Source organism: Lissotriton helveticus, chromosome 3_1, assembly GCF_964261635.1.
Source record: "Lissotriton helveticus chromosome 3_1, aLisHel1.1, whole genome shotgun sequence".
NCBI classification, from domain to species: Eukaryota; Metazoa; Chordata; class Amphibia; order Caudata; family Salamandridae; genus Lissotriton; species Lissotriton helveticus.
The window spans coordinates 2,031,975,163-2,032,986,316 of record NC_136061.1 but is presented as its reverse complement, the minus strand read 5'-3'; the positions used below and the strand labels follow the sequence as shown (position 1 = coordinate 2,032,986,316).

The 1,011,154-nt window shown below is 44.2% G+C and overlaps 1 protein-coding gene across 1 annotated transcript; it reads left to right on the top strand.

The window, feature by feature from the left end:
* Window positions 1–237,618: 237,618 nt before the first annotated feature.
* Window positions 237,619–861,898, top strand: SV2B (synaptic vesicle glycoprotein 2B). Its single transcript, XM_078684094.1, has 13 exons — window positions 237,619–237,721; window positions 490,362–491,275; window positions 614,322–614,502; window positions 617,432–617,583; window positions 664,377–664,510; window positions 682,751–682,840; window positions 704,808–704,918; window positions 705,791–705,879; window positions 729,896–730,060; window positions 822,360–822,493; window positions 850,193–850,393; window positions 852,071–852,230; window positions 859,716–861,898. The coding sequence occupies exons 2-13, from the start codon at window positions 490,732–490,734 to the stop codon at window positions 859,897–859,899; spliced, it is 2,145 nt and encodes a 714-aa protein (XP_078540220.1). The 5' UTR covers window positions 237,619–237,721; window positions 490,362–490,731; the 3' UTR covers window positions 859,900–861,898.
* Window positions 861,899–1,011,154: the final 149,256 nt, after the last annotated feature.

Below are 1,011,154 nucleotides of genomic sequence, written 5' to 3'. Positions count from 1 at the left end.
GCCCCAAAGCCTCTGGGGTACTTGTGGAATGACCCCCACGGCCGTCAGCAAGGCACAACACTCCCCAAATGAGAAGGGAGGATGCAGCTTCCTTTGTCGGGACCTGCACGGCTGATCATACTCCGACTGGCTTTGTGGCTCCCACCTCCGTGCGGGCATCAGCGAGTCCCAGGCTCTCAAAAAGATGGGCCGGTGGTGCTCTTCTCACAGGAATCAGAGCAGGCATCATTTCCTTCAGTTGGCACTATGGCTGAGGATTGGCAACTGGCACTAAATACTCCAGCAGTGTGCAACAGATGTGGTCATGTCGGGGGTAGGAGGTATACTGCTGCCCACAATGCCCCAAAACAGATGAGCACACAATAGACTGGTTAGAAATACAGTGATCAGCACATGCTTGCCCTAAGAAAAAAAGATTAGTTCACATCACTCCCCATGCGCTGAGTTAAAGGACACAGGGACAGGCCCAGAGCAAAGACCAGTTGCAAAAATAGGATCTCTCAGGACCCTAGGCTTCCAAACGAACAGGGGTAGGTGGAAGCAGCTAACCAAACCATGTACAATACTGAGGAGCACTCAGGGAGCAGTAGACAGGCCAGCACACAGAGTCACTTTGCAGAGTGGCAGTCCCTCTAGAATCCCAGCAGGAAGCAGGTGAGCACAACAAAATAAGTAGTCCGAATGGCAGTTCCTCCTGACAGCACAGCAATCCACTGGTGCAGTATGTAGAGCCAACAGCGTCTGGTTATAAGTCCCGCGCAGAGTCTGAAAACATGGGGTCAGAGCCCCTGTGCTTATACTCCAAAACGTCTTTGTTCAAGTGGTGACTTCAAAAGAAACCTTATGAGTGCACAACAATCCCTTTCAACTCAGCCCTGGCTCCAGACATCAGTAGGAGGTAAATCATGTATTTGTGTGATGACAGGACACAGCCTATACAAATGTAAGTGCACCCCGCCTCCCTTTCTCCTAGCCCAGGAAGACCATCAGTATGCAGATGTGACCCAACTCTTCCTTTGAAAGAAGCTTGAGTTGGATGACCTATGGAATACCAGAATAGCCGACCAGGCTTTAAAAGAGCAGTTAATAAATCTGTTCAACTGCAACAATGAATGTATGATGAAGAAAAGGCATCCAAGTGGTCACACGGATGGCAGGTCTTGAAATCTTATGCTGTGCCAAGTAAGTCACCCCTTCTGGAAGCCACCTCCCACTGAAAGATAAAGCAGAGTTTGCTAGCATTAAGACTCTGTGATATTCTAACATTCGACTTTCTCCCAAAGTGGAGGGAAGGTGGCAAACGAGAAGATAAGAAATGCCGTCTATATCATCAGGCAGATGAAACCTTGCAGCAAGTTTTATAAATCTGCCCCTCCTGTGCCGTACAGCAAAGAGGTTTGCTGAGAAACTAATTTAACAGCCTAGGGATCAGATCTTGTAGGTCACCACATATAGAGTCACTACACCCAAGGACCACAATGCTAAACATTAAACTGGTACAATTCATTAATATTTTTCAAAACCTGGCCAAGGCAGATACTCAAATAGAGGTGGGGCAAGAAGAATGCACCCGGTAAGATCCCATGTAGGTGCTTATGTTCATGGCATGCAGACTCACTTCTATTGCTGTTTCCTGGCCCATCAGGTTAAGTTTAAAGTTTTGATTTTAGCGTGATGGTTCCAGGGCGAAACACCAGGTTCTCTGGAAAATTTGCACTTTGCTAACCCTTTCCGGTTTTAGATATTAATGTTTGGCACCTTTGGTATTTTTATGTTAAAACTACTCACCGTACCCTTGTATCGCGGTATCGACGCCTGCAGTCCAAATGTTACCACTGCACCCCTAGTACTTCTTTGATACTTCTGTATCAAAGACTGCTGCCCAAATGTTATCCCAGTTAAATATCACGGCCTTCACCACAATTTGCACATTGTTTAGGTCCTTCCGATCTTAGGCCTAGATGTATCAAGATTCCATTTTGCGAATCTTAAATAGCGATTTTTAGCGAATCGCTATTTAGAATTCGCTAAATGGAATGTATGTAAAAAATCCAATTTTTTAGCGATTCCTTATTATTCTTTATTTGCGAATTCGCATTTTGCGAATTCGCAAATAAGGAATAATTTCCCATGCATTCCTATGGGCCAGGAGGCCCATATGAATGATTGTGAAGTAATTCTCAAATTGCGAATTCGCAATTTGCTAATCGCAATTTGAGAATTATTTCAAGGGTGCAGAGGTGTCTCATGGACACCCTGCTGCACCCCTGAAACTTACATGTGTGTGCATATGGCGCACATACATGCCCTATGGGCATGTATGTGTGTCACATGCCACCCTCAAAATTGCCAAATTTTGGGTTTTGAAAGGATTTCGCAAATTAACACGAACCTCAAATTGGTGTTAATTTGCGATTCCTTAACCTGAATTCGCAATTTCAAAAAGCTTCATACGTGGCATTTAAGGAATCGCAAAACTGCGATTCCTTAAATGCTTAAGCAAAATAAGGAATCGCAAATTTTTGCGATTCCTTATTTTGCTAATTTCACATACATCCCAAAAGATGCAAAATGTCCGTTTGCGATTCGTTAAGGCCGAAATTCTGCGAATTTTAGCCTTAACAAATCGCAAAAGGCTTGATACATCTAGGCCTTATATACCAATGTTTGGCACTTTAGGTCAGTTTTGTCTATTGTTGCTAATGCAATTTCACATCAAAAATCGATGTCCAAATACTACCCTGGTAAAATGTCAACATTTCCTCTGCAATGTTGCACATTATTTCGGGACTTTAGGTTTTAGATATCAATGTTTGGCACTTTCACACTTTAGGTCAGATTTGCTTATTGAAGCTCTGGCAATCTTGCATTAAAAACAGCGCCCAGTGTTACTCTGGTTAAAGGTCAGCATTTTCCCTGCAACTTTGCACATGATAGGCCCTTCCAGTTTGAGACATCAATGTTTGTCACTTTTGCACTTTCAGGTTGGATTTGTTTATTGCATCCCTAGTGCTTTTGCACAGAAAACGCGATGTTTAAATGCTATTCTGGTTAAATGTCAGCACTTTATCTGTAAAATTGTACATTGCTTAGGCCTTCCTAGTTTTAGGCACTCCAGGCATTTTTGCACTTTAAGCCAGATTTGCACATTGCTAAGACCTTCCTAGTTTTAGACACTCCAGGCATTTGTTCAGTTTAGGCTAGAATTGCATGTTGCTGAGGCCTTCCTAGTTTTAGGCAGGCCAGGTATTTCTTGACTTCAGGCTAGATTTGCATAATTGTTAGCCTAACAGGTCCTATATCAATGACACCTGTTTATGTGATAAAGAGTGTTTTATTAAGATCGACAACCTCACTTAAGATGTTATTGATGTATATGACATGTGTTGTATGTTTGTAACAATGTTTATGGTTTTAATTCACTAATAAACAAATGTACCTACCTACATGCCTGTGTGATGGCTGACTGGAAAGTAGGCACAAAGTGTAGCTGTCAACCAGACCTAGACATGGATTATAGACAGGCTGCAAAGCACAAAGGGGCATAGGTACAAGAACTTCAGTTAAATACCGCTAACGCTAGTTAGCAGCAGTTTTCTTATTGCCTCACAGCTGTCCAGCTCCCTTGCAGCACTACTTAATGGCGGACACTTGGCAGCCATGCGCAGCGGGCGTGCCACTGGTGCGCCGAAGGGAAGCCAAAGGCAGGCCCGTCTGTGTCCGTCCCGTCCTGTACCTTGCCCAGCACCAGAGACCCTGCCTCTCAGACACTCCACCGCTACAATGCCAGCGCCCTTCCCGCGCTGAACCATGGACATCACACCAACTGCCATCTTGTATCACCGAAGAATACACTGGCACCCTGCACCTGTCGAAACTGCAAACGCACCTTCTGCCACATCAGCACATTAGCGCCTTTTGCCGCCCAGCTGACCAACAGCGCACCCGACCAGCTGAACTCCATCCTCCTCAACGTGCTGTCCCTCCACAAATACGCAACAGACATCTGGGATCTCCTTAATGCCACTTCTTCAGACATTGCCTTCTTCAAGGAAACCTGGACCAACCTCTGCTCCAGACCAGACATAGCCATCCCTGATGGCTACGAAATCACTCGCAAAGACCAACCCAACCATCCCGGAGGAGGCATTGCCATTGTCTACAAAAGCACACTCTGACTGACCACGCACTCTAAGGACCCAACGGTGACCAAGGTATTCCTCCACTTCCAGATTCAGACCAACCCCAACACCATCCTCTACAGAGCCCTCATCTACAGGCCCCCTGGGCTATGGACCACCATTTACCAATGCCAATACAGGCCTCATTGTACCCCAGTATCTCCCATCCACCGACTACATCCTACTCGGAGACCTCAAGTTCCACCTGGACAACCCCAGTGACCAGAACACCACCCTCCTCCTAGTCACCGCACTAACCCAAATAGCTGGACACACGCTCGCGCCCGTCTTCTCTGCCAAGGGGAAACTTCAACTACAGCCACATCACCGGACTCTCCTGGACTGACCTTCATTGTATACATCACGTGTTCACCATGCCCAACATACACCACTGCCATCATCACTCCCCCTCGCAGCTGGATCGAGGCCACAAATAACTTTTTGTCAACTCCCTAAGCACTACCACTCCGCCAACACTTACCGACGATAAGACTGCAGCGCACAACCTCTACCGATGGTTCTCCAACTGCGCCAGCACCCTAGCATCCCTCAAGAAAAGACCAGGCAGACACACTCCTACCCTCCACTAGTCCATATGACCCTGCAGACGTCTCTAGAAGTGATGGAGCCACAACATCAATCAGCTCCGCAACACAGTCACCCTTGCACCATGGCGCAAGGGTACCTGTGTTGGCACATGGCAGCCATTGTGCACCAGCATAGGGTAAAAAGACAGGGTGGGCTTATTCACTGACAGTTTCACAACACCAGTGCGTCATTTCCTTGATGTACTTGCAGCGTGATTCTTGCACCACAGTGCGCCGTATTTGCAAAGTGACGCATCTAGGCATATGCGTGACCTTGTGAAGCCCTGTGTGTTAGACTTGACATCTTTTGATGTGTTTCCCCTGAGTTTTTGCTTTCTGACCTCCCGTTTTTGCTGGCATCGTGTTTCTGCACACTTTTCTCACTGCTAAAGTGCAAGTGCTCCTGTGGTAAATTGTGTTATAGGTTTGTGTTTCCATGATTGGATATTTGATTTACTTGTTAGTCCCTAGTAAAGTGCACTGGGTGTGCCAAGGCCTGTGAATCATATGTTTCTAGTGGGCCTGCAGCACTGATTGTGACAACCACGTGGGTAGCCCTAAAAAGGTAACTCACACGCGCCATTGGGGAGTCTGTGCGCAGTTTGTAACTGCCATGTCGACTTGGCCAGTGCGCACACTTGCCAGTCCCTCACCTTCCCTTTTCTTACATGTCAGCCACCCCTAAGGTAGGCCTGAGATACCCCTGTGGGGCGGGTGCAGTGTATGTGAAAGTTAGGACATTCCCTGGTGTGTGTGGCATGTCCTGATAGCAAATTACAGCCAATTTAATTTTTTGCTATTGCAAGGCTACATGTTCCCCATAGGAAAGAATGGGGAGTTTGTTTATAACTTCTTATAAACATAATTGGCCCGGGGAATTAGGTAGGAAAATAAAGTTTAGTATGCCTGAACTCAGAATCTAAAGATGCATCTTTTAGTGAAGGTGATTTTTACATTCTGTGTTTGAAAATACCACTTTTATAAAGTAGGTATTTTCTTGCTCTGTCATCCTGTGTGCCTCTGCTGGAATGTGGATTGCCTGTCTGGGTTTTGGATGACAGAAGGCTGGGGGGCAGGAGTGGCTCCAGATAGTCTAGGTGGGTCAGGAAAGGGCTGTGTAAGGCTGAATAGACCTGGGTTGCAATTGGGGAAGGGGGAGGAGATTTCCTTGCACCTCAAAGGGCCTGGTCTGCCTCTGACCATGCCGTCTCCACCTCCTGCCAGGAAGTCACATTAGAGAAGGCAGAACTGGTCTGGCTGGGCAAAGACACTCTCTGGCTAAGAGATCAAACGATTTTTGGATATAAATATTGGGGCCCAGACCCCTGAACTTGAGAACTCTTTTGGAACAAGAAGACTGGCAAGAAGAAGAGCTGGAAAAGCTGTGAGGAGAAACTACCACCTTGCTGTGTGTTTTGTTGTGTTGCTTCTGTCTTGGGCAGTGAAAGGACTGGACTGAACTTTCTCCAATCTACTTGTGTGAGTTTCTCCAAGGGCTTGAAGTAGAGCTTGTCCCCTGTTCAAGAAGTCCTAGGAACAGCAAAGACTACAAGTTCTTCTGCCCTCAGCACTGGGGACTGTGTGTTCTGTGCTGCAACAGAAGAAAAAGCAACCCAACGCCGTATACTACTCCGCTGCCAACTGCGTGTCCTGACGACACCGCCACAATGCCACACCGTGACCCTGGTCTCACCGACGATGTCTGCTGATGCCGCCATCGAGCTGCTGCTCGCACCGCGACCTGTGGGCACCGCACTCTGCACCACCTCGCTTCATGACAATGACTTGGTATCCCCAACGACGACGCTCCACGCTGAAATCTACACCGCTGCTTGCACCATGGTTTGAGGGCACCGCTCATAAAGTTACATGACGCATCACCCTCATCCCACACCGCAGCCTTAGCCTACGGATGCCGGTGCCATCGACTCGAGTTCATCAAATGACAACACCGCAACCTGCAAGCACCGCAAGGAGCACCACATTCACTTTGCACCGTGACCCTGGTCTCATGGACGACATCATCTGACGCGGCAATGAGCTGCTGCTCGCACTGCTTGCCGCACCACTGCGCTTCCCACTGCAGCACCCAAAGCCTGCCGACGCCAGCACTCCTGACTCCAACAGAGAGGAGTTCGATCTGCAACACATGTGATTTTGAGGGCCCCGACGACTCCTGCACCGACCTCCAGAACTGACGCCTGCGGATGCTGTGCTTTTGAAAGCTTAACGAGAGGTCGCTGATGCCGTGCATTTCTAAAAGGTACTGTTTGCGGGTCTTCCCGTTGTTATATCGGATGATTTGTTAGAGGTAGTCATGCAAAGATGGAGGTGAAAAGTACAGGGGACAACAAGGTGGCCCCTGAGCCCATGGAATTGGGTGGCGTACGGGGTCCTTTGGCACCAGAGGAGAAGAAGAGACGGAGAGAGAATAATCTGTGCTTATATTGTGGACAAGGGGGGCATTTCGCCAGGGAATGTCCGGTGAAACCTTCTGGTGTGGGATTTGGCAAGAAGGTGGCTTGTGTTCAGATAGACCATAGGACAGGTGAATGTGGTGGTCAACAGTATGAGGTGGTCGGATCCGTAGACCAAGCACCTAGACATTTTGTCATTAATGCTCAGTTACTGTTACGGACTCAGGAATGTGTTTCTGTGTCGGTGCTGTTGGATTCAGGTGCCACTGGCAATTTTATGGACATCACTATGGCAGAGAAACTGGGGGTTCCTTGGCAGTTGAAAGAACGACCTGAGCCTGTAAGGGCTATTGACGGTACCGAGCTGACATCGGGGTGTATCACCCGTCGGACTGCACCTTTGGGTTTATCATGTGAGAACGGGCATTCGGAGATGGTGGTTTTCGACTTAATCGATGCCCCTTCTTTTGGTTTAGTGTTGGGGGTACCATGGCTGCAGAAGCATAATCCCAGGATTGATTGGGTGCGGAGGTTGGTAACGCTAGATTCAGCACACTGTTTGAAGCATTGTTATACCGTGGCAGGGGCACAGATTGACCCCTTGGTTTGCGCTGTGATGGATGTGGGATCTGTCCCTCCACAGTATTTGGAGTTCAAGGACGTTTTTGATAAAACAAATGCTCAGGATCTTCCCCCGAACAGGGCTTATGATTGTAAGATCGATCTGGTACCGGGGGTTTCATTGCCTTGTAGCCGGGTGTATGCGTTGTCAGAACCTGAGGAAGTTCACTTGAAGGAGTACATCGATGAGATGTTGAGACTTGGGTTTATTCGTCCATCCTCCTCCCCTGTGTCATCGGCTATATTTTTCATCCCTAAGAAGGAGGGGACCCTCAGGGCGTGTGTGGATTACAGGATTTTGAATGCTGCCACAGTGAAGAATAGGTACCCTCTTCCGCTCATCTCCGTGTTATTAGATCAGCTCCGCAAGGCTACCGTGTTCACAAAGTTGGACTTGCGGGGAGCCTACCATTTAATAAGAATGAGACCCGGAGATGAGTGGAAGACGGCTTTTAGGACCAAGTATGGTCTTTATGAATACACTGTAATGCCGTTCGGCCTGTGTAATGCGCCGGCGGCATTCCAGTTTTTCATTAACGAGGTGCTCAGTGAATACCTGGATCGCACGGTTATTGTCTATTTGGATGATATACTGGTGTTCTCAGAGATAAGGGCAGAGCATTCAGAACATGTTCTTCAGGTGTTACGGACCCTTCGGGAGCACCGCCTATATGCCAAACTAGAGAAGTGCCAGTTTGACACTCAAGAGGTAGAGTTTCTTGGGTTCATCATTTCAGCTCAGGGAATACGAATGGATCCAGGGAAGATAAAGGCCATTGTGACCTGGCCTGTGCCTACCTCCGTGAAACAAATCCAGGTACTCCTGGGTTTCGCCAACTTCTATCGGCGTTTCATTTCGCATTTCTCTGAGGTGGTGTCACCGATGACTCGCCTGTTACGAAAGGGTGTTCCTTTTGAGTGGACCAATGAGACGCAGACTGCTTTTCGCTCATTATTGGAGCATTTTACATCAGCCCCCGTGTTAGTACATCCTGATCCTGCCCTGCCGTTCTTCGTAGAGACCGATGCATCTATGTGTGCAGTGGGTGGGGTGTTATCCCAGCGCGATGACTCTACCGGTCATATGCACCCAATAGCGTTCTTTTCAAAAACCTTGTTGCCGGCTGAAAGGAATTATACAGTGGCCGAACGCGAATTGCTAGCCGTCAAATTGGCTTTCGAGGAATGGCGACACTATTTGTGGGGCGCCAGACACGTAATCACCATCTATACGGATCATAAAAACCTCGAATTCTTTCGTTCCGCTAGGGCATTGACACCTCGCCAGATGCGGTGGGTACTATTCTTTAATGAATATGATTTCGTCATCACCTATAGGCCAGCGGCCCAGCAGGTGAAGTCCGATGCTCTTTCTCGGATACATAACGAACCTAAAGGGGAAGAACCTGTGCCAGAGAATAGAGCCATGATAGAGGGTACACGGATCGTAGGGGCAACAGAGATGGATGTATTTCCTAGTCTGGTAAGGGAGCGATTGAAGCTTCTTGATCTAAGCTCTTTGCTGTCTGTGCCCGAGGTAAGAGAGAAGGAGGGGCTGTTATATCATGGGGACAGACTGGTAATCCCTCCTTCCCTTAAGGACGAGGTTTTGGAGTGGTGCCATTCGTCTGCACTGGTGGCTCATCCTGGAATGAGAAAGACGAGAGAGCTATGTGAGCGGTGGTTTTGGTGGGACTCCATGATCAAAGACATCCAGGGATATGTGAAATCTTGCCCTGTATGTGCCATTAATAAGCCATCGCACTGTAAGCCCTTTGGGCTTTTGTGCCCTTTGGAAGTACCGCCATCCCCTTGGCATACCATAAGTATGGATTTCGTAACGGAATTACCATTGGTCTCGGGATATACAGCCATATTGGTGGTGGTGGATTTATTCACCAAAATGGCACATTTCATACCACTTAGCAAAATCCCAACGGCGAAAGAAATGTCAATGGTTTTTATGACATCTGTAGTACGTTTACATGGGTTGCCAGAGGTGATTATATCAGACCGGGGGGCACAATTCATATCTCATTTCTGGTCCGAACTATGTCTGGTTCTGAAGACAGAAATACGTTTGTCATCGGCATACCATCCTCAGTCTGATGGACAGACCGAGCGAACTAACCAGACAATGGAACAGTATCTGAGATGTTTAATCACCTCTTTATCATGTGATTGGGTGACAGCTCTGCCCATCGCTGAGTTTGCATACAATAACAGCTTGCACTCGGCTTTGGGCATGACCCCGTTCTATTGTTCACTTGGGTACCACCCTCGGGCCGTGGCCATTCAACCCACGGGACGCATGCCAGCTATAGACGGGATTTGTAAGCAATTGAGTGATATCTGGGGTTTGGCCCGGGAAAGTCTGGTGGAGGCCAAGGCTGCTATGAAGGCACAAGCGGATAAACATAGGGTCCCAGCGCCCCCATATCAGGTGGGCGAATTGGTGTGGTTGGCATCTCGTAATCTGAGGTTACAAGGGTCCCGTAAATTGCAGCCTAGGTACGTAGGCCCCTTTCCAATAATCCAGGTCATTAACCCGGTTGCAATGAAGCTGGAGTTACCACAGGACTATGGGGTCCATCCAGTGTTCCATGCCTCACTATTGAAACCATATACGCCTTCTGCACAGGAGCTGCCCCCACCGCCTCCTTTAACTATCAATGGTCAGGAGGAATTTGAGGTGAATGCTATCTGTAACTCCAAGCGGGTTAAGGGCCGTATTTTTTATTTGATTGACTGGAAGGGATATAAACAGGAAGATAGGACATGGGAGCCAGCTGGAGGTGTTCATGCCCCTCGATTGGTCCGAATGTTCCATAGACAGCACCCCTTGAAGCCCCGTCCCGTGGGGAGGGTTGTAGGGGGGGGGTACTGTTAGGGAATCGCAGTCAGTCCTGTTTCTGTGACCATGGGCCATCATCACATGACCAGGGGCTGAGGTATATATTCTTGTCCTTCCTCCTTGTTCGTTGCTTGATATCGCCAACGTTGTGGCCTTGGTATCTAGCTTTTTGGTCCCTGCATTGTATAGGAGTTCTGTTGCTTTTTTGCTCCTTTTTTGTCTCCCACGGGCTCGTGGGGGATTTCAGTCCGTTTTTTATCCTTGTTTATCCCCGTTATCCCTTGTTCCTGATTTCTACCTCCCTTCTTCTTAGTTAGCGAGTTAGTCCCCTCCTCCCTGCTCCTCTCCCCGTTTTTTCTTCCCTGCTCCTATTTTTCGAGCCTTGCCCTTGTCAGCCTTGCCCTTCCATCCCTTTTTGTTCCGGCATACATTATTTGTGTGCGCTAAGGAGAGCGGGGGCCCCCGTTCTCATTCTGGTCTTACCGGCGGTGTTGACGCGCTGCTCTTTCATCACCAGACGCGCAGACAGACGCTTAGGCTTAGGCGTCTGTCCACATCGTTGTGTACACGGAAGTGACGTTTTGGGTCATTCCGCTGTTTCTCGAGTACACAAGACGCCAGAGCTTAAGAAGGAAGAGTTGTTTATACCATTTCTTATTTTTATCCCTTCCAAGATATATATTTTGTCACAAGGGGTTTTTTGTAGCTGGTATCACGTGGACTATCCCCAGCTTTCTTTTTCCCCTTTTTTGCACGGTGCTAGTTTATGCACCATTAGTGCTTGCAGGACACCTTGTGTTTTGTTGCCCCTGACTGGGTTTACTACTCCTTGAAGCACTATTTTTGTGAGAACCCAGTCCCTACACGAAGCTAAGCCTGCACTCGCCACTGGTAAGGAGAAGGAGGGGGCATGTGTTGTTTGGTGTTTTGGTGGATCATGGTCATGCATGAATAGGCTGTATTGCGGATTGTATATTGAGAGGCATTCACTCCCTTTTACCACAGGTGCGGAGGCGTGAAGGAGGGAGCCGTGTCCTGCTATACTACAGGGTGGGAGACTTGGTGTCTCGTATCAAACCACCCTCTTTTCGTGTTCACTGGAGGGCTCACTGTGTACTGTAATCAGTGGGTTTTTGGTGGATACGGGAAGGGGACTGGTGCATGCTTCGCTCCTGCAGTGCTTGGGCGGGCTGAGCAGGGCTCAACAGTCCCCTGTTCAAGAAGTCCTAGGAACAGCAAAGACTACAAGTTCTTCTGCCCTCAGCACTGGGGACTGTGTGTTCTGTGCTGCAACAGAAGAAAAAGCAACCCAACGCCGTATACTACTCCGCTGCCAACTGCGTGTCCTGACGACACCGCCACAATGCCACACCGTGACCCTGGTCTCACCGACGATGTCTGCTGATGCCGCCATCGAGCTGCTGCTCGCACCGCGACCTGTGGGCACCGCACTCTGCACCACCTCGCTTCATGACAATGACTTGGTATCCCCAACGACGACGCTCCACGCTGAAATCTACACCGCTGCTTGCACCATGGTTTGAGGGCACCGCTCATAAAGTTACATGACGCATCACCCTCATCCCACACCGCAGCCTTAGCCTACGGATGCCGGTGCCATCGACTCGAGTTCATCAAATGACAACACCGCAACCTGCAAGCACCGCAAGGAGCACCACATTCACTTTGCACCGTGACCCTGGTCTCATGGACGACATCATCTGACGCGGCAATGAGCTGCTGCTCGCACTGCTTGCCGCACCACTGCGCTTCCCACTGCAGCACCCAAAGCCTGCCGACGCCAGCACTCCTGACTCCAACAGAGAGGAGTTCGATCTGCAACACATGTGATTTTGAGGGCCCCGACGACTCCTGCACCGACCTCCAGAACTGACGCCTGCGGATGCTGTGCTTTTGAAAGCTTAACGAGAGGTCGCTGATGCCGTGCATTTCTAAAAGGTACTGTTTGCGGGTCTTCCCGTTGTTATATCGGATGATTTGTTCAGCCATGAGAGACTAACCAATGCAAGTGAGATATTGGGTTTATTTAGCATTTCAGCTTCCCATCAGGTGCCATCGAGCCGCAGCTCAAGGCTTTCAGTTATATGATCTCTAAAGAACCTCTTGATTATTGTTCCTTTGCCCTCGTCCTGGGAAGGGCCGATAAGATTTCAGAGGCTGAAACGAATCCACGTCGACGATACTACTGTGGAGGAGTCCTTATTGAATCTAAAATGAGTATTCTATCAAATACGTTCTGTGATACAAGAGAGTTACAAGAAAATGGTTGTTTTGCCTCTTTGCACACACCATTTGGCTACCTCCAAGTGGACTGCCTTAAATAAATGGGCAGACACTAACGTTAGAAATATACTTTAGGGTGTTGGTAACATTACGTTATTTATATTAGTGTTTATGTTGTGTATATATTTTCTTCTATGTATATTTGTACGTCTTTATATAATTTAATGTTATCTCTATTTGAAGATTGGTCCCATCATGTGCCCTATATCAATTTAGATAATACATGATTGAAGGACTAGAGGGAGGGTAATTGATTGTTCTCTACACTTTAATAAAAGTAACATATCAATTCCTCCGTATCATTGTTCTCTTATATATGATCGCGACGCCGCGGTCAGCCAGAACTGTTTGGATTTGCTTGCTCACGACACCGTGATAGCCCCGGACGGAGCTATCGACACCAAGGAACTGTTTTTCAAGCATATTTTGATAACTGAAGATTTTTGAGTACTGTAGTGTGGATTTTTATTGTTTTTGGTCTTGACTTAAGTATATAAAAATGTTGGTTATTTTTCTAAACTGGTGCGGTGTCCTTTTGTATTGCTCACACTGTGTCACTGTTGGTTATTTGCAAATGCTTTGCAAATGCTTTACACGCTGCCTCTAAGATAAGCCTGACTACTCGTGCCAAGCTACCAAGGGGGTGAGCAGGAGTTATTTTAGGAGTGTAGCTCCCTTATCCTGACTAGAGTGGTGGTTCCTGCCCGGCTTTGGCACATGCCCTAGCCTACCAAAAATCCAATTTCTAACACTGTGCCACATTATACCTGCATCAGGTATGCTATTTGCAGGGTGGCCATTCCCATGCAACAAAGCCTAATAAGAGTGGCGCAGTGAAATCCATTGGAGTTCACTGCTACAATTGTAGGGTGCCACTGGGTCAGGCTGGCCCCATGCATTGCTGGAGTTGTGTTATGTAACTGCAGCAATGTGTGACTTTAGTGCTGACAGATACGGCAGGATTCCAGACATATCTGTCCTTAATTGTGACATGGAGCTTCGTACAATGAATGTAGCGCATCCATGGTGTTGCAAGAAGAACGTAGATAAAAAATGGTGCAATGCTGTTTTGTCACAGCGATTCAGCAGTTTTCATGAATGAGGCCCAGGAATGCGCCCTATCGCAGGTCAGCGCAGCAACATTCCTTGCAGTGTTGTCCAGTACCAAAACCTTCTGAAATGAGTGCCCAAGTGTTTGCACCATTTTTAAGACCTATTATTTTCTGGTCTTTAAAAAACACTCTAACTGCAGTTAGAGCCAGTTTTTTTGGTTTTGCACTATACAAGTAATTCCTTGTAAAGATCGCAAAATGGGGTTAGCGGCAGTATTTCCACGGTAACACCTATCTTGCATCTAATTTTCGTTAACTCCCGCTAACAGAAGTGCCGATCTTAAAAATTCACATTTTTGCCAGAAAATTGCCACTAACTGAGGTTAGCGGCAACTTGTAAATAAGGCGATAAAAAAAGCTGACGTAACATCAGAAAATGTATGCTACAGCTGTGTTTACTCCTTGTACATATGCCCCAAAGAGTCATAAGCACAGAGAAATGTCCACTTTATAAAAGTGAAATTTCTAAAAATGTTATATAAAATCCGCCTACATCAGTAAGCAGGATTTATCCTTACCATTCTAAACATACCAAACATGATGTGAGAGGCTGGCCTGGTATATGATGTACACTTATGTAAGTGGAAAACCTGGACCAGTCCAGACAATCCTTATGGTGATTTAAGAGGTTTTAAACAACCTTAGAAAGCTCCCTAAGTGGTAGCTGTGGGGAGCAGCCTTCAGGCTTAGTCAAGAAGGAGTGTAAAGCAGCTTGTTTTTACCAGAATGCAATCTTATAAGTATAGATTAAGTGAAAAATAACCACACAATGTATTTATAAGAATATGTATTTATTATATAATACTCACTAACACATACAGATATGTCCTACCCAGAGATATGCACAATACACACATTACTTTGCATAGAAATCATGTAAATAGCACAAAATACACAGTGGACAACGGGGGGGGGTAAGCCATATACTAAGAAAGTGGTCTAAGAACCGCAACTCATGTCAAGACAATGTCCTGAGGACCCAAGGAACCTCCCAAGGTGATTGACTAGGAGCCCCATGGAGATCGTGTGCAGTGTGGGAACACAGCTGCCTTCTCTGTACAAATCAACGTGTAAGTCGCGGTTGCATTTTTTAAGATAAAGGACCCTTCCAAGTGGACCCTGGAGAAACCCCATGGAAGACAGAAGGTTGGACAGCCTCCCCACCCGTGGAGACCCAAGTACCCACGTTACCTTCACCAGGGAAGCCGGTTGCATAGGTGTGAAGCGGAGTCGGAAACCGCTGTCGAACCCAATGGAGGACCTCAGGAAAATGCCTCTGCTGGGGAAGGAGAAAGAGCCGGTGGAATACGAAGGTGGATTCAGGATGAGAAGTACCTGCAAGCAGAGGGGACAGAGTCTATGTCACTAGGAAGTGACCTGGAGACCTAGAAGACTAATGCTCACCGATGTAGGGAGTTGCAGGAGAGTTGACAGTGACCTTTACTCTGCAGCTGTGAGGACCAGGCGATGCTGAGGAAGACCAGAAGTTGTGCACAAGCTGTCCCACATCAGATGTCGAGAACTGAGGGATCAGTGTTTTTCGGAAGCACCAGTAAGCCTTGACACCTGCAAACAACATAAAAGTCGAAGAAGGGTGCAATGTCGGGTCCAGCAAGGTGCAGGGGACTCATCACAAGCAGTGAAGTCAGGGCAGGCCCGAGCAATCAGGGGTGCCAAAAAGAAACAAAGATGACCCTGAGTTGGACCCACAGGCTGGAGGCACTGGAGTTGCAAGAGGACCTCGAGCAGCTCACCAAAAGATGCAGGTCATGGTGCAAACAAAGTGGTGTGGATGAAGATGTTGGTCTCTGGAGATGCTTGAGGTTGGGACTACTTGGGGCCCGAAGGTCTTGGAGAAAGGAAGCCAACAAGCCTTTGCAAAGGCAAGTCAATGCTGTGCACAGGGGTTTGGTTCCTGCGGCTCCCACGAGGGATAGTGGCCTCAAACTTGGTGAGAAATCAGGGCAGGCCTCAAGAGCTATGGGGAACTACCACATGTGTTGTTGAACCTTTCTGAGTCTGTAGGAGCTCAGGATGAGCAGACCAGTCAGCTTAGTTGTGGTGCCTGCAGATGCAGGGAAGTGGCTCCTTCACTTCAAGGAAGATTCATTCAAGTGTCTTGGATGCCCACAGTGGTGCACAGGCACAGACGATGCAGCAGACTGAAAGGGGGACAAAGTTGAGCCCAAACGAAGTCCAGCAAAATCCAGAGTGCTGAGACGGTAGAAGTTGAAGTGGTGTCTGAATTGTATCATGTCCCACGATGAATCTAGGGATCTACACCCAGGTAAGCCCTTAAGTACCATAAAGAAAGGGTTGGGACGATTTAGGGGACCCTCCCAGGGGAGCATTTGGATAGGGAGAGGATTCTCACATGTCCTTTGTCCAGTTTCACGCCAGAGCTGGAGCCAATGGCTCCCAGAGCTGGTTTGAACTGGACTATGCAAGGAGGCACCAAATGTGCCCCTCATGCAGACTGAGTGGCGCTGGCATGTGCACCCACCCAGCCCCACACCTCCCTGTGAAAGGATACCTATTGGTCTGCCTTCTCCTGCTCGAGCTTGGCTCAGCAGCAGGAGGGCAGAATCATGTCTCTGGTCGGCAGCTGCCATGTTGTGCTGTCCGGGTCTAGAACACTGGTACTAGGAGCACTGAGAGCCTAACTGAGGTCCGCTCCAGTGCATGGAATCATAGCTCCCTCACGGTTTACGGTGTGGGGGTATGTTTCCAACATGGTTGATACCAAACATGATAGGATTTGTTGCAGCCAATTTCGAGATGGTCATCGTGTAATTATGTGGTGTCTCTCTATATGGTATTTGGCTGCTTCACTTAAAACCCAGGAGAATGGACTTCGTAGGCAGTGGGAGCGTCCTGCTCTTGCAGGGTCACCCTCACACTTAGAACCAAGCACCCTGCCTTCAGGATTGATAAGGCGGTAGGGGTGACTTATAGGTTTTAAGTGCAGTGACCCTATATATAGGAAACCTATATCTTTCGTACGTGCTGCTAGCATCAGCTTACATAGGTTGCAATGGCATGCCTGCAGTTGCATTTTGACGGGTCTCCCATAGGTAACATAATGCTTGCTTCAGCCCATTGGGGACCTCTGGGGTACCGACGCCCTGGGCACCTTAGCACCATATCCTAGGGACTGGTAAGGGTACCCCAGTATCCAATCTGGGATGTACCTAAGTACTAACCACAACAATTTAAGGGAGAAAGCAGAGAGACTGGGGTTCTGATTAGCAGGATCCTAGTCAGACTAGTCAAAAATAGCTTAGCACCAGGCAAAAAGTGGGGGTAACCATAAAAGCAGATTATACTTTCCTACACATGGCAACACTACTCGTTTTGGATCAGGAATACCATAAGGTAATTCCCAATGCTAACCTATGAGACTAGTAGGCCTCACAGTAATTGGAAACAAAATAGGCTGTTTGTCACTACCAGCACATGCCACACAATAAAGGCACATGTCATACCTTTTACTTACACAGCATCCTGCCCATAGGGTTACCTAAGGCCTACCTTAGTGGTAACCTATTTCTAATAAAAGGGAAGTTTAAGGCCTGTAAAATAGTATTAAAAGCCAAGTCAATGTGGAAATTAACTGCGCACGCAGGACCTGCAGTGGCAGGCCTGATGCTGGTCTGAAAGGCTAAGTAGATTCCTGAGATAAAAGCATCAAGTAAGAAATAATCAGGGGTGCCATGGGCAAAAGTGTATTGTGACAAAATGATGAGCTAAAGTCTGTGTCCTCTTATGAGATGTAGTATGAGATTTTCTTTGGTATCGTATAGGATTGGTGAATAAAGGAAACACAAGGAGAAAATGGACGGAGTGCTGAAACTTTTCAGACACTCACCCCCAGTCACAGATCTGGGTTTAATCCATCATCATTCTTTAGCTTACTTCGCCATCCCAGTTCAGGCCCAGTCATATGCAAATCAGTCTTGACCATGTTCTTCATCGGAACAGTCCAGCCCTAACTGCCAAGCCAGGTGTTCCCTGGATCAGAAACAAGCATTCTGGGACAGGATTCAGGGTTTCATCCCTCACCAGCCAGGTTAGCTTGAATCCAGTGACAAAGTGAGTAGGGGACCCATGTCTGGGCATACCCTGACAACTTAGGGTGAAGAAAGCGAACACAAGGAGATGATAGACGTAGCACTGAAACTTTTCAGACACTCTGTCACAGATCTGGGTTTAATCCATCATCTTTCTTTAGCTCTCTTTGCCACCTTAGTTCAGACCCAGCCATATGCAACTCAGTACTGACCCTATTCCTCATGGGAACGGTCCAGACCGAACTGCCAAGCCAGGTCTTCACTGGACTGGAAACAAGCATCATGTGACTGGTTTCGGTGTTCCAGTTAGAAATGAAACGTTTTGTGTAATGTAATGAGAACTTAATAATGGTTTGTTTTTTAAATCAACACCTTTTGTAATTTTAGTTTTGTAAAGTAAATATGTGAGATATATTTTGTGATATGATTTTTTAATGTTGTGAAAAAGGACTAATATCTGTTTACTTCACTTGGGAATATTTAGATTTTTTTTTCTTTTATATTTTTCTCTTCCTTTAAACTTCAAATTTGGATAGTTTTGAATCTTTTCTTACAGCCCTGAAGAAGCAAAGTCATATAACTCAGCAAAACACATGTTGAATGTCAGTTATTTTTTAAAAAAAGATCTGTTTTTAGTCATGATCTTATCAGTTGAGATTCAATCATGTTTTTTGTTGTTGTTCAAGTGTTTTGTCTCAATTAGGACAGCTAAAATAGATTGTGTAAAAAGTTTTGTAATAATAATTTCTTTACATTTTTGGGAATAGTTTGATGTTTAAATATGTTCCTTTGATTCCCCTTTCACCACAGAATAATCCCCTTTTGGGGTTGTTACATTGGAAATACTGTTTATAATTTGATTGCAGTTGTTGTTTTTTACAAAACCCAGTCAGGAAGATTGAGTGTTAGCAGGGCCACAGGTTGGCCACCTTGTAGTTTTACGCCAGAATCCCCATTGTAGAAATTCATAAAATGTACTGACCAAATAGATACCAAGACAACAAACAGCTAATGTAGGCAACCAGAGATATGAATTTTCAAAGTTTTTAATGTTTCTAGCATCACAAAAACGAGCGACATCTGGTCGCTCTAGACCTGGCCAAACTCAAAAGTTAAGGCTGAACGCGATGGGTCTGGCTCGGGTACAAGGATCAGGCTTGTCCTCGTGGAAAGTTTACCTTCTAGAGGAAAGTCCTTATAAGGTTGTCTGTGGAATCAGAGTGCAGGCTGGATCCGAAGAGGTTCTTGTCAATCGTGTTTGGCTGAGGTGATGGAGTGGATGGGAGTCTTGGCTCCAGTGGAAAGTTCAAGGCTCCTGACAACAGGACAACTATGAATGGGCAAAGTCTGAAGTCCAGGCCCAGGAGGATACCATTGTCATCAGGGTGCTGCTCGCTGTTGGTTCTGGTTAAGTCCTCTACGTTCAGACTTTTCCAGAATTCAAGAGCCTTTTGGTGGTTAAAAGCCGGCATGTTCCGTCAGACTGGTAGTTCAAAGCTGGCGGCTGGGTTCTATGGTGGTATGGTGGTAGCCTCTGCAAAAAGTTTAGAAAAAGTTTCCAACTGTCTAAATTACACTCTAACACCAATCACAAGTGCAGAGCTTTTTGGGCAGCACTTGGGGTATAGGACTCAGGGCCTGACTTTGATCTTGGCAGAGGTGCCTACTCTGTCACAAACATGACAGATATCCAGAGTGCTGTATTACGATCCTATTATATCCCATAGAGATCGTAATACAATGGATGGGATATCTGTCATGTTTGTGATGGAGTATCCGCCTAGATCTAAATAAGGCCCTCAGTCGCAGTGGCATAACATAAGCCCCCACAGCCCCCACGGTGCAGGGGGATCTCTGAGCTGAAAGGGCACACATCAGCAAAAGTGCCAGATGGTGGGCCTAGGAGAGTGGTCCCCTCTGTGCACTTTTCAGGGGGGCCCCCTCAAGTTTCGTTGCGCCACTGCCCAGTCTCCCATCTGCCACCAGTAGCGTCCAAAGAAAATCCTGTTGCAACTAGTCAGCTAGGCTCAGCAGAGATTTGGGCTTCTTGCAGCTTTTGTGTTCCTGTACTGAACAAAAAGCTAGCCAACTAGCCCTTGGAGTCGACTCTTCTGTCCTAGATACAAGTGACGAGCTCGTCCAACCCATGGAGTTTCTCTCCACAGGTTACCTAGCAGGTGTAGTCATTCTGTCTTCCACAGGTGTACTGAAGAAGAAACCCAGTGGTGTCACTTTTATGCCTGTATGTAGCTTGTGGGTGGAGGTGACTCCGTGACTAATAGGGAAGAAGCTCCATGGGCAACTCTATCACCTTTGGCATCACCTTCTGGAGGGTTGGCCCTAAACATTCCCACAATGCACTGTTCTGCCAAAATCCAACATGGCAAAATCTTTCTTACCCAAGGCACATTTCTGGGAACACTGCTAATTTGTGTAAGGAAATGAGAAATGCCCCCCCTGCACACTCAAACCAGATCTGAAACAGGATTTTACCCCAACGGGGATTGGTGCCACTCTGGCTACCTGGACAATGGGGGGGGGGTGCAGGCCTAGGTGTGAGTTACATCTGCCTTTGACAGGAGATGCTCCTTTGAAGCTTGTGCAGTTGATGGGCTCATTCCCAAGGCCAACCTTTTAGGAGGAGAAACTCCTGTTAGGAGGAGGTCACACCTCCTCCCAATCAAGTCCCTTTGACTACCTTTCCAGGGAGCCATTTACACTTTCTTGCAGGGGGCAGCAGGCTGCTAAGAGACTGTTGTGGGATTAACTCTGAACACGTTAGTAGGGGCTCTAAGCAGAAAAAGGCCAACTTACTAAATATGGCATTTTCAAAATAGTATCATATGTCAGGATTAACCTACAGGCAATGTGTAAAGTATTTATGCAACATACCAACAGTAATAAAGTGAAACACAAAACTCAAGAAAAATCCTACATCAATTTAGAAAAATAGAATAAAATGTTACTTCAAAATGGCACAAATCCAATCAGTAGAACTAGAGAAATGCAGTTTTGCAAATTTAAGAGATATTAGTTCCTAAAAGCACAAAGCGCAAAGTTTGGCTATCTGGTCATACCAGACCGGGGCAAAGTTACAATGGACCATAGGCTGCATACAGAACGAGGTTTGGCAGGCTCCAAACAGTACCTTAAATCATAGTTGTTGGGTATTGTGAGAGCCCAGGTTGATAATGCATGCGCAGCGGCAGGTCTGATGCAGGCCTGGGAAGAAATGGGTCGGTTCTACCCAGGAAACCACAACTGGGCTGGCAGAGCACCTTCAGGCCCACGTCCAAGAGTCCAAGTCTGGGGTGGCACCAGTTGATGGGTAAGGGAGATTAGGACTTTCAGCAGGTTCTGGGTTCAAGGTAGTTGGAGATGTTCTGTCTTTTCTTTTTACTGGGTACGAGTGGGAGTATGTTCAGCCTTTAAGGTCTCTTCACAGATCACAAAAGAAGGTGCAGCCCCTGTTGGTCTTCCACAGGTCTAGCTATGCTCTTTAGAGGGAGCCCAGGGGTGTCACATTTCTGCCTGGTGATAGAGTCTGGGGGGTGGTTACACCTGGCCCCTCTGTAACCTATATGGAAAGTGGTCCCAGGGGTAACCCTACCTACATTTTAAGCAGCTTCTTTGTGCCCTCCTGCAAACAATACAAACCCACAGTACCCCGCACCACCTGAACCCAACGGGGCAAAACCCTTTGTCCCCTGTGCAGAGTTCCTGTGTCCACCTTGGAGGTGTGGCCAGGGAAATGATCAGTTCCCTCCTCTGTGATCACTCAAAAACCAGCTCTGGAGGCAGCTCCTCTCCCACGGTGATTGGTGCCTGATTGACTAAAGGGACAGGCCCATGTGTTATTTACACCTACCTATGACAGGGAAATTAAGTTACTGGTCACAGGCCAGATTGTTATCCTGCAAGAGAAACAGAACACCTCCCCACACCTAGGTCTGGGAGCAAGTTTATTTCTCAACAAGATGCTCTTCAGCTCCTGGTGATAGTTGGAAGCTCTTGTAAATGGGCGTCTAGTGGCTTTAGGCTGGTTAAGAGTAAATGTATAAAAGTTCACTGTCTAAAATATTTGTTCCAAATCTGACATTAACAGGGAGTTGGGCTTGTAATACATATTTTAAAAAGTCCAAGAACTAACTTTTTTGGTGTTTCCTCCTAGCTGTAGATAACATTTTTAAATCTAATATTGTATTCCAGTGCTTTCCTATGGAAGAACTAACCTTGCTACAGTGAAAATAGCTTTTGGAGCCTTGTCCTACTTTTTAATATCATTCACCCTGTCTTGTGGGCTTTAAGGTTTTCGTAGGGGTGATTTTTTAATATATAAAATGAGATTTTATACCTGTGAAAAGAGGTTATTTTGACAGGTTGAATTTGCAGTTTTAAGACTAGAGATTGGTAGGCCTGCAGACTTGTTTGCCCAGTCACTGTAGTGAATGGCACAAAGGGTGCTGCAGCTCTCTAGTGGAGTCCTGGGTTCACTTGATACCATATACTAGGTACCAATAGGCAAGTTTAATATGCCAGTTAGGAGTATAGCAAATTTTGGCTTGTTTTAGGGGTCAAAGCACATGTACTGGGGGGTAAATAGTCAAAATATCGACTACAAAATATCGAATGGACATAATATCGAGTTTAAAATATAGAATGGACAAAATATCGACTAGACAGAATATAGACATCAAAAATATCGTTTTTAAGGTAAGTAATGTAATATCGAATGTTAAAAATATAGACAGTTAAAATATCGAAGTATATAATATAGGTTATAAAAATTATCGAATTTTTAATAATAACAAATTTTTTATAGTGTTTTTTATGTTATTATATGTGTGAAAAGTGTGTATTTATGTTATAATTTATTTTAATTGATGAAATTTGTTTTTTAAATTTTTGCGTAATTTAATTCTGTAGCGGGTTGTGGATTTATAGGAGAATAGGGTGGGAAGCAATTTAATTATAATTAATTAAATATGTAAATTTATTTATTGGTATTCATTTTAAAATAATTGTTAATTAATTTATATTTAGTAAATAATTAAATTTTAATTGGCAATTAATTTTAATTAATTGATTAATTGTTAATTATGTTAATTTTACTAATTTATTTTCTGTCGCGGGTTGTGGGTGTATAGGGGAATAGGGTGGGAAGTAATTTATTTATAATTAATTAAATATGTTAAAATATTAATTGTTTATTGTTTTAGAATTAATTGTTAAATATTTTTTAAGGGTAATTAATGAAATTTGAATTGCCAATTAATTTTATTTCATTGATTAATTGCTAATTATGTTAATTTTACTAATTTATTTTCTGTAGTGGGTTGTGGGTTTATAGGGGAATAGGGTGGGAAGTAATTTATTTCTAATTAATTAAATAAATACATGTATTTAATTGTATTTAATTTGAATTAATTGTTAATTAATTTTTAAATGTGTTAATTTGTGTTAATAGGTAAATATTTGTAATAATTTATTTTAATTTGTAATTTTCATTGATTAATTAATATATTATATTAAATTTGTAATTACTTTTAATTAATTTTTATAGATATTAATTTATATTTATTGAAATAAAATATGAAGTATTTAATTTCCCTACTATTGCACTCTCAGGAGTGGGAATAGTAATTTTTACCACTATGCTATACAACACTTTCCCTACTGTTGCACTCACTGGAGTGGGAATAGTAATTTTAACCCCTACGCTATCCAACGCTTTCCGTACTGTTGCACTCACTGGAGTGGGAATAGTAATTTTAACCCCTACGCTATCCAACACTTTCCCTACTGTTGCACTCACTGGAGTGGGAATAGTAATTTTAACCCCTACGCTATCCAACGCTTTCCCTACTGTTGCACATTTTGGAGTGGGAATAGTAATTTTTACCCCTACGCTATCCAACGCTTTCCCTACTGTTGCACTCTTTGGAGTTGGAATAGTAATTTTTACCCCTACGCTATCCAACGCTTTCCCTACTGTTGCACCCGCTGGAGTGGGAATAGTAATTTGTACCCCTACGCTATCCAACGCTTTCCCTACTGTTGCACTCACTGGAGTGGGAATAGTAATTTTTACCCCTATGCTATCCAACGCTTTCCCTACTGTTGAACTCTTTGGAGTTGGAATAGTAATTTTTACCCCTACGCTATCCAACGCTTTCCCTACTGTTGCACCCACTGGAGTAGGAATAGTAATTTTAACCCCTACGCTATCCAACGCTTTCCCTACTGTTGCACATTTTGGAGTGGGAATAGTCATTTTTACCCCTACGCTATCCAACGCTTTCCCTACTGTTGCACTCTTTGGAGTTGGAATAGTAATTTTTACCCCTACGCTATCCAACGCTTTCCCTACTGTTGCACCCGCTGGAGTGGGAATAGTAATTTGTACCCCTACGCTATCCAACGCTTTCCCTACTGTTGCACTCACTGGAGTGGGAATAGTAGTTTTTACCCCTACGCTATCCAACGCTTTCCCTACTGTTGAACTCTTTGGAGTTGGAATAGTAATTTTTACCCCTACGCTATCCAACGCTTTCCCTACTGTTGCACCCACTGGAGTAGGAATAGTAATTTTAACCCCTACGCTATCCAACGCTTTCCCTACTGTTGCACCCACTGGAGTGGGAATAGTAATTTTAACCCCTACACTATCCAACGCTTTCCCTACTGTTGCACCCACTGGAGTAGGAATAGTAATTTTCACCCCTACGCTATCCAACGCTTTCCCTACTGTTGCACCCACTGGAGTGGGAATAGTAATTTTAACCCCTACACTATCCAACGCTTTCCCTACTGTTGCACCCACTGGAGTAGGAATAGTAATTTTAACCCCTACGCTATCCAACGCTTTCCCTACTGTTGCACCCACTGGAGTGGGAATAGTAATTTTAACCCCTACACTATCCAACGCTTTCCCTACTGTTGCACCCACTGGAGTAGGAATAGTAATGTTCACCCCTACGCTATCCAACGCTTTCCCTACTGTTGCACCCACTGGAGTGGGAATAGTAATTTTAACCCCTACACTATCCAACGCTTTCCCTACTGTTGCACCCACTGGAGTGGGAATAGTAATTTTTACCCCTACGCTATCCAACGCTTTCCCTACTGTTGAACTCTTTGGAGTTGGAATAGTCATTTTTACCCCAACGCTATCCAACGCTTTCCCTACTGTTGCACCCACTGGAATGGGAATAGTAATTTTTACCCCTACGCTATCCAACGCTTTCCCTACTGTTGCACTCACTGGAGTGGGAATAGTAATTTTTACCGCTACACTATCCAATACTTTCCCTACTGTTGCACTCTTTGGAGTGGGAATAGTAATTTTTACCCCTACGCTGTCCAATGCTTTCCCTACTGTTGCACCCACTGGAGTGGGAATAGTAATTTTAACCCCTACGCTATCCAACGCTTTCCCTACTGTTGCACCCACTGGAGTGGGAATAGTAATTTTAACCCCTATGCTATCCAACGCTTTCCCTACTGTTGCACCCACTGGAGTGGGAATAGTAATTTTAACCCCTACGCTATCCAACGCTTTCCCCACTGTTGCACTCACTGGAGTGGGAATAATAATTTTTACCCCTACGTTATCCAACGCTTTCCTACTGTTGCACTCTTCGGAGTGGGAATAGTAATTTTAACCCCTACGCTATCCAACGCTTTCCCTACTGTTGCACTCTCTGGAGTGGGAATAATATTTTTTACACTTCTGCTATCGTACGGTAATAATATTGGATATTATTTAATTATATTATGTTACTATATAAATATATGTTTTAACAAATATGATTGTAAAAAATGTTTTTTATAACTTTCATTAATTATTTAATTATAATAAGTTAATTTAAGTATTTTTAAGTATATTTTAGTAATTAATTTTTACTATTAATTTAATTTAACACTTTTTAATAAAGTCGATATTTGTATAAACTATATTTTTGTCAACGATATTTTGTACTCGATATTTTTGTACTTACCTGTTTGTAGATACAAACTCGATATTCTGTCTGTCAATATTTTGTCATCGATATTTTTGCTAGTAGATATTCTGTCCGTCGATATTATGTCAGTGATCCTTACTGGGGCTTGGTTGGCAGTGTCCCAGTGCAGTGTCCAAAAAACAGCTGCATTAGTCCAAACAATGGGGGTAATGATGCAAAAATAGACATTTCCATACATTAAGAACATTATAATCTTCTCTTAGGGAACGTTTTGCTTCCTGGATCACTTGCCACATAGGTCATCTTCAATGGCTGATTTAACCAAAAGACAGCAGACTGCTTGGCCATTTATAGCTGTAAACAATATTTATTTTATTGTATTTAGATAAAGTTGGAAGTTCACATTTATTATTACTGCATTTAAAGGTTTACTATACCTAGTAACGCTGCATATCACACAAGTACCACATTTAAAGTATCCAACAATGTCAGGAAGTCCCAAGATTAGCATGATGTATTGTATGGTATCCTGCTGACCTCGTCTGGAGTGAGCTGGTGATCCCCTGGTCATGGACGCTTGGCTGGCATCAATCGAGCTCCTCCTGTGAAGAAGTGTGAAATCTTGAAGTTTTGTTTTTCACAACTACAAATGGGTATGTTCACGCTGAGACTCTGCCACCCACAGCAACCACAAATGCAAAGCTCTGGTGAACCTGCTATAGATACTGACAGTGATGACCAGCAATGCAAGATCTGCACTTTAAGTAATGACAGTCTGCGATGACTGTCAAAGTGAAGCTCCAGCAATGACGGTTTGTAACATCTGACTGGATCTTCATGGTGCAAGCTACAGCAACGACCGTCCGTGATGCCAGGCCTGCTCTTCGTGGTACAGCAATGACCACCTGTGATGCTCTTCGAGTCCTTCTCCACTGCAACCAGAACACTTTGCACCAGACTTTGAAAAGGTGACTTCTTCAGCAGGACTAACCTGTCCCGCGTATCTGGCCTGCACTCCATTGCAGTCAGCCTAAACTTGTGACTCCCAGTCTAGCGTGATCAGATGACCATAAGTGAAGCTTAGTGCTTTTCAGTAGTAAATCTACCTTCAACTTTAAAATTGCATATCTTAGGTTCTCTGATTATTTTATTTTCATTCTGATATCATTTTGTTTGCTAAAATGTACTCTATTTTTCTAAATTGGTTTGGGATTTATCTTGTGTTGTGTTTTTACTTTATTACTGTTTGTGTGCTGCAGAAATACTTTACACTTTGCCTCAAGTTATGCCTGACTGCTTTGGGCCATGCTACCAGAGAGTGAAGTACAGGTTAATTTAGCATCTTTATTGATTCATCCTCACAAGGAATGCATTTGATGATTGAGTAGGGATTCCATCCTGCCGAATCAGTGACCCTATTCCTTTCAAGCTTCTTGAGGAATTCAAGAAGAGATGAGGAGGCTCTAATGCGGTGTTGGAGGTCGGACCACACTTTAGGAGGGATGTGTGAGTAGTTGCAGCCTACTGTTCTGCTTTTGCATATGCTTGGTACGTGTGCTAGTGAAAGTCCAGCCAAGTGTAGGTGCCTGGAAGGTTTTTGGAACTACAAGCAGCTCTATTGGCAGTCTGGGCCTCTGTTGTGTAGTGCTCTGCAATTGTGGGTTGAAGCTTGAACTGTATGCGCTTATCTATTGGGAGCCAGTGGAGATCCCTGATGAGCCCCGGCTGTGGGAGGTTGAGTTCCACTCTTGCTACTGTGTTTTGAGAGGGCTGGATTTTTTTTGTGTGAGTTCATTGGTGATTCCAGCATAATCTGCTTGTGTTGAGGGATCGGATAGTGAAATTCCTGCATCTGGTGCGTAGCCACTTGAAGATCTTTGTAGCATCTTTAGGGTGTGAAAAAAGGCCATTGCAACTGAGCTAACCTGGGTGGATGTGTCCAGCTAATAGATAATCTCTAATCAGATAAACATGCGCATTCCAATTTCTCCTTCATGCAAATGATGTTTGTTGGAAATTACCTTCTTTTGTGTGGTATTCCACCAGATCCAGATTCTTGCCTTATTTAGCTGAACCCATTTTTGATGGCCATAGGACTGTGCAATTCACTCCAGCAAATGAGTGGTAAAGCTCTTATGCTCTACCTTTCAAATATGCTAAAATTGGAATATTCCGAATGGTTACATTCAATTTTCTTATACGTTCCTGTTATATTCTACTCTGTGTACCAAGGGGCTGCAAATTAAATGCTACATGTAGGCTGCAGCGCTCATTGTGCCATTAAATAAAGTAAAACTGTAAAACATGTCTCTAGGCTTACCATTGCTGCCTGTGTGTACAGTTTCCAAAGAGCGATTTCAACCTAACAAAATAAACATTTTGCCACGCCTACGCCTTTCTTTATCATACCTACAAGACCCCTAAAGTGACCCACAAATGCCCATAGGGGAGGGCGCCAGGTTGTTAAAAAGCAGGACATGTATAAATAAAGTTTTAAATGTTCTGGCAGTGATAATCCCCCAAAGTTGTTTTTCATTGTGGCAAGTCTAGGTCTCATATAGAAAATTACTGGGTTACATTATCACATCTATAACACAGAAATTCAGTTTTGGAATAGTTAAAACTATGGTTCAATGACTCCAAATTAATAGGAATTTAAAATCCAATGTGATGGTAAAGTCAGTTTTTAAATTAATATTATATACCCTTTGTAAGACGTTGGCATTTTCCTCCCTAAAGCATCTTGTAACCATTTCAAAGTTAATCCTCACTGCCACCTGATAGCCTGCTGGCAGGTGTGAATGGCTCAAAAGAAAGGGAACCAAAGTGCTTTGGCTCAGAGGTGGTGTGGCTTCCTCCTGACAGGATGGTGGGGGATGTGCCCACCTAGCTTTAAAAAGTCATCCCGTGTCACAGGCAGATGTACCTCTTGCCTAGGTCTGCCCCTGCCTTTGTCCAAGTTGAGCTTTAGCTAACATGGTTGGACCTCGCCTGTTGCTGAAGGGTACTTTATTTGCTTGCTCAGCAGCTCACATACACTCATTTTAAAGGCATTAAACCTTTACTTATTTTATTCAAGGTTATGGGTTGAGGAGATACAGAATTGACCTTATTAGTGACCTGCTGCCAAAAGTCCCGCATTTGCTTTGGGAGCTGTTTCTACTATTAGATGAACTATTAGTTAGGGCTCTTCTTCATGACTCCTTCAGCCAAGACAGATTTCTCCTTCTGCACACGTGCTCAGCAGCCATGGCAGTAGAATGAAGGTGGTGATTTCAATGGGTGACTGTCTTGAAAGAGGATGTCAGTGAATTCAGTTTGCCAAAAGGTCTGGATGCAACCAAAATGCCTGCTTGCTCTGTTTTCACGAGGTTTGTAATAGTGCTTCTCTGAATCTATTGGCGCATGTTGGAATAGGCAAAGGAAGTGGTTGTATGATTGCATTTCCACTTATGTTTTCTGTTTACTTTTTTTAAAATCCCATGTGTTTCTATACATAGGGTATTACCAGGAATGGTAACTCTGCTCCCGAATTTATTTGTCACAAAAACTTTGCACCTGGGATTACTGGGTGTGATATTTGCAACCATTGCATCCAAACTATGCCCAAATTCGCTGGGGTCCAAATGGTCAAAAGACCTCAAGAATAGACGTGAATAGAGGCGTGCGGCAAGGGTGCGTACTTGCCCCAACACTCTTTTCGCTCTATGTTAATGGGGTGGTGGACCACTTGACCAGAATACCAGCAGATGCACCCCGCTTGGCAGGTCGCTTAATTCCCACTCTGCTTTTTGCGGACGATACTTTGCTTCTGTCAAAATCCCCAATGGGCCTCCAGCTGCTTCTCTCTGGTTTTGATGACTTTTGTAAGCAAAGAGGACTCTGCATTAACACAGATAAAACAAAGTATCTTATCTTGAATCCTCCGCAAAAACTTGGCCCTCCTCCAACACTGGGGTCCACTGCACTGGAAAGGACCAAGACATTCGATTATCTGGGTATCCGGCTGGTGGATTCCATGAAATGGGACTATCATTTGACCAAAATGTTGCTAAATTTGAAAAGAGTAACTGGGGCCCTGCTAAAAGAGCAGAGAGCTGCCTCTACTAAACCTATAGCAGCAGTAATGGACATTTACTCGGCCAGAGGAGTAAGCGCAGCTCTGTATGGGGCGGAACTCTGGGGAATGTCAAATATGAAAGAGCTTACTCGAGCTGAGAATACCTTCTTGAGAAGCTTGATGTCCCTCGGTCCATCTGTTCCCATTCTGCCACTGCAATTGGACATGGGTTGTCGGGCGATCGAAGATCAAGCAAAGTTACGCCCTTTGCTTCTGTGGGCCCGCATCTGGAGAGTTCCTGAGCTCTCAAGTTATGCGGATGGCCTGCGGGAGATAATCAGATCTACAGGTTGGGCAAAAATAAAGTGGTTAACGAATATCAAAGCACTACTTATCAATCTGGGGCTGGAAGAAGCATGGTACCAACAGACAGCCCCGCCCAAATCAGTACTAAAACAACTTTACTGGAATTGGGTGGCAAACAGAAGAAACTCTTCTGCCTCGATTTGTAAATCAACTAGAAACTTTATGGAGTCCAAAGATGTCCCTATTAGAGAACTGTATTTGGACATTATCTCAGCCCCTTGGGAAAGATCCCTGTATTTTAAATTTAGAATAGGTCTTCTCCCTGTAATGGAATTCACAAGCCATTGGAAAATTCCTTACCAGACTGCTCCGTGGTGCCCCTTTTGCCCACAGCGCCATGAATCTGTCCCTCACTTTTTATTCGAGTGTCCTGCCTATAAAGTCCCACGGATGAAATGGCTAAGACCCATGTGTCTTACACTGGGAACAAGACATTGTATTGTGGCACTAAGGATACTGCTTTCAGACACTCGCACATTTTACGCATGCGCCACCTCGAAGTACCTTGGGTGGGCATGGCGGATTCGGTCAAAAAGACTTAGACAAATTGTTTAATCATGCTTTTATCTCTGTGGTCTGTTTTATAAACATACCTTTTTTAGGTAATTTATTCATTCTTCCCCTAAAAAATTATAGTACAAATTGCAGATTTACATCATGCAAGGGGTTTTTTTTATATACATTTTTATACACGTTTTATCCTCAATGCTTTGAAGTGAATTTTACATGTATGTATGCTTTTTAAGATATTTTTTTGTCGAAATAAAGCTTTTTTGACTTGACTTGACTTGACTACTATTAGATGAACTATTAGTTAGGGCTCTTCTTCATGACTCCTTCAGCCAAGACAGATTTCTCCTTCTGCACACGTGCTCAGCAGCCATGGCAGTAGAATGAAGGTGGTGATTTCAATGGGTGACTGTCTTGAAAGAGGATGTCAGTGAATTCAGTTTGCCAAAAGGTCTGGATGCAACCAAAATGCCTGCTTGCTCTGTTTTCACGAGGTTTGTAATAGTGCTTCTCTGAATCTATTGGCGCATGTTGGAATAGGCAAAGGAAGTGGTTGTATGATTGCATTTCCACTTATGTTTTCTGTTTACTTTTTTTAAAATCCCATGTGTTTCTATACATAGGGTATTACCAGGAATGGTAACTCTGCTCCCGAATTTATTTGTCACAAAAACTTTGCACCTGGGATTACTGGGTGTGATATTTGCAACCATTGCATCCAGTTTCACTGGACCCTGAAAAAAACATGTAATCGTGTCTCTCGGTTCAGGATTAATAAGAAGGGATTGGATTTAGTGGGTGTGAATTTATTGCACCCGATTATTAAATTTCACAGAATCCGGGCCTATGCCACTTATCAATAGAGATCCAATGGGCACTCACTGGTACACTCCACCCAACAGGCTCCTCTTGCTTCAAATCTTACCATCCACAGTGGTCCTTCAGTTGGTTGATTCCCCACACTTGAGGCACTGGAAGTCTAGGACTTTAGCAGAAGCTCCCTTCTTCGAGTATGACTCCTCCTCCTCCAAGTTTCCCTCCTTCAGGGATCAGAGAATGCCCCTCCTCTTTGGTCGCCCACCAAACCAGGCCTTTCACTCATATGCAGGCAAATGCCTCTAATTTCCAAGCCTAGGGGCAGAGATCGGTTCTCCTGGTTGCTTTGGAATGCGACAACGCTCCACGTGGCCTTCTGCTGCATCGCACAGTCACCACCCATTATGCCTGCCTCTTTAGGGACCTGGAGAGAGAAACACAGGCAGAAAGCCCCTCAGAAAGTTCCGCCAGTGCCCCCTGCCTGTCCCGCCTCAGATCACTGGTTCTTTATTAATGCTTTTTAGTGTTTTGGGAATGATACTTTGATATCAGTTTCAGGCCATGTGTGAACGTCACTCAGTTGAGTTCATTGCATGCTTGTCTGTGCTCTGTGGAGATATCTCTCTACTAGAGCCCGGAAACCTAGGGGAGGGCAAATTTAATTTTTGGCATGCTCCTCGGCTTCAATCTTTAGGGGTACAATTCACAAAGCATTTTCTGTGAGTAGTTCTGTGTTAGTCCTGGTTTAAGTGTGCCCAGGACTAACACAGGATCGCCAGGTGTATAATGGAATCCCTGAAAAAGTGACATGAAGTTAATCTTTAGTATTCAGGTTATCACTTTCTCTTCCTTTTCTTTCCCTACCCCTGCTCTCACGATCCTTATATTTACTGTGGGTGTTTGGGTTCGAGTATTGTTTCTTTGAGTGATCATATCTTGGTTTGCTGAATACCCTATCTTATTTTGTTAGTCCAGAACCTAAATATGAAATGGCTAATTACAAATTGATATCTCCATTTTGAAACTCCACTCCACCCAATTATAAGTGGCCAGTGCTCCCATCCCTAGACAGGTGTACAATGTTCTTCCCCATTCAACTCGTGAGAGGTACAGCCAGGTGGAGACAGTGGCCAAAATTGTTAAATCCGACCAACTGGTATCACCACGCCCTATAACACCAAAAATGTACGCCTTGATTGTATTGTCTTGCTATTCTGTTAGTTCCCTTCTTTATACCCCATACTCTCCTTTGCTTCTCTTTTACTCTGCTCTTCTTACTCTTCTTACTCTTCATCCTTTCTCTATTTAGTTTATCTTCACATTTCAGTGAGGAGCCTGCTGTTTGTTGCACGCATACAGCCTGCTCTGTCGTACCTTACTGCATCTCTTCCTCCGCTGATGTGTTTGTGTATGCTGCTGATTTTTTTCCAAAATAGTTTTAGAATAGAATCACTCTCTGAAGCTGTGAGTCATCTTGGCACCTCATTCTACCAGTTTCTATTTGTGTGTGCTGCTAAAGTGGCAACAATGAGCTGCAGCCCTATAAATAACTATAAAGTTATCAAAAATACACTGAAATCATTTGCCAGTTAACTAGCTATGGTGAAAATAGGATGTTCAAGCAAAAAGTTTCTGATGTATATTTTATATATGATTGTCTTATTACAAATACAGCTTGCAATGGATGCAACTGTTTAAAGTACTCTAAATGGTAATGTATAGGGGGAAATTAAAACGCTTCAAATTAAATACCAAAATAGAAAAACATATTGCAGTTTATGGGAAGATAGCGTATCCTAGTATACTTATGAGATGCTCGTCCATACAGAGTCCATACAGATGAATACACAATATCCGTGGGTTCGCTTCTACTGTCTAGATGAGGAAATTCATTTCTATTTCTGCGCCCTACTCTGCCTTGCGAGTCAATCACAACTTACTGGCCTAGGGCATTCCCCCGTTTCATTAACCAGGATGGCAATAACGAAGCACATTGGCACCTATTTTAACATCAATCAACAGACGCTCTTTTTGTCTTCATAAACCAGATCTTGTGATCCTGGTATAACGCAGCAACATTGATGGACCGTGCAGAGGTTCTGAGACCTTGCATCTACACCAGTTCCTTGGCTAGCTGCGCCATGTTGGCCACGGCTGTGCAGTTCCCTAGCCCGGCTGCAGGCCATTTCTCCTTTATATACTCAATGTGCAAGCTGACATGATGGAAGAGATAGATGATAGATTCTGGATGGAGTGCGATCCCGCCTTGATCTTGGAGCATTGCACAGCCCACGTTCTCTTCCCTTGGAAGGAGAGAGCTAGAAGTCACCCAATCTCTAACATTTGTCATCTCCCTTCCGGGGTCATTTGTGTCCTTCGCATCTCTCTTAGGGCTTGTGGTTTTCACATCTAAACACAGCGCACGACAACAAAAAACGCAGAAAGAACGTATTGTAATTTATCATCTCTGTGTTTATTGTCCCATTTTTGTAAGCCATGAGCAGTCATGCACTTTTTTTGGGAACATTAGGCGTTATTAATGTGATTACTGCCAGTGTTTAGTTTTGATAAATACATTTGAGTGCTCTGAATGTGCATATATATGTTTAGACTTTAATTTGGGATTTATTGTTAAATGGCTTATTACCACTAAGCCAGGCCTTTGCATTCACATTCGACAATCAGTTACCTGAATGAATTCAAATAAAAGGAAGAACAATTAGAGCAACACACCTCAAGAAATATTAGAGGAAGTGAAAAAGAGGAGACCGTGTAATGTGACAGAAAACGAATTGGTGTAATGAAGGAAAAGGAAATAAGTGAGTTTATGGAACAGACCGAGAAGGTTAAGTCTGGAAGCGAAGGGGAAATTCTGAAAATGTCAGCAATATTATGAGGCTGTATATAAAACGTTAATGCCGTTTGGGCTCGTTTTGCTCCTGTACATACATTAAACTGACTGAGCAGATAATGGAGTTTATCTGCTCGGGCAGACTGGCCTTGTTTAGGGAAGAGGCGATATCCATGGGCAAGGAGAATCAGGTACTTGTATACAGGGGTGGCCGAGACAAGTGATAGAGGCAACTTTGTCACCTTAGAAGTGCCCCACTTGAATAATACCGGTATTATAATACATTCTTCCCTGGAAATTGAAAAGTTATTCACAACATAGCCATTTTATTGCTGAGCTACTTGAGTAGATGGTTACATGGCATATAACTCCTGCATTTGTTTCTGGAGCAACTTTTTGTTCACTGTATCACAGATTGCAGTGTATGAACACAATATAATAATGTCCTCCAGGCACAATCTAAAATATTTATTGGTGGTGATGCTGCTTTTAGTAGTTTTACCATATGAAAATGTGGATCCCCGACAGATTTACAGGCATTATCTTTGAGTTTAAGCCGGCTTTTTCTCATTTATTGAGAAGAAGTGAGGCTATTGATTCAAAAATGCTAAACGGATGGTTTATTTTCTGTAAATTCACAAATTCCTTCCTTTGAAAAATTGTCAGATCCCAAGACATGAGTAGACTAACCTCTTATATACCGGATACAGCAGGAGCGATGCCAGACGCCTAATTCCGACCTCCCCTATATGCAATACCTCCCCTGAGTAGTGGTATATAACTCCGACAAGGGTATTACAACAGGGGAAGGGGAAAAGTGGATAAATAAACCATAAAGATGCAGCAGTGTAAATCAGCCGGTCCGGGACGATATAGGATAATAGAATCACTTCTTCCTAGCCAAGGACCCTGCAGAGAAAGAAAGAACACGTCACCTCATACATACACCTGCTGCGGAATAGATATCAACTATGTGTGGGTGCTAACTTACATTAAACACTGCCGCAGGTTGTATCAATCAAAAAGGCACAAAAGAAAAAATAAAGTAAAGTCATAAAGAAAGGAAAGGTAACAGAGGTAATTACTAGTCTCTTATAGGCAGAGAGTAATTACTTAAGTGGGATTGCAATCTCCACAGACTCAATAATTCAGTACTTATCTGCACCAGATGAGTGTCCAGCCAAAAGCGTGTGTCCAATAATGCAGTAGACTTTCCCACTGCTAATCTACCCGTTAAAGTCACGAGTATGAGCCTCTCTAATCCAGCGCGGCATGCGCTACACTAACTATGAGTGTTCCAAAGGTCAGCTCGACCCGCCTTCAAAAGTTCAGCGTGACCAGCGCTCCTCATTAAAGAGCGATTCCTCATGCTTCCGAGTTCCAGCAGTACCAGTGTGTCAGCTCAGCGCAGCAAACACGGATGCAATCTTCAATCTTCGCGGTATCAATCCAGCGCATCATGCGCTACCGCATCAAGGGTGAGAACGGATTTCTCACTATTAGGCTCCAGAAACGAGTGAATACACAAGGACTCAGACACTCACTCACAAATCAGGTGACAAGCACCCGAAAACAGGAAAGGGAATGCCTAAGTAGGCAAGAGAAAGAGAGAAAGGCCAGCTCACTCGGCCCTAAGCATTCTGGGACTTGTAGTCCAGCAGTCACACCACATCATTCTACAAGAGTGCAATCACCAGAGCTGAATCGTGACAAAAATACGTATAACCTGTTGATTGAGACTGTTTTCTAATGTATCTGGACCTCAGAGTTCTAATGAACAGCTAGAGATCTAGCAAACTGTAAGGAGACACTAGATTTCATTTTGTTGAAATATGCGTTTAGAATTTAACAACAGTTCCCCTGTCAGTAAATCAGCAAAGTTTTTATTAATTCAGAATTCACTTCAGCTGTTTCAAGTATGAGCATGGGAAGTTTATCTTTTGGCCACATATGATATGGTCTACTTGCAAATGTCGAAGTATAACTAATGACAATTTCCTCATCGACACACCAAGGGGCATATTATCAAGAACGGCGTTAAAAATTATTGCCGCTTTAACGGCAGAAAACTGCAGCTAAAGCGGCAATAATAGGCTTGATAATATGCCCTTGAGAATTTCAATAGAAGTCCATGTTCTGGTGTGAACATGGGCTTCTATTGGAATTCTCCAGGGCATATTATCAAGCCCATTATTGCTGGTTTAGCGGCAGTTCTCTGCCGCTAAAGCGGCGATAATTTTTAACGCTGTTCTTGATAATATGCCACTAAATTCTTTTAAAAATCCGCTTCCTAATGCTATCATTCCTCTTTATCACATCATGGCTGGTGGATTTTTTGGCATGTAAATAGAAACCCATCGAAAGACAAAGTAGTGTTTCCATTGCGATGCATTGTAGTATATTTCTTTAGAGAAACAGTGTCCTGCACTGTTAATGATTGATAGGTTATTTAAAATTAGTGATTTGTTGCGCAGATATGAGGATAGACACTACACAAGGGTAATTGTTTGGAGCTATTTCATTTTCGCTTTGCATTTCTTATGACTTTTTTCATGGTTTAGATCACAGAAAAGGGGATAAAATATTGAGCTATTAAAACTGACCACATCAAAACACTATCACACATTTCTAAGTCGCTGACAGAGGGACCACCATTTTTTCTTTTAATATTTCTGTGGTATGATGTACCTTTTGTAATATGCTTTACTTTTTACTTTACAGCAGTGTTGAGTACAAGTACAACTATATACATACAAACAACTACAAATTAAATATAGTTTTCTATAGCTTGGGCGGACGTGTGAAGTTGTGCTTGGTGGAATTCTGTGGAGTTACTGAAAAACTCCACGTGATACCGTAAAATTCTGCCAATGAGGTGAAAATGTGCAGCACATGCAACTCGCACATAATTTAGTGCGGCCCTGCCCCCGCTCTCCTATTCGCCCGCTCCCACATCCCAGCTGCTCCTCCCTCCCACCTCCCCTTCTTATGTCGGCTGCGGTGTGCATCGGGCTCGCCGCTGGCACGCTGCTGGTGAACACCCGTCTGCGCCTGGACCGCGCCCAGCGCCAGAACCCCTAGCACCCGTGAGTCCCAACACCGCTACGGCGCCAACACCCTCCACGCACTCAACACCAGACGAGAACTCGCATGCTGCCTGACCACCCCAAAGTGCATCCAAGGACCCTTCTCCTGCCGGAACTGCAGCTTCACCAGCTCACGACCCGCCAACCCACCGACCAGGAAAGAACCCAACTACCTCAGATGCATTCTGCTCAACACCCGCTCCGGCCCGCAAACGCGCCGTTGAACTCTAGGACCTTCTCGACTCAACCTCCCCAGATGTCGCCTTCCTGTTGGAGATCTGGCTGAACCCCTCCTCAGCACCCAACATCGCCATAGCCATCCCGGAAGGCTACAAGATCTCCCGCAGGGACCGCACTAATGGAGTAGGAGGAGGAATCGCCATCGTCCACAGGAACACCCTCAGAGTCTCGACCACCACCGACGACACCCTCAACACCGCAGCACACCTACACTTCCAGATACACACCGACCCCAACACCACCCTCAGAGGAACCCTCGTCTACAGACCCCCTGCAACCCGACCACAGTTCAGCGACTCCATCGCCGACTTCGTCAGCTCACACGCCCTCGCTTCCATGGACTACATCCTCCTCGGGAACCTGAATTTCTACCTCAAGAACAATAATGACAACAACTCCACCACCCTGATAGACAACCTAGCCAACCTCGGACTCAGACAACTCCCACTCACTCCACCGGCCACACGTTTGACCCCATCTTCTCCGCAAACACCCACGTCTCCTTCAACCACACCACCGAACTCCACTGGACTGACCATCGCTGCATCCACTTCACCTTCCAGAAACCCACCACGCACCACCGCACCCAACAGATGCCTCGCCGCTGCTGGAACAAAGTCATCAATGACCAGCTAACAACCATCCTCGCCCAAAGCCCACCCGCCGACCCCACCGACGCCAACACCGCAGCCCACAATCTCAGACAGTGGATCAAGGACTGTGCTGACAGTCTAGCCCCAGTCAAGGAATCCTCCAACAGTCACACCAGCAAGAAAGCCAGCTGGTTCACTGAAGACCTCCAGGCCTCCAAGCAAACCTGCCGAAAGCTGGAGAAAAAGTGGCTCCGTGAACGAACACCGGACAGCTACGCAGCCCACAAGAACGCCACCCACAGACACCATCACCTCATCAGATCAGCCAAAAGGGCCTCCTTCAAAGATCGCCTAAACAACAACGCACACAACAGCAAAGAGCTCTTCAACATTGTGAAGGAACTCTCCAACCCCAGCTCCAACACCAACGACATCCCACCTTCGCAAGACCTGTGCGACTCCCTCGCCACCTTATTCCATCGCAAGATCGCAGACATCCACGACAGCTTCAACGCCATGTCCGCCCCGACAACCACTCAGACAGCCGCTCCCACGACCACAATTTGCACCAACCGCCTGCTCTCCTGGACCAACATCAACGACGACCACACCATCCACTCCGGATCTCCGTCAGACCCATGCCCACACCACATCTTCAACAAAGGCAGCACCGCCATCGCACCCCACCTCCGGAAAGTCATCAACATTTCCTTTGAGACAGCAACCATCCCGGAGAGCTGGAAGCACTCCAAGATCAACGCCTTACTCAAGAACCCGAAGGCAGACCTCAAGAACTTCCGCCCCATCTCCCAGCTCCCGTTCCCGGCGTAGGTCATCGAAAAAAACGTCAACATAAAGCTGACCTACTACCTTGAGGAGAACAGCATCCTGGACCCGTCCCAGTCCGGGTTCCACAGCAACCACAGTACAGAGACTGCCCTCATCGCTGCCACTGATGACATCAGGACCCTACTAGACAACGGAGAAACTGCGGCCCTCATCCTCCTGGAGCTGTCAGCCGCCTTCGACGCGGTCTGCCACCACACGCTACGAACACGCCTCCACGACGCCGGGGTCCAAGAGAAGGCCCTGGACTGGACCACCTCCCTCCTCTCCGGTAGAACACAGAGCGTCCGCCTCACCCCTTCCGGTTCGAAGCCACCGAGATCATCTGCGGCATACCCCAGGGTTCATCCCTCAGCCCTACGCTGTTCAACATATATATGGCACCGCTCACCCACATTGTCCGACTGCACGACCTCAACATCATCTCCTACGCCGACGACATCCAGCAGATCCTCTCCCTCACCAAGGACCTACACACTGCCAAAACCAACCTCCACGAAGGAATGAAGGTCGTCGCCGAATGGATGAGGAACCGCTGACTGAAGCTGAACTCGGACAAGATGAAGGTCCTCATCCTCGGATCCACCCCTTCAGCCTGGAATGACACCTGTTGTCCGACCACATTGGGAACAGGTCCAACACCCACCGACCACACACGCAACCTTGGGGTCATCTTCGACCCCACCCTCTCCATGACCAAGCAGGTCAACGCCGTCTCTTTCTCTTGCTTTAACACCCTCTGCATGCTCCGCAAGATCTAAAAGTGGATCCCCACTGAGAAGAGAAGAACGGTCACCCTGGCCCTCGTCAGCAGCAGGTTGGACTACGGAAACGCCCTCTACGCAGGAGCTTTGGCCAAACTCCTGATACAGCTCCAACGCATCCAGAACACCTCTGCACGCCTGGTCCTCGACATCCCTCGCCGGAGCCACATCACATCCCACCTGAGAGACCTGCACTGGCTTACCGCCAACAAGAGGATAACCTTCAAGCTCCTCACCCACGCACACAAGGCACTCCACAACACCGGACCAGCATACCTCAACAGCCGACTCAGCTTCTACACCCCCACCCGCCAGCTCCGCTCTGCTGACCTCACCCTCACCACAGTCCCCACATCTGAAGAGTGACCTGAGGGGGCAAGTCATTCTCCCACCTTGCGGCCAAGACCTGGAACACCCTCCCCACCTACCTACGGCAGACTCAAGACCTGCTGACCTCCAGAAGACTCCTCAAGACCTGGCTTTGCGAGCGATAGCAGCATTCCCCACCCCCCAGCACCATGAGACCCTCACGGGTAAGTAGTGCGCTTTACAAATGCCATGATGGATTGATTTATTGATTGAACAGCACCATGCATTTCGCAAGAACGTGCAGTAACTCAATTGGTGCAAGTCTACTCGAACCTCTGCCCACAACCGTTCGTGAACTCCCGGACCACCCACATTAGAAAATCATGCTAGGGGATGCAAAATCTTGTTTACCTGCTCGCATATTCTGGAGCCTTGCGGGAGAAAAATTTCACAACACAGCAGTTGGTGGAATTTGGCCAGAACTCCACATTAAAGAGTAACATGGAATGGAAAGAATTCCACCAATTCTGCGGGCAGAATGGAACGTTCCACCCACCCCTAGTTTTCTATTTCTATTATTTAATAAGAATGATTCTCGTTTTGCAAGATAGAAAGCATATATGTGGTTTTCCACTTAGGAATCGATTGCTATGTCGGTCCGAGTTGCCTCCGACCGGCATCGTCATGTTCTTGGGTCCGACCGACCTCCCTTCGGTGATCCGACACCGCAATCAAAATGCGACCGCACATGGTGCAGTCACATACTCCCATTTTTCTGTGGGAGCTTGTGCTGCTGCCGTAAACCAGCCATTGCACAAGCTCCCATAGAGCAATGGGAGCTTATGTAAATGAGGTGCCTGCCACATGGTGCAGGGATTTTCAGGGGGCACCATAGGCACCCCCTTGGCCTCCAAACTGGAAGCCGCAGGGAGAAGGTGGCCGTTCTAGGTGCACCCAAAGTCGTTTTCCAATAGGCTTTCTATGTGGGAAAGCCCAGCATGGAAAGCCTGTCAGAAACAGACATCATAAACCAGATGGCGGAAACGCCGTCGTATGGGATTACTTTGCTGTCGCCAACTGGCTGACATGTCGTCAGAATCAGCCAGAATGACCAGCCGGTTTCACTTTCGACCGCCTAGATTGTAGTTAGACGATTGGATGTGAAACTGAGATGTGAGTCGGAAAGCCTCCGTTCTGACACTGCTCGCATGGTAGCATCAGTCCTCCCATATGCATTATTGTATATGTAGGTCATTGTAGTATTGTACCAATGGTTGAATATATTCGCCATCCAATCCAGCTGCCGTCAATGCAAGGCACTCTAGACTGTGTTTCAAGCTACTTGTGTCAGGTGCTTGACACCTTAATGTACATGAGTAGAACGACGACAGTTCCCAATACCGCTATCCAATTTCCACAGTCATCCAATTATATCTAGAGTGACGGAGGAACTTATAGGGGGGGAAAGGCATGGGATAGAGAAGAGACAGCCAAGCCTTTCTTCTGGTTCTTCTCCCTTTTTTCTTGTACTTCACCACAACCTCTGCAGGAGTTTAGGCGGTTGGGCCTAGGGGAGGAACCTACACCACTGGGGCTGACTGGGCCTAGCACTGCTGTTCTAAGTTAGGTGAGGGACTCTGCCAGCCTGCTGATCTGGCCTAGCGTTGGGGAACCCAGTGAACCACCTGCAGTGTGCTGCTGGGAACCATTCTGCCTCTGAAGCCACCAACTCAACCCTCCTTTTTTCCCCCCAAGAAACTACACAAGAAGGGTGCTGTGACCATCAAGCGCCGTAGGGAAGCACCTATCTGCTGTGAGGACCACTGGGGATCAACCAGGTAACCAGCACTGACTGCCTGAACTGTGCCCCTGTGCTGCCTTGCTGAACTGTGACTGATCCTCAGCGCTATTCTGCCCGAACTATGCTTCAAGCACTATAACCCCCGGTCACCGCTGCTGCCCAGGACTTGGCTGTATGGCTACCCGGCTGTCTGCCACCTAGGCGCTAGAAACTCTAGGCGCTAAGCTACCCATGTAATGTGCCCCCAAGCACTGTGCCCCAGGAAGCGCTAGATTGCCCTCACCGCCGCCGCCCAGAACCTGGAAAGCGCTGTGCCCTTGAAGCGCTACTTGTGGAACTCACCGCCGCAGCCCGGCACCTTCTGGAGGTGCGGTCGCTATTGTGGGGGCCAAAATCACCGCCGCGGCCCCGGCACCAGCCTCCACACCTCCCTTCCTGCTGCGAGCTTACCGCTGCGACCCCCGAAGCCAGGGGAAGGCCGCTGCGGTATTCCTACAGGCTGAGTTGGGCCTCAGAAGCCGTCACCATGGTCACGTGACCTGCAGGAGACTGAAGTTGAGCTCTGGTGGCCCTAGATGATACCGCAAGGGCCTGTTATAAGGAGAAAAGTGACTGAGGCCCCCTAAACTGAGGTTAGCCTGAATTGTTGACTGTTTTTGTGCCTAAAGTTAACCCCTGCCTAGGGGGTTGTTCCTTTCAGCATGCCCTGGAGCAGGAAACCGTGGTTATGTTTCTGAAGTGCCATTTAAGCAGATGTTTACTCATTCCAATGATCCCCAGACATGAGAAATGTTTTATAATGAAACTAGTCCTGTGAAATGTTGTTTGTCATGAACCTGCTTTTGAGAAAGGTTATTACTTTATCTGCCCCTGGATAATCGTAAGGTATTCATAGAACTATCTGCCTGATGTTTGAGAAATGTTCATTACCTGAAGTGATGCCTAGTAAGTAGGAGAAGTTACTCACCTGCAATGAAGAAAGTCTAGATAAAGAATCTTTTTTTAAACCACTATCTGGTGTGGAGTCATTTTATTGCGTGTGCCGCCCTGTCTCAGTGAGAGTGTGTACTGCACTTCTGATTTACACATTGCCTTTGGTTGCCTTTCTGCCTCGCGCAAAGCTACCGTGGTGGAATTGGTGACCCCAGTTCTAACAGCGGCCATCTTGGAATTCCTCCTGTACCTATTCAAGCACCGTAGAGAATTTTTCCTTGTTTTCAAATATGTCTTCAGAGAGATTACATTCACAAACCTTTTACCTTTATTAGGAAGCTGAGAGGTTCTGATAACTTGACATTCATCAGCTGAGATCAGTCCTCAATTTTATGGATGTTTAGCATGCTGCTTTCAGTTCCTCAAGCGAATTACCTTTGCAAGCTCAGGTACACATCAAATGACTTGTCAGCCACAACTACTTCCTCTTGAAGGAGCCCCAATTTTAAAGGGGATGGGAGCACACTGCTGTAAGTTTAGCATCAATCCTCCTAAGTACATTACGATATATACAGGTCACTCTAGTATTTGTACTCTCAATTGAAGTAGTGGGACTTCACCTGATACACCATGAGTGGCACTTCAAGCCTCCCCAATAGGACTGCTGCTTTCAGCTGAAGATGGGCAAACATGCAGAAACACATCTAGAAAGGCAGCAAGCATGGCCGTGCCAACACTGGTGGCAAAAAACTCATCTACTTGTGAGAATTTTACTATTACTGCTTCAAACATACTGCTTTGGGAGCTCTAGTGCTGATTTGCCAGCATTCTGCTTTGCCTAAACTATAAACACTGTTTCTATCAGAAGCATACCAGAGCCAATCCAAACAATGTGATAACTGGTATATTACTCAATGTAAGCTCAAATGGACTTCACTGTTTAGACTCTAGGTTTAACAAAGCAGTTTATAACCAATACCCCATGGATGATATGAAACTTGATGGAACCTTTCCTGCTTCTATCATTTGGAGGAACTTAGATAAGCTCTTCCAATTTATGTGTATGCTCTGTGTAGTATAGGAACTTCAAAACTGTATTGTACAATAAAAGCATGGGCCCCAGTGCTGTATGCAGCCGTAGCATCTCTGCCGCCGTAAATGCCCAAGAACCATAGCTCACATACCTCAGAAGGTGCCACATGCAGTCCACAGCTGCAGGCTGTGAGGTTACTCATGTGGGGCTGCCTTCACTCGTGCTCCTGGGTTCCTAGCTGCTGCTCCTTGCTCCTCCAGATCCAAAATAGCAATCACCTGTCTGAGGTTTTTTTATCTGGCTTTTAGAGCTGCCCCACTCTCTCCCTTTGCTGATTCTGACTCTTCACTGAAGAACTCTGCTATTGTATTCTGGATTCCTGGTTTTCGTCTATTCTTTGAGAATTCGTCTAGCAAAGAGATTAATTAAGCCTTTAGCTTTTTCCTCCTGAGAAGGTGGCAGCTTCTTGAGGGCACTTGCCTACCACATATTCCAGTGTGTAGCAGCATCATGATTTTCAGAAACAGTTGCCCGCACATCTGAAGACAGCAGATTACAGGTAAGCATTCAAACCTGAACATGCTGTTACATTCTGTGAGATGGATTTGTGATCTACTTAATTATTATAATTGTGATCTTCACATGCATGTTTTAGGCAAACATTGAATTTTGATACATGGCTTGTGTTTGTAATGAAGCTTGTCGGAACTTACTAGCTAGACTTTAAGCAAATGCAGGATTTTGGTAGACTACAATTGTAGGTTAATTAATGTTTGCCTGATTTGTAAACCATATCTTAGGTGAAAATATCAAGAATCCAAGCTCTTCGGTCTCCAACCAGTAGCTCATGAGCAACTGTAGCTTTCCAGCTACCTCTGAGTAGCTCACCTGTGCACAGCCCAGCTTATTAAATTAGAAAGCTTTTGCTTGGTTGAATTAGAAGATTGTACAACAGTAATAATATTAGTAGCTCCCAATACGTTTAATTGAACATCAGTATCTCTCACTACAGAAAAGGTTGGAGACCCTCATGTAACAAAACCCCAGCTATTAGAAGGAGCTAAGTACTTTATAGAGAAAATCTTTATTGGAGCAAGAGCAAGTCATATACTGTACACAGAAGAATGATTTATATTTTATGTGGGGTCAGTTAAGGCTCACTATCAGAAAGCTGAAAGTGACTGGGAATCGGTTGTGGAGAACAAAACTAGTCTGCAACTAACATTGTAACATTGCATATACAATTACATTGCACATATTTACTATTTGATGCACTATAATATTAAGTGATTTGCCCAGGATCACATGCATATTTGGTCGCTTGCTGAAGGTGGTATTGAGACCCAGATCATCAGGTTGTTTTCATGGTCCTTAAATGAATCTATCTTGTTTCTGATCAGAGAAGACAGTCACTGCTTATGAAATAAATACCCATGACGTTGTATTTGTTGAGCTTCCCTGCATTGGGATTTCATATTGCTAATCTTATCAAATGATGTGCTCTTTCATTTCATCTGATGACCTTCGTATCTATCTTATCTAAACTGAGATTTAATTAATTTTATGCAATCCATGCATCTATTCATTTACAGATTTTTAAAGGTCAGACCAGTCTTATTTGTCTGATTTGTGGACTGTTACATCCTACTAGATACCATTAGCATACTTAATTTAACAATATGATTGCTTGACTGGACAGGCTGTCATAGATAGAATGATAATAGAAATAGCATAGTACGCTGTAGAACATAATAAAACATAATAAAAATGCAGATAGCCATGATCCAGAGAAAGGTTGCTTTTCACAGAATTTTTTTTTTTTTGTAATTATTTTTATTGATTATAACACAAGAGTAAAAATGTACATACCGGGTGTCATTTGGTGGTACATAGTACAGCGGTGAACGGGCGAATTAATTGAGGATATACAGTACAATTATAGGCATCCGAAAAATATCAATACCAGCTTAGAGCTGAGGCAAAAGAATACGATACAGATAACCATAAGCAAACCTCATCAGAACCCGCCCACCAGGGATACAGGATATGCAGATTGGAAATTCGACACCCGGATATGAGAGACAAAAAGATCAGGAGAAGATGCCGCATCTCTTGTGAAGAAGGGAAAAGGGAAATAGAAAGGTCATAGAACACAATAAAGGAAAAAAAAAAAAAAAACCTCCAACCCCCCCACCCTGCACCCCTGCGGATGGCTACGACCTAACCCCACTAGCAGCGTGCCTGTCGCCCCCTAAACTACACCCCAGGGAAGGGAAAAGATGGAGGAGGAGATGTATCACAAAACGATTCGGGCTCCCGGACTCCCCTCCCCCCCGCCAAAGGCAAGACATCCCCTACCGCGGTATTAAGCAAGTTATAACATTCTAATAAGCAAACCAATAGGGGAGCCACCGACAGAGAAAAGACCGTCCCGCCCAGCCCCCGACACCACAGAGACAGCAAATCCCTTTTCGATCATAGAAGTCACACCAAACCCAGAAAATAAGAATTCCATCTGGCCCTCACTCCCACAGAAACAACCCAGCTGTGCCAAAAGAAAGTCACCGTACCGAATCCAAGTCAAATTCAGCCCTGGCCCTTACGATCCATTGCACAAACCCCATCCAGTAGAACCAATATAGTAGCAAAAGAGTCAAAGTGTTGTTGAAAAAGAAGATCAATATAGCCAAAAAGAGTCAAAAAGGTTAAGTCTCGAAGTCCATCAGATACACGAAAGTCAATCCAAAAAATAGTAGTGGTGGTCTGCAGAAGAGAAGGAAGAAGTGAGTCCTGTGCGGGCGACGGCTTTGCCGATCTTGCTAGGTGTTCAGGGGCTCCAGTAACGTAGCGCTGTAATCGTGCGGGCACAATCGGCACCAGGTTCAGATCATAGTCGGGGTTCTCCTCTCGAGGGAGATCAAGCGTCGCGGGGGTAAGCGTATGTTTCAGGTCTAACACAAGGCTGGAGTCCGGTCTCAAACAAACAGTCTCGAGGCGTGCAGTCAAATTGTGGAGAGCAGCCTCCATTTGCAAGCGAAGAGCCCCGATGGCGGCCATTACGGTCCCCAGGGACGGTCCACACATCGTCCGATCCATCCCTGCTTGGGCGATAGAAAAGCAGATCTTCAGCCCTGGAGGCCGGCTACTCCGGGGAAACCAACAGGTGCGGAGTGGACGGAAGCGACTGGCGACTCACAGGCTTGGCGACCGTTACACCACTGCCGAGAGCGGGGGCCCCACCCGCGGACCCCGAGGGCTGCAGCAGGGTCCCGGGACCTGGCCCCCACCCACCGCGGCAACCACGTCTCGTCGCTGTTCATCCAGTATTCGCAGGGACCGAAAACCACCACCGGGATAGAGAATATGTTCCACTCCGATGAGACCGGACTCTGCCGGGCACCCGCGGCCGATGTTGTTCAACTGAAACCCGGCTGGGTCAGTACTCGAGGTCCCGGCTTACACACTGGAGAAGGCCCAAAAATGAAAGACGGTGTAACTTCGTCAATAAAGGCGATAAAAACTCCGGGATTGCCCCTCTGGGCTCAGCAACCATGCAGACACACGGGAGTCTGGCGGGAGGTCAGGATGAAGTTCAGGATAAGTCCGCCAGCGAGGGAGGTCGACGGAGCCGGGAGCTTATGCGGCCATCTTGGATGCTTGCGTCTATTTTCCAGAATTTTAAACTAATGGCAAATAGTCCATAGGCACTCTAAAGGGATATTGTTTCATGTCTCCTATTTCATTGCAGATATTAAAAGATATTGGACGAAGACACCTCACCCACTAACATTCATGGCATGCAAATCTATACACCAGGTTGGTGAATGCAGCGCAGATGGATTCGACCACATTCAGAAGTTTATGGATATAGTGACCTGGAAAATTACAGGGATCCATATTAGTTAGAAATGCCTAGACATATACGTACATTATTTGTCTTTTTTAGGTTGGTGCCTCTGACATACACAAATGATACTTAATATTGGTGTCAGACCTGGCATCTTTGGCATGTTTTTCCCCTGTCTTGTTTGCTTCTGACCTCCTGTTTTTGACTGTGTGCTGCATTTAGTTTCTACTCATTTTAGAACTCTGGGCACTTTAGCACTGTTGTTCAGTTCTAAAGTGCAAGTGCTCCCTGTGTACATTGTGATTGCAATTGGTTATCCATGATTGGCATATTTGATTTACTGGTAGGACACTAGTAAAGTACACTGTGTGTGCTCAGGGCCTGTAATTCAAATGCTACTAGTTGGCATGCAGCACTGATTGTGCCGCCCATATGAGTAGCCCTCCAATATGTCTCAGGCCTGCCACTCCAGTGTTTGTGAGTGCAGTTTTAAACTGCTATGTCGACCTGGCAAGTGCACCGACTTACAAGGCATAAACCGTCCCTTTACCACACATAATGCACCCCTAAGAGAGGCCCAAGACAGCCCCATGGTCAGGGTGCAGTGTATAGGAAAGGTTAGACGTCCTGGTGTTTTTTTTACATGTGCTGATAATGAAATACTGACAATTTCATTTTTCACAATTGCAAGGAATAGGTTATCATTGGAGTTGCCTTGTAGCATCTTACAAGTGTAACTTCCATTTGGGAAGAGATGGCGATTTGGAGTTTGGGGTCCCTGAACTCACAATTTAAAAATACATCTTTTAGCAAAGTTGTTTATGAAATTGTGGGTTTGAAAATGCCACTTTTAGAAAGTGGAGCATATGAGAGACCTAGCTACAATAATTATGCTGCTCACTACTTTAGACAGACACAGAGAGCCAAGGCTAGAATCCCATTGAATCTGGTTATTCATTTGCTCTTATTGATACTAAATTTGATATCTTCACGTCTGGTGTTCAGTCATCCATGGAACCTTTCTGGATCTTTTTCGGTGCCTTTCCAAATTCCCCAGATATTATCTATGTATCGATACCACTGTAAAATGTTTCTTCAAAAAGGATTATTGTGGAAGATGAACCTATTTTCAAATTGTGCCATAAAGAGTACTGCCATTTCTGGAGCAAAGGGACACCCCATGTCCTACTACATCGAGCCTTGATAAGAGCCCCATGAGTTTCACTGGGTCTTGAAACGTGTCGGCATCTTTGTTTTAACGTTGAGGAACAGCCAGTTGATGGTTGTAACCAGGATTGAGGGATATGTACAAAAGAGTATGCCCCAACTGTTTGTATAAGTTGTTCCCAATGTTCAGCATTCCCTCCCTGAAATGAAATTGAAGGAGTTTGAAATGGGTTACTATAAATGTTCATCAAATGTGCTAAGTGAATGGTGCATTACTGTTTGTATTTTTTATGTTGTAAATATTCATGTTCCACTAATGTATATGTTATTTGTACACTTTGTCTGTTTGGTTTGGAATGATTAGTGTATTCTCTATTTCAGACGATTATGAAATAACTTAAGAAGTTCTCTGAGATACATAAAGAAACAGTTAAATAAATAACCTGATCCAAGGGGATTCTAACATTGGCTCTTTGTGTCTCTCTAAGATAGCTAGCAGCAGAATTATACAGTAGCTAGGCCTCTCATATATTCTACTTAAGTAAGGCCCTACCTGGCTACGGTCTTTGGGCCTAACCTCTTTATGTAAAACACTTTTAGAAAGTAGGCATTTTCTTGCTTTACCATTCAGTGCCTCTGCCTGCCTGTGGAATCCACGTCTGGTTTAGACTGACAGTTGGGCTGTTTGTGCATTCACTCTATACAGTCACACAAAGGGAGCTGATGTATGCCCTGCTTATCCTAATGGCCCATCACCATGCTGATGGGTCTTCCTGAGCTAGAGTGGTGGGAGGAGTTGTCACTGTCCCCTGAAAAGGGCTATGTCTGTCCTCACACAAAGCTGTCTCCACCCTCCTGTAGGATGCCTGGACCAGGTCAAGGAAAGGCAGGGACCTGTGCACTACAAAGACTTTTCTTTGAGGTTTGCTTACTTCAAATGCAGAAACTGAAATAAGTACTGGAGCTGTGACCCCGTAACTTCAGAACAATAATGGATTAAGAGCAATGGTGGCTGGTGGATTTTAAAGTGCTGCAGCTGTACATTTTGCACCCTAGTATAATGAGCAAGCGAGTCAACCTGAAATGCAAAAGGAGCCCTAGTAAGAAGATTTTGAAAACAAATTGATTCAAATGGTGCCTGTTACACTACATATTTCCTGCAAATTGTAAGCCACTGTAATTAAGGGTGTGGCTCAAATATTTAAGTTAAAAATCTGATCTTAGCATAGAGTGCTACCCAACTATTTTCCTGTCTCTTTCTGCTATTGCATCCAGATATATAATTTGACAACTGGCATTTCACCTAAAACAAGCCAGGGACTACCTTCGCCACTTGCACTTTGTCACAAGCCCTACTTCTACCTTATGGTGCATGTCTCCTAAGTCTTACTGCTGATGGCCATGAGACACTCTTTCATCATAAGTCATCCTGGTGCTACAATGGACTGTGGACAAAACGTCAAAAGGCACCACAGTACCGACTATATTTGTGAGCACTCACATGGTGGAATATATTGATCAAAAACTGAACCGAGTAATGGTATGTGTTTATGCAGGGACAGATTTCGTTATAAATCACCATGATATGCACTTTGTTTACTTAAGCCCACCCAATATTTTTTATGTTCCATGCACATTATCCCCCACAACATCAAGCCCTGAGAAAGACCTTCATTAAAGGGACAGGCCCATCCATTAGGTTGAAACTTGTCGGCATAATTTAAGGATTTGAGGGTACCCAGTATACGTTGTAATACAAAGAAACACCACGTAAAATAATAGGAAGATTCAGATCTCTTTATTCTATGGTTATTTAAACAACTGGCTGTAAATATCAGGGCTGGTTCAAGGGCGGTGTGAATGGTGCCACTGCACCGGGCACTGACTTCGGGTCGGTGCACCGTATGCACAGCCAGACTGTGATAGTTACAATACTGCGCTCGCCTCAGTTAGGAAACTTTCCATTTGCTTGGCCAGATTCATTCCTGTGTGCAACACTCCTCGATGGATACTTTTTTTTGGTGATCCATTGACAACTGTGCTTTTAATATCCATAATCCAGATGATGACCTTTTAAGTGGTCCTTAATGTTGACACAGTGTTAATACATATAGAAACATATTGGGAAAGCCAAAATTATATTAAATACATGATTGTGCATCAAGGTTCATGTTTGCCTGATATTTTTATTACTCCTTGCTCCATACACTATTTCCCTGTTTTGCTTTTTCATTGTTTTCTTACCTATGAACACCATACATAATGATGATGTAAATAGCTTTATTTGGAATACAAATACCATAAACATAATAACATAATATAAATGAATAATGTATTATTCTTATTACTATTCTTGTAAATACATTTTCTTTTTCTTCACATTGAGAATTACTGTGCTATATTGCATTACTTGATAAACAAGGCAATTTCCTCTGTCCTTCTAATGCATTATTTTTTATAAATGAATCTGATGGGTACCACTGTAACTTCATATGATGGTTGTCTTGGCACCCTATTCCCTTCCTCCAAGTGCACTCCATGAGCTATATGTTAAACCTAAAGTTTCATAGCACAAAGCAGGGTAATTCAGCAAACAGACAGTGGATACATCATTTAAATATACCATTTAGGAGTTTACCAATTCGACCATGTTTAAAAGGGGGCACATGCAGTTCACTACTGGTTAGTAGTGCTGTTACATCGTCCTTTAATTATAGTGTGTATTAATTTAAGTATCAAACCTGTCCGCATGCCCATGCATGAGCTTCTGCGTGAGCCATGGCATGAGAAATGTTGTTTCTTAAATAAGTTCCACATTCCCGTGGAGTTAGTTAGGATTAGCATTGTTTTAAAGTGGACAGTTGAATACTTGCCACTGCACTGTTTGGACCTGTATGCCCGTGCTGCAATAAACTCTACTTTTACATTTCATACTTTACTGTGTGATTTCAACAAAATTTGGCGACGAGGGTAACCACTCTGCAGCACGAAGTAAGAGTGGTAATTGAACCAATAAAATCTACATTTTCAAGAAATTTTCGAAATTTTCTGGTAGGTGAAATTTAAAATTTTTAATATACCTTTGATTGTACCAGCGGTTGTTAGTTTACTTGTGCCCTGATTGCACCCGCGGCAGTGTTTTTGAGAAATATTTGGTTAATTTTCGTTAATTTTTTTCGATCTCGCAAATTTGGAATTTTTTTTCAGTATCTTCGATGGGAAAACATTAATAAGGAAAGCACATCTGTGTATTACGCTTTTTCAATAGTTTATCATATCAGTTTCACAACTTATATTCTTTTAAAAAGGAACATCATACCGAAGCGCTGCAACGTTCTTCGTTCCGATTTTGCTGATGCGCTGTGTTTCCATTACGAAGTCAGTGATATAAGCACGCAACGTCCTACGTCACACGCTCACGCCGACATTGTCAGCTATTTTGTTTTTTTTCTCGTTTCCATAACGACGGTTGCTACGATCGTCGATCCGAGAGATCGTCTATGAATTCTCAAAGTCAGTTAGTGATAAACTGCTTATTTTTCACACGTTTCATTACGAGCGGCATGAATACTATTACAGCTAATATTTTTTTTTATTTTATTGTATTATCTACGTTTTGGGGCACAACCTTCATTCAAAGTGTCCAACTCAACTCTTTTACATTTCAAATTGCAAAGTGACTTTCCTCAGTATTATTTTCACCATATTTACAAGAACATTTAAACTACAACGCAAAAAAAAATAAAAAAAAATTCTTCTCATCACAAGTGTATAAGTTTCATAAAGTAAAATGCAATTTGACCCACCAGCTAAGTTTCTTCAACTAAAGGGTGATCCTCCCATGCCTTGGTCAAGATGGAAGGAGGAATTCCTTACTTACATGAAAGCAATTGATGGAGAGAGAATGGGCTCTGAGTGGAAGAAAAGCATTCTTCTCCATTGCTTGGCCAAGTCATTTTCAGATCATTACCACAAATAGTGACACCAGTTGATGGTAATGGTGATTCTTTGAATGTTTACACGGAAGCATTAGCAAGACTAGAAAAAAGATTCAGACCTAATGTTAGTATTGCTTTAAATCGCTTCAAGTTTTATACAAGAAAACAAAAGGAAGATGAATCTTTTGATGATTTTTTAACTTCTCTTAGATCCCTTAGTATCCACTGCAACTTTGGGGGTATGTCTGATGAAATGATACGAGATCAGATCATTGTCCATGTAAAGTGCAAAAAAATTCAAGATAAATTATGGGTCATGGGAAACCCAAACCTTAGTGAGACTATTGCTACCACTAAAGCTCAAGAACAATTAGACTTATGGATGGATACAGTCAGAAAAGATGCAGTTAAAAAACCTCAGGAAGAGGAGATTTGTGTTATAAAGAACAAGTTTGATGCAAAAAAAAATTCAACAAGTTACATGTCAAGACCTAACTTTAATGGACCAAGATACTTTCAACAACAAGGGTCTAATTCCCAATCTTGGTGTTTCAGATGTGGTAACAAGTCACATTATGCTTCTTTTCTTGGTTGTCCTGCACTTAAAAAAGAGTGCAAAAATTGCAATAGAATTGGACATTTTAGCAACATGTGGAGGGATAGACGTTCATTTTCACAAATAGAGGTGCGGTTTCATTCATGTCTGAAGAAAATGTAAATACTATCTCTAATGTTGTCAATTTTGAGGGTGAAAAAGGTTTTGTGGTATCAATTATAGATGATCATTCTAATCTTATTCTAAAATCCCCAAAATGCATTTTTAAAGTTCTAGAAATTGATTTATGCTTGATGGTGGATTCAGGTTCACCATGGACCATCATTTCCCTCGAATATTTTAATGTAACATTATCTAATAGTCTGTCTATGGTTGATCTCAAACAACCTGATATTGATGCTAAAAGTTTTAGTGGTAACAAGATTAACTTTATTGGTTTTTTTCACATAATTTTGCATTTCAAACACAGAAAAGCGAACATCAAATTATACATTTCGCAGAAAGGAGTGAATGTGTTAGGATGGTTAGACCAATGGAAATTGGGCATCATGCTGAATCCTCGTTCCAAAGAACAAGTTTCTTTATGCGATGACAATTTAATGGAGTCTATTCCATTGGTTGGAAACATTGCTGAATGTAACTCAACCAATTCTGAAAAAGCATGTAATCTTACTACTCATTTTAGAGGAGTGTTTAGTGAAAAATTAGGCAAACTCAAAAATTTCTCACACAAAATTGTCTTGAGAAGTAATCACACACCTGTAGTACAAAAACTTAGAGGTGTTCCCATCAATGTTAGGGAGGAATTTAAAAGCATGCTAGATGAACTTTTAAAAGATGATATCATAGAGCCAAACGAGTCTTCAGAATGGGTTTCTCCAATAGTTTTGGTAAGAAAACCTGATCAAAAATTGAGAGTATGTGTTGATTTAAGAGCTTTGAATTCGAATATTATCATTGATTGTCATCCTTTACCAAATATTAACGAGTTAATTTCTTTGTTCGATGGTGCACACATTTTCTCAACTCTGGATCTTCGGTCTGCATATCACCAGATCATGTTGACAGAAGATTCCAAGAAACTCACGGCATTCATAACACCACAGGGCTTATGCCAATATAAACGAATGCCATTTGTGCTTGCATCCGCCGCTTCTGTGTTTCAGAGAATTATGTTCCAGATTTTCAGAGATGTCGATAGTTTTGTAAAATGTTTCCAGGATGACATTCTAGTATTTTCAAAAAATAGTGTGGAACATGAGAAACATTTACACATTGTTTGTGCGAGATTAGAACAAAGTGGGTTAACTCTGAAAGCACACAAGTGTAATCTTTTTTAAAAATCTGTAGAGTATCTGGGGCATACCCTTTCTGGTGATGGGGTTATTCCTAAAAAATCTAATGTTGAGGCAATTATCAAAGCTCCTGCACCTGAAAACAAAGACCAGTTACTATCGTTTGCAGGCTTATGTGAATACTACAGCAAATTTGTGATTAATTTTGCCACTAAAATGGAACCCTTGAGAAAATTGCTTAGGCAAGGTGAAAAGTATGAATGGTCAGAGGAGCAACAACGTTCCTTTGAAGAAATCAAAAATGATATCATAAATGCTCCTACGCTTAAACCATTTCGCATGAACAGGGAATGTATAATAACAGTTGATGCTAGTCTTTATGGTTTGGGGAGTGTTCTTTCTCAAAGGGAAGGGGATGATGAGTGGAACGTCGCTTTTGCTTCGAGGACTCTCAGTGAATGTGAGCGTAGATACGCTGTCATCGAAAGAGAACTACTCGCCTGTGTTTGGGCGATAGAACATTTTAGGTTGTATGTGTGGGGTTCCAAGATTACACTTAGGACCGACCGTAAACCTTTGGTAAACATTTTGTCTGTAGGTGGGGGATGAAATTCTACAGCTAGGATTGCCAGGTTGACATCAAAATTACAGGAGTATAATTTTGCTACAATATATGTACCTGGAAAAAAAATGTTACAGCGGATTGTTTATCGCGGTTACCTTGTAAACAGGACGAAATCAGCGCAGTAAGTGGATTGGAATTTGTTGTAACTGTTCGAGATGTAGTTGATGAAAAATTTCAAGAGATTTCGGAATTGTTTTGGGAAGAATGTGTGCAGAAGGATGAATGTTGGGCGAGGATTAAGGGAATTTGTTGGAAAAGGTTGGCCTAAGAAAGATAGTTTAAAGCCTGAAATGTTATCATTTTACAATGTGCAGGAGGATTTACAGTTGGATAGTGGTTTTATTTTCAAGTCTGGAAAATACATTCCTCCGGAGGGCATGTATGAGGTTATCTTGAATATTGCACACAAGACACATCCCGGAATTTCTTCTATGAAAAGATTGGTGAGAGATTATTTTTGGTGGCCAGGTATTGATAGATTCATTGATAGGATTGTTAGGGAATGCACAGAGTGTTGTTCGAGTGAGAGAATGCTTAAAGTAGTAAAGTGGCCAACTGGGAGAAGATAACGTTTGACATATCTAAGGTTTTACCATGGTGGTTAAGAGAAAAATCTGGTCATTTCACAGATAATAGAGTATGTGTTGATGATGTTGCTAGACGAGTGGAGAACAAACAACTCAAAACAAAGAGGTGGTATGATAATAAATGGAAGGTCAAGACACAAATATTCCATATTGGAGAATGGGTAAGAGTTCTAAAACCAGGTCTAATGAGAAAATGTTCTGATAAATACAGTGAGCCTATACAATTAAAAAAGTGTTTTCTAACAGTGCTATGACACAAGATGGTACAGTATGGAATGTTTGTAGATTAGCAAAATGTCATCCACCCAATGATTCTGATAGAAAGGTGGTAGAAAGAGATGTACAAAATGGGATAAATGATTCCATTGCACACAGAGTTAAGGATTCCAGACGGGTCATTAAAGCTCCTATAAGGTTTACAGATGATATCTAATTCACAACTGTTATTATGTGTATGTTGTAGCATCATACTTTTTGGTTATCTGTACATATTGTTATATCTTGTATTTTGTTTTACTTTGTTTTGTTAATAGGGAGATGTGTTACATCTTCCTTTAATTATAGTGTGTATTCCTTTAAGTAGCAAACCTGTCCACATGCCCATGCATGAGCTCCTGCATGAGCCATGGCATGAGACATGTTGTTTCTTAAATAAGTTGCACATTCCAGTGGAGTTAGTTAGGATTAGCATTGTTTTAAAGTGGACAGTTGAAGACTTGCCACTGCACTGTTTGGACCTGTATGCCTGTGCTGCAATAAACTCTACTTTTACATTTCATACTTTACTGTGTGATTTCAACAAGTGCACAGAGGTCTAAAGTCAGCAACGACGTAGGGTTCAGCAAAAGATTAAATATTTTGTGTTACCATGCAGAAAAGGCAGGTTTCCTACAGGGTCTGCTTTAGAGCTTGTCAGCCATCCTGTCTACTGCATGGTATGCGCACTATGGGGCATATTAGCAAGACGGGCTATATGAAATTATCACTGCTTTTGTGGCCAATTTTTGCCGAGAAGCGGCGATAATTTCAGCGCCCTATTAGGAAGCTGTTGCTAACAGCACTTAGCGACAGTTTGTAGGTGATGGCGAGCGGTTTGGGGCCCGCTTTGCATGTCAGCGATATTTATCACTAATGACATGCAAAGTGGGCGTACCCAACCTGTTAGCGACTGAAAGCAGTCACTAAAATCGCTATCGCCTATTAACGCAGGCGTAGCGATAAAAAAATTGCGCTAAGCGCGAATATCGCTGAAAACTAACGCCTGCTCAGGCCACTTCCTAGCCTGTATATCCAATGGGAGTTGGATATTCAGGTTAAGACCCTATTGGCGTTAATGCCTGAATATCGCTGGATTTCCAGCGATATTCACGCATTAAGCCGCTATCGCCGGATATTTTATCGCATTTGAGATAAACATTGCTAATAGCATGTTATCTCTGCGATAAAATCCGGCGATAGGAAAAATGTCGCTAAGCTTATTTAGCGTTAAATATCGCTAGTTGTTGATAATATGCCCCTTTATCCCGTGGCTTGTATACTAAGGTAGACAGGATATCCATAACTTTCGTGATGGAGTAACTCACTGCCAACTCTAAATCAGGCCCTAAGTCTCAAAGTATAACCATTTTCTGACGTGAAAATTAGCAGGCAGACTTCTGCTCCATTGCGATGAAATCATGCTTAGATCCAGGTCCTTTACCAACGTATACTTTACATTAAGCGCATAGAGGAAGGACGCGCGGCGGACAGAGTAAGTCCTGCAGGCGTTCAGAGGGTTGGTCCTCTTTTACTGTTTTTATTCGTTTACATGTTATCTTAAGTGCTGCTGCCTATTGTTTTTGCGTTGTTGCACATTGGGACGGGGCTATTATTCTATTACTATATTTGCCTCATCTTAAAAACTACTCACCTTGATTGTTGCGATCTCGCCCTGGTCCACCAGAGGGCACTTTGACCGCGTAGTCAGTTCCGGCAGCCAGAGCCGGGTTAGGATCCCCTACTTCCGGTGGTGGTCGGTCTAGTTCTCCCCCAAACACCATACTTAAAACGCACATGGAAAGGACGCACAGCGGGCGCGCCGGTGGCGCGCCGAAGGCCTGCCAAAGGCAAGCCCATCTGCGACTACCCTGCACAAATTATATCAGAAGCCTGTTTTAATAGAGATCAGGGAAAAACTTTCAAAGCATGGAATAAAATCGATATTAATATGCTTGAACTCCAACTAAATCAGACATGCCCGAGTATGAGTCAACAGGTAGATCAAGCAGTTGAGAATTACAACGACTGGCTGAATAATGCCTTTGCGGCGACAGTGTCAAATGGTAAAAGCACTAGGAATCGTGGCCAACCCTCGGCTCCCTGGTTCACGGAAGCTCTGCGTCTAGAGAAACAAAGATGTCGTAGACTGGAAAGGCGCTGGAGAGTGAACTATGAAGACAAGGAAAAAGAGAGTTATAAACATGCCTTAGCTAATTACAAAAATCTTTTAGCTATGGAGATAAAGACTTAGTTCACTAAACAGATAGAGTCATCTAAAAACTCAGCAAAACAACTGTTTCAGGTTGTGAAGAAGCTTACAACCCCTCTCAATAGCCCACTATCAGAGAGCAGCCAATCTTTATGTGATAGTATAGCTAGCGCATTCAGGATTAAAGTCAATGATATATATAGTATCTTCACCACTACTTCCAATAAGGCAACTGAGCTGCATCCCACTGTTGTGTCCCACAGAAAAAATGAGCTGTTGACTTTCACACAGGTATCCAAAGAGCTTGTGGAAAAACTCATTCAGGATACCAAATCTGGATCCCCTTCGGATCCATGCCCCCCGGCATTTCTTAAAAAGCATTGCAGGGGAGGTTAGTCCAATCTTAACCAACATCTTTAACAATATGTTTTTATCAGGAATTTTTCCTGCAGTCTCGAAAGACGCAATCATTCTTCCTCTGCTAAAAAAAGCTCATCTATATCCGTCCACAACTAGCAATTATCGCCCGATTGCAAGGCTTCCTTTCCACGCCAAGATGGTTGAGAAAATTATGAACAGCCAACTCATGCAATTCATCCAGGAGAATGAATTACTCGACCCATCCCAGTTCGGTTTCCATTCTGAGTATAGCACGGAGACAGCTCTCATCAAGGCCACTGAGGAGATCAGAGCAGTGATGGATAAGGGTGGTGCCGCTGTTCTGATTCTCCTTGATTTATCAGCGGCCCTTGGTACCGTTCACCACGGCACCCTACTCGCACGCCTTGAACATCTAGGGATTAGGGACCTTGCCCTTACATTACTATCATCCTTTCTGAAGAATAGAAGGCAGAGAGTTTCCCTTGGACATTATCAGGCAACCCCCTATGTACTTCCTTGCGGGGTCCCTCAGGGCTCGTCGTTGAGCCCTACATTGTTCAATGTTTATGTCTCCAAACTTGCACCTTTAATACAGCAGTTTGGATTCAAATTGACATCTTATGTCAACGATACACATATCGTCGTTGCGGCCTATAAAAACACTTTATCCCCGGCAGTACAGTTTCAATGCTGCATGAGGGAAATCAGCCTCTGGATGGGAAGACACTGTTTAAAAAGCAATTTGGATAAAACCGAAGTGGTTACCTTCGGTAATCTACAGCCAAAATGGGATGGGCTATGGTGGCCGGCTGAACTGGGACAGACTCCTGAACCAGTGATGAAGGCAAAACACCTCGGAGTTCTGATAGATAACGGTCTCACTTATGCACATCAAATTAACACTATAGTTTCAGCCTCCTTCTATCTGCTGAAGAAACTTAAAAAGGTCTTACCATTTACTCCTCAGGATCTTAGAAAAACAGTGGTGACCACCTTGGTTTTGCCTAAGTTGGACTACTGTAACGGCTTATACCTTGGGTTACAGAAACAACATTTAAAGAAGCTCCAGATGGTGCAGAACGCTGCAGCCAGGCTTCTACTGAAAATCCCTAAGTACCAATCAATTAAAGAAGAGATACGGAATCTCCACTGGTTGCCTGTGGTGCAACGTTCTAAGTTTAAGGCACTCTGCCTTGCCCATAAATCATTGAATGGGGCAGGACAGGTTCCTTTGAAACATCTCTTCTCATGGTACCACCCAGGCAGGCAGTTAAGATCGACAAACGCCAGATTAATGCTGGTTCCTAAGATCCGAACTGCTAGCTGGGGAGGTCATAGCACGGCCTATTGTGTAGCAAAACTATGGAATGCTCTCCCTGTATCTTTGAGAGGGCTGAACTCCCTCTCCTCCTTCAGAAAACAATTAAAAACCTGGCTATTCTCAAACTAGTTATTATCTTGGAAAATATTGTAATAGAATTTTTCTATATATATGTTTCAGATATCACAGTGTGTCTCCTGAAGAAGGCGTTGTCCACGCCGAAACGCGCATTGAGTTTCATTCACCACAGTGTTGTTTCCTCTTTGATACTATTGATATTATATTGTAGAAATGCTCTATACATGATGACATAATAATTGTATGAATTGTATGTTTTTTAATTGTTTTTTATTGTCATACAGTAATGGTTTCACCAGTTATTTGTATGATTTTTAATTATGTTCATTAAAATCATGATTATTTGTATTTTAACTTTTTATGTATGATTTTGTCGCTGTCACTTTACATTACTTGTTTGCTGTTTTTGTTAACTGCCTGGGGGTTTTTTTCACACACATATTCTCAAACTAGTCGCATTGTTTCTTTCGTCGTCTGCAGGTACTACTCTGGTCCAGTGCCAACATTTCCTGGACAGAGGCAGTTTTTGCCTTAAAATCTTAAAAAATAATATCTCTAGTACCCCTTATAAGATTTTGATTGTTTGGGAGCCTCTCTGCAAATACATATTTTTCAGAATTGGCGTGGAAATTGTATTTTGTTCTCTTGACCTGAAATTCGTTGGTACAGCTTGAACTTAATATACATTTCACTGCAAATTTCATGCTGCTTGAGCCACATCTACTAGGGTTTGAGAAAACTTTCTCTTAGAAATGTAATTTGATCTAACCAGGGTGTATTTATTAGGTTGATTAGGGTATAACTTTCCAGATTAGTAACTCACTTCTTACAACCGCTTACGAAACATGTGGCCACTGTGTGGATGTCACCCAATGGGCATTATAGTCCCCTTGGATCCGGCCCATGTTAAAAAGAAAGGCTCCTCTCACAAACATGTGCACAATTATGAGTTAGTGTGTTCATCCAAAGCCAGATATAATTTAAAGGGGCATTGAAAAAGAAAAAGAATGAGTGTGTTGGAAAGGGTGGAGGAGAGAAACTTTCAGAGAGTGAGAGATGGAGAAGGAAGGTGAATGTAAAGTGATTGGCTATTTCTTAAAAGGACATTAGGGACTTTTGATCATGGATAAGACTAAGCAGCAGGATAAGACATAGATGGAGAGCACAATTAACAGAAACATGCCTTCCTTCAAGGGGGAGAGTGTCTGAGGCACAGAGCAGTTATATTCCTGTCGGGTAAAAGTATGATAGAGTAATTTTTTCCTCCTGCATCCATCCACATTGAAGAAACTATTCTACTGAAAGCCCTTCTTAGAACATTAAATAAAGTGCATCTCTACAGAGTACAGACATAAAAGCAAATGAAAAGTGAACAAAATAGGGGTAGTTTTTCAAGCACGATGTGATGCACCTTATTGCCTTTACATGGATTTACATATAGTTTAGTTTTCAATGCCACAGTAAATGGGGTACACCAATTCTGTATGCAACTCTGGAGAAAATGTCAGGTTTACTACGCTAAAAGGAATGAAACATAAATGTTATTTAAATCTCATCTGCCACAGACAGATAAGAATAAAAACTTGAAACGTCTAGTTGGAAAACAAATTCCAGAAAAAAAGAGCAGAAAATGAGAAATAGTACATAGTTCTGAAAAAGAAAAAGTCTCTCCTTTATCTGTTATGTGTATTCTGGAGAAGATTGGACTGTTCTTTGCCTGGCAAGTCATAAGGGCCACTGAAGTTTGCTTGGCACTTTATTTAATGTGGCATTTTGTAGTCTTCTCTCCTTGTAGAAAGGCACTTTATTTAATGTGGCATTTTTTTGTAGTCTTCTCTTCTTTTAGAAATGTATTTGATGGCAGTCTGACATCCCTTGTAGTGTCTTGTGAGTTGGAGATGACGGGACCATTTTGGTTCCTGACAGACTCCGTAGAACAGGGACGTAAGTGTGTGGCTGTGGGTATTAGGATTCATTATGTAGAATGTTTAGTAAACGGTTACACACTGAGGAATAAAAGCGTGTAATACCAAGCTCCATGTGTGGCGTGATCATTTGCATGTACCCAGGTGACAAGGATGCGATCATGTTAATGTTGCTATCTGAAAAACTGAGATTGCTCTCCTAGAGTTGTCTGTGGTCCAGCACACTGCATGCGCATAGCACGTGTGCCTCAGTCAAAGTGAGAATTGACGGTTGGCATATATGGAGTCCAAGCGGCACTTTAGCCAGTCCAAGGCAGTGAAGAAAGTGTAGGCTTTGGAGAAAGTTTGTTTGTTATCAGCTAGAAATTTGCTGATAAAGTCGAGACAAGAGGTACTGCATCACAATGAAACGCAGAGCACTCAATCCTACAGTACGACACCGCTAAAGGCAGTGACAACCAGGTACAGAGAAGCGCTAAAGGCTGTGCTTGTCGAGTGCAAGGAAGAGCTAAAAGCAGAAACATTTCTAACAGTAAGAAATGCTAAAGGCAGTGAAAACCAGGTACGAAAAGTTCAATGAGTGCAAGAGAAAGCTGTGAGCAGAAGCAGGTAAATGCAAATAAACTCACAACAATGTAGAGAGGTGAGAAGGGTGAAGAGCCCATGCAAGAAACAAATCCGCTACTCACTGCCAAAGAAGACAGCGCCTTACAACCGGAAAGCAGGCGCGGTGACCCAAATGTCAGCACATGGCTAGTGCATGACGAAGGTGCTGGTACAAACAAGCAGCAGCCGCCGCCAGAGAAAGCTCCATTCCCAGTAATAGAAAGTTCCACAGGTTATGAAGCTGCCACCTTCCTAAAACCACTGCTTCCCTTCGATACCGCTAAAAAGAGGAATATTGGCGATTGATTGGCTGCCCCGGTGGAAAATTCAATGATTTCATTGATGCTCTAGAAGAAGCCAATGACAAAAAGATCATTAAATATCTGCAGAAAGTAGCTGGTGAAGGAGTAAAAGAAGCGATAAAGAAAATACCAAAAGGAGATGAAGTGACGTACCGGTAAGTCAAAGAAGCTTTAAACGCCAAGTTCAATCCAATGCCGAATGTCGACTATGAAAGGTATATTTTCAGTCAGGAAAGGGAGAGAGCTGGTGAAATGAAGGATGAGTTTGTACAAAGAGTTGATTCACTCATAAAGCATTGCAAGTTCAATGAGTTCAACAATGAAGAAGCTATGCATCTCAGAGTCATCAATGTTTGCCTCTCTGATTCCTTCAGGCGACGAATGCTGAAAGAGACACTCAGTTTGGAGCAAATGCTCATGGCTGCCAGAGCAGAGGAAGGAACGGAGAGACAGGCCACTAACATGAAGGCCGGAACAGCCCAAAATTAATCAGCGCTGAGTGTGAAAAGTAAGTCAAAACACAAAGAGATGGCCATAAAGTAATGTCTTTGAAACAAAAGGAGGAGTATCCCCTGCAGAATATAAGACGAATAGTCTGGAGGGTAGACTAAATGGCAAAAAAGGAAAAAATGTATCCTTTTATTTAAAACCCCTCACTCACCAGCCTAGCGGTGACATGCTTCATCATCGGGGTCCACCCTGGTGGCCTAGCGTCACCAGGGTGTGCTTCGACACCTGAACTACAGTGGAGCGGGTTGTGACTGTAAGTGCAAAAAGAAAATATGTTAAAAATTGTCCTGGTTTAACTCAAAAATATAACTTTATTATAGAGCAACTGAACAATGTTAAAAATAGTAGCGAGATGTTGGTAGGCAAGTTACGACCGACTCATCTCTATATGTGTTGGTGTGTATTGGTCGACATGTTTCTACCAATGGGCGAGTGCCCGGTTTCTTCAGGACCAAAAAACAGGTAGACGGAAGGTGTGGGAACTGCAGTAAAATATCTGATTACAAAGAACAGGCGCAAGACCTTACAATAAAACTCACTAATCGAGGCTACCCCCAGACAATCATCAACAGATGCCAGAAACGGGCAAGGAACCAACCGCGAGAAGCCCTACTTGAGGACACACCCAAAAACAAGGAAGACATCCCACTCACATGTGTCACAACATACAATGCAGTATCAAACCAGGTGAGCAAGAGCATACGTAAACACTGGTCTATACTCTGCACTGGCAAATACAAATGGGAAAAACCTCTTTTCTCGTACAAAAAGGCGCGCAGCCTGAAAGACAGCTTGGTCAACACTCGGCCAAAGACAAATTATTCGTCTTATATTCTGCAGGGGATACTCCTCCTTTTGTTTCAAAAACATTCGTCCTAGGGGAATAGGAGTAATCCTGGTCCCATTTGTTTGTGGACAATCCCTTACTCTCTCCTTTGATTATTACATAAAGTAATGTCTCCAAAGAAAAAGTTGTGTGTTTGATGTGTATTTTCTTTTCCACATGAGGGTAGATGTCCCTCCCTTCGACAGATATGCAAAGGCTGTGAGAAGGAGAACCATTTTGTGATGGTTTGCAAAGCGATGGAAAGATCAAATGCATCATTGTAAGAAAACAAAATGGAGGCAAGATCAAGCGGGTCACGTCAAGATAACGGAATGGATGCCAGAAAGTTCCAGACGCACCATTCTACGCACGCCCTGAAGGCCAAGCGGCAACATCTGTTGAGTAATAACCAAATTAATTAGATTGCCGTCAAATTCTTAGTCTAACAGTTTTTTATTGTCATTGTCAAGCAACAGTGAGGAAAATGGGTGTGCAATGTCAATGTTGATTGCTGGACCTTGTACACATGTAGGATTAGCTTTGTGCAAGGAAGAATGACAGTCGAAGCTAGACCGACAAGTGAAACGTGTGAAATTCATTTGGATACAGTCCCAGGATGATATTGAAAGTGAATGGGTGTTACATACCTTTTATCATAGACAGTGGTGCTTTGATAAACATGTCAGTGGAAAAGTACAATGGACTGTTGAAAAAACAATGGCTACTTTTACACCACTTTCGGTAATAGCAACTGTGAAGCAAATAAATAGGAAGGTACAAGCACCAATTCATGTCTTGCCAGGCACTTCACTGTGCGCATGTTTTCTCAGTTTCAGTACTGCTGCTGAAATCTGGCTGATTTTTGTAAACTAGAATGTAAATGCCTATCATGAGATAGTGAATCAGTTTCCATCTTTGTTTCATGGACTAGGAAGACTTAATACCATTAAGGTCCAACTTCAGATAAAGGAGGACCTCCATCCTGTTGCTCAAAGACATGGTCAAATTGCATTCCATTTACAAGAGGCTTTTGAAAATTAACTTGAGGCCCTATTAAAGTACAACATCATTGAGAGATCCATCGGCCCGGCGCCATGGGTATCGTCGATAGTAGTAGTGCCCAAAAAGGATAGTGGAGGAGCTGTGCGCATCTGCCTTGATATGCGCAGGTAAACAAGGCGATTAAAAGAGAACGAAATCCAGGTCCGCACATCGCTGACATGATTATGCAACTGAATGGAGCCAAAGTCTTTCCCCACCTTGATTTGAACAAAGAATATCACCAGCTTGAACTGGAAGAGAATTGCAGGTACATTACTACCTTTTTGACTCATGTTGGTTTATTTAGATACAAAAGTCTAGGTTTCGGAGTGTCGTCAGCTGCAGAACTTTTTCAGGATGTAATTTGTCACGTAATACAGCCAGCCTCAAATGTTTTCAATTACAGTGGTGACATTCTAGTTTTTGGGGCCACACTAAATGATCATGATAAGCTCTTATACAAGTGTTTCCTATGCTTTCTGATGCAGGTCTTGCTTATATGCAGCAACATGTGAGTTTCATCAAACCAAACTCAAGTTCTTTGGTCATATTGTTTCTGAGGGGGTAATGACTTTGTATCCAAATAAAGTACATGCCTTGTCATCTACTCCTCTCACTACAAGGTGTAACTATGCTGAGATCTTTATTTGGTATGGTCAGTTCCTGTTAAAGGTATATACATGACTTTCACTGTGAGTGCCCCATTCACAGACCTAACCAAATTAATCACCCCATTTCACTGGTCAAGTGAATGTGAACGAAGCTTCAAGAAAATCAAGCAAGCAATTCAGAATGCAACTGAAACAGCATACTTTGATCCAAACGTGCAGACGGAGGTTGTTGTTGATGCAATCCCAGTAGGGTTGGATGCCATCTTTGCCCAGCACACTTGACGTCCCTATGCCTCAAGGTACATTGTGGGTTATGCTTGACAAAGTTTGTAAATGACCGAATGTGCCTATGCACAACCTGAAAAGGAAAGCCTCCCTGTGGTGTGGGCTTGTGAGCACTCTCATGTGGTTCTATATGGAAAGCATTTCACAGTTGTCAACGATCACCAAGCATGCTCACCATTTTAGGCAATCCTAAAGCCAAGTTACCCCCTCACATTGAGAGGTGGGGTTGAGATTGCAGGAGGGTGATTACACGATTGTGCATCATCCAGGAAAAGTTCAAAATCCTACTGACTACTTCTAATGTATGCCAATATGGTGTCATGGCACTACTTCTAAAGTGGCTGATGCCTATATTAACTTCATTGTGAAATCTAGTACCACTGCTGCCATAATAGAACAAATCATTGCTGCCATGAGTACTGACAGGGATAGCTGATGCACAAACAGAAACATAATCTACCTCTTCATGATGACCTTGAATACCAGAAATTCAAAAACTCTACAAGAAGAACTTTGTTACCCCGAAAAGGCATCCTCTTATTAATCAATCATTCAGGATTTATAAACCGCTTCTATCACCCAAAAAGTTATCCAGGCGGTCAGGCCCAAGAGGCTTATTCGAACAGCCAGGTCTTGAGGACCCTCTTACGAAGGTCAAGAATTGTTCTACCTGAGAGTCTGAGACAGCACTTTATTGAATTGGCTGATCAGGGACACCGTGGAGTTGTTGCTACAAAACAAGCTCTACTGGAACGAATGTGGTTCTGTCGTCTTGATGAAAGATTTGAAAAAGAGTTAAAGGCATGTCATTTGTGCAGCTGTTTGTTTTCCAAACAACCCCACATCCGTTAAACATGTCTGATCTTCAAAAGCATGCATGGGAGAAGATTGGCATTGATTTCTTTGGACCCCTTGACAGTGACCATCATCTACTAGTATTTTTTCATGTAAATTCCTATTTTCCCCTTTTGGAAGATCTGTCATCAACTACTCATGACAGTCATTGAGAGATAAGAAAGGTTCTTTGCAGCATTGGGTGTTCCTTTGATTTTTAAATCTGACGCCTTTCATTAGTTGAGAATTAAAAGATGTTCTCACTCATCTAAATCTCAATCATCAGTAAAACACACCTTCATGGCGACAGGCGAATGGTGTGGTCGAGAGATTTATGACTACCGTCAAGAATACTGTTCAACACTGGAAAAACTTGAACTCAAATCAGTTGTTTAGTCCGTGCTTCGTGTATACCAGTCATCTCCGCAATCAAACCAAAGTGCCACAATGGACCATTGAGAGGTCAATTGATATTGATAAACTTTGCAGGACTGACTCATTTCACAAATGTCACATGAACATCTATGCGGATAGACGCTGCTGTGTGCGGAACACTGTCTTCAACAGAGGAGACCAAAGGATCGTAAGTCAGAAACTGAAATGCAAGTCTGATGCTCCTTTTGATGCTGACCCACTGAGGATTGTGACCAGTAAGAGACACATGGTGACTGCTACTGTCCTGGGAAGTCCATTACGCCAGATTCTTTGCATTTCAAGCACACCTGCCTCAACCTTCGCCATCTCCAGATGTCCGGAGTGAGACTTGTTCACCAGAGAATCCAGAGAGCCCAATGACTACCAATATTTCTGTCCCCAATGCCATTCATGGATATTACTACTGTATCTCCACAGAATCACAGGACCAGATCTGGGTGATTGATTTGAGTGCCAAGACAACCTATTGACAAGTTGGAATGTATATACGTATTATTGGCACTTTTTATTTACCAAAGAAGGAGATGTAGTGTTTTGTGAGTTCGAGATGATGGGCCCTTTTGGTTTCTGACAGACTCTGTAGAACAATCATGTAAGAACAATCACGTAAGTGCATGGGTAATAGGATTCATGATGTAGAATGTTCAGTCAGGCTGAGGAATAAAGATGTGCAATAGCAAGCTCTGTGGGTGGCATGATCATTTGCATGGGTGGGGTAGGATGCTGTATTCTTGTGGTGCTGTAGATGGCTAAACAGCACTGATTTGCCCATGAGCCAGGTCTCTAGCTTTTATATATCCTAAAACTGTGTCTGCATGTCAAATTATAAGACTGGAATAAAGCACAGAGACAATAGTAATCATGAAAATACAGCACTCAGTGTCTTAATGACATCTGCATTGCCCCGCACTTTAGTTTGAAAAATATATATGTGATATCAGAATGAAGGCATACAAATAATGATTAACTACAAACCAGGTCAGATTACTATACACTATAGGGATGTGCCTGTGAGTGGCCACACCCAAAGGTCTGACTCACGTTTGATTTAATTGAAAATACTGAAGCCAATTATCAAAGGTTTTTATGGTTCTATGACATAATACTACTGCATTAATACTTTCATATTCTTTAATCTCTTCGAACCTGATTTATGAAACAGAAAGTATTTCTACACCAAAAGAATAACATCTACATGTGGATGTATATTTACTACTTTTTGATTGTCAGAACCCCTTTTAGAGGCCCACAGGGCCCGCAGAGTTTATTGGGCTCAACCGTGGGGTTTGAGACCTTTTACTCCTGATGTCCTTGGGAATGACTTACTATGGATTCTGAGTAACAGTGCTGTTCCGCATCTGCACATGACTTTTAGGGTTGTGTGGTCTGAGCATTCCTGAGCACCCTCGAGAGGGATGTAATTATACAGGGTAGTGAACATAGGCTCACAACTCGAAATGCATGCATCAGCAGCATTTATATATGATTGTCCAGCCAAATACTCACTTTTATGAAAAAAGAGAAGTATTTTATTTCTACCGCTACCCACATAAAGGAAAAATATGACATTCACAGACAACTACACAATTCCCCTTGAGATCAGGTGTCTAGAGTTTCTATGACGAATCCCTGTCCCACTGCTGCCTTACGCTAGGGATAGTGGTTTTTCCCCATTCACTATTGCTAACATCCACAGTATGCCCTACTAGCAGTCAGAGCCTCAAGAGTACACTTTGAGTCACAGATAAAGGCAACAGTATTCTAGTACTGCAGCGCAACTAGCAACAAGTTCCCCTGGAGCCGCCACGTGTGAAGCATTAAGAGTTCCTTAGGTCACTCGCAGTGGCTGGAGTCAAGTTCACATAAGTCGGCTGCATGTGACCCAGGCAGCTGCACTCACCAGATGCAGTCTCTCTCAATTGTGTGCGTTCTCTTGAAGCAATCAGAGGCTGTCTGTGGCTCGTCCTGTGGGGTAAGTGTTTGGCTATGATGATCCGGTCCTGGGTCCCTCAACTGGCTGTCGATGCGCCTGTGCTCCCACAGTGTCCTCACTTCTCCAGTGAGGCAGAAAAAGTCACAGTACTTGGTGCTCCCAGTGACACCTTCTGTTTTATGGGGTCACCACAATTCACAGTCCATGGGCTCCTGCCTGATCAGCACAGTGACTGTCTACATGGTGGCCCCCCTGGCATAAGAGGTCGCGACTTCACTACCTCACAAGGCTACGGCCCCATTTCCTCACATCACTCTTTCTCTGATGGCCCCTCCTGGCATACAAGTTCACCACTTTACTACCTTGCACATGCTCTGGCCCGATCAGCGCAGCATGACACACGGCTAAATACACAGCAACTTGATCAGTGCAGCAGCCATTTCCTCACACTTTGCACTGGAAGTCAACTCAACAGGACTCTCCACTGGACCTCGTGCTCTCCAAAGCTCTTCTACTTCTCACAGGGCACACTGTTCTTGGCAAACGCTGGTGCTTGAGGATCAAGGTCAGGTGGTCTTTGTTTCCCTGCAGGTAGACTAGCAGGCCTTTACCCCCAGTACTAGTCACAGTCAGAAGGTTTGCAGAGTTTCCCCTCCTCACACAGCTTGTCTGGCTGCATGGCAGAGGACAATTTTTGTGGTCATCTCCCCTTTCTCATAGTCAATTTCCAGACACCAAATGTGATTTAGAGTCTGAGTCTTTGAAGTTTTATGGTGGAGTTCTACTTCTTTTGATCGACCTCCTTCTCTGCTCTCTCTTCCTCTTGAAAAGCAGTCCCGCAGCACAAGCCATGGGAGTGACTAGAGTTCTCACCTGGATGTCACCCACACTGATATGCACATCGAAAAGTTAGCCCAAGGCTCCCACCCCTACTCTTTATGATTCTCTTATCTGCCCATCTCCTTCGTGAGATATGCCCAGACCCCTTCCTTGTCACCTCTCACTAAAACAAAGAGGACACTTTGAAGTGTAAGGGGAGGCCTGGTCCTTACCTGCCCAGTGTGTGTCTCACCCAGCAGCAACACAAAAATCTGTGTAAGGGAATTGCTTTACCTCCTCTCCATGTTTCACCATGCAGGCCTGGGTCTCCCAAAATGGAACCCAGGACCCTCCATGTATTGTACCATCCACTGACACATATACACACAGTGCAAATATACAGAATACACTCACTGCACAATACTGTATCCTCCATGTACTGGACCACTCACAGGCACACATACATCCAGAAAATGCACTACACATGCTGCCCTGCAGTGTATCCTTTATGTATTGTATCACTCATAGGCAGACATACATCCAGCATATGCATTTAACATGCATTCACCTTGTCCTTCATGTATTGTGACACTCCCAGGTACACGTACATCTGGCATATGCATTTAACATGCAAACACTGCATCTTCTCTGTATTCCCAGCACAAGCATTTATCCTGAATGCAGTGCACAGCACTACATCCTTTAAGTACTGTACCACTCCTCCAATTATGGAAGGAGAGTTACTCCAGTCTTTATATGAATCAAATATCCAACCATTTCCAGAACAGGAAGCGACCAGTTTGGTAATGTCCACTCATGTCGATATTAATGGACAGTCCTAGATGTCCAAGTAAAACTGTGCCTTGGGAGGCCTTTTTCTCTGCCCTTCAGTGGGATGTGCGTATGTAGATGTCTCTGCATGCCTGGCAGAGATGTTTGCACTAGTAAAACCATTAATATCTGCCAGGAATCCCTCAGCAGATTCCTAGCAGGGAGAAAAAGGGTTAATTCAGCTATAAATCAGGGCCTTTTGAGAATTGGTCTCAGTGAGAACTTAGGTTCTTGGTTAAGGGGATTAAACTCTTCTCCAGCAACACTCAAAATTCTCATCTGGGGAACCACAAAACATCAGCACTCATAAAGTAATAAAGTGAAAACACAACTCAAGAAAAGTCCCACACAATCTAGAACAATAGAGTAATTTTTAAGAAATAAAATTATACCAGAATAGCAAAAATCCAATCAACAAAACTGGAGATATGCAATTTAAAAGTATTAAGTAAAAATTGCACCAAAAAGCGCAAAGCGCCAACTGGGGTTATATTGTTGCACCCGACTGTGAGGATTTGCCTGTGGGGTACAGTGCTGAGTTCGGTCAGCTAGACAGTGTATCTTGTTGTACTTGAACTGAGATGCGAGTTCCTGTATCGCATTACGTTGAGTCGCATTGGTTTCGATGGGGCTGCCGGACAGGACCTGCAAGATGTCATATCAAATTACATCATGCTGCGCTGGTTCTGGTGATGCGGCTGATCAGGAGCTGCAACGTGATGTGCTGCAGGGTCCTGTTTTGAGATGTTTCGCTCTTCATCAGTTCTGGGGTAACCCACAGTTGGGCCAGGAGAAGTGCACTCTGATGTCAGCCAAGGGCCCAGGACTTAGGGAGCCCTTATTGGTAGTCAGGATTCAAGGATTCACTCCAGCAGAGGCCAGCAGGAAGGCACAGGCACGCCTACTCGAATATGGGCAGCTGGGAAGATGACGAACAGGTCTCTGAAGCTTGTTATGCCCCTGTAGCTCAGAACAGAAGGGCAGTCAGCTAGCCTCTAGAGTCCATCTGGTGGTTCTGGGTTCAAGGACCAGGTCCAGCCTCTTCAATCAGTATGACAATCTTTGTTTGTAGCAGGGCAGTCCTTCCAGTAGCAGGGCAGCAGAGAGGCCCTTCATCTGAGTCTTCCACAGGTCCAGAAGTGATCTGAAGTGTGGGTCTGAGGGCCCTATTGTTATACCTGTTGCCACCTTTGAAGTGGAAAAAAACTTCTAGAGTTTTCCCCACAGATTGTCTTGGCATTTCCTGCAAACCTGCCCAGGCTCTGCTGGGTCTGGCATCACAAAAGACTAGTGTGAAGTTATTTGTGTGCATGCAGAGCCAGCTCCTTTGAAATGTAAGTGGGGCTGTACACAGCTCTACCCCTCCTAGCTTGCAAACACCTAGTCCCCCTTTGTGTGACATTCTGAGAGGAACACACAAAGGCCAACTGCAAACTACACCTAGGCAGGGGACCCAGAATACAGGCTACAGGCACTAAATAGATAGGACAAGAAAAGGCCAACTTTCTAAACGTAACATTTTCAGAATTGTGACTTAAAACCAAACATTACCATTAAAGAGAATGTTATGTTGCAATTTTTTAGACACTAAACATGACATTCCTACCTGCTCCCAAAACAAAACCTATCACTTATTCAGTGTAATGATCAAACCCAAAATTATCCCATGAGAGAGATAAGGTTCACAATAGTGAAAAACAAATTTGTGTGTTTATCACTACCAGGATCCATAAAACTTAAAACTACATGTCCAACACTTTTTATATAATGCACTCTGCCCTATGGGCTGTTTAGGGCCTACCTTAGTTTGACTTCTCTGTCTTAAAAGGGAGTTTATTTTTTCAAGTCACATTGGCAGTTTAAAACTGCCCACAGGCTGCAATGGCAGACCTGAGACATGTTTTAAGGGCCTACTGAAGCGAGCGACACAATAAGGGCTGCAGGCTCACCAATAGCATTTAAATTACAGACCGTGGGTATATGGTATACCCTTTAATAGGGACTTATAAATAAATTAAATATGCAGATCAAGCGTAATCTTACTGTGTTTTAGGGAGTGAGCACAAGCCCTTTAGCACTGGTTAGCAATAGTAAAGTGCACAGCTTCATAAGGCCAAAAAGATGAATTCAGCAGAACAGGAGGGGAGAAGGCAAACAGTTTGAGGGAAGTCCACCCTAAGGCTGACAGGTCTAATAGCCCCTAAACATCTAAAATGGGACAATTCATGGAATCACCATATATAATTAGAGCCAATAGAAAGGACTGCACTCACAACACTTCTACTAATAACAAGGAGGTCCTTTTGGGGCCAGTTCACAAAGACATTTATGCATCTGTGAAGCAGTGCTCATGTAGTACTACTTCAATCAATCAATCAATCAATTAATCAGTCATTTATATAGCGCGCTGCTCACCCAGGAGGGTCTCAAGGCGCTGGGGGGGAGGGATCCGCTACTGCTCGAAAAGCCAGGTCTTGAGTTGCTTCCTGAAGGAGAGATGGTCCTGGGTCAGCCGTAGGTGGGTGGGGAGAGAGTTCCATGTCTTGGCTGCCAGGTAGGAGAAGGATCTTCCTCCGGCTGTGGCTCTGCGGATGCATGGTACGGCGGCGAGGGCGAGGCTGGTCAATCGTAGCTGGCGGGTGGGCGTGTAGAACGTGAGGCGGTTGTTGAGGTACTTGGGGCCCAGGTCGTGGAGAGCCTTGTGTGCGTGGTGAGGAGTCTGAACGTGATCCTCTTGCTGACGGCGAGCCAGTGTAGGTCTCTCAGGTGGGCGGAGATGTGGTTGTGGCGGGGGATGTCCTGGATGAGTCGTGCGGAGGCGTTCTGTAAGCGTTGGAGTCTTTTCTGTAGTTTGGCTGTGGTTCCAGCGTAGAGGGTGTTCCCGTAGTCCAGTCGGCTGGTGACGAGAGCCTGGGTGACCGTTTTCCTGGTTTTGGTGGGGATCCATCGGTAGATCTTGCGGAGCATGCGCAGGGTGTTGAAGCACGATGATGAGACGGCGTTGACTTGTCTGGTCATCGAGAGGGAGGAGTCCAGGATGAAGCCCAGATTTCGTGCGTGGTCCGTTGGCTTGGGAGCCGGTCCCAGGGCGGGGGGCCACCAGGAGTCCTCCCAGGCGGAGGGGGATAATCCCAGGATGAGGACTTCCGTCTGGTCTGAGTTCAGTTTCAGGTGGCTGTTCTTCATCCACTCGGCGACGTCTTTCATCCCTTCGTGTAGGCTGGCTCTGGTGGTGTCGGGGTCGTTGGTGAGGGAGAGGATCAGCTGGGTGTCGTCGGCGTAGGAGATGATGTTAAGGTTGTGTTGGCGTGCGATGGCTGCGAGGGGGCTCATGTAGACGTTGAAGAGGGTGGGGCTGAGTGAGGATCCTTGTGGTACGTCGCAGGTGACTTCGGTGGCCTCGGATCTGAACGGGGGGAGGCGGACTCTCTGTATGAGTACTTCACAAAGTGATAAATGCCTTCGTGAATTGGCCCCACTGTGTCAGCCATCTAATCAATCAAGATGATACCTCTAATATGTGAATTTGAACATGGCTGTTTCTGGCAGAATATGATCTTTTTGCTCTGTGATAAAGTTGTGTGGTATCTAAGGCTTGAGACAATAAGGGGCCAGGCCAAGGCGTAAGTCCTAAAGTGGGAGGCCAAGGGCAGCTTGAACGGTTATCGCTAGACCTGCTGCTAACTGTGCACATGCAAAAACCATGTGATAAAAAATTGTGTTTCCATACCCCCGAACCCCCGGTACCTCTGGCAGCTTCATTATTTGTGCACGTTTTTGCAGATTTCATGGTATTCCCTAAAATATCACAACTTATGGGTATTATAGAGAATATTTTTGTTAGGTAAAGCAACTTTCAAATACTTTTTACACGAAAATATTTTTAGCCTAGGTTTGTAACTACATGAAAACCATTATTTACGTGTGTGTATACAGTACAATGAAAAGAGTGATGAAAATTAAGTATTCTAAAATGTATTTCTTTTATGAAAGAAAACGTTGCTATGCTTTTGAAATAGTTTTCTACTGCATCCTAAATACACTGAGAAATGTCCTTAGAAAACCACTTTGAAAATTCACTGATACCCTAGTGCAGCTAACTCACGTTTTCTGCATGATGTCCATAGATATTTCAGCTTTTAATGGACTGATTTCTGCGAGTATTAGGACTCTGAGCAAGTATGGTGAAATTGCTATGTGTTACACTCAATTGACTTTCCGCATAGCCATGGTAGGTTGCTGGACGAAATGTAGGCTTCAGGTTGTTTATGCTGCTCACACGTATGACTAAAATGTGTGGCAAAGGTGCTTTGTCATATAGATTTTGTTTTTCTACATTAGGTAAGTCATTCTGCATAATGCAAAAAACGAATACGTAGAACATATTAAAGAAAGTATGCCCCTTTGGTCAAAGGATGTCAAAAGCAGACTTGGGACTTAGCAGTCAAAATTACATTTCCCTTGAGTAGCCCTAATTTGAACCAACTTCATTTTCACCATTCTGAATGAGACAGAGATAAAAATTAGTTTGAAAGTTGTTTTCCATATTTATCATAAATCAAATTCACCGGTGAAGGGAGATTTTTGATATATTACGGCGGAAAAGTAACTTTTAAACAGCGTACTTTGCGTTACTTAAAATCCAAACAGAACTAAGGGGCATATTATCAAGGATGACGTTAAAATTATTGCTAGTTTCGCGGCAGAAAACTGCCACTAAAGCGGCGATAATGGGCTTGATAATATGCCCTGGAGATTTCCCATAGAAGCCCATGTTCACACCAGAACATGGACTTCTATTGGAATTCTCCAGGGCATATTATCAATCTCATTATCGCCGGTTTAGCGGTCGTTTTCTGCCGCTAAACCGGAGATAATTTTTTATGTCGTTCTTGATAATATGCCCCCTAAGTCCTCCAGTAGCTCTACTTAGCACTTCTATATTCATAAAGAAATGGGCAGCTTGAGAGCAATCGAGCCACTTCAAAAGCCAGGAAGTCTTGTAGTGCATGCACCGACCGCCATTTGGGAGGAGCAGAAAGATATCACAAAAAAGTCAAGAAACGGCCTTCCTTTTCACATAAACACCTCAAATTGAAATTCAAGTGAAAGACCCCTTTTAGGTTTCGCCTGCACATGTTTGCCCATCGCTTGAGAAATCTATTGTTTTTAATATGAACTAAAAAGGTACTTACATCCTCTCTTTCCTGGCTTCCTGTTGGTTCCTGTGCGTGCCACATACCTTTCCTCCATTTCTATTGCTGTAGCCAATTTTTCTGCATTTACCAATGCTTGTTCCTTGTCTGCTTCTCTTATCAGTTTCCCACTGCTGAAATACCATTAAGATCTGCTTTGGTGGAACTATATTTTCATAAAGTTTTGCTTTTTAATATTGCACCACATTTATATAACAAGTTATCACCTGAAGTGATTAAGTGATTTGCATGGAATCACAGGATGTTGCACTTCACTGCTGAGACTTGAACCGGGATCCCCAGCTCTCCAGTCAACAGCTCTGGATGCTGAGCCACATCCTCTCCACTCGCGTTTTATTTGTCAGGGAGGTCTTTCCTTATCCCAGATGATAATTAATTAAAACTGTTTTTAATTTATCACATAGGCAAAACCAATGCATTACCAATGCTTGCTATGCAAAGAGGTGACTCAGACATTCATCTCTACCCTCGGCAGGAGGAGAACGTGTTCAGCTCGAGAAGAATAGGTATTCCCTGATTTCCATAGAGGTGGATCTGGGAAAGAATTTTGAGTCTGGATGGTAGCCTACGTGTGCAGGGCCGGACTGGGAACCAAAACCAGCCCTGGCAAAGTGCTCGGCCGCCCCTCCTCCCCCAGGGGGTTGTGGGTGCCGCCGAGCTCAGGGCCTGTTTTCGGCCGATTTTGTTACAGGGACGATTTTGCAGCTATGCTGCAAAAACGGCCCTGTAACAAAAACGCCCCCCGGGGCCCAAAACCGGCCCCCACCCTGCTGCATAAAAGGGGATTGCCCGGTGCCCTCTACAGCCAGTCCGGCCCTGTACGTGTTCCATGTTGCATGAGGGACTCGAGGATGCTTTGCAGTCTGGTGAAATAGAACAGCAAGAGGGATTTAATTTTGGTGAGAATTCAGCCAGTATTAGGCTTAGTGAAATCATCAATCACTCGATAAAATGATACTAAACTATCAACTCTTCAAACCATTCCTCGGTCTGGAAGAAAAAGCTGCAAGGAAGAAGATTCCTAACTGACCTGCTGGGAAAGAAGCCTGAAAGGCTCCTGCTCTCTAAGTACTGGATTTTTCCTCTATGGGTCAGCTGCTGGCCTCTTGTTCATTCCCTCAAAGACACCCAAGGTTGAAGAAAGGCTCCTTCCTGTGAGGCAGATCCAGCTGTCCAGTGTACTGTATTGAGCCCTATATAAATCCAGTCTGGAAAGATGCCAGTATCCTAGGAGTTTTTGCATGTAACCTGGAGATTCTGAGAGAGACTAGAGGCGATTTTTCCAGTATCTTCAAGAAATTGTGACTCTTGGTTGTAGCATGAAGCAGATGCACAGTGAAGGAGCTCACATTCTGAACTGTGAATAGAGTTGCCCAGAAGAGCACCAGGAAGATTCAAAACATTTATATACACCGGCGTGGACGATTACGGTCTTTGCCACAGATCTCTTGACCCCTGTGAGGCAGAGTAGTTTGCTGGTACCCTTTCCATGTTTCCATTTCAGGTGCAAAAGTGTCATCTGGTCATCCATTGTGCCAAATAACATTGTCTGACATTTTTCCTTTAAGATTTTAAAAAGCTTTATCTCCAATTCCCTAAAACAAAATTTACTGATTTATCTAAATAGATTTTGGGATCTTATTGTGTTGTGCTATCAACTTTAATTTTGTACTGTAATCTGTAAAGTTAGCGTACATTTCTTTGGGGATTTGCCTACAGTTTATAACATAGTTACCAGGGATTGTTCAGAAAACTGTGGTGAGAGGTATCCCGATTGTGTTGAAATGTTTGGTAGGCTAAACCTCCAATTAATAACTTAGGGACCCATTAGGATGGCGGGCAGAGTACAGACCGCCCGCCATCCATAGCTTTATCCATAACATGCCATGGAGATCCGGGCCTCCATGAACCCTATACCCAATTCCAGATGTGCAATAAGGCTTGAGGAGGATTTAGGAATGGCCAGATGCCTGCACAGAAACCTATTTTCGTCTACTTGAGATTTTGTGTAGGCAGTACAGCCCCTTACTCTGGCTCCATCCATAAGTGCCCATCGATAGGCACTTGCTTTTATAAAGTTGGACCATTTCATATACTGGATTGTGGCTTAACCTTTTTTCAAATCTAAATATTGCATCTTCAGCTACACGTATCTTTTGGGCCCTTGGGTAAGTAACCTGTCTCACGATCCATTTGCCTTTAATAAAATACCAAGGTAGTTAAAAAAGGAACTTTTTCACTTTGTGTCGCCCCAATAAATAAGCAAGACCACTGACTCATTGTCAGTGAAATTTCTCCCCCTACCTCGCAGTTCCACCATTAAGTGAGGCCTTCCGCCGAGCCTCTGCACTCTTGAGTGCGGGTGTACCAGACCTTCCTCTACCCGCAGGTTTTACCTGCACCTCATCCCTTGTGGTCCAGTGGACCTCTGCCTCCTTTCTCTCGCTCCACTTTTTCTCTCCGTTTTCACTTGTTTCTCCCTCACTTCAATCTCCTCCTTTCACTCTCTTTTTGTGTCTTTCTTCTGTTTTCTCTAGTTTTCCCCTCATTTCAATCTCCCCCTTTCACTCCTTCTGTGTCTTTCCTCCACTTTTCTTGCACTTTTTCTGCCCTATTCCACTCTTTCCTCTTTTTTTTGGCCCTTTTCCACCTGTTCTTTACCTGCCGCTGCTGTTCCTGCAGCCCCTCCCCCCTGCATGACTGACACATTCCAGCTCCCCTACCCGCTCCCTCCCCCCAGCTGTTCAGCCTTCCCCGACTCCTACTTAATGGCAGCCGCTGTGAGCCGCGCCGCTGGCGCACCAAAGGCGCTCCAAAGGCAAGCCCGTCTGTGCTCGTCTGCGACCTGACCGTGACCAGTGCCAGGAACCCTGGACCTCCGTACCACCAATGCTACGACCCAGCGGCAATCCACAAACTCAACCCAGGCCGCAACAACAACTGCAAGATAGCGTCACCAGCCAACACCCCCTGACCCTTCTGCTGTCACCACTGCCGGCACACCTACTGCACCGCCAAGAACACGGACCCAGCACAACCCGCCCACAAGAACACAACCGAACCAAAGACCCTGCAATGCATCCTCCTCAACGTCCGATCCCTCCACAAACACACCACCAAAATCAGGGACGTCCTCGACAGCACCACCCCGGACGTAGCACTCTTCACCGAAACCTGGAACAACACCACCTCTGGACCGGATATCGCCATCACCATTCACCAAAGATACAAGATCTCCAGGAAGGACCGCCCCACCCGCCCAGGAGGAGGAATCGTCATCGTCCACAGATCCACCCTCCGCCTGAGTACACTCCCCGACGAGCCCTCATACCTGATGGAACACCTTCACTTCAAGATACTAGCCAGCCCTACCACCACCTTCCGAGGAACCCTTATCTACCAACCCCCTGAACCCCACGGACCTTTCGCCAACTCCATCACGGACATCACCTTCCCACATGCCATTGCATCCACCAACTACACCCTGCTGGGAGACCTCAACTTCCAACTCGACAACCGACTGGACCCCAATACCACATCCCTCATGGACAACCTCAACAGCATTGGACTCCGCCAGATCGTGACCGAACCCACGCACTCAGCAGGACACACCCTCAACCCCCTCTGCACAACAGGAAACTCCATCACCTTCAGCCACACCACCGAACTCCCATGGATTGACCATCGATGAGTCCACTTCACCTTCAGAACACCCATCATCCACAGACATCAGCACCTGCTCCCACAAAGAAACTGGACCAAAATCACCAATGACCAGCTCACCTCCTCACTCAGCAACTCCACCCCAACCATCATGGGAAATGACGACCCCAAAACCGCAGCCCGAACCCTGAACAGATGGATATCCGACAGCGCCAACACCAAAACCCCCCTCAAGAAAAACAACAACACCCACGCCAAGAAAGCCAGATGGTTTACCACTGAACTCCGAGAGTTCAGACGCACTTGCCGCCACCTCGAAAAGGCCTGGCGGAACACCAAATCCACTTCATTGAGGGATGTCCAGGATAAGTCTGGTGGTGGCGTTCTGGATGCGCTGCAGTTTCTTTTGGTGTTTTTGGGGTGGCGCCAGTGTAGAGTGTGTTGCCGTAGTTGAGCTTGTGCTGACACGCACATAGGTGACCATTCTCCTAGATTCAGTGGAGATCCATTTGATGATCTTCCGAAGCATGCGGAGCATGTGGAAGCAGTGTATGGGTATATGGGTTTTAGAGTTGTAGGAATTTTTAGGGTTTAGGGTAGCTTTGGGGTTTTGGGTGGTAAGGACATTTTTTGGGTTTAGGAGGGCTCTGGGTTTTTGGGCGATAAGGGAATTTTTCGGGTTTATGTTGGTTTGGGATGTTTGAGTTTTACGGGAATTTTTAGGGTTTAAGGATAGGATTGGGGATTTGGGTGGGAAGGGACATTTTTAGGTTGTAGGGTGGGTTTGGGATTTGGGTGGCAAGGGAATGTTTAGGGTTTAGGGTGGGTTTGGGTTTTTGGATAGTAAGGGAATTTTTAGGGTTTAGTCTGGGTCTGGGTTTTTGGGTGGCAAAGGAATTTTTCGGGTTTAGGGTGGGTTTAGTGTTTTGTGTGTGTGTTAAAACACATATATTTATACATATATCTATCTATATACATATGTATATATATCTATAGATATATATGCAAATATATATATATATATATATATATATATATATATATACACTTCAAAGAACACACACACATATTTATATATATTTTGGGGGGGTTACACTTACCTGGTAAGTTTTTACCACGCATTTGTCTTTGCCATACATGCCTTAACAATGCATAGTTCGCTGTAAAGGCATGTGTTATAAAGGCATATGCTTAGTTAAGACTTGCGCGGCTAGGACTGCATTGAACCGGCATGAGTAAAGACTTGCACGCTCCGTCAGCAGATATTGGAAGACTATCTAGCTCACTTACGAAAGTATTCCACGCAAGTCTTCTCTTGCTAGTAGGTAATATGTCATGAGAACATACAATTTGTTTTTGACAAAGTCATTTTTTCTGCCAACCATTATTGAACTGTATTATTATATGTGATGATAATGCATTAATTGTTTATTGAAAACTGTATTGTGTGAAAAAACTGAGATTGTGCAGATACTATTCTAACATATTGCATTTTCGCTCTATAGTGTAATACTACATATTCATTTTTATCTTGTTTTTATTGAAATGCCCATTCTAACTGTTTGATGCAAATATTGTAAGCGCTGAGCTCCAAGTACGTAATTTGTAAGAGTTCATCACATACGATTTCCCCCACGATTAGACAAAACGTCATTTGAATTTGAATTTTCCAAATTACTAAAATTGTCATGGATTCCGCATTGAAGCATAAGGAAACTAGGGGCCATATTTTCTAGAAAGGGCGATACATTATTGTCGCTTTTATTGGTAGGAAACTGCAGGTTCTGGTGTTAACCTGGGCTTCTATGGGAATTCACAAGGGCATAATATCAAGCCCATTATCGCTGCTTTAGCGGCAGTTTCCTGCTGATAAAAGCGGTGATAATCTATCGCCCTTTCTTGATAATATGTCCCCAGGTTCCCCAAACAGATAAAGAAAATTAATAGGTTTTGCCAAGAGTGGCATTTACACACAAATGCACATACATTTCCCCGACCTAAGGAGGGAACATTTGGCACAAACATAATTGAACACACTAAAGCACATATATAGACTAAGTATGCAGGACAAAAGTGACACAAATGAGAATCAGTGTTAGATGATGGGCCATCTTTGAAGAAGTTCAAACCTATAACCACACATGCCCATAGCAAGCAAGGAGTTTGCACCTCCCCTACCATATGCAAGGATGGATGTACTCAAACCAACTCCCCCTGCATTGCTATATTTTTTTAACAGAATAATATTTGGAGCCGATGAGCCCCCACTGGAAAAGGATAAGTTAGGTCTAAGCCTAAGAAATCCAAAAGCAAGCAAGCCCAGATGTCACCAGTACAGCTCAAGCCCTAGGAAAGGTCCCCAAAAGCTTAACTCCCAGTCATCACGCTCAACACTTGACTCCTCAAAAGAAGGCAAAATACACATTCCTACTGGTTCAGGCAAACGTAAACTAGTGTCAAGAATGTTTGTGGCGGTTCTCAATTGTGACTCAGTGAGCTCACGAGATGAAGGGAGGCTCAATCCCCTTGGAACCAACAGGGTTTGTGCAGGTAGCTGAGGAGGAAACTAAGAGTGAATTTGAGGGTGAAGCCAGGCTAACTAAATCAGTGTGTAGCACTGAGCAAAAGAGACAGGCCAGACAGTGCGGGGAACAGAGCCGTGGGCTGATGCTCAAGAGAGAAAGGGAGTGCAACCAGGAGTTAGAGCGAGAGTACAGGGCAGCACACACTTTTTATGAGGAACGTGGGGCCTTTATAAGGCGCAGAACTGGGAAGAGTCTGCTGTAGATGAAAGGCTACTAGCACAGCTCAGAGCCATACTGCCCAGTCGACAACGGAGAGGGGATGACCAAGAGATAAAGGAACAAGGCAGCCTGGTACTTACCCACCCACAACACGGAAAAAACTAAATGGTACCTGTGCGTGCACATGAAGGAAGCAGCGACGAGGATATGGGTTGCTCCTCATGGAGCACGACAAAGATAAACAAACCCAAATGGAGATAATAGCTAAAAATGAAGGCCAGACTTTTGCGTACTCATTTTGCAACGTATTAGCAGATTTGACTGAGGAAAGGGACAAATATGATAGGTCTTGGATAAGGGAAGGATCGTTTTAGTCAGATGACATGGCAGTAGAGGAGGATTGCATTAGGCATGTAGGAAGAAACCCTAGTTGAGACTCCCTCTACATGTAGCAATGCCTCACAAGATGGGAACGCTATGTTGAGGAAAACCCTGTGGAGTCGCCTAGAATGAGAGTGTGCCTATTACTGCAGAAGGGTGCAGCACAGATTGTATGTGTGCCATGGGCCCAGATGGATAAAGAGGGGTTCAGAACAAAGTTACTGTAATGTCTGTACAGGGCAGGGAAATGGATTACATGCTTATAGAAAATCACTGCAGATATCATCCTAGCAATAGGAGACATTAAGAATCTGCTAAGCAGCCTAATTGGGGAACAGACTAACATATTGTTCACCCAACCTCACATACCAGCAATCGATCTAACAAATACCCAGCATGTCGGGCTGTGTTTAGTATGAACAGGCACTGGCTCTGGAACCCGTGAGAGAAATATTCCCTGACCGCCGAGATGTGGGACGGCTAATGACAGAGACCATGAAGCCAGATGAAAGCATACATGATTTCCTAAATAGAATGAGAGAAAAATAGGAACAGGAAATCGGACTGCCATGGACCAACACAGGCCCATAAGTCACATTTTTCTATAATATTTTGAAGAAAGGGATACCCACCAAGATAAAGAGCGGGCTGGACAGTGTAGTTGGTTTAGAGACCAAACCCTGGTAGGAGGTACAAGCTCATAAACTCCACTACCGTAGGAAAAAGCAAGAAAAGTAGAGATAGAAGCAGTAGCAGACCCAAAGAGACACAGCAAAATTACTGCAACATAGGTTGAATAAGACAGCCCTCGAGGGGGCAGCGGTGGCTGCAATGATGCAGACAGCACCAGTCAGAATGGGAGCTCCACAGCAAAACTTTAGAGGGTTCCAAACAGGTAATCCATGAGAACAAACAGGTTATGGTAATGGAGGCCAGAGAGGCTGGCAGCAACCAGAAATTAGAGAATGCTACTATTGCCATAGGCTGGGTCACTTGGTAGAGGCATGCCAGACAAAGCAGCAAAAGCAGCAGACGTTAGAGAGCCAGCAGCCACACAAAGCCCCATGCAACACGATATGATCAAGCTCCCTTCTGAGTACCAAGCACAGGGTAATCAGAACGTACTATACACTCAGTCGCAGGGAGGTCCACTGTGTGGCCATACAACTGCAGCAGGGATCAAGTAATTGAGCGAGCATGTGGCAGCTGCCACCCCAGATAGGGAACGCAGCACAACAGGGACCGGGGCCACAAACCTGGCAAGGAGGGGTGAATGTGTGAAGAGGTAGCGCCTTCATGCAGCCACAGAGTCAAAATTCACATTAGGATAGGCCCCTCCCAGCAAATGAAGACAGGAAATAATCCCAGTTACTTAACCCCCAGTAGTTCACCTCCGATAATAAAGACAACCAACATTCCCCTCATCCTAAAAATTGTAACAGAACATAAATCACTACAGCCAGCATTGGGGGTCCAAAATGTTTTTTACTTGCTTCCAGGAATTCCGGGTTGCTGTGGGCTGTGTCGATCAGGTGCCCACACTAAATTCGGCATTGAAGGTGATTCCATGGCAGCACAGACTAATCAGGTTGTTAAGCGCACTTTGGATAGAACTAAAATTATAAGTACTGCTGGAATCGAAAAGCCTAAACCAGCACAACTTGCTCATGTACCCTTCATTACTCAATATAATTCCTACAGTAACCATGTGTTTAACATTCTACGCAAAAACTGGCATCTTCTCAAATCAGAAAGTATTCCCAATGATGTAGTATCTGATAAGCCCAAGGTAGTATACAGAAGAGGACCAACTCTTAAGGATAAGTTGTGTCCTAGTTACGTCAGATCTACCACCAGGAAGAAATCGTGGTGGCCTGAGAAACCCAAGGGTTTTTTTGTTTGTGGAGGATGTTGCATTTGTCAATTTGGTTTGAATAAGATCACCCAGTTTACATACAATGGCTCCAAAAATTATGAAATTAGAGAATTTATCAATTGCAACACCACCTTTACTGTATATCTAATTCAATGCTCATGTGAAAAGATCTATGTGGGGAGTAGTATTCGGTGTCTAAAAACACGTGTACAGGAACATCTTAGGACTATCAAAAATGGAGATTTGAAGTACCCCATGGCTAACCACATCTGTACAGAACATCCAAATGAGAGAACAGTTAAATTTCATGCCATTGAACAGTTAAAGATGAATCTTAGAGGTGGGAATCGAGAACGTGATCTGAGACAACTTGAATCCAGATGGATTTGTCGTTTGAGGAGTGTACAGTATGGGATAAATCAGAACAATGAATTTCATCATTTTCTTTGAGATTGTTCACTTTCAATTTCTGTTATTTTTTAGATGTATATAATTGTATATTGTGTTTATAATTTTGGAATGGAATTTATTGTGTTAGATTCTCAAAATTCCCCATAAAAATGGCATAACCAACAAAAATAATTTTTTACAGCAGTATGACCATTAGTAAAACACAAGTTTCTGGGCGAGTAATGTAATCTTTTCCGTCCTCTGATCTTACAATTATAATAACAAAATAGATGAGTGAGTATATTTTCTATTATGTATCACTTATGGAATATATGAGGTCAAAAACTCTTTGGAAATAGTTTTTATGGAGTTAGGGAAAGGACTTCTTTTTCTCTCGATACACATAGGATTTCTGTTAAGAGATGCAAATATACTAATGATTATGGTTACAATCTGGGAAACAGGCTACATTACCTTTGTGTAACCGAGAAAAAAATCCTACTAACATATTTGTTATGTAGAACATGATATACTTTTAGAGTGATTTTTTCTCAAGTATATTGTTCGTTTCTTCATTTTTTTGTGTTATCTTTGGCTTTGTGATTGGTAAATGTATCCTTTCACAAGCTCTACTAGCCAGCTTAAGATGGCCGCCCGATTAGGCTAACAATTGCTATAGGATCCTCCAATGTCCTTTTCCTCAGAACATTACATCGCTACAACTCCGCCGAATATTTTAACACATACAGCCCCCGATTGCGTAATTTCGAGGGGCACTAGATAGATTAAATGGATAGCGATTCCGTAATCCAATTATGTATTTTTCATTTCTTATTGTCTTTCACGTTTTTGGGATTTTCATTAGTTTATATATTTCCATTAAATTATCCCGTTTTGTGTGTCAATCGGTTTTAATTTTAAAGGACACACACTCTATGTATCTTCGCTAGACATAAACCCAATGTAGGGGGGCGCTAGAGGGCGCCGGACAAGATGGCCGCACTTGCGTGAGGCTCTGTCAGGACCACACAATATCCGTTCATTTATCCTGCTTACTTCGCAACCTGCACCCTGTAATAGAGCTGGGGGGGCCCCGCTGACATCGGGGGCCTGCTGCATACCCTTTGGCCGGAATCTGAGGCTGTCCTGAGTGCGATTGGAGAGGAGCGCAGCGAGCCGGGAACCTGCCGCCTGCAACGCTCGCACCTCGTGGACCCGGATTGCCGCTGCTGGCTGACTTGGGCACCCGCTGGATCCTGACGCTGCCGGCCGGCGGAGACGGGGACTGGCACCGGCGGATGCGGGGCGGAGCGGAGCCGACCCTAGGTGTGTCACCGGAGAAGCGCCGGAGCAGAGAGCGGCCCGGACCCGGCTCCGCCGGAGGTGGTGAGTGGGGCGGGGCGCTACGCAAGCCCGGGGCTGCGGAGGTGGCACTGGGCCTGCCGAGGCCGCGCCGCGCGAGCCGCTTTCGGTGGGGGCAGGGGAAGGGGGCAGGCGGAGCAGTAAAGCGGAGAGGGGCCACCACTGAATACAGCGCCTGCACCCTGGACAACAAATGGGCGCTAGTTTGGCCGCCTCTACACGGATACCTTCCATGGCCATGTTGGATGCTTGAGAGATCTATGGGGAGCCCGCCAATTCACTTTACCATGCAGCAGGCTTCGGCCTATCGGTCCCTGAGTGGGGTGCAGTGACCCGCTGCTTTGGAGGGGAGCGTTGAGAGTATCTAGACTCGATTGGGGTGCTGGTTCCTGTTGGGAGTGGTGTCCTTGCCCGACCTTCGGACAGGTACATTACAGTGGGCTGAGGCTGCGGAGCCTGCCTGATAGTTGCAACGGACCCACTCGGCTGGCACGTGTGATCTGCTAACTTGTGTACTTGGTAGTGCTGAGTGCTCTGCGACCATGGGCCGAACAGACAGAAGCCAGCCGAAAATCACATTCGAGGCAAAAAAAACTGCACTCTCGTCCTCCCAGGCTCCGGTGGACGCTGACCAGGGGGGGGCCGAGGGGGGCGCCCCGAATCTGGAATCCACGTTAGTAGCCATGCAGAAAACCCTACAATCCATCGAGGGCACCATGGAGTCAGTCAATCACCGTCTCGATCAAATGGCGACGCAATTTGACCGCCAAAATGAGCGCATGGGGGAGGTGGAGCAGAGAGTCTCTGCCACGGAGGACGGCCTGGCCACTGTCTCATCTAAAGTATTCAGCATGGAGAGGGTGCTGGCGGTCATACAGGCGAAGAACGAGGAGTTGGAAGGGAGGTCCAGGAGGAATAACGTGAGGGTCACGGGCCTGCCGGAATCCACGAATGTAGGACGCATGGAGGACTATATGGAAAGGATGCTCATTGACATATTTGGAGCGGATCAGTTGTCTAGGGTCTTTATAGTGGAGCGCGCCCATCGTTCGCTGGCCAAACGTCCGCCACCTGGGGCTCCACCGCGGCCGATAGTAGCCAGAATTCTGAACTATAGGGACAGGGACACTATACTTCGGCTCGCCAGGGAGAAAGGGGCCATTGAATATCAGGGCAACAAGCTAGAGTTCTACCCCGACTTCACCATGGCGGTGCAAACAGCCCGTAAAGAATTCGCCCCGGTGAAACAACTGCTGAGGACCAATGACGTTGTGTACGCCATGTTGTATCCTGCGCGCCTGAGGATAGGGCCACCGTCGGACAACAAGATCTTCTCCTCCCCCAAAGCAGCAATGGACTACGCCAAAAAATTGAAAAAGCGCGCCAAGGAACCGGACGGGAGACAGGCGGCTGAGGACGAGGGGCTGGAAGAGGCCGCGTGAGCTGTGTCTGGACTGAATGACTGCGACAGGGGCGCTGCTGCGGGGCGCTGTGCTGAGATCTCCCCTGCGGTCTGTCATCTGCTTATTTTCTAACAATGTTGAGCGACCCACTGAGGCCTGGAGAATCTCAGAGCGAGAACATGTACATTGCGGAATGAGGGAGGAGCTGGCGGGTGGCATTTTTACATCTGCTGTGGACATACGGTTTGCTGGCTCGGTCCCCACTGCACAAGACTGAAAGCTTGCTCGGGCGGTGGGCACGGGGGGGGACTGATAATGGGGCTGCCTGCGCTCTTGGTTTTGTTTATAGCGCTGCTGGTTGTGGCCGAGTCCGGGGTTTTTCTGGCAATATACTGCAAATGTTTGCCTTACCGCTGGGTGTTTTGCTTACGATATCAGGGTTGCAAGGTTGGAGGTGTTCTTATTTAGAATGGTCCACGCTCCCGTCACTTCTTGGCGGGGGAAGTGTGCCTCTACGCCCCCCGATATGGGAGATCCCCACACACTGTTGGTTGACTCGTTGAGGGTTGGGCGGTGTTGGGTTTTGGGATGGCTTTGGCAAATTGGGTGCGCTGAAGTGGGTGGTGGGATGGGGGACGGGGATTTGAGGGATGTTGGGGGATTGTTTTCTTTTCTGGTCTGGGATGTGGGATCTGTGATGCTGGTAATGTATGTTCGAATCCATTGTATGGGGGTCGGCCTTCTCAATGAAGATATTCCTGTTGCTCGTGGTTTGCGGGGTGCAGAGGTGAGGCCCTCGGGGTGGACAGGGGGGCTGCTCTACTGGCTTTTGGGCGGCTTACAGAACGGGAGATATGGATAGGGGAGGCAAGATCACATGCGTAACTTGGAATGTACGGGGTCTTAATAGGCCGCAAAAGACAAGACAAATGCTTGCATTTTTGAATCGACATGGCGCACAAGTGGTGTTCCTGCAGGAAACACACCTTCAGGGCAGGGCGGCTGAAATGGTGGGCAGACAATGGGCGGGGGTGCGCTTGGCCACTAAGTACTCTTCCTATGCTCGGGGGGTGATGATTTTGATCAAGAGAAATATACCCTTTGAAGTGGTACATGAGGAAATAGACCAGGAAGGAAGGTTTATTATTGTGCAGGGCAAATTGTGTGGTACGCTGATTACTTTGCTTAATGTATATGGTCCAAATGTTGACGATCCTGATTTCTATGTTATGCTCTGGAACAAACTTTATATGCTTGCTCCGTCAGCTATCGTATGCGGGGGGGATTGGAATGTCACGCTGGATTCGGAGCTGGACAAGAAACATGATAGACCTGTTGTGCACAAGAGGGCGGCGGAAGCGGTGTGCGAAGGTATGGCTGGGCTGCAATTGCTGGATGTATGGAGACTGCGAAATCCGACTGAGAGAGTGGGTACTTGTTACACATCGGCGCACGACACGTGGTCGAGACTGGACTTCTGGCTGGTGACTAGGGATGTGAGTGGATGGGTGGTGGAAGCTGCTCATTTGCCTCGCACTATATCAGATCATGCACCTACTACACTGGTATTGCGGATCCCATCGCATGCTCCGCCCCCTTTCACTTGGAGACTCTCTCCCGGGATCTTGACCGATCAGGTGCTTTCCGAACGCCTGGGGCAGATAGTGGAGGATTTCTTTGTTAATAACGTTGGGTCTGTTGAAGATATAGGTACGGTGTGGGAGGCCTTTAAGGTGACGGTGAGAGGTGCATGTATAGGTTTACGATCAGGGGTACTCACGTCCATCAGGGACTCCATGTCCAGGCTAGAGAGGGAGTTATTATCACTTGAGCGACGGTTGGAAGAGGGTGCGGAGGGCACGATACTTGCAGATATAAGGCTGAAGGTCACTGAGTACAATGAGTTGGCGGAGCAAGAGGTGAAATTCATGGCTAAACATGCTACTGCTAGATACTATGGAGAAGGGGGCAGGCCGGGAAAGGGACTGGCGGATCGCATCAGAGAGCCGTGGGCGCGTCACTGCACGGTACAAGAGATCGAGGACCAAGGGGAAGTAGTGACTAATACTGAAGGCATCTTGGCCTGCTTCTCGAAGCATTATGCGCAACTCTATGAGCGAGGGGACACGGCTGATGAGGAGGAGGTGAACCGTTACCTAGAGGATGTTGCCTTGGTGTGGCTCTCCAGAGGTCAGCAAGAATTCCTAATGCAACATATTACGGAGGCTGAGTTTAGGGATGCTATTGCGGCGCTTCCGAATGGGAAGGCAGCCGGCACGGATGGCCTGCCATCCGAATTTTATAAAAAATATGCTGATATCCTGATTCCGCAGCTGGCACAGGTCTTGGAGGAGGCGATTGAGCGCGGGCGACTCCCAGCGACCATGAGAGAGGCGCTCTTGGTGGCACTGCCCAAACCCGGGAAACCACCAGATAAATGCGATTCATATCGTCCCCTATCGCTTATGAATACGGATGTCAAAATCATTGCCAAAGTCTTGGCTACAAGACTGCGTCTCCTCCTGCCGGTCATGGTACTACCGGACCAATCAGGATTCATCCCTCTCAGGTCCACGTCGCATAATCTGCGGACCCTTTTCGCCGTATTACACCTGCTTAAGCCGGACCTCCCTGCAGCTGCAGTCCTGTTGGATGCGGCTAAGGCCTTCGATTCGGTGGCATGGAAATATATGATAACTGTCCTTCACCGGATGGGGGTGCCTTTTTTCTTCACTTCCCTCATTGCTCTGTTGTACACTGCGCCGACTGCGAGAGTCAGGGTCAACGGGCATGTCTCCTCGTCGTTCCCGATCCAGAGGGGGACAAGGCAGGGGTGTCCTCTATCGCCGCTACTATTTGCAATCATGATGGAACCTTTGGCCTGTATTCTGCGGCAAAGATACGCGGAAGCAACGTTAAAATTCCCCCTCAGAACTCTGGCAGTGTCGATGTATGCGGACGACATGGTCCTATATGTGAGGGACCCGGGGCTTCATCTCGAAAATCTGCTCCGAGAATTCATTAAGTTTGGTCGGCACTCCGGGTTGACTATCAATTGGGACAAATCGGTGATACTCCCACTCACGGATGCGACTAGCCAGATACCGCTGGAATTCCCTCTGGAGTGGGCAACGGAGTCAGTTCGCTATCTGGGTGTCTGGGTACATAGGGATTCCCAGGAGGTCATAAGGGCTAACTACGGGGTCGCCATATCTAAGTTGGAGGATCAGGTGGCGAGATGGACTCGGCTCCCTCTAACGCTTGCCGATCGCACCTCTTTAATTAAAATGGTGGTTCTGCCGAAGTTTCTTTATCTATTCGTAAATATCCCTGTACAGATGAAGTCGCATTTTTTCGCGAGACTGAAGTCTCTTCTGATCTCGCTCACCTGGGCCGGCAAGAAACCACGTGTGACCTGGGACGTCATGATCAAGCCGCATGCACTGGGTGGGTTCGCCTTACCGGACATGAAGCTGTACTATCTATGCGCGCAAGCGCAATTTGCTAGTTATTGGATACAGGCTCCGCCGTATACACCACATGTGGCGCTTGAAGCTAGTGCAGTCTTGCCGTATCCGCTTAGGGCGATGATAACTAACAAACATTCGATATTTGAGAAAGGGGAGATCGATACTGTGCGGCGCACGGCAACCGCCTGGGAGGAACTTGGTAGACGAGCTGCCAGATTGCCACTATATGCTCCGGCTATGCCTCTGTTGTACCACTCCGATATTTCAGTGACCAGTGAACCCGGGGGATTACAGGTTTTGAGGGAAGTTGGAGTTCAGACCATGGGGGATCTCTTCCCAGGGGCGTCCTTTCTTTCTTTACGAGACATGACAGCAGGCCCCACCAACGCCACTATGGCTACCTTTGTTTATGCACGATTGAGGGCAGCAGTACGAGATTTATTTCCATCATATCCGGCGGAACCGGCGACGCTTGGGGCATTACAGCTGCTCTACACAGCCAAAGATAGAACTAAATTACTCTCTAGACTTTATAAGGCTGCGCAGGAGGATGAGGGAGGAGGGGCGGTCTTGGCCAGGGCGCGCTGGGATAGGAGCCTTCCAGACCCTCTGAGCGATGATGAATGGGAAGAATGCTGTAGCATGACTGGGGGGTGCGTGATTAATGGCAACTTTCGCCTTCTGCACTTTAAATTTCTGCACCAATGGTATTACACACCGGTCCAGCTGGTCAGATATGGGCTCCGGGCTGGTGCCCAATGTGTTCGATGTGGAGCTGACGACGCCGATTTTATACACCTGGCATGGGGTTGTCCGCGTGTGTATGATTTTTGGAAGGAGGTAACCGAAAGACTGACTGTTATGATCTCTAGCGAGGTACAATTGGATGTGCGTCTCTGCCTCTTGGGCATCGCTTCTGGGGTACCAGCCCAATCGAGACGGCTTGTGGTCCTGGCTTTGCAGTTGGCTAAAAGAAGAGTTGCGGTTGGTTGGGGGGGGAGACGGGCGCCTGATGTACAGCTGTGGCTGAAAGACATGGCCTACTGTAGAGACCAATTGCACTGCTATTATGAGGGGCTGCCAGAGAGATCACGTCCGAAGGATGTGTGGGGGCCGTTTACGCTCTACGTGCTGTCATTGGATGACTCGGATAGCGAAAGGAATGAGACAGTTGAGATGCCGAGGGGGGTCCAGGAGTCTGATTGAATGCGGCCACACTCTGTGTGAGACGTCCCTACTATGTGGGATGCATGACTGGAGATGCCACCTGGGACTCTCGCCTTTGCCCTGAGTGAAGTCGAAAAATTGCTGGCCCTTGTTGCTCCGTACTAATGTGAGTGCCGAAACAGAAACTGTGAGATATTGCCCAACTCGTTCATATACTTTCTGTACCCTGTTGAACCGGTTGACATATGTTCCACACACTGACTTGATTTGGTATCTTCGTTAGGACCAGGATGGAGAAGGGAGGGTGGGTGTTGGGGTTGGATGTTGGTTACCTTTAGTTCTACAAAAATGGGAAAAGACCGAGATCACATAAGGGCTATACGGCCGGAATTGATAGTGCACCTTGGACAACGTTTCTGGAACATTTGTGGTGCCTTCACGGGCTTAGCATTCATTGCATATGCGTTTAAACTGAATTGACACGATGTATTGCTCGCCCTGTCTACTCTGTGGTGCTCTGATTGCGGCCGGCCCTATCAGTGGGTTGTAGGCACACCGCTGTGTAACTGTATAATGTACAATAAAGGTCTACCAAAAAAAAAAAAAAAAAAAAAAAAAAAAAAAAACCCAATGTAGGGCTTCATTTGTTTGAAATATATTGGAAATTTGTATCCAAACGGACATTTTAAGATGGCCGCCCTTTTTCGCCTCTTCGACGTGCAAGCAAAACCAGTTCCGGTTTGCTGTAAAATGGAATTAGTGCCTAACAGGTATCTTTAATCTAGTCATTTGCTTGCCTATATAAACTGAAGACACGTTAGTCAGTTGTTCGCCATACAGAATCTCCACTGGTCGTTTCTCTTTGCTGGCTACCATGCCGTCTCTTTAGGTAAGTGGCAACACGGACTTGTAATTTTTCGTTGCTTGTAAAGAATTGTTTACTTAACTGGAGCTCTCACTAGAGTTAAGTTTAAACTTAACTATCACTGTGGTATCTTGCCACTTGTGTTTTTAAAACACAAAATAGATCGAATTTTATAGTTATTTAATCATTCCAAGATGTCCGACGTTCTATAGGGCTCTTGGTTCTCTGTTTAACAGTTAGAATACTCGTCATGCAACACTATGACGCTAGTATCAAATTATGTTTTAAACGTTTGCATGACATATTAGATCTAGTTTTTACTCAATAGAGAAATGGGCGGAATAAATAATTTTCTGGAATGTGACCCCATTTTAACTAAGAAATGTTTGACGAATTTTGGGCAGTCACATAAGATAGGCTCTTTTAATTACATTTCATTCCTCCTTTTCACTGGAGACGTCTAAAATTAGATTACATGGGTATTGAATGTTGTGTCATTTCTGCTATGTGCTTTCAAAAGAATAAAACCAATTATGAGTAATTTGAATATCAATTCAGAGGTCATATTTTAAAATATAGCCCACAGCATTAATTTTGGATAGTTACTGTCACTATATAAGATTTATTCTCAAGATCACTCGTTAATAGATATGTATATACCCTTTTTGTTTTTTCAACAGTTCTTTTTGGATACTCATTAAAGACAACAGGTATCTGTGGTTTTATATTGTTTAGAGAGGACAATTAGATTATTTTGACCATTAGACAAAAATGTTGTGTTAATACTTTTTGCAATCCACGGATATATGATGTTAAAAAATGACAATTCTTAACCATAATTTTCCTCAAGATGTTTATATGTAGTTATCTTCCATAAACTATTTTAAACAACACAGATTTTTGAGATATATACAAAATATCTCTACTTTTCTGATCATTGTATGAATACTATTTGTCATCAGTACAAACTCAAATGCTTAAATATTGAAGATGAGGCTCAGTTTCTCTCTCTTTATTAGTATTGAAGCACGAATTTGAATGAACATGTGATAGAAGTGTTATCCTAAACATGATTTATGTATATTTTCAGACCTTTCTAACTGATACATGATCTAAGAAATATTTTGCAACTCACGTCATACTCCTTAAAAACAGGTTCTTGAGGTATGGTTTTTATATATGATTGATTTTTTGATTTTTTGTTTGTACATAAATGATGGTTTTCCTTACAACCAATGTTTACTCCAATGTTAATATGGATCTGACATGTAAGGTTATGTGCAGTAGGCCTTCCATGGATAAAATATAAACAATAATTTTTTTTTAAACAAATGTCGGCGTTTCAAAAGTGATTCTATTGTATATACTACTCGGACTAATATAGTGTTTTCTTTTGTAATTTTGGTTTAGAGTCATGTTAATATTTCTTTGTGTAAGTCTCACTTTGTAATTTCTTTTGTCTATAGATGTGTATTAATAGGAATTTCTGTATATTTTAATTTTAGCCCTGAAGAAGTCTCATTTTTGAGACGAAACGCGTTGGCTAAAGGCTAAAAAAAGAAAAAGGAATAAACCTGCTGTGATTTGGAACATTTTTCTATTGTGTGAAAACTACATTAAAGAATTGAAAAATTACCGTGATCAAGTTCGGACCTGTTCATTTGAAGTGGATTAACTTTTGATTAAAGGACATTTATCATTATGAATGATACTTCCTGATGAGTGCCGATTCCATAGTTTGTGCTTTGTATTAGGACTTTGTCCTTAAAGGAACAGATAGGGTTGTGTTCCTTGGTTTCGCGAGCACCATCTAAATATTGACAAGTCACAACTCAGAACAGGTGCGGGTCTTTTGCCTCAACCCTTTTTTCTGTTTGAAGTTCTTAGGTTGTTAAGTGCCTATGGAAACTAGGCTCCACTCTGCTGCTGGTGTCCCAGGGCTGGGCTCACTAGCCACACAGCAGGGGCAGGAGAGTCTGATAAGGGGGTGGGAAAGAAAACTGTTTAAAAAGAAGACACCCAGGTCCTGCACTCAAAGTCTAATGTGACGCATTCCAATCACAAAGCCAAAAGGTCCCCATTCTTTTGGGAATCATGCACGAGCTTGATGTTTCCTTGATGGCCTAGAGTCTTGACTGTGCTCCCAAAATGCGCTCGAAGCCTCCAAATCAATGGAGGTGTCCCTTGCAGTTATGAATGAAGCTATCCTTTGTGACGGGAACAATGTTTTTCTTGCGCCTGGGATTGTAAGACCCCAAAACTCTACAGCCCCCACACGTGAGAGTCAGTAAGCGAAGAGGGCTCAGTGTAGGGTGACTAAATGTCTCAGATTTGCCCAGACAGTCCCGTTAGAAAGCACAGTGTGGTCTGAGGGAGAAGTAGGTGCCAGTGACAGAGGATTCTGGGCCTCTACCCCTGCTCCAGATGGAACGAATAGCACTGGGTGCTCCTCTTCCAGGTTCACCTCCATTCCAAGCACTATCCACTGACGATGCCCAATATGGTAGGCACCATCCACAAAACTGTAGGCCCAGATTGATGACCACACAGGTGGTATTGGAGAGGGGGGAAGAACCCCAGTGCAGCCTCTGACCCCATCCCCATGGGGCAAGGGAAACAATGAATGATGTGACTCAAAGAAATGCCCAAAACTAAAAGAACAAGCATTTGCAATGCAACAGGTCTCGCATTTACGAGACTTTGAACTATTAGCACTGTAAATGTTAATAGCATAAATTCTCGCGAATGCAAGCCATTTTGAATTGCAAATATTGTTTGTTTACAAGCGCTACATGCCGCACTTGCACGTAATAGAGGTCACGCCCCTTGTTTAGACAAGACAGAGCTAAAGAAAGGTGCGTGGCCTCTATTAAGTGCAAGTGAGGCATGAGGTGCGTCGAAACAACCCACAAAAAAATATTTGTAAAGCAGCAGGTGTCACATTTGTGAGAGTTTAACCTATTGTCATTTACAATGCCAATAGCTCAAACTCCCCTAAATGAGAGACCTATGGCATTCCAAAGAAGCGGCCGCCATTGTCCCGGATGCTTGGAAAGCGAAAGTGCACTTGGCGCGCTGAGTGTTGCTGCAAAGCGCATTGTGTCTCCAGTAAGACAAAACTCACTAAAGAAATAGTGCTTGCAGACTAAATAACACAGACGGTGTAACTACAGAAGTAACAAGCCATGAACATCAAAACTAATGAAGGTCTTTAAAACGAACACAGACAAAACTGGCAAAGCTGTTTACACAATCTAAAAGGCTCCATCAGCAGAGCATGTGAAATCACACGGAGAGTAAACATTGTACACTAAGACCTTGAAACCCTGCACCTTCGTTTCACAAAACTTAAACTGTACCGGAAACTTAACAATAATCAACGTAACAGAGAGATTTACCTGGTTCTGACTTCAGTGTTACTTGTGATTGACACATCTTTGACTGGTGAGGAGGAGATAAGACACCTGTTTCTGTGGTGCATACATGCAGAACGTTAGTAGGACTACACGAGCACAGGACACATATATATAGGGGAACTACATTTGTCAATTGGGGTTGTACTAACCCATACCCTAATCTGTCACTTCACTGTAGAATTTAAATGTCCCTATTAGTTATGTGAATATACACTGGCACTCTTTACGGCACTTCCGCAGAGCTCATCCTGGTATATCTACACATACCCATACCCAGTACAAATGCCAACATGTACAGCAAACAGCAGCCTCTTAGAGTGTGTGTTACACTGTGCCACATTCACAAACTTGTAATCTTAATTTCTTGATAGAAATCAACTGGCCTACAAATACCAGAATGCATATGTACATTCTGAACTAAATGCGTCACGCACACATGAATATGGGACTCTTAAGAGCTCTATATTACTGGCAACCAAGTGACCAACCCCTAAGCCATATGGCGATGTGAGCTACTCTGAGCTGTTTGATTACCAATGTAAAATAATCTACTAACCTCCTGGCATTGGCTCTCTGCATGGCTTGTAATGTCTGTATGTCAATCAGGACCTGTTTTCACACACTTTGCTGCTGCTCAAACAGTGCTGGAATCTCTGGACTGTGGGATATTCAGATTTGTGAGGCACACTGGAAACGTATTGCCAACCATGGTCTCCTCTGCTCCCACTCCATGCAAACCTCGAGGATGGCGGGTCACAGCAGGTCATCCAGGCACTGGTGAAGTCATTAATCAGTCCAGGCCTGGTATCCTGATGCCCAATGTTGGTTCCCCTTGCCCAGCTCAGCAACTGAAGTGTGCGGCAGCGGCTTAACGCTAAATTGATGGTGCCCGACTGCAGAATATGCGAAGAGACTCACCAGTTCTTCCATATGTTACAGATTGTTTAGGCCTAGATAAATGGGACGCCATACAAGGTGTGAGGCCAGCAGGCACTGCCCTAAGCAGAATGCTAATAGGAGGAGTTGGAGTGTTGTGAACCATGAACACCACATGTCGCTGGCAGTTGTAGACAGCAAAGCGAAAGAAAAGTTTGCGTTTTTACTTTTTCCTCACATGCCTTTACGTTACATTTGCCTGTGGTCTCACAGCCTACCTTGCCTACGTTTAGCAATGATCCAGCCCTCATCTGGAATCATCCAATAAGAGGGCAAAGACAGGCTGCATCAAGCAAGGGCATGGATGATTGGATGCACAAACCCTGCTCTGTTTATTCACTAATTGACGAGGGCCGAGACAATCACAGAATACAAATACACACTCATAATGCCGGAACAGTAACGCGGTGGTGGGCCAGTCAGTGAAAGCGGTGAGCCAGTCTGTGGAGACATATTAGGAATTCCCTCAGGCAGTTATATTCGCAGGTATGTTTATTTTATTTTAAACACTTATCCGAACTTTTGACCGCAAAAGAAGGAATTTATACTCCCGGCCCTCTGAATTAACTGCCAGCACCGGCACAAATTAAGCACTGAAAATGTGTTTCAAACTGGGCATTTCTTACGTAGTCATTGCTCCTTATTTTTTTTAATAGGCTACTAACATCACACCAGTCCATGCACACTCCTGCCCGGTACCGTATCCCAACCACACATACAGCGCACTCCACTCCTGCACCCCAGAAATCCTCAGCCAGGCCAGGACTGCAGGTGTAGTCTTAATATCAGCACTACATCAACTGTGCAAGGGCAACCAGTCAACATGTCACATGCACAACCAGCATACCACCAGCACAGCCGCCAGCTTCTCACAAGGACAGTCAACATGTCACACACACAGCTAGCATGTTACGGGTGCAGAGAAGGCAAGTCACAGGTGTAGACACAGCATGTCACGGGTGCAGACACAACCCTCTTCTCACAAGTCAATTGAAAGCCGAGATTCAGGGGTGCAAGGACAACCAGCATCTCGCAGGTGCAGACCTAGAGAGCGCCTCACAAGTGCTGCAAAGCCTAGATCTCACAACTGTAGGCACAGGCAACATCTCAATTTCCAGCAAACCTTCACAAATGCAGAAGCAGAGAGCATCTCAAAGTGCAGAGACAGCTAGCACCTGACAGGCGCAGAGACAGCTAGCACCTGGCAGAGACAGCTAGCATCTACTAGCATACTGCACATTGATTTATATACTTGCATAATAACGCCCAAAACCTTAAGAGAACATCAGGCCAACGAATGTTGTTCGCAACAGCACATGAACCCATCCGCCCAACACCGGACATTTTGCATCTTGCTTTTCTATGGTGTATGCATAATTATACATTTGCCACACTTGCCCCATACCATCATCTCCTGAATATTTTTCCTTTTCTCGCAAAATTTAGCCAACCCTGCCACTTAGACTATAATAAAGTAAACAAACTAAACCGTTCACAGAAATTACCCCAGTAAAACAAGCGTCTTCAAATAGGTCGTGCCTCCAATTCTCGCAAAATTTAGCCAACCCTGCCACTTAGACTATAATAAAGAAAAACAAACTAAACAGTTCACAGAACTCACCCCAGTAAAACAAGCGTCTTCAAATAGGTCGTGCCTCCAATTCTCGCAAAATTTAGCCAACCCTGCCACTTAGACTATAATAAAGAAAAACAAACTAAACAGTTCACAGAACTTACCCCAGTAAAACAAGCGTCTTCAAATAGGTCGTGCCTCCAATGAATGTAGCTGATTCGCCTTCTAAAATGTTCAGTGCTGCACGTTTAAATAGAGCATGCCGCCCTAATTATGCAGCCTTTATGTGAATGAAGGGTGGTGGTGGCGCCAGTAATATGCCTGCTCAATTATCACAGCATGCCGAGAGGCGCCCCACGCTGCTGGAGCACTCAACTGTGCATTAATTATAGTTGAGTGCTCCAGCAGCCTGAGGTGCCTGTTGACATGCTGTGATAAGTGGGTCTCATGCTGTGATAATTGTTGCAGCGCCTGAGGAAGTGAAGACTCCTGCTGGGATAATTGGTCTTGCTGATGGAGACTCCTGCTGGGATAATTGGTCTTGCTGGCGGAGGTGGAGACTCCTGCTGGGATAATTGGTCTTGCGGGGCCTGAGGAAGTAGAGTTTCATGCTGGGATAATTGGTCTGGCTGCGCTTGCGGCCCTGACGTCCAACAAACGTGCACAAGCTGCTCAACCTTGAAGCACGTTCACAGACCTGGGTCGGCTCGTGCCCAGGTCTGTATCGGGCTCGTTCACAGCTGTGACTCCCTTGTTAGGGCTCAAGGCGGCTATAAGTCTCGTTGGCGGCAGGGCTTTGCCCTGCAACGCCAGCGAGACCTAAAAATTAACCAAAAACGAGCCCAAAGAGAAGATGCCAGATAAAAAGGCGGGGTTGAGATCAGCCAAGGCCAGGTATCTGAGGCCACAAAGGAGTGTTATGTTGCACACCACATGCTGGGGACAGGGAAATGCACAAGCATAAACACGTGTTCATAGGGCATGTGACAAGCACCAGCAACAACAAATGGCAACACGCTCCCTCTTCCCACATTTCCATGCACATATAGTGATCACGTAAGGGCTGGAATACACAATTCATTGCAAGAGCAGCTGGGGGGAATTAGGAAGGGAATTGCAATCAAAAACAGGTAGCCCCCCCAGCAGGAATATAGCCTCGGGAAGGGAGCGCACAGCAATCAAGCTCTTTTGCATGCATCGGGCCAGGCGCCTTTGGGAAAACTAGTGACACCCTTGGAACTCAGGCTAAAGCCACATCTCTCTCCCTCCCTGTACTCTTAAGACCACTTCACAAACATACCTAAACCTGATCTGACTACCCAGAACCAAAATGTCGGAGAAAGTCCTAAAACACCCTAGTAGGATTTGGGGGACTCAACAACTTATATAAATCAGATCTGTCTTATAAATATTGTTATAGTAATCGGCCTTACTCCCCTAATCAATGAAAGACTTATCCAACAGGAGTCACCTTCCGATGCCTCACCAGATCGTGACTGGTAAGTTTATGGGATCACACCCCTGGGGTAAAATACAGTTTCTCTAAAACCATTGAGAGTGGGGTGTATGTAAGTAGCCAAATTAACATTCAACAAAGTTCTTTTTAAAATGGGTAACTGCAAGGACAACAAAGTGCACCAATGCTGCCCCCCACAACCCAAAGGAAAAAGGTACATTGCCATACTTGCGCAAATGGAAGGAGGAAAAAACCACGGGCCCTCCGCGACGGGCCTGCTTAACACCCGCAGCCCTCAATGAGGAGGAAAAAAGTGCGTTGGTGCATCATTCCAATATGCAGTGACGATGACACCCTTGAACTTAAAACTGCAAACTTTTTTAAACTGGTCAGAAGGAACACAGCCACCGGAGAAGCACAGACAACTCCCAGGAGACCTACACCTACAACTGCAGTGCTGCAACAAAATGTATGCATATTTATATGGTTATGTACTATCTGCCTACTATGGGTAGCCCATACTTGAATACTACTGAGGAACTGCTGAGTCAAATGAGATTCACTAAAGCGGAACTACAGCACATGTATAGAGACCTCTCATATGCTACCTACAATTTCACCAAACAGAACACCAGCAACCCACATGCTCTGTACAGTGCCCTTTTGCATAACACATATCAGCACATGACCATAATCGTCTCACAAGCATCAACCAAGTCATGTAATATCTGCTCATTGATCCCACATGCCATAGTTGCAGAGAGTCTTTACTTTCCCCAAGAAGTAGCCTGTGAGAAAGCAAAATGCCGTATACACCTCTTCCTATGTAGGATAAGGGCCAAGATCCAATCTAACAAGATAGAACCACACAGGGTAGTTGTGAACATAACCGGATATGACACCAACCCAACAGTACTATACATCCTCACTGAACCCGCTTATAACCAATCTGAACTGGACAGGATGCGTGGGAAGGGTACCATAGGGAAAGATATTACTTGGCCCAGAGATTTCTCGGAGTAGAGACTTTTGGAGATAGCAAAACCCCCAAACCCACACAGTCTGCTCCAGTATTCATCTGTGGACCGAGAGTGTCTCTATGTGTATCCAAGGAGGTCTTCTTAAACAACAAGTGGTCTCCCAACATGGAATTCCTACGTAGGGTCGTCCAAGTCGGGGATAAAAAGGAGAATGGGATGCATGGGGGAGGGTTGAATGAAAGTATGACTACCCCATGTCAGGAAATTTTGAACACCGAGGTCGGTGGATACACTTGGTTACAAGGGAAGGACAAGCTCTGAGTGTATGGTAAACTGAACTGCATTCTTTTAGTTTCTGAGGAAAAGGAATGCTGCTGGTGGGCATGAATGCTAACTGTGGGGTGATATTATATATTCCGTATATCCAATGGGGGACCTCCATTCTGATGGATTACTACTGGCAATGTGGCAAGTATGCCTACACTCAGCTTGTTCCCAGATGGAAGGGACTGTGTCCCCTAGTCACCTTGTCACCACGCACACTCCGACCCTGGTCATTCCTGGAGAAGAGCTATCAGACTGGTACCAGCACCTGTTAAGGAAAAAGACAACCATGCTCCACCTAGCCAGCGAAAGGAGAGCTGCGGACTCATTTGGCTGGGCACAGTTCAAAGACATTCCAGAAGAATTTATACTGTTCACAGAAGCACAGCTGGGGGGTCAATACCCTTCTTCACCCTGTATACAAAAGCTAATGTCCATGGTCTACAAATCACACAGCGGAAGATGCTCAAAATGATGAACCTCACTGAGCTCGGCCTCAATTCTATCAAGGAAGAAATGTGAGCTATCTGCCTCATGGTAACGCAGCACCGTTATGTACTGGATTTAATGAACGCATTGGAGGGAAGGGTCTGTGCCAAGATCTAAGCAGCCTGCTGTATGTACATCCCAGGGAAAGACGTGGACAATGGAACACTGATACTTGCCATTCAAGCACTGCACAAACTACAAAGAAACATGCATGAAGAGGAAGTTGCTCCTGTTTTTTTAATTTGTTGTGCTGGCTCCCACGATGGATATCCGGTTTATGTAAATCACTGTTGCCAATTATCATTTTGTTGCTATTGGTATGCGGAGTTATACAATTGGGGATCACCTGCTGTGAAAACGCAGTGCTCAGACTCGGAAGAATGCAAGTAATTAGGAAGTTAGTGGTAGTCAAAAACGAGCCTAAGAAACTACAGGCCCCAAATAAAGTAATGATAGAAATGGATGAGTTAGACAGTTTAATTGCAAAATGGACTATAGGGGGAATTTTAATATAAAATCGATGCACTCGTTGATAAAAATGAAATCTCATCCTTATTAATAGAATTACCCATTCCGAACTCAACATCAACCTCCACTCGTAAATATGTGGTTAAACAGGCTCTGAGACCTAGACCTGGGATCACTGATTTATAGGTCACAGGTTGAAGGGTGAGCAGCTGGCAGGCAAACACTCGGGCAAGAAACTCTTGTCAATCCCACAGATACGTGCAGTGACATTACAATGGTCAGGGGAGAATGCCCCAATAAAACACATATGGCTGTAGGGGGTATGCACGCTCTTAAAACACCATAAAAAGTCATATGCCACATGAGTTAGGAACACATAGCCAATCAGGGCCTAGCACACGTGGTGATCAATCAATCCCCATGCCGGAATCTGGACACATTATCCACTAGCCACACTGTGTTCATGCGAGGTCGAGACTCACCTGTAGTAACCATTTGACCATTAATTTATGACTCCAAAGGCAGCAACCAACATTCCTCAAATTATATGGGATGCCAGAAACTTTCATAACCTATCATGTTTCTATAAAAAGAAGGACACATGCCCATTGTAAATTGAGACAGTCCTGCCTGTAACTGTTCTCCCAGCTGCAAAAATTAAACAACCTGTTCCTGTTTTGCCAAACGTCTCTTGTCTTCTGTTTTTCTAAAGATTCCGAACTCAAGCAACACATTGTTCAAATTGCTGAAGTGCGGCAGAGCAAGGACCAGAGCGAAGAGGTGAAGCGAGGCTGGACATTCCAATGCAGTAATGTGATTGGTGAAGGACATGTTGATGTAGGATGAAACCTGGTACAGCATTTGCAGAGCGTGACATGTGCAGTGATGTGCTAAATGTAGGACATGCTGTTGATAGGATATGGCAACACGGGGCACCATCAGCAACGCTCTTCAAGAAATGTGACACCATCTTGGGTGCCATTTTGGTTTGGGCGTATTTTTTGTTTAAGCTGCAGTTCGCATTGCAAATTCTGAAATACGCCGTTGCACTTGGATGTGTATGTTTTAAAGGTTTCCTAACAGCAATCAGCTGAGTATTAGTTCACATTGGAGACTTGGTAACGCTGATAAGCACAGCGACGATGTATGTTTTACACATATAAATGTTCATTCTGGTACGACACCAACACGCATGGCTGCGCTGTGTACTTAGCGTTTTCACAGGCCAGTTGGTGCCAAGAACTACAACCATTTTAACGTTCATTGAGTACTGTGTAATAATCCTGAAAATTGGAATTCAGGAAGAACACTTATTGTGGTAAAGGTGACTTTATTATTATTATACCATACCTGTTATCATGCAGCTTGATCCAACTGCTAAATTTCTACAAATTAAGGGCTATCTCCCATTCCATGGACCCAATGAAAGGAGGAATTTTTTTACTTATATGAAGGCAGTTGATGCGGACTGGATTGGGGCTGAACGGAAGAAAACTATTTTACCTCATTGTTTAAGCAGGGTAGGACAAGTAACTTTTAGGACTTTGCCGCAGCTTGCTAGCAAAGAAGGGCAATTAGATCTTGATGCATTTGAGAAAGCCATGTTACACATGGAGTACAGGTATAAGCCTATCTCCAGCATAGCCCTTAGCAGTTTTCAGTTCTATAACGGGGCTCAATGAGAAAAAGAATTATTGGATGATTTTATTACAACTATAAGGGCACTATCTATGAACTGTAATTTTAGAAATATGACAGATGAAATGATCAGGCACCAAATTATTGTTAATGTAAAAAGTAAAAAAATACAAGAGCAATTGTGGGTCATATGTGATCCAAAATTGCAAGATGCCATCTCTACATCTCAAGCTTTTGAACAATCTGAGAAATGGATGAAATCTGTACAGGATGATAGTGTGAAGAATGTGAGTGTGACAAAAGAAGTGCGTGCTATTGGTGATACCTCTGCTTGCAAGAATATAAAAGAAGGGACGAAGTATGACAAAATTGTAAGTTGTCATAGGTCTGGAGTTTTAACCATTTGGTGCCATCTTCTAAGTGTCCTGCCATTGGCAAAGAGTGCAACAAATGTGGATTGGTGGGGCATATGGCACGTATTTGTAAAGATAGTAAAAGGTTTGTCAATTGGTGCAAGGGAAGGACTGCCCGAAGGAGAGAAGTGGCATGTGTGAGATGTGCATGTGGTGGAGAAGCGAACAGTGAGAAGGAAAAGGGAATAATGTTATACTTCAATGCCCATAAATGAATGAGGAGGAAGGGGAGCTTAAAAGTCCTCCTCATCAAGGTCCATATACTTGGCAAGATCCATTTACTTGACAAGGAGTTGGAGCTTATGGTAGATTCGGGATACCCATGTACGAAAATTGCTAAACAGCCTTTTGAAGAAAAGTTTAGTGAGGTTTTGACTTAAACTGACTTGAGAAAATCTGACAATGCAGCTCAGAGCTTCGATGGACCCACCATTGATGTAGTGGGTTACACCAAAGTAGTTATATAATTGAAGGAAAGGGAAGCCCAGATCAAACTGTATGTAGCGGTGAGAGGAGTAAATATTTTAAGACGGAGAGATCATTGGAAATTAGGCATCTTCTTGAACCTGTGAAGCAAAGAACCAGAGTTGTGAGTGAGCGTGACAAGTCTGAGTAGTTGATCTCTTGGTTTCCTGATGTGTCCACTGGGAAGTTAAGGAAATTATATGGCTACTCTCACCATATCAAGCAGGGAGCGCAACCAGTGGAGCAGACATTAAGGATGGCACCCATAAATGTTAGGGATGAGCTGGAGGGCATACTGGATGAGATGTTAAGTGGGGGTATCATCGAAGAAGTTAAATTCTCTGAATGGGTGTCACCCATAGTTTTATCATGTAAGGTTGATAAGACCTTGACGGTGTACATAGATCTTAGAGCACTAAATGCTAGTATCATGGTTGACTGTCATTCATTACCTAATATCAATGAGGTGGTGATCATGTTGGAGGGTGTGAGAGCGGTATCCACACTCAATCTATGGTCAACCTATGATCAAATCTAATTGACCGAAGATTCCAGGTCTTTGACTGCATTTATCACCCCGTGAGGCCTGTTTCAGTTCAAGAGGATGCCCTTTGGCCTTTCATCAGCGGCGTCCATTTGCCAGAGGACAATGTTCCACATTTTTAGAGTTATAGAGGGTTTCGTCATGTGTTTCCAGGATGATATCCTTATCTTTTCCAAGGATGTGCAGCAACACTTGGAACTTTTGAAAGATGTTTGTAGGGTGTTGGGAAAACACAGCCTGATATTGAAAGAGAAGAAATGTAAACTTTTCAGGGATTCAGTAGAGTATTTGGGACACACCTTATCAAGCTAAAGTGTGGTTCGTGAGAAGTCGTTGGTGGATGCTATTGTTAAGGTACCTGTGCTAGATGACTAGGAGAAGTTACTTTAATTTGCAGGGCTTCATGAGTATTACAATAAATTCATCAAAGATTTCAGCACAAAAATTGAACCATTAAGAGAATTAACAAGGAAAAATGCTGAATTTAAATGGTCAGAAAGACAGTAACAAGACTTTATTTTGATAAAATCTGAAATTGTAGGGGCACGACCTTGAAACCCTTTCATGGGAACGGGAAATGCGTAATTACAGTCGTGGCAATTTGTATGGGGTGTGAAGTGTGCTATCACAGAGAAGTGGTAAAGAGGAGTGGACTGTGGCATTTGCTTCGCTCACACTGAATGATAGTGAAAGAAGGTATGCAGTAACAGAGAAAGAGCTGTTCGCTTGTGTGTGGGCTGTCAAACATTTTCTCAAATATGTTTGGAGCTCTTGTTTCTTGTTGATAACAGACCAAATGCCACTTGTAGGTGTTTTGTCTCCTGAAGGGGGTTGCAATGCTGCAGCATGCATTGTAAGGTTAATGTCTAGACTCCAGGAATACAATATGAAAATGGAAAATGTACCTGGTAAAAGTAATGTCACAGCGTACTGTTTGTCCCGATTGACATGTGCCCAGAAGAAGAATACAAATGAGACAGATGATGCTGAAATGGTAGTCGGAATTAGTTGCGGCCCGTGGATGGAGTTCCGTGGGGGCGGTGATGCGGGGCGGGGGATGGGCAGGGTGGGGGGTAGTAAACACTGGAATATGGATGAACGGAGGTAAGTAAACATTTAAATAAATAAAATGAATTTCTTTGCGCATGCTGCATCGCAAAATGCAATGCAGTGCGCGCAACGTAATTCGTTTTATTCATTTAAATGTTTACTTACCTACGTTCATTCATATTCCGGTGTTTACTACCCCCCTCACCCTGACCCTCTCCCACCCCGCCTCACTGCCCCACGGAACACCCGCCTCGGGCGCTACTGGTCAGAATAGCTGATGTTGTATCTGACATTTTTTAAAGTATGAGTGAAGAGATATAGGGGCATATTAGCAAGAACCTCGTTAAAATTATCACCGTTTTAGCGGCAGGAAACTGCAGCTAAAACGGCGATAATGGACTTGCTAATATGCGTTATAGAATTCTAATAGAAACCCAGGTTAGATGTGCAGGACATCTAACCTGGGCTTCTATTGGAATTCTATAATGCATATTAGCAAGTCCATTATCGCGGTTTTAGCGGTAGTTTACTGCCGCTAAAACTGCGATAATTTTAACGAGGTTCATGCTAATTTGCCACATAGAGTACGATTGCTTGTTAAAAAGTGTTGTGGAAAATGTGAGAGATGGGTGGACCAAGAGGAAAGACATTTCTGCTGAGTTGTTCCCTTATTGGAAGGTTTCAGGGGATTTGGAGGTGGAAGGAGGCACGTTCTTTAAGGAAGGAAAAGGAATACCCCCTTGTGGTTTGGGGGATCATATATTGTCCTTAGCTCATGAGGGGCATTTGGGAATGCCATCTGAGAAAAGATTGGAAAGAACGAATTTTGGTGGCCATATCTTGATAGAGTAGTGGACAGGGTTGTATTGGATTGTGAGGTTTCGGCCAGTAACGAAAAGATGCAAAGGGTGATACCAGCACCTTTGTGTCTGGTTGAATGACAAAAGGTAGGGTAAGATATCTCGGGGTCTTTTCATTCTTTGCCGCAGGAATGCAAGTATGCCATGGTTTTAGTGGACTATCACACCAAGTGGCCAGAGGTGAACCTTGTTTCCCAAGTTACCACTGTGGCTGTTATTGAATTCTTCAAGGAGCTGTTTGCCAGGAAAGGTTACCCTGAAGATCCAATCACAGACAAGGGTGTGAAATTGAGGTCACATGATGTGGAAAGTTTTCTTAGGTGGTGTAATATTCGGCATGTTACCACTGCATTGTACGAGCCTCAAGGAAATGGACAGGTGGAAAGGTTTAACTGTGTTTTGAAGAGGAGCATTTTGTAGGTGGGTGGTTTTGGAGGGGAGTGGAAAAATAAATTGAGGGAGAACTTGTGGACATATCTCATTACCCTACATACCACCACAGGGGTCAGGCCGTTTAAGCTACTTAGAAGGAGGGGTCCTGTGTATAAGTTGTGTCTGAGTTGGTTTAAGAAGCTATTGAAGAAGTGCCAATAAGAGCAGACGGGAAAGGGAAAAAGGTCTAGTGGGCGTATGATGCCAAGTGGAAAATCAAAGAGCCTGGATTTGAAGTAGGTGAATGGGTCAGGAATCGCCACACTGTAGTGTTGGCCAAAAGCCATTATAGGTTTGGCAAGGCTGTGAGGGTGGGCAAACTCAACAAAAACAGTGTGGTCACTCAAAATAGCAAGCTGTGGAATGTCAGAAGAGTGGCAAAGAGTGAATATAGCAAGGAGGGGATGTTGCGTGCTCATTCAGAGGATGAGGACCAAGGTAAGTGTGCTGCATCAAGGGTCAAGCAAACTGTTCATGACAGAAGGTCTCTGTGTAAGTTTGTAGATGTTGTTGCCTTGCATATCTGCAGACTTTTCATAATGTTGTTGTGTTGTTTTGGCCTATCTTTTTGTTTAGTGGGTGTAGGTTGCTCTGTCCTTGCTCTTGTTGCATGGTATTGGATTCTTTGTAGTTTTATGTTTTGGTTAAAGGGGATAGATGTGGGTATTGGATTCTTTATAGTTTTATGTTTTGGTTAATGGGGATAGATGTGTTATATATTGTGTAGGTTACTTACATGCATTGTTTTTACTTTTAACCCTGCTCTCCTGCCAGTTCTTTGGCTTTAAGGTTCTGGATATAAGTTTTGTTGGGAGTTGTGCTTCCTGGACTGCAAAAACAACAGTTGATGGACAGAATGCAGAACAATGTCATACATTCACCCCAGTACAGAGATCTGTGCCTAAATCCATCGTGTTTTTGCTCACCATGCAATTCCAGTTTGAACCCAGCCATATGCAAATCAGTCTTGACCCTGTGCCCCAAGGGAACAGTCCAGCCCGAATTGCCAAGCCAGATCCTCCCTGGACTGTTGGGCTTTCAGCCCTCATCAGCCAGGATATCTTGATTCCAGTGGCATGGAGAGCATGGGACTCACGTCTGAGCATACCCTTCCCACTCGGGGTGGCAAATGCAAAAACAACAGTTGATGGACAGAATGCAGAACAATGTCATACATTCACCCCAGTACAGAGATCTGGGCCTTAAATCATCGTTTTTTTGCTCGCCATGCTATTCCAGTTTGAACCCAGCCATATGCAAATCAGTCTTGACCCTGTGCCCCATGGGAACAGTCCAGCCTGAACTGCCAAGCTAGGTCCTCCCTGGTCTGGAAACAAGCGTCCTAGTACCGGTTTCTGGCTTTCAGCCCTCATCAGACAGGCTAGGTTGATTCCAGTGGCATGGAGAGCACGGGACTCAGACCCACATGAGCATACCTGTCCCACTCAGGGCTGGTTTGACAGTTCGGGCTGGACTGTTCCCATGAGGCACAGACTGATTTGCATATGGCCAGGCCTAAACTGGGGTGGCATGATCAACAAAAGAATGATGGATTTAAGCCAGATCTCTTGACTAGGGGTGAATGTTTCGATTTGTTCTGCATTCCATCCAGCAATTGTATGTCTTTTGCTTTCTCGTCCTAAGTGTGCCAGGTATGCCCAGACGTGGGTCCTGGGCTCACTGAGCCACTGGAATCAAGCTATCCTGGCTGAAGAGGGGTGAAACCCCGAAACCGGTCCTAGGATGCTTGTTTCCAGTCCAGGGAGGACCTGGCTTGGCAGTTCGGGCTGGACTGTTCCCATGAGGCACAGGGTCAAGACTGATTTGCATATGGCTGGTCTAAACTGGGGTGGCATGGTGAGCAAAAGAATGATGGATTTAACCCAGATCTCTTGACTGGGGTGAATGTTTTGATTTGTTCTGTATTCCGTCCATCAATTGTGTGTCTTTTTCTTTCTTGCCCTAAGTGCGCCAGGTATGACCAGACGTGGGTACTGGGCTCATAGTGCCACTGAAATCAAGCTATCTTGGCTGAAGAGGGGTGAAACCCCGAAACCGGTCCTAGGATGCCTGTTTCCATTCCAGGGAGGACCTGGCTTGGCAGTTTGGGTTGGACTGTTCCCATGAGGCACAGGGTCAAGACTGATTTGCATATGGCCAGGTCTAAACGGGGGTGGCATGGTGAGCAAAAGAATGATGGATTTAACCCAGATCTCTTGACTGGGGGTGAATGTTTTGATTTGTTCTGCATTCCGTCCATCAATTGTGTGTATTTTGCTTTCTCGCCCTGGACTGCAGGTAGGTACTGTTCTGTTCTCCAATACACCTTTAAAAACTCATTCTGAACTCCTAGATTGGGATTTTAACACACTGCGTCCACAGCCCGACTTCTGCTTTGTGCTGGTTTCTTTGTGCTATTTGTATAATTACTATGTTGCTCAAGTAGAGCAGTCTGGGGTGGTTGGATGGGGGTTGTACTTGTGTTTCTACTTGCAACTGATAAAGTGATGTGATAACCTTGTAATTTTTAAATGGCAGATCCAGCCCTTCCCACCTAGGCAAGAGGGCAGCAGGCAGCAGGTCAGCACAGCACGGCAGCAGTTCATTCAGAGCAGCACTTTCAGAAGAGTGGCAGCCCTTGTTGGAGCATAGCAGGTCTTCTTCCTGGCAGAGTATCCACAGATCCAGAAGTGTACTGAAGTGGTTGTGTCTGAGGACCTTCTTTTATACACAGTTGTGCCTTGAAGTGGGGAGAAACTACTAGAGGCATGGCTTTGACATGCACAGATGCCCTGCCTTCCTGATCTTGTCTCCAGACTAATTACAGGGGGTATGCAGCCCTCTGTGTGAAGACAGGACACAGCCTATTCAGGTGTAAGTGATGTTGGGTCCAGCATCTTTCTCCCATCCTGTCAGTGATGGTCCATCCAATCACACCTAAGCTCCTATTGTGTGTGGCGGTCTAGAAGGAATAAACAAAGGCCAACTGACAACTACATCCACTTTACCCCACCATGTGACCAACTACAGGCTGCAGGCATCAAATGACTAAGGCAAGAAATGGCAACTTTCTAAAAGTGGTATTTTCAGAGTTGTAATTTAAAATCTGGCACCACAATAAACTAGGAATTTTAAATTAGGATTCCAGAGACACCAAGCATGAACTGGTAATTTCTTCCCATTTGGAAATTACACTAATAAAATGCACTAAGGTCATTACAATGTTATCCTATGGGAGAGGTAGGCCTTGCAGCAGTGAGCAACAAATTTGAGTTTTTCACTACCAGTACGCGTTAAATTTTAAGGTACATTTTAAGGTACATGTCCAACTTTTTAAATACACAGCACCCAGCCCATGGGTCTGTCCAGGGCCTTCCATAGGGGTGACTTATATGTACTAAATTGGAAGGTTTGGGCCTGGCAAAAGTTTTCTTGTGCCAGGTCGAAATGGCAGTTTGAAACTCCATACCCAGGATCTGCAATGGCAGGACTGAGACATGTTTAAAGGGCTACTTAAGTGGGTGGCACAATCAGTGTTGCAGGCCCACTAGTAGCATTTAACGCAATACTAACCTTATGTACACTTTTTACTATCATGTTGATCCTTCTAAAACATTCTTAATTTAAAATGGTACCAATAATTGTAATTTGAATATCCCACTTTTCGATCCTGAAGGAGTTCATTTCCTTCACACCATCATATTTGCAACCCCCTGCTAACACTTTTATAACCCCCCTTTCCCTCAAACCATTCCATAACAATATTATTATTATTATTCTTATTAATAAATGACATTTATAGAGCGCACTGACACCATGAGTTTCCTGGCGCTGGAGGACAGAGGTGAGATGCAGGCTGGGAGATTACAAGATTAGCAGGGTAGAGGGAAGAGGAAGGTTTTGAGCTGCTTCCTAAAGTGAAGGAGGGAGCTGCTAGATTTAATGGTCAGAGGGAGGGGATTCCAGAACTTTGGGGCCAGAAGGGCAAACCTTCATCCACCGAATTTATTGGTTCTGGTTTTGGGCATGACAAGCTTATGAAGAGCGTAGGTCGCGAGTAGGGCGATAAGGATGAATGAGTGAGGTTATGAAGGCGGGGCTGGTGCCATGAAGTGCTCTGAACGTGAGGCAGCCCACCTTGAAGGCCACTCTCTGCTCCACAGGCAGCCAGTGTAGTTTGTGCAGCAGTGGTTTGGCCGATTGCCATTTGGGGGATTTGTAAATGAGGCGGGCTGCTTGGTTCTGGACTACCTATAGGCGGTAGAGAAGTGATTTGGGAAGGCCGTGGTAGAGGGAGTTGGGGAAGTCCAAGCGGGAAAGCACTAGGGAGACGATCACTTGGATTAGAGCAGCAGGGGGGAGTAAATGGCTGATTTTGCGGATCTTGCGGAGTTGGAAGGAACAGGATGAAACCACAGAACCGACTTGAGATCGGAGGGAGAGTTCGGCGTCGATGGTCACACCGAGGCTCTTTACAATGTTCGCGGGAGTTGGTGGGGTGCCCAGTTCCGTGGGCCAGAAGTGCGCCCCCCAGACAGAAGGGCTGGAGCCCGGAAGGAGGAGCTCTGTTTTCCCAGGGTTCAATTTCAAATGGTTGACGTTCATCCATTCCTGTATGTGAACCATGGCGGCGTGGAAGTTGGCTACCGCGTTCTGGGAGTTAAGGGGGAAGATGATCTGCAAATCGTCGGCATAGTTATATACTGTGATATCCCAGTTAACGAGGGAGTGGAATAGGGGCCGGAGGTAAAGGTTAAACAATAAGGGTGACAGGGAAGAACCTTGGGGGACACCGCATGTCGTGGGGGTTTTGGGCGCTGTGTAGGGGCCCTGCCGGACGGCCTGTGATCTTCCGGACAAGAATGATTGTATCCAGCTCAGGGCGAGGCCTTGGATGCCGGCCTGTTCGACACGGTGGAGCAAGATGTTGTGGTCCACCGTGTCGAACGCAGCTGATAGGTCCAGGAGTATGAGGGCCTGGGGGGTCCCTGCGTCGGCGTTCCTCCTCAGCGTGTCAAGAACAGCCAAGATGACAGCCTCCGTTGAAAAGGTAGGCCGGAAGCCTGCCTGGTTGGATTCCAGGTAGCTAGATGACTCGATAAATTTGGAGAGGCATTGGGTGACATGTGCCTCGATTATTTTGGAGAGGAAGGGTAGGAGCGAGATGGGATGGAAATTAGACAAATATGCTGGGTCCGCGCCAGGTTTTTTCAGTAGCGGGACTAAGATGGCCTCTTTGAAAGAGCTGGGGACAGTGCCTGTGCTGAGCGAGCCGTTCAACAGAGGTAAAATACATTCGGGTAGGGAGTGGCAGATGCTCCGCAGGGTCGGGGGAGGGCAGACGTCGTTCGGGGAACCAGATTTTACCCGAGACGCAAGCTGGGCCAGGGAAGCAGAGTTAAGGGCCGGGAAATCAGAACATACAGATGAATTGTTGCGGGGGGTATCAGAGAAGGGAGTCCGGGGAGAGGTGGTGATTGAAGCCTTGATTTTATTAATTTTCTCGACGAAGAAGAGATTGAGGGTGTTGCAGGTTCCTTGGGTTGGGGTTTGACCTGGAAGAGTTCTATCATCAAAGGTGAGTTCGTTCATGATGCGGAACACTTCTTTAGATTAGTTGTCTGAAGAGGAAATTCGGTTGGAGAAGTGAGATGATTTGGCTGAAGAGATTGCGATTTTGTAGTCTCTCCGGGCTAGGGTGTATTGCAGTCTGTCAGCTTCAGAGTAATTACGTCTCCATGTCCTTTCCAGCTGGCGCACTTTCAGATTTTTTTTTTTTAGGTCATCCGTAAACCATCTGTGGGAGTTGTGGTGTCTGGTCGGGGGGAATTTGGTAAGGGGGTCAAATATGTCACTGGCTGACTTCAGCCAAGTGTCGATCTCACAGTCTAGCTCGTCAATATTGGTGTTGGTGGGCAGGTTGAAGGTGGGCCGGGTATCGGAGAGGGTCGCGAGCAGGCCTTTGGGGTCGTGGGAGCTCCATTTGCGAGAAAGGCCACCTGCCATTAGTGGAATGGACATTTTGCCGCTGACAGTGAGGGTAGTATCCACTAAGTAGTGGTCTGACCAGGTGCAGGGGAGATGAATGGGGAGAGAAGGTCAAGTTTTGGGACCATATCTGGTCCAGGATGTGGCCCTTAATATGGGTAGCCAAGGTGATCTGTTGAGTTAGGTTGAGGCTGGTAAGGGCCTCAAAGATCTCCAGAGCATGGGGCCCGGCGTTGGCATCGTCGAACCAGTAGTTGAGGTCGCCAAAGAGGGCGAATCTGGGGTTGGAAGTGAGTAGGTTGATCAGCTGGTCGGTCAGGGTAGCAGCGAGGGAGGGCATGAGTTGGGGGGGTCGGTAGAGGAGGAGGAGTGTTAAGGCACCTAGATCAGTTTTTAGACTGAGGATAAGGTTGTCGACACCCAGGAGGGAGAGGGAGGAAGTGGGGATGAAATTGAGATGTTTAGATATTATGGCTGCCACTCCGCCTCCCGGGCGGTTGTCTTGACGGTCAGCGCGGAGGATGTAGTAATCAGGGGGGAATGCCGCCAGAATGTCAGGGAGGGAGTCCGGGGTCAGCCAGGTCTCCGTGAGTAGGAGCACGTCCGGCTTCTCGGTGGAGAGGAGAATAAAAATATCGGCGTGGTGCTTTACCATGGAGCGGGTGTTCAAGTACAGCACCCGAATGGTGGTATCGTTCGCGCCAGGTTTGGCGGGGGGCATGCTCCGACTGGTAGTCCGCCGGTCAGACGAGGTAATGCCGGCGGTAATGATGCGTCTGATGGTGGTGGGGGAGGGGGTGAGATGGGTGAGTTGTAGGTCCCTGAGGGAGTTGGCCGAGTATGAAATAGAATGGCCGGTGAGGCTGGCCCCTGGGCCCGGTCTGGCGCGGACGGGCGCAGACGGGCTTTCCTTTGGCGCGCCTTTGGCGCGCCCGTTGCGCGTCCAAGGGGACACATAGTTATATTGGGAGGGAAGGGGCGTGGCCTAGGGCTGATGGAGGAGACTGGCGGCGGAAAAGTTAGTGCCGTGGCAGCGTTGAGATCGGCTGCGCGGCTAATAAGGGGTGAGATTAGGGAAAGGGAGTGCCCAGGAAGTGGTGAAAAGCAGGAAAAAACGATATTTTTTTAATCAAACAACGTTTTAAAAACAGCGATCTCCCGGCTGTGCCTCAGGAGTCTGTGACCTCTTACTGCGAGCGAGTGCAGAGCGAGCCTTTTAATAGCAGGTTTCCGGCAGGGGGCGTGGCCTCAGGGCCGGGGCGTGGCCTAGGGCTGATGGAGGAGAATGGTGGCGGAAAAGTTAGTGCCGTGGCAGCGTTGAGATCGGCTGCGCGGCGAATAAGGGGTGAGATTAGGGCAAGGGAGTGCCCAGGAAGTGGTGAAAAGCAGGTAAAAACGATATTTTTTAATCAAAGAAAATTTTAAAAACAGCGATCTCCCGGCTGTGGCTCACGAGTCTGTGACCTCTTACTGCGAGCGAGTGCAGAGCGCGCCTTTTAATAGCAGGTTTCCGGCAGGGGGCGTGGCCTAGGGCTGATGGAAGAGAATGGCGGCGGAAAAGTTAGTGCCGTGGCAGCGTTGAGATCGGCTGCGCGGCGAATAAGGGGTGAGATTAGGGCAAGGGAGTGCCCAGGAAGTGGTGACAGCAGGTAAAAAACGCTATTTTTTAATCAAACAAAGTTTTAAAAACAGCGATCTCCCGGCTGTGCCTCAGGAGTCTGTGACCTCTTACTGCGAGCGAGTGCAGAGCGCGCCTTTTAATAGCAGGTTTCCGGCAGGGGCGTGGCCTCAGGGCCGGGGGCGTGGCCTAGGGCTGATGGAAGAGAATGGCGGCGGAAAAGTTAGTGCCGTGGCAGCGTTGAGATCAGCTGCGCGGCGAATAAGGGGTGAGATTAGGGCAAGAGAGTGCCCAGGAAGTAGTGAAAAGCAGGTAAAAAACGATATTTTTTAATCAAACAAAGTTTTAAAAACAGCGATCTCCCGGCTGTGCCTCAGGAGTCTGTGACCTCTTACTGCGAGCGAGTGCAGAGCGCGCCTTTTAATAGCAGATTTCCGGCAGGGGGCGTGGCCTCAGGGCCGGGGGCGTGGTCTAGGGCTGATGGAGGAGAATGGCGGCGGAAAAGTTAGTGCCGTGGCAGCGTTGAGATCAGCTGCGCGGCGAATAAGGGGTGAGATTAGGGCAAGGGAGTGCCCAGGAAGTGGTGAAAAGCAGGTAAAAACGATATTTTTTAATCAAACAAAGTTTTAAAAACAGCGATTTCCCGGCTGTGCCTCAGGAGTCTGTGACCTCTTACTGCGAGCGAGTGCAGAGCGCGCCTTTTAATAGCAGGTTTCCGGCAGGGGGTGTGGCCTCAGGGCCAGGGGCGTGGCCTAGGGCTGATGGAAGAAAATGGCAGCGGAAAAGTTAGTGCCGTGGCAGCGTTGGAGATCGGCTGCGCGGCGAATAAGGGGTGAGATTAGGGCAAGGGAGTGCCCAGGAAGTGGTGAAAAGCAGGTAAAAAACGATATTTTTTAATCAAACAAAGTTTTAAAAACAGCGATCTCCCGGCTGTGCCTCAGGAGTCTGTGACAATAGCTTTGCCTTTTTGATATACCCGATGGCCGCACACGTCTCAAGACCAGTAATTGATACTAGGCTAACCAGCATGGGGAGCCAGCACCCTTTGGATTGGATAGGATCTAATCATTACAAATACTCGACTGAAGAGTCCGTTTCTCTTTCTCTCACGGACATGCCCAACCAGGACCTCGGGATGACACTTATTTTTGAAAGTATTAAACCCCAAAATTGGCATTTTATACTTTAGTATATCTTTAATTGAACCTAATACGCAGCCCTTCCACACCATTTAAAGATGGCGCCCTAATTCACAAACCTTCCCCTTCCGGTTTAACACACTGGAAGCAATCGTTCATTATCTCTTCTTAAAGGCCACCCCTTTTTTCCTTGCATGTCCCACCAACGCTACCGGAATACAGATACTAGACCTGGCATTAAGCCCGAATTTGAGGTAAGCCTACTCGAGACAATTCAATACCTGCCCCAATTACTTAGAATTCTTCGCCCATGATTAAGTCCCTCTTTGCCCGTCTTTTCTCCCCACCAGAATCCCTAAGAACTTCATTATATCGACGATGCTGATAGAACATATCAGAATCTACACGGTAAGCCACCGTATACAACCAGCATGACTGCCACACGTTGATGACTGTTCGAGTTTGAAGCTGCCCACTCAGCTTAGTATAGCATGGAATTCGTTCCACGTTATGTGGCGGGAAGCAAGTTAGATTTTGCCTCATTTTGCCCGTTACCAAACTTCCTTTGCGATATATTCACGAAAGTGTACCACCTCGGATATATTCACTACTGGACAGGATAATTTCCATATGACCATCCTACGGTACAATCTTACTATTTTTTTTTTAAAACTACACGTCTGTATATATTCGCCTTTCACAGTGACCACTCTCACAACACCGACATGGTTTAATTTCGCGAGCAAAGTACACAACCTTTATTGCCGCAAGTGCACAAATTTAATACATTCCTAACTTTATCATACATGGCAAAAATCACACGCCTGCCCACTTTTTCCACTTTTATCAATATACTGCTGCTGTACCTGCGACTTTCACTTACCACTGTCACCACAACCGCATGGACGACACCCCTAGATGAGCATTTTTAGATGCCGATTTTTACTGTCGGTTTCTTTTTCCCTTTTTCCCTCCCAAACCACCCGGGACCTTGCTGAACCGGATGCCCACCGACTGTAAATATACAATTCCCCTCTTTATTGTTATTTATTTCTGAAATGTTTTCTGTTTGTACTACCACATTGAAAATGTCCTTTCCCGATTGTTATACCATACTTCTCATACATGCTCTTACAACATTGCGTACCATTATATGTTTTCAAACCGGTTTTCGTGTGATACGCCTTACGCGCATTTTGCTTAATTCACAGATTGTTTCATTAACCTAAATTGCATTTGGTTCCGTTGTCATAATTTTCTCTCTTACGCAAATATGGCCTTAATCCCACCGTAACGATCAGATGTTTACCACTTATTGTTTCGCATTCCCAAAACGGGTGACTTGTACCACATTTGATCTCTTTAATGCGTGCCACCTGTTCTCGATTAACAATTCACACTTTGACTATAATGCCATGCTTCCCCACTTCTAAAACGAATGTATGCCCTTTTCTCCAAATGTACTACCTCTGTACTTCCAAGTATCTGTTTTTTTAATATTTTTTTTAATATGTTTGCTGATTTGTAACTGAATTTACTACGTATATATTACCCATCGCCCGCTTGCCGATAATACCAATCTCGCACTTCTACACAAAACTGTTTTTTTATCATATGCTTTATATTGTAAAATGCTTTCTTATTAACATAATTGAAATATGTATATATAACTAACTCATGACTACAGCCCCATCTATGCCCAACTCTCCTCCTTCTGATCTCCTACTCCCCCCCTAGACCTCTAAACCGTGGCACTGCCACTTCTCGCTCATTTTCCTCTTCTTCATAGCTCTGCCTACTCTTACCCATCTCACCTAACTTGCTTTTACCATACATTAACAATTCCTACACTAACACACCCCTGTCGTTGTACTCTCCCCACTCCCAACCTTTTTACCTTGTTTCCTTTTCTTTGTATCTTTCTCTCTCTCCCCTTCCTAAATCATTCTTCACCCCAAACCTTTCTTCTCCGCTTACTTCTATTGCATGTCTACAACACTAACCTTAATTACTACAGATTGCAAAACTATGTACATACAGCCCTGAGGAAGCCCCAGGCCGGATGGCCAAGTAAGGGGGCGAAAGACGTGTTGGCTGTTTCTTTCTTTCACCCACTCTGATAAATAGAGTGCGAATAAACTTATAAACATTTCATGTCAAACAAGTGCATAATTGGAATCTCTTCCAGGAAAAATCTCAGATGAAAAGCATCTTGCCCAGACAAAGAAATGAGCTCAATATGCAACTGGATACTATGGTTGCCTAAACAGCTCCCCAGCTTCTGCAGGTTGTGTTCACCTAGAGGGGTGCTCAGAGACCTGGGAGGAGCATCAGACGAGAGGGACAACAGTGGGACTGCACACTTCTACATCAGATATAAGGTGTTAAGTTTGAGCTTTTTCTGTGTTTACTTGGTCAACGCTATATGTTAGAAGTGAGGGGCATGGCCATAGCTCATGAATAACCTTTTCAAGATGGCGATCAGGTCAGATATTTCTTTATGTTTTGAGCATGAAGTTGAGCATTTTTCGGCGACGTCTGTTGTTGTGTGAATGATATACAAGAGAGGCATTAACAAGTGAAGGATGCATTGAAACACAATTATTTCCTTATTATTTGTCATGTTATTGTGTAAAGTATTTATGCAGCGCACAGACAGTAATAAAGTGAAAACACACCACATGGGAAAATCCCACACCAATTTTGAAAAATAGAGTAAAATGTGATACATTATTTAAGTCCAAAACAACACCTATCCAATTAGTAAAGCTGAAGGTATTCAATGTAAAAGATTCAAGTGAAAATAGTGCCAGAAAGCAGAAAGTGACAACTATGGTTATCTAGCCATGCTAGACTTGGACAGAGTCACAAGTTCAGACTGTTAGAGCACGATTATGCTCTTCCTTTGGTAGGGGTGCATTATAATCAGGGGTAGTTTGCGCCCGCATATAATCCTTTATTGTAACATCTGTGCTATTAGACCGTGAACTGTAATAACATGAAGAGTGAAGTACTAGAGGTCTTTTAGTGTAAACGTGAAGAAATCAATGTTGCAATGACGGGTGGCTAGATGCAAATCTTCATTTGTAGAATTGTATATGTGGCTAAAGAAAATTTTCATACTAATGTACTTATGTAACGCATTGATTCAAGTATCCTCAGTAATGATGTTTGCCTATATGTGTGCTTTATGAAATTAAGTGCAATTTCTTATGTTGCCCTATTTCTGTAGGTCAGAATTGTATTTCTCCCTGGAAGCTCTCTCTTGAAATTGCTAGGGAATTTCATGTGTATGTGGAATTTGTTCTTTCTCACGTTTCTGTTGCAGGTGGAGAAATTCATCCTTGTTATTTACAATAATGTCTTTGTTTTAGGAGTTAAGCTTAGGGAGGGGAAGATACATGGAACGGTGATGCTGATAATGAGGGACTGTGTTCTTTCTCATTGGAGAGAGCCTGGGAATTAAGATCATCGAGCCCAGGTTTGGAAGCATCACTGCCTCATGGAAAGTTACCTACAGGGTGGTGCCTTGTTCGCATAGGGTGATTCCAAAATGAACTCTGGGTAGCCTCCTGATGTTCTGGAGTTGAAGTTAAGGACAGAGCCAGTGGACTCCTGCCTTTTCTTGAGAGAAGAAAGCATCTTAGAATGAGCTCTGTAGCTTTATGCTACCTGACCGATTCAACGTGTACGTACTTCTTAGGAAGTCTTCACGTGCTGACACCTTTACGGAACTTGCCTGGGAAATGTTAAGTAGGGATGTCACGTTAGCAGTAGTGTAGAGACAGGCTAATGCTTTTCACCTATGAGCCCGAATGAAAGGTAATCTGGACGTGGGGGCCATCATATTCTGTATCCTGATTCTTGAGTTGGTTATTCTGTGTATGCTGTACCAACTCAATTTGAAATGTAGTTTTGGCTTTGTATTAGTTTTCTGATGTACTTCTACACCCTCGTCTTTATGGGTGAAATTAGCAAATTTGCGGTCCGCGAATTCGCGCAAAATCGAATTTGCGATCTGCAGAATCCGCCAATTCGTGCGAATTGGCGGAATGTTTTTTTTTGCGTGTTTGCGGGGTCTTTTGCGTATTCGGTAGCCACTTGCAGCGCACCGACTGCAAAGTTAACCATGCGGTCGTACATGGGCGTGGCCATCTTGTGCGCGTTGCGTATTTCCGTTTCCGGGCGCAATTGGCAATCTTGCGTTGTGTGCGGCGCGCTATTACGAGTTTGCGTGTGTTTTTGCATGCTCGAGGGGGAAATATCACGCAAACTTACCCACGCGGTCCTCAATGGGTGCGGCCATCTTGTTTTTCATTCATTGATATGGTTCTGGGCCTGGCTTTTCTATCCTCTTTTAATCTTTGCAATCCTTTATTTCTTTTAACTTTTTTTTGCTCTTTTTTGCTCATTATCTATCTCTCTATTTGTCTAGATCTATATTTTGTGTTTTTTTCAACTTTTTGTTACTTTAATAACTACTTTTTTTGTTTAGCTCTCTCTTTTTTTTTTTTTTTCCCCTATTCTTTTCTGCTTTCGCCCAGGACCATGGCAAAGGGAGCCGGGAAAAGCAAGGGGAAGGGTCCCGCACCCGTACCCGGCTCCCATGCGGGCGATTGAAGGGAGTGGATGTAGTGGCCAGGGAGGTTTTTACCGCGGTGGAGGTGGCCGCTCTTATATTTTTGTTCTGCGCCACCTCCCTAACACTGTGGCAGCAGGGGGCAGGCCCGGTCAAGGGTATGGCCTCCAGGAGCGTCGCCAGCGGTGGGATAAGGTGTGCCGGGCCATCCGGAGGGAGTCGGTGGTCCGGCGCACATATGACCAAGCGACGCACCGGTGGGCCGACGTCCTCGACCGGGAGCAGGACCTGCTCCACCTGCTAGGTGTGGAGATCCCTGGCCTTGGTGAGTAGCTATTTAATAACTACTTTGTATTCTTCTGCTCTGTGTTATATAGCTAATATATGTTTTTCCCGAAGAGCAATAATGCTGCCTATTCGATTATATTGCAGGTAAAATAGTGTTTAAATAGCTTCTGTGATTGCAGGTGCTCGCCTCCTCAGTGGCGTTGCTATTATGCTTACTTGTTTGCAACTTTGTGCTCATTTGGCCTGAATATGTATGAGTGTAGTACTTTACAGAACTGCGTAATGCTTGAGAGACTAGAGACTCAAGGCTAGTCCTTCCTTTGTACTCCTGCTGCCACTAAGAAGAAGAGATAGTGATGGATCTATAGGTTGAGTATATTATGACTTTGTTATTAGTAGTAGGACATTTTTTAGTGCTCTGCAATCATGATGATGGACTGTGTCTGTCACGTCGCGTGCTGCTGAGTGCTGTCAGTCGTAGTAGAACCTTTTTGTTGTTGGTTTAGTTAGTGATTTACATAACTTTCCAAGTAGACGGTCTGCGAATCCAGCAATACTGTACTAGTATCTTCCTAGTTGACCAGATCAGATAGGTCAATACATGTAGTGCAATTGTTGCTAATTTGTTTCCCCGAGATAATTTTAGATTGTGGTCAAAGAAATCAAATATTTACAAAAAACAATCATCCATGTTTGGGTTTATTTCATGATCATCAGCACCTCCCAGGGGCAAGGCAGCAACATCCCAGACTCCGGCGGAACAGAGTGGGCAGGAAAGGTCCTCTGCAGGCTCTTCTGCTGGCCCCAGTAAGTTGTTCTGTTGTTAATATAATTATACTTCCCTAACTTTTACAGCTCCTAACCATTCCAAACTGTTTCCTAATTCTATTGTTTACAAAATAGTCTTTGATCTTCTTGTAGACTGTTTCTACTTTCTTATCCTGCCTCTCTACCATCACTCTCTGTGCTACTACTATTTACTATTATTTCTGAGTCGGTCTGTGTAGGTAGCTAAGCTTGCCCAGTCGGCAAACGGTGTTAAACAAAACTCTGATCCAGCAATAGCTCTAGAGGCATTCAGTGGAGTCCTCTGGGTTGCCCTTGCTGTCTATTCCAGTCTTCTTAATGTTAGTGCTTTGACAATTTCCAACAGCAAAATGTCAATGTCCACTAAGAATAAGCTTGTAGTTGGCTTTTTGATTTGATAGTAGCACATACCATACCGCTAGTGTTTCAGGGACTATTCTGCACGTACAGAAGTATGGACAAGAGAAATAGTACATTGTTGATGATAGGTGCAGTTCGACTTTCCACATACCTCAGTCAGAAGTAACTGTGCGGGACTCAGGAGCCCTCACCTTGTTGGAACTTCAAGTCCTCCTGGTGGTGATGAGGAGTAGTTGATTCTGTCTGTAATTATAAAAATGTTGCACGTTAAAGAGCAAGCATTCATCAGTTGTGCCAAAAAGAGTTGCATGTTATGGCTAAGCATATAAGTTAACACCCTCCCCAAAACCGTGACTTTTTTTCAGTCCCAATAATTAAAAATTGTTTAACATTTTCTCTTCCATTACGAGACGAAGTAGGGGGTGGAGTATGGCATCTAAAAATATGACATGTTTTTTCTAGGCGTCACAATATCGGATGTAGCACTTGCCACCCCCAGTGCCGGTGCCAGCAGCGCGGAGGGGTCCACTCAAGCGGCGGATGCGGCGGCGCCACCAGGAGGAGCTGAGGGGGATGACTCAGCAGCGGCGGACGGTGGTAAGTTATTATTATACTCCTTACTTATTGACATTTTAGAGTAGGCTCGCAAAGGAGTATATGATGTACTGTACAGTAGACAGTACACTACTACAAGTACACTGTACTGTTAAGAACAGTTACTGATTTAGAAATACATTTTTTTTGCCAATCACGGAGAAGACAGTCACCCTTGACTTAGCAATAGCATTAGCGGCGGTAGTTCTCGAGTAAGCAATGACCCCCTCTATTTGACTTCAAATCCGTTGGGAAACTTTTATCGTGAAGCCACGTCATATCAGATGAACTTGAGGGATGTGATGATCAAAAAGGGAAAGAACTTAGGGTCAATGGAAGGATGAGCGAGTCGTAACATTTATGACTAAAGAATGATACGTGTTTCTGAATGCAGGCAGAGGTGGCTGATAGGAAGGAATCAGATGCATGGCTGCTTGAAGCAAGGATGGTTGGAGGAGAAAGAAAAAATGACTGCCTGTGTGGGTCAATCAGAAAATTCATGTGTGGTGTGCATTGCAACATATCATTTTGGTGAAACTCAAATGCAAGTCAAGACGGTGGTTTACCAAATAAAATGAAAAGGGTGTCATTTGGTTGTTGAGAAAACGTAATGTTGTTACAGTTGAGACATTAAGAAGAATGATAGACGTTTACTTTGGAAGCCTGGATGGTATCTTCTTCCTCATACATAGCAGAGGTGTATGTATAGAGCAGATGCTCAGTGCATGAAGAGTGTTACTTTGTTCGAACAGCATGTCCGTGCCAGAGTAGCAAAGCAGAGGAAATCCAAATACTACAAGTTGTGATTGTTCAGAAACTCTCCCTTGCCTAAAGTAACAGTACAGTAGTTTACTTTGCAAGCACAGCATATATTGTGTATGTATTGTATAGTTGACAATTATATCAAGTCAAGTCCCTTCCTCCGGCAATTATGGTTACCACACTCACTCCCTATGTTCATAATTTTCTTTCTGCTGTGTCAATCATGGGTGGACTATCGCTGTTGTTCACTCAATCTATTACAACAAGGCACCTAAAGTCATCCATCATATAAGCAAAGAGTTCATGTGATCGGCTGGATACATGATCAGAAATGAATAATCTTCATTTTCTTTTTGTAGTACTGAAGGCCCAGGGGGGGCAGTGCGAAATATAAATTACATTGAGCAGTAGCCCTTGATGTAACCGAGTATGGCCAGTGCCACCCCTATAGAAAAGTAAAAGCTTCCCTACCCCCACCTGCATGTACTGCTTAAAGTAATGCAAGCAAGTCATGGCTTGTGTCTCTTTTTCTTGGGTGTAAGCTGACTGAGCTGGCATTATGCCGGCTACCACAAGTTCACGTACAAGTAATTTCTTTCACAAAACTAGAGAAAAAAAGAAGAATACTGATGTACTCTCTGACTCTCTGACTATGTATTGAGTCCATAGTGCTGCCTGGTAGTAGAATTCCTGAAACTCCCACTGTTACAGGCCTACAAAGACGGCAGAAAGATACATGCCAAAATGTTATACTGTGCTTGCAAATTGCTAGTGTTACTATGAGACAACTTTCTGTTGAATGATTTTGTGTTATTGTTAAAGAGTATTGGTTACATTATTTTTCTTTCTTTCTTCATATAGATGCCCCCAAAAAGCTCACCAGAAGGAAGATGGCTGTCCGGGCCAGGGCCCGGAAGCTGGAGGCCATTCGGGGGGAATATCGCCGGCTGTGGGATCGGCAACAGGAGGAGGGGCGTCAACAACCTCCTCCAGCACTGCCCCTGTGTCCAGCAGCCAGCAGCCTCCAGCACGGCACCGTGCTCGGACAGCCCCCTGCTGCCGCTCAGCTGCAAGAACATCAGCAGCTGGTCCCCCCAGAGCCTGGAAGGCACGCATGCGCCGCCTAAGCCTAAGAGTGGACTACCTGGAGCGAAAGGTGGACGACCTTGAAAAACAGCTCTTGGACCTCCGCGAGGAGCGGCGGGACCGCCTGTCCAAACACTGCCAGAAGTGACTGTGTCCCTTGCCCCTTTTTTAAAGACTGTTGGGGGGTGAGGGGGGTGGGAATCGGGAGTTAGGGATTATTTGGGACTAGTGGACTATTTGAAATGGACAATTGTTTGAGTTAGGGAGGGTGGGACTAGTTTATTTTTGTTGGGGGAAATATATCATTATTCTTTTTACATACTTCAACATAGTGTATGCGTTGATCTTATTTTGTGGGGTGGTGGGCGGGGGTTACGGCACGTTTGGTTTCATCAAACTTACCAGCATGAATTATCTAAAATGTCAAAAAATGTTCAAAAGTGCCACTAAGAGAGTTAGTGAATTCATTTGTCAGTCTCTACCAGAGTCTTAGCCCATTATTCTACCTCCCCAAAATGCTTATCTTACCTGTGATTCGTGTTTGAGAATAGAGCTAGGCACAGCGCTGGCTGCATGGCAAATGGCGATTACGCCATTCCGGACCGAAATTTCGTTGTTGTGGTGTTAGTAGGAGTGGTGAGAATGTCAAATGTTTCCACTTGGCCTAAACGCACAGTTGCCTAGCCGACTCTGGCTAAATCATAACCTTTAAAAAATTACTGGTTCTATACACTGTAATTCATTATAGATACTAACTTAAAGAACAAACAATCTGTTACACATGTTTCTTTGAACCAAAATCAGATGTATTATGAATTATACAAACAAGAAGTAAATGAATTCTCAAAAACATTCAATGAACTTTTACATTCTTAAAGACTGCCCGAGGCATTTCGGGTCATAGACCTTTCTTCCGGGGCTTGATCTGGAAAAAGAATTCATACATTCATTATAGTTACATTTGAGTCTTGAACGTTTCAAGGAAAACAACCTTATAATAATCATGACATGCTCGAAACAAACTTCTATAAACATATAATGTCCTACGTTTTTATGGAGAGCAAGAAAGAGTTGAAGAAAGTAAAGAAAGTGCTCTGTGTGGAACAAGAACAAGATAAAGAACCACATTTGCCCCTCAGTGTTGAATAAAGAACAACTTTAAAAAAAACGTGGCGCACAACTGTAGTATCGTGAAAGAAAACCATCCTGTTCTGCAAAGCCTCGTACCTGTTCTCATTTTTAGTGTGACGCAATGAAGTTATGATGCTGCAACCAAATATACATGAAAACATTAATAAGAGAATACCACGCTAGAAAGACAAGTAGCTACTCAATCCATCAAAGAACAAGATGCGTTCACTAACCTGAACGAAACCAGTACTGGTTCCAACTCTTATTCCCCTTTTGTGCAATCCCCAATAGTTGTCACCAGTTCAATCCAGTCTGCAGAGACACAAAAAATACATGCTCTTATCTTTAGTTCCTCCGCACAACAAAACACCCGATATTATGTTCATCAAAAATTACTGACCTTAAGAAGCTTGACACTCCTCGAACTAGCGTTGTTCTACCACTTTCGTGAACATTTCCAAACCGGACTATCAAAGCCACTTCCTCCATCTTCGTTGATAAACCCCTCCTTTGACTCGGCTAAAAAACGGACTACACACTGCGATGATGACCAACACATTAAAAAAGGACTTCCCGCATTCTACTTCAGCGCCATATTGAAATAACTCAATACACGAAAAAAGCTTTTCAAACAAAATGCTAAAACGATAACCTATTTCAAAAAGCGTAAAGATGAAAAAGAAACAAAAACGACGGATCTCCCAACTACAGAATAAAAATGTTTGATGTCAAAAAAAGCCATAATCTGAGACTCCTGAGCTTACCAGAGAACCTTGAGGGGACAGACCTTAAGGGATTCATAATTTCGCTGCTACAAGGGACAGTCCTTCAAGGTTTCCCGGATGCCAACCTGACTTTTCAGACCCAAAGGGTTCACAGGGACCCTTTCAGGAAAAAACCTGGCCAACATAAGCCTAGCTAGATCTTGGTCAACTTCCTCTCTTAGACGGTTAAAGAACAGATTCTGACAGCAGGTCCTAAGGGAGGGTCAATTTCCTTTTCACTTACAGGCCATGAGCCATTTGCCTTCCAGATAAGGTCCTGCCAGGGACAGACTAATTTGCATATAGCCAGGTTCTGAACTGGGATGGTGCAGTGAGCTAAAAACGGTGATGGATCAAGCCCTGATCTGTTGACTAGGTAGGAGTGTTCTGATTAACTCAGATACTCTGTCCATCACCACCCCCTTTTTGAAATTATTTTGGCCACCATGAGTGTGGAAGGGTATGCTCAGACGTGAGTCCCTTGCTCATTGCACCATCAGGATTCAAGCAAGCCGGGCCGAAGACGGCTGTAATGCCAGAAACCGGTCCCCGGAAGCTTGTTTCCTTTCCAGTGAAGAATTGGCTTGGTAGTTTGGTCTGCCCTGTTCCCATGATGCACTGGGCCAGGGACAGACTAATTTGCATATAGCCAGGTTCTGAACTGGGGTGGTGCAGTGAGCTAAAAAACGGTGATGGATCAAGCCCTGATCTGTTGACTGGGTAGGAGTGTTCTGATTAACTCAGATACTCTGTCCATCACCACCCCCTTTTTGAAATTATTTTGGCCACCATGAGTGTGGAAGGGTATGCTCAGACGTGAGTCCCTTGCTCATTGCACCATCAGGATTCAAGCAAGCCGGGCCGAAGACGGCTGTAATGCCAGAAACCGGTCCCCGGAAGCTTGTTTCCTTTCCAGTGAAGAATTGGCTTGGTAGTTTGGTCTGCCCTGTTCCCATGATGCACTGGGCCAGGGACAGACTAATTTGCATATAGCCAGGTTATGAACTGGGATGGTGCAGTGAGCTAAAAAACGGTGATGGATCAAGCCCTGATCTGTTGACTGGGTAGGAGTGTTCTGATTAACTCAGATACTCTGTCCATCACCACCCCCTTTTTGAAATTATTTTGGCCACCATGAGTGTGGAAGGGTATGCTCAGACGTGAGTCCCTTGCTCATTGCACCATCAGGATTCAAGCAAGCCGGGCCGAAGACGGCTGTAATGCCAGAAACCGGTCCCCGGAAGCTTGTTTCCTTTCCAGTGAAGAATTGGCTTGGTAGTTTGGTCTGCCCTGTTCCCATGATGCACTGGGCCAGGGACAGACTAATTTGCATATAGCCAGGTTCTGAACTGGGATGGTGCAGTGAGCTAAAAAACTGTGATGGATCAAGGCCTGATCTGTTGACTGGGTAGGAGTGTTCTGATTAACTCAGATACTCTGTCCATCACCACCCCCTTTTTGAAATTATTTTGGCCACCATGAGTGTGGAAGGGTATGCTCAGACGTGAGTCCCTTGCTCATTGCACCATCAGGATTCAAGCAAGCCGGGCCGAAGACGGCTGTAATGCCAGAAACCGGTCCCCGGAAGCTTGTTTCCTTTCCAGTGAAGAATTGGCTTGGTAGTTTGGTCTGCCCTGTTCCCATGATGCACTGGGCCAGGGACAGACTAATTTGCATATAGCCAGGTTCTGAACTGGGATGGTGCAGTGAGCTAAAAAACTGTGATGGATCAAGCCCTGATCTGTTGACTGGGTAGGAGTGTTCTGATTAACTCAGATACTCTGTCCATCACCACCCCCTTTTTGAAATTATTTTGGCCACCATGAGTGTGGAAGGGTATGCTCAGACGTGAGTCCCTTGCTCATTGCACCATCAGGATTCAAGCAAGCCGGGCCGAAGACGGCTGTAATGCCAGAAACCGGTCCCCGGAAGCTTGTTTCCTTTCCAGTGAAGAATTGGCTTGGTAGTTTGGTCTGCCCTGTTCCCATGATGCACTGGGCCAGGGACAGACTAATTTGCATATAGCCAGGTTCTGAACTGGGATGGTGCAGTGAGCTAAAAAACGGTGATGGATCAAGCCCTGATCTGTTGACTGGGTAGGAGTGTTCTGATTAACTCAGATACTCTGTCCATCACCACCCCCTTTTTGAAGTCAAAAAAAGCCATAACATAATCAGCTCGTGAATGTGACCAAGGTGGTGAAAGTAATATAAAAGTAATAAGCACTCCATAATCCATACATATGATGTATATTTACATGTAACATTAGTGTACCACAATGTAATATTCACAGAAATTATTACTTATTTCCCTTTCCAGTTAACCTGAATGTGTAAGTAGTTAACAGTAGCCTCTCTGTGCCTCTTGTGGTGACAGTATCACAAAAAACACCCTAAATCAATTTTGTCATTGATCCCTTTGGGATCTTGGGTGTATAACCTCCTTATCCAGAAGACCTCCCTTCTTAGCAGGGTTTTAGTAAGATCTTTGCCAGGAGCGGATTTGACTATCTCGACCACTTGGAATTTTAGCTGTGCAATCGTGTGGCGATGCTTATGCCAATGTACCGCCAAGCTGATGTGGATGTTATTATTCCGAATCGTGCTCTTGTGCTCTGAAAAACGAATTTTTATATTACGTTCATTCTTGCCTATATATAGTAGGCCACAGGGACATTTGATGGCGTATATCAAATTTGAGGAATTACAATCCGCATTGACTTTTGTTTTTATGGTTTCCCCTGTTTGAGGGTGCTGTATATCACTACTGCATATAACGTTATTGCAATGAATGCAATTTGAACATCTGCGTGTGCCTTTGTAGCTCTCTAGGGGTTCCAATATCTTTGAATTTGATAAAATCTTTCAAATTGTGCGAACGTTTATAAGCAAACAGAGGTCTATCTTTGAATAAACTTCCAAAATCACTTTCATTAGCCAGTAGTTCCCATTGATGATTAATAATTTTCTTAACCTCTCTGGAACTTGTAGAATAGGTGGACACGAACACTTGTCTGGTGCCTGGTTGTTTGGTTTTAGTTTCCCAAAAACTTATTCTAGTTTTTTTGTTGACTTTTTCAATGGTTTGATCCAAAATTGTTTCCGGATATCCTTTCATTAGATATCTTTGTTTGATAATCATGAAATTCTTTTGTAATTATGTCTCCTCTGAACAGATCCTTTTAGCATGGAGCATTTGTGAATAAGGCAAGTTATTGATCAAATTGTGAGAGTGAAAACTAGAATACAATAATGCGGTGTTCTTGTCTGTAGTTTTATGAAAAACTTCTGTTTTGATTAGTCCTTTATCCAAACTGACCTGGACGTCCAAAAAAGATATTCTTTGTTTGTCAATGGTTCTAGAAAATTTAAGGTTTTCGTCACTTAGATTCAACTGATCTATTTTCGTTTCCAGTAACTCTATGGCGTTGTCCCACATCAAAAAAATATCGTCAATGTATCGACAGTATAGTGACGTGTTCTCAATCCATTCAGCATCCTTAAACACAAACTGGTCCTCGAATCTTGCCATGTATGTATTTGCATATGCCGGAGCCCCGGAAAAGCCCATTGATGTACCTTTCAATTGTAGGAAAAAATTCTCCTCCCACTCAAAATAACTATGATGCACGCAGAAGTGTAAAATCTCCAAAAGAAAAACCTTATCTGCTCCAATGGAATCCTGCTTCAATAAGGCCCATTCCACAGCTTCCATGCCCCCTTGATGGGGGATCGAGGTATAAAGCGCCTTCACATCTAAAGTACACAGGATAGTATCCGTCTTTGGTGTTACTGCATCTAGTTTTTGTAAAAAATGAGTAGTGTCCCTCACATATGATGTCCAGGCCTAGACAAAAGATTGCAAAAAATGATCAATGTATTGACCAGTTGGTTCGAAGATAGTGCCGCATCCTGTCACGATTGGTCGAAAGTTGGGTCATTTAAATCTTTATGGATTTTTGGTAGCATATACAGTCCAGGTCGTTTTTGGATTAGTGACTGTAAGATATAGTTTAGTATTGGTGGAAATCCATTCCATCTCCAAAGCTTTTGTCAAAATCTGTTCTAAGGTAACGTTGATGTCATTTGTGGGATCTTGATCCAATCTAAGGTACGTCTCAGTATCTGTGATGTGTTCAATAACCTTTCTCCTGTAGAAATCTCTATCCATAATGACTATCGCGCCACCTTTGTCTGGTCTCTGTATAGTGATACGACTATCATTGGATAATGATAACAAGGATTGTTTTTCATATCGCGATAAGCTGGATCTTCTTGATTTGTTGGTATTAATTTTACCTAAATCATTTTTAACCATATCCTCAAATGTATTCAGGACCTTATGCCATATAGGTGCTTGAAAGGTAGATTTACGTTTAAACTCCACGAATTCAGGTTCTGCTTGTTCCCTGCTAGTTGTCTCCATGGTAGAAAAAAAGTACCGCAGTCTTAATACCCTCATAAACTTGAATAGAGCAATCTCATTCTCTAGAGGGTTAGTGTGGAGCGTTGGTACAAATCCTAACCCTTTGTATAGAACCTGTATCTGATGAGAAGTTAATGATGCTGATGAAATATTCACTACTGTTGTTTCTGACTCCTTAAATTTGTTTTTTGTTTTTGTTTGACTTCTCCTGGTTTTCCAGTGTTTTTGCCCGGTGGTTGGCTGGTGTCGGTGTCCTGGGCTAAAAAAGACTTAGAAGATGATGCTCGCTCTGTAGTGGTCTCACTGGTCCTTTCACTCGATGTTTCACCTGTTGACTCTACTCTTGGAGGAGCTCGGTTCACGGTGGTGTCCCCTTCTGTGGCCACACTCTCTTGTGACGAGGTGTTAGTACTTTTCTTGAAGTAAACTCTTCTTTGGGCATATACTTCTGCCCACGTGTAGACTTCATTTAGCTTGTAATCAAGAATATCTCTCTTGTATTTTCTTAATTTCCCTTCTTGTAAATCCTTTGATTATGCATCCAATCTTGTATTCATATCCTCCATTACTTTATTACATTCCGTTGACTCCATCCGTGTTTCCAAATCCGAATGTATGATGGCGATTTCTTCTGTGATTTCCTTGATGACAACTGCCAATTCTTCTATCAAAAGTAAAATGAGGTCTAGTGAACATTTATTAAGTACTGCATACCAGCGATCCATAAAGTCTTTTTTTAAATGAAACCTGAATAGCATAGGTTTAATCGACATCCTTAATCCTCTGGGGATCCTTTTGGCACGGTGGTACTGCACCAACGTGGAGGCGTGGAGGCACTGATTTAGTTGTCTTCTAGTCACACTAAAAATGAGAACAGGTACGAGGTTTTGCAGAACAGGATGGTTTTCTTTCACGATAGTACGGTTGTGCGCCACAGGTTTTTTTAAGTTGTTCTTTGTTCAACACAGATGGGCGAACGTGGTTCTTTTTCTTGTTCTTGTTCCACACAGAGCACTTTATTTAATTTCTTCAACTCTTTCTTGCTCTCCATAAAAACGTAGGACATTATATGTTGGGAAATTTGGGAATCTTACTTTGATTAGAGTATTATGTGATTATTTTCAAACTCAATGTCTGATGCCAGAACTGTTTGTCTATATGTTCTCCTGGAAATTTACTTTGTTTCTGTTTAAATTTAGTTTATTATCTATTTTGTATTAATTGTAATAAAGGAAAATGTCAAGTACTTCAATAAAAATACTTGAAAAAAAAACTCATTCTTGCTCTCCATAAAAACGTAGGACATTATATGTTGATAGAAGTTTTTTTCGAGCATGTCATGATTATTATAAGGTTGTTTTCCTTGAAACGTTCAGGGCTCAAATGTAACTATAATGAATGTATGAATTATTTTTCCAGATCAAGCCCCGGAAGAAGGGTCTATGACTCGAAATGCATCGGGAAGTCTTTAAGAATGTAAAAGTTCATTGAACACAGATTATGTGAATGTTTTTGAGATTTCATTTACTTCTTGTTTGTATAATTCATAATACATCTGATTTTGGTTCAAAGAAACATGTGTAACAGATTGTTTTATCTTTAAGTTAGAATCTATAATGAATTACAGTGTATAGAACCGGTAATTTTTTAAGGTTATGTTGTAGCCAGGGTCGGCTAGGCAACTGTGCGTTTAGGCCAAGTGGAAACACTTGACATTCTCACTATTTAGATTCAGAGTACACCAGGACAGTGTACTAGCCTCTACAGCACGCCAGATTATTAGCTATAAGATTTAAAAAAATGTTTTTCGAAATTAGGAGTGCTCTTCTTCAATCTACTATAATTTCGTTAGTAGGAGTGGTACCACACTAGCAGTAGCAGCATATGAAAAACAAAGTAAAAAAATGAGACATTGAGTGGCCTGAGAGGAGTATTAGAAGGAACAGTGGCCTAAGCAATGCTGAAGATAAGTATGGGGAAAAAAAGAATTGCACGGATGATTATGGCTACAACAAGAACAGTGACACAGCAGCGTAACAGCAAGTCTTCTTGACATGTAGGAGGATGATGTTGCCGATGGATCCAATCGATGGTGGGCATGAAATTCAGAATTTATTTTTAAATTCTCATTGTTGTTTTTTTAACCAGAATTACATTATCCTAGGATTCATCTAACTGCTTTAAAATTGATTTGAGGAGGGTGCTTGCATCTTATCCTCCCCAGCAAGTGTGTGGAATTATTGTTGTAATTTACTCACACCTCAATGAAGACCATACAGCCCGGGGGAAGAGGTTTAGGGTTTGAAACTTGGATGGGAATGGGGTTTGTGGGGAAAGTTTTGTGGAGAGAGGAAAAAAAACACAGCATGGACAAACAACAAATGAAGATAAACAAATCTTTGGAAACGACGCTATCCATAAATCTTTTTAGGAACATAAAGGAAGTGCATGCACTACTGGATGCATGAAGTTGTTTGCTAAATGGATAGGTTACTGAAAAGTAAGTAGTACTTTCTACAGTGTACTAACTATGAAGAAACGATGTGACAGTACAGGGCTGCAGTAATTACGCAATTTCACTTGCCTATCTGCCCTCAGAAAGAAGAACCACTTAGTACATTAAATTAGTTTAAAAAATAGCAAAGAAAAAAGTATACGATGGCTGGAGGGATGAATTGAAGCAGAGAGCAAACAAATGCACACATGGAAGTTCACAGCAATAACATTACTTAAAAGATAAGTAGAAATGAAGATGGATACTGTAACTGTATGTTGTTGTAGTTGTCCTGTGGATTTGGGAAGTTGCATGCATCCAGCCATTCCTCTTTTTCGCGTTACTCCTCCATTCCATCTGACGCTCCGTCGATCAATGTTGGGGACCAGAAGACACCAGCCTGTAATTGTTGATGGAAAAACCGGAAGTGATATTAAAACACCACGGAGAAAAGAATATAAGGTACGCTGTGTAGTGCAAAAATAACACTTTCAGTTTCAGAGTCGACAGTATTACAATACATACAAGCATCATTTCGAAAGTGCGTACTCTGAGTCTCCTTTTCAAGGATAAATAACTTGTGTGGGCGAAATTTGCGGATCTTTCCCCTCAAGCTAGGTGTAAAGTGTAAACTGCGATTTTAGAACAAAGTTAGACCTTCCCAGCAGTGCTCCACTTTTCCACCAAGGATTTTCTCCAAACCACTTGCATCCGATATTAGACCTTCCCAGCATTGCCCCCAGACCCCTCAACCCACCTGCAAAAAAGTAGAACACCCCCAAACAGGCCAAAAGCAAAAATGGAAAATCTCACACTTTTGAGGCCTACCAGTCAAAATCACTCCAAACGCGCTCTGCAGCTAGGCCCAAACTCCCCTTTTCCACCATGGATTTTCTTCAAACTACTTGCAATCAAAATTAGACCTTACCAGCAGTGCTCCCAGACCCCCCAGCAGACCCCCAAAAACCTAGAACTCCCCCAAACAGCCCCCCAAAAACATGCAATACTGCTAGGCCTCAGTTTAAATTGTGCCAAAACGCTGTCTGCAACTAGGCCCAAAGCCACCTTTTCCACCATGGATTTTCTTCAAACCACTTGCAATCAAAATTAAACCTTCCCAGCAGTGCTCCAAGACCCCCTGACCCACCCCCACAAATCTAGAACACCCCCACACAGCCCCCCAAAAACATGCAATACTGGTAAGATTCAAAACATGGCAAATTGCGCTGTTCACAAAAAATTGCTGTTTTCAACACTGCCACTACTTCGATCCTCTTGAAATGTACCTGGACGCTCGTTCCAGCGATTCCCAAGAATCTCAGAAAGGCAGAACAAAAACGAACCACTGCGCCCTTTAAAGAAGAAGAAGAAGAAGAAGGTCTACGACTAGTTTTCACTTTTCACCCAACACACGCGCCCGCAAAACACCAAAAGAGTCCAAAATTCTGCCAATTTTTGGACCAAAGAACGCCAAACCCCCCTAAAACCTTGCGAACATCATTATGAACCAGCCTGCATCGGGTCCTGAGCCATAGACTCGGCAGGAACCCTACCAACTTAAACCCAAAAACCCTAGTAAATCGCACTGAACCCTAAACCCTAGATATGCTATGTCTGTCTGTGTCAAAGAGCCTAGGTATGCTACATCAGGATGCTTCACTCAGCGGTGCCTGCCTTCACCGTCTGCATGGCCCTGCCGCAAGCATAGACCAAAAATCCGTTCCGCTCAAGAATTTTTGAATTTTCTGTAATTTCGCGAGATTCGCGAAAAACTAAAAAACAGCAAATTTCGCAAACATAATGGATGTTTGACCCAAGCTTGAGGCAGGGCCATGCAGACGGTCAAGGCAGGCACCACTGAGTGAAGCAACCTGATGTAGCATACTTAGGCTCTTTGTCAGACAGACAAAGCATATCTAATTGTATGCAGCAAGCCACTTAGCCCCAAATTTTACATGAACCGCTGTCTGGAGTGGAGTGGACTCTGCCTAGCATAACAACAACAGTACACTGCCTCGCCCTCGACCACTACATACCACGAATAGACAGATATGTAGTTCTGCTGTAGTAGTTGTTGTAGACTGGTTTACCTGTTTGCCTTTCACGAATTGGCCATAGTTCTTCCGTAAACCGACGCTGATGATCCATCCATCCCAATGAGTGACTGTAAAGAAAAAAGATATATTATTTAATCAATCATCATGGTATATTGGCAAGTGAGTCCTTTCCAAGGACATTTTGCATATTGGAAAATGCAACATAGTGGCCCCTGAAGTTGAAGTACAATTTGAATTAAACAAGGTAAAAAAAACAGAGTAGTAGACATGAGTTACAATTACTGTGTAAAAGATTAAATAATAACTAAGACAAGACATATAATTCATTTCATGCACAAAAAAAAAACAGCAATTGGTTTCATCTGAGACAGACAGCCATTGCTGTCCACTGCATGCCATCTTCTCATTATTCATTACCTGTTCTACTTTTTGTCTGCATCTTCTTACGAAAGTGAGGGCCCACTGGGCAGCCTCTCCTGTCAATTTCAGAAGTAACTCTGTCAGCAATCAGCAAACTATAGTCAGTCAGTAATTTCGGTCCCACTTGAGGGGACTGGTCTACGAAGACAAAGTTTCTTTATTGTTCGTAATCCATCCATCTGCCTTGAGGGAAATGGATAGGGGGAGTCTGGAGGAGGAGGATAGAGGAGCATGATTGAGTTGTGAACTTGTAAACCTCAGGAATGCAGACTGCGGCACCTTCAAATCAATAAGGAAAATAAGATGAAGACAGTGCTGCTGATGGACTTGTGATTAGGTGATTAGAGTTTTGTTGTGGTAAAAGTTGCAAAACAAAGAAAGACACACAGGAATAAAAGTGAATAAGGATGAAAAAAAAGGAAGTCATTTTCATGCCTCGTTGTCAGGGAAGTAGAGCTCGTCCTCAAACTCTATGAATTGAGATGGGAGTAGGTCAGCTAACAGAGAAGAACTTCCGTCACCTAAGTCGGTGTCCTCTTCTTCCTGCGTGCATTCACGTATTTTGTAATCTGGTGGTATGAAGTGCTGATTCATCTTGATCAGTGTTAACCTCTCCACATTTTTGGGCGAGAGGCGGGCCCTTTTTGAAATTACAATGGCACCAGCACCATTGAAAACACTTTCAGAAGACACGCTTGCGAGTGGGCAAGACAAATCATTTAGAGCCATGTTGGTGATCAGTGGCCATAGAGGCCTTTTCCTATACAAATACAGCAATGGGTTCTGATTAACAAAGACCTCTTTTGGGTCATCCAGATAGGCCTGCACCTTCGACTCGAGGTTCTCCAGGGTTGCTCCACTTTGTGTAGCATCTGTGGCCTTTGCAGCACTGGAACGAGCAAACCCTTGATGAGTTAGCCAATCCGCTTCCGACAATATTATGGCTGGGCCTGGTGCAGGTGAGGATGATGATACGGTTGCTTGTGTCGTTAACGGTTGTGAGAGAAAGTGACTCCCTTCGGCCACAGATTCAGAAGTGGAACTTGACGCCGGATGGCCTGCTGACTCAGTTGTACTTCTGCCGGCTCCTTGAATTTTCTGCCGCTCTTTTTCTTTTTCGAACCGAGTGGCTGGCACAGCTAGCCAATGTCTGTACTTTGAAACATCTGCTTCATCAAAAGTAATGAATGCTTTGCTGGCCACTGCCTTTTTGTACCGTGGATCCAGAATAGTAGCACACATGTAATGTTGTTCTGTATGTATGTTTTTAAGCCTTTCATTGTCAACTAGGCGGCATAATATCCTCTCCGCCAACTGATATGCGTCTTGCTTTTCAGCATCATCTCGGAACGTTGAAGACACCGCCTCAAAAGGACGAAGCATGTCTGTCAGGCTTGCAACTAGCTTCCATTCCTCCAACTCTAGCCTCATTTCTTTCATAGTAGAACCCAGTTTATAGACATAATCATTTATTACCCCCCACTGCTCAGACAGATGCTCAAGCATGTAAAAGGTTGAGTTCCAACGTGTTGCCACCTCCTGGATGAGTCGTTTGACTGGCAGTCTATGTTCATGTTGAATGCTCCTCAGCTGCTTCCGGGCCTTAAAAGAATGGTTGAAATGTGTGCAGATTCTTCAGCAGGTGGTCAGTAACTTGCTGACTGTGTTTTCTTTTTTCAAGAAATCTTGCACCATGATGTTAATACTGTGCGCCAAACACGGCACTTTGAAATAGCCACCTTGCTGCATGGCCTTAACTATATTACTGCCATTATCCGTGGAAACATAACCAAATATGCAATTTCTTGGATGCAGCCATTCATAGACCTTCCTATCAAACTCCTCCAAAAGGTTAGGTGCAGTAAGAGTTTTCTCCATGGCAAACATGGCTACTGTTGCATGTTTCCGAGTAGCTTTAAAAACTGTGTCCGTGTCAACACCTGCTTTTAACTGGTATTTTACCCCTGCAAAAGAGACCCAGTGTGCATTGATGCACATGTAATCAAGGGCTTGGCAACTGGTCCACATGTCTGTTGTCAGGTGGATAGTGTGGACAGCACTCTTCTGCAAAGCTGCCCCAATCACCTCCAGCACTTCTTGATGTAGTGCTGGAACCGCAACTCTGGCAAAATAGGACCGGCTAGGAACCTTCCATTTAGGGCAGACTGTTGCCACAAATTCTAGAAAACCCTACCCCTTCCACGAAAAAAAAAGGGAGAAGGTCTAGCGCTAGCATTTTAGCCAGCTTTGCATTATACAGACGTGCCGTTGGGTGGTTGCGTTGAAATGGCGCATCCGATCAAAACATGCTTCTAATGGTGGGCTGGACCGTTTTACGTGATGATGATGATGCACACTTCTTCAAACCAGTTAGGCTCATTGATGTACTTTTTCGCATTGGTGTCTCTCCCAGACTCTTAGTGTGCCTCATACATGTTGCAGGGGTAGAGGGTGTGGGCACTACCACTGCAGTGCTGCTGCCAGGGGTACTGGGTGTACCAGAAAAAATGTCGGTCGGTTCTTGACTTCCCCCCTGCACGATCAGCCCCTCGTCATCATCAGATGCAATATCAATAGATACATTTGGATTTGTTTTTCTTTTGGCTTCCTGGATCTTCCTTAGGTGCGCCTCCCACTCGATAGTGTGGTGTTTTTTTTAGATGAACTCTCTGGCCTCCGGTGCCATAGTTGGTACCAAGCTTACCCCGACTAACTGCTTTTCTACAAATCGAACAAATGACCATGTTTTCCGCCTTTTGGCGGCCAGTAAAGAAGTCCCAAACTGGGGACTGGAGAAGTCTGCTGGTGGTGGAGGTGCTACTTTGAGTTTCAATGCCAGATGAAGTGGCATTGAAACTTACAGCACCACTACTTGAGGTAATGGAGGTCGAGCTGGATGGAGGTCCCTGCCAGCCCTTCTGACTAAAAAATATGGAAGCTGTAAGTCGTGTTGGTGTTGTAGTTAACTGTGTTGCCATTCGGGATAGGGTGAAAATGTCTGTCTGCTGCATGCCCGCTGGGGCTGGAGTGACGTCTGTGATGACTGGGTCGTCATCACACTGTTCATGAGCAGCAGAAGACACCACTTCTTGTTCGTCGTCATCACCCATAAGTGGAAGCCTTGCGGGAACCTTCCTTTTAAGCTTAGCTACCTTTGTCGGCTCATGGCGTGCCTCACTCTCAGACTGCGTTGGTGGGTTCCAATCAAGATCAAGGTCATCAGAATGAAGGGGGCTTGAAGAAGAACTTGTAGTAGTAGCAGCCCTCCTTGACCTTTTTCTAGCTGGGGATCTGGAAGACAATGTATCATCATCAAGAGGAGTGGCTTCCTCGGATGATACATCTGCTTGAATATCAATTTCCTGATGTGCCCCTACTTCTGGAGGAACAATCGTTGTAGGCAGTTGTGCCGCTCCATTCACCTCTAGTTGCACCTCTCCATGCACCTCTCCATGCGCCTCTCCTTGTGCCTCCACTTGCGCCTCTACTTGCGCCTCTCCTTGCGCCTCTCCTTGCGCCTCTCCTTGCGCATGTACTTGCGCTTGTACAAGTTGCACCTGTGGTTGTCGTTGCACCTGTGGTTGTTGAACACTCGTCAGCTGAGTTACACCCGGCGTTGATTGGATGGTACTTTCTTGTGATGAGACAACATCACTGGTTGATGGTGAATGAGAAAGTAAAGTGGCTGCCTCGTCAGCACTCTTTGTCTTGGACCTACCTTGGTGTGGTGGCACTGAGCCCAATGAAGCGGAGGTGCTGCTTTCAGCTTGGTCCCCGCGGACACTGCTGCTGCTGCAGGCGTAGTTTTTTTTTCCCCCAAAAAAAGGTGTCGGTGGGCTCACCAGTCTCCTTGGTAGGTGGTTCCACTTGCTTCTTCTGCTTCTTCGTACTGGCAGTGGCACTGGCAAATTTTTTCGCTGAGGCGCTACGGCCTCCTTTCTTTGGGCCCATCTTCTTCAGATGTCAGAACAGCAGGCCGCAGTTGCACGAGTTGCAGAGTTGTCTTGTCTGTGGCCACACGTGACGTCAAGTGACGATGTGCTGCACTCACCACTGCAGGACTTCTTCCTGGCACTGGTGGTTCTCTTGTGCACCCAAAAGCAATGGAAGCCAGAGGAATATCAGTTAAACACTAAGCATGGGCGGATTTAGCGAATCTGGTGTACGCGAACTTGCGTATTTACGGATTCGCAATCCGCAAAAACCGCGAACTCTCGCGAATTTGCGGATTTTTGTGTTTTTTTGTGTTCGCAAGGGTTTCTGCCAGTTCATGAGGTTTGTTTACCAGTTCGCAATTGCGAACTTACTTTTCGGCTCGCAACGGCCGCGACTATGTTGTTTCTACGTCTGGTTCATCATCACAGGTTCACAGCACCCTCTGTTTCACCACTGCCACCCTCTGGTACACCCATGCCACCCTCTGGTACATCCTCACTGCCACCCTCTGGTTGGTTTATCACTGTAGATTATGGGGGTGAAAAAAAGCAAGCACACCTGCCCTGCTTCAACTGCCATGAATTAATTTGGGGTTGATTAATGTGTCACTGATTTTTAAACTTCCAGTCTGGCTGGCACCTGCTTCCTTCCTTATCTGTAATTTGCTTTCTGTTGCAGTGCATTTTTTTTTCACAGGACCTTTATGGCCTACTTGTAGCTATTCTATGAGCCTGCTGTGAGGGTCAGAGCAGGGTCATAGAATAGTTGCAAATAGGCAACTGAACTCTGGAGGGGCCCCTCAGGAAGCACTAGAGTGAATGGTTACTAATGTTAAGATTGAACTTTTGCACCTGCTGATTGCTTTCAGTTTTGCAAAAATCTTTTTCTGCAATTTCGCGCAATTTGCGGGGCGCGAATCCGTGCGAGATCATTTTCGGAAGCCGCGAATTCGTGCGAATACACGATTTGTGTTTTGTTGCGTGTTTGTTCGCGTGATTTTTTGCATGTTCGCAAGCCGCTTGTAGCGCAACGTTTGCGAAGTTACTCTAGCGGTCGTACATGGGCGCTGCCATCTTGTTTGCGTGACGTAATTCCGTTTCCGGGCGCTATGTGTAATCTCGCAAAGTGTGCGGCTCGCTCGTACATATTCGCGTGTGATCGCGAGGAAAATGCCGGGCCATGTTTGAACACTCTGGGGTCCGGCGCACCTATAACCAGGCCACCCACCGCTGGACGGATCTCATGGACCGGGAACGCGACTTGCTGGACGTGCTCGGCGTAGAGATCCCCGGGCTTGGTGAGTAGTAGTAGCTATTTCTATCTATTTCATCACTACTCTGTTTTATCCCGCTCTGTGTGTTAATATATTGCACATTTTTGTTTTTTACCAAGAGCAATAATGCTGCCGATTACATTGTAGGTAAATTATATTTCAAAATCTTCTATGCATTTCAGGTGCACTGCTCTCCTTTTCAGTAGCCTTGCTACTATGCTTATTTGTTTTCTATTTTGTGTTCATTTCATTGGCCTGAGAAATTATGTATGAGTGTAGTGTAAAGAACTGCGTAATGCTAGACACTAAGGGTCAGATTTTCAATTACCGCGCATCCCTGCAAAGTAGCAGGGATGCGCCAGTAATTGTGCGCCATGCCACCACCACCCATGGTGCGCCGTATTTACAATGTGGCGCACCATGGGCCCAAAACGTCACAGAAGCCTTACGCATCTGTGCCGTAAAGGCGGCGCATTGCTGGAGTTGCGTGCCAACGATGGCGCAGCTCCAGCAATGCTCTGGGGTGCCCTATCTCCCCAATGCTGCATTAAGCCGTACGTCGGCTTCAAGCAGGCGCAGGGTTTGACTCATGCATCATTGTCCTAAAAGTGACAGATTGACATCTTGTAGATTTCCCTCAGCCACTTTTAGGATTCGTTCCTGCGCAGGAACGCCCTCCCTTGCGCCGGAACGCCCCCTGATGGCGCAGGGCTTTACAACGTGATGCATCTCCTTTATGCATCACTTTGTTAATATACGCCGCACCATGGCGCCTCTTTTGTTCTGCCGCTGCTTCGCAAAAGTCACGCAACAATGGAGCAAAAGAGCCGCATGGGGCTTCAAAATCAGCCCCTACAGACTCAAGTCCAGTCCTTCCTTTAGACACATGGCTATAAGAAGAAATAGTGGTGGTGGTCGGTGTATTGATAGTTTGAGTATTTACTGATCTGCAAGCACGATGGACTTTGTCTGTCACTTCGCGTGCTGCGGACTGCTGCCTGCCAGGCCTAGGCAAACCTTTTAGTAGTTTGTTTAGTGAGTTACATAGGAACTTTCCAAGTCAACGGTCCGCAAATCAATAACGTAGTAGACCACATGAGATCGGTCAACATATCCCGTGGAATAGTTGTCTATTTGCTATTTCGCCAAAATATTTTGTTATTGTTCTTTTGAAATGTTTGATTTGGTTGACAAATATCATCCATGTTTTCTGGTCTTTCTTTCTTTCATGTTGTACATCAGCTCCCCCCAGGGGCAAGAGGACACAGGAGGAGGAGGAGGGTGCTGTTCAGGATGCAGGCCAGGAGCGATCAGGCGAGGGCTCCTTTGCTGGCCCCAGTAAGTTTTAATTTTAATATAGAGTACCTATTTTTTCCTAGCGTTCCTCATTCTATTTTTTCTAAATCGTCTTTGATCTTCTTGTAGACTTTTGGTTTGGCTAGTAGGACAATCCATTCTACTACTGATGCAGGGACAAATCTGCACAAACAGAACTATGGACACTAAATAATGCATTGCTTAGCTTATCAATTATAATAGGTGCTGTTAGACTTTCCACATACCTCAGTGATAACAGACTTTGCAGTTGAACCCCCAATCTTCTTACTGACTAGATAGTGTGGCAGAGTCATTTAGCTCCCAAAGTCACCGATGATTGATCCCCAATGATGATTAGATTATCCAACGCAGGACAAGAGTACGGAGTCAGAGTCAAGAAGTGTCAGATCACGGACTCATGCTTGCAAAAATTCCACAACCTTTAGCTCATCCACTCTAGTCTGGAGGACCAAAAACCACAGAGTCTATTTAAGTTTAAAAGCTTTATTAAAACTAAACACATTTCTAAAAATCAACTTTGTCATAAAACTAAACGTTTAACTGAAAATGGAAAAGTGCTTAGTGCTGACGATTAATTAGACACATTTCTTGTGGTCGAGCCGAGCTCTCACCTGGTTTGAACTTGATCCTGCTCGTGTTCTTAGAAGTCAAGCTTCAGTCTGTTTGGAGAAAAAGTGGTGCGTGTTAAAAATAAAAAGCAAGCATTCATCAGTTGTGCCAAAAAGTGCAGCAAGACAACAGCCTTCCCTGGAAAAAGGGACATTTTTACTTTAGAGTAGACAGACACAAATTATTACATTGTATTCTGTTTTTTTCACATTTCTTTATTCCTCCTAGACCAAATATTATATAGTAGTGAGTGGTGTATTCTAACATTCTTAAATGTACTTTGTAGGTGGAACATCTGGTGGAGGGGCCAGCGCGGAGGTGGTGGTATTGGACGAGGGGGACAGCTCTGGGGAGGAGGCGGTGCAAGTGCCGGACGTGCCTGTGAGGGTTCACACGGTGGTGGCGGACAGAGGTAAGCTATATATTCCTTACTTATTGAGATTGAAGACTGCATAGTGTGCTTTCTGCATGGGTGTATTATAAATCAACCAGGTAGTAGCCTCCTCTAAATGTACTTCGACTTAGCTGTGAAGTTTTTGGCGAGAAGAATCCCAATAAGATCTGAGATGAACTTGATGGATAGGATGAACGAAAAGCGAAAGAAGGGTGTAAGTAAGTGTGGAAGGACGAGAAATTTAATGATGACTGGCAAAGGAGAATGATATGTGTTTGCTTGGTCCCCGAGGTGGCTGGGAAGGAAAGAATATGGTATGGTGCATGGCTAGGTGAATGATGAAGCAAGGATGGGTGGAAGGAGAACAGCCTGGGTGGGTGAAACAGAAACTGTATGTGTGCATATACTTTGAATGGATGGATGCCTGGATCATGGTATTATCGGACTCTTAGATAGCATATGTGTATCTAGAGAGAGTAGACGGTCACTGGATGAACTAAGTGTTACTTTGAAGAGCATGTAACACCGCACCCGCACGTCCGTTCCAGTGTAGGAAAGGCAAGGAAAAGAAGTTGTCATTTTCTCCAAATACTACCATGAATAGTAGCAGTAGTTTGTATTGCAACTGCAAGCACAGCATATATCCGGTTATTACGGTGGACACTCCCTACCTCTCTTAATAACTTTAGTTTAGTAGTAGTACGTCATTCATGTGTGGGCACACTGTTCACTCAATAATAAGCAAAGCACCTAAAGTCATCCCATATGTCATCAAATACATCCCATGTGAAGTGATAGATAATCAGATTATTTAGCTTCTTCATTTTCCTTTTCTAGTACTCATTTGCACTGTAGGGTGAAAGCTAAATTAATTAAGCAGTAGCCCTTTTACCAGAATATTCTCAGTGCCACCTATAATAGAAAAGTAAGAGCTTCACCACCTGCATGTACTGGACCGGTACAGTAACGCAAGTCTGTCTCACTGATCATGTTGTGCATCTGTTTTTCTCGGGTGCAAGTTCACTGCGCTGGCATTATGCCGGCTTGCATAAGATAACGTACCAATTTTCCTAAACAAGAGAGAAGAAGAAGAATAACTGGTGTACTGTCATAGTCGACTGTAATGTGCTCGTAGAATTTGTTCCTTAAACTCCCACTAATGTTAGAGCAAGGATGAAGAAGTGGGAGGTTAGATAGATACTGTCCTCAATAGTTACGTACTGTGCTTTCAATTTGCTACTTGTACTGTGACACAACTTTCTGCTCAATCATTTTGTGTTAATCTTAAGGAGCATTGGTTACAGAGTGACTATGTCTTTCTTTCTTCATATAGTTGCTCCTTCCAAATCAACCAGAAGACCATCAAGGAGGGAGCTGGCTCAAATGGCCCGGCAACGGAGGCTGGATGCCACTGTCGCCGAATATCGGCGGCTGGTGGCCCTGGAGGAGGAGGAGACGCAGTCTACCGGTACAACATCCACTGGTACAGCTGCATCCTCCTCCGTGCACCCACGGGCTGCCAGCCAGCGCAGTGCTCCAGCGGTACGGAGCCGGGCTACCAAAGCCAACCGCCACCGCCGAGCAGCAAAGACATCAGCTGCCCCCCACAGGAGTTGCAAGGCACGCCAGCGCCGCTTATCCCTAAGAGTGTCCTACCTGGAGCAGGAGGTCCATACCTACAAGAACTTGGTGGAGGGCCTCCGCTTCGACCATGCCACCCTCCGCAAGGAGTATGATGCCCTGGCCGCTAAAGTCAACAGCACCCTCCCGTAGTGTAGTGTCCCTTGCCCCTTTTTTAGAGACTTTTGGGGGGTGGGAATTGGGAGTTGGGTTGTGGGACTTTTGAAGGACAATCGTTGGGGTTAGGGAGTGTCTTGCGGGAGATTATTTTGTTAGGGCTACAAAAATATACTTTTTGAAACTTTATCTGACCATACCTGTTTTTTACTGCTTTTGAGTCTGGTGGGTGGGGGTTTAACAGTAAGTTTGTTTTCCTGAAGAGTCCTAGGACTTTAGTAGTACTACCGTCAATCTCTCGTCTATTCCTAATACTCCATTATACTACCTCCCACCAAACGCTTATCTTACCTGTAATTTGTGTTTGAAAGTAGGGCTAGGCCCAGGGCTGTCTCCACGGGAAATGGCGATTAAGGTTGGCAATCCTGGGCGGATGAAATGTCCTCATTGCGGTGGTACTAGTGGTGTGACACAGTGGCAGTTGCATGCCTATGGAAAAAAAGAAAATGAAACCTGGTTTGTCCTTACTGTAGCATTACAACGGTACAATAGAGAATATAGCAGGTGACAGTGCACTAGAACAGTGCCACACAGAGCCTAACAAATGGTAAAGTATTGGAAGTATAACTAGTACTTGCGTTGAATTTCTTTGACATTGGCTACTACTACAAGAAATAGTACTGAAGCTGAGTAAGTCTAGAATATATCCTCGGATTCCTTCACCAGCCTGTTGCTATGACCTTATCCTCCCCCAGCAAGTGTGTGGAATTATTGATGTCATTTAGTCACACATCAAGCAAAACCACACAGCCCGGGGGAAGAGGGTTAGGGTTTGGAAAATGGATGGGAATGGGGTTTTTTTTTTGGGTAGGTTTTGTTGAGAGAAAAAAAAAGCACAGCATGGACAAACAATAATTCAAGATAAAGAACTCTTTGGGTACAAAGCTAACCATAAATCTTTTTAAGTGACATAAAGGAAGTGCATGCCCTACTGCATGCATTGTTACTGAAAAGTAAGTAGTACTAGAATGCGACAGTACAGGGCTGCAGCGTTTTCACTTGCCTATCTCTGCACTCAGAGAAACACTTCTTATTCTTACATTAAATTAGGTTTAAAAAGTAGCCGAAGTAAAACCTATAGAATGGCTGTAGGGATCAATTTAGAAGCAGAGAGAGATCCAAGAAATGGAGTCACACTCATAGAAGAAAACAATGGATACTGTATCTGTATGTTGTTGTAGTTGTCCTGTTGAATTTGGTAAGTAAGTTGCATGGAGCAAACAATTCCTCTTATTAGCGGCACTCCTCCATTCCAGCTGACGCTTCGTCCATCAATGTTGGTGACCAGAAGACACCCTGTCCACTGCTTGCCTGGCGGATGGTGAATTGCGGCTCACTAATGTGAAGCCTGACTCACTCCATCCTTTTTTCCCCATTGCACAGACTGAAACCCGGCCTGTAATTATTGAACGAAAAATAGGAAGTGCTATTACAACACCACTGATAAATAAATACAAGGTGTGTACGCTGTGTAGTGCAAAAAGTCACACTTTGATTTTCCAAATAGACAGTACAATATTTTTGAAAGTGCGTACTCTGTCTGAGTCACCTTTTGAAGGATAAATAAGTATGGGCAAATTAATTTAGCGGATCTTTCCCCTCAAGCTAGGTGTATTGTAAACTGTGTTTTAGAACAAAATTAGACCTTCCCAGCAGTGATCCCGCCTCCCACCCAGACCCTCACTAAAGCCAGTCGCAAAAATGTAGAAGACCCCCAATCAGATCTAAAAAAAAGAGGCCTAGCAGAAAATTGGTGACAAAACGTACTTTGAAAGTAAAAGTAGGCTCAAATACCCCCTTACCCATGGTGGATTGTATTTCCAAACGACTAGCAAGCAAGCAAAAGTATCCATAGCCAGCATCGCTCCAAGACTCGAAGGCCCCTCCACCCAAACACATGCAATAGAAATACTGCTAACCCTAACGAGCCCTAAGTTAAGAATAGTGGCAAACTGGCAAAGGCTTTCTTTAACTATGCCAAATCCCCCCTTTCCCACCATACTACTGGTTTAGAGTCTGGTGGGTGGTGGTTTAACAGTAAGTTAGTTTTCCTGAAACTTAAGTCTGTCATTTTCTTCCTTTAAGTGTAAATGGCTAAATGTTTTCAACAGTAAGTGCCTCTCACCGAGTAAGTGATCCCCCCTTTCCCACCATGGATTTTCTTCAAATCGCTTGCAACAAAAATTACACATTCCCACGAGTGCTCTAAAACCCCAGAACTCAGTTGCAAAAATCAAGAACACCCAAACACAGGTAATCCTGCTGCTAGGGCTAACCCTAACGAACCCTAAGTTACAAAAAGTGCCAAAACCTTTTTCCTCATGGATGTTGTTTAAACCAGTTTTATCCGGAATTAGACCTTCCCAGCAATGGCCCCAGAGCCGTAAACCCAGGCGAAAACAAGTAGAAGACCCCCAAACAGCCAAAAAGCAAAAGTACAAAAATGTGGACTTTAACACTTTTGTGAAAATTTCCAAAACCACTCAGCGCGCGTTCTGCAGCTAGGCCCTAAATCCCCTCTGCCTCCATGGATTTCCTTCAAACCTCTTGCCATCTAAACTATCCATACCCAGTAGTGCTCCCAGACCCCGAAACCCACCCACAAACACTAGGAAGCCCCCCAAACAGGCCCCTGAAAACGCTACATTGAGCGAAAAGTCAGAAAAGGCAAAACCTTTTTTCCTCATGGATGTTGTTTAAACCAGTTTTATCCGGTATTAGACCTTCCCAGCAATGGCCCCAGAGCCGTCAACCCAGGCGAAAACAAGTAGAAGACCCCCAAACAGCCAAAAAGCAAAAGTACAAAAATGTGGACTTTGTCACCTTTGTGAAAATTTCCAAAATCACTCAGCGCGCGCTCTGCAGCTAGGCCCTAACTCCCCTCTGCCTCCATGGATTTCCTTCAAACCTCTTGCCATCTAAACTATCCATACCCAGTAGTGCTCCCAGACCCCGAAACCCACCCACAAACACCAGGAAGCCCCCCAAACAGGCACCTGAAAACGCTACATTGAGCGAAAAGTCAGAAAAGGCAAAACCTTTTTTCCTCATGGATGTTGTTTAAACCAGTTTTATCCGGTATTAGACCTTCCCAGCAATGGCCCCAGAGCCGTCAACCCAGGCGAAAACAAGTAGAAGACCCCCAAACAGCCAAAAAGCAAAAGTACAGGTGATTAAAGTTTTAATTATATTAACTTGTGCAAAACAAAGAAAGACAGAAACACAGGAATAAAAGTCAATAAGTACGAAAAAGAAAATGTCTGAATTCATTGGCTCATTTTCAGGCCTCGGTGTCAGGGAAGAAGAGTTCATCCTCATACTCTGCGAAATCATCAGGCAGGAGTAGGTCAGTGTCACCTAACACAGAAGAAATTCCCTCATCTAAGTTGCTGTCCTTCTCGTCTTCTTCCAACGTGCGATCTGGTACTTTGAAATCTGGTGGTATGAGGTGCTCATTCATCTTGATCATTGTCAATATCTCCACATTTTTGGATGAGAGGCGGGTCCGTTTGCAAGTTACAAGGCCACCAGCAGCACTGAAAACACGTTCAGAAGACACACTTGCGAGTGGGCAAGACAAGTAATGTATAGCCAGGCGGGAGATCTCTGGCCACAATTCTTTTTTCCCATGCCAATACGCCAATGGGTCAGCATTAACATAGACCTCTGTTGAGTCATTCAGATAGTCCTGCACCATCGACTCAAAGTTCTCCACGTTTCCTCCACTTTGCTGAATTTTTGCTCGGACCTTTTCAGAACCATAACCAATCTCAGCTAGCCAATCCTCTTCATCACCCGATATTTCTGTTGTGTCTGATACAGATGATGCGGTTGCCGGTGTCTTTAACGGCTGAGAGGTCACTTCTGCCACAGCCACAGGTGCAGAAGTGGAGTCTTCTGACTGGGGATGGCCTGCTGATGCTGATGTACTGCCTTTTCCTTCAATTTGCTTCCGTTCTCTTTCAAACCTGATGGCTGACCAGGCTACCCAACGTTTGTACTTTGTAGCATCTTCATCACTAAAAGGAAATAATGCAGAGCCTGCCAGCGCCTTTTTGTAGCGTGGATGCAGAATAGTAGCACAAATGTAATGCTGTTCTGAGTGGATCTTTTGAAGACGTTCATCGCCACGTAGACGCTCTAATAATTTCTCCGCCAAAAGAAAAGCTTGTTGCTTTTCTTCATCGTTTTGAAACTTTGAAGACACCGCCTTCAGTTTGTGCTCCAGCATGCGCAACAATGGGATAGCTTTTCCCAAATTACAGTCCTCCCTGCTGACTGCACGCGTGAAGAACTCAAAAGGACGAAGCATGTCTGTCAGGCTTTTAACTAGCTCCCATTGCGCCGCATTTAACCTCAGGTCCTCCTTCACAGCTGTACCCATTGTTAAGGAATACTGATCGAGAACCGTAAACTGCTCATACAGACGCTCAAGCATGTAGAACGTTGAGTTCAAACGTGTTGGCACCTCCTGGATGAGTGCTTTCACTGGCATTCGACGTTCATGTAGCAGGCTCCTCAGATGCTTCCGGGCCTTAAAAGAATGGCTGAAATGGTTGCACATTTTTCGGCAGGTGACCACTAACTGGCATGCTGGACTTTCTTTCTCCAAGAATTTTTTAACAACCAGGTTTATACAGTGCGCCAAACACGGCACTCTGAAATAGTCACCCAGTTCCATGGCCTTAACTACATTGGCGCCATTATCCGTGGAAACATAACCAATGCCGCGTTTTTTGGGAGGCAGCCAGTGAAAGACCTTTGTGTTGAACTCATTAAAAATGTTTTCTGCTGTATGACGTTTCTCCAAGCCAAACATGGCTAGTGTTGCATGTTTCCGAGCAGCTTTAAAAACTTGGTCCAGGTCAGCACCTGCGTTTAGCTTTGCTTTAACCCCTGAAAAAGAGACCCAGTGTGCAGTGATGCACATGTAATCAGTGCCTGCGCCACTGGTCCACATGTCTGTTGTGAGATGTATAGTGTGAACAGCACTCTTCTGCAAAGCTGCCCCAATCACCTCCAGCACATCTTCATGTAGTGCTGGAACCGCAACTCGGGCAAAATAGTACCGGCTAGGAACCTTCCATTTAGGGCAGAGCGCTGCCACTAATTCGAGAAAACCAACCCCTTCTACAAAAGAAAAAGGTAGAAGATCCAGCGCTAGCATTTTACCCAGCTTGGTGTTATACAGACTCACCATTGGGTGGTTGCGGTCATATGGCGCGTCTGAAAACAACATTGTTTTAATGTTGCCCTGGACCATTTTACGGGATGATGATAATGACTTCTTCGACCCAGTTACGCTCGCTGATGAACTTTTTCGCATTGGTGTCTCACTCTGTCCCACACTCTTAGTGTGGCTCCCAGGGGCACTGGGTGTAAGTGAAGTGTGTGACACTTCTCCGTCCTCGACATCATCAGATGGAACATCAACGTTTTCTGGACTTGCAATTCGGGCTTCCTTGATCTGCTTTAGGTGCTCCAACCATTGGACAGTGTGCTGTCTCTTAAGATGACCTCTCTGGCCTCCAGTCCCATAGTTGGTACCAAGCTTACCACGACTACCTGCAAGCTTACAAATGCTACAAATGGCTATGTTTTCCCTTTTTGTGGAAACACTAAAGAAGTCCCAAACTGCGGACTTGAAATGTCTGTGGGGGCCGGAGGAGGCGATACTGGTGGCGGCTGTGCTGCTAATGCCAGATGAAGTGGAGGATGTGTATTGCTGAACTTTACTATGTTGTGCACTTTCACCACCACTAATTGAGGTCGAGGTGGATGGAGGTCCCTTCTGGCGAGTAAGAAATATGGAAGCGGCACGTTGTGGTGTACTAGTTAACATCAATGATTCTAGTGTTCCCATTGCCTCCTCGTCGACTTCATCATCACGCTCAGCAGCTTGTCGGGCTAGGGTCAAAATGTCTGTTTGCTGCATGCCCGCTGGGGCTTCAGTGACGTTAGTGATGATGACTGCGTCGTCGTCGTGAGAGTCTTCAGCAGCAGGAGTATACACCACTTCTTGTTGAGCGTCATCACACTCCATAACTTTGAGAGTTTCGACGACCTTCCTTTTACGCTTTGCTACCTTTGTCAGATCATGGTGTGCCTCCTCAACCTCACTCTCAGACGGCAGTGGTGCTGGTTCCCAAGTAAGATCCATATCATCAGAAGGAGGTGGGCTTGAAGAAGATGTAGACACCAACACCCTTGATCTTTTCCTTGCTCGGGATGTGGACGACAATGAATGATCATCAGGAGGAGTGGCTTCCTCGAATGATACCTCGGCTTGATTGTCGATTTCCAGATGTGCCCCTACTTCTGGAGGAACAACTATTGTGGCCACTTGTTGTGCCCCTCCATGCACCTCTGCTTGCTCCTCTCCTTGCGCCGCCTCCTCTCCTTCCACATGTACTTGGGCTTGTACTACTTGCACATGTGATTGTTGTTGCGGCTGTGGTTGTTCAACACTCGTCAGATTCTTGAGGGACATTGCTGCTACTTTCTTGCGATGAGCCAACATCACTGGTCGATGGTGATTGAACAATTATACTGGCTGCCTCTGCAGCACTCAAGGGCTTGGACCTAAGTTGGCGTGGTGGTGGTGGCACTGAGCCCAATGGAGCGGAGGTGCTGCTCCCAGCTTGGTCCCCAGCAGACGTACTTTTTTTTTCCCCAAAAAATGTGGCGGTCGTCATCACACCAGTCTCCTTGGAAAGTGGCGCCACTTGCTTCTTCTGCTCCTTACTGGCAACTTTCTTGCTAGAGGAGCTACGGGCAACTTTTTTTGGGGCCATCTTCTTCAGATGTCACTCTGAACAGCAGGCCGCAGTTGCACAAGTTGCAGAGTTGTCTGTGGCCACACGTGACGTTGTGCTGCACACACCGCAGCAGGACTTCTTCCTGGCACTGGTGGTTCTCTTGTGCACCTACAAGCAATGGAAGACAGAGGAACATCAGTTATACATCCCAAAAAGTCGACTAAACACAAAAAAATCAGCACAATCCCAGCCCATCCATGGCCTCAATGGCGTTTAAATTCAAGAAGACAACCCACAGAAAGACTAGGCCCATGCGCCACTCACTACCCCTGGCCAAAAGGCCCCACCAGCAGCCCCAAAAAACCGACAAAAAACACAAAATTCAGCACAATCCCAGCCCATCCATGGCCTCAATGGTGTTTAAATCCAAGAAGACACCCCACAGAAAGACTAGGCCCATGCACCACTCACTACTCCTGGGCATAATGGATGAAAGCTAGGCAAAATAAGTGCAGGCCTCAGACACTGCCTCTCTTCAAAATGGCCCCTTGCACCCCAAGCACATGTTGCCTGTACCAGCACTCAAGATGGCCACCACCACCACCCACATGGCCAGTCCAAATCAACAGTAGCACCCCAAAAAAAACGAAAAACACACAAAAATCACCACAATCCAATGCCATCCAGGATGTTTACATTAAAGAGAGTGAGACCACCACACAGGCAGACCCAGTCCATGCACCAGTCCATGCACCACCCACTACCCCTGGGCAAAAGGCCCCACCAGCAGCCCCAAAAAAACGACAAAACACACAAAATCCAGCACAATCCCAGCCCATCCATGGCCTCAATGGTGTTTAAATCCAAGAAGACACCCCACAGAAAGACTAGGCCCATGCACCACTCACTACCCCTGGGCATAATGGATGAAAGCTAGGCAAAATAAGTGCAGGCCTCAGACACTGCCTCTCTTCAAAATGGCCCCTTGCACCCCAAGCACATGTTGCCTGTACCAGCACTCAAGATGGCCACCACCACCACCCACATGGCCAATCCAAATCAACAGTAGCACCCCAAAAAAAACGAAAAACACACAAAAATCACCACAATCCAACGCCATCCAGGATGTTTACATTAAAGAGAGTGAGACCACCACACAGGCAGACTCAGTCCATGCACCACCCACTACCCCTGGGCAAAAGGCCCCACCAGCAGCCCCAAAAAAACGACAAAAAACACAAAATTCAGCACAATCCCAGCCCATGCATGGCCTCAATGGTGTTTAAATCCAAGAAGACACCCCACAGAAAGACTAGGCCCATGCACCACTCACTACCCCTGGGCATAATGGATGAAAGCTAGGCAAAATAAGTGCAGGCCTCAGACACTGCCTCTCTTCAAAATGGCCCCTTGCACCCCAAGCACATGTTGCCTGTACCAGCACTCAAGATGGCCACCACCACCACCCACATGGCCAATCCAAATCAACAGTAGCACCCCAAAAAAAATGAAAAACACACAAAAATCACCACAATCCAACGCCATCCAGGATGTTTACATTAAAGAGAGTGAGACCACCACACAGGCAGACTCAGTCCATGCACCACCCACTACCCCTGGGCAAAAGGCCCCACCAGCAGCCCCCAAAAAATGAAAAAAAACACAAAATTCAGCACAATCCCAGCCCATCCATGGCCTCAATGGTGTTTAAATCCAAGAAGACACCCCACAGAAAGACTAGGCCCATGCACCACTCACTACCCCTGGGCATAATGGATGAAAGCTAGGCAAAATAAGTGCAGGCCTCAGACACTGCCTCTCTTCAAAATGGCCCCTTGCACCCCAAGCACATGTTGCCTGTACCAGCACTCAAGATGGCCACCACCACCACCCACATGGCCAGTCCAAATCAACAGTAGCACCCCAAAAAAAACGAAAAAAACACACAAAAATCACCACAATCCAATGCCATCCAGGATGTTTACATTAAAGAGAGTGAGACCACCACACAGGCAGACTCAGTCCATGCACAACCCACTACCCCTGGGCAAAAGGCCCCACCAGCAGCCCCAAAAAAACGACAAAAACACAAAATTCAGCACAATCCCAGCCCATCCATGCCTCAATGGTGTTTAAATCCAAGAAGACACCCCACAGAAAGACTAGGCCCATGCACCACTCACTACCCCTGGGCATAATGGATGAAAGCTAGGCAAAATAAGTGCAGGCCTCAGACACTGCCTCTCTTCAAAATGGCCCCTTGCACCCCAAGCACATGTTGCCTGTACCAGCACTCAAGATGGCCACCACCACCACCCACATGGCCAATCCAAATCAACAGTAGCACCCCAAAAAAAACGAAAAACACACAAAAATCACCACAATCCAACGCCATCCAGGATGTTTACATTAAAGAGAGTGAGACCACCACACAGGCAGACTCAGTCCATGCACCACCCACTACCCCTGGGCAAAAGGCCCCACCAGCAGCCCCAAAAAAACGACAAAAAACACAAAATTCAGCACAATCCCAGCCCATCCATGGCCTCAATGGTGTTTAAATCCAAGAAGACACCCCACAGAAAGACTAGGCCCATGCACCACTCACTACCCCTGGGCATAATGGATGAAAGCTAGGCAAAATAAGTGCAGGCCTCAGACACTGCCTCTCTTCAAAATGGCCCCTTGCACCCCAAGCACATGTTGGCTGTACCAGCACTCAAGATGGCCACCACCACCACCCACATGGCCAGTCCAAATCAACAGTAGCACCCCAAAAAAAACGAAAAACACACAAAAATCACCACAATCCAACGCCATCCAGGATGTTTACATTAAAGAGAGTGAGACCACCACACAGGCAGACTCAGTCCATGCACCACCCACTACCCCTGGGCAAAAGGCCCCACCAGCAGCCCCAAAAAAACGACAAAAAACACAAAATCCAGCACAATCCCAGCCCATCCATGGCCTCAATGGTGTTTAAATCCAAGAAGACACCCCACAGAAAGACTAGGCCCATGCACCACTCACTACCCCTGGGCATAATGGATGAAAGCTAGGCAAAATAAGTGCAGGCCTCAGACACTGCCTCTCTTCAAAATGGCCCCTTGCACCCCAAGCACATGTTGCCTGTACCAGCACTCAAGATGGCCACCACCACCACCCACATGGCCAATCCAAATCAACAGTAGCACCACAAAAAAAACGAAAAACACACAAAAACCACCACAATCCAACGCCATCCAGGATGTTTACATTAAAGAGAGTGAGACCACCACACAGGCAGACTCAGTCCATGCACCACCCACTACCCCTGGGCAAAAGGCCCCACCAGCAGCCCCAAAAAAACGACAAAAAACACAAAATTCAGCACAATCCCAGCCCATGCATGGCCTCAATGGTGTTTAAATCCAAGAAGACACCCCACAGAAAGACTAGGCCCATGCACCACTCACTACCCCTGGGCATAATGGATGAAAGCTAGGCAAAATAAGTGCAGGCCTCAGACACTGCCTCTCTTCAAAATGGCCCCTTGCACCCCAAGCACATGTTGCCTGTACCAGCACTCAAGATGGCCACCACCACCACCCACATGGCCAATCCAAATCAACAGTAGCACCCCAAAAAAAATGAAAAACACACAAAAATCACCACAATCCAACGCCATCCAGGATGTTTACATTAAAGAGAGTGAGACCACCACACAGGCAGACTCAGTCCATGCACCACCCACTACCCCTGGGCAAAAGGCCCCACCAGCAGCCCCAAAAAAATGACAAAAAACACAAAATTCAGCACAATCCCAGCCCATCCATGGCCTCAATGGTGTTTAAATCCAAGAAGACACCCCACAGAAAGACTAGGCCCATGCACCACTCACTACCCCTGGGCATAATGGATGAAAGCTAGGCAAAATAAGTGCAGGCCTCAGACACTGCCTCTCTTCAAAATGGCCCCTTGCACCCCAAGCACATGTTGCCTGTACCAGCACTCAAGATGGCCACCACAACCACCCACATGGCCAGTCCAAATCAACAGTAGCACCCCAAAAAAAACAAAAAAAACACACAAAAATCACCACAATCCAATGCCATCCAGGATGTTTACATTAAAGAGAGTGAGACCACCACACAGGCAGACTCAGTCCATGCACAACCCACTACCCCTGGGCAAAAGGCCCCACCAGCAGCCCCAAAAAAACGACAAAAACACAAAATTCAGCACAATCCCAGCCCATCCATGCCTCAATGGTGTTTAAATCCAAGAAGACACCCCACAGAAAGACTAGGCCCATGCACCACTCACTACCCCTGGGCATAATGGATGAAAGCTAGGCAAAATAAGTGCAGGCCTCAGACACTGCCTCTCTTCAAAATGGCCCCTTGCACCCCAAGCACATGTTGCCTGTACCAGCACTCAAGATGGCCACCACCACCACCCACATGGCCAATCCAAATCAACAGTAGCACCCCAAAAAAAACGAAAAACACACAAAAATCACCACAATCCAACGCCATCCAGGATGTTTACATTAAAGAGAGTGAGACCACCACACAGGCAGACTCAGTCCATGCACCACCCACTACCCCTGGGCAAAAGGCCCCACCAGCAGCCCCAAAAAAACGACAAAAAACACAAAATTCAGCACAATCCCAGCCCATCCATGGCCTCAATGGTGTTTAAATCCAAGAAGACACCCCACAGAAAGACTAGGCCCATGCACCACTCACTACCCCTGGGCATAATGGATGAAAGCTAGGCAAAATAGGTGCAGGCCTCAGACACTGCCTCTCTTCAAAATGGCCCCTTGCACCCCAAGCACATGTTGCCTGTACCAGCACTCAAGATGGCCACCACCACCACCCACATGGCCAGTCCAAATCAACAATAGCACCCCAAAAAAAACGAAAAAAACACACAAAAATCACCACAATCCAATGCCATCCAGGATGTTTACATTAAAGAGAGTGAGACCACCACACAGGCAGACTCAGTCCATGCACCACCCACTACCCCTGGGCAAAAGGCCCCACCAGCAGCCCCAAAAAAACGACAAAAACACAAAATTCAGCACAATCCCAGCCCATCCATGCCTCAATGGTGTTTAAATCCAAGAAGACACCCCACAGAAAGACTAGGCCCATGCACCACTCACTACCCCTGGGCATAATGGATGAAAGCTAGGCAAAATAAGTGCAGGCCTCAGACACTGCCTCTCTTCAAAATGGCCCCTTGCACCCCAAGCACATGTTGTCTGTACCAGCACTCAAGATGGCCACCACCACCACCCACATGGCCAGTCCAAATCAACAGTAGCACCCCAAACAAAACGAAAAACACACAAAAATCCCCACAATCCAATGCCATCCAGGATGTTTACATTAAAGACAGTGAGACCACCACACAGGCAGACTCAGTCCATGCACCACCCACTACCCCTGGGCAGAAGGCCCCACCAGCAGCCCCAAAAAAACGACAAAAAACACAAAATCCAGCACAATCCCAGCCCATCCATGGCCTCAATGGTGTTTAAATCCAAGAAGACACCCCACAGAAAGACTAGGCCCATGCACCACTCACTACCCCTGGGCATAATGGATGAAAGCTAGGCAAAATAGGCGCAGGCCTCAGACACTGCCTCTCTTCAAAATGGCCCCTTGCACCCCAAGCACATGTTGCCTGTACCAGCACTCAAGATGGCCACCACCACCACCCAAATGGCCAGTCCAAATCAACAGTAGCACCCCCAAAAAAACGAAAAACACACAAAAATCACCACAATCCAATGCCATCCAGGATGTTTACATTAAAGAGAGTGAGACCCCACAGGCAGACTCAGTCCATGCACCACTCACTACCCCTGGGCAAAAGGCCCCAACAGCAGCCCCAAAAAAACGACAAAAAACACAAAATTCAGCACAATCCCAGCCCATCCATGGCCTCAATGGTGTTTAAATACAAGAAGAAACCCCACAGAAAGACTAGGCCCATGCACCACTCACTACCCCTGGCCAAAAGGCCCCACCAGCAGCCCCAAAAAAACGACAAAAAACACAAAATTCAGCACAATCCCAGCCCATCCATTACCTCAATGGTGTTTAAATTCAACAAAACAGTTGTATAATGCATGCACCCATAACCAACCCTGGTCCTACTGGATACTGTGGCTACCCACAATATATTTTATTTAATGTTCTGAAAAAGTTCCAAAATTGTAGTTGCAGCAACTGTAATGCCCCAACAAACTTACTTGTGAAAGTTGATTTCTAATCCAAAAGTGATCCAAAGTAAGTCAAAAAGGCCTCAAATCCAAATATCCAGCAGCACCCACAAAAAGTAATCCTTCCAGGTCAAGGTCCAAATGAAAGTGACCAGCACATGAAGAAAGCACTGGGAGGAGCCTGCTGGACAGGAACAGGAAGTTGGAGACTGTGGGGCACTTCCTTCCTCTCCCCCCCCCAAAAAAAAATGGACTCCTTGCAACAAAAAAGTGCAGGCAAATGTGAACCTGAGGAGTGATTCTGATAAAAATCATCATTTTCTGAAGGTTTATGCTGTTTGCTGGTGGATTTCTTGTGCAGAATTGCAAAATCTCTATTTCGCGAGTGCGAGATTGTTCCTGCCCGCCGCACCTACGTGTTCGCAATTGCGAACTCTCGCGATGCGTGCTGTGCAAGGTAAGGTGGCAAGCCGCGATGACGTATTCGCGGGCGCCAACTCCCGCGGGATCCCGCAGCAAGATCCAATATGGCGTAGCACTCGCAAAATATCGAGAAAAACAACTCGGCAAACGCTGAATGACGGAAAGTGAACGCCGTGCGCCACGCCGCGCGCCGCAATATTGTATCACCAAGCAAAAAAATTCGCCGCGTGCGAATCGACGGATTTTCGGCAAATTCGCTAGAATTCGCGGATTGCGAATTTACCGAAAATCCGCAAATTCCGCGAGCAGAACGGACTTTACGCCCATGCTTATTAAACACCCCAAAAAGTCGAAAAACACACAAAAATCACCACAATCCAACGCCATCAATGCCCTCGATGTTTAAATTCAAGACATCCCACAGAAAGACTTGGTCCATGCACCACTCACTACCCCTGGGCCTAATGGAAGAAAGCAAGGCAAACTGGGTGCAGGCCTGAGCACACTGCCTGGCTTCAAAATGGGCCCTTGACCCCCAGCTACATGGCCAGGCCCTGCCTGGACCAGGCCTCAAAATGGCCCCCACTCACATGGCCAGGGCCCAACAACATCCCAACAAGTAAAAAAACACACATAAATCACCACAATGCAATGCCATCCATGCCCTCAATGATGTTTAAATTCAAGACACCCCAGAGAAAGACTTGGTCCATGCACCAATGAGTACCCCTGGGCATAATGGATGAAAGCAAGGCAAACTGGGTGCAGGCCTGAGCACACTGCCTGGCTTCAAAATGGGCCCTTGACCCCCAGCCACATGGCCAGGCCCTGCCTGGACTAGGCCTCAAAATGGCCCCCACCCACATGGCCAGGCCCCAACAACACCCCAAAAAGTCAAAAAACACACAAAAATCACCACAATCCAATGCCATCCATGCCCTCAATGATGTTTAAATTCAAGACACCCCACAGAAACACTTGGTCCATGCACCACTGAGTACCCTGGGCCTATAGGAAGAAAGCAAGGCAAACTGGGTGCAGGCCTGGGCACACTGCCTGGCTTCAAAATGGGCCCTTGACCCACAGCTACATGGCCAGGCCCTGCCTGGACCAGGCTTCAAAATGGCCCCCACCCACATGGCCAGGCCCCAACAGCACCCCAAAAAGTCGAAAAACACACAAAAATCACCACAATCCAATGCCATCCATGCCCTCAATGATCTTTAAATTCAAGACACCACACAGAAAACTTGGTCCATGCACCACCGAGTACCCCTGGGCCTAATGGAAGAAAGCAAGGCAAACCGGGTGCAGGCCTGAGCACACTGCCTGGCTTCAAAATGGGCCCTTGACCCCCAGCCACATGGCCAGGCCGTGCCTGGACCAGGCCTCAAAATTGCCCCCACCCACATGGCCAGGCCCCAACAACACCCCACAAAGTTAAAAAAACACACAAAAATCACCATAATCCAATGCCATCCATGCTCTTAATGATGTTTAAATTCAAGACACCCCACAGAAAGACTTGGTCCATGCACCACTGAGTACCCCTGGGCCTAATGGAAGAAAGCAAGGCAAACTGGGTGCAGGCCTGAGCACACTGTTTGGCTTTAAAATGGGCCCTTGATCCCCAGCTACATGGCCAGGCCCTGCCTGGACCAGGTCTAAAAATGGCCCCCACCCACATGGCCAGGCCCCAACAACACCCCAAAAAGTCAAAAAAGACACAAAAATCTCCACAATCCAATGCCATCCATGCCCTCAATGATGTTTAAATTCAAGACACCCCACAGAAAGACTTGGTCTGTGTACCACTGAGTACCCCTGGGCCTAATGGAAGAAAGCAAGGCAAACCGGGTGCAGGCCTGGGCACACTGTCTGGCTTCAAAATGTCCCCTTGACCACCAGTCACATGGCCAGGCCCTGCCTGGACCAGGCCTCAAAATGGCCCCCACCCACATGGCCAGGCCCCAACAACTCCCCCAAAAAGTCGAAAAACACACAAAAATCACCACAATCCAATGCCATCCATGCCCTCAATGATGTCTAAATTAAAGACACCCCACAGAAAAACTTGGTCCATGCACCACTCACTACCCCTGGGCCTACTGGCTAGTGAGGCTATACAGGCACCCCAACATTTAAAAAAAAAAATCAATATATAACAGTGAGCTAAAATTCCATGACATAAATGAGAATTAAGTAAAAAAAAATCACAGAAACAGTTGTATCATGCACCCATGACTAACCCTGGGCCTACTAGATACTGTGGCTACCCACAATACATATTTTTTTAAGTTGTGAAAAAAGTTTTAAAACTGCAATGCCCCAAACAAATAACACCAACTTACTTGTAAAATCTCAAGTCCAAAAGTGATCCAAACTCCAAAGTCCAAAAAGTCCTCAAATACAAATATCCAGCAGCAGCCACAAAAAGTAATCCTTCCAGTTCCAGATCCAAATCAAAAGTGACCTGGACAGGAACAGGAAGGTCGAGACTCCGGGGCACTTCCTTCCTCTCACCACTCCCCCCAAAAAATGGACTCTTGCACCAAAAAGTGCAGCCAAATGTCAATGTGAGGAGTTATTCTGATCACAATCATAATTTTCAGAAGGTTTATGCTGCCTGCGGTGGATTTCTTGAGCAGAATTGCAATTTTTGCAATTTCGGGAAAGCGAGCTGTTCAAATCTCCCGCCGGAAGTCAGCTGCGCGCCGCATCTACGTGTTCGGCATTGTTTACTCCCGCAATGCGTGATCGCGGACCCTTATGATGTACTCGCGTTGTCAAACTCTCGCTGTGCAAGATGGCGGGCCGCAATGACGTAATCGCGGTCGAAAACCTCTTGCGCGATCACGCAGCAAGATCCAAAATGGCGCAGCACACGCAAACCGGGAGAAAAACAACTCGGCGAACACAGAATCACGGTAAGTCAACGCAGCACGCGCAATATTATATTTTTCAAGCGCGACCAAGCAAAAAAATCTGCAACTTGCGAATTTGGGGAAATTCGCGCGATTTGTGCCAAAAATCCGCAAATTCCGTTGTATATCCAATTGTTTTTGGCTTTGTAATAAACTTGCTAAGCTTTAGTCAGGAGTCAGTGATAATTCTGAGTCCCAGTTCATTGGAATAGTAATGTTTAATTGGCTAATGATTTTCCTCCCCTCCACACTTTCATGCAGAAAAAAATCAATCAATCAATCAATCATGCCATTTGTATAGCGCACTACTCACCCGGGAGGGTCTCAAGGCGCTTGGGGGGAGGGGTATGCTACTGCTCGAACAGCCAGGTCTTGAGTTGTTTCCTGAAGGCGAGATGGTCCTGGGTCAGCCGAAGGTGGATGGGGAGGGAGTTCCAAGTCTTGGCAGCCAGGTAAGAGAAGGATCTTCCTCCGGCGGTGGCTCTTCGGATGCGTGGTACGGCTGCGAGGGCGAGGCTGGTGGACCGTAGCTGGCGGGTGGGCGTGTAGAAGGTCAGGCGGTCGTTGAGGTACTTGGGGCCCAGGTCGTGGAGAGACTTGTGTGCGTGGGTGAGGAGTCGGAACGTGATCCTCTTGTCGACGGGGAGCCAGTGCAGGTTCCTCAGGTGGCTGGAGATGTGGCTGCGTCGGGGGACATCCAGGATGAGTCGGGCGGAGGCGTTCTGGATGCGCTGGAGTCTTTTCTGTAGCTTGGCTGTGGTTCCGGCGTAGAGGGCGTTTCCGTAGTCCAGTCGGCTGGTGACGAGTGCCTGGGTGACAGTCTTCCTGATCTCGGTCGGGATCCAGCGGAAGATCTTGCGAAGCATACGCAGGGTGTTGAAGCACGATGAGTAGACGGCGTTGACTTGTCTGGTCATCGAGAGGGAGGGGTCCAGGATGAAGCCCGGGTTGCGTGCGTGGTCGGTTGGCTTGGGTGCGGTGCCCAGGGCTGGGGGCCACCAGGAGTCGTCCCAGGCAGAGGGCGAAGATCCCAGGATGAGGACTTCCGTCTTGTCCGAGTTCAGTTTCAGGCAGCTGTCCTTCATCCACTCGGCGACGTCTTTCATCCCTTCGTGTAGGCAGGTTCTGGCGGTGTCGGGGTCTCTGGTGAGGGAGAGGATCAGCTGGGTGTCGTCGGCGTAAGAGATGATGTTGAGGTTGTGCTGGCGTGCAATGGCTGCGAGAGGTTTCATGTAGATGTTGAAGAGGGTGGGGCTGAGTGAAGATCCTTGCGGGACGCCGCAGATGACTTCGGTTGCCTCGGAGCGAAACGGGGGGAGGCGGACTCTTTGTGTTCTTCCGGCGAGGAACAAGATGATCCACTCCAGTGCCTTCTCTTGGATATCGATATTGCTGAGGCGCTGGACTAGGGTGCGGTGGCAGACCGTGTCGAACGCAGCGGAGAGGTCCAGGAGGATGAGGGCCACTGTTTCCCCCTTGTCGAGCAGGGTCCGGATGTCGTCGGTGGCTGCAATGAGGGCGGTCTCGGTCCTGTGGCTGGCTCTGAAGCCGGACTGCGAGGGGTCGAGGGATCCGTTCGTCTCGAGGAAGGCGGTCAGCTGTCTGTTGACGATCTTCTCGATGACTTTAGCAGGAAAAGGGAGGAACGAGATGGGGCGGAATTTTTTGAGATCGGTGGGGTCCGCTGTAGGTTTCTTCAGGAGGGCGCTGATCTCGGCGTGCTTCCAGCTCTCCGGGAAGGTGGCGGTGTTGAAGGAGGCGTTGATGATGTTCCGGAGTTGGGGTGTGATGGTGGAGTCGGCCTTGTTGAAGACGTGGTGTGGGCAGGGGTCGGTCGGTGATCCGGAGTGGATGGTGTTTATCGTGCAGGCTGTGTCTTTGGTGGTCACCGTGGTCCGGGTGCGAAGGGTGGCGGTGGGGGGCGTTGGTTCGACGGTTGGGTGCGTGGGTGGGGCGCCGAAGCTGTTGTGGATGTCGGCGATCTTGCGGTGGAAGAACGAGGCGAGGGAGTCGCAGAGGTCTTGTGACGGAGTGATGTCGTTGGTGCCGGTGCTGGGGTTGGAGAACTCCTTGACGATAGTGAAGAGCTCTTTGCTGTCGTGGGCGTTGTTGTCCAGTCGTTCCTTCAGGGATTTCTTCTTGGTGGTGCGGATGAGAAGAGACATCAGGCAAGCGTTCCAGAGTAAATCTTGAACGTGGAACCTGGCTCCTTCAGTACTGACCGTGATGGAGTGCGGTCTTGCTACAGAGGCCAAGTTAGGCCCGCTGAACAGGAGTACCTCAATTTATGGTAGCAGAGCTTTGTCATTTCGAGGAGATGCAGGCCTGGGCACACTGCCTGGCTTCAAAATGGGCCCTTGACCCACAGCTACATGGCCAGGCCCTGCCTGGACCAGGCTTCAAAATGGCCCCCACCCACATGGCCAGGCCCCAACAGCACCCCAAAAAGTCGAAAAACACACAAAAATCACCACAATCCAATGCCATCCATGCCCTCAATGATCTTTAAATTCAAGACACCACACAGAAAAGTTGGTCCATGCACCACCGAGTACCCCTGGGCCTAATGGAAGAAAGCAAGGCAAACCGGGTGCAGGCCTGAGCACACTGCCTGGCTTCAAAATGGGCCATTGACCCCAAGCCACATGGCCAGGCCCTGCCTGGACCAGGCCTCAAAATTGCCCCCACCCACATGGCCAGGCCCCAACAACACCCCACAAAGTAAAAAAACACACAAAAATCACCATAATCCAATGCCATCCATGCCCTTAATGATGTTTAAATTCAAGACACCCCACAGAAAGACTTGGTCCATGCACCACTGAGTACCCCTGGGCCTAATGGAAGAAAGCAAGGCAAACTGGGTGCAGGCCTGAGCACACTGTCTGGCTTTAAAATGGGCCCTTGATCCCCAGCTACATGGCCAGGCCCTGCCTGGACCAGGTCTCAAAATGGCCCCCACCCACATGGCCAGGCCCCAACAACACCCCAAAAAGTCAAAAAACCCACAAAAATCTCCACAATCCAATGCCATCCATGCCCTCAATGATGTTTAAATTCAAGACACCCCACAGAAAGACTTGGTCTGTGTACCACTGAGTACCTCTGGGCCTAATGGAAGAAAGCAAGGCAAACCGGGTGCAGGCCTGGGCACACTGTCTGGCTTCAAAATGTCCCCTTGACCACCAGTCACATGGCCAGGCCCTGCCTGGACCAAGCCTCAAAATGGCCCCCACCCACATGGCCAGGCCCCAACAACTCCCCCAAAAAGTCGAAAAACACACAAAAATCACCACAATCCAATGCCATCCATGCCCTCAATGATGTCTAAATTAAAGACACCCCATATAAAGACTTGGTCCATGCACCACTCACTACCCCTGGGCCTACTGGCTAGTGAGGCTTTACAGGCACCCCAACATTTAAAAAAAAATCAATATATAACAGTGAGCTAAAATTCCATGACATAAATGAGAATTAAGTAAAAAAAAATCACAGAAACAGTTGTATCATGCACCCATGACTAACCCTGGGCCTACTAGATACTGTGGCTACCCACAATACATATTTTTTTAAGTTGTGAAAAAAGTTTTAAAACTGCAATGCCCCAAACAAATAACACCAACTTACTTGTAAAATCTCAAGTCCAAAAGTGATCCAAACTCCAAAGTCCAAAAAGTCCTCAAATACAAATATCCAGCAGCAGCCACAAAAAGTAATCCTTCCAGTTCCAGATCCAAATCAAAAGTGACCTGGACAGGAACAGGAAGGTCGAGACTCCGGGGCACTTCCTTCCTCCCACCACTCCCCCCCAAAAATGGACTCTTGCACCAAAAAGTGCAGCCAAATGTCAATCTGAGGAGTTATTCTGATCACAATCATAATTTTCAGAAGATTTATGCTGCCTGCGGTGGATTTCTTGAGCAGAATTGCAATTTTTGCAATTTCGGGAAAGCGAGCTGTTCAAATCTCCCGCCGGAAGTCAGCTGCGCGCCGCATCTACGTGTTCGGCATTGTTTACTCCCCAATGCGTGATCGCGGGCCCTTATGATGTACTCGCGTTGTCAAACTCTCGCTGTGCAAGATGGCGGGCCGCAATGACGTAATCGCGGTCAAAAACCTCTCGCGCGATCACGCAGCAAGATCCAAAATGGCGCAGCACACGCAAACCGGGAGAAAAACAACTCGGCGAACACAGAATCACGGTAAGTCAACGCAGCACGCGCAATATTATATTTTTCAAGCGCGACCAAGCAAAAAAATCTGCAGCTTGCGAATTTGGGGAAATTTGGGCGATTTTTGCCAAAAATCCGCAAATTCCGTTGTATATCCAATTGTTTTTGGCTTTGTAATACACTTGCTAAGCTTTAGTCAGGAGTCAGTGATAATTCTGAGTCCCAGTTCATTGGAATAGTAATGTTTAATTGGCTAATGATTTTCCTCCCCTCCACACTTTCATGCAGAAAAAAATCAATCAATCAATCAATCATGCCATTTGTATAGCGCACTACTCACCCGGGAGGGTCTCAAGGCGCTTGGGGGGAGGGGTATGCTACTGCTCGAACAGCCAGGTCTTGAGTTGTTTCCTGAAGGCGAGATGGTCCTGGGTCAGCCGAAGGTGGATGGGGAGGGAGTTCCAAGTCTTGGCAGCCAGGTAAGAGAAGGATCTTCCTCCGGCGGTGGCTCTTCGGATGCGTGGTACGGCTGCGAGGGCGAGGCTGGTGGACCGTAGCTGGCGGGTGGGCGTGTAGGAGGTCAGGCGGTCGTTGAGGTACTTGGGGCCCAGGTCGTGGAGAGACTTGTGTGCGTGGGTGAGGAGTCGGAACGTGATCCTCTTGTCGACGGGGAGCCAGTGCAGGTTCCTCAGGTGGCTGGAGATGTGGCTGCGTCGGGGGACATCCAGGATGAGTCGGGCGGAGGCGTTCTGGATGCGCTGGAGTCTTTTCTGTAGCTTGGCTGTGGTTCCGGCGTAGAGGGCGTTTCCGTAGTCCAGTCGGCTGGTGACGAGTGCCTGGGTGACAGTCTTCCTGGTCTCGGTCGGGATCCAGCGGAAGATCTTGCGAAGCATACGCAGGGTGTTGAAGCACGATGAGGAGACGGCGTTGACTTGTCTGGTCATCGAGAGGGAGGGGTCCAGGATGAAGCCCGGGTTGCGTGCGTGGTCGGTTGGCTTGGGTGCGGTGTCCAGGGGTGGGGGCCACCAGGAGTCGTCCCAGGCAGAGGGCGAAGATCCCAGGATGAGGACTTCCGTCTTGTCCGAGTTCAGTTTCAGGCAGCTGTCCTTCATCCACTCGGCGACGTCTTTCATCCCTTCGTGTAGGCAGGTTCTGGCGGTGTCGGGGTCTCTGGTGAGGGAGAGGATCAGCTGGGTGTCATCGGCGTAAGAGATGATGTTGAGGTTGTGCTGGCGTGCAATGGCTGCGAGAGGTTTCATGTAGATGTTGAAGAGGGTGGGGCTGAGTGAAGATCCTTGCGGGACGCCGCAGATGACTTCGGTTGCCTCGGAGCGAAACGGGGGGAGGCGGACTCTTTGTGTTCTTCCGGCGAGAAACGAGATGATCCACTCCAGTGCCTTCTCTTGGATATTGATGTTGCTGAGGCGCTGGACTAGGGTGCGGTGGCAGACCGTGTCGAACGCAGCGGAGAGGTCCAGGAGGATGAGGGCCACTGTTTCCCCCTTGTCGAGCAGGGTCCGGATGTCGTCCGTGGCTGCAATGAGGGCGGTCTCGGTGCTGTGGTTGGCTCTGAAGCCGGACTGCGAGGGGTCGAGGGATCCGTTCGTCTCGAGGAAGGTGGTCAGCTGTCTGTTGACGATCTTCTTGATGACTTTAGCAGGAAAAGGGAGGAGCGAGATGGGGTGGAATTTTTTGAGATCGGTGGGGTCCGCTGTAGGTTTCTTCAGGAGGGCGCTGATCTCGGCGTGCTTCCAGCTCTCCGGGAAGGTGGCGGTGTTGAAGGAGGCGTTGATGGTGTTCCGGAGTTGGGGTGCGATGGTGGAGTCGGCCTTGTTGAGGACGTGGTGTGGGCAGGGGTCGGTCGGTGATCCGGAGTGGATGGTGTTTATCATGCGGGCTGTGTCTTCGGTGGTCACCGTGGTCCGGGTGCGAAGGGTGGCGGTGGGGGGCGTTGGTTCGACGGTTGGGTGCGTGGGTGGGGCGCCGAAGCTGTTGTGGATGTCGGCGATCTTGCGGTGGAAGAACGAGGCGAGGGAGTCGCAGAGGTCTTGTGATGGAGTGATGTCGTTGGTGCCGGTGCTGGGGTTGGAGAACTCCTTGACGATAGTGAAGAGCTCTTTGCTGTCGTGGGCGTTGTTTTCCAGTCGTTCCTTCAGGGATTTCTTCTTGGTGGTGCGGATGAGAAGAGACATCAGGCAAGCGTTCCAGAGTAAATCTTGAACGTGGAACCTGGCTCCTTCAGTACTGACCGTGATGGAGTGCGGTCTTGCTACAGAGGCCAAGTTAGGCCCGCTGAACAGGAGTACCTCAATTTCTGGAAGCAGAGCTTTGTCATTTCGAGGAGATGCACCGGTGATGTGAAGTCCTGCGTGGAGATGTGTCAAGCAGCGGATCCTATGCTGTGTCTTGGGAGGCAATGCATTGTGCTGTGGGTCATGTGAGGAGTTTTTGGAGGTGATGCATCACACTGCATAGTTTCTGCTAGGACCATAACTGGGCTGGTAAGGCACCTCAAGGCCCAATTCCAAGGGTCCAGGACTAAGGCGGCACCACTTGGGATGGCGTGACCCGCAGCTGGCATAGTCCAGGTGCAGGTTTCAAGGATGTCAGAGCCTTCTGTCCCTGAGGTTCTGGTCAGGACCCAGCCAACAAGCCCTTGGAGTCACTCTAGTGGTATTATTACATAATTTTTAAGTTTTTTATTTCGTAAAGTTATTTTTATTGTCAATCAAAACATTGTCACAATATACACATCGATAGAAAACATGAGGCATTAAGTCCTCCAGGGGCAGCTGTGTCGGTAACACAGGTGGCTCACATATGGTACCCCTATAGTTGTTCCATTTCCCCCATATTTGTATATATTTCCTAGGGCATCCTCTTGTGACATACACCGTTATTTCTCAGAACATGGACCAATCCATGTCCCCTTCCCATTCCCCCAGCGTCGGGGCCATGTTGACTGCCCACTTCTTAGCAATGTTCCTTTTAGCGACTATTAAGCCTAACGTTACCCAAGTTTGTTCTTTACAGTTTAAGTCAGTCGGTTCCCATATATTGAGGAGACACCACTTGGCATCCATTGTCATTGTTTGCCCCAAAACTTCCCCCATACATGAGGTGACCACCCTCCAACATCTCGCTATGCAGGGGCATTCTCACAGTACATGAAAAAAGAAGTGCCCTTCCGGCCACTTCACCGTCTGCAATTAGGGTCAGTTCCATACCCCATCCTGACCAAAGCCGGGCCGGTAACATATATCCTGTGTAATATTTTCAGCTGCACCAGTTTTAGCTGCAAGGATATTGCCCCTCCCTCGGGGATGCCAGCGCTTCCATCCACTCCTCCTCCTCAAGCTCTGTTAAGTCACTTACCTACATTGCACTGAGCCGAAGGAGGGGAACAGGTGAGTGATTTATAAGTTTTAGGTAAGTCAGGGAGATTGCCTTCCTGGATATATAGCGGTCCAGAAGCCTATCCTTGAGAGGAGAGGCATCAGAAGGGGTCTCCCCCTTCGGGATAACAGTGTATAGTGCGTGCTGCCCTGCGAGTATCTGAATTGCTCAATGTCCGCGAGCTCAAACTTCTGTTGGAGGGCAGTGAATGGCATTACCTCTTTTTTCTCCCAGAGATCGCCCACTCAAGAGATTCCTATCATATCCTATCTATCAAACCCCCTCGTTTTCCAGAGATCCCCCAATCGTTCAGAGTCTCATAGTGGGGTAAATCGTGTTATGGTTTTCGCCCATCCAATCTCTTTCTGAACCTGGTGCCAAACCTGCACAGAGTACTTGTGGGGCCCGTAAGGGGAAATTTGGCCAGCTTAGAATACAGTGCTCATATGTAATTCCCCCCGGGGAGGAGCAACCTTACCATGGCGTAGCCAGGATCCGTAGTGGGCCAGTACATGCAATGGTTAATAGCAGCTAGGCGTGCCGCCCTGTAGTACTTTTTAATGTTAGGCAAACCAATCCCCCATCATACCAGCTCCGCACTAACCGCGAGAACGTGATACGTGGCCGACATTCCCCTAGAGCAGTGCCCGCTGCGCACTTTCCACCTTTCTGAAACATGATGCGGGAATCAAGGTAGGCGAGTTCTATAGGATGTACTACAACCGGGGTAGAGACATCATTTTAAACAATGCGGCTCTCCCCAATAGGGACAACGGAAGAGATTGCCAATGTGCTTCCTCCGATTTCAGTCACTGCAACGACGATGAGAGGTTAGTACTATACAATAATTTGGGATCCTTGGTGACAAAAATCCCCACATACTTAAACCCTTCTGTCACTATCTTGAGTTGATATTCTCTCTGTAGGGCTGGTGGCTTACCCTGAATCACATAAATTAACGACTTTGACCAGTTAATGGTGTATCTGGAGTACGTACCGAAATTGGTGTAGATGTTAAGGACTCTGCGCAGGGATCTGTTGGGAGAAGCCAAGTATAACAAAATGTCATCCGCGTATAGCGATATCCGGTCCTCCCAGTTATTAGCCCAGCGCAGTCCTCTTATGATGGGGTCGCGCCTGATCCAGCAGGCCAAGGGTTCCAGTATAAGAAGAAACAGCAGGGGGGACAGGGGTCACCCCAGTCTAGTTCCCCTGTTGAGGTGGAATATAGCAGATTTTTTATTATTAACCACTACCTGCGCCAGTGGGTCAGTGTAAAAAAGTCGGACCTAGCTAATAAATTTAGGTCCGCATACCAACCTTTCCAGGATGGCGAACAGGTAAGGCCACTCTATGGTGCGAAAGGCAATAGCATCATCCAGAGACACCACCACTGCATCTTCCATGATTGTGTCAGCCATTCCCAGAACGCATGCACCCTCCTTAAATTCAGTGATGTGTTACGCAATGGCATAAAGCCAGATTGGTCGGGATGGAGCAACTCCGGTCCAACTCCGGAAGGACGCGAGCCAGGCGGGTAGCAAGTAATTTGGCCAGAGTAGTCAATCTTTGGTCCTGGGGAAGGGATCCCTCCTCTAGACGTTCCACGAACATTGCTTTAAGGTAGGGGGCTATCTTATCAGGCCTCAATTTGTACAGTTCGATCAAGAGGCCATTAGGGCCCATTGCCTTTCCGGTCTGAAGGGAACGAATAGCCTGCGCTCTCTCGTCTGAGGCGGCGTCTTACTCCAGTGAAGCTCTATCTGCATCTGCCAACACCGGCAGATGAATTTCAGCCAGTAGTTCCATAGTTTCTACCTCCTGTCAGAGGGGCCTAGAAGTGTAGACCGAGTCATAGTGTCGACCGAACTCGTCGGCGATATCCTGCGGGTCAATCAGCTTTTCCTCACCCGCTGCCCTAAGTTCTGTGACCAATCGGCTCGGTGCTTCCCTCTGTCTAACCAGGCTAATAATTTCCCGGCCTTGTTGTCTAGCTCGTATACACTCCCAAGTTTATGACTGAGCATGGTTTTATCAGTTTCTCTTGCCTCAGACCTATATTTCTTTTGCTTCAAGTGAAGAATGTGTGCTGCGTCTTGGTCTACAGATGTTGGGAGGCCTCTTCCAGTCTAAGAATTTCATCCTCCAGTTGGAGAAGTGTGGCATGTTTATTTTTTTTCGCCCAGAGATCTGAGACTGGGCGTTTCCTCATATCACTGTTTTAAAGGCCTCCCTAAGGACCCGCGTCGAGGCAACCATGCCGTCGTTTCCAGCAAAGTAGTGTTCAATCTCTTGTTCCAGCTTTAATTTAACTGCGGGGTTCCGAAGATACCAGAGGCTAATCGTTGCAACCCGAGTACAGTCTGCCCTCCCATATACCATATGTAACCAAACTGGGGAGTGGTCAGATATTCCCCTAGCTAGGTGTTGTTCTTCCCTGACGTAGCCTACCTGTGCCGCCGGAGCGAGGATATAATCCGGGCGGGATTAGCTTTTGTGGACCCCAGAGTGGAACGTGAATTGTGTCTCTGCAGGGTGATATACCCTCCACATGTCCACCAGCCCCATAGCTTCTAGGAAGCGTGGGAGGTGCATTTGTGAGGGAGGCATCTCTCTAGGAGGGTAGCGATCCAGTTTCCCCGAAACTACGGAGTTTAGGTCGCCTCCTATTATCATTCTACCAGTGAGGAACATCAGTAGTGCCCTCCCCAGCTCTCTGAGTGTAGTGTCTTGCAATTCTGGTGGCAGGTACAATGACAGTAGCGTCAGCACTTTGCCCTCCCACTTCCCAGATACAGCAGCATATCTCCCCAAATTGTCAGTATAAACCTATTCTATTGCCATTGGGAAATCACATCTCTTCAATATACCGACTCCTCTGGAGCCCATTGTTAACCCAGAGTGAGCCACCAATTAATAGCCCCCTCTAGGGCGTTGCACATGTTTCCTATGAGGTGCGTCTCTTGAAGCAATACCACTTCCGGTGCATGGCGCCTAAGAAACTGTAAAACAATTCCTCTTTTAACTTTGTCTCGCAGGCCATTCACATTCCAGGATAACAATTTAATTTGCTTTTCACTGGCAGTGCCCATAGCTCCTGCTAAACTTCAGCATTGAGGGGCGGGCATCCAGCTGTGTCCCTGGAGCACCCACCCGCAGACAATAGATCCCTGTGTGAACTGCTGTGTTTTAAACATCAAGTTCCTGGTCACTGCACTTCCCATGCTTAAGCTCGCTAATTACAATTCTGTGACTAACGAAAAATAGACACACAAGAACAAAACTCCCAACACCCCCTGCCCTGTTACCCATCCTGCTCTTCCGCACTCTGGGCTTGGAACTGCTTATTACCCCAATAGTGCAGAGTGCCTGTCGCCCAAACTAATAAACTAACTAGTAATTGAAGGTTGGGGGAGAGGCAGTAGATTCCCGCCCAGTGGACCCTCCACCGCTATTGTACGCTCCCCAATGACTATATATGGACATGCATCATATACAAATATAGGCCAATAATGCAGAAATTTTCTATTGGCCTACTCAGCTCAGCATCTCAAACCATCTCGTGTCATTAGAGGTGAGGGCAACGTAGATGTCTCTATACCAACAGTGTCTGGCGTGGCAAAACAGTCACATACCAATTCCAATGTCTAAAGTTCATCTGCCGTTGTCAGTCTTCACTGGTCTCAAGCCCTCCAACCATTCCTGAGCTGCTTCCGATGTGTCAAAAAACCAGGTCTTGCCACCTGCTTCTACGCGTAGCTTGGCCGGGAATAACATGGTATAATGAATACTTTTATCTCTCAGCAGTTTCTTGACATCGAGGAAGGTGTGATGCTGGCGCTGAACCGCTGTGGTGAAATCCAGGAAAAAGGACAGTTCACTGTTGTCAATCTTTAGAGGGGGTTAGCCCGTGCCGTCTGGAGAACACTGTCCCGGTGTCTGAAGTTAAGGAGCCATGCCAGGATAGGCCTTGGATGGGCACCGGGCTTAGGTCTTCCCCCTGGCACCCTGTGTGCCCTTTCCACTGTAAAGAATTTGGACAGCGACTTGGGATGCAGGTGATTCATGATTAAGTCCTCCACAAACAGGTTTGCGTCCAGCCCCTCCGCTCGTACAAGGACCCCATTAATTCTGACGTTATTACGTCTTGCACGACCTTCGCAGTCCTCCAATTCGGCATACATTCTTTTCTGCGCCATTTGGAGATCTTTGATTTCCCTGCCCATTCATTGGGTGTCACTACTCAGGTCCTTAGTTACCTCTTCTATGTTCTTCACTGTTTCACTTGTGTTTTTCAAATCAGTCCGTATCAATGCCATGTCGATTGAAATGGTGTCCGTTCGGTGCTCCAACAAGTTACGCACACCCGCTATGGAGGCCATTATATCCGCCAGCGTTGGCTCTCCTTCGGATGGTGTTGACCATTTCTCCGTCTCTCCTTTTGTGGCCCCCTCCTGTTTGCCTCCTTTGTGAGGTGTGTATTTATCCAACTTCTTTTGAAGTGTAGACCTCTGCCCCTTTGGTCCTGACATGGCCCAACAGCGCAAGCAGAGTAACGCCCACCAGCACTGTGCACCCGCGGTTCACTTGCTACCCACAGCACACAAAGTCAAACACTCAGGGGGCTGCCAGGGTGTCCTCTCACCAGGGTCGTCAAATGTACCACACACTGACCCCAGTGCTCCAGAAAAGGTCACCTTGTCCACTATTACTGATGTCCCAGTCGAGGCACCACTGGCAGAACACACCTGGTCCACAGTCTTATAATACATTTTTGCACATGTGCAACCGTGTAGCACTCTGCCAACCCCACCGCAGCGTCCATTTCTTACTTGTTGGGAGGCAGGGTCTCAGCAATGGTGAGGACATTTGTCTTCCTTGCGCACAAGGCCAGAGCGGCCTCTAATGAGGCGGCGGGAGTGGAGAGGGTCCGACGTGCACCACACACAGCTGAATAAGAATGGAGTCAGGGTTCACTGCTCCCAAAGCAAACTATGCCTGATTGTCGCAGCGTGGCTCCCAGCCGTCGGCCTTGTTAGTTGTCGTCGGGCGATCGCACTTTCAGCTTCCAGTCTTCCCTTTGGAAGGGCTCCATCTGCAGCAAACAGCGCACCAATCTGCAGCCCTGCCCGTAAACCTTCCACAGGGACGCTGGGTGGCAGATTGGTCAGAGAACACGGAGCAGCACCACGGACCGCCGATATGCCTCTGGTCCTCACAGCTATCGCACCCGTAGGCTTCAGCTGGTGGGAGAGGGGGTGGGAGGCCGACCAGCAAGGTGTTAACGAGGCCCCCTGTGCTTATTGGAAGTTGGGTGCAAGATGTTGAACACTGACTTCTGGGGTGCCGCCACTACTCAGCATTTACGGCACCCCTCACGGAGATCCCAGCCAACCACTGATACTTGAGCCCGGGGATTTAAGGCCCGATCATCGCTCCGTCCCACCTCTGCCCAGTAGTTCTGGCGCAGGCACTTTCCGGCATTCTACATAACAGCGGAGGTATCACACACACCCCTCCAACAGTTTGCGGGGGAGAAAACAGATATGACGGATATGCAGGCGGTTTTAGGCCATCGGCGTCCGGCGCTCTACCATCTCGCAGCCATCGCGCTTGGCGGTCAAGCCACGTCCCCTATTATTACATTATTAGTATGATTTATTTTAGTATTTTTTTTTTTTGCAACAGTGTGACAAGTTCCTGAGGGAATAAAGTTTACAAAAACATAGGGGCATATTACGATGCCAGTGCAACCGCCACCGACAGGCCATTGGTATGGTTCCACTGAAAGACAGGCCTTTGGGCTGACTGCCGCATTAGGACTCTTATCTGTCGGAGGATGGACCGCCGCCTCTGCCAGGATCTACTGATCCTGACAGGGTGGCAGTCAGAATCGTGATCCTAAATGGAAGTGGAGCCTGCTCAGGCACTGCCTTCAGGATCATAATGTCCATTTCCCACAGCTTTTTCATGGCGGTCCCACCGTCATAAGAAGGCTGTCGGAAAGGGACTTTGGGGGCCCCAAGCAGAGCCCGGTCCCCTGTGGGCCACTGCTAACTGGCCAGGGTGCATATGTGGTGCCCCCACAAACATAGATTCACTGTGTGCAAAGCACCACATGGTGCATGGATGTTTGAAAAATGCTTTTTTTTACTGTGGCTTGTACTACAGGACTTTTCCTGGCTGCAGCACAAGCTGCAGTAGAAAAGGCAGTTTCTGACCACCTACACAGCGGTCTGAACAAAATATGGTGGTTGGGATCGCTGAATCCTTGTAAGGCGGTCTCAATCCCACGTCAATGGCAATCGGACGCTCATCCAACCACCATCGTAATGAGTCCCATAGTGATCATGTGCTTGCTTAAACAGTAGACAGAACTTTGGTCACAAAATTCAAGGTATGAGCAAAGAAGAGATAAGTAATCAGAGACAAGGATGGATGTATATATAAAAAATGGAAGCCTACAATCCCAGTGTTAAAGCTGATCTCTAATTTGCTTATTACAGACGAGTAGTGCTGTCTCTTTAGTCACCTGTTGCAAAGGAATGATGTCACTGCTTTAGTATAATACATTTTTGCATTTGAGTTCTGACATCACAATGCCTGCTGTAGGCCCAGTCCTTCTCACTCAGGCAGGAGGGCAGCAGGTCAGCACAGCAGGGCAGCATAGTAGCAGTCCTTCTTGCAGCAAAATAGTACAGCACTGCCTTCTTCTAAATCTTCCACAGGCACGGATGTGTACTGAAGAGTTGGGTCAGGGGTGCCATTATTTATTTTAAGTTTCAAAAGGTAAGTTTATTAAAAGTATGTCAAATGAGAAAAGACCAGATATTCAAATAACAAAGCATCATAAATAAGAATTACAGAGCATAATATTAACGGTACATAGGCAAATAATCGTATTAGAAGAGAAGGACCATGACAAAAATCTAAAAAGCGTATAAGGAGAGGAAAAACGAATATGGAACATAATAACTATGCAAATAGACCAAAATTACAATATATCAAGTAAAAGTTAGAAAAATAGCTAAAATAAATAAATTAAGGAGGATGAGCAACTTCCTGAACATATGGTACTAGAGCAAAGGATCTCTTAGCATTACCGTCTAAAAACGCTGTAACTGGAGACCACAGAAGTAGTCTTTTGTGTTTAAAGACATAGGAAAAACAAAAGTTGTGTCAAGTCTGTGGTTATGGCAGACAGAATACATCCAAGCTAAATATGAGAGTTTAGAGGCATCCTTCCAGTTTTTTGTGATCTGCTGAAAAGCAGCAGCAACTAACAAATCAATAATTTGTGTTTGAACTTTTGGTTTGTTCCTGCTAGGAGAGAGACTACCTAAAAAACATTAACAAATGTAAGGGGGACGCTTGTTTTAAAAATAGCGTTGATTTGAGTCCAGACTGAATCCCAAAAATGCATAACATGAGAACATGAAAAAAGTAAGTGATGAAGATCTGCCTGTGAAGATGAGCAAGACCAACAAGTGTTTAGAATGTCCGTATTCATTTTATGTAGGAAAGCTGGTGTTAGCAGTAACCTATTATAGATAAAAAACAAGAGTTTGTGTGGTACTAGCTGCTCTGGACGACTTTCTAATCTTTAACCAGATTTTATCCCAAAGAGATATTTGACAGTGTGTATCAAGATCAATCTCCCAGGAAGTTTCAATCTTTGTTTTAGTTCTTGGTAAGGAAGGGGATAATAGATATGTGTAAAGAGTGGAAGCCTTAGGTAATCTGGACAGAATATTTGACCAAGCATGATCAATTGTTAGGGAAGAATGAGTTAAGGATTTAAAATATAAGTAGGAATCTAATATGGCAGAGCGTAGAATTGAGAATTTAAGTGAAAATAGCGCAGGTAAGTGAAAAATAGAACAAGCTTTGGAAAAAGTCAGAAAGACGTTGTTATCAAATGATTGATGCACCCATAAAATGCCTTCATTTCTCCAAGATTTCCAATAGATCGGTTTGGTTTCTTCTTAATGCAAATAAAATTGTTAATCCAGATAGTGGAATTGAGAAAAGTATTAAAATCATGTGGTTTAATATGAAGGAGTTTATTTAGATTATTACATGAGCATTTAATAATTGGAGTATGGAGACTTTGCAGTTTCCTCGTAAAAGCTAAATATTCTTGAAAAGAAAACGGGGAAAGAAAGGAGTTTTCTAAATCAATCCATAAATGTAAATCTGAAGAGGGGGTAAATAACCATTTGTACACATGTTTCAAAAGAAAGGCTTTATGATATTTTGGAAAATCATGGAAACAAACACCTCCTTCAGATTTCGGGTGCTATAACTTTGGTAGGGACATTCTAGGTTTTTTGTTCAGCAAGAGAAAGGAGATAAGAATGGAGTTAATTTTGTGGAACCACTTCATAGGTATAGAAATTGGAAAGCTAGAAAGAAGATAGTGGATGATAGGTGTCAACATCATTTAATTGGTGTCAAGCCTTTATTGAAATTTAGTGAGACTGATGAATTAATGGAGGGGGTGAACCAAACACCAAGATATTTTATGTGAAGGGGATTCCAAGTAAAATTGGATAGGGAGAAGTCTTCTTTGAAAGTATATTTAGTTAAAGGCAAAATTTCACACTTGTCGTTATTTAACTTGTAACCGGAGTCTGAGGAATTTGATTTAACCTCCTTCAAGAAGGCCGGCAAGGAATTTTGAGGTTGTGAAAGGAATAAAAGAACATTGTCAGCATAAGCAGCTAATTTAATTCGTAAAGAGTTAGAGGAGTAACCTGTAATGGAGGGGTTCTGTCTGATTTTAGACAAGAAGGGTTCTAAGGCGAAATTAAAGTGGAAAGGAGATAAGGGACAACCTTGTCTTACTCCCCTATGAAGAGAAAAGTAGGAAGAAGTAAGACTGTTGGCAAAAATGGCAGCTTTAGGACTCGAGTAAAGAAGTGAGATCAAAGAAATGATTTTTGGGCCAAAACCGAACCATCTTAGAGTCTGAAAATTAAAAGCCAAGTGTACTCTATCAAAAGCCTTCTCTGTATCTAGGGCAATGGCAGCAAAGGGTTCTGATAGTTTTGGTGATTTGGAAATGATATAAAAAAATAAACGGGTTTTGTCATTAATAGATGGACCTTTGACGAAGCCCGATTGTTTCCTATCTAAGAGATGGGGCAGAAAGGATTCTAAACGGAAAGCTAATGACTTTGAAACATTTTTATAATCTATTTTGACTATGGAAATGGGTCGATCATTTTTACAATAGCGAAGATCTTTCCCCTGCTTTGGAATAAGACAAATTAAAGCGTCCATAAAAGTTCCAGAAGTACCAGAAGAAAGAAAAGAGGAAATTAAAGAATGTAGCATGGGTATTATAATTTGGGTGAAGTGTAAAAAAAATTCTACAGTGAAACCGTCAGGTCCTTGGGCCTTGTCTTTTTTAGTATTAACTCTGTTTTATTGAGCAGCAAAGCAAAACATCGCGATGAGTACAGCCACTTGCACCCGCGTGTGCACATTGCGGGCAAGGGCGATTCAGCAGCGTGAACACTGCCAAAAAGCGCCTCCATCGAGCACGTTAACACTGCAAGCCGCCTACAACCCAATCGGGCCAGCCGTGTCTTAAATGCTAAAAGGCAGGTGCAGGTGGTATCAATTGTGAAGCATGAGTAACAAAGGAAGGAAGAAAGAAGAAAAAACAAAATGCCATTAAGGTCAAACATATGTCCCACATTCCTGCATGGTGTAGTTCTCCATATCGCGAAGGCCCGGGGGTCCAGGCCGGGAGAGAAGTCAGGGTTGTCAAAGAGCGGCGTCATCGGGGATGGGAAGGAGGTAAGCTCCCGCTTAACAACCACTCTATCCCACACATCCAGGACGGTGCTCGTAATGAGCGACGCGTAGAGATTGGGGGGTCTATGGCAGCGTGGCAAGATTGGGACTCCCTGGAGCGTACGTCCTGCCACCGCTTGGTCCTGAAAGAGCCAGTGCTTGCTTGATTCCAGTTGGTACCATTCCACCAACGTGTGCAGCTGGGTCGCCTGAAAGTATAAGGTGAGGTCGGGCACTCCCACCCCCCGTGTGCGGGGGGAATATAGCGATCGCGTGCTTAAACCGCGGGCGACGGCCATTCCAGATAAAGCGTGCCAGATCTGCCTGTGTCTTCTGAAGCCATCCCTTTGGCGGACGCAGAGGGAGGGTCTGAAACACATAGAGGATCTGCGGGAGTATCGTCATTTTGGTGGCCGCGACACTACCCAGCCAGGACAACATAAGATGTTTCCATCGTCTGAGATTGTCGCGGAGGCAAGCGCTGAGTCTATTGTAGTTGGCCTCTACGGTGGCCTGCACCGTCGGGCCCAGCAAGACTCCTAGGTAGGGAATGGTGAACGTCGACCATTGCAGGTCAAATTCAGCTTTGGCGTCTGCCAGCACTCCAGGGGACAGCGACACGCTCAGGGCCTCCGATTTCGTGACGTTGATTTTAAAGCCCGACGCCAGCGCAAAGGTGTGGAGATCAACAAATAGCGCTCGGAGAGATTGCATCAGATTTGTGAGGGAGAGTAAGATGTCATTGGCGTAGAGACTGATCGTTGGGTATCCCCACCGAACGGGATGCCTGTGACGAGGCTATTGTGCCTAACGCGTTGGGCCAACGGCTCCATATAGAGTGCGAACAGGAGGGGGGAGAGCGGGCACCCCTGTCTGGTTCCCCTGCCTATCTGAAAACGTGGGGAAGTGTGGCCATTAACTCGGACCGCGGCGTTCGGGTGGCGGTAACAGTTAAAAATGCGATTACGGAGGGTTTCTCCTACCCCGAACCGCTGCAACACCAGGTCCAGATAGGGCCAGTGCACCCTATCGAATGCCTTCTCCGCATCGATAGTGAGCAACATGCAGTCCGGCCTCGTCCGCGACCCTGCCTCAATAAGGTGAAGGACCCGTCTGGTGTTGTCGCTGGTCTGCCGTTGTGGAATGAAGCCGGCTTGGTCGGGCTCCACCAGTTGCTGCATGTACGGCGCCAGGCGACCTGCAATGATGCCGGTGTACAGCTTCAGGTCGATGTTGAGCAGGGAGATCGGCCGATAGGAGCTACAACGGGTAGGATCTCGCCCGGGTTTGGGAATCACCGATATCGCCGCTTCCAGAAGATCCGAGGGTATGGCGCCCGGTTGATAGAAGGTGTTAAAGAGATCTCTCAGTAGTGGGGCAACTTGTGGGCAGAAGGTCTTATAAAAGGCCGCTGTGTAGCCATCCGGGCCTGGCGATTTCCCAATCTTGAGGCGCGAGATCGCCGAGATCACCTCCTCTAGGCCGATGGGCCGGTCTAGGAACGTTGCCTGTGCTGCATTCAGGGACGGGAGGGCGGCCCCATGATGGTAGTCCCGACCAGACTGCAAATCGAGGCGGTCTGCCGAATAAAATTCAGCATAGTAGTCACCATAGGCTGCGGCGATGGCCTCGTCCTCCGTGATGGGGGTGCCGTGGCTGGACTGGAGAGTTCGAATATGTTGCTTTTGACGCTGCTCCCGCAGTCTACACGCCAGCAGTTTCCCGCAGCGATCCCCGCCTGTGTAGTATGCGTGTCTGAGGCGTATCGCGGCAAACTCGGCCACATCTTGGTCCAGTGCCGCTAACATCTTCCGTTCCGTACATAGCTGTCACCACGCCCGGGCTGCCCCAGTGCGCTGGTGCATCTGCCCCAGCTCCGCCACACGCTGCGTGAGTTTGGCCCTTTTCTGCGCGCGCTCTCTATTATTAGCCGTGGCTATAGAGATAAATTCTCCACGAAGGACCGCCTTGAGAGCTGCCCATTGTGTGGCTTTGGAGGTGTCATCGTTAGCATTGTGAGTGAGGAACTGAGCGAGTGCCACCTTAATACGTTCTAACGTGGTTGGGTTCTGCAGGAGGCCATCGCGCAGCCGCCGTTGCGGCCTGGGCGTGGTTGGAATAAGAAAGGACGCCACCACCGGGGAGTGATCAGAGAGGGAGGCAGGGAGGATCTCTACCTCTCGTGTCTGATGCACCAACTGGGAGGAGCACAAGAGATAGTCGAGTCTCGCGTATGTTTTGTGTGCCGCGAAATAGTAGGTGTACGCCGTGGCCCGTGGGTGGACGTGTCTCCACAGGTCGGTGAGATCCAGCTCTGAAAGGTGTGTGTGTCCTGCCACCGACAGAGCCCCCACCTGTCCAGACCTGTGGGCGGAGCGGTCTGCAGTGTTGTGAAAAAACAGGTTAAGGTCGCCCCCGAGCAGTAAGTGTGGGTGTGTGGTGGTAGTGGCAGCTTCCAGGGCTGCATGTGAAAAATGCTCTTGGCCCTCATTGGGGGCATATATGGTACCCACTAACAATGTCTGACCCTCAACTTGGAAGCGGTGGACCAGCAACCTACCCTTGACCTCAGCCTCTTTCTGCAGGACCCGCCCCTGGAAGGATTTGGCCACTAAGATTGCCACCTTCCTAGACGTAGATGTGAAGAACTGCCAGGGAAATGCTCGGGACTTGAGTCTGTGCTGGTCTTTGGGCATCAAGTGTGTTTTCTGGAGGAGGCATATGTCCGCCTTTGAGCGTTCTAGGAGGGATAGGACCGCTTTGCGCTTGATGGGGTTATTGAGCCCTCGCACATTAAGCGTAAGAACCGTTAAAGGGTGCGATATTCTAAGAGATTAATAGGGTCGGCTGCGCGGTGTACTGGATCCACCATAGGGGAGTATGCCGCAGCGACCCCAGCTTACTGCCGTATGCTCGAATTAACTGAGGACCCAAAAAAGGAAACTTAAAATTCCGTGGACAAGGAAAACCCCCCCTCCCCTTTTAACTATCTCCCCCCTCCCAAACTTCCCTCAATCCCAAGCCCAACCCCACCAAACAACCCAAAGAACAACCCCCCCAAAAAAAAATAGTCCTGGACCAGTCACAAGGTCGTGGAGGCCCATCGGTCAGATCAGTAGTGGGTAACGTGGCCTTGGCAACCAATAACGTCCAGTGCCAGGAAGGGAATATGGCGGTGTCAGCCCCGCAGCTCCCCGGCCTATCCCCCCCTCCCGTGTGGAGGCAGTGCAGTATGTCCGCCCCCAACCTCAGCAGTTCATTCAGCACTCGACGTGTCCTTCACCACCTCCTGGATGGCTGCTGCTCGCTCATGGGCCACTGTCGCAGGGTCGGGTTTGAGGCCTTTTTTAGGGGGGCGACATCGTCTCACTCGCTGCCATCCATCGGCCTGCGAGAGTGTGGGTCCCTCTCGCAGGCGTTGGGACGATTGTTCCCCAGGCACGGCCTCCTCCTCTAGCTCAATATCTAGCAGGGCGCAGGAATCCCGCAGTGAGCGCATCTGGTGCAGGGTTCCCTGCCACTTGAAGATACGCCGGAATGGGTGTCCCCAGGAGTACGGTATCTCCTTGGTCTGGAGGAAGGACGTGACAGGGCGGAAGGACCTCCGTTTTTGGAGCGTGATGGCAGAGAGGTCTTGAAACAATGCGACGGCGTGGCCCCGGAATTGCAGCGGCTGCTTCAGGCGCGCCTCACGTAGGCTGCGTTCCTTCAAGAGAAAGTCCGGGAGAAACGCCAGATTGTCTGGTGGGGGTGCTGCGGTTCGCCACGCTGGTCCCACTCTGTGGGCGCGGTCAATACGGACCTCGAAGTCGGCTGGTTCTCCAAGAATCTCCCGGAAGAGGTCTTGTAAATAGCAGGCTACACTGTTCCCCTCGGCATTTAATGGAACGCCCCGCACGCGGACGTTGTTCCTCCGTGAACGGTTCTCCAGGTCCTCCGCGTGCGCCTGGAGGTCCACTTGCTGTTCCCGGAGTTGGAGCACCTCCTGTCGCAGGAATTCAACCTCTTCGCTGCGTGCCAGGTCTGTAGATTCCACCGTCGCCACCCTCTCTCCCAGGCCATCCACATCTCTGCGTAGTTCGCGTTGCTCCCCGGCTAGTTCTTGCTTCAGGGTCATAAAATCGTCGCGTAGAGTGTTGAATAGGGACTCCAGGAATGCTCTCGTGATAGGAGCACCCCCGTCATCTTGCCCCGGTGCATCCGACGGGGCAGTGGGCGAGGGAGGCGTGCGTGTCTTGTCCCCCTTCATAGCGGTCTTAGCCAGCATGTCAGGGATCGTGCGGCCAGCTCTGCGATTGGTATTTGCCATAGTCTCAAACCTTCCGATGGCGCAGGGTGCGCGGAAGGACCCCTGTCAGGGCATGTCAAACAGTCTGGAGGCCAATCAGGGTGGGGGGGCGACTAAATGCGTGGGCTCCCCCGCACAATCCGCCTCCCTGAGGCGGGAAGCAGGCACAGCAAGCAGTAGGTGGTCCCGGCAAGGCGGCTGAGCGGCCAGGCGAGGGGGCGCCCCTGTAGGTTCAATACCCGCGGGGCCCGCTGGATGAGGTGGTGGGAAGGGCCCGGCAGCTGATCCGGTCAGCGAGTCAGTGCAGGCCCCCTAGGGTGTCGTGGAGGCCCAACCGGGCTGTTCCTCACAGGTGGGGGGCAGCGCCAGCAGAGGCGCGCTCAGTCTGTGTGCCAGGGAAGGTGGGTACACTGGCTCCCCCCCTCGTGGGCCCCCCCCGAAGACGCGACCGCTCACCGTGTGTTCCGGGGGTCACAGCCGATCCCTGAGGCTGCCACAGATCTCCTCGTCGGCCGCCAGCCCCTCAGCAGCCCAGGTAGGTGCGGTGTGCGGCACCACAGGGTGTCTGCCAGGTCCCGCTCCGCCGGTAGCTCCTCAGCCGAGCCACGGCCGCACAGCCGGGGTCTCGGTTCTGGCGAAGGGCCTTACACAACCGGGGGGCCACTCCACCCAGTCCGTGGGTTGATTCAGGCTCCCAGCTGCAGCACACCCGAGGTTGGGGTGAAACGAGTCACCGGACCCCCTCGTGCAGGGCCTCAGTCTCTCCTAGGGCGCCAGGGACTCCCTCTGGCCGCTCCGGCTAGGCCCGAGACCGGGGCCTCGATTTCCGCGACCAGCCGTGTCGCGAGTGCTCGTCTCCGCCGTTGTTTCCAGTGGCAGCAACCGCCGGTCAGCAGGGCTCCGCATGCGCCCCGGGGCAGGGCGGTCTCCGGTCGCCGCCACTCGTCCACACTTCTGCAGTCGGCGTTTACCAGGGCCTCACCGGCTGATCACCGCTGGCGCCCTCTCACCGAACGGCGGGAAGGCAGCGCAGCTCTGGCAGGGCTCGGCGTCGTCACCGGCAGGGCAGCCCAGCCGATCGGAGCTCGTCGAGTGTGCCGGTGGTGCTCCACTCCGGATTGTAGGAGGGTGTAGGTGCTCAGAGGGGTAGGGGGCGATTTTAAGGGGCTAATAAGAGCCTCTTGATCTAACGTCTGGTTAGGTCGTCATCTTGGCCACGCCCCGCCTTGTCTTTTTTAAGGGATTTAAGGGCATTAAGTAAGTCCATCTGAATCAAGTCAATTTCGAGGAGGTCAAAGTGTATAAGTAAAGAAGAGAGTTTGCGAATTGAGGAGAGATGGAGGGAAATATCGTCCTCAGGATGATAGGCCTCAGGGGTGTACAGTTGTTCATAGAATTGACCAAATTCTTGAAGGATATCAGAGGTTTTGTGTTTAGAAATATTAGTATCTGACAGTATGGATTCAATATGGCGAGATGGGGAGAGGTGTGGCGCCGCGGCCAGGGCGACTGACGCTGGAATCTGGGGATCACGGTTCGATCCCTGGTTCCGGCGGCAGGTTAGCCCAGCACCATGTGACTCTGGGCAATAGCTCGCTTAATCTTCCCGACGGCTCCCAGCGCCTAGAGACCCTAACGGGTGATTGTGCGCTTTACAAATGTGGATTATTATTATTAATATGAAGCTTATTCTGTTTGGTTTTCAAATAATTGGCTAACAATTTGCCGGATTTATTCGGGCCACCATAGAATTTGGCGCTAGTTTTTAAGAGAAACAAAGAGGCAGCATCAGTTGTGTCTTTATTATATTTAATCTTGGCATTAATGAGGTCCGTTAGACAATTTTTCAACTTGGAGGTGTAGTAAGTATGTTCCAAAGTCTTAATTTTTGTAAGAAGTTCCTTAAGTAAACTACCGGCGGCCTTCCGTTTAGTAGAAGTATACGAATAATAAAGTCACAAGCAGAAGCTTTAAAGGCTTCCGATGTTATACAAAAGGGAAAATTATCGGTATTATTTAGAAGAAAGTATTCATTGAAAAAAGAAATAAAGGAAGTATTTAATTGAGGGTCTAGAAGCAGGGAATTGTTAAAGCGCCATCTCCTGGGAAAATCAGAGTAGGGTAATAGGTCTAGCAAAATGGAAACAGGGGCATGGTCGGAAATAAGTATAGGGCCTATATCTGCAGAGATAAGAGACTGGGATATATTGTGTGATGTGAAAAAATAATCAATTCTGGATTGGGTCTGATGAGGTGAAGACTAAAAGGTATATTCCAGTGGGACGGGTTACATAATCTCCATGCATCAGATAAATGCAATTGTTTAATAGTTTGCGTGAAAGTTTTATGTGCTTTAGAGGGGATAAAAGGGGTTGTAGATTTCCGATCTAAAAAAGGATCAAAAACTTGGTTGCTGTCTCCAGCCAAAATCACATTATTATCAAAATGCTGAGATATCAATTGATGTAAATAGGACCAAAAAGAAGTGTCCCCAGAGGTAGGGGCATACACATTAAAAAGAGACAGAGAGACACCATCAGTCTCCAACTTGGTATATAGCCATCTACCTTCTTCATCACTCTCTTGCGAAATGAGGGACGTTTTCAATGGTTTGTGAATAAGAGTGATGACACCATTACGTTTGCCGTCTCCGGGTTAGTAGAAGAGTTTACCAACCCAGTTTTTCTTAAGTTCTAAAGATTCAGACTCAGTGAGGTGGGTTTCTTGTAGCAAAACAGTTTTGGCATCCAATTTAGCTAAATAAGATAATACCCTTTGTGTTTTAATAGGGGAATTTAAACCTTTAACATTCCATGTAAATACCTTTAAAACCATAAAACAAGGAAAATGAATAAATAATACATTGAATCAACCTTAATGCAAGTGCCATTTAGATGTAAATGAAATGCAAATTGATTGCAAGTAAAATTTGAAACTTAAAAAGTGAAAAAAGAGGAAAGAGTGAGGGAAGAGAAATCAAGTATGCAATGAAGATTAAGAAGACAATAGAAGAATTATCGTAAATATAAGAAAAAGCTAAGAAGAAAAGGAGTGTGGGAAAAAGGAGAGAAAGGAAAAGAAAAACTACTAAAATGACAAATATGACAGTAGAAATGACAAAGCATGGAGAAAGAGAAAGAAATGGAAGTAGAAAGATGAAAATAGAAAGACAAAATACATGCCAGTGAGAAGAACATAAATTGCATACTTACAAATAATCCAAGACACATGTAAGGTGGGGAGAGATGAGGCCACATGTGAAGATTACGTATTCCGACACCAACCCGGGAGGCGGAAAGGAATGACAATCGAAGGACGATACAACATGAGGGAAATTACAATGGAAGAACAAGGCCTGCAAGGAAAAACGAACAGGTTAACGAACACTCAAAACTAAACAACCAGGCTCGAAGGGGGGTGCCATCATTTATACCAGGTCCCCATTGAAGTAGGAGAAGGTTCTGGAGGTCCCCCCCATAAGATGTCAGGCATCCCCTTCCTCCCTGCGCTGGCCCCAGCTTGCCTTAGGGCACACAAGACTAGTGACAAACCATTTGTGAGTGTGTTCAGGCAGGGCCTTTGTGATGTGAAAGTGTGGCAGGTGACAACTCCTCCCCTTGTTAAGTCAGAGTGGCCTATCCTGTCAACACCTATCTTCCTTTTGTCGTACTGACTGGGAACAATCCACAAAGACCAACTGCCAGCTAAATCTAGTCATGTGATCCAAGGACAGGTTGCAGGCATTAAATGGCTAGGACAAGAAAATGCCAGCTTTCTAAAAGTGTCATTTTCAGGATCGTGACTACACATCTGACTTAACCAGTAAGGAGGGCTTTTGCTCACAATTCTTTAGACACCAGGCTTTCTACTTCTCCCAATGGAAAGTTATCACTTTTTAAGTGTAATAAGGAAACCTAGTATTTTCCTGTGAGAGAGGTAGACCTTGCAGTAGTGAAAAACGAGTTTAGGAGTTTCTCCACTACCAGGACATGTAAAACTTAATAGAAGTTGTCCACCTTTTTAAATACACAGGATCATGACCTATTTCAGTTTAGGGTATACCTTAGGGTTGACTTATAAGTACCAAAAAGGAAGGTTTAGGCCTGGCAAAAGGTTTATTTTGCTAGATCGAAATGGCAGTTTAAAATTGTGCTACAGGCTGCAGTGGTAGGCCTGGGAAATGTTTAAAAGTCTACTTAAGTTAGAGGAACAATCATTGCTGCAGGCCCACTAGTAGTATTTAATTTACAGGCCCTGGGTACATGTAGTACCACTTTACTAGGGACTTACATGTAAATTAAAAATCCCAATTGGGTGCAATTCAAAGTTACCATGTTTAAAGGAGAGAGCACAAGCACTTTAGCCCTGGTTAGCAGGGGTAAAATGTAAAATCCTAAGTCCAGAAAAAACGTATTCAGCAAAAACAAGAGTCTGGAAGGCAAAAGGTTGTGGGGAAACCAAGCCGAGGATGTCAGGTGCAACAATACCCATTCTATCTTATGTCTATGCTTGGCTCACAACTCTTCCCTGATGTCAGGGAGAATTTGGGGGCATATTATCAAGCATGGCGTTAACAGTGGCGGTTCTTCCATGGGGGCGTTTGGGCGCCGCCCCCCTGCTTTCTCGCCGTGCGAGAAGAAGGCAGAAACAAATGGTAGTTATTTATTTATAACTACCATTTGTTTCTGCCTGCCCTTCTCGCACGGCGAGAAAGCAGTCAGCTTCCTGGTTACTCGAGCCTCAGGGCAGGGGGGAGTGGCTTGGGGGAGTGGCTTGCCCACTGTTGTTAATACTGACTGTTTGGACAGCCTGAGAGGTGTCCAAACAGACAGTATTAGCAACAGTGGGCAAGCCGCTCCCCCAAGCCACCTCCCACTCTCTGTTCTGCAGGATGCAGACTAGGAGAAATGACGCGGTTAGGGCAGCCGGCCGAACCAATCAGCGCCGGCTGCCATGGAGGGGAGTGGCTTGCCCACTGTTGTTAATACTGACTGTTTGGACAGCCTGAGAGGTGTCCAAACAGACAGTATTAGCAACAGTGGGCAAGCCGCTCCCCCAAGCCACCTCCCACTCTCTGTTCTGCAGGATGCACACTAGGAAAAATGACGCGGTTAGGGCAGCCGGCTGAACCAATCAGCGCCGGCTGCCATGGAGGGGAGGGAGGCTGCCTGCAACCTTCAGTGATGAGAACCCACACCACGTCAGACGCAGCGGCGGCATTCAAAATCCAGGACGGCGGGAGCAGTCTCGGGACTCGAGTCGGGAGTCAGCGCGGGAAGCCAAGGTAAGTTTTTTATATTTATTTTATTATTCTGAGTCTAAGCTTGTACCCCGGCCTGCTTTATGTTGTGACCTTGCCTCACACCTACCTTCCCACATTCTCTTCTTCCTCTGGCAGTCCGAAGATTACAACTCCCCCTCCCTCCCTCCCGTCCAGCAGCAGATCTCTAGAACCGGCTCCGGCCCGAGGAAAACCCAAGTAGCGTATGTAACTGCAAAAGGTTTGGATTTTGCGGCAGAGCTGAATCTCTCCTATTACATTGAATATATAGTCAAACAAAAAGAGGCCATGAATGACCACATTCCGCAGTAAAATGCCCTCCTCATTGTGAGAATGTTCTGTAAAGAATTATGCACGTTTCTGCAAACCTTTCCAAAATCAGCTGCACACACTGGCGCCACGCCACGTACATATAGGTTGAAGGCGGCCTGAGCACCACATACTCCCTGATAGGTGCACTTGTTGCTGGGGTGCCAAGGCTCCATATACTTGCGTAGTGGCTGCTTTGTTGCAGGGGAGTTGGATCGACAGCTCGTCAGGCGCCACTGCCACATGTTGGTTAATAGTTAGTCTGTTTGCGGCAGCCCGGGAACTCACTGTATCGTACTCGTACAATGCAATATTCTAGTAATGGCATGCGGTAAACTGACTGTATCAGCATGCCTGCAGGTGTGTTTGTTCACACTTTGATTGTGTGTTAATTCGTGACAGTTTAGTGTAGTTTGGTAACACTGACTGCTTGCAGCGCCATTAGGATCTTGAAGCAGAGCATGAAATAATTTCACTTTTTTATTCACAAGCAGAGGGACCCCCTTTCTCGAATTTCATGGCTGCATCATGACAGAAATTGAGTCGACAAAACATTGTTGATCTTAGCGCACGCCCAATCCATAAATCATGCACTCTCTGTGTCTGAATGAGTGACACTTTCCATCTCTTTAACTCCATTTTCAAAGAATTAAGTAAAGTCTGAAATAGGCTGCCCGTGGTATGCCCGCTTTGTTTGACATTAGAATACTGGTGGGATTTGCTTCAGGTGATTATCTGTGTGTAAATAGGGGTGGGCAGGAGCAATTTTCAAGGCCTTTATACGAGCTTGGTGAATCCCCCCTGATTGAACCCTCTTTATTACGGTTGGTTCGCTTGCTCGCCAGAAGGCACTCAGCCCAAACCTTTACGCCCTACCACTTTCAAATGTCACCAGCCGCCACTGGGCGTTAACATTATCGCCGCTTTAGCGGCAGAAAACTGCCGCTAAAACGCCGACAATGGGCTTGATATTACGCCGTAGAGAATTCCCATAGAACCCCATGTTCAGACCAGAACATGGGCTTCTATGGGAATTCACAAGGGCATATTATCAAGCCCATTATCGCCGCTTTAGCGGTGATAATGTTAACGCCGTTTCTTGATAATATGGCCCTTGGTGTCTTGCGTACCTACTTGTGCAAAATGTTCATTCTCATTTTCCTTTGCAGCCTTTTTTTTCCATCCTATCAGGCACCCTCTCAGGAAGACATTTGACACCTTTTCCGTGTACTGCTAGATGGTGGCACACTTTCCTGGAGCAATCAAGAAGGAAACTTAATGGGACCTGTCAGAAAGCAGTCCTTGACTGAATGTAAGGAACACACTTCGAATTTATTTTTGTTGTCACACACTCCACAAATTAATTTTGATCCTGTATATACCCACCTGCTCTGCCGTTAAGGAAATAATTGGCTGAATCGAAAACTTGAGTGCACTTACATTAAAATGTTGCCCTTTAAAATAGGTTACAGTCGTTATAAGCCACTGATGTTTCTCCTATGTCTGCAGACACACAGTATTGCAAAACGTGTGATTTGTATATTCCTTCTCTTTCTGGTACCGTCTGTCCCTTCCTTTGAATAGATGTAGTAGTGTTAGAGCACATTAAAAGATCCTGGCATTACTATGAATCCTGCGGCCCCCCTTGGAGGCGGGATGCACAATCCGCAGCCTCCTCAGCGCAAATAGCACACCTGGCAAATACTCACTGAGTGCGATTCGAATTTTGAGTTGCATGCTGCTTTTGCGTGCCTGAAGGGGGAATAATGATCATGTTTTTTTCCCCAATTATAAGGTTCTCAAATAGCTCATATGCCCTATTTGCTTGCTTGACGGATTTGCACCAGGTTTGAAAAGATAAAACAGAGGCTGGGCAAAAAGTCCGGGATTCACACTCTCCCTCCCGGATGTAATGTCGAGAACGACAAACACACTAGTCTGCACCTAATTTGGATTCTGCACACTAATCGTAATCGGGGCCAAAGATTAGTATTTTAGAAACAAGTAGTAGTTTTGCATAGCTGTGAAACTTCTCTTTCTAAGTCAACGTGTTCACAGTTAAGGGTTCTATGGACTTCGCTCTTACTGGCCCTCCTGGCTCTTACAAAATGTTCACCCCTGAATACTCCGCGAATCCCATTCTAAGTATTATTTCTCTTCATACCAAACGAACGCTTGCTCACAGGAGGTCAATTGTCTGTGGTGGGTCAAGGGAAGGAGCGATCTATTTTTAGGTGAGGGATCTGTTCCTACCAGTTAATCCTCTTTCACAAAATCCAGGCTGGGGATTTGACATCTTTAATTCCTTTCCTCGCCCTGCCTCCCTCTCCACAGAGCAGCCATGGATGTCTCATCTAGCTGTGTAAATGAAACGAGAAGAGGAGGAGCCCTTGATTGAGGCAGATAAACACCGACCCCTCCACTGCAAGTTGAAAAGACTAATGCACGCATATCTGGTGGCAACACGGAGGCAGCAAACTGTGTACTGTAAATATTCCCTTATAATGAACTTTATAATGTGCCACTTAATTTCCTCTGTCACCCCACCAGCTTTTTAATGGTATTTAAACAACTGCATGCCATGGTGTACATTTCGAGTGCATCGCACACCACTCAGGCCTTGTAGCGATGCTCAAGCCGGGCAGCCAATTCCACACGAACGTCACAGTTTTGTATTAGAAGAGGCCTGGCCTCTCCCCTCAGAAACTATGACCGAACTGTAAAAGGTGGCCACTACTGCTCGCTCCCTGGCAAGTGGAAGGACACACACAGGCCAGGCCAGCATGGGGGGTAGGGGGAAAAACACACCGTTGGGGAGAGAAAGAAGGGGTAAATAGTAGGCGACGCCCAAGTCCTCAGTTCTCAGAGGGGGTGGATTGGAAGGAAACGGAAACAAAAGGGTTTGGACTGACATAGCAGCAGCCAAGACAGGACTGAGTGTTGATAATGCCTTGGTTATGTTATTTAAAATGTAATTTGTAAAATCAAATGAAATATAACTTGTGATGACGTCCGCAATGCATTACATTGTAGGGTTCTTGTTAGTATCTGCACGTCTTACACCTGTACAGTACCTAGTCTTATTACATCACTAGTATGATTCAATTTAGTATTTCATTTTTCTATAACAGTATGACAAGCTCCTGAGGCAAAAACGTTCACAAAAACATAGTGATCATGTGCATGTGTAAACAGTACACAGTACTTTGGACACAAAATCCAAGGTATGAGCAAAGAAGAAATATGCATTCAGAGACATGGATGGATATATATTTCATACAAGGAAGCCTGCAATCCCAGTGCACGAGCCCATCTATAATATCCTTATTACAGACGATTCGTGTTGTCTCCAGCCATCCGTAGTAAAATAATTGTATGCAAGTGTCCTTTTTGTATGGTCACCCTCCACGTTTTGCACCAATGCTGATGGTTATGAATCTGATAATGCACCAGAGCCTGCTGCAGTGATGCCGGTGCCAGTGCTATCTCCCTAAAACTGTTATGTGTGAATTGCCAATCCCAGTTGACTAGAACTTTACCCCCTTTCAAAGTCCCTCGTATATGGTACCAGGGGTACCCAAGGCATGCATGTTAAAGGGGTCCCCAGGACTTCCAGCACTATTTGAACTATCCTGAGTGACCCAAATAAACTACTGACAGCAAGTACGTCATTGCAGACTGCAAGAGCAGTGCAAACTGCTTGAACTCGAATTTACCCTCACAATTCTTTACAAAGTCAATTAACTATCTTTGCTATATGAGGGTCCTCTCTAAGGACGGCCTCCTTAAGTGCAGGATGGAGGGTGCATTATAGCAATAGTGTGGACATGTAATTGCAAGCTTATACAACCCTAAAGTGCCCTTAACCACTAAAGAACACTCTAAGTGATAGATGGTCTATAGGATAAAATGGGCTGGCTTCTGGGCAAACCTGAGTTTGTCAGCTCCTTATGGTACCACCTACATATGTTCTTTTTGGTATCAAACAACATGCCTTCTCATCCCTGACCTGACATGGATCTTGTGTCAAGGGTGATGGGGCATGCACCCAGGTGGCTACCTTGGAGGTTGCCCACCTTGGTCCCTCAGCCTCTCTGTGCTCTGGCTGGCAAGCCCATGTTTCTGTGCTTGATGCGGCCAAGACAGGATTCTGACCTCCTGCCTGGCAGGCTGATCACTTCCACGAGTCAGGAACAAAGGCCTGGGCAGGAAGGAGGTCATTCCTTCTCCCTCCCAGGCAGGCTGGTGAAGTGGCACATCCAGGTGGTGAGCTTTGAAGGATGCACCACTTCTGATATGCATCAGGGCTGAGTACCAGAAGAGGATACAGCCCTACCCATGCACATTTGCACCCAAGCAGGTAGGAAATTAGATAGTCAAGGAGGTGTACACCCCCAGAAGGCTAGCCACACTTCCAGGGTGGGCAGCCTAGTCTGTACACTGGAAGAAGGATTTTGACATTTTTAGAAGTGGCAGATTAGAAAGTTCTGAGTAGAAAAGGTGACCCAGACCTCCGGATGTAGTCACCTCAGAGGTGGACTAGCTGTAGGGACTAGCAGCCCATTGACTACTTGCCCTCACACCTCTAAATTTTCTAAATCTAAGATTTAAGGGCCACTCTTGACACTAGAACCTCAATTCTGAACAACATGCATTAAAGATGAGAGAAGAAGAGTCCCGGGTCTGCGTCAACAGGACTTGCACAAAGCAGAAGAGGTATGTTTTGCACCTGTGGCAACACTCCTGGAACTGCCTGATTGAGACTCGTCCTAGGCTATCTCTCAGTTCCCCAGACAGAGGGACCCCTGTGGAAGCCTGAAGCACACCGAGACTCTCCTTGAGTAGTAGCATAAGATTGTACAAACTGCAGGTAAAAGAACACTCTGGATCTGAAGAATCGCTGGCCATTGGGCCATTCGTGGGATCACCCATGTACAGAAGGTCTAGTGCATTGAGGGAACTGTAGTCTTGCCTTCCATGATGTTACATAACAAACAGAAGAAACTGATGGATGGAGTGCTGAAGCATTTCAAATACTCATCACCCTCCTCCCCCATTCAAGAGATCTGGGTTAAATCCATTGTTCTTTTGCTCACCATGCCACCCCAGTTGGGACCCAGTCTTATGCAAATAAGTCTTAACTCTGCTCCCCAGGGAAACAGTCCAGCTCGAACTGCCAGGCCAGGTCCTCCTTGGACCGGAAACAAGCATCCTGGGACCGGTTTTGGGATATTCCCCCTCATCAGCCAGGCTAGCTTCAATCCAATGACATAGCGAGCAAGGGACCCACGTCTGGGCATACCCTTGACTAATGAGGTCAAACATTGCAAATACAGCGAACAAAACAAGACGAGGAATGGAGTGCTGAAGCTTTTCAAAACCTCAGCCCCAGTCAATAGATCTAGGTTAAATCCACTGTTATTTTACTCACCGTGCCACCCCAGTTTGGACCCAGCTATGTGCAAATCAATCTTGACCCTCCTCCCTATTGGAACAGCCCAGCCCAAATTGCCAGGCCAGGCCTCCCTGGACTGGAAACAAGAATCCTGGGACCGGTTTCGGGGTTTCAACCTCATCAGCCAGGCTAGCTTGAAGTCAGTGACACACCGAGCAAGGGACCCACGTCTGGGCATACCCTTGGCCACTTAGGATGAAGTTAGCAAACACTACAAGATGATGGATGGAGTGCTGCTCCCATGGATGTAATTTGGTGGTAGTCATAGGTCGCAGCTTTGACCTCTAGCTTGCTCGCTGCTACTCCTGACACTTCCTTTGGGACCCCTGGCCTCAGAGGAGGCAAAAGATTTGCTGAGGTCAGGGGTCGCAAAGAAAGTGACTTGAGTTACAGGGAGCAAGCTAGAGGTCATAGCTGAGAACCCTGACTAACCTCAAATGACATCCATGGCAAAACATTTCAAATACTCACCCCCAGTCCAGAAAGCTGGGTTAAATTCATTGTTCTTTTACTCACCATGCCACCACAGTTCCTTCTTTATTTTATTATACTCTTTCTTTTTTCTTTTTTTCTTTCATTCCTTCTTTATCTTTGGCCTCCTTTAATGTTTTCCTTCCTTTCATTTTTGCCTTCTTTCCTTCTTTCTTTTTACCTTCTTTTCTTTTTTCTACTTGCTTTGCCTTCTTTACTTTTTTGTTCCCTTTTCTGCCTTCTTTCCTTTCTTGCATGCGTTCCTCCTTTCTTACTTTCCTTGTTTCTTTTGCCTTCCTTCTCTCAAAGGATATGCAAATCAGTCTTAATCCTGCTCCCCATGGGAACAGTCCAGCCCGAACTGTCAGGCCAGGTCCTAGACCAGAAACAAGCATCCTGGGACTGGTTTTGGGGTATCCCCCCTCACCAGCCAGGCTCGCTTGAATCTAGTGGCACAGCGAGCAAGGGACCCACGTCTGGTCATACCCTTGGCCACTCAGGGCGAACATAGCAAACACAACAGAATGATGGGCAGAGTGCTGAATGCAAATATCTTGACTGGGGGGGTGAGTGTTTGAACAGTTTCAGCACTCAGTCCATCATCCTATAGTAAAGACCGAGAATTCTTTGCCACACTGCCAGGACTGGGCTAAGAATTTATTGTGTAAACCCAAGGACCATCTTAGGGGGTTGTGACAGTATTGCATGGTGAAACCTAACGAGCATCACCACATAATACTCCACCCTCCTACAGAAATGAGCTGCTTTACTGTAATAAGTTATTGCATTTGAGTTCTGACATCACAATGCCTGCTGCTAGAGCCAGCAGCCATGGCAAAATGTAGATCACAGAGCATTTTTACATGTACTGGTAGTAAAAACTCTCACATTTGTGTTTCACTACTGCAAGGCCTACTACTCCCATGTGATAACATTGGATTACCTCAGTACATTAAATAAGAGATACCTTTTGATTGGGAACTTCTCCTCAAATTAAAATTTTAAAAACCCTCTTTACTGGTAAATTCTGATTTTAAGTTACAATTCTGAAAATGCCACTTTTAGAACGTTGTATAAACAAAACAACATGAGGTGCTTGTGAGATTTTAACACATCTTTACTTATGCATGAAGTACATTTTACTCACTAATCATGAGCTCAATTTGTTTTGGTAATGATTGAACAGAAACGTTTTTTAAACTTTCAAAGTTTAAAAAACATTTGTGTTAGATCATTACTAAAATAAATTTACTTCATGCATAAGTAAAGTTATGTTTAAATTTCACAACCACCTGATGTTGTTTTGTGTGTACAATTACCTAAGGCCCAAGGTGGTGCCAAAGCCCCCAATTCACACAGACTTTTAGACAGTTGGCAATTTCTTTACCTAACCATTTGCTGCCTGTGCCTGGGTCACATGACTAAGTGTAGCTGACAGTTGGTCTTTGTGTATTCCTCCTACACAGCCAGCCAGGTTGGGTCATCCTGCCTTGATGAGTGAACAGAGTTGTCCCCTGCCACACTTCAAAGCCACTGCCTCAGGCTCCCACACACAAGACTTCTGTTAGATCTGGGGGTCTCTAGTTGGCAGAGGTAGGTACTTTTGACCGCATAGGGAGCCATGCTTCTAGTCAGGGTAAGGGGGAAATGGGAAACACACTGTTGATAACCCCTGCTCACCCCCTTGGTAGCTAGGCACGAGCAGACAGGATTATCCCCAAGGCAATGTGTAAATTATTTGCACCAACACCCACAGTAACACAGTGCAACACCACAGATGGACACCACACAGGTATTATAAAAAAAATGAATTCTTTATATAACTTTAGGCAAGACCCAAAAACGACATAAAGCCAACATACATAATGATTCCTTCCTTTAGGAATGTTTTTGTAAAAATAAACGGACTTGTAGAGTCAGTATGGATGTAACCTCTGTTTTCAATGTGTGGAAAGTCACTTCAAAAATGTGCTCCTATCAACATTGGGCACTTGTCCCTTGTGCGCGCGCCTCTCTCACCCTTTGATCGGATTTAGGCCAATTACAGCGTTCACAGCAAAAATGCCGCCTCACAGGTTGCATTTCTAGCACCAATATGCCCCTGCTGTACGTGTAGCCAAAATGCTGCCTCCAAGATTAGTTCTAACAATAATATGCCCCCGCTGTACGTATAGCCAAAATGCTGCCTACAAGGCGGCGGAGAAGCATCCAGATCCTTAGAGCGGTCCCCGGTACCGCAGGACATCAGCTGTGCTGGGATGGGCTGTCCGGAGGGACCGGGCGTAAAGGCTCCACTGACCGGGATACTGCCTCTCTCCCACCCCGCCCAGGTAATGGCACACAGTAGCGCTGGATCGGAGTCTGAGCAGTTACCTGAGGGGGGGGGGGGGTGCTTCGTATTCTCTGCTCCTCCCGCTGGACGTCTCCCAGTCCAGCTTCGTCACCAACAGCTGTTCTCTCATGGCGGAGTACAGTAACGCTGCCTCGTGAATGCTTCTTGGCTGCCAGGCAATGTCCTGTAACCAACAATTACAGCACGGCTCTCCTCCTGCTGATCACGTTCTCGTGGATGACTTGGGCCAGCGGCGGTGACAGCCTCGTAGGTGTGGACAAGCAGTTCCCCCGGCACGAGTACACACATACCATGGCGTGGGGGGTTCTGTTAGAAGGCAAAAGGGATTCTTCAGCATGGCGAGCCTTAGGCAGGGTGCCCAGCCACATGCAGCAATCTTTTAGGAAGTAGTATAAAACAAAGCACTTTTCAGCAAGTGCGAGTCCCATAAACTTCGGGAACTTTCATAGCCCTGTGTTCTAGTAACAGGAGGCCAGCCCCCCTCAAGCCCTTGGAGACTCTTGTCTTCAGAAGAACAAAGCACACAGCACAGTTCCTCTTCAGTAGGGGGACACATGACACAGCCTTACTTAGCAGAAACAGTAACTGCAGGTCAGCCCCCAGACACATAGCAATGGAAGCACTTTTTCTCAGTCTTCTTCAGCTGTTCTCTTGGGCAGGGATTCCTTCTTGATCACGAAGTTTCTTAGTCTAAAGTTTAGGGGTTTTAGCTCTGATATTTAAACCCCAAACGTCTTTGTCTTTGTTCTTCCTGGACCCAGTCCAACCAGTTCTGGGTGCACTCTGCTAGTGCACATCTTCTTCCTTTGTGAGTGTGGGCCAGGGCCATCAGACGTGCTACAGGAGGTGGAGCCAGCATTGTGGAAGGCAGTCACAACCCTATTCAGACCCAGGTACTACTCCTCCCACCACTCCAAATGCAGTTAGGTCTATTCAGCCTAGGGCTGACTCACCCAGCCTCCTGGAGCCACACCAGCCCCTGTCACTCACCAACCAGACAGACAATTCACAAACAGGCAGAGCGACACAGAAAGGTTAAACAATAAAAAAGCCACTTTCTAAAAGTGTTATTTCCAAACACTGAATTTAAAAACCATCTTCCCTAAAAGACGTGTTATTAAATTCTGAGTTCAGGGATACCAGATTCCAAATTGCTATCTTGCTGCTATGGGAAGATATGCAGGTAAACATGTTACAGCATTCCCCATTCTGTCCTATGGGCAAAATAGACTTTCAATAGTGAAAAACTAAATTGTCAGTATTTCACTATCAGGACATGTTACCCACACTAGTACATGTCCTACCTTTCACATACAGTGCACCTTGCCCAGGGGGTAACTTGGGCCTACCATAGGGGTGTCCTATGTGTAAGAGAAAGGGAAGGATCATGCCTGGCAAGTGTGTACACTGGCCAGGTCAACGTGGCATTTAACAAACTGTGCACATGCACTGCAGTGGCAGGCCTGAGACACCATTTTAGGGCTACTCCTGTGGGTGGCACAATCCGTGCTGCAGGCCCACTAGTAGCATTTGAATCACCAGCCCTGGCACACTCAGTGCACTTTACTAGGAATCTACTGGTAAAACAAATATGCCAATCATGGATAACCAATCACAATACCAATTCAACCAGTAAGCACTTGCACTTTGGCACTGATCAGCAGTGGCAAAGTGCCCAAAGCATCTAAACCAGCAATAAAGAAATCCAGCACAGTGTCAAAAATAAGCATGGGCGTAAAATCCGCTCCGCTCGCGGATTTTTCGGATTTTCGGCAAATCCGCAATCCGCGAACGCTCGCGAATTTGTCGAAAATCCGTGAATCCGCTCGCGGCGGATTTTTTGCTTGGTTGCGGCGCGCGGCGTGGTGCACGGCGTTCACTTTCCGTCATTTTTGCGTTTGCCGAGTTGTTTTTCTTTGCGAGTGACGCGCCATTTTAGATCTTGCTGCGTGTTCCCGCGGGAGTTTGTCGCCCGCGAATACGTACTCGCGGCTTGCCACCTTGCACAGCACACCTCGCGAGAGTTCGCAATTGCGAACATGTAGTTGCGGCGGAAAGGAACAATCTCGCACTTGCGAAATAGAGATTTTGCAATTTCGCACAAGAAAATCACCAGCAAACAGGATAAACCTTCAGAAAATTATGATTTTTATCAGAATCACTCCTCAGGTTGACATTTGCATGGCCTTTTTTTTTGCAAGGAGTCCATTTTGGGGGGGGGGGGAGGAAGGAAGTGCCCCACAGTCTCCAACTTCCTGTTCCTGTCCAGCAGGCTCCTCCCAGTGCTTTGTCCATCTCCTGGTCACTTTCATTTGGATCTGGAGCTGGAAGGATTACTTTTTGTGGGTGCTGCTGGATATTTGGATTTGAGGCCTTTTTGACTGTCTTTGGATCACTTTTGGATTAGAAATCAACTTTCACAAGTAAGTTTGTTTGGGGCATTACAGTTGCTGCAAGTACAATTTTGGAACTTTTTCAGAAAATTAAATAAATTATATTGTGGGTAGCCACAGTATCCAGTAGGACCAGGGTTGGTTATGGGTGCATGATACAACTGTTTTGTTGAATTTAAACACCATTGAGGCCATGGATGGGCTGGGATTGTGCAGATTTTATTGTTTTTTGTCGTTTTTTTGGGCCTGCTGGTGTGGCCCTTTGCCCAGGGGTGGTGAGTGTTGCATGGGCCTAGTCTTTCTGTGGGGTGTCTTCTTGAATTTAAACATAATTGAGGCCATGGATGGGCTGGGATTGTGCTTATTTTATTGTTTTTTGTCGTTTTTGGGGGGCTGCTGGTGTGGCCTTTTGCTTGCCCAGGGGTGGTGGTGGTGCATGGACTGAGTGTGCCTGTGGTGTTGTCTCACTCTCTTTGATGTAAACATCATGGATGGCATTGGATTGTGGTGATTTCTGGCTGTTTTTCTGTTTTTTGGGGGTGTACTGTTGATGTGGTCTGGCCATGTGGGTGGTGGTGGTGGCCATCTTGAGTGCTGGCTGGTACAGGCAACATGTGCTTGGGGTGTAAGGGGGCCATTTTGAGGAGAGGCAGTGTCTGAGGCCTGCACTTATTTTGCCTACTTTTCATCCCTTATGCCCAGGGGTAGTGAGTGTTGCATGGGCCTAGTGTTTCTGAGGGGTGTCTTCTTGAATTTAAACACCATTGAGGCCATGGATGGGCTGGGATTGTGCAGATTTTATTGTTTTTTGTCGTTTTTTTGGGCCTGCTGGTGTGGCCCTTTGCCCAGGGGTGGTGAGTGTTGCATGGGCCTAGTCTTTCTGTGGGGTGTCTTCTTGAATTTAAACACCATTGAGGCCATGGATGGGCTGGGATTGTGCAGATTTTATTGTTTTTTGTCGTTTTTTTGGGCCTGCTGGTGTGGCCCTTTGCCCAGGGGTGGTGAGTGTTGCATGGGCCTAGTCTTTCTGTGGGGTGTCTTCTTGAATTTAAACATAATTGAGGCCATGGATGGGCTGGGATTGTGCTTATTTTATTGTTTTTTGTCGTTTTTGGGGGGCTGCTGGTGTGGCCTTTTGCTTGTCCAGGGGTGGTGGTGGTGCATGGACTGAGTGTGCCTGTGGTGTTGTCTCACTCTCTTTGATGTAAACATCATGGATGGCATTGGATTGTGGTGATTTCTGGCTGTTTTTCTGTTTTTTGGGGGTGTACTGTTGATGTGGACTGGCCATGTGGGTGGTGGTGGTGGCCATCTTGAGTGCTGGCTGGTACAGGCAACATGTGCTTGGGGTGTAAGGGGGCCATTTTGAGGAGAGGCAGTGTCTGAGGCCTGCACTTATTTTGCCTACTTTTCATCCCTTATGCCCAGGGGTAGTGAGTGTTGCATGGGCCTAGTGTTTCTGAGGGGTGTCTTCTTGAATTTAAACACCATTGAGGCCATGGATGGGCTGGGATTGTGCAGATTTTATTGTTTTTTGTCGTTTTTTTGGGCCTGCTGGTGTGGCCCTTTGCCCAGGGGTGGTGAGTGTTGCATGGGCCTAGTCTTTCTGTGGGGTGTCTTCTTGAATTTAAACACCATTGAGGCCATGGATGGGCTGGGATTGTGCAGATTTTATTGTTTTTTGTCGTTTTTTTGGGCCTGCTGGTGTGGCCCTTTGCCCAGGGGTGGTGAGTGTTGCATGGGCCTAGTCTTTCTGTGGGGTGTCTTCTTGAATTTAAACACCATTGAGGCCATGGATGGGCTGGGATTGTGCAGATTTTATTGTTTTTGTCGTTTTTTTGGGCCTGCTGGTGTGGCCCTTTGCCCAGGGGTGGTGAGTGTTGCATGGGCCTAGTCTTTCTGTGGGGTGTCTTCTTGAATTTAAACACCATTGAGGCCATGGATGGGCTGGGATTGTGCAGATTTTATTGTTTTTTGTCGTTTTTTTGGGCCTGCTGGTGTGGCCCTTTGCCCAGGGGTGGTGAGTGTTGCATGGGCCTAGTCTTTCTGTGGGGTGTCTTCTTGAATTTAAACATAATTGAGGCCATGGATGGGCTGGGATTGTGCTTATTTTATTGTTTTTTGTCGTTTTTGGGGGGCTGCTGGTGTGGCCTTTTGCTTGCCCAGGGGTGGTGGTGGTGCATGGACTGAGTGTGCCTGTGGTGTTGTCTCACTCTTTTTGATGTAAACATCATGGATGGCATTGGATTGTGGTGATTTCTGGCAGTTTTTCTGTTTTTTGGGGGTGTACTGTTGATGTGGACTGGCCATGTGGGTGGTGGTGGTGGCCATCTTGAGTGCTGGCTGGTACAGGCAACATGTGCTTGGGGTGTAAGGGGGCCATTTTGAGGAGAGGCAGTGTCTGAGGCCTGCACTTATTTTGCCTACTTTTCATCCCTTATGCCCAGGGGTAGTGAGTGTTGCATGGGCCTAGTGTTTCTGAGGGGTGTCTTCTTGAATTTAAACACCATTGAGGTCATGGATGGACTGGGAATGTGCAGATTTTATTGTTTTTTGTCGTTTTTTTGGGCCTGCTGGTGTGGCCCTTTGCCCAGGGGTGGTGAGTGTTGCATGGGCCTAGTCTTTCTGTGGGGTGTCTTCTTGAATTTAAACACCATTGAGGCCATGGATGGGCTGGGATTGTGCAGATTTTATTGTTTTTTGTCGTTTTTTTGGGCCTGCTGGTGTGGCCCTTTGCCCAGGGGTGGTGAGTGTTGCATGGGCCTAGTCTTTCTGTGGGGTGTCTTCTTGAATTTAAACACCATTGAGGCCATGGATGGGCTGGGATTGTGCAGATTTTATTGTTTTTTGTCGTTTTTTTGGGCCTGCTGGTGTGGCCCTTTGCCCAGGGGTGGTGAGTGTTGCATGGGCCTAGTCTTTCTGTGGGGTGTCTTCTTGAATTTAAACACCATTGAGGCCATGGATGGGCTGGGATTGTGCAGATTTTATTGTTTTTTGTCGTTTTTTTGGGCCTGCTGGTGTGGCCCTTTGCCCAGGGGTGGTGAGTGTTGCATGGGCCTAGTCTTTCTGTGGGGTGTCTTCTTGAATTTAAACATAATTGAGGCCATGGATGGGCTGGGATTGTGCTTATTTTATTGTTTTTTGTCGTTTTTGGGGGGCTGCTGGTGTGGCCTTTTGCTTGCCCAGGGGTGGTGGTGGTGCATGGACTGAGTGTGCCTGTGGTGTTGTCTCACTCTCTTTGATGTAAACATCATGGATGGCATTGGATTGTGGTGATTTCTGGCTGTTTTTCTGTTTTTTGGGGGTGTACTGTTGATGTGGACTGGCCATGTGGGTGGTGGTGGTGGCCATCTTGAGTGCTGGCTGGTACAGGCAGCAACATGTGCTTGGGGTGTAAGGGGGCCATTTTGAGGAGAGGCAGTGTCTGAGGCCTGTACTTATTTTGCCTACTTTTCATCCCTTATGCCCAGGGGTAGTGAGTGTTGCATACTTGCATGTCCCTAGTCTTTCTGTGGGGTGTCTTCAATGTAAACATCATGGATGGCATGGGATTGTGCTCATTTTTCTGTGTTTTGTCGATTTTTTGGGGTGTATAACTGAACTGATGTTCCTCTGTCTTCCATTGCTTTTAGGTGCACAAGAAGACTCAATAGAACCACCAGTGCCAGGAAGAAGTCCTGCAGCGGTGTGTGCAGCATAACGTCACGCGACGTCACGTCTGGACACAGAACCCTCTGCAACTCGTGCAACTGCTGCCTGCTGACCTGCTCTGAAGAAGATGGCCCCAAAAAAAGTAACCCGTAGCTCCTCTAGCAAGAAAGGTGCCAGTAAGGAGCAGAAGAAGCAAGTTACCAAGGACACTGGTGTGCCGCCCGCCCCTTTTTTTGTGAGTAAAAAAAAAAGTATGCCTGCAGCAGCTGCAGCGGGATCTGCTGGGGACCAAGCTGGCAGCAGCACCCCCGCTCCATTGGGCTCAGTGCCACCACCACCACCACGCCAACTTAAGTCCAAGCCCTTGAGTGCTGCAGAGGCAGCCAGTATACTTCTTCAATCACCATCGACCAGTGATGTTGGCTCATCGCAAGAAAGCAGCAGCAATGTCCCTCAATCAACACAGGTTGTTGTAGCTCATCTGACGAGTGTTGAACAACCACAGCGGCAACAACAATCACATGTGCAAGTACAAGCCCAAGTACATGTGGAAGGAGAGGCAGCGCAAGGAGATGCGCATGCAGAGGTGCATGGAGGGTCACAACAAGTGCCCACAATAGTTGTTCCTCCCGAAGTAGGGGCACATCAGGAAATCGACAATCAAGGCGAGGTATCATTTGAGGAAGCCACTCCTCCTGATGATCCTTCATTGTCTTCCACAACCCTAGCAAGGAAGAGATCAAGGGTGGTGTCTACATCCTCTTCAAGCACACCTCCTTCTGATGATACGGATCAAACTTGGGAACCAGCACCACAGCCGTCTGAGAGTGAGGCACACCATGATCCAACAAAGGTACTTAAGCGTAAAAGGAAGCTCGTCCAAAGTCTCAGACTTATGGAGTGTGATGAGGCTCAACAAGAAGTGGCGGATACTGCTGCTGATGAAGACTCTGCCAACGACGACCCAGTCATCATAAAGGTCACTGCAGCCCCAGCGGGCATGCAGCAAACAGACATTTTGACCCTAGCCCGAAGAGCTGCTGCGCGTGATGATGATGATGATGATGATGTTGTCGATGAGGAGGCAGTGGAAACACCACAATCATTGGAGTTAAGTAGTACACCAACTCGTCCCGCTTCCATATTTCTTTCTGGCAAGAAGAGACCTGCGTCAACCTCGACCTTAATTAGTGGCGGTGAAAGTGGAAAACGTACAAAAGTTGGCCAATCCAGATCCTCCACTTCATCTGGCATTAGCTTCATGACCACCACCACCACCAGTATCGCCGCCTCCTCCAGGTCCCACAGACACTTCAAGTCCCCAGTTTGGGACTTCTTTACTGTTTGTCCCAAAAATCCAAGGTTTGCCATTTGTACCCTTTGTAAGCTTGCAGTTAGTCGTGGTAAGCCAGGTAGCAACTATGGTACCGGCGGCCAGAGTGGTCATCTTGACAGAAAGCACGGTGTCCAATGGTTTGCGCACCTAGCTGCGATCAAGAAAGGCCAAAATCAAGGAAACGTTGATGTTTCATCTGATGTTGACGAGCAGGAAGAAGACGTGTCAAACACTTCCCTTACACCCAGTACCCCTCTCAGCAGCACACCCAATGTGAGGCACACTAAGAGTGTTGGAGCGAGTGAGACACCAACGCACAAAAGTTCACCAGCGAGCAAAATTGGGTCAACGAAGTCATTATCAGCCCGTAAATGCTTGGTCCAGGCCAACATTAGAACAATGCTTACTTCAGACGTGCCATATGAACGCAACCACCCACTGACGCGTCTGTATAACACTAAGCTGGCTAAAATGCTAGCTGTGGACCTTCTACCTTTTTCTTTTGTAGAAACGGTAGGTTTTCTTGAATTAGTTGCAACGCTCTGCCCTAAATGGAAGGTTCCGAGCCGGTTCTATTTTGCCAGAGTTGCGGTTCCAGCACTACATGAAGATGTGCTGCAGGCGATTGGGGCAGCTTTGCAGAAGAGTGCTGTTCACACAATACATCTGACAACAGACATGTGGACCAGTGGCCCAGGCGATGATTACATGTGCATCACTGCACACTGGGTCTCTTTTTCAGGTGTTATAGCAAAGCTAAACGCAGGTGTTGACCCGGACCAAGTTTTCAAAGCTGCTCGGAAACATGCAACACTAGCCATGTTTGCCTTGGAGAAAAGTCACACAGCAGAAAACCTTTTGGAAGAGTTTGACAAAAAGGTGTTGTCAATGCTATCCCCCCTAAAACGCAAGATTGGTTATGTTTCCACGGATAATGGCGCCAATGTAGTTAAGGCCATGTCACAGGGTCACCATGTTAGAGTGCCGTGTTTGGCGCACTGTATCAACCTGGTAGTTCAAAAATTCTTGAGTGATAAAGAGAGTCCAGCGTTCGAGGTAATGGCCACCTGCCGCAAAATGTGCAACCATTTCAGCCATTCTTTTAAGGCCCGGAAGCATCTGCGGAGACTGCTACTTCAACGTGGAATGCCAGTGAAAGCACTCATCCAGGAGGTGGCAACACGTTGGAACTCAACCTTCTACATGCTTGAGCGTCTGCATGAGCAGTATACGGTACTCGATCACTATTTCTTGACAGAGGCTACATCTCAGAAGGAGGACCTGCGGATGAGTAAGGCGCAATGGGCCATAGTTAAAAGCCTGACAGACATGCTTCGTCCTTTTGAGTTCTTCACGCGTGCAGTCAGCCAGGAGGACTGTAATTTGGGAAAAGCTATCCCATTGTTGTGCATACTGGAGCACCAACTGATGGCGGTTTCTTCTGAGTTTGAAAAAGATGAAAAAAAAAAAAACCATTTCATTTTGTCTGAGAAATTATTACATCGCCTACGTGGTGATGAACGTCTTAAAAACATCAACTCAGATCAGCATTACATTTGTGCTACTATTCTGGATCCACGCTACAAAAAGGCGCTGGCAGACAACGCATTCTTTCCTTTCGCTGATGCAGATGTTCAAAAGTACAAACATTGGTTAGCCTGGTCAGCCAAGAGGTTTGAAAAAGAACGGCAGGTTATTGAAGGAGAAGCCAGTACATCAGCATCAGCATCAGCAGGCCATCCGCAGTCACAAGAATCCACTTCTGCACCTGTGGCTGGGGCACAAGTGACCTCTCAGCCGTTAAAGACACCGGCAACTGGATCATCTGCACCACACACAATGACAACACTAACAGTGGCTGGGGAGGAGGATTGGCTAAGTTTGATGGGGTATGGTTCTCTAAAAAATGTCACAGGCACAGCAAAAAGTAAGCAAAGTGGAGGAACAGTTGATGACCTTGAGTCGATGGTGCAGGACTATCTGAATGACTCAACAGTGGTCTTTCTTAATGAGGAGCCATTGCAGTATTGGCATGGCAAAAAACAATTGTGGCCACAGCTCTACAACCTGGCTATAAACTATTTGTCTTGCCCACTCGCAAGTGTGTCTTCTGAACGTGTTTTCAGTGCTGCTGGTGGCATTGTAACTGCCAAACGGAGCCGCCTATTGCCCAAAAATGTGGAGCGGCTGACAATGATCAAGATGAATCAGCACCTCATACCACCAGATTACAAAGTGCGAGAAAGCACGCCACATGAAGACGATGAGGACAGCAACGTAGATGAGGGGATTTTTTCTCTGTTCGGTGCCACTGACCTCATCCAGCCTGAATTCGCAGAGTATGATGACGAAATCTTGTTCTTATTCCCTGACACCGAGCCCTGAAAATGAGACAATCAATCAAGAACTTTCTTTTTCGTCCTTATTCACTTTTATTCCTGTGTGCTTTGTGTCTCTCTTTCTTTGTTTTGCACAGTTAATTTAATTCAAACTTTAATCACCTAATCCCAAAAAGAAGACCATCATCAGAACTGTCTTCACTTGTTTGCTTATTGATTTGAAGGTGCCGCAGTCTACATTCCTCAGGTTCACAAGTTCTGAAGAACATGCTCCTCTATCCTCCTCCTCCAGACTGCGATTTCCCTCCAAGCAGAGTGCTGGATTACGCACAATGAAGAAAGACTCAGCACTTGTGGGGGTGTTGTACTTCTTTGCGGGTGAGTTGACGGTTTTGGGCCCATTGCTGTGAAGCTCTAATAATGGACAAAAGTGTTTTGGACCAAATATGAGGTGGAAATTTCTTGCCGTTTTTGCTGACTTGCTTGCCTTTGAGGTGCTCTTTGGCGGGGTTCCGGGGGTTTGTGTGTAATTTTTGGTGTCTGTCGAAGCACTGCTGCGACAGTCTAATCTTGATTGCATTTGCTTTTCAGGAAATCCGTGGTGGAAAACAGGAGTTATGATGATTGATGATGACCTAGCTGCACAGCGTGTTACTTTGGACCGAAGGCCGAGAGATATTGTAAGTATGAGATTTAGCTTTTTCGCTGTTTGGGGGTGTTGTCGGGTGTTTTTTTGCGGGTGGGTTGGCGCCGGCGGGTCTTGCCTGGGGCATTCCTGGGAAGGTCTAATACCGGATACAAGTGTTTTGGACAAAATCCATAAGGAACAGCCTTTTTTTTGCCATTTCTTCAGACATCTTGCTCAATGTAGCGTTTTGGGGGGCTTCCTGCTGTTCGTGGGTGGGTTGCGGCCGGGGTCTCTGTCGAAGCACTGCTGCGACAGTCTAATCTTGATTGCATTTGCTTTTCAGGAAATCCGTGGTGGAAAACAGGAGTTATGATGATTGATGATGATGACGACCTAGCTGCACAGCGCCGCGTTTGGACCGAAGGCCGAGAGACATTGTAAGTATGAGATTTAGCTTTTTCGCTGTTTGGTGGTGTTGTGTCGCGTGTTTTTTTGCGGGTGGGTTGGCGCCGGCGGGTCTTGCCTGGGGCATTCCTGGGAAGGTCTAATACCGGATACAAGTGTTTTGGACAAAATCCATAAGGAACAGCCTTTTTTTGGCCATTTCTTCAGACATCTTGCTCAATGTAGCATTTTGGGGGGCTTCCTGCTGTTCGTGGGTGGGTTGCGGCCGGGGTCTCTGTCGAAGCACTGCTGCGACAGTCTAATCTTGATTGCATTTGCTTTTCAGGAAATCCGTGGTGGAAAACAGGAGTTATGATGATTGATGATGATGATGACGACCTAGCTGCACAGCGCCGCGTTTGGACCGAAGGCCGAGAGACATTGTAAGTATGAGATTTAGCTTTTTCGCTGTTTGGTGGTGTTGTGTCGGGTGTTTTTTTGCGGGTGGGTTGGCGGGTCTTGCCTGGGGCATTCCTGGGAAGGTCTAATACCGGCTAGAAGTTAGTTGGACAAAATCCATAAGGAAACACCAGTTTTGGCACTTTGTAAGTTAGGGTTCGTTAGGGTTAGCCCTAGCAGCAGGATTGCATGTGTTTAGGGGGGTTCTATTGCAACGCGGTTCTGTTGTTGTAGAGCACTGTTGGAGCGATGCTGGCTATGGATACTTTTGCTTGCAGGCAAGTGGTTTGAATACAATCCACGGTCTGTATTTGGGTCTACTGTTACTTTCAAAGTACGTTTTGTAACCATTTTTCTGCTAGGCATCATCAAAGTGTGACTTTTTGAACCACACAGCGTACATACCTTTTATTTATTTATCAGTGGTATTGTAATAGCACTTCCTGTTTTCCGTTCAATAATTACAGGCCGGGTTTCAGTCAACATCCGCCAGGCAGGCAGTGGACAGGGTGTCTCTTCTGTCAGTGGTCACCACCACATTGATGGACGAAGCGTCAGCTGGAATGGAGGAGTGCCGCCAATAAGAGGAATTGTTTGCTGCATGCAACTTACTTACCAATTTCAACAGGACAACTCCAACAACATACGCAATACAGATACAGTATCCATTGTTGTCTTTTATTCTATGAGTGTGACTGCATGTGCTTACCTTTACTTTGTAACCAAAGATTGTCTGTAAACTCTGTATCTTCAATTATTGTTTGTCCATGCTCTGCTTTTTTTTTCTTCTCTCAACAAAACCTACCCAAAAAGAAACCCCCATTCCCATCCATTTTACAAACCCTAACCCTCTTCCCCCGGGCTGTGTTGTTTTGCTTGATGTCTGACTAAAATGACATCAATAATTCCACACACTTGCTGGGGAGGATAAGGTGATAGCAGCAACAGGCTGGTGAAGGAATACGAGGATATCTTCTAGACTTACTCAGCTTCAGTACTATATCTTCTAGTAGTAGTAGCCAATGTCAAATAAATTCAACGCAAGTACTAGTTATACTTGCAATACTTTACCATTTGTTAGGCTACATTATGGCACTGTTCTAGTGTACTGTCACCTGCTATTTTCTCGATCGTACCGTAACCGTTGTAATGCTACAGTAAGGAGTACAAACAAGGTTTCGTTTTCTTTTTTTCCATAGGCATGCAACTGCCACTGTGTCACACCACTAGTAACACCGCAATGAGGAAATGTCACCCGCCCAGGAATGACAACGTTAATCCCCATTTCACCTGGAGCCAGCCCTGGGCCTAGCCCTAATTTCTAACACAAATTACAGGTAAGATAAGCGTTTGGTGGGAGGTAGTATAATGGAGTATTATTTCGGAGTAGACAAGAGTTTGACGGTTGTACTACTAAAGTCCTACGACTGTTCAGGAAAACAAAGTTACTGTTACACCCCCGCCCCCCACCCACCAGACTGAAAAGCAGTAAAAAACAGGTATGGTCAGATAAAGTAGTTGAAAAATATATTTATTTATCCCTAACAAAATAATCTCCCTCACCCACCCTAACCCCAACGATTGTCTCTGAAACGTCCCAAAACGATCCCAACTCCCAAATCCCACCCCCCAAAAGTCTATAAAAAAAGGGCAAGGGACACTCCACTACTGGAGGGTGCTGGTGCTGGTGCATGATGCGGCATGGGCATCATACTCCTTGCGGAGGGTGGCAAGCTCGGAGCGGAGGCCCTTAACCAAGGTCTTATACCTCAGGACCTCCTGCTCCAGGTTGGACATGCGGACTCGTAGGCGGTGTTGGCGTTCCTTGCAGCTCCTGTGGGGGGCAGCTGGTGTTTCGGGTGCTTGGCGGTGGCGGTCGGCTTTCTTAGCCCGGCTCGGTCCCGCTGGTTTAGTCACGGAGGAGGATGCAGTCGAAGATGTTGCCCCGCTCGACTGCGTGTCCTCCTCCTCCTCCAGGGCCACCAGCCGCCGATACTCGGCGACTGTGGCCTCCAGCCTCCGTTGCCGGGCCAATCTAGCCTGCTCCCTCCTTGTTGTTGATTTGGAAGAAGGAGCAACTATATGAAGAAAGAAAGACATAGTCTGTAACCAATGCTCCTTATTAATAACACAAAGTGATTGAGCCGAAAGTTGGGTCACAGAGTACAAGTAGCAAATTGAAAGCACAGTACATAACTATTGAGGACAGTATCTATGTAACCCTCCCACTTCTGCATCCTTGCTCTAACAGTAGTGGTAGTTTAATGAACTAATTCTACGACCACTATGGACTTCCATTACAGTCGACTATGACAGTACACCAGTCTTATTCTTCTTCTTCTCTCTTGTTTAGGGAAATGGGTACGTTATCTTATGCAAGCCGGCAGAATGACATGGACACAGCACAGTGAAGTTGCACCCGAGAAAAAAAGTTGCACACCATGATGATGGAGACAGACTTGCGTTACTGTACCGGTCCAGTACATGCAGGTGGTGAAGCTATTACTTTTCTATTACGGGTGGCACTGAGAATACTCTGTTACAAGGGCTACTGCTTAATTAATTTACCTTTCACCCTACAGTGCAAATGAGTACTAGAAAAGGAAACTGAAGAAGCTAACTAATTTGATTATCTATCACTTCACATGGGACGTATTTAATGACAGATGAGATGACTTTAGGTGCTTTGCTTAATATTGAGTGAACACAGTGATACACCCACACATGAATGACGTACTACAAGTAAACTAAAGTTATTAAGAGAGGTACGGAGTGTCCACCGTAATAACCAGATATATGCTGTGAATGCAAACGCAATACAAAGTACTGCTACTATTCATGGTAGTATTGGACACATTTACAATTTCTTTTCCTTGCCTTCCCTGCACTGGGACGGACGTGCGGGTGCGGTGGTACATGCTCTTCAAGGTAACACTTACTTCACCTGGCGACCATCTACTCTCTCTAGATACACATTTGCTATGTAAGAGTCAGAGAATACCATGCTCCAGGCATCCATTCATTCAAAGTATACGCACACATACAGTTTCTGTTTCACCCACCCAGGCTGCTGTCCTTCCACCCATCCTTGCTTCATCATTGACCCAGCCATGCACCATACCATATTCTTTCCTTCCCAGCCACCTCTGGGTCCAAGCAAACACATATCGTTCTTCTTTGCCAGCCATCATACAAGTTCGCGTCCCACTTACTTACACCCTTCTTTCGCTTTTCGTTCATCCCATCCATCACGTTCGTCTAAGAACTTATTGGGATTCTTCTCACCAAAAACTTCACAGCTAAGTCGAAGTACATTTCGAGGAGGCTACTACCTGGTTGATTTGTAATTGTAATACACCCGTGCAGAAAGCACACTATGCAGTCTTCAATCTCAATAAGTAAGGAATATATAGCTTACCTGTTTCCGCCACCACCGTTTGATCCCCCACAGGAACGGCCACCAGCTCTTCTACCGCCGCATCCTCCCCAGAGGCCTCCGAGTCCAAGTCCAACACATCAGCCACCTCCGCGCTGGCCCCGTCACCAGATGTTACACCTACAAAGTACATTTAAGAAAGTTAGAATACACCACTCACTACTATATAATATTTGGTCTAGGAGAAATGTTAAAAACACAGAATACAATGTATTAATTTGTGACTGTCTACTCCATAGTAAAAATGTCCCATTTTCCAGGGAAGGCTGTTGTCTTGCTGCACTTTTATGCACAACTGATGAATGCTTGCTTTTGATTTTTAACACGCACCACTTTTTCTCCTAACAGACAGAAGCTTGACTCCTGAGTCCTAAGAACACGACCAGGATCAAGTTCAAAGTAGGTGAGAGTTCGGCTCGACCACAAGAAATGTGTCCAATTAATCGTCAGCACTAACCACTTTTCCGTTTACAGTTAAATAGTTTTATGACAAAGTAGATTTCAATAAATGTGTTTACTTTTAATAAAGCTTTTACACTTAAATAGACTCTGTGGTTTTTGTTCCTCTAGACTAGAGTGGATGAGCTAAAGGTTTTGGAATTTTTGCAAGCATGAGTGCCTCTGACACTTCTTGACTGTGCTGTGACTCCGTACTACTCTCTTGTCCTGCGTACGATAATCTAGAGATCATTGGGGATCTATAATCGGTGACTTCGGGAGCTGAATGACTCTGCCACACTATCTAGTCAGTAAGGAGACAGTGCATAGAGGTATTGCTGAATATAATGGGAGTCCAATGGAATTGCCAAATGTCCAATCTTAGTTAGCTACACAGACAGACTAATAAGAATAGTCTAGTAATACCACAGGGAGTCATCATATTCGAGGCAGGATAAGAATTTATATCCAGTCTACAAGAAGATCAAAGACGATTTAGAAAAAATCGAATGAGGAACGCTAGGAAAAAATAGGTACTGTTTAGTAAAATGTAAACTTACTGGGGCCAGCAAAGGAGCCCTCGCCTGCCCGATCCTGGCCTGCATCCTCAGCACCCTCCTCCTGTGTCCTCTTGCCCTTGGGGGGAGCTGATGTACAACATGAAAGAAAGAAAAACCATAAAACATGGATGAGATTTTTCAACCAAATCAAACATTTCAAAAGAACAATAACAACATATTTTGGAAAAATAGCAAATAGATAGACAACTATTCCACGGGATCTATCTCATGTGGTATACTACGTTATTCGTATTGCCTGATTTGCGGAACGTTGACTTAGAAAGTTCCTATGTAACTCAATAAACAGACTACTAAAGAGGTTTGCCTAGGCCTGGCACTGCAGGCAGTAGTGCACAACACGTGACAGACAAAGTCCATCCTGCTTGCAGATCAGTGAATACTCAAACTATCAATCCACCCGCCACCACCGCCACTATTTCTTCTGATAGCCATGTGACTGTCTAAAGGAAGGACACTGGACTTCAGTCTGTTGGGGCTGATTTATAAGTCCCTTGCGGAAGTTGCGGCTGATTTTCCTCCATTGTTGCGTGCCTTTTCTGACGCAGCGGCAGAACAAAAGACTCGCCATGGTGTTGGTGCGGCGTATATATTAAAAAAAAAACCACATATGGGCATATGGGCGATGCATCACGTTGTAAAGCCCTGCGCCATCAGGGGGCGTTCCGGCGCAAGGGAGGGCGTACCTGCGCAGGAACGAATCCTAAAAGTGGCTGAGGGAAATCTACAAGATGTCAATCAGTCATTTTTATGACAATGATGCATGACTCAAACCCTGCGCGCTTGAAGCCGACGTACGGCTTGATGCAGCATTGGGGAGATAGGGTACCCCAGAGCATTGCTGGAGCTGCGCCATCGTTGGCACGCAACTCCAGCAATGCGCTGCCTTTACGGCACAGATGCGTAAGGCTTCTGTGACGTTTTGGGCCAATGGGTGGTGGTGGCATGGCACACAATTACTGCCGCATCCCTGCTACTTTGCAGGGATGCGCCGGTAATTGAAAATATGACCCTTACTGTCTAGCATTACGCAGTTCTTTTCTTTACAGTACACTGATACATAATTTCTCAGGCCAATGAAATGCTTCTGAACACAACATACAAAACAAAGAAGCATAGTAGCAAGCAAGGCTACTGAGAAGGAGAGCAGTGCACCTGAAAATGAAATGCATAGAAGATTTTGAAATATAATTTACCTCAATGTAATCGGCAGCATTATTGCTCTTGGTAAAGAACAAAGATTTGCAAATAACAGAGCAGGATAAAACAGAGTAGTAAATGTACTACTACTACTACTCACCAAGCCCGGGGACCTCTACGCCGAGCGCGTCCAGCAAGTCCCGCTCCCGGTCCATGACATCGGTCCAGCGGTGGGTGGCCTGGTTATATGTGCGCCGGACCCCAGAGATCTTGTACATGGCCCGGCACACCTTCTCCCACCGCTGGCGGCGCTCCCGGATGCCATAGCCGGTCGCGATCTTGCCGCCTCCCAGGATCGTCTTGGGGAGGCGGCGCTGGACATGGAAGATCAGTGCCGCCACTTCCTCCGCGCTAAAGATCTCCCTCGGGACCACTTGCTCCCCCCTTAAACGCCCGCACGGGAGCCGGGCACGGGGTGCGGGACCCTTCCCCTTCTCAGGGTGCTTCCCGGCTCCCTTTACCATGGTCTGGGCAGAAATAAACTTAAATGATAAAGAAGAAATAGAATAGTGAAGAAGAAAATAAAAGAGTTTAAAAAAGTAGTTTAAAAGTAACTAAAAGCTGCAGAAAACACAAAAATATAGAGCTAGAAAAATAGAGGGTTAGATAATAAGTAAAATTAGATCAAAAAAACTTCAAACAAGCAAAGGATGGCAGAGATTGAGAGAGGATAGAGAAAGCATGCCCAGAACCATAGCAATGAATGAGAAACAAGATGGCCGCGCCCGTTCACGACCGCGTGGGTAAGTTCGCGCGAGATTTTCCTTGCGAGTACGCGCGAACTTGTACTCGCGAGCAGCACACTTTGCGAGATTACACATAGCGGGCGGAAACGGAATTACGTCACGCCAACAAGATGGCCGCGCCCGTGTACGACCGATAGGGTAACTTGGCAAACGAATAGCTAGAAGCGCCTCGCGAACACGCGCAAGATCACGCGAACATACACGTCGCAACAAAAACAATTTTGTATTCGCACGTATTCGCGGCTTCCGAAATCGATCTCGCACGGATTCGCGCCCCAAATAACGCGCGAAATTGCAAAAAAAACGATTTTAGCTAAAATGAAAGCAATGAGCAGGTGCAAAAGTTCAAACTTAACATTAGTAACATTCAAGGTAGTGCTTCCTGATGGGCCCCTCCAGAGTTTGCAACAATTCTATGACCCTGCTATGACCCAAACAGCAGGCTCATAGAATAGCACCATAAAGGTCCTGTAAAAAAAAATTTCACTGCAACAAAAAGCAAATTACAGATAAGGAAGGAAGCAGGTGCCAGCCAGACTGGAACTTTCAAAATTACTGACACATTAATGAAACACAAATTAATTGATGGCAGTTGAAGAAGGGCAGGTGTGCTAGCTGTTTTCAACCACCATAATCTACAGTAATAAATAAACCTAATAGGTGCCTGTGAGGATGTACTAGAGGGTGGCATGGGTGTCCCAGAGGGTGGCAGTGGTGAAACAGAGGGTGCTGTGAACCTGTGATGATAAACCAGACGTAGAAACAACATAGTCGCGGCCGTTGCAAGCCGAAAAGTAAGTTCGCAATTGCGAACTTGTCCCAAAATCGGCGCGAACACGCGCCAACACAAAAAACGGAAAAATCCGCAAGTCCGCTAGAGTTCGCGGATCTTCGCGGATTGCGAATCCGTAAATACGCAAGTTCGCGGATTGCCAATCCGCAAAATCCGCCCATGCTTAGTCAAAAATACAGGAGGTAGAGGCAAAAAGTCAGGGGAAACCACGCCAAGGATGCCAGGTCTAACACGTGTCCCCTCCAGCTTGAAAGTGGGGAGAACTACCCACCCTCTTGGGAGTTCTCATCACTAAGGCGGAAAAACCTGGACAGACCATCAGCATTGGTGTGTTCTGTACCAGGGCGGTGTTCCACCGTAAAGTCCATTCCCTGTAGGGAGATAGACCACCTCAACAGTTTTGAGTTCTCCACCCCCACATCTGCATTAACCATCTGAGGGGCCTGTAGTCTCTCTGAACCCGGAAGTGAGTCCCAAACAAGTGGGGCCTTAGCTTCTTCAGTGCCCAGACCACAGCAAATGCTTCCCTTTCAATTGCACTCCACCTCTGTTCCCTGGGAATTAGCCTCCTACTAATGAAAGCTACGGGTTGGTCCAAGCCCTTGTTGTTCAATTGTGGGACTACTGCTCCCAATACATGCTCTGAAGCATCTGTCTGCACCACAAACTCACTGGAGAAATCAGGCGCCTTGAACACGGGTGCCATGCACATGGCAGCTTTCAGGGCATCAAACGCGGTCTGGCATGCATTGGTCCAGATCACCTTCCTGGGCTGCTTCCTTGAAGTCAGCTCTGTCAAGGGGGCAACAATGGTGCCATAACCCTTGACAAATCGGTTATAATACCCGGTGAGTCCTAAAAAGGCTCTCACCTCTGTCTGTGTCTTGGGGGGCTCCGAAGCCCAAATGATATCAATCTTTGCTTAGAGGGGCGCCACCTGGCTGCTCCCTATCTGATGTCCCAAGTACACCACAGATCCCTGCCCTATCTGGCACTTACTGGCCTTGATAGTGAGGCCTGCTCTTTGCAGAGCCTTCAAGAATTCGCAGAGGTGTTGCAAATGTTCTTCCCAACTGGAGCTGAACACAGCAATTTCATCCAGGTATGCGGTGCTGAATTCCTCCAGCCCGGACAATACCCAGTTGACCATTCTCTGGAAGGTGGCAGGGGCATTCTTCAACCCAAAGGGCATGACACGGAACTGGAAGTGCCCCTCAAGTGTTGGAAACGCTGAGCACTCCTTGGCCCCTTCAGTTAAGGCAATCTGCCAGCACCCAGATGTTAAATCAAACGGACTGAGGTACTGGGCAGCACCCAACCGATCCACAAGCTCATCAGCTCTGGGAATGGGGTGTGCGTACATTTTGGTGACCGCATTGAGCCCACGGTAGTCCACACAAAACCTGAGTTCTGGAGTGGCACCGGGTGCATCAGCTTTTGGTACTAAGACCGCTGTGCTAGCCCACGGGCTGCCTGAGGGCTCAATTACCCCTAATGCCAGCATCTTAGAAACTTCTTCCTTGATGCTGGTCCTGACCTTGTCAGCTACCCTGTAAAATGTATGTTTCACAGGTAGACTGTCCCCAGTGTCCACATCATGGATGCACCAATTGGTGACTCCTGGTGTCAGGGAGAACAGGGAGGCAAACTGACCCAACTCATGGCGACAGTCCCTCTGCTGTTCTGGGGTCAGTGTGGAAGAGAGGTATACCCCATCCACTGACCCATCCTGCTCCTCTGCTGACAGGAGGTCAGGAAGAGGGTCACTTTCCTCCTCCATCCCATCATCTGTAGCAGAGAGCATTGTCACATCAGACCTCTCAAAGTGTGGTCTGAGGCGGTTCACATGTAGGACCTTCAAAGGGTTCCTGGGAGACTGCAAGTCAACCAGATGGTTACATCGCTCTTGCACTCCACCACCTCAATGGTACGACCAGAGTGGCATTCTGGTCGTACCATCTTTACATTTCTTCCTGGCTAGCTTCTAGGTTCGCCTGAGGGAGTTTCCTGAAGCGTTGAGTCTGATCGCGGAAGGCCAGCACATAGCTGAACACATCCTGGGGGGTCTTACCAGGGGATTTCTCCCAACCCTCCTTCACCAGACTGAGAGGTCCTCTAACAGGGTTACCATACAGGAGTTCAAAGGGACTGAACCCTAAGGACTTCCGAGGTATCTCCCTGTAGGCAAACAACAGGCATGGTAAAAAGACGTCCCACTTTTGTCTCATGGGCTCCGCAAGGCCCATTATCATGCCTTTAATGGTTTGGTTGAATCTCTCAACCAACCCATTTCCTTGAGGATGGTATGGAGTGGTAAACTTGTAAGTTACCCCACACTCCTCCACAAAGACTTCATGTACTTCGAGATGAAGTCGTTACCCCGGTCGGAAACCAGCTTTCTGGGGAACCCCACACGGGATAAGATCCCCATCAATGCACGGCCCACCACAGGGACAGTGATTGTCCAGAGACGGACAGCTTCCGGGTACCTGGTGGCATGGTCCACCAAGACCAAGATAAACTTGTTGCATTAGGTTGTCTTGGGTTCCTGAGACCCCACAATGTTGATGTCCATCCGCTCGAAAAGGTGCTCACCACGGGAAAGGGTTGGAGGGGAGCCTTACACTTCCCTCCACTCTTGCCACTTGCCTGGCAAGTCTGGCAAGTCCTACAATGTGTACCGATGTGCGTTTTCATTTGAGGCCAGTAAAAGTTGGTGACAAGCATTTGGTAGGTCTTGTCATGCCCCAAATGTCCTGTGAGAGGCACGTCATGAGTCAGACCCAGTAGGAAGGTCCTGAAGTACTCGGGTATCACCAGCACACGGGCTGCACCAGGCTCAGCGACCTTAGGCTCACTATAGAGTAACCTGTCCTCCAAGTAAATGAGATGATTCTTGGACTCGCCATCTGCTGCCTGGTCTGTGGTCAGTTTCCACATACCAAGAGACAAGGGCATGCTCTCTGCACCTTGCAGAACTCCTCCCTGGAGGGACCACCTTCTTGATGCCAATGGGTCAGCTCACGCAGGTCTCCCAGTTCGGCTACTTGTTCCCCTGTTGGTTCCAGGGCCCCCCTCAGGTTTTGCCTCCTCCTGGACCATTGGAATTGTGGCGGCTGGTTTCCCACACCCCCTGCCCTTCCTCTTCCTGGCAGGTACCTGGGTAACCGCTTGGTTACCACTATTGGTTGCCATTAACCGAGTGGTCACACAAACCCACTCAGGCAGACCCAACATCTCCAAATGAGCCTGACGTTCTACCTCCCGACATGGGGAACTCTCCAGGACAGTCTACAGCCATGGATGGACTAACAACGTCCTTCAAGGAACCTGAGACCCCCCACGCACTCAAAGGGAACTTGCCCCACTTTGCAGAGGTGCACAGAGTTGTCTGCTGCAACCACAGGGTGAAGTGCATTGGAAATGACCTGCTCCTCAGACACCCACTGACACCTAACAGATGTCACACTGGCTCCTGTGTCTCTCAGAGCCTCCACCCTCCTCCAATTGATGGTCACCCACTGCCTGTATTTTTTGTGTTCTCAGGCAGGTAGGACCCCTGGACCATCTCTCTGTCTCCTAAAGAGACAAGGGTCATCACTGCTTGCTCCCCCCTCACTGGAAACTAATTCCTCTCCCAAAGCTACACTCACTAAACCCGGTGTATGAGCACCAGTGGGTTCTTGGGATTTCTTGGGGCACCCAGGGGCAATGTGACCCTTCTCACCACAGTGGTAACACTTGGAGGGACCCTGAAAGGTATGCCTGCCCTTAAGGGCCTTCGGCGTCTTAGGCTGGGGGTGCTGGGATTCCTTTCCCTCTGACTTGTTTTGGGGCCCTTTAGAGAACTCCTTTTGATTACCTTTGCCCCCCCCCCATTCTTCTGCTGGTGACCCTGCCCACCTATGCTGTGCTACCAAAAATCCCCTTGTGGACCCTGGTGCTGGTCCAGCGGTCTGCCTCCTTAGCAAGCTCACTGGGATTAGTTAACCTACTATCCAAAAAATTATGGTGCAGATCTGGAACACATAAACTGCTCAAGTGCTCCTAACTAATTAGATGGCACAACCCCTCATAATCAGCTTCTTTGCTGCCTTTATTCCAACTTTCCAGTGCGCTGGTGTACACTCTCACACATTCAACCCAAGTGTCTGAATCATACTTCTTTGAGTTCCTGAACTCCACTCTATACTGTTCTGGGGTGAGCCCATACTTGAGGCATAAAGCATCCTTCATCTTGGCATAAGTCAGGGCACCCTCCTTCTCTAACGGTGTTAAAGCCGCTGTCCCTGACACCTCAAAATGTTACCACAGGCCCGCCCCCCAGCTCTTTTCAGGCACCTCATGCATTCTCAAAGCAAGCTCATATGATTCAAATCATGCATTAATATCTTGTCCCTTTTGGAAATTCTGCACTACATCCTTGGGTATGTACACCTTACCCCCTTGCACTGGCTGTGCGCTGCCACTATTTGAACCTGACTCCAGCTGCTTGGCCTTAATATCCAGCTCCCTCATGCTCAACTCATGAGCCAAAACCAATTTCTTTTATTCCAGGGCTAGACGGTTATTGCTCTGCTCTGCCCTCTGTTCACTCTCTAAAGGCAATTGCTTTCCCTCCATGGCTGCCTTTTTGGTTCTGTAGCTTCAAAACTTATAGCTCATGTTCTCTGATCTTCTGTTTTTCTTCCTGTTCTTCCCGGGAGAGACTCCCTGCGGAATGGACGTTGACAGCCCTGGAGGCTGCTCTTGGCACAGGCAAATCCTGTGGCCCAAACCCATTCCCCTGGTAATCCTCCTCCACATGTGTATCATCTACTCCTGCAGCTCTGTTGGCCTCCCACCAGGCTTTTAAGGCCTTCTACAGCTCATCTTTCTTAGCGCTTCTCCTTGTGGGACATCCCAAATCCTTGCAAAATTGTTTGAGTTGATCTACCTTGTAGGAATACAAATCCTCAATGTGAAACTCCAATTCTGCCTTCTCACTTGCTGCTTTACCATTCTGAGACATGATGCGTGGATGACTTTAAGAAAAGATCAAAAATAGAACCAAAAAGAAAATACAGTATGTGGCTGCGCAGTGGTCTGCACTAATCTAGTGATGTACACCAATCACTGTGGGTCAAGTACAAATACAAGCTCAAATTCTCACCGCTGACCACCAATGTTAGATCTGGGGATCTCTAGTTGGTAGAAGGAGGTACCTTTGTCCAAATAGGGACCCTTGCTTCTAGTCAGAGTAAGGGGGACACACACTGTTGATAACCCCTTCTCACCCCCTTGGTAGCTTGGCACGAGCAGACAGGCTTATCCCCAAGGCAAGGTGTAAAGTATTTGTACCAACAACCCACAGTAACACAGTGCAACATCACAAATGGACACCACACAGATATTATACAAAAATAGAATTCTTTATATAACTTTAGGCAAGACCCACAAACAACATAAAGACAACATATATAATTAATCCTTCCTTTAGGAATGTTCTTTGGAATGTTTTTGTAAAAATAAATGAACTAGTAGAGTCAGTATGGATGTAAACTCTGTTTCCAACGTGTGGAAAGTCACTTTAAAAATGTGCTCCTATCAACATTGGGCACTTGTCCCTTGTGCGGGGGGCCTCTCTCACCCTTCGATCGGGTTTAGGCCAATTACGGCGTAAACAGCAAAAATGCCACCTCGCAGATTGCGTTTCTAGCAACAATATGCCCCCCTGTACGTGTAGCCAAAATGGTGCCTCCAAGATGGGTTTTAACAACAAGATGCTCCGCTGTACCTGTAGCCAAAATGCTCGCTCCAAGACGGTGGAGAAGCGTCCAGCTCCTTAGAGCGGGCCCGGTACTGCAGCACGTCAGCTGTGCTGGTATCGGCTGTCGGGAAGTACCGGGCGTGGAGGCTCCACTGACTGGGACACTGCCTCTCTCCCACCCTGCCCACGTAATGGCCCACAGCAGCGCTGGACCGGAGTTCGAGCAGTTACCTGGGGGGGCTTGCCTCATCGTCTCTGCTCCTCCCGCTGGACATCTCCCGAGCCGGCTTTGTCACCAACAGCTGTTCTCTCATGGCGGAGTCGGGTTGCTCGGTGACGCCTCGCACTTCCTGTTCTCAGCGCGGTGATGACGCCCTGCTGGGTGGCTCCCTCTACAGTAACGCTGCCTCATGAATGGTTCTTGGTTGCCAGGCAATGTCCTCCAACCAACGATTTCAGCATGCCTTCCTCCTGCTGATCACGATCTCGTGGATGACAACGGCCAGCGGCGGTGATGGCCTCGTAGTTGTGGATGAGCAGTTCCCCAGGCATGAGTACATGCACACCACAGCGTGGGGGGGTTCTGTTATAAGGTAAAGGGATTCTTCAGCACGGTGAGCCTTAGGTAGCCACACACAGCGATCTTTTAGGAAATAGTAAAAAACAAAGCACTATTCAGCAAGTGCGCGTCCCATACACTTCGGGAACTTTCATAGCCCTGTGTTCTAGTAACAGGAGGCCAGCTCTCCTCAGGCCCTTGGAGACTCTTGTCTTCAGAAGAACAAAGCACACAGCATAGTTGCTCTTCAAGTAGGGTGACACAGCACACAGCAGAAAGTCCCTTAGTCCTCTTCCTTAGAAGAAACAGCAACTGCAGGGCAGCCCTCAGACACACAGCAATGGCAGCACGTTTTCTCTGTCTTCTTCAGCTGTTCTCTTGGGCAACTTTTTGAATAATAAACATGAATTTCCAACAAATTAATATCGATGGGTTTGTACATATTTGTATAGATATTTGGTCCACGTTTAAAGATGTTTCCTATAGAGTTATTTACATATATTCTGTTAACCCTGATATAGAAAACGTTATTAGGGGTAACCTTTTTGTTACAAATTGCACTCTGCCAGTGCACATCTTCTTCCTTTGTGAGTGTGTTCCAGGGCGATCAGACGTGCTGCAGGAGGTGGAGCCAGCATTGTGGAAGGCAGGCACAGCCCTATTCAGACCTAGGTGCTACTCCTCCCACCCCTCCAAATGCAGATAGGTCTATTCAGCCTAGTGTTGACTCACCCAGCCTCCTGGAGCCACCCCAGCCCCTGTCATTCACCAACCAGACAATCAATTCACAAACAGTCAGAGCCACACAGAAAGGTTGAACAAGAAAATAGCCACTTTCCAAAAGTGTTATTTCCAAACACTGAATTTAAAAACCATCCTCCCTAAAAGACGTGTTATTAAATTTTGAGTGCAGGGATACCAGATTCCAAATTGCTATCTTGCTGCTATGGGAAAATATGCAGGTAAACAGGTTACACAGCATTCCCCATTCTGTTCCATGGGCAAGATAGCCTTTCAATAGTGAAACACAAAATTGGCAGTATTTCACTATCAAGACATGTGCCCACACTAGTGCATGTCCTACCTTTCACATACAGTGCACCCTGCCCAGGGGGGTACCTTGGGCCTACCATAGGGGTGTCCTATGTGTAAGAGAAAGGGAAGGTTCATGCCTGGCAAGTGTGGATACTGGCCAGGTCAATATGACAATTAACAAACTGCGCACAGGAACTGCAGTGGCAGGCCTGAGACACCATCCTAAGGCTACTCCTTTGGGTGGCACAATCTGTGCTGCAGGCCCACTAGTAGCATTTGCATTACCAGCCCTGGCACACTCAGTGCACTTTACTAGGGACCTACTGGTAAAATAATATGCCAATCATGCATAACCAATCACAATAACAATTTAACCGGGGAGCACTTGCACTTTGGCATTGATCAGCAGAGGCAAAGTGCCCATAGCATCTAAACCAGCAAAAACTAAATTGAGCACAGTGTCAAACATACAGGAGGTAGAGGCAAAACTTCATGGGAAACCAAGCCAAGGATGCCAGGTCTAACAACTTCACATTAGCCCATTGTGCCTGCAGACAGACTGGGACTAGGACAGGGAGGCAGGAAATTCCAAACACTTCTGTAGAGGAAAACTCCAGACGTTTCTTCCACTTGAAAGTGGGCACCAGATATAACAAGCATTGGCCAAAGCCAAAATGTCTGGTGTTGGACCCCATGCCTTTTGGCAATTCTTATTTTGTTTGGTCATGGTCAAAACCAGGTTTTCTGTGGAGCTGCTGGGATCTCGTTAAAATATATATATATTTTTTAAACAATGGCCTAAGTTTTTTTCTGCAAAAACAACAACTGATGGACAGAATGCAGAACAATGTAATACATTCACCCCGGTACAGAGATCTGGGACTCAGTCCATCGTTTTTTTGCTCACCATGCCATTTCAGTTTGGACCCAGCCATATGCAAATCAGTCTTGACCCTCCACCCAATGGGAACAGTCCAGCACGAACTGCCAGGCCAGGTCCTCCCTGGACTGAAAACAAGCATTCTAGGACTAGTTTTCGGCTTTCAGCCCTCATCAGCCAGGATAGCTTGACTCCAGTGGCATGGAGAGCACGGGACCCACGTCTGGGCATACCCGTCCCACTCGGGGTGACAAATGCAAAAAAAACAATTGATGGACAAAATGCAGAACAATGCCATACATTCACCCCAGTACAGAGATCTGGGCCTCAATCCATCATTTCTTTGCTCACCATGCCATTGCAGTTTGAACCCAGCCATATGCAAATCAGTCTTAACCCTAGGCCCAATGTGAACAGTCCAGCCCGTACTGTCAGGCCAGGTCCTCCCTCCTATATGTAAACTACTGGTAAGTTGTTACAACAGTGTGCCAGCCTGGCTTTCCCATCTTTGGTGGGGGTATACTGCGTGACGACAATCAACGTGTACATCTGCAACCCTCAAACATGCAACCACGAGCCCAAGTCCACACTGTAGAGTACTTACTCTTTGTGCCTCCACCCCGCACACCTTTCGGCCCTTCATTCTCCCTTCTGGATGAATTCTCAGAGCCTGACTATCCGTGGGCCGAGCGCTGAGGCAGCGTTGCAGTGACCACTGCTAGTCAAGAATGCCCCTAGACCCTGGGGGTGAGAGGAATTGCACACAGACACAAAGCCACGTCTCAGTAGAGTCCTGGGGGAGACTTCCCGGGATCTAAGGGGCGAGTATTACTAGGGCTGAAACAAAGATTCTTCTCCATCCACACAACCCCAGCCATCCAAAACCCTATACTCTGCACATGCTCGGAAGCAGAGACACTTCCATCATTGATTTCTGAGTTGGTCAGAGGGTGCTTCATTTCAAAAGAGCTAATACACAGGGATAGAAAGAGGACTAGGCACTCGAAGCGGATGACGAAGAACCCTCTTTCTTATAAAAATAAATTATTAAACAATAACTGTGCTATGGCCAAGACCATTCTATGATGGTTGTCTGGTTTGAAGGCCATGACCGGGAGGGATGTTGTGTACCGGAAACAAAATGAGCAGCAAGCAATTAGCCCATTAGCACTGTCTGAGGAACGGTATTGTGCTATAATAAGTGACAGGCGGCTTGTAAAATGAAAGCACAAATTAGGTGCTGAATGTTGCAGGAAAGCATGCCATGCCTGCAGTAGTAAATACACATTAAAGAAAGTGGTGTTTTCAAAAGACGTACCGTGTAACAACCGAAGTAAAGGGGCCAGTATCCATTGGAGGTTACAAATGAAGACAAGACTGTCCTAAGGAGGGACTAACAAGCCAATTACTAAATCAGAAGGCAGCATTTAAGAAAGACAAAGACGCAAACCAATGAAAAATATGGATGGGGAGTGGGCGGGGCTTCTCTTACGTACCCCACTACAGCAAGTCTCGCAGAGCAGCACTTGCGCGCTGGCTCAGGCTCGACCTAAAAAGAGGGAACACATAAAGAAGTAAAGAATGAAAGAAGGAATGTTAAACCAAGAAGGCAAGAATGCAAAAAGGGAAAGAAGTCAGAAAAAAAGAACAAAAAAGTAAAGAAGAAAAAAGTAAAGAAGGTAAAAAGAACAAAGGAAAGAAGGAAAGAAGGCAGAAAAGAAAGGAAGGAAAAAAACTTCAAGGAGGCAAAAGAGAGAAGAAAGGAAAGAAAGAAGCAAGAGAATAATAAATAAAGAAGGAAAGAAAAGGGAAAGAAGGCAAGAAATAAATAAAAAGAAAGAGAAGAAAGGAAAGGAAAGAAGGGAAAAAGAAAGAGGGGAAAAAGGGAAGAAGGTAAAAAAAGACAAAAGAATGGAAGAAAGGAAAGAAAGTGGAACAAAAGAGAGAAGATAAAAAAGGCTTGAAGGACAAAAGGAGAGAAAGAAGAAAAGAAAAAAGGAAAGAAAGAAGGAAAGCAAGAAGATGGAAGAATGGTTCACAGTATAAAATATTGGATACTAAAACTCAAATTGCACCCCAGCTATGTTTAAATATAAAATATTATCAACGAACAGTGTGTGGATGCGGACCTTTGAAAGAGCAAATACAGTCCCTCAAAGTGACGTTAACCAGAGGCTTAAATAGGCTGATCTATTGCCCTATGCTGTATGTTGTGGTGGGCTGACACAAAATGGGAATGACACAACTAATGGGTGAAAAACGTTTGCTGAAAGCCCCTCTAAGTAAGTAAATATACATATTTTTGGGGTAAAATCAAAAGGTCTTGGTTAACGCCAGACCTAACCAGCACTGGCAAACTAGCAATGCCAATAGATCTGGCTTATGAATGTACTGTCCAGCCAGATCTAAAAAAAAAATCCATGTTTGCTAATGACTGCCATCTTCCCATCTTTGTTGCTGACAGAGAGAAACATCATAAATTATCTAGTTACCTAAGACACTTTAATTGCATTGCAGTGGCATCTGTGTGCCCTTAAAAGATCAAGCTCTGGCAGCTGATTGAATAAACAAAATGCGCACAGCTGTTTGAAGGGCAAGCACCTTTTTGTGAAAGCACACAATTTTCCCTCAGTCAAAACATGAACTGCTGGCTTCCAACATGTGGGCGTAGCCAGACCCCCATTCCTGTTGATACTCACATAATTGTCTAGCAATGGCTGCTCTCTCATGCCAGAGCATAAAAAGGTGACCCTCAGACCCACTCTTTGGTACACTCCTGGACCTGGGGATACTACAGAGAAGCCTGGACCTTCACCCCTCATCACACTGTGAAGTGACACTGAGGGTAAGGTGACTGGCATTCCTGTTCTGAGCTACAGGGACACAACAAGCTCCAGAGGACTCCCTGCATCTGCCCAACTGACCTGCTGTACTGGATCTGCCGGGACCTGCAACTGGACCTACCTGAGCCCTGCTGGCCTCTGCTGGAGTGAGGGTCTGATCCCCAACAGATGCCCCTCACATCCTGGATCCTTGGTGTGGCATCAGTTGAGCTTCTCCTAAAAGAAAAGGAGAAATCCTGAACTTTGGGCTCCTCGCAAGTGTGAACAGGCCTGTTTGTGCTAAGAACCTGCTGCTCTTGCTGACTACTAACACGAAGCTCTGGTGCCCTGACTTTTTGCGCTACAGCAACCACCAGTGATGACAGGCAATGCAAGATCTACACTATGTGCTACAGCATCGACAGCATGAGGTGACTGTTATGAGGTGACTGTTAATGTGAAGCTCCAGCAGGATCTTCGCGCTGCAGCGTTGACTGTCTGTGATGCCTTCGAGCTACAGTGACGACCATCCATGACTCTCTGCCTGCCTCTCGTGACCTCTTCCACACCGCGAATGGAACTCTTCGAGCAGGACTTTAGAAGGTAACATTTTCAGTGGCATTAACCTGGTCCCTGTATTTGACCTGCACTCCATCACTGTCTGCCGGAACTTGTGACTTTCACTCGGTCTTGCACGGCCAGATAAACGTCAGTGACGATTTTCCTTCTAGGTACTATACTACCCTTAATTATTTAAAATTGCAATCTACTGATTGGATTTTTGTTGTTTTAGTGTCAAATGATTTATTAAATATTACTCTATTTTTGAAAATTGTTGTGGGATTTTTCTTGTGTTGTGTTTTCACTTTATTACTGTTTGTCTGCTGCATAAATACTTTACACGTTTCCTCTAAGTTAAACCTGATTGCTTTTTTGCCAAGCTACCACAAGTTTTAAGCATAGGTTGATTTAGTGACTGCTTGTGGGTCACCCTGACAACAATTGCGGCTGTTGATTGACAAGAGTTTCACCCCCCCAAAAACAACAACCCAATTGCTCACAGACTTACATTAAACTCATTGTTATGTCTTTTTGCAAAAATTACTGCCAGCTTTTTGGTGTATTTAATTCACATTACAGAGTCTGCTTTCACTCATCTGCTACGAACAGTGTTTTAAATGGAAAGAAATAAGTGCAGGTACTCATTAAAATTAGCTAGAGGTGTAATGAGGGGGCGGGGCTATGGGTGGGGCTAAGGGCAAGACATGATGAAACGTAACAACTTCTATATTATTTGCAGCACATACCAAAACACATGAGAAATGTGTTTATATAAACAAAGCAGTTTAACTCATTACACAAAATGAAAAAGAAATGAGATAATATGTTAACATTTCCTTATTTTGCAATAGTTGCACCTTCTTAATGTCCTACTGTTAATTGCTGTTTGGCACAATACTATACATTTTTGAGCATGCGAGTAGGAAGAGACTGAAAATACCCACACGTCGCACCAAATCTCTTATGGCACCAAGCAAGTGAAGCAACTGATCATGACCCTCCCCAGAAGATATCTCTTGTCTCTTCCATCAATCTATCCATTCATCCTTTCATCCTACCAGTTACCTGCGGATGTCCACCAGTTAACCTTTACATTCTATTGTCTATTCAGTCTTTGATCAATCATTCAGTTTTTCTCCATTCCGTCTGTCCACCATTCATATTCAAACCTATCCATCCATCCACCCACCTCCAAACCTATCCATTCATCCTTTCACTCATCCATCTCTTTATCCACCCTTTCACTCATCCAGCAATCAACCCTTTCACTCCTTTGTTCCATCCACCCTTTCACTCAATCCCTCCTTTCACTCATCCTCCCTACCTTTCATTCATCCTCCCTACCTTTCATTCATCCATACAATCTTTCACTTATCCACTCGTTTATCCAATCATCAACCCTCCTTTACCCATGCATGCTTTCACTCATGTATCCATCTATTCATCTATCCATCCATCTATACATCCACCCTTGCTCACTTATCCATCCATTCACTCATCCACTCATCCACCAACCCACCAACCCTCCCTTTTACTTTATTTATGAATCTTTGTTAGCAATCAGACATGTACAAAGTGCCACACATTTTCTTTAAAATACGTCCTGAGAGTGTCTTGATTATCTCTCTCTTTCACTTTTCTCTTACAAAAAACAGGCAAAAATATGCAGGCAAACATAAGCAGACACACAAAAGACCCAGGCATGATAAAAGCCATCTTATACTCTCCACCTAACATGGCTTTTTGAATTACCACCAGGCCGGACTGGCTGTAGCCTGATTGCCACTGCCAGGGGACTGCCATGATTCCTGTGTTTGCACAAATGCACAGGATAGTGTGAATGTGATTGACAGCGTAAAGAGGACGTTCTCTCACGAGGAAAATCGCACCCTCATGGCACTCCGCTGTTGCTTTTTTAATAATAATTCGTTTGATCACAGTTTTGGCCAATTTGTATTTATTTCTATTACAAATTTCATTGAAATCTACTTGTGGTTATGCAGAACTAATGCTGACTTCACAGTGTACTTAGCATACATCTTCACATTGCTTTAGCTGTATAAACTCATTAAAAAAACAAAGTACAACGATGTACTGCCCCAGTAACACCTAGTTACCCTGAAACAATGGTGCCTTAATGTCACAATCATGCGTTCAAGTTCCTGATCACGTAAAATGACATTCATAATCCGTGTGGCTCAGCCGCCCCAAGGGTGACTGTAGAAAAATAACGGGTGTCTGGCACAAGAATGTGCCCGTAAGAAAAAAGGCGTGCCTGCTTAATTGTGAAACCGAAGTTAATGTGCTCGTGACATAGATCAGAATCCAAGTGAATGAGAACCCGGTGCAACCTGGAAGTGAAGAAAGTGAACTCCGCTTCATCTAAAATAGAAGACGTTGCAATGCCGGGACGTGGTGTCAATTACGTGTAATAAAGAACATGTAACATGACGAAGAATTGAAAGGAAACAAACACTTTTAAATGTAAATGTAAGTCACTGTCTCCAATGTACAATAACTGTGAATGGAAACCATGTCAGTAAGATGTGTACTGTGGGTCGAATTCAGGCAAGTAATACCCACTGGCACCCTAAACATAAGGACAGGAACAACTTCATGCATTACGCTTATTTATACTTAAAGGAGCGCAATCACAACCTTTGTTTTTGCAATGTGATTGACAGCACAGGGCCTGAACGGACCCTGCTCCATCAAGCACATCACAGCGTGATATCGAGCACCCGAACAATATTCAAAGAAACCCTGGTGAATAGCTCAGCAAGGGCTCAGATCGGCGAGACAGAAGCGGCGCCTTGGCTGTGAGAGACACGTTCCACTCCTGCTCCCCAGCACAGCCAGTGAGCCTACCTTTTCATGAGTACCGGTACTCTCAAGGGCAGCTCGAGAAGTGCCGGTACTCAGAGTGATAATTCTAAGAAGTGCCGGTATTCAGTACCGGTGAGTACCGGCCCATTTAAAGCACTGGCTACGAACATGAAAGAGCAAGATGGCCAGTATTTTAACAGTTTATAAGAGGGGTGATGGAGTGACCATGTGTTATAAGGAATAAAATAACTAGTTACTGCCATACATTAAATGGGTATTGCAAGTCACCTCAGAGTATGATGACGTTATAAAGGAAGTAGGCCTTCGACCTTGTTCCTCTATATAATCACTGGATTTCTTGTTGCTTGCAATTTCCTTATAATGTACAGTAGGGGGGATTCTATGCCATATATACATTGTTGAGTAGCCAGAAAGAAATGTGCATGCATTATCACATAGATTATACAAAGACAACAACGGTCCCAAGCAAGGAGACAAAAATGAGTAGGAAATAAATATAGACCCAGTCAGTTCTATATTGGTGATGACATGTCCAGCCGGACAGAGGTCTTCTAAATTTTTACTTAATTAGGAGTTTTAGGACAACGTAATAACCTTCAACATTTCACTGGTGTGGGGCACAAGCCAGTACCCAACCACACAGATACATAGACACAGACACAACAGGACAGGGCTTACAAGGCAAGAGCAGCAGTTTCTGTAGAAATCCAATCATACAGAAAAATTCAATAGGTACCATTACATAGCATTGCATAGAAATTCATTACACGAGTATATGGTACTTAGGTCGACGGCGTTTCGGTCCCACTACTAAATAACGGGGACCATCATCAGGACAAATCAATAATTGCCTTTCAATATAAGCCTCTTTTGCCACAGAACGTGGAGGTGATAAGCTCACAGTGGAGCATGAACCAATTTGGGGCCAGTAGGGCCAAGGTCTGGAAAGGATTGGCAGGGACTTGGTCAATAGTAACGATTGAGAAATTAATTTCGTATGGACTCGGGACCATAGGGCGGGAGCAAGCGTAGTGCTTCAGTTCAAAATGAGACCGCACTCCGGATGATGCCGGTAAGCGCCGAGTCGCGCTGAGGTCATGGAGCCAGGGGGGGCCGGGTCAGTCGGCTGTATTCGAGTTCCTGGCTCATTATGGCCTGCATTATCACATAGAGCACAAACAAAATTTCCAGCTAATTCTCGCTTATTTTAGTGAGGCTTCTGCTTTAAACCCGTGAGGGAACAGGATACAATGCTTACACAGGTGATGAGTGACCTTTTTGATTTACTCTATCTTGCTGTTTTACTATTTTGTGTAATGCATTTTACTGTGAGTAGCAGCTTTATCACATTTTCTCTAGACCTCACAACTTTGCTTTGCTCAACACCTTAGCAAACAATATTATATTCAATGTAATACATGTCCAAAGTTGGCAAGGCCAACGATGTTGCATTTCACTCCTTTCTATTAAAAATGCCCAAAGTACTGTGCCTACCATTGTCACAGTAGCTCTCACTTCTAAGTCATGTCTGAATGTTGTTGCACATGATAAGCACAAGAGGCATAGCATTACCTTTAGAGGGCTCCGTGGATCTACCTACGAAGCAAAGCCTTGCAGCATTTATTTATTTAGCCTGCCTGTCTTTATTTAATCTAAAAGCGATATGTACTACCTTTATCTAACTTTTTATCCAACAGCAATTTAGTTGGAGGATCATTAAAGTTCAGTCTTACAAGCAGTGCTTTCAATTGCAATATAGAAGTGAAGGTATTCAGTTTTTAGAGCATCAGTTTGCTCCTCCTGAGACATGTTGGTACTCTCCTATTAAATGTATTGGAACAGTGCTGAGAACTGCAGGTAATCTTCCTTTCAAATTAAATAGGTGCAGGTTAAGAACTTGACATTACCTCCTAATTAAAGCATTGCTTACAGGTAGAAAGCAAACTATGATTCACAGAATGCAATGCCCTGCTGTTAGACTTGGCATCTTTGGCGTGGTTTCCCTGGACTTTTTGCCTTCAGACCTCCTGTTTTTGCTGGCTTCAGGACCATGCACTTTACCACTGCTAACCAGTGCAAAAGTGTATATGCTCTCTGCTTTAAACATGTTAACATTGTCTTATCGACAATTGCCATATTTAATTTACTTATAAGTCCCAAGAAAGTGGGGCACAAAGTGCTGCTTCAGTGAAAATCCAGGCATTGCTGTCATTGCCCGGCATGGAACCAGATAATTTCCCACGAAGTGGCCGCATCACCGCCGTTGTAAGGACTGAAGACATTGCTTTGCTGACTTCGCAGCGGTACAAAAGGGGGTGGTGATGGACGGAGCATCTGAACTAATCAAACACTCACACCCAGTCAACAGATATGCGTTTAATCCATCACTGTTCTTTAGCCCACTCTGCCACCCCAGTTCAGACATGGCCATATGCAAATCAGTCTGACCCTGTGCCTCATGGGAACAGTCCAGCCCGAACTGCCAAGCCATGCCTTCCCTGGACCGGAATCAAGCTTCCTAGGACCGGTTTCTGGCATTACAGCCGTCTTCAGCCAGGCTTGCTTGAATCCAGTGGCAAAGTGAGCAAGGGACTCATGTCTGAGCATACCCTGCCAACTTATGGTGAACAAAGCGGTACAAAAGGGGGTGGTGACGGACGGGGCATCTGAACCAATCAAACACTCACAGCCAGTCAACAGACATGGGTTTAATCCATCACCGTTCTTTAGCCCACTCTGCCACCCCAGTTCAGACATGGCCATATGCAAATCAGTCTGACCCTGTGCCTCATGGGAACAGTCCAGCCCGAACTGCCAAGCCAAGCCTTCCCTGGACCGGAATCAAGCTTCCTAGGACCGGTTTCTGGCATTACAGCCGTCTTCAGCCAGGCTTGCTTGAATCCAGTGGCAAAGTGAGCAAGGGACTCACGTCTGAGCATACCCTGCCAACTTATGGCGAACAAAGCGGTACAAAAGGGGGTGATGATGGACGGAGCATATGAACCAATCAAACACTCACACCCAGTCAACAGATCTGCGTTTAATCCTTCACCGTTCTTTAGCCCACGCTGCCACCCCAGTTCAGACATGGCCATATGCAAATCAGTCTGACCCTGTGCCTCATGGGAACAGTCCAGCCCGAACTGCCAAGCCATGCCTTCCCTGGACCGGAATCAAGCTTCCTAAGACCAGTTTCTGGCATTACAGCCATCTTCAGCCAGGCTTGCTTGAATCCAGTGGCAAAGTGAGCAAGGGACTCATGTCTGAGCATATCCTGCCAACTTATGGCAAACAAAGCGGTACAAAAGGGGGTGGTGATGGACGGAGCATTTGAACCAATCAAACACTCACACCCAGTCATCAGATCTGGGTTTAATCCATCACCGTTCTTTAGCCCACTCTGCCACCCAAGTTCAGACATGGCCATATGCAAATCAGTCTGACCCTGTGCCTCATGGGAACAGTCCAGCCCAAACTGCCAAGCCATGCCTTCCCTGGAACGGAATCAAGCTTCCTAGGACCGGTTTCTGGCATTACAGCCGTCTTCAGCCAGGCTTGCTTGAATCCAGTGGCAAAGTGAGCAAGGGACTCACGTCTGAGCATACCCTGCCAACTTATGGCAAACAAAGAGGTACAAAAGGGGCTGGTGATGAACGGAGCATCTGAACCAATCAAACACTCACACCCAGTCAACAGATCTGGGTTTAATACATCACCGTTCTTTAGCCCACTCTGCCACCCCAGTACAGACATGGCCATATGCAAATCAATCTGACCCTGTGCCTCATGGGAACAGTCCAGCCCGAACTGCCAAACCATGCCTTCCCTGGAGCGGAATCAAGCTTCCTAGGACCGGTTTCTGGCATTACAGCCGTCTTCAGCCATGCTTGCTTGATTCCAGTGGCAAAGTGAGCAAGGGACTCACGTCTGAGCATACCCTGCCAACTTATGGCGATCAAAGCGGTACAAAAGGGGGTGGTGATGGACGGAGCATCTGAACCAATCAAACACTCACACCCAGTCAACAGATCTGGGTTTAATCCATCACCGTTCTTTAGCCCACTCTTCCACCCAAGTTCAGACATGGCCATATGCAAATCAGTCTGACCCTGTGCCTCATGGGAACAGTTCAGCCCGAACTGCCAAGCCATGCCTTCCCTGGACCGGAATCAAGCTTCCTAGGACTGGTTTCTGGCATTACAGCCGTGTTCAGCCAGGCCTGTTGAATCCAGTGGCAAAGTGAGCAAGGGACTCACATCTGAGCATACCCTGCCAACTTATAGCGAACAAAGCCAAAGCGGACTTTGCAGAGCCTCACACCCAGTTCCCCATGCATCCTCAACTGCGATGGCTTGAAGACAAAGCATTGCCTTCATCTCATGTTTATAACGACACATCTCCGACTTGGGTGGCTCATAACCAATGCATTGCCTACACCCGAAGGGATTGACAGGGGCGACCTTAGGCATGTGCAAGCTGTGCACCTGCACAGGGCCACCAAACCCCAGGGGCCACCACGCCAATATATATCCTTAATATAATAATCCTCTGAGGATGGATACATATTAGCGTGGCGGCCCCTGGCAGGGATTTCCACTTCCAATCACCCTGACCCCCCCCCTCTTCACTGGCTTCCGCGCACTGCCCCGCCCAGACCCCCTCTTCCGGGGCCCCCTACCTGCTCCCTGCCCAGGGCCGCCATGAGCCTAGAGCCGCCCCTGGGATTGACGACGAAGCATCACCACCTCTGCTCCATGCATCGAGACTTCGCAGACGACGCAAAAAGGTACTTTGCAAGGGGACAAGGTGGGTCGCTGTATCCAACCTGAGCTCCATCGCAGTTGGCCTGAACTTTTAGATTTGACACGGTCTAGCGCGACCAGATGACCCTAGTTGGTACTTTATGCTTTTAAGCACCACATTTCAGTTTAATCTTTAAAGATGTATAACTCTGGTTATAGTGATTGGATTTTTGTTGTTTTGGTCTTCTTTTGATCAATAAATTAAGCACTATTTTTCTAGGTAAGTGTGGTATCTTTTTGTTTGGTGTTTTCAGTAATTTACTGTTTGAAGTGTTGCACACATACTTTACACATCGCCTCTTTAGTTAAGCCTGACTGCTCTGTGCCAAGCTACCAGGGGGTGAGTACAGATTAATTTAGGGTGTGTCTGTGACTTACCCTGGCTAGTGGTTCCTGCTTGGACAGGGCACATACCTCTGCCAACCAGAGCCCCAATTTCTGACACCTGCTATCTGAAAAGGTAAGACTGGACGAGGGATTCCCGCACAGCATGGGTTCACTTAGCAGCATTGTATATGTTATGATACACGCATTGATCTTACAGAGTACAATGAACCTAACTCTACGAACGCAGGCAGGGATGCAGCATGAAGAGATGGAACAATGTGTGTGGGAGGAATGTGTATATCAGCACTGCTTAAACCGTTCGTGATCCACCCGACCAATCCGTGCTCTCAAATTTCTACCCATCAGACCTAATTCGAGCTCTTGGGGGGGGGGGGGGGGTGTGCGCGCGCCTCTACAAGTTAAATCTGACTGCACACCTACAAACCGGGCAACCCCTCCCTCGCTGGAGGCAGCTCTGGAGTACCAGACTGGCAGTGCAGCAGAGAGCTGGGCGGCAGCTCGGATAATGAACGCTCTCTGCCCTGCCCTTTTCGCGCTGAGCATCCTCGGCTTCCTCTTTAACTTGAAGTCAACACATCTGTCATGTTAGCCCGCATCCTCCCCCTCCACCCATCTGCTCTCCTCTCTGCCTCCCCAGGCGCGCGCCGCTTATTTTCCGTTTCCTCCTGCTGCTATCCTGCCTGATGGACTCTTCCATTCGCCCTGCCGGCCTGGGTGTGCTGCTTGCCGTGGGATGATCTGTCGGGATCCGCGAGCACTTCATTCTTAATCCGTTGCTAGTGACGGCTGCAGTCCCGGAAGCCTTACCCCCGCAGCTCTGCGGCCCCCGAGTACGAATGGATGGTGGGGGGAGAAGATGAAAGGCTGAGGAGCTGGTCTTGCCGCTTTTCCCACTTCAGGTACGCTACCCGCTGCGGTGCTTTGTCACCGGATTCTGTTGCAGGCGCAGTCATAGCGCCAGTTTTTTTTTTTTTAGTGCACAATATTGGACTATTTGAAAACAATGCGCCAAGGTGTTACTGCACAGCTCGTTAAGTCACACAGACTTTCTCCTCGGGTGACATCTAGAGACGTGCATAGGGCAGGCACCGCTCGGCCGTGGGTGCAGAGGTGAACTGAGCCCAGGGAACTCTGCCCAGGGCTGCCTGTCGTCACTCAGAGGGTGCTGTATCACTCACATCCGCCTCTTTCTTGTTATCGGGATTGCCACCAAAGCGTTCTTTTCTGTTTCCCTTCCCACACGCTGTGTAGTTCTCTGCACGCTTCTGGTCACGTCAACATTCTTTAAACAAAAGGCTGTCACCTTGAGGGCACTCGTGTGTGTATGTGTGCGTCTGTGTGTAAATAATGGAACATCCCCGCTTCTGAACCCCCACAATGACTGTTGTATGTCTAGCCCAATCCTTTGTTGTCGTACCAGGCAACATGCACAGAGCTGTTAAACTTTTGTTGTAGAATAACTTTTCAGAGATAAGTGACACCCCGTGTGTGTTGTGAAATGGCTTGCACGCAATGAGAACTCCCGATTTGTTAAAAATACACGTATTCTTGTAAATCAGCGCAGAACGAAGTGACGTTTGAAAATGAACTCGCATTTGAGTTGCTGCATCCGAGCGTTGCGCGGTACAAGGAGCCGCCCCTGCTTGCTCAGCATAAATAGAGCAGGGTGTACTGGGACCTGGGTGTGGTGACTGTCAGCGGCAGGTGTGCTCGCGCTGCAGTGCGCGCTGTATGAACCCCGATGCTCGGTCTCCTCTATATTACTGTCTAGTAGGCTAGAATTGATTCGGGGGCACACAGAGTGACTTACACCCTGTGCAGCAAGCGAGCCTCCGCTTTCAGCACTGACGCTGTGGACAGCACCAGGTCAGTGAAAACATCACCAGTGCAGCAGATTCGCTGACACAGGGGTTGCAATTCAAGTGATAGCGCTCCTCACTGTTCTGATGCCTCGGCCTTCCCTATGTACCATCCTTTTCAAGAGCCCAAACTGTAACGTCCAGAGGGTCTTATCAACAGCACCTTTACAGACATTCATATTTTTTTTGTTTTGTTATCTGCTTTGCACGTGATTATTTTTCCTGTCATTATTTGCTTGTTGTGCATACATTTTAAATTCTGATGAGGCCGAACATACGAGATTTGTTGGATTTTATCTAATGAATTATGTGTATTGCGTCCGTTTTTCAGGTTGCACCCGTTTTTTTACAGTAAGGTTGATCTTTCTTTTACAGACTTAACATAGCATTAATTGCAGTGAAATTATTATTATTATTTTTTTTGCAAAATGTGTATTTGTTTGTCAGCAGAATATTATCGGTGGTCCACTGCTACCACTGTGGAAATGTAAGTCTTTTCTGGACGGCCCTCAGTCCCGGCTCCACTGTGGACTCTCTCCTTGGATGCTTCTGGCCGACTCACTCTGGATGTTGACTGAACTGCACTGACAGCCCAGGGGCTACCTGGAAGAGGAAGAGCAAGCAAAGGAAATAAAAAATATTTAAAAAATTACCTCGACAGGAAACGGCTGCCGATCCTTCATACACCTCCATTGGGTGTAGCAAATGGCTGCGACTGCTGCTGTCGACATGCCCTGTGGTTGGTGCCCTTGCCCTTGTCACCCTGGTTTCAAGAACTGCAGACACAGCACAAATGAAACAGTGTGGTGCAGCCCTGTTTACTTTCGGTAGCTTCCATTACATCCCATTGTCGAAGCACCTCAATAGCAAAGGGCCAAGGGAGGGACAAGGGAGTCAACCCTGTAATGTCATAATGGGTGGGGTAGACATAGTATATAAGGTCACTCCGCCACCCGTGATATTTTGGTGAATTGATGACCGCGCGAGTCTTGTGTGTTAAAATCATCCAAACAAGAAAAGAGAACTCCACGTAAACAAAAGCTATAAACATATTTAGAAAAAGCACAGACAATGCCCATAAGTCGGGCTTTAAAGGAAGGTTGTATGGTATTGTGAAGCATTACAAGTAGATAGCATGGGTATGGATATGTATTCTTGGGGCACCAAAGAGCTATAGTATAATATTGGTGTAGGTTAAAAAGTAAAGTGACAATTGCACCCAAAGTTTCCTATATGTTAATGACTGCCCTGCTCCCGTCTGTGCTGCTACCAGAGAAAACTATGTGAAATTATCCAGTAATCTATGAGACTTTAATAGCTTCACAATGTCATTTGTGTGCTCTTGAAAGTTCAAGCTCAGTCAGCTGGATAAACAAATGATCACAGCTGGGAGGTGGGCCAGCACTTTTTGTGAAAGAACACAACTTCTGCCCAATCGCTACTTCCTGCAATTTTGCACGGGTTAATAACATACAGCCGCGTGGGGCATACATTTTAGAGAGGCCTAATGATAACCTCAAAAAACGCAATGATTTAACAATATCCTTTGGTTTAACCTGCTGCCCTGGATTTTGCCACCGCTGCCAGGTGCAATTTCTAGAATCCTCTTGCATTGCATGGAAATTGGTCTCCTACTATAGTTTGTTTAAATCAGTCAATTCAGGTTTCTATTATACATACATTTCCCTGTTTGTTGGGCATTACTACGCGATATTAAAAGGCAGTTTGAGTCCTCCGGGCGCTGTTGGACGCTCACGGCCTTGTGGTACTTACTTCACCAGCCTGCTCCCAGGGGTAGAATTATTCATTGGGTGCATGCGTAATCCTGGCACATTTGTGTCGGTCCGTGGGCGGGAAGGCAGCGCCGAGTCACGTGGGTGAGTGCGCAGACAAGACAGATTCCCTCTGCTCATTACTGCGCGCGGAGGCCTCACCACTGCGCCACTCGACGCCGGCAGGTCACGCCGTGTTCTATTTTAGCGCAGAGCTTTGATTTCCTATCTTCGCGGCGGAGTGAGGTGCAGACACCCAGTCACGTTCCTTTCCCATTAAAATGGAATAAATGTTCCACAGCTCCCAGATATTCGCCAGTAGTATTGGTATTATTTTTACCACAACACATTTGCCATGTGTTCTTTTTTATCCTGTTTAGTGCAAAAGAAACAATCCAATTTTCATCTGCTCACCGCTCATGACTAGACACTTTTGGTCCTGCTTGGGGAACCTACAAGATTTTGTCAAAGAGAATTATAAAAATGTGTTTAATATTTCACCCGTGTTAATGGTAAACATTTTATATTTCGTGTCAGTGATTTGAATATTTTTTGTTTGCGTTTTGGGATCAGTGCCGTGTTTAGCATACAGATAGGGACACGGTATGCTTCAGCGGTGTGAACAGGGTTTGCTCGCCTTTGATTTACAGGCTAACGTTTCAGACCCAGAATTGGGAGACAATTCCCAAAGATTTCCAGAAGATGCAGCTGTTCACTGGTGTACTGCAAGAACCGGGAACAAGTTCGCTTAGTAAAGGGAGGCTACTCAAGCATTTTGCAGGGTCAACCAACTCCTTAATGCACGTGCAAGAGCTAGCCCATGTCAGCTTCAGCCATAGCCAACCACATGAAAGGAGGACTGCAAGGTAGCAGCACAGTCGTTTAAGGGCAGATTCATCTGGTGACCTCGCCGCTTTATGTTGATTGTCTTGTGTCCACACAAGATCCTTTCAAAATCGGTGACTCAAGATGAGGGTTGAATTGTGACCTTCGCTTATGTCACATTGAGGCTGATGCAAGTTATCACACACAGGGATACTGGAAGAATCATGAGCACCTTGTTTTTTTTTTTTTTTTTTAAAACCTTTATTGTACAAAGAAAGCTCACAAATACGGGCCTACAACCCCACGGGCTGGCCACCACACGGTAAAGAAGCATATCAAAGGAGAATAAGTTCTTCACAGGAGTTGACACCAGGAGCACAGGAGAAACAACAAAGGCTATCGAGCAGTCAGCAAGAACAGGATAATAAAAGGTTAATTTTCTAATGCGGGGAGGGGGAACAGAAGACTAACGGGCCGTGAAGAAACAACAAGGGAGGGGCCGCGGCAAGCCGCCATTTTATGAACACAGAATGACACAAGAAGCCATACAAACATAGCAACCAAAGAATATACACATAATCGGATTACAAAAAGCAACAATGGCATCTGTCAAACCGCGCTCACCCAGCACCGCCCTCACCCAAATTGAGGAGACATAGTCAAAAAGGCCCCCATTGCAAAGACAATACGATACGCACCCCAACGGAAATAAAGAAACCCCCATAAAGGAGGAAGGGGAGAAGGGAAAAAGGAGACGAAAGAAGGGACTCCCACCAAACCTCGCACCCCCAGGAGACAAGACAGGACAACATAATCCGGCAATCGATATACCAAAAAGTCGATACCAAAATAACCAGTGGGCCACAATCAGACACACACCGGAATACGAACGCCACAGAAACTCCCCAGGGGGACACATGAGGAGACAGAGTCCCGAAAAAGTAAATACACAAGAGCCATAGAACAAAAAAGGAGGAAATAAGGGGGGAAAAAGACCCCCAAATACAGACAGACTCCCCCACCCACCCCTAAAGCCCACCCTGCACCCCTGCAGAAGGCTACGGCCTACCCCCCCGCAGCGTGCCTGTCGCCCTAATTAGAACCCGAAATATAGCGGAACAAAGTTGAGTCGGAATCAGAAGACAAAAATGGGAAGGGAAGGGGAAGGGAACACGGGATGGGAAACACACACACACACACACGGGGGAGGGCCGGGAGACAGGAGGAAACGCACCCAGCCACCCGCCTGAGTCGAAGGTCCGAGTCCCCGGGAAGCCAAAGATTATCAGGTTACAGTCCAGGAGCACCCACCAGTCACATATAACCATACCAAAACACGTTGACCATCCAAACCAGCACAGGACTACCGCACGCAGAAGCCAATGCACATCATCCCTGTCCTTGTTTGTCCAAAGTGGGAACGGTCCGATCCATCGAGGACCAGGCCACGAAGAACTGAAGGCAGACAGCAGGAAAATCCAACGGCAGTCCAAAAACTACACGTGAAGCAAAACACGGAAGATCCAGGAAAGTCACGAAGAGTAGGAAACGATGCAGGCACAGTTCCAAGGATATGTTCAGAGAAACCGACCCATCTGGGCCAGCACAGGAGAGATCGCCGGGCAGCGGCGGCCGAAAGGAACCGGGAGAGTCATGAAGGTCAGGCCAAGCAAAATCCAGCTCCCGGGCCAGAGGCAAAGGAGGTAGCGCAGGAGGAGGAGGTGCCATCAAGTTACGCACACCCGCAGACGCGGTCGTAGCCGGGGCCAATTCCGCCAGGATAATTCCAGCCGCACCCCGCGACGGCAAAGCCACATCCGGCCGTGGGGGCCCGGGAGGCCCGCAGCGAGGAACCACCTCCGAAGCTATGACAGGCGCGGCCACCAAGAGTCGCCAGGAGAGCAGGGCGTCCAGGACCTCCTTAAGTGTAGGTAAACCTTTACAGTATCCGGCATCCGGGCCATGCGGCGGGCCTCCAGCGCTCGTCCAGGCCCGGCCAAGACAATTGGGGTCGGCCGCCATTTGAGAGCCCGACCAGGCCGCGCGGCCAACAACCTCCGCCGGGGCGACGTCAAGGCAAATGTAGTCCCGCCGACCGGAGGCAGAGCACACCGGGCAGGAAGGAGGGCCACCAGAAGAAAGGGACCTCGCCGGCTCCCCTATTCCGCCGGTCCCGTTCTCCGAGTCCGGGCGGCAAAATCAAAATGGCCGGACCGGAGAACAAAGGGGGAGCAAGCCAGATACACGAGGAGCTCCGACAATGGAAGGCAGCGCCTCCACCAAAGGCCTCCTCCCCACGGGAATCGGCCAGGAAGAACCTCCGGCCCACACGAACAACGGCCTTCCGACCACCTCCACCGCGCCCCGAAGGGCAGACCCGCGGGCTCCGTCCGGCCCAGGAGCCGGCAAGAAGATCCAGGCCAGTCCGCCTCCGACTCCCCGAAACGATCGGGGGCACCGCACCGGAGACACAGCAGCCAGGATAACCGGAACAAGAGGTAAGTGCCTGCAGGGCGTCGTAGCACTACCACACAGCAAAGAGGGCTTCCCGGGGCAGGATAACAGCAGGATAAATGTGGAAACACAGGCGGGCGAACGGAGCCGAGCTAAAGCGCGGCCATCTCGGTCGCGAGCTAGGCTCCTCCCCCATGAGCACCTTGTTATGAATAAAGGATTCCCATCTTTTGGAGCAGACCACGTTGGCACGTTCTTGGTTCTGATTCACGCCTTCTCAGGGTAGACCTTGTGCATATATATCTCAGGTCCTGCTTTGAGAATCCCTGGATCCTTGCAGCAGATTCATTGAAACATTTGAACACTTACAGCTATCTGTTTGTAGTTACACCAATGCTTTCTAAATCTGCTTTCATGTTGTTAGTGGTAAAAAGCCGTTATCATCTGGGTGTTTTTGACGTCCTACAGTGGGAGTACACCCTGAGTCATTTGTACTGCAGGGTCGTTCTCATATGACACAACTTTAAAGGGTTAATCACTTGTCTTTCAACATTGTATTCTGTTTAAATGATCATTCCAGACACGCTGAGTTCCTACATGAAGAGTGCAGCCCGATTGAAGCTTGGTGATGTATGTCATTTTAGGAGATTGAGGCTTCCTACTGAAGATTATGATTCAGTTGAGGTGTAAAGAATCTCACTAAATGAGCTAAGGGTTTGTGGCAGAAGTGTCGTATGTCAGAGCGATGGGTGGTCTGATGGATTCAATGTAACTGAAGCTATCTGCTGTCTTGGCGCTCTTGTGATGCTCTAGCTGGGTGTATCAGTGACTTTATATTCATATCACACGACACACAATCTTCAATGCGTGGAAATAGTGAACTCGGAGTAGGGTTGAGGCGCATTGACATGGTGCGCTGAAGCTTTCATTGCTTGTGTTTGTGCCAGACCAAGTTGTTCAGGTTTAGCAATGGAAAAGCAAGAGTACATCACATGTGCTTCTCTACACCCCAGGCTCAACTCACTATTTAGGGGAGTCCTTTCCATTACGTTTCAATTGATTTTGTGCAACAGTGAATTGATTCTCCATTGCAAATACAAGCACGTGCATTTGTGACTGTGAATTGCAGGTAGGATTCACTGCACATACTAAGCACACAGTTCCGGAGCTGCATATGGGGTACCAACATATTCTCTGGGTTGAAATGCAGAATTCGTTTTATAGGGAACTGTGTAGATATCTTGGCCGGGGACAGTTGCAAAAATAATATGCCCTGAGCTACATGTTTCAATAATCTGTGGACACAACAAAGGACTTCTCTTTTCACTTCTATAGGTAAAAATATCCTTTCCCTAAGGATAACATGCTCATAAATTCATTTTACAGTAAAGTAACAAGAAAGGCAACATTGACAATGAAATGGGTTTTCAAGTAATCGCTTTTAAGCCATTTGGCTTGGACCAGAAAGTCGGTATGAACAAAGCTATCCGTTAAAAAACGAAAATGCAGTCATGTTCTTTAACCAGCTATTCTTTTTATGATCACTTTAGAAGGCAAATGCAAAAACAACAGTTAATGGACAGAATGCTGAACAATGTCATACATTCACCTCAGTACAGAGATCTGGGCCTAAATCCATCGTTTTTTTACACTCCACACCACCCCAGTTCAGACATGGCCACACGCAAATCAGCCTTGACCCTGTGCCTCATGGGAACAGTCCAGCCTGAACTGCCAAGCCATGTATTCCCTGGACCGGAATCAAGCATCCTAGGACCGGTCTCCGGCCATCAGCCAGGATAGCTTGATTCCAGTGGTGTGGAGAGCACGGGACTCACGTCTGAGCATACCCGTCCCACTCGGGGTGACAAATACAAAAACAACAGTTGATGGACAGAATGCAGAACAATGTCATACATTCACCCCAGTTCAGAGATCTGGGCCTAAATCCATCGTTTTTTTGCACTCCACACCACCCCAGTTAAGACATGGCCACACGCAAATCAGCCTTGACCCTGTGCCTCATGGGAACAGTCCAGCCGAACTGCCAAGCCATGTCATCCCTGGACCGGAATCAAGCATCCTAGGACCGGTCTCCAGCCATCAGCCGTCATCAGCCAGGGTAGTTTGAATCCAGTGGTGTGGAGAGCCCGGGACTCACGTCTGAGCATACCCGTCCCACTCGGGGTGACAAATGCAAAAACAACAGTTGATGGACAGAATGCAGAACAATGTCATACATCCACCCCAGTACAGAGATCCAGGCCTAAATCCATCCAAAGACTGATTTGCATTTGGCCATGTCTGAACTGGGGTGGCTTGGTGAGCAAAATAACGATGGATTAAACCCAGATCTGTGACTGGGGGTGAATGTTTTGCCATTTTGCAACATTCCGTCCATCATCTTGTGTGTATCAATTTAGAATGCAGCCATGTTTGAGAAAATGACACCAGGGAGAAACTTGTAGATTCGAGCCACTGCAGCCAGAGCGTCACTTTTTTGACGTTTTGGTGCCTCAAGGTGCACGGGCATATTTACAAGGCACGTAAAGCCACTTTACTTGGCTTTTCGTGGCTTTGTAAGTATGTGCCCCTTTTACGCAGAACACTGCATAAAAGGGGCGTTCCATGGGTGATGCTGTGGGTGTTCCCACACAGCACCCATGGAATTTGAAGCTTTCCCAGAGTTACGAGAAACCATAAACCTGGGAATGCGAATCTGGGGAGGCGCAACGAGGAAAAATGTTTTCATTTCTCCTTGTTTTCCCCTTTTTCTATGTGTGCTACACTTAGCAGCAACCATACAAAGAGGAAATCACCTGAATTTAATGATTTTGTGCAGGAAGGTGTCCTTTCCTGCACAAAATTGATCAGTCCTGCAACACAGGCACCCTTACACCATGGTGTAAGGATGCCATGCCTGAGTTGGCGCATGGCAGCCCATTGTGCGCCAGTGCAGGGGAAAAGGACAGGAATGCACCGAGGCCCTGAGAGTCTTAACACATAACTGAAGACTGAAAAGTAGTCAGCTCAGATTCGATGTTTGGATACAATTTAGAAATATTTCACTGCATCTTTTATAAGTTTAGAGTTTTTTTTATTGAAGAGAGGATCAGGGAAACTGAGAGAACAAGAGGAAGAGCTTCTCGGGCTCACATGGGTCAGACCTCTGGAAATAAAAAGTTGATGCTCATTTTTAAATTGGTGCGTAATTTTGTCTTCCAGTGAGCTGGATCGTTTATAAATGCTTTAGCAACTCCTTTGATTACCTAAGCTGTTCTCTAGAATGGGCTGTGTAAGTGTACAACATTCAGAGACTGTAGTATAGCTTGTGCTCAGAGTCTCCCATTACCCTATCGATTCCTTGATTTCCATTAGCTGCAGTACAAGCACAGACAGTACCATTCAATGCTCCTGTTATGAAAAATGATAGCGTTACTCAACAATATCGCTGACTTCCTGCTGGGGAATTGAGTGACTCAGGAGTATCTATGGAATAAATATCAATTCAGTATTTTTTTCGTGCAAAATGTAAATGTAAATTTAACGATCTAGCAACGAATGAATGTCAAATGAAGTAGCACTTGATTTCTATTTCTCTACCCATTCCCCAGCTGTTAGGTATATTTGATGTAGTCTTTAAACGTTTTGGACAGAGAGATACTTATTTATTTTGAATATTTGCATGGTTTTTGATTGCATAATAGTTTATGCTATGTTATGTTAAAAAATTTGTAAAGCGCAAGGTGTACCCTAGAGTGTCTTGCCGATGACTTAGCAGAGAGCATAAGATGAAGTTGTTAGCTTATTTGACAATGGTCCATAAAATTCTTACAGAAATCAAGTCAAATGCCTTTTTCACGTTCATCATGATGGTAAATATTATAATATAATTCAGTCGCAACTGCCTTTTCTGGAGTGCGCCTATGATGTGTAATGGCTTTCTTTGCAGTCTTAGAATGCTGTATTGGTAATGACTTTAAAGCAGTGGCAGCTCCTCCGCTCCGGCTTCTCCCACGTTTATTCCCTCCCGCTCCTGGCACCCCACCCACCATCTGTGCCAGCCACCACTCCTCTAAAGTAGTGCATAAGAGAGGTGAGCTCCCATCCATTCCATTGAAAATCCATGAGGAAGTATGCACATTGTGAAAGTCTTTCTCTCCTAGAGAGCAATCCCTGGAGGAAAAAGAGGCAGAGCTGGTGCTAGAGTTAGGGGGGCAGTCGGAGGTACGTTTCAAACCATGGGACATAGAGGTGGCAGCAGAATAATTAGATTTCTGATTCATGACTATATCAATGGTGGTTGATGGACTTTATATAAAATGGCAAGTGTGGCAGTTGGCTTCTGAACAGCACATGGTTTGCATAGTCAGCATTCACAAGGGCATGTTCACAGACACCTTCCTGCTTCTATACTACTCAGTAGTCATTATACAAGTAGTCACTGTTAGACCTGGCATCCTTGGCATGGTTTCCCCTGTCTTTATGCCTCTTCCTCCTGTATTTTTGATGCAATGCTGGAAGTGCTCCTTCTGTAAATTGTGATTCTGATTGGGTATCCATGATTGGCATATTTGATTTACTAGTAAGTCCCTAGTAAAGTGCACTATGTGTCCCCTGGGCCTGTAAATCAAATGCTACTAGTGGGCCTGCAGCACTGGTTGTGACACCACACAAGTAGCCCTGTAAACATGTCTCAGGCCTGCCATTGCAGGAACAAACCTTACCTTTTACTACATGTAAGGCACCCCCTAAGGTAGGGCCAAGGTACCCCCATGGGCAGGGTGCAGTGCATGTGAAAGGTAGGACATGTACCACTTTTACATGTCTTGATAGTGAAATACTGCCAATTTTGTTTTTCATTGTTGCAAGCACTAGCTCTCCTATAGGCTATCAATGGAGAGACCCTGGAACCTCTTTCATGTGTAACTTTCAGTCAGAAAAAGCTAGAGATTTGGAGTTTGGGCTCGCTGAGCTCAGAATTTAAAAACACATCTTTTAGTGAACGAGGTTTTTAAATTGTGAATTTGAAAATGACACTTTTAGAAATGTGCATTATCTTGTTTTACCATTCTGTGCCTCTGCCTGCCAGTGGAATCAATGTTTGGTTTAGACTAACAGTGGCCTGTTTGTGCACTCGCTCTAGACAGTCACAGAAAGGGAGTTGAGGTGTGCACTGAATATCCTGATTGCCCATCACCAGGCTGATTGGGCCTTCGTAAGCTAGAGTGGTGGGAGGAGTTGCCACATACACCTGAGCAGGCTGTGCCTGGCCTCTCACAATACTGTCTCCGCTCCACTGGAGAGCGTCTGGAGCCAAGAATGGCCAAGGAAGGCTCTATGCACTACAAAGACTCTCCTTTGCAGTATGCCTACTTCCAAGGCAGAAAGCGGCGTAAGTATTGGGCCTAAAACCCCAAACTTTTAGAACACTTCTCGATCTTCAAGAGACTCTGCTAAGAAGAGCGGAAGAGCTATGAGAAGGAATGCCACCCCTCTGCTGTGTGTTGCTTTGCTGGGTTGGCCTGCAGTTGCTGCTTCTTTCTTGGAGAGGAAAAGGACTGGACATTGCTGTGTATCCTGTAAAGTTTCTCCAAGAGCTTGTGTGTGCTTGCCTCCTGTTTAGAAGTCTATGGGCAATCAAATACTTCACCTGCAGCATCCCTGAACTCCACTGCTGGTATTTCTGCCCTGCCACGTGGTGCCAATTCTAGTTCTGGGCCCTTGGAGGTTGTTCCTGCTGCAAAAGGCAGCAAAATTGATGCATCCCCCTTCTAGTGCCTGTTTTTCCGATGCAGCACTGCTGTGCGGACAAAGAAATCAATGCAGCGCCTGCCCGTAGCAAAAGAAACAGCTGCAGCTCAAGTTCAATGCACCGTGTCTCTGAAGTCCAAGACCACCACACTGACTCTGATGCAGGCCCTGCTGTGCAGCTGAAAGAATCAACGTATCATTGGACTGCGGCTGAAAGAATTGATGCAGTGACTGTTTGCCGCCACGATTGAGCTCCAGCATGATTGGAGTTCCACGGATTGCAGCTGTGTGGTAAGTTTGCCACTGCATCACCTGCAGACCAGAACTGCCTTGGATTTTGACGCATTGCTTTCCCTTACAGTCCGGAACCAAAGCAACACTTCTCATGCGTGCAGCAGAATTAACTCATCGTTTCCCCAGGGACTCAGGAACTGACGCATCTCTCTGTTTTCCCATGCTTCCTTCCTCTGTGGCTGTTTTTCACTTGTGGATTTTGATGTATCTAAGGTATTTTGTGTAAAAACACGGTATCGATAACATAATAATGGACAGCATTGCTTAAAACCTTTAAAAAGTGGTATCTTAAGTTCGGTGTGTTGGATTATTGTTATATTGGTCTTGTTTGGTTCAGGTAAAGATTGTTTATTTTTCTAAACTGGTGTGGTGTCCTTTCATAGTGTTTTTTCTGTTACTGTGTGTGTTGTGTACACATGCTTTACACATTGCCTCTGAGATAGGCCTGACTGCTGGTGCCAAGCTACCAAGGGGATGAGCAGGTGTTATCCTATGTGTGTAACTCTCTTACTCTGACAAGAAGGAAGGGTCCCGTCTTGGACAGGGTGCATACCACTGCCAACTAAAGACCCTCATTTCCAAAAATCACATTTAAATACCCTTTCTTCAAAGTTATGCTGAAAATTCTTCTTTGCTTTTGCCCAACTGGAAGTTGATTATTCCTCACCTCATATGCCAATATGCTCTCAACTGGACTATTCCACAAAACTAAACCTTAATCCTGCTAGTTTTTAAAATGTGGATAGATCATTCAGCTTTACAGCCTTGTTATATTTTCCTAGTGCGCATGCCCTATGCTTCCTCTATTCCACATGTTTCTTTGCAAAATACACATGCTTGCATCAAGGCATCAAGACAGACATCCCAATTGTGTTGACTGTAAAGAGTACTGGTGCTTGTTTCAGGAGATCTCCCCATAAAAATTGCAATGCACAATAAATAGGCGCAACTAGTAATCCCTAAGAGAACAGGATCTTGTAAAATTAAAAAAAAGATATTAAAACTTCAATATCAGAATACTGTGCTTCCAGCATACAGTTGCATTACTCAGGCCAGAAGACGCTTACTCAGGCACCAAGCCAAATACAAAATCTAATTAGTCTAAAGACAATATAGCCTTGGGTGTCTGCCTTAAAAATCTTCATTGCTGCTTTATAGTGCCTTGCACCCAGACTCAGACTTATTGGTCAAATCCATATTCTTATAGCCTAAAAATAAAAGGGCAAGAGGAACAAAATATGCTCCTCTGTTTCGGACAAATTTATGCAAAATGGGCAGCAGGTGGAATCATTGGTGCCAATGCTCCATTTCTGCGTAAAGTTGTTGGTTGGTAAAATCCCCAGCCTAAACCTAATATATTGAGTTTTAGAATATTGTGGGACTATATCATCCATAAAAGTTGCAAATGTGTGAATGCCTTAAAATGTAAGAATTGTTCAGGTCATGCATCTCCCGTGGAACTTGCAAATCATTTCTCTTCTATAAACAGCCAATATTTATTTTTCAGGAGGTTGTATGAACTACCTTTAATACTTATTGGATCGTCCCAAAAGGAGCATTAGTCTAAGACATCAAGCCAATTTTTGACTCAGTTCAGCCAAGTTATTTCTTTGATGTTGTCCAGTTTCAAAATTTCCTTTAACCTATTTCAGTATGATTGTAGAACTTCATTGTGCCATATTCCTAACCAATATACTCGTGGTCCCAAATTTGCTGTATTGAGTATTCTCTTTAAATCCCAATCAAGATAAAGGGGGAGTAGAGGAGTACTGGCGGGCATTTGAAGAATACTTGTTGCAACATTATTCTCCTTGATTTTTGGTTGCCTCAAGTCTCAGCTTCATAAACTGCAACAGCTTGAGTCTATATAATTGTAAAACCGGAATCACTGATCTTAATGTGGTCCCTTGTGCATTTTAATACAGCAGCCACATTGCACTTGAATTACCAAGCTGCTTTTAATGATTTGCTGGGGCCATAAAATATTTGCTGAAATTCTGACACCCAAATATTCAAAGTTATCCACTCTTTCTAGAACAGTATTTTCTAGTTTCTGTTTCCCTTTGTATAATTTGTGCGGGTTAAATATAATGAATTTGGTTTTACTAATGTTAATTTCCAATACCCTATGCTTGACAAAATCAGTAAACTTGTCTGTCAAGATTTGCAATCCCATTGGAGTTTGGGAGATCAGAAGCGCATCATAAGTGAACATTAGGGAAGGGAGTTTGTGGCCATCTAATTTAGGGGAGTCATTCTCACAATCATTTAAGCATTTGGTCACATATATAGGGTGTCTAAAATGCAATAAAGTGTACAACCCAACCTAACCCCTCTTCTATAGCAATATGATCTGTTAATTCACCATACTTCCCCCATCAACCCTGGGCGTAATTGTTAGTGTGAAATGTTATTGTGATTGTTAACAGCATTGTTGTACATCTGTAGCCCTGTAGACTGTAAAGACCCTGCACAGAGAGAACTACTACCTCATCCTATTTTCTTTGCTAATCTTGCCCTCTATGCAAATATGGCCAAAGAGGTGGTAGGACATCTGTTAACAAACTTTTTACTTGAGAACTTCAAAATCATGCTGCTTGTGTGGGAATACATTCTCTTACCGCCTCTTAAACCTCTTCTGTCATAACCTACATTTCGAATGATGATACTTAGTCACAATTCTCTGCACCACCAGCTGAATAATCTCCAACTTCACCACGTTCCATCTGAGCTAACTAAACTAAAGAATCCACAAAACAATTTGAGGTGGCCTGTATTAAATTCCAATTCATGCCATATGCTATAATTCAATTATAGTAAGGGAGTGTTGAACTTTTTTGCGCTTCTCCTCTTAACTATGTTCTACTCCTTTCTACTTATAGGAACTGCCTCTACTGCCTCTCGTGCCTTCGAATAGTCTACCATCCTTTCTCTGCTTGGAACATCCCTGAACAGGAGAATCTTCAGTAAATATTAACTGTTTGCAGGCTTCCAAAAGTGCTTCAATACGCTTGGAAATATGACATTAAAGTTCACAGAAAGTCACCCCAAACATGACAAGAAGCTCTCCTGACTAGGTCTTAAATGAACGTGTGTAACTCACATCTACTGCAAATATCATATATATTTCCAGACCTACCAATCCTCTTTTTCTTAGCTGACCACCAGATTCCCATCAACAGGATTCACAATGGCATTCTTTCTCGGGTACTGTACCCAACTTGTTCTGATCCTTCCTACCTGTTTTACCGGTACAAGTCACATGAAGCCACTTCCACTCCGAATTCCTCCTGTTGTCCGCAGTTCCCCAAACATTCTCTTTCTGCTCCTTCCTCTTCACCATGTACATCCTTTGTCACAAGCTGACTTGTTGACCTTTATGTACCGGGGCCTCACATACAAACCTTAGAAATACAACATGTGATTCTGGAACTAATCACCCCAAAAGTGTTCTTCATTGTCTCAGATGTCCTTGCAGACCATTGAAAATTTGGTAAACAAACTGCTCCAAGTCTGAGTTCATCCAACCAGATACATGCCAGGCTGTATTTTATTCCATAGAACAATGATTTAATGAAATACTATTACTGACAAAAGTTTTCAGGATGAATGGCATTTATCATTTCTTAGAAACCTATTCATAGAATGTCTTTGATTTTCAAAATTGGCTTCTGCACATTGATTTTTTAAGGTTTAAATGAAATAGTTGCATGTGTTATCTTCAGAAATATTTTTGTCAGATTTATCTATTTCAATCCTATGTCAGGGGTTATTATTTTAGATTTACATTGGCAAAAAATTACTTTTAATGCTTTTAATTAGCTGAATCCAAACCAAGATTTCAGTTTCTCCACTCCCCATACATAAATCGACCTGTAAACTCAATCAATCCGTAAAACCGTATGGCCCTTTCTACTCCTAAACTTTACCCATCTCTTAATCTAAAATCCTCTCAGTACCACTGAACTCCACCAATCCCTGAACCCTAAAAAGTCTTTCTATGCCTAAACGACATCCATTCCTTAAAGTCCTGTAACAGTCCTAAACTCCACTCATCTCTGATGAACCCTAAAAAAAACTCACCACTCCTAAGCTCTACCCATGCTTGAGCCCTAAAAAACCCTCACCTCAACTAATCTCTGCCCATCCCTGAGCCCTAAAACCCGTAAAGAAAAACCTTATTGCTCCTAATATCACCAAGCCATCAACCCCAAAAATACTCACTACCCCTAACCTTCACCCAATGGTAGGCTTGCACATGCTTCCTTAATATAATCTTTTCTTTAAAATCTTCCTTTTAATTTTTGATTTATTTGTTTTTCCTCAAAATCGCTTTTTCATTAATTCACATACATCAAATAAGCTCCTTGCTCACCGACATAGTCCTCATTATTTAACCATAACATGATCCCATCCTTCCAAATTAGCACAGTATTGATCGGGAATTTCTACACTCTCTAAACCCTCAATGAGACATGGTTCTCTAATTCTTCCAATAAATAGTTCTAAACTCTTATACTGATGGACTACAAAATCCATACATAAAACCCAGATACTGGCAGGGGCTGTGCCGGATTTTCTTCGGTGGCCATCAGCTACAAGGAGATTCCAGTCCTAGCTAAGATTCCTTCAATCAGTTATTAGTGGAGTGCAACATTGCTCATGTACGTGCCTTCATCATCAGTCTTGACTGTCAACTACCAATCACTGGATTGCATACCCATCAATCATAAGGATATGGACCAACTTGAGCCTGCGTTGTAGGTTATCTCAAATTCTAACTAGACATTCCATGCCTATGCTGAGTGGGAAATAGCAACATGACAAATTGGGGAGAACATCAATCCGACTGGAACTGGGTATCTTGTCCAGTGAAGCCACAGCCTATTCCTAGCAGTGAGAAGTGCACATCAGAGCCGCAACAACTCATAACCCTTCTGTCATGGAATGTAGCTGGGCTTTCAAGACTTTTAAGCTCAAACACAGCAAAATCACTGCTAATGGCATCCAACGTTCTCTGCCTCCAAGAAACATGGTCATTAACTCCATTAACAATCACCGGCTTCCAAGGGGTCCATCAAGCAGCAAAGAAAAAAAACATCTTTTGGAGGCCCTCTGGAGGCTTGTCACTATACCTTAATCTGAACATGAAAATAATAATTAATTTAATTCCAACTCAAGATGAGATGCTCCAAGCACTCATATTGGAGAGCCCCAAGACATCTGCGTCCCGAATTAAGATCCTCCTGATTAACGTCTACTTTAACATCTTTGACTCAGCACGAGCTACAAGACTGAGCCAGCTGAGAGATAATTTGGATCAAGTCCTTTGCAATCACGTTAATCATGAAATAATAATCTGTGGCAATTTTCATCTGAGACACCTAGCATCATTCAACACACTGTGTTCAACTTTAAATTCCTTAAGGTTTCAATTAAATAAAACTCTAAGCAAACATGGACTAAAGTCCGCACAGATCATAGCAAACAACTTTGAGCTATCAACACAGCTCTTGAAAACTTTCAGGGGGATAAGCTATGTTGCTTCTGAAAAACTCATGAACCACCTTGAGAGCTTCAAAGTGTATCCCTCAAATGATAGCGACCACCTTCCTCTTTGTACAATCTTAAATCTTCACCTAATTAAACGCAAGGGCCATAAGGTTCTGGGCACCTCCTGCAACGACGAATCAGCACATCTAATTTGGAGAATAAAATGGGGCCACGTCAATCCACGGAAACAAGCATCATGGAAAGTCATTACTGGACAGGCTCTGCATGGCCAAAGTGGCCAATACCTATTAACTCACTGGGCTTCCATAACCAGAGGCATCCACGAAACATTGAATTCCCACCCGGGCCATGGGTGACATCAGTCAAAATCCTCTAACAAAAGTCAGTCTATACTGACTAACTCACGGCTCATTCGAAAGTTGACGAAGGCAGGCAAAAACACACGTAACCAACAAGCCAACACTGCGCTGTTATTGGAACTTCAAGGTGCAAGAAAACAACATAAGCAACTGATATGGCAGGAAAAAAACAGCAGAGTGGAAAGGATTGGCAATATGTTTACTCCATAATGAGCAAGCATAACCAGGCTGATTTATGGAGGCATATCAAAAAACAAAACATGCCTGGAAGTTATAAGTAGTAATGTCATAAATGAAGCCATGTAGTCCTCTCATGTAAAAAACCTATACGTAGTCGATCAACCGAGAGTTTTCCCACTCAAACATTCAGACCCCGCTGATGACCCAAAGGGCTGTGTCTCCATATATACGATCAACAGCATTTAAAAAGCACTACGTAAAACAAGAGCTTCAGGTGCACCTGGTCCAAATGGTCTCCCAGCCGAACGGTTTAAAGATGATTAAGCACTATGGCCTGCAATACTATCCCCATTGTTTACCATCTGCGCCAAGCTCCATCAAGTGCCCGACATTTGGAGAGGTACAATACTGTATCCAATCTTTAAAAAGAGCATTAGACAGAATCCCATCAACTACCGTCTGATAGCCAGTCTTGGGCAACAACAAACGCAATAATTGCTTTCTGTCAAACAGGCTTTAGACCGAACTCCTCCACACTGGATTATATAATTACTCTATCTTATCTTGCCAACCAGGCAAACAGCCGGAAATCCTCAGGTCTCTACGCATGATTTGTGGACTATTCGTCTGCATTCGACCTGGTGGACAGAGGTATTTTATGGAGAAAACACCAGATGTGGGGTATTCCAAGTGGTCTGCTAATGCCATTATATCATTAATTCATCAACTTGGGTGAGGGTCAAGTTGTCAGACACTACATTAACCAGGAAGATCAACACCAACCAAGGGCTAAAGCAAGTGTGTGTCCTCGCTCCAATGTTGTTTACTTTATACACGGGGGACATGTCCCGGGCACTTCACAACGCTAATATAATCCCTTAAAAAATAGGCAAAACTAAGATCACAATTCTACAGTACGCTGATGATATTGTTCTACTCGACAACTCAAAACTCGACTTCAACTTTTATCTCGAAGATAAAGATGACAGGGAGACAGGCACTCAACTAGACACACTGGGGCCGTAGGCTTAGCTCAGCTAGTACAGACTCCCATACATGAGGCTGGGAATACGTTAGACGGCATCTTTACCTCGGTGCAAGGACTTACACTAAAAGAAAGCCTCCCACTGACATGGACAGATCATTCGTTACTCAAGTTCATCCTCCCAATCTCCACAGTAGGGCACGTGGGGACTACAAAGCCCCCTCCCTCTACATATATAGAGTGGAATAAAGTGGATAAAACGACCCTTCATGACTCACAACCCCTAATTAATGTTCAACCAGAGGTAGCTGTCATCGAATACACCGACTGGCTTAACGACGCAGATAAGGCCTCGGTGACTACAAAAAAAACTCAGTGAATAGGAGTATCCCTTCAGCCCCCTGGTTCTCTGACTCACTACGGAAGGAAAAGCAAAGGTGCAGTCGACTAGAAAGGTGTTGGAGAACGAACTACCACACAGCAGAAAGAGAGGCATATAGAACCGCCCTAATACAATATAAAAACCTACTAATATCAGAGAAAAGGTAATTTTTCACTAAACAGATTGAGAAAGCAAAAACTCCTCTAAAGAACTATTTGTGGTAGTAAATAAACTAGCTGTACCCAAGAACACAGGGATTAAGGGTAACCAAACGTTTTGTGAAGATATTGCAGCAGCGTTTAAAGCCAAAGTCCTGGACATTTTTAAGGTCTTTGAGGACACATCAGCCTACCTTCCCATTACTCGAACAGTAAGCCCTAAGACTAAAAATAACACACTCCTCTATTTCTCCCCTACATCCTCAGAGGTAGTGGAAAAATTTATAAGAGAAGCAAAGTCGGGGTCTCTTTCTGTCCCATGCCCACCGGCCGTTTTGAAAGAAATAGCGGAAGTGGTGAGCCCTGGACTCACAGAAATCTTCAATTCTATGTTTAACTCTGGTAATTTTCCATCCAGATGTAAAGATTCCTCCATCCTTCCACTGCTAAAAAAACCCAATCTGGATGGATCCAACCCGAACAACTATCTTCCTATAGCCCGGCTGCCGCTGCCAGCCAAATAATCAAAAAAATCATGAATACTCAGCTATCTCAATTTATTCTTGCAAACAATCTGCTCGATCACTCCCAGTTCCCCTTCCATCACAAGCATAGTATGTAAACGGCACTCATCAAAGTCAAAGAGGAGATCAAAGTGGTGATGGATAGAGGAGGTACAGCCGCCCTGGTACTCCTCGATCTATCAGCCGCTTCCGATACCATGGTTCACTCTCTCCTGCAGCAGCGGCTGGAGAGCTTGGGGGTCAGGGGAATGGCATTAGCCTTGCTGTCCTCCTTTCTCAAGGAAAGGAGACTAACAGTATCAGTAGATGGGTATTATTTAAAGCTGTATGCCCTCCCACGCGGAGTGCCACAGGGCTCCTCCTTAAGCCCTTCTCTCTTCAATGTCTATATCTTTGAATTTGCGTCTCTGATCTGGGACTTTGGGTTTAGTCTGACATCCTACGCAGATGACACCCAGATTGTGGTGGCTGCCTATATGAATCAAGACTCTCCTGCTCAACAATTTCAGAATTACATGAGTGCAATAAATAGATGGATGAGTACACATCGTCTGAAACTCAATTCTGAAAAAAACGAGGTCCTAATGTTTGGCAACATGCAACCCAACTGGGGCAACCTATGGTGGCTGGAATAGATGGGCGAATCACCTAAACCAGCGCACAAGACAAAAAAATTGGGAGTATGGTTCGACAATAAACTAGCACTCTCACATCAGACAAACGCCATTGTCTCCGCCTCCCATTTTCTTATTAAGAAAATAAGGAAGATCTTTCCCTACATCCCCACGGACAAGAGGAAGACAGTGGTAACATCGCCAATCCAGTCAAAATTGGACTATTGTAATGGGCTTTATTTGAACATACCGAAGCAATGTTTAAAAAAACTTAAGACTGTTCAAAACACAGCGGCTCGGCTGCTGGTTAACATTCCTAGGGAAAAATCTGTATCCAAAAATATTCGTGGACTGTCCTAGCTCCCTGTATCACAACGCATCAAATTCAAGGCCCTGTGTCTAGCATACAAAGCACGGACGCACAAAGGATCCTTCTTTCTTAAAAATCCATTTGTCTGGTATGAACCAATCAGACAACTTCGTTCCACAGGGGACAAACTCCTGACAGTACCTAGAATGTGATCATCTCACTGGGCCGGTCGCAGTGTTCTCTACGGCACCTCTAAACTCTGGAATACGCTCCCAATTGAACTCAAAAGTGCTAGCTCCCTCACCATCTTTAGGAAAGGGCTAAAAATGTAGTTATTCCAGAATTCGACACCCATTCTCAGCGCCAAGACACCCCCAGATATTTGTGTGCTTTATAAATCCCATTAACATTAACAAAAATAGGACTCCAGAGCGCATTAAACTCTCTTCACTTATGTAACATAGTAAACAAGATGACAGTAAACGCCTCCAAAACAAAGGTGTTATCCATCGGAAGGACATTAAAACAAACAAGAAGCAACTCGTCTCTGGGTCCCTTAAAAATCTCAGGAGCCACATCCTATAACTATCTGAGCATATGGTTCTCTGCAAATGGCGAACCTACAACACACATGCACCACTTAAAGGATAAGGCAGCATTAATAACAACTAGACTCTGCCAATTACACACAGCCTTTGAAAGCCCCACCTCAGCCTCCAATCAGAAAAGTGCTCAGGGTCGTATTACCATCTGCAATCACTTATGTCAGCGAGGCCTTCCCGGGTCTACTCATCAAAATTATCAAAAAATTACATCTAAAAGTCTATAAAAGAGTGTTTAAACTGCCTTATGACACCAGGGGGCCTCTGGTGAGACTCGAATTTGGCCTGGAGGGCATTGCATTGTCTAGCATGGGGTCCTTTCTAAAGTACTATTATAGATGCACAACGGTGATACCAGGCACCCTGAAATTGATCCTGCAAAATATATTCAAATATAAAAACAACCCATGGTCCACCTATCTAACGATGTAGCAGCTACTCTTCAAATTGACTTGACCGTTCTAAACACCTCATCACTTACGCACATTGCAGTAAAAGGCATATTGGAAAAAACAGATTCAATTCCTCTCGATGACTGCGGACATGGAAAATATTAAGTCCACACTGCTGCTAAGGCCCTGGCACTATCATACAACAACGACAGCCACGTTGGCCTTCAGGCCCAAACTTTTCTTAATTGCACAATCAGGAAAGCTTGCCTAACCCAAATTTTGGCAGCAAGGATGCTGGCATTACATATTAAAGACTTCAACCCGAATTGGCCACTGCTCTCCAAGATTGTCAAGTGCAGACTTTATGGCTACAAATCTGAAACTTTTCTACACTTACTTTGTAGCTGTCCGATGTTGCTCGATTTCCGGCAAACTCTATTAAAGCCACTTTTTTTAATTCATGGCATAAGAACATGCAACAATGCAATGAACTGGATTTTTAGTACCATGATTCCCCTTGAATTGGTAAGAATAGGCAAATTCTTTAAAGCAGTGCAGGACCTTCTTAAAAATACACAACAAAGCATAGAGACGACTGCAGATTGATAATTCTTAGTTCCTGCACCACGGACATTAGGCATTGTAAACTCTGACCTCTTTGTAATTGAGTTTTAACATTTGTTATGTATTTATTCCATTTTGTAGTTGATTTTAAACCATTTTTACTTTTTTCACATAAAATTCAAACCAGTTCACCTATAATAGATTTCAAATAGCCAAATTACTAAATTTAACTAAAACCACCTGTATATCTTGAGTTTTATCCCTGGACACTATGTGCCAGTAACACTAGAGGGTATTGCACTGACCCACCGTTCCCTTTTGTCCTTAGTATAACATGCTTTTTAAATGTTTTATATTGTCATGGATTAAGTAATCTACACAATAAACTTTGTATTGACTGACCCCTGAGAGGGAAGCCAAAAGATGAGTTAACAATTATTTAGCCTGCCTTGGGATCAGCGGTCGTTATACAAAATAAACTAATACAATACTGAGTGGGGTATTGCTGACATGAGCTACCTCTGTTTCCTATTAATTCATGGAGAACCCTACAAACAAAGTGGGGACACACAATTGATTTATTGTTCTCAGTAAATATCAATATAGGCATCAGTGACAACATGCCTCTATCTTGATACAGTCACTGTCTAATACATTTTAATTTTAATCTGCTTGCTGAACTTTGATATTTAATAACCTTTAATGGCACAGTTAAAGACAACTCCTGGTACAGAAATCTGAGTAATAAGGATTCCATTACTTTCAGCCACTTGTTCTCAACCATGAAACTCATACTGTGCTAGTTATCAATTATAAGTCTGAACGCACTGGAAAAAGTGTTGTTCCTGGTCCTACACAACTGCATCCAGGACTGGGACCGACATTGGTCCTGGCTGTAGGTGGCCCCAAAAAAGATACAAACTCGAGTGTGGCAAAGTAGTTGCTACACATAGTCTGACAGACATGCACACATTAGGGCCCTTTAAAGAAGGTGAAGGAAATCAGACACACTACACTATACACCTCACCCACTTCGCAACCTATAGGTCCATTTCATTTATACCTAGCACTATAGCTTCTAGTCAAAGAAATAATTTATATCTTTTGATGGTTAGCATCCTCTTAGGAAACGTACACCATGGACCATGTCAGCAGATCTTCAGTGATTGGAATCAAATCTTTCAAAATATGATTGACTTCCACTGATCAAACATTTTATCACTAATCCCTGTTCCTCGTCAAAAAACTTCCCGTGGTGTGCATGCCACAGGAAAACCTACATAGTTATTCATGATGCAGATTTTCTACTGTATTCAAAGCCACAAATGTTGAAAATATTGACTCCTGTAACAGACACCCACTACTCTCCTGGTCAAGATTTGTCTTTCACATTCCTCATGTCCATCTTGATTACTCCTGTTGCTTTTAGGCTGGATTCTGCCCAAAACCTTATAGAAACAAACACGCCTAAAGATTCATGCTCCACACTTCATCCTTGCTTGAAGAATGTCAGAATATCTCTATCCCTTCAAACAATTTGCCATCAGTTTATTAATTTGAAGATTCTTTTCTTGATCCATAAAGCGTGTGCACAACTTCCTCACTAGGGGCCAGATGTAGGTAATTCCATTTTACCGACTCTAAAATACCGAATCATACCGATTCTGTATTTTAAATTCGGAAAATGGTATGTAGGTTAAAAATTACCGAATCGTTAAGATTCGGTTATTACCTGAAGGCCCATAGGAATGAATGGCAATTACCGAATCGGTAAATACCGATTCGGTAAAAGGGGGAAAACATTGAAGGGTGGCAGGGTGTCACTTTGACACCCTGTTGCACCCCTCAATTGTGTATGGGTTCACATGTTGCAGACATACATGACCTAAGGGCATGTATGTCTGCAACATGGCACTGTTGGAAAAGCAAAAAAAATGCTTTTTCAAAGGTTTTCATTATTTACCACCAACTTGTAGTTGGTGGTAAATAACGAATCCTAAAATGAGAAAATCACTCATTTGAGTGCTCCCTACATATCAGGATTCGGTAATTTACCGAATCGGTATTTAAGAATTCAGTAATTTACCGATTCCTTAAATTACCGATTCGGTAAATTACCGAATCCTTCTTTTTTGGCCTCCTACATCTGGAAAGCCTAATACTGGTCGGTAACGGCCGAAATTTGGTAATTTCGGCTGTTACTGACCGGTATTAGGCTACCTACATCTGGCACTAGATGTTATCCAACCAGCCCACCCAACAAGATGCCTGTATTTGGCTCCCAAAAGCTGCCGGGCACTCACCGCTAAATGTACACACATTTTGGTGCTAGATCCTTTTATCACAGTCACCATTCTCTTGAACCTCACCCATTTATTCTTTGCTTTCAGGTTGATCAATCGAAGTTTACAGTACAATTGAAACTTTACCTGCTGCTGCTCCACCTAGTGCTTCTAAGCAGCTGGAGTTTCCTGTTGATTTTAATTCCTTCTCCAACGATGTGTTCTACTTTAGCGCTGGGAGATTGCTATCTGACATCAGAAGAGGTTTACAACACAACTCACGAAATAAAGACAGTCACTGACAACTTAATATATACCCCAAGAATCATCTGATACCTGTGGAGGACAGTGCAGTCAGTTCCAAACTCAAATAGGCAAATTTCCCTCAACATTGAGCTACATGAATACCAGCAGAAGACAATGCATAATGCACCCTTACAGGCTCACCTAGTTTCAATAGTACTAAAAATCACTGCATGGTTCAATGCAAATCACTAACTAAGCACTATTGGGTTTATTGCACCCATTCCCTTGATCTCTCCTCCTTGTAACTGGAGAATGAATATGAATTCCCAATCTCCTGAAGCCAATAGAAATCACATGATTTCTTGTTCTTATCACCTCCAGACTTGTTTATGACACCGAGACACACACTAGAGAGTCGCCGCTAGTTGACGCATTGTCCATCTAACCTGTCACAGTTGTCCTCACATAGCAACCTGTCACAAAAATCTAATTGGTTCTGGACACCTACAGAATCGCGTTAAGTCTCCTGAAGTCCTAATGATGCAGGGAAGTAGCTCTGGGGCATAGTTACAATGGGAGCGGGAAATGTAATCAGAGCTGTGGAGATGAAGAAATACCACTTTTGAAAATAATTATGTTTAGCAAACAACACACCCGTCCCAGATATTTAAAGGGATAATGACAGTGCCAAGTAATGACTAAAGGCAACGTCAAATGAAGGCTAAACATGTTAACAAAATCACCTATTTCAGCTTTCCTTTGCTTGTCTCCGTGACTCTCGAACGTCTTCTTAAAGCAGAACTGCTGATTGGAAAGATGCAGAAAATCACTTATTTTTGGATCCTTTCAAACCTTTTCATCTTGACCAGATTCCCTATTATGTTGTGCAAAATTCTAAGCTATTATCTGAATAAAGCATTGTTTTGAGGACTAGGGGCCATTTGTACAAAGCAATTTCCCAGTCGCATCGGCCGACTTGCAGAATTGGCCTGTGTGCGACCGGAAAAACACTGTTGGGAAAGTACAGAACCCAAAGTGAGATTCAGGGCCACATGTATCAAAATAGCGTTTAGTGATTACCAAATAGCGATTTTTACCAAATCTCTATTTGGTAATCACAAAATGCTATGTATGTAAGAAATCACCAAAGATTTTTCGATTCCTTAATACTACCTAATAGCGATTCGGTAAATAGCGAATCGCTATTATGTAATATTATTCCATTTATTCCTATGGGCCAAAAGGCTCATAGGTGCGAATGGTTTTACATTAGCTTATTCGTGATTACCTAATATGCAAAATTGTTTCATACATGTGGCCCTCAGTAGCTTGCTACTGAATCCCAATTTGGGTTTTGCGATTCGGTATTTATAAGAGTAGTGTTTAGGGCATCTCTTCCAAATACCGAATCGCATTAGCATGTATGAATTTTTTGTGACCGAAATGCAGTCACAAAACATTTGCACTTCACCACCAACCCAAAGTTGGTGGTAATGCATTCGCAAATTGGAAGGGGTTCCCATGGGAACCTTTCCCTTTTGTAAGTGTTGGGAAAACATTTAAGAGCAGGCAGTGGTCCCTTTCGGGAAAACGGGTTGCATTTCAACAAAAAAAGAAAAACTTTTATTAAAATGCAATCACAGACTTGGTCTGCTGACCTCGGAAGGCCACCGTCCCTGTGATGGATGCGACTCCAAATGGGTCGTAAACTGCAACCATCTTCATTGGTATTCATGAGGTAGGTCAATTTGTGACTCACTAGGAATTGCAAGTATGAATGAAAACGTTTCATACAAAAGGAAAAGTCATGTGAAAGTAGCGATTCGAATGGAATCTCTGTTTGGAAATCGCTATTCCTAGTCTATGTTCATCCTGCCCGAAGAGTCCAGAAAAATCCTTATGAAAAGCTCACCATCTCAAATCAATCATTTTGAGGTTTTTCAGGTGATCGGTTGAGGCTTTCCTTATTGCTTTTCGAACACTAAAAGTGGACCTACTGTGGTTTAGTGCAGAGTTGCACTAGGAGTTAAAGGGCAAATGAGGTAGCAGAGTAATAAAATAAAACAAACACACAAAAGCACCACAAAAAAACAAGAGAGTGGGCAAATATTCCAGATTCTCTTGGAAAAATGCATTACAAAATGAGAGGGCTGTTACAGTAGAAATGGCAGGTTTGGTAACAATAATGGGACAATGCAGATGAAAAGGAAAACACAAGATAATATATGCACAATGAGCCGTGGTCGGCAGTAGGAGTTCCTGCAGGGCGCTGACGTGGGGAGGCGAGGGGCAGGGTGGGGGGTAGTAATGTATGGATTACGGAGTTTAACAGGTAAGTAAGCATATAAATAAATAAAATGAATTTCATTGCGCGCACTGCATCGCATTTGGTGATGCAGGAACTCCTACTGCCGACCGCGGCTGTGCACAATACAGGCAGCACCACATTGCAATTGACAAGCTAAAAGACTCTTGGTGTTACATCTGATTTCCATGTCCAGAAACTGAAAAAAACATGCAACCGTTTATAATGCTGAATAACAGTGGGTCGTAATCTGACCTACCTCATGCATATCAATGAGGTAGGTTGCATATTGCAACCCAGTATGGCATCACAGGGGATGGTGGCTTCCTGGGGGCAGCTGGCCATCATGCCTGTGATTGCTTTTTAAAAAAGTACTTTTGTTTTCATAAATGCAGCTTGCTTTCCTTAAAGTAAAACGTGCTGAGTAAAAAAAAAATAATTGAAAACGTTTTTTTGAAGTAGGGAGGGGTCCATTCCTAAAAATGTTTTTTGACCTTTCACAAAAGGGAAGGTGTACCCCGGTTGCCCCTTCCTGTTTGCAAATGGGTTACCTCTACCTTTCACTAGTAGTTAGAATATTAATGTTTTGCTTCTGGATTTCCGTCTCAAAATATTAATACATACCATTAGAAACAAAGAAATCACATCAGTGCACATCATCAATAGTTTCTTTCATCCATGTGCTATTTGCACGTCAAAATGCAATTTCTTAATCCAAAGGAACCTGGTCACGCGTACTTATCAGTTAAATACACACTTACGGCTTGATGCTGGAACTTATCATGGCTCCATAATCTCAACATAGAAGGACGACTATTCTCCTATACTACAGTAAAATAAGACTTGGATCTTTATTGCACAGTTTACTTGCAAAGGAATTGTGAATGAAAATAGTGTTGGTAGACGGAGTGCGGTAGATATTATTTTTTCGGCCTTGAAAAAGCCCCTGGTGCGAAACGCGCGTCGGCTGTGAAGAACCTGGTTTTAAAAAAAGAAATAAAAATTGATTTGTGTCTACACTACGTGATTCCTTTGGATTAAGAAATTGCATTTTGACGTGCAAATAGCACATGCATGAAAGAAACTATTGATGATGTGCACTGATGTGATTTCTTTGTTTTATGGATGTGACATTCTATAACACTTCTGGTGGGCGGATTGTCCATGGTTAATGCTGTAGGAGGATAAGCATTTTCACATCATAGTTGCACTTTAAAGAAATTGGAGTAGCTGCATAAATATTGTTCTTGAATAATAAGGAGACAAATGCTGATGTGCAGATCGATTATAGCAAATCCTTCCTTCCTTTTTTGTAAACATACCATTAGAAATCAGTATTTGGACGGCCTAAACCTGCCCTTTCCAAATACCAAATTGGTATGGTTTCCTAAACGCATTTAGCGAATCAGTATAACCTGTCACAGACTCACCAAATAGGTTTAGTATAATCCAAAAACATGGCTGCAACCGCTACCCTTTACTGTTCGTACATCTGCCCTTATAACAGGTCACATAGGGAAGGGGTTCCTTTGGAAGAAACGTTAAGAACATATTTACTCCAGTTAGCAATGCTCAGGATTCTATGGAGGAATATATTGTGTTTTGTGTTTTCCTTCTACGTGCTAGTAGGAAAAAAATGTGAAACCAAGCAGTTTTTTACATCAGTCTTTAAAATAGAAAGAGGCTGATGGATGAAGTTTTCCTGCATTGCATTTAATAGCGCTGGATACAATTTCACACTGCCACATTGACAAGAAGGTTGAAATCTGTCAGTTTATGGATTAATTACCTGTTCGGATATGGACGTAATGCGGGCGCGCAACGGCCGCTCCTGCGATTCCAAATAACACACCGAAGTTGTAAATGGGCACTACAAGTAGATCAGAAATAGATTTTTTTCAGCGAGACTAATTATATTTGAAATACGTCCTCCGGCAAGTCCCTTAATGCGGGAATATACATATTTTATGCTTTGTTAATGCCTATCCCCTACAAATGGATTAGTAATTTAGGCATTGGATTTTCTCACTGGAGACTTTATTGCTGCTCTTCATATATCATGATGCGTGGATTAGTTGTGATAACAGAGACAAGCCTGTGCTTGTTGGACTGTGCTCGCCACACTGTAGCAGGCATCCTGCTAACCTTGCAGACTCTACACCCAGCCAGGGTCGGATTGGGATTGAAAATCGGCCGGCACACAAAAACAAATCGGCCCCCATTTGCATAATGCCTTTCCTCAAATCACTGCTTCAGTGTAATTGTATTAAGTAATTGTATTAAAAAGAAGGAGGGGGGCTTAAAAAAAACACTAGTGAAACACACCTGAACACAAGTGAGGCCACTTCTACTGAGGCCCCCTGCCCCGCTCAGTATGTGCATACATTAATGGGCCGGCCAGCAAGACAAAGGGAGTGATACCTCTGCCTGTTGCTAAACCGGGGGTGGGGGACCGGCGGTGTTGGTGGCGGGGAGTGGTAATGAGCGCCCATCTGCCTGCAGAAAGGCCACTCAGCCACCCACTGGGCCGCTGGCTGTATTCCAAAAATAGAGACACCGCCCAAATCGGCCCCAGACTGCTCAAAAAAGCAGCCCACAGCAGAACTCAGACACCGGCCCCTCGGGCATTGCCCGAATGCCCGCGTTACCAATCCGAGGCTGCACCCAGCCGCAGTCCGCCCGCTTCGTCTCAAGTCAGCCCCAGTTACTGGTTTGGGAGGGAAGACGCGGCCCCAGAAAGGATGGAGTCTCTCGTGTCCCTCTCCGCGACAGGTGGTCACACCAGCTTTAATGCTCTGATCATGTGCATGCTTACAGCCTGACCTGCTGATCCCACACACACAGCTGTGCGAGGACGAAGCACATTCACCCTGCCCCCACTGGGCACACCTGCGTTACCCCCTCCCCCCTTCAATAATCCTGTCTCCCTCCTAGCCGCAGAATGCTGTTAGTGCCATATGTGGTCTGGATCCAGAAACGCCAAGTGTGTCCTCATGTGTCCCCGTAGCTAATCTTGGCTTGTTGTGTCAGTCAGAGACCCCAACTGTGCAACACGAGTCACATGTTTACTTCTTGGGGGGATTGGAAACCTTGGATTCCAGCGCGAGAAGCATTGCTGGGCCAGAACGTGTTTCTGTTTCAGTTTTGGCAAAGAAGGAGCAAGTGTGTGCACATGTTCTGTCTGTTAAAATGCGGCTGTTACAAGCAAGCACCTATCCTATCTTGTAGTGGTGCATTATGACGCCCTTGCCCATGACATCATCATGGGTACTCCCCTTTCATGCTGACGTCACCGAGGAGGAGCCCTTCATTGTAAAACATGGCCACATTGAGGCCAACTTTAGGGCCAACATAACTGGCCCTTTCTAGGTTGTGAAGGATAAGAAGGCGTGTGCTTGTATGTGCTTCTTCAGGGATTTCCTTTTATGATTAGGGATACCACGTATTTAGAGAGTCTATTAACTTATTTTCTGTATAATGCAACATGCTTGTCAATGGAGTAGAAAACCCCATTAACATTGTCCCAATCGTCTCCTAATTTAAGCTCCTTGGATTGGATACATTGCTTCTCACAGACCTCTGCCTGTGTGTGAGGGATGCTGAGGGGTGGAAGATGAACAATTCCACATCCTGTGTTCTAGCTCAGATGTCACAGCACGTATAACATTTCTGGATCAGTCAGAGGGCCATGATGAGATCTGTCTGAAATATGGTTAGAACAGGCAGAGGGTTCTCAAAACTGAGGTTTTTCTTCACAGAATCTGGGTATGAAGACATTTACAGACGAGTCAATTCTGGATTGGCGAGCATGTCGTCAGCTAGTGAGAGTGCCCAGGAGTTTTGTCATTTGTTTTATGGGCCAAGGAATCCTTGCTTTTATGCACAGCATATTTCCTTGTATATGTGTCGATGAAATCTGTTCCCTCTGCTTGACTTCAGTGATGAGTTGAGGTATTGGGTGTGCTATATGTCTGCCTCATTGAGCCCCACATACAGAGGGTACAGTTTCATTGTCGTGTTGGCAAGTAAACTTGGCCGTACCAGGTAGATTTCCTTTGGCACCCAGTCAGTAAACTATCCAAACTTACCTTTTGGAGTGGATTCAACTGACACTCGTCCTGTTAACCTCTCCCTTAAATTATGTAGAAAAAGTTCCATATTTATTTATTTATTTATTTTTGACACTTGTAAAGCGCACTGTTACCTTACGGTGTCCTGGCGCTATTTTGATAGCTCCTAAAACTAAATCCCCAGGTTAATTTACAAAAAGCCATGTTTTTAACTTTCGCCGAAAGGTCATAAGCTCAGGGGACAATCGGAGTGCCGCTGGAAGGGCATTTCAGGCCACCGCCGCCCCTCGGCTAAAACTCCTGCCTCCCCAACACACTTTTCTGATGCGTGGTGTCTTAATCAATCCCAGAGTAGCTGACCTCAGTAGTCTTCCGGGTTTGTGCCAGTGAAAATATTGCCCCAGAAATGCTGGACCTATGCCATGGATCGCCTTAAAGACAATGCACAGGCTTTTAAATAGAATCCGCTTCCTTACTGGCAACCAGTATAATTTCACTAGTTCATGGGAGATGGGCGCAAATTTGGGCAAGCCTGTAAGCAGGCGCGCTGCTGCATTCTGCAGTATCTGTAACTTGCTGAGTACTCCTTGCTGGGCTTCAAGGAGAAAGCTGTTACAGTAATCCAGTCGTGAAAGCACCAAAGCCGTCACCACTGTTTTTTTACATCCCCCTGGAAGAAACGGAAGAACCTTCCGAAGAATTTTTCAATGTCCAGTGGATGAATGAGGCCAAGCCGTTTACCTGAGGTATATAAGAGAGTCTGTCATCTATGATGACCCCCAGGTTCTTAACCTGTTAACAGGAGTGGGAAGAGTCCCCATCTCTTCTGGCCACCAGCTCGGGCCCCAAAAATTGGCTGTAGAGCCAAACAGTATTAGTTCGGTTTTGGCCGAATTGAGTTTTAGACAATTTCCTGCCATCCATTTGCTCACAGCTTTCATACATTCCTGGAACTTGCTGGCCACGTCATTCTCCCTCCCTGGTAGCAGTGACACCACAATCTGTGTGTCATCTGCGTAAGATGTAAGTTCAAACCCATGGGAGGGATGACTGGGGCCAGGGAAGAGACGTAGACATTAAACAAGGTAGGGCTAAGTGAGGAACCCTGAGGGACCCCACAAGGTGGTTGAAAGGGTTTCGACTCAAAGTCCCCCAGCGCAACTACCTGGACCCTGTTGGTCAGAAAAGATCTCAAAATGTCTAAAGCCTTCCCCTGGACCCCACATTCCTCCAGCTGGTCCACCAAGATGGTATGGTGGACCGTGTCGAAGGCCGACGACAAATCCAGCATGACCAAGGCCGCCCGACCTCCGGAGTCCATCACCTTCCTTATCTCTTCTGTTGACTTGATCAGGGCGGACTCGGTACTGTGGCCTGGTCTGAACCCATGCTGTGAGATGTCTAGCCCCTGAGTAGTTCCTAGGTATGCACTAAGCTGGATGTTCATTAGCCTGTCTACGATCTTGGCCGGCATAGGAAGTCTGGAAATTGGCCGATAATTATTGGGGTCCGAGATGTCCAGATTGGGCTTTTTTAATAGCGGCTTGATGGTCGCCCGCTTCCAGCTCGATGGGAAATCCCCCATCTCAAATAACTGCTTAGCTAATCCTGCTAAAGCTTTGGCTACGGGGGTTACTGCCAGCTTTGCAACTGTTACTGGGCAGGGATCATAGGGTGAGCCAGATTTTATGCTCAGCAAATGTCTTTTAATCTCGTCCCCTTCCACTGGGACGAAGCCCAGCAATTTGGTGTCCTGGGTGGCTGCCTTCGGGCTCCTGGATCTAGATGCCCGCAGGCTCTGTGCCACAGGGGCTTCCAAGGATGCATAAATATTTTCCACCTTGCTTGAAAAAAAATTCGCTAACTTCTCGCAGAGTTCCTGAGTTGGAGGCGTAACTGATGGTTTAGGTGTGGCCAGGCTGGCTACTGTGTGAAAGAGTTCCTTGGACGAGTTTTTTGCCCAAGGATACGATCTGTAAAGTAGGTTTCCTTAAGTTGGCTAATTCTTTCTTTATATTTTCCCTGGCTGGCTCTGTATATCTTCTTCTCGGCTTCGTTATAGTTTTTATGCCAGACTCGTTCTAGCTTTTTACACTCGCCCTTTAGCTCCCTGAGTTCGTCTGTAAACCAGGGGGCTGATGGAGTCGTGCGGGTTGGAAGCCAGCTTTTAGGTGGGGCCAGTAAAGTACAAGCTTGGTCAATCCAGTTGTCAAAAGTGGTGGCGACTTCCTCTATTCCTACCGGCAGAGGCACCTTGGAGGATGCCAGCAATTCCTCCAAGGCCGTCCCATCTATTTTAGTCCAGGCTCTACTAACCTTGACTTACTTCTTAATCCGTCTTGATCTCTGTAATCCCCCGCCTTTAATTATGGTCTGACCAGGCTACAAGCTCTGTCCCGGAGAATTGCAAGTCTGGGTGACTCGTAAAAATCCCATCCAAGGTATGGCCTGCTTTGTGAGTAGGCCCGATGACCACCTGTATTAGCCCCAGCCCTTCCATTAGGTCTTTTAGTGCAACTGTATCACTGTCCTGACTGGAATCCAGATGGAAATTAAGATCCCCAAGGACAGTGTAGGCCTTTGTGCACAGTGCTTCCTCTAAAAAGTTGCCCACTTCCCCCAGAAACCCAGCTTTGGTGCCAGGTGGTCTATATATGAGACAGCCCTTAAAAGTTTGATGGTCCGATAAAGTTAGATTGAATGCTAGGGCCTCACAAGAGTCGTACACTATAGGGAGGAAGCTACCTTTAATGGATGGGTGATATATGACCGCAAGGCCTCTTCGGCCTATCCAGTGTATAACTAAGGTAGTCTGCTGGGACCGCCTTTACTAGCTCTGGGCCGGACGCTGCATCCGTCCAGGTTTCAGAAACAAATGCTATTTTAGTGTTGTGATCTTTAATTAATTCGGCTACCTCTAGACTATGCTTGACCAACGATCTGGCGTTGATCAACAGGCAGTCAAAATCTCTCCTCTTTCTTACCTCCCTGTTCCTCCCTGTCGGGGTTAATGCCTTGATTTCACTCATCAGGATGTCCGGGGTATGTACTTGGCAGACATGGCAAACGTAAGGACCCCCTTGCAGGCTCTCATCCATCCTCAGAGATTTGCAGCCTGTCAATCTTTCCACCGCATTAAAGCTCAGTAGAGTATTACGGTCATACACCTTCCGTGGCGCACTGCCTGGGGCCTCACGACCAGGGGTCATGGCGCTAGGCGCGGTACCGGCGCAGACGGGCTCGCCTGCTGCGCGGTCGTGCCAGCCCTGTTTTTAAGGGTGGTGTTCAAATTGCCTAGAGCGCTGACCTTGGCCCAACCTAAGATGGCGGCTGTCCGGGCAAGCGCTATTCCTCAATCCCCCCTTACTATGTCTTCAAAAGGGCTGGAACGTGGCCCTTGGGCAAGCGCATATGTTGTTCAAGTGTCGGTGAGTCCTACTCAATTTAATAAGCAATTCGGTACAATTATTTAAACAAGTTAAAATTTTACCAATTCAATTCCCCGCCTCCCGGATCCCTGTAAAAGTGGTTTCAGATGCTATTAGCAGCAATTTAATGAGATCGGCACGCAAAACAACCTGCTCCCGGTTCACGCCTCAGGAGCTATCAGGGTCATATCAGTAAACAAAATGTCACAGGCTAACAGGTTAAACTTTTTGGGATCCCTCACCCTTTGCCCTGAAACAGTACCACACAGGACGTCTGGACTAGTGTCATGAAAGGTTTTAGAAGCTGGTCTAGGAGAGAATATATGAAAAGCAATGCTGGCGAGTGTCACGCGTTGTGGCATACGTCAGAGATCAGATAATAGCTAAGGAATATTGTGTACATACACACGAAACCATGGGGATGATGGCCGGGGTGGCAGTGGTTAATTTATCTTTCAAGTTAATAATAATAATATTATTTTATTAAGAGCTTCATAACATATATTTGCAAATTCTTGGTGCTGTTCCTTTTTCCAATTTAGTGGTACTCAAGAAGCGGTTTTATTGTGTAATAATGGTCACACGGGCTTGTTTGCGTGTATGTAAGGTCTGAATTAAAGATATAGGTCAAATCATGAATTAAGGAAGGACTTGAAGAGCAGAGCCATGCAAACTCCGTTTGATTGACGTGTGCGCACACATCTGCATAGCATGCATGCAAAGAAGCCTAGGATGAAGGGAGGGATGGAAGTGCATATGGAATCCGGTGCCCTCTTGTTGACTCTGCGATTGTTCTCGGGTTTTGAATCAATCACAAGCAGTGAGGCCGGTCTAAAGTCATTTGATGTTAATCATGCCAAGAAGAACTGGGTGCTATCCAGTGAAGAGAAGAGGCACACTTCTTCTATCCCTGCAGCATCACTAACCGTAGTAGAATGCTGATTGTGTAATGACGTCACTTTGCTGATAATGAAAGTCTGGGACGAGTGCGGTTCCATGGACCAACGATTGAAATCAATGAGATTGTGGAATGAAGATAGGGTGTTCTTACTGTCTGCAGTACAGTACATTTATAGTGTTTGGATATTGGCAATTCATTTAGTAGGCGCTCACACATAAATGCCTTTATGTTCTCTAACAACACGTCTTTTTATGTTTCGTACATAAACCCTGTCGCTTTCAATAGAACAGGTCTGTATAACATGAGGCAAAGTGAAAGGAAGTAGAATTTTTTTGGAGCAGATAACAAGAACTTTATAAAAATGGAGTGAGACAGCTTTCATAAAATGAAGCAATAAGCAAACGTGTACCTCATACAGAAGAGCCATTATTACCGCATACAGTAACCAACATACTTTTCTTGATAACATATACCGTTTTCAAGATTGAATTTGCATCACCTGCTTAAAAGTCTCTTTACATTTCTTATACCACCTTCATTGAAGTATTTTGTCAGATAAATGAATGGGTGCAGCAGAAACCAGCTTCTCTGCTTCGTGAACACCATATAGGAGCACAGTGAATTATGAATTATGGGTGAGGAATGAAATTTCGCCTTTATTAAGGGCAAACAAATTCGTTTTGTCCTCGCCAGGCGGCAGAAATAAGTTTATGGTGCTCGCATTTATTTTCTAAAGCCATTGGGAATATTCAAAGTACTTTTTTATGTGTTACTATGTAAAGGGGCTGTCCACACAAGCATTGTGGAGGATTTACAAAAACACTTCACACGAACAAAGAATCTTACAAAAACAATCCTTTCGATAAGTATTGTTCAGGAGCATAGTGGGCAACTTTAACAAGAAAAACATGAGTAGAATTTCTACTCAAGCACTATGTACATATGACAAATGGCCTAGTACTTCCAGTATAACTGGTTAAGGTTACCAACCAGCCACATCAAGATTACGAGTATTGTGGAAATACTGTGGGAATTCTGCAGCTCACACATTTTCACACGGACATTTCACCTTCTTAAGCAGGTGAAGTGTTCAGCTAAGAAAATGCAGTGAATGGGGAATAACCTGTGCCAATCATTACAGAAACTGATTCCTGCATGTTTTTCCTATTACAGCTGCCAAACTGAGTATAGCCTGGCAAAGATGTGGTAATACCTTTGGCTTTGCTCTCAATTTTTAAAAGTGCCTAGGCCAAACTTCTGCCGGGTCACTGTTTCCAAGCCAATTATATATTTTTATTTTCTCAGTGTTGTGAGTGTTTTGAGATTTTCGAGCTCTAAGTAGACATGAGGGCTTGTGATTCAGTTAGGAGATTACTAAATTAATGTTTGGTCCAATAACGGTAAAATGTGAGGATTTGCCTATCACAGTGAAATCCTCTCCATATCTCGCAGTTGGCAGACCAACTTCTGACGGGCTCCTTTGACTGTTTCATGAGAACCAAATTGAACTAAACAGTAAAGTTGTAATGTTGACTCTTTTTAAACTTTACAAAAATGTCACTCACAATGCAATATGACCTCTGCATATTTGATGAGGAAATCGCCCAGGTCCACACTTTTCATGACATTCGGCCTCACAACAAGCTGCAAGCCTTCATGAATGAGTGGCTAAATCAGCGCAACACGATCAGATAAATAATATTTCAGTTACACGAGTATAAGACATGACGAAAAGGACACAGCTGACATGGGACCAATAGATCTCTGCCAATAGTAAATTGTGGCACCTCCCTACAATGGCTATTTGTCGTCTGCACTGTGCAACAGAGGTCTTGGGTGAAATGAAAAGAAATAAGACATTTGTAAAGCTCTTTTCACCACCCTCCAGAAGAGATTTCTAAACATGCCACAGCCGCCTGCTCCTTGGCATTCCAAAGCACAAATCTGTATCACAAGCCTTAGTACAACTTCATTGACTTCCTGTTAGGAGGTGCATCGACTTCAAGGCACTTTGCATTGCCTTCAAGTGCTTGCACAACTTAGGTCCCGAATATCTCAAGCAAATGTTCCAGCATTACACCCTAGTGAGACCTCTTCCTACAACCTAGTGATTCCTAAATTTAAGAGATCAACTTGGGGTGGTGGGAGTTTTGTGACATGCACAGCTAGATTGTGGAACTCCATATCCCTCAATCTTAAACTGACTAGACTGATCTTGCCTTCAGAAAGGCATTAAAAACATGGCTCTTTAATCAATCGACTCAGATCCTGGCTACATCCCTCCTTCCACCAGTTAGGATTTCTCGTTTCCTTTAGTGGATTAGTGCCTAGACACTTCCCGATATTAGAGCGCTTTATAATTTCTTTTTTCATTTCACGCATTATTGCTGCCTGGACTGAGCCTACATTGTGTGGGAGTGAAACTAATACTGCTGCTGCCTGTACCGTATCTGCTATGTTGCTGAGTTGCGCTTGCATTGCTGCTGTATGGACTCACCCTGCTCTTTGTGGACCAGAAAAGTTTAAAAACAGCTACCTGGATGTGATGAAAGCTTGCTTCCAGACTGCCTTGCACACAGCATAGAAGTATCCATTTCAACTGTTAAGGAGTGGAAAAGAGTTGTCCGCAATCCAGGCCCTTTAATCACTGGCCTCTTTGCTGAGAATATCAGTATTGAACTAGTAAAAGCAGAGCAACCCAGCTAAAAGGTCATGATTTGTGGTCATGCTATATAAAGTTCTGGTTCAGTCCAGTTAAAAGTGTTGCATTTCTTTTCAGAACCTCTGTTACTGTTCCATTAATATATGATGGTGTTGCTGAGCATTTTTCCACTGTCATTATCACTTTTAAAACAAAATGTAGCAGCCATGGTTTGACCTGGCATCCTTGGTGTGGTTTACCACCTAATTTTTTGCCTTCAAGCCTCCTGTTTGCTGACTTCGGTATTTGCTGGTTTTAGCACTGTCCCCGCTTTACCACTGTTAACCAGTGCTGAAGTGTTTGGGCTCTCTGCTTAAAACATGGTAAGATTGGCTTATACCCAACTGGCATATTCATTTTACTGCAAGCCTCTAGTATAGTGCTACTACCTGCCCCCAGGGACTGTAAATTAAATGCTGCTAGTGGACCTGCAGCACTGATTGTGCCACCCACTTAAGTAGTACTTTAAACATGTCTCAGATCAGCCATTGCAGCCTGTTTGTGCAGTTTTAAAATGCCATTTCGACCTGGCAAAATAAACTTTTTGCCATGCCCAAACCTTCCTTTTAAATTTGGATAAGTCACCCTTAGGGTAGCCCCTAGGCAGCCCAGAGGGCATGGTGCAATGCAGTAGGAAATATACTTTAAGTATTAAACATCCTGGTAATGAAAAACTCTTACATTGGTTTGTCACTACTGCAAGGCCTACCTCTCCCATAGGATAACATTGGCATTACCTTATTACATTTAATAAGCTGTAATTTATAAATAGAAACAGACAACTTAATCATGCATGGTGTCTTTGGAATTATTATAAAAAATCCAAACTTATGGTAAAGTCGTATTTTAAATTATAATTTTGAAAATGCCATTTTTAGATGGTTTGCATTTTCATGCCTTAGCAATTTGGTCATTATACAGATTGGATTTTTGTTGTTTCGGTCTTGTTTTATTGATTAAAGAAAGCTCTATTTCTCTAATTAGGCGTGGCTCCCTTTCTGTGAGATGGTTTGTATTACTGTTTGAAGTGTTGTACAAATATTTTACACATTACCTCTAAGTTAAGCCTGACTACTCTGTGCAAAGCTACCAGAGGCTTTAGCACAGGTTAATTTAGGGTTGGCTCGTGCCTTAGCCTTATAAGGAATGTGGATGCAGCTTGATTTGAGCTCACACCTCAGTCAACTAATAACCCAATTTCTTACAGCAATGACGAGAAGTTCTAGTTCTAGTTCTGCTTAAGTAGTGCTTTGAACATGTCTCGGGCCAGCCATTGCAGCCTGTGTGTGCAGTTTTAAAAAGCAATTTCGACCTGGCATAATAAACCCTTTGCCAGGGCCAACGCTTCCTTTTTAATGCATATAAGTCACTTCTAGGGTAAGCACTAGACAGCCCAGAAGGCATAGTGCAATGTACTTAAAAAGCAGGAAATATACTTCAAGTTTTAAATGTCCTGGTAGTGAAAAACTCTTAGATTGGTTTATCACTACTGCAAGGCCAACCTCTCCCATAGGCTAATATTGGAGTTTCCCAATTATATTTAATAATCTGTAATTTCCAAATGGAAACAGGTATTTTAAATTACAATTTTGAAAATGCCACTTTTAGATGGTATTTTCCTGCCCTAGCCATTTGGGGCCTGTAGCCTGTCTCTGGGTTACATGACTGCTGAGGAGATCCGGCACTGTTCCACTAAGATATATCATCTCTACTAAGAAGCTCTGGCACTGGAAGTTTTAATATATTTTAAACATGCCAAAAAGTCCTTCTTCTGTTTTCATAGGCATAGTAGTACTTTTGGAAAGTGACAGTGCTCTACTAATTAAAGCAGGTAAAGTCCTACTAATTGTACAACAATAATTCTGGTTGGAAGTTTGTAAACTGTCCAACTTCAACATGAAAAGAATGCTTGAAGGAGCTGAAAATGATTCATTAAATGTATTGCAACCTGCTACGAAGTGCAGGGACTGCCCCATTAAAGGCATTGTAAGGTGGCTGTTCATTTGAAATCAAAATACAACAGCACTGCCTGGAGAAGTGCATTTAGTGTCCCTTTAAAGTACAATTAGTGCCTTGCTCAGAATTACAGGCTCTGTTCCATTCAAAGTTTGGGAAGCTTTCAAAGCACTATGTAACTGTCCTATTAAAAGGACAGGAGACACTTCTTACCTTTACTGGCATTCAATGTGTGAAAGTGCCCTTGTCACATAAAGTGTTAGTATACTTGTGGAAAACATCTATATACTCAGCCCATATAAGCTTTTCACTGTAAAAATTGCTGTTACTGACTAGTTAAGTATATTGATTACAAAACAACCCAGTGAAATCGTAATGACCCAGGCAAAAATATGAGTGACTTGCACAATCACGGCAGGATTATTAACACAATATTTTGCTGGTTTTCTGTGACATTAAGAGCCATTTGAAAGAGAAGTAGCTTCAAAGACGAGGAACTTTCATGGATGGGCTTGGGCTCCCAAGAGACTAACGTGGATCACAAAAGGAGAAGGGAACACATTTCCTGGCATACTAGCACAACATTAGCCCAGATGCATTGTGGTAAATGCAGTGCATGATATTACTCACTTCAGTTGAAATCTTTAGTATTCACCATTGTTTGGTGTAGCCAGTGCTGTGTATCTCTGGACTTTTTCTTCAGGATTGTTGTCCTTCTACAGTAGGGAGTTATACGTGATGTTCAGGGGTGCTGGCAATCTGCTCATAGTCTTCTCAGCTTTCATACCTCTCCCAGAGCACATGTGCATCCAAGAGCTCATCAACCCAATAACTCAGCGAATAGCCAATCACAAAAGGAGGAAGGAGCATACTGCCTAGAATACCAGCATACAATTTTCCCAGAAGCATTGCAGTAAATGCAGTGATAACACTCACTTCAGTTGAAAGTCTTTAGTATTCACCATAATACACAGCACTGGCTGCACCAACAAGGGTGAAAAACTAAAGAATGTCACTGAAGTAAGTTTAATCAAACACTTCATTTACCACAATGCATTGGGGTGAACTGAGTGCTGGGATGTTAGGCAGTGTGCTACCACCCTCTTTTTATTAGTGCATGGATGCTCCTGCCTTTGTGTCTGGGAGATAGGAGCATCATTGTCACAGTTTCCAAGACATTTAAATGTTGAATCGGGGATGTAGTGTTTCATATTACACAAAATTATAGTGCCGCTCAAGATGGACTGCCTGGCAGGCATGCTCTATATTTCTTTTTCGAATCATTGGAGTATTCAAACTCAACAGGCATGTGCTGATTCTAGGAGCGTGTCCAATGATCACATCATACTCTTGTTTGTTGGCCTGAATTTGAAACAGCCCGGCCCTTCTCCAGTTTCTTCATCACAACATTTTGACTGGCCAAAGATTGAGATGTCATTGGCAGCAGATTGCTGACATTTAAAGCAGCTCTAATCAACAAATCGGACAAAATGCTTGCAATTATTCATGTCAAAAAGAAACATTAATGGATGTTCCGGAGAAGTAGCAGAACATGTATAATTTATTGGAAATTCATGCAGGCGTAAGAGCTGTTCACAGGCGACTAGTAGCCATTTGTCCTTGTTCCCTTTACTGAAGATTTTTCATGGACATGGTGGGTGATTTCTTAGCCAGTGCAATTTACAATAATAATGAGAGCATGGATATGTAATGCTGCAGTACATTTCTACATGTTATCAATAAAACTCTCTATGCCATATTAAAAGTACATTCTCCATGAGTACAGATTGTGTTGACGTTTTATATAACAAAAAATGCTGGTTCACCTAACATTTATTGACTTTTGAAAGTGGGGAGGAGGCATGATCAATATTTTGTAGCCAGGCAATGAGTGTTAGGTCCATTCTCCTCTTCCAACATACAGTGCGAACTGCGAACCAGTCGTGTCTCTGTTGCCTTTTGTTGCACTTGCCCTTTTCTGCAGAGCCATCTCCAAACCTTTTACCTTAACCCCCCTGTTTTCTGAACCTTGTTGTTTTTTTTTTAACTCTCCACCCTTTACCGATTCTAACCAATGCTAAAGTGTTGTACTCTCTCCTTTAAACATGCTAAAATTGGCTAACACCCAATTAACATATTTAATTTACCTGTCAGTACCTTGGAAAGTGGTACTACAAGTGCTCATGGCCTGTAAAGTAAATGCTACTAGTGGAGCTGTGTAACTGCAACAAATGATGGACGGAATGCTGAATGATTCAAACATTCTTCCCCAGTCAAGATATCTGGGTTAAATCCATTGTTCTTTTGCCCACTATGCCACCCCAGTTTGGACCCAGCCATATGCAAATCAGTCTTGATCCTGTGCCTCATGGGAACAGTCCAGACCGAACTGCCAAGCCACGTCTTTCCTGGACCAGAAACAAGCATCCGGGGACTGGTTTCGGAGTATGTCACCCATCATCCGCCAGGCTAGCTTGAATCCAGTGGCACAGTGAGCAAGGGACCCACGTCTGGGCATACCCATACCCCTTAGGGCAAAAAGTGTAACTGCAACAAATGATGGACGGAATGCTGAATGATTCAAACATTCTCCCCCAATCAAGAGATCTGGATTAAATCCATTGTTCTTTTGCCCACTACACCATCCTAGTTTGGACCCAGCCACTAGTGGAGCTGCAGCACGGATTTAAGTATCCCCTTTAAACCTGTATCAGGCCTGCCAATTCTCCCTGTGTTTGCAGTTTTTAAACTGCCTGAAGCAAAGTGCGCTTGATGCAGATAACGAGGTAAGTAACAAGATCAGAGTGTTTATTACTACCCCATCGACAGCTTTGAGTTAACTGTCTGCTGTCACTCAGACTTCTCTCTGTGTTTCAGCATGCAGGACTTTGCCATGCTAACAATGTAGATGCCACACATCTTTCCTTTTTAAATGAAGAACAAGAATAAATAAACAGCAAACTGTACCAAATTTACAGACTGGTTGACTTGCCCTTATAAAAAGAAAAGCATAACTACTAGAACACAACATTAAATATTACACACAAACAATATAAATTATACTAACAACATCTTGTTGTTCTTACATAGTCACATTTCTTGACATCACAGTTTCTCCACATAAAGAACGATTATTTGATGAGCCACAAAAGGGCATATTTACAAGCCCCTATCGCCACAGGGACGTCCCCTCTTATGACGTTCCCCTGGCAATAGGGGTTACACCTTATTTACAAGGCAGCATTAAGCCTCTTAACACTGCCTTGTAAATAATGCACCCTTTTGTGCTACACTTAGTGTGTAAGGGGTCGGCAATGGGTGGTATGATGGGCGTTCCACCGCAACACTCATTGATGTTGACACTGCACCATATTTACAAGGGTGGTGTAAATATGGGACAGCGCTAAAATTAAGACTACGGAAAACCTGGTCTTAACATAGTGAAACGAGGAGAAATGCTTAATTTCACCATGTTTTTGCTGTTTTTACGTGTGCTACATTGTGCAGCACACATAGAAACAGAAAACACCATGAATTTAAAAAATGACGATTTGCAAAGTCTATGTGTACTACACAATGCAGCACACAAAGGAGTAACAAATCACCATTTGCTATTGGTTATGTGCAGGAAGAGACACCTTCCTGCTCATAAACAATCATTACCCCCAATGTAGGCACCGTTGCACTATCGTGCAAGGGTGCCTGCGGTGGTGCTAAGCAGCTTAATTTAGCACCAGCACTAGGGGAAAGACTGGGGTGCACCGTATCTTTGCAAATATAGTGCATCCCAGTGTTTTCAGAATGGCAGAGCATGGCATTAGCAAGTTTTGCCTAATGCCACTCTCTGTCATTCTGATGTACATATGCTCCTAAATCTCGATGTGATCCCCTTTAACCTTTAGATTTATTGCCCAAACCCACATGCTCACCTTTATGATCTTTTAAACCTACCACTCAACTAAGGTTCCAAATTGAGTTATGATGGCATTCCTGAAAAGTTTAACAACTTTCCTTGGTGCACAAAACTTTGTTCCAGGTTGGGCTCCCATTAGAGCTTTTATTTTTCACAACATGTCTAGCATCGGAGTCTATCTTACATTTAACCATCATCTCACATTCTTTGCTTCTCCAACGGCCATTCACAGAGACATTCACCCAACCTTTATTCCAAATCATACATCCCGTCACCAACCTAGAATTGGGGTTTCTCCCTCTAAAAATTCAACCATGGAGTTTCCAGTTGCCATATGAGGGGAGAAACAATATGGAACCAAACAATTCTGTAGTACTTTTTTCCAGTCCAGCCCACTGTTTGTAGCCATCTCATATCCCTCTTTAAGTGTCCTATTGAATCTTTCTACCACCCCATTGGATTTAGCATGGTGTAAGGCTGACTTCTATTTTGTAAAACAACCAGTAGTGAGCTTAGTTAATAAGCCAAAAAACCCAAGGAAATCATACAATTACTTAATAAGGTGTTGTGACATGTAAAAAACTTAACATATTGTTTGTGAAATAAAATTTTTTTAATTTTTTTTTAATTTTATTTCAGATATTTTCTTCATTTTTGATAGACATTTCTTCATCAGGAGTCCGTCATTTGCAAACTAATAATTCTACAATAATTGCAGTATAAACTAGACCTAGACCCAAGGCTGTTATACTGCAATTATTGTAGTTTTTTTTGGCTTATTAACTAAGCTCACTACTGGTTGTTTTACAAAATAGTGTTCATATTATTCCCTACAAGTAGTGAATGCATTAGTAGTAGGGGTCCTTCTTTTTTCTAAATTGTAAGGCTGACTTCTTGCATTTTACCCCACATGACACCAAGAAATCATCTAGTTCCCTGGATCAAAAGTCTACCCCATTGTCTGTCAGTAGTCTGCTAGGTAAACCTTCTCTTCTGAATAGTCCTTCCAAAAAATGAATAACAGCTCCTGGGGTTACATCAGACATGCACAGTTCTTCAGACCATCTTGAGAACATATCAATGACAACAAACAAATAGGGTGTAGCCCTTTTACTCTTCAACAGACCCACCAAATCAAGAGATATTTCTTGCCACTGGCCCCTAGGCAATTCTCTACAAACCATGGGCACACATCTAGCATTATGGATCATGTCACTTTCTCTACATTCATGACATTCACAAATCTTCCCCTCAGTCTCAATAGCTAAATCCAGCCACAAGAAATCTGATATAATCCTATTTTTATTTTGCTCACCCCCAGATGCTCTTAATGAGCCTGATCAATAATCTTACTTTTCATGCTTGAGGGAAATACCAGGCGATCGCTTCTGAACACCAACCCATCAAGAACTGAAAATTCATCCCTGATCATCCAAAACAGGCAAGTTTCCCTATTGAGTTTGTTTTTTAAAGGCTACCCATTCGTGGTATTTGGAATAATGGACACCAAAGTCTCATAATTTTTTACCTTAGATCCCCAGTCTTCCTCACTGAGGGTCCGATCTGTTACAACTCAAACACTTTCATCGGCCCATATGACATCATTGAAATGATCACAATCTGCATCTTGACCATCTGAAACTAATCTGGATAAGCAGTCTGCAGTACAGTTCTGTACTTACTTCCCTATCCACAGCTTCCAGTCATCTCCCTGCTCCCACTCAAACTCCTCTCAATGTTCCAGCATGCAGAATTTAGAACACTGCCATGCTAACAATGGAATTACACATTATGCAAATTCCACACAACCATTTCAACCTAGCAATAAAATCATTTTGCTAGGCCCAAACTTTTTTTTAATACATATAAGTCACCCCTAGAATAGGCCATGAACAGCTCAGACGGCAGGGTTCAATGTATTCAAAAAGTTGGACATGTGCCTTTAAGTTTTACATGTCCTGGTAGTGAACAACCCCTAGATTCATTTTCAACCAATGCATGCTTACCTCTCCCACTGGATAACATTGGAGTTACCTAATTACAACTAATAAGCTGTAACTTCCAATTGGGAACAGGTAGACAGATTGAGTTTGGTGTCTAAAGAATTATAATTAAACGCCCTCTGTATATGTAAAATCTGATTCGTACTCATAATTACGAAAAGGCCACTTTTTGAAAGTTGGCATTTTCTTGTTCTAACCATTTTTGCCTGTTAGAAATGGGGGTCTTTAGTTTACCATTGTCCAAATAGGGACCCTTGCTTCTAGTCAGGGTGAGGGGGATACACACTTCAGATAACCCCTGCTCACCCCCTGGGTAGCTTGGCATCAGCAGACTTACCCCAAAGGCAATGTATAAAATACTTGTACTAAAAACACACAGTAATACAGTGAGAATACCACAACTAGTCACCACAACTGTTTAGAAAAATAAAGTATCTTTATCTAAACTCAACAAGACCAAAATGACCGAAATCCAACACACATGTAATAAGAATATGACTTTTCAAAGGTTTCAAGTAACTGGGTCAGTAGAAAACTATGGATGCGTGATTTCTTACAAAATACCTGTAGATGTGTCAAAATTCACAAGGCCAAAAAACCGCAGAGATGGGAAGCATTGAGAAGCAAAGAGATGCATCAGTTTCTGAAACCATGGAGAGTTCTGCTGCATGCAGGAGAAGTGATGCGTCAAATCCGGTTTGTAGGGGGAAGTGATATGTCGACTCCAAGACGATTCTGGTCCACGTGTGATGCGTTTGGAAAACTTGCCTCACAGGTACGATGCGTGGAAACCCGGGATGTGTCCGCGATCGATGTGGCTTCGTTGAGCGGCGCTGCATCGGTTTCTTCAGCCGCGAACCCATGATGCGTCGGTTCTTGCAGCAGCCACGGGCGCTGCGTTGGCTTCGGCAGCACGCAGCGATACATGGAGATTCTTCTCGCACAGCAGTGCTGCATCGGAAAAACAGCCGCAAGAAGATCGATGCGTCGATTTCTTCAGAACTGGAACAGGCACCTCCTGGCAGGTCAGAACTCTCAGAAGCAGAGTTCAGGGGAGCTGGGGGTGAGGTCTTTGTGTCCCTGAGATTTCAGAACAGGAGGCCAGCACACACAGGCCCTTGGAGATCTTCAATAAACAGGTTCAAAGCAAAGTTCCAGTATTTGCCCTTTCCTTGGCAGAAACAGCAACTGCAGGCCAACCCCCACACAGCACACAGCAAAGAGGCAGTACTCCTCCTCACAGATCTTCTCCTTGTCACAGGTTCCTTTTGAGTCCAGAAGTGATCTAAAGCTCTGGGGTTTTAGGTCTACTACTTATACCCCAAAATGTATTTATTCTCTTTGTGTAAGGGTCTCTGAGCCCAGTCTTAACCAGATCTGTCCTCACTGGTGCAGTATGACCACAGAGGGTAGAGATATCATTGTGTAAGAGAGACAGGCCCTATTCAGGTGCAAGGAAATCATAGTCATGCACAGATATTACTAGCTTGTTCTGCAAATACAGTAGTGCTTTACTGAGAAATGGCTGCCAAAATTAATCATGAGAACTTCACAGTGGCAGTCTTACCTCTAAGTGCACTTTTCTGAGCCCCTGATCTGCCTTCTGAAAGAACCGAAGCACAGAGCTTGGTCTTCAGTTGTCCCGAAAGCACAGCACAAGCACCTATACTACTATTGCAACACAATAGTAGTATAGGTGACTGTTTGTGTTGGCCTGTTAGCATTGCTATATGTGTGTTGCCAAATAAGTGTATTTAGGTGTGCTATATACATGTGTGCATGTGAGTTGTGTGTCTCTGTGTGATTTTTTTCAGTGGAAAGTCACTTCAAAGTAATTTGTGATTTGAAAAGTTCATTTTAAAAGCATAAAGCATATCAAAATAAAACAGTAGTACGTTTTAAATGTTTGGCCAATTTAAATATGTAGGTAAGTAGTGGGTTAATTTATTTAATACTGGTAGCACTTTAGGGTCAGGAAGACCCATGACTCAGACTGTAGCTTGTTACAACATCCATCCACATTGGGTGTGTCTGGTGCAGACCAGGGCCTGACACCTTCTTTTTAGGTTCTTCCCTAGCATACATTTGAAAGGGGTTGTGATATGCGTCCCAAGAGACTGAGCTGACTTTGACTACATCCCAGCATTTGAGGTTCCTTGTGACTATACGCGCTCCTGCCAAAGGTTGCCCTAAGTGGCAGTAGGTGCTCACCACCACCTGAGTTACTTACACACACACACACACACACAAACACACACATGCACACAAACACATGCACACACAAACGCACACACATGCACACAAACATATGGCACGATCTAGGCGTGGTGGACCGAATACTACATCATAAACAAGCCAAGATGGAGTACCCTGCCTGCCAAACACTTAGTTGACTGTTCCATTTAGAGATGGGTGGATCTTAAGTATTCTGTCAATAGCACTCCTGTTAGCTCTCTCGAAGGAACATTTCTTCTGACGGCCCAACAGAGTAAGGGTTCATTGGAAGAAGGACATTACACTGTCTGTCGTATTTAGGCTGGGCAGTATAATGTATTTTTTTCCTGTCTGTCACCGCCATGAAAAACCTGGTGTTGAGAGACAGGAAAAACAGTATTATTACCTCACACCATGGTTAAAAACGCATACGGTGTGGTGGTAATTAGATTTTATTTTAATTTTTCAAAAACACATTCCTGTTTGGGAGTTTGTTTTTGAAAAACAAAAAAAGAAATAAAAGTTTGGTGAATGACTGTCAAATCTGATGGCGGCCCTCTCCCAAACTTTCAGTTCATTGTACGATGCAGTGTTGGCAGTTCCTTTCAGTGTTCAGAGATGACCACAGGGGACGCAGTCATCCACAAATTTGGCAAAGCCAGTTAGTCAGGGTGGTGGGGGTAATCCTTCGCTACCCTGGTGTGCGGTTTTTCTTATGCCAAACATTAAAGGAGGCCTTTAGCATGTCCCCATGCTACTTTTTACAATACACCTTCATCTGTTTTATAGGGAAGGTTCATGGGAAAAAGCTCTCTCCCATTTGCATTAGTCAACACCATCTTGCACATTAGGGAATGGTGGACCTAGCGTCTCTTCAGCCCCTGGTGTACTGCAGATGAGACTCAACAAACATCTGCAACCTCTTCTGTATTTCCAATTTGCCAAATATCCCTTTGTGTTCCTGGATTTATTCTGTTATGCAGCTCCAGAAGCTGCACTTGCTTTGTCTGGTAGCCACCTAGATTAAATGATCATGTAAGTATTGATCTAAGTCTGGGTATACCTTTGCTAACTTGTAAGTTTCAAAATGTTTGTAGTCGTTGACTACTATTCACCCACTCAGAAATAGCCATAAAAGGCTTGAATGTTTAAGTATTAATGTAACAAATCCAGCTGTGACCTTTCCACTTCGCATCTGATCACATTTAAAGGGAGCAAGTCATGCAGCTAGACTGGAGAGGGACACGAATGTGAAAGACATTGTCATAACAAAGTGGCTCGGTTGTGCAGAAAATACCTGATTCTGAAGGAGAGAGGGAGAAAGAGAGTGAGAGTGTGAGAGAATTAGAGAGAAAAAGAGAGAAAGCGCACATTGACTGGGTATCAGATATGGAAGTTCTTGGGTAAGCATCTGCCCTGTTTTATACAGGAAACACTTTGTCTGGAGTCCCGCCTTTGAATCATAGTCTTGTCATTTGACTAAAAATCGGGGGGCCTAATTTATGAGCCCTTGCGTCACTTTTACGCCGCCGGTGCGTCACTTTTTGTGACGCACCAGTGGCGTACACAATGCGCCTTGTTGCACCATATTTACAAAGTGACGCATCTAGGTAGATGCGTCACTTTGTAAACCCCTGCGCCACATTATACCTGCGCCAGGTATAATGTATGCAAAGGGGGCGTATTGACGCAAGAAAGGGTCGTAAAAGTGACGCAGTGAAATCTATGAGATTTCACTGCGTCACTTCTAGGACACCGTTGCGTCAAAATCTTGCGCCTGCCTCACAGCAGGCATAAGACTGACGCAGGCCCTTCACATGGGGCTTGCCCCATGTGAAAGGAAGCATTGCTGGAGTTGCGTCACTTTTGTGACACACTCCAGCAATGCGTCACTTTTGCGCTTACAGATACGTCAGAAATACTGACGTATCTGTAACTCCTTGCGACATGATGCGTCATACATTAAATATGACGCATCAGGTATGTCGTAAGGGGTGCGCACTGAGAAGTGACGCATCGCTGCTTTCACGCACCGATGCGTCATTTCTCATAAATGATGCCCGTGGGATTCACGCACATCAAATAATCTATCTGTGCTTAAAAATGTAAAGATGTAAAACTCAATTATAAATACGCGAAATGATATGCAATTACGAACCTCAAAAATGTAAATGCCCTCTTTAACTGCACAGTCTTGCAGTCTTTGATCATCTCCCAAAACCTCCACATTGTACGGTTCGTCGCTCTGAAGCTAGATTTCAGTTGGTGTACATGCATACTCACATACCTCAACTTAACATGTTATGGATTATACTAGTGCCTGTGGATTTGTGTGCACTGTACAGCACACTTGGTATACTCACACCGAATAAAGTCATTGTATACATTTAAAGGGTTTTGCAATACTACACATTGTTCTGTGTTATACCAATATGTCGAGCATTCTCCTGCTGATGCAGTCAAGAGGGTCCGAGACTTGGGTGGAAGTGTTGCTTTATTTAGAAAGGCGTGTGCTCATGAGAAGGGCAGTTGCCTGGCCAGTAATGCACGTCGGACACCCAAACTTGCAGCCATCTTCCACCAGCGTGTTCTACCGTCGATGAATTTTTAGTAACATAAGAAGAGGGCAAATTCTCATGGAGTTTTCCTCAAGCTGATACTAACGGGGAAGGCGTCTGAGGATGAAAGGAATAGGGGTCAAGGTTCGCAAGGCTCTACCTTGTTTAGAAGCCCCAAAGTGGCTCTTCGACTTTTCAACCTGTCTCCAAACCTCCTACAAAACTACCTCTGTTTGATGTTCTGTCTCTTACTGCAGATCGAATCAGCCTCTCCCCGGAGATGGTTCCCAGGACAACAGTTCCCTAGACATGAAATTCTGAGGTTAGGGCCGGTTTACAAATGAAACTCAAAACCCGCACAAGGTTGCCCTGAGAGAAAAGCATTGACGAGGCAGAAGGCATTCTCTGCCCAAGTGCGTCGGCTGACGTCTCCCTCTCAGACCAGAGCAGCCAATGCAATGGCCTTCTTTCGTGTCTGCCGCAGCACCGACTGTACAAACGAAAGAAAGAACTGCTCCTCATGGGAAAAAGATTCCCCATAAACGTGGAAAGAGGTCCCTTTATGTGCCACCGCAAGACATCTGGCAGCGGCTTTATGCACTGTTGATTAATATTTAAACAGATGAATCTGTCTCTATTGAAGCCTAATCCGTGATGTGCTGAAAACATAATCACATTGTTTTTCTTCTATTCGTGATGCTTATATGTGCGAGGGAGTATTTTTCCCTCAAGTTAAAATATTATTTGTGCTCATGTTGTGTTTATTTATGATATGACTGGTACCATAGGGTTGCTGGTACAATGTACTTATGTAATATTAGAATGTTAAGATGTCATATGGAACGCTACATGCAGCAGTTAGAGTTACCTGTCAGCTGTATCATATGTGTTGGATCATACTTAAGGATTTACTTAATAAAGAAGCGTTTGTACTCCTACTTGTTTTGGTCCTAACAACAATTTTGGCAACGAGTTGAAGAGGATTGTGTACCAGCAGTGCGGTGTTATCCTGCGGCCAGTGGCAGTAATCGCCACTGGACGAATACCCCTGTGGAATTAACATTGACAGACATTTTCTGCCTCTTTGCGGTTTCTTAAGGCAGAGTGCCGTGGGTAAGACCATTGGAGGAGTCAACACAGTTTACTTTGCGCTTTACTATTGTGTACTTGCTCTGGCCATCAACAGGCAGGAGTGCAGTGCATGTGAGCGTTCGTTACTGGTAAGTTGCTTAACGCATGTGCTTACTGGCACATTGAATAAGCTGAAGAAATGCTTGTGAGCTGTGAGTGTGCCTACCAGCGGTGAACAGCTGAACAGCTCATGCATTGCACAAATTCTGTGGTGCGTGTCCTTCGGCGGAGCAGCTGCTCGTGAGTGAAGAACCCTCAGCGTGTTGCTGGTACTGTGGTGCAAGCTGGAAATGCAGGTCACAATCAAAGTGCATGTCGGAGAGTTAATGCTATGGAGGGGGCCATCTTAGTTTAGGCAATTGTGCTACATGGCGCTGTTGCAAAGTCATCTGTGCCCTGGGCACCCCTCATTTTTTGCTAACAGGTACTGGTTGTAAATGACTCTGACGGTCTCTGGGTTCTGCCTAACCCGGCCCAGGGTCAGTGCTAAGCTGAAAAGACACTTAGAATACAGTGAAAACACCTACATGCACTAGGGTTCACTGTGGGCTAAGATACCACTATGATTGGCATGACCTCACCAGTAAGGCCCTGGTACATCATAGGGCAGGGGATCAAAACAACCTTTAAGTCCCTAGTATTTAATAGGGCATGGCAGTTTAGAGGATAGCAGCCCTTTCTGCACTTGCATGTATGCACTGCTGAGGTCTGAGGCCAGTTTAATAACAGCTCTGTGTTGCAGGACGGCTTTTAAAATGCAAATTGTGCCCAAACTCGACTTTGGGGCACTTAAAATATAATAAACTACAATATTTTGGCACATTAGATACCCACATGGTCTCCCATGGGTGTCCCTGTGGTGGAGGGGGGTGGGAGGGGCGGCGGGGTGGTCAGGTATTTATAAGGAGGCCCCTTATAAAATAAGCTTTATATGTCTTGGGTTTAGTGAAATTGCACATTTCACTCTCCACACTGTAGTAAAGTGCTTCCCAAAATCAACGTTTGTATTAGGAGCACTGTAGAGTGAGGATATGCAATATTTGTACATATTTAGAACCCCTAAAGTCTCCCCTAGGTATCCCAGGGGTGTGTGTTCCTGTAGATATAGGCAGGGTCCTTATAAAATATGTTTTACAAGCCCTGATGATGGAAATATTGCCCAAGTCATTTTCCCCATTGCAAATCTCCAGCCACATAGGTTAACATGGCAAGAAGTTATTAAATAATAACTAATGCCAAGGGTGTCCTAAAGATATAATTCAAGGACTTGGTATTGATAAATCCAACCATATTCTATTGTTGTATGTATCCTAAAATGTACAAGTAAGAGGTTATAAGACTTTCTTGTCTATAAGCCAAAATCCAGCCTTCCAGAGGTCTGTCCTGATTGGTCAGAGATAAGTGGATTAGCAAAGCTACGTTGATGATGTGATAAGTATCCCATGAGGTTAGAGATCTATTCTGGGAGGAATGCCAGAGCAGGGGGAGGGGCATGAACAATAATCTTCAAAAGAAGGAGGAGACAGGCAGGAGAAGCCAGGCTCATTTATACCCCTACTCTTTGAACACAGCCAAATAGCAGGATTAAGAAAGGAATGAGCCGATGCAAGTGGGAGGAACAATATGGAGATGAACCATCCTTAAGGTTTGCTTAGCTAGCTCTTGTTTCTCTGCTGGAAAATCAGCCATGTTGATTTTTGGAGAACCGGTGCTCTCTGGGAGTCTACTGTTGCCACACTTTGGAGGATATGGTCATACTCTGGGGTGTTGCCCTGCACCTCATTGGACAGGAGTGCCCTCCTCCTTGACCCAGAGTACTTGGAAAAAGTATCTGAGAGGGGCAGAGTCTCTCATATCTGCTGCTTGAAACATAAGGAAGAAAAAGCATCCATGCTCAAAGTTTGATTTGCACCAACCAGGTGACTCTGACTGACTGCACCTGCTGTACAATCTGGAACTACAGCCCTGTGGCTCAAACCACCTTCAAAAGGACTGAAGAGTGGGCTCACTGCAAGCTACAGGTTAATAGAGCTCACCTGCATCAACTCCACCAAGAGTCCCCTCCCTGGAGTGTATCCAGTGGACTTCTAAGGGTGTCCAACTGCATTGTGGGAATTGTGGTCCCAACCTTTCAAGGACCATCTTGGAGATTCCAGACCCAGCCATGATGATTTTTGGAGAAATGGTGCTCTCTGGGAGACTACTGTTGCCACACTTTGGAGGATATGGTCATACTCTGGGATGTTGCCCTGCACCTCATTGGACAGGAGTGCCCTCCTCCTTGACCCAGAGAACTTGGAATAAGTATCTGAGAGGGGCAGAGCCTCTCAGATCTGCTGCTTGAAACATAAGGAAGAAAAAGCATCCATGCTCAAAGTTTGATTTGCACCAACCAGGTGACTCTGACTGGCTGCACCTGCTGTACAAGCTGGAACTACAGCCCTGTGGCTCAACCCACCTTCAAAAGGACTGAATAGTGGGCTCACTGCAAGCTACAGGTTAACAGAGCTCACCTGCATCAACTCCACCAAGAGTCCCCTGCCTGGAGTGTATCCAGTGGACTTTTTAGGGTGTCCAAGTGCATTGTGGGAATTGTGGTCCCAACCTTTCAAGGACCATCTTGGAGATTCCAGACACATGGATTGTGTTTTGGACACTTTGGACCCTCAAGAGGAACTTCAGGAAAAAGTTCCAGAGGTTTGGAAAAGATTGGTGAACTTTTGTGAAAAAGCTCTAGAGAGTGACCGGACTCTCACAGAAAGACAATCTGGCAAACCCTCTCTGAATCCGGCCTGCTGGAGTAGGCTTCACGACATCTGGTGAGAAATCCTCCAGAAAGGTTTCTAAGTATGAAGGTAAAATCCTAACCGGGGCCTCCAGCTTACTATCTGACCAAGGCTCCATCGCGGTAAGCCTCAAACTTTGATTTTGTCCGGGTCAGAGGCGACCAAATGTCCAGAAGTGGTACTATTGGATTCTAAGCAATGGAAAGTGTTTAATATTTAAACATTCATATCTCTGGGTACCTACATTGGATGTTTTTGTTTTGGTGTTATTTTAAAGATAAAAATATCTCCTATTTTTAGAAATTGGTGTTGGAATTTTATTATGTGTTATGTCTTAATTATTTACGGAATTGGTGTTTCTAAATGCTGTACATACCTGTCCTTGACGGTAAGCCTGTCTGCTCTCAGCCAAGCTACCAAGGGTTGAGCATGGGAATCATTTTCTAAGACCTATTCTGAGCCCTTTATTGTGTTAGTGGCCTTATTGCCAGTGGTAGATAAATATTTACCACTACTAATAATCCACTTTCCAACAGGCGCTATTGAAACTTTATAAACCATGCTGCAATTTTCTTTAAATACTTGTGTGGGCAAGTGATTTGTGGGTGGCAATATTCACAGAATTGGAAGGTTAGGTTTGTTTTACCTTGAGATCTAACTTTTGCTTAATTACGTGTGCATCTCAGACATTTGTGCAAGTCTTCGTAGCGACAGTAGGTGATCAACCTATCAAATGGCATGAGTGGAAGGAGTACTTTTTGAATTATATTGACACCTCTGAAGATGCAGAAGAGAAATTGTCTTAACTCGGATGTATGACATTACAACGCATGCTTTTACCACGCATGCCTTTACAACGTGGTATTTACAATGAATACCTTTACAACGCATAGTGCTTTGGGGCGCTGGATAGTGAATAGTTTAATTTACTATTCCAACTCCAGTCCCCGTGGATAGTAGGGAAGGTGTTGGATAGTAAATTAAATCTATTCCCTGTCCGAGAGCGCCCCCCAGCGCAATGCGTTGTAATGGTTTGTGTTGTAAAAGTTGCATCGTAAAGACACTGCGTGGTAAAAGTTGCGTTGTAAAGGATCTTTCCCCTTAACTCAGTAGAAGAAAATTCTTCTACATTCACAAAGTCTGCAAGGTCTAATAGAGTACAATTCTATGGAACAAAAGATTTTCTCTTCGAGTGTGAATCAAGTTTTTCAGAATGTGTTGGGAGACCAGGACAAATACTATTCAAATCGGTCTGAACTGTAATAGATAGGCATCATTTTCTAGTAGGAAACTAAGTAAAACTGAAGCTATTGAGGAATATGTTGCAGATCTAAAAGAACTAGTGTTAACTTGCAGACTTGGTTTCTAACATGATGAACTGATTAGGGATCAAATAATGATGCATGTAAATAATGAACATGTGCAAGAGACACTGTGTGTGTATGGGGTGTCACAGTGGACGTAGTGGCGTTAGTAAAAAAAAAGCAGAAATAGCTAACAAATGTACAAAACCCATTTCCAGAGATGGCAAAGATAATCAGAAATAAATAGTTATAAAGTTAAACATAGAGCAAAGAAGGATTCACAAGATCAGACCAACTAGAAGAAAGGGGATTCCATACAACTAGAGAAAAGATGCTATAGGTGTGGAAGTAAGGATCACCTTGCGTAAAGTAAAAAATGACCCGAGAGGAATAAAAAATGTGAGGAGTGTGGCATCAAAGGTCACTTCACAAAAGTATATAGGAGAGGGAAGAGTAATAAGAAGTTGGCTGTTCAAGATGATTCAGAAATAGGTTCGGGGTCTGAGGTGTCAACGGATGAACACACTTCCAAAGATTTTGATTGAGTTCTGGGTATTAAAGATACCATGGTATCTGGAAATGAGGTTTTAAATCAACTTAGTAAACAATCCAGGAATAAACATGTGTGCAGTATAAGGGTGGGAGGTGTTGAAATACTCATAGTTGCAGACTCGTGCGCACAATATACCATAATTGACAAATTATTAGGGGTGGAACACTTCACAGCAGTTCTTGGTACATTCCTAAATCCATCAGATGTAGCCCCATACAGCTTTACTGGGGAATCAATAGCCATGCTAGGTTACAGGAAGGTTACCTTTGAATTTAAAAGAAAAAAAGCAATGGGAAAACTGTACATCGCAGAGGAAGGTCCCTCCATGTTGGGGTGGAGAGATCAGAGGATATTATTCTAGATATCAAGAGTGTTGAGCAAGTTTTAGTCCTGGGTGAGAGTGAACACAATTAAATCCAGTTTAAGAATGAATTCCCTGAGGTATTTTCGTGGGAAAATTGGTACACTTGTAGGATATTCCCATAAAATTGAGTTAAAAAAGGATGCTATTCCTAAAGTGCACAAGTCCAGGGACGTTTCATGGGGGTTGAGAGAGGAAATGAATAAAGAATTGCATGCTTTACTAAAAGGGGGGCTTGTCGAAGAGGTAAATGCTTCAGAGTGGATCACTCTCCTAGTTGTAATGCCAATTGCAATATCTGATTTTGTGTGGATTTGATGGAACTTAATAGGAACATAGTAGTGGATAAAGTTCCCTCTACCCAAAAATATTGAGTTGTTGGCACTTACTAAAGGTATGTAATAGTTCTCATAGACTGATTTATCATCCGTGTACCATCAGGTAAATCTGCATGATGCGAGTAAAAGTTTAACAACATTTATGACCCCACAGGGATGTTATAGGTATATTCGCATACCGTTTGGCCTAGCGTTGACTGTTGCTATCTTCGAAAAGTTGATGCATAAGTTGCTAAACGACATGCCTGGTATAATAATCTTCCAAGGTGACATACTGGTGATGGGGGAATCAAAAGTACAACATGATGTAAGAGTGAAGGGTGTGCTAGAGAATATGCGAACAAGTAGATTAACGGCTGAAATTTCCAAGTGCATGTTTGGGGTAAAATCTTTGGACTATCTGGGCCACAAAATTACTGCTGAGAGCAGGCTGGGCTTTGAGGATGATAGTTGTTGTAGTGCGAAGATCCTGTCAGATCGCACAGATAGTCGTTACTGGAGCATTGTGTTAGTGGTCACCGCCAGGTTTCTATGCTATAGGGAGAAGTGCAGATCTCACATTGCTCGTCAGTGCTGACGGGACTGTGGCGCAAAGAGTCGTGCCCACTAGAGCTTAGCATTGGCGCTCATTATTGGTGGCAAAATCTCGGCACGAACAGGCCCCTTCGTGGTCACAAAGAGCCCAAAACATCAGGATTTCTCCTTTATCGTCAGAGACGTGCACTCTAATGCCAACAAAGGGCCTAAGACTAGCTGAGGCAAGTCTTTGGGATCAGGGATTCACTCTTGCAGAGGCCTCTAGGTCTCAGTCAGGTCCAGTTGGAGCAGGTCAGTTGGACAGTTGCAGGGAGGACTCTGGAGCTTGTTATGTCTCTATAGCTGTGAACAGGACATTAGTCAGCTGACCCTTGAAGTCATTTCAAGTGGCCTGGGATGAAAGAGCAGGTCCAGTCTTCCTTTTCACACAGCAGGGAAGGCCTCAGACAGCAGGGAAGTCCTTATTCTCTAGCATCCACAGGTCCAGGAGTGTACTGAACAGTTGGTCTCGGAGTCCAATATTTACTCTCAGGGACCAATATTTACATCCGATGCCAGCTTTCAGGTGGGAGAAACTTCTAGATTTCCCCCCACATCTGGTTCCGGGATGTCCTTCCTTCCCTTGTCCTGGCTCAGAGTTGTCTGGAGTGACAATAGACTAGTGTAAAGTACTTTGTTAGTGTGCTGAGGTAGCCCCTTTGAATTTCAAGTGTGTTAAATGACATCTCTGCCTTCCCATCCTGATCAGATAGCCATCCTGACAACACTACGTCCCCTTTTGTATCAGTGTTGTGAGGAATACACAAAGGCCAACTGCTAACTACACTTAGTCATGTGACCCAGGATATAGGCAACACATTGTTAGGACAAGAAAATTTCAATTTTCTAAAAGTGGCATTTCCTGAATTTTGACCTAAAATTTGACTTTACCATTAAAGAGGGCTTAAAACTGCAATTCATTGGAGCCTAAGCATGACATTTCTACCTGATTCCAAACAAAAGTTATCATATGAAATGTAATAGGGTACCCCAATATTATCCTATGGGAGAGGTAGACCTTGTAATAGTAAAAAACGATTGTAAGAGTTTTTCGCTTCCAAGATGTCTAAAACTTAAAAGTGCATGTACCACTTTTTAAATACAAAGCAGCCTGCCTTTTGGGCTGTTTAGGTCCTACCCTATAAATAACCGATATTCATTAAAAAGGGAAGTTTAGGCTTGGCAAAAGGTTTATCGTACCAGGTTGAAATGGCAGTTTAAAACTACACACAGGCTGCAATGCCAGACATGAGATACATTGAAAAAGGCTACTTATGTGGGTGGCACAATAATTGCTGCAGGCCTACTACTGGCATTTAATTTACAGGCCCTGGGTATATGTAGTACCACTTTCTCAGGAACGTTTGTGCCAATTGGGTGTAAGCCAATGTTATCATGTAAAGAGAGCCCTTTAGAACCGGTCAGCAGAGTTAAAGTGCACATAGTCCTAAGACCAACAACATGTTTCAGAAAACAGGAGGGATGAAGGTAAAAGGTTCTGGGGTGACCCTACAGAGTGGGCAAAGTCCAACACGAATATATAGAGCTACTAATTTTTACAATTTGTGTAAGAGGAAAAGCGTGTAAAGAACAGATCTTAATAACTGCATTGTTATGTTTTACACTGTCTGCTATGTGCTCTACCAACATTTTAGCAATCCAGTTTTGATTTACTTTTAACACCTTCTTTGAGATAGACAAAACATACTCTTATGCAATTTGAAGGTCGTGTAGGAATATAGTATATCTGACATCACCTAGAAAGTGATTCATAAAACATGTTTGATTTATTCCTAGTAACTCGTTCTAGAAACTCTTCTAGAATGCAATGTGAGGGATCCTAGCATCCATCTTGGGATTCTGACTCCTTCTGCCAATTCCTACCGGGGTCAATAAGACAGAATTATTTTCTCATAGAACAACTTGCCTCCTATGCTATCCCAGTGCCAATCTTAGAAAAATCTTAAAATCCAGTTCTTTTACAAGTACCTCAAGTAGCTGTACCGCCTCTTCTCCTGGACAAATTAGACCTATAAGATGCTGTGACTGCACTGCCTACTGTACTTTTTAAGTGCAGTATTCATGTCCATAAGTCATTCTTGATGTCAATCTGGCACATTAGATTCTCCCCAAAGCAAATCGTATAGCAATATCACAGATTTTATTGCATTTGTTAAATGTCATTTGCATGCCTGCTAGTACCTTTTTTTACTTACTTTTTGTTGATAGGTTAACAAACAAACAAGCTGACTCTACATAGCAGTATCATGAATGTTGCATCATAGCATGTCACATACATTACAGCAGTCCGACATGATAGAGTAGATCACCACATCCAAACATCAGTATCCCTCTTTTGTATGTCAGTCTAGTACAGCATTCAATGCGTCTCGACTCAGCATGTTGTGCTAGGTAGTGACAACAGATACGTTTCTAGCGGGCTCCATATGTCTTTTGGTTGTGAGGGCACAGGCAGCTCCTCTGCACTCTGTTGTGCCCTGTGACACAAGTAGACGCTGGTAGCCAAGTAGAGTTCATAAGTACCTTTATTCAGTAGCTGGTTCAAGTACATCCAGATGGTATACAAGTACAACAGATAGGTAGTCCAGGTAAAAAGTTAATGTAGATGTAGGTTAGCCAGTAGTATGCCCTTAGTTCCAAGTAACAGCAAACCCCACCAGGAGCAGCCTGCCTGCTGCTCAGCCTATCTCTGACTGTCATTCCTCACTCACACAGACACCCTCATTCCGTGCATCACTGAATTTCCAACATTCTACAGTAAACATGCACACTGGCTGAGCAGCAGGAATATTGATAAACTACAAGATATACGTAAACTATGCAGGACACAACAAATTCACATCCAATTTCTCTTTACAATATACCATGTCATCTATCCAATGTTGCAGTGTAAGAGCCACATGCAAAAAGTCCGCCTGCATTTCCCCACAACGTGTTCATTTTTCAGTTGTGCGTAGTCCATACCTGTACTATTTGCAGGGAGTATAGTAAAATTGCTGTGAAAACGTACATTTAATTATGCGCAAATTGCAGTTTGGAGTCAGCATACCTGTGAGTGTGCAACAGAAAGTCCATTCTTCGTCAGACAAGGGTGCATCAAGTGTGGCATTCCATTTGTCTATGGAATAGTTTGGATCTGTACGTTTCTCTCTCTGTGCTGCATTATATAGCTTGATAATCAGGCGCCCACGAATTGGGCTAGTAAGCATAATCTGCAGGGACTTGAGGACATATGGCGTTGAGGGAAAGGACAGATAGAACTCGTTTATAGTCATCCATTGACGCAATTAAATGAAGGTCAAAAGAAGGAGTTTGTACTTTGTCAGAGGAGAGTTCCTAAATGACCCATCTGGGATTATGTCACCCAGAGTTCGGAGGCCAGCACTCACCAGTATGGTCAAGGCCTTCAGTTCCAGTGTGAATGATATTTCTGGGTGGTGTATAAGAGGTAGAGCCGACCGATGCACCTAAAGTTTAGCAGACAGGCACCCAAACTCAGGGGTATATTACCAACAACTAGCGATAATTTTTGTCTCTAACTTGTTTAGAGACAAAAATTATCGCCGCACATCGCCGATTTTTATCGCAGATAAACCTTGCTATTAGCAAGGTTTATCGCAAATGCGATAAAAAACGGCCGCAATGCATGAATATCGCTGAAAAGTCAGCGATATTCATGCATTATCGAGCAAATGCTCTTAGCCATGTTATCCACCTCCCATTGGATAACATGGTGAAGAACTGCTCAGGGCAGGTGTTAGCTTTTGGAGATATTCGCGCTTAGCGCGAATATCTCCAAAAGTTGGTAATAGGAGATAGCGATGTTAGCGACTGTTTCCAGTCGCTAACATCTTGGCACGCCCACTTTGCATGTCATTAGTGATAAATATCACTGACATGCAAAGCGGGGCCCAAGATGGTCGCTATCTCCTATTAGCTGTCACTAACTGGTGTTAGCGACAGCTTGGTAATAGGGAGATAATTTTATCTCCGCTTTCTTGGCTTTTAAAGCCAAAAAAGCGGAGATAAACCCCTTGATAATATACCCCTCAGTTCCTGCATTATTGGCTCCACCCCACCCCGTTTCAACCACATCTAGCGGTTGAACAAGATCGAATTTCCCCATGGCCTCTTGCAACTGCACTGTTGCAGCCATACAAGGCACCTAAAGCCAGAATCAGGACTGCGTAATGCGTGCGTTGGGCATGGGATGGCCTCCGCAGATGGGCTGTACTTCCAACACTGTATGCAGCTTCCGCATTTTTGACAGATAACCCCATTACAGATAAAGGCGACACTAGACGTGCGGGTGCATGAGGCATAAACATTTTTGTGGCTCTCTACCGAGACGGCAAGTTTCTTCCCTGCCTTGCAGAAACTGACACAACCACGCCTACACTATCAAATACATTACTATACTATCAAATTTGAACTACCTGCCACACACTGGATGACACATTTCCTGCTCCCCCTCCTATCTCCACATCTACACACGCACACTGGCTGCCTCCTGGTGGACACTGCGGGGGCTCGTGTGGCCTGGGAGGGGGATCTGAGTTTAGACATTTCCGAAGCGCAATGGAGCTACTGCTGTGGCCAGTCTGAGAGGCTGTCTCCTAATTATAGAACGCAATGAATACATTTTAATTATTTACATAGAACATATTGCCTGCCATCCCAGCTCCACAGAATTGGACTGGTTGCTGACTCGCACTGCCTAAGCTGTTGAGAGCCAGGGGCTACTTTCTTGCATTTGGCATGGACCTGCCCTGGGGTGGCAAGCTTGTGGACTATGGTTTCTGGCATGGTGAGCACCATCATTGAGGACCCATTCTCACCGGACCCAATTGTATGTCTCCTTGGGTATGTACAAGACGCTCAAGATGGATACCGATGTCTCATTGCGATGCTGCTTCTGTTGGCCAAGCGCAGAGTGGCAATACACTGGGAGAGGAGGCCGGTTCCGACCAACAGGCCTTTTTGGTGGACGTTTCCTACTGCCAGGAGCAACTGCCAGCTTAATGGGACTTTGCAGCTCTAACAACCCATCCCAGGGACATTTCGGAACCCTTTGTCACTTACCTTCGAATGGCGATCACTGACTGGACGGGCACCATGACTTCTAACACACCTAGTACATAGTTGCCTTTCTATGTTAACTTCCTGCTTGGTTGGGACACCTCTGCCACAGCTATTGGAATGTGCTTTGCGGTCAGGTGGGGTGGTAGACTGATAAAATGATGGATTGCCACTGTTGCTGCCTGTGCTTTATGTATGAACTTTACACACAAGGGGGGTCTTGTCCATATGGGACCAGGAAGGACAAGGAACTTCATCAAAAATAAAGACCTGGTCTCAAATTCAAATGGCTGCTGTTATTTATTTCAAAGCAGACTTGTAACCTCGATTAATTAATTCAGAGGCTCAGAAGAACTTGATCATATCATTGCATTACATTTCATTTGTTCAAAATTACAGTTTTACAATGCGTCAGGTATTTGAAAAAACACTAACAACACAAATTATAAGCAAAATTAAAATATACACTGTGAATTTTAGACATTCAATTACTGTGACAAGAATCAACAACAGATTCTTGTCACAGTAATTGAATGTCTAAAATTCAGCTTATAATTTGTGTTGTTAGTGTTTTTTCAAATACCTGACGCATTGTAAAACTGTAATTTTGAACAAATGAAATGTAATGCAATGATATGATCAAGTTCTTATGAGCCTCTGAATTAATTAATCGAGGTTACAAGTCTGCTTTGAAATAAATAGCAGCCACTTGAATTTGAGACCAGGTCTTTATTTTTGATAATGTGCTTTATGTATGACACATATGCTACACACAGTACTCTGTATCATAGTGAATTGGGATACGGTGGAAAAGCACTATAAATGACACTGTTGGGGTCTTTTTCTTGCTTTGTGATTTATCTTTGAAAACTAAAATAAAATAATAAAAAAAAAATCCCCAGGCATTTGTCATGGTCTTGACAGAGTTGATCCCAGTGCGGGGGATGACAATTGTTGGCCCCAGTGCGGGGGATGACTATTGTTGGCTGTGATAAGAGATCCTGTAGTGGGAGGGAGTGTGCGTTATCAGATTCTATCGTAACATGAGGTATAAATTCATGATGATGATGCCAATAGTGTGCAAAGTGGACTTGACCACAAACGTAATACAAATATCGATCAGTGGCTCCAAACCCGCCCTGGGCATAAGTTAATGTAAACACTTCCCACCTAATTCTGGGTTGTTCACCAGCCCATAACAATGTTATCACACAGGAGCGTAACGTTTTGACAACATTGAGAGGTAGAGTGGTTGAGATGTTGACTAAAAGGTATAAAAAACATGGCAGAACAATCATTTTAAGGGTCGCTATTGTGCCTGCTAGAGACAGTGGCAGTCTAATCGATTGGGCTACCTGATCTCCCGAATATATGATCAAATCCCACATTCTTTTTCTCCGCGGAGAATCACAACGCGGTCCTTATTACGACCGCATTGTGATTCCGCATACCATTACTCTGCAAGTCGTAACAATGACTTGCGCAGGGGGGGTGCTGGAAGTTGGAATAGTATAATTTACTATTCCAACTCTAGTCTGTGCGGACACTAGGGAAGGTGTTGGATTTTAAATCCAACACCCCCCCCCTCCGCAAGTCGTTGTTCCGACTTGCGGAGTAATGGTATGCGGAATCACAATGCGGTCGTGATAACGACCGTGTTGTGATTCCCCGCGGAGATAAAGTTTCGTTGTAAACGTCCATCACCCTGATCTCCCACCTTGGAGACTGCCCTCCTGTAGTTTTCCCTAACCACTAACTCTGGATGTCCGTGCACCCAAATTTGTTACCATTTACATGTATTCTCACAGCTGGCTGGGTATAGAAGAGACGGATCCATCGAATAAATGCTTGCGCCATTCCCATCCTCCATTAAAAAGTAAACATAATACCCATTCTACCGAGATGAAAGCTTTAGCAACAACTAATAGTGCCGCCTCCACATGAGGGTCCAGCTGATATGAAAAGGGCTAAAATAGTACACAGACTGTGTGTTGTAAAGCATGCAGGAATAAAGCCAGATTGGTCTGGCAACACTAGATTTTGTAGCAGTGGTTCAATTTGAGAGGCAATTGTCTTTGCCAGAATGTTGGCATCTGTGTTGATGAGGGAAAGCGGTCTTTACAACTCGCAATACTTTGGTGGCTTGTCTGGCTATAGTAACGTGATCAATATGGCTTTCCGCAAAGAGGGGGGAAGTATGCCAGTTTCGAAAGCCTCCTTATACACTTCGAGCAGATGCCCAGCTAGTAAGTCCCAACATTCTTTGTAGAATTTGCCTGTTAGGCCATCTGCTCCGGGAGCTTTCCCATTGGGGAGCGTGCGGAACACATCCCGGATTTCCTCTTCCATAATAGGATGCATCAGGTATTCCCATTGCCCTAGTGATAGCCAAGCCAAAGCTATATCCATCAATCAATCAGGGTTTGTAAAGCACGGCTACTCACCGCCAAGGCTCTCAAGGCGCTGGGAGGGAGTGGGGCTGCAGATCTGTCTGCGCTTTGGTGTTCAGTCAAAGAGTCACGTCTTGAGGTGCTTCCTGAATTAGGTCAGTGACAGGGCTTGTCTGCGGTTGGTCAGCAGGGTGTTCCAGGTCTTGGCAGGCAGATAGGAGATTGATATTACTCAGGTTCTTGTCTTGTGGATCTGAGGGATGGTGGCCAGAGCCAGCTGGGCAGAGCAGAGGGGTCTGGTTGGATGTGGAAGGAGAGGCAGTGATTCACGTATGCAGGTCCTGCATCCTGGAGGGTTTTGTAGGCATGCTTGAGGAGCTCGAAGATAATCCTTTTGTTGACTGGAAGCCATTGGAGTTCTCTGAGGTGTTCGGAGATGTGGCTGCAGGGAGGGATGTTGAGGACCAGTCTGGCTGCAGCATTTTGAATATTCTGAAGTCTGCTGAGGAGTTTCTGGGTGACGCTGGCGTAGAGAGTGTTGCCGTAGTCAAATCTGCTGCTGATTAGTGCGTGGGTGACTGTTATTCTGGATACAGTGGGGAAATGGCTTTTGAAGCAGTCCGAGCATGTGGAAGCATGATGAGGCGACGGCGTTGGTCTGATGGTTCATTGTGAGAGAGGAGTACAGTATGATGTAGAGGTTTTGTGCGTGGTGTGTTGGGGTGAGCGGGGTTGTGGAGGCTCCTCATGAATTATTCCAAGCTGAGGGTCAGGGTACTAGGATGAGGACTTTGGTCTTGTCTGAATTCAGTTTTAGGCAGTTGCTCTTAATCCAGGTCGCAACTGCATTGATTCCTCTGTGGGAGTTGTTTCTGGCTGTTGTTGGTTTGTTGGTGAGGGAAAGGATCAGTTGGGTATCGTCAGCGTATGAGACGATTTTGAGTCTGTAGTTTCTGACCATGGTCGAGAGGGGACCATTTAGATGTTAAAGAGGGTGGGGCTCAGGGAGGATCCTTGGGGGACTCAGCAGCTGATTTCTGTGGGTTCCGAGAGGAATGGAGGTAGTCTGTTTAGCTGTGTTTGTCTGGTGAGGAAGGAGTGGATCTAGTCCAGGGCCTTGTCACGGATGCCAGCGTCGTGATGTCTCTTGATTAGGGGGCGGTGAAGATGCTGTTGAAGGTGGCTGAGAGGTCCAGGAGGATGAGAGCTGCAGTTTCACCTCGGCCGAGGAGGGAGTGGATGTCACTGGTGGTAGCGAGGAGTGGAGTCTCGGTGCTCTGGTTGCTCCTGAAGTCCAGGACGTGGTTTGCTTCAATGAACTTGGAGAGTTGGGTATTGAAGGCCTTCTCGATGAACTTGGCTGGGAAGGGTAACAGAGAGATGGGTCTGAAGTTCTTGAGGTCTGTTGGTTCAGCGGATGGTTTCTTTAGCAGAGGGTTGATCTCGGCACGATTCCAGTCATCGGGGAAAGTGGCGGTCTCAATGGAGCAGTTGATAGTGCAGCAGGAGAAAGGAGAAATCAGGAGCAGCAACCGTGCACTAGGTCTCTTGTGCAGTGTGCCAGCAGGGCTATGACCATCCAAGTGATTTAGGCCCACCGACCCACAAAGCCTCCCACTCACATAGTGCGCAGGCCACTCTTTATTTTACTAGCCTTATTTCTGGACAGGGCTTGCAGGCGCGAGTTAATCCAGAGTTACTCACAGTTCCTTCACTCTATTTCTTTTTTCAGTAGCGGCCTGAGATATCCCACCATCGCACTGCAACTTGGCCGATCTCCACCTCATCCACTCATTTCAATGATCTCTGGCGGGAACCGCCATCTTGATGCCAACTGCCGCCATCAATCTCTGCATCTTGTCTGTCGGTCTGGGGCCCAATTTATCACGTATAACCGCACAGGACCGCTTCCACATGCCCGACTTCAAACAAATCCAGGAAGTTCCTCAATATCGGCACAGACTTGGCTCTGCCTACGGTGCGGTCTCAGGCAAACATTCCTGGGGCAGCGCACAGCTTCTCCTCCCAGGCTCTGACCTGTTTTTTCAGATCCTGTCTCTACTGCAGGGTATTTCTTCGCTATTGTGGCAGCTTTGGAAGGTGTAAATGCATGATTACGGTAGGATTATTTGCCAGGCCCACTGAGCTGCACTATCTTGCAGATCTTACGCCGGGACCTCTAGCCCCCCCCCCCCACCCCCCATGCCTGCTAGTACCTTGGTTGGATAATTTATCATGGGATCATTGTGTGTGTTATTTGGGTATGCTATTTCCTCATACAAGTTGTAGCGTTTCCCAGTGTTAAAATATAATTCTACAGATTCCGCCTATCTAGAGTTCACGGTCAGACCATGGAGAACTGCATGTCTTTTTGAGCGTGTGACTTTCACATTTATGTTATGTGTTTTGCATTTGTAAAGTGCTGTATCACCCAACATTGTTATCCTGGCATCTTAATCTGAAGTTCTTGGTTGTGCTTGAATCACTTAACTTTTTCTGTAATATAAACCAATTACACCTTTAGTGAAAATGGTATGAAGCTGAAATTGGATTAATAGATGGCATATCATACGTGTTCTGTTTGCCCTGATTTGCACGGAAAACAACACTACTATGCCTGTTTTCCATTGATGCCCCCCCTGACTTCTCCAATCATGTAATCATCCCATTAAAAACTGGTTATTCTTGTGCAACTTCTCAATTCTCCATATAAGCACAATTTGCTTATTTCCATTGCATCCGTTATCTTTATTGCGGCACTAGCAGCCCGTCCCGACATTGTCCGGGAGCAACAGGCTTCCCCGACCCCTGCCCGCCCGACATTGTCCAGCAGCCCGGCCCCCGCCCGGCCCTTTCCCCGCCTGCCCCGACCCCCGCCTGCCCCGACCCCCGCCTGCCCCGACATGGGTCCCCTTACCTCAGCCGCAGCTCCTCCCGCCTGTCCGCTGCTGATATACTGCTTTAAATATGTCTGTTCTTCTTTGCAGAGGTGTACAGCTGACCAATCCGTTCTACAGAGTGTACATTGGCTGGGAAAGCTTACATCATAGCTAATCTTTTTGGCCTAGAGGTGTGTTAATGATTGCTGTTTCACCATAAAAACATGGGATCATTCTCTTTTCTCCTGCAGCCCGGGCCCCCGCCTAGCCCGTCCCCCGCCCAACCCGTCCCCCGCCTGCCCCGACATGGGTCCCCTTACCTCAGCTGCCGCTCCTCCCTCCTGTCCGCTGCTCGCACCGCCGCTGGCCTGTCCGCTGCTCCTCACTTCAGCGCTCCTCCCCCGCGCCATGTCCGCCGCTCCCTTACCTCAGCCGCCGCTCCTCCAGCCTGTCCGCTGCTCGCACCGCCGCTGGCCTGTCCGCTGCTCCTCAAGTCACCGCTCCTCCCCTGCGCCATGTCCGCCGCTCCTCGTCGCGCTCCTGGACACCGCTCCTCCCCGCGCTCCTGACGTGAGCACGCACGTCGCGGCCGGCGCTACTTCGGAGGGACTACTTTTTTTTTTACTGTACATTTTTTAAATAACGTTTTTTATTTTTTTATTTATATAGCCTATAACCATCTACACACCCTGACGATTCCAACGGTGTATCGGGTGTGTGGATTGGCGCTGTGGTTCCCGAGTTTACCCGCCTCAAAGGCTGAAAGTTCTTCCTTTATTATAGTAGTATAGATATCACTAGTGAAATTCACTGCCGATAAGCAAAAACGGACCTTTTGCTGCCAATTAATGCAAATAGAAGTAGTAGATTTGAGCCACTTCGAGTGGCTTATAACATTTTATGACAATGTCTCTTATGACTCAAATATTGTGGTTGCCCACCAAAGACAGGACTGCTCATATTTTGTACCAATCCGTGAAAAAAATACTGTGAGAATGATTTGTGAGTTGGGATTCTTCAGATTAAATTCTTCAGAGTAGTCAACAAGACTAACGCTCAGGTTCATTTCTCACTATTGATACATAAAAAGCAAACATTGCGAGCTCGCCAAAATGTTTAGACCGCCCTGGGGAATTTATCAAGTAATGTTCAGTGGTACTTAGTATTTGCTCACAATAAATGTGTGACGAATGTAACTTTTCAGGCATTGTAATAATGTGTGTTTTAAAAAAGAATTTGACATGTACAGTGCAACCAATCATCTCTTTTAGCTTTTCAAGACACTTGAGAAGCGGCTGAGGCAGCCTAAATCATAATGCAATCAATGTCTTCTGCTCCTATACACATCACTCCACTCACAAGCCTCTAAGGTTTGTGAGTCCTTCCACTACCCACTTTAGAGAGTACTTGCCATCAATTACAGTGTGCGAAAAGATTGTCTGTGGGACAATAGTGTGTCAGAAAAGAACCGCCATTTTGGAAGAAGCAGTGCAGTGACCCAGCTCAAGCAGTCACTCGGTGAAAAGAAACGGAAATAATGGAGAAGGTGAAGAGCCCTTTAGTGACCCCTTGATAAGCTGCCCAGGCCTAGAGTGTGGCCATGCGGTAGGAGCTGGCAGTGAAGCAGGTGTTAGGCTATTTGAAAGGAGTTATGTTAATGGAACTACTGCAGTTGATTTTTCGTGTAAGAAAAAAGCTGTTCTGTTACAGTTGAGTCCCAATATACATTTAGATGGCAGTGCCATTGTAAGGGATTTATGGAGATATTCAAATTATTTAACACATATGCCTATCTGTCTAATATCTATTGAGCATTTGAGGGACTTACAACCACACAGCAGAGTCGTATTTTTGTTTATACAGGGATAGCCTTGGTCTATGTCTTAATGTTGAAGGTAACATGCTCCCAATTGTTCTCTACTTTCTCTCTATCTTGGTGATATGTGGCTAGCTTCTTTGTTTAGACTTGCCTCTGGCCTTTTCTCTCTTCAATCTCCTATCACTAGCGAAATAGGTAAAGTACCTCTAGCTTTCGTACCTGGCCTCAAAGTGCAAAGATAAGATGTGTGCTGTCCATAAAGGTAGCATCTTCTGAGATGTGCATTTGCGTTCCAGGAATGTGCAAAACGTGGGTCAAGGCGGGCACAGGTGAGCACACCTGCAGAAATGGACTTCAACTTCACTGTGTATCAGTCTCTGCTAGACTGGTACCTCAAGTGGTGGTACCGTTCCAGTTCTAAGGTTGAAAAAACACAGGTCAAGCCTTTGCTGGCCCTGCTGACCAAAGTGGCCAAAGACCTCTCCTTGGACTCGCTCAGGTAGATTAAGGCACTCCATGATTTAGATTTCAAATGTATGGGTGATAGATTGTTCTGCTGTTGTAGCATGTTGTTAAAGATAAGCAAATATGTCGTTTCCTTGAATGGGTGCAGGCACATCCCCACGACCCTTTATCTGGAAACTAAGGATTTGCTGTTTTTTTTATGATGAAGTAAAAATACTCTGGCAGGCAGCCTCCTTTGTGGCTTATTCTATGCAGTTCATAAGTGATGAATACGGTGCCCTGGAATGATGAAGGAGCATTGTTGAGATGCCAGTGCATATGTGAATGTGATTAATCTTTGGGAAGACACCAAGGCTGTGGTGTGTGCTTCATTAAGCTCTATAGATAGAGGTTTTCAGGATATTCAAACAATGTCTTTGGCTTGTGTGTCAGTAAGACAACGGAGAACGGCACTTCCCTTTCTAATATAAAGATGGCTTGATTTTCTCAGAGACACTGGTGTATGTGTGTGCATGTGTGTATGCGTACTTATGTCGTCATTACTTTTTGGAATCAGAAGAATCCCGCCCCATATAACATTGATATCTGACGGAATAAGCACACCCTTTTATAACACAAAGGGTTACTCTCTGATGTAGGCGCCATAACAATGTTTTACAGCTGAACATGTGGACTATAGTAGTCCTTAATACATGTATTGATGACTTTATTGTTACAAGTGGGGAGATAGGGGTTGGAATAAAAGAAACACGCACTTATGAAACTGTAAAGCAACGGTGCTTATAAGCCCTTGTAGGACAAAATAATTAGAGGTGTGCTTCAGGATAACACGGAACTTGCTTGAACACGAAAGCATGCAATGTTGATGACCGCACAATCAGCCTGATTCATCAAGGTACCGTTTTGCGAGTCTCTAATAGCGATTCATAGCGAATCGCTATTGAGGACTCGCAAAACGGTATTCATGTAGGAATTGCTAAATAAATAGCGATTCCTACATATTCTCTATTTGCGAGTAGCAAATTGCTACTCGCAAATAAGGAATAACTCCCCATTCATTCCTATGGGCCAAAAGGCCCATAGGAATGAATGGGGAGTATCCCTTATTTGCGAGTAGCAATTTGCTACTCGCAAATAAGATAGCGATTTTAAGGGTGCCAGGGGTGTCCAAAGGACACCCTGTAGCACCCCTGAAATGCTAATTGAAACAGGTGTTGCGCACACACATGTCCAAGGGACATGTGTGTGTGCAACATGCAACTTAGAAAAATGCTTTTAAAAGCATTTTTCTAAGTTTTTGCTATTTACCGAGAGGTCTGACCTCTCGGTAAATAGCGGCCCAAAATTGCTAATTCGCAATTTTTAAATGTGTCATGAATAGCATTTAAGGAATCTCTAATAGAGATTCCTTAAATGCTAATCCTCGCATATTTGCTAATTCTTTATTAGCGATTTTTGCATTTGGGATGATGAATCCCAAATGCAAAAATTGCACTCGCAAAGGGCCAGATTCTGAGAATCTGGCCCTTTTGCGAGCGCATTTACCTTCATGAATCAGGCTGAATAATTTTACTAGTGCTGGAAATTAAAGGGCTCTCCTTGAAGGTATGTTGAAAACATGGTTCTCACCCTCTGCTATATCGTAGACCAATGATGCAACGGCAGTATACAAGCATAAATAGTTTAGCATAAGACAAGATGAAAACCAATAAGAAATATGAAATTAGTTGTTGCACAGTGAAATTATATATTGTTTGAGTGGTTGCTGAAGGCCACATTACAAGACATATAACTCAGCAGGTAGAAGGAGTGTAATGGTGAATGTTCTTGTTCTCTTGACAATGTATATGTGTGATGGGCTTTGACTGGGGAAATTAATCATTGCACAAAGAAATGTTACAGGTGTTTTGAGAGGGTACTGGAGGCCACTTCATAATGTATAAAATGGAGTGGGTGGAAAGGTTTTTAATGGGGAATGATTTTCTGTTTTTCTCAGTGTAAATGTTTGATGGGCTTTGATTAGTCTGTAGGAAATTTTAAAGTGTACACATTCTATGTGTGTATTTGTAGCCCTGAAGAAGTCCGTAAGGACAAAACGTGTTGGCTACAGGTTGCAAGATGTTTTTAAAGAACTGTCAATTAAGCATTTAATGATGAAGAAGGAGTCTGGGCATTCATGCTACATTTTGTTGATAGTTAAATAAGGAATCTCTTAACTTATTTCTGTTGAGAAATGTGTAAGATTGTGCTGAGTAATCAATGTATATAAACTATGGTGCAAGGGTGTCTACGTTGGCACTAGGCTGCAGAAATGGCACCAGTACATGGAGAAAGGGCAGGAATGCACCGTATTGAATAAATACAGTGCATTCTTGCCCTTTTACTTTGGTGTTGGGCAGTGCAGAAAGCTGCCTTGCTGCACTGCCCTATGCCAAAATTACTGTTCATGAGCTATGCTATCTGCAGCTCATGATTTAACAAAGATAATTTACCAATTTAGTGAATGCACTTTAGACAGTGCAACGTCAGGAAATCAGGTGCACAGCTCTGCTATCTCCAGTGCACGTTCATGATCTGGCCACTGATAACCTGCCAGCTTCCTGCAAGTCAATCAATCAATCAATCAATCAATCAATCAATCAATCAGCATATGTACAGCTCAGCACTATCACCCATAGGTGTATATGGGCACTGAGGGTGCAGTATCTCTAGCGAAGAGCCAGGTTTTGAGTTTCTTTCTGAAGGCTGATAGGAAGGGTGCTGTACAGAGGTGGAGTGGCAGGTCATTCAAGGTCTTGGTGGTGATGTAGGAGATGGAGCGACCCTGCTGCAACAGATGCGGAGGGTGTGTACGAGGGCCAGAGAGGAGGAGTGCAGTAGTCTTGTGTGTAGATGGAAGCTCAGTCAATAGTTGATAAAGGATGGTTCTTAATCATGTACAGCTTTGTAGGCGTGCATGAGGATCTTGAACTGGAATCTCTAATTTATGGGGTGCCACTGGAGGTTTTGGGGTAGGGAGGTGATGTGGGTCTGTTTGGGGAGGTCCAGGATGAATCTGGTTGCAGGGTTCTGTATAGTCTGGAGTCGTCTGAGGAACTGGGTGGAGATGCCTGCATAGAGAGGATTGCTGTAGTTGTGGTGGCTGTTGTCGAGGGCCTGTATGATTGTCTTTCTGGTGTTGATAGGGATCCAGCTGAAGATTCTGTGGAGCATGCGGAAAGTGTGGTAGCAGGAAGAGATCACTGAACTGACTTGCCATTTCATGGTTAGTTTGCTGTTGAGGATAATGCCTAGGTTGCATGCATGGTGTTTGTCGGTGTAAGCGTTAGTCTGAGTTCTGCTGGCCACAAGCTGTGGTCCCAAATGGAGGTGTTCTTTCCAAAGATCAGTACTTCCATCTTGTCAGAGTTGAGTTTGAGGTAGTTGCCTCTCATCCAGTTGGCTACGTTGATCATGGCATCGCAGAAGATGGTTTTGGCATTGCTGGAGTCGTCGTGAGAGAGAGGATTAGTTGAGTGCTGTCTGCATAGGAGATTATGTTGGTGCTGTGGGCTCAGATGACGTCTGCACGGGGGGTCATGTATGTGTTGAACAGGGTGGGGCTGAGGGATGATCCTTGGGATATACCACATATGATGTCCTTGGGCTCAGAGGTGAAGGGAGGCTGCTGGATGCTCTGTGTGCATCCTGTGAGGAAGGAAGTGATCCACTTGAGGACATTTTGCTGTATGCCGATTTTGCAGAGTCTATCGATGAGGGTGTGGTGGGAGACGGTGTTGAATGCAATGGATAGGTTGAGGAAGATCAGGGGCCCTGTTTCTCTGCAATTGAGGAGAGCTCTGATGATGTCTGTGGAAATGATCACATGGTCTCAGGGGTGTGGTTGGCATGGAATCCTGATTGAGAGGTGACAAGAAGGTGGTTTTGATCCAGGTAGTTGATAAGCTGTGGGTTGATGGCTTTTTCAACTGCTTTTGGTCGGATAGGGGAGTAGGAAGATTGGTCGATAATTTTTTAGATCGCTGTGGTCGGCAGAGCGTTTCTTTTGGAGTTGTCTGACCTCTGCGCGTTTCCATTCGACTGGGAAGGCTGCTGTGGAGATGGGGGTGCTGATGATGCTGGTGAGTTCTGTGCTGATAGGGTTGGTTCAGAGTTTGAATAAACAGTGGTGGCAGAGGTCAGTGAGTGCCCCAGAGTGTACTGAAGAAATGATGGTTGTGGTGGTGTGAATGGTGAGCGGAGACCAGGTGGTGATCATTCAGCTATTGTGCGCTGGGGGGTTGAGAGTGGTCAGTTGGAGGGTCTACGTTGTCGTAGATGGTGGCAATATTGCTGTGGAAGTAGTCCGAGAGGGTGTTGCAGTGTTCTTGGGAGGGGTGGATGGTGTTCTCTGTGGCTCCCAGGTTGGAGAATTCCTGGACTATTTTGAAGAGTTCCCACATGTGGTTGGTTGCAGTGTCGTTGCAGGCTGTGATGGCTGCTTTTTTGGCTTCTTCGATGTGCAGGTGGTAGTTGTTGAGGGCCACTTTGTGAGCTGCTCTGTAGGAGAGGTTCCTTGTGGTGCGCCATCGTTTCTCGACTCAGTAGCAGTTGTGCTTGGTGGTACTGAGCTCTGGGTTACCAGCTGGCTTGTTTTGAGGATTTGTTGGTTTTTGCTGGTTTCAGCTAAGTGATTCAGTTCTGGGTGGCCTGGTCAAGGTCTGATGAGGCTTCCGGTTGAATGGTTCTGAGGACCTGTGTCCACTGTGTCTTGTTTACCTTGCCCAAGCTGTGGTGAGAGGAGCTGTGCTGCTTGTCGGCAGTGTGTTGGGTGACGGAGATTGTGAAGTGAATGATGGCGTGGCCATTCCAGGTGAGATCTGTGACGTGGCGCACTTTGATTCTGTCGCTGGGGGTAAAGATGGAGTTGAGTGTGTGTCTAGCTTTGGGCGTCGGTTAGTGACAAGTTGAATGAGGTCAATTTTGTTTAGGTTTTCCTGGTGGGAGGTGGAGTTGGCATCATTGGGGTAGTTGACATAGAAATTGTGGTTGATAAGTAGGACATAGTGGTAGGAGTCGATGGCAAGGGGGGCTTGAGTTTAAAGAAAGTGTTGCAGAATGCTGGTCGGGGTCCTGGGGGGTCTGTAGACGAGGGTGCCTCCTGTCATGGTTTTGGTGGTGGCCTGTAGTTGTAAGTTGAGGTGTTCAATGAGCGGTGTGGAGTTGTCATTAGTGATGGTGCATCAGATGGTTTCCTTGAATATGATGGCAATACCTCCGCCGTGCTTGTTGGTGTGGTCTTGGTGTAGCATCTTGTGACCGTTGGGTACGGCAGTTGTGATGTCGGGGTTCGAGAAGGAGTTGAGCCATGTTTCAATGATGAAGTCAATGTTGAGGGATAGGGACATTTCTTTTGCGTGTTTGCAGCGGGAACATATGTTGAGCAGGATGAATTGAAGTGGTTCCAGTTAAATTGCGGTCTTCTGTGCATAAGCAGCGCGGTGTCCATTGCGGGCTGGCAGTCCTCTGTTGAAGGAGAAGTGCCAGTGATGGCCGGCCAAGGGTTCTTCGGTTAATTGAGGGTAGGAAGTACAGCAGGAGATGTTATGTTGTCTGGGGCCCAGGGTCAGGAGCTCATTGGCGGTGTAGTGGGGAGTTGCATAAGGGCCAGAGGTCCTGGTGCTGAGCGCAGTCCAGGTACAGATGGGTTCTGACAGGCACAGACGGGTGCAGACAGGTGTGTGGCCACTCAGCTGCCATACAGTGACCTCTATAAGTGGTCCTGGGAGCTGTACAGGGCTGTGGGGGAGGCAGGGAGCGGAAACCAGCAGGCGGGTGAAAATGGCAGGAGTGGGCAGGGATTACAATACAGACTACAGCAATAAAATTACCAAGCAGAAGATAAAAGCAGGAAAATAACTACCAGTCAAAACTACCAAGCAGGAAATAAAATAAAATACACAGCAGGAATTTAATATTAAAATCATTACCAAGTACCAAATGTAATACCGAATGGCAAATGCCAAATTAGATAATATGCAGGAAAATAAGTAGTCAGCTACCCTGAGGTGGATTGGGTTTTCGAACCTTGCAGGTCTCGAGTCACAAGGTGGGAAGTGAGGCAATAGACTCTTACCCTAGGCAGAGGCATCGGGGAGTGGCACACAATCCAGGAAGGTCAGGCCAACTCACTGGGGCCATGCAGCGGCCTCCATAAGTAGTCTCAGGAGGTGGTAGGGGCTGTGAGGGAGGCGGGAAGCAGGAAGCGGGAAACCAGCAGGCAGGAAAAAAAGGAGGCCATGAATCGCAAAATAGACTACAGCAGTGACATTAGCAAGCAGGAGATAAAAAAGCAGGAAAATAAATACCAGTCGAAACTATAAGCAAAGCAGTTAAAGACTAGGTGCAGTCAGGGCGGTGGACGCCGGGTGAACCGAATAAAATATATCGGAGTGTTGCATGCTCGCTAGATATAAACACGGTATCCGCCACTTGCCGGTTAAATTGATAACTTGCTTTAGTGCGCATTCTTACTTGGGAAACGTTAACTGTGTCAGGTCCCATTCACCGCTAAAAAACCTAAATATAGCAACGTTACTCAAAAAGAAATTGGCATTCTAGAAAGAATAGCCAACAACCCTAAAATCACATGCCAAAAGGCAGACAAAGGGGGAGCTGACTGCACCTAGTCTTTAACTGCTTAAACAGACCGGAGCACTTAATCGGATCCCCGTCCTAGTTCACTATATCGAGCCAGTAACCGTTTGAGTTATCGTGAATGCAACACCCCGGAGCACCATGCACGATACCAGTGTGTTTTACATTTTTTTATCACCTTCGTTCACAGCCACTTTTGTTTTAAATTCACTCCGCCCATAACTCATTGATAACAGTCACGAACCACGTCATTTACCCAAATTGTCTGTGATACACCTTTTGTAACAAACACACTGAACAAACTAATTGATTAGAAGAAAAGGTAACACTGAGCACTTTCCAACACTGCTTCACCTTGATATCTTTTATGTTTACCAATTAGTATTCAAGCATCCTCGTGTATTGAAACTATACATCCACATATTTATTTCTAGACACATGTTCCCTGATGAAGGCTTGAAATAGCCGAAATGCATTGGACCAAGTAATAACACGTATTTGGATAATTAATCAACATAATATTGAAGTGAATTTCAACTCGAATTATGAAAATCAACAAATAAAACAATTTGATCAAAAACAAGTAGAAGATTATTTTTAACCTTTCCAGTAAATAATAAGGATTGAACTATTGAACCCCAATAGGGGACACTGTAGTGACCTGGGGACGTTCCCCAATTTGAGGGGCACGCTTTTTCATTCGTAGGCTCAGATAGTTCCCATGCAGGATAGTGGAATAAAAGGAGGGCTGATGCCCCTTATGGGTCCAGCTGGAGTCTAAAATATGAAACGAAAGCAGAGAACGTGCAGGCGCTGCTGATTGTGTCCCTGTGTCTGAAAATTACACTCGGACAAGTTCACCATAATTCAGTGGCGTCCTCCCTGAAAAAAATAGTGAATGGGCTCTGTGTACCTACGCGTACCTCTGACTTGTGCCGTCCATGATCATTGGCAAGTGTTGATAGGGGCAGGAAAGATGGAGAGATCTAAAGACAAGATGAACATGGGTGGCAGCGAGGCCTACAGAAACAATTACCATATGCACTTTTCTGTGTAGTCTGTCTGCCAGGTTGGAGGGAACCTGCTGCATGACTTGTATTCAGACCGCGCCCACTCTGAAAGTTGGCAGCCCCAACAGTGAGCCCAAGTCACCCATGCCCAGGCACGGCCTGTGTTCTGCACCCACTCTCTATCCATTGAAAAGCATTTAGCAGACACATGATATCAAAACTGCCGCAGACTACTGAGTAGGAAAAAGATTTTCTGTACTCTCCAAGACAGTTGGTGAGCCTGTCATGTTACGTCTTTTCTCTCCTCTGCGGAGATCCAGAGGTTTTGGCAGTGGTGGCTCGCATAGGGCGTGCTGCGGGGCAATGGGGCGGAGGAGGGATAGGCAGGGGGGTATTCAACTCAGACATACGACGGAACGGAAAGTGTCCAAGTTTACTACTCTCCACCCTGCCCCTCCCCCGCTTCACGCCTTATGCGAGCCGCCACTGAGATTTGGAGCAATATACTCCAACTCAGCATCAGCTATTCCGAAAACCACCTCTGCGGATGAGGAGAAATGGCATTTGTTAGATTTGGGGGTCTCTGGTTAGCACAGTTAAGTACTTGTGACAAGCAGTGACCCTCTCCTCTAGTCAGGATAAGGGGATCACCCTCTAAAATAACCCCTGCTCATCCTCTAGGTAGTGTGGCGCAAGCAGACAAAGCTTATCTCAGAAGCGTGCTACAGGTTAAGCATTTGTGAACACATACAGTAACTCAATGACAACACCACAAAAGGGATACCACACTAGGATTTGATTAAAAATAAGTGTTCTTTATATAAAGGCTTAGCACAAGACCCAATAACGTGAAAATAGGCCACAATACTGTTTAGGATTCTAAGAGTTCTTTAAAATGCGTAATTCTCTTGTTCTGTGCGCTTCGCGCACTCTTGTCTGTCTCTCACAGTGTGGAAAACAATGTCTAAAGGGACTGCACAGGCGTTGCGGACTCCCCGGTCCGAAGCATACGCACAGGGGTGCGAGTCGAATTACTGTACCTTTAGTTGTGAGAAGTCCGGCTCGAATGAGGCGTACGGGAAGTGAAGGCGTACTCGGGGCGTTGAAGACCCCTCTGCGCTGTAATCCCGGCTCGTTGCAGCATCTCTGTGCGAGGGGTAGAGCGGGGGCCATGGGGAGGCGAGGCGGACAGTCCGGGTCTTCGAAGTGTTCACGGTGCGATGCGGCATTCGAGCCGTACCTTCACGCGCGGGGAGGCCTCTTTGTACAGCGTGGTGCAAGGCGGCTGGTACGCCGCAGCGTACGGGCCGTACTCAACCTTACGGTGAGATTCAATCCATAGCGGCAGGAGGCAGCGAGCGGTGCGGCTCATAGGGGGAGGGCGAAGCAGGGTGAGGTGCGGCGCGGCTTGGTTGTAGTACGGTGTGAGCTACGGCTCTTAGGAGAGCGGAGACACACGGTGCAGTGCGGCAACGACACGGGCTTCAAGGTGGACAGGGTTTTAGGAGGCGCACTCTGCTTACGGCTTCAGCGGCACAAGGCACTGCAGGCCAATCCCCCAGGTTAGGAACAGTACTCTTCCTTGCAGCTTTCCCAGTTCCTTCTCGTCGGGCAGAGGTTCTTCTTGTTTCAAGCAGGATCTAATTTCTTAGGAGCAGGGCTCCTATATTTATACTACAAATCTTTTGTTCTTTCAGGCCAGGGGGCCTTTGCCCAGTTCAGCCCAGTTTTGGAGCACTTTGTTTACAGGACTCTGGTTTGTCTTTTCAGTGTGCAGGGCAGAGACATCAGACGCTCCACAGGAGGTGGAGCCAGCATTGTGGTGGCAGAGCACAGCCCTATTCAGAGTCAAGGGGCACTCCTCCCACCCATCCTGGTGTAATCTTCTTATTCACCACCTGGCTGCCCAGCCTGTCTCCTGGAATTCTCCAGCCCTGTCACACACAGAAACCAGACAGCAGATACACATCCTAGCAGAGGCGGGCTGAAAAGGTTAGGCAAGCAAATACCAACTTTCTAAAAGTGGTATTTGCAAACACAGAACATTAAAATAAACTTTACTAAAAGATGTATTTTATCATTCTGAGTTCAGGCATACTAAACTCGAATTTCTACCATGGTCCCTGAGTCTGTTAGGATCATAGGATGTAACAATTCTAACAGCCCATTCTGGCCTATGAGAACAGGTAGCCTTACAATAGTGAAAAACGAAAATGGCTGTAATTCACAATTAGGACATGCCACACACATCAGGGCTTGTCCTACCTTATACTTACAATGCACCCTGCCCTTGGGCCTACCATAGGGGTGACTAATATGAAGTTAAGGGAAGGTTAGGGACTGGCAAGTGGGTGCACTAGCCCAGTCAGCATGACAGTACCAGACTGCATGCAGGTTCTGCAATGGCAGACCTTGGACACATTTTACCAGGCTGCTCCTGTGGGTGGCACAACTAGCAGCATTTGGATTTACAAGCCCTGGGCACTCCTGGTGCACTTTACTGGGGTCTGACAGTAAACCAAATAAGCCAATCATGGAATTCAATCAATGTATACACTTTATACAGGGAGCACTTGCACTGTGGCACTGATTGGCAGTGGCACAGTGCTCTGAGCAGCTAACACCAGCAAAACACATGAGGCAACTGCAACAAAAATGGAAGGGAGACCCATGCCAATGGTGCCAGGTCTAACAGCATTCATCAGCCTGAATGTGAATGGCACCCCAACCCTTTCCTGGCAAAGCTTTGAATCAAGTGTGAAATTTTATCAGCCCCATATAAAATAATCTAAAATTAATGCATTCATAAATAAATATAATTATTATCCTTTTGTAGGTGATGGGCTAAAAATTGTGGTTTGATTTTGATCAATAATTAATTAAACCATTAGGTCGACCACAAGTAAAACATGTATCATACTTGGACAACAGTAGATCATATAATGAGCTGTAACTTAGTATGCCTCTTTTTGGTCCATGTGCCGACTTCTATTTCATGCCATGTAAGAAGGATAAGGGGAAAAGATCAGGTAAAGGTGTTTTTCTTTTGATTACATCTCAGTAAAAGAGTCTCACTTCCTAATGCTAGTAAATTGTATGTGAAATCTCACAATATTTTCCGTTCTTGGCTGATAAAACCCCATCTCATTGTCGGAGGCGTAGCTAGAGCTTGTGGCGCCCGGGGCTATCCCTCAGATTGCCGTCCCTGGGGGGGGGGAGGGTGCTGGGGAAAAAGGACGGCGAGCACTTGAAGAGGTCCGAGAGACACGTATTATCACCGCCAATAGTTACCTCGAACATGCAAGTTACATGCAAGATACATGCACATACATGAAATTTTTAAGACAATAACCACCACCTAAAGAGCTACTGACATCGCTTTCTCTGTTGCCCTTCTAGCTTTGGGAAAGGGGAAGGACTTTGCTTGTGACAACTTTAAAATGTAGATGCGGAAAATTCAGGCTGAAGCTATTATTCAAAGTAAGCAGCAGTGTTGACTAAATTGTGCAACAAGAAAAAGCAAACTATGCAGCATAATGCGGCACATTTTGTGATAGTATTAGTTCATTATTTTTATATTTTTACGCTTGCTAACACTAGACATAGATTGCACTTCATTGGGACCAGTTTAACATCTGGATATAGCAATAAACAATCTGAAGGTGACCAGTCAACCTTAGGAAAGAACCTTCCACTCAGCACCATCACACCAATGCAATTTTATAACTTTTGAACCATTTGAGCTAAAAACAACCTTTTTAAAAATCTGCAGATTTTGCAGAAGATAATGGATTATGTGGCAAATGCGGCAAATCCATAGCTACGCGAAAAATGCCAGGCCTGCGCAATCACATAATTCCAGTGGCCCTGCCCATAGGTCCCTACTCAATGAATCATTCTATCACTTGTAACATTCGACATACAAATTATTGTGGTGTGAATTAATGATGAGTAGAATGTTTTTTTCATGTAGCCAAACGAAAGATAAAACATATTTTTGTTTTACTTTTGCCATTAATTTATTTTTATGTAATACTGCAAGTTAGTAATGGCCTCAGAGTAGGAAGACATTTTTTAAAAAACCTGAGTAAATCTATATGCTAATTATAAACACATTTTCAGTAACTTTATTGGGAAAAGGAAATACTTTGCAAAGCGTTTCTGTCATATCACTTTTTGCAGCTTCTAGGTACCTTGTGATTGAAGCCTGCAGCCTCTTTAGTGTGAGTGAGTGAAAGTGTTCAGGATGGCTGTGCGGTTCATTTGCACATCATAGCAGCTACTATCCCTACTGATTTCACACCTGTCCCCAGGCCTGAAACTAGAGCATATCAATAGTTAATGATTAAATAAAACATTGCTGCAGGGCACAATGGAGATTCAAGCCCCTGTGAGACATTAGGATGAAAAACACTAATTTTCCAGTTCAATGGCCTAGGGTGGGCCAGGGCAATCCTTGGGTGGGCCTGGGCCTGGGCGTAGGTATGATGTTACTTGTATCACAAATCTGGATGCAATGACAGACACAGCAAAATACAAGTCAGGCGGCACACAATGCTAAACACAGATTTTTTGCGTGTTTTAAATCCACGCCCTTAACTAAATCGGTAACCCCCCTTTGAGAGACCCCCCAGTTTCTTCATCCAACTTAAAGCCCTGTTGGCAGCTATGCTGTCACTCACTAAATAGCCCCACCTGACTCGTGACTCGCTCCAGGGTCTCTATGCCAGGCAGTGGTGGTTGGTTCGAACTTAAATCAAAAGCCAGACCAGTCTCCAGAGGCAGCAAATCGCCCAGAGAGCAGCACTGCACCGACTGCTCCAAGCCAGAATGAGCGCGAGAGCGCATAGCGGTGAAGTGCGTGACGCATCATTGCTACGTCGTTCTCATCGCGAGGGCAGGGCTGGCCAAAATATTTAAATCATTTAATATCGCCCAGGGCCGTCATTGGTAGCGCTCGCGCGTTACAACATTGATTGACAGCCCTGGAGTCTGGGACGGTTCTGTGGGCCAGCAGTCAAGAGCTGAGCTCAGCAAATTCAAATGCGGGACGTCGTGGCCGTAATTTTGGAAGCACTGTGTCACTGCCACTGGCGCACTAGCAGTAAACAACAGTCAGCAGGTCAGGTGCACGTAGCACGCACTTTCAAACTGGGCCGCGCACGGCACTGGTGGCCCGTTGCGGCCACAGCGGCCTTTATAATTTATTCTTGGACAGTACTGCCCTCAGCTTAAATCACACTACACTTCCCTTTTGCAGCAATATAAGAAATCCATACTGTCCACCAAAAAAGAGTACTTCTCCTCCAAAATCCTAGTTGCGGAGAACAAATCCAGAGAAATTTTTGCCATCATTAAGAAACTCGCATACTCTGATCGAACCACCCTCACACCCTCCCCCTCTCAACCTCTTTGTGATACCCTGAACTCCTACTTTTTGGACAAAATTGCGACAATCAGGGCCAATATTCCTCCCCCTTCCCCCTCTTTCCGAGTCCCTCCTTGTCCCCCGACAGACGCCCGCCTTCACTCATTCCCTCCTTTAACAGAAGATTCTTTCCTTTCCCTCCTCCCTCTGGTCAAATCTGGCTCCCCTCACGACCCTTGTCCTGCTCATATTCTTGCTCATGTCTTCACCAACTGTCCGCTACCCCCCCTCACCTTTCTTAACAGTTCCTTGGCCCAAGGCGTGGTCACCCCCGCTCTCAAATCTGCCATAATCCTGCCCATTCTAAAAAAACCTGGATCAGATCTTTCCGTCCCTGCTAATTACCGCCCCATCTCCCTCCTCCCCTTCCTAGGGAAAGTCCTGGAGCGGCATGTCATCAAAGCACTATCTTCCTACGTGGAAGCAAATCGAATCCTGGCGCCCCGTCAGGCCGGCTTTCGACCGGCTCACTCCACCGAGTCGGTCGTGCTTTCTGTACTGGACAACCTTAGAGAGGGAATGGACACTGGCATCCCCCAGGCCCTGGTGCTACTCGATCTCTCGGCCGCATTCGACACGGTAGATCACTCCATCTTACTCTCCCGTGTCGGAGCGGCGGGGATCGGAGGCACCGCCTTGGTCTGGCTGTCCTCCTTTCTAAGCGGACGCACCCAGGCAGTTCGCCTGGGGGACTTCTGGGCTGAACCACGGAAGGTAGTGTGCGGGGTCCCCCAGGGCTCCTCCCTTTCCCCCCTACTGTTTAATTTGTATATAGCCCCCCTCATTTTTGCTCTTCAACAGATGGAGGTCTCCGTATACAATTATGCGGATGACCTCCAGCTCATTTTTTCTCTGTCTCACTCCCCTGACTCCAAATCCAAATTTCAATCCACCATGCTTTTCATCCGGGACTGGATGAATCACAACCACCTGAAACTAAATCCAGATAAGACAGAGCTTGTTCTGACAGGTGGTTGCTCCAGTCCCTGGTCCCCCCTCTTCTGGCCCTCCTCACTTGGTCCTCCCCCACCCCCTACCTCCTCCGTCAAAACCCTGGGCATAAAAATCAATGATCAACTCACTATGCACTCCCAGGTGAGCTCGGTGGTTTCCTCCTCTTTTCTATCCCTCCGCACTATCCGTAAAGTCTCCCGCTTCTTCTCCTTCACAGCCCTGAAACTTATTGTACTGGCCATGGTCATTTCCCGCTTGGATTATGCCAACGCTCTTTACCATGGCATGCCAGCCTATAGCGTACGTCGTCTCCAGCTGGTCCAAAACCAAGCGGCGCGCTTGGTATACAACCTGACGAAATCCCATCACGCCACTCCCCTTTTGAAATCCCTGCACTGGCTCCCTGTGCGCGAACGCTCCCTTTTTAAGGTGGGCTGTCTCGCCTTTCAGGCCCAGCTAGGCAGGTCCCCTGCTTTTATTTCCTCGGAGATCATACCTTATGTCCCCCCCAGGGAACTTCGCTCCTCTTCTCACCACCTACTCACAGTTCCTCGCTTCCGTCGTAAGAAATGGGGAGGGTCTAAATTCTCCACCCTCGCCCCTGTGTTCTGGAACTCCCTTCCGATGCAACTCAGAACTTCCAATCAATACCAGCCCTTTCGAAAGGCCTTAAAAACCTTTCTTTTTTCCAAAGCATTCCCCTCATAAATTCTCCTCATTTTCTCTCCCCGCTCCATGACCTTAGAGACTCTGCCTACTGTAGCGCCATGAAACCTTTGGGTGTACGCGCGCTGTATAAATATTTTAAAATTCAAAAATTCAAATTGGACACAGTGTCCCCAATGAAATTATAAAGGCCGCCGCGGTCGAAACGGCCACCAGTGCCGTGCGGCTGCCGCCAAACTTGTGCCGCCTGGGTCGCCCCCCACCCCCTTCCCCCACTCCTACGCCACTGCTCATTGTGCTACAGATTAAACAAAATGAAAAAGTCACGACAAAAGGCAACCTTCACCAAGGCAGTTTTATTCATGTTTTGTCAGCTTTCCTCTAGAAGCCACTTACAGACTCCATTATCAAGCCTGTAGCCCAGAGCTGCTGCACAACTGGTGCAGTGTGGTAGTTTTTGGTATTACAAATGTGAAGGCAATGTCCCTTCTGAATTACTGAACGTGATGCTGCTTTTCCAGAGGCTGGGCATTTTTACAGAGGCGTTTGCATTGGCAAGTTTGCATTGCATTGGCTTCATAAGAATAATAGAATCTTTTTTGCCCAAATCCTGGCTCCTGTTAACTTTCCAATCCAGCAAACATTAATTAAGGTCAGTTTAAAGGAAAGGGGGAATCCTGCACTTAAATAGCCAGCCAAGACCATTATTGAAAAATATGTACAACTAGAAAGAGCACTGTCCCCAAATTGCACATCTTTTTATAATGTTATAAAGACAGCACACAATTTCATGGCATGTTTTTCGGAGAAAGAAGCACTTAAATGTTACTTGCACATTAACCTAATAAGGCTGCTAATTTCCAAAACGATATTCACTGGACATTAATAATAAACCGGTACCAGGATGCTTGTTTCTTGGCACTTCAGGCTGGACAGTTCCAATGAGGAACAGGGTCAAGACTGATTGGCATATGACTCGGTCTGAACTGGGGTGGCGAAGTGAGCTAAACAACGAAGGGGCATATTAACAAGGGCATTATCTCTGCTTTTTTTGGCTTTAAAAGCCAAAAAAGTGGAGATAATCTTTTCGCCCTATTTACAAGTGGGTGCTAACATGCATTAGCGCATGTTAGCACCCTTTTACCCGAAGCCTCCCTTTGCATCTCTAATGAGATGCAAAGTGGGTGTCACTGGGCAGTACAACCTTGCAAATATCGCTGATGTGCACATGATTCGGAGCTCCGTGGCCCCACAGTCATATTTGCATAGAGGCCACACCTCGTACATAAAAATATAAGCCCTCCAATGGGCGACTCAAATGAGTCCGCTTTGGTTTGTGGGTCTTGTAGTGTGTGCTTCAGTTATGTGCTGCTGTCTGAGATGTTTCAAGTCCCACAAATGGGCCTCCACTCGCACATCCGGCTTGTCAATCCTCCATGGATGCCTCCACATTGAGACTCCATGATTCGGAGCTCTGTGGCCCCAAATTTCCGGGTGGTGCATCTCCCGTGGCTGGGAGGCCGCATATAAATCAAAGCTCCAAGGTTCCCACCTGTTGGAGACACACTCTGACATCCACCCCTATGCTCCCCTTATCAGCACACAGGAGCAGCTTCAGCTCCTCTGAGAGTCCAATAATAAAGAATGGATTTTTGATCAATGCTAGGTCCATCATTAAGAACAATATTGCCTTCCATGAGTTTGTGACAGATAGGAAGCCGGAGTGGATGTTTGTTACTGAAACTTGGGCTTCTGAGTCCTCTGGTCACGATCTTTTAATGGCCATTCCTGAAGGGTACAATCTGTTTCGATATGACAGACTCAGACGAAGAGGAGGTGGATTGGCCATTCTTTGCAGTATTGCTTTGCAATGTACGATTAAACCTCTGACTTCAGTCTCGGACTCTTTTGAGGCCCTACATTTTTCAATATTATGTGCCCCTTCGGTCTCCTTCTCTGGAATCCTTTTATATAGACCCCCTGGTTCCAGAGCATCATTTACCGAGGATCTTCTTAGAATCCTTGAACCATATTTCGGTAACCCTTGCCTGGCCATCCTTGGAGACTTTAATTTCCATTTGGATAATTTGGAGGACCATGATTCCACCAGGTTGGTGGATGCGCTGGCGGCCTGTGATTGTATCCAACTTGTAAAGACTCCTACACATCGGGCGGGCCATATTTTGGACGGAGTCTTTACCAATGATGATAGACTATCTGTAGACACTCCGGTATCCTTAGTATGGTCTGATCATCTCGCCATTCCTCTTCAGATGACTTATTCTCTGGAAGGAAAGATTGATCCTTGCAATTTTAATAGAGGACCAAAGAGGAGCTTTAAAAACTTTACGAATGATGCTGTTGCACCATTTATAAACAATGACAGCTACTCTGTTTCAGGGGATGTGGATGAAGGAGCCGAACTATTCTCTGATTCGATCTCCAGGGCGGTGGACGAACTAGCTCCATTGTCTTATAGATACTCTGCGCGCCGTAAACCCACTGCTCCCTGGTATACGGAATCTCTTAGACTTCTACGACAGGGATGCAGAAGACAAGAGAGGAAATGGAGGAAAAACTGGGATCCACAGGATAGGGAATTACATAAGAAATTGCTAGTTGACTATAAGTCCTCGGTCATTAAAGAAAAACAGCTATATTTTACCAATCTCACTACTTCCCTTACCTCTTCTAGTGAGATATTTAAGATCGTGGACTCACTTTGTACTCTTCAGGTGCCGGATCCAGTAGTGGGCTCACAGGAGCTTTGCGATAACATATCAGAGTTCTTCTATAAGAAGATTGATGATATCTATACGGCTCTGGAAACGCAAAGAACTAATATGGATGATTCCTCTTTTCAAATCCTGAAGAGCTTGGAAGCCTGGTCTAGTGACCATGCTAACACCCTAACGGACTTTCCGCCCCTTACTTTGGATAAACTTGACAATCTTCTCGATAGGATCAAATCCTCATCCCCTCTGGACCCATGTCCTCTGAAAATCCTGAAGGATTGCAGAGCCACTTTGTTGCCACCTTTGCTAGAGGTGATGAATGGATCTATCACCCAAGGCATCTTCCCTTTATCGTGGAAGAGGGCGATAGTTAAGCCATTACTCAAGAAGCCCACGCTGGACCCGGAACAGCTGAAAAACTTTAGACCTATTTCGCTGTTACCCGCTCCCGCAAAAATACTTGAGTCTCACCTCAATTGTCATCTTTCTACTTTTCTTGACTCATCTGGGTATCTTGATGTATCCCAACATGGCTTTCGCAAAGTCCATAGTACGGAGTCTGCGTTGACCATGGTGGTAAACAACATCCGTATGAAGGTAGATGCCGGACACACTACGGTATTGGTCCTTTTGGACCTTACCGCAGCATTTGATACCCTGTCTCCTTCCATTTTAACATCCCGGTTGAGGGAGGCAGGGATCTCAGGTGTGGCTCTTAACCTTCTGCACTCTTTTTTACAACATAGAGAGCAGAGAGTCAAGCTCGGCGAATTTCTATCCCCCGTCAAATCCTTGCAATGTGGGGTGCCCCAAGGGTCGGCCCTGAGTCCGACCCTATTTAACATTTATGTTGCACCCCTTGCGAGGCTAGTAAAATCTCAGGGGATGGAAGTGGTGTCATACGCCGATGACACTCAAATTATGGTGTCATTAGCCCACTCAGTATCTACATCCGCCGCCAACTTCAGAATCTGTATGCAGACAGTATCTGACTGGATGCTTCAGAATTCTCTGAAGTTGAACGGCGATAAAACTGAGATCCTGGTCTTTGGCAAGGACCAGGATATCTGGTCTACTGAGTGGTGGCCGTCTGCGCTGGGAACTTGTCCTTCTCCCTCCCAGTCAGCCAGAAATCTCGGCGTTATCTTTGACACCTCGCTGTCTATGACCCTACAGGTTAATCGCACGGTCGCTACCTGCTGGGAAGTCATAAAAATACTCAGGAGAATTCTTCATTATCTTTCTCTCCCAGCACGGAAGCAGATAGTAGTGGCATTGGTGGGCTCCAGGTTGGATTACTGCAATGCACTCTATGCAGATGCCAACAAGGGGCTCACCCAGCGGCTACAAATTGTACAAAATGCTGCGGCCCGTTTTGTCCTAGCACTTCCCAATACTTCTTCTGCCACTATGGCCAGAAAGACTCTTCACTGGCTTCCTATTCAACTGAGGATCTCGTTTAAGATTCTTTGCTTAGCTTATAGAGCTCTGTCAGAAAGATCTACGCACCCTTTAAGCGCCTTGCTTACTCCCTACCAGCCGGGGAGAGCGCTTAGATCTGCTGAGTTGAACCTGTTGGTCGTCCCTCGAGCCAAAAGAGCACGATGGGGAGATAGGGCATTCTCAATTGTTGCACCAAAGCTGTGGAACTCTCTCCCCCAAGATATTAAGACACAGTCCTCTCTCTCCTCTTTTAAAAAGGCGCTTAAAACCTGGTATTTCGTCAAGGCCTACCCGCAATAGTTGTATAGCTGTATAGTGGTATTTTTAACAGCTGTTACTATTTGGTTATGCGCCTTGACGCCCATTGGGCTTAGTTGCGCCATAGAAATTGCCTTTAATAATAATAATAACTGCAGCAACCTTCATGAGGTAAAAGCCGGATCGGCGGGCGGATCCAGTTTAGAGCATGAAAACCAGTGATGTTCCCTTCAAAACGACGATTTCTCCACTATCGCTGGAATTTTTATCGCCCTGGAGAAACGCGTTGTTAATAACGCGCTACCAGGGCGATAAATTCCAGAGATAGATGGCGATAAATAAAAAAGCGCTAAGCGTTATTTATCACCGTCTCTTGATGATATGCCCCGATGTTTTGATGGATTCAACCCAGATCTGTGACTGAGGGAGAGTGTCTGAAAAGTTTCAGCGCTCTGTCCAGCGTCTCCTTGTGTTTGCATTAATCATTATGAGCAGAGGAAATAAACAAGAAATTAAACTTTACACGGTGGACTTTTTCTGTGCATCCATAGGAATATAGCAACAGAGATCTTGATACATAACCTTGCAATAATTCTAAAGAACAGTCGTTTGGCCCAAAAAATAAGTACAAGGCTACTTTAAATGTACAGAGACAGACCATAGCTGGAGATGAATTTCAATGATTTTCTGAAAAGAAATGAAAACAAATGGACGTGCACAGCATTTAAACATGCACTTTTCATAAGTTGGCCTAGTGTGGCCTGGTTACGCTGACTGGACCAAATCGATGTTAAGCATTATTTTTCTAAAGAAAATTAATTTCTCACACTGCTATTCCAGAAGCATGCAGATGGGAATGCATGCCCCGAATACATATTTATTGCCAATCCTTTGGGGTAGTTGGGCCTTCAGAAAAGGGCATGCGTGGTTCAATACAATATTTTACTCCCCTTCCAAATATTGCATATGTGTTCATGTGAAAAATGTTGCAGACGAGGTCAGTAAAGAGATACCGTGATTTGCAAATGAGCAACTAACATGCTGACTTTACCAGAGGATCCCGCTGAAGAGCCCTCGGGTCCCCATCTAGGTTTGGGAACGCCTACATCACACACTTATCGAGCAGTGGAATTACCTGTTGCCCTGTGAATGTGGTGCACTATGTGACCCTGCACATGAGATCTATCCCAAATGAGTGCAAGGTGCCTGTTTGCACATGGCACTGCTGGTGCATGCCTGACTATGCTCACTTGTGCTCTGAGCTCACCAAACTGTAACAAGGCCCTGGGGCCTTGTCAAGCAGGAAGCCTTTGTGTTTCCTTATATACCAAAATCGTAAAATACCCTTGACGTTGACCCTCTGTGTACTACCCCCAGGTGGTAATAGTGATCTATTGCAATGAACATGAATGAACCACCCATTGTCATCTCCTTAGAATCTCTATGAACTCCATTATGTCCCAGAGGGATGCAGAATTGCCTTTCTGCTGAACATTAAATGCCCATTGATAATTTAAACATTCATAACTATCTGGGCTGATAAGCGTAATTGTGCTACCATTGAAAATAGATCAAGTAGCTTTGAGGCGCACCCTCAGTGTCAAAAACACAAAAATCATATTTTTACTTCCGGCCTGAAATCTGTTTTTATTCTATTGTATCTAATATTAAAAACCATTACTTATACAAGCTTAATGAATCATTGTGTGGTAATATTCTAATACCTTCAGCTCTCATTAGTGTAATAGTTTGCGTGCACTTTCTAGCTGGATGATGGTCACAAATGTTGTGAACTTGTGAAAAAGAATCATGCGGCATGAGGCTGATATCTGTAGCTGATCTTATATAAAAAGGAAAACTGTTGTGGAATGTACCTTAACAGTGTTGCAGGGATTTAGTGCGAACAGGACTATTCTGGGATCACAGAACATCAGTATGTAGAGGCTGAGTCACCTTACCACATCAGGAACTCTGAATCCCAATCCAGACTAGCTCATAGTGCTTAACCCGCCCCATAATCTTCCCAGAGTGACAGGTAAGTTAGCACCCTAGATCACAACACTCTAGTCCCCTCAGTGAACTATGTAAACAGATTGTCACTGTTAGAAATGGGGGTCTCTAGTTGGCCAGGTTTGCACCTTTGTCAAGTAGGGACCCTTCTTCCTAGTCAGGGTAAGGGGGATACACTTCTAAAATGACCCCTGCTCACCCGCTTGGTAGCTTAGCAACAGCAGACAGGCTTATCTTAGAGGCAGTGTGTAAAGCATTTGTGAACACATACGGTAATACAGTGGAAACACTACAAATGGACTCCAAACCACTTTAGAAAAATAAGTAATATTTATCAAAACTAAAACAAAACAAAAATTTAAAAAAGCCACAATACTGTATCAAAATTTGACTTTTAACAAGTAAAAATAGTGTTGCAGGGATTTTGCACATACTCACTCGCTCTGCTACTTACAAAGGGAGAAACAAATGATTAGATACCCTAGAGCACAAAAATCCCGGATCTCTCAGGAATTGCTATAACAAGACACACCTTTTCGCTCATACACTCTCGTACTTGTCCACAATAAGATCTGACAGAGACACGAAGGCCTGGCTAAACAGCCTTATTTATGGTAGCACAAATTGTGACCTGTTTGCAACTACCCTACCAGTGACATCCAGACCCAAGGATATATGGAGTCTTTTGAAGAATTACCTGCTAGAGGTCTAATCAACTACACCTTCACAACGGCCTGCAGGGATAGACCCCACCGGAGTGAGTTGACCCCTCCAAGCCCAGACTGATTAATGGTATTTGTTATAAGGTTTTGAAATATGCGGTAATTCAAATGCTAAGACGACGTGTGTTAAATGTGAATTTCTAAGTCAAGAATTATTCATTGAATTGTGCCTACTATAATTCTACATTGAGGACATGTATCATATTATTGTGATTGTACATGAAAATGGTAAATAAAGTTTCAAATAAAGAAAAAAAATATTTATTTTATATGCAGTATACGTGCCACAACAAGCATTAAGGTGCATAACACCAATATCGTTAGCATTGCAGTAAGGCCATATATCATAAAGGGAGACGTCATTATACAAAGACTATGGAGAAAGGACTACAGTGCCAATGCGCCCTCCCCTTGGTAAGAAGAAGTATTATTATATAATAGAAGATCTCTGGGCTTTGACAGCAGATCCCATACCTCAGGCCATAGATCGTACTTCTACATCACAGGTGCATGTTGCTCTTCTCCCTGGAAAGGTCCCTCTCCAAGTGTGTGCTACCTAAGCATGCATCCCCTTAATATCAAAGTACGAGTCTCCAGCAAAAGCAGCTGCATTGGTGTGTTTGTCTAGGCACTAGGGCCTGGCCCAAACACAACAACAAGGGCCAGTGTTTATCGACCTTGCTCACAATGCTCAGACTAAATTCCAGGAATAGGCAGAGCACAGCAGAGAGTTCTCATGTGAAAGGCATAAACAGAGTCTTGCAAAAAATAAAGACATGTAGTAACAAGTGCAAAAGCAGCATCATGGCTACCGGGCTCATGCTAACTTAAAGATGTCGACAATGTTCCTACTGACCACGTGACAATAGTTGTGATCAAAGCAAATTGCAGATGTGACACTTTTCACACAAAGTACCTTGGATGCGTTGCACACATAAACAAAAACTATCTCAGGGAAGGTGATGCGTAGGTTCCTTACTGTACGGGGAGGTGATGCGTCAGTTTCTTACTGTGCGGCATGGTGATGCGTTCGTTTCTTACTGCGACTCCCATTTTCTGCGATGTGTAAGGATCAGGGATGCATCGGTTCTCAATGTGGTGGCGGCGATGACACTGTGTTGTTCTCTCCAGCCAGGGTCCCATGATGCGTTGGTTCTTGCAGCCGCACAACAGGGCCTTTGTTGTAATCGGTGCAGTGATCTCGGACTTCAGAGATTAGGGCACAGGATTCGGCGTGCGGTGATATCTTGAGCCGCGGCAGGCACTGCGTAGTTTTTTTTGGCAATGCATCGGAAACAGGTTCAGATGTGCAGCACTTCTCAAAGTTGCATTACTTTTCCAGCTTCCAGCGGCAAACAGCCTCCAGAGGTCCAAAATAGCAGCAGGCACCTCTTAGCACGTCAGAACTCCCAGCAAGGAAGTTCAGGGGAGCTGGTGGTGAAGTCTTTGTGTCCCTGAGACTTCAGAATAGGAGGCAAGCTGTAGTTCATGCCCTTGGAGATCTTCCTCAAGCAGGGGATACAGCACACAGCAAAGTCCTTGTCTTTCCTTGGCAGAAACATCCACCGCAGGCTAAGGCCAGGCAGCAAACAGCAAAGGGGCATTACTCCTCCTCAGTTTCTCCAGCTCTTCTAGGCAAAGGTTCCTCTTGATTCCCAGAAGTGATCTCTTGGCGAAATCTCTAACAGCAGGAAGATGAAAGCACAGTCCAGTCCTTTCCCTGCCTAAGACAGAAGCAACCACTGCAGGCCAACCCCAACAGCACACAGCGTAGGGGCAGTACTCCTCCTCCAGCTTTCCCGGGTTCTTCTTCCTGGCAAGTTCCTTGGTTCAGCAGTAATCTAAAGTTCAGGGGGTCTGGGCCCCACTTTTTAAAGCAGAAATTCCTTTTTTGTCTGGTGGCAGAGATGCTCTTTGCCCAGCCAAAACCAGTTCTGCCCTCTCTGGTGCCGCTGCCCAGCAGCAGGTGGAGACAGTATTGTCCAAGGCAGACCAGGCCCATTCACAGGTGAAAGAAATCTCCTCCGCCCACTCTAAATGCAGCCCAGGTCTATTCAGCAAGGCCCGACTCATTCAGGAAAGACAGGACAAACATCAATCCCTCCGTTGGCCATCATATAGAGAATGCACATCTCTAGCCCCAGTCACTCCAAAACCAGACAGTCAATCCACAAACCAGCAGAGGCACACAGGATGACTAAGCAAGAAAATACCCACTTTCTAAAAGTGGTATTTTCAAACACACAATATAAACATTATCTTTACTAAAAGATGCATTTTTATTTTCTATGTTCAGGCATACTAAACTCCAACTTTCTATCTTGTCCTAATGGAAAGTTATAATGATAAGATGTAATAAATAAATTCCCATGCTATCCTATTGGACAGATAGCCTTTCAATAGTTACAAACAAAATCACTGTATTTCACTATCAGGACAATTCACACACCTCAGTACATGTCCTACATTTCACATACACTGAATCCTGCCCACAGGGGTACCTTGAGCATACCTTAGGGGTGACTAACTTGTTAGAAAAAGGAAGGATAGGGCCTGGCAAGTGGGTGCACTTGCCAGGTCGACATTGAGGTACTAGACTGCACACAGATGCGGCAGTGGCAGGTCTGAGTTACATTTACAGGCTGCTCGTGTGGGTGGCACAATCAGTGCTGTAGGCCCACTAGCAGCATATGATATAGAGGACCTGGGCACACACAGTGCACTGTACTAGTGACTTACCAGTAATTCAAAAATGTTAATCAAGGAATCACCAATCCAGCAAAACAATTTACAGGGAGAGCATATGCACTTTAGCACTGCTCCGCAGTGGTAAAGTGCCCAGAGTCATAAAACCAACAAAAACAGGGTCCAAAACAGGAGGCTAAAAAGCTAAAAGTCTGGGGATAAACCTGCTGCTCTATTATAAAACATGTGCGCTGCAACTGGAAAATATATGTATCCCAAGAGAGTGAGAAGCATTACAAGTAAACTACACACTACAATAAGAAGCCTTACCGTGGTGAATTATATCTCAGCCTATCCTCACTATGGAAACACAGTGTTATATTATAGATCTCTGGGATTAGTGCTGAACCCCATTCCTGGAAATGCATAGATATCTGACACAGCTCTCTACTCTTAGGACCTTTGGTCTTCGAGAATGTCTTTTCTCTGTTTTCAAATGACACTTCTGGGTATATATGTTATGAGGAGTCTTTTTTGAAAACTGCAGAAGTGAATGTATATTGTGCCTAAATGCTAAGATACGTTTACTAACCGATCACAGAAAGACTGGGCATGAGAGGTGTTTTTCTGAAATAATGTTGTCACACAAAAACAAACATTCTGAGTTTAACATGTGCAAAGCAAAGTAGCCTAAATGTGCAGGCAAGCTAAAATAAGACCAAACTCTGTGGGCCCCAAAGGAAACACACAACAACAATATCAAACTCCCTATGTTACGATTCCACATTGTACATACAATGTAACTGTTTATATTGCCTTTCTCTGTAGTATCCTGGCAAAATTGGTTTGAAATTGGTAACAGGTGTTAGTATGAGCTTGACAAAAAGATAAATCAATTGCTACAGTTAATCTGCCTTTACCTCATATTATTTAGCTTAGGTATTATGGGACACACTTTTGTAAATAGTGGTATAATACTGATTTTGTTTGTTTTGGTTATAGTAAAGCATGGGAAAATTCTTTAAAACCTGACATTCTCCATTTTTATATTATTTCAACGCAGCGTTATATTGCCCAAAAAATCTAACTTTTAAGACATGATGGCCTTCACCTCACAAGAAAAAATAAGGTAGAATTGTAGACAATGTTTTTGTAGCAGTTATATTTATCACTACTAAGTATGCATAGCAAATGGGGCACAAATGTCCAGGGCAAAGGTCCTCAACTGTGCTCAACTGATTGAGAATAGGTTCTCCCAGACCAGGGTCCTCTATGTAAACCATGGGTGGCCACCTAGGATGATGGTGTTAAGATGCCCTTCAGATTAATTACATTACACCTGGAAACCCATATTTCTGCATGTCCCCCTGGATTATTTTGATAATCAGCTCTATTCGATTGGCAGTTTGAGTTCTGGACAGTGGTAAATATGTTAAATAATTCCCTAATGCATGTACCCTTCCCTAACACATAGAAACTCTTGTGACAAGTACACTGACATTTTAATCTTTTTTGTATGTCAGCTGTAGAGTTGAACATACAGCGCATGTTGCCTAATCATCAAACTCCACATATAAGCATGCAAAGAAAGTTTTCTTTTATCACACTTGTGGCAAATCCTACATTAAAGTGTTATAAACAGCTTGGTAGTACTCCATAAAGGTCTAAATGTCAAAAGTAAAACCCAAATCATATTTACATTTCAAAATGCCATATGTAACACAGTGCAAGTAGGATGTAACTGTCCCTTCAAAAATCAAGGCCACTAGCGCTTAAATTCGAAGTGTAAACTGTGCCTGGACTTACCAGGTGCCAGGGCCTCTCAGACTCGTATAGAGTGTTGGGGTGTCTCCAATGATAGTGCCCTAGGATGTGGTCAGATAAAACCTGGCACTCTGTCCCCAGAAGAAGCACTTCTAGAAGAAGGCCAAGGAGAATCTAGAAGCTAGCCAGGAGGTTATGAAACTGTGGTATGACCAGAAAGCCACTCTGGGATAGTTACCACCTGGGGACAAAGTCTGGGTGATAAAGACTGTGGAGCCCAGGGCCCTGCAAGACTGCTGGTCTGGGCCCTTTTGGGAGAACAACGCAAGAGTGAGTTTACCTACCTTTTGGACCTCAAGACCCCCAGGAACCCTTAAAGGCTGCTACATGTCAATCACCTCAAACCCCACTTCGAGAGGTCTAAGTTAACCTTGTTCCAGATCACGGATGATGAAGTAGAGGAGGCAAGTAAACTTCTCCCTGACCTCCTTTCTTCCAAGGAACAGGGTGGGTCAGTGGAGGGTGTCAGCCTATCCCCTACATTGACACTGCCACTTTATTTTCCCTTAATCCAGGCCTCACTACATCGTATAACCATGATATTGACAATAGGGACAGCATACTTGTGAAGAGTAAAATCTACAGGCTATCTGATAAGGTGAGAGCCAGCATAAAGGAGGAAGTCTCCTAAATGCTAGAACTATAGGCCATTGAGCCCTCAAATAGTCCTTGGTCCAGCCCATTGGCGCTGGTCCCCAAGGCTCCCCCTCCAGGTACCACACCTGAACTCCAGTTCTACATGGATTATCGAGGACTCAATGCAGTCACCATGACTGAGGCATATCCCATCCCCAACCTGATGAGCTTATAGATTGTTTTAGAGCTGCCAAGTTCCTCGTCAGGTTCGATTTAATGTATGGATACTGATAGATTTCCTTAATTGAGGGGTCAAAAAGAGGTCTGCATTCACTACCCCAGAAGGCTTCTTCAGTGCTGCCTACATAGATGACATTGTGGTCTTCAGTTCTAGCCTGGGCCACCTCTGGTAAGTGCTTCAGGCACTGCAGAGAACTGGCTTAACTATCAAGGCCAGTAAGAACCAAATAGGGCAGAGTTCTGTGGTCTATGTGGGATACCGGATTAGAGGAGGCAAGGTGCAGCCCCTCCAGGCCAAAATCCAAACTGTTCTGTCTTGGGAACCCCCCCCAAGACCCTGTCACAGGTGAGAACCTTCCTACTCCTCACTGTGAACTACAGGAGATTTGTCAAGGGGTATGGCATGATTGTTGCTCCCTTGATAGAGCTGACGTCTAAGAAACAGCCCAGGCAGGTGATCTGGACGGAGGTGTGCCAGAATGCTTTTGAACCATGCACAAGGCCCCTGCTTTCTCCAGTGAATTCATCGTGAAGACAGATGCCTCAGAGCATGGCATAGGGGCCATGCTCTCACAGTTAAAGAAAGCTTGGATCGATTTGTAGTTTTCATTAGCAGGAGGCTACTTCTCAGGGAACAGATGTGGAGCGCAATCGAAAACAAAGCCTTTCAAGTGGTCTGGGTACTGAAGACGTTGAGGCCACAACTGGTTTGTGCTCACTTCCAGTTTCAGACAATCAGATGGTTAATGCAGATGGGGGAAGGTTGGGGTGAGAATTCCAAACTGTTGAAGTAGTCCAACTCCCTGGAGGGAAAGGACTTTACAGTGGTACACTGTCCTGGAACAGATCACACCAATGATGATAGTTTCTCCAAGTTTTCCCACCTTACTGATGAGGACTCTCAGGAAGTTGTGTAGTTGTTAGACCTGGCGTCCTTGGTATGGTTTTCCCTTAACCTTTTGCCTTCAACCCTCCTGTTTTGCTGACTTTGTTTGTTCTGGCATTAGGACTATGCACACTTTACCTCTGCTAACTAGTGCTAATGTGCTTGGGCTCTCTCCTTAAATCATGTTGGAATTGGCTTATACCTTATTGGTATGTTAAATGGACTTGTAAGTCCCTAGTAAAGTGGTAATACCTGTGCCCACAACCTGTAGAATAAATGCTACTAGTGGGTCTGCAGCACTGATTATGCCACCGACTTAAGTAGCACTTTGAGCATGTCTCAAGTCTGCCATTGTAGCCTGTGTGTGAAGTTTGTAAACTGCCATGTCAACCTGGCAAAATAAACCTTTTGTCAGGCCCAAACCTTCCTTTTTAATGCATGTAAATTACCCCTAGAGTAGACCCTGGACAGCCCAGAGGGCAGGGTGCAGTGTATTATAAAAGTGGGAACTTTACTTTTCACCTTTACATGTCCTGGTAGTGAAAAACTCATAAAACTCATTTGTCACTACTGCACGGTCTACCTCTCCCATAGGCTTACATTGGAGGCACCCAGTGATAATTTCCAAATGGGAGCAGGTAAGCTGTTCAACAAAAAGAAATATGCTGTTCCTCTGAGAAGAGTCAATAAACAGGGAATACAGACCAACCTGACCATGAGGGTTCAAAGTTGGGAATCCAATATATTGTATTATAATGCCCTCAAACACCCTATCAGATGTCATTGGGCTGCTCCTCGTCAGGTCGGCGGTGCAATACCGACGGGTTCCCTATAGTAGGGGCACTTTATTGGAGATCTTTTTCCAACAGCCATATGGTGATGTGCGGGTGAGGGGCCTGTTGTGTGTAGATGAGTGTGTAATGGTGTGTTAAACGTGAATGTAAAATAGGGTTGGGAGTACCTATGAAAACAACATTAATCAAGGGGTCTCCTGCCCTAAGTAAAAAAAAAAGAAGTATGAGGCGTTGAGCTAAGGTTATGTCTCAGGTTGTAGGGCTCTCATACTTGGCCGGTCAACATGTTTCTCGCCAAGTGAATAGTCTGCGGGCGATTCGTCAGGACCAAAGCAAGGGGTATTCTATCCACAACTAAATCTAAGATGGTGTTGTGGCTACACACTCACATCAACCATAAGACTAACTCGTCGTATACCTGGTAGTACTGGAACTACCCAGAATTATGGACTAACCAGGCTTCACAGTCCCCGGTAGGTAAAAGATACAAGGGGTTCCTCATGTATTGGTGCAAGTTGCACGTAGACTGTCGACCTACCCACTCCTACTGGGCCTGACAGGTAAGCTGCTCATGTTTGGCGTCTTTGAAATTGTAATGAAAACTCCTCTCTCATGGCGAAGTCAGATTTTAAATGCCAATTTTAAATGCCACGTTAGAAGTTGCCATTTTCCTGCCTCTAGCCTGTCTTTGGGTCACATGACTGTGTAGTTGACAGTTGGACTTTGTGTATTCCTGCTAGACAGCCACAAATCAATAGTGAGCTTAGATGTGCCTATATGGGCAGTCGGTGGGAGGATGGGAGGACAGAGTTGGACACAGCCCAAAAAGCTGTGTCCTGCCTCCACAAAAAGGGCTGCATGACCCTGTAATTATTATGGAGCCAGGACAGGTAAAGCAGGATGCCTGGCGACTTCAAAGGGAACACTCTAGAAACTTCTTCCACTTCAAAGTGGGCACTAGGTATAAAGATTGTCACCTTAGCCCCAACACTTCAGTACAGTTCTGAACCTGTGGATACTCTGCCAGGAATAAGGACTGCTGTGCTGCTGAAAGGATTGCCACTCTGCTGGACTGCTGCTCTGAACAACTGCTGACCAGGTTGTTGTGCTGACCTGCTGATCTGCTGCCCTCTTGCCTGGGTGAGAAGGACTGGACCTGCATCTCTGAACCCAGGGCCCCAGAGTGACTCCAATTGCTGGTTGGCTGGCCTCCTGTTTCGAAGCCTCATGGACCAAAAGACTTCCAACAACCTTGAACCCAGCACCTGCACTCTGCCATCTGTGAGTCCTTCCCCCTTACATGGCGCCATCCCAGTCCTGAACCCTTGAAGTGGGCCTGATGGTGCAGTGCCAGCCCAATTGTGGATCCTGCAGAACTGACACATCCCCTCCACAGCAGGGCACTTTGCCCTTGGAACTGGTGCATTGTATCTGCTGCATGGAGTTCCTTAATTCAAGGACTTGTCATTGCCTACAGCAGTCCATCAGAACCGCCACTGCATGATGCATCTCCAAGCAAGGACATCGCCTTGTACTTCGGAGCTGCCTGTAACTGCTGCGGTGTGACCCATCACCTCACTCGTACCTTGCATCGCCTCTGCAGCACAATGCATCCTTAATAAGGGAAGCTGCACCTCTTTGCAACCAGGATTTACGGTACTGTGTTCAGCAGGCCTAAATTGGCCCCTGTAGCTGGCCTGTCCTCCATCACGGTCTGCCTAAACTTGTGACTTTGTCCCAGTTCGGCGTGACCAGATAACCACAGTTCGCACCTCGTGCTTTTTGGCACTATTTTCACTTAAAAATTTGAAATTGTATATCTCCCTTTCTATTGATTGGACTTTTGTTGTTTTGGTCCTGATATATTTATTAAAATGTAGGATATTTTTCTAATGCGGTGTGGAATTTTTCTTGTGTTATTTTTTCACTTTTGTACTGTTTGGAGCGCTGCAGAAATACTTTACACATTGCCTCTGAGTTAAGCCTGACTGCTCTGTGCCAAGCTACCAGGGGGTTAAGGACAGGTTATTTTGGGTTTTGCTTATGATTTCACCCTGACAAGGATTGTGGTTCCTGTTTGAGTAGGGTTTCAACCCCCTCAACCAGTAATCCCATTCTTTGCACAAATGTTCTATATTGTAAGTAATTGCATGCAACAAGGCCCTTGCAAAGGGTTTGGGGCCTTATGTACCAAAGGTGGTATCGGACAAATGGGCCAACTTGTAATGTAATGTAATGTCAAGTCGGTTTGTAAAATAAAGATTCGGAGAGGGTTGCAGAATGACCTGCCTAATTAATATTGATTAAGGCAGGTTGCAAATTATGATTACATTGATAGGCTGCAAAGACAATAGTGGTGGCTTGCCAGAGACATCCAACCACTATTAATTTCTTTGTTGCACTTCAAAACCGCAAAGTTTTTATTAAACAACCAAATTTCCTTCAAGGAAATGGGGCTGCAATTAAAAGATAAAATCAGTTTTGAAAAACAATACCAGTTGGCAAATGCCCTCTACACCACTGCTTACTCCCCATGTAGCTACCACCTCAATGTGCAATCAAAACAGGGAATTGGTTAGCGCTCAAAATTGAGAGTCAGTAATGGTCAGTTTATTAATCAGTTTAATTGTTTACTATTTATGGTTATAAACCATTGATACCTAGGGTTTTGATTAGGTTTTGGGAAGGGATTCCCAAACAAGCCCTCTACAAATATCATATCTGTACCCATTTCTTAAATTTTTTTTGCAATTTAAAAAACGTTTCCCAAATCAAAAAATCTGTTTAGTACATTTAAGAAAGCCTCCAAACTAGTACCACATCTACTGAATTTATATACTGAACGTTACGATAATGCCCTCCTCCCTAATGATATCCATGAGGCTACCATAGTAGTCATCTACAAACCTGGTAAGCCGATAGATGAATGTGCCTCATATAGGCCTATTTCCCTGATTACAGCAGATGCCAAGATCTTGGCCAAGCTTTTGGCGAATCGCCTACTCCCCTATCTCACGGACTTGATCCATCCAGATCAGTCGGGATTTATGCCAGGACGGAATACTGCACGCAATCTACGTCATGTGCATGGTTCACTAGGCCGGGTACACACGCTGGAAGGGGAAGCGATTCTATTGGCCCTCTACGCCAAAATGGCGTTTGATACGGTAGCGCGGGAATACCTGTTCGCAGCACTTGGCTGCTTCGGGTTCGGTCCCAAATTCATGGGATGGGTTAAATTGCTCTAAGCACAGCCCTTGGCCCACGTTTCGGTAAACAATCACCGGGCCGCTCCGTTTCACCTCGGTCGGGGCACAAGGCAAGGCTGTCCGTTGTCGCCACTCCTGGTTGCCCTGGTCCTAGAATCACTGGCGGTTCGGATAAGGGGTGACCCGGGTAATCCGAGGCATTCGATGGACGAACGACCACGAAGACCGCATATCACTGTACGCAGATGATATTTTGCTCTATCTCGCTTCGCCATCGCGCTCCTTGCACCATGTGCTCCACATTTTTCACATATTTGGTGCGCACTCCGGGTACCAGATAAACTGGTCTAAGTCCCAGATGTATTACCTGTGGGGAGAGCCACCGCCGAGTCCCCGAGGGTACAACATTCTGGTGGCCTCACTGGGTTTCCGTTACTTAGGAATTTTCATCACCACCAACCCCACACTTTTCTTTGAAAGAAACCTGCTTGAACCGTTGCAGAGATTTCCCTCAGACGTCACACATTGTAAAACGCTCCCCCTTACCTTGCTAGGGCGTGCATCCTTATTTAAAAGGCTTGCTCTACCACAGTTTCTGTAGGCGTTACAGAACACGCCCATCCAGGTACCAGATTCCTACTTTTCACAGATTGAAGCTACAGTGCGGGATTTATTGTGGGAAACAGACCTCCTCGAATTGCCATGTGCAAGCCTAATATGGGATGGTATGATGGAGGGATAGGTCTGCCGGATGTGCACCTCTACTATCAGGCCTCACAACTAACGGCCATCAACCTGTGGGTCTTTGGGCGCCATGACGACCCCAGCTTTCGCATGGACCACTGGATACTGGGGAAAGGGGGCTACAACAGAGCACTGTATACGAACCATAAGAAATTGCGTTTGACTGGTCCTACGGAGCGCACTGTAGAAGTGTGGCATGGAGCGCAGAGGCGTATGGGATGGCAGGGCCGCCTAACAAAAGCTACCCCCCTATAGGAATCAGACATTCTGGAACGACTTAGCACCTGTGCTGGTTTTGATACGGGGGATACGATAGGGATCTCCACGGTGGGTGATTTGTGGGTTAAGGGAAGGAAGGCATCTTTCTCCGATCTCCAAACTAAGTACCAGTTAGCGCAGACAGACAGATTTCGCTATCTTCAGATCAGCCATGCCATTGACTCCGCCCTGCCTAAAGACACACCCCTCCCAGACTATTCTCCCCTGGAGGACAGGCTTTTGCTGGACCCTATGCTTCGTAAGGCCATATCTCTCACATACAAGAAGCTGGTTAATAACCACGCGGATCCAATGTTGAGACTGAGGGCATCCTGGGAGGCGGAGCTGGGGGGAGCTTCTCGATGAGGACTGGCTGGAGTCACTGTCTTCACCCCGGGATGTGGCCATCCCGATGCGGCTTCGCCTGGTGTAGCTCACAATTCTCCACCGAGTATACTTTGACGCCACACTGCTACACAAACTAGGCAGACGAACTGACGATCACTGCCTCCGGCACGGTAAATAAACAGGAACGTTCTTTTATATCATATGGCACTGCCCGCACATAAACAATACTGGACTGATGTCACCAGACAGTTGACTAGAACTTGTGATAAAACTATCCTCCCAACCCCTACACTATGTCTCCTCAATATCTGGGAAGCAACGGACCTCACACAAGCTGAACAGTCCTCACAATGGCATGGAGTATAGTGAAGCGCAATATTGCTCAGAAATGGGGTGTGGATACTGTACCACTGCTAAGAGATTGGGATAAAGATATGGACCATGCCGTGGTTGCTAAAAAAACAGTATATAAAGGACGGGGATGCCCACTCAAATGGGACCACAAGTGGGGGCGATGGAACAAATATAGAGGGGAGATATGTGTTTCGCCAACGGTAGAACTGAGGAGGAAAAGACTCCTGAGACTAGGAGGAGACGATGATGAGTTATTAGCGCAAGCGGAAGATATCTAGAGATATGTATATATAACTGAAGTTTCTTGACCCGAGAGCGTCTGAGCGACCCACCGGCAGTTTATTCTTTTATTATTGAAATGTACTGTCCTGGGCCTCTGCTGAATTGATAATGGGAACATGAAACTGTACTATTTTGCGCACCCGTACAAGATTTGTCACTGCAATGTCCTTACTGCTGCTTTGTTTCTAATAAAAATTGCCTAAAAAAAATGATCACAAAAGCACAAACAAATACATCATAACATTTTTACAAGATTCAATTTTTAAAATTACAAATATTTCAGCAGCAATTCTAGAATAAAGACAAAAGTGCATTAAAATGTTAAAATAAAAAAAAAGAAAGCATTTTAAACTCCCAAACATTTTGACTACCTAATTAGAGGGTTTACGACCTGTTAGAAGCTTAGAACATCTGTCCAATAGTTTGACAGTTTTCCACTAACTGGTAGGAACACGGGAGCCGATTACGATGGCGGACAGACTGGAGTCCATCCGTCATTGTGGTGGGAACCGGGACCATCCGCAATACATGCTGCGGTCCCGCACACCAAATTAGGATGTGACCACCACCATGGCAGTTGCATTTTGCATTTTAACATTGCGGCAGCAGCACCCGCCGCGAAGGATCCAGTGCGGGACCCAGCCAACTTCCCTAACCAACCCTGGCCCTGCTCTCACTAGCACCAGGATTTGAGGGAGCGGCCTCACTCAGCTCTCTCAAGAAGACTGGAGGTCTGTGGTTTCTCTAAACCAGATGTGAAAGCCAGCTAAGTTAGAGAAGTTTAAAATGCGCATGTCTTGCTGGCAGGCTGTCACAAGATGGGCAGCAAAAAACACATATGCATTAAAGTGCACGGCTCCCTGCTGATACTCGTCAGCAATGGCCCAATGGTACAATATCACAACCTGTAGTGTGTTTTATCTAGGTACCTGAATCAATATTCCTATTCTTTGCCCTTGTCCGGTTATAAATCAATAATGTCCCTACAACGGCATAGAAACCCTTTTTCATAATTCAGTCATAGCGCATGCTGTCACATTAAGCAAGCCTATTCCTCCAGCCCCCTAGAAAGCACACCGAGTTCTTAAACAAATCCAAGCCTCCATGAACCTGGGAAATCCCCGCTGCTTTTGTTTTGATTTCATCCGAGAACTCCTGTAAAGCACTGTAAGAACGACCAGTTCTTAGTGACATCTTTATTGACGTCTAATGTCCAGCCTTACGTCAAACCCGGCACCTTTCAGGTATAAATATACCAACGTTGCCTTAAGCAAACACACGGTAGTAATCCTGGAGCAGAGCAGCTATCTACTTCAGAAGAGCCCAGCTGATGCGAGAGCCCACGGACGCTGCCCCTCCCTTTTGACGCGCTGAGAAAGACGCTGTCTTTTCTCTTGCCGAGAAATCCAGCCCCCGGCGTTTCCAGCCTACCGTTGCGGGTGACTGGGATACCGAGTCCTGAGAGAGAGATACCAGCCCTCCTGCCTTCTAATACCCAGGTACTGAACTGACTAAACCCTTACAGAGAATTCTTGAGTCAGATTCTTGGCAAAACAAACTTACCTTAAACTGCTACTTACTTACTCCTTCCCACGTATTAGGCTTAGGTCAGGTACACCGGGGTAGGCGTAGTTAGAAGCACCAGTTGAGTACGATTAGTCAATGTATATATGTTTGTGTATCTATTTTATCCATTTTAAAGTATCATATGGCTAAGAAACCATATCAATGCTTTTACAGTATTATTTCATAATCCTGCTTTTACTGTATGCACTTTACTTAACTACAAGTATTGCAATTGTAGCAATTCATTTCTCTTGTATGAGGAAAGAGACTGCTCAATAAATAACACCTTTTATTGAAAACGCCCGTCTCTCTCTTTCTCTGCAATCTGGTGAAACTAAGGGGGTCATTATGATGGCGGATTTTCCGCATACTCCGGGCCGGCGGAAGCCACCGCCGGCCCGGAGTATGCGGGAAATCCGCCGAGGAGGCCTGAAAGACCCACCGCCAAATCAGGATGGCTGGTGGGTCTCGCAATCTGTCCGCCGCTTTTCCGCCGCGGTCGTAAGGCGACCACGGCGGAAAAGCACTAACATGGCTGGCGGTGTCTATCAGACACCGCCAGGCATATTAGGATGTCTGCAATTCTATGCTTTTCCACGGCGGAAAAGCCGCCGTGAAAAATCATACGGACCTTCACTTCGGGGGCCCGTTGCGGGCCCCCTGGGTGAAGGGGTGGTGGGGGGTGCACATGGGGGGTACCTATGGTACCCCCCTGCATTTGCGTGCACAATGCAGCAGGCACCGCACGGTGCCTGCCGCTTTGTGCACGCAAATGCTGTGCATGCATTTTTTACATTGGGGCGGGTGCAGCTTGAAGCTGCACCCGCCGCAATGTTAGAGATAGAGGATGTGACCGCCACCCTGGCGGTCACATCCTAATCAGATCGGAGGGAACGCCGCAGCCCATGCGGACGTTCCCTCCTCCTCAGGGGTCGCGGACGGACTCAAGTCCGTCCGCGATCCTAATCGACCCCTAAGTACGCGCCTTTGACTGAGTGAAATAGCTGTCTTTTGTTTTCACACGACTCTAGAGATATACTCTTATTCAGGTAGAGCAAAGTTGTCATGTTTTATGGTTGTCAGAAACTAAATCCATTCTTGTCTATCCAGGGAGGTTAAACTCCTCCTCGCTTATTCGAGAAAGTTTCTAGTGAACTCTGAGCTAGCTGGCAAAAAACTCAAGTCTAATATAGTCAGTAGAGACCTAGTTAACCTCAGTCCTACGTCTACACTACTGAAGATATTATTCCAATGCGCAGAGCCTATTGGGACTATAGGAACTACACTACAAACCTTTGTTGTTGTCCTCCTTTTTTTCTCAGCTGAACCAAGTTGCATGTGTCCAAAACGGAATCCCCTTCAAGACCTAAAGGAATGAATCTGAGAGTTTCATGGAAAAATACATAGGTACAGTTGAAGTGTAATAGTGACAATTGAGTAATGATTTTTGGACAGATTACATGGTGGCCTTTGAGAAGAGTTTTAAGGGAGAATTATCAGACAGCTATAAAATGGAATTTCTGGTGGAAACCATTCCAGATAACAAATAATACATTGCGTCATTGTTGACAGTATTGAGAGGTCGGGTTTGAAAAATAGTGTTGATGGCACAGGTTCTTTCGTGTCTCAGTTCAGCTTCTCACGTCGCAATCTTGTTTGGTGTTAGCTGTTCACGCTATTGAGGGATTTGTGCAGTAGCGGCTGCAACGAAACGGGCGTGGAGCAGTAGGGTGCGGCTGAGGGGGGAGAGGAGGGAGAGAATTAAAAATAAATAAAAAAAAACACTTACCTGGATGTGGCCGGCCGTGCCTTTACTCCGTCCTCAACATCCTCTTCCTGGTTTCTGTGGAAGCAGAAAGCACCCAAGCTCCCCTGAGCAAATCACAACACTGCAATGCAGGGTTGTGATTGATTGGTCTGAGTGCTGTAGTTCGGAGAGAATGGGACCCTGGGCATGTTGGCCACGCAGGCTGTAATGCAGCCTGAGTGGAGAACATGCAAAGTGCACATGACATTTTGGCTGGCCCGAGACAGCCAGCCAAAATGTCATGCGCACTAAGAAGTGCCTACCACTCCTCCCCCAGCCTCTAAACAGCCCAGCCTCACCCACCCCACCACGCCCCCAAACAACTGAGCCAGTACTTTTGAATAAAATGATAATAAAATGAAGTTATTATCATTTTATTTTTCGTTTTTTAATTGCTCACTCAGTGAGCAATGCCAGTGAGGCGACGCTCCTTCCACCTTAGCGGAGGAGCCGGTTGAAGATGGTAATGCCATTGGCATACTGTTCCTCTTCCTGAAAAGGAACCTTGCATATGAAGACTGTTATATTCTATTTTCCTTACTTAGATTTGTTAAAGTGGGACTCCTTGGGAAACATGACTGCTGCAAGCATGACCCAACCATGTTCGTTCCTTAACGAATTTGGGGAACCCAACCACCCTTGGAAAGAATGGATCAAAATCTTTGAGTCCTACCTTATAACCATTGGCTGGGAGAAATTCAGCGCCTTAAGCAAACAACATATTCTACTTCGACACCCTACCAGAGCCAGACCTATAGAAAGAGGGGGATGCTTAAGAAACCTCACTGATCAAACTAGAAATACACTTCGGAGACAAGGTGTCATTGTCTTGGAACGCCACAAGTTTTTCTGTGGATTCCAAGGAAAACAAGAAATAATTTTGAGCTATGTGGCTGTTCTCAGAGGTTTAAGTGAACTTTGCGAATTTGGTGAACTAAACGATTATCTAATAAGGGATCAACTAGTGCAATGTACCAACAATGGGAAAATTCAAGAAAAATTACTACAAAAACAACCAAATCTTCATGAGGCTATTGAATTGGCCAAATCTATTGAACACACCGCCCTCTGCATGAAGGAAATCAGGCCGAGTACTGTCCATATTGACCCTGGTCAAGTATCAGAGATTGCTGACCTTACCACAGAAAATATAATATGCTAAATTAAAAATGAGAAAACATTCAACCCTTCTTGTGACTACAATTCTAACAAACTTAAATGTTACCAATGCGGTAGCAGTAATCACTTGGCCAACAACCAAAATTGACAAGAAATATCAGCAATGTACAAATAGTGCAAAAAGAGAGGTCACTTAGCAAGGGTTTGTCGAAGCCTACTTAAAAAACAAAATACTGCTGACGAAATACCGGACACTAATCTCCAGTCAGTAAAGAAAATTGTCTTTCAAGTTCGGGACTCTAATACTATCAACCAAATAAACTACCCACAATGTGAAATCGGTTTGAATGGCAAGAAAATCAATATGTATGCCGATTCATGTTCCCCCTTTGCATTTGTGAACATTTCTGCTTTAAAAAACATGAACATTTGCGAAGAAAGTAAACTAATGAAAGCTGACATCTCCCCTAGCAGCTACACCACCAAATCTATTCCTTTGAAGGGCATGAATAAAACTCACAATACTTTCAAAGACCGAGTTACCCTAGGGAAAGTCTACATAGTGGAAGAAGGGTCCAATCTCCTTGGTTGGCACCACCAAAAAGAATTAGGTATAAAATTCGACCCTAACAACCCAGAACAAGTGTGTACTATTGACTTATCCATTCCTGGTAAAACCTTCCTCAAACAATTGCCTGAGGTGTTCACTACCGAGTTAGGACTTCCTAGAAACTTTCAACACAAGATTAAATTTAAACCCAATCCTAAACCGGTTACACACAAAACCAGGCCTATGCCTCACCTCATGTGGGAACCCCTCAATCGTGAATTAACCAGGTTACAGACCCTAGGTATTATCCAACTAGTTGATTGCACCACAAGGGTCGCCCTGTTGGTCATCGCTAAGAAGGCCCAAGGGGATGACATTAGATTATGCAATAACCTCAGGGACCTTAACGATAATATCATCATAGAAAACCACTTATTCATGAGGTTTTAAGCACCATGGGGGAAGCCACGTGCTTTAGTGTTCTGGATCTTTCTAGTGTATACCATCAGGTAGAATTACACCCTGACTCCAGATAATTAACAGCCTTCACCACTCCTCCGGGGTCATTCATGTTCCTCAGGATGTCATTTGGGCATGCCTCAGTGGCAGTTGTATTCCCAAAAATAATGCAGCACATTTTGGACGGGGTTCCCAAAACCGTGTGCTTCCAAGACGATGTCTTAATATACGGTGCCGCACCTGAAGAACACGACTCGTCTCTCAGAACTGTTCTCGAGAGATTCAAAGAGGCCGGTCTTACCCTAAAACAAGAGAAATGCCAAATCAGGGTGGGAGCAGTAGATTACCTTGGGCACACCATATCAAGGGATGGATTTAAACCCAAATTGAGCCTCCTTGATTCTGTTCAAAAAGCTCATGCTCCCACCACTAAACAGGAACTGTTATCCTTCCTAGGTCTTGCACAATACATTGCTAAATATGTCAAGACCTTTGCTGACCTTACTAACGACCTCAGGGAACTCACAAAAAACCATACGCCTTACAAATGGCTAGATAGGCACCAAGTAGCCTTTGATAACATTAAAAAAGCTATCTTCAGTGCTCCCCACTTATGGTAGGGACATTTTTGAAACCCCTGAATATCCCATCTTACAGATTCACTCTTCTACCATAAACAAAAATGAATGGGTTGAGAACCAAACCCAAGATGCTACATTAATCCTTTTTAAAGAATACACCCTACAAAGGTGGACAACTACACACAACAATGTAAGTCATGAACTAAACAAATGTTGGGAAATCAGACACAAAATCAACTTAAACAAGGATTGCGTATGGAGAAACAACAAAATCATACCTCCCGAAGGGTTGAGAGATAAAATAATAGACCTGGTGCATGAAGGTAACCTAGGGAGAAGTCTAACAAAAACAAGACTTAGGGAACATTATTGGTTTCCTAACATGGACTCGATGGTCGAAGCCAAAGTCAACAACTGCATCATTTGTGCCAATAGTGACAAAACCAAACACACCCAAAAGGCACCTTTATCCCTGGTTTCCATCCCTGATAAACCGTGGGAAAAACTGGCACTTGACATCATAGGTCCTATCAATAAAAGAGGTGTCATTAAAAGATGTGCATTTGTACTAACTGATTACCACCCACACTGAGTCGTCATCAGAATGGTGAACCAAATCACAACAGAATCCCTCATTATTTTTCTGCAAGATACTTTTGCAGCAGAAGGCATCCCGTCCACTCTGGTCACAGACAATGGAGTTCAGTTCATCTCGTCGGCTATGACCAGCTTCCTAACCAGCTTAGCCATTACCCACCGTAAAACCGCTCTGTACTGCCCTCGGGCCAATGGCCTTGTTGAAAGAGTAAACAGGATGGTGAAAGAGAACATGCAACTAGCTTGTATCATCCATCTACCTGTAGAACGGGCCCTACAAGACATGCTCTGGACGTATCACACGACTCCCAACCTTGTGACTGGTATTTCTCCTTTCTCATCCCTCAGAAGAAGGAAACCCAGTACTAAACTCTTCCCCAACTTGATTGGGGGAGGAGAAGTGACAGTGCACTCATCTGACAATAATAAATCCATAATTGCCTCCCATCAGGCCAAGTACAAAGCTCAGTACGATTACAAGCACGGAGTCAAACCCCAGAGGTGGGCCGTAGGAGACTGAGTGTCCATGAAAAAACCCACACTCACGGGGGATAACGAATCCAAGTTCTATGATCCCAAAAGAATCATTGAAATCAAAAACAACACTGTAATCTTTGAGAATGGTCAGGACTGGAGCATGGACCGTCTAGCGAGGAGCCCATGCCCGGAGGTCACACCTCGCGCTAGCTCCTCGACTTCTGATGACCCCGGAGACTTGGCGACTCACCAAAGAAGCTGCAGCAAAAGATCCATAATTTCACCTAAATGGCATAAAGACTTTGTGATGCAATACCTTTAACCTTGACTTTTCGACCTTGCTTTTTAGGGGGGAAGATGTATTATATTCTATTTTCCTTACTTAGGTTTATTATAGTGGGACTCCTTGGGAAGCTTGTTGTTGGTCTTTCCCTTGCCCTCCGCCCCCCACCCTACATTCCCCATTCGGTACATTGCTTCTGTTTAGCCAGAGGCTACCTTGGAATGTTGACAAGAGCAGCCTGACTGGGTGAGTACCAAGTGCGATGTGCCCTATGCTCGGTGTATTTGTGGTGACAGAGTGGAGGCCGTAAAGAAGAAGTTGTTTTACTTACCTTGCGCCAGCCTTTATTTTAACAAAGACCATAAGAGTAAGGAAGCCGATTCTGTACCTTTCTTATCAAAGGCATACACTGTGTAAGCCAATTTACTTTTTGCTCTTAGGCTCTGATTATGAGTGACCCTAAAACAGTGAGGCACTTTTCTGACTTGACAAATAACATTACCACAAAGTGATGTATTAATCGGATGTGCTAAACACCTCCCATTCCAAATTTTCATTTGAAATGAGGCCTAAATGCATAATTGCTATTTACAACAACGATTTCCACATGTTTAGCTTTTTTCCTAGCCCTTCCCCCTGACCAGTTTGACCTACGCTCACCGGTCAGGGGTAAACTGCGGTGTGCGCTAATCACACAGACAGGAATATCGACCCCTGTGCAAACTCCATGTTTGCACAGCTGTTGGAATCTAACTCCAGCTCATAAGCAAGTGCCAAATGTTAAACATTTTGCGCGCCACTGGATGTTGCTCAGACTATAGTAAACTCCATAAATAAATAAAAACATGAAAATAAGTCTAACGACCAGGTTTATTGATTGCCACTTAAAAGAGCTGGTATAACAGATGAGTTCTTATGACAGCAAAGAAGTGAACTTAGCTTCCCTGTTCAAACTGGCTCACATCAAGTTGGGGTTTTAGCAGAGGGTGTCTGATTATGCAGGTGCTTGAAAGCCAGCGTCTGCTAATTGCCACGTGTTTGTCAAGTTCTAGAGAGCTTCTGTATATTTTATGAGCTCCAGTGTCCCCTGCGGTCTGCCGTGCTCTCATACCGCGCTCCAGTACAGCTCTTTTAAGTTCAAGAGTAAATATTTCATATTCCTTTTTGTTAGGAAAATTGCGCTTGAACATGCAATGTAAGGCAAAACGTGAAATTCAATTAGTTTTCCGCACCCTCATCTTTTCTCAATTCTTGAATGAGCCCAGGGTCATTATTTTAACACTGATCCCCTGCTTGCAGTCACGAGTTAATGAGCACTAGTAAGACTAGAGGTGACAGCAATGGGTGAAGGATGAAATGAGGGGGAGCTTCAGCTATCTATGGCTGAAAGTGAAACTGTGATCAAAATACATTCACTGGCATTTCTAAAGGAAATGTCACCCTATCTATCCTCTATCATTTTCATACCACTATGTGACAACTCAGCCCTCAGCCATTTCTTGCATTATATGATAGGGTGGAGGGACCAGGGAAGCTGTATCATTAATAAAAGATGGGTGTGGGAAAGAGTGGTAAAACCGTTTCAATAAAACACCTTATTAGTCCTTGGGGTTTGAGAACAGTTATCTCCCTGTCAGGAACTGGGTTATTAATTTGGGAGAAGGATACCCACACTGCTTTGTCCCGACCAGCAGGATAAGGCTCTAAGCTGTATCCGGGCAGGACTCCTCAAGGCAGGATACCTGTGCCATGAGGTCCAGCTGAACCAATTTTCAGCATGGTACAAACGTTCTAAGTGGGACAGACCTGATTTTCTTGCCATTCTCGGGTGCATTCTCCCTGGGCAAGCCTTTGCACCCTATCCTGACCCTCCAGAGATGCAAAAAATTACACAGCACAATTTTTCTTCCAATGCTGTCAAAGTTTCTTCTGGTCAGTCCTGCAGCCCCTAGCTCCTCCGGGCAGGTTTCTAGACACCTCATCTCTACAGGACTGCTGCAGGATTCAGTCCTCTGTGGTCTGATGGGACCTCTTGGAGTCAAGAGTCCTTCTGATTTTTGTATCCCTCAAGCGGGTAGGCGGGAGGTAGGCTTCAGTTTTCTTCTGGAGTTTTCTTCCACCAGGGCCTTCTTCTTCTGGTGGAGTTTTACAAGCCCAATAACAGTGAAGGTGGAGGTTAAGGTCCCAGATTTATCCTTTAAACTAACCAGTGGCAGGAGAGGTTCTATCATCCAATCCTAACTGGTTTCTCAAAGTCTCCCTCCTCCTTTTACAGAACATCCTCTTTGTCTTACTCCAAAATTACTCAGGAGGCCCTGTTTTAATATGACAGAACACTTTTGCCATCAGTCAAGCCCGTTTTCCGCTTCTTAGCGGCTGCTTTATTTAGATGAGCACTTCTCCCACCAAACTGGGTCCAAACTGGTTCTCTACCCCACTCTGACAAACGCCTGGTGCCTGGGAGGGTCATGGCAATGAATAGGAGAAGCCCTCCATGACATCTCCAAATCACAAGAGGTCGTTCTAAGACTCTCGATTGGTATGCCAATTGATCATGCATAAACAAACATAGCCAATATCGGATAAGTGGTTAACGCCCATCTACTCTTCCTTAACTTAAAGACAAGACAGGCTACTTGCCTCTGATCCTCAGTTCATAAATATCCGAGCCAAGGATGTGTGTTCCAGATCTGGAAGCACTGAGTGGCAAAACTGTTTTTGTTTTGGGCAAGTTGTAACTCAGGCACCATAAAAGTACATGTTTATAGAGTTTCTTTTCACATAAGTTATCGAAGATCTGATTTTACCAGTAAATCAGATCTCGAAAATGAAGTAAGAAATAACTTTGAAGCTTTTTTATAGCCTTTTGTGAGGTGGGGCTAGGAAATAGAGAAGTAAATACCATCTAAGCTTGTTCAGGTAAATGTCTATATAGTGAAATAAGTGTTAGGTTTTATTTTACTCTAAGAGGACACTAACCCCAATTTGTAGTATGCTCTCTTTTTATATATTAGTACTGTGCTGTGTAGGCTTAAAAGGCACACTTTGGGGTGACTTATGAATATTTAAATATAGGATATTCCTAAATGCCAAAAGCACTTTTACCTGTCATAAGTTACTGGAGTGCATGTATACTTCATCCCAGCAAGAACACAGTGTTGCTCCTTATAGACATATATTTTTGTCATATATGTGAGTGGTTAAATGCACACTGCAGCCCTCATCTGATATTCGATTTCCATGCTAAGGGTGCATTTTATGCATCAACTACAAGGGTCCTACATGACAGTTAAATAACCATGTGGGTAAACCCAATGTTATTCATACATCAGTGTCATAGTGAACAGAGTCCTAATATCGGCAACAATACGATCCAGAAAATGTGAAAGACCTGCAGTGACTATGCTGGAAAGGCAAATTTGCTACGCCTCCAAAGATGATTGTGCAATTTTAAGAACAAAAACAAATTTCCAATCTTTTGCAACAAATATCAGTGATGAAGTATGAATTGGTCTCTTTGTTTCAGGAGTTACAGCTGTTGCACACAAATAGAAATAGAGACCTGCTATTCATGAAACTGAATATGAGGTTTCTTAATTTTAAGCATATCAAAGAAAATGAAGTATAAGCAATTGGGTTACTGGTTGAGCGGGGTGAAATCCTTCTGCAGCAGCAACCACAGTATTTCGCTGGGTGAAATCACGAGCAAATCCAAAATGAACCTGTGCTCAACCGTCGGGAAGTTTGGCACAGAGCAGTCAGGCCAAACTCAGCGCCAATATGTAAAGTATTTGCATAACACTTCAAACAGTAACACAGTGACAACACAACACTATGTTATGTTATGTTATGTTAAAAAACTTAATACCGCGCACATACACCAATTGGTTTCTTGGCGCTCATAGAACCCACACTAGGCTAGAAATATATAGTAATTTTTAATAAATAAATCAAGACCAAAATGGCAAAAATCCAATCATTAGAACTGGTATTATGCGGGTATTGATTTCAGTAAAAATAGTGCCTAAAAGGACCAAGTGTGGATATCTAGTCACACTGGACCAGGACAAAGTCACAAGTTTAGGCAGACTAGAGTGGAGTGTAGGCCGGCTCCAGTGACTTATTTAAAACCACTGAACAAAGTACCTTAGGTCCTGACTGTGGGGCGTTTTGGGGTGCTCTGCCTAGACTGTGTTGCTCAGCTGAGGTGATGTTTTAGTTCTTATGTGCTGCAGAGCTGAGATGCGAGGTCCTGCGTCATTGTCAAGGATCCTGTTAATGAGGGCTTGCAATGCCAAGTCTGGTGTCACTGATGCGCTACACAGTCCAGATGATACAGCGGTTCCAAGAAGCTATGAGTCTGCGATATGAGTGTGTTTTTTTGAGGCTGCTGTCGAAAAGAGATGCGAGGGCCTGTGTTCAGGAAGCTTTGCACAGGCGGCGGTTCCAATGCTGCTGTGGGGTGGATATGGAGTCCTTTGCGTCAGAAGAACCCTTGTTGCACAGGCAATGCAACGAGTCTGCTAAGGGGAGATGCGTTGGTTCTGCTGGATCCAGACATGTGCTGGCAGAGCAATGTAGGTCCACTTCCAAGAGCCCAAGACTTATGTGGCACCACTTAGCAGGGTAGACTCACAGATGGCAGAGTCCAGGTGCTGGGTTCAAGGTTGTTGGAGCCTTCTGTCCCTAAGCCTTGAGTTAGGAGGCCAGCCAACCTGACCTTTGAGTCACTCTGGGGTCCTAGGTTCAACAGATGTAACCCAATATTCCCTTGAGGACTTGGGTCATATTGATATAACAGGTAAGGATGTCAAACAAGAGAATTATTCCAACACTAATATGTACGTTTCTGAACTTTTCAATATGTCAAAGATTGACATTACAACTTAACCGAAGGTTATTTTCAAATGACAAAAAATTAAACCCAAGTTTAAAAAGCAGGTGTGTATATTCAAAATATCTTTGAATTGAAAAAGATAAATCTTTATATATACAATAACAGGGGTTTACATAAATACATTTTATGACACATTGACATTGGTTATTACTTAATCGTATCTAACTTCATATGCACTTTGGCAATGTTTAAAACAACCACTTCCTATATACATGGATTAAGCCTGTCAGAAAATATACTAGGCTTTAAATAGCATATTTAACAATGATTACAAAGGAAGTTGGAATGTACGTCAACGTTTCTGGGATGGGTCATTAAAAAATCAGTGAGACCATCTTCAGGTTAGTAGATATTTCAATATGCTTTGACAAATTGTAACTTAAAATCCGGCTTTACCATGAAAGATTATTATTCATTACAATTCCAAAGACACCATACAGGAACTGTTCACCCGCTCCTATTTGGAAATTACAGTTTATTGGATTGAAAAAGGTAACAGCAATGTTATCCTATGGAAGAGACAGGCCTTGCAATAGCACAAAACTAATTATAGAGTTTTTCTCTATGAGGATGTGTACAACTTTGTAAATGCAATGATCCCTCCCCTATGGACTGTATAGGGCCTACCTCAATTGTGACCCTGCCTGTATCAAAATGGGAGTTTTAAGCAAAAAAATGCGGGGGTCGCCCTCCACTTTTTTATTATGCTGGCCCCGGAGAGCTATTGAGGCTCGGGGGGGGGGGGGGGGCTGCATGCCCCCGTCCCCTTAGAAATTAGCCCCGGAGGATAGGGCCCAAGATGTTATTTAAGATTTCGATGTAAATGTTCTACTCAAGTGGCAGGAAAATCAACTTGAATGGCCACGTGCTCGTTCGCACCACATGGTGCTGTTAGTGCTGATTTTTCAGTGCTGCTCATGCTACTAGAACTAAATTCTAGCATGCATATTTTAAATAGATTAGCTTAAATTTCCCGAATGACTTATTGGATGCACCTAGGGGAAAATGAGCACAGTGAGCCATGTACCTAGAAGACTGGGCTCATAATTATGTCATCCTACCATTATACCCTCCTCTTGACATATTTTAGCCACTGCCCACAAGTGTTTGCAAATCACCCTAAAATCAGTAACTCTACTCTCAACAAGAGATGCTCTTCAAATGAGCAATACATAGATACACCGTCTGCCATTACGCTAAATTAGCCACATTAATCCCCAATGCAGAACCTTCACATTCTTTGGAATAATTTTGGAGATGATTGTTTGACTTTTAGTAATCACAATTTACTTAGAAAGACGATCTGCAGGGAAATTGCATGAAAAATAATTAGTATTACTCTGTTTGACTTGTATAAAACAGAATGTAACTGCGGGAAAATGATTTATTCATTTCACTCGAGCTAAAGTTCTCCTATTACGAGGAAGGCAATTGATTTTAGATGTGGTTACTTTCTTAATGTTTCTGTAAAGCACTCCATTTTGAAGGTTTCATGCCTTCGGTTTCCAGAAATGTAAAGGTCATGCAAGGTGAGTTGTGATGCAATGGCTCCATTAAATGCTGCTGAGACTGAGCATCAATGGGCTCCATGGCCGCCCCCTTAAACTGCACAGATGCGTTGATTGGGCTGCTTCCTCTCACTGATATCACTCATGAGTCAATCACTGCCTCAAAAAGAAATATACAAAATATGAAATACATGTATGTATCATGGTCCCGTCTGAGACAATAAATTCGGTATTTTCTATTAATTTTCATTTAATCAGTTGCTTGTGGCTATTGATTGGAGAATAAAAAAAAATACAGAAAGGGGAAGCTAGCTGTTGTGTCCTGCAGAGTGGTTGGACCCACCTAGCTGATCGGCACTAGGCCTGACACGTGGCCCTAGAAATAAAGGAATCAGACACTGGAAATAACTCGGTGGCTCTCCGTGCGCCCGTCTCGGAATAGCGTACGTGCGTGCGTAGCCTTTCTTTATTATAGGCGGTCACATGACTTCAACACTGCACGCCCCTTACGCCAGGGGCGGATCATGGGCCCAGAACATAACATTCCTCCTAAAACAAGAAAAACTCAAAACTAAATTCAAAAACAGCTGCAACCCTGCAGTCTCGATGGATAGTCTATTGTACTAATCTTCATAGACTTCAAGTTCACTTTCCAAAACCACTACCAACCAGTAGAACACATTACTGGACATTGTATTCAATACTGATACATAGAACAGTCTTACGTGAGGTAATCGCGTAGTCGACAGGAAGGCGTCGGGTTTCGTCTCAGCCTTTGATCCACGCCCCTCTGGCTTGAACAGTCTGTCTCTGGGGCGGGGCTAGTCTCAGGCGCCTCCATGTCGGGCTCCTCCGGATCTGACACCCCATCCTGGGCCTCCGCGCCGCCTTCCGTCTCCTTGATCACCGCCCTCGGAGTGTTACTCTGGGTGACCTCGAGACTAGGCATCGGTTCCCTTCCTGGCAAGTCCTGTGCAGTTTCGGTTTCTGTTGCCAGAGTTGGTGAATCCGATGCTCTCAAACCCCCATGTAAATGTTTAAAGTGCGACACATTCCTGGTTACAGTCTCTCTTCCTCGTACCACAGTGATGCGGGTTCCTTTCACCCCAACCACTCGCCACGGTCTTCTTTCATAGTTCAAACGGAATTTTCCACTGGTCACCCTGTTACGGAGAAGTACCACATCTCCTCTGCTGAATTGTGTCACCATGGCTCTTCTCTTTTGGCTAATTTTAGCAAAGGCAGTCTTTCGTTTGCGGGCAATTATTTCTTCATTCGCGGGTGCTGGGGCCCATTGGGGATGGTGAGGAATGGAATCGGGTATAATCCGTCCCATCAAGAGATGCGCCGGAGCTATCCCTGTAGTTGAATGTGGGGTTTGTCGGTAGCTGCGGAGAAAAGTGAAAATGGCCATTTCCACGGACTGTCCTTTGTCATGAGCAATGCGAATCACTTTATTGAGGGTCCTCATGAAGCGTTCCGCTTCCCCATTCGCTTGTGGCCATCGGGGAGTGATGCGTCGATGCCGAATGCCCAGAGATGATAGATAGGTGGCCAATTCCTGTCCTTGAAATGGGGGTCCATTGTCTGTGCGGATTTCACACATGGCCCCATGGGTGGCAATAATCTTCTCTACCTTCGGGATGACACACTCGGCACTGGTGCTGGCTATTATTTCTACTTCCGGATACTTGGAATGGTCATCAATCATGACCAGCGTGTACTTTCCATCCGGAAGACTGCCAAAGTCCATGCTGACCTTCTCCCATGGCTGTTGTGGGCGAGGTTCCACGGCAATCGGGGCTTCACGAGGAGCTTCCCCGGTCACCTGACACGCAGCGCATGTCCTTACCACCTGCTCCACCATGTCATCCATCAGGGGAAACCACACCTTTGTCCGTAAGCGTGCCTTGGTTTTGACTATTCCTTGGTGACCTACATGCGCTAACTGTATTACTTGATCAGTGAGGGCTGAAGGTATCACCAAGCGATGCCCTCGCAGAAGGCATCCGGCCTCATCCTCATTGAGCTCCTCCCGGACATGATATAGGCTTTCCATTATTTTTTGAGCTTCGGACGTAAGCAACTTCCACCCCTCTTTGGCCCGATGCCAGTTAGTCGTGCGAACCAGTTCTTTGGCCCTCTGGAGGCATGCGTCCTGTGCAGTGGCACTCACAATGTCACTGAGAGAGATGGGACGAGGGCAAGATCGCGCCACCACCCACCTGACATAGGCCTCCGTTTCTTCAGCTTCCTCCATCTCCTCGGCCGTGGCTGGTCTGGGATGTCGTGACAGATAGTCTGCCGGGTTCTTAGCTCCGGGCTGATACTCGATTGTACAGTTGTACTCCTGCAGTTGAAGCAGCCACTTTTCTATGCGAGGCGGGGGTTTAGATGAGGTTCCCGCAAACAGAGACAGCAAGGGTTTGTGATCAGTCACCACAGTGAATGGTTTGCCATAGATGTAGAGGTGAAAATGTCGGCACCCCCAATGAATGGCAATTGCTTCTTTCTCAATCTGCGAGTACCGTTGTTCCGTGTCCATGAGAGATCTGCTCGCAAAAGCAACAGGCGTCCAGTCGATGTCGTCTCTCTTCCTTTGCATGAGAACCGCTCCCAGTCCAGCAGGCCCCGCATCCACAGCAATGAGCGTGAAGTGGCGTGGGTCAAAGAAGGCGAGAGTGGTGTTGTGGGACAGAGAATCTTTGATGTCTCGGAAAGCTTTTTCTTGCTCAGGTCCCCAGTGCCAGGGAGTGGAGTCTTTGGTGAGGTCCCGCAGGGGGAGCGTGAGATTAGCCAAGTCTCTGATGAACCGGCCACAATAGTTGACCATGCCCAGGAAGCTCCGGACTTCAGTAACGGTCTGCGGGGGTGGCGCATCTTTAATGTCTTTCACTTTATCCGGATCCGGGTTGACACCCTCGGCTGAGAAGACGTATCCAAAAAACCCTATCCGGTCCCGCAGGAATTCGCACTTTTCTCGGTGGAGCGTTAGCCCTGCGTCTCTGAGTCTTCGAAATACTTGGGCCAGCCTTTGATTGTGCTCCGGGATGGTGCGGGCATGTATCATTATGTCATCACTGACATTTATCACTCCAGGTATTCCAGCGATTAGCTCCTGAATGACATTCTGGAATACCTCCGCTGCGCTGGAAATTCCGAAACTGAGGCGAGTGTATCGTCGAAGGCCGATGTGGGTGGAGAAAGTAGTGATGTTGCGCGACTCCATGTCCAACACCAACTGGTGATACCCTGATCGCAAGTCCAGCTTAGAAAACCAACGGGCACCTGCCATTTCTCCGATGAGGTCATCTATAGTGGGCGTGATGTGACGCTCCCGTTTTATGGCGGCATTCGGGAGGCGCATGTCCACGCAGATCCTGACCGCTCCGGGTTGCTTCGGTTTCCGGGTGACCAGGATGGGCGAGACCCATGGGGTGGGACCCGAAACCTTTTCGATTATGCCCGCCGCTTCCAGTTTGTGGAGTTCCTCTTCCACCAGCGGCCGTAGATGGAACGCAATGCGGCGGTGTCGCAGAGCCACCGGCTGTACCGTTGGATCGATGTGCAGATGAATTTCTCGGCCTTTGAACTTGCCAATGCCCTCAAAAAGGTCCCGGTATTCCATGAGGAGATGTTGAACGGATTCCTCATGGACCCCAAAGGCAAATGTCACCACACCCAGGTCTTCAGCCGCTCTGCAACTCAGCAGCATACCTTGGCCTTCTTCTGACACGAAGACGTTGGTTTTGATTGTCTTGTTCCCATGGCGGATTACCGCTTTGAATTTCCCTCGAATCTTGAGAGGGGTGTCTTGTCCATACGCGAAGACGGTGATGGGGGTGGGACGCAGCGCCGGAGGCGTGGTCATGGTCCTGTAGAGGGAAACACTCATAAGGTTTATGGATGCGCCCGTATCCACCACTGCTATTAGATCTTGGTCCGCTACCTGTATGGCGCATTGAGGCAGTGGCCTGGTACGGCGGGCAGCGGTGCCGATCATGTGCACCTTGTGCACCGACCGTTCTTCTTCTTCATCGTCATCCATATCGCTGTGACTCTGTTCCCCCTCCATTATGGCCTGCACAGCGGGGCGTGGTTTACGGAAGTTCTTCGACCGGCACACCCTTTCAAAGTGATTCTGCCTGCCACATCCCGAACACCGCTTGCCCCGTGCTGGGCATTCTGCCATCTGGTGTCGCGGACCGCCACAATAACCACATGACTGTCCCGACGCTCCACCCTGAGTGGGCGGTCTCTTGGGCCACTTGGTGGGCGTGTGTGTCTGTATCTTGTTAACCGGTTCCACTTTGACTGATGCCTGCAAAGCAGCTTCCATGTGCGCAGCCCTAGCTTTGGAGAGTTCTTTCGTGCGGCCAAGAGTTAGGATGTCCGTCAGCGGCTTGCCAGACTCCTCTAGAATCCGTTCCCTCAGTTTGGCCGACGCACATCCCTGTATGATTTGTCCCCGAATTTCCTCAGTGGTATCTTGAAACCCACACGTGAGCGCCAACCTTTTGAGCCTGGTGTGATATGTGTCCAGCGATTCCTCGGGCAGCTGGCGCGCTTGTCTGAACACAAATCGTTCATAATCTTGATTGGCCATGGGCTCAAAATGGGCATTGAGGGCATTAATCAGCGTGTGATGAGTTCTGGGGGTCGCCTCCGGGAGGGTCCGAGCAATGGAATGGATGTCCTTGCCGCCGAGATGTAACACCATGGCCCGTTTCTGTTCCTTGTGCGTCTTCGTAGCTTCGAAGAATACTAGGAGTCTATCCACCCACTCCTTCCATTTGGGAGCGAGCGCTGAGGGCACACTCTCCACCACAAAGGGTTCAATGGGCGGAATCGTCGCCATCCTCCCAGTCGCGCCGGATCAGGCACTTCGCACGACCACCTGATGCGTGGGCTGAAGCGGGGCACCGCCCGGAACACCGTGCAGATATGAGCTGTGCGGCAGTAGGATCGGAGTCACCTACTCGATGTCCATGCACCAGGCCGCTCTTCCCGGCGGTCTGCGCGGGGGTGGGGTACACCGCACGGCACGAGCACCACGAGCCGAGGGACAGGCTCTCGGCCGCCACACGGGGCAGGAGGCAGGTACCCTCACCCAGCGAGGATCCGGCAGCCACCCTCGTCGCCAATTGTTGTGTCCTGCAGAGTGGTTGGACCCACCTAGCTGATCGGCACTAGGCCTGACACGTGGCCCTAGAAATAAAGGAATCAGACACTGGAAATAACTCGCTGGCTCTCCGTGCGCCCGTCTCGGAATAGCGTACGTGCGTGCGTAGCCTTTCTTTATTATAGGCGGTCACATGACTTCAACACTGCACGCCCCTTACGCCAGGGGCGGATCATGGGCCCAGAACATAACACTAGCTTATGTTGTAGAAATGTGTCTGTTTTTTAAGAAAGTTACAAAAATACGTAGAAAGAGGAATTCGTTGGATGAGAATTCTATCTTTGTACAAAAAAAATTCCGCATGTGTGCATCGTACATTACAAAGGGTGAGTTTGGCCTTCTTTTCCACAGGCTTTTCCCAGGAGAGCTGGAGGCCTGTGTTTTAAGGTCGGCGTCCGCTGCCTTTGTCTCCAGGTCCCCAGGGTTTATGCCAGCAGGCAACAAAAAAGAGTGATTGGAGGGGAGAGCGAGAGAGGCAACGAGCGAGAGAGAGAGAGAGAGAGAGATGGAGAGGGAGGCAGGGGCGTTTTGACATTTTTTGCAAGGGCTGCTTTTAGTTCTAAGCTTAGCCCCGACTTTGTATTCAACGAAAAAGCACATGGCCAACATTTAGACGAGGATACGGGCAGGTGAGGGCTCATTGCTGAAGAATTGTTGCAGTTGAATGCACAATACCCAACAAACATGTCCTCATACTACACCTTGCACCCTTGTATCAGATCGTAGGCAGTGCATGGGCGTTGGTGTGCATTGTTTGGTTTCTACCCATCAATTATGGTAGAAATGACGAAGATACAGAGCCCTGAAGGGGCCATTTCAGTCCCACTCAAATGCATAAAGGTCCGGATGTCCTCTGGGGTTAACCTGATTTTTCCCTCCCTCTTCCTGGATTATTCCTGGATTTTTGGAACTAACTCAAGGCGAAGTAGTTGGCTCACGCTTGCTACTTTACTATTTAAGAGTGGCTGGATGTTACTGCCCGCACATGGCCAGCCTGGCTTTCCACCAACACGCCGTTCAACTCAAGAATTAGGAACTCCATATCGGGAAAGTTCACTTAATAAATCTAGCAGAATCACTTATTAGAAGTAAATGAACATTTGCTTTTTATATATCTTTTTACCAGCGTCTTTGACGTTTTCAAGTTCTGTGATTATCTGGTGCATGTGATTATCACCCATCTTTAGTATTGACTTTGAAAGGGTGAGAATCTCGGAGCTGCACATAATTAAAAGTTATCACTTTTCCTACATAAAATCTTATTACTTAGCTTGATTTAATTTGCTGAGCTGATCTTGTTTTATTACCTTAATGAATGTATGCTTCTTTTGATGTATCAAAAATCCTTTTCAACAGAAACTTTGAGAAGATATGTAACACATAATTTTGCTGAGTGCTCCATTCCCAAAACCTATTTGATCACTGCTTGAGAATTTCACTCATATCATCTTTCAGTATACAGAAGATGATGGAGTGCTTTGTACACATCTTGCATACTCGTTTTATCATACTCATATCATTATATATGACTAAAGGCCAAAGGGATGTTATAGGTAGATGACAATGTTGGTTAAAACATACAATTTAAAACAAACAAAACCACTTAAATTCACCAGTTATAGTTATGTCTTGCAGCTATAACTCATGCCCTAAAATCTCGTGCGCCCGCCATGCACAGTCTTGTCATCAAATATGATATTTAAGATGTGGCATTCATATTAGCAATGTAGTCATAGAATATGTCGTAAGTAATGTAATATGCGAGGTATTTATCAGTGCATGGCATGGGCGAAACTGTAATTTTAACCTAACTATAATGTCAATATAACCTTTGTTTTTTCAGTGAGTTTCTATATCTTTTATTTTAATGTAAAGTAAGTTGTCCATCACCATGCACAATGCTGGGTTAGACGCAGAGCTTGGCCAGCTCCCCCGCAGGCACGAGCCCTCCCCTGCCATGGTGCATGGCTGACTATGTCAAGTGACAATGCAAACGTGTGATTTTAAAGTAAGGCAGACCTACTGGCTTTGTCAAGGACTCAAAATACCAAAATATGAAAGTGACTGGGCCTATTGACTTCATCAAGGGGTCTGCATATCAACATATATGAATGAGACCTATTGGCTTTGTCAACAATTTACCAATGACTATAATCAAATGCATATTTCATATCTTCACACATTGTAATGTTTAATAATAGTTATTGTCTCAATTTTTTTAAATAAAGCCCTTAACCTGTTCAGCTCGACATGAGGCACAGTGGAGCAGTGCTCATGACGAGCTGAGCTCTTCATAACGGCCGTGGAACAGCTAATTCCCCTCCTGTGCGGGGTGTTCCATTGAGTGGGCGGAGTCATGACGAGCTGAGCTCGTCACGAGCACGTGGTGCCACGCGCGGCTGCCCTTCCCCCCCGCATCGCGTGGGAATTAGCCACACGTGGAAGGGGTTAAAAACATTAAACATGGTTTTCAGCCTTTTTTAACAGTTTTCAGGTGACAAAGTGCAGCTATAGTACCAACCGCACTCCTGCTGAAGAGCATACAGCTCCAGTGGAGAGTGCTTTAAAAAAATATAGTAAGTTTTCAGGGGTACCCACAAAATGGCATCTACTCAGGGGGGCACAGAGGCCCCCGTGGCTCCTTCCATGTCACCAACCAGCACCCATTAGGTGCCGGTGAAAACTGGCCATTGCATTTTTTTCGTGGGTGCCTTGGTTGTCACCTTCGGCACCTACAAATTTTATTTTTAGTTGGAGGTCGCGGAGGAACATTAAGGCCCCGCAGCTCCTGCCAAAATCCCAGCTAGCACTCATAGTTTTTGCCTGCAGGAGCCAGCTCCAGTCCTTTTTTCTCACCCGGCCGGGAGCAACTTTTTTCTCTTCTCCCTTCCGGACTGGAGCAAAATTGTGTTCCCTGCCCTGGAGAGTGCAGGCAGGGAATAAGGTTCATAATCGCTGTCAGTGCTTTACCAGACAATAAACATGGCAGTGTACTGGGTGATGTGGGCCCTGGGATACTGCACTTATTGGGCCCCGGGGGATGGGGTTCCCTGGGATGGTGTGCAACTCAGGGAGGAGGGCTGAACACCCGCCCACATTTAAAACCCGGCCCCAGGTGATGGGGTTCCCATGGCCTCTAAGAGGTTCGGGGACGGGGGCCACATGCCCACCTTTCCCTAAAGAACACAATCGGCATGCCTGTTAGTGTTTTGGTGCCTGAGATCAAGGGAATTGCCATTTATCTTAATAATGCTGGCCATGGCAACGCCAATGATGACCATGACATTTTAGTAAACTGTCTACAGAGAATGCACTCGACAGGGATGGCAATGATCTTACTGAAATCATTCCTCCCGGCCCAGTTAAATGTGGGTTAGCTCTCTTCCTACCCTTTCCAATCTCACCCATGTGCATTTCCAGAACTTGTAGCTCTCACTCTTTTTTTTTATATCTAGAGAAGGAACGCAAAACGCTGCTGAATATTATAGAGTTTTTTTTATTGAGACAACTTCTGACATTATTCATAGAGAGCTTGTGGTTTCCTAATCGGTTTGATACGGTGCATGAAAAGTTGTCGAAAACGTGAGTGTCTACATGCTGAGAGTACCATCAACTTTACCCTTTCTATTTCTGAGATTGGCTCACTGTTGTTAATCCTGTTCTGCAATTCTTTGCCACCCACTTTAGATGAAAGGCACACATTTTGAATCAAGGAACACATTTTGAATCAGAGAGCCCTACCCAGCTACTGCTGACTTCTGGTGCTGGCCTAGCCATGGCTTAGCTAATGGTCTGAGAACACATCTTAGCTTCCTCATCTGTCCCACTCTTTTCTAATCCGGAGGTAGAACCAAGAGTGCCAAATGCCAGGCAGCCTGGCACAAGTGACTAATGCGCACAGCTCTGTGAGTCCGCGTTCAGTATTGCTTGGCAGGGCTCAGGGAGTGTTCCTGATGCGAATTGTTGAAGCTCTTCTGACTTCTTGTTCCTGCTCCGTTTCCTCGCAGGTTCTGAGTCACAGCGTCTGTGTCGCGCAGATTGCCTGAAATGAAGTGGGAAGTGAGGCTGACATTTTACAGATACCCACTGAAAGAATAAATTGCCAGTAATGTGATTTCTCAATTTCCTAATGCCATCTGTCATGACTTTACTGGTGCTCAGTAGAGTGCGGACTCATCTTCCGAGATGTTTGCTATTCCGAGGCTATTATGTACGTAAAGGGCCATTTGTTGTTGCAGAGCACTTAATGGTGATGGGATGGCTCCGCAAGAACAGCTATTAGTGTAACATTAGCATGCTTACAACGTAGAAGACGATGACAAAGTGCTAAGACTGTAAGAAACAATGACTTTAAATACAATTCTAAGAATAATAATTGGAATTGTCAATTGTATGGCTCTTGACTTGCAATATCCTGCTTTGTGAAGTAATATTTGCTATTAAATGTCCGTATTTGTTTACTAAATATATCACAAGTGTGTCATGCACACCATAATCACTCTATTTTCAAAGAACAGAATGTATTTTACCGAAAAGAGTGATTTGAGCATCTGCAATCTGATGGCTGTGAGAAATTGCTTTGGTGGATGAGGCGGTGTGAGTCCTTCTTAAGCAGCAGCCCCAAACCCTGTCTGGCTGAACCACAGAAAGTCACTAAATGAACATGTGCTTAACCCTCTGGTAGCTTGGCACATAAGCAGTCAGGTTTAACTTAGAGGTAATGTGTAAAGTATGTATTTAGTACACAAGCAGTAATAAAGTGAAAACACAACACAAGAAAAATCCCACAACAATTTAGAAAAATAGAGTAAAATGTAATAAACCCAAACAACAAAAATTAAAACGGTAGAACTGGATATATGTAATTTTAAGAGATTCAAGGTAAGTCAAGCGCCTAAAAGCACATAGCTCTACTCAAATTTGTCTGGTCGTGCGGGGTCTGGTCATAATTCAGGCTGACCGTAATGGAGTGCAGACCAGATAAAGCGACCAGTATAATGCTGCTGAAAAAATTACCTTTTAAAGTTCAGCATGAACAGTCCAGTTAGTGGTGGAGGAAGACGTGATTAGCAGGAAGAGCTGCTGAATGGTCATCGTTGTAGAGCAGGTCGGGCATGGCAGACGGTTGTCGCTGTCACGCAAAGATCTTGTCGGACATCATAGATGGTCGTGCAGGAGCTTTGCATTGGGTATCACTGTGGGCTGTCGATGCTGTAGCTTGCAGTGTAGATCTTGTGTTGCTGGTTTTCACTGGCAATCACAGTAGCGTGAACAGGGGCATCCGGGGACACGAAAAGTCCAAAACTTCAGGATTTCTCCTTGTAGGAGGAGCTCAACTGATGCCACCCGAATGGCCAAGGACCTGGGAGACCCTTTTTGAGGATCAGGAACTCACTCCAGCAGAGGCCAGCAGGGATCAAGCAGGTCCAGTTGCAGATCCATCCCGGTCCAGTGCAGCAGGTCAGCTGGGCAGTTTCAGAGAGACCTCTGGAGCTTGTGGTGTCCTTGTAGCTCAGAACAGGGGCCAGTCAGCTGACCTTTGGAGTCACTTAAGCCTGGGATGAAGGGTGAAGGTCTAGCCTTCCTTCTCTGACAAAGAGGCATGCCTCAAGCAGCAGTGTAGCCTTCTGGCAGCAGAGCAAGCCTTCTGAAATATCCACAGGTCCAGGAGAGTACTGAAGAGTTGGTCTGAGGGTCCCTTTTTTTTATACCTGGTGCCCACTTTGAAGTGTAAGAAACTTCTGGAGTTGTCCCCTTACAGAAGTGTCTGGAATTTCTTGCCTTCCTGCCCTGGTCCAAGTTTTTTTGCATGCCCAAAAGGCCAATTTTATGTCCTTTCTTTGTGAACTGAGGCAGTCTCTTTGAAGTGCAAGTTTGACAGGTGACAGCTCTGTCTCTCTCAAGTCAGGATGCCCCATCCAGCCAACAACCAGACCCACTCTATTGTCTGTGTCTGGGAGGAATACACAAAGGTGTACTGCCACTCACAACTAGTCATGTTACTCAGATGCAGGCTGTGAGCACCAACTGGCTAGGACAAGAACATTCCAGCTTTCCAAAAGTGGCATTTTCAGATTGTGACTTAAAATCTGACTTTACCATTAACAAGATTATTCAATCACAGTTCTTTAGAGGCCAAACTCAACATTCCTACCTACTCCCAATCAAAAATTATCATTTTATTAAATTTAATAAGGGTACCCAATGTTATCCTATGGAAGATGTATGCCTTGAAGTAGTGAAAACAAATTTGAGTGTTTCACTACCAGAAAATGTAAAACTTAAAAGTACATGTCCATTTTCTTTAGAAACACTGCGCCCTGACCTGTGTGCTGTTTAGGGCCTACCCTAGGGGGGACTTCTATGTATTAAAATGGAAGGTTAGGCCTGATATATGGTATATCACTTTACTATGGATTTACAAGTAAATTAAATAGCAAATTGGGTTTATGTCAGTTCTACTATGTTTAGAGGCGTAGCACAAGCATGTTAGCATTGGTTAACAGAGGTAAAGTGCACAGGGTCCTAAAAAGCCAACATAAACGGTTTCAGAAAACAGGAGGGTTAAGGCAAAAGTTGGGGTATGACCCTGCAGAGAGCACCAAGTCCAACAACAGACTTAGTTACTAAAGATTGTGGTGTTACTATTTTAAATCTGCCCATGTAGTGCAATACTGTAATATGCAGTAAATCAGGAATTGCTATATTTTTGATAGAAAAACAATAATCCAATTGCAATAGCATCATCCAGGTTTAACCACTACCTTAAAGAGTGTCCCTACAACCCATTCTATTTCTTCTTTGGTTTTCAGCTTTTACCACTTTAGATCCCAGGGTACTATACAGAAATGTATTTTCAGCTCTAATCATGGGTTTATGTCTGACAGGAATTCATGTAAATGCATATACTACTACCGATTTCTCTGCCATGAGTTCCAGGAAATCCATAATAGGAAGTGGCCATTACAAGATGTAGTTTTGCCTTATAAGTTTATGAACAGCCACTAACATGAAGCATGTGAGAATTCACAATTTCAAAACCGACCCCTTCCCACCCCCGGAATTTTCAGATAATAGCCCTAGTAAAAAATTACGGTAAATCCCCTTTCAGGAGGGAAATGGAATTGATCACCTCAGATTTGCCGTGGGTGTTTGGGAAGAGATTTCTTCATAGGAAAAAATGTTTTGCTAGCAGAGGGGTCAAAAAATGTGCATGCGCACAGCAGCATTAACCCCACCACCCACTGTGCAGAACTTTTACACTAAATAGACTGCTGCCTAAGAGGAGTAGGAGCCCAGCAAGAATATCCTGTTGCAGCTTTCCGGGCCTACTTCTGGGAATGTTTCTTGTTGCACTCAGCCCTTTTTGAAGGTTTATCCCAAACCTTTGGCCTTCTCTCTCCTGTTTTCGGAACCCGTTTTAGTTGGTTTTTGGAACTCTGTGCAATTTACCACTACTAGCCAGCATTAAATTGCTTGTGTTTCCTAATTGTAAGCATGATAGAATTGGCGTACACCCAACTGGCATATTTAGGCTACTTGCAAGTCCTTAATAAAGTGGTATTATACGTATGCAGGGCCTGTAAATCAAATGCTACTAGTGGGCTTGCAGCACTTATTGTGCCACCAATTTAAGTGGCCCTTTTAAACATTTCTCAGACCTACCATCAAAGCCTGTGTGTGCAGTTTTTAAAATGCAATTTTGAACTAACCTTTTGCCAGGCCGAAACCTGCCTTTACACACATAAGTCACCCCTAGCACCTTAAACAGACCATTGGGCAGGCTGCAGTGTATTTAAAAAGTAGAGCATACACTTTTAAGTTTTACAAGTCCTTGTAGTGAAAAACTTTAAAATTCATTTTTCAGTAGTGCAAGGCCTACCTCTCCCATTGGATAACATTGGACTACCCTATTACATTTAAAAAGTGATAACTTTCAATTGGGAGCAGGTAGAAATCTCGAGTTTGGCATCAACAGTACTGCAATTAAAATCTCTCTTTATTGGTAAAATAGAATTTTTGTCACAATTCTGAAAACACCACTTTTAGAAACTTGGCATTTTCTTGTACTAAGTATTTGGTGCCTGCAACCTGTTCCTGGGTCCATGACCAGGTGTAGCTGGGAGTTAGTCTTTGTGTATTGCTCCCAGACAGTGAGATAAAGGGAAGATAGGTGTTGGTATGATGCGCAAACATATTACATATTGTCTCTAAGTTAAGCCTGACTGCTCTGTGCCAAGCTACAGGAGGGTTAAGCATTGGTTAATTAGGGGTTTGCTTGTGACTTCACCCTGAAAAGGATTGTGGTTGCTGCTTGAGTAGGGTTTCACCCTCCTTGATCCGTAACCCAATCACTTACAACTGAAAAAAATTAAAAAGTAAATTCAGGCTGAGATGTCTAGCTTCACCCCAACATTTACTTTTCTTCCATGAATAGCACCTTCACTCTCTACACTTTTAGCTTAGTTCTAATGTATGCCCTCAGACACACACTAAACTGTAAACCTCTTTTGTTTTCACCAATATTTGCATTGCCTCTCATTAAAATTTTAATTCTCTTGGCATACTGATCTCTCCCCCTTCTCTGCACTCTCGTGATTGTGTAGGACGGACTGCATCATATAGTTTCAGTGGGAATAGGACTGCAGATTACCTGAAGATTTCCCAGCGAAGGAGCGAGTGGAGAGTGAACGTAAGAACTGGGTAACAGTGGGAGCTGTTGGGCAAAGTGTTCCAGCGAGAAGTGGTAAAGATCTTCTGCTTTCTGCTGCCATCTGAGGTCCCGTTTTATTTTAGACAGCAGAGACATCTCTGGAGGACCTCTGAATCTGCTATTAATTATAGATAAACTGTTTCTTAGGTGTGTTCTGAGATGCTGTACAGATTTATAATACAGGATTTGTTTGCATACAAACATGGTCTTGGTAGATGACATAGGAAAATGTAGATCTCATCTTTAGCTCCCTAACAAAGACTTGAATGCGTAAATAGTTTATATAAAATCTTTCCCTTGGGTATCTGATTATGTTGTGTTAGTTGGACCAGGACTACAAGCATTTGAGAAAAAAAGTGATTAGGGCCTCAGAGTAGACTTCATAATTAACATCATGTCTATTTCCTTCACACGTTTCTTAGTCTGCTCCCTTTAATTACATTGTATCTTCTTCAAAAAATTCTGGGACACGCCTTTCCGCATCAGGCAAATATATCTATTAATGTTTGTGTGTGTCAAAAATGATCTAATATTAATGCAGCAGAACTCAGATTTTCATTGTGTTTTTATAGTTTGTTTCTAGCACTAGCGTCTTGTTGAAGAGTTGGCACCTTGCAATGGAAGCCTGTGCAGAGGCATGCATAAATTGATGGTAAGAGTGTTGGTTTTGTTGGACCATTAATTAGATAACATGCAAAGCGATGAGTCTGATCCCCAATGTGCTAATGGGAAGCTATAAAGGCCATGGTGCCAAATAAGGCAGCTAGAGTGATTGAGTAGAGGAAATGGTGTTTGGCAGAGTCCTACACACACCAGCCTTCGTGTCTTCAGACCCCCGTAGAAGGAAGGTACAACAGAAATTGAGATACGTTGGAAGGATGAAGCTGGGGGACATTTTGTGATCAGATGCTAGGACGTGGAATGCCTTCCCAACAAGGTAGAGTCTTATGCCTAGGACTGATGAGAAGGCTACTCCTTGTAACAGTGTCAGAAACCAGTTCATTCGCTGAATGCAATTCAGGGAAGAGTTTGTTTCTTTTGGACCAGAAGTCTAGAAATTATTTTCCACTGACAGGTTTGCTAGTGATGTTAATTAAGATTAGAAAGCAGCTGCAACCCTTAATAAACATAGCCTTCTCCAGATTGAATGCCTGGTTTGTATCAGAAAGCAGCTACAGGAACATATGTGTAGCCAAAGGCAGTACAAAGGTGTACATTGTTCGTGCAGAAACATATTTAATTTGTTTCCACTTCGGTAGCTGCCAGATGCAAGCCCTAGTCACGTCTTCAGTTTGCTTTTCTTGTTTGATCAGACCTTTCATACCCTCCTCATTAAAATCTTCTTTTGTCGTCGCACATCAGACTCCAGGTATCCTTAGCAGTATATGTTATGGGTGGCCTACTTTTACCTGGAAGGTGCGAAATACACAGGAGTGCAACACTATTGAATAACCATTGCATACAATTCACGTCTGACAGTGACGTGTTTGTTCACTATCCTTTGCTGTAAGTTTTTCAAAAGAAACAATCTTTTCATTTGGTAACCGTACCTTTGTTTTTGGGTTGGTACTTGAATCTTAATGGTAAAATACTACTTTAAAGAAATCATGAATGAAACTCATTATTTTAAACGTCACCTTACAATGTATCTATAAGATTTAAACATATTTTCTCGCTCGCTTGCATATAAACATGACGTGTATTTCTTTGCTTTAATGAGAAACATACGATTGTAAAAATCATTTCATTCAATACATAATTCACTCTTGCTTCAAGATCTTAAACATTTTGAGCTGAATTACCCCAAGGGAAGGGGGATGAGTAATCATAACCTTGCCTTGTGTTCACCTTCCAGGTCACTGTTTTGTATGAAGAATAAACGCTGTCCAGACAATATCATACCTGGGATTGCTTAGTGCTAGGTACCGTTTACAATAAACATTAATAATAGAAATGCTTCCTTGACCCCACTGCATCTCTTTAAAATGCCCCAGCCACATTAATAGAGTGCAGTTGGCTAAAAATGTTTCACGGATAAACTCGGGATTAAATGTGGTCTTCGTGGTGAACAAAAGCGAGCATTTGATTATGTGTCGCATTGTTCGTCCGGGTATAAGACTCACTCGATAATATTTTGAATCAAACTGTACAGTGGAGATTGTGGACGACTCTAGAACACCGCGATTATGCTTGAACCACCAAACATTTCTCAAGGCCCTTATTTCTTATACATTCATCCCTTACACAGCTGGGCTATCCCGTAGAGTACCAAGATCTTATTTAACCAAGCTGCAGAGAGCACCGATGTGCTTTAGGCATTCTCTAAACACCTTCAAGATGCTCTCAAGACACCCAGGGAAGCATGGTTCACTGCAGGGTGAGAGAAGAAATAAAATAATGAATCAGGGTGGATTATGTACTGCACCTCTTTACGAGCGAATTAAAGGCAAGGAGACCTGTGCTGGAAGGTATAAAGCGGCTGATATGTAGGAGGAGGATCAGAGAACCTTTTGCTATCCTTCTCCTGGCCTGTGCCTCATTGGGAGTGGAGGTGATTGTACAAGGCTGTCACTGGCACAACTGTACATTGATGACCTCTCATTTCATTTCAAATATTTACTATTCGGTTTTTAGCTTAATTAATGTTGGGCAACACAGTCATTCAATACAATAAGTATCACTTCACAGTGTACATTTGGAGAGTTCTTTTGTATTTCCAGATATATACAATGCAATGTAAATAAACACAGGTTAAAATGTTTATAAACAGGCTTCACAGTGCACGTTTGGGGAGTTCTTTTATGTTCCAGATAAATAAAATGCAATGTAAATAAACACAGGTTAAGAGGTTTTTAAATATAATTTCAATCTCTCGTTAGCGCTTGTACTATATCTCTCTAATAGTGAGCCTCTATTGTCCTAAAGCTTTTAGTCATATATTTTGCTGGGCCAGATTCCCAACACATCAATTATCTAAATATAATTAGACACGAGGGTTGCAAAGTTAGGGAATTTCAACTTAGAGGGAGAAACAGTGGAGTGCATTAGCATTTGACATAAATAGGCAGTTGAATAAATGGGAGTGCTGTGCTGGACAGGGGGTGCCAGTATCTTATCACCCACTGGAAAGAGTAGTTCTAGGATGTATTATGAGCAGGGAGTTTTTCAGCTGTGAGTTCTTTAGATTGTATTAGCATAGTTTCCCAAGCTGCTGCAATGGGGCATTTCTGGATTCTACGGGCCTTTTCCCAGTGTGGCTCAGAACTCCCCACATCACCCCAATGGTGCAAATCCCTACACCACGGGTGGAAGGATGGGGACTGATGTGCCCGCCAATGCATGGTCCAGGTGACCAGTTTCAGACTGAAGGTGTTCTGCTTTAATTATGTCTGATCTTATGACAGATAAACAGTGGCGCCTATACCTAATCCAATGGACTACTTTATTCTTTAAAGAATCTTCGTCTTCTCTGTTGCCCTGTTTTAATTTAGGAACATTTATCATGAGTACCTTCTAGACTCCATTGCCATTCTTGCTGTACTGCATCGCTTAGTGGTGTGCGAGAAGGGGTCTGTTAATTCTGTCTACCTGTTGTTTTATCAGGTCCTCTTGAGTTATGACCTGGATTCAACATCTATGATGGATTGAGGTGGAGTTATGATCATTTAGGGTTTGAGTGGTGTGAGTGGTTTGATATACCCTATGCGTTGCTTCCTCCCTAGTTGCGTTAAAAGTTCCACTCCCCAATGCCTACCAGGTATATCTGGTCGACGGACACAGATATCAGGTCCTGATGCTACTGGGGGGTGGTTAGGGTTGATTGGATGGTCAACACTTCCTATACATGTTCTCTGGTAGCATGGGTGAGGCAATCTGGGTGATACCCCTGTAAATATATGTTTCCTCAGGTGAATAATCTTTTTGCATTCTTGTATTTACATTATTGCTTCCACTGTTAAGAGGGTTGATGCCCCAATTATGTATTTTAAGTCAAGTAGCTCTTCTGTCAGTTTGTTTAGTTTTTGGTGTACCTCGATGAAGGGTTTGTAGGTTCCTAAACTCTGAGTTTGTGTCGCCTTATCTTCAACACCACATGAATTGGATGTGTGCTTCTGGGTCAATTTCCCTCATCCTGGGCTACTTTGGTCTTCCATTGTGGTTAAGGGTACATATATGTTAGTGCATTTGATTGTAATAGCCTTACTGTCACTGTCCGCGAACCCATTTATGATTGCATTTGGAATACCAGGCTTAGCTGCGATAGTTTCAGCCACACTCCCCCCTCAATAATACAGGGAGGATGTGGGAGGAATAGGAGCAGAGGCCGGTGGCTGAGTCTCATCAAGGGTGTGGTGGACAATGATATTCCGTGCAGGAATTTCCCCACTACTAGCATTGACCTGTTTCATATAGAAGGTAGATATCTTTTTTGTGCCTTCACTGGTTAGTTATTTCCCATTGGATAAGATTGTTTCCACCTCCTCAATTAGGTAATCGATTGCTGCTAAAGTGCAATTGTCTGCTACTGTTTTCTTATGTTTAGCAATTTTGGAAGCTTTGATCTTCACAGTGGCAGCGTCTGTGGCCTTTCTTTTGCCCATTTCTATAGCACAAGAACCCAAGTATCTAGCCCACTGAAGTAAAGTTGTTATTAATGTGTCTCCTAACCCACTCCTGCCCTTCAACTTGTCTATATTAGTAGAAGGTATACCGGGATCATTACCGTGTGTGCTCTAGGGTCCAGCCAATAGCAGGCGAGCACACGAGATGCTGTTCTTGACCATTCGTGTTCTGTGGGGGGATGTTATGAGTACTTCCACTGGTTATTGTTTATCAATTGCCCGCCCTACACAATAAACATAGGAACTGTGACAGGCCAAATGGTCTTCCCACCTTGGCTGTAAACAGACTGGTGCTGGTGGCAACAACAGAAACCCCTTCTAGCCCCTCACGGACTCAAAAGACTCCACAGTCCCGTAGACCTCATTTCAAGGCAAAAGAGGGATGGCCCAGCCTGGCCTCATCCGGTCTATGACGTGCTAAGATGGGCCTGCGGGACACCTCTACATAGTACGTGGCTCTCCGGCGCCACATCAGTGCCCTGACACGCCAGGGGGCAGGCAGGAAGATCGCCAGGCTCGTTGAAGGCTCCTTGTTGGCAGTTTCTCTATCAATGCTGCGTAAAGCACTTTAGTGTCAGTCAGGGCATTTGGGATTGCCTCGTCTGGGAGATGGCGATTGTCTTTGGTTGTGACCTCCTCCTCAGCGACCTTTAAGTCCTATTCAACTCCCTCCGAACCCTATCTATATTTTGCATCCACAATCCCCTGGTTACCACCTTAAAAGAGTCCCATTCTATGGCACAAGTTGTTGCGTTAGCAGGATTATCAGCAAAGTAATGGGTATGTGTACCCTGCGCTTCATGAATGACCACATCTTCTAATGTATACTTTGAGCTTCACCAAGTGGGAACCGGAGGTTGTGGCACACCTCATCTAACGTCTACAATGTGGGCAGAGTGATCAGGGATCACCTGTCCCAGGTAGTCAGAATGCGTTAGCTATGGAAAAAGTTCTGGGGTACAGAGAAAACCCTCTAATTGGACATGCAACTCACGTGGGGCAGAGTAGTGTAAATGTAGATGCAAGTCTGGATTATGGGTTTTCTGGGAATCTTGGAGGGATCATTTCTGGGTCCACTGGGCGCATTGTCGCAAATGCTGGTGGGCTGGGGCCCAGAGTAGTGGAAGGTGAAAGGGATACAGGGAAAGATCCAGAACATTATTACAGTCCCTGTCCCAGTATCCACAGGATGCCCACCCATTGGGCCTCAACCCAAGACAGGGCAGTCCAAATGGCACCTACTCCTAGCTTGGCGCGTATATACATCCCAAAAAGACTGGATTTCCCTCTATATGGCCCTCTGCGAACACATATCTACCATCCCTATCAACCACTGTCTGAAGGGTCTGAAAGGATGTCCCTGGGAGCATCCATAATAAGGTTCCTCATGCATAAGAGGAGTATGTTGTACCATGGATCACGCCTTGCCAGTGATTACTTCACTGCCATTGAGATGAATCTCTTGTAGAAAACAGACATATGCCTTTTGTTGTTTGTTTGATGTATGCATATATAGAGTAATGATGGTATGATGGCTGTTCAATGGGGCAAGTTAGGTGACAAGTGGGTTCTCAACCTTGATGAAAGTGTGACTACAGGAGAGACCCACCCCGGACAGACCATGAAGCACCTAGCTAATTAGTTCCAGGTTATCACTAATTATGATTCCAGTTTAGAGGTAGGTTCTCTGTTTACATCTAAGCCCACTCAGCACTTACTAATTGCAGTGTAAGGGGCATAGACACGGCCCTGACGAATGCCTTAGACCCACCGCTAATAAGAGGCAAAAACATGTTGGCATAATTATTTGTACAGCGACACATACAGCTCATAACACCTCCTGTATTTACCCCATGGACATCTTTTAATCAATCAGGGATACCATCAAATTAAAGGATACTTTAGTGGATCATCCCATGGTTTTTTAAAGTCATAAACTAGACCTAAATCATTGTCCTGAGAGAAGAAATATCTAAGAACTCCTTCAGAAAAGCCCCTTTCTGAGGTCGAGTCCACACTGGTAGTAACATCTTACTAGTGTTGGACGAGGTGGCAAATGATGAAGCATTACGTGAGTGAGCCACCCTCGTTCAATTCTTGGAATTGCCTCGAATTAAGGTAATAAACAACTAGCAGCAAACAGAGAACTCATTGGGTCTCTGGTACTAACCTTCTGACTTGCTGATTTAGAAACAGCATTTCTTTGAGGGTATCACGCCAATGTTTGTGTTTGTTCATGCTGAGTGCAGTCCCTTCACATTTAGGGTGTACAATCTAGTATTACAGCAATGATCCATGTTGTCATGTGTATTATATGTGAGGTAAACAGCCCCCTGCCCCGCCCCCGTCCCATCCACCCCTTTGCTTATATGTTCATGAGTGTAAGTCTGCATTGCTCGTGCCTTGTGGGAATTATTAGGGGAGTATAACTAGTGACGCTCAAACAGAAACCAGAGCCTGCAGTAGACGGTTGCATGCCTAAAACATGTGTACTAAAAGCAAACTCTTGAAATAGGGGAAGTGACAATTCACCATGCAGTGGCAAAAGATGAAGAGGAAGTAGTGGCCAGCATATCCTCCAACTTTATTATGTTGCATGTGAATGAGCTGATATAGTGTAGTACTCAACAGGTTATATCAGGATGGCCTGTAAATACAAGAGAAAATGGGGTAATAAAGTAAGTCCTCTGCTGTTTGTGGCACGACAATTGGGCTGATCAGAAGCCCTCGATGCCCCGATCCCATTGAGGTTATGTCGTCATTACTTTCTGCCAAACTTGAGTCTGTGCAATGTGGGGGTGAGGGCTGGCGTAAGTCATAAGCAGCCTCTATGACAGATTTGTGGCTCTGCCGCAGCTCATTTGCGGATGGCACTTTTGTGGCATCTGGGCTTATTGCGCCTCCTGGTCTGGCGGCCCCTCCACCGTCCTGGTCACAATATTTGGTTACTGTTCACCAGGGAAAGACAGTTTCCCTCAAAGTGGGCTTCAACTCAGTCCCATGCTGATTCTGGATCATTGAAGAAATGATCTTGCTGTTCATGTAACTTCTCCAGGAACATTAAGGAATGTTGAACAATCAGCTCTTGAAGGGGACGTTTCACTCGCCATTGGGTCAGCAGAGTATAATCAGGGAAAATAGAGATTTGACTGTTCTCGTGTTGGAGGGGGGCGGCAGTTTGGCAGCTTGTACTATTACATCAATTACTTTATAGTGGAGAAATGTTGCCACTTTTGGACATGGAGGTTCCCCCGGTCAAGGCCTGTGGGCTGGCACTCGGTGCGCCCTTTCAATGGAAAAGGGAGGTAGGAAGGTCAGTAATGGTGTGAAAGACTTTGTCCATTCTTTCAGGTGATCAGTCATAGTTCTGGTTCCCTCCAAGCCTTTCGGCATGCCCAGTACACAGATGTCAGTTCTGAGAGCTTTTCCTTCGGCATCCTCTGCCCGATACACCACTTGTTGCATCCTATCCTGCAGAACGCGGGTGAATGTAACTTGGTCTGCCAGCTGCGGCACCATATCTGAGATATTACCTTCATTTTCTGTGACCCAGGAGCTAATTTCCATTGATATTATCAAAGGAGGTCGAAGTCCACCTGTATCTCCACCGGAGTGCGCAAGGCCTCTGTGGCTTGTAATATAACATCCAACCTATCAGTTGATCCTTGTGGGGACCCCTGATCACAACAATCTGGTGAGCATAGCATTGCAGATGGTGGGCGAGACTGACCTCTGTATGTATTAATTCTCCCCATGGCTGTAGGATTTTAGCAGAAGTGCAATTTGTTGTCCGCCCAACACAGCTACGAGATTGCGCAGACTCTAGATCACCAATACTAATATTGGAGGCAGGGATCTCTCCCACCCTGGTCACATGGCAAACTGCCTGCTATGATCTAAAAAGCACCCTAAACTTTATTCTACCACCGTCACGATGTTCTGTGAGTCATCTGCGTAGTTATGGCAAGTAGCACCAAATTACTAACTCAGTAGGGGATATGGCCTAAAATACACAATGAACTGGATAGGTGTAAAAGTGAATCCTCGAGGGATACCACACAGTATAGAGCAACAAAATGAGAACAAAAGAGAAGAACGTTTAAAGTTAGGCGATCAGAAGTGGCCTGCATGGAAGAGGAGATCGATTTCAAGGCCTTATTCTGCATACCTATATAATTGAGGAAGCTAGGATAATAAACAGTGTATGAGACAGCAGAGAGTTGTAGGAGGATATATTGTAAAGTATTGCGAAGATAAATGACTTGGCACATTGATACAGAGACATTATGTTCTACATGCAGCCTCGAATTGACATTCTTTAAAAGTAATTCACTTATAGCTATTTCTGTAGTAGCCTTCACTGAAAAAATGGGTTCAGATAACACTTTTTTACAAATGGGATTCATGTGGAGAATGTATGACTATTGTCTCATTCTTTTTGAGGGGTGCCTTAAATATATAATACACTTATAAAGTACAACCGAAAAACAATGTGTTGACCATAATGTAATGTTTGACAAAATGGTGCATAAATCCACAGAAGGTGATTTATAAACAATTTGCATTAGTGGAACCATGTGCCCAAGGCTTCTCTATGAGGAGATGTGTTCAGCTCAATGTGGTGGTGGACACTGTCAATCAATCAATCAATAAATCGGTACTTGTAGAGCATGACATCTCCCCTGAGGGTATCCAGGCGCTGGGATGCTGTGCTAGCTAAAGAGTCTCTTCTTGAAGTCCGTCAGTGAGGTAGATGTTCAGAGGGGTTGGGTGTTCCAGGACTTGGTGGCGAGGTGGGAGAGGGAGCATCCTCTGCTGGTGCTATGGTGGATGTGTGCTGTCTGTGCCAGGGTGGGGGTGGCAGAGCAAAGTTTTCTGGATGGTTGGTGGAAGTTGAGGCGGTGGTTCATGTATGCTGGTCCTTGGTCGTGGAGGGCTTTGTAGCCACGTGTCAGTAGTTTGAATTGGCCTCTTTTCTGGATGGGGAACCAGTAGAGTCTCTCAAGTGCTAGATGAAATGGGCCATTTTGGGCAGTATGGCCACTGAGTTCTGGATCATCTGGAGCCTTCTTATGAGTTCTCTCGAGGTACCTGCATACAGTGCATTACCGTAGTCCAGTTGGCTGATGATTAGGGCTAGCATGTCTGTTTTCCTGGTTCTTGTGCGGAGCCATTTGAAAATTCTTCGGAGCATGCCTAGAGTGTGGAAGCAGGCTGTTGAAACAGTGTTGATCTGTCATTTCATGGTGAGTTTGCTGTCCAAGATGATGCTGAGGTTGCGGGCAAGGTGTAGGGGTGGGTCTGAGTTCTGCGTGCCACCAGGTGTCATTCCAGAGGGAGGCATGGTTGCCAAAGATCAGCAGTTCAGTCTTGTCCGCGTTGAGCTTCATCCAGCTGTCCTTCATCCAGACTGCGACTTCTTCACACTGTTGTGGAAGTTGGTCTTCATTGTGGTGGGGTCTGCTGAGAGCTAGAGGACAAACTTGGTGTCTTCGGCATAGGATATGATGGTGATGTCTTGAGTTCTGACAATATCGGTTAGTGGCATCATGTATATGTTGAAGTGAGTGCGGCTGAGGGGTGAACCTTGAGGGAGGCCGCAGATGGTGCTCTTGTGTTTTGCGAGGTGAAGTGCGGGAGACCCATGAGGAATAATGCAATCCATCTGAGTGCATCTTCTTTGATTCCAATCTGGTGCAGTCACTTGATGAGTGTGTGGTGGGAAACTGTGTTGAAGACTGCTGAGAAGTCGAGAAGGGTCACGGTGGCCGATTGTCCTCTGGGTGCATATGTCTCCTGTGGTGACGATCAGGGAGGTCTCTCTGTTATGACTCTAAAACCTAATTGGGAGGGGTCTAGCAGGTTTTTTTTCTCTAGGTGTTTGGTGAGCTGAAGGTTGATGGCCTGCTCCGTGACATTGGTGGAAAATGGGCAGCCCGATGTGTTGGTAGTTCTGGAGGTCACTGGGATCTGTGGAGAGTTTCTTTTGGAGCGGTGCAATTCCTGGTGAATGTGGGTGGGCAACAAGAAGGCCTTTCTTCGCCCCAACAATGTGTGGAAAGATGTAATGAAGTAGGAAAGATGTGAAAAGATTCTGTCGTTGGGTAGAGTTGCTTAAAGCCTTTTACCTAAATATAGATATATTGGGTGTATTACCATGTGCATGTCAGCTCCTGACTGATGTCACCTTGTACACAATGAGTTATGGTTCCATAGATAATTACACAGCAACCTCTCCGGTTCAGACTTAACTAGCATAGGATCTGCATTTTGTCACTGCCCTCCCCCTCCCACCCCCCTAAAAGGTTCATGGCCTATGCTGTACATTAGGAGACCCTTTTATTGCCAATATCATAAGAGTGGTTAGGCAATCTGTCATCTAAAACAATTTCTTACATGACACATCTAGAGTTCGTTCATATTGTTGGTGTCAAGAGCCCACAGTATTTCAGATGTATTGTAATATCACTTTTTGCTGTACATGATCCTCCATTATGACGGCAGATTAACCCTGTTCCCATTGAAACTGCAGCTGGTTTATGTGATTCTGTTGCAATGGAAGGGGATTGCACATTTTGCAGTGCTGAAGTGAAAGGTGACCCCTGCAGATAACCTTACCCAGGCCTGCTGACTAACGGCTTTTCAGATATTCAATATATCAACTTAAGTGAAACTTGAACATTTTGTAATTGTGATTATGCGTTTTCAGCCGCAGTGAAATTCTAAAGGAGTAATATGATAAATGTATGAATATTTAGACATATAGCTTCCCTCCACAATGTAGGAGGAGAAATGTTTGTCTGGTGCGAGAGTAACCAACACCCCTGCTGAGCTCGAACAATCTTCTATAGTATTCTGGGCAGCTTTTTACCACTTGCATGTTTGGAGAGTCACTGACTGTCAATTAGGTGAAACTCTCCTTCTTTGGAAGGACTAGAAAAAGATGGGAGTACAACATTTCTGAAGAAGTCGTACCGTGTCCCTTATTCTCTAACCACAAAATCAATGTGGAACATCAACCAGTTTTTAGGAGCACAATTGGTAGTATTCCATTTATACTCCTTATCCCAAGAAGATAGGATTCCTAAGTGCTGACTATGTACTACAAAGTTGAATTCTCTGGGGACACCCAGACTGCTTGCTAACAAAAGCTTTCCACTAATCTTTCTCATACCTATGAAGATTTTCTAAGATAAGATTGGCTTGCCACCAGAAAGGTCCAAGGGACCCTTATGACTTACCCCTGCACAAATGCTGGAACAGCATATCAATTATTTTCCACTCTGTGCAAATTGTCAAAGCTGGCATGGTCCACCAAACAGCACCAAGTAGCTGCCAGTCAGGGTCTTGGTAATTTGGTGACAGTCTTACTATTGATAGACAGGGAGAGATGCTTCTCTACCACAATTCAGAAGTCTGTAAGAAGCTCCGTTTCTTTCTTAGTGTTTTGCGACAAGAAAAATGAATTATTGATGGATAAAGTATGTGTAGGCTGCTACATACAAACGCTAGACATTGAGAGTTTATTCCTAATTGAAAATATCTATAGAACCTATGCAAAAAATCACCTCTCAAATGCAAACATTGACTGCGAGGCAGGTGAGAGGTGAGGCCAATATTTTAGATAACTTTCAGTGGAGGAGCAGCTGTTTCGTGAGATCTCCAGGTTAATCCCGACACATCATGAATGTGACATGGTGACTTTTTCAAGTCTTCGTTGGTTGTCTGTGCTTGGTCTGCTGGGCATGAAGCCCAATTAGTACAGTAAAGCTTTGTCGTGAGGACCTTCACCAGCCATTATGTTTCAACATCCTGTGACGAAATTGACCTGTAGGCAGCACTGTCGTCCTGTGGCTTTCCAGTTTTCTTAATCTGTGTGACCATGGCTGTGTGAAGATCAAGAGGCATCCTCCAGCAACTCTTTCAAATGGCATTTGTCTACCTGCCAAGAAGAGTGCCACAGTTCCCGATGAGAGGCTTTGCCTTCTCGGTGCTTGGAAGTAGTTGAGTTTAGGTATTATAGAAGTACAGTTAGAGTGAATAGAAGTCTTTGCCTCTTCCTCCACCCCTTCTTACAGCACAGCTGGTGCATTCAAGTTTATATTGTTAAGACATGTGCTCTACCTATTCTGACTAATTGGTACAAACTAATTTTGCTCAAGTCTGGACATGTTTTAATCAAACTTTGGTACTACATACGCACCCACATTATATCACTTACCCCATGGAAAATCCCACAATTCCTTAGTTTTTAGATTGAACTATGTAATACTTTCATTTTAATATTAAATATTTCTTTTAGTATCTTCATTTCTTTTGCCTTACATCCTCCTCTGCTGAATGCCTTGCATGTTCTTAAGATGGTAATATGAGTACAAGTGGTTGATTACATTTCCAGGGCAGTCCTTAAGACAAACACATAAAATGGGAGCGAACTGCCACCAATTTTAGAATGCAGGTTGTTGAGACAGAAAAGTGTCTTGCATGGTGATGGTCGTGCACCCCTGCCCTGAGTTCCCCAAATGTAATGATGTTTGGAATACCTCATGCTGATTTTTGTTGTCAAGGTCGAACATGAATCATACATGTGCACCATGACTTAGGCATGTCTAACGGATTGCTGTTCTTTTGTACTAGGAGGGGCACCCATATCGCTACCCTCATAGTGGTGAAAGTCTACTTCCTTTTCCAGGAGTTAAGCAGCTCGAGTGCGGTGGTGACAGCATACCAAGTAGTGATCAGTAGAAGTGAACAGCCGTTTTTACCTGTTTCACTGGATTGAGGACTAAAGGCTCACTCACTTTAACCGCATGCGCGCTAAGCGTTTTCCCGCTGTGGGCTGAGTTTTTCAAAAACCCGCGGTACATGACGAGCTCAGCTCGTCATGAGTGTACGAGAGGCATAACTCATGACGAGCTGGGCTCGTCATGAGCGTCGAAGGGGTTAAGTTAGTGATGTGTGCTTAACCTACACTTGGCCTACATCGGTTTGGTGTGCAGTGCTGCACAGTGCATGTGTATTATTCATGTGCTAGGTGTATGTGTGCCTGTGAATGGAACAATACAGGGATTGTGCAGTGAGTCTGTTGTTTGCATGTGCTGGGTTTATGTATGCCTGTGGATGGTACAACACATGGAAGATTCTGGGTTCCACTTTGGGAGACCCATGCTTGTTGGAAGAATATGAGTAGGTAGAGGAATCCCCCCAGACAGATTTTTAGATAGCTCCATTCTTATGAGCTTGTGAGTCTATACTGTAAAAGGGAGAGGCAGGCTCTTCGATACACTTTAAAGGTGCTCTTCGATTCAGAGAGAAGTCACTTGATAGGGGTCTGAGTACATCTCATGAAGGAGGTGGGGGTGATACAAAAATCACAAAGAGTAGACTGATGCCTTGGGCTAACCTTTTCATACATTTATCACTGTGGCTAACATCAAGGTGTGAACCTCTAGTCACTTCCATGGCCTGTGTTGTGGGGGTCTTAGATTAGGGGTTGCCCCTGATGTGGTAGACTGCTTTCTGAAAGAAGGACAGGGCAAAACAGAAGTCGCTTAAAAGAAATCAGACCCCCAACATAAACTTCAAAGACCCAGACTCTAAATAACATTTGGTGTCTGGAAATGGACTGTAAGAAGGAGAGCTCGAGGCCCCCAAAATTGTCAACTGTCAAGCAGCCAGTTGGGCTACGCGAGGTGGTGAAGCTCTGCCATATTTTTGCCTATGACCAGGACTTGGGGCCAAGATCTCTCAGTCTCCGAGCTGGGTGAGGAGACTTCACCCAGGGAATCCAAGATCACCTGCCCCTGATGCCTAGAGCACCAGTGCCTGTGTGCTTGCCAAGAACAGCGTGGCCTCTGAGGACAAGGAGAGCATTGGAGGGGGCAAGGTCCAGTGGGGGATCTTGGTGATTGGATCCCTGTTGCGAAGTGTGAGGAGACAGCTACTGCAACGATAGGGTTATTGCAATTCTGCACCGAAATGTCGATGACCCCCATATGCCAGAGAAGGGCTACCATGAACTAAGCCATGAACTTTGCTGCACCGTCTTCAGCCATGTGCAGAATTGAATTTGGCGACTGTATGCCAGGTGAGGCCGCTGTGAAGATTGCTGCTGTGCTGATTGGGCCATAAGCCATGTGCAGAACGAAAACGGTGACCCTGTATGCCAAGTGGGGCTGCTGCTATGATTGCTGCTGTTCTGATTGTGCCGCAGCCCATGTACAGAGTGAGGACAGTAGCCTTGTATTCAGGGGGGTCACCAAGACAGAGCATGGTCTGGTTGAGACCATCGTCATGAGGAGGAGGAGGCCCCTGTGGTGACCCACAAGGGCCCAGACTGAAGACCAGCACCAGGAATGTTGCACTCCTCCTCATGGAGAGTATCTAAAAAAAAACTACCAGCATCAGAGGAGCATTGAGAACTCCCCTGGCTGCCATCTCGGCAGGACCACATGTGAGGAACTCAAGAACAACCGACCACTGCCACTCATAGGCCAAGTATGAAAAAGATACTGGAGACAACCCCTGCAGCTTTAGCCCCCACAAAGGGGGAATACTAATAGACTCTAGTCGTTCAGCTCCTGCTGTTGCAGGTACGATTGATTAATGGCCCAGATGGCCCCGGAGGAAATTGCCTCCAGTACAGCGCTTTGGCGCTGGAACACTTTTGACTTTACAAAAGAGTCTGAGTGAGATCCTGAGTCTTGTACTTTTACTGCTGCATGTATTTTGATTTGTGAGCCTGTGTTCACTACCCCGTTTCTACCTCACCCCCAAGAAGCCTTGGACTGGTCGACCCGTGCTACCACTGAGAGTCAATTGCGAAGGTGTACTTGGCCCAGTCGCTCATGGGCCCTAGTAAATAGGGCCCCAAGACATCAGGAGTAAAAGGCCTCAGCCCCCAAGGAGGAGCAGTAACTTCTACTTACCCTGTGGCCCTCTGAACAAGGTCCTTTTAGTATCCTTATTTATTTTGCCTTATTGCATTGTCCATATCTCTTCCTCTGTTGAATTCCATCCAAATCAAAATAGTAGTATGTGAGTATGAGTACAAGTGTCTGATTAATTATACAGGCTACATCTTAAGCCAAACACTTAAAATCATAGATTACTGCAACCCATTTTAGAATACAGGCATTTTCAGGACTTTCTGCCTCGTCGATATTTTGCAAAATAAAGACCTGAGACATGTATGAAATTGTTAATAAGTGCATCCTTCACGTTTGTATTTAATGTAGTGCAGTGACATACCTAAAAGACCATTTATATAGCTGTTTTGTGTTTGTCAAAGAGAAAATGAAATCCTTAGTTGACCCCTCATGATATTAATATGCTTAAGTAATGTCTGTTATTACCTTTTCGTTCTTGTGCACAGTGCTTTAAGTTGTTATAGATTCTGTTCTTTAATAACCAAGCTTCGGGGAGCCTCATTGTTACAGAAATACAGAAGGGAAAAATAAATAAAATCCTGCTGGATTTGATCATAAACCAGAAAGCTGATTCCCTCTGTAAAGGCAGGTTTTTCATATCTGTGGGGATTTCTTTGAGTAAATATGACCTCCTGTGTAGCAGTGCTGTATGTGCGTGGAATAGACAAGTCCTGTTCTCCAAAAGGAGGGCTGTAAAACTCTCCACTGGGAGAAGCATAATGGGAGGTTTTTACATTTTTCTTTTTGCAGGGTCTGTTCTGAGCATATTGAAAGAGAATATTGAATTAACCTAGCCCGTCTATTTTTACTTTATTTCCCCTTCCTGTTTTTCATGTTCTATAGAGGCAAAGACACTTAAAGTAAGGCTGCGACACCGTGAATATGAAATCTCTGGTGATAAGGTCATTTATTGGGCGAATGTTTAGTTCAGACTCACCTGAAGGTATTGGACACTTTGATGTATAACGGGCGTTGAAAAGATGAGATTTTGTGTTCTCACTGCATTCAAGGTTGGTTACATTTAAGACCAATCACGCATATGCAAATAATTCCATAATTAAAGGTCGTATTAAGCTTCATTTATCAGCATTCCCAGCATTTTGTTCACATGTGGTCTCCTGCCCATTTCAGTGCTCATTTTCCAGTACCCCGTGTTCTATGGTTTCCTTTTCAGTTTTCAACGCCTGTTCGACCTGGCAGCCTTGACCAGGGTTTCCCCTGCATTTTTTGCCTTTGCCTCCTGTATTTTTGCAATGTGATGGATTTCATTTTGCTGGTCTAGATGTTTTGGGAACTTTGCCACTGCTGTTCAGTGCCAAAGTGCAAGTGCTCCATTTGTCAATTGTTGTTATGGATTGGTGTTTCCATGATTGGTTTATTTGGTTTACTGTTAAGTCCCTAGTACAGTGCATTGTGTGTGCTCAGGGCATTTAAACCAAATGCTGCTAGTAGGCCTGCAGCACTGATTGTGCGACCTAGAGAAGCAGCCTTGCAACAAGGTCTCAAGCCTGCCATTGCAGTGCCTTTGTCCAGTCTAGTACTGCCATGTCGACCTGGCAAGTGCACCCATATACCAGGCCCCTACCTTCCCTTTTCTTACATGTGAGTCACCCCTAAGGTAGGCCCAAGGTAACCCCTGTGGGCAGGGTGCAGTTTATGTAAAAGGTAGGACATTTCAGGACGTGCCCTGATGAGTGTGGTATGTCCTGATAGTAAAATACTGCCAATTTTGTTTTTCACTATCTTAAGGCTATCTGTCCCATGGGATAGAATGGGGAGTTTGCTCATAACATTTTGCTCATGGGAACAAGATGAGAAAATAAAGTTTAATATGCCTGAACTCAGAATGTTAAGCTGCATCTTTTAGTGAGGGTGATTGTTACATTCCGGGTTTGAACATGCCACTTTTAGAAAGTATTTTCCTGCCTAACCATCCACTGAGCCTCTGCTAGGTTGTGTATTGACGGTCTGGCTTTTGAATGACAAGGGCTGGGGATGTGCATTCTGTGCAGACAGCCACTTGGGGGGTTGAGGTGTGTCCTGCCTTTCCAGGGTGAGTCAGGTCTGGGCTGAATAGACCTGGGATGCATTCAGAGTAGGAGGAGGAGATTACTTTCACACCTGAATGGGCCTGGTCTGCCATGGACAATGCTGTCCCCACCTCCTATCAAGAAGATGCACCAGAGAGTACAGAACTGGTTTTGGCTGGGCAAAGAGCTTCTCTGCCACAGAGACCAAATATTTTGTATTATTACAAAGGGGCCCAGACCCCAGACATTTAGATCATTTTTGGGACCAAGAGGAACCTTTGCCAAGGAGACGCGCTGGAGAAACTGAGGAGGAATACTGCACCTGTGCTGTTTGCTGTCTCGGGTTGGTCTGCAGTGGCTACTTTCTGCCAGGAAAAGGAGAAGGACTTTGCTGTGTGCTTTGTCCCCTGCTTGAGGAAGATCTGCAAGGGCTTGAAAAAGAGCTTGCCTCCTGTTCTGATGTCTCAGGGACACAAAGACTTCACCCCCAGTCTCCCTTGAACTCCTTTGCTGGGAATTCTGACCTGCTGAGAGGTGCCTGCCAGTATTCTGTACCTCTGGGGGTTGTTTTGGGACTGGAAACTGCAAGAAGTGTGAAAATCGATGCATCACCAGTTTATGATGCATCACAGCGGTGCGAGAATAATTTTCCGAAGCATCACCGCCGCTGAAGAAACAACGCAGTGCCTGCTCACGGCTGTTTTCTGACGTCCGCGAACACTGCACAGATTCTGACGCAGACCCTGTTGGAGAAGAACTGATGCATCAAGGGGAAGTCATCACAGCACATCTGTGTCTTCATGCATTGCATCGTACCATATTGTCACGCATTACATCAAAGCGTCATGTCTGTCACATTGTTGGGGGACGCAGTATTAAACCAACGCATCACCTCCCCACACAGTGAGAAACCGACGCATCACCTCCTCTCCGGTAAGGCACCGACGCATCACCTCCCTTGCACAGCAGTAAAGTACCGACGCCTCACCTCCGCCGGAGCAAGGAAATTACACATAACCTTCCATGAGTGTGAGGAACCGACGCATCACCTTCCCCGCAGGATGTATGACGTTACAACGCATACTTTTACAACGCATACCTTTACAACGAAATTTTTACAACGCAAAAACCATTACAACGCATGTATTTACAACACATGTTTTTACAACGCAGGTACCTTTACAACGCATACCATTACAACGTAAGTATTGGTAAGTATATATTAATTTTTTAATGTAAATTAATTGAAATTAATATAATTTAATTTAATTTAATTTCATTTCATTTAATTAATTTAATTTAAATTTAATTTTATTTTATTTTTACCCTGTACCCCTGTACCCCAAAAACCCAAAACTGACCCTGAACCCTAAAAATACCCCTTTACCCAAAAACTAAAAACTGACCCTGAAACCTAAAAATACCCCTTTACCCAAAAACTAAAAACTGACCCTGAACCCTAAAAATACCCCTTTACCCAAAAATTAAAAACTGACCCTGAACCCTAAAAATACCCCTTTACCCAAAAACTAAAAACTGACCCTGAACCCTAAAAATACCCCTTTACCCAAAAACCCAAAACTGACCCTGAACCCTAAAAATACCCCTTTACCCAAAAACCCAAAACTGACCCTGAACCCTAAAAATACCCCTTAAAAAAACCAAACATATTACATTTTAAATATAATTATATACTTACCAATACTTACGTTGTAATGGTATGCGTTGTAAAGGTACCTACGTTGTAAAAACATGCGTTGTAAATACATGCGTTGTAATGGTTTTTGCATTGTAAAAGTTTCGTTGTAATGGTAGTGCGTTGTAAAAGTTGCGTTGTAAAAAGGTTGTTTCCCTTCCCCGCAACCCTTTTTGGTTTCCTTTTTCAACGCATTCCATGTACTTTGTGTAAAAATGTCGCCTCCCACATTTTCTTGGAACATAACTTTTTCTACTTTTTAGGAATCATATTTTTTGTACTGTATTGTGGAATTTTGTCATTTTGGTCTTGCTTTGGCTTAAATAAAGATTACTTATTTTTCTAAACTGGTGTGATGTCCATTTGTCGTGTTTTCACTGTATTACTGTATCTGTTCACAACTGCTTTACACACTGCATCTGCGATCAGCCTGTCTGCTCGTGCCAATCTACCAAGCGGGTGAGCAGGGGTTATTTTAGAAGTGTATTCCTCCTTACCCTGACTAGGAAGAAGGGTCCCTACATGGACAAAGGTACTTACTTCTGCCAACTAAAGAACTCCATTTCTAACACCGCCCCAATGATTTTAACTTCTTTTATTGACCGCTTAGAATGAGCGTCATTAAGAAGGTTCTAATACTTAAAAGATCAGGTGACCAATTAAATGAAAGCTACAATATGCTCATATAAGTCATGCCTGCAAGCAACAGAGTAGTAGCCTCCTGTGGTATGAGGCAAAGTAAGAATATAAGGTGCTTCCGTTGGAGATGAATTTGGCCAACTCCTCACCTTCTGGGGCAGTGGGCCACACCCAAGCTTGTGGGGACAATCGCCTTTGCACCAGGTGTAACCTAAACAGCTGCTCAGCATTGTCTTGTGCTAGACATACTGCTACATGTACTGTAAAGCCAACTTGGAAGTTCACTCTTACTTTTTAGATTGACAAATCGGTACCAATTATGTTAAGAAATTCATTTAGGAAACAGACACACTGGCGGTGACTACCAAACGGATGTGGGGAGGGGGTCGGGGAGCAGAGGTGGGAGGAAATTAAAAATATTAAATCAGAAAAAAGAAAAGAAAACTTACCAGGAGGTCGTGGTTACCATCACAGTTGGTGTGTCTTCTTCAGCAGGAGGCACCTAGCCTCCCAGAATCCCTTCAACAATTGGTCTGAGCGCCGTAGTTCGGCACTCAGACAGAGGGCTTGCAGGCTAGGCATGTTCTCCACTAAGGCTCTATAATACAGCCTGTGGAGAACATGCACAATGCGCATGACAGTTTGGCCGTCCAGGAAGGCCGGTCAAATCTTCATGTGCACTTTAGGTGCAGCCACCACTCCTCCTCCGGCGTCGACGTTAGGGGAGGCCGGCCCGCCCTGGCCTATCAGCAGTAATGCACTGCAGTGCAACTGCAATACAAAAAAAACCATGATAATAATAGATGAACACTATTATCATTTTATTTTTATTTTGCACTGCTTCAAAGCAGTGGGGTGACACTCTTGCACCTTAGTGGAGGAGCCGCCCCTGCATGGAGATAAAATAGTTTGGATAATATGGCAATATCAGAAGCATATTGTTATACTTTTATATTTATAGCTGTTGGTATTGCAACCTAAAACCTCCAAACCCAATGACTGCCCTACGAATGCTATGAGAAATTGGGTTGTTGGCCGAGGGGTGGGAAACTCTACTCGCAACAGCCATAATACTTGTCAGGGTGAACCACAAAAAGTCACTAAATTAACCTATGCTTAACCCTCTGGTTCGTTGGTAAAAAAGCAATCAGGCTCAACTTAGAGACAATGTGTAAAGTATTTATGCAGCACTTAAACAGTACCGAAAACCCCTGACCCTCGGTCTGATGCCCGCTCTTCTGCCCAGCAGCTCCGCTGTGCCCTGCAGCACTGACTGCCTGCCGTGAGTCCCACCCTGTTAGGGTTCGAGGCTGCTCTGTGCCGGTATTCTGCCTCTGTTCTAATTTGCCTATATTCCTTGCTGCATTGATTTCTGTCTTTGTTTTTGTCTCATTTTGTCTCATTGTCTCCATTCTAATTTTCCTACATTCCTTGCTGCATTGATTTCTGTCTTTGTTTTTGTTTCATTTTGTCTCATTGCCTCCGTTCTAATTTGCCTATATTCCTTGCTGCATTGATTTCTGTCTTTGTTTTTATCTCATTGCCCATTGTGCCCGTGCCTTATTAGTATTAGTGTTGTGGTTATTGTGGTTATTCCACCCTTACGTGGCTTCCCCTGCCTGTGCCTTAGTCTTGTTCTTGTTGTCCATATGTGGTTTTTCTGCAGTCGTTTCTGCCCCCGCCTCCCAGTTGCACGCCCCTTCCCCCGCCCCCAACTTAATGGTGGCCCGCGCAACTGGTGTGCCTAAAGCATGCCCCCCTGCGACCGGACCGGACCCAGCGCCAGCAACCCTGGTTCTCCTAGACCCTATTGCTATAATACCACTACCCTCCACACACTCAATCGCGGAAGACACACCGACTGCAAAAGATCCTCGCCGAACACCACCCATGGACAGTTCTCATGCAGATCCTACCACAGATCCTTCACCATCGACCAAACCCCCACAAATGCCGAAGGCCAGCCGGATGCACCACTGCCGAAACCCTGACAGGCATCCTCCTCAAAGTGCTCTCCCTGCACCGACACGTCATAGAGATCTGGGATCTGATTGACACCCTCTCGCCCGATGTCGCCTTTTTCATGGAACCTCTGGCCCCAACATCGCCACTGCCATCCCTGATGGCTACAAGATCCAGAGAAAGGACCACCCCCAACACCCAGGAGGAGGACTTGCTATCGCACACAAGAACCCCCTTTGACTCTCCACATCCAGCATGAGTGACCCCCACTCCAACACTGAACACCTCCCCTTCCAGATCCAGAACATCCCCAGGACCTCGCTACGTGGCACCCTCATCTACAGACCGCCGGGACCTCACACCCAGGCCGCAACTACCATCGGCGAGCTCGCCGCACCCCACGCCATCACCTCCACTGACTACATTCTATTCAGAGACTTGAACTTCCACCTCGACAACTGCAATGACCCCAACTCCACCACTCTCCTCAACAACCTCTCAAACCTCGGACTGAAGCAAATGGTTAACACGCTCACTCACAAAGCTGGACACACCCTCGACCCAATCTTCGCGGGAGGGACAAACGTCCATTTCAGCCACTCTACCCAGCCCCCCTGGAATGACCACCACTGTGTCCACTTCACCTTCAACACCACCACCACCCCGCACCCGCCCACGCCCTCCACAAAGGAACTGGAACAAGGTCACAAAGGAACACCTAAACACTACCCTCCTCCAAGACCCCCCACCGCCACGACCGACACCAACTCCGCAGCCATGGAATTTCACCGCTGGGTCTCCCGCTGCGCCGACCAGCTCGCACCGCTCCGCCACACCACCAAACAACGCCCCCCTGAAGGCCACCTGGTTTACCACAGAACTGCAAGAAGCCAGATGCTCCTGCAGACGCTTAGAGAAAACCTGGCGAAACCAGAAAACCATGGAAGCACGGAACAACCACAGGAGCGCCCTTAAGGAATAACATCAGAGCATAAGAGAAACCAAACGGACCTTCATAAGAGACAAAGTCCAGACCAACGCGACCAACTCCAAGGAACTGTTCAACGTCATACAGCAGTTCGCAAAATCCCCCAGCGAAGCCACGGACGTCACACCCTTCTAGGAACTCTGCGACAATCTCAGCTCCTACTTCCATCTGAAGATAAAAGCCCTCTATGACAACTTCAGCGAACAGACGTCGGACCACCCCCCCCCAACGACGCCAATAAGCCAACCATCATGACCTGGAATCCCGCCACCGACAAACACATCGCCGAGACCATGAAGAAAACCCAGTCAGGAGCCCCAACAGACCCCTATCCACCACACATATTCCACAGGGCCGCCACCACCATCGCACCCGAACTAGGACGGACCATCAACACCTTCATGTCCAGCATCTTCCCAGACGACACGGGCCGAGGTCAAACCCCTCCTCAAGAAAACAACGGCCGACACAACAGACCTGAAAAACTACCGACCCATCTCTCTCCTCCCCTTTGCGGCCAAAGTCCTCAAGAGACTCGTCAAAGCCCAGTTGACTGCCTTCATCAAAGAGAACTCCATCCTAGACGCCTCCCAGTCTGGATTCCACAGCAACCTCAGCACCGAGACTGCCCTCGTCGCCGCCACTGACGACATCCGCATGCTACTCGACCAGAGACACACTGCGGCCCTCATCCTTCTGGATCTCTCCACGGCCTTCGAAACCATTTCACATTGCACACTCGCAAGCAGAATTCACAACACCAGGATACAAGGTGCCGCCCTTGACTGGATCCAATCCTTTCTCGCTGGTAGGACCCAGTGGATCAGACTCCCTCCCTTCCTCTCCAAACCCACCGACATCAACTGTGGAGTACCCTAAGGATCATCGCTGAGCCCAATGCTCTTCAACATCTACATGGCCCCCCTCGCCGCCATCGTCAGATAGCATGGGCTTAGCATTGTATCCTACACCAACGACATTCAGCTCATCCTCTCACTCACAAAGAATCCCGAATAAAACACCAGACTCTGCTTCCAGGAAGGAATGAACAACGTGGCAGCCTGGATAAAAGACAGCTGTTTGAAGCTCAACTCAGAGAAGACCGAGGTCCTGATCCTCGGACCCTGCACCTCTGCCTGGGACAACACCATGTGGCCCTCTGCCCTCGGAAGTACTCCCACCCCTACAGACCACGCACGAAACCTCGGCATCATCCTCGGCTCCTCCCTCTCCATGAACCGCCAGATCAACGCCGTCGCTTACTCTAGCTTCAACTGCCTGCGCATCCTCCGCAAGACCTTCAAATGGATCCCCCCGACTGCAGAAGGACCCTCACCCATGCGCTCATAACCAGCAGACTAGACTACGGCAACACCCTATACGCTGGAATCAACAGAACTCTTCTACACAGGCTCCAGACCATCCAGAACGCGGAAGCCAGACTTGTCCTCGGGACACCGCGTCACAAACACATGACCCAACACCTACAAGACCTCCACGGGCTCCCCGTTGAGAAGAGCGTCACATTCAAACTCCTCACCCACGCCTACAAATCCTTCAACAACATCGGACCCAAATACCTCAACGAGAGAGTATCCTTCCATGTACCCAAGGGGAACCTCCGCTCTGCCGACCTCGCCCTGGCAGAGATCCCCCGCATCCGCAGAAACAGAACAGGCGGGAGAGCCTTCTCCTACAACACCGCCAAGACCTGGAATGAGCTCCCGGTGAACATCAGACACTCCCCGACCCTGCACACGTTCAGAAAGGACCTCAAGACCTGGCTCTTGACTGATCCGGAGCTGCCCCTCCCCTCCCCCCAGCGCCTCGAAACCCTCACGGTTGAGTACCGCGCTTTACAAACCCCTGATTAATTGATTGATTGATTGAAAGTGAAAACACAACACAAGAAAAATCCCCCAATATAGAAGCAAAGAATACATTCTAATAAATTATTTGACTCCAAAATGACAAACCTCTAATCTATAGAACCAGAGTTATGAATTTTTAAATTGCAAAGTACAGTTTAGTGCATAAGTGACCAAAGAGCCATCTGCAAACATCTACTCACGCAAGACAAGGGCAAAATTGTAAGTTATTGCTGACTGAGATGGAGCAGTGGATTTGGCCCGGTCTCCGCTTATCTTTGGACTTAGAAGAATTTTTAGAGAAAATCGTCTGAGAAGGTAAAGTTCAGTGGGCAAGGCAGCTGGTGGTGTCTGAGGAGGGGGCTTCATCATTGGGGAGCTGCTGGACGAAGTAACGGTGAAGTTTTACATTCAGACTTAGTCTCTTTTTTTAAAGTCAAACATCTCCAGCAGAAGGAAGCTGCAGGCAGTAGCCCAGATATGTTTTAAGGCATGGGCAAAGCGGGCAATTGCCCAGAGACCCCACCTTCCAAGGGGACCCCAGGGAAAGTGACCCCTGTCTACTGTCTCTATCTACTAGCTAAACCACCCTCTGCCTTCCTGAACCCCTTAATCTGTCTCTCTCTATCAAGTGTTATCTTGAGGAGTTTTGTGGTTCCGGGCAAGACCTATTTTAATTATGGTTGTATGACCCAGTTTTGAAAAGTTTAACATATAATTCAGTATGGTTTGGGATTATATGAGCTTGATTTAGCAGGAAATGCGCAATAAATATTATTTTGCTCCAAAAAGGGGCACCCACTTATGTCTTGCCTGGGCTCCACAAATCCCTAATATGACACTAATGTAGCAGGTGAGAGTTTCATGAGGCTGGATACCCCTTCTGGAATACTTCTGCAATCAGCTGCTGATTAGGATTTGCTACTGCGGAGAAGAACATAGTGGAACCTGCCGCGAAGTCAGGCCCACCGGTAATGCACCTTGGGTGGATTGGAGAACAAAGTCCTGCCTCCTCTCAGAGCACTTTATGAGAGAAAATGTAAATCCCAAGTATTGGATTTTGGCTATCTGGGCAACTTTAGCATAATTTCCAATGTCCATGACTGGAGGGGCACCACTTGAAGGGTCAGGACTCAGTCAGGCTGAGTCGAGTTGCGGATTCAAGAAGGTCTTTTCAGGCCCTGAAGCTCTGAACTGGAGGCCAACCAGCTAGCCCTTGGCATCACTTTTGAAAGGGGGGTTCAAGCGAGAAAGCAGGTCTCAAGCAGCAGGGAGGTCCCTTGAGGGCACAGGGCAGACTTTAGGCAGCAGGGCAGCCATCTTGATGCAGCAAGGCAGTTCTCTGAAGTACACCTCTTGCTACAGGCAGCAGGGCAGTCCTCTGAGAGTCCTTCCGCAGGTCCAGAAGTAAGCTGAAGAGTGGGTCTGAGGGTCCTATTTTTATACCTGGTGCCACCTTTGGAGTGGAATAAACAGCTAGATTTTCCCTTCTACAGAATTGTCTGGAATGTCTTTCTTTCCTGCCCTGGTCACTGTCTGTCTGTAATCACAATAGGTTAGTGTGAAGTCATTTGTGGGTGAGCTGAGGCAGTGTGTTTGAAGTTATGTTATGTTATGTTATAACGTTTTATTGAGCGCGAACAGCTGCCCCAGCAACGAGGCGTCCCGGCGCTAAACTATAACAAAACCAAGAGGGGGAAATGGAACGGAGAGGCAATAAGAAATTAGGATGGGGAAAAAAGAAGTGTTTTGATCGATTTGCGGAAGGCGAGCAGATTAGTTATGGAACGAATGTGAGATGGGAGGGAGTTCCAGAGCCTTGCCCCCAGGACTCTGAAAGAGCGACCGCCCATTCTGCTTAGCCTTATACGTGGGGTAACAACCAAGTTTTGACCCAAGGAACGTAGGGCCCGCTGAGGAATGTAGGGCTCTAGGAGAGGACGCAAGAGACCAGGACAGTCAGTCTTGAGAATTTTAAAGACCGTAGTGAGGGCTTTAAACTGGACGCGGGCTTCTATGCGTAGCCAGTGTAGTTTCTGGATGGTGTTTCTGGCAGAACACCTTCGGGGGAGGCCTACAACTGCCCTGGCGGCAGAGTTTTGAATGCGTTGAAGCCGCATCATCTCAGCTTTATTAAGGCCGAGGAAAAGGACATTGGCGTAGACCAGCCGAGCCAGGATGGTGGATTGGACTATAAGTTGACGCGTATGGCGATCAAAAAAGCCAAGAATAGGATGAAGGTTCCTCAACAGGCCCACACAGGTGGCAGCCAGGTTCTTAGTGTGGGTCTGGAAGGTAAGGGATGCATCCACCCAGACGCCAAGGTTTTTTACCACATTTTTAGGGGAGGGGGTCGGGCCCAAAGCGGATGGCCACCAGTGATCAGTCCAATAGTCAGGGTTTTTGCCCAAAAGCAACACCTCTGTTTTGCCAGCGTTCAGCTGGAGGCAATTGTGTGACATCCAGCGAGCAACTGCCTCTAGCCCGTTCTTAAATTTCGCCGCTGAGATCGAGGGGCCCTCAGTCAGGGAAATGACCAACTGGGTGTCGTCGGCGTACGACACTAGTGTCAGATCCCATTCTTTTGCTATTTCGGCGAGAGGCTGTACATAAAGATTGAATAGGGACGGGCTGAGCGCCGAACCCTGGGGGACGCCTTGCTCTATAGGGTGAGGCTCTGATATGAACGGGGGGGCAGAGACCCGAAAGGACCTGTCAGTTAAAAATGAGCGGAACCATTCTAGTGCAAGGTCTTCAATACCAATGGCTTCGAGACGTTTTAATAAGATGGAGTGGGAGACCGTATCAAAGGCTGCGCTGAGATCGAGTAAAATCAGCGCAGCACTTTGACCGGCATCCAAAATGTTCCGTAAGTTTTCAATGGTGGTCAGCAGGGCGGATTCGGTGCTGAATCCTGGCCTAAAGCCATTTTGTGAGGGGTCTAGAATTTGGTGTTGCGTCATGTAGTTGGTTAAGACCTTGTTCACATGGGCTTCAGCCAATTTGGAAACCCATGGAAGCAATGAAATTGGTCTAAAGTTTCCTGGTTGTGATGGGTCTAGGTTAGGTTTTTTTATAATTGGAGAGACCCAGGCCTGCTTCCAACACGTGGGAACCACTGCTGAGGAGAAAGATAGATTAAGTAGGGTAGTCAACGAAGGAAGGAAGAAATCGAGAGATTCTAGATATTTGGCGGGTCTCATAGCATCTGTGGGCGAGCCAGATTTGACTTTGGCGCACAGTTGGGCGAGTTCGTCAGAAGTTAAGCTGGGGATAAGAGACAAGCTGGGACTATCTGACGAGGGCTCACGTGGTTTGAAGGTATCCGGAAGGATCTGAGGGAAGGAGGTGTAGATTTTCTTTACCTTTTCCGTAAAGAAGGTGGCAAGTTCCTCGCATTGTTGTGCAGAGGTTATGCCTGAGGTAGGAGTAGGACTGTCTTTAAGTTTTTGAACAAGATCAAAGATAGTTTTTGAAGGGTTCTTGCTGGAGCCAATTGTTTCCGCATAGAAGGAAGCACGGGTGGCGCGCACCGCCTTGTGATATAACCTCAATTTTAGCAGGTAGGCAGCTTTATCGATGTCCTTATAATCTCTCCTCCACTGGCGTTCAGCCCTTTTGCAGTCTTTCCGCATGGTTAAGAGATTTTCGTTATACCATGGGTTAGATGGCGTATTGCGGGTTCTAGTCCATTTTGCTGGTATTAGGGAGTCTAGTCCTAGATTAATCCAATGTTGAAAGGCCGCGTATGCGGAGTTAATATCTCCGTCTGAGAGGTTAAGATGGAGGTTACCTAGTTTGCTAGTAAGGTCGCTGGGAGCCAGTTTATGCCACGGCCTCTTATATCGGGAACTGGAAGTGTTTTTCGCAACCGAGTCTCTGGTCTTCAGGGTGAATTTGATAAGGGAGTGGTCAGTCCACCCCATAGGTTTAGGAAGGGCCGCCGAGGCATCTGGAAGATTGGAAAACACAGGGTCCAGTAAATGCCCGGCCAAATGAGTGGGAGTTAAAATGAGTGGGTTAAGCTGAAGGGCCATGAGGTCCGCCTGAAGGTTCTTAATGGTGTGGTCAGTCATGGAGTCGAAGTGTAAATTAAGGTCTCCCAGGATGGTAAAATTGGGAGAAGATATCACTAAAGTATGAGCGGCATCTAGGAGTTCCTCAATGAACCTGGCGGTGGGGCCAGGGGGCCGGTAGATATATAATCCGGAGAGGGTGAACTGGGGGTTGGTGGAGATTTTAAATCTTGCACTTTCACAGCCCCAAATGGCTTCCTTTTCAAAAGTGCAGTTGTAGGATGATTTGTAGACAACAGCTATCCCCCCCCCCCTGGAATCTCTGTTAATGGTTTTTATGGAGAAACCCTCTGGCAGCGAGAGATTAAGGATGCTGTTTTGGTCATCGTGGAGCCAAGTTTCACAGATAAACATAATGTCAGGAAGTTCCTCTATTATGAGAGTGAACACCTCGGCGTGGTGTTTCACAAGGGATCTGACATTAAGTTGGAGAATGGAAAGAGAGTGTTGCTTATAAGCAGTAGTATTATGGCTTACTAGCCCGGGTAAGGGTGTCTGAAAACAACATGACTTACAGTACAGACCTGTTTGTCCTAAGCAGCCTTCAAGTTTCTTGCATTTAGAGTCTGGTTTAAGTGCAAGGAGGGATTTTCTGTCGTACTGGAGTTTGAGTGGTGCAAGTTGAGCAGGGGAACTGGCGAGAGGCGATGGTCTGGCGATGACGGGCGCGGACGGGCTTGCCTTAGGCGCTCCCGCTGCGCTCGTCCGCTGCGCTTGCGTGGGAAGCACATTATAGGGGGAGGAGAGGTGGGCGTGGCCTATCAGGTGGGCGTGGCCTCGCGGCTGGCGATGGCGGCCGGAGTCAACAAACACCCCAAAACAGCGCTAAAATCCGCTGAAAATGGAATGTTTTTAGTGGCAGGCAGCCCAGCACAGAGCTCAGGGCAGGAAACAAAGTTTTAAAATATGTAAACAAGAATAAACAGATTAAAAACAATAGCGTGTATTTCCTCCGGCTTTCCGCCTCAGAGGTGAAGTTATATAGAGCGCACTCGTGGATCAGTGCTTACTTATAGGCGGGAGAGGTGGGCGTGGCCTATCAGGTGGGCGTGGCCTCGCGGCTGGCGATGGCGGCCGGAGTCAACAAACACCCCAAAACAGCGCTAAAATCCGCTGAAAATGGAATGTTTTTAGTGGCAGGCAGCCCAGCACAGAGCTCAGGGCAGGAAACAAAGTTTTAAAATATGTAAACAAGAATAAACAGATTAAAAACAATAGCGTGTATTTCCTCCGGCTTTCCGCCTCAGAGGTGAAGTTATATAGAGCGCACTCGTGGATCAGTGCTTACTTATAGGCGGGAGAGGTGGGCGTGGCCTATCAGGTGGGCGTGGCCTCGCGGCTGGCGATGGCGGCCGGAGTCAACAAACACCCCAAAACAGCGCTAAAATCCGCTGAAAATGGAATGTTTTTAGTGGCAGGCAGCCCAGCACAGAGCTCAGGGCAGGAAACAAAGTTTTAAAATATGTAAACAAGAATAAACAGATTAAAAACAATAGCGTGTATTTCCTCCGGCTTTCCGCCTCAGAGGTGAAGTTATATAGTGCAACTAAGGCTGGCAAATCTCCGCCCCATCCCTATTTGGATGGCCCATTCTACCAGCATCAGTACCTCTATTATGTAGCTGTCAGGGAAGAATACACTTAAGCAAACTGGCAACTACACATAGTCATGTGACCAAGGAAACCGACAGCAGGCACCAAATGGTTAAGACAAGATAAATGCCAGCTTTCTAAAGGCGGCCTTTTCAGAATTGTGACTTAAAATCTGTTCGTTACAGAAGTTTTCAAAATGCAATTCCCTAGATACCAAACATGAGATTTCTATCTGTTCCCAAATAAATGCTATCACTTATTAACTATAATAAGGTAACCTAATGTTATCCTATCGGAGAGGTAGTCTTCATAGTAGTGAAATTCTAATTCAGGAGTTTTTCACTACCAGGACATGCAAAAAGTATGTGTCTAATTTTTTTAATACAATGATCGCACCCTCTTAACGGTTAAGAATCTAACCTATGGGTGACTTTAGACTTGACAAAAGGTTTATTTTGGCAGGTCGAATTGGCAGTTCAAAACTGCACTACAGGCTGCAATGGCAGGCTTGATATGTGTTTAAAAGGGCTACTTAAGTGAGTGACACATTAAGTGCTGGAGGCCCACTAGTAGTATTTACAGGCCGTAGGTACATGATGTACCACTTTACTAAGGGCTTGTAAGTGAATTAAATGTGTCAATCAGATGTATGCCAATTTTACCATGTTTTATGGAGAGAGCACAAGCACATTAGCACTGTTTAGCAGTGGTAAAGTGCAGAGTCCTAATAGTCAACAAAAACGGGTTCACTAAACAGGAGGGGTGAAGGCAAATGGTTTGGACGTTACCCTGTAGAGAAGGCTAAGTAGAAAAAAATGCTCTCTTTTATGTTAGGTATTGAGAAGAGCAGAGAGGTGATCTAGATTCTCAGACACTTCCTTTGATGAGGCACACGGGTAGTAAGGCATGAATGAGGGTTGATTGATTATTACGCCTATTGACTTACTTGCTTCTGCATTATGTGGTACTGTGCAGGAATTCCAGTATGTAAACATAACACTCAAATGGAGATGCAGTCCATTTCTGAAAAATATCTGTGGTCAAGGAATGTCTGGTATTTAGCTTGGGATTCAAAACTTATTGACACAGTTATTTGTCGTTGAGTAGGTGGGTAGAGTCCATGAGGCCTTGTCACTCCAAGGATATATATGTATGCATGGCACTACAGAGAGTAGGGAATGACATGGTTTGTTTTTTGTTTGTATGTCTGATCAAAGACTTAGAGAATGAGAAGTCAGATTTATACTTGATCCTTTGGTCTAAGAGGCTAAAAGACTGCAGACGGAGCACAAAGGTGAATTCTCATACACTTCACAACTTAATGAAAATAATCTCACAGGGGTTGAGACCTTGATGTATAGAAACCAAGCGATGACATGATTTTACAGAATCCATTTAACTAAGAACAAATGACAATATATACTGTTTAGACTGGTTTGTGCTATAGTGGATTTATTTTTGTCAAATGCACGAACTCCTTTAAGCCAGGCCTCGAATGGGCCAATAAGCTGCCATGGGGGTCAAGGAAGCATGGGAGCCAAGCTTTCCATGACAAACTATGTATTCCTTGTTCAAGTTAGTGGGCAAACACCTGCAATCTCACCTTTGAGTTAACATGCATTGTTTAATGAGAGTAACCTTAGGATTGCACAAACTACATTACTCACATAGTTTAGGACCTATGTTTGTGGTGGACATAATTTTCCCCGGGGGTTTGGCAGAGATTTGGAATTCCATTGGGGCCTCTGAGGTACTAAGGCAAGAATGGGTTCCTCTACAAATTTTGCTGAGTATGTCTTCAAATTTGACTTCATCTGGTCGCCTCACGGATTTATAAATGCCTTCAGTCAACTACAAGCCCTCTAATTGCCGGAGTCTCTCACCTATTTGAATCCAGAAAAATACTTATGTCCAATTTAGCATATACTGCCAGTGCTTCAAAGGAAAGGCTGTGACAACATAGAACACTGAATGAGTCACTGAGTCCCTGTTCAAGCAGTTGAATTCACTACTATTTCTACTACTACTACCACTATAATTACTACTACTGAGTATCTGACCAACTGACTATTTAACCAGTAAGTATATCATAACTAAGGAGGTGCATTTGCATTGGGGGAATTTTCCCTTTATGTATGTTAGGTGGCAGTGCCTAGTCTATAGTGGGTGAGACCGTTTTCAGGAAACCTCTAGCAACAGAGCAGTGGTCTCATGATCTACCTGCATGGGTAGTGCCAGGCTGCCCATGAGCCAATGAGGGGCCTGAGATGTCTGAAATCTGCCTGGTCAACAGTGTTCAGAGCGAATGAGCCAGTCAAGTCCATGAGATGGGCTGCAGAGGGAGGGGACCCCTGGGAAGTCTCTGCACTGGAATAGCCATGAGTGTATGATAGAACTTACAGGGAATGCTTGGATGTTGGACAGGCGAGTACTAGTCTTATCCTGAGCAGCTGGCGATGGATCACTTGGGGTGACCATTTTCCTTTCACGGTTCCTGAGGAAGAAAAGAGCCAAGGATGCTGATGTGTGTGCCTCTGTCTCCAAGGGAATGATGTGAGCTCACTGGTGAGGAGACCTTGATTCTCTGTTCCCAGGTGGCACTATAGATTGCAGCTTCATATTTCACCCCTGAATACAGAAGAGTTTGACACATGTATCCCTTGGCTATGGTCGTTATGGAGAGTAGCATGTAACAATTTAGTGCCATGACTGGTAAAAGAGCAGGTGGAGGCCATTTGTGTGAGCCGAAGACTGCTCCCTTGGTTGCACACTCTGAATCCTCTTATTGATGGCCCACTCTTGTTACGAGGTGATGCCCCTCTAGGCCCCATGGGGGCGGATGTGTCCTTGTATATATGGGACCTGGATACGGGATCCGGTGGGAAGAAGAGGGCTCTGGCCCTCATTCCACGGGGGGCACCGGGAAGTACCAGGGAAAACAGTACCTTGCCTGGTGGAACCTTTGGACGGCCATGAACTGATCTCTGCCTTTAAAAAAATCAGAGATTGCAGACATATTGGAAACACGAATCTCATTAGACGCCTTGAGTATAACAGCGCCGGAAGAACATGTCACACTTTTTTTCTGTCTTGTGCTCTCTATTTTTAGCTAATAGAGTGATAATGTCGATTACAGTTACCTGCGCTTTAATTATCATGTCTGCACGTGGCGTACACAAGCACTGAACCGATGGAAAGACCGAAGAAGAAGCGAATATTTAATGATTTGGATTCTCAAGACAAAGAGCGATTGGAACTACTCCCCCCTTCCTTAGGAAAGCAGGGGGAGGATGTTTTTCAATTTTCTCACATATAGCCTCAGCCTTGACCCGGAGCTGTCTCATATTTTATGACTGCATTTCCCAGCTGAGTGTTAAATTTATGAGCACAGTGCGTTCATTTTCTCCACTGACGTGAGCTTAATAATGGCTAGGAAAGGAGACACATAGTGAGTGCAGATCGGACGCAATCTCTGCTTATCAAGGCGCTGCTCTATCAAGTAGCTGCAGATGCACGGAGTCTAGCGTGGGGGGTTAATGCTTCTGGTGCAGGGTTTGAGTTTCGGTGCCAGTCCGCCCGCCCTTGCCGTTCATCCTTCTGATGCAAATGGAGTGAGCCCCGTTCTCTCGGGTGTTACTCATTCTGTCACAGTGGATGCCTGCACTCGGTCGCCCCTGCGATTCTCAGGCACGGTCCCAGCAGGAACAGACAGAAGGCTTAGGCAAAGGCCTGTTTGAACAAAACATACATCGTTAAGCACGACGCGCTAGGAAAGGATTCTGATTGAAGGGGTAGTCGTCAACCTGAAGCCTGCTCTTGGTGTGAACATAGAAAACCTGAAGATCTCCACCTGATGTCAGGGTCGTGTGAAGAACTGAGACCCACAATGCATTCACATGTGCCACATGTGTGTTTACTAAAACTTCAATTGTTTGCTTTGCAGGATGTCACAACTCTAAAACCTATGGTCTTATGCAGACAGTCAGCACAGTGCAGTAGAAAACGGTGTACCGGGTCCCACATAACAGGCAGGATTTCAGTAGAGCATTGATATTTCAAATAGTTCATTTAAAAGTTATCCCTGCCCCTTGTGGATAGCAGTTTATATCATGCCTGCCTTGTACGCAGATATTTTTCTGAAAACGGGCGTGAAATTTTTCTGCATCCCCAATTGGGTGATATAACTGCCTACAGGTGTCCCTGCACAGTACCACATGATAAATTGCCACATAATTTAGTACACACATTGCCATATTTATGACCCAGTTTGCGTCGCTCTAGCATCACGCAATGTGGTGCAAGAGCAAGGCAAACCTTAAGTTAGATTTTTGAAGCCATGCAATGCCACTTTGTGTGGCTTTGAGTAGCTCCAAAAATCTGGAGTAACGCAATGCAGATGGCGCCGTTGCATTACTCTGCCCAGACTAGATGTTCCATGGGCGTTGCATGGCTGTTCCCATGTAATTCCCATGGTTTTTGACACATTCCCAGATTTACAAGACCTTCTAAAACCTGAATGCGCCAAAAAGATAACCTCCTCAGTTGAGGCGTAACGAGGAGAAATATATTTTTTTCCTTGTTACTTCCCCTTTCTATGTGAGCTCCATTATGCAGGATTGTTATTGTACAGAAAGGTTCCTGCACAAAACAATCCTGCCTACAACGCAGGCACCCTAGCACCATGGTGCAAGGGTGCCTGTGTTGGTGCTAGGCTTCCAAAATGGCTCCAGGTCAAAAGTAAAGGGCAGGAATGCGCCCTGTTGGATAAATGCAGCACGTTCCTGCACAAGGTGACTTGCTGCGCTGCCCTGTGCCAAATAATTCATAAATTTATGCCACTGGTGTTCACTCAATCCCAAAAAAATTTAAAGGTACAGCGCATAAACTAATTTTATGCACTCCAACCTCACACAGTTGTTGCAGCGACATGTCACACAGATTGAGCCCTTTGAAGTCTCACATATGCTAGTCTTCAATATCCACTTAGGGAAGGATGCCAAAATCCTTAGTTAGAGTGAACATGAACTCACCACTTTCAGTGTTCCATGGGTGTGCAGTATACAAATCAAATTCAGTTACAATTAGATACTTCATTTATCACACCAGTCAGTCATAGGCTAAGGAAATGGTGGTGAACCTAAAACAGGGATATCCTGGGGAAAATATGTAATATTAGATGATAAGTCATAGATCTGAGATCTCAGTTTGGGGTATTGTAGATGCTCATGAGTCTATTAATGTACTTACGCTTAAGCACTGAAGCCCTGGTTCTGAGTTTAAAAATCCTCGAGCTAACTCGTATTTGCGCAGGGCATGGACACCTGAGTTGTGTGGTGATTACCACACCTGCTGTTTCTTTCAGACAGATTCAGTAGGTCAAACCTGCCTACATGTATTGGTGGAAATTTGGAACAAATAGGTAATTTACTGCAGTAATTCCACAACCTACATGTTGTTTCCCAGGAGGTATTTAAACTGCCTGCATTCTGGAGTACTGTTATATACAGGATGCAATACATACCACTCCCATTCCTTCATTCTCAGGTTCAAGAACTTAGAATAAATATATCCTTGTGGATCTTTAGAAGTCACTTTAGGAATATTGTTTGTTTTTTATTGCAAGATTAAAAAATGAAATGTTTTATCAGGGAGGCTATTGTTAATTAAGTAATTCCTAAAGCACTCCAAAATAAAACGAGGAAAACAAAATGGGACATATGCAACCACAGATATTGCCACTTAGTAGTTTTATTGGCAATTTAGAAAGGATCTCTAACATAATGACACATTTAAGACTGTTGGTGAAAAACACAGCAAGAGTTCTTTATTTTAATCACAAAGTGGCATGATTCTTCATCCTTTGGCACATGATCAAGGTGACAGTATTTTTGCATTCTACTTTTTGCCCTGTTACCTACATCTACCTTTGTGGGCGAGGTATCATGCAAAATAGGAGCACCACTAGGAAGTTCAATATGATTATTGCATGGTTATGCACACACTTTTAGTTTTCAAAAACCTCACTTCCCTCAATATGAAACCTTGAAGAGATGCCCTGAAAATGGTTGAGAGAAGCCATGTTGACATATCTCCCATGTAGGAAGCTGGAGTATTATGTGCTGATGCTGGTTGGGCTTCACCGTGCAATGGATTCCCATTAATACATCTTTAGCTAAGTCCTGGTAGAGTGGCAAAGAGCAGTCAGGCTTTACTAGAGGAACATGAGTTAAGCATTTGAGAGTACCAACGTGGACAATAGGTAATTAACATGACACAAAAGAAATCCGACCCCAATTTATAAACATAAAACAGATTTGTATATAAATCTAGACGCAAAAATTAAGTTGATCAGATAAGCATAACCGGCATTATAGACTTTAGAAGAAAAAGTAAATCAGTGCAAAACACTACTGCAAAACATTATCATTGCGGTTAATGTGAAAAAGCACTAGTGATAATTGGCCACTTAAATGACAGAGTGAAATGAGATTTATATATTGCACGACTACTCCACGGAGTGTCCCGGCATTTCACCCATGGGCAACTTTCCAGGATTTAACAAGGCCTCTATACTTTTGTGTAAAGCCATGTTTTCAAAAATGTTTTTGAACAGGGAGATAGAGTCCATAGAGCGTAACTTAAGAAGGAGCTTGTTCCATGCAGATGGTCCAAGATAAGAGAAGTCCCACCCACCAGCTCTGGCACAGCAAATCTTAGGAGTCCTGGCCCGGAGTCTGTTGGCTAATCGCAAGCTACTGATGGGGGATGTAAAAGCTGATTCTTGCCCAAAGATAGCCAGAACCTGTGTGATGGAGCACTCGGTAGACCAGAACAAGCGCTTAAAACAGGATACTCTTCCTTACTGGAAGCCAGTGGAGTGCGCAAAGGTGATGGAACACATGCATTCTGGGAGATTGGTTAAGAAGAATGTGGGCTGCTGAGTTCTGGACCACCTGCAGTCTACTGCTCAGGTAGTCTCAGATTCCAAGTGTTCGCATAATTGAACGTCGATGTTATGAGTGCTTGGATGTCTGTCTTCCTAGCAGATAAGGAGAGGAATACAAGAACTTTTTTAGAATGCGCAGCAGGCCAAAGCAAGTGTCTACAACAGAATTATTTGTGTTTGAAAAGATAAATGAATGTCAACTTTGAAACCCAAATTCTTGAGTACACCTCCCTGGGAGCCTGGGGGAGGGATGTCTCCAGGCCAGAAGATCTGCCATGTTTCCTGGGTATTTTGAACAAAGAACAGAATTTCGATTTTGTCTGCTTAGACTTTAGTTGATTGGTGGTCATCCAATGAAATATAGCCACTAGAAAAGATGTAATAGATTCACCTGTGATCTCTTCTCCTACAGCAGCTGTATGTTGTCAGCTTAATATATTGCTTCTGCCCCCAAGGCTTCCACTAGAAAGGCTAATTGCGTAAGATACACGTTAAACAGTGTCGGGCTTAAGGTGGAACCCTGAGGCACCCCCAATGTCAGTTCCAGGGACTTTGAAGAAAAAGGAGGGACGAATACCTTATGTCCTCTGCCTCTTAAGAAGGATGCAAGCCAGCCCAAGGCCTGTCCTCCTACCCCAATAGATTGGAGACATACTAAAAACTTGGAGAGGGGGACCGTGTCGAAGACTGCATTTAGATCTACCATAATCAGCACTGCCTTCCCACCAGCATCATGTGCACCTCTGATGTATTCGGTGACCTCTATTAACTCGGTCTCCATACTAATATTTGGTATGAAGCCAGACTCGCAAGGATGAAGCAGATTATTGTCTTCGCTGATCTACAAACTTTTCCAGCGCCATTGCCAGAGCTGGTAGCAAAGATATTTCTCTCTTGGATCATCCATGGGCCTTTTTAACAGGGGGAACATTTTTACCTGTTTCCAGGAAAAGGGTTACTGCTGCCTTGGACAGCAAAGTATTTAGTATCTTGTTAGCTGGGGTTTATGGTAGTCGCTCCAAGTGCCAACAAGTTGGGAGGGCGAGGAACTGTAGGAGATCCTGATTTAAGGCTACAAATGGCTGCTAATAACTCCACCAAGGGAATGTGGTGGAAGCTTGAGAGTGTGGACTCCACTGCAGTGATAGTATTTGAGTACACTGTACCCATCAGATCCTCCTCTTCTGAGTTAGGGCTAGAGGTAAGACTTGCTAGAATTATTGAAATTGTATTTTGAAAATAGAAAGCCAACTGTTCACACCATTCAATCAATGGTTACTGGACTCTGGCACAGGCCTTAGGGGTGTGGTTTTTACCACTTTAAAAATGTCCCTTGGTTTATTTCCTGCCACCTCTATCTTCTCTTTGAAATAGAGCATCTTAGCTGTTTTGACCACGGCACAGTATTTTTTTTAGTGCTCCCTTGTATATGACTTTGTTATTGGCTCTGTAGTCTACCCACCATTATCCTACAACGTTTCTTCTCTTTCCTGAGAATATCTGTAAACCAGGGACCCGACTGGTTATTTCTGAAGGATGTACGTCGAGAGATGGGTGCACGCTGATTGCTCAATTTACAGATCCAACTGTCTAACAACCTGGTATCTTCCTACACTGAGCCTGAGAGAGAGAGGATGCTCTCATCTAGGGAGAGAGTGAACTCCAATTGCTGGCTCTTGATACATAGGGAGCTCTGGCTTTCGGAGCTTGTGCTTTCAATAAGACAGGCCAGCTCAACTTAATCATATATCGATCCGTCCAGACTTGCGGGATGGGTTCACCAGTATGCAGATTGACATTACCGACACTTTAGTCCAGCACATGACCTGCTTAATGTGTTAGGTAAGTTCAAGAGATGACATGGTTTCTAATAGTGCAACCACCTCACTATCTTCTACTTGATCCATATGTAAGCTAAACTCTTCCAATACCATGAAGTGTGTGTATCTTAGGGCCAAGTGCACTATTGCATTCCCCAAGCAGTTAGGAAAGGGTCCTGCATGGCCCAAGGGTCTGTATATAATACCCCTGCAATGGATTGATGAGGAGACAGGGTAAGACAGAAGCCCAGTGTGTCTGTTCCCTCTAGATCTTCTATAGGAATCATCAAGCAGTTATAGATTTCCCTATATTCTATGGCTACCACTCCTTCCCTTCAACTGAGGCAGTCCTGGTCATGTATTTTGTACAGCTGAGGGATTAGAGGTGTCGGATAACCAGGTTCCAGTTATTAACATCATAATCAGGAGTTCTTCAATAAGAAAATCCAAAATGTTGGCAGCGTGTTTCACAACCTTGATCAAGGGTGCAGAGAACTGCGCATTATTTTTACTTAACTGTGGGGGCAGTATCCTTGCCAGACAGGGAATGATTTGATTGAAATCCACATTGAGAACATGAATGCTTGCCACCTTGCACAGAAGACAAAGAGGTTAAAGGTGATGCAGTTCCCAGGACCAGGTCAGGTTGATTTTACCTGGCTTGAGAAGCCCAAGTGCAGAGTTGTCTCGGCTGTCCTTGGTGCTAAAGAGGGAGCCACGGCGAGCTGGTTTTATTGCTTACATTCTGCTGGTGGGGAAACAGGTGCAAAAAGTTGACAAAGAAGCCACTGTTGATGTGGAATGAAGGTTTTAGAGTATTCCCTCAAGGTGCAGGGTCAAGAAAAGGAGGTGGCTGGACTGGCGACCAAATAGCATTGGCAGCGGTAAGTTCAGCAGAAAGATATTTTGATGCCCGGAGGTCCAGGGGAAAGTAGTAGCTGCCTGAAACTTGCTGGAAGTCAGGAATACATTTCTCTCAATTCATCCGGACCCTCTACTTTTGGCAATCCCTCAGAGGGCTGGATGACCAGTTATTCTTTGGTTTCAGTATGTTGGTTTTACCTGCTGTGTGCAGGGGACTAGTGCCACTAGTCCAGGGGAGACTGGAGCTGCATTTGGCTCTCAAAGGGATCCCTCTGTCTGGGAGTACCAACCTTTGGTCCAGGACAAGTCACAATCAGGCAGTTCCAGGAAGGTTGCCACAGGTGCCGAGTATCACGCTGTTGGTTTGTGCTGATCCTGCCGTCGCAGACACAGGTCTATTCTTTGTCCTTGGTTGCAAGTCAGATTAGAACTGAGGTTCTGGTCTAAGGGGGTGGCCCTTAAATCCTAGATCTAGGGGCGTTAGAGGTGTGGATGCAAGTGGCCAATGGGCTACAAGCCCCAACACCTAATTTGCACCTGAGGTGACCAGATCTGGGGGTGTGGGTCACCTTTTTTTACCCAGAATCCTCTATTCTGCCACTTTTAAAAATGGCATAAACATTCCTTTGTTTTACAGGCTAGGTAACCCTCCCTAGGGGTGTGGCTAGATGTCTGGGTGTGTACACCTCCTGAATACATATTTTTCCTGGCTGACTGAGTACAAATATCCCTGGGGGCAATGGGAAGGTTATTTCTTCCTTTGAGAGTACGCCTGGTTGTGTATCACAGGCGGTAAGGCTTTGAAGCTCATCACCTTCGTGTGCCACTTCACTAGCCATCCTGTCAGGGAGGGAGGAGTGGCCACCTTCCCATCCAGGTCATTGTTCCTGACTTCTGGGGGAGTTCACACTCCTGGCAGGGTGTCAGATTCCTGTCTTGGCAACAGCAGCTGAGGTCTGGTAGCCAGAGCACAGGAAATGCTGCGGTAACCAGGTGGGCAACCTCTAAAGAAGCCACCTGGGTGCATGTCACATCATCCTTGACACTAGAATCATGCCAGGAGTGATGAGGAACATTGTTTTATACCAATCATGACATATTGCAGGAGTACCATAATGGAGCTGCCAACCTCAGTTTTGACTGGGTATCCTATGGACTGCTTATCACTTTTAGTAGTGTTTAATAGAAAAGGCCACTATGCGGACTTATAAGCTTGCACTTACATGTCCACACCTTTAACATAATGCACCCTGCCTCATGGGCTCAGGAGGCCTTCCTTAGGGGTGATTGGCATGTATTAAAAAAGATGCATTGACTTTGCCACACATGATGAGGGCATAGTTGAGTTAAAGTAGTTTGCACTGCTCCTGCAGTCTGCAATGGCGGGCTGCTGTCATCTGTTTACCTGGGTCACTCAGGGTTGCACAAGGAGTGCTTCAGGCCCTGGTGACCCCTTTAGCTCTCATGCCCTGGGTAGCACTTGTAGCATATATTAGGGACTTTTAAGGTGGTTAAAATCCTTGCAAATTGGAGTTGCCAATTCACTTGTATCAGTTTTAGGGAGAAAGCACTGGCACTGGGGCATGGTTTTCAAGTTTCAGTGCATTGCCAGAGTCGAAAACCAGCATCTAGCACTTCAAATGGGGCCAAAAGTGGAGGGACAGATGCAAAAAGGCCTTTTGGCTTACATCTCACTACAAGTAAGAGTACAACAGCTATCTTTGTAATTCTCTGCACTGTAAACATAGTCTCTCATCGATCCTCACTGCTAGGGTGAGGAGTTTGCCTCAAGTCCTGGCATGGTCAGAAAAATGTAGCACAGCTATTATGACTGACTTCCGCTGCATCTAAATTGCATCTAAATAAAGAAAGTCATGTAGCCATCCAATCGCAAACAAGCTCCTGCTCAAGAATGAGGCTATACAACTCCACACTCCCACTTGTACGTGTAGCAGTTTTTTTCTCCAGAAAGGGGATTAGCTGCTCAGACCGAGAAATGTTGGGTTCATTTACTGGCAGTTTTCCCCCACTCACGGGGAAAAGTAACTGACATATTTTTTCCTGATTTGAGCAGGTAGAAGGTCTTACTGAGTGGCTGCTGTTTAGAGAGTGGGGTGGTGAGCCAGTGGGTCTGGGAAGACTTTTTTCTGCCTAGATGAGCATTGTCTGCACCCCCGTGTTGCTACATGGGTCGGGCATTGTCTGGGCTCTTCTACTCACCCAGCCTCTCCCACTGTAGCTGCAGAATCACATTGGGTAGAAGGTAGCAGTACAGTCTTTTTTTTGCAAGACACCTTAATTTATTAATTGGCCCAGCGGTAAAAGGCAGCTGCAATCCCATCCCCCACAAAAATAAATAAATAAATACATTTGTATCTGGAGTGGTGAGGTAACAATAGAGGAGTAGATGGGGGAGCAGGTCAATGTGGGGGAGAGCAACAGACAATGGATCAGGGAGCAATAGAGGAGCTACAGGTGGGGGCACAAGGAAACAAAACTAAATTAAATCCATGGTGGAGGAAGCAATTGATGAGCTGAAGTAGGAAGGGGAAGTAGCAACATAGAGCACATGGGTTCGGTATCTGAGGGGTGAAACATCACACAAGTGAAAGAGCATACGAACACATGCATTCTTGTGTACGGCTGAAGAAAATGTAATTCCCAGAATGTGAATGTGTTGTTAAAGAACCTATGCTCAAAGAGAGGTACAAACACAAGAAGAGGAAAGAATATAATTGAACTTTAATAAGAAAATAAGAATGTGAAGTAATTAAACCAATGGTAAACAATGGGCTATCTGAAGCCCACTGTAAGTTTTACTATGTTCCACTAAATGGTTTTCAACACCAGACAGATGAAATGTGTCTGTGGGTGAGACTTAGAATTAAGAGATTGTCTCCTTCACAGCACAGAAAATTATTTGAAATGGACCGAATTTCACAACCACGTTAGCAGTGTGACATTATCTTCTCTGCTAGGAAACAAGTGCACAGATTATTGAAGAACTGATTAATAAACACACTTTCCAGATGGAAGCAAATAATTAATCATGTTGGCCATTTCCTGTGCTGGCAACATTAAAGATGCAGAAGACTGCTGCAATGAGCATTCAAGGACGGATCCCAAAGCAATGAGGTGAATTAAAAAACAACACCTCTCTGAAAAGCATCAGTTTAGCAAGCTTGGTATAGGGATAATGCCCCCGTGTTTTGCGCTTCTTTTAAGAAGTGCTTGACTTCTATAGAAGACAACTACACCAATGTCTTTTTAGCACCCCTTGTATGCATACAAACTAATTTTAAAGAAACGTTTTTGAACATGTGAAAGGGAAGTGGAATTGACTCCTTAAATGAATCCCTAATTCCAAACCTATTTGAGCCAGGTAACCAGATCGTCGCACCGTTTTGTCCTTACAAGAATGAGATTAGGCCTCGTTCATCACTTGGTAGCATTTCCCTGTGTAAAAAAGTATCCTGTTTCCCCCTGCCCATGTGATGGACGTACTAAACAAAGCACTTTGTACTTTCTCCTTATATGTGATTTATATCTGTACCTCCGTATTGCTTTCCTAAAACCTTTGTTTAAAAAATATTGCACGTTAACTACGGATGCTGCTATGAGTCTGTTGTTTACAATGAAAGAGCCCGATATTTGTTTTTATACTGCGACATATGTTTTGAGATCAATTCATGTAAGCGAAAGTATGTTGTACTAAGTTGTAATAATAGTCATGATTGTATTCCATTAATTCAATGAATTGTATTGGCTTTTAAAAATTGGTTTAAATATGCTTTTATGGTTGTTTTATCTGAACCGAATAAAGATTATTGAATCGAATCGAATAGAATCCCTAATCATTTTTGCAGAAGAAATAAATTGCCATATGAGCGAAAAAGGAAAAAATCCATTGTGGCAATTTCTCCAGCACTTAATCCTCATGAGCAAGTTTAATTGAGAACTTCTAGAATTTGTGAAGATATTTGTCCCTAGTTCTGAGGAATTTTTTAAATGCATAGAAGATTTAAAGTATTTGAAAATCATAGAAGGAATTCTTTGATGCATGAATCTGACGATTTATCTTGAAACGTGACTTAGTCTCGATGTACTCCTTAATTTCTAGGAGTAAATCATGCCATTGCTGAAAAAAGCTTTGTGAGTGAGCCCCAAAGTGCATAACTTGCACTTACGTTTTGTTGTGCACTCGATGCCTTTGAGTTATATTTTCCTCATGCTTTCTATAAACATGAAAATTAAACACTTTGAGTTAAGAAACGTTTCTGTTTTCACTACAAATCCCAAATCCCATTGACTATCACTTAACTGAATTATCAGAGAGAAGATTAAACCTGTAGATCATTTATATTCTTGATGGCACTAACAAAGTAAAAATATCAACCTAAGACGTATTAAAAGGGAGTATAGATAATTAAGATGTCACTGCATTTTTTTCTTTGCAACTTGGACTACTCTTAAAATATGTATGCAGCACAATAACCCTACATGTTTCATTTTGAAGTGCAGCAGTTATGGTAGGGTTTGATGTAAACGATGCATCTTATTTTTCCACATTATGAGTTCTGTGCGAATTGCAGGTTATTCTGAGGTTTTGACCACACAAATGTCTCAAAATATTTAACTGGATGAATTTGCAGGGCTAAAATAGTTTGCAAAGTAATAGTGGTGGCCTGTAATTGGCAGTAGTGGTGAGTCGGGAACACATGTGCACTCTCTTACATATGAGTACGTCCATACTCTCACTCGTCCACATGCACACTCACTTACACTTATGCATTTACAATTGAACACATGAAGACCCAGAATTCACAAGTCCATACACGTGCACGCACTGCTCCACAGCACACATTCACACATACACGTATATTCATACATGAACACACGCACCCATACTTTACAAAAAAATAAATAGCTGGGTGTGGCGGTGACAGCAAAGTTCAGTGGGTGATGGGATGGGAAGCGCAATGCACTGGAAGGAGCTGGACGCTTCAAGAAGGGAAGGAAAAATGGAAGTTCTAGCCTCTGCTCATTGGCTGACCTTGTCATAGATCAGCCAATGAGAGGAGGACCTTCCTCACCTCCTCACAGAGTAGGATGGGGTCATTGACACTTGCTGACCCCAACCCACTCTGTGACAAGGCATCATGCCACACAGTCAGCTCGTGGCACTTTAGGACTTAAGCCAAAAGTGCCCAGGTCTGAGTCTATCAGTGATACCCCCCCTCATTAATAGGGGGAGGCTCTCAAAAGACTTTACTGTGCTAATGCGGTCATGCCCTTAGGCAGTGCTTTAAGTGGGCCGGGTCTCACCGGGGCTGAGCACCGGCAGTTTTTTAAAGGAGGCCTCAAAACGGGTCTCTATCGGGCTCTGTTTTGTGCCGTGGCACAGGCGGTCCGTTTTTTCCGGACTGCAGTGACAGCAGGCACAGCCATGTATGCATGCTCACACTGCTCACTTCTCACTAGTGGAGAAGTTATAGCATGACGTCATGCCAGGTGTGTGCTGTAGGGGAAGGGAAATCCTTCATAGAAAGTCATTTTCTCTCTGGATTTCCCTTCTCTTTTTGAAACTCAGGAGCAGCAAATATTGTCGTGGTGTCACCAGGGCTTTAAGTGGAAGCTTTTTCAATATTATATACTAGCCATAGTTGCTGCTTGTTTATCATATGGAACTAACAACCATTTGCAAAGCCAATAGTGCTGACTTGTTGTAGGTATAATGTTACTTGCATCATATATCTGGATGCAATGACAGACACAGCAAAATAAAAGTCGTGCAGCACACTATGCTAAGCAAAGATTTTGCGCTAGTGTTTTTTTAAGCCACGCCCTTCATTGCATTGACCACGCCCCTTTGAGAGACCCCCCAGTTTTTTCATCCCACTTAAAGCCCTGCCCTTAGGGCTGTAAAATCTTCAGCCAGCAAACCATGGGTCAAATTGCCAGGCATCCTTTTGCTCAGCCTGACAGACACTCATCATGCTTTGGAAAAGGCAGAGGTGGCGGAGCTCCTTCACCCTTAATGATGAGCCGCCATTGTAAAGCAGAGAATCAAGTGTACAGACTGTTGCTGCACATTAGTCTATACTCTATATGCTGATAACCTGGAATCGAATGCATGAATAGCATATAAAAATACTGTTAACTATACGTGAACGGTTTTAGCCTTCTAATTATTTAAACCTAATATCTTAGAGTGACACTCACAGTGGTCTCAAAGCGCTTAAAATCTAGCCTTATATATTTGGTATAGAGGAACCTCAAGTTTCTGCATAAAAAACGGGATGGGCTCAAAGGTTCTGCATTAACATTGTCTGTACAGCAAAACTTGGCGCACCCTTATGTGCTACCTTTGAAAGCAGCAGTGCCCTAATGTGCTGGTTTGCACTCATAAAGATGTGAGACTGGGCTATACAGAAATATAATCAGGAAGATAAAGTGTCTGTGTTTTCTTCGCACAATTGCAAACAATGGAGCATAATTTTTTTATTTTAAACTTTTTTTGATCTTAACTACCGGCATTGGGTACTTGTTATGTTCTGTTTTTCCCAAAGAACACACAGCATGTGTAGTGTTGAATATAATCCAACAAATTAAGTTGCACATGAATATATCATGTACAAAGGGCCCAAAAGATCTCCGCAACTGACCCACTAGTCAAACAATCACTCTTAAGATTCCGTAAAAGAACAGACAATTACTCAATGGCCATACAATGAAATATTGTATTATATGATAAAAGATAGATAAGAAATTATATATATAAATGCCACAGCATGCTCTTCACCACCTGCAGGACATGGAGAAGGTTGGTAGGGAGCCTGGCATATAGGTAGTCCAGGCACAGATGATAGATGCACCTATGAATTTTCATTTGCTCCATGGAGAAAGAAGAGAGGGCACTGCTGAATTTGAGCTGGTTCTGGTGCACAGCACAGGTACTTAATGATATTCACTGGCACTCTTCATGAGCACCAGATAAGGACACCTTCATTTATGGGAGATGAAGTGATTTGCCCAGAATCACAGGGTGTTGAGCCGACACCGAGATTGGAACCTTGCTCCCCAGCTGCCAAGTCTGCAGCTCTGACCATTACCCCACATCATCTCCCCCAACTTTTATGATTAGCTGTTGTTTCTGTTTTAGGTGGCACTAACAGGTGAAATGGGCTGGGGCAAGCTCCCTCCTGACCGGAGCTCAGGCACTTACGTTTTTACAAATTAACCACTGAAGAGGGAAAACATCTAATCCAGCTCAAGGGCAAGAATCCCTTTTTTGTCAAAACGGTTATGAGCAGTAAAGGTAACATCCATAAGAAAAGCACAAAAAAGCACAACATATGAGCTTTTTTCTCGGAGGATGGGGAGTGCTCAAAAGCACAATTGTTGCATTGAGCTTCAAACATCTTTTCCCTGTTCCTGTGTCGTTGTACGTGAAAATGCATAGGCTGTAACCTTAGATACTCATGCAAAAGATAGACTAAAATACGGGGGTAAAAAATACAAATTTTTGAAGGTGACAATTTTTCTTTTATTCCCATAGAGTTATAACCAATCAATGAATGCAGTCAGACAGACGTCTTCGAAAAGCGACGTTTTGTTCTTACTAATTTCACCGACTGACTCGAGTCGTCTCTCTGACATTCATTCAGACAGGATTGCGCTGGTGTCGGAATTTTGCGAGGCACCCGCAGTCCAGTGGTCGTCCGCAGTCCAGTGGTCGTTAATGTGCTCTGAAGACGCTGGCACTGATTTATTGAATGATGACAGCAGCCTTTCTGACTGGCTCACTCCCTCACTCCCACGCATTTGCTTTCCTGGACTCGGCTCCTCTGGCCCGGGGCAGCCACGCTGAGTGGAATGCGTGAGTACCTCGGCTGACGCTGAGCGCCAGTGCGGAGGCGTTTCCCTTCAGCTATTCTCATAAACCCACGGGAAACTGAAATGGTCTAGATGTTAGCTGCTGGCAAGATTACAAATTGCTCCTGCGGAATATTTTCCCTTATGCCTGTGTAAAGGCAAATGTATTCCCCTCGTGCCACCAGGCAATCATTCTATCAGTTGGAGTAAATGAGCAGCGTTCCTGCTGCTGGTGAAACAAGTGGTTTAACAGGCTCTTTGAGTAAATCAAGGAGCTAAAATTTGCAAAGCAGAACATTGCCTTTTACATTTTAAACCAGCCTGTCGCTGCGGATTAGGAGCTGAGACGGATATGCTGTAACCAGCACCTATGGAGTCGAGTCACCTTCATGCGTGTTTCTTATCAAGAAAAGTGGAACTCGAAGCAACAAGCACATGTTTCAGGTGCAGAGGATCTCTGTCTTGGGTCAACAAAGGTTATAGATTTTCAAACGATTGAGCAATTCAAAATAGGGACCTTACTCTGTGATACAGAAAAAAAACCTTGGTGCAACATACAATGCTGCGAAAGAGCATTGCAATAACGCTTTGGCTACATATACAGCTGTATAGCTCTATCATGGCAGTTCTGATTGGCAGAAACACAAATTGTGTCATTGGCCATTGCGGAAGTTTAAGAATTTGAAAAGCACTTTACAGAAACCAGACTCTCCGACTTAGAGGAGCTGACCTGATTTTCTGAGCGCAGCGAACAGTTTTCTCATTCCCCAGCTGGATGTGGCCCATCCCGGAGGAGTGTAAAGTGATGTATTCGTTAGAACGCTCTATTCTTGAATCAGCAGCCTGCTGGTTGGCCAGTCATAAGTGGCTTAACAGGCTCTTTGAGTAAAGCAAGGAGCTAACTATGCAAAGCAGAACATTTCGGGCAAATGTCTCGGGAATAAAGCAAAAAACAACAGGGTGTTCGTAGTTTAACTCTCGGGTCCCCCACTGGCCCGTAGGCCATGGAGCCACATGTTTCCACAACCAAACCCCGCACAGACAGATACATTATTTATTTTCATGAGTCCAGCTCTTGGTTTCAGTGTGCTTGAGGTGAATACCGTGGTTCTAAGTGCAGATTGAAACCCAGTAGCTATTTCTTCTTTTTCAACAAGCCTGCTTTTATAACGACTGCTGGTTCAGGTTAGAATCAAGAAGCCATATCTGTATATGAACATACAGTAGTACATACAACTACGCGGGCGCGCACACACATACACACATACAAATGAAAAATAACTCTTTTAAAGTGCATATGCTGCTCCTTCATCGGCTGTTTTCATATTAGCTGCTAGTGCTACATTAATTTTCCATGCCAACCCACCTTAAGAAAAATTGAAAAACATAGATATGGCACACATCACGTCATAAAGAACACATACCCTAAATATATATCAGCATTTAATTCCAGCTCATTCTTCATTCAGTCACGTTCTCTGTATTTATAAGCACTTACCATCAGAATTAGTGTTTAACCACATTCTCATTTTCAGCAGTATGGCTTGAATGAATACTTCGAGATAGATTAAAGATACATTTCTATCTCCGGTCATTACGTCATTGTTCCTTCAGCATACTTTATATCCAGCTCGAAATAAATCAATACATCTTCATCTTAATATGAAATTTCAAATAACGCGATGAGACTGGAATCCTCTTTGCTAAAAATGGTATGTCATATTTCTAGGAAGAATATTTAGTCTATTAGATGTGCTGATACATCAAGATTGCTTGCTCCTGAATAATTCAGAAATTCACAAGCAACAAAGAAAACATTATGCACTTTTTAGCTTGTGAAAGAAGTTGTGCATTTATAATTCTGCTTTAGTTCAGCAGCATTAGATCCAATCTTTATCACTAAAGACTGAGGAAGCTGTAAAGATGTTTTTCAACAGTTCCCTTGTAGCACACCCTAAGCACATATTTGATACACAGCATATACTACTAGAATGACCTTGCCCGTGTAGACCTTATTTAGCAGCAGTAATGACATATCCAGTTATGATCTAATGAACCTCCTGAAACCCGCCACAAATTCAAGGGTAGTCTTTTTCTGTAGTCCAGCTTTCTACCCATGACAGTGAACGAGTAAATAACCATCTAATAGGTATGCTTATCAAATATGTGCAGCTTACTTCTGTTTATGCATGAATTGTGATAACCTATAATGGATGCAAAGAACCGGCTCATTTATGATTAATTAAATCTTAATTGTCTCTAGTAATCCATCCTTGCATATCTAAATCAGTCTTTGCATATATTGGTGCAGTAATATTTGTATCTGATGTGGCCAAGGATTGTTGTTGTTACATGAGTAGGGTTTCCTCCCTCCTCAATCAATAACCCAATTTCTTACAGAGGACATTCTGTGTACAGTACCAGAGGACCAAGATTTCACCCAGAAAAGTTACTAAAAAGATCAGAAGCTAATGGAATTAAATACAATTTATAACATTAGAGGATAATAGATTATCCAAATAACGGCAGAGCTCCTAGCACAGATGGGGTCTCAAATACAGTGACTCATAAGTGTCCAGAGTGGGCCGCTAAGATTTTCTATTGAAATTTGAGAGGTCGAGTCTTGTATATTTTTGTTGCTGCAGTACAAAGAGCTGGCCATCACCAGAGCTTTGTGTTGGTGGTCACAGGGGCTGTTGTAGCTGTTGCTTGAAGTTCATGTCTCGCTTCCTGTTCATCATGGACGGTTGCTGTTGGTGCAGAGAGCAAGTCCTACTGGAGCTTCCTGTTGGTCGTCGTCACAGGTGGCAGAGTTTCGGCGCACGTTTGTGGTCACGAGGAGCACACACTTCAGGAATTTCACCTTCTTTTTCAGAGAAAGCTCTCATTAATGCTGCCAAGCGTTCAAGGCCTGGAGGGCACCTCTTAGAGTCCAGGACTCACTCCAGCAGCAGGGCTCAGACAGGTCAAGGAAGGTCCAGGAGGGTTCAGTTGTATCTGGGCAGTTGCAGGGAAGTATGAGGTAGCTTGTTGTGTTTCCGTAGCTCACATAGGAGGTCAGCCAAATGAACTGTGTAGTTACTCTGGGTATCCTAGGATCAAGGCAAGCAGGTTCAGCAAGGCAGTCCCTCAGGGAGCAGGGCAGTCCTTCTGGTAGCAAGGCAGTCCTTCTTCTGAATATTCCAGAGGTCAAGGAGTTCTGAAGAGTGATTCTGAAGGTCTTCATTTATACCTGGTGCCAGCCCTTCTGTGGGAGAATTCCAGGTCCTACCCACAAACTGGTTCTGCTCAGTTCTTCTCCTTCCATTGGCTCCAAGCTTTCCAGGGTGACAAAAGGCAGGGGAGGCCTTGTGTCAGGTTCCTTTGTGTGTGCTGTGGGCAAAGTCCTTCGAAATGTAATCAGGGCAGGTTACAGTTCCTCCCTCACCATTCTGCTAGGAGGACCCTCTTCAGCTACACCCAGGCCCCATTGTTCACTGTATGGGCTCAAAACACATTATTGATGGGGGACCATTAGCAGGCTCAGGCAGCTAGAAACTTCTAGAAAGGCCTCATAAACATTAAACGACAACATCAAAAATAACGACCGTAGTATCGGCCTCTGCAATTTCTGCTGTTGAGTCAGTAGCCCCCTCTGGGAGTGATATTCCTGCTAAACTAGAAATAAAAGAGGCCACATTTGATATAGAAAATAAGACCAAGCCTCAAAAGGAGAACACCGAGGGTATAGAACTCAAAGAGAATATTGAGAATATTGAGAATGCGGTAGATACTACCCTGACGGAGGCATTATCAGATTTGGTAGTCTCTCCTAAGACCATACAAGCTGCTCCCAACCATACTACCATTCTAATTTCTACCCCCACACCGATCTCTACCACAGTAAATAAAGCTGACTCTGGAGAGGGTGATCTTATTGGTAGCAAGGATAGTGAATATTATTCATTATCTGAACATTCAGAACATTCCTACGCCTCAGAGGAGGAAGAGGAGGAAGAGGAAGAGGAGGAGGAAGAGGAGGGAGACCCGGAGGACGATGGCGAAAACACTGGGAAATTATCTCTCGATCTTACTGCCGTCGAGCAAGGGAACTTGAATTGGGCAGACCTGACTGCTGGCAACAAGGTTAATGATAATGGTGGACATCCTGGGTCTATGGAAATTCCTGAATGGGCATTAATCGAGAATAATCCCAATTCCAATGCTGATCAACCTGGTGGAGCGGTATATAATATGGGCGCAACAGCACAGGAGGCATTGGATGTAGTATTGAAGGCCATTTCTGATCAACGTGTAGAGGCTAAAGCGGATCATCAAAAAACTCATAATGCCTGCAAAAAGCTACAGAATACTGTCCGCCGTCTAGCAAAATCCTGTAATGACTTTACGGACAGAATGATTGAAGCAGAAGGACGCATCTCTGCACTTGAAGATCAAATGGTTCAAAACCAAAGTGACATTAAGGAAATCAAGGCTCAAAAGACCGATGTTAACTCAAAGCTGACTGACCTAGAAAATAGGCTACGGCGCAATAATTTACGCATTCTGGGTGTGCCCGAGGGCCGTGAAGGCCAAGATGTGCGTCAGTTTGTTATAGATTTATTTAATGATGCATTTCCTGAAGTCAAGGAATGGCAATGGGCGCAAGAAATCCAACGGGCTCACCGTTTTCCATTTCGGTCACAACCAGCACGAGCGAACCAAGGAGTGCGATATCCACGAGCTATTTTAATTTCCTTAAATAACTTCTTGGCTAGACAGCTACTTTACGATCTCGCACGACCAGACAAAAAGAGATCAGGTTTGGGGGTGGAATTTTTTGTCCGCCCTGATTACTGTCACGCTACAGTTGAGAACCGGTGGCGACTTCGCCAATTAATTCCTGCATTTCAAGCAAAAGAGGTGCAAGTGCACCTTCTGCAACCTGCTACTCTGAAAACGATTTATAAAGGGCAAAATAGATTCTTTACAACGGAAGTCTCAGCCAAAGAATATCTGAACTCATTACCCTGAGATGACAAAGATGTGATTACCATGTTATTATTTTTTTTCTATATTTTGGAATCTCAAGGTTTTCTGTTTCCATTTTCGATAATGATCTCCACAGCCACTGGAGGTACTCTCATACACATCAAGGGGCAATAGGCCCTACTGCCTCATTGTTGGGGGAGGGTCACTGGGGTGGGGGAGGAGGTGCTTTGGGGACTGGTGGGTGGGGGGAGGGCGCACGGTGGCGGGGGGTAAAAAAGGGGGAAAACTCAGTTCAAGACCGACAAGATGTGAGAAATATTGAGGTGAAATGCTTTGGTTTTAAGGGGTGGCTATTATTTACTGCTTTAAGTAAAAAAAAATGGCTGGTATAAATTTTCGAATATGCTCTTTTAACGTCTGTGGGTTGAATAATGTGGTAAAACGTAGGAAAGTGATGCACGAAATACGTTTGATACAACCAGACATTATTTGTCTTCAAGAGACACACATATCATGGGGAAATCGAAAAGTGCTGAACGATTTGGGGTATACTGTTCTAGCTGTATCACAACAGACTACTATGAACCGGGGTGTTGCTATCTTGGGGCGCCAATCAGTTATTGCAACTACAAGAGCTAAAGCTGATAATATGGGCCGCTGGGCAATTTGTGAATGTGTGATAGGGAATACTCCTGCGACAATATGTACTGTATATGGCTCAAATAGTGATGATTCTGCTATACTCGAATTTCTGAATGTTGAATTAGCACTCTGGCGTACCCCTGTGTTGGTAATGGGAGATTTCAACATCCATGGGGATATAAATACTTGGGACCCAACCTTTAAAGATTATAGGGGTCGAAAACCGAAGGTATTTAGGGGGCTAAGACAACTATTGCTTCAACATGGCTTGGTAGACTGCTGGCCACTTTCAAATCCACTAGACCCTGGTTATACTTTTTTCTCTTCCCCACATAAAAAATTTGTTCGGCTCGATTATATTTTTTCAACACGAGAATTGATAGTAGGTGCTCGGATGTCCTTAATGCCACGTATCACATCAGACCACGCACCCGTAGTGTTGGATATGTTAATATCTAGCCTACCTCGCATGCAAAGACCCTTTACATTTAATAAGAAACTCTTGGTAGATATGCTGTATGTCTCTCAAATGTTAGAATGGTCCCAACAGTTTTTTGATATTAATAGAGGATCCTCAACTAGTGCAATGGTATGGGACTGCTTTAAAGCGGGGCTGCGTGGTGAGACATGCAGCTATGGCTGGGCAACGCAACGTAAGGAAAAGGAAGTAATGAAACAGCTATTGCAAGACCTGGCCAACGTAGAATGTGATTTGATAAGTGATATAAGGAGAGGACAGGACTGTTGTAATACTCAAGACAAAGTGGCGAAATGCAAGGCGAAAATTACGAGGGTCTGGAGCCAGAAAATTGCTTCTCAATACAAATTGTATAAGGCCGAAAGGTATGAGTACGGTGAGATGGTGGGGAGGTGTCTTGCTCAAAGAATGCGACAAAGACAGACAATGCAATATATATCCTCTATTGAAAATAGACATGGTTTGAGGATAGAGACACCTGAAGGCATCATGAGAGTTTTCCAAGAATTCTATACCGAGCTCTACACCCAAGACAATGCCTCCCCAGAGTTAATAGAGCAGTTTGTCAACAGTTGCTATACGGGACATGCTGTGGAGGATACTCAAAGAGAGGAATTGGAAGCTCCAATCACGATGCTAGAACTCGAGACTGCCATTAAAAGTTTAGCTTTGGGCAAAGCCTCGGGCCCTGATAAATTGCCATTAGAGTTATATCTTAGACTGTTTCCAATCATTAAAAATGACATGCTAGAGACATTTATAGCTGCCCAGTCTGGATATCCACCGCCATCATGGGACAACGCTACTATAGCGGTTTTTAAGAAAAAAGATAAGCCCTCATATCTGCCTGGTTCATATCGGCCTATATCGCTTATTAATGTCGATGTTAAAATCTATTCTAAAATCCTTGCGAACCGGCTGATCTCTGTGGTCCCTGGAGTAGTTTCTGATCAACAGCATGGATTCCTACCTGGGCGGGATACAACTAATCACGTTTGCTGAGTCATTACAGCCCTGGACTACGCCGAGACGACGCATAAGAATATAGGTTTAGTATTTTTAGACGCAGAAAAGGCGTTTGACCGCGTCTCATGGCCGTATTTATGGGCTGTCATGACTAAAGTGGGGTTTGGACCTCGTTATTTGCAGGCCATCCAGGTTATGTATAGGCATCCAAGGGCACAGATCTCTATGTCAGGGCAGCTCTCAGGGTATGTAAATATTAGTCGTGGTACACGTCAGGGCTGTCCCTGTTCGCCACTCCTATTCGCTATATATATTGATCCACTACTACAAGCGTTAATGACATCACCACATATACCATCTATGACGCTTCCGGGGGGCAGCATGCGTGTGCTAGCATATGCAGACGACATTGCAGTTGTAACATCGGACCCGGAAGCTGCAGTTCCCGAGATTGAAGCTATAACCAAAGAGTTTGGTCTGGTAGCAGGGTATAAACTCAATATCTTAAAAACACAAATTGTATGCACGTCAGGATTATGTTCTAATGATAGCCGAGTGACCCCAGAAGCCAAGTACCTTGGTATTAAAATTAGACTATCCCTTCATGATCTGGTTATGGTTAATTGGACCGATATAATATGATCAATAAAACAACAACTAGAGAAACTTGAATGTTTACATTTATCGATGGTGGGACGACGCAATGTGCTTAAAATGTCCATACTTCCTAAAGTACTGTATTTCTTTAGGTCTGTTCCACTTGAGGTACCACCCTTAGAAGTGCGGAAACTTCAAGCAACGGTTGAAAGATTCTTATGGGGGTGGAAATCCTCACGTCGGGCATCTAAATTCATGACACTTCCTATGCTGAGGGGAGGCTGGGGCGTCCCTAATTTTGCATTATATTATTTGTCTTGTTTGCTACAGAATATTAAGTTTGCTGTAACTGGAAATGACCCACCTCAATTTGAGGACCCTGATATTTTTTATTTATCACTTGGCCCACAAGCACGACAGATGCTTCTTCGTTTCTACGAACCTAGCTACTACAAGAGAACTAAATTTAAGTTGGTGCTCACTGCTTTTAAGGGTTGGCGTATGATTAGCAAAATTATGCAGCTTCGTCGCATTAATTATCATACTCCTTGTGACTCCCCGGAACTGCTACCATCTATATTTTGGGACTATAGAATGCAAATTTGGAGTGAAAAAGGATTAAAAGCGGTTGGTTCGTTGTTTAATGACGGTGTAATGTCATCTTTTCAAGAGCTTAAAGACACCTATGCAATCCAACAGAACGATTTTTTTAAGTATTTACAGCTACGAGACTTTATTCTTAAACATTTAAATTCAATATCTATCCTGCCTAACGGTTTATTGACATTACTTAATAAACCGACACGGATCGGTATTATATATAACTATTTACTCGAACTACATCAGGATGACCTTGTGCTGCAGGAGTCCAAATGGTCGATGAGGCTAGCTACTAGCTCTGTACCCTTACAAGAGTCTATTAATACCGCGGCCGATATTATTTTATCGGCGAATTTACGTTCTCAGCACTACAAAACGATATTTAATCTTTACCATACTCCTGCAAAAATGGCAAAGTGGGGCAACAGGTATAATGGGAAATGTTTTAGATGTCATACTAACATGGCTGACATTGTTCATATATTTGCTGATTGTAGTGCGTTAAATCCATTCTTCACATGCATTGTAAAATTTCTCTCAAATGTGTTAAAAGCTGATGTCATAATCTCCAGGGAAATGATTATCTTTGGTTTATCTAGTGACTTGGACGTGTTCTTATCGTATCGCAAGTATAGATACTTGCTATTCATGGTGATCGCAGTGGCTCGCCTTTGCATTGCCTCAATGTGGTTGAAACCGGAAGCTCCAGCTTATGAGATGTGGAGAGCAAAATTTTACAATGTGTTTTACTTGGAGTACAACCTATATTGTACTAAGTCAATTAAGAAAAAGCAACGGGGGATCAAGGTCTGGCAGGCGATGATTGATCATATGTGGGTTGAGGAATGATGTTTGCATAAATCTAGACCAATGGAGGTCCACACTGTAGCGTAATACTAATATTGTTTTATATTTGGTAATACCCACTTATTGTACTGTTTTTATTTATCTATATAGTTTCTATTGTTTCCCCCTGTCTTTTGGAAGTGTATAACTGCATAACTGTATTATGAATATGAAAAGATATCGGTTTTGAACTGAACCAATAAAAAAATTAAAAAAAAAAAAAAACCATTAAGCAGGGAAATGCAAACTTTGTAAAAGTGGCATTTTCAACATTATAACATAAAATGCAAATTTACAATTAAAGAATATTTTAAATTACAATTCATTTGAGTCTAATGTTAGTAAAGGGTTCTCTACTTGACAATGGTTTGCACCTTTGTCCAAGTAGGGACCTTTTCTTCTAGTCAGAGTAATGGAGTTATGTCCTTAGAAAACCCCTGCGCACCCCTTGGTTGCTTGGCACGTTCAGATAGGGTTATCTCAAAGGCAGTGTGTAAAGCATTTGTGCATATACACAGTAACACAGTGAAAACACTGCAAATGGACACCACAACAGTTTAGAAAAAAAGTTACCTTTATTTAAACCAAACAAGACCAAAACAACAAACTCCAGCATACAGTTATCCAAATATGACTTTTAAAAGGAAAACAGTTCTGTCCATAGTAAACTATGGATGCAACACTTTCAACATAAAGTACCTTGTAGGCGTTAAAATCATAAGCAAAAACAGCCACAGGGAAGGATAATGAGTTGGTTGCTTATGCGAGGGAAGGTGATGCTTTGGTTCCTTACTGCCACTCAGGGGAGGTGATGCGTCGGTTCCTTACTGGAGAGGAGGTGATGCGTCGGTTTCTCACTGTGCATGGAGTTGAAGCACTAATTCTTTGCTGTGACCTTGGCGTTGTTGCAGACTTAGCACCCCGGCACGATGCGTGGAAATTCAGGATCTGACAGTTCTCGATGCGGTGGCAGCACACGGGCGCTGCATCGATATCTCCAGCTGCGGTACCCGATGTGTCAGTTCTTGCAGCCACCCAACAGGCGCTGCTTTGTTTTTTTCGTCTGCATGCCGGTGATGCGTGGAAACAGTTGCAGGAAGCGCGAAGCATCATTTTTCTTCAGTTCTTTCAGTTTGCTCACAGGGACAACCTCCAGAAGTCCAGAATTGGAGCAGGCACCTCCTAGCAGGTCAGAACTCCCAGCAAGGGTGTTCAGGGGGCTGGTGGGGAAGCTTTGGGTTCCTGAGACTTCAGAACAGGAGACAAGCCCTACTTCAGGCCCTTGGAGATCTTCTTCAAGCTGGATACAAGGCACACATCAAAGTCTTTGTCCTCTCCTTGGCAGAAATAGCCACTGCATGCCAACCTCAGACAGCACGCAGCAAAGGGGCAGTACTTCTCGTTCAGATTTCCCTGCTCTTCTCCTTGGCAGAGGTTCCTCTTGAGTCCAGAAGTAATCTAAAGTTCTGGTTTCTGGGCCCAATATTTATTCAGCATTTTCCTTTGTTCTCTGTGGCAGAGAGGCTCTGTGCTCAGTCCAAATCAGTTCTGTCCTCTCTGGCCCAGCTTTACAGCAGGAGGTAGACAGTATTGTGTAAAGCAGACCAGGCCCATTCAGGTTCAAGGAAATCTCCTCCCACTACTATAAATGCAGCCTAGGTCTATTCAGCCCAGCCCTGACTAATCCAGGAAAGGCAGGACACACTGACCCCCCAGTGGCTGTCTGAGAGAATACACATCCCCAGCCCCTGTCACTCCAAAGCCAGACAGTCAATCCACAAGCCAGCAGAGGCACACAGGATGGCTAAGCAAGAAAATACCCACTTTCTAAAAGTGGTATTTTCAAACACACAATATAAAAATCATCTTTACTAAAAGATGCATTTTTATATTCTGAGTTCAGGTGTACTAAATTCCATCTTCCTACCTTGTCCCAATGGGAAGGTATTCTTATAAGATGTTATAAATAAACTCCCCTTCTATCTTATGGGCCGGATTGCATTACCATAGTAAAACACAAATTACACTGTAGTTCACTACCAGAACATGTCACACACACAACAGGACATGTCCTACCTTTCACATACACTGCACCCTGTCCACAGGGGTACCTTGGGCCTACCTTAGGGGTGACTCACATGTCATAAAAGGGAAGGTTAGGGCCTGGCAAGTGAGTGCACTTACCAGGTCGGCATGGCAGTAGAGACTGCATGCAGACACTGCGGTGGCAGTCTTAGACCCCCATTGAGCAGGGAAATGCAAACTTTCTAAAAGTGGCCTTTTCAACATTATAACCTAAAACGACAATTTACTATTAAAGAGATTTTAAATTACAGTTCAGTTGAGTTTTACCATAATTTCTCCATGTGCTCCCAATCTGAAGTTCATACTTATTGAGTGTAATAAGGTAATCCAGTGTTAGTCTAGAGGGATGATAGTACTTACAATGGTGAAAAACGACTTTAGGAGCATTTCACTGCCAGTAAAACGTAAACACACATGTCATACTTTTAAGTACCATTCACCTTGCCCTATGAGGGCCTATCTTACGGGTGACTTCTAAGTATTAACAAGCATTTTCAATGCAATAGGCCTCGCATTTATGAGAGTTTGAGCTATTGTCATTGTAAATGCCAATGCCTTTTTTTATGTGTTGCTTTTAAAACAGATAAATAAAAGGCATTGTTATTTTTAATGCTAATAGCTTAAACCAGGGTTCTCCAAACCGCTCCTAAACTCTCGCAAATGTGAGACCTATTGCATTGCAAATGCTTACTATAAAAAAAAATTTAAAAGCCTCAGGAGACAGCGTGTCCTGCCTGCAACAGCCGGCAGGACAAATCTATTTGAGAAAATAGTGCTCGGAGGATGTAGTAAAAGCCTACCCGGCAACAACACACTTAACGGGGTATATTGCCATGGAAGGCTACAAAATGAGACATGGCAGTAGTAAGGAGGGACTACTAAGCCTTTTGACCAATGAATAGCCATATTTTACAGAGGACAATGAGACAAGCCAATTAAAAATGTGGGCGGAGAGTGGGCGGAGCATCAAGTCCCTACCTCAATACAGCATGCCTTACAGAGCAGCGCATGATTTTACTAGGCTTGACCTAAAACAAGCATTGACAAAGTCATTAAGTCTGGCCTTCTTTAGATGAAAATGCATTCATTTAAACCTGAATAAACAGCTTCTCCCAAAGTACTTTATGTTTATCCGACTAACCCCTAAAACATCAGAATCATGGTTAAGGTAGCTTACATCTTTGACCAATGGGCTGAAGTTCTTAAAAAAATCTTTCCCAGTATCAAAGAATAAAGAGAGTGAGCAGGTAATAAAATAGAGAAATATGCAAAGTGAAATGAATGAAAGCTGGAGAGTCCTATGTGGCAATTGTTTCAACAGAGGTTCTGCAACAGAATCTTTAAAGAATGGGAAGCCAAAAACAGCATCCATTTAATGGATAATGGTTAAGCGCTAAAAGAAAAATCCCAAATTCTACCCGCAAAACTGTGGCTTTGCCTCTGTATCCAATTAGCTTACAAACTTAGGGGCATATTTACAAGCTGCTTGCGCCACTTTTGTGTCACTTTTCCCATGTTAAAAGTGTCACAAAAGTAGCGAAAGGGGCTTGTAAATAAGCCCCTTAGTGACTGCCATGAAGCTGAAGAAGCAGCAGCATAGGAGAAACACCTCTTGTGGTGTAGTTTTAGGACCCATGCCTTCCTCCTTAAGTATGCACGTGCTGGGAGGAGCATATGTGACAATTCCGGAAAACCACAGCAGCTTTAGGCAATGCTCGATCTGCAAAGAAAGACGCCCTCTTGAAGAATGTACCCATGGAAGTCACTAAAGCAAGGTTTCCTTTATCACATTCATCTATGGTTTCCACCAGGGACATGCATGTCTACTAGTTTAGAATCTGTTTCCAACTATCCAAAAATGATTTTTATTGGCAATTACAGCTTGATTGTGAAGGGAACATATGCCATTATCATGGTTCTGCAGCGGAATGCACTCTAAAAGGTTAGTTCTTTTTACTTCTCATATATGGTAGACTGTGGTGCAAAATGCTTGAACCAATTGTACAAAACATTTCTTGCAAGGTGCTCCTGTCTTTACAGTGGGAGATGACTCGTTAGATTTGCTCTATTAGTCACTTGGTGACTAGTTTATTTAAATATTATTAACTTATGAATATTAAAAAAAAGGTAAACAGCAGTGTGCTGGAAGTTCAATGTCCCAGTTAGTCTGAACTTCTTCTGTCCTCTTTAAAGAAACCCGTTTCCAAAACTATCATGGGTGGCGAGGTCAATCTTTGTGTTGTTTGCACTGGCGAGTGCATCTCAATATTAACGTAGCATGGTAAAGGAAGCAAGGCTTGTGAACAGGCATGCGTATGTAACATCTGTGAAGGTTCAGGTTTTTTCCCAAAGAGGCACACCAGGAGAGCAGGGGCATTGTGGGAAGCAGAGCAGGGCATTCAAACATGCCTACACCAAAGTATAAAACAGGGCGTTCGGGGAATCTGTCAGAAGCAAAGAAAGTGCAAAACTCAGTGAAGAAAACAGAAATAACGAGCACCTAAATACACTGTACAAACATATTGTGTAATCCGAAAAGTAAAGGTTTAACTGTTCTCTGTGTAAATTAAACAAGTATCAGTTCTGTTTCTATTGTGAAGCCTCTGACGCCTTCGGGTAAAGTCCGCGCTATATAAAAACGCATTAAATAAATAACTGTGTGGACTTGGCGCCGTCTCTGCACATGTCACGGTATATGCGGCGGCTACTGCCATAGCACAGGGATGCAGGTCTGCTGAAAATCAAAGTGCGCACTGAAAATAAAGAGTGTAAGCAGTGCCCTGAGCTGCGGCAAAAAGACACCCGAGCTTGGGAGACGAGTGCAGCCCTGCCAAGTATCACGCATCAGGCGTGACGCTACCGCATTTCAGTGAGGTGGTCTGCATCACCGCACTGAAATGCGATGTCAGACATATAAGGGCCTGTGCCTATCAAGCGCTGTTCTTATAAAACACTAGCATCAGTGGTATATAGGCAGGCAGCTCGCGCTGCAGGGGAGACTTCTTGGTGTCTGGGTTCTGAGTTGCGGCGCAGCGCTTGCTATAATGTAATTACTGTATTGAATCACTGCGATAGCGCGGTATACTTTCACTTTTAAGAGTTCACGGCCCGGGCAGCAACTTACTGAACTTAGAAATGGCTCCAGGCTGGTCTTGATGAGGTCACAGGCAGCGCCGTAATGAATCCCGCGCCCGCTGTATCATACGCGCCTGACCCAGCTCTCTCACCACGGCCCGGTCGGTGGCAGAGTCACTTAAGAACACCAGGACAGACTGCGGCGGTCAGAGTGGTTGCTTCACGGCTCCAGAGCACCAACAACTGTGCAGCTGAGCCGGCCGGCCCGAGCGAGCCTGATTTGGGCGGCCGGTCACAACATAGGGAGGGGTGAGCTAGGCGGCCGGCATCGCCGCGTGAAATGCAGCTCTGCTCGACTCTTTTCAAGTAAGTGTGTGTGCCTAGCCCCAAAGTTAGAGAGGGGCGTAAAGTAAGAGTACTTCGCAGTGGCAATAATTAAAAGATGCAAATTAGCTGTGCTTCCGGCTTTGAATTCTGACAAGTTCAATGCAAACACGCGCCACTCTCCGCACTCGCAGCCACACACAGACTTTCACATAGTGGCCAGTCAGTGACACGCGTGCACAGATAACATTTACAGCATGACACCTTTCGCAGGCCGGCTCCGCAAATGTAACACGATTTCTCTGTGCCGCATAAAAAACCCACGTGACATCTACTAATGTCTACATGATCCTCCATATAATTACCCACTGGCTCCAGGCTGCCATGCCCCAAATGCCCGGCGTGCATGTTGCAGTCCGCCGCAATTCGTTTTCCCTTCGCTGTGGGCCAGCCAACAACTCAGACTGTGCTTTACTTTATTCATGAGGCAATTAAATCCGGCGCTCAGGAGAGGCTGGCGGGTGTCTCTTGAAGGTGGAGCCCGTGTTTGTGAGGCATTTATTGTTGCTCTAATTTAATTTATTATGTTTCCCTCGTCTTCATTGCTGGATTTCGCTCGCGAGAAGGTGTCACTCCTGGTCGTTCAAATGTCACTCATTATTACACTGACATTCGGACAATGTCACACATACACATCTGAAACCTTGGCAGCTATGCGAGTGTCTGGGCACCCCCAAAGCAACGCCGAATATTGGGAATACTCACTGTTACCTGGCAGCTCACACAAAGCGATACACGAGCGCAGGCGGGCCGCGGGCCTTGTCCTTCTTATACTTCCATGGCCCTGGTCTGCCCCCTGTCCTCGGGCTCGGGTCGTACGCAGCTGACATTAAACCTGGGTCCTTGTCCTGCTCTCTTTCTGTGGCGGGCGGGCACGCGCTCGCTCAGTGCGTAGGAGGGACGCACTGGTCCTTGTTCTCTTACGCACGCGCCGGCAGTCAGACAGACGGACGGACCGAGCGCCATGGAGCCGCCGCTGCTGCCCACCGCCTGCCTCCTGCTGCTCGACGGGGCCCGCGCCGACCTCTCAGGTGAGTGCGAGGAAAGAGGGGGGGAACATCTCACCCTTGGGGGGGGGGAGGTGTCTGTATGTGTGCATGTGTGTGTGTGTATGTGTGCATGTGTGTGTGTGTATGTGCGCTCGTGTGCCCGTGTGTGTGTCTCTGTGTGTGTGCTTGTGCGAAAAGCAGGGGCTGTGGCTGTGTGTGTGTATGCATGAGGCTTCCAAGGAGAGAAAGAAGTGACAGGAGAGGGTGAGCGCGCGACCTGATCCGATTGCGGCCGGCTGCGTGCGCGTAACAGCCTCTTGTCCGCTCTGCCTAGTCCTTGAAAGTCAAAAGCCTGAAACGATTACAAAAGACTCGCTCTGCGACAGCAGGCCTTTGGCCTGCAATCGCAGGGCGAGTCCTAAAAAGGAAGGTTTAGACCGGGCAAAAGGTTTATCTTTCCAGGTTGAAATGGCTGTCCAAAAGTGCACTACAGGATTACAGTGGCAGAACTGAGACATGTTTTATGAGGCTACTTTTGTGGGTGACATAGTAAGTGCTGCTGCCCATTAGAAGCAGTTAATTTACAGGCCCTGGGTACATGTAGTACTATTTATTAGGGACGTACAAGTAAATTAATTGTGCCAATTATTAGCAGGCCAATGTTACCATTTTTAAAGGAGAGAGCACAAACACTTTAGCACTGGTTAGCAGGAATAAAGTGCACAGAGTACTACATACCAACAAAAATGAGTTCAGCAAAATCATAGAGAGAAGGCAAAAGGTTTGGGTGGAAACCATGGCAGGGATGTCAGGCCAAAAACTAACATTACCCTTCTGTAGCATGCTAAATCGGGTTTGATATAACACTAACAGAATCCTTCATGGACAGACATCAAATCAATATCCTGTTTGTATTAATATTTATATTTGATTTGATTTATATATTTGTAAAGCGCAAGGAAATACTCGAAGGTGTCTTGGCGCTACATGACCGGATTAGTGAGCAGATTGCATATTCTATTGGCTGACAAGCCGGGAAATTAAACATTTCATAGCAGACTGGAAACCTACAGGCTAAAGAGACAGGTTTTTAAACATTTTTGGTTCAAGAGCAAAGATGGAGATGTTTCCAGTCCTAAAAGGATGGAGTTCCAGTTGTGTGCAGTGTAAATAACGAACCTCCTGCCTCCACAGGAGGAAAGCTCGTGGGAGAGAATGACCACATTATTGTCTGAGCTTGAATGAAGAGTTTTGCTTGACACATACCAGCTGTTGTTTTCCCTCAGATACGCTGGACCTGAGTCTTTAAGATCCTCATATGAAATGCACTGGGCCTTAAAAATGATGTGTTTCCTCACAGGCAACCAGTGTAGACTGTTGATAGCCTGTGAGACCGAATGAAATCTGGGGACTTTCAACAGATTCCAAGCAGCCGAGTTTTGAAGATTCAGTAATTTATGCAGCAAGCTTTTGGGAAGCTTTTGATATAATCCATTACAATAATCAACTCCAGCTAACACAAGGGCTACGACGACTGCTTTCCGTAGATCAAAAAGTAGGAACTGCTCGATTTTCCTAATAATTTGCTAGGTGTAAACAGAGGTAGAGATCACTTTGTTCCCTGTATGTGAGCCGGTCGTCAATTGAAACATCAAGATTTCTTATGTTTCTTTTTACCAAAGAGGGCTTAGTTCATCTGGCCACCAGAAACGGGACCAACATGAGGTGTTGTTGCTAACTAGGATATTTATCTTCTACTTCCAAGGTTTGGTTTGAGAAGTCTCTTTTGTGCATCTCTTTTTATGCTTTTCTAGCATTTTATTATTTTATCATTCCTAAGATCTTTATGCAGTGTATGCAACATATTAACTCTACCAGGCTTACATTCTTGATCATATCTTCCCTCCTTTACTGCACAGTGAGTGGGCCCTCCTAAGGCCTTTTAACAGGTAATTCATTTATAAAGAGGTCAGTATCTTTAGTCACGTATTCATGTCTCTTTAGGGGATGAAGCAACTTGGCTGCATCCACCTCTTCCTTTAATTGTGACAGTCTTCCAGAGGGGCTCTTCATATACCATTATCCCATCAGTGGACGCCCATTCCCATCCTATTGACATTCGACTGAGAGCAATCCTGATTGGGAACTCTTAATTATACATTGTATTTTTAACTTAGGGCCATCTGCACATTGATCTTATTTTGCTAAGATGCCTGCCAGGTCTGAACGATAAATGCTGGTCAAATTTCTAGACCTACGTTTCCTTACTTCCCTTTGTTTTGTTTAAACCATAATACATTCTAATCACAGTTGTCCATTATAGTTGTCCGTTATAGATTTTAAATCGATCATATTGACTTCTATAGAATACAAAACTAGAACTACTTCCTCTTCTGGGCTTTTAAAGTTTGAGACCCAGTCACATAAATACATAAGTTATCGGCTGCTGTCAACAAAATCAACTGCAATTGAATATTTCTGGTCTTTGTTACAAATTGTTCTATAATTTTCAGAAATTCTATTCCTTAATCTGCAGAAAATATTTCCTATTTTTTCAACTAGATGAACAGATGATGGCACGCACAACAAATGTATTGTTGCATTTAATGTGATGTCATATCTCAACCATGTGGGTTACGGTGTGTTGGGCTCTGCACAAACTTTCACACTCAGTAGCCATAAATGACAATTCCACAGTCCTCCGACCTAATTGTATCATTTCTGTGAAGAAAAATACCTCTACAGTAAATATTATTTCACACCTCAAAACATAAATGACGGCATTATGGAGGCAGCATCCATATCCAGAAACTATTAACACACCTTGAGTGGTTGTAAAGTGCGCCTTCACCCAGAAGGGTCTTGGCACTGAAATTACAGATGATTTTGGTGCCCAGAACTTATTTTATTGATCTTAGAACGATGTAAGGCTGAGCGGGTTGACCAGGTTTCGAATCTGCGACTAGGAGGTCAAAGACAGAGCCCCGCAATGGATGCATTGGTCCTTTTTAGCCACCGGAGTCATCACGTATGTATGCATGTCTGAGTACATTTATATTTATGAATAAATAAAGTAACTGTAATGATAAAATATGCAATTTATGCTTCAGTTATCTGATTTATTCAAACTAAAAGTTATTGGGACCTCAGAAATAAATTCTACAAGGAGAGTAGTAGACATACTAAGTCAGTAAATGCTAGCATTAGAACCCCCTGTGGATAAATTGCATGCTCTGCCTAACCCTTTCTCCGTGAGCAGCAAAGGTACATTTGACACTGTATTGTTAAACAGCCCAAACGTTTTCCGGCCTTATGTTGAAAGTAGCAATGGTTTCGAAATCGCTCTGATCCTCAATGATAAATATATTATCTGATTTGTATATGTATTTTAGATGTTCGCTAATGTACGGAACTGTTATATTCATTAAGATAAAGTGTGCGATGCCTTAATTACTCCACAACTGTTTCTTGGTTACTCGGGAATCTATTCATACATATCTCAGCTGCTAAATGAAATCGATATTATGTGAAAGACTTTTCGGAATTGATTTTTCTCAGGGTCATTGCTTATTATGCTCCTTTAGAAAGCCCTATTAGGTGGCCTTGGAGTTATTGCAGTAATTTCGTTTTCATGTCTCCTTGAAGTTCTTCCTCCAGTGCATTTGAATAATGAAGCAGGGCCATGTTTCAAAATCAGATTTTGTTTTATCAACGTCTAGTTTTATTTGTGTTTCAATCCAATCTAACCCATACATATAATCACGAGGTCTCTGTTGGATATTTTGGTAGATTTATGGACAATGTAGAAAGTTTACTGGTAGTTCTATATTGTTATTCTGTCTTTTAAGGATGATAAATAATGCAAATCACTCTTATTGTTTGACAGACTTTTTATCTCAGCTAAAAAATGCATCACTATGTATTTATTTTGTAAGGAATGGGGCGGTTTTTCCTGCAGCTGAAGATTCTTATACGTGATCCTCCGTTGGTCGTATGGGCCTTTGGTTGTCAGCTGGTAGTGTGTGAATGGAGCGAGCATCAACAATACATTTTAATTAAAGTCAAACCAATTTGATAGATAGAGAGGATGGTTACTAAACCGTAGGGGGTTTAATAGCAAAATGTAGCCAGTTGCAAAAACTCATCGTTTAGTAAAGTCAATGTATCCAAAAGCAGCAAATATCCTAATAATTATGCAGTCTAAATTTGTATATTATAAAGAAGAGGATGCAAACTATAACAAGATACAAAGCACAGAATATAAAGTAGATTGGTTCTATAAAGGTACTTCCCTAATCTGAATAAAACTTTGAACGTGGCAAGGGGAATTTCGGAGAAGAAGGTGTTAGCATCAGAGAAAACAAATTAAGACTCTCACTGAGGAGACAGGCATTCAAGCATGAAGCTCAACACACGTGGCTAGAGGAATCAGCAGAGCTGAAAAAAATATTCTCTCAGTGAAGTCAGGACAGGCTCTGCTAACTATTCTATGAAAGCACATACATAGGAGGCAGTTCTGGAAGCTTTGTCCCACCGACTCCTTCTGGACATCTAATCAGAAGACAACGTTTTCCGGGAGCAGTAAAATTTACAGGTTGCCAGCATCAAACAAAGAATGTCAGTCTTGCCTGTTCCAGGAGGCTCTTTCCCATCCCTACTTGTTACATATCAACTGCTAAAATCTAATTAGGCAAGCTAAATCTCACAGTTCTTAAAAAAACAACGCCTACTAACGAGCACTCCTCGATAAGACACCTGCTGAGGAGAGAAAGCATGAAACTTGCAATGCATTAATTAAAGAAACAACACGATTGGATGAGGTCTAGGCTTAAGTCATATCATTCACGCGAATAAATGGGTAACCCGTGAATATACAGTTATCATGAAAGAACACAATGATTACGGTATGGTTATATGTTTGACGCTTACCACATATAAATGCTGCCACCTACATTAATGGATTAATACAATGCAAACAGATTAATATTGTTATTTAAAATGTGTAGATGTGATGAACTAGTGCCCGGAACATTAAATTGCACTACACGATAAGCAACTTTGATTTATTTTACTGGACGTAACAGGAAACTGTCTACCAATATTTCAAAATGTAGTATGTGTTATGCTAATTGGAAGGCAAATAATTATGCCCTCCTAGAATATCGTCACCAGCGGTGTCCCATACAGGGCTGCGAGGACCGAATTTATGACAGTTTTCAGAATAATTTTCTAATATTTAAATCATATACATTTTATAAATGTATGTAGTTCTATTTAATGTAAATTTCCTAATAATATAGCATGGATTCTTTGCTCTTGGACCTATGCTGGACACTCCTGAGGTCCAATTACCGGGCTTGATTCAGAAAGGTACATTTACATGAGTGGATTTTCTCATGAATAAATCTACTTAGACACCTCGTTGTAATGTAATGGTAAATAGCAACAATGCTATGTTGCTATTTACCATTTCTGAGGGGAGATTTACACCTAGATGTAGATTTACATGTCCCCGCCCTTTCCAAATAAAGGGGTGGAGCTTTCAAAGAATGAATTTATGACAGTAAATTTACTGTTAATAACTTCCTACCTGTTGATAGAGATCTCTGTCAATGGGGTATAAAGATGCCTATGGAAAGAAGTGGAGTACTTTCTTTTTAAATTTTTTTTTTTTTATTAAACAAGCCGTAGGAAAAAAAAAAATCGAAAGCATTGGTACATTAAATTCTTCATAATTAGACAAAAATTTGCAATATACAAGAGACAACCTTAGACAATAGAATACCACCGCGAAAATACAAAAACTGCAATAGCATACGACTAACCATATCGATATTAAAAATGCTAGTAGAAGAGAAAAAAAAAAACTAATATTATACATCGAAATTTCTACTATAATTCATATAAACCTACCAATATGATACAATGAGAATATACAAAGATATTATTACCATTCCTAAAATATTAATAGAAAAACGTACTCAATTGGCTAATATAAAAACAACTGATAAAAAAACATCAAGATTACTATACGGTTCATAAAGTGTTAGTGCAATAAAGTACGAAAGCCGGCGATTTGAAGCAGCAAACATATTATTATAAAAAAAGTGCTAGTGTGGTTGCGTGCAAAATTGGCTTATATAAAGTGACTGGTGCAATAAAGTGCAGAAACCACCGAAGTAAAGCAGCAGACATATTTATACCTTTCTTAAAGTGCAAATGCAGTATCGTGCAAAATTTGACTAATATATATGATAAAGTGCACAAACGGCCAATATAACACAACAAATATATACTTGCAGTTCTTAAAAATGCAAATGCAATAACATCTAAAAATTAACTAAAATACAACAATCACCTACCTTTTATCAATTCAAGCTTCTCAAAATGTTTCCAATTTCTTTCAAATCTTGTAATTGCACCCACTCTACCTGCGTAAGCTCTCTCAAATTTATATGTTCTTCTCATTTTATTAACCCTCTTTACTTGACCTGGAATCACTGTAGATTTCCAATTTTGTAGAATCAGGGACCGTGCTACGACAGTGGAGATAAAAATAAACACTTCTTCTGATTTATTGAACCTGTTCCTTTCTTTAGGGATACCAAAAAGGTCTGCCTCTGCCTCTGGTTGTAGAATTTTCCCTGTTGCCATCTCCAAGTCTGCGAAAATCCCCTTCCAAAAGGATTCTAACTTTGGGCATGAGAAGAAAATATGATACCAACCACCCTGACCCCTAGTTTTGCATCTAAAACATGTATTCTCGCATTCAGGGAACATTCTCTGCAAGGCCTCCGGGGTATAATACGCCAACCAGCGAGACAAAAAGGACATTCGCTTGTAGTTAGCTGCTCGGAGTGCTTTGTTTCCTAAATGACATATTACTTCCCAGTCCTTGACTGATAATACACACTGTGATGTGAGACTTATTTTTTCCAGATGACTATCTATTATAGAAGATGATCCTGAAGGAAGTAACTTTTTATACCAGAATCCAATACCCTTATGTTTCTCCCCATATAGAGCTGTTAACAAGACATTGGGTGTTGAATCTAAACCTCCTACTTCTTTTCTTATAAAATAAATCAATTGCAGGTATTCAAAAAACATGAGCCGCCTAGGATGCGTTCTATCTATAACCATTTGCCAGCTATTTAGCGTATTTTGAATAAATAGGTGCCTTATTTCACGAAATCCGGCAGATTCCCATTCTATCAGGTGATTCGAAGATATCTTGAGACCCATTTTAGCACATTCTGACAATTTCAAATAAATGGATCCATCTGAGCCGTGTTTTTTAAATAAAAGCCGTAATCTTGATGAGTACCCTATCAGTGTCTTATATCTTGTTTTCTTAGGAAGCTTTGCAGTTTTTAAAAAGAAAAAAATTTGAGAGCCTGATTCCTCAAGCATTCTATCTAAAAAAAAATTGTCTCTTGTCTGTCTGGCCCTTAACAATCCTGCCATTATATCGAAAAAAGCTGCTTCGTAATATATTTTTAAATGGGGAAGAGCAAGCCCACCTTGGTTTACAGAAAGTTGTATCACCGCGAGCTTGACTCTTGAGGCCTTTTTATTCCAAATAAATCTTCTCATCATGGATTCAAGTTCGTTAAAAAAGGCTATATTGACTTTAATTGGAATATTGCTAAACAAAAATAAAAGCAAAGGCAGTACGTTCATCTTTATCAATGCCACTCTGACAATTTATGACAAGGGCAATAGGTCCCATTGTTCAAAAAGGCTCTTGATTTTATTCTTCATTTTTATATAATTCAGTCTAAAAAGTTCTTGATACTCTCTGGTCACATAAATCCCTCGATATCTTATTGGGTCCCTTTTTTCTGCTTGAGGCCGAAGATCTAACGGAAGAAAATCTAAATTTGAATTTAAAATGAGAACTTCTGTTTTTTTCTCGTTGATCTTGTAACCCCCGATCTTCTCATATTCCTGGAGCTCTTTCAAAAGATGTAAGATATTTTCTTTATCAGGGGCCAAATACAGGATGATATCGTCGGCAAACAATTTTAACTTTGACATTTCAGCAATTGGGGGGAATATTGTATCATTATTCCTTATTTTTATTACCAGAGGTTCGATAAAAAAGGTAAAAAGCAGGGGAGATAAAGGGCAACCTTGCCTGGTGCCGCGGTTTATTTTAATCTTCCCTGCTTGCCTAGCATTGATTATCACCTGGGCTGATGCCCCTTCATAAATATTCCGTAACATACTAATAATTGGGGCAGGAAACCCAAAATAACCCAAGGAAAAAAATAACGCTGACCAGTTAACTAAATCAAATGCTTTTTCTGCATCAATCATAAAAATGCATGCAGAAACTGAGTTAACATTAAAATAATCTAACGCCTGTATTAAATATTCTGTGTTAGCTGCCATATATCTACCGGCTATAAAACCCGTTTGGTCATGGTGTATTACCTCCTGGGCTGCAAACACAAATCTTTGAGCCCAAATTTTCATAAAAACCTTATAGTCTGAGTTCAATAGACTAATTGGTCTGTAGGAATTCACATCCTCCGAATTCTTACCTTTCTTAACAAAACTTATAATTGTAGACTCTTTAAACTCGGAGGGAACCTTACCGCCTTCTCTAATATAATGAAATTTTTTTTTCAAGGGTTCTTCCAATTCCTTCAAAAAAACCTTATAAAATTCGATCGGGAACCCATCCAGCCCTGAAGCTTTTGCTCCCGCTGTTGTTTTTATACTATTTTGAATTTCCAGGGAACTAATTTCACAGCCTATTTGATTATATCTGGAATTGGAGATCTTGGGAATATCCAAATTATCAAAATATTCCCTGACCAATATTTCCTCCACTTGAATATCTGTAGAGTAAATTCTCTCGTAATGATCAAGGAATATCTTCGCTATTCCCTCAATCCGAGTATCTATTCCACCTAAAGGGTCTTGAATTTTCAAAATAATGGAAGATTCTTGTTTTTTTCTAATCGAATTAGCCAGAAGCTTCCCCATGAGTTGACTATTTTCATACAGCTTTTGCTGGAAGGCTTTTGAACTATTTATCTCTTCCAGAGTGAAGAAGTCCCTAAGCAATACTTTGGCTTGTTCCCAATTATTAGGCTTTTGATTCAGTTTCAGAAGGCAGTAACAGAGGGGGATAAGATGAATGATGTCAATACTGCAGATTAATTTCCTCAATCAGAGGCGGAAGTTCGTCCCCAAACTCCTAACCCTTCGCCAATATTGCCAGCGCCAGCACCTCAGGCAGAAGAAGAGAGGAGAAAGAGCGGAACTGGTGGGAAGGAAGTGAGTGACTTTCCACTGTTTGCAAAAAGAACAACTCCAAAATCGCTCCTTCCTCATTCTTCACAGCTTCCTTTGGTCTCTATCATTTTGGATCCCCCGGCCCCTAGTGCCCTATCTAAGGGCCCTGACATGATAGTATCTATACCTCAAACTCCGCTTTCTACAGCAAATGAAGCAGCAAGTGATGGGGTAATCATGCAAGACGTAATTCCTGGGAATGAAAGAGTAACAAAACCCGACTCTAGCCTACTGGACATTGAAGCAAGATCTGAAGCGAAATATCAGTTAGACATTCGTGAGATGCTCAACTTAATTCTTGACGAGATCCGTGAAATTAAAAATAACCAGCGAACGGAGCAAGCTGCTATTCACGCCAGAATAGATAAGCTGGAGGAGTTAACACTGGCACTCCCTAATAGGGTTCTGGAAGCTGAGTCAAGGATATCAGTTTTGGAAGATCAGATGAATCTGGTAGCAGGAGAGACCAAAGAGGCTACAAAGAAGAGGATTTCAATGGAAAATAAACTCGAGGAATTGGAAAACCATTCTCGTAGATCGAACTTGAGGATAGTGGGGGTCCCTGAAGGAACAGAAGGCTCCGACACAGTACAATGGGTTAACTCCTTCATACAGAAAGTAGTTCTACCAGACTTTGAAGGAGATCTAATGATAACAAGGGCCCATAGAGTACCAGCTCAGCGTTTTGCGAATTCTCCATTTCCAAGAACTATCCTACTGAATTTTGCGGATTTCAGGATTAAGGAGCGAACTCTCTAAGACATATCAACAACGTCAGTTTACTGTTTCTGAAACTATAAAATGCAAGATCTTCTCAGACATGACAGCTACTGCGGCCAAAAGAAGGAAAGAATTTGTAAAATTGCTGCAGCTATTTAAAGCTAATGGTGCCCAGGCCTCGATTGCGCAGCAATCAAAGCTGAAGGTCCTTGTTAAGGGAAAATTCTTTCTGTTTACTGACTTAGAGGAGGCTCAGACTCTTCTTAACGAGATTTCCACAAGGGCCTAGGCTTAAGGGTTTAAAAGAACACAAAATGTCAGGAATCCAAGTTTATAAACTGAAAAAAAAAGAGGATGTGTTAGGTGTGATCCTCTTTCCTCCCTTCGTTAGCAAAAAGAAATAAATCAAGGCGGGTGGTCCTGGGTCAAGGGTCACACCAGGGTGTAACAAGAAGACACCCGAAGAAGAAAGTAGAGGGTGGGATGTGGGCCGCGTGGACGGGGAGGGGTCTCCCACATTCCAGGGAGGGTTTAGGGGGGGTTCAGGGTGTGGGGGGGTGTAAACGCATTAAACAAATACAAGCTCAGTAGGTTTTCTATTCTTAATATTGGTTGGTACAGAATATGTTTAAGATTCTATAGTTTTATAAATGAGATCTGATCCATGTAACATCCTGTCCATTAATGCGAACGGGCTGCTCAATAAACAGAAATACGGAGCCCTTTTGAAATGGGCAATTGCCCTTAAGCCTCAGGTGGTCTTCCTTTAGGAGACACACCTAAAAACAAATTTTCCAAAGTTGTTTCTGCCAAGATATTTCTCCCATGGGTTTTTTTCCTCAGCTGGGGTTGCCCAGAGGGGTGTCGCTATTTATTTCTCAAGGAATTTACCCTGGGAAATTGTGCGGGTGCAAAGAGACGCTAAAGGTAGATGGCTTTGGGTTGTAGCAAAATTGTTGGGAAAGGTATTCAACTTTGTAAATTACTATGGCCCAATTTTTTATGACACCTCGGCCCTGGCTGAAATTAGTGAAATCTTGAGGGGCACTTCAGGGCAGATTATAGTAGGAGGTGATTTCAACTATATCCAGGATTTAAAGAGGGACACTTCTAACAAGAACAAGAAGCAACAAAAACCTAAAACGAAAGGGGTGCTGGAGGCTTTTATGACAGAATACCAACTGCGGGATTCCTGGCGCTCCCTGAATCCCAATTTAGAGTCCTTCACATGTTATTCTAATAGGTTTCATGCTGCCTCTAGAATAGACTTCTTTTTGTCCTCGAGATCACTTCAAATCTCCAACGCATTAATAGGCTGTAATCCCTTCTCAGATCATGGGAGGATCGAGGTTGAACTGATACTAGAGGGCATGGAGGGGGAGCGCTCTAGGTGGCAGATGGATCGCACCCTTTTACAGAATATGATATGGGTAGAGGGCTTCAAAGATTGGATAAAATAATTTTTTTTAGCAAATAAGGACTCAGCAGAGCCTTTTGCAATATGGGGCGCATTTAAAGCAGCAGCCCGGGGGCAGATTATAGCATTCTCCAGAAATAAGGCAAACGTACGAAAGAGAAAAATATCTGCTCTTCAGGGTGCTGCTGAGAAGGAATACGCATTGAAACTGAATCAAAAGCCTAATAATTAGAAGTGGAGTACTTTCATCGTGTATTTTTAAGAGAATTGTAAAATATTTGAAGTATAATATAAAAGTAAAGTAAGTAAAATATTAAAATTGAACTAATAAAATAAATAGTTACAGAACAAGCACTCCTCAAAATACATGTGCATTAAATAGTAAAATAATGTTATATATTTTTTAATAAAAATATCCACGCTCACTAATACTTCGGTCCTGCGTCCTGAAAAAGAAAAATTATTAATGTGTGAAGGGGCAGGGTAGGGATAACATGACTTCTTAGTCCTTGTGGGAGATGTAAATGAGGGACCCCCGGGGGATAAAACATGGGTGCAGCACTGCCACTGGAGTCTTCCTGGCATCAGTGTGACCCCCTGCCCTCCTGAGAGTGTCTTGTGTAAGGAGAGGCAGACTCGCTGACTCCCGAGATGCTCTTTGGAGAGTCCCACGGCATAGAGAAAATAATTATTTGTTAAAAAGAACTGCGTGTGGTGGGGATTTGATCTTTTTAAGGGCAGGGGCACAGCCACATCCGAAGTATGTGTGCAGCAGGGTGTTGGCCTTCAGCAGGGGATTTGGTGCAGGGTCTGGCTGTAAGCTAGGCCCTATGGCCTACCACACGCTGTCCAAAGGCCTGCAGTGTGGGGGTGGGATGGCATAGTTACGTGTGGTAAAAAAAATCATACTTTAGGTTTAAAACTCATAGAAATTCACTGAAACAGAACAAAGGTTATAGTCACAATATAGTTAGGTATGGTAATCATATCCTACTTCAGAAATTCACTGAAAAAAACAAAGGTTAAAGTGACTTTATAGTTGGGTAAAAATGTCAGTTATAATGTAACTTTTAAAACTCAAAAAAGCACTGAAATTTACCAGTTATAGTTCACAAGAAAACTATAATGCATGCCCTCAGCACAGATGACATCTGAAATTATATAATTGATGACAACACCATGCATGGCGGAGGCGTTTTTTTAGTTTAAAATTTGACTTTTTATCTACCATTTTCACCCATCTATAATGTCACTTTAACCTTTTTTTCAGTGATATAACATACGGTTTGTGTGTGTAAAATGTACTCTAGCCCAGCCTTGATGTAAGTCAAACACCCCATTATTTCCAACCTCTGGTACTGCAACACACTCTTACAAATCAATGGATACATGGATTTACATTGTAGTCCAATAGAAATTAAAGTTATACTAACTACATTAATTCTCATTTAAATTATATATGGAATAAAGTAGCCCTGATATACATTACAAGTAGAATACACGTCACCAATGTTATGTTGTATATTCCTTGATATGCATTCTCTTGATACCGCGAGATAGAATGTAGGGTGTTTGGTGTACTTGTGTTCTAAGGTTCGAGTCAGTTGTATGCTGACCTGCTGAAGAGAAGACATCGTTTCCTTGGCCTTCACCTGTTGTCATTTTAACTAGAAATAAATATAACCTTACAACCTACCAAGTCTGGATTACCTTACTACAAATTGGCGACGAGGGAAACTGGCGTTTAAAGCATTCTCACAAGACTGGAAATTTCAAAAAGAATATATATATTCAAAGGAAATTCTCATCTATAGAGAAAGGAATTGGAAGAAAAGCGGACCGGAGCAAAAAAGCCGAACAAAAGCCTTCTGTGAGTTACAATTTTTTTTTACTACCACCGCTTGCTGACTGCGTATTTGACTGCGTTACTTACATAGCGCGACCTTAGTTTAGTCAAGGCCTCTGCGAACAGCCGTTGGTGGACATCCTACTGGCGTAGTTCAACTGCGCTCGCCATTCCACTGCGCGCGCTGAGTCTAGAGGAGCCCGCACGTCATTCACCAGCGCGTCCTCCCAGAGAAGCCCGCACGTCATTCACCAGCGCGTCCTCTGACATCAGACGCAGGTCACGCAGCATGACCCCAACGTGGCGGCCATTTTAGCTCGTTGTGTTTACTAACATAAAATTAGACCGGCACTTCGAGGAGAAGTTGAAACAGATCGTGAGAAGGCCACGTTTATCAAAAAAAAAAAAAAAAAAGAAGAAGAAGGCGGAATCTACAGAGGTACTTTCCGGACATTACAGTAAGGTAACTTCAAAAAAAAAAAAAAATAAAACAAAATAAAATATATGTATAATTGAATATAGTGACATCATACAGGTGAAAAGGTCGAGTGAAAGTTGTATTTTACCTTCTGGTGCATGGAAGAAGGTGATTCCGTGGTTAATACTGTGAATAAGGACACGAATATGGCACAACAAAATTTTTCCATTAGTCCTCCTGAACCATTTTGGGTCAAAGGTAACCAACCAAGTATAAAATGGTTAGAATGGAAAGAGTATTTTATCAACTATTTGGAAGCTGTAGATGAAACAAAAAAAATGAAACCTGAACAGAAAAAGAGACTACTACTACATTCCCTAGGACCCATAGGTTTAAAAACATTTTCGAGAATGAGTAAAACTGATGATTCTGATCTCGATGAATTTGAGAATGCCATCAAAAACATGGATAAATACTTTGCTCCCAAAGTATGTATCGGGGTCATAAGACACAAATTTTTTCAAAGAAGGCAAACCAAAGAGGAAACTGTAGATGAGTGGATGGATGATCTAAAAAAACTTGCTATTGATTGTAAATTTGATAATTTACATGATGACTTCATACGTGATCAACTTGTGATGCATAACAACAACTCAGGTTTGCAAGATCGTCTTTGGGTCAATGGAGATGCACCTCTTGACGATGTGGTAGCTATCATGAGAAAATCTGAAATGTCAGGAAGGTGTGCCACCGTGGTGAAAGAAACCGAAAAAGATGTGTCCAAGATGTCGGGAACTGTTTGTAAGATTCAGGTTCCCAATAGGAATTTTCGTCAACAGCAACAACAACAAGGGAGATGGACGGGTCAGCCTACAAGAGTTCAAAACAGGAACACGGAAGATAGGAGATGCTATAGATGTGACAGTAAAGAGCATCTAGCATTTAGTAGACTATGTCCAGCGTTAAAGAAAAAATGTGGTATTTGTGGACTTTTAGGTCACTTTAGTAAGATGTGTCGCAGACGCAGTAACGTGAAATATGTGTATGAAGATGAAGAGGAGAGTATGGAAGAGGTAGATGGTGAGGATGAATGTTGCATAAAGAGTATTCGTGGGAACTATGTGATTAATATTTCAGAGGATTCCCTTAAAGGAAAACCTATTTGCGAGATATCTCTTGGTGGAGTGGTGATAAGTGTATATGCAGATTCTGGGTCCCCATATACAATTATAAATGAAGAGGTTTGGAGAAAGAAGTTTGTAAAGAAGATTGGTGAGCAATTATACCCATCAGATGTTTGCCCAATCAGTTTTACGGGGAATAGAATTGGAATGATTGGCTTTAGGTGGCTTACATTTCTATTTAAGGGCAGATCCACAAGAGCGAAATTATATGTGGCAAAGGTGGGACCATCAGTATTAGGATGGTTCGACCAGAAGAAATTGCACATCATCTTAGATCCTAACTCTAAAGATAAAGTTTTAATTTTGGATGACTGTAGTAGAATGGAGGAAGCACTCTCTGAAAAATTTCCTAAAGTGTTTAGTAAGGAGCTAGGTGCCCTGAAGGGATTTGAACATAGAATAATTTTAAAAGCGGACGCACAACCCAAGGTTCACAAAGTAAGACCGATACCAATACTGATAAGGGAGGAAGTTAAAAAGGAGATTCAGGGATTACTTGCCAAGGGTATTATAGAAGAGATTGAAACATCGGAATGGATTTCGCCGATTGTGGTTGCCCGGAAACCCAACGGAAAAATTCGTTTGTGCATCGATTTGCGCCATTTGAACAACAATATTGTGATCGAAAAATTTCCCCTTCCTAGAATCAATGAGATGGTATCTTCCCTTAAGGGTGCTACATGGTTCTCCACGGTTGATCTCTCTGCCGCTTACCACCAGGTAATGTTAGATCCCGACTCTAAGAACCTAACGGCGTTCATTACACCGTTTGGTTGTTTCCAGTTCAGGCGCATGCCTTTTGGTTTGGCCTCAGCCGCTGCTGTATTTCAGCGGTTGATGCACAAACTCTTTGGGGACATGGAGAACATCTCATTTTTTCAGGATGATATCCTGGTTGCAGCAAAAGACAAAGAGTGCCATGATTCAAAACTCCAACAGGTTTTGGAAACCTTACAGTCAGCTGGTCTGACTGTGGAGTTATCCAAATGCAAGTTCAGTCAAAGGAGTGTTGCATATTTGGGACACATCATTAGTGAGGAAGGAGTTGAACCTAAACCTACTTTAGTTGAAAATATTGTTAAGTTCTCTGCTCCTGCTTCCAAAGATGAGGTGAAAGCATTTCTTGGCATGGCTGAGTACTGTGCCAAGTTTATAAGAAACTTTGCTGCGAAGGTTTACAATTTGCGAGCACTGTTAAAAAAGAACACTAGGTTTGTTTGGAGTGAGTTGTGTGAAGAAGAGTTTAAATTGATCAAGAATGAACTACAGAATGTGAGTGCACTTGCCAGTTTTGACCCCAATATTGACTGTGTGTTAACCACTGACGCAAGTGACAAGGGTTTAGGTGCCGTGTTGTCACAACTTGATGAGGAGGGTAAGGAGAGGATCATCTTATTTGCTTCTAGGGCCCTTTCTCCTGCGGAGAGTAGGTATCCCATTATCGAAAGAGAAGCCCTTGCATGTGCATGGGCATTAGAACATTTTCGAGCATTTGTTTGGGGCAAGCCTGTGACTATTCGTACAGATCACAAACCTTTGATCCGTATATTGTCGTGTGAAGGCATCTCTGGTGCATCTGCGAGATTAGCCAGGTTGTCTATGCGGATGAAGGAGTACATTTATAAAATGGTTTACCTACCGGGGAGGGATAACTGTATTGCTGATTGTCTATCGAGACTTCCACCTCCTCTCGAAGTATGTGAAGATGACCCTTGGAGTGAGTATTGTGTGGCTTTAGTGCATGACTGTGGTGAGCCTGCTATAAGTAAAACTGAATGGTTAGCTGAACAAGACAAAGATATTGTGTTAAAAAATGTTTTAGAATACATCTGCAAGGGCTGGCCCAAAAAGAAAAGCATTCCTGGATTGGATGTTTTTTGGCAAATCCGTATGGAATTGTCCTCAGAAAATGACTTACTTTTTAGGGGTGATAGAATTGTTCCACCCGTATCCTTGAGGAAGAAAATTTTGCAACTTTGTCATGAGGGGCATTTTGGTATTATGAGAACCAAGTCTATCGTCAAGGGAATGTTTTGGTGGCCAGGAATTGACGGTGAAACTGAGGTTTTTGTTAAGAAGTGTGTAGTTTGTGGGTCTGCTGACAAGACTCTTAAAACGTTCAAGCCCAGGATGAGTGAGGGTTTAATTCCTGACTTCCCTTGGGACACTGTCGCAGTCGACATAATTGGACCCATTGGGGATTCTAAAGAATATGGATTAGTTGCCATTGACCTCTTTTCCAAATGGCCTATTGTAAAAATTGTAGACAGAGTGGACACTCTGACGGTGCTTAGTTTTTTAGATAAAATATTCATGATGGAGGGTTTGCCAGTTTGTGTGTTATCTGATAATGGTGTCCAATTTACGTCCAAACAGGCTAAGGAATACTTTGACAGGTGTGGTATCAAACATAAGACTACCGCACTGTACAACCCTAGTGGGAACGGCACCGTCGAAAGGTTTAACAGAGTAATTAAGGGGGTCATTCAGGCTTCAGTACATAGTAAGCTCGACTGGAAAGTACAAGTTCAGAAAGCAGTTTGGTCATACAGGGTCACTGTACAAAACAGCACTGGCACTTCCCCGTTCACCATGATGAGAGGCAGAACAGCAAGATGTAAATTTAACCCTGCATGGCTTTTTGATGGGAAAATAGTTTCTTGGTCTCCTGTTGAGGTCAAAAGTAATTTGCTGTCCAGTCACGACAAGAGCAAGGAGTTTTATGACTCTCATCACAACACCAGAGATGTCTCTGTCAAGGTTGGAGATTGGGTAAGAGTTAAGAAGCCTTTCAAAGTACCAAAGGGGGAAAGTCGCTTTGAACCTCCATGTAAAGTTGCGGAGGTTTTGAGGAATTCGGTGAGATTAGATGATGGAAGAGTATGGAATCTTAAGAACATTGCTTTAAATCCTGATCAGCATTATATTGAGATTCTTCCAAATTCCGATGTCAATAATTTTGATTGGGTGGAGGACCATTTTGAGAATAGTCAGGTTCAGGCTCAACTCGATAATGATTTTGTATCTGTGGATAGGCCAATGCGACCAAAGCTTCCTCTGCATATTGAAGGGGGAGTGGGTGAGGGTTGCAGTCATGATTTCCTGTCTAACACCAATGCATCTACCTCCACGAGTCTGGGCATATCTGGTACTCAAGATAAGGTCAGTGTTTTGCCTGACAAAAGAACAAGAGTTGCCCCCAGATGGCTCAAGGATTTCACTGTATAACATGTTGTTCATGTGTAGAATTTTGCTGTTGACTTTGTGTTCCTTTCTTTTTTTTTGTTTTTGTTTTTCCTTTATTTTCCCTTCCAGGTTCTACATCTTTTCCTTTCATTGTGTGGGAGGGGGGATGTGTTATGTTGTATATTCCTTGATATGCATTCTCTTGATACCGCGAGATAGAATGTAGGGTGTTTGGTGTACTTGTGTTCTAAGGTTCGAGTCAGTTGTATGCTGACCTGCTGAAGAGAAGACATCGTTTCCTTGGCCTTCACCTGTTGTCATTTTAACTAGAAATAAATATAACCTTACAACCTACCAAGTCTGGATTACCTTACTACAACCAAGTAGAACCCATGCCCATATAAAAGTACTAGGCTGAAGGCTGAGCTCCTTTTTAAGGTCATGGAACTCAGAGGTGATTTGCAATATTCTTTTAATGTACGGGTGAGGGAATTGTATTCCTTTCAATACATGGGGACACCATCAACCGTCACCCTTCCCACAATCCCTTTAATCATTGGTAGCTTGCTCTCTCCTGTTCATTGCTTGCCAGAAGGATCAAGTCAGGATATATGGTGTAAAATAAACACATCTGAAAAGCAGTAGCAGCTGCTACCAAACATGCGTGGGTGGAAGGTAATTAACAATACATTTTAAAAACCTTCTTACCTGGTGTGGCCAGCCGCAGAATCTCCTCTGTTCTCTTCCTGGCTTCTGTGGAAGCAGGAAGCTTCCTGGCTCCCCTGAGCCAATCACAACACAGTAATGCAGCGTTGTGATTGGTCTTAGCGCCGTGGTTTGGTGCACAGACAGGGAAAGGCACCCAGGGCATGTTGTCCACCCAGGCTGTAATGCAGCATGGGTGGAGAACATGAAAAGTGCGCATGACATTTTGGCCAGCAACTCCCCCAGCCTCTGACAGGTCAGCCCTGCCCCGCACCCAACCAACTGAGCCAGTAGTTAAAATAAAATGATATTGTTAAGTTATTATCAATTTATATTTCTGTTTTTAACTGCTAAGTCAGCAAGTAGTGAGGTGATGCTCCGCCACCTTAGAGGAGGCGCTGCCACTGCTTAAAAGTATTTAGGAATTCTTGCAAAAAATATTAGAACAAGTTTGACGTAAGCTAGATTAAAAAATGTTGCAGCTCACATTATTTAAGGAGATGCAGAGATTCTATCTTTACTGTAATGACCAATAGTGTGAAAAAAAATAAACATGTTGCCAAAAATATAAGTTTTTCTGCTGATCACTATTTCGATTTAGAAAACATATCAGAGCTAAAATTCAGTTCCTTTTTTCCTGGTTTAAAATGCAGCTGTAACTGTGCTCTGGGTCCAGCATTTCACGCTGGCAGGTGGCTCTCTCAGCATGCATTCTAATGTCAAAACTCAGCAACAACTTCTTTCATGTGAGCAACTGCGTCATTTCTTTATTACAGGTAACTTGAGGAGTCACAAGTCACCTGTAATAAGGAAAGTAGAGACAGAATTTGCTACTGGCATTGCAGGGTTCCGTCTATTGTATATACGCTTTATAATTTAAATGTAGAATTTAGGTCAAATAACATCTAAAACTATTACAACTTCCCCTTGTGCTTTCCACATTTACCACAAAATACTATGCATATGTGTGCAAAGACCGCCACCACTGTGGTGGTGATACCCACACAGAAATAATAGGAGAGGTAGAGGTGCAGATCTACACCTATAGGTATGTGAACTGCATTTTGGAGTGTGTAACACTACCGGATAACTACTTTTTGTGCAACAAAATGCAGTTTGTGAATCAGACCCCAGGTGTATCTGATTCAGTTCTTCTGCATAGCAAAGAAGCCTTTTCTGAGGATCACAACATATTTGTCTTGCACTTTTCTGTGCTGAGACCCAAGAGTGTACCAGTTAAACACAATAGTACTCGTAAGCAGATGCCTTGGACACAAAACAAAAACTGTTTACTGATAAAAAAATAGTTGCATGCTATAATGTCTAAGCAGATCTGTTGATCAGCTATTAGGCACTGAATCAGCAAATGCCTGGGGTAATATCACATTGCATACTTTGGTGCAAGGTTCACATGGCAAAGTACGAATCTGAAGCCAACCTGGAACCTTGAATGCATAAATACAGCCTAACATACTTAGGCACAGCTATAGTATACCACATACAACATCATGTACGCCCAGACAAAAACATAAGTCAAGAAGCAGCTTAAAAGAGTGTACGCACAATCGCCATATATCCAGACATCACTTGAAATAACATTGAACAGCATCATATCCAAAGTTACAGCACTAAATGACCGTGTACAGGCTGAAATCACCATGGTAGTCCCATCTACTCAAGAACATCATCTTCTTCACAGATCCAGCCTTATTTCCCAAACGCACACATAGTGAATGGAGCAATTCTCGCGAATAGTCAAAATCACTAGAAATGCTTCTGTGTAGCATTCTAACCTATTGTGTGCTTCTCACTGTGCCACTGTAGACAGAGGCAGCCCATATTCAAATCAGTACTGACCCTGCACCTCATGGGAACAGTCAGTCTCAAACTGCCAGGTGAGGGCTCCTGCAGAATAGAACATAGGTATCCCCAATCTAATTTTGCCCTTGATAGGCTTCATCAGTGAGGCATAGCTTTTAACGTGTGACACAATGACCAAGGGGCCCTGGCCCAGGCATATTCTTGGAAACATTGGTTGCTACATCAAACACTCAAGGCCTAACCACTCTGAAACCATTTTGGGGTTGTTTGTGTTCGTTTCTGGAGTGGGTTTGCCTGGAAATTTGGAATGGATTGGTCCGATGAGGAGTCGGGTTAGTACTGATTTGCATAAGAAAGGGGCTCTGTCTAGAGTGGCACATCGGGTGGAAAACAGTGAGCTCGAATGCTATCCCAACGGATTGGATGCATAGAGTTGAACGCAGAAAAACTGTGTTTTAAAAATAGGTGGCAATTCACATAAACATAATCAAACAAATTAAGTAGCCTATAAAATACCATAAAAATAAAACAATACTAGGTCAGATATTTTTTTCTCTTTCGAATGTGCACATTATTAATGTGATTGTGTTTTTGCATTAGCTTTCGGGTCACCCTATCATACGGTCACCTTTTAGCCTGGAAGCATCATATTATACCGAGCAGCAAGGGCACTCAGTGGCAACATCTTCATCACATACAGAAGCCAGATAAAAAGAACCAACCTAAGTGTACTCCACATCAAAAGCAAAGTGAACTTCATGATGTGTGGATGGGATTGAAAAGGTAATAGAACGAAGTGTGCGCCCCTTTAGAGGAATCGATTTATCTTCAGTGGCCATAGACTATGATTTCCTTTGTTCAGCCAATGCTCACGTTAATAATGTTGTGTAATCAATAAGGCCACTTTATTTGAATAGGAATATGTCCACAAGGTAGTCACATCTATCAATTCATCTTCAATTGAAAGAAATGTTAGGTTTCCTTTTAATTAACGCACTTAGTTGGGCTTGACAATCTTCCATACAAAATTAAATAAGCATTTCTCATGGGGAATTGTAGAACTCGATCAGTTGATAAACATGATAGTATTGCTTCTCTTATGTATCCAATTGCCTACCATCTGCTATAATGTTTGCTGCTGATATCTGCTGCTTGGTCCCAAGTTTCAATCCTACCAAGGCCAACTTATCCATCCATCATTTGGATGAGCTTTCCTACTGAATGGTATAACATTTTATTATAGCAAAACATATTGTTTACAGAGCCCGAAAAGAGAAAAGTGCAAAGTAAACACCGCTGAACTATGTAAAAGGGAAAAAGGTGCTCACTCACCTTGCAGAAGCAACATTACTTGCACATTCGGAAGAATTATGAGGTCTTATTCTTTATTCTTATTTCCCTCTTAAATACGGTAGACGATCCTCTATGTCATAAGAATGGGGTAATCTTATTTCATAAAGGTGCATCTTTCATAGAAATGGTTCAAATATTCTTCTATCATGTTGTTGAAAGTCATCTCAAATTTGGAAAGGTTTGGAATTTGGGGGATTGTGATTTTTTGAAAATTAGCATTGTGAGACGATGGGTTGTGACCAACTTAAAACCCTATAGATTTTTTAGATTTAGACCACTTGATTTTTGGACCACCACTGTGAGAGTCTCACAAACTGAGTGTCATACATTTTAAACTTTTGGATAATGGTTTTGAGTGCTAACTGCCAGTGCTGACTTTTTAAAAATCAATCAATCAATCAATCAGGGGGATTGTAAGCACGCTATTCACCTGTAAGGGTCTCAAGGTGCTGAGGGGGCGGGGGGCGCACAGATCTGATCAGCCAAAGAGCCAGGTCTTGAGGGTCTTCCTGAAGGTGTTCAGGGAGGGGGCGTGTCTGAAGTCTGTGGTAGTTTGTTTCAGGACTTGGCTGCTATTTGAGAGAATGATCTTCCGCCTGCTCTGGCTCTGTAGATGCACGAGGTTTCAGCCAGTGCGAGGTTGGAGGATCGGAGGTTTCTTTTGGGTATGTCTAAGTTGATTCAGTCGTTGCGGTATTTGTGTCCGCTGTTGTGTAGGCATTTGTAGGCATGGTTGAGGACCTTGAAGGTGACTCTCTTCTCTACAGGGCGCCAGTGGAGTCTCCGTAGGTGTTGGCTGATGTGTTCGTGATGGGGGATGCCGAGGATGAGTCTGACCGCGGTGTTCTGAATTGTCTGGAGCTTGTGGAGTAGGGCTTTGTTTATGTCGACGCAGTCTGCTGGTGATGAGTGCGTGGGTGATTGTCTTTCTTGATTTGGGGGATCCTTTTGGAAGTTTTCTGGAGGATGCAGAGGGTATTGAAACAGCTGGCGGTGACAGCATTGAACTGTCGTTTCATGGTGAGCGATGAGTCGAGTACGATGCCAAGGTTTTTGGCATGGTCTGTGGGGGTAGGTGGGCTTCCGAGAGCGGTAAGCCACCAGGTGGGGTCTCATGCTGATGAGGTGGTTCTGAGGACGAGGACTTCTGTCTTCTCGGCGTTGAGTTTGAGGCAGCTGTTGGTCATCCAACCATCTTGCATTACAGTTTTGCGGTGGTGGGGTCTCTGGTGAGGGAGAGGATGAGCTGGGTGTCATCGGCGTAGGATGCAATGTTGAGGCCGTGTTGTCGGACGATGGCTGCAGGGTGGCCATGTAGATGTTGAAGAGGGTCGGGCTCAGAGATGACCCCTATGGGAACCCACAGGTGATTTTTGTGGGGGCGGAGAGGAAGGGTAGTAGTCTGATCCTTTGGCTTTTTCCGATGAGGGGCTGTACCTTGTATGCCAGCGTTGTGTAGTCTGGTGACAAGTGTGCAGTGCAAGACGGTGTCGAAGGCTGCTGACAGGTCAAGTAGGATGAGGGCCGCGGAGTGGCTTTGGTCTCGGAGGGTGCGGATGGTGTCTGTGGTGGCGAGAAAGGTGGTCTCGGTGCTGTGGTTGCATCGGAATCTAGATTGGGACGGGTCGAGGACGGCGTTTTCTTCGATGAATCGTGTCAGCTCCCTGTTGACTGTTTTCTCCGCCACTTTGGCCGCAAAGGGGAGGAGCAAGATGGGTCGGTAGTTTTTGTGGTTGGTCGGATCAGCCGTGGACTTCTTGAGCAGGTGGCTGACTTCTGCTTGCTTCCAGTCATCTGGGAAGGTGCCTGTTCTTAGGGTGGTGTTGATGGTGCGTTGTAGTTCGGGTGCGAAGGTGTCCATGGCTCTGTGATAGATGTGCAGGGGCAGGGGTCGTGGGGGCCCCCGAGTGGATGGCTTTCATGGTAGTGGCAGTGTCATCAGTCGTGATGAGTGTCCAGTTGGAGATGGTGGGCTGGCTGATGCCTCGGGGGTGAGGGGCTGGGTGTGGCGTCTTGTGGTCGGTCGATGAAGTTGTCGTAGAGTGTTTTGATCTTGAGGTGGAAGTAGGTTCCAAGCTTGTCGCAGAGGTCTTTAGACAGGGTGATGTCTGTGGCTTCGCTGGGTGGGTTTGTGAATTCCTGAATGACACTGAAGAGTTCCTTGGAGTTGGTGGCGAAAGTAAGGTCCACTACTGTGCAACTGGAGTAAGAATATCTGAGTTGGTTACACATGAAAACGTGTAGATGCCTATGAACCCAAGAGTGTGCTGGGCAAGTTGGACTGCTGTCTACGTCAGCCCAGTATCTGCCCACATATAGCCTGAATAATATTACATTTGGTCATATTTGCCCTCCTTCATATACTTTGGATTTTGGAATATTTTCTCAAGTCAACACTTAATATGATTTGATATGATTTGGACTTTGAAATACCCTGCTGGACTGAGGTTATTATTCTGCCAGTCTAAAGGTATACCAAAACCTTCTGGAACCCAAAGCCAATAGATGCTTCTGTAGGGGAGCAAGCCCTTCCCTAATAGAGTAAGAGGGGTGGGAGAAATTTACATGGGCTAATTACCTGTAACCTCACTGAAACTTTTACCCATGCCTTTCTCATAGGGGAAAAGGGAGACAGGCAAATCTCCGGCACTGCTTACCTCTTGGACACCTTAGCTCAGTCCCTGCCAAACATTTGAACCTGATATGGAAAATGTAAAAAAAAACAACCAGGGAAATATTCACCAGTCACTTTGGTGGCCCGTTTAAGAAGAGTTGCTTTGGTGGCTAGTTTTGAGTAGAGATCCCTATGGGTGAATTTGCACAGCAGTACCTTCTGCGGCACTGATTCAAAATTTGCATATTTTACTTGTGGTGTGCCAGGAGGACAGGGACACTGCAGAAGCATTACAGCTGTTTGTGGAGGCCAGGGCACCCAGGAGCAGCAGTGGGCCCCAAACAATTACCCATAAGTCTCCTGGAGCCTAACACATTTCAGGAAGGTGCTCTATCTACCCCAGGTAGGAAAGAGTCACACTGGGAAAGTGATCAGTTATTTCTGGAATTTTAATTTTTGTCAAGAATTTCTGGGGTGCATGCTCCTTTCTTTTAAGGTGCATTGATTGTTCTGCACCCTGGCTAAGGTAGGTGAAAGACGGTTACGCCATATTATTTTTGAATTTTGAAAACCTTATTGACATGCAATTAAGTGACAGTTATCAATGAGCATATTGTCTTATGCTCATGAATGGTGGTACCATCTTGATTGGTTCTCAATTTCAATTTGCAGTATTTTTGAGTATGTATTTTAATATACCAACAAAGAGTAGCAGTGGGTCATTAGCTAACTAACTCAAATTATGCATCTGAAAAATGTGACACCCAACAGAGGATAGTGAACCTAAACTCAAACTGCGTGTAGGGAGGCTATCTACGTGAAAGTATCTTTCCTTTGTGGAAAAATACCCATCAGTTGTCGATCCTTGCCGCCCTGTTCATCATCTCTTCACACCAGGGCTTTTTTATGTACCTGAGATCACGATGAATGTATTTGCTCTTAATGCTTAAAACCCTTGCATAGCCTCATGTTGTTTTTTAATCTGCCTAGTATTCTACCAGAATATTGATCTTTTAATATCGTCCAGCCAAAATATTGTGGCCAAAATATTGAGTACTACAACATCATGAAGATAATTCATAACATCAAGTTATATATGTGTGTGACTAGGAATAATTACACTGTATCATCTATATTCCTATCGTAATGATCTTCTGCTAGTAAATATTGTGGCCACAATATTTTGGGAGGTCAATATTTTTCTCCTCGACATTCTGAGATACAACTGACAGATTAAATAATTCCAAAGCACAGTCACATTTTCATTAATATTTAGAATGTATGGCTAATACAAGCAACATTTGAAGTGGCTTACTGGGATATAACTCAATTTTCTGTATGGATCAGTCAATGTAAATTTAATTTCTGGATCCATTGCACGGGGCATGTTTTATTTTCTTACTGGTTGTTTGGTACAAACGAGCCTTGTTCCTGTCCAAATATATGCAATCTGGGGTTATTTTATGATTGTCACAAATACTTTTATCTCAGCTCAGCTCCACCTATTAAACTGAAGACATTTACTAAAAGATTCTGATTACATCACAAACTTTATTTGGACATCCTTGTAGATTCACTGTTACCATTACTTTCTTTATCATCTCTTCTCCTTTCTTCAGTTCCTTAACTAACTGACGTGGTCCTCTGACTCTTGTGATTAAATACTTCTAGCCAATTTTGTCTCTCTAGATCATCTAACCCCACAACCTAGAGGTGCTTTCCATTGGGGCCGTCTCTATTTTTTTCATAAAACCTTTATTTTCTTTTTGGTTTAAGAAAGGCAGACATAGAAAGAAGGCAAGAAAACCGAATTAAAGAGCGACAATTCCATACAACTCCCCACACAGGGGGCAAACAAAGCGGCCAGACATTAGGGCATTGAGGACCAAAGAGCGGACAATATGCAATCAAAGGTGCAGACCAGAAGGTCTCTAGGCAGTCCCGGTAATGTCCGAAATGAGGCGGGATCAAAGGACACAGCGGGGAGAAACGGTCAGTTAGGTAAGCTGGCAACATTAAAGAGTGTCCCCGGTTGCGTAAGCTCTGAATCCGCTATCCGATGCCATGAAGAGTGTCGCAAGAAAACCAGGTAGGAAGAACAAACCCCTCCCTCCCCCCAGTGGTGGTGACAACAATCATACTAGCAGACATACCGAGAACATCACTCATACCTGGAATAAATGGAGAGCTCGCACTGTGGCCGGACAGACAGCGGACGGTAGTCCCCTGGAGAGGAAGTGCACTAAGGGTCCCCAATGAAACATAAAGTTTTTGAAGTTGCCTAGGAAGATGTCCGCTACCCGCTCCATGCTCAGTAGTTTCCACAACCGCGCGTGCCACAGGGAGATCGACGGAGCCCTCACCGTCTTCCAGGCTGCAGCCAAAGTGAGTTTAGCAGCTCCGAGACATAACCACAGAATCTGTTTGTCCGCTCGTGTCTGGTGTTCGAGCGCCGGGTCTCGAAGACCCAGCAGGACATGAGCCATTGAGTCGGCGATTGGGTACCCTAGAATCTCTCTACTATGAGATGGAATCTCCTCCCAGTACGGGCGGATGACCGGGCAGTCCCACCAGATGTGGCGGAAATCCCCAAGCAGTCCGCAGCCCCTCCAGCACCTGTCAGAGGAGGATGGGAAGATGCGATGTAAGCGGGCGGGGTGCAAATACCAGTCCATGAGGGTTTTGAGGTGGGCCTCCCTGAGCTCCACCGAGTGATTGTGCGTGGTGATGTCTCGCCACAGATTCGACCATTCCCCGTCTGAGATGTCCCGCCCGAGGAGATCCTCCCAGGTACTCATGTAACGGGGGCAAGGCGCCACCGCAGAAGTAAGCAGAAGGTTGTAGAGGAAGGAGATAACGCCTTTCATGGAGGAAGTGCGTAAGAGGAAGGCCTCAAAGGCGGAAGGGGGTCTCGTGGCCGCGGCATTGACCGCAGGGGACGTAGCCCAATGGAGCAGCTGGACGTGGTGGAAGCGCTTGGATCCCGGCACTCCGTAGTCCCGCATACAGTTATCAAAGGTGGGAGGAGCATGGCCATGGAACAGATGCGTGAGAGCACGACATCCTCCCTCTTGCCAAACGTCAAAGGGCCCGTCACGTAACGCCGGCGGGAAGGCTGGGTTAAAGTGTATGGGCGTAAAGGGAGAGGGGAACGTAGTCCAACGCTCTTCACCAGCCACCGTGTCCCAGACCTTTAGAGTAGTGCTAGTGGGAGTACTAATGTATGCATTCTTGGGCCTGTCATGTTTAGGCTTCCATGCCAGATCCCAGATCGATCGACCCGCTACACTCCTGTCCATGTGCAGCCAATGCTTCTCAGAGAGTTGTTGGGACCACTCCACTAAGACCCGCAACTGTGCGGCTTTGTAATATTTATTTATTTATTTATTTATTTTTGATATTTGTAAAGCGCATCATTTACCCTTGGGCGTCTTGGCGCTGATAAAACCATTTATCTGTGACGGTCAACATAAGGAAGAGATGATCATTGGGCAAATAGCCAGGTCTTTAAAAGCTTGCGGAATTGGAAAAGAGAGGGGGTATCCCTGATGTTCGGGGGAAGCATGTTCCAGAGCCTTGGGGCGGCCACCAGAAAGCGCCGGTCACCCCAGGTGACGGTTTTAGTGCGAGGAATGACCAGTTGATTGAGGGTAGCTGATCGTAGAGCTCTGTTAGGTTTGTATTGTTGTAACTGTTCCTTCAAAAAGTGAGGACCTTGGTTGTTGAGTGCTTTGAACACAATACAGAGAGACTTAAAGTGGATTCTATTTCGCACCGTGAGCCAGTGGAAGTCCTTTATATTGTTGGATATGGATTCATATTTTGTCTTGCCCGAAAGCAGACGGGCGGCTGCATTCTGAATAGTCTGCAGTTTAGTAATTACTCTGGATTGAGCATTAAGGAAGAGACCATTGCAATAGTCCAGAGACGAAAGGACAAGAGAGGTAATCAGAGTTTTGATGGCTGAGTCAGGAAGAAAAGGACGTATTTTCCTTATCATCTTTAGCTTCAGATGTGCTATGGACACTGTTCTGTTGGCATGATCCATGAAGTTAAGACCCTCGTCGAAGATGATGCCGAGGTTCCTGACTTTAGCGGTTGGAGTGGGAGGAGTGCCGAAAGCTTCTGGCCACCAGCTTGATGGCCAGGCTGGGGAAAGGGCTCCGAAAATAAGTACCTCAGTTTTTTCTGAGTTTAATTTGAGGCAGTTGGTAGCCATCCATTCTCCTATACCTAACAGTCCCTTCTTGAATTATTCAGCCACAAGATCTCCATCCCCCTTAATCGCCAACACAAGTTGGGTATCGTCGGCGTAGGAGGTTAGGCTCATCCCGTGTGCTTTGATGGTTTTAGCAAGGTCCGACACATAGATATTAAAAAGTGTCGGACTCAGGGATGAGCCTTGAGGTACTCCACATGGAGATGAAAGTTGGGCCGATTGGAAGGGTCCTAAGATGACAGCCTGCGTTCTTTTGGCAAGAAAGGACGTAATTAGGTCTTTGGCAGTGTGGCAGATGCCGAGTCCCTCGACACGGTCGACCAAAATAGTATGGTCGACCGTGTCGAAAGCTGCTGATAGATCTAGCATAACTAGAATGGCTGTGCCCCCTTGATCCCTGATTACCCTGATGTCATCAGCAGCCTTAATCAAGGCTGTCTCTGTCCCATGGTATTTCCTAAATCCAAATTGCGTGTTGTCCAGGAGATGGTGTTCTTCAATAAATTCGGAAATCTGGATATTCATAGTTTTTTCAATCACCTTCGCCATGAAAGGTAGACTTGCAATAGGACGGTAGTTTTTTTTTTTTTTTTTTTTTTAAACCTTTATTGTGCATAGCCAGCAAACAGATACGGGCCCACAACCATACAGGCCGGCCTCGAAAGCAATCAATAGCACAAAAAGTACGGATAGTGCAACGCAGCAGTCCCCAAGAATATATAAACAGCAATTGTCCAAGACGCGGCTAAAATAAAGCGGGACCACCAGGCCTAGGAGAAATGAGGTTAATTTTAAATTTTAGTGGTAAAGAAGGATCAGGTGCATTCAATCCATCGAAAACTATGGCAGGTAACCAACGAGTCATTAGCAAAACAAGGAGTAAAATAAAAAGCAACAAAGGATAGTGACCATCAGGATAATAGCACAATAACACAGTACATGTTGGCCATCGCCCGCCCCACGGACTCGGAACACCAAAACCATAAAAAACAGAATCAAACACGGAGAAAGGAGGTGATACTACCCCAAAGCACCTAACAACCCTAAGGGAGAAAAGAAAAGGAAAAGGAGAAGACAAGAGAAAAAAGGCCCATAGAAACTGAAACTAAAGCAAACCCCTACCCCCACCCCCCCACCCTGCACGTATGCGGAGGCTACGGCCTACCCCCCCCCAGCTGCGCGCCTGTCGCCCAGAAACCGAACCCGAAATTTAGAACAGAAAGAAGAGAAGAAAAGAAGGAACAAACCTAATCCACAAAAGGCCGGAGGAGGGACATCGAATTTCCCAAAAACACCATAATGTTGCATTCCGGCCGCCCGACCCCCGGCCCCGCGACCAGTACAATACCCATCTTCGATTGCCCCGGCAGTCCATTAGTGTCCCAGCGATGCAAGTGAAACAGTCCCGACAGAATGGGGGGCGCTCTCAGCCCTGCCCCCTGCGATGCGAAGCAGCAACACAGTCCGGCCTCACGGTAGACATCTTGAAGGAGACAGGCGAACCAAATAACCCGACATGAATGGAGGGACGATCAATCAAGTCCATACGAGACACAGCAATGAAGGAGTCCGCGGCACAAACAAGAATAGCGCACCTTCGAGGACGGTAGTTTTTTAGCTCGCTTTTATCCAGGGATGGTTTTTTTAACAGGGGTTTTAATAGGGTGTTTTTAAGGGGGTCTGGGTAGTTACCTGATAAGAGAATGGAGTTGCACACCTGAGTCAGTAATGGTATGATAGAGTCCATTACCGGCAGGAGTACTGAGAGTGGACAGGGGTCGAGGGATGATCCTGATTTGATAGTAGACAATGTAGTTTTTATTTGTTCGGCCGTGACTGGTTGGAAGCTGGGGAACATGTTAACTGGAGCTAAAAAGGGGGGCTTGACTCTGCTCACGTTTGAATTGGTGGAAAAGACCTGGTAAATATCGTCCACTTTGGTGAAGAAAAAAGGAAGCTAGTGAATCACATAGCAGTTGTGATGGAGGAGGGGTAAGGTCAGGGGAGTTGCCAGACAATGCTTTAGTGATTTGAAACAATAGTCTGCTAGAATTTTTAGCTTTCTGAATCTGGTCAGTGTAATAGTCCTTTTTGGCTTTAACAATCATAGCTTTATAGAGTGCCAATGCTTCCTTGTAGGCTGCTTTGCTGGTTGTATCATATTCTTTTCTCCATTGTCTTTCCTTATTACGGTTAATTTGTTTTTGTGCCCTTAATTGTTCATTATACCAGGGAGCGGTAGGTTTAGATCTGTTTTTAGATAGTTCTTTGGTAGGGGCTGACTGATTTGTGGCCTGACCCAACCAGGTATGAAATTGCTGAAGCGCTAAGTTAGGCTCTGTCGACAGCGTTGGACGAGTATGATCCAGTATTAGCTTTAGGTCATCCTGATTGATATTTTTCCAATCTTTAAAGGGCTGTTTGGGGATGGGAGGGGGTTTATTATTACAACGATTATTAGTAGCTATGGTTGCAAAAATTGCATAATGGTCAGTCCAAGGCATGGGTAAGATGTTGGATATTTGTAAGCCTTCCAAGTTAGAAAAAATGGGGTCTAGGATATGACCGGCTTGGTGGGTGGGGGACGTAACCCGTTGTTTGAGCCCTAGAGTTTCCAGATCGGAAATGAGGGTGGCCGAATCAGTTAGGTGACTTATATAAGTGCATATCAGGGAGACCCACCCCTCCCTCCTTCCGCGGCCGGCGGAGGTGGCAAAAGAGAAGCGTGCCCGTCCCCCCTGCCAGACATACCGTAGCATCTGGGTCTTAAGACGTCGGAAAAAGTCAGCCTCAAGCGGTATAGGGAGCGCCTGGAAAAGATATAAGAATTTGGGGAGAAGGACCATTTTAAGGGCGTGGATTCTACCCAGCCACGAGATGTATTTCGGTCTCCAGCGCTCCAGGTCCGCCCGAGTTTGTGCCAACAGCGGGGGGAAGTTTGCGGCATACAGCTGCCCAAGGGAGGGAGTCAACCGAATCCCCAGGTATAGAATGGAGCGGGGGGCCCATGACAGGGCCGTGGTTGGCCGCAGCCGATCCACTTCTGCCGAGGAAAGCATGAGATTGAGTACAAAGGACTTATCGTAGTTGACTTTGAAGCCGGCCACTTCCTCGAAGCGCGACAAAACTTGCTGGACATGCGGGAGGGAGTGAGCTGGGTCTGCAAGAGAGAGGAGGACATCATCAGCAAACAAGGTAATTTTATGCTGCTCTCCGGAAAATGGAAGGCCACGTATCCCCCCGTGCTCACGTACCGCAATCGCCAGCGGCTCAATACTCAAGGCGAAGAGCAGGGGGGAGAGGGGACAGCCCTGCCTAGTGCCGCGCAAGTGGGAGAAAGGAGCAGAAAGGTGACCATTCACTGCCACTCTCGAGCGGGGACTGCTATAATTCGCTCGCACCATAGCAAGGAATTTAGCTGAAAAACCGAAGGCTGTCAGGGTGTCGAATAAAAAGCCCCAGTCCACCCGGTCAAAGGCCTTTTCGGCATCAAGGCCCACCAGGATGGCTGGAATCCTGAACCTGTGGGCCTTCTCAATCAAATGGATGACCCTCCTCGTATTATCATGGGTCTGGCGCCCCTTAATAAAGCCAGATTGATCGGGATGGATGAGCGCCGGCATCAAGTCCTGGAGCCGGCCTGCGATGATGGAGGAGTACAGTTTGGCGTCTATATTGAGGAGGGCTATTGGCCGGTAAGAGGAGCATTTAGACGGGTCTTTCCCCGGTTTGGGAATAATGGAAATCACGGCCTCGGCCATTGAGCTCGTCGTTTCCCCAGCTTCTGCCATGGCATTAAAAAGAGAGCCTAGAAAGTCGCTCACCTCTGATGCAAAGGTTTGATAGAAAAGAGCGGTATAGCCATCAGGCCCAGGAGCCTTATGGGGTGGTTTCAGGTTGTGAATAGCAGCCAGGACCTCCTCTCTAGTGAACGGGGCCTCCAGTACCCATTCCACTCCTCGGAAACCCGGGGCAGCAGAAGACCGTCCAGGTAGGCCTGCTGGCTCACAGGGTCAGAGGCCTCCCCCCTATAGAGTGCCGCGTAAAAATGTCCGAAGAGATCGGCCTTGGCCTCATCTCTGTGGTGCAATGTCCCCGCCGCATCCCGAATGCCTCCCACATACTCCCGTTCCCGCTTATCCCGGAGCTGGCGAGCCAGGTGTCTCCCCACCGTGTTTCCCTGGGCATAGGAGAGGTGTCGAAGTTTCAAGAGCGTGAACTCCGCTCTGTTGTTATAGTGGGCTCTAAGCTTCCCCCTAACCCCCGTCAATGGGCGAAGGGTCAGCCTAGAAGGGTTCCGTTTATGTTCCTGTTCAAGAATGGCGAGTTCCTTTTCTAACTCCTCACGCTCCTTACGCCGCAGCCTATTAAGTTGGGCATTGAGGACCAAGCATGTGCCTCTCATTGACGCCTTGAAGGCGTCTCAAGTGGTAAAAATCGATGTGTCAGACACGGGATTAAGTTCGAAAAATTCTCGTATAGCCTTGCGCAGGTCTTTGCACGAAGTGTCATCCCGGACAAGCGAGGCCGGGAAGTACCACTTGCGGAGGCCGTCCCCCCTTGCTGACCAGCGTAGGCCTTGCACTAGCAAGCTGTGGTCAGAGACCGAGAGTGTAAACATACGAGCATCACGGACATCCCCCCTAAGGGATTGGCTTAAAAAATGTGGTCCAGGCGAGAGTAGGTATGATGAACATGGGAGAAGAAGGTGTAATCTCGAGCTAGGGGGTGAAAATCGTGCCACCCATCCACCAACCCTAGGTCACCCACCAGGCGCTGTGATTCAGTGGAGAACACCCCAGTATCTGAACGTTGACTGTGGGAACTATCTACATCCTTGTTCCAAACCAGGTTAAAATCTCCCGTCACAAACAGGACACCCTCCATAAAGTCATCCACCCTCCGTAGTAGGTCCTGTAGAAAGCTATTCTGGCCCGCATTCTGAGCATACACACCCACAAAGGTGCATTGTCTCTCTTACAGCATCCCCATAACCATCAGCCAACGTCCTTCCTTATCGCTGCGCACACCCAGGGGCTGGAAGTGAAGAGCGGACCGGAAGAGAAGGGCCACCCCCCTGTGCTTCGTAAGGGCCGATGACCTGTAAATAAGGGGAAAATTCTTATGTTTGAGGCGTAGCTCGTCCTTGCGCACCAGGTGGGTCTCCTGGAGGCCCACCACATCCAGTTGATGGTCTTGCACATACTTCCAGAGTTTCTGGCGTTTTTGAGGGGAGTTCAGACCCTTCACATTCCACGTACCTATATTAAGTGGCATGGTACAGGAAAGACCTCCCCTTTCACTGCGCGTACACTGCAAGGAAATCTCACAACTCCCCTCACTCCAAGCAGCCAAGAATCGTGGCAGGATAGTACTCCCCAAAGAGACACAACAGTCCAACAACAGGCATCCGTCCGCATGCATACTTTCCGGTCACCACCACTGTCCCCCCAATCCCCAACATCCCCACCCCCGCTAGGACCCACCCACAAAACATCCCCCCTCCCCCAGTCCCCGAAAACCCCTTACAGAACAACAGAACAGAGGGAAGCAGTGGGGAGGAACAAAGGAAGGTCTCTCCAAACAGTTCAGAGGAAACAACATGTCCAGAAGGCGAACTGGTTTGGGCATCCGTAAGGAAGAAGGGCCTGAGGAATAGTCAGTGATTCCCCAGAGGTCCGGTCCGGGGTGTCTTCCCACAAAGTACATAAGAACTTACGGTACCTGATTCGGAGGCGTCCCTCCAACACGAATTGTTCAGCCGTCCAGGGTTCAGGCCGCTCCGGAGCTGCCCTGCGATGAAGCCACCGTGACTGTGGTCACGGATGCGACTGCTGCTCCTCGTTCACGCTGGCTGGCAGTGGGGTTCGGCCTCCCCACCGCGGCCGCGGCGCCCACTCGGTGCCAGGAGGGAGAGCGCCTTCTCCGCCTTGAAGGGGAGCTCCCCCCTCTTGGGGAGGAAGCCGTGTCGTCCTAACCCAGGAGGTCTCTGGCAGCCCGCAGGGATCGAAGCTGAACCAACCTGTTTTGCCATCGGAAGATGAGACGGAAGGGATGTCCCCAGGAGTAGGCCACATTGTGATCGCGCAGGAAGGAGGTAACTGGTCGAAATTTGCGTCGCTTCTGAAGCGTCGAGGCCGCTAAGTCTTAAAAAAGCTGTGGGTGATGGTCCCGAAATTGCAATGCAGGAAGCCCCCGTGCTTTCCTAAGTATGCGTTCTTTCATTTGGTAGTCGTGGACGCAAACGAGGATGTCAGGAGGGGGAGCTCCACCGCTTCTAGGTAGGCCCACTCTATGGACTCTGTCCATTCGGATTTCGTGAAGATCCTCCTCTGCCAAGATCTGCAGGAAAAGGGCCTCCACGTAGCCCCGCAGGTCTCCAGCTTCTCCATCCCAGGGCACTGCTCGAATGCGGATGTTATTTCGGCGGGACCTGTTTTCCAGGTCCTCTGCGTGGGCCTGGAGGTCTAAGTTCTGTTCCGTGAGGCGGATCACGTCCTGCTGGAGCTGGTGCACCTCGTCAGCCATCCCCAAATCATGGTCCTCCAGCGTGGCCACTCGCTCTCCAATGTCATCCACATCTCTCCTCATCTCGCGGAGATCCGAGGTGAGTTGGGAGCGGAGCTCCGAGATGTCCTCCTTAATGGCGGAGAACAGTTGCAGCATGAAAGCTTTAGTGGCGGGTGCTTCATCTTCCCGTCCACTACCTCTCTCACGGCGAATCCCCCCACAGCTGCCCTACCTCAACATGTCCCACTACCTCTTCCTAGGCAACTTCCTCCAGTGCCTCTTGTTAGGAAGTCGAGGTTGCTTACTTCGACTACCTCAACGAGGCAGGAAAAATTGCCCAACGCAATGGCTGACCGCTCTAGCCGGATGAGCAATAACCAAAACCGGCCAAAAGTAGTTAACTTGCCTCCAGAGGCGGCGGCGTATACTGTAATCTTGACTGGGGTACCTGAGCTCTCTAGCAACGTGGTGGAATCTTTCGACTCCCTACGTAATAAATTTATTAGCTGGTTGAATGTTCACAGGCCCCTACCACCTAATCTGAGAGGAGAAGTTTTGATGGTTAGGAGGGTTCCATGGGTCGGGTACACGGTCAAGAAAATAGGGGGAGACTGCATCCTTGTAAGTTTTAGGAATTCCCAGATTGTCCCCCATATATGCAATTGGTTTGGGAGTTCAGGGAACACATCCATAGAACTGGTCCCGCTGTCGTTTTTCTATCCAAGTGGTGGGGATTCGCACTTGGGGGAGGATGATGGCTGGACCAGGGTGGGATTTGCTATTGATGGGTCAAGGTATAGGCCACCTCGCTTTGATATTTCTGACCATAGTAATTATGTTCATGCCAATAGATATAGCTGCTTTGACCAGGTTGACTGACTCCTGATGGACGCATGTGATGGGGATTTTGAAGGGGTAGTTTCCCATACTGTTTTGCCGGGAACAGGGACAGTTGCTATTGTTAATACCAACTATAGCCCTGTCGTACCATCATTCGAGAGTTCAACTACTATTAGTACCCAGGGGTATCTCGTCAACTCATCCCCAAAACCATTCCATTGTAATTTAACATCTCAACCCCCAACTCATTTGGGAGCCCCTGTGGTGCAAGTATTACCGGATAGGTCTGCATCGCCTTCCATAGACAATGCTGCTGTGAGGGCGAGGGGACTGCCATTTAAGATACCCTCGGGATCCATGAAGGTCCTTTCCTGGAATGTTGCAGGCATCGCCAATAAATTAGATTCTAGTGATTGGGATTCTCAAGTCGGCAGCCATGATATCTGTCTCTTTCAGGAGACGTGGGCTAGGGAACCCTCCCTCAGGGCGGCCTATGCAACCTTCTATATCCATGCTAGGTGGAACGGTAAGGGGAGGCCTTCTGGTGGACTCGCTATCTGGGTGGCCAGTCACATTGGCTGTAGAGTAGAGATAATACCAACTCTCTCGGAGGACATTCAATGTGCCCTTCTTAAATGGCCAAACGCCTTCACTCTGGCGATTGTCAATGTGTGCTCGCGCCCAGTTAGTGAGTCCATGGAATCATCCACTTTGGATGATATATCTTCATTTTTGGTGCAATTACCCGCCGATTGTAAGATACTGATGGGCGGAGACTTCAATTGCCACTTCGAACCCTTGAAAGGTTTGAAGGAGGGTGACCTAACTGCTGAAGATGATTACTGGGGGATTCCCCCTTGCCAATCCCCCAATCCAAAATTATGGTCTCCTCTGGCGCTCCAGATTATGTCCTTAACTTTGAATTTTGCCCCGAGGACCTGTAATGGGCGTACACCATCTGATACCCCTTCGTTGTGTACCTTCAATAGGAAGGACCACGAATCGCGCCTGGACTACATTTTTGTAGATACAGGCATGTGGTCCAAGGTCCAGGACTGTAGGGTAATTGAACGAACAGACAGTGACCACAATGCCCTCTGTTTAGATATGGTTCACCCAGTCCCCGAAGTAGGGTCGCCGCTTACAAACCCAAGTGAAGACATAGGGAATCTGGTTTTATCAAATAACAGACGCAGGGTAAGATGGGGGAAATTAGTAAGTTCAACAGAGTGCATTACAAACATTTACGAACTGGCACTCCCAAAGTTAGTTGAAATGGACGAACTAATTAACAAAGCTAGAACTACTGATTTCAATGAGAAACTAGCCCAAATTCATACAGATATAGTTGGAAGTTTAGAAGAGGTTTTTTATCCTGAGGTGACGACTAGGAAGAAGAGGACACTAACCTCAGCTTGGTACAATTCTATGTGTAAAAAGATAAAAACCGAGCTGATTTTTATGATAAAGTCCGGTACCAACAAGGATAAGGTAGTTGAGCTGAGACGTAAATATAGGGATGCTATTGCCCAGGCAAAGTCAGAATGGGACTGGGAGAGATGGCAAGACTTATCCCTGGCATTGGAAACCAGGGACTCAAGAAAATGTTGGTCCCTAGTCAATACAGGCACAGGCGAACCAAAGCCAGCAGTGGAGCCAAACATCGCTGCCTCTGTATGGGAATCCGATTTTAGTAAACTGTATCAAGACACCCCTGATACTGTCAATGAGGTTGCCCCCAATACCCCACCTGAGTCTGCAGACAAATTAGAATTCACACTGGGTGAGGTAGTAAACGCCATTGAGAGATTGGCGCTGGGGAAGGCCCCAGGACTCGACAAACTCCCCGGAGATTTGTTTAGATACCATCCAGAGATCTGGGGCCCATACTTCTTAATTATCTTTAATTCTATCTTGGGAGTGATGGAGATCCCCTGTACTTGGCTGGGGGCAGAGATAGTACCGATATTTAAAAAAGGCTCTCCTCTGCTCCCAGCCAACTACAGGCCGATCAGCCTTATAGATGCACCCCAAAAACTTTTTGCCCGCCTTCTCCTGGACCACCTTCAAGACTGGATGGAGGACAATGCGATCCTCAGTCCCCTCCAGGCGGGCTCCAGGAAAAACACGTCCACCATGGATCAGATTTTCCGCCTCGTCCTTCTCTACTGGAAAACAGTGAGGATTGAGGGGGGGGAGTCTGTACATGGTGTTTGTGGACCTGAAGTCCGCATTTGATTTGGTACCCCGCAAGAAATTATGGGTGGTTCTGAGGGAGTTGGGCGTTCCACCTCAACTGCTGCAGGCTATAATCAGGCTCCACGACGGTAATTTTGCACAGGTTAGGTGTGGGAGGGATGGAGCGTTGTCCTCTAGTTTTCCAGTTCTCAGAGGGGTAAGACAGGGTTGCGTTCTTGCGCCTACCCTGTTTTGCCTCTTTGTTAACAGTGTCATATTCCATCTTGATAATGTTAGGGACAACGACGCACCTAGGTTGGCAGGCAGGAGGGTTCCGGCTATTATGTTTGCCGAAGATACCCTCCTTCTTTCTAAATCCCCGATGGGGATCTAACGGATACTAGATGGGTTTGGGGACTTTTTTGCAGGGCGCACGGACTGGAGATCAACGCAGAAAAAACCAAATTCATGGTATTCAACCCTTCCTCAACAACTAGGTCCAATCCAAACCTGGGATCCGAAAGGCTGGAAAGGGTCAGAACGTTCCAGTATTTGGGGGTAACTTTACACGAAAATTTGTCATGGGGTCCACAGATAGCTAGATCTCGTTTGACGTTATCCCAAATGGTGGGGGCAATACTGAAGGTTACAAACTCATCAACCTTTAAACCCATCAGTCCAGCCCTGGAGATGTACAAAACCCCAGCCAAAGCAGCATCATCCTATGGTGATGAGCTGTGGGGTCATAAGGCTGGGACTGAAATTGCCAAGGTAGAAAATAACTTCCTCAGATGCCTGTTGGCTCTCCCCCCAGGCACACCCCTGTTACCCTTGAGATCAGACCTGGGGCTCCCCTCAATAGGGGATGTATTGGCATTAAAACCATTGAGGTTTTGGCACAGGCTCTGGTCTACTGCTGAACTTTCCCACTACAGGCAAGATCTCAAGCACGTTCTGAATCTCAACCATGGTGACGGAATTCCTTGGTTGGTTCATATCAAACGAGAATTCTATCGCTTGGGACTGCCTGAGTTGTGGGAGGCTCCTGAAAGAGGCTGTCAAGGGGTGGCACGCAAAAGGCTTGTTAAGATCTTTAAGGACAAAAGTCTAGCTTCGCTTGTGTGTGCATCTAAAGTTGGCACCCTAACTGAACAATTTTTGGACACCAAAAACTCTTTTTATTTTGAAGGTTTTACGGACATTATATTTCCTATCCTCGCAAGGAAACTGTTCATTCAATGGAGGCTTGGGACCCTGCCCCTTAAAACTTTTACTAGTAAATGGTTTGTGTCGGATGACAAAATATGTCCTGGGTGCAGTGAGAATGAGGAGGACGAACCACATGTGTAGTTTTTTTGCCCAGCCTACACTAGACCGAGGAAATATTGGCTAGCACCACTATGCAGGAATTTGGGCATTAGGAACTATCTACAGTCATACAGAATCTTGAAGACATGTACCCTGCACCACATAGTTTTCGCGATTGCCAAGTACTTAATGGCAGATAAGGGGAAAAATACTAAAAGGATGATCTTCGGTTAAACCTGTAATGAACTGTAATGAAATAGAGTTAATTGCCTCCCCATGCCTTAGACCCTCTACGAAAATGAATTAGTTGTGTGCTGCACCTTGCCTTGTTTTTAATGTATGTACTATGTTTTTTAAAATGCTTCTTAATGTATCTTTTATGGTCTCAAATGGCCAAAATAAAGAAATTTTGGATTTGGATTTGGTTCAGCAATAGAAGGCAAAAATGTGTGGTAGTCACTCAAAAAGGACCACGTCCAACAGCACCATGCACCCATGCCCCAATGGCACAGGTTTCTGTGATCAGCCTTCAATTGGGCTCAGGGTCAATGACCACAGTACTGCATGGCCCCTTGCATGAGTTAGAGAGCGAGATTGGCCAATCAGGAACTTAGTTGAACTATGCCTTGTTTCTTTTAAAAAACATTTTTTTTTCGGATTAATCTGTTTTTTCCAATTCATTTTTTGTGTTTCATACTGCTTCCAATCATGTATTGAATACTCAGTACAGACTTTCCATACATAGATTTACTAATATCACATCCATTTCTGATTAGCTTTCAATATGTCATGATATTTCTGAATGAAAGTTGACATTGTCTATTTACTGATTTTAGCCTGTATATTATGTAGAATTGGGTGCTATTTTAAAATGTAGAATACTTTTTATTGTTTCTTGTGTCCTTAGTTTGCAAAGAAAATAAGAGCATCAGCCCAAAGTTTTTCTTAGGTGCACATACAGTTTATGTTGCAGTTGCAAGTTCTTTATCATATCTGCTTTCTCCCGTTGTCACTACTTTCTTATCTTTCTCTTCCTCGTTTTCCCCATGTCTGACTTTATCTCTCTTTCTATGGGTCTAAATCAGAAGAGGTGTTTCCCCGCTGACATCTTCTTCTCTCATGTATCTCATTTTTTAATGTTATCTTTCTGCTTTGCTTCTGGACCTTATGAGTCTCTCATTCTGTTTTCCTCTTTCTTTCTCTCTTTCGCCCTCTCTCTCCCCCTCTGGCGTGCTCTCTGTCTCTCTTCACGTTGATGCCAACCCTCTTTTTCTCTCTCTCTGTCGCACTGCCTGTTGTACTCTGGCAGCTTATGTTCTTGGCACTTGTTTCATCGCGCCAGCTGCTCATCTATAGTTCTTTACAATTCTTTGGTGTGGGTCACCTGGTGTTCTGACACTAGGAGGCAATTCATACGGCTTACGTTGGGGGCTTTGACACCTTTTAATAGGTTGCTGCATGACTTGTAGCAGATTGTAGCAAGTACATATGAGACCATAGCCTTTCTTATTAGAAAGAGAGCGAAGATTATGGTAATGAGGAGGCATTTATATTAAGTAAACAGTATGCAAGTACAAAATCCACAATTCTGTAATTAAAAGACACAAAAGCCCACCCTTGAGTGACTGCTAACTTGGAAAGTCATATCATTTAAATGTCAAATATTTTCAGCTACTTCCCATATGACACTGCAGTAGCTAAAACTAATTCAGTTTTTCATCATCTACCATAAAAATGCACAATCTTCTTTCTATGAATAGTTTGATAAGGCACTAAAGCAGTCCCTTAAGTATTTGCTAAAATGGCGTGTGTGCCCAATATTTGATTATAACAAATGTCATATTAAATGAAAGTCACCAAGGGTGAGATTTCTGCCTACAAATCTCCATTTCATCTTTGTGAAATTTATAACACTTGAATTCTGCCCAATTGTGGTATAGTTGTAGATGTGTGAGTTTTATTCTAAATTCATATGTAATTTCTTTATGACAGAATGTTTTAAGGAGCTGTTAAAGAAGAATGCTGGATGTATCTGGTTTATTGAGAATAAATGTATTACATTTAGACATTTTGACAATGTTTTCTTTTTTTAAATTCTTTGGATGAGGGCTCCTAATTGCTGATTATAGGGCAACATCCCGTGCAACTGCCATCTTTTAGATTTCTTTGTTGCATCGGCCCTACAGGCGTTCAAAATTGAAATTGTGGAAGTTTCTAATATGAGCAGAATGGCATGTGTAACCACATTCACACCAATTTTGAATCAACTAAAGACAATTATTGCACACCATTGGCATACTTTCAATATAGGAGAATTGTTCACGGAACGTTCCTTGTTTGCTTTAAAAAAGAACAAGAATATAAAAGACGATTTGGTCAGGGCATGCCTCCCACCCTCCAGAACCCACCATACTTTACATGTCTTTTGGGGTTTCGCACCTCTTCTGGGGCACCATAATGTAGGGACTGCAGTGTATGTGACTACACTGTTGTATCTAAAGAATTTGTACATAATAATATAAGAACTGCTCTCACACAATTCTCCAACTGCAACACCCAGAATGTAATTTATACAATCAAGTGTCCCTGTAACTTTATTTACGTTGGCCAAATGACACAAAAGATAAGAATAAGGATATGCCAGCACAGGAGTTGCCTAAGATGCAAGGTGACGAATGCGCCACTAGTGGAATACTATGAAACACTGAGACACACTGAAAACGACATTCGATGGCAGGTGATCAATGCCATAAAGGCGCTGGTCTGTGGAGGAGACTTTGCAACAATTCTTAGCAAAGCAGAACTGAAATAAATCTTAAAAATGGACAGCTTCGACAGTGGATTAAACAGAATGGAGGACTGGACAGCCCTGATCTAACCCACCATGTTTGCCAGTATTTGTGCACCCATTTAACAACGAATAGCATACATTTACAAGGGTTCTGTATATTCTACTCCCAGCCTACAGAGCAAATGTGTGTACTTATTTTTCTCTGCGATTTCTTCTTTGTTTCTCTGTGATATTTTTTCTGTCTTATTATTTTTATGGCGGATTCAACATGCCATCACTACCACACCATTCCAATATTGCCCCCATGTTTGGCATGTCTCCTATTCTTACTTATTCCCATTATTCACTTGGGTTGAAATTATTCCTTATTTGTGATGCCTACAGAGTCTGATAATTATTTTCCATCTTTAATCTCCCTTTCGTACGAGTAATTGCTCAGTAACTATTGTATATGTACACTCATTCCATATCCCCATTCTCTGCCTGGTCCAATATGGCTTCAGTTGGATGATGGGACTTGCAAACGCCCCCCCCCCCACACAGTCCTCCCGGCACTTCCTTCTTGATTTCTTTATATTTGGGTGCACGCTTTCGTCCACAGCAGCGCCATGCAGATGCGGTCAGCTCCATCGACATACTGTTTTCTGAACGTGGTGGGCCTCCTTACTCTGTGAATCCTTGACACATACGGTATGACCAATAGCGGGTTATTTTCTGCAACTACGGCCTTATACACAACATTGAATGACTTTCAATCAATCAATCATAACATTTGTATAGCGCGCTACTCACCCGGAAGGGTCTCAAGGCGCTTGGGGGAGGGTTCCGCTACTGCTCGAACAGCCAGGTCTTGAGTTGTTTCCTGAAGGCGAGATGGTCCTGTGTCAGCCGGAGGTGGATGGGCAGGGAGTTCCATGTCTTGGCTGCCAGGTAGGAGAAGGATCTTCCTCCGGCGGTGGCTCTTCGGATGCGTGGTACGGCGGCGAGGGCGATGCTCGTAGAACGTAGCTGGCGGGTGGGCGTGTAGAAGGTTAGGCGGTCGTTGAGGTACTTGGGGCCCAGGTCGTGGAGAGACTTGTGTGCGTGGGTAAGGAGCCTGAACGTGATCCTTTTGCTGACGGGGAACCAGTGCAGGTCCCTCAGATGGCCGGAGATGTGGCTGCGTCGGGGGATGTCCAAGATGAGTCGGGCGGAGGCGTTCTGTATGCGCTGGAGTCTTTTCTGTAGTTTGGCTGTGGTTCCCGCGTAGAGGTTGTTCTCGTAGTCCTGTCGGCTGGTGACGAGTGCCTGGGTGACCGTCTTCCTGGTTTCGGTCGGGATCCATCGGAAGATCTTTCGGAGCATACGCAGGGTGTTGAAGCACGATGAGGAGACGGCGTTGACTTGTCTGGTCATCGAGAGGGAAGAGTCCAGGATGAAGCCCAGGTTGCGTGCGTGGTCTGTTGGCTTGGGAGCGGTGCCCAGGGCGGGAGGCCACCAGGAGTCGTCCCAGGCGGAGGGCAATGGTACCAGGATGAGGACTTCCGTTTTGTCTGAGTTCAGTTTCAGGCGGCTGTTCTTCATCCACTTGGCGACGTCTTTCATCCCTTTGTGTAGGCTCGTTCTGGCGGTGGCGGGGTCTCTGGTGAGGGAGAGGATCAGTTGGGTGTCGTCGGCGTAGGAGATGATGTTGAGGTTGTGTTGGCGTGCGATGGCTGCAAGAGGTCTCATGTAGACGTTAAAGAGGGTGGGGCTGAGTGATGATCCTTGCGGTACGCCGCAGATGACTTCGGTGGCCTCGGATCGGAACGGGGGGAGGCGGACTCTCTGTGTTCTTCCGGCGAGTAACGAGATGATCCACTCCAGTGCCTTTTCTTGGATACCGATGTTGCTGAGGCGTTGAACTAGGGTGCGGTGGCAGACGGTGTCGAACGCTGCAGAGAGGTCCAGGAGGATGAGGGCCGCTGTTTCCCCGTTGTCAAGCAGGGCTCGGATGTCGTCGGTGGCTGCGATGACTATACTTTTTACGGTGTTTACCAGCATGGCTATAGCAGTTTGTAGGAGCATGACAATTTCATTACCACGAGGTATAATGTCATCCGCCTACAGCGGCCTTATATAGCTACAGATTATATTGAGACTAGTACCTTCTACCTATTACTAGGATGGATATTACGAGCTTGGAGGCATTTGTGTACTTCTTGGCATTTAATTTAATTTCTTCTATTCATTCCTTCGTTTATGAATATATTTCTAATTTTGATATTCTCTTTTATCACAACTCGAGTCATTAAATAAGGGACGTTTTAAGGCAGGTGTTTTATCATCCTTGTAGGCATTGGCCTGTGGAATTACATTGTGGATTATGACATCATTACATATGGATGACTCGGAGTCCCTTTCCCTTCAGTATTGGGCACATTGGTGCCCCCAATTTGGCTTTTTGAGGACTTAGTTTCTTAATTAGCTGACTTTGTAAGTTCCCTATCTCATTTTCAAGCAGATGGTTTGTATGAGCGGAGGCTCCCAGGGAGAGGGGAGGGGGGGGCTTTCTCCCGGTTCGCTGGAAGCATATATCTTGAAAAATGCAATATTTTAGTTTTTTTATTTACTCTCTCACTTATTCATCCTTCACTGATTAATCACAGATTATCTTTTTGCAGTTTTCAATTTGGCATCATTCTGCTCCAGCCTTGATGGCTATTCTTGACCACCTTGAACACCCTAGCCCCAGATTTGCGAACTTAGCCTCCCTGTAGTACCACAGTGCATGTGTTCTGTTTCACGTGCCCAATTTGATGTTTCTATTTCTCACCAATTAGGGAATTGTCACAGTTGGCATACTCCATATCTCTTTCTATGGACATTATCTAAATATGCACAAGAAGCATGACTTAGGGCTTCTAGTTTACGGTTATAACTTGTGCATGATCTGTAGGATTTGCGCAGCGTCTTCTAATGTCTCTATTGTCACATTTTGCTTGTGTATTTTCAAGACCTTAATTTTTCTTTCAAATCTTTTTTCCCCCCATGTTTTTCCATTTACCTTCACAGGTTATTAATGAATATTATTGTATTATTGATTTATTATCCAAGGCAAGCTACAAGTTGTCCTGATGATGATCCCACATTGTAAAGGGATCGAAACATCATCGATCCACACTCTGACCCGCTAGATTTTGTATATGCTAGTGCTTTGTTCTATAATTAAGTGACCCTCATTTTGTGTATGTTTGTTGGCCACTCTACTTTTTGCCTTAATGTTTTCTGGTTTCTCTGGTTTTTAACACTTGTACTGGATTACACAAGCGTGGGTAGAATTTCCAAAACTGTCTTTTATTGTGAAAATAAGAAACTCTTTATTGTCGATTGGACAATCCGTGGGTGTTACTTTTATCCCAGCATATTACATCTGCAATAAACATCTTAGGGACCCTTGTTCCTTTAACCACATATTACCCTTGTTCTCTAATGATTGTTGTTTTGCCCTCATGTCTGCGTAACTATATATTAAAAAATGGTGTCCATTTTGGAAGTTGTTTATCAAACAAAAAAAAACTTGGCCGATATCTGCCTTTACATGCACATACTCACATAAGCCGCCATTTTTATTATTTTGTAATAAAGTTGTTCAAAACACATACATTGCAAAAAAACAAACACCTTGTCAAGGTCAAAATATGTCTGGAGGCATTGTTAGATATATTGGTTTTTATAATGTGTCTTAAAATTCTAATTAGAATAAAACTTAAAACTTTAGCCCATCCAGTGTGTTTTTAACTTTTAGTTAAATCATAAAGTGTGAGAGGCAAGACTAGTTTTTCCATTAAATAATCCATATAATTGAGTATACATATTCAAATTACAGTTCGAACTCTCAAGTGCAACAGTCTTCAAGTAAGCACGAAACATACTGAAATCGCTTTATTCAGGTGTATAATTGGTGAGCACGCTCATCACAAATAACCAGGTTATGCTGTACTTTACATACTTTCAAAGTTTTAAGAATGTTATAAAGCTCTGGCCATTGTTTCTATGTATACAGGTACTTTCTTTTTAATATCACAGGTCTTGACTTGTACTTAAACGTTTTGTAGAACCAAAATACATATTATTTTGCTTCTAAAGGTTGCACTTTTTTGTAAACTAACATATCTGCTAGGTCAGATGTGCTAAAGGAGAGATATCGCGTTTTTTTATTTGAAATTCAAAATGCAGTTGAAAGAACATTGATATCAAACTCCTGCCATCATAGAGTTGACTGGACTTTATGGGGAATATTCTCAAGAACGTGTGATAACCATTGCAAATGTAGCTTAACGCAACTCTTCACATCGCAGTCTATCGCGGAAAAATAACTCTGTGTTAACGTGGTATTCTCAACACGGCGGTACCATGGGATAGTCCCAGGGTAACGCGTCAAATGACCGTGCTAAAATTACCACAACGCCGAAAAACCGCGAAACACAAACGTGAAAATAGTAGCCATGAGGCCAAACGCGATACAAAAATCAGCAATAACCAGCGATAGGCCTGCAATTCCAATTCGTCATGCGGGAAAATGCACCATAAAAGCAGAGTAAAAAAACTGTGAGATGACAATGTATGAGCACAACCCCACATCTGTGATGTAGAACAAATGACCATTGTCCCGCATCAAATAAGCATCTCCTCACAGTCACAATGTACATTGACATGCAGTCTGCATTTGAACAGCGCCAATGCTGAAACATGCATGGAACACACTGTGAAACCGCATCTCCCCTTCACATTGTAGAGGGACAACCAACCCCTCCTGCACACAGACGTGTTATGACCATGATCAATCAATTATAAAAACGTGGACGAATGTAGGGGCTGTGACTCCCACGTACATACATGTTGCCCATCGTGTGGGACTTAAGTCACAGGTGGCATCCCTGCATCATGGTGGCACATATCTGACCCCAAAAGGAGCACTGTTGTCACCTGTAGGTCACAAATGGCAGCCAAAATGGAATGATTTGAGACACACGTTAAAGGCCGAAGCGTGGGATTCCCTACTAACTGTGACACACAGAACTGGCAGTTCGAATACGTGACACCCTAAACAGCCTCTCTGCACAGAGGGCACACACCCACCATCCATGAACAAATCTTAAAATCGTAGCAATACATGTCGCACTCACACATGTCTGAGTGATGTGCCTGTACCGATGAGTGACATGCACTCAGGGAATGTGTTTTTTGAATGCATTTATTTGCACATGCTGTGCCTCTACTCATTTAGTACTGTCCCATGATTGCTAAGGACTGTCACAATGTGACGTACTCATGTGAAGAAACTGTCAATGATTGTGTTCCTTCGGGCTATTCCAGCTGCAGCTGCAGTGGAGTGTGGTCCACCTGCCACATCTTCATCATTATCGTCCGGTGCATCTGGCACTTGTATCCATGGGACATTGCTGCGTACACATATGTTGTGCAACACACAACATGCAACGATCATCTTGCATACGATGTCTGGGCTGTACAGGAGTCTTCCACCTGTGACGTCCAGGCACCTGAAACGTGACTTCAACGCGCCAAATGTGCTTTTCATGATGCCCCTGGTGCGTTTGTTTGGCCGCATTATACTGCCTCTGGGCCTGTGTGTTTGATGCTCGGAGGGGTGTCATCATCCAAGTGCAGAGTGCATATCCTTGGTCACCTGTGACAGTGCAGAGAGACATGAGTCAATAGTTGGTTCTACATGATGTGTTGGCAGGCTCAATGGTTCATTGGTATGTAATATGTGTGACTTTGTGATTCCTGTATGACTTGTACAGCTTGTTGCAAATGAGCGGCATCAATGTGTATTATTTAGCCTCACTGCTTCTCCCCCCTCCCCCGAGCCAATTCACTAGTGTGCGCAGAGCGGTTGCATCACTTGCACACCATTGTGATGCACACCATTGTGATGCCTGTCTGCGCATGTCCACAAGCCTGACAACGACACAGTGATGTTGTGTGCTGAAGGTGGGCAGCCACGTGTAGGACTATGGTAAGGACAGGGCGGACACAGATTTAGAGTTCATGCCTGGCAGAACTCACCATGTGGTTGAGGGTAGACCTTTGGCTTATGCTGCGGTAATAGCGACACACACAATAGTTGGCATGTCTGATCCCTGACCCGAGCGGGCTTGAGCACCCTCATTTACCCCTTGGCCGAGCCCGCACTCTGGGGGCATGCCACATAGCAACATTGTATTTATTCCTTTTCTTAATTCGCAATACACTTCTGAAGGTGTAGTATCAGAATGGAGTTGGAGTTTAAAGCAGTCAAGGATAAGCAGGTAAACGTATGTAATTCACTTTGTTACTAAGACATCTTGAATTGCACCAATATCAACCATCCATCAGAGCGTGAATGAATAACTACATATTATAATATGTAGATTTGCATAGCACAATATCACCCAGGCGGGTAAACTAGTGTTGAGCAGGTGTAAGTCTAGGCACACATAGGGTATAGCGGGACTACTCAAAAATCAAGGTCTTCAGCTTCTTATGGAATTCAAGAAGTGAGAAGGAGGCTCTTATGAATAGCAGAAGTTCGTTTTACGCTTTATGGACGATGAAGAAGGCTCAACTGCCGGATCTGGTTTCCTATATGGTTTGGATTTGTGCAAGTAAAAGTCAGGATGAGCGGAGGAATCTAGAAGGTTTGAGAAAGCAGATAACGACTTTTAAGGTATGCTGGGCTAGTCTTATGTAGTGCCTTGAAAGTGTGGGTGAGGAGGTTAAATTTTTCTCAATAGTGAATGAGGAGCTAGTGGAGCTCCTTCAAGGGTGGTGTGATTTGAGTGCAGTGTGGGAGGGTGAGAGTAATTCTCGCTGGCAGGTTTTGAATGGTCTGCAGCCTTCTGGTGAGTTTCTTTGTAGAACTTAGCATTGAGGGATTTCCTGTAGTCCAGCTTGCTTGTGACCAGGGTATGTATGACAGTTATCCGGGTGCCATTCAAAAATCTTCCTCAGCTTGAGGCTGTTACCAGTGGTTTGGGCTGTCTTGTCGAGTTTGCTGTCGACGATGATCCTGAAGTTTTTGGCATGGGTGGTAGGGGTTTGAGTTGGTCCTAGCTCTGTTGTCCACCAGATGGAGTACCACAGTGGTGTGCTATTCCCGAAGATAACGATCTCTGTTTTGTTGGTGTTCCACTTTAGACAGTTGATTGGATGAGTGACTGGATGACAAATGAGGCAGTAGTAAATTACGGTTAAGATATTCATCAGAGATCTGAAGTGATGTTGGAATAGTGGTCGTGGGTGATTTCTATTCTGGAGGAACCTTAAGACCATTTGACACAATATATGAGGAAAGTGGACTACCAGTGTGGCAATTCATGGCACATGCAACTCTCATGGCAGCCAAAAGGGCTACTTGGACAGCTGGAGACCAGAAACCTAAGAAATCCCTGGTGTTATCGCACCTCAAAACCTTAGGAAGCTATATACTTTTCATCACACTCTTACATACTGTATTATCACTGAATTTTAATGTAGATATAAATGTGCTCAGCATTTAATTTACAAAAGGTATATATATATATACAACATTGAATTTACATATGGTATATATGGCATTGAATTTACATATGGTTTATATGAAAATGTTCTAAAATATGTGGATACGATATCCGGGAATGCCAGGTTTAAGTTTAGTTAGGTCAACTATGTACACCAAACCTACTTTTTCTGATATAGACTCACTAAGATGTATATTGAATTTGCTAATGAATGTCCTAGATGCATGCAACCCCTGTTCCACTTCTATCATATGATAAAGAACAGTGTTATAATACAGACATACTGGAGGGAGGTCTTGTGCATCATAAAAGGAACAAACAAAGAGAAAAATCCTTCTTGTGCCATTGCAGTGTTTACTGTGCTAGTTTCCCTGACCCAAACCTTCTACACAACAATGCACGTTCATAGACCTTGCACTAATTATCGCTTAAAGGAGCATAGTGATGAACTGGAAGGCACATATTGCACCTGTTGTTTTGAAGTTGGTGCGGGAGTTGGTTAAATGTACATGGGAAGGAATTTCAACTTAACTGGCTCTCAATAGAAGAAGCACTACACTGACACCTTTGGATGTTTGGGGCAAAATACTAGTAGCTTTAGAAGTGAAACCCAATACCTATCCTCCTTGAGGTTTGTGGTGAGAGCAAGGATGTTGAAATTTTCTTTTCTATATTGACTGTTTTATGATATAAATTACAAGAAAAAAATGCAAGCTCAATTTTGGCTTGTGTGCACAGTTGTGGTCGGGCAAATGCAGAGGGAGGGTTGTGCTTTTCTCCATTTATTTAAATATGTTGTAGCACTCATATTTTTCTTAGCTCATCGTGGTTGCTGCACTTTATGACATCCTGGGGCTGTATTACAGAAGATGCCCTGGGGGTGCAACGGACATGTGCGCCCTCTTTCTGTGCCCCCGGGGCATCATGGTATTACAGAAGTGGCCGCAGTAGCTTGTGTGGCCCCTTTTGTAATACAAATTGCACGGGCACCCATAAAAGAAAGCACTATCTCAAGAGGGCATTTCCTTGTTTGCGGGGGGCTAGGCCCAATGCAAATGAGGATGTCTCTTTACCTCTGCGTCTGTGCCGTATTATGGACATGGGTGCAAAGGCAAGGAAGCTTTCAGGAGGCGCACTGAAGGTGTGCTACAAAAAGGTGGTACACTGTCAGTGTGCAACAGATGGCAGCCCTCAGGAGGGGGGAACAGGGGACCCATGGATCCCCTGATATACCCTTGCAGGCAGGTGCAATCACTCACTGCTCCCACCTGCAAAGAGTTCTGTAATCCCTCTTTAAAGTGCAAATGGGTTGCCATGCACAGTGTAGCACAACGCGGCTTTGAAGCAGCTGCTCTGTATTTCACTTAGATGCGCTGCCCCCAGGGCAGCACAAGTTTGCTGCTGCCCTGGAGGTAGCACATTTACTGTAATAGGGTGCACTTTCCCTATTTGCACTTGGAGCACCTATTTAAAGGCGCTCCATAGCGCAAACAAGAAATGTATGCCCTATCTGTAATTGCAACCCAGGTTTATGATGTATTTGCTTTGATCTTTCACTTCCAAAAAACCCAATAAAGAACAATTATTAAAAAGTTTGTTTCATGGGGTTACTGCAGTGAAGGAAAGACAGAGGCTCACAATAACATGGGTCGCAGATAACTCACCCTTTCTACACTGAGATTTCGAGTCCTGTTAGTATTGTGGGCTGGATGGTCTTAGAAGTTTCCTTCACTAAAAACTGACAGTAGCTTAGCAACTGACTCTCAGTCCATGCAGTGCATCAAACATCCAAAAACTGGGCAACAACTTCTAAACCGATCTGGGTTATCTTATATACAACATAAATAGGGTGTTCCAGGTCTAACAAGAAGATAAATACATACAGCCCATGAGCAACACTTCATCCAAGAAATAATGTAAAAAATATTTGTGTACTTCAGTTGCAATTCTTTGTCTTTTATTCTTTCTTCACAAATCACTTCTGAGTTCCAGAATTCACTCCAGCTTTAATTGTAGCCAACACATGTTTTGTCATGGGTACATTAACCCAAGTGACTTCATCAGTGCTCTATATACGAATTACAGCACTGAAACGACGTGTCCATTAAATACAAGAGAAGATCCTCATTCATCGGTTAAGTCTAAAGTAATGGCCTTCAAACTTGTAATACCGATCCAAATATCATGGGAAATGGCCACTAGAACGTGGCCATTTCCACCCATAACATTGACCACACATGCATTACAATGCATGCGTGGTTACCACAAATAGTCTTTACCACGCATACATTTACTACGAAATACATAGTAAAGGCATGTGTGGTAAAGGCTATTATTAAAATAGAGGGCTTGGGGGGTCTCCCCCAAAAAAAAATGAAAAAGAAGGGGGTTTTGAGAGGTCTCCCCCCCCCAAAAAAAACTCACCTGTTTAAGTCGCACTGTTGAGGCAATCAGCGTCGTTAGAGGAAACAGAAAAAGACTTCCGCTTCCTCTTTATGACGTACAACGTCACATTGGAAGAGCTTGGAGAGGTCGAGGAAAGGTAAGGGGGATTTTAGTTTTTAAAAATAAAAATGTAAGCGATAAGGGGGTTGTGAAAAGATGGGGTAAATTATTTTGGTTGTGGTGAGGGGTATTTGATAAAAGGGTTTGTGGGTAGTATTCGAAAGGAGTTCATAGAATTTGTGCAGGGATCGGAGATAACCTTTACCAAAAAAAATGCCATTAACATGTATTGATTTATAACGAAAATCACTGTAAAAATATGCGTGGTTAAGGCATTTTAGTGGTAAAGGTTATGCTTAGTAATTGCATTTGTGTGGTAAAGGCATGCGTTGTAACAGAATGCGTTGTAACGTCATACATCCAAATTTCATATGCGGGTGGAGCAGCACCCAGTCATAGATCCTATGGACGTTCCGAGAGTACTCGTTCATTCCGTGTTTGTTCCATTTATTACTCAAGGCTAAGCTCTGGGCTGTTGAGTGAGTTACTTCACAGGTGTGTGGATTTCCCCCCCCCCCATTATCCAAAAGAAATATAAGTTATGCTGGACCCTCAGCTTGTCATTCCATAGTCAGTAAATGAAAGTGCTAATAGCTAGTTTGGCTCATAACTCGCATGATTCATACCGGGAGTAAAGGGCTTAGTAGGTTGATGGAGATCTTTGTACAGCAATTAATTAAAAGTTCTGGTGTGCTGATTGTGCTTGCAGAGAAAAAATGTGCCACAGTTAGCAGAAAAGTTTAAACAAAAGGATATAAGTTGCAACATTATTATAAAAAAAATATCTGTTCAGTGTATTTGAATTTTCTTAGGGCTGATTTTATCAGTTTGGCATAGGGCTGCTATTGTTACGATATCACTAGGGTACACCTGCTTTTTCAGTTTTTCAGCATCACTAGCCATCTTCAGGCGCTGTTAGTTTAGAGAAACCTTTCTTTGTGAAGACTTATCGAGAAAAAAAGGTTATGGTGAAATAACTTTTTCTGAAGATGGACAGAGATGCAGAAAGTCTGCGGAGGTGGGGTGTTTCCTAAGTGTAGGTAAAGGTGCACAAAATACCAAGCCGTTTTTAAAGTAGAACGCGTTGGGGATACTGTTTTCCTTCCAGGTGTTCGGTGAATAAATTGTCCATGGCAGATTTTCTTTCTAAATGCTGGATGCAAAGACTCCTAAGAGGACTTTTGATTTTTAACCAATATGGATTGAGAATGCCAGATTTTTCTGACATATAATACTATTTAATTGCTTGCATGAATCAAGTAAATTCCCACACTCTCCTACACATAAAAGAAAACTTCATACAATGTTAAGAGCAAATTAATTGATACACTGGCTTGTAAAGGAAGGTATGCAATTTACACACATGTGTGGATTACTTTGGTGTTCCAGCGTGAGTGATATTTTGAGGCGGCATAGGACGGTTGAACATAGGGTGACTGTCTTCAAGAGAAGCAGATGCCTGTACTCAACCGTTTCGTGGGATGGAACGACAAAGTAAAGAGTTTGAAGATGGATTTTGGTGTGACACATGATTGCATGCTAGCAAAGGATACATTTTAAGGGATTACTATGAAAAGGAAGTTAATGTTTAGTATATGCAAAAAGAACTCAAGATGAGGAAATTGCTGAAGAATTTACCAGAGTTGATGCTTCCACAAGTGATGCATGTTGTAGGCACGGATTTTGTTGCTTTGGATGGTGGTTCTTGGTGCAGAAAAGAGGGGACAGAGAAGTATGCGGTAGTGATGGTACCTGTGACATTATGAAAGAAGCTGAGCTATATGTTGGTAAGTGTAGTTTCATGTGATGAAAGAGTTCCATATCATGATAGGAAGTGAGAAGATCTACTATGGCCCAGGCCACACGAATCCCCAGCACTTCAAGGGCTATGTGTTCTGTATGTAAACACTACAAAATCGCGCAAGAAGATAACAATAGTAGCTGTTGACACCTGGTGTGACCTTCAGGTGCTGTGCCTTTCACCCTTCTGAGGCTCAGTAATTGTGTGCCAATAATTTGTATTATTATCACATGGTATTCTCAGCAAGCATTGCATAAAGCTATGTTATGGAGCATTATATGGAAACAAATCTAAGGAACACTTACATTGACTAGTCAACAAGTTGGGGAAGTTGGATATTGAGATGTGTAATGGTGTTCAGGAGTGCCTGGTGAAGTATCCTAGAATGGTTGGTGATTGAACCTGCAAGATGATATTGGCTGGAAAAATGCATGGGGTTTTTCCATGGAAAACAAACCAAACGTACATCAGTCTGTTGCTATTGACTGTGGTACATGCCATTGGATTTGTGATCTTCAAACATCCCAAATTGTCACTGATTTGTCCGCCAGTCAATCAATCAGGGTTGATAAAGTGTGGATAATCACCCGATAGGGTATCCAGGTGCTTGCAAGGCTCCGAGGCTTATTCGAACAGCCATGTCTTGAGGACCATACAAGCTATTTAATGACCAATTATGGAATGTGACTGACAGAGGAAATGTGCATCTTGATACCTTGCTTATGACAACTTTTGTATTTTTTGTGACACCAATTGTTAGATCTGTCCACAAGAGCATGAGTTCATGAAATATGTGATTGCTCGTTCACATGGTGTCACCAGCTTTTTCTCCTCTTGTAAGGTACAACAAATCGACCCAATCATCAGCAGAGTAGTATTACATTTCTAGCTGTTTGAAAGCCTGCTCTGCTGAGTCGGCATTTGGATTCCAAAAAGGCTACAAAGGAGCAGATTTACATGAAAGTGACGCATCTATAGAGATGCGTCACTTTCCTTGCGCCACCCTAAAAAATGCTTGCGCCACCAAGAATTTGCTGTATTTACAATGCGGCGCACAATGACAGAAGGATTGACAGACGCATCTGTTGGGGCAAAAGTCATGCATTGCTGGAGTTGTGTCGGAAGCACAGCGCAACTCCACAAATGCATTTTGTGGCCTATTCCCACTACACTGCGTCACTCCTTACGTCTGCTTCAAGCAGGCGTAAGGTTTTGATGCAGTGGCGTCCTAAAAGTGACGCAGTGAAATCTTGTAGATTTCACTGCATCACTTTTATGAGGCTTTCCTGCGTACATTATACCTGACGCAGGTATATTGTGGGTCAGGGCTTTACAACGTGACTGACGCATCTCCTTAGATGCGTCACATTGTAAATAGGGCGCCGCCGCTGCGTCACAAAAAGTGACCCAATGGCGGCGCAAAGAGGAGCAAGGGGCTTGTAAATCTACCTCAAAGTGTCCAGGTGTCATCAAAGGTACAAAGAGGACTGTTTTTTTCTTGTTGTATAACTCCCAGTTCATGTGTGCTAGGGACTCTCAATTTGCCTTCCATGGGTTATTAATGGTTGATAAGCGGGGCGGACTGGGAATCAAAACCGGCCCTGGCAAAGTGCTCGACCGGCACCCCGGGGCCCAAAACCGGCCCCCACCCGTTCGGCGCGCCGGGGGATTGCCCGGTGCCCGCTATGGCCAGTCCGGCCCTGTTGATAAGACCTGCTTCCTGGATTCAAACTAGGTAGAGTAGGGCACTGAGTATTCACACAAATATAAATAAGATTGAATTTACCTTATTGGACCCAGGACTTTTCAAAGGGTGTGACATCTTGACAAATATACCGAGTTAACAGAACTTGAAGTAACCGCGAAATTCATGGCAGGGGCTCATTCAACGACATTTCATATACATATTCTACACTTTCACGAGACAGTTCAATATTTGAACAGGGATACAACGTTGCCATTTCATTCTTGCCATGTATCAAGTTTCACTAAAGGTTACTGAATAGGAAACGATAACTCAAACTGCCTTCTTCGAGTATTTTGTGATATTTCAATTTCACAAAACGGCATATTATGTAATTTATCTCATGGTTTATCCATTTTTTACATTGTTTCTTCTTCATATTTCAGGTTGTGACTATCCTCTTCAAGATGAATCGGGGAAACCTGCCAGCAAGCAAGTACCTCTGATGCTCAGAGAACAAAAGATAACATTTTTATCTCTATGTTTACGGGTGACCTATCCTGAGACTCATTCAAATCAAAAAACAGTCAGAAGAAGTAAAAATTTGGAGTCCTTATTGAACACACAACTCAGAAAAACACAAACTTGAAATAAAATTAATTGGTGTTCTCCACGTGCTCTAGAAAGAGACTTAATTCCCGTCTATTGATTTCATTAAATGTTTGAGACAATATGTTTGTGTAGGGAAAAATAAACTTTTCGAACTAAATATACATAGCCTATAGAAAAAAAGAATATACTGTTCACATATTCAAAATGGATGATCAATACAGAACCAATTCAAATTCCTCTCATGGAGGAAAGAGTAGAGGCCGAGAGGTAAGAAGACAGACCAGCAACCAAGGAATGGGAGATTATAGTAGTTATCAAGACAACACGTATGGTGGTTATGCACCCAACGATGGCTACTACCCCAGCGGGGACGATCCTAACCAAGAAGAAGATGCCCAAAGTGATGCCACCGAAGGACATGACGAAGATGATGAGATCTATGAAGGGGAATACCAAGGTATCCCACACCCTGATGACATTAGGTCCAAGCAGAAAGCACCCCCCATGGGAGATGAGTTCAGAGATCATGCTGACATAATGGCGGAGCGGATGGAGGATGAGGAGCAGCTGGCACATCAGTATGAGAACATCATTCAGGAGTGTGGGCACGGGCGCTTCCAGTGGACCCTTTTCTTCGTCTTAGGGCTGGCTTTGATGGCCGATGGTGTGGAAGTATTTGTAGTCGGGTTTGTTCTCCCCAGTGCAGAGAAGGACATGTGTTTATCCAGCTCAAACAAAGGGATGCTAGGTATGTGACTTTTATTCGATTATTTCTATCCAATATGTTTAATGCTATGTAGACCTTGAAGGCATTTAAAGCAATTAACTGTCAATATATTCTTAAAATGATAACATTAGAATGAACATTTACCATTGTTGTTAGATGAGTGTCAAGTGAATACTATCGCATATGTAGTATGGTGATGTGCTGAGCCTTTCCAGGGCACTGAACACAGAATCTTATCTAGAACACCGACGGGGCAGTGGGAAAGGTTTCTCTGTGCTCACACGACATTCAATTGATTTTCCATTTCCTGGTGCAGTCCACACAATAACATATTGTGAAAGTCTGGTTTGTAACAGTAACGCTTACATCAGTTCAATGCACAAAAATATGGTCAAATAAGTTGAAACAGCCGTTTTTGAATTGTTTATACAGACCCATAAAGTTATACTGATTTTTCAAGAACATGACTTTAACTTGTGGAAAACGTGAGGTTCCTGACTGCTGCTGCAGAGTAATCATATATGGGCAATGTCAGTCAAGGGAGTAACAGGTTTCCTAGGGTGTGATTTTTATTGTTTGGCGGATGAGTACCCTGTCACAAAGATGACGGATATTCCATGTGCCTTATTATAAGTACACAACTGGCCCACCATGAAGGGTCCTGGGCCCCAATAACCACACACAACACAGAAGACAAAACAGGAATTAGCCACAGTGTGGTCAATTTTGTTAAGAATGAAAGATCTCATGTAACCAAGAGATAGTGGACAGACAAGAATTGCAGCCATGGTTTCTTTTAAAATCCCAGAAACTGATTATTTTCACCCTCATACCACAGTGGCACAGGCTATTTGTCGTAATGTACACAGTGTGCCATCTTAAAATGGTCCACAAAATCCAAAGCAGGATTGCCTGATGGCTACCAGTGTTGGATTCAGTGGCGTAACAAAGCCCCCACAGCCCCCACAGTGTGGGTTTGGCCCAGAGTTTCAGCGGACCCCCTTAGCTCAGTACCCTGGCCCAAGAGATCCTGAGTGAAGCCAGAATGGAGCCTCTCCATGTACTTTGCAGAGGACCACATCAAGTTTTGTTACACCACTGGCTGGATGAGCTAGATGTTCCCCAAGTGGTCAGCCCACCTACTTTGAAGAGGAGGTAAGCCTCTGAAGTAATGTTTCTGCCTAGGTAAAACCCTGGATTGGGCTAATGGTTTGCTCTTAAGAAACCTAGTCTGACATCTTTGTATGGGAGTGAACCTTCTGAAATAAAGTTTCCTCCTGCTTGCTGTCTTGGATTTTGATTAATCTTTGTTCTTCGGATACACTCTAATTCTTTCAACAGGCAATTGTAACAAAGAACAGGTACTGTTTGTGCTCCTCTATTGAGGCAATTGGTAGAAAGGCATTATTAATTTGGATTATGAAGAATGTGGTGCGGGGCTGAGCATTACCAAGGTAAGGGTGGAATAAACAATACCTTGTGTCTAGTTTATAGGGGCAGCTGAAGGGCAACTCACCTTCAAATGAGCTGAAAACAAAAATGCACAAGAAAACTTTCAAGGTATTTGTAATTTTCTACTGCAGTCAACAGATTAATGAAACATGAAATTCTGTTTTGAACTGTAAACTTTGCAGCAGTTCACTGCACAACAATAGGTTCAGGATATTGAAATGCTTTTTGGTTGGTTTATACATGCCCATAAAGGTAAAGTGCTTATGCACATTGTGTCAAATAAAGTGTATTTGCACATTGTATCATATATACCTTAACCACCAATTCTGCTATTCAAGAAGGTACATAAGCACATTACTATTTCAGTGTGAACGACGGAGTTTCACCAACAGTTTGTACCAGAAGTTCAAACATCTCTATTCCTGAGAAGACGTCATATCACTCATGCAAGCCAAAGTTCATTATCCTGCTGATTGAGAAAACCCAATATTTGCAGGTCTACCTAAAAATGTCAAAGTTATCATTAAATATACTATGCAGCTTACATGTTAAACAGAGCTAAACAATCTGACCATGTTCTCCTTATTTTTCCAAATAACATTCAGTTCCTCTTGGAGCTTGCCTAATTTTCAGTGTCTGTTACACCATTAATAACGCCAAAAATCTATAATAATCAGTGCAACCAAAAGAAAACTATCCACACCTCTTCTCTAGCCACAGTGACTGCACTTCCACTGCACTCAGGAATAACATGCTCACTACCTCTGCATATAACACAGAGAACCATGCACCTTCCCTTCACTTTATCCATATGTCTTCTTCTATTCTTTCACACAAAGTAATCAGATTTTCGTAGTTATACACACATTCCACTAACACACATCATCGCCATACTAAGCCATGCAACCTCCCAACATTCCTTCCTTACCCCCAACACTACATACTAAGCAAGAATCAGCTCAACTACCCTCCTAGAATAACTAACAAGCAACCATCTAAGTTCTCAGTGACTTCTCCTGATAAATACTCTGTCATTAATTCTCTTTGGAATGCCCAATCTGCCTGCAGTGATCCTAAATACACTGCCACTCCTGCCACTCTCTACACTAACATTTCTTCATCACAAAGGTGGAAAGGTTTGTATACTCAGCAAATTACTTTCTTAATTACCCCTGTCCTGACACCCACTTCTCCCATATGTTTTTCGTCCTTTTCCGAACAACATTTACCTTCAATCATTGCACTTTCAAGTTTAAAACCCAAACCCTCAATAGGTCTCCAGGTGGCCTGGACTCTTTCTGTGAAGACCTGGACAATGCCCTTAAATTGCCTACACCCAACACTCTCCCCAAAGTCATGAGAGTACTTAACCAACCAATCACCTGCAAAATACTTTCTTCATGCAGCTTCTTTCTTACCGCTCATTCTACCTACGTATAACCAGGCAAAATATTAGACTTGATAGAGATCTGCAACACAATGTTATCCTTACTACCATGTTAACTCCTCTCCATTGGATCATGCCACAAAAGGTTTCTCCTTAACCATCCCCTCTCACCCACCCAATCTCTACTTCCTTGTTTTCTAAATAAATAAAATTCAACTACATTTCTCCCTGTGTTACTAGACCAAGTGCACAAATACCTCACCCCATTACCACAGTATACACCATTCATAATATTAAACCAGAACCTCCAACTGACTTTTGACTTTCAATACCCTGTGTGCATATTCTCTCCAAAGACGTCAAGAACTCAACCATGGATGATCACAAATAAGTAATACCTTTCAACCGCCTCACTGCAAATGCCTGGCACACACAATCAACAGCCTGATTGCTCCTCCTAAAAGAAATATCTATCCATCCTTTCACTTTGCTTTCAACTTTTTAACCTACATCTCTTCAAAAATCCCAAGTATTGGGCACACCCTTGGCTCATCACTCACTTCTTTCCCTTGTTTCTCCTACATAACAACCACTCCTCAAAGGTGAATTTTCAACACAAGGTCTTACAATGTTGATATGTTGAGCTTGTGAGCGTTACGATTGTACATACTATTCTGTAAAGTATTTCAAATGTATGAGAAATTGGATTGTTGGTTGACTGAGGTGTGAACCCTAGTCAGGCAGCAGTCATATTTCTTGTAAAAGTGAGGCACAAACCAAACCTAAATAAACCAATGCTCAACCCCCTGTTAGCTTGGCAGGGAGCAGGCAGGCTAAACTTAGAGGCAATGTGTAAAGTATTTGTGAAACTCTTCAAACAGTGATAGAGTGAATAGTTGTAGCTGTTACCAAATAGTTGTGGGAGGGCAGGGCGAGCGGAGGGAGGCGGCAGGGATTTAAAACAAAATTTAAAAAACCCCACCAACCTTGATGCGGCCGGCTGCCTCCTTTCCTCCCTACTCATGTTGTAGCGTGAATCGTCTGAGCACCGTGGGTCGGTGCTCAGACTGGGAATGGCACCCTGGGCATGTTCTTAACCCAGGCTGTAATGCAGCCTGGGTGTAGACCATGCAAAGTGTGTATGAATGTTTGGCGGCCCCAGAGGACCCCAGCCCCCCAGCCCTGACCCCAAACAATGGAGCCAGCATGTTTAAATACAATTATAATAATGTTACATTATTATAATTTTATGTTTCCATTTTTAATTGCTCACTTAGTGAGTAGTGAGGCGACACTCCTCTGGCTTAGTGGGGGAGCCGCAACTGAAAGTGAAAAACACTGCACAAAAAGAATCCAACACCAAGTTAGAAAAATGTAACTTTTTAAAATCAATAAAACAAGACCAAAACGACAAAAAATTCCAACCAGTAGAATCGGAGATATGTAATTTAAAAGATTTTAGTGAAAATAGCCCCAGAAACCACAAAGCGCCAACAGTGGCTATCTGGATGCGCTGGACCAGGACACATTAGCAAGTTCAGGCTGACAACGATTGAGCGCAAGCCAGCTCCAGGGACCCAGGTAGACCTGCTGAACAAAGTACCTTAAATCGGTGCAGAGCAGAAATATCGGCGATGAAATATCGTGGGACAATAATATCGCCTCAGAAATATCGTTAGGAAGAAATATCAACAACAAAAATATTGATGACAAGAATATCGACTGACAGGTAAGTAATATAGTTTACAAAAATATAGTTTACAAAAATATCGATTTATTAATAATGTTATGTATTTTAGTGTTTTTAATGAGAATTGTTTGTCATTTTATTATATGTTTTAGAATTTTTCTACTTATTAATTTATTTTAAGTTTAATTTTGCGTTATTAGTTCCATAGCGGGTTGTGGGTTTATAGGGGAATAGGGTGGGAAGTAATTTAATTATATAAATTAATTGATTAATTAATGTGTTAATTTATTGATTAATAATAGTTTAATAATTAGTTGTTAATTAATTTCAATTAGTCAATTAATAATTAATTATGTTAATTGTTTAATTTATTTTAGGTGTGTGTTGTGTGTTTATATGTGTAAATGGTGTGAAGGGTGGTAAGTAATTCATTTTTGATTGATTAATTATTAAGTATTTTAAAATGAATTACCATGAATTATTTAGTAAATATTAAATGTAATTGTTTAATTAATTTTAGGAGTGTGTTGTGGATATTATAGTGCTAACTAATATGTAATTTTTTTTATCTTTGATAATAATAATATATTTACATTTATATATTAATTATGTTAAATTTGGAAATTAAATGTAATGAAAATGTTGATAGTTTTGTTTTTTATTGTTTTGGGATCCTGCGCTTTCCCTACTGTGGCACTCACTGGAGTGGGAATAGTACTTTTTACCCCTACGCTATCCTGCGCTTTCCCTACTGCTGCCCTCACTGGAGTGGGAATAGTAATTTTTACCCCTACACTATCCAACGCTTTCCTTACTGTTGCACTCTCTGGAGTGGGAATAGTAATGTTTACCCCTCCACTATCCAGTGCTTTCCCTACTGTTGCACTCACTGGAGTGGGAATAGTAATTTTTACCCCTACACTATCCAGCGTTTTCCCTACTGTTGCACTGAATGGAGTGGGAATAGTAATTTTTACCCCTACGCTATCCAGCGCTTTCCCTACTGTTGCACTCACTGGAGTGGGAATAGTAAATTTTACCCCTACGCTATCCAGCGCTTTCCCTACTGTTGCACTCATTGGAGTGGGAATAGTAATTGTTACCCCTATGCTATCCAGCGCTTTCCCTACTGTTGCACTCACTGGAGTGGGAATAGAAAATGTTACCCCTTTGTATCCAGCGCTTTCCCTACTGTTGCACTCACTGGAGTGGGAATAGTAATTTTTACCCCTCCGCTATCTAGTGCTTTCCCTACTGTTGCACTCTGTCAAGTGGGAATAGTATTTTTTCCCCCTATGCTATCCAGCGCTTTCCCTACTGTTGCACTCACTGGAGTGGGAATAGTAATTTTTACCCTCCCGCTGTCCAATGTTTTAATATATTAATGTTTTTATTTTGTTATTAAATGTATGTATTTTTTTTAAAATATTTAAATGTGTTAATTAAATATAGAATATTTTATTTTATTTTAAAATATTTATATATGTTGTTATTTTATTTTTATATAATTAATAAAGTTTATAAATTAAAAAAGAATATAGTTAATAAAATATATTTAAGTACTTGTATGTATATGTACACTTTTGTGTTTATATTTATTAAATTAAGTTTATTTGTTATAATTAGTTAAATATATATTAAAATTAGTTTAATTTGTTAATAATAATAATATTATTTAATTAATTTAAGTTATGTTAGTTTTTTAAAGTCGATATTTTTTACATCTATATTTTTTACATCAATATTTTTGAGTCGTTATTATTGTACTTACCTGTTTAAGTATAGGTAGGCAATATTTTTGTTATCGATATTTTCACATCTATATTTTTTTCATAGATATTTTTACTAGCGATATTTTAACATGGATCCCCTGAAATCGAGGTTTGGAGAGCGTGCAAGGATGCTGAAGTGATGAGTCGGTTCCGAGATGCAGCGCAGCTGTAATGTGAGGGCCTGCATTGCCTTCTAGGATCTTGTCAACAGGGCTTGTGATGTGAAGTCTGGTGTCGAGGATGAGGAATTCAGTTCCGAAGAGCTGCGAGGCTGCAATGAGAAGTCCGTCATTATTGAGGCTGCCGTCAATGAGGAATGCGAGGGTCTGCACCAAGAATGCATTGCGCAGTGGCGGTTCCAATGGACTGCAGCGAAGGTGCAGGTTTTTGCAATGGATCCAATCCACACAGCAGCAGAAATGCGTCAGTTTTGCTCAGGTTTGCGCCTCGCAGCAGAGGAGCTGCTTCAGTTCCCCTGAATCCACAGAGGCTGGCAGAATACCTTAAGCCCATTTCCAAGGGTGCAGGACTGGTGTGACACCACTTCTGGGTTCAAGTGATGTGTGTCCAGTCCTACTCAACAAGCCAAGAGAGCAGCAGGCAGAAGGTCAGCACAGCAGGGCAGAAGTTCCTTCAGAGCAGCATTTCATCAGAATGACAATCCTTTCCGCAGCACAGCTGCCTTTCTTACTGGAAGAGAACCCACACGTCCAGAAGTATAGTGAAGTAGTGGCATTTGAGGTCCCTTATTTATAACCAGTTGTGCCTTTTAAGTAGGTAGAAGCTTCTAGAGGCTTGCCTTTGAAGTGCACAGGTGTCCTGCCTTCTTGGTCCAGGCTAATGAGGATATGCAGCCCTTTGTGGGAAGAAATGACACAGCCTATTTGAGTGTCAGTGGGGTTGGACCCAGCTCCTCCCTCGCATCCTGCCAGTGATGGCCCATCCGGTCACACCTAAGATCCCCGTTGTGTGGGTTTGTCTTGGAGGAATATACAAAGCCCAACTGTCACCCACACCATAGAGAACTAGTGACAGGCTGCAGGCACCAAATGGCTAAGGCAATAAAATGACAACTTTCTAAAAAGATGCAAAAAGAACAAATGATGATCGGAATGCTGAACAATGTCAAACCCTTAGTCCCAGTACAGAGATCTGGGCCTAAATCCATATTTGTTTTGTTCACCATGCTATTCCCATTTGGACCCAGCCATATGCAATTCACTCTTGACCCTGCTCCCCATGGGAACAGTCCAGCATGAACTGCCAGGCCGGTATCTCCACTCATCAGCCAGGAGTGCTTGACTCCGGTGGTGTGGTGAGCAAGGAACCCACGTCTGGGCATACCCGTCCCACTTAGAGCGACATGTGCAAAAAGAAAAAATGTGGACTGAATGCTGAACAATATCAAACACTTACCCCCAGTACAATGATCTGGGCCTAAATCTATCATTTTGTTGCTTACCATATGCTAGAAATAGGATTCCTGGTTGGCTGAGGTATACGGCCAGCTAGGAACCACTACACTAGTCAGGGTAAGCTAGATACACAATAAGATAACCTGTGCTCACCTTCTGATAGTTTGACACAGAGCAGTCAGGTTTATCTACAAAGGCAATGTGTAAAATATTTGAAGACCATACAGTAACACAATGAATACAACACAAAAAGACTCCACCCAGGTTTACAAATATAGATAATACATTTATGAATAGAACAAGACCAAAATGACAAAAATCCACTTGGTAGAACTGGAGTTATGAATTTTTAAAGAATGAACCAAAAACAGTGCTTAGAAGTCAATAGCACTAAAAGGCTACTTTAGATCACACTATAGACTGGGGTGAATCCAAAGTTCAGGCCAAACACAATGGAGGGCTGGTCGGATAAAGTTCCAAACAGGTCCCGCTGAAGTTTTACCTTCTAAAGCAGAGCCAAGAGCCCCGTTTGCAGGGGAGACGGTTGCCGTGAACAATTAGAGCGTTGCTAGCAATGATACTGTGGGTGCAGGGAGTTGGCCGGGTGTTGCAGACTTCAGATGGGGCCTCGCTGTCACTGTTGGCAATGCTTGCTGTGAGAGGAAATGATGCTGCAGTTTCTCATGCTGATCCTTCGAGCGATTGGTGTAGTCCCAGTACAAATGGGCCTGTTCTTGGTCACAAAGAGTCCAAAAGCTTCATTCAAGTGCCCAGGAGCGCTGTGGTGGTGAAAGCAGCTGCAGAACACACTTCTGAGGCCCAGAGCTTGGAGGGGCACCTCAGGCAAGGCTAGGACTCACACAAGACAGAATTTGAGCAGCACCAGCAGAAGTCTTTTTGTCCCTGACACTTAAGAAAATAGGAGTCAAGCCAGAAAGTACTTGGAGGGAAGGCAGAGTCCAGCTCTCCTTGCAGCAGAGTCAAGGAGCAGCAGGAAAATAAGCAGAAAAACAGTCCTTCTAGAAAAGCTGTCCAGTTGAGACCTCTAAGTAGCACAGCAGTCCTTCTGACAGATGTTCGGTTAAACATCCAGAAGTGTCTGTTTTTTGGGGGTCAGAGCCCCAGTACTTATACCCAAAAATGACATTGATATAGGGGGTGACTTCAAAAGAACTAGGATCCCTTTCAACCCAGTCCTGTCTCCCAGGCTAACCCTGGGGGGTAAATTAGTGCTTTGTGCGAAGACAGGACACAGCCTATTCAGAAGTATGTGTGAGCCAACTCTCCCCCTTCTTGCCCAAGAAGACCCATCAGAATGGAGATGAGTGCTCAGAATGCAGATAGGCCTCGCCTTCCTGGGTATGGGGCTATCTAGAAGGAATGCACATAGAGTTGCTGTCAGCCAACCCAGACATGTATTGGAGACAGACTGTCAGGTACAAAGAGCAGTAAGTACTGAAAAAAGTCAATTTTCTAAAAGTTGCATTTCTAACATAGTAATGTTAAATCCAATTTCACCAGTAAGGAGGATTTATCATTACCATTTCAAACATATCAAACATGAAAAGGCAGCGCCTCTCTGAACAGGAATTACAGCTTAAAAGTATATGAAGGAATTCCCAATGCTGGCCTATCAGAGGGGTAGGCCTCAAATTAGTGAAAAATTAAATAGGTACATGGCACCCTGCACTTAGGATTACTTAGGGCCTACCATAGGCGTGACATATGTTATAAAAGGGGAGTTTAAAGCTTGGCAAGTAGTTGTGAATGCCAAGTCAAAGTGGCAGAACACCGCCCACACAGGCACTGTAGTGGGAGGCCTGAGACAGTTTTGAAAGGCTGCTTATGTAGGTGATACAATGAGTGATGCAGGGCCACTAGTAGCATTTGAAGTACAGGCCCTGGGTATATAGCATAGCATTTTACAAGCGGCTTTACCAGTACAACAAATATGCCAATCAGGTATACACCAATGTCATCATGTTTAGGAGAGAAGCACATGCACTTTAGCATTGGTTAGCAGTGGTAAAGTGATCAGAATCAGAGTCCTACTGCCAACAAAAAGAATCAGCAAAGATGGGAGGCAAAAGGCAAAAAGTTGGGATAAAGACCACCTTAGGGATGACTGGTCTAACACCATGCCAGTCCTGTTTGGACCCAGCTGTATACAATTCATTCTTGACCCTGCTCCCCATGGGAACAGTCCTGCACGAACTGCTAGGCCAGGTCCTCCCTGGAACGTGAACAAGCATCCCAGGATCAGTTTTGTGGTATCACCCCTCATCAGCTAGGATAGCTTGGCCCCAGTGGCATGGTGAGCACGGGACTCACATCTGGGCATACCTGTCCCACCTAGGGTGATAATTGCAAAAAGAACAAATGATAGATGGAATGATGAACAATGCTAAACATTCAACCCCAGTACAGAGATCAGGCCCTAAATCCATAGTTTTTTTTTTTTGTAACCTACACATTGTGTCTACATGGATTAGAGCCTACACTTTGAGTCTTCAAAGTCGACGCTTGCTCCATCCAAGGTACATTTTGACCTGGAACTTCAAGAGTCCTGTAGCTGCCCTGCCCTCCATCTCAGTGAACCTGAACTTTGGGTTTACCCCGGTCCAGCATGACCTCAATTAACCCCTAAGTCCTAATTGCGTCTAATTACTATTTTTTTATTTATTCTTTAAAAATTCATAACTCTGGTTCTACTTATTGGACGTTTGTGGGTCTGGTATTGTTTCACTCATAAAAATATAATCTATTATTATAACCCTGTGTGGAATATTTGTTTGGTGTTTTCATTGTGTTACTGTGGGTGTGTATGTTGCACAAATCCCTTACACATTGCCTCTTGAGATAAGCCTGCCTGCTTGTTGTCAAGCTACCAGAGGGTGAGCACAGTTTATCTTTTAGTGTGTATCTTGCTTACCCTGACTACAGTGGGGATTACTGCTTGTGCAGGTTGCTTATTCTGACAACCAGAAATCCCAGTTCTAACAGTGATGATGGGGTTAATTAAGAACGATAATAATAATGATAATAATTTTATATTAATAATCACATAGTAAGTTATTCAGTGATTGTCTCATTAATTAAATTACAGGCTAACCAAAGAAAACTTTTTTCATTTTTATGATAACATTTTTACCAATGTAAAGCAATAACACAACTTCAAAATGATCAGCATCATTAAAGTCGAATTGTTTATTTTAGTCCATGAAAGAGCTCAGCAAAAGCCATTTACACCAGGACTGCTTACAGATAATTAGATGAATGTTCTCGACTGTCTGCTAAAAGCCTAATGATGTTTTGATTTTCTTGCTAGGCATCAGCCACAGAAAAAAAATATTCATGTAGAAAATAACTTTTTTAGCAAAATGGCCCATTTGCGCATTTCCAATTCCCTCTTTGTGTAAAAAATGCTATTCCCCAAACATTTATATTTGCGCCAAGTGCAAAATGCCCATAGCACAGGTATCCGTGAAAATGTTGTGGAACCGGAACGTTTTGTACACTTAGGCAAGTGCAACCTGTGACTAGCACATCTTGTGCGTGGCTGCATTTCTAATATTTCCATTACAGTTTACTTTGTAAAAAAACAAATTCGAACAACAGTACCTTTACAAGAGACATCCTCTATATTATGGAACTATTTCTAGTTTAGGTTGATGCAAGGTCACCTACTCGGTACATAGAAAATCCTGTAATAGGAAAAATTGATGCAAATTATCAGATCACAAAATGTTCCAAGAACTTGGCTTCCTTTAAGAGTACAGCTCTCATTTGAATTGCCTGTCATTGAAATCTACTTCAGCAATCCAATTGTGCCTAGGCTAAGCAAATGACTTGCCTACCTTAAACTTTCTCCACACCATGTTGTACTCAGTCACATCTGAGCCATGCACAATTTATGGAGATGGGTGTTTCATTTTTCATCTTAGTGAATCATGCCCATTTTCTAGACGATGAAATTGGCAATTTTCTGACCTGCAGGGTTATTACTGTCTTTTCTTTTATCATGTTACCTCATTTCCACTAGACATTTTAAAGCCCTTGGCTACTTAGAGTACCAGTTTAGATTCTGATAGGAAATGTCTTAGGGGTGTTTTTCGAGAATAGGTGTAATTTATGTCATCCACAGGTTAATCCCTGAAATGGTTATACATTACAATTACTTACTGTATTTACAAACTTTAAGACTCTTGAGTGCATAACTCATGCATGTTGGGGACAAGGGAATAGGTGTATGTATGGTATTTAGGAAAACAAACTCCCTTTCCTGCTTATGACGGAGGCTCGTTTTCGAAGATTATGCTTTTTCTTCTAGCGATGGCACCAAATGTTTGAGGCATTTCTGTCTTTTAACACTGGTTTGTAAATTCCTCTAGCCTCGACTGACACCATGTGCACATTCCTGACTCTACCTCATCACACTCGGATACAAATGATTCCTTTACTGTAACCATACCAACAATTGTCTCATCTCAAAAGTGTGACACCCAGCCATAAAATTAATCTGTGCAGATGCCCAATTCATTTCATGCAAATTGTGTTTGCATATTTTATAGATGCTAATTCACATTACGTTCTTGATGAAAATTGAACGTAATGAGCACATGAGCTGTTTATGATGAAAACACTTGCTCTCATTCATTTCACAAAATTGTGACAAATCTGTGTAAAAAGAACCCATTATTCATAGTGGCAATTCAATGTAACCCTGTAATTGCAAATGACTAATGTACGTGTCCAATGTGCCCACCTAACATACAGCTGGTAAAACACAAACAATGTAAAAAAAAGGAGATCAATTGGGTTAAAAACATTTTTAAGTATCTACAGTGGACATGCACACCTATGAAATACAGCAAGGGTCTCATTTAGGGTTGGAAAAAGTCGGAGGACCGCCATAAACACCAAATCTGTGGTTCCCCCACTCTCTAAAGAGTCAGTGGTACCTCTGGGGTACCATTGGTGGAGCCTGTTGTCCGTTCAACAGAGGAAAGCTGGGTCACAGTAAAGGGCATCCCGCCCTATTGAGGATGGGGCAGCAGCATGGATTGCCCTTGTCTGTGTCTGCCATGAAAGGCATAGCAAAAATGGATGGGCAAGGAACATTTTAAAGTGCTCCGATGCACAAACTGTCATTACTTAGTCTGCGCAAAAAGGTATGTTGAGTTATATGAACTTGGCTATGGCTTAGAAGACCTCATTCCCCCGATCCGCGAGGAAAGGTAGTGAAGTAAAAAAATGAGACTTATTGAGAATGATTTCCATACTGTGCCTGATATTTTAAATTTGGAAACATAATAAAAGTAGGTGTTAGGTAAACACATAAAGCAGAATGGTATTAATAGATGCACGCACAATGGACACACAAAACACACACACTCTCTCTCTCTCTCTCTCTTTCTCTTTTCATGAAATTGTGTGTTATGAGGACCGGTCCTCACACTGCACTTCGTACTCACTCAGGTACCATATAAATGCACTACTGCGAGGACTAGTCAAATCACTGCAGTGTGGGCTACTCTTTTTTTAATGACAGTGTTAAGATTATTGTGTCTAAGCACTGAAGCATATTGCGAGATGGTTAATAATATCTCCCTATATTTACCTAAAGATGCTCACCTTCAAAATAGCAGTCAGTCGATGTTTCTGAAAACAATTCTATTCCAGGGCGATATTGTGTCACTCAATATTGTGACACACAGCCCTTCCAAACTTAGAGTGTGAGGAGAACCAAGGGAAGTCATTAAACGCTATGTCTTCAAAACAGTTTTAATGCGTTGATGACTAGATCATTAAGGGTTAAGCTTTCTTTACTTTAGATCATGACATCACTGGTCCATGTTAGACAGTGTATGGATTTCCAAGTTTTAGGTAGCTCCTGCAAGAATATATATGTACGGATACACAGCCTACTCCTTACTTTCAAGCACTGACCGGCAGACTCAGCTGTGATACACACGCCCACTGGTGGCTTAAACACTGAATGGAAGTTCCAATGCCATTCTAGTCAAGTGAGCCTACTGCGGGACATTTAGGGCATATCAGTAGGGACTACGCAGACATGCTTCCTTCTGAGGGCCATGCATGGTATGGCTTGCTGTGGTTCTCTTTTTCCTTCCCTCCTCCAGTGCATGGGAATCATAGCACCCACTGGCAGCTTTTACTCCACCAACTGCTTCCTCCAGCGGGTTGGCATGCGTCCCAGAGTGATTGGCAGTGGTTAGAATATTTGCAAGTATTCGTACGTTCGCCTTTTTGTGATTAATGTAATGCCCTAAGTGGCCAGGGGTCTCTTGCTCACTGTGCCATAGGACCCAAGTTATACCTCACTGATGAAGCCTAACAAGGCCTAAACCGGACTGGGGCTGCTTGTGTTACCTTCCAGAGTGGGACTGACTGGCCGTTTGGGATGGACTTTTTCCATGAGGAGCAGAATCAATATTGATTTGCATAGAGCAGGCCTTGGTCTAGAGTGGCACAGTAGTGAAAAATGATGGATTGGAATTTGAACACAAGCAATTGCCAGTGGTTAGATTATTTGTAAGCATTCCTCCCATTGCCTTTTGTGTGATTGATCCTCACTCCCAGCATAATGTCACTGTGGGAAACGTGGGGTAAAAGACGCAGTTCAAAATTTCCAAAAGAAAAGCAGATCAAGGAAGATCTAGCCTCGCAGACAGCATTTAACATAACGCCCACCGTCTAGAGACCAGTTCGAAGAAACCATGGTGCTCCCAATTAATTTTTCTGATGATCAAAGGGTTCAAGAAGGCACAATTTACTATGGCTCGTAAGAGCTGCATACAGACATTCTGATAGTATGGCTTCCTCGGTCCAGATGCCAGATGTGAGTAAAAAGCACTGATACTAAACAACCATCACAGAGCTGTTGAAGGGCGGGGTCAGCTTCAAAGTGGATTTTTTAAAAGGAAACTTAAAAGAGTCAGTACCAAGAACACAGATGACAGCCTGCTCATACTTGACAAAACTATGAGAACGGGAGGGAAGTTGAATGTAGAACAGAAAGAGAAGCACAGGAGAGGAATGCATATGAATAGCCTGTGAATATATCACTGAATCTCTAAAAAATCTTTAACTTGTCTGGGCATATTGCTAAAAAAAACATTATTGTATGAGAGGAAGATTTGTTAACATCAGTGGGGTCAAATAAATTGAATTTATGGTGCTAGACTGACACAAGCCTTTATGCCATGTTAAACCTGTTTTGAGTCTAAAATATAGACGTTCTCTGTTTGGAGTAACCTCATCTCTAGGCCAACAAGACTAATGTAAACAAATGTCAGTCCAGAAATATAACTTTGTTGTGGTCCGAATTACTTAACTTGTGGACTGATTGCCAACGTTTTTGTTGGTAGATTGATGGCTTCTACTTCCATAAGAATTTGGCGAGCAGATCGAGAGAATTCTCTGACATTTAAAACATTGTGATCTAGTCGCATTTGAGTTTTGGATTGAAAAATCTTACCTCCACTACAATAATATTACTTCGATTCTCGTCTTTCAATGTGGATTTCGATTTACATCTGTATGTGAATATGGGAACATCTCTTTCCCCAAGCACTATCGTAGAATAGCACATCAAAATGGATACTGTAGTAAAACAGGAGAAGTTATGTGCATGTTCACATTGCTATCATATCAAAAGTTGATTTTCTCGCTGATGTTCACCCAGCTGCTGAACCCGGTCTAGCTTCGAGGCATTCATTAACTCAAGAGTTTCAGAATAAGAGATGAACATAGCTGACTCTTTGGCCCTTGAGGACGTTAATTGGTCACCAGGAAAGATATATGGGCCGGGCATTCATTGTAGTTGCAGGAGTTTGGACTGTGGCTCTGAGTAAGTACTTGCCTATGAAATGAGACAGACATCTGTTGTCATGGACTACTTTATATTTGCTGTTTTGAGGTCTGGCACAATATCGACAAGAAGTGCAGAATACTCTTCCTGTGGACATTCCAAGATGTCTGATGCAATGACATTGATAACAAGAATAGCATAAGTGTCATTGCCCTCCCACCCCAAGTTTTCATAGTGTTGCCCTCCTGTCTTTAGTTCCTCAACACCTTCCTGTCTGGTGCTCTGTGATAAGGCAAAGACCGAGGGGCCTCATTTATGAAAAGTGACACATCGCTGCGTGAAAACAGCGATGCGTCACTTTTCACTGCGCCCTTCTTGCGACACCAATGATCATGGCGCAAGGAGTTACAGATACGTCAGTATTTCTGACGTATCTGTATGGCGCAAAAGTGACGCATTGCTGAAGTGTGACACAAAAGTGACGCAACTCCAGCAATGTGTCCTTTCACATGGGGCTTGCCCCATGTGAAAGGGCCTTTGTCAGTCTTATGCCTGCTGTGAGGCAGGCGTATTAAATTGAGGCATTTGTGTCCTAGAAGTGGCGTAGTGAAATCTTATAGATTTCACTGCGTCACTTCTATGATGCTTTCTTGCATCAGAACGCCCTCCCTGCATACATTATACCTGGCGCAGGTATAATGTAGCGCAGGGGTTTACAAAGTGACGCATCTACCTAGATCACTTTGTAAATATGGTGCAACAAGGCACATTTTTTACGCTGCTGGTGCGTCACAAAAAGTGACGCACCGGCAGCGTAAAAGTGACGCACGGCCTCATAAATGAGCCCCGAGGAGTGGCAATTTTAGAAAGTAAACAGGGCTTCTGTTTATTTTCTGTTCCTGCTGCACTATTCCTAACATTTGATGACTCCTGAACCAATTAGGTAAGGAGGGGAGTTCCACAGGTGCCAACGGTGAATATAGGGAAGACTCTGGAACCCCATTTTAGCCACAATTATTGTCAGTGACTGATGCAGTGCAGCAATTGACGAGTCTTGCTAACATGAACAAAATATTGGGTGGCAAGATGTGGTGCATATAGAAAATCCCTTTGTTTGAATTACTATAAGCCTGTGGTAAGTACCTGCTTTCAATTACTCAAGAATATGTAGGGGTATCCCAAAAATCCTCTCCTGATTGCTTTAGACAGCTTTGGGTGTGCAGCAGAATCATGATATGCCAGTGGGATTCCTTTCCAACCGCCTCATTAAGATGGAGGCTGTTGGAAAGCAATCTGAATGGTCATTCCAACTAGTTTCCGATGGGCTCGGAGAGCCCATACGCCAGTCGAAATGTGGTCAGTGGTCAGATTACAATATCGGGTTTCGGCAGCCTGTCCGTGCCGGCCTTTCCGACACAGAATGGTTGTCAGAAATCGACATTGGGGGCCTCCAGCAGTACCCCCTTGGATGTACGGTCTTGGGGGCAACTATGGTGCCCCCTTGTTGATCCCTTAACCCCAGGGCAGGCACATTGAGATGCATGCCACATGGTGCAGGGATGAACTGCACCACCTATTTTACAATGGGAGCATGCATTCTGGCCGTAATTCATGCTTCCATTGTGAAGTATAGTAATGCGACCAAACAGTGTTCGGTTGCATCCTAATGAGTCGGTCGAGAATGCCGATCGGTTGAAAGTCGGTCTCTTGACAGAGATGATGTCGGGTGGAGAAAACTCCGACCAACGTCGTAAAGGGGCACTTAATAGTAATACATTACTGTTGTTTGCTTGAGTAACATGACTGCTGAGTCTAATAAACCCTATCTAGCTACTGGGAACCTGGGCCCCTAGCTTGCCACTTGCCAGTTCCTGCTGTTCAAGCAAGATTAAGCTGCCACGTGCCACTGCCCATGAAGGTAAGAGCGGTGGGGTGGTAGGACCAGGAGAGGGGGGGTTTTGACAGACAATGAAGAGCGGATATTAATTATTTATGTCATTTTCTCTCAACATTGCCTGTCAAAATCCCCCCTCACCTGGCCCCACCGCCTCACCGCTCTTACCTGCATGGGCTGAGGCTGGCTGCCACTGTTTGACCAGCTGACACCACCGCTGTCTGGCTTTCCAGCCTGCGTTGTTAATGCTCACCTTTCTTCCTGCCAACAGAAGACCTGCCCAACGCAGGACCTACTTAATGCAGCCTGCAAAGTCACTGCCCTGTGGACATTGGTGTGCAAAAGGCGAGAACATCTGCGCTCGTCCACGCCCAGTGCCAGGATCCCTAGCCCCACCACCATCCAATGGAACACCAAAACCACAGCCGCAGCTGCCACTGCGGTCAAAGAACACCACTACTACTCCTCCGCCATCCTCCATGACTTTAACAACACACACCGACAAACACTCTGCTGTCAGGCATCCCTCAGCATATTACAGAAGAACCTTTCTCCTGCACCCATTGCAGTTTCACTTGCAACACCTCAGACACTGACACAACCACCTCCAAACAACTGTTGTACACCATCACCATCAGCCCATTCAACTATCTGCCATGCTTCTCAATGTCTGATCCTTTGGGAAACATTCCACCAAAATCTGGGACCTCCTGAGCAGTAACACATGGGACCTTCTCTTCCTGACTGAAACATGGCTCAACCCAGTCTCCAAACTGGATATCGCCACAGCTATCCCACCGCCTACAAAATCATACACCAGGACCAAACCCACAAACCAGGCGGAGGACTCGTTATCATCTACAAAAACACGATTGACTGCACCGGCGTCAAGAATTTGGACACCAACCTCATGGAACACCTCCATTTCAACGAACAAACTGTAATGCCACCCTTAAGGGAATCCTCGCCTACCGTCCATGAGTGGACTTCAATTCTCCCCACTGCACCAGATCAACCAACTACATTCTAGTTGTGGACCTCAATTTCCACTTGGAAGACGCTAATTCCACAACCCTTCTGATAGCCTCAGCAACCTTGGACTCACCCAGCACTTCCAAAGACCAATGCACACAGCAGGCCACACCTCAACCCCCTATCTTCTCCTCCAACGGGATCACCACCCTCCACCCTTGAGCGCCAAGATGCTCCTTGGAGCGATAGTAGCGCTATATAAGTGTGAGTTTACATTACATTACATTACATGATACTGCTCACAAGGTCTGCCACTACATCATACATTTCAAGATACCAGCCGACCAAGCCACCCCATCAGAAAAACCCAAAGGACCATCAAGACAACTGGGGCAAAATATCTGAAGAGAACTGGACCAAGACCATAGAGGAACATCCACCCAACCACACCAAGAACCTCAATGTCAATACCAAGCTCTTCAGTAAATGGCTCGCTGACTGTGCCAACCGCACCGCTCCCACCAGAAACAAGATCTACAAAAACAACAAAAGGCCCAGATGGTACACAAACGACTTCAGGGAGTCCAAGTGCCACTGAAATGAACTTGAGAGAAAATAATGACTCACCAAAAATACCACCGCAAGATCCACATACAAAGTCACCCTCAACCTCTACCACCAACAACTAAGAGACACATAGAAGAAGACCTTAACTCTCAGACTCAAAGCCAGCTCCAACAACGGCAAATAACTTTTCACCATTGCCAAGGAGTTCTACATTCCAGCATCTGCCAACAACTACATCATCCCATCCCAAGCACTTTGTAATGGCCTCTCAAACTTTTTCGAATGGAAGATTGCCAAGATTTAGAGCACATTTGAACCACAGCATACCAATAAGAACTCCCTCGACCAGCGGACTCCTCCTTCACTGCTAAGCAGCAGCTAAGCAACTGGAAAGTCCTCTGGAATGGAGTAACCACCCCCCTGATGAATACCATCCACTCAGTGGCCCCCTTAGACTCATGCTCCCACTTCATGTTAAACCATGAAAGAACCATCATCTCCTCTGCACTCACCCCTATCATCAACACCTTCATAACCACTACCACCTTCCCGTCTTGCTGCAAAAATGCATGAGTCAGCGCCTTATTGAAGAAACCAACAGCAGATTCCAACACCTCAGCAGCTACAGACCCATCTTGATCCTGCTGTTTCCAGCTAAAGCCATGGAGAAAGGAATACATACCCAACTTGCAGACCACTTAGAACTCACTCAAGTCTTAGCTCTCAAACAGCACCAACCACAGCAGAGACAGCCCTCATTGTGGCCACCAATGGCATCCTAAGCATCCTCGTCCAAGGAGAAACAGCAGCACTTATCCTCCTCAACCTCTTCACTGCTTTCAATACGGTCTCCTGTGAGAATTCTTTTTTTTAAATCAAATGTCAATGTGTGCTCTGTGTTTAAAATGTTACCGTAGAATGCATTTAAACTTTTGCAGAAATAATTTCACATAGAAAAAAGCGCCCTCTTTAAACGTGTTATAATCACGTTTAAATGCATTTAAACTCTGCTAAAAGAACCCATAAGTAAATCACACGTAGGTGATATGTGCTTGCTGTGTAGGAAAAATAACATGAACAAAATATAGTAGGCTATTATTTATAATGTGCTTCTGTAACAAGGCCCAACCCATTTTTCTCCCAACTTTTACTCACAGCTAAATAGACATTTATTTAGAATATGTTGTCCAGCACCAGCGATCTACTAAAGCATGTGCTGACTTCAAGATTATGTTTTTTGATTCATCACACAATATTAGTTTGTTCTGCTTTAAAAATGATCTTTGCTGTGACTTCATAATGAATAGACTGTTAGAATGAAGAACACTTTTTAAATATATTATGTATGATTTGTTTCATAGCATTTGATTATCCCTTTGTATTCACAGTGGGACATTGAATGTAGCTAATAGCTTAGGCAAGAAGTTTCTCATGAGAACTTCCCTCCATTTACCAATATTGTAACATTGAATTTAACTATGTACCCGCGTGAATGTTTATTGTGGGAATCAGGAGGAGAAGCAGCAGATGCCCACCACACCATCGGATAAGCAAATTCCATTGGCTGAAAGCACCATACGCCTACTAATTTTGATTACTTTATTGTGCATTTTTATACTATAATTGTGCGTTTCTAGTTAGATAGAACTTTTTACTGAGACTCCTTTTGACTCTAATTTGAGAGATTCTTTAATCAAAGGAGGGAAGTGGAAAGCTGATCCATTCAGTTTCCTGAGTAAATACACTAATCAAATGGGGAAGGATCACTTGTCCTGCACAACCTTAGGTATGCAGGAAGAGCGTCGGGTGTCCCAAAATAAAAGACCCTCATGCACATGATGGGTATGTTGGTATCTAAGCGGTATATCTTGATTTTCCGCTTTTATGAACATGTGTGTGCATAATCATCAGGTCGATCGAGTTATGCAGCCTCCGCCAGGAGGTTCTTACCCAAGGTTGATACAGTAGTGAGCCAGTGAGGGAGGGGTATTTAAAAAGTCCCAAATAAACCAGATTGAACCTTTATTAAGTCTGGATTCGGGTCTAGTAAACTCTAGATTAGTGCATCTCGTAAACCTGTTATGAGTAATGGGTGCACTTAGAGTATTCGAGTCATAAATAGTAGGTGGGTTAAAAAATGGTCGACATGTTTCTGCCTCATTGGCCTTAATTAGGACTTACGGGCATTCATCAGGACCGTTAGGTGAATGAAGTGAGAAAAATATAATAAATAAATATAGTGCTCTGAACAATGTGATAGGAAATAGGGATTGTAAACCTGTTCCTCTGTAATCGAGGTCTCAATGTACCTCTCGCATGTATTTAATGTGCTCCAGTCAGGTGGCGGAGCTCCAGGCAGACTTCTTAGTCCGACGCTGGTGGCCTCAGTGTGAGCTCTGCTCTCGCCAACCCGGATTGGCGAGAGCAGAGCTCACACTGAGGCCACCAGCGTCGGACTAAGAAGTCTGCCTGGAGCTCCGCCACCTGACTGGAGCGCATTAAATACATGCGCGAGGTACATTGAGACCTCGATTTCAGAGGAACAGGTTTACAATCCCTATTTCCTATGACATTGTTCAGAGCACTATATTTATTTATTATATTTTTCTCACTTCATTCACCTAACGGTCCTGATGAATGCCCGTAAGTCCTAATTAAGGCCAATGAGGCAGAAACATGTCAACCATTTTTTAACCCACCTACTATTTATGACTTGAATACTCTAAGTGCACCCATTACTCATAACAGGTTTACGAGATGCACTAATCTAGAGTTTACTAGACCCGAATCCAGACTTAATAAAGGTTCAATCTGGTTTATTTGGGACTTTTTAAATACCCCTCCCTCACTGGCTCACTACTGTATCAACCTTGGGTAAGAACCTCCTGGTGGAGGCTGCATAACTCGATCGACCTGATGATTATGCACACACGTGTTCATAAAAGCGGAAAATCAAGATATACCGCTTAGATACCAACATACCCATCACGTGCATGAGGGTCTTTTATTTTGGGACACCCAACGCTCTTCCTGCATACCTAAGGTTGTGCAGGACAAGTGATCTAATTTGAGAGAGTCAAATCTTTAACCATCCTAAACCCATTCCTTGCTCCTTGTTGCTGAAAGCTACTGCTGACAGTGACTTTACCCTCCTTTAATCCTGCTCTTCTTGATCAATGCTACTGCAACAATCATTCCTCTATCACTAATTTATGTTAACAGTTGCTACTGCAGCTTTGGAGAATACAGCTGAGTTTCCAGAACAACTCTGTATGGGAAGTTCCAGACTTCACCTATACTTAAAAATGTTGCTCTTCTCCAAGAGGAACTCTTCTTGGGTTCTCTATCAGGGAAGGTGAGGCTCTTTTAGTTAGTTTAGTGACGAATCTCCTTTATGGAACACTCTGTTTGATTCATGCTGCCACTAATCAACCTCTTATTTGATATTTTTGTAATTTGGACTAAATGGAATAAAGATCAATCAATCAATCAATACATTTGTAGAGCGCGCTACTCACCCGTGAGGGTCTCAAGGCGCTAAAGAGAAGGAGGGGTGCTGTCGTTGCTCGAATAGCCAGGTCTTGAGGTGCTTCCTGAAGGTGAGATGGTCCTGGGTCAGTCGAAGGTGCGTGGGGAGTGAGTTCCATGTCTTTGCGGCCAGGTAGGAGAACGACCTTCCTCCGGCGGTGGTTCTGTGGGTCCGTGGCACGGTGGCGTGGGCGAGGCTGGCTGAGCGGAGCTTGCTGGTGGGGGTGTAGAATGAGAGGCGGTTGTTGAGGTATTTGGGTCTTTTGTCGTGGAGCGCTTTGTGTGCGTGGGTGAGGAGCCTGAACGTGATCCTCTTGTTGACGGGGAGCCAGTGCAGGTTTCTTAGGTGGGCGGATATGTGGCTGTGACGGGGGATGTCGAGGATGAGTCGGGCGGAGGCGTTTTGTATGCGCTGAAGTCGTTTCTGGAGTTTGGCTGTGGTTCTGCGTAAAGGGCGTTTCCGTAGTCCAGTCGGCTGGAGACGAGGGGCTGGGTGACGGTCCTTCTGGTTTCGCTGGGGATCCACCTGAAGATCTTTCGGAGCATGCGCAGGGTGTTGAAACAGGATGAAGAGACGGGGCTGACTTGCCTGGTCATCAAGAGGGAGGAGTCCAAGATGCATCCCAGGTTACGTGCGTGGTCCGTGGGAATAGGCAAAAGATGACAAAACCATACTATTTTCTTAGAGGTAAATAAAGGATTTGGAAACCTCTTCAACTTCTCGTCATTTTACTGAAATTATAGAACCTGATAATTGAAGATATTTATGACTTGTACTTTTTATCATTGCTCCAATTACAACACGGTGGTAAAGGGCGATATGCCTTCTCAAGCGCCATCAGGATTTCGAGCATCCAGGCTGTAAGTTGAGGTGTTTTGTTTAATGCCCAATTTTTGCCAATCGTTGGGTGTTAACACGCACACAAGTCACTTATCAAAAAGCTTCAGCACTTGGATATCTGTGGACCAGCCATCAAGTGGAGTTCTTCTTACTCACGGACAGAACTCAACCCACTTGGATGAAAAATACCTGCTTCCAGATCAACACAGACAAAACCAGCGTCCTAATCTTCAGCAACAACAACTCTCCCTTGGATGTCTCTTGGTGGCCTTCTGAACTTGAAATCCACCCACCTCTTTGGAGCATGCCAAGAACCTCGGGATCATCCTGGACACCAATCTCTCCATGAATAGACAGATCAATGCTGCCATCTCATCATGCTTTTTCAAATACTACACAAGATTTTAAAGTGGATTTCACTGAACACCAGATGAACAGCCACCCAGTCTCTTATCACAACTAGAGTTGATTAAAGAAATGCCCTCTTCATTGGAATCTCCGCCCATGTCCTACACTGACTCCAAACTACCCAGAATGCCACCGCCAGACTGAACCTGAACATCCCGTGAAGTAACCCCAACTCTCCACACCACTGGCTCTCAGTACAGGAAAGATGTATGTTCAAGCTACTTACCCACGCCTACAAAGTTCTCCACAACACAGGTCCAGCTTATCTCAACTACTGCCTCAACTTCTACCAACCCAAGAAGTCCAGAAGCAAGGGATACTCCTTCTAATACCTCGCATCCAAGACCGGGAACAAGCTCTCAAAACCCCTCAGAACCTTCTCCTCCATCATGGACTTCTGAAGGAACCTCAAAGAATAGCGCTGCCAGATAAAACATGAATGATCTCCTCCTTCCCCCTCTGGCCTGCCCTACTCAGTGCCTGGAAAACCTCATTGGTGATTAGCCACACTTTACAAATTCACAAAACATATCTTCACCAGTATTCATACAGAAGTTAAAACAAAGAGAAGCAGTGAAAACCCTTCTTAAATTTAAGTCTACAACAAGTAGCAAAAAACTCATGGTGTGGCAAAGCTTTAGTCTAACTTTGACTACTGTCAGGAGAAGCCATCAAAATCCAATGTGACCCATTAGTTTTAGACCCCATTTAGATTTAGTCTAGCTTGATTTCTTTAGAGCAGACACAGATTAAGGGACAATACTGATATTTAGTGAAAGTCAGTCATCAGAGGGGCTCTATCATGGATCTTGACCACGTGCTGCTTTCATCCACAAATGTATCATCTTAACAAAGGTAGCACGAAGATCATGCTAAATTCTTTGGTTGTAAGAACATGTACATTTTTCCCTAAACACTTTATTTATTTTACCATTTTTGTTTGCATTTTCCTTGCATCTTGTATAACATTCATTTTTGTTTTTTTCATCTGTTATTTTTACTGCTGCTTAATCTTCTTTACTTCTTTGCATATGCAGTTCTTTATTCACCAATGCTTGAATCTGTTATCGTTAACCGCACGCTGGACTTGGCTTACCGCTGTGTAACAATGCCAAACACGGCTCAACCGTTGCATTACTCAATGCTTGGAGAGATTACTGTTCTATGACTGAAATCGTGCTTCCAGAAATGGATTGTTTTGAGAGATGTTTTGTTTGGACTTCTACCTTGGCAGATTTCTTTTGAATTATCGATTGTTTTTTGCGATGTTATGGACCAAATTTGGTGAGCACTGCCCTATTCTCTCTTTCGGGGCCCTGAAGAAGCCCTGTGCAGGTGAAATGCATTGACAGCATTTTTCTGCCTACTTGTGAAGAATAAAGAATGAATTAAGAAACACACATAAGCAGAGATTGATTTGTTTTATTCATGCTGGACTTCCCTGTGAATATTCTTGATAATTCTTTTTGGTTGCCTGTCATCTATGTGTAAATGTATCCAAACATTTGTGCCTGATTTAGAACTGGGCGGACGGGTTACTCTGTCACAATGGTGCTGGATATCCCATCTGCCAAAATATAAATCTCATAGGATGTAATGGGATTCATATTTCTGCGGACGGATACCCGTCACCATTGTGACACAGTAACCGTCCGCCGAGCTCTAAATCAGGCCCCTGATTTTTTTGTTCATTTTTCATTGCATTTTCTTGGTAATAAATTAATATTTCTCTGTGTGAAGTCTAGTGCACACTGTTTTTACAAAAGGAGCAGCTTGAAAACCTTTTGAAAGGTCTTTCTGCAACCTTTCTGTGATCTATTAAATCTTACCTTTAGTCAGACTTTGGAGACTGTATTTGGCAAGTGTAGACATATTCCCCCAGTTCAGTATAACCTCCTTCACATTGTAGGCACATTGCACATCTCAGCAGCGCTGGGTTGATTGGGAACTGTGTGAAAAACCTCAATTTTATGGGGCCAGGTGTCCCAATATGAGGTACAAAATCAGCATATCAAGACACAGTCAAATAAGAATGGACTGACTCAAGTGAGTTCTAGGGCAGGATTAGAAATTCATGAAGATTTATTGCAAACATTCAATAGGTACAATAAAAAAGATAATGAAGTGCGATGCAGAAGGTGTCCATAATGCATGAGATCATAGCCATGAAGGATCTCACTACTAGGACAATACAGAATAAAACATAAATAAAGAATAGACTACGTTCCAATTATGCAACAAAATCAGTAAAAAATAGCCAGCATCACTAGTAGCATAGGAACAATACCTGTCTCACTCACAAATTCGAGGGTTTATATAGGAAATCTTCTTGTACAACATCATGGAAAGTGCAGAAGCATTGTGGTGTGAGCAAAGAAATACATTTTCAACAAATCATAATCGGCTATTTAAAATCCACATACAGCCTTACCATCTAGGCACTAACCCACTACTTGAATATCAATTCAGCCCCTTCTTAACCTACATCATCCAGAGGTGTGAGAACAAACTAGATGCATAAACAACAGTGAACCACTATGAATGAAAGCACTACAGTGTGCAAGTAGAAGATCCTTAGAAAAAAGACACAATACTGAGCCCAGGCTAAACACTCTTCTTCAAGAGCAAAGCAATTTGCTTGACTATATGCAGTAGAAATAATAAACAGAGAACGATCAAGATGAGACATCATTTTGAACAAGATAGCGTTGAGCCCAGTTGAGGCCAAGTTGGCACCAGCCCTTGAAGAGGTCATATCAAAATTGTTTCAAAAGTAATAGCTTGTTATCTGTATAAGCATTTGAATGTGAATGTAGATTACTGTCCTGCACATTGTTATTAATGCACAATTCATACATAAAAACGTACTCAACATACCTAAACGTGGTTGCAAATACAGACGTAACAGAACACTTCTCATTGGCAGCTCGCAAATGTGTATGCTGAAAGCAAGCAGCCCAATTGCCTTACCAGCAGTCCTTAATTTGAGCTAGTGGTTGTAGGTGGGGCCCACCAACACACATTTTGAAGGGTTGGCACTTTTTTTTTCTCATCGGACTTTCATCCAAACCAAGAGAGAAGAATACAAAAGGGGCAAAAAAAGACAGCTTCCTGCTCCTAAAAATGTGTTTTTTTAGACATTTACAAACGGGAAGGGTTGCGATGCTTACCACCAATTTGGATTTAGTGGTAAAGGTTGTACATAAGTTAAAGAATTTGTATTTGAACAGGGATGTCCCTGGCATGCTCCTTTCAAATACCCATTCTGTATTTACTCTGAAACCAAAAATGCACTTTGGTAATGTGTTACTGAATCGCAATTTGTGTTTTGTACATATAAAACGCCATTTTGGGGTCGCAAAAGCTCAAATTTGCCTGTAGCGACCATAAAATCACTTCGTACATCATGCCAATGAATAATTCACTTTCTCAAAGTTTCCATTTGCATTCGTCCAACTAGACCTTTGCTTGAATAAGACATATGACCAATTCAACACACATACAAGCATTTCAACAGGGGAGTATATTTCCAAAAATAAATCCAATCTACAGAACAACATAGAAAAAATCTCATAAACTCAGAAAGAGAAATTCAGGTACAGTTCTGGAGAATATAGAGCAGCTATGAAGAAATTGTCTGAGAGACTTGTCTTGGGTTCCTCTGGCTGTGGCCATGGTCATATATACACAAGAAACCATGGATGATAAAATAATAATTAGTTGACATTATAATGATTCAATATGATGGGGTTCCTGTTTATGGGGGGTTTAAGGGCTGGGAGTGATATAAAGATTGTATTCGGCTACTCCTGACCATTTCGTCAAATATTCTCTCTCTTGATGTGAACACAGTGTTACTATGTTTCTCTGTGTAAACCTGAAATTTAGAATGATATGATTTGAGTTCTGTTTTTCTAGATCTATTTTGCCCTCTGGTAATTGTGGAAATTCTTCCTGACACAGCCAACATTGATGCGGTCTGTGTTTGGTTGGGTGCATTCCTTTTATGTGTAGTGTTTTGGTTCTACTAGCTCCCAACGAAGATATGCTAGAAATTTATTCTTCATTGTTCCTGCATATCTGGTTCTGCACATTAATGGTGGTACTGTTTTGCTAATTGAAAGCATCTTATTCAGTAATCGATTTCCAAAAGTAGGTCTTTGACTGAACTAAGGTGTCTTTACTCATAGATAAGTGTAGGTAACTACTGCATTCTGTGTCACCCTCCTTGTCTCTTGCTTAACATTGCCTTAATAATGTTAACTTCTTAGGAAATTGACACAGACTTTTATTTATTTATATATTTTTAGTGATAAAATCTGACAATTAATTAACAAACCATCCATCTTTGAATTTCAGTATAGTACATAAAACTTGCTTTTGTTGTACGTTATAAATACTGAACACAACCTCAAGATTGAGAAATAGTCCCATTAATTCTTCCTATCAACATTTGCATGTTCCACCCTGCAGCATGTGTTCTGTTATTATCAAATTACTGAAGCCATGGTTGAGTAATCCCCAAACATTTTTATATTGTTGTCACATTTTTCTCTTCTTACCCCTCTCCCTCGTTCAATCTTTGGTAGCCTCCTTTCTATCCATAAATTAGCAATGAATGCACAGTGCAAATCTTGCTCCAAACCTGCCATAAATATGGTCAAATACTTCCTATGAACAGACCTAAATGTATGTCAATGTTGGCAACACAATTTTTAGCTCTCAGATCTCAAAATTATGTTAATCTACCACTGAACTGTGCAAGTCTTTGAAAATACAATTTATGAGGCCCATAGCAGTTTTAAAAGCTGTGAAAGAATCCAATGAAAGTTAATTGATGGCTAGCTAGGGTGGCAGGTAGTTCTCTGCTGAGATGACTTAACGTATTTGTTTTCAAGTGTACTGTTAGACTATAGATTCATGTAATATTATATTACTATAAGACAAAATATTCACTTACAATTTGTTACATTAGTAATGCCATATGAAGTACCAAAGTTTAGCATTGTGAGTTATGTTATTTAACCCCTTAACTGCTATCCCCCAAGCCCCACCCCTGTAGGGAACCCTTTTTTGGCTATTTGGGATAGTTTGCACTTAGGGCTCCATAATTGTATTTCAGAATATGGTACCCACTCCAAATGTATGCCCTTTTTGTCCAACGTCCTGGGAATTCTAAAAGTAACTATGGTTTCTGGATTCCCTTGGAGAGGACTGAGAAAAAAGACAAAATATAGCTACACTTTGAGTTTTAGGGAAAGGTAGGAAACAAAGTCTCTGGATAAAAGTGTCTGTCTTTTTCTTCCTAAAAATGGCATCAACGAATGGTTTGCTCTGCTAAAGTCACAATCATTCCTCTTTTTAGGAATTCTTTAAAGAAGTAGCCCATTTTTCCTATTTTTAATCTCTCAATCTACTTCCAGTTTGTGGTCGAAACCAGTATGAACCCCATGGATGATCCAGACATACTACATATTCTTTCTGAAAAGTAGACACAATTCCAAATTTAGCAAGGGGTCATATGTGTAGACCTCTCAAAGTTTTTCCAAAGAAAGCAACCATTGAAATTAAAAAATATTGACAATGAGCATGAAAAAATGACCATTTGTGACAACGTTTTCACCTGTAACTTTTTGTCACAATGGCCGATTTACAAACGCACTATAGCATTATATCCGGTAGAACCTTCTGATTATGAGGATTTATATTATTTGTAGCTTCTCTAAAAACCCAAGGTACCCCGAGCCCACAACTGAGCTGCACCATTCAATGGTTTCTCTTTGTTAACTCAGGATAGACCAATTCTTAGGGTGAAATATGTAGAGTGCAAAATGGGTATCAAGGAAACCTGTGTAGCTCTAAAATCGACACATGATATAGAGTTTAGGAGCAGTGATTATTTTTACATCTCTGAATTTGTGGGTACCCTTATTATTGCAAGGATTTTGCTCTGGAACAGAACTATGCTTGGGACCATAGAACATGAGCATGCAGGTACTGGGTCACCATACCACCTCCATATCTATGAGCCAGAGTCTGACTAGCTACAGTGCCTCACTAGCCCTCCTAGCTTTTCCAGAGATACAGGTGATTTGGTACCCCAGAACAGAACACTCTCGACCCTCTCAGGGATCGCAGTACCAGGGTACACCCTTTCGCTCTCTCAATCGTACTTGTCCATAATCAGATAAAAAAAGAGACACAAAGGAAGTTTACAATGTTTATTTAAACTATTGTGCTTTAAGATGCAGTCTTTGCGCCACAATTAGACAACAAAGATCAATAGCATGGTTAACAAACCATATACCATAAAATGCCATGACATGTTGTCAGATAGATTAGCCTAACCCCCCCTCTTCTACTGAAGCTAAATGATTAAATACCATAGATCTCTGGGATTAGTGGTGGACCCTGTACCTTTTCACACATAGGTGTATGTTCAACATCTCAGCTAATGCAGCATTCTTGCTTCAGGACCTTCACTCAGTGTGTTTTTTCCCAGAATCTCTGACTTCACTTACATGACAGGATGTGAGTTCGAAAACAGCAGCTGCATTCCTTTATTATGTCTAGGTGCTAGTGTCTGACCAGATATAATAACAACAGTCAATGTTGTTTGAACTTGACTAGGATGTTCAGCCTAAATCCTAGGAAAATAATAAAATACATAAACATGTGCAGATTCTGTGTGAAAATACAATGTGGCACAAAGTCAAGCGTGATATTCAGGAACGTGTGCAAAATAAAAGCGGCCTACAATGTGCACAATTAGACTAACGTAGGGAAAACAACGAGCCAGGCAAGAAACACACAACGGTATAAACATATGATTTAGAAATTATTTTTCAAAATGTCTTCCTTCTTACACACTGGCTTACATTTGGAAGGCAAAAATGCAAACAAATCCAATTGGTAATAACAAACATTATACTATTCTATCCCCTAACATGTCTCTAATAAAAATGGTACCTCAATTGTATGGGTAGGCCTAGTGCCCATGACAGGCAACTGGACACAACACAACATGGATGCACAGGGTTTAGAGGGAGGGGTGAGCTTCAAAGTTTCCAAAAATCACACTGACATGTAAGTTTAAAGTACTTTATAGGACAAGCAGGATGCATGGGTGGCACTAAATGGGCAGTGGAAAGGAAGACAAATGTAAATTGGTAGGGGTACTCAGGTCAGAGAAAACACAATATTGTGTAAAATAAACAAACATTTTGGGGTTTCAAAACAGAGAGGGAAAGAGTGTGAGTGTATTTTTGTCTGTGTGTATGTGAAATTTCCAGGTGAAATCCAAAAGACACCACTCCTTATCTGACTGAACGTACCTATACCCAACTATTTACCAAAATACACTTTTATGTAGCACCCCAAACACCCAACCTGAAGCTACACCCCTGAGAATGCATCACATTTTTCCACTGAAAGATGACGCTTTTTTTGTAAGGTGGGTAGCTGTGGGTATTAGGTCCTAGCTCATCAGTCACTGAGGGAAACTTGCCAAACTTGAACATTTTTTAAACCTAGACACCTGTGGGAATCCAAGGTGGGGTGACTTGCATGACTCTTACCAGTTTTCCCGCACATTTCTGTGATGGACCATTCTGAAATCTGCCACCAGCCATAAACTTCCTTCCACCCAGTATTCACCCCGGTGTTCGACAAAAATGGTACCTCACTTATTTTGGTAGGTCTAGTGCCCATGACAGGAACTGGCCCAAAACGCAACATGGATACATCACATTTTTCCACGCAAAACTGACACTTTTTTGCAAAGTGGGTAGCTCTAGCTTTTAGATCCTAGCTCAGCCGGTATCTAGGGAAACATAGCAAACTTGCACATCTTCAAAAACTATACATTGTGGAAAATCATCCAGGGTTGGGTGACTTAGGTGGCTCTCATCAAGTTTTTACTTTACACAGAACTCCTTGCAAACCTTAAACTTTAACTAAAAAACACATTTTCCTCACATGTTTGAGATGGAATGTTCTGGAATCTGCGAGGATCCACATATTTCCTCCTACTCAGCATTCTCCCCACCCCTAAATTTATTTTGAACATAGACCCTAGTGTCTAGTGGTATTTCTACCATGCCGGAGGGGCAGATCAGGGGAAACTATCCCATCTGTCCCTGGGGGTGGATGGACAGAAAGGCTGCCTCTTTTTCTCTCTTCAGCAAGGTAGCTCCCACCCCTATATTTCCTTTTTTTTTACAGCAAAATACCCATCATTTTGTGAGGGGGGGTTAAGGGCATGGCCATGCCAATAGATTGAAACCCCTATCCCTATATTAATTTAAAAAATTGAATCCGGTGTCTAGTGGGCTTCCTGGCAGTGGTAATAACCCAATATACCACCCTGGGGGGGGGGGGGGCAAAACAACTATCTTTCTTCTTGTTGGGGAGGGGGCATGTCCATGGCTATATTGGGCACCCCACCCCTATATTTCTTATTTTAGAAAAGCATTCCCTGGTGTCTAGTGGGCTTTCTTTCCCTCCAAGGGAGTATATTGGGGTAATCACCTCCCTCTACCCTCCATGGTGGGCACAACAACTGGACCCATAGGTTTTTAGGGGTTTGGGACATTGCCATGCCCATAGTGGGCAACCCACACCCCTATATATATTTTACAAATAGATCCTGGTGTCTAGTGGTCTTTGTACCCCGGGGGGCAGATTGAGGGTAATAATCTCCATCTGCCTGGGGCGGGGGGCGGGGGGCGTGTAGCATAAAGACTGTCACCTTGTTTTTTGGGGGTTGGGGATGGCCATTCCTATAGTCGACAGAAAGACTGATCTAGGATGCAGGTTAGGGGAGTACAAGCTCTCACCCAAGGGGCCTCTCCCACAAAACCCCTGGTGTCTAGTGGGTGGATCCATGCTTGAAGATTACTCCCCTATGGCTATCCCTAAGCAAGGATCCACTAGGCAGGAATATCATTGAAAAGAGGAGATTCTCCCTTTTCCAATGATACATCTTCCACTCCAATCAGTGCTTGGTGTTCTGAGATGTGCCCCTGAGCACTGAGGCACTGAAAGTAAAACAAGTCATTTGGCTCATTTCACTTTTACAGGCTGATTAGAAAGCTCTTCCCCAGCAGTCCAGGGTTAAAAACCACAGGGACCTTTATATGCCTCACCAGTGTTGGCCAGTGGCCGACACTCGCATGAAAGGGGTTAATATTTAGAGAGCACAATGTACACTGAGGCTTCTTAGCACGATCAAATAAAATACAACAGAAGAAATCACATTAAATGACTCAGCAGAGTAAGCTCAGGGAGCCTCAACTTTCTGTCTGACGAGAGAGGGCATGCGCAACTCAAATGTAAGCTTATTTTAGGCTTTTACTGCTGACACCGTGAAAGTTATATAATGAATAAAACAGCTGTCATCTTGGGGGGATGGAGCAGTCATTATCCCTAGCAATGTAGTTCCAGGTGTGGCTCATAACCCCCAAATTTCAGCTATAAAATCTGGGGAGGTGTTGTGGACTGCACAATGTACAAGCACCATGGCTTGAACAGTACTCACTCCCAGAATGGGTGCCAAATGGAATAGTCTCAAATGGGAGTGATATATATATATTTTGTTCTAATAACTTTCTTAATTTAGAAAAGACATATAAATAGTTAAGATGCAATAAAAAGCAATAGACTGACAAAGAGCAACACAAACAACAGTGTAAATAATGTCAAGTATAGCCCCTACATAACAATTGCAACAATAAAAACCGTAGAGAAACCATACGAAAGAGTCAGGTGCATCACCTGAATAAATAATTATCATAAGAAAAAGGAAAATGAAGAAGGAAAAAGAGAAAGAAAGGAAGAAGAAAGGAAGCAAGAAAGAGAGAAGAGAGAACGAGTCACCTGCTACAATAAGGCGGGAAAAAGAAATTAAGGAGAAGACACGAAGCGATTTTGCTCTACCATGCCTTGTGAAGCTAAGTCCACATATCTATCCAAAGATCTCCATACCCCACTAGAAATAAAGGGGGGAAATGATTCTCTTCCACAGAGGTATGAGCCCCACGGAGAAAAGAGACCCAAGCCCACCATGTATGATAAGATATAGACCCAAATGATTTCCACTCCGTAAGGATAATCTTCACCGCAATTGTCAACAACAAGTCTAATAACTGCATATCTAAAGAATCCAATGGCAATGGTGACATTGTAGCCTCTGGACCTAACAGAATTAAAGGTAACAAGAGCTGAAATTGAATGTTAAAGATTAACACGAGATGTTTGCGAACCAGGTCCCAAAAGGGTTGGAGTAATGAACATTCAAAAAACATGTGTTGATGAGTGCCAGCGGCTGAATTACAACTCTAACAGAGATCATTATCCTTAAGTTTAAGGGAGTACAAGCTTACCGGGGTCCAATGTAACAGATTAAGAGAAAAAGATTTAGACTGAATAAGAGAAGGAGCAATTTTATTACGTAGGGAAAGTTTCCCAATAATTTGCCAAGTTTCTGGTGAAATATGTTTAAAACGATCACGGTCAAAATGATGTAGCCGTTTCTGTTGTGTAACAGTATTCAACATAGGTAGTGTGGTGGAAACAAATTCATAGATTTTAGAGGCCACATTACCCTTTTTGTGCCACATAGATAGGAGGGAAACTGTATGTGAACCTGGATCAAAATGTACCTTAGATACAGCAACTTTTATTTTTAAAAAGGTATAAAAGTCTCAATTATTGAGAGAATACTGCCGAGCTAAGAAAGAAAAAGGCAATGGATCATGGGATGGACCATAAAGATGTTTAAGTAGCGTGATACCCTTATTAGCCCAATAGGCCACTGTTGCCGAATCAAGATCAGTCTTAATTTTAGGATTGTGCCACAAAAAAGACCATTGAGATTTATGGGTTGGCTTAGATACTTTTTTATCGATAGCCTTCAAGTCAGCAATGCTATCTAAAATAATACCACAGGAAAAAGGAATAGATAATGTGGACGCAGTTAAAAAGGAGGAGGTAGGTAGAGGAGAAGACAATTCTCGCTCAATAAAGACCCATGGCGGAAAATGGAGAGAATCTGTAGAGAACCAAAGAGCCCCTTGGGAGGCTTAAAATGCCACTTCGTAACGATCCCAGTCTGGAAAATTATAAACCTCCTATATTATAAGCTTTCCTCAAATGTTTATAGGCTATTCTCGCTCGCTTATCACTCCAGAGGAATTTTGAAGTGAGGGAATCAATTTCATGAAAAAAGACAAAGATAACTTAACAGGAAGCATTGAGGACACAAAATTAATAATGGGAGTTATCATCATCTTCAACGTTTGAAGACGGGCCCACCACAAAATATATTTAGGTGACCAAGTATCCAACAATGGCCGAACCTTAACTAAAATTTGAGATTCATTATACAAGACTGTGTCTGTTAAAGTATGACAAAGCCAAATCCCCAATTATTTAATATGTTTTGATTGCCATTTAAAGCCAGCAGATCCCATGTGTGTAGGAAAACAATACGCGTTAAGGGGAAACATCTCCGTTTTATCTTTATTGAGAGTATATCCTGAAACACTAGAAAATACATTAATAGTCTCGGAAATGGCAGGAATTGCATTAACTATATCATAAGAAAAAATGAGCACATCATCTGCATAGGCAGCTGTTTTGATGAAGGTTGAACCAAATTGAAAACCTTTAATGTCTTGATTAAGATTAAGTAATCGAAGAAGAGGGTCAATAGATAACAAGAAAAGAAGAGGTGATAACGGGCACCCATGTCTAGTACCCTGACACAGATTAAAAAAGAAAGAAGTAGCTCCATTGACCCTGATATTTGCCCAAGTTTGCGCGTACAAAGACATCACCACATTGATAAAGGAATCTCCAAGATTATAAGATCAAAGCACTGCATGTAAAAACGGCCATGAAACCTTGTCAAAAGCCTTTTCGGCGTCGAGGGCAATAGCTGCCGCAGGAAGGTTAGATAACTATGCTTTCCCCAGGATATGGCAAAATGTTCGAATATTATCCCTAGCTAACCTGCCCTTAACAAAGCCAGTCTGCGATGGGTGAATAAGCAGAGGAATATGTGGTTCTAGATGTTTGGCCAAGATCTTAGCGAACATTTTTGCTTCCATATGTAGAAGGGATATAGGGCGAAAAATTTTAGGTTCCAAGTGATCTTTACCCTCTTTAGGGATTACCACAATAGTAGCCTCAGCCGCAGAACCGGAAACCGAACCTGACGAGACAAAATCATTAAAAGCATCCTTGAGACGAGATACTAAAGATGGGAGAAAGGTCTTATAAAAAAGAATGGGAAACCTGAGCTTTCCCTGAGCGAGTGACCTTAATAGCATGGATAATTTCTTCAGAATCAATCGGTCCCCCAACTTTACCCCATCAACATCAGAAACAGTATGAGTAGGAATCAAATTCAAAAATTGTTGCCATTGATCAAGAGAGGATTGATTATGGGGAGTGTATAATTTACAATAATATTCACGAAAAAACTCAAGAATCTCTTTAGTTGGAAATTTCCTAACTCCAGAACTGTCATTTATACAAGATATCTGCACTGATCTAATATTAGAATCCTGGTATTTTAACGTAGCCGCCAATACTTTCCCTGCTTGATTCTTCAGGAGCAGCTGTTTGGACTTCTGCGCCTGAACACCAATGTGAGCTCTCTTAGTTACATTAGAGTTGTAAGAATATTTTAGATTCTAGATATCCTGTAAAATCACTTTATCTTTAGAATGCCTATATAGGGATTCTTTCCGTTTAATAGTATCCGCTAGGGCAGAGAGTTCCTTCTTAATATCCGAATTCCTTTTTGACATGTTTTTAATATTCTGTCCCCTAATTGTACACTTAAATGCATACCATAGAACCACTGGAGAGCTAACCGAGGACTCATTCTCAAGGAAAAACTTAGCAATATCCCTGTTAAGCAAATCTACCTGAACCTGATCATACCAGATCTCTGTATTCAGACGCCAAGTGTGTGGCTCCCTATTTTCTGAAAAAATTCAGAAGCGTAAACAAAACCGCGGCATGATCAGAGACAAGTATAGGATGGATGACAGGATTTGATGAATATTTTAGGAGTACTGAGTGAACTAGAAGATAGTCAATACGAGAAAAGCTAGAGTGGGGAGAAGAAAAAGGTGAAGTCGCTACCGGTGGTATTCTGCAATCTCTACACATCAGTAAGATTGGAGGAGGAACACATGTTAGTCATCTGTTTGTGGGTCCTAGTGGGACGAAGCAGAGTGTCTGTCCAAGTTAGGACCCATTGGAAGATTAAAGTCCCCTCCAACGATCAAATTGCCATTATGAGGGACATCTGAAAGCTTTTTAGTAAGAAAATGCCAGAAGGACAGGTCAGCACCATTAGGTGCATAAATATTCATGACATAAATATCTAGAGAGCCATTGGATAATCGAGTCAGCAACCACCTACCGTCAGAGTCATGCTCCGCAGTAACAATAGTCAATCCAGAGTTTTTGGAAATCATAGTCACCACTCCATTCTTCTTACCAGAAGCCTCAGAACAAGCAACATCAAGAACCCACTCCTTCTGCAACAATAAAGATTCTTTATACGCTATTTTGGTTTCTTGCAGTAATACTAAATCGCTAGAAAGGTTTTTACAATAATCCAAACTTTTTGCCCTCTTCACAGGGTGATTCAAACCACGCACATTGAGTGATAAAACGTTCAAACCTGGCATAATAGTGAAGAACCAATATACCAAATTCTACTTGGTGCAGGAGAAAGGAAACACATAATATCAGGATCTGCAAAATGAAGAGAAAACAAAACCAATGGAAACACAAAAAATAGATTACAGCAGGAGACTCTAGAAAAGAAGGAATAAGTGAAGATTGGAAGAAAAGGAAAAGCAAAGAGAAAAAAGAAAGCAAAGCACAGCATAAAAGAGAAGAGAAACCCCACCAGGGGAAGTCTATAATAGACAAAATGCATAAGAGGGAAGAACATGAAGAAGCAACCAAGGAGGCCAGCAAAAACACCAACCGCCTAATAAAAAGGAAGCTACAGAGTAAGAAGTGTAGGCAGCAGAAAAAGGGAACTCGAAATAAATATATAAATATATTCTATGAATTGGTAAAAACAGTTGATCAAACGAGGAGCTATCAATCAATATGAGCAACAATTAAAAAAAAAGGTTATGTAGTATTCTTCCTATTCAATATAAGGCAATGTGAAATATATATATTGCTATTGGACAAAATATGAAAAAGGTAACATATATAAATAGATATAAAAGCACATAAGCAAAAGAGAATTCATATGCAACAATTCATGTATCATATTAATGAAAGCCAACAATCAGGTTGGTAATCAGTTCATAATATTATCAGGCTATCCAATAACAGTGGAGAAAAAGAATATGGGAACATTGGAATATGGTACACAACATAAAAATAATGAAACTACATATTCAAGAATGAAATATAAACTAATAGCCTCAAAGGCCTATGAATGAATAGAAAATCACTGCAGAATGCACTTACATAAAAATAAACATGAAGGAACAAGAGAACAGAGATTGATATAGATAACGAACAAAACATCAACACATCGTACATATATATATTAAGCTATCTAAGTTGAGAAAGAGAAAAAGAGAAGTACCTATAGAACACATTAGACTAAGATTTACCAAGGAACTGGAACCTAAAGCAAGAAATGACAGTAGCTCCCCAGCAAAACCTAACAAACAAGAAATGGGAGAAAATACTCTAAGAAAAAATAGGAAAGGAGAGAAGGAAACCAGACCAAAAAGAAAAGTAGTAAGGAACACAGTTGCTGGAGCTGTAGATAGAAAGAAAAAAAATAGTAGTATGGATAGAATATCATCTTGTACCATGGAAGCAGAACCTGCAAAGAAAGGGTTAGAACATACAAGGAGCTGCAAGTATCAGCAAACAAATCTCCTAAAGTAGGAACAGTTACCCTAGCTTACCGCAGGGATACTAGTAATAAGTAAGAGCAAAATTCCAGAAATCTCATAGAAATGCTTAAGACCCAGATGGACCAGGAGAAGAAGCAGACTCCATTTGGGATTCAGTCTGATTATCCAAAAAGGTTTGACAACTCAGAGGGTTCATAAAATATCTGAGTGCGACCCCTGAAGGTTATACGAAACCGTGAGGGACCAGCAAAAGAAAACTGAATGTTCATGTCCAGAAGTCTTCTTCGAAGGTTGAGAAATTTTTTCCACCTGATGACAGTATCTCTAGCAAAATCCTGGGATAAAGCAATTCTGTGGCCTTCTCAATTAATCGCTTTAATTTGCCTCAACGGTTTGAAGACCACCGGTCTAGGATGAGATGAAGACTTAGGTCTAAATGTGGGAACCCTGTGTGCACATTCTATTTCAAACTCCGTCTGAAAAGAAATATTCAGCACAGTAGGGATCCAATTGAGCAAAATTTTAGCATTGATGGTGCTGTTTTTTCTTAGTCCTCAGGTAAACCAATTATACGTAGATTATGTCTACGATTCCTGTCCTCCTGCTCCATAAGATCTCTCCGTAAAGCAACCAGGAAGCGCTCCATATTCTGCATGGATTTAACCTGTTGATGTGAGGAATCCTCCACAACACTTATCCGTGATTCCGCATTGGAAACACAAAGTGTTAAGTTCTTGAAGTCATTCCTGATTAACGCAAGTTCAACCTGAAGCAAATCAGTATTTGCTTTAGTGCTCTGCGCAATATCATGAACAGCGTTCAGACGAGAAAGAATAGCATCTAAGGTAGCACCAGAGTCTTTCGGTACAAGCTCTGGAGTAGGAGAAGTTTGCATAGATCTTTTAAGGTATCCTTTAGAGTCTTTGTTTTAGGAGGAAGACCAATACTGTCTGCCATTGGAGAAACAATCAGAATAGAAATAAATGCGGAAGCACTCAGCGTGTATTGGCTTCCACTGAAGTAGCACCAGAAACCTCACTGTTAGAGGGCCGCCTCTTGGAGAACAACGGAGTGGGTAAGTCTGGGCCGTCACTTATAAGTCTCTTATTACCCTCCAACAACAAACTGGATACAGCGCACACACCTGTACTCAGAGAATAGTAGCCAGAAGAGCAGCAGAAAAAACAATTCCGTGTGGTAGACCACAAAAAATATAATGGTGCGTTCCACTGTTTGATAACGCTACTGAGATAATGCCAGAGCAGAAACAAGCATGTCGAATAGGCAAACACAATGAGAATGCATGGCAAAGCTGGTATCCACTGCAGGAGAAAGCTGTGACTAAAGTATTAAGTATTTGAGTAGTGCGTCAAGCATAAAGCCGCCTGGTAAAGTAGCACCACAAAACAGGCATTAGGCCTACCACTGCAGCCTGTAGTGAGTTTTAAACCGCTAATGTGACCTTTCATAAGAAACCTTTTACTAGGCCCAGACTTTCTCTTTTAATACCTTTAAGTCACTCCTATGCCAGGCACTAAAGGCTCATAAGGCAGAGTGAATTGCATTTAAAAAGTAGGACATGTGTACTTCTGTTTTTACATGTCCTGATAGTGAAAAACTCCAAAAATCCTTTTGTAAGGCCCGTCTTTCCTATTGACTAACACTGGGTTACCTTTTTACATTTATTAAAAGCTAAGTTTTGATTGGGGCAGATAGAGGTATGTTGTTTACACTTAAACAAATTGCAATTTTAAATCTTTTTTAATAATGAAGTTGTATTTTGAGTTACAGGTCTGACATTGTTGCAATTTTCTAGTCCCAGTTGCCATTTTCCTGCCCCAACTGGCAGAAATTGTTTTGTTGGTTTACTGGGACGTGAGCCCTGCTGAAGCAGCATCCACAATCCTTGTCAGGGGATGCACCAGCCAGCCTTAAATTAACGTGTGTTCAATCCCCCTGGTAGCCTGGCACAAAGCAGTGAGGCTTAACTTAGAGGCAATGTGTAAAATATTTGTGTTACCAAGTTAGAATGATAGAACCTTCCGTTTGGTCGCTGTTGCTGCATTTCATTAAGCCTCAGTTTTAATCCTTCTAACTCCACTGCTCGCGGTACCCGCTCCGCGGGTCCCGCTTCGAGGAAGGCGGACTGAAAGCCTCGACGAGGGAGTGAGATAAGCAGGGCTGCGAGCTCGTTGCTGGCGCAGGACTACCTGTCCCAGGAGCGCCAGCAACTACCCCAAATTGGGACCAGCTGGGGCGCTCTCCCTGCCGGCTCCTCCCTCGCCTTACTCGCGCTGAAAAGCCCTCCTCAGTAACTCACCGGTGGATTCCTTTCGTTTGGTCGCTGTTGCTGCATTTCATTAAGCCTCAGTTTTAATCCTTCTAACTCCACTGCTCGCGGTACCCGCTCCGCGGGTCCCGCTTCGAGGAAGGCGGACTGAAAGCCTCGACGAGGGAGTGAGATAAGCAGGGCTGCGAGCTCGTTGCTGGCGCAGGACTACCTGTCCCAGGAGCGCCAGCAACTACCCCAAATTGGGACCAGCTGGGGCGCTCTCCCTGCCGGCTCCTCCCTCGCCTTACTCGCGTTGAAAAGCCCTCCTCAGTAACTCACCGGTGGATTCCTTTCGTTTGGTCGCTGTTGCTGCATTTCATTAAGCCTCAGTTTTAATCCTTCTAACTCCACTGCTCGCGGTACCCGCTCCGCGGGTCCCGCTTCGAGGAAGGCGGACTGAAAGCCTCGACGAGGGAGTGAGATAAGCAGGGCTGCGAGCTCGTTGCTGGCGCAGGACTACCTGTCCCAGGAGCGCCAGCAACTACCCCAAATTGGGACCAGCTGGGGCGCTCTCCCTGCCGGCTCCTCCCTCGCCTTACTCGCGTTGAAAAGCCCTCCTCAGTAACTCACCGGTGGATTCCTTTCGTTTGGTCGCTGTTGCTGCATTTCATTAAGCCTCAGTTTTAATCCTTCTAACTCCACTGCTCGCGGTACCCGCTCCGCGGGTCCCGCTTCGAGGAAGGCGGACTGAAAGCCTCGACGAGGGAGTGAGATAAGCAGGGCTGCGAGCTCGTTGCTGGCGCAGGACTACCTGTCCCAGGAGCGCCAGCAACTACCCCAAATTGGGACCAGCTGGGGCGCTCTCCCTGCTGGCTCCTCCCTCCATAGCTCAGATAGCTTAATTGCAGTTGAAGAGTCCCGCTGCGCGGGAGGGCGCCGGGAGAAGCCCGGGACAAGGGCGGGACCGACTATGACCGACAGAGACTGATAGAGGCTGGGCTGGGCCACATCCCTTTAGTCTCCCTTATATCTAGATTGCAGTAGTATCCAGTATCTCTTTTTTATATTTTATTATTGCTATTTATTGGACTTTATTGTGATCCACATCTGCCTACTCTCCTCTCATATAAGATGACTACTAAGAAATTAAGATCCGGGCGAGTGGTAGTCGGTAGAGCCTGTTCTAAAACTAAATCCAACCCATTGCGAAATAGAAATGGGCCAGCCCTACAAGTAAAAAGTACATGCCAACTATATTCTCTATGGGATAAGGGTAAAGATAAAGTGGATCGAGAAGAAGTCCTTATTGAAGATACTATTATTAGTACTAAAGAACAGGTACAAGACTTCCATACTAATAAAAGAGATAGTACTTTGCCAGGTGTTATTGCCCCATTCCATTCTGATGTTTTAACCTATAAGAACCAAGAACAAGACATAGTTTTCCTTTCAGAAGCCCAAAATTCGGCAACAAAAGCGGTAGATCAAGGTTCTCCAGTAATAGCAATAGTTCATAATCTTTCCCCTCTTTTAACCAATGATCAAAAAATGTGTCCTGGTTCGTCTACTTCGCTGCATATCCCTCCTGAGGACTATATTCTCCCTGATATTAATCTTGAGTCCCAGAAAGTTTTAATGCAGAATCTCACCACTCGACAGGATACTATGGCCACTCCTGTGTTACATCTTTTTAGCAGCACACCTTCAAAAAATTCGGACTTTTCTACCCCCGAAATGAACTTATTTGCTAGCCCCTCCCACGACCAAAATCAAGATAATGATCGTCAAAATTTATATGCACGAGAAAATAATGTAATCTCTGATTCTTTAACTGCCCTAGAGCGACTTATTTCATCTATTCTAATGCTCTTGGAAAAATTAGTAAATGGGTCAGACAACGTATTTGATACAGTAACCTTAATCCTAAAGGCAATTTTGAGTAACCATACAGGATTGGAAGATATCATCTATCCAAAAATAATAAATTACCCAAAAAATTTAAGTAAGGAAGAACAAAACGAAATAAAGGATAAAATAATTACTGATCTATCTACTACGTCTGATCCCTTGGATAAGATTAACATGGACCTTATAGCCCCGATTCAATCTTCCACTCAAAGGAATGAGAATCTAATTAAAAACAATTGTGCTACTCTTATTAGTCAAGAGATCAAGATATCTCCATCTATAGAGAATAATGAGTCTAATACCTTACCCCCTATCTTTCCCATTTTTTTCCCTCAATCAAATAAAGCAACATTAAATCAACCGGCTCTACCGGACAAAGTTCCTCCACTAGAAGAAAATAAATCTGAAATAATAGTATCAAAAAAACAACGTTGTAAAAAAAGAAAACCAAATCGTAGATTTTACAAAAAGAGGCAACGGAAAATTACTTTTGAAAATGATAAAGATTCTTTATTGAATAATTCCAATCTTGTGGATTTGGATCTTAATTCACCGCATGAACAAGTGGCAAGTCCAAAGGTGATTTCCACAGTAGTCCAACAAGAACTATTATGCCATACAACCCAGCAATATTCTGATGTTCAGCGTACTTTTGTAAACGACCTAAATTTAATCCCTGTCTCTGATTCTATTTCAAGAGTGACTCTCAATCCCATGGCTATCCCTTTTTCACAAGTAGTTGCATCTGAAACCACATCTAAGACAGGCCCCAAGACTAGTGAAAATGTAGATACTCTCTTTCTTGATTTTATTCCCATCTTTGATCCAGATCTTATTTTAAATAGATCTGCTCTAGTTAATTGTTTTCAGGAAATAGAGAGCCTAAAATTAATACAATCTGTAGACATAGATGTTGTAAAACTAATAAATTCAAAAAAGGGAAAGATAGCACGCGTAAAATTCTACTCTAAATTGGTACTAAATCACATTTTACAGTGGGTAGAAGAATTTCAAATAAGAGGAATCGATGTCGATCCTTTTATACCGGTCAAAATAGACGGCCAAAGTTGCCAAGGGTTGTTAACCTATCAGGGCTCAAATGTATATCCCTCGGGCAGTCTTCTTGTAAAGACTGAAGAGTTGAAAATAAGTATATTAAAAAATAAGCGGCAGGTGACAGTTAATAACCCGCTCCCGATAAAACAAACTAGGGTAAAAGACGCTGATTTCGAGTGGAGCTGGCTACCCTCTATTCTGTCGAATAAATCTGGTCTTACATCCAGAATAAATCCAGATTTTTTGCGATAACTTAAAAATAATATCATGGAACGTTGCTGGTTTAACCCAGAGTTCCGAAAAGTTGCTATTTTTAAACTCTCTAGATGCAGATATCATCTGCTTACAGGAAACCTGGTTGATAGGGAACTTGCCGGCTGTGAAAGACTATTATGTGCTGGAGAGTAATGCCACTCCGTCTATAAGAGGCCGAGCGAAAGGTGGGTTAGCTTGTTTGCTATCAAACAAAGTTAAATGGAATTATACCCACTTTGTAGATCCGAACAAATTATTTCAGGCGATCATCTTAATAAATCTTATGAATGATGGCTCTAATAAATCAGTCATAATAATAAATGCTTATTTACCTCCTGACCTAAATCATAATTGCGGAATTAAGAAGATCTGTTCTTTTATACTCAATTTACAGGAATCCTGCCCCCCCCCCTTATATTATATTGGTGGGTGACTTAAATGGTAAAATATGTAACGGAGCTTTAGAGTTATTTAGAAATAAAGTAAAGGAGGAAATGTTCCAGATACCTAAAGCTATATTCCCAAAGAATATTAAAACAAATAAAAGAGGGAAATTAATCCTGGAGAGTTTAATCGAGGCAGATTGTATCATAGTCAATGGAAGGTTCCCCTCTGATAGCCCTGCCCATCTAACACATAAATCAGTGAATGGTGGTTCGATTTTGGATTACGTGATAGTCGATAGCACTTTTTTTAGCTCTTTGAAGGATTTGGCAGTGTTTGTTACCGATCTTAGTGATCATAATGTTTTAATTGTAAAATTGAATGTATCATCTTCTCAAAGAGATTTATGGAATATTGGGGATGATTTATTGAACTTCAATATTAAAAAAAGGAAATGCCACTGGAATTCCGGGACTATTAAAAACCTGACCAATTTATTAGAACATACAGTAGATAACTTAACTTTATGGGAAGGCAGAGAACTAGCCTGCTTTACGGCATTTTTACAAATCTTAAAACTAAAAGCTCGAAAGCCTCTACCAGTGAAGATAACGCCCAAAATTTCTCCAGATCTTCGTAATCTAAATAAAGAAATAAATAAATTGGTCAGGGCCCAATACCTTTCCCCTATTCCAGATCGTAGACAAAGAATCTCACTTCTGAGGAGAAGAAGAAACAGGTTGAAGGTTAGATTAAAATGTGAGAAAGAAGACGCTCTTTGGAGTAAACTTCGTGAAGCAGCTAAGAGTGGCCAGTCTAAGACCTTCTGGTCATTAATCGGGGAGGGATGTGGGGTAAGATCCAGACCTTCTCCGATATCAATAAATGAGCAGACTTGGGCAGATTTTGTTCAGAGTCTATACAGCAGTAATGGTGAGGAGTTTGACCCCAATAAATTGCAGCAAGATTTATTTCCTTACGATCCTCCTTCCGAATTAGAAATCACTGCCGCAATTAAAGCTCTCCGCTCGTCCGGTGCATTAGGCCCAGATGAAATACCAATTTCAGTATTGAAAACTCATAGTACCTTATGGGGAAAAATGTTATACCCTGTCTTTAAATCTTGTTATACCAATGGCATCGTCCCACACTCTTGGAAAGGGAGTTTGTTAATCCCCATCTACAAAAAGGACGTTAGGGATTTACCCCAAAACTATAGGCAAATAGCACTCCTAGATGCCATAGGCAAGGTTTTCACCAAATGTTTACTGAACTCTATAAATGACTGGGTGACTATGTTCGCTATTCTCCCACTAGAGCAGACCGGTTTTAGAAAACAACACGGTACCCTGGATAATCTTACCGCTCTTCAAATCTTGGTTGAAAAATATGTCACAGTCCGTAGAGGAGGTATTTATGGTGCTTTTATCGACTTCTCTACGGCATTTGACAAGGTGGATAGAGTTTTGCTTTGGAGTAAGTTAATAAAGTTAGGGATGCCCCCCAGCTTATTGAGACTAGTTATCGCACTTCACACAGACACCTGGTGCAGAGTTCTAATGGGTGGTGAGAGAGGACTCTCTAGGATAATACCCACAAATAATGGGCTTAAACAGGGCTGCCTATTGGCGCCCCTGTTATTCTCCTTATACATTGCTGACCTACCCAAAACAATATTGTCCATTAGCAATGGTATTGCACCTGTATTAGGGGGATCACCCATTGCATGCTTAATGTATGCTGATGATATTTTAATTCTGGACCTCACCCCAAAGGGCTTGAATCATCGTTTAAAAGCTTTGTACTCCTACTCTGAGGCTCATTTTCTAAAAATTAATATTTCAAAAAGCAAAATAATGTGCTTCTGTGGAAGGAGAAAACCTAAATACAATGATTATTCCTGGTCCGTTGGGGGTGAAAGACTAGAAGTAGTTAAATCCTATCCCTTTCTTGGAAAGATAGTCATGAGCAACCTATCCGAAAAAACTCATATTGAGAACAATAGTAGGAAAGCTCTTGCTCAAGGGAAGAGTCTCATCTCCTTATATAAAGCGACAGGTAGGAGGCATTTTTCCATATTGCTCGAAGTTTATCGGGCAAAAATCCCCGCATCCCTAATCTACGGACTAGAAATAGTGGATATGGCATGCTGGAATTTTTTGGACTCTATTGAAGGAAGAATTCTACGTAATTTAGCCTCTGTAAATACCGCAAGCTCTACGTCTTCGTTAAGACAAGAATTTGGCCTGCGCAGTGCACGGTCTCAGGCAGTTGCGAGTGTGGTGCGTTGGGTTTTTAATATAGCTGAAGGAAAGCCTGGCACTCTGAGGTTTCAAATAAAAAATGAGTTATTGGGTTCCTATAATGTCTATTCCTCTATTGTAAGGAACTTCAGACAGGCAATTACTTTATTACAGATAGATGAACAAAGTCTTTTTTCATCATCAACTGCCCAACTAAAGTTATCCTTAAAGACCACGTCTTGGGAGTTGAGTTTTAGAGCAGATAGTAGGACCCGTAAAGTTAAGAGAGGAATGTTCCCTATCGGTAACTCTTGTGAAATTAAAAAACTTCAGCCATATTTAGGTTGGAATCTTCCTCATGCAGTTAGGCAATTTATTCTGTTGTTAAGATATGATTTACTCCCATTGAACTGCCTTCTGTCTAAATGGCATGGTGGTACAGATATCTGTGATTTTTGTAAACTTTATTCCCAGGATTTATACCATGTTGTTTTTGTTTGTCCAGCCCTTATGGTACACAGGCGCAAATGGTTAAAACCTTTGTGCTTTCAGTTGGGTATTTTCACTGCTTATGATTTTATTGCAGCTATGTTTAATCCCCCAAACGAAATGTTTTGTTTTAAATTGTTTTCTTTCTTTAAATGTTTTCTAACATTGTATTGATATTTTTATTTATTTATGTAATTACTGTTGCTTTTCTTTTTTCTGATAAACTGTTATGTGGATCTCGATAGAGTTCCGTTATCATAAATAAATAAAACTTGAAACTTGATAGAACCTTCTTTAATAAATACAAGACCAAAATGACAACAATACAGTCAGTAGAACCAGAGATAAGCAAGATTTTAATGAAAATAGCACCAAAAAGCACAAAGCACCGACTGTGGCTTTCTGGTCTTGCCGGACTGGGAAAAAGTCACAGAATCAGGCCAACCATGATGAAGCACAGGCTGCTAACAGGATTTACAGCCTCCCAAATGTTTCGGGGTAGAAGTGTTTAATAAACTTTTCTTGCCTATGTTTCTACTTCAAATTAGGGATCGGGAGGCCATTCTCAACAGTTACATCTTTCGTTCCCACGCTTTCTTACCTTATCTAGTGCGCCTATTCACCTCTCCTCTTCATTTCCTCATCGGCCGGCTGTAAGACAATTCTCTCAGATACAGATCAAGTATGTTACATATAAAACACTGAATCAAACTACATTTCAGCTCCGTGTTAGAACATTTAATTTCTGCCTGGCTGAGTATGTCTGGAATGTTCTGAGACTAATTACTGTGCCTTACTCGTAAAGCACACTGCCATATGGCCATTATCCACAACTGAATCCACTTCTCCCTTGCTCGCTCACAACATTCTAAACGCACACAAGCATGGCTTATTCAGAATGACAGCCGAAGAGAAGGTGCAGTTGCATCCTCCCGTTTAAATCTGCTCCCTTGGCTTCAATTGTTAGCTCAGAGTTGAATTCATAAAATGTGGACTCATTGTGTTGGATGTTGTTCACAGTCTTCTTCTCAATCCATCATTGGGTGTGGTAAATGTGTGCCTGCCTCCCATGTGTTGTGTAGACGTTATGCATGTTCATTGCAAGTGATTGTTGCATAGTGCCACCTTGAAATGCTTAGCATGAGTCTGCATTGTCATTAAAGGCTTGCGATACATGGATGGAGGTCACAGTGATATTTAAATACAGAAATGCCTGCTTACCATTTGCAAAAGGCACTTCACATTGGTCCAAGGACAGGATTGGTCCTAGCTGATAGGACCATCTACGCTTCCTATGATACCTGCGCCCTTCCAATTCTTCTGTGTGGTCAGAATGTGTCTCAGTTCTTCTTTTCTTTGTTGGAGCAGTATTTGATTAAACCGCTCAGCTGAAGGAGCTGTTGGCATCCTTCATGCATGGCACTGATGAAAGCGTAGTGTACATGATGTGTGTGGATGGGAGCCATCCGGCTATCAGACTGAGCTAGGTCCAGGTTACCCTTACCCATGACTTTTTCACCACACCACCCCCCACCGCCCCTTGTGCTTGGGATGTTGGCTTTTTCTCTACATTGCTTCTATACTTGAGTGCAGGGTAACCTCAGAACAGGGGTCATATGTGCTCTCATTCTTTCCGTATAGGGAGCTGCCTAGTGCCAGGACTGCAGTGTAACCTTGCCCAGTTTCAGCACAGCATAGCAGGTACACCCGCTTTTTCTTTCTGCAATGGTTTCTGATACTGGAGCATGCAGTACGTGCAGCGTCTGCAGGTGTGACCCACGTGCATTTATGCACCTACTCTAGAGGATTTAATCATGTTTTAAGCTGTTATGAAAGTTAACATTTCCCACAGAAAGACGATACCAGGAATGTGGGTAAAAGATGCCAGGGAGCAGTGCCAGTCGATTTGCACAAATTGCACTTTTTTTGTCACACTGGTTAAATAGAGCAATCCAATTACATGGTAGGAACGACAGTTGGAACCATGGTGAGCCAATGTATGGATTGTAACTCAGAGTTAAATGGAACTGCTTGGACCTAGAGATCTATCACATGTAACTCTAAGGGCTACTCTCCGGTTAACGTAATCGATGGTATATCGGTGTGGATGGAATCCTCAATGCGGCTTGAGTGGAACCTGGTAAATGTGACAACGATGGTTGCCATTCCATAAAGTAAATACAATGAATAGGTATCTGAGACATGGAGAAAGAGTGTATTTTGGACAGTGGGTAAAATTATAACATTTCTGGATGATAGCCGAAGGTGAAGAAACATTTTTAACCAAGCCAGGTGCGTAAGCCTTTCTGCTATTTCTTACAGAATGAAAATCTTTGACATATTTGTCTCATTCCACGTTTTTTACGGGTTTCAGCATGTGTAGAAGCATTGATAATGGCGAGAAGGAATATTGTCTGGTTGTGTGTGAGGAAGATGATGATAAAGACTTGTGGGGAATGGTATGGGTTTTACTGAATGTGGATGTGAGTAGCGGACAACAGTGTGTGTAGAGCAGGTGGGAGGTAGCTTCCTGTTGGTTGAAACAGAAGAGGGGCAAAAGAAGATAAGCAAGGGAGAGAAAACTACAGTTGGAGATATTTTAATTGGGTGTCCACAGAAGAGAGAAAATTGTCCACTCACATTGACCGGGACTCTTTCTTTAACCCTGCTATAAGACAGGCATAAATTAAGTGTTCCCTACTGGATATCGCTCTCAGACGCTATTTTACCATGAATTGATTGTATTTTATTGTTGATTTGTGTACTATCATGCTGTTATATTTGACTTGTGCTTTTATGGATATATCTGTATCCAAATAAAGATCTTTGAAAGATCTTTGAAAGCGCTGCGAGGCCTCAGTGTAGTTTTTGCGCTATACAAATGCAATTTTCATTTAATTCATTTCAATTGACTAGAATTAACCCTGCTACAAAACCTGAGAATCCTATTCTCACGTAAGCCAGTAGTGGTGGTGGCTCTTATTTCCTCCTCTATTCAGGAATTAACCAGCAATACTTAAATGGATTGCAGCGAGTCCAAAACGTGGCTGCTTGTTTTATATTTAATATCCCAAAATATCAGTCGATCTCAAAGGAACTATCTCGTCTTCACTGGCTTCCTGCTAGAAAGAGGTCCCCAGTTAAGGCTCTGAAAACCCTTTATAACAGCAGCCCGGAATTCATCAGGCATAAACTTTGCTGGTACATTTGCAAAAGGCTTCTGACATCTGCTTCAAGAAAGCTAGTTGCGGTTCCTAGAGTGAGAAAGCTAGTTGCGGATCCTAGAGTAAGAAAGCTAGTTGCATATCCTAGAGTCAATTTTAGTGGTTGGTGGGCAGGTCCTTTTCTTATGTTAGGACCAAACTTTGAAACACTGTGCCATCTGACCTACAGGCTTTGGAAGAGCATTCTGTTTTTCAAAAATCTCTAAAAACATGGCTATTTAGCGGTTAAGCATATACTCTTCATTGTCTGTGGTCTGGCTAGTAGGTAGTGTCAAGGCTCCTCCGAGTAAAAGTGCACTTTATAAGCTCTTTTCATTAATTCATTCATTCATTCATTCATTCAGCCAGTGAAGTTGCTGGAAAATATATGAGTAGAGGAAAGTGTTACTTTCATGCTAGTTTATGTACACTCTTTAGGGATACCTGTTGTGTTGGTATGCAGACTATAATCAGCTAGCTACGAGTTTCCAGATAAAGCAGGGCTCCAATTGAGCTCCACGCATCAATGTACCTTGTGTTCCAATTATAGTGAGCATGTCTCCCTGCCCCTCTGTCAGTTGTGTATTTTCTGCTTCAGTGTCAGTGTTTTCCTTGTCCCACTGTTAATGTGGTCTCTTAGCATAACCCAAAAGGACTCTTGAATATGCCCTTCTTCTCTTGTTTCCTAACGGATACTGTTAGAAATGAGTGTCTCTAGTTGGCATTGCTTTGCACGCTGTCCACGTAGGGACCCTTTTTCTAGTCAAGGTAAGGGAGTTACACACCCAAGATAACCCCTGCTTACCCCCTTGGCAGCTTAGCACAAGCAGTCAGGACTATCTCTGAGGCAATATGTACAGCATTTGTAAATAAAACACACATTAGCTCAGTGAAAACACTACAAATGGACACCACACCAGTTTAGAAAAATATAATTATTTATCTAAACAAAACAAGACCAAAATTACCAACATCTAACATACATAACTCAAGATATAACTTTTTAAAGGTTTAAGCAATTCAGTTCATAGAACTCTATGGAAGCATTGCTTTTTAGCACAAAGAACCTTTGATAAAGATAAAAAACAGCTGCAAAGGAGGAAAGTGTCAGAAAACACGGCAATGCGTCGATCCTTGGGGATACCTGGGGAATGGAGGCACCAGTTCTGCTGCACACCAGAGAAGTGTTGAACTGATTCCTTACTGCGAGGAGAAGCAATGTGTCGAATTCCAAATGCAGCTCTTTACTGCAGGCGATGCAATGGAAACTTGGTGCACAGGTGTGATGCTTGGAAAATCCAGGCACACTGGGAGGTTGCGGCGTCAAAAAAGGCGCTGCATTGATTCTTCTAGCCACGGGCCAATGATGTGTCGATTCCTTCAGCCGCTCAGCAGGGCCTGCGTCGAAGTCGGAGCAGGCATCTCGGCTATCGGAGACATGGTGCTCTGGACTCGGGCGATGGGTCTTCCAGCCACGAACAGGTGCTGCAGTGATTCTTCGCCCACATCGCTGTAATGTGTTGGTTTTTCAACTGCATAGCAAGTTTGCGGCGGGAAAAACTGCAGTTGGCAGGTCAGAACTCCCAGCAGAGGAGTTCAGGGGGGCTGCAGATGAAGGCTTTGATGGTCCTGAGACTTCAATCAGGAGGCAAGTACACACAAGCACTTGGAGAACTTGGAAAGTAGGATTCTAGAGAGAAAAGTCCAGCTCTTTCACTGCTCACAGACAGAAGCTGCAACTGAAGGCCAACCCAGCAAAACAACATAGCAAAGGGACAGCACTCCTCCTGAAAGCTCTTCAGCTCTTTTTTATGGCAGAATCCTCAGTCCAGAAGTGTTCTTTAAAATATGGGGTTACAGGTTCAATACTTATACCACTGTCTGTCTTTGAAGTAGGCATACTTCAAAGGCTAGTGTTGGACTTGGCCCATTTTGCAGGGTCATCCTAGAATGTGCTCTCTTGTAAACTCTCTTGTAAACTTGACAAGATCGGTCTACACCTGTATGGCATATTTAATTTACCTGTAAGCCCCTTGGACAGTGGTATCTCATATACCCAGGGCCTGTAAATTAAATGCTACGAGTGCACTTGCAACGCTGCTTGCGCCACCCACCGAAGTAGCCTTTCAAACCTGGCTCAGGCCTCTGCCGCTGCAGGGCGTGCGCATGCAGTTCACTGCGGCAGTTAGTTGGGATGTAGTGTGGTTGCCACATATGCAACTTCTCTTTTACTACATATAAATCACCCCTAAAGGAGGCCTTAGCTAGCCTATGGGCAAGGTGCTGTATAGGTTAAAGGTAGGACATGTGCCTTAACTGTGTGACATGTCCTGGTAATGACAAACAGCCTATGTTTTTTCTCACTGCTGTGAGGCTGCCCTCTCATAGGTGTGCATGGGGGATTCCCTGATATGTGCTTCAGTAGTAATTTCTAATCTGAGAGGGCTAGCGTGACTATGTTTGGTATGTTTGGAATAGTAATGATAAATTCTGCTTATTGGCGAAAGCTGATTTGTCATTACTATTTTAGAAATACCTTTTTTAGAAGTGGGCATTTCTGTGTGCTTATGTGGCTTTGTGCCTGGCTGGATATGTATCCACCATCTGGTTTTGACCGACAGGAGAGAGGGGATGTGCATTCTCTCTAGACAGTCACAAGGGGGATTGAGGTGTTTCCTGCCTTTCCTGGGTGACTCAGCACTAGGCTGAATAGACCTTGGATGTATTTAAATTCGTGGGAAGAGTTTCCCTTGCATCTGAATAGGTCTGGTCTGCGTTTAGAGGGGTGGGAGGAGTTGCCTACCTGTTTGCTAACAGAACGTGGTAGGCACTTTTGAAATTGTGCTGCCAGAGTCAAAGGATTGGGCTCACCCTGCCCTGAGAGGAAAAAAGAGGCAGGCCTTCTCACCGTACATCGCGTGCAGTGCTTCATTTCCCCCACAGAGGTTGAGCAACGGGAAGGGAGTGCTACAGCAGTTGAAGTGCTCTCCTTCTCGTGTTCCGGATTCATTGTTAGCTTTGCAGCAGCAAAGGCATTCCTATATGGCCCCGGGCTGCCAAACAGCACAGAGACAGCAAGGTTACCCAGCAATGCCAAAGTCACTAAGGGGTGGGTCCCAGCCGTAGTGGAGGTGCCGGGTCAAAGAGAGCGGAGCCGACCGAGATTTGCTCTGTATTCTGTCGGTCACCACCCTCGAAGCACAATGAAACAGGGGCCTCCCCCCACTCACCATTGCTTGTTGGCGGGCAGGCATGGTCCAGGGACAGAGAGCTGGTGCTCCCCAGGTGAGGCAAGGCAGCTACACCGCGTGGTTGCAGGCAGGCATGGTAAAACGGCATAGAGTGGAAGGCTCTTTACCAACAAAGGTTTCCTCTGGAAATCTTGGCAGTGCGTGTGTGCCTCAGCCCCTGGTCCAAGAGGAGGGTAGCACTTGAGCCACATCTGTGCCACGTGGTTACTGGCAGCTGCTTTTTGATATACCTAAGGGGGCAGGGCATTTGTGCTGGATCTCAGCATAGGAATTGTGTGAGACCTCTACGGAGGCCCCTGATTCCCAAGTTGGAAGGGATCTCCGCAACATTACCCCATTCCCTGTGGTAGGTGGGCAGGTAGCCCAGGAGCCTAAGAAGAGAAAGACAGTTGCCGCATAATATGTAGTAAGAGCTCAGGTGCCGCTCTTAGTAGTGTGGTTCCCCATGGTGATGGGTATGCTGGTAATTCATCTGTTATGCCTCACTCTAGTTGCCTCATATTCGTGCCCTGATGTTATTATGAATGTGGTGTTACATTTGCCAGGGTTTACACCATAGGTACAGTGATGTGATGGTGGTATGTATAATGTCAGTAATTATATTTTTATAATGTGTGCAACCGACCAGCATTTACTTGGTTTCACTGCTTGTGTTGCCATGATTGGCCAAGTGATTTATGAATATGTGTGATGTCATGACAAGTGCCTAGTGGCACAGTAATATATGTGATTGTGGTTTAATGTGTTTTATGAACAATACAAAGGATATTTTTATATATCCTTGTGTGGAGTCTCTTATTGTGGTGTTCCTAGTGTGTAACTAGTGTGTGTGTGTGTGTGTTGTACAAACGCTTTACACATTGTCTCTGGGATAAGCCTGACTGCTCTGCTAGGCTACAAGGGGGGTGAGCAGGACTCATTTTAGGTGAATTACTCCCTTGCCCTGATTAGAGTGGTGGGTTCTGCCTGGCTTATGTGCATATCCAGCCAACCAGAAGCCCCAATTCTAACAGCTAGTCTTTGTAGTGCACATATCCTGCTTTGCCTTGACCTGGGTCCAGACACACTACAGTGAGGTGGAGACACCAGGCACAGCCCTATTCAGGTGTCAGTGACAGCTCCTTCTACCACTCTAGCTCAGGAAGGCCCATCAGCCTGGTGACAGGCAATCAGGATATGCAGGGCACCATTCAGCTCCCTGTGTGTGAATGTCCAATGCCCAACTGTCAGCCTAAACCAGATGTGGATTCCACAGGCAAGCAGAGGCACAGGATAGTAAAGCAAGAAAATACCCTCTTTCTAAAAATGGTATTTTCAAACACATAATTTAAAAACCACCTTCACAGAAAGATATGTTTTTAAATTCTGAGTTCAGGGACCCCTAACTACAAATCTCTATCTCTTCCCGATTGAAAGTTACACTTGTAAGATGTTACAAGCTAGCTCTAATGATAACCCATGAAAGAGATAGTCCTTGCAATAGTGAAACACAGAATTTGCAATATTTCACTATCAGACAATGCAAAACACACCAGTACATAGTCCTACCTTTCACATACTGTGCACCGTGCCCATAGGGCTGCCTTGGGCCTACCTTAGGGATGCCTTACATATAATAAAAGGGAAGGATTGGGCCTGGCAAGTGGATGCGCTTGCCAGGTCGACTTGGCAGTTAAAATCTAGCCTTGCAGCACTGCAGTGGCAGGACTACCCATGTGAGTGGCACAATCAGTGCTGAAGTCCCACTAGAAGCATTTGCTTTACAGGCCCTGGGCACACACAGTGCACTTTACTAGGGACTTACCAGTAAATCAAATATGACATTCATGGACAACCAAACATAATCACAATGTACATAAAAAGCATTTTCACTTCAGCATTGATCAGCAGTGGTAAAGTGCCTAGAGTTCAACAACCATAGAAAACGAAGTCCAGCATAAAATCAAAAATGCAGGAGGTAGAGGCAAAAAGACTGGGGTAACCATGCCAAGGATACCAAGTCTAACAGATGCATGCACCTAGATAGTCAAAAGTTTAGAAGAGTTAGGCAGAGGTAATCTAGGGGATTGCCAGCTCCATAAACCCTATTTCTTAAGGACATTAAGGGGCCTATTTACAATGAAGTGACGGAGTGCTGCGATACCCTTCCTGGCCACTTAGGAAGAGCAGGGCTGCACCATATTTACAGCAATCTACAGCCTCTGTTGGTTCGAAACTTAGCAGTCTAGCGCCAACGCAGGCACCCGTGCACAATAGTGCAAGGGTGTCTGCGTTGAGGTGAAGATTCTTTATGTGCAGGCAGGGTCTATAAGTTCTGTCAATGGTGCTTTGGAATGAACTGTATGTCCAGTGCCCTCAGGACGCACGGACCCCAATAATGGATCTGTTTTCCTTATCCCTCCCAGGGTGGAATACAGAACTCACATGAGGCCCTGGTTTTAAGGAGACCCAATGGACAGCTTGGCCTCAGGATAGAGAAGTACAGCATTTGTAAAGATACTGACTCTCTCTCCCACAATGTGTGATGAGCTCCGTTCAAAAGGTTCTGTGAGGGAGAAACTCCCATACGCTGACGAGGCAATCCAGGTGTGGTGCTCTATTACGCACAGACACCAGAGTCACATTACCTCAGGTAAACACAAGTGAAGGTTGTATGTGGGAATGTCATATACAAAACATTATCTGACATTAATAATGTGTCCTAATAACTTTTACAAGCACTGTATGTTTGGGTGCAGATTTTCTATGATTAACTTTAATAGGGTGATATTTTGTTAATGATATCTAGGGCACAGTATTTGTCAGATGATATTCTGATTACCATATTCTGGTTAAATATCCCGGTACTGTGAGGGAGGGCCTGTATGGTGTAGTGTGCCCTGAGAAAATTTTCACCCTCTCTCACCCCCTTTTAGCATTGTGGAAAATGCATCCCACCTCTTTATTCGTGTCCACTCCTTGCTGCTATATATTCACTCTGTTCATTCATTTATCTATAGATTTGTTCCCAATTGGAACCCATTCAAATATTGCAACCTCCTCTGTGAGACCACCTGGAACCTCATTTTGGGAATCAATTTCTAGTTTCCTAAAAACTCTAATTTGTGGTCACAAATGAGTCCAAACACTGTGGAAAGGGCAGTGCACTCCTGGGGTAGAAATCCAAGAAGCAATAATAAACTGTTGGATTTTTAATGTCGTTCATTAGTTAATCTGTCTGTGGCAAGTCTACATTTGTCGAGCTGTCATCAGCTCGCAGTTCTCTTCCACTCACTATCGCCTGCCTTATATCTCTATAAGTCTTCATTTTCATCATTTATGCTGGTGGGATGGCTGTAACCCATGTATTTATGGTATGGGACCTTAACCCCTTCCGTGCTCATGATGAGCTGAGCTCGTTATGAGGCACGGGGGCCGTGTGCTCATGACGAGCTGAGCTCGTGATGACAAGCGCGGTGCTCACACGCGGGGCTAATTCCCTCGCTGTGCTGAGCGTTCTTAAAAACGGGTGTGGTCATGACGAGCTGAGCTCGTCATGAGCACAGCACCACCGGGCAGCGTGACGAGCCGAGCTCGTCATGAGCACTGTGGTGCTGCGCGTGCTCCCCCTCCCCCCAGCACCGCAGGGGAATTAGCCCCGTGGCGAAGGTGTTAAGGGAATCCCATGTAAGCACAATATTGCTTCTGGCTTTTTTGGTCCTTGGTGAACGCGCTCAGGAGGCGAGATCATCACTGGGAGATATATCTCGCCTGATGTAAGGTCGGTCACTAGGACCCGAGCGAGTCGATGGTATGTGAAGAGTGTGGCCAGAGGGAGAAGGGAGATTACATCTTTGGGTGGGGTAACATGAGTAGGGAGAACAGCAGTAGAAGAGGATAAATAAAGAGAAGACTTTGGGAAACTGTTGTGGAACTGGGTCCCCCTTATTTATTGTCTACCTTAGAGTTTACTATGACTCTACATCCAGGAGGAAGAATGGAGCAAAACGTCTGGTTACTAAGGGCCTGATTTATGGCATTTTGGCTTAGGGCAGCACAGCAAGACACGTTGCTCAACCTATTGTATTTATCTTACTGATCTGTGCATGCAATAATCAAACTCTAAATGGCCGATACCTCGTCTTTTCTTCCCCTTAGGATTTATACTGCCTGATATGGGGAACTTTTTTTTAATTTGGCACAATCTTTTTTTCTTGTATTTTTTGGTATTCTAGAAGAATAATATTTCATTTTCCAATAGACCTTAATTTATTTTATCCCCTTCTTCCACTGCTCAGTGGCACCACTTTCTCATTTGATAAAACTCACCCACAATGGGCCTAATTTATGAGGAGATTGCGCCTCCAGCTGTACATAGCGTCATAGATATGGAGTAAGACAAAGCAACACAAGTCACTGCCTTGCCTTACTCTGTTTTAAGAAGGCATTTCATGGGCATTGCAGTAGGTTTTCCCCGCTACACTCATGGATTTTGACGCTGCCCCAGATTTACTTAATCATGTAAACTTGGGTCAGTGTCAAAACCCCATGCCTCCCCAGAGCAGGCGAAATAAAAACATTTCTCCTCATATTGCATTCTACAGCACACATAGAAAGAGTAAAAGTCAATTGGGATTGTTTTTGTGCAGGAAGGTGACCCTTCTTGTACAAAAAAATCCTGCCTGCAATGGAGGCACCCTTGCACCCAGGCACCATAATGCAAGGGTGCCTACATTGCCGTTAGGCAGCAAATTGTACACCAACGAAGGACAGGAATGCACTGTATTTCATAAATATGGTGCATTCATGCCGTTTTAGAGCAGCACAGAAAAAGAAGACTTGTGGCATTGTCATACGCCAATTCCCCATAAATAATGCCCTATGCTTTTGGCTGAAGTGATCTCACAGGAGAGAAAAAAACTCTACCTACCACTGGGGAAGAATAAAAAGATACAAAAAATATATATTTAAAGATTGAAGATGCGTTTGTATCGCGACATTTATAGCGGTGCTTTTTTTTCCCATGAAAGTGATGACAGAAATAAACTTCGGTTCAGGTTCAGGACGCCTTCCAATAATTTTCAGAACATCTTCTATTTTTAATCGTACCATGTCTACTGCACAGGTTCTACTTCTGAAGTTTCTGTGCCTTAGCACTGGTGCTCTGGCTGCGCGTGTACAAGGTTTATAATGTACTGGAAACAAATAGACTGTTTTAGTTCCTTCATGAAATTTTCAAGGCCAGTGTTGTTGTTAGCACCTTTTCACATTTTGCCATTATGGCTCAGGGGGAACTATAATTGATTTAACAAGAAAATGCCCATAAGGCTGCGAGTTTGTGGATGCTTCACATATATTTGCTCCGTGAAAGAGAGCATTGATTGGATGTTCTGAATGGCGCAGCAGCCACCAGAGGAACCCTGGTGTATTGATTCTTATTAAACTGAATCTGTGCTTTGCCATCTTGGAACGGGAACAACTTCATTCAGGGAAAGCAGATGTACCGCAATAGTTCAGCTCCCATGTCAAGGACTGAGAGTGCGTGCGTGGCTGAAAGTGATGCTTTCCGACAGCAGCCCTGTGTCCACCCAGTAATTGTGTTTTGGTGCAGAAGAGGCGGCAGCCAACACAGACGAATGCAATGGATGTCCTTGCTCTAAAAATGAAACGCTGAAATGTCGGCCATGGCCTAAGACACCGGTGAGTTAACACTGCTCGGTGTATGTGTGTGTTCAGCTTTATTTTGTAAAGAATTCCCTGAATCGCAGCTTGCTAGGTACTTTGAAGTAATTGGGTTTTGAAACCAGACCTGCGTTTGCTTGCAGCGCAAATGCATTACTTATTAATCATAGGCTGCTGTAGAATGAATTACAGGGCTGGAATGCATCCAACACAATATGCAATTCACTGGCTTTCAAGCAAAAAACATTTACAAAAAAATAAAAAATCAAGACTCCTAAGGTCAGCAAGTCCATCAGCCTCCTTCTAAGTCCATCAGCCTCCTTCTGCACAGCTGCCAGGTAATGGGCGAATGTATTGATTGAGAAAACTAATAAGTCATTTGTTGTAGTTCTCCATTGTCCTGTATCAAACGTGTAATATTTTTATGCTAACACATTTATCTAACAGAGACATACTGTCATTACCTCCTCGTCCTGTCTTCCTCGCCACAGTATTCACAGATGAGCCTCAGGCTCCACACAGAACTCCAAGTAAAAAATAACAGCGCTCTAGTCTCCCTCTCCCTCCACCAAGATGGCCCCCAGTGGCTCCAGCCAATCCCATAAAGGGACACCGAAGCACCAACACGACCTGTTCTTTTTATCTGCACTTCTCCGAGTGCTGTGTTTTCCCTGCTGGTCAGGTGAGTGGGGCTGGGTTCCTGCTTTAGCAGTTCCCCTTGTCCGTTGGTATCTAGTTGGGGGAAGGTAGTGTTTCCATGCTTGTGCACTTTGTGTTCGTTTTTTGTTTTTGTCATTTACTGTGATTCTTTTTGGTTATGTTTTGTTTCCCCCTTCTACTGCCTGGGAGCCTCGTGTCCTGCTTCAGCGGACTTTCGTGGCTTTCTCTTTTGCGGCTGGGTTAGTTCCGTTTTGGGCGTTACGCCTTGTGTCCTGTTTGCCGTTTTTGTTTATTTCCCTTTCCCGGCCGCGCGTCCTGCTGAGCGGACGTTGCGCGGCCGGGTGCGAGATCTGTGGGAGCCGGAGGCTTCTTTTGGATTTCCTTACCTTCTGCCGGTCTACGCGTCGGCAGGGTTTGATTCCTCTTCGTGTCTCTGCTGGGCTGTGGACGCGTTCGGGGGTTGGCTCGGCGCGCTGCGGTCTGTGCCTCATTTTTCTAATGGGTGCGCGCGGCTCTTCCCGCTGCTTTTGTGCCTTCGGCTTGATTCGAGGTGGAGTTTGTTCGGTTGCTTAGCAACCTCGGGTCCTACTTTACTGGGCTGTTCTACGTTTTGCCTGTGTTTGTTTTCTTTTTTCACTCATTCACGTGGCTGGCTGTCATGGATCTTGGTGCTCCTGATCCTTTGGACGTGGCTTCCGGTTCTGGGGTGCAAGTTCCTTCTATGGCGACTTTGCAGCAGATGATCGATTCTGCTGTCTCTGCTGCTTTGCAGGGTCACGTACCTGTCCCTCCTCCTAAAAAGGCGAGGGTTGATGGCGCTGCTGCTGCTGCTGCTGCTGATTCTGAGAATGAGGAGGAGGTTGAAGTCAGGGGTCGCTTTGTGCAGGGTGCCGACCTGAAGGAGGTGCTGGGTCACATTCGCGAAAACTTGGTGTTCCCTGCTTCTGTGGTGCCCCTGGAGAACAATCTGTTTTCGCAATATCATCGTCCTGAGCCTGATTCTTTGCCTCTCCATTCCTCTGTATTGAAGGTCCTGGAGAATGAATGGAAAGATGTGGACAAAGATTATTTTCCTCGTTTTTTGTGTAAGAGATACCTTCTTCAGGATTTTGCTGTGAAGAACCCTGCCTCTTTGAAGGTTGACTCGTTGTTGGCCAGCATGTCTTCGCATGGGTCTGTTGTCTCGGAGGACTCTTCTCCTGCTGACCCGGTTGACCGTAAGGTGGATGGTGCTGTAAAACGCACTTTTGCAGCTGCCAATTTTTCTATCAGGGCTGCGGCCTATTCGTCTTACACTATCCAGTCCTTGCTCAAGGATTTTCAGTCTCTGTCTGAGTTGTTGGACCAGGGGGAGGATGTTTCTTCTACCCTGGCGATGATGGAGCAGCAGGTTCGTCTACTGTCGGATGTCTCCTTTGATTCTCTGGGGGCTGCTGCTTCTGCGGCCGGGTCCTCTGTGGCTGCGAGACGTCAGTTATGGCTCCGTTCGTGGAAGGCTGATGCTGCACAGAAAAACTTGCTTATGAAGATCCCTTTTTCTGGTGTTAAACTTTTTGGTTCGCCTCTGGACGAGATGGTGAAGAAGACGGCGGAGGACCGTAAACTGCTTGCTCCTGAACGTCCTGGCAGGTTCCGTGCCTTTGGTTCACAGCGGTCTTTTGGTGCTTCAAAGAGGGGTCGGGCTGGTCAGCCCTTTCGTGGTAGGGGGCGTGGCCGGGGTGCTCCTTCCTTTGATAAATCCCGGTTCTCCGGTGCTTCTGCCTCCTCCGCTCCTGCTTCCAAGTCCTGACTGGGTCGCTCCTGGTGTAGCTCCGGTTGGGGGTCGCCTCGCTTGCTTCATGGACTCTTGGCGGGAGACTGTGTCGGACCAATGGGTGCTTCAGGTGCTCTCGGAGGGTTTGCACATTTAATTTGCCCGGACACCACCAGACTGTTTCAGGGCCACTCCTTGTCCCAGAGATCCTGTGAAAAAATTGGCGCTTTTGGACGGCATTGCTTCGCTGGTGGTCAAGAAAGCGATCGTTCCTGTGCCCGGTGATCAGTGAGAAGAGGGGTGTATTCCATACTTTTCCTGGTGTCCAAGCACACCGGGGATCTTCGGCCAGTAATGGACCTGAAGTGGGTCAATACTTTCATCCCTCACCAATGGTTCAAAATGGTTTCCCTTCCTTTGATCCTTCCTCTGGTGTCTCAGGGGGATTTCCTTGCATCGATAGACCTGAAGGATGCTTACCTGCATGTTCCTCTTCATCCGGACTTTCAGAAGTTTTCCGGTTTTGTGTACAGGGCCATCATTACCAATTCCAGGTATTACCTTTTGGGCTCTGCTCTGCTCCCCGGATCTTTACTAAGATTCTGGCTCCTCTTATTGGACATTTGCATGGGGAGGGCGTTAGTGTTTTTCCTTATCTGGACGACATTTTAATTTCTGCTTCTTCTCTTCCTAAGGCGGAGTTGCATGTCCAGAAAGTGTGCCATGTCCTGGCGCATCATGGGTTCCTCGTGAATGTGCCGAAGTCCTCCCTGGTTCCTGCACAAGAATTGACTTTCATTGGGGCTCTGTTCAAGACTCAATTGGGGATGGTGTTCCTGCCCCCTCCCCGCATTCTGTCCCTGATGTCTGCAGTCCGTGCCCTGTTGGTGGGGCAATCTCATCCTGTGAGCCTGTGGTTAAGGATTCAGGGTCTGATGTCGGCTTCATTGTTGACGGTGCCGTGGGCTCGCTTCCACATGTACCCGGTGGTGTCCCACATTTTGTCGCATTGGGACCCCTGTTCCCTCGATATGGGTGTTCTGGTTCCTATGTCAGAGGATGTTCGGGTGGTCCTGAATTGGTGGTTGGACGAGGGTCATCGGTCCAAAGGCCGCCCCTTTCTGATTGTTCCCACCCGCGTGGTCACTACCGATGCCAGCCTGGTGGGGTGGGGTGCTACTCTGGGGGATTCGACGACTCAGGGGGTTTGGCCTCAGTCTGTATTGTCATGTTCCTCCAACTACAAGGAGTTGAAGGCCGTCCTTCTGGGTCTGTTGGACTTCTCGGATCTTGTTCAGGGTCACCACGTGCAGATCCGGACGGACAATCAGGTTGTGATGTCTTATGTGAACCATCAAGGGGGGTGCAGGGTTCGCTCCCTCAGTTGCCTGGCCCGTCGGATTGGTTCTTGGGCGGAGGTGCATCTGGAATCCCTTTCTGCCATCTACCTGCCTGGTGCGGAGAACACTGTGGCGGATTGTCTGAGCGGATTGTCTGAGCCGGGTGTTTCCTTCCATGGGGTCCTTGTCCCTCACGAGACGGATGTTCAGGACATTGCAGGTGATGTTTGGCTGTCCGATTGTGGACCTGTTTGCCTCCCGGGACAATGCCCAGATCCGATGTATTTGCACGATTATGCCTTGCCGGGATGCCTGGAGGGTGGACGCGCTTTCGTTCCTTTGGCCGAAGGGTCTGTTGTATGCGTTTCCCCCTGTTCCCCTGCTTCCAGCTGTGTTGCAGAAGATCAAGAGGGAGGGGTCGTTGGTGCTTCTGGTTGCTCCTTGTTGGAAGCGTCGCCCTTGGTTTCCCCTTCTGTTGGAATTGGCTGTGTCTCCGGGGTGGGCCTTGCCGTTCGTGCCGTATCCTCTGCTGGGTCCTCTTCTTCCTCTGCCTGTGTTCCGTTCCCTGGGTCTGCGGGCCTGGCTCTTGAGAGGGAATCTCTGATGCGTGAGGGTTGTTCGGTGGCTGTGGCTGGAGTCATCCAACAGTCCCGGAGGCCTTCTACGCTTAAATCTTACACCAAGCATTGGGATAATTTTGCTTCTTGGTGTGTTGGTCGTGGGCTGTCTTTGGATTCATTGGATCCGGCTCGCATTCTGGACTTTCTGAATGATGGGTTTGTGTTGGGCTTGGCCATTTCGACTCTTCGGGCTCAATGGGCCGCCATTCGGGCGTTTCATGTCCTACCTTTGGTTTCTATTTCTCCATTGGTTGCTGGACTTTTTAAGTCTCTTTCTTTCCAACGCCCCCGTCCTATCTTGTGTTCTCCTCCTTGGGACCTTCCTTTTGGTTTTGCGTTCCTTGCAGTTGGCTCCTTTCGAACCTTTGGAGTCTGTGGACTTGAAGTTTTTGGCTCTCAAAGTGGTGTTTCTTGTGGCGATTGCCTCTGCCAGACGTATGGGTGAGTTGGGTGCTTTCCTTCGTTCTGCTCCGTTTTTGTTGGTTTTGGCGGACCGTGTGGTCTTGCGCCCTCATCCTACTTTTGTTCCTAAAGTTGATTCTTATTTTCACCGGTCTGCTGAGGTGGTTCTTCCGGTTCTTTGTCCTGATCCTTCCTCGGCTGAGGAGTCCCTTTTGCACCTCTTGGATGTTCGGCGTGCCTTGCTGATTTATTTGTCTCGCACGTCTTCCTTTTGTAAGGTTGACAAATTTTGCTTTGTCACGTCAGGGTTTGAAACCCTCCCTCTCCACGATCCGTCGTTGGATTAAGGAGGCCATTCTGTTGGCATATGCTTCGGTCTCTGAGGTCCCCTCCCTTCCCGTTCAAGGTCATTCCACCAGATCTGTGGCTGTGTCCTGGGCTTCTTTCAAAGGGGTGTCTATGGAGGATGTTTGCAGGGCTGCTACGTGGTCTTCTCCGCATACCTTCATGTCCAATTACCACCTCCAGCTTGGGGGTGGGGGTTCTGTTTCTTTTGCCTCTTCTGTTTTGTCTGCGGGGGTACCTTGAGAGGTTGTCCTTTGTGGTTGTTCTGCCTCTATTTATTAAAATATGTTTTCGCTGCACTATTGGTGTGGTCTGTTTTCCTTACATGAAGCTGATTACTTTGGTATCGGCTCATCTGTGAATACTGTGGCGAGGAAGACAGGACGAGGAGGTAATGCCCCGGTTACTTACCGGTAATCTTCATTACTCCGAGTCCATGTCTTCCTCGCCACAGTATAGTTTCCCTTCCCTCCCGGCCCTGGTGGTGGCTTCATGTATGCGGCTTGGTTATTCAGGTCGTGTTGGTGCTTCTGTGTCCCTTTATGGGATTGGCTGGAGCCACTGGGGGCCATCTTGGTGGAGGGAGAGGGAGACTAGAGCGCTGTTGTTTTTTACTTGGAGTTCTGTGTGGAGCCTGAGGCTCATCTGTGAATACTGTGGCGAGGAAGACATGGACTCGGAGTAATGAAGATTACCGGTAAGTAACCGGGGCATTCATTTCACTGGACATACATCTTAACAAACTCAATCAGACGGTCTTTGCTAGAACTATCGACTTTAGAAAGAGGCATTTTTATAAAGAAGTGACAGAGCCCGGTGTTAGCGTTCTTGGATTAACGCCACGCTCTAGCACTTCCGAAACGCAGGGCTGCACCGTATTTATAACAATACGGTGCAGCTCTGTGTTTTCCCCTGTACTGGCATCGTGCCTGAGTTGTGGGGAATGATTGTTTATGTGCAGGAAGATGTCCCTTCCTGCACATAAACATTCTTAAATGGTGATTTGTAACTTCTGTGTGTGCTGCTTTGTGCAGCACACATAGAAGTTGCAACTCGTCATTTATAAGCAATCATTCATGGTGTTTTGCTGTTTTTATGTGTGCTGCACAACGCAGCACACATGGAAACAGCAAAAACAAGGAGAAATAAAGCATTTCTCCTCTTGTGCACTGTTAAGGCCAAGTTTTCCCTGGTCTTAAATTTGGTGCTGCTCCACATTACGCCACTCTTGTAAATATGGGGCAGCGTCAAAATCAACGGGTGTTACGGCGGAACGCCCACTGCAACACCCATTGCCCACTCATTTCACACTAAGTATAGAGTGAAAGGGTGCCTTATTTACAAGGCAGCGTTAAGCCATGTTAAATGACCTAACACTGCTTCGTAAATAAGGCAAAGCCTGTATCGCCACCACAACCTCAAATAAAGTGACGTTCCAGTGGCGATAGGAGCTTGAAAATATTTCCTGTAGTTTTTGACTGTTGAAAAGTTATTAAATTCTGTAGTAATTGCTGACTGTTCACTATAGAAATAGCAATATCATATAAAATTATTGCATTTTTAATTTTAAAAACCCAACCGCTAAACCATTTGAAAAAAAATGATAATATCTTTCCGTTTTTTATGGTGCTTGTATTGGAGCTTTGTAGAGTAAATACACAGCTAAAATATGTCAAGCATTTGCAGGGACTGGATAAAATGTCCTTTTTTTGCATTGTGTTTTTGTAGACTCATCTAACAATCAAAACTCTTTGTCAACCTGTTCTTGCCACTCCGCTGCTTATACCTCATCGTGCAACAAAGTGGTTTAAACCATTCTATTGCCTCCCTGTGCCTTTCCAACACCCTTGTGCCTCATTCCTTTGCATATCTCATTGGCCTATCTGCACATGGACTTGTACCCCATATTGAATTTCTGCTCTGCGTCCACGTTCACACCCATCTTGTGACATACTGTCTGTGATACTCCCTGTCTCTAAGCCATCTTACATCCCTGGCCACATGCCTCCCAGCCTGTCACTCCCCCGTGTTCCCTCAGACCCTTAAACCAAGACACCTTGTACTTTGCTATGAATCACCAACTCCTAACCCCTGTTGCACCTGGCACGGCTCTTACACACTCCTATTACGCCCCTCAGCCATGCACATCTTACCACTACACCTTCCTTGTCCCCCTGCCCTTTTTACTTCCCTGCAACTCATATGTATTACCTCCAGATGCCTTTCTCCCATCCCGTGCTGATCCCTTATACGCACTACTTATGCGGCCAGGCCCTGTGCCTCCTTGCCTTTTGCCCTTTGCACTCCTGCCTATTTTCTTTACCTCGGTACAAAAGAGGGTGGTGATGGACGGAGCATCTGAACCAATCAAACACTCACACCCAGTCAACAGATCTGGGTTTAATCCATCACCGTTCTTTAGCCCACTCTGCCACCCCAGTTCAGACATGGCCATATGCAAATCAGTCTGACCCTGTGCCTCATGGCAACAGTCCAGCCCGAACTGCCAAGCCATACCTTCCCGGGACCGGAAACAAGCTTCCTAGGACCGGTTTCTGGCATTTCAGCCGTCTTCAGCCAAGCTTGCTTGAATCCAGTGGCAAAGTGAGCAAGGGACTCACGTCGGAGCATACCCTGCCAATTTATGGCAAACAAAGCGGTACAGAAGGGGGTGGTGATGGACAGAGCATTTGAACCAATCAAACACTCGCACCCAGTCAACAGATCTGGGTTTAATCCATCACCGTTCTTTAGCCCACTATGCCACCCCAGTTTAGACATGGCCATATGCAAATCAGTCTGACCCTGTGCCTCATGGGAACAGTCCAGCCCGAACTGCCAAGCCATGCCTTCCCTGCACCGGAAACAAGCTTCCTGGGACCGGTTTCTGTTTCCGGTCCAGGGAAGGCATGGCCATGTCTGAACTGGGGTGGCAGAGTGGGCTAAAGAACGGTGATGGATTAAACCCAGATCTGTTTACTGGGTGTGAGTGTTTGATTGGTTCAGATGCTCTGTCCATCACCACCCCCTTCTGTACCGCTTTGTTTGCCAACAGAGGCAATTTTTAAGTGAGAGGCAGGTGAAATAAAGCCATTTCTGCGTCAAAAGTCCGGGGTCTCCCGCCTGAATCAGGTCTGTTGGCTTGTATGGCCCTTGCATGCAATATTACAAAATCTTTTCCTATTTAAAATGTATCAGACACTTTTCTCTGCCCTGGTATAATATCAGAGCAAACTTGGAAGTCCCTGTTGTAATTGTAGCAGACTAGGATCGCTGGAATGCACTGAGGGGCGGGGGGGGGGGGTTTGTTAGGTTTAATCTGTGCTATTTATAGCCTAGACGGGATTTTCCAAAACAAACTTCAGAACTAAATAAAAGCAAGTCACTAAAGTACACAGAAGTAAATGGCACTACCACCAGAATTATAAAAGTAATGTGTAAAATGTATTTGTAGCCTCCCAAATGGGTTACATTCTAAAACATAATACAAAGTGATTAAAATACCACCTAAAGTGGTAACACAGTATATAAAATACAGTCAAAGTGTAAAAAAAAGTCGACGCGGCGTTTCGGTGCTAATCAATCTTGACACTTTCATCAGGACATTAAGGACATTTGACTCCGTATCTATGAACAAATAACAGTATTTTAGCATCATTGTGTACTTTATTATATATTTTCTACATGCCCTACTATTTCAGGCTATTGTCTAAACATTATATTAATCCCTTGTTCCTTCCTGACCCCAGTTACTGACATACTCATATTATCTGCATTGAACCAGGATGTTGCTACTGGTTGTCAATTTCTATTTAAGGTGGTATTTTAATCACTTTGTATTATGTTTTAGAATGTAACCCATTTGGGAGGCTACAAATAAATTTTGCACATTACTTTTATAATTCTGGTGGTAGTGCCATTTACTTCTGTGTACTTTAGTGACTTGCTTTTATTTACTTCTGAAGTTTGTTTTGGAAAATCCCGTCTAGGCTATAAATAGCACAGATTAAACCTAACAACCCCCCCCCCCCCCCAGTTCATTCCAGCGATCCTAGTCTGCTACAATTACAACAGGGACTTCCAAATTTTTGAGACTGAATATCCCCCTCCCTGATATATATGACAGGGGAACCTCCTTTTCTTTAAGGCATAATATCAGAGCATCCACATTCTTGGTGGCATCTTTGTGGCATCTCAAGTGACTGGTGTTAATATATGACTCAATTCTCTGCAACTCGTTTCATTGACATCAGAAGGGTGAAACGCCAAGCTGGCCCTGCTGGGATTTCCTGCAGTTGCACAAACCAAAATGTGTATGACAAACCAGTGGGTGTGCTACACATGATAACATACACTGCAAACTTGTCAACCCAGCAACAGCCGCTACATTGCATCTATCAGTAGCCAGCAGGGCTGGTAGAGACTTTTTTTTCTTTTTACATGTCCTGACATTACTTTTTGCCCTGCTGCTCCTGCCCCCTCCCACATTGTGTTCCCCACCAGCCCTACACCCCAACCTATTCAATGTTGCATTTATAAAGTGCAAAATAAGACCAATCGCTTTGGATCGTTTTACATGCACACCAGATTACATTACAGAAGCTCATATTATTTCATTTATTGCTGATGTGGTGTTGCCTGCCCCTCCCACCACCCTCACGTCTCTGTTTTCACCCTCTGTTTGCTGCCAGTCCTTCCAACAGAAAAATCATGTTTGTAGTAATATTCCGTTTTTCAGTGGTGAACATAATTCGCCTTGCCGTCCACCTTGGAAATGTTTCTCTTGAAACTGAGCTTCACACGAGGCTCAGAATCCTTGGCTGTAGGTGTCTATTATTTGCAATAAGGTCAAATCAGTTGATAATTGTTTGCTTTTTTACTAAAGGGCTGGAAAATTGGCAGCTATTACCTGACTGGCGGCATATATTATTCTGATGTAAAGCATATTATATGAAACCGTCTTTGAACGCGAATCCCTTGCACCGCCATGGGGCAACTAACAGAAAAGGCAATGTCCGAGCGGTGGCCTGGGTCAAACACCTTTTGATAGGAGGTTCTAGTCCTCTCTGGTCAAGCCTCCTCAGCTGTATCACATCCTGCTCTTCCACCGTTACAGTAACAACGCGGACCCCAGGGGGACACTTTTAAAAGAATGATATTCCCTAACTTGAAGAAAGACTAAAACAAGCCTAGGCAATGCAAGTAGATCTCACCTATGGAAGATCTATTAGCTTTGTCAATATTTTTAGCCATGTCATAGAGCAGCGTGGCTGAATGAACAAAAAAAAGCACCATGACACGTCTGTCATTGTGCTTTTTTTTTTTTTTTTACTTCTACCCTCGCTGCTATACCAGATGGCTTAAAATAATGCCAATAGTTCTCTTGTAGGCGAAACCTGTTGATTTTGCCAATGCTTGTTGTTTTCTGGCAGCACGATTTGTCATAAGTTTAGTGGCTCTGACACTATTTTTTAGAACAACATTTAATAAAAGTTAAGAGTTAAACACAAGTTTACAAGCAAAAAAAGTGTATGTTTAATTCGGGACAGAATTCTTTTTTTTTTTGCAGGCTTATATAGCGTGAACTCGACCCGAAGGTATTGGAGCGCTTTACATGAGCACCAGTTACGTTAGGATACATTCACTTTTTGTACTATTGTTAAAATGGTGTGTTTATTGCACTTGTGCAACAGAAATGGCACTATCTAGAGGTACCATGGTAAAAAAGTCAGAGCTAAACATTATCCTGGGGTTTACTGTTGTCCCTTTTCAATTTCACATTTCTGAAACGGAAGTTGCCCTCGAGTACCAGAAGCGGGTGGTAGCCAGACTGGCGAGGAGAGACAAAGAGTATGGTCAGGGACTACCGACCCTCCCCCTCCCCTGCCTTGTGTTTCCCCCACAATTCATAAAATTGGACACAATAGGAAATTTCTTTGGAAGGTGGGGGGTCTTTCAACCCCCCGGCCATATTTAATAAAACATAAAAGCAAACAAAACATTTTAAATAAACAATATTTACACAAATATTTATGCAGAAAACGTAACTGACATTAGATTACAATTCATGTAGACAGGTATGAAATGACTAACCTTAACATACTTCTAATACAAAGTATTCCTATCCAAAGCTAATATTTTGCATCATAATCACACATTATTATTTTTCTGCATATCCTATTTGGGCCTACGGCAAGGTCGCTAACCGGTGTCACATCCTTATAAGTCAGCCATGCCCTCACGTATGAGTGCGCATGGGCAGAGGGCCCGTTTACCGAGAGGGTACTCCCCCCCCGATTACTCCCGTACGCTACCTGAACTCCATTAACAAAGGGGGCCCTTGCACTCTGCACTGTTTAGTGACGTCATATTGCACGTGCGGGGTGGCTAACCAGCCTAAAGAAAGCATGACTCCTCCCTCCCCTGCACCCATCGATCCACCGGATGTACTGCCGCTGGAGTTCTAGTAGAGACCACTTGCCCCTCTCCCCGGGCGACCCCATTCAAGAATGGCGCCGCCCCCTAAGGACCTTAAATTGACTGCTCACCAATCATGACCTTACCGCCTGACCAAGAATGTCAATAAATACGACGATTGCTGACCTGCAAAACAGGAAAAAGTCCTAAGGACCTCAGCCCCCCCCCCCTTTGACTCGGGAGCGATCCATCACTTCCGGGCGCCGCCTCTTAAGGACCTTAAATTGACTGCTCACCAATCATGACCTTCCCGCCACAGGCCAGCGTATTTGCCCGACTATCTGGCCCTCCCCTATCCTCCTACACTGAATGGTCATGCCCTGACCTAAAACCCCCTAACCAAGCCATGATGTTCTCCAGAAATATGTCATTACCCACCACAGTCAGGTGAACACCGTCTTGTAAGAAGCACTGTTCCCCCCTGACACACCAATGTGCTATGTTTTGCAATTGAGGTGACCTAAATAACTTCTCTATTTTATTGTTGATCCTCTTTACCAAGTGATTCAATGCCTTGACAGACTCCCCTCCTCTCCAACTGAACCTGGGTATCATCTGGGACCAAACTATGGTGCAGCCCTGGCATGTCTTGGCCAACCAGCCTACCTCCATGATTATCTCCTCCATCAGAACCCTTCTACCCAGATTTACCAGATCATTACCGCCCAAGTGCGAGATAACTACCGTGGGTGGCGGGGTGTGTCTGTTTAGCAGCTCTGTAAAAACCGCCTAAACTGACTGAGGCAGAGACCCCCTCTCCCATGAAAGGACACCCTTAAACCTCCCTGCTCCGCCCTCCGTCTGTAATTACCTGCCAGAAAAACAGATTTGACACGCTTTATGTAAGAATGACCAATAACCCATACAACATGGGCGTCCTTGTCCTGAGCTTGTGTCTGACGTGGTGAAGATATCTGCTGATGGTGTCCAGATGGCAGTTTTCGTCCTGCGTGACAGGTTTGAGAAACTGAAATATAAACAAACAAACAAGACAGGCATCAGTCCAATTGTTCTGCCACCCTCACAACATGTGCAGCCGTACATAACGCTTGTAACAATCAGAAGACCATCTCCCAATTCTTTGCACACTGCTATTGTGCAAACCTCTAGCAGTCGTCTCTGTGGCAGCCCCTATACGGAACAAATGGGTCCCAAAGTGTTTTGGATTCAGGCCAGTCCTGTCAATTGTCAAAGCCAACACCCTTTTGAATTGGAACTTGGTAAGTGGGGTACCATCCGCATGCATTAACATCGTTCCCCCTACTGCACCCACACTCTGGCGGAGGAAGGCCTCCATGTGCATCACTGGGCGGCATGGGTTAGTTAGTGCCCGATGAAGTACCAGCCCCTCACCACGGGCTTCCTGATCAGTTTTCGATTTCTTAATGGTAATTAACAGCGTATCACCTAATATCTGGGCATGTTCTAGCTGGAGTCCACCTTAAAGATCCTGTTTATTGTTAGCCACCAGCTCCCCGACCCTGAATGCCCCATAAAAAGCTAGTGAAAAGGCTGCTCTAAACAATACCACCTCCCCTGCTGAACTACAAATTCCACCTAGGACATTTAATAGTGTTGCCAGCTGCTCCAAACCTATTGGTTGCTTTGTGTCAGAGGCGGTCCCCTGGAGGCGCCGTCACCCCTTCAGAGCTTTCTTCACAATTAAACTATTCGTAGGGTCCTTGGTACCCTTGATCTGTGCAAAGAAAGTTACAGCTACCCCGCAGAGCACCCCCCCTTTTGTGCAATGCGTCCAAGTATTGAATGAAGTTTCCTGACTCAGGATGGGGGGCAAAGGGCAGGCCTGGGAAGCGCGGGAACAAGAGGACGCCTCCCGCGCTCCCCAGCCTTATAAACCCTCACCAGTCAGACCTGTTCTAACTGCCCTGACCTCAGCTCCCCCCTTTGACCCGGAAGCGATCCCATCGCTTCCGGGTCACCTGGGGGGCTTTACACCGATGGTGCGGCGCGCCCACCACGTCATGATGATGCGGCAGGGGCGCGCCCCACCATCGACTGACGACACAAGGCGGAGGTGGGGCGGCGCCCTGCCATACCTGCGGGGACCGATGCGGCCCCCGCCTTTCCCGAAGAGCTGCTGTGCTAAGTGACCGACAACTGATTCCATGCTGTCTTGTGTTTGCAGAAGAGTGTAAGTGAGATGGATTGCTGAACATCGTCATATTTGATTGTTTTTTTAAGAGGGAGTTGTGGCTTCCCACCTCCACACTCTGGGTTGTCTCATCTGTGGTTTCGAAGGCAGGAAACTCTCCAGACATGTCGGCCATTGAAAGAGGCACTTTATTTAAAATAGGTGATGCAGTAGGCTACCTCTCATCCTGCATCGCATCGCTCCAGGGAAACAGATTGTGGTCAATTATTCATCCAAGCCAAAATCCACATGTCAGGGTAGTACTGGGGAAATGTACTGCTAAACTGACTTTGCACGCTCTCTGTGTCACTGTGGCGGACGTACGAGAATACAAGATATCAGGTAAGGAAGGAACTGTCTGGGCTTTGAAAGGCGGGCACATGGGAGACCAAGTCTTTTCTGCCATTGAAAACATGCAAGGCCCGCAGGTGCTAACTTGGTCGGGGTAATAGAGCAAGGCCAGTCCTGCTGTTGCAATGTAACAGTGGAACCAGTGCAACGCAGCGCTTGAGTCATTACTGAGGGAAAACATGAAATTTACTTCAGAGACATTCAACTTTCCCTTGCTTTTATGGACGAGCTCGCATTTCAGGCCAAAGAGAAAGCGTTCATACTTTTAACATATAGACGACGCTTACAACAAATGCTGCCTGGCAAGATTATGTGTGTTTGATATAAATGATAACATTTTGTAAAAGAACGCCTTTTTCCTGGGTTTAAAGAAATCAAGTTAAATCTGTATAAAATAAAAGGCCGTATAAAACACGCCAGGCAGAAAGCTAGTATCTTTTTAATGCACGTCGTGCTGTGGGCAGCGTATTTCATACTAGTCACCGCTCCTGACGTCTGAAACTTTGTAATGTCCACAGACAGTTCTGCCTTTTAGAAGGTCTCCCTTCTAAATACCTTGTGCCACAATCTCGCCTTTTCCGTATGCCAATATCCATCCCCGCTCTCTCCACATCTTCTCTATTAACCGGTGCCCACACTTTTTCTCTTCCAATCCTGTCAAAAAACGGACCAGGACCATTGCCATTAGGAGGCAGGGGAGAAACAAATTCGGCGACAGGGTTAACTAAATTATGCGGAAAAAAAAGGAAAATTATGCCGCTGAATGCTGCACATTTTGTGATCATATTACTTCATTGGTTTATAATTTTTTTACTCATGCTAATAGAGTCTGGGCAAACATTTTTCCTCATTAGTACCAGTTTAAATACTAAATACAGCAATAACCAATAGAAAAATGACCAACTGACCTTTGCCAAGTACTTTTCACTGCACAACAACCATGTTGTCACGTTTTTAGTAGTTTGATCTGTTTGAGCAGAAAACACTTTTTTGTTAAACTTTGCAGATTGTGCAGCATATAATGTACTCCAATCCAAAACAATCTACCCAATCCAGCCAAAAGCAATCTACCCCACTCCAATACAATTTTCCCCAATCCATAGCAATCTGCCCCACACCAATCCAAAACATATCTACCCCACACTGATCCAAAACGTATCTACCGCACACCGATCCAAAACAATCTGCCCCACACCGATCCAAAACAATCTGCCCACAACGATCCAAAACAATCTGCCCCACACCGATCCAAAACAATCTGCCCCACACCAATCCAAAAGAATCTGCCCCACACTGATAAAAAGCAATCTGCCCCAGGCTGATCCAAAGCAATCTGCCCCACGCCCATCCAAAGCAATCTGCCCCTCGCCAATCTAAAGCAATCTGCCCCATGCCAGTCCAAAGCACTCTGCCCCACGCCAGTCCAAAGCATTCTGCCCCACTCCAGTCCTAAACAATCTGCCAGCTCCAATCATAAACAATCTGCTCGCTCCAACCCTAAGCAATCTGCCCCGCTCCAGTCCTAAGCAATCTGCCTCTCTCCAGTCCTAAGCAATCTGCCCCACTCCAGTCCTAAGCAATCTGCCCCGCTCTAGTCCTAAGCAATCTACCCGCTCCAGTCCTAAGCAATCTGGTCGGCTCCAATCTGAAGCAACCTGCCCCACTCCAGTCCAATCCGCTCCAGTCCAATCCGCCCCACTCCAGTCTAATCCGCCCCAATTCAATCATCCCCACTCAATTCCAACACACCCCACTCTAATTCGCCTCACTGCAATCCACCCACACAAATCCATGCCACCCCACTCCAACCCGGACCACCCACCCTACTTTAATCCATCACACTCCAATCTAATCTACCTTAATCCATCCCAGTCCCACCCAGTCCACCTTAATCCACCATCCCAACCAATCTACCCCGCTTCAAACCACCTTAATCCACCCCACTCTATTCCAATCATATCCGGTCCAACCCACCCTATTCCAGTCAAACCCAATCCACTCCAATCTAACCCACTCCAGTCATTTCAGTCTAGTCCACTCAAATCCAGTCAGCCCCACCTCAATCTACCCCAATCTACTCCACTTAATCCAATCCCCCTCACTCCAGCCCACCCCACATCAATCTACCCAGTAGAACCCACTCATGCAATCCAGTTCACCCCACTCAATCCAGTGCACCCCATTCACTCCAATTCAATCCAATCCACTCCACCCCCAATCCAATCCACCCCTGTTCAGCCCTCCCCAGTCCAGTCTACCCAACTCCAGTCCATTCCACCATAGTCCAGTCCACGTCTCGCCTCTACTGAGGAACCTTCATTGGCTCCCAGAAGCTAAGCGCTGCTTGTTTAAACTCGGATGCACCATCTTTAAGGCCTTATCTGATCTAGCCCCAGCATTCATTGCGTCTAGAATCCAGCGCTATGCCCCTCTGCGAGATTTGCGTTCTTCTTCCTACAACCTGCTTGTCATCCCGCGGTTCAAACGGAAAAAACACGGCGGTCAGTGTTTCTCCTTCCTAGCCCCCAAGTTGTGGAACTCTCTCCCGAGCAACCTCAGACTTAGCTCCAGCTATGCTTCCTTCCGGAAGTTGCTCAAGACTCATCTCTTCCAACAAGCCTATGAGTAACTCATGCACCTGTTTCTCGCCCTTCCGTTTTGAGCGCCATGAAACCGCCTGGTGACCGTGCGCTGTACAAGTTCTTTTAACATAACATAACATAACAATCAAAACTACCCTATTCCGCTCCACCCCACTCCCAATTCATCCCAATCCACCACACCCTAGTCCTATCACTTCAATTCAATGCATCCACCTCAGTCTAACTCACTGCACTCCAATCCACCTCACCCAATTTCAGTTCACTCCTCTCCAATCCAGCGCACCCCATTCACTCCAATCCAGTCCTGTTCAGCCCACCCCAGTCCAGTCTACCCCATTTCAGTCCACTCAACCATAGTCCAGTCCAATCAAAACCACCCCTTTCCACTCCACCCCACTCCCAATTCATCCCAAATTCACTGCACCCTAGTCCTATCACTTCAATCCAATGCACCCACCTCAATCTAATCCACTGCACTCCAATCCACCTCACCACATTTCAGTCCACCCAACTCTACTCTAATCCACCCAACTCCATCAATCCACTCCAACCGACTCCACCCTGTTTTATCCCACATCACTCCACTCTATGCCTCTGCATCTACAACACTCTCCACCACTGAACCGTTGAAATTTACTCCCCTCCATTCAACTCTACTTCACTCTGCGACTCCACTCCACTCTTCGACACTGTACTCCAACATATCCACTCTACAACACACTACTCCCCCACTCTATGACACTCTAAGCAACTAAATTGTATCCATGCTAAACAGCAGCCACACTGGTGTACAGCATCGCAAAAACACATTGTCAAAGCCTATCGGCTTTGCCAATGCTTGTTCTTTTTTACACTTAGGCTGCAGTCTGGTGGTGTCTTGGCTGTGGCTTTGCAGAGATCCACCAGGGATGGCGAGCTTATCTGCAAGATAAGCAGGGGTGCTGCTCGTGATAGCTTTATAAATGATGCAGCTGGTTTTGAATTATCACCATCCAGAGGGAAGATCACAGCTGCTTGAACAGGAGATCCAAAGTTGCCTTCTGGAAGAAATGTTTTGATTTTTTTCTTTAGAAGAGAGATCTGGTACAATGATGTATTTGTTTTATGGCAATGTATTCCCTGAGGATGAGTTTGGTGTCCAGGGTGATTCAAAGTGACTTGGTATACTGTGAATGTTGGGGTTCAAAGCCGTCAAGGTTCTTGTTATTGAGTCTGCTGCTGTATGTATAGGTTGAAGATGACAAGACAGTTTGGAGCCAAAGGGTGCCCACTTGATTATAGGGATCTTTTGTTACCTGGACGTGCCTTTGTGAACAAACTGGTGTTGGTTGGAGAGGTAGGAAGAGAACCAGTTGAGGACATTGCTGGTGAATTCAATTAGAGACTTCAGGGTGCATATGAGGGCAGGATGGTCGGCTGTCAAAATTTGCTGAGCTGTCGAGTAATATAAGAAGGCAGGGCTCATCTTCATCTTTGGTCAAGATGGCATCATCTACAATACGTAAGGTAGCCGGTTTCATGCTGCAGCATTATCTGAAGCTAGACTGGTAGTTGAGCAAAAGATGGCAAGCATTGATGTGATTATGGAGTTGAACCCCTAACTTCGTTTAGGCGTCTCCTTAGACAGCACATGCAATGTCGTTTGAGAGACATTGTGTTTACTTCCCGGTGCCATGCCATCAAACTTCGCACATAGCCATGTGCAACAAAGCTCATCCATCCACATGCTAACAGCGCCTTCAACTCACTTTTAACACCACTCATATAACTGTATTATAATACTAATTGCTTACCTTACTCATTCACCATAACACCCTCACAAAGCACCACTCAGCCACTTGCGGTACTGCACAGCAATATCAGCAAAAACGGATTGCTCACAGATACGAGCAGGCCAACGGTTTAATCCTTACGCAGATTCCTACTACTTTGACTTTTAACAAAACCATTTTCACTCCTAGCATGTTCAAGAGCCATTCGCCTCTGCTGCTTTCCTACGAAGTCATTACGCCACTCCTCTGAACAACTCTTATCACTTGCCTGGCTCACTCACTCTCACTGACTGACTCACTCTCACTGACTGACTCACTCACTCTCACTGACTGACTCACTCTCACTGACTGACTCACTCACTCTCACTGACTGACTCACTCACTCTCACTGACTAACACACTCACTCTCACTGACTGACACTCACTCTCACTGACTGACAGACTCTCACTGACTTACTGACTCACTCTCACTAACTGACTCACTCACACTGACTGACTGACTCTAACTGAATGACAGACCCACTCACTCTCACTGACTGACAGACTCACTCTCACTGCCTCACTCACTCTCACTGACTGACAGACTCACTCACTCTCACTGACTGACAGACTAGACTCACTCTCACTGACTGACTGACTCACTCTCACTGACTGACTCACTCTCACTGAATGACAAACTCACTCACTCTCACTGACTGACAGACTCACTCCCTCTCACTGACTGACAGACTCAGTCTCACTCTCACTGACAGACTCACTGACAGACTCACTCTCACTGACAGACTCTCACTGACAGACTCTCTCACTGACAGACTCTCTCACTGACAGACTCTTCCACTCCCTCTCACTGACTGATTCATTATTCTCACTGACTGACTATCCCACTCTCTCTGACTGACTTACTCACTCACTCTTACTGACAGACTCTTACTGACAGAATCTCACTGACAGACACTCTCACTGACTGACTGACTCACTCTCCCTCACTGACTGACTGACTCACTCTCCCTCACTGACTGACTGACTCACTCTCCCTTACTGACTGACTGACTCTCCCACTCTCTCTCAATGACTGACTCACTCTCGCTGACAGACTCTCACTGACAGACTCTCACTGACTCACTCTCACTGACTGACTGACTCTCTCTCACTGACTGACTGACTCACTCTCACTGACTGACTCATTCTCTCCCATGGACTGACTGACTCACTCACTCTCACTCACTGACTCACTCACTCTCACTGACACACTCACTGTCACTTACTGACTCACTCTCACTGACTGACTCACTCACTCTCACTGACTCAATCTCACTGACTTACTGACTCTCTCTTAAGTATGGGTGCAAAATCCGGTCCGCTCGCGAAATTTGTGAATTTTCGGCAATTTCGCGATCCGCTAATCTCGCGAAATTGCCGGAAAATTCGCAAATTTGCTCGCAGGCGGATTTTTTTGCACATGCCCGAGTTGAAGCTCAAATAATCAGCCCAAACAACTAGTGAGCACGGTCTAGGCTTGGCAGGTGTGCTTCCTCCCCATATCTACCGCCTACAAATAGATGTAATCCTTGATGGAGGTCTTTGCATCCATGAGTTTCTCGAGCGCAATCCCCGTGTACTTTCACTGACCAGGAGGCTGCTTTCTCCACATTTGGTGCTCTGATCGGTCTCTGACCCTTTATAAACAAGAGGCATGTGAACTCGCATAGAAGCCCCGCCCCACACACACTAGGGTATGCAACGTTTTCCCGCCCTTTCCTCACTATGATGGACTGCTCACTCGAGGGACCTCGGCGCCCAAACAACTAGTAAGCATGGTCTAGGCTAGGCAGGTGTGCTTCCTCCCCATATCTACCACCTACAATTAGATGTAATCCTTGATGGAGGTCTTTGCATCCACGAGTTTCTCGAGCGCAATCCCCGTGTACTTCCAGTGACCAGGAGGCTGCTTTATCCTCATCTGGTGCTCTGATCGGTCTCTGATCCTTTATAAACAAGAGGCATGTGAACTCGTATAGAAGCCCCGCCCGTTTGGCCCCGCCACACACACATTAGGGTATGCAACGTCTTCCCGCCCTTTCCTCACTATGATGGACAGCTCACTCGAGGGACCTAGGCGCCTTTTGGCGTGGTGGCAAAGTTACAGACACACGTGGTCACATTTGTGCAAATGGCAAAAAAATCTGCGAGTTCACGGGAAAATCCGCAAATTCGCAGATTTTTTTGCCATTTTGCACGAATACGCGGACCGAGAATCCGCAAAATTCACCCATACCTGCTCTCTCTCACTGACTGACTGACTCGCTATCTCTCACTGACTGACTCACTCACTCTCTCTCATGGACTGACTGACTGACTCACTCTCTCTGACTGACTCACTCTCACTGACTGACTCACTCACTCACTCACTCTCACTGACTCACTCACACTGACTCACTCACTCTCACTGACTCACTCTCACTGACTCACTCTCTCACTCTCTTTCACTGACTGACTCTCACTCTCTCTCTCTCTCTCTCTCTCTCTCTCTCTCACTGACTGACTCACTCTCACTGACTTACTCTCTCTCACTGACGGACTCTCTCTCACTGACTCTCTCTCACTGACTGACTCTCTCTCCCTGACTGACTTACTCTCGTTAAAAGACTGACTGACTCTCGCTAAAAGACTGACTGACTATCTCACTGACTCACTCTCTTTCAGTCACTGACTAACTGACTCACTCTCTCACTCTCATTCACTCTCACTGACTGACTCTCTCACTCTCACTGACTGACTCTCTCACTCTCACTCTCACTGACTGACTGACTCTCTCACTCTCACTGACTGACTGACCCTCTCAGTGACTGACTGCCTCTCTCAATCTCACTGACTCTCACTCTCTCACTGTCTGACTGACTCTCTCACTCTCTCACTGACTGACTCGCTCACTCACACTAACTGACTGAATGACCTTCACCCTTCTGTTATTTATGCCCCCCGTAACAAAATAAAAACACAACAAGCAACCATTGGGACAGGCAGATATATGTTGCCAACATTGAAAGGACAAAAATAACTCAAGACATTATTTGTAATATTTTTTTATATGGTTTTTCAGTTGTACATAATGCTTTTTTGGTCATATCTAAGGTAACAAAAATGCTTCTGACACTTCTTTCTGTACAGCACAGCTTAAAGACATAGGTAAAGTGAATATCTCTGGGTAAACACTCATAAGTTCCCAAAGACGAGACCTATTGGCTTTGCCAATGCTTGTTATTATGTAGTTGTGTAAACCACATGCTTTAGTCTTAGAACATTTGTGGCATTTCCTAATCAAGCCTCCAGTACTTCTTTGCACTTCGTAGGTATTATGTGATTGATTTTTTCAACTTAAGCTATTTGGTCATTATGATCATATTCTAAATGTTGTAATAAACACTGGATGTTAAAAATAGAGTTAATACATAAGAACTATGCTATATTTTACTACTAAACAGGCAGCCGCAATTGCAGTTACCTTGCAGTTAAAAGGGACTTGATTTGAATGATGCAGCAGGTGCAGTGGCACCAGTGCCAAAAGCTCCAGGGATTCCACTAAACCCAGAGTATTGCTAAACTAAAAAAGCAGTCACAATTGCAGTTCCCTTGCATTTCAAAGGGGCTTGATTTAAATAGTGCAGCAGGTGCAGTGGCACCAGGGCCAAAAGTTGTCATAACTCCACTAAACATCAAATGTATATTTTATTACTAAATAGGCAGTCACGCGTGCAGTTATCTAGCAAGCACTAGGGCCATGATTTCAATAGGGCAGCAGGTGCAATGGCATCAGGACCAAAAGCTCCAGGCACCTTACTAAGCAGTATTGCTATATGTTATTCATAAACAGGCAACCACAATTGCAGTTAGCTTGCAGGCAATAGAGTCATCATTTCAATGGTGCAGCAGGTGCAGTAACACTGGGTTCCAAAGCTCTAGAAACCCCTCTAAACATCAAATATTGCAATATTTTACTACTACACAGGCAGTCACAAGTACAGCTACCTTACCGGCAATAGGGTCATGATTTGAATGGTGCAGCAGGTGCAGAGGCACCGGGCCCAAAAGTTGTCAGACCTCTACTAAACACATAATATTGCTATTACATCAATTAATTATATTCTTTCCCTCTTTCATTTTTCAACATTTTGCTTTGCTTACTAACACTAAATCACTAGTAACAGCTCAATATTTTGCCTTTTTGTACATATCAGAGTCATAACGATGTAACAGACTTTCTGTAACTTATATTTTACGACGACTCAGCAACATACAACTCACAACAAAAGCAGTCTATTAATGATCACATAGGTGAAACCTAATGCTTTTACCAATGCTTGTTTTTGTTGGAGTAATCTGCTCTGAAAACAAACTAAAAAAACTGCTGATTTCCTAACTTTCTGTGTATGGCAAAGGTTTACACATTACTATTCCAGATATATAAATAATACATCCGCATATTGAAATAGTCATGCTGTAAGTAATACAGCCAGAACCCATCCTAAGGTAATACATCCCCATCATGAAGTCATCATCGATTAGTAGTCCCATTCTAAATATATTTTGGAATCATCCTTGAGTGATACTGCCTCATTCTGAAGTCATCACAAGATCATTCTGTAATAATACAGCCCCATCCTGAAATATTCATAAGGTCATCCTGGAGTAATCCAGACTAATCCTGAAATCATTCTGGGATCATCCTGCAGTGGTAAATCATCAGCACATATATTCCAATGAAATAATCAGGAACCCATCCTGGAGTAATCCAGCCTAATCCTGAAATAATCATGGTATCATCCTGCAGTAGTACAAGTTCATCAAATGTTTTCCACTGAAGTAATCAGGAAGCAATATTGCAGTAGTTTCTCTGAGGACTCCAGGAGTCATCTCATTTGAATATTCCACTCTATAGGCACACTTCAGGATGGCTTGGGATGTGTCCCCCCAGATAATTGCAGGAATAGCCTGGCTGAAGTCATCGGATGACTTCAGAAATACCCCAGGCTATTCCTCCTGTTTGACTTGGGTGTGCACGTCTGGGGGGATTATGCTGCTGCAATCTCTACTGCACCAACTGCATGCGGAACAGAAGCAGGGCCCATTTTAGTATGTATATAGGCATGTCTAGGGCCTACAAATTTGGCCACACTGCACAAATGTAATCCTTTCTGATCAAGTTCTACAATTTAGTGGCCAGTTGTCAACCCTGTTTCTTAAGGTCAGAGCTAGAGGGATGCATCACTGCTACTGCGCATGTGCTAACCTGCACCGAGTGTTTTACTGAGCTGTGAGGAAACCTTGCACTATATAAAAGTAGAAACGGTTGGCTTTGTCAGTGTGTGTTGGGTGTACTGCGGGGATGGGTGCCTCCTGCTCGGCTTGGTGGTAGGTGTTATTCATCAACTCGCTCGTGCTCCTCGCGGGCTGGTTTGCTGGAGGCGTGCGTGCGTGCGTGGGACGTGAGATCCGAGCCATCTGTGCCTTCTATGCGTTGTGTTTGCTCTCTGCGCAATACCCTTATATAAACAGGAGCCTGCAGTTCACGCCTTCTGCCTCTTCCCCACCTGGTGCCCGGCCTTAGATACAGATTGTTGCCCAGGACAGTCTTCAGTCTGCGCAGTTCATCCCAGGCACTTGTAATAGAGTATTCAAGATTTATTTACTGAAGAGGCAAGCTGGGCCTTGCTGCTATTTCCGTGTTTTGGTGCCGATTGATGTCCTGTGTTTCCGACACGATCACTGGGTTCTGGCTGACACGAGGGCCGGCTTTAATGCAGCTGAAAAGGAATCATTTCGCTCCCTGCACCGAGCAGACCTTCCAGCAGTTCCGAGTAAAGCAAAGCAGATGGTACACGCACATTTTATTTTTATGGACAAGTCCTCGCAGGGGGCAAGCAAACCACTGCTCTCGAGATTTGTCAGAGCCGCTCAGGTTCATCTGCAGCCCTACTTCCGGAACGCAGGGTCATGTTTCCTGGGACTCTCCTTCCCATAGCATAAACAAAATGTAGGACTTGATTAATATTTTAGGATTACAGTATTTTTTGATAGAGGTCGTGCTCAAGAAATGCGTTAAAACAGTATAATACATTGAGATGAACATTTTAACAAAAGTGTAACAGCAATCAGTTTTGGTGAGGAATAAAGAAATTCAGAACAGGCATTCTTCATTCCTAAAAGAGGTGTTCTCAAAGAAGGAAATGTCTACGAATCTGCTGTGCTGTATGAACAAGACGAGAGAAGTTCATTTAAATATGATATACATTGTTGGTTATTCTATTGCTTGGTATGTTAAGACACAATAGTTACTGACAAGTTTATTTTTAATCTTTTTAGCAGAACTCCTTCTGGCCAGAACAAAAGCAAATACATATTAAACGATGTCCTGTCCATGGAAAAGTCTACATTGGTAGGAGAGACAGTGCAAGAAAAAGTTCTTGAACTGTGGCTATATTATCCAGGGTGACGAAGGGGCACAACGGATGTATGTGCCCGCTTTTTACACCCCTCATAACTTGAATGCTGTCACTCAGTAGGTGCCGTCACGCACTTCACCTGCATGCAAAAGCATTTTGTATACGCCCCCTCCGCACCCCCTTCAAAAGCAGGTCACATTGCTGACTGCACAATAAAGGTAGACTGGACACTTCAAACAGCTGGTCTACCTTTCAATAATACGCTGCCTCCGAGGCAAAAACGAGTTTGCCCCCAGGCTGAGGTCAGTAGATTCTTTGTAATAGGGTGCACTCGGGGCATCTCGTTAAAGATGCATCATGGCACAGACCAGGGCAGAGAGCCTTATCTAAAATATGAAGACTTAGGCCATATCATGATCCTCTTCTCTGTGCTGCACTGATGCAGAACAGGTCTATGTGTTTCTTTCTCTCGTCTTCAGTGCATACATTAACTCTAAAAATCTCAGAGATAGTGAATGGGCTGCAGACATCAGAGCTCAGAAATACGGAGCAGTATTTGCCTCTGGTTCTGCATTTTCACTAACTCTGAGATTTTCCCAAGTTAATGCATATGATGTAGATTGAAAAAAGGAAGGCGTGGGCCTGTCCTCCATCTATGCAGTGCAAAGATTCAGATCATGAGATGGTTCCTGGAGTAATCACATTTCTAAACCTTCAAAGGATTGAAGCATTTATATATGCTGTAGTGTATCTTTGGAAAATTCCAGAGCTGCTGCCATCTCACACAATCCCATCTTGTATCATGAAGGATTAGCATTTTTCACATGAGTAAATGGTAAAAAAGCCCCTGATTAACAAACATTTTGCACTGGTTTTGCGAAAAGTGCAAAACGTTTATTTAATTAATTTCCATCGCAAAACTTGTTTTGCACTGAAAAACTGGCTGAGAGTAACACAAAACAGTGCAAAGTACTGCTTTGTGCTACTCTGTGTCATGGGGCATTCCACGGGTGGTAAATGGGTACTCCCATGTTACCACCCAAGGTTTTCGAAACAAAACCCTATCTTCTAACAATAGTAGAGAGCGTTTTGTGCCAAAAATAACGCCACTTGAAAGCATACATTTAAAAGGAGAAATGCTTTTATTTTTCCTAACTTTTCCCACTTTAGATGTGTGCTGCCCTGAACAGCACACATTCGATGTGGAAAAAGTTTTAAAGTTAGCCCAGGCATATGCTGCACTCACGCAGACATCTTTGTACTATGACACAAAGGTGTGCGCATGGCTCTTGGCAGCCTATTTGTGTGCCAGCACTAGGGAGAGAGAATGATAGTGGCGTATTGTTGTAGATATGGCACTTTCCTGCTCTCTCCCTCTCATGCAACGCAATGCAGCATTGGGTGAAATTTATTTTAATCTGAGCTAAAATGGTAAATGGGAAACCTTAGGAGAGCTATAAATCTATTCATGGAATGTTTTGTCAACCTTATGTAAGGGCTCTCTCTGCTAGATAAACACAGTTTGTGTTTCATTGCTTCCACAGGACATTGGATGAACCCCAAGATGATGCTGTATGTGCTGGTTCGACGGGTAGGCAGTATCCTAGGCACTGAGTGGCACTCTTCACTGGTTGGACATACAATGTGGATAGGGTTGGGCAGAGCAAACTTAACTCGAATGCCTGATCCTTGCACCCACGAACCTCCCATAATGGGATTGAATGTTTCTCTGTACATGCTGCTACCCAGAAGTTCACTTCTCACCTTCAACAGTAAATATCCGTGGTCCCTACTGCCCTCCAAGTAAGCAGCTCTCTCAGGGGGTTTGGACCAATATCCTACACTGACGCCAGTGCCCTCCAACGCCGCCCAAGCAGCCAGCCACCTCTAGCACTGTACCCTTTTCCACATAAAGGATCAAAGGTCTAAGGATGGCAGTTGTGCATACCTCACAACAAGAATGCTGGAAAGATGGCGAATCAAGGTCCTTTTACATCTCTTTGCCTCATCTTCTGGTAGCGTTTGCAATCAAGTTAAGGAGAACATTGGAATTCTAATGGAGATGGTAGAAACGTCAAGAAAGAACTAAGCATTGTCATTTGAAGTCCAAAATCCATTACAAAATGGCTTGCCGTGCATGCACCTGTATGATTCGAAAAACGTTAATAGAGCCTATAGATTAAGCTTTTAGAGCAGAGACCCATTGGAATTGCCAATGACTGAGTTTTACCCAGATCAACATTTTTTAACTAACAGTCCTTTTTCCACAGGCTCATATTTATGTAAAATTATTTCTCAGCCGTCACTTTCGGATATGATTATGATTATTTAATCATGTTTGGATAATATCAGGATATTTGTTTGCAAATCTCCTCTATCTCTTATAAATGAACAGGACATTGTGCCACAATCCTTGATCATTATTTTCTCTCCTTCAATTATTCCATTGCTATGATGTATTCAATAGGAAAATGAACATCAAGTAGACCCTAAAGTCACTTCTATGAAAAAGATGGACCTAAACTATAAAAATACCTCTTGGAACCTCTGCATGCTTTGGTCTTGGTGCAGTCCACTAAAATTGGCCATCAGACTGTGATTATGGTGATTTCCACAGCAAGGACTGGCTTCACCTACACTAACACACTTGAGACACCTTAGGAGACTGTAGGCACGCTGACAACCCATACTGTTACACGTGACACACTTAAGTAGTCTATGAGCATGCTGATTTCCATAGTAAAGACTGGTGCAACCCATACTGTGACAAGTGACACACCTAAGTAGTCTGTGAGCATGCTGATTTCCATAGTAAAGACTGGCGCAACCCGTACTGTTACACGTGACACACCTAAGTAGTCTGTGAGCATGCAGATTTCCATAGTAAAGACTGGGAAAACCCGCACTGTTACACGTGACACACCTAAGTAGTCTGTGAGCATGCAGATTTCATAGTAAAGACTGGTGCAACCTGTACTGTTACATGTGACACACCTAAGTAGTCTGTAAGCATGCTGATTTCTCTACTAAGGACTGGTGCAACCTGCACCGTTACATGTGACACACCTAAGTAGTCTGTGACCATGCTGATTTCCATAGTAAAGACTGGCGCAACACGTATTGTTACACATGACACACCTAAGTACTCTGTGAGCATGCTGATTTCCATAGTAAAGACTGGTGCAACCCGTACTGGTACACATGACACACCTAAGTAGTCTGTGAGTCTGCTGATTTCCCTTGTAAGGACTGGTGCAACCTACACCGTTACATGTGACACACCTAAGTAGTCTGTGAGTATGCAGATTTCCAAAGTAAAGACTGGCACAACCCGTACTGTTACACATGACACCCCTAAGTAGTCTATGAGAATGCTGATTTCCCCAGTAGGGACAGCGCAACCAGTACTGTTACATGTGACACACCTAAGTAGTCTGTAAGCATGCTGATTTCTCTAGTAAGGAGTGGTGCAACCTGTACCGTTACATGTGACACACCTAAGTAGTCTGTGACCATGCTGAATTCCATAGTAAAGACTGGTGCAACCCGTACAGTTACACATGACACACCTAAGTAGTCTGTGAGCATGCTGATTTCCATAGTAAAGACTGGTGCAACCCGTACTGGTACACGTTATACACCTAAGTAGTCTGTGAGCATGCTGATTTCCATTGTAAAAACTGGCACAACCCGTACTGTTACACATGACACACCTAAGTAGTCTGTGAACATGCTGATTTCCATAGTAAATACTGGCGCAACCCATACTGTTACACGTGACACACCTAAGTAGTCTGTGAGCATGCTGATTTCCTTAGTAAGGACTGGCGCAACCTGTACTGTTACATGTGACACACCTAAGTAGTCTGTGAGCATGCTGATTTCCCAAGCAAGGACTGGTGCAACCTGTACCATTACATGTGACGCACCTAAGTTGTCTGTGAGCATGCTGATTTCCCTAGTAGGGACTGGCGCAACACACACTGTTACACATGACATACCTAAGTTGTCTGTGAGCATGCTGATTTCCCTAGAAAGGACTGGTGCAACACGCACTCTTACACGTGACACACCACAGTAGTCCCTGAGCATGCTGATTTCCATAGTAAAGACTGGCGCAATGGCGCAACCCGTACTGTTATAAGTGACACACCTAAGTAGTCTGTGAGCATCCTGATTTCCTTAGTAAACACTGGTGCAACCTGTACTGTTACACGTGAAACACCTAATTGGTCTGTGAGCATGCCGATTTCATTAGTAAAGACTGGTGCAACCCGTACTGTTACACGTGACACACCTAAGTGGTCTGTGAGCATGCGGATTTCCCTAGTAAGGACTGGCACAACCCACACTGTTACACGTGACACACCTAAGTAGTCTGTGAGCATGCTGATTTCTGTGGTAGGAGCGCCCAGTCTAGCATACACACATGCAGAACCTGAGCAGACTGTGAGCATGATGAATTCCACAGTAGGGACGGTCTCCAGCAATGCTAATATTTATGAGAAATGTCTCCACCTATACCAATACTTGTGAGACACCTTAAGAGACTGTAAGCATGGTGACCAACGTACTGAGAACTGTCTCCACTTCCACTAGTACATGTGAGACACGTTAAGAGACTGTTAGCATGGTGACCTACGCAGTGAGAAATGTCTCCACCTATACTAATACTTGTGAGACACCTTAAGAGACTGTAAGCAGGGTGACCAAGGTAGTGAGAACTGTCTCCACTTACACTAATACATGTGAGACACCTTAAGAGACTGTAAGCATGGAGACTTCCACAGGATTCCACAGGCTTCACATATACTAATGCTGCTGAGAACCCTAGCATACTGTGAGCATTGTGATTTCCACCATAAGGACTGACCCAACTCATACTGATACACATGAGACACGCGTGTAGGCTGTGAGCATGGTGATTTCTGTGGTTGGTCTGGCCCTATCTAGACTGCTGTACACGCGGCACTCGGGCAGAATGGGAGCATGGTGAATCCCACAGAAAGGGCTGGTGTCTTGGTAAGAAATAGTCCCATCCGTATTTATACATATAAGGCGTGGTCCAGAGGACCAGAAATGCTTTAATGAAACGACACACACATTCACACATAACGCACCCAATCTGAGTTCTAGCTTCTGAATGAAGGATGGACATTCCCCTCACTGAAACATGAGAAGCATGTCAATGAGCACTTTCACTGAAATGTCTGGTCCCCACCAAAGCTTACTGATGTGAGATGGAAATGGGGCACATGCACCTGCAGTGAACCTCAGATGCCATCAGCAGAGTGTGGGCACCAGCGCTGATCTCCCATCCACAGTGATGAGTGAGGCGCTACAAGCAGAACACGAGGAGGCAGCTTCGCCCTGTGTGAGGCTCCATCACAGAGCATGAACGGGGGGACGCCATCTCCCTGGCACTGATAGTGCCATGCCGTCCCTGTTGCAAATGGCACCAGCCCACAGTTTACCAAACACTCTTAAAAAAACAAAATAGCAGGTTGCTTAAAAGCAGACAGTGCCATGAGGCCGGTGGGCTTTTAAAGTCCCAAAGACACGTGGTGATGGAAGCCAGGGGGAGGGTGAAAAATACAGTGTGTGGTGCGGTACAATTTGACTCTGCAAATGATAACGTAAGGGATATTGCATGAGTATGCATCCCTTTGCACCAAAACCTTCAAACATATTGTTGCATTTTTGATGAGCACCGAATTACGGTATTTAGAAACATGAGCTAATTCTATTCCTTTTCCATTAGCCTGTGATCCCAAAGGCAGTAGAGATCTCCTTTTAGCAAGTAATCTGAAACCAGCATCCGATGCTTTTTTATGCTGAAGTGTTTGTTCATCTTCGATTATCGGCGCACTCTGTTTGATCAGCAAAGGATGCTGCTCTGAAGCAAAAGCAAATTGATCAGTAAATTTCCGAGGTGCGGCGTCTAGCCTGCTCGTGCGATGAAGGCCAGGAACCTATTTAAAGTAAAAGACCGCTTCCTGTGAAAACAAGCGTTCAGTGAGAGGAGTGGGAGGGACCGCTGAGGCCGTCTACGAGAGGTCTCTTTTTAAGAAGCTTTAGCTGCTAAAAGATTACTCCATCATGCAGAGTGCAGGCAGATAATCTACAGAGTCATCGCTAATCTGTCTGCGTGTACTCCATGCACACAATGTGTACGTGCCAAATCGCATCAGGCCAAAACACTGAAAACTGGATATTGACCGTGTAAACTATGGACGCTACAATTGGCACTATCTCTTCACATTTAGGTTATTTGTGTTCATGCACTCAGTGATAATTACTCAACATGATACTAGTATGATACATGGAATTCAGCATTCCCTGTATGAAAACCGTTTTCTAATTTATTTATGATAGGCAACTTGTGTGATGCGCCCAGTCTCCTACTATAAAGAGAGGAGTTGGCCTAACGCTAACAGCGAGGGCGGTAAGACCTCAAATCTCGGGGAACTGGCTTCGAGTCTCGGCAAGGACCGCAACATCCTGTGATTCTGGGCAAATCACCTAATCTCCCTGTGCCTAACAAAAATGAATGTGTCCTCGTGTAACGCAACTGGTGCATCGTGTAAAGCGCTCTGATACCCGATACCTGCGGGTCAAGTTCGCGCTATATAAAATTCAGTAACAAATACATAAAAAAAAGAAATGATGCTAGAATTTGACTGTAATAACTTTTTACAGTAAAGTTCTGACATCACAATGCCTTCTGCTGGATCCAGCAGCCAAGAAGAAAGGCAGGGTAAGTCACAGAGCAGCATTAAATCAACTGTTTAAGGAACACAATGAAATGTTGATTTTCTTTCGTGTCGTCTTTGTTTTTTTAGCTGTACAGTGACAAGCGGAAAGAAGATTTTTAGGGCAACATGTTTATTTTGTGCACCCCTTAAATAATCATAAAAAAGGTGGAATCTTTCTGCATTTTTGTACACATTCCGAGCTGCAGACCCTTTATTTTTTTTGTAAATGGACTTGTATTAAACTGATTGTAATATCTTATTGCAATAGTCTATTTTCATTCTTTAAGTTTGCTAACAAGCTCTGTATTTCATATCAAAGAGCTATGCACCAAGGATTTAAGTTGTTTGTGGGAAAGGTGATAGTACGCACATGTATTACATGGAATACAATACCAACTGAGGTCCATGATAAGGATATTGCAAGTCATCTTGGAGTTCCATAACCTTATTTAGGAATTCAACCTTGGGCTTCTTTCCTCTACATGGTCATGAAACACTTTAGTGACTTGTGATATCCTTATAATCCACAGCAGTGGGTACTTTAACCCATAAATTGCATGGGGAAAGGGGGTTTAGGTCACCCAGCTTTTGCTATTGGTTTCCTGGAGTGGCAATGAAATGCTGGGTCAGCCCACTTACAAGAATGAATACTCTTCGGGTATGGGTCGGAATTCTTCAACTATTGACTTACTTGGAAGCATCAGTCTTATCTTGGAACAGCCTGTAGTGTCCTGCTCGTAAGAACGACAGACACTACTTGTGTTTCACAAGAGCCTTTATTCGTTACCTCTTGCTGTGACCTGGTCCTGGCTCTAACTGCCCTTTCCTCCCTGTGCTCCTCCTCTCCCCTTCCACCCCACTAGCTCCACCCACCCAACGACTGGACTGCTAACTACATAACATCTCCCCCTTTCTTAACAAAATGACAGAATAATGCGCTAAATTACATCTCCTCAATTAGTCTCTTTGGTCGCTGAATATCTCGGCGGGGTCTCGTGGATATGGTTCCAGTAACATCATCACTCAAGGGTTCACTTGGTTGACCCCTGCTCTCTTGTTCAGTTGGCACGGACTCCTCAGGAGTGAGCAAGTCAGACATGTTCGTCAATGGTCCTTTTATGTCTCGTGAACATCTCTTGAAATGTGACACATTCCTGGTGACTCGCCGTTGATCAGATTCAGCAGTCAGCATGGTGCCCTTTTGCTGAGTGACCAGCAAAGGTTCATCTCGGAACCGACAGCCAGTCTTTCTCTGTTGATCTTGTTTGACAATAACGTAGTCTCCTTCATGCAAGGATGGTGACTTCGCTCTCCTTTTGTCATCAGCATACGATTTCATCTTGTCCTTGTTGCATTTATCAGTCGCCATCATTTCTTGATGGCTGCGGATTGGCGACATTGGAGGTGCCCCCGGCCAAGCGTGTCCGGATGGGAGAACGATCCTTTCAATTTGTGGTCGCTCGATGTTGGAACGAGCTTCCTCTCTCCCTGCGTAAAGCTACGAGTCTCCTGGCTTTTAGGAAAGAGCTGAAGACCTTGATCTTTTCCGCGTAATGATTAAGACTGTAGTGCTGCTGCCTTTTGTGTTTTGAGGTGTCTGGTCTCTTTGCCAAAGCGCCGGGACGCCCTTTTGGGCAGCCGTGCGCTCTAAAAGTACGGCCTTAACATAACATAACATAACAAGGCCCCTTCCCAGGTGGGGATGCGATTTCTCATGGGTCGCCCCAGCATGAGTGTCGCAGGGCTCTTTCCCGTAGTCGAGTGAGGAGTTGTCCGATATGACCTGAGGACTTCGTTGAGTGCCACTTGCAGATCCTTCTTTTCAGCCGTGGCTTGCTGAAATGTCTTTTTGATCGTGGCCATAAATCTTTCAATGGTGCCATTTGCTTGCGGCCAGAGAGGTGCAATCTTCCTGTGAGTAAAGTCCAGGTGTTTTTCAAATGCACTGAATTCGTGTCCATTAAACGGAGGTCCATTGTCTGTTTTCACCTCTCTGGGGACACCCCAAGTTGCAAACACTTCATCCAGCACTTTGAGAGTGCTAGAGGCACTGGTGGATGGCACAAACTGGGCGATGGGAAATCGTGAATATTCATCCATTATGGCAAGTACATATTTTCCGGATTGGAGTGGTCCGTAGAAGTCCATGGCAATCTCCTGCCACACTCCACTGGGTAGGTTAGTCATTTGTAGCGGGGCCAGGGGATCACCTTTGTTGGTCAGCTGACACAGGTGGCAATCCTTCAGAGTGGACTCTACCATCTGGTCGAGGAGGGGAAACCACACGCGTTCCCGGAGAGCTCGCTTTGTTGATACTACTCCTCGGTGACCTTCATGGGCAAGGTTGATGACTCCCTGATGTAGTTGACTGGGAATCACAATCCGTTGACCTCGGAGAATCACTCCACTAGTGGTGACATACAGTTCGTCCCAGACATGACGAAAGGCTTGCATCTCCTGCTTGACAACCGGGTCGATGTCTTCTTCTTGAGGGCCATGCCTCCACCGGTTGGTCTGAATCCGACGGAGCACTTTCTGCAAGATGGCATCTTGCGCCGTGACTTCCTGGATGACTTCCATGGGAATGGCAGGTGGCAGTGCCTGATCAGCCACGAAGTGGATGTACTCCTCGGCAATAGATGGTTTGGGGTCCGACGATGCATGAGGGTGTCGGGACATGTAATCGGCCGGGTTCTCTGCCTTCCCGGGTTTTTGGACAATAGTAAAAGTATATTCCTGAAGTCTGAGACTCCACCTCTCAATTCTCGGGGGCATTTTGGATCTGGGGTTGCCATAGATGGTGACTAGCGCCTGATGATCGGTGATCAAAGTAAAGTGCTTGCCGTAAATGAAAACATGAAAATGTTCACATGCCCACACCACTGCAAGACTCTCCTTCTCAGGTTGCGAATATGCCTTTTCAGGATCAGACAAACTGCGACTGGCATAGGCAACGATGCGTCTCTGGTCTGAATCATTGTCATATTGTGCCAAAATGGCCCCCAACCCCACGGGGCTGGCATCTACAGTGATCTCGGTCTTCCGCCGAGGATTGAAGTATGAGAGGTTGTCAGCAGATTCTACCGCACGCTTGATTTCTCTGAACGCGTGGTCACACTGGGGTGTCCAGTCGAACGGTTGTCCTTGTTTAGTGAGGCAGCGAAGGGGATGGCTGATGGTCGCATAGTCTCTGATGTAGCGGGCACAGTAGCTGGCCATCCCTAAAAATGATCGCAGTTCACTGACATCTTGTGGGCTCTTGGTGTCGTTCAGAGCCGCTATCTTGTCCGGATCAGGTTTCATCCCCGCACTCGAGAAAATGTGACCGAAGAATTTCAAAGTGGTCTGGTGAAACTCACATTTGGTTTTGTTCAGCGTCAGGTTCGCATCCAACAGGGCGTGACAGACGCGATTGAGAGCTATGTCATGCTCACGGACATTGGAGCCATATACAAGAATGTCCTCGCTGTAATTCAGAGTGTTAGGGATGTGTTGAATGATTTGCCGGATTGCCTCCTGAAAAATTTCCGTGGCTGATGACACGCCAAAGCTCAGTCTCTTATATCTGAAAAGTCCTAAGTGAGTTGCAAAAGTCGTAATATAACGGGACTTGACGTCCAGTTCCAGCTGGTGATAGCCTTTGTTTAAATCCAGCTTCGAGAACACTTTTGCTCCGTTCAAAGCAGAGATCATATCACACAGATGCGGCCCAGGGTGACGCTCCCTTTCTATTGCTGTGTTGGGGAGTCGCATGTCAACACACAGTCTCACCTTGTTAAGAGTTCCTTTCTTTGGTACAATGACCACTGGCGACACCCACGGAGTTGGACCGTCCGTTCGTTCGATGATACCTGCAGACAGAAGGTCTTGCAATTCATCCTCAACAGCTATTTGAAGATGGAATGGAACACGTCGAGGGTGCTGCGCCACCGGCTTAACCTGTTCATCGATGTGTAGATGAATCTGGCATCCCTTTAGTTTCCCTAGACCTTGAAATAGTTTGGGAAACTTGGTGACAATGTCCTGATTATCACTGACTTTGAGTAGTATTTCAACTAGGCGGAGGCGCTCTGCAGTAGGTAGGCTAAGTAAGCAGTCAGCTTCAGGACCTTTGATGACATGTATGACTGCTGGTATGGTGATGTCGTCATGTTGGAGTGTTGTTGGGAATTTTCCTAAGCACGGGAGTGGCTTCTTGGACATCCAAGTGAAAACTCGGACTGGCGCATAGGTCAAGGAAGGCTTAGGGTTCATTCTCTCATATTCAGTGACTGGGATATAATTCAGCGAAGCCCCGCTGTCCAGTACGAATTTCGTGTCGGGGTTCCCTACTTTGATGTCCAAACGTGGATATTTCTTGAGTTGGTCGGGATCTGCGATCATATTCACGTATTCTATAGTGTATTCTGAATCTCTGGACGATGATCTGGATTCTTGAGACGGTGATCTACGTTCCCATTGAGATCTACGCGATTCTCGGCTAGAGTGTGACGAGCCTGAGGACAATGTGGACTTTCCTTTGACAGCTCGTATGTGATGTTTGCCGGTGTCGGAGCGAGATGACCTCGTCGTTTCACTTCGCCTCTCCTTGTGATAATCTCCACACATCACTTCGAAATGGTTTGTCCGTCCGCATTTCCGACATCGCTGGCCCATGGCAGGGCAGGTATCGGCATGAGGATAGTCATATCCACACCTGTAGCATCTTCTCACACTTTCCGGTCCCTTGTCTCTTCTCCCAGGTTCTCTCCTTCTGGGGTCTGGACGTCTTTGACGTGATGACGGTCTTGGTCTCCATTGTATGTCTCTTGAACTTCTTTGGCTGCTGCCTTTGGCTTGGACGCGACGCACTTGTTCCTGGCTTACATTGCGCCCTGATTCAATGGTGGTGGCATGTTCCTCGGCCTGATCATAGACGCGAGTCATTTCTTCAATGTCGTCTAATTCATGAGGCTTTCGTAGCAGTCGCCTCCTGAGGGCTTCCGAGTGACATCCAGCTATGATTTGCGACTTGATGGTGGCATCTGTTGAGAAATTTTCAAATTCACAGTGTCTCGACAGCCGCCGTAGTCGAGTGATGAACGCGCTCATCGCCTCATCTTTTCCTTGGCGCGCTTGGTGAAACGTGTGACGTTCATAGTCCACATTTCTTTTATGATGGAATTTCTTGTTCAATGCCTCACGTACCTTGTCATAGGTTCCAGCATCTGCAGGGGGAAGGTCTTTGATTATTTTGCTCATTTCTCGACCTGCTAGGTTGCGGAGGGCAATCAGTTTTTCTTTATCTACAGTTACTTTGGATCCCTCGATGTAGTCTTCGAAGTCTTCTAGCTACTCTTGCCTCTTGGGGCCCATGCTCCCTCCAGTGGTTAACGTTAAAGGTTCCGGGGCCCGTAGGTGCGACCCTCCTGCAATGGTGGGCTTGACTTCATTTCGCTGTGGGGATGTATCTGGGGTCACCATCGTGGCAGTACGTGCTTTTCGTTCACAAGTACTTTGGTTGATTGATCACGGTCGTCTTCAGTCAAGGCTATTTGACTGTGTTCGTGTTTGTTTATTCCCTCACTATGTAACTTGCTAAGGCTTGTCCGTTCCTGTTTATCACTGCTCATTCATTTGCATTTGCCAATATTCATTCCTTTACCTTTGCCAAGGCTTGTTTCACTTGTGGCACTTGCTCGTGCTTGTTTATTTGCCGACTTTTGCACTCGCCAGTGCTTGTTCATTTGCATTTGCTAGTGTTTGTTCCTTTACACTTGCCAAGGCTTGCTTCACTGATGGCACTTGCTTGGGCTTGTTTGTTTGTTGACTCTTGCACTTACTAGTGCTTGTTTGTGGGCCCTGTGCCACTTGCCGGTCTTTATTTGTACTTTCAAGTCTCTTGCCTGACCTCAAAATGGCCGCCGGCAATCCCTCGCAGGGGATTCGACACTGCTGCCTGACTCCAAAATGGCCTCACGGGAATCTTGTTTCCGACGAGATTTCGGCCGTTTTCTTTCGTTTCTTCACCGGATTCTCTATATTCTGGAGAAGTGTGGCTCACTGGTTAGAGGAGCCAGACCTGGAAGAAGAGGTCAGCCCGGGACCAGGGTTCAATTCCCGGCTCGGCGGGGTCTTGAGTCCTAAAATGTCCATGGACTCGACAATTCTCGCTCCGGTGCCTACTCGATTCATGGGTTCACACTCTGCGACTCTGGGCAATAGCTTGCTTAATCTCCACAACGGCCCCTCGTGGCGGGATGCCTGGCTTTCACCTTGCGGATACCCTGCCGGGGTTATCTCACAGGGGAATACCAGGACGGGTTCCCTAAGCAAGCGCTTAGAAACCGCTCGGTGATTTGCGCTATATAAATTCCTGTACATTTACATTTACATTTACATTCCTCAGAGCTTCCACTCACTGCTTGCCGGTTGCAGCCAGGGTCCACCGCTGGAGTCAATACTTTAGGTAAGGCAGCTTCCTTGACTTCTGCCGCCGGGGTGGACTCTCGGTGGGCGCTTCAGATGAGACGCTCCAGCTGGCACACAGGGGCTCTCAATTCCAGCGCTCAACCGTGCTTTTTTTTTGCAGGCGATTTAAGCACCTTACCCAGCAGGGCTCCACACACTTCAGGGAACTCCACACGACCGGCCGGTCGCGGAGTACGGTCACACACCGCTGGCCTTTGCAATCTCAGCGGCGGTTTTCTTCGCAGCACACGTGTCGCGACGGCGACTTCCAACGTGTGTGGTGAGGACGGACCACAGGTCTCTGTCGGCGTGGAAGGTGACTGGCTGCACGATCCCACCCTCGTCGCCAGCTGTAGTGTCCTGCTCGTAAGAATGACAGACACTACTTGTGTTTCACAAGAGCCTTTATTCGTTATCTCTTGCTGTGACCTGGTCCTGGCTCTAACTGCCCTTTCCTCCCTGTGCTCCTCCTCATCCCTTACACCCCACTAGCTCCACCCACCCAACGACTGGACTGCTAACTACATAACACAGCCCACATGGATTTTGTAAATACAATGTATTTTAACTCTTGGGATGGGGCAGAATGAGCGTGAAAATGTCACAGCAGTGGTGGAAAGCTTTTTTTCATACATGGTTGTGAAACAGTTGAAAATAATGTTTATTAATAGGTGTAAGTAGGCGCTTACCACTAGTAATAAGGCCACAATCACAATATAAGGCCCAATCAAGGTCTCAATAAATTATTCCCTTACCTTGACAGCTGACTGCGAGCAGGTAGGCTTAACTTAGGAGACAGGTGTGTAAAGCATTCAAAACACCAATACATTAGATAAGTAAGTCACAACACGCAATAAAAATCCACCACCAATTTATAGAAATTGGAAACCGTAATGCAGCGCAGTTCGGATACAATGAGCGGTAGGCCCCGCTCAAATTACTACCTTCTGACTTAGTCACTTTTATGGAGCTTTTTCTCTCGATGTTGAGCATGGCTCTTCGCAGGTTGCGTTTCAATTCAACGTCGGCGGCTTGGTTCAGCACAAGGCCTTGTGACAACCTGGAAGTCTTGAGCTATGTAGCTTTCAGCGAGCAGAATCTGAACTCCAGACTGGGTCCTGGGAAGATGTAGGCAGCTCGACTCTCGACGATAGGTTGCTCAACTTATGGAACTTTTCCCCCAAAATTCTCCAAAGTTCCCCATATTTCTGGAAATTCTTCTAGAAGGTCTTTTTGGAGTTCCAAAGTGTCCACAACACCAATCCAAGGGTCTAGAAGCTTCAAATTGATCCTTGGGATATTGATGATGCAGGTGGAGCTCTTTTAACCTGTTGCTCTCAGGGAGTCCACTTCTTTAACTTTCCAAGCAAGGTAAAGTCCTTTTTGGGTTGAGGACCAATGTTTGTAGGAGGCTCAGTACTTATGAGTGCAGTCCTCTCTTGTGCAGTCTAAGGGTCCAGCAGGGCAGTCCTTCTTCTGTTGGTAGTTTCAAGGCAGGGATCTTAGTTGCTGGGCAGCTCTCCCGTATTTATCCCGTGTTCCTGTGCGGCAAGCGTTGGAGCACTCTTGACCAATGGGATACATGACAACCCAAGTATGACATATTCCTCTAAGGTATGGCATATTCTTTTCCCAGAAAGCACTATTCCTTTAAGGTCCAAATTGGAGAAACTCTCTCCTGTAGGTTAGGATCTGGCTAGGCTAAGCCAACCTATTGGCGTTGCTAAGTTTTCCTTACACTGCAATTCCAACCCCTGCTATATCAGTTACTGGGGCTCCTGTCTGGCTGGGGGTGCAGGATGTGGTGGTGAGTTTGGGTCTTCTCCTAAATGTAATTCCCTCTCTGAAGACCAGTTTGCCTACTTTTTGCTCTGCAGCTTGCAGATCTCCACTCACCAGATGTCCTTTGTCTCGATGCAGGCCATGTCACCCCTCATCTGAGCATTTTTGCCCAGCCAGCCAAAGGCTGTCCAATCAGGAGAGGCTGCTGGATAGCTGGATTTTAGCACACCAGAAAAGCAAGCTCCGTAACTTATTTTCTGTGATAGTTATAATAAATTCAACCTTGACAAGTTGTTGTATTTATTCTGTCATTTACATATTTTGAGGTATTTTTTAGCTCACTTCTATCAATACTTTATAAAAGTAATTCCATGTTAGCCTATGGAGCCATTGTGCTAGGATGTACGACAGTACACCGCGTGGTATTACCACGCGTACCGTTACAACTCGTTTTTTACAACGCAAGTTGTTACCATGACTTGCGCTGTAGGGGTGCTGGACTTAGAATAGTTAAATTTACTATTCCAACACCAGCCTACGTACAGTAGGGAAGGTGTTGGAATAGTAAATCTACTATTCCTTGTCCTTGAGCGCCCTCCAGCGTAAAAGACACGTCGTAACTGTAGTGCGGGGTAACATCCGCATCGTAAAGGATGTTCCCCATTGTGCTACAATGGGAATAATTGAAATTGGCAGTTATTCCCTTACAAGGGTATATAAAACATTTCTTATAATGTCCCTGCTTATAGTTACAGGGCCATTTGTAAAAATAGGTAATTTAAGGCTTTGGAAGAACTTTTAATTTCAAAGTCGAATTTGCATATATTTTAATGTTAAAAGCAGTCTGCAAAGCAGGGCTGACTTTAAAATGACAGCAGGCAACACAGCAGTGCACACTTAACTGCAATAAATCTACTGGGCCTTTAAACAAAATGCCTTACCATATACTAGGTACTTATAGGTAGGTTGTCAATACCAATTGCAATTATACCTGATTACCATGTACTTTTAATCAGAGCACAGGGCCTAGGTCTGGTTAGTAGGCCAAAGGGCACTGTCAGAGTCAAAAGACCAGAACCTAGTCATCAAAATGGAGGCAAAAAGTGGGGGGAGACTGCTAAAAGCCCTGTTTTCTCACAGTGCTGCCTAGCAATAATGCTGGCACACCTGCACCTGGATGCCAGTATGCCTGCACTACAGGCAGGGTTGATTTTGTCCTGCACAAAGACAATCCTTAGAGGCATTTTCCTCTTTCTAAGTGTATTAAAAAATGCAGAATACATAGAAAGTGGAAAAAAGTAGAAATACACATATTTCTCCTTGTTATGCCTCTGTCGGGAAGGCACACTATTTTTAACAATTTCTGGTTTGCTATTCTTATTAAATTGAGGAATGTACCAAAATCCATGGGTTGATGCGGGAAAACACACTGTACACGCGATGGCTTCTCAATGCAGAGTAAAAAAAGGCAGCAACTGGAGCCGCTTTGTGTTACTCTAGACAGAGCTGACATAAACTCTTGTGTTGCCTTGCATCACCTTATGTGACACAAGGGCAACGCACCGTCCTGGAGATATTTGCTCCAGGCAATGTTTAAGGCTGATGGGGGATGTAAGTAGGGGACAGATGGGTGCCAGGGGTATCGGTCACTTCAGGCGGATTCCTCTTGACACCCATGGCAAAAAGGTATACCTCATATGCCCTGCAGAGTGGAGGAAATAGAAAACTGGACCTCTCTTTTGGTGAAGTAGAAGTCAAGTTAGTGCTGGGATGTACAGTCAGTCCTGCCTTTTCAGTGCCTCTCAGCCAACCCCTCGAGTTAGTACTCACATAGGGCATAAAATGTGAATACTGACAGTCTATCATGAACTATATGGGATAAAAATAAACGCCAAGCATGCCATTCGAACACTTTATAAAACATTACTCCAATGATAATAGATTGTAGGCCAGTGGTCAGCTGACATTTTGGTCTGAGGTGGACATGAATAAAGCATATCCATGCAATGGAACAACACTATCATTAGGAGGATGGGGTAAGGTAAAAAGCAACTACCAAAATAAAAATAAATTGTTAAAACCTAATTACTGATGTAGCAAAATGTGTCAATGGAGGCCACACATGATATTCCTGTGAGATAAGTTGTGTGCAACCAGCCTTTGACTCAACGTTACAAAAAGAAGCACATGTTATCTTTCAATCACCAGTAACCTGATTGGGAGTGAAAAAAGTATGTGGCACACCTACAGGCCAGTGTATGGCCAAACTGCTGCTCGAGGCTAACTTGAATAGAGAGGCATCATGAACCCCCAACATTGGCAGCTTGAGAAGGGTGGGTATTACTGGGTGGTGGGTGTAACAAAACCTTTAACATTTTATTTATGGATATATTGGCGTTGATCAGAGACACTGGTCTCCAAACAGAAGCTCAGATACTGCAGCCAAAGAGTACAATGATGTGGTTGAGTGTCAGAGAACAAATGATACCCGGAAGCACAAAATGAAATATGGGAGGGAGGTAGTGAGGTGAGGTGGGATAGAGAGAAGGATAAAAGGGTAGAGCAATGGATGAAGGGAGACATGGATCGATAAACAGATGCAAACACGCATGGATGGAGAACGAGACAGAAGAAATTTATGAAGAACTGTCCTGTAAAAGTAGCCAACTGGCAATCATTTTTGTTTGACATAAGATTTCCTCTATTCAGGCATCCTTTAGACTCCTAAACAGATGGCCATAATACCCCTGAAGTGTACTGGGCAAAGTAAAACATAAAAACACAGCTATAATAAAATGCAATAAAAAACCTTTAAAGAAAAGCTGATCCTAAATATTACACAATGAGCTAATGAATATAGTCTGAATTTTGAGCAGCTATCCTTAGACTCACACTGGAGATAACAACAACTCTACCTTTCAACTACCAGGAAAAAAAACACATATACTAATGTGGTCAATTATTGTTGCACAGATCCTTGACTTTCCATATGCTGATAGTACACCATCAAAGATCAGCAGATTTAAGTTGCTGCTTTCAAATGTGAGGGTTGGCCAGCCATATTTCAACAGTGCAAATTGTTTTGTAATTTCTTTACTTGCAATACACACACACACACACACACACACACACCACACACACGCAGACACACCCACACCCATACACGCATATGTGTGACATCCAATGTGGGCGAGTTTTAAGCTGCTCAGCCAAGGGGGTGGAGGAGAAGCAGGTGCAGAACTTCCCTCAAAGATTGTGCTTTTCTAGTTTGGTGTAAATCTGTTCCGTAGTTTTTGAAAAACTAGAAGTAAAAAAGGTGTTTGTTTTGGGTATGAATATTTTACATTTTATAGGTATTGAAACTGTTAATTTGTAATTGTGATTGCTTTATATAGCGCTTACTGCCCCTGATGAGGCATTGAAGCACTTTTTGGTGAGTAGCACGCTACTCTGAAACCCAAAGATGGATTAGTGGTGGATTAGTAGAGGGAAATATAAATTGTTATTGGCAGTTGTGGGAGTGGTAGACATGTGAGCCTCTTAGTTGGATGAATAGGATAAAGGATGGATAGAGCAGGGGAGAGTTTAGAAAGGATTTTAGGGGAGTTCACAGTAGTAAAGTAGTATAGGTTGAATCTGAGAACCTGTTAGTTGGATGAATAGGATAAATTATGGACAAAGAAGAGAAGAGTTTAGAAAGAGTTGTTTGGAAGTTCACTGTAGTAAAATAAGTTTGGGATGAGTGACACAGCCTGTTTGTTGAATGACTAGGATAAAAGCTGGATAGAGGAGGGAAGAGTTTGGAAAGAGTTGTTTGAGATTTCGAAGCAATGAATGAGGTTTAGGATGAGTCCAAGAGTGGAGGTAGGGGATATTTCGGAAGAGGAATAGGATGAGTCATAGAGTGGTGAATTGATGAGGTTTGGGAGATTAGTTAACTTTTTTTCTTCCTCTCTTATATATATATATATATATATATATGGCGAAAATCCTTTTCATCGAAAAAGAATAGAGGCTGCAAGAAGAAATCAGGTTGGACACAGCTTTATTTCATATAGTCCCAGCTCTGGCGAATGCATTCCGGTGGTTGTGCCTTCTTCAGCGCCGTCAGCTGTTAAGATCAACTCTAATGTCCTCATCCTGTTTTAAATAATTGTCGGCACTTGTGTCCCTCCTTCTAACGCGGTCTGCGCACCAATCAGAGTCCGCATACAATGTCGGTGAACTCCAATTCCCAGCATGCCCCATCATGGTATCCCGAGCTGGTGGCGTGGAGGAGTCAACATTCAATGTGAGCAGTGCAGGCTTCAGGTGAGTCGAGTGGGTCATGGAGCCGCTGAAACAAGTAGGGTCCTTGCTGCGTCCCCATGAATACTGCAGCAGCCAGATGCGCTCGGTTGTGACATATATATAAATATGTAGCTATTTAAGATTTGTACACATAAAATGTGTACATACAATGATATTTTAACATGATACGCATATGGAGCAAAATCAAGAGATATAAAATTGTACTAGATAGATTCCCATGTGTACATGCATAGATACATATTTACAAACTCAGGCTTTCAGTTTTTGCTGTAAATGATTTGCTTTATTTAATATTATGTTTTTTTAATTAAATTTAATTATTTATTTGTTTTTTAATTTGTATTTGTTCCCAAATATTTCAGTAGTGAAGCACTAATAGATACAATTGTTATAATCATAATTGTATCCAGTGACACATGTGTATTCTAGGGAAATAAACCCATAAGTAAACACTCATCATCTTATTTGTTATTGATTTGTTGATCTACTTATAATAGATATAACGTTAAAGTTAAACATATATGTATGTGTATACTATTTTGTATTTATCTCTGTTTATTTAAGTATAGTTAGTTAAACTTTATTTGCATGATTACTTAAAACCATTGCACCATAATAAAACAGCGATGTTAAAAACTCTTAACAATAATTTAACTCTGAATTAAGCCATATTATGTATAATAAAAAAGTTGAATAGCAATATATAAGGTATCCATATTAAAAAAATACGTCATATGCCAGAGATTGCAGTTTGCTGTATGCTTTGATTGTGTGTACCAGAAACATCACTATTGTCCATGTCAAAGCCTTTAGTTATGAGTCCGCAGGTGTAGTTCATTTTGACGGGAGTTGAGGCCGCAAGTTTGTGTACAGTAAGCAATGTTTAACTTTATACCTACAGTGCCTATGAGACTTAACAGTAAAATATACATTTTCACTGAATGCATAAAACCATAAATGAACTCTAAATGAAGCCGTTATGTGCAAAGATAGCTTGTAATACCTTTTGTCATGTACCAAAAGTACTGGTTCAGTGTATACTTTGAATTTATGATCCTTTAGTCCTAAACCAGCCCTTGTAATCCATTTGTTTAACAGGAGCAGAGACCAAGGTTTGTATCCAATGTGTCAGCTAGGTGCTGGTGTTTAGTTATTTTCCTACTGCACTTATGATTTGAACCATGCGACACGCTAGCTGGATGTCCCCTCCTTCGAGCATGCTTTCACTGCCTGTCTGCCTGTTCTTATCTTTTTTCTGTTAAGGGCAGGTTTTAATATCATTCTTCGTTCTTTCTCTAATGTCTTACATATGCATAATAAGTGTAGCACATCTTCTTTTATCTCCCCGCATAATCTGCATGATGTTGTTGACTGTCTTCGTTTTCATGGGGGCAGATGCAGTATTGATGGCAAAATGCCCATCCTCAGCTTCAGGTATTTTTCATGTTTTGCTCTAGTAAAACCTGCACCTAAATATGGTTGGGGGTAGAAAAGCTATGTATAACAAACCAGCCGTGAGCCCACTCCTCTAATGTGGCTTTGTCCTCCATAAGGGACATTATTTTTACCATTTTATTTAAAAGGTCTTTGAAGCTTTTGTGTGCCCCACTGGCAACCCAAGCGTCCAGTAAGGCCAAGAAGTCTATTGAAGCTTGTAATAGGTCATGGCTGCGCTGTCTTTTTTCTGATTTAGCTCATTCCATAAGTACGCATTCAGTGACCCTGAGTCTGCTCCCTTTATTTTATGCCAGCATTTAACATAGGCACCCTTGCGTGCTATTTGTTTGCAGACCAAACTCAAATCTTATTTGTGCCGCAGAGGTGTACCGTGGGAGAATATATATTATTCTCAATGCCCTGGATACTGTTTTGTCCAGAATGCCTGCATCTCTTCCTCTTAGGCACTCACTTCCATAAGTGATGGTGGGAAGGAGCCTTTCTCGGAACACTTGTAGTAGAGGGGTGAGGCTAGGACCAGTTATTTTATGATCCAGGTTCTTTAATGCAACCGCCAATGCATTCCCTCTTCCTGTTATGACTGCTTTTTTCTGGCGGAACGTGACTTTACTGTCCAATACAATCCCCAAGTATTTAAATTCTTCTACTATGTCGAATCTGAGTTCCTCCAAAATCCAGCAAAACCGGTGTGTGAACTTTTTCTGGTTTATTACCATCACTTTGGCTTTGTTTAAGTTTATACTTATTCTATTCCTGGCAGAGACGTTGCTCCAAGTATTTATCAAGTACTGCAGGCCTATCAGCGAACGGCTGATTAGTACGAGGTAGTCGGCATAGAGTTAATTCAAGAGGATGAATCCTCCCAGATTCGGGGCAGGGTGATTGCAGTTATCTAGTTCTGGTGAGAGATCTGACATGAATACATTGAACAGCGTCAGCGCCAGGACGCAACCCTGCTTCGGCCCCCTGGTTGATGGTATTCTCCTGAATAGACAGTCACTGGTGCCCAACTTTATTTGTACCCATGTATTAGTATGGAGCAAATGTTTTGGTGGAATTTCCATTTTAGAAAGTTTTGACCAAAGTTTCTTCCTGTCAATGCTGTTGAAGGCAGATGTATAATCTATGAAGCAAATAAAAAGCGGTTTGTTGATGTTTTTGATGATGTCGATTATAAAAGATAAGGCGAGTATTTTTGCCGATGTCCCCATACGTTTTTGGAATCCCGGGATTGATGCCGATCCAGATGCCCAATCGATAAGCTCTTCCAATAAGAGGCCCGCAAACTATTTGGCATCATTATCTATTAAGGCGACAAGCCTATAGTTTTTCGCTTCATTTTTGCTTCCTTTCTTATGAATGGGTGAAATAATTGAACCCTTCAAGGAATCTGGTATTCTTTCTGCTTCCAGGCTATGGGTGAAGAGTGGCAGTAATGCTGCCGCCCAGTCCCCTGGTCTTGCTTATATAAGATTGGTGGGATTCTTTTCTTCACCCGACCAGTGCTTTCTGCTCCTTCGTGCCTCAGGTGCCATATCATCTTGTTCATAGTTAAAATGATGTCAAATGTAGTTGGCTCAGGCCTCCTTGGTCAAATGAGAGTTGATTCCCCAGGCCCTTGGGTTCTCTAAGTTATTTACTATGCGCCAGAACCTGGTGCTGTTATTGGCTTATGTGTCATTTAGCAGTTTGGCCCATGCCTTATCTGCATTTTCTCGGTTTGCTGACCAGATAAGTTTCTTCTTGCTCGTTTTTAGAAGCCTTAGTTCCTTTTGAGTGTTCTCATCTGAACCCGTTTGACAAAGAATTCGTTCTACGATATTTATCTCTCTCTTTATTCGCCTTAATTGGGTAAATTGTATTGTTGAGAATTGATTTCCTTGCATCCTATGTAACCTCTTGTGTGTCCAATTTTGAGTTTTTGCTCCTGTTGTTGCATTTGTCCCTTCTTTTTAGAATGCGCAGCTCCAAGACTTTTAATTAATTTTTGCCCAACATATTATTATTATTTTATTTTTTTTAACTTTATTTTTGAGCATTTGGTGCAAAATATACAGAGGTACATTCTCGTGTGGTCCAACATAGATGACATAATTCGTTAAAAACAGAAGCAGGGACATCAATAAATTATGCGCAGTGCATACAGCAACAACAATGTACAGGCCGATGGGGTCCGAACCAGCAAGGGCAAAAACATGTCAGTGTTCAAAATACAAGCAGGACACATACAAATTCTGGAAAGGAAAAACCAGGTCACAGCATTACAAAACGTTGTAGCAGAGATCCTGGGACATCCACCCTCTTGAATAACAGTGCAATACACCCCATAGCTCCACCAATAACGTATCCTAAGATAGTATGTTATAAACTGATGAGACCATGCTATGACATTAAGGCCGTTCCTCTCCACTCGCGATTTCTTGGACATTACTGTGTATTGATCCTTCCGAGTCTGACTCTGCAGTGCTTAGAAGGTAAGTGTTCAGTGGCCCCCATACATCTGTAGACCTGCTTGCCATCGGCCGTGTCTCCGCATAGATGGCAGTTTGCTCTTGACAGTATAGTATATAATTGAGCCATTCGTTAAACTTTGGGGCTCTCCCCCTTCTCCAGCGGCACGCCACTCTTCGTTTGGCCAACAGGAGGGCGATATCCAGGAACTTTCTGCATTGCTAGGGCATTTGGATAGTGTAACCCAACAACACAATTAGTGGATCTCTATTCAGTGTGACCCCTACCATGGTCTCCGGAGCCGTATGCACTTGCGTCCAATACTCCAAGACACCAGGACACTCCCACGCCAGATGCATAAAGCCAGCGCCTGCCGCTCTACATCTTTGGCATCTATCATTGACGGTCAAGTGAAACCTGTACTTCGTAGCCGGTGTATAATACAGTCTCTGCAAGAACCTATAATGAATAATCTTGAGTCTGCAGCTAGCTGATATGTTTGCTGTAATTCCACAACAGTAGCTCCACTGTGCATCAGAAACCTCCTTACCCATATCCTCACCCCAACGCATACGAGCTTACCCCTCATACCCCTGCCACTGCGCCCTAATACTACAATAGATACTAGATACCAAGTATGTCCCGTTTGCGGACCCTAACATACATTGCAGCGGAGATAAACTCTCGGGCTCCCGTGGAAATTCCGGTAAGACTTCCCTCATTCCCTGTCTCAGCCTTACATAAAAAAAAGATCTCGAGTGGTGTAGGACGTACATCTCCAAAAAACAGGTCCATGGACCGAAACTGCCACCCCAGGAACAAATCACCCCAACTAGTTATCTTAAGGCGCTGGCAAAGTGCTTGGAACCCCGTTTCCTGCAACAGCACCAGTTTGGGATGATAAGTTAGTGGTAGCCGATCAGAATATAACAACTTAATGTGTAACCATTCTGCAACTCGTCTCCAAGCATCGATCGTGCAGGTCACTGTTGTGGGCGGTGTCTCTAAGGCCTCAACAGGGCCATGTATGAGGCCATTCAAGGGAAGGGGATGTGCCACCCAATCCTCCACTGCTATTTGTGGCATACAGGGCGTAGGCACCATCCAATGATATGCATAATGAGCCTAGTACACTTCAAAATCAGGAATATCAAAGCCGCCTTTATCATAGGTCTGTGCCAGAACTGACCATTTAAGCCGTGGTTGCTTTCCACCCCAGAACAATCGAATAAGTTCAGTTTGCAATGTTTTAAAGAAAAAGGCTCCTGGGTAATAAGGGACGTTTAAGAAGAGATATTAGAAGCGTGGCAGTATCACCATTTTAATGAGCGAGGCTCTGCCAGCCATAGACAAGGGTAAGGATATCCATCTTGTAACACTGGATGTCAATTGAGTGATCGCCGTGCCATAATTAAGTCTGAGCGTCTCTTCTCTATCCCTAGATACTTGTATTCCCAAGTAGCAGAGGTCAGAGTGACACCACTCGAATGGGTAATCTAAGGGAAACTCCGGAACATCAGTTGTAAGTGGGAAAAATTGTGATTTTCCCGTTAATTTGCACCCCAGATAATCTACCAAACACAACAAATTCGCGCAGTAAGGGGTTCAGATTATGTTGCGGGTCTGTAACATATAGCGTGAAGTCATCAGCATAAAGAGAAATCGCGATTTGTCGCTGGAAGCATTTAAATGCACTATTACGATAGAGTTGTCGGAGCTGACACGCTAGCGGTTCTATTGCAATGGCAAAAAGAAGGGGGGAAAGAGTGCACCCCTGCCTAGTACCTCACGTTATAGAGAGTGAAGTAGAAAGATGCCCATTTATAAGAACTCGAGCGGTAGGTTGAGTGTAGAGTAATTGCACCCATGATACAAATAATTTAGGGAATCCCATTGCTGCAGAACTGCGAACAAGTACTTCCACTCAACCGAATCAAATGCCTTTGATGCATCTAAAAATATCGCAGCGACCGGAAATTTAGGCGCCACTGTCTGGATCAAGGAAAACAAAGTGCACAAATTGTGATTAGTAGACTTGCCTGGAACGAATCTAGCCTGATCCAGGAGTATAATCTTGGTCATCAGGAGGGACAATCGGGTAGCCAGAACTTTAGCTAAGATCTTTGCGTCACAATTAATCAATGACAGCGGGCGGTAAGAATCGCAAACCGTACGATTTTTACCAGGCTTCAAGAGGGACGTGATCACTACTTCTCGCATTGAAAGAGGTAGAACCCCCACCTCCAATGACTCCTCAAACACCTCCTGCAGCACCGGGGCCATAATGTCAATGTAGCATTTGTAGAATTCAGCGGGCAGCCCATCCAACCCCGGCGCCTTCCCATTCTTGAGTGACATTATCGCCTCCCTAATCTCCTCTAGTTCCAATGGGGCGCTAAGGAATGTTCTATGTACATCAATCAGCCAACAGAGTGCAACATCTCCCAGGAAGTCATCAAGCCCTACCTCTCCCACACTTTGCGTAGTGTACAATTGACCATAATGCGACGCGAATATTTCCAAGATTCCCGCATTGTCCTGACAGGACCCTCCCTCCGGCCGGTTAATTTCCAAAATATTATTGCTGAAACGTGGATTTCTGGTAATCTCTGACACGGCCTTCCCCGGCCGTTCCCCTTCACTATATCTACGCGCCACCCAGTGTCGTCACCGAAACCGAGCCTCCCTTGTTGCCTCCTCTTCATACTCTGACAATTTAGCTCTAAAATCCTTATGCGCCTTTCCCACCCTTCCATGCACCATGAGTAACTCCAACCCCTTCAATTCTCGGTCCAAGGTACGGATCGTCCGCTGTATATCTCGTAAAACCCCGGAGCTCTTGGAGATACAGTATCCACGTACCGTAACTTTAAATGCTTCCCATACAACTTCTACGCTGTCCACCGATCCCTTGTTACGGGGAAAGAAGGCGGCAATCTCCTCCCCAAGTTCTCTTTTGAACACCTCATCCAACAATGCGTTAGGTTGAAGTCGCCATGGCGGTCTAGGTCTGTCACAGCCGGGCACACTCAACTGTATCAACACAGGACAATGATCAGAATATGTTCTGGTAGGTGTGCAGCTTTCCGGAGATCCGCACTGAGCCCTCAAGAAATGAAACAATAATCTAGGCGTGCCCATGTGCCAGTGTAAGATGTGAAGTGTGTCCCTTCCCTCCTCAGAGGATATGCAAATCGCCAACAATCTATCAGTCTACTTTCTTCCACGATATCCTGCAGAACTTCCCTGAACCGACTATTGTAGCGTGTGTTTCCATCAGCCCTATCCTGGGTAGGTATCATAGCAACATTAAAATCTCCCCCCAAATAATGAGTGTAGACCCAACATTGACAATCCGACCCCACAGCACCGTAACAAATTCAGGTGTCACAGTATCAGTCCCCAGTCCACCCCATACAATAACATACCTCCCAGATGGGGTCAGCAACTCTCCCAAGACCAAGTACCGCATAGATTTTTTTATCAATATGGCTGTGCCCCTGGCGTAGAAGGAGTATGATGAAAATAACCGGACATCCGCCCATCTACTCGCAAAGGTGTTATGTGAGTGTGGATGTATATGTGTCTCTTGTAATAGTGGATGTGTACCTGATGTCGTTCTAAGTATGTCAAGATATTCCTACCTTTCCTTGCATCGTTCAACCCCTGTATATTCCAAGACATTATCGTTAAAGAGGTATCATTACCAATCCCCGTCATCCTGTGTCATGTATGCGATAGAACAGTTCAGCAGCATAAGCATTTACAGTCCCACCTCCCCAAACATTATGACTAGCTGGACCACACACAATATCTTCCTCCTCTGCTTGTAAAAGAACATTCCCAACACCGCAGCCCCCACCCACTGTAGCATCCCAATCATGCCAGCAACAACAACACCCCTCCCACCTCCCCCAACATACCCAAACCAAGTTTCAACAGGGGTACTCCCATTGGGGTTATCCCACCAGGTGACACACTCAAACCTTGCCTCTAGTCAGGAACCTTCCTGCTCTTATTAGTCCCCAATACCAGCAAGGGCATCCGGTAAAATCTATTGATGATGCTACGCCTCCCCCGTAGCAAAACTGGCTAGTGGTGGAACATTAACAGACAATATACCCCAAAGCAACATGTTCTGGTACACATTACAGTCGTTCAGTGTTAGTAGATCCCGCAGCCACTCCGCATCAGCTGTCCTGTAGCTACTCTTTCGCTGCTTCAATGCTGCAAATGTTTATTCAACATCTTAAAGTGGCGCCTCTTCCGGCTCCCCCTGTCCCGTCGAGACCATCTTACTAGGTTTCAGCGTCTTCAAGAATTTCTCCACCGATTGTGGTGTTGTATGAATAACCTGTTTCCCCTGGTGGGTTACACGTAGACGCGCAGGATTTAATGAAGCATAGTCCACCGGCTCTTGCCACAGCTTCTGTTTCACACCATTGAACCTCCATCTCTCTTCTTGGACCCACACCGTGAAGTCAGCGAAGATGGTAAAGTTGACTCTGTCATAGTTAAGTTGTTTCTTCTCTCTCGCCACTCTTAAGACCGTATCGCGGTCACGATAATTGAGAAGATGCGCTATAATGGGCCGAGGAGTTGCTCCGGGAGGCGGTCTCGGGCCTAGCGATCTGTGCGCCCTCTCTACTATAAATTGAGCAGAGAGTGCACCCTCAGTGGTGACTGCCATCAGCATTTTTTCAATGTAGTTCTCTAAGCGCCCCTTATTGGTGCTTTCAGGCACACCTAAAATTTGTACATTATTACGGCGGCTGCGAGCTTCAATGTCCTCATTCTCATGAGCTTATCCACTTGTGTCACCGCTGTTTTCAGTTGTTCCGTTACGTCTTCCGAATCTGATATCCGTTGCTCTGCTTCTTTAAGCCGGGTGGCATGGCTGTCAAGTTTGCGTGCGATACTATACATGCGGGTCATGAGCGTGTCCACTTTTCCCGCTATCGTCGCAAATCCTTGCCTCATTTCAGTGAGTATAGTGTGCAGGTTGCTGTCAGAACCGGTGTTCCTGCCGGACGGCTTCTCCGACGCAGTAGCCTCTTCCTCCGCAGGCGGCTTTTTGGTGTTCCGCTTAGCCTCAAAGGTAAGGTGCAGTTGACGGGAGTCCAGCCTACCCATGTGGCTACACCAGTTATACAATCACACTTTAGTAAATTCTATGAGGAGTGCAGGCTGAGTAGTGACCTGCGAAGCTATCTGTGGCAGTGGATCCCCTCACAGAGGGCAGAGCACCCGAGCCTTCGCGACAACCTCCCAGCTTTCAATTCAGTGATGGTATCCACCGATGCATGCAGGTATGTTTGATCGTTGTGGACAACTCCCCTGCAGGCGATACTGTGCAAGATGACTTCCTCATATGTTGAAGTCGCAACAATTGCTCCCTCGTGGTCCGTTCCGTGAGACACGCCGTCACCAGGACACCGTCAGGGAGTATTATTCATGTAGAGCCGTGAGTCTTTCACCATGAGCCGGGATACTCAGACATCCTCTTCGCTCCGCACGTCTTGAGGACTTCAAGAATATATACCGCCACCAAGATCATGACGTGTTGTCCCTTCCAACCATGTAATCACCATACAACCAGACAGGGACGTGGTATCTGTGACCCAAGTGCTATTCCAGTTGCAGTGCCCTCAGTAATCAACACGTATTGCCATAAGTTTAAGTATGCGCTTTGGGTGCCGCCATTTTACAGTAGTCACTGGAGCGTTAACCGGTCTGTAATCCGCTAGTAAGTTCCTGCGGGCTCCCGTGCGACCGCCGCTGCCCTTCAAACAGCTGAGGTCAGGCAGTATCCCCTCCTGCCCCTGCAATCTCTCAGAGGTGCCTCGTCTCGGGGAGCCCAATGCATGCAGTCACGCAGCCCACTCGCCTCGTTGGAACCGTGGCGCTCTCATGGCTGTGGCTCTCCGCTCCGAATGTCACATCGCCTCACAGTTCACACCGCGTGGCACGTTATTAGCAGCCAGCGATCTTGCGCCTGCAATACATATTAAAGGGGAGCTCCTCGTTCTCACCGCGATCACCGTGGGGTTGTGGGATCCGCAGCTGCCCTCAGCAAACGCCAAGCCTCCAGCTCCAGAAGTTAGGTTTCCGTAATGGCCGCCGCCTCATTGCGATGTTGGGCCTGTCACCGAGTGGTTGTCGGGCCACCGCGGTAGTGCTGTATGTTCTAGGGACTGCGGAACCACAATCAGGCCCGCCAGAGCCCGCCAACTGTTCCGCCTGCTTCCTCTGGTGCCTACTGGCTCCGCAGCAATGCCGTAAGGTCGCACCCTCATGTGCGGCCTGTTCTGCGTGTGTAGACCACGGCACTCACGTAGCTGTTGTTCCCCGCTCAGAGCACCACAACACCTCTGGGGGGACGTCACAGTCGTGTTACCAACCGCCAGAAATAACTCTATGCTGGCAGGATGACAGTAGCGCTCAGTCCCTATACACCCCCAGTGCTCCGTCAGGCAAGGGCCACAATTATTGCCCTCTTAGGGGATCGTAGACCAAGGATAAATGTTGGATAAAGAACCGGACAGCGGGAGCCTCACGAATCTGCAGCCTTTCCGCTCGTGCGCCACCTAGCGCCGCCTTGCCCAACATATTATAATGTTTGTGTTCGGCAGCCTATTTTGCTCCCAAATGGTTTTGGCCTCTACCAGAAATATGGCCAGATTACGTGTATTGCATTTGATTCTTTTGCAGTTGGCTGTGAACAGAGGGCCAGGACCCCCCACTGGCTGTGTAGGAGCTGTCCCGTGTGCATCCAATAAAAGCTCTATTTAAGTATAGTTATTTATATATTTATTTTGCATTGCTCTGGTAAGTATAAAAATATATATACAGAGATACATGCCCTTATTTTGTTTGTTTTTTTCTTATTAATTTGTATTATTAGCGCAGTATCCACGATACCTGTACCTCAGACATCTGCCCGCCAAGAGATTTTAAAAGTACATAGATCTGACTGACTGAGGGAGCTTTTTTTCCCACTAGCCATTTTGATTCAACGGATCCTGCAGTGGATCTGCGGATATGAAAAGATCTGATTGGCTTATTGTAATATCAGGGGAAAATGTTGCGGCCACCATTACCGGAAATGGAGGAACCCAAAGGTATCATGCTAACTCTCATGTAGTTCTGTGCAGGGGAAAAAAGTTAAGAGAAGGATAAATAAAAATTCGTTTTCCTATTTTAGCTTGCACAGAAAGTTTTGCTTGCATCTGCAGTCCAAACTACTAAACGAATTTGCACCTAATGCGGCAGGAATGTAAACATTTGCTTAGACTGTGTGCTTTTGATGGTTTGGTGTAAATCCTTTCAGTAGTTTATTTGTAGCAGTATATTTGGCTCTCACACTTATCCCACATATAGGCAAAGTGGCAAAAGCAATCAATTTTCTTCTTCAAAAAATAATATTTGCCAAATCATACCCTCCTGAAACATCAAAACAGCCATTTGCTTAGTAGTCATAACTCGGCTGGATTTTGGAAACACCAACCTTGCTGGAGTACCAAAGAATCCACTACCCGTCTTAAAGGGGGAACGTCGTTTATGACGCAACTTTTAGCACGCAGTGCTATTACAACGCGGTTTTTAAATCGCATTCTATTACAACGCATGACTCTGGGGGGCGCTCAAGGATAGGGAATACTTTTAATTTACTATCCAACACCTTCCCTAGTGTCAACGGGGACTGGTGTTGGAATAGTAAATTAAAATATTCACTATCCAACACCCCTTTCTGTTATGCGTTGTAAAAGAATGCGTTATAAAAACCGCGTTGTTACAGCATGCGTGCTAAAAGCATGCATTGTAACAACGTACATCCGTCTTAAAGCCATACTACTCTTCAGTGGCAATAGTAGTGAACTCAGCAAAAAACATATGTTCACTTTACCCTCATTTTGAAACACTTACACTGGTTCCTCGTATCATTCGCACTTCAATTCAAAGTCTGGATGACCAATGCCTGCTTTACACAGCAATTCTTCTGACAATTTTAAGTAGGTCAAGTAACACCCCTTGCTAAGTTTAAGATCACTGTGGCCCACAAACAATCCTTCTATGGGGAATCTACTTCAGCCAGGAACTCTCTTCCACCTGACCTACATATGTTAGCCTAAGCTCCATTTAGAGTTCAGTGGACAATCATGTTTCTGCTGGTGGTGTCTCCCATGACTCCGTCAGTAGAACTTTACACACTGATGTCTTGACAAGCTTAGGGCTGGTAGTGTCAGTACCTTAGACCAGCCAACCTATTTAGGGTGGACAATTTGAAGTACATTTTGTTATGTTTGAGACCGCCTGGAAAAACCTGGGTGCCTCGTCGCCTGAAAAGAAAACATTATGAACTATTAAAAATTACTCCTCTCACTTTGGAAGTTTATTTTTGCTGAATGGCTGCATGTAACATGGTAGCCTAACAGCAGACTTTCAATGCCTTCAGAGGAGCAAACATTGCAGAGGCACCTCTGCAGGCTTAGCTGTCTCTACCAAGCAGATGGAGATCTCTAAATATGGTGAGATGTAGTCCATCAGGGTAGAGGAGTACATCTATTTGCTGCCCTAGCAGACCACAGCCTGCCAGAGTTTACATTATCCACTTAGTTACTGTTTTTTTTAAACCTAAATCTAAAATAGATGCTGTAGCCAGGTAGGGCTACACAAATATGCATACCTTAATCACAAAGTCCCAGGGGACCAGTTTTTGTTGCAGCAAACAGAGTAGGACAAACCTGGATTTCTTGTTAGCCTTTGGAGCGACCGCCCTGGAAAAGCCTCAGCACTTCTCCTGGTCCTCCAGGCATTATAAAAGAGTTGCACTTTTACCCACCTGCTGGGAAAGTTGCTTCTAGTCAGTTCTGCAGCCCCTTACTCCCCAGAGCAAGCCTTTAGGAATCAGCTTTCTCTCCATATGCAAGGTCTCCTGCAGGGTTCGGTACTCTGTGGTCACTTGGGCTCTCTTTATGTCACTGAAGAAGGCGGCAAACCACTTGGCGATTGAAGAGCAGTCTCAATCCCTGGGTACCAGCAGGATTTAGGAGTCCTGGGGTCAGTCCTCTTTTTCCAGCAGGAGTCAAGAGCCATCAAACATGCCCTTCCAGTGCAGTCTTTTCAGGTCCAGGATAGTTCTGAGGAGGCAATGGTGAAGTGCCAGATTTATCCTATGCACCAGCAGGTGATTTTGAGAAATTCTGTTACCCAGTCCTTGTAATGTTCTCCCAGTCCCCCGCCTTCTTTTGAAGCACTTCCTTTTCGCCTTAATGTAAAATTATTCAAGAACCCCTGTTTCAATATAGTAGAACCTTTCTACAATCAGGCAGACCTGCCTTCAGCGTCTACACTGGCTCACTCTCTCACTGTTACTAGAGACAGGCTGTCTAAGTGGATTCTGGGAACAAATAGGAGAAGCCTGTGGCATCAACAAGTCAAAACAAACATGCTAAAGCATTCCTTAATTCTGCCAAACATTTTTGTCCACTCCTAGTTAGCTAATCCTGTCTAAGCGATCAGTAGTTAACACCTCTCTGTCCTTACTGGGCTCTGAGGCAGGCTATAGTCTTCCGAGCCAGGATACTTAACTTTCCCAGCCAAAGATGTTTATTCCAGTTCTGGAGGTGCAAACAGTAGCAGACATGGATGTATGCAATTTCTGACTCAGGCAGCTCGGAGTACATTTTTATAAAGTTAAGTTGGCAAAAATCGAATTTCACCATTAAATCGGATTTCGAAAATGTTGTGGGATATAACTTTGAAGGTCAGAGCTATTAAATTGTATATTTCAATCACACCTACACTTGCCATGTGAAAGATGTAGCTATACCTACACAATGTACTTGCATGTAAGCCTTCTTTTAGGTTGAGGACACAGATTCCAAATATATAGTGTACCACTTTGTTATGCGGTGCAAGCTGTCTGTTTGTGAAAAAAACTATTGTCAGCTTACAGTGGGCTTAGAGCCCACGTATTGCTTACCACTGGTTAGTTCAATTGGCATTTTCATTGGTTCACTTCTTATGTGTCAGCTGGTGTGGGCTTTCCTTCCTCTTCTTGTGTTTGTCCCTCCATTAGATCATGGCCTCATTACTTGTGTTCTCCCCCATGTTGTTTTCAGGCGCTACATTTTCTTTTTTGTTTCAGCACTCCAAGAGAATGCATTTGTTTGTCAGAAGGCTCCTTCATGCATTTCTCTTGCCTCCTCTGCTGTGCCCCGTGTTTTGTTGCTCTCTCTCACCAGTGTGCTTCTCCCCTGCCCCTTTCGTGTTGCTCACACCCTCATGTGGTTCTCCCCCTTATTGCTTTTTCACAGCTGTGCTTCCCCCAACACCACGTTCCACTCTTACCTGAGTGCCTCTCCTAACTTCCCTCCAAGCTGCTTTCTCTCATTTCAAAATCAAGCTAAGACAGAGCCTGTCAGCACTGACTTATGAGTTCAGTTTTTGTTCTTACTCAGCACAGCGAAAAACTGGGTCTTCTCTGTGGTAGAGCATCTGTTGTTTTTTTTCTCAACATTGAATTCACTCCCACTGAATGACGGGACAGTGAATGCCTGATGAGCAGCTCCTGCTGCTGGAGTTGCCACCTTTCCCACAGAAAATTCCAGCCATTTGTTTACGTTTTAAGTGTTTGCAAAGACTCAGACATGATGCTTAAATAGAACTTGAAATGAAATCATGTATGTTTATTTTGAAGATGGCCCTTCTGTCTTTGCTTACTTTAATTATCAGTCAGGAGTCATTAAGGCATCTCTAGAAACCAATTAAAAGTGCTTTCTTCCATAATGACTGTTTTAAATATATACAGTTATGAAGAAAAATAAAAACTTTAGGTAATTTTTCCAATTTTTAATCTGAGTGAGACATTTAAATACTAGTTATGCCGGTCAAAAAAAATAGTCAGGCAGCAACTTTACCTGTTACTATTTAGGCCTTCACTGTCCCAGTATGCATGCAGTATTGCTGCTGATTGTGGACACATAGGGACAGATGTAGGTGGCTAAATACTGGTTGGTAATGCCGAAATTCTGTACATTTCAGCGTTACCGACCGGTATTTAGCCATTCCTAATGTAGGTAAGGAATCGGTAAATAAGGAATCGGTAAATACCGATTCCTTAATACCGATTCCTTATTGCTCTTGCATTTAAGGAATCGGTAATACCGATTCCTTAAATGCAATGTAGGAAGCACATTAAAGAGTGCTTTTGAGCCTTAAGGAATCGATAATTAGCACCAATTTCACGTTGGTGGTAAGTAGGGATTTCCTTTCAAAAAGCATTTTTTTGCTTTTTGAAATGTGCCCTAAGGGCATGGATGTGTGCCACATGTGCACACATGCACATTTCAGGGGTGCAACAGGGTGTCATTTGGACACCCTGGCACCCTTGAAATGCCTTCCGGTATCAATACCGAATCGCTAATACTGAATGTCTTCACATTCATTCCTATGGGCCTCCAAGCCCATACAAATGAATGGGTAGGTATTCCTTATTAACGAATCTCAATTACCGATTCGGTAATAAGGAATATTAAGGATTCAGTATTTTTTACTGAATCTTTACCTACATAGGAAATACCGATTTCTTAAATGGCAAACCGGTAAAAATTTGCTATTAAGAAATCGCTATTTCTGATTTACCTACATCTGGCCCATAGTGCTTTCTATTGTTTTACCACAGATGTGTGTTTTGTTTATGACAAAGTGTTTTGTCTTTTGTGTGTACTCTCTCTGTCAGATTGTAATGTTTGTTCATTTTAGTGTGTTTTAGCTTTATGAATTAATTATAGACTTCATGGTGGTCCTGCTACAAATGAACACTAACAACATGTGCAAAGGTTTTTTTTCCACTATGTGTTATGACAAAGTCTTTTAAATAATAGTTTGAGGTTGTTTTTAACTTTAGAAGCAATTTGTATCTTCTTTTGTATACCTTTTTGATATAATTATCAATAAATAGATCTATTTTTACAATTTCGTATTGTGACCTTGGACTTACTATTATATCTCCCTTGTGCTTATGGTGAATGATAAGTGGTTTAGAGATTGTGTGGCTATGGTTAGTACCAGTTGATGTGGTCAGTGGTATAAGTTATTCATGGAGTGTAGTTCAAAGGAAACCCTCTTTCTGATATCGTCTTATTGTACCCTATTTCTTTGGTTCTAAGGGGTCCCTCTCATTTTCATTACAACTGATATTTATCAGGCTGCATTAAGCCAAAAAAGTGGCTTAGTGCTGCCTGATAACGGAACGTTACAAAAAGTGATGTTTGGGAGGCGCAGGGAGTCTCATAATTGAGGCCCTAAGTTAGTAGACCTATTTCGCTTAACCTCTTTTCTCAAAAGTTCCCAAATAATTAGCATTTACCAAGTGTTAAAATGTGTTTCGGTAAATGCCTTTTATCTTGAAATTGTGCTCTAATGGCCAGATTCACAGAACTAACTTAAGACAAAATCCTAAACTTACTACCATTTTGGTATTCACAGAAGGCACTTACTTATTTTGGTATTCACAGAAGGCACTTACTCATTAAATGAGTAAGTGCCTTCTGTGAATACCAAAACGAGTAACTTACTCATTTTGAGTAAATTACTCATTTTGAGTAACTTAGCCCATTGTACCAATCCCACTGCACTATTGTTCCATACTTTTTTTTACTTCATTGGAGGAGAAAGAAAGGCCACATGAACCTGCCATCTTTAGCTTGTTCACCTTTTATTCACTTCTTTTTTTCCTTTCTCATACTTCTTAAGTCCTCATTTCTCCCTCCTCATCCTTCTCTCTGCTACCGTCTTCATTTTCTTCCTTTTTGTCTCTTGTTGTGGAAGCACCCTTTTTAAAAATATTTTTCCATTGATTTAAGGTATTGATTATACAAAATTGTGTCATGAGAACATACAAAAACATATATATCAAATAGGTACTATTAATTCTTGGCTAAATATAAGTTTTCCGACTAGGTGGTTGATACAATTACCCGTCTGATTTTGCATAGTTTAGTCTGGCAGGTTTTCTGATCTCGCGAGTCTTTGGAATATTTTAAAACAGTGTGCCACCGGCCAATCCCAGAAAAAGATTCTACTGTTTGAAAATATTTTTGGAGTAAGTTCCAGATCCTGTTATATAAGGCACAAAAAGGACTTGGAAAGCTAACAATATGAGAATACGAAAAATATTGTTTTTCAACAACGTTAGGTGTATTTTTAAAATACCCACCTAGCCATAATTGTATCTGTATCTGATTATAGAACATGTTTATTTGTTTCCCTATCCACTGTTTGCCAAGCTTTAAAGGACCTTTTAAATAGTCACTTTAATCATAACATTGCCTTAAATGTCTCTCCAAATATACAAAGGTATGTTATATGATTTACAGAAAGCCTTTCTGTTTAAGTGTCTTTTAAACTGTTGTATCTCATAGTTTTCTGATAGTGAAGGAGCTTGAAAAACCAATGAGGCTGAACGTTTAAACCAACCAACATAAAAGCAATAATTAATTATATGGGAGACAGGAGTTGATGATCAGTTCAAAATGTAAATGTGGAAAAATACTGAACTGAAGCAGGTTTTTTTCATCTTTTTTCTCTCCTTGTTCTTCTCCCCACTGCCATATTCATGTTTCTTCTTTTCTGTTTCTAGCTGTATAACCAACCAAAACCCATCACCACTGCTTCCGACCTTCTCACCTTTATTTTTCATTGTTGCTTCTCGTTTACCCCTAAATAGATTTTACTCCTCCCAACATTTTTTTTCGACAACAGAGAAAATCTTGACCTGCAATTTTTAATTGTATCTCCCCTACATTTTACCTGCCCACCTGGTTCCCTGAAGCCGTCCCTTTTTCTTTACTTATTTTCCTTTCGCTGTACTTCTTTCCCTGTCTTTTTTATGGGTGCACTAGAAATGGAATAAGGAGTACTTCCACCATTAAGTGCACCAGTAAGTGCTAATTTCTTTTTTTTCTTTATTATTTAATGCTAAAAATAGCAGTCCTCCAATCGTTTTTCAGGCGCTGTTGGATTTCTTTTGTTTGTTTGAGTGATCTTCAAACTGTTATGTTATGTTATGGTGTAGTATGGTATGTGTACTTGTACAGCGCACATCTCACATGGACAAGTATTCAGGCCTGGAAGAAGGCATTGTGCTGGCTATGACAGGTGCCTAATGGAAAAATTAGGTTTTCAGTTTCTTGCGGACTTCAAGGAAGGTGGTTGTTCTAGGCTTTAGGAGCTAGGTACAAGTAAGTGCACATGCCGCTCTGACACTTTAGCTGTGCAGAGGGAAGGTTTCTGGTTGAGGTGTGGAAGCTGATGTGGCAGTCAAGGTATGTGACGCTAGAAGGTGTAGGGCATTTTGAATGTGTGTGTGAGGACCTTGAAAAGGTAGTATTTTTAGATAGGGAGCCAGTGGAGATCTGTGGAGATCTGTGAGAAGTGAGTTGATATGTGTGAAGTGTGGGAGTCTGAGCATAAGACTGGCTGCTACATTTTGGAGGACCTGCACTCTCCTAGTGAGCTGAGCATAATGCTTGCATAGATAATGTGGCAATAGTCCAGTCTGCTGGTGATAAGAGCCAGAATAATGGCCTTTGGGTGTTTAGGGGAGCCATTTGAACATTTTTCCTGAGGATCTTGATAGTGTGGAAAGAGAAGTGAATCATGTTGATTGTGTAGGTCATCGATACTATATCACTATCCCTGGGTTCCTAGATTGATAAGCTGGGGTGGGTGCTGATCTGAATTTGGCTGGTCACCAGGCTGAGATACAAAATAAGGTTTCTTTTCCGAAGATTTCCATCTCCAGGTTATCTGACCTGAGCTTGAGACAGTTGATGTTCCTCTAGCTAACTAAAATAAATAACAAAACAATTATAGAATTACCCCTTAAGGCCGTCAGTATGAGTAAGTCTTTATTGCATGCAATAAATATCAAACATGATAAAAATGATGCCAAGGTTGTCGCTATTTATCTAAAACAAAATGACTATTACGTGCATTTGGGGACTAACATTGAGCTCTTTGTGTTTATGCTACCAATATCCACCTGTTCTGGTATTTATTGGGTAGTTTATCCTAATAAACATTCACAGATTTGACCTGCTGATCAATTAACTCAAAACTCAAGATTTTGATATATGCAGTAACAGGACACATATTGCACGTTTGATTTATCAACCCATTTTTAACGAGGGCTTTATTGTAGATAATGTTGATGTGCTTCCTTTGGTCCTCTGCACCCACCAGCAGAAATGCTTCCTTTTAAAATGTTTATGAAGACAATTTGTGTAAACAAGAAAACATTTTACCAGCAGTAAAAAATCTGGTCAATGAAATAATCAAGTTTTTCACTAAGATGAGTTAAATTAGATTGTATTGCTTTTGTTCTGCGTGTATGGGTTGTTTATGTAATGCGTTTGATGTATATAAGTGGTGGTGATACAATAACATTCATCTTAACCTTAGAGCTAGCAAGGTCTTTCTTGCTGAATTTTGTGTTATCTATATTAGAGATTTTAATCACAGCTGTCTTCACCTTTTCACAGGATTAATAGTCTACCTTGGAATGATGTTGGGAGCCTTCGTGTGGGGTGGTCTAGCAGATAAGATTGGGAGAAGAAAATGCCTCATCATCTCACTTATCATCAATGGAGTCTTTGCATTCGTCTCTTCCTTCATGCAGGGATATGGACTTTTCCTCTTCTGTCGCCTTATTTCTGGATTTGGGTATGTTAATGTTTCTTCATTTCTCACAGAATTTGCTCAAAACAATAAATAGTCAGTGTGGGTCATCATATAGGAAAGCTCTGAGTAAATCCCCTTTACTTCTTCCTCGTCCCTATTCAAAAAAGTAAATTCTGCCAGATTCTTTCACAGTCGATGCACACTATTTAAAGCCTGTGGCTGGTTTTGACATTTATTGAAGACTTGCTGTTAAATCTGCACATCACAATTTACTGACAGGCGACTCAATCAATAAAATGAAAGCCATCTGAAAAAATATACATCTGAAACATATTCGTAGATTTCAATGTGTGCTGGAGAGAGTGTTTTATTATCTTCCAATACCCTCTTTTATCACCTGGGATTTTGCTATGATCACATGACGCCAGTCTCCTATATAGATTTTTACCACTTCCCTTTCTTGGTGTTACCCTTTTTTCCATTTCTTTATCAGCATGAAATATTAATTCCTGATTGAAGTCAACTTGTGTTTACCAAATGAGGGTTGGAGGAATCAATGCTGTTCCACAGATAAAGTGCCATGAGGTTATCTTCTGCCAATGCCTAGAATGGAAACAGTTACAATTTGACTTCATGAGGTTAATTAGTCTTTTATATGCTCCTAATTATGTTCCCTTTCTAAAACCCACAGAATAGCACTGATTGCAACTTTTGTACAAAACATTACTCTACTAACATGTTGCCAATTACTAATCCCATCAGACATTTATTTTAGATAACTTGTTAAATGAATGGTCAAAATACGAGTTTAATAAACATTTGAACCTTGATATATTTTGATGCAACATTCCAACATCAGCCATCATTATATCTCTTCAAGAAGAAGCATTCACACCCATTCTGAACATTGTAAATTCCTTCCTCAGTTTAGCAACCTTCCCTGATACCCTCAAGAATAGCATACACTCCACCTTTGCAAGAAACTGTCGTTGGAACAAGACAACGTTGTAAAATTCTATCCCAACATCCACATCCACTTCATCAGAAACATCACCAAACATACAGTCTCCTCCAAAATGCAGGAGCAGGTCAATAAGAAAAACGGGAAACGGCCATTACAACGTGGCCGTTTCCACGAAACCATTTACCACGCATGCATTAAAACGCATGCGTGGTTACAACGACAGCCTTTACCATGCATACCTTTACTACGAGATACGCAGTAAAGGCATGTGTGGTAAATGCAAAAAAAAAAGGGGGGGTTTGGGGGTCTCCCCCCCCAAAAAAAGCGTAGGATTAAAAAGGGGGGTTGGGAGGGTCTCCCCCCCCAAAAAAACGAACCTTAAATGCCAAAGCAATCAGCGTCGTGAGAGAGGAAGCTGGAATAAACATCCGCTTCCTCTTTACGACGTACCAAGCGACGTGACCTACGTAACAAACGAAGATGAAGAGGAGACAAATTAAAAAGGTAAGGCGAATTTTAGTTTAAAACGAAAAATCGTTGTAAATCTATGCGTGGTAAAGGAAAATTCGTGGTAAAGGTGATGCGTGGAAAACAAATTCCGTTGTAACGCATGCGTGGAAAAGGCATGCATTGCAACGGAATTCGTAGTAACGACATACAACCAAGAAAAACATGCAAGGGGCTAACAATCCAACTTCACACCATAAAGCAGCAATAAAATAGCTACTCTTCAAATAGTGGAATATGTCCCACTCACCAACACAGAACTGACTAGTGTCTTCTGATCGTAGTCATGTTCCTCAGAGCTGACCGTGAAGCATTAATTCACATTCCTGAAAACATGCATGGGCTTCTATAACACAGTCCTGCAATGGGTCAGCTCCTACATTACCAACTACCAACAGTTCATGCAGATAAGAATCACAAGATCCCAGAAGCACTCTCACTTCTCTGGTGTACCGCCTGGATCCATCCCCCTGTCTATCATGTTCAATCCTTACATTGAACCTCTCGGATCCCTCATCAGGATTAAACAATATCCTTGGTGACCTACACCATACCTTAAAACCATCTTAGATAATGACATTCACTGACCCAGTGTTGGATGTCAACCTAACGTTAGACCGAACAAAGGCAATGTTCCTCCTATTTGCAACTGCACTAAACAACCAGAAACCCAACATGATTCTAAACATCTTAAATCTCAGCTGAAAAGCAAAGCAAAATTACTTGGATTTATTATTAACGCATTACTGACTGGCAAACAGTACATTGCAGGAAAATAAAGTCATCATTGGGCCACCTCTCCCCTTGAAGAAAGTAAAACTATTCCTTCTGGAAGCAGATTTCAGTTAAGGTATACCTTTCTGCAGTGCTCAGAAGGTTATCACAACTGATACACTGGTATACCTGGCCAAAAAGCACCATACCAGGAACAAGGATATCACCAGACTCAAAACAAAATGTGCATCAAAGAAATACAAATAAGGCAGTCTATGCTACCAAGTTATATAACTGATCCAACCCTCCTATTATTCAAAAGGAAACAGGAAACTCACCTCTTCAGGGAATACCAACCACCATCAACATACACATCACGATAGCAAAAAGACATATATGTATGTACATTTGTGGGATCTCTGCCTCACGTTTTCTCTGTTGCTCTCTCTCTCTGTCTCTACTTCCCTATCCCTCTCTCTCATTAGTTCCAAATCTCTTCTCTCTCCTTCACTTTTAACATATTAATTTATTTACATTCTTTTTCACTCCCTTCTTTTCACTCACCCACTTCCTCTCTTTGTGCCTAGCAAAGTCTATCTATTTACTTTAATGTCACCCACATTCTCCTTTTGAGTCACCCCTTTTGTCTCTATTTCTCTGCCTCTCACTCACTTGGTGCCTCCCATTGTTTTATATTCAATCAAAAATAGTTTTGCAGTTATTCTGTATTGCTGTTCGCAAATATCTACTGTATCAGTGATAGGTGTGCTTTTCTTTTTTAAACAGAATTGGAGGATCCCTCCCCATCGTGTTTGCCTATTACTCTGAATTCCTTTGTCGTGAGAAGCGGGGGGAGCATCTCAGTTGGTTATGCATGTTTTGGATGATAGGTGCACTCTACGCATCAGCAATGGCATGGAGCATCATCCCTCACTATGGTAAGAGACCCAGACAATGCTGCAAAGACATATACTACAATTCATCTTTTATATTATTTAACCTAAAGGAATTCTCCACCATTGTATGAACAACAGTTTTCAGTGCTGAACCATTGCACTTAACTTTGGTTTTCAATCATTGGGTGAATAGTGTACACTCTATGGCATGTATATATATATATATATATATATATATATATATATATATATATATATATATATATATATATATATATATATATATATATTCACTGAAAAAACCATAGGTTATAGATCATATATAGTTAGGAATTAGCATTTACAAAACCTTGAAAATTCTCTGAAAAAACCATAGGTTATAGACCATATATAGTTAGGAATTAGCATTTAGAAAACCTTATTTTACTCACACAAAACCATTGAAATTCCATATATAGTTAGTTGCACTAACTATATATCGCGCACCCGCAATCCACTGCTGATGATGTCACATATTACATCATTCATGACATGGTCAGTGACATCACTGATGACATCACTGATGACATCATCTAGTGTCTGTGTGTTTTTGTAAAGTTTAAATACGTTTTACATATTGAAGAATGACTGGATGTATGGAAGACTGAGTGTGTGTGTGGCTGGCTGGGAGGTGTGTGACTCTGTGCATATCAATGTGTACTTGTATCAGTGATTGTATAAGAGAGTAAGTATGTGTTAGTATATGTGTGAAAAGTATGGTGTTCTGTGTTTAACTATAGATGAGGAAATCGAAGTGTGATTGATTCTTCACAGGACTGACTAGGTGTATGAGTGCATATGATAGTGTTCTAATAATAAGTGACTGTATGTATGAGTAATTGTATGGGTGAATGAAGGAATGTGTGTGTAGACGTACGAATCAGTGAGTGCGTATGTAGTAACTGGTATTGGTGTGTCATGATGTCATCAGTGATGTCATTTGAGATGTCATCAGTGATGTCATTTCAGATGTCATTAGTGATGTCATCAGTGATGTCACTGAAGTATGGTGTTCTGTGTTTAACTGTATAGATGAAGAAATGGAAGTGTGATTGATTCTTTACAGGACTGACTTGGTGTGTGAGTAACTCCATGGATGAGTGGCAGTGTGTGACTGTCTGCATAGGTGTATGAGTGCATATGATAGTGTTGTAATATTAAGTGACTGTATGTATGAGTGATTGTATGGGTGAATGAGTGAATGTGTGTGTAGACGTAGGAATCAGTGAGTGCGTATGTAGTAACTGGTATTGGTGTGTCATGATGTCATCAGTGATGTCATTTGAGATGTCATCAGTGATGTCATCAGTGATGTCATTTGAGATGTCATCAGTGATGTCATCAGTGATGTCACTGACCATGTCATGAATGATGTAATATGTGACATCATCAGCAGTGGATTGCGGGTGCGCGATATATAGTTAGTGCAACTAACTATATATGGAATTTCAATGGTTTTGTGTGAGTAAAATAAGGTTTTCTAAATGCTAATTCCTAACTATATATGGTCTATAACCTATGGTTTTTTCAGTGAATTTTCAAGGTTTTGTAAATGCTAATTCCTAACTATATATGGTCTATAACCTATGGTTTTTTCAGTGAATTTCATTGGTTTTTTAACAGCTAATATCTGTAGCTGTAAAATGTATTCTTCTTTAAATCCAAAAATATATTTTATATGTTTATTAATAACTTTTTTTTAAAATATTTTTTTTTCTTCGTTCCCGCTTCGCGAATCGGGAAGCTTCCCGTTAGCTGACCTTGATGCCGCGAAATAGACGGCGAGCCGGTAAACGTTTCTTTACCGCAACTGCCGCGTTAGAAAACAACATCGTGACGCCTCCCGTCCGCATGACGTTTCGCGTTGTCGCGTGATACGTCATATGACGTGCTACGTTAGCGAACTGGTACGCTTACCGAGTCGCAAAGCACAGGTTTCTGGAAGCAAACCGGGAGGCCCTGCAAAGCGCGTGACGTAAACACAGCAGGTCATGTGACTTGGTAATAACACTTTTCATTGGTTCATTTCACTTTTGGTTTCCTAATGATGTAAGACTAGGTCATATAATCTAAAATGAACACTTTTCATTGGTTGAGAACTATTGTTTTTCCCAAATGATGAAAATCCCTCCTTCTTTCCTCACTCTGACTTTCATCATTGTGAGAGAAAGACCCTTTGTTACCAGTGAGCAATGGCTTCTTTAGTAGCTTCAGCTGGTGCTTCCCCACCACCTCCACCACATCCAAGGAAGAGTGGACCACCTGCTAAAGTTATAATTCAGCAAGAAGAGGAAGAAGAGGAACAGGACGACCTAGATAATCTCCCTATTATGGCCAGACGATCTGTTGTACCGGAAGTAACGGGACCAGAGGGCAGGGAGATGGTGCCAAATATACAAACGAGATTTCGTGAAGTAAAACAAGTCTGCGTACATTGCAGTGGATTCATTTGCTACGGAGAAAGTAGCATCACTCTGATCAACAGAGCTATTGACAATCATGCTCATGTTTGTCCGAAACGCCCCAAACAATAAATTCTTTTTTTTTGTTTTGTTGCTCCTGTTGAGCCCTTTACAATGAATCGTTTTCGTTGCCCCCTCCGAAAAAAAAACAAAAAAAATATAAAACTGTTCAGAAAAATTCAAAAAAAGTAAAAAAATGTTCAGAAAAATAATAAAAAAAATATAAAACAACAAAAACAATTAAAAAAAAAGTTCTTTTCAGAACTACCTCCCCGTTATTAAAAAATTGGTACAATATTTGGAACTGTGCCAACCTCTATTTCTCTTAGTTCGCTTCCCAGTTCGCTCCCCGGTACGCGAACCGGAAGCGAACCAAAATTTTTTTTTTTTAAAAAAGAACAGTAAGTATAAGGGAAGGAAACAGACAGTTATGTTAAAAGAAAGACAGCTATAGGGGAGTAAACTAGAGATACTATTACCCGTAATCCACTGCTGATGATGTCACATATTACATCATTCATGACATGCTCAGTGACATCATCAGCAGAGGATTGCGGGTAACAGTATCCCTAGTTTATTCCCTATAGCTGTGTTTCCTTTAACATAACTGTCTGTTTCCTTCCCTTATACTTACTGTTCTTTTTAAAAAAATTTTTTTAGATCAGTCAGAAACAGTGAAAGTAATGAAATATAAAAGACTACGTAGAATATGAGCACTGTATGCAACAACTTTGACACTTACAGAAGCCTCACCTTCTCCATGCCTCCTACACAGTTCTACATGTACATCATAAATGCAAACAGAACAGAATTAATTATACATGTTAAATGGTTTATTTTTGCTGTTCTCAGAATGTATCAAATTTCACTAAAACAGTGACTTGAAGGTATTCATCATATAACAGCGGGGAAAAAAAAACACAATCAAAATGATTGTGTTTAAAAAACCCATACAACATAACAAATCAGAATTCAGAACTCCTTAAAGTTAACTTACTTTCCATGACGGCCAAGGATGTCCTATGAACAGCTTACACTCTGTTGTGCTGTTATTACTTTCAACCCGCCACTTTCTGAAAGAAAACCTCCATCGTTTTCAAAAACATGTTACATACAATAAATGACTTCTCGCTCTCTACCACACGTTTCCACAAGGCCAAATCGTGTCTGAGCCATTTATAACTCTTAGAATTCTTTTAAGCCAATCCCGTCATGTTGTATTTCCGCAACTTTCACAATTAAAATGTTGAAGATCATTTTCACAATCCTGGACTAGTAATATCTTCCCCTTCTTGCTCAATCATGTTCTACATTTCCTATCACACTGATACTGCTTACTATGAAGCAGACTTACACTACCTTTATGACTAGTACAATTATTTAATTCTCTACATCACTTTTAATGACAAAGCAATGTAAAACAGTAGACAGCATTGCAGACTTACATTCCCTCTACTCCATGTTTTGATTGGCTGCTTCAATTAGCTTATAAAAAGAAACAGTTTTTCTGAACTCATTCAAAGTGCACGTATTTCTCCATGACGTCCAGTGTTATTGTAAGAAGTTATGTCTCTGTACTACACTTATCCTCAAGGCCAAATCGTGTAGGAGCCATTAGAACTTCTTGAAATTCCTCAGAGCACATCCCGAGATTCTTTCCCTAAAATTTTGGTTTTAAAAACACCAGGTAAGAGTTTTTAAGGTCATACGGCAATTTTTTTTTGAAAATTAAAACAGAATCATTGCAGAATGACCAGCCATTTCTACACTTTAAATAAGCTGTATAATGTCCTGATGTTATTGAAGGACCATCATGATATATAATTGCTACAGTTACAAAAGTCCTTCCTGATATTGACAACTGTGAAGCCACAAAATTTTTAATTAAAGTTGTCAATTTTGTTCCATCAGGCCTACATCGTTGGAACATTAAAATGACATACTGGCCATATGTTCGTATAAATAATGTGGACATCATTTCAGATTTACATTGGCTACACTCCATGTTGTGATCAGCTGCTTTTACTAGCTTATTAAAAGAGACTGATTTACTGTCTGGCAAAGTTAAATATATAAATCTTTCTGAGTCTACACTAGTAGTACTTGATACCCTACAGTTCTCGCAGTCATGCTGCCATTGATAAGAAAGCCCAAACAGGTGATCTACATCTACACCTTCATCATGCAATACATCAAGCATATACATTAAAAACTCCTGACAATCTTGCTGACTATTTTGAGAGAATTGTGTTTGGCCTGAACATCTGTCTAACAGATTTCGAATTTCAGACACACTTTCTATGTTTGTTCTATCAGTGCTACATTTCTCTAACACAGAATTTAACAAACTGCAAAATCTTTGATCAGAATTGACCACAATCTCTTCTTTTACATTTTCTAGAGAAAACAAAACATTAACCACTACATTAGCATAGCAGTTGACACCAGAACTGTTTTCAAATTGAAAACCAACAGCATCTTCAACAGAATCCTTTTTGTTTCTGCTTATAATTTCAGGTTCATCGACTTTTCGTCTTTTTGCTACAACCTCCCCAGTATTGGTCACATTTCTTCGTTTCCGGCCTACCACACGTTTCTCAAACAAAGGATACTGAGGCAAATGTGGCGCATACTCTCTTCTTAACCTATTGTATTCCTTAACACAATCTAGATCCGCACAAATGTTTGTGACATCACACTCAATCAAGTACAATCCCGATAAAGTTCTAACTCGTGACAATGCCACATATGCCATACCCTCCTTGAACACAGAACTGCCAATATTCACCAATGCACAGTCTACACTTAAACCTTGCGATTTATGGATTGTCACCGCATATGCCAAGCAAACAGGAAACTGCTTACGACGAACATATAAGTCTTTTACAAGCAAAAATCTAGCAGAACAACGAGCAATTAGCTGTACTTCCTCAATGCCATCAAATTTAATTTTTAAAAATTCAATTCCATCTCTATTTCTGTATTTCACAAAATCAACAACATTACCCATTGATCCATTTACCAGACCTCTTTCAACATGTAAATTCCTTCTTAAAATTATACGGCAGTTCAAGCACACATTCAGAGTCTTTTCAAAACCCGCAGTTTTAGATATACTCTTCTCTAATGAATCCAATTTTGTTTTCAGATTCTCAGACAAAATAATTGTTGATCCCATATGCTCTACTCTGTCAATAGCTTCCAGTTTCACAATCTCTTGCTTTTCTAAATGCAACATTTTGTTGTTGAATTTGGCACATTCTGCAAGAGTTGGCATCAAACATATTCCAGATTTTTTCTCAGTAACTTTCTGAAAAATATTCTCAGGCACAACATCTTCGTCTGGATATAAATTTGTCAGTAATCGTGCATGTAAAGCTTCTTTCCCATGCTCGGTCACTTTTCCAATTCTAACATCTTGTAGAATAGTCTTGTAAACTTCATCCTTTGCCTGACGCATATTTTCATGCAGTTCAGCATAATTGAAGTTTAACCATATATTGACGTTGCCAATGCTCCCTAAGCACTTCCTGGTATCTTCATGCGTGAGCATTTTGAACACAGGTTGCCCTTTCACTGGTGTCAGCTGCAGAAGATCTCCGAAAACAATGATGTGTTTGCCACCAAATAACACATCATACTCTGTTTTGAGAACTTCTTGCATTCTCAAATGCACAAAGGCAAGCATGACATTGGAAACCATGCTTACTTCGTCAATGATAAGAAGTTTCATTTTCCTCAAGACTCTTGAAACTTCAAAACAAGCATCTCCAGATAGCTTGTGATATTCTAATTTGTTGTCATGCTCCACTGGCAGCATCAGTAAACGATGTAAAGTAATCCCTTTAATGTTATGTGCTGCCAGTCCAGTTGGAGCGGTGACAACACAAGACAGCGATGACTCTGTCCTTTCCTGCAAATAACATGAAATTGCTTTAATAAGGAAACTTTTTCCAGTTCCTGCTTCTCCACTCACATACAGTCGGACAGGCTTCAACGACGTACATGAGCACTCTTTCTTGTCATGACTTAATCCATGATCAATTTGCATGGTAAGTTCGTCATATATTTTCCTCTGCTCAACGTTGAGTTGTCTTTCCAACTCTTCTAAGTTAACCGCATCCTCCTGAGCATGTGCCATGGCTCTTTCCACTTCATTCATAGCAGTGGCAGCTTCATTTTCGATAAGAGGTCCTCCTAGTGGATCCTGACTCAATGAAGCAGAACTCTGACTGTCCTGAGAACTGTCTCTGGCAATCTCGGCTGCAATCGTTGCTTCCTGCTCAATTTCCACATTCAACATTTCTACATATTTGGGAAAAGCAGGACATTCTATGGTCTCCTTGGCAGCATTGAATGAGTCTTCGTAACAAAGGAAATCTCCAAGCAGTTCCTCTTCTGCACGCCATGGCTTAAAAAGTTGCAAAAGTGCTAAATAGAAAAACTCCTTTTTTTCAGGAGATTCGCCACTCAATTTTCGATGGTTTATCAAGTGGCATTTTCTTTGCTTGACCAGACATCCCTCACTTCCTATTACAGCATACACTCCTTTCTCAGTATCTTCTTTGATGTTCCTCTTGAATATGTAATTTTGCAGAACCTCATACAGACAAACATTCTCGAGGTGACTGCTTCGATTTGGATAATATGTATCCAACATGTTGCTCTTCAAAATGTCGGTACTGTTTGGCTCCTTTTCCGCCAAATACTCAATTTCCCGCACAGGTTTCAGAACTCGATTACGCGTTGCAGCAAGACCAACACTCGCCCAAACGATACTCCTGGACTTGGCATAGAGACTTGCTGAAGACAACCGGTCAGAACATTCGTAAGCTCCGATTTCTCGATGCGACAACATCTTCAGACTGAAACTGTACAACTTCTTGCTGAGGTTCTTTTCATGGGAAATGTCCTCCCACATATCCTTCAATTCTGTCTTCTCTTTTTTGGTGATGTAAGATGTCACATACCGAGCCACAGCCATACAGTTATCAGCCACAAACTGTATATCCATGTTAGCATTCCACATGGACAAAATCACCGGGTTGTAGTCGTTGATGTACTTGGACTCTTCGTACCTCTTCAAATTGTATGTGTTTTTAGGTGATTTCTTCATCACATTATGTCGCAGCGAAGACATCAAACTGTTTACTCTTCCTTTAGAAATCACCGGTCGTGGAAAGCCGAAACGACATTTGGTGTAGAACTTGCCCTTGTTTCGGAATTTACGACGGCAGTACTTTCCACATCGATGGCTTTGGAAACGCAGAACTTTTTCTCTTAGGCTTTTCTTCTCCTTTGCGTTTGGAACAGCACACGTAGAATACTGTTGGATGAAACTCATCACTGAGTCTTCTGGATCCGTTCCAAATTTAGGTGCATCCTTGATCCACAACAACATATGTATATGAGGAGCACCTCTTGCTTGGTACTCCTTTCTCCAGAAGAAATCCAACACCTCTCCAAGAGGTGGATTCTTCTTATTCATGATGAAAGACATCATAGCTTCAAATCTATGATTGAAGTACCTACATACATTGACTGGATCCAAAGAGCACAGTTCTCCGGGTGTCTTGAATTCGATGTTATCTACGTTAGCATTTGCCTCTCGTAGAAATTCAAGTAAGTCTTCCCAGCCATACTCGGCACAGCTCAGAGTGAGGAACCATGTGGGAGTACCTAAGTTCCTCAGCATACATTTTAAATCACCATGACGACGGTACCAGTACTCATTAGTACCACGCTGACACGCCATGAGATTAATCAGGTGAGAATCCAAAATACTGTCTTGGACATTGACTTTATCCATAAAGTCACTTGCCGAGATGTTTTGCATGTGTATACCACTTTTCAAGATGTGGTTCACTGCATATGACAGTCCAGACAGATCGCTTTCAAACAGGAGATGAAACAAATAAGGAATGCATTGTCGAAACCTAGCATCTCCTGCATACAATCGCAAAGTCCGGTATTCAGAAGCAGGAATTTGATGAGGTCGCTCATCATATCTTCCTCCCTGACCTGTTGGAAAAAGCTGTGGGAAACACAGAGCTTCCAAACTTTCCTCCCAAACACTAATGGGACTCCCTTTGGCTTGTTTCATTTGAAACAACTCAATAGCATTCCCCATGACTTCCTTGGAATGCAAAGGATGAACACTATAATGTTCATATATTTCTTCACTAGTAGAGGGTTCTACTTTCTCAATTTGACCAGCACACAAATCGCTATCCTCTTCCTCACTTACTTCCTCTTCTGCAACATATACATTCTTATAGAATTTATTATTTTTTTTCAAATACAATGTTGCCTTTTTAACTTTCCTAACATCTACTAAATCTTGCCATATTTTCTTATTCTTTGTCGGAACCCCATTAACTAAGATAACCAGAGGTTCCTCGTCCACTTTTTCTACTCCAATTGTGTTAATGTTTTTCTTCAAATCTAGAGGCAAATAAACAACTCTTCCCTTTAATCCTCTCTGTAAATCTGATGGAGGCAATTTCCCTGTCTTTGGCTCCATTCTTACAATAGCCTGAAAGGGATGGATACTTTGAATCAAAATAGATTCATAAGTATTTAAATCCTTCAATTCAGAAGGAATCTCAATCAATTCCAGATTATTATGAACTGCTCTAGCAGGCATCTGGTTTTGATTTAATTTGTTACAACAATAAGTACACACACGTTGATCCAATCCCAAATCAAAACAATTTTCTACCATCAAGTATGTTGTGAAATCCTTCCATTCACTATTATTTTCCCTTTCACTTTTTGCATATAAATCCACTAACTTAGTCTGATTCTTATAATAAGTGCGTCGACAACACACACAAGTGAAATTTGGCCTCTCACTTGATTTGACCTGAAACGTCGCAATTTCCCTCTGGAAATTATCTGTACTGGAAACCTGTACACTATCTTCCACATTACCCGCTTCTTCTTGGTCAATTTCAACATTCTCCTCTTTACTTCCAAAGTAACAAAACTCAATTTCTTCACATATATTCTTCACATCTATTTCAGAACCATGCAAAAGAGCAGCGCATAATTGTTTAAGCATAATTGCTGGACTCTTAGCATAATACAACATTCTAACTAATTTCCTCACTTTATTATGATGCACTGCTAGCATCCTGAAATGATGAAAAACACTCTGGCATACTCTCCTGGAAAGACAAGCCAGTGAATGACCATGCAAACCTGTCACTTCTCTCACTCTGCAAGGATCTAATTCTTGCAACAACATCATTTTCTGCTTCAAACTTTTCTTATTAAATGACCGTACAAAATCACAAAGCAAATTGATGGAATCCTGTCGCACACTACAAATACTACTACACTTCCAGGTGTACACAGGACCCTTAGCACGTCTTCCTAAAACCTCATTACCTAACACCTCTTCTGCCTCTGTTGTCACAAGTTTTTCTTTTTCAACTGGACAACCATCTTTCACTTCATAAGCACGACCACTGGTGTCAACTGCATGCACCAAATCATTATCCTGGAAATAACTCTCCTCATTAAAAAATGCCTCAGAGCTTGAACTATGCATCCATTCTCCAGAAAAAACTTCACAAAAATTACTACGATTAACTATTCTCTTCCATCTACTATTTCTTTTGAAATCATAAATTGCCTTCTTTAGCTTCCTAATTCTATTGATTATCAAAATAAATAACTTACGTTTAATTTCAAATGCCTGATCAATAACTTTCTCAACTTTTTTTTTTCTCTTATAAAAAACCACTTTCTGTTGACCTTTCTTAATATTTTTTAACAAATTGCCAATTATCCTGTTGCGGAACATTCGTTTACGAATGTCCCTAAACTGTTGTTTCCTTCTACTATCATGCACAGAGTTATCTCTTGCTCTAGCAGTAACATTTTTGATTGGCCTTTCCTTTCCATTTGAATTGCTTCTCTTTTTATGGACTGAAACATTTTCTGTAGTAATATTTTTTTTACTACACATATTTCTTATGAATGTTTTTGTACTCTTACCCGGTGCTTTCTTCGTGACTTGACAAATCTTTTTGTTAGAGGACTGCTGCTTCTTTTGATTGGCCTGCTGTCTTTGACGTTTTGCAGCCTTTCTCTCTCTTTCTTTCGTTGGCATGGTGAAATGTTGAAATGATCTGCAGTTGAATCTGTGGTAAAATATATTAAAAAATGTTATTAACCACTATTACCAAACAGTAAATCAATAACAGTGATCAAAAACTTAACACACTACTTGACATTTTAAATAGAAGATTTTTTAGTCCTTGGCAAATTTACAATACAGAAATAGCAGAAAAGAAATGGAATTTATATTCATGTTACCTGTGCTATTTTATATGTGAATCTGATCTAATTTTATGAGCATATTTTAATATTTTATTGAAGACACTACACATAACCTGTTTTTGAAGGTGTCTTTATTTTTAAATTAAACGGTTTACACTTTTACTTTTTATTTATTATAAATTTTAAAAATAAATGTTTATAGTTCCATAGGCTCAAGCAGGTCAGCTTCCCACCCTATGTCATATAATTCGGACAAATCTGCATCCTCATCACGCTCTTCTTCATCCTCAGGATTTAAATCATCCAAGGGATCAACATCCACTGATGTTTCAATTACAAGTTCAATGATGAGGTCAAAATCAACTGATTGCAGATTGTCGCTCATGTTGATGTTGTCTTTATCTTTAAAGAAAGATAACAACAATGAGATGTTGCAGAGTAAGAGACAAATCTCAGAGATTATAATAGTAAAATTGTTTAACAAGAGTAACATTTTGCAGCTATTATTTAGCCATGTCCAGCGATGCTGAGCAGGTGAAGCCTATGTCTAATTTTTCAGTGAACAGGACTCATCTCTTCTTAACCTTGGATAAGCCTCACCAACTCTGTGTCCCCTGCACATACTTAAATGTAAAGGGGCAGATTTATGTTAAATGGCACATCCCCAGGCATGCACCAGTTAACGTGCACCGCTGCTCTGCCACCCATGGTGTGCCGTATTTACAATCAGATAGGAGAAAGCTGCGTCAAAACCCTGCGCCTGCTTTAAGCAGGCATAGGTCTTGACGCAACATTGTGGAGATGGGGCACCCCTGAGCCTTGCTTGAGCTGCATCGGACTTGCGATACAATTCCAGCAATGCGCCACCTTTACAGCACAGATACGTCACGCATCTGTGCCATTTTTGCCCCATGCTGCGCCGCATTGTAAATGCAGCACACCATGGGTGGCGGAACAGCGGCGCAAGATGACTGGCACATCCCTGGTGCTGCGCCAGTCATCATAAATCTATCCCTAAGCTTCTTATCTTGTTACAGATGAACCGCCATATGTACCATCAAACTATTTTGCATTTCCTAAATAGCGAATTTTAAGGAATAAATAGCAATTCTTTACCATTCCTAATTTGCAATGAGCAAATTGCTAATTGCAAATTACCCATTCATTTCCATGGGCTAGGAGGCTCATAGGAATGAAGGTGCAATTTGCGATTAGCAATTAGCTCATCACAAATTAGGAATTTTTCCAAGGGTGCATGGGTGTCTCAAGAACACCCTGCTGCACCCCTGAAAAAGAAATTTGGGGGCATATGGCGCACATGTGGCGTCATGTGGCACCTTTTGTTTTTTAAAAAAAAATTCTTTTTGAAAAGAATTCGCAAATTACCACAAACTAGAAGTTGGTGGTAGTTTCCAAATCCTTAATGTCATTTTTTACATATTTTTTGTTTGATACATTGCATTTAAGAAATCGCAAAATTTGCAAATCCTTCAGTGCAATCGCAAAATAAGGAATAGCAAATTTTGAATTAAGGACATTTTAAGTCATTTCCACATGTGCAGTGTTTTGAAATTATGATTTGTAAATCGTTTTTGGGGAAAAGGAATGGTTTGCAAATTTATGACAAGGACATAATGGTGTATGCTTCTCTATAAGGCATTTCACTGTCTCTGATGTAATTTTTCCCATATTACATTATAAGACCTTTCCCCATGGAGCACATTCCTTGTAAATATGCTCCCACCTGTGCATGGTGAATTTAGATTTTGACTGTTTGAGTCACATAGCCATGTTAAAAGTGACCCAAAAAAATTGCAAACGCTTTAAAAAAACACATTCATGTGTCTTAAGCACATTTTAAGTCATTTCCCCGTGGACAGTGTTTTGTAAGTGGCGCAAAAGAGGCATACACCTATCATAAATCTGTCCCTAGCATTTTAAATGATTAATTCATGATGACGATAAGGTGTGGCCTATCCAGAGGTTTGTTTAAGGTGAGGCCTACTCAGGATTGCAGATTAAAGTTACGCTTGATGAAGAATACAGAGGACATAATACATGTAAAGCTCTACCAATGAAGTAAGTAATATCCACTTCATTGCGCCAGTCATCATAAATGTATCCCTAAGCTTCTTATCTTGTTAGACATCAACCGGCATATGTATCATATAACTATTTTGCATTTCCAAAATAGCAAATTTTAAGGAATAAATAGCAATTCTTTACCATTCCTAATTTGCAATGAGCAAATTGCTAATTGCAAATTACCCATTCATTTCCATGGGCTAGGAGGCTCATAGGAATGAAGGTGCAATTTGCGATTAGCAATTAGCTCATCGCAAATTAGGAATTTTTCCAAGGGTGCATGTGTGTCTCAAGAACACCCTGCTGCACCCCTGAAAAAGAAATTTGGGGGCATATGGCGCACATAAATTTTAACAACATTCCATTACCTCAAAAACGATTTTCAATTCATAATTTGAAAACACTGCCCACAGGGAAATTACTTAAAATGTTCTTAAGACACATGAAAGTGTTTTTTGAAAGCCTTTGCAATTTTTTTGGGTCACTTTTAACATGGTTATGTAACTCAAACAGTAAAAACCAAAATTAACATGCACAAGTGTGACCATATTTACAATGAATGTGGCCCACGGAGAAAGGTCTTTTAATATAATATGGGAAAAATGACATCAGAGACACAGAAATGCCTTATAAAGAAGCATACACCATTATATCCTTGTCATAAATTTACAAACCATTCCTTTTCCCCAAAAACGATTTTCAAATCATAATTTGAAAACACTGCACATGAGGAAATGACTTAAAATGTCCTTAAGACACATGAAAGTGTTTTTTGATTGCCTTTCCAGCATGGTTGGGTCACTTTTAACATGGCTATTTAACACAAACATTCAAAATCTAAATTTGCCATGCACAGGTGGGAGCATATTTACAAGCAATTTGCGCCACAGAGAAAGGTCTTACATTAAAATGGGAAAAATAACATCAGAGACAGTCAATTGCCTTATAAAAAAGCATACACCATTATGTCCTTGTTATTAATTTTAAAAACAATTCCTTTTCCCCAAAAACGATTTTCAAATCATAATTTCAAAACACTGCACATGGGAAAATTACTTTAAATGTCCTTAAGACACATAAAAGCGTTTTTTGATTGCCTTTGCAGCATGTTTGTATCACTTTTAACATGGCTATGTAACACAAACATTCAAAATCTAAATTTGCCATGCACAGGTGGGAGCATATTTACAAGCAATTTGCGCCACAGAGAAAGGTCTTACATTAAAATGGGAAAAATAACATCAGAGACAGTCAATTGCCTTATAAAAAAGCATACACCATTATGTCCTTGTTATTAATTTTAAAAACAATTCCTTTTCCCCAAAAACGATTTTCAAATCATAATTTCAAAACACTGCACATGGGAAAATTACTTTAAATGTCCTTAAGACACATAAAAGCATTTTTTGATTGCCTTTGCAGCATGTTTGTATCACTTTTAACATGGCTATGTAACACAAACATTCAAAATCTAAATTTACCATGCACAGGTGGGAGCATATTTACAAGCAATTTGCGCCACAGAGAAAGGTCTTACATTAAAATGGGAAAAATAACATCAGAGACATTCAATAGCATTATAAAGAAGCATACACCATTATGTCCTTGTCAGAAATATTATAACCATTCATCTTCCTCAAAAACGATTCTCAAGTCATAATTTGAAAAGACTCCACAGCTCCTATGCAGAAAAACACCCTGTCAGTACTAATACTTCACATTTTCTCCAATTACATTTTCTCAAAGAAACAAAATCTATTTGTAAAACACTTGAGACAAAGCAACATTTGAAAAACACAACTTTCTTCATAATTTTCTCCTTAAAGCACACTATTCTCTATCTAAATTAAAGAAATATTTTCTCACCTTAGCAAATACTTTGAGTTTGAAAACAGTCTCAGAAACACACCAATTTGTCTTCAGCAGAGCAAAAGGTATGCACTCCAGAGTCTGCAGCTATCAAAAGCACAGAAATGCTGTAATTCTTCACACATATCTCTCATGTCACCCAATCAAAACTCTTCCCTCACTTTTTTTCAAATGAAAACCCTTCCCCCCTCTGCCATTTCATGCCTTTTCTGCATAGCAACCACCTCTTGCAAGACCTCTGGTGTTTGCAAGTCACACAACAATGTTGCAATTGAACTCTGAACTCTCAGTGCACCTGCGTATCCACTGCAATCTTTCATTTAATGATTATTTATTGACCATTCAAAATACATCTTTCAAAGAACTCACCCATGCACCCTAACTTTCTGTTTTCAGCAATCAAAATCCACCAATCACTGTTACTGCTTCATTAACACAGAAACTCCACAGTTTTTTTCATTTTAAACTCTCATTTTTTCAACTGCCATTTCATTGCCACACTTCATATGACTGCAGCAGAACCTTCTCTCACCATGTTTTCTGTCTGGATTGTTGGACATAGTTATATCCACTGGGCTCACAGGTATGCTGAGAACAGAAAATTACCTAACCTCAATTTACAAGATGTGGAAATTAAGTGGTTTGGCCACAGAGGATTAAAATGTCACCAATTGATACCATTGGTGAAAACCTTTATGCATTTGCCCAAACCTGACCTGTTAATTGTGCACTGTGGAGGTAATGATTTGGGCACTTTGACTGGGGTAGGTCTGGAAATGCTTTTAAAGGACACCTTTGAGCAATTGATGGCACTTTTTCCTCAGACTGCCTTGGTATATTCAAATATATGCCAAAGACAGAAATGGAGGTGGTCAAACCAATTTTGTCCACAAATTGAGAAGTCGAGGAAGCATGTAAACAAATCTGTTTCAGCTTACATGAGAGACCATGGAATGGGCTCCCTGTACAACAATAACTTGCGTTACTACATGCAAGATATCTACAGAGGAGATGGAGTTCACTTCTCAGATGAGGGCAACAGAATTTTCATTCTGAATTTAAGAATGTGCATTGGTACCTACTTATAAGTACCTAAATGTACCATAAACCCAAAAGCTCTTCTCAGAGCTACCCTACATCTGATCACTCACAATTATTATTTTACTCTAACTTTTTTCACTAATTTTCAACAAAGTACGCTCCCCGGGGCGCTACCCGGTACGCGAACCGGGAGCTAACCTCGTGAAATTTTTAAAAAAAAATGTTTTTTTTCGCACATATAAGCCTCCTCAGCCATCCTCACAAAACCTAGGGGGTCAAGATAAGTCTACCGTGCCCCCTTCTACCCATTCTGAACATTATTTGCCCTCCATTTTGTATCTTAATTCGAAAAATTATTTTTTTTTGCCCCGCGGGGCCCTTTTAAAACCTCCACATTAAACCTAGGGGGTCAGGGAGGATCTACTATGCCCCCTTATGGTTATTTCCCCCTTTGTTTTGGCCTCCTCTTGTCTCTCAATCCTACCGAGAGACAAGATGGCGGCCGCTACGGACTGTTTGGAATGTTGACAGACGCCGGAGAACCAATCAGCTTCGCTTCACAAAGCTCCGTTGCGCGAAAAGTCCGCGAACCGGAGCGCTGCCCGGTCCGCTGTTACAGATATATATCTTTTTTTAAACATTAATTTCTCAAAATCCACTGGAGCACATATATTGAGACCTACAAAAGGCACATCGGGCTACCAGTCCCTACAATTTTGCCAAGTTTCGTGCAAATCCATTCAGCCGTTCGGGCTAAAAGTGAGGCCAACCGCCCTATGGAAAACTCAATGTTAAAAACACGTTTTGGGACCCCCCTTTTTTCTCGGCCCCCCCTTGACGAACCCCCCCCAGGGGCTGCTCAGAAACAAAATGTTCCATTTTCCTGAAAATTTCAGCCAATTCCGTCCACAAACGCCAAAGTTATTAGACATAGAATTTTCAAAAATCCCATAGAGAAAAAATCCTAACTATATATACCTACTGGCGACCGCCAGTAGGTAATATATATATATATATGATTCAATAATATTCTTTCTCTATTGATTCTTCTACTTGTTTTTATTATAAAATGTGTTCCAAAATAGACTCACTGGGCAGTATGAATTCTCTCTGTTTCATTTGTTTATCGGTGCATCAAAATTTTAAATTCCCATATTTGGATTGTTGTGTAAAGACCTTTTCATTTTTGATTCTTTCTGTGTTATTCATGGGTAAATAAATTAACTAGGCATACAAAGTAAGTTCTTTATAGAATCAGCCTGTTCTAAATTCTTTAAATTCAGAAATCGGAAGCCAAATCAGTGGTTTATAGAAAGATCAGAAAAAATTAAAATGCTTTTTAATTTTTGAAAAAGTAAAGATAGAGATATACATATAAAGCAAGAGAGACCTGAAACGTAAAATGTCATATTATAATATAACTCAGTAAGAAGAACCTACCCTGTTTTGCATCAGCTCTGTTATGTCATCCCATTACCTGAATAAAATAGTAACAAAATAATTGTCACATGTCATAATGTTGTGCTGCAAATGCGAGTCGGATGAGGGGTTTGTCTTTTTCATTAAGGAATCCCAGGTAGCTGAACAACTTTTCCTACATGAAATTTGTTTGGTAATGAACATGTGACTTTTTGCCAAAAATTTTAGAAGTAGATTTCCATTCACGTCTGTTGTAATAAATCTGCCAATGGCTAATTACCCCATTGAATGAGGCTTTGAGACCTAGATGAAAGAGGAACGTTTAGAGACTGAGCAACAAAATAGTAGTAAAGTGGCAGAAATCTTCCTTTTCTGCATGGTCATCACTTGATTGGATTGTGGATATTGCAGATATTGGACCAGTTGCGTGGAAGTTAAATGTCATGCATTTATACGACCCACATATATCACAAAAATATATACCCGACAAGAGCACCACCATGCTCTGGTTGGGCTGCAGTTCAAAGGCTGCAATTTAAAGGCACTTCAGTAACATATGGAAGGGATAAAGCACCTTGACAATGTAAGTAAACCTATTATATATGCCTGGACAATGTAAGAAATCCTATTATATATAAATGAACCACTCCTAAAGTTTGTCGTGTAAACACACAGGGCATGGAACCTAATATGCAAAAAAACACTCTGTATGTAAAGTGTGTCCTCACAGAGAATAAAGGCCTAAAAGCTGTTTCCACTGTGTAGCTTAATAATTTTCCATAAAATAGACCAGGGTATGATTAAAATATCTCTGCTTGGGAAAATGCCCGGGAAATACTTTTAAATTATTTTCCATTGCGGAAAGGTGTACGTTGCGCTTAAAAGCAGTTTTGGCACACATACTATTTCCAGGGATCAATACAAAACCTTGGCTGGAGTTGGTAATTCTGTCTGTCAGAGGACAACGATCTGGCTCCAGGGCACATCATGGCTGGGGTGTAGTTAATAGCTGGCCACTTAGCAGGGATTAGTCATCTGAGAGGGGTACAGGACAGTTAGCATGAATATTTCCCTAACATTCCTGTTCCCAATTCTTCATCTACTCTCTTATATTTCTTTTCTTTCCTTAACACCTTCCCCTCCTGCATTATCTGTTTGCTTATCCTAGTTCTATCCATTCTCGTTCCTTTTCCCCTTTGACTCATTTCCTCCTCTACCCTTCCTATAGCTCCTGTCCTACTTCTCTGTGCCGTCGCCCTCCCTGCCACAGCTTTCCCACTACTTGCTACTGCATCCACATCTCTCTGCCCCTGCCTCCTCCTCCTCTTTCCTCACTTTACATTACCTCCTTCATGATCTGTCTCCTCTTTGCCATTGCTCTCTGACCACCTCTTCTATCCCCCTACTTCCTCCTTCCCATCTTCATCATCCAACTACCCCAGCTGGTTCCTGTACCCGCGTTTAAACCTTACTGATACATACTGATCCCTTTCCTACCACTTTTTGGCTGCTGCCATTTCCTTTCAACACTTCCTAGTACTTCCTTCTCTACCTTCTACAGTGACCCCATGCTACCTTCCCGCTTCTTTCACTACCTCCATACTACTCAATCTCTACCCTCTTCCATGCCCAACTCTTTGAAATCCCTCGCTCACAATTCAATCCTTTGTAATCTCCTTCCCCAATCTCTTCCTCTTTTCCCTTTCTGCCCTCTGCTCCTACTCGGGTTCCTACTATATTCTATCTCTGACCCCTAACTGGCACTCCTCATGTCTTCTTTGCTTCAATCAGGCAAGCAGGAGCTAGACAACAGTGTATTCGACTTTGAGGGACCTTCATCAGTCTCGCCATTGGACACTGTTTTACCAAAGGATTTTGACTTCCAACTCATGAGTCTATTCCTAAATTATAAACTCTCATATGCATGAACAGCTCGGTGCATGGAACCATCGCTATTGGGGTCAGCCTGAAATCATGTCTAGATCCTGTCAAGAACGAACTCTAGAGCATTTTACTTTTACTAGGTGCTTTTTGCCTTAAAATATTACACATTCATATCTTTGGGCCCTCTTGTCCAGTTTTAATTACGTATGTTTCTTGTTGCTCATCAACCATTTCGCTATTTTTCAAAATTAGTTTGGCAATGTTTTTGTTTTTGCTCTTTACTTTAAAATAGTTGGTGCTCCTTGAAATGAACACACACTGCTTGTGCTGTAGTTACCAGGGATTGAACATGGGGCATATTACCAACAACCGAGCTGCGGCGATTTTTATCACTTAGGAGCCTTGATATTATCAAGGTTTATCTCCTAAGCGATAAAAATTGGCCAAAATGCATGAATATCGCTGAAAAGTCAGCGATATTCATGCATTACCGAGCTAATGATCTTAGCCATGTTATCCACCTACCATTGGATAACATGGCTAAGAACTGCTCAGGGGCAGGTGTTAGCTTTTGGAGATATTCGCGCTTAGCGTGAATATCTCCAAAAGTTGGTAATAGGAGATAGCGATGTTAGCGACTGTTTCCAGTTGCTAACATCTTGGCACGCCCACTTTGCATGTCATTAGTGATAAATATCACTGACATGCAAAGCGGGGCCCAAGATGGTCGCTATCTCCTACTAGCTGTCGCTAACTGGTGTTAGCGACAGCTAGGTAATAGGGAGATAATTTTATCTCCGCTTTCTTGGCTTTTAAAGCCAAAAAAGCGGAGATAAATCCCCTTGAAAATATGCCCCATAGTTTCTCTGAGACTTGAGTTGCAGCCTAACCGGGGTATATTTATTAAGGTGGTTGCGATTCTCATATTTACCAGTCAGTGTTCTGTAAAGACAATCATTAAACATGAATTTATCAAACCAATAGGCATAGAATAATAATAACACACTGGCATGCTAAATATCATTTTGTTTGGCAGGTAGTGTATGTTTCATAAGAAGTACGAGGCAGTGAATTAGTTGAAGGTGGATGGCACTGTCAGTTTAGTAGGACAAGGTGCGCCACACAGGTCTTGTTAATATACAGCCAGGAGGTGGTTGATGGCAGAGAATGAGCTCTCTCCTGCATTGTCATAGTGCTTGGTCTTACTGCAGTGAAAACAGAGATGTAGAGGCAAAGAGTAACACTAACATTCCAAGGGCAGGCTAGACACCAAGGTTTTGGTTTGGTTGGGGATAATCATGTTTTACTAGAGAGGATGCTAGATAATCCATTGTGTAGGAAGGCAGTCTTGCAGTATTTGGTCTCCATACAAAGAACTCTGACAAAAGATAGTGAACGACCTGTAACATGCCTCCAGGAGCTGGAAAAGACTTATCTCTTTAGACTGGATTTCCATTGTTTAGCAGCCTGCTATTGACCCTCCTTTAATTTCAGCTACTATTTATTTTTTAAAAGTTCATAAATGTATTATGATGGGCTGAGGATATTTGAAAATCACTTGTTACAAAATATATTTCTATTAGGAGATGAATATAAATTGAAACACGGTATTGTGGTGTATAAACTGGAACCCTGGCTGTTATGTAGTTAGACCAGATTGATTTGGCGATGTTTTAAGAATTGTAGTCTTTTGGTGAAAAAACAATATATTCTTTCTTGCTGTTCATGTTTTAGCTGCTGGTGGATCTATCTTTTGAGGATTCTTTCTTTCGAAAATGGGGTTGGGATATTAAGTGTAACTGATATTATTAATCCTGACATCCTTAAGGTGGTCTTCCCCCAACGTTTTGCCTGCTTACCTCTACTTTTGTGTTGTATCTGTTTGTTGGCCTTAGGACTCTGAGCACTTTACCATTCCTATCCAGTGCTAAAGTGCATGTGCTTCTCCACTAAACATGGTGACATTGGTGTATACCCTTGTAAAGTGGTATACCATAAATCCAGGTCCTGCACTCTAAATGAAACTAGTAGGCCTGCAGCACTGTTTGTGCCACCCACACATGTAACCTTTCAAACCTTTGGCCTGGCATTGCAGGGCCTATGTTTGCAGTCTACTGCCACTTGGCATTTCAAACCACTTGCCAATCTTTAAACTCCCCTTTTATTACCTCTAATGTAGGCCCTTGGTAGCCAGCCCAATGGGGAGGGTGCTGTGCACACATACTTTTAAGTTATACATCTCCTGATAGTGACAAACAGATACATTCATTTTTCTCTGTTGTAAGGCGTACTCCTCTCAAAGGCTTGCATTGGGAATTCCTTAAAACACCAACAAAAGAATAGCTAAATCATGTTTCATATCTTTGGAATGGTAATGATAAATCCTATGTAGTGCTAAAGTTGGATTTGACATTACTATTTTATAAATGCCACTTTTAGAAATTGAACATTTCTTTGCTCTTAACTTTGCTCTGTGTTTCTGCAGCCTGTCTCCAATACACATCTAGGCTGGGTGACAGCTACACTTTGTGCATTCCCTCTAGACAGCCACAAACACAGGAAGGGTGGGTGTGACAGAGGATCATCTACATTCATCTGTATTATGGTAGCCTTCCTGGGCAGGATGGGAGAGAGGGAGCTCATACTTACATCTGAGTCCAGTCCTCACACAAAGAACTGATCACACCCACAGAGAGCCTGGCAGAAGGGGCTGGGATGAAATGGGACCTGTGCACCTCAAGAACCTGCTTTGAAGCCACCCCCCACTTCAACTGGCAGAGGTGAAACCCCTCCTAAAGAAAGCTAAGGCCGACCCAACGGACCTGAAAAACAAACAGCCCATCTCTCCTCCCCTTTGTGGCCAAAGTAACTGAAAGACTCTTAAACGCCCAGCTGACTGCATTCATCGAAGAGAACTCCATCCTAGATGCCTCCCAGTCTGGATTCCGCAACAACCACAGCACTGAGACCGCCCTTGTTAGAACTGGGGGTCTCTAGTTGGCAGAGGTAGGTACCACTGTCCAAATAGGGACCCTTGCTTCTAGTCAGGGCAAGGAGATAACCCTCTGAGATAACCCCTGCTCACCCTCTAGGTAGCTTGGCACGAGCAGTCTAGGCTAACCAGAGGCAATGTGTAAAGTATTTGTACCCACACTCACAGTAACACAGTGAAAACACCACAAACTGACTCCACAACAGTTTAGAAAAATAAAGGTATTTTTAATCTAAACTACACAAGACCAAAACGACAAAAATCCAACATACACAGTTCAAGAATATGGTTTCAAAAAGATTTCCTAAGGTTGCGTTAGAATTCTCTACGTTGCAATAGAATTCTCTACTGATGCGTGAAAAGTTCACAGTTGCGTCACGTTTACTCACAGTACCTTTAGTTGCAACAAAGTTCCAAAAGCAGAAGCTGGTGCGGAGGAAAACAAGCGATGCGTTGCTCCTGAGACCCTGGGGAGGCGATGCGACAGCCCCGCTGCAGCAGCGGGCGTGTTGCGACGAATCCGGTCTGTATGGGGAGGAAGGCCACTTGTATGGATTCCAGTGCGTAGGTTCCGTAGGAAGTCTGTTCTCGCAAAGGCACGATGCGACGATCTCATAGGGGCTGCGACGATCTCCGGGGCGACGATGCGCGGTCCAGCGGGGATCCTCTCTCTCGCAGCTCCTCGATGCGTTGATTCTGCGATGATGCTCGCAGCGACGTGATGCGGTCCGCAAGCAAGCGGTGCGGCGTTCTCACCCAGCGACGACAGGCTCTGCGACGATACTCGCAGCGATGTTCGATTCTCCCGCACCGGTCTGGTGCGTCCCGCAAACGAAGGATGCGACGGCTCTGGCAGCGGCGTCAGGCGCTGCGACGATCTCGACCTCCGTAGCGGCGGGAAACTTCTCGCACTGTCGGGGATGCGCTCCGCAAGCAAGCGATGCGACACTTTTCAGTTTCAAAAGTCACTCAAGCTTAGTTTCAAGCTTCCCAGCTCAGGTACAACTTCCAGAGGCCCCACAACTGGATCAAGCACTCTAGGAAGGACAGAACTCTCTCAGCAGAGTTCAGGGAAGCTGGGGGTGAAGTCCTTTTGTTCCTGGGACTTCAAAACAGGGAGCCAGCTCTTCTCAGGCCCTTGGAGATTCCTTCAAGACAGGGGACACAGCTCAGCAGCAAAGTCCTTCCCCTCTCCTTGGCAGCAAAGCAACAGGTCAGTCCAGCAGAGCAACAGCAGGACAATCTTCCTTCTTCAGTTTCAGCTTTCTCCTTGGCAGAGGTTCCTTCTTGATTTCCAGGATGATCTAATTTTCTGTTGTCAGGGCTCCTGTACTTATACCCCTAAAGTCTTTGTTCTCTTGGTGCATGTGGGCCCTGAGCCCGGTCTGAACCAGTTCTGGGTGGATCCTGAGCACTTTGTTTTGCTGGCTGCATATTTCCTTTCAGAGTGAGGGCAGGGTCCTCAGCCGCCCAGCAGGGGGGTGGAGCCAGCATTGTGGAAGGCAGGCACAGCCCTATTCAGCCCAGGTGCTAACTCCTCCCACTACTCCAGTTGCAAATGCAGTCATTCAGCCTACTGCTGACTCATCCAGGGGAATTCCCTCCTGGGGAATTCCCCAGCCCCTGTCACTCTCAAACCAGACAGTCAATACACAAACAGGCCCAGGCACACTGAAGGGTCAGACAAGAGAACAGCAACTTTCTAAAAGTGCTGTTCTCAAATACAGGATTTAAAAACAACCTTTCCCAAAAGATGTGTTATTAAATTCTGAGTTCAGGGATACTAGATACTTATGTCCTATCTTGTTCCTATGGGAAGAAATGCTGTTAACCACTGTAGCCAGCATCCCCCATGTTAACCTAAGGAACAAGATAGCCTTACAGTAGTGAAAACGAACATGGCTGCCATTCACTATCAGAACATGTTACCTGCACCAGTACATGCTCTACCTTTCACATACACTGCACCCTGCCCAGGGGGGTTACCTTGGGCCTTCCATAGGGGTGGCTGATGTGCACAAAAAGGGAAGGGTTAGGCCTGGTCAGTGGGGACACTGGCCAGGAGGACATGGCAGTTCTAAACTGCCCATAGGCACTGCAGTGGCAGGCCTGAGACACCATTTTAGAGCTACTCCTGTGGGTGTCACAATCAGTGCTGCAGGCCCACTAGTAGCATTTGTCATCACCAGCCCTGGCACACCCAGTGCACTTTACTAGGGACTTCATGGTGATACAAATATGCCAAACATGTATATCCAATTAGAATAACACTTTACATAGAGAGCATATGCACTTTAGCACTGATCAGCAGTGGTAAAGTGCGCAGAGTCCTATTGCCAACAGCCAAGGGTCAGGAAAAATAAGGGAGGAAGAAGCAAAAAGTTTGAGGATGACCCTGCAAGAAGGGCCAGTTCCAACACAACCCCCTTCCAGCCTAAAACCAGGGTAGACCAAACGATACCTCGATGGGATTCCCTGCTTAAGGCGATAGAACACGGAAACTGGCCCACACAGCAGGGCAGTCCTGTTCTACGCCGTCCTAAACCCAGTTGGATCACTCTATCCATACTCTCAGGGTCCACCATGCCAATCCATGTGGAACCCTTCTCCTCACCTGTGGACACCACCTGTGCAGCACCTAACCTTAATGTCCTCACAGGTGTGTCCCAACAGACGGACAGCAAGCCACAGTGACCACCAACAGTGATCAGGGATGAGACCCAGGCCTCATGCCTCTCAGGGCGCTCAAACCTCTGTGGCGTGTGAGGGTGGGGGGCAGTAGCCCCAGGTGCTTGGCACCTTTTGTCCACTCCCTCTCTTGTCAGGTCAGGTCTGACACTCTGGCACTGACCCACCAGTCCCGGACCAGTATCCGGTGGCTGGACAGGAGGCTGGGGTGGGCTTCCCCACACCCGGCCCTCCTCTTCCTTGGGGCTCTGTACCCTCCAACCTGGAGCGGTACCCCCTTCTAGAATAGTCAGGACACCTGTGGCAGGTATCCTGCACCATTCACCCACCAGGTCAGGGGTGCTATCCTGCAACTGGTATTCCAGGTCAGGGGGGACACCCCAGACCTGGCCCTCAAACCTAGGCTCCAAAGCCTCCAGGTCAGACAGCACCTGAACCTGGCTTCCCCACCCAGGGACTAACCCCTGCAGTGGAACACTTGCCTGGCGCACCAGGACTTCACTCACTGAGGTGCCTATACTGGTAGACAGTACCCACCTGGCCAACACAACGGTGTGGCCCAGTCCACCCCCAGGGTGAGACTCCTGCCCTCCTTCCAGGGGCAACCCTGTCCACCAAGACAACCAAGAACACAACTTTCCTACCAGTTCAGGACCTCCCTCCAGCAACTGGTCTCCCAACCTAGGGTTTAACCCCTCAGGTTGTACCGGGGTCAGAGGCGAGGACTCCCTCCCTCTGCACCCCCTTCCAGAGCGCTTCACCCTCCCTACTGGAGGGGTACCCCTGGGAACCATATTGGTCAGGACACTAGTTACAGATGTCCTTCCTTCCAGGTCAGGCAAATCCTGAACCTGGTGTCCCAACCCAGGGACCAAAACCTGCGGTTGTGCATTTGCCTGGCACGCCAGGACTTCTGGGGACTCACATAGTACCCCCTTGAGGGTGACACACAACTCATGTGTCCTGTGACAGTCTGCCTGGCGCAGATCTCCCGACCCCTGTCCACCTGACAGTGCGCGAAGATCTCCCAGGACAGGAGTGGTGTCACAATGGTCACTCACTGGGGACTCAGCCCTTCTGACTGGTCCCTGACCCACTGGTTCTCCCACTGGGGACTCCTTCCCCCTCTCACCCCTCAGTCTGGACTTCTGTACCCTCCCAAATGGAGTGGCACTGCCAGACACCAGAACTGACGGAGGCCTGGTTACAGGCACTCCCCGTTCACCAGACACTAGGAGATCCTCCTCAAATGGCCTACAAGTACAGTCTAGGTCCCCAACCTGATGTTCCCTTAAGGAACCCTCCAGGCCCTGAGACTGGGTTTCGGGCACCATGAGACACACCGTCCCACACTCATTCCTTCTCCACTGAGACCGGACATGAGCCCCTACACCCCTCCCACTACACTGGGACCTAACTGGGCTACACTGAACCTCTTCCACCTCACAGGTCTGGAAGATATCTGAGCCACTCCTTTTGGGATCACTCCCCAATGCCTCCTCAGACTCTCTGGAATCCACCAAGAGGTCTGCCTCCAACGCAAGCTCTCTGGGATCAGAGAACTCACACTCCACCGGGTGTTGGCATAACTCTGGAAAACAGGGACTTAAAATATGCTCTCCAACAAATGAATCACACAGCCCCCCACAGTTGTTAACCAAGCTACCCTTTGCCTCACCCTCCAGTGCCTCACGCAAGTACCCCACACCACTCTCCTGAGACTGGCAAGACAGTATCTGACTGTCTCTGTCACACAACCCACACTCTTCTGGCTGGTCTTCACACACACACACCAAGGTTTCTACCATGGGGGAACCCCTCTCCCTGTACCTCTCATCTAGAGTCAGTAGAGTGTCCCTCCCACCACTAGGAATATGGTCCCCTGTGCCAGTCCCCCAATCTACTTCAGGGACACTGCACTCCACTGGAACTACATCATAAAACTGAACCCCCTGGTGTATGTCGACCCCCTCCCTCAAGTCAGACGCCACATCTCTGGGTGTTTGTACCTTTCTTTCCACACTAGATATCATAATCATGCTGCCACCATCTGAGCTGGACTCCACCTCCAACTCAGCAAAGCTCACCTCTTGAGCTACCCATGTTTCTTCTTCAGCTGAGACCCTCATGGCCTCACGCCTCTTGAGCTCCAACTCAAGCTTCCTCATTCTTAATTCATGGGCCAAGGTCAATTTCAATTCTTCCAGGGCACGGGCATTTTTGCTCTCCTCCGCCGCCCATTCTCTCTCTTTATCCATTTCCAATCGCTTCAGCTCCATTTCAAGCCTCAACATTTCTAACTTATGATCTCTAGCCCTTTGGTTTTCCTCCAACTCCTCTGGGGAAAAACTTTCAGCTGAATGGTTGCTGCCAGCCCTTGAGGCTGCTCTGGACACAGGCAGATCCTGTGGCCTGAAACCATCCCTTTGTGCATCCTCATCCACTTCTGCATCATCTGTCTCCCCAGCCTCTTTGGTCTCCCACCAGGCCCTTAAGGCCTTTTGTAGCTCCTCCCTCTTGGAGCGGCGCTTCATGGGGTATCCAAAGTTCCTGCAGAACTGCCTGAGTTGACCTACTTTGTAATCACTTAACATTTCAATATCAAACTCCAGTTCTGCAACATCACTTGCTGGTTTACCATTCAGAGACATGACGCTTGGATTCCTTCAGGGTTATGATCAAAAATAGAACCAAAAATAAAAAACTTAACCGTGGTATGCGGTGGCGTAGTGGTCTGCACTCACTAGTGATGTACACTAATCACTGTGGGTCTAGTACAAATACAAGTTCAAATCCCACCGCCTGACCACCAATGTTAGAACTGGGGGTCTCTAGTTGGCAGAGGTAGGTACCACTGTCCAAATAGGGACCCTTGCTTCTAGTCAGGGCAAGGAGATAACCCTCTGAGATAACCCCTGCTCACCCTCTAGGTAGCTTGGCACGAGCAGTCTAGGCTAACCAGAGGCAATGTGTAAAGTATTTGTACCCACACTCACAGTAACACAGTGAAAACACCACAAACTGACTCCACAACAGTTTAGAAAAATAAAGGTATTTTTAATCTAAACTACACAAGACCAAAACGACAAAAATCCAACATACACAGTTCAAGAATATGGTTTCAAAAAGAGTTCTTAAGGTTGCGTTAGAATTCTCTACGTTGCAATAGAATTCTCTACTGATGCGTGAAAAGTTCACAGTTGCGTCACGTTTACTCACAGTACCTTTAGTTGCAACAAAGTTCCAAAAGCAGAAGCTGGTGCGGTGGAAAACAAGCGATGCATTGCTCCTGAGACCCTGGGGAGGCGATGCGACAGCCCCGCTGCAGCAGCGGGCGTGTTGCGACGAATCCGGTCTGTATGGGGAGGAAGGCCACTTGTATGGATTCCGGTGCGTAGGTTCCGTAGGAAGTCTGTTCTCGCAAAGGCACGATGCGACGATCTCGTAGGGGCTGCGACGATCTCCGGGGCGACGATGCGCGGTCCAGCGGGGATCCTCTCTCTCGCAGCTCCTCGATGCGTTGATTCTGCGACGATGCTCGCAGCGACGTGATGCGGTCCGCAAGCAAGCGGTGCGGCGTTCTCACCCAGCGATGACAGGCTCTGCGACGATACTCGCAGCGTTGTTCGATTCTCCCGCACCGGTCTGGTGCGTCCCGCAAACGAAGGATGCGACGGCTCTGGCAGCGGCGTCAGGCGCTGCGACGATCTCGACCTCCGTAGCGGCGGGAAACTTCTCGCACTGTCGGGGATGCGCTCCGCAAGCAAGCGATGCGACACTTTTCAGTTTCAAAAGTCACTCAAGCTTAGTTTCAAGCTTCCCAGCTCAGGTACAACTTCCAGAGGCCCCACAACTGGATCAAGCACTCTAGGAAGGACAGAACTCTCTCAGCAGAGTTCAGGGAAGCTGGGGGTGAAGTCCTTTTGTTCCTGGGACTTCAAAACAGGGAGCCAGCTCTTCTCAGGCCCTTGGAGATTCCTTCAAGACAGGGGACACAGCTCAGCAGCAAAGTCCTTCCCCTCTCCTTGGCAGCAAAGCAACAGGTCAGTCCAGCAGAGCAACAGCAGGACAATCTTCCTTCTTCAGTTTCAGCTTTCTCCTTGGCAGAGGTTCCTTCTTGATTTCCAGGATGATCTAATTTTCTGTTGTCAGGGGTCCTGTACTTATACCCCTAAAGTCTTTGTTCTCTTGGTGCATGTGGGCCCTGAGCCCGGTCTGAACCAGTTCTGGGTGGATCCTGAGCACTTTGTTTTGCTGGCTGCATATTTCCTTTCAGAGTGAGGGCAGGGTCCTCAGCCGCCCAGCAGGGGGGTGGAGCCAGCATTGTGGAAGGCAGGCACAGCCCTATTCAGCCCAGGTGCTAACTCCTCCCACTACTCCAGTTGCAAATGCAGTCATTCAGCCTACTGCTGACTCATCCAGGGGAATTCCCTCCTGGGGAATTCCCCAGCCCCTGTCACTCTCAAACCAGACAGTCAATACACAAACAGGCCCAGGCACACAGAAGGGTCAGACAAGAGAACAGCAACTTTCTAAAAGTGCTGTTCTCAAATACAGGATTTAAAAACAACCTTTCCCAAAAGATGTGTTATTAAATTCTGAGTTCAGGGATACTAGATACTTATGTCCTATCTTGTTCCTATGGGAAGAAATGCTGTTAACCACTGTAGCCAGCATCCCCCATGTAAACCTATGGAGCAAGATAGCCTTACAGTAGTGAAAACGAAAATGGCTGCCATTCACTATCAGAACATGTTACCTGCACCAGTACATGCTCTACCTTTCACATACACTGCACCCTACCCAGGGGGGTTACCTTGGGCCTTCCATAGGGGTGGCTGATGTGCACAAAAAGGGAAGGGTTAGGCCTGGTCAGTGGAGACACTGGCCAGGAGGACATGGCAGTACTAAACTGCCCATAGGCACTGCAGTGGCAGGCCTGAGACACCATTTTAGAGCTACTCCTGTGGGTGGCACAATCAGTGCTGCAGGCCCACTAGTAGCATTTGTCATCACCAGCCCTGGCACACCCAGTGCACTTTACTAGGGACTTCATGGTGATACAAATATGCCAAACATGTATATCCAATTAGAATAACACTTTACATAGAGAGCATATGCACTTTAGCACTGATCAGCAGTGGTAAAGTGCGCAGAGTCCTATTGCCAACAGCCACGGGTCAGGAAAAATAAGGGAGGAAGAAGCAAAAAGTTTTTAGGATGACCCTGCAAGAAGGGCCAGTTCCAACAGCCCTCCTCGCCGCTACTGATGACATCTGCATGCTGCTAGATCAGGGACACACCGCGTCCCTCAACCTTCTAGACCTCCCTGCAGCCTTCGACGCAGTTTCACATCGTACGCTTGCAGCCAGATGTCATGATGCGGGGATACAAGGAGCCGCCCTTGACTGGATCCAATTCTTCCTCGCTGGCAGAACCCAGAGGATTCGTCTCCCTCCCTTCCTCTCCGAACCCACGGAAATCAACTGCAGAGTACCCCACGGATCATCAATCAGCCCCACTCTCTTCAACATTTACATGGCCCCCCTCGCCGTCATTCATCATCAGGCAGCATGGGCTCAGCATTGTTTTCCTCGCCGACGACACCCAGCTCATCCTCTCACTCATGAAGAATCCCGAAGACACCAGACTCTGATTCCAAGAAGGAATGAAGTACGTGGCAGCCTGGATGAAAGACAGCTGCTCGAAGCTTTACTCGGAGAAGACAAAGGTCCTCATCCTCGGACCATGCACCTCCACCTAGGACAACACCTGGTGGCCCACCGCCCTCGGGAGCCCACCCACCTCTACAGATCATGATTGGAACCACGGCATCATCCTTTACTCCTCCCTCTCCATGAACCATCAGATCATCGCCGTCACTTCCACTAGCTTCAACTGCCTTCGCATCCTCCGTAAGACCTTCAAATGGATCCCCCCAGACTGCAGAAGGACCGTCACCCACGCACTCATAACAAGCAGACTGGACTACGCCGGTATCAACAGAACTCTTCTACAGAAACCCCAAACCATCCAGAACGCGTGGCCAGACTCATACTCGGGACAATGCATCACGAGCACATGACCCAACACCTACGAGGCTTCCACTGGCTCCCCGTCAAGAAAAGGGTCACCTTCAAACTCCTAACCCACGCCTACAAATCCCTCAACAACATCGGACCCGAACACCTCAATGAAATAGTATCCTGTACCGTTTTTGTTGCTTTTCAGTGCAACCTAATTGCTCTCATTTCCTCACGAGTCTGCTGGGCAGATATGTAGCGGAGGAAGGCTTTTCCCGTTCCAGACTGCGACCTTGATCGCCGTTGTACCCTGCACACCTGGTCATCTAAACACCGATAGCCAACCACACTATCAGGAGATTAAGTCACTTCCTTCTTCTCCTGATGAGGCCATGGGCCGAAGTACATCAACATTTTCTTTTGGAGGAGCCATCCAATCTTGAATACAATAAATTACTTTTTGGACACATACCTCAGAGATGGATAACAGAATTGTCCTCCAAGTCACACCATTTAAAGGACTACCTCCTATGTGGACTGCACAGTAAATGCCGAGCGCAGTCACATTGCTCAAATCAATTGGAAGTCTAAAGCAAGATTCTAGTTGTTACATTTATTTTGTTGTTTGTAAAATTTAAGTGATTGATTTACTTTCTGTATTTACTTTGATGTTTAATTTGAATTTTAAATGCACACTCCAGATACTGGTACCAAGAATGAAGAATATTACTCCACCAATAAGTGATTATTATTATTATTATTAAATTAGTTTTGTAACGTGCGCAGCTACCCAAAAAGGGTTTCCCGGTGCCTAGCACACAAATTGCTAGAAAAGGAGCATTCAAGAACCATTTGCTACTAAAAGAGCCAAGTTTTAAGATTTCTTCTAAAGCTGAGATAGGACGGGTCATTCTTCAAGGACACCGGAAGAGAATTCCAGATTTTGGGGCCAAGACAAGAAAAGGAACGGCCTCCCATTCTTGCAAGTTTAAATCTGGGAATCACGAAGTCTCCATGGGCTGTAGAGCGCAGGGGACGCGAAGGAATGTAAAGATGGATGAGCTCTCGCAGATACGCTGGTGCCACACCTTGTTTTATTTTAAAGATGTAACACAGGGTTTTAAATTTAAATCTTTGGTCAATTCGAAGCCAGTGAAGGTCACGTAAATACGGCGAGATGGAAGCCTGTCTAGGAACTTGACAAAGAAGGCGTACTGCAGAGTTCTGAACTACCTGTAGCTTTCTCAGTACCGTTTGGCAGCTACCGAGATAGAGAGCATTGCGGTAATCGAGGCGAGAGGTGATGAGTGCCTGGATTACTGTGCATTGTGTTGAGGCAGGGAGCATCCAAATGATCTTACAAAGCCACCTCAAGATCGTAAAACAGATGGCAGCAACACTCGCCACCTGTTGTCTCATAGAGTGACTATCATCAATAATGATGCCCAGATTACGGACATGGGTGATAGGTAGGGGAAAGGAACCCATTTCCTGAGGCCAATGGTGAGGGCCCCATAGGTCCCTGTGCTTGTCCAGGATAAGGACCTCAGTCTTATCCCCATTTAACTTCAAAAAGTTAAGGCGCATCCACTCTGTCACTTGCCGTAGGCCGCACTGAAGGGCAGATGTTGTGGCGTCTTTAGTGGTGGAAAGCGAGAAGACAATCTGAGTATCATCCGCATACGAATATAGGGAAAGACCCGCCTCTTCCACAATCTCTGCCAGAGGTCTGACATAGATGTTGAAGAGCAGGGGGCTTAAATTGGATCCCTGTGGGACTCCAGGTGCTGATACGCAGATCTTAGATGATGCCTTAGCAGAAAAGACGTCAAGGAAAGAAGCAAACCAGGATAGGGCAGTGCCATCCAGCCCAAGAGACCTAAGGGCGTTAAGCAAGATGTTATGCACTCAAATCTAATAGAATGAGTGCCGCAGTTTCCCCTTGATCTAAATGCTGGCGCAGTTTCTCAGTAACCCTAAGCAGAGCGGTTTCAGTTGAAAAGTTGGCTCTGAACCCGGATTGTGAATAATGAAGAAAGCCAACTTTATCTATGTGTTGTGTCAGTTGAGTATTGATATGTTTCTCCCAAATTTTGGAGAAAGCCGGAAGCAGAGATATAGGTCTAAAGTTAGATAGTACAGAAGGATCTGCTCCGGCCTTTTTCAACGAAGGGATGACCATGGCGCGCTTCCACTCGGGGGGGGAGGGTACCAAGGCCTCCCGCATAGAGGCGTTAAGAAGGTCGATAAGGATGCCTTTAGATGTGGCAGAGAGCTGACAAAGGATGTTAATAGGCAAAGGATCAAGAGGAGACCCAGATTTAATAAAGGAAAATAAATCATGTACTTTAAAAATCACACTTATATACCATTTATTTATTTTATTTATTTTATCAATTTATAGGGCGCAACAGCTACCCAAAAAGGGTTTCCCGGCGCCTAGACACAGCTAGAAAGAGGGCAGAGAAGCGGAGGTGACTGTTAAGTGGTTATTGTTCATACAGCCAGGTCTTTACGAGCTTTCTGAACCTACAGTAGTTTTCTTCCTTCCGGATACAGGGGGGGAGCGTGTTCCAAAGGGAGGGCCCCAGATAGGTAAAAGATCTGCCTCCTGTTCTTGCTCGTTTAAACCTTGGTATGCAAAAACAGGCTGCTGTCTGTGACCGGAGGTTTCTCTTGGGCGTATAGAGGCAGGCAAGAGATTGGAGGTAGTTTGGTGCTGTTCCTGCTTTTATTCGGAACATGTAGTTCAGGGCCTTGAAACGGATTCTGCTCTCGATCCTGAGCCAATGAAGATTCCGACGATGGTTCGAGATTCCAGCGTTCTTCGGGATATTGCAGAGGAGTCTGACCGCAGCGTTTTGCGCTACCTGTAATCGTCCGATCACAGATTTGTTTGCGCCCAAATAGAGAATGTTGCCGTAGTCAAGCCTTGATGTAATAAGGGCATTGACTACGGTCTTTTGCGTTGACACTGGCAACATCCACAGGATCTTCCTCAGCCATTTAGCTATGGTGAGACAAAGGCCGGTTACTTTACTGGCTTGTTTGTTCATGGATAAGGCGTTGTCCAGTATAAAGCCCAGATTACGAGCGTGGGACAACGGGGTAGGAAAAACGCCCATCTGATCCGGCCAATGTACGGGATTCCAGAGTTCTTGATCTTTTCCCAAAATCAGTATTTCCGTCTTGTCGCCGTTTAGTTTTAACTGGTTTGTTGTCATCCCATGACTAACGAACTGTGGTTAACTGATTTTACTGGACCGGGACAAAGTCACAAGTTCAGGCAGACTGCAATGGAGATAGGCCGAATACAGGGACCAAGTTATGCCCGTTGAATGAAGTACCATAAAGCCTGGTTTGTGGTGCTTTGCTGGATCCCGTGTTGAGAATGCGTCGCGCAGAGTCTGTCCGGGTAAGTTGCTGTTTTGCAATTCAGATTCTTTTGACATCATTGAGGATACCGTCGATGAAGGGCTTGTGATGCGAAGTTCTGCATTGAGGATGGGTCACGCAGTGGCTGTTCCAAGGAAGATGCGGATTGCAATTCGAAGCACTGCCTCATCGTCAAGGAAGCCATCGATGAGGAGTTTGTTATAAGAAAGCCTGCTTCGAGGGTGCGTCGTGCAGCTCCGGTTGTCAGGAAGCTGCAGGCTGCGATGCCAGGTACTGCATCTGGGATGCGTTGCACATTGGCGGTTTCTATACAGCTCTGAGGAGAAGCATCACACTACGACCCTTATGCTCATAGGACAACATCCGGGCTAGAAGAGCATCTTCAGGCCCACTTCCAAGATTCCAGGACTGGGGTGGCACCACTTTGGGGCAAGACTCACAACAGGCAGAATCCAGTTGAAGGGTTCAAGGTGGTTGGAACCTTTTCTGCCTCTACGGCTCTGATCAGGAGGCCAGGCAACTAACCCTTGAAGTCCCTCTGAGAGTACTTCCTTCAAGATGCAGGCCACTCCTTCTCATTCAGGCAGCAGTGCTGAAGCATAGCAGTCCTTCGTGCAGAGCATCTCAGCAGTCCTTCTGAATTTTCCACAGGTCCAGATGTGTACTGAAGAGTTGGGTCTGTGGCTCCATTAGTAATACATGGTGCCCACTTTTTTTTTTTTTTTTTTTTGGTGTAAGACATTTATTGGTTTTAAACAAGTGTTACACTGCGTCATGCCAACAACCCGGAGGTAGGCCGCGATACGTGCAAGTGTCAAACAATAACAGGTCTCCCGTGAGGGAATTTCCAGCATATCCGGTGGGTTCGTAACTGGCAGTTCCTGTAAACGTTGTTAAAGGTAATTAAACATACAGTGCAACAGAAGCAAAGCACATAATCTTACATTTTTTGTAGTTGGTGTCGCAAATAGTCAAAATCTCACATGTACTAGACATCGCACCGTCATATTGACGAGCACGGTGGTCATGGCTTATCAAAACATCAGTTCAGCATAGACAAATCTGCGGCACCTTTACTCCCAACCCCTCACAACAGTTTGAGGGTAACAAAGAACTTCGTGGTGCTTAGCAGAGCATGATCTACATGTCTGAAATGGCAATCTCGGGGCCGTGCGCGCGAGGTGCAGACAGCTGGTGTAAGATGTAAGCATGTGGCAGGGTCAGTGACAGGGGCATTCCAGGAATCTCCCGGAAGGTGGTGGGGGGGGGACAGACCAGCTAGTGTGTCGTACGATCAGTGAATGGGGCATAACGATAGGTCTGGCAGGCGCTAGGTGAAGCAGAACTAGGGTATGGGGAGGGTGTTTCGCAGGCCAGAGGAGCAGTCTCTTTGGCAGTTCTCAACCCGCCATAAGTAACGTGCATGTAATCCAGGGATCTCAACCCATGTCATCAGAGACGCCCACGTCAGGGAAATCTTCGGAGGTAGCAGAGCCTGTTTTCTCCCTGGCCCACTGGAGGAATGGCTCCCAAATGTCATTGGGCCTGGTGGCAGTGGGCATCGACTCCCAGTAGTGCGTGAGTTGTGTTTGACCATAAGTCACGTCTTTAATCCACGCCGCGAATGCAGGTAGAGTCCTGCGGCCCCAGTTTATTGCCACCTGGCGTTTCGCATAAAGGAGCAATATCGCGTGCAGCTTCCGGTCACAAGGCTCAGTGTCCCTCACATAACCTAACAGGCCCACGAGCGGGGTGGGCTCGTCTGACCTGCGCAGCATTTGGTTAATTGCAGTGAAGATGGCCGACCAATATTCATGTAACTTAGGGCAGGTCCACGCCACATGCAAGAAGGATGCATCCGCCCCACCACATTTCCAGCATGAAGCATCTTCTCTGATGCCCATGCGGTGTAACAGTGCCGGTGTGCGGTAGTACCTGTGCAGGAATTTAAAGTGGACCAGTCTCAACCTATAATTCGGTGACAGTGCCGAGAGTTGTGCACAGCAGTAGTCCCATGTGTCGTCAGTGAGGGGGTCATCCAGGTCGGCAGACCAAGCCTGTTTGGCCGCTGACTCTGTGATCTGGGCCTGTTCCTGCATGCAATTATATAGTCTAGAGACCAGCTTCGCGGAAGACGGTCGTGACAGCAAATTATGGAGTGCGTCTAGGCGTGGCGGCTCCTCAGGGAATTGAGGCCACAACTTTTTACAGGACTCCCGGAGGGAGTGGTGCAGCAGTGCGTCCGAGAAGGAGTCAGGTCGCACTGGTACCTCAGCGAATTTCCCGTCGGGATAGAGATCCGCAAACGTCAGTATGCGTTTCCCTCGAAGCAGAATGGTGTCACCCCTGGTGCAGAGGCACGGTAGCATCGGGTTACCACGTAGTGGGATTGATGGCGCGTAGAGTAACAGGAGTTTCGCCCGGATCCTCAGTTCACGCCAAGACCAGCGGATCATTTCCACCGTGTCAATGTCTTTCGATGGGCGCGTGACCCCGCCGTATAGCGCCACCTGTAGAGGCGATGGGGCGACAGCGGCTAGTTCCACCGCCACGTGTGGCTGGTATGGGGTGGGGAAGACCCAGAAATGCAGGAACTGCGCCTGTGCGCATAGGGAATACAATTTGAAATCCGGCGCTCCAAGGCCTCCCTGCCTGAGCGGGAGGGTCAATAGGGCCCAAGAAGATCTAGCCTGGCCACCGGACCACACCAGTTTCAGAAGTAGCGACCTCACGCGTGCGTGGAAGTGCGCCGTCATTGGTATGGGAACATTCACAAATAAATACAGAAATTTGGGGAGTACTACCATTTTCACCAATGCTATCCGTGCAACCAGGGAGAGGGGAAGCCTGTTCCAGATCCCTACTTTGCTTTCAAGCCAGTCCACCGCTCTCCCGAAATTCAGGGACCATATTTCCTGCATATCCCGACTCACCCAGATGCCCAGGTATTTCACCGCCTCAGTTTCCCACCTCAGGGGATATTCCGAGGGAGGCTGTGTAGTCGCGTCAGTTAGGGGGAATGCTACAGATTTTGACCAGTTGATCGATATTCCAGCCAGGCCCTCGAATCTCACGAATTCTCGGAGCAGTGGGTTCATATTTTCAGAGGGATCTTTAATGTAGAGAGTGACATCGTCCGCATATAAGGAGATCAGCAGACTCCGGGAGCTGAATCCTATCCCCCTCGCCGTATGATGTTGATGAACCCTGGCCGCTAGCGGCTCCATGGCAATGGCGAAAAGGAGAGGAGACAGGGGGCACCCCTGTCTGGTCCCTCTAGAGATGTTAAAGGGCTCGGACACCAAGCCATTCACATTCACCCGCGCTCTGGGTGCATCATACAGCAGTTTTATGAGTGTGATGAAGTTGAGACTAAACCCCATCCTCCCTAAGATTTTGAACAAGTAGGGCCATTCCAAGGAGTCAAACGCTTTGGTGGCGTCTAGGAACACCACCGCAGCCTGAACAGATGGGTGTAGATAGTGTAATATGGAGAAAAGAGTTCTGAGGTTGTGGGAAGTCGCACGGCCTGGGATAAACCCGGACTGGTCAGGGAGAGCTATCATGGGTAACAATGGTTGTAGCTTGTCTGCAATGACTGTAGCAAAAATCTTGGCGTCTACGTTAATAAGGGAGAGGGGACGATAAGAGTCAAGTGCCATGCTGTCTTTGTCGGGTTTCAGGAGCGTAATTATTAGGGCTTCGCGCATCGAGTCAGGAAGTGAATTCAGCTCAAGTGCCTCTGCAAACAGCGAGTGTAGTTTCGGGGCCAGTTCCTCCACATAAGTCTTGTAGAAGGAAGTCGTAAGCCCATCCGGGCCAGGCGCCTTGTTCGATGGCATGCTCCTAATAACCTGAGCTATATCTTGTGCAGTAACGGGGAGGTCCATGTATTTCCTGTGATTGTCATTGAACCAGACCAGGGCAACAGAATCAAGGAAGCTATCTAGGGAATCAGGGATGTCCGTCTGTTTAGCCTTGTAGAGGGATGAATAAAAATCAGTGAAGGCTTTCAAGACTGCCTCTTGACCCACCACCAGAGTGCCTGCGCTGTCATGAATAGTGTGTATGTGGTGTGTTTGTGACCTAGGGGCGATTAACCTGGCCAGGGTCCTGCTCGGTCTGTCTTCTTCCCCGTACCTACGCGCTTCAGCCTGTTTACCCAGAAATTGTACTTCTCGCTGCGCCTCCTCATTGAATACGAGCAGTTTGGCTTTGATGCTACTGGCTAGCTCTAATTGCGGGTCTCGGCAGAAGGCCAGGTCCAACTCCCTCAGCTCCTGTTCTAACCTCGACAGAGAACGTCGAATATCATGTAGTACTCCTGCTTGTCTGGCTATGCACTGTCCTCGTATTACCGCCTTAAAGGCGTCCCATACAATAGCCTCCGTGGAGGCCGACCCCTCATTATCCTTGAAGTAGTCCTCAATGTCAGTACGTATGCCTTCAGTGAACACCTGGTCTGTGAGGGCATGTGGGGGCAAGCGCCAAGAGAACGCCCTTGCAGTGCTACCAGGAATATTCAGCTCCAGTGCACAGGGGGCATGATCAGACAGCGACCTAGCTTGGACGTCGGCCCTCTCTACCCATGTCGCCACCTCAGGTGTCACCAACCAAAAGTCCAACCTAGACCAAGCCGCATGATGGCATGTGATGCAGGTACCCAGTCTCTCCCCAGGGTGTCTAGCTCTCCACACATCGGACAGCAATCCCTCCTCCATCACATCAAGTATAGCCTGTCTCGCTTTGACGTGTGTGGGCCTGGCCACACCCTGCCTGTCTAGCTCATCATTTAACACAACATTAAAATCCCCCCCAATCACAATCGAGCTGCAGTTTAACAGAGTAATTTGTGCCCAGACCTCGCGAAAAAAGTCCGGGTCATCCACATTCGGACCATATATAGCAGCCAGAACCAGAGGTTTGCCCTGCAGCGAACCATGCAAAATGACAAAGCGGCCCTCAGTATCAAGCACGCATTTATGTTCTTTCCAATCTAGCCCTCTACGCATAAGAACAGCCACCCCCCTAGCATAATTGGAATAAATGGCGGAATACACCTGTGACCACCTAGTGTGTTTCAACCTGGGCGACGGAGTCGCGTTAATATGAGTTTCTTGCAGGAAGCATACGTCTACATTGTGCCTGGACAGTACACCATGCATCAGCTTAGCTTTCTTGTAGTCTCCAAGCCCTCTAATGTTCCAGGTCCATAGCTTAACCCCCCCATTCCAGCATTTGGGTCGAAGTGACTGAATGCACCCCGCCACCAACCCCAACATTTTCTGAGCGTCCTCGCACCCCACACCCAACAGCCCCTCTCGCACCATGCAAGTAAAGTCGTGAACTATTGTGCACCAGTTCAAAACAAATAACCAAACACCCAACCCCCCTCTCCCCCCCCACCCACGCCAACCCCCCAATCAGGTTGCGTAAAAACCCTTGGAGTGCTTAGACCAGCACTCCAGTGAAGTAGAACCAAGAACAGCGGGAAATACCCCATGGGGGCGAGGTGCTCCCGGCATACACCCCCGATCTCTCGGGGTGGCTGCACATCCCAGGAGATTTGCAGCTCTCCAGAGATAGCCTGTCTCACGAAAGTGCCATTAATGTACCAGTACGGGAAACAGCAGTGTCTTAGATCCGGGACTGCACTCGGTACCCGGTCGATCCCCGGGCAGGGAAAATAGGTCAGGCTGCTGTCAGCGAACCAAGCCAGTGTCCAATGGTCGTGACAAAGCCAGGGCCCCCCATCTAGGTACCCATGTAGGGGGGGCTCTCAGCCAGCCAGGTCCGATGTGTTCAATCATTGTCGCTCATCCGGTCAGCGCTTTCCTCCAGTCTGGGTGATTGTCGGCGAGCACTAGCTCCGCATATGTGTCTGGAGAACTTCAGGGCAGATTTCGCGTCCGTGAAGAAGTGCGCTTCTCCCTCGTGCAGTATTTTCAATTTGGCCGTATATAGTAAGGAGTACGGTATTCCGGCTTGCATCAACAGTTTCTTGGCCGGCAGAAACTCCTTCCTGGCCGCTTGAACCATAGGGGTGAAGTCAGGATAAAATGAGAGCTGGTTCCCTTTGTGGGTGATCTTGCCCTTCTCTCGAGCCAGCCGTAGGACACGGTCACGATCCTGGTAATTTAGCAATTTCGCCAAGATGGGTCGAGGAGGGGCCCCCGTCTGAGGTTTCTTGCCAAGGGTTCTGTGCGCCCTCTCTACCGTGAAAACCTGGGAAAGGTCGGGGTCAAACAGTTCGTGCAGGAGATCCATTATAAAGACCTCCATCTTCCCAGTATTATCAGTTTCCGGAATGCCTGTGATTCGAATGTTGGATCTGCGGGAACGCGCCCCCAAATCATCTGCCTTGGCTCGCAGGAATTCCAGTTCGCGCTCAATGTTCGTTATGTGTTGCTTAGTCTGTTGCTGGAACTCGCAGCATTCCGTTTGTCTGTTTTCGAGTTTATCCAGGCGTGTCTCATGTGTGTCCACCTTAGCTTTGACCGCTTCCAGCTGTGAGGCCATTGCGTCCAACTTGGAGTCGATGCTTTTGAGGCTAGATCGGACCTCCATAATTAAGGCGCCAAAATCTATGTCCGGTGTAGGACTGGTGGAAGGGGGTGTCGCTGCCTCCTGATCTGCCGGCATCTGTTTGGCCTTCTGTTTCTGCTCGAAAGTGAGCTTGGGCTGTCTCGCATCTCTATTTCCTCCCATTTGGAACCAGGAGGCCACCACCACGAAGGCTGCGTATGTCCACCCACACTCGTGTGCTGTTAAGTCCGCCCCTAAGGATATTGCAGCCCAGAGCAAGGATCCCCTAAACTCAAGTGGGGAATTCTCGAGTGTCTCAGCAGGCGATCCCCACTAGTTGTAGGTGTTGAAGGGGTGCGGCGGTATCAGGTGGGCCTCAGGACAGGGAAATGGCGGGTCTCCCATCAACGGGCTACAGCTGAGTCCCGTGTGTCCCGTGGTTTCGCTCCCTAGTCCTCCCCGTGTGCGCAGTCAGGGTCCACTCACCAGGGGTGCAGCAGTTCTCCGCGTTGAGAGCGGGCCGCAGGAGCGCTGAGTATCGCCGAACAGGAGCAGTTCTCTATCGACCCAGCCGAGTGTTCAGGCTGCGGCTCTCCGCACCGCAACACCACACCAAAATGGTGGCCGCTCTGTCGGGCCGGCGTCAGGCCGCTCCGCGGGCACAGGGTAGCCGGCGAGTACCTCCGCCGGGCTCAGACACCGCAACTGCAGCTCCACGAGACACAGCGGCTGGCAGCAAGCGCCCCCGGGGTTCCGACAGCTCCGTCACCGTTCAGGCGAGAAGGCCCAACAATCCCCGGGGTCCGGTGGACAGCAGCCTCCGCCTCAGGTTCCACAGCGGTCTGCGGGTAGAGCCGGTCAGGTCGTCAGCGCCAGAACTCGTGCGCCCGGTGTCAGCGTGTCGCAGGATTTTAACCGAGTGTTCCCTAGGTCATTCAGCGCTCGGCCATCCGCGAGTCAGGGTCTCTCCACAGCGTAGGAAGGATCGTGTCAGGATTTTTAGTGTGCAGCCGGCGGAGCTCACTCACAGAGCGGCCATTTCGCTGCTCGGTTAGCCACGCCCCCCATGGTGCCCACTTTGAAGTAGGAGAAGGTTCCTTTTGGTTTCCGCCCCTAGAGGTATTTGGAATTTCCTCCCTATGTGCTCTGGCTTCTCTGGGGACTCAAAAAGCTAGTGTCAAACCCTTTATGAGTGTGTCCTGGGGAGGGTTTGTGATATGCAAATGTGGTAGATGACAGCTCCTCCCTCTCATCAAATCAGAGATGGCCCATCCTGCCAGAACCTATTCCGCTTTGTCTCACTATCTGGGAGCAATCCACAAATACCAACTGCTATTTACACCTAGTCCTTTGACCCAAGTTGCAGGGTGCAGGCATCAAATACTTAGGGCAGGAAAATACTTTTAGAGAAAACACACAGCCCCTTTGCCACTATTTAGCAATGGTAAAGTGCAGAGAGTTTGAAAACAAGCAAAATAAACAGACGCAATCATTTTGGAAACATGTCAAAAATTGGGCCTTGTCTAACACTTTCATTCTGTCTTATCTTTCTCTTTCTACTGAGACCGGCTTCTACCAGGAGCCAGAAAGTAACATGAGCAGCACACAGTATGTGCAGTCTGCTATTCCATTAGTGCAGCATGGTTGAGAAATTGATGGAAAGTGCTTGGATTATTTTAGAATATAAGAATTATCTAATTACGTAGAGTTGACTATATCTCAATATTGTTTCCTTTTTTATGCCAGTTGGCCTAATGCTACCAAATTGCCCAATCTAATGCAATGAATTAACTTTGTCTACATATTTTTCATTGTGTTCTGTCATCTTTATTATTGGCTCACTATCATTAGTGCTACAGCTTTCAGTTTGTCCTTTGCAGTACAGGAATCTCTAAATTGTGCCACTAGTCTCTACTTGAATCACTTCCTGTTGATAGCACTACATTGAAAGTGACAGTGTTGAGATCAAGAGATTTATAATGTCTTTTGCACTGTTCTCTAGATGTTATAGAAATAGTTTTTTGAATGTGCTTACGTTGTTGCTTGTAGGTTTGAGAACCATGTGATATATTAAGGATATGGAATTTTATCAGTGATTGATATGATAAAACGTGTGGTTAACACCTTTTGATTTTAAGTTTCAATTTTAGTGGTCATTTTGAATTTGGTTGGATGGGAGAACAACCATAAATCAGGATGTCTCCCACCCTACCAAACATGCAGTTACTCTTGCTCATATAGATGTGTGGGTATTAATGGGTTCCCCATGATGAAGCCTTAGCAGCCTATCTATCGGAAACAGACCTACAGCTCTCCAGCTATGACAAATCCATCGACTTTAGAATATTCATAGGGTACCCTTACTTAGGTAGGGTCTTCCAATACTCCCTTTTCCTGTCCACATACTCTGTGAAAGGCAATGTTGTGACACATAGGAAAACAAAAGTACGCCCAACGCGCTCAGTAAAAAAAAAAATATAAGAAACAACTTCATGCCCGTCTAGGCAATTGATTTTTGTTCAGAAGGAAAGCAAAAGATAATGCCAACTGGCTGACATGACCAGTTTTTCTAAAAGTGTGGGTGGTCTTTTGCCAGAAGAGCAGAGGTGGTGGTCTCTGCCGACTATGTGGATAGCAGCCATCAGCCATATTCTAGTCTTCTAGGTCTGTCTTGTGATCCGTTATGAGTAGGATCTCTCATGAATTCCTCAGAACATAAAACTTAAATTTTCCATGAACCCAGATGTCTGTACACTGCTTGGAGCCTCCAAGTATTGTCTAACATTTCTTTCTGGCCCACAGCTGTTAGATAAACATTAAAATCAAGAATATCATACCTTAAAACTTTATCCTAACAGGTTTGGGGTAACTACATTGTGAGCTGCCATACATTTAGGCCAAATGTTCATTGGTATTGTATTTGTATTTGGTATTTGTTAGACCTGTAGGTCTAACAAATCGCCTGTAGGTCTCGCAGCATTTGCAGAATACTCAGATAACCTGTGAGTGGTCACTCGTTAGAGCTGAAAGAGCCAGGTTTTCAGTAGTTTGCGAAATCTCTTGTGGTTTTGTTCCACACGAAGATGCAGGGGAAGGGCATTCCAGGTTTCAGGGCCAAATTTGGAGAAAGCTCTGCCTCAGTTTCTGACTGTGCGCACTTTACGTATGGCTAGGAAGAGTTTGCTGGACGAGCGGAGGAGTCTGGCTGGTTCATATCTTATCAGTTTATTGGCTAAGTATTTGGGCCCATTGCTGTTTAGAGACCTATGGACCAGGCAGCATGTTTTGAAAATGTATTGGAATCTAGGTGCAAATAACCAAGGACATTTTGTTTTCCCTTCTGTGTTCAAATATGTTTTTCTTATTATTTGAGATTTTTCTAGACCATGAGCCTTTTCAGCTTGGGTTTGAAAGCACTTCACAGTTGCATATTATTGATGTGAGAAAGAGAATTATTAGTTGCAGTGGATTGTGGTCCTCTTCAATTAATAATGGCAAAAATCGTTATCAGGTGCAGTTAGATCCCAATAATTTAACCTTGAGCGTATCCCTTGGTATCTATAACACAGAACAGGCAGAATTAATTTTAGAGAAATGTGTAAAGCATTTATGAGTACCAAAAAAGTTCAAAAGTAGAAAACATACCACAATGAAAATCCAACTCCCAATTTATGAAAATAGAGTAATTTCTGATGAGGAAAAGTCACCAAAATTACAAAAATCAAATGTAGGAAGTAAGAGATATGATTTTTTCGAAGTTGTTGGTAATTCTAGCACCAAAAAGCACAAAGCGCCAATTGTGGGTGTCAGGCTGCTATAGGCCGCGTCGAAGTATAAAGTTAAGGTAGACTGAAATTGAGCATGGGTCGAAGATAGGGACGAGGTTCCTCTCAGTGAAAAGTTTACCCTTGTCTTAGCCCCACACTATTTAATATCTACGTAGCCTCTCGATGATACCATCAGAACGTTTGGTTTCACACCTCTTTTATATGCTTATGATACTCAACTTCTTATCCCTATTGATAAAGATCTGCATAATATGAAAGCACATTTTGCAGATGGGATGAAAGCCATCTCTACTTGGATGACCAGGAACTTTCAGCAGCTGAATTCCAGCAAAGCGGAGATCATGCTGTTTGGTAGAACCCAACTGCTTGGGTCCCCGGATTGGTGGCAGGTGGAATTAGGCACAGCACCTAGCCCTAAAGTCACAGTAAAAAACCTGGCCATTTGCCTAGATCAGATGCCTACCATGAAAGATCAGGTAGTGGCTACCACTGGCACCTGCTTTCATATGATGAGTCTGTTGCATAGATTTATTGCCTTAATCCCACTCTTGGTATGCATAACTAAAGTCCCCACATTACTGATCAGTTGCCTAGACTACTGCAACACCCTACTAGCCACCACAAACAAGTCTCTACTTTCCAAACTTCAAGTGGTCCAAAATACAGCGACCCACCTCATCCAAAATTTTCCTTCTAGTGTGGCCTCTACTCCCCTTTTTCGCTCGCTCCATTGGCTCTTTGTGCATAGGAGAATAATTTTCAAGATCTGCTGCATAGTGCATAAATCACTGAATGGTATCAGACCTAGATACCTGGCCAAGAAGCCTACACCTTCCCAGCCAGGTAGATTTGTGCTCACTATATGTTAAGTTACCTAACATACCATAACATCGAGAACCACAATGGCTGAAGTGTAAAATGTAAAGCTGAAGCAGAGTGACGATGATGGAGAGCGCACTCCAGTAGCTCTAAAGAGAGCACAAATAATAGAGGGGAAAGAGGACATCCCTGCCTGGCACCTCTAGATATGCATGTTTCAGCAGAGGTAATCCCATTCACCCACACACAAGCAGTTGGGTCCGTGTATAATAGTGAGCCACTAGCGTCTGAACAGTTTCAGTGCTCCGTCCATTATCTCCTTGTGTTTGCTTTGTTCGCCCTAAGTTGGTAGGGTATGCCCAGACGTGCGTCCCTTACTCACTTTGCCACTGGATTCAAGCTAGCCTGGCTGATGAAGGGTGTTACCCAGAAACAGGTCCCAGGATGCTTGTTTCCGGTTCAGGTAAGACCTGGCTTGGCAGTTTGGGCTGGACTGTTCCCATGAGGCACAGGGTCACTGATTTGCATATAGCTGGATCTGAACTGAGGTGGCGAAGTGAGCTAAAGAATGATGATGGATTCAACCCAGATCTGTGGCTGGGGGGCGAGTGTCTGAAAAGTTTCAGCGCTCCGTCCATCATCTCCTTGTGTTTGCTCCATGTATAATAGCCTGACCACTGTAGGTAAATGTGGGGTATTTCCATTCTATGCAAAATTGCAAACATATATTCCCATTCAATTGTAGCAAAGGTTTTGGCAGCGTCTTGTAACACTGCTGCTGCCTTTAAACTTGGATTGAGCTGATGGGGCATGCAAAGACAGTACACAGGTAATGTGTTGTAGAGCGTGCTGGCACAAACCCAGACTAGGAAGGAGATACTGCAATCAAATTGCTAATATTTTAGCTAAAAGTTTGACATGTGTATTGGGGGTCTTTAAGATTCACAACACACCGGTGCCTCGTCAGGATTTCATAGAGCGACAATAAGGGCTTCTCAAAGAGTGGGAGGTAGAATATGCTGATTCTATGCTTCCTCGTAAAGTTCTTGGAGATGCGGCGCAAGGATGGAGGCAAACTCTTTATAGAATTCTTTGATCAGGCCAGCTAGGGCAGGGGGCTTGCAATTCGGAAGGATAGCTGAACGCAATAAAGCTTGCCAGAATAGAGGGTGGGTCATGCTTGGTTCCAGTGACACAGTGAGCATGGGACCCACATCTGGGCATACCCATGCCACTTAGGGTGGTACACTGTAACCATTTGTGAAATGTTGTGGCGCTGCATTGGTCGAAAGCTGTCTTCAAGTTCTCCATTTGTGTGACAGGTAATTCGCCATTTGTGCAATGTGAAACTCTTCATTTGTTTCAGAGGTAAATCCTAATTTGTGCCACATGTAATTCTCCATTCGTGTGACAGGTAATTTTCTGTTTGTGTTTTCCTTTTTCAGCATACTTCAAAAACAGAATATGTTAAACAGAGTTGTACATTGCTGATAATTCAATTTTCTTTTATTTTCAGGTTGGGGATTCAGTATGGGAACCAATTATCATTTCCACAGTTGGAGGGTGTTTGTTGTCATATGTGCTTTGCCTTGTATAGCTTCAGTGATTGCCCTGAAATTTATGCCAGAAAGCCCACGCTTTTTACTGGAGGTAAGATGTGATACTCAAAATATAAATTGCACGTACAGCTTTAAAATGGTTTTCAACATCGGTTCAATGTGAGTGCACTTGCCTAACATTGCAAAATGTTGGGAATTGGGAGAGACAAGATAGAAGTATGCCATCTGACACTTAGAGACTGACAATGGGCCGTACACCCTCTTGACATGAGAGGACATGCCCCAAGCATCTACAAGTAAGGTGATAAAAATATCTAGCACTTGAAGTGGTATTAACTTAACTAAAAGTGAAGTACTGTAGGGCAATGAGTTTTTTTTAACATCAAATAGTTCATAAAACGTACACGTTTAAATAACATTTCTAAAATTACTGTTATAAACATATACACTAAAATATTAACACAACGAGTTATGAATCGGGTAGTATTAGGCATCAACGCTATTTTTTACACATTTTTTAAAATATCTTTCCCTTAATTATCGAATTAGCAATGTTATTGTAAAATATCAAACATTTAAAAGAAATTGTTTTTATAGTTTTCAATGTCATAAACAGTTTTTGTGGAAATCTGCAGGTCGTTTTCCCTGTCGGCTTAGTTATGCAAGCTTTACATCTTGGAGAAGTTGGAAAGTTGTGAGTCTATTTAACTGTGCTATTCCTCAACAGATCTTATCTCTGGGTCACCAAAAAAACAACCGCAGCTTATTACAGTCTATGAGATGAATGGCATTGATGTGATAATACTTCAGGGGAACAGCCACTCTTTTACTTGCCCCACTGTAAGTAGATTGCTTAATGGTTTTGCCCTGGAAAGGTCCCTCATAACTGGGAAACTTTACTTAACTGAGGTCACTCTCCAATCTAAAAGCTACTCAGTGCATAGTCCATTAACACAAGAAAAACAACGGCTTGGGAAGAATCACGAGTCCAAATGATAAAAAAGAAAAAGTAAGGTAGAAAAACTGGAACATAATCAATGAACTAAACTTAAAAACAGGAGGAAAACTAACAAACTAAGGACCATATTATCAAGAAAGGGCGATACAATATCGCCGCTTTTATCGGCAGGAAACTGCCGCTAAAGCGGCGATAATGGGCTTGATAATATGCTCTTGTGAATTCTCATAGAAGCCGAGGTTAACACCAGAACCTGGGCTTCAATGGGAATTCACAAGGGCATATTATCAAGCCCATTATTGCCACTTTAGCGGCAGTTTCCTGCCGATAAAAGCGGTGATAATGTATCGCTCATTCTTGATAATATGGCCCTAAATTAAACTAACCAGTCTATAAAGTACTGGATCCAAGCACAAGCAGGAACAGCAAAGCAATTCTAGGTCCCCCAGTCAACAGCCAGAGCACACTCAACGGCCAGCATACAAAGCAATAATTGAATTTCTGGAATTACAGAAAAGCCTGCTGCCAAGGTTGTATAGATCCACAGTAAATTAACAAAAGGAGTCAACCTTAAGGGTACTCACCTAACTGAAACTCCAAAGCAGCATCTCATTAGGATGCCATGAGAACATTACGAGCGCTATTGGAGCAGCATCTAAAAAGGAACTGCTCGCAACAATAACGAATCTGAAAAAAGACTACTTGAGTCTGAACAGTCAACAGACTCACAAGTCTGAGATCTAAAATGTTACGGCTAGGCAATGGCCCCCGAAGGTCTAATAATTATTATTAAATAAAAATGAACACAGATATAAACTATATAAAGGAGTACCACACAAGCTGTACAAAAGAATCAAGAGCCAGTTTTCCCTGGGAGATCATAAAGACAGTGAAAAGACATGGGGGGTCATTAGGATCGCGGATTTCCCGCATCCTCCGTGTCGGCTGAAGCCCTCGCTGGCCCGGAGGATGCGAGAAAACCGCCGCGGATGCTTGCAAGACCCACCGCCAAATTAGGATGGCTGGTGGGTCTTGGAATCTGTCTGCCACTTTTCCGCCGCGGTAGCCTTCCGACTGCGGCGGGGCTTGGGGGGTGCACATGGGGGGTACCTATGGTACCCCCCTGCATTTGCGTGAATAAAGCGGCAGGCACCGCGCGGTGCCTGCCGCTTTGTGCACGCAAATGCCGTGCATGCATTTTTAACATTGCGGCGGGTCCAGCTTGAAGCTGCACCAGTTGCAATGTTAAAAATAGAGGATGTGACCGCCACCCTGCCTGGAGACCCAGTGAGCTGGCTCTGGGCCCAGCCTTGCCCCCCTGCCCACCTGCAGAACTTTGCTGGAGCTCTGTTCTTGCCCCCTAGCGCTTGGGAGCGCCCTGCCTTGCCCCTGGTGCCTGGGAGCGCTTTGTTTTGCTTCTAGCGCTTAAGAGCACTTTATTTGGCTTGTAGCGCTTGGGTGCCCGTCAATTGCTGTGCAGGTGCTCACCCTGCTCGTGGTTGCCCTGGCGAGTGCCCACCTCGCTTATTTTCGAGTATTTTGTCCCTGGGACCTTGCCGCTATTTTTTCGATTTACCTCGAGGGAGCCTACCCCTCGTTAAATTGATCCCCCGCCTGCGGTGCCTGAGAAGGCCGCCGCTCTGCCCGCGGCGACCCGGAAGTGTTTGGCCAGCCGGCCAATTGCAGCGCGACCGCCCGGGAGAAGGACCGGAAGTCCCGCCCTTGGCGCCGCAGCGCGAAGAGAGGAGAAGCAGCGGAAGACACCGGCAGGGCTCCGTGGTGGAAGGTAGCCCAGTTAGTCCCTACAGTAGTTTTAAAAGGAACCCCAGGGGTTCGCCGTGGCGTAGAACAGGAGGGTGTCCCTGCAGTTGCGGGCCCGCGTCCGAGTTCTATCGCCCCAAGCAGGGAAGTCCATCACGGTGGTGATTGTTCTCCCCTGCATTTTGGCTAGAAGGGGGTTGTGTTGGACTTGGCCCTTCTGGCAGGTTCACCCCTAAACTTTTTTGCTTTGTGAATAGGAATGCATGGGGATTGTCTGTGTCCCTGGTAGTTCCTGATGCGAGAGGTGTGCATACTCGAGTTTGGTATGTGCGGACTCGTGTGATTGAAGGCTTCGCAATGATGTATGTGGCATGATTGTGTCGTGTGTGGAAGTGCCACTTCTAGGAGTTGGCATATTAGTGTAAAATGTGTCTGGCATGTGATTGGCTGGAGCTGGCTGGGATGCCAGGCTCAATGAGTCATGATGGGCCTGCCCGGTGGTGAGTGTGGAGATTAGCATGCTGATGGCTGGGGAGGAGTGCACCTGGTTCCTGATGGGGCTGGGCTTTCCCCACACAATGCTGGCTCCGCCCCCTGTGGTGCGTCTAACGACCCTAGCCTCCCCAGTGAATGAAAGAGCTGGTTGGGCCATCAAGGGTGCTCCAAAACCAGCTGCGACTGGTTTCTCCCCCACCCTGCACCTACAGACAAAGGAATGTGGTGTATAAAAATGGGGCTGTGTCCCCACACAAACAGTTCTGTTCCAGGATCCTGCCTGAGGGGGCTGCTGCTGTTGCTGGGGCCAGGAGGACCGTCACTTGGACTGTCTCCCTGCCTGGAGACCCAGTGAGCTGGCTCCGGGCCCAGCCTTGCCCCCCTGCCCACCTGCAGAACTTTGCTGGAGCTCTGTTCTTGCCCCCTAGCGCTTGGGAGCGCTTTGCCTTGCCCCTGGCGCCTCGGAGCGCTTTGTTTTGCTTCTAGCGCTGTGCAGGTGCCCACCCTGCTCGTGGTTGCCCTGGCGAGTGCCCACCTCGCTTATTTTCGAGTATTTTGTCCCAGGGACCTTGCCGCTATTTTTCGATTTACCTCGAGGGAGCCCACGCCTCGGTAAATTGATCCCCCGCCTGCGGTGCCTGAGAAGGGCCGCGGCGCTGCCCGCGGCGACCCGGAAGTGTTTGGCCAGCCGGCCAATTGCAGCGCGACCGCCCGGGAGAAGGACCGGAAGTCCCGCCCTTGGTGCCGCAGCGCGAAGAGAGGAGAAGCAGCGGAAGACACCGGCAGGGCTCCGTGGTGGAAGAGGAGCCCCGCCTGCTGCCGAGAAAAGGAGAAGTCCGGTGAAGAGGGAGAGCGGCGCCTGCCTTCACGGAGAGGAAACGCTTCCCAGGACTGCCGTGGCCAGGAGGGGCGCGAGGTACAGTGCCGTGCCTGCTCCCACCGCAGTCCAGGAGAAGGCTCTGTTGCGAGGAGAGGAGCCCCGCGCTGCCCGAGAGAAGAGGCTGGCAGTGATTCCCACCCCCCGCAGCACCAGTGAGGTCCCAGTGAGTGCGGGGGCAGTTTCTCTTTGTTCTCAGAGCGGCCCCAGTTGGCAAAGGGCTGCTCCAACGCTTCAGGGCATTTCCTTCGAGCCCACGAGGGGCCCCGGGGGCCTTATATTTACAAGCCTGCGAGGCTCGAGGCACCATTGTTTAGGAGAGCCCAGAGAGGCTCAGGCGCCACAGTTGTTTTAGAGCCTGAGAGGCTCACAGCGCCCTATTCATTATTGTAGAGCCCCGAGGCTCCCAGCCCCCCCCCCTGGTGTTCTAGAGCCCTGTGAGAGGCTCTGGGGGCATTCCTTGCTACGAGCCTTTGAGAGGCTCTTGAGGGCCATTTTCTTTGCAGAGCCTGCAAGGCTCCCACGTTGGCCCCCATCATTGCCACACAGCTGCCCAGCACTTCGTGGGCAGCTGCCACGTGTAGGCCCTTGACATTGGGACACAGGGCGTCCTAGCCCCAACAAGGCCAGTTGGCCTAGGGACAGTCACAGGTGGTGACTTATGTGAGTTTGGCGCAATTGTTCTTTTTCTGCACCTCTGAATGTGTTTTTATGCGTCATGTGCCTTGTTGATACACCGCTGAATGCTTTTAGGCATCATGTGTTTTCCTTCTCTGCACCTCTGAATGTGTTTTTTATGCGTCATGTGCCTTGTTGATACACCGCTGAATGTTTTTAGTCATCATGTGTTTTCCTTCCCTGCACCTCTGAATGTGTTGTTAATGCGTCCTGTGCCTTGTTCCTTACACCTCTGAATGTATGTTATGATCATGTGTTATGTGCTTACACCCCTACAGGTATTGTGATACTTAGGTGGTTTTTCTCCTAGTGCAGGTGGTGCTAGTGAGGTCCTGGTTACCAGTGATTACTGGTTGTGTACTTTATGTTCTAAATTGTGCTACAGTGATTTATATTCCATGTTCTGAGTGCTAATGCTACCTAGTGTTACTTCTAAAAGTGCTGATTCCTGACAGTGGTCCAGGTGGCCCTGTCTTGTACATATCCCCTGTATATTCTGTCCGTGCCGGTTGGCACATTGTAAAGTGTGTGTTTTCATCTAATGTGTTTTGGTGTAATACAAAGGCTATTTTTATACATAACCTTGTGTGGAGTTTCCTTTGTGGTGGGCCTTGGGTGTTGTTGCTGGGGTGCGTGCGCAAATATTTAACTCACATCGCCTCCAAGTTTAGCCTTGCAGCTTGCGCCACGTTACCTAGAGGGTTAGCAGGGGTTATCTTGGCGTGTAACTCCCTTGCCCTGACTTAGGAGTGGTGGTCTCTGACTGACTTTGGCGCAAACCCTGGCCAGCCAGGGATCCCATTTCTAACAGTCATGTTATGATTTGTCATTTAAATGGATTTGTAAATAATGTATACGAGAAATAATTGCACATGAAGCAAATATATTTTGTTTTAAAATTTGATGTTTGTCAAGTATCAGATTTCAAACAAATAAATGAGTTAAAGTTTGAAAAGTTGGTTTAGGTTGTAGTAACACCAAGTGAACAGTGCGTGACTGTGACAGGCATCATGGCTTGTTATACACATTAAGAGGCCTATTAGGATGGCGGACGGACTTGCATCCGTCCGCCACCCCGAGGTGGAGGGACCGTCCGCAGGGGCAGCGACGGTCCCTCCATTGCAATTAGGATGTGACCCCCACCCTGGCGGTCACCTCCCGTATCTTTAACCTTGCGGCGGGTGCTGCTTGAAGCAGCACCTGCCGCAAGGTTAAAAAAGCACGCTTTGCATTTACATGCACAAAGCGGCAGGCACCACGCAGTGCCTGCCGCTTTGTGCATGCAACTGCAGGGGGGTACCATAGGTACCCCTGCGGAAAAGCATGTTTGAACACGCATCCTAATATGGCTTGCGGTGTCTGATAGACACCGCCACCATATTAGAGCTTTTCTGCCATGGGCGGAAGGCGACCGCGGCGGAAAAGCGGCGGACGGTCTTCCCGTCCGCCGATGAGCCCCCAGCCATCCTAATGTGGCGGGGGTCTTTTCTTGTGCCGCAGCGGTGAATCCGCATCCTTCGGGCCGGCGGTTGCTTCCGCCGGCTCGGAGGATGCGGATTCACCGCAATCCTAATCGACCCCTAAGTCTTTAATAAAAACATCAATGTACTTGCAAAGAGGTTCAGATACTGAACCGCAGCCGGATACAATAGGTCTACCCAGTGGTGTAATCAAGTTCTTGTGAATCTTTGGTAAAGTGTATAGAACAGGAGTGCTAGGAAATTAGATATTAACCCCTTCAGCGCTAATGACAAAGCCAGCTCGTCATGGGCATTACCTGCGCTACGCGGATGACGAGCTGGCTTTGTCATAAACAAGCCATTTTTTAAATTTCAGCGCACAGCGGGAAAACGCGGTAGGGCGGTAGGGGTTAAGAAAACAAATTCATGAGCGCTTAGAAAACCACTTTGTTTAGCCCTAAGTGTAACATTGGAAATAACAGTGCTACCACCTTTATCTGCAGGCTTAAATATGAAGCCTACAGATGAAGGCAGTGGTATTGTGATTCAACCAACCATGACATATAAGGCTGAGATAGCAAAACAGCTGTCTAATATCACCAACTACACACCATTGATATCTAATTCTTTGAAGGAAATCAAAAGACTTATTTCCAATGTTACACTTAGGGCTAATCTCTACTCTGTACAATGTAAAAGGGCTCTATTAATTTCTTCTAAACATAAAGCAGTAGTTTTAACATAGTAAAGCCTCCTAACTAGTTTTCACATTTCACAGTGGAGAATAGCTAACATTCTAAAGTGATGAAAGGTACTTCTGCACACTTTCTACGAAAGACATGTTAGCGACTGTCCCTGCAAATTAGTATATTTCTAACTTTGCATGGATCTAAACCTTGCAAAATCCTATTTTTCTGTTTCAGACTTTTGCAGAGAAACTGACTTTAAAAAAGCTCTCATTATATCAATTGATTCCAGCTAAACACTTCAAACACCGCTACAGTTCCATTTATATATGGGGGCTTGTCTACGCCTTCGTTGTACCTCTTCAGCTGTAACTTCCTTACATTTCCAGAAACCAACACTTCTTTTGGAATACGAGTACCCCTTTTCATCTCATAACATCATCTAGATTGATGAACTTCAGGCACTAATGGGTTCTTTTTCAAGTAGCTTTCTTCATTAAGGAAAGGTTCAGTACTAGAACTATGCATACATTTACCACTGAAAACTTTGCAAAAATTAGTTTTATTGAAAAGTAATTTCTTTTGGCTTCTTCTTCTCATACACAACACTATTTTATCCAGTGTCTTCATTCTGTTCAGAATAAAAATAAATAGCTTTCTCTTCAGACTAAACACCTTATCAACTGTACCTTCAACCAGTTTCTTTGTCTGACTGATTCTCTATTTTTTTATGCTTCATAGTTCTACGAAGATTCTGAGTCACCTTACTACGGAACGTTCTAACTCTGATTTCCATACAGTGCTTCTGTCACCTGGTTAAATTCTCTCCTCTTTGAATTGTATTTTTACTCTTCTTACCATGCACTATTTCTCCTTTTTTAGTTGACCTTGTTTTTTTTATTTACTTGATTTTGCTTTCTATGAAGTACTCTGCCTACTATTTTAAAAAACAAGTTTGTTCTCTTACAAGCAGCTCGGTTATCTTTCACCACTTTTTCCACATTTTGACCCTTTTGTTTCTCAGTTGTGAGGAGAGAGAATACTTGATTTTGTTTCTTACTTCTCTGACTTTTTAATTGGCATCATACCTGCCTGCTATTCAGAAGAAATTGATGCCTGTAAAGAAAAAATAACAATATCTATATTTTCATTTTGTACTATGAGAGTACCCATTCAAAGTGTTCACCTTCTAACATAAATAGTCGCCTTTTTATGATATAGGTCTCTTAATGTATATGTAAGTGTCCTGACGAATACCTTAGAACGTTTGTAAAAGAAGAGGGGTATGTTCCTTCATACATAAGCAGTTACTGAGTATATCAGTAAATCTATAAGTATCTCTTTCACTCTGTGACAGGGTGAGAGAGGGGCTGTATGCTTTGGAAGCATGTGTGCCAGTTGTATTATGGGTGGTATACTCTATGTAGTTCTTGGCATAGGTGTCTGCTAGTGTATGAGAAACTTTCTAAAATTCAAAAGGACATCTCTCAATCTGTTAGGCAAAAAGCACCATTCTGTATGGCATGCCAACAGTGTATCTCAGAGGTGAGTTATATCTACTAAAACATGGATTTAAGAATTGATAAATGACATTTACATGCCAAGTGAAGCTGGCAGTGACAGTGCAAAGACAGGGTTTGCCTGCACAAGTAAACTTCACCAATGTTTAAAGCACTATTTGTTTGGCTGGATGAGGATGGTATCTTACTACTTGCCTACATATCTGAATGAGTTTAGGAATCCTGGTATAGCAGCGCCTTGAGGTGTTTAAGTAAATATGCCAGTATGTGACTCTCTGTTGCAGTAAAACAACATGTGCAATATTCAATACCTGGGCAACACATTGTGAACTAACTTCTCACTGAGCTATTTTGCACTTCACACAAACTGTTACATACTCACACACTTAGATAGTGTCTTGCTCACCTATTCATATATATATATATATATATGTACATATATATAAAAGCACTCACATTACCTCTTATACATGATCTCATAAAGATCAAAACGTTTCTACATATTTCACGCTCACTTATAAACCTCACATACACATATACATTTTCAATATTTTTTTTTCTCAAAATACAATGTATTTCACATACATAAAAATTGAGTTTGTTGGATGAAATAGTTTTTTTTGCTCTTATTTTATAGTTTCAGTACTTTTGAGAAATGGAAAAAATAAGCATAAGAATGGCATACCACTCTCATACAAAGCACCATTAATGGCAAGTTTTTCAACTTTGCTCTCTCTGATAGTGCCAAAGGCAGCAATTAAAACATGCCTTTAATATTTTAGTTTTAAAAGTCAAGTTCTGAATGGTGACTATGTGTTAACCCTTTCACTCACTTTTACAAAGAATCCCACAATGAAGACTATTTGTGCATATTTGTGACTAATTCATGATCATCGTGACGGATTTGTGGAAAAACACGGAAGTCCAAAAACAAATTCAGCTTGGTACTTTTGTGACTTTAAGGGTACAGTACACTTTATTAGCAATATGTCACAAGGAAATGTAATCCTTATTACACAGCAATCAGTCTAAATATCTCTAATCTCTTAAAACAGACAACTCTTTCTTCTAAGTCCCTTCCCCAATATACTCTTAGCACAGTCTCCTGGCAATGAACTAGAACCAATAGGTTCTAGTTCACTCTAGAAGGGCCATACTAGTTACAAAAATGAGTTACAACAGGTGCGGTTTACGGTACAGAATTAAAAGCCTATCCAAGTCTTAATTACATTTATTTATTTTTCCTGCAGCCAATCATAGATGTAGTTACTTAAGCTTTCTAGACACTACCTAATATTATTCACCTCCATATTCACAGCATCCAATGAAGTATTTTGTTATTAAAACCAGGAGAACACCTTCATTTTATCTGCCATCCATTTGGAAAACTGTCTCATTCAGCTCTAGCTTTCTCCTGTCTCCTACTGCTGCTTCACTTAAAAATGGGTAGAGTGTGTATTGTTGGCCACAGCTATGGTTTTGGGCTAGAGCATCTTCTAGAAAAATGGGTGTCGACAGGGACTTGGATTTGGCTAATGTGAACATTACTTGTATTGGCCAGTAGTGTTAAAGTGGCATTAATTGCTGCCTTTGGTCAAAAGCATTCTGGACTCCTAACCCCCTGACCTCATAATTGTGCACTGTGGTGGCAGTGATCTAGACACACTGACTGGGGTAGGAATGTAAATCCTAATTAAGGATACATTTGCACTATTAATGAAATTTTTCCCTCACACAGTCTTGATATACTCCAACATATGCCAAATTCAGAAATGGAAGTGGTCTAATCAGTTCTGTCCAAAGATTGACAAAGCCAGGAAAAATAGTAATAAATCTGCTTCTGCATTCCTAAGAGACCATAACACGGTCCCTATCTACAACAACAACCTGCGCTTCGATATGCATAGAATCTATAGTAATGCAGTTCACTTTACAGACAAAGGCAACAGGATGTTTCTCAGCAACTTGAAATTCTGTATCATGTCTTATGTGTAGCTGTCATACACACACAATGAACACAAAGGCTCTTCTAAGAGCCATCCTAGTGCCCAAATGTTGTTCATTTTATTTGTAAATATCTTTTTTTAAATTTTCAAATATTTTTGACAACTTCGTGATAGTGATATTTGTGAATACATCATGATATCGCAAAACAAAAGCAAACATTCAATAGTCACTAGCACATTCAAAATGTATAACTTTATAATTGATTTTAACATCACACTAGGGGCCATATGTACGACCATTGTGATTTGCAACTCGCAAATTGCGACAAATTGCGAGTCGCAATTGGCGAGTCGCAAATCACAATGTACAACAGTGTCTGAGACACTGTTTGTGATTCCCAATGGGGTCGCAAATTGCATGCCTCATTATTATTAATGAGGCACTCACAATTTTCGATCCGATTTGGAATGGCTGGCCCTCCCAGCTATTGTGGCCTGCTGGGCTCAGCAGACCTCCATGTCTGGGACTGTTTTTAATTAAAGCAGTTTTGTTTCAAAATGCAGCCCTATTTCCTTAAAGTACAAAATGAAATATTTTTGTTTAATTTCTTAAGGGCAGGTAGTGGTCATTGGGGCCACTGCCTGCCCCTAAAAAATATTTTCACCTTCATTTGCAAAGGGGAAGGGGTCCCCTGGAGCCCCCTTCCCATCCGCAACTGCATTACCACCCTCTTGAAGAGGGTGCTAAATTGCGAGTGTTTTGCAACTGCAATTGCAGTCGCAAAACATTCATAAATAGTGCTGCGTGTCGCAATTAGGAAGGGACGCCCTTGGAACACCCTTTCCTAATTGAGAGTCTCTAAACACTATTTTGCGAGTCGCAATTTTTGGCGACTCGTAAAATAGTATTAGTACATGGCCCACCGGGATTTTGCATGAGCAAACGGGTTGCAAATACCTTTTGCGCATGCAAAATCCTGTCGTACATCTGGCTCTATATATATTACTTTCTAAATACCTCCGTAAAAATTAAATGCCAGATCTGCGATGCGAGTCAAAACCACGCGATAAGCCGCGGTAGCAGCAGGGAATTAACACAGCAGGTGTAAACCCGGACGACTACCTGCAGCAGGCAATGGAGCCCCGCACACACCCACACCTAAAGAACAATAGATGCCATGGAGTTACTCATCATGCAGCTCGGAGCCCCAACAGGGCCACAACACCCACAGCTACCACCCCAGGACCCGGACCCGCCCTCCCGGGCCACCACAGAGGCAGCGCAGAGTAAGACAGCGGACCTACCGAAAATGCACCAGTCTCACAGACCTAAAGCCTGAGGAAGTCATTTCCCACTACATGCTTAAAAGGACAACCATCATCCACATCATGACTCACATAGCCCACAGGTTGATGGTCCCAACACAGCGGAGAACCAACATCCTTCTGCAGACAAAGCTGCTGGCTGTGCTGCACCTGTTGGCCTCTGGTAACTTCCAACCAACAACTGCTAGAGTCGGTGGAGTCTCACAGCCAGCCCTATCAAAGTTCATCACACCTGTCCTGGATGCCATCCTCAGCTTCATACCCCAGTACCTTCACTTCTCCCACTCTGCGCAGGAACAGCAGGAGACCAAGCAAGGCTTCTACGCCATAGCCGGATTCCCGGCCGTGTTGGAGGCAATAGACTGCACACATGTCCCACTTGTGCCCCCTGCGGATACTGCACACCACTACCGCAACGGAAAGCACACGCATTCCATCAATGTGCAGGCAATAGTGGACCACCGGGGACGCTTCACCAATGTTGTTGCAAACTACCCAGGCAGTGAGCATGATTCCTTCATCTTACGACAGTCCGTCATCAAAAAGCGCTTCCAGGATGGCACATATGGAACTGGACTGCTAGTTGGTAAGTGCCAAATCAACACCACACACCTCTTAGCCACCATCACACAAGGCACAACTGTGGGAATGCACCTGTGACCAAACCACATACAACTTGGCAATCAACATGTCCTCCTACCAGACACAACACCACCAATCCATGGTGATCCTGGGCTACCCCTGCACACCATACAGCCATATCATGGCACCACAGCCACTCAACAGCTGAACGTGTGTAGATGTGGAATGCAGCCATGTGCGAAGGATGCAAGTGTACACAATGGCACATGAGGTGTGTATGTGCAGGACAGACGTGGGTATGCAAACTACAAATATGTCCATGCAGGCCACAACTGCTGGTGACCGGAGAGTAGTGAACAGTGGACGCAACCATGTCATACCAGGCCGTGGCCCTGATAGCGGAAATGTCGCTCACTGCACCACCCCCGTGTGCGTGAGCATAGTGGGTGGTCCCTGAGTACGCCAGGGCTGGGCAGGGGTGTGGACAAAAACCCGGTGGCGCAGAGCGTGGTTCTATCCTGGAAAGGCCAACATCACTGACAGGGCGGCGCCTCACAGTCCGCCACGAGGCTGACGCTGTGAGCAGCAGGGCCTGCGACCCTGTGCGCCTGTTGCACCTCATTACGCTGACACCCAGACCAGGCCTGCCCGCCCTAGTGCCCCAAGGCCTCACTGCTCACCTGCCGACACCGATGTGTGCCTAAGAGGGCTCACCACATGCCGGAGCAAGCACCAAGACCCAGTCCCGCAATCTCTGCAGCCTGCGCAGACCATTGATGGTCCCCACAATGCTGGCCCCCATCACTCCTTCCTCATTAACATACTCCACCGGCGTCACCTTCGTCACAGTAGTCCCACATGTGGAACTGTGTCCTGAATGGCAGTGACTCCTTGTAAGTGGCGGCGGCCACAGCGCCAGACCCCCTTTGATCAGTGTGGCATATTTCCATATGGCAGTCCGGCTACATGTGGTGCCACTAACTCTGTGCGGCATGAGTGACTGTTAGCCTCCGGCGGAACATCGTTGGTTTCTGAGCCTGTGGCCTGGGGGTTGACATCAGCAACGGACATGTACGTACTTGGTGTCTGGCATGAGTCTGTGGCATTCATGTCTGTCATGTTGCCGGACACAGCTGTCATGTGTCCTCTGGGGGTTTACCTTCCACTGTCCACTGAGACACTCCGCGACCAGCTCCTTTTACATCTACGGATACCTGCACTGCCCCCATGACCTTACCCCAGACTCCTGCAGGTCAGTGTCCTGTGGCGGTGGGCCCGTGTCAGCCGCAGTGCATCCGGGGCTACGAACCCTGTGCGACTAGAGTCATCCCCCTTGTTGTTCTTACATTGCATTTCTTGATGCGTGATGACTGTTGCACTTGTTGCCTGCACTAGCTACTCCCTGGGGGCTGGCTTACACTCACTCAACACACAGCAGACACAGGCATCACTGGATTATTCGGTCTACCATCACATCCTGCCGAACCACGTATTGACTCTTTTCTCCCTGCACTGTCACAGGTGATCAAGGATATGCACTCTGCCCTTGGATGATGGCACCCCTCCAAGACCCGAACACACCCGCCAGGAGGCAGTACAATGTGGCCCACATACAGTGGCATTGTTGAATGCACATTTGGCGTGCTGAAGTCACGTTTCAGGTGCCTGGATGGCACAGGTGGAAAGCTCCTGTACAGCCCGGAGATCGTGTGCAAGATGATTGTTGCATGTTGTGTATTGCACAACATCAGTGTACGCACCAATGCCCCATGGATCCCAGTTCCAGAAGTACCGGACGATGATGTCGACAATGAGGCAGATGGCCCATATCTAGGGGTGGGCGGGCAGCTACGCTCCGTCCACGGAGCATGCGTAGTGCCGTCTGCTACGCATTTTGCGGTGCGGGCGTAGTAGCCGGCACTACGCATGCTCCGTGGACGAGCGTAGCTGGCCCGCCACCCGCCTCCCTCCCGCCCTCAGTAAATACCCCCTTCAATGTTTAAATAAGTTTAAAACCACTTACCTGGTCCGCGCGCGTCCCGGGGCTCCCTCGTCTTTTTCAGTGCGCGTCTTGAACCCTAATGCGCATGCGTGGCCGCCCGCGCATGCGCATTTCTCGCTAGAAATGCGCATGCGCGGGCGGCCACGCATGCGCATTAGGGTTCAAGACGCGGGCACTGAAAGAGACGAGGGAGCCCCGGGACGCGCGCGGACCAGGTAAGTGGTTTTTCATTGAAGGGGGTATTTACTGAGGGCGGGAGGGAGGCGGGTGGTGCGTAGTGGGGCTACGCGAAGTGCGCAGGTGGGCATAGTTTCTCGCCCACTTTGCGTAGCTTCGCGAAGCCCCACTACGCTCACTACGCCCAGGGTTACCCATATCCCACTGCAGCTGTGACAGGAAAGGCCCATAGGAACACCATTATTGACAATTCTCATGAGCACGTGACATTGTGGCCGTCCCAGGCAATCATAAGACAGTACGAGTTGCCCACAAACACAGCATGTGTGAATAAAACATATTTGCTGGTTGCAGGTTGTACTTGTACATTGTCATGTCACGGTTTCCTGCTGTGCTAGATGTGGTTTGCGATGTCGTGCACATTTGTAGCACCAGTTGTGTCCTGTGTTCTGTTGTGGAGGTGTTGCTGTTAGTACCGGAATGTTGTCAATGTCGAGGTGCACTTCTACTTATGTGCGTATTCTGAACTGTGGTTGATTCGCTCGTGCACCTCTGATTTGTCTGCCACTGGTCCCTTTCAGGCAGTGTGCCCGTCAATTCTGTGCTTCCACGGTGATGAGGTGTTGCAGACTTGGCTGACTTGTGCTCTTTGTCCAGTTTTGCCTCTTGGGCATGGTCTGTCCACAGATGTGCCGATGACGTCAGGGGTTGTTTGTGCAGGTGGTTGTGTCTGAGTGTGACCTGCTCCTTTCCGGTTGTGGTCCACACTCAGCTACCACAGTGTTGTGCCGTGTACATTGTCATGGTGATTGCACTGCAGCCGTGCTACGAGTCATGTTGTGTCTCTTACATTGTCAGTGTGGCTGACATATGTGCATGTTTGCTGTGTTTCGCATGTGTGCATGTGTTGGTTGTGTGTTTGTTGATGTGTTGTAGGGGTGCCCCTTTGGCCGCATGGGGTACGTGGGACTACTTGAAGTTTGTGTGTGTGCCATTGTGCCCGGCTCCCCCGTCCACCCACTCCCTGGTCGGTGTATTCTGGGGTGTTCATCCATGGGGATTGGGGGTACATGTTGTGCTCTGCAGTGGCTCAGGGTGCATCCGTGGTACTACGCAGTTGATGTCCTTTTTGGTGGCAATTTCCGTCTGCTGTTCTTCTGCTTTTTCCCGCATTATGCGTGGGGATTGCTGGCTTTGCGCTGGTTATCACGATTTTCTTATTGCGTTTGGGCACATTGCGTCTTTTTACGCTTTGGGGTTTGTGTTTTTATCTCTGTCGCAGTGGTTGTATCGCAGACATTAGCCGCGGTATCGGCGGTCTATCGCATGGTAACGCTGTGTTCTGAATTCCACATTGACACAGGGTTATTTTCCAGCGATGGGCTGCGATGTGTAAAGGCGCGTTAGCAATTTCTGGTGATGTTTAGCACATGTTCTTGTGAATATACCCCTCAGAATAGGCCTGTGACTGGGTGTTTTACTTTCTGAGTTTGTCTGTGAGTGTGTGCATCATCATCAGAGTGGGTCCATGATTGTTTATTTTGCTGATATTCACAAATTCGCTATGCCATTACACTGGGAGCATCGCTCGCAATGAGTAACAAATTCGCGATTATCATGCTTAGAAACAAAATCTGTTTAACGAAATAATGTTGGCATGTGGAGTCCTGAAAGATCATTATATGCCTATTGTGGTGTCAGGACTCCTTACACCAAGTTGTGCCATTTGGTTTCAGCCTCGGGGACTATCCCGATACACTAAAATGGTGGCCACAACTCTCTTCCCAGGTTGGGGATAGCCACCCTATTAGTGTGCGCATTCACGATTTATTGCAAATTATGTGCGATCATAGCTATGCAAATGTGGATTTCCTTTAATTTCTCAACAACTACTGCACAAATTTACACAAAATAACAAAAAGCGCAATCTGTTGATCAAAAGCTTGCTTTCTGCCAGATTGTGTGTAATTCCATCCAGCGGTTCAGGCTGCAGGCGTGTCTAATGAGTCTATGGAATTAACATGGCAATGCACTATTTTTACCACCTTTTTTCTCTACCCCCGCTTGACAGATCACCCAAAAACTTTCATTGTGCAACAAGAATCATGAGTACACTTTTTGGGGAACATTTTTGGAAGATTTGTCAAACAGCGCCAATGTGATGGGCTATTCAAAAAAAGCGTTTTCTATGGAAATTAGGTCCTAACTATAACCACCTTCTGGCGCCCGCAACTAGGTAATATATTTAAAAAAACACCATAGGAAAAAGCATTATCTATCCCTTGTGGAAGAGTTTTTAAGATAGAGGTGGAAGGTTCTAGAGGTCAGGCACCCTTGGCAATCCTATGGTACAACATCACCTCTCCACACCTGCCCCAACCCTCATACAGCATACTGGTACAGTTCAAGATGGTGCAGTTCAGAACCTACTGATCACATCTCCTCTGGAAAGCTCAGCGTAACCCCTCACTGGCATCACTACCATGGAATTTCCAACCAAAACTTTAAAGAGGAGCCCCCCCGTGTTGACTTCAGTTGTCTGGGCTTCCTCCTTAGTTGTTCTTAGCCCTGGTATGGTGTGACAGCTAATTAATGGATGCAGATTTTCTTCCCCACTACTTCCTCCTCATGATCTGTGCTTGTGCTCTGTCCTTTAAACATGGCTTACACCCAATTGGCACATTTATATTACTTGTAAGTCCCTAGTAAAGTGGCACTACATGAACCCATGGCCTGTAAATTAAATGCTACCAGTGGAACTGCAGTATCCATTGTGCCACTCACTTAAGTAGTCCTTTAAATATATCACAGGCCTGCCATTTCCTCCTGTGTGTGTAGTTTAAACTGCTATTTTGACCAGGCAAAATACACCTTTTTGGCAGGTCTAAGCATTGATTTGTAATAAATATTACCCCCCCCCCCTTCCAGGGGTAGGCCCTAAACAGCCAATAGGACAGGGTGCATTGTACTTAAAACGTTTTGCATGTCCTGGTAGTGAAAACATTCTACATTTATTTTTCACTATTGTAAGGTCTACCACCCCCATAGGATAACATTATGTTACCACATTACATTTTAATATTAGGTTGCTTCATTTAATTTAATAAGTGATACCTTTCAATTGGGAGCAGGTAGCAATCCTGATATTGGTCCCTAAATAATTGGTATTTAAAACCCTCTTTAATGGTTAAGTTTGCTTTTATGTCACAATTTTGAAAAGGCCACTTTTAGAATGTTGGTATTTTCTTGTACTAACCATTTGGTCTCTCCCCCTGGTATCCTGTATCACATGACTAGGTGTAGCTGGCTGTTGGTCCTTCTATGTAGCTCCCAGACAGTAAGACAAAGGCAAATAGGTGTTGTCAGGATGGGCCCTCTCTGACTTGATAGGGGGTGGAGCTGTCACCTACCACACATGCACCTCACAAAGACTCAACCAAGGCACACTCACAAAGGGTGTCGCACCAGTCTTTTGTGCCCCATACAAGCTGGGGCCAGGAGAGGTAGGCAAAAAAAATCCCAAAATATCTGGGGTGGGCCATTCAAGACCCTTCTCCTATTTCAAAGCTGGAACCAATTATAAATATTGGACCCTCAGACCTAACTCTTTAGTGCATCCCTGGACCTGTGGATGACTTAGAAGGACTGCCGTGCTTAGCCTTAAAATGCTGCTGCACTGGGTAGACAAGCAATGTGTAAAATAGACAAATGTGATTCTAATTTTGTGCCCTGGCACTATCTCGTATTTGAATGAAGATAAAAGTAGAGATTTATCACAAACATATGCTATTAAAAATATGACTGCAAGTTTATTTTCAAGTATGTCTTGATTTTTCTAATCCAGTTATGTTTTTGGTTACCAGATGGGCAAGCATGATGAAGCATGGATGATTCTGAAGAGGGTTCATGACACAAATATGCGGGCTAAAGGAGAGCCTGAAAAAGTGTTTACTGTAAGTGAATAGTTCTGAGATGTTATTTGGTTGTATTGCTCATAATATCTGAGGATTAGTAAAGTATCTTTGTTTTGCTGGATGGGTATCATCAAGACTAAGAATGTTGCCTACTTTTTTGTACATGAGACTATATACATACTTTAGGACAGTGCATTTAGTAGATAGCTTCTGCTGGGCCCGGAGACACTCTTCCTTTGAAATGGGTAACTGCTGTCTCCCACTGCTTGGGTTTACCTAATAGCACTGCTCTGCTATATGTTGCCATCTCCTATGCAATACCCAACTTCCCCCCTATTGCCATGGACGTCAACTCAGGAAAATGCAAGGGGCAGCAGAAGTGGCCATTATCCCCCTCATAATATCACAGGAAATAATATTGCATGACGTTTGTCATGATTATGTTATTGGGGGCGATAACATGTGGCTCTCTCCATGCTGAAATCACAGCATAGTTGCAACATTAACTAAAAAGCAATAATTCAGGCAGAGGTTCATACTGAGACTATGCTCTGCAAAAATGTCTTCAAATAAGTAGTTGGCTGCTGTAATGACCAAGTGCAAAACATAGCTTAGCATTTATCCTGGGACATTGAGAGCAACTACCAATGATAATGCATTGGCAGCACACTGGTGTTAACCAATAACTATGTGTCTACTAATTTCATTAGCAACAACAGACACTTTCATCATTGCATTTCTTCATGAACATCGATTTCCTTTGGGTTTAAGCCAGCACTGGTCTTATTACAAATCTAAAGAGCTATGGTTAATTTTTTGAAATGGCTAGAGTGGGACAGAGATGTACTTCAGTTTATTAAAGTTAAATGGCTGCACTAAGAAACAAGGTCAAAGCAGCACTTTGCATATGTGTCAGACTGTAAGTATTGCAATCATTCACTCGCATTGGCATATATCAAAGTACTAACTGCTTATATGAAAGAGACCTTGTACCTGCTGTACATTTCTTCTGGACCATCATTATATGACCGACTCAAAAATACACTGTAATTTACTCTATTTTGCAATCTCGATGTCGTCAGCACAGTCACTCATTTGAACCTCATGTTTAGTTTTGATCTAAATACAATTTTCATGCAGTGCTTAATAGAAATGGCCTGATGTCATTTTCTGGGTCACCTTGAGGTCATCTTACACAAGCTGTAACCTCATGCAGAAAGAATTAAAGCTGAATGTTGGACCTGACCTGCTGTTCAGGGTCACGCCCAAACCTTTTGCCTTTTACCCTCCATTTTGTGCTGAATTCATGTTTCTTGGGCCTTAGGACTCTATGTACTTTATGACTACTAACTAGTGCTAAAGTGATAGTGCCCTTTTCTTAAAACAAGTTCAAATTGGCTTGTACCCAATTGGCATGTTTAATTTACTAGTAAGTCCCTTGTAGCGTGGTATACCATATACCCAGGGACTGTAGGTTTAATGCTACCAGCAGGCCTGCAGTACTTATTGCACCACCCACTTATGTAGCCCTCCAAAGCATGTCCCAGGCATGCCATGCAGCCTGAATGCAGTGTCAAACTGCCATGTTAATTTGGCATTAAAACCCCCTTGCCAGGCCTTTAACTCCCCTTTTAACATAAGGCCCCCATAAGGTAAGCCCTAGGTTGCCCATAGGGCAGGGTGCAGTGTTATTAAAAAGTTGGACATGTACTTATCAGTTTTATATGCCCTGGTAATGAAAAACTTCCAAATTTGTTTTTCACTACTGTGAGGCCTACCCCTCCCTGAGGATAACATTGGAGATTCCTTATTACATTTCATAAGCTGTCATTCCTAATTTAGAGGGGGTGATATCTCATGTTTGGTACCTACAAACTGAAATGATAAACCCTCTTTAATGGTGAATTCGGATTTTTCATTCCAATTTTGAAAATGCTACTTTTACAATGTTGGCAATTCCCTGTCTCTAGCCCTTTTGTGGCTATAGCCTGGCTTGGGTCACATGATTGACAAATAGACTGTGACTGTGAAATGTGAATTCCTCCCAGGCAGTCAAACAATTGAGGGATTGGGTGTGCTTGAATGGGCCATCTGCAGGCAGGATAAGGGGTGTGGAGCTAAGCACAGTTCACTTATACCTGAGTAGGTTGTACTCTGCCTCCACACAAAGGGCCTAACAACTCTGTAGTGTCACTGCAGCCAACTTGGAGCCAGTGCAGGGAAGTCAGAATATTCCATGCACCTCAAAGAGGCTTTCCAGAAGCTTCTCCTACCTTCCAGAAGAAGGGCACCAGTGTAAAAAAATAGGACCTTGAACCCCATTTTTCGGTTCACTACTGGACCTGCCAATGGACTCTCAGAGAATTGCTTGCTGCTGTGACCTGTTGTGCACTCTGCCAGACTGATGCTGTACCTAAAAGGGCTACTTTGCTGCCTGGGCCTTCCTTGAAGCTTCAGAGGCCAGCCTTGCTCTTGAGCCCTGCATCTACACCTGCACCTAGGACTACCAGAAGGGACTCCAAAGTCTAGGTTGCTGGCCTCCTGTTCAGAGCCACAAGGACATAACAGGCTCCCAATAAACCTGAACTCTCACCTCTACCAAGCCTGAGTGAGTTCTGAACCCCCAAGAGGTATCCTCCCGGTGCTGGATCCTTGGGTACCCAAAGGGCCATTTTCCAAAACTTAGGACTTAGACAAAATTTGGCCAAAAAGTGCTCTGAGAACCAGGAAAATACCAGGACCAACCTGCTCGACTGAGGTGTGTCACCGGTTGGATTGACTTAGCAGCTTCTCCCGCTACGTTCTTCTCTGCAGCAGCAAATATGTTTCAGCGGTCCTTCTCCAAAGAGGTATCCGATCTCAAGGAACAGTTTGAAGCTACAGCCCTCTGCTTCGTCCCGCTGGAGTTTTTCTACTTCCATTAAATTGACTAAGTTTGGATATAAAAATCTTCACCGCACCTTCAACCCAAGGCCATATGACTTTGAAGCTCCCTACCCGAACAACTCCTGCAGCCTTGCCCCACTGAACTTTACCTTCTCAGACATTTTTCTTCAAGAATATTTCAAATTCCAAAGGTAAGAGCTGACCGGGCCTAATCCCCTTCTTGTACGCAAACCATGCTCCATCACTGTCGGCCTTAACATTCAACTTTGACCCGGACTGCCGCAACCAGATGTCTGCAGTTGATGCTTTGATCTTTTAGACACTAGATTTCACTTACAACTTTAGAAATTCCTAACTCCGGTTCTACTGATTGGATTTTTGTCGTTTTGGTGTCAAATAATGTATTAAAGTTTACTATAGTTTTCTAAATTTGCCTGGGGCTTTTTGTGTTGTGTTTTGACCTTATTTCTGTTTGTGTGCTGCATAAAAACTTTACATATTGCCTCTAAGTTAAACCTGACCTGGCTTGGGTCCCATGACTGACAATTAGACTGTGAATTCCTCCCAGGCAGTCCAACAATTGAGGGATTGGGTGTGCTTGAATGGGCCATCTGCAGGCAGGATGGGGGGTGGAGCTAAGCACAGTTCACTTATACCTGAGTAGGTTTGTTAGACCTGTCAGCCCTTTGGGTGGTCCCTCCTATTATTTATTTATTTTTGTCCCCTTTCTGCCTCCTAACCTTTGTTTTTCATGTCCACTGGAATTTTTAGATGTTGTCCTAGGGGTTAGGTACTCCTTGATCCCATAATTTACTTAGGCCTTGAAGCCCCCCTGTTAACATGAAACTTTAGTTTTACAAAATGGTGGCTTGTAATTGCCACAACTGCTCACCTCAGAAAATGGACCCATAGGTTAACATAGGGACACTCTAGAACCTTCCAGCTGGTTCTAGTAGCCTGAGGCTAGCCTATATAAAGGCCAGTTTAGGGCGGCCATTTTAGAGTGACCAGAGAGCTTGAGGGGAGCTTAGTGAGGAGTGAAGCGATAGTGTGGGGAGGCAGGCGCACTGTTAGAAGCTAGATCGTCCTGTGGGCCGGCTGTTCTACTCTGCTGACATGACCCCCTTTCTACCGACTAAGCCCTGACATCGCTCATTTACCTTCTGCCCTCCCCCCTGATCCTGGTGGAGTTCCTGTGAGGAGCTGTGGTTGACTGGCCTGGAAATTCCTCAGAGATAGGATTCGATCATATGGAAGTTGGCCAGCCTTCTCTCTTACTCCCCCCCCCCCCTTGTGATCTGGGCCGACCTGTCACCTTGGGAAGTGTGGAGATTAGTAGTTCAGTTCCACTTCCCCTGAAGGCTCTCCTGACCAGCCGACTTCAGAGGAAGAAAACCCTACCTGGTAGCCGCTAGCGGGTGACAATCCTGTCATTGGACTGCTGTCCCTTCATCGCGGGTTTCCGTTGTGGAGAATCGGCGGGCAGGCCAGGTGGCTGACAGCAAGGTAGTGGTTGTGGGGCCAACGCTGCAGAGATCAGCGTGTGCAGACGGAAGAACCCGGAAGAAGGGGGCGGAGAAGTGAAGAAGGCCGGGCCGCGTAAGATCTGTCCCCCTCTGACGAGTGAGGCGAGGGCCGGACGCAGACGGAGTGGAACGCCGAAGGAGACGCCGATAACTCTGGCCCAGTCAGCTGCCTAAAGTCTGCGGCGCTGGGGCCGGAATCTTCACAGAACATCTGACCCAAGATTGAAGGTGGTGACGCGGCCAGGCGAGCAGGCCGGGACTAAATTTTTCACCATCCGGTAAGGACGTGGCGGGAAGTGCTGGGCCCCCGGGACTGAGAGGGCCTCGCTTCTGTCAAAGAAGTTGTCCAGGAGGGGAGAGAGTTGGGCCTACCCGGGATAACAGCCAGAGAGTCGATAACTGTCTATCCCTGGGAGGGGACTTGGAAATTCCCCTAAGACCTTGGGTTACCTCCCCACTGTTAAACTACGCCTGGAGCAGCACGACACCAGTGCGTGGGTTTATGGTTGAGGCATTTTCTCTATTTAATGGAAATAGCCTAAATGAAAGAGTCTTCTGAATGAGGCTAAAGTTACCGTTCATGTAAGCCGAGGTAACAGAGTGGTTCTAGGGATAAGGTAGGGGCCACTCCTGTTATGCAGATCGATTAGAGACAGAGAGAATTCTTGTGGAAACCTGACATAATACTATGATTTCAGAGAAGTCTATGTAGCTTAGTTAGAATAATACAATAATCTGCCTGTCTCTACTCAGATATCCAGCTGCTTGAACTGTGGTACTAGTGTGCTATTAATGAAACTGTTGGTGGAACCTGTAAATTCGTGCCTGTAGTAACATTGAGACCTTAAGGGTAATGTATAATCTTGCCTTATTGTAAGGAGATTTGATATTGCTGTTTACTTCAACTTAAGCTGTGTATTCTTTACTGCCTAAATAAGGGAAATAGTACTGAGCTCCTTTTATTTGGGTGAGAAATGTGTCATAAATGCTAAATGTAAATGTGTATTTGCTAACAATCAAATGTAGAGTTATTTTATGTACGGAATCTAAACACTGCTAAGTAACAGAGAGAAAACAACAAAGAGTTTTTATAAAATAGCCCGTATTTTTCTAAGACTGGTGTAGTGTCTTTCTTTTCTAGTGGATGGACGCTGTGTTACTGTAAGGATGCGACGCAAGCTTAACACTTGTGCCTTTGGGATAGACCTTCCTACTTTGTGCCAAGCTACCCTATGTACACTGATAACCCCAGGTCTAACAAGGTTGTACTCTGCCTCCACACAAAGGGCCTAACAACTCTGTAGTGTCACTGCAGCCAACTTGGAGCCAGGGCAGGGAAGTCAGAACATTCCATGCACCTCAAAGAGGCTTTCCAGAAGCTTCTCCTACCTTCCAGAAGAAGGACACCAGTGTAAAAAAATAGGACCTTGAACCCCATTTTTCGGTTCACTACTGGACCTGCCAATGGACTCTCAGAGAATTGCTTGCTGCTGTGACCTGTTGTGCACTCTTCCAGACTGATGCTGTACCTAAAAGGGCTGCTTTGCTGCCTGGAGCCTTCCTTGAAGCTTCAGAGGCCAGCCTTGCTCTTGAGCCCTGCATCTACACCTGCACCTAGGACTACCAGAAGGGACTCCAAGGTCTAGGTTGCTGGCCTCCTGTTCAGAGCCACAAGGACATAACAGGCTCCCAATAAACCTGAACCCTCACCTCTACCAAGCCTGAGTGAGTTCTGAACCCCCAAGAGGTATCCTCCCGGTGCTGGGTACTTGGGTACCCAAAGGGCCATTTTGCAAAACTTAGGACTTAGAGAAAATTTGGCCAAAAGTGCTCTGAGAACCAGGAAAATACCAGGACCAACCTGCTCGACTGAGGTGCATCACCGGTTGCATTGACTTAGCAGCTTCTCCCGCTACGTTCTTCTCTGCAGCAGCAAATATGTTTCAGCGGTCCTTCTCCAAAGAGGTATCCGATCTCAAGGAACAGTTTGAAGCTACAGCCCTCTGCTTCGTCCCGCTGGAGTTTTTCTACTTCCATTAAATTGACTAAGTTTGGATATAAAGATCTTCACTGCAGCTTCAACCCAAGGCCATCAGACGTTGAAGCTCCCTACCCGAACAACTCCTGCAGCCTTGCCCCACTGAACTTTACCTTCTCAGACATTTTTCTTCAAGAATATTTCAAATTCCAACGGTAAGAGCTGACCGGGCCTAATCCCCTTCTTGTACGCAAACCATGCTCCATCACCGTCGGCCTTAACATTCGACTTTGACCCGGACTGCCCCAATCAGATGTCTGCAGTTGGTGCTTTGATCTTTTAGACACTAGATTTCACTTACAACTTTAGAAATTCCTAACTCCGGTTCTACTGATTGGATTTTTGTCGTTTTGGTGTCAAATAATGTATTAAAGTTTATTATAGTTTTCTAAATTTGCTTGGGGTTTTTTGTGTTGTGTTTAGACCTTATTGCTGTTTGTGTGCTGCATAAAAACTTTACATATTGCCTCTAAGCTAAACCTGACTGCTTTTGTGCCAAGCTACCCAGGGTTAAGCACAGAATAATTTAGTGACTCACCCTGCAAGGGATTGTGGCTGTTTTTTGACCAGGGCTCACACCTCAGTCAACCAACAACCTACCTTCTCACACTAAAGAACTAACCTTTGAAGTAAAACAGAAAGAAATACCCATCTAGCAGGTATATTTCATAATGTAAATCTAGTAAACCTGGGCTCAGTCTCAGCTTCCTCAAAGTGTTTGATATTAGGCAAATATCACGGTGTTTCCTGTTTCTTCATTATCACATATGAGAGCACCTTGAAATTTGTGAGATTGGGATGGGTGCTGTACAAAACGCTCTCTTCTATTCTGATTTAATAGATAATAATGTTGCTCCACACATAATAAGGAGATAATCGACCTATGGGCTGAACATGACAACTGACTTTCTTCGTATTTCACTAATGGCATTGTCGTTAGAGTGGGGGTGGGGTACATGAATGTTTTTAAGTTCATGCCTAGAAAGTAGCACTGTTAATGAACGTCTATCAATGCAGTACAGTTTTTTTAAGCCTAATATTTTTACATGTTTGTTGGACCTGGCCCTTTCTGCAGGGTTATCCCAAACGTTTTGCCTTCCTTCTCCCTTTTTCTGTTCCTCTTTTTGTTGGCTTTAGAACTCTGAGCACTATACTACTGTTAACCTAGGCTAAAGTGCACGTGCTCTCTCCCCAAAACATGGTATGATTGGTCTACACCTATTTTGTATATTTGATTTACCTGTAAGTCCCTTATAATGTGGCATACCATGTAACCAGAGCCTTTAAATTAAATGCTACTAGTAGGCCTGCAGCACTTTTTGTGCCACCCACAATTAGTTGCCCTTTGTTGTATGATTTACAAGCCAAACATTTCTATCGCTCAATTTTAGCAAAGGGATTTAGAGCCGACCAACACCCTTAGCTCAGCCTGTTAAAGGTGTTTGTCTGCCCACCTATAGTGCGTAATCATTTGAAAGACACTGGCTGTTCTCCTTTCTGTTATGCAGCTTTCTGCCTTCCCATCATTCTTCTGTGCTGCTGTTTGTGACATTCACGCCCATGTTCCCGAAGGAGGCGTAGACTGGCAGCAGGTCCCACAGCTAAAGTCATTTCAGGCGGGAGGCGTGACTGTAGAGTTCATTCAGTCTGACAGCGCTCTGCTTGGAGGACTTGGGAAGCAAAGCAGCTTTACTCTGCTGCAGCTTTACTCTGCTGCAGCTTTACTCTAGTGTCCAGTTCCCATCTTCAACATTCCTTGAGCTGACAGGGCACACGAGGAACGAACTGGACGCTGTTCACTCTCAATAGGTTTCCAAAAAAACATTCCTTGCATAAGTGGCGAACCAAACTCCTAAGCATGAGGAGGTCTCTTGCAGTAATGTATGCTATTGATGTTTCAGCACTGCAGAACGATAAATCAGTATTCTCTGGTTATTGTCATCTATACAGGGGTTGCAAGGACCATGCCAGGGGTCACAGGCTGAATATCAGAGGTAGCTACTGCAACTCCTGGTGACCCTTAAATGATGTTCATGCCGTTAGCCGCACTTTAGCTAATTTTCACTGTTAGTATCCATCTTCCTTCTCCTTGTTTGACTTGTTTTTTATTGAAATTTAAACATGAAAAGCACACATGTAGCAATAGCGTCAATTTCGTAGCTCAGTGGGCAGCAGCAGCAGGTCACAAAATAATCACGGATTAAAGTCACCAACTACACTTAGGTGCTGATTTTCTAGTTTTCCATGTAACACAGCACAGCAACAAAGGTTGCTGTGTTAATTGGTATGCAGTGGAGACCGCAGAACAGCCCCATATCTACTAAAATACAGAACTGTTTTTCTCTCCCAACAGCGCTAGTGCACTTTGTATGCCATGGTCCAATGCACACACCCTTACACCATTGTGTAATGGTGTTTCCATTCATTAGAGCATTCGTTTTGTATTGGAACAGCTCCTTAATGCAAAGGAGAAAATTGTGATACTTGCATTACTTTAGGCAACTTTCAAATGAAAATCAGAATTTGCATTAGAAAGTGAATCCCAATACAACATTTTGTGCTGGATTTGCATCCCTTTTGTGAACCCATGAACCCTGCAATAGTCGAGTTGCAGACCCATTAACACTTTGGACCCACATCTCCTTCCTTGTAAGGAAGGCTTAAGTGTTGTCCTTGCTGCAACTCTAAAGGAATAATGGCAAAAAGAAAGAACAACAATTCATTAATTAGGGCAGGAAGGTAGAAAGGTTGGTGATGGTAAGACATTGGAAAGGGGAATGCCAGTGGCGTAACAAAACTTGAGGGGGCTCCCCTTCAATGCACATGGAGACCCTCCCACCCCGCGAGGAGCGCGACGATCCGGAAGTGAACAGTCTAGGCCCACCACCTTTCAATTAGCCCCACTACTCAAAAACTTTAAACATTTAATGAAAGGCCTCTATATTGTCTTGCTCAAAGTTCTAATGAATTGAGTTGAGAAATGCTATGCCATTTGTCACTTGTGGTTTGAGAGTCTGCCATTTATTGCAGTACTACCCTTTTACCTGTGTTTGGTACTCTTTTGTAACATGCACACATCACTTTTCTCTTGTAACACACTGTTTGCTACCTCTTACATTTTGTTTGCTTTCGATACTTGCACAAGTACCACCATTGCCTACGTAACGTTTGTTCTTGTGTTTGAGTGTCCTCCATTTATTGCAGTATTATACCTCTACTTGTACTTTGTGCCCTTTTGTAACCTGCACACATGTCACTTTTTCCTCCTGTAATGCACCGTTTGCTACCTCTTGTATTTTGTTTGTTCACGATTGTCACTTTTGCCTCATGTAATGTAACGTTTGCTTTTGTAATTTGTTCACTTGTAATGTTCTCATGTATCAGTTCTGTTCCTATTTTGAAGCACCATGACACCTTCGGGTAAAGTCTGCGCTATATAAAAACGCATAAATAAATAAATAAATAAATAAACTGAGACAGCAATCAGAACAATGTCAAGGAGCGGTCCTATTGTCTCAGGAACTGCCTATCACTAAAGAACAAAGAACAACTACATAGGATCTGAATTAGAATTGACATTGATGGAAAATAACTTGAAAATAATAAAGACAAATACATTTGTACAGACTCTACTACCCAAGCAGTACATACAATATAACTCAGTATCCTTCCAGCTTCAAGAGAAATTAACTCGTATGAACTATCTTTATGCCACACACTTGCGTCTGTCAGGGGTTGTGCATGATAATAACCAATGTAGAGCATTTAAAATGAACTGAGGAATCAATTTCCACCATCATGGCTATCTTAGTTAGCAGGACAAAAACAGGCAGGCAAACAAGACTGGAGATGAGAATTGCTTGGATGCTTCAGAACATTGATGCAGATGCGCATCTGTTTGTATTTATCATGTCTTTAGTGTAAATAATGCAAATTACAAGATTTAAGGCACACATATTACAGACAAGTGCTAACAATACCATAAATAACACATTATGTAGAATAAACACAAACCATATCAGCAAGTACCTAAAGACAGAATCTTTACTAATTGTAGTTGGTGAAGCAATGGAAAATGTGCTAATACAACTATCCACTTTTCCTCTTGCATCAAGGTAAAAATACTTTCAAAGTGCATGATAAAAACAAGTCCTGCAGTAGGCACAAATGCATGCACAGAGAACACTGATAGACAGAATGCAGAACAATGTCATACATTCACCTAAGTTCAGAGATCTGGGCCTAAATCCATCGTTGTTTTGCTCACCATGCCATTCCAGTTTGAACACAGCCATATGCAAATCAGTCTTGACCCTGTGCCCAGTGTGAACAGTTTATCCCGAACCGCCAGGCCAGGTCTTCCCTGGACTGAAGACAAGCATCCTAGGACCGGTTTAAGGGTTTCACCCCTCATCAGCCAGTATAGCTTGACTCCAGTGGCATGGAGAGTACAGGACCCACGTCTGGGCATACCCATCCCGCTTGGGTTGACAAATGCAAAATGAACAATTGATGGACAGAATGCAGAACAATGTAATACAGGCATTCCGGTACAGAGATCTAGGCCTAAATCCATTGTTTTTTTCCTCACCATGCCATTCCAGTTTGAACCCAGCCATATGCAAATCAGTCTTGACCCTGTGCCCAGTGTGAACAGTTTAGCCCGAACTGCCAGGCCAGGTCCTCCCTTGACTGAAGACAAGCATCCTCGGACCGGTTTCAGGGTTTTATCCTTAATCAGCCAGTATAGCTTGACTCCAGGGGCATGGAGAGCACCGGACCCATGCCTGGGCATACCCGTCCCACTCGCGGTGACAAATGCAAAAAGAACAATTTTTGTACAGAATGCAGAACAATGTCATACATTCACCCTACTACAGAGATCTGGGCCTAAATCCATGTGTTTTTTTGGTCACCATGCCATCCCAGTTTGAATCCAGCCATTTGCAAATCAGTCTTGACCCTGTGCCCAATTGGAACAGTCCAGCCCGAACTGCCAGGCCAGGTCCTCCCTGGACTGAAGACAAGCATCCTAGGACTGGTTTCGGGGTTTCACCCCTCATCAGCCAGGATATTCACAGGGTCAACACTGATTTTCATATAGCTGTGTCTGAACTGGGGTGGCGAAGGGAGCTAAAGAATGATGATGGATCCAACTCATATCTGTGACTGGCAGTGAGTGTCTGAAAAGTTTCAGAACTCCGTCCATCATCTTGTGCTTTGTTCGTCCTTAGTTGACAGGGTATGCCCAGACATGGGTCCCTTGCTCACTTTGCCACTGGATTCAAGCTAGCCTGGCTGATGAAGGGTGTTACCCAGAAACCGCTCCCAGGATGCTTGTTTCCGGTCCAGGGAAGACATGGCTTGGCAGTTCTGGCAGGACTATTCCCATGAGGTACAGGGTCAAGACTGATTTGCATATAGCTGTGTCTGAATTGGGTGGCGAAGAGAGCTAAAGAACGATGATGGATACAACAATGGAGTATCTGAAAAGTTTCAGTGCTCCGTCCATCATCTCCTTGTGTAGGCAATAATTAAGCAAGGTTAGTCAAACAATTAACCTTTTGGTTTGTGCATGAAGGCACAAATATTTAAAAGTGACGTATCAAACAAAAACAGATGCAACAGCTTACAAAAATCAAACCAGTTTAATCAAACTATTTCCTTTGGTTTGTGCATCTAGGTGCAAATATGTCAAAGTGACCGGCAACACAATAACAAGTTCAGCATCATAAAAATCAAACCCTTATGCAAACAATTCCCTTTTTGAGTGTAAACAAACAATACCCTTTTTGAAGGTGCAAAGATTTTAAAGTTATTGGTGAAACAACAACAAGCTCAGCAGACATTTTTGTGGATGTTGCATGAAGCATGAATACAACATTTCTCTGCAAAATGCATGTAAGAGACTCTCACACATCACCCACATTAAGAATACATTCCAGTAAAATGGTATTTCAAACTTTCTGCTTATGATTCAAGGTCACCAGGGTAAGACTCTGTAACTCTGTAGAACAGAGCTGGCTCTATCAGCCCCCTCCCCCCGAAGGCTGGGGCCTTGGGTTTGAGCCCACTTTGCCCATGCCTTAAAACGTGAATGTGCCTGAAAGGGATACTCATCCTGTCCCTGCAGCACATTTCTAACTTGTGGCCATTAACTGGGCCCTGCAAAGGAAAAGCACCCTTCCCTGTGCAACTCTGTTTTCATGATATTAATAAGAGAGGCTGGAGGGACGGGGAATGAGGCATCAATATTACAGCCACTGGCCCGGTACACCTCCCAGATAACCTGCACCGCCACCAGCACCATTCAATGGGTCTTAGTCGTGATAGCAGGGTGACGCGACTGAAAATATACTGCACATCTGCACCTTAGTGGGTCAGGTGCTGGTGTCTTAGTACCAATTGCATTGCAGGCTGCACTGCTTCACTTCGCTTACTTCACACTGGCATTGGCAGCAATCTGAACAGTGGCAGGGCCAGAGTAGATGCATCGCTGGTTCAGTCCAGTCCAGTTTCGAATTCCACTGTGAGGTGCGTGCAACCACAACCCTCACATGACTGACGCACCCTCCTGTGCCCCACTCTGAAGACCATGGTGCGTGTGGTCATCATCACCGTGCAGCAGGAGCTCGTTTCTGCATGCGTGCCTTGCACAAATGTGAGTGTGAGTGTGCGGCACTGCGCAGCCATGTAAGCCAAATCTTTGTCTCCAGGCAGGCCAAGGGGCACGCATAATAAATTAATAATGGTCTGCAGCCCAGGCCCATGGCCATAATAATAAGTGAAGTATACTGGCATGGCAGAAGGCAATTTAAACACGGCGCAGAGACTGTGCATGGAAGCTGAGATTCAGACTGTTCTTGTGCCAATACTGCTGCTAATTAAACTAATTGGTCCACACCCCATCAACCCACAACTCTGTCCTGCACTCAGCTCAATCTCAGAGCCAGTTTGTATTTGTGGTCAGTGTTTCCCCTGGACCTCGGGGGCCCCGCACCATGGGGGCTGCAGGGGCTATTGTTATACCAGTGGGGGATGCACCCATTATTAGTAACTACAATGTACCACTTGGTGGTGCATTGTGTATTCATTTTCAAATACAGTTGTCTTAGCCAAGAGACAGATTCTAACCTCAATGACTCAGTCTTAATTCTTACACAGATGTCTCATTTTAGAGATTGGAGATTTCTGGAGATTCCTCCATTCTGGGCTCTACATCTGCTTGCAGTACCTTAGTTCTCCTGTCTGAGACAACCAGTCACTAATAGAGTTGTTTTCAATTTTCTAAACATCCTGTTGCTGATGCTGCTATGCTGTTTTTGCTTTTGCCAGTGGCATTGCTCTCAGATTATTGCAATCACTTTCATTTGTGTCTCTCTCGAACTGTGTTGCCTTAGGCTGGTGGGTACTGGGAGCTCCAAATGTAAATGAGGTGTCCTCATGCACCTTTGTACTCTGCGTCTCTCTTTTGTTTCTCGTATCTTGGGTCACATATTGTTTCTTTTATCATTGAATACTTCATCCAGTACTATCCCTCCATCTCCTCTCCATGTTTGTCTTCCTCTGTGGGCACAAAGCCACTCTCCATTTCTGGCATTTACTTGGCCAATGCCATCTGACATGTCTTCCAGGGATCACATAGGAAGGGTTAACCACAACCTCTGCTTAACGACTCCACTTTGATCTAAATTATTAGACCCTATAGACCCTGGATATCCAAACTGCAATGGTCCCATTTCCAGCAATTTTATTAATTCAGTTTCACTCCTACCACCTTACCCTAGTGCAGTGTCCTGCATCTTCCCTTCTGCTTCCTGGCCATGACCTACAGGACCTTTCTCTAACAGCCAGAGTGTCAATCTTTCCCAAATGAATAAAGACCTGATTTAGAGTTTGGCAGATAGGTTACACCATCGCAAGTGTGATGGGTGTCCAGTCCACCTTATTGCAAGTGCGTTATATCTTATGTCTCTTGTAATAAGGAGGACTGGATATCTGTCGCATTTGTGAGTACTGTTTGGTCAAACGCTAAACTAGGCCTTAAGTGTTTATTATTTTCATCATTTCAACACATATATTTGCATTTTTCAACTGCTTAGACTTCCATTGTTGCACTCTCACATTCCCTTCTACTGGCTCTACTGAAGTGTTCTTGTCTGTCTCACTACACCATTTTGCTCATTTTGTCTTCCCCACTGAAGTATTTAATTCCTGATTTTTACCCCATAGACATCAAGGCCTTCTATCTTGTCCTGGCTCAAGGACCAGGAGAAAGAGAAGTGTACGAAATTTGTTTAGTAGCTGAGAAGGGAAAGCCCACCCAAATAATAAACACAATCTTTGTCAGGCAGAACCACTGAAGTCACAAAATAAACATGTGGTAGCTTGGTCCAAAAGCAATTAGGCTTAACTTAGATGCAATTGGTAAAGTATGTATGCTGCACTCAAAAGTAATCAATTGAAAACACAACACAAGAATAATCCCGAAACAATTTTGAGACTTGAGTACATTTCAATAAATAAAATGATTGCAAAACAACAAAAATCCAATAAGTAGAATCAGAGATATGGATTTTAAACATTTGAACATAAAATAGTGCCAAAAAGCACAAAGTGCCAAATGCAGGTATATGGTTGTGCTAGACCAAGTCACAATCAAAAGTTAAAGCTGTCTGTGATGGATTGCCGGTAGGATAAAGGGGCCAGGTTTGCCCCGGTGGAAAGTTTACCTTTCAACTTTGAAACCTTTATGGCGAAGAAGCATTCATCGATGAGTCACCAGTAGGCCTGGGTGTGAATTTCCACTCCGCTTGCAGAGTTTGTGGAGTTTCTCCTACTCTGCACTCTGCATCGAGTGTGGAGTTCCAAAAAACTCTGCGTATCGGCGCAGAGCATAGTTTTTCCTCTTGCATGGCAAACCAACATTAAGCCCGCAAGCGCGAGTGAGGTAAATCGTACTCCAGACCACCTCCAGGTAAGATCTCTCAACGCAGGTGGTATCAACAGGTTGCTATTGCTTGCGTTGAGAAACGTTCTGCTTGCGCTGAGGAAGCTGTTGCTTGATAACGTGTGATAACGAGATGATATTTTATTTGGTCCTGAATGAGACGTGCTGCTGTGTGCAGGATGACCATTAGGGATGCTAGTACAGAGTCTGGGAGGACATCAAGCAGGATTTTATCAGCATCCAGATGCGAGTGTACAAGGAATTGAAAAGTGGTGCTGAAGTTGCATTCTACAAGAAATAATTTCCCTTTCTTTAGAAGAAAGAGATGATACCAGGCTGACTTTGTTTTCTTGGTAATGTGTTCCGTGAGGGTGAATGAATATCAAAGTGACTTTGCATTCAGTGAGATTTGGGGCTTGAAACCATCAAGATTCATGTCATTTAGCCAGGTGTGCACTGTTTTTTGTTCATTGTTCTTGGCAAATATTTAGAATTCTGCCTTTGTGGGATTGGGCTGCAGATAGTTCTGGAAGCGATGCAGGCAGTGTTTGAGAGGTTGGATGTCTGAAGGACAGGATACTTTCAACTAGATTTGCGTATCAGCAGTATCAGCAGTATATTGGTGAATCTGATGCTGTTATCTATGAGCATAGCACACAGGGATTCCTGGATGAGTTTGAAGAGTAACAGGAGACAGTATAGAACAATGGGGAACCCCTAAAGGATCGGGATTTTTTGGAAGCTGGAAGGGCCTGTGTGAACAAAGTGGTGTTGATTGACAAGATGAGATGAGATGTTTCTTCTTCTGAATATAACAGCTTTCCAGTTCCTTCTCAGCTGTTTCTGGACTGTTCATTATGTTGTACCTTTTTCTTTATTTTCAATCGACTGGTGCCTGGCGTCGAGTTTTTTTTTTTTTTTTCCACTTATACATTTTAACTCCAAAGTAACTCTTCCTAAGTGACACCAGTTTTTCCACGTGTATATGAAGTGTGGTAAGACACTGTGGTTACTGAAGGGATTTGCCCTGTCCTCGGGTAATCAAATCAAAGACTGATTCACTGATACTCATGCTCTGCTATTGATGCAGCCAACAATTTGATTATTTCTCTCCTAGAGATTGGCAATGTTATCTTGGCAGTGATGACTCAGTCTTTGTTCATTGTGAGGCCATATAGTATTCTAAAGCCAGTCTCATATCTTAAATAGTAAAGTTAGAGCGCATCCTTCCACCATATACTGACTACCCATCAATATAGGAATCAGAATTCAAATAGTCTTCCTAGCTTGCAAAGCCTTGGACTTGAACAAAGACACCGATTTGTCAAGTCTGCATGCGATATAAAGAGGTCAAGAGGACTTAGTCACAGGGACTCATTGTACTTTAAAGTATCAAGATTCCAAACTACTCAAGCTTGAACCCAGTTTTTTACTGGAGCTGTTACTGATTTCAGGAACATACTCCTTGATGGATGGGTGGATGAATGAATGAATGAAATTTGTAGAGCGCACAAATACCCAAAGGTGTCAAGGTACTAAAGACTCAAAACCCAACAGAGAGAAGTGACACAGAAGATCTTTGCAGCTAAACAGAGTTATGAAGTGAAAATGCATGTTTTAAGACTCCTGGACAGCAGTTGATTGTCCATAAGAGGATGTAATGATACGAATTGTTCCAAAGTTTAGCTTGAGAAAACAATCTGCCACCCCATCTATTACTCCGGATTCTGGGCACAGCTACAAATGTACCCACAGCTGAGCAAAGGGGCTTGCTAGGTACATACCATTGAAAAGTAGTTCTAAAAATGCCAGATGAAATTGTGTGAGGCCTTGGACTCAAGGCACAGAGCCTTAAACACAATTATTTTTCTACTGAGAGCCAATGCAGATTCTTAAGTTCCTGAGAGATCAGCTGATATTTAGGAATGTCAAGAATCATCCAAGCAGCTGCATTTTGCACTGCCAGGAGCTTATTGAGAGAGCATTGATTGATGAAATATTTTGAATTACATTATTCTAGTGAGGAGGAGTCCAGAGCAAATACTACCTCTTGCCATGAAGCATTAGAAATATAAGAAAACAAATTATTTAAGGATCGTATTACATAGAAGAACACAGAAACAGTATGACTAACTTGGCAGTCAGTGGTAAGCTTGTGATCAACAATCACCCCCACATTTTTCATCAACCTAACTGGTGTTGAGGGGGGCAGTGCCAAAGACCTCTAGTCATCAGAGAAGTATCCAAATGGAACGCTTGCTACCAAAAGCAACAACCTCCATCTTGTCTGAATTTAATATTAGTAATTATTCATCTTCCAGTCACACGTTTCCCTCATACAATTCTTGAAGTTTAGAGCACCAAGTGTACATCTCTAATGGTAACAATAATTTGGGTGTTGTCCGCACAGCACCTGGAGACCAAAGGGCTGAATCACTCTGCAAGGGGTAAAACATATAGTTTAAACAACGTTGGACTTCGGGATGATTTTTGAGGAACACCGAGGGTAGAGAAAATGGGTTGGAACAAATCTGTCCATACATGATTGATTGGGTCATTTCTGATAGAAAGGATTCAAGTAAGTCAAGTGCCTTGCCCTTGATTCCTAGAGGGGAAAGATGAAAACCCCGAAGTGTGGGAGACACAGGGTCAAAACTACAGACAGATCTAGCATGAAAAGTGCAACAGCCTCACTGCCGTCCATCACAGATCTGATGTGGTCTACAGCTGTCACCAGTGCAGATTTAATGCTATACTCACTTCTGAAGTTTGTTGGAGATGGATCTAGGAGCTTGTTGGTATCAACAAAAGATGTGAGAAATTTGTGGAGATGTTTTTCAAGAATCTTAGCAGGTGTGGGCAACAAAGATATGGGGCAGTAATTTTAAGTTCCTTGGAATCAATGTTAGTTTTTTTTTTAATGAGAGGAATGACTATAGGTTCTTTCCATGCCTTTCGAAAACAACCGGACACAATAAGAGTTGAGCATAGGTTTTAGGTGATTGCCAATAATATCAGGAAATTCAAAGTGCCCCACTAGAAAGTACGCCATCTTTCTGCTAAAGTTTATTAAGTTGCCTTCTTTCGGTAACACAGTGACTTTTGACAAACATTTGTTTACATGTCAGTGCAGGATAGGATGCCTCAAAACTCCATTTGCATACATTTCAACTTTGTAGGCACACTATCATGACACCTTGAACATTCAGTGTGATGTATAGAGTTCACTGTGCAAATGTCATGGCTTACTGCTGCCCAGTAGGTGACGACGCTATCAAGGTAACATAAACAATTGTGCCCTGACTAAAACCTCGACATGCCAACATGAGCACTGTCTACTTATTTATACAAACACACTTCCTCGTTAAAATTAGAGTAGCCCTCTACTGACACTTTGAGGCCGCGGTACATCGGAATTACAGCTCAGCTGATACCTTTCCTCTCCTTAAGGGATGTCTCGCTCTACACCAAGACAGGCAGCCTGATGATACTTACCCAAAGGTAATGGGGAGTTAGGTCACCCGTCAGGGATTCTTTGCAGATAACTCACCCTAGGTTAGAGGAGGTTAGAAGCGTTAGATAGGAGCACACTACAATATATTATTATACACTAAATACATACCAGCATATATTCAATGTTTTAGCACAGTGGTGAAATTGTTAAGTCTCTCCACCGTTCTATATTGCTGATTATGGTAATATGTTTTGTTCTATTATTAATTGCGGTACAAAAGGGGGTGGTGATGGACAGAGCATCTGAACCAATCAAACACTCACACCCAGTCAAAAGATCTGGGTTTGATCCATCACCGTTCTTTAGCCCACTCTGCCACCCCAGTTCAGACATGGCTATATGCAAGTCAGTCTGACCCTGTGCCTCATGGGAACAGTCCAGCCCGAACTGCCAAGCCATGCCTTCCCTGGACCGGTAACAAGCTTCCGAGGACCGGTTTCTGGCATTCCAGCCGTCTTCAGCCCGGCTTGCTTGAATCCAGTGGCAAAGTGAGCAAGGGACTCACGTCTGAGCATACCCTGCCACACTTATGGCGGCCAAAGCGGTACAAAAGGGGGTGGTGATGGACGGAGCATCTGAACCAATCAAACACTCACACCCAGGCAAAAGATCTGGGTTTGCTCCATCACCGTTCTTTAGCCCACTCTGCCACCCCAGTTCAGACATGGCTTTATGCAAATCAGTCTGACCCTGTGCCTCATGGGAACAGTCCAGCTCGAACTGCCAAGCCATGCCTTCCCTGGACCGGTAACAAGCTTCCGAGGACCGGTTTCTGGCATTCCAGCCGTCTTCAGCCCGGCTTGCTTGAATCCAGTGGCAAAGTGAGCAAGGGACTCATGTCTGAGCATACCCTGCCACACTTATGGCGGCCAAAGTGGTACAAAAGTGGGTGGTGATGGACGGAGCATCTGAACCAATCAAACACTCACACCCAGTCAAAAGATCTGGGTTTGATCCATCACCGTTCTTTAGCCCACTCTGCCACCCCAGTTCAGGGATGGCTATATGCAAATCAGTCTGACCCTGTGCCTCATGGGAACAGTCCAGCCCGAACTGCCAAGCCATGCCTTCCCTGGACCGGTAACAAGCTTCCGAGGACCGGTTTCTGGCATTCCAGCCGTCTTCAGCCCAGCTTGCTTGAATCCAGTGGCAAAGTGAGCAAGGGACTCACGTCTGAGCATACCCTGCCACACTTATGGCGGCCAAAGCGGTACAAAAGGGGGTGGTGATGGACGCTGTCCCCTTTTTGTACTATTATTAATTGCAGCAAACATATTCTACTCAAGATTTTCACTGCTTCAATAAATATTGACACTGCAGGTTGTAATTCTTGCGTATGTAAATTGGGTATGCATAGGAGTCTGGGCAAAAAGGTTCTAGATCTGTTACAACTATTTTCTTGGGGGATCAGGGTTGTCATGATCTGAGGTTGAACACACATGTGTTACCCTGCAAGGGTAGGGGTTCGGATCGTACACTGTGAGCTAGCAGGACTATAAGCCAACATATCCTGATGGTGTGCACAAAATCATTCTGGCACAATCCTGACATTTATGTTGTCCTACAAATGCACAGTTTTATCAAAGGAGACTCAAACCGTACGACAGAGCCAAATGCAAAGTCTTAGGAGGACAGGAATTGATCGGGGACACTGACTTTATGTTGTGAATAAGGGCCTAAACTTGAGGCATAGAAAGTGCAGGAAAAAAGCAGGATGCTGGCATTAGATGTCTCTACTCTGTACAAGCAACAATGGTCCCATGCATACAAGAGATATGTAAAGAATAAATATAGACAGAGTCAATCTATATTGCGAGTGACATGTCCAGCCGGACAGTGGTCTTCAAAGTTTGCTCAATATACAGGTCATTAAAACACAAGAAGTACCTTCCACAATTCAACCGGTGTGGTACACAAGCCTGTGCCCAGCACTAACAGAACGGGTACAGAAGGTGAATATAGAGAGCGAAGAAGGGTTTTTTAAGGCAAAAGGACGTTTTTCTGTCATAAATACAGTTGTACAGAATTTGTAAACATAGCACCATTACATCACATAGTAATCACGTTTAGTATTAGGTGCTAAGTAGGTCGACGGCGTTTCGGACCCCCTAGTAAATCACGGGGTCCGTCATCAGGACATTTCAATGAAAGCCTTAACAATAATTAGCCTCTAAATGCCGATAAAGCCCAATCGGAACCTGCAGTTTGGAAGGTTGGGATGTGACCGCTCACAATCGAGCGCACAATTCCGCGGAACGTAATGGTATCCGTCGGAGCCAAGGGAAACCGGGTGAGTCGGTCGGCGGGTGTGCTCCCTAGATGTCTCTACAGCATAATCAACCCGGTCTAGCTGAATATTGGTATTAATCCCAACAAATTCTGAGTAAATTTGACTTATCTTAGTATGTACAAAAGCTGGTAATTTATCACAAAAGCCTGAGAACCATCCAAGTTGACTGGATTATTGGAACAGGAGCACATATTAACCATTTAAACAGTTCGTTTAAAGGATTGTGAGCATTGTTAATTTTAATAATACAGTATTTTGATTTTGCCTCAAGAATAGCATGTTTCAAGTGAAGGATTAAAGACCTGTGCATTATACTCTTTCAAGAGGATCATAACTTACCCGCTATTTCTGTTCTTGCCTTCTGGACTTAAAGTTCCAGATCCTAAGGTCATGTGACAACCAGGGAGAAGTAGGTTTAAACATTCATAACGAGGTTTAGCACATAGCCCTGCAATGTTGCCACACAAGTACATTCCTTCCCGAGGAAGATAGAGAAAAGGTAAATATGCACACAAGGACCCAGACTATAATTTGTACCTTACTTTTTATCATTTCACAGATACATCAGCGAGTGCAATGATTGCACAAAAAACAATCATGCATTTTTCTGCAATGTGACAAGTGCTTTTGTAAATGCTTCCTAGTTATACTAACTAAACGAAACCAGCATTAGGCACTATTTTCTAACACAATATTTAATTCTATAATTGCGTGAACAGAAAAGGATCTGGGCCACTTTATTCTTCACTTATTTGAAGTAATTCATGCCACTTGGACTCATGATATATTTTTTCCTTTTCAGGTCGCTCACATCAAGACTCCAAAGCAAATGGATGAGTTCATTGAAATCCAGAGCTCGACAGGCACTTGGATCCAGCGTGGGTTTGTCCGATTCACGACCACTGTTAAGCAGGTACCACAGACAGTCAGATTTTCTGCTTTCTTTCTGTTTTTAATCCTCATTATACACTGGGAGCTGCCACCAAGTGTACCCTTTTCAATGTCTAAAGAGAAGCATATAAGTGAGCACCTTGATAGTAGAGCTCCAAAACATAGGTGTGTTGGCACAATTTACATTTTGCCTGTAGAACTGAGTGAAATGCTTAACACTTGCTGTTCATGAAATTGTGAAATGTGCCTTTTTCACTAAGAGTAAATGTTTTCTAGCAAAAATGTTTTTATAATGTACATTTCCCACTAAAACTTCATTTCCTTCGACGTTTTCTCCCATAAATGTAGATTGTGCTTCGTATTTCTTACACCAAAACCAACTTTTTGTGGATTATAACCTGCTTTTCTTAACTCTTAAACTTTACAAAGCAAAACATGTGACTTTGACATAGGTGAACATTCACAAAATCATTCAACACTGAAACACTCAAACCCTAATTATGCTGGTTTTCTTTGATCTTAATATTGATGTTACTTGAGGAACCAGAATGTTGAATTTAACCACCTACTTATATCCATCGCCATATTTCTGTATCAATAAAGCCTACGCCCAAGTAATATATATCTAATTCCCAAGGTACTTAAAAACTTTGTCAAGAAATAATTTGTAAAAGTACTTAGGTACACTTTTGCTTGGCTTTTCAGGCAATATCTGAATAGGGCAAGGAGTCCATACATATTTTCTGCAACACTGTGCACAATGTATGAGAAAGTATAGAAGCTCAATTTAGTTTGCACTCCAAGATCCTTGCTCCTTGGTTAGAATGATGTTTATAGATGTTTGATGTGGATATATAACTGCTGTATAATGTAAAACCTGTCATTTTACTTTAGATCTGGGAGAACACATTGTTTTGTTTTGCTGGACAATACAGAAGAAACACAGTGTTTTTGGCAATAGTTTGGTTCACAATGGCCTTCAGGTAAGACACAAACCTTCCTCTTATAACTTAATAATGCCTTGGTATTTATTATTAGAGTGAGGTGAGATCTAGGAGTGAAACACTATGGTGATATATGGATTGTGGTAAGAAATACCAGTTTTACAACAACCCCACTTTAGATATTCCTGTGAAACGTTAGCATGTCTCTCACGTTGACCATTATGGGTGTAATATTCTATACTTGGACGATGTAGGCTGAGATATCTTTCAATTACAGTTTTTTTTTAAAACATATTTTTATTGGCATTTATCAGTTACAACAAGCCTGTAACAACCATGCTCAAGTTTACCTTCTTCATGTTTCAATACAGTATTCCGTCATCTCAATCACTGTTGCCATTTCGTACATAGGCTCTTCTATATCTACATGTATCTAGGAATAACGACCTCCTCTGCTTTAAAGCAATACCTAAAATCTTTAAACAATATAGTCAGTAGGGGTTATTTCCCATGGAGGCCACTTCTATTTCCCGGTGCTTTAAGTATAAATAATCCGTTTATTAGCTTGTCCCTCTAACTTAGGGGCTCTTCTTGAGGAGGTCTCCCGAACATTGCCTTTTAACCAAACTAAAAACAAACATATGTGTGCAGTGTGTTATACAAATTCCCAGGGTTTAACAAACTTTCATTCGAGTGGTCCATATGAGTGGGTAAACGAGGAGGGATGATGGTAAGGGTGGGGAAACTAAACTCCATTCAAGCAGCCGAAATTGAAGTCCTCCCAGCCGGGTGTACTCATGGGGGTCCCCAGGGGTGTACTTGCTCTCCATGTGGGTTGTAGTGACACTTCCCATGATCGTCTCCTATAGTAACAAAGTCTCCCCTCTGATCCAGTAGTGTCACTACCCTCCAAGTCTTTCTTGCCTTTATGGGTGTTCCCAAGTTTCAAGGATTTCTCTCCATTGTGCAGCGATAGGGCGCTTGCATAGCCTCTTCCCCTCTTCTTTGAGTAGAGCCTGCTTTCGGCTCCAGCCCAATAAGTAATGTCTTGTCTCCATGCGCTCGCCCTTGGGCCAGCACTTGATTTCCAAGACATGGCTATTCTTTATCTGGCAAGGACCAAGACCAGATCTATAAATTTATTCCCAGTCTTCTGTTTGGGCGGGCGAGAGAAAACCCAAGCAAGTAAACCCCAAACGTAGGACTAAGCTCACATCTCAATCTTTCAATTACAGTTGAGGGTTGCAATGTGTTGATGTACAACGAGAATTAGAGACTAAGATTCCCAAACAGATGACGTTTTGATCAGACTCTTTTCAGTACTGGCCAGGGCTGATAAATTAGATCTGTTAAATCAGAAAGCACTTCTAATTTGCCATTACACTCCTCATGGGTTAAAGTAGCACTTCTGAATTCACATAAATACAAGTATCATCATTTTGCCATAATGACTTCTTTAAAACATCTTCGGATGAAGTAATTTAAGTCAGTTTTACTTTCTGCACCAAATGATAGCCGTAGACTATGGCAGGATCCTCCCACAACAAAGATTCTTCAACAAATGAGTGAAAGACAGATCACCTCTGTTTTGACTTCTGAGACTGTTCGTTTTCTTACAATGCTATTTGAGACCCAGAGACATCTAAGGTCAGCAGACGCTTTGGGTCTCATTTATGAAAACCGTCTCATCGCTGCGTTAAAACAGCGATGTGACAGTTTTCACTGTTTGCTTCTTGTGACATGATGGATGCTCCATATTTAATGTAGGTCACTCTATGTCGCAAGGAATGAATGATACATCAGGAATCCTGATGTATGTCTGCGCAAAAGCCACCCATTGCTGGAGTTGTGTCGCAAGCATGATGCAACTCCAGCAATGCATAAGGCAGGCCTATACACATAGCACTGCATCACCCTTACACTTCCTATGAGGCAGGCATAAGGTTTTGACACAGTGGAGCAGTAAAATCTGATAGATTTCACTGTGTCACTCCTATGACTCTTTGTTGTACGGGAACGCCCACCCTGCATACATTTTACCTGATGCAGGAATAATGTGGAGCAGGGCTTTACAAAGAGACGCATCTGCCTAGATTTGTCACCTTATGAATGTGGCGCAAAATGGTACAATATTTATGCCACCAGTAGGTCAAGAAAATGACACACCAACAGTGTAAAACTGTTGCAAGGGGCTCATAAATAAACCCCTTAGAGTGTGGCATGAGTAGATTTACTAGCACTCAGTAAACTACAGTCAAGGGAATGACATGCTCAGTATTCTGGTTAGCACTAAACATACAGTTTCAGGGAAGAGATGAGCATAATTAGAGAAAGGGCACAACCTATATCTTCAAACTAAGATGGGTAAACACAGGGCCAATATATAATCACATACATACATGATTGAAAAACTTAGGGCATGTGACATTGTGAAATAACTAGCCTCAAAGTGCTTCTAGGTTGAAGGAACAATGGCTTGTACACAGATGAGACTTCTTGGTATAGATAGTAGATTGTGACCGGTATTCAAGAAGGATCAAGAAGGTTAAGAAAGGTTCTGCAGTTGCTGAAGTATTATGAGATACAATAATGCCTGATGAAGTACCAAGGATATCCTTTTGTTTTAGTATCTATAATAAACTCCTGAGGGCGAAAAAAGTATTGTGTCTCATTTTTTCCCCCCATTATTTGTCTTAGCATTATTTCAAGTTGTTAGACACTTCCAGTTAAACATGGCATATTTGGCATGCTTTCCCCTGACTTTTTGCCTCCTGTATTCATGAAGCTGTGCTGGATTTTGTTTTTGCTGGATTAGATGCTTTGGGCACTTTGCCACTGCTGATCAGTGTCAAAGTGCAAGTGATCTCTTTGTAAATTGTTATTGTGATTGGTTCTCCTTAATTAGCATATTTGATTTACTGATAAGTCCCTAGTAAAGTGCACTGAGTGTGCCAGGCCCTGTAAATTAAGTGCTACTAGTGGGCCTGCAGCACTGATTGTGCCACCCACAAGAGTAGCCCTGAAATGGTATCTCAGACTTGCCACTGCAGTGTCTGTGCACAGTTTTAAACTGCCCTGTCGACCTCGACCTGGCAAGTACACCCACTTGCCAGGCCCTAACCTTCCCTTTTCTTACATGTAAGGCACCCCTATGGCAGGGTGCAGTGTATGTGAAACACAGGACATGTATTGGTGTGTGTGTGACGTGTCCTGATAGTGAAATACTGACAATTTCGTTTTTCGCTGTTGAAAGGCTATCTGTTCCACAGGATAGAATGGGAGGTACTTTGTAACCGCTTACAAGTATAACTCCCCATTGGGACAAGATAGAGAAATACAGTTTAGACTCTCTCAACTGAGAATTTAATAATACATATTTTAGTAAACATGGTTTTTAAATTATGTGTTTGAAAATGCCACTGTTAGAAAGTGATGTTCGAGTTGGTGCGAAATTGCACACCAAATCCAAGGGCACAGCGGAATGTCACATATTCAGTAAATTTTTCCATTTGTTTACCATACTAATTAATCCAAATTCAATCCATGTACTTCAAAACTTTTAATTTCATTCCATTTTATTTTGATCTTTCCACACGTGATTTGCGTTACGTTTTTAAACAGCTTCTCATGCCTTGGATATGCAAATCCATGCCTTTTTCCAGGAACGCAAAGACGTAAACCATCCTCGACTGTTAGTGATAATGTTACCCAATGCATTTCGGGCTTAAAAATAGCCCTTCCTGAGGGGTGCACTAAAAAAATAAAACAATGTGGCCGTTAAAATTTAGTTGCAAATTACCGTGCTTCACATGCCAAACACTATACCATATTTCAAAACGACCCATGTATAGCGCTCTCCCTCTAAACCCGGTGCTACTACGCTACCATTATTCCACATGAAGAACCCTTGAACCACCCTCCTTGCTCCTTATTTGAACCTTCCTTCATCTTTCAAAACATCCCCACTGTTCGATCCCTTTCTAATTAATCCAATCCATTTTCTCCCAATTCTATTTGTGGTCCCTTGGATAATTCAAAACTATACCCCGCCCACCCTATTGATGTTATCGTATGCGCTATAATGCAGAACCCTTAATTATATGTTTTGCAGATTACTTTGCAACATATACAGCATTAAAAACATGATGACAATAATAGTGTCCAAAAGTTCAATGCAACCAAACAATACATGCAAAACGTTCTTCTATGTCTTGGACGTGCTTCTCACTTGCGTTCACATATTCTTTAAGTAAAATTGTTCATGATATTCCTTGTGTGTTACTGGCTTAGGGCAGTCTTTATGAAACAGTCGAACAGTGCCGTGCACACCACTTTTAACCTTTTTCGCCTTGTAACTGCATCTTTCAATTTTAAGTCTGTATGCGTGCTCACTGGATTACGTGATCTGCCCTTTTGTCACGTGAAAATAAATAATGTTCGAGTTGGTGCGAAATTGCACACCAAATCCAGGGGCACAGCGGAATGTCACATATTCAGTAACTTTTTCCATTTGTTTACCATACTAATTAATCCAAATTCAATCCATGTACTCCAAAACTTTTAATTTCATTCCATTTTATTTTGATCTTTCCAAACGTGATTTGCGTTACGTTTTTAAACAGCTTCTCATGCCTTGGATATGCAAATCCATGCCTTTTTCCAGGCACGCAAAGACGTAAACCATCCTCGACTGTTAGTGATAATGTTACCCAATGCATTTCGGGCTTAAAAATAGCCCTTCCTCAGGGGTTCACTAAAAAAAAAACCAACGTGGCTGTTAAAATTTAGTTGCAAATTACTGTGCTTCACATGCCAAACACTATACCATATTTCAAAACGACCCATGTATAGCGCTCTCCCTCTAAACCCGGTGCTACTACGCTACCATTATTCAAGTCGGCATTTTCTTGAATGACCATTCTGTGTGCTTCTGCCTATTTGTGGATTAACTGTCTGGTTTTGGAGTGACAGGGGCTGGGGATGTAGGAGGTTGAGGTGTACCTGGCCCATCCTGGGTGACTCAGAGCTGAGCTGATTGGGGCTTAAATGCATTTAGAGTAATGGGGGGAGTTTTCCTTGCACCTGAATAGGGCCTATCTACCTTGTACAGTACTGACTCCACCCCTTTTGGTAATATGAACCAGTGATGACAGATCTGGTTTGGACTGGGCTCAGAGACCTTTGCACAAAGAGAACAAAGACAAAATGGGGTATAAGTAGTAGACCTTAAATCCCAGAACTTTAGACTACTTCTGGGATTAAGGGCAACCTTTGCCAAAGAGAAGAGCTGAAGTGCTGTGAGGAGAAGTACTGTCCCTTTGCTGTGTGTTATGTGGGGTTGGCCTGCTTTGCTGTGAACCTGCTTGAAGAAGAATCTCCAAGGGCCTGTCTGTGCTGGCCTCCTGTTCTCAAGTATCAGGGACACAAAGGCTTCTCCCCCAGCTCACCTGAACTCTATTGCTGAAAGTTCTGACCTGCCAGGAGATGCCTATTCCATTTTTGGGCCTCTGGAGGTTGTTCCTGGTATTGGGAGCTGGAAGCAACTTAAGAGAAGTAAGAAAACCTGTCTCCGAAGCTGCTGTGATGCCACAAACTGGACTAAGGCCTGGGGCACCGCTTGTGCAGTGCAGGACGCACCGCCTGGCCTACACTGTAGCTCCGACGCCTGCCAACGCCTGCAGTTATCGGCATTTCCCAATCCCAGCACTCACACAAACTCCGTCATTGCCAGTGCCTGCATCCTGGTATTGCGGTACTGATAACTGCAGAGGGTGACTCCACAAACTCACTGACTTTGCACCGTCACCGGACCCGACGCCTCACCGCTGACACAACCGACTTCCCCTGTCCTGGTTTCAACATGCCTCCTCCTTGTGGACACTGCACCTCACCTCCTCCTTGGCAGCAAGGGAGACGTCCCCGACCTCTGCTCCAACATCTCACCTCCATGACGCTGTGCATCATCATCATCTTTTCCAACATACTGTTTGTTTGGGGGTCTTTGTGACTCTGTGCCCGACGTCGTTCTCCTTGAAGTCTGAGCCGTATTTTGGATTTATTGCTGTCACAACATCGCAATAGCCCCAGGTGGAGCTATTTGTTTTCTACAAGTTTTATTTCTGCAATAACTGTTCTAAAGTCATATCTTATTACCTGTGTGTTGGAATTTTGTTGTTTTGGTCTTGTTGACGTTAGAGAAAGATACTTTATTTTTCCTAAACTGATGTGGTGTCTGTTAGAAATGGCATCACTGGTTGACTAAGGCTTGCACCAAAACCAGGCAGAGACCACCACTCTACTCTAGGCTTGGGAGTTACACGCCAAAGATAACCCCTGCTCATCCCCTTGGTAGCTTGGCACGAGCAGTCAGGCTTATCACGGAGGCAACAAACACACACACACAGCAGCAACACACTAGGCACATCACTAAAGGAACTCCACACAAGGTTAGATATAAAAATAGCCTTTGTATTACCATAAACACATTAGATCATAATCACACATATACACTGTGCCAACTGGAACTGGGCAGTATCTACAGGGGATTATATACACATGTCAGGGCCACAGGACCACTGTCAGAATCAGCACTTAGTAGAAATAGTAGATGTAGAACATAGAATAACTGAAGCACAAAATACTAATTGTAGAGCACAACCAGTAAGTACTGGTAAAAGGTAGGAACACACTACGCAATACTAATCACCTTAGGCATAGATCACGCTGATAAAGATCAATTCAAAATGGTCAGGCTATTCTGTTGATGTTTCCTAAGTTAAATTTGCCCGGCATTAGACGCCTCTAATACCATACGAAGTTATCCAATAAAGAGGCAGGCGCTGGAGACAGGAAGACAGGAAACAAGTTTTATTCCGACGGAGTAGAACACATCAGATCGGACAACAAGGTATCGTCTCGAGGTGCTCTCTCAGCCTCTCTGAGACCTGGTCTTTTATACCCTGGTTTAAGACATGTGAACGCTCTTTATTACAACAAAGTCATTGTGAAATATGAGAACGACATCCCCGGCACCCCCCAGTTCCGGCCCATTCCAACACATGACAACAGTAGAGGCCCTTTCCCCTCATATGATTGGGAGGGGGCTATCACGCAGCTGAGTGTTCTGCCGATTCCTTTGGAATGTGTGCGCCTGATCGAATCTCAGGGGGTGGGGAGGTCATGATCAATAGTGGCTCCTTTCAGGAAAGGCGAGTGCATACAGTAGTGGGCAATAAACTGTATCCTCGGGCTAAGGGATGACCAGCGGTTCGTACAGGCAGTCGGGCTCAGAGGAAGGGGTCATCAAAGGAGGGGTATTCATGGACGGAAAGGAGGTGTTGGTCAGGCGCGGGGTGTGATTCCCTGAGACAGAGTCATGGGAGGGGAGGGTTCATGACTTGTGCATGTGAGTGGGGGGGTAGCCAGGGTGCGCGGGGAAGGCATGCAAGGTTCAGGGAAGTGTGCTGACGGGCGATCGTGAACAGGGAGACCATGGTACCTAAAATGGCTGTCGTGTATGTTCATATGTGAGTCGGCAAGATGGCGTAGATGATGTTCAGTACACGAACTAAAATTCCACAGTCCTCCCTTAAACATGTCTCGCCAGCTTGTCAGTTCGGATCGATCCCCATGAGACCACGCACCTCTATCTCGTATAGGGGACTCATGTGCTCAGTTTTAAAGTCCAAAGTCTTAGGGCACATACAGTTGGAAATGAGTGCACATAAAGGTGGTAAACATTGAATACCTAAGCAACACCCACACAGTATCATGATTGGTATCAATATAAACGTGAACAATCTCCATCCCCAGTTCTTCAAAGTGTCCCAGAACCAGCCTCCAAGCGACCATCCTTCCTGCTCCTGGTGAACCTCTGAGGACAGTCTGTGGAGGTGTTCGATTGCTTTGTAGACTGAAGGTGAGTTATCTGGCACGTAGGTGCAACAGCTGGAGCCGATGATGCGGCATGCTCCTCCACGGTCGGCCAGAACCACATCTAGAACAAGACGGTTTTGAAGAGCCACCAGGCGGACTGCCTGAAGCTCAGCCGTGTTGTTGGCGAGGATGCCAGCGGTGATGTTAATGGTTGTTTCTACTGCCTGAGTCAGGTGTCGGATAGCGCGGCTATTTGCCATTGGGCCCCACAGAGGAACAAGTCCCTTCGCCGCATCCAGGAACTGTGCTCCGGTGGAGTCGGTTTGTCCAATGTCTCCGGCGCGCTTTTGCCGGTGATGGTAGGCTGGAGCCACATACGTGGGAGGAAGAATGAAGGCGATGTAGCACGTACCCCTCCAGCCTTTTGGGAGCCAAGTGTAAGCTTTGGTGCCACAAACAAAGTACATATTCGGGGAAGCAACAAAGGAGGGGGGGGTCAGCTGAGACCAATGTTTTGGTGATGCGACAAGAACTGTGACCCACCAGCTGCGTTCCCTGTCCTTCGAGGCATACGAGTCCTGTGACATTGATGACAGACAGGGCCACGGTCAGGGTGGCAACCGTTTGTTTCCGCAGGTGGGAGAAGGTGGGTCTGGCTGGATTGTGGAGCACTTGCATTTCGACCCTTTCTTTGGCAGGGATGTTCGTAAGGAAGGTTGAACCTGAAATTGCAGGACAAAAGGGGGCAGACGTCTTTCCTGTTTTGTTCAGCCAGAACCCATAGTAGAAGTGTGACACTGTTTGACCGGAAGCGGCGTTGTCCTTGTGGCTTTCCTGCATGAGGATCAACCAGGCGAGGCAGGAGCCGTGAACTGAGAAAGGAGAAGGGATGAAGGGGATGGAGTGTCTGGTAGCATGTGGGAGCAACCCACAGATCCAGCAGTTCGTGGCATTTGCAGCAATGTTGTGCTGGTGCAACAGTTGTACGAAGGAATTGTTCCAGAACTCCTTACGCCTTTCTCGGAGCTGAGGTGAAAGGGTGATCAGGTGGTGCTCTTTCATGGTGGTTGGCTGGACAGTGGTTGGCAACATCTGGTGAGCGGGTGTGCTTTCCTCCAAGATCCAGAAGGAAGTCATGAGGAGGAGGCAAAAGAGGAAGACAATGAAGAAAGCGATTGTCTTTGATTTGTGCAAATTATCAGTCTTTGGGTTCCTGTAGTGGGTATTTCCTGTTGCTTCCGACGTCTTCTTATCTGGCGCTTCCATCATCTTCTTATCTGGCGCTTCCATCATCTTCATCTTCAAGGTGCTCGGTAGTGGGCAGAACCACAGACTTTGTTTAGCTTCTCTCCGGGTAACCCTTGGTTGCTTTGGGTCACCGTTCTGAGATTTTTAACTTAGTCAGTGGCCTACTTAGCCGAAGCTCCCTCCTTTCGACGCAGGAAATACCCTTCTCGGGATGGCACAGTGGGATCAGAGCGTTTTGCAAGTTCAAGTGCCTCGGTATCAGGATAGCAGTTCAGTGATGGTCGGTCTTTGTTCAGGAGCTCTTCTTGGGTGCTGACGTTGTCTGTCGTAGCCAGGGTCGACGAGACCTTTTTGCAGTGGTGTGCATGCAGCCAGTGCTTCTTCCCCTCTACTCGAAGAGCCGTCCGAGTGGTGATCAGTACTTGCCAGGGGCCCGTCCACCGGGGTTCCAGACTCCTTGCCCGTTGAAAGTTCCGGACTAGGACGTACTCTCCCGGTTGGATATCGTGACCGGGACCCCTGGAAGCATCGGGGATGGCCTGCTGCACCTGTTGATGAATGACAGACAACGTTTTAGTTAATTTGTATAAATAATCTGACAGCAGGACGTCGGGGACGTCGTGAATGGAGGTCGGTTTGGGGGCAGTCCAGAGGTTCATTGGTCGCCCAAATACAACTTCGTAGGGGGTCAAGTGGTGCTTAGTGGGAGTGGAGCGCATCGATAGTAATGCCAGTGGAAGGGCATCTGGCCACTTAAGTCCTGTGGTGGCCACTATTTTCGACAGTTTCAGTTTCAGTGTAGCGTTGTGTCGTTCAACCAGGCCAGCGGATTGGGGGTGGAAGACTGCATGGAACCTCTGTCTTACCCCCAACCCCTTCAGGATTAGTTGGATAACTTCAGCTATGAAGTGGGGGCCATTGTCGCTCCATAAAATTCGACAAAGGCCGTAGCGAGGGAAAAACTCTTTCAGTAGTACTTTGGCAGTAGTCATGGCAGTGTTATCACGGGTCGGATAGGCTTCCACCCATTTGCTGAAGGCACATACAATGACTAATACGTACTTCAAGCCTTGGCACCTCTTCAGTTGGATGTAATCCATCTGGAGGACCTCAAAGGGGTGGTCGGGGATCCCAAACCCTCCCCGGGGTACCACAGTTCCTTTTCCGGGGTTGTGTTGTAGGCAGATAAGGCACTGCTGGACCAGACGTTTTGCTGAGTCGGGGATCTTGTTGTTGTGCCAGACTTTGGAAATGAGTTCAATCATGGGGGCAGAACCTATGTGTGCAGGGGAGTGTGCCATTGTCAGTATGGGGATCAAGTATGAGTCGGGCAGCAACCATTTGTTCGTGTCTTTTGTCCGCCAGCAGCCTTCATCGTCCCTTAGACCCACCCGTGCCCATTCAGTCAGTTCGAGAGGTGTGCTAGCCGACTGGATGTCCCTAATTGTTTCCCTAGCGTCAGTCCATTTTTCTGCTTGTGACCTGGTCACATACATGCGTGTCGTTGTCCTATTCTCAGCTGTGGTTCGGGCAGTGATGTCGGCTAGTGCGTTTCCCTGTCCAACTAAATCTGTCACCTTCTTGTGTGCCTGGCATTTGATCACTGCTAATTGTTTGGGGAGAAGAACTGCTTCAATCAGGGCGGAGACTAGATCTCCGTGAAGGATGGGCGTACCGTGGGACGTCAGGAATCCCCTTTCCCTCCACAGGAGCCCAAAATGATGAACCACCCCGAAGGCATACTGGCTGTCCGTGTAAATGTTCGCCGTGGTTCCTGCTGCTATGATACATGCTCGTGTGAGGGCAATTAGTTCGGCCGCCTGTGCGGATCGTTGTGTGATGCGAGCTGTTTCAACTACTGTTCGGGCTGTAGTCACCGCATAGGCCGCTGAAGTGGTGCCGTCTGGGAGTTTGATACAAGAGCCATCTACCCATAGTTCTCCATCAGGATCTGTAAAAGCAATGTCTCGGAGGTCAACTCTACTCCTGGTCTGTTCGTCCGTGAGGGTCACACAGTCGTGTATAGGGGGCACATCGGGGTCATTTTCAGGCAAGGGCAGCAGTGTAGCAGGATTCAATGTCGTGCATCTCTTCAGGGTGATGTGGGGTGCAAGTAGAGTCAATTCGTACCCTGTCAGTCGTGCACTAGTCAGGTGTTGAGTCTTGGTCTGGTTCAAAAGGGTGTCGACTGCATGGGGTACTAACACCGTGAGAGAGTTCGAAAGTACAATTCCCTCACTATGGCGGATAGAGACAGCAGCAGCGGCTACTGCTCGAAGGCAGGCAGGTAGACCTCTGGCGACTGGTTCAAGAGTGGCAGAGAAGTAGGCACAAGGGCGCTGTTTGGCGCCGATGGGCTGAGTTAGAACAGACAATGCGCATCCCTCCCTTTCGTGAGTGAAAAGGGAGAAGGGCTTGGAGTAATCTGGTGTTCCTAGAATGGGTGCCGAGCAAAGGGCATCCCGCAGCTCCTTAAAGGACGTTTGGCATTCGGGGGTCCAAGGGAGTGGGAAAGGGACATCTTTGGCCAACAGGGAAAGTAGGGGTTTTATGATGAGACTGAAATTCGGTAACCATTGTCGGCAGAAAGAGGTAAGGCCCACTAATGAACGGACTTGCTTCTGTGTTTTTGGAATGGGGGTGTCTAGGATGGTTTGGATTCGGTCGGGCGTAAGTTTCCTCCCTTCTTTGGACAGGAGATGGCCTAGGTATGTCACTTGGGGCTGGCAGAACTGCAGTTTCTTTTTGGAGACTTTGTGGCCATTCTCCGCAAGAAAGTGCAAGAGTTGGATAGTGGCTGTGATTGCAAGTGGAGTGGTGTCGGCCGCCAAAAGGATATCATCGACATATTGGATCAACACCACTCCATCTGGTAGCTGGACGGCATCCAGCTGTCTTTTGAGGGCCTGGCTGTAAATGCTGGGACTTTCAGTGTAGCCCTGGGGAGCTCTACAAAATCGGTATGAACGGTTTTTTAAAGTGAAGCCGAAGAGATAACGGCTGTCTGGATGGATGGGGATAGAGAAAAATTCATTTTTAAGATCAATAACGGTGAAGGTGGTGGCAGTGGACGGGATGAGAGTCAGAATGGTGGCGATGTCTGAGACTACGGGGTACTGTGGCACCACCACTTTGTTGACTTCTCGCAGGTCGATGATGAAGCGGTACGCTTTCTCATCTCCCTCACCTTGCTTCTTAACAATGGGTAGGATAGGGCTATTGCAGACATTACTAACCACTTCCTCTACCACTCCTGCATCTACCAAGGACTGAATAATCGCTACCAATGCCTTCTCGCCTTCGGGCGATATCCGGTACTGTGGGAATTTCGGGAGTATTGCATCTGGTCGAACAGTTATGTGTACAGGATCGATCATCATTCGTCCTACATCCGAGTCGTTTCTGGCCCATAGATACAGGGGTAGGGTATCGAGCAAGGATAGGTCAGCATCTGTTATGGTGTACATATGTCGTGGGGGGTAGGGTCTGGACATGCTCGGGTTGTCGTACAGGATGACTCGGACTCCATCCGGGGAACACCTAATAGTAGCTCGGAAATGTTTCAGTAAATCAATACCCATAATGGCGTCAGGGGAGTTGGAGGAGAGCAGAAATGTTGTGTCTGTGGGATTGTTTCCTAGGTCAAAGGAGATAGGTACAGACAGGGGATTAGTGGAGGGCGTTCCATCGAAACCTATCGATGTAATGTGTGAGCCAGACAAGGGTGCCCTTGGAATCAGTCGCTTTGATAATACACTACGTGTCGCTCCAGTGTCTACCAAGAATGGAGACTTTGTACCCAGGACCTTAGCAGTGACGTAAGGACCTTGCTGGTCAACACAGAGCTCGACTGGATCCCTCCCTTGCCCCTGGCAGTCCTATGCAGAGTCGTGAGCATTGTTGCAGTCGGACTGTTGGCACTGATTTTGTCGGGGTCGGTCAAATGTGTTTGGTCTGCCAGGTCTGTCATTGGTGGTGTCGTAGGTCTGCCCTCGCCCCTGCCCTCCAGTTTTTGGGCCATTTGTCATGTCCCTTGTCTCTTTATTTTTAATCATTTCCCGAAGGGCCAGGCATTGAGACTTCCAATGTCCAAATTCTTTGCAAAATGCACACTGGTTCTCATCAAGGTCGGTTCGTGGAGTGCCAGGTGTGGGGTTGCGGTCTCTAGCGGGTGAATTCCTAGGGGCATTCGACTGGTAGTTTCCCCTATACCGTTCCCTTCCTGTAGTCACTCCCTGCAATTGAGCAATCATCACTCGTTCCTTTAAGTCCTTTTTCTTTCTCTCAGTCGCCCTCTCGTTCTCGTTCTTTTGGTGTTCATAATACTGAGCCATCTGAAGGATAGCTGCAGGTTTGGAGGCTCCCCAACTACTCTCACTCGTCTGTAACTTTTGGGAGACCTCTTGCGATAGCCCTTTTACGTAGTTTTGCACAAATAGGTGTTGTCCGGTTGCGGTGGTCATGTCTTGGCCACTGTAGTCGGAGAACACCGTTTCAAATCGGGAGAAATATTCTGATACGTCTTCCTGGGGTTTCTGACGGCAAGCCGTGACTACCGACCAGTCTACCTTCTTCTCTGGGATCAGCGTCTTTAGCTTCTGCACTATTTTGTCGGGGAGTTCCAGTATGTCTTTTACAGGTTTCTTTCCGGGCTCTCGCTGCCTATCTAGTTCATTGAGTTGTTTCCAGGTGTGTCCGAACAGGTCTGTGTGGTCGGCTTTCCGGATTTGCTTCCACACATCGGCCGGCAGACACAACCCGAAAAACAAATCAATGTCCGATAGAGTCATTATGGTTGAGCCCAAGGCTGTGCCTAGTTCTGTATAAAATGCTGTAGGGTTCTTTCTTAAATCGGGCAGGGTTTGCCTAAAAGTAAAAATATCTTGCCGATCCCATGGTTGGTAAACCCAGTTGTACACAACCCTCCCTTTTGCATCTGCGTGGTTGATATCATCGTTTGTTCCCTGACCTCTTGGGGGAACCCAGTAGGGGGCGGCTTCTCTGATAGGCATCATAGTGTTGGCTGCTTCTAATGGGGGTTCAATCGTCTCAGGGACTTGGATCTTGACCTCTGGTTTCTGTTCCGCGAGGTGGCGGAAAACCTCAAGCGTTTGCATGAAGAGGTCCGTCACATCGCTCTCAGTCCCATCTCCAACATCGACCCTTCTATATAGAGCCGTCAGTTTAGCAGGACCCTTATTCTGGTACCTATCCTCATAGGCGTTCAGGGTGTGGTAGCTGAACCGTAAAATGAAATGCCGTCTGTGACTACCGGCATGTGAATTGTGCATATTCATCGTATATTCTTCGCTCTCCTTCCGTTCTACCAGGGTCTTTGCTATCTGGTCGATTCCATCCCGCTCATCTTTGCTCAACCTATTTGGCCTGGCTGTTAGCTGCCTGCTAGTCTCATGTTCATCTGCTGTTGTTACCAATGCGGCTGGTGCGAAGGCCGTAAGAGCCGGGGCACTAGCGCTAGGGTCACCCACGCCTGCACTTTGAACTGGTGAGTGTTGTGCTAGAGGCTGGCAGGGAGCATAAGGAGGGGGCATGTAGATAATTGGAGGACCGAGCAGTAACTCGTCATTTGCCCGCTGTTTGGAGGGCATCTCCGGGTAGAGCGTAGGGGGGGGTCCTGACAGGGCATTGGCCTGCCAGTCCTGATTCTTGTGTTTGTTTAACTTCCTCTTTTCTTCTTATTTCTTCATCTAGTTCTTTTGCGGCCAGATGGGCTGCTTTTCATAACTCTTTCACTATTTTTGCTTCTTCTCTTTTCCTTCGCTGTTCTGCTTCTTTGCGCCACATGCCAATACTATCGAGCATAGTGGGCGTTGCCTTATTTATTTTTACAGCTGCTTCTAGTGTTTTTATTTTATTTTCATCAAAAGAACCTATCAGTGGCCACTGACTTTCAGGATCCTTTTTTGTATATTTATGCCATAACTTACTATAAGCTATAGCGACTAGTCCTTGCTTAGTAAACATGTCCTTATTAGGGGTGCCTTCCAGTGGAGCTGGATGGTTCATCTCTAATAAGCGGTCCGGGTTGATCCAACTACTAACCAATGGGGAGAAGAAAGGCATGACGGATTACAATGGGGGGCAAAAGCCTGCACTACCTATCTTTTCACTACTTGCAAAAAAACTGGACAGAATATTCTATTCTACGCTGTTTGCAAACAGAGAATACCTCCAGAAGGAACCAATTCCAAACAGTCAATGTTTGGATAAACAATCAATCAATGAGGAATGAAATAGGTACGACGGGTTAAAAGCTTGCGTTACCTACCCTTCACTATCTGCAAAGGGAGAGAGAATATTCCTACTCTTCCCCGTTTGTAGGCAGAGAAGATCCTTAAGAGAACCAACTTCGAACAATTCAATGCTCGATCAAACAATCAATCAATGGGGAGAAAAATAGGCACGGCAGATTACAATGGGGGACAAAAGTCCGCGTTACCTATCCTTCACTATCTGCAAAGACTAAACAGAGTGTGGCGACTCTGTGCTTGTTTGCAAATAGAGAATCTCTCAGAGACAATAAGACGAGTAATACTAGTATTTTCAAACAATCAAACAATCAATTTCGCAATTTGTCGTGTGTCACGACCTTACCCGGACCGCACGGACCGTTTCTCGTCTTCCGCTTCCAGCGCCCGATCGTCCTCTATTCTCTGTTGCTATCGCGGCACTCCTGGTGGTTCCCAGTCAGGACCGTAGATCACTCGGGAGAGGTCTGCTCGGAATCAGTGAAGTTCAGATGATCGGCTGTCAGACGAGGGTCTATCGGACAGGAGCTCTCCCGATCGTTGCAGTCGTTCACTCTGTCGTCGGGACCTCTCCCACTGGATCCACGTGTCGCTGATGGGCCCCGCGTTTGGGACGCCAATTGATAAAGATCAATTCAAAATGGTCAGGCTATTCTGTTGATGTTTCCTAAGTTAAATTTGCCCGGCGTTAGACGCCTCTAATACCATACGAAGTTATCCAATAAAGAGGCAGGCGCTGGAGACAGGAAGACAGGAAACAAGTTTTATTCCGACGGAGTAGAACACATCAGATCGGACAACAAGGTATCGTCTCGAGGTGCTCTCTCAGCCTCTCTGAGACCTGGTCTTTTATACCCTGGTTTAAGACATGTGAACGCTCTTTATTACAACAAAGTCATTGTGAAGTATGAGAACGACATCCCCGGCACCCCCCAGTTCCAGCCCATTCCAACACATGACAACAGCAGAGGCCCTTTCCCCTCATATGATTGGGAGGGGGCTATCACGCAGCTGAGTGTTCTGCCGATTCCTTTGGAATGTGTGCGCCTGATCGAATCTCAGGGGGTGGGGAGGTCATGATCAATAGTGGCTCCTTTCAGGAAAGGCGAGTGCATACAGTAGTGGGCAATAAACTGTATCCTCGGGCTAAGGGATGACCAGCGGTTCGTACAGGCAGTCGGGCTCAGAGGAAGGGGTCATCAAAGGAGGGGTATTCATGGACGGAAAGGAGGTGTTGGTCAGGCGCGGGGTGTGATTCCCTGAGACAGAGTCATGGGAGGGGAGGGTTCATGACTTGTGCATGTGAGTGCGGGGGCAGCCAGGGTGCGCGGGGAAGGCTTGCAAGGTTCAGGGAAGTGTGCTGACGGGCGATCGTGAACAGGGAGACCATGGTACCTAAAATGGCTGTCGTGTATGTTCATACGTGAGTCGGCAAGATGGCGTAGATGATGTTCAGTACACGAACAAAAATTCCACAACGCAGGGACACATAAACTCGCTATCTTAAACCATACTACGCAAAACAACATCCTAATCATAAAACACTGGTAGAGGTATAAAACAGGGTGCATAAATACATTACGCATACATCCCATTAGGCATCATATAATTACCATCATAATCACCAATCACCTTGCGCAAGAATCACAGTAGGTACTGACCACAGGCCAGCTGGCCTTCCATGGGGCTCAAATGCCCTTTGTCCCAAAAGTCAGGGCTGACTGCACCTGCAGCAAAAGAAGAGTGCGCAAGAGTGTTAGGCCTAAACGTGGCAGCTGTCCACTAATTGCTGGGCAGCTGTATAGCCACCAAGAGGGGCATGGGCATTCACTGTGCCCCCTGTAGAAGAACTGCGCAGTGTGGCAGCTGCCCATCTGCTAGGCGGGGCAGCTTTAGAAAAATGGCACTGGCCCAATGAATACTGGCACTCCTAGGGCTTGGTGAGCTCCCCTCTGGGACTCTGTCAAGAAAATGGCACCCAAGCAAATCAACGTGGGCACCACTGGGGGAGTCACACTCGGGGGACTCCTGGAAACACTTGCCCCCAACTCTGGAGTCCTGCTCTGGGACTCAAGAGGAGAATCCAAACTTTGCCCCCGTTGTAGCAGCTGCCCTCTGACAAGCAGGGCAGCTGCGAGCACCAACAATGTGCCCCAAAGCGGGCACCAACCATGTGCGTGTGGGCCCCTAAGCACTGTTATGGCCTCATAGGGGCAGCCCACTGGCAGTCGGGGCCGCTCTGTCTCAAGGCCCCACACTGGGGTTTCTTAAATCAATAGTTCCCCCCACGTTGGAGCGGCCCGCAACGGCAGGCCCGCTCAGGGGATAGGCAGGGTCACACTGCCGGGACCAGCAGCAATCCGGCACGCATGGAGCCCCCCAGCCCGTCTTGACTTACTGCGCTATTCTGCAGCTGCCTGCGGGGCCCTCCTGCGGCGGCTGTGGTTTGTCTCATCTAGTTGTGGTGGGGGCAGGCACCGGAAATGTGCCTCGTGCCCCCTCAGCTTCCTCTGGATGGCAGCACTTCTCCGGTGGAGCCTCCGAGGCTCAAGGTCAATCTCGCCCTGACAAGCAGACGGTCCGGGGCTCTCCCTCGCTCTCAGGAGCCCTGTGGAGAGATGCCGGCTTTCTCTCGGTGGTGCAGGAGCGCGGGGTAGGCTCTCGCCCGCTTCCTGGTTTCCTCTTCTCTTGCGGCCCCGCCCACGTTACCACACAGGTTGCCTGGCTTCCTGTGTCTTCCAGGTCGTGGCTTTGAGCTTGGTGTTCGATCTGGGCAATGCGGGGTATGCTCCCGCTTTAAAGCACAAAGTCCCTGGCGGGGTGGGCACCCGCTAGGGGTATTTAAAAGCACCAAAGCCCCTTGCGGGGTGGGCACCCGCTAGGCGTAGTTAAAAGCACTCAAAGCCCCCGGCAGGGTGGGCACCTGCTAGGGATATCTAAAAATGGCAGATATGCGGGGTGGGCTCCCGCGCCGAAAATAGGGCGGATTGCGGGGGAATCTCCACGCCAGGGATTCCCTTACCCAGATGATCGCAGCTTCATGCCGCTGTGGGAATTAGAAGCGCTGCCCCTCAGGACAGCAAAGCGACCTTCAGGAATTAAAAATAAGGCGCTCCTCAGGCAATCCAGATATAGTGCCTCCCAGGCACTTGAGTGCAATTTCCCAAAGAAAGTCTTGGAATGAAGGAAGGGGGCAAAGGATGGACCCATGCAAGCCAGCTCACAGTGCCCTCCAGCAGGGAGGCAGTCCCCAGTGGTGGTTCCTCCTGGCGCCCAGCAGCAGCAGCAGGCTCCCCTCAAGTCAGGAACAAGAGAACACTTTACATGGGGTCACGGCCCCTTCTTATACACAGATTTCCTTTGTCTAAAACTGTAGGGCAAGGGAGAACCAGTTACAACTGATTCTGGAGCACTTTGTTTTGCTCAGCCCCTCTCCCTATTCACAGGACAGGCCAGGGACATCAGACACACCACAGGAGGTTTAGCCAGCATTGTGGAGGGAAGGCACAGCCCTATTCAGGTCCCAGGTGCAAATCCTCCCTCCCATCTACATGCAGATCTCCCTATTCACCACCAGGCAGACCCAACCTGGCTCCTGGAGCCAACCACACCAGCCATCCCCTGTCACTCACAAGCCAGACAGGCAATTCACATCTCACAGCACACAGAAATGCCAACTTCTAAAAGTGGCACTTCTCCACTAGACACAGTCAATCTGCGCACACCATTGAGCAGCATTTATTCTCACAAGTTTGCAAATACCAAACTCGCCCCTGCACTCCTCTCACACCAGGAATTACCATTGACACACATAACCCCCATGCATTCCTATGGGAGGACAGGCCAATCTCACTACACACACTCAGAATGCGCACGCACTTTACACTGGGTCACAGTGTTAAAGTGCGCAGAAACCAAAAATAACTAGTTTCAGGTAACATTAAAGGCAAAAAGTTTTGGGGTGAACCTGCCAAATGGGCCAAGTCCAAGTGTCCATTTGTGGTATTATAAGTGTATTGCTGTGTGTTTTGAGTACAAATACTTTACACTTTGCCTTTGGGATAAGCCTGTCTGCTCATCCCAAGCTACCCAGATGTTGAGTAAGGGTTATCTAAAGTGTGTATCCCCCTTGCCCTGACTAGAGACAAGGGTCCCTATTTGGACAACGATACTCACCTCTGCCAACTAGAGACCCCCATTTCTAACACTTCCTGGATGCATCTTAGGTAGATTTAGTTCAGATAGTAAGAGGTAGAGAGTTCTAGGCAGTAGTAGTTGCACCAGTAAAAAATAACGCCTTGTTGAGAGGTTTTGTGAAGTTGGCTATACAGGCCTCTTACTTCACGGATCGGACAGTGGGAGGAAATGCTGAAGTCTATTATGGATAACTTTGACTGTAAAACAGCAATGTTTAAATTTGATCCTTGCATTAATTGGCAACTTGTAGATCAAGTGCAGCATGGAAATGATGCAGTCAAAGTTCCCTTACAGAGTGGAGAACTCCCTGTAGAAGTGAAAGAGTAGGTTGTGAAGTATCTCCAAGGATTCAATTCCTGAAATCTAGTCTGGCGACAACAAGAGCATGAAAACATTTTTTTCATGTGGTTTGTAAAAATGAGCTATATGACTTTCTTAGGTAGATGGGTATCTCTTTCTTAACAGAGTGTAGGAAGTAATGTGTGGTTTATTGCTTGTTTGATGTGTGGGTGCTAGTGAGGAGATACATGGGTGTTGCAGTGGGTGTTCCAATGCAACACCCATGAATTTCTACACTTCCAGAGATTTACAAAACCATGTAAACCTGGTGATGTGCCAAAACCTACTTCTCCCTCGGTGAGGTGCAAAGAGGAGAAATAACTTTATTTCTCCTTGTATTTTCCTCTTTCTGCCACACACAAAGGAAGAGTAAAAAACTTCCCAGGATTGTTTTTGTGCAGGGAGATACCCCTTTCCTGCATATATGTATTCCTGCCGACAACAAAGGCAAACTTGCACAAATGTGCAAGGGTGCCTCCATTAGCGTCAGGCTGTCAAAACAGCACCAGTGCTGTTGGAATGGAAAGTAATGCTCCCTATTGGATAAATATGGTGCATTCCTGCCCTTTCAGTTTGACATAGGGCAGAGCAGCAAGGTGACTTACTGCGCTGCCCTATGCCGAAATCCCATAAATGAGGCCCCAGGAGTGCCTTAAAAACAAAGGGGCATATTTACAAGCCACGTGCACCACAGGAGCATCACTTTTTGTGACACTCTGGCAGCACACATTACACATTTTTATCTATGAGACAATGCAAAGCCACTATGCCAGGCTTTTGATGGCCTCATAGCTATGGAGCAAGGCAAGGCATCGCAAATCGCAGAGTTGCCTTACCCTGCCCTTGGGCGGCATTCCATGGGCGTTGTGGTGGGTTTTCGTAACAAATAAAAATATCTTTGCTTTTCCTCGTTTTTTTCCTCTTCCTATCAATGCTGCATTCAGCAGCACACATAGAAAGAGGAAGACGCCTCTTAGGATTGTTTCTGTGCAGGAAGGTACCCCTTCATGCATAAAAGCAATCCTGCATGCAACAGAGGCACCCTAGTCTGCCAAAAAGGTGCCAGTGCAGGGAGAAAGGACAAGAATGCACTATAGTGCATAAATATGGTGCATTCCTGCCCTTTCACTTTGACGTTCGGCAGCTCAGCAAGGTGAATCTCATAAATGAGGGCCAAAGAGTCTTTTTCATGGGAGAGCAGGTAATCCAGTATTTGAGGAATCTTCCACTTTTATTTTCTACTAGAGTGCTCATGTTAAGATAATTAGGGCTACACACACACACACTCATACTTTGGGTAACCGTTCAACAAGTTTCCCAGAATGAATCTGTGACAGTGGTATTTAGGGGCCTATTTATGAGCTAATTTGTGTAGCCTTTGCACAACAAAAATGTGGTGCAAAAGCTAATCAACCCTTAGGTCAGATTTATGGTTATTTTACAGGGTTACTTTGCACGGCCATGAGTGGCTCCAAAAATCTGTAGTAAGGCAACGCAGCGCAAAATGCTGCATTGCCTTACTCTTTCCAGCGAAGATGTTCAATGGCTGTTCCCAAATTTCTCTCATGGCTTTGCATCAGAACTGGAAAATCTGTGAATGTGCTAAAAAAATGCCTTTCCCAGGATAGTTGTAACAAGGAGAAATTTCTTTATTTCTACTCATTGCATCCTCTTTGTATGTGTGCTGCATACCGCAACACACATTAGGTCTTATTTATGAGAACCTTGAACCACTTTTGCACCACGTAAAGTGGTACATGCGTGACACAGAGCTCTCAATTCGATTTATGAAGTCATGTAAAGCCACCCTGTGTGGCTTTGAGTGGCTACACAAATCTTGAGTAAGCCAACACAGCGCAAATAGCTGCGTCGCCGTACTCTGCATCCAGGAGGCATTCCATGGGAGTTGCGGTGGGTTTTCCCATGCATCACCCATGGATTTTGATGCATTCTGCAGCATACATAGAAAGAGGAAAATGCTTCTCAGGTTTATTTTTGTGAAGGAATGTGTCCCTTCCTGCACAAAAGTAATCCTGCATGCAACTGAGGCACTCTTGCACCAGGGTGCAAGGGTGGCTATGTTGGCGCTAAGCAGCCAAAATGGCGCTGGTGCAGAGAGAAAGGATGGGAATGCACCACATTGCATAAAAAAGGTATATTCCTGCCCATTCACTTTGGCGTAGGCAGTGCAGTAAAGTGTCAGAATACCATAAATGAGGGCCACAGGTAGAGGAATATGCCTTTCATATTTGGTTTTGTGCTGGAAGGTGTCCCTTCCTGCAAAAACACAATCTTTCATGCAACGCTGTCACCCTTGCACCGTCTGTCTATGTTGGTGCTTGGCTGCTAGAAGGGTGCCAGCGCAGAGGAAAAGCCAGGAAGGTGCCATATTACCCTAAATAAGGCGCATTCCTTTTCCCTTTCCCTTTCAATTGTGTGTCTTTTGCTTTCTCGCCCTAAGTGCGCCAGGTATGCCCAGACGTGGGTCCTGGGCTCACTGTGCCACTGGACTCAAGCTATCCTGGCAGAAGAGGGGTGAAACCCCAAAACCGGTCCTAGGATGCTTGTTTCCGGTCCAGGGAGGGCCTGGCTCGGCAGTTCGGGCTGGACTGCTCCCATCAGGCACAGGGTCAAGACTGATGTGCATATGGCCAGGTGTAAACTGAGATGGCATGATGAGCAAAAGAATGATTGATTTAATCCAGATCTCTTGGCTGGGGGTGAATGTTTTGATTTGTTCTTCAATCCATCCATCAATTGTGTGTTTTTTGCTTTCTCGCCCTAAGTGCGCAAGGTATACCCAGACGTGGGTCCTGGGCTCACTGTGCCACTGGAATCGAGCTATCCTGGCTGAAGAGGGGTGAAACCCTGAAATCGGTCCTAGGATGCTTGTTTCCAGTCCAGGGAGGACCTGGCTTGGCAGTTCGGGCTGAACTGTTCCCATGAGGCACAGGGTCAAGACTTATTTGCATATGGCCAGGTCTAAACTGGGATGGCATGGTGAGCAAAAGAATCATGGATTTAACCCAGATCTCTTGACTGGGGGTGACTGTTTTGATTTGTTCTGCATGCCTTTCATCAATTGTGTGTCTTTTGCTTTTTCACGTAGTGTAGCACAGCATTGTGATTTGCTTTGTGGCGTTGCACTGCGTGACTTTTTGATAAATAGGCCCCCTAGTGAACATTTTTGATTGAGTGTCCAGGCAGACGTAAATGCAGGGATTTTAGCTGCTGCTGTTTTGGAAGCAGACTGCTGCTGCTGAAGAGAGTGATGGCGTCCCAGAACAGAACGCGGCAGAATGCTGGATAGTTCTTACGTGCACTGACCCAGATTCACGGATGCAGTTTGTTCCCGATGGAATTTAGGCTGTCACTGTGATAGAATACAAATTACATTCAGAACTTGCATCATATGCTTTTAACTGAGCCTCGGAATACTCCAAAGGAAAACTTAGTGCGAAGGGAGGTTAGAAAACGTTTTAGAATAAATTCCCCTATTATTTATTAGTTTGATTTATATATCTCGGATATACCAGGTGCCTAATGATTAGTTTGTCGAAATGGTAGAAAGACAATAGTGCCATCTAGCGGAGAGCCAGGTGAACAGTCAAATATGTTTCAACGTTTTTGCAACGCTGCTGTTATTAATAAAAGAGTGCGCTACATTGTATTAGTATACTTCGTTCAGTATTGCAAATCACAGCCTGAGTTAGAATTTACGTAGAAAGAACATGTCCAGGAGCATGGGCAACCAGATTGTCAGACTTTAAATTCTCAGTGGAACAACTTGCTTTTAACTGCTATTGAGAGCTGAAGCGTTAATCCTAAAATAAGACTAGAGGAATGTGCAGAATTGTCTTAGAAACTATGGTGTTATTTTATTGTTCTGTTTTGATTTTCGTGAAGTTTCAAGAAAATGCCACGACTTGTCTGCCAAATATTTTTCTGTATTACGGAAATTTGAAAGTATTATTTGAATCAAAATAACAGGAGAGGGCTCATTCGCTCATACGAAGAATATAAGATTTTAGAGAGATCTTTTGGGAAAACAATGTCGTTGTCTTTTTTTTTAAAGTGGTGTCACCTGGGGAGACTAATGGTATTTACTGCTTTGTTTTATTTTACAGTTATTACGGGCTTACTGTTTGGTTTCCAGACATGATCAGATACCTCCAGGAGGAGGCATATGAAGCAAAAGTTAAGGTCTTTGAAGCTGAGCGTATCCACCATTTTGTGTTCAACTTTACTCTTGAAAACCAAATTCATAAGAACGGAGACTTTTTGGATGACAAGTATGTGTTATTGATTTAAAGTCTGCATTGTGTCTTGGTGCTCAACATTGTCAGCTCTTTAGATACTTTGGCCTGAAATGTGTCTTATCCTACATCGCTGTACATGCACTACGTTTCTGTACTTTTATTTTGCTTCATTTACATGTGATAGATTTATATGCTTCTTCAATTCTTCCATTTAGTCTTTGGATATGGAATATACCCAGGAGAATGTACATTAGAACTCAGATGTTTTTTCTAGATTTCAATGGAACTTAGCTATGGCTGCCTCCGAGTAAGGTTGCTTAAGGAGAACAAAGCCATTGTAGTGCAACCCAAATACAAGGGGCCTTATTTATGAAGGCCTTGCACCACTGGTGCGTCACTTTTGAAATGGGAAAAAGTGACTTACCGGCGGCGCAAGGCATTCATAAATAAGGCTCTAGATCATTTTCCATCTTCATTCTTTTAAGTCCTAAATGCGTTGTAATAATATGTTATCCTAAATGTGCATTGCACTCTGCAAACTGTAATTTCTATTGACCGATCTGTTGTGCTATTGTCCTGAATGTGGTAGACTAGGATCATACACTAGACAAAGTGTGATGGACTCTGGCGTTGAATGATATAGGAAAGATAGGCATATGGATCAAGCCTACCAGCTACCACTCGGCTGTGTAACTGATCTCATGTTGTTTTATGTAAATCAAAGAGAGAAGCTAATGCCACAATGTTGAGGCAATCTTTTTACCCAAGCAACCCCACCATGGAAACAAGTCTACAACACTTGGCAAAGCATGGCATTAAGCGAACATTGCTAATGCACACTTCACCATTCTGAAGACGCAGGGATGCGCTGTATTCACAAAAATGCGGCGCACCTCTGTGTTTCCCCTTAGCGCTGGCGCTAAATCTAGCTGCTGAGTGCCAATGCAGGCACCCTTGCACCATACTAAACGGGTGTCTGCATTGGGGGGAATGATTATTTATGTGCTGGAAGGTGTTCCTTCCTGCACTTAAACAATCCAGAATGCTGATTTAAAACTCCTATGTGTGATGCATTGTGCAGCACACAAGAAGTTGAAAATCTCCATTTATTTAATGATTGTTTATGTGCAGGAAGGGACACCTTCCTGCATATTCACTATCATTGATGGCAATTTGCTTTTTCTATGTGTACTGCACGATGCAGCAGATATAGACACAGCAAAAACAAGGAAAATTAACAATGTCTCCTCGTTTTGCCATGTTAAGACCAGGTTTTCCCTGGTCTTAATTTTGGCGCTTCCTCCTATTTACACTACCCTGGTAAATAGAGGGCAGCATCAAAATCAACACCAATTGCCCACTCCTTTCATGCAGGGGGCCTTATTTACAAGGGGACATTAGGCCACATTAAGTGGCTTAACACTGCCTTGTAAATAAGGCGAATTGATTATCGCCACAGGAACGTCACAAAAAAAGGGGTTCCTGTGGCAATAGGGGCTTGTAAATATGCCCCTAAATGTGCTGTGCTAGTGTGAAATGGTGGTAAATTTCTGTTTTCTGATGTGCAAAAAGTTAGCTTGGCGTTATGGATCCTTGCTATGAATGTGCTGATAATTCAGTGTTTCCTTGTTGGTGTTATTGGGAAAAAAAATAACCTTACAACATCGTCCATATAAAATAATAAAATCCACATCATCAAGACTTAAAATTCAGCATAATTATTTGCTATCTCTTAAAACGTACATGCTCAGTCTCTAGTGGCACACATTCAGTAGTCCAATTAGTCTCTTTCCACACAGTTCAAAATGTACTTTTTTCCTAAATATTAAATGATTCTGGTTTGAAAAACAAATGCAAAAGCCTCATCTTGTTATAGAATTCAGGCTAATTACATGTCATTTTTAATGTTCATTGATGATCTTAGGCACCCTCTAAATATTTATGTTGAACACAACAGTCATTTACATTATCTAAATTCAATAAGAAACAAAACTCTCCTCTAGTCTTAATGTTTTGTTTTCTATTGGTTTCTTTACCAAAGGTATGTGAATAAAACCTGTCACTAGGTCGCCACTGGGGAGTGCACAGCAATGAATTACATTGCCAGTATACCAATAGCATAACTGACACGAAGAATGACCTTCTTGCATAAAACATTGAGTTTCTAAGCTAAATACAGGTTGTACACATATCGTGCATATGAAAATTGTGAGATCTCAGTTTTGTCATCTGCCAAGAAGGACAATTACTTCAAATAGATTTCACTCATGACTGGCCACAGTTGTCAGTCACGAAAGAAATGTTATGCACCCGTGTATAAAACTCGTGAGATGCATGTAGCCTTTCTGTAAATTGCACAGTGTATGTTGCTAGTGTACCTCTTGTGCTGCAGCAGGGCGTTCCTGGAAGAGAGTTTCTGCTGGAACCAAGTCTTGCCTGAGATGAAGTTATGCAGTTAGCATGGCCCTTGCAGAAATTAGACAAAACATGTGGGCTTGGAAGGGAGTTCGACTGTTAAAGCTGGTTAGTGCTCATTTGAACAATATTTCTGCTGAATATTGCTTCTATCAGCCCATTATTGCCTTTTATTTTAAACCACCATTAGGTGTCTCTGCATACTTTAGAAATAGTATTCACAATCGGTCCAAGAGTCTACCCACAGGATAAATGATATCTCATTGACTTATTGGCAGCTGTGACTTGCACGTCTAGTAAATACAGTGACACACCCCCTTGAGCCACACCCCTCAAGAACTAGGAATGAATTGGCATGCAGCCTACATGGAGAAAAGGAAGAGTGCGCATGACTGGTTTAGTCGGCCCCAGAGGGCCGACCAAACAGTCAGGGCCTGCAACATTGGGCAAGCCACTCCACCCCGACCCATCCACCCGCCCGCCCCCAACATAATACTTCTGCTTTATCGCAGCAATGGTAGTTTCACCATTTTATGTTTCTGCTTCCCTACAAGAAAGCAGTGGTGCGATGATCCTCCACCCTAGTGGTGGAGCCGCCCCTGCTTAGAGAGTTAAATAATGGCTGTAAACGTCTGCTATGGCCTCCAGGCCATGATATCGAATCCTAGTAAAGCCAGTGCAGTTTTCCATTGTTTGGAGTTGGTTTATTGACTACCATTGAATTAGCCAATGGTTATTTATGGAGCTTATAAACGATTCAAGAGTGTATTGAATCACCGTAATAAACAAGCATTGGAAAATGCAACAGGTTATGCCTATGTGATTAATATTTTTTGTTATTATATGTTTTAGCTTGGTGAGCAGTCGTGCATATGAAATTACTGAAATTTCATAATAGTGTTATGACTAGTTTATCGAGAAAGCCAATATATTGTGCAGTAATTGGTGGTAATATAATGTGGGGATATTAGGTAAAGTGCGGAGGGCAAAGAAAAAAATCATGCAGCGGGCAAGCAAGTTTGGAAATGCGTGCAGCCATGGTGAAATTAGGTGAAGGGTGCAGAGCAAACCAAGCAAGCACAACGCAAGCGCTGTGCAGGCAAAACCTAACAAGAATGTTATATGTTTCTCTGAATGTTGAGAACATTTGCATGTTGCAACCTTTCAACTCTTGCAGGAGTTGTATAGGAAAACGTATCAGTTTTGATGCAGGTCCCCGCTGTAGGTGCTAAAATATGTTCCACAACACAAAATGGAAGTTTATATGGTGTCAGAAACAGGAGTAGGGAGGCTGCCAGATGAAAATCTCCCCAATTCATTCTAATCTGGTACTCTAAGTATCTTTATATAATTCAACCGCTGAGATGACAATGCCAGGCTCTGAACCCTGTGACCCACCTGCCACAAAGATGTCAGCAGAGAGTGTTTAACCCACTAATTTTTTGTTTAAATGGCTTTAGTGCTAAGATCTAACACTTGAAACTCTGGAAGGAAACAGATGTATAATCATACCCATTCGTGCTACGTGGCTATATGACAGAGCTATGTAATACATTTACTTTGCATTGAATTAAAACTGAAGTTAGATTGGTGACATGCTTCAATAAATTAGTGTCTGAGAAAATGACAACAGGCCTGGTACATTGACTATAATGTAGACCATATAATATTTAGGAAGATATGAGTTGAACGCTTGATAGTCGCCAAAAACTCCATATGTGATCTCCAGAGCAATTCATTAAACTGGGCACACTCTATCTCTCACTCGTCTTCCGCCATTACACTGTTAAGCACATGACCCATGACAAGACAAGACACCACCTTGGTCACTCACGCACAACACAAGTACTTTCCACTTAGGCCTCATTGCACATACAACTCTCTTCCACTAAAACACTCCCCCAAAGTGTAGCGTGCCACCTGCCAATACTGCGCCTCACCTCCCACAATGGTGTATGAAGCACTATACAAATACAGTTTTAAAATCATGCATTTTCACTCTGTATCTAGTTATGTATGTTCCGAGCATACAGGCCAAACGTGGCTAATCTGTGCATACAATGTGTAAACTTTAGCTTTCTCACCGCTTTGTTTCATGACAAGATTCAGCTCATTAAATGTGTGTGAGTTAGTGATTGAAATCACAAACAATTTTCTCCCTTTTCCTTGAAAGCAACTTCCAAGCGGTAAATGTATACGCTAGCATTATTGATAATCCACATTTGTATAGCGCACAATCACCCGTTAGGGTCTCTAGGCGCTGGGGGCCGTCGGGAAGATTAAGCAAGCTATTGCCCAGAGTCGCATAGTGCTGGGCTAACCTGCCGCCGGACCCGGGGATCAAACCCTGATCCCCAGATTCCAGCGTCAGTCGCCCTGGCCGCGGCGCCACACCTCTCCACTATTTGTGTGAATTTACAAGAGCGCATGCTGTCCGCCCCCATCACCTGAGAGAATGTAAGCACCTTGGGAACGGAAAGGTCACCTCCAGACATTACAGGAGTTGGGAATCATTAACAGAGGTCATGCACATGCTTCAATTCAGTTGAAGCTCTGTAAGTGATACAACGGTTCCACAGTGAAACAAAAGTAGGATGGAGATAGGTCACAAGCTGTCTGGATCACAGTACAGTTGTAAAGGGATGGGTCAGTGGTCACACTAGGGATGGAACGTGGGGTAGCGCTCAGAATCAGAAACAGAAGCCACTCCCGAGGATGTGGCATAATGGCCAGAGCTGATGACTTTGGAACTGGGGAACCAGGTTTGAGTCTCGGCGTTGGCTCAACATCCTGTGATTCTGGGCAAATCACTTAATCTCCCTGTGCCCACCAAAAATGAATGTGTCCTTGTGTAATGTAACTGTTTACATCCTGCAGAGTGTGCCTTTTTCAAGCATGAGGAAATGGTCTATCCGGCTTCACAATTGCAATGCTGTGCATAATGCCAAGACTGCGCTGCTGCTTTAATCTAGTGTCGGGAAATATGTATACTCATAGCTTATGTTGTAACATTCACAAGCTGGACCAGAATCCGGTAAATTCTATGCTGCTTTTCGCTGTTAGAAGGCTGTTTTTTTATCAACCTGGCAGAGGCAGAAAGTGCTCTCATAAACACTATGCATTTTATGTTCCTTTCCTTGCAAAAACATGATAGAAAGTGTTGACCACTCACTGGATGCTAGATAGAAGGCCACTGTTGAGATTTACCATCATTAGCAATACAGTGACTAGGCCCATTTGATTTTACAATCACAAAAGTGGGTAACATGTCTCTTAAAACAATCCAGTAGTACGTCGTTTTCACATACAGCTGACGTGAATGTGGTGAAGCTGAGTTGAAACTAGAAGAGAATGAGCAGTGTAATAGTTAGCGCTCTAGTGCTTGACTGCACACGCATCCCTACATCCGCAGGTCAGGCGTGGCCTGCGGGAGTTAAATAAAAGGAAGGCGTCCGCTCGGGGACATCACTTCCAATCGTGACCGGCATGTGTGTGTGCCTGATTCTCTGCAGCTCCACGCTTCCACCCACGCGCGCGACCAGGCCGACAGCAGTCTACCCCTGCCAACTGCCCCTCACAACACTGGCGATGAGGGTGGGGGGCTTTGCCATTGCCCAGCGTCACGGACCGTCCCTGCACTCCAGGGACACACGGTGAGCCGACGCGGGGAGCTCACCGCCGGGTGCATGCTGCAAATGCGGTGCGGCCCTGCCATCGCTCACGCATCGCGTGTGATACTGTGGGAGAGCGCGCTGAGTGCACGAGGATCACTGCGGGAGTCCTTAGCCCCTGTCAAGCCTGCCTTCTCATTGCTGGGGGCCCGTTTCTCCTAGAGGAGGAGAGAAGCAGCAACTGGTGGCACGTTCAGGACAGTGCAGGGAGCATTTGCACAGGCGACGCAAGTCAAGGTGCTGGAGGGGACACCGCAAACCACCACTGGTGTTCAGAAGCAGTAAAGGGCGCCAACACGATGGCCTGCTGCAAGCCAGGTCCTGCGTGCCCGTGAGGTCGCGCACATGTCGCCCACACAGGTGCGTGTTGAAGCTCACAGTACTGCTGAGGGTGTGTGACAAGGTGTCGCCTGAGGAGGACAGACGGTGTGGTGCCAGGCACTCCAGAAGAAGGGGGAAAAGATGAAAGAAGGGCGAGTCACGCCACGCCAGAGGCCCTGTGTATCGTGCCACACGACATCACGCCATGGTGGATACCGACGCGGACGCAAGCCCCATACGCATCCAGTTTCAGCATGCTGCATCGGGGGTTTTGCCGCCATTTAGTGAACTGGAAGGCCCGGCAACTGCGTCACCGCGCTGGAAGACGTGGATAGCGCGCCTGGAAAACCATTTCATTGTTATGAGGGAGTCCGACAAGGCAATCAAGAGGTCTCTGTTGCTTCACTATGCGGGAGATGAGATATTCAAACTATTTAAACATCTACCCAACACCGGAGCGGAGGATGACTACGATGCAGCCGTAGCGGCGCTCAATGGCCATTTCGAGAGTCGGTGGATCTATTTTACGCTCGCTTACAAGAACTCGCGAGTACGTGCACGGATGAAGACCAACCCAAAGCAATCCGACGGCAACTCATTCAAGGATGTCGCGACAAGATGCTACGGGGACTGATATTAAGGAAACCGGGGATTACACTTGAAGACATCTTGATACTTGCGCGGTACCACAACCTGTCTGCTGTGAGAACAACGGCGATGGAGCAAGCACTTAACTAACCCCAGGGGAAAGTGGAGGCAATTAAAATTGAGCGTGCCGACGCAATAAGAACACAGCCGCGAGGACCCCAACTGAGAGAGTCTCGGAGGGAAAATTCCAGACCACGTTGCGGATACTGCGGCCATGAGCCCCACGCAGCAAAGGATTGTCCGGCCCAGGGCAAAACATGCACCCACTGTGGAATTCGGAACCACTTCGCATCAGTATGCCAACGGCGCAGCAATCCCAGGACCTTTAGGAAGCAAAAGCCACCAACAAGAGCAGTACGACAGCTGTCCATGGACGACCCACCCCCCCCGAGGGGGCTCGACAAAGACCTGCCAGATACCTGCCAACCGCAGATGATTCCTCAGAGACGGAAGACGAAGAGGCGTACATCGTTTCATTCGCACAAGAACTGAAACAACGCCGGAGGCCTCAGCCCACGTGTGTTGTCCAGATGGCTAGAAATGAAGTCAAAGCTGTCATCGACACTGGAGCCACGGTCAACGTTATAGGCCTGCAACAATTCAGGAAACTACGACCTCGCCCTCCTGTCCTGCCATCCAAAACGAGGATTTACGCCTACGGAGCCAACACCCCGTTACCCCTAAAAGGGAAGATCACAGTACCAATCAGGTCGGATGACCTGGAGGTGATGGCAACAATCCATGTGATCGACAGGGAGGCGGACACCCTTTTGAGTAGCCATACGGCCGAAGATCTAAAGCTAATAGCGTTTGCCACCCGAATCCGAATGCACCAAGTGGATGAGCTAATGGGGCAATTCCCAGAGCTGTTCGATGGTCTGGGCTGTATCAAGTGTGAACCCATCAAACTACACATTGATAAGGCTGTTGCCCCCATTGCCCTGTGACACCGGCGGATTCCATTCCACTTGAGACAGTTGGTGGAGAAAGAACTCGAGAAACTGGAGGACCAAGGTGTTATTGAAAAGGTGTCTGGGCCGACCCCGTGGGTATCCCCCATGGTCATCGTGGAGAAACCCAAGCAACCAGGGGCGATCCGTTTGTGCATTGACATGCGGCTACCAAATAAGGCAATTAAAAGGGAGCGACATTTAACGCCTACGATGGACAACATCATTGCAGACGTGAATGGATCGAGGTGGTTTTCCAAGATCGACCTGAACGCGGGGTACCACCAACTACCCCTTGCAGAGGAGAGCTGTTTCATTACCACCTTCAGTACTCACCTCGGACTGCGACGGTATAAGAGACTGAACTTTGGGATCTCCTCGTCGGCAGAGGTGTTCCAAAACACCATACGGGAATTACTGTTGGGTCTGCCTGGGGTCATCAATGTCAACGATGACATACTCATACATTCTGCAACAGCCGCCGACCACCACAAGCACCTTCGAGACACCTTGAAGAGACTTAGTGCACATGGAGCGACGCTCCACAAGGAGAAGTGCCAGTTTTTCCAACCGTCGATTGAATTCTTTGGATACGTTTTTAATCAAGAGGGCATCCAGGTGGACCCGAGGAAATCGAAGGCCGTAAAAGACACCTCAACACCTAAATCCCCGACGGAAGTGAGGAGTTTCCTGGGTATGGCCACCTATTGTGGCCGCTTCATACCCAGCCTGGCTACCTGGGGTGAACCTCTGCGTCCGCTAACCAAATCTGATGCAGTCTGGCGGTGGGGCCCCAAGGAAGAAGAAGCATTTCAAGGGATAAAGGACGCTCTCCTGACAAAAGCCACCTTAGCTTACTTCGACCCCACCAAACGTACAGAGGTACTGGTGGACGCCAGCCCAGTGGGCCTGGGTGCGGTGTTGACACAAGAATGAGAGCCAGGCCAGTGGACGGCCTTAGCTTTTGCCAGCAAGGCCCTTACACTGACAGAAGCCAGGTACGCTCAAATTCAGCGAGAAGCACTGGCCAGCAAATGGGCCTGCAGCAATTTCCATCTGTACTTGCGAGTACACCCGTTTGTTATGATTACCGACCATCAACCATTGGTCCCACTCTTCAAGGGGACAGCCCCGCACCCACCTCCAAGGATTGAACGGTGGGTGATCCAACTACAACCCTATGAGATGGAGGTGGTGTACCGGCCCGGAGCCAAAAACCCTGCTGACTTTTTGTCCCGCCATCCTAGCGAACAAGGACAGAAGGAGGAGGATGGAGACAGTGAAGAATTTGCCCAGTGGGTAGCACTCACATCGTGCCCTCAGAGCATGTCCTTGGCGGAGATCAAAGAAGCGGCCACCACCGACACAGTATACATCCGGACGCTTAGAGCGGTTCAGGAAGGATCGTGGGTAGAATACCTCCGCCACACCAACTCAATGACCTCGGAGGACAAGGATTCCCTCACGAAAATGTGGCGCTATGACATGAGCTGAGTGCCACTGAAGACGGCGTTCTGTTGAGAGGATCCTGTTTGGTTATTCCACAGAGTCTGCAAAATCGAGCCGTACAGCTGGCACATAATGGACACCAGGGAGTGACAAAAATGAAGGCGAGAATGAGGGAGAAGGTATGGTTCCCGGACCTGGAGAATATGGTGGAAGAACATGTACGGAGATGCATGGCATGTCAGTTGACGAGCGAACCAGAAAGGCCCCAGCCAATTATTACTGAGGAAGCGTGCTCGACCCCATGGGCCAAGGAAGTTGGACTTTGGAAGTTTTCCCGGGGGAGGACATACTTGTTGACACCTACTTCAAGTACCCAGTGGTAGAAACAGTCACGTCCACCGCATTCAGCCACGTAGGTCCAGCCCTGGAGAAAATATTTGCCATGTTTGGGCTCCCACAGGAAGTACGCAGTGATAATGGACCTCCTTTCCAAGGATCAGAGTTCGCCACATTCCTCCAGCAGCGGGGAATCCACCACCGATGAATCACGCCCCAATGGCCACAAGCCAATGGGGATGTTGAGAGATTTATGCGCACATTGAACAAGGTGTTCCGCATAGCTGTGGTCGAACAAGCTGACCCCGAGCAGAGGCTCCACGAATTTCTAAGAGAGTATCGGGGAACGCCCCACTGCACGACCCAGAGGAGTCCCTGGGCGCTCATGTTCCATGGACCCCGGAGAGACCTTCTTCCCAATAGCCCGGGGTGGACACCGGCTCCATTCAATGACGAAGAGGCGCAGGAAAGAAGGAGGCATGGAAACTAAAGAGTGAGCAATCGGCGGAGGGCCGCGCAAAGAAGACTGACACACGGAACACCGGTCATCCCACGGAACAGGCGGCAAGGAGGGAAGTTTCAAACCAGATATGAGCCAGGCACCTGGACAGTCACAGCCAACAGTGGCACGATGGCAACGGCCAGGAGGGGAGAAGAGGAAGTATCGAGGAATATCTTGTGGTTCAAAGAGGTCCAGCCGGAGAGCCGCAGGGGGGAAACGCTGAGTGAACACAACCCCGAGATGACAGCCGTAGTAGAAAGTGAGGAGGAGTCGACTGTGAGAGACCAGCTGGGAGAAGACAGCGAGGCACAGCCCCCCCCGACTCCGGAGGCGAGTTCCAGCAGAGCCCCCGTCGAGACACGGGGAGAGGGGGTGCGAATCCTCAGCGATATAGGTTGAGGCCCAACCCACAACCGAGCCAGAGACTGAGAGACTATGCCTGTTTGCTGAGACCCTGAATCGACACCAAGGGACACGCAAGTACCGAACATAGTTATCTGTAAACTATACCAAAATGTATGTGATGTTAATAGACATTTTGTTTGAAAAGAACATGGTTGGATAGGGATGTAATAGTTAGCGCTCTAGTGCTTGACTGCACACGCATCCCTACATCCACAGGCCAGGCGTGGCCTGCGGGGTTAAATACAAGGAAGGCGTCCGCTCAGGGACATCACTTCCGACCATGACCGGCATGTGTGTGTGCCTGATTCGCTGCAGCTCCGCGCTTCCACCCACACGCGCGACCAGACCGACTGCAGTCTACCCCTGCCAACTGCCCCTCACAACAGGCAAGACAGGATGCCGTATAATGGACAGAACATCCGACTTTGAAGCTGGGGAGCCAGGTTCGAGACCCGGATTTGACTCAACAACCACAAGCACGCTTGGAATGTGTGCTAGCACAAAAAGTTTAAATCAAAGACATCGTACAAACAAAAAAAACATTTAGCGAGAAGCGCGCTTCAAATGCATGCAAGCAGGGAGAGATTACGTAAAGGTAAACAAACAACGTGGTGCAGATGAAACTGAACAAAAGACGGTCCTCCCACCAAAGCAGATGAGAATGAGTACTTTGTCCCAAGAAACATATAAGGAACACAAGGAAACAGCATGCTAGAACCAATAGAAACAGATGAAATGTAAGTGGCAAGCACCGGAACCAATGAAAACCAAGGAAAGAAGATTTATATAAAATACAATAGATTTCACAAGCGAAGCACAAGCACTGTGCCGGCGAAACGTAAAATGGCTTTCTTATACATAAAATGACACTCACCCAGTTACGTTGTTCTGCATCACACACACAGCTTTAGATTGGTAAGTTTAATTGCATCTCTGTTGATCCACTAAAATATAAATAGCCTTAAGTAATTTGAAGCTCCCTTGCGTAATAACACATAGTGGCCTACAATTTTAAAACCACTAACTCAGAGAGAATCAAAGCACTGCTATTTACAAGGTTAGTAAGTTTCTTTTAGTTTCTTGAGATATACTGTCACCTAGTGACCATTGGAGGAAACAGCAGTTTGTGATAATTTTCTTTTTACTGCTCATGTTTACTGAGTATTTGAGCCACGAATTTGGTAAATTCCAGGTCAGGTAAGATAATGTCCCTAACAGAATCAAATCATTCGTATCTAGAACGGCAAATGACATATTATATCAATTTGTTGTTTAAAATATGATTACAAATGGTGTTCTCCTTAAAGTGAAGTCGATTATTCAAAGGATTCAAGAGGAGGTCAATTTCACTGGAATTGATTCAGCTTTAATTGCTATCAACACTAGTAAATTTCCTGTTTGATCTTGGCTACTTTTAATACTAAATTAGTAGGAGGGAGGACCGGAGAAAACAGAGATGTCTCCACTCTCCACCCTAAATTGCAGTTTCTGTATTGGGTAACTAACACGATAAAAGTGACACCTTCTTGCCAGTGCAAGCTTAAGTGCAGCTACTCCGGACATGATAAGAAAATGCCTCTCGTGATCACACACAACACAGAAACACTACCCACATGGGCCACACAATAAACTCCCATTCTTCCATCATAGCAACAGCCAATGGATAGGGTATTTATTATTTTCCACTTAAGTACACTTAGGAGCCTCCTCAGAAATACAAGGGGCCTTATTTATGAGAACCCTGCATCACGTTTGCACCACGTAAAGTTGTACATGCATGATTCAAGGCTCTCATAAGGAGTTATGAAGCTTTGCAAGGTCAACCTGCGTGGCTTTGAGTGGCCTCATAAATCATGAGTAAGGCGATGCAACTCAAATTGCTGCGTCGCCTTACTCTGCACCCAGGAGGCATTACATGGGTGTTGCAGTGGGTTTTCCCATGCAACATTCGTTGAATTTGACAATGCCCCAAATTTACAAAGTGATGTAAACCTGGGGAAGCGACAAATCCGTATGTCTCCAGAGGAGAGGCGTAATGAAGAGAAATACATTTATTGCTCCTCATTTTGTCCTCTTTCCATGTGTGCTGCATTCTACAGCACACATAAAAAGAGGAAAACATCTCATAGGATTGTTATTGTGCAGGAAGTTGTCCCTTCCTGCACAAAAACAATCCTGCTTGCAATTGAGGGTGCAAGGGTGCCTTTGTTGGTGCTAGGCTGCCAAAACGCTGAAAGCACAAGCAAAAAGGACACAAATGCACTGTACTGTTTTCACTTTGGCATAGGGAAAAGCAGCAAGGAGCCTTTCTGCGCTGCCTTATGCCAAAATGCCATGAATGAAGCCCGAATTGTCCTAGTAATGCAACTGCAGTGCCATTTCTGGACACAGAAAGAAGGTTGTAGTGACTGAAACTGATCAGCATCTCACAGTAAGACACATTCGTTTTCTGGGTGGGCAGACAATGGGAGAACATAAATACATGAAGCAGTGCTTAATTTGTGAAGAATAAGTGCCTGGCCCCCAAGCTCTGCTCAAAAGCCCTCCGTAAGCGCTATTACAGATCAGCATGACCAATGCCAAGGCTGGTAGTCTTGAATCAATGTCAGGCCACTGTTATTTGCTGCCAGACACACCCTGCCCCTATATCTCTTGGGGATCCTAGCTTCACCCTTGTCTTTCTCTTCCTCTGTCTTTCCGTTTTGTGGTTGTTGTGCGGCAAATGTCTGAAAAGGAAAAAGAAGTACCGGTGGCCCCCTACCTGCAACCACAGGCTCAAAATAAAAACTGTACACGAGCATTTCGCCAGCTACACCAAATGCTTTCAGTATTCTTCCATGTAAAATCTATGTTGGTCTCTTTTAATTTTATTGCAAAACATTTATCTCTCCATACCTAATTCAGTACTTGAGTATGGCTTAGAGAATGTTGCTCAGAAGACTATGGACCTCACCACCTTATGTGTATCTCCCAGCAATCACTGTAGTGGGTTTGTAGCTATTTGTTTCATTTCCATTAAAGGGACCCAAGGGGAGCGACAGGCATAGCCAGTCTCCTCCATAGGAAACTTATGGAATGGTGCTGACCAGGACATGCCATAGGTAGGGGTAGGGGAAGGGCCGGGAGTTAGGGATAGATAATTAAGGTCAGGAAGGGCAAGGACTGCTTCTACCTGACTCCTTTGCACCACCCGGGCAGAGGGAAGTTTAGAGAAGGATAACCCACCCACCCTGCAAATTTGAGGAGAGTAGTGCGGGATTATTATTCAACTGCGAATGCCATAATAGGACAGGCTGTAGGGACGGAGTCAGATGCAGGCATAGCCACCCCTCGGGGGACTGGGGGAGCACAGAAGAAGGAAGATGGTGTGCAGGGTTCTTAGTACAGGGCAAGTTTTCAGGGCAGGGTGTTTGGTAGGGGAAGTGAAATGGAGACTGGGGAATGGAAAGAGGTTAGTTAGTGAAAGGGGAAAGAATGAGGCATGATATGTGTAGTAGTGTGGCTCACTGGTTAGAGGCGGCAGACCCGAGAGCAGAAGTCGGCCTGGGACCAGGGTTCGATTCCCGACGCGGCAGGGTCGTGGACCTTGGTCAGCGGACTCGATAATTCTCGCTTCGGTGCTTACTCTAATCAGAGATCACACTCGGCAACTCTGGGCATTAGCTTGCCTAATCTCCACAACGGCCCCACCAATTCCGGGGATGCCTGGCTCCACCTTGGGGACTCCCAGCAGGGACCATCCCACAGGGAAAGCCAGGACGGGTTCCCCAGAGTTATACAGCGCCGGGACGCCCCGTTGCTGGGGCAGCTGTGCGCTTTACAAGTATACTACATTTACATTTACATTTACATATGGGGCGTTGGGGTGAAAGCTTGGTGTGAGGTGAGAGTTGCTGGATGAAGAAGGGGATGATGTATCAATACATTTGATGCTATGTTAATATTGTTTTGAGGTTAACTAACTGTTTTGCAACTCTGTCCTAATAAAATGTCTTTTTACACTTCGGGGTGGCATGGCATGTGAGTATTTCATGAGTTAGCACTGGTGCTGTTTCCTTCAATCACTTTTATACCTTCACTAAAATGATATCCTTAAGGGCTTATTAACAAATGTAATTTGGATTACGCAAAATAGTACTCTGAAATACTGTTTTAAAAACTCTTACATGCCTTTTTGAATTGGCACTAAAATCGAAAGAACTGTATCCTTTTTGCGTGTAGGGATTTGGACATTTCAGAGCCACTTCACAAGGCATATAAAAGTGTACTCCTTTGATATGACTTACTATGATCAGAAATGATTTCGCAAACGTACCCTAATAGGTAGGGACATTTTCACATCTCAGCAGAGCACATTTCCGTCTGCCATTGAAATTGAACAACACATTCTAAATAACCCTCTTAACAGCAGTGATTAACCATTAAAGATATATAAACAGGGTATTGTAAGAACTTGGGGTCTCTAGTTGGCAGAGGTAGGTACCAATGTCTAAATGAGGACCCTTGCTTCTTTTCAGGGTAAGAAGGATACACTCTTTAGATAATCCCTGCTCACCCCCTTGGTAGCTTGGCACGAGCAGTCAGGCTTATCAGAGGCAATGTGCAAAGTATTTGTACCAACACTCCCAGTAACACAGTGAAAACACCACAAACTGACTCCACAACAGTTTAGAAAAATAAAGGTATTTAATCTAAACTACACAAGATCAAAACGGCAAAAATCCAACATACACAGTTCAAGAATATGGTTTCAAATGAGTTCTTAAGGTTGCGTTAAAATAATCCACAGTTGCGTCACGTTTTAGCCAACCGTACCTTTAGATATGCCAAAAGTTCCAAGTGAAAAGCTGTAGCGATGAAAAGTAAGCGATTTTCATTTCAAAGTACCTTAAGGGATATTTCCCGTTAAATTGGAAAAAAGCTTCTATTTTGCCCCTCTTGAAGAAACCTAAGCTTGACTCAAAGGACCCAAACAATTATAGACCAATATCTAGACTCACGGTTCCTGCTACAATTATTGAAAAAACTTAAACTTGCAGTTGAGACAATTTCTGGAGTCCTCTCAAGCCTTGGACCACACACAATATGGCTTTCGAGGGGGCCATAGCACTGAAGCTGCCCTCTTGAAATTGACAGAAGAGATAAGGACTATTCTAGATCTCGGCAGCAAAGCAGCCCTGATCCTGTTAGATCTCTCTGCAGCATTTGACACGGTCCATCACGCTTTGCTGATGGACCGGCTGCAGGAGATCGGGGTTCGGGGCTCGGCCTGGAGACTCTTAAGATCATTTCTGTCCAATCGGAGCAGGTGGCGTTGGGGGAATTTGTATCTAATCCTTTTTCATTACCATGTGGGGTCCCTCAGGGATCCTCACTGAGTCCGACACTACTTAATATTTATGTGTCCTCCCTCGCACCCCTTATTCAGTCCTTTGGGTTTAGCCTGACTAGTTATGCAGATGATACCCAAATTGTGGTGTCTCTTCTTCCAGCGGAATCTAAAAGTACAGCAGTCCGTTTTAAAGATTGCATGAATGCAGTGGGGACATGGATGGCCCAAAACTGCTTCAAGTTAAACTCCAATAAGACGGAGGTGGTATGTTTAGGGAATGAGCCTAATTTCTGTACGCCAGAATGGTGGCCAGATACCCTGGGTCCTCTTCCCATCCCTAACAAGGTGGTGAAAAATCTTGGGGTGTGGATAGATCAGAAGCTGAATTTCAAAGACCAGGTCAATTCAGTGACTTCTGCCATGTCCTGCGCCCTCAGGTCCTGCAAAAAAATTCTGCCTCTGCTACCGATCGAATGTCGTAAAACAGTGATCACAGCTCTCACTCCGTCGAGGCTGGATTACTGTAACAGTCTGTACTTCACCATTCAGGAAGGTTCATTGCAGAAGCTGCAAATCTTACAGAATGCAGCTGCTAGACTGCTGCTGGGCTTTCCTAAATACGCCCCAATAGCGGATGAGATTCGAAAATTACACTGGCTGCCACTCAGGAAGTGCACTATGTTCAAGGCGATGTGTCTGGTCCATAAGGCTCTTTATGCAGTAGGGTCGGCCTATCTAAAAGAACGCCTTTATTGGTATACGCCAAGCAGATTACTACCTTCATCGGATGGCAAATTGGTATATATTATGTAGAGGCCTAGTATAAACTAGGTCTGAACCGGGAGCTCACTCCTAATGTCCCTAAGGTTTCGAAATAGTTTAGTACAGTAGTGGAAGTTATTCAAATATTTTTCAACAAAAATGATACAATCACATTAATTTCTGAGATTTTAGAGCTTTTTTAGTAACCATTATTTAAACACATCTCAGCAAAAATATGTTACATACATGAAATCATAACGACGTGTTATCAATTTAACAATCAAATTGTTCTCTGTATTCAAAAATGAATCAAATTCAATAAACAAAAACTCAAACATTTGCCAATGCATTTCGGGTCATATCCGACCCTTCTTCAGGGGAATTTCAAAAGTAGACGCAAATCCATACTTTGTTAATCTGTGTCAAGCACTTCAGTTCCGATATCAGGCACTGTAAAGTTAATAAAAACGATTGTATTTCTGCTAAACATGAAGTCATTTACATTGAAATATAGAATTAACACTAATTCCCAAGAGAAGCATGCGGTATAAGCATGTGCATGATTCAGAGTGAAACGTAGATATGAGTGAAAATGGTGAGAAAAACTGCCTACACCCTTGTGAGAAAAGAGGAAACAAACTTTATGTGAAATGGATCACGAGTGCATCCATGCTTATCTAATCCGGTGTTAATACTCGGTGCTTTTAAAGAACAAGGAATGTACCTGACTGGTGCTAGGAACCCTGTAAGCGGGTCTAAGCAGATAGTAGTAATGAGATCGAGTCCCAGCCTATAAAAGTAATATGGGGAAAAGTGAGTGACACTTCCAATCTAAGTAGATTGTGTAATCTGTAAAGGTGCCGGGTTTACTATCTTACCAAGTGACTTCACTGGCGGTTACTGCCTGGTGCTTGAAATCATGCACACGGGTCTTAGTGGGTCGTCTGCTGTTATCAGGTCCACAACTATAAAAAATGTTTTAAACGGGAGTCATCTATTACAATTCAGCTCTACGCAAGATAATAAGAGCTGTAAAGGGAACGGGTTTATAATCTTACCGCAATTGCGCTGTCGGTCATGTACGTTGCTGTCTCCCTGAGTTCTAGATAAAGATGTTCAAACGACCTGGTTAAACGAAGAAGAATAGACGAATGAACCTCTCCGTCTGACTTATGAAGTGTAACCATATACGGGGCAAAACGCCATAAAGGCGCCAACGCCTACCTTGCTTCACTAGCGTTCCGCGACCTCTGACATCCCGATAGCATCCGGTGTAAACATCCGGTTCGGGGTTGCGTCCTTAATGCTAAAGTGTGCCGTAAAGGACACTCTCTCTGTCGTGTCAGTGATTCCGCACTAATTATTCTGTGTGAGGTGATTACTAAAAATGTGAATGGTGTTGATCCTGATGGAGCTGGAAAATTCTAGGGCAGGGAGTAATATTGTGGAATAGTACCTGTGTGACGCTAAAAGAAAGAACAATTAAAAAAGCAGTAAAAATAGAAAGAGGAGGGATATAGTGTCAATCCTGTACAATAATAGTCAAAAATACTAATAGTATACACAAGGTCAAGAAATAAATGTTGTGACAAATCCGATAAAAATGATTCGATGTCAGCTATGCTGGTACATTTAAATTATATGCAACAGTCATATGGTTTTTATAAGAAACATACCATCTCATACTGATCATTGAGCCCACCTGGTGTTAAAGTGGCCAGTTTTTTTTATCCAAAATGTCTCTCTCCGCGCCAAGGCTACATTGTGGTCTACGCCCTTGTGTTTCTCTACCACCTCTAGAATAGTAAATCTAAGTTGAGGTATGGTATGACTTGACTTAGTCCAGTGTGTCGCTAGGCAAGATGTTATTGACCTGTTACGTATGGTGCTTTTGTGCTCGATGATTCGAGTTTTAATTTTACGAGAGGTTCTTCCCACCTAGGTGAGTCCACATGGGCAAAGAATAGCATATATTACCCCTGTGGTGTTGCAGTCTCCACTGTGTTTTAATCGGATTGCTTTGCCAGAATGTGGATGTGTGAATTCTTTGCTCACCATTACATTGTTGCATTGTCCGCAATTGTAGCATTTCCTCATGCCTTTATAATTGGCCTTTGGATGATGTTGAGGATTCTTCAGAATTTCCCTGATGTTGTTCGACCTTGTATGTGCTATGATTGGAAAATTCTTGAATAAGTTGACAAAGTCAGGCTCATTGGCTATCATTTCCCAGCGCTTTCTGAGAATTTGTTTTATCCTTTGTGACTGTGTGGAATGTTTCATAACAAACACTATTCGATCATTAGGAGATTTTTCTGTTTTTCTCAATAAGGTGTTTCTGTCCATCGTGGAAATCTTTTGCACTGCAGTTTCTAATATTTCTGTTGGGTAACCTCTCTCGATGTATTTTTCAACCTGTTCTTCAATCAGAGTGTTACAATTGGTTGAATCTGAGGAAATCCGTTTGATCCTTATTAGTTGGGAGGTGGGTAGATGATCTTTCAAGTTTTTGGGATGGGCGCTCGTATAATGTAATGCATTGTTTACATCAGTGGGTTTGTGGAAAACAGTGGTTGTGATGCCTTCTGGTGATTTACTTATTTCAATATCCAAAAATTGTATTTTTTGCTCCTGAATATTGTGAGTGAATTGTATCCTGGGGTTACAGTCATTGAGTTCTCTAATTAATTCTTCCAATTCTCTCTTTGTACCACGCCAAATTATCAAGATATCGTCGATGAATCGTAGAAACAAGATTAAATTTGCCGTCCACCTAATGTTAGATAGAATAAATTGTTGCTCAAAATGCGCCATAAAGGTGTTAGCGTATGCAGGCGCCCCTGAAAATCCCATAGACGTTCCGGTCTTTTGCAAGAAGAACTTTGATTTCCAAGAAAAGTAACTGTGATACAAAGAAAAATGCAAAAGTTCTAACAGAAAAATCCCCAATTGATGGTCCAGATCTGATTGTAGCAATCTCCATTCAGTGGCTTCCAAGCCCTCTGTGTGTGCTATTGAGGTATAAAGTGCAACCACATCAATGGTGCACAGTAGTGTGGTTTCCCCAATGAGATGGTTAACTTTTTCCAGTTTCAGTAAACAATCTGTCGTGTCTTTTAAATATGTATCCCAAGTTTGAACCAATGGTTGTAAATGATGATCAATGAAGCGACCTACAGGTTCATGAATAGAACCACATCCTGCCACGATGGGTCTAAAAGGTGGATTGGTGGTGCTTTTGTGTATCTTAGGCAACATATATATATGTGGTACTTGCGGTGTGTTAGTTCTGAGGTATTTACCAGTATTGATGTTGATAATGCCCGTATTCTCCGCTTGAGTGATGATTGTATCCAATGTTTTGCTGAATTCATCAGTAGGATCCTGGTCCAATTGTATGTATGTTTCGGTATCCAAAACGTGCTCATCAACTTTCCGATCGTAGAAAGAGGTGTCCATCATCACCAATGCCCCACCCTTGTCCGCCGGTTGAAATGTGATAGACTTGTCTTGTTTGAGGTCATTGAGAATTCTCTTTTGTTTAGTAGATAAGTTCTGTTTTTTAGGTGTTTCATATTTGATTGTCTCTTGGTCTTTTTTCACAAGAGTTTCGAAGTTGTCCAATATTTTGTGTGAAATGGGGGACATAAATTTACTTTTGGGTTTAAATTTTTCTTGAGTCCTTTTAGTCCCATCCATCATTGTGGTTGAAAAAAACCATTTCAATCTTAATTTCCGTAAGAATTTAAAGAGAGCAACCTCTGTTTCTAAACCATTTGATACATAAGTTGGTACAAAGGATGTCCCTTTATTGAGAACCCTCTCTTCTTCTGATGTTAATTTCCTGCTGGAGATGTTGACTATCAAGTCGTTTTTTTTGTGACTAGTCTCTGTGGTCGTCCTGTCTCTGTGGGTTTTTTTGTGACCTTGTCCAGTACGGGTGCATCTGTTCTTGGCTCTATGGACTGGTCTGGTGGGTGGACTGCTGCTTGGCCCTCCGCTAAAAAAGAAGGTTGTAGGCTCTGCGAGGTGCCAGATGTTGTTGCTTGCTGTGATACTATACTCACTGAGGTCGGTGCTGGTGGTCTTTGTAGTGAAAGATCTTCGTCTGGTACCACACTTTCTTCTGACGAAGTATTCCTTGGTGTTTTGCTGGTAAATCTTTTGTGTGCATAGGCTTCCGCCCATGTGTAGACCTCGTCTAATTTGTAATCTATCGTATCTCTACGAAATTTACGAATCTTGCGGTCGTGAACCTCCTTGGCATGAACGTCCAATCTGTTGTTAATATCCTCAAGTATCTTTGTCCAGTCTTCTTCTGGAATGTTTTTGGATAACTCTTGTTGTAGTTTAAAAATGTCTTCTTTTAGATCGTGAAGTATTTGTGAAAGTTCCTCAATAATCAGCAATATAAGGTCTAGCGAACATTTGTTCAGTATTGCTTGCCATTTGATGATGAATGTCTTGTTGAATTTGAACAACATGGGTTTGAGGGCAATTCGTAGTCCCCTTGGTATTCTCTTTACCTTGTGATACTCAATTAAAGTTGTTGCGTGCAATCGTTGGTTTACTTCCTTACGCATGGTGTATTCAAGTTGTTTTAACATCTGGGTAGTCGTGCCCTTAGACGTACTGAATGTGCGTACTTGTTCAATCAAAGAATAGATAGAAGCTGCTTCATCTGTGCCATACACCTTGATTTCTGCTTGGTTTAAAGTAAGGTTAGCTATTTCTTGGAAAGAAGCCATTATCAGCTGTAGTGTGGGTGCTGGTCTAGTGTGGGGCTGTGGTTAAACTGCTATGTAAGAGTCTAGCCTGCACTCCTGTGTTGTTACTAAAAGTTTAAGAATATTTTCTTAGTAGTTTTTGGTTTTTATTGGGAGCTACCCAGTGGTCAGTTGAGCCCACAACTGCGTGTAAACTGCTATGTAGAGGCCTAGTATAAACTAGGTCTGAACCGGGAGCTCACTCCTAATGTCCCTAAGGTTTTGCAATAGTTTAGTACAGTAGTGGAAGTTATTCAAATATTTTTCAACAAAAATGATACAATCACATTAATTTCTGAGATTTTAGAGCTTTTTTAGTAACCATTATTTAAACACATCTCAGCAAAAATATGTTACATACATGAAATCATAACGACGTGTTATCAATTTAACAATCAAATTGTTCTCTGTATTCAAAAATGAATCAAATTCAATAAACAAAAACTCAAACATTTCCCAATGCATTTCGGGTCATATCCGACCCTTCTTCAGGGGAATTTCAAAAGTAGACGCAAATCCATACTTTGTTAATCTGTGTCAAGCACTTCAGTTCCGATATCAGGCACTGTAAAGTTAATAAAAACTATTGTATTTCTGCTAAACATGAAGTCATTTACATTGAAATATAGAATTAACACTAATTCCCAAGAGAAGCATGCGGTATAAGGATGTGTATGATTCAGAGTGAAACGTAGATATGAGTGAAAATGGTGAGAAAAACTGCCTACACCCTTGTGAGAAAAGAGGAAACAAACTTTATGTGAAATGGATCACGAGTGCATCCATGCTTATCTAATCCGGTGTTAATACTCGGTGCTTTTAAAGAACAAGTAATGTACCTGACTGGTGCTAGGAACCCTGTAAGCGGGTCTAAGTAGATAGTAGTAATGAGATCGAGTCCCAGCCTATAAAAGTAATATGGGGAAAAGTGAGTGACACTTCCAATCTAAGTAGATTGTGTAATCTGTAAAGGTGCCGGGTTTACTATTTTACCAAGTGACTTCACTGGCGGTTACTGCCTGGTGCTTGAAATCATGCACACGGGTCTTAGTGGGTCGTCTGCTGTTATCAGGTCCACAACTATAAAAAATGTTTTAAACGGGAGTCATCTATTACAATTCAGCTCTACGCAAGATAATAAGAGCTGTAAAGGGAACGGGTTTATAATCTTACCGCAATTGCGCTGTCGGTCATGTACGTTGCTGTCTCCCTGAGTTCTAGATAAGGATGTTCAAACGACCTGGTTAAACGAAGAAGAATAGACGAATGAACCTCTCCGTCTGACTTATGAAGTGTAACCATATACGGGGCAAAACGCCATAAAGGCGCCAACGCCTACCTTGCTGCACTAGCGTTCCGCGACCTCTGACATCCCGATAGCATCCGGATGGCGCCTTTATGGCGTTTGAGTTTTTGTTTATTGAATTTGATTCATTTTTGAATACAGAGAACAATTTGATTGTTAAATTGATAACACGTCGTTATGATTTCATGTATGTAACATATTTTTGCTGAGATGTGTTTAAATAATGGTTACTAAAAAAGCTCTAAAATCTCAGAAATTAATGTGATTGTATCATTTTTGTTGAAAAATATTTGAATAACTTCCACTACTGTACTAAACTATTTCGAAACCTTAGGGACATTAGGAGTGAGCTCCCGGTTCAGACCTAGTTTATACTAGGCCTCTACATAGCAGTTTACACGCAGTTGTGGGCTCAACTGACCACTGGGTAGCTCCCAATAAAAACCAAAAACTACTAAGAAAATATTCTTAAACATTTGGTAACAACACAGGAGTGCAGGCTAGACTCTTACATAGCAGTTTAACCACAGCCCCACACTAGACCAGCACCCACACTACAGCTGATAATGGCTTCTTTCCAAGAAATAGCTAACCTTACTGTAAACCAAGCAGAAATCAAGGTGTATGGCACAGATGAAGCAACTTCTATCTATTCTTTGATTGAACAAGTACGCACATTCAGTACGTCTAAGGGCACGACTACCCAGATGTTAAAACAACTTGAATACACCATGCGTAAGGAAGTAAACCAACGATTGCACGCAACAACTTTAATTGAGTATCACAAGGTAAAGAGAATACCAAGGGGACTACGAATTGCCCTCAAACCCATGTTGTTCAAATTTAACAAGACATTCATCATCAAATGGCAAGCAATACTGAACAAATGTTCGCTAGACCTTATATTGCTGATTATTGAGGAACTTTCACAAATACTTCACGATCTAAAAGAAGACATTTTTAAACTACAACAAGAGTTATCCAAAAACATTCCAGAAGAAGACTGGACAAAGATACTTGAGGATATTAACAACAGATTGGACTGTTCATGCCAAGGAGGTTCACGACCGCAAGATTCGTAAATTTCGTAGAGATACGATAGATTACAAATTAGACGAGGTCTACACATGGGCGGAAGCCTATGCACACAAAAGATTTACCAGCAAAACACTAAGGAATACTTTGTCAGAAGAAAGTGTGGTACCAGACGAAGATCTTTCACTACAAAGACCACTAGCACCGACCTCAGTGAGTATAGTATCACAGCAAGCAACAACATCTGGCACCTCGCAGAGCCTACAACCTTCTTTTTTAGCAGAGGGCCAAGCAGCAGTCCACCCACCAGACCAGTCCATAGAGCCAAGAACAGATGCACCCGTAGGGGACAAGGTCACAAAAAATCCCACAGAGACAGGACGACCACAGAGACTAGTCACAAAAAAAACGACTTGATAGTCAACATCTCCAGCAGGAAATTAACATCTGAAGAAGAGAGGGTTCTCAATAAAGGGACATCCTTTGTACCAACTTATGTATCAAATGGTTTAGAAACAGAGGTTGCTCTCTTTAAATTCTTACGGAAATTAAGATTGAAATGGTTTTTTTCAACCACAATGATCGATGGGACTAAAAGGACTCAAGAAAAATTTAAACCCAAAAGTAAATTTATGTCCCCCATTTCACACAAAATATTGGACAACTTCGAAACTCTTGTGAAAAAAGACCTAGAGACAATCAAATATGAAACACCTAAAAAACAGAACTTATCTACTAAACAAAAGAGAATTCTCAATGACCTCAAACAAGACAAGTCTATCACATTTCAACCGGCGGACAAGGGTGGGGCATTGGTGATGATGGACACCTCTTTCTACGATCGGAAAGTTGATGAGCACGTTTTGGATACCGAAACATACATACAATTGGACCAGGATCCTACTGATGAATTCAGCAAAACATTGGATACAATCATCACTCAAGCGGAGAATACGGGCATTATCAACATCAATACTGGTAAATACCTCAGAACTAACACACCGCAAGTACCACATATATATATGTTGCCTAAGATACACAAAAGCACCACCAATCCACCTTTTAGACCCATCGTGGCAGGATGTGGTTCTATTCATGAACCTGTAGGTCGCTTCATTGATCATCATTTACAACCATTGGTTCAAACTTGGGATACATATTTAAAAGACACGACAGATTGTTTACTGAAACTGGAAAAAGTTAACCATCTCATTGGGGAAACCACACTACTGTGCACCATTGATGTGGTTGCACTTTATACCTCAATAGCACACACAGAGGGCTTGGAAGCCACTGAATGGAGATTGCTACAATCAGATCTGGACCATCAATTGGGGATTTTTCTGTTAGAACTTTTGCATTTTTCTTTGTATCACAGTTAATTTTCTTGGAAATCAAAGTTCTTCTTGCAAAAGACCGGAACGTCTATGGGATTTTCAGGGGCGCCTGCATACGCTAACACCTTTATGGCGCATTTTGAGCAACAATTTATTCTATCTAACATTAGGTGGACGGCAAATTTAATCTTGTTTCTACGATTCATCGACGATATCTTGATAATTTGGCGTGGTACAAAGAGAGAATTGGAAGAATTAATTAGAGAACTCAATGACTGTAACCCCAGGATACAATTCACTCACAATATTCAGGAGCAAAAAATACAATTTTTGGATATTGAAATAAGTAAATCACCAGAAAGCATCACAACCACTGTTTTCCACAAACCCACTGATGTAAACAATGCATTACATTATACGAGCGCCCATCCCAAAAACTTGAAAGATCATCTACCCACCTCCCAACTAATAAGGATCAAACGGATTTCCTCAGATTCAACCAATTGTAACACTCTGATTGAAGAACAGGTTGAAAAATACATCGAGAGAGGTTACCCAACAGAAATATTAGAAACTGCAGTGCAAAAGATTTCCACGATGGACAGAAACACCTTATTGAGAAAAACAGAAAAATCTCCTAATGATCGAATAGTGTTTGTTATGAAACATTCCACACAGTCACAAAGGATAAAACAAATTCTCAGAAAGCGCTGGGAAATGATAGCCAATGAGCCTGACTTTGTCAACTTATTCAAGAATTTTCCAATCATAGCACATACAAGATCGAAAAACATCAGGTAAATTCTGAAGAATCCTCAACATCATCCAAAGGCCAATTATAAAGGCATGAGGAAATGCTACAATTGCGGACAATGCAACAATGTAATGGTGAGCAAAGAATTCACACATCCACATTCTGGCAAAGCAATCCGATTAAAACACAGTGGAGACTGCAACACCACAGGGGTAATTTATGCTATTCTTTGCCCATGTGGACTCACCTACGTGGGAAGAACCTCTCGTAAAATTAAAACTCGAATCATCGAGCACAAAAGCACCATACGTAACAGGTCCATAACATCTTGCCTAGCGACACACTGGACTAAGTCAAGTCATACCATACCTCAACTTAGATTTACTATTCTAGAGGTGGTAGAGAAACACAAGGGCGTAGACCACAATGTAGCCTTGGCGTGGAGAGAGACATTTTGGATAAAAAAACTGGGCACTTTGACACCAGGTGGGCTCAATGATCAGTATGAGATGGTATGTTTCTTATAAAAACCATATGACTGTTGCATATAATTTAAATGTACCAGCATAGCTGACATCGAATCATTTTTATCGGATTTGTCACAACATTTATTTCTTGACCTTGTGTATACTATTAGTATTTTTGACTATTATTGTACAGGATTGACACTATATCCCTCCTCTTTCTATTTTTACTGCTTTTTTAATTGTTCTTTCTTTTAGCGTCACACAGGTACTATTCCACAATATTACTCCCTGCCCTAGAATTTTCCAGCTCCATCAGGATCAACACCATTCACATTTTTAGTAATCACCTCACACAGAATAATTAGTGCGGAATCACTGACACGACAGAGAGAGTGTCCTTTACGGCACACTTTAGCATTAAGGACGCAACCCCGAACCGGATGTTTACACCGGATGCTATCGGGATGTCAGAGGTCGCGGAACGCTAGTGCAGCAAGGTAGGCGTTGGCGCCTTTATGGCGTTTTGCCCCGTATATGGTTACACTTCATAAGTCAGACGGAGAGGTTCATTCGTCTATTCTTCTTCGTTTAACCAGGTCGTTTGAACATCCTTATCTAGAACTCAGGGAGACAGCAACGTACATGACCGACAGCGCAATTGCGGTAAGATTATAAACCCGTTCCCTTTACAGCTCTTATTATCTTGCGTAGAGCTGAATTGTAATAGATGACTCCCGTTTAAAACATTTTTTATAGTTGTGGACCTGATAACAGCAGACGACCCACTAAGACCCGTGTGCATGATTTCAAGCACCAGGCAGTAACCGCTAGTGAAGTCACTTGGTAAGATAGTAAACCCGGCACCTTTACAGATTACACAATCTACTTAGATTGGAAGTGTCACTCACTTTTCCCCATATTACTTTTATAGGCTGGGACTCGATCTCATTACTACTATCTACTTAGACCCGCTTACAGGGTTCCTAGCACCAGTCAGGTACATTCCTTGTTCTTTAAAAGCACCGAGTATTAACACCGGATTAGATAATCATGGATGCACTCGTGATCCATTTCACATAAAGTTTGTTTCCTCTTTTCTCACAAGGGTGAAGGCAGTTTTTCTCACCATTTTCACTCATATCTACGTTTCACTCTGAATCATACACATCCTTATACCACATGCTTCTCTTGGGAATTAGTGTTAATTCTATATTTCAATGTAAATGACTTCATGTTTAGCAGAAATACAATCGTTTTTATTAACTTTACAGTGCCTGATATCGGAACTGAAGTGCTTGACACAGATTAACAAAGTATGGATTTGCGTCTACTTTTGAAATTCCCCTGAAGAAGGGTCGGATATGACCCAAAATGCATTGGGAAATGTTTGAGTTTTTGTTTATTGAATTAGATTCATTTTTGAATACAGAGAACAATTTGATTGTTAAATTGATAACACGTCGTTATGATTTCATGTATGTAACATATTTTTGCTGAGATGTGTTTAAATAATGGTTACTAAAAAAGCTCTAAAATCTCAGAAATTAATGTGATTGTATCATTTTTGTTGAAAAATATTTGAATAACTTCCACTACTGTACTAAACTATTTCGAAACCTTGGGGACATTAGGAGTGAGCTCCCGGTTCAGACCTAGTTTATACTAGGCCTCTACATAGCAGTTTACACGCAGTTGTGGGCTCAACTGACCACTGGGTAGCTCCCAATAAAAACCAAAAACTACTAAGGAAATATTCTTAAACATTTGGTAACAACACAGGAGTGCAGGCTAGACTCTTACATAGAAATTGGTATATGTGCCATTTGTCAGTAGGCCACCTGGGGTGGTAAATGCTTTGTGGCAAAGGCAGCCAAAGCATGGAACAAGCTTCCCCATTGGCTTAGAGCTACATCGAAACTCTTTACCTTTCGAAAGCCTTTAAAAACTTGGCTGTTTACGGAATAGTTAACTAAGTATCATGCTTTTGCCTGGTCCCTCTGGAGAGATTTCACATAGCGCCAGGACACCCATGGGTAACAGTGCGCTCTATAAATGTTATAAATAAATAAAAATAAAATCCCCTCCCACCACTCAAGATGCAGATGCAATCATTCAGCATAGGGCTAACTCATCCAGCCTCCTGGGGCCTCCCCCACCCCTGTCACTCTCAAATCAGACAGTCAATGCACAAACAGGCCAAGGCACACAGAAAGGTCAGACGAGAGAACAGCCACTTTCTAAAAGTGCTGTTCTCAACCACAGGATTTAAAAAACACCTTTCCTAAAAGATGTTTTTATTAAATTCTGAGTTCAGGGATACCAGACTTTTATGTCCTACATTGCTCCTATGAGAAGATATGGTAGTAGCCACTGTTGCCAGCATTCTCCATGATAGCCTATGGGCAAGGTAGCCTTACAATAGTGAAAAACGAAAATGACTGTCATTCACTATCAGAGCATGTCACCTGTACTAGTGCATGCTCTACCTTTCACATACACTGCACCCTGCCCAAGAGGGTACCTGGGACCTTCCATAGGGGTGACTAATGTGCACAGAAAGGGAAGGGTTAGGCCTGGCCAGTGGGGACACTGACCAGATGGACACGGCAGTTCACAAACTGCACACAGGCCCTGCGGTGGCAGGCCTGAGACACCATTTTAGGGCTACTCATGTGGGTGGCACAGCCAGTGCTGCAGGCCCTCTAGTAGCATTTGTATCACCAGCCCTGGCACACTCAGTGCACTTTACTAGGGACTTCTTGGTGATACAAAGATGTCAATCATGGAGAACTAATTACAATCACAATTTACACAGGGAGTACTAGCACTTTGACATTGATCAGCGGTGGCAAATTGCCCAAAGCATCTAAACCAGCAAAACGAAATCCAGCACAGCGTCAAAAATACAGGAGGCAGAGGCAAAAAGACAGGGGAACCCACGTCAAGGATGCCAGGTCTAACAGGTATAAAATGACCAAAAGAAGTAAAATTAAATAGTAAACAAGCAAAAGTTCAACAGACATGTTTGTGTTTTGCTTTGTTTTTCAAAATAGCATGACTATTGTAATCAGTGCAATATGAAATTATCTCTTTTGCAATTAAGATTTAAAAAAAAGGAAAATATTGTTAAAGTAAGTACCATTAAGATGGTTGTCAGACCCATTTTAAGAGGCACAGGGCAGGCATGGGCCACTGGGCGTTAATGATTGTTGGGACTTGTTGCCTCCTGTACTGTGGGTTCCATCCTAATTTGAAGCTTAAAATAGAGCCAAGTGCAGCCTTAGTGCACTTGACAGTTAGGGTAGTGAGGTTGAGCTTTCCAAGGCATCTTCAGGGGAGCTTGGAGGGCTAGGTTTCAAAACTCAAGCAGTAAAACAATAGACACAATAAGTTAATGTCCAACCCATTGGTTTTCTTTTAAGAGAGACAATTGCTTTACTCAAACCATATCTCAATCGCATAGCTAAGGAATAAGTATCAGGATGAAACCGGTCCTGAATTGCTTGTGTTCCTTTTCAGGGAGGATCTGTTCTGGCAGTTTATGCTGGACTCTTTCCATTGGAGCAGGGTCAAGGCTGATTTGCATGTGGATGGATCCAAACTAAGGTGCAAAAGAAACATGAATTGGGACGCAGCCTGAAAATTACTTGTGGTTGAGATTAATCCAAGCATTCCATTTAACATTTGTTTGTATACTTGAGTTTCTATGGATGAAAGGAACCCCACCTGATCCAGCGGCCTATAGAAAATATATCATAAACAACATTACCCAACTTCATAACCTATAAACAAAATTCTATACTAAAATTTTGACCCATTTATAAACCTGACATATTTTGGGCCTACTGAATCAGGTGGTCAGATTAAATCTATATACACATTATCTACAAACTATATACATTTTTATACATCTGCGGAAAGAATATTGTCATTAGAATAAAACTTAACCATTTAAACGACCACCATTGGCGACGTGATCTAGCTAATAGTAACCTACACTTCTGAATAACCAAGACCAGCTTGTTTGTCAAAAGTAAGATTTTATTTACTAAATTATGGTATATAAGTTGATAGTTTTATAAATGAATTTTATTAGCAATAAAGCAAGCATGATTGTAAAGAAACGTAAGTAAAATACAATTTAAGCAAGTGAATCAAAATTAAAGTAAATATATAAAGTTTAGCATTTCTAAAACCTAATTCCCTAACTGAGCTAAATAGATAGAAATTAAAGTAAAGTTCTTTGAGGATTCTTACGTGCTCCACGCAAAGTCCGACAGCACTTCACCCTCATCGGAAAGTCAGAAAGCAGCAGCCAGCCCATCCCTAGGGGCATGACTTTTTATACCTTTCTACGCTAACTAAACTACGCAAAGGAAAGTTTTCAGAAATCTTCGACGTCCCATTGGCTGAGAGTGACAAGTGACATGTCACCCACTTTTCAAAACTTCCATCAAGTCAATTTTCTTAAGGACCATTGTCTCTTCCGAATGCAACCAGGAGTTTCCTGGGTTTGCAACATTTGTATATAAATGTTCTCTCTCTGCGTCCATAGACTTCCGCGGATGCCAAGTTAAGACCGACAAAATGTTCACTTTCGACCTTGGCCACGTCCGACAGAATGATGACAACACGTCAGCTTTAGCTTTGTGAACGCAGCTTTTGACGAACAATTTATTTCAGAATGGGCGTCTCGTGACTTTTGCAGAATTACATGTCAGCTCTTTTCTGCGACTCAAGTGACTAGGCCCAAAAGCAGGCAACTTAAACTTTCTAGTATAAAACAAACACAAGATAAGTATTAATGTAAGAAATAATGTAGATTCTGTATCCACCCCAAGATTTACTAATTAATTAACCCACCCGATTAATCAAAATGTTATCTAGCCATTGCAAACAAATAAAGCAGCGTTTATATCTACCAGTCTCCGTTATTCCATGAGACTTATATGCACCTAGAATAGTAGAAATGACATCACACAGACAAGGAAAAGCAAAACAAGCACATGCTTCTTTTTAAGTTTGCAGCAGTTAGTAATGACAAAAACGAAAACAATAAATTATTTTATTATTTTGCACGAACAAAAAGATGCAACAATTATGCACGTTTATGAGCACACATGTTAGTCCCCCCCAAGTGTAAAGTTTAATCTAAGTTGTATTAGCACGACATATCACAAATCATTAATATTATTATTCATGTTATGGAAATGTGACTTCACGAGTTTAAACAAAATTTTGTTTTCTATCTCGCTCCATCAACTCCCTCATCTGGTGATTAACAAATCACCACACCAGCACTCAAAATTTTGATAATTTAAATTTCTAAGAAATCGATTCAAATTCATTTGTATCAGTAAACCTAAAAGTCCGTTTCTGCATAATCTTTGGAATTAGCATAACGCTCTCTATGTAACTCCTGTAATTCGATCTCTCTTTCTTCTTCTTTTCTGAGTTTATAGATTCTTTTCTTTTCTTTCAACTGTTTCTTTCTTTTATGTAACAAACAACCTATTTTGGTCAAAATAAAAATGAATACTATTATAATCAAAGGTGCCAGAATCTTGCCAAGAATTGAACTTCCAATATCATGAAACCAGTTTTTAATTGCTTGAAACCTTTTTGAAAGTTTCCCTGTAAAATCATCTTCTTCTAAAGGAATTATCTCTGAATGCATTTGTGTAATATTCTTAATATACATTTCAATATTCTTACTTTCGTCAGGTATATATGTACAACAATGTTGTACATGTAAAATGCCACAGACTCCTCCCTCTTTTGCTAGGAGTATGTCTAAAGCAAGGCGGTCTTGAATTACCATAGATCTAATTGCAATAACTTCAACATTCACTAATTGAAATCCATCAGCTGTGTCAGTTGATAATCTATCAACTATAGTGGACAATTTTCTGATTCTCCCTGCATTTAGGGTTATACCAACAAAAGGTATTACAGCTTGAAAAATATCTCCCAGAACTTCAGTAAAAGTTTCTCTTTTAACTCTATTTACATAATTATGAATTTTAAACAATCCTTCTGAATCTCTGTCAACATGAAACACTTTAGGAAAAACAATTCCCACATAACAAGTTCCATACCAGTGGTCTGGAAGGTTGTAGTAGGCTTTGTCACCACAAACAAAATAAATCCCAGGAAAGATAGGATCTTTTCCACCTTTAAATCCCCAACCTCCCAAAATCTGATAAGTATCTTCACAGTTACTTGCACCTACAAAGTAATTATCAAAAAGTGTATTATCTCTTCTAATGCAAAGTTTTCCACTAACTGGTTTGTCTATGTGAATTGCAATATTTTCAAGCATTTTGCCATTTAACTTCTCATCCTCTTTCTGCCAGAAACTTGACTTAGTCTGCTTGACTAATTCATTCCTCTTATAAATTGCTCTTCTCTCTTCAACCATGTTCAAAAATTTCTTTCCTTCAGCACTTAATTTGCATGTTAGATTATTCTTGTAAGCATACTCGTAAGTGAGTTCATTAGTAACAAGGAAAAATTCTCTCATTTGTTTTGCTTTCTTATGCTTATTTAAAGCATTATCAATCTTAATATTTGCAAAAATTTCATCATAATTTGAATAGTAATATTCTAAACGTCCAGTTTGATAAAATAAACTAGTTAATACACTACATGTTACAGCATAAGTGAGAGGAAGCATATTATATGTTACTCCCTCAGAAACAGAAGCAGGTAACTTAACGCAGACGTAGCAGTCTTTTGCATCCATTACCTTAACATATTCACTCAATAGCTTTGTGAATGTATTACTTGAGAAATCACCAATTGATTTATCTTGATGAATGTCAGGCTGATGATCAATAACTTTTGCAGACGCACTATGTTTAGTTTGGCTAACCAGAGCTTTGCTTGTTATGTTAACTTTGTGTAATTCTCTATTCATCTCCAAAGGGATAATCACAGCTAGAACCAACCAGAGCAGAATTAAAATGAGCAGACACACCAGAGTCATCTTACAGCATCTTTTAAAAACAGAACACTTTGAAGTGCTCTCCTTAACATAAGGCATTCTTGGTTAATTTTAGCCTCAAAAAAAATAAAAATAAATTTTAAAATTCTAAATTTATATTTACACCCCCCTTTTAAAATATTTTTTTTTTTTTTTTTTTTTTTTTAAAACCCTAGACAAGATTTCTTCGACCTTATGTCATACATAAGTTTTCTTCAACTAAACAGTTTTTCTTCGACCTTGTGTCAACTAACAAATTTTCTTCAGCCTTTTGCCAATTTAATATTTCTATATTTCAATCATTGTCACTAATTTCTTGGATTTCGTTTTCTTCTTCACTACTATCATATATGTCAATAACAGGTGGAATTACTAAGTAAGTCCACTCAGGAGACTTGTATTTTTGGTTTGGTCTTATTATTCTCTTCCCTTTTCTCGATATCACTTCAATTTTTCTTCCAACTCCAACTTCTTTTCCAGGACTCTTTTGACTACTAATTTCTTCAACTTGTTCTTTTGGCTTTTTGATCAATCTGACTCTCAATCTTCCACCTGGCCAGTAGTCTGCTTTTCTCACGTACTTCCTCTTTGGTTCAGAATTATTTGATTCTGACTTCCAAGTCCTTTTCTTTCTGTTTTCACTTTCACCTTCCACGTCACTTTCTTCAGTTTCGTAGTCTGAAATTTCAATTGACTCAGGAACTTCTCTATTCGGCAATTTCACTCCTTCAGGAACACTTTGTCTTCCATCACTGGTACTCGGTAATTCGTCTTCCTCCTCTTCCTCAATTACCCCCAACTTTCCAGATTTCGGATTTCTGTTCCTTACTTCAGAGTTTGTTCTCTGCCTTTCGATACTCTCCTGGTCTGAAACTTCTTTTTGTTTTGCTTCTTTGTCTTCAATGGAGACAACCGAATCCTCAGTTATCTTTCCTTTTAACAGATTCTCTTCACCTTCAGAATCTATTTCAATTATTTCCAAGTCTTTTCTTGTCAAATTTCCATTCACTGGCACAGTTTCCAGATGTCGACTTTCTTGTCGATCTTCAGAATCTGGAATTATTTCACCTTCTGTTTCGCCTTCTGCTTCAGAATCAGAATCGTCTGTGGTATCACTTTCAACATCAGAACTCTCAGGAGTTGGTACTGGAATAGTATGACTAGGATGAATCCAACGTTTCAATCCTCTGCACTTTACAGCATTAGTAGTGATCAAAATTATCTGCCTAGGTTTCTGCCATCTAGGAGCTAGACAATTCCTTCTCCGATGTACTTTCGTTCTGACCCAATCGCCAGGTCTCAGATCATGTGTCAAAACCTTTTCATCTGATTGAGCTTCAGTTCCCACCTGATTAGATACAGAAGTTACCATATCAGATAACCTTTTACAGTAATCCAAAATAGCACTGTCATTTATGCTCAACAGTTTACCTACAGGTACAAAAGCTTGCCTCATAACTCTTCCCATTAAAATTTCATGAGGACTCAAACCTGTCTTTTTATCTGGTGTACTTCTTAATGACATCAAAACAAGTGGAAGAGCATCAGTCCACTTTACACCTGTTTCAAGACACATTTTTCCAATTCTGTTTTTAATTGTTCCATTTATTTGTTCAACTACTCCTGATGCCTCTGGTCTGTATGCACAGTGTATTTTCTGCTCAATGCTCAAAGCTTCGCAAATTAACTTCATCAGTTTGTTATCAAAATGGCTTCCTCCATCACTCTCAATAGTGACTGGAAAACCGTACCTTGGGATGATTTCTCTGAGCATTAGTTTTGCCACTGTAATTGAATCACAATGTCGTGTAGGGAAAGCCTCTACCCATCTTGAAAATAAGCACACAATTACAAGCACATATTTCAAACAATTGTGTAAGGGCATTTCAATGAAATCCATTTGTAACCTGGTAAAGGGACCACCCTCTCGACCAATTATTCCTGTCCCCACCACTGATTTTCTGTTTGGATTCATTTGTTGGCATGACAAACACCTTTGACAAAAGGATTCTGCAATAGTTCTAAACTTGGTATTGAACCATGTTTCTCTGAAAAGTCTAACCATAGAATCTCTTCCTAGATGTGCTGGACCATGATATAATCTGGCCATGTCAGCAATCAAACAATTTGGTAAGACTACTCTGCCATCTTTGTAAACCCACACTCCATCTTCTTCACGTGGTCTACAATCTGATCTTAACCACAAGTCTTTTTCTTCATCTTCTGCTTCATTTTGTAAATCTCTAATCTCATGCCATGTTTCTACAACAGTTGTTAGCATTAATGAATTTGAATCAGTTTCTTTACTCCTCTCCCGATTGTATGAATAATTTTTCCTTGCGCAGTATTTAGCTGTTTCATCTGCGAAGGCATTTCCCTTGGAAATATAATCAGTTCCTCTAGTGTGCGCTGCACACTTAACAATGGCGATTTCTTTTGGCAATTGTATTGCTTCAATTAATCTCCTAATGAAAACTGCATTTTTAATTGGTGATCCTGCTGATGTCATGTATCCTCTCTGTGACCAAAGTTGTCCATAATCATGCACAACTCCGTACCCATACTGACTATCAGTAATGATGGTAACTCTTATATCCTTTGATATTTCACATGCACGAATTAAAGCAATTAATTCAGCCACCTGTGCTGAACGAACTCCTTCAAGACATGATGCTTCTTCAACATCTACGACTGTACAAACTGAATATGAAGCTTTTAAGACACCTCCTTCGGATCTTAAGCATGACCCATCTACAAAGTAGACAAAATCCGATTCCGACAAAGGTCTGTCTTTGATGTCTTTTCTTGGTTTTGTGCAGAATTCCATGACATCTAAACATTCATGTTCTGTTTCAATGTCATCAACAATTTCAGAATCAGGCAATAATGTAGAAGGATTCAGATTTAAACATCTTGAAATCGAAACATTATCTGCTCCTAGTATGATTTTCTCATACTTTGTCAATCTGCTACTTGTTAAATGTTGAGTCTTACCTCTTGTCAGCAATATTTCAACTGAATGAGGCACAAAAACTTTCACAGGAAATCCCATAATGATCCCCTCACTTTGTTCGAGGCTGATACTTGTAGCTGCAACTGCTTTCAAACAACCTGGTAATGCTTTAGCAATTGGATCAAGAACTGCAGAGAAGTATGCAATAGGTTTCTTTAAATTTCCATGTCTCTGAATTAACACAGATAATGCACATCCTTCTCTCTCACTGCAATACAGTTCGAAATCTTTCTCATAATTTGGCATACCTAAAGCAGGAGCTTGACATAAGCTCTTTTTCAGGTTCTCAAAAGAATCCATCTCAGCATCATTGAGAATAATTGGATCTTTTACATCTGACTTTGTCAGTCTTTGTAGTGGTTTTGCAATTACTGAAAATCCACTTATCCATTGTCGACAGTAACCAACCATTCCCAAGAACATTCTGACCTGTCTTTGTGTTCTTGGTGGTAACATTGCTTGAATCATTTTTATTCTCTCTATTGTTACTTGTCTTTTTCCCTTTGCAATTCTGTGACCAAGATATTTTACTTCTTGTTTGCAAAACTGTAGTTTTGCTGGGGACACTTTATGTCCTTCTTCTGCAAGGCGATTTAACAGAATTATTGTGTCTGTTACACAATTTTCTCTTGTCTTTGCAGCTATTAACAAATCATCAATATACTGCACTAGCGTAGACCTACCAGGTAAGTCTAGGTCTTCTAATGATCTTTTTAACAGTTCGTTAAAGATTGAAGGACTTTCTGTATAGCCCTGAGGGATTCTTGACCATCCGAGGGTCTTACCTTGGAATCTGAAAGCAAAGATTTCATAACTGTCTGGATGTAAGGGAACAGTAAAGAATGCATTGCAAAGGTCAATGACTGTATACCATTCAGCATCATGTGGAATCTGAAATAGAATTACTGCTGGATTTGGAACCACAGGACAACATGGAACGACAATTTGATTAACCTTTCTCAAATCTTGTACGATTCTAAATGTTCCGTTAGACTTTTTAACTCCCATAATTGGTGAATTACAAGAACTACTCTCCATTTCTTTTAATACACCTTGTTTGATTAATTTTTCAATTATAGGTGCAATACCTTCAATTGTTTCTGTTTTCATTTTATATTGTGGAGTGTTTGGAAATTCTATTCCATGTTTCAATGTAATTTTTACTGGATCTACGTTTTTCATCAGACCCATCTCATTTCCAGTAAAATCCCATATTTCAGATTTCACTGTTTCTTTGAGTTCTTCAGGTAAATCTTTTTCTTCAAATGCAGGAAACAATTTTGTTTCTTCTGCTTCCATCATCATCATTGTCATTCTGTATAAACCATCTTCCTCCATTGTTTGTAACTCAACTCCATCAGGAGAACAATATATTCTACAATTCATTTTACATAGGATGTCTCTGCCCAATAGATTCACTGGACTACTATTACAAACCACAAATCTGTGTTTATCTCTGTAGTTTCCAATTTCAACTGGTACTGGATCAGTTAAGTCAGTTTTAATTTGTTGATTACTTACTCCGACAACTTGGATGGTATCCCCAGAGAGAGGTAGGTTTTCAATTTCCACTGATCTAACAGTAGAACGGGTAGCACCAGTGTCCACTAGAAAAGTGATGTCTACATCATTAACTTTCCCGTTTACAAAAGGACCAGACTGGTCAACCTCAAGAGTGGCTCCAACAACACACTCTTCCTCCTCTCTCGGGCACCGTCAGCAATAATCATCAGAATCGCTGTCTTGACTTTCTGTTAATAAAAACTGTTGTGAAGCATTTTGCATTTGAACCCTTTGCTGCTTTTGCTGTTTTTGTGGTTTTATTACCTGTTCACTTCCCTGAAATCCCACGTTTGGATTATATTTTTGAACTCCCCCACAATTCGGAAAAGGTGGTTGTGGCAATTGGTCTTGGCGATTATTCACCTGTTGTTGTTGCTGTTGCTGTAACTGTCGTTGAATATTTAATTCGTTTAACCCCTGTTGTATCTGTAGCTGTCGCTGCAGGTCAACACCATTCTGCATCTGTGGATTCAATAAGGGATTCTTTAAGTTTTTAGGAGGATGAGGACACTCGTCTCTCCAATGTCCAATTTCGCCACAATTAAAACAAGGTAATCTTTGTTTCAACTCCTCAATCTTTGGGCTAAATTTCTTTGGGAAATTATTATTTTTAAACTTTCCTTGTATCTGGTTTGTATTTCCAGTTTGAACAAAATTAGTGTTCTTATTACCCATGCTGGCAATCTGTTGCTCAGCCACCTTTACCTGAGCCCACATGGCTTTCTCCTTGAGTTTCTTTTGTTTTACTTCTATTTCATCACTGCAATACTTAGCTTTTCTTAGAATATCATCTACAGATAGTGATTGCCATCCGACAATACTATTTCTGATCATTTCTCCAATTTCAGGTTTTAGTCCATAAACAAATCTATAGACAAAATGGCTCATGTCTTTTTCATCTAATTTTTCATAACCACTGTATTGTTTAAAGATTAACAGTAGTCTTTCATAAAAAGAATGAACTGATTCTTTTGTTTCCTGTTCTGTTCTTTCTATTTTAACCCAATCGACTTCTTTGGGTGGAATTTTGTTTTTCATCCAAACAATTACTTTTTCATAAAAATCCATTACAAGTGGATTTGGAGCACCTGTTTCTTTGATTCGCTCAGGTTCTGTTTTTGGCCAACTAATCGATATCTTGCATTCTGTCCAAAGATCTGATGGAACTACAATATCAAAAAATCCATCTAAATCAATCCACAGAACTTTTGACACTTTGATAAATCTATCAACTTGCCTGTACCACTCAACTGGTTTTTCCCTTAATTTCGGAAAGTCATTTGTAAATAATAGAATGTCCTGTCTCGACCAAGGGACATGAACATATCCTCCACCTGCAATTTCTCTCATTGGAAATTGTTTTTACAATTTTTCCAATCTTTCATCTTCCTTCTTTTTCGTCCATTTTACTCTCCATTTATTCAGTTCTCCTAGCTTTTTGATATATACAATCAAATCTTTTATATGTACTATTCTTCCCATTGAGTTCAAACTCTCAATGTCACTTTCTGAAAAGTCTAATCTATAATGTTTCGCAAAATTCTTTTGTTTACTCACATCGATTTCAAGTTCTGCTGCTAGATCCTCTAGTTGATCATATTTATTTTTTGTTTTCCACTGAATGCTTTTACAAATGAACAGTAGTTCATCATCTCGATAGTAATTTAAACTATCAGGACCAATTGTTCCAATTATTAATTCTTCGATATTCGCTTTTAATTTGGCCACATCAAGTTTTGGTGTAGTTACCCTGATTTCAGGACTCCCTATATCTGATATAGCACCCATTGGTGTTTTTGGAGATAAATCCTCATTAAAGGTTAAATCAGGCATTCTCGATTTAGAAGAGTTTATTTCAGATAAGTCTGAATAAAATTTTTCAGCAGCCTTTTGAATTTCTGTATTTAAAGGAATAGTTAATCCAGTTTTATTTGTTTCCTTTTGGTCAAATACGGGCTGAACAGGACCAATTGTTACTGGAACTGTCACAGCTTCCATGCCTTTTGTCATTCTTTTTATTAATTCTTCTTTTGATCTTAAATATTCATTATAATCAACATCTTCAACATTTCTTGCCTCTCTTGTATAATCTTTTGGAGGTTCTCTTGCTCTTGGAGCCATTGTAAAATGTCTACCTTCATTTCGAGCATTCTCGAATTCTGGTCTTCTAGGAGTTTCAATGATTTCACAATTATTTGGATAAAGTTTAGGAGCTTCATTAATTGGAGGTGCACTCGGTGAAGTTTCAGTAGAAACCACCGGAGTAGACCATGATCTAGGAGGTCTTAAAGGCTGATTCTTTCTAGCAGTTGTATATATTTCTTCCATAACTGCATCTTCAGATTCACTTTCCATAGATTTCCTTGTAGGAGTACCCATTACCATTTCATGAATTAAATACAATCCTTCACTCATGTTTCCCTGTCTCCACATTCGCAATCTATCTTCATGAGTTTCTCTTCTCCAAGGTGGATTTTTAGAAGGTCTTTTAATTCCACTAGCTTCTCTTTGTAATTGATACATCTCGTCTTCCCACTCAACTAAAGCTTCAAATTGAGTTGGTCTCGGTTTCGGAACAAGAGCATTCATTTTCTCTCGTAAATTTCTCAAGACTTTTACATTAAATGAACCATCATCGGGCCAAGTTAAAACACCGTCGTTCTTAGTATAGCGTTTCCAACTATCGAACCATAAGACAGTATGATATCCATATTCACCTTCCATATACGCTGCAGGTGTTTTATACTTATGAAGTAGTTTACCACCTCGCGTTTCGATTTTCTTGTCAGGTGAAAATAAATTCTTAAACTTCTGAAATAATGTTGGCTTTTTCTCAACATGTTTAAAATGATAACTCATTTTTAAGAGTTAAATCTAATTCACAAAATCGTTCGTAAAATATTTCCGGGATGTTCCGTAAAACAACCAATCCATGCGCGAAACACACCAACAAGCCAATGATAGTTGAGCTACGTCACTTTTCTGCTCAACCAATAAATTTGGAGTTTTTCCGAAGGACCAATCAGCTCACAGGTCATCAGAGACTCAAGAGCCAATCAGAATATAGCTTGTGACGTAGGTCACCCAATCCCAGCGCGGCTCTGTGACGTACACAGCAGCTGCGGTTTCTCGTTTCTCACTACTGGCGCTTACCCCTCCTTCACAAAATCTTTTCACAGCGCCATTTTAAGAACACTTTTCAGTGTAAATTAATTCTTAACAATGACTATAAAGACAACATCTGTTCGTTTCACTATTTAGGATAGTTTACATACATTCAAGTATCCACACTTCGGAATAGACGGCGCTATTCACACTAAGGATAATATTCAATTGTTAGTAGAGTAACCTTACCCCACCCTTCTAACAAGTATAATTATGAACTCGTTTTGCTCTGAACCCACCGCGAAGTGAAAGTTCTAAGAGTTCCACTTGAACATAAAATACAATTCAAACTCGCACTTTCGCACTGAAATTTCCCTAATTTCAAACACACATGAAATCCGTACAGGACTCTCACCTGTTTATAGAAATCATGCACCGTTAGTAAAATAACGACGTTATCCGTACAGGGCTCTCACCTGTTTATAGATATGAAACATGTACCCGTACAGGACTCTAACCTGTTTATAGATAATCATGCACCGACGCTAATTTACCCTTCACTCAAGCTCGGATATAACTAATACTCTCATCACAGTGAGTTTTATGGAAGGCGCTTTGTCCCTATTCTCATGCTGCTTTAATTTCTTAGAAAACCCTCACTTTACAAGATTCAGACCTAGCCCTAAAACTGTGCTGCTCGGCGACAACACTATGGTACACGGCGATACCTCTTGTGATACTCGGCGATATCACTACAAACAGAACAGATGGCTTGCGTGACTAATTTCTCGCCACACAATCTATACCGGTATAGCTTACAGATAGCACGAAAAACGAACTCAACATGTGTTAAAACATCGATCCTATTTCCATACCGTAATACTTTAGTAACCCTTAGCAACCACCATATTACCTTGGTTACTCTTAGCAACCATCAATTTCTGCTACCAGAGAATTGATCCAGCGGCCTATAGAAAATATATCATAAACAACATTACCCAACTTCATAACCTATAAACAAAATTCTATACTAAAATTTGGACCCATTTATAAACCTGACATATTTTGGGCCTACTGAATCAGGTGGTCAGATTAAATCTATATACACATTATCTACAAACTATATACATTTTTATACATCTGCGGAAAGAATATTGTCATTAGAATAAAACTTAACCATTTAAACGACCACCATTGGCGACGTGATCTAGCTAATAGTAACCTACACTTCTGAATAACCAAGACCAGCTTGTTTGTCAAAAGTAAGATTTTATTTACTAAATTATGGTATATAAGTTGATAGTTTTATAAATGAATTTTATTAGCAATAAAGCAAGCATGATTGTAAAGAAACGTAAGTAAAATACAATTTAAGCAAGTGAATCAAAATTAAAGTAAATATATAAAGTTTAGCATTTCTAAAACCTAATTCCCTAACTGAGCTAAATAGATAGAAATTAAAGTAAAGTTCTTTGAGGATTCTTACGTGCTCCACGCAAAGTCCGACAGCACTTCACCCTCATCGGAAAGTCAGAAAGCAGCAGCCAGCCCATCCCTAGGGGCATGACTTTTTATACCTTTCTACGCTAACTAAACTACGCAAAGGAAAGTTTTCAGAAATCTTCGACGTCCCATTGGCTGAGAGTGACAAGTGACATGTCACCCACTTTTCAAAACTTCCATCAAGTCAATTTTCTTAAGGACCATTGTCTCTTCCGAATGCAACCAGGAGTTTCCTGGGTTTGCAACATTTGTATATAAATGTTCTCTCTCTGCGTCCATAGACTTCCGCGGATGCCAAGTTAAGACCGACAAAATGTTCACTTTCGACCTTGGCCACGTCCGACAGAATGATGACAACACGTCAGCTTTAGCTTTGTGAACGCAGCTTTTGACGAACAATTTATTTCAGAATGGGCGTCTCGTGACTTTTGCAGAATTACATGTCAGCTCTTTTCTGCGACTCAAGTGACTAGGCCCAAAAGCAGGCAACTTAAACTTTCTAGTATAAAACAAACACAAGAAAAGTATTAATGTAAGAAATAATGTAGATTCTGTATCCACCCCAAGATTTACTAATTAATTAACCCACCCGATTAATCAAAATGTTATCTAGCCATTGCAAACAAATAAAGCAGCGTTTATATCTACCAGTCTCCGTTATTCCATGAGACTTATATGCACCTAGAATAGTAGAAATGACATCACACAGACAAGGAAAAGCAAAACAAGCACATGCTTCTTTTAAGTTTGCAGCAGTTAGTAATGACAAAAACGAAAACAATAAATTATTTTATTATTTTGCACGAACAAAAAGATGCAACAATTATGCACGTTTATGAGCACACATGTTAGTCCCCCCCAAGTGTAAAGTTTAATCTAAGTTGTATTAGCACGACATATCACAAATCATTAATATTATTATTCATGTTATGGAAATGTGACTTCACGAGTTTAAACAAAATTTTGTTTTCTATCTCGCTCCATCACACCCTAATTATGGCCCCTTGTCAATGTTTTTTATGGAGAAGTAAGGAGGGACCAGAAGGTCTATCGGATAGTAGAAGAGGCTTTTCTGCCAGGTTTCAGTGTGGAATGTGATGTCAATTTTGTCAGACATGATCAGTTCATCCATCATTGTGTTGTGTTTCATCTCTGATCTAGAGTTGGGCAGCATGCATTTGAGGCTAGATGTGGAGTGCCTGATGACTTGTTCGGAGATAACCAGGACACTGATGTTGCAGTTCATTATGGGCCTTCTATCACTGGTATCTTGTACATATTTTAGAGAGGTTGATTTGTGTTGGAGGAGTTTTAGACTTTCAAAAGAGCTTCAGTTTCTCATTGTAATAACCTGTTACCATTTTTTTTAGATCAGAGGCTTCTGTTGTGTAGTGGGACAGTGGGCCAGAAGGATCTGAAATTGTTCAACGTGTGTTTAAAATTCGGGATTGTTAGACCTGGCTTTTATAGCTGGTTTATCCCCAGACTTTTTGCCTTTTGACTCCCTGTTTCGGACCCTGTTTTTGTTGGTATTATGTCTCAAGGCACTTTATCACTGCTGATCAGTGCTAAAGTGCATATGCCTTCCCTTATAGATTGGTGATTCCATTATTGGCATATTTGATTTACTGTTATGTCCCTAGAACGGCACTGATTGTGCCACCCACATGAGCAATGATTCAAAAAGGGGGTGGTGATGGACAGAGTATCTGAATTAAGCAGAACACTCCTACCCAGTCAAAAGATCAGGGCTTGATCCATCACCGTTTTTTAGCTCACTGCACCATCCCAGCTCAGAACCTGGCTATATGCAAATTAGTCTGACCCTGGCCCAGTGCATCATGGGAACAGGGCAGACCAAACCACCAAGCCAATTCTTTACTGGAAAGGAAACAAGCTTCCGGGGACCGGTTTCTGGCATTACAGCCATCTTCGGCCCGGCTTGCTTGAATCCTGATGGTGCAGTGAGCAAGGGACTCACATCTGAGTATACCCTTCCACACTTGTGGTGGCCAAAACGATTCAAAAAGGGGGTGGTGATGGACAGAGTATCTGAATTAAGCAGAACACTCCTACCCAGTCAAAAGATCAGGGCTTGATCCATCACCGTTTTTTAGCTCACTGCACCATCCCAGATCAGAACCTGGCTATATGCAAATTAGTCTGACCCTGGCCCAGTGCATCATGGGAACAGGGCAGACCAAACTACCAAGCCAATTCTTTACTGGAAAGGAAACAAGCTTCCGGGGACCGGTTTCTGGCATTACAGCCGTCTTCGGCCCAGCTTGCTTGGATCCTGATGGTGCAGTGAGCAAGGGACTCACATCTGAGTATACCCTTCCACACTTGTGGTGGCCAAAACGATTCAAAAAGGGGGTGGTGATGGACAGAGTAGCTGAATTAAGCAGAACACTCCTACCCAGTCAAAAGATCAGGGCTTGATCCATCACCGTTTTTTAGCTCACTGTACCATCCCAGCTCAGAACCTGGCTATATGCAAATTAGTCTGACCCTGGCCCAGTGCATCATGGGAACAGGGCAGACCAAACTACCAAGCCACTTCTTTACTGGAAAGGAAACAAGCTTCCGGGGACCGGTTTCTGGCATTACAGCCGTCTTCGGCCCGGCTTGCTTGAATCCTGATGGTGCAGTGAGCAAGGGACTCACATCTGAGTATACCCTTCCACACTTGTGGTGGCCAAAACGATTCAAAAAGGGGGTGGTGATGGACAGAGTATCTGAATTAAGCAGAACACTCCTACCCAGTCAAAAGATCAGGGCTTGATCCATCACCGTTTTTTAGCTCACTGCACCATCCCAGCTCAGAACCTGGCTATATGCAAATTAGTCTGACCCTGGCCCAGTGCATCATGGGAACAGGGCAGACCAAACTACCAAGCCAATTCTTTACTGGAAAGGAAACAAGCTTCCGGGGACCGGTTTCTGGCATTACAGCCGTCTTCGGCCCAGCTTGCTTGAATCCTGATGGTGCAGTGAGCAAGGGACTCACATCTGAGTATACCCTTCCACACTTGTGGTGGCCAAAACGATTCAAAAAGGGGGTGGTGATGGACAGAGTAGCTGAATTAAGCAGAACACTCCTACCCAGTCAAAAGATCAGGGCTTGATCCATCACCGTTTTTTAGCTCACTGTACCATCCCAGCTCAGAACCTGGCTATATGCAAATTAGTCTGACCCTGGCCCAGTGCATCATGGGAACAGGGCAGACCAAACTACCAAGCCAATTCTTTACTGGAAAGGAAACAAGCTTCCGGGGACCGGTTTCTGGCATTACAGCCGTCTTCGGCCCGGCTTGCTTGAATCCTGATGGTGCAGTGAGCAAGGGACTCACATCTGAGTATACCCTTCCACACTTGTGGTGGCCAAAACGATTCAAAAAGGGGGTGGTGATGGACAGAGTATCTGAATTAAGCAGAACACTCCTACCCAGTCAAAAGATCAGGGCTTGATCCATCACCGTTTTTTAGCTCACTGCACCATCCCAGCTCAGAACCTGGCTATATGCAAATTAGTCTGACCCTGGCCCAGTGCATCATGGGAACAGGGCAGACCAAACTACCAAGCCAATTCTTTACTGGAAAGGAAACAAGCTTCCGGGGACCGGTTTCTGGCATTACAGCCGTCTTCGGCCCGGCTTGCTTGAATCCTGATGGTGCAGTGAGCAAGGGACTCACATCTGAGTATACCCTTCCACACTTGTGGTGGCCAAAACGATTCAAAAAGGGGGTGGTGATGGACAGAGTATCTGAATTAAGCAGAACACTCCTACCCAGTCAAAAGATCAGGGCCTGATCCATCACCGTTTTTTAGCTCACTGCACCATCCCAGCTCAGAACCTGGCTATATGCAAATTAGTCTGACCCTGGCCCAGTGCATCATGGGAACAGGGCAGACCAAACTACCAAGCCAATTCTTTACTGGAAAGGAAACAAGCTTCCGGGGACCGGTTTCTGGCATTACAGCCGTCTTCGGCCCGGCTTGCTTGAATCCTGATGGTGCAGTGAGCAAGGGACTCACATCTGAGTATACCCTTCCACACTTGTGGTGGCCAAAACGATTCAAAAAGGGGGTGGTGATGGACAGAGTATCTGAATTAAGCAGAACACTCCTACCCAGTCAAAAGATCAGGGCTTGATCCATCACCGTTTTTTAGCTCACTGCACCATCCCAGCTCAGAACCTGGCTATATGCAAATTAGTCTGACCCTGGCCCAGTGCATCATGGGAACAGGGCAGACCAAACTACCAAGCCAATTCTTTACTGGAAAGGAAACAAGCTTCCGGGGACCGGTTTCTGGCATTACAGCCGTCTTCGGCCCGGCTTGCTTGAATCCTGATGGTGCAGTGAGCAAGGGACTCACATCTGAGTATACCCTTCCACACTTGTGGTGGCCAAAACGATTCAAAAAGGGGGTGGTGATGGACAGAGTATCTGAATTAAGCAGAACACTCCTACCCAGTCAAAAGATCAGGGCTTGATCCATCACCGTTTTTTAGCTCACTGCACCATCCCAGCTCAGAACCTGGCTATATGCAAATTAGTCTGACCCTGGCCCAGTGCATCATGGGAACAGGGCAGACCAAACTACCAAGCCAATTCTTTACTGGAAAGGAAACAAGCTTCCGGGGACCGGTTTCTGGCATTACAGCCGTCTTCGACCCGGCTTGCTTGAATCCTGATGGTGCAGTGAGCAAGGGACTCACATCTGAGTATACCCTTCCACACTTGTGGTGGCCAAAACGATTCAAAAAGGGGGTGGTGATGGACAGAGTATCTGAATTAAGCAGAACACTCCTACCCAGTCAAAAGATCAGGGCTTGATCCATCACCGTTTTTTAGCTCACTGCACCATCCCAGCTCAGAACCTGGCTATATGCAAATTAGTCTGACCCTGGCCCAGTGCATCATGGGAACAGGGCAGACCAAACTACCAAGCCAATTCCCTACTGGAAAGGAAACAAGCTTCCGGGGACCGGTTTCTGGCATTACAGCCGTCTTCGGCCCGGCTTGCTTGAATCCTGATGGTGCAGTGAGCAAGGGACTCACATCTGAGTATACCCTTCCACACTTGTGGTGGCCAAAACGATTCAGAAAGGGGGTGGTGATGGACAGAGTATCTGAATTAAGCAGAACACTCCTACCCAGTCAAAAGATCAGGGCTTGATCCATCACCGTTTTTTAGCTCACTGCACCATCCCAGCTCAGAACCTGGCTATATGCAAATTAGTCTGACCCTGGCCCAGTGCATCATGGGAACAGGGCAGACCAAACTACCAAGCCAATTCTTTACTGGAAAGGAAACAAGCTTCCGGGGACCGGTTTCTGGCATTACAGCCGTCTTCGGCCCGGCTTGCTTGAATCCTGATGGTGCAGTGAGCAAGGGACTCACATCTGAGTATACCCTTCCACACTTGTGGTGGCCAAAACGATTCAAAAAGGGGGTGGTGATGGACAGAGTATCTGAATTAAGCAGAACACTCCTACCCAGTCAAAAGACCAGGGCTTGATCCATCACCGTTTTTTATCTCACTGCACCATCCCAGCTCAGAACCTGGCTATATGCAAATTAGTCTGACCCTGGCCCAGTGCATCATGGGAACAGGGCAGACCAAACTACCAAGCCAGTTCTTTACTGGAAAGGAAACAAGCTTCCGGGGACCGGTTTCTGGCATTACAGCCGTCTTTGGCCCGGCTTGCTTGAATCCTGATGGTGCAGTGAGCAAGGGACTCACATCTGAGTATACCCTTCCACACTTGTGGTGGCCAAAACGATTCAAAAAGGGGGTGATGATGGACAGAGTATCTGAATTAAGCAGAACACTCCTACCCAGTCAAAAGATCAGGGCTTGATCCATCACCGTTTTTTAGCTCACTGCACCATCCCAGCTCAGAACCTGGCTATATGCAAATTGACCCTGGCCCAGTGCATCATGGGAACAGGGCAGACCAAACTACCAAGCCAATTCTTTACTGGAAAGGAAACTAGCTTCCGGGGACCGGTTTCTGGCATTACAGCCGTCTTCGGCCCGGCTTGCTTGAATCCTGATGGTGCAGTGAGCAAGGGACTCACATCTGAGTATACCCTTCCACACTTGTGGTGGCCAAAACGATTCAAAAAGGGGGTGGTGATGGACAGAGTATCTGAATTAAGCAGAACACTCCTACCCAGTCAAAAGATCAGGGCTTGATCCATCCCCGTTTTTTAGCTCACTGCACCATCCCAGCTCAGAACCTGGCTATATGCAAATTAGTCTGACCCTGGCCCAGTGCATCATGGGAACAGGGCAGACCAAACTACCAAGCCAATTCTTTACTGGAAAGGAAACAAGCTTCCGGGGACCGGTTTCTGGCATTACAGCCGTCTTCGGCCCGGCTTTCTTGAATCCTGATGGTGCAGTGAGCAAGGGACTCACATCTGAGTATACCCTTCCACACTTGTGGTGGCCAAAACGATTCAAAAAGGGGGTGGTGATGGACAGAGTATCTGAATTAAGCAGAACACTCCTACCCAGTCAAAAGATCAGGGCTTGATCCATCACCGTTTTTTAGCTCACTGCACCATCCCAGCTCAGAACCTGGCTATATGCAAATTAGTCTGACCCTGGCCCAGTGCATCATGGGAACAGGGCAGACCAAACTACCAAGCCAATTCTTTACTGGAAAGGAAACAAGCTTCCGGAGACCGGTTTCTGGCATTACAGCCGTCTTCGCCCCCGGCTTGCTTGAATCCTGATGGTGCAGTGAGCAAGGGACTCACATCTGAGTATACCCTTCCACACTTGTGGTGGCCAAAACGATTCAAAAAGGGGGTGGTGATGGACAGAGTATCTGAATTAAGCAGAACACTCCTACCCAGTCAAAAGATCAGGGCTTGATCCATCACCCTAGAACGGCACTGATTGTGCCACCCACATGAGCAGCCTGTAAATATAACTCAGACCTGCCACTGCGGTACCTGTGCACAGTGTGGTACTGTCATGTCGACCTGGCAAATGCACCCACTCGGTCGCCAGGCGCTAACCTTCCTTTTCTTTTTACATGTGAGTCACCCCTAATGTAGGCACAAGTTACCCCTGTGGGCAGGGTAGAATGTATGCGAAAGGTAGGACATGCGCTGATGTGTGTGACATCTTATAAATATACGTTTGCAATGGGCCAAGATAGAAAAATGGAATTTATTATGCCTGAACTTTTAGTTAAGATGATTTTTATATTGGGTGTTTGATAATACCACTTTTAGAAAGTGGGTATTTTCCTGCTTAGCCATCCGGTGTGCCTCTGCTGGTTTGTGTATTGACTCTGGCTTTGGAGTGACAGGGGCTGGGGAGGTGCTTTCTCTCAGACAGTTACTTTGGATTGATGTATGTCCTGCCTTGCCTGAATGAGTCAGGGCTGGGCTGATTAGACCTGGGCTGCATTCAGAGTATGGGAAGGAATAGGCCCGGTTTGCATTGAGAGTGGTGGGAGGAGATTTCCCATGCACCTGAATAGACCCTGTCTGCCTTACACAATGGTGTCTTCACATCCTGCCGGGCAGCCGCAACAGAAAGGACAGAACAGGTTTTGGCTGGGCAAATAGCTTCTCTGCCACCAGGGAACAAAGGGTTTTGTGCTATAAAAAGTGGGGTGCAGACTCCTGAACTTTAGATCACTGCTGAACTAAGGAACCTGCCAGGAAGAAGAACCAGGAAAGCTAAAGGAGGAGTACTGCCCCTGTGCTGTGTGCTGTTGGGGTTGGCATGCAGTGGTGGCTTCTGTCTTAGGCAGGGAAAGGACTGGACTGTGCTTTCATTATCCTCCTGTTAGAGGTTTCTCCAAGGGCTTGAAGTAGAGATTGCCTCCTGTTGGAAGTCTCAGGGATAGAAAAGACTTTAAAGATCATTTCTGGAATTCAAGAGGAACCTTTGACAAGGAGAAGAGCTACAGAAACGGAGGCGAAGTACTGCCCCTTTGCTGTGTGCTGTCTGGATTTGGCCTGCAGTGGCTGTTTCTGCCAAGGAAAGGACAAGGCCTTTGCTATGTGCTGTGTCCCCTGGTTAAGGAATATCTCCAATGGGCTTGAAGTAGAGCTTGCCTCCTATTTCTGAAGTCTAAGGGATACAAAGACTTCAACCCCAGCTCACCTGAACTCCCTTACTCAGAGTTCTGACCTGCCATGAGGTGCCTGCTACTGTTCGAGCCACTGGTGGCTCTTCCTGGTGTTGGAAGCTGGAAAAGTAATGCAGTGAGGAAAAGCGTGATGCCTCCATACCTGTTTCAGACTCCTCACCGAATAAACCACGCAGCGCCTGCCTGCAGCTCGAGAAATCGCTGCACGCTGCATTGTGTGCTGTGTTCTACGAAGGCCGAGATCACCTCACCGATTCCGAGGCAGGTCCTGATGTGTAGCTGCAAGAATCAACGCTGGGGCCGTAGTAAGAAACCGATGCATCACCTCCCCACACAGAAAGAAACCAACACATCACCCCCCCCTTCAGTAAGGAACCAACACATCACCTCCTCATGGAGTAAGGAACCGAAGCATCACCTTCCCTGGTCATAAGGAACTGACGCATCACCTTCCCTGTGGCTGTTTTTGTCTACGATTTTGACGCATCCAAGGTATTTTGTGTTGAAAGTGTGGCATCTGTAGTTAGCTATGGATAGAACTGTTTCTACCTTTTGAAAGTCATATTTCGATTACTGTATTGTGGATTTTTGTCATTTTGGTCTTGTTTGGTTTAGATAAGGATTTCTTATTTTTCTAAACTGGTGGGGTGCCCATTTGTAGTGTTTTTACTGTATTACTTTATGTGTGCACAAATGCTTTACACGCTGCCTCTGAGATAAGCCTGTCTGCTCGTGCCAAGCTACCCAGGGGGTGAGCAGGGTTTATTTTAGAAGTGTATCCCCATTACCCGAACTAGGAAGAAGGGTCCCTACTTGGACAACGGTGCAAACCATTGCCAGCTAGAGACCCTCATTTCTAAAACGGATAATCTCGGAAATGTTGTTGAATTTGTGTCGAGTGTTTGAGTAGAGGTTAGTTTCGACAGCTTCTTGTTCCCTGATTAGGTAGTCCGGTTCATTGTTTTAATGTTTAGGCAAAAAGGAGAAATTGGAGAGAAAGAGGGGAGAAGGGGAGAGAGAGACTCAGGTTGTAGCTGTGGGGTGTGGAGAGGTGAACAAGATCAGTGGAGGGGAAGTGGTTGAGCAGAAGCATATTGGTGATTTGGAAGGGGGTCAGGGATATATTAGGTGCCTCCTTGGCCAGATATGGTGAGATCTTGTGGGTTTCCTTTGGTAATGGGTGTGGCTATCCTTATAGGTTAGATTGTGGATGAGGGGGAGAGGAGTGATTGGGTTAGTGACATCGTGAGTCATTCTGGGGAGGAGGACCTAGGCGGAAAGTACTGCTATGTGCTAGGTGTGTAACGAAATGGAGAATACAATTCCAGGTAACTTACCTTCTGAAATGCTTTTTCTGGTGGTACAGTATCTACCTGTTTATACCTCACCTTTTGAATATCCCAATGCACCAGCATTCAACGAAAATGTTTCCTTACAGCTCTCCCACATTGACGTCACAATGCCACGGCTCTGCACTTGACTCGGTGTGATGTCACCGGAGCTATAGGAAGCCCTCGCCAGCATGCTGACACCTGTTTCTACCCATTGTTTTGATTGCCTTCGAGGCAAATGGATGAAACCAACAGACCAATCCACAGCATATGGCAACTAACTCCAAACCATATATATATATATACACAGGTAGAGGGAGCAGCTTTGACGACTGTGTGACTACAGGTGTCCCTACCCCTCACTGAGCTCATGGGGCCAGATTGAAGGCATCCAATAAGTCCTTTCAAAACATAATACTGATTAGGTATCGTATTGCACCTATTTTCCTTAATATTGATTAAGCAGACCTAGGTGGTGTTGTTTTTTTTAGTAGTGGGTTTTGGGATCATTGTTATGGTCACAACGAAAAGCCTTGGGGTAATGGCTTGAAACATGTCGACAGTGAGACACCCACACATAAACATGTGTTTTTCATTTCCCCATTTCTAGCAATACCAGCTGTAGGATTGAATACATATTTATTTCCTATTCAACCTGGTATATTGTTAACACTCTATCAGACCCTCCCACTCTTATACCATCATTAGCCCTATAGTTCACTAATTGACCAAAGTGCTCCACCGTCTCCGTAGCTCGGAGCACGCCTGTCCCGCAGCAGGGCAGAAAGAACCCTATGATGAAGCATGCCACCGTGGGACACCCTGGTGGGTGAGGGTTATTTTAAGAAAATGTAGCTTTCCTTGAGCTAAACGTTTTTTTTTCCTTGAACTAAAAAAGGCTACTGGGAAGATAGCCAACTCAAAACTCAGTGGGACACCACTTGGTTGTTCGATTAAGTTAGAGGGTGAGTCCTCTGTAACCTGACCTATTTCTCCCTCCATTGTTTGACAAGTGTATATATCTATATATATTACCTACTGGCGGTCGCCAGTAGGTATATATAGTTAGGATTTTTTCCCTATGGGATTTTTGAAAATTCTATGTCTAATAACTTTGGCGTTTGTGGACGGAATTGGCTGAAATTTTCTGGAAAATGGAACATTTTGTTTCTGAGCAGCCCCTGGAAATTTGGGGGGGGTTCGTCAAGGGGGGGCCGAGAAAAAAGGGGGGTCCCAAAACATGTTTTTAACATTGAGTTTTCTATAGGGCGGTTGGCCTCACTTTTAGCCCGAACGGCTGAATGGATTTGCACGAAACTTGGCAAAATTGTAGGGACTGGTAGCCCGATGTGCCTTTGCTAGGTCTCAATATATGTGCTTCAGTGGATTTTGAGAAATTAACGTTTAAAAAAAGATATATATCTGTAAGCGCGCTCTGGGCAGCGCTCCGGTTCGCGGACTTTACGCGTACCGGAACTTCGCCTAGCGAAGCTGATTGGCTCTCCGGTGTCTGTCAACATTCTAAACAGTCCGGAGCGGCCGCCATCTTGTCTCTCGGTAGGATTGAGAGACAAGAGGAGGCCAAAACAAAGGGGGAAATGACCATAAGGGGGCATAGTATATCCTCCCTGACCCCCTAGGTTTAATGTGGAGGCTTTAAAAGGGCCCCGCGGGGCAAAAAAATAATAATTTGTTTTTTGTTTTTTTGCGTGGGTAGCCCCCGGTTCGCGAACCGGGAAGCGTTCTGGGCAGCGTACTATAATGAAAAATGAATGATAGACTTTTCAAATACTGTATGTTAATTGATTGTTGGTTTTGTTGATTATTTTTTAATTTTTTTATTTTTTAAGCAATTATTTATTATTGTGATTGTGTTTCAAAATTTAATAACATTTCTAACATTTAACTAGTTTATGAATTACATATAAAAATGATTAAAGACTCAAACAATTTTTTAATATTACATACAATTTTATTTTTCAGATTGTTTTTCAAAATTTAATAGAACGTCTAGCATTTGACTGTCCGATATGTCCTCTTGTTGAGTGAACATAAGTTCCCACATTTGACCGTCATCATAATGGAGTAAATGATCGACAGATTCTACACATTGAAGTAATTCATAGTCCCGTGACTCATCCATGAATTCTAAGTCATCAATGGGTTCCATAACTTGTTCATTGTTGCTGTCCAGAACAATTTCAAAGGAAACATTCTGCTCACCTTCCATTTTATTGCTGTAATTTGCATAAAAAATAAATATATCAGTAGTGATAGGGCACTGTTGGGTTTAAGTTCAGACAGGTACTTGTGAGTTTATAACAGAGAAGTAATCTATGGGCACTGTATGGTTTCAGGCGTGAAGTAGTACTATTAAAAAGTGCCTGTGAAGAAGCCTAAGTAAATTCATAATTATACCACAGAAACCTAAATCAATCCATAATTATAATAAAGAAGCCTTTCTCAATGTTTAACTCTTACAGAGGGATAGTAGAAGAAGCCTAAGTAAATTCATAATTATACCACAGAAACCTAAATCAATCCATAATTATAATAAAGAAGCCTTTCTCAATGTCTAACTCTTACAGAGGGATAGTATATAACTATCTGAAAATGTTTTCAAATTTATAAAATAATATCTCACCTTCTAAAAACAAGTTTAAGTTGTGAGTGAAAATGATCTTGCAATGTAATTCAGGAAGTAGTAGTCAAAATGGCTGTGTTTCTCTCTCTTTCTTTATATATATTTAGGTACATAACCAATCAAATGTCAGGTAAAAAAAGTAGAAAATGAAAGTAACATTTTAATTGGTTGTCAATTCCAACACTTCAGATGTGTTTTGTGAAGTAATTTACCTCAGGGTATTTAGAGAGGTCTACAGGCTAAATGGTTAAATGGAATTTCAATCAAATTTGTGAAAATGGTAGGCATTGGTATGTAGTATGAGGTAATCTATATTTGGTGAAATTGTCTCCAGTCGCTTTTCTGTAAACTACTTTCCCACCTTTTTTGATGGTGCGCTTCCCAGGGAGCGACCCGGTACGCGAACTGGTGAGCGCCCCGGTTCGCGAACCTTAAGCGTTACGGGAGTCCACCATTTTGTGTTTCGGTCGAATTAAGATACAAGATGGAGGGCAAATAATGTTCAGAATGGGTAGAAGGGGGCACGGTAGACTTATCTTGACCCCCTAGGTTTTCTGAGGGTGGCTGAGGAGGCCCATATGTGCGAAAAAAATACATTTTTTAAAAAATTTAGCGAGGTTAGCTCCCGGTTCGCGTACCGGGAAGCGCCCCAGGGAGCGTACTTTGTTGAAAATTAGTGAAAAAAGTTAGAGTAAAATAATAATTGTGAGTGATCAGATGTAGGGTAGCTCTGAAAAGAGCTTTTGGGTTTATGGTACATTTAGGTACTTATAAGTAGGTACCAATGCACAGTCTTAAATTCAGAATGAAAATTCTGTTGCCCTCATCTGAGAAGTGAACTCCATCTCCTCTGTAGATATCTTGCATGTAGTAACGCAAGTTATTGTTGTACAGGGAGCCCATTCCATGGTCTCTCATGTAAGCTGAAACAGATTTGTTTACATGCTTCCTCGACTTCTCAATTTGTGGACAAAATTGGTTTGACCACCTCCATTTCTGTCTTTGGCATATATTTGAATATACCAAGGCAGTCTGAGGAAAAAGTGCCATCAATTGCTCAAAGGTGTCCTTTAAAAGCATTTCCAGACCTACCCCAGTCAAAGTGCCCAAATCATTACCTCCACAGTGCACAATTAACAGGTCAGGTTTTGGCAAATGCATAAAGGTTTTCACCAATGGTATCAATTGGTGACATTTTAATCCTCTGTGGCCAAACCACTTAATTTCCACATCTTGTAAATTGAGGTTAGGTAAATTCCTGTTCTCAGCATACCTCTGAGCCCAATAGATGTAACTATGTCCAACAATCCAGACAGAAAACATGGTGAGAGAAGGTTCTCCTGCAGTCAGATGAAGTGTGGCAATGAAATGGCAGTTGAAAAAATAAGAGTTTAAAATGAAAAAAACTGTGGAGTTTCTGTGTTAATGAAGCAGTAACAGTGATTGGTGGATTTTGATTGCTGAAAACAGAAAGTTAGGGTGCATGGATGAGTTGTTTGAAAGATGTATTTTGAGTGGTCAAGAAAAAATCATTAAATGAAAGAATGCACTGGATATGAGGTGCACTGAGAGTTCAGAGTTCAATTGCAACATTGTTGTGTGAACTTGCAAACACCAGAAGTCTTCCAAGAGGTGGTTGCCATGCAGAAAAGGCATGAAATGGCAGAGGGGGGAAGGGTTTTCATTTGAAAAAAAGTGAGGGAAGAGTTTTGATTGGGTGACATGAGAGATATGTGTGAAGAATTACAGCATTTCTGTGCTTTTGATAGCTGCAGACTCTGGAGTGCATACCTTTTGCTCTGCTGAAGACAAATTGGTGTGTTTCTGAGACTGTTTTCAAACTCAAAGTATTTGCTAAGGTGAGAAAATATTTCTTTAATTTAGATAGAGAATAGTGTGCTTTAAGGAGAAAATTATGAAGAAAGTTGTGTTTTTCAAATGTTGCTTTGTCTCAAGTGTTTTACAAATAGATTTTGTTTCTTTGAGAAAATGTAATTGGAGAAAATGTGAAGTATTAGTACTGACAGGGTGTTTTTCTGCATAGGAGCTGTGGAGTCTTTTCAAATTATGACTTGAAAATCGTTTTTGAGGAAAATGAATGGTTATAATATTTCTGACAAGGACATAATGGTGTATGCTTCTTTATAATGCAATTGACTGTCTCTGATGTTATTTTTCCCATTTCAATGTAAGACCTTTCTCTGTGGCGCAAATTGCTTGTAAATATGCTCCCACCTGTGCATGGCAAATTTAGATTTTGAATGTTTGTGTTACATAGCCATGTTAAAAGTGATACAAACATGCTGCAAAGGCAATCAAAAAACGCTTTTATGTGTCTTAAGGACATTTTAAGTCATTTTCCCATGTGCAGTGTTTTGAAATTATGATTTGAAAATCGTTTTTGGGGAAAAGGAATTGTTTTTAAATTTATGACAAGGACATAATGGTGTATGCTTCTTTATAAGGCAATTGACTGTCTCTGATGTTATTTTTCCCATTTTAATGTAAGACCTTTCTCTGTGGCGCAAATTGCTTGTAAATATGCTCCCACCTGTGCATGGCAAATTTAGATTTTGAATGTTTGTGTTACATAGCCATGTTAAAAGTGATACAAACATGCTGCAAAGGCAATCAAAAAACGCTTTTATGTGTCTTAAGGACATTTGATGTCATTTTTCCCATATTACATTAAAAGACCTTTCTCCGTGGGGCACATTCCTTGTAAATATGGTCACACTTGTGCATGGTAAATTTAGATTTTGACTGTTTGAGTTACATAACCATGTTAAAAGTGAACCAAAAAAATTGCAAAGGCTTTCAAAAAACACTTTCATGTGTCTTAAGGACATTTTAAGTCATTTTCCTGTGGGCAGTGTTTTCAAATTATGACTTGAAAATCGTTTTTGAGGTAAAGGAATGTTGTTAAAATTTATGTGCGCCATATGCCCCCAAATTTCTTTTTCAGGGGTGCAGCAGGGTGTTCTTGAGACACCCCTGCACCTTTGGAAAAATTCCTAATTTGCGATGAGCTAATTGCTAATCGCAAATTGCACCTTCATTCCTATGGGCATCCTGGCCCATGGAAATGAATGGGTAATTTGCAATTAGCAATTTGCTCATCGCAAATTAGGAATGGTAAAGAATCGCTATTTATTCCTTAAAATTCGCTATTTTGGAAATGCAAAATAGTTTGATGATACATATGGCGGTTGATCTCTAACAAGATAAGAAGCTTAGGGATACATTTATGATGACTGGCGCAATGAAGTGGACATCACTTACTTCATTGGTAGAGCTTTACATGTATTATGTCCTCTGTATTCTTCATCAAGTGTAACTTTAATCTGCAATCCTGAGTAGGCCTCACCTTAAACAAACCTCTGGATAGGCCACACCTTATCGTCATCATGAATTAATCATTTAAAATGCTAGGGACAAATTTATGATAGGTGTATGCCTCTTTTGCGCCACTTACAAAACACTGCCCATGGGGAAATGACTTAAAATGTCCTTAAGACACATGAAAGTGTTTTTTTAAAGCCTTTACAATTTTTTTGGGTCACTTTTAACATGGCTATGTGACTCAAACAGTCAAAATCTAAATTCACCATGCACAGGTGGGAGCATATTTACAAGGAATGTGCTCCATGGGGAAAGGTCTTATAATGTAATATGGGAAAAATGACATCAGAGACAGTGAAATGCCTTATAAAGAAGCATACACCATTATGTCCTTGTCATAAATTTACAAACCATTCCTTTTCCCTAAAAACGATTTTCAAATCAAAATTTGAAAACACTGCACATGTGGAAATGACTTAAAATGTCCTTAATTCAAAATTTGCTATTCCTTATTTTGCGATTGCACTGAAGGATTTGCAAATTTTGCGATTCCTTAAATGCAATGTATCAAACAAAAAATATGCAAAAAATGCCATTAAGGATTTGCAAATTACCACCAACTTCTAGTTGGTGGTAATTTGCGAATTCTTTTCAAAAAGCTTTTTTTCCAAAAAACAAAAGGTGACATATGACGCCCATACATGCCCTTAGGGCATGTATGTTTGCCATATGCCCCCAAATTTCTTTTTCAGGGGTGCAGCAGGGTGTTCTTGAGACACCCCTGCACCCTTGGAAAAATTCCTAATTTGCGATGAGCTAATTGCTAATCGCAAATTGCACCTTCATTCCTATGGGCCTCCTGGCCCATGCAAATGAATGGGTAATTTGCAATTAGCAATTTGCTCATTGCAAATTAGGAATGGTAAAGAATCGCTATTTATTCCTTAAAATTCGCTATTTAGGAAATGCAAAATAGTTTGATGATACATATGGCGGTTCATCTGTAACAAGATAAGAAGCTTAGGGATACATTTATGATGACTGGCGCAATGAAGTGGACATTACTTACTTCATTGGTAGGCCTTTACATGTATTATCTCCTCTGTATTCTTCATCAAGCGTAACTTTAATCTGCAATCCTGAGTAGGCCTCACCTTAAACAAACCTCTGGATAGGCCACACCTTATCGTCATCCTGAATTAATCATTTAAAATGCTAGGGACAGATTTATGATAGGTGTATGCCTCTTTTGCGCCACTGTGCGTCACTTTTGTGATGCAGCGGCGGTGCAAAAGATTTGCTATGAGGCGACAAAATTACAAATTGATGCATTTAGGCAGATGTGTCATGGTGTAAAAAAAACGTGCCACATGAAACCGATGCAGCAGTGATGCAAAAGATGCACCATGTTGCAAGACAGGCCTCACTTCGGGCCATATGTATCAAGCTAATTACCATTCGGAAAGATCAAAATTCTGCGAATTTCGGCCTTTGCGAATGCTAATTAGACAAATGGTATGTATCAAGTTTGATGCAAAATAAGGAATAGCAAAATTTGCTATTCCTTATTTTGCGATTGCACTGAAGGATTTGCAAATTTTGCGATTCCTTAAATGCAATGTATCAAACAAAAAATATGTAAAAAATGACATTAAGGATTTGGAACCTACCACCAACTTTTAGTTGGTGGTAATTTGCGAATTCTTTTCAAAAAGCTTTTTTTCCAAAAAACAAAAGGTGCCATATGACGCCAATACATGCCCTTAGGGCATGTATGTGCGCCATATGCCCCCAAATTTCTTTTTCAGGGGTGCAGCAGGGTGTTCTTGAGACACCCCTGCACCCTTGGAAAAATTCCTAATTTGCGATGAGCTAATTGCTAATCGCAAATTGCACCTTCATTCCTATGAGCCTCCTAGCCCATGGAAATGAATGGGTAATTTGCAATTAGCAATTTGCTCATTGCAAATTAGGAATGGTAAAGAATTGCTATTTATTCCTTAAAATTCGCTATTTAGGAAATGCAAAATAGTTTGATGATACATATGGCGGTTCATCTGTAACAAGATAAGAAGCTTAGGGATAGATTTATGATGACTGGCGCATCACCAGGGATGTGCCAGTCATCCTGCGCCGCTGTTCCGCCACCCATGGTGTGCTGCATTTACAATGCGGCGCAGCATGGGGCAAAAATGGCACAGATGCGTGACGTATCTGTGCTGTAAAGGTGGCGCATTGCTGGAGTTGTATCGCAAGTGCGATGCAGCTCCAGCAAGGCTCAGGGGTGCCCCATCTCCACAATGTTGCGTCAAGACCTATGCCTGCTTAAAGCAGGCACAGGGTTTTGACGCAGCTTTCTCCTATCTGATTGTAAATGTGGCACACCATGGGTGGCAGAGCAGCGGTGCACGTTAACTGGTGCATGCCTGGGGATGTGCCATTTAACATAAATCTGCCCCTTTACATTTAAGTATGTGCAGGGGACACAGAGTCGGTGAGGCTTATCCAAGGTTAAGAAGAGATGAGTCCTGTTCACTGAAAAATTAGACATAGGCTTCACCTGCTCAGCATCGCTAGACATGGCTAAATAATAGCTGCAAAATGTTACTCTTGTTAAACAATTTTACTATTATAATCTCTGAGATTTGTCTCTTACTCTGCAACATCTCATTGTTGTTATCTTTCTTTAAAGATAAAGACAACATCAACATGAGCGACAATCAGCAATCAGTTGATTTTGACCTCATCATTGAACTTGTAATTGAAACATCAGTGGATGTTGATCCCTTGGATGATTTAAATCCTGAGGATGAAGAAGAACGTGATGAGGATGCAGATTTGTCCGAATTATATGACATAGGGTGGGAAGCTGACCTGCTTGATCCTATGGAACTATAAACATTTATTTTTAAAATTTATAATAAATACAAAGTAAAAATGTAAACCGTTTAATTTAAAAATAAAGACACATTCAAAAACAGGTTATGTGTAGTGTCTTCAATAAAATATTAAAATATGCTCATAAAATTAGATCAGATTCACATATAAGATAGCACAGGTAACATGAATATAAATTCCATTTCTTTTCTGCTATTTCTGTATTCTAAAATTGCCATGCACTAAAAAATCTTATATGTAAAAATGTAAAGTAGTGTTTTAAGTTTTTGATTACTGTTATTGATGTACTGTTGGGTAATAGTGGTTAATAACATTTTTTTAATATATTTTACCACAGATTCAACTGCAGATCATTTCAACATTTCACCATGCCAACGAAAGAAAGACTGAGAAAGGCTGCAAAACGTCAAAGACAGCAGGTGATTGAAAAAAAGCAGCAGTCCTCTAACAAAAAGATTTGTCAAGTCAACAAGAAAGCACCGGGTAAGAGTACAAAAACATTCATAAGAAATATTTGCAGTAAAAAAAATATTACTACAGAAAGTGTTTCAGTCCAGAAAAAGAGAAGCAATTCAAATGGAAAGGAAAGGCCAATCAAAAATGTTACTGCTAGAGCAAGAGATAACTCTGTGCATGATAGTAGAAGGAAACAACAGTTTAGGGACATTCGTAAACGAATGTTCCGCAACAGGATAATTGGCAATTTGTTAAAAAATATTAAGAAAGGTCAACAGAAAGTGGTTTTTTATAAGAGAAAAAAAAAAGTTGAGAAAGTTATTGATCAGGCATTTGAAATTAAACGTAAGTTATTTATTTTGATAATCAATAGAATTAGGAAGCTAAACAAGGCAATTTATGATTTCAAAAGAAATAGTAGATGGAAGAGAATAGTTAATCGTAGTAATTTTTGTGAAGTTTTTTCTGGAGAATGGATGCATAGTTCAAGCTGTGAGGCATTTTTCAATGAGGAGAGTTATTTCCAGGATAATGATTTGGTGCATGCAGTTGACACCAGTGGTCGTGCTTATGAAGTGAAAGATGGTTGTCCAGTTGAAAAAGAAAAACTTGTGACAACAGAGGCAGAAGTGGTGTTAGGTAATGAGGTTTTAGGAAGACGTGCTAAGGGTCCTGTGTACACCTGGAAGTGTAGTAGTATTTGCAGTGTGCGACAGGATTCCATCAATTTGCTTTGTGATTTTGTACGGTCATTTAATAAGAAAAGTTTGAAGCAGAAAATAAGGTTGTTGCAAGAATTAGATCCTTGCAGAGTGAGAGAAGTGACAGGTTTGCATGGTCATTCACTGGCTTGTCTTTCCAGGAGAGTATGCCAGAGTGTTTTTCATCATTTCAGGATGCTAGCAGTGCATCATAATAAAGTGAGGAAATTAGTTAGAATGTTGTATTATGCTAAGAGTCCAGCAATTATGCTTAAAAAATTATGTGCTGCTCTTTTGCATGGTTCTGACATAGATGTGAAGAATATATGTCAAGAAATTGAGTTTTGTTACTTTGGAAGTAAAGAGGAGAATGTTGAAATTGACCAAGAAGAAGCGGGTGATGTGGAAGATAGTGTACAGGTTTCCAGTACAGATAATTTCCAGAGGGAAATTGCCACGTTTCAGGTCAAATCAAGTGAGAGGCCAAATTTCACTTGTGTGTGTTGTCGACGCACTTATTATAAGAATCAGACTAAGTTAGTGGATTTATATGCAAAAAGTGAAAGGGAAAATAATAGTGAATGGAAGGATTTCGCAACATACTTGATGGTAGAAAATTGTTTTGATTTGGGATTGGATCAACGTGTGTGTACTTATTGTTGTTGCAAATTAAATCAAAACCAGATGCCTGCTAGAGCAGTTCATAATAATCTGGAATTGGTTGAGATTCCTTCTGAATTGAAGGATTTAAATACTTATGAATCTATTTTGATTCAAAGTATCCATCCCTTTCAGGCTATTGTAAGAATGGAGCCAAAGACAGGGAAATTGCCTCCATCAGATTTACAGAGAGGATTAAAGGGAAGAGTTGTTTATTTGCCTCTAGATTTGAAGAAAAACATTAACACAATTGGAGTAGAAAAAGTGGACGAGGAACCTCTGGTTATCTTAGTTAATGGGGTTCCGACAAAGAATAAGAAAATATGGCAAGATTTAGTAGATGTTAGGAAAGTTAAAAAGGCAACATTGTATTTGAAAAAAAATAATAAATACTATAAGAATGTATATGTTGCAGAAGAGGAAGTAAGTGAGGAAGAGGATAGCGATTTGTGTGCTGGTCAAATTGAGAAAGTAGAAACTTCTACTAGTGAAGAAATATATGAACATTATAGTGTTCATCCTTTGCATTCCAAGGAAGTCATGGGGAATGCTATTGAGTTGTTTCAAATGAAACAAGCCAAAGGGAGTCCCATTAGTGTTTGGGAGGAAAGTTTGGAAGCTCGGTGTTTCCAACAGCTTTTTCCAACAGGTCAGGGAGGAAGATATGATGAGCGACCTCATCAAATTCCTGCTTCTGAATACCGGACTTTGCGATTGTATGCAGGAGATGCTAGGTTTCGACAATGCATTCCTTATTTGTTTCATCTCCTGTTTGAAAGCGATCTGTCTGGACTGTCATATGCAGTGAACCACATCTTGAAAAGTGGTATACACATGCAAAACATCTCGGCAAGTGACTTTATGGATAAAGTCAATGTCCAAGACAGTATTTTGGATTCTCACCTGATTAATCTCATGGCGTGTCAGCGTGGTACTAATGAGTACTGGTACCGTCGTCATGGTGATTTAAAATGTATGCTAAGGAACTTAGGTACTCCCACATGGTTCCTCACTCTGAGCTGTGCCGAGTATGGCTGGGAAGACTTACTTGAATTTCTACGAGAGGCAAATGCTAACGTAGAAAACATCGAATTCAAGACACCCGGAGAACTGTGCTCTTTGGATCCAGTCAATGTATGTAGGTACTTCAATCATAGATTTGAAGCTATGATGTCTTTCATCATGAATAAGAAGAATCTACCTCTTGGAGAGGTGTTGGATTTCTTCTGGAGAAAGGAGTACCAAGCAAGAGGTGCTCCTCATATACATATGTTGCTGTGGATCAAGGATGCACCTAAATTTGGAACGGATCCAGAAGACTCAGTGATGAGTTTTATACAACAGTATTCTACGTGTGCTGTTCCAAACGCAAAGGAGAAGAAAAGCCTAAGAGAAAAAGTTCTGCGTTTCCAAAGCCATCGATGTGGAAAGTACTGTCGTCGTAAATTGCGAAACAAGGACAAGTTCTACACCAAATGTCGTTTCGGCTTTCCACGACCGGTGATTTCTAAAGGAAGAGTAAACAGTTTGATGTCTTCGCTGCGACATAATGTGATGAAGAAATCACCTAAAAACACATACAATTTGAAGAGGAACGAAGACTCCAAGTACATCAACGACTACAACCCAGTGATTTTGTCCATGTGGAATGCTAACATGGATATACAGTTTGTGGCTGATAACTGTATGGCTGTGGCTCAGTATGTGACATCTTACATCACCAAAAAAGAGAAGACAGAATTGAAGGATATGTGGGAGGACATTTCCCATGAAAAGAGCCTCAGCAAGAAGTTGTACAGTTTCAGTCTGAAGATGTTGTCGCATCGAGAAATCGGAGCGTACGAATGTTCTGACCGGTTGTCTTCAGCAAGTCTCTATGCCAAGTCCAGGAGTATCATTTGGGCGAGTCTTGGTCTTGCTGCAACGCGTAATCGAGTTCTCAAACCTGTGCGGGAAATTGAGTATTTGGCGGAAAAGGAGCCAAACAGTACCGAAATTTTGAAGACCAACATGTTGGATACATATTATCCAAATCGAAGCATTCACCTCGAGAATGTTTGTCTGTATGAGGTTCTTCAAAATTACATATTCAAGAGGAACATCAAAGAAGATACTGAGAAAGGAGTGTATGCTGTAATAGGAAGTGAGGGATGTCTGGTCAAGCAAAGAAAATGCCACTTGGTAAACCATCGAAAATTGAGTGGCGAATCTCCTGAAAAAAAGGAGTTTTTCTATTTAGCACTTTTGCAACTTTTCAAGCCTTGGCGTGCAGAAGAGGAACTGCTTGGAGATTTTCTCTGTTACGAAGACTCTTTCAATGCCGCCAAGGAGACCATAGAATGTCCTGCTTTTCCCAAATATGTACAAATGTTGAATGTGGAAATTGAGCACGAAGCAATGATTGCAGCCGAGATTGCCAGAGACAGTTCTCAGGACAGTCAGAGTTCTGCTTCATTGAGTCAGGATCCACTAGGAGGACCTGTTATCGAAAATGAAGCTGCCACTGCTATGAATGAAGTGGAAAGAGCCATGGCACATGCTCAGGAGGATGCGGTTAACTTAGAAGAGTTGGAAAGACAACTCAACGTTGAGCAGAGGAAAATATATGACGAAGTTACCATGCAAATTGATCATGGATTAAGTCATGACAAGAAAGAGTGCTCATGTACGTCGTTGAAGCCTGTCCGACTGTACGTGAGTGGAGAAGCGGGAACTGGAAAAAGTTTCCTCATTAAAGCAATTTCATGCTATTTGCAGGAAAGGACAGAGTCATCGCTGTCTTGTGTTGTCACCGCTCCAACTGGACTGGCAGCACATAACATTAAAGGGATTACTTTACATCGTTTACTGATGCTGCCAGTGGAGCATGACAACAAATTACAATATCACAAGCTATCTGGAGATGCTTGTTTTGAAGTTTCAAGAATCTTGAGGAAAATGAAACTTCTTATCATTGACGAAGTAAGCATGGTTTCCAATGTCATGCTTGCCTTTGTGCATTTGAGAATGCAAGAAGTTCTCAAAACAGAGTATGATGTGTTATTTGGTGGCAAACACATCATTGTTTTCGGAGATCTTCTGCAGCTGACACCAGTGAAAGGGCAACCTGTGTTCAAAATGCTCACGCATGAAGATACCAGGAAGTGCCTAGGCAGCATTGGCAACGTCAATATATGGTTAAACTTCAATTATGCTGAACTGCATGAAAATATGCGTCAGGCGAAGGATGAAGTTTACAAGACTATTCTACAAGATGTTAGAATTGGAAAAGTGACCGAGCATGGGAAAGAAGCTTTACATGCACGATTACTGTCAAATTTATATCCAGAACAAGATGTTGTGCCTGAGAATATTTTTCAGAAAATTACTGAGAAGAAATCTGGAATATGTTTGATGCCAACTCTTGCAGAATGTGCCAAATTCAACAACAAAATGTTGCATTTAGAAAAGCAAGAGATTGTGAAACTGGAAGCTATTGACAGAGTAGAGCATATGGGATCAACAATTATTTTGTCTGAGAATCTGAAAACAAAATTGGATTCATTAGAGAAGAGTATATCTAAAACTGCAGGTTTTGAAAAGACTCTGAATGTGTGCTTGAACTGCCGTATAATTTTAAGAAGGTATTTACATGTTGAAAGAGGTCTGGTAAATGGATCAATGGGTAATGTTGTTGATTTTGTAAAATACAGAAATAGAGATGGAATTGAATTTTTAAAAATTAAATTTGATGGCATTGAGGAAGTACAGCTAATTGGTCGTTGTTCTGCTAGATTTTTGCTTGTAAAAGACTTATATGTTCGCCGTAAGCAGTTTCCTGTTTGCTTGGCATATGCGGTGACAATCCATAAATCGCAAGGTTTAAGTGTAGACAGTGCATTGGTGAATATTGGCAGTTCTGTGTTCAAGGAGGGTATGGCATATGTGGCATTGTCACGAGTTAGAACTTTATCGGGATTGTACTTGATTGAGTGTGATGTCACAAGCATTTGTGCGGATCTAGATTGTGTTAAGGAATACAATAGGTTAAGAAGAGAGTATGCGCCACATTTGCCGCAATATCCTTTGTTTGAGAAACGTGTGGTAGGCCGGAAACGAAGAAATGTGACCAATACTGGGGAGGTTGTAGCAAAAAGACGAAAAGTCGATGAACCTGAAATTATAAGCAGAAACAAAAAGGATTCTGTTGAAGATGTTGTTGGTTTTCAATTTGAAAACAGTTCTGGTGTCAACTGCTATGCTAATGTAGTGGTTAATGTTTTGTTTTCTCTAGAAAATGTAAAAGAAGAGATCGTGGTCAATTCTGATCAAAGATTTTGCAGTTTGTTAAATTCTGTGTTAGAGAAATGTAGCACTGATAGAATAAACATAGAAAGTGTGTCTGAAATTCGAAATCTGTTAGACAGATGTTCAGGCCAAACACAATTCTCTCAAAATATTCAGCAAGATTGTCAGGAGTTTTTAATGTATATGCTTGATGTATTGCATGCTGAAGGTGTAGATGTAGATCAGCTGTTTGGGCTTTCTTATCAATGGCAGCATGACTGCGAGAACTGTATGGTATCAAGTACTACTAGTGTAGACTCAGAAAGATTTATATATTTAACTTTGCCAGACAGTAAATCAGTCTCCTTTAATAAGCTAGTAAAAGCAGCTGATCACAACATGGAGTGTAGCCAATGTAAATCTGAAATGATGTCCACATTATTTATACGAACATATGGCCAGTATGTTATTTTAATGTTCCAACGATGTAGGCCTGATGGAACAAAATTGACAACTTTGATTAAAAATGTTGTGGCTTCACAGTTGTCAATATCAGGAAGGACTTTTGTAACTGTAGCAATTATATATCATGACGGTCCTTCAATAACATCAGGACATTACACAGCTTATTTAAAGTCTAGAAATGGCTGGTCATTCTGCAATGATTCTGTTTTAATTTTCAAAAAAAAATTGCCGTATGACCTTAAAAACTCTTACCTGGTGTTTTTAAAACCAAAATTTTAGGGAAAGAATCTCGGGATGTGCTCTGAGGAATTTCAAGAAGTTCTAATGGCTCCTACACGATTTGGCCTTGAGGATAAGTGTAGTTCAGAGACATAACTTCTAACCATAAGACTGGACGTCATGGAGAAATAAGTGCACTTTGAATGAGTTCAGAAAAACTATTTCTTTTTATAAGCTAATTGAAGCAGCCAATCAAAACATAGAGTAGAGGGAATGTAAGTCTGCAATGCTGTCTACTGTTTTACATTGCTTTGTGATTAAAAGTGATGTAGAGAATTAAATAATTGTAGTAGTCATAGAGGTAGTGTAAGTCTGCTTCATAGTAAGCAGTATCAGTGTCATAGGAAATGTAGAACATGACTGAGCAAGAAGGGGAAGATATTACTATTCCAGGATTGTGAAAATGATCTTCAACATTTTAATTCTGAAAGTTGCAGAAATGCCAAATGACGGGATTGGCTTACAACAAATCCAAGAGTTATAAATGGCTCTGACAAGATTTGGCCTTGTGGAAACTTGTGGTAGAGAGCAAGAAGTCATTTATTGCATGCAACATGTTTTTAAAAACGATGGAGGTTTTCTTTCAGAAAGTGGCGGGCTGAAAGTAATAACAGCACAACAGAGTGTAAGCTGTTCATAGGACATCCTTTGACGTCATGGAAAGTAAGTTAACTTTAAGGAGTTCTGAATTCTGATTTGTTATGTTGTATGGGTTTTTTAAACACAATCATTTTGATTGTGTTTTTTTTCCCCGCTGTTATATGATGAATACCTTCAAGTCACTGTTTTTAGTGAATTTTGATACATTCTGAGAACAGCAAAAATAAACCATTTAACATGTATAATTAATTCTGTACTGTTTGCATTTATGATGTATATGTAGAACTGTGTAGGAGGCATGGAGAAGGTGAGGCTTCTGTAAGTGTCAAAGTTGTTGCATGCAGTGCTGCACTTCTGCGTACTCTTTCATATGCTGGACTACATCTGCACAATGAGATACCTAAGCAAAGGAAACACAAGTGATGTGATTGTGAAATGAGCAAAAGAAATTGCACGTATTTCAATTACATCACCTGTGTTTCCTATCATTACGAATCACATTGTGCAGATCAAGTTTAGGTCTGTCCAGGGAAACAGAGGAGGTTTGGCCTTTGTTCAAGAGTGCAGTGGACATGACTCACTTCATTGGTAGGCCTGCAAATGTATTATCTTCTCTGTACTCTTCAACAACTCTAAATTTCATCTGCAACCCTGAGTAGGCCTCACCTCAAACAAACCTCTGGATAGGACACATCTTATTGGCATCCTGAAGCAATCATTTAAAATGTTAGTGTCTTGCGACACTTTTCTGAGACAACAGCAATGCAAAAGATGCACCATGTTTTAAGATAGGCCTCACTTCATCTGCAACAAGATACTGTTAGTTTAAAATGTATATCTTTAGGACTGTGTAGGGGGCCTGGAGAAGCAGAAGCTTCTGTAAGTGTCAAAGTTGTGGAAAAACTGTTTGTCCTTCAATCTTTTCCCTTGTCTTTTGTAATTTTTAAATACATGTTTTAATATTTTTCAAATGTTTGTTCTCTCTTTCACAGATTGAAAGTATAAAAACAAAAAGTGAATAATTTAACGACAATTATAAGGTAAATGTTTTGTACTCTTTTCGTTACATTTCTATCACATTTAACTTCTATTAGTTCCACTGCTTCATTTCTTTAACCCTCAGTTTCCTGCCTTTGCTACTTCCCTCATTCCTTTCTCTATTACCTACTTACTCAACTCCTTCCACTCTTTTTCTCAGTCCCTCTCTTCTCATAGTTCCTCACTCTTGTTCACTCACTCCGTCTCTATTACTCTTAGTGTCTTTGACTGATCACTCTATCACTACTTGTTCATAATGCTTTCTCTGTGTAGTTGAAGCACACTAACGGGCATATTATGAACACAGCCAATAAAATTATTGCTGTTTTTATTGGCAGAAAACTGGTGCAAAAGTGGTTTTAGCGGCAGTTTCCTGCCGCAAAAGCGGCTTTAGCGACACATTTCTGCCGATAAAAGCTGGAAAACTTTTATTGCCTATGTTGATGATATGGCTCTATGTTACTTACATTTCTTTGCTGTTTCAATTAATCTTTTTCTGTTATTTTTGTTTTCTGTTTTCTATTTTTTCTCTCTGTTATTCCCCATGTTTTAATCTTATTTTGAACATTCACTCACATTCTCCAAGAAACTCTTCTTTGTTATTGTTCTACTCTCTTTTTTTTTCTTTCACTTCCTTATCTATTTTGTTTTTCACAATTATACCCTCTTCCGTCTTTTCTTCGGTAAATAGATCTATTAAACAGTATCTCTTCTTTACTCCCTATAGCTGTCTTTCTTTTAACATCACTCTCTGTTTACTTTCCTTATACTTACTCTTTTTTTTTTTAAAACATTTTTAGGGTTAGCTCCCGGTCCGCGTACCGGGAAGCTAACCGGGAAGCGAACCAAAAGAAATAGAGCTTGCCAGAGTGCTAAACATTCTAGCAATTTTTTTTGAAAGGGGAGGTAGTTCTGAAAAGAACTTTTTTTTTAAATGTTTTTGTTGTTTTATATTTTTTTTTTATTTTTTGAACATTTTTTGTTTTTTTGTATTTTTTGAACGATTTTATATATTTTTTGGTTTTTTTGGGGGGGAAACAACAAAAAACAGGCATTGAAAAGGGCTCAACAGGAGCAAAAAAAAAATTACTGGGGGCGGTTAGGGCAATTATGATTGTTGTAAGCTAGGTTTATTGAATTGATACTCATGTTGCCACATGCTATCAACGCACCACAGTGCATACAAGTATGTTTCATGTGGCCAAAATTCTCTTGGATGTTTGGCACAGTTTCCCGTGCCTCTGCTGGTGTCAATGATATTGACGATCTTGACCTGGCCACAGGAGTTGATGTTGGATTTTCTTCCATATCCCGTATTTCCGCCCGGCTGTAATTGAGTGGATGCTTCCTGGTCATGTGCCTATGCATGGTATGGTTCCCATAACTATACTTTTTATCAGTCCCTCTTGATAATTTATCTTTGCAGATGAGGCAGGTGACATACCTCGCATTCACTTTCTTTTGCCCTGGAGGGATTGAATAAAACTGCCAGATGAAACTGGCTTTCCTATGGGAAACCCGGGGCATCTCTTCCAAGAACTGTGGTTCTTCTCTCTCCTCTTCCTCTATTTCTTCTTCTTCCTCCTCTGTGTTGGTCATGACCTGGGGAGGTGGTCCTCTCTTCCCATGAGGAGGTGGAGGTGGTGGTGGGGGTGCACCAGCTGAAGCAACTACTGAAGCCATTTCTCAAGTATTAATAAAGGTCTTCCTCTCACAATGATGAAAGTCAGAGTGAGGAAAGAAGGAGGGGTTTTCATCATTTGGGAAAAACAATAGTTCTCAACCAATGAAAAGTGTTATTTTTAGGTCACCTGACCTAGCCTTACATGATTATGAAACCAAAAGTGAAATGAACCAATGAAAAGTGTTATTAACAAGTCACATGACCTGTTATGCTTACGTTACGCGCTCCGGTCCGCGCCCCGGATAGCTTCCGGGTCGCTGCGCTTCGCGCCTCGGTCCGCGCCCCGGGGCACTTCCGGGTGCGCTAACGCGGTACGTCATAAGACGCATTACGCGGCAACGCGATACGTCGCGCTTTCGCGACGCGCCGCGGATCGCTTCCGGGGAGCTGCGTTTCGCGCCTCGGTCCGCGCCCCGGGGCACTTCCGGGTGCGCTAACGCGGTACGTCATAAGACGCATTACGCGGCAACGCGATACGTCGCGCTTTCGCGACACGTCACGATGTTGATTTCTAAAGCGGCAGTTGCGCAAACGGAACGTTTACCGGTTCGCGGACTGGGTCGCGGCATCAAGATGAGCTAACGGGAAGCTTCCCGGTTCGCGGACCGGGAGCGAAACAAAAAAAATATTTAAATTTTTTTTATGAATAAACATATAAAATATATTTTTGGATTTAAAGAAGAATACATTTTACAGCTATAGATATTAGCTTTTAAAAAACCAATGAAATTCACTGAAAAAACCATAGGTTATAGACCATATATAGTTAGGAATTAGCATTTACAAAACCTTGAAAATTCACTGAAAAAACCATAGGTTATACACCATATATAGTTAGGAATTAGCATTTAAAAAACCTTATTTTACTCACACAAAACCATTGAAATTCCATATATAGTTAGTTGTACTAACTATATATCGCGCACCCGCAATCCACTGCTGATCATGTCACATATTACATCATTCATGACATGGTCAGTGACATCACTGATGACATCACTGATGACATCTCAAATGACATCACTGATGACATCACTGATGACATCTCATTTGACATTACTGATCACATCACTGATGACATCATTCATGTGATAATACGATGAAGCTCTTCAGACTCTAATTTAACCTTAGATACACTCAGTGTAAACAGACACTCACAGACTGTCACTCATCCATGGAGTTACTCACACACCTAGTCAGTCATGCAAAGAATCAATCACACCTCCATCTCCTCAACTATACAGTTATACACACCTTACTTATTCAAACATATACTAACACATATTTACTCTCTTATACAATCCCTGATACAAGTTCACAATGATCCATACAGCCACTCACACATTCACTGGCTCTTTTGCACAGTTATTTATATATGTCAACTCTCACATGTACTGTGTTTTACATATGTACTTACTTTGACATGTAGCACTGAGATATCCATTCACTCACCAATACACTGATGCACACAGTCAACCGCCCATACAGCTGTTTCCACATGCACTTTTGAACCCATACATCTAGTGAATCAACTGCTCACACATCTATGCACAGAGTCATACACCTCCCAGCCACCCACACACACACTCAGTCTCCCATACAAATACTTGGGCAACCAATCAATAACCCATATAGTTACTCATATAGCTACTGAACAACACATGCAGCAGTTTTCAGAACAACAGACATAATGATGCACAAATTAAGACAGTTTAGTCACTAACCCATGCACTCAGTGAGACACATTTAATCACTCATTCATACAGTCAGTCATGCACCTACTAAATCCTTCATCCAGACACTTATACATCCACTCATTCTTAAATATGTAAGACATATTTTAACTTTACAGAAAAATACAGTCACTGGATGTTGTCATCAGTGATGTCATTTGAGATGTCATCAGTGATGTCATCAGTGATGTCACTGACCATGTCATGAATGATGTAATATGTGACATGATCAGCAGTGGATTGCGGGTGCGCGATATATAGTTAGTACAACTAACTATATATGGAATTTCAATGGTTTTGTGTGAGTAAAATAAGGTTTTTTAAATGCTAATTCCTAACTATATATGGTGTATAACCTATGGTTTTTTCAGTGAATTTTCAAGGTTTTGTAAATGCTAATTCCTAACTATATATGGTCTATAACCTATGGTTTTTTCAGTGAATATATATATATATATATATATATATATATATATATATATATATATATATATATATATATATATATATTACCTACTGGCGGTCGCCAGTAGGTATATATAGTTAGGATTTTTTCTCTATGGGTTTTTTGAAAATTCTATGTCTAATAACTTTGGCGTTTGTGGACGGAATTGGCTGAAATTTTCAGGAAAATGGCACATTTTGTTTCTGAGCAGCCCTTGAAAATTTGGGGGGGGTTCGTCCAGTGGGGGCCGAGAAAAAAGGGGGGTCCCAAAACGTGTTTTTAACATTGAGTTTTCCATAGGGCGGTTGGCCTCACTTTTAGCCCGAACGGCTGAATGGATTTGCACGAAACTTGGCAAAATTGTAGGGACTGGTAGCCCGATGTGCCTTTTGTAGGTCTCAATATATGTGCTCCAGTGGATTTTGAGAAATTAACGTTTAAAAAAAGATATATATCTGTAACAGCGGACCGGGCAGCGCACTGGTTCGCGGACTTTTCGCGCAACGGAGCTTTGTGAAGCGAAGCTGATTGGTTCTCCGGCGTCTGTCAACATTCCAAACAGTCCGTAGCGGCCGCCATCTTGTCTCTCGGTAGGATCGAGAGACAAGAGGAGGTCAAAACAAAGGGGGAAATAACTATAAGGGGGCATAGTAGATCCTCGCTGACCCCCTAGGTTTGATGTGGAGGTTTTAAAAGGGCCCCGCGGGGCAAAAAAAAAAAATAATAATAATAATTGAACGGCTGAATGGATTTGCACGAAACTTGGCAAAATATTAGGGACTGGTAGCCCGATGTGCCTTTGCTAGGTCTCAATATATGTGCTCCAGTGGATTTTGAGAAATTAACGTTCAAAAAAAGATATATATCTGTAACAGCGCTCCGCTTCGCGTAACGGAGGTTTGCGAAGCTGATTGGTCATTCTGTCACTGGGCTATAGTTGGGCTACATCTGGCTGATATTTGGGCTACATTTGTTTTTTTGTGTGTCTGGCGGCCATCTTTGGGCTACATTGGGCTACATTGGGCTTCATTGGGCTACATTCGGCTAATTAGCAAATAGCTCATCGCAAACTAGGAATGGTAAAGAATCGCTATTTATTCCTTAAAGTTCGCTATTTAGGAAATGCAAATAACTTTGATGATACATATGGCGGTTCATCTCTAACAAGATAAGAAGCATAGGGATACATTTATGATGACTGGCGCATCACCAGGGATGTGTTAGTCATTTTGTGCCGCTGTTCCGTCACCTATGGTGTGCTGCATTTACAATGCGGCGCATCATGGGGCAAAAACAGCACAGATGCGTGATGTATCTGTGCCGTAAAGGTGGCGCATTGCTGGAGTTGTATCGCAAGTGTGATGAAGCTCCAGCAAGGGTCGGGGGTGCCCCTGTCGCAGGGTTTCTGTTCTCACACAGAACTGTGGACAGAGGATTGGAACCTCGGCGAATTAGGGTGTCCCAAAACTCACGTTAGTAATCAAAAACTCCTTAGCAAGCTAGGTACAGTGTCACATTGGATATAACAAACTCTCAATGTTTAGACAATCCAGAATATGAACTTATAGTACCTCAGGATACGTGGAACTCATGAACAGTCGGTCGTTATAGATTTCTTAGAAACCAGAACATGGAGTTAAGAAGAACAGATGTGTATTTGAAATGTTTATTTACTAATGCCGTCTTCTCAGGCGTAGTACCTTAGATAATAAAAGTACACATATTATCAGTAGCAAAATTACCAGCATAGTTACTAGTACATAAAAAGTGAATGGTGATAGTATGTTAACATGCTGTAAATGAATAAGAGTTAGCAACACTTATAAGCAGCCGCGGGCCGTGGAGGGAGTTACGGTGAGGCGGGGAGGGGGAGAAGCAGGGTGGAGAATACAAGTACACATATTATCAGTAGCAAAATTACCAGCATAGTTACTAGTACATAAAAAGCGAATGGTGACAGTATGTTAACATGCTGTAAATGAATAAGAGTTAGCAACACTTATAAGCAGCCGCGGGCCGTGGAGGGAGTTACGGTGGGGCAGGGAGGCGGGGAGGGGGAGGGGCAAGGTAGAGAGGGCTCCACCCTGCTTCTCCCCCTCCCCGCCTCCCTGCCCCATCGTAACTCCCTCCACGGCCCGCGGCTGCTTATATCTCACCCTCCCTAATACACATATTATATTATTTGCTAAGAAGGTCTCTTTGTGTTGGTTTAGGGCGTGCCCATACTTTAGTGTCTTAGATTTGAAGGAATCACATCAGCATACACCAGCTCTCTCTTCATGTGAACCGCATCAACTGTTGTGTATGTGTGTTCGGCAAAGCAATATAAAACCCGCCTCATGCCCAGAATTGGCAGAAGTTGCACTTATGTTATGAGTATGAAGTCGTGGAGATCAGACCTCATAACAATTCTGTATCGTGTTGTTCTTGAAACTTTAGCACTCGCTGTACAGATATAGTTTAACAAGTAAAGCAGATAGTAGACCAATAACATATTATTCTCATGTAAACCACGATGAACTACTAGGTGGAAAGCTAAAGCAACAACTAAGTGTCGTGTGCAGAAGTTGCAAAAAAGGAAAAATGGCGTTTAAACCGGTAATGAGCCCATGCTAACTTAACACGGTGTAAAGATATCCAGGACCTAGATGACACCTCCTCATGATCCGGAAACGAACTGAATAAGATAATAGAAGTGCCATCTCATGAGAGCAGATTGCAAGGTTATATGTGGACGGTCCGCAAGGTAAAGCATTAAAAACTAGGAAAATTTAATGCTAAAGAAAAATAAAACAGCCAAGTACTTTATCGAGTCTTAAGCCAATAGGCAAGGTAAATAATAAAAACTTGACAAATAAGTCAATGAATTGTCAATGAAATGCTAGTACTCAGCATATCAAACATGAAAAAGGTCTATGACATAACTGTGTATGCAAAATAAGCTGCAACAGCCTCCAATAGGAAGTCACCGTCTTCATCCGAAAACAGTTCAGCCATCCAATTTAAAAGCGGAAAAGAACATACGTGCTCTCCCAGCACCGGATCCTCTATCACCATCAGAGGACAGCTCGGTGGGTTTTCAAGAAAGCTCTGTTCCAAGAAAGACTGTGCTGCCGCCAGTAAATTCCAGGGACCAAGTAGTCCATGCATCAATGCCACAGCCATAATCCTTTCGCCAGGACAAACCAACTCGTGAGTAATGATAGGAGTCATCAGCTGATTAAAGTCGACGTCAGGAGAAACCGGTCCGCAGAGACACAAATCAATGGCCCAATCGAAATCACAGGTCAGGCAGTGAAATACAGGCTGGACACAGGTGAAGTAGGAGAACCGAAAAGATAATCCATATGCCGTGCTTAATATCGCCAACGGCATTGTGCCATAATATTCTAGCATGCGATTGCGGAACAGTGTCAGCAGCTGCAGGGTCGGAGGTTGCATAGGAGGGACATCCATATTTAAAAATGTAAAAAAGCACAAGAGCGTCCGCTGGTAATGCAAGTAAAAATGCCAATCTACGAACCAGAGTGCAGAAAATACAATGAAAGGAAGCAGGGATGACTCCAAAGATTTTCTCAAATGAAGTCACGAGACCACTGGTAACAACTTTAAAAAAGTGTGCCAGGGACTTTGTGGAGGATGCGTTAAAGATAGTCGGAAACATGTTGCTGAAATTGAAAGGCAAATCTTAATTGAAAAGGGTGTGCACCTCTGTATGGGTGTTCGCTATGTGAAGTACGAAAGTTTCACGGGCCGAACTCAAGGCCACCTCTCTCTGAGACAAAAGAGCTCTTATTCTTGCCATGCCGTTGAAACGTGTCCCAAGGTTGGTATTTGTGGCCAGATTGAAAACTCCCTATGTTCATGTGTGGGAGGAAATAGAACATTTCTGCAGCAAATAACCCGTTCACTTACTGTTACGATAAAAGGAATACTTTTAATTAACTCAGAACAATCTTCATTATTGAGCATCAAATAACTACCATTTTCCAACAACTTGAACGTGGGGATGATAGCAGGAACTGGCGTGCCTTGCAACACGCAAGCCATATTTGGTCGGTGTTTGTTGCATGAACCGTGTAACTGTATGTGCCTACACATTAGTGAATGATCTGGCGTCTCAGTGCATTCCTCTCCATTCAGATAAACTTCTTGATCATCTTTGAAACATCTGTATGTGTATGGAAGCGACCAGACCTCATGAAGAAAAGCACTACCTAAAGGTTCATAACGACCTATTGGTATATATTTCATACAATTTGAAAACTTATATAAAGCAAAAGGCAGCGTTATTAAACCGTGGATAAGGCATGTTGCCAAAAAACCCGCAATCCTCTGCTGATGATGTCACTGAGCATGTCATGAATGATGTAATATGTGACATCATCAGCAGTGGATTACGGGTAATGGTATCTCTAGTTTACTCCCTTATAGCTGTGTTTCTTTTAACATAAGTGTCTGTTTCCTTCCCTTATACTTACTGTTTTTGGTTCGCTTCCGGTTCGCGTACCAGCGAGCGAACTAGGAAGCGAACTAAGAGAAATAGAGGTTGGCACAGTTCCAAATATTGTACCAATTTTTTAATAACGGGGAGGTAGTTCTGAAAATAACTTTTTTTTTTATTTTTCTGAACATTTTTTTACTGTTTTTGAATTTTTCGGAACAGTTTTATATTTTTTTGGGTTTTTCTTGGAGGGGGCAATGAAAACGATTCATTGTAAAGGGCTCAACAGGAGCAACAAAACAAAAAAAAGAAGTATTTATTATTTTGGGCGTTTCGGACAAACTTGCATATGATAGTCAATAGCTCTGTTGATCAGAGTGATGCTTTTTTCTCCGTAGGAAATGAATCCATCGCAAAATGCGCAGATGTGTTTTACATCACCAAATCTCATTTGTATATTTGGCACCATCTCCCTGCCCTCTGGTCCCGTTACTTCCGGTACAACAGATCTTCTGGCCATAATAGGGAGATTATCTAGGTCGTTCCGAAACTGTGCAGCACTGTAGTTGTTAGGATGCCACCTAGTCATATGGCGATGCATTGTGTAGTTTCCGAAACTGTATTTTTTGTCGGTCCCTCTGGACAGTCTATCTTGACATATAAGGCAAGTTACGTATCTTGCATTTACTTTTTTCTGACCTTTGGGAATTTTAAAAAATTGCCAAATGAAGTTTTCTTTCCGGTGAGACGTCCTGGGCTGCTCAGGCAAAAACTGCCTCTCTTCGTGCTCGTCCTCCTGTTCCTCTTCTTCTTCTTCTTGTTGAATTAGAACTTGAGCAGGTGGTCCACTCTTCCTTGGATGTGGTGGAGGTGGTGGGGAAGCACCAGCTGAAGCTACTAAAGAAGCCATTGCTCAGTGATCACAAAGGGTCTTTCTCTCACAATGATGAAAGTCAGAGTGAGGAAAGAAGGAGGGATTTTCATCATTTGGGAAAAACAAGAGTTCTCAACCAATCAAAAGTGTTCATTTTAGATTATATGACCTAGTCTTACATCATTAGGAAACCAAAAGTGAAATGAACCAATGAAAAGTGTTATTACCAAGTCACATGACTTGCTGTGTTTACGTTAAGCGCTTTGCAGGGCCTCCCGGTTTGCTTCCAGAAACCTGCGCTTTGCGACTCGCTTCGCGTACCAGTTCGCTAACGTAGCATGTCATATGACGTATCACGTGACAACGTGAAACGTCATGCGGACGGGAGGCGTCACGATGTTGTTTTCTAACGCGGCACTTGCGGTAAAGAAACGTTTACCGGCTCGCGGTCTATTTCGCGGCATCAAGGTCAGCTAACGGGAAGCTTCCCGATTCGCGAAGCGGGAACGAAGAAAAAAAAATATTTAAAAAAAAAATTATTCATAAACATATAAAATATATTTTTGGATTTAAAGAAGAATACATTTTACAGCTACAGATATTAGCTGTTAAAAAACCAATGAAATTCACAGAAAAAACCATAGGTTATAGACCATATATAGTTAGGAATTAGCATTTACAAAACCTTGAAAATTCACTGAAAAAACCATAGGTTATAGACCATATGTAGTTAGGAATTAGCATTTAGAAAACCTTTTTTTACTCACACAAAACCATTGAAATTCCATATATAGTTAGTTGCACTAACTATATATCGCGCACCCGCAATCCACTGCTGATGATGTCACATATTACATCATTCATGACATGGTCAGTGACATCACTGATGACATCACTGATGACATCTCAAATGACATCACTGATGACATCACTGATGACGTCTCATTTGGCATCATTCTTGTGCTAATACGATAAACCTCTTCAGACTCTAATATAACCTTAGATACACTCAGTGTATACAGACACTCACACACTGCCACTCATCCATGGAGTTACTCACACACCCAGTCAGTCATGCAAAGAAACAATCTCACCTCCATTTCTTCAACTATACAGTTATACACACCTTACTTATTGAAACATATACTAACACATATTTACTCTCTTATACAATCCCTGATACAAGTTCACAATGATCGATACAACCACTCACTCAGTGGCTCTCATGCACAGTTATTTATATATGCCAACTCTCACATGTACTGTGTTTTACATATGTACTTACTATGACATGTAGCATTGAGATATCCATTCACTCATCAATACACTCATGCACACAGTCAACTGCCCATGTAGCTGTTTCCACATGCACTCTTGAACTCATACACCTAGTGAATAAACTGCTCACACATCTATGCACAGAGTCACACACCTTCCAGCCACCCCCACACAAACTCAATCTCCCATAGAAATACTTGGGCAACCAATTAATAACACATATAGCCTCTCGTATAGCTAATGATCAACACATGCAGCAGTTTACATCACAACAGACATAATGATGCACAAATTAAGACAGTTTAGTCACTAACCCATGCATTCAGTGAGACACATTTAATCACTCACTCATACAGTCAGTCACGCACCTACTAAATCCTTCATCCAGACACTTATACATCCACTCATTCTTCAATATCTAAGACATATTTTAACTTTACAGAAACATACAGTCACTGGATGTTGTCATCAGTGATGTCATTTGAGATGTCATCAGTGATGTCATCAGTGATGTCACTGACCATGTCATGAATGATGTAATATGTGACATCATCAGCAGTGGATTGCGGGTGCGCGATATATAGTTAGTGCAACTAACTATATATGGAATTTCAATGGTTTTGTGTGAGTAAAATAAGGTTTTCTAAATGCTAATTCCTAACTATATATGGTCTATAACCTATGGTTTTTTCAGTGAATTTTCAAGGTTTTGTAAATGCTAATTCCTAACTATAAATGGTCTATAACCTATGGTTTTTTCTGTGAATATATATATATATATATATATATATATATATATATATATATATATATATATATATATATATATATATATATATATATATATATATATATACCGGAATGACCAGAGCCCACCTGTCAGCCCGGGACGAGATGAGGCGGTGTTGAGGCAATTTTGCTTCACGCTGGGCGAGGAATGATTGCCTTCCTTGCCCCCGCTTATTTAAAACCCGGATACTTTCAGGTTGGAACGGTTGGGGACCTGAGGAGATATCGTGTTCCAGAAGCATGAGGCATGGAGAGCCGACACCTTCGTAGCACCAACCCGCCCTGCGCAACATCGCCCAGAAGTGCTTACCAACAACTATGCATGCTGGGACTGGTAGTCACAGAACATGGAGTGACCTACCAGAGATGTCCACGATAGGCATTCAACATTTGGGGGTGGAGAGATGACCGACCAATCAGCATAGGGCAAGATACTTTATCTGTGATACCCGCCCTACACCTGAAGCAACACACCACTGGCGCTGAGGAAGGCTAAAGTTATTGCCGAAATGCATCCGCCGATAGTGGGTGGTGGTTCTGCTCTCTTACCTCTGTGATGGAATAAAGGTGTTTCCTCGTGTTCCCCTGCTGTGGCCTCGCACTTTGTCTTCGGAGGAGGTGTGGATTTGGATTTACAGCGCGATTTCCAGTGTCACGCACACGAGACCCCCGTTCCTTTAAGCAGGCTCTGGCTCACTGGTGTCTACGTTTGTGGAACATTGGAGCGGATCCGGGTTACCGGAATGACCAGAGCCCACCTGTCAGCCCGGGACAAGATGAGGCGGTGTTGAGGCAATTTTGCTTCACGCTGGGCGAGAAATGATTGCCTTCCTTGCCCCCGCTTATTTAAAACCCGGATACTTTCAGGTTGGAATGGTTGGGGACCTGAGGAGATATCGTGTTCCAGAAGCATGAGGCACGGAGAGCCGACACCTTCGTAGCACCAACCCGCCCTGCGCAACATCGCCCAGAAGTGCTTACCAACAACTATGCATGCTGGGACGGGTAGTCACAGAACATGGAGTGATCTACCAGAGATGTCCACGATAGGCATTCAACATTTGGGGGCGGAGCGATGCACGACCAATCAGCATAGGGCAAGATACTTTATCTGTGATACCCGCCCTACACCTGAAGCAACACACCACTGGCGCTGAGGAAGGCTAAAGTTATTGCCGAAATGCATCCGCCGATAGTGGGTGGTGGTTCTGCTCTCTTACCTCTGTGATGGAATAAAGGTGTTACCTCGCGTTCCCCTGCTGTGGCCTCGCACTTTGTCTTCGGAGGAGGTGTGGATTTGGATTTACAGCGCGATTTCCAGTGTCGCGCACACGAGGCCCCCGTTCCTTTAAGCAGGCTCTGGCTCACTGGTGTCTACGTTTGTGGAACATTGGAGCGGATCCGGGTTACCGGAATGACCAGAGCCCACCTGTCAGCCCGGGACCTGATGAGGTGGTGTTGAGGAAATTTTGCTTCATGCTGGGCGAGGAATCATTGCCTTCCTTGCCCCCGCTTATTTAAAACCCGGATACTTTCAGGTTGGAACAGTTGGGGACCTGAGGAGATATCGTGTGCCAGAAGCATGAGGCACGGAGAGCCGACACCTTTGTAGCACCAACCCGCCCTGCGCAACATCGCCAGAAGTGCTTACCAACAACTATGCATGCCGGGACTGGTAGTCACAGAACATGGAGTGACCTACCAGAGATGTCCACGATAGGCATTCAACATTTGGGGGCGGAGCCATGCACGACCAATCAGCATAGGGCAAGATACTTTATCTGTGATACCCGCCCTACACCTGAAGCAACACACCACTGGCGCTGAGGAAGGCTAAAGGTATTGCCGAAATGCATCCGCCGATAGTGGGTGGTGGTTCTGCTCTCTTACCTCTGTGATGGAATAAAGGTGTTTCCTCGTGTTCCCCTGATGTGGCCTCGCACTTTGTCTTCGGAGGAGGTGTGGATTTGGATTTACAGCGCGATTTCCAGTGTCGCGCACACGAGGCCCCCGTTCCTTTAAGCAGGCTCTGGCTCACTGGTGTCTACGTTTGTGGAACATTGGAGCGGATCCGGGTTACCGGAATGACCAGAGCCCACCTGTCAGCCCGGGACGAGATGAGGCAGTGTTGAGGCAATTTTGCTTCATGCTGGGCGAGGAATGATTGCCTTCCTTGCCCCCGCTTATTTAAAACCCGGATACTTTCAGGTTGGAACGGTTGGGGACCTGAGGAGATATCGTGTGCCAGAAGCATGAGGCACGGAGAGCCGACACCTTTGTAGCACCAACCCGCTCTGCGCAACATCGCCCAGAAGTGCTTACCAACAACTATGCATGCTGGGACTGGTAGTCACAGAACATGGAGTGACCTACCAGAGATGTCCACAATAGGCATTCAACATTTGGGGGCAGAGCGATGCACGACCAATCAGCATAGGGCAAGATACTTTATCACCTACATCTGAAGCAACACACCACTGGCGCTGAGGAAGGCTAAAGGTATTGCCGAAATGCATCCGCCGATAGTGGGTGGTGATTCTGCTCTCTTACCTCTGTGATGGAATAAAGGTGTTTCCTCGTGTTCCCTTGCTGTGGCCTCGCACTTTGTCTTCGGAGGAGGTGTGGATTTGGATACATATATATATATATATATATATATATATATATATATATATATATATATATATATATATATATATATATATATATATATATTTGTTTCCAAGATTTGTCAAAAGCAAGAGGACGCAATCAGTAACAGATGTTCAAACCAAACCTTTATTCTGCGGGGAGACGATATTGCAGTCCTGAAAACGATAGCGCCTGACCGGTTTTGGAGCCCCCTGCTCCTTTCTCAAAGGTGTGGCTGTCAACCGCCCTTCAGTAGGCCGCTGTCGGTGCACTGTTATTCCAATGCATACTGGGCTTTGTAGTTGGCCTGAACACAATTATTTCCCTCTGGTGGGTTCTGCATGCAAAACAGTAATTTGTCCATATTTTCTGCCCTCTAGCGGGCCTCAGGACGGCAAATATGCGGTCCATATTTCATAGACTGATACTCCACGAAACTGGTTCGCACAGTTCAAACCATGTAGACCCTGATGACGGTGCAATCCTCCACAGCTTGGACTGCCGTGATTGTGTCCTCCTGGACCTGTCAGCGGCCTTTGAAACAGTCTGCCACCACACGCTACGAACACGCCTCCACAACGCCGGGATCTAAGAGAAGGCCCTGGACTGGACCACTTTCTTCCTGTCTGGCAGAACACAGAGTGTCCGCCTTCCCTCCTTCCGCTCCGAAGCCACCGAGATTATCTGCGTGTACCCCATGGCTCATCTCTCAGGCCAATTCTGTATAACATCTACACCGCTCGCCCACGTCGCCACAACCGCAACATCGTCTCCTACGCCAATGACACCCAGCTGCTCCTCTCCCTCACCAAGGACCCGCACACCGCCAAAACCAACCTTCATGAAGGAATGAAGGCCGTCGCTGAATAGATGAGGAACAGCCGACTGAAGATGAACTCAGACAAGATGGAGAAGGTCTTGATTGGAGGAGGGATGGTAAAGAGGGGGCTAGGTTGTAAGTGTTTCTAGGGATAAATATTGAGCAGTGTTGAGAAGTACATAAAAATTATAATTGAAGTTATGCTCAGCTGCTTGGACCAGGATATTGCCTTTTCTCTATATGGATACTAAAGATGTAACGTAAGAAGTTCACCTATGATGTTCAATGATAGTGAAGATAGTGAGCTTGGGGCCATATGGAATTTTGGCTGATTTAGATACTTAGAAAGAGCTCTTTCCATCTCACAGCAGGCATAGAAGAGGTACATTTTTTTGTCTGCCTTTTTTTGTACATTGGTAGAAATCAGGAATGTTTCGGGGTGGTCTTTGAGCTCCATGTGCCTATGGTTTTTATGACCATGTTTCCAGAGATTAGGGGGTGATCATGCTGAAGGAGCTGGTACCGATTGTCTGTAGTCTGTAGTTGGGTGTGGGATCCATTGAGTATTCGTGGATGCAGTTTATTGGGGTATCGCAAGTGTTAGCAGCCTAGTGAAGGGTGCCAGTGATTAATTCCACTGTAAGGATATAGTTGAGTATGGTTCTGAAGAGACCAGCAGAGTGCTGTATGACTCCGCAAGAGACACAGCTCTACTGGGAAGTGGCTCAGCAGTAGACAAGGATATACCAAGCATATATAGGATGTGAGCCGCACCAGGTATTGGATGCATAGAGGGGTTGTCTGAGACGGCCAAAATACTAAGCTGGAATATTGCTGGGTTACGCTCAAAAAGAGACGATGAGGTCTGGATAAATTTCCTGAAGGAGTATGATATTGTAGCCTTACAAGAGACATGGGATAGTGAGTGTAGGTTCTGGGTCACTGGCTATACATCATACTTTGTCCCTGCCTGCCGCTCTCCGGCAGGTAGAGACAGAGGCGGTCTGATGTTGCTGGTGTCGGTGAAATTAGCAGGTACAGCTAAAAAGCTAGATTCCACTTCCCCCAATCACCTGATAGTAGAAGTCAGATTGACTAATATCACAACCCTCCTACTTATTAATTTTTACAACTCTATGGTAGGGGAGAATCCAAATGAGCACCTTTTTGCACTGGTCACATTTTTAAATGTGTATATGGAAAGTCAAACCACTTTTGTTTATTATATTTTGATGGGAGATTTTAATATTCATTTGTGTCATTTAAATTGTCAGTTTGTTGACGAGGATGGTCCTCCTAACTCAACCCCCCAACACTTTGAACATTCTGCAAAGGGGGAGCACTGGAGGACTGCCTGTCAACTATGGACCTGTATGAACCTGGCTTTCTTGATAGGAATGACCGGGTGGTGACATATAGAGCCAGGGAGAGTAAATCTATTATAGATTATATATTTTTATCTCCTGGCCTTCTAGGCTATGTAACTTTCTACAATGCCGTCCCCTCCACGTACAGTGACCACAACCCTGTGATACTGGAACTGGATCATACTTTTATCCTTTTTAATAAACAGAGTGCTTCTACAGCAGTACTGGAGGCTAAACCTAAGGATCAAGGGAGGAGAATAAAGTGGGATAAAGTAATTCCAGATGAATTTTTTAATACCATCAGCTTGAAAGTTGGAGATGATTTGAACGTCTGCTTGGTCCCCTTAAGTAAGGGAGGGGGTGTTATTGCCTCCTTTGAGACAATTTGTGCCCAAGTGGCCAAAGAACTCACAGTGAAAACCCGCCCCAAGAATATATTGGGCAAGGGATGGTTTGATCAAAATTGCTCCAGAGCACATAATCTGCTTATCAGGGCCTTGAAAAAGTCTCCTCGAGATAAACTGCAAGTTCTGCAGCTGAGGAAAGCATATAAATCCACAGTTCAGGCTAGTAAAAATTAAATTAAAAGGGATGCCTGGGCCGCACTGATGGATAAGGCTACCATAAGGGACAGCTCTAAATTTTGGGCGATAGTTAACAACCCGTTATTTTCCGGCGCTGTGAACGGCGCTTTGGAAATAAATATCTCCGAAGGATATTAGTTAAACCATTTTGAGGCAATCTACGGGAGTAACCTGGAGATTGAAAGCTTTGAGGTCCCTTCGATTAATTCGACCGGGACATCATTGTTTTTCACTAATGAGGAGGTAGGGAAGGCGATATAGGATACTGCGGGCCATAAGGCCCCTGGCCCAGATGGTGTGCCCTCCGATTTATATAAGACCAACCGTAAATATTGGGCCAAAATTCTTACAAATGTTTTTAACACCTCAGTTGTCGCAAGGCGCCCAGCTACTTGGTCTTGTTCAACCATCATTCCAGTGTTTAAAAAGGGCCAAAGGGGTGACCCCAAATGTTACAGGCCAATATCCCTACTGGACTCCTCCGTTAAAATCTTGGGGAAGGTGATATTGGCAAAAATAACGGACTGGGCTGTAGAAAATAACATCTTGTCAACGCTCAGTACGGGTTTCGAGCCGGCAGAGGCACGGAAGACCAGTGCCTCAATCTGCATCTAATTATAAATAAATATACGGTGGTAGCCAAAGGTTCAGTTTATTTGGGTTTCATGGACCTGTCCACAGCCTTTGACCTAGTTAATAGGTCAAGGCTGTGGACCATACTACTGGACCTGGGGTTGGACCGTGCACTGGTGTACTTCCTGGCTGAACTTCACAGGGACCTCTATGCATCCATAAGAATGACACAGGAGGGGGAGTGCACGGCTAGGTTTAGGTCTGGGAGAGGAGTGCGCCAAGGGTGCATTTTGGCCCCTTTGCTCTTCACCTTATACATCAATTCACTGGAAGATTCATTGGTAAAGGCATCTCTTGACATTCCGCGTATGGGAGGAACGAACATCCCTGTACTCCTATACGCGGACGATGCCGTTCTGCTGGCACGGACCCCCCTTGGCCTTCAAAGATTGTTATATTCCTTCGGTGAATTTATGAAATCTTTAGACCTGATCATTAATACTGGCAAATCAAATGTTATGACACTGGGTTCTAATAAATATAGCTCCAAAACCTTTTTCTGTAATGAATGTGCGATCTCCAGGGTGAAAGTTTTTACGTACTTGGGGGTAGTGTTTGACGACATGGTTACCTGGGGCCCCCAAATTACCTCTAAAGTAAATGCGGTTAAAAGCTCTTCTGCCGCCATCCTAGGTTTCGCTAAACGGTTAGGGGGGAAACCATGTGAAGCACTTTTATCCATCTATAAAGCTAAGTCTATTGCTATTGCAAGATATGGGGCTGGCATTTAGGGGTATAAACAACATAAGCCTATCCAGACTGAGGAAAATAAAGTCCTCCGTGCCCTCCCCCAAGCAACAGCTACTTTTTCGGTCCATCAAGAGCTAGGGATGGGCTATATTACAGACATCATAAGCTTAGCCCCCATCGTATTATGGATAAAAACATGGTTGAACCCTAAACTCACCCTGAACCATGAGATTTTGAAAGATTGCATGAAACTGGAGAAATCAAAGGAAATCCAGTGGCTATCTTTTATCAAGAAAACCGCTATGGAATTGGGACGCCCTGAGATTTTTACTAATCCAGATGGGCTGGTAAAGGGTGACATCAATTGGGTTAAGTCTAATTTCAAGAAACTTAGAGACCAGGAGCGGGAATATGTGCAACTAAACAAACCTACTGTTAGGGCCCATTTCCTACTGATTGTGTCTCTATCTATCCAACCATATCTCAGTACCATTACGGTCCCATTCCATCGTTGGTTGATCACAAAATTTCTTTTTAATCAAATCCATTTCTTACTGTCTGATCCTATGGGTTGGAGTAGGCCAGAGGAAGCAGTACCATGCAAATGTGATGGCCATTCACCACAAGATATAATGCACTTTTTATTTCTCTGCTCCTTTTATACTAGTGGCAGGAAAAAGTTTATTCTCCCACTTTTAAAAGATAAGGGCTACCTACAAATTAAGCCAGCACTGCTCTATCTACAACGAATGGAATCCCCTGTGATCATGTTTGGCGTTGCTAATTTCTTCGTAGCATCCATTAGAAGCAGGAAGATTAGACTGGCGAAAATAATATAATGATGCCATAAGAATGTGTTCTTAAGAAATAATAATGAATTGATGTTTTTATGCAAAGATGCTTTTAAGTTTTTATTGTATTGATGTAACTCTGGCATTATTTATTTGTATAGTATACTTTTATGATTTTTATTAATCGAATAAAGTGTGTTTTGACTTGACTTGACTTGGATGCATTGGCTGAGGTTTGAATCACTACAGGGTATGCCTTAGTCCTAGTCAAGCATGTGTTAGGTAATACCCAACTGTCCACCTATTTGCTGCTTGAATACCCAAAGGGCAATGGTATATATATAGCAGTGTATAAGTGTGGTTCTGGGAGGTTTTTGATGCTGTAATTCTATTTATGGCAGATGGATCCCTGCTGTGCTTTATGCAGTGAACATCTTTGCCTTCCATGTCCCTTGAAGGGTAGCCCACACCTCTCCGGTTTCAGTAGTTTCTGAGGAAGAAGGTAGACCTTTGTCAGCCCCACTGGTGTTGCTGCACTTCTTTGTGCCTCACTACTGCCATGCTGGAGTCCATAATGCAATAAAATGAACTGCAAGGTTATGACCCACCTCAGAATGTCAAGTAGGATTTCCCCAGAGTGCCCCATAGGATGTGTATAATGCCACCTTGATGGTGTTCAAAAGGTTCCTGCATAATCCTGTCAGATGGATGAGGCAGTCACGGAGCTGTGGAACTGTTTCAGCTCTCAGACTCTGACCGTGGGATCAGCTGGTAGGTGAATGCTGCCCTGGGCGAAGCCAGAAAAAAGGCCACGGGATTCCCAGGACAGTGTAAAGGAGATAGTAAGACTGCAACAATGGTCGGCAAACACAGGCAGTAGGTAGATCCATGCAAGTACTTCTACTTCCTTAGATAGCAGCTTCCAGAGACTAAATTCTGGCAAGAGTAATCTCCTCTCAGGGCTCAGGGTCGCAGAGGCATAGCAGGCTGGAATTGTCTCCTTCTCCCAGATTGGGGGGAGGAGAGATGGGGCAGTACAGAAATGGTGGGCAGTATGTACATGGGGTGTGGAGCGAATAGAGCATTGGGGAAACCTCCACAGTAGTCTGGGGAAGTTGTCTGTCTGGGGGCTGGTTTGGATCCAGGGAGCGGAAGATGGCATGGAGTTACTCCATTAGATCCTAGCACAGCTTTCCAGGCATCGTTCTGGGAATGTCATGTGAATTTCTCAAAAGCTCCTTTTCCTATAGTGAGGAGTTCTTCATAGTGGAATGCTCTGTAAAGGGTTGCTCAAACCTCCTGAGCAAATTGACATTTATTTTTTCTCGACAGCGAAAACATGTGTCCCTATGGAGGATGCTCTTCCTCTACACCACAAGCAAATCTGCAGGGAGGTATGAATTTTGATTTTCTGATATTTAAGCTAAAGTACTATTTTTAAAATATTGTTAAACTTAAACATAGTGCAATGTAAAGTAGAATAAAAATGTTATATAAAACCAAACACTTACAAGAGTAGAGGCTTATTTCCAATCCCCTTGCACCGCCAGTGCGTCACTTTGGAAAAGGTGATGTACCAGCAGCACAAGGAGCTTGTAAATACGCGCCTTAAAGTGCCACATAAATTATGCAAAACAAGGCTAGGAACACTGGAGAGTTCCCAAGTTTAGGCGGAGAGATGTTCTCTAAATCTGCCCACCTCAAATCTCTGTTTTCCTAGCATAGTATTAGCACACTGCTATCCAGGCTAAACTAGAAAAGTGACAAATCCTTTTGCTATTTTTGCAGAAAAATCTTTGTTGCTTTTCTAGCTCAACATAGCATTGTGCTAATCCTATGCATGAAAACACTGCTAGAAAGCTGACATTTAATTAAAAAATAAAACAACTTAAATATAAATAACCGGTACATAATTAATAAGCAATAACAAATTATTAAGCATTTAACATTATTATAAAAATATTAGTAATTAAAAAAACTTCCCACACTATTCCTAAAAATAAAAATAAAACAACAACAACCACCTATACACAATACAAACAGCTAATCAGCATTTGGGAATTTGAATATACATTCAAAATAACAAGTTAAACTTCAATCCATAATATAACTATTGCAGTATTACATAATAAAAAAATTATTAATCAGTTACATATTTAGTGAATACCAAAATTAACAATTAAATTAAATAATACTTAAATTACTTCCTACCCTATACCCCTACAGCCCCAATAATCTGCTACTACATTATAGATTAATAATTTAATTGATAAAACAACAAATACATTTAACATTTTAAATTGCAATCTATGGTGCAAAAATGAATAACAATTGCAGTAACAATGCTAACACCCAAAACTAATATTTTAATGCATATATATTTTAGATAATATATATTAAATTTAACAAAAAAGCAATTTTAGAACTATTTAATTAAACAATATCAAATAAAACAATGTTATTTAAAACAATACTATGAACCCCAAAAAATATTCTTGACAGTGATATTCTGTGATACAGTATTTCTGTACTTAAGATATTTTTGACACAATTTCTTAGTAATAGGATATTAAAAATTCAATATTTAGTCCAAACAACTCTGTTCTTGTATTCAATTAGTGGAAGAAAAATTAGTAGAGCTCTTTATTTAGACGTTTTCAGAAGCTCTCCCTTTTATACCATCTCGCTATATTTGGCCTCACATAAATGGCATCATGCACTTAGCAACTCCACCCCCCCCAAATCCTTCTCCATGATACCACAGAACGTCATTACACAAACGTTTATTCACAGACAGGTATTGATTTTTTTTTTAATCTGTATTGAAAACTTCAGCATGGCTCAAACACCCATTAAAACTTCCAAGTGCTAAATCCTACGTGCCATAAAGAGATCAACTGCAAGACTCGCAAAATTATAAGTTGCAATTAAATATAGTGGGGCAGATTTACAAGCCCCCTGCGCCACCAGTATGAGAAATCGTAAATCTGGAAATACGTCTGAATACTGCGCCACCCTAGAGGTGGCGTAGCAAGGCGCAATGAGGAGAAATATTTTAATTTCTCCTTGTGTTTTCCTCTTTCAATACGTGCTGCATTCTACAGCACGCATTGAAAGAGGAAAATGCCTGTAGTGATTGTTCTTGTGCAGGAAGGTGCCCCTTCCTGCACAAAAACAATCTCCCCATAACGCAGGCATTATTGCACCATGGTGCAAGGGTGCCTGCTCCATCGCATGGCTGCAGTTTTGTGCGTCAGTGCAGGAGGAAGCACAGAGATGGGACATATTTTTGTAAATATGTCACATCCCTGTGCTTCGGAAGTACCGCAGTGTGGCAGGGCCAAAGGGCTTGCGGTGCCACGCTGAGGGACTTCCTTGTAGATCTGCCCCATCGAGTTTGCAAAAAGCAAGAAATGGGTGCAAATTCTGCCCCTTTAAGATCAAACTGACACCGGAGAAGATGTGAGTATTCCTTAAACAAAGCTATGTTTTTTATTTTTTTATAATTCTTCCCCATATAAGTTTCTAGTATTTCTCTTTGGCTTAGATGCCTGAGCCGAACGCTCAATCAAAAATTCCCTCATTATTAAATGAGTAGGCTTCTCGGACGTGGGATATGCTGGTTGTTTTGAATGACCTTTGCTACCACGAAGGTTTACATTCAGATCATGATCTTGGTGATGTGGATCTAACTCAGTGGTAAGTAAAAAGCAGAAAAAAGAACAATGCTTTGCAAAAAGCGGGTGTCGTATGGCACCTGAAAAATTCTTCAGGAGTGAAATGACAACATACTCATGCTCATATTAACACTGGCATTTTATTGAAAGATTATAGTGCACGTCTATAAAAAAACTTGATTGAACGTTAATTTGCAGTACTCAAACATGCCCCAGAACAAATATGCTTGTTTCAAGAGTGCTCATGGCACATTTAGGGTGGACAAAGTCCACACCAATTGTTAATATGGAAGACCAATTAAGCAGTGGTAAGTTTGTTTATGGCAAAGTATGTTGTTCTTCATCTTTAAAGCTAAAGCTTAAAATAAAGCAAATCCATGATTCAATGTAAAAAAATGTAAAGGACATGACTATGCAAGATAATTCCATTTGCTGTTTTATTGATCTTTTCCATAGGTTCTACAAAATGAAATTTAAAGATGTCACTTTTGAGAACTCCCGCTTCGATGATTGTTATTTTGAGGATGTGATAGGCAGTGATACTTTCTTCAAGAACTGCACCATTAGTCACACCATTTTCTACAACACAGGTAATTATGAATGAGTCAGTGAATTAATCTTTTTGTGAATTTTTACATAGAATAAACTGATGCATTTATAGTGAACAAAAATTAGAAAGCAATTTTCAATATCAGCTATGAGGAACTAAAGGGCCTGTTAGTGACCTGGTAGTGCAGTCACATGGCACACATGCTTAATGTGCTGCCCCAAACCCACACATTACAGGCACATTGTTCACAAACAGGAGCCTTGTTTCACAGTAGGTTGGTTTATATGCACGCATAACGTACATATAGGAAATTCTAAAAAATGATTGGAAATTCTTACTAGATACTTCTAGCTACCATTCTTAGCAATTTTAGAATAATGCTGATAGCAGAATCATAAGAACCCATCCTGACAAAAGAAGAAAGGATTAAATCCTTAGAATATCTGTCCAAGACATCTATTTATTTAAACTGTTTATGGAAATCTACAACAGTAAAAGGCCCTCAGCCTGATGCAACTGCTGGCCACACTAAAGAAGTTGTATTATGACTAAGCTATTTTCTGAAGAAACGTTCCTCTTACTGGGTGATTGGGGTTTCCCACAATGACATGTTGTCAGTTCAGCTGTGCCACGTGTTTTCATAAACTGAAATTTCCCCAAGAAGCTGCAATGGATGGTTAAGTCTGATTAAGAAGTGGCACTCTTAGCTTGACTCGGATGCTGCTTCCCCATCTGCTATAATATTTGTACTTTAACACAAGAATTAAATGATAGTTTTCACACTACACCGTTGGGTTCCAAATTTCTAGAATTCTTTTAACTGGGGTAAATTATTTGGAGCTGTCTATTAAGATTCTAGAAGTACTCACTCTTCAACCTTTGCAAGGCTGTGAGGTAAGACAGCAGCCTGAAAATATGGCAGTAACACTGGATAATAAAATATTGGACAAAACTTCACTTGGCTGGTGGAGGACATACTTTACAAAATGATTACGTCATCCTTAAGCCTACACTGCTGGCAGCATTTTAGTATGTTCATCTTCACTTCCATTCCTTTATACATGGCCAAATTAAATGTGCTGCTTGAGGCAAGGTTAATGTTTTGCTTACCCCATTTTCTATTATTGTACGGTTCATACTTTCTCAGTAAGACTGTGCATTTGTTGGAGAACAAACATCAAAACTGTGCAAGACTGTGCACACCATCAGGAAATGTTGGCCTTTGTCCTGCTAACTCACAGTGCCCATCTGTACCCCTAACTTAGCAAGGTAACAGGTGGAATGTGCAATCCCTGACCGTGACAACCCTGACTCCCCAAGAAAATCGTGGAAGCAGAACTAGGACCCTTTCAATTGGAGATACACAAGAAATACACAGCATGGCATTTCAATATTTATTGAAACATTAGGATTCTTGTGTAAAATACGTGTGTTGCAATAATCAATAGAGGAAACAGTGTAATCAGCATTACGAGAGTTGTAAAGAAAGTAAACAATTCAACTATTGTGCTGTTTCATAGGAGATATACTCGAATATAAGTACTGTTCTATTTTGTGCTTCTACTTAGGGTTACCAATTGTAGGGTAGCTAGGGGGGTGAATCTGCCAGAATTCCTGTAGAGTGATCTAACTACACCATTACTAGTGGGTAAATGTTATCTGGGAGCCTGTCTTGGTGGAGAGCTGGACATCATCCATCACAGGAGGTAAACAGGAATGATCTGGAATTCCGGCATGGGGCGACCTCAGCAGTGTCAGCAAAATGCTCCTCTGCTTTAACAAAGGAGTGATGTTTGTATAATAAACTTCACTCATGTAGTCATGCCAAAGCCCCAGTAAGGCCACTATTGTTGATTCTTTCGCAATAGCTCATTCGCTGGGCAGACAATAATAAACAACAGCATTTTGCGTAGTGAACTTAGCCTTTGTACAGAATGTTCAAGGCACTCGATAAAATGCCTATAAAAAAGTGTAAATGTAAGTAAAGCCATTTCAGAGAATATTATTCTGCACAGGCATGCTAGCAAATGTGTGTAAAATGTCAGCGTTTAAGACAAAATAGCAAAACGTGAGCATGTAAAATGGCGGTGTACCTGCTCAGGCCTAAATGTGACCCTATGACACCAACTCCTTAAACGTTAGGTGAGTAAAAGCTTCCTAAAAAGCATGCTATAAAAGATACAGACATGGAAACCTAAAATCCTAAAAAGTATTGTGCACTTTAATAATAAAGGCATACTGAAAGCCAAATTGCATCAAAATCAATATAAAAGCACAAAAAAAGATACTATTTAAAAGTAATTTAGAACAATGAAAAACAGGGCCAAATTAAAAGAAAAATCTGCATTGCTCGAAAATGTCAAATTGTTTAAATGTTCTAAATAGTAGACAAAACATTGCTGTTCCCAGCAACCGCAGACATTGTTCCCGGTCGTACCAATCACACTAGCTGCATAGAGCAAACATGTTCAAATCCAAACCACTCAGCAGTCGCCGAAGGTGGAACTTCCAGCAATAAATCCACAGAGAATGAGGAAGGATATTATTCACCAGGAGCTGAAATATCACAGGAAGGCTCACTCCAAAGTGCACAAGAGACGGAGGAACACAGACTGTGTGCTGTGCAGCCTGAAGGACCAAAAGGACAAGAATCAGTCCGTGTTTAGATATTGGAGCAAGCGTGCGCCAGTGAACTGTAACATTCTCTCATACCACAGGAGCACATGTGGCAGTGCTATCCCCATTTGACCATGTGATGCAACATCCATTGCAGAGCAGATTTACTAAATTCAGAGTCCCAACAAGCAGGAACAGGATCAGCTATAAGCCTCCAAAAATGCTTCCAAACACGGAGTGGATAAGAGATGGAATAACTCCGAAGATCGTGTGGAAGGTGCTGAGCAACCTGGAGCTAATTGTCTCAAAGAAGTGTGCTAGAGTATTAGAAATGTTAAAAATGTGGTGCACTAGATCCCCAAAATGATTTGGGAAATTGGTGCGGAGTAACAACTGTATCTCAGAGGTAGACCTTGCAACCTAGAGATCAAACATCTCCATTGCAAAAGTTAAGGCCACATCCTTCTGAAACAAAGAGGCTTTCAGTCTACTTGAAGCATCAAAGTTCACAATAGAAACCTGAATCAAAGGCTAAACTGTTGCATCCCTAAGTGTGCAGGAAGGTGGAATCAGTTTTTGTGCACAACAGGTCACGACCACAGAAACCGCCACCAGACAGGCAATTCTCGGTCTCATCCCAAAGCAGCCTTGATCATTCAAAATCAAATAGCTGCCATTAGAAATACATCTGAATGCTGGGTGAATCACAGCAGCTGGAGAACCCTTCAGAATACACCAAAGGTTTGCATTGGACACATTACATGCTCCATGGAGCATAATCTTCCTGCAAACTAGAGAATGGCATAGAGCAAGGGTCTCTAACCAGTAGCTCATGAGCAACTGTAGCACTCCAACTACCACTGAGTAGCTCACCTGTGTGCAGCCCAGCTTATTAAATTAGAAAGCTTTTGCTTGGTTGAAATATTATACATATTAACACATTGAAATTATTAACCCTGGGCGAAGCACTATGCTACGCTCGCGGAGTTTGCGAAGTTTTCGCAACTTTGCACTACGTGAGCTGCACGTAGCACAGTGCGAACATGCGTAGTGCAGCGTAGCGTAGTACAGCGGTCATTTTTTTCTTGCTCGCGGTCCTGAACATCATGTTCGCGACCGCGAGCAAGCAAAATGACATCCCGGCGAGATTCTCAATGCAAGGAGGTCAGGTTTCTCATTGTGAGTGGTTGCGCATGCTCGCGACCGCTCTCAATGAGAAACTACCTGTTTGCGTTGAGAAAGCTGCCGCTCGAGTAATAATCTACTCGAGCAGCAGAAAACTACAGCTCGCACTGTGCAAGATGCCGCTTTCAATGCTTGCACAGTGCCGGATGCTTGTCCGCACTGTGCAATCATTGAAAACGCATCTTGCACAGTGCGAAAATGCTACTACGCAGCTCGCGTAGTGCTACGTGAAGTTCGCGTAGTGCAAAGTGCACTTCGCGTAGCTTCCCGTAGCGCTACTACGCGAACTACGCCCAGGGTTAGAAATTATACAGCAGTAATATTAGTAGCTGTTAATGCATTTCATTGACATAAGTAGCTCTCAATACAGAAAAGGTTGGAGACACCTGGCCTAGTATATTCTTGCAGTCTTTACGAAATATTTCAATGGCACCATTCCTACATCTGTATATAAAAGGGAACATTCATGACTCATGTTCAGACCCCTCTCCTAGTGCATCATATCTGCCCACTTGATGGGGTTGTAAATAGTATTTAAAGTGAAACATTGAAATTGGCAGAGAAATAAACACGCATATTAACCAATGGTGTGCAGTCATAATATCGAGTTTTTTATTTTGACTGGACAGAATATCGAGTAAAAAATATAGAATGGACATAATATCGACTAGACATAATAAAGACAACAAAAATATCGATATTAAGGTAAGTTAATATTTATTTTTATTTTTTGTGTAGTATAATTCTGTAGCGGGTTGTGGATTTATAGGGGAATAGGGTGGGGAGTAATTTAATTATAATTAATTAAATATGGTAATTTATTTATTTATATTTATTTAGAATGAATTGTTAATTGATTATTAATTGGTAATTAATTAAAATATAATTGGTAATTAATTATAATTGATTAATTGATAAATATTTTAATTTTAGTAATTTATTTTGTGTAGCGGGTTGTGGGTTTATGGGGGAATAGGGTGAGAAGTAATTTAATTATAATTAATTAAATTTGTTAATTTATTTATTGTTAATTATTTTGAATTAATTGTTAATTAAATAATAATTGGTAATTAATTAAAATATAATTGGTCAATCATTTTAATTGATTAATTGATAAATATGTTAATTTCATTAAATTATTTTCTGTAGCGGGTTGTGGGTTTATAGGGGAATAGGGTGGGAAGTAATTTAATTATAATTAATTAAATATGTCATTTAAGGTATTGGTATTTATTTAGAATTAATTGTTAATTATTTTGTAACAGGTAATTAATTAAAATATAATTGGTAATTACAATTAATTAATTAATTTTTAAATTGTAAATTAATTTATTGTTAATAGGTAATTAATTAGTATTAGTAGGTAATTTTTATACTTAAATAATTTTATTTTGTATTTATAAATAATTATTTAATATATTTTATACAATAGCACAATATTTAAATTATTCTGTAATTGGTATTACTATTTATGTTATTTATATTTATATATGAAGTATTTACTTTCCCTAGTATTGCACTCACTGGAGTTGGAATAGTAATTTTAACCCCTACGCTATCCAACTCTTTCCCTACTGTTGCACTCTCTGGAGTGGGAATAGTAATTTTTACCCCTACGCCTGTGGTTCCCAAAGTGTGCGCCGCGGCGCCCTGGTGCGCCGTGATTAGAAGCCAGGGGCGCTGCGGCGCGGCACAGGATGTGGGTCATTGACATTGCAGCCGAAATTCCTCCCCCTCCTTTGTGCTGCCAGGTCAGGTGATCCTCTTGAAGTGTTTGCTTGACCAGCTGACGGCCCTCGCATATGACACGCAGGGCTTCCACCGCTCTGTTACTGAGGGAACAGCACTCAGCTGCAGCTCAACCAAGCATGGGCGTGCACGCTTTCTGGCTGACTGAGCCGATATTTAAGCAGAATTCCGATCACAATCCTGTGAAACGGAACCGCATCAGTAAGAAAGGTATGTCTATTGTCCCCCATCCCGAGGGACCTATGTCTAAGAGACCTGTTTACGTCTATTTCACAGTGGTGGGGGTTATTACTAATTCGTCTCCTCGTATTCATTTTTAGATCTCTGGAGCCTTTGATTTTTGCGAGCCCAAGTTTAGGAAAATAGGACATTTAATGTAGGATTCCTTTCTCGTATCATATAGCGCAACCTCGACCCAAGGTATTGGAGCACTTTACGTCAGCACCAATTTCAGTACACAAGGGCACATTATTTTGTGTATGTTTTTACAAGTGTCCTGAGTTTTGACTCGTTGTACAGGGGCACTGGCACAGGTGGAGGAGCGGGTGGAGAGCCTACTAGTGACATGAGATTTGGCACATTGTACCAAGACACTGACACACTGATGAATGGGTGGAGCGCTACAAGTGGCACGTGTTGTGGCACATGGTACCGGACACTGCACGTGTGGAGGAATGGGTAGGGAGCCTACTAATGGCCTGGGTTTTGGCATATTGTACACTACAGGGGCACTAGCACTTGTGAATGAATGGTTGGAGTGCCAAGTCGTGACCTGGACTTTGGCACTTTGTATGCGAGTACTGCTCCTGTGCAGGGATAGGTGAAATGCTTTCAAGTGGCCTGAGTTTTGGCACTTTGTTCATTGGCACTGGCCCATGTGGAGGATGTTTCATATGAACGACTGCATAAGTAAGTGCTTCTTGTTGGGTGGGTACAGGGTCAGAGGCCTGGTGGAGAGCGTTGGGTGGATGCAGGGTCAGGGGCATGGTGGAGAGCGTTGCGAAGGAGGGGGCCGGGTCAGGGGCCTGGTGGAGAGCGTTGGGTGGATGCAGGGTCAGGGGCATGGTGGAGAGCGTTGCGAAGGAGGGGGCCGGGTCAGGGGCCTGGTGGAGAGCGTTGGGTGGATGCAGGGTCAGGGGCATGGTGGAGAGCGTTGAGTGGGTGCAGGGTCAGGGGCCTGGTGGAGAGCGTTGGGTGGGTGCAGGGTCAGGGGCCTGGTGGAGAGCGTTGGGTGGGTGAGTGGTGGGTCAGGGGCCTGGTGGAGCGCGTTGGGTGGGTGGGTGGTGGGTCAGGGGCCTGGTGGAGAGCGTTGGGTGGGTGAGTGGTGGGTCAGGGGCCTGGTGGAGAGCGTTGGGTGGGTGAGTGGTGGGTCAGGGGCCTGGTGGAGAGCGTTGGGTGGGTGAGTGGTGGGTCAGGGGCCTGGTGGAGAGCGTTGGGTGGGTGAGTGGTGGGTCAGGGGCCTGGTGGAGAGCGTTGGGTGGGTGAGTGGTGGGTCAGGGGCCTGGTGGAGCGCGTTGGGTGGGTGGGTGCAGGGTCAGGGGCCTGGTGGAGAGCGTTGGGTGGGTGGGTGCAGGGTCAGGGGCCTGGTGGAGAGCGTTGGGTGGGTGAGTGGTGGGTCAGGGGCCTGGTGGAGAGTGTTGGGTGGGTGAGTGGTGGGTCAGGGGCCTGGTGAAGAGTGTTGGGCGGGTGCAGGGTCAGGGGCCTGGTGGAGAGCGTTGGGTGGGTGAGTGGTGGGTCAGGGGCCTGGTGGAGAGCGTTGGGTGGGTGAGTGGTGGGTCAGGGGCCTGGTGGAGAGCTTTGGGTGGGTGAGTGGTGGGTCAGGGGCCTGGTGGAGAGCGTTGGGTGGGTGAGTGGTGGGTCAGGGGCCTGGTGGAGAGCGTTGGGTGGGTGGGTGCAGGGTGTGGGGCCTGGTGGAGAGCGTTGGGTGGGTGGGTGCAGGGTGGGGGGCCTGGTGGAGAGCGTTGGGTGGGTGGGTGCGGGGTCAGGGGCCTGGTGGAGAGCGTTGGGTGGGTGGGTGCGGGGTCAGGGGCCTGGTGGAGCGCGTTGGGTGGGTGGGTGCGGGGTCAGGGGCCTGGTGGAGAGCGTTGGGTGGGTGCAGGGTCAGGGGCCTGGTGGAGAGCGTTGGGTGGGTGAGTGGTGGGTCAGGGGCCTGGTGGAGCGCGTTGGGTGGGTGAGTGGTGGGTCAGGGGCCTGGTGGAGAGCGTTGGGTGGGTGAGTGGTGGGTCAGGGGCCTGGTGGAGAGCGTTGGGTGGGTGAGTGGTGGGTCAGGGGCCTGGTGAAGAGTGTTGGGCGGGTGCAGGGTCAGGGGCCTGGTGGAGAGCGTTGGGTGGGTGAGTGGTGGGTCAGGGGCCTGGTGGAGCGCGTTGGGTGGGTGAGTGGTGGGTCAGGGGCCTGGTGGAGAGCGTTGGGTGGGTGAGTGGTGGGTCAGGGGCCTGGTGGAGAGCGTTGGGTGGGTGAGTGGTGGGTCAGGGGCCTGGTGGAGAGCGTTGGGTGGGTGGGTGCAGGGTGGGGGGCCTGGTGGAGAGCGTTGGGTGGGTGGGTGCAGGGTGGGGGGCCTGGTGGAGAGCGTTGGGTGGGTGGGTGCGGGGTCAGGGGCCTGGTGGAGAGTGTTGGGTGGGTGGGTGCGGGGTCAGGGGCCTGGTGGAGCGCGTTGGGTGGGTGGGTGCGGGGTCAGGGGCCTGGTGGAGAGTGTTGGGTGGGTGGGTGCGGGGTCAGGGGCCTGGTGGAGAGCGTTGGGTGGGTGGGTGCGGGGTCAGGGGCCTGGTGGAGAGTGTTGGGTGGGTGGGTGCGGGGTCAGGGGCCTGGTGGAGAGTGTTGGGTGGGTGGGTGCGGGGTCAGGGGCCTGGTGGAGAGCGTTGGGTGGGTGGGTGCGGGGTCAGGGGCCTGGTGGAGAGCGTTGGGTGGGTGGGTGCAGGGTGGGGGGCCTGGTGGAGAGCGTTGGGTGGGTGGGTGCAGGGTGGGGGCCCTGGTGGAGAGTGTTGGGTGGGTGGGTGCAGGGTCAGGGGCCTGGTGGAGAGCGTTGGGTGGGTGGGTGTAGGGTCAGGGGCCTGGTGGAGAGCGTTGGGTGGGTGGGTGCGGGGTCAGGGGCCTGGTGGAGAGCGTTGGGTGGGTGCAGGGTCAGGGGCCTGGTGGAGAGCGTTGGGTGGGCACCTTATGCTCTGTAGTGATGGCTACTCTCTGAATCCTTCATCAGGTCTAGGCTTGATTCTTCATGTAGACCAGTGGTTCCCTTAAGGGAGCGCCGCGGTACCCGGTCCGCGGGTAAAAAAAATTGGTGGGGAGCCACGGTCAACTGCCAATTAGGTCAAGGGAGCCACGGGTCAAAAAAGTTTGGGAACCACTGCCCTACGCTATCCAACGCTTTCCCTACTTTTGCACTCTCTGGAGTGGGAATAGTAATTTTTACCCCTACGCTATCCAACGCTTTCCCTACTGTTGCACTCTCTGGAGTGGGAATAGCAATTTTTACCCCTACGCTATCCAACGCTTTCCCTACTGTTGCACTCTCTGGAGTGGGAATAGTAATTTTTACCCCTACGCTATCCAACGCTTTCCCTACTGTTGCACTCTCTGGAGTGGGAATAGTAATTTTTACTCTTACGCTATCCAACGCTTTCCCTACTGTTGCACTCTCTGGAGTGGGAATAGTAACTTTAACCTCTACGCTATCCAACTCTTTCCCTACTGTTGCACTCTCTGGAGTGGGAATAGTATTATTACCCCTACGCTATCCAACTCTTTCCCTATTGTTGCACTCTCTGGAGTGGGAATAGTAATTTTAACCCCTATGCTATCCAACGCTTTCCCTACTTTTGCACTCTCTGGAGTGAGAATAGTAATTTTAACCCCTACGCTATCCAACGCTTTCCCTACTTTTGCACTCTCTGGAGTGAGAATAGTAATTTTTAACCCTACACTATCCAACGCTTTCCCTACTGTTACACTCTCTGGAGTGGGAATAGTAATTTTTACCCCTACGCTATCCAACTTTTTCCCTACTGTTGCACTCTCTGGAGCTGGAATAGTAACTTTAACCTCTACGCTATCCAACGCTTTCCCTACTGTTGCACTCTCTGGAGTGGGAATAGTAACTTTAACCCCTACGCTATCCAACGCTTTCCCTACTGTTGCACTCTCTGGAGTGGGAATAGTAATTTTTACCCCTACGCTATCCAACTCTTTCCCTACTGTTGCACTCTCTAGAGTGGGAATAGTAACTTTAACCCCTACACTATCCAACGCTTTCCCTACTGTTGCACTCTTTGGAGTGGGAATAGTAATTTTTACCCCTACGCTATCCAACTCTTTCCCTACTGTTGCACTCTCTGGAGTTGGAATAGTAATTTTAACCCCTACGCTATCCAACGCTTTCCCTACTGTTGCATTCTCTGGAGTGGGAATAGTAATTTTTACCCCTATGCTATCCAACGCTTTCTCTCCTGTTGCACTCACTGGAGTCGTTACAGTAAATTTAAACCTCTTGCTATACTACGGTAAAAATATTGTATATGTTTTGTTAATAATATGTATATATATATGTGTGTATTAAAATTTTTTTTTTTTTAAAGTTATATTAATTATTTTTTAATGTTACGTTTATTTAAGTATTTTAAATAAGTAAAACATAATTTTATTCATTATTATATTACTTTTAAATTACTTTTAAGACATTTAAAAAAATCGATATTTTGACAGTCTATATTTTTTACACTCGATATTTTGGAGTCGATATTTTTGTACTTACCTGTTTGCAGATAGGAAGTCGATATTTTGTAGTCGATATTTTGACCTCGATATTTTGTCATCTTGATATTGTGACTGTCGATATTCTGTCAGTGATCCTTAACCAATATGCTGATGGAATTTCTGCATAAGTGAATGGTCATTCTTCCAACTTTTCTATGTGTAACATAGTGTATGTTATGTGCTTCCTAGCCACAGTGGTCTGTTGTTTAGTTAAATTGTTCAGTAGAAACAAGCTACTGGCATTTAGGTGCTTCCATGGGATGTGACCGGATTGAGCATCTGTAGAGTCCAACTTAGTAGCATAATAGGCCTAACTTATGGTTGCAAATGTTGCTAAGAGGACATATCACTTTGTATGATGCCGATATCAGAAGATACCATGTTACCCAGAGAAGATATTCTAGTGGATAAGGTGGCAATACCATTGTCTACTACTGCTAGAGCTTTTTCTAAATGAACTCTGTCAATCTCACAGAGTCTCTCAGCAGCTTCCTGCTGTGAAACTTTCCCCACTTCACTGTATATTTCATACAGAAACCAATTTTGGCGTGGTTTTCAATGACGTAGCTAAAAATCCTGTAGACACATGTCATCAGAAAGAAAGGACATGTGCTGTATCACCTCAGACAATGTTATATGTTTTAATTACTCTAGGCACAACTTTCTAATGCTGTATGTTGTTTCCACGGCTGCATGTTGTGTCTGCACGTAACATGGGTCTAGCCTATTAATCCTAAACCCCTTCCAGTTGCCTTGAAAACGTGCCTGACATCCATTAGTATCTAATGACCAGACTAACCATCCCTCTGGATTTGAATGTGAAGAATGGTATGCCCCATTTCTAAGCATGTTGCTAAACATTTTCTCCTTGTAATTTGTGAACTGTTGCCAATTCTCAAAACGTGCAAATGTGGGAATATTTGGTGTATTTATTTTGGCTAGGTAGAGACAGGATGTCTGCTGCACAGTTTTATTCAGGCAAATCAGTTGACGTGGTATGAGGCATGCTCTAACTAAAGCCTTGTTCCCCAGAATATGCCAATCTTTCCCCCATATAACTTTTAAAGCAATAGTGTCTCCCTAAAAGTCATACCATCCTGTCCACAACTGGTAATTAAAAGATGGAGACTAAATCAACATTGTATCAGGGAGCATAATTTTCTTAGATGGAGAAGGTGTCAATTTATAATAATACAACACTGGGTCTGTTGTATCGTGGCCAGAAAAGTATGAAAATGTCTGTGCAAATGTTTTCGAGCTACCCTGTGGTGGCGTAGGGCAGTGTTCCCATGTGTGTAATTAAATCCAGCAGGAGGAATACTTGCTTGATGTCACAAAACCAATCCAATAGAAGAGGAAAAGTAATTAAATTGTAATCCAAATGTATATCAATGGAGGGATAAACTATGGGGCACATGCATCAAAATAAGGAATTGCGAATCCGTGATAGCGATTTTTTAGAAATCACTATTTAGGAATCGCAGTTCCTTATGCATGTAGGAATCGCTAAAAAAATTGCGATTCCTACAAATTCCTTAATTGCGAATTGCAAATTGCGATTTGCAATTATTGAATCGCTTCCCATTTGCGAGGACCAAATAGGTACTCACAAATTGCGCATGCAATTTCAGGGGTGCAAGGGAACCAAAAGGCCACCCTGATGCACCCCTCAAATTGGCATGTGAGCACATGTGGTGCGCACTTATGCCCCAAGGGCATGTGTGTGCGCCACTTGGCACTTTGAAAAATGCACTTTTGTGCATTTTTCAAAGTTTTTGCAAATTACCATCAACTTGAAGTTGTTGGTAATTTGTGATTCCAAATTGCGAAATCACAATTTGGAAGTGCATGATGCATTGCATTTAGGGAATCGTAATTTGCGATTTCCTAAATGCATTGATAATGTAGGTAATCGCAAAATTTTGGTTGATGCATCCCAAATGCAAAAATACCAGTCGTAAATGGGCCGATTCGTAGAATCGTTCCGTTTGCGACCGGTATTTTCAATGATGCTTGTGCCCCTATTTTTTTTGAGCCATATGTAAAATACAAGGGGTCCCCTTTGTTAAAGTGGATATGGGTCTGATGTATTCGAAAAGAAGGCATCACTGTCAATAAAGTTGTCTAAGGCTTTTTGGACAAAATTCAGGAGGTTGGTGGAGCTATGCAAAACTGGTGGATGACTCTAAAGGTGGTACATTATGGTCTTTCCGACGCCGAGCTTGCCGTGGGTAGGAGTCAGAGACGCCCGCTGAGGGAGACAACTTGCTCCCTTGCTTAACAGGCAAGCCGACGTCGATGGGGCCCAGACCTTAGACTGATTAGGTTGGAGTATGGTACGATTAGTGACCGTACCATTCAGCGATAAGACGCTGTTCACCTTGACGACGAAGGTACAGCGGGTACACGGGCAATAGGCCTGGCACCTGCAACAACAAACCTAGATTGTTTTTTGCACATCATATGGTCCTGAAGAAGCGCGATTGGATCCACTAGGGGCCACCAGACGCGCGAAACATGTCGACCGAATAATTTGTTTACCCCCACTTGAGCACCTACCCTGAGAGCAGCGTTTAGTCAAACAACCACCCCTATTATTTATTTCATAGGGAAACTCCACGGTCTACCCCCTTTTAATTAACCTTACAGACCCCTGAATAAACTAGTTTGAGGATACTGTACGGTTATTTTAACTTCCTCACACTCACTACTAATTTTTGCTAGGCCCCCAGACTCCCATGCACAACTGCGGCATCTCCCAAAAAAGAACTCCGCCAAAGAGCCCCCTTGTGGGGCCCGTGAGGGACTACAGCGCCGCCCACATGAGGAGCAATGCCCAATGATGATCCAGGGCTATCATAAGATTGTCTGAGGGCACTAGGTTACCAAGGAGTAGCATTCACTTCACTCCACGCATTTCTTACAACTCCACCTGTAAGTCCAGAACAAGAGCAAATCCATTCCCCCATACTTATCTCTATTTCTCTAACTTTTCTTTTGGAGCATCCTACATTTAGGTATACTCCCCTTGAGGAACCTTTGACCCTATTTGTGTTGACACGTTACATTATGGTAGACACCATCATTGTCTGTTTGCAGAATTTAAATCTGTGTTTCCGTATGTGACGATTGTATTGCATTTGTTGATGTAACAGGAAGAAGCCCCAGCCAGGGAGAAGAAGCTTCATCATTGTTCAAAGCTTCCAACAGGACCTATGTAGGGTAGTGAGAGGTGACAGGTAACTATCTAGGAGCCCCAGGGCCTGTAATGTAGAACCAGCCACATAAATGGTTTGATGAGATTTATAGACACAAATCACTTTGTGCTTGCTACCAGCAAGGGATGGTAAAAGTACAGTTCTTGTACCTTCAGCAGCCAGGACAGGTATAGGTGCTCTGTAGGATGGCCCAAATACCTTCTTGACCGCAATTTCCTCCCAGACCATATCACCGATCTTTGGAATCCAAACAGGAGTTGCTGGTGCTTTCTTCACTTCATTAGTGGCGGAATGTTTCATTTGGACATTGCTCTGTGCTCCTTGGAAGTCATTCAGTTCCTGTAAAACATCACAAAATTCACTGATATCAAAAGGCATGTCTGCTGTTACTGTACAGGGACTGTTAAGAACAGAGAGAGAGAAAGGGAAATATGATGGACCCACTTTTGGTCCCCTTACAGTATATCAATAAACAACGAAAGAGTGATTCCAAATAATGGGGCTTACCTAAGGAGTCACAACTGTGTTTATAAAAAGAACCTTCACTCACCAACCTAATTGGTCACTTGCTTCATCATAAGGTTCCCACCCGAGGGGCCGAATGCCTCTTGGGTGTGTTGCAACGCCTGATTTCAGCGGAGCGGGGTTTTTGTGGAATGTGCAGTAAATGTGCAAAAAATAGTGAATATTAAAATTGCCTTTACTTGTCCTGAACAATTTTAATGATGGGAAAGTAAGGCAAAGTTAAAAATTATTGATGGTGGATGTATTAGCTGGTTAAATTGACCAGTGGCATCCTAAAGTGAATATGTGATGGCCAAAAATGAGACAGATAAATTGTTGATATTAAAGAAAAAACAAATTAGAACGGATCTTCATGGACACTTTCTATTACAACATTTGAGGGCAGAAACAATACCAGGAGGTCTGCAAATCAAGAACCTCCCAGTGATTTTTATAGAGGATCCACTTTATAAAAAAGGATACAGCTTTCTAGAGACCAAGTGCAGTAGAGATCTGATCACAGGTGGCTGGTGACATTTGTAAGTGGTAGGGCATAGAATTTGTGGCTGGGGGCACCACGGCGAGCGACCGAAGGGGGGAAACATTCTGCAGTACAAGAAAATGCAGGTGTACATTTCCAAGCAGCAACATGTGCCACTGAACAACAGTTATTCTGGGGCATATAATGATAATTAATGTTATGGTCAATTAGGCACAGACTGTAAAGGGTCCTGTGAGCTCTGCAACAGTGCAAATATTTCTGGAAAAATATACACAATTCCCTTCCTATTAGTCAGCATTTTACTGACTGGTGTATATAGTCACTATTTTAAAGTGTTTCATTCTGCCTACTGTATGCCATTACATTTTTTGGGGGGTGGTGGGTGGCACAAGGTGCTGAAATTAGCCTGAATGTCTTAACTGCAAAGCAGAGTACAAGAAAACTGTTAATCCCGAAACAGTCCCCTAAATTACAACTACAGCTCAGTCATAATAAAAACTACTCACACTGATGGCGAACCCCATGTAACATCGAGGCAGCAGCTGCTGCTCAACAAACGGGGATTATAATTGAGCAGGCCCAGGCCCCAAGCCTGACCGCCCCTGGGCACACCCTCACTGGCACACATTTGTTTTCTCCTGCAGAGGTGTATCGTAATCGTACCATCCTGATAAGATACACAATTAACCCGGCTTGAGAGAACATGTGTGACCCTGTGCCCCTTGGGCCTGAGCCTGGCGCAGATTTCTGAGGGCAGAGAGTGGAGACAATCGTGGAGAAGGGGGTGCAATGGAGTAACAGTGTCCTCTGCTCCTGGCAGACTGCAGGCTCGCTTGCACCAGGCCTGCCCATGCCTCACTACTTGGGAGTCAGTCTGCAGCTATTGGATGTTATCACTGACTTCAGGCAAGCAGGGTTGACTTTGGAAGCCAGCGGTTTGTAGCTCTGCTCCATCGCATTGGAAACGTTTTCCTGGTAATGGTGAGCCCCACCACCAATAAAAGGCAGCACACAGTGATGGCTGCTACCAGCTAGATAACCAGTAGGTGTGCATTATTGGCGCTACGTGAACATGATTCTGACCAGTGACAGCAGCAAGAGGAGCTGGAAATAGTTCTGCTACACACACCCCCCACAACACTGTACACTTCCCTCCATTACAGGCCAGTTACATCTTGAGCATCAGCAATCAATTCTTTCTCTCGCTCGTTGGCTTCAAATGCGCAGCCGCTGACTGAGCAAGTCACAGCTTATTTTTTAATACAACAGCGCGCGCACAACTTCATATTGAAACATGAAGTGTCTTGGCTGTTTGTAACTCAAATCAAAGAAAATGTTTTTGCATATTACTAGTTTGATTCACACTAGTAAAATGCAAAAACATTTTCTTTGATTTAAATTACAAACAACAAAGACGCTTTAAATACATTTTGATTCTCCATTGATTTTGCATTCCGAGTGATCAGATTTCCTTTGGCAGCGAAGGACAAGCACTAGTGTTGCACCATATTTTAATTTTCACCATTTCGGATATTAGGAAGTAAAACTTGACTTACTTTGAATGCCAATGCTACTGCCACTGCTGACTTCCAGATCAGGACGGACGACGGAGCAGGAAAGCTATGACTCATCGTCTCTCCCTCTCCCTCTTGCGTCATGAGATGGCAGGGGAGGTATAAAGACAGCAGCCTGCTTTACCCCTCATAAGTCCGCCCCCTCTTGTGATGACGAGTGTTTAATAGTTGCAAGAGCCACCCACTCCCTTGTTTTTCCTATAAGCTTGACAATCCCCCTGCCATTGAAATGAATGGAGTTCTCGAACTCCTCCCACAGCCATTGTGTAAGCGCCCAAAAATAACCCCTATTCACGGCATTCAAAGTCGGCACACGCCCTCTGCCATGATGTCACTGCTCTAGTTTGTGCCTGCTGGTCGAAGAATACCTCGCCCAGCAGGCATGCGAAGCAGGACTGTACTTTCAAAGTTGCTCACAGCTGCCATAAATATTACTTATGAGAGCAGCAAGTAACCACAATTAAATCAGTTCCAGCTGCCTTTTTGTAATTCTTTTCTTGACTCTCCCCCAAGGGTGGCAGGGCAACGCCCATTTCGCCCATTAACACCAGCCGCCCCTGGATCTGATGGTTCTGACAGTGGAGACCCCACAACGGATTTCAAAACAACAACTAGAGGAAATAGAGAGTCTGGAATCTGAAATTAAATCTAACCAACTGATAACCGACTCGAAGACCTTACTAGAGAAAGTGGACAAAGAGATATCAGAATTTAGAGATTATATGATTAATCAAACAGGGAACCAATTTGAGAAGGACAGAAGTAATTTTATCTTTGAAAAAGTCTATCCATATCTACAGTCTGTTTTTTACTCAAGACCTGAGTCACGTAGACACCTCCAAGAAATTCAAGGGAGGTCAGAAAATGATTTCATAACATTTTCCGATACTTCATCTTCCTCAAGTGGCAGTGAGGGAGAAAGCGCGGACACACATAGAATTACGAATTGAAGAGGGTCCTTCCAACAACAACAAGTGCCTTTTTTTAGGGAGAGGCAAACAAAGAGCACGGGGACGTTCAAGATACAACCAGCAACCATGGGAAATGTCTACCTGTCCACAGATCTACAAGAACTAAGATTATCACCAATATACATTCTGTCTCAAAAAACATTAACAAAAGAGCATCAATTTTGTAAGGTTAAAGACAGAAACAATCAAATTCTGCCAAAAAATAAGATTAAAAACTTTTTTGCTGACAATCCATATAACCAAACCGTAGAGATAACAGGCCCAAGAAAGAAATCTGTATTTTGTCAACCAATTAATAACATTCCTCGGTGCTAACCTTTGAAAAAACTATCAGCAATAACAAAAATGGAAAAAAAGATGGGTCAAATACAATACATTTAAATCTGAAATGGAAGCCCTAAATAATCTAAAATATGACACTTCTATTATAATAAAACAGGCCGACAAAGGTGGTTCTATTGTCGTCTGGGACACATTGGAATACACCTCAGAAGTCATGAGGCAACTAGGACACATCAAGTGTTATAGAACAATTGTAAAAGATCCAACACCAGACCTGAAAAGCCAACTTCATCTGATCCTGGAAAAGGGGTATACTCAAGGTTTCTTTGGAAAAAAGGAACACGACTATATACAAAGTAAGATCCCAAGGATCCCTGTTTTATGTGCTTCCTAAAGTTCAGAAAAATGAAACATCCCCACACGGAAGACCCATCGTTTCAGGGTGTGAATCACTTATGGAGCCAATCTCAAAATTTGTTGATTACTTTCTGAAACCATTCATGGCTCAGGTAAAATCTTTTTTAAGAGATACAACTAACTTTCTAAATAAATTAACAACAATTGAATTCGAAGAAAATGTACACCATATAGTTATACATGGTATCATTATATACCCAGATTCCCCAGGATGAAGGTCTTGAAGTGATTGCGTCATTTATTGAAAGTAGAGAAAGGTCCACACAAGTTCCCACTGAATTCATTATGGAACTGGCAATGTTTTGCACTCAGAAAGAAATATTTCAACTTTAATGGGGAGTTCCACTATCAAGTGAGAGGAGAAGCAATGGGGAGTCCCTTTGCCCCAGACCTAGCCGTGTTATTCATGGCAAAATATGAAGACAAATTCATCTACGACAATAACCCCTTTTCAGAATTCATTGGAAATTGGCAATGTTTTTATGGTATGCACTGGTAATGAGGAAAATCTAGGCAAATTCCATGAATGGCTGAACAATCGCAGACAAGAGATTAAGTTCAGCATAAATGATTCAAGGGCGAAAATGTCTTTCCTAGATGTAGAGGTATACCCTGCTGAAGGGGGTCTGGTCAAAACTTTGTTTAAAAAACAAACAGACCGCAAGAAGGCTCTGCTTCTCCTAAGTAATCACCCCAGGAATTTAAAGGAAAACCTGCCTTATGGGCAATACCTTAGAATAAGAAGGAATTGCCACTACAAAGATGAATATATGTTGCACGCCACAAAGGTAACAGAAAATTTAAAAGTGCGCGGGTACCCAAAACTTAGAGGTCCAACAGTTAAAACTTTTGAACGCAATTAGATAGTACAACTAGTGTTGTACAAAAAAGACACGATTATACATCGGTTTGCGTCTCAATGTATAGTAGGAAGAGATTAGAGTATTACAGAACATGGCCGCACCACTGACACCACCAAAAATTAGACTTGGGCCATCATCATTCAAAAAAAGAGAGGAGTGCGCAATGATTTTATCTCTGGTTTGTTCACAGCCTCAAAGGAACAATAGGGCATATTACCAACAACTAGCGGTAATTATCGCTATGTTGGTTTAGCGGCGATATTTTTATCGCCGAGCTGCGACGATTTTTATCGCTTAGGAACCTTGCTATTATAAAGGTTTATCTCCTAAGCGATAAAAATCGGCCGAAATGCATGAATATCGCTGAAAAGTAAGCGATATTCATGCATTACTGAGCTAATGCTCTTAGCCATGTTATCCACCTACCATTGGATAACATGGCTAAGAACTGCTCAGGGGCAGGTGTTAGCTTTTGGAGATATTTGCGCTTAGCGCGAATATCTCCAAAAGTTGGTAATAGGAGATAGCGATGTTAGCGACTGTTTCCAGTCGCTAACATCTTGGCACGCCCACTTTGCATGTCATTAGTGATAAATATCACTGACATGCTAAGCGGGGCCCAAGATGGTCGCTATCTCCTACTAGCTGTCGCTAACTGGTGTTAGCGACAGCTAGGTAAAAGGGAGATAATTTTATCTCCGCTTTCTTGGCTTTTAAAGCCAAAATAGCGGAGATAAACCCCCTTGATAATATGCCCCAATAACATTATATTGAAAAATACAATGCATCTCAACCACAGTGAAATTGCGACCACCAACAGGAAGGTGCAACTTGTGAAACAAATAGACTATAAGTACAATATTGATCAGTAATAGTAATATTCAACATAATCACACCTGAGTTTCTATTATTAAATCGCGAGGGCATCCAAAATAAAAAAGACGCATAGGAACCGATAGGTGACTATTACAGCTTGATTAAGTTGTGACGTTTGAAAAAACACTACAGATCCCAAAGAGCCCCACGGCCTGTTCAACAATACGATGAAATTGCGAGAGGCTGCGCTACATTAATAAAGCAATTTTTTATACACGGGAGCAGTACCAAAATAGAAATGATTGACCATGATTGCAATTATGACGTCTAACAACAGACAGTCGGGACTGTATACAATAGATGGACACAGACAAAGACACTTCAACTCACAGACATCTCTACTTCCAGAAGTACATCATGGTTTAAACACGCACGTATCGTGCACCACTTCGGAGAACGCGGAAGCCATTATGCGTCCCGGTATTGTTTGGACAAGAAAACTACAAAAAAGGTAAATACCTCACCTGAACCTTCCTCCCCCCTCTTTTGATGGAGCCAGACAACGGTTACAACAGTAGCTAAAGCAGTGTAATTTAAATTGCAGGTCCCCTTCGAGTATTTAAATGTGAACACACATGAATCCAAAAATGAGCAGTGGCGGAGTGAAACCTCCAGTCAAGTGAGTAAATGTGCCATACGATTACACACTCAAATATAGTATAGATAAAGATATGTGGATTTCAATAGTTTTTCTATGTTGTTTGTAGGCGACGCCAAAAGGACAATCAACAGTCCAAGCGAGACGAGCGTCGTGAGGAGACAGGAATGCTTGTCTTCCGCTAGGGTCCATAGATTTATGAACATAGAGTGGTGTTGTAATTGGCATTAATAGGATGGATGGTCCAATTGGAGTCTCTTCTCTGTTTTTAGATACAGGCACCAACATTGTTTTTTCGTTATTTCGGAACAGCTAGACTAAGTTAAGGTAAGCGGTACCGACCTCTAAGTGTGAACAGAGGAACATCTGGGCATCTAGAGTGAATTTAGGACCATTTTTGTTTGTTTTTCAACTGCATGGTCCTGATGAGAACACTACAAATTGGAAAGAGTTCGAAACGCGTAGACCAGTTTTTTGTTTCAGCCATAACAGTATCAAAGAAAGTCTAAACTGTGTGACTTTTCTGTATATATATATATATGTTGTAAAATTAAGTCCTATGGCTTACAATTGAAAAAGGTCAAAACGTTTCAAGAAGAAATGTAAAAATTTAGGGCAAATGTTTTGTGTGTGGCGAATGAATGAGAACACAGTATGAAGAGAATATGAGACTGTATAAATGGAAGAATGGTAGATGGATGTTGAATATTTTATCAAATAGGAGTTTTGTGTAGGTGTAATGGTAAAAGATTGATGGATTTGCACAAAATGTTACATTTTGATATGTGAGTAAAACAAATAAAAGAAAAAGATTTATTTCAGAGAGAAAAAGAAGTCTATGGTGCATGTTGTTAGAATTTCAATATGGACTCTCTAAAGAATGAGTTGGAGGAAGGTAGCAGTATTGGCATTTATTCAGTTCTTTTCTCAAGCATGGTCAGAGCACACTCCCTGTTCAGAAGCAATGTCCGCAATATCCATGGCATGTTTGACTTTGATGCCTGCTGCCTTCTTCTTTTTTAATTGATGCTTGGACTGTGTAGGGTTTTCTTCCTTTTTTATTATCAAGTCAGAAGAGCGTTGTGGGTCCTTCTTTGGTTTCACATACTCCTCTGATCTGTCCTCTGATCATCATGCTCTCACCGAGACCTTCTCAGGTGACTCGTGAAAGGAACGAGATCGACGTGTATCTATATCCTGATAACTATCAGGAATTTTAATTGTATCAAGGTTGTGCAGGTTGTATTGCTTGTCTGACGACTCCTATTGAGGAGATCCATTATATGTTTATTTTTTCTTATCATCCCATGTCTTCTTAGAAAACTTGTGTGCTGTATTTGAGTTATCCTTTTCAGGATTACCCTTAATCTGTGGTTTAAGAGGTTTTGCACCCAAATTATCTCTGCCTATTAATGCATAGGTTTCCTCAATTTTAGGTAATTCGCACTCCTGGTCTCCCAGAGCAACCTGCGAATGTCACTGGCGTATAGCCAACGCTGCTGTTTCCCCTTTTATATTGTTTAACATTTTTGCAAATACTGTGGCAAAAATGCCCATCGGTTTCATCCCCAAATCCAAGGCAGGGGCTGCCGCGTACCTCATTTTCCATCTGTTTGAGCACCTCAGGAAAAACAGCTTATATGGGTGTGCAGTGTGTTTTAGTATATACTGCGGCTCAAACTCTGCCCTATGTGGCGCAATCTTCCATTGAGGGAACCATCCCTCATTGGCAAGCACATTGTGAGAATTCTATGTTTTTCTTGGAGTCACATATGGTAAAACACTGCGTCAAGCTGACTTGTTTTTTGTGCAGTCTAGAACGGAATCTCTTCTTGTCTCCTGGGAACCTTACCCATGACTGCATTAATGGTCACTGGACTAATTCGAGGCATAGCCAATTGTGGTTGTGCAGCCTAAACAGCCCTTGTGTGATTTATTGTCATTGTTCGCATCACCTATTGTGTCAAACATCTACATATTCTGACTAAATCTCTATACAGTGTACGTAGCTACACTGCTGTCAGATTTGCTATATCTGGGTAGGGTGTATAATGCATAGAACTGGCCATTTTGCTCCCTCATTGCTAAGGGTACCCAGTCTAACATTGTTTCTGATATCTGGTAGGAAACCTTCAAACCAATTTTGGTATTCTTGAAATGTTAATGGTATTTCTGGTGCTTCTTAATAGAACTGCAGCTACAGTGTAAGCATGAACATGTCTTTACTGTGCATTTACTGCTGGGAATGTAACCCATGAATAGAATACCTCTATCCTGTATGCTTCCTTGGGCCTCTACCATGAAGGCCACTTCTCCTCTCGTCAGGGAGAGCCCACATGGTTCTAACATCTTTGTGAATATATGTCTGCAGTTCACCGGTATGTTAACTGGTGCTGCATTAGCCATTTGAATATGTGGAATTCAGAGAGGGTACCTCTGTGGGGGGGGGGGGGCATCTTTAAAGGTTCAAGCTTGCACAACCTACAGATAATAAAGAGGAGGTCCCTACTCAACTGAGGGGGATTTTTCCTTAACACCAGGGATGTCTCTAGTTAGTGAGTAGGATTCTTTGGGTACACAAAAGAAAATGAATCGGGCTATATATTAAACTAGCAGCCCGTCCCGACGTTGTCTGGGAGCAATTATGGCTCAGGCCCCCCGCCCGCCCTGACGTTGTGTAACCTGCCCACCTCACTGGTCACGTCACTTTTTCCTGCTGTAATGCCCCGTTTGGTACCTGCCCACGTCACTTGCCACGTCACTTTTTCATCCTGTAATGGCCCGTTTGCTACCCGCTCCACTTTGTATGCTTTTGTCCCCAGCACACGTTTGTTTTTCCTCCTGTTAACCTGCCCACGTCACTTTTTCCTCCTGTAATGGCCCGTTTCACTTTTTCGTCCTGTAATGGCCCGTTTGCTCCCCGCTCCACTTTGTACGCTTTTGTCACTTGCACATGTTTGTTTTTCCTTCTGTTAACCTGCCCACGTTACTTTTTCCTGCACACGTTTGTTTTTCCTCCGGTACCTGTGGCTCGCTCACCGCTCCTCCCATTTCTTTTTCCTCCTGTTAACCTGCCCACGTTACTTTTTCCTGCACACGTTTGTTTTTCCTCCTTTACCTGTGGCTCGCTCACTGCTCCTGCCCACCGCCGCTCCTCCTTCACGTTGCTGACTGGTAACTTGGCGCCCTACTTCATCTGCCGCTGAGCGCTCCTCCCCGCTGCCGCTCCTCACTGTCTGCCCGCCGATCCTCTCCGCCTGTCCGCCGGTCATGTCCGCTGCTCCTCTGATCTCCGCCGCTCCTCATCACTGCTCCTCCCCGCGCTGATCTCCGCCGCTCCTGTACGCCGCTCCTCGCGTGTATGCCGCACCTGATGTCAGCACGCACGTTGCGGCCGGCGCTACTTCAGAAGGGACTACTTTTCTTTTAACTTATATTTTTTACTAACATATTTATTTTTAATTTATATAGCCTATGTCCATCTGCACACCCTGAGGATTACAACGATGTATCGGGTGTGTGGATTGGCGCTGTGGTTCCCGAGTTTACCTGGCTCAAAGGTTTGTGTTCTCTCTTTATGATAGTAGTATAGACTAGCAGCCCAGCCCAACGTTGTCCGGGGCAGAAGAGGGCTGGGGGCAGCACCGCTGCAGGAGACGCGCAGCAGAGCAGCCAGAAGCGGGAGCAGCAGAGCGTACTCACCAGCATCACGTGCGCAGGGTGTTGTTTCCTTGCTCCTGTTTCCTTGCTCATGGCCGCTTCTGCCCACGCTCCTGTCCGCTCTTGGTATTTCGAACTCCGGTGGCTGTCGGTACGGCGCTCCTGTCCTGCCCGCTTCTGGCCACGCTCCTGTCCGCCGCTTCTGCCCACGCTCCTGTCCTGCCCGCTTCTGGCCACCCTCCTGTCCACCGCTTCTCCCCACGCTCCTGTCCGCTCTTGGCATGTCGGACTCTGGAGGCTGTCGGTTTAGTCGCTCCTGTCCTGCCCGCTTCTGGCCACGCTCCTGTCCACTCTTGGCTCCTCACCGACCACTTTACTACTTTACTAAAATGGCGGACTCGTGATTTTGATGACAGCACGCATAAAACGCACACGCCCACCTCAGACATGGCGCTACTTCCAAGGGACAACTTTGTGAAAGAACGTACTTTGCCCTTCTAAGGTATATTTTTTATGTTATATTGCCTATGTCCATCTGCTTACCCTGACGTTTCCAATGATGTATTGTGTGTGTTGATTGGTGCTGTGGTTCCCGAGTTTACCCGCCTCAAAGGTTCCCAGTTCTCTCTTTATAATAGTAGTATAGATAAGAACCCAGGGTAGAACATTGTTGGTGCAATGTAGTACAGTTCATACTCTCTCAGTAAAACTGTGCTTTTGTTGGACAAAATAAACATCAAAACTGTGCAAGACTGATTCTACGCATACCATCCGGATAAGCTGGCGTTAATCCTGCTAGCTCACAGTGCTCCATCAGTACCCCTACCCTAGCAAGGTACAGGTGGAATGTGTAACCTCAAAACATGACAACCCTGACTCCCAAAGGACTCATGCATACCCAAGGAGAGCTACAAGAAATACACAATGTGGCATTTAAATATTAATTGAAGCATTATGAATTTTTTGTAAAATACTTGCACTGCAATAATCAATAGAAGGAAACAGAATAGTGAAATCAGCATTACAAGAATGGCAAAGAAAAATAATCAATTCAATAATTGTGCTGTTACATAGGATATACGCTTGCATATTAGTACTGTTATATTTTGTGCTACTACCTAGCGCTACCTACCCTAGTGTGTCTAGGGTGGGTGAATCCCACCTACTCCCCCATTACCTGTGGGTAATTGTCATCAGGGAGCTTGTCGATGTGGAGATCTGGCCATGATCCCTCGCAGGAGTTAAAAAGGAATCAGCTGGGCAACAAATCTGGCATTAGGTGACCTCAGCAGTGTCAGAGAAATGCTTCTTTACCTTAACAAAGGAGCCATGTTGCTTATATAATAAACGTCATTCATGTAATCATGTTGAAGCTCTAGTAAGGCTTCTATTGTTGACTCTTTAATAACAAACAACAGCATTTTGTGTAGTGAACTTAGCCCTTGTACAGAATGTTCAAGGCACTCGAATGTTCAAGGCACTCGATAATATGCCTACGAAGAAGTGTAAATGTTAGCAAAATCATTTCAGAGAATATTATCCTGCACAGGCACACAAGCAAATGTATGTCAAATGTCACCGTTTAAGAAAAGATGGCAACTTTAAAACATGTACATGTAAAATGGTGGTGTTACTATTCGGGCCTAAGTGTGACCACATAACACTATGAAAGAGACAATATTAACAATATGGATTTAAATATTTGTACAAGCAGTATAATACCTCCTAAAACAGGTGATTTGAAACTTGGCAAAACAACATTTATGCCATCTTTACGAGTTAAGGGACAAATTCCAGATGTGCACTAGGATCAGAATTATGAGCTATGATATAATTATCATACACTCACAGTTGTTCTCTGATAAATTCCTACAGGGCAAATCTACAGAACTTTATTGGGTAAAGGTCTCAGAAAAGAAGGCAAAAAATGTGGAATTCGAGGGCATATGTAAAAAGAAGTAGCGGAGTGAGGCATGAGGCGTCATGGCTTAATGCCTTATTCCACCACTTCAGAAACTCAAGGCTACACCGTGTTAACAAGAATATGGTGCAACCTTGCGTTTCCGCCTGCGCTGGCGCTCCACTTAGCTGCCTAGTGCCAATGCAGGCACTCTTACACCATAGTGCAGGGGTGTCTGCGTGCAGGGGAAGATTGCTTATGTGTAAGAAGGTGTTTCTTCCTGCACATAAACAATTATTTTGCCACTTCTATGTGTGCTGCTTAATGCAGCACACATGAAAGTTACTAAATGTCCTTTTTTTAACGTTTGTTTATGTGCTGGAACGGACACCTTCCTACACATAAACAATCCAAGGCATTTTGCTTTTTCCATGTGTGCTGCAGAAGGAACAACACATGCAAAAAGCAAAAACTAGCAGAAATAAAGCATTTCTCCTGGTTTCGGCAAGTTAAGACCAGGTTTTCCCTAGGCTTATTTTTGGTGCTGGCTCCTATTTACGCCACCCTTGTAACTATGGCGCAGCTTCAGAATCAATAGGTGTTGCGGTGAAATGCCCACGCAACATCCACTGCCCACTCCTTTCACCCAAAGCATAGCGTGAAAGGGGGCCTTATTTACAAGGCAGTGTTAAGCCACATTAAGGAGCTTAACGCTGCTTTGTAAATAAGGCAAAGCCCCTATTGCCACAGGAACGTCAGAAAAAGTGACGTTCCTGTGGCGATAGGGGCTTGTACATATGCCCCTCAATGTTTTACAAACGATCCTGCATGTTATTCCTCATTTCCCATTTGAAAACTAAGAATAGGAGGTATTTATCACGCATGGTAAATACCTCATCTAGGAGTATTGGTATTTACAACGTGTGGTAGATACCTTCCTCTAATACAATAAACACTTAATAAAAAGCCTAGAATTATAGAGTTTAGGGCCTAAAACAGCTACACACAGAACTTAAACATCAGTCTTCTCACGCTCACAACACATAGGGTTGATACTTACCAAAAATGAACTTCAAACCACGTAGTGACTTTCCCTTATTAACTTCTTGTTTCCTTTACATGCTGTGTCCACGGCAGACAGTAACCTATCTACTCCCATACCATATTCGTATTCCACTGCAGGACAGATACATTGTGCATTCCCGAGGCCCTCATTATCAAGACTTTTCAATTTGTGTCACTGGCAGCTGAATTAGGGTCTGCCATATTTGGCTGTTTAGGTGGATTTGCCTATACTCTTAACGTGAATAAAAGGCACCCTTTCTGTTCAGTTTTGATCTACTTTTCTACTCACTCTTGCATTTGGAATAGGCAGAAAAATATTTCTGGCTTGCTGAATCTAAAACACAGTTATGATGAGTCTGTAGAAACTGTTTTACTTAGGTTATTTAGGTTATAAACAAATATAGTCTTCACTTGTGGTTGTATGTGCAAAGATACATTTAAATGAGCCAATGTGGTTTATCGTTTTGCAAATATTTTAAAGGTATTGTTTATCAAAAGTGGCATAGTGGCATTTTCATTACACAGAAACTACTGGCTAACAAACCTCCCCGTAAGGTCTAATGATTTATGATTTCATTGTTGCCTATTCTTGTGAGAACAGATCTGTCAACAAAAAAGAATAGGTTGTAATTCATATGAAAGGACGGAGGATGCGGAGTCGAACAGGGATGAAACTGATGTACATAGAAAGTGCTGGAATAAAGAGTTGCAATAGGAAAGAATCCTAAAATCCAAAGTCTCTTAACCCATGAATTATCTTGAAGATAGACAAAAGAGCTGGCATGTTACTCATGAGGCTTCATGATAAAAACTGTTGGTCTAGCTAAGTGAGAAGACAGCAATTGTGTTTACTGGCATATGTAAATCATTTATTTTATTTCCATGAATGGTGGTTGTAGCAAACTTAAATTACGATCTCTCAAGCCTTCTCAAATTCTACACATCCTGGAATACTCAAATCTTTAGGTATTTATTTCTTGGCTAACTAGTTATCATATTTTCTTTCTTTTCAGATCTTTATATTCACAAATTCATCGACTGCAGGTTCATTAACAGCACCTTCTTGGATCAGAAAGAGGGCTGCCATCTTGACTTTGAGGAAGACAATGATTTTCTGATTTACTTGGTCAGCTTTTTAGGAAGCTTGTCTGTTTTGCCTGGAAACATTGTCTCTGCACTTTTAATGGACAAAATTGGGCGTATAAAGATGATTGGTGAGTTAGCTATTTTATGAATCTAAAACCTGTTTATATATACTTATTGAGATTGTTATTTGGATTGATCCCCCAGGGATCCCGAGGCAGATCTATAATGAACCAGTAGGTATGTGAAGGCAATCTACAAACAGACAGGGATGGAATTCTTGACCAATATATGCCATGTGAAGGATTGACCTTAGGCCTGCTGAAAAGTAAACACATTACAGTAAGAGCTCGTTAGCCAGATGTACAGAGGCACAAGGTGTTATGTGCTTCCTTTCCCTAAACACAAACACAAAGATGTGGTTTCCTCTGCAGGGCAGATGTCCACATCAGTGGCTGGGGACATTCGTTCCTCGGTACAGCGGCACATTACGTTGTTCTCTACCAATTAGACTTATTAAGGCTGTCATTGGTCCCTGTTGAGGGGTCTTTGCAAAAGTTCTATCTCAGGGCATAACATGTACATCGCATTCAAGGAGATGTACATTTTCAGTTTCCTCCCTCCCGCTGGAGTGGAATTGTGTTAACCTGGCACATGATGATAATTTCGCTGGGTGTCAGTGAGAAAACGTGTAAGAGAGAAATATAAATGCACTGGGACTATTTGAGGACATTTGCTCTTTTCTATTGGTATGCAAATATCGAATTGAAAAACAAATACTTGCAAAATTGTAAGTTTCATTCTTCAGATACATAAAACTGAATTAGGAATCCAAACATATGTTTGATATGATGGCTTTTATTTTTCATTTGCACTTTGGACTATATTGCTAAATTAGAAGTGGTACACAAACTCATTCGTGTGAATACACATTTATACTATGCCAGTAATGTTTCACAACAACTATCCTGAAATTGCCCAAGTAGCAATACCTTAATTTGTATCAATTTAAACTCATGTGGAGAGCTATATTTAGCTGGCGTTGGCAATCTATAGTTCGGAAAAAATCATGTTTCAGAAGATCCGTGTCAACTACGCGAAGTAAGAAAATCTAAACATATGAAGGAGATGTTATCTCTGCAATGCCACAAACCATAATTCAAAAAGACATCAACAGTGTTAACATGAATGTGTTTCTAGTTGATTTTGTAACAATGGAATTATTTGGTTGTGGTTTTACCCACGATTTTAGTTCAATTAAAAAAGAACTAAGATAAACAATTAAATAAAAATACACAACTTAATACAGGGTCATTTCATCAAACGAATCTCGCACATTGCTTTATAGCGAGGATTATGTACACCCTGAGGACCATTTTTATTTGATCGATTGTAGAGTTAAAATTAACAATTGTATTTATCAAAGAACGGGGCTCATATTTAACGGGTGGTTCGGTTCTTTCATGACTACACTGTATTATCATACGGTGGTTGTTTAGCCAGTTACCTGTATGATTTTTATCTGTGTTCATTAAAATCATGTTTTTAATTTACATTTTCTCTGAATGATCTTTTGCTGTCATTTTATGTTACTTGTTTACCCACTTTGCAACTGCCTAGGAATTTTTTTCACACATTATTATCCCTGTCATAGGAGTTTGCCGAAACTATTGTTCAGGGGGTCCTTGTTTTTTTCAATCCTCCTACACTGTATTTCGAGCCTTCGTGTATTTAGAAAGCACACGTAGAAATCCGGAAGTGCTAATAATGCATTGAAACCGTGTGCCCCTTCCCCTTTTATGTTCCAGGTGGGTCCATGTTGATATCCGCAGTGTGCTGCTTCTTTCTGTTTTTTGGCAACAGTGAGTCTGCAATGATCGGCTGGCAGTGTCTGTTTTGTGGGGCGAGCATAGCAGCTTGGAATGCACTGGACGTCATCACTGTCGAGCTCTACCCTACTGATAAAAGGTACCATCTTCCCACTTTTTTTTACTATTCATATATGGCACAAATTCAGGATGTTCTATAAAGACCTAGCACTCTTTGAGACCTGAAGCACCCATTTTGGAACTAATTTGCTCCTTACATTGTAAGAATATAAATATATATATATATATATACACACACACACACACACACACACATATATATATACATATGTATATATTAGAAATATTAAAATGAAAATATTGGAAATAAGGACAACTTCAGTCAAGATCTTCTACAAGTCTTCCACATAATTAATATATGTTAGAACTGGGGGTCTCTAGTTGGCAAAGGTAGGTACCACTGTCCAAATAAGGACCCTTGCTTTCCGTCAACGTGAGGAGGAAACACTCTTCAGATAACCCCTGCTCACCCCCTTAGTAGCTTGGCACGAGCAGTCAGGCTTATCGAAGGCAATGTGCAAAGTATTTGTACCAACACTCACAGTAACACAGTGAAAACACCACAAACTGACTCCACAACAGTTTAGAAAAATAAAGGTATTTAATCTAAACTACACAAGAGCAACATGACAAAAATCCAACATACACAGTTCAAGAATATGGTTCCAAATGAGTTCTTAAGGTTGCGTTAAATTGTTCACAGTTGCATCATGCTTTAGCCAACAGTACCTTTAATTGCGACAAAGTTCCAAGGGAAAAGCTATAACGGTGAACAGCAAGCGATGCGTCACTCCTGAGACCCTGGGGAGGCGATGCGACACCCCCGCTCGATGTAGCGGGCGTGTTGCAGTGACTCCGGTCTGTAAGGGAAGGGATGCGATACCTTGCATGGATTCCGGTGCACAGGTTTTCGGTGGAAGCGGCTCGCAAAAGGTACGATGTGATGATCTTTGGGGAGGCGACAATCTCCGGTGCAGCGACGATTCGCGGCTCAGTGTCGATCTTCTACTCTCGCGCCCCTCAATGCGATGGCTCTGTGACGACTCTCGCAGCAACGTGATGCGGTCTGCAAGCAAGCGGTGCGACAATCTCACCCAGTGACGACAGGTTCTGCGACGATACTCGCAGCAATGGTAATCTTCCCGCACCAGACTGGTGCGTCCCGCAAACGAAGGATGCGATGACTCTGGCAGCGGCAACAGGCACTGTGACGATCTCGGCCTTCGTAGCGGCGGAAATTTCCTCGCACTGACGGGGATGCGCTCCACAAGCGAGCGATGCGATAACATTTGCAGAAAGTTCTTTAAATCTTGGTTTCCAGCTTCCCAACACAGGTACAACTTCCAAAGGCACCACACATGGGCCAAGCATTCCAGGAAGGACAGAACTCTTCAGTAGAGTTCAGGGAAGCTGGGGTGAAGTCCTTTTGTTCCTGGGACTTCTTAACAGAGAGCCAGCTCTTCTTCAGGCCCTTGGAGATTCTTTCAAGCAAGGGGACACAGCACAAAGCAAAGTCCTTCCCTTCTCCTTGGCAGCAAAGCAACTGCAGGACAGTCTTCCTTCTTCAGTCTTCCAGCTTTCGCCATGGCAGAGGTTCCTTCTTGATTCCTGGATGATCTCATTTTCTGTAGTCAGGAGTCCTGTACTTATACCCCTAAAAGTCTTCGCTCCCTTTTTGCAGGATCGCTCTGAACCCAGTCTGAACCAGTTCTGGGTGTTCCTTGAGCACTTTGTTTTCCTGGCTGCTCCTTTCCTTTCAGAGAGAGGGGCAGGGTCATCAGCCGCCCAGCAGGAGGTGGAGCCAGCACTGTGGAAGGCAAGCACAGCCCTATTCAGGCCCAGATTCTATACCCTCCCACCACTCAAGATGCAGATGCAGTCATTCAGCCTAGGGCTGACTCAGTCAGCCTCCCGGGGGCTCTCCAGCCCCTGTCACTCTCAAACCAGACAGTCAGTTCACAAACAGGCCACGGCACACAGAAAGGTCAGACAAGAGAACATCAACTTTGTAATGTGTAATGTAAGGAACACTTCTATAGCCCTTCTTTCACTCCAAGGAGTATCTTGGCGCTCAGTCCAACCTAGATGAAAAAAGGTTGGAAAGAAAGAAATGACTTGCATACTGCACTACACATTACACCAACTCCCAACACGCCGCATCAGATAGAGAGAAGATCCAGGTTTTTAATGCTTTCCTGAAATGTGTTTCTTGAGAGAATATTCGTAAAAGCGCTGTTCTCAAACACAGGATTTAAAAACGACCTTTCCTAAAATATGTGTTATTAAATTCTGAGTTCAGGGATACCAGACTTTTATGTCCTACCTTGCCCCCAAGGGACGACATGCTGGTAGCCACTGTAGCCAGCATCTCACATGATAGCCTATGGGCAAGGTAGCCTTACAATACTGAAAAACAAAAATGGCTGTAATTCACTACCAGAGCATGCCAACTGCACTAGCCCATACTCTACCTTTCACATACACTGCACCCTGCCCAAGGGGGTACCTTGAGCCTTCCATAGGGGTGACCAATGTGTATGGAAAGGGAAGGGTTAGGCCCGGTCAGTGGGGACACTGAGCAGAAGGACATGGCAGTTCACAGACTGCACACAGGCACTGTGGTGGCAGGCCTTAGACACCATTTTAGGGTTACTCATGTGGGTGGCACAATCAGTGCTGCAGGTCCACTAGTAGCATTTGTATCACCAGCCCTGGCACACTCAGTGCACTTTACTAGGGACTTCTTGGTGATACAAATATGCCAATCTTGGACAACCAATTACAATCATAATTTACACAGGGAGCACTTGCACTTTGACACTGATCAGCAGTGGCAAAGTGACCAAAGCATCTATACCAGCAAAAACGAAATCCAGCACAGCATCAAAAATACAGGAGGCAGAGGCAAAAAGACTGGGGAAACCACGCCAAAGATGCCAGGTCTAACAATATCTCTACACACTTTTTGTGATGTTTTCTTGGATGACAAAAAGTGAGCCATCTGTGAACTCTCATTAGGTTATTAAAGGTTATACATATAGCTCAGGAACCAAATACTAGTTACGTGTGATGCTGGAGAAGCTCACAGTGCCACCAGGAGAGCAGCCAACATTTTTTATAGATTTCATTTTTTCAGCCGCCGTCCATGCAGGTAACAATGGTGGAGCCGGGTAAGGGGGTATTTCGAGGGACGATGCAGAGGGAAAATTTGTTAAATTATTACATTTTCTCCCTGAATTGTCCCTCAAAATCCCCCTTACACAGCCCCACCACTTTTACCTGCACAGAATGCGTCTGTCCTTTCTTTTTCTGTTTCTGTTTCTCTTTGTCTTTCTTTCTCTTTCTCTTTCTTCCTGTCTGCCAATTTGACTCTAGCTCTGTTTCTGCTCTGATCTCTGTCTCTCTCAACACAGCTGCAGTGTAACTAGTTAGCATGTTTGACTTAGGGATGTTCTGAGCATGTTCTAACAATCTCACTACTTGTAATCAACGTATTAATCAATTGGGTTTTGTAAAGCGCAGCTACTCACCTGTGAGGGTCTCAAAGCACTGGGGGGTGGGGTGAGGGCTCAGTTGAGTGCTTGGATGATCCAAAAAACCAGGTATTAAGGTCCTTCCTGAACTGGGGCAGTGTAGGGCTTTTCGTGGAGGGAAAGGTCGTTCCAGATCTTGGCTGCGCGGTAGAAGAAGGACTTTCCTCCCCTTCTGGTCTTGTAGATGCGTGGGATGGTGTCCAGAGAGAAGTCGGCTGATCAGAGGTTTCTCTTGGGTGCATTGAAGAAGGGGTGGTTGTTTAGATATGCTGGTCCGATGTTGTGGAGGGCCTGGTATGCGTGAGTGAGTAGCTTGATGGGGAGCCTGTGGAGCTCGCTGAGGTGTTGGGTGATGTGGTTGAGACGGGGGATGTTTAGGATCAGTCTGGCTGCGGTGTTCTCGACCATCTGAAGCTTGCAATGGAATTTCTTGTTGATTCTGTCATAGAGAGCATTACCGTGGTCCAGTCGGCTGCTGATGAGGGCATGCGTGACCGCTTTTCTGGATTCGGATGTGACCTATCTGATTGTTTTTCGGAGTATGCAGAGGGGGTTGAAGCAAGCCAAGGATACAGCATTGATCTGGTGGTTCATTGTGAGCGATGAGACTGATTGATGCTGAGGTTTTGTGCGCAGTTTGTCAAGGTGGTGTTTTTTCCAAGGGCAGGGGGCCACCATGTGTAGTCCCATGGAGAGGGGCTGGAGCCAAGGATGAAGACTTTTATTTTCTTAGAGTTGAGTTTCAGGCAGCTTTTTTAAATTCAGATGGCGACAACTTTAATACCTTCTTGGAAGTTGTACCAGGTAATGTTGGGTGCTGTGGTGAGGATGAGCTGGGTGTCGTCGGCGTAGGAGACAATGTTGAGCCTGTGGTTTATGACGATGTTTGCGAGGGGGGCCATGTAGATGTTGAAGACGTTAGTGCTGAGGGAGGATCCCTGGGGCACTCCACATGTGGCCTCTATTGGTTCCGACAAGTAGTGCGGGAGTCTGACCCGCTGAGTTCTGCCTGTGTGTGAGAAATTAGCATATCCAGTTGAGGGCCTTTCCGCGGATGGCAGCGTCGAGGAGTTGGGTGGATGAGGGTTTCCATTTAGCTCTGGTCGAGGAGGGAGCGCATGTAGTCGGTGGCAGTGAGTTGGCGGTCTCTGTGCTGTGTTTGCTGTGGAATCTGGATTGGCTGATGTCCAGGACATTGTTGGCTTCGATGAAGTTTGCTAGCTGGGTGTCGAAGGCCTTCTCGATGACTTTGGCTGAGAATGGAAGCAGGGAGATGGGCCTGAAGTTTTTGAGGTCTGTCAGTTTTGCAGAGGGTTTCTTCAGGAGGGGGTTGACTTCAGTGTGTTTCCAGTCATCGGAGAATATGGTGGTTTCGAGGGCACAGTTGATCGTCTGGCTTAGTTCTGGTGCAATGGCCGTGGCGGCTTTGTGGAAGATTTGGGGAGGACAGGGGTCTGAGGTTGCTCCAGAATGGATGCTCTTCGTGGTCTTTACTGTGTCCTTTATTTTGAGTTGGGTCCAAGTGAGCAGGGCCTGTTGGGTGGCATCACTGGGGGTGGGGGATGGTGCGATGCACAGGTCTTTGTTGTTGAAGTTGTTGTAGAGCGTTTTAATCTTGAGGTGAAAAAAGGTGCAGAGTCTGTTGCAGAAGTCCTGGGAAGGTGGGATGTCTGTTGTTTTGCGGCCGGGTTTAGCAAATTCTTTGATGATAGAGAAGAGTTCTTTGGAGTTGTGGACATTGGTGCAGATTCTGTCTTGGAGGAAGTTCTTTATGTGGATTTGATGAGTTTGTGCTGTGCTGTGATGGCTGTTCTGTAGGCGGTGCGTGTTTCTGGGGATTTGCTGTTCCTCCATGTCTTTTTGAGTCATCGCAGGAGCTCTTGGATTTTTGAAGTGCAGGGGTGCTTTCTTGCTGAGTCGTCCTGTAGCTTCCTTGAGGGGGTGAGTGTATCGACGCAGTTCGTTATCCAGCAGTGTAGGTTGTTCTCTGCTGTGTTATCTTCTGGTATTGTCGGAGGTGGAGTGCTGGTCAGGGTTGAGGTGAGCTGTTCTTCAGTGACTTTGTTCCAGCTTCTGCTGGGGAGGCATAAGCGTGCTTGTGTACGGTGACTTTTCTCAAGGAGAAGTGGATGCAGTAGTGGTCAGTCCGAAGGAGTTCTGTGGTATGGCTGTAGAAAACGCTGTTTCCTTCTGCGAAGAGTGGGTTGAGTGTATGTCCTGTTGTATGTGTGGGGGCGGGGATGAGTTGCTTCAGTTCTATGTTGCCGAGGTTCTCTAGGAGGGCGGCGGAGTTGGGGTCATCGTGGTTGTCCAGGTGGAAGTTTAGGTCACTGAGTAGAATGTAGTCTATGGAGGAGAGGGCATGGGGTGTGATGAGGTTGGTGATGGTGGCTGTGAAAGGAGCTAGTGGCTGGGCAGCCTGGTGATGAGGGTTCCGAGGAGAGTCATTATAGGGTTGGTCTGGATCTGAAAGTGGAGATGCTCCATGAGGTTACTGGTGTCGTCCGGGCCGGTGGTTGTCATATAGAGGGAGTTTTTGTGGACGATGGCAATGCCTCCTCTTGCGTTACTGGGACAGTCTTTTTGCAGGATCTTGTACCCGTTGGGAATGACGGTGGCGATGTAAGCACGGAGTTGGCATTGTTCCAGGTTTCTGTGAGGAAATTTATGTCAGGCCAGTGGGGGTTGAGGAGGTCCCAGATTTCTATGGTGTGCTTGTTTAGGGGGCGCACTTGAAGAGGAGGCAGTTGAGTGGTTTCGGAGCGGTGATGTCAGGTAGGCTGGGGGCCGCGGCTGGGGAATGGCTGTGGGTGAAGGTGCAGCAGCAGTGTCAACAGGAGATCAGGCCTTGGATGTTGCTCAGCCTCGAAAGCTGGCAGTGGTAGCTGCATCCGGGGTTGATAGCATGGAGGGTGCTGAAGTTGTAGCGGGGCAGGTTGAAGGACCAGGGTCCCTGGCGCTGGTCACGGTTGGGTCGCGGACAGGCACAGATGGGATAAAAAGGCGCATCAGCAGCACGCCCACTGCGAGTGCCCGATGCGTGGCCCCAGAGCACCCCCAAAAAATTAGGGGCCTGGGGAGGACAGTCAGCTGAGAGGCGGAGTGGGAAAGACACATTGGAGGGGGCGGGGCCGCAGGGGCAGCAGTGGCAGAGAGAGAAGAGGATGAGGAAAAGAGGGAAAGAGAGCAAATGAGAAAAGAGAGAGCAAAAGCGAGAAAAGAGGGAAAAAGAGAACAGAGATCAAAAACGAGAAAAAGGACACAGAAAAAAACAAGAGGGGCGGAACAGCAGAAGAGCAGAGTGCTCTCCCACTGGACCAGCAGGGATGAGGTGCAGGCAGGAGCCTGCGGGTAGAGGAGGGCCTTACTATAGTGGAGGGCTCAGAGGGCAGCACTTGCTGGTGGAGCTGCATGGGGAAGAGCAGTCACATTGACCAAGTCAGTGATCTAGCTCTTCTTGCCGTGCAGCGGCCACCATTAAGTAGGTGTCAGGGGGAGTGCAGTCAGCTGGGAGGCGAAAGCGGGAAGGACAAGCTGGAGGGAGGGGAGAGGGGCGGTGGGTGCATCAGTGGCAGAGATAGAAGAGGGCAAGGAAAAGAGAAAAGAGGGAAAAGTGAGCAAAAGAGAACAGAGAGAGTACAAAAAAGAAAAGAGAGCAAAAGAGAACAGAGAGCAGATAGAGCAAAAATGAGAACAGGGGGCACAGAAAAAGCCAAGAGAGGCAGAACTATAGAAGAGCAGAGTGCTCTCCCACTGGACCACCAGGGATGAGGTGTAGGTAGGAGCCTGCGGATGCGTGCGAGCCTTAAACACTTACCAGAGTAGAGATCTCTGAGGGGCTCAAAGGGCAGCACTTACTGGTGGAGCTGCATGAGGGAGAGCAGTCACACTGTTGAGGTCAGTATCTAGCTCCTAGAGAAAGATGTGTTTATAATGAGTGTGATGGATACAACCTTACTTTAATTTTCATTAAATGTTTATAGCAATGGATATGCCAAATATGATTAAAACCTCAACTTATTCTTTTCCAGAGCAACAGCCTTCGGTATCCTGAACGGTCTCTGTAAGTTTGCGGCCATCCTCGGAAACTCTATATTTGCTTCATTTGTTGGGATAACCAAAGTGGTCCCCATTTTGTTGGCTTCCACTGCCATGGTGGGCGGAGGTTTGCTTGCCCTGCGACTACCAGAAACTCGAGAACAGGTTCTGATGTGATTAGTCATGGAAGAGAAGAGCCACTTGCAGAAAATCAAACACCAACTTTGAAGCTGATCAACCTCAGACATGGAGATTTAACAACATGGGTCGGAATTCAGCAGTGCCACAGCCTATGTCTAACAGTATTCATGCGACCAGTTCAGGCCTTCTTGAACCCAACACGCCACAAAAATAACGCCGGCGGCTGCAGCTTTCAGATCCTTGCAGATTGAACAATTTCATTTGAAAGTTATGTTTTGCAAGTTATTGGGACTCTTCTAATAGCACCTCACGTTTGTTCAACTTCTAGCCATGTGTAATGAAGAGAAGAGCGCGAAACTCAGTTGTCGTGCTGTACATCGTTTTCACTTTCTGGATGCATTAACCTAAGTCTGTGTATCTCAGTTCACTGTGCAACCGGTACAATTATCAGAAAATAGAGAAAAAATATGAATTTCACACCAAATCATGCTTCATTTCCAAATAATGCTTCAGTTCAGTTTTCCCTCCTATTGTGCAACATCATATTGTTTTTCATTTTCAACTGGACTGGAGGAAATTGGCGTTCATTTATTTCAGTACTTCTCATATGTAAATATTATGCAGTGTAAATAGAAAACTGTTTAATCTGGTCTCCTAAAGTTACCTGCAAGGATTTACCAGCATTTTAGCCATATCTATTAGGGGAATTGTGTAAGAGCTCACCATAAAGGCAGCAACTTAAGCACAGCTAACACAAAAACTTAGAGCCATGATCATGTTTTTTAACCTAGGAAGAAATTTTCGGAAACCTAAGGTGCGTTTTAACATTTACTTGGTTTCTGTTTATGTAGGCCAATCATCCCTTTATGAATGGATAGAATTGCTAATAATTTGTTCACTCACAGGGTGAAACTTTCTTTTTACTGAATGATAATGACAAGATATATGTAGAATACAAACATCTTATCCCAGATCAACATAATGGGCACGATGCTCAATGTGTAACAACACAGTACTGTTCACCATTAAAATCAGGGTTCATATTTAGATTACTGTTTAACACATTTTGTTATCGATTATTCTCTAATTTTAAATAATTCTGTTTAATACCTCAACTCAGGACATTCAGGTAATGTGAAATATGTTTCAGTTTAGGCAACATTTCTAAAGAATAGGGGTTGTTGAACTAATTACCTTAGGACTTTTACCTGATCTCATTGGAGGTCACTTGAACTAACTTGGGACACGTAGCTTGGTCATTTCCACCAACAACAAAGTAGAACACAACAAAATATTTATAACATTTCAGCTTTTCATCAGAAGAGTAGTCATTAACTTAAAATTAGAATTCTGTTGATCTTGACTTTTCCCATTTTCATAAAGCTTAGTTTAAGAATGTGCCCACTTGTCCGGGACCAAAAAAGAAGCTTTTAGAGGAAACCACCCCAGGAAATCTGCTTACTTGTGCAAGACTGTTTTGGCCAAAACAGTTTTTGGCAATTGTCTGAACTTCAGGAGTTTTCAAATTCGGTGACAATGGCCAAATTATTGTTTAACGCGCACTTAATTAAAAACAGATCTGAATGCAGATGTTGTGCAATTCCTTTGCCATTTTGCAGGAATATCTATAAAAATAAAAACAATAATTCTCAGTGGAAGTTAGAACTTTTTGTTAACCTTTGAACATATCTGAGAATCACGGGGCATATTTACAAGGACTTTATCTCTTTTTTGGCTTAAAAAAGCTAAGATAAAACTATCACCCTATATACAAGAGGGTGCTAACATGCATAATCGCATGTTAGCACCCTTTTTCTAAACGCCTCCCTTTGCAGCTCTAATGAGATGCAAGTGGTTGTCACTGGACGTACCCAGGATGGACAACCTTGCAAATATCGCTGATGTTCACATCGCGATATTTACAAGGCTGCCCCAGCATTTTTGCAGACATTAGTTTTTGGAGAAAACCGCTGTTTTCTCCAAAAACTAACGTCTGCTAAAATGCAGATACCTATCCCTAACAGCCGTGGCCGGTAGTAGGTGTAACTGCAGGGCGGTGACGTGGGGAGGGGTCGTATCAGCAAGGTTATCGCTGTGTTGCAGGGAACATCGCTGAAAAAACATCGATGTGTTCTGCAAAACGGCGATAACCTTGATATCTCTGGAATTGTTATCGCCCTGGAGAAACGCGTTGTTAATAACGCGCTACCAGAGCGATAAATTCCAGAGATAGCCTGCGATAATAAAATTATCGCTTAGCACGCCCAGCGACAATTATCGCTGGCCGTTGATAATATGCCCCATAGTAGTTTTTATTAAAAAGTATAATGGATGTAACCTGCCTTCATTTTTTAACATAAAATAAAACACTAATGTTTACCCAAAACACTTTTTTATGCCATGTAAACTATAATATATTTGACCCTGATGTAGAATGTTGATGAAAAAACTATTTTTGAGCAACCTTTAGCTTTTTTTTACATTTTATTTAAAACAGTTAATTGTTTTGTCAATTTGTAAGCATCCAGAGCTGCATATAAAAAACACACATTTTAAATGGTATGTTTTAAACTTCCTAACTGCTTCTATTTTTTTCCAATTAGTTATAAAATCGAGGCGAAGGGTATTTTTGCTAGAGGAGGTTTCTTAAGTACAAAATGTTATTTTTGTCACTCACATGCCACACATATGCTCTTGACGCATCTTGTTCCTAGTGCATTTAACAGTTAAATAGTTTCCCCCATTAAAATTATACTATGATTTACACATGGCCATATTTCACTACCTGTATATTTTGCCATTGGGAAAACAACAGATTATTCTGCTTCTATAGCACTGGTTTGGATGATTTATTTTTCCTGTATTTTATCAAATCTCGCACAGTCTATGTTAAGATAAACGGCAAACACAAGACATTTGTGAGGGTAGGCTTGCATTGCACAACTAACCAATTTTTTATTCATTCTCATTTTTAAATATTGTAATAACGTGATATCACTTGGTGTAATCCACTGAGGAACTAGTGCTATCCGCATCTTGTCGGACAATACACTTTCCTTAAAGGTCTGCACTAGGCTATGAAGATCCACACATCAAACCTTAATATTTCGCAAGGTACGAGTATAATTAAATATATGTTTTTTAACCAGAGCTTTTCAAGTATTATTTGCGAAATTTACAATTATCATTGCATAAATAGGCATTGTACTCCAAATAGAGCAGTTTTGGGTAATTTGGAACAACTGCAAAGTCAATTGTCCTATTTAAGGGGATCGCTACAGCTGTGTACTGTTATGTGGCAGTGATATATATATATATATATATATATATATATATATATATATCCCTCTGACTGGAGCATAGAAAGCTGTCAAAGAGCACCAGTAAAAATGCTGAGTTAACGTTTGTTTATTGACTCAGATATTTCAATTTCATATATGTAATTAGGGAACAAATGTAATCCTTCCTTCCATCTGCCGATATTTAAACCTCTATTTTCTATGTTTAAAAACCCCAAGGTCCTCAATAGACTTTAATATAAAATGATTTGATATATAAGTTATATGCATTCTTTGTCTAGTAGATACCCAAATAGGATAAGCTATATAGGAGAACATGTGGGTTACTGAAATTCCAAACACTTTTTCTCTAGTTGTCTAAACAAAAATAAACAGGTCAGATGGAAGGGTTTTGGCCTCAAAGTATGAATCAAACTCATTGAGTGAAGTGGGAGTGATTAACACATCAAATCACTGTGGTCCAAAACCACAAAATAGTTTTTGTAGTCCTATTTCATTATCACAATTTCTTAAGCATCATTATCCCATCATGTTATTGATGATTGCAAATTGCAAATTGTACCCCCCTTACAAGTCCCTCTATGTTTCACACTATGCTGCAAGACCTTCTATGTGGAAAAGGGGAGCTATGAATAGGATCATGGACAATAAGAGTGAATCCAAATGGTGATTCCAACTCCGAGTGTATGGTCATTGCATGCACACATGGAAGTTGTATGTTGGCCGTCTTTGCCAGTTCTACAGCTCAAGCGTCTCAAAGGAAGGGCAGTGCATGAGAGAGGAATGGAGGGCATGGAGGACATATACAAACCTGAAATTGTCAACTGATAGGGTAGGTAGCTTTATCGTACCAGTACCTGCTGTACTGTAGAAGAATGCAAGTGGAAGTCACAGCTATAAACAACAGTCTTCAAGTATTCCACTTGCCTTCTATTTGAACACGGAGCAACAGCACACACCGAAAGCATTTTGTTCGAAGCATTATTTTAGTATTCATTAATTTTGAAGTTATAATAGACCATGTATTTGCTACCTTGATTGTAACCCTTCTCCTGTGCTGGGTTCAGTTAGAAGCAAATCTGAGCAGTTTCGTTTTTATGAGCTTCCTGAACCACCTGCAATTAGCTGCAGATTTTAAGATTGTGTTAGGGTGTTCCAGAGAGTTGTGCCTTGGGTACTCTGTGATTTGCATTCAAGATGCATCAATTGGCATGGTTGTTCATTAATCCAGTGGAAGGACACTAAAGGAAGACCCTTGGTTATAGCAGAGGGAGGTAGCAGAATGGATGGGTATACATGGCCTCTGTCCCAGTATTCATAATGCGTGGTTCATAAGCCAATTGCATTTGATCCTGATATTACTTGAGAGCCAATGGAATGCTTTTGGGAGAGTATTGATTTAATCCGAATTATGCAAGTTGAAGCACGATCTGGCTGCATTACCCTGTAAAAATCAAAATTGTTTATGCTGATTGCAAACCTGCTAGGCAATGATGAACATAAAAAATGCTCAGCCATGCGTTTCAGTGTCCTATATTGAATTTAATGATAGCCACACACCAGTGTTAGCATGTACCTCAGAGAACATCTCGTATGAATACTACAAGGAAACACAGAACATGTCACATATTATAAACTACTCGTATGACACAGAATCTGCAGCTCTTTAGCAAAGAGGGTTTGTTTTTAAAGACAAGAGAAGAGACTGCAGCGTATAGTTATTACAAAGAAGATTTTTGGTGCGTGAAGTTCTTCAATTCTGGGACCTCATCACCAAAATAGTGCACAAGTAAGTTTATTAGAAAATGGTGGATCCGTGATTTGTAAATCACTTTGAGTGTCAAGTATTAAAAGAGCTTTCTGGAAATTAACCAGACACCATTTGAAACGGATAGGCTTACCTAAAATACAAATCACAAATCCCTCTATGGGGTCCAAACTTACTACTTAAACTTTGCATTAGGTACTTGATCAGCGCTTAATTTGTGAAAGAGAGTGCCATGTCCCAAGCTCTGCTCAGAAGTCGGCGGCTGGAGCAAATATACGCCAGCACACCAAATACCAAGCCTGCTTGTCTTTAATCCACTTCCAGACACGCCCTGCTCCATTATCGCACTCTTGCAGGCTCCTGCTTTCTCCCTTGGTGACGGTTTTGCGTTTTTTTCCCTAGTTCTTTCCCCTTTGGGTGTTTGGGTGTTTTTCCTTCTCATGCACTCAGTCAATGTCTGATGCAGGGAAGTAAGTCTCGTCCACAAAAAAAAGTGCTTGTGCCCCCCACCGGGAAACACCGTCTCAAATTAAGCACTGCTCTTGATAAGGAGTAGTCGGAACCAATAGTAATTCCTACAGGATGTCAGTTTTCGAAAACAGTGTTTTAAAAAATAGATTGAGTTCTATAGGTCAATAAAGTACAGAAACATCTTTGCAACAAAAGCCTGTATTAACTTTGTGATATATATAGGGTAATGTACATCCAGGCACACGTTATAAGAATATTACAAGCTACTGAGAAGTTCAATGACCATAAAACCCATGAGGCCAAAGGCTGAGCGACCGTTGAAGGATTTGGAGCTCTGCAGTACCTTGCTATATTTCTACAAAGTAACAATCCCTAAGTAAAAGCAAATATGTTAAAGCAAACCATGTTTTATTTAAACATGGCTTGATGTATTGTTATTTGATCCCTGCAGGCCAAAAGTGGAACTGTACCTGCTGGAATATCATTACTAACATAATAATTTATTACAAGCAACTAGTAATGTGATTTTCTTTCTTGTGTGATGTAATTAGAAAAAAAATGCCGGGTATATCATAGTCTATAACAATTCCACACTGATTAGATCACTCTTTAACTGGATTACAAACAGTTGTAACCTCGCCTAACTTTTGCCCACTTTCACAAGAATCTCACAATTCTAAAATACAAAGCAAGCACAATCGTGAGATACCATCTCTTTTGTAGTGGTCGTTTCCAAGATGCTCTATATCCTTAGCACAAGACGAATATTCCACCTCAATGCATACCAAAACAATGTTGTAGTTCCAGACCTTGGAGCATATTTACAATTAAATGGCACCGCAAGCAGTTTGGCTGTGCCGAGCTGCGTCATTTAAAAAAAGGAGGGATGGGCCGTATTTACAAGAATAAGGCACACACCTTTGCTCTCCCCTGCGCCTGCACTAAAACAGCAACTGTGCGCCAACGCAGGCACCGCTACACCATTGTGCAAGGGTGCCTGCATTTCAGGGGTGATTCTGTTTGTGCAGGAATGGACACTTTTCTGCACACAAACAATAATTAATGGTATTTTGATTATTCTAGGTATGATACAGAAAAATGAGGAGAAATAAAACAATTTCTCTTTGTTGTGCCATTAAACGCCTCCCCTGGAAAGGTGTTAGTTTTGGCACCTCCTCAGATTTAATCAGTCCATGTAAATCTGAGGCACAGTGAGAAAACCATGGGTGTTGCATGGGAACACCCACAGCAACACCCATGGCACGCCCCTTTAACGCAGAATACTGGGGGAAAGAGGGTCATACAAGGCTGTGTAAAGCCACGCAAAGTGGCTATGTGTGACTATGTAAATATCGGCCAGCACACAGCAACATTCAAGCGATTAAAAAAGTGACGCTCCAGTAGTGCTAGGGGTTTGTATGTATGCCACCGGGTTTCCATAAGGCACTAAGACTCAGATTTACTCTTGTTTTTTGTCTGTGGTACAGCAACGTAAAATGTATGGAAATGGTCAGCAGATATTTACTTTCCAGTGCTAAGTGTGCTTTGTGCTGGAAATGTGGTCTTCTCAGAGTACTAAATCCACTTTACACTGCTTTTTGTAAAGGTGGCATTTTTGGGGGTGAATCACAGCAGACACCCGTAGATTTTAATGCAAAGCCAATTTCACGAATAGTCTGACCGGGATGTACTTCAAACACTAACTGCTTGTGACAGCAGTTGCAAACAAAGGGGAAGCAATCATTTCCTCCAGAAACCAATGCATTGTATGTGTGCTGTGATGCACAGTACTCATCCTATGAACTGGTCTCTTGTGAGAATTTCTATGCATAAGAATTTGTAATGGAAGGATATGATTCCAGTACTAATCCTCAACAGAACAATGCACCACGGTGAAAGGCTGTGCATACTGCAAAGCAGTCTGTTTGTACACTGCTGCAAAGGATTACACCAGCAGTATGCCAACAGATATGGCTTTGGCTGTGTTCTGCCCTTTCACTCAAGTCAGTGCTGCAAATTCGGATACTGCTCTGTGTTGCATGACATCTCAGTAAATCTGGGGCCAAATGTCAGTTTTAAAATCGGTCTATCACGAAATAGCATCTTTTTTATGTCTTTTTTCTGAGATGATGTCCAACAACTTGCGATGCTAGTGATGGACTCTTACTTTGTGATTTACAATTCTTAATAAAATGATTCCATTTTAGAAGAAACGGTTCCTTTACACACTATGCCCAGTGCTGACATTTAAATGTAGATAAATAATACATCGCATAACTTTTTTTTTAAACTGTCTACTGATATTTTTAGGGTGTACAAGAAGCAAGTTAAATATGGCCTACAAATTGTTTCATTTTTATGTAAGAGTGAAGATTTACTATATGTTAGTCAAACAATGTCTCATCGTAAATGTATTGGGTGTTTCACTGTACATAATATTATGCATAGTGCATATTAAATTATATATTTATTTAGGTGTGAACGCTAGCTCAGTTTGTGTGAAACGGCCAATTTCAATTCTTGTTTTTTGTACCTTCCTATTTTGTCTTTGTCTTGTAAAAACGAGATGTCCTGGTCGACCAATGTTTTATGCTATGTCTGTCACATTAAAGTTTGTGAATACACAATGTGTTTATTTCTCGATACTGTCTTTATTGCAAAATATGTGTAAACCTAGGGACTTATTTATGAGCCCGTGCATCACTTTTACGCCGCCAGTGCATAACTTTTTGCGATGCCCCGGTGACATAACAAATGTCCCATGTTGCTCCCTATTTACAAAGTGATGCATCTAGGCGGATGCGTCACTGCTCCACATTACACCTGCGCTAGGTATAATGTATGCAGGGTGGGCATTCCCCGCAAAAAGCTTCGTGGAAGTGGTGCATTGAAATGTTTAACATTTCAGTGCACCACTTCTAGGATGCCATTGTGTACATTTCTTACACCTGCCTCACAGCAGGAGTAAAACTGACGCAGGCCCTTTCACTGAAAAGACACATGCTGGAGTTGCGTCTCTTTTCAGACACACCCCAGCAATGCGTCAGTTTTGCACCAACAGACAAGTCAGTAATACTGACGTATCTGTCATTCTTCGTGACATGATGCGTCATACAGTAAATATGACGCATCCATCATGTCGCAAGGAGGGCGCACTGAGAAGCGATGCATCGCTGCTTTCACGCAGCGATGCGTCACTTCTCATAAATATGGCCCCTAATGTTTTCACTAGAAAACAGAGTTAGATTTAAATTCGTAATCAGGGAAATTCATCAGTGAGAGAACTGACCGAACTATAAAGGTCTGAGAATCTTTCAATAATTCCAGGAGTATTTTAATCCCAAAGTGTTGTATTCCTGCCACTTCCCTTCATGGGTGGAATGCTCTTCAAATGGAGGAGACTGATCCTCTAAAAAAGGGGGCCCTCTTCGTCCTAATGTCTGGTAGGCTAAGGGGGTGTTTCAGTTCCTATAGCTACAAACACTGGAATCCCCTAAAAAAGCCTTTGTCGCATTATAACAACATGCATGCCAAGCTCCACACAACTTTAAAAAAAACAAAAAGAATCCATGCCTGTACTTCTTGCTATGTGCCTTTAAATTCTATTTAACTGTTTGTGCAAGAAAAAGGAATCCCAATAATTAATTTTAGGAAAACAGCTCGCACCCAAAATAGTTTGATGACAATATTGTGGCTGCTGCTTGAAAATATTGTGCTATCGATTAATATATTTTGTGGCACAAACACTGAAAATCTTTTATCAAGAACTACATTTCTTCTTTGTCGCCATTTCTTTAAATCTCTAATCCTCTAAATAGACCTTATTTGAATGTCCTATGCCCCAACCCGCATAGGATCTAACCTTGGTTCTTCTGTCCTGTCTTCAAAAAGACCATAACTGGTTTGTCATGTCCCCACCCCAAGGACAGACTCATACGCTGTACCCACCAAACTGTCCCATATTTGATAGCCCTCCAGTGTAATCTCAAAGTTGATTGATTATACCTGGGTATTTTCCGCCAGCAGAAAGAGAGGAGGTACACAATTTCTGACAGCGTGAAGTTAATGGGACTTTGAATAAAGTAATCCTGCTCAAAAAGGTTCACATTCGTAAAAGACCATGGGGCATATTTACAAGCCCCTATCACAACGAGAACGTCCATTTTTATGACACTCCTGTGGTGATAGGGGCTTTGCATTATTTACAAAGCAGCATTATGCCACTTAACGCAGCATAACACTGCTTTGTAAATAAGGCCCCCTTTCACGCTATGCTTGGCGTGAAAGGGGAGGGCAATGGGTGTTTCTGTGGGCCTTCCACCGCAACACCCATTGATTCGGAAGCTGCTCCCAATTTACAAGGGAGGCGTAAATAGGAGGCAGCGCCAGAATTAGGACCAGGGAAAACCGTCTTACCCTGGCGCACAATGGAGAAATGTTCCATTTCTCCTCGTTTCCATTTCTCCTCGTTTTTGCAGTTTTCATGTGTGCTGCGTTGTGCAGCACACATGGAAACAGCAAAAGCCCACTGATTGTTTATGTACAAAAGGGTCCCCCTTCCTGCACATCAACACTCATTTTTGAAAAATGCCGTTATGCAACTTCTATGTGTGCTGCATTAGGCAGCAAACATAGAAGTTTCAAAACATTTAAAGATTGTTTATGTGCAGGAAGGGAGACCTGCATGCAGGCACCATTGCACTATGGTGCAAGTGTGCCTGCTTTGGCACTAGGCTGCTAAGTTTAGCACCAGCGCTAGAGGAAATGCAGGGCTGCACTTTATTCCTGTAAATATGGTGCTACCCTGCTTTATTGAAGTGGCGGAGTGAGGCATTAAGCAAGGAAGGCCTATGCCTCACTCCGCAATATCCCTTGTAATTATACTTCACCTGCACATCCTGAGACAGGGTAAACTAGCCTGTTAAAAATGTGAAAGGAAATGGCACAGCTTTTATTCAGCAGAAGACAAACAACATTTAAAGTCTGTGTTAAGCAACTATAAAAAAATGTGTGTACAATGCCAAAGCAGAATACTAATCATAGGCCCTCCTTGAGGCATCAAATACTACGAAAAAGATTTTTGATATCGCTTGTGAGCTATCCGAACCAGACTGCATTAAGCAGGATAATACGCCGTACTAGTCCTTATGTGATAATTTAGCGGACCTTTTCTATAATAAGGTTCGGAAAACATCATTTCCGATATAAATCCTCTATCCCTTTTAAATCCATCACAGGTGGGTGGTGGCATGTTGACTGACACCTGGCTTCGGTACCAGTGATCTGGAATTCTTTGAAATTATGTCTGAGGACGATTTCAGGGAGGTAGCAATGTCGATCTCTTCGGAATCTTTATTAAATTCACTACCACCTAAAGCCTGAGCAAAATACGAAAAACTATCTAAACGTAGTCAACCAGCCCTTGGAAATGCTACTGGAAAAAGGAGCTAGTAATTCTACTTTTAAATCGCTACGGCAGATCCGTTAACCTCAGCAATTATAGGCCCATATCTCATCTGCCTTTCCTAGTCAAAATGATTGAACGATTTGTTAATGAGAAATAATCTATTTGGAAACTCATCATCTCTTAGATGAGGCACAAGCAGGCCTCAGACCTTCTCATGGCACTAAACCGGCACTATGCAAGCTTGACATGATCCGAGGATCGTAGTGAACCATGCTCAAATGGTAGCTTTGGTTCTATTTGTTCTATATGCCGCTCTTTACAGGTTTCATAATAATATTTATGATTTCAAGGTTGCTAGAGATTGGGATGAGCAGTTGAGCACTTGGCTGGATTTAATCCCATCTAGAAGATAGAACACAAGCAATGCTATTCTCCCCTTTCCGCTCCACATTTAAACCAGTGCAACATGAGGTGCCTCAGGGCTCGGTGTTAAGCCCAATCCTCTTTAACATTTATCTGCTCCATCTTGTGGCTCTCATCAGATCACGTGGACTTAATGTAGTCAATTATGCAAATGATACTCAGTTCATTCTGGTCTTGGATAACTCTAAGTCAAATTTACTGGATAGGTTTATAACTGTCTGAGAGACATCTCCATCTAGCTGAGCAGCAACTCCTTAAGGTTTAATGAAGACAAAATGGAAATTCTTTGCTGCTCTGCAGGCAAGCCATTAACCAACTACTTTCTGAGTTTTGGCCTTGGATGATTAGTGCCAACCTGTTAGTGTCATCCATGGTGCCCAACTTAGGGGTTCATTTTGATAATAACCTCTCTCTTGAAGTCCTTGTTAATAAGACTGTGATGACTTGTTTTGCCCTGCTTAGCTCCCTCCGGAAAATGTTCCTTTCCATCCATTGTCAGCAAGAGCACCGGTGGTGCAAAGTACGATCTTAAGCAGACCTGATTACTATAATACTCTTTTGTAATGCTTTTCTAACTTCTTAGTCAAGATACTGCATCAAGTGCATGTTGTGGCGAGTAAGGTTACTCTGACTGTGCCTAGACATTCATCGTCATTTCGAGCCCTGGCGGCTCTCCACTGGCTTCCAATGAAGGATTGCCGTCATAACGCTTTGCATTGTTTTCAGAGTGACACGTAAAAATGATCATATTTTTCAGCAAAGGATATTTAAGAGTTACTCGTCTCTGAGAGATCTGCGCTCTTCGAAGTCTAGTCTTCTCAGAATTCCCAAATGTCATAAAATCAGGACTGACAGCCAGACCTTGTCGGTTAGGGTCACTCAAGTCTGAAACAACCTCCCCCTTTCTCTAAGAGCACATCTAGATCAGCTCTTGTTTAGGAAAGCATTACAAACTTGGCTCTTTCCTGTATAATTTCAGTTATGATCAGATGCTTCTGACAGGCTTTTCTAGGACAAAAGCGCCAGGACACCCTTGAGGTTTCAGTTGTGCTTCATAAATACTCATCATTCATATATTTTTTTGTTTAGTGTACCTCTGGGAACACGCTCATTTCATTATTGTACATATTAACCAATTTATAAACCATTTTTTAGCTGGAGATCACTGTGGAGACCAACAATTGGATAGACAGGTGCACTCCTTGGTGTGAATAGTGTATAAATCTAAAAAAGGTAAGTGGCGCACATTGGTGAATCCTCCTCAGTATAAGGATAATTAATGCAATCCAAAAGTGCTGTCCTCATGATGTGAGGGGTGTCTCCAACTTGCACTCAAGAAGAATAAGTACTTAAATTAATCACTTCTTTTTGTATTGTTTTGTTTTCAATACACTTTATTGAAATCTTTAATTGTTCTTTGATGATTTTACTTGTTATTCACTCATAATGATTTTTTATATTTGAGACATAGTTAAATTTCACATATGCCGAATGCATTTCGGGTGATTGCCCTTTGTCAGGGGCTAAATTCTGTAACATAGAAGAAACTCAAGTTCAGTACATACAATGGCATGAGTGCCAAACATTTGAATACAGTGTCACAAATAATAGTGTTTTCGGTTACTAAAAATGGTGATAAACCTTCATGAAACCTGAAAGTTGCTGATGGTGAAAAGACGGCATGCGCGCCAAACATTTAAAAGTGTTGTGACTAATAGTGCCTTCAGTAAAAATATGGTGAGCGTTCGCATGACAAGAAGGTTATTCATAGTGAAAAAACGGAATTCAAACAGTTGAAGAACTCAAATCTCATTCTCAGGGGTCTCACTAATACTTGATAACAAAGAAGTTGGCACAGAAGCTGAAATATGAAAATACATCTTTATGAAACTCAAATAAGTGAGACTACGTTACACAGAAGCCTTAGCAACTGAATGAGGCAGTCTCAGGAGTACAGAAAACAGAGGCCTTATATATGCTTAGGGTTACAAACTCAGCATAAAAGAAAGGGGCAGTCCTAGCTTTTGCAATCATGCAAAATGCCTAATATGGACATACAAGATCTGCCAAATATTAGCAAACAGGAATACATTCAAAACAAGGCATCACATAACCAGAACATCCCCCTTGAGTCGTGTTTTTGCCCAATCCCATAAGTCAATCAATTACAGCACATATGGGTCAATCAGTAATGGCAGAACATGTCTGTATGCTTCAAAAGAAAGGTTGTGCAATAGGAAAACACAGGGAGAGAATAGCGAAGGCCAAATGATAAGATACGACAAGAGAAGAATACTAAAGGCTAACAGATAGTTGATACAGGGATTAGGTAGTCCAGACAAGAATTAGTTAGTCCAGCTGGTGTCTGAGATTGGTTTCAAAACAAGGACAGAGGGGGTTTTCAACATGTTGCAATCCAAAGGGCAGAGAAACTTCGTGAATAGAGCAGCCTGTGTAAAGGCAACACAAAATGACGGCAAATGTAAGATGGAGTCAAAATTAAAGAACCTCAGACCCTCCTTTTGCCATTACACAGGCAAATCCTAATTCATTGCTAGGTGAGCATTCTACTCATTTCATAAAAGCAGGTATATGTAAGCTATCAGCAGGAACACAAAGAGAACAAAGCATTTAACATTCAGATAGCAGAAGAAAGTAATGACCACTATTACAAACAGGATTATCATTTCTTTTCACAACCCTAGGCAAAAGCAAATCCTAAAATTATTTAGCAAACATTTTCAGGGCTCCTATGTTTTTTTAGTGACTATTGACAATGCCAGTAAAACAATAAGAATCAGTCTCCTAACACCCATTCTATGCAATTGCACGGGAACTGCTTGTGCAACCATAACTATACCCAAAGTCCGTCCAAGCCTCTCTGGTAGGCTTCTATTGTCCATCAAATCTGCTTCTGTTGTTTTATTCCGTATTGGGCCTCTTGATTCAGGCCTTCCATGAAAATAGTGTGTCTCAGTATCCGTTGGAGTGCCATCCTGGCAAACACTCACAGCTCACTTGAAAGTCTCAATGTCTCAATGCAGTGCACCAATATATTTCCTGTGCTGCAGGCACTACAGATATTGTGCTCTTCATTAGTCATGGGCACAGATCATCTCATGCAGACCCAAGTACTATTAATCGGGAAAGAGCAACAGACTTTCACACTCAGCAACACTTTCAGGCTCCAACACTCGCTATTCAGTGTCAGAGGATGCTCGGGCTGCTCTTTCATTTAATTTTCTTTTCATCATGGGTACCACAATGTAGTGCCTTTTGCCAATCTTGGATCCTCCGGTGCACTGCCTTTCCGTTGGAACAAAGAAAAGGGGGTGTGTGGCCAAAACTCAGGCCAAGGGGCTCAAGGGACTGCACACTGTCAGAGGTTACCAGCACATGACAGGTGAAAAACTGAAGCCTCAAAACAACAGGGATCCTCCTCTTTTGCTCTTTTGCACTAAAACTCTGGTTCTGTGATGTCCAATGCCGTCTGATGGAGCAAGTACGATGCTTTGGAGATACCATTTATGGCGCGCTGGCGATCGCTGTCCAGCCTTGCTACTTTCTGGGTGCTGGGACTGTAGGGTCAAGACGTCTGCCATTCATCTGTAGCTGTCACTGATGGGAATTAGGCTTAAATCAGTGTTCCGCAGGTTATCATGACTTAATCCCGCAGAACCTAGTGACGTAGGAAATGGGACACAGTTGTTAGGTTCCTTCAATTTAGTACAAAAACAGTTTATTGTATTTAACAAGGGGATTGCAAGCAGGTGGCCTGCAATCTGCGAGGGAGTGGCCATACGCCATGGGACAATTCTGGTCTAGAACACACTGGCATTCTCAAAGGCAATACTTCTAATCTCTTCAATTGGGTATCCTTCATTATCCTCTGCCATCTAAGGGTAGATAGTTACATGGGAATTCTATCTGAATGGATGTCCTCACACATGGTAGCATTGTCTAATGGGGAAAACATTTCTTTTTCCCCTCAATGATTACGTCTAGGTGTTCCTAAATTCCTTATCTAGAACACCTCAAAAGAGAAATCACATGATACAGATTATCTGGGACATGTAGATATCTCCCTTTTAATAACTGTGCATCAGGTGCACTATGCAATACACAGGCTAATGATTAAAATGTGGAAACAAAAGACAAGAACTAGAGAGTCCTGGTATTTCCATGATTCAGAACACATCTGATCCCACCAAAAATTAAAGAAGCAGGAACAAAAGGGTAAAATCCAAATTAAAATAGTCATTGAAAATTTTGTCATATTCAAAAAAATAAATGTAAGGTATCTCCTATTGAGGTGGAAAAGTTGTCTTACTATAGTATTGAGTCAGTTAACCAGTCCATCACTACCCTGACGGTCAGACTGGAAAACATCGAAGTAGGCCTAAAGAAAATCCTTAAAAACCAGTCTGGTCATACAAAAGGGAATTATACACAATATGGGGATCCCTGGTATATTACTGCAGTCTGGAAGTGTGAACCTGAACAATACACCAACAATAATAAAAGGGCTAACTCGTGAAAGGAATATGGAAAAGGGAAATGGGACTAGGACACAGCTAAAATCCCCAATAACTAGGCACGATGCGACATCAATCAGGGGAAAAGCGACAAAAGAAAAATCTATAGGAAGAACAGAAATTACTTGGGTGATAGTCAGGCATGTGACACAACACCAAGAGTATGGGTGATACACAAAAATCAAAATAGTTCATAAATGTTAGCTGTACCGCTGGCCGCTACACCATATACGGTAATCTCAGCTAATGTTCCAGTTCCTTTTTCAGGGAAAATTGAAACCTGGTTTCCTTTATGGTACAAAGCCATACACTATTTAGGAAGCAGAACAAAACTGACTAATGTAATATAGAAATTAGGTCACCATGTACAAGAGTCACAGATTTATAATTTATCCCTACGTCCAATCAGGATACATAAATCTAGAGCTGCCTGTTCCTTAAGGGAAGAGGGCAGTAACGTGACTAACTGCAGGTGACACACTTTGATCCTGTATATCTCTTTTACTTTTCTTCAATACCATTATAGCCAAAATAGACATGCACTGGTGAAGTGTTGTCTGTCTTGCTCACAGCATGAACATATCATATCTGTGAAATTTAGTATCAGAGCAAATCCACCCAACTGTTGTGCAGCGATATGCATCGTCATGACAAATCCCTTCACAACACAGGGGAACTTGTAATAGTATCAAAAGCAGCAACATAAAACAAAAACATATATAAAATAAAAAACACACATGTCAAGCCATCAGATATACGTGCTGTATACCAAGCAAAAAAGCATAGACACAACAATGTTATGTTATGTTAATAGCTATTTCTAGAGCGCGTGTACACCCTTGAGTTTCATGGCGCTATTTATTCAAGACACTAGGCACAGTTCTAAGCATAAGCCTGTTGGATAAGCCACGTTTTTAAAGACTTTCGAAATGCCAGAAGATCATTGCTCTGTCTAATAGGACGCGGAAGAGAGTTCCAAAGAGAGGCAGCCAGATAGTAGAAACAGCGGCCACCCTGGCGTTTCTTCATAAATAAAGGGACAGTTGCAAGGCCCAGATGTGTAGAGCGTAAATTGCGCTGAGGCTTATAATTAGTGATAGACTTCCTAATGAATATAGGGCCATTGTCATGAAGCGCCCTGAAAGTGATGCATCCTGCTTTAAAAGCAATTCGCTGGGCCACTGGCAACCAGTGGAGTTTTTTCAGCCCAGCCCTAATTGATTGCCACTTGGGTTGTTTCCAAATGAGCCTAGCCGCCTGGTTTTGGACCATCTGGAGACGTTTTAATAGACCAGTTGGAAGGCCCAAATAGAGACTGTTTGAAAAATCCAGACGGGAGAGAACAAGGGCAATCACTACTTGAATAAGTGCTGAGTGTGTTAAAAGGTGGGCGATTTTCCTAATCTTTCTAAGTTGAAAGAAACTAGAAGAGACCACCATTCCTACCTGTCCTTTAAGAGATAGATCCTCGTTAAGAGTGATCCCTAGACTTTTAACCGAGTGGGTCTTTGTGGGAGGAATTCCCATATTGGCTGGCCAAAAAGGTCGACCCCAACTCAGTTCACTTTCCCCGGGCAAGATCAATTCTCTCTTGCCCGGGTTAAGTTTGAGATGATTTAGGGTCATCCATCACTGTATGTGTGACATAACAGCCAGGCATTCGGCAGCTTAGGGGAATAATTAACTGAAGGTCATCGGCATAGTTATAAAGAGTAATTTTATAGTTTTTTAAAGAATAAATCAACGGACGGAGATATAAATTAAATAATAAAGGAGAGAGTGACAAACCTTGAGGAACCCCACAGGTAGATGTCATCCTGGGGGCTGTTAAAGACCCTAATCTCACTGACTGTGTGCGATTTGTAATAAAAGAGGCAATCCAGTTCAGCACGGGGCCCCTGAGGCCGGCCTGCTCGACACGGCTGATCAGAATGTTATAGTCAACCGTGTCGAACGCGGCTGACAAATCAAGGAGCACCAGGCCTGGTGGACGCCCTTATCTGCATTAGATCTTAATGTATCATGGAGAGCCAAAATGACAGTTTCTGTTGAGTGAGATGGTCGAAAACCCGCTTGATTCGGTTCTAGGTATTCCGAGCTTTCGATAAAGTTGGACATACACCTGGATACATAAGCCTCAAGGAGTTTAGAGAAAAAAGGGAGAAGGGAAATAGGCCTATAATTGGCTGGGTCCAGGGGATCTGCTCCTGGTTTTTTCAATAGTGGGATCACAGTGGCATTTTTAAACTTATCAGGGACCTTGCCCTGTATAAGTGGTTCATTCAGAAGAGAGAGGATTCCTGATGGAATGGCTGAACACACCTCCTTTAAAATATGGGGTGGGCAGCTGTCGTAGGGCGAGCCAGATTTGACACGAGAAAGGAGTTCTGAAAAAATCTTTTTATCAATAAATGGGAATGCATCTAAAGTAGCTAGATTATAATGGATGTCTTCAATGGGATCCCCGCAGGGAAGACTTTGAATATTCTTTTTTATGGTGACAATTTTATCTATGAAAAAATCATTTAATGAATTACAAAGTTCCTGCGAGGAAGCCAAGTGAAGCGCAGTTCTTTCGCTATTACACAGATCGTTCACTATATTGAAGATGTCTTTAGATTTATTTTGGGAGTTTATCATTTTTCCAGACAATAGCATATGTAAATGAGCAGTGACGCACACACTTCATGTCATGTACTTTATGCACTGTGAACCTGCAGCCCAAAACCCAATTTTCAGGCCTGCTTAATTTGTCAGGCTTAAAATCAAAATTACACTTTCTTTTATTTTCCTCACCCTCCTTTTGACAGCTGGTCACCAGTTAGTGGTGATCGGCTGTCAATACAATCTACTGTGTCACTTCTGACATACAGGACCAGCAAGAACAATTCATGATAGGACCAAATACACAAACATGAAAAACACATGAACATTTCTTTCCAAAGGAGTTACGTAAAAACACATCTCGTTTCAACCAACCAAACTCACGTGTCTTGTCAGCCTTAAAATCACCCAGAACAATCCATGAATGATCTGTGGGCAGAAGCAAAAAATATACACAACACACAAAAGAGAGACATTTCTCATAACAAACAAATATCAATTATAACTTGTAATCAGAAGACAAAGCATGATACACATTAACAGACACAAAAATAAATTTCCATTACTTAACTGTTACCATCTTGTCGGTCAGCTTGCAACATTAAACTTAAACTAAAATTCTTTTGCTGACACTCCATGTTAGCTTTGTGCCACAATTTCCACTGTGAAAAATAATTCTTAATTGGCAAATCGTTCTCACTTAGGCATGTAGCCTTCAAAATTTTAATAAAGAGCTTTGTCTTATTTTCTATCTAAGACTTAATGCAATACTTCATTTTCTGTCAAATAAAAGCAACTAGCGGACAATATTTTTCCAGAGCAGAGATATAAATGTATCATTTCTGCAGAGCATTTAGCATGATGTTGGGATTTTCAAAGAAACCCTTTTTTCATATTTTCCCTTTGGAATTAAGTTCTTTAATTTATTGATGTTCTTATGGAGAAACCAGAAACCCCCCTTTTAGAGGCCCGTTTCACAAGGTCATTCGGCACTTCACAGAGACAAGGCCCTAATTTACAAGGTCACAGATGTCGACATGACAGCCTCCTTCCATTGTTTACAGGGAAACTAAAGATAGCTCTCCTAGCCCTCAGCTTCTGCTCACTCTGAAGCTGTCAAAGACAAAAGGGCCTTCCTAATTCCTCCTAACCTGCAATAATTCACTCTATTTTGAAAAATATTTTCTCCTTTTTAGGGGCTAAAAAATTATCTCTATTCTCAGATTATTAAACAACATTTGCTGTGAATAATTCACAGAACCTAATAACACACATACCAGTTTTTAGAACAAATGCTTGTTGCAATGGTACTCATTTCATCAATCTTAACTGGATGAACGTCTCAGTAGGTCAAGCTAGAGTTAAAACCTTCCACCCTGATATTAAACTCAAACCTCTGCACCGGGCACATTGGCTCACTGAGCCATTAAGAGCAACCCCAAATGGGAACAACCTGCAAATTTGTATTATACCTAAATGTATGCATTTACTGAAGCCTAAGGCACTTTAAAGCTGTTGTAAATGGCAAGAATGCTGTTTGAATAGTCTATTTTACCCAAATTCGACTTTGATATTTGGGGCACTTAAAAATAAATATCCTATAATTGTGATACATATTAATTATCCTCAGAATGTTCTTTACAAATTGCAGAGATTGGACATTAGACATATCTCATGTAAATCCTTAGAAAAGTGAGTTTTTTTACGCCTGCGCCAAGTGAAATTCTATATGCAAATGTCCTCATTATGCAGTAAAACATAACTTAAATTAAATTATAATGCTAGGAGGTCACAGTATGAGTATTAAGCTGCATGAATAGTAAAAAACGAATTTTGTGGCACTTATTTTTAATATTTATTTTTAATAATTAATAATTATTTTTAATAAACCCAATCATTTTTGATAATTCCACATATAAAAGCAAGCTGCATCCCTTGCCTATTATTTTAGACGCATTTATTTATAAGCCTAAGCACGGAAGCCTAACTTTAAACATAACAAATTTTTGCGCCACTTTTTTTTTTTTTTTTTTAAAGGATAATTATTATTTAGAAACAGATTATGCTTACAGAAATGATTAAAGAGAGGAAAACCCTTAATTGAATTGTCTTCCTGTAATACAAAATAATGAACCTTAGTTTTGGAACCTTTTTAAAACAACATTCTGAAATGCAAAGATTCACCCGTGTCTAACTGAGGGCGAAGTCCTGGCTTGAGTAAATATTCCTGTCTATTCTGTGACCTACAAAGACAACAGCTATTTGCTCAGCGGCAATAAAAGCTCTCCTCTCAGTATTGTAACATGAGCACGGTGGCAGTCTTTTTCAAACTAAGACATATCAATGCGTGTTCTATAATATGCGTTTGAGTTCAGCAAAAATTTACTTCAGCTGAAGTGTTTGCCTGTTAATATCTAATACAATGTATGTAAGTAAAAAATAGTATAAGTTTATTTTTCTTCAAAACACAAAATATCGTTTTTGAGGGCTTTTTTATTCCTAGTGAATGTAATTTTTTCTTTTTTTAGGCATTTAGACATTTTGCTTAATAGACTGAAAAAATCAAGAAAAATCACAACCACACATTGAGCTCATTTCAGACATAAACAGAAAGGGGCCAAACACTCAGGACAAACAATACAGCGCGCTTCAGCCATTTATTTCGTGAATAGCGCCATCGCTATTTACTCACAGAAGTTGCACTAATGGGAAAACCACATAGACATTTAAACACACATTTAACCCACAAATCAATACTCAGGACAGAAAAAAAGGACAGCCCACAGACTGTACTTAAGCCAAACCATTTGTAAATACTAGTTGTAAGTCATATTTACAAGAAGCGCTTCTCAATAGTGTTCCAAAGGACTGCAAAAACTAGCCCAACAGCAAAATACACTCAATTCACTAGCTTTGGCTAGCAGAACACCAAAAAATCGTTCTGCATATCTTCTTCCAAAAAATTGCACAGAACAAAGGATCCTTGTTTGTATTTTGTCATATTTTAATTCCCTTGGGATACAGAATCACCAAGGAAGAAATATGTTTTCATACCTAAACCTATTTAGGTATTCCTTCTAGGGGAGCTGGCTAATTTACTTCACATAAAAACAACACATTCTTCGATGTGAGCTTGAAAACAGGCATGCCAAAAATACTGCAGAATATGCAAGTATTATAATCAAAGTAGTGCTTAAGGTACTCTTCGTACGTGCACCGTTCAACAAAATCAGATAGAGAAAAATCTCCTCATTACCTGCCTACACAAATTGCAATTTGCATATCAAATCCATACATATACAAAGTTGGCCAACACAAATTCCAAAATTCCAAAGCTACAGTAAGCGTTACTAAACTACCTTACTCTTACCAATCAAAAGGTTGTCCAAATTCTATCTGTCAAGTTCTACATGACCTAATGGTCTTTTTTAGAATACTCACGCTAAAAAGGTTCTCAGTCAGGAGTGACATCATGTGGAGGATCAAAATCAGGAAGATCAGAAATATACTGGGCTGCAGAAACAAATAATCTCCAGAATCCCTGTGCACAGAGTACCTCCTTAGTAGAATCCTGTTCTGTCCTCCTCAGTAGATTTCAGTCGTCTGACAAGATCACTCCCACAGATAGTCACTTCTCTGATGAAGCCCACGTTGGCCGCGCCATTTGAAGAACTGTAGTCTTCATTCTCAGGGAATACTTACTAATAGAAAAAAGAACTTGGCACAGAAGCTGAAAATATGAAAAGACATCTTTATTAAATTTAATAATTGAGGCCACGTCACACAGAAGCCGTAGCAACTGAATGAGGTAGTCTGAGGAGTACAGAAAACAGAGGCTTTATATATGCTCAGGGTTACAAAACTCAGCATAAAAGTAAGGGGCAGTCCTTGCTTTTGCAAGCATGCAAAAAATGCCTAACATGGACATGCAAGGTCTGCCAAACGACAAACCCATTTTACAGTTGTCCGGCCCATAATCAATCATTGAACAAACCCAACATTCTTCTTTAGACAAGCCGGACAAACCCATAATAAAAAGGACCACAACCCATATCGTAAATAGACCATAAAAGAAGAAACAGAAACAGATAGAAGTAGTATAAGGCATGTTTGTGTGCAGTAAAACTTTATGATGTCCTGTGCTTTGATCCTTAATCTTGATCAGCTAAAGGGCAGGAACTGGTTTAACAAGGTCAGCTTCAGGCAACAGGGTCAGTTCACTCAGGTCAAACAGGAGTCAGTATGAACTCGAGCTAAGGTGTACATGTCCTTAAAAGACTAGTTCAGCCACAATCATCTGCCTATGTGAGGGCAACCACAAAATGGCTGCCATACACAAAATGGAACCCAGGGGTTCAGAATTCACAGAACCTCAGCTTGGCAGTTCGGGCTGGACTGTTCCCATGAGGCACAGGGTCTGACTGATTTGCATATAGCCATGTCTGAACTGGGGTGGCAGAGTGGGCTAAAGAACGGTGATGGATCAAACCCAGATCTTTTGACTGGGTGTGAGTGTTTTATTGGTTCAGATGCTCCGTTTATCACCACCCCCTTTTGTACCGCTTTGGCCACCATAAGTGCGGCAGGGTATGCTCAGACATGAGTCCCTTGCTCACTTTGCCACTGGATTCAAGCAAGCCGGGCTGAAGACGGCTGGAATGCCAGAAACTGGTCCTCGGAAGCTTGTTTCCCATCCAGGGAAGGCATGGCTTGGCAGTTGGGGCTGGACTGTTCCCATGAGGCACAGGGTCAGACTGATTTGCATATAGCCATGTCTGAACTGGGGTGGCAGAGTGGGCTAAAGAACGGTGATGGATCAAACCCAGATCTTTTGACTGGGTGTGAGTGTTTGATTGGTTCAGATGCTCCGTCCATCAACACCCCCTTTTGTACCGCTTTGGCCGCCATAAGTGTGGCAGGGTATGCTCAGACGTGAGTCCCTTGCTCACTTTGCCACTGGATTCAAGCAAGCCTGGCTGAAGACGGATGGAATGCCAGAAACTGGTCCTCGGAAACTTGTTTCCGGTCCAGGGAAGGCATGGCTTGGCAGTTCGGGCTGGACTGTTCCCATGAGGCACAGGGTCGAACTGATTTGCATATAGCCATGTCTGAACTGGGGTGGCAGAGTGGGCTAAAGAACGGTGATGGATCAAACCCAGATCTTTTGACTGGGTGTGAGTGTTTGATTGGTTCAGATGTTCCGTCCATCACCACCCCCTTTTGTACCTAACAAGATGGCCGTCAACACTTCCTGGTTTGGAGTGCTGACAGCCAATCAGATCTCACGCTGAGATGTGTGGTTAAGCTCTGCCCAGATATCGATGACATTTTTTTTTTATTTCTTAGAAACTATTGAATGGATTTACATCATTAAAAAAAGCACACTTTCTAGACCAAGACCTACCTTTTTTCCAAATTTGGTGTAATTCCGTTCAGCAGTTCAGGCTGTAACCTGTTTCAAAATTCCTATGGAAATTAACATGGGAAAAATGTATTTTGGGCCCCCCTTTTTTCTCGCCCCCCCATGATGAATCACCCCGAAACTTTCAAGACAGGAGCTGACCGGTCCTCCCCATTAGTTTTGAAAATGTTGCGAAGATTTGTCAAACGGCGTCAAAGATATTGGCAAATCAAAAAATGCTTTTCCTATGGAAACTAGGTCCTAACTACAACTACCTACTGGCGACCGCCAGTAGGTAATATATGTATATATATATATATATATATATATATATATATATATATATATATATATATATATATATATATATATATATATATATATATATATATATATATATATATATATATATATATATATATATATATATATATATATATCCCTGCTCCTTGTGCACCAGCCTGTTGTGCACTCTCGAACGGTGCACGTCACGGCGGGGGTGCTCCCGCCAACATATTGTGCTCCAACTTCCGCTGGGTAATCGTACCCTTCACAGATGACAGCACTCACGGGGGGTGAGTCATCACAGCCTTTATCAATGTTTGCATGAAACACAAGGGTCGCCATTTTCTTTATATGCAAGCATTACGTATTTCCTGGTAATTGAAACAGTAAACGGACCACCCCTGCATAACATTTGTCCAACATGCACAGAACATTCCGCCATCTTTAAATTTCAACAACGGAATAAGGACTCAGTATATATGTATCAAATACCACCTTCCACCTGACTTAATCACCATCACTGGTTAAAATGTATTTGTTTGACCGGCATTACCAATCAAGCCCAAGATGGGCCACATGCATTTCAATAATTTCCCAAAACGCGTTAACAAATGCCATTAACATAATCTCGCCCTGAATGGGATATGAACCGATACTAGATTCAACTGAAAATAAACCTTACAATCTATAGTCTTAAATAAAGCAACTTCAAGGCAGTCATGAGCATATATATTATTACATTTCATTTGATCTCGTATCATAATATTACGGTACAGGTTTTAGCACATCATAGGACCGGGATCGAGAAAGATAAGAAAGTAGAATAAAATTACGATCAATTTAATCTCCTAAGTGTACAGCTTATTCTTCACTGCTGTTCAGACCTTGGGGACTTTTACTCTGCATATCGATAATATTTTGAGATTCTAGACGTCTCAATCTCTGAATTCTGTCCCCTTCCCTGGGATTTACTGGTATGTGGTCCAGGCAATAGTATGTTAACAGATCTCTATTGCGGTTATGCTGTTAAATAAAATGTCTTGCAACAAGACAAGCCTCATCAGCATTGGCAATTGCCCTCATATGTTCGAGTATGCACATTTTTGCGGGGTGAATGGTGCTTCTGATATATTGGAGCCCACACAGGCACACCAAGCAGTACACAGTATAGGGAGTCGTGCAAGTTAGGAACTTCATGATTCTCTTGAGTGTGGCTAGCCCCAGAATCCTGTAAGATAGCACGCGTTTGCTGTTTCTACACGCCTTACATTTTCTACACGGATAAACTCCATTAAGTGTTCTCAGTGATGAATTTGGAGTTTCGATACGTTGATAAATTTGAACCAGGGGATCGCGTAATGATCTAGCCTTTCTGAAGGTTACTAGGGGGTTAGGTGGTAAATATTCCCCTATTATTGTATCAGAGAGGGGAATATGCCAATTTTTCTTATATATATGTTTCAATTGTGCGGCATTGTCCGAGAATGTAGTAATCATTCTAAACATGCCATCTTTAGATTTGTTGTTACCTTCTTTCTTGGGCCTATCTTGATCTCTGAGTAACTCCCCTCTTTTGATGGAGTTTACTCTCTGTAGGGCTTGTGATAAAACGGCATTACTGTAACCCCTCACTCTGAAGCATTGCATGCTCTCCTCAGCAGCCAACTTAAAATCATGATGCCTTGTGTTGTTCCTCCTCAATCGCAACAATTATCCATATGGGATGCTATCAATGAGTTTTTTGGGGTGGCTCCTCGAGGCATGCAGGGTAGAAAATTCCCTGCAGTTGATTTACAATAGGGTTTAGTTTGCAGCTTGCCATCTGCAACATAGACCTTGAGATCTAAATATTTCACTATCTGTGTGCTCACTTCGCCTGTGACTCTTAGATTGATGTTGTTCGAGTTCAATACCTCAATATATGTTTGTCCCAGCTCTGGTGATCCCTTACAAATAATAAAGAGATATAGCGATGCCATGCTATTATCCTGTCGGTCCAAACTTGGTTGAGCGTGGCCCAGGCCACCTGCTCCTCCCACCAGCCCACGAAAAGATTTGCCTAGCTGGGGGCAAAGCAGGTACCCCTCGCCGTTCCTGAGACTTGTATATATAGTTGGTTTTGATAGATAAACATATTATGATTCATACAGAAACTGATGACACTCAATGAGCATGGTGTTATGTTCAGTAAAACTCAATGGGCGGTGATCTAAGAAAAATCATACTGCTTTTATACCACCAGCATGTGCTATGCATGTGTAAAGGTTGGCAATGTCCAACACCATTAAAGAGAATCCCTCCTCCCATTTGATTTGATCAATATGAACAAGAACATCTTTGGTGTCCCTTAAGTAAGATTTTAATTTCACCATCTGTTGGGAAAGAAAATAGTCTATATATACAGAGATATGTTCGGTCAAGCTGCCCAATGAGGCCACAATTGGTCTTCCAGGAGGGTTAATAATGTCATTGTTGGGCAGGTAATAGAAAGTAGGAGTCACAGGATTAAGTAATCTAAGGAATAAATGTTTCTCCAATTTCAGCATATTTTTCTTAGCCCAGGAAGATATCATTAGATGGTAGTCAGTGATGCTCTGATTGTATACTTTGTCATTTATCCTTTCATAGCATTTAGCATCTGTCAATTGTCGAATGACTTCAGAATGATATTGTTCTTGGGTCAGAAGGACAATATTGCCCGCCTTGTCCGATGGTTTGCAGATAAGTAAATCGTCCTGACTCATACTTTCCAGTGCCAACTGATGTTGTTTAGAGACATTTTTTGTTCTTTTTTGATATGTAGTCTCACCACGAAGACGTATCAAATCCTTGATGACAGATTCAGAGTAAATATCGACAGCATCCACCGACATCTGTGGAAGAAACACATAGGCTGGCTTGAATGGGCTGAGTCCCCCGCTTTGTTGTATTTTCAATTCGGCCAACAATTGAGTCGGACACACAGTCACCTCTCCAAACTAAGTGTTTGCCGTTTGTAGACTTTCTAATAACTGCAGTGTACCTAGATCCTTGCCCGTTATTATTATTATTATTATTAAAAATATTTATAACGCGCACTATCACCATCGGTTTCTTGGCGCTCATTGAGAGGTAGCGTGGACCAGAGGCAGAAGGGTTAGTCATATGCGGCTTGGAAGAGCAAGGTTTTTAAAAGTCTGCGAAAACAGTCGTACTTAGGACAAAGACGGAGAGAGAGTGGAAGGGAGTTCCAAGTGGTGGGGGCCAGGACGGAGAAGCTCAGGCCACCGTGCTTTTTCCTTTTGAATCTAGGGACCTCGAGAACATTTAATGAGGCTGAACGAAGAGCTCTAATAGGGATTTGACGGAACAAGGCCGCCGTAATGAAAGCGGGGGCTGCGCCCGACAGGGCCTTGAAGGTAGTGCAGGCCAATTTAAACGTGCAGCGTTTAGAAACAGGAAGCCAGTGCAGACTACGGAGGAGGGGAGTGACATGCTGATGTTTGGGCTGGTGGAAAATCAGGCGGGCAGCCTGATTCTGCACCAGCTGCAGACGTTGGAGATGACATGCAGGAATACCTGCATATAGAATGTTCGCATAATCGAGCCTGGAGGTGATGAGCGCAATAACCACTTGGGTCAGGGCTTCTTTACTAAGATACCTGCTGATCTTACGGATCCGCCTGAGGTGGAAAAAACAGGCAGAGGTGACCGCGTTGATATGCGGTCTCATTGATAGGTCTTCAGAAATGATCACCCCCAGGCTTTTGACTGAACTCACGGGGGAGGGTGCAAGCCCCAAGGATGTTGGCCAAAAGGTAGAATTCCAAGGGTGATTGGGGCCTCCTACCAAGACGAGCTCAGTTTTGGTAGGGTTCAGCTTTAAATGGCTGTGGTGCATCCACTCCGCAATGGTCAGCATGATGGTCTGGAAATTGGTCCGGGAGGAAGGGAGGGAATCTATGGGAAAGATTAACTGAAGGTCGTCCGCGTAATTAAAAATTGTGACAGGGGAGTTGCGGAGGGAAGCTAAAAGTGGTTGGAGGTACAAATTAAAAAGGAGAGGAGACAGTGCTGAGCCCTGTGGAACACCGCAGGGAAGGGAAGTGTAAGGGGCGGAAAAATTGGAAAGGTGAACGGACTGCGAACGCTGATAGAGGAAGGATCTGAGCCAGTCAAGGGCCACTCCTTGAATGCCGGCGTTTTGGACACGGTCGATCAAGATGGTATGATCGACCGTGTCGAATGCCGCCGAGAGATCTAATAGGACAAGGGCTTGAGGAGTGTTTTTGTCTGCACCTTTCCTAAGGGTGTCCATGACAGCTACTATGACCGCCTCGGTGGAGTGGAGGGGTCTGAATCCCGCTTGTTGGGGGTCTAAGAAGGATGATTTCTCTATAAAAGAGCTCAGACAGCGGGTGACGTAGGTCTCCAAGATCTTTCCTAGGTAGGGTAAAAGGGAGATGGGTCTGTAGTTACTGAGTATTGTAGGGTCTGCATTGGGTTTCTTTAATATAGGTAGAACTGCAGCTTGCTTGAAAGAAGATGGGACCTCGCCGATAGCAAGGGAGTTGTTAAGTAGTGCTAAAGGGGGGCCAGGGCAAGCAAGAAAGGCTTCTTTCAGAACCTGCGGAGGGCAGCAGTCATTGGGGGATCCCAAACTAACTTTATGAAGGAGAGTGGTGAACTCTTCTAGAGATATAGGTGGGAACTCTGTCAGGGTAGTAGTGTTAGTAGGGGGAAGAAGAGGAGGATTGGGAGATGCCGGGGACGGAATATTATTTTTTATTGTAGTTATTTTTTCTGTAAAGTAAGAGTTAAGTGAGTCACAGAGGGTTTGGGTCGGCTGGGGTTGAGGGGTGACTCTATCTAGCAGGGAGAGCTCATTTACAATTGAAAAAATATCTTTAGTTTTGTTATTAGAGTTCAGAATTTTTTGTGAAAAATATGCCGTCTTGGCTGCCAAGATTGAGCGTTTATAAGATTTCAAGGTCTCGATGTAGGTAAGTTTAAGCTGAGGGTCATAGTGGCGGCGCCAGCGGCGTTCAGTTTGCCGCAGTGCCAGTTTTTCCGCTTTAAGTTGGTCAGTAAACCAACGTTGTGCGTCGTGGGGGCGCTTAGTTTTAATTTTCTTAAGAGGGGCAGCTTTATCACTAGCCTGACGCAGCCATTCATCAAGATTGTCAGCCTGATTCTCTAATAAGGTCGACGACAAAGGTGCAGTAGAGGCCAGTGAGTCGTGAAAGTCAGAAAGGTTGGCCCTTTTCCAGTTACGAGCCATGATATTTGTGATACGGGGGGGACACAAAGTGTGCAGATGTAAGTGAAAGGAAATGAAATAATGGTCAGACCAGGAGCAAGGGACAACTGAAGGAGGTGAAATATCGAGATTTGAAGTCCAGACTTGGTCAAGAATATGACCTTTCTGGTGGGTAGGGGTGTGAATATGTTGAATGAGATTCATGCCTATTAGAAGGTCTGTGAATTCTACCGACGCTTGACTTTCATGAACATCAGATGGCCAATAGTTGAAGTCACCAATTACCATGATATTGGCGTAGTTAATAGCAAGTTGAGCAATTGCATCACTGAAGAGTTGAGGAAAATGAGGCATAGAGGCAGGGGGTCTATATACTAAGACACAGACAAAGGACGATTTAGGCGAGGTGAATTTTAGTGCCAGATATTCAGTTTTAGGGATGGAAATAACCGTGATCTCAGAAAAGACATGTTCAGAGCGGATGATAGCCGCCACTCCGCCACCCATCTTCCCAGCAGGTCGGTTAGTATGCAAGATGTAATATCCCGAAGGGATGGCAGCGAGGATGTCAGGGGCTGAATCTTCAGTGATCCAGGTTTCTGCTAGGAGAAGAATGTCGATGGAGCTTTGAATCAGTAATTGGAACACCTCAAGCTGATGGCGTATAAGGGAACGAGTATTTAGATAATAAATCGATAAGGAGGTAGAGAATTGTGGAGCTGAGGGGGAAGGGTCATGAAGAGGGGCCAGTGCCGAGAAGTCGGATGGAACGAAAATGCCACTTGTCTGGGCCGCTTTAACGGCACGGGCGGGAATAGGGCCTGGTAAATTAAGGCTCAGGAGATCGGTGGAGGAATAAGAATAGAATTGGGCATCACGACGGGGCCCTGGGCCTGGTTGGCCGCGGACGGGCGCAGACGGGCTTGACTTGAGCGCGACTTCGGCGCGAAGTCGGCGCTCCCGCTGCGCTCGTCCGCTGCGCTTCCTCCATACTGCCATTAAATAGTAGGGGTGAGGGAGCACTAGAGCGCTAACCTGCAAAGTTTGGTGCAGGGCGGAAGTGGTGCCACGAGGCAGAAAGTGCCGCTCCTCGAGCTGACCCTCCGCGCAAACGGCACAAAGCCGGGGCGGAACGGGGTCACGAGGGCAAAGAAATACAGGTAAGTGCAAGAAGTGCAAATTGCAGTTTTTAAAATGCTTTCAGGGCGTGCTAGTAAAATCAGCAAATTACAATTTTTAAAATGTTTCAAGACGTGCTAGTGAATCAGCAGCAATATACAATTTTAAAAACAGTCCACAACAACACACCACCGCAGCTTGGGTCGCCGCCCGTTAAGGTATCCATTTGATTGACCAATCCACCAGATGGTTTAGGTTTATTGATGGCAGGTATCAACTTGAAATATTTCTAGGTGAACTTAACCCTCCATCAAAATGAAGGAAATACTCATCGTATTTCTTTTGCAAACTGGCCCGTCATGATAAACTTAATGTATAAAAATATCCCAGCCTGCACGGTCAGAATTTCAATGTTAAAATGTCAAGCACAGCAAACAGAACAGTAAAAGTTATTTTAAAATTGTAGCATGAAATGTTCTTAGTTCACCTTTGTTCAGTCCTCCATTTGAACTTGCAGCTCCCCCTCCTCTCCAGTGCCTGCAATATTCAGGCAGTGCCCTGCTCTGTAAACCTTGGATTGTAAACAAGTTGGGACAGGCTTCACTCAAGAGCTCCTATTTCTCTAACACTGAGTACAATCCTCTCGCAGCGATGACAGGCAGCTCCTAACTTGTCCCACTTCCAACTTAATAAATGCCTAATAAACATCCTTATGAGAGAGCTGGTGTTAGTACACTGCTTCTTTTGGTACTGAGTGTGTGAGACATTTGATTTAAGCTGCATTGTGTTGCTATTGTGCTTTTAAAATTGATGCTGCTATTGAACTTGAATTTTAATCCTTTTTAAACTAAAACAAAACCGAACGCTCACCCTCATCCACGCACCACGCAACTCCCGGAATCCCGGTGGGACAATCTAGGCCGCCATTTTGCTGAGGGCGCGCTCAATTTGTTGGGGGCATTCCTGCATAAATTATGCGCACTGTGCGGACGCTGCAAAGGCGCGCCTAAGGCAAGCCCGTCTGCACCCGTCAGCGTCCTGGAAGCGGCCAGTGCCAGCCATGCTGCCCGTTTTCTGTCAGAATTGCCAAACGATCACCTGACTCTGAGCCGTGCAGAAATTATGAGGAATGGCTCCCATATGAGTAAATATGGCCAAGAATAGATGGTTTTGGTCAATATTTCCAGCACTTGTCAGGTATGCAATTACTGTTTCAGTCACACCTTGGGTTCTATTACTCCCACTAATCACAACCCTATTGCTTCACAGAACTCGCGGTGTATCCAAGCTGCCCTAATTAATGCACGATCTATGGTGAAACACGCTCCAGATATCTTTGAGCTGCTGTTTGACAGTCCGTTAGATATACTATTCACATCAGAGACGTGGCTCAACGAATTCTCGGCTCCAGCTGTTGCCATGGCCATCCCTGTGGGATATAAAATAGCCAGGGCTGACCGTAAAACAGGCAGAGGAGGAGGGGGTGCAGTAGTGTTTATGGAATCTCGGAGATTTATGCAGGCATTGGGGAGGGGAAAGCCTTTGTCTTCTCCCTCCATCTCCCCGCACTTTTCATTGGGGGCCATGTTGATATATCACCCTCCTGATGGAGCGCAGCTAGAGACAAGCTTATTGCCCGCAGGCCAAAATAGCACTAAGGAAATCTCAGAATGGTTATTATGCCGCCATCAAGAAGGAGAAAGGCAATTTTTATGTGGAGCGCATCGCACAATCTAAAAATAAGTGTAAGGAAATCTTCGCAATTGTCCAGAGTTTCCTGAAGCCGTGCGCAGAACATATGGTCGCCCCCACCTCTAACTCTTGGTGTGAACAGCTTTCCAGTTTTTTTATAGACAAAATCCAAACAATCAAGGATAGCTTGGGGTCTGGCTTCCTTGTGCAAGCAGAACAGCCTCTTCGGGGAGCCTTAGACTCAGACCTAGCCTGCACTCTCCTGACAGCTTTCACTCCAATTCCTCTGTCAGACACTTTGGCCATTCTCAAATCCCTTAAATCAGTTTTCCCAGCAGACCCCTGCCTAGGTAGGTAGTTAGCAGCAGTGGCGGAGGTAGTTAACCCTGAAGTGAATAATATCATCAATCTTTCACTTCAAACCGCCAAGGTTCCACTGGAGTGGAAACAGCCAAAACTTCTCCCCCTGCTAAAAAAACTTTCCTTAAACCCCACCACTCTAGCTAGCTACCGACCGATCTCACTTCTGCTGGCTGCGGTGAAGGTATGTGAGAAGGCAGCTCCCAAACAGCTCTCTGAGTTTGTTGAGACTTCTGGCGTCCTCCACCCATTGCAGTCGGGCTACAGGGCCTCATATAGTACTAAGACAGCTCTGGTTGAGATGTTGGAGCCTATTAGAGAGTCCCTAGATTCTGGCGGCAGAGCAACCCTGGTTTTATTGGACCTCTCTGCTGCGTTCGATACGGTGCCGCATCGCCAACTCCTGGCCCGTCTTTCCAATATCAGAATCTCTGGCTTGGTGTGGGAATGGATCGAATCCTTCTTGGCGAATAGAACGCAGCAAGTATGGCTGCCCCAATTCTCTTCTACACCTAGAAACGTGACCACAGGCATCCCCCAGGACTCAACCTTGAGCCCCCTTCTCTTCAACGTATATGTCACACCACTAATCTAACTGGCGGAGGAGCTGGGTGCAAAGATCATAGCGTACGCTGATGATACCCAGCTCCTCTTCACGTGGAAGGAAAATGATTTGGCCCCCGGTTTGGTAAAAACTGTCTTGCCGCAGGGCCAACTCAAAATGCAATGAGGACAAGTCTGAGGTACTCCTCTATGGGTCCTTTCCTCCTCATTTCAGGGACGATCTTTGGCCCAAGGCTTACCCCATGCCTAAGTCAACGGGGAGCCCAGTGAACAATCTGGGGTCTGGTTCAGTGAGGACCTCAGATTCTCACCGCAGATAAAAAAACTGGCGAGAGTATGCTTCGGCACTCCCAAACTACTTAAGAAATTCCTGCCATTGCTGGCTAGAGTTGCAAAGAAAATGGTGACCCATGCTCTCATTCTATTGCGCTTAGGCTACGCCAATGTATTATACATTGGCCTTCCTGGCTATCAACTAAAAAAGCTACAGATCATCCAGAATGCGGCTGCAAGAGCCTTACTGGGCATCTCTGGTAGGTCAAGTACAAAGCAACATCTCCGGGACCTGTATTGGGTTCCGGTGGGTCAGCGTGTTCTGTTTAAGGCTCTCACCATTGCCCATGGTGCCCTATACAAATTGGGCCCCATGTATCTCAGGAGACGCTTTGATTTCTATGTGCCTCACAGACATCTATGCTCCACAGGGCAATGCCTAGCTGCTATTCCTCGCTACGGCCTTGCTAGAAGGGGAGGTCAAGGCAGCTAAAGCCTGGAATTCCTGCCCCGTGAGCTACGAAACACCCATGACCTTAGGATGTTCAAAAAGCAGTTGAAAACCTTGCTTTTCAACTAACACCCAACCCTGGCTCACGCCACCCTCTCTCCTTTAAACTGGTTTTCGCGCCGGAACACTTTGGAGTATCTGTGCACGTTACAAATGTCGGATAACATAACATAACATTATTCCCTTCATCAGTGGTCATACCTTGAACCCCATTACAGGCACCTTCCTGCTCAAAAACAATCCATTGAGGTGTTTTCCTCATTCTAAGTGTGTTGCAGAATGCAGAACACAAAGAAAGTGGAGAAAACAAGGAGAAATGAAAATGTTTCTCCTCAGTACGCCTGCTCTGGGGAGTCATTCTGGCACCGCTCCAGTTTTAGACCATTTTGTGGGAACACACACCGCTACACCTATGGACTGCCTCCTTGCGCTGCCTTGCCTTACTCCATATGTATGAGGCCATGCAAAGCCACACAGGGAGCTTTGACAATGGCTCATAGATATGATTGAGAGGCCTGTGCTACCGGAGCATAACAAAACTGATGCTCCGGCGATGCAGGCCTCTTATAAATAAGCCCCTTATTATGGTGTTCTTAAAGATGAAGTCAATTTTTGTGATGCTTTTAGGGTCAAAGGTCATGTGACATTGCTCCCTGGAACGATAGGGAATATTTTCCCGTGATGTCATAGAGGTCAAAGGGGGCGTGATGTCTCATCCGATACCCCTAAAATTGTATGGAATAGGCAGACGCTAGTTATGATAGAAAACACAATTTGTATTTATTTTGTGGCTCTTACTTTCTTCATAACTGGATAATTCAGACACACGCTTACTTTTACACTAGAGACGGCACAATGCTATTTGGTAATATACACGGAATAAGATTCTACATTTCAAGCTACTGTTAGAGCGGTGGGATTCAGCTGTGTTACAAGATTCTATTGTCTCCACTAGATGGCACATGCTGCATTTATATGCAGTTTACTTTCAAGAATGATCTGTTTGAATTCATTGTACAATACAGGCCGATGTAATAATACCCCTCACTTCATCCTCAAGACACATTTGGATGTATTTATTGTAACAGGTAAGTGTGTAGCATGTGTTGCATTTTAGGTCTCGGGTAAGCCATGATTTTTGAAAATACAGAGGGGCAGATTTACAAGCCCCATGCGCCGCCGGTGCATAACGTTGAGTGACGCACCGGTGGCGCAGCCTGCTAAGGGATATTTACAAGCACAGGTAAAGTCACCCTGCGTGACTTAACCTGTGCTTGTAAATATTGCCCCTGTTCACACAACACTTTGCGTGTTAGGGGCGGGACATGGGTGTTGCTGTGGGCGTTCCCACGGAACACCCATGTCCACTGAGGCATTTCCAGATTACGAGAAATCGTAATCCTGGAAATGCTTCAGTTTGCTGCGCTACCATAGAGGTGGCCTAGCCAAGCGAAATGAGGAGAAATATTTTCTTTTCTCCTTGTTTTTTCCTCTTTCAATACGTGCTGCATTCTACAGCACGCATTGAAAGAGAAAAATGCCTGCAGTGATTGCTTTTGTGCAGGAAGGGGCCCCTTCCTTCACAAAAGCAATCTCCCCATTGCGCAGGCATCTTTGCACCATGGTGCAAAGGTGCCTGCGCCGGCGCATGGCAGCTGTTTCTGCAGGAGAGCACAGGAATGCGACATATCATTGTAGATATGTCACATTCCTGTGCTCTGAAAGTGCCGCAGTGTGGCGAAGCGGCACTTTCTTGTAGATCTGCCCCAGAATATTTTTGTATATATGTATAGGTGCTCATTACTAGTCTAGAGACCTCTTAAAATACCTACCATTTCTCACTCTTGGACGCACCACTACTGGGGGTACCGGTAATTTCAAAGGGGGAAATAAAAGCGATTTTAAGTTTTTGGGCGATCAGCGTGCAAATCAGATTTATTTCAACCTTGGTCCCTCATCACCCTTTCGGTACTTAAACTCTTCTCTACACTGCTTGCTTTATGCACATCGTCACCTCTGCATTACTCCTCACACTGTGGATCCTCTTCCCTTCTCCTGGGACGCTGCTCACACAGTGACATCGACCGGCGGTTCTTCTCCCTGGCCGCCATGATGCTGCACAGATCATTAGCACGCCTGGCAGCTCGTCTCCTCTGTTGCCGGGCTACTCCGCCTAGGGAATTCCACCAGCTGTACACATAACATAGTAATCCCAAAGGGTGTGGCTTGTAAATCACAATGTGAGACAGGCCTCTCGGCTAATGTTCATCTCATGATTATCAGAACAAGAGCAGGGCAGAATTCCTGTTACCCCTTCCCATGCAGATCTGTCACCCCTCCTAAGTGCCCCCTCCTATTTGCTCCCTCACTGTGCACCCTTGATATGCCCGAGCTGTTCTACCCCATTACTAATACCAACTTGTTTTGTGATGTATTCCTATAGGTCCTGAATCGATCCCCCTATTCCTGACCCTATTCTGGTTAGTAAACTAACAAGTTAACTAGTAATCAGCCCATGAGGCAGAAAATCCCCATGATGCAGATACCGTTATCTGACGCAGTCACACTACGGCACAGGAACGTGTTATCTGATTAGGTCATAACGCTTGCGATCTAATTAGACAAGCGATATTCCTCCAGCCCCTGATAAGGCATACGGAGTTCTCATAACAAATCAAACCTATGACAACCTGGGCAAAACCCTGCGGCCATTGTTTTGATTTCACCGAGAACTTCAGTAAAAGAATGTGCTAACGAGCAAGTCGTATGACATCCTTATTGACGTATCTATGTCCATCCTTACGTCAATCTCGGCACCTTAAAGGTATAAATATTACCGATATTGCCCTATGCAAACACACGCGTGGTGACGAGACGGAGCAGCCATACTTGCCGAAGCGAAGAGCAGAGCAGACCCCGCTGACACAGCCCCGCCTTCCTGACGCGCTGAGACGCGCTGCTTTCTCCTGCCGAGAATTCCAGCCCCGGCGTTTCTGGGCAGCCCTCGCAGGCAGCCTGGAATATCGAGACCAGAGAGAGAGATACCATCCCTCATTCATCCTAACTTCCAGGTACAGAACTGAATAACCCCTCACAGAGAATTCTTTAGTTATTCACTTGGCAAAAACAAACTTAACTTAAACTGTAACTTTCTATTCCCGCCCACGTATTAGGCTTAGGTCAGGTACACGGGGTAGGCGTATTTAGAAACACCAGTTGAGTACGTTTAGTCAAATGTATATGTGTATGTAATATATTTTATTCATTTTAAAACATCATATGGCTTAGAAACCATATCAATGTTTTTACAGTATTATTTTATACTATTGCTTTTAATGTATGCACTTTACTTAACTATAAGTATTGCAATAATATCGATCCATTTCTCTTGTATGAGAAAAGAGACTGATCAATAAATAACACCTTTTTATTGAACACGCCCGTCTCTTCCTTTTCTCTACATTCTGATGAGACTAAGAATGCACGTACTGACTGAGTAAAATAAATTGCCTTTTGTTCACACGACTCTCGAGATATACTCTTGATTAGGGGAGAGCAAAGTTGTCATGTTCTATGGTTGTCAGAAACTAAATCCCTTCTTGTCTAATCAGGGGAGTTAATTTTTTCCTGAACTTTCGAGAAAGTTTCTAGTGAACTCTGAGCTAAGCTGGCAAACCCAAAACTTTAAGTCTAGTATCGACAGTAGTAGACCTAGTTAACGTCTGGTCTAGGCCTTTACTATTGTAGGTATTATTCCAATGCGCAGAGCCTATTGGGATGATAGGAACTACACTACATGGCGCCCAACGCGTTTGGAAAGGGCGATAAAACTAACGTAAGACATTTAGAGTAACTCAGTCGTGCTTTCTCACTCAGACCCCTTTTCCCATAATACTCCAAAGACGTCTGGAGTGGGTGAAAGGTAATATCCGCCAGACCTCGCAGGAGGGAACTCCTATGTATGGTTCTTGGTATAGTCAACGTTGAAGGATACACAGTTCCAAAATATTGTGCATCTAATCTTTGTTTCCACAAGAAACCTGATCTGCAAACAAACAAAATAACCTTTTGGACAGTAAAATGTCAGACAATGAGGATGAAAGAGAGGCAGTTAGATTAGCAACTGAACTCGCAGCAGCTGACGCTACCATGCAGGCAGCAGACGAGGATATAATACTCATCCCGGTCATCAAAAGGAGATCTATAACTTTAAAACTTATAGAAAATGGACTGACACCTAGAGGTGGCACAGTCATATTCGTAATTGAGGCACACGAATATCGGCAGACAGAGGTATACTATTCATGGATACATTTTCCAGCAGCAAATGCTGTAACAAAGTACTTCCACTATTACAAAATAGAGGAACCTCCTGAAACGTACACTTCTTTCGAGGAGGTGGAAGTACCACTCAAATTTCAAGAGCACCTGCTCTTATTTGATGGCGCCCTAAAACATAATAATCACATCACCAGGCTCGGTCCTTTAGGTAGACCAGGAGCAACGTGGCCGGTCCTAGCCGGATACACACCACATCCAGACATCGAAGGGATGTCTGCAGCAGAGCTGTTAACACAGCTAAAACAATTAATAAAAATACATAGACAATTAGTCCAATATGTGATGCGGACTTCAACAATTCAGCCAGCGATTAAACTTCCACAGCTGACCCCTCACCAGGGGAACACAAATAAAATTACACCACAGAACATCCAGTCCTGTCTAGGGAAAGTACCGGCTAAACAGGAACAAATACCATTCTGGTTGGCACAGAAAATCACCCAAATAGAGGCGGTGTTTCCTGACACCACCCCATTAGAAAAACACAGGATTCTGACTATCTGTCTCCCAATGGGAATCGCACCACACATAGAGGACTGTGACACTTGGGGTACAGTCTTTGCTTCCATCTACACAAAAACGCACGGTGTTCCATCCATTTCGGTAATACCAGATGTGCTAAAACAAATTCAAGATGAATATGGTCCAGAACCCGCTTTAACTCTTGGTATGAAATTACTGAAAGACTTCAAGCAGGTCTCGGCTATACTATTAGCCAACATAAAAGGAGAAGCAGCAAACGTGGCGATCCGCCAGAGGTTAAAAGAGACAGATATATTAGACCAACCAGCTGAAATAGCCAGAATCCTAGAAAAATCCTATGAGGAACTAGGCAGAGATAGTTTAGGTGGGATACCAGTAAAACCACAAGTGATTGAAAGTCCTGAAAAAATATTTTATAACAATAAATCTACATCACCAAAAAAGAACTGGGATGGAAACAAACAATCCAATCATAAAGAAAAGAAATTCCAGTCCAGAGGAAGGTCTCCTAGACGAAGAGAAAAATCTCCGAACCAGAGACACAGGTCACCACAAAGTGACCCCTCTGGGAATAGATATAACCTTAGAAATAGGGATAATATAAAAAAGCCTGATAGATATCAAGACATTGATACACGTCCCTCTCAATCTTTTCAGACTTCCTCGCAGAAATCGGAAAGAAGAGGACGATCAGAACAAAGAGAAGAGCACGCCAAGTCCAAAGACAAGGAACCTGCTCAGCTAAAAAAGAAATTACAATTTCCAAAAAAGAAGGTAGCCAGTATCAAGGTAGTTAAAAATGCCGAGAATACTGAGGACACAACTGAAAAACGGGGAATGGGCTCAGACAATGCTAGACAGCGCAGCAGAAGTGAGCATAGCTCGCAAAGTCCTTATGAATCATCTGGAGACAGTGGACACGAATGAATATCTTCAAGTGGAAACTGCGGACACCAGAGTTAGCAAACCTCACAAAATATACGAAATAACATTGCATATAGAGGGAGATAAGACTAGGACTATTTTGGGATAATCTCTCCAAGGGCTATGATATCCTTCTAGCTGAAAAAGACTGGCCACCAGAGTTTGTAAGGGAGTGCCCTCATGGCGAAGAAGTAATTATGCCTGCCTTCTCAAATCATATTCCAATTCATAAAAAGTACACACTTGCCAGGAAATGGGCAGTGGCTCTAGCTCCTGCTTTATATAAAAATCACGTGGGATGGGATGAGGACTCTCCTCCTCACAAAATCCAGTTAAAATCACAACCTACTGCACAAAGACAGTACCCAATTAAGCAAGAAGCTAAAAAACAGGTAAATGAAATACTAGATCAGCTAGAATACCAGGGGGTGATTGAAACTTGCACCTCACAAATGAACAACCCTTTGTTTCCGGTCTCCAAACCAGACAATTCATATCGTCTAGTTTTGGATTACCGACACCTTAACACATGTTGCAAAACTTTTGCAGTACAAAACTCACACAGTGCTGCACTAATGAATAACATAGTGCGCAAAAAATACAAAACAACCTTGGACATCTCTAATGGATTCTTTTGTCAAAACATAGCACCAGAGAGCAGATATTTAACTGCATTCTCAATAAATGGCACTCAAAAACAATTCTGTCGGTTAGCCCAGGGGTACAAGAACAGCCCGGGAGTATTCTCAGCGAGAGTAACAGAATTACTACAACTATATGACGATGAAGCATTATCTTATGTCGATGACATTTACTTAACAGATGATGACTTGGAGACTCACTTGAAGAGAGTGAACACCATAATACTTGGGTTCGCAGCAGAGGGTTACAAATTCAACTTTAAAAAATCTAGAATTGCCCATCTGACAGTCCTATTCTTAGGATATGAGTTATCAAGTGAAGGCAAAAGCCTGGCTGACAATTTCCTAGAGAAATGTGCCGTAATCCAAGCACCTAGAACACTAAAAAACCTACAGTCGATTCTAGGCTTCCTAAATTTCGGAAGAACATACATTGCAAATTACGCAGAAAGGGTGAAACCCCTTTATGATCTGATAAAACCAGATTTTAAAAAAACCAATTGGATTCAAATACACACAGAAATTCTGAGATCCTTACAAACAGACATGCTAATTAAAACAAAATTAGAAACACGTGATAACACACGCAATCTTGTGATTCGAGTCATCCCAGGGAGATGCGGATTCACATACCTGACCTCTAATGAGGGAGAAAAGGTACCAATTGCATTCAAATCACACTTGTACACAGAAGCTGAAAAGAAGTTCAGCAGTACAGAAAGAATTGTTCATGCAGTTCAAACCGCAATAGCTAGAGGAAAAGATCAAGCTGACGGTAGACATATCACAGTCAGAACAGCAGAATCAGCCTTTGAGGCACTAACAACACCGTGTAATTTACCAACAACAACATTGAATCCAAAGTGGATACAATGGGTGAATTCAATCACAACGGACAAAGTATACTATACCTTGATCCAGAACTAGAAGAGTTGAAAAATCTAGAATATGAAAGAATATTCCCTCTGCCAATCGATATTCTGCCTTTACGACATTACGCCTGTGTAATTTATACAGACGGACATGCTCAACCTCCCGTTTGGGGAGAACAAGCATACAACCCCACATGTGGGATTACAAAAGAAGTGTGGCGCGGAGGTAAACTAAAACCTCTATTAACAAAAACACACTCAGTAGAAACTAATTCAGAACAACAAACTGAGATAGTAGCTTTGAAAATGGCGCTAGATAATGCGGATCGCGAATTCCCGACACTGTCAGATTCATATTACTGCGTCAAATCATATAACAAGGATTTGCAGACATGGATTCAAAACGGTTACAAAGATGACACAGATGCAACAATAAAGCAGAAACTGCTCTGGGAACAAATAGCTCTTTTGAAAAAAGAACTACCAAAGACTCACGTGACACACTCACTGAGTCATCAGCGTGATGGCGTTCACGTTGCAGGGAATTCATTGGCTGAAACAGCCACAGCGGCAGCAACTAAATCGGCTCCCGTAGTTCGAAAAAAGCGTACATTAAAATACATTGACGGTGAAACAGTGCTGACAGTGAAAACGTCATCTAAAGGCGACTGCTCAGCGTTACCGATCAATTATCCACTCAATTATACATACTTAATCGATGCAAACTCCGTCCTTTTTGCTCGAATCCCTGGAGTGGGGGATAGGGTGATTCCAAACATGGACAGGAGAAACTTGTTAATCGCAGACGCACATATGGGCGAGGGTCTCAGACACCTCAAACTAAAAGATTCTCTGAAAGAATTACAATCACGGTACTGGTGGCCAGGCATGAGTCTGCGTCACACCATGTTTGTAAAAAACTGCCCAAACTGCAACAGAGATCGCAGTGGGGAGAGAAACAGTTTAATACCTCATCGTTTTACTCCAGAAAAAATCAAGAGTAAAAAGGAAGGGTTGCGGTTAACATATACAGGCTAGTTTCCACTTATAATGTAGATCACCAGCACTCGGCTGACGTCCGGACTGTTATACAAAGATTTGCGAGTCTAAATGGCATATACGCTAAGAGCATGCTACGTTTGACCATTGTCTTCACTCTAGCACTCCAGCCTGAGGGGAAACATGACCAAATGAGCATAGTCCAGCGGGAATCTTCTCACTTCCTTCCTGAGGGTACGGGATGGTGTAAAGAAAAAACCAAGGCATAAAGCAATCTATAGCGGAAAGGGTATTAGGTTTGGGAGCTGGGTGGGTCAAACATCTAATAAGTGTCCAACGTAGTCTAAATAACTTGCCAAGAAATTCTCTGAAGGGATTCAGTGCGTACGAATTATTATTTGGAACTAGGATGATGATCTCTGACATTGATAGTCAGACTTCAGTGGTGAAAGAAAAAAGCTTTGATATCAAAGACCGTTTGGCTATTTTGCAGGACTTAAACAAAACAAGAAAAGACCTGAGCAACATAAAGTTGAAACAACAGCCAACAACCACTGAAGAACCACCACCTGTCCCAGCAAGACCTGTCTGGATTCCAAAAGTCGGGGATCTAGTCAGGGAGAAGATCGCGGTAAAGAAGGAATTTGGGCCTTCTTACAGAAAAGCAGTTCCTGTCTTGTCTGTCAACGGGACAAGATCAGTTGTACTACCGCCACTTGCTGGAAAAAAGGAGAACCGAGTTGTATCAATCGACCTGGTAAAACCACAACATGTGGCCGATAACAAACAGTAGGCCAAGTGGACTCCCAATAAGTAGCAGAACACCTAGGTTTGCTACCAGTACAGAGGTCCTAACGAAAAGGCTCATCACATTCGAAACGCCTACAGAAGAACAACAAGGACTATGCAACAATGCAATAGAACTCAGACCTCTGAAAACCCAAATAAAAACATTTAGCAGGGACACACCAATCTATAATGAAGTACCGAGTGAAAATGTAAGAAAAAGAAATCCTGAACCAATTGGAACAATTGACAGAACTGCATCCGGCTACTTCATAAACTTCGATGATTCCTCTGAAGGCTTCAGTGAATCAAAAACACAGCCATCATCAAAAACCTTTAAAGATAAAGCTAAAGAACTTTTGAAACAACTGAAAGAAACATATCTGATTTCTCCATGGATTGAATTTTGGGTGGGTTTTGGTGCATTTATCCTCATACTTTGGCTCATCATGGTACTAACTTTGGGACGCTTCATTGAGGGAAAATATGCTAAAATGGACACAGCAAGTCAGAAAATCAACTTGATCCTCAAACCACACACATCTTCACACGTCGAGAAAAGAGAACTTTCTTCAGCCAACTTCACAGCCAATCCGATACCTGGTGGGGTAGCCTGGGACAACACTGACTATGAAATTTATGGTCCGGTCGAAATCCTGAAATATCCACACCAAATTAAGATCTCATTGAGTGACTTTGCAAAACCAAGCTCATTTGCTGATGATTGGGACTTCGAAAGCATTAATAATATGATGTCTGACTTAGTAATGTCTGCTAAATTTACCAAACATGATTATTTGCAGGGTTCTACAAATTATGATAGTATGTACTGTTATAACCATTATGGTAACCATTTTCTACATAAATCTGCACAGCCTAGAAATGTTTTAAATTATAATCAATGGGAACATTGTGCAACCCCTCCCAAAGGAAGCTCAAGAACCTTCTATGACAAATATTCATACTTTTCAGGTTTTAACACAAGTAATGCTGAAGCATTCTATTTTAAATTGTCTAACAAGACAGGAACCAAGACCATGATAACCAACACAATATTGATTTATTCAGACTCATTTTTTGAAAAATTTAATACCTTTGGTTTTGATTACTGGGACAAAAAATGTTGAATTGAAAAGTGTTTGGGGTACAAAAGATTGGCAAGTACAGGGTATAGAAGCTTTGTTTAGAGCCTGCATGATCCCAGAACAAATGATATTTTTAAATGACACTGTTCAACAAACCACCTGTCTTGGCCTAGCCAAAATCAAAGATTTAATTAAACCGTCTATTCCAAAACCAACAATGTTTAGCAACACTTCTACAGATGAAGAGATAGACGTAAACCATATATTAAACCAAAACAGAACACATCCTGATTGGAAACAGTGGTTGATCTGGCCCACAGATACTAATAACTGTCAAGACAGATTCCTGAATAAAACACAGGGGTTCAAAATGACCAGGCCAGACCCTAGATATCCCCAAAGACATCACCCAGGGATAATAACCACCTACAGTGTGGGCAAATTATGCCTTCAATGGCTGCAAACTTCCACACTGGCAGAAATTAAGCAACACCTAACTTTACTTACTGATGGTGCTGACTTGCGTGATTTCATTATGGGACCGCGCAAACAGCGTCAAAAACGTTTCATAGCAGCCTCTGTATATGCAGCATACAATGAGGCCTGGAAGGTTACTCAAATTGAAACAGCAGAGAGAATACGGGAAATTGACCGTATTAATTTGGAAAAATCACTTTCTGTAGTGGACAATGGGTTAATGACTCTGTCCTCCAGAATTTTTTCTTTGGACAGCATTGTGTCTTCAGCAATCGACATATTATCGCAGGACTTACTGTTATTACAACACGGTCAGTCACAATTGCGTTCTATTGTACAGCTTGGCTGGACGTTACAAAATCTGCGTTCAGGCTATGTGCCTTGGCGTTTAATCAACACAACGTCACTATTCCAAATCTTAAACTTACTGATAGACAAATCAGTATGGCGCAAAGGGGTGCTGATTATACAATCCTGAGCATTGAGAAACTTGAGAGATTACCAATGACAATGTCAGAACGACCTGTCAGTGAATGGATAATACATGGGATAATTAATATTCCAATTTCAACCTTCAGGTTTCAATACTGCCAAAAATATATACAGGCTGGCATGTATGAGAAATTGGGAAAGGGGTACCTTAAAACAATATGGAACCTGCCCTATTCACATGCATGTGTCAGTAATAAAGGACAGAAAGTGTTTCTTAGTGGCAATAATTGTGCGATGTCACTAAGTGGCACACTTCTGTGTAACGGTATTAGTTTGCATGGAGCCTGTGAAGGGAATTCATACAACCTTTCATGTCACCAGCAAGGCGCACCTGCAACAGAGATTGAACCATTCTTTCAAAGACTCTATAATGGAAGTTACATTCTAATTGTAGACCGCAGATGTTGTAGTCTTATGCCCGGGACTCCTTATCTAGTAACTACGACTGCGAAGGTCAAGTGCTGTGGACGCTCGTTGTTCCCCAGCTCCTTTCCAGACAGGGAGGCAAGGGCATGGCCCAATTTGAAAATTACTTCTATTCGAATAGATACTTTAAGCAGAATGAAAACAGTGCTTCTTCAGACGCCTACCAGGCTCTCGTCATCAAAAGAAACATATGATCTACAAGTCGCAAGGACGACTGCAGAGATACATTCATTGTTATCAACTAATTCCCCCATACATTTCGCGGAAATTCTAAATGAAATCTTAAATATTTCTGATACCAATGGGATCTCAAAGGTATTTAAGACAGTATTTTCGATGGCATTAACACCATTCAAAGCCATACTGGGTATTTTTCCAGATTTTGTCCATTCGATTTTTGGCGGACTTCCCCTGATCCTGGGACTAATTGCAGGAATCCTATTCTTAGTCCTTATTTTTCGTTATGGCAACCCATGTCACAGACAAAACTCTTGCGACAAGGGAAGAAACAATCCTAGCCATTGGATACCGGGACCGGATATCAAAAATCCTGGGACTCTCCCGGCTTAGAGACCTAAATATGACTTGGTTTCTATCATTTCGACCAATGTGGCAAAGATGTGTTTTACCTGTATTAAGGTGTCTGCTATGCGGAGAAGAATGCGTGTTAGACACCTGTCTGACGCTACAATCGGATGCGCCAATGGATGCAGAAACATTGTTGAGCCCGATCAAGGTTCATGCTTTGTGCTGCCCTCAAAGGCTACCAATCCTGATGACGGCATTCGTGGAAGCTTCACCACTACGATTGATGGGTAGTGAAGTTCAAGATGAAAGCAGCATCGAACAGGTACGACCTTCTGTCAGCAATGCAAATCAGAATGTCAATGGAGACAATCATGCGCACGAATGCATGATTACACCTATTTCCGAGTTAGTGGAACTTTCCCAGGAAGCTGTTGACAGTTTTTTCGAAAGCCTAAATGATATGATATTCTCACCAGAGCAGAAATAGAGACTTTTGAACAAGCTCGCACACGGCGTTCCCTGAATTCGGCCTTCAACTTTAAAAATAAAGTCACATGAACAATCTTTCCTCCAGTTCACGGACAGCAATTTTTCAGCAGCCCCAAAATATTTTTTCATATTTTTCGGGACACTATCTTCTGCTTAAAGTAAGAACTATTCTTAAAGAACTAAGGTTTCTAAATTTTAGATAGCTTATAGACATAGCTTATAGACATTAGCTGCCCGCAGGTATGTTCACAAATACTTTATTATGTGATGGAATGGCCTCGAACTTTTTTTCTGTATTAAGAGCCATTTCATGTGTAATTCTCATATACCAAATAGCAATAATGTATACAAATGCGATTACTTTGGCATAATTATACAGCTTGAGTGCATACAATACATATGACTGCAATTTTTTCCGTATATTTGAAAAATTTCAAAATGCATTTATGTATTTTGGGGTGGTAAGGTATACACTATACTCTGTAGTATGTTGTACTATGTTATACTATGCCTAGATTAGTAAATATGACCATAGTTAGCGTGGAGTGGGTGTGATGTATTCCTATAGGTCCTGAATCGATCCCCCTATTCCTGACCCTATTCTGGTTAGTAAACTAACAAGTTAACTAGTAATCAGCCCATGAGGCAGAAAATCCCCATGATGCAGATACCGTTATCTGACGCAGTCACACTACGGCACAGGAACGTGTTATCTGATTAGGTCATAACGCTTGCGATCTAATTAGACAAGCGATATTCCTCCAGCCCCTGATAAGGCATACGGAGTTCTCATAACAAATCAAACCTATGACAACCTGGGCAAAACCCTGCGGCCATTGTTTTGATTTCACCGAGAACTTCAGTAAAAGAATGTGCTAACGAGCAAGTCGTATGACATCCTTATTGACGTATCTATGTCCATCCTTACGTCAATCTCGGCACCTTAAAGGTATAAATATTACCGATATTGCCCTATGCAAACACACGCGTGGTGACGAGACGGAGCAGCCATACTTGCCGAAGCGAAGAGCAGAGCAGACCCCGCTGGCACAGCCCCGCCTTCCTGACGCGCTGAGACGCGCTGCTTTCTCCTGCCGAGAATTCCAGCCCCGGCGTTTCTGGGCAGCCCTCGCAGGCAGCCTGGAATATCGAGACCAGAGAGAGAGATACCATCCCTCATTCATCCTAACTTCCAGGTACAGAACTGAATAACCCCTCACAGAGAATTCTTTAGTTATTCACTTGGCAAAAACAAACTTAACTTAAACTGTAACTTTCTATTCCCGCCCACGTATTAGGCTTAGGTCAGGTACACGGGGTAGGCGTATTTAGAAACACCAGTTGAGTACGTTTAGTCAAATGTATATGTGTATGTAATATATTTTATTCATTTTAAAACATCATATGGCTTAGAAACCATATCAATGTTTTTACAGTATTATTTTATACTATTGCTTTTAATGTATGCACTTTACTTAACTATAAGTATTGCAATAATATCGATCCATTTCTCTTGTATGAGAAAAGAGACTGATCAATAAATAACACCTTTTTATTGAACACGCCCGTCTCTTCCTTTTCTCTACATTCTGATGAGACTAAGAATGCACGTACTGACTGAGTAAAATAAATTGCCTTTTGTTCACACGACTCTCGAGATATACTCTTGATTAGGGGAGAGCAAAGTTGTCATGTTCTATGGTTGTCAGAAACTAAATCCCTTCTTGTCTAATCAGGGGAGTTAATTCTTTCCTGAACATTCGAGAAAGTTTCTAGTGAACTCTGAGCTAAGCTGGCAAACCCAAAACTTTAAGTCTAGTATCGACAGTAGTAGACCTAGTTAACGTCTGGTCTAGGCCTTTACTATTGTAGGTATTATTCCAATGCGCAGAGCCTATTGGGATGATAGGAACTACACTACAGTTTTACTTAAAATACCCAAGGCTTCACCCTCAGTGCCACTCTCTCCATTCCACAGTGGATGCCTATTTATCACCCTCAGCCAATAAGCCTCATAGAACTTCTCCGAATGTGCTATATCTCCAAGGAATCACTGACAGAATATCGACGACCTGAAATATCGATGTCCAGAATATCGAAGTGGTATCTACATAATGGTAAGTACAAAAATAGCGAGAAAAAAATATTGTTGATTAAAATATCGTTGTTGAAAATATAGTTTTTTTTAATGTTTAAAAAATTATGTAAAATAAATTAAATAATACATATATTTAAAATAAACATTGTTAGGATTATTAGAAAATTAAAAACATTATAACAAATACATAGAATGTAAAAATAAATTAAACATACATATATATAAAATATAATATATATTTACTTAATACTATTAATAAATATTTATTTGAATACATTATGAATTGTTACAAACATATTAAAATGTATAAAAATACATACACCAATAACATAAAAACAAATAACATATATAATAAATTAAATTATTAAAATATTTTTAATCTTTTCAAAATACATTTTATAGTTTATTACCTTAAACAGTAGATACAATATAGGATAGCAGAGGGGATTACATTACTATTCCCACTCCACAGAGTGCAACAGTAGAGAAAGTGTTGGATAGCGTAGGAGTAAAAGATTACTATTCCCACTCCGGAGAATGAAACAGTAGGGAAAGTGTTGGATAGCGGAGGGTTACAAATTACTATTCCCACTCCAGAGAGTGCAACAGTAGGGAAAGGGATGGATAGCGTAGGAATAAAAATTACTATTCCCACTCCAGTAAGTGCAACAGTAGGGAAAGTGTTGTATAGCGGAGGGGATAGCATTACTATTCCCACTCTAGAGAGTGCAACAGTAGGGAAAGTGTTGGATAGCGGAGGGGTAAAAATGAGTATCCCCACTCCAGGAAGTGCAACAGTAGGGAAAGTGTTGGATAGCATAGAAATAAATATTACTATTATTCCCACTCCAGAGTGCAACAGTAGGGAAAGAGTTGCATAGCGTAGGGGTAAAATGTAATATTTTCACTCCAGCGAGTGCTACAGTACGGAAAGTTTTGGATAGCGGGGGAGGAAACATTTCTATTACCACTCCAGTGAGTGCAACAGTCGGGATAGTATTCGATAGGGGAGGGGTATGAATTACTATTCCCACTTCAGTGAGTGCAACAGTAGGGAAAGTGTTGGACAGCAGAGGGTTGAAATTAATATTACCCAAAAGTTAAATACAAAATAGAAAAAATACAAAATAGCAACTACAATACACAAATTGTTCATTACAAAAAACAAAACTATATGAAAATATTAGAAAATTCCAAAACATACAAACATAATTATTTAAAACTACTAAAATGTAAAAACAAACATTCATTTATAAAAGTTTAAAAACAACATTTTACAAATAACTATCTTTAAAATAAAAGAATTTAATAAAATAATATGTATTAATATTATTCTAATAAATTACTTCACACCGTATTCCCCTATAAACCTACAACACACTTAAAACAATAAACTATTAACATAATTAACAATGTAATAATTATTAATACATTAATAATCCATTAATAAATAATAAATTAATTAAAAAACTAATAAATAAAATGTAAGACTCACTGTAATATAATTAAATTACTTCCCACCCTATTCCCCTATAAACCCATAGCCCGCTAATAAAACAATATTATTGTAATTATCAATTACTAAAAATTAATAACTAATTAATAAGTTATTATTATTACATTATTTAAAAATACTAATACATAAAAATTAAACTTTTCTTTATTGTAATAAAATTACTTCCCACCCTATTCCCCTATAAACCCACAACCCGCACCAAAAATAAATAGCTCAAGTACTATAATTATCAATTAATAAATTAAAAATAAAATATTAACTAATTATTAATGAATTAACAATTATGATTTATAAATAGCAATAAATAAAAATGAATAATTATTTTATTATAATTACATTACTTCCCACATTATACCCCTATCAACCAACAATCCGCTCCTAAAAAAAAACCACAAAAAATACAATTATCTATTATTTAAATTAAAAATAATTAAGAACCAATTAATAATTAATTACTAATACATTAATTATAAATACTAATAAATAAAAAAATAATATTTACTTTATTATAATTAACCCCTTTTCCCTATAAACACACAACCTGCTACAGAACTAACATAAGCAAAAATATTATTTAACATAAAATTAATTATTGCTAGAAATGTAGCACATACATTAATACAAATTGCTATACTTATACAAAAAAATTACATCACATTCTGTGAACAAACATACTAAAATACAGAACACTAATATAAATATTGATATTATTAACAACAATATTTTTACTAACAATATTATTGTCTTCGATGTTAAGAAAAATGAAATTTCTTACCTTACTGTTGATATTCTGTACCACAAGTACCACAATATTCTTATTGTCGATATTCTTGTACCTCGATATTTAAAACTCGATAATAATGTACATTGAAAAAAAACATCTCCAAGCAATCACTGCTCACCCTCAGGGGCAAAGACACTTCGGGGGAGATTTACCAAATCTCCAGGCAATGCAGTGCAGCTCCCGTGAGGCTGGTCTGCGTTGCGCAACAGGGAGGGAGCTGGTGAGCACCATATCTTCAGAGATATGTCTCTCTCCTCCTGATTTCAGCTGCCGTGCACCATGCACACAGCTTTGCTGCAGCGCTGGAGTGTGTGCATGAGTGTAGCATAGGTTTTGTACAGGAAGGGTATGCTTCCTGTACAAAATACTATGCTAGGCACAATGCAAAGCTTTTGCATCATGCGCTGAAAAGAAAATAGAAAAAAGCAAAATTAGCTTCACTTTTGTGATGCAAAACCAGCGCAAAATGTTTGAAAGTCTCCCCCATAGACTCCTAGCTAGAGAGGTATGCCATTGTTGCTTCGTGTGCAATATAAATCGTCACACAAAATATCTGGAGATAGCTGGCAAGACTGTGTCTGACTGGAACTTCTCCAGCTTAGAGTCTGGAGAAACTAAGGGAAATATGTTCAAGGAAGTGGCGGAGTGAGATGTTACCCGTCATGGCTTAAAGACTCACTCCGCCACTTCAGAAACGCAAGGTTTTCAACGATCTGGTGCAGCCTTGTGTTTCCCCCTGCGCTGACACTACACTAAGGGGCCGATTCCGATCCGGGTCAAAAAGCTCTTGGACCGAGCTGCATCCGGAGTGTTTTCTGACCGAGCCGGATTCCTGCAGTATGACCGAGTGAGTACGATGCAGCCGTATGCTGCCGGACTCGGTTCGGTCGGACTCCCATTGAAGTCAATGGGAGCCGGTAATACGACGCATACATGGGCTCCCATTGACCGAATGGGTACGTCTCACACAAGAGCCCCCCTACAACAGGTACACGTCGGTGCCATCCGCACCGTACATGCCTGTGTTGGGGAGACCCTTGGGTCTCCCCCTGTGTGCGAGTCGTAGGGCTGTGGGTGACAAGGGGTCTGACGCGGACCCCCAAAAGGCAACTTCCCAGACATTTTGCGAGCCGGACATTCCGGATAGCACCGACTGTCCGACGCATACATGGTACTGGCTCAGTCGTAAATCGCATCCATTGCACTCCACGGTTAGCTTACGGCCGTGACGTACAGAGCGGTTCGGACTCGGAAATGACTCAGTCGGTCAATTTCAGGAATCTCGCATCGTACTTGCTCGCTCGTACAGCTGTACAAGTAAGGCAGAAAACACGGTATGGCTCATAGTTTTTCCGGCCGGATCGCGATCGGTGCCCTTCTGACCCAGGTCAGAATCAGCCCCTTAGCAGTGAAGCGCCAACGCAGGGTGTCTGCATACAGGGGAAAGATTGTTAATGTACAGGTGTTAGGGCTCACGGGAGGATTCCTTCTCACAGCCCTGTTGTGGCCCTTGCATATGCCCCTTCTTCACAACATTTTAATCTCAAGGCCCGTCATGCCTGGAGTTGGCGAGTGTGCTGGCGACGTTGAACATCTAAGATGGCTGCCAGCACACCCGCTGTTTAGCGGTCTAGTTTTCAGCCTCTCATTTTTGAAGTCCAGGTGAAGTGTGCACCAACGTTCTCTGGTGCACTTCACCGAGAGCTTCCCTGGGTTCAGACCTACCTGCAGTTCATCGTGGGTAGTTAGTCAGGTGACGTCGTGGGAGGCGTTGGTTCTTCAATGTCGGGAATCGTAGAAACCAAAAGACCGCAGGTTAGTGTTGAAGCGAGGCACATGCTCCGCGTAATTAAAAGTTGTGCGCAAGTCTTTGAAAGAGGCGTTTCTGGTTGGAGACCTGCACAGTACTCTTTGACAGTCCGTACACTCTCTAGAGTTTTAGAAGCAGTGCGCATGTCCATGAGTGTAGCGACTCTACATAATGTGGTCTACACATAGTTACAGGAAAGACTTCTGTATGACGTATAGACAAACTAGAAAACCAGGTATAGAATCCATCCCAGCAAAGTTGGCGGAATATCTAATAACTCGTTGTATATAAATTCAGTGACATTCAATTGAGTTGGGAGTTCTAACTTGTGAGAGCATTATCACACAGTTAAGTTGGTGATATTGGTTGGAGAGGACAGCTCATTTGGTCCAATGTAGTGCTGGTGAGAATGATCAGATAGCGTTAAGACTCGTCATTAGACACAAGGAAGTCGGTTGACATTCATGTTTTGAGTTCGCTGTAAAAAACCCAAGCAATAATTCTTTGGTACTCTCTACTGAATGAAATAAGAAGTATGATAAAGGAGAAAGCTAAAATACACATAGGGGCAGATTCCGATCTGGTAAAATCACCGTCCGTACGACTCGCATCCGGAGCCGTTTCCGTACGACTCGTACAGACGCCGTATGACCCGACGAGTACGATCCCGACCGGGGTACCAGGACACGAGTCGTACGGTCCACGTCAGGTAAGGGCGATCCGTACGGAAAAGCGCACATTCACATACACACCGTACGGCGCGTACACCCCATGATCGCAGGGGTAGGCGCCGTACCCCTGCGATCATGGGGGGTACGTGCCGTACACCCAGCGTACATAGGGTACACACCGTACACCCAGCGTACATGGGGTATGGTGCGTACCCCATGTACGCTGGGTGTACGGCACGTACCCCCCATGATTGCAGGGGTACGGCGCATACCCCTGCGATCATGGGGTGTACGCGCCGTACCCGGGGGGGGTGTTCCGTACCTGTTTCGGGGCGAACTCTGCTTTTACGGCTGTTTTTAGCTCCCGTAGGGAAAGGGTCGTACGGTGCATACCCAGCACGAATTGTACTTGCCGGGTCAGAAAAATCGGCCGCGAACCGTACAGATGTCACGTACAGCGGGTTCCGAGGGAGAGTCGTACGGGGATTTCATTCGTACGGTCCCTGTACGATTCGTACGGAGTACGGCTCCTGGTATGGATCGTACTTCGGCGTTCGTACGGGGGACGTTGCAGGGTACGAATCGTACGGGAAAAATGCTCTGAACGGCAATTCGGAGCGCTTTTTACCGGATCGGAATCGACCCCTAAGTAAGTTAAGAAGAGTAAATAGCGATAATTAAATAAGAACTATAATAAATAGATACTTACCTTGTCTTTTCCCTTAAGAAGTTGTTATCCAAGTTCAGGCATACCTGAGGACAAGAAAAAAGAAAACACATCAATAAGAGAAAAATAAAACAACACATTCAACAGAAGAGAGGCAAGCCCATAGAAGGATCAAAATTTTGTTAAAATATGTATACAGTGAAATCAAAAGGTTAAGCAAAAGTGTTATATATGTGCATTTACTTACAGTCCCTTTAAGAAGAAAGAAGAAGAAGGGACAGAGATCTAAGAAGAATACAGGGCAGTCTCTTCTCTATCCAATTCCCTTTCCCCCCTTGATACTTACCTGTGAAGGAAGAATAAATACCTAGCAGAAGAGTATTGAGAGGAGAGTTGGGAAAATACATCATTCTGCTCCTGTGTGGTTGTTTGATTAATTTGTCCTGACAACAGGAAGGTCCCCTGGCATCTTTTGTACTCTCACTATTTACTCTGATTGCACTCAATCGTGCACTAGCATTGCTTCAAGGGCTCAGGTATGGTTCTGAAGGCTTCTGATTTTGATCATTGTAAAAAAACTGGGATTATTAATTGAGGGGAGTGGAAGTACCACTCAAGCAAGAACCACATTCTTTGTCAGGGTGAACCGCAAAAGTGACTAAATCAATCTGTGCTTAACTCTCTGTTAGCTTGGCACAAATCACTCTTGATTACATTAGATCCAAAGTATAAAGTATTTATGCAGCACATAAACAGTAATAAAGTAGAAAACAACCCAGGAAAAATCCCAAACCAATTCAGACAGAGTCAATTTTAATAAATAAAAATATACCAGAATGACAAGGTTCTAATCAGTAGAATCAGAGATATTCAAATCTAAAGTGTTTAGTGAAAATAGCACAAAGAAGCAGAAAGCGCCACTGTCAGTTATCAGGTCGCGCTAGACCGGGGCACATCCACAAGTTCAGGCAGACAGTGATGGAGCTCAGTTTAGGTAAAGGGACTAGGTGAGGCCAGCAGAAGAGTTATCTTCTCAAATCTGGCACAAAGAGTTCCTTTCATGTTGGAGGAGGCTGTGAGCAGGATGCTTTTGTTGGAAAGATTTGGTTGAGCATCACGGATGGTTGTTGCAGTAGCGCGAAAAGCCAGTAATTCCTGAAGCCTCTATTTTGTTGATCATCACAGATGGGTGCTTTCAAAGCAAAGCACATTTCTTGTGTTGTCGGCCATCTTGGGTGCTTGCTGTCAGAGCGAAGAGCAGATTTCAAAGGACCTCCGCATCGGTGGTCGTCGCAGGCGGGCCCATTAATGGTCTCCAGGCTACAAGATTTTCACCTTTTCTTTTTAATAGGAGCTATCAGTAATGCCAGGCAAGGGTCCAAGACCCAGGGGCATATTTTTGAAATATGCGATAGGATGGTTTGCTATGGATCTGTGACTCCCCCAAAAACGTAAACAAATTAAATACTCAAAATAAAACCATTCTAATTTAAAGTGGGTCAAATATAAACCTATCAGGAGCTTTTTTAAATCAGTGGAGAACTACTTTAACTGTGATCATAATATTATTATCATCCTGTAAAGCTATAGTTTAAAATGAGCAAAATTTCCTTTAAAAAAGTAAAATTTGATTAAATATCTGAGGGTTACATAGATGTTACAGTTATCATATATAATTGAAACAAACTGAAATTCACTGAAACCCCCCCAAAATTATAGGGATGTTATAGTCAGGAAATTGCATTAAAAAACCATAGCAAGTGACTTAAAAAAACACAAAGGTGACAGGGATGTTACAGTTAGGAAATAGAATTGAAAAACCTTAGAAAATCACTTAAAAAAACAAAAAGGTTAAAGGGATGTTATAGTTAGGCTGGCATTTTAAAAGTACAAATCACTAGAAATTCAGCAGTAATATTTATCTGAGCTATAAAGTCCCCGTAAACATACACTTTTTTTCAGTATATTCTTTTTAATTTTAACAAAGTGTGATATTTGGGGTTTTAACATTGTCTTTACTCTTTTCTAATGTAAGAGGAGAGGAAGGAACTCTCGATACGGCCATGTGCATGTGCTGAGAGGTTGTCCAGGCATGGGCTCCCTACGCCACTCTTCCAGAGAGGAACTGGTGATTCACATCTGGAGGGTTTGATTTCCCTTTTTGTTTTTATTGATACTTTAGGGACATTATCACAGTTTTTTAACTTGCCTATATCTTTGGTGCCGGCGCACTACTGGTTGGGGGACGAAGTCCCCTTGGCCTCTGAGGGTCCTTGGGGGCCAACAAGCCCTGCTGTTACCTCCAGTAAGTCTCACACAGTGGGATTGCTGAGAGAACTTCAGAGGCTATGCCCCCTTTCTCCACCACTCTGCAAAAGGACTTCCTGGCACATTACTTGTTGGGAATTAAATCCCCTTAGATGCTGAGGGTCATTGGGAGCCAAGAACCACTCCTGTCATCTCCAGTAAGCCCCACACAGTATGATTGCTGAGAGCTGGTCAGAGGTCTTGCCCCCTTTTTCACCACTCTGCAAATGCATCTCCTGGTGCACTAATAGTTGGGGATGAAGTTCTGTTGAATGCTGCGGGTCCTTGGGGGCCAAGCAGCCCTCCTGTTACATCTAGTAAGTCTAACACAGTGGGATTCCTGAGAGATGATTGGTGGCCGTGCACCCTTTCTCCACCACTCTGCAAGTACAACTACTACTTCAAAAACCATAGACATTTACTGAAAAAACAAACGTTACAGGTTAATTATAGTTAGGAAATAGAATTTGAAAACCTTAGAAATTCACTGAAAAAAAAAGTTACAGGAACGTTATTGTTGCACTCAGATTTCACTCAAACAAAACCATAGAAATTCAGCAGTTACACTTACCTGAGCTAACTATAACTTACGCCCCCTGAATGCACTGCTTATAATCTCACAAATTCCATCACTCACGACGTGGTCAGTGACATCACTCATGACATCAATGATGACATCTCAAATGATTGTCGCCAGTAGGTAGTTACAGTTAGGCTGTAGTTTCCACCGGTAGAATGTTTTCATTTGCCAATAACTTTAGTGTCAATTGTTGAATCTGTGTGAAATTTTACACATTTATTTATTTATTACTTTTTATATAGTGCTAGCTAGACCCGTGGGTATCAGAGTGCTTTACATACACAAAGGAAAAGAAAAGTTTGCATAACATCGCAGGACATGAGGATGAATAAAGATAAAAACAAAGACAAAATACTTGTATATCCAGTGAGGGGAGAAGTATGCCGGTGGCTGACACATTCGGTTGTATGACGTTACAACGCATACTTTTACAACGCACACCTTTTCAATGCATTTTTTACAACGCAACATCCATTACAACGCATTCCATTACAATGCATGCCATTACAAAGAATTTTTAAAAACTACCTTTACAACGCATTCCATTACAACGCATACTACCTTTACAACGCATACAATTACAATGCATATCATTACATTGCATGTGTGGTAAGTATTGGATAGTGAGGGGGTGCAACAGTAGGGTAAGTGTTGGATAGTGTAGGGGTAAAAATTACTATTCTAACTCCAGGGGGTGCAACAGTAGGGTAAGTGTTGGATGGTAATGATATGTGTTGTAATGGTATGCGTTGTAATGACTGCATTGTAATGACATGCATTGTAATGGTATGCGTTGTAGTGTCATGCATTGTAATGGTTGCGTTGTAATGGCATGCTATGTACTGGATGTTGCGTTGTAAAAGTTGAGTTGTAATGGTAGTGCGTTGTAAATGTTGAGTTGTAAAGGTTGTTTCCCGCACAGTCAGAAAACCACCATACTTGAAAGACAAAGTGAGTGGGGCGTCCATTAGGTTATTGAAGCCTAGGATGGTTGCCTTGGTTGGTAAAGTATTGGTTGAGGTGAAAGAGTTTCAGGTCCTTTTGAACCAAGAGAAGGAGGGGTTGCATCTGTGGTCAATAGGTAGTGGGTTCCACATCCTGGGTACGTTGCCAGAGAAGGACCGGCACTAGTTCAACACTCATTTCAGCTGCTGTCTTGAAAGTTTTGGGGTGACCTGTCAAGTGAGGCCCACAAAAAAAAGGAAAAAAGGTGGTCCTAAAAGACGTTTTCCCCATGTTAATTTCCATTGGAAATTTTAAACATGGCTACAGTCCGAACTGCTGAACAGAATTACACCAAATTTGGCAGAAAGGTAGCTGTTGGTCCAGAAACCTTTATGTACATTGGTGTAAATCTGTTCAGTAGTTGCAGAGTTATCGAAAGAAATTTCCAGTTGTATATAGAGACGTACAGAATCCGTGACCCCTCCCGTTCTAGCGATGAGATCTGATTCACTGCCAACACTTCAAGCAGAAGCAGTGCTGTCTCCATTACGGGTTGAACTGAGATATCCATTGCGGAGCAGAATACCAGGACAAGTGGGAGCCCTCTAAAAATGATTTCCAACACAGAGTGTATGAAAGATGGTATAACACTGAAAATCATCTATAAGGTGCTAACCAGTCAAGAGGCAATATGTTTTAAAAAGTGCACTATTCCCTTTGCATCAGACATATTAAAGATACAGTGGACCATCTCTGCAAAATGCAGCAGGAATTTAGAATGGAGCTGCATCTGTTTCTTGGACGAGGACCTTGCAACCTGAAAATAAAACATCTCTCTGTATGATGTTAAGTCACATCTTTTTGAAAAAGCATGGCTTTCAGTTTGCTCAGAGAAACAAAGTGTATGTTGTAAACATTTATCGCAGGACAATACATTGCCTCCCATACTGTGCGGGCAGGTGGAAACAGTACTTTTGTATAATAAGGAACAGTGGAATGAAAGCTTACCAGATAAGCGATGCCCAGTTTTATTCCACAGAATCCTTGATCATTCAGCACCAAATAGCTCCAATTCGAGAGCAGCTTGAAAACCGGATGAATCACAGCCGCTGGAGAACCCTTCTGATACTAGTACACGTTTGCAAGTGAAGCATTTAATGTCCCATGAAGTGAAATGTCCTTGCAAACCAAGGACCTGCTTACGCATCCTCACAGCCAGAACCACTAAGGAAAACTTCACTGTCCCCCCTTCCAGCATCTAAACCTGAAATGGTAATTCCCAGTATTCATGCACAGAACCGTCCCCTAGCGCTTCATACTTGCCTACTTGTTGGTACAGTAGACAGTATTGCAATTGGAAAGTCATGACCGCTAGGGCTATGTAACCATGGATTATCCAGACGGTGGATGCTGTCTCAGCTACAGTGAAAGGTAAGTGGTCTGATTTTTCAATGTGCAACATAGTATATTTAGCATCTCTTCATACCATTAATATCTGTCTTTCTCTTAGATCATATGCAGAAAACAGACTTGTACTATTGATGTAACGCCACGGCACATGGCCAGAATGTAATGTTTGCAATGTACAGCTTTGTATTATAACGGACCGTAGTTGTGATTGTCCATGTTGTAAAATAGACATGTCTTGCTGTAGTATGTCAATTGCAGTTGATACTATGTTGCCCAGTGTATGAATTCTGGATGATAATGTGGTCATACCGTAGTCAACCACAGCCAAAGCCTTTTCTAAGTTAACCCTGTCGATCTTGCTTAGTCTCCCAGCAGCTTCCTGTTGAGACATTTTCCACAGCTCATTGTATAGTCAAAACGCAAAGCGCTTTTGACTTGCTTCTCAGGAACCTAACGATAAATTGCTGAGATCCATGTTTTCAGAAAGAAGGGACAGGTGTTATTTCACCTGAGAAAGTGTTGAGGCACAACTTCCCAACACTATATGATGTCACCACCCCTGAGTTTTCTCATTGTACATATCGCTAATCAGACCTATTGATCCTAAACCGTTTGGTGTTGGCCAGTAATTTAGATGGACACCCATTAGTGTCCACAGGCTAAACCAACTAAAACACCGATCCTTTCCAATTGGGATCTGATAAATTGTAAGAACCATCTCGTATCATGGTATCTAGTTTATACTCACTGTAGTGTGTGACATGCTGCCAGTTCTCAAAGCTTGAGAACATTGGAATGCGAAGTGTGTTCAAATCCTTCAATTTGGCTATTCCAAGGCAGGAAGTATTTTGTACTGTTCTATTCAAGAAAATGATCTAATGTGGAATGAAGCATGCTCTGAATAAGTACTCATTCCATATTAGGCTTGCCAATTGTTAATAAATAAAGAAAGCAGAGTAAATCAGCTTGATATTTGGTAGCATATTTTTCTTTACAGGTTTAGGTACAAGAGTGTAATAATTAGAGATGGGTCCGATGTGTAAAACCTGGAAAAATAGGCAACATTTTGTGAAAATGTTTTTGAACCACCTTTTGGTGGTGTTGGGCAGTGTTCCCATTGAGTATAATTATAAACAGTACATGGGATACTAGCTTTGTATAAAAAGTGGTGACCATAATGTTGATAGCAGAACACATCACCAAAATTACTTGTACCATCATAAATTCATGTTAGACCTGGCTTTTTCAACCGGTTTATTCCCAGATGTTTTGCTTTTTGGCCTCCTGTTTTGGACCTTGTTTTTGTTGGTTTTATGACTCTGGGCACTTTACCACTACTGATCAGTGCTAAAGTGCATATACTCTCCATGTAAATTGTGTTTATGGATTGGTGATTCCATGATTGACATATTTGATTTACTTGTAACTCCCTAGTACAGTGCATTGTGTATGTCCAGAGCCTGTAAATCAAATGCTGCTAGTGGGCCTGCAGGATGATTTGTGCCACCCACATGAGCAGCCTGTAAATGTATCTCAGACCTGCCAGTGCACAGTTTAGTACTGCCATGTTGACCTGGCAAGTGCAGCCACTTGCTAGGCCCTAACATTCCTTTTCCTTAAATGTAAGACAACCCTAAGGTAGACCCAAGGTATCCCCATGGGCAGGGTGCAGTGTGTGTGAAAGGTAGCACATGTATTGAGGTGAGTGACATGTTCTGATAGTGAAAAACAGTATATTTCATTTTTCACTATTGAAAGGCTATTTGTCCCATAGGATATAGGGTTACATTGACTGACATGTTGGTATGGACACAGAAGAAACATACAAATTGTAGTACATGCAAATGTGTGCATCTCATTAGCTGCACTTGCCAACTCAAATATGGGGGAATGACGACTCGCCCTGTGAAAATAAGGATTACGGACACACAGGAGAAATGTTAGTTGTAAAAAACTAATACCAAAATGTGCATCCATTTCACAGAAATGAACCACACCACCAATGACCTACACTGGGCACTCTTGGAATCCCACCCCCAAGTATGAAAGGAAACCCTGTTCAGGAAGGAGCAGTTTTGGATCTTAAGACTCTCTTCCCAGCTCACAGGGCTACATGACGATATTCTCTGGAACTGAGCCAACCAATATAGCTACCTGAGGGAAGTTGCTGATAACTTTGGTCACGTCCTCCAGACATTTATAGAGGGGAACCTTAGCACTGATCAAACACCAGAATTAACAACACATGTACAACATCTTCTGTTCATGGTACATACCCTACCAAAAAACTGAACACATTATCGTTAAGGGATAATCAAGGCGCTTTTCTCTGTCTTTCAGCGCTGCCACTAATAACTGTAGGCACCATTTTTCTTATTTTAACTTTGCTAAGAGGCAACTTACTTCAAGAGCACACTGCCCTAACTGTTTGTGTCCTCTTATACGAGCAATCACCAGCAGGGACCGCCATTCTAACATTGTATATACGGAGGTCCTTTGCCATCAAACCCCTATTCTACCATAACACTTTTCAGTTCCATCACGGCTTCCTTTATTAATTAAATTCTAGGCCTGGAAAATCAGCACCCTCAAAAAGTAAAACACTTAAGCATTCTGCTTGTCACCAAAGAAATTGCCAAGAAAGTTTACTCCCAAGATAGCCGCCACCTCCCTCCCACTAGCACCGTCATGCATACGTGCCATTCTGAATAGACTGCCCCCGGAACCACACCTCACGGGAACCAGAGCAGGGGTAAGAACATGGCTAGATGCCGCGCCACCTTCCATGAGTATGCACCTCCCTAAACTAAGGCGGACAGACATTTTCAAGAGTCCCTGGTAAGACGAATATACTGTATTGCTATTGACTGAATGTTCTCCCTATACCCTCTTTCTGTCTTAGGTTTTAAGCGACGAGGTGCTATGTTGAAAAGCTCCAGTCAACCTAGACCTAGTTATTAAGGGGTGAGTGACCAACCAACAGTCCGTTTCGGAAACCGCTAAATTCATGTTATGTTATTTTCTTGACCCTCCTGTGCCCACTACCAAATGGTATTCTGTCTGATAAACCACGCCAATGTATGAAACCATGTGTGTGTAAATATGTGTGTACTTGCTCACAGCAGGAAGTACGGGTTGGGTGGCCACCCCCGTTTTTGCACTTGGACAAGTTCAGACATATGCCACAACAAATTAGTTGCTTCCACCGACTAATTGTGTTTGTCAGTTATGTTTTGTGGTTGATAGTCTGGCTAGTCAGCGGATGAATATTCAGAGTTCTTTCGCGCACTGTGTCTCCAGGACTGACTCCTCAATTAATTTATAATTGGAGCAGGTCACGCACTGTTAGCGACACGGACAACAGTAGTACATAGCGCTGTGAGCACAATGGATTACTAGATATTGCCGATGTTTTAATAACTTATTTTTAACTGCACGTCTATAGCGCCAAACCACACAGGAGTTTCCCAGCAGTTTGGAGATAGCGACACAATAAGGCGCAGCACAGGGAATAAAAATTAGCTCCCCACCTGGGCAATAAGGATTTCATCACTGCATGACCCACATTGGGTTCACCTTTTTTGATACAGCTAGCGCCGCGGGGATTCTGCCTTAAAATTCTAAAGTTTTCTAATTATCCCTTTCTTTCAGGTCACACAACACTTGGTCAATCGGACCTGGTGTTCAAATGCAAAGCTGGTTACTATTCCATTGCATCACTACCAGAACCTGCATTGGGGAAGTGTCAGAGTTGAGAAGAACTCTCTATTGACTCTTGGTCCTGATGAATTGCCACTACACCCGTTAGGGGCAACCTTAGGCAAGAAACATGTTGACCTCCCATACCACACATGCCCTTTAGGGCTACCTGTTTTTAGTTAAGTTAGTGCATCCCTGGAATACAATTTAAATTATAGGGCTGCCATAGACCTATTTTAATAAATCACCTTGCAATCACTGCACTACCTAGTCCAGACACCCACATGCATGCACCTTACAGCTTCATCAAAAAAAGATCTCCGCTAAAGAGCCCCCTCGCAGGTGCCCGTCGGGCATTGCAGTGCCGGCCTGATGGGGAGCAGGCCCAATGATGAAGCATGATATCCCTCGGGGTGTGTGAGAGCACTTTATCACAGACCTGAATACTCTCACCCACACTTAGGAACTGCACACTAGTCTGATATATCAGTTTATTTATAACATCCTATAAATATAACTTCCTATTGGGACAAGATCAAAAGATGGAGTTTAGTATGCCTGAACTCAGAATATAAAAATGTATCTTTCAGTAAAGATGATTTTTATATTGTTTGTTTGAAAATACCACTTTTAGAAAGTGGGTATTTTCTTGCTTAGCCATTCTGGGGTCGATTCTGATCTCGGTCGGTCAGCCCTCCGAGACGTGTTAGTAGCCTTACCTTACAGCTGAACTGTACAAGGAGCGGGACCGTCCGGGCGAGGAAGTACGATGCGGAAAAGTGCCAAATCCCAACCGATCCACACGCTCCGACTCCATCAACAATTGCCGTCCATGCCTGACCCGGAAACACCCAATCCGTGCCGCACGGCAACATAAACACTGCTACTTCAGGCCGGTCAAGTACGATGTACAGTTCCTACGTTCCGGACGGGTTGCCACGTAGAGCACGTCACAGCACCCGGAAGAGCTGTATATAAACTCCGATTCGCGCCATTAACCCATTCCACGGATTCGAACCAGAGCAGCCAGCAGCGGATCGAGACGGAGCATGAATCCAATCGCGCAGGTCATACCAGTCCTGTACATATATGACCGGATCAGGAACAGACGCGGACGGCGCACACCGTAAGTTGGGCACCCACCCTACAAATTATTCCAGGGGGTCCAGACCCTGTCCACCATTACCACCCCTCCTTACGAAACCCATGGCCACCACTCCTGCCACCCCAACCATAGGGGCATGTTACCCACCCCCCTGACACCCCACCCATAAGTGTCATGTTGCCTATCACTGATGCCACCCCACCCAGAAGTGTCATGTTGCCTATCACTGATGCCACCCCACCCATAGTGGCATGTTACCCACCCCACTGCCATCCCACCCATAGGGGCATGTTGCCTATCACTGATGCCACCCCACCCATAGGGGCATGTTGCCTATCACTGATGCCAACCCACCCATAGGGGCATGTTACCCACCCCCACTGCCACCCCATCCATAGTGTCATGTTGCCTATCACTGATGCCACCCCACCCATAGGGGCATGTTACCCACCCCCACTGCCACCCCACCCATACTGGCATGTTGCCTATCACTGATTCAACCCCACCCATAGAGGCATGGTGCCTATCACTGATGCCACACCACCCATGGGGCATGTTACCCATCCCCACTGCCACCCCACCCATAGGGGCATGTTACCCACCCCCACTGCCACCCCACCCATAAATGTCATGTTGCCAATCACTGATGCCACCCCACCCATAAGTGTTATGCTGCCTATCACTGATGCCACCCACCCATAGGGGCATGTTGCATATCACTGATGCCACCCCACCCATATGTGTCATGTTGTCTCTCACTGATGCCACCCCACCTATAGGGTCAAGTTACCCACCCCCACTGCCACCCCACCCATAAGTGTCATGTTGCCTATCACTGATGCCACCCCACCCATAGGGGCATGTTACCCACCCCCACTGCCACCCCACCCATAGGGGCATGTTGCCTATCACTGATGCCACCCCACTCATAGGGGCATGTTACCCATCCCCACTGCCACCCCACCCATAGGGGCATGTTACCCACCCTCACTGCCACCCCACCCATAAATGTCATGTTGCCTATCACTGATGCCACCCCACCCAGAAGTGTCATGTTGCCTATCACTGATGCCACCCCACCCATAGTGGCATGTTACCCACCCCACTGCCATCCCACCCATAGGGGCATGTTGTCTATCACTGATGCCACCCCACCCATAGGGGCATGTTCCCTATCACTGATGCCACCCCCCATATGGGTCATGTTGCCTATCACTGATGCCACCCCACCCATAGGGGTGTGTTGCCTATCACTGATGCCAACCCACCCATGGGGGCATGTTATCCACCCCCACTGCCACCCCACCCATAGTGTCATGTTGCCTATCACTGATGCCACCCCACCCATAGGGGCATGTTACCCACCCCTACTGCCACCCCACCCATACTGGCATGTTGCCTATCACTGATTCAACCCCACCCATAGAGGCATGGTGCCTATCACTGATGCCACACCACCCATAGGGGCATGTTACCCATCCCACTGCCACCCCACCCATAGGGGCATGTTACCCACCCCCACTGCCACCCACCCATAAATGTCATGTTGTCAATCACTGATGCCACCCCACCCATAAGTGTTATGCTGCCTATCACTGATGCCACCCCACCCATAGGGGCATGTTGCATATCACTGATGCCACCCCACCCATATGTGGCATGTTGTCTATCACTGATGCCACCCCACCTATAGGGTCAAATTACCCACCCCCACTGCCACCCCACCCATAAGTGTCATGTTGCCTATCACTGATGCCACCCCACCCATAGGGGCATGTTACCCACCCCGACTGCCACCCCACCCATAGGGGCATGTTGACTATCACTGATGCCACCCCACCCACAGGGGCATGTTACCCATCCCCACTGCCACCCCACCCATAGGGGCATGTTACCCACCCTCACTGCCACCCCACCCATAAATGTCATGTTGCCTATCACTGATGCCACCCCACCCATAAGTGTCATGTTGCCTATCACTGATGCCACCCCACCTATAGGGGCATGTTGCCTATCACTGATGCCACCCCACCCATTTGTGTCATGTTGTCTATCACTGATGCCACCCCAACCATAGGGGCATGTTACCCACCCCCACTGCCACCCCACCCATAAGGGCATGTTATCCACCCCAACTGCCACCCCACCCATAAGTGTCATGTTGCCTATCACTGATGTCACCCCACCCATAAGTGTCATGTTGCCTATCACTAATGCCACCCCACCCATAGGGGCATGTTACCCACCCCCACTGCCACCCCACCCATAGGGGCATGTTGCCTATCACTGATGCCACGACACCCACTTGTGTCATGTTGCCTATCACTGATGCCACCTCACCCACAGGGGCATGTTACCCACTCCCACTGCCTCCCCACCCATAGTGGTCAGTGTGGCTGACAATATTGACACCCCCACGCATAGGGAGGATGATGCGTCACACATCATCAAACATCAACCACAGGCATGTCAGCCAAATACATTTCACAACAACATCATGGCAACAGTGTGTAGTGCCTGACAAATACCCCCAACAGTGATTTTGATTCATGACACACATAGTAACTACCATCACATGTGTGAACAACACCAGAGTGTGGGCTACACAAGTCAAGCTTTGAAATAGCACTGGGCCAATGTGTGAAAACCCCCCATCAGTGTGTACATCTAATTAAAAATGTGTGGACACAAACTGCAGCTAAAGTTGAGCATTGTGGCAAAGGGTGAAAATCACCCATCATCACAGTGACCAAAAGGTAGGTGTCATCATGGAAATAGCAGTTCATGTCAAACAGTATATATGATTCCTGGGCATGTCAGCACAACACCTGTATGGTCAACCTTCATCTACCACCAATGTAGGCACTGGTGGCATACGCCTGGGTACGGTATTGCCCCTTAAGTCACCTGCACATAGACAATACATATGTGTACCAAGTTGCACAGAGGACACATTTGACTTTACACCAATGATGCCCACACCTGCATGTACAGTGGAGACGGGACAACAGTCAGAGAAACTGTCAAATTGGACTTTGTGAAGCAAATCATATATGCATGGGTGCAAGCCACAGATGTGGCCATGCCAATGAAATGTTACCATCCCTGTGCTAAAATAGTTAATCATGACACACCTACTCTGCTGCAAAGGACGACATGGATACCAACTTGAACATGAAACACATCTCATGGGCCATATGGAGTACACCAGATCAACACCTCAGTAACAGACATTTGTAAATCCTGCATCATCACACCAAGGTCAGGCTAAATAGCCTCAACAAAATCTACAGCTCAATCAAATGCACAAGGAGAACAAAAAATGCTTTAATCAGCAATCTGCCATGGTCCCCACTGCAGTGCCCATGTCAGACTGGTTGGGCGTGGACTCCACTGCAGTGCCTAACACCATGGGAGTGGAAAGGGGTGCAGGTGAGGTTGGCAGGACAGCTGGGGGGACACGCTCCCCACAGTAGTTGTAGCAACAGACAGACTGGTGGTGGTGTCAGTGGAAGAGCAAGTGCGAGTTGGGAGGGCCTGAGCTTTTTGGGGATGATGTATCTGTGGGTGGGGGAACCTGGGACAGGGAGTGGCGGGGGAACCTGTGGTGTGCTGACCTGCTGGATGGAGGAGGGAGACAGTGCAGTGGAGCTGGGGTTGTGGGGGTGGGGTTTTGCTCTTCTGGGTATGGGGTGACTTGCGGGTGGGGGCCTCAGTCTGCCTGCGCTTGGCGGAGGATGTCCGGGTGTGAGGGGCACTCTTCTCTGTGTGTGGGGACTTCCCTTTGCCCCTGTAGTCAGGATCTGCTGGATCTGAGGGGAAGAGGCCTAGGTCACACAGGAAGAGCTTCTTAGGAGATGGGGTTGAAGGTGAGGCAAGGGAAGGGCTCTTGGAGGGAGAGGGATCTGAGGACTGCGGAGTGGTTGTGGATGCCTGTGTGTGTGTGTATGCGACCCATCTCATGTGTGTGTGATTTAGCTTGCGTGCACATTTAGACTTATGTTTGGGTGATTGTGTGCTCTCTGTGTCTGTGTGTTTGGGTGACCGTGCAGGTGTGTGTGTGCTGGGGACAGGTAGGGTGCTAGGAGTAGTTGTTTGGGCTGAGGCTGAAGGGGTCAGGGACTGCTGTAGGAGGGATACTGCTGCCATCAGTGAGGAGTCCATGGACTGATTGGTCCTCTGTAGGGCAGACATGCCAGATGAGATGCCTTCCATGAACGACACCAGTTGTGTCAACAGACCGGTGTGTGCATTGAGGACACTCAGCATTGATGTCTGGCCTACATGGATCTGTTTAAGTAGGTCCACAGACTCCACACTCAGTGCAGCAGGGGACACGGTGGCAGGGGGTGCGGTGCCTGGCAGGAAGGAGAAATGCTCCTGAACACGGGAGCTGCCATGGACCTCTGGGATGGGAGCTGAGGGGAGGGTGGTGGTGGTGGTGGTGGTGGTGACGGTGGTGGGGGGAGCCTGTCTCAGCTGCTGACACCCGCCCCGACAAGGGAGTCATCCTCCGAGCTGCTGTGGCCCTCAGCTGAGGTGGATGGTGCTGAGGACTCCTCGGTGTATCTCCCCTCACCCTCCGTGCCACTGGGTCCCTCAGACTCCTCAGTCGCTGGCCCAGGCCGGCTGTGCGGCTCCTCCTGTTCTGTGGCGCTGTCTCCTGTACCCGTGGATGTATCTGCACATAAGTAGGAAAAGAACGAGCACATTAGTTGCCTGCACTGACTGGTCACAGCACTGCAAATACACCACATCACAGGCCATGCACTGGCATCCTTAGCTGATATGTGCTCAAAATGCACACACAGGTGTACATAGGGCAATAGCCAGTCTGAACATCAACCATGGCACACAAATCCCTCCTGGACCTGTACCCATATGTCTGTTGCATGCTGGCTGATAATTAGGGGTGTGTGGAATTTGCGTAATTGCGTTACACAAATCTCCGCGAAATGGTAAAAAATCTCCGCGAACACCCGGGAATTCCGCGAACTACCGGAATTGCTTGTACGCGATGCTATTTTCCTGTTTGCAATCGCTCTCTGCGTGCTCAGTGGGAAATATGTCGCGAATATCACACAGAATTTTGAGCAATTTCGTTTCGCCGTGGAACGTGAAATTACCCAAATTCTGCGAGCGAAACAAATTTACCACCCAGGCCTACTGATAATACCCAAAGGTGGAAACATGCACCACATACACAGTTGTTGACCATGCAAATGACCGTGTAGAAGGACAGTACTATTGACATACATCACATCGCATGCCAATCACTCAGTACAGGGGTCTGGATGAATGTATGCCCAGACTCACATTTCACAATCTTGTGGTACCTAGCAGCACAACACACAATGATGTCCTTACGTCCTGAAAGTTAATGACACAATGGGGTGCATGGAGCACCTCTGACTCCATTGTAGGATCCCTCTTCTCAAGTCAATGCCCTGGCACAGACATGCATGGTAAGTCAGTCTTCATTATCAAATGTCATGGGGCAATGCATCCGGACAACATCAGTCTGCACTGCGTCACATTCATAGGTCAGACCCATACCAAACTCTGCAGCTGATCAGTGCATCACTCTGTCCCCTGTCACACACTTTGCTTGGACAATGATGAAAGTACATCCCTGAAATCTGACACATGAGTGACTGCAAACACAACTACATAAATATGAGCACCTCAAAGTCTGTTGACAATGACACACAGCGGCTTGAAAGTCACTCTTGCATACAGCATTGTGCACATTCAACTGACCACACCCCTATATGTAGCACAGATATGTTCACCATTGTTACAACTCAGATGTCCTGCTGAGACTAAAATCCTCAACACATCAGTTGTCACAAAAAGGAAGCCACAACACAATGACATTGTGTCAGACACCTGATGGCACGTTTCAGGAAGCACAATCAGTTGGTCCATAAACGTGAGTGTGAGTACAGACTCTCCCAATGCTGTGGAGTGGGCATGACTGGCCGGGTAAACATAAAACAGTGTATTGGCCTGGACAGTAGGGAGGTGTCTGGGCAAGTGTGACATACTTCCTAAACATACTCCTGAGGACATTACATGGACTCACTGGATGCATGTGCATGTTTTAAGAACCCCATCAAACATGTTGTGATGCAGACCAGCAATTTGGACACATATGAAAGGCGCACACAGAACACATGTCAGAGACCAGGCATAGTCCAAAGAATAGACCCACCCACGATGCACACATCAGAGTGTAACCTATGCTGTGCAGGACCCTCAGCATAGCTGAATGAAGGGACACAGTGCACAAGTTAAAAAAGTCACAGACTGTAGTGGCCACAACTGTGGATCAGATGAGGAGTGTGACTGACACAATTGAGGGACATGAGTCCTGGACTCCAAGACCAACGTAAAGTGGGAGTATGACCAGGCCAAAAGACTGCAAATGGCATGTCAGACATGTTCACTGATCAGGCATGGACTAACCCCCTCTTTGCTGCTGTCTGGCCTTCAATTGCCTACCATGTCTGGGAGGACCACCTCCAGAATCCTGAGCATGTGGGGGGTCAGAGTCCGGTGTCCGACCCTGTTGCGAGGAGGTGAAAGCTTCAGCTGGACCCTGGCGATCCTCCGGGTCCAGCCACGTAAGTACTGCCACCTCTTCAGGCAGTTGCGGATCCGGTGTTTGTAGACCCCCACTGATCGCACTGCCCAGGCGTTGGTCAGCCAGATTTCTTGCTTCTGGTGGGTATCAACCTGTGAGGATGACAAAGTGAATGAATGAATGAATGAAAGCCATCTTATAATGCGCGACTTAGCCCAACGGGCATCAAGGCGCCTATCAGAAATACTGATAATATAGGAGCCAGGTGCCGTGTTATAGATATGCCTCGGCAAAAAGCCACGTTTTTAATGCTTTCCTGAAAAGCATGACAGTGGGTTGTGACTTCAGTTCAGGGGGTAGGGTATTCCAGCGTTTAGGTGCCAGGGAAGAAAAGGCCCTTCCTCCCCACCTGACTCTACGCACCCGAGGGACGGACATGAGACTCTTTCTAGAAGAGCGCAAGTTTCTGCTGGGAACATATGGAACCAGCAGAGATCTAATACCTTCCGAGCCTTCGCCAAACAAGGCCCCGTAAACAAGGCACAGGATCTTAAAAGTGACCCTGGCCTGGATCGGAAGCCAGTGCAGGCTTTTCCTAGCCGAAGTGGCAGAGGACAGGCTGGGGGTGGCAAGGACAAACCTAGCTGCCGCGTTTTGGACAGTCTGCAGGCGTTGAATCAGGCCCTTATTGATGCCCGAGTAGAGCGCGTTGCAGTAGTCAAGCCGAGAGGTGACTAAGGCAACCACGATCTGTTTGCGGGCTTGGTAGGAGAGATAGTGTGTGATTTTCCTTAAGGTCCTGATAACACCCTGGCACGTGGAGACCGTTCTGTTCACCTGCTGGACCATAGCAAGCGAGGTGTTAATCATAACGCCCAGATTCCGAGCTGATTTCGTGGGCAGTGGACAGGCTCCAAGAAATGGGGGCCACCTGTCGCTAGACCAGATGTTCTGGGCTCCGCCGAAGATCAGGACCTCGGTTTTCTCTCCGTTCAGCTTTAGTGAGTTCAGGATCATCCACTGTGAGACTGCTTCCATGCAGTTCCTGAAGCTGAGAGCGGAGGTACTCACCGAGTGGGAGAGAGACACCATGATTTGGGTGTCATCGGCGTATGACACCACCTCCATCCCATAAGATCTTACCAACCTGGCAAGTGGGGCCACATAGATGTTAAAAAGTGTGGGGCTCAGGGCCGACCACTGCGGGACCCCACATTGCACAGGTGTCGCATGGGATAGGAACTCTCCCAACTTGACCTTCTGCTCCCTCTGATTGAGGAAGGAGGCCAAAAGGCTCAGCGCTGGGCCCTCCACTCCTATCTCCCTAAGAGGAGCTGTTAAGATAGAGGGAGACAGGGTGTCAAATGCTGCTGTTAAGTCGAGCAGGACCAGTAAAGTGGTCTGGCCCTGGTCGACTTTCGCACGAATGTTATTTACGATCACCGTGAGAGCTGACTCGGTGCTACGGAATTTCCGGAAACCATGCTGTGACTGGTCCAGGTGGCCAGAGGAGTCCAGAAAGGCTGTCAGGTGTTGATTGAGGTGTGTCTCAAGCATCTTTGCTGGGGCCGGGAGCAGAGATATCGGGCGAAAGTTTTTTAATATCTCCGGATCTAAAGTGGGCTTTTTCAGCAGAGGCTTGACCACTGCCTTTTTCCATGAAGATGGAAAAATGCCTTCCGTCATAGCATGGTTCATCACCTCAAGGAAGAGGGGCAGCAGAACTTCCCTACAGTCCTTCAGGATCTTAAGGGGACATGGATCCAGAGGGGATCCAGATTTGGTTTTATTCAGAAGCAGATCCAGCTGCTGGTAAGTAAGAGGGGGAAAGAGGACAGGCTCATATGGGGATCCCTTGGGCGTCCTTCTGAGAGGGCAGAGGCCAGAGGGGGGGGGAGAACCCAACCAGTCCCTTTGCATAGCTATTTTAGAATGAAAAAATAGGGAGATCTTATCGCACAGCTCTTGGGAACCTATAGTAGGATCGGGGGTCTGCAGGGTACACAAGGAGTCAACAATTTTGAACAATTCCCTAGGATAAGTGAGGGAGGCCGTTAGATTGGAAAAATGGGGCTGCTTTTACTCAATTACCTTTGCTTTGTAATCTCTACGGAGAAGTTTGTGCTTTTCCCTTTCCCTGAGATCCCAGCTAGCTCGCCAGAGCCTTTCCTGTTTCCTACAGCCCTGCCTTAGAAGCCTAAGTCTTTCTGAGGGTCTTTTCCTAGCAGAGTAACGGTATGAAACGGGGGCCAGGAGGTCCACTGCACTTACAATGGAGTTAGATAACTTCAATGTAGCCGCACTGACATCCCCCAAAGGGGTTGTTCTAAGATTGGCCATGAGAGGGGCCAAAGTATCATTGGAGATTCTCTGAAAATTTCGCTTGGGTTCCCTTTTCCCAGTATCAGATGACACCGTATGAGGAGAGGAGGACTTAAGTTCCAGGGGGACAGCTAGGTGGTCGGACCACACCAGGGGAATAGGAAGACCTGTCGTAAGTCTGGGTCATTGGAAAAGACCCCATCCAGAGTGTGGCCAGCTCGATGGGTAGGGCTGTCTACCAATTGCCGCAGACCGCATGCAGCCAGGGAATCCACTAAGGTGAGAGTTTCACTGGAGCCCAAGTCCTCTAAATGAAAATTCAAATCTCCCATAACTGTCAGATGGGCACAACCGAAATAGGGTTCTAGCATTTTCAGTAAATCGTGGCTAAAATCAGCTCTAGGGCTCGGGGGTCTGTAGATCAGGAGACCAGAAAAGGAAACTGAGGGGGAAGAGATAATAGAAAAAGGAGTGGCCTGAAATGGGTCAGAGGGGGAGGAGAGACTTTTAACATGACAAATGGAGGAAACCTTATAGAGGATACCCAGCCCTCCACCCCTAAGTCCCACTCTGTCCATCCTGGCTAACGCATATCCATCTGGAACGGCGTTCACAAGTTCAGGACCAGAGGATTCAGAAGCCCAAGTTTCTGTGATGAAGACCCATGTGGGCTTCCTGACAGAGACAAAATCCCTAAACTCAATGTTATTCTTCACCAATGACCTTGCATTAATAAGAAAGCCCTCCTCCGAAGTTATAATAGGGGCGATATGTATTTTATCATTGAGAATATCAGATATTAAGGACTCAGTGTTCCCGGTATAACAACAGCAACCAGGAGACCCAAGAAAAACCTTGGGGGGAGAGAGTGATGACAGGGCAGGGGAATGGGTTTCAGTGCATCAAGATCACGATAGGAATAGGTCAGACTTACTCATGTGCCAGCATAAATGATAATCTCCTCCCTGCCTGCCCCGTCCCACAGCCCGTCCTCAGCGCGGACGGGCGCAGACGGGCTGGAATTAGGCGCGACTTCGGCATGCGCCCGCTGTTCGCATCCGCTGATCGTGGAGAAAGACATCCGGGTTGAATAGGGGCGAAGCTACGAGGCGCAGACCGCGTGACCCTAAGCAGCACATCCGGGCAGAAGAAGCAGATATTCGCCTGCGCCCTCCACAACAAACGGGAGGTTCCGTGGTGGAACGGGGCGCTGGCAGGGCGGCGTAGGTAAGTTCAGAAGCGCAGCTTTTACCTACAGTACAATTCACAATAATTGCAAGTTTAAAAATTAACCCGTTTTAAAAATTACATTTCACATGCAACATCGTAATCATGCAGCCTAAGATTAAAATTCATCAGTGCATTAAAACGCTACGACGTAAAGCGCGGAGCATCTAATTCATGCACCCGGCACCTTCCACTAAACAGGAGTTAATCAAAACATCCGGGTTAAATAGGGGCGAAGCTACGAGGCAAAGCCCGCGTGACCCTAAGCAGCCAATCCGGGCAGAAGAAGCAGATATTCGCCTGCGCCCTCCACAACAAACGGGAGGTCCCGTGGTGGAACGGGGTGCTGGTAGGGCGGCGTAGGTAAGTTCAGAAGCGCAGCTTTTACCTACAGTACAATTCACAATAATTGCAAGTTTAAAAATTAACCCGTTTTAAAAATTACATTTCACATGCAACATCGTAATCATGCAGCCTAAGATTAAAATTCATCAGAGCATTAAAACGCTATGACGTTAAGCGCGGAGCATCTAATTCATGCACCCGGCACCTTCCACTAAACAGGAGTTGGAGGACATTACCACACATACCACATAATTGTGCTGCATACAGTAGAGAATACATGTAGTCATCACAAAGCGAAAAGAGGTACACAGGTAGTGGGCTCATATGAATGTGCATTTGTGCTTTAGGTCTGACATGGCAACACTGGCTAGGAATTTAAGGCTGGTATGCAAAAGAGGGATCCCAGTGTAATAAAATATTTTCATAGGGGAGACAATTTTAAACCTAAACAATTTATGCCAAGCTCACAAAGAGGCGAAAGAGCGAGTGATTTGCAAAAGCTAATGTTATTTAATCACATTGGTGGAAGTAATTATTTGCATATATGAATTTACATTAAAAAATCTCAAAATTACTGAAATTGGCGGTGCCTGGGAAGGGGAGGAAGTGCAAGGTAGTTAGTGACGGGTCAGGTAGTTGGGAGGTAGTGACAGTAAATCACACAAAACTCTGGAATAGTAGTGCTTATATACCAAATAGACCATCTAGACATTAGAAGCAAAATGCCATACAGCACACATAATAATCACAGTTACTGAATCACTGTTGAATGGCTGTTGGCAGATTACATTAAGTCGACGTTTCGACCCCTTGTTCGTAGGTGTTTATGCCCTTACTGTTGGGGTCTTCATCACGACCAGTGTAGTGTGAAAGGGCCGGTTGGCACCATGAGGTGTCGGCGGGGCGGGGGTAGCTCTCACAGTCCAGCTGTTGGGAGAGAGAGGGGCCCAAGGCTCTCCAAGGTTTCAGGTAGGTAGAAAGGAGAAGTCACCATCTGTGCGACAAGATAGAAGCACACCGGCATTGGTAGTGCGATGGTCCTTCTTACTGGGACTTCAACGATCCAGGCAAAAGAACAGAATCAATCTGAAGCTTTACTTGGCGGCGTCCAACAAGGCAACAACATTTAAGGAATTTAAGGCTAGCACTCCTGCACTACTGCAGCATGACTCCTGTTCATCACATGTACCCACTTAAATAGGTAGCTGAAAGTACTCAGTGCATATGCCTCACACTGCTGTGCACACTTCTATTACTTTTAGTCAGACAACTTGCAGACAATGATAGGCAGTGGATTGCACACTCACCTGCTCCCCTGGTTTCCCATACAGCTTGCTGTACTCTGGGAGGACCCCATTCAGCTGTGCCTAGTTCTCTTCCTCAGTGAATGCTGGGGCCTTCCCCAAAATACATGCCATTACAGAATCCAGAGGAAGCACACACAGCAGCAGCAGTGGATTTGGGAAAGTGGTCCTGTAGCATGTAGTCTCCTGAAAAGCCGCTTCTGCTACCTGGACAAGACCAGAGTCGCCCTCCCATTTGAGCCTGCAAAGGTGTGTAAAATCATCATCGTCAGCTGCATGCTCCACAACATGGCAGTACGGAAGGAGGTGCCTCTAATCCAGGACGACGACGACCAACATTCACCACCTCTGGAGGATCCTGGCCTTGGCCACGAGGCCAGTGTTGATGATGAGGGTGATGTCCGCACACAGCTCATCAACAACTTCTTCAGCTAAAGGTGAGTTCACAGGGTTGTCATGTCAATGTCCTGCGTGAGCCTGTGATGTGTTTGTGCAGCTCAGTTGCTGTTAGAGTTTGTCCGTGTGATACTTGACTGGAAGCGTGCAGTGATGTGTCCTGTCAGATGGTCTGTAGTCCACAATGGTGTTGACATGCTAAGTTATTAGTGTGTAGGTTTCTTGTGACATGTTTATTGCATTTCTATCCTGTTCTGGTGTGCTTCTGACTGTGTCTGATTTCTCTCCTTCCAAAGGTATTTTGCCAGTTGCTGGGGCAAGTCTGACACCGACATCCAGAATCCACCCTTAAAGCGCCGTTTGACAGCACTTAGTGACCATGTGCCCACTGTCATGTGGATTAACATTGATATTGTTGTATAATAAACTTGTTTCTTATTTGTAATGAACCCGTGCTTCACTTAGTTATGTGGGCTTGTTGGCAGTGACTGTGGAAATGTGTGCTGTCTGTGCATTCCACTGTATATCTGACAACCATCTTTGTAGGCATTTTGTGACATGTCCATGGTGAGTATGTGTTGTGGTGCCCTATTGGTGTGTCTCCCTCATAGGTGTCACAGCAACATGAGTCACATAACGGTAATGACATTGCTGTAGTAGTCGGCATGCACTGTGTACTTCGGCATTGTATCATCTCTATGACACATACCAAGTTTGAATCACAACATAGGCAAGTATAGTGTAATAGTGAGTTTATTTACATACATGTGTGGAGATAATGCTCTACATGAGGTTTAGAATCCAAAGTTCACAGATGAGTTTGAAGTATTGGTAGATGAAATGTCCAGAGTGATGTCCACATTCATCTTCTACATTAGTACAACATGGACCCTCCATGTCATGTTGGGGAGTTGTGTCATGTGCAATAAGGTGAACGCTTTGCACACAAAGACCAATATCCAAAACGAGTACTGGGTTCCTGGGGGATGTGCAGGGACAACTGTGGCTCACTTGTCCTTCATCCGACGACCCCTCCTCATCTTCTGGGGTGATCCTCAGGAGCAGGCATGGACGTTGCATCAACTCTCCATCAGATACATCCTCCCTCCCTGTGGCATTTGCAGTTGTTGCTGCAAGAGATGTTGTGGGTACACAGGGAGGTGTGGACATATTTGATCTGATCTGGCGGAGACAAGTCAATATGTCCATATGCACCGCTGTAAGTTTGTCCCACATGGCCTCCATGCATGCAGGATGGCCAGCCTGCTCCTGTTGCATGTCCTTGAGGACCCCCACTACCTGGCTGAATCCTCCGTTGCTATCCTGGTATGCTTCTATGATACGTACCAGTTGGGGGTCATCAGGCAGTCTAGGCCCCTCTGCAGACCGTGACCTCTGCCTAACACCACTCCCACCACCCCTAGACACACGGCCCTGTGGTAGCAGGAACAGTTGCCCCGGGGTCGCTTTGGGTTTTGCCTTGGGTGTTGCCACTGGTGTAATTGGTCATAGCATCCGGGGTGCCGGGCCCCTGTGCTGCTTGAACTTGGTCTCCTAGGTCTGTCCGTGTTGGGGGGGGGTGTCATGTCTGTGGCCAGATGTTGTTGGCGTGGCTGCAGGGGGTGTAGGAGTTTCTGATGGTGGGGCTGCCTGACAACTCACACTGGAGGTGCCAGGTTGATCTTCGTCATCCAAAGAGGACAGTGCCAGATCCACACCAGAGTGCTCATCCTTCACCAGAGTCTGGGCCAGTGACTTATCCTCACTTGCTGCTGTTTCCCCTATGGCACCTGTGTTTGGAAGAGGCAAACATTGTCAGTTATGTTACTACAGACAACAATGGTTGAACTATGTATGTTGCAACAGGGAGGGAGGACTAGGTACTGATACATTCATCTTGCAATGGGTAGTACTAACAATGAAGGAGAGGGCAAGGGAATAACTCATCCTGTGCAGCCATGGAACATACATGATTTCATTCCTTAGTAAATTCCCTCCTATACGTATACAGGAATGGGGCTGTGCTTCTTCGATTGCCGCCTCAGTGTACTGTAGCTGCATTTACTTTGGTTCACCTTTACTGCAAATATGATGTGCCTCCACCTGGAGCTGGACTGGCTGCTTTCCCAGTAGTGTCCAGAGGAGATATTGGCTCTAGGATCACATGGGACTGCTACATATTGACCAACAGTGACCAACCCTGGTGTGGTGGATCAGTAGCTGGATCCACACACACACCTTTGTTTGTAACTTCATTCATCACAATGTTCAAAATTGTAACTTTGCCTTTGGGTGTTGTGTGTGTTGTACTCACAACACTTGGGCACAAACACACACTCTCAGATTTCTCAGCTTGGCACTACTGGGGAACCAGCTCTACACAAAATTGCACAACTGTGGTCTGAACCATATGTATGTATCCAATGTGTCAAGTTGCCTCTCTCAAAAACCAACGTTATACTACAACCATGACTGGGGGAGACATCCCTTAAGGATAAGAACCCTCACTCACCCAAGGGTGACATGCTTCATCATATGGGTCCTCCTTACCAGTGTAGAAAACCTAGTCAACACTGGGAGCTACTACTCCGGTGTTTAAGGGAGGAGCTCAGAGATGTTTTTGTGGCGTAAGGATGGTAATCCCATATGTGTGCAAATAGGTGTAGTGAGGTATGCAGCGCTGTGTGAAGGATAGATGAGTGAATTTTAAAACTATCTAAGTCGATACACTATAATCCTTTATTGTTGTGTTCCGCTTGACAGGGTTAAAAGAAACAGCTCAGTGGTATATATATAGAACCACTGTCACTTGATGGTCAAGATGTTTCAGCCTATGGATCCACTTGGTATCAACGGCTTTCTTCAGGGCCAGATCGAAAAAATATGTGAAACTGCTGCTGCGATAATATGTGACAACAAAGTAGAAAATACAAAATAAAGTGAATTTATATACTCCACCGGTATTCCTGTCTTATATTTGATGATCAGGTCATACCCAGGTATCTGTAATGACAAGTAGCAAACAAAAGGAAAGGGAGAGAAACACAAATACACATTGTTTAGTTTACATATGTTTTCAATGACAAACAAAGCAGGTTTGTCGCTGATTTTACCAGTGTAATAATTCTTTACACTGAATAGGACTTACCCTAAAAAGTAGGAAAATCCTGCCTCACCTCTACCTGGCTGGCTGCTCTGGGAGGAGGCCCCGCGCTATGGGGAGAAAATATATAGGTGTCTAATAAAGTACACCATACAAAAGAACTTCCAAAACTAAGTACTACAGAAAAGGCTAGGCCACAAAGTTACTTCTAGGTGCACTTGGTACTGTCCCATAACATATGCTCAATGGTGAGCAATTAATTTACAAAGTTAAAAGCTGTAGGAAATTAGTTGGCCATTTCTATATTTACCAAAGCAAGTGAGCCCTTGCTACATTACCAAACTATCAAGAGCCCTTAAACGTGGTAAAGGAGTAGAGTTTCAGCAGTCTTACCTGTCCGTCGGTACCTCGTTGCTTGGTAGAGCTAGCCCCGGGAGGTACCGATCGGCAGGAAGACTCGGTGTTTAAATGCCGCATTGTAAATGGACCGCAGCTGTGTTCACAGGGTCCTGCCATCTGAAAGCCGTCTTCCGCTTTGCCTGAATGGAAAGTGAGCATGCGCGAGGACCGAGTGGTAAAGTGACAGACGTGCGTATTAGAGAGATACAGGGTCTGGCACTTACTGCCAACTGCGCATGTGGCGGGGAGCGCTGGTGGAAGAAACGCACGCGCATGTCCAGTTTGTGAAACCTTCGGGCGCCGTACTATGGTAATTTTAAAGCCTTAACCTAGTTTTAGGATATTAAAGACAAGGCAAACATAAAAAGAGGGACATGACAGAGAGGCCTGGCCCGGTCACCAATTCGGAAAGGACCGTATTCTACGGGAACCATGGCCATAATACCTCTTGTATTAACAGATATACATAGAGCATTATGTGCGGTGCTCTAATGAATACAATACTCGTTGTTCAAAATACAAGGGTGATTAGTGCCAAATAGGTGAGATATAGATCGAAATGTTTATCTCACATAAGGCATGATTGGTGAATCATGACCCTATGTTATTTGAAGTGTCAGAAGATATGTTAACACCAGAACACATTATAGACATGAAAGGTAAATCATAGACCTATATGATATTTAAGGTGTCTGAAAATGTGTTAACTACAGAGTATGATAGACCATAACTATTGAAGGTGGTCTCTACCATTTCTAAATAAATCAATGTGTATTCACACAGAATGGATGATATGGAGGAAAAAGGATATCTACAGTTATCTCTCGTCCTCATAAATTCACCTCAGTAATGTGGTTAAAGATAACTTGAACATGCAACCAGTCATGTGCTTATATAGACACCCAAGGTATATCATCATTGAGACCCAGGGTGTCTGTTTTTAATTTAAACACCCACTGTTGCTCTCTGCGAAATAGGAATTTTGTAGGGTCTGTCAGATGTGGGGGTATCCAAGGCTTTTCCAGAACCACCCAATGTAAGTCAGTATCCTGATGTCCTTTATCGATGAAATGGTTGGTCAATTTAGTTGACCGTTTGCCGCATCTAATAGTGCTTTTGTGCTCTTGGATGCGAATCTTAATCTTCCTAGTGGTCATACCCACATAGCGAAGTGAGCAGGGACACCAGACCAGGTAGATCAACCGATCACTGTTGCAGTTCGTGTGTTTTGATATTTTCCAAGGTCTTGATGTGCCTATGTCAACTTCAATAGTTTTTTCCGTCTGCGGACACACTGAACAAGTACCACATGGGAAATGGCCAACTACCGGTGGTAGATTCCACAATGTGGTCTGTGGCTGATTGGGCTTGCTATTATGAGGACGAGTGAGAACCAATTTATCACGAAGATTAGGGCTGCGTTTGTATGCAAACAGAGGACGTGGAAGAGTGTTCTTGGCTAGATTTAATATACCCCAATGTTTGTTTATGCTCTTCTTTACTGAGTTGGAAAAGCTAGAGAAGGTATTGACAAAAGTGATTCTCTTGTTTGTTTCTTTTGGGGAACTCCTCTCTAACAGCGCCTCTCTGTTATTATTAGCTGCTCTTTTCTTTGAGTTCCGAATCACATATGTGGGGTATTTCTTTTCTTTTAGATCAAGTGTCAGTGCCCTAGCATGTTTCTCTAATTCAGCCAGTTCGGTACAGTTACGTCTTATGCGTAAAAATTGCCCGAATGGCAGATTTTCACAAAGGGCTCGTGGGTGGTAGCTTTGAAAGGGTAAGAGAGAGTTACATGAGGTAGGTTTTCTGTATAACTCTGTAACCAGGACACCATTACTTGGTTTGATTAACAAATCTAGAAAGGGAAGACTAGATCTAGAGCATTCCAAAGTGAATCTTAGGAAGTCATCCTGTTGGTTCAGCCATTCATGAAATAATTTGAGAGTGTCTTCATTCCCTCGCCAGATGACAAAGATGTCGTCTATGTACCTTTTCCAGGTACATAGATAATTGACGAATGGATTGTTTGATGTTAGTACGATCTCTTGTTCAACTTTGTGAACATACAGGTTGGCCAGACTGGGGGCACAGACACTCCCCATACAAGTACCAGATATCTGTAGGTACAGCTGGTCTTCAAACTTAAAAAAGTTGTCTTTGAGCACCTTTCTGGCACAGAACATTACAAAGTCTATCGGTGTTATGCTGTCCCAAACCAGGTTTTGCAGCATTGATTTGATAGTGGTTAGAGTCTGTTCTTGTGGGATGCATGTATACAGAGATTCTACGTCAAAAGACACCAGCCAATCTTTTTCCACATCAAATGGTAAATCTTGAATCTCAGTGAGGAGATGCTTGGTGTCTTGGATAAAGGTGGGCATTTTTGATACCAATGGTCGAAGGAATGAATCCACATACGTAGAAAGCGGTTCAAGTACCGACCCGATTCCCGAAACAATCGGTCGTCCTGGAGGTGGTCTAGTGGCTTTATGTATTTTTGGCAGTACGTAAAAGTACAGGGTGATGGAGGCCGTAACAATTAGGTACTCTGCCTCATGTTCTGTGATCCATTGGTTCTACCTGGCCTCTTCCACTTTTGTAGTAATTTCGTTGATCAATCGTTTTGTTGGGTCCATAGATAATTTTTGGTACGATTTAGGATCGTTGAGTTGGCGTAAGCATTCCTCTCTATACGTTTCTTTATTCAGTAGAACTACCGCGCCACCCTTGTCCGCGGGTTTTATGACAAGGTCTTGGTTATTAGCCAAATTGGTGAGGGCAGTTTTCTCCATCCTGGAGAGGTTCTGATACTGGTTCCGGTTGGTGTTAGTGATGGTATCAAAGTCATATAGTACCGCCTCTTCAAAGGCCACAATCCGTGCTGGAATAAGATGCATGGGTGGATTGAATGTTGATTTTGGGCGTAATCCAGTGTTAATGTTGCTGGTATCTCCTTGTTCTTTGTCCTTAAAAAAGGCATTGAGTCTTATTTTCCTAAAGAAGGACGCTAATTCTTGACGTGTTTGAAAGGCGTCTGCTTTGAATGTTGGTACGAAAGCCAACCCTTTCTTTAGGATTTGTAGCTCTACATCATTTGGCTCATACGAACTCAGATTTATTATTATTTGTTCGTGCCGCTCGTTGATGCTGTTCCTGACGATTGAGCTGTCATTGTTGTGGACACTGGTGAGTTCCAATTCACTCTGGTTTTTTGTCCTCTTCTTCTGTCTCTTTGGTTGTTGGGACCAAACCCTAAAAAAGGCTGTGGTGGCATCATTTGGGTAAAAGGAGGATAAGGAATAAACTGGGTTTGAGGATGATTGCCAGGTAGAAAACCAAAAGGTGGGGGTTGCCACCATGGATTATATCCTTGTCCAAAGTTGTTGCCTCTTCTGGAGCCTCTTCCTCTTCCTCGACGATTGGATGGTCTGCCAGTTCGAGCTCCATAGGACATGTTATCATCCATATTCAGGTCATCTTCACTGGATGACGTTGAGTAGTTTGACCCTTGTCTTCCTCCTCTACGACTAAATTGTGGTTGGACATAATCGTCGCTGGTGTAGGGATATATTTTGTCCATCGCAAATTTGTCAAAATCCTTTTTGAATTTTGCAATTTTCGTAGTTAGGATAGACTCTATAAATTCGCCATTATCTTTATTTATGTCTTCAATTTGTTTTTTGCAAGTTTCCTCTGCTTGTTTTTTATCTGCCTGTTTTTTGTAAACTAAGCTCACAATGGCTTGTTTAATGCTCGCCTCAAGTGTTTGGATTTCAACAAGGATTGAATCTGCTGCTTTCTTTGCAGTTGTAATAATCAGTATTAGCCAGTCTCTCGTGCATTTCCATGCAATAAGAGACCAGTCACGTAAGAAAGTTTTATCATTTAAAAAGAGACGTGGAGCATTGGTGACTATCAGTCCAGATGGTGCACAGTTAGCCCTAAAATATTCAATCATAATTAACCCATGTACTTCAGTTCTAGAGTGGGATTTCTTTAGAAGGGTCAATTTTGTCCAGTCATCATTAACTTTTGAAGCTGTAGTTGGAGTAATATCTAGGATACTGGGATTACTCAGTATCTCCCGTGTCATTTCCTCGTCAAAGCACAAACCAAGTCTCTCTGCCATGTCTGAAAAATAAGAATTTGGACCTAAGTACCAGTGCTGAGCAAGAAGAAACAGTGAATGTGTATTTGTGTTTCTCTCCCTTTCCTTTTGTTTGCTACTTGTCATTACAGATACCTGGGTATGACCTGATCATCAAATATAAGACAGGAATACCGGTGGAGTATATAAATTCACTTTATTTTGTATTTTCTACTTTGTTGTCACATATTATCGCAGCAGCAGTTTCACATATTTTTTCGATCTGGTCCTGAAGAAAGCCGTTGATACCGAGTGGATCCATAGGCTGAAACATGTTGACCATCAAGTGACAGTGGTTCTATATATATACCACTGAGCTGTTTCTTTTAACCCCGTCAAGTGGAACACAACAATAAAGGATTATAGTGTAGTGCATATGATGATGCATGTCACCCTTGGGTGAGTGAGGGTTCTTATCCTTAAGGGATGTCTCCCGCAGTCATGGTTGTAGTATAACGTTGGTTTTTGAGAGAGGCAACTTGACACATTGGATACATACATATGGTTCAGACCACAGTTGTGCAATTTTGTGTAGAGCTTATAGTTGGGAACGCACACTGAGTGGTCTCAAAATATTCCCACAGACCCCCAATCTACGGTAGTTTTTTCTCACTACTGTGGAACCAGCCAGGTTACCTCCAGGTGGAGGCACAGCATATTTGCAACAAGGGGGAGCCAATGATGCTGCTGCTACAGTACACTGATGCAGAAAAGCATGATATCACACACTACGCATGTGTACATATGTGAGGGTTTCAATGGAGGCAACACAATCAGTAATGAACCAGGTTGCACAGGAGGAGTAGACCATTCACCCCTCCTTGATCTTTGTAACAATGTTTAATATACATGACATTTGCAACGTGACGTCAGGATGCATGCCTGAACACTGCATTGTCTTCAGTCATCAGAGACAGAGATTGATGTTGTGGTAGCACATTGTCCTGCCAACATTAACCCGTTCAATGTGCATGTTCATGTGTGCACATACCCAGCTCATGTATGGATGTCCATGTGCATGGTCATTGTTACTCAAGGGTCATCAGGTGGCTGACACAGGAATGTGATCCCTGGTAACATTTGACTCTGCTTCCCTGTGAGGGTGTGTGCCTGTGCTGACAAGATGGCTGACAGTGGAGTCCTGGTGTTTGCTGGTGGCCAATTCCCAGTGGAGCTTTGTACTACCCACAACAGTGCCCAGTTCCAGAGTTCTTGTCAGCCCCCCCCCGTGTGAGGTGAGCATGGTTCAGTGTGAGCTTGCTGGGCCATTTGGCTGGGTGGGTACTGTGAGTGACTGCAAGTCCCAGCATGCTCTTGGCTACACCCCCTTCCCAGCATGCCTTCACTTCCCTCCTTCTGACTCTGCTTCCCTGTGAGAGGGTGTGCCTGTGCTGACAAGATGGCTGACAGTGGAGTCCTGGTGTTTGTTGGTGGCCAATTCCCAGTGGAGCTTTGTACTCCCCACAACAGTGCCCAGTCCCAGAGTTCTTGTCAGTCCTCCCCCCCCGTGAGGTGAGCATGGTTCAGTGTGAGCTTGCTGGGCCATTTGAGTGGGTGGGTATTGTGAGTGACTGCAAGTCCCAGCATGCTCTTGGCTACACCCCTTCCCAGCATGCCCTCACTTCTCTCCATCTGACTGCTTCCCTGTGAGGGGGTGTGCCTGTGCTGACAAGTTGGCTGATGGTGGAGTTCTGTTGTTTGGTGGTAGCCAATTCCCAGCAGGGCCTTGTGCTGCCCACAACAGAGGCCACTCCCAGAGTACTTGTCAGCCCATTTCCAGCCCCTCTGAGGTGAGCATTGTTCAGAGAGGTGTTGATGGTGCAATTGTGAGGGGGTGCATTATCTGTGACAACAACACCATCATGCTTTGGTATACACTCACTTCACAAGCATACCCACTATTCCTTCTTGTCAGTCAGATTCACTGTGAGATATTGGTTGTGGTGGCAGGGATGTCTGACAGTGTTAACTCAGATTAGTGCCACTGCCTTGCCCTATTTGTTGGTATGTTTGTACATGTCATGACACAGTTACAAATCACTATTTTGTTTACTGGGCCTTTGCTATCAGTGCATGGTTTCACTGTCCCCTTAACGGTGATGTGTGTGTATTGCAACACAATATTGGATATATTGGTTGTGTACTAACCAGGCTCTGATATGTCAGGTAGGCCATGGATGCCCTCAGGTGGTAGGATGTCCCGCACCTTTTCCTCCCAGGACCTGAAGTAGACTGGTTTGGCAGGAGGGCCACTGCCAGTGACCTGGCTCAAGACGTGTTCCTTCTGGAGGAGCTTCTTGACCCTCCTGCGCACGTCATACCACCTGTCCTGGATGTTGGTCTTTGTGCGATACACAGGTGCTTGTGCATTCACTTTGTCCACAATCCTGTCCCACATCTTGATTTTCTATGACATGGGGGTCCTTTGTACCAATGTGCCAAACAAATGCGGCTCCACTCTGAGGATCTCATCTACCAATATTTTTAACTCCTTCTCTGTGAACGGTGAATTCTTCTTAGGGTGCATGGTGATGGGTGGTGGTGAGGAGTGTGTGTTGGTGCAAGTGAGGGTGGGTGGGTGAGTGTCTGTTTTTGTAGATGGATGTGTGAGTGCTTTTGGAGGGGTGCTGATGGTGAGTAGGTTGTGTGATGGGTGAGTTGTGTGTGTGTCTGTGGTTGGTGTCTCTAGTTGTTCTGTGCTGGCTGCTCTGTTGTATTTGCAAAGGATCATGGTAGTGTAGTTTTGCCTTTTTATAGGTGGAGTTGTGGGTGTGTCTTTGTGTTTTTTTTAGTGTATTTATTGACTGTGTCATGGCTTGACTGGTCCTTTTTTTGTGTTTTTGACATTGATTTTGGTGGGCATGTAGGAGACGTTCTTCTGACCAAGTCAGACGCTCATGTTGACTTGTGCGGGCTGCTCCGTGTCTTTCACGCTGATTGTGTTCTGTGTTGCATGCAAGTCTATCGCAGTGGTCTCTCTCACTTCAGGTACGTCTTCGGTCCGTGTCGGTCGTGCGGCTTGGGCTCCATGCGATTCGGTATGATTTCATGCGTTTGGTATCTTACTGTGTGGCTCGGACGTCGCGGGCACGTATCGGTCGGGTTCATTCCGTGTTCAGTTCGGTCGGTGCGGGTCGTGTCTATTTTATGGCCGGATGGCTGAATTTTGTACGGATCGATCATATGGCTTGGTTTCCGTACGGATCGGTTGTAAATCCCGGGCTTTACATCCTACTGCAAGGCTCGGACAGTGAATGTAGGTGTCGGTCGAAATCCGATCCCTGGACGAGTCGGTCAGGCCTGAATCGTAATCGCCCCTCTGTGTGCCTCCTCTGGTTTGTGGATTTATTGTTTGGCTTCGGAGTGACAGGGGCTGGGGATGTGCATTCTCTCAGGCAGCCAATGGGGTGGGGTTGATGTGTGTCCTGCCTTTCCTCAATAAGTCAGGGCTAGACTGAATAGACCAGGCTGCATTCAGAGTAGGGGGAGGGCATTTCTTTCACACTTGAATAGACCTAGTCTGCCTTGGACAACGCTGTCTCTACCTCCTGCTGGGCAGCGGCACCAGAGAGGACAGAACTGGTTTTGGCTGGGAAAAGAGCTTCTCTGACACCGGAGAACAAAGGAATTTCTGCTATAAAAAGTGGGGCCCAGACCCCTGCACTTTAGATCATTACAAGAGTAACCTCTACCAAGGAGAGGAGCTGGGAAAACTGAAGGAGAAGTACTGCCCCTTTACTGTGTGCTGTCTGGGGTTAGCCTGAAGTGGCTGTTTCTGCCAAGGAGAAGATACATATTTGAAGTCTCAGGGATACAAAGCCTATACCTGTGCGGGCGACCATTTTAGGTGGTCACCAACAACTAGTGTCCTTTGGCAAAGGTACAGCACCACATCCTCTACCTCGAATTAAGCATTGTGCAATACAACTACAGCAATATTGATTCAATTTCACATATCAAGGGTTGAGAAACCCAGTCAAATTCCTCTTGTAGCATCCTGTGACAAGCAGAGGCCCACCAGGGCATGAGAACACTAAAAGGGAGGGCTACCTGAGATGAGTAGGCCTAGGGGCATGCTAAAGGGCGGTTAGCCTTCAAAAGATCAACCAAGCGACAGCAAGTGAAGCAATGCTCCAACAGATTGTCACCACCCTGCAAGAGGGACCCTGAAAAACATTCTTGAATTATGCCAATCAGTGGGTATGCCAGGATAAGGATAGACCAACAGTTCTGTAAGCCAGAAACAAGCCTACTCTGGTAGGAGTAATACTACAAGGCATTGCATGGTGATACCGGAGTCACTGACCCAGTGGGTTACTGAACTGGCTCTCAGCAGACACCAGGTGGCTGCTAAGATGAAAATTCATCTGAGGGACAAAGTGTGATTCCCCCCAGACTTCAGGAGAACGTTGACCAGCTGGTAAGGCGCTGCCTAGCCTGCCACATGACAAGCGGACCTGAAGACCTTACACCTGTGATCAGTGAATAATACTGCAAAACACTATGGAAAAAGCTCAGCCTAGACTTCAGCAGCTTCCCAGATGCGAGCACCATGATGATGATGATGGATAACAAACCCACTGTACTGCTTGAACGGATCACTGACATAATATCGACAGACATAATATCGACTTTGTATCTACAAACAGGTAAGTACAAAAGTATCGAGTAAAAAATATAGTTTACAAAAAAATAGTTTATAAAAATATCGAATGTATTAACAACAATGTTAAATTTTATTAATATTAAAAATGTATTACTAAAATATACTTAAAAATACTTAAATTACCTTATATTAATTAAATAATTAATGAAAGTTATAAAAAAAAATTTTACAATCATATTTGTTAAAACTTATATATACAGTAGCATAATATAATTAAAAAATATCCAATATTATTACCGTAGGATAGCAGAAGTGTAAAAAATACTATTCCCACTCCAGAGAGTGCAACAGTAGATAAGGCGTTGGATAGCGTAGAGGTAAAAATTACTATTCCCACTCCAGAGAGTGCAACAGTAGGGAAAGTGTTGGATAGCGTAGGGGTACAAATTACTAGTCCCACTCCAGAGAGTGCAACAGTAGAGAAAGTGTTGGATAGTGTAGGGGTACAAATTACAATTCCCACTCCAGAGAGCGCAACAGTAGAGAAAGGGTTGGATAGCGTAGGGGTAAAAATTACTATTACCACTGCAGAGAGTGCAACAGTAGGGAAAGCGTTGGATAGCGTAGGGGTAAAAATTACTATTCCCTCTCCAGAGAGTGCAACAGTAGGGAAAGCGTTGGATAGCGTAGGGGTAAAAATAACTATTCCCACTCTAAAGAGTGCAACAGTAGGGAAAGCATTGGATAGCGTAGGGGTACTAATTACTATTCCCACTCCAAAGAGTGCAACAGTAGGGAAAGCGTTTGATAGCGTAGGGGTACAAATTACTATTCCCACTCCAGAAAGTGCAATAGTAGATAAGGCATTGGATAGCGTAGAGCTAAAAATTACTATTCCCACTCCAGAGAGTGCAACAGTACAGAAAGCGTTGGATAGCGTAGGGGTACAAATTACTATTCCCACTCCAGAGAGTGCAACAGTAGAGAAAGGGTTGGATAGCGTATGGGTAAAAATTACTATTGCCACTCCAGAGAGTGCAACAGTAGGGAAAGCGTTGGATAACGTAGGGTTACAAATTACTATTCCCACTCCGAAGAGTGCAACAGTAGGGAAAGCGTTGGATAGCGTAGGGGTAAAAATTACTATTCCCACTCCAGAAAGTGCAACAGTAGGTAAGGCGTTGGATAGCACAGAGGTAAAAATTACTATTCCCACTCCAGAGAGTGCAACATTAGAGAAAGGGTTGGATAGGGTAGGGGTAAAAAATACTATTCCCACTCCAGAGAGTGCAACAGTAGGGAAAGCGTTGGATAGCGTAGGGGTAATAATTACTATTCCCACTCCAAAGAGTGCAATAGTAGGGAAAGGGTTGGATAGCGTAGGGGTACAAATTACTATTCCCACTCCAGAGAGTGCAACAGTAGGGAAAGCGTTGGATAGCGTAGGGGTAAAAATTACTATTCCCACTCCAGTAGATACTTCATATATTAATTAAACAAATATAGATATTAATATCTATAAAATAATTAATTACAAGTAATTACCAATTTAATATAATATAACAATTAATCAATTACAAATACTAATTTAAATTAATCATTACAATTAGGTATCTATTAATACTAATTAATTACAAATTAACAATTAATTAATTAGTAATTAAAAAGTTACTTAACAATTAAAATCTAATAAATACCAAAAAATTAACATATGTAATTAGTTATTATTAAATTACTTCCCACCCTATTCCCCTATAAACCCACAACCTGCTACAAAAATTAAATTAGTTAAATCAACATAATTATCAATTAAACAATTAAATAAAATTAATTGGCAATTAAAATGTAATTATTTACCAAATAACAATTATTTAACAATTAATTATAAATAAATAACACTACATAAATTTACATATTTAATTAATTATGATTAAATTACTTCCCACCCTATTCCCCTATAAACCCACAACCTGCTACAGAATTAAATTACGCAAATTTTAAATAACACTAAATTCATTACTTAAATTACATTATAACATAAATAAACACTTTTAACACATAAAATACACTATAAAAAATTCAATATTATTAAATGTTCGATATTTTTAGTAACCTATATTATGTACTTCGATATTTTGACTATCTATATTTTAAAATTCGATATTAGATTACTTACCTTCAAAATGATATTTTTGATGTCTATATTCTGTCCATTCGATATTTTGTCCAGCCTATATTTTGCACTCGATATTATGTCCATTCGATATTTTGTAGTCGATATTTTGTCTGTTTACCGCTTGAACACATGCAAGAGACGTTCATAATATGCATGTACTGCCTCATCTTTTTCTTGGGTTGTCCTGTCTATTTTTATCCAATCAGTTTCCTTTGGAGAAATCTTTCCTTTTAAGAATGTAATAACCTGATTATATTTTTTCATTACCTCGGCTGACGGGGCTCCTGTCTTTTCATCTCTTGGGTATTCATCAATAGGCCAATCAATCGTAATTTTACATTCTGCCCATAAATCAGCAGGAACAACTATGTCAAATAAACCATCTAAATCCTTCAACAAAACTATTGAGACTTTCACAAACCTTTCAACTTGCCTGTACCCTTCTACTAGTTTTTCTCTAAGCTTTGGGAAATCATTTGTAAATGATAAAATATCCTGTCGAGTCCATGGGGCATGTACATAACCACCTCCCAGAACTTCTCTCATTGGGCATAACCTTTCTGTTTCTTTCACTAAATACTCAGAGGTCATTCGATTTGCCTGTGCTTCTTGATTTTTCTTTGTCCACTTAGTTTTCCATCTATCCAAATCTCCCAATTTTTTCAATGATGTAAACAATTCTTTTACCTGCAATTTCCTTCCTGATACATTCATGTTTTCTAAATCCTTATCAGAAAATTCAGCTCTATATGGTTTCTGTAATACTTTGGATTTCCCTATGTCAATGCCCATTTTTGAAGCCAAATTCATTATGTTTCATGAAATATTTTCATATTTTCGTATTTCAGGTGATGCTTCTGCATATAAATAACAACTATTCTTCACTGAATGTATTTAATCTTTCATTTCCAGCTATCATTTCCTCCAAATCTACTTTCAATTTAAAAATATCGAATACCTTTGACTGTGTTTTTAGCTTGTCTATTTCTCGTGTCCATCTTTCTATTTCTTCTGGGGTTACTACCGTGGCACGTTTTGTCCCTGTGGATATTTCAATCTGCACCTCTTTTGAGCATCCGGGTGTAACTTTTCTGAATGAATCGTTAATTGGCTCTCTTAGGGAGAGGTGTGGCGCAGTGGCCAGGATGACTGGCGCAGGAATCTGGGGATCACGGTTTGATCGCCGGCGGCAGATTAGCCCAGTATCATGTGACTCTGGGCAATAGCTTGCTTAATTTTCCTGATGGCCCCCAGCACTTAGAGACCCTTACGGGTGATTGTTCGCGCTTTACAAATGTGGATTATTATTATTATTATGGGCAAATCCATTAAGGAAATTATCGACTTACACTCACTTGCCTTATCATGAAATATTGTATTTTCTTTTCTGGATTGTGTGATCGGTGTAATCAGGACAGGTGTTTTAAGACACTTTTCCTTTTTTCCATATAAGGGAACAACAGTACCTATAGTTACTGGTATAGTTAATGCTTCAGGATTTGTATTCAACTGAGTTATTTTCTAAATTAACTCACTTCTCTTTTTATTTATTGCTTCTCTTTCTTTTTCTTGAAGTACCCTTTCCATTGTAGTCTTATGTACTACCTGCGGAATCAAAGGTGTTTTCGGAAGCGGGGCACTAGGGGTAATTCTATTTAATTCTTCTTGGTAAGGTGGAGGATTTTTCATTAAAATATCTTCAAAATAATCATCTTCTGAGTCTCCACTACCAGTCACTAAATGTTTTGTTTTCTCTGTACATTTACTTCCTGTCCTTTCTTCTTAGATCAGTACAGGATATAACCCTTCCACTACCTTGGTCTGTCTCCACTGCTTCATTTGATGATCTCGAGTGTCTCAGGCAAACCTAGGATAAAATGTACTTATGTTACTACTACATCGTGATCTGTCTCGCTCAAAAGCTTCAGTTTCCCATTATTCTAGAGCTTCATACTGTATTAATCTAGGTCTTGGTTCTAATCATTCATGCAAGTTTGTAAATGGTATAAAACTCTTCCATTAAATGTTCCATACTCAGGAAATGCTAATACTCCATCAAAGTTTGTGTATCATCTATCATCATGTAGGATGCAGGTGTTTTCAGGGAGGTATACTAATTCCTTCTCTGGTTTTAATGCGTTTATCCTCTTTAAAAAAAAAGATTTTTTTCCTTTTCCCCCGTACATTGTGCTTGGATTCCCTCTAATAAATTGCTTGTGGGCAAAACCTATAAATCTTCTGTGTGGACAGGTCCCTAGTATAGTAGGATCTTGGCTCCACATACAATTTCCACTGTCTATTAATACCGAAACTTCTCTTTTGGTGATTAATCAATTATTTATTTCTACTCTAATGCTTCTCCAATACTAGCGCGTCTTTTATTCTGTTGACCAATCAACGTTTAGTTTACTTATTTACTTTAACCAATGCTTGCGCAGCTTTTCTGTGACATCAGTTTTTCTCCTCTCTACTCACCCCTCCTTTACAATTTTACCTCAGCTACACGCCCGCTGTCTCAACCAATCCCAGCGTGGCTCTTAGTGACGTCAGTGCAGCACCCGCCACTGACCCCTCCTTTACAAGGTAATGCGAAACTTAATTTCTTTCAATTTTACTTACACATTTCATTAATTAACAACGTAAAAACATTCGCTAATGTGCCTGATTTACTAATTTCAAAGAAAAGTCAATTTCTTCCACTGCGAGTAAAACTTTTCCGTTTACCCCTCACACCCTATGAATAAAACCTCTTCCGCTTACTCTTCACTCAAGCAATAAAGAACCTGCTACTCCTTCAGTATTACCCTTTCTAGGTGATATAAAACCAAAGTTTCACCAGCAAACTCCTTTGCTACCAATCACTCTCACTTTTATATGAGAAAATAATCCCTAACCAGTGATTCAAGTTCTACCTAACTTTCCACACTTTCTACATCTAGGTGAGTAACCTTACTGCAGTGTGGCTTCCATTTACCACCTGCTATTCAATATTCTGGGGAATTTCTGGACAACATGAAACAATACATAAGGGTGATTAATACATAAATCAATATTTCAATACACAATTTACTACCTAACTTAACTAGAACCTAACTATAGCTCTGCTACTAAGTAAAACTGATGCAGCGAGATTACCAGCTTGGGTTTACTCTAAAACACCATACTCACCTGGGCCCATTAAACACACATACGCAAGCTGATGATAATCACCACTGGTGATCAGGACTTATATTTACTTTGATGATAAATTTACCTTTATACCATTTCTTACCACAACTTTATCACCTTGGTTCTCAATTTCCTCTGGTCAATGGACCAGGCTGTTAGCAGAATAAGTAGGTAGGTAACATTTATTGTGCAGTTAATTAACACCATTACAAACAATCTCTGTTTTATACAGTTTCAAGCTAATAAGCAAGACGAGGTAGAAATTACATTTATTTTTATTACTTTGAATGACTACAGACTCAAGAGAGTTTTAAAAGCTTTATCTATGCAATCATTTTGTGAGTCAAATACCAATACATGTCAATCATCAAATTTTTAAGGAGAAAATTAATCAAAGTAAAACATAAAGACTTACTAAAATCTCATGACGTTGGTACCTTGGAAGGGAGGAAAAGGAAAACTGTACAAGGTCATTCCACACAGATTTATATTTACCTATAATGGTGTGAGGACCAACCCCTGGCCAAGGAGCTGGAAAAGGGACCCCCGAGTAGTCAGGAGCCAACAGTTCAGGTCAGGTTCAGGACAGGAGACCTCTTCTAAGTGCAACGCCAGCATCGCACCCCTCTCTAGTTCTGCTCTCAATTCTTTCCCCTTCTGGAAGGACCGGTTTGTCTTCTTCAGCGATCTCTCCGGCTCTTCTCTCTCTCTCCGTCTCTCCTTCATCAATTCTTCTGTCAGAGTGCTCGAGCAGCGTCTCTGACCTCCGTGGCATCCGCCGTCTTCTGCTTCAGTGATGGGTCGGTGACAGGTCGGTGACAAGTCTGACAATCTAACTGACTGAGCCTACCTTAGTTATATTATTCTAAGTGTATGTACCATTTCCCAATATAGCAATATTTGTGAATCCCTTACTTCTGATTGGACAATGTGATAGGGAGAGGTGATCACACCATACTAATGTAATGTCATTTCTTAAACTTATTGTTCTATGTTCCCTCCCCTTAATTACTTTCCCAAGCTTTATTTTCCCACCCGCATTTCACATTAGAATTAATACATTGTATGGAAATTTTGGCTTCTTTTCCTTTCCCTCTCCGGGTCAAGAGGTGGTGTTCCCAGGCACTTATCTGGTTAAAGTATCTTTAGCTGAGTTACAATGTCAAAGCACGGGGTTTCACAGAGTCCTGTGCGCTTGCGCATAAACAGGCATGATGGAGATTTCAGTCACAAATACGAACTAATAATAAAGTCAAAGAAAAACGTGTCAGAACACGAAAATAAATGAATGCACTATATATCACTTATACCTACTCTATTCCCTTTAATTTATTTTAACAATTGCATTAGCAATTTTAATAAGACGTGCAAGGTTTAGTTTAAGCAGAGCATGTGCATTAGCATGTGAGGTTCAAGCGGCCATCTTAAGTACTACTGCGCAGCTGCAAAGAATTCCCACCAAATCAAAAAACATCATACTACGTAGATGAAGCATCCATTTTAAGCCACTCTGATTACTTGTTAGTAAAGCACATTGGAAAGCTTTCCCTAGATGATGTAAAATGTAATGTAATGCAATTATTTGTATCCACAAAACATGTTGGTTACATTATTACATGTTATTTGAGAGGATCGCATCCGAGAAAGTTTCTTACGTACGAAACCTTGCTCCCTCACCGCTTCCCAGGACAGGGGTTTTGCAAGCCATAAGAGCTGGGCCTGTGGACTGTGACAGCTGTGGATGGCACCATGGTGACCGCCTGCAGCGGATAGGAGACAGCAGTCATGAATGTGTCCAGATTCATAAGGGTGAGAATCCCAGCCGAAGAGATGTATGGAGAGTTGAGGGCCAAGGCAGAACCCAAGCCAACCATGGAGGATGTCCCCAGGTCTTGCAGTCAAGGAGAACCACCATAGGAGTCCTGTTTCCCAGTTGGTAGCTGTAGGCAAAACCCACAGCTGATATAGATCCAATAGAAGCTACAGATACACCCCACTAGGAGGAGAAGGTACAAAGTCCGGCCAGACCTGAAACCCAGCGAATGAGCAGCATCAAGTGGATGACTACAGTAGGAATGAAGAGCCGAATTGTTTCCTCTTGAGTAAACACCCCTGAGTAGGCATCGGCACTACATGGAGCAAACTGTACAAAAATGGGCTTGGTAAACTGTCTGCAGACCCCTCTTTTCCGCAATAATGATGTGCTCCAGGGGGCATAAAGCTGGAGGTACATACGTACCTGTTGCACCCGGAGTACTTTTGATAATATATCCCATAGTGTTTATTGTACTGGCCTTTCTATGTGTATCCATTTGCAAAATACTAACTGAGACATTAAAGCATGTTTGCTTCTCCTGGTTTTCACAGACGCAGTGGTGTATCCATACTGCTATTGCCAATATCTTAAATGTGTGCTACAGCTGACGCATGTCTATTTATTCGTAATTTATTCTTTCTGTTATATTCTCCATCCTCTAAAGGAAGCATTCCCAAGGGGCAGAGCAATCTGTAGGTGTAACGAGATTTGGGAGCCTTCTGTTGAGTAAATATTGATTTCTCTTAATCACCTGTAAATTTCCTTTGCAGTTGATTTCCCTTTAACAGCAATGTTACTCGTGTTTTAGCTGCATCGACGAGGAAAAGAACATGGGCACAGACTTTGATCATCAGGGCCCCAGTTCACAGGAGGAAGCCAGAAACGCTATTGGTTGAGAAGCAGCAGGTCACCGTAGGTTCAGGATGAAGCGATAAACGTGAAATGGAAGACAGACCTCTGCAGCACTGCCAAACACAGCAGTGGATTCCATGTGAAAAACAGCGTGTGAGTGGCAACTAAACAGTATGTATCTCTGCTAAAAGAACGGAGGAGGAGAGTGGCATATTTACTCGGTATGTACTGAGTGCTCAAAGGTATATAGTTATGGCTTCCCTACTGCCACATAAAAAATGGATCACTGCAGTGTGAAAGGAGAAATAATAAGTTCTATGATACAGAGTGTTGAAATACTAATGTGTCTTAGCCTTTTTCTAAATGAGACGCATTTTATTTTTTTTAACTGACATAGAGTGTAATGTTCTTGTCTGCCTAGAAATGTACATGATTTATGAATTTACCTATGAAGGCAAGACCATTGCTGTCCTCGATAGAATAGTCTTGTCCCATTCACAAGATGCTATTACTTGCTGTAAGATACATTTTGGAAAAGAACATTAAACTTCGCAGTCAAATATTGCATGCACCCACACAATACTGCTGTGATATTAATACAGGGGTCATCAACCTTTTCTGTAGTGAGAGCTACTTCTGATCAGTGAAAATCATTACGAGGTACTAAAAGCTAAGCAACTTGTGCATTGTAACCAGACATCCAGCTTAATTGACTTTAAGCCTAATGTCCATAGAACCAGATGTTATAGTTTAACCAAAATACTTTGACTAGGGGCAGTATAAAAGGACTGCATGTCAGTGAGAGCATGGCCATTTGGGTATGTATGAACATTAGGGGCAGCCCCTCTATTGGAGCATTTCCCCCTTATATGTTTTCCCACCACATAGCTAAAAATGCAAAATTAAGTTTTGGCTACGGTGCTCTTATGTCAATCACAGCGCAGCCTGGGTTGAGTGCCTTTCTGTAAGGGAGGGGGTGGATCTTATTGAAGGCTGATCAGGGAAGCAGTCTTTAGTGAAGTGCGGATGACAACACAGACAAGACAGAAGTTCGTATCTTTGGGAAAGGCAAGGACACTCTATGGAACAAGGAATGGTGGCCACTTGACAAGGGCCCTAACCCCAAACCCATGGAACATGCCTGCAACCTCAGCATCATCCTCAACAGCCAGCTATCTATGAAGAAGCAGGTCAGCACCATCTCCTTCGCTTGCTTCCTCACCCTCCAAATGCTCAAGAAGGTCTTCCGATGGTCCCCTCAACACCAGGTGAACTGTCACAGAAGCTCTCATCACTAGCAGACTCTACTATGGCAACTCCCGCTTCGTAGGAATCACTGCACAACAATTCGTGAGGAAACTCCAGACCTTTCAGAACACAGCAGCCAGACTTATCCACGACCTCCCCAGACAGACGCACCTCACCCCTCACCTCAGGAAACTCCATTGGCTACCAGTCACAAAGAAATGCCAGTTCAAGCTGCTCATCCATGCTTACAAGGCTCTACACAACAAAGGACTGGTGTATCTCAACAAATGAGTGAATTTCCACCAACCTATCAGGGAACTTTGTTCCAGATTCCTCCCCCAGCAACTAACCAGAGCATCTGTCGGGCTAACAGCGGAGCTGGTCCTTCTGCCACCTGGCATTTCAGACCTGAGACCTACAACTCCGAGCATCATTGTCTCTCCAACAGTTCAGGAAGTACCTCAAGACCTGAATGTTCAACCGATAGGCACAGGCGGCGTGATCCCGCAGCAGGACCCGACAGCTCCGCAAGACCCTCATGGGTGAAACAGCTGCACTATACAAATCCTGATTGATTGAGGGGTGTCTTTCTGTGGCTAAACTGACATGTGCACTCTAGACTATCTCTACCTGGAAAACATTAGTGTGCCTGGAGTCTAAAGCCATAGTTTACAGGCTCCTAAGGAGCGCTGGGTTCACCTGCTCCAGCCAATCCCAACGCTGCTCTCATGCTAATTGCTAAATTAAGACAGCAAGGGAGCAACATCAGGATTTGCTCAGGAGGAGATGTGAGTATGCCTTCAGTCCTGACATTCATGTAGCAGTTTAAGCAAGGGAGTTTGACATAAACGGACAATCACTGTATGACTGTATTTTGAAGTCATGCAGTTATTGACCATTTTGTGTCCCTTGCTTCTGTTCTGTTCATACCCAGCACCAGTAATGGCATTGCACAAGAGTGGAAGAGAGATAAGTAGTTTGTGCCCTCCTGCTTTCCAATATCTGGGAGCACTTGCATGGATGTGAAGAAAAGCCTTCTGAAATGAAGAAGAGTTGCAAGGAAGAGGTTTATCCAAAAGATTTATTTCAAGTCCAAAAAGAGCACATCAGCCTATATACTTGCCTCAGCTGAAAGTCTCTGGTAACTCCCTACTATTCTAACCACAACATTCCAGCACCATGGAGATGAAGCCCCTGAGAGCGGTATTCTTCTGCTATAACCTTTCACGCTGAGAGACCAGTGCAGAGGCAAATGTGAAGTACATACAACTATGCAGGACACCATAGATAGGTTACCACACACCACCCTCTTCTTAACACAACAAATAAAAACATTTTTAACAGGCAAACACACAAACAAAAAAAAAAACTACTTGGAAAACAATCAGGCACATCCCCTTAAATACTCAGGTGTCATCGACATTCTGGAACTTCGCCTCACTACTTGCTCATTGGGGACATTTCTTTGGTTTATAGGAACATCAAATTTCGTATTGTTGTACCTGTTAACATCAGACTTTACAGATTTATCTCTGATTTTCAAAACTCTTTCCAAATTCCACATCTTGTGATTTTCAGTTCTAGCAGCATTGCCAAAGACTCTGATGTCTTTAAGAAGAGCTGAAAATGTTTGCTGTGATTTTGTGAATCCTAGCCGGGGATTCCTAATTTTAACTAAATCCCCAACCCGAATCATCACCTTTTTACTGCCTTGTGACTGTCAAATAAAGTTGCCCTTTCTAATTCTCTCAACTCTTTTTTATCTCATCACCTTCAACACTCTCATGCCTTCCCCCTTTTTCACTGACTCAAGATGGACAAACAATGTGCCTCTCCTCCTGAACAACTCAAACGGCGAGATAACCTTTGTTGTATGAGGAGTTATTCTGTAATTCTTAATTTAAATTGCACTTCTTTCTTCCAACACTCATTACTTACCACAGCCCTTTGTATGATCTCTTTGATAATCCTGGTAAGACTTCCGACCATTCCTTTCATTTCAGGATGATGAAGGGTAGATTTCTTGTGTAAAATACCCCTGTCTGCAAGATATTTTCTCATCTTGTGCGACACCAATTGAACCCCATTGTCCATTAGAGTTGAGATGGGAAATACTTCTCCTCCAAAAACATATGACATCACCTGTTTCGACAGAAGTGGTAATTCCTAACTTAGGCCAACTGGAGTGCATGTCATTTAGCACTATAGCATATTTATCCGTGCTAGAGTGTCTGATCAGACCGAAGATGTCCATGGCTACCTCGTGCCTAGGTTCTTTGGGGCTTTCGCTCACTACCATTGACTGAACTCGACATGTAAAACTTTTATCCACATTGGCACTCTGTCCACACTCTCTCAAACATCTCAAAACTTGCATATCCAAGCGCGGCCACAAGTACATCAAGCTCACAGGGAGACTCTCATGAGACAATCAGACCAAACCTTACCTTAAAGATAACTGCAGAATCAATCTGGTCCCCCTCAAAAGTATGCCAACCTGCAACTACAGCCCATCCTTAACTATCCAAAATCCATGCAAAAGATCTTGATCTTTCTCCTGTCCACTTCACTTGGTCTTTATTTAAGAATCACTTGTTAAATCACCTCATCCTTTTTCAACTCTCTCACCCATTCATTTTCTTTAATGATGCCCTCTCTGATCACACAAACTTAAAAATCTTCATCCTCAATTTCCAACTCCTCCTGTTCTAAAGTATTTTCAATCGGTCTAGAGCAACAATCAGTAATACTGTTTCTAGCTCCAGGTACATACATCTTTTCAAACTGAAATTCATGTAGGGCTAATCCGTTCAGACACAGCATCTAAACCATACTTCTCAAAGATTTCTCTAAGGGCTTGTGGTCAATCTAGAAACAAAAGCATTGTAATATTCATTCATGCACTCTTAACTACCTCTCCTTTGCACACAGGACTAGCAAGCCTAACAATAGTATCCACCTACTCATTCTTGGGTTCAATGCCTTCAGAAGTTATTTTATGACTTAGATAGTTAATTTCATCAAGATTAAAATGACGCTTTTAGTGCCAAACACAAAGGGGCCAGGCCCATTTGACAGGACGCAGGTAGGGCCTTCTATAATACAACAAGGGGAAAACCTGGTATCCTTATTCTTTATAACTTGTTTTTTACAACAACCACACTATATTCTTTTAGTGATTGTGTTATTTCTTCACCCTATTTTTGTCAACTCATTTTTTGTGAAAGGACCTTATATCCTTTTCTTGGAACACATAAATAACATACATATTTACATACATGACAATTTACATAACATTTATCACAATATACAATACCAACATTTTTCATTAAACATTCTTATAATTCAGTCCAAATTATTTCCTGAATCAATAAAGTTTCCTTTGATATTTTCTCCACTTTTGCCAACTTAAAAGCAAATGCAGACGCTTTTCAAGCCACACGGATTTTCAATGGGCTCTCATCAGGGCTTCTTACTCACAACACATTGGAAAAACATAAATTGGAAGGTATGATCACATATGTAAATAAAGGGTACAAGAAACAATAAGAAGGGTCTAGACTTCTAAGTGATAGTTTGTTTTATTTATGTTGTAGATTTTTCCAATGTGTTGTGAGTAAGAAGCCCTGATGAGAGCCCATTGAGAATCCGTGTGGCTTGAAACGCGTCGGCATTTGCTACTAAGTTGGCAAAAGTGGATAAAATATCAAAGGAAACTTTATTGATTCAGGAAATAATTTGGACTGAATTATAAGAATGTTTAATGAAATCTAACAGTGTCATTTTTGAGTATATATGACACATTGGTTTTGTAATGTAATCTTTGTTGATGTGAAATACCGTAAAATTGGTGTTTGTAAAAAAATTATGGTATTGTATATTGTGATAAATGTAATGTAAATTGTCATGTATGGACATATGTATATGTTATTTAGGTGTTCCAAGAAAAGGACATAAGGTCCTTTCACAAAAAAAGGGTTGACAAAAATAGGGTGAATAAATAACCAATTACTAAAAGAATTAACAGCCAGATTCATGAAGGTGCCAATCTGCGATTAGCAAATAGTGAAAAATTGTGATTCGCAATATGAAAATCGCAGAATGGCATTCATGTAGAAAAGCGATACGAATATGCGAATCGCAATCGATCGCAATTTCCGATTGCGATCTTACCACAATCGCTAAATAATCGCAGAATCAGCATTTTTCCATGTAGAAATTGCGACCTCGCAATTAGCGATATCGCATTTTGCGATCTCGCTAACTGCGAGATCGCAAAAATGGGAAGTCGCATTTCGAGCCCACTGATGACATCACAACCAGGAAGTAGGCTTACCCCACCCACAAACAGAACACAGAGCCAGAGATTGGGAGCTGGATACTGAAGAGCTGCAAACCTTAGACTGTGCTGCACCCCAGCAGGAAAAAAATCACCAAGATGTCCCAGGATGCAGCAGGGAGCAGTGGGCAGGAGAGGAAGCGAAAACTAAAGTTTTCAGAAGCTGAACTGGAGCATCTGATTGAGGGGGTCACCAAGGACTATGCCTGGCTCTTTGGCAAAGACTCCCGGAGGGTGCCATAGCAAGATAAGCGCAGGATCTGGCAGCGCATCCACGCTAAAGTCAATTCGGTTGGGGTGACCCAGCAGTCAATTGATGAGCTTAAAAAGCGCTGGTAAGACCTGAGAGGTCGGTCTAAGGAGCGTATTGCCGAGTGGCTTGTGGAGAGACTGGCCACCGGTGGAGGGGAACCTGTATCCACACCGAACACCCCATTGGAGGACCTGATAGAGGACACTATTGCACCAGCAGCCTGCGTGGGGGTCATGCAGCTGGACTCGTCTCGACCCAGCCAACAATCTGAAGGTAAGTGCGACCGCGACCCTGTCCCCCAACAATGCCCATGATTCCAGAGCTAGCAATATGACATCCCCAACAATGCAGCCCATGCACACCTGAAATGCCCCAATGCATTGTGGTAGACGTAGTGAAATCATATACCCCCAGTCAGCTGAACACAGCCAGAGCTGTAAATTCAAAGTAAATCAAAAAGCCAGTCAGGGAAAGCAAGCCTGCATGCATGTATCAACATAGCTTGTGCAGGATACATAACATTAATCATGCACCCTTTCACATTACAGGTGCAGTTGAGCAGCCCAGCACGGATAGCGAGGCCCTGCACATTGCCGAGACACAGGACGACACTGAGGGTGAGGGCCAGTCCAACCAACGACCCAGCCCATCACAGCCACCAGCAGTTATTCTACCACCACCACCCCGTGCGGACAGGGCCACCCCTGCAGCCACAGGTGTGCAGCCCACACCCCAACAAACAGACACAGCAGTGGTGCAGGCCCCACCACCAGCGCCTAGGAGGCACACGAGGCGCACAGCTGGAGCCAGATCACACACCAGCGCACTGAGGCGCCAGCAGCGTCAGGGCTCAGCAGGCACGGCCAGGGCGCTCCTACAGCCTGATCCTGGAATGCACATTGAACGCTGCATGCTGGTGGTGCACCGTACACAGGCGCGTCACCTGGCAGCAATTCACACCCAGCTGCAGAAGACAAGCAAAAATATTGCCCAGATGACCGCTGCTGTCAGAGAGAACAGCCAGCTGCTGGTAGCCCAGCAGGACATGACCCGCCGCCGCCACCGCCAACTACTTGCCCGCCTATCGGCCTAAACCCGGTCACTCCATGTAGTTGAGAATGCTACATCACAGCTGGCACGCAGGTCACTTGCCATGCAGGGCCAGATGGTGCAGTGTTGCCAGGATGTGGCCAGGTCACTGGATCTGCTTACAGCAGCAGTGCTCGGCAGCCAGTCCACTGCCCATGGAGAAGCAGAGGGGCCTGACGACTTGAGCGAGGTAGCGTCAACTAACAGCAGCCCATCCTTGCCACCGATGCCTGTACGACACCGCAGCAGCAGGGCAACAGCACCAACTAGGGCCAACACCGTCCCTCAGGACACAGATAGACGACTTGGGGCGTCTCGTCATAACCAACACTGAAAACTCAGACTCACTCAGGGATGCCATGCAGTACACCCCTGCAAGACCACTACCCCAGCATGGGAAGGTATGGAGTAATACTCTCTTCATGAGACACCAGTATAAGTAAAGGCCAATTTATTGTGCATGAACAATAAAGATTAATGGTCTGACTTGATTCACACTCATGTCATTATTACATTAGTCATGCATGAGTGCAGTGTTTTGTGAGGGGAATGGGTGCACTAGAAAAAGTTAATAGTGATGTGGTTGCGGCGCCTGTGTCCTTCAGCAGGGTTTACCGTTTTTTGAAAGAAAAAAAATTTTCCTTACTGGTTACCACCTGATTTGTGTTCTTTTTTTGCGCGTCGCAAATAGCGATTTCCAGGTATTTCGCAATTAGCGATTGTTCATGAATGTCGATTGCGAATGTTTTGCGACTTCGCTATTTAATTCGCAGATTCCATGGTTTCTTGCAATTTCAGGTTCGCTAATGCCCATCCTCCAGGATTCTGCGAATTTATTTGCGAAGTCGCTATTTATTTTTTGCGAATTCGCTTTTTTGCACTTTTCTGTATCATGAATTCATTTTCGTCGAATTGCGATGGCAATTGCGAATTTGCAGCAATTGCGAGCGCAATTTGGCTTCATGAATCTAGCTGATAGTGTGGTTGTTGTAAAAAATAAGTTATAAAGAATTAGCATACCAGGTTTTCCCCTTGTTGTGCTTTTAGTGCCAAAGCACACTCTCAAAGTCTGAACAGTAAGTACCTCATGAACCTGCTCATTGTGTTCCTTCACATTCACTCCATACACCAGGATATCATCCTATTAAATATTAATACCATGCACACCTTTCAAAATATTCTCCATTACATGTTGAAATAGTTCCACGGCCGAGATAAGCCCAAATGGTATGCAGACAAATGTATGTGTGCCAAAAGATGTGACAAATGCCATCAAATGTTGAGTATCCCTATGTAACTTGACCTGGTGATAGGCAGAGGTTAAGTCAACTGTCGAAAAACACATTGCCCCTTCAGACTGGGTTTCATTTATGTTAGGAAAAGGGTAGTGATCAACTATCACGCCTTTATTGAGTTCTAATAAGTCTACACAAAGTTGGACATCTGCACTTGCTTTCTTTCCTAAGACAACCGGAGCAAGTCATTCACTGGACTCCACATCCTCAATTATGCCACACTCTCAATTTTCCCAGCTCTGATTTCATCCTGTCCTTCACCATTAATGCCACACCCCTTACTTTACTAACAACTGTTGTTACCCCTTTCTTCACCTTAATCATGTGAACATAGTTTTTTAAGCACCCTAGTTTTTCTTGACATTCTTCTGGAAATTCATGTTCATACTGAGGCCTGATAGCACTCAATGTAACAACCTCCTCCATGTCCTTGAGCATTACTGAGGGAGTCTCGTGGGGTTCAAGGTATACTTTTAAATCTCTTTGGTGAATCCAACTAATGAGAGAGTCACCTTTTGGAGATATGTACATTTCCCCAGCTGTAAACATGTCCTTGAACTGTATGGACCCATTGAAATAACCTAGTAATTTGATTGGTTTACCACTATAATCTTTTTGACAGATGTTAGGTTGTGCAATTTAACTCTGCCTACTAAAGATTTACCAAACATTTCTCTTTGAACCAAAGTGATTTTTGCTTCCGAGTTGAATAGCATGAATATCACTAAGCCCTCAATTAGCACCATCTCCATAGGCTCACTCAAACCATCCATCACCTGTAAGATAAACACATCATCTGAATATTCATCTTCACCATACGTAACCTGCACTTTAAAAACATAAATCTGAACATTTACAACATCTAGTTACATGACCATTATTCCCGCAACTCTTGCAAGAGGTCTTCCAACCAACACAACTTTACAGTTTGTAAAGTGACCAACCTCCCCACACCTATAGCATCCACCCTGATATTTCTTCACATCCTTGAAATCTTTCTTAGCTTCTTTTTTGATCTCCATGTTTCTTGTTTTGATTAATTGGTTGTACAGTTTATCCCTACTTTTCATACCATCCTTCTTTATTCCTTCAGCACATGCTAAACTGCATTTATAGGCCTAAGCCAAATTCACCACCTCAATTAATGAGGGATTATCCATCTGCAAAAAATATTCTTTCGCCTTCTCCAAACAATACCCCAACATGAATAGGTCCCTCAGACTCATTTGTCCCACCAAAATTGCATTTAGATGCTAACTTCTGCAGTACAGTCATGTATTCCTCTACTGACTCTCTAAATTGTTACCTCTCCAGAACTGGGGACATATTAGGCAAATAATGGGAATCTAGTTTCTTAAGGCAGATTTCATATCATTCAACTCACCACACTCACTCAGATTTGGTAATTGCTCTAAACTCTCATGGCCCTCAGGACCCAAATAATGCAATAATAAGGGCATGTTCTGCTCCGTACTTAAAAAAGTGCCACATACCCAAGTATGATGTGCAAGCACTGACTTCCACTTTTTACAAGCAATTTGCGGTTCACCAGGGATTGAAACGATAAATGGGGACAATCTGCATTATGGTCAATGGTAACTACAAGAAATAGGTGTGCCAAGCAAAATACAAAACTACAAAACTACAAAAAATGACCCTTGTAGAACAGAAACCTGTAAAAAATAAATGGCTGTGAAAATCACACCATAATTAATACAGGTGTTAATTCCAAATGTGTAAATTTTGAAAACAAAACTTGGATTTTCCCACATCTTTATCTTGATGTTGAATTCAAATAATAAAGAACATAAAAGGCAACTCAAAGGTATGCACATCACCGAGCACTATAACAAACGTACATACAAATGTTTGAGCAAATAGAATGCAGTGCCAACAAAGTATATGCAAATTAATGGTGTGCATGTTACCAAGCACAAGGTATTGAATTAACAAGTAAACAGAAAGAGCACTTACTGGATGGAGGCACCTCACCTTGCCCATTAGTTCCAACGTCTGCTTGTGCCAAATGTCTGCTCTTGCAGCCTGATAGTGATCCAGCGGTTCACCAATAACAGATACTCTACTACCATATACTCACCTGTGCCCATAAACTAACAAGTACTAAAAAGTTCTTGTGGGTTAAGGGGGTTTCCATTTTATTTTCACGACCTGTTTAGAATTAGTTTATTCAATACTCTCATTCATCACTTAACTAACCTATCACAGATCAACAAGTTCTTTCCTCCCGTCGATGGACCATTAGTTGTACTAGTTGATGGTGATAATTAACATAACTTTAACTATTATTTGAAAGTAAATAAGCACAGCCTCATGAAGTTTTAAATCTTTATCTTAAATGAATGTATGGGAACCCTACCAAAATACAGTGCAGTCACTGACATTCATAGGAGAGAAAAATTAAATTCATAAACACCAAGCAAATACTTCGGACTCATACAATAATCAATGCTCAGACAAAGGGAGGACAGAGAGAAAAGGACAACAACAAATAACAAGAAATTATATTTACCAAGGATGGTGTGAAAAACCAACCCCCTGGCCATAGGGCTGGTGAGGGTCCCCCGGAATAGGACAGGAGACAAAGACTCCAGGACAGGATTCAGGACAGGATAGATGACCTCTGTAGAATACCGCCGATTGAGCTGCACCCCTCTCTGACACTCCCTTCCTCCTCGAGATTCTTCCACTATCTCCTGACCTTCCCCAATCAAATTAGGATAGAAGGTCCTGCTTCAGGTTCTGCATTCAGTTCTTCATCAGCATCTCACAGCATCTCTCCCAGCAACAGCATCTCCCGCAGCAAAAGTCTCTCTAGCTAACTAAAGCTATCCTAATTATACCTTTCGTTCTTCTTGTTCCACCCATTAATGTTTCACTATCGTAAAAGTACAAAATATGATTGGTCAGGCAAGGGGGAAGCTCCATTACACCATGCTTACAGGTCATTAAAATCAGTTCAACTATTGTTCGCAAACCCATCTCCTTAATTGTTATTCATAAATTTGATTCTCATACGCTTTCACATTTCACTTTGAAACAATATATTAACATTTTGAATGAGAGTCTTCATTGTTGTACTCTTCACCATCTGTTCCCATGCTGTAATACTCAATCTTGGATCTCTTTCAAATGGTGCAAAAAGGTGAATTTATTTCTTTAGTACATGTAAATATTATAAAAACATAATTTCTATAATAAAACACCAATAATAAAGCACAATGCGTCAGTTCAACATAATTAAAAACAACAAAATTCATCAAGGCAGGACATAACATAACATCTTATAACACTTTTACCACAGAGAACCCTAAAAAAAATTGGGAAAAGAACAATAAAAGACAGTATACTATCCCCCAGATGCATCAAGTACCCATTTGCTATTTCTTAATAGCGAAAAATAACGATTCGCTATTAAGGAATAGCAAAATGCAATGCATGAAGAAATCACTAAAAAAAAAGCGAATTCTTAAAATTCCTTAATTGCGACTCGCAAATTGCGAGTCGCAATTAAGGAATACCTCCCCATTCATTCCTATGAGCCTATAGACCCAAAGGAATGAATGGGAGGACATTCTCAATTTGCGAATCGCAATTAGCGAATCGCAAATTGAGAATGCTATTTCAAGGGTGCAGGAGTGACCAAAGGACACCCTGTTGCACACCTGAAATTGATCTGTGCACATATGTTGCGCACACACATGCGCTTAGGGCATGTGTGTGCGCAACATGAAACTTTGAAAAATGCACTTTAGTGTATTTTTCAAAGTTTTTGCAAATTACCATGAAGTTCAACTTGATGGTAATTTGCAAGCCCTATTAGCGAAATCTCTATTTTTTTAAACTTTAATGCATTGCATTTAAGGAATCTCCATTTGAGATTCCTTAAATGCAAGTAATCCCAATTTTGCGATTTCTTAATTTGCTATTTTTGCATTTGGGATGATGCATCACAAATGCAAAAATACAAAGGGGCAGATTCTGAGAATCTGCACCTTTGCGAGCGGATTTGACCTTGATGCATCTATGCCTTTGTCTTTTAGCTCGAAAGTTCCTTAGGAATAATTTTTGCAAGATTAGCCTGGATGCATATATTCTATTTTGCATCTACAGGTCCAACTTGTCTTCTGGATAATGTACAGCGTTGACGCATTTCAATGGGTATCTGATTATTACATCTTTATCAAGACAGTCATTACGTTCACTTTTCTTGTGGTATATTTGATTGTTATACCCTGAATGAAAGAGAGTTGATATTTGCACTTATTCATTTGTTTCTTTTTCAGACTTGAAGAATGGTCTTTTTCCGAAAGGACAAAGTAGCACGGGGAATCCATGAGCTAATAATCGCGATGTAAGCACATTGGCAGGTGAGTAGGTATATGTATTAAAGCCCCTCTACCTTGGACTTCATATGCAAATTTTTGGGACACAGAACTAGAAATCAGGGGTTCCAGATTGAACCATTCAAGAATATATGGCAGTTGGGAAACTGTGATTATTCATGTCCGTTTAAGAAGGGGGTCCATTAATAGACCGTTCTTCGAGTCTGCAAAAGAAACACAAGAATAAGAGCAAATATCAACTCTCATTCAGGGTATCACAATCAAATATACCACAAAGAAAAGTGAATGTAATGACTGCCACATTAGTACACACATACGCAAGCTTCACTAACCCGCGTGTTCATGTGGTGTGTATTAGTTATTCACAACATTTTGTTAAAAACTTCGTTAGTAAGTTAAACGAGTGTATTGCATCCGAGCAAATTTCTTTTCCACGAAACCTTGCTCCTTCATTCCCCTCTGTGATGGCATTTTTGAGCTATCACAAAATTACCCATCCCGTCTCGGATGCCAACTTTAGCATTTCTCAGCTTCTTTCCCTCCTCTTTGATTTTTGTCAGTTTCTCCTTTTTAAATCTTTCATCTTTTTATATAGCTTTCCTTTTATTTCTTCCAGATGAATTTCTTTGTATTCCCGCTTTTGTTTCCTTCCTTTCCCTTCTATTTTTAAATGTATTATTCTTTTTCCCTTGCTTTTACAACACTTGCATGTAATCATCATTAGCAATACTATTGTCATTATCAACACAACTGGTAATATTAGTTGACCTAGAAAAACTCTTCCCAAAATTAGTAAACCATTTCCCTATTGATGTCATGCTCTTTGTTAGTCTTACCCATACACCGTCAACCTTCATGCATTCTTGGAATATTTTAAATATACTCTTTAAGTTCCTGACTTTTGTAAGGAATGTAAGTGCAGCAATGTTGAATTTTCAACATACCTAAACTCCGCCCTCTTTTGCCAATAAGATATCAAGAGCAAGATGATTTTGTAAAACCATAGACCTTATCGCAACCATTTCTGAATGGATCATTAAGAAACCTCCAGCCGTAACTGTAGAAAGCTGATCAACTATTGTTGACAATTTGCAAATTTTACGTGAATTTAGTATGACTCTAACAGAGGCTATCAATGCACTTAATATGTCACCTACAATTTCAGAAAAACTAAATCTTCTTATTTATGTTAGTACATTCGAAATTTCATTGATTCCATTGACTTTGTCCATATGGTAAATTTTTGGAAATACTATTTCAAAGTAACAGCTACCATACCACCTTGCAGGTAACCTATCATAGGCATTATTTCCGCACACATAATAAACTCCTGGAAATACAGGATCAGTTCCCCCTTTTAGTCCCCACCCCCTAAAATTAGGAAGTTGTGTTCACATTCACTGGAACCAATTAACATTTTATTTTAATCTGTCTTTAACCTATGAAGGCAGAATTTCCCAATTTTCACAAAGTCTAGGGACATTGCAGCATGAGCCTCGCCCTTTGCATACATTCCTTCTTTCTCAGCCCATGAAGGTACAAGAGATTTCTATTCAGCAGCTTTCTTTGCTAAATCCTGTCTTGTTTCTTCTACTAAATTCAGAAACTCTTTTTCTTCTTCACGCAATATACACGTTAGGTTATGCTTGCGGGCCTGTGCTATATCTATTAAAAATTCTTCTAATATTAAATAGGTCCACTCAGGGGCCTTGTATTTTCTGTTCAGACTTCTCAATCTTGGGCTTCTTCACATGAATTTTATTGTTGACTGTTTGGACCTAGTGTGACTTGAAACATTTACTTGCTCTGGTTTCTCCCCTTATTTTCTAAGGTAGTATCCTTATCTTTTAACTCCACCTAGCCAATTATTTCCTTTTCTGACTCTTTTGACCTGAACTGCACTTTCACCTTCTTTGTCGTTTTTCTAAAGTTCTCTTATTTTCAAATTGTCTGGGCACAATCTTTTCCTTTCTACTTTCCTGTCTCTCTAGATTATTTCTTCTTCTTGTTTTGATAACAACTTCAGGTGTTTCAATCACTGGTATCCAGTCTTGTTGACTTGCACTGGGTTGTTCATCATCTATTTGTCTTTCAGAATCAATCACTTTAGATTCTTCGACTTCACAACCTTCTGCTTCTGGTGTCTCACTGGTTCAGTCAGTTGCTGCTCTTGCTCTTCAGATGGGCTCTGAATTCTTCTGGTATGGCTAGCACGAATCCAATTGGGTAAACCTGCACACTTCACTGATGTGATAGTGACAAGTATGACTTGTCTTGGTTTATCACACCTGGGTGCTAGACACAATTTTCTTGCATGTTTCTTCGCTAAGACCCAGTCTCCAGGATTCAAAACATGCGCCTGGTCTGGCTGCCTTGCAACTGTGTCTTCTCCAACCTGATGAGAACGCACCATTTCAGCCAATCCTTTGCAATAGTCCAATACCAGATCAACAGTTATATTTGTCAATTTATTTCCTGGAATAAATGCGTGTCTCATTGCCCTTCCCATGAGCACTTCATTAGGACTCAATCCTGTTTTCCTGTCAGTTCAAGAGGCAACGCATCTGGCCATTTTAGCATTGTGTATGCACACACCTTCCATAACCTTGACTTGATTGTGCCGTTAAGCTGTTCAACTATTCCAGAAGCCTCTGAGCGATAAGCGCAGTGCAATTTTTCTTTAATATCAAATGCAGCACAGATTAATCAAATGATCCCATTATTAAAATGAGGTCCTTTATCTATTTCCAAAGTAACTGGAAAACCGAAACAAGGTATCAACTCCCTCAACAATAATTTAGCAACTGTGAGACTGTCATTTCTTCTTGTGGGGTATGCCTCTACCCATCTCGATGAACAGACACACTATGACAAGTACATACTTCAATCAGTTGCACGGAGGCAACTCAATGAAGTCTAATTGCAGCCTGGTGAATGGTCCTTCTGCCTTTCCAATTTTTCCCTAACTGACTACTGTCTTCCTACCTGGATTTTGCTGCTGACAGATCAAGCATCTTTGGCAAAGGCTCTCTGCAACTACCTTAAACTTCGGATTACATCAACTCTGTCTGAATAGTCTGATCATTGAGTCCCTGCCAATATGTGTTGTCCCATGGTATACTCTTGCCATTTGAGAGCGAAAGCAATCTGGCATGACTGGTCTGCTATCTAAGTACACCCACACTTCATCCTCTGTCTTTTTTGTACAACCAGACTTCATCCAGGTTTCCTTCTACTTTTCCTCAACTTCTTCCTGCAACTGTCTGAACTAATCCCATGTTTCTGGAACTGAGAAAAACATAAGTTGGCAGCTGTTTTCACCTGTTTCCACTTGTCTGTTAATTGCCATTGTATTTTTTGCACAATATTGAGCATATCTATTGCCCACCGGCATATCTATTGCCCACCGTCACATAGTCATTTCCTCACTGGTGTGCAGCACATTTGACCACTGCTATTTCATTTGGCAATTGTAATGCTTCCAACAAATCTTTTACATTTTTACTATTTCTGATAGGAGATCCTGAAGAAGTCAGAAACCCCTTTGCATCCAGAGCTGGCCAAAGTTGTGCACAACCCCGAAACCATATTGACTATCCGTAAATATGGTTATTCTCCAATTTTTCCCAATTGTGCATGCCTTTGTTAAGGCCACCAATTTGGCTACTTGTCTAGACTTGACTCCCTTTAAACAGGATGCTTCAATGACTCCTGATATTTTACATTCAGCATAAGTAGCACTTAGCCCTCCTTCTTCCGTTCTCGACATGACCCATCCACAAACAATTCATGATCAGATTCCTTCTAGGGAGTTTCTTTTATATCTGGACGGGGCTCAGTACATAATTCAGTCACATCCAAACAATCATGATCAATCTCATCTTTACCTTCCTCACAACATGGATAATGTGGCAGGATTCATTATTGAACATGCTGTCTCTGTCACATTCTCCGCTCCCAAAATCGCTCTTTCATACTTAGTCATCTGGCTAGGAGTGAGGTTCTGTGTTTGCGTTCTTGTCAAAAGAATTTCAGCTCAATGTGGAACATCTACCTTTACAGAATGACCCATCACAATTGACTCACTTTGCTCCAGACTCACACAAGTAGCAGCTACTGCTTTTAAGCAGCCAGGTAAGGCTGGATACGCCACTGGAGGTCAGCTCAATCCAAATCTCTGTGTTAAAACTGAAAGTGCACAATTTTTTCTCTCACAACAAAACAGCGCAAATTCTTTTGAATAATCAGGCATGCCTAAGGCAGGGGCCTCACACATACAATTTTGCAATTTCACAAATGCTTCCAAACATTCGTCATTCCAATCAATTGGATCTTTCGCGCTATTCCGAGTCAATTGTATCAATGGTTTCGCTAGCAGGGTTAAGCTATTTATCCACTGCGTACAATACCCACCACTCCCAGAAACATTCTCATTTCTTTCTGTGTCTGAGGTAGTTGCATCTGTTTGATTATTTTTATTCCTTCCGGTGTCACTTTTCTAAATCCTCTCTCTATTTTATGCCCTAAATATCTAACTTCTTGTTGAGAAAACTGCAATTTCTCTGGAGACACCTTGTGTCCTCCTTCGGCCAAATGGTTCAGTAATGCAATTGTGTCAGTGACACAATCTTCTTGTGTCTATGATACCACCAATAGGTCATCAATGTACTAAACCAGAACTGATTTCCAAGGCATTACTAATGACTCTAGACACTTTTTCAGGATTTTATTGAAAATTGAGGGACTCTCTGTGCACCCCTGAGGAACTCGTCACCATGTCAAAACACGATCTTCAAACCAGAAGGCAAAAAGAAACTGGCTTTCTGGGTGCAAAAGAATGGAAAATAATGACTAACACATATCATTCACTGTAAACCAACCTCCATTCCAGGGTATTTGATAAAGTATCACTGCTGGATTTGGCACCACTGGGCAGCAAGGCACTAAAATTCAGTTTATTTTTTGCAAATCCTGCACTTTCCTGTACTTTCCACTAGGCTTTTTGAGTCCCATGATTGGCGAATTACAAGGAGTGCCCATTATTTATTTCAAAATTCCTTGTTTAATCATTTGATCAATTACTGGAGCAACTCCTGCTTTTACTTCTTGACTCATTTCATATTGTTGTGTGTCTGGATAAACAGCACCTTCTTTTACCACTATTTTCACTGGATCTACATTTACATTAGCCCTATATATATCTTTTCCTGAAAAAATCCCACACCTCTCTCAATTCTTCTGGTAATTCACTTTCAGTAACTAATGAAAACATTTCATCCACTTCTGTACCTTGCTTGGCTAACATCATCTTGTAAACAACATCCTCATCAGGTGTTTGGAAAGCAACACCATCAGGAGTACAATAGATTGTGCAGTTCATCTTGCACAGTAGGTCTCTTCCTACCACATTCCCTGAACTTGAATCACACACCACAAACTGATGCATATCTTTACAATTTCCAATATGCACTTCCATTGGTCTTGTAACTAGGGGTCTAATATGCTTTTTTGATACGCCTACAACTTGGAAAGTCTCTCCCAAGAGGGGTAGGTTTGGGATGTCTGCTGTTCGCACAGTAGACCATGTAGCACCAGTGTCCAACAGAAAAGTGATGTCTCTACCTTCAACTTTCCCATCAATAAATGGACCTGTCTGATCTACCGGTTAGGATGCGCCAAGTAGGCACTTCTCTTCCTCCCCCTCAGGCATCATCATTGCATATAGTCATCATTCTGCAAAAATACTATGAAACCACAGGTTTATTCTTACCACTTTCTCGTTGAAATCCGGTGTTTGCACTGTATTTTTGCATGTTTACTTGGTTTGGCATAGGAGTTTGTGGCACCTGATACTAACTCCGCTCGTTTCACACTAGGGGTACCGACGGACAGAGCGGGGCCTCATTCTCCCGAGCGGTTGCCGGGTGAGGTGAGGTCATCTCCCACACAAAGCTGGGAAGAAGTCTTGTCTCCCTTCGTCCAGCGAACATTGGAATACAAAAGTTCCTGGTAGATATGTGACTTTTCATAAGCACAATTTTTCCTGTTCCTCATATCACCAATTTTTGTTAGTTGAAGTAGCAAGGTTATACAAAAGGTCCTGAAGAAAGCCGGGGTACATCCCCCAGAGGCTGAAACATGTCGACCATCTTGCTTAGCGCCATAGGGTAGTATCCAATCACCTGGCGTGTTTTTAAACCTTTGACACCTAGACCTCCATGTTTTGAAAAGTTCTTGAGTCCGAGTAGTCAATTTTATTCACCTTTACTTTTTGAGCACTGCACTTTATCAACTTTATTACATTGAGGAGCAATGTACATAGAGTTTCTATGTTACCCTGGCACTAAATGGCCGGGAGAATGTTTGAATATTTATCAATTCCTAAATGATGAAACTCCGCCAAATGGGTGGTCTGATGGGATTTATTCAAACCTCTGTAACCTAACAGTCCTTGGCTTCACCCAGAATTTTTTCCAACTGTTCCACATTCGCCTGTTCAGACACACACCCCCTCCTGACTTACTACTAACTACCTGCTGTGCTGTTGCTGTTTCACAACGACTTCATTCTGCATCAGCGGTTTTAAATTTTGATTTGGCCCATTATTATTCTGGACATTTTTACACTCGTTCTTCCGATGTCCAAGTTTTCCCCACGCATGAAAAAGAAATGTCTTCCTTTTTATTCATTCGTCCTCGTACTTTACCACCACTTGACACTTGTTCACTTTGATTCTGGTGTTTCATCTCATTATTAATCTGGGAAATTAATTTTGCTTCCTGCTGCTCTTTCAATTTCACCTGTGCCCACATCAATTTCTCTTTTAGCTTTCTATATTTTGCCTCAATGTCGCCATCACAATACTTTCCTATTTCAATATTTTGTCTAATGTTTTGCTTTGCCAGCACAACATGTGCTGTTGAATAATCTGACTAATCTCTGGTTTCAGACCATACACAAACTGATATGCAAAATGTGCCATATCCTTATCACGAATATTCTCAAATCCACTATACTGCTTGAAGACCTGTAACAACCTTTCACAGTACGCATATAAAGACTGTTTTGGCGCCTGAGTTGATCTATCTATCTTAACCCAATCAGTCTTGGGAGGGATTTTCCCTTTCAAGGAAGTAATTACTTGGTGATACTTTTTCATCACCTTCTCTGATGGCGCTCCTGTTTTGGAATCCCTCAGATATTCCTCTTTTGGCCAATCAACTGTAATCTTACATTCTTTCCATAAATCAGGTGGTATTGATAGAGCGAGATTTTGAAATAATTTTATTTCAACTCGTGAAGTCACACTTCCATAATGAAAAATAATTCTACTAACGTTTGGTGCTGTGTTTATATTAATTCAACCTAGATTAAAGTTACACTACACGCGGGGTATTAACATGTGTGCTCATAAACGTGCATTATTGTTGCATCTTTTTGTTCGTGCAAATTAATAAATTAATACTGTCCATTTGTCATGTTATAACTAATTGCAGCCGTTTTAAAAGTAGCATGTGCTTGTTTTGCTTTCCCTGTATATGTGGTGTCACTCTATTCTCTATAGGTGCATAAAGGATTTCGATGGATTAATGAAGATTGGTAGATATAAATGCTGCTTTATTTGTTCGCTTCAGCTAGGTAATTTAGACTAATGGGTTAATTATTAGCAATGGTGGGTGGCAACAGAACAAATATTATTTCTTACATTAATTATTCTTTTGTGTTTGTTAATACATTAGTGGACGATAAATTGACTGCTTTGGGCCTAGTTTACTCGAGTTTACAAATAACTTCTGCATGGAGTAAGAAAAAGTCCATTCTGAGAAAAAGTTTCCATCACTGTATCAACGTTTGGCGAATGTTATGTGGCTCTGACAATTTCCTTGTCGGACAAGGCCAAGGCCAGGAACCGGCAGGAGGAACATTTGATAACTTTGCATCCGAGGAAGAAAAATGACATGATGACAATTTTATGCAAGAAAATGTTGCAACCCGAGGAAGCATCGTTGTGCGAATGTTAGAGACAATGGAATCTAAGAAAGTGTCGGAACTGATATTTTGAAAAATGAGGTGACACGTCGCCTGTCATTTCTAATCCAATGGGACTCCGAGTTTGCAGAAAAGTATTTCTTTTACTAAGATTAGTTAGCTTAGAAAGGTATAAAAACCCATTCCCCGTGGAAGGGTTATGCTTGCTGCTGCTTTTGCTGACCTTTGGATGAGGGTGTCGTGCTGACGGACTTCTCTTGGAGCACGTAAGAGCCCTTAAAGACTTTACCTTTTATTTCCATTTATTTAGTATAGTTAGGGACTTAGGTTTTGAAAAATGCCAAACTAATAATTTCAATTGCAATAATAAATTTTAAATATCATGATGCTATTGATATATTTACAATGATTTTAAAAAAAATGCATTAATAAAGATTTATAAATTACAAATCCAAAATAAATAGCTAATAAAAATCTTACTTTGAAATCAAGCTGGTCTTGTTATTTCATGAGTTCAGGTTATCATTAGTTAGATTCAATCGCCATAAGTGGCTTAAAAATTAGTGAGGTTTGTTAAATCATGATTTTCATTTACCGCGGTTGTATATAAATGTATATAATTTGTGAATAGGTTTATTAAGCCACATGATTCAGTTGGTCAAAATATGTCATGTATGATTAATGGGCCTTAGGTTTGATTTATGTTTCATTGGGTATACTACAGAGTTGGGTAGTGTAGTTTATGACATATTTCCTATAGGCCGCTGGATCAATTACCTTGGTAGCAGAGGATGGTTGCTATGGTAACTAACATATATGGTAATTACATAGGATGGATGTCTAACATATGTTGAGTTAGTTTTCGTGCTATATGTAAGGTTTTTTTTTTCCAGCAGCGTGAAAATTCCTTGTTGTACCGGTACAAATTAGTGTGATGAGAAGGTAGTCACACAGCACATTTGATCTGTTTCAGAGTAGTGGTATCGCCGTGTATCACAAGTGTTGTCGCCGTGCAACAGAAGTTAGGGTTAGGAGTGAGTGTTGTATAGTGAGGATTATCTAAGAAATTTGAGCAGCATGAGTATAGGGACAATGAGCCTGTTGTAAAACTCACTGTGATAAAAGTAATAGTATATATTCGAACTTGAGTGAGGGGTAAGATAACGCCGCTTATTTTACTAACGGTGCATGATATCTATAAACAGGTGAGAGTCCTGTACGGATTTCATGTGTGTTTGATTAGGGATACTTTTCATTTGAAAGTGTGTAATTGTTTTGTAATAGTGTTCAAGTTAAACTTTGAATTGTCACTTGGATGTGGATTCTGAGGGAAACGAGTTCATTATTACGTGTTTGAAAGGTAGAGTAAAAGGATTACTTTATCGGCAGATGTATATTCTGTGAGAATAGCGTCGTCTATTCCACGCATAGAATTCTTGTATGATTGAAATTCTATCACTTTATTAGAGAAACAGACAGATGTGTCTTTCTTGTGGTTGTTGAATTAATTTTCATTGAAAAAAGTGTTTTTAAAATGGCGCTGTGAAAAGTTTTTGTGAAGGAGGGGTGAGCGCTGGGAGTGAGACACGAGAAACCGCAGCCGCTGTGTACGTCACAAGGTTTGCGCAGTGATTGGATACCATACGTCACTGGCTGTATTCTGATTGGCTCTCGTAATTCTGACGTGCTGTAAGCTGATTGGTTCTTTGAAAAGGAACAATTTCTATTCGTTGAGCAAGGTAGTGACGTAGCTCAACTCTGATTGGCTTGTTGGTGTGCTTCGCGCACGGATTGGCTAGTGTTACGGAACATCCAGGAAATAGTTTTTCGATCATTTTCACTAATTGGATTTGATCTGAAAAATAAGTTATTATTTTAAACATGTTGAGAAAAAGCCTACAATGCTTCAGAAGTTAAAATTTTTTATTTCACCTGACAAGAAAATAAAAACACGAGGTGGTAAATTACTTCATAAATACAAAACACCTGCAGCGTATATGGAAGGTGAATATGGGTATCATACTGTTCTGTGGTTTGATGTCTGGAAGCATTATACAAAGGACGATGGTGTTTTGTCTTGGCCAGAAGATGGTTCATTTAATATAAAAATCTTAAGAAATTTGAGAGAAAAGATGAACACTCTTGTACCAAAACCAAGACCTACTCAATTTGAAGCTTTAGTTGAATGGGAAGATGAAATGTTTCAACTACAAAGAGAAGCGAGTGGTATTAAAAGACCTCCGAAAATACCAAGCTATAGACGAGAAACGCATGAGGATAGAATGCGTATGTGGAGACAGGGAGACATGTGTGATGGTCTCTACTTAATTAGAGAAATGGTTTTAGGATCTCCTGGTGAAAAAAGATCTGAAAAGAAAAATAACGTAGTTACAGAAAGTGAATCTGAAGATGCAGTTTTAGAAGAAATCTTTACTTCTAATAAAAGGAATGAACCTTTGAGACCTCCTCGATCATGGTCTACTCCGATGGTTTCTACTGAAACCACACCAAGTGCACCTCCGATTAATGAATCTTCCAAATTGTACCCAAATAATTCTGAATCATTTGAAACTCCTGAAAGGTTTGAAACGAGAACAAATGCTGATGTTTATACTGGAAGTAAACATTTTTCGACTTTTCCAAAGGAAAGGGAAGCTCCTAAAAATTTAATAAGAGAAATTAGAGATGAGGAAGTTATAAATACTTCAGAATATTTACGATCAAAAGAAGAATTAATTCGACAAATAACTAAAGGCATGGAAGCTGTGACAGTTCCAGTAACGATTGGTCCTGTTCAACCTGTTTTTGATCAGAAAGAAAATAACAGGACAAGTTTAACAATTCCTTTAAATGCAGAAGTTCAAAAAGTTGCTGAAAAATTTTATTCAGATTTATCTGAAATTAATCATGAGAAAACAAAAATGCCTGATTTAACTTTCAATGAAGGTTCTTTTAACAAATCACCAATGGGTGCAGAATCTGATGCTGATACTTCTGAAAGAAGAGGGTTAAGTCCAAAACTTGATGTTGCAAAATTAAAAGCAAATTTAGAAGAATTAATAATTGGCACAATTGGTACTGACAGTTTAAATTTTTTCCGTGATAATGAACTACTGTTCATCTGCAAGAGTATTCAGTGGAAAACAAAAAATAAATATGATCAGTTGGAAGAACTGGCAGCATAACTTGAAATTGATTTAAGCAGACAAAAGAATTTTGGAAAGCATTACAGATTAGATTTTACAGAAAAAGACATTGAGAACTTGAACTCAATGGGAAGGATAATGCACGTAAAGGATTTGATTGTTTACATCAAAAAACTAGGTGAATTGAGCAAATGGAGAGTGAAGTGAACTAGAAAGATGGAGGATGAAAAATTAGAGAAATTATCCAAACAGTTTCCAATGAGAGAAATTGCTGGTGGAGGTTATGTTCATGTCCCTTGGTCGAGACAGGATATTTTACTTTTCACTAATGATTTCCCAAGACTGAGAGAGAAGGCTGTTGAATGGTATCGACAGGTAGACAGGTTTATCAAAGTCTCAAAAGTTCTGTGGATTGATCTGGATGGATTTTTTGATATCGTTGTTCTATCAGATCTCTGGACAGAATGTAAAATTGCTATAGGTTGGCCAAAAGAGGAACCGGAGCGAATTAAAGAAACAGGTGCTCCAGCTCCAATAGTGATGGACTTTTATGGAAAAGTAATTTATTGGTTAAAACAGAAAATTGCCCCGAAAGAAGTTGATTGGGTTAAAATAGATCGAACGAATCAGGAACCAAAAGAGTCAGTTGATTCATTTTATGAAAGGTTATTGTTGGTTTTCAAACAATACAGTGGCTATGAAAAATTAGATGAAAAGGATATGAGCCATTTTATTTACAGATTTGTTTATGGTCTTAGACCAAAAGTTGGAGAAATGATTAGGAATAGTATTGTCGGATGGCAATCGCTTTCAGTCGACGATATCCTGAGAAAAGCAAAATACTGTAGTGATGAATTAGAGGTCAAACAAAAGAAGTTGAAAGAGAAAGCGATGTGGGCGCAAGTGAAAGTATATTACTCCAGTGAGACAACGGTGAGGGTAACTAGGTAAGCACAAACATAAACAAAATGTTGAGTAATTGCCAATATATTTATGTTCTGATGTCAGCTCTATACCTCATCTGGCTCCACCGCAATAAACCAGTAATGTCCAAAAATGAATTCAAAAGCACTTGAGGGAGCGACTGAGTTCAATCATGAAGTCACAAGGTCCACTGATGTGAATTCCAAAACAATTATTCTTTATTCAAGTTTGTTCAACAGAGATGATGATCTATTCATGATACATCTTCATTCTTTCGTGCATTAATATAGAACATGTACAGCCAGAACATGTACAGCCGACGCGTTTCGTCCACGGATGGACATCATCAGGGCTGTAATTACCAAAAATAACATAAAAAGAATTAATAACCTGTGCATGCATCAAACAAGAATTCCTTTTAAATAAAACATGGATTACCAATACATCACAACTATTGATCATTAATACATCTACAAAACACCTGCCTATTTGACAATCTATAAATTTGTCATTATAGAAATTCTCCCATAAACTCCTAATTGTAAAGTAATAAAAAAGTGATCCGCCTACCTCCTGCAAATATATGCTATTCAAAATATGATGAAATCTTGTTTCTGTGGTCGAAAATCCAAATGTAGTAATTCCTAGTAGTAAATGAGATTACAACCCATTGCATTATTAAACCTAATTCATCACCATGTAATCTCTATAGATCAAAAGACATCCTATATTTTTAGTGTTTTAAATATAGTTTGCTTTGTTACTTTAATTCCAGTCCAAAGTTGAAAACACACATTGTATCATATATATATTTAAACATGAATTTCCTATACATCTAAATGAGGTCATTCATAAACATCATATTCATATGTTAACAGTCAAATATACAAGAAGACAAATAATACCAGAAACAAGGCTCAGTAACATAATAACATGAAAATAATGGTTTCCCTTTGATCTAATGTACAAACTTTATGGTCTGTTGTAAAAGAGCATCTTACCTGACAATAATCTTTCTATCAACTATTAGCCTGAACTTCCCCTTGTTTCTTTCACAATTTTAATTCTTTTCGTTTAAGTCACTGAAAGATTAAAAAAGGGGGATACATTTGTAAGTAACTGCCCTTATTAACCGGAGGAAGCATCACACTAGAGACTCCATAACTACGAGTTATACTCCTGGAGATAAGCATGCTAGAGAAACAGTGAAGGCAGAATGATTCTATTTATAAATAAAGACCCTACAACTACTATTAATACCCCTATTTATTTTGGTAAAGACAGGTCTTCTTATATAGTTAATGCGTCTCACCTTCTACCAACGTGTTCCACAAGCACCATTCCTAGTTAAAGACAAAATCAAAAATAATACTTAGAGGCCAAACTAAGGCTCAAAACCCAAGAAGAGTCAATAAAAGAAAGAAACAAAAGTGGTTCTACCCAAAAACTCTAATCTACACCTTACCTTGCATCAGTCATATATGTTTCGTATCATGGGGAGTCTCGGCAGGCAACGTCTGGCGTCCTTCTTCGACAGCGTGCAAATACCCCATTTCAGCCGTCTCCATTTAAAGCACCTCACGGCCAATCAAATCAGCTCACTAAGATATTCCTGATTACAATCCAAACACAGTCTCCTATCAGGTCCGTCCTGCCTTCAAAACTCAATGACACTCATAATATAGTTTTCAATAACGTCCGTCATTGTATTAAGCAACCAGAATTACATCCGGTATCCAAGTGTATCCGGTAACAGATAACATAAACTATTTACATCCGGTATGGATACATTTCCGGTATAGCGGTAACCAATGAAAAGGGTCCAGGTTGACCAATCCGGTTACAGTCCAGTGCCGGTATCGAAGCCGTCACTACCCAAAAACATCAAAGTTTTATTCGATCTATCATATAGCAGAGCCTTACTTTTAATTAATAATAGATCTGATTCTATAATTGCAAAAAATTCAATGTGAATCATTAAAAAGTGAAAACAAACCAAGTATATCCGCTATAGATGCATTTCCGGTATGGCGGTAGCCAATGGGAAGGATCTAAGTTAGCCAATCCGGTTGCAATACAATGCCGGTATCGAAGCCGTCACTACCCAAAAATCAAAGTTTTATTCGATCGTTCATATAGCAGAGTCTTGCTTTTAATTGCTAATAGTCTAATTCTACAATGGCAACAAATTCAATGTGAATCATTAAAAAGTGGAAACGAACCAGATATATCCGCTATACATGCATTTCCGGTGTAGCGATAACCAATGGGGAGGATCAAGGTTAGCCAATCCGATTGCAATATACTGCCGGAATCAAAGCCGTCATTGACATTCTAATCCATTCGTAATCACTGATTAGTATGATATCTAAGTATAGACCATGTAATAAACGACAATGTACATATAGAGGTACATTAATAATCTAACTGCGCATAAAGTAGGTCATGTCTCACACCTCTATTACCGGATGACTACAATTTATAACCGGCTTTCAAATATCTCCAGGACGTTAATAACGCATAAAAATACCTTACTCCCCATAATATACATCTCTAAATTCAACCTGCAAACAACATATTCAATTGCGGTAAATATCCGGTATCGATGCCAAATCTACACTACTCTATTGAATAATATTACTTATAGTATAAGATCCCAAATGTATACCATAACACCGAGGACCATACCTGTAGAAGTTACTCTAGTCAGATAACATTACATTCCAAAACCGAGACAAAAAAACCTCAAAAGAAAGAGATAATATGATACTATGATCTCAAGGATAATGCCCTAAATGAAATAACTGATACTGTATCTGAAAAATCCTATTATCCTGAAAGAGTCCATCCCCTGCTTATAAAAAGTAATGAAATTCATTTTCAGTATTCAATCCCAGTTTAACCAATCTGCAGCGCGCTATCCATCTTGCCTCAGTCTGTCTTAGTCGAAGGATCATATCCCCTCCCCTTTTCCACGGTAGTACCTTTTCTATTCCATGAAAACTTATCCTGGTCTTGAGGGGATGACAGACCCTAATATGCTGATAGATAGGTGATCTCTCATCTTTATTCTGAATCGATCTTAAGTGTTCCTGAATTCTCACCTTAAGTTTCCTCTTGGTGCTACCAATATACACCAAATTACAATCACACTTGATAGCATAAATCACACACTCACTGTTACAATTAATGAACTCCCTAATAGCATATGTCCGATCAGTATTATAACAAAAATTCTTCAATTTGTTACATCCATAGTCGCACACATTACATGTGCCACAGACAAAAAAACCTGATGGACGTTTAGTTAACCAATGCGAATGTTTATCTCTCATTGGTTCCAAATAGTTTCTAAAGTAGCTGAACAACAAATTGCCAGTCTTGAAAATAAAAATGCAAATTTTATTCAAAATCAGAATCAAAATCAAGGACAAGGAAATTTTAAATTTAATAATAATAAAAGGTATAATGCTAAAGTTGAAGATTTGTAACAGAAATTACCTTGTTTTAATTGCGGCGAAATTGGACACTGGAAAAGTGAGTATAAAAACCCACCCAGGAATTTTAAAAATCCATTGTTAAACCCACAGATGCAGAACGATGTTGATCTGCAGCAACAGCTACGGTTGCAGCGTAAACTGAATGACCCGAGTCTTCAGCGACAGCTACAAAATCAATTGATTCAGCAGCAGAATCAAATTCCACAACCTCCCTTTCCTAATTCTGGGGAAGTCAAAAATATAATCCAGGTGTGGGATTTGAAGGAGATGATCAGGTAATAAGGACTCAAAGACAAAATTTTCAAAATGCTTCAGGACAGTTTTTGTTAACAGAAAATCAAGGAAGTGATTCTGATGACTACTTCTGACGGTGCCCGAGAGCGGGGGAAGAGTGTGTGATTGGAGCCACTCTTGAGGTTGACCAGTCTGGTCCATTTGTAAATGGGAAGGTTAATGATGTAGACATCACTTTTCTAGTGGACACTGGTTCTACCCGTTCTACTGTTAGATCAGTGGAAATTGAAAACCTACCTGTCTCTGGGGAAACCATCCAAGTAGTCGGAGTAAGTAATCAACAAATTAAAACTGACTCAACAGACCCGGTGCAAGTTGAGATTGGAAATTTTAGAGACAAGCACAGATTTGTGGTTTGTAATAGCAGTCCAGTGAATTTGCTGGGGAGAGATATATTATGCAAGATGAATTGTAGAATATATTGTTCTCCTGAAGGAGTTGAATTACAAACTGTGGAGGAAGATGGTTTATATAGAATGACAATGATGTTAGTAGAAACAGAAGAAATTAAATTGTTTCCTGCATTTGAAAAAGAAAAATTACCTAAAGAACTAAAAGATACAGTCAAAGCTGAGATTTGGGATTTGACTGGGAATGAGATGGGTCTGATGAAACATATCGATCCAGTCAAAGTTTCATTGAAACAGGGAATAGAATTTCCAAATATTCCTCAGTACAAAATGAAAGCAGAAACCATAGAGGGTGTTATTCCAGTGATTGAAAAATTCATTAAACAAGGTGTTTTAAATGAAATTGAGAACAGCCCTTGTAATTCACCGATTATGGGAATTAAAAAATCAAATGGAACATATAGAATAGTTCAGGATTTGAGAAAGATTAATCAAATTGTCGTTCCATGCTGTCCAGTTGTTCCAAACCCAGCAGTCATTTTATATCAGATTCCACATGATGCTGAATGGTACACTGTTATTGATCTTTGCAATGCATTCTTTACTGTTCCATTACATCCAGAGAGTCAGGAAATATTTGCTTTCAGGTTCCAAAATAGGACGCTCGCATGGTGCAGAATTCCTCAAGGGTATACAGAGAGTCCTTCTATTTTTAATGAGTTATTGAAGAGATCTTTAGAAGATCTAAATCTACCTGGCAGATCGACATTGGTGCAATACATTGACGATCTATTAATTGCAGCAAAGACAAGAGAAAATTGTGTGTCAGACACAATTGTACTTTTAAATCATCTAGCAGATGAGGGACATAAAGTGTCTCCTGCAAAATTGCAGTTTTGTAAACAGGAAGTGAAGTATCTTGGTCATAGAATTGCAAAAGGAATAAGACAGGTGACAATTGAAAGAATTAAAATGATTCAAGCAATGCAACCTCCAAGAACACAAAGACAGGTCAGAATGTTTTTAGGAATGGTTGGTTACTGTCGACAATGGATAAGTGGATTTTCAGTAATTGCGAAACCACTACAGAAATTGACAAAATCAGATGTAAAAGGTCCAATTGTCCTTAATGAATCTGAGCTAGAAGCTTTTGAAAATTTAAAGAGAAACTTGTGTGAAGCTCCAGCTCTAGGCATGCCAAATTATGAAAAAGATTTTGAACTATATTGCAGTGAGAGAGAAGGATGTGCATTGTCTGTGTTAATTCAAAGACATGGGAATCTGAGAAAACCCATTGCATATTTCTCAGCAGTTCTTGATCCTGTTGCAAAGGCTTTACCAGGTTGCTTAAAAGCAGTTGCAGCAACAAGTGTTAGTTTAGAGCAGAGTGAAGGGATCATAATGGGGTTTCCTGTAAAAGTATATGTTCCCCATTCAGTTGAAATACTCCTAACAAGGAGTAAAACTCAACATCTGACCAGTAATAGGTTGACAAAATACGAGAAAATTATTTTAGGAGCAGATAATGTTTCTATTGCAAGATGTGTGAATTTGAATCCTTCTACATTATTACCTGATTCTGAAATTATTGGTGAAAATGATGTGGAGCATGAATGCTTGGATGTTATGGAATACTGTACCAAGCCAAGGCAAGATATTAAAGATGAACCTTTGCCTGAATCAGATTTTGTCTACTTTGTAGATGGCTCCTGTTTAAGATCAAAGGGAGGTGTTTTAAAAGCAGCATATTCAGTCTGTACAGTTGCAGATGTTGAAGAAGCATCATGTCTTGAAGGAATTCGTTCAGCACAAGTGGCTGAGTTGATTGCTTTAATTCGTGCTTGCGAAATATCAAAGGATTTGAGAGTTACTATAATAACTGACAGTCAGTATGGGTACGGAGTTGTGCATGGTTATGGACAGCTCTGGTCTCAGAGAGGCTATTTAACTTCAGCAGGATCTCCAACTAAAAATGCAGTATTTATTAAAAGACTAATTGATGGCATACAGTTACCAAAAGAAATTGCTGTCGTGAAATGTGCAGCTCACAAAAAAGGTGAGGATTATATCACCAAAGGCAATGCTTATGCAGATGAAACGGCAAAGTATTGCGCAAGAAATGGTCGTGCATTTAATCGGGAAAAGAGTAAAGAACGTGATTCGAATTCATTGATGCTAACAACAGTGGTTGAAACATGGCAAGAAATTAGGGATTTGCAAAATGAAGCTGATGATGAGGAGAAAGACACATGGTTAAAGGCGGAATGTAGACCACGAGATGAGGATGGAGTTTGGACTTACAAAGATGGCAGAGTAGTTTTACCTAATTGTATGATTGCTGATATTGCCAGATTGTATCATGGCCCTGGTCATATTGGAAGAGATTCTATGATCAGACTTTTTAAAGAGACATGGTTTAATACCAAATTCAGAACAATTGCAGAGTCTCTTTGTTAGAGGTGTTTAACTTGCCAACAAATGAACCCAAACAGGAAATCAGTTGTAGGTACAGGAATCATAGGTCCGGAGGGTGGCCCTTTCACCAGATTACAAATGGATTTCATTGAAATGCCCTTACACAATTGTTTAAAATATGTTTTGGTGATTATGTGTTTGTTTTCTAGATGGGTAGAGGCATTTCCAACACGTCATTGTGATTCAATTACAGTGGCAAAATTGCTTCTTCGAGAAATTATCCCAAGATACGGTTTCCCTGTCACTATTGAGAGTGATGGAGGGGGACATTTTGATAATAAACTTTTGAAATTGATCTGTGAAGCTTTGCATATTGAGCAGAAAATACACTGTGCATACAGACTAGAGGCATCTGGAGTAGTTGAGCAAATTAATGGAACAATCAAAAACAGGATTGGAAAAATGTGTTTAGATACAGGTATAAAGTGGACAGATGCTCTTCCACTTGTTTTAATGTCTCTGAGAAGTATACCTGATAAAAAGACAGGTCTGAGTCCTCATGAAATTCTTATGGGCAGAGTCATGAGACAAGCTTTTGTACCAGTGGGAAAATTGTTGAGCATTAATGACAGTGCTATTTTGGAATATTGCAAAAGACTATCTGACGTAGTGACTTCTGTGTCTATTCAGGTGGGAACAGAAGTACAATCGAATGACAAAGTACAGACACATGATCTGAGACCTGGAGATTGGGTCAGAACAAAAGTACATCGAAGAAGAAATTGTCTAGTTCCAAGGTGACAGAAAGCTAGACAGATAATTCTGGTAACAACGAATGCAGTGAAGTGTAAAGGATTGAAAAGGTGGATACATCCCAGTCACACTATTCCAATTCCTACTCCTGAAAACTCTGATGAAGAGAGTGATTCTACTGATGATTCAGATTCTGAAGAGGAAGGTAAAAGAATTCCAGATTCTGAAGATCGACAAAGAGGTCGACATCTGGAAAATTTGCAAGTGAATGAAGACTTGAGTAGAAAAGATTTGGAAATCATCGAAATAGACTCTGAAAGTGATGAAGATCTGCTAAAAAAGAAAACAGCAGAAAAGTCTGTCAGAAAAGTAAATGGAATAGAGATTACTGAAAATTTTAAAGACAGAGAAGCTGAATCAATTGAAATTTCTGACCAGGAGAGTATCGAAAAGCAGAAAACAAACTCTGGAAGAAGGAACAAGGTACCAGAAACTGGGAAGCTGAAGGTTATTGAAGAAGAGAATGAAGATGAATTGCCAAGTACCAGTGATGGAAGACTGAGTATAGTTCCTAACAGAGTGAGGCTGCCGATTAGAAAAGTTCCTGAGTCAAGAATAGAAATTTCTGACAGCAATTCCGAAGAAAGTGATGTAGATGGTCAAGAAGGAAGAGTGAGAAAAAGATCTTGGAAAACTGAAACAAACGTGGCCGAACCGAAAAGAAAGATCTTGAGAAAAGGAGAATCATGGCCAAGTGAAAATGGAGGATTGAGAGTCAGGTTAATTAAAAAGTCAAAGGAGCAGGTGAACGAAATCACTAGTCAGAAAGACCCTGGAAAGAAAGTCGAAAAAGGGAGGAAAATAGAAGCAGTGACTAGAAAAACAAAAAGAATTTTGAGACCTAATCAGAAATATAAATCTCCTGAGTGGACATATCTGATTATTCCTCCTGTTATCGAAATAAACAGCAGTAGTCAGGAGGAGGTTGAGGAAATTAGTGACAACGATTGAAGTACTAATCTGGTAAAAATGTATTTGTTTTTGTTTTTGGCAAAAGGCTGAAGATATTGTGTTAGGTGACACAAGGTCGAAGAAAATTTGTTTAGATGGAAATTAACTTGTGACATAAGGTTGAAGAAAAGTTGTTAGAGGATATAAAAAAAAATAAAAAAAATAAAAAGATTTTAAAAAGGGGGTATATTTATTTTTGAAATTTAGATAATTTTAAAATTTTGTTTTCTTTTTTATTACCTCTTTGAGATAAAAGTTTTCTTTTCAAAGATGCCTTATGTTATGGAACGGAGTACTTCAAAATGTTCCATTTTCAAGAAATGCTGTAAGATGACTCTGGTGTGTGTGCTCATGTTAATTCTGCTCCGGTTGGTTTTAGCTGTTGTCATTCCTTTTTAAATTAGTAAGGATTTGTATAAAGTTAACATGACAAGCAAAGCTTCAGTTAATCAAAACAAACATAGTGCAACAGATATAACTAACAAAGTAATTGATCACAAACCTGAAATTCATCAAGATAAATCTGTTAGTGATTTTTCAAGCAATTCATTCTCAAGGCTTTGTGGAGAATATGTTAAAATAATGGGCGTCAAAGATTGTTACGTCTGTGTAAAGTTACCTGCCTCTTTTTCTGAGGGAGTGACATACAATATGCTTCCTCTCACATATGGAATAACTTGTAGTGTGTTAGCTAGCTTATTTTATCAAACTGGTCGTTTGGAATATTATTATTCAAATTTCGATTAGATTTTTGCGAATTTAAAAATTGAGGGTGCTTTGAATAAACATAAAAAAGCTAAACAGATGAGGGAATTCTTTTTAGTTACTAATGAACTTACTTATGACTATACTTACAAGAATAATTTAACCTGCAAATTAAGAGCTGAAGAAAAGTATTTTCTGAATCTTGTTGAAGAGAGAAGAGCAATCTATAAGAGAAATGAAATAGTCAAACAGACTAAATCTAAATTCTGGCAAAAAGAGGATGAGAAGCTTAATGGCAAGACTTTTGATAATGTTGCAATTCACATAGACAAACCAATTAGTGGTGAGCTTTGCATTAGAAGGGATAATACACTTTTTGATAATTATTTTGTAGGAGCTAGCAATTGTGAGGACACTTATCAAATCATGGGAGGTTGGGGATTCAAAGGTGGCAAAGATCCAATTTTTCCTGGGATTTATTTTATTTGTGGTGACAAAGCTTATTATAATCTTCCAGATCATTGGTATGGGACATGCTTTGTTGGGCTTGTTTTTCCAAAAATATTTCATGTTGATAGAAATGCGGAAGGATCATTTGAAATCAGTAACCATGCAAACAGATATAAAAGAGAAAGCTTTTCAGAATTTTTGGGAGATATTTTTGAAGCAGTAATACCGTTAGTAGGTATAACCTTGAATGCAGGATGGATCAGAAAATTATCCACAATTGTTGACAGATTGTCAACTGACACAGCAGATGGTTTCCAATTAGTGAATGTTGAAGTCATTGCAATTAGATCTATGGTGATGCAAGATCGCCTTGCATTAGACATACTCCTGGCAAAAGAGGGAGGAGTCTGTGGTATTTTACATGTTCAGCACTGCTGTACTTATATCCCTGATGAAAGTAAGAATATTGAGATGTATATAAAACACATCACAGACATGCACTCAGAAATAGTTCCATTAGAAGAAGATAATTTTTCAGAGCGACTTTCAAAAAGATTCCAAGCTATTAAAACCTGGTTTCAAGAAATTGGTGGTTCAGTTCTTGGCAAGATTTTAACACCTTTGTTTGTAATAATATTTATAGTAGTTTTGACAAAAATCAGTTGCATGTTACACAAGAGAAAGAAACACATGAAGGAAAAGAAACAAATTTATAAGATCAAAAAGGAACAGGAAAAGGAAATTGAGTTACAAGAATTACGTAGAGTTCAATATGACAGTTGCAAAGATTTTGCAGAGACAAACTTTTCGAAATACTAATACAAATGAATTCGAACCATTTTCGGTTAGTTACATTTTTCTAAAATTTTGGGTGTGGTGTGGTGATTTGTTAATCACCAGATGAGGGAGTTGATGGAGCGAGATTTTGAAATAATTTTATTTCAACTCGTGAAGTCACACTTCCATAATGAAAAATAATTCTACTAACGTTTGGTGCTGTGTTTATATTAATTCAACCTAGATTAAGAGTACACAACACGCGGGGTATTAACATGTGTGCTCATAAACGTGCATTATTGTTGCATCTTTTTGTTCGTGCAAATTAATAAATTAATACTGTCCATTTGTCATGTTATAACTAATTGCAGCCGTTTTAAAAGTGGCATGTGCTTGTTTTGCTTTCCCTGTATATGTGGTGTCACTCTATTCTCTATAGGTGCATAAAGGATTTCGATGGATTATTGAAGATTGGTAGATATAAATGCTGCTTTATTTGTTCGCTTCAGCTAGGTAATTTAGACTAATGGGTTAATTATTAGCAATGGTGGGTGGCAACAGAACAAATATTATTTGTTATGTTATGTTATGTTATATTTATTTTTGTATAGCGCACGGCTACTCAAAAAGAGTGTCCCGGCGCTTTAAGTAAAGAGGACTACCATACAATAACACAACACAGTTAAAAGAAAGCAGAAATAAAATAGGGCAGACAGAATTTATACAGCCTACTGGCTAAACAACCAGGTTTTAAGACCTTTTCTAAAAACAAGTAGGCTGGTGGCTCCCCGAAGTGTGAGAGGCAAAGAATTCCACAGCTGTGGTGCAAGAAGTGCAAAAGAACGACCTCCCAATCGAGCTTTTTTCACCCGCGGGACCACCGCCAGGAACAGGGATTCCGACCTCAAAGAGCGGACTGGGTGGTAAAAAGCGAGTCTCTTTTGGAGGTACTTGGCTCCAACCGCATGGAGAGCCTTGTAGGCTAAAGTCAGGGCCTTGAAGGCAATCCGTTTGCAGATTGGAAGCCAGTGCAGCGTCTGCAACAGACCAGCTGCACTGACACGTCTGTTTAAGCCAAAGACAGCTCTAGCAGCCGCATTCTGCACCACTTGAAGCCGCTGTAGCAGATACTCTGACAGGCCCAGGTAAAGAACGTTGGAATAATCTAGCCTAGAGCCGACCAGAGCCTGCACAGTCAGCTTCCTATGCTCCTCAGATAAAAGGGGGAGAAACCTCCGCAGCATTTTAAGGAGGCCGAAACACATCCCCGAGACCCCAAGGATCTGGGCCTTCAACGTTAGCCCCTTATCCATCTTGACCCCCAAGTTCTTCGCCATTTGGGATGAACAAGACGGAGGAAACATACTGATGGGCCACCAAGCCTGCCAGTCTGGTTCTGTTGTACACCCAAAGAAGAGTACCTCGGACTTATCGGAATTGCACTTGAGGCTGTTTAGTTGGAACCATTGAAAAACAGCGCCAAGGCAATCCCGGATACTCTCCCCATCAAAGTCCCCTCCTCTCTTACACGAGAAGAGGAGCTGGGTGTCGTCCGCGTAGGATACGATCTGGGCCCCAAACGACTCCACCAGCGCCGCCAAGGGGGCCATAAAGATGTTGAAAAGGGTCGGGCTCAAAATAGAGCCCTGAGGGACCCCGACTCCCAATGGCGGCATCACTGCGGAATCTGGCGAGGCCCAGACCGTTTGCCGGCGGCCCGCTAGAAAGGAAGAAAACCAGCCGAGCACCGTCCCCCGCAGTCCTATCTCATAGAGTCTTGCGAGAAGGCCGTCATGGGGGACGGTGTCGAAAGCCGCCGACAGATCCAACAGCACCAGCATGGCTCTGCCTCCCGTGTCCAGAACCCCTTTAATGGTTTCTGAGACCTCGAGGAGCGCAGTCTCGGTGCTGAGATTTGGACGGAAACCAGACTGGGTGGCATGCAGAATCTCGTTTGTCTCTAGAAAATTGGAAAGCACCGATTGAACGTGCTTCTCCACAACTTTCGTGAGAGCCGGCAACAGAGAGATAGGCCTATAGTTAACTAGGGCCTTTGGGTCCAGACCAGGCTTCTTTAGCAGCGGGATGATCATTGCCTGCTTCCAGGCCTGCGGAACCACTCCCTGGCTCAGCGAGAGATTCAATAACGGGTTCGCCAGTGGGTTGATTACCTCCGCCATTTTTGCCAGAAATTTAGCGGGGCACGGGTCCAGCGGCGAGCCCGATTTAAGCTTGCCCATAAGTATTAGAGAAGCAGGGGCAGAAATAGGTGGAAACACGCCCAACGTCGAAGCGGACAAGGTCAGAGGAGGCAGATTGGCCTCGCGGTTAATCAGTCCTACTGGAGCAGCCGCAGGGAAGGAGTCCTGTATAAGTTGGATCTTACTAGTAAAAAAATTAGCCAGATCCAAGGCCCAGGAGTCAACTGGCCTCTCATCCAAGATATTAGACCGTGGGGATGTAAATTCTCTCACAATGGAGAAAATCTCCTTACAGGGGTTGGTAGCGGCCTCTATCCTCCCTGCCAAATAGGCTTTTTTCCCCAACCGGATGTCGCGGTGATAGGCCTTAACCGCCGACTTATAGATCAGCTTAGCCCCTGTGTCATATTGTGCCCTCCAAGCTCTTTCGGCCACCTTACACTGCTGCCGCGTAGCGAACAGTGCTGCGGTGAACCAAGGAGCGGAGACCCGTTTCGGTGTCGAGCGGGGGGACAATTCCGGGGCAAGATCATTTATCCTGTCTGCCAGCCACGCACGCAAGAAATCCAAATCCCTCTCTAAGTCGCCTGTGAGAGGGCAGGGGTGGGCCAAGGCTGCCTGGGCAAGCATCGCAGGGGTCACTAGATGGTAAGCCCTATGGACTCGACCCTGCTGCTGCGAAAAGGCAACAGCCGCTTTAACTGTGCCTTTGATAGTAAATTTTGCAAGCAGATGGTCTGACCACAGTACCGGGGTGATCTCTATCCCCTCGAGAGGGGATGACGAGAAAACCTGGTCCAGGGTATGCCCCTTGTCGTGCGTAGGCCCCTGCAAATAAGGAATCAGACCCAGCGGGGTCATAGCCTCTGAAAGCTTGATAGCGGCAGGGTCCGACGGATCATCCAACCGGAAGTTGAAATCCCCAGCCACAATACAGTGTTCCGCTTTAAGGGCCAGTCCCAGCAGCACGGAATCAAGATCTTCAAAGAACGTGCCCGATGGACCAGGCGGTCTATAGACCAATAACCCCTTAGCTGATTGGTGCGGTGCCAGGGTGATAGAAAAGGCGAGGCTCTCTGAGCCACGGATGTCATCTGCTGGCAAGATAGCAGAAGGCATGCTCTTCCTCATTAATTATTTATTAATTATTCTTTTGTGTTTGTTTATACATTAGTGGACGATAAATTGACTGCTTTGGGCCTAGTTTACTCGAGTTTACAAATAACTTCTGCATGGAGTAAGAAAAAGTCCATTCTGAGAAAAAGTTTCCATCACTGTATCAACGTTTGGCGAATGTTATGTGGCTCTGACAATTTCCTTGTCGGACAAGGCCAAGGCCAGGAACCGGCAGGAGGAACATTTGATAACTTTGCATCCGAGGAAGCAAAATGACATGATGACAATTTTATGCAAGAAAATGTTGCAACCCGAGGAAGCATCGTTGTGCGAATGTTAGAGACAATGGATTCTAAGAAAGTGTCGGAACTGATATTTTGAAAAATGAGGTGACACGTCGCCTGTCATTTCTAATCCAATGGGACTCCGAGTTTGCAGAAAAGTATTTCTTTTACTAAGATTAGTTAGCTTAGAAAGGTATAAAAACCCATTCCCCGTGGAAGGGTTATGCTTGCTGCTGCTTTTGCTGACCTTTGGATGAGGGTGTCGTGCTGACGGACTTCTCTTGGAGCACGTAAGAGCCCTTAAAGACTTTACCTTTTATTTCCATTTATTTAGTATAGTTAGGGACTTAGGTTTTGAAAAATGGCAAACTAATAATTTCAATTGCAATAATAAATTTTAAATATCATGATGCTATTGATATATTTACAATGATTTTAATAAAAATGCATTAATAAAGATCTATAAATTACAAATCCAAAATAAATAGCTAATAAAAATCTTACTTTGAAATCAAGCTGGTCTTGTTATTTCATGAGTTCAGGTTATCATTAGTTAGATTCAATCGCCATAAGTGGCTTAAAAATTAGTGAGGTTTGTTAAATCATGATTTTCATTTACCGCGGTTGTATATAAATGTATATAATTTGTGAATAGGTTTATTAAGCCACATGATTCAGTTGGTCAAAATATGTCATGTATGATTAATGGGCCTTAGGTTTGATTTATGTTTCATTGGGTATACTACGGAGTTGGGTAGTATAGTTTATGACATATTTCCTATAGGCCGCTGGATCAGTATCACAGTACTTGAATAAACAGTCTAAATCCTTCAACTGTTTTTTCTTTCAACCTAGGAAAATCATTTGTAAATGACAAAATATTCTGTCCACTCCAAGGAACATGAACATATCCACCACCAGGAACTTCTCTCATTGGACATATTCTTTCAACCTTATCTGTTTCTCTCTCTGGAAATGCAGATAACACTTCTTTTGCTTGTACTTCCTCTTTCTTTCTTGTCCACCTAATCCTCCATTTGTCAATGTCTCCCAACTTCCGCAAAATATTAATTAACTCTTTTATCTGTAATCTTTTACCAGAATCATTCATACTCTCTAAATCCTTTTTAGTAAACTCCACTTGATATGGTTTTTGCAATAATTTTGATTTCCCTATGTCTATTCCAATCTCTGAGGCTACTTCTGTTAATTTCTCCTGAAATACCTTTGCTCTTCTGGTTATGCTTTTGATTACAAATAGCAATTCTTCATCATCGTAGATGTCCAATTTTCTGTACTCACATTACCAGCTATCATTTCTTCCAAATCCACTTTCAATCTGCTGATATCTAGAATATTTGCTTGTGAGCTTAGTTTTTCTATAACCTGTGCCCATCTCTCTAAATCTTCAGGAGTAACCATAGATGAACCACCTGTTGTTGTAGGGGCCATAGACCCTTTTTCTTTGAAAATCTTGGGTGAAACTCTCTTTGGGGTTTCTGGTAAAGGTTCCATTATTGGGAGATCCATTAATGAAATGACTGAATCACTCTCACTGGCCTGATCATTGGACATCACTACTTCCTTTCTGGGATTACTCAAAGGAATTGTCATAGCTTGCGGTTTTGGGCAAACTTTTTTATCTCCATATATTGGAATAACAGGTCCAATAGTCATTGGTACTGTCAAGGCTTCGGCATTTAAATTTAATTGGATTATTTTCTGAACTAATCCTTCCCTCGTTCTATTTAAGGCTTCTCTCTCATTATCTTTGCAACACCCTATTATCTGGCGTATCATGTAAAATTTGTGGAATTAAGGGCGTACCTATCACTGGTGCACTTGGGGTAACCCTACTAGGTTCTTCTTGGTACGGCAGAGAATTCTTAATTAAAATATCCTCCACTAATTCATCATCTGATTTTCCATATCCTGACACATTCATGTGTTTTATCTTTTCCTTACACCTGCTTCCGGACTGCTCCTCAGCCATTAACACTGGATATTAACCCTCTGGTACCATAGCTCTTCTCCATTGCTTCATCTGATCCTCACATGACTCACATGGATATCTAGGTAAAATCTCTAATCTCTAAATCGCTTACCACCTCTGAATTTTTCTTGTTCAAATGACTCAGTTTCCCATTCTTCCAAAGCCTCATACTGAGTTAACCTAGGTCTCGGTTCTAGATCATTCATTCTGATTTTCAAATTCTGAAGAATTCTCCCATTAAACGTACCATTTTCTGGGAAAGCTAGAACAACATCACCTTTTGTATACTCCACCCAATTCTCCAAACATACACAAGTATGATATCCTCTTTCCATCATCATAAATGAAGCAGGTGTTTTTGGTGGTGGAATAGGAATTACCTCTCTAGTCAACACAGGCTTATCTTTTTTAAAGAAATTCTAAAGTTTCCTTATTAACGACATCTTCCTCTTTTCTTCATACATTCCAGATGAATGATATATGAAAGAGTCCTCCGTAAATCATCAGACTCTATTGCCTACGCGACTCACACCACCAATCAATTCAGAATTCAACATGCAATTTTTTTTCTCAATCAATCTTAACAAGTCTTCTATCTTAGGGACCAATAAAAGTTCAGGCTTGCGCTGCTTGTTTAACCAATACTAGCGCGGCCTTTTGTGATGTCAGTATTTCTCCTCACTACTGACCCTCCCTTTATAATCTGCTTCTTTCTAACGCCCGCTGTTACAACCAATCCCAGCGCTGCTCTTTGTGACGTCAGTTCAACTCCTGCAACTGACCCTCCTTTTACAAGGTAATACATTAACATATTTCTTCAGCTTTTCTTAAAACAAACTTCGTTAGTAACAACATAAAAACATTTGCTACTCTGTCTGTTCCTCTAAACCAGTATAGAATACAATTTATTCCAGAATTATTTCATTTAGTGTAAAACCCTGTTTACCCTTCATTCAAGCTCAGGAGAACCTGTTACTTCTTCAGTGTCACCCGTATTGGGAAATGAGACCAAAGTTTCACCAGCAAACCCTTTTACTATCACTCGCACTCTGCTTTCACACGATATACTCCTTAATACAACACCGCCGGCCCTCCGTAGCTTTACAGTGTTATGACAACAGATGAGTAACCTCCTGCATTGTGACTTCTATCACCACCCGCTATTCCGTTCCCGGGACTCCCAGGCAACCTCTGTACCTGTGCTTCTAGACAACATAAAACAAGACACGAAGGGGTCTATTAGGATGGTGGTCAGAAAACCACCCCAACCGCCATGGTAGTGGAATACAACCGCCCGCCGGTACCACAGAAAAACCAATGGTACAATTAGGATCAACCGCCAAAAATATCAGACCGTGGCGGAACGAGGCAACAAAAAACACCTGTAGCGGGTGGAGAAGGCCAAATTCCTTCAGCGGTGGTCGGATTCACGGCAGAAAATCACCAAACCGCCGCCAGGACAGTGGAGAGACTACACGGGAAATTAGGATACCCCCAATGTGACCACGATATCTTCCGCTGTCTCTGACCACCGCGGTCACTAACAGTGAAGAATGGGTGAGCCGTCGAAAGAGCTGTAGCATAGCCACCACTGTGGACGCTCCGTGATAAAGATGGCGGTCGACAGAAAAAACTCACAACAAGGCTAAAAAGTGCACATAGCAAACTAGCCCTGCCCCCAAAAACACCTAACACACCCCAATGGCACCCACATAGCAACTACAAAAATACAAATCCCAGGACAACCCACAGGACACACCTGACAGCAATACTCCATTTTGACACACCCACATAGCTGAGTGTAAATCCAGTCCCTTCCCTGACCACAATCCTTGCAACACTCCAGAAGTGAAGGGACATACACCACAGCTGAAAGGAGAGGCAAATCAACACTCCATCCCTACTCACACCACACACAACACCACCACCACTTCCACACCTGTATCTCCATTGCACCACATAACATGTTCACATTCACAGAGAGTGAGTTGACAGTCATGGTAGATGAGATAATCAGAGTAGAACCACAAGTGTTTGGTAGCCTGGTCCAATAGACTCCATTAGCCACAAGAGCACAAATGTGGGCAAGGATAGTCAACAAGATCAATGCAGTAGGGACCACCCTGCGCTCCAAGCAGGAAATCATGAAGCGGTTGGCATGAATTGAAGAGGGTTGTCAAGGAAAAGAGGAACAAGAACCCTGAGCTGGCTCAGAGGACTGGCGGTGGCCCTCCCATTCCGCCAAGAACATAATTTTTTTTAAACAAACTTTCTTGTCATTTTCATTACTTGCATTAGTTGGTGATTATACATTTAATGATTTTAACATTTCTAGTATTTCAGCAGTATATTCGGGTCGGGTTACATTGCCCACTTAACGTAGTATAATTGCATTAACTTATTGATTCCTTATGTGTCCTATGCTTATTAACAGTGGCACAAAAATGGGGTGGTGATGGATGGAGCATCTGAACCCAGTCAACAGATCTGGGTTTAATCCATCACCGTTCTTTAACACCTTGCCTGCTAAGGCAATTCCCGCTGGGTGCTGAAAGTCCTAAAATCCTATGCTTCATGACAAGGTCAACTCATCATAATTACAGCTCCAGTGTACTGCATGACGAGCTGACCTTGTCATTAGCATGGAAGTGGTTAACAGTGGCTCCATGTTACCATCTGATAGGCTGACCCCCAACCCCCAAACTACCCCCTCTCCCATGCTGCTGTCGACTAGGAAACCTTTGACTCTTTGAAGCATGGGTGTGGGGTTAGGGTCACTTTCCATATGTGCTAGTGGTGTTGGGCCTTGTTCCTTCCCCCGGGTCCATTAAGTCACTGTGATGATTTCCACCATGTTACTCAGGTTGCTTCTTGTCTGGGAACTGATTGGGCTGGGCTGGCAGGACAAGACTGCCACTGTGGTGTGCTAGGCTCTGATTCGTGCTCCTCATTCCTTATGTCAGCTAGTAGCACTCCCCATGCCTATGCCCTTTTCAAACGTCCTATTCCCCGTTTTGCATTCATGAGAAGTATTCTATGTTCATAGCCTGCCTATTTTTCTAATTCATGCTTCCATTTTGGAGCACTGGGGCAACCCTGGAACTTCGATCCGCTGGTCAGTTCTCGCTTTGCCAACATGAAGGCCAAATCCTGGAACCTTGCCATTACTTTGATATTCGCTGTGTGTGGGAACAGGTTGAACAACACGTGGCTTGGTGTGCATGGTACTACCCTCCCTGTGATTCGTGCTGTTTCCCTGGTCACTTCCTGCCAATATGGTTCTAGGATGGGCAACTCCACATCATAGGAATATAATCAGCACCCTTTTCTCCACAGCGTGGGCAGCCTACATCATTCCTGTGAAAGAACCGGTTAATTATATCTGGGTTGAAGAAAGCCTGGTGTAAATTTTAGAAGCTAATTAATCAGAAGAGTTCATTACGGGAGACCTTAGTGGCCCTCTGGAGTGTATTTTCCCAATCCTTATCTTCTAAAGGGTTACCCAGGTCGGTCTCCCACTTGTGCTTCTGTCTCTCCAGCGGCTTTGTGCTGTCCCATCTAATGGCCCAGTAGAAGCACAAAACTGCTTTAATCATACCACCAGCCAGGCTAATGTACTCGCTTGTTGAGTGTGTAGGTGGTTCCGTTTTCCCCCTTCCCCAGTGTCTGCGCATGGCCCCAGTTACCGTCCCATAGAGCAAAAAATATCCCTGGGGAATTTCCCAATCAGCGCGAAATTCCTCAAATGTAAGTAGTGCTCCATCTCTATAAAAGTCACCCATTGTGGTTACCCCAGCTTGTATCCATTCCTCCAGCCCTCCAAAATGGCCCCGTGTGGTAATGCCTCAAGTAGTGTCGCAGGCCTCTCTGGGGAGTATGGTTGTCTGGCCTTTGTTTTTTGCAGGCACCTACACCAGCAGCGCCTTAGTACGTTGTGTTCGGAGGAGCAGACCCTTCCCGGTTTAATAGTACTCATTAATGTACACAGAACATTCGCCCTGCCCAGAGTAAATGGTAGGGGTGGGCGGACATTTCCGTTCCGCCCACGGAATGGGTGGGGATTTGCCCCTTCCGCCTTCCACAAAGCAGGCGGAGAAACGGGGCAAATCTCCGCACACTCGGGGGCGGAATGGAAGTTGGCCGCCCGCCTCCCGCCTCCTGCTTGCAATATTAAACAAATATTAAAGCCTAAAGTAATATTTAATAACACTTACCTTAACGCGGGTCATATTCCTGGTCTATCGCGCTGCCTTCTTGAAACTGCGCATGCGCAGGCTCCCGCGCATGCGCAGTTGCAAGAAGGCGGCGCGATAGACCAGGAAGATGACCCGTGATAAGGTAAGTGTTATTTAAATATTACTTTAGGCTTTAATGTTTAATATTGCGGGCGGGAGGCGGGCAGAAGGTGGGCGGGCGGTGTGAGACTGGCGGGCGGGTGTCACCAAACGGAAATTTGCGGAGAGGCACGGAGATTGGCTCAATCTCCGTGCCTCTCCACGAAAGTCCATTACGCGACTTCTGCCCACCCTCAGTAAATGGTGGCTTCCTAAAGTCTGGGTCGAGGCTCCCTGCCACCCACTCTGTGAAACTTTGGAGCTGCCCTGCCAAATAGTAATTTTCCATCTCCGGGACTGCTAGGCCCCCCTCGGCTATCGACCGGGTCAGTGTGGTCAGTGCAACTCTTTGTCTACCACCTCCCCAATTAAAAGCCGTGGTAAGAAAATCAAGTGTGCGGAACCATGTGCTGGGAATCCACACTGGCAGTGTTGTGAAGAAATACAGGAGTCAGAGAGGGCTATCATTTTTAGCAAAGATATCCATCCCGCTACTGATAAGGGCAAACTCTCCCAGAAGCCCATACTGCTTTTCAAAGCGCGTAAAGCCCCTCCCATGTTTCCCTCTTGGACATCCGCCAGGGTGTGGTACACTTTCACTCCTAGGTATCTAAAGAATTGGGTTTCCCATTTCAGGCCTTGCAAGTCTTCTGGGGGTGAGGTATCCTTTCTCACCGGGAATAAGTGGGATTTCTGCCAGTTAACGCAGAGTCCCGATAAGTCCCCAAACTCATCCACCATGCCCCTGGCTCCCCTTAGGTCATCTGTTAGAAATAACAAGAGGTCGTCCCCGTATAGCGCTATATAGTGCGTCTGGTCACCTAGCCTCAATCCCTCGTAGCACGCCCCTACAGGCCAATGGCTCTATGGCCAAGGCGAATAAAAGAGGGGAGAGGGGCACCCCTGCCTCATTCCCTCTCCACCCAGTATTGTGATGAAAGTGTTCGGCCCGTACAGACTCTTGCCATTGGGTCTTCATAGAGTATTTTCACCCATCTGATAAATCCCTTCCCAATCCCCATTCATGTCAGCATGGTAGATAGGAACTCCCACTCCAGGCTATTGAATGCTTTCTCTATATCGATAGCAAATATCGCCCCCCGGGATATTCTCGCAGATATGCTCCAGTTTAGCAAAAAGTCACCTAATATTGAGCGTCGTATTTCTGTTAGGAATGAATCCTGCCTGGTCGTGGTGTACTAGCGAAGTCATATATGGCAGCAGTCTGGTGGCCAATATCATGCTTAGGATTTCAAAATCAAAGTTAAGCATTGATAATGGCCTGTACGCTGTACATTCTGTTGGGGGTTTATTGGGCTTGAGCAATTGGACCAACAACGCCTCTCTAGTGGTGCGTGGAAGGATCCCTCTCTCCCACACCTCAGTATATAATCCTGCTAGTCTAGGGGCTAATTCCATCAAGTAGGTGGCGTAGAACTCCTGTGGGAGCCCGTGCGTGCCCAGGGTTTTCCCCGTGCCATGGCTTTAACTGCCGCTCTGATTTCGTGTTCAGTGACTCCGGCTCCTAAAAGGTCTGCTTCTTCATCCTTGAGTGTGTGCAAGGGGAGCTCCGCCAAGTATTCTGTGATCTCTCCTGCTGCCCGGGGCCCAGAGCTTTTGTACAGGTTTTTGTAGTAGTCTCTAAATCGGGCATTAATTGCTGCCTGCCGGTATAGTGGCGTCCCCATCTGATCTTGAATTTCCAGGATGGTATTAACCCTCCGTGAGGGATTGGCAAGCCACGCCAATAGCCTCCCTGCCTTATCTCACTCTGCGTGGGTCCTGTCTGTGTACGCCTGGTAGTCAAAGAAACACAGGCGTTCCTCCTGTACCGCCACCACTTCCCTAGCATCCAGTAGGTCCTGCCTTAACTCCGGGTGTTCTGGGCGTCATATTGCCAGGTCCCTAAGTACCCTGTCCACTTTATCTACGTCTGTAGCGAGCACCCTGCCCACTCCAATAGATGCGGCCATGCAAGTACCCCGGAAAACGGCCTTGAAGGCCTCCCATTCTGTGGTTCTGGAGTCTGTGGAGTCAGTTTTGGCGGTGAAATATTATACAATGTGGTCTCTAACCTCCTGCCTAAAGACTTGATCTTCATGTGTCTCTGGTTTGAGGCGCCACGCAGGGATTGGCTGCGGCTGCATCACCCATTGTAGTCTAACCATTAGCGGATTGTGGTCCGTAATCGTTCTAGTGAAGTATTCTGCCCCGTAGTTTAGCATGTATATCGGGGGAGCTCAGGAAGGTGTCTAGGCGGACATGCAATTCATGGGTATGTGAGAAGTGTGAGTATTCCATGTCGGATGGGTGTGTGTGGCGCCAGGTATCCACCAGGTCCCAGTGAGTTTGCCACTCCCTAAAGTTTCTGGCCACATTGTGTACCGGGGAGTCTCGAAGGGGGGTGCGACCCATCTAAGTCGGGATCAGCAATGCAGTTAAAGTCTCCCCCCAACAATACTGATGCAGTCATGTACGGCGCAATGACCCCTGACAGCTCTTCCAGTAAGCGGGCTTGATCTATATTTGGGCCATATATATTATTAATGAGGGTAATGTCCTGTCCGTCCAGTCGTCCAGTCACGATTACATACCGCCCGTCTGGATCTATTTTGTGTGCTGTCTGCTGGAATGGGACTTCCGCCTGTATCCAAATCAATTCTCCCTTGGCAAACGCCGAATAGGTTGTATAAAATGCCTGTCCCCTTCACCGCCTGCATAATATTGCCCCTTCTGCAGCTAGTGTGTGAGTCTCCTGGAGCATAGCTATATGCACCCCCCGCCGATTTAGTTGGGAGAATATTTTATACCTTTTGTGCATGGAGTGCATGCCCCTGACTTTCCATGATATTATGTTATACGTGGGCCCCGTCATCTGTGGTGTCGTTCATTCCATCCCACTTCAGTGTCCCTGTGCCCTGACCGACATAGGGAATCTGAAAAATCACAATGCCTCGGGATCAATAGATAAACTAAACCGTAAGATGAAGAGAAAATATATTTAACTCTTCCTATCTATTTAAATACTCTCAATACATTTTATACTTTTCAAATATATGTAGTCACAGAACAACCAAGTGCATTGAGCTCAGATTAATCTGTATTGTATTTCATTCAATGCAAAACATATTATTTTCAAAATGGAAATACTGACAAATACATTAGTACAACATATATATACACATATTTACATTTGTACATATAACACAAAGACAAAAGTAAAGAAATTGTTTCCTCTCTTTGCACTTATTTTATACCAGGATACACCTTACATAATATAAGCCAAGTGCATTCCTTTATTAGATCACCATCCTTGGAATTGCCTTAAGGTTTTATTAATTCAAACCCTGTATTGCATCAGGCGGTCTCTACTAATTTTACTTCTTATTTCATTTTCATATGGTGTGTAAACAAATCTGTCGACGCGTTTCAGCCAAAATATTTAATGGCCTCATCAGGACTAGGGCAGTTGAGTATATACTTCTCAATTCCACCTATGGAATCAAAACAATAACTGATTTTAACCCTATATTTAAGTATATAACATAATTGCACAGATGTAAAAGCAAGTGACTTCAATACTAAAGAACCATTCTATACATTACACCTCAAGGTACCTGGAGTGGCGGAAAACGAAAATAACTAAAACACCAATACAGCCAGAATAGTGAAAGAAATATAGAAATACACCATTTATAATGTGTAGATTTTAACCTTATTTCCCGTAGCGAATAGAGTCCAAGCAAACTGTAAATGTGACTAATGCTAACACAGAGACCTTATTTCCCTGTGATATCTAAATATGTAATCTCAAAGTGTGTACACCCTTTCGCAGTCCAGATAGACCCGTAATGTAACGCTCACCGTTCGTAAAGAGGTAGAACTAATGGACACTCCGGTGGCTGAGGAGAAATCAATTAAACAAGACTCAAAGGCCGGTAAATATTGCAAACAACAATTAAGTATAATGGCTTCGGTAATAAATATAAATGTAAAGAACCTCACTCACGTGGCAGTTGGAGTAGACTCGCCACTTAATCTGCTCAGTATGCGCGCTTAAGTGTTCGCAAGTATCAGAAGTTGAAGTTGAAAATATTTGTAAAGCGCTCTGTGACCAAGCGATTTCCTGGTGCTGGAGGATTGATTGTGTCAGATGGAAGAGGCAGCCAGGGAATTACAGGTTCGTAAAGGCTTGGGCATAAAGATGGGTTTTGAGCGCCTTACGGAAATGCAAGTAAACAGTGATGGACCTGATGGTGGGTGGAAGACTGTTACAGAAGCGGGGGGCGAGAATAGAAAATCTGGTACCACCGGTTCTGGATTTACGGAAGCGGGGGACACAGAGGAGAGCCTGGCTGGAGGAGCGAAGATTGCGACAAGGGTGATAGTGGGTAATCATGGAATTAATAAAAACAGGAGCAGTGCGGTCACGGGCCATGAAAACTAGGCATCCCATCTTGATGCGAGTTCTCTGCAGGATGGGAAGCCAGTCAAGGGATTTGAGGAGGGGGGTGGTATGGTGGGACTTAGGAAGCCGATGGATAAGGCAAGCAGCCTGATTCTGGATGGTCTGAAGGCGCCGGAGCTCATAGGCAGGGATGCCCACGTACAGGCAATTCCCGTAGTCCAACCGGGAGAGAATCATGGCCAAAACAATTATTTTAAGGGCATCAGTGGAAAAGAAGCGGGAGATCTTACGAATAATCCTGAGGGAAAGAAAACAGGATGACACAACAGAACTAACCTGGGGACGCATGGAGAGGTTGTGACTGATTTTGATGCCCAGGGTTCTGACTGTCACCGAAGGTACCGGAGGGGGGCCGAAGATGGAAGGCCAAAAGGCAGGGGTCCAAGGGCTGATGGCACCACCAGTCAGGACCAACTCCGTTTTGTCCGGGTTAAACTTGAGGTGGTTTTGATTCATCCAGTCAGAAATAAAAATAAGTACAGATTGAAATTTAATAAGAGAGTCAGGGGCAGGGGAGAGGTCAAAAACAAGCTGAAGGTCATCTGCGTAAATATACACAGAGACCTCCATGTTGAGCAGAGAAATGATGAGGGGATAGATATAGTGATTAAAAAGAAGAGGGGAAAGGGAGGAGCCTTGGGGGACCCCACAGGGCACAGACCGGGGGGGCAGAAAAGCCGGAGTGACGGACAGCCTGCGTTCCGCCCTGGAGGAATGAGGAGAGCCAAGAAAGGCCGGTGCCCTGGATGCCCGCTGCCCTGACACGGTCGAGGAGAATGGAATGGTCGACCGTGTCAAAGGCAGCGGACAAATCAAGGAGCACCAAGGCCTGGGGAGAGTTGGAATCCGCCTTGCTCTTCAGCTCATCAAGGACAGAAATGACCACAGATTCGGTCGTATGGACCGGGCGAAAGCCAGCTTGATGGGAGGCTAATAGATGATTTTCCTCTATATAGGTCGACAGGCACGAAGTAATGTGGCTCTCCAGGATCTTACTTAAGTAGGGGAGCAGGGAAATGGGTCTTAAATTAGCAGTAAGGGTGGGGTCAGAACCTGTTTTTTTTTAAATGGGGATGACTGCCGCGGATTTAAACAAAGATGGAACTGTACCTGGGGAGATAGATGCATTAAGGAAGGATAGGGGGGGTCAAGGCAGCCAGAGAACAGCTCCCTTAATATATCGGCCGGACCACAGTCAGCAGGGGAGCCTGACTTGACCTTCCTGAGCAGGGAGAGGAAGGATTCCTTCGAAATGAGAGGAAAATGGTCAAGGGAGGAAAGCAAAGGGAGAAGGGGGCAGCGGGAAGGAGAGAAGATGGAGGGGGAATGTTCCGTTTGATATAGCAATCTTCTCAAGAAAAAAGTCGTTCAGGAAAAGGCAGAGCGATTGGGAGGGGACGGGATTGAGATTAACTCTGTCTGATGCATCCAGGTTATAAACAATGGAGAAAATCTCCTTAGATTTGTTAGCTGCTGATAGAATTTTACCCGAAAAATAGTCCAGTTTGGCTGAGAGAATAGCTCTCTTGTAGTTTTTAAGAAGAGACCTGTATCGGTCCCTCAAAAGGGGGCAGTAGTTGCGCCTCCACTGGCGCTCTGACTGTCGGAGGGTTAGTTTGAGGACTTTAAGATCACTGGAAAACCATTTGTTGGCTTCGTGGAGGCGACAAGCCTTAACCCTTCTGAGGGGGGCGACCAGGTCACAGGAAGAGGACAGCCAGGAATTAATAGCGTCTTGCGAGTCAAGAGAAAGGTCGGATAGATCGGGAAGAGAAGTCGCCAGGGAAGAGTGGAGGGTGTTAAAATCCAACCGGTTCCAATTCCGTGCTAAGATGTTCTTGGGCAAAGGGGGCCTGTTAGTGACTGAGAGGTCAATGGAAAAAGAAATGATCGAATGATCCGACCAGGTGCAGGGGAGAATGATTTTTTTTTATATATTTTAAAAACCTTTATTAATCAACGTGCATTATACACAGCGTTCGGCTTACAACCCATCAGGGCCAGCCGCGTATATCTGTAACTGCAGAGTTATTAGTAGATGAACACAGCCTCAAGGCCGACAACCCTGAGGTTCGGCGGCGTGAATAGCTCCATTTTAGTACTTCACAATCATCCAAACATTTAGTAAAGTTGAGGTATAGGTCTGTGAGTTTTTCTCTTTTTTATGTGAACCCGTAAGTACAGCGTTATTATAGCACTCATCAACTTCGTCAGATGGATAGTGGCCCGTTCTTACATATGTGTGTCTCGCGGAAAAGTGTCAGCTAGGTCTGCCCTCCAAGAGTGCGCGGGCAGTGGTAGTAGGAGATGAGGCTGCGCGGCATCCCAGGTGTGTCTGTGAGCGAGTACCTACACAGCTTATCCTTCCTAATGGAAGTGGCGAATGTCTGTATTGGAGTTCAGCTAGGATCACCTCGGCTATGGCTACTACTCTCAAAGCTCCCATGATGCAGTGTGTACGGTAACTAACTTCAAAGAACCTGGTCAAAAGGGGACGCAGGACCATTGCGCCAATAAACTTCAAAACAATAACTTGGGGAGTACACTTTAGAGGGGGAGGGAGTATGGGTAGATATAGCCATGTGCTCTGGGAGGGAAGTGCAGTGCCATTGTGTCAGTAGCGGTCGAGTGGGTAGGTAGGCTGGAGATTATAGTGTGTGGTCCGCCTGCAAGTTAAGTAGACAAGGGGGACCACCACCATAAGGGCGTGCCAAGTGAGGTAGTAAGGTACGGCTCATGTGGTAGCCCTTGGCAGGACTCCCGATAGTAGTTGGGTGTGCGGGGACGTAAGCGTGGGGGGCGATGTACACAGCATTGTGAAACAGCCAGGCATGCAGCATGTGCCTATCGGGACGTGGGAGTCGTGTAGGCAGCGATCAGTGTGGCGTATGTAATGGTGTAATGGTGCGTGGGCGCTGGGGAGGGGGGAAAAGGAAAATCATATGAGTAGGGAGGGCTGCTGGGTGCAAATGTTTCTCATGGAGTCCACCGTATGAAGGGGTACGGGGGAATAGCCTACATCTCTTCACGTGATCCCTTGGTCTACACATTTCTGTTGAAAGGATTGGAGGACATCATCCCATTGTTGTGCGATTGGGAATTTCCTGAGGCCTGCCGTTTCTACTCGCCGCAGGACTGTGCTCTCAGCTCGCGCCCAATTTATGAGGGATAGGCTCCAGTGTCGTATGTGCGGAGGGGTGTCGGCTTTCCACCGCTTGGTGAGCAGTCGTTTGGCCGTGATCAATCCAAGATCCCAGTATCAGGCCTGGACTGTGTTCAGCTTTGTGCGTTTATATAGACCCAGTAGGCAGGCCTCCCAGGTCCTCGGCACGTGTTCTTTAGTGCAATGCGTAAGCAGTGCAGTTACCCCATCCCAGTAGTGCTGAAGGGTGCGGCAGAGCCAGAGCATATGGAGGAGGTCCGCTCCCACCAGGGAGCAGCGGCTGCAGGCGGTATCCGTGACTGAAAAATACCTGTTTATTTTGTCCGGAGTGAGGTATGCGCGGTGTAGTATGTAGAGTTGTATAATTTTGAAGCGAGGGTTACGTGGGACGTTAACTGGACCAACCAGGACCATCACCCACTCCTTATCTGTCCAATCCCTCCCCCTGTCTGCCGCCCACTTCGCTCTCATTTGCACTGTGTCAGGCTGATTGTGAAGGAGGAGAGCTTGTGCTGGCCAATGAATTATGTGTGTGCCATGGCTCATAACGTGGAGGTATTGTATAAAATGGTGCATGGGCAGCTCATCAGACATGTCACCCCAGGCGGCAGTCAGCGTGTGGAGGAGGGACGCGTGCAATAGGAACTGTCCGGCTGGGAGAGATGTGTCCTCCACAAGTCTGGCAAAGGGGAGGAGGGCGCCATCGGAGTATAGGTCCCCCAGCGTTTCCACTCCTGCAGTGGTCCAGCTATCAAGCTTTACAACCGTCAGTGCCCCCGTCGCAGTCGGGGTGCCCAGTAGGGGGAGTATCGGGGCATATGGCATTGTTGTCCGGGTGAGGCGCAGGCAGAGGTGCAGGGGAGAATGATAGTAGGAGATATGGTTCGACCAGCCGACCATATCTGATCAAGATTATGGCCATGGACATGGGTCGGGGCATGAATGTGGGAGGTGAAATTGAAGCAGTAATCTTTGGAGGTCTGATCTTCCCTGGGGTCACCAGGCCAATAGTTGAAGTCGCCCAGTAAGAGAACAGATGAATTGTTAATAGCAAGAGTGGCCAACAAATCTTGTAGAGTGGGCACAAAGTGAGGCATGGGTTGGGGAGGTCGGTATAGAAGAACAATGGTAAGAGGAGCTAGAAGATTCATTGAGTGGGCGACTAGGAAGTCCACATTAGGTATGGGAGGATGGGCCAAGGGTTGGAACTGGAGGTGAGACCGGATAATCATGGCCACACCTCCACCAATTTTACCATCAGGTCGATCTGCCCGAAGTGCGTAGTAAGAAGCGGGTAGTGCGGATAGAACGTCGGGCGCGGAGTCAGTAGAGAACCAAGTTTCCGTCAGGAACAGAAAATCAGGGGACTCAGTGTCGAGGAGATTGAACAGTTCCAGTTGGTGTTTGCCAGCTGAGCGAGTATTAAAAGAAAATGTACCTTATGGACAATTCCTCTGCATTAGGAGGAATTGTACCAATAAAAATGACTATTTCACTAATGCCAACATTTTGAGAGAAAAATTGGTAGTGCGAGGCCAGATACCTTGAGGTGTAATGTATAGAATACTTCTTTAGTATTGAAGTCACTTGCTTTTACATCTGTGCAATTATGTTATTTACTTAAAACATAGCGTTAAAAATCAGTTATTGTTTTGATTCCATTGGTGGAATTGAAAAGTATATGCTCAACTGTCCTAGTCCTGATGAGGCCATCAAATATTTTGGCTGAAACGCGTCAACAGATTTGTTTAGACACCATATGAAAATGAAATGAGAAGTAAAATTAGTAGAGACCACCTGATGCAATACAGGGTTTGAATTAATAAAACCTTAAGGCGATTCCAAGGATGGTGATCTAATAAAGCAATGCACTTGGCTTATATTATGTAAGGTGCATCCTGGTATAAAATAAGGCAGAAGAGAGGAAACAATTTCTTTACTTTTGTGTTTGTGTTATATGTACAAATGTAAATATGTGTATATATATGTTGTACTAATGTATTTGTCAGTATTTCCATTTTGAAAATAATATGTTTTGCATTGAATGAAATACAATACAGATTAATCTGAACTCAATACACTTGGTTGTTCTGTGACTACATATATTTGAAAAGTATAAAATGTATTGAGAGTATTTAAATAGATAGGAAGAGTCAAATTTATTTTCTCTTCATCTTACTGTTTAGTTTAACTATTGATCCTGAGGCATTGTTATTTTTTGGATTGTATATTTTTACCCAGATGCCGAAGGGTTAATTGGGTTGTCCCCTGCTTTAAAAAGCTGACCACCATAG

Bases quoted from the DNA above. Each gene is read 5' to 3' on its own strand.
- SV2B (XM_078684094.1), top strand. From the start codon at position 490,732: ATGGATGATCAATACAGAACCAATTCAAATTCCTCTCATGGAGGAAAG. The intron at 664,511-682,750 runs GTAAGATGTGAT...TTTGGTTACCAG, and splicing joins GCCCACGCTTTTTACTGGAG to ATGGGCAAGCATGATGAAGC. The intron at 704,919-705,790 runs GTACCACAGACA...ATTTTACTTTAG, and splicing joins TCACGACCACTGTTAAGCAG to ATCTGGGAGAACACATTGTT.